Genomic DNA, 1,153,433 nt, shown 5'->3' on the forward strand with positions numbered 1-1,153,433 from the left:
GCACTCAATGCAGCATACACTCCAAATACCACTCAGTGCCACATAATTACACGCCACACAATTACTCTCTACTGAATACAACATACACTCCTCATAATACCACTCAGTGCCACATAATTACGTGCCACATAATTACACTGCACTCAATGCAACATACACTCCAAATACCACTCACTGCCACATAATTATATGCTACATATTTACACTGCGCTCAACGCAACATACATTTCAAATACCACTCAGTGCCATATAATTACACGCCACAAAATTACGCTGCACTCAATGCAACATACAGTCAAAATACCACTCAGTGCCACATAATTAAAAGCCACATAATTACACTGCACTCAATGCAACATATACTCCAAATACCACTCAGTGCCACATAATTACACGCCACATAATTACACTGCACTCAATGCAACATACACTCCAAATACCACTCAGTGCCACATAGATACATGCCACATAATTAAACTGCACTCAATGCAACATACACTTCAAATACCACTCAATGCCACATAATTACACGCCACATAATTACACTGCACTCAATGCAACATACACTCCAAATACCACTCAGTGCCACATAATTACACGCCACATAATTACACTGCACTCAATGCAACATACACTCCAAATACCACTCAGTGCCACATAATTACACGCCACACAATTACACTCTACTGAATACATCATACACTCCACATAATTATATGCTACAAAATTACACTGCACTAAATGCAACATACACTCCAAATACCACTCAGTGCCACATAATTACATGCCACATAATTACACTGCACTCAATGCAACATAAACTCCAAATACCACTCAGTGCCACATAATTATATGCTACATATTTACACTGCGCTCAACGCAACATACACTCTAAATACCACTCAGTGCCACATAATTACACGCCACATAATTACACTGCACTCAATGCAACATACACTGCAAATACCACTCAGTGCCACATAAAAACACGACATATAATTACACTGCACCCAATGCAACATACACTCCAAATACCACTCAGTGCCATATAATTACACGCAACATAATTACACTGCTCTCAACGCAACATACATTCCAAATACCACTCAGTGCCACATAATTACACTGCACTCAATGCAACATACACTCCAAATACCATTCAGTGCCACATAATTAAACGCTACACAATTACACTGCACTCCATGCAACATTCACTCCAAATACCACTCAGTGCCACATAGTTACAGGCCACATAGTTACACTTCACTCAATGCAACATACTCTCCAAATACCACTCGGTGCCACATAGATACATGCCAAATAATTACACTGCACTCAATGCAACATACACTTCAAATACCACTCAATGCCACATAATTACACGCCACATAATTACACTGCACTCAATGCAACATACACTCCAAATACCACTCAGTGCCACATAATTACATGCCACATAATTACACTGCACTCAAGGCAACATACACTCCAAATACCACTCAGTGCCACATAATTACACGCCACACAATTACACTCTACTGAATACAATATTCACTCCTCATAATACTACTCAGTGCCACATAATTATATGCTACAAAATTACACTGCGCTCAATGCAACATACACCCCAAATACCACTCAGTGCCACAAAATTACATGCCACATAATTACACTGCACTCAATGCAACATACACTCTAAATACCACTCAGTGCCACATAATTTCACGCCACATAATTACACAGCACTCAAGGCAACATATACTGCAAATACCACTCAGTGCCACATAATAACACGACACATAATTACACTGCACTCAATGCAACATACACTCCAAATACCACTCAGTGCCACATAATTACGCGCAACATAATTACACTGCTCTCAACGCGACATACATTCCAAATACCACTTAGTGCCACATAATTACAATGCACTCAATGCAACATACACTCCAAATACCATGCAGTGCCACATAATTACACAAAAAACACAGTTGATGGACAGAATGTAGAACAATGTCATACATTCACCCCAGTACAAGGATCTGGGCCTAAATCCATCGTTTTTTTCACTCCACACCACCCTGGGTTAGACACTGGCTGTATGCAAATCAGCTCTGACCCTGTGCCCCATGGGAACAGTCCAGTCCGAACTACCAAGCCATGTCTTTCCCAGACCGGAATCAAGCATCCAAGGACCGGTTTCTGGCTATCAGCCTTCATTCAGCCTGGATAGCTTGACTCCAGTGGTGTGGAGAGCCTGGGACTCACGTCTGAGCATACCCAGCCCACTCGGGGTGAAAATTGCAAAAAACACAGTTGATGGACAGAATGTAGAACAATGTCATACATTCACCCCAGTACAAGGATCTGGGCCTAAATCCATCGTTTTTTTCACTCCACACCACCCTGGGTTAGACACTGGCTATATGCAAATCAGCTCTGACCCTGTGCCCCATGGGAACAGTCCAGTCCGAACTACCAAGCCATGTCTTTCCCAGACCGGAATCAAGCATCCAAGGACCGGTTTCTGGCTATCAGCCTTGATTCAGCCTGGATAGCTTGACTCCAGTGGTGTGGAGAGCCTGGGACTCACGTCCGAGCATACCCAGCCCACTCGGGGTGAAAATTGCAAAAAACACAGTTGACGGACAGAATGTAGAACAATGTCATACATTCACCCCAGTACAAGGATCTGGGCCTAAATCCGTCGTTTTTTTCACTCCACACCACCCTGGGTTAGACACTGGCTATATGCAAATCAGCTCTGACCCTGTGCCCCATGGGAACAGTCCAGTCCGAACTACCAAGCCATGTCTTTCCCAGACCGGAATCAAGCATCCAAGGACCGGTTTCTGGCTATCAGCCTTCATTCAGCCTGGATAGCTTGACTCCAGTGGTGTGGAGAGCCTGGGACTCACGTCTGAGCATACCCATAATTACACGCCACACAATTACACTGCACTCCATGCAACATTCACTCCAAATACCACTCAGTGCCACATAGTTACAGGCTACATAGTTGCACTTCACTCAATGCAACATACACTCCAAATACCACTCGGTGCCACATAGTTACACGCCACATAATAACACTGCACTCAATGCCACATGCACTCCAAATACCACTCAGTGCCACATAAGTATATGCTACATAATTACACTGCACACCATGCAACATTCACTCCAAATACCACTCAGTGCCATATAATTACACTGCACTCAATGCAAAATTCACTCCAAATACAAATCGGTGCCACATAATAACACTGCACTCAATGCAACATACACTCCAAATACCACTCAGTGCCACATAGGTACATGCCACATAATTACACTGCACTCAATGCAAGATACACTCCAAAAACCACTCAGTGCCACATAATTACACATCACTTAATTACACTCTACTAAATGCAACACACACTCCACACAATTTCACTCAGTGCCACATAATTATATACTACGTAAATACAATGCACTCAATGCAACATACACTCCAAACAATACGACTCAGTGCCACATAGTTACACGCCACATAATTACACTCTATCTATCTATCGCATCACCACAGCATCACTCAGCACCACCACAGCATCACTCAGGGGCACCACAACATCACTCAGCGCCACCACAGCATCAATCTGTGCAACCATTCAACAACTGGTTCAAATATGTTCTCTCAATGTTTCAAGCTTTATTACAAATGTCACAAAAAGTTGTTAATATTTCACTTCTGTTCTTGGATTTTCGTCACAATAAAATACACTGAACATAATCTTCACAAAAGTTATTTACAAAAGTTTAAGCTATTGCCATTATAAATTACAATAACTTTTATTTAAGTATTAATTATTTAAAAAAAATTAAAAGCAATTTTTATTTGTAATACCAATACATCCAAGTCACATAAATGCAACACATATTGCATTACAAATGCTATAGGTGTCACATTTGCGAAAGTTAAAAGTATTGGCATTGTAAATGACAAAGCTATTAATTTCGCGATTTTCAAAACCAACACATAAATAAAAAATGTGTCATTTACAATACCAATAGCTCAAACTTTCCTAATGCGAGACCTATTGCATTGCAAATACTTGTTCTTTTTTATATACTCTTTCGCAAACTGTTCCCATGCTCCCACAGTTTTTTACCTGGTGGCTCCGCGTTGTGGTGCGGAAAAGTTCTCCAAAGAAAAGTGACGTAGGCGTGCCGGGGTGGGGCTTATGTGTCCTCGCTGACGTCACGTACGCGGACGACGCCTAGGCGGTGTCGCGTGATGCCGGCGCGCAGGGATGCTGTGGCAAAAAGTTTCCGGATCCAGTCTCACGCCTGGGGATAATTCTAAGTGAAGGAATCTGCGGCTAGAATCGTCTCTACCAGATACATTGTTATCGAAGGTAAGTAACTTGTACATCAGTAACCCAAAAGCATTGACACCGCCTCATTTATATATAGGGTAGGGTTCTGTGGGGCTAAAATAACTTGTCATTCACATTCAGCTCTGGTGGATTGAACTTAAGTTCACTTGTGCCACCCATGGGTGTGAAAACAAGCCTTTTAGAGCTGTGCTAGAGATTGTATATGCAACAGGATGCCTACATAAACTTCCCACTGATTCCTCGCTGCCCTCCCTCCTCTCCAATGAGAAGGTTCTGTGACTAATAAGATCCTCAGATATGCATGCATATTGTGTGTTTGTCACTGTTGTGGCTCTTTTGGTTCTGACCCACACACATTGATGAGAAACAAAAAAAATATCACAAACTGATGTCAACGCACTGATTGATGCGTACTAAACCCTGGTGACATCACATCTGGATGTGGTGTTGCAGCTTGAGTCACATGGAGCCACCTGGTGAGGAAGAAGAGTAATTGATGGGACCAGTCTGAAGCCTGTAACGAATGTTAATAAGGTGAGGAATCTGTGGGAAGACTATGTATGCATACGAGTTTTCATTAGCGGAAGAAAGTCCATTTTTCTTCTGACTACTTGTATCTTTGTAGGCGACTTAGCTTGGTTACTTTGGTAATGTTAGACTAATCGAGGGACCCTTCTCACAGTGCACAGTAGACTGATGAAGATGCCCAACCCTATTCATGCAGTACATGATTGACTGATGTCTTCCTGCTCCTGTCTCTTGTAAGTTACAGACCTGCTGCAAATCACACAGACTCCGTCCTCAAGGGGCTGCTTTTAAGTTTATGGAATTGCCATGTTTTAGATCAATGCCCTCTTTCACCTTTATTCTGGTCATCCGGAAATCCTTTTTGCCACTGAAAGATTGAAGCCATGAAAGTTTTGCAATTATGATTCCATGTGTGCAACACAACTAATTATTAGGGTAACAACTTGCCTTGTCCAATCTACAGTAATGCTTTTGCACCTTAATGCTACTTAAATTATACATTTCTAGTCTTTATACAGGTAAGGGTTCTTATATTATACTCAATCTTTTTGATAGGGGTAGGCAGGGAGTGAAGAGACCAATTGAATGAAGGTTTATATTCTTAAAATGTGTAATACTCTCAATGTGGCACAATAAAAAGTGGTAGGATAAAACGTGTTGTCCTGTTCCGCTCCCTTCATCTCGTCCTTCGAGTTAATGGTAGTTATTGACACTCCCTCACCATCAACATTTGATGTTAGAAGTCCAGAATGAAACAAGAATTGATCATTCTGTCTGTTCCACATTTCACCAAGCACTTTTCTCCCACTTAGGTCCTGGACATGCACAATGTCTATCTCTATAAACAGCAAAGATAGTGATACCTCCTAAACAATGTGAGAAGTATTTTATGCACATCCTCTCTTTTTTCTTTTGTAGGATCGCATGGAAGCAGCGTTCAGCATTGTTGATAGTATAAGAACTCACCGTGCTCAGATGGTGCGAGATGTGGAGAGGCTCTGTGATGCGTACATCACCTTAGCAAATCTGGATGCTGCCCAGTGGAAATCTCAAAGGAGTAGGTATTGGGCAAAATGAAAGCAGAATCGTTATAATTTTTTCCCTTTCAAGCCATCTTTGTATATAGATGATAAAAAGATTTATGTTCAAGTGCAGTTATATTCACAAGATGACTTTTTTTAGTATATGCCAGTTGGGGGAGAGGAATGTCAGTAGTCAAAGAGTAGGAGATAATGATAATTCCAACCCATCCTTCGCGCAGAGGACTGTTGGCAGCCATACATGGCTTTGCAACAACAGAGGCAGCCCTACTGACCTCCAACCAGGGTCAGTCAAACTATATAGAAGCCCCAGAGGCTCCAGGAGACAAAGTACATCTGTACCACAATTATATAATGAAAAAACTACAATAGAAAAATAGTGCCAACACAAAGAATTCAAAGAAATAAAAATTATTTACAGAACTATTTGCCAAAAACGATATCACAATACAATATACAGACAAACAATATGTGCTCAACATGTTGCACTAAAAAGTCACACACAAGCAATAGACAGTGTAAACAAAAACAATAGCCGAGGGGTTTTTGAAATTGATTAAATGGTCCGACTAAAATGGAACCTATCACAATTAATGCTTCTTCCCCAATTTGCCAATGATGCGTCACCCTCACAATTTACTGGGTCATCATGAGGACAAAAAATGTTTTCAGCGGAAAGAACATAAATATGATAAAATAATTAAGCAATAAAATGGTTGCACATATTTTCGGTCACTGCACACTTTTTTAGGTCTCGCTTGTGTCGTGGCAGCACAACACTCTGCGAAAACTCAGCCCAGCCCCTCATTTCGATTGGCTGGCATCAGCGTTTATGCTAAACGGTGGCCTACCATTGGAAATGAGGGTTTTCTGTAGACGCCCTTTCGCCTCCAAGCCGACTCAGTGGCCTGCTTTGCGTCTGTCGCAAATAACTTTTTTATCTTTAAGGGGCCATGTATTTCTATTTAGAAACACATGGCCCCATACAGACAAGAGATCAATGCTTATTCATGTTTCAAGTCAGCGCTTCATTTTCCTTGTTGTTACCTTGGTTCCCAGCAAGAACTAAAAACGCTGTCATGGCTTAAGAAGGCATTGTTAATGTGTGGCAGAGCCAGTCAGAGAAATATGTCCATCAAAAATTACCACGCGCGTGCCCGTCGGGTTCATTTCTGCTTTTCGGTTGGTAACGGGGTCTCGACTGCATGACGTAAGTAAGTAAGGTAAGTAATAGTTTATTAGCATAGTTAATTAAAACCATTGCAATTCATCCTTAAAAACACTAAGATGCACACAATACATTTTTCATCAGTTGAGTAAAATTACTTTCACATAAAATATGTAGTCTAAATTTAAAAATCCTAACAAAAGTTCGTGAAAATTTAATATCTGTAGTAAGAGTAAAAATAGTATTCGTGTTGTTTTAAACGTCCTCTGTAGGTTAGGCGAGGTAACGAATTCCAGTGTTCTCTTTATTTCCGTCATCCTTAGTGTCCATCTTTATAGGCTGCCAGTAAGGGATTCTGCTTTGATTAGTAACCTCTAAAAACATGACGGAGGGTCAATTTTCTGCATCTTTGTTTCTACCTTCATCAAGTACTTCACCAGACTGCAGTTCAACTGTGCATGACGTAGAAAACATGTTTCAAGATTAGTGGAGCTCAAGATAACGGGTTTAATCATTTCAGTGTTATATGAAACAACAGGGAGGTGAGCGAGGTGGGCAATGCGAGGCAGGGAGTCGCTTCTATCATGTCCAGTGGAATCAGATAAACATCTACACGCACAGCCAAGCGTTTTTCTCATAGAATTTCACCAGAGTTTAGGCGCGCAGGCGGAGATTGCAGGTGGGCGCGTATCTAGGAAGGAAGTAACAGAAAATGATAGGGCCTGAATGTAAAGTTGGGAGGTGAAGTTAAATAATTTGAAATCTCGGGGAAGTACTAAGAGGCTTATTTACAAGCCCCTTGCAGTACGTCACTTTTTCACCATGTTAAAAGTGACGCACTGGCGGCGACAGGCGCTTGTAAATAAGCCCCTAAATCTAAATGGAATAAGTCAGTGGAATTTCCACCACCATTGCCTCTGTCTTGAATTTGAACCACCATTGCCTCGGTCTGGTGAAGGAAATTCCGCCCAAGTGGTTTTCCCCGAAGTTTGCATTTGCATTTGAAAGCGGGGAATTCTTCATTAGTACAATCCATTAAATAAGGCCCGTTGAATCGTCTGTGTGAAATAATGATACGTTTATTCGATCGTGCTTGAAAATATCCAAATAGAAATTTCACAAAATCAGTTTTGTGAATAATTTAGTGGGCAGGGTTCTACAAAACAATCATCCTCTAAAGATAATCTGCCGCCCGTGCTGGTCTGTAGTGCGGACCCTTAGGTGTCCCAGATATAGACTCCCTTAATAGGCCTGTATTATTCAAAGTTTCACGTTTTATGTTATCGTCTCATAGATAAGCAGATGTGGGGGAGGGGGTGGGGAGGGTGTAGGATTCTGCTGTGCATCCAAACCAGGTGGGCGGAGCAGGGCCTGAGAAGAGCACACAAGGAGGCCAGGCAGGGCCTCAGACTTGTTCGCCTTGACCCCCGCCCCTGCCTCCTCTCAACCGCCCCAGTATGGGAGCTGCCCGATCTTTGATATTCCAGCAGACTTTCAATCCAAGTGCGCTGGCGGGCGAACCGCGTCGCCCCATTTTCTTGATAATAGGTCCTTAGTTGGGGCCGCCATTGTTCAGAGATGAATCTTCGCCGTTTAATTTCGAATTACAGGCAATTATTAAATGACAGAGAGTGGGCAGGTATCTGGGTCTTCCCCCGGGGTGCATTGCCCACTGCGCCTTTCGTACTTTCGGGCCCGTCTCAGTAAATGAAGGAAAATCCAGATTGGTTGGTGGAAAGGGGTCTCGCATGAAATCTTGACTTTTGTGCAGGACTTTGATGTAGACCAGTGGTTCCCAAACTTTTGACTCCTGAGGACCCCCATTGAGTCACCACTGGAAGCCGGGGACCCCCAAGCAATTTGTATGAGTTAAATTTCAAATATTAAAACAGTAATTCGAAAAAAATACACACGTGTGCACACAAAACAAATACTCAAAGTACTAAGGATTTTGGGGCCAGATGTAAGACCATTTCATTTAGCGCCTCGCAGTTGGCGACACATGGCGAGTGGCAAATTGCGAGTCGCTAAATGAAATGTACAACAGTGTGTTTAACACTGTTTGGGATTCCCAATGGGGTTGCAAATTGCGAGGTTCATTAATATTAAAGAGCCTCTCGCAATTTGTGAGGCCATTAGGAATGCCAGCCCTCCCAGGTATGGTGGCCTGCTCGGCTCTGCAGGCCACCATGTCTGGGACTGCTTTTAAATAAAGCAGTTTTAAAAAGAAAATGCAACCCGTTTACCATGCATTTAAAAAAAAAGAAAATGAAACGTTTTTGTTTCATTTTCTAAGAGCAGGCAGAGGTCCCTGGGACCACTGCCTGCCCTTAAAAAATTATTTTGCATGCATTTGCAAAAGGGAAGGGGTCCCTAGGGGACCCTTTGGGACCCCTTCCCATTTGAAAATGCATTAACATCTACTTGAAGTAGGTGGTGATTGCGAATGTTTTGCGACCGTCAAACATTTGTACATGGTTTTGAGACTCGCTATTTGGGAGGGAATGCCCCTTCCAAATAGCAAGTTGCAAAACGTATTTAGCGAGTCGCAAACAAATTGCGACTCGCGAAATAGGCAATGTACATGGCCCAATAGGTTTTTGCATGCGCAAACGGGTTTGCGAACCCGTTCGCACATATAAAAACAGATAGTACATTTGGCCCTTAATATTTTATTTTGAAGTAATAGCCCCTCTGTCACATGTAGTTCATTTGTTTTATAGCATCTCTCATACCATTGGAGGATATCAGAGCACTTTACATCACACACATATAGAGACATTGAATCATACATGTAAATCAGTGTGTATATAAAATGTTTAAAGAGTGCTTGGTCTGAAAAAAAAAACCTCAAGGTTTCAGAACATAACACAGTGGCTAGCACTGACTTTAACATTAAAAATATATTTCCACCCAAATAGATCTATTTAGCAGCATCAGGATAATGAATAACTGGGAAAAATATAAGTTACTAACGGGTACCATGCAGTTTGCAAGCAGCTCTTTGATGACAGTTTATAAGACCCTCTGCTACATTACGATTGTCACTTATAATGAAGTGCACAGTAAGCAAAGAATCTCTCTGATAAAAGCAGTAACCACGAATCTATTCACATGAAATACTGCTTTTTTAAATGCATGTTACATGTTCTTTGCAGTAGGCACATTAACCCTCTGTGCTGCATTAGTTAAGTCAAAGCTGCCACTGAACAAAACTCTCCTCAGCTCCAGCAGGTACATTAATCACTGCCATTATCTTGACACTTTTATTGTTGCTGGAAAGCTGCTAATTATACAAGAAACTTGTCTGTGCTTTTAAAACTGTTGCCTACGGACCCCCTGGGAATGTGTCACGGACCCCTGGGGGTCCGAGGACCCCAGTTTGGGAAACACTGATGTAGACAATCTGTGCCGGCGTCCAATTGGCAACCTTGTATTGACCTCATCATCATTTGGGCGTCCAGAAGTAACTGGAAATAATTAAAAACTCTAGAAATAAAAGGTAAGCAGAGCAGGACTTTCACTGACACACGGTGTATTCCAGATATGGAGACCGTCTTGATTTTAGCAGTTAGGCCTGACTTTATGTCCAATGACCCTGCACACAAACGGCTGTTTTATTCTTAGCACGTATTTATTTTTCTTGACGTTGGTACATCAGGATCCGTGCTCCACCTCATAAGATTCATGTATGTGTATGTGTGTGTGTGTGTGTGCGTGTGTGTGTGTGTGTATGTATGTGTATGTATGTGTATATATATATATATATATATATATATATATATATATATATATATATATATATATTCTTCACCAAGATGCCACTAGCTTTACCAAAGCATTCGATGTTGCTCTGCCATCCAGCCTTATTTTCACAAACATGCTTGCCTGCTTCACATCATTTAGTTCGCCTGACGCGTTTCAGGGTCAAAGACCCCATCTTCAGAGGCTGCAAAGAATGCCACTCGGAGATCTCTTTATTATTAGTTTCCGGCGCTTTTAATTAACAAGCCCCCCAGTGGGCGTTGACTCAGTGCATCGTCACTCTGGTGATTGATGGGACTTGTAGGCCATAAAGAGAAATGTTCAATATTTCTTTCAGTAAGTCCGAGTGCACATTTAATATTATGCTTAAAAATCCCTTAGTAGGTTGTGTCACACTTAAGCATGCTTACTTCATGTGGAGCGCTGTGCCCAGGAATCCAAAATCGTTTTTGAACTCAGGCCTCGCACTGCTGAATACAGTTCCTCTTTTCAGCAGGCGATGGTGCATTGGTCACGACGAGGCTGCCGTGCAAAAATTCTTCACCAAGATGCCAGTAGCTTTACCAAAGCACTCGACGTTGCTCTGCCATCCAGCCTTATTTTCACATAAGGATTGAAGCAATGCATAGAATGTATTTACATTTCGGAACGTTGCGTTCTATACAATGATTGGAAAGTATTGAATGTTGGAGGACGTAGAATATACTAGTCCTCTTTCTATGATACCTGCTATTCTGCGCATGACCACCGAAATGTTAAATGTAATGGCGGCGCGTTCGTAAATCACAATTGACGAAGGCTGAGTGCCGAAACGCGTCTTGTTTGTGCTGGGTTGGCAATAAACAATATTGGTATTGTCTAAACCCCCCCTTGTGAGTGCTGTTTTCTTGTTCATGGATTGAACGTTGAAGAGAACCTGGGAGCAGTGATTTGGTCGGCGGGCACACCCCCGCCTGAAAGAGCACCCGCTCGAGAGTGCAGTAGGCTGGTGGACTTGGGAGCTGTATATATATATATATATATATATATATATATATATATATATATATATATATATATATATATATATATATATATATATATATACACACACACTAGCTTACCCGTCGCGCGTTGCTGCGATCTCCGAAGAAAGGAAATTCAAGGAAACTCGTAATGATAACATTCAATTTACATTGTGTAATTTTTATTTAAATGTATTCATTTTAATATGGAAAACATTTCAAAGTGTCGTTTTAATTCTATTTATTTATTCGAGTGCTTGTGGATACACGATTTTTTTGTTTTTCCATCTGGTGCATACATCAGTATTTGAAAGATTATGAGGGCCCTGGGGGCCGATATTTAAAAAAAAATTATGCCAGAAACCTTCGCGGGAGTGTACTCAACAACTTCCCAAAGTTTCCTGGCGATCGGATGAATGCTGTTTTAATTCTATTTATTTATTTGAGTGCTTGTGGATACACGATTTTTTTGTTTTTCCGTCTTGTGCGTACATCAGTATTGGCAAGATTATGAAGGCCCTGGGGGGGGCCGATATTTAAAAAAAAAATTATGCCAGAAACCTTTGCGGGAGTGTACTCAACAACTTCCCAAAGTTTCATGGCGATCGGATGAATGATGTTTTAATTCTATTTATTTATTCGAGTGCTGGTGGATACACGATTTTTTGTTTTTCCGTCTTGTGCGTACATCAGTATTCGAAAGAATATGAGGGCCCTGGGGGGCCGATATTTAAAAAACAATTATGCCAGAAACCTTTGCGGGAGTGTTCTCAACAGCTTCCAAAAGTTTCATGGCGATCGGATGAATGGTGTAGTAATGCATAAAGGACAAACAGACAGACAGACATACATTCTTTTTATATATTACCTACTGGCGGTCGCCAGTAGGTATATATAGTTAGGATTTTTTCTCTATGGGTTTTTTGAAAATTCTATGTCTAATAACTTTGGCGTTTGTGGACGGAATTGGCTGAAATTTTCAGGAAAATGGCACATTTTGTTTCTGAGCAGCCCTTGAAAATTTGGGGGGGTTCGTCAAGGGGGGGCCGAGAAAAAAGGGGGGTCCCAAAACGTGTTTTTAACATTGAGTTTTCCATAGGGCGGTTGGCCTCACTTTTAGCCCGAACGGCTGAATGGATTTGCACGAAACTTGGCAAAATTGTAGGGACTGGTAGCCCGATGTGCCTTTTGTAGGTCTCAATATATGTGCTCCAGTGGATTTTGAGAAATTAACGTTTAAAAAAAGATATATATCTGTAACAGCGGACCGGGCAGCGCTCTGGTTCGCGGACTTTTCGCGCAACGGAGCTTTGTGAAGCGAAGCTGATTGGTTCTCCGGCGTCTGTCAACATTCCAAACAGTCCGTAGCGGCCGCCATCTTGTCTCTCGGTAGGATCGAGAGACAAGAGGAGGTCAAAACAAAGGGGGAAATAACTATAAGGGGGCATAGTAGATCCTCGCTGACCCCCTAGGTTTGATGTGGAGGTTTTAAAAGGGCCCCGCGGGGCAAAAAAAAACCAAAATAATAATAATCGAACGGCTGAATGGATTTGCACGAAACTTGGCAAAATATTAGGGACTGGTAGCCCGATGTGCCTTTGCTAGGTCTCAATATATGTGCTCCAGTGGATTTTGAGAAATTAACGTTGAAAAAAAGATATATATCTGTAACAGCGCTCCGCTTCGCGTACTTTTCGCGTTACGGAGCTTTGCGAAGCTGATTGGTTCTCCGGCGTCTGTCAACATTCCAAACAGTCCGTAGCGGCCGCCATCTTGTCCCTCGGTAGGATTGAGAGACAAGAGGAGGCCAAAGCGAAGGGGGAAATGACCATAAGGGGGCATAGTAGATCCTTCCTGACCTCTTAGGTTTGATGTACCATTTTGCCAAGTTTGGTGTAATTCCGTTCAGCCATTCAGGCTGTAGACGTATGTAAATGTCCTATGGAAAATTGCATGGGGAAAACACATTTGAAAGTGTTGAAATTTAGAACCAATTAAAATGTTACTTTGGTTTTGTATTTGTGTGTGATGAAAGTTAATTGGTTATGTATATATGTCAAATGAGAGGAAACCACAGCCATTTTGTGATACTACTGTCTGAGGTACATTTGTGAGGAATTTTTGGTGGTGAATTTCTGGTGTTTGATTTACACAGTACTAACACTTCTGCTACTTTTAAAAAGGTGAGTTGTTAATTTGTATGGGGAACTATGTTGTACACTTGAAGATAATTTGAAAAATGTTTTCTGTTATTTATTTGCAGTCCTTCTGTTATACTAAATACTTGATAAAGTTAGTTTTATATTATGTATTACTAAAGACGATAAATGAAAGTGATTATTTTTTTCTGCAATTTACAGCAAGCAATTTCAAAATAAAATGGCTCACAATGAAGAGACCGTGGCAATTTCTTTTGAATTGTCCAACACATTGATTGAAATTGAGAGCACCAATAATGAAATATTGTCACAAGGAGGACATGACTTGTATGATTCCATTAGATTGATTGAAATGGACAGCACCAAGAATGAAATATTGTCACAAGGAGATGACTTGAATGATTCCACTACATTGATTGAAATTGAGAGCACCAATAATGAAATATTGTCACAAGGAGGAGATGGCTTGTATGATTCCATTAGATTGATTGAAATGGACAGCACCAATAATGAAATATTGTCACAAGGAGGAGATGACTTGAATGATTCCACTACATTGATTGAAATTGAGAGCATCAATAATGAAATATTGTCACGAGGAGATGACTTGAATGATTCCACTACATTGATTGAAATTGACAGCACCAATAATGAAATATTGTCAGAAGGAGGAGATGACTTGAATGATTTTTTTGATCAATCTCTTGATGGCGAATTTATCGAGTGTTTGGAGACCATAGAGTTACAAGAATCATCATTGGAGACTTTTAATGAGGACATTGCTGATGAGGACATGTTACTAGTTCTTTCAAATTTAGAAAATTCTGAAGAATAAATTTATATTTAGAAATCAAAAATTGTTTGAGACATTATTCATTTTTATTTTTAATTTATGAGGTTGTAGCGAAGTGATTGTAGTATAAAATGAGACTTATAGTATAGAGTGCAACATTTTTATGTTACATGGTAAGTTTACTCATATTTACTTCCCTTCTGCCACTATATTATCTCCAATGTGTATTTGACATGTCTTCTTCATCTCCGGCCTCCTTTCTCTCACTGTGTGTCTCCGATGCATCTTATCGCTGCTATTTTGTGTAATTACAGAAGAGAGTAAAATAAAATAGTTCGGAACGTGAAAAGGGGGCAAAGTAGAGTACTCCTCACCCCCTAGGCCTTTTTAGGCGGTCCCAAAAGGATCAGTTTCTGCTTTCCTGAGAGATTATGGTATGAGTTCCATATACCACAATAACTTGCATTACAACATGCAAGATATCTATCTCCTATTACCAACTTTTGGAGATATTCGCGCTAAGCGCGAATATCTCCAAAAAGTAACACCTGCCCTGAGCAGTTCTTAGCCATGTTATCCAATGGGAGGTGGATAACATGGCTAAGAGTATTAGCTCGGTAATGCATGAATATCGCTGAGTTTTTAGCGATATTCATGCATTGCGGCCGTTTATTATCGCATTTGCGATAAACCTTGATAATAGTAAGGTTTATCTTCGATAATTTCTGACGATGCTTAGTGGTAAAAAATTGGTTGGTAAGCATCGTTAGCGATAAATATCGCTTAACTTTGGTAATATGCCCCAACGTCTGTTAACGTTCGATTCGAAGGAAATGAGGAAGTGTTGAAAAACATTGTCTGCGCCATCTTGCCTTTTTTGAAATGCCACACTTTTGTCGTGCACGGCAGCCATTTTAGATGTCTTGACCAGACCCACTCTCTGCACGCTGTCGATTCGTAGCATGGCTCCTCACCCTCGTAAGCATCTCCCCCAGTCACTGGTCACCACCGCTCTCTGTCTTATGCATGGGCAATAAACCTCCCCCCATCTGCGCTGCTCTTCCCTGAGAATCACACTCTGTGCCCGCCCGACACCTCCCTTTCGCCCTATTCACTACCGCACCCTCTGACACTCCTCTTTCTCTGTGTCCGATTGTCCAGGCTATCAGCTAGCCCTGCAGATGTAGTTTATGGCCCCAGCTGTAAAGAATCACCCCTCTTCAAAGGAGTTATAGTAGATCAAGGCCCACACTCGATGAGATCCGTCACACCACACGTGTTCCTACTATCTGAAAACCATCCTGTATTGTGATTGGGGAGGGGACCGAGCCTGAAGCGGAAGATTCCAGGAATGACTCTTTGTACATCAAAGTTTTTACAATTATGTGTCACATTAAAAATATATAGCACTCCAACAAAGTAGTAGGAATATAAAACTTTAATAACATATAAATATATACAACAAAACAAAAACAGTAAAAACATTTAAACAACGAAGAGACCGTGGCAATTTCTTTTTAATTATCCAATAGATTTATTGAAATTGACAGCACCAATAATGAAATATTCTTGTCAGTAGCGGTCTGTTGTGCGAATAGTTCCAAGGCAGCAGAACGCGCTGAAATCTAGATGGCACGAAAGTGATGTCTAGTAAGTTGCCGCCCAGCAAAAAACGGCGTGGGGCGCCGCGGGGGTGAGTGAGTCCAGTAGGCACCACAGCTATTCTTACCGGCATTGCAGAATTACTGCTGGGGACAATGCCTGTGCTGTAGCAGGGTCACAGCAGAAACAAAAAGGATTCTGTTGAAGATGTTGTTGGTTTTCAATTTGAAAACAGTTCTGGTGTCAACTGCTATGCTAATGTAGTGGTTAATGTTTTGTTTTCTCTAGAAAATGTAAAAGAGGGGGAGGCAGTCCAAAGTTCCGTTAAAAGGGCAAAGGAAAGGATCGGTGGTTTGAACTATCAGTCAAAAAGGGGAGGGGGTGCAATAATTTTTCCTACCGGGTCACACTGTGCTTTCACCGGAAGTGAGGTCTGCAGGATTGTAGTAATTCAAAGTGAGGCTGGCGCCAGCATGGGAGCGCCGACGTCCCGCGGATACAGTTTCGTCACTCCACGGGCGATCATGGCAGTCATTCCCCATCGGGGGTCGGAGACTCCCGCGGCTCCTCTAGAATCTTCAAGGTCGTGGAGGACTACGGTGGTGGAGTCAACCAGTGACCGGGCCATTTCTTTATGTTGGGCCCGCTCTTGCCAGGTCGACCGCCATTTTGAGAGTTCGGCAGCTACCGGCGATCGCGGGGTCACATGAGCGGACGGGCTCCACCCTGCCGGGCGAGACGTTGCAGCATGGCCACAGTGGAAGAACCGTTATCTAGGTCGTTCCGAAACTGTGCAGCACTGTAGTTGTTAGGATGCCACCGCCTGGAGCGCTGAGGGTGCAGCTGGGAAGTCTCCACCTGGGGAGGCGGGAGAGGCCTGTTCGCACCGTCTCTCCCTCCCAGTGCACCCCACGGCGTCTCGCTTGAGATTTGTTATGGCCGGACCAGGCGATGAGGACGAGGGGGGGGTCGGAGGCATGTGCAAGACATCCCCCCCCAGTGTTGTCGCAGCCATTATAAAAGAAAGAAGTGTCCCGTCCGTCTTCGGGCCGGGCTTCCGGTGGATGTCGGCCGGACGCCCCTGGCTCTGGCCCCATGAACGGGTTTCTTGGTTTATCGGCTGCAGCCGGATCCCGTCGGCCTCGGCCCCCCGACCGTTGGTGGTCGGACCGGAAGAGCATGTGGCGGGACTACCTGCAACTCTCAAGGGCCACCGCGGCCGGACTGGGAGAGAGAGGGGAGGGTCGAGGAGACATTCCCCCCCCCTGCAACTGTTCAGCGTTGTAAAGGCAATCCCCTGGCCGGGTCCCGCTGGTCTCGGCCTCTCCTCCGGCTACACCCTACGTTAGGATCTCCTGGCCGAGGCGTGGCAGCAGGACCTGCCTTATATGGGCTGCTCCCGGCTGGGCGTAGCCGGAACCCTGCCCCACCTTGGAAGTTTCCAGAGTGGGGGTGGATGTTCTACTGACTTGCATTTTCCCTAGTCTATCGATTTTTTGGGCGTGGCAGGCGGTGGGACAGCGAGGGGTGATTTGGTTTCTCTTACTGTTTTTCTGGTCTCTCACCACTGGCATATTTTAACGTTTTCTTGTTTCTAGGACATTAATAGGTTTTATCATTACGTTATGTTATCGTTTCTTTGTTCGTTGTTTAATAAAAGTTCATGTTCATCAGTGGCCTACTGATTTTCGTTTTCCTATTTTTTTCTTTCCAGGTTGTTTCATGGTAAAGTTTCTGTTAACAGGATACAGTGATCACTTCGTTATTATTGCATATGTCCTTTTCACTAGGGGTGCTCTCTGGTCGGGCCAGATGACGTATCTCTAGTAAATGGTCCGGGTGAAAAAGGTGCATCAATCAGTGGGGAGTAGATAGGCATGACAGATTACAACGGGGGAGAACGGTCTGCATTACGTACCCTTTCACTACTTGCAAAGATTTTCCTACGTTTATTTGCAAACAGGGAATACCTCCAAAAAGAACTAATTCCCAAACAGTCAATGTTCGGACAATCAATCAATCAATGAGGAATGAAATAGGTACGACGTGTTAAAGGCTTGCGTTACCTACCCTTCACTATCTGCAAAGGGAGATAGAATATTCCTATTCTTCCTCGTTTGCAGGTAGAGAAGATCGTTAAGAGAATTAACTTCGAACAATTCAATGCTCGATTGAAACAATCAACAAGGGGTACTGTGAACACAAATGAACGCCGCTTATATACATACGCATTGCTATTTTCAACAGGTTGTTCCTAATGTTTCTATTTTAGCGAGGTCAAAAGAGATCCCATTAGTGGCCTACTGATTTTGCTCGATTCCTTTTGGTTTTTTACACGATTTTTCGCTATCTGCAAAGACTAAACAGAGTATTGCGACTCTGTGCTTGTTTGTAAATAGAGAATGAACCAAAGAGAACAATCAATCAAATGGAGAGAGAAGCAGGCACGACGGATTACAAAGGGGGAAAGGGCTGCGTTAACTACCCTTCACTATCTGCAAAGAGAGAGTACTCCTAATAGAAATGAGGGGTGGGGGGCAGCAATCAAAGCAGATCAGTGTGCATAAACACGAAAAAAAAAATTCTTACCACGTACTTGACATTCGACAGCTTATGATATTTGCTATTAAAAAACCATTGAAATTCACTGAAAAAACCATAGGTTATAGACCATATATAGTTAGGAATTAGCATTTACAAAACCTTGAAAATTCACTGAAAAAACCATAGGTTATAGACCATATATAGTTAGGAATTAGCATTTACAAAACCTTGAAAATTCACTGAAAAAACCATAGGTTATAGACCATATATAGTTAGGAATTAGCATTTAAAAAACCTTATTTTACTCACACAAAACCATTGAAATTCCATATATAGTTAGTTGCACTAACTATATATCGCGCACCCGCAATCCACTGCTGATGATGTCACATATTACATCATTCATGACATGGTCAGTGACATCACTGATGACATCACTGATGACATCTCAAATGACATCACTGATGACATCACTGATGACATCATCCAGTGACTGTGTGTTTCTGTAAAGTTTAAATATGTTTTACATATTGAAGAATGAGTAGATGTAGAAGTGTCTGGATGAAGGATTTAGTAGGTGCGTGACTGACTGTATGAGTGAGTGATTAAATGTGTCTCACTGAGTGCATGGGTTAGTGACTAAACTGTCTTAATTTGTGCATCATTATGTCTGTTGTTCTGTAAACTGCTGCATGTGTTGATCAGTAGCTATATGAGTAACTATATGGGTTATTGATTGATTGCCCAAATATTTGTATGGGAGACTGAGTGTGTGTGTGGCTGGCTGGGAGGTGTGTGACTCTGTGCAGATCAATGTGTACTTGTATCAATGATTGTATAAGAGAGTAATTATGTGTTAGTATGTGTTTCAAAATGTAAGGTGCTCTATGTTTAACTGTATAGATTAGAAAATGGAAGTGTGATTGATTCTTTACAGGACTGACTAGGTGTGTGAGTAACTCCATGGATGAGTGACAGAGTGTGAGAGTCTGTATAGGTGTATGAGTGCATATGATAGTGTTGTAAAGATGAGTGATTGTATGTATGAATGATTGTATGGGTAAATGAGTGAATGTGTGTGTAAACATAGGAATCACTGAGTGCGTATGTAGTAACTAGTATTGGTGTGTCAATGGTTTCAAAAATTATACTCTGTATTTAACACTGGGTGTAACAGAGGTTATATTAAAGTGTGAAGAGATGCATTGTATTGTCACATGAATGATATCATCAGTGATGTGGTCATTGATGTCAAATGAGATGTCATCAGTGATGTCATCAGTGATGTCATTTGAGATGTCATCAGTGATGTCATCAGTGATGTCACTGACCATGTCATGAATGATGTAATATGTGACATCATCAGCAGTGGATTGCGGGTGCGCGATATATAGTTAGTGCAACTAACTATATATGGAATTTCAATGGTTTTGTGTGAGTAAAATAAGGTTTTTTAAATGCTAATTCCTAACTATATATGGTCTATAACCTATGGTTTTTTCAGTGAATTTTCAAGGTTTTGTAAATGCTAATTCCTAACTATATATGGTCTATAACCTATGGTTTTTTCAGTGAATTTTCAAGGTTTTGTAAATGCTAATTCCTAACTATATATGGTCTATAACCTATGGTTTTTTCAGTGAATATATATATATATATATATATATATATATATATATATATATATATATATATATATATATATATATATATATATATATTCACTGAAAAAAACAGGTTTCAGGGACAGTATAGTTAGTTGGACATTTCACTCATTCAAAACCATAGAAATTCCGCTGTTATAGTTAGTTGGGCTAGCTATTACTCGTGCCCCTGCAGTGCACTGCTGATGACGTCAGATATTACATCATTCATGACATAGTCAGTGACATCACTGTTGAGAACTCAAATGACATCACTGATGACATCATCCAGTGACTGTGTGTTACTGTAAAGTTTAAGTATGTTATATATATATATGTGTATATATATATATATATATATATATATATATATATATATATATATATATATATATATATATATATACACACCAAGGTGTATTGAAGAATGAGTGGGTGTATAAGTGTCTGGATGGAGGATTTAGTAGGTGCGTGACTGACTGTATAAGTGAGTGATTAAATATGTCTTACTGAATGCATGGGTTAGTGACTAAACTGTGTGAATGTCTGTATCAGTCTTTATATTGCTGTGCAAGCTGCTGCATCGGTTGGTGAGTAGTTGGATGAAAAGGATCATGTTGGGTCTGGATTTTTGAATGATGGAGGAGACTGGCACAATTCTCTTTGCTTGTTTGTTTCCTTTGGCTGTTGCAGTTTTTTGTGGGGTGACCACTGACCAGAGTAATAGGAATTTCTCCACCTTCCTGTGAGCATCCAGGAATTTACAATCACCTGCACCCACATTTCGAAGTTGGTGGTATTGACCACAGATTGCTTCATCAGTTCCTGATTATGCTGCTGACACCATGCAGCCCCTTGGTTCCTTGGCAGAGCAGAATTGTTAAAGAACCTCTTTATTCTGAGTGTAGGTGACCAGGATCTTTTTGTTCACAGTGGCACTGTTCACAATCGCACAATGTAACATATTTGAGAAACATTAAGTGGAGCAAAAGAGTTCAATATAAACAGAGCTGATATCAATGAACTGATGTGGACTATTGAGTTGTAAGAATTCCTAAGACACTATTTCTTATACAGTACGAGGATACAGATACTGCATGTATTATTGAGACACATATTCATTTAGAAATCTACTAATTTTACGTGTTTTCTTATATATAGCGGGGATAACTATTCCAGCAGATCAGCCCATCATCAAGCTGAAGAACTTGGACGACGTTGTTATTCCTACCATGGAAATCAAAGTGAGCATTTTTTTACATTTTATTTTAGAAAAGTTAAGCAACCATAGTATCTGGGAGCAGCAGTCCCTTATTTATGTGATAATAAGTATAGCCCTCTACTTGCAGGATTGGTTTGTTGTGAACACCATACTTTATACTGACACAGTTGACAGCATTATCTGGGGTGGAATATAAAGTCCACAATCTGTAAATATTTGGTATTTCACCCTTTTTTATATTTATTCTATGTAACATCATTAAAACAGAAGTACTGAAACATGTAATCTGCATCAGCAAAAGTTTCCTCCTTACGGGAATCCCTTTCGCTGTTGCACTTTAAAACTCCAGCCCCTTGATGTGTTAAGACTGCTAGAAAATGTCTTTTACTGTCCCCTTGATTCAAAAATTCAGCATCAATATGCACTCTCTAACCTCACTCTTTCTACCACCTGATCAGATTCAGCCCACATATTGAGTTAAGCATTACAGTTTGGATTACTCAAACAGTGAACGAAATGATGAGCGTGTTGAAAACAGGCAGCTTTCCCATGCAACCCTGAAAAGGGGGTAAGAAGAGGAGCAAATTAAATTGTCGGGTGAACACAAAATGACCTGATATTTCTTCTCAGCAAGAGATGACAGGCGCCACTTCTAGTTCATGAATTGCCTCACCCTCTTCTAGTCAGTCTTCCTAGGTCCCTTCAGCACCTCACCACACTGTGATGCTGTTGATCTCTCTGTATATGTATACAGTTATTATCTGTTCTCATTGTAAATGTTCTAGCATGCCTCTGTACCCACTCATATTGAGTAGTAGTTCTGTTATTCGATACAGTGCTCTCCTACTATTGATTCTATGTTCATGCTGTTTAAGAGTTAGAAGTAAATACCTCTGTGTAAGCAAATCGAAACCGATCTTAACACGCACTACTGAACCAGTAAGCCAAGTAGAAGAAAGTAAACTCACTATGGATATCCACTGGAAACTTACAAGCATTATGAAACACAAGCCTATCCTGGAACTGAAATGAAGGTAAACCCTTGCTAGCGTGCTACCCATTTTGGCAACCAGCCTGAGGCTATGCATTTCCCACCTTCCCTCTTTTTGTACCGAAGGCATGTCCTTCTGCTACCCCTTTTGCTGTTCTTGGCACCCATAGATACTACCCAACTGTATCCCTCATCCCGATTTCCATTTCAGACTCTCCCCCACACAGACTCCTCCCTTATTACGTCCCTCCCCAATCCTCCTCCCTTTGTCCACCCACCTGCAAACGTGTGCTTTGCCCACTCCTGGTAGTCCTGGCAGGCCTCTCATCTTGCCTACGTCATAACTTCTGATGGTTAATGTACTATTACTGCTTCTGAACCACTTTAATAGTGGTGCAGGTTGCGGTACTAGTTTATTCCTAGTCTCTGTTGGGTATGTTGTACTTTGCAAGATGCTTGTTTCACTTTGTGATGATCTTGAAAATCAATAAATACATGTTGCAAAAATAAAATAGAATCTCTTACTTTACTATTTAAATTAACCCCATACAATGCCCCTTGTAAGCATGGTAATAAATTAACTTTGCTAAACAATGATTTTAAAATGCTATCCTTCTTCCCAAGCACCTCGAAACTTGAAGCCCCAGTCCTTCATTATTTTGGGTGATTTTTTTTTATAATTTGTGGGAGCTCCGCCTTTAGGAGTTCTCGCCTTTTGGGTATTTTCTTCCTAGATCCATGACAGTACACTCCATAAAGCAAAATTAAAAAGGTTGCTTAATATTTATTTTGTTCCCCTGTATTTATAAGTAGTAAATATATTTGTGGTCCAGTTCTGTTTCACATAGAGGTTAATTCATATTTCTTGCACTTTGAACAGATTAAGACTGTTCATTACAGGTTAAATTAAGCCTTTCTTAAAAAGTTTTATCCTTGGCTGGTTACTCTTCTTTTTTTAGGTGGACCCGACTGGGAAGTATGAAAATGTAGTTACTATCCGGTCGTTCAAGCCCGAGTTCCGTTTAGCCGGAGGTCTCAATCTGCCAAAGATCATAGACTGTGTTGGATCAGATGGAAAAGAGAGACGACAACTTGTCAAGGTTCGTATATCATCAATGCTGAAATCTGACTTTCCATTGAACATCACTAGTTCTTCTTCAAACCTGCCTTTTAAACCTTTATTTCTTAATGTGCATAGTCATCAGATACAGATTTGTAATATATTGCAAAATCGTTATTCTGAAATGTGCATCACAATCACTGGAATTGACACTGATTCTCTAAATGGCTTCTACCCTTGGAGAAGGAAGTTTCAGGGCATGAGGTTAGTGGAAAACACAAAAAGCTAATTTTGCTACACTATTTGATCGTTGTACTACCTCTGAAGAAATATGATGGGCTGATATGCTCACGTAGATCTTGAACAATTAAAATACCTCTGTGTATCATTTATGCCACTGTTGTTTACTTGAATGGTCAAAGAGGGGACTTTACCATATGCAAAATCACCTTAACTCCACACCTGGAAGAGGAGTCCTCCAGCTAGGCTACAGTCCATCTGAACTGAAATACAACTAACACATATGTATTTTGGCATTATTTTGGAGCCCATCTGGAACTTTTGAAAAGGCATGCAACCATAAGCACGCATGCAGTTCCCCTCTTTGAGATATCATTATCCAAACAGAAGTGAATAGTCACTCGTGTGTGAAGCCAGTAGCTCTGTAGAATCACTGGGCATTAAATCAAGAGGAATTATTTAGGCTTCTTTCTTAAAATGTCAGTTATTGCTGTCTGCTTTTTATTGCTGCATTCCTCTGGTACCCCTCTTTCATGTGCTCCGTTGTTCAAAGTAAAATGATCAGATCAATCGATCTTGTCCATGTCTCACTGAAATTTAAGATCATAGGAGCAATCATACACTGAAGGCTTGACTATTCCAATTTGCCCTCAAGTTACTTTGAGCTTTGAAAAGTGGCGCTCCAAATGATTTTTGGTCTGAGAAGATTGGTTTATATCTCTGATGCAGACACTTTTTTGGCTAATAATAGAAGGCCACCTTAAATATGGGTGCCACTACCAGATAGACAAATACGGCTATTGTGAAAAATAAACTAGAGTACACACAGATAATTAGAAGATGGAGTGTAGAAATCCAATAATGAATAAATCCAGATAGTAGATGAAGATCTTTAATCAAAGAGGCACAGTACAACTGCTTCCAGATCATCAGCTGTAACTTCAATAACAGTATTTACATAACGTTCCAAACAGAATCAGTAAAGGGTGGCATGAGCCAGGATCAAAAGATAACAATTCTATTAAAAGGGCAATGTGGAGAGAATATGAAAATATTAAAATGGAGATGCAGAAGGAAACAATATGTGACAATGTAACACACCTCTCCCCTAAAGAATACAAAGTCAAGACAAATAGGAAACACACTTGGCAACACGCCTCACATTCCATACCCTTCCGTCTTGTGTAACTACACTGTTACGATTAACTTTTACAACCTTAATAGGTTTACCAAATGTATGTTCTCCTTTGGAAACATGTCCTGGTTTCCTTATCCTCACCCATTCTCCAATAGTAAAGGAAGATTCCTTTACCTTCATGCGAGAATCATAATATGCTTTACTCTTGTCTTGCTTTACTTCAATTTTCTGAGCTAATTCCTCCAAATTAACTTTTGAATTACCACTCTTCATCGCATTTTTGAACCACCAGGGACACAGCTTAGAAATAGGATCTCTACCTCTCAACAAATGAAAAGGAGAAACTTCCGTAGTGGACTGTGGTGTTATACGATACAACCAGAGTTTCTCTCTCAACTTTTCCTTCCAAAGAGAACCAAAACCACGTGCCCAAAGTATGTCCTGTTTCAGTACTCTATAGTACCTCTCCACCTGTCCATTACCTTGTGGTTCATACAACGCAGAAGTCATTCGCCTTATGTTGTAAAACTTAAGGAACTCTAACATTTGGTTAGACTTAAACTGTACGCCGTTGTTGGAAATCAACACCTCTGGATACCCTTCACGAGCAAATATTTCTTTTAGAAATAAAATCACACCATCAGTACTGGGATGCGGCACTAACTTAACTTCAGGCCACTTTGAATGATAGTCTACTGCCACTAACGCAAACCTGCAATCCTGAGGTAAGAAATTGAATAGTCCAGCAATATCCAAACCTACCTTTTGCCAAGGTTGACTACACCATTTTACAGGAATTAACGGTGCAGGATCACGTCTACACATCTTATCACTCCTGATGCACTCTGGACACTCCCTGACCACTTTATGAATCTTTCTATCCCAGGCCACCAAAAAACCGACCTGATCAACCTCTTCATAGACGACATTCCCAGATGGCTCTCATGGCTCATCCCCAAAATGCGATTGCGAAGCGTTGAGGGAGGAATACACTTACCATTTCTCAAAACTAAATCACCCTCTGTGAGAAGTTCACTGGATACATTCCAAAATTGAACCATTTCATCAGGAACCTCATTTTTAGACGGCCAACCAATCTTTATGTCCTCCACTACTTTTGTCAAAACTTCATCTTCACTCATAATCTGTTTCCACATCTCTTCAGTAATGAAACAAAACTTCTCAGAAACAATTTCAGAAATACTAGCTACCACTTCCTCTTCTTCACCTACACCTTCACCTACACCTTTTTCATCACAAGGAAGTCTGGAAAGACAATCCGCTGTCACATTGCTCTTACCTGGAACATATTCAATATCAAAACTATGTTCTTGCAACACAGACATCAGTCTAGCAATCCGAGCTGTAGCTCTTGAACCACCACCCGGCGACAAAATGGAAATCAGAGGCTTATGATCTGTTCTTAATACAAACAGAGCTCCCCAAATTTAGTTGCAGAAGTGTTCAACACCCCAAACACACCCTAACAACCCTTTTTCAATCACAGAATATTTTCTTTCAAACACACTGAGAGTACGTGAAGCAAACACTACATTCCATTCTTCCTTCCCGGCTTGTTGTGATAACACACACCCCAAACCATAAAGGCTAGCATCCACTGTAAGAATGCATACCTTATTCATGCAAAAAGGTTTAAATGTGGGTGCAGCCACAATTTCAGCTTTAACATTCTCAAGTGCTTCTTGTTGCTTGCTACCCCAGACGAACTCTACATTTTTCCTAGTAAGTTCCCTCAAAGGCTCCATCTTTGTAGCAAAGTTTGGAATTAATTTACTGTAATATTCACAAAGACCTGAGAATGAAAGTAATTTATCTTTACAATCAGGAGCAGGTGCTTTAAAAAAAGCGTCAACAAGTGATTTTTTAGGGAATACTCCATGTTTGGACACAGTATGGCCTAGATATTCTACAGATTCTTGATATCATTTACATTTCTTCCCTTTTAAAGTAAGAGCATGTTTGCTTAATACCTCACAAACATTTTTCAAATGTTATGTTATGTTATGTTATGTTATTTGGGTTCTTCTATAGCGCAACGGCTACTCCAGCAGGAGTCTCCCGGCGCTTTGGCGAAGAAGTCCTTTAGGTAGAGGAACATAACTGCAGAATAAAAGGAACAGCGAAGTTAACTGGTAAAAAGCCAGGTTTTTAATGCCTTTCTGAAAGACATCAGACTAGGGGCCTGTCTGAGAGAAATGGGAAGCTCATTCCAAGCGCGCGGGGCCAGGTAATGAAAGGAGCGTCCCCCTTGTCTGGTTCGCTTGATGGACGGAACGACCATTTTTGACAAGGAGGCAGATCGCAAGGCTCTGCTCGGCTTGTAAAGAGCAAGACGCTTCCTAATGTACCTAGGGCCTGAGTCGTGAAGGTCCTTGTAGGTCAGTGTCAGGCTTTTGAAGAGAGCCCTCTTGGCTATAGGAAGCCAGTGCAATTCCTTCAACAAGTCAGACGCACTAGCTCGTCTAGGAAGTCCATAAATAGCCCTGGCAGCTGAATTTTGGACTACTTGAAGTCTCCTCACGAGATATTTAGGGAGTCCTAAATAGAGGACATTTACATAGTCTAATCGCGACCCGACAAGTGCTTGGACAATGATCCTTCGATGGTTCATAGAAATCAGGGGGAGGAATTTCCTGAGCATCCGCAGGATCCCGAAACATTTCCCGGAGAGACAGGATATTTGAGGCCCAAAGGTTAACTCATTGTCAACAATGATACCTAGGTTTTTAGCCTTGGTACTTGCATTTGCAGGTGGAAACAGGTCTTGTGGCCACCAACTTTTCCAGTTTGGTTTCCGAGACACATCCAAAAAAGAGCAGCTCCGATTTATCGGAGTTGCATTTTAAGCCGTCCAGTGTGTCCAGTGTGAGCACTTACTTCACTAGAAAATATCAATATATCGTCTTGGAAGCACTTTACGTAAGCTTGCATATCCCTGAAAATGTGGCACATGGTCCTTTGAAAAACTGACCCCGCCGACGCCAGTCCGAAAGGCATCCTCTTGAATTGGAACAGCCCCTGGGGTGTAATAAAGGTTGTCAAATGCCTTGATTCCTCCGCCAATTCCACCTGGTGATTTGCTGATCTAAGATCCAGTGCAGAAAACACAGTGGCACCCCCCAACATGCTTACAACTTCATTTATGTTCGGAAGCGGATGACAGTCAATGAGTATGTTTGCATTTAGAGCTCTCAAATCAATGCAAAGTCTTAAAGACTTATCTCCGAAGATTCTACCTCCTCAATAACACCAGTGTCAAGCATTTCTTTTAAAGTATTTCCCAATTCTTCCCTCACATTGAGAGGAACGTTTCTCAATTTCTGTTTAACTGGTGAAGCATTTTGGTTAAGCTTTATAACATGTGTAAATCCTTTAAGTTTGCCCAATTTTTCTGAAAAAACACTTGTAAATTCCTTTTCTAGATTTGTTTTACTCAATGTGTCTTCGACCAACACTTCATCAACTACCATCACTGGTTCTATGCTGCGGGGATTTAAAACAATTTTCAACTTCTATTGATCTCTCCATCCTAACACGTTAACTCCTTTCTTAGCCACATACAGTTTAATAAAAGCTGTCCTTTCTTTAAAATTATCCAAGATGCAACATATCCAATGAAATCAAATGCAGAACCATCAAACCCCTGAGCAACAATGTCAGGTGGGCCCAGATCATGAATTGATTTCTTGTTTCCAAATTTCTCCTGAAAATAGTTCACAGTTATGATGGTCCAGGGAGAACCAGAATCTGCCATCAATTCAAGATCTTCTTCCAAAAATCGTACTAAGCATTTAGGAGAATTCAAATTTTCTTCATCAATAACACCAACATTCACAAGCGAAACTACAATTCCTCTTTCCTTATTTACATCAATATCTTGCGAATGTTCACATTTATAGCAAATCCCTTCATTACCACTATATCTCACACACGACATCTCACTGTTCTTAATCCCATGACTCTTACTCTTATCTACACTTTTCCTCTTGTCATCCCTGAAAGCTTTAGAGAAATGTCCTACCCTTCCACACTTGTTACACTGTTTCCCAATAGCAGGACAAAACTTGAAAAAAGCAACATGAGAATTACTCCAGCATCTATAACAAACCACGCCACTTCCAGTAACTTTTGTAGCGAGAAATTGTTTTACCACATTGTTCATCGCACATATCTCATCACTACTCTTACAATCTTTATCATTTTTGTTACCAACCTCTTGCACAGTCTTCATCCATTTATCAGATTGTTCAAACGCCTTAGCAGTCTATATGGTATCATTCAAACTTGGATTATCTAGAATCCACAGCTGCTCTTGCGTTTTCTTACTCCTCACATTCACAATGATCTGATCTCTAATCATTTCGTCGGTTATGGCTCCAAAGTTGCAAGATATAACAAGTGATCTCAAAGCTGTCAAAAAATCATCAAAGGTCTCAGACTCCTTTTGCGCACGAGTATAAAATTTGTAGCGATTCAAAGCAATGCTTGTAATTGGTTTGAATCTAGTTTCAACTTGCAGTACAACTTCATAAAACACCCCCAACTCTCCAGGTACAACAGGAAGCGTTCTAAATATCGCTTGCCCTTCCGATCCCAAACAATGAAGAAAAATGCTTTTCTTCCTTTCATTGCCTATTCTTTCCCCATCCATAGCTTTTAAGTAAGTGAAAAATTCTTCTTTCCACCAAACCCATGCAATTGGAGGATCGCCCTTGTTTTGGAGAAACTTAGTGGGTGGATCAAATTGCATGTTGACCTAAATAATGTAGTGACAATATGCAAATATTACTGAAAACCTGTTCTAGTACTTCAGATTCCGTTTGTATGAAGGATATTGTCTTAGACTGAAAGTTAGTATATTAAAATCTGCCTGAATCCTTCCGAATCTTTTCCCCAATGTCTCTACTGCCCCCGAAATCTCAGTTACCTCACCCGGTGTTGTTGATCTGACCGGAAATACAAGGAAACAGACGCCGCCGCCTCGCTGGAATAAACGCTCTGGAAAACAGTTCCTGCCGCCTTCCAGTGATTGAACGTTCTACAACTGCGCACAAACGTCCAGGCGCACACACGTCTAGGCATTCTGACGTCAAACGCTCTGATGATTGTACACGTCAGCACAGCGACCAGCCAGCGCGGTCAGCGCAACGTAATAAAGAATGCAGGCATAGATCGTCAGAGGCAGCGCGGGACACATACGGTAAATGTGATTCTTCAAAATTCTTTGAAAAGTGTTAAAAAATTACCAATACCTTCAGGAACAAAGTAAAAAAATCCATACTTTCAGCAGGATAAAGGTCGTCCAATGTTCTGTACAGTACCAAGGTATATCCACTGATGTCCGTTCCAGAGCCAAAGTAAATAAATAACACCACACCAAAGCTTCTGGAAAAGCAGAATAATGTGAATACAGTACCAATAACTAGCGTAATTAGACGCAAATATTAAATCAAAATCTGTACCACATAAAGTTGAATTTTGATATTTGTAGAAATCCAATAATGAATAAATTCAGATAGTAGTTGAAGATCTTTAATCAAAGAGGCACAGTACAACAGCTTCCAGATCAGCAGCTGTAACTTCAATAACAGTATTTACATAACATTCCAAACAGAATCAGTAAAGGGTGGCATGAGCCAGGATCAAAAGATAACAATTCTATAAAAAGGGCAATGTGGAGAGAATATGAAAATATTAAAAGGGAGATGCAGAAGGAAACAAAAAGTAACAATGTAACATGGAGGTTGTTTCTCAAGAGCTTGCTTTGCCCCTCGTCTTTTCATTTGCAGGGGCAAAAGATTCTCTAACGAAGTCTCTTTCCTTTTTAGCACTTTACGTTTTACAATGCTTCTCAAATCTAGGGATGGTCTAAAAGCATATCCTATCAAACACCAACAGATCTTTAATGTATAAATACTTCAATTCATCCATAGTCAATAATATGCTTCACAAGTGACATGCTCAATACTAATGAGGTTTGTGTTGTGTTTTTTACTCACAGGGTCGCGATGACTTGAGACAAGATGCTGTAATGCAGCAAGTTTTCCAAATGTGTAACACACTTCTACAGAGGAACACTGAAACCCGGAAAAGAAAATTGACTATACGGAGATACAAGGTACACTCCTAATCATACAAGTCGTAAATTCCTGTATATTTCCACACTATTAAACTGTTCCATCCTACCTACACTTGGTATCCTGGCTTTTGTGTGCATCATGCTAATCATCTCAGAAAAGCTTGTCAGTGCATAGAGCTAATCAGGCTTTTCTATTTTTTTTATTTTTTTTTGTATTGTTTGATCTTGTCAATGACATTTGCAAGCAGCTGTGAATGGTGCTAAATCTTCAGGCAAACGTGGATGTGTAGGATGCATGTGTCCAGTAACTTGACATACTCTTTATTTACCACCATTGCCCTATAGGTAAGGCTGCCCAATTTCCAAAGTTTTTTTTTTAATGTATATTAATTCTTGTCATTTCCTTGGGCACATTATACTAGTAATAGTAGGTGCGAGATGTAGGCCATGATAGTTCTTGCACTTGGAGTTCAGGAGAGCTCTGGAGTACTGTTCCCGTTCTCCTCCTCAGGTGTTTTTTTCCTAATTTGTAGCCTCTCTGACATAGACTCTGACTCTTTCAGTAGAAATAAGCATTGGAAAGTTTTACTGTTCACCTAAGCTACTGGAAGTAAATGGGGTGTTTTATATGGTGTGCAACCTTACCATGTAATATACTTACCAACTCCTTGTGGATGAGTACGTTTCATTTGTCAAACCTTCAGCTCAACTCTGGGTAGCTGTGGCACTGAGCAGCAAGTCTTAAACAAAGAAACAAGTGTAACGCATTTAAACCGCACCAAAACAACTGAAGAAGTAATCAACAACACACTAAAGTAATCCGACACCAATTTATAAAAAATTAGTTTTTTAAGGTATTTTTAGACACCACAAAAAAAAGATGCACAAAGGGTTCCAGAGATATGCAATGTATAAGGTATAGTAAATCAAAGCCTGTCACTGAACCAAAACAAACACTGGCAAATTCAACAAAAAATGTTTAGGTTACTTGTAATGCAGTCGTTGGAGTCTTTTAGGCAACAACTCCAGTGAGGAGCCAGTCAGTGGGACCAGCAAAGCCATCAGAAACAGTCTCCTCAGCAGATGAAGCAGTCTTCAGTCCGTTCCAGGCACTTTTATCCTTTGCAGGGCTCTCCCATGGAATTGGTCAGGATACGAAAGATGAAGGAGACTGGAGATGCTAAAGGATGCTGCAAATGAGATGCAGCTGATGAGGATCTTGCCTCGACTATACTCAGTCCGCGAAGGAGGTGAGATGGTTGTAGTCACAGTGTCGAAGTCCTCTTGGTGCTGTGAGAAGTCCAGTCGCCACAGGACTACCAGTCACCCAGTATCATGTTAACAGGTCAATCTTTCCTCAGTCAATAACTCATCCTCTGGAGGTCCCAGTTGCACTACAGTGACACTCCTGGGGTCAGTGAACTTGGGTGCGACTTTGTGCGTTGGGTCCCTGGTGCTGCCCGGTGGGGGTTTGTAGCGAACTGAAGACTTTGGGCTACCAACTTGCCCCAGCAAGCTTCTTCAGCTATTGTGTCCCTGTGCTGCGCACAGGAGGCCAGTAAAGCTGGCCTTTGAAATGTCCTGGTTTTGTCTGGGCTCTCAGAACGACTTCTCCTTAAGCAGGAAATGGCAGAGACAGTCCCTCTAGTTTGCTAGCCAGCAGCTGCAGGCCCAATAGTGCAGCGTCTGTTTCCCGGTTCCATGGTGCAGCAGGGCATTCCTTCTTCCAGTCCAGTTAAGCTCTGAGTTTAGGATGCCCTACTTATGCACAGAAAATGCCGGCAGGGCAGGATGCAGTTGGAAGCCAATGGGCTACCTGGTTCCCCCTTCTACCTGAGGACCACTTCCTGTAAAGTGTGGCATTTGGGCATCCCAGGTTACCAGGATTTCCCCTCTCTTGTCCCGAATGCCAGCTTTTCTGCCTGAAAAATGGAGCAGCTCTTCTACCAGGTATTACCCATTAGCCCTTCAACGGCGGCTTATACTTTAAAACTCACCTTTTGGGCCAACACCCATGTGACTTCCTGCAGGAGGGTGGTGACACCTCCTTCCAGAGCAAGTTTCTATTGAATCTCTTCATGGGAGTCGTTTGCACGTCTTGCCAGGAGGGCAGACAGCAGTCTCGGTGACAGGACCCCAGCAACCGGTATGTGCATAGAGGACTAAAGTCACCAAAGTGGCAGCTTCGCTAAAGTTGTACACTGCAACTTGTTACGGTAATATCAGCTTGATAATTAACCCATGCTTAATGTAACTAGTTGTTTAATACCTTGGATGACACACTTTGGACGCACCGTTCCAGAGTTAGCACAACTGAGAGGTGTTGAACCTGGGCCTTTTTGCATTGTTATGCCCAAACTTTTTGCCTTCCTTCCTTTTTCTGACCATCTCTTGTTGGCTTTAGGACTATGGGCACTTTTTCACTGCTGACTAGAGCAAAAGTGCATGTGCTTTGTGTCTAAAATGTAAAGCATTTGTTTTCTCCATGATTAATATATCTAAGTATCTGGTAAGTCCCTAGTACAGTGCACTACATGCGCCTAGGGCCTGTAAATTAAATGCCACAAGTGGGCCTGCAGCACTGATTGTGCCGCCCACATAAGTAGCCTTTCAAACCTGTCTCAGGCCTGCCACTGAACAATCTGTGTGTGCAGTTTTAAACTTCTGTGTCAACCTTGCAAGTTCATCCACTTGCCAGGCCAAACCTTTATTACATGTAGGCGATAGGTAGCTCCATGGGCAGTGTGCTATGTACTTAAAAGTTAGGCCATGTATTTGTGAGTTTTACACTACAGCAAGGCCTACTTCTCCCTTATGTTGGCATTGGAGCTGCCTCGTATCATCTTACAAGTGTATCTTCCAATTGGGAGCAGATAGAAAATTGGAGTTTGGGGTCTCTGGACTCACAATTTTAAAAACACACCTTTAGTGAAGTTGGTTTTTAAATTGCTGGTCTGAAAATGTCACTTGTGCAAAGTTGGCATTTTCTTACTTAACCATTCTGCGCCTCTGCCTGTCTCTATAATACACGCCTGGGCTGTATGACAGTTGGTCTTGGTTAATTCACTCTAGAGAGTCACGTACAAAGGGAGCTGAGGTGTGCCCTGCATATCCTGATGGCCCATCACCAGGCTGATGAGCCTTCCTGAGTTAGAGTAGTGGGAGAAGCTGACACTAGCACCTGAATGGGGCTGTGCCTGTCCTCACACAAAGAGCTGCATAGCGCCCTGTAGTGTTTCTGGAGCCAGGACACAAAAGGACAGGGTCTTGTGCTCTACAAAGACCTTTCTTTGAAGTCTCCCTACTTATAAGGCTAAAATGGGTATAAGTACTGAACCTCTGACACCATATACTCAAAATACTTCCAGAATGAGGACATTCTGCCAGGAAAAAGAGCTTTTGTGTTGCCAGGAGGGACTGCCACTTTACTGCTTGCTTTTATGTGTTGGCCTTCCGCCTGCTGCTTCTGTGCTGGGAGTGAGAGAACAGGTTTTCTAAAGTTTCTCCATGGGCTTGAGTTAAGCTTACCATCTAGTGGAAGTCTCAAGGCCATCAAAGACTTGGCCTGCAGCACCTGGGCTCTTCTGCTGAGAGCCTTACTCTGCCAAGTGATGTAATGTAATGTGTATACTTGTAAAGCGCACTGTTGCCAGCCGGCGTCCTGGCGCTGTATACCGCTGGGGAACCCGTCCTGGCTTTCCCTGTGGGATGGTCCCTGCTGGGAATCCCCAAGGTGGAGCCAGGCATCCTCGGCGTTGATGGGGCCGTTGTGGAGATTAGGCAAGCTAATGCCCAGAGTTGCCGAGTGAGACCCCTGGTTAGAGTAGGCACCGAGGCGAGAATTATCGAGTCCGCTGACCCTGGTCCACGACCCTGCCGCGTCGGGAATCGAACCCTGGTCCCGGCCGACTTCTGCTTCCGGGTCTGCCGCCTCTAACCAGTGAGCCACACCACTCCACTAAGTGGTGCCAACTCCAGTTCCTGGTCCCTTGGACCCACCCCCTCAGCCTGGGGCGACCCCTGGTGGCCGACCACACTGGGAACAGCACCAACACCCACCGACCATGCACGCAACCTAGGATTCATCCTCGACTCCTCCCTCTCCATGCCTAAACAGGTCAACGCCGTCTCCTCCTCCTGCTACAACACCCTCCGCATGCTCCGCAGGATCTACAAGTGGATCCTGACCGAAACAAGAAGAACGGTGACACAGGCCCTCGTCCGCAGCAGACTGGACTACAGCAACGCACTCTACGCAAGAATCCCAGCCAAACACCTACGACGACTACAACGCATCCAAAACGCCTCCGCCCGACTGACCGTCAACGTCCCCCGCCACAGCCACATCACCCCCCATCTGAGAGACCTACACTGGCTCCCCGTTGACAACAGGATCACCTTCAAGCTCCTCACCCACGCACACAAAGCACTCCACGCACACAAAGCACTTCACAATGCCGAACCAGCCTACCTGAACAGCAGACTCGGCTTCCACACCGCCAGCTCCTCTCCGCCAGCCTCACCCTCGCCGCTGTCCCCCGCATCCAACGAACAACCTCCGGCAGCAGATCCTTCTCCTACCTCGCCGCCAAGATCTGGAACACCTTCCCAATCCACCTACGGCAGACCCAAGACCTACTCGCCTTCAGAAGACTTCTCAAGACCTGGCTCTTTGAGCAGTAGCGGCACCCCCCTCCCCTCAGCGCCATGAGACCCTCACGGGTAACTAGCGCGCTTTACAAGTACTCTGACATTGGTTCGACACAATCGCTCACTCAAAGGGCCGTGTTCCAGTCCATAGAAGGCATAGGAAGGGGGGATTGCTGAATCGCGTTCGCCCGGACGGCCGCCATCTTAGGTTGGGCCAAGGTCAGCGCGCTAGATATTTTTACTATCACCCTTAAAAACGGGGCTGGCGCGACCGCGCAGCCCTGATAGCTCCTGAGGCGTGAGCCGGGAGCAGGTTGCTTTGTAAGCCTATCTTTTATATTGCTCTCACTGCCACTCGAAATTTACTGCAACAGGGACCCTGGGAGGCCGGGAATAAAATTGTAGACATTTTTAACCTTTTTAGGTCGAGCGAGCTATCTCAATGCGCATGCGCATTGAGCGGGAGCGAGATATATAGGGGCTTAAATAAGCTTTACCTAGACTGGCGATTGACTGGCGATTTGATGCTGTGCGCGTGCGCTTTTAGGTCAATGCGCAAGCGCATTGACCTAAAATGCGCGTGCACATCATCAAATCGCCAGTCAATCACCAGCAGCACTCCTCCCACACCTTTGAAGTGAAGCTTAGCTTCACTTCAAAGGCCCCTGCTGCTTCACACCCTCATGCCGCTCTCCCCGCTCCGCCCCCTCCCGCCGTGTCTCATTTCTACTCCCCCCCCCTCCCCACAGCAATGCCCTCCGTCTTGTTTCATCTGCCAACACTGGATCACTCTGCCCCTCACCGCTGGTTCTCACCCCTCTTGCTCCTCAGCCCTCGCTACCGATCCCCCTCCCCGGACGCACTCTCCATTCTCTGCCCACAACCAGCTGTAACGTTGAACCCGACTCCGCCGTCGATCTTGCTCCCGCCTATCTCTCACCCTCCCCGGCACCGACTTCAATCTCCCTTTCCCCTTCACCACTGACCCCCTCCCCACCCCCCTTGAGCACGGGTTCAGACTGTAGCCTTTCCTTTCTCCGGTAATGGTATTTTCTCCTCTCAATTTTTTTGCACTTACTTAGATTTTTTTTCTCTCGCCCTGTTCTTCGATTACCTCCCCCCATCCTCCAGCACCGCCCCCCTCCCACGCCCGTCATCCAGGAGTAGCTTGCTGTTTTTTCTCTCTTCCACATCTCCAACACCTCTATTCCCCCTCCTGCCACTCTCTCCAGCACTAGCTCGCGCTCCTTCACCCACCCTTTCCCCTCTGTCACCACATCTCCAGCCCCCCCTCAACCCGACCAGCACCTTGAGCACTGAGTCTCTCTCCAGCACATATACTCTGCGCACCCTTCACTGCTCTAGCTTACCCTTTCTTCTCTTTTGAACAAATTGGCCACATGCCGCCCCCCGTCTCCCCTCAATCACTGTCAGTTGTTTTCGTCCAGATCCCGGTACTGAACGATGTCATTTATGACCCGCAGGGTGGGGAGGAGACTGACAAAATGCTGCAACTCCGGGCCGAATTATCCGACAGCGCTATTATGTGGCTTTGAAAAGCAAATTATATGGTACATTGTGAATGAAACAAATTATGCGCCACCTTTTCACATTATTGTGTAGTTATTTAGAAACTTTTATACATTGATGAAAAATAGACCTCAATGATCCACCACATCCACCACATCCACCACCACCACCACATCCACCACCACATCCACCACCACATCCACCACCACATCCACCACCACATCCACCATCACATCCACCATCACATCCACCGCCACATCCACCGCCACATCCACCGCCACATCCACCGCCACAACCACCGCCACAACCACCGCCACAACCACCACACCCACCACCACCACACCCACCACCACCACATCCACCACACCCACCACCACTACATCCACCTCCCCATCCACCACCACCACCACCCCATCCACCACTGCATACACCATCACCACATCCATCGCATCCACCACCACCACATCCACCGCATGCACCACCACATCCACCGCATCCACCACCACATCCACCGCATCCACCACCACATCCACCACCACCACCACATCCGCCCCCACATCCACCACCATCACCACCACCACCACATCCGCCCCCACATCCACCACCATCACCACCACCACCACCACATCCACCATCACCACCACCACCACATCCACCACCACCATATCCCCCAGATCCACCACCACCACATCTATATGTGTGTGTGTGTGGCTCTGTGTTTGTGTGTAGGTGCAAATGCAATGTTCTTGGATTTTCGTCACAATAAAATACACTGAACATATTCTTCACAAATTTTATTTACAAACGTTTAAGCTATTGCCATTATAAATTACAAAAATGTTTATTTAAGTATTAATTATTTACAAAATTAAAAGCCATTGTTATTTGTAATATCAATACATGTAAGTCACGTAAATACAACACACATTGCATTACAAATGCTATAGGTGTCACATTTGCGAAAGTTAAAACTATTGACATTGTAACTGACAAAGCTATTAAATTTGCTATTTTCAAAACCAACACATAAATAAAAAAAAGTGTCATTTACAATACCAATCGCTCAAACTTTTGGCAAACTTTTGGCATCCTCCATGGTGCCTCTGCCCGCGGGAATAGAGGAAGCCGCCACTACGTATGCCAACTGGATCGGCCAGGGGTGCGCTATACTAGCTCCACTTAAAAGCTGGCTTCCCACTCGAACGGCTCCATCAGCCCCGTGGTTTACAGAAGAACTCAGGGAGCTAAAGTGCGAGTGTAAAAAGCTAGAACGAGTCTGGCGCAAAAATTACAATGAAGCCGAGAAGAAGACATACAGGGCTAATCAAGGAAAATATAAAGAGAGGATAAGACAACTTAAGGAGGCCTTCTTTACAGATTGTATCCTTGGGGCAAAAAACTCATCCAAGGAACTTTTTTACACAGTAGCAAGCCTGGCCACACCTAAACCAGCAGTTACGCCTCCAAGCCAGGAACTCTGTGAGAATTTGGCTCAGTTCTTCTCAAGCAAGGTGGAAAAGATTTTTGCATCGCTGGAAGCCCCTGTGGCAGAGAGCCTGCAGGCATCCAGATCTGGGAGCCAGACGGCAGCCACCAAGAGCACTAAACTGCTGGACTTTGTAGTGTAGCTCCTATTTTCCCAATAGGCTCTGCGCATTGGAATAGTACCTACAGCAGTAAAGGCCTAGGCCAGACGTTAACTAGGTCTACTACTGTCGATGCTAGACTTAATTTTTGGGTTTGCCAGCTAAGCTCAGAGTTCGCTAGAAACTTTCTCGAATGTTCAAGGAAGGATTAACTCCCCTGATTAGACAAGAAGGGATTTAGTTTCTGACAACCATAGAACATGACAACTTTGCTCTCCCCCAATCAAGAGTCAATCTCAAGAGTCGTGTGAGCACAAGGCAATTATTTTACTCAGTCAGTACGTGCATTCTTAGTCTCATCAGAATGTAGAGAAAAGGAAGAGACGGGCGTGTTCAATAAAAGGTGTTATTTATTGATCAGTCTCTTTTCTCGTACAAGAGAAATGGATCGATATTATTGCAATACTTATAGTTAAGTAAAGTGCATACATTAAAAGCAATAGTATAAAATAATACTGTAAAAACATTGATATGGTTTCTGAGCCATATGATGTTTTAAAATGATTAAAATATATTTACATACACATATACATTTGACTAAACGTGCTCAACTGGTGTTTCTAAATACGCCTACCCCGTGTACCTGACCTAAGTCTAATACGTGGGCGGGAATAGAAAGTTACAGTTTAAGTTAAGTTTGTTTTTGCCAAGTGAATAACTAAAGAATTCTCTAGGAGGGGTTATTCAGTTCTGTACCTGGAATTTAGGATGAATGAGGAATGGTATCTCTTTCTCTGCTCTCGATATTCCAGGCTGCCTGCGAGGGCTGCCCAGAAGCGCCGGTGCTGGGTCTCTCGGCTTGAGATAGCAGCGCGTCTCTCAGCGCGTCAGGAAGGCGGGGCTGCTGCCTGCGGGGTCTGCTTCTGCTCTCGGCTTCGGCAAGTATGGCTGCTCCGTCTTGTCACCACGCGTGTGTTTGCATAGGGCAAGGTCGGCAATATTTATACCTTAAAGGTGCCGGGATTGACGTAAGGATGGACATAGGTACGTCAATAAAGATGTCATACGACTTGCTCGTTAGCACATTCTTTACTAAAGTTCTCTGTGAAATCAAAACAATGGCCGCACGGATTATCCAGGTTGTCATAGGTTTGATTTGTTATGAGAACGTCGTATGCCTTATCAGGGGCTGGAGGAATGTCGCTTGTCTAATTAGATCTCAAGCGTTATGACCTAATCAGATAACACGTTCCTGTGCCGTAGTGTGACTGCGTCAGATAACGGTATCTGCATCATGGGGGATTTCTTGCCTCATGGGCTGACTGTTAGTTAACTAGCTAGGTAGTTTAACCAGAATAGGGTCAGGAATAGGGGGATCGATTCAGAACCTATAGAAATACACGACACCCACTCCACGCTAACTATGGTCATATCTACTAATCTATGCATAGTATAACATAGTACAACATACTATAGAGTATAGTGTATACCTTACCACCCCAAAATACATAAATGCATTTTGAAATTTTCAAATATACTGAAAATTGCAGTCATATATATTGTATGCACTTAAGCTATGAATTAAATGCAAAAGTAAACACGCATTGTTATGCATTATTGCTTGTTGGTATATGAGAAATACACATGAAATGGCTCTTAATATGGCTATACAGAAAAAAAGTCGAAACCATTTCATCACATAAAATATATTGTGAACATACCAGCGGGCAGCTAAAGTCTATATAAAGTCTATAAAGTATCTAAAAAAATAGAAATCTTAGTTCTCTAGGAATAGTTTCTTACTTTAAGCAGAAGGTCAGTGTCCCGGGGAAAAAAGATATAGAAAAATATTTTAAGGGCTTACTGAAAAAAGTTGCTGTCCGTGAACTGGATTGTAATTGTTCATGTGACTTTATTTTTTAAGTTGAAGGCCGGATTCAGGGAACGCCGTGTGCGAGTTTACTCAAAAGTCTCTATTTCTGTTCCGGAGAGAACATCATATCATTCAGGCTTTCGAAAAAACTGTCAACAGCTTCATGGGATAGTTCCACTAAGTCGGAAATAGGGGTAACCATGCATTCATGCGCATGATTGTCTGCATTGACATTCTGATTTGCATTGCTGACAGAAGGTCGTACCTGTTCGATGCTGCTTTCATCTTGAACTTCACTACCCTTCAATCGCAGTGGTGAAGATTCCAGGAATGCCGTCATCAGAATTGGCAGCCTTTGAGGGCAGCACAAAGCGTGAACCTTGGTAGGAACCAGCAGTGTATCTGCATCCACCGGCGCATCCGATTGTAGTGTCAGACAGGTGTCTAACACGCATTCTTCTCCGCATAGCAGACACCTTAGTACAGGTAAAACACACCTTTGCCACATTGGTCGAAATGATAGAAACCAAGTCATGTTCAGGTCTCTAAGCCGGGAGAGTCCCAGGATTTTTGATATCCGGTCCCGGTATCCAATGGCTAGGATCGTATCTTCCATTGTCGCGAGAGTTTGATCTGTGACATGGGTTGCCATATCGAAAAATAAGGACTAGGAATAGGATTCCTGCAATTAGTCCTAGGATCAGGGGAAGTCCGCCAAAAATCGAATGTACGAAATCTGGAAAAATACCCAGTATGGCTTTGAATGGTGTTAATGCCATCGAAAATACTGTCTTAAATACCTTTGAGACCCCTGTGGTATCAGAAATATTTAAGATTTCGCTCAGGATTTCCGCGAAATGTACGGGGGAATTGGTTGATAATAATGTATGTATCTCTGCAGTCGTCCTTGCGACTTGTAGATCATACGTTTCTTTTGATGACGTGAGCCTTGTAGGCGTCTGAAGAAGCACTGTTTTCATTCTGCTTAAAGTGTCTATTCGAATAGAAGTAATTTTCAAACCGGGCCATGCCCTTGCCTCCCTGTCTGGAAAGGAGCTGGGGAACAAAGAACGTCCACAGCACTTGACCTTCGCCGTCGTAGTGACGAGATAAGGAGTCCCGGGCATAAGACTACAACATCTGCGGTCTACAATAAGAATGTAACTCCCATTATAGAGTCTTTGAAATAATGGTTCTATTTCAGTTGCAGGTGCGCCTTGCTGGTGACATGAAAGGTTGTATGAATTCCCTTCACAGGCTCCGTGCAAACTAATACCGTTACACAGAAGCGTGCCGCTTAGTGACATAGCACAATTGTTGCCACTAAGAAACACTTTCTGTCCTTTGTTACTGACACATGCATGTGAATAGGGCAGGTTCCAAGTTGTTTTAAGGTACCCCTTTCCCAATTTCTCGTACATGCCAGCCTGTATATATTTTTGGCAGTATTGAAACCTGAAGGTTGAGATTGGAATATTTATGATTCCGTGGATTATCCATTCACTGACAGGTCGTTCTGACATTGTCAACGGTAATCTTTCTAGTTTTTCAATGCTCAAGATTGTATAATCAGCACCCTTCTGCGCCATACCGATTTGTCTATCAGTAAGGTTAAAGATTTGGAATAGTGACGTAGTGTTGATTAAACGCCAAGGCACATAGCCTGAACGCAGATTTTGTAACGTCCAGCCAAGCTGTACGATAGAACGCAATTGTGACTGACCATGTTGTAATAACAGTAAGTCTTGCGATAATATATCGATTGCTGAAGACACAATGCTGTCCAATGAAAAAATTCTGGAGGACAGAGTCATTAACCCATTGTCCACTACAGAAAGTGATTTTTCCAAATTAATACGATCAATTTCACGTATTCTCTCTGCTGTTTCAATTTGAGTAACCTTCCAGGCCTCATTGTATGCTGCATATACAGAGGCTGCTATGAAACGCTTTTGACGCTGTTTGCGTGGTCCCATTATGAAATCACGCAAGTCAGCACCATCAGTAAGTAAAGTTAGGTGTTGCTTAATTTCAGGCAGTGTGGAAGACTGTAGCCATTGAAGGCATAATTTGCCCACCCTGTAGGTTGTTATTATCCCTGGGTGATGTCTTTGGGGATATCTAGGGTCTGGCCTGGTCATTTTGAAACCCTGTGTTTTATTCAGGAATCTATCTTGACAGTTATTTGTATCTGTGGGCCAGATCAACCATTGTTTCCAATCAGGATGTGTTCTGTTTTGGTTAAGTATATGGTTTATGTCTATTTCTTCATCTGTATCAGAGTTATTGCTAAACATTGTTGGCTTTGGAATAGACGGGTTATTTAAATCTTTGATTTTGGCTAAGCCAAGACAGGTGGTTTGTTGAACAGTGTCATTTAAAAATATCATTTGTTCTGGGATCATGCAGGCTCTAAACAAATCTTCTATACCCTGTACTTGCCATTCTTTTGTACCCCAAACACTTTTCAAATCAACATTTTTGTCCCAATAATCGAATCCAAAAGTATTCATTTTTTCAAAGAATGAATCAGAATAAATCAATTTTGTGTTGGTTATCATGGTTTTGGTCCCTGTCTTGTTTGACAATTTATAATAAAATGTTTCAGCATTACTAGTGTTAAAACCTTGAAAGTATGAATATTTGTCATAAACGGTTCTAGAGCTCCCTTTTGGAGGTGTAGCACAATGTTCCCATTGATTAAAATTTAAAACATTTCTAGGTTGTGCAGATTTATGCAAGAAATGGTTACCATAGTGGTTATAGCAATACATACTATCATAATTTGTAGAACCTTGCAAATAATCATGTTTTGTAAATTTAGCAGACATTACTAAGTCAGACATCATATTGTTTATACTTTCAAAGTCCCAATCATCAGCAAATGAGTTTGGTTTTGCAAAGTCACTCAAAGAGATCTTAATTTGGTGTGGATATTTCAGGATCTCGACCGGACCATAAATTTCATAGTCAGTGTTGTCCCAGGCTACCCCACCAGGTATTGGAATTGCTGTGAAGTTGGCTGAAGAAAGTTCTGAAGAAAGTTCTCGTTTCTCGACGTGTGAAGATGTGTGTGGTTTGAGGACCAAGTTGATGTTCTGACTTGCTGTGTCCATTTTAGCATATTTTCCCTCAATGAAGCGTCCCAAAGTAAATACCATGATGAGCCAAAGTATGAGGATAAATGCACCAAAACCCACCCAAAATTCAATCCATGGAGAAATCAGATATGTTTCTTTTAGTTGTTTCAAAAGTTCCTTCGCTTTGTCTTTAAAGGATTTTGATGATGGCTGTGTCTTTTGTTCGCTGAAGCCTTCAGAGGAATCATCGAAGTTGATGAAGTAACCGGATGCAGTTCTGTCAATTGTTCCAATTGGTTCAGGATTTTTGTTTTTTGCATTTTCACTTGGTACTTCAGTATAGATTGGTGTGTCTCTGCTAAATGTCTTTATTTGGGTTTTCAGAGGTCTAAGTTCTATTGCATTGTTGCATAGTCCTTGTTGTTCTTCTGTAGGCGTTTCGAATGTGATGAGCCTCTTTGTTAGGACCTCTGTACTGGTAGCAAACCTTGGTGTTCTGCTACTTATTGGGAGTCCACTTGGCCTACTGTTTGTTATCGGCCACATGTTGTGGTTTTACCAGGTCGATGGATACAACTCGGTTCTCCTTTTTTCCAGCAAGTGGCGGTAGTACAACTGATCTTGTCCCGTTGACAGACAAGACAGGAACTGCTTTTCTGTAAGAAGGCCCAAATTCCTTCTTTACCGCGATCTTCTCCCTGACTAGATCCCCGACTTTTGGAATCCAGACAGGTCTTGCTGGGACAGGTGGTGATTCTTCAGTGGTTGTTGGCTGTTGTTTCAACTGTATGTTGCCCAGGTCTTTTCTTGTTTTGTTTAAGTCCTGCAAAATAGCCAAACGGTCTTTGACATCAAAGCTTTTTTCTGTTACCACTGAAGTCTGACTATCAAGGTCAGAGATCAACATCCTAGTTCCGAATAATAATTCGTACGGACTGAATCCCTTCAGAGAATTTCTTGGCAAGTTATTTAGACTACGTTGGACACTTATTAGATGTTTGACCCACCCAGCTCCCAAACCTAATATCCTTTCTATTATAGATTGCTTTCTGTCTTGGTTTTTTCTTTACACCATCCCATACCCTCAGGAAGGAAGTGAGAAGATTCCCGCTGGGCTGTGCTCATTTGGTCATTCTTTCCCCCCCCAGGCTGGATTACCTGAGAAAAAGAAAAAAATGGTCGAACGTAGCATGCTCTTAGCGTATATGCCATTTAGACTCGCAAATCTTGTATAACAGTCCGGACGTCAGCTGAGTGCTGTGGATCTACATTATAAGTGGGAACTAGCCTGTATATGTTAATCGCAAGCCATTCTTTTTGCTGGTAATATTATCTGCCTTGATACGACGAGGTATTAAACTGCTTCTCTCCCCACTGCGATCTCTGTTGCAGTTTGGGCAGTTTTTTACAAAGATGGTAAGATGGAGGCTCATGCCTGGCCACCAGTACCGTGATTGTAAATCTTCCAGAGAATCTTTTAATTTAAGGTGTCTGTGACCCTCGCCCATGTGTGCGTCTGCGATTAACAAGTTTCTCCTGTCCATGTTTGGAATCACTCTATCCCCCACTCCAGGGATTCGAGCAAAAGGGACGGAGTTTGCATCAATTATGTATGTATAATTGAGTGGATAGTTGATCGGTAACGCTGAGCAGTCGCCTTTTGATGACGTTTTCACCGCCAGCAATGTTTCACCGTCAATGTATTTTAATGTACGCTTTTTTCGATCTACGGGAGCCGATTTAGTGGCTGCCGCTGCGGCTGTCTCAGCCAATGAATTCCCCACAACGTGAACGCCATCACGTTGATGACTCAGTGAGTGAGTCACGTGAGTCTTTGGTAGTTCTTTCTTCAAAAGAGCTACTTGTTCCCAGAGAAGTCTCTGCTTTATTGGTGCATCTGTGTCATCTTTGTAACCGTTCTGAATCCATGTCTGCAAATCCTTGTTATATGCTTTGACGCAGAAATATGAATCTGACACTATAAGTGTCGGGAATTCGCGATCCGCATTATCTAGCGCCATTTTCAAAGCTATTATTTCAGTTTGCAGTTCTGAATTTGTTTCTACTGAGTGTGATTTTGTTAATAGAGGTCTTAGTTTACCTCCGCGCCACACTTCTTTTGTGATCTCACATGTGGGATTGTATGCATGTTCTCCCCAAACGGAGGGTTGAGCATGTCCGTCTGTATAGATTACACAGGCGTAATGTCGTAGAGGCAGAATGTCGATTGGCAGAGGATACGTCTTTTCATATTTTAGATTTTCCAATTCTTCTAGTTCTTAAAAGACTGTCAACCAGGCAATACTTGATAATTCATATCCTCCGTACCGGATTTTCAGATGGGCAATTCTGGATTTTTTGAAGTTGAATTTGTAACCCTCTGCAGCGAAACCAAGTATTATGGTGTTCACTCTTTTCAAGTGAGTTTCCAAGTCATCATCTGTTAAGTAAATGTCATCGACATAAGATAATGCTTCATCATCATATTGTTGTAGTAATTCTGTTACTCTCGCTGAGAATACCCCCGGGCTGTTCTTGTACCCCTGGGCTAACCGACAGAATTGTTTTTGAGTGCCATTTACTGAGAAAGCTGTTAAATATCTGCTCTCTGGTGCTATGTTTTGACAAAAGAATCCGTTGGAGATGTCCAAGGTAGTTTTGTATTTTTTGCGCACTATGTTATTCATTAGTGCAGCACTGTGTGAGTTTTGCACTGCAAAAGTTTGCAACATGTGTTAAGGTGTCGGTAATCCAAAACTAGACGATATGAATTGTCTGGTTTGGAGACCGGAAACAAAGGATTGTTCATTTGTGAGGTGCAAGTTTCAATCACCCCCTGGTATTCTAGCTGATCTAGTATTTCATTTACTTGTTTTTTAGCTTCTTGCTTAATTGGGTACTGCCTTTGTGCAGTTGGTTGTGATTTTAACTGGACTTTGTGAGGAGGAGAATCCTCATCCCATCCTACATGATTTTTATATAAAGCAGGTGCTAAGGCCACTGCCCACTTTCTAGCAAGTGTGTATTTTTTATGAATCGGGATTTGATTCGAGAAGGCAGGCATAATTACTTCTTCGCCATGAGGGCACTCCCTGACAAACTCTGGTGGCCAGTCTTTTTCAGCTAAAAGTATGTCATAACCCTTTGAGAGGTTATCCCAAAATAGTCCCCTTATTTTCCTAGTCTTATCTCCCTCTATACGTAATGTTATCTCGTATATTTTGTGGGGCTTGCTAACTCTGGTATCTGCAGTTTCCACTTGAAGGTATTCATTCGTGTCCACTGTCTCCAGATGATTCATAAGGACTTTGCGAGCTATGCTCACCTCTGCTGCGCTGTCTAGCATTGTCTGAGCCCACTCTCCGTTTTTCAGTTGTGTCCTCAGTATTCTCGGCATTGTTAACTACCTTGATACTGGCTACCTTCTTTTTTGGAAATTGTGATTTCTTTTTCAGTTGAGCAGGTTCCTTGTCTTTGGACTTGGCGTGCTCTTCTGATCGTCCTCTTCTTTCCGATTTCTGCGAGGAATTCTGAAAAGATTGAGAGGGACGTGTATCAATGTCTTGATATCTATCAGGTTTTTTAATATTATCCCTATTTCTAAGGTTATATCTATTCCCAGAGGGTTCACTCTGGGGTGACCTTTGTCTCGGGTTTGGAGATTTCTCTCTTCGCCTAGGAGACCTTCCTCTGGACTGGAATTTCTTTTCTTTGGGATTGGATTGTTTGTTCCCATCCCAGTTCTTTTTTGGTGAATTATTATTATTATTAAAAAACATTTTTTCTGGACTTGTAGTCAGTTGCGGTTTTACTGGTATTCCACCTAGACTATCTCTGCCTAGTTCTTCATAGGATTTTTCTATGATTCTGGCAATTTCAGCTGGTTGGTCTGCTATATCTGTCTCTTTTAACCTCTGGCGGATCGCCACGTTTGCTGCTTCACCCTTTATGTTGGCTAGTAATATAGCCGAGACCTGCTTGAAGTCTTTTAGTAATTTCATACCAAGAGTTAAAGCAGGTTCTGGACCGTATTCATCTTGAATTTGTTTTAGCACATCTGGTATTACCGAAATGGATGGAACACCGTGCGTTTTTGTGTAGATGGAAGCAAAGACTGTACCCCAAGTGTCACAGTCCTCAATGTGTGGTGCGATTCCCATTGGGAGACATATAGTCAGAATCCTGTGTTTTTCTAATGGGGTGGTGTCAGGAAACACCGCCTCTATTTGGGTAATTTTCTGTGCCAACCAGAATGGTATTTGTTCCCGTTTAGCTGGAACTTTACCTAGGCAGGATTGGATGTTCTGTGGTGTAATTTTATTTGTGTTCCCCTGGTGAGGGGTCAGCTGTGGTAGTTTAATCGCTGGCTGAATTGTTGAAGTCCGCATTACATACTGAACTAATTGTCTGTGAATTTTTAGTAGTTGTTTTAGCTGTATTAACAGCTCTGCTGCAGGCATTCTTTCGATGTCTGGATATGGTGTGTATCCGGCTAGGACCGGCCACGTTGCTCCTGGTCTTCCTAAAGGACCGAGCCTTGTAATGTGATTATTATGTTTTAGGGCGCCATCAAATAAGAGCAAATGCTCTTGGAATTTGAGTGGTACTTCCACCTCCTCGAAAGGAGTGTACTCATTAGGAGGTTCCTCTACTTTGTAATAGTGGAAGTACTTTGTTATAGTATTAGCTGCTGGAAAATGTATCCATGTATAGTATACCTCTGTCTGCCGATATTCGTGTGCCTCGATTACGAATATGACTGTGCCACCTCTAGGTGTCAGTCCATTTTCTATAAGTTTTAAGGTTATAGATCTCCTTTTGGCGACCGGAATGAGTATTATATCCGCGTCTGCTGCTTGCATGGTAGCATCAGCATCTGCTATTTCAGTAGCTAATCTAGTAACCTCTCGTTCTTCATCGCTGTCCATTTTGCTGACAGGATGGTATTATGTTTATTTGCAGATCAGGTTTCTTTATGGAAACAGAGATTAGATGCACAATATTTTGGAACACTGTTTATCCTTCAACGTTGACTAGACCAAGAACCATACATAGGAGTTCCCTCCTGCGAGGTTTTGGAGGATATTATAACCTTTCACCCACTCCAGACGTCTTTGGAGTATTTGGGAAAAGGGGTCTGAGTGAGAAAGCACGACTGAGTTACTCTAAATGTCTTACGTTAGTTTTATCGCCCTTTCCAAACGCGTTGGGCGCCATGTAGTATAGCTCCTATTTTCCCAATAGGCTCTGCGCATTGGAATAGTACCTACAGCAGTAAAGGCCTAGGCCAGACGTTAACTAGGTCTACTACTGTCGATGCTAGACTTAATTTTTGGGTTTGCCAGCTAAGCTCAGAGTTCGCTAGAAACTTTCTCGAATGTTCAAGGAAGGATTAACTCCCCTGATTAGACAAGAAGGGATTTAGTTTCTGACAACCATAGAACATGACAACTTTGCTCTCCCCTAATCAAGAGTCAATCTCAAGAGTCGTGTGAGCACAAGGCAATTATTTTACTCAGTCAGTACGTGCATTCTTAGTCTCATCAGAATGTAGAGAAAAGGAAGAGACGGGCGTGTTCAATAAAAGGTGTTATTTATTGATCAGTCTCTTTTCTCGTACAAGAGAAATGGATCGATATTATTGCAATACTTATAGTTAAGTAAAGTGCATACATTAAAAGCAATAGTATAAAATAATACTGTAAAAACATTGATATGGTTTCTGAGCCATATGATGTTTTAAAATGATTAAAATATATTTACATACACATATACATTTGACTAAACGTGCTCAACTGGTGTTTCTAAATACGCCTACCCCGTGTACCTGACCTAAGTCTAATACGTGGGCGGGAATAGAAAGTTACAGTTTAAGTTAAGTTTGTTTTTGCCAAGTGAATAACTAAAGAATTCTCTAGGAGGGGTTATTCAGTTCTGTACCTGGAATTTAGGATGAATGAGGAATGGTATCTCTTTCTCTGCTCTCGATATTCCAGGCTGCCTGCGAGGGCTGCCCAGAAGCGCCGGTGCTGGGTCTCTCGGCTTGAGATAGCAGCGCGTCTCTCAGCGCGTCAGGAAGGCGGGGCTGCTGCCTGCGGGGTCTGCTTCTGCTCTCGGCTTCGGCAAGTATGGCTGCTCCGTCTTGTCACCACGCGTGTGTTTGCATAGGGCAAGGTCGGCAATATTTATACCTTAAAGGTGCCGGGATTGACGTAAGGATGGACATAGGTACGTCAATAAAGATGTCATACGACTTGCTCGTTAGCACATTCTTTACTAAAGTTCTCTGTGAAATCAAAACAATGGCCGCACGGATTATCCAGGTTGTCATAGGTTTGATTTGTTATGAGAACGTCGTATGCCTTATCAGGGGCTGGAGGAATGTCGCTTGTCTAATTAGATCTCAAGCGTTATGACCTAATCAGATAACACGTTCCTGTGCCGTAGTGTGACTGCGTCAGATAACGGTATCTGCATCATGGGGGATTTCTTGCCTCATGGGCTGACTGTTAGTTAACTAGCTAGGTAGTTTAACCAGAATAGGGTCAGGAATAGGGGGATCGATTCAGAACCTATAGAAATACACGACAGTCCCAGTGGAAGGGGACGAGATCAAGAGACACTTGCTGAGCTTAAAATCTGGCTCACCCTATGATCCCTGCCCAGTAACAGTCGCAAGGCTGGCAGTAACCCCTATAGCCAATGCCCTAGCAGGATTATTCAATCAGTTATTTGAGATGGGGGACTTCCCATCGAGCTGGAAGCGGGCTTCCATCAAGCCGCTATTAAAAAAGCCTAACTTGGACATCTCGAACCCCAACAATTATCAGCCAATTTCAAGACTTCCTATGCCGGCCAAGATCATAGAAAGGATTATGAACATCCAGCTTAGTGCACACCTAGGAACCACTCAGGGGCTAGACATCTCACAGCATGGGTTTAGACCAGGCCACAGTACGGAGTCCGCCCTGATCAAGTCAACAGAAGAGGTCAGGAAGGTGATCGATTCCGGAGGTCGGGCGGCCCTGGTTATGCTGGATTTGTCTGCGGCCTTTGATACGGTCCACCATACCGTCTTGGTGGACTGGCTGGACGAATGTGGGGACCAGGGGAAGGCCTTAGACATTTTGAGATCTTTCTTGACCAATAGGGTCAAGATAGTCACGCTAGGGGACTTTGAGTCGAAACCCTTTCAACCACCTTGTGGGGTTCCTCAGGGTTCCTCACTTTGCCCTACCTTGTTTAATGTCTACGTCTCCTCCCTGGCCCCAGTCATCCGCTCCCATGGGTTCGAACTCACATCGTACGCAGATGACACACAGATTGTGGTGTCACTGCTACCAGGGAGGGAGACTGACGTGGCTAGCAAGTTCCAGGAGTGCATGAAGGCTGTGAACAAATGGATGGCCGGAAACTGTCTAAAACTCAATTCGGCTAAAACCGAAGTGATATTGTTTGGCTCTACGGTCAATTTCTGGGGCCCGAGCTGGTGGCCAGAAGAGATGGGGAGTCTTCCGATTCCTGTCAATAAGGTCAAAAACCTGAGTGTCATTATAGATGATAGACTCTCCTTCAGACCTCAGGTAAATGCCTTGGCCTCATCCATCCACTGGACATTGAAAATCCTCCGGAAGGTTCTTCCGTTTCTCCCAAGGGAATGTAAAAAAACAGTCGTGACGGCCTTGGTGCTCTCACGATTGGATTACTGCAACAGTTTGCTCCTTGAAGCTCAGCAAGGAGTACTTGACAAGTTACAGATACTGCAGAATGCAGCAGCGCGCCTACTTACAGGCTTGCCTAAGTTTGCGTCTATCTCTCACGAACTGGTGAAACTACATTGGTTGACAGTAAGGAAGCGGATCCTATTTAAAAGCATGTGCATTGTCTATAAGGCGACCCATGGCATAGGCCCAGCATTCCTGGGGCAATACTTTAACCTGTACAAACTAGGTAGACTTTTGAGGTCAGCCACTCTGGGATTGATCAAGACCCCACGCATCAGGAAAGTGTGTTGGGGAGGCAGGAGTTTTAGCCTAGGGGCGGCGGTGGCCTGGAATGCCCTTCCTGTGGCACTCCTACTGTCCCCTGAGCTGATGACCTTTCGGAGAAAGCTAAAAACATGGCTTTTTGTAAACTAATTCCGGGGATTTAGCTTCAGGAGCTATCAAGACAGCGCCAGGACACCGTACGGTAACAGTGCGCTTTACAAGTGTTATAAATAAATAAATAAATCTGATTGATTGATTGATTGATTGATAGCACCTGTGGCCTTGTGGTGTTACATCGATGCTGCGAAGTCGACGCATCGGGACTTGATCCTAGATGTTTCATCAACACGGCAACTCTCTCAAAACTGATGCCTCTCTACAACCTCTGCATTACTTCCCCTGTGCCTCACATCATCCGCAGGAACCAACGCCTCACTTGCTTCAGTGACATCTCACCTCCCTTGTGCAAAGCACCGTCCCGAGCGCCAACGACTTGCACAGCAGTAAGGATCTGACACCCCAACTGTCTCAGTGATGCCTCAAGTCCTGAGCGCCTTGTACTGTACTGGGGTTTGCACAACCCTGTAGATGTCACAAGCTCCATTGGGGTCAGCCTGAACTTGTGGATTCTTCCTTGTCAAGCATGTCGAGAGTGCCCTGACCGGAGCCATTGTGTTTCTAAGCACTATAACTTCATTTAATCTTGAAAATTCATGTCTTGACTCTTATATTTTAGATTTTTGTTGTTTTGTTCTTTTTTTACTCCGAAACGTATTGATTATTTTTCTAAACAAGTGTGTGTATGTGTGTTTTATATAAGTATCTAGATGGGTAATATCCAGATCTGAAGTGCTCCTTATACTTATCATTTATATTGGGGGCTCCCCATAATAAATTGCATTTAGCCCTATTTTAAGGAAACCCAGACATGAGCATTTATTGTGATTGTCTGGTAGGTGGCAAAGATCCTGTGATGTACTTTATGCTGTTTTGCACAAAATGTATTGATGAGAGCAGAAGTTGGATGGACTCATTACTTAAGACAAAATATCCCTGGTTGGCAGAGGAAGCAATGATGCTCTTCCTTATGACGGATGATTCTCTTATTGCCGCCATTTCTGATTACTTATGGTCAGTGCGGCCAAAAATAATCCTTGGTCGCAGTATTAACTGTTGTTCTATATTTTAATGTGTCAATATTTTTTTTGACGCAACAGCAATAATATGTGTTTTTATTCTGGTTGTAATATGTGTCTGTTCTATGACTAGGCCCTGACTTAGCATGGTTTTTAGGTGTTTGTTGTGATATATAGACCTGGAAATTCTTGAGAAGCACCTCTGTGTGCCAGTAGGTGGCATCGTTCGGCTCTGCATTGGCTTCGTCTGCACCGTAAATGATGTGGACAATGCCTATATAGGCTCCACCCCAGCGCTCTGACATCAGATTCTTTTTGTGACATTTCCGTACCAGAAGCACAGCGCCCACAATAGAATGCTGATGGTCCAGCAGCATGCAGGCACTAGGGATCTACTAGGGTTAGCCTATATAGATAAATCTGGTTGCAGAGCGGGGAAAATGCGAGGGTAGGTAAGGAATCTGTGGCTAGATAGAGTCTGTACAAGATAAGGTGTTACCTTCGTTAAAGTGACTTGTTCATCTGATATAGGCTTCTAGCTGTAGATTCCTTACCTTAGAGTAGACACCCAAGCAATACCTCCCCAGAGGTGGGTCTGTGAACAGATTTAGACTAGAAAACTTTGGAGGACTGAATGGACAAAGTGCCCTTCATGACTGACCTGACAGTCCAGGCATGTGCAGAAATGCCCACATGGAGTCAAATTTCTTGGTTGTTACGTGTAATTTAACTTCAAGGGATTGCACACTGACATATGCATTTTATCAGTCAATACATACAACCATTGGAAATTGTACAGTGTCTTTTATCTGTTGCCAGCAGCACTTCATATACAGATGAGTGGTCTATCTTTTGTTGATTGCTATCGGCGAGGGATCCATGATTCTGTATCTTTATTTAGTTCTGCTATTAATAAAATTACTATGAGGTGTCTACGTTTTTTATTTTGAAGAAGACTTCGTTATAAATTGACGATATGGGGTTAAAGCGTCGACGTACTTGTGTTGACTTTAATGAACTTTTGCTACACGCAGAACTCACTGGGTAATTTGGGACCTGGGCACCCTAGTATGAAAATGTAAGTATGTTAAGTCAACTTTATAATTGGTTTATTCAACACTGCACACTATTACTCACTCTTGCACCATTCAATAGACACTTCGCTGTTTACGGGGAGCACCTCATGTTATTTTGTCAAAACTAGTCTGTGCAAAATTTACCAGTAAAATATTTCCATTGTCTACATTGAAAGTATGTACCCAAATATTGCACAGGCTTGTGCATCCATATTAATATATGGGTATTTATTAATCAATTGAGGTCTGAAAACGTCTGTTTCCATTTATTCGTATTTTATTTTTCCCCAAGAAGCAAACGCAGTTTACTTCCTCTGAGAAAACCACTATTCTTGTGAATTATATACCTACCCGCGTTCCTAGGGATACTGAGTTGCCCCATTCTCTGTTGATGTAAAATGATAGCTCTTTTTTGGGGTCCAGTCGTTGGTGTCTCTCCTCTTCTTTGGAAGGGTGAGGCAGAGAAAAAAAAGGTCAGCAGTGTGATGGTCTGGCCTACGTCAAAACGTGTTTCCACTTTCAGTAGGAAAGAGGCACCGTGTTCTCAGAACCAGTTTACCTAGAGAAAATGTGTTTTGGAGGGTGCACAGAGAGTGCCTGCAGGTCACTCACCCTACTGACCGATGTAAAGGCCACTAGGAAGACACTTCACATTGGCATGTTTGGTAGCACACCAAGCCACACATTTGTCCAATCGGCAGGTGTATCCTGTCTTGGTTGAGGGAGGCCTTGCTGCCAGAATGACATTGCATACTTCTGCAGGGTGGTCAAAAACGTGCATACTTCTGCAGGGTGATCAGAAATTGTCAACTGCCGCTTCTCAATCTCTATGCATGAAGGCGGAGCGCGCGCAGTTTCGGGTGCAGGACCCTACTTTGCTGCAACAGCAGATCTTCCCGAAGGCCAATGCTCATTCTCAAGAGTCCGGATACTCTATGGGTCCAATCCAGAGCCACAAGATTGACTTGGGCCTGGTTAGGCCTGGTCATTCGTGATCTTCTTCAGAACTCTGGGCAGGGGTGGTATTGGCCGAATTAGTACATGATGCCTGAGCTCCACTGGAGACAAAAAGTGTCTCAGAGCGAGAGTCTCTTAGGAAACTCCATAATGAGTATCGTTGGGGTGGCGAATGGATCTACCCAAGGTTCTCCCCAATCTCTGAAGAGACTCTGAAGTTTCTCCGCTGTGACGTCAAGGAGTCCGCTAGATGTTGAACCACTAGGAATATGTCCCGACATTCCAGCCATGTCCAGAGACGCAATATCCACTACCCCACCCCACCCTGTTTGTTGCAGCACCACATGGTGGTAGTGTTGTCTGTATTACATTCCCTATATCAGAGCCGCTATGTAAGGCCGCTCAGCGACCTATTTATAAACGACCTTGGCGGAAATTAAGACTAGAAGATTTTCATGCACTTCTTAGGGCAGACCCCTTATGTCCTTTTAACAACGTCGAGTCAGGCTATGAGATGTTCTGCGCCTGGACTCTTTTATTCCGGCGAGCTGGTTTAAGGGTCGCTCTCAGGAGTCCAGTCCCTAGTACAACGACATTCTGTCTATACTGAGGAAGTTGTGTAAAAGAACAGAGCGTGACTGGAGGAAAGATTATGACCCTGGGAAAAAAGCACATTATCTGGCCGAACTTAAATCTTATCATAGAGCCATCTGTAAGACGCAGGCGGCCTACTACGCCAATGAGATTAAGCTTAGCCCTAATCCTGCTAAATGCATTTTTAAAATCTTAAATGATCTTAGTGCCAGGAAAACTTCGGTGCCTATAACCACCTCCGAACTTCATTGTGAAGAACTGGCCTCCTTCTTTGTGGAGAAAGTACGTGCGATTTATAGGTCCTTTCCTTCCATGACTCTTCCCGTACTTACACTCCTTCCAGACCAGGGCTAACCTCTAGTCTTATGGTCATCCCTGAGATTTCTTATGAGGAGCTTAGTAGGCTGAGTGTGAAAATTAAATCTGGTTCGCCTGCCGACCCTCTAAAGCCTGATCAGTTTAGGGAGTCCTCCTTGCTTTTTCTGACGTCTCTCCGTCAGATAATTAACTCCTCCTTCTCGTCCGCCATGGTGCCAGCGCAGTGGAAACAGGCTTGGGTGTCCCCCATTCTTAAAAAACCAACCTTAGACTCGACTAAACCTGAGAATTTTAGGCCTATTTCTCTTCTTCCCTGGGTGGCGAAGGTTGCGGAGGCACATGTCAACATCACACTCACCAACTTTTTGCTCTCCAATAACATTCTGGATGCAACGCAACACGGCTTCCACTCCGGCCATAGTACAGAGACAGCGCTCTTGGCCATGACTCAACACCTGCGGACCATTCTCGATTCTGGTCAAACGGCGGCACTGATTCTGCTGGAAATACAACAAGTGGGGTTTTTAGTGTTTCAGAAAAGGTTGGGCGCACTGCCTAGTGTGATCGTTAAAGTGTACAAATTGCTACGTTAAGGCGTGGTGCGAAAAGGCGAGCGGATAAGACCCCTTAACCGCTCTAAAGTAGGTCAGTCACCAAACCTACGAGACAATGTATAACAGCAATGCCCTCGCACACAACAATCGCGGTGTTTCAACAGTGGTTACGAAATTTACAACATTCTATGCATAGAGCCAAAATTAAGACTATTGCAATCCTGTTCGGTTTCTTAGGAAATGGATGTAGGTTTATTGGTTCCACAACCAGCCGACACGTGTTTCGTCGCGTGGGAACAAAATCACTGCGACTCCTCAGGGCTTAAGACACGTCCTAAAATCCTATAGGTCTGGAGTGATGTGTCTACACAGTCTGATTGCGTGTGAAATTGGTAATCCTACCAGTTCCAGTCGGGTACGTATATCATAGGAAAGGAGAAGAAACGCTTCAAGCGCCTAGGGAGGTTCCAGGTGTGGTGGTACCTTCCGTAAATGTGAGTGGTAAACGAAGTAGGGTTATTTAAATCTTCTCGTGGTGGTTATCCCACGGAATCTGAGTTCATAAGCAAACGCGTTAAGAATGCTTCATCGGCCGTGCTTAATGAGTGTGCACATCAAGCCTATAACCGGGAGGGGATACACATACAGGCTCCGGTTCACGCGGGTACGACTGGAAAACGGCGACCGGGAACCAAAGGAGGAGGGATACTGTGTCTACGACACTTCCGGATTTTAGTCGTACCCGCGTGAACCGGAGCCTGTATGTGTATCCCCTCCCGGTTAGAGGCTTGATGTGCTCCTGGTGGCTCAACACCTGGCAGGTTCTCTGAACGCCAGGGCGGACGAGCTCAGCCGTCGGTGCATGATGGATCACGAATGGCGTCTGAACTCGGACGTGGCGCAAGGCCTCTTTCAGCAATAGGGAGAGCCTTGGTTAGATCTATTCGCCACCGAAGAGAACGCGCAATGTCATCTGTTCTGCGCGTTGGAATTTCCAAGGCGGCACTCGCTCGGAGACGCTTTTCGTCGCGAGTGGAGTTGTGGTCTACTGTACGCCTTTCCGCCTATACCACTTCTGCCCAGAGTGCTGAAGAAGATCAAGCGTGGCCGGGCCCAAGGCATCCTTGTGGCTCCGGACTGGGCTTGAAGGTACTGGTAGTACTCAGTATGTCAGTCGATCCCCCGGTTCGTCTGCCTCTTCAGGACGACCTTCTGTCGCAGCAGCAGGGGACGGTCCTCCACCCGAACCTGTCCAGTCTCCACCTCCATGCTTGGAGATTGAGCGGCGACAGTTGAGGCCATTTGACTTGCTTCCTGAAGTCTGTAACGTCATTCTGGCAGCCAGGCGTCCCTCCACAAAGTCGGTATACGCCTGCAGGTGGAACAGATTTGTGGCATGGTGCACAGCAAAGGCTGTGGATCCTCTTGCTGCCCCTCTTTCTGAGGTTCTTCTCTTCCTTCTTTCTCTTGCCCAGCAGGGCTCTGCTCTGGGCACTATCAAGGGCTACCTTTCTGCCCTTTCAGCCATTCTGAGGCTGCCTGATCAACCTTCTTTGGTCAAGTCCCCTATTTTTAATAGATTTCTAAAGGGCATCACTCACACATTCCCTCCTGTTCCGTTTGTGATGCCTCAGTGGGACTTGAACCTGGTTCTTACGTTTCTGATGTGCGCTCCCTTTGAGCCACTTCACAACTGTCCTCTTCGCCTTCTTTCTTTGAAGACTGCTTTCCTGGTTGCCATCACCTCTGCCAGGAGAGTGAGTGAGCTCCAGGCTCTTTCCTGTACTCCACCTTTCCTTTCTGTCCATCTGGACAAAGTGGTGTTTCGTACTAAGCCTTCTTTCCTGCCCAAGGTTGTCACGGCCTTCCACATCGGGCAGTCTATGACCTTGCCAACCTTCTTTCCGCCACCGCATCCCTCTAAAGAGGAAGAGCGGCTCCACCGTCTGGACCTAAAACGTGCGCTCTCATTCTACTTGGATCGCACACGCCAGTTCCGGGTGGATGACCAACTCTTTGTTGGTTACGTGGGCGCTAAGAAGGGGAAAGCGGTGCACAAGAGGACCATCTCCCGGTGGATCATCTTGTGTATCCAGGCATGCTACTCCTTGGCTAGAAAGGAGCCCCCTGTTGGATTGCGGGCTCACTCCACCCGAGCCACGGCGACTACAACTGCCCTGGGCCGGGGAGTGCCCTTACAAGACAACTGTCAGGCAGCTACGTGGGCATCACTGCACACGTTTGCAAGACACTACTGCCTGGACAGCCAAGTCCGGAGGGATGGCTTCTTTGGCCGTTCCGTCCTCCAGGACTTTCTGGTGTGATTATTGGTTCGCAGACCCACCAACGGGGTTGGTATTGCTGGGGTATCTATTCTAAGGTAAGGAATCTAATACTAACGTGTCTCTTTCAGATGCACAAGTTACTACTTGTGTAACGATATATCTGTAAGAGACATTAGTTAGTATTAGATTCCTTACCGACCCACCCATCCTCCCCGTTCTGCGAACCAATATCTAGGGTTAGGGTTACCCCCTTCAGGGCCCTAGTTTCAATGGCACCAGTGTTGGTTTTTAATATGGCTCTGCGTTTCTGGCGCGGAAAAGCTGTGTCTAAGAACTGACGTCAGCACGCGGAGGCGGTATCTAAGTACTCCGACGACGTCATCACGGCGCCCACGATGCCGACGACGGACGCGGAGCCGCAGACGACGCCTACCGACGCGCAAGGGTACTGCTACGCAAAAATTTCCGGATCCAGTCTGACGCCTGGGGATATTCTAAGGTAAGGAATCTAATACTAACTAATGTCTCTTACAGATATATCGTTACACACGTAGTAACTTGTGCTTTTAGCCACTGGCGGCGGTCGCCAGGCAGTGGGATCTTTCAATGGTCTCATGTGCGGACAACACGCAGCTAGTGGTTGCACTGGTGAAAGGTTCTACCCTGAATGCCTCTAGGTTCAGAAGGAGCCTGACGGCCGTGGCGGATTGGATGACTTCTAATTATTTGCAATTAAATGCAAATAAAACTAAAGTTTTGCTAGTCAGCAAGAATGCTAGCCTGTGGGGTGAGCACTGGTGGCCGAATGCTTTGGGTAAGGCCCGGAACCTAAGAAGGAAGTCAAGAAGTTGGGGGTGTGGATGGACTCCTCTCTTAGTTTTTGCATTCACACTAAAAAAGTGGTAGGCAGGTACATGTTTCGGCCTTTTACGAGGTCTTAAACCTATCCTGAAATTCTTTGATTTGTCAACTCGCCAGCTGATAGTCCAGTCGACTATTCTTTCTCGTCTGGACTATGCTCGTTCCTTGTTATTGGGGGCTAACCAAGCTGGGATCATCCGGATGCAGCGTATCCAAAACGCGGCGGCCAGAGCCAAAGTAGGACTTCCACGATTCTGTCTTATCGCCGATACCATCCGGAGACATCATTGGCTCCCTATGGCGGAGCGGATCCAATTTAAGACTCTATGTCTTTCTTTTAAGATTTTGAAACTTGCCACACCTAATCTGCTCTGCAATTTGCTGACCCCATATGTTCCACCCCGTGCACTGCGTTCTCTGGGGCAGCATCGGGTCACTGTAGCCCGGGTGAAGCGTTGTCGAGCGGGAAGATGCTCCTTACGCTACCTGGCAGCCAAATTGTGGAACTCTGTGCCGGTTCATATACGTGGACTGGAGGGTCTTTTAGATTTCAGGAAGGCTTTTAAAACACACCTCTTCCCTCTAAAATTGTTTATTTTGGCCACTGTTATGTTAGAGCTTCCAGCCGTAGCAATCCGTTCTAGTTCTCTGTTGTTGGAAGCACCGGGACGCCCCTCTGCTGGGGCAGCTGAGCGCTATATAAGTCTCTATAACATAACATAACATACCTGAAGCAGCCTTCCCTTGATGAAAAGAAAAAAGGCTTTCAATGCCAGGCCCTTCGCTTTCAACTCCCAACAGGTTGAAGTGGAGTGGAGACTCCCCCAGAAACTGGATTCCTCTGATCCTCCTAATTGGCCGTCCCAACCCAGGAGTGACTCATCTGTCACTAGAGTCCGTTCTGGGTGGAGAAGGGAGCGGGGTCTGCCGCTAACCCAATTGTGGTGTGTCAGCCACCACTGCCGTTCTTTCACATACTTTGGAATTAGAGCCTGAATATCCTGGACTCGCCTCTCCAGAGGCTGGACCCAAAACATTACTGTGTCCAGAACAGCTCTGATGGAAAGGAGCATCATAGAGGGAGTCAGTTGTGACTTCAGCTATGTGGATAGTGAACCCCAGCTAATTCAGGTCGTCCGCCGTACTCTTGAGGTGGTAGACAACTGCCTGGGGTGAGCCTGCCTTCAACAACCAGTCATAGAGGTAGGGGAAGACTGGAACTACTGACCTGCATCGCCCTGGTGAACAACTGAGCGGCGCTGTTGAGATCAAAATGGAGTACAGCAACTGAAAACGCTCATGGCCTATCGCGACCTGCAAGTAACGCATGTGGTCATCCTGGACAGATAGTAGGGGGGTGTGGCCAACCGCCTAAGATGGTGGACGCGAACTGGTGAGGCACCGGACCCTGAGGGGATTCATCCCGAAAACTCACCTTGTCACGGGGCATAATTGCTGCCTGGAGGGTCCAGACACTTGTGCACTATGACCCTGGAGGAGAGTTCCGTCCCGATCTGGCGAGGAGGCAACGGGGAGACGGCTGCTGGCGCTTGGCTGTGGGGCCTGCTTCTGGGCCCTACAGGAGCTGAATGGTCAGCTGCGGCCCTCGCTGTCTCCGACCGCTTGAGCTCCGGAGGCCGGTGCTGTAGACGGCGGCGGTTCCTGATTGGCCGGGGGCTCGTGTTGGCGGCGGACGGCAGCTGGAGCGGGTCTAGCATGTCACCGATGTGACTGCACGGCCCACGGAGCAACGCAACCCTGACGGACGGTGAGGTAGAGCGGTTCGGGATGTCGGGCTAGGAGCGCCCCCCCTGTTTATACTGATTTACTACGGGGCTCCACTGCAGGCAACGTGAAAGCGGTGGATTGTCTGGGCTGGAAGCGAGACACAGCGGTGGCTTGCCAGGAGCAACACCCAGCTGGGCGGTGAGCCCTCTTACTAGGGGGCGAGAACGGATTCTGTCCATTATCTTCTGGGCCGGGGTAACGCCAACTGCGGCGCTGTTGGAAACCACAGGGTCGGCGGCCGATGCGACAACCTCACACATAACAGCTCGAGTGGCGGCCTCCCTTGAGACTGGCCCCTTCAAAAAGCAGCGGAGACTGGGGGGCAGTACGTGAGCGGTAGAGTTGCGCTGGAGGACGACGGCGTCGGAAGGCCCAGAGACACTGCGACTATACCTCCATTGGGAGGTGAGGATCCAAAACTTAATCTACAAAGGGTGGAGGCATAATACACTGAAAGTCGCCTTAACACCGCGCCTAAGCTTGCAGCAGACTGGTTTAGGGAATGGGCAGGCTTCAGGGCAACATGTTGGCCGCTGGCCTGGCAGCGGGGGGGTCCCCCCCACTCTAGCGCTAGAGACCCTTCGCCAGGTACTTCAACCACTGGTTCCCCTGAGTCCCAATCAGATAAACTGGACTTGATATTGAAGGAAATCCGAGACTCTAAGAAAATAATATAGCAGCACATTGGGGCCCTCACGACCGCCTTACTCTCCTGAGAGCACATCATGGGAAACTCACCGACACAGTGTGTGACCATGAGAAGGCTTTGACCAGTATTGACCCCCAACTTACTGAACACGCCACACAAATAAAACAACTGCAACATCAAGTTAGTGGCCTCAAGGACCGGATTGAGGACGCGGGGGTCCAAAATCGTCGAAATAACGTCCGAGTCATTGGGCTTCTGGAACGAAGCGAAGGTACTAAATCTGCAGACTTTATGGAAGCATGGTTCCGGGAGCATGCCACCCCTGAAGGCCTGTCCCCAAATTTTCACGCGGAGAGGGCACACCGGATTCCAACTGGCACGCCAAAGGCTGGGGCACCCCCACGCCCTCTGATCGTCAAAATTCTTAACTATAGAGACAGAGACGTGCTGTTACAAAAGGCGAGGGGAAAAAACGAATATTCAATTCGAAAATCAGCGGATCTCACTGTATCCGGACTACACTATCATGGTACAGCGTCAGCGGACCTCCTTCCAAGCAGTGAAGAAAGAGCTACGGGTGGCTCAGCCTAAATACGCCCTGTTGTTCCCGGCCAGACTCAAAGTTATACATGACAGGAAATCTTATTTCTTTGACAGCCCCAATGACGTGGAAGAATGGCTGGAGGTGATGGACCTCGAACAAAGTCGGGAGAGATCATCCGGTTCGGCGAGACATAGCCCCGTAATGTCCCAACAACAGCAATCCCGAGGTCGTGGTAGAGGTCCGAAGAACTCTGCAAGACGCGGCCCGACTCCGGTTCAGAAGATGGCGGACAGGGTGGAGGCGTTGGCTGTCGCGGGATCCTTCCGCGAGGATAATAAAAAATCACGACGGACTCGGAGGACAGCACCATACAATCGGACTCTTATCAAAGCATTACTCTCTTTCCCTCGGCGACGCCACAAACGGGGGATGGCCTACTTGACAACTGAAGGACAGGGATTAACTCTTTACACACTAGACTCGCATAGGATTGGCCGTCTGAGCCACAAGTACGATGTAAAACGCTGAACAGTATCCTTTTTTCCTGAACTGGCTGAAATGTGTATATAATTCCTGCACTGTGATCCGCACTGCTATGTTTTTCTTTGAACTGTACATTTGTCAGTAATCAAAGCTAATAGGATCCAAAAAAGACCATTCTAAGTGTCTGGCACTCATGGTGATACTAGTATTGGGGACCACCGGTATCACCTCCTTAAAACGTGCACAGATAGGTATATCATAAAAAGACCCCCCCCCCCCCAACCAGGGCCCAGTAGAGCCACCGGATCTCTACACCCACACAAGCTGTAGTATGGATGGTGGCGCTCACCCCCCACAAAGCGCATGCGCACCGTTCTATGGACTTTGGATGTTTCAGTTATTGGTTTGGCTCAGCATTGTTTATTGTCTGCGCCGTATATGTTTAGTTCACAGGGGATGGGGAATTCCTGGTCTGTATCTGTTCATTGGCTCCGTACTGCTTGGAGAGTAGTACACATAGCATATCTATGTCTCGTAATCAAGCCACCTTAGGCTCATACAACCCGCTGACCTGGAATGTACGTGGGCTAGGGGCTGTACATAAGTGCCACAGAGTTCATGCCTACCTCCTTAGGAGAAGGGCGCAGATAGTTTTCCTTCAGGAGTCCCACCTGATGGCGGCGGAGGCATTAAACTCTGAATAAATGGAGAGGCCGAGTATTCACCACTAATTATTCGGTCTTTGCTAGAGGGGCGACCATCTGGTTTCGCCATGGAGTCCTGTTTACAGAGGTGGATCAGCGTACGGATGACCAGGGTCGATATATACGTGTAAGGGGTACCCTAGATTGCCTATCCATAGTCCTAGTTAGTATATACGCGCCAAATGTGATCAGAACACATTTTTCCATGACCTAGGCCGAGCCCTGACTGTATGGGATACCATTCCCTGGATTCTGGGGGGGACTTCTATGCGATCCTCAACATAGATTTGAATAGATCCCATCCTCCATTGCATGGGGCTGGAACTCACAAACAGGCTGAAGGGGTTGGAGGCTCACTGACACATGGCGCATGTTGCATCCCACACATAGGGAATACTCCTTTTACTCCCCAGTTCATCAGCTCCATACCATGCTCAAAGTGTTCCTTTGTTCTCACACCATTGCCACACACATACATCAATCCACATATTTAGTCAAAACTTTCTCTGATCATAACCCCCTGGAACTTAGGCTAACGTGGGGCAGAGTCCCAACCCCTGTACCGACCTGGAAACTGTGGCCCCCAACTCCTGGAAGATGCCCCTTTCCGGTCCACATTATCGGACACTATTAGTAACTATTTCACAGAAAACTGGAATACAGCCTCCTCCAATCTCAAAGACTGGGACGCACGCAAGTTGTGGTACGGGGTTCTGCAATAAGTGCCACTGTAGGGGCAAGATAAGAAGCACATAAAAGCCTTATGGATACAGAGGCTCTAATGATGGAGCTGGAACCAGCCGCAGTAACTGACGTGGACAAACGGGCATCCATTCAGGAGGCTTGCATTAAGCATGCGGAGACTCTAGAAACTATTAAACTTCTAGACTATCGAGTGTACACACAACTGAAACATACATACGCCGACAAATCAGGTAGTTTGTTAGCTCGGTTACAGATGGATAACCCGGAAACGCCACTTATCACCTGCATACGCTCACCACTGAAGGGTCTGATTCATTCCCAAATAGAGAATAATGAAGCATTCTGTACCTATCTTAGCAACCTATATGCTTCGCCAGCACATACGGACAATAGGCTAATAGATGTCTTTTTAGATGATCTACAGTTCCCTACGATCACGGAGGCTACAGGTAAAGATCTCTCGGGACCCATCACCCAACACGAAATAAGAACCGCAATCAAAGGCCTCAACCGTAATAAAGTCCCGGGCCTTGATGGCCTGCCTATTGAATTTTATGCTACATACTCATATATCTTAGTCCCTAAGTTAGAGGAACTGTAAAAGGTGGCCTGGGAAACTGGTAAACTACCACAATCTACTTTGCAAGCCCTAGTGGTGTCACTCCCCAAGCCGGGGCGGGATAGCACTGACATATCCAACTACAGACCCCTGTCTTTACTGGCTACCGAATATAAAATCCTCAGTAAGGCCCTTGACAATCGTTTGGTACCTGCCCTCCCCACCTTTATACATCGTGACCAATGCGGGTTCCTACCTGCGCGTAGCACCTCACTAAATACTAGGAGACTTCATCATATCATGATGGCCACCCCCTTGGAGTATAAAAGGGCAGGATGTTTGGCATTAGAATTACGTCAGGCCTTTGATTCTATAACATGGGGATACATGTTTGCGGCACTACTGCTTTTTGCACCCTTCCCCCCTCCCTTGCAATGGGTACGTCTGCTCTTTGTTGACCCCACTGCCAGGGCACGTAATGGAGGGCACATCTCCCAAGAATACACAATACACAGAGGTACTAGAAAGGGGTGCCCGCTCTCCCCCCTTCTGTTTGTTCTCGCGCTGGAGCCGCTGGCTAGAGCCTTGAGAGAGTCGTCCGAATCTCTGGGATACCCCTACAGGGCACCACACACCTAATTTCAATATATGTGGACGACATCCTCATATATCTGCGAGACTTGGAGGACGAGGTTGACCCCTTCCTGGTATTTTCTCCGCCTTCGAGGCCATTTCGGGTTTAGCTATTAATGCAGGGAAATCCCACGCTTTCTATTTCCAAGACGGACCGCGCCCAGATATGATTCAGTTCGGCACCTATCAGCTACCCGTAACGCAGGATACATTTAAATATCTGGGTATCCACGTATACAGGGCTCAGTCGGACCAACTGGAGGGCAATCTAATGAAAGCTATTGCTACACTACGCTCCAGCATCTCTTTCTGGACATCCTTGCCATTGTCAGTGATGGGGAGGATAGCCATCTCTAAGATGGTGATGCTGCCTCGTCTCTTGTACATCTTTGTTAACTTACCCCTGATGGTACCACCATCCACCTTTCGCACACTGGACTGTTGGAACTTATCTGGTGTGGCGGAAGACGTAGAGTTAGCCTCAACAAGTTGCAACTAGCTTCGAGCTGGGTGTCCCTGATTTTCGGGCATATTACTATGCATCCCAGCTACAATGGCTGTTTTACTGAACGGCTGGCAGGAACCTACAAGAAATAGGCTAAGACACACAGGATTTGGAACTAGGTACCCTACACAATATTCTGCTCTCAAAAATGAAAATACCTTTGGACAGACCCCCGTTGTTCACGACGGCTCTACGGTGCTGGAAAAAGGCCCTGCAGTATACCTCAGCCATGATCCCCTACGCAAACAATATCCCACTACTGGGGATGCCAGTCACGCGTGGTAAGCTTACGATGACTAAACTACAGGATTGGATAGCTGCTGAAGTAGCAGAGGTGAGTTCTTTCTTTGGAGATGGTGTCTTCTTAGACCATGCCACATTTGTGAGTAACACGGGTGCACCTGACCGCCTTTACTTGCTACATGCAACCATAGTGCATTACATCAGGGTGACGTGGGCACCTCAGCGTAGCAAGCCCCCACAGCACAACTTGGTACACCTGCTATATTACATGGGGAGGGGTGGCCATCTAGTTAAATGGCTTTACACAGGCCTTCAAGCACAGGCTTCCACCACCCTCACAGACCTTCGTTGAAAATGGGCAGCGTCTACAGACACGGTGCTTACAGATAAAACCTGGGAAAGCATCCTGGAACATCCCAAAAGGGTCTCCCGGAATGCCAAACTTAAATTCATACAAACTTCATAGATCTTACTTAACCCCGAAGAGGGTTACAGTGCATGTTCCCAGAAGCCCAAAACTGCTGCCCGAGATGCAAAGCAGAGTAGGCGGTCTTTGTTCATATTTTATGCGCCTACCCGCATCTTCGGGACTACTGGGGAAAGATCCAGAATATACTTGGGGAAATCACACACCTCACAATAACAGACATCATACTAGAGTGCCTGCTGGGTCTGTGCAAATGCACCAGGGCCCAGAAAGTCAACCTGCATTTCCTGGACCTCGCGGTTATACTGGCTGTCAGAGCGATCTCTATGCGATTGAAGTCCGCGAGGGGCCCTCCAATACATGCATGGCGGGAGGAGGTAATTAGATGGGGCAGTGCCGAAAGTGCTTATAACGGTAGGAAGCGCGAGGAATGAGGAAACATCCCATCTCCATGGAACGGGGCATTATGTAAGAGGAACTCAAACAATTGGATATTCCACCCGCACTTATTAACCCTAACTCATGATTAACTTAAACATGTGATACATAGATAGCGACAGCTCGAGCAAACTATACGGAACGGCCCATTGTACACCACTAGTATAGGTCGGAGATTAGTGATAACGTAAGAATGGAAGACGGGATGGATGGTAAAACACAGACGGACCAGGGAGGGGGGAGGGGGAGGGGGAAGTTAACTCAGTTTAGGGCTTTAAGGCTGAGATACGAGGCAAGTATCCTTTGAGATATATATTATGGATGACTCCAAATGTTTCCTTTTATTTGAATTCTATATTTTGTGTCGTGTATTGCTGGATATAACGATGTGAAGTCTGTAAAGTTAATTATAGACAAAGATGGGATACTGATCAACAAAAACGAAAATGCCATAGATATTTGATAAGATGTATTGTATTCAAACTGAAGGATCAATAAAGTTTGTTATAAAAAAAATCCAATACAGATAGTAGAAGTCCTGCAGGTTTAGCGGCACCATCCAATCTCCCCGGTCCAGGGAAGACGGAATCTGAGTCAATGTGAGCATCTTGAAATTCTCCTTCAGAAAGAAATTAATACTTACTGCTGATGCCGGCACTCTCTCGTTGGTTCCTTTGGTCAAAAGAGCTTGCACTTCTTGACGGAGCAGGGAGAGAAAGTTCTCCGTCAGCTGGTCTGAAGCTGTTGATATAGGTGGCGGGTTTATAAGAAAGGGATGGAGTAACTCAGCTGAACAATTCGGAGTACCCACTTGTCCGATGTTATGGACTGCCAGTGGGGCAGGTGATAGATCCTGCTGTCATCTGGGTGCTGTGATGGTAAAGATGGCAAACTAAAGGTGTTATCTGAAAGAAACAGTTCTAGATTCCTTACCTTAGAATTACCCCCAGACGTCAGACTGGTTCTGCAAAGTTTTTCGTCAGCTGTACCCCTGCGCGTCAAAAGGTGGAGTCAGTCGGCTCCGTGTTCGTATTTGGAATCGTGAATGCAGGGTTGAAGTCGCGGTAGCTACTTAGACGCCACCCTTCTGCGCTGACATCAGTTCTTTATTTTTCCGCGCCAGGAAGCGCAAATCCGGAGTGAGCCATACCCCCGTCACTTTCTGATTTACTTTATTGCTTCTTCTGTCGACTTCGTTTTTGAGTCTAACATCGATTTGTGGTGCACAAAGGATGCCCGCCTTCAAGGCCTGCGGTTCCTGTACCAGACTGATGTCGGTGATGGATCCACACTGCGTGTGCCTCTACTGCCTGGAGCGCGACCCTGACCCCAAGTCGTGCTCTGACTGCCGAACCATGGCCTGAAGTCTCTGCTTGAGCGGTCACGAAAGCTACTCGAGGCCCGGCAGTCGGCTCCGCGTCGTTCAAGTTCCCGGTCGCGTAGGAGGTCCAGGTACCGACCCCAGAGCCATCATCACTCCTCGTCTAAGTCTTCGCACTCGGGGTCAGGTAAGTCGAAGCATTAAAAGAAGTCCAAGAAGCAGAAGTCCAAGAAGCATTGTCGCTCTTCGACTTCTGCTCGCCCGTCCGCTTGCGCGGCAAATGGGGCCGGTGGTGCCAGCTCCACATTCGGAGCCTACAGTGTCGACTCAGGCCTTCCGTCCATTCCCGGGACCGGGAGCGACCCCTTCCAAGCTTCGTCAGAAGTGATGCATGCCATCTTTTGGGCAGCCCGATTCCGCCGGGGCGCCTTTGGGCCCTGCGGACTCGGCTGGGGGCCCTAGGCCTTCGATGCCGGCGGCTCCGGCACCGCAAGGCCCCTTTGGATCCAGGCCTGGATCCGGATCGGCGCCGGTCGACCTCGTTACACCTCCACCGGCGCAGATTCCACCGGCACCACGTCCGGTATCTGGCGCCGGCTGGCCCTCCAGCCATTGTCGAACCCGGCTTCCACCCCAATGTTGTTACGAAGCCGGACCGACGCTGAATGGTTACTTTTGTGCCTGCATTCCACCCTGCCCATTTTCAGACAGTTTGGCAGCCAGAGGAGCGTGAGGAAGACTGTGAGACGTCTGATGACCCTTTAACTCACCAGTTGGAGTACGACCAGGACTGGAGAGAGGAACTGGGGGATGCCAGTGGTCTGGACACCTCACCAGACCATGGCATGTTGTCTCCTCCTAACGTGGCTACGGAGGAGGGAGCGTCTTACGCAGTGGTGTTTCGTAGTGCGGCCGAGGCCCTAAACCTCGAGTTACCTACTGTGGCAGTCAGGACTAACCTGACACAGGTGCTTCAGCAGGCAGCGAGATCTTCGGAGCCCATGCTGCCGTTTAATGAGGCCCTAACAGACATCCTTTTGGGCACTTGGTCCAGGCCCAACACAGGGGCTCCTGTGGATAGGATGGTTGCCCGACGCCACCGTCTGGCCCTGAGAGCCTGGTGGTCCAAGCGTCAACGTTCCAAAGCGCATTCCCTAACGCACCACCGGACAGGGAACGCACAAAGCTGGATCAGCTTGGGAAGAAGTTGGTCGGTAAACACTGCGTGCCTGTTGGCCGTTATTCCCACTCTGAGTGGGATACGGTGGCGCAAGTGCTGCCTCAGTGTCCGGAGGAGGCCCGGGCTGGGCTCTCCCGTGCTATTGCCGTGGGGAGAGATGCAGCAAAGTTTACCATCCGCTGTGGACTGGACACTGCTGACTCATTAGGTAGGTATATAAAGTACAAGTGAACCCAATTTAAATCGGTCAAGGACCTTGGGAGCTAACTAACTATAAGAGACAGTAGTCCCTGAATTAGTGGAGAATGCAGTTGAAATAAATATAGCCCCAATCGGTACTATATTTTAGCCGATATCCAGCCGGATAAGGGCAATTTAATATGCAAATAAATTAAATAAAACAAACGTGAATTAATTACAGTGGGATACAAGCCTGTATCCATGAACTCACATAACAGACAAACACAGTGAAAGGCTCAGGCAGCTTGTAGTTGTTTGTGTCAAATAATTTACAATAGAGTAAACAACAATTGGGAAAAGGTCACCTTTACACATTTGTATGTGTAATATGTGACATATTACACATACAAATCACTGTGTATAAGGTTGACAACTTTGTTGATGGCGTTTCGATCCTTATTCAAGGGATATAGGATCATCATCAGGACTTTGTTATAGTGCCTGAAAACAATTTCCTGTAATTTACTGTGGTAGTGTGGGCAAGACCATGTCTTATTACGTCAGGATTGCAGCAAGGTATTATGAAGTGTCAGCGACGTGGTAAGCAGGATAGTCGTGGGGTCGAGAATTCCAATCGTAGTCGGCAGTCGTAAGTGGTTGCAGCCACGCCAGTATGCCGCCACAACTCCTGTGATAGGACAAGATCCGCATTGCGCGCCAAATCCCGGGCCTATGATTCCCAGACAGCAACTGGGCCGATACGCCGCCATACTCCATTGAGAGAACATATTCGCACCCTTTGGCACAATACTTACGACTGCTGACTACGATTGGAATTCTTGACCCTACGACAATCCCGCAACCACGTCACTGACGCTTCATAATACCTTGCTTATGATTCCTTCCACACTAGGTACACAATTTTTATTCTGGTAATTCCTGCAATCCTGACGTAATAAGACATGGTCTTTCCCACACTACCACAGTAGTGGCTCATTAGGTAGGACCATGTCAACGTCCGGGATGCTTCACCGTCACGTTTGGTTGAGATCAACTGGCTTTTCTGGGGATGTCCAGAACACTTTGATGGACATGCCCTTTGATAGCCTGTTCGGCGACAAGGCAGACGGTGCGCTAGAGAGCTTCAAGGACTCTCAGGTACAGCCAAGTCCTTGGGCCTCTCCACTATGCACTCTGCACAGTCTGCCTTTCGCCCCTTTCGTGGCCACGGAAGGGGTGCCCCAACACGTTCCTTTTAGAGCAAGCTGGTCAACCTCAGTGCGGCCGGGGATGTAGGAACCACTAACGTGGTTCTTGGGGCCAGAGGGCGGGCCAGTCCACCAACGCACCCTCTGCAGCAGCCCCCAAACCCTCCTAATCTGACCTTTCAGGCCCATCAAACGCCGGTGGGCTGCAGGATAGGCCATCGCCTCCTCCACTGGCGCACCATCACGTCGGACAGGTGGGTTTTGCAGATAGTCCGAAGGGGATACTACCTTCCCTTCGAGACTACCCCTCCAGCCATGCCACCCCTATGTCAAGAGGCTCACTGCCTCTGGACATGGCTGGAACATCAGGGCATACCCCTGGTGGTTCAACACCTGGCAGGTTCACTGAACGCCAGGGCGGACGAACTCAGCTGCAGTTGCATGATGGATCACGAAGGGTGTCTTCTCTCAGAAGTGGTGCAAGGTCTCTTTTAACAGTGGGGAGAGCCTTGGTTAGATCTATTTGCCACCGAAGAGAACGTGCAATGTCAGCAATTCTGCACTTTGGAATTTCCAAGGCGGCACTCGCTAGGCGACGCTTTTCAGCGCGAGTGGAGTTGCGGTCTTCTATACGCCTTTCCACCTATACCACTTCTGCCCAGAGTGCTGAAGAAGATCTAGTGCGACCGGGCCCATGTTATTCTTGAGGCTCCGGATTGGGCACGAAGAGTCTGGGATCCGGAGCAGCTCAACATGGCCATCGATACTGCCTCTTCGGGAGGAACTTCTGTCGCAGCAGCAGGGATCTGATAGAGACTACTAGCCGCAGATTGCTTCACGTAGAATTACTCCCAGGTGAGAGACTGGATCCAGAAACTTTTTTGCCACAGCATCCCTGCGCGCCGGGGGCGGGACGACATCACGCGACTCCGCCCAGGCGTCGTCCGCGCACATGGCGTCAGCGAGGTCACATAAGACCTGCCCAGCGCGCCTACGTCAGTTTTTTTCCTTTTCCGCATGCAACGCGGATACAGTCCTTGCTACGGGCCTGTTTCGGGCCCTTTTTTCTCCATTTCTTATGGTGGAACAGTGTGCGAATGCCTTCGGGCTTCAAAACTTGTAAGGTTTGTGGGCGTCTTATGTTGGCGACAGACCCGCACCTAATTTGTATGTGGTGTTTGGGGGAGGATCACGGTGCCACTGACTGTGAGGTCTGTCAACAGTTGAAGCCAAAGTCGCGGTGGGAGGGCCGCATGAAACTTCTCTCGGCGCGTCTCTCCAGGTCGACGCCCTCCCCTCGGTCTGCTTCAGCGGAGGGCTTCAGGTACGTCCGTGGTCATCGTCCTAACCCTTCTCCGATGTCACGTGAGCGTCGCTCCCCGGTGGGTTAGTGTCATAGTTTGTCCCCTGGGCTTGTTTCCAACCCGCTGGGGGTGTGGACTCCTATCCAACGTTTCCCGGTGTTGGGGCGTCGAGAGTCCAAATGGAGACACACGCAGTGGCTTTGCAGGCCTCGCTGGCGTCTCCTCCTTCCCCTCTTGGAGCGTTGGCGGACCCTTCGCCTCACGCAGGGCCGTCCGCGGCACCGCCGGTGGCTCCAGCCCCAGCGCCGACTGGTTCGGATCCAGGCTTGGAGGATGTGGTGCTCTTGGGGTGCTGCTCCTCTGGGGCACCTCCTTCAGGCCACGGCGTCTGCCTCACCGCGAACTCCTGCGGGAGTCCCTGTGGTGTCGCGGGAGGTTGCCAGGGCTTGGGTCGCATCCCCAAGCCCCTCTTGGTCCTTTGACTAGGTGGTCCTGTCTAAGGCCGAGGTGCCGCTGCTACGGCGCCGGCAGCAGCTGGACCGTGCGGAGCCACAGGGGTCGGCGTACCCTCCTTGTCCCGCTCTGGGTCGAGGCCGGGTGAGGACCCCTCGTCCCTCTCCGGGCCCCTCTCGTCCCTCCCCACAGGCGGCTGCCTCGACGGAGGGCGAGTCAGAGGTTGGATCTTCCCTGGCACCGCCACGTGGGTTGCCGAGCGATCTCCGCCTCATTCTGGGCCGCAGCTGGGGGAGGGCTTTGTGTCACTCCCCAGGCCCGTCTTGTTCCCCCGCGCAGGTGGCTACCTCTACGGGGGTCGTGTCAGCGCTGCCCCGGGGCCGGTTCGACTCCAGTTCCACTCCGGTCTCTGGTGCGGGTGACTTGGAGGAACCTTGTCCAGCAACGCCGGATGATGCCGACAACCTGCCTCAGGCTGCAGACTCTATGGCTCCCCGCAGGGGTCGTACCGCGGATTCGTCTTTGGTAACTCCTTCTTCTCTGGAAGCAGGCTGTATATTCGTGTCGTCCTCCCCGGAGACTGGTTGCCGTGTTGTGTCTTTTTCACTGGCGTGGATTGGCGACTCCCCGCCCTTCCTGAGGCAGAGGTGTTCTTCAGAAGAGCGGCAGGTCCCTCATTCTTCGGCTCCTTCTAACTTCCCGGTCTGGCTTTGCCCATCCCGCTTGGCCTCGGGGATGGCCGCCTTAGTTTGCAGCCGTCGCCCAGGGAGGGGCTGCTTTACCCCCACAGGCCTTACGGAGGCGGGTGCGGCCTTCGCTCATGCGGTGTCCCCGGTTGTGGGCATCCTGCGTATGGGTGACCCGGGGACACACTTTCCGGTGGACCATCAATTGGAGGTCCTCCACCAGGGCTCTGGTGGGAGGGAAATCACTTCACTTTCAAGGTTCCCTCCTTTCTTCCTTGACGGGGGCTTGGAGGCGTCCTGCCTCAGGGGACCCGGGGCCTTATCATCTTCTGCATCGGCACCTCCTGGCGGCGCGTGACCCGGCGTGCCTTTCCCTCCACCCCTCTGCCTCCAGTACTCTTTTGCGGACTGCTTTTTCCTCCCCGCTGCCGCTGTTGACTCCGCCATCCCGAGAGGCCCGCTGGCTGGACTCTTGGGGGCGCAATATGTTCGCCTCGACCAGCGCTTCCCTGCGGGCCCTGAACACCTTGTGTGTGCTGGCTCGGGCCTCCTCCTGTTTGTGGGACTCGGCTGCGTCTTCGCGATCTGCAGCGTCCCAGAAGGGTGGTCAGGTGGACTTACGGCATCATGCATTGGATGGCCGGGAGCTTGCTGCGTTTATTCTCCGTTGCGCTCTGGACAGCTCAGAGGTGCTTGGCCGGGCCATGGCTTTCTCAGGCGCTCTCCGTCGCCATGCTTGGCTTCAGGATGGAATATTCCCAGAGAATATTCGGGAGCGACTCATTGACCTTCCGTTTGATGGCAGCCCGTTGTTCCATGCCCCGGCCGACTCCGCCATCCAGAGGCTCTTGGCAGGACTCCTCCTCCTCCTTCACCTTACACTCCTCCTCCTCTGTAGTGACTCCTGAGTTGGGTTGATTCTGGACCTTCTTAGGTCGATGGTTCTGGCTGTGGTGTGTGTTTTCTGGCCGTTTGCGTCCTTCCTTGGGACTTTGGCATTATTGGCTGCTGGACGGCCCCTTTGTTGATTATGTGTGTTATGTTATGTTAATTATTATATTAAGCGTGTTTTTTACCCTTGGGTGTCCTGGCGCTAACTGCTTTCCTGAAGAGAGGAGAGGCTGAGGAGGAGACTTGAACAACCAGGTCTTAAGCATTGGAATTGTTGTGCAGACTTGGCCCTGAGATTAGGCCTTCTGTTTGCTTGGCTGCTTGTCAAGCCTGTCGCAGGTTTTTTTTTCCCCGTGGCTCTTTTGTTTTTCCTCTGCTGCGGAAGTTCTTCCAAAGAGGGTTCCCATATTTTGGGACTTATCGTACCCTATGTGGGGTAGGGGTAGCTGTCATATGGCTTGCGCTCTGCCGGAGGGTTCTGGTCGCCTTCGGGTGCCTGTTCTCCATGGCGTTGTGTAGGTTGCTTTGCGCCATGAGGTCGTGTGCGCGCCACTTGTGGTTGTGTGCCCGGGCTTCTCCTCCTCTCCCTGCTCCTGCCCTGAGGTCTGGGATGATCCTATGTTCTCCCTTGCCAGGTGACACCTACTCAGCCTTCCTGGGACCTCGGGCGCTTCTTCTTGCTTCTGGCGGCTTTGACTGCCAGCGCTGTACTGGCTGGCAGGTTGTCTCCACCTGGAGTGGGTTTGCCTTCTTTCCCTCGCTTCCTTGGGTCTTCTAGACTTCTTCTTCTACTTCTTCCTCCCTCCCTTCCTGTCTTGTCTTGGCATTGGGTGGAAGCTGTGTTGCCTTATGGGGCAGTGGGGTGCTTCGACCTCTCCGGCCTTACCCTTGGTTCCTCTTCAACCTTCTTCCTCATATATCCTATTGGGGTCGGTGGGGGTCTGCTTGGTGGGGGGGGGGGGTTCTCCTTGCCTGGCAGGGACAAGGTTTTACCTGGTCCACAGATCTGGTTCCCTGTGGGGCCTTCTGTTCTGTATTAGCTGGTGGGCTCCTTTCGCAGTCCCTCCTTCCCAGGGGGTATTGCGAGGGTATCTATTCTACGTGAAGGAATCTGTGGCTAGTAGTCTCTATCAGATGTATGAGTTACTTACCTTCAGTAACAATGTATCTGGTAGAGACGATTGTAGCCGCAGATTCCTTCACGGCCCGTCCTTCCTCCCCTATTCTGCGAGGAACCTTTGCTTGGTCTTCGGTACTCACCTCCCGGTGGGGGGCTGTTTCTCCTGTGAGTGCCTTCTTTGTTCTTGACAGGTGGCTCCATGTGGGGGCGGTTAATTCCTCCTTGGTTCTTGGAGGATGGGGTCCCGGTGCCCTGCTGCTCTGGCTACTCCAGGTTTGTGGAGATTGCTTTCTATCCCTGTCCTCCCTCCCCTCCCTTCCTTCCATTCCTATGCTCTGATTAAGGGTCATCTGGCCATGTCTTGCCCTTGTCCCTTGTGGGTGGTTGCCCTTTATGTTGAGGTGGTTTGGAGGTTTGTTGTGCATGTCTGTGTTGGAACTGGTCCCCATCCTTGCTCAGGATGGGGGTGGTGGGTTTCCTGCGTGTACCATGACTGATGCATGTTCCTTGCCTCCGGGAGAGGCTGTCTATGTGCTGGCAGAGTGGTTGCGCAGGGCTCTGCTCTTCGTCTTCTTCTTCCCTGCCTTGGGTTCTGCGGTGTGACACTACTGTGGGTGGTGTTGTTAGTCACCGTTTCTTTCCAAATTTTCTGCTTTTCGCACACTGTTCCCATGCTTCCACAGTTTATCTGGTGGTTCCACGTTGTGGTGCGGAAAAGTTCTCCGGGGCGAGTCTTATGTGACCTTGCTGACATCACGTGCGCGGACGATGCCTGGGCGGAGTTGCGTGATGTTGTCCCGGCGCGCAGGGATGCTGTGGCAAAAAAGTTTCCAGATCCAGTCTCACACCTGGGAGTAATTCTAGGTGAAGGAATCTGCAGCTAGTATCGTCTCTACCATATACATCATTACCGAAGGTAAGTAACTCGTACGACAGTCCTCCACCCGAACCTGTCCAGCCTCTATCTCCTTCCATGGAGATTGAGCGGTGGCAGTTGACGTCATTTGACTTGCCTCCCGAAGTCCGTGATGTAATCTTGGCAGCCAGGCGGCCCTCCACTAAGACGGTATATGCCTGTAGAAGAAATGCATTTGTGGCATGGTGCACAGCAAAGGCTGTGGATCCCCTTTCTGCCCCTCTTTCTGAGGTTCTCTTGTTTCTTCTGTCTTTGGCCTAGCAGGGCTCTGCTCTGGGCACTCTTAAGTGCTACCTCTCGGCCTTTTCAGCCTTCCTCAGGCTTCCTAATCAGCCTTCTGTTTTCAAGTCCCCTGTTGTAAATAGATGTTCGAGGCATGTGGGCTGCTGAATTCATATCTATAGCATAGATCGCCGCCTAGTGTTGGGTCCGGATGATTGCACATTGTTGTCCTGGAAGAGTCTTCGAAGTATCACGAGATAGGTGGCTCCTACCCTGGACTACAGTGCGCATGGGCATCGACTCCATCCCCAGATTGTTTTTTTCCGCCATTGGGTTCGGATGTATATTCGACATCTCCAGTTCGGAATCGAAATAGACTATTCTTAAGGCCTGAAGGCCTTTTCCTATACCGTCGGTATTGTTTTGCGGTCGGTGCCCACCCGAGTCGGACGTCCAGAGGAGTCGCGTGGCTCTTCGGTGCTCGAGGCCCAGTCGACGCAGCAAGACTTTCGACAACACATCATGGAATGGAGTCCGTTCAAGAAATGTCCCGTGTGCGGATCTAAGTACCCGCACATCGACGTCCACCCCGTGTGCAACAAGTGCCTGTCGCTGGACCACGATGAAGCCAGCTGTATGGCTTGTTCCAGGTTTCGATCGAAGAAGACGATTCGACTTCGGCGCGTGGCGCGCCAGGAGGCCCGGAAATCGGCCCCGGCACCGGTGGACATCTTCGACAGAGACGAAGCAGACGAACAGGACGTTCATTTGCAAATTTCCCCTCCGGCGGAGGAGATCTACTACGAATACGACGCGGACGTCAAAGTGGTCGAGGACGAAGTCGTCGACGAGGTAGGAGACGACAATGAGGCCTACGGGGCCACCGGAGATAGCTCGTGCAAACAATTACTGAGGCTCAGGTCGAGGGATCGGCACACGGCCTTACCCAAGACCTTCCACCCCAATCCACGGCCTCGCCTACGGGCCCGGCTAAGGACACTTCTGCGGAGCCTACCTTGGTGAAAACGAAACCGAAACCTTCGGTGTCGACGACAACGAAACCTATGGAGACGCCGTCGACACAAAAGACGTCTGTCCCTCCGGCCGCCTCCTCGTCTTCGGACACGTCGGGGCAGCCGAAACCAAAGAAGGCCGTCGACCCGGGGAAGTCGACCAAGGGCGCCGAGCCAAAATCGGGCAAAGGTGCAGAGTCAAGGTCGGTCAAGAGCGCCGAGCCAAAATCGGCCAAGGGCGTCGATCCGAAGGTTGGGGCCCAGCGCCCGGTTCTCAAGTCCACCGACAAGTCCACGTCGGCGCATGGTGTGCCGAAGGGGCCTGATCCTGTGCCTCGGCCGGATAAGAACAAGGCATCGACGCTCGACTCTTCACTCACTGGTGGACCGAAGACGTCTGTCGGGTCGACGAAACCATCCGCTTCCTTTACGAAGCAGGTGTCGGACTCTCTACAGCGCATCAGGAACAAGGCTTCCGCGGCCGCACCGCAGGATGCTTCCACGCCGAAGCCGGCTGCTGCGACGCCAAAATCTTCAACACCAATCCTGTTTACGTTGCCGCCGAAGGTGGCACCAAAGGCCTTCGCACCACGGTCGGTCACCGAAGCGCCCGTCCCAGTGTCCACGGCGTCGAAGCCTTCACAGCCGCTTGGGAGCTTGAAACCTCGACAACCCTCAGTAGAGGAGCAGTCGGCGCACTTTATCGACGCCGACACTGGGAAACTTACCCTCTACAAGAGGAAGATCACGGCAACCCAGCCTTTGGAGTCCTACACCATTCCTTTAAAGCGCAAGAAGCCTGCTGTGGACTCCCCTGTTAGAGTGGAGCCTCTTGCTCCACAAACTCCAAGAGTGGCTACACCCTCACCCACCTACTCAGATGTAGAGGGCGGAGGTGGTGAGGACGAGGAGTAAAACTTTCCTGCCAACACTGATCCTGAGAATCACCAAGACTCATGGGCAGATGCAAGTGACCCAGTGGATCAGCATACTGCACAGGACCCTCAGGTCTACAATATCAAGCCCTCTCCTACTGAGGATTCAACTGCATTTAATGCTCTAATTGAGAGGGCGGCTAAAAACCACGACGTAGAGCTCCACGCTGACCCTGTCGAAGTGGACTTCCTATTTGATACCTTTTCAGCAGCAGAGAAAAATGTCAAGACTCTCCCCATGCTAAAGGGGGTTCTGAAACATGCCGCAGACATTTTTAAGGAACCCACTCGGGCCAGGGTGATCAACCCTAGGATTGAGAAAAAATATAAGCCGGCACCTGGCGACCCTACCTACATCAAGGGCCAGTTGCCATTTGACGCTCTGGTAGTGTCTAATGCCCGGAAGAGGGCGAACTCCCAGACCACTGGTGATGCTCCTCCCCCTGACAAGGAATCTAAAGTGCTGGAGGCATCAGGGAAGAGGGTGGCGGCTCAAGCAGCCAATATCTGGCGTATTTCTAATACTCAAGCACTTCTAGCCAGATATGACAGGGCACACTATGACACACTAGAGACCCTGTTACAACATCTTCCAGACTAGTATAAGGAGGCAGCTGAGATGCTTATTCAGGAAGGGAAGCTTATCTCCAACGCTTCTATTAAATGTGCCCTTGACGTGGCAGACACCGCAGCCAGAGCCATTAACACCAGTGTCATGTTGAGACGTCAGGCCTGGCTCAGGATCTCCGGTTTCAAGCCGGAGATACAAACCACCATCCTCAATCAGCCAGTCAACCCGGATAGGTTATTTGGTCCAGAGGTGGATACCACCTTAGAAAATATCAAGAAGGATACCGAGACTGCGAAATCCATGGGGGCTCTACAGTCCCAGCAGTTTCGAAGCAGTAATTTTCGTCGCTCAGGCAATAGAGGTGTTTCCAGAGGCCAGATGTCCCGCAAACGCAATACATTAAAGGTGGGGCGCAGTCCTCTCACACCAAGCAGAGTAGAGGCGGCTATCGGGGCAACAGCACCAAGGGCAGAGGTCGCGGAAACAACAACTCCCGCTCCTCCGCCACCAACAAACAGTGACGCCCTGTCACTGCCCCCCGACCATACTACACCTGTCGGGGGGAGACTCCAGCAGTTCCTGCCAGTCTGGAAATCCATCACCACAGACAGGTGGTTCAGAAAGCTTATCCAATTCGGTTATTGTCTGCAGTTGACATCCACTCCGCCCAACATGCCACCAAAACACTGTCCTATGTCCACAGAGCATTTGCACTTATTGCAGCAGGAGGTACTCGTCATGCTGCAAAAAGGGGCAATCGAGCTCGTGCCGGTGGAGGAGGAAGGCACAGGAGTGTACTCCCTGTACTTCTTAATCCCAAAGAAGGACGGGTCCCTCAGACCCATTCTGGACCTCAGACCCCTGAATCAGTACATTCTATCAGAACACTTTCATATGCTCACGCTGCAGCAGGTTCTCCCGTTGCTCAATCAGGGAGACTTCCTCGCAACCTTGGATCTCAAGGATGCCTATTTCCACATTCCACTGCATCCTTCACACAGAAAATACCTCAGGTTCACCATTCAGGGTCGGCATTATCAGTTCAAGGTCCTCCCTTTCGGGGTGACCACAGCGCCCAGGGTGTTCACTAAATGCCTGGCGACAGTGGCTGCGCACCTCAGAAGGCAGAACGTTCACGTTTACCCTTATCTGGAGGACTGGCTTGTCCAAGCAAAGTCAGCCCAGCAATGCGCCGCAAACATGTCCCACACCATTCACCTTCTTCACGATCTGGGATTCTCACTAAATTACCCGAAGTCGCACCTTCAGCCAGCCCATGTGCGGTAGTACCTGGGTGCGACTATAAATACTTTGGCGGCCACAGCTCAGCCAAATCCTGTGAGGATCGACAGCATTCAGTCCCTGATCCAACGGTTCAGACCGCAACACTCGCTTCCAGCAAGAGTGTTCATGCAGTTGATAGGCATGATGGCCTCCTGCATCTTCATAGTCCCGCACGCGAGGCTACATATGCGTCCGCTCCAAGAATGCTTGGCTCATCAGTGGACTCAGGCTCAAGGACAGTTGAACAACCTAGTGTTGGTGACCGGTCGGGCATGCAACTCTCTGCATTGGTGGAATCCACACAACCTTTGCAAGGGCCGACCGTTCCAAGAGCCTGTGCCGCAGATTATCCTGACAACGGACGCATCTCTCCTGGGATGGGGAGCTCATGTACTCCACTTCACGGTGCAGGGACTATGGACTACGCAGCAAAAGAAGATGCACATCAACTACCTAGAACTGATGGCAATCTTCATGGCGTTGAAGTCATTCAAAGTACATCTGTGCAACAAAGTCGTGTTGATCCGGATGGACAACATGACAGCCATGTACTACATTCAGAAGCAGGGAGGGACGCACTCTCCACAGTTGTCTCATCTGGCTCAGAGCATGTGGAAGTGTGCCATTCAGAGGAACATCTTCCTCATGGCGGAACACCTCCCGGGCAAGGACAATCAGATGGCGGATCTGCTCTGCAGACACAGCCATCAAATGCTCGAGTGGGAGATACACCCATCAGTACTCCGCCCGTACTTCCAGCAATGGGGTCATCCGGAGATAGACCTGTTTGCCACAAGGGAAAACGCAAAATGCCAAAGCTTTGCCGGCAGGTTCCCTCACCCACAGTCGCAGGGCAATGCGATATGGATGAACTGGTCAGGCAGATTTGCGTACGCTTTTCCCCCAGCGCCTCCAATACCGCTGGTGGCACGAAAACTAAAGCAACACTCGATGACACTCATCCTAGTTGCTCCGACGTGGGCACGCCAACCATACTACACCATGTTTCTAGAACTATCCGTGGTACCGCATCAAAGGCTGCACCTCACACCCAGGCTTTTGACGCAGAACCGTGGCGACATTCAGCATCCGGATCCGCAACAGCTCAACCTGGCGATCTGTCTCCTGAAGTCTTAGAGTTTGGCTACCTTGACTTGCCTCCTGAATGCATGGATATCATACAGGAGGCAAGGAAGCCCACCACCAGAGCTTGCTATGCAGCGAAATGGAAGCGGTTTGTCATTTACTGTACTGAACACAACATCAACCCGCTAGATGCATCCACTCCCAACATCATCTGTTATTTGTTACATCTTTACAAATGCAATCTAGCATATGCTTCCATTCGGATACACTTATCCGCCATAGCGGCTTATCTCCAAAACAGGCAGCATCTCTCCGTTTTCAAAGTGCCTGCCATTAAAGCCTTCCTTGAAGGGCTAAAGCGGGTCATCCCTCCCAGGACCCCGCCAGCTCCTGTATGGAACCTCAATGTGGTCCTCACCAGGTTGATGGGCCCACCTTTTGAGCCTCTACATTCATGTGAGATTCAGTTCTTAACGTGGAAAGTGGCTTTTCTCATTGCCATTACGTCTCTACGACGTGTTAGTGAGCTACAGGCGCTCACTGTACAAGAGCCATTCATTCAAATTCACTCCAACAGGGTGGTGCTGCGCACTAACCCTAAATTTCTTCCTAAAGTGGTTTCGCAGTTCCATGTCAATCAGACCATTGAACTGCCCGTGTTCTTTCAAAACCCCGAGACAGTTGCCGAAAGAATGCTCCACACTCTTGATGTCAAACGAGCTTTGATGTACTACATCGATAGGACCAAAGAATTTAGGAAGACACAACAACTCTTTGTTGCCTTTTCAGCCCAGCACAAAGGCAACCCCATTTCCAAAGCAGGTATAGCCAGGTGGATCGTTAAGTGTATTCAGATTTGCTATCACAAGGCTAAGCGCACTTTAACGGTCCCCCCCAGAGCCCACTCCACCCGCAAGTTGGGGGCCTCCATGGCTTTCCATGGTAATATCCCTTTGGAAGATATTTGTAGAGCAGCCACATAGTCTACACCACACACATTTACTAAACACTACTGTGTAGATGTGCACTCCAAGCAGCAAGCAGCTGTAGGGCAGGCTGTTCTTAAGACACTTTTTCAGACGTCTGCAGCTGGCACAGGCGGCCGCCGTTAATGGAGGGACTGCTATTTATTCTATGCTATAGATATGAATTCAGCAGCCCACATGCCTCGAACTGAATATGCTACTTACCAGTATGCATCTGTTCTTGGCATGTAGGGCTGCTGACATTCATATCGCCCGCCCTCCTCCCTGGCGCCTGTAGCGGCTGAAGAATTTACACTTACTCTTAGCATGGTCATCGCTCTCACTGTTACACTCCATCTTCGCCACAATGGCTAAAAACAATCTGGGGATGGAGTCGATGCCCATGCGCACTGTAGTCCAGGGGAGGAGCCACCTATCTCGTGATACTTCGAAGACTCTTCCAGGACAACAATGTGCAATCATCCGGACCCAACACTAGGCGGCGATCTATGCTATAGATATGAATGTCAGCAGCCCTACATGCCAAGAACAGATGCATACTGGTAAGTAGCATATTCATTCTTAAAAGCATTACTCGTCTTTTTCCTCCTGTTCCCTTCGCAATGCCTCAGTGGGACTTGAACTTGGTTCTTACTTATTTGATGTGCGCCCCCTTTGAGCTGCTACATAACTGTCCTCTCAGACTCCTCACTCTGAAACTGCCTTTCCGGTGGCCATCACCTCTGCGCGCAGGGTGAGTGAGCTACAAGCTCTGTCTTCCAAGCCTCCTTTTCTGGCTGTTCATCCGGGCAAGGTCGTCCTCAGAGCTCGACCTTCCTTTCTTCCAAAGGTTGTCACTTCTTTTCGTACTGGCCAAACTATCAATTTGCCCACCTTCTTTCCACATCCTTCAAAAGAGGAAGAGAGGCTTAACCGTCTGGATCCAAAACGTGTGCTCTCTTACTTTGATTGCACCAAGCAATTCCAGGTGGACGACCAGCTCTTTGTTGGTTACGCAGGCCCTAAGAAAGGTCGGGCCATGCACAAACGGACCATCTCCAGGTGGTTTGTTCTGTGCTTCAAGGCCTGCTATTCTTTGGCAAAGAAGGAGCCTCCAGTGGGGATCCGCGCCCATTCCACCAGGGCGACGGCAGCTCCTACTGCTTTAGGACGGGGAGTACCCCGACATGACATCTGTCAGGCAGCTATGTGGGCATCGCTACACAGGTTCACCAAGCACTACTGTCTGGACAGCCAAGTCCAGAGAGGCAGCTTCTTTGGCCGTTCTGCTCTCCAGGACATCCTGGTGTAAACTTAGTTTGCAGACCCACCTCTGGGGTTGGTATTACTGGGGTATCTATTCTAAGGTGGAATCTGTAACTAACTGTTTCTTTCAGATGAACAAGTTACTTACCTTCGGTAACGATATATCTGTAAGAAACAGGTTATTTATAGATTCCTTACTGCAACACCCATCCTCCCCGTTCTGCGAACTGACTTCTAGGGTTAAGGACATCCTTTCAGGGCCCTAGTTTTGTGCACCAGTGGTCAGTGTCTTGCATGGCCCTGCGCTTCTGGCATGGATAGTAGTGTACAGAACTGACGTCAGCGCGCGAGGGCAGCGTCTAAGTAGCTACGCTACGATGCCCAAAGACGAATCGCGGAGCTGACCAACGCCACCTTTCGACGCGCAGGGTTACTGCTGAAGAAAAACTTTCCAGATCCAGTCTGACGCCTGAGGCTAATTCTAAGGTAAGGATTCTATAAGTAACCTATGTTTCTTACAGATATATCGTTACCGAAGGTAAGTAACTTGTTCTTTAGGGTGTGACTGTGGGTGGGGGGTAATTATCAGGTCGACCTCTGGCTGTGTGTCCCACAAAGCATGTGGGAGCCACATTGGCATACATGAAAGGCCTGGGAAGCCTGTTGGCTCTGGTGGCTGGGAGGGAATGGGTGCTGCTTATAAACCCATCTGTAACCACGAAGGGACAAAAGGCAGATTGGGGTTGACGTGGGGCCATGGATATACCCATCAACTGGGCAGTAGCCCGATTATCCTTAAAGTGCCCTGGTGCGGAATCTGCCCTATTGATGAACAGACCGGTGACGTTGAAGGGCACGTCCATAATGGATTCCTGGACATCCCCTGAAAAGTTAGTAGATCTCAGCTGTGGCGTGCGGGTGATACTGACAACGCAATCGCTTTGCCTAGCCAGTCAGTCGTATCCAGTTCGCAGTGAATAGTGAGCTTTGCTGCATTCCTAGCATCTTCAATAGCCTGATTTGGTCCACCTCCAAGACCATGGGCTGCACTTTCACAACTGGATTCCAAACTGTGTGGGTATATCGGCCTTAGAGGCATGCGGTGTTCACTGACGTGGAAGAGAACATTCTCTTGCCAGAGTGGTCCAGCCACTTGGGTACCCTATCTGGTGGTGTAATGAGAACGGACCAGAACTGACTTTGGCGGTAGGGCCTTGACTACCAGACTCTCTGGATGGAGTGTTGGATGAGGAAAGCTGAATCCCGGGGAGCAGAGTAATGGTGGCTGACAATTGTCCTGTGCACAGGAGCCCCTGTGCAGGGCTTGGCCCGTAGCCTAGCTGGACATCTGTGATAACTTAATTGAAAAGGAGAAGATGTTCTGTGTTGGTTACTCCCTACTGAAGTAGCTCTGTCAAGTTGTTAGTCTTTACTGCCACGTAGGGCAAGGTAAGGCTCAGGATCTTCGCCATCCTCCTCACCACAATGGCAAAAGAAGCCCCTTCCTCCATACCCACACTAGGAGGAGAGACTAAGCCAGTGTGTAGGGAGGTGTTTAGGCCACTGGCATCCACCAGTTCCTCACATCAGTTGTCCTCTGGGTCTTCATAGGTTTTCTGGTATCTATAAAGATCCTCAGATCCTCCCCAATCATACTCCACTTAAGGCATGTCGAAAACAGAATGCCCTGGCTCTGACAGTCAAGTTCTAGTTAGCGCCGGCGTCAACTTTGGCGATGCCAATCTGACTCTAAATCGAAGTCTGGTATGGTGATGGTGATGGGGTCGGCGTCACAAGAACAACATCACTGGTACTGGCTCCAGGGAAGATCGCAGCACCAAGTGCAGACCCACCAGTGGAAATCCAATGAAGGCACCTGTCTAACCATGGGGCCTGAAGGCAGTCTAGAGGGGTTGGCCTGCCCACATAAGAGATGCATAGTCACAAAAGCTCAAGTTACTGGGTGGGGGTTGTTCTACCTCCAGGAAATTCATGGAGGCAAGGTGTGAACTCAAAGGGGAGGCTCCGTGGTTGACGCAGTCTAGAGTGGTGATGTCATTACCACACCTCTTCTGATGACTTGCACCTGCGCTGAACTCGAAGAAAGCTTCGACTTCTTGGACTTCTATTTTGTTGGGGGGGGGACGGGTATACCTGACATAATGAGCATGATGTTGAGCTCCATAAATGTCTCTGTGAGTGGGCACAGGACCTTCCACGTGACCGGTACATGGAGCGTCGCAGAATCGACTGGTGTCGGGCGACCTGTAGTTTCAATGATCGCTCCTGCACAATGCCTTACGGTTCATGGCGCAGCAGTCTTCACAGGCCTTGAAGTCGTGACCCAGCTCCAAATACCAGAGTTAAATCAGATGGGGGTCCTCTGGGTTTAAACCCCACAGCTTTGTGATTTGTTTGAATGGTGTCATCTATGGTGATTTAACATAATTCTTCATAGAAAGTGTTCATTCCTAGGTATCCTAAAATATGATCCCACTTGCCACGAGAGCAAAAGGAGTAACAGCCCACCAGATCTGTGAAATGTTCAAGTAGTCAAAATATAGTTAATCTTGTGTTCACATTTCAACTGATATCCTTTGATAACATCTTGTAGCACTTAAAAGTGCCCCTTTTCATTTTTTTTCAGGTGGTTCCTCTTTCACAGAGAAGTGGTGTTCTTGAGTGGTGCACCGGCACAGTTCCCATTGGAGAATATCTTGTGAATGCAGACAGTGGAGCTCACAAAAGATATAGGCCAAATGACATCAGCAGTTTACAGTGTCAGAAAAAAATGATGGTGAGTATTGCAGAACCAGTTACAGGAAGCTCCAGAGCCATTTGCAGAGAATCTTTGTATTATAGTTGGAAAACCTCAATAACACAGTGCAGTACATAGTACATTATGGTGTGTCAGATCCTGTTGACACCAAATTGCTCAAACCTGTACGTAGCCGTAGTGGGTTCAACACATGTAAATATAGCAATGCTAGACAGCACATTATATAGCTGTCTTTCACATATATTCTTAGAGAAAATTAACCATTGTGGCACAGAGAGATAAAGTGATTTGCCGTCAAGTGCATGATAATTTTGCTTAGTTGGTAAGTTCCAATGTTAGCAACACTAGACCACATCTCCACCTCTACTCAGGTCCAGACTTTTGTCACTACCTATTCCCTCTGAGGTGGGAAGGATTATATTTCATCACTGTAGTGTTCTGTGGTTTGGTATCTGACTACTCAGGCACCCGTAGATCAGGAAAATGGGCATACAGACAATACTATAGGCTATGCTTCTAGAGTTTTGAGAGGAGCAGAAAATAATTTCTCTGTCATTGAGAAAGAATTGTTGGCCTGTTGGTGGGCTATCAGGAAGTTTAATCCATTTATTTGGGGGAAGTCATTTCATGTTGAGGACAGATCATAGTCCATTAGTATCTATATTGTCCGGAGAAAAATCAAAGAGCACACACCCAGAATTGCTAGATTGTCATCAGAATTGCTGCAATACAATTCTGAAGTTGTTTACTTACCTGGTCTAAAGCATGTACGGGCTGATTACCTTTCACGATTTCCAGTTACAGTGAATGATTCAGAATTTGAGAAAGAAGATGATCAAGATGACTGTTTTGTGGCTGCATTAGTTGTTGAAGGAATGTGTGCTGCGAGTGAATTTTAGTGGAAAAGAGAGTTGATGAAGAATGAAGTTCTCGTACAAGTCATGAACTTTATTAAAAAAGGATGGCCAAAGGAAAAAAACGTGTCTTATCAATTTCAAACTTTTGTAAACATTTCTGAAGAGCTTACAGTAGAAGATGGTGAAAGGTTTATACCTCCTGAAAGTTTAAGAACACGTTTGTTAAATGGTGCGCAGGAGGGACATTTAGGGAAGACATTTACTAAACGAAGGCTGAGAGATGTGTTCTGGTGGCCACACATGGATGTGGGTGTAGATGATCTTGTTGATAAATGTGTGGTTTGTAGATCATCTGACAAGAGTCACAAAGTGAGGACTACACCCATGGAACCAGTTGTTTTCCCAGGAAGACCGTGGAAAACATTTGGTATTGACCTGGTAGGACCGTTCAATCTTCTTCCATCCTCATCTCGTTTTGCTGTAGTGGCCATTGACTACTATTCAAAATGGCCAGAAGTTTTATTTATCAATGAACCTACTACAGCAAACATCATTAATTTTTTGAAGGATATTTTCTTGAGAGAAGGTTTTCCTTCCTCAATAATGTCTGACAATGGCGTACAGTTTGTCAGTTCAGAATTCCAGAATTTTTTTACACAAGGTGGAGTTATGCATCAGAGGAGTTCATTTTATCGTCCTCAAGCAAACAAACTCGTTGAGAGGATGAATAGAGTTCTAAACAATTGTGTGCAATGGGCTATTGCTAGTAAATGTGTTGTAGAAAAAGTGGTGCATTCAATGCTCTGGTTTTACCGCACTACTGCACATTCTTCAACAAGAGTTTGCCCTTTTGAACTTTTGAAAGGTAGGAAACCATCCACCAAAATCTGCCCAGGTTGGATGTCAAAATGGGTAAAAATTAATGTTATGAATGACGTAGATAGTTATGCAAGATGGAATGTTAGCAAAGCTCAGGAAAAACAGAAGAAATATTTTGATGAAAGGAAAAAAGTTCTTCCTCACAGGATTTGTGATGGGGATGTTGTACGGATTAAAAGTCCAGTTCACATAACTAAAGGGCGGAAAAAATTCTCAGAACCCTGTATTATTGATAACATTTGTGGGAATGCTGTGAGAGTTAACAACAAGAATTGGTGGAACATTTGTAGAGTTGTTAAAGAAAAAGATCTGAAGGTTGATTGTATTGCTTCTTTTGCAAACTCCAACTCTAATACCAAAACTGTTTCTATGTCGAAAAATGACAATGACAATGTACCTAATCTTCGCATGAGCATGAGAATTTGTAAAGTTCCTCTCAGATTTAGATAAGTATTTCTTTTGGGTTTTGATTCTATTCAGCATTACCTGTTAATCCTATTGCATTTATTTTCTTGTTATTTTTCCTCTTCTTTTCTTCTTTTTTCTTCCTTCCTTTCTATTTTGCTCACTTTCTTCATTTCGTTCTTTTCTTTAAAGTTTTGGGAAAAGGGAGATAATGTAAGTGTTCTGTGGTTTGGTTCCTGACTACTCAGGCACCCGTAGATAGAACTCCCTTGACTTTGTGTTCTAGATTCCCTTTCAGAATGTGGAGGCTGATGATTTGACGGTTTATTCCTGACTGAGTTACCCTGCTGTCTGTTGCTGTTAATCTCTTGAGTGACAATAAATCTTAAGATAAATAAGTTAAGTCTGAGTCACTTACTACAATCACCCTTCTCTTAATTACCACGTGCCTAAGAAAACTGTTTAAAAATCAAACTAAATCTCAGAGCAGTAAAAAAAATAAAAATCGGCCGTTAGGCCAAGTAAAAACATTTCTGATGGATACTTGTAACCGCACATTCCTCACCATGTGGATATTCCCAAAGACGTCATTCTGGATCCAGAAACTTTAAAGCAGTGCTCCTACACACTAGTAGGTGGCATCATGTGAGTTTGTGCCAACATAGCCCTGCTCCGGAAGTGACCAGCAGAGCTGCATATAAGACCCCCCCCCATCCGCGGTGTTCACTGATGTCAGTTCCTTTCTTGCCACAACATCAAACACAGAACCGGAGCTTCCCCTAGGTCTTCAAGACCCATTTTTTGTCACAAAGTTAACCAGTGTTCAAGGAAACAGCAGGATTCAAGGAGGGACTGTTGCAAATAGATGCCTGTGATGGATGTTTCCAAAGTGTCTTTGGCACCTGGGGTTGGTCCAGGCCTTAGTGGACCATGAGGCCACCCTTTACATCGCCAAACATAAGACTCAACTCCACGCCAACACTAGTCGAAGTTGAAAGTAAGATCTGGTTCCCACTCCAGAAATCATTCCAATCGCAGATCATTGTTGCGGTCGAAGTCTTCTGGTAAGTACAAGTAAAAGCATAAGGGGGAGCCGTCGACCGACATGGCTGCACGGACCTAAAGCTCCGGCCACCACTACCCGCAAGCGGCATTTAACAGCGCTTCGAGTACGCCATCTGCCGCTGCGATTGTTACGGGACACCCTGCAAGAGTGCAGAGCGTGTAATTAGACGCTGGAATGGCGGGGATGCCGCGAGGCACAGCGTCTTCCGCCCTCTGTTGTAAGTGAGGGCAACGCGGCCTTCCAGCACAGAGGCCCGAGCTGCACACCACAAATCGAGCCCGGGCCTCTGTTGCTCCTTGGGCCCTGTTGCCTCTGCTGCACGGAGGCTCCAGGATCCGTGTCCTCCTAATGTCACTGAATTGGGGCAGGAGAGTGTGTTACCCAGAACTCCAGGGCATGAGCATCTGTCCTTCGATCAAGCTGCTGCTTCAGCAGGATCCTATGTCGTAGCAATAGGGGAGAATAATACACCGGGGTCTGCACAATTTGCATCTTCATGCTTGGAGAGTGAGTGACAGCAGTTGACCTCCTTCGGTCTTCCCCCTGAGGTCATTGATGCCATATTGTCAGCAAGGCGTCCTTGCCCAAAATCCAGACAAATTGACCCACTACAAGCCAAACTGACTGAAATTCTGTTGTTCATTTTATCTCTGGCACAGCAAAGACTTGATTTGTGTATTGTTACAGGGTCTTTGCCAGCACTTACTGCTTTTTTGCGGTTCCCAGATCAGCCTTCTATATTTAAATCATTTGTTGTGATGAGATTTTTTAAAGCTTTAGGTCACTTATGTCCACCAAAACCCTTGCGATGCCACAGTGGGACTTGAACTTAGTTCTTACCTTTTTAATGTGCACACCTTTTGACCAGCTGCAAAGTTGTCCATTATGACTTCAGACATTGAAGACAGTCTTTCTCATTACCATAGCATTGTTTGAGTGAGCTGCAGATCTTTTTGTTAACTCACCTTATACAACATTATTCATAGAAGGACAGCAGCTGTACTACAGGGACTGTATTGTCAAATCACTGTCTACGTCACATAGACACACATGTATATATATATTTTATATACATACATAAAATATGCATTAAAAAATGTGTGATTGTGGAAAATAGTATTCAGCTTTGTTAAATAGTAAATGTTGGTCCTGGTTAATAATAAATAAGTGAGTAGATTACTCCCCTTTTAATGCTCCCCAGCCGTCAGCCTGGATTTTGAAATTTCGTCAGCGATGCTCTTGCACACCAGTAGGTGGCACCGTGCACCTCTGCACTGGCTACTTACCACATCCGAAGTGAGAGAGTGGAGCCACATATAAATTCTATTGCAGTACACTGATGTCATTTCAGTTCTCTCTGTGCATTGCAACGTGGATTCAGAGCACATTACCCAAATTTGTTGGCCTATAGCTATTTCTCAAATTTAAAAAAACAGTGTGCTAGGGACCAATGTCCCTTCCCAAAAGAAAAGGCTTCAAGCCATGCCGCAAGTGCTGAAAACAGATGTCAGTCTTGAATCGATACATTTGTGAGTCTGGGTTCAGGGCAAGACTAACATTTATGCACCCTCATGTATCAGAAAGCAATCTGGCCAGGACTAGAAGGCGAAGCTGTATGTCAAAGTTGAGACCATTGTGTAAAGCCTGCATGCGGATTCAGTCTCAGTCTCCTAGGGCGGATCTTGTGAGAGGTCTACCTCATTGTCGGAGCAAGTTCAAATAGAAGTCTAAATGCAAACATAAACAAGCATTTATAATGCAATAGGTCTCGCAATTACATTATTTTGAGTTATTGACATTGTAAATGGCAATGTCTTTAAAAAAATTAAAAGGCATTGTTATTTACAATACCAAAATCAACACCTATTGCATTGCATAGCGCGGTGTCCGTGAAGATAGCGCTGCGCTTGTTAAAGTAAAACAAAAAATATAATAATGCCTTTTATTTATGTTATAAAAAACAAAACATACAATAAGGCATTGCCATTTACAATGCCAACAGCTCATACTCTGGTAAATGCAAGACCTTTTGCATTGCAAATGCTTGTTTCACGTTGGCTTCGGCTAAGTCACTGACCCTGCAGTAACACACTAGTCTAAATTCTAAATGTGTTTCTATCTAATATTTAGGAAAAGAGATGTGTGTTTTCAATATTGTAATATAGCAGATGCTCCCTGATATCATGCAAATAATCTGTGACCCACTGTAATTTCTCAAATGTGAGTTCCTGTTTCACTGTAAAAGGAACATTTTTATGGATGTTGCATGGTGTTAAAAAAAAAAAAAAAACATTTCTCTCTATATTGTCTGTAAACGGCTCACACACATTACCTGTATTAAAAATAAACGAAAAGAAAGTGGTATTTAAAATAATCTATGTTTAAGAATAATTAACGGTCATTACGGCAGAATTTTGTGGAGAACAGAACAGGATCTATCAGTTGGCCCCTCTAAAAGGATGGGGCCCAGGGCCAGAGCCCACGTGCCTATGCCTTAAACATCTCTGTCTAGTAATAAGGAGGATAACAATCAATCCCTTTAGTCGCCTGTTAAATGATGCTGAATACTAATCAGGGTGCTCACAATCCTTTCAGTAACATATTAGTGTCCACAGAAAGTTGAAATCATGTCAACATAAGATTAGTGCATTGTAAGTACAGATGGTGTATGAGAGAGAGCGAGATGGCAGAAGGGAGACAACCACACAGGTTTGTCCTATTCCGAGCTGATCGCACTGTGAAGGGGGGGGGGGTGTATAACTGCGGCGTGAACTCAGAAGTGCACGGCCCTTCCTATCAACGGACACCTGTGGGATCCAGGCTCTGCGCCCCCAAGAGCCCCCCTCATCCGCACATACCAACTTCCACAGACACCAACTGAGGCACGCACACAGACACACAAATACAAACCCACACCAACAACCCCAAACACACACGCACCCAGACACACACGGACCACACCTCACATCCAGGGTCTGCGCCCCCGAGAGCGCCCCTCATCCTCACACACCGACTCCCACAAACACAGACACCAACTGACGAACGCACACAGACACAAATAAAAACCCACACCAACAAACCCAGATACCCACGCACCCAGACACACAGGTACACCAACTCACATCCAGGCGCCCTCCCCCACCCAGCGCGCTCCTTATCCGCACCTACCTACCCCCACAAGCAGACACCAACCAATGCACGCATGTAGACACACAAAGAAAAACCCACACCAACAACCCCAGATACCTTACGCGGCACCCAGACACACACGGACACCAACTCACATTCAGGTGCCCTCGAGAGCACCCCTCATCCGCACCTACCTACCCCCACAAACAAACGCCAGCCGACGCACACACTCACACAGACATACAAATAGAAGCCCACACACAAACACACCCAGGTATACAATTAAAGACACATTTACCCCAAACATACACACACACACGTATATGACAGCAGCTCTGTACTCTGCGTTGCCCCTTTTTAATATATCTATGACAAGGATTTGCAGAATGTGACACACAATAGCGCGTAAAGTTGGAGGCAATTCAACGGGAATGTAAAACCAGTGCTCACTGAGAGGGGATGCGAGCTGTAGTGTGCTACGGGAGTGATGAACTTATGCTAATGTCGCTCACATTTGCAGCTTCTGATATCCCTGACCCTGTGGGCCACAGCCTTTGGTTACTTCGCACAGCTTTCTGCTACTCTGCACAGCTTTACGAAGTACAGAGACTTGAAAAGATACCAACGTGTCTCATGGTACCGGGAAACGACCTCCAGCTCTGTTTTATTTGAATCCTGGGACTTCGAGTTTTTCATATGTTGTTTATATCACGGGGAGGGAGGGAAAGCCAAAGCACGCCGCTATGCGCGCGCATGTGCACATCTGTTGTCCATATGCGTGCGCATTTTTTCCACCCGTACGCGTGCACATGGAATCCATATTGATTCCAAAAGTCCCTTGCATGGCGAGACAGCGCATGCGTGCTGCTAACGCCAGGAAAGACCTAAAAAAGCAAAGCAGCGCTCAACCTAATCCTGCCATTCCATGTCCAAGGAGAAGGCCGATGGCATTACAGTGCTATGTGGTCTCCTCCAAGGTCCCCAAGCAATGAGCTGATCTGGTGCTCCCTGACCTTCTAGGGCCATCGGCAATGCAACATCAGATCGAAGCCTTCAAGGGGCAATGCTTCAAATCTTCAGTGCTTTTCAAGCTCCCTTTGGCACACTTTCGGGCCCGAAAGTTCTGCATGTGCCTCGAGTTACTGGCATGGCGTTCCTCAGCACTGGCTGGCTTGTTCCGGTTCCAGTACCGATTCCAGTACAGGCACCTACTGCAGCACCTGGACCTGCGCCAGGCAGCCACTTGTCAATACTTGCACCAATGTCTGAAAAGTATCTGATTCTGATTCCGTCATCTTTCCCTGAACTGATTTCTGGTAAATCTTGACCGATCCTATGCTATTGAATGACTAAAGCACAGCCGGTCGTTATATAGTATGATTCTGTACCGATGCCTTCACAAGGCTGGTCACACCAACATCCGCACCATTACCTTTTTGGCCCTGGCTCTAAACAAACTACTCCACCACATAATGATGGTGGGGTTTGGGGTGGTGATCTTCACCCCTGATTATGATGAAGTGGAAGATGCAAGTGGCTTGATACCTTCCCTGATATGGGGTCGGGCTTGCCACTTGGACCACCGACTCTTGCGAGTTCATAATTTGCGTTGTTGGTCCGACGCACAACTGAGGTCCTGGATTTGCAGCTGCCCTCTGTCAGGAACAATACTAATGTCTTTACCAAAATCCTATAGCCTGGGGCTGCAGTGTCCGAGCCCTTGCTCCCCTTCAATGAGGCCCTTACTGATATTCTGATGGGCACTTGATTAAAGCACTGTTCCTGCCTGCCACTGAAGAGGCAGGTGGCCAGGGGTCGCACATTGGTGCCTGGCGACCCTGATTTTCTCACTAAACATGCTACTCCAGGAAGGCTAGTGGTGTAGGCTTCAACCAGTAAGGTTAAACCCAATTATTTCCCCACAACTTCTCGAAAGAGGGAGTCCTGGATCGAGACATTCAGAAAAGCCTGGCGTTGAGATCAGTAAGTGCTTGCTGGGCTGCTCTTTGCATGCTCTCTGGTGCCTGATCAGCGAGATCTTGCTGGCAGTCCTGAAAGACTTTAGGACCCCTCTATATTAAACTGGCCATAATGAACAGGACGTGGCCAAGTACGTGATTTGTGCTGGCCTAAATACTACTGAATGGGGAAGGCAGTTAGCACCAGCATTGTGCTCTACTGCCTCATGTGGATGTGTTCCACAGTCTTTCTGGAAATGTTCAAGCCTCTCTCCAGGACATGCTCTTTGGTGACTCATGCCATTTTATCAAAAAAGCTTATTCTGCTGTGGGTGTTCTAAGAGCAGTTGAGCCATGACATGCTCCCTGCGACTGGGACTCCCAACAAGAAGTTCCTCAGGAAATTCAGGGCCTACTCTAGGGGGCTGGCATATAGACTGTGTCAATCGCCCTAGCCACTGCTGCAGTCACATCAGTTATTTTAATGCTGAGGATGGGGGTCTGACAGGGATCACACACAACAGCAAAGGCCCTAGTCTGCCTTGTCCCCACCCCTGCAGCAATATCCTCCAAGATGCTTTAATTTGCCCTTTGTGGCACACACCCATCCTGTGGGGGACAAGTTCCAGCATTACCTCCCAGGATCGTGATCCTTCAATTCTGACAGGTGGATCATACTGATTGTTCAGCATGATCACAACTGTTGCTCTTTTTGCTCCTCCACATCTTCCGAATAGACTTTCAGAGGAGCCCTTCACGCTTCTGCTGCAGGAGGGGCAAGTGTTGGTCTTCAAAGTTGCTATAGAGTGGGTCAGAAGGAAGGGGGGTTGTTACCCTCTTTATTGCCTTGTGCTGAAAAAGGACAGGGAGCTCTGATCTATATTGGACATTTGACCACTGAATGCTTTCCTACGCAAGGACACATTTAAAATCCTCATGTTAGCACAGATCTTGCCTGTTCCAAACCTAGCAGACTGGAAAGTGTCCTGGGACCTTTATATACATTTTCTGCACTGCTGCAGGCATTACCTGTGGTTCAAATGACCAGCCAGAAGCATTTCCGGCTTGGGTTAATGGTGATGTTGTGGCCCACCTTCAGAGGTTGGTATTCCCCTACCTTGAGAACTGACTGTTAAAGGCGGGATCGGAACAGTCAGTCAAACCACTTAACATTGCTGTCGTACATGGCTCATTCGCAGAGGTCGCTGTTCAGTCATGATGTCTTGGACACAGGTCGTATGATTCCAATGTGTCAGCCACAGTCCTGGATCTCAGTGAGAACAGTTCTGAGGCTTTGTGGCCTATTATTGTTTGCATCTTACTAATAGATAACACCAGGTGGCACAGGTAGATTATGCAATGGAACATGAAGTTCCAGTGGGCTCAGCACTAAGGAAATCTGCAGCGGTGGCTGGTCCAACCCAGTTGGTCCAGTGGCAGCCCCCTTTCCCATCTAGATTTGTCATTTGTGACGAATGCCTCACTGCTGAGTTGGGAAAATCACAGGACTCTAAACTTCTTTGGAAACCTTGGTCCATTTCCATCATTTAGGACTTGTAGCCCAATCGTCTGGCCTTCCTGCCATCTATCAAATGGAGGCTGGTGCATGTTCTTATGGACAATTCCACATGTGACTCTGCAACAAGCAAGGCGAAGTGGGGTCCCGGATTCAGTTTCAGAAGGTTCTGTGCCCCAGGAGTATACTGGACTATCATGGCATTTTTCTGGTTGCAAACCATCTTGAGAGATTCTTGAATGCCAGGGCACACACACCCAGCCGATGGCATCTTGCTATCGCCATCGCCATCGCCAGTAACGTGCAGTGTCAAATGTTTTGCACGTTGAAGTTTCCACAAACATACTAGATAAGAGATTCATTCTGACTGGAATAAAATAGAGAACTCCTGTACACCTTCCTGGTCCTGCCTCTCCTGTCCCAGGTTGTGAAAGGGATTAGGAATGACCGTGCCCAAATTACCCTAGTAGCTCCAGATTGTGCCAGGAGATTGTGGTACCCAGAACTTCTGCGCAAACTACTCTTTGCCCTGAGCATCCTTCACCCGAACCTGCACAATCTACACCTCAAAGCGTGGAGTTTGAGAGTCCGCAGTTAATTGCTTTTGATCTGCTTCTGGAAGTGGTGATTGTCACCCTCATTGCCAGGTGCCCTTCCACTAAGTCTTATTTATGCTGTGCGCTAGGACAAATTTGTGGCCTGACGTGGAGTCCGCACAACAGACCCTTTACAAACCACAATGTTGCATTTACTCCTATTCATTTTGCCCCTGGCAGCATACCTTGCAGTGAGCACTATTAAAAGGATTTAGTCTGCTCTTACAGTCTTTCTACATTTGCCAGACTAAGTATCCTTGTTAAAATTACCTGTTGTTATGCGGTTTATTAAAGGTTTGACACATGACCCTCCCAAACTGTTAGTGATGCCACAGTGGGACCTTAACTAGGTCTTGACGTTTCTCATGTGAATGCCCTTTGAGACGATGCACAGCTACCTGTTGAACCTTCTGACTCTAGACTGCCTTTTTTATTACGATCACTTCAGCTCGAGTCAACTTCCGACACCGTTGATGCAATTGCCCTGTGCCATCTTTATCTGAGACAAAATAGTTCAGAGGGGTCTGTGACTCCCTTCCACGTAGGGCAATCTGTTGCCCCGCCACCATTCTTCACCCCTTCACATCGAAAGAGGAGAGGTTTTATCTATTGGACCCCAAAAGGACTTTTAAGCTTTTACATTGATTGTCCCAAGGAACAGCTTTGTGGGGTTCTCCTGGGCGAAGACAAGGAATGCTGTGAAGAGGAGGATCCTATGAAGGTGGATAGTCCTTTGCATCAAGAAGCCAAGAAGGAGCCCTTGAAAGTTTTGAGAGTCTGTTCCACCAGGGCCAAGGCCCCTACAACTGCAATGGCATTCGTTATGGCTGTCCTAACATCGGTCAGGCTATAACATGGGCATCGGTTCACACATTCACAATGCACTACTACCTTAATACCCAGACTTGATTGCAAGAATATTTAGTTAGTTCTGCCCTGCATAACTTATAGGTCTGCGCCCACTCCTCAACCCCTCCACCTTGGGGAGAAACTGTTTTGGTTTCTGTTCTAAGGAGAGGAATTTGAGGTTAGAAGTGTCAATCAGACGAAAAAGTAACTTTCCTTCGGTAATGCTCTTTCTGATGGATACTCTATCTAACCTCTGATTCCTCACTGGCCTCCAACCTCCCCCTTCTGTGGAGAAGCCTCTTTAGGTCTCGCCTACGCAGCGCGCATGCGCTGCATAGGCAAAAAGACCTTTTGCGATTGCTTTGGCTTTTCAGCCAAAAACGTGCACGCGTTCCATTGCCATCAATGGCAATGCGTGCACGTGAGGCGATCTACTTGCGGGAGCGCGCGCTACCAAATGGCAGCAATTAACGCTCCCGCAAGTGCAGGCCCCCCGCCTCCCCCCTGCTGCCGTGCCTCCTCCCTGCTGCCGCGCCTCCTCCTGCTGCCTCGCGTACGCAGTAACCAGGTCACAGAGAGCGGACTGGCATTTCAGTGCCACAGTGCATCTGTCCCCATGAGAGGGGCTGTTTCTTTTACCCATTGTGAACACAAACAGAATTAGATACGACTATACAGGGGCCCCAAGCAATATCTAAAAGAATTAGTAGCACTCACTTGTGTTAACAGTGCGTAGGCAGAAGGGATTTTCACAACTGGCTTTTTATTATGGTTCTATTTCTAAAGCATGCAAAAGCGTCAAGGCACTACACAGACACCATACAGCTGGCAGCACAGCGTGTGGTAGGATCTTGAGCGGAGCTCAAGCACAAGATCTGAGGGCAAGGCTCGGTTTGCCCCTGCTGAACTCAAGCTCACTACCGGAAGTAAGAGAGTCAGCTCCCAGATTCAGCCCCTAGTGTGAGTACAACTCTATGGTCACTGTTAAAGCCGGGGTCCGTTTTGTTGTTTTGTGCAGAAGTGCCTAGAAGCCCCGTGAACAGAGTGGTAGCTATGGAACCTGCCATCACAACAAGATTGGACAGAAGGATCTCCCTAGTCAGTCTCTAAATAAGACTGGAGCAAACACTTAAAAGCCAGAGTCTCTGAGCACTGTGCCTGTATACAGAAAAAAACTGGCCAATGGCGCTCCGCAGGCTGGCTCTACCAAACAGTTGGAATGGGACCTTAGAACATAGCAACATAGTCTGAAGATGCGCTCAGTATGGACATTCATCCGGCGCCTGCCCGCACCCGCCAAGCACTGCCCAGAAATGTGCGACCTCAACAGATAATCTTGTGTGATGCCACACTCAAGGTCCTTTTATTCGTTTCAATTTTGGCATTCTAATATTGGTCTTCATACCTGTCCCACCCACAGATTTTTTGTTTCATCAACAAGCACTCAACATTGGTTTCAAGAACTCCTGATCTGCCTCCCCCCCACCCATCCCGTTGCTTACAATTTATTTTTAGTTTACATATTTACAATGTTTTGCCCTCCATCAGACACTTGCCAACATTGTGTCACTAATCGGTAAAACTTTGTGTTTTATGCTAGATGTTGTGTTATTGCTTTTCTGCTGGCCCGTCTTTGGTGCACAGAAGAGTCACATGACGGCATTGGAAGAGGAAGGCTTGACGATTACTTTATGTTCACTCAACTGGTTAAAAACTTTACAGTATCCCAGATACAACACGTATGTTCTTCTGAGCTTTTCTCTGTCCCATTTTCTTTTTTCTTTCGGAGGCGCTTAGTCCTCTATTGCTGCATTTATTTAGTTGATGTGTATCTATTATTCTGCCTTTCCTTGCTTATATTTGTCTCTGTTCTTCTTTGTTCCTTCGCCAGGCGCGCGCTCTATTGATTCGCCTTGCACTCCCTCCCTCGTTCCCCACAGAGTTCTGCTCACTCGCCGTGTCTCCATTGTCAGTGCTCTGGGCTCACCGACCTTACAAGCTCTCGCGGAGAGGGGACTTCACAGCCCAACATGGCTCCCTGTGTGCTGCCTCTCAGTCTCAGATAATGAATCCCCTCCACGTCATCCAGCGTGCTCCCGCAACACCTTGATGGAGGGTGCCAGTCCCCCATCCCTCCGCTGTGCCAGCACTGCTCCTCCTGCTTAGGGGGCCCTACCCCGATATATCAATCCCACTCGACTCGCTGTACCAGCCCCTTCCCTCCCTGTGCCTGCCCGTCCCCCCGGATGCCAGTCCCCACCACCCCCGCCGCAGTCCTCTCCTTTGCTGAATTCCAATTAGTCTCCTTACTGCAATGCAGCTCTTCAAAACTGAGCAGCGCCGAGACCCTTCCTCCACATAGTCGGAATCACAGATTGGAGATCCCGCTAACTGGCATGGCAAAGGGGGGCGGGGGTGTCTTGTATAAGAGCTAGCAGAAGCGTGTGGTAAATTATTATGGCGAAGAAGTAAAAGATAAAATAACCTGAGTATAATAAGACTAAGAGGGAATGGGCGCAAGTGTTCATTTTTTCCTAGGTCGTGCCTCGGTTTTGATTTATAGCCACGGCTATTTTGATTTGCTGAGCTATATACCCGCAAACGACGGGGATGTACGTACCGTTATTTCAGGGTAGAAGTCCTAAAAAAAGATGTGGGGTCTTACCTAGTTAGGCAGTATGCAAGTGACATCACGGTGCGTGACCGCACATGGTATCATGGCGCATGACATCATGGTGCATGACATTACATGCGATATCACAGGAATTTACATCACAGGAAGTGTCACCACAAGCCGCGACTTTAATATGTACCTGTGATGTGAAGCGCTCTGACACTGCTTTGTAATGAGTGCTATACAAGAACAAGCATTTGCAATGCAATAGGTCTCGCATTTGCAAGAGTTTGAGCTATTGGCATTGGAAATGACAATACCTTTTATTTATGTGTTTTGAAAACCTGAAAGCGGTGCATAAAAAAGCACTTTGTACTTGTAGTCCTTGCTTACGACAAGCAAGTCTGGCAGTAAACGAGGCGCAGTTACTGCCAGCCTTGGTTCTCGTAAGCAACGACTATAAGTAGAAAAGTGCGTGTTTACGACTTCTTGCAAGTTTTTAAAACACATACATAAAAGGCATTGTCATTTTCAATGTCAATAGCTCAAACTCTCACAAATACGAGACCTATTGCATTGCAAGTGCTTGTTTTAACATTTGGTAACCTCACAATTTAGTAATCTGTATTGGTACCATAATTAATTTCATGTTCCACATCTGAGGGCATTGAAAGAGTCAAGAAAAAAGTAACATCAGCTTGCCAAGAACCCTTTTGGTGTATGTGCACTTAACAAATTCCCTAAACATAAACATGCAGAGATGCTGCATATATACTGCACCATTCTGTCATTTCTGGAGCAGAACGGCAACAGGAAGTTCCTCCATGTTGGGTACGGGAAGAGGGAGTTGAAGGATTATAAAGTTTCCTTCATAGAAGGTTCTGGAAGTCACTTAGGACGACCTTGCACAAGTTATACATTGCTTTTGGCCCCTTTTCCAGAAATCTTCCTCTGATTTTTTCACTTCCGACTTCCTTAGTGTATTTCCTCCAGTTGGCCATTTCAAGATGGATTTAGGGTACAGCAGAGCTAGGTCAGAAAGCTGATGTGTGACCATTATCTGAATGGCCCAAGGAACAATTTGAAAGGGTGATTGTAGGGATGCTTCCTGGTGTGAGTTTCTCTGTTGCGTCGCAGGACTGGAACCCCTTATGCAATGCTACCTCTGCCTCCTCCACACCTCACCTATGCATTACAGCTTGCTAAAAAGAGAAAAACAGGCCCATCTACTGGCACCCTGCAAAACAAATTTGTCAACATCTTGAATTCCACATCAGATGTCAACATGCTACTCTTCAATTGGTACACAGCCCTGAAAAAGCCATATAGAACTGAAAGCACCGCTGAAAACTTTATCTTATAATCACAAACTATCTGTGCTATGGTACACCCAAAACCTTGAGGGAAGAAGCGCGTCTTTACTAAGACAATAAAGAAATACAGATGAACCAACTCTCCTGATGAACTAACCCTACTAGGAGCACTCTTCTCCCAAAGATCACTGCTCAACTCATCCACAGGCTCTTACTAAAGACTGTCATCAATAAAGCAACCAACAGAAGCAAAGCTCTCTTAAAACCGGGCCACTACTGCATCAACCAACTTTCAGTTCATGTGGTGCCTAAATCAAGCAACCAGTGCACCATCACCACCCACTGCTTCTCCTCTAACATGCCAAACTAAACAGCATCCTCAGTTCACTGAAAATCAATTCCAAAGAAGACATTATTCCTCCTACACATGGTTGATCCACCGACCAACCAAACCCTTTAGGACCTTTAGGTTTTGTTTGTCAAACTTTCAGCTCAATTTATGAACATAGACTGTATTTGTATGTATTTTTAGACACCACAATGAAAAAGATCCACTAGAGGGTTCTGGATATGTAGAATTTATAAGGTGTAGTAAATCAAAGCATTTCACTCAACCACGAACAAGCATTGGCAAATTGAACGAATTTGACACTTTTAAACTACTTCTCTAAACTGTTTCGGCCAGTTGGAGTCACTTTAGGTGACCAACTCCAGTAGGGAGCTAGTCAGGGGGACCATCAAGGTCCTCTGAAACAGTTACCTCGGCAGTTAAGGCAGTCTTTAGTCCGTTCCAGGCACTTTTATCCTTTAAAACTGGACCTAATGCACAGGATGAAGGATGCTGAAGATGCTCAAAGGGTGCTTTGAGTGTGATTGCTGCAATTACACCTCTGTCCATGAAGGGGGATGAGGTGGTCTTGGTCACGTGGTTGAAGTCCCACGAACTTCTTCCAGAGCTGGCAGAAGTCCAGTCGCCACTGTCAGCCAGTATTGCGGTCACAGGCAAATCTTTCCTGGGTCAATAACTCGGCATATGTCCGGGAAGGGGCAGAAAAAGTCTGTGCCATTCCCTATAGAGAGAGGGACATGTCAGGGCTGCCGTCTGTCCCCACTGCTGTTTGTCATCACCATAGAACCGCTAGCGGAATAGATCAGAATCAATGCTCAAATGGCAGGGTTCCAGTGGCAACTGGAACTCTCAGACAGACTTCCTCTGTCCGCAGACGATGCACTGATTATGTGACAGATCCTGACCAAACAGGCACAAGGGCACTAGAGATCCTTTGTATCTTTGGGGGAAAATCTGCTCTTTTTATTAACCTGGAGAAATCCTGTACCTTTCCCATACCTTCATGCACCCGAGCTCCTCGATGGCCCTCAAAGATACCAATAGCTTTGCAAGGCTTTAAGTACATGGGAATCTATGTGACTCCAAACCTAGACATGGCGTGGTCTATGAATATACTACTGCTGCTGTACAGACTGAAGTCTGATTTCACTTATTGTCTGCTCCAACCATTTTTAAAATGGTCACACTCCCCAGGTTTTTGTACCAGCTACAAAACTATTCATATCTGCAACAAAATCCCTTTTTCTCAGAATACTGTCTGTGCTCCGCAGATGTCTATGGAATCACAGTCCCACACAAATGGATCAAGTCCACTCATAAGGCGAGGCATTGCTACTGCCGTAATTGAGTCCTAGGATAGGGCCTCTCAGCTTGTGGTTATCAATGAATGATGGCATGGTACCCAAAATGGCCCAGGTTATGATTCTGAGAAAATGGGCACTTCAGGACACCATTATACAACATTTATTATACGGTGGAACGATGTCACTATCGCTGCCCCTTGTGACCCGGTCTGTGATCCAAACCTGGAAACTGTCTCTAAGGGCAATAGGCTTGGAGAGCAGGCTCATGGGACAGACTCCATCATGGATGGGCTCCTTTTTACAGCACATGGCAACACACAAAGGATTCCATACTTGGGGGGACACAATAGGTATTTCCACACTGGGGGGGGTCTGATGGAGGGCGCAATACTCAAAACATACCAAACCCTTCAGACTCTATATACCCTGCATCACAGCCAGTTCTACAGATATTTACAATTACGACCTAACGCCTCAAATCACGGGGCTCGATCACCTCCAGTAATTCAATCCCTTATAAGCAAAGTTGGTCCTGGGCGAACCGGGGGACCACAAAGTAACTCAGGTCTACGCCACATGCCCGACACCTTTGAGACACTGAGCTGCATGAGAACGGGATTGGGGCAGCTACGGGTTACCCTGAAGTCCTCTGCGTTAGCTACATGGTTTTGCCTCCTCCAATTAAACTATCTTCATAGATCGTACCTCATGAGACAAAGGCTCAGGCAGATGGAAGTTAATGCCTTCACCCCTTTGCCTCCACTGCAACATACCAGGGGGTGATATCCTACACCCCACATGGGGATGTTCAAGGTTGTGCCATTATTGGGAACGACTGCTTTCCTGTCTAAGCCAAGTTATAGGAAATCCACTCCCTCAAGACTCTGAAATAGTTCCCCTCAATAGATCCACCGACATTGATGACAACTGCTACAAATTGGCATTACTCTGGCAGAGCCTCAATGCCTAAAAGAGATTTCATGAACCATTGGAAGGGAATTGGCCCCCCATTCTTTACGGAATGGAGGAGAGGTTTGGATTGGTGCAGAGCACAGGGGAATAGTTCTCACAACGCAAAACTCCAGGGTGAGGTCTTTAAACCCTGAAATCTGATCGTATATGGTTTTGGAGCTATGAACTTTTTCTCAGATACTCCAAATTTGCATGGGCTGGGGACGGGGGGAGGGGAAGATGGGGCACACTTGTGAGAGGGAAATCGGGAGATACTGTTATGCAGCTGTTATGTTATATCTTACTGTTGTATTTGCATAACTGAATAAAATATGTTATAAACATAATTATATCATTACCCAATAACCCTTACAAGCTTACAAACTTCCTCAAGCTTTACCAGGACTGGATGCCATGCAGCCACCTCATGCTAGGCCCATCTAAAATAGAATTTAGCAGGTATGAAACTCTACGGCTTCAACTCCCTGCTGACAAAAATGTGAAATCGCTTGTATTCACCATAGACAGAGAGCAATGCATGCATTATAAGGGAATCTAAGATAATCCAGACTGCATGAATCTAGCTATCCCTCCTGAAAAAAGTGAAACATTTTCTACCCAAATCCAACTTCAGGAAGCCCACCCCACCAATGTAGGAATTTCAGTGCCCCTCACGCCTTACCACACCTGCATAATCTTAATGACAAACTGTAAAGCCTGTAAGGCCACCAAAAACAAAACCCCAACTAATCTGCCTTATAAACTAGTCATCTAATGTGGCCGACGCCATAGTAAGAACCAAAATATTGCTAGACTAAGAAAGAGGAATTTGCAAGATAGAAAAAAATCAGACGGCAAGCCTTTTCAGTAGAAGAGGCCTATTGACAAAAGCACTGTTCCTACCATCCTGTAAACCATATAAAGGGAAGATATACCCCATCACTGCTCACTATCACCTCTCCAACTAGCCACCATTCTGCTCCCTGCCTCATTGTTAACATCCAAATAATACTCCTTGTACTTTTGCCACTATTTTATAACTACATTATACAATACCCCCTACAAACATTAATATAAAGAAATTTGATTGCATGTTTTTTATTTTCAAACAAACTTATAAGTGTTTAGCTTGATGAAGATTCTTTGTTATATGGCTATTCAGGCAACACTAGCCGAATATTATAACGATTGGTGAAGATCATTTGCCTCCCAACTTAACACCACCAATCTTGTCAAAAAGAGTTTTAGAGATAGACAAAGGGATAGTAGTAGATGGACATTTGCCAACTTAAATTGTCGCATTGATAACTAGACCTTCAGACCATAGTTAAAATCTAATTGGTAATCAACTTTTGATTTTCTTTTCAACATCTTTCTTTATTATGTTTTAAGGAGGTTCAAAGAGGGAATTTTGAGGAGAAACATCAGGTTTTCCTTGATGTTTGCCAAACTTTCCGACCAGTCTTCCGCTACTTCTGCATGGAGAAGTTCTTAGACCCTGCTGTTTGGTTCGAGAAACGTTTGGCCTACACACGCAGTGTGGCTACCTCATCCATAGGTAAGAGTTGCTATTCTCAAGCTAATATAGCAGTTTGTTGTGGATGTCCGTTTTTGTATGCGCCAACGTTTGCTTCACATATTTTCAAGTTCTTGTTGTTGTTCTGTATCTGCTGAAAACTCTGCCTAACATACTATCGAGAACTATTTGTAGTGAGATGATCTGTGTGGGGGCTTTTGATTCAAACACATGGCAAAGTACCAGGGACTTAGTATAATGTTAGAGTGTAATGGTCCTATCACCTTTGTCATCTCATTATTTTTCTCTTTTTATCTACCTCCCATCCACCAGTGTGGAATGTTTCTATTGCTCAAGCTGGATGAATAGTTCATTGCTGTAGTGATTTGTTAAAATAATCTAATCTTAGCTGCTTGACACCTGCTTAAGATGTACCTAAGCAGGCATTCCGAGTCTTGTTTATTTGTGCAGTAAATTGGCTGCAGATTTCTAGCAGCAGGTGATAAACAAAATAGCAAAAAGGTCATCCTTGACAATAATATTCTCTATGTTTGACAGCCACCATCGCATTGCTACTGAAATCAGTTGGGGGTTTGTGAAGTTTACCCTGGGTGCTGTCTGAGCGAATTATATTACTTGTATCATGCGAACCCTTCCCACGGGCTTTACGTTCATGTTAAGGATAGCTGTATTCAGTAAGATATGAATAGCACTTACATACATATTTGGCATTGATATTAGAAACCCAGTCACATTTGAAATTCGTTTCAGCTGTGTCTATCCTTGATATCTGTAATGGAAAACACGGTGGGATGATGGAGAATATAATAATTTGCTCCACCCACAAAATGTATACATCATTGATTTGTATTGCATTGTTGTGATACAGACCCTCAATATCTATCTGTTACTACATATGTATGGTTTTGTCGCTTAATGTATCAGATACAAATTAAAAGTATTTGTCCTTTTGCTGTTTCCTAAATAAATGATGAAGTTAGTTTGATACTTTAAATGAAAAGAGGGGTCTTGTTAACCCGCCATTTGTTAATGTGTCTGGCCTTCTTTTATTAGTACTTGTAAATGCCCCTAAACAGCATTCCTAGTTTTTACATACTTTTACTGATATTACTCTTTCAGAAATATGTTGCAACACTGACTCTCAAATGATGAGCAAAACAGTCAGTAAAGCTACTTTATGTACAATGTCACCTTTTGTACAAATTCTGAGTTACATAGGTATTTTGCAGAGGTTGCAGTGATAGGTAGGAAAAAGCATTATTGGTAAACACAAGAACACAGATTGTGTCTTTTTTTATTGCTAAGAAGTAGAAGATGAGCATGGAAGACTTCAGATAAATTTGTTTTTGTGTGTGTTGTGTTGTTTTTGCCCTCTTTGTAATCTAAAATGTCAAGACTGAAAACGCCTTCTCTCTCTGTGTTCCACTTTGATACTTTTTCGGGTGCAATATCTCAAACAAATATTTTTACATTATAATGACAACCCAAGGAGCTTTAACTTTTATTATTGCTCTCCCACTATACACGGCTATTATTGTGTTTTTTCATGTTTTCATTTTTTAACATTTATATTGAGTTTTTCTTTGTAATGATTATTGGAACCTACAGTGTACTTTATAGGCATGAATTAATTTGCTACATTGAGCTTTACCTCAGAAAAACAGTAATTACATTGAATTAGCTAGGCAATTAATGTTTGTACTTCTAGTTTTCATTAATGTAAGTTAAACTGAACTACCAATTACAATAGTTTGTGAAAGTAATTCATGGCACTGGAGTATTGTTGGATTGATGACCTGAAGTCATTGGTAGCTTTAACGCAGGTAATAATAGTAGGAAGGGGTAGAAAATCAGTGGGAAAGTCTGCTCCTGCAAGTTATGAGTAAGGGGATCAGAAGACAAGTTGAAAAGGTTTTTTTCTGCATTTTGCAACAACACAATTCATCTGTTGTTCTGTGATTCATTGGGATAGAAATTCCACCAGACCGATGCCTTGTATATATTTCTGTAGCGCACAAGTTGTTTCGCAGCTGTGATGTTTAATTTGATGACTAAGATCATATTTTTTCCATTTCCCAGTTTGCTACATAGTTGGTCTTGGAGACAGACATGTACAGAATATTTTGATTGACGAGGAGACAGCAGAACTAGTGCACATAGACTTGGGTAAGTGAAATATTCTTTCACATTAAAATCTTTGTGGGTACACACTTTGACACAACTACCCACTGAAATAGATAACTGTAAAAAGTGATATTCCACATTTTAACTAACCCTCAAAGACAAAGATCCATGCTTTTGTCCTCTGTACGGTGGCAGCTGAGCGGTCTTTTTTTTCCGCTGTAGTAGGACATGGGAAGTGTGCTCAGGCTTTTTGTGGTTGTTTCTTGTGGGGGTTGGATCTAATAAAGGTATTAGTGTTGAGAATGTCTTGTTTCAGCCCTGTGTTTTTCCAGAAGGGGATCCGTCTTACAATGACTTAGAGTATCTTTCATTCTGGGCAAATGTCTACAGACTATTCAGTAAACGTTTTCCTTTTGAAAATCAATGAAGGCCTATTTTATTAAGCCTTATAATGATATTCCATTGGTTTTTCTCAAATTTAGAGAATGTTTTTCTGAGACTAACCTGACCGGGAAAAAAAAGTCGCAAAGACATTCTAAGTAGAAGCACAGCCTGCCTCTGTGTAGTGGCAACTCTGAAATGAACAAATCACTAATGTTTTCAGACCACTAGTGGAACACAGTACAACGTTACAGTTTTGTCCTCTTCTGCTATGTTTGCCTTTTCTGCTTGTTTTTCTGCCCTCTGTTCTGCCTTTTCTGCCCTCTGTTTGGCTATTCTGGTCTCTGTTTTGCCTTTTTCTGCTAGTTTCTTCTCTCTTCCCAACATTTCCCTCCTCTCGCTGTATCCCTCCTCACGCTGTTTCTCTCCTCCTGCCACCCAGCGCCCTGCCCTTCCCCCATTACCTACTTAAGGGAGACCCCAGCACGACCCCATTGAACAGTTCCTCGTGCCAGCTCCCCCTGCGATGGTTCTCCTGTCCAGCTTGTCTGCAGTCCACTACTATCTGCTGTCCTCTGTTTGTGCCTCCCCTGCTCGTTTCTTGGTCTGCTTTTCCTTTTTCTGCCCACTATTTTACCTTTTCTGATCATTTTTCTGTCCTCTGTTTTGCCCTCTTCTGCTCAGTTTTGCCTTTTTTGCTCGTTTTCTTACCTTCTGTTTTGTCTTTTCTGCCTGCTCATTTTTCTGCTCTCTGTTATGTCTTTTCTTCTCACTCTTTTTTCTGCCCTCTGTTTTGCCTTTTTGTGCTTGTTTCTTCCCTCTTCCCACGGTTTCCTCAAGTCTTGGCTTCTGAAAGAAGACTTCGCACCCCAGCGCCCAGATACCCCTAGAGTGTTGCGCTTTACGAATGCTGATTGATTAAATGAAAGGTCAGCATGCCATGTGTTGGGTATACTCCTGTAGTCAAGCACATGTACAGCACCTGCAGTATGAAAGACACTGGATATGTGTTGGCTGCTGCAAGCGTTGGTATGCACAGTACACTAGAACTTCTACACATTAATATTTAAGCTACCATGCTCTGTGTACAAAACTTCATTTGATTGGTTTAGCAAAAATATGTCAAACTTTTTTTGATACATTTTCTCTCCTGATGTGATAGGATGGCCCTCAAAGAAACCGGCTGGTTTCAAACAATGTAGTGCCTGTCACTGGCAGATATCTGTGACAGACCCACATTTGGTTTGTTTGTGGTGCTTGGAGAGGAACCATGCCTCCAAGACCTGTGAGGACTGCTGCGCCATTCACCCGAAGGTGCTAAGGGAGAGATCCCGCAAACTCCTTGCAGCTCGACGTCAGATGACCCAGCGGCGCACACGGAAGGTCCCGGGACTGTTTGCAGGTCTGCACCCGGCTATCATCATCACACTTGAAGTTGTCAGGTGTGACCCCGGATCAGTGCTATCTGGCATGCAAAGAAAAGAATTAACATCAGCGGGCTGGCGTGGTGCCTAGATAAATATTGCGCACGTCATTTCAGATGCTGGAAATTACGTGCTCAGTATCTATATAGGTGCCTCCATGGCGCGCTGATATCAGTTCTTTCCTTTCCGTGCAAGGTAACGCTGATCTATGGAGCGCTACCCTCTTTTTTTGGACATGCTTTTTCTCGACTTTTGTCAAACCTTTTTTGGGGAAATATTTTTTCATTTGATGTGATAGGATGTACCTCATAGAAACCGGCTGGTTTCAAACAATATAGTGCCTTTCACAGGCCCACATGTGGTTTGTTTCTGGTGCTTGGATAGTGACAACGACGCCAAGACCTGCAAGGGCTGCTACACCATGCACCCGAAGGCGCAGAGGGAGCAATCTCTCAATATCCTCACCGCCTGATGTTGGATGACCAATCAACGCTCAAGATCCCGGTCGGGTGGAAGATCTAAGGACTGTTTGCGAAGCCGCTTCTAGCAAACGTCGTTTCACTTGAAATTGTCAGGTAAATCCCACAAGCGAAAGTCAAAGAGGTCTTCAACTTCACTGCACCTGTCAAAGTATTCTGACAAGGAGCGTTGTCCCTCCAGGCCTTGCACTTCAAAAGTGCTTGAGTCAAGGTCTCCTCTGGGCTACGCTGACTTTCTCGGACATGGAGCGACACCTGCTCATCTTAATTTAATGAGGCTATGAACCTCATATTTGGGTAGCTCGGACCCCATGGGCTCGTGAGGGGCTCCCACTTGATTCACACCAGCAGGTTTGCCCTCAATGCCAGCCCAGGGCCCCATTGATCCCGTGTTGGAGCTGGAGCAGAGCCGCCGGTGAGACCAAGACATTCCTCAGCACCTGCTCCAGTGTTGATGCTGCAGATGCCCATAGCAGCAGCATCCCCATCATCTATCCCGACTCCGACACCGAGCCAGGCGGGGATCTGGTACTGACCGTGACCAACCCCTCCATATGGGAGCTAGTGCCTTTTGCCTTTAACAGGCCTTTAGACGGAGACAAGAGGGAGAGAGGTCTGAGGACCTCTAGGTGAGACTGAGCACAAGTGGCACAAGGAATTGTCGGAGCCAGTGGGTAAGACACCTCACCGGACACTGGCTTGGTCTCTTATTATACTGTGGCTATGGAGAAGGGAGCCTCTTTCTCTGTGGTGGTTTGCAGGGTGGCTGAGGTCTTGGACCTTCAGTTGCCCTCATTGGCAATCAAGACAAACACCTTGACAGAGGTGCTTCAGCTGGAAAGTCGTACCTTCCGAATCCTTACTCCCTTTTAATAAAACCCTTACAGACGTCGTACTTGGAGCCTGGTCTAAGTCCTGCACCAGGGTGCCTGTGCATAGGACCTGCTCCTCGAGACCCCAGTTTCCTTACCCAGTTCCCCATCTCGGAGAGCTTGGTGATCCAAGCCTCCACCTCTAGAGACAACCCTGGCACATTGCCTTCCAGTCCACCAGATAGGGATTCCAAGAGGGTGGATACCTTTGGCAAGAAGATGTTCTCTTCCGCCAGCCTTGCACTGGAGTCGGTTAATACTGTGTGCTTTTTGGGGCGATATTTCCAGAGGATCTGGGATTCTGTTGTACAAGTGCTGCCTATTGGCTCAGAGGAGGCCTGAGCCCTAATCACCCAAGTTATGGCTTACAGGAGAGAAACAGCAAAGTTCACTACAGAAAAGGTTATTTATTTGCCATGTCAGCATTTTTTGTGTCTAGGTTTAAAAAAAGGCTTGCAAAACGTCTCCCACCCCCAGGCTTTTCATCATGCCCCAGTAGGACATAAACTTTGCCCTGACATTTTTTAATGTGTGGGCCCTTTGAGCCTCTGCCCAATTGCCCTTCAGTTATTGACCATCAAGATCAATTTTCTAGTGGCTATAACATCAGCAAGGAACGTCAGCGAATTGCAGGGATTCTCTGCACACCCTCCCTACACCACCTTCTATCCAGACAAGCTGGTAGTCCGGACACATGCCTACTTCCTTCTAAAGGTTGTGACTCCTTTCCATGTAGGCCAGAACATCACCCTGCCTACCTTCTTTGTCCTGCCTCATCCCTCCAAAGGGGATGAGAGACTCCACCATCTGGACCCATAAAGAGAGTTGTCATTCTACCTTGATTGTAGAAAAGAGTACCAGGAGGATGATCACATTTCCGTGGGGTACGTAGGGGCTATGAAAGGGAAGGCTGTGCAGAAATGGACCATCTAAATCTGGATAGTACTCTGTATCAAGATCTGCTATGCAATAGCCAAAAATCAACCCACTAAGTGCTTGCTTATTCCACCAGAGACAAGGCTGCAACCATTGCATTAGCCCATGAAGTCCCTGTCTTGCATATCTGTCAGGCAGCAACGTAGGCATATCTGCACACGTTTACCAAACACGTCTGCCTTGACATTCAGGTCCATTGTGATGGGCACTTCGCCTTTTTGGTCCTGTAGAACTTTCTGGTTTAAATTGGCCTTGCAGGTCTACCTCCTGGGAGGCATTGCTTGGGTATCTATTCTAAAGTAAGCATTCTGTAGCTAGAAGACTCTATCAGATGAACAAGTTACTTATCTTCTGTAATGCCTTATCTGGTAGAGACTTTGTCTAGCTGCAGATTCCTTACTGGCCCTGCCATCCTCCTCGCTTTATGAGCTGATTAAAAGTGTAATGGTCACCTTTCAAAGGGCCTTAGAATTTCACACCAGTTGCCAGTCGTCATCGTGGTGCCGTGCTCCAGGAATAACAAGTCGCAAAAATAACTGACCTAGTGCCAGGGTGGCATTTATATAGGTACCCCACACATCATTTCCGGCTTGGATTATACAGCGCAGAATTACACCAACCTACCGGCATACAGGGGTACTTCTCGAAATTTCTGGATACAGTCTGACGCCTGGTGGATATTTTAAGGTAAGGAATCTGTAGCCAGATAGCCTCGATCAGATAAGGCGCGACGAAAAGTAAGTAAATTGTTCTTCATGATTTTCACTGCAGTGTCCTCACAATGTTTCATAAGTGATCTTCTGAAGCAAATGAAGGTGGGTCAGCTCTTTGCAAGACTAAACTGCTACTCTGCCTGTAGTGTATCGTGCTTTAGTTTACTCACTTCTGGACACTTGCACACTGACAGCTTCAAAATATTTCCTACACTTTCAGCATAAAGCATGCTCAACAGAACAGAGGGCTCCAAGCGCTTTAATGAGTAATAGCTATGAAACACAGTGGGCATTAATGTGGTGGCTGGTGTTTGGTGGCCAGTGTCTGTTGGCCATCATTGCAGGTCTCCACATTATGAATGTTTCTATATGGTTGGGCTACATTAGAGAGTGCCCTATACACATTAGATTTACCTAATCAATCAGTGAATCAGGGTTGGGAAACTGACCTGGGAACGCCTATAGAGGATAAACCCTGGGAATTGCTAATGGAACTGGCCTGGAAGTGTTCCAGAAACACAAGATTTCAACTTATCCAATTCTATGTGTTTCATCGGGCATATCTTACGCCTCACAACATTTATGAGTTCTTTGGCTCCCACGCTACCTGCCCACGATGCAGACTGGAAGGTGCAGCATTCATGCACATGTTCTGGAATTGTCCATTGCTTCAGGGGTACTGGGGAGAGGTACTTGCCAAATTGACAGAGGTGACGGAGAGGGACTTGCAGCATACTCCAGGGGTGTGCCTGTTATACTGGTTTCCCCACACTTCCCGCAACAAAACCACCAGTAGGTTCCTAGACTTGGGGTTAGTTCTAGCCAATCGTGAAATCACTAGCCATTGGAAGGCGGTCACGGCCCCCAGTATTGCGCGCTGGCTGCGAGACTTTATAAAGTGGGCGGACTGCGAGGGGACACTCCGGCTCCAACTAGTTCGGAGGACTGACAATGACAAATTGTGGGACTCGGCGAGAACCTTGGTGGCGATGGTAGATTTTCTCAAAAATCAGACTGACGATGATGACTGATCTCTCCGGCTATGAATGCCCTCTTTACTACATGAGACCGCACCAACAGGTAGCGAGGTGAGAGAATGGGGGGGAGGTCGTGGAGGTGGATGCGTCCTCTCAGAAGAGATGTGGGCTACTGTCATGGACTCGAATGGAGTGTGCGGAACACATAATGAGCAATAAGTGCGCTGTTCGGTAAAGCGACATGTCTGAGGGGAGGAGGGAGGTAGGGTTAGGAGGGGGGGAGGTCCGGGGGGCGGGAGTTGAGTTGAGGGGGGGGGGCGATGTTCTTTGTTCTCTGCTCTGAAGCATAGAGGCTGACAGTGCTTGCATAAGCAAGGAGCAACACAATTCAGCCCTGTAAGACTGTACCTCAGGTCAACTGGGATATGGCGTTTGCTATAGGAAAGGCCTCACTCCTTGTGTGGAACAGACTGACGGACTAAACAAGTTTAAGCGAGGCAAGGCAAAGTCAGACTGTGGGCACAACTATCGGACAAGTGTTGCAAGGCCAATGTATTGTGTATGAATATGTATCAGAAACGTTTGTGCATATTATGAAAACTTAATAAAAATCAGTTAAAAAAAAAATCAATCAGTGAATCAGGGGTTTATAAAGTGCTGCTACTCACCCGTGAGGGTCTTAGTTACCTGTTGCCCTTTTAATTTGTGATACAATATTTGGAACTGGCCACAAATCCTCACTGAGGTTTCCCACTCTTGCCTCCTTAAGAAGACACCTCTGAAATAGTCAGGGATGTGTATTGTTATAATCTATTTGTAGATTTTGTTGTGCAGGCCCATATCTCCAACAGGCCAAAGTGAGCTTTCCACCTTTTATTTGAACATCACAAGAAGTGGTGTAAACACGTTTTAATTTCAAACATATATTTATCAGCTGAGTCTTCAGAAATGGATCTTTTCGAGATCTCCTTTGCATATTATTTATCTTTGAGCTGGCAATCAAAGCAGCTTAAAACATTTTAACAACTGAACCGCACAATATGGTTGCTTTTCAATATCTACCACTGAGTAGACGTGGCTTAAGCTCTCTCTCAGACTCAACTCATGACTCTTTGGCAACTCATTGAGTATGGGTGTATCTGCAATTGAGCTTTTGCTGTGTTCAGTTCATCTCCTTAAATAACATGTTTTTATGTTTTAATGCTTAGAAAGTTGGTTACATATGTTGCTTAGAACTAAGACACAACTCTGAGCACGTTATCTGAAAACCAGCAGTAATGTAGTAGTGATTTGTCAATGTCTGAAGGTATTTTCCCTCTCTACATGGGACTGGGGCACTCCCATAGCCTTTTTGAAACATACATAGTTGGTCTTCTCTCTCCACATCTTTTGTAGAAAATACTGATTCAGAATAAATTCTAAAACTACTGCTCAGTTTGCTTAGGCTAAGTCACAGATCTTATCTGCCTAATGTGTGCTTTTTGTTTGCTTGATCCCTTCTTACGGTGAAAAATGCTTCATAGTGTATTCAAGAGTATGGATTCCACTTGTAATAAAGGTCCTCATGAGTTTACCGTCTATGCATCCTCATGACCAAACATAGTTCTCTGTGTCTTTAGGCTTGCATAATTGTGTTCTCTGAGCTTGATGCTCTAAAACTGAGATGTGATTGTACCTTTTGCCATAAAATACTTGCTCTTGAGAGGCTGTGTGCCTGCATAGTGCATCTTCTTAATTTTAGAACTTTGTTCTAAAGAGTTCTAAGGGCCTGTCTAAAGAGGGCCATAATTCAGGAGTTTGGTCCCATGCAAATTGCTACTTGGTAAATAGTCATTCTCCCCTCTGTGCAGTTTCTCTGTTTTATAATTCATGGCATTGTGATTTTATTTTTACTGTAGGAGTGGCATTTGAGCAAGGAAAAATTCTTCCAACACCAGAAACAGTTCCATTTCGATTAACAAGGGATATTGTAGATGGAATGGGCATAACTGGCGCTGAGGGTGTTTTTAGAAGGTAAGGTACATTTTAAAATGCTTTTATCGTATTAGTGTTATTATTTGGCTTTGTAATGCCTGATCTATTGTCAAGTGATAGACACTATTTGTCATGAAAACTAGAATGTTGCTGATCGTTCTTTATCAGCAGAATGCATTGTAGTGAATAGCTCAGACTTGGGGACACAGTGTGTATGAATGAGATCAGACATGAAAGGCTAAGATGGAGAGATTAGACTAGCTAAGTTCTGCTGCCTAGTCTCCAGGTAAAGGGAAGGGTGAGCTCAGATGATCCTGCGATTTACTGAGATGTTATGCCAGAAGCAATGGGTATACCTTAAAGGTAATCAACCTAGAGTGAATTTTAGAGTCTTCCTCTAGGGAGGCATACTCTAGATTGGCTGTTGACGGGGGGCCCGTCCCAGGCAGTCGTCTCCCATCTCCAGACTACAGCAAACCTCTGCACTCACTGGGGTTCACTATCAACCAGCTAAGGTAAAACCTGACTCCCTATCAGATGCTTCTTTTCATCGGAGCTGTTCTGCACATAGTGCTATTTTGGGCCTATCCTCCCGAGCGGGGAGTTCAGGATATTCAGGCTATGATGCCAGTGTTTCAGCCTTTAGTCTGAATTGCTGAGACTGACTTGTAGGTTGTTGGGCCTCATGGCCTCCTGCATCTTGTTTGTGACACATGCCTGTTGGCATATGTGGGCTCTGCGGTAGGACAGCATCCAGGGAATCTCTTGAACACGGTCCAGATCTCCGAGAGAACTGCAAAGAACCTGCAGTGGTGGCTTATGATCCACAATTGCATCAGCAGCAGACCCCTCTCCCTTCCCCCAACCAGATCTGACAGTGGTGACAGATGCGTCACTCCTGGGATAGGGTTGCCATCTGGGAGAGCACTCTCTGGCAGATCTGGACTTCGCATCAACATGTTGAGCTCAGAGCAATCTGATAGGCATTGAAAGCCTTTCTGCTCTCCAACCTGGGAAGGCTAGTGCAAGTGTTCACAGATAACACTACTGCCATGTGGTACTGCAACACGGAGGGCAGAGTGGGGTAGTGTACACTAACTGCCTGCTCACACGTTATCACCATGCACTATGGGTCATGACCCAAATGATTCTTCCACCTGTCCCATCAGATATGAAAGAACCTTACCATAAACCTATAGTAGATAGACATAATACATCGCAGCACAGAATTAAATCTGGGCTGGGTACGGCAGACTCTGTAGCATGTGTTTTGGGTATCCCAGTCACACTAAGAAGTCATGCTTGGCTTCGGACATCCAGCTTCTCACCTGATATTCAAGCCAGTGTTATGGATCTTCCCCTTGATGATACCCAGCTCTGTGGTGGAAGTGCCTTGATGAGAGAACAAGGCAAACCTGTCTCGCAGGATGGATTTTACTCCCCCTCCAGCCCTGACTACAGTAGTGACGGATGCCTCCATCCTAAGGATGTGTGGCTGATCTAGAGGACCTGAAAATCAGGGGCCTCCAGTATACGGAGGAGCAGGTACTTCACATCAACCTGCTAGAATTGTGGCAGTTCGACTGGTACTGGTACTCAAAGCCTTCCTGAAGTGAAGAAGGTTCTTAATAAAGCGCACTGCGACCAAGCGGCTTCCTGGCGCTGAAATAGAAGGCTAAGGCAGAGATGAAATTCAGCCGGAGTACGCTATGGAGAACAGATGCGTCTTGAGGGCTTTACGGAATTGGGAGTAGGTTGGGATAGACCTAATTGACAGAGGGAGGCTATTCCAGAAACGGGGAGCCAGTACCGAGAATCTAGTGCCTCCCGTTTTAGATTTGCGAAACCGCGGGACATTGAGGAGAAATTGGTTGGAAGAACGGAGGGCACGGGGGGGAGTGTAAGGAATGATGAGTGAATTGATGAAAGCTGGGGCCATACGAAAGCGGGCCATGAAAGCCAGGCAGCCCATCTTAAAAAGAGATCTTTGGCAGATGGGAAGCCAGTGAAGGGATTTCAGAACAGGCGTGATGTGAGAAGATTTAGGCAGGCGATGAATGATTCGAGCAGCTTGGTTCTGGATGGCCTGCAATCGGCGCAGTTCGTAAGCCGGGATGCCCGCGTAGAGACTGTTCCCGTAATCAAGACGGGAAAGAATCATTGCTAGCATGATAAGTTTGAGGGCATCGGAAGAGAAGAAGCGGGACACTTTCCGAATAATACGGAGGGGGAGAAAACAAGAGGAAACAACGGAGCCAATCTGGGCATGCATGGAGAGATCCCCACTGACTTTAATGCCCAGGGTCTTTGCAGAGGCCGATGGTATGGGCGGAGGGCCAAAGATAGGGGGCCAAAAAGCAGATGACCAAGGGGAGATGGAATGGCCAGTCAGGACTAACTCCGTCTTGTCCAGATTGAGCTCAAGTTGGTTCCAATTCATCCACTCTGAGATGAAAACAAGAGTGGAGTGAAATTTAGGTAGGGAGTGCAAAGGAGAGAAAAGGTCAAAAACAAGCTGGAGGTCATCCGCATAGTTATATACAGAGACCCCCATATCAAGGAGAGAAAGAATAAGGGGACGAATGTAGAGATTAAAAAGAAGGGGGGACAGGGAGGAACCTTGGGGGACCCCACAGGGGACCAAGCGGGTAGGGGCAATGTGGCCAGACAGATGGACTGCCTGAGTCCGTCCATTAAGAAAGGAGGCGAGCCAAGAGAGCGCGGTACCCTGAATGCCCGCCGCGCTGACCCGGTCGAGAAGGATGGAATGGTCGACCGTGTCAAACGCAGCGGACAGATCAAGCAGCACCAAAGCTTGTGGCAAGTTGGAATCCGCCTTGCTCTTGAGCTCGTCTAGGACGGACAGGACCACTGACTCAGTAGAGTGGGCTGGACGAAAGCCCGCTTGGTGGGTGGCCAGGAGATGGTTATCCTCAATGTAGGAGGAGAGACAGGAGGTAATGTGGCTCTCCAATATCTTCCCAAGGTACGGGAGAAGGGAAATAGGTCTAAAGTTGGCAGGAAGGGAGGGGTCTGCACCAGGCTTTTTTATGATGGGGCGAACTATTGCGGATTTGAAAAATTTGGGAAATAGGCCTGAGGAAATGGAAGAGTTAAGAAGCGAGAGAGGGGGATCAGGACAGTGAGTGAAGAGCTCTCTCAGAATGTGTGCAGGGGCACAGTCAGCTGGGGAACCTGACTTCACTTTCTGGAGAAGTGCCAAGAAGGGGTTTAGAGTGATGAGCGGAAACTGGTCAAGAGGCAAGGAGGGCGGGGGAAGTGATAGGGAGGGAAAGGAGACAAGGGGTGGGTTAGTTGAAGGAATGTTGGATTTGATCTTCGCGATTTTGTCTAAAAAGAAGTCATTAAAGGACGAGCGGAGCTCTTGGGAGGGGACAGGGTTGGAGTTAGCTCTGTCTGAGGCGACTAAGTTGCGGACTATGGAAAAGATTTCCTTCGGTTTGTTAGCTGATTGAGATATCTTTTCCGAAAAATACCGGGTTTTGGCTAAAAGAATAGCCTTCTTGTAATTATTCAAAAGAAGTTTATATTTGGATCGCAGAAGAGGACAGTAATTGCATCTCCAATGGCGTTCAGAACGCCTAAGGTCTAGTTTGAGAGCTTTCAATTCGTCTGTGAACCATTTTTGGGCGTCATGGGGGCGACAGATCTTGACTTTTCTAAGAGGGGCAACGCGATCACAAGTGGAAGACAGCCACTGATTCACAGTGTCTGCTTGAAGATCAATGGAGAGGGCACCTGCGTCGGGAGAAGAAGCAGCAAGAGAGGAGCAAAGGAGGTTAAGATCAACCCGATTCCAATTGCGAGCTGTGATATTCTTAGTCAAAGGGGGGTTTTTTTGGGCTCCAAGCTCAATAAGAAATGAGATCAAAAAGTGGTCGGACCAGGTACAAGGGACGATTGTGGGGGAAGTAATAGTACAGCTGGCTGACCATATCTGATCTAAGGTGTGGCCGCGAATATGGGTAGGGGAATGGAGGTGGGGAAGAAAATTAAGACACTGGAGAGTAGCTGAAAAATCTTTGGAGGACAGGTCCTCCCTAGGATCACCTGGCCAGTAATTAAAATCTCCGAGAAGGAGTAGTGAAGAGTTGTTGACCACAAGAGTGGCCAGTAGTTCTTGTAAGACAGGTACACAAGTAGGCATATTCTGAGGGGGACGATACATTAAGATTATTGTGATAGGGGCTAAGAGATTAAGTGAGCGAGCAACCAAGAAATCTATATCAGGTATGGGAAGTTGGGGAAGAATCTGAAACTGGAGATGGGAACGAATGATCATCGCCACACCCCCGCCGACCTTACCGGCTGGACGATCCGCCCTAAGAGCGTAGTACGAGTCGGGGAGGGCGGACAACAGATCAGGAAGGGAATCAGCAGAAAACCACGTCTCCGTAAGAAACAAAAAGTCCGGAGCGTCAGTATCCAGTAGGTTAAAGAGCTCATACTGGTGCTTGCCTGCTGATCTGGTGTTTAACAGGCAGGCAGTGGCCATGGTGGGTGTGGAGAAAGAGAGGGGAGAGAGGGGAAGAGAAGTCTGTAATCGGGGAGAAAGCAGTGCGGATTCAGGCGAGGGAGTAGAGGGAACAGAAATACCCAGGGCAGCAAGGACGGGGTGATGGGCTGTGCTGTGTTTAAGGGAAGAAGTTGGGCTGGGGTGTAAGTGAAGATAGGGCCAGAGTCCAAGGCCCCTGGTTCCTGTCGGTCGCGGACGGGCGCAGACGGGCTTGCCTTTGGCGCGCTGACGGCGCGCCCGCTGCGCGGACGGGTAAAGCACATTATTTCTAGGGAGATAAGGATGTGAGGGGCGTGGCCTAATGAAGGTGGGCGTGGCCTCAGGAGGATGGCGGCGATTGAGTTGGAGCCCGCTGCAGCTAAATAGTCTGCTGCGCGGGAAAGCCCAGAGCGGAAATACAAATCCCCAGGAGAGGGAGGTATGTGATTAAGAACACAATCAAATTACACAGTTTTAAAAATAAAGTTAAAATCCTAGCGTCTCCCGGCTTCCGCCTCAGGAGTAGGGTTTGCTTCTAAGTGGCGCTCGTATTCAGCGCGAATTTAAAGCCCTCGGCGGGGGGCGAGGCCTAATGAAGGTGGGCGTGGCCTCAGGAGGATGGCGGCGATCGAGTTGGAGCCCGCTGCAGCTAAGTAGTCTGCTGCGCGGGAAAGCCCAGAGCGGAAATACAAATCTCCAGGAGAGGGAGGTATGTGATTAAGAACACAATCAAATTACACAGTTTTTAAAATAAAGTTAAAATCCTAGCGTCTCCCGGCTTCGCCTCAGGAGTAGGGTTTGCTTCTAAGTGGCGCTCGTATTCAGCGCGAATTTAAAGCCCTTGGCGGGGCCTAATGAAGGTGGGCGTGGCCTCAGGAGGATGGCGGCGATCGAGTTGGAGCCCGCTGCAGCTAAGTAATGTGCTGCGCGGGAAAGCCCAGAGCGGAAATACAAATCCCCAGGAGAGGGAGGTATGTGATTAAGAACACAATCAAATTACACAGTTTTAAAAATAAAGTTAAAATCCTAGCGTCTCCCGGCTTCCGCCTCAGGAGTAGGGTTTGCTTCTAAGTGCCGCTCGTATTCAGCGCGAATTTAAAGCCCTCGGCGGGGGGCGGGGCCTAATGAAGGTGGCCGTGGCCTCAGGAGGATGGCGGCGATCGAGTTGGAGCCCGCTGCAGCTAAGTAGTCTGCTGCGCGGGAAAGCCCAGAGCGGAAATACAATTCCCCAGGAGAGGGAGGTATGTGATTAAGAACACAATCAAATTACACAGTTTTAAAAATAAAGTTAAAATCCTAGCGTCTCCCGGCTTCCGCCTCAGGAGTAGGGTTTCCTCACCTCTGGTCGGTCTGACCAGATCTTGACAGACAACACAACTGTGATGTGGACAATGATGTGGATTCTTTGCAGGCCAAGCTATTCCAAGTGCTACAATTTGCTCTTTCAGTAGCTCAGATGAAATGTGCCATTGGCACTATGAAGGACTGTTTAGCCACCTTGTCTGCTTTCCTCTGTCTGACAGATCAGCCATCCATTTTAAGTCCCCTGTTGTCAGGCTTTTTCTTAAGGGCCTCATTAACCTTTTTCCTCCCACTCCATTTGTGGTTCCTCAATGGTACTTGAATTTGGTTGTCACATTTCTAATGGGGACTCCGTTTAAGCCCTAGCACAGTTGTACCCTTCACATGTTGATACTCAAAACTGTATTTGTGGTTGCCATCACGTCTTCTAGAGGGGTCAGTGAGTTTAATGCCCATATCTGTCGTCCTCCGTTCATGACCACCTTTCCAGACAAGTTGGTGTTACAAACCAGGGCTGCATTCTTTCCTAAGGTTATCACTTCTTTCCACCTTGCCCAATCTATTACCCTTCCAGCCCCGCACCCCCCCACCCCATCCTACAAAAAAGGAGGAATATTTGCATCAGTTGGATCCTAGGCAGGCCGTCAATTTCTACCTGGATGCACCAAGGAATACCGGTCAGACTACCAACTCTTTGTGGGCTGTTGTGGAGCCAAGTAGTGGAAGGTGGTTCAGAAGAAGACCCTATCCCTATGGGTCATTCTCTGCACTAATACCTGCTACACTTGAATGAGTAGCCTGAAGGGATCAGGGCCAATTCCAGCAGAGCTAAGCCTACAACTTCTGAACTAGCTCTGGGTGTCCGATCGCAGAAATATGTAAGGCAGCGACATGGGCTTCATTGTATACCTTAGCAAAGCATTACCGCCTTGATGCAGAAATGTGCAGGGATGGATACTTTGCTTGATCCATCTTGCAGCATTTCCTGGTCTACGTCGTATATCAGCCCTCCTAGGGGGTAAGGTATTGCTGTAGAGTATGTTCTAGAGGTGAGGTATCTGCAGGTAGAAGTATCCATCAGAAGAAAAAGTTACTTACCTGCAGTAATGATCTTACTGGTGGTTACTCTATCTACCTGCAGATTCCTCGCTGACCCACATTCCTTCCCGTTTTATGGATGACCATTAGGGGCAGTTAATAAGATCCCATCTCTAATTTTTCATTGGTATTGAAATGTATAATTTATGTCAGTATACCTTCTCTCCTCAAAGGCTTAAAAAGAACGGAGGGAAACTGATGTTGATACAAAGGGGGCAGGTTTTTTATGAAGTCAATGGCACTCCCTGACCTCACTTCTACCGGCGACTTCGTTGCTTTGATGTTTAGTCTAACTTCTGGGGATTGTTCTACAGATGAGGAATCTGCAGGTAAATAGAGTATCTACCAGAAAGATTGCTACTGTAGATAAGTAACGTTTTCTACTTAATCATTGTATGGGTAAACATTTCCACTGTTAATTTGATATGACCAGGAATATAAAATTCCCATATACTCAATTTTTTTCTAGTTAGATATTTTACAAACTGTTTAATATTGGAATTCCTCCATAGAGATACATACAGGGAATCCACAAAAAAAGTATTCACAAAACCAATTAAGTACTAAGGATGTATCAAACTGTCGGTTTAACTTATTAATATTTCATTTTATATTCCCGGGGTCTAGAGCATCCACTATGTTAATGAAATGGTAAAGTCTCTCTGAACGGTGACCTCAGAAATCATATTTATTTCAGGCCTAGAGAATTAGCCCGGATCTACAAGTGTTCATTAATGTTTGTCAAGCACCTATCTTTCACTCTTCACACTACTAAAACCTAATTTCTTTTATATGAAGGCATGTTATTGAACTTTGATCATATTTTGTATCTTCTCAGTGGGGACAGTATCTTTCTCCATTCCCATCTACTTCTTTCAGGATGTATGAGTATTTGTTTTATGTAGATGGAGTAGATTTCACTAGAATATGACCAGATTGGATTATCAGCAGTAGTGAGCTCACTTAATACAGTTAAGATCATTATATTTTATCATTAAGAAACAAAATCTTATTTTCCAGTATGAAGATGTTTTGAATAAAGATTACTAAAGTTGCAACTTGAAACACTTATAATGATATTTTATGTGTCCTCCTATCATGTAACATCATTTTTTTGCTTTTAAACTAGACTGGTAAGTTAAAGTTTATCTGCCTTAGTGAGGTAGAAGAGTATACTTATTTCTTTTTGCAGTACTGTAAACCTCATGTGTTTAATATTTGTGTTGTACTTTAGGTGTTGTGAAAAAACTATGGAAGTTATGAGAAATTCCCAAGAAGCTTTGCTCACAATTGTTGAGGTAAATATCAGTTTGTATGTCATAAATAAAACAAATGGACTCTGCTCAGTTTTCAGATCACTTTTGTCAAGTGTGGTCCAAAACATGATTTTTTCCTTTTTAATTCTTATAAGAAGCCGTTACACCAAACTTGACAGGAAACTAGAACTCAAGGAAGTTTTGTTACTTGGTTTAGGGTAAATCTGTTAAGTAGTTTTCTAGGCAAGTGGTTTTCGTAGGCCTCAAATGCAGTCGACCTGTCAAGATAGAGATATCTGCGCCGTTAATTTGCGCCCCAACAATGTAAACAAATAAATCTGATTGGAAAAGGAGCTTTTCTCCTGCTGTCCATTTTAGGTCCGTGATCCTAAACTCCCTGATTATCTGGCAGAAAAATGTTGCACCCACCATTTCAGCATGTGTGCGTCCTCAAAAACAAGAATGATAAATGATCCTTATGGAGCAGGTGAGCATTCCCTGATAGCTTGGCTCATATCAGGGGGAGGGGGTGGACCCATATGTATCCCCCTAAAGTTAAAATGTTTAAAAAAGTATTTTTTCTTGTGGGGTTTGCAGACTCTGTGAATCGGGTTGTCGTCCCCAGGAAGGTCCTGTGACACCAGCCCTGGCGCCTGCAGACCCCAGCAAGCACCTAGTCCTGTTGGGCATCCTGTGGGGTTCATGGGCCTTTTTGAGAATTAGCCGACTCTGCAGGATGCCTGTCTTGAGTACAGGAATTTGAGGATCCATACGACTTCTTGGATTGCTGATGGGGTGCAACACTCTGTTGTTTGTCATCTTAGTGTCTCTTGCTTTGAAGCAGATTAGTTTCTCTTCCAAATCAAAGGAACAATCTGCGGTTCTACTCTGAAAGCCTGGTAGTGCAAGCCTCAAAGGCCAAGGTCAACCCAAGTGCGTTTCCTTCCACCCTGCTGGATAGAGAATTCAAGAGGCTGGGCACCTTGGAAAAGCGGATCTTCTCTTCCTCCAGCTTGGCATTGAGGTCAGTGAACACGAAGTGCCAGTATTCCCATGCATTTTGGGATTCAGTTGTACAGCCCATATTGCCCAAAGAGGGGAGAGCCATCCAGAATCAGGAATTGGTTGATGGCCTAGGTGCCATGAAGTTTGTCATTTGGTGTGGGTTGAACACCACTGACTCCCTGGGCAGGGCCATGGCTTCTATGGTAGAATGGTGTTGCCATGCCTGGTTGAGGACCACTGGGTTTTCAGGGTATGCCCAATCATCTCTGATCGACATACCCTTTGACAGCTCCTGTCTATTTGGCGACAAAGTGGACACTGCCCTTGAGCCCTTCAAGGAAAGCCTGATCACCGTCAGATGCCATTGCCTTTCCTTGGTCCCCCAGCAACAGTTTTTTTCGCATCGATTGGCGCTTCCATGGCATCCGCAATACCAGCCTTACTGCCCAGCAAGCTTTCACGTCCTTTCATGGCCAGGGACGCAGATCCCATAAAGGACACAGACTCACTCCTAATGTGCTGTCCAGTCCCCCACCCCTCTGACTACCGCTGCCTCCAAGCGTCTTTAATAGGCCCTCAACGCAACACAACCTGTGGGTGGCATGATCAGACATCACTGTCTTCAACGGCAAATAATAACTTACAACAAGTGGGTGCTTCAAATTGTACAGAGGAGTTATGCCCCTCCATTCCTAGAAGTGCCACCACCTTTGCCACCATCCACGGAACGGCTGACAATTTCTCCTTGCTCCACCAGGAAGTGCAGGCTCTGCTAGCCAAAGGAGGCAGCAAGAGGGTGCCAGTATCAGAAGTAGGTTGTGGTTCCTATTCCTGCTACTTTCTGTTGCTGAAAAAGGATGGTGGCCTCCGCCCCATACTAGATCTCCGCCCTTTCGATGTCTTTCTGTGGAAAGAGAAGTTCAGGATGCTCATTTTGGCTCAGGTTCTGTCTGTCCTGGACGCCGGAGACTGGATGGTAGCGTTTGACATTCAGAATGCATATTTTCACATTCCGTCTTGCATGCCCACCGCCATTACTTACGGTTCACAGTTGGCCACAAGCATTTCCAGTTTGCTCTGCTCCCCTTTGGCAACACCATTGTCTCTCAGGTGTTCACAAAAGTGATGGCGGTGGTTGTAGCATATCTGCATAGATCAGGTGTCCCAGTCTTCCCATACCTCGATGACTGGCTGGTGAAGGCGGACGTACCCCCGGGATCTTCACCCACCTCCAGACTACGGTGGACCTTCTGCAATCGCCAAGACTCACTATCAACATGCAGAAGTCACACCTGACTCATTTGAGACGCTCCCTTTCATCTGAGACATTCTGGATATGGTGCAGTTCTGCACCTATAATCCAGAGCGCCGAGTCCAGGACATTTGGGCTATGATCCTGATGTCTCAACCTCCGCCCTGGATTTCGGTGAGATGACTCTGAGGCTCCTGAGTCTGTTGGCTTCCTGCATCCTGCTGATGCAGTTCATTCGACATAATGTGCGTGCTCTGCAGTGGGATCTGAAGTCCCAGTGGGCACAACATCTGGGATATCTCTCCTATGTGGTCCATATTTCAAAGGAGACTGCAAAACATCTGCAATGGGGGTTGCTGAATCACAGTTTGGTCAGCAGCAGACCTCTTCCCCTACCCCACCTGGTGACCAATGCATCACTTCTGGGTTGGGGCATCAATCTAAGAGAGGGGAAGATCAGAGGACTCTGGTCCCGGCAGAAGCTCAGCTCCATATCAGTCTTCAAGAGCTGACAGGTATCCACTTGGCATTGAAATCCTTCCTCCCATCTATCAAGGGAGGGCTGGTTCAGGTATTCACGAACAACACTATGCCCATGTAGTATGTAGCAGCGAACAAGGCAGAATGGGGTCATGAACCCTGTGTCAAAAAGCTCTGTGTATATGGACTTGCCTGGAGCACCATGACATCTTCCTGGTCGTACAGCACATGCCGGGATCTCTGAGCGCCAGGGCAGACAAACTTATCCACTGATCATAAATGGCATCTACATCCGGAGGTGGCACAATTGTCTCTTCCAAGAATGGGGAGCACCAGATGGCTTCCAGTTTTGCTGCCCATTCGAAGGGATGTACATTCGGAGGGAGGTCCTATAACGTGAGCAGATGAGTTTTTGAATGCACTTCTTCTTAGGAGCCTCACATTGATGGTCTGCGATTTATTGGAGGGTGATCTCGCGGGAGAGGAACTTTCACTGGCCCTGGAAGGGCTGAGCCCCGGGAAGTCCCCAGGACCCAATGGGTTTCCTTGCGAATTCTTCAAAGCCTACATGCCTAAACTCCAGGAACACATGCTGGGGGTGGTCCACTCCTCTGCTGAAACTGTCGTCCTACCACTGGATTGGCAGCACACAGATATTGTGGTGTTCCCTAAGCCTGACCGACCAGTAGAGGAACAGTCCTCATATTGTCCGATTTCCCTTTTAAACTTGGAGGTGAAAATTCTAGTGAAAGCACTGACCAATAGGCTGGTACCGCTAATTCCCGACTTCGTACATCCTGATCAGACTGGGTTTATATACGTCACTGAGCTACCCAGCACAATATCCAACATTTATATGATGCGCTGGCTTCTTGCGGACATTGAGAAGGCGTTTGATTCCGTGAGCTAGGTGTACTTTTTCCATCTCCTTTGTTGCCTAAATTTCTGCCCGAGATTTCTTTCATACCTCAGCCTGCTGTACATTGACACGACGGTGCGACTGACCGATGTCAGGTTAGACATATTGAGTCCAGCAGGGGACGAGGCAAGAATGCACCTGTCTCCCCTGCTGTTCGCTCTTGCCATGGAGCCTCTGGCAATGAGGATTGACGCTCAGGAGCATGGCTTCGAGTGTGGTGAGGGTGTCTCCGATAGAATAGCATTATACACCAATGGCATTCTCTTCTTCCTGACTGCCTGCGAATACTCGGGACCCCGCATCCTGCAAATTATGTACAACTTTGGCGAAACCTTAGTTTTTTTTGCATTAGTGTGTTGTAATGTGCTTATTGCCAATGCAGTCTCCCCACTATGGTTCTCTGCCTGTCTGCTCAGCGTGTGGTGATGTCACATGGAATGTTGGGGTTGCTTTGTATGAAGAGAGTTTCAGTTGGTGTGATGGGCTGAGCAGAAGGACCCTGCTCCTGGTGGGGCATTACCAAGGATCTGAACATCTTCCTGTATCTGAGAACCTATAAGATTACCACAAGAATAAATCTACTATTATCATCTACAAGACTTGTCTGAGCTTCCATACTTCGTTTTAACATGTTTCTAATTCTACAGTGTTCTCGGCAAATAGCTGCCCACAGGGCTTCGGTTGGGCTACTGGGTTACTTATCACCATGGGAGGGATTAAATATCTGGGTGTCTTTGTGTCCCCACTTATGCTGCATTGGTGTGGATGCATAATCTGGAGCCTATACTTGCTCGCTTGAGGTAGGCTGTTCCAATGGAATCAGTCTTGCCTCTGTCCCTGAATGGAAGGTCAGCAATTTTTTAAATGGTGTCATTACCCCAGATTTTGTACCCGTTGCAGAATTTCACGTATGATGTTTCATAGCAACGGTTTTGAGAACGTAATTCTATTCGCAGTGGCTTCCTCTGGGATAGCGGTACCTCCTGCATTGCTCTTAACAAATGCTGCTTTAAATCCACCTATTGGAGTGGTATTGCTCCAGCGGACATTGAATCATACTATCGTGCATCCAATTTGCTAATCATCAATGACTGGTGGTATGACCTCCAGGATGACCCCGCCTTTGCGTCCGAGAAGTGGGCAATGGAAGACATCCCTCTCATCTCGTATTTATGTGACGGAGGCGGCTACGATGGTCTTCCTCTGACTACAAGAGGGGTTTTTAACAAATGGAGATATACCCTCCAACAGATGGTGGGGAAAACTGGCAAAGTCAACGATGCTCTGGCAGTGGCACATGATGTTGCAGGTGGCTGTGCTGGAGGGATTTCAGAATTGGGAACTGATAGGGATTTCTATCCTGGGTGACATCATAAGTGGGCGGATCTCAAATCCTTTCAGGCGGAATACCAGGTTCACCGTAGTCAGTTCCATCGTTACCTACAACTCGGTCATGCACTGATCCCGTACATTGTAGTCCTGTCTGACCTCCCTGAATTTAATCCATTGGAGGGTAACCTCATCATGTTATCCCTGGAAGATCATATTGCGAAGATATACCAGACACTCATCTCTAATCAGCCTGACACATTCTCCGCTCTGGACCTGTTCTGGCACAAGGTGACATCCTGTCTGAACAGAGTCCTGGCCTGGTCCGTTTCAATGGACTCAAAACTTGCCCTCCTCCATATTACTGATACACTGGGCAATAACAGATTCAAGTTGACACTGCTATTTCTGGGTCTGAACCTAGCAGAACGAGCTATAGCGAGAGAGTGGAAGGACACAGCCCCGTTCTTGACGATGTGGGAAAAAAAGTGATAGATCAGCATCTGGGCTTGGAGGTGGCGGTGTACCAGGCCAGAGGCTGCCTATAAAAGCACCCCAGGATATGGCAGGTATGGTTGGATTACAGTGGCTTTGTGTTGGAATCTGTCTATTCTGTGGGACAAGTATTGAACAATGATATTCAGAAGATTATGGGTTGAGACGGGATTGGGAGGGGGTGGGACACTTGATGTGGTTCTTTTAATTGATGTGAGTCCTATTGCTCAAGCGCAGGTGGGGGCAGGCTGGGGGTGAGTGTGCAGGTATTTGCCTATGTTTGTGTTCTTTGCATGTTGGTCATGTTCATATTCCAAAATCCATCAAATGTGTTTAAAAATGAAAAAAGTATGAGGAGAACCGTGGCTCGATCTATTCGCCACTGCTAAGAATGTGCAATATCAGCTCTTCTGCACGTTGGAGTTTCTAAAACAGCTCCTGTACAGAGAAGTGTTTCTCTTAGACTGGATCCCGGGACTCCTGTATGCCTTTCCACCATTTCCACTCCTGCCCCCGGTTCTCAAGAAGATCAGGACCAACCGGGCACAAGTCCTCCTCATAGCTCCGGACTGGGCAAGGAAAGTTTGCTATCCTGAACTGCTGAACATTAGCATTTGTCCTCCGATCAGGCTGCCACTTCGAAAGGATCTCCTGCAGCAGCAACAGGGCAGGGTTCTGCACCCGAATCGGTGTACATTCCACCTTCATGCTTGGAGATTGAGTGGCGACAGTTCAAAACTTTTGAACTTCCTCCCAAGATTAGTGATATCATTCAGGCTATGTGGATGTCACTCAACAAAAACTGTATATGCCTTCCTTTTGGACACATTTTTGGCTTGGTGCTCTTCCGATAGAGTTGATCGCCATTCTGCCTCCTTGTTGGGGGTGCTCTTGGGTGTGCTGTTGTTGGCCAGACAAGGCCTTGCCTGGGACACCTTTAAAGGTTACCTTCCCCCATTTCATCTTTCTTGTGGTTGTGAGAAGTTGGCCTGGTATATGATGTTCACTAGTTCTAGTGATCACCTTGTATCAGTCCAAACAACCCTTATGGTGATTGGTTGTAAGTCAACCTTATAGACCAGCTATCCTAATGGTAGCATGGACAAAGCAGTCTTAGGCTAAACTCTTTTGGCATGTGAAGCCAGCTGTTTTACCACAATATAACCCCTTGAATACCAGATGAAAGGACACCACACAGGTTGTTATGAAAATAAACAGTATATTTATGAATAACAACACCTCTGAACTCTTTATGAGGTCAGAGGGCTAAGCACATGACAATCTCTTAAGAAAAATATGTTAAGTTGCACAAAATTACAATTGTGCCCTAGGGGCACGACAAACCATATACTAAGTAAGTGGAATGTGAAAGTCGATAGAAGGAATGGAGCTGTCCAGAGGCTGTTGGATCGATGGTATCACGCTACACTAACACTAGGTAAGTAATAGGAGGCCCACGGAACGCGTGTGCAGAGTGTGAACTCACACGCGAGATGCGTAACAACGTCTATGGACAGTACAGTTCAAGTTAAAGGTGAGTACGGACAATCCTGACTAGGTAGGACTAAAACGACTGTGGAACTGGACACTAGGACAGTTAAACTACCCTTGAGCACCGAAATGCTCTTGTTATCTCACCCACGGGCCGCGGGTGCATAGGTGTCAAAGTGCGTCGGGTTCTCGCGTTGAAGTCAATGGAGCCTGAAAGAAAAGATCCTGCAGGCGACCAGGAGGAAGATGTCCGGTGCAATCCAAGGGTGGATTGGTGAAGAAGAGGACCTGAAAGCAGAGGGGACAATGTTCACAGTCACTAGCCAGTGACTGGAGTGGAACCAGGAAGGAACCAGATGTCGTCGTCGCGATCAGGTGAAGAGTGGACGCTTGACTTTGCAGCCACGTGGACCAGGAGGTGTCTTCGACGAACAGGATGGAGGCACGAGCTGTCCCACGCAGGCTCTCGCTGTCAGCGGTGTTGGATCCGGAATCGGCGTCAACAGGCCTTGGCAAAGGCAACCCACGCGGTGAGTGAAGAAAGCGTCTGGTGCGGACTAGGAGAGTCCGGGGTGCCCCTCTTTTGGAAGGGAGCAAGGGCCAGTCTGGAGCAACCAGACCAGCAGCAAAGATTCAAAGGTTCGGCGTCTAGGAGGCCACTAGCCAGCCGGCAAGTGACCAGACAACGCGTCGAGCAGCAAACAAGCAGAAGGGCCCCACGCAGATCTCGTGGATGCTGGAGGGCTGATCTTCGGTGCAGGGGCTGCTCGGTGCTGGGGCTTCTCAGTCCCCAAAGCACTTGGTCGAGTTTACCTCGGGAGTCGTGCTGGAAGCGAAGTGCAGTTTCTTCCAAGATGGCCGGTCCCACGTGTCTCGTCGCACCCACGGGTCTCAGCTTTGCTGCAGATGTGAGTTGAGGTCGGAGAGGTCTGGGAATCCGGGTCTCGTCGGGCTCTGAAGTCTGGATCCTCGAGGGAAGACGACAAAGGGAAGCCGCTGGACGCTTGGTGGTGCCTGCTTGTGCAGGGTGGACACTCCTTGCCCACAAGGGAGATTTCTTCAGTCTTCTGTGGAGCAGAACGTCGAAGTCCAGAGTTTCTTCTTGTAGAGTAGTTCAGGATTAATCTGATTTGAAATGGGACCAGCTCCTACCTTTATCCTGCTAAAGGAGCTGCACTACTGACTAGGTCCCTCCCCTGGGTGGGACCAGGAAGGAGGGTGGTTACACCCCCTATCCTTTGTCCGGTTTCCCGCCAGAGCTGGGGCTGGAGTGCCCCAGCAACTGGTTTGAACCGGTGTATGCACAGGGCACCTTGTGTGCCCCAGGCATGTCTCATTCCTTTCAAGCCTACCCTACCCAATACACAAAATCCTGTCTGGGGTGGTGCTAGCAACTCCCAAGGCAGGAAACCCTTTGTCCAAGCCGCCCTCGCTGGAAGGACTCCCAGCAGCAGGAGGTCAGACTTGTGTCTGTGGTGGCGGCATCCATTTTGTGATGCCAAGGCTCGAGTTAACTTTAACCGGGGTTCTCAGTTACATAAATGTCGTGTCCCTCTAGAAGGGTGGAATGCTACCCCCGTCGCCAGAATTGGCGAGGGGGTAGTATTCCAAATCGTATGACACCTTACTCGACATGTTTTGATAATGTTATACCAGAGTTAGCATTTAACCGCGAGGATTATAATATTCTTAAGAGTATATGGTATAGCGTTATCATGGAACAGCTATTAGGACTTGGTTCCGCAAGCTGCAAACGGGCTCAGCTCATGCCAGAGCACCATCTCACATAATTCCAAGCACTCTGCCTTCAGGATTGATAAGGCCTTCCATAGGAGTGACTGATAGGAATATATGTGTCCATTTTAGGTTTAGATATAGGTAACTATATCTAAAGCAAAGAGTGATTACACCACCTTGCCCCAGCTGTCGTGCAGCCAGTTGTGTCTATTTAGATGCCCAGCCAGGGGTGGCATAATACATGCTTCAGCCCCTGGTAGGCCCTGGGTACACCTATGCCCTGGATACCTAAGGTATACTATACAGGGACTGATAAGGTGGCCCAGTACCAATTGGTAAATGCACCTAAGGTACATGGAGTCCATTTTACAGAGCGAGCAGGAAGCCTGGGGTCCTGAATAGCAGGATCCCAGGCCAACTAAGTCAAAAACCAGCAAAACACCAGGCAAAAAGTTGGGGGTAACCATAGTCAGATATCCACCTTCCTACAGTGGTTACCACATCAGCCCTCACTGTTAGTCACCTAACCCCTTTTCTTAAGGGCTTGCAACACTTGTTACCTATTATCCCTTTTGCAGTGCCCCAGTGGGACATCAATCTGGTTCTGACATTCCGCGTGTGTTATTCATTCGAACTCATGCATAGCTGCCCTCTTTTACTACTGACCCTTAAGGCAGTATTCCTGTTGACCATTACATCGGCCAGGAGTGTCAGTAAGCTTCAGGCACTATTGGTTGCACCTCCATAAACCAGCTTCTACCCAGTCAAACTGGTCCTTCGAACTTGTGCCTCCTTTCTGCTAAAAGTGGTCACTCCTATCCACGTTGCCCAAAACATCATCCTACCGACATTGTTTGCTCCACTTCATCCTTATAAGGAAGAGGCATGACTCCATTGTTGGAACCCAAAAAGAGCGCTTTCTCTTTACATTGACTGCACCAAAAAACACCGTGTGGACAATGAGATCTTCATTGGGTTTGCTGAAGCAAAAAAAGGCACTGTGGTGTAGAAATGGACCATCTATTGATGGATTGTACTCTGCATCAAAATCTGCCCATTCCACCATAGCCAAGGCTGCAACTATTGAGTTAGCATGCGCGGCACCTGTCTTGGAAATCTGCCAAGCTGCCACTTGGGCGTCACTGCAGAATTTCCCGAAGCACTACTGCTTGGGCAGTGAGGTCGATTGGGATTGGCATTTTGCTCATTTGGTCCTCCAGGACTTCCTACCTTGAAGCCCGTTCACAGACCCTTCTCAGGAGAGATATTGCTTGGCTATCTGTTCTAAGGTGAGGAATCTGTGGTTAGAAGTCTCGATCAGAATAACAAGTTACTTACTGTCTGTAACGTTTTTTCTGATAGAGACTCTATCTAACCTCAGATTCCTCACCTTCCCTTTCATCCTTCCAGCACTGAGCTCTAGGCTCTTCACCCTAAATTCTGTAGATGTCTGCACACTGGTCACAGATTGTTTAGTCGTGGCTCCGTTTTTTTGGTGCCGAAATAGTCACGAAAGAAACTGATGTCAGCGTACCATGCACATAACTTCCGACACTGACAACATTGACAACAAGCAGTCTGACGCCATCAACCGGAGCGCAGAGGTACTGCTGAAGATTTTACTCAAGGGCTCATGGTACTGCTCAAGACTTCCAGATCCAGTCTGACGCCTGGGGAATATTCTACAGTGAGGAATCTGCGGTTGGAGTCTCTACCAGAAAAAGCATTACAGAAGGTAAGCAGCTTGTTCTTTAATGACTATCAGTGCTACCTCAAGGTATATTCAAAATGGTAGTGGAACACCTAGTGTTATTCCTAGTCTTTCTCAGGCTCATCTTTTGAGCGTAGAGCAGGGAATGATTGTGGTTGTCCATTTTTCGCCATGGAAGACCTGGTTCTCTGTGCGTCGCCTAATGGTCTAGTCCAGGCTTCCAGGCGCCTATCCGCTCACAGACCATGAATCAATCATTGGTTCTCCCTTCAAAGATTTAGCATTGAGAAAGATATTCTTGTTTGGAAATGTGATTGGTTTTAGTTTCTGCAGCATGGTTTTCTTCTGGGATTGTCCTCTGCCACTCTGATGGCCCAGCAGCCTGCCATCAAGGCTTATAGAGAGGGATGAGGAGATTGCAGCCTGTTGGCTGCTAAGTGCCTGACTCCGGAAAGTCCAAGGTTGTTCTTTTGTTTTCCATTGTAATCCTGTTTGTTCTCAGGCGGTGGATGTGAATTTGCTAGATGTGTATGTGCTTAAAGCTGCCTCTGTCTTGAAATGATGGCCTCCTTTTGCAATATTGCCAGTCTTTTGGTACCTTTTTTTGCTGTTTGTAGCGCTGTTCCTGGCGCTGCATTGGACTTCCACTTGCCTGCTGATCCTGTGGTGACTTCTCGCCCCATTTGGCTGGAGGGCTGCTTTGTGACTCTGCTGTGGAGCCTGGAGTTGGGTGTGGGAGCGAGGCGCTGCGGGGCTGCGAGCGTGTGCAGGGACTCCATTGTCCAGGAGTCCCTGCGTGACCTCTAAGACCTTCCGGTCCGCTCTCCCCGTGGCCCGCCCACCGCCCACAGGAGGGTACTTTACCTCCTTCCACCGCATAGCTCCTTGGGACGCTTTTGCTGTTTGTAGCGCTGTTCCTGGCGCTGCATTGGACTTCCACTTGCCTGCTGATCCTGTGGTGACTTCTCGCCCCATTTGGCTGGAGGGCTGCTTTGTGACTCTGCTGTGGAGCCTGGAGTTGGGTGTGGGAGCGAGGCGCTGCGGGGCTGCGAGCGTGTGCAGGGACTCCATTGTCCAGGAGTCCCTGCGTGACCTCTAAGACCTTCCGGTCCGCTCTCCCCGTGGCCCGCCCACCGCCCACAGGAGGGTACTTTACCTCCTTCCACCGCATAGCTCCTTGGGACGCTTTTACTGTTTGTAGCGCTGTTCCTGGCGCTGCATTGGACTTCCACTTGCCTGCTGATCCTGTGGTGACTTCTCGCCCCATTTGGCTGGAGGGCTGCTTTGTGACTCTGCTGTGGAGCCTGGAGTTGGGTGTGGGAGCGAGGCGCTGCGGGGCTGCGAGCGTGTGCAGGGACTCCATTGTCCAGGAGTCCCTGCGTGACCTCTAAGACCTTCCGGTCCGCTCTCCCCGTGGCCCGCCCACCGCCCACAGGAGGGTACTTTACCTCCTTCCACCGCATAGCTCCTTGGGACGCTTTTGCTGTTTGTAGCGCTGTTCCTGGCGCTGCATTGGACTTCCACTTGCCTGCTGATCCTGTGGTGACTTCTCGCCCCATTTGGCTGGAGGGCTGCTTTGTGACTCTGCTGTGGAGCCTGGAGTTGGGTGTGGGAGCGAGGCGCTGCGGGGCTGCGAGCGTGTGCAGGGACTCCATTGTCCAGGAGTCCCTGCGTGACCTCTAAGACCTTCCGGTCCGCTCTCCCCGTGGCCCGCCCACCGCCCACAGGAGGGTACTTTACCTCCTTCCACCGCATAGCTCCTTGGGACGCTTTTGCTGTTTGTAGCGCTGTTCCTGGCGCTGCATTGGACTTCCACTTGCCTGCTGATCCTGTGGTGACTTCTCGCCCCATTTGGCTGGAGGGCTGCTTTGTGACTCTGCTGTGGAGCCTGGAGTTGGGTGTGGGAGCGAGGCGCTGCGGGGCTGCGAGCGTGTGCAGGGACTCCATTGTCCAGGAGTCCCTGCGTGACCTCTAAGACCTTCCGGTCCGCTCTCCCCGTGGCCCGCCCACCGCCCACAAACGGTCCATATATCTAGGTCCGGGTCTCCCGCGACGCGGGACGCGCGCGGGACTAAGTCCGGGGCGAAGACCGGGCAAAGAGCGGGCCGTTTGAGGCCGTTCGAGGACAGAGAGGACTGGCCTGGCCCACCCCCCTTGGTTCTACTCAAGTTTATCGTGCCTGGCCATCGACCTTAGTGAGTACCATAGAGAAACTGTAACTGTCACACATTATGTGTACCCGGGGGAGTCGCAGTAAGACCGCGCTGGGTTTAACCAAGCCAAATGGTACTTTGGATGATTTCCTCGTAAAAACGAATTTGGCAATAGATGCCGAAATTACAAAAATGCAGAAGAGGGTTTCAATTGAGCTAGATGCTGCACGCAGGCTTTCCCAAACATTTGCTAACTCTAAAAAATCCTCCCTGGGAAATATTGCGTCTGCTGCATCTCCCCAACAGGTGGAACGTCCGCCTCCTTTGTTGATCCTCGCCGACGTTCATCATTCCCCCCCTTCTTCCTCCCCACCAGTATTAGATTCCTCATTTATTTTCTCCCCCATGACCGTCCAACCCAGTGAAAGTGAGCCACCTACTGAGCAGGGAAATTCCACCACCTTCCCTGTTACAACTGCCCCCTCCTTCTCTGTACCAAAAAGTACAAACCCAGGTCGCCAAGCATCGAAGAAGAAAAACAATGTAAAATCTGCCTATGCTCGTAAAAAAGCCAAAGCCAAAGCTGCAAGGCAGCAGTTTTTCAACCATAGAAGACCATTACCCAACACAGGGGATCCTAAACAAACACTACCCCCAGCTATCCACCAAATAGGGGGTGATAGTAACCTCACCACGGTTCCTGCGGTAGAGAATCTCATTATCCTTGCAGATAATCCAACACTGGGAGGGCTAAACAAGACAGAGAGGGACAAGGATAAAGTGGGTGATGATGAAGACTTTCTCCAGACAGTCTGGGTCACTTTAAAACAACTATTGACACCCTTCGAACTCAGACTGTCACGTATTGAGAATCACTTACTCGAAATGGATAAAACGTTAGTATCCCTGGCCACGCTTAGCCTAAAACAGCTGGAAGCAACACATCCCCATATTAATGAGAGTCCACCTCTGGCTAGAAATGCTGGTATCCAACCTGCTCCAGCCTCTAACATTGGCACTAAAGCAGTTACAGCGCCTAAGGAGGTTCCTCCTGCCCCCTCGATTCTTCCTGCACCCTTACCCCCCCCGTTATCCAAGCCTATTCCGATCCCCAAACCTAGGACACTTGCAAATGTCGCTGCCAACTACCCAAAAATAGAGGAAAAACCCCCTAAAAAACATCTTCAGCCCAAACCCCCTCCTAGAGCCGACCAGAAGGCGAATAATCCCATCACTCCTCTCTCAGAGCGCACACCAAATTTACACCCAAATCACCAGAACTTTCGCGGAGGCTATATTGATCTTCCCCCTGAGGCTGGGCCCTATGTGGTTATCTTGGCAGGGGTACCTCCGCTTGCCCCCGATATTGTTGAAACCCAGTGGTCCTTAAAAAATAAAGTGATCCACTGGTTAAATACCAATAGGCAGATCCATCACACCAATAAGAGTAGGGTACTAATGGTCAGGAGAGTCCCTTGGGTGGGCCGTACCCACAAATCGATACCAGGAGACTGTATCGTTATGTCTTTTGCAGACCCACATACAGCCCATCTCATTACCACATGGGACCAATACGCGACCGAACAAATCATTGTCACCAAATCCCTAACCTTTTTCTACCCTCCAAAACAGCTAGTAGAGCATCCTGGGGCTTGGACCACTATCCACAACCACAGATGGAAGGGTCAGGTGCAGGGATGGCAACCCACCAATAATTGGTGGGAAGGTGCACACACCATGAATAGGTTTGGATGCTTAGATCAGGTGGATTGACTGGGAATACTCGATCAAACACCCCGATCAAGTGATCAAGACCACATAATGATTGACACTAATAGTAATACATCGCCACCCATTGTTAAGAACTTGACCCACTTGATGGTGGTTCCAACCATTTCCGCCCAGCGCCCTCCCAGTGTGCGAGCCACACAACACCTAGGCAGGCCACATTTCCAAGATCAGGTAGAGTTAATAGAGAGTGAGGGTCACATACAGTTAATAGAGAGTGAGGGCCACATACCTCAGGTAGACAGTGAACCGAAACACTCATTACTGTCCTGGAATGTAGCAGGACTGGGCAACAAGATCAAGCACATACCCTGGTTGGAGATGGTCCACAAGCATGGCATACTTTGCCTGCAAGAAACCTGGCTGGTAGAAGAAAGGCATATCATGGGGTATCGAACGCTCCATACACCCGCTGCTCCCGCCATTCAGGGCCGCAATAAAGGGGGTCTGTGTATATACGTTTCGAATGTGGGGGATATAAAAGTGTATAATTTTCACTCTGACCAATATTTTCAAATCCTTTCTTTTAAATGGGGCACCACACAAAAGGTCATACTGGTGAATTTCTATAACAATATGCCACCAAATGAGATGGAATCCATCTTAAATAAAATGTTAAACCGTATCCATAAAGTGAGGGACCAAAATGCGGGAGACCATACAGTTATTTGGGTGGGAGACTTTAACTGTGCTGTCTGCCCACTTTCTGAGTTAGGTTTGTGCGGCCTTGCAGATCGTGAGGAGGACGGCCCTTTTCACTTCTCACACACCAAACTGGGGTCTCTCCTCAACAGTATTATGTTTGCTTTTGACCTCACCTTCGTTAATCAGGCATGCTCTCCCCAGTTCCCTTTGCCCCAACATATAATGGAAGAGGTTGTGAATCCACAATTGACTTTGCACTGATATCCCCCACCTCCCCCAACTTTATAACCTCTTGGGAGATAGGGGAAGATCCAATGAGTGACCATTACCCTATTACCTTTGGGGTTAGGCTCCCAGTAGAGAAACTAAAGGAACCTAGCGGCCCATTGTATCCATTGGAGGTCACCTTAGCAAAGATAAACGGCTATGTGTTAAAGTGGGAGAAATTGAACCCCACCATCTTCTTCCACAAATTAATATTATCCTGCCTCGAAGACATATTTGTCTGCCTGGAAGAAGATGCGGAACCTAAGGCGATTATGGCAGCTTTTGCCAATATACAGGAGTACATAAAAGGCGTTTTAACTAAGAGTCACAAAAAGAAGGGGAGACGTGCATCCAGGTGGTTTGATTCTAGGTGTACAGCCGCCTTAAAGAACTTGAAGAAAGTTTTAAACGCAATCCCGAAAAATAGGGCCCAAATCTCTGAGGCTAGACGAGAGTACAAGAGAGAAATTAACCTCCGAAAGGCAACCATGAAAAAGGAGGCCTGGGAGGCACTGGGAGAAGCGGCCAGGAATAAGGACACCAACCTTTTCTGGAAAGTGATAAGATCAGTATACAACCCAACACATACTGATAATTGCATAGATGTAGCAATTACAGCAGAGCTTTGGGTTGAACATTACGGGAGACTCTACACCAACAGACAGGGGAACAGCATGAACCAACAAAAGGTACTTTCATCCTCGAACAACTTCATGCGAGATCATCAGCAAAGCGACCCCCTAGTTTCGCCGTATCCAATTGATTTGGTCTTTACCACCCTAGAAGTCGAAAATGCAATCAGGGAAAGTCCTTCAGGGAAAGCTCCGGGTCCGGATCACACACCAGTGGATGCTTATAAAACAAACTTGGAATTTTGGGCTCCTCTCTTAACGAACGTTTTGAATATGGGAAACAAATGCGGCTTAATCAAGACCTGGTCAGATGCTATTGTAGTCCCCATTTTTAAAAAGGGAAACAGGGACGACCCGGCTTGCTACCGTCCCATATCCTTACTAGACGGCCTTATGAAAATTGCAGGAAGGATAGTCCTAAAGAGGATCCAGCACTGGGAGACAGAAAATAAGGTTATTTCGGAATTCCAATATGGATTCCGAAAGGGACTGGGCACCCAGGAGCAATGCCTAAATCTGTCGTTATTAATGTCCAAATATACTGAGGCTAAAAAAGGGGATCTGTTTGTTACATTCGTTGACCTTAGCTCAGCATTTGATTGTGTGGATCATCTGCAGCTCTGGTCAACATTGGAGCTCATTGGGGTGGATCTCACCATAGTGGTTTTTATCAAAGAGCTTTATAGAGATGCTGGTGCCAGGGTGAGGTTCGGGACCCAGGGGCAATGTACCCAGAAATTCCCCATAAATAGAGGGGTCAGGCAAGGTTGTATACTCGCGCCCCTTCTATTTAGTTTTTATATTAATTCTGTTGTAGAACATCTAACAAATCTCCAGAACGACTATCCAGCTGTCAATGGTAGGCCTGTACCCATCCTATTATACGCCGATGATGCGGCTATTATGTCCAGGACTAGGGTAGGGTTGCAGAGAGCGGTAACAGAATTCTCGTCCTACATGGGGAATAGAAATTTGAAAGTGAACATCTCTAAAACTTTCTCCATGCCGTGCACCCAAAAGAGTAAAAGGCCACAATGTTCGATATACCTTGACGAGCAAAGAATTGAGACCACAGACACTTTTTGTTACCTGGGCGTTGTCTTTGAGAGAAAAGGAGCCTGGAAACATGCAGTATCGGCTAGGAGGCTTGCCTTTACCCGTGCTATTGGTGCCCTGAGAACTTTTGCAGCGAAAATTGGGGGCAAGCCGATTGCTGAGATGATACAGATTTACCAAGCAAAGTGTATAGCGACAGTCACTTATGGAGCAGGCTTATGGGGCTTTGAAGACGTGTCCTCACTCCAAACTTGCGAGAATCTTTTTATTCGCTACTTATTGGGGGTGAGCAAATCTACTTCAACTTTTATTACTCACATTGAGACTGGCCTCAAATACCTTAGCGTCTTCATAAAGCTGTCACCATGTTTGCTTTGGCACAAAATTTGGACTACCAGGGAATGCCAATTTAACAGAGATCTAATCAGGGATTGCATGAGCTTGGATGCCGCACCCAAAATTAAATGGTTGCGACATGTCCGGTTGATGTTCACCAAGATTGGTTGCCCCGAATACTATGATGACCCAGAGTCCCTTGAAAATCTGTCTAGGTCGTCTCTCAAAAAACTTTTAATTATCCACCTGGAAGGTGTTAGTTGGGATGCAGAGAAACTCAAAAATACCACCTTGAGCTACCAAAGAATTACTCCCACTGAAGGTTTGCAATTGTACCTTAGGACCGAAACTGCATCTTATCCTCGTATGCTTCTCACCAGGCTGCGCCTAGGCACTTTTTTCCGTATGGTCACTTTCCCTAAACAAAATGACTGGACTGCCTCGATCCTAATTTGCCCATGCGATGATCACTCATCACAAAGTAATATTCATATTATGTTCTTTTGCAATCTGTATTCTGCCCCAAGGAAATTGTACCTACTACCTCTTCTAAAACACTGGGGCATAAGAACATGCAAAGACGCTTACTATAAATTACTTTTGTTAGATGAGGTGTATGTCATCTTTGTCGTTTCACGTTTTTTTAATGTCAGTGATGAAATATAGAAATTCCATGATGTAACCCTTACATGTTTTAACTTTTGTATATGTTTTTACATGAGGTCAACTGCTGTAATTTCATCATTGACTCTTATCATCCGGAAAACTGTTTTATAGAGTCTCATAAAAAATTTCGTTGGGGACAAGTTTTTAGACTTGCTGTATAAAATGTACTTGTATGCTTTTATGATTTTATCAAACAAATCGAATAAAGCTAAATTTGAATTTGAATTTGAATTTGGTACCTTTTGTTCTTTCCAGAAGTTATTGAGGCCTTCTGGAACGTTGATTTACTGGATGAAATCTACATTTATTCTGAAAGTTTTATATACCGCGAACATGACCCTTGCCGGTATCAGAGCGCTTTCCAATAATCAAGGCGACTTGTAAAACCCAATAACATAATCGGGGAGGGGTAGGATATTGGAGAATCCCCTAGAGCATTGTTTGAGAACTGGAAGTACAGCTAGATAACTTTTTTTTCTCCCATTAGTAGGGTACACAGGAATGAATTAGGGAAGGTGAAAATTAGGCTCACCTTATTTTAAAAAAGGTTCCAGAATATTCACATTGGCCTCAACCTTAGATTGCATATGTAAGTATGTGTACTTCATGAAGGTAATGCACACTGTCAGTCAGTCAGTCAAAATCACTTTATTCGATTTAAAAAAAATCATAAAAGGCATAAAACATTTCATAAAAGGTATAAAACATTTATGTACCTACATTAAAAACACATAATTCATATATTTAACTTTTCAAGCACCATGCACGAACATTTAAAAGATACAGTGCAAAACCCGGGCTGTAAACAGTGTGGACGGGACGGTTACTTAGGGGGTATAGATACACTAGATGCCACTTTTTTTGTTTTAGTTCTCCATGCTGCCACCAGAAAACTCGCCATTCCAAATATAATGCGGGTGCTACTCAAAGACTGTAAGTACACTAGTGCAGGCCTGACTTGCACAAAGCCCGCCTCTCTCAAAATTGGTTACAAATGTCTTTGCCTTATGTCTGAGAATAGCCCACAAAACATAACAAAATGCATGGTATCCTGCGTGGAAAAATTATCGCATTTACAACATGGACCCCTTTCTGGTTTACACCAGGATTGGCAACTGCCTAGGTAAAAATGGATCAGATTAAATCTAAGTTTAGTTAGTAAAAATCTGTGAAAAGGCTTAGTTACAATCCTGAGGTATGGCTCAAGTGAGGGAGAGATTACTAGTGTATAATGTAATCTCACGGTAGATTTTGACAGTTCTTGGTCCTCCCGAGCTAGTCTGGCCCTATCCATAAAATGCTTTTTGGTCCAGTTGACATCCTCCCTTCTAATAGTGGATGGTGCTAAGAAGAGATCTGGACGTCCCAGCTGAGCAAAAGTGTCTCACGTATTCCAACCAGGGAATATGCTTAGCAAGGTCCAAGGACATGACATCAGTTAGGATGGCATGGTTAAGGGATAGTTCTTGATTCAGCCATGTCTTTAACCAGAATATTAGTGGGGCCAGTGTAAGCTTGTCGGTTATATAGTCCAAACCTACCTCACGGTGAATCGAAAATGTGGGGGTGGGCTGAGGAACAGACCAGAGAAATCTCAGAAACCTGTTTTCCACCTTTTGGATCGGTTCCTGAGACACATACCCCCAAATGGGTGAACCATACATGGCAATCGGGATGCATTTGGTATTGTAAACTTTAAGGAGCGCCTCCATAGACCTAGTCCCTAGTCTTTTTGAGAACCCTAGAGGGGCGGATGTTGCTCTAGCCATAGATGAACTCGTGGCCTTGATTTGGGGGCCCCAGGATCCCTTCTCGTCAAAAATCACCCCCAGATAGGGGAAGACTGTGACCCTAGAAACCTCCTCGCCCTTGCATATGAAAGATTTAGGTTTGCTCTTGTTTCTATAGGGACCGCCCAAACATCGTGTGTGATTTTTTAGCGTTAATTTTTAGATCTAAGCGGTCCATAAAGGCGCCGAAAAGATCCAACAAACGTTGGAGTCCCACACCTATACGGGCTATCAGGACTGCATCGTCCGCGTATAGGAGAGCCGGTAGTCTTACCTCCCCTACACGCAGAGCGTCCACCTCCTCTGCCTCTAGATGTTTGCCCAGGCCATTTATATAGATCGTAAAGAGGAGGGGGCCAGGATGCAGCCCTGACGTACTCCTCGTTCCGATCTAAAATGGCTGGTGTACCTTCCCTCATTGGAGACCCTTACAGATGCGAACAACTCCTGATGGAGAGACGCTATGAAATTCACCAATGATATATAAATCCCTATCTCAAGTAGGATGGCCCAGAGTTTTGCTCGGTTTACTAAATCAAAGGCCGAGGAGAGGTCCATAAAGGCCAAGTATAATGACCCCTCCTTGGCTACCGTGTATTTTGAGATTAGCAAGTGCAGGTTGGAGCACTGGTCCAGGGTGCCTCTCTTTGCTCTAAAGCCATACTGGATGTTAGATAGACCACTGACTATATGCATCTTTGTAGATGTCAAAAAGTGGTCTGACGCTGAAGAGTGGTTCTATATCTACCAACCTTCTGGTGGAATAGGCAGGGGTTATGAAAATGGTCTACCTATGGCATAAAGCTAGAATATTGAAAAAAGGTTGAGGTGTACTGTATTACACAATTTTTTCAAAAATTGTTTAGAAATTTTCAACAAACTTAGCGTGCAGTGCTGGAGCCGAGTCCTGCCTGAACCTGTGGAACAAATTTGAAGAAGCTTGATCACCGTAGTGTGCCAGACCCAAAACGCACAGCTACACGCCACAGGGCCCCACAGCGAACAACACAAACACCAGTATACCCTGTGATAAAATAGTATCAAACAATGCCCATTGAAACAATATTGTAATACTAAGTTGTTTAATCAGTTGCTTGTAGGCTTGTTTTGTTATTTTCAAATGGTGCGTCACACGTGAACCCAGCGAAGCAATAATATTCTCCGATTTAACAGAGATTCATGGTTGAAAACATGACCCTATGTATTTCGGATGGGAACACCCTTCATACTATTTTGCCACAAGGTACTTGGGGCTAGATGTAGGTAATTTCTATTTACCGATTCCTAAATACCGAATTTTACCGATCGGTAAATAGAATGTGGGTAAAAAAATTGGTAAATTTTACCGATTCGGTAATATTCGTTATTACCGATTCGGTATTTACCGAATCGGTAATAAGGAATACCTTCCCATTCATTCCTATGGGCCTGGGGGCCTGGAGGCCTGAAATGAAATTAAATTAAATGAAAGGAAGATTTATAAAGCGCATGGCTGCCCGGGAGCGTCCCAGCGCTGGTGAGTGAGCTGACGGTAATGGAAGATGAAAGTGTATTGGAAGAGCCAGGTTTTCAGGAGCTTGCGGAAGGCAAGATCCTGGATTTATTCCTATGGGCCTGGAGGCCCATAGGAATAAATGGGGAGCCATTCACTATTACCGATTTGGTAAATACCGAATCGGTAATAGGGGGAGCATATTCAAGGGTGACAGGGTGTCACATTGACACACTGTTGCACCCCTGAATCGTGCATGTGTGCACATGTGGCGCACATACATGCCCTGAGGGCATTTATGTCTGCCACATGGCACTTTTAACCCCTTGGCCGCAGCGGTAATTCCGCCGCGGCGCTAGGGGGGAGGGGGGGCTCGCTGCGCCGCCATGCTCGTGACGGAACCACTCCGTCACGAGCCTCGGTGGCGCTGTGTTTGTGACGGAATGGTTCTGCCACGGCCCCGCCCACCTAATAGAACGCTCAGCGCAGGCGCGAAATCAGCGCCGCGCAGGCGCGGCGGCCGGGCCGTGACTGAACCATTCCGTCACCAGCACAGCACCACCGTGGCTCGTGACGGAATGGTTCCGTCACGAGCATGGCGGCGCAGCGAACCCCCCCTCCCCCCTAGCGCCGCGGCGGAATTACCGCTGCGGCCAAGGGGTTAAAAGTGCCATGTGGCAGACATAAATGCCACCACCAACGAATCCTTAAACCAAAAATCGCACTCACTTGAGTGCTTCCTACATAGGATTTAAGGATTCTGTAATTTACCGATTACTTAAATTAAGGAATTGGTAAATTACCGAATCCTTAAATCCAGCCTCCTACATCGCAACGGGGTAACGGGAAATGTACTGATTTTCGTCCTTTACCGACCGGTATTTGCCCACCTACATCTAGCCCTTGGTCTTTAAGGTCTCTGGCAGGGATCTGCTTGATCAGATTCAAGGCCATTCCCTGAGGGCCATGGCTGCCTGTAAGGCGAAAGCAATTTGCTAGGCAGCGCCATCTACCTTCATGGCCCTCTACACACTAAATGTGGGTTCTGGTGATCATTTGTGTTTTTTGGCAGTTGTGTTTTTTTGTTTTTTCCAGATCTGTATTTGAGTGAGTTGTGTTCATTAAAAGTGTTCGGGGTGCTGCATTGTGGTTTGGTCTTATTTTAACCCCTCCCCTGCTGGTGACGGAACCACTCTATCATCAGCTGCGGTCGCGCTGTGCTGATGACGGAGCGGTTCCGTCACGGCCCGCTCGGCACGCCTGCGCTAAGCGTTCCATTGAGCGGGTGGGGCCGTGACGGAACCGCTCCGTCATGAGCACAGCGCAACCGCGGCAGGTAACAGAGCGGTTCCGTCACCAGCATGCGTCGCCGCGCGGCCGCCCCCTTAGCACTGCGGCGGAATAGCCGCCGCAGTGAAGGGGTTAAAGGTGCTGTCCTTGTTTGTCTATGTCCTCATAAGTAAGGAAGGGGAGGGGACAACGAAGGTCCATCAGGGGTAATACCTAAATTGCATACCTGTAATCCCATTACTTTATTTCCTCTTGCCTCATCTTAAGCCTTATTACCTGCCTTCCTATTTCTTGGTCTACAGCTTCGGTTTGGGCTTTGTTAGTTGTGAACAAGGATTATTTGTAATGGGCCCTACCTGTAGAAAGGCAACCTGTTTAAAAAATAATTTAAGCTACTGAAGTTCCCCTCATGCATCTTCAACAGATAGACAAGTGTTCTGAGGTACAAGGCGACCTGTTGTGCTGAATACCCAAATAAATTATCTTTTTTTAAACTGGCTTTGTATTATATTTCTAAAATCTAATACTATGTATTGAGAGATCATACACGAATATGTATATTTGGCATGTAGTAAATAAGGCATAGAATTTAAAAAACAGGTTAGCTCAATGGAGGGAGGGGGGTATAGGAAGGATTATCGAAGATAAGAGTACAATACCAGGTGCTGTAAGGTCATTATACCAGTAGAACAATCCAATATAGTATTCATGCCTGCAGATCAGAAGCTACAGTCTCCCCACTAGAGTCAGAGGTCATCTCTTGAAAAGCTGAATAGGACTGATAAGGCACTCAGGTATGTTTGGGAATCACCTGTCAATTTCCTGGGGCTACTTTTTGATGCGGTAGACATTAATTTACACTTCCCATTCATTTGCCATGATACTGTTTGTCCGTAAGGCATTTGTGCCTTGTATAATGTCACAGCTAATAGATGTGTCTTGATGTCCTCTAGGTTTTGCTGTACGATCCGCTGTTTGACTGGACAATGAACCCCCTGAAAGCCCTGTATTTGCAGCAGGATGAGCCTGACCTCGCCTCAACTCTTGGCGGTGAGGACTCAGAATGCAACAGAAAAGACAGGTAGGAAGTTCATCTCTTCTTTAACACTTTTTGCAACAACCCCCCGAATGCAGAGTTAACCCGGCTTTCCATTGTTTACCTAGCAACGACGACCAGGCCTTCAACAAGGTGGCTGAACGTGTTCTCCTGAGGCTGCAGGAGAAGCTGAAGGGAGTGGAGGAAGGTACCTTGCTCACTGTGGGAGGACAAGTGAACCTGCTGATCCAGCAGGCCATGGATCCAAAGAACCTTAGCAGACTCTTCCCTGGCTGGAAATCCTGGGTGTAACTTCGAGGCTCGGATGTTGGCATAATGCTACACAGTATCACTCTAACACAAATATGGGCTGCTTCCAGAAACTGTTTACCATAAATCAGTTATTTCACCGTGTACTGGAATAGTTTCTAGCAAATACAACTTGGATTTGTGCACTTTACCAATGAGGAGAAAAGACAAGTGTGGGATTCTTCTGCAGCATCATATTGTCTTCAAGCACTTGTCCGGATAAGCAGAGAAATCCATTTTCAATTCTGTGAAAATCTTGAAACCTTGTGAGCGCTTAACTATATAATCACTGGACAGCCTTAACATGTCTGAAGGTGCCAGGGATTAAATGGTGGTTTCATCTTCAACAATTGAAGTCTGTGGCATGCACATGTATGTCTGTACACCTCATATGTTAGCTGTAAGTAATTGGCTGCCTTACGATGCTGACGGTTAGAAATAAAAATAGCTCATAAGACATGTTACTGTGCTGCAAAAAACATGTTAAGTACAGTAGTTTGTGAGGTGGTAGTACTATCTGCACTCCAAGTGTAAACAAAATAAGATTGTGCATTATATTATTATGTTTTTGTTGAGGTTGCTCTTGGTTTACGATAGGTACTGTAAGTGCACACTAGAGATGGTTAGAATACCTTAGCTATACCTTACACATCCGTGGTGTCCTAATAGTATGCAGTAGGGATGTTCCCAACAGCAGTGCTTTTTGCCTCACAACTCAGGCACGCATGGAGATTTGTATGCTCTCTTGCTGCCAGAGATTCTCAATATATACTATTCCCTCCACATGTAAGGTTTTATGCTCTCTGGGTGTTATCCATTGCTGCTAGGTAAAGTGAGTCGTTGTGGGATTTCTTCTCCCTGTGCTAGAGTCTGAGGTCAATTTGTAAGGGTGCTGAGCATTGAGGGAAGATACCAAGACAGAGGTTGGCAAATTGATGCATTTGACAATGTTGAAACGTCTCATTTCCTTACCCAGAAAGTGGATTCTTCCAATTTGATGAGAATGATGCGGAATTGCCCTATTGCTTAAGCAGTAATATTTTGGTTAGCCTTGGCTGCATTACTTTTATTGTGTTTCTCCTTCTGGTAATTCAGTTAGGACTTCTTATCTGTCAATCACTCATAGCAATCAGATGGCAAGATACATCACTGCGTGTGTGCAGGGGCTTGCGGACACCTCAGGCGTGTGATTTCTTTCTAGTGACATTTATATTGTGGAGACTTTAAAGATGAGCTCCAATGTAAAGAAAAAAACCTCCATTAACCCTTTGACTACTCCTAGGTCAGTCTTTACATCTCTACCAAACCCACTAGATATTCTATTTATCAGATAGAGGGCCAATATCACTATTGATTGGCCAGTAATACAAGGGTGAGCCGAACAAAGCTTTTCTAGTGCGGTCCCTCTTTCTCATTACCATCAAGTGAGGCCGAGCTCCAGCCCGTCTGATGTTGGACTGGGTCGGGGGAGGAGCTCTCATTGCCAATTCAACATTTTGCACTTGGGTGGGCATGTTTGTTGGAGGCATCTGAGGCATGTTTACCTTTCCTAGAATTTTGTCAATGTAATATTAGATCCGCGGTGGAAATCAGAGGTGCAGGAAGCAGAGCTACTGTACATAGGTGTCGATTTTGTTTTTATTGTGTTCTGTTACCTTTGACAACCCTTGGCCTCATACTTTTCATGCCTACACCAGTTAAATATTTTTTATGGTTAGAGTATGGGGCAGAACTTTGATTTATTAATGGTTTTCTTTTTACATTTGACACGTTGTATTTTATGTCCATGGATATATGTGGACAGTAATACATTTGAAACAATGTTACACAACCAGGTCCATGAAAGTGGGCTAAGGGTTGAAGCAATATTTTACAAAAATAATCCTAATTTATGTGGTAGTTTAAAAAAGAAACACTAGTTTTATTGACTTTTCCGACGACTAAAAACAAGAGGGAAAGACACTAAGGCCCTGATTGTGATGTCAGGCGGACCACCAATGACATGCCGTTGATGGCGGTCCACCTGACATCCAGTTCAACTGTCCGACTGCAGGATTACAATATCGGCGGTTGGAACGCAGTGGTTGTGGGGGAATGACCGCCACCTCCAACAGGCTCGAGGAGCCTGTCGGGGTGGACTGTATTCCCTTCCCTTTACTCCTTATAATAACTGTTTAATCTATCATAACAAATGTTTTTCCTTTTCAGCTTTTCCATCCCCACATTCCTCTTGCTTATTTGTCTTGTACACCAGTCTGTTGCGTTAGCTCGGCATTCTCAGCAGTCTATTTTGCAAACTAGTTGTGTCTTTTCTTTTCTGCTCTTGCTCAGGCTGATAGAAGTTGTCATCTTGAGTTAGAATCCATCTTTGGTTAAATCGCTTGCTTCCATTTTGCTTTATGGGTAACATTTGTAGTAGATTTTCCCTATAGGTTTTGAAATAGTTGTAAAATGTTTCAGAACTACTACAACATGGTCTTGCTTTTGACTGAAGGGAACATTCTAGGTCCGAATCACATTTCGGACACACTGTGACTGTGGGCTGCGCTTCCAATAACAATATAAAAATGTGCTATCCACAGCGCAGGAGCAAACTGACAATTCACACCTGCGTTCATGAGAGCAGATTAGTGAAAGACAAGGCTGTGGTTTGAAACCGCAGGTCAGTCTTGCATGGGAGGTGAACAGGTCCCTGCTTGAAGAGGGAGAAAGGCTTCTCCCTGCCGTGCAATACTGAGTCTGCCTGCAATGAGATTCTTGGGGGGTGGGGATCAGGGAGGAGTTTCTCTAACTCCTGTTACTCTCTCCCTAGAAGTGCCCTCAAATGACACACTGGCTGCTCAGCCACCCTATGCTGCCGCACAGTCAGTGCTGCCCCCGACAGGCTCTTTGTCTCTGCATTTGTAGTAAGGCGTGGATGCAAAGGCAAACTGTCCCTCATTTCCTGGGGGCCATACCCCAAGTAAGTAAGGGAACCTTGTAATTCTGCAGGCGCAAAGTGCGCTGGCGCCATCCATAGCTACAGCCCCTTCCATAGTAACTGTCCATGGGTCACTTTCTATAATATGGCCCCAGTTGGGAGCGATATCTTTCCATCTGCAGCAGTGTAGTTTCCTTAGGACTTTTACAGAGAAGAGTGGGCTTGTCGCTGGTAGTCCGGTTTTTGTGAATTCAGACAGTTAGAAACTGACACTTGAAGTAATTTGAGCCAGATTTAGGTCAAAACTGTTTCATTATATTTTCAGTGGTTCACCAATATTTCAGGGACCATGGACATAAGGTATTAGAAGTTAGCGTTAGCAAATACCTTCCTGGTCGCATCTTCCAGCTTTCATAGTTACATTCATACAAATATGAATGAAAGATAAACCTCTTGCTGGTGATCTTTCCCACATATTAATAAACATTTATGAAGGTTTCATTTTTCTATAGTAAAAGGAAATTCTGTTGTCAGTAGGTTACACTTGTATATCTATGTAAAATGTGTGTTTTCTTTCTTATCCCTGAGCTCTAGTCCAGAACCCTAAAATGACAAGAAGGTAGAGGTATGGTTTTATCCCGGGCAAAATTTAAAAAATCAATTATTTTTGTCCGCTAGGATTGTTTTTACGCTTTGATTTTAGCACTTGATCTGGAAGTGACTTTTTTTGTATGAATATGTCTGTAGATGCCACTGATTTTTTTTATCAGTTTAAATACGTTTGTTTAAAATGCTATATTTTTATAGGAATGATGAATCTAATAAAAATTATACTTCCACAAACAGCTGCCTGATCTCTTTTCAATGAGACTCTTCATGCTGGTTACTTTTTGTAAGATATTTCTTTCCCAACATAAAAAGGCAAATGGGAATGAGGATATTAAAATGTTACCCACCTTAAGTTTCTGTACTATAAACATTCTATGTTGATTTACTAAATATCGGTTGTCTTTCAAATGAATTGTTTTCTCATCATTCTGTGGCGACGCACTAATGAATAGGGTACTTGCAGGAAGGCTACAGACTGTGGCTTTGTGGCACACATGTATTATTTCCATCAATACACTATAAAATGACCTTTTAGATTCACCTCTTTCAGCACTAGTGTTAGCACCTAGACCACAGCTGGGCATTGGTGGCAGAATTACCTAATTCAGTATTGCCAGTTCAGATTTTTGATTAAAAAAACCAAATACGTGTAGCAATTATCTACATGCGCACAGCACAGCATGTGATTTTTGAGATAGAGGCACAGGAATTATGAGTGTAACACTCTTCTCTAGAAAATCTTTTTTTTTTAAATCCATAGATGAGTCTATCCAGAGACTATATTGGCCAAATTTGTTTTATAATTCTTAAAAAAGAAGCCAATTATAAAAGTGAAAAAGTGTCGCTCGATTAATAAAAGTAACAAGAAAAGTTTTTCACATATCTTTTTAAAAATAATAGTGAAAGAAAGCAGGGGCAGTGTCGCTTAACAGGCTGCAGTTTTCATAGACTGGACAACTGATACTCTTTCTTTTGAGAAAAGAAGTATGAGTATCCCATCATGCTCTGAAAGTGGCCTTTTTCTCCATTTGTTTCTGTTCCTGAAAACTTGATTCTGGAGAACTGAGCTTTCGCTTTTTTTTGTCTTTTTCTCTTTGTAAATTTTTTTAAATCTTCCATCGATTTTTACTCATTGTCTTTGAAATGTGGAGTATTTCCTTTCATTTCTACACAACAAATATTTTTTTTTCAAATACGATATCCCTTTTTAGGTCTCGCATGCGACAGCGCAGGTGCTCTACAAGGGGCTTACAGCCCACCTATTGCTTAACATTTGTTGGCTTTATTGTCACACTCATTTGCTGCCTAATAATTTGGTCATCGCGTGCTGGCTTCACTTCCTCTATTTTCTGCTGGAGCATGGACCAAGTACTGATTACTTAAGCTTGATTGCCGTCCTTCCGCTGCTGTGATTGAGGTACTAGTTTTATCTTTTCTTCTTCCCTGTCATCCTTGTTTAACCTCTTGGCATTTGTAGTTATATTTTACTTTGCCACACACACATCAAAGAAGTTCTTTTCTCCTTTGAAATGGATGTTTATTGAACAGGGGATGTTATCTGCTTTTATTGTGACAAAAAAGACCTGCTTTTATTGTGATGTTATCGGCTTCCACACTTATTTCCACTAAGATGTGCACAATTGCTCTCTTTACGTGATAGGATGTTTCACCAAATGTAATCTTTTTTTGTTTTTCATTCATGGGGAGATTCACTCAGAATGACGGGTGTAGGACCCAGATCAAAAGGTTTCGCATTTGAAACTATTGGCTCTACCGTTGCCTTTTGTTCATGTTGTACAGCATGGGTATTGCTGACATTGTCAATGATTTGTTGACATGCTGGAGTGTGACTTCTGTGCAGCATGGCTAAAATAACAAAAATGGCTATAATGCATCCAGTCTAAAGAGCTTAAAAAAATAATGTAAAAAGTGCATTAGCCCTCGCTGCATCAGTGCTTTCTTAAATTCGCTTTAGCCACGCTACAAAGCATCTGCACTGCTGCACAGCATGGCTACAAAGCATTGCCTAAGCCAATAGCTTTCAGAGGCGAGACCTAACAGCTTTGCCAATGCTTGTTGTTGAATGCCCCTTCAATATCTGGCAAAAGAGGCCATCAGCTCCACAGGATCTATAGACTAGATTTTTCGATCCCCATCTAGTTCAAAACCAGGAAGTTTTCCATAAATATACTCTGGGACGGAGAGAAGATACTGCTCAATTTCTTCGAAGAGGACAACGAAAGAGCATCAGGGAGCTCTGAAGAGAGAGAAAGGGCTCCTCCTACAATATCTCTGGGAAGTTCCTAAAAGAGACTCGATAATGAGAAATGCTGCTGTTCTGAATAACGTTCAAGTCAGTGTCATCAAAAGCAGGCTGAGTCGCAACATGATTGATTTGCTTTTAATTGAATTTAGAAAGCATGTAAATACCTGGATGTGTACTAATGCTGCAGGTTCAGTGCATAATAGCTGTGAAGGGTTGTTTTTAAAACACAAGACCCTAGTTTGTTTCAAAGATAAAAGGTGAAATGGTGAGTTTGATCTCTACTCAGTGGGCTTTGAATTTGACGCACTGTTGCACCGGGAGCTATTGTAAATCCACATAGATGACCAGACATATTAGTGCACTGGAAGAGGTTGAGAAACAGTCTGGGAGTGGCATTTTGTATGATTTAAAGCCTCTGTAATAGGTAATAAGAGAGTCCAAATTAAAGAAAGTTGGCATAATCCCGGCCAACCAGGATGATGGTTCTCTGATGAACAGCTGGCAACAAGAAAATGAATTTACTGAGTGTGCAGAAGTCGAAAGCATGTGGATGCCACCTGGGATAGGTGAACAGAAAAAGAGACCTTGTCAAAAATAATTCACAGGATCTTCGCTACCCTAACATGATTAGGAAGAGAACCAGCTCACTGGGCTAGCAGTTGGGGGCCGAAAAAGAGAGGGTTGGCCTAGCAGGAGGCTATCCATTTTGTCCCCATTTAACTTCTTACAATTCAGATGCATCTAGGTCGAAGTCAAGGGTGGGTGCTCTTTCGAAAAAGCATTTAACATTGAAATACTACTGAGGTTAGACATGGAGATTCAATGATGCAGGGACACCACTCGACATATCCCAACATGTGATATCATCCCCGTCATTACACCCATTTGCAGACTGTGTCCATAAGCTTAAAGAACAAGTTACTTACCTTCTAAACGATATATCTGGTAGAGACATAGTCTAGCTGCAGATTCCTTAACTTGTGAATTCTCCCTAGGCGTCCGACTGCATCCGGCAAATTTTTCTCAGCAGTACCTCTGCACGCCAGTGAAGCCATATAAGTCCCCTCCGGCATACTGACATCCGCTTCTTTTGTGAAACTTTCCGCGAGGAGACACGTGGAAACTGGCTGTGGAAACAGTGTGCTGAAAAAGAGGAAAAATCTTTACAACAACATCCGAAAAAGGGGAAAAGGGTGTGATTATGCCAGAGAAGACCCTTGAGGAAAAGGCAAAAATTCAATAAAGCACAAGTCACGTAGAACAGTGCGCAGAGGCGCATGACACAGTACACAAGAAAAACACCAGGAGGACAGGGTGGAACTCCTTTTACCATTGACCAAGAGAAAAGGGTGTACGCGAGCACCATATAAGTTCAATGAGACCAAACCAGCGGATCAGGAGAACCCAATCTCAACAGAAGCAGAATAAGGAAAAAGAGAGGAACAATCCCACGCCAACGGCCAGTCAAACAGGAAGTAAGTGAGCTGAAAACACAAAGACCAGACCTAAAGGTCATCCGCAGAGCGGGGAGGATGGGTGCGGTGTTAAGCAATCTGCAGCTAGGCTATGTCTCTACCAGAGACATAGATACAAAAGGTAAGTAACTTGTTCTTCTGATAGAGACATATAACCACAGATTCCTTAACTTGTGAATCAGATACCATAGCCATAGTCTTTAGGAGGAGGGTCTGCAAACCAGTCGCACAATAGATCCAGAAGGACCAGCTGACTGAGATTAAAGATCGGCAACTCCACAGTGGGAGAAGATAAGGGAGAGAGAGAGCTCTCTTTTAAAGGAGCTAACAACCACAACAAAAAAGCAAGCAAGTTACATGTACCAAGAGTAAGGAGCATGTTTCTTCAGGCATAGTGGTACCGAAGAACAGACGCCCGAAAGGCTAATTGGCCCCACTGGAACGTGGGTGCATGGCCACTAGAAGGGGCAGAGGTCTCTTCAATGTATATAATAGAGGACTGAGCCACCAGACCGACTAAGCAGAGGATGACATCTATCTTAGATGAAAGAGCGTAGCCACCAGAGGACCAAAGGAAACCACTAATTGGAAAGAAAAAAACTAAGATATTAGGAATAGTGGGAATGGACTCATCCAAGCACAACAAAATGAATTAAGTGCCCCACAGCCAGGTGAGAAAGAAAGACCACGGGCCGAAAAGAGGAGCAGGCAACTCAGGCAAGGAAAACTGACTCTGAGGGAAATCCATTATGTGAACCCCCAAGTTACACTAAAAATGGGTATGAAAGAACACATGAGGCACCTGCCCTGATAAGAGCACCAGAAGAAGGGCCACCAGATGCATACTCCTTAACCCAAGCAGGGGAAGGCCCTAGAAAACAAGGCATACACCAAATATACCTATGCTGGTAAAGCATGCCGCATCCTAATAATACACAGCAACGCTCAAAGGCACGCCAAGAACACCCTGAGTACCAGTGATAGAAAGAGAGAAAGGGGGAAGAATAAATAAATAAATAAATAAATTACATTAAAAAAATCCATATGGTCGCACACTGCTCCTCCTACCAGCGGGTTTACCCCTGGGCATTATGGTTAATGCAGTTCGTTCCAGCGTATGCGCTTCTGCAAAGATGTCGAGTATATACACCGTTGTGCTGGCCATCCCTGGACACGTGTTTCTATGTCGTTACCTTTCATCAGCAGGGAATAGGCGTGTGTATGGGGCTGCAGCGTAGGCTGCCAAAAGTGTTCTCAGGTCTTGATACCTCTCGCGGCGCGCAGGTGCGTAACCATGAGCTCGTCAGCTCGACCGGCTCGAGGGAGCCTTAATAAACAAAAATCCATATGGTCGCACACTGCTCCTACTACCAGCGGGTTTACCCCTGGGCATTATGGTTAATGCAGTTCGTTCCAGCGTGTGCGCTTCCGCAAAGATGTCGAGTATGGGGGAAGAATGCCCCTCTCAGAACAGAGCGGGGGATAGAACACAAGATAACATTGCCTGCTAGAAGATTCTCAACAGGTACATGCTCCCCAAAGGGGAAACATGAAAGAGTGCGCTTGTTAAAAAGCACATGCCAATACCTAAACCTAGGAGCTCAACAAAAAGATATTACTGAGTAGTCCAAAATCACCAAATGGGAAATCCAGCAGAAAGACTCCCACAAGACAGATGAGGGAGTAATCTCCATTGGAAGGGTAACCATAGAATATTATATACATATAGAACCCAAGTTCATACAAAGACCTGTCAACAGCCGTGAGGCAAGGAAAACAGATCATACAATGGACATAAGGGAAGGCTAACCGGTCATGCAATAACCATGAGGGAAGAATAACAGATCTCACAATGGCCGTGAGATGGGGCAGAAGGAAGCAGGAAAACCTATGCTGTTCCACAATTGAATGGCTGCTGAGCATTCACAGTGGTTGAGTACAGTCAAACACCTGGGGTATGTCGTATAGTTCCCAACATCAGAGGAATTTGAACTCCCGGCTTGGGAGCACCTCTACCGCCCAAATTACAAGGCAGCACCATTGAACCCAATGCTTAGGGACAACAAGTCTGCACAATGATTGCCAATCGTACCTCTAACCAGAAGAGGTGGCATAGCGCAATACTGGGGTGCGCAACCAAAGCCACTAGGTGGAAACAGCCAACATGAGAAAAACAAGCGATGAGGGCGTGGCTTGGACGCCGATCGGGATGGCGGCGTGAGCTCGTAGCTCCGCGCAGAATCCCGTTAATTCTCCTGTTTTCGGAACCCTAGGCGGCCCGGAGACGACGCTCCTGCCCTCTGAAGTGCGAGGGGACAGCTGGACACTATTGGTGAGCCGCTGGGGGACTGCAGGCCCCGAGGAGACCGAGTCGAAGAGGCGGCTGAGGTGTTGCCGAGGGTGCGAAGAAAATGGCGGCGAGGAGTTCGGCGGGCCCCGAACTCCAGCTCTGAGCCGAGTTGTCGCCGTCTGGCGAGGGATACTGGCAGGAGACCCTGCGTTCGGCTGATCGAGGCACTGGGGTCGGCGGTGCTGTGCCTTGGGGTCGAGTGACGCTGCCTTGACTCACCAGGAGCTTGGGGACCCTGGCTGGCTGCCGCCTGGAGACTCATACTTTCCCCCTCAGGCTCCCGAGGGGGGCGGCGGAGCGGAGTGTACCTAGCTGGTTGTTGCTCCTGTGAGTTTCTGTGGAGACATTGCTCTGCCCGGTGCCCGACTACCTGGCACTAGCCTACGGGCGCTGACGACAGCGGGCTCCAGGACCTGTGACGCAGCACCCTGGAATGGCGGCGACTGGAGGGCCGGTGGCCGTGAGATGCACTGAGGAGGGCTCGGCGACATCGACTCGGCTGGGCGAGGGTCCCTCCCCGGAGCTTGACCGAGAACAGCGGCTGAACCAGCGATTGGATGCCATACTTGATGCGATCGCCTCGACTAAGGACGCGTTGCACCAGGACATCGCCCAAGTGGCCACGGGCCTAGGGCTGCTCCGCGCGGATCATGCGAAGCTAGCGGACAGAGTTAAGGACCATGACCAACTGCTGCTGGACCTGAAACCATCGGTGGTGGCCGCGGAGCATAGGATTGCGGACATGTTGGCCCGGCTGGACTCACTGGAACGGAGGGCGGAGGATGCCGAAGGCCGCAATAGGCGGAACAACGTGCGGGTCGTCGGCCTTCCGGAACGGATTGAGGGGGAGGATGCGGTGGCCTATATGGAGACCTGGTTCCGCACTGTGGTGGCGCCGGAGGGGCTCACTCCTTTTTTCACGCTGGAGCGGGCCCACCGGGTTCCTGCTCGCCCGCCGGGGATTGGCCGCCCCCCCCGACCGATGGTGGTGAGGCTCCTCCACTACAAGGACCGAGATCTCCTCATACAGCGGGCCAGGATGTCGGGCCCTTATGAGGTGGAGAACAGTAGGGTTACGATCTTCCCGGACTACACCCAAGCGGTCCAGAAAAACCGGGCATCATTCTTGGCGGTGAAGAAAGAACTCAGGGAGGAAGGCGTTCAGTATTCCTTGCTCTACCCGGCTAAGTTGCGGATCATCATGGATGGGGCTACGCACTTTTTTCAGACTCCGGACGAGGTTTGGCTTTGGCTGGAGTCGTATAGAGCGGGGACGGACAGATCACATAAAAGCAGACGAGATGAACCCAAGCGGCCCCGGGTGAGGCAATCGCAACGAATCAGATCCCGCAACAGGCGCCAGCGGGAGAAACGGGAGGCTCAAATGGCGGCGGAGAAGAGGGATGCACTCGCAGCGACGGCGGCCATTACAGGGTCGCAACAGAACAGTGAACGGGCTGAAACGGACTCGGGAGGGGAAGGCAGCAAGACGGGCGAGGAACTCTCGGAGGCGGAAAGCTTGAAGGGGCCGACGGTGACCCCACAGACTTCCGATGGTATCTTTTGCGGCTGAGTTTGGACTGGGCTAGTTCGAGACTTCATGGTAGGGTGGTATCCTGCTGTTGGAGGACGGGATGCCGGGAGGGGAGGCTGAGTGCTTCGGGAGGGATGGAGGCGCGGGGTGCGAGCTCCTCTTGCTGGGGTCGGCGGCGACTCAACCCCCTTGGGCCCTTAAGGCCGACTGTGGTGGAGACCACAGGGTAGGAGTGTGGGACGTTGGTTCAAGGTTTGGATGGGGGCGGCCATTGGGTTCGTGAGCTCTGTCCTGGGGAGTGGGGTTTGGGGAGTTTTTCTGTTTTGGGGGTGTTTGGGGGGGGGCAACTGCATTGGGGGGGCTGTGAACATTCGTTATTTGCTTTGGACTGTACGAAGTTGGAATGGGGACGTTACCTAATCTGAAATGCCTGACGTGGAATGTCCGGGGGCTGCGAACTATGGTGAAACGTCATAAGGTCCATGCATATCTAGTACGCAGGGGGGTTCAGATTGCCATGCTCCAGGAGACTCATCTTACTAAGAAAGAGTGTACTGCCTTGCAGAAACGATGGAGGGGCCAGGTGTTTGGCACCACTTACTCAGCGTATGCCAGGGGGGTGCTGATCTGGGTGAGGGCGGGGATACCCTTTCAATTACTGAATCAAGCTGTGGATCCGGATGGCAGGTTTGTGGCGGTGGAGGGGAGGTTATATGGACGGGATGTGGTTTTCTGCTGTGTGTATGCGCCGAACGCTGATCAAGCTCGATATTTTGATAGCCTCTCGGGGTCTTTGGCCTCTTTCCTGGCGGCCCCAATAGTGCTAGGGGGGGACTTTAACTCGATCACGGATGTGGTTCTGGATAGGTCCCATCCCCCCCTGGTGGACTCCCCGGTGCGCAGGTTAGCCGCGCACAGGAAGGACTGGCAGGATAGGTGGGGGTTGCTGGATGTCTGGAGGGAACGGCACAGGGGAACCAGGGATTATTCCTTTCACTCTGCTCTTCATGACCTGCATGTCAGGATTGATTCGGTGCTCTGCAGTGGATCCCTGGCCCCGCTGATCTCCCATGCGGAGTACTTGGCTAGAACGATCTCAGATCATAACCCCCTATTGGTGCACATTCAGTGGCAGAGAGAGCGCTCAGTAATTCCAACGTGGCGGCTTCTGCCGGAAACGCTTGAAGATCCTGTGTTCTCTGATGCGGTTCGACAAGGCATTGATAGCTATTTCGGAGTGAATGAGGGCTCGGCCACGAGTAGGTCCACTGAATGGGATGCAATGAAAGTGGTGGTGAGAGGAGTGTGTTTGGGTAGGTTTTCAAATGCTCGCACGGCTGTATTGACTGACCTCATGAAAGCGGAAGAAAGGTTGAGGGATTTGGAGCGCCGCAGGCCAGCTAGGCCGGACTTACAGGCCCAGCTCTTAGAAGCGAAAGAAGTGGTCGCCACTGAGACGGAACGTTTACGTAGCTATGATCACAGGCAATATATCATCAGGGCGCATGCGGAAAGAGACAAGGTGGGTACCCTCTTGGCCAGACTGGCTAATCCGGAACTTAGGGGCTCCCCGATCCTCGGCATTCGTACTGCGCAGGGAGAGATGGTATACACCCAAGCAGCGGTATTGGAATGTTTTAGGGGGTACTATGAGGAACTGTATCAGGGCCAGCTGGGAGTGGGGGCCCAGGACATTGCGGAATACTTGGGGTCAAGGCAGCTTCCGGTCCTAGATGAGGAGGACGCGAAGGAACTGGGCGGCCCGATCACGCTCTCAGAAATACGGGCGGCCATTAAGCATATGGCTCGCAACAAAACGCCCGGGGTGGACGGATTACCGATTGAATTTTATCAGCGGTATGCGGACTGTTTGGCGCCCAGGCTGTTGGTGGTGTACGCTGAAGCCTTCGAGGCTGGGGTATTGCCTGGGTCCATGCGGGAGGCCTTGATAGTGCCGCTCCTAAAGCCTGGCCGGGATGCTGCGGATGTGAGGTCTTACCGCCCGCTATCCATGCTGACGGTGGATTATAAAATTCTGAGCCGCATACTGGCCACCAGACTGGCCCCATATATGACGGGCCTGGTACATAGGGACCAGGCCGGGTTCATACCCACGAGGAGCACGGCGTTGAATATTCGCCGCTTGGTGGGGATAATGGACGCCATCTTGGACGAGGAGGGAGCCCCGGCGGTCCTATCCGTGGACATCGAGAAAGCCTTTGATAGCTTGGAATGGCCGTTCCTGGACGGAGTTTTGGAGAGGTTTGGCATGGGCGAGGGGTTCCGCAGGTGGACGAGGGTCTTGTATGCTTCGGTGGCGGCGAGGGTGCGTTTGGGCGGCCTGGTGTCTGCGGCGTACCCGGTGGGCAGGGGCACGCGGCAGGGATGCTCTCTGTCCCCCCTGTTGTTTGCTCTGGCGATGGAACCTTTGGCGGTCCATGCGAGGTCGGGTGTCAGGTACGCGGGGATAGCGAGAGGCGGGCAGTGGCATTATATATCGCTGTATGCGGATGACTTGCTCCTATACCTGGCTGATACCTCGCGGGCATTGACAGGTGCGATGGAGCTATTGTCGGAGTTCGGCCGGCTGTCGGGCCTTAAGGTCAATTGGGCGAAGACTTGTGTGTTCCCGCTGCGAGCGGACTCGCCCGTTCCTGGCGGCGACTTGGGCGTGGTGTGGGAGCCATCTTGTTTTACCTATCTGGGTGTTCGCATCTACCACGCGACTGCGGACCTCTTGGAGGGCAACATTGGACGCTGTGTTCGGGCACTGAGGGGCAGCTTGTCTTTCTGGTCGACCCTCCCGCTGACGGTTCTGGGTAGGATTGCCCTTTTGAAGATGGTGGCGCTCCCCCGCTTCCTCTATTATTTCCGAACGCTGCCTGTCTGGATTCCCCAAGGGGTCTTCAGAGACCTGAGATCGATGATTATTGGCTTCTTATGGGGGCACGGCCGCCGTAGAGTGGCCCTGACCACGCTCCTCCGCCCTAAGGTTGAAGGGGGCATGGCTGTGCCTGACTTCGAGCTGTATTATCTAGCGGCGCAGCTGCAGGTTCTTACACAGAACGTAGCTAGGGTGTTCCGGGGTCCAGAGGAGGACCGGGACCGAGGGATACGACGCCACGTGCTGTCCTATATTGTCATGCAGCAGAGGCTTGAGCTGCGGGCCCTCACTATGGAGGAAAGGACGCTCCGGCTGTGTTGGCAGAGGAGCCTTCGGAGAGCGAGGGCTTCGCGGCCTTATGCGCCGGAGATCCCGATCGGCATGCTGACGGCCTTGCCGCACGGAGGAGATTGGTCCCCGTTGCTTGGGTGTATACCATCTCTCCCTGGATTGGGAGGAGGCGGGACTACAGGTGGTAGGCGACTTGTACATAGATGGGGCTTTGGCACCGTTCGAGGCGCTCCGGGACCAGTTCGGGCTGCCCGACGGGGGGTTCCTCCTGCACGCGGCGGTGGTGGCTGCCATACAGAAGCACTGGAAGGGGGGGCTCGTAGAACCCACGACGACTATGGCGTGCCAATATGTGGTGATGGCGGCGGGCACGGTCAAAGCTGTGACATGCCTCCATAATAGGATGTTGAATGAGGGACTGGAGCCACTCCTGGGGCTCAAGGCTAAATGGGAGGAGAGTGTGGGCCGGCACATACCGGATACGGCTTGGGGACACATCCTGCGGCGCACGTGGAAGGGCACGAGAAATGCGCGCTTTCAGCAAGTGCATTTCTATGTGCTTCATAGGGCCTATTTAACTCCAGAGAAATTACAGCGGTACTTCCAGGTGCCGGATGCTCGCTGCCCACGGTGTTCGTCTCTGGGAGCGGACATGGATCATTTGTTTTGGAAGTGCCCGCAATTGGGGACCTATTGGGCGGAGGTAGGGGGACTCCTGAATGTAGTGACAGATAGGGAGGTGGAATTCGACATGGCGGCGTGCCTGCTGCTCTGGTTCCCGCACACTAAACGCACCAAGGTGACGAGCAAGTTCCTTGATCTGGGTCTGATATTGGCGCAGAGGGAGATATCGTGGCATTGGAAGTCCAGGGGGGGGCCCTCGCTACGTAGATGGAAGAATGAATTGCTGCGGTGGTCTGCCTGTGAGAGTGTGCTCCGGATGCGGCAGGCTGTTAAGATGGGGAATGAGAAAGTTTTGGAAGCGGCGCGTGCATGGGAGCTAGTGGTGCAGGCCTTGCGTGATTCTTTTGTGGACGACGAGGATGGGGAGAACTAAACCGGTGGACACCACGGGGCGAACACAGAAGTGCTATCTTCCGCACTGTGGTGGTTCCATCTAACTTGACAGGACGAGGCGTACGCCTAGCAGTTGCCAGGGGGGGGGCCTTGGGGGGGACTGGTTCATGAGGGTTCGGGGTGGGACGGAAGCCACTGGATGGTAGCCGCCTGGGTGCTTTGACTCTACTACTACAGGGTGGAGTATGAAAGGGCTGGAGGGAGTAGCCAGGCGGGAAAGAACGATAGCACCTAGGGCAGGCCCCGATACGAGCGGTGTCACTGTTTACCTCTGGGATGGCTGACGGAGATGTTGTTGTGGGGGGGGGGATAAAAGCAGATACGTACAACGACTTTTCGACCATGGTCCCCGTGGGACGTGCACCGTGCTTTTCCTATTAAATGTAATGACATGCCGCCCGGCCCCCGGGATGCGGGCTGAATGGCTGTGTATGGTTTGGACTTCTTAGTGGACGGGGGGATGTCACGAGTGCACTGGTTGATTGTTTGTATCCTGTGGTTTCTAATTTTGCAATAAAAATATATTTTAAAAAAAAAAAATGAGAAAAACAAGCGATCATAGGGCGACGTTGAGCCAGAGGTAATACGGAAGAAACCTTAAGAAAACACGTCGCAATTGTAACAATTGTAGAGTAGAAGGAAACAACTCCAAAAGGAAGTAGATCAAAAACTCTGTACCATTGATACACGATCGAACTCCAAGGGGAGATAAGAGGCTACCAAAGGAATTGCTACCAAGAAACAAGGTTTCCAACACAATAACAGAACAGGATAGTAAGTCCTGAGCCACAGTCAATGAACAAAAGATAGGGCAATAAGCCCAAGTGGCCAATATCACATAAGGATAAAGGAAATCATGTGATAAAGGATTCACTTAACTGTCAAATCCAACGAACCCCACCGGCCATTAGGGGAAGACCCCATGCAGGGTCTCAAGACAGGCAGCTAGCCAGCAGCCCCATAGGACCAGGTTAGAAACACTGATCTGGCGACTGATGTCACAAAACACACATAACAATGTTGCAATAACAATGGAAAAGGGGAGGGGGCAAGATAAGGATTTGGCCCTCCCCAAATAGCTCGGAACCTACGTAAGGCTGCATCTGCTTGGGCTCCAAAAAGATGAACCCTATCAAATGGCATGTCAAGCCAGGCGGATTGGACAGCTTCTGAAAATCCAGACGCCCAAAGCCAAGCATGTCGGCGCAACAGACACCATGGCTCGCCCAATGAAATCGGTGGAGTCCATTCCAAACCTGATGAGCAGTTTGACCACCTGGCGACCATCTAAAATCAACTGGTTCAACTCGCCCCTGTTGGACTATGGGAACAAAGATAAACGTTGTGCCAAGGACTCCCACAAGGCATGGAGAAAGCGACTGAGGATGCAAATTGTGTTGGTAGAGCATACGCCACACTAGAGGATGAAAAACCACGTTTCCTGCAAGAATCTTGCTTCCTGGACTCCTTGTCAAGGGGGGGGGATAAGGAAGGTTCTCCATCTCAGGGGATGCTGTAATGGTCTGGACCACGAAACTGCGGTGGGTGAGCTGTCGAATAAGGCAAGCCAGGCCCCCTGGTGCAGGGTGGTTTTATTGGGCAATAGTGTGATACACTGGTAAACCAGACTCTGGTTCCGCCCATGCCCCTAATACAGTATGAGAAAGTGCTTTGCAAAAGGGGAGTACTGGTTCAACCTCCAACTGGCCGGGATGAAGGACCTCAATCAGAGGGTCTGAACCTTCTCTATTGTGGGTAGAGTTAGATGTAAGACATCATCCACTCTTTTTAAAACTTCTGGCAAAGAAAAACTGATTTCCGAGGCAAGGTCAGGAGGTGATAAAAGAGAGGATGCAGGGGATGAATCTAGCTCGCTCGCTTCACCCAGCTTGGCAATCCAGCTGTCCATCATAGTAAGAGCCACAAGAATTGGCTGCTGCAAGGTGGCTATCCCATCATGTCTTTCCCCCAACTGGTCCTGTGAAACATCCACAGAAACCAGCTACTCCTTAAACAACGTAGAATGGTGCCGCCACTGCACCATATCAATGTCTGCATGGGAAGGAGGAAAGGCGCAGATGCAAGGAGCCGACCCTATGAAATTCACAGTCATATTGTGCCCTGCCTCCGGCTAGTAGTCTGCCGGTGCCATAGAAATAGGTATTGGCGGGACAACAGACGTCACGCATGAGTCAATCCCTCTGTGTCCGAGACTGGAACTCCCACCGAGGGCGAACCCGCCGCCGATAACGCAGTTACTGTATCTTGGACCTCCTTGAGGCCTGCAGGCGCTCCAGAGGATGATGTGGGCCCAAAGACAAGATGGAAAGCCTTGTAGAACTTCTGCATCTGGTTCCAGGTCTCCCCGGCTCCAGGAAAAGCTGGGAGCCGTGGGAGAGAGACCGGAGCGGAGGTAGAAGAGTCTCCGCGATCCACATTGCGAGTCGAAGGAGCCAGAGAGGGCTGGGATTTTGGTCTCTTGTGGCGTTGCCTACCGTGAGATGTATCCGGAGACTGGGAACACTGACCGCGAGATGAAGAGCGGCGCTCACGGGAATGACCACTGAAACAGGAGGATGGTGAGGCAATAACAAACTGAAGGCTTGCGACAATCGTGCCATCAGAAGTTCGGCTTCAACTGCTGGCAGGCTTCACACTCGTCATGCTCGCCTCAGCACCACATACAGATAGAATGTGGGTCCGTACCCGACATCTGGCAAGCACTGGACCCCCAGGACTTAAACCCAGAGGGCGTAGGAATCGGAAAGAAACACGTTGGTTATAGATTCCTTACCTTAGAATTACCCCTAGGCGTCAGACTGGATCCGGAAAGTTTTTTCATCTGCAGTACCTCTGCGCGTCGGACGGTGGTGTCGGTCAGCTCCGCGTCCCTCGGGGTCGTGATCGCCGGGATGACTTTGCGGCAGCTACTTAGACGCCGCCCTCGCACACTGATGTCAGTTCTTTCTTTTTCCGCGCCCGCCAGCGCAGATCCGAGAAGAGCAGTACCTCAGTCATTTTTTGACTACGTTTTTATTGACTTTTGTCGGCTTATTGTGAACAGGTGCACTAGGGATGCCCGGTTTTAAGGCCTGCGGTTCCTGTACCCAATTGATGTCTGTGACGTATCCGCACCGCGTGTGCCTCTTTTGCCTGGAGCACTAACACAACCACAAGTCGTGCTCCGACTGTCAGTTGTTGACGCTGAAGGCTTTGTGGGAGCGGTCCCGAAAGCTGCTTGAAAGCAGACAGGCTGCTCTGCGCCGCTCGAGGTCCCGGTCGAGAGGGAGGTCGAGGGAACTATCACGGAGCCACCACCATTCCGGCTCAAAGTCTTCGCACTCGGGGTCGGGTAAGTCGAAGCATAATAAGTAGAAGAAGCATCATCGCTCTTCAACTTCTCCTCGTCGGGCGACCAATCTGAAGAGGTGCTCCGGTGGTGCCACTCCCGCTGCTCCGCGTGCGGAGTCCGAAGGATCGACTCCGAGCTTCCCTCCCTTTCTGGGAACCGAAGCGACCCCCGCCCAGCGTCGTACGTTCTACGAGGCAATGCATGCCATCTTTGGGCAGACCGGCCCTGCCGTCGCTCCTTCGGGCCCGCTTCCTCCGGCACCATTTCCGTGCTCGGCGCCGGTCAGCTCCCTGGCCGGCGTCAACCCCAGCCTCCTAACTGACGTGGACACAGGGCCAGATCACATCGTCCGAAGCAGATCTGGCGCCGGGTTTGGTTTTCATGCCTCTGTTCACTCCTGGTGTCCCTTTCCAACAACAGTGGCACCCAGAGGAAGAGGAGGAGGACTGGGTGGGGTGAGGTGACCCTTTAACTGACCAGCTTGATACTCAGCAGGACTGGAGAGAGGAACTGGGGAAGGCCAGTGGTCTTGACACTTCACCCGACCTTGGCATGTTGTCTCCTCCTCCTGTGGCTACAGAAGAGGGAGCATTGAACTCTGTAGTGTTGCGTAGGGCGGCCGAGGCTCTCAACCTCGAGCCTCCTACGGTGACAGTTAGGACTAACCTCCTGACTGAGGTGCTTCAACCGGCGGTGAGCTCTTCTTAGACCCTGCTTCTGTTTAATGAGGCCCTCACCGACATCCTTTTGGGCACCTGGTCCAGGCCCAACAGGGGGGTTCCCGTGGACAGGATGATTGCCAAGACCACACCGCCCGGCTCCGGGCAACCCCACTTTCCTCCCCCAACACCCGACCCCGGAGAGCTTGGTGGTCCAAGCCTCCACCTCCAAAAAGCGCCTTCCCTACCGCTCCACCAGGAAAGGGAATCCAAGAAGCTGGACCATCTTGGCAAGAACATTTTCTCTTACGCCAGCTTAGGACTGCGGTCCGTAAACACTGCATGTCTCTTGGACCGTTATTCACACACATTGTGTGGGATACGGTGGCACAAGTGCTGCCTCAGTGTCCGGAAGAGGCCCGGCTGTGCTCTCCCAGGCTGACGCTGCCGGAAGAGATTGAACAAAGTTTACGCTCCATTGTGGGCTGGACACCGCCGACTCTCTGGGCAGGACCATTTCAACATCGGTAGCGCTTCGACGCTACGCCTGGATGAGGTCCTTTCAGGGGATGTCCAGAACACCTAGATGAACATGCCCTTTGATGGCCGTCGCCTTTTTGGCAACAAAGCAGACACCGCCCTAGAGTGCTTCAAGGACTCACGGGCTACGGCCAAGTCGTTGGGCCTCTCCTCCCTTTCGGCACAGTCTGCTTTTCGCCCCTGTGGCTATGGAAGGGGTGCCCCGCTATGTGTCACCCAGGGCCACAGGCTGCAGCAAGTTACCCAGCCTTTGCGTGGCCGGGGACGTGGAAACAGCCGGCGAGGTTCCGGGGGCCAGCGGGTGGGTCAGTCCACCAAACCCCCCCTCTGCAGCAGCCTCCAAACCCTCCTAGTCCGACCTTTCAGGCCCATCATCCCAGTGGGCGGCAGGATTCGCCATCACCTCCACCACTAGCGCACCATCACTGCGGACATGTGGGTTTTGCAAATAGTCTGAAGGGGGCTACTCCCTCCCTTCGAAACTACCCCTCCAGCCATGCCACGGCAATACCACCGCATGTCCGAGGATCATCTGGCCCTTCTCCAGCAGGAAGTTACGGCTCTCTTGGCCAAGGGAGCCATTGACTGCGTTCCTGTCCCAGAAGTAGGTCGGTGTTGTTACTCCCACTACTTTCTGGTTCCCAAGCAGGACAAGGGCCTGCATCCTATTTTGGACTTCAGGGACGTCAATCGCTTCCTCCTGAAGGAGAAGTTCAGAATGTTGACGCTTGCTCAGGTCTTGTCTGCCCTCGACCCGCTAGACTGGATGGTAGCGTTGGACTTGCAGGACGCTTATTTTCACATCCCTGTCCTGCCAGCACACCGGCGTTGCCTGCGGTTCACAGTAGGCCACAAGCACTTTCAGTTCACTGTGCTCCCCTTTGGCCTTACCAGCGCCCCATAGCTGTTCACGAAAGTAATGGAAGTGGTAGCAGCTCATCTGCACAGAATAGGGGTTTCAGTCTTCCCCTATCTCGACGACTGCTGTTAAAGGCGGGCTCGCCCCAGGCAGTCATCTCCCTTCTCCAGACTACGGCCGACTTCCTGCATATGCTGGGGTTATCCATCTATGTGCCGAAGTCGCACCTGATTCCATCTCAGAAGCTCATCTTCATCGGAGCGGTTCTGGACACAACGCAGTTTCGGGTCTATCCTCCCAAACAGCGAGTCCAGGATATTCGGGCTATGATTCGATCCTTCAGCCTCTGTCCTGGGTTTCGGTCAGAATGACCCTGAGGCTGTGGGGCCTCATTGCCTCCTGCATCCTACTGATCGATCATGCCAGTTAGCATATGCAGGCTCTGTAGTGGGACCTGAAGTTCCAGTGGGCTCAGCATCAGGGGAATCTGTCCGATTGCGTCCAGATCTCGGAGGGCACTGCTCAACAACCTCAGTGGTGGCTCACGAACTAGGATTGGGTCAATGGCAGATCCCTCACCCTTCCCCAACCAGACCACACTGTGGTGACGGATGCCTCCCTTCTGGGATGGGGCGGCCACATGGGCAAGGCGGATATCAGAGGCGTCTGGTCTCTGGCGGAGTCCGGGCTTCACATCAACCTTCAGGAGCTCCGAGCGATTCGTCTTGCACTGAAGGCATTCCTTCCTTCTGTCCAGGGAAGAGTAGTGCAGGTGTTCACGGACAACACCACCGCCATGTGGTATTGCAACAAACAGGGTGGGATGGGGTCATGGGGAATTGCTCAGAACTTGAAGATTACAGGAAAGAAGCACAGATACTAACAGACAAATTGAAAGAAAAGCACTACCCTGTCAAAATTATTGAAAAGGCTAAGAAGAGAGCACGAAATACCCCAAAAGAGGCTCTCCACGAGACTCATGAAAGGACACAGCCACAACAGATAATATGCGTCACCACATTTAACTCTTCTTCAAACGAGTTGAAGAAAATAATCAACAAGAAATGGCCCATACTCACATCAAATAAGTTGTCATATGAGAAACCTATGTTCTCATTCAAAAGAAACCAAAGTGTGAGGGATATGCTTATCCATACAGACACATTCAAACCGAAAGGTGACAATCAGGTGACACTATGGAACACCCCGCCGGTAATAGGACACTACCCGTGCGGGTCATGCGTGACCTGTGAATTCACGGAACACACCAAGACTCTTGATTTAGGACTACATACCCCATGGGAACAACTGTCACACACAAACTAAATTGGAATCAGTAATCTACCTTATCAAGTGCCCCTGCGAACTGTCCAATGTGGGCATGACCAGTCGCAGAGTTAAGATACGGATAAGTGAGCATAGAAGCACGATCAGGCGTGCAGTCACAGCCACTAGATTAACATCACATTATGTGGAAAAACAGCATAAAGACACAGGCATACGAAGGACAATAATTGAGAGAGTTAAAGGCACCAGCAACTTACAGAAGAGACTCCTAGACAGAGAACAACGCTGGGTATACCGATTGAAAACCCATGAGAACGGACTCAACAATGGTATACCATGGAGCCAACTTTCCAAATGAACATTATGCAACTCCAGGTCTGGCTTATCACACCTGTAATAATCCAATAGCAGTGGGTGACCCATTCAATTGGACAGTGTTGTTGAGTGCTCTCATCCTCCGTCAATACCCTTAAATGCACTACAATATTTACTCGCACCTATGAAAATCAGCTTCCACACAATCAACCCCCCTTAAGACAACTTTCCTCTCCTGTTCATATGGGTACTAGTCACCACTCCAAACAGTATCCCATCATTGAGTGCAGCATTCTATCAAATTGATGGAATACTATAGATAGCTTGCTTTATCTTTATACATCAGTTGGGACCCCCCATCTTTCACTTACTTACAACCTGTATTTCGGCACTGGGAGAGAACACAATTACCGTGTCCGATCTTATTTATTTACGTGACCTCTGTAGGATATATACTCTCTCACTCCCATGTCACTTGCGCTTTCTGGGCAACAATATTCACAGTTCATATTATTGTTGCCCTTTACTTATTGCCGTTTAAATACACTTGCTCTTCCATTTTAATACAAGCTCGTTTCTGTCTCTCGCGCCAGCCCTCATATGCGGAATCCTCCCGCATGCAAACTACCAAATTGTGAACACAAATTACAATCCCCAGGCACATTTCCCAGCGACCGCGCTCTCACAGTGACATTGTACGTCACTTCTCCCGCAGGTCGGGGGTCGGGGCGGGACCCTTCGCGTCTGGTAATCGCACAAACACAACATTTAAACTCGGGACCGGAGACTCGGGCAGCACAAGCAGAGGACCGGAACCTAAATAGGTAGACCGTTGGGTGACTGCTCAATTGAAGTAAGTGTTTCTAGTCCGCGCTGATGCTCGGCCCGTTTCCCTCTTATTTACAACAGCGCTGATCACCTTTCTTCAATCAATCATAGCATTTGTATAGCGCGCTACTCACCCGAGCGGGTCTCAAGGCGCTGGGGGAAGGGGTCCGTTTACTGCTCGAAAAGCCAGGTCTTGAGTTGCTTCCTGAAGGCGAGATGGTCCTGGGTTCGCCGAAGGTGGGTGGGGAGGGAGTTCCATGACTTGGCTGCCAGGTAGGAGAAGGATCTTCCTCCGGCGGTGGCTCTGCGGATGCGGGGAACGGTGGCGAGGGCGAGGTTGGTCGATCGTAGCAGGCGGGTGGGCGTGTAGAAGGTCAGTCGGTTGTTGAGGTACTTGGGGCCCAGGTCGTGTAGAGCTTTGTGTGCGTGGGTGAGGAGTCTGAACGTGATCCTCTTGCTGACGGGGAGCCAGTGCAGGTCTCTTAGGTGTCCGGAGATGTGGCTGTGTCGGGGGATGTCCAGGATGAGACGTGCGGAGGCGTTCTGGATGCGTTGGAGTCTTTTCTGAAGTTTGGCTGTGGTTCCGGCGTAGAGGGTGTTTCCGAAGTCGAGTCGGCTGCTGACGTGTGCCTGGGTGACCGTCTTCCTGGTATCGGTGGGGATCCATCGGAAGATCTTACGGAGCATGCACAGGGTATTGAAGCATGATGATGTGACGGCGTTGACTTGTCTGGTAATCGAGAGGGAGGAGTCCAGGATGAAACCCAGGTTGCGTGCGTGGTCCGTTGGCTTGGGAGTGGTGCCTAGGGCGGGGGGCCACCAGGAGTCATCCCAGGCGGTGAGTGATGATCCCAGGATGAGGACTTCCGTCTTGTCTGAGTTCAGTTTCAGGTGGCTGTTCTTCATCCAGTCGGCGACATCTTTCATCCCTTCGTGTAGGCTGGTTCTGGCGGTGGCGGGGTCGTTGGTGAGGGAGAGGATCAGCTGGGTGTCGTCGGCATAGGAGATGATGTTGAGGTTGTGTTGGCGTGCGATGGCTGCGAGGGGGCTCATGTAGATGTTGAAGAGAGTGGGGCTGAGTGATGATCCTTGTGGTATGCCGCAGATGACTTTGGTGGCCTCTGATCTGAACTGGGGGAGGCGGACTCTCTAGGTTCTTCCGGCGAGAAACGAGATGATCCATTCCAGTGCCTTCTCTTGGATTCCGGTGTTGCTGAGGCGCTGCACTAGGGTGCGGTGGCAGAAGGTGTCGAATGCTGCGGAGAGGTCCAGGAGGATGAGGGCCGCCGTTTCCCCGTTGTCGAGCAGGGATCTGATGTCGTCTGTGGCTGCGATGAGGGTGGTCTCGGTGCTGTGGTTGGCTCGGAAGCCGGACTGTGACTGGTCGAGGGATCCATTCGTCTCGAGGAAGGCGGCGAGCTGTCTGTTGACGGTCTTCTCGATGACCTTGGCCGGAAACGGGAGGAGCGAGATGGGGCGGAAGTTCTTGAGGTCGGAGGGGTCGGCTGTTGGTTTTTTCAGGAGGGCGCTGATCTCGGCGTGCTTCCAGCTCTCCGGCAAGGTGGCGGTGGCGGTGTTGAAGCAAGTGTTGATGATGTCCCGAAGTTTGGGTGCGATGGTGGAGTCGGCCTTGTTGAAAACGTGGTGGGGGCAGGGGTCGGTAGGGGATCCGGAGTGGATGGTGTTCATCGTGCTGATGGTGTCTTCGGTGCTGACCGAGGTCCAGGCGCGGAGGGTGCTGTGGGGGGCGTTGGTTCGGTGGTGGGGTGCGTGGTTGGTTCGCCGAAGCTGTTGTGTATTTCGGTGATCTTGCGGTGGAAGAATGAGGCGAGCGAGTCGCAGAGGTCTTGCGAGGGAGCGATGTCGTTGTTTCCGGCGCTGGGGTTGGAGAGCTCTTTGACGATGCTGAAGTGTTCCTTGCTGTTGTGGGCGTTGTTGTCCAGTCGTTCTTTGAGTGCTGACTTCTTGGTGGTACGGATCAGCTGGTGGTGATAGCGGGTGGCGTTCTTGAGGGCAGTCATGTTGTCTGTGGTCTGGTCGATGCGCCAGGCCTTTTTGAGGGTGCGGCAGTTCTTCTTGGAGTTCATGAGTTCGTCGGTGAACCGTGAGGCTTTCTTGCTGCCGGGTCTGCTGGGAGGGGTCTTTAGTGGTGCGAGTTTATCTGCGCAGTTGGTGATCCACTGTGTGAGGTTGTTGGCTGCTTCGTTGGGGTCCGTTGTGCTGGCGGGTGAGTTCCGGCTGAGGGAGGTGGTGAGCTGGTCAGCGGTGATCTTGCTCCAGTTTCTGCGAGGGACCTGTTTGGGGTGATGGTGGGTCGTGGTTCTTCTGAAGCTGAAGTGGACGCAGCTGTGGTCAGTCCAATGGAGTCCGGTGGAGTGGCTGAAGGAGATGTGTTTGCTGGAGGAGAAGACTGGGTCAAGCGTGTGGCCGGCGTAGTGGGTGGGGGTGTTCACCAGTTGGTTGAGTCCGAGGTTGGCGAGGTTGTCCAGCAGGGCGGTGGTGTTGCAGTCCTTTTTGTTCTCCAGGTGGAAGTTGAGGTCCCCTAGGAGGATGTAGTCGGTGGACTGGAGGGCGTGTGGGCTGATGAAGTCTGCAATGTCTTCGCTGAATTGTGTGCGAGGTCACGGGGGTCTGTAGATGAGGGTGCCTCTGAGTGTGGTCTTGGGGTCGGTGTGTATCTTGAAGTGGAGGTGTTCAGCGGAGGTCAGGGTGTCGTCGAAGTTGGTAGTGATGCGGATGGTGTTCTTGTGAACGATGGCGATTCCTCCTCCCGTCTGGTTGACGTGGTCCCTCCGGGTGATCTTGTATTCGTCCGGGATGGCGATGGCGACGTTGGGCGCTGAGGAGGCGTTCATCCAGGTTTCCGTGAGGAAGGCGACGTCTGGTGAGGTCGTGTCGAGCAGGTTCCAGAGTTCGACGGAGCGGGTGTTGAGCACGATGCACTTGAGGTGGTTGCTGATGGTGCTTGGCTTTGCGGGTGCAGTACAGGTCCGGAGGCAGGTGTATTTGCAGGCTTGGCAGGTGAATGGTCCTTGGGTGAGTTTCGGGGTGGCTCGGTAGCAGGCGGGTGTTCGGCCGGTGTTGAGTTTGTGGAGGGTTGCGGCGTCGTATGTTCGTCGGGCAGGTTGGCTTCGTCGAGATCCAGGGTTTGTGGCGCTGGGCGCGGTCCAGGCGTGGACGGGCGCAGACGGGCTTGCCTTTGGCACGCCCGCTGCGTGTACGGCGGACTCTGCCATAAATGGAGAGTGGGGGGGCGGAGCGAGGGAGGAGCAGCTGGGAGGTGGGAGCGGGGTGGGGAGTGGGGAGGGGAGCGGTGCGGTGAAGCTGAAGGAAACGGGGGTGGGGCCGCGGGGGAGCAGCGGCAGGGAGCGGGGAGCGGGGTGGAGCAGCGGGAGAAAAACTGCGATAGAGCACAAAAAACAATCAGGGGCACAACAGTGGACGAGAAATACAGATTACTGGCACAACAGTGGAAGAAACGAAATCAGGGGCACAACAATGGACGCGCAGTACAAATATAGGCACAACAGTGGAAGAAACGAAATCAGGGGCACAACAGTGAACGCGTAATACAAATAGTGAGGCAGATACAATTACTGGCAGTGGCGGCGGCAAACGGAGACCGGGCACACGCAGGATGGGCCACGCGGCGGGTGGAGTGACCGGCTCTGACCAGGACAGGTCAGGTCACCCATACTATGATCCCGAGTACATTTGGCTCACCACATAGAAATTGTATTTCCTACCATTTTTTACACCTATCCCAGGACCACCCACATGGTTAAATCCGGTCCTGTGTGATGAAGTCATCTTCCCCAAATTGGGTAAAGTATTACTGAGATGAGAGGGAGTATGCGTGGGAAGTGTGTGTCCGTGTGATTTATGATCACGGTAATTTTCTGAAGACTATACGCTAGCTAGTGCAATCGAAATTTCTTTCACATGGTGCATGTTGTTTTTACTTGATCAGACTTTCACACTGATAATGCTAGTATGCAAATAAACTCGCCACTTACTCAGAAAGCCTGTCACATATAAAACCAATAAGTTTCAGTGTAACAGTTTTGAGTGGCACAGTGAAGGGGTGATACCTCCACACAGAAGCATGAACATATTTGTTGGCATGCTCACCCAGGCGGTATCCACAATGCCCCAACGGGGCATAAAACACAACAGAAATGTTGTTTGTGAAGTTTGTTATGTGGTGTCTGTCCCTGTTTTTCTTTTTAGATGGGGTCTGGCAGATAATATACACACACTTTTTACATACCATAAGGAGCAGCTACTCTGCCCTCACTTTACTGATAGGATAGGGACCTCCCATCCTTTCAGTTCCCTCACATAGGGGGTCAGCCTTGCCCTGAAGAAAGTCCAGGACCTTTATGGCCGCTTCGGACTGAAACATGTCGGCACTAGGGTCTTAGGACCATTACATTCCAATAAAAGACCCATTTTTATGTATTTTTAATCACCCAGACAGACCCAAGAATAAAGGGAAACTGGGGATCTGCCTGAGGTATTTTATCTTAAAACCCCCTTGTCTATAATTTATTCAAAGAGCTCCCAACACTGTGGTTGAGCCCACCCTGACTTTTAGGAGTCAGGGTGACCCGATGATGAAGCATGACACCACTAGGGTGTGTGAGGGTAATTAAAACAAAAATAGTTAGGTACAACCTGTGAGAAGTTGGCCTGGTATATGATGTTCACTATTCTAGTGAGAACCTTGCACCAGTCCAAACAACCCTTATGGTGATGGTTGTAAAGTCAACCTTATAGACCAGCTATCCTAGTGGTAGCATGGACAAAAGCAGTTTTAGGCTAAACTCAAGAGGGCATGTGAAGCCAGCTGTTTTACCATATGCAATCCTTTTAATACCAAATGAAAGGACACCACACAGGTTATATATTCAAAATATATATGTACGTATTTCTAAAGCAATCCTCTGAACTCTTTATGAGAACAGAAGCACAAGCTCAATATAACATAAAATAAGTTGCACAATATGGATAGGCCCTGGTGGCCCGCTAAACCATATACTAAAATAGTGGTATAAGAACCACGTCACGAACAATGGAAGGTCCTTGGGAATCGCTGGGACTACACTGGACTAACAGTAGTTAGGTAGCAGGAGGCCCACGGGATGCGGGTGCAGAGTCTAAATGCACACACGTGCACACATAGAAGTCAATGGGTGCGTAAATTCAGAAAGTTAAAGGTTTGGGAGTCTTCCGACTGGACTAGAAGCTAACCACTTGAAACTAGGACACTAGGAGAGTTACTCTTCACAGGAGCACAGCAGTACTCGCGTTACCTCACCCACAGGAAGCGGGTGCATAGGTCCCAAAGTGTTTCGGGTTTCGTCGTGGAGTTCTATGGAGCCTTGGAGAAAAGATGCTGCAGGCGACCAGGAGAGAAGAGTCCGGTTGGATCCAAGGGTGGATCGAGGATGAAGAGTACCTGAAAGCAGAGGGGACAGAGTCTGGGTTACTCACCAGGAAGGAACCAGGCGATGTCGCGAAGCACTCAGGTGATGTCGAGGAGCTTGTCTCCGCTGTCACGTGGACCAGGAGGTGTCGACGATGACCAGGAGCTGGGCACGGACTGTCCCACGAAGGCTCTCGCTGTCGATTCAAAGTCAACAGGCCTTGGCAAATGCAACCCACGCAGGAATCAAAGATGGCTTCTGTGTCATACCAGCAAGGTCTGATGGGCTGCTCCTTTTCAGGGGAGCAAGGGCCTGTCTGGAGCAACCAGACCAGCGTTGGAAATTCAAGGTTTCGTCGTCTCGGAGGCCACTAGCCAACGGGCAAGTGACTGGACAGACGCGTCGAGCAGGAAAATGCAAAAGGGCCCCACGCAGCACTCGGTGAGTGTGGAGAGGTGATTTTCGGTGTAGTTGGTGCTCGGGGCTGGGGCTTCTCAATCCCCAATGCACAACATCGAGGGTGCCTCAGAAGTTGCACGGAAAGCAACTCACTGGCTTTCCAAGATGGCCAGTCCCACGTCTCTCGTCGCCTCCACAGGCTCTGTGTTCGAGCTCCGGCGGGAGCAACGACAAAGCAAACCGTTGATAGCTTGATGGTGCCTGCTTGCACAGGGTGGTCACTCTTTGACCACAAGGGAGATTCTTCAGTCTTCTACGTCGAGTAGGAAGTCGAAGGTCCAGAGTTTCGTATCAGAGTTTCAGTCAGGATAAATCTAAAGTCTTGGGACTCAGTTCCTACCTATATACCAAATCTAGGGGCTGGATTACCTGCTAGGTCCCTCCTATGGGTGGGACCCAGGAAGGGGGTGGTTACACCCCTTTCCCTTTGTCCAGTTTCGCGCCAGAGCTGGGGCTGGAGTGCCCCAGCACCGGTTTGAACTGGCCTATGCATGGGACACCTTGTGTGCCCCAGGCAGTGTCTCCTTTCATTCAGCCCTCCCTGCCCCAATACACTATAGCCTGTCTGGGGTGGTGCTAGCACCTCCCTGTGACAGGAAACCTATCATCCAAGCCTCCCTCGCTGGAAGGACTCCCAGCAGCAGGAGGTCAGACTTGTGTCTGTGGCAGCAGCATCCATTTTGTGATGCTGAGGCTCTGATTAACTTTAACCGGGATTAATGGAAGTAACATGTCTTCTCCCTTTCGAAGGGTGGAATGCTACCCCGTCGCCAGAACTGGCGAGGGGGTAGTATTCCAAAGCGTATGACACCTTACACGACATGTTTTGATAAAGCCAAACCAAAGTTAGCATCTGACCGCGAGGTTCATAATGCACTTAAGAGTATATGGTATGGCAATATCTTAGAACAGCTATAAGGACATGGTTCAGAAAGCTGCAGACAGGCTCAGCTCATGCTAGAGCACCATCTCACATAAAACCAAGCACCCTGCCTCCAGGATTGTTAAGGGCTGCCATAGGAGTGACTTATAGGTGCATATGTGTCTAGATATAAGGTTAGACATAGGTATACTATATCTAAGCAAGGGGTGATTACACGACCTTGCCCCAGCTGAGGGATCAGCCAGTTGTGTCAGTTTGGATGGCCAGCCAGTGGTGGCAAAAGATATGCTGCAGCCTCTGGTAGGCCTTGGGTGCACCTATGCCCTGGGTACCTATAGTACACTGTACAGGGACTCACAAGAGTGGCCCAATATCCAATTAGGTATGTACCTAAGGTACATGGAGTCCATTTTATAGAGAGAGCAGATAGCCTGGGGCCCTGATTAGCAGGATCCCAGGCCAACTAAGTCAAAAACCAGCTAAACACAAGGCAAACAAATCTGGGGCAACAATAGTCAGGTATCCACCTTCCTACACAACCACCCCCCTCCCCCCAAACGAAAGGAGATAAGGCTATCCTTGACCAGGTAAGCCTATATTGCCTAAGTGGCCATATAAGGAAGTATCTGCACTAGCATGGTTACCCCCTGTCTCATGGTCCACTAAGCAATCCCTCACCCTAGGGGTATCAGAGGGTCTCCACCATAGGGAATCTCTACCTGTGGTGTGTTTTGGCAAACTAAAAGGCTGGTGTTGAGATAGAGTACTGAAGTGAGGCTCCACTAATGTAGGGCTCAGGTTTCTTCAATCTCTATCCACCATGTGTGCCTTTCTTTCCATGACTGAGTTGCACTGTGCTCTCAGGGTCAACCTCTGGCTGCCTACAGCTGGAGGCTGGGTCCCTTTTGTTGGCTCACTGGAGGGACAGGTCAGGTTTGGGGCCTTTGGGACCCATGTTTGGCTGTGTCCAACAGTGTCCATTTGGGGGAGGTTCCTAACTAGGTGTAAGGGAGATCCCTCAGGAGTTTCTGAAGTTTTCACCTTGCTAGGGCTGCTAGCTTTGGTGCCCCTAATCTGCTAATGGGGGTGTCCTTGTGGACAGGGGGCCCTTTGGGGTCCACTGACCTCCCTGTCCTCCACAGCACTGGGCTGACTGAGGCAGGGTAGAGAGGGGCAGGTTACCTGCTCCAGACTGGGTCCCACCTTGGAAGGGTCCACTGACATCAGGGGCTCTGCCAGGCTGGGCCTGACTACCTCTGGGGCAGTTTCTTCACAAGGGGTAGGGTCAGTTCCCTGAGGAGGCTGACTCTCACCTAATGTCTGGTGGGAGGGAGACTTTTCTTCCTCCCCAATACTCTGTCTGAGTGGAGTGATCCATAGTTTCAGGCTTCACAAAACTAAAATCTGTTTGAGTTTGGGCTGTGACCATCACAGCCCTACCAACCTTTTCAGGAAGGAACTCTGTTTGGGAGTGGGCTGTGACCATCACAACCCTGCCAACCTTTTCAGGGAAGTCTGCTTGAGCCTGGGCTGTGACCATCACAGCCCTTCCAACCTATTTAGGAAGGAATTCTGCTTGAACTGGGGCTGTAGCCATCACAGCCCCACTAACCTTTTCTGGAAGGCCTACCATTTTGGAATGGGTTTCTTGTTTTACCCCAGCCCAGGCTGAGATCTCTAGATCATTTCCCAGTAGACAATCTACAGGCAAGTTTGTAGACACTGCCACTCTCTTTGGGCTAGTGTAACCTCCCCAGCTGAGATTTACTACTGCCATGGGATGATCTTTCTGCACTCCATCAATGTTGGTCACCTGATAGGTGAACGCAGGTAAAAGTTGTCCTGAGGGGACTAGACTGTCAGTCACCATAGTGTTGCTAGCCCCTGTGTCTCTGTAGGCTTCAACTTTCTGGCCATTGATGTGGGGCTCCTGTCTGTACTTGCCCAAAGTATTTGGACAAGCAGTGAAGTTGGCAAATCCCATGCCATCTTCACAGACAAGAGTGGCTATGTTAGGGGACCTGGTTAGGCCAGAGTCCACATGTGTTCCCAAAGTAAACCCAGCCAAATTCTTGGGGGCACTCCCACCACCTGAGGGATTACTACTAACAGTAACAGGAGGTCTGGAAGTATTACTTGGGGGAATGTTTTCCTTATTGTTGGCCCTTGGGCAACTGCTGTCAGTTTTCCAGTGACCAGGCTGTTTACAGACATGGCAATAAGGTTTCATTTGGTTAGAGGAAGTGTTTTGGGACCCACCCCCACCAGAGGAGTTTTGGGGCCCTGTGGAGGACTTGTCTTTTGATTTATCCCCACCTTTCTCTTGAGGCTTGGTAGAATCTTTCTTCTGGTCACCACCCTGATTTTTAGGCCTAATCCTGGTTCTGACCCATTTGTCTGCCCTCTTACCCAATTCTTGTGGAGAGGTCAGATCTGAGTCCACCAGGTGCTGGTGTAGAAGCTGGCTTTGACAATTACTAAGGATCTGCTCCCTCATAATCAAATTATACAATCCTGTAAAGTCCTGTACTTTGCTGCCCAATAACCAGCCCTCCAGAGCCATAGTAGCACAATCTACAAAATCAGTCCAGTCCTGAGTCTGTCTCTTCTGGGTATCCCTGAACATCAACCTGTACAGTTCAGTGGTTAAGCCAAACTCATCAATCAAAGCACTCTTCAGGACAGTGTAATTGTTAGTATCCTCATAACTAACTGTGAGGAGCTTATCTCTCCCTTTTTATGAATAGGAAAGCCACAAGATTGGTGCCACTGACTTTGGGGTACCTGCTGTACTTTGCAAGCCCTCTCCAAAGCAGTTATCCATTTGTGGATGTCATCCCCATCTTTGTAGGGGGGCACAATCTTACTCGGTGTCTATTGTCTTTGGACCTGTCTTTATCCTTGGGGATGTTGCTGCCACAAGTGGGTTTTGACCCACCCAATTTCTGCTCTCTAGCTAGGGCAAGCTTCTCTTTGGCAAGGGCAACTTCTAGTTCTTGCCTCTCAATCCTTAGATTAGCTTCCCTCATCCTAGCCTGATGTTCTCTCCTTTCAGGAGAGGACATCCTTCTCTGAGCAGGGTTATTGGATCCCCTAGAGGCATTAGAGTGGTGGGAATCACCTGAGTGGGACCTCCTCCTCTCATACCCCTGGTTAAGTCTACTAATAGGTCTGTATGGGGCTAGCTCATTGTCAGCCCTATGTAGGCTTAGGTTAGCCTGGCTAAGCCTCCACACTTGGACCTGGCTATCTAGGAAAACTTCTTCAGATTCTTCCTCTTGTTCATCTCCTTCTTCACCTACTATAGTGGGGTCTAATGCATCACCTGTAGAGGGTAAGACCTCTTCTGCATGAACTGAGGAACCCTGTCTAGAGGCCTTCTCAGCATCAGCCCTCTCTAGGAGTTCTATTAAGTGGGAAATGGTAGGGTTGGAACCCTGTTTCAATCTCCTTGAGGTACACAAGTGTCTCTAGATATGAAACACTGGACTAACAGTAGTTAGGAAGCAGGAGGCCCACGGGTTGCGGGTGTTGAGTCTAAATGCACACATGTGCACACATAGAAGTCAATGGGTGCGTAAAGTTAGAAAGTTAAAGGTTTGGGAGTCTTCCGACTGGACTAGAAGCTAATCACTTGAAACTAGGACACTAGGAGAGTTACTCTTCACAGGAGCACAGCAGTACTCGCGTTACCTCACCCACAGGAAGCGGGTGCATAGGTCCCAAAGTGTGTCGGGTTTCGTCGTGGAGTTCTATGGAGCCTTGGAGAAAAGATGCTGCAGGCGACCAGGAGAGAAGTGTCCGGTTGGATCCAAGGGTGGATCGAGGATGAAGAGTACCTGAAAGCAGAGGGGACAGAGTCTGGGTCACTAGCCAGTGACCAGGAAGGAACCAGGCGATGTCGCGAAGCAATCAGGTGATGTCGAGGAGCTTGTCTCCGCTGCCACGTGGACCAGGAGGTGTCGACGACGACCAGGAGCTGGGCACGGACTGTCCCACAAAGGCTCTCGCTGTTGGCGGTGTCGGTTCTCGATTCAGAGACAACAGGCCTTGGCAAATGCAACCCACGCAGGAATCGAAGATGGCTTCTGGGTCAGACCAGCAAGGTCTGATGGGCTGCTCCTTTTCAGGGGAGCAAGGGCCTGTCTGGAGCAACCAGACCAGCGTTGGAAATTTAAGGTTTCGTCGTCAAGGAGGCCACTAGCCAATGAGCAAGTGACCGGACAGACGCGTCGAGCAGGAAAATGCAAAAGGGCCCCACGCAGCACTCGGTGAGTGTGGAGAGGTGATCTTCGGTGCAGTTGGTGCTCAGGGCTGGGGCTTCTCAATCCCCAATGCACAACTTCGAGGGTGCCTCAGAAGTTGCACGGAAAGCAACTCGCAGGCTTTCCAAGATGACCGGTCCCACATCTCTCGTCGCCTCCACGGGTCTCAGCTTTGCTGTGGCTGTGGATCGGGCTGTTGGATGTCTGGAAGTCCGGGTCTTGTCAGGCTCTGTGTTCGAGCTCCGGCGGGAGCAACGACAAAGCAAACTGTTGAACGCTTGATGGTGCCTGCTTGCGCAGGGTGGTCACTCCTTGACCACAAGGGAGATTCTTCAGTCTTCTACGTCAAGTAGGATGTCGAAGGTCCAGAGTTTCGTATCAGAGTTTCAGTCAGGATCAATCTAAAGTCTAGGGACTCAGCTCCTACCTATATACCAAATCTAGGGGCTGGATTACCTGCTAGGTCCCTCCTATGGGTGGGACCCAGGAAGGGGGTGGTTACACCCCTTTCCCTTTGTCCAGTTTCGCGCCAGAGCTGGGGCTGGAGTGCCCCAGCACCGGTTTGAACTGGACTATGCATGGGACACCTTGTGTGCCCCAGGCAGTGTCTCCTTTCATTCAGCCCTCCCTGCCCCAATACACTATAGCCTGTCTGGGGTGCTGCTAGCACCTCCCTGTGACAGGAAACCTATTGTCCAAGCCTCCCTCACTGGAAGGACTCCCAGCAGCAGGAGGTCAGACTTGTGTCTGTGGCAGAAGCATCCATTTTGTGATGCTGAGGCTCTGGTTAACTTTAACCGAGATTAATGGAAGTAACATGTCTTCTCCCTCTAGAAGGGTGGTATGCTACCCCCGTCGCCAGAACTAGCGAGGGGGTAGTATTCCATAGCGTATGACACCTTAAACGACATGTTTTGATAAAGCCAAACCAAAGTTAGCATCTGACCGCGAGGTTCATAATGCACTTAAGAGTATATGGTATGGCAATATCATAGAACAGCTATAAGGACATGGTTCCGAAAGCTGCAGACAGGCTCAGCTCATGCGAGAGCACCATCTCACAGAAAACCAAGCACTCTGCCTCCAGGATTGTTAAGGCCTGCTATAGGAGTGACTTATAGGTGCATATGTGTCTAGATATAAGGTTTGACATAGGTATACTATATCTAAGCAAGGGGTGATTACACGACCTTGCCCCAGCTGAGTGATCAGCCAGTTGTGTCAGTTTGGATGGCCAGCCAGGGGTGGCAACGGATATGCTGCAGCCCCTGGTAGGCCTTGGATGCACCTATGCCCTGGGTACCTATGGTACACTGTACAGGGACTCACAAGAGTGGCCCAATATCCGATTAGGTATGTACCTTAGCAGGATCCCAGGCCAACTAAGTCGAAAACCAGCTAAACACAAGGCAGTAAAATATGGGGTAACCATAGTCCGCTATCCACCTTCCTACACAACCTTTCACTAGAGAGTCCCCCCTCCTTTCTTTGTTCCCCCACTTCGGGCACAGCTAGTTTACTAGCACCACTGACCACCACGTGGTCAATTGGAATATTTTTTGTGATTTATATTTCGTGAGTCCTCTGCCAGGAGGCCCTCTGGACATGGCTGAAACATCAAGGTAAAAGCCTTGATGTTCCAGCCATGTCCAGAAGGCCTCCTCACCTGGCAGGTTCTCTGAACGCCAGGACGGACGAACTTAGCCGCGAGTGCATGATGGGTCACGAATGGCGTCTTCACTTGGAGATGCTGCAAGGTCTCTTGCAAGGAAGAGCCTTGATTAGATCTATTTGCCACCGAAGAGAACGCACAATGTCAGCAATTCTGCGCGTTGGAATTTCCAAGGCGGCACTCGCTCAGCGACGCTTTTCGTCGCGAGTGGAGTTGCAGTCTGTTGTACACCTTTCCGCCTATACCACTTCTGCCCAGAGTGCTGAAGAAGATATGGGGCGACCGGGCCCAAGTCATTCTTGTGGCTCTTGATTGGGCACGAAGAGTCTGGTCAACATGGCTATCGATCCTCCGATCAGACTGCCTCTTCAGGAGGATCTTCTGTCGCAGCAGCAGAGGGGGGTCCTCGACCCGAACCTCTTCAGTCTCCACCTTGTTGCGTGGAGATTGAGTAGCGGCAGTTGACGTCTTTCGACCTGCGTCCCGAAGTCTGTGACGTAATCTTGGGGGCCAGGCATCCCTCCACCAAGATGGTATACGCCTGCAGGTGGAACAAATGTGTTGCATGGTGCACATCTTTTTCCTCCAATCCCTTTTGTTATGCCTCAGTAGGACTTGAATCTTGTGCTAACTTATTTAATGTGTGCTCCCTTTAAGCCGTTTCATAACTGTCATTTACGTCTCTTGACTCTTAAGACTGCTTTCCTGGTAGCTATCACTTCTGCTAGAAGGGTGAGTGAGCTCCAGGCTCTTTCTTCGAAACCTCCTTTCTTGTCTGTTCATATGGACAAGTTGGTTCTCAGGACCCGTCCATCCTTTCTTCCTAAGGTGGTCACTGCCTTCCACATTGGGCAGACCATTACTTGGCCCACGTTCTTTCCGCTTCCTTCAAAGGAAGAAAAGAGGCTCCACCGTCTGGACCCAAAGCGTGCGCTCTCCTTCTATCTGGATCGCACAAACCAGCTCCGGGTGGATGATCAACTTTTTGTTGGCTACATGGGTAAAAACAAGGGTCGGGCCGTACACAAATGCACCATTTCTCGATGGGTCATGTTGTGTTTTAAGGCTTGTTACTCTTTGGCTAAAAAAGAGCCTCCAGTCGGGCTACTTGCTCACTCCACCAGTGCGACAGCAGCCACTACTGCCTTGGGAAGAGGAGTGCCTGGACAGCCAAGTCCGGAGAGACGGCTTCTTTGGCCGTTCTCTTTTCCAGGACTTTCTGGTGTGATCTCGGTTTGCAGACCCACCACCGGGGTATTGCTGGGGTATCTATTACAAGGTAAGGAATCTATAACTAACTTGTTTCTTTCAGATGCACAAGTTATTTACCTTTGGTAACGATATATCTGTAAGATACATTAGTTAGTTATAGATTCCTTACCGCCCCTCCCATCCTCCCCGTTCCGCAAACTGATTTCTAGGTTTAAGGATATCCTTTCAGTGTTGTGCAGCAATGGTCAGTGTCGTGCATGGCTCTGCATTTCTGGCGTGGAAAGCCATGTACAGAACTGATGTCAGCGCGCGAACGCGGCATCTAAGTATCTCCCGCAACGTCATCCCGGCGCCCACGGCGGACACAAAGCCAACCAACGCCACCTTCTGATGCACAGAGGTACTGCTGACGAAAAAACTTTCCGGATCCAGTCTGACGCCTGGGGGTAATTCTATGGTAAGGAATCTATAACTAACTAATATTTCTTACAGATATATTGTTACCGAAGGTAACTAACTTGTGAATTTAGCACACTGTTTCAGATGAGAAAAGTTTGTCACAGCAGCCCAAGAAATAGCCAGAGATGCCCTACTTCAGATTCGGGTGCAGCGCGGAAAAAGAAGAAACTGACATCAGCACGCCAGAGGGGGCTTATATGGCTCCTCTGATGTAATATCCGGAGCCGATGTCATACGGAGCCATGCAGCGCCACCCTCCGGTGCGAAGAGGTACTGCTGAGAACATTTTTCCGAATCCAGTCTGACGCCTGGGGAGAATTCACAGGTTAGGAAATCTGCGACTAGATGTCTGTCAGATAGCTCCCAGCTACCTATGATTTGGAGTACAATCCCAGTAGGGGAGCTCATTCCAGTGGTGGAGATTCCAGACTCAAGCTTTCCAAGGTGCCAGCGGTCTCCACCACATCTTCTGTTTTCAGGTTAGTCACCTTCAGTGTGAGCTCCACCCGTAGTATCTCCTATGTCAAGAACAGTGACACTTCGTAGGCTTCAATCAATGCGTGCTACCCCAGTGAGGTTTACACCAAAGTGTAATTCTCACCATTCTAGACATTTAAGAATATCCTATATACATAGAAGATTTTGCTCTCCCAGAGCATCAACTACGACATAATTTCCCCCCTTCTCCAGATACTGATAAGAAGACATTTTCCTACTCTCAAAGACTTTCCTCTATTTAGGACTGGTTGTAGTTTAGGTAATATCATCTGTAAACTTTGATGACAGCACCTACACAACCAAAGGAGATTATCATCAGACCACTTGGTGCAATTATGACCATATGAAATCTTGTAACGATCCCAGTAACACCTTAAAGTCAGAGGTTTCTGATGGCTTTTTCTGACATTTCGCTCATTATATCACAACTAAAGTAGCTGTAACTATCATTTGGAGACCAACAGATTCTTACATGCATTTAGAGTGGGCTTTAGGTCCGCCCCTTGCTTATGAATGGATGGCTTTCCCTGCTCCTGATGTTTGACATACTGCCTCACGTTTCTAGTGTTTGTTCCAGGTAGCAACATTTTTGTCTCATTGTGTTTTGACTGGCATGTATCTCTCCATTGTTGATGCCACACTCAGCAATGCAAAGCCCTGTAAGAACTGTTGCAAACAAATGTCCAACAGATCGTCAGATTTGGCTAGGGTCAAGCCATGACTTTAAGGCATGCAGTGACTGTGTGTCGATAAACCCAAAGGCCATATGAGACCTCAAGACCCTACGTCTCCAAGCACCAGAAGACTCAGTGGCGAGACTGGTCAAAGGTGAAAGTTCAGTTCCGATCCTGTTCGAGATCCAGAAGATGCAGTAGTTATTCCAGGGTTCGATCTTCATCTTGATCAAAATATTCAGGTAAGTTGAAGAAAAAATGCAAGAAATGTAAGCTCCTGCAGTCTTTGAAGTCTGTCCCGCAGCTTGTTCTGGCACAACCAGAGTTCCCTGGACCGTCCGCCACTCCTAAACAGATCAAAGAGTTCCAGATGCCTATGCTCCGACTGGTTGGATCCTTTCCTGACTCTGTCTGGAATGCCTGCAGATACCACAAAGCAGAAAGGTTCTCCACCTGGGTTACCACCAGCAGGTTTGCCCTCAGAGCTAACTGGACCCTCGGAGGCCCCTAGCTCTGGTCTTGACTCTGCGTCTGGCCCCACAGTGCGTGCCTGTTCCTGGTGCTTTGACACGTATGGCGACTCCATTGACTCCGGAAGAAGAGGCCCCAATTGGCGGTGGGTGTGGTGGTGGATGTGGTGGTGTTGGTGGTGGTGGTGGACTTGGTGGACCCGGTGGTGGTGGACGCAGTGGTGGTGGATGTGGTGGTGGTGGATGTGGTGATGGTGGATGTGTTGGTGTTGGTGGTGGACATGGTGGTGGTGGACATGGAGGTGGTGGTGGACACGGTGGTGGTGGACGCGGTGATGGTGGACGTGGTGGACGTGGTGGTGGTGGATGTGGTGGTGGTGGATGTGGTAGTGGACGTGGTGGTGGACGTGGTGGTGGTAGTGGATGTGGTGCTGGTGGACGTGGTAGTGGCCTCGTGGTGGCTGTGGTGGTGGTGATGGACATGGTTGTGGTGGATGTGGTGGACATGGTGGTGGTGGACGTATTGGTGGTGGACATACTGGTGGTGGATGTGGTGGTGGTGGACATGGTGTTGGTGGAGGTAGTGGTGGTGGACATGCTGGTAGTGGATGTGGTGGTGGTGGTTGTGGACGTGGTGGTGGTGGATGTGGTGGTGGTGGTGGATGTGGTGGTGTTGGTGGTGGACATGGTGGTGGTGGACATGGTGGTGGTCGTGGTGGTGGAGGTGGGTGTGGTGTGGTGGTGGTGGACATGGTGGTGGGGGTGGACGTGGTGGTGGAGGTGGTGGTTGTGGACGTGGTGGTTGGGGATGTGGTGGTGGTGGTGGTGTTGGTGGACATGGTGGTGGTCATGGTGGTGGTTGTGGTGGTGCTGGACGCGGTGGTGGTGGACGTGGTGGTGGTGGACATGGTGGTGGATGTGGTGGTGGACTTGGTGGTGGATGTGGTGGTGGATTTGGTTGAGGTGGCCATGGTGGTGGTGGACATGGTGGTGGTGATGGATGTGGTGGTGGTGAACGCGGTGGGGGTGGACGCGGTGGTGGTGGACATGGTGGTGGTGATGGATGTGGTGGTGCTGGACGCGGTGATGGTGGACATGGTGGTGGATGTGGCGGTGCTGGACGCAGTGGTGCTGGGCGCAGTGGTGGTGGATGCGGTGGTGGTGGACGTGGTGGTGGATGTGGTGGTGGTAGTGAATGTGGTGGTGGTGGAGGTAGACGAGGTGAGGGCCATGGTGGTGGTGGTGGACGTGGTGGTGGATGTGGTGTACATGGTGGTGGTAGAGGTGGATGTGGTGGTGGACGTAGTGGTGGTGGTGGTAGACATGGTGGTGGTGGAAGTGGTGGTGGTGGATGTGGTGGTGGTGGATGTGGTGGTGGACTAGGTGGTGGACTTGGTGGTGGACGTGGTGGTGGATGTGGTGGTGGTGATGGTGGTGGTGGTGGACGTGGTGGACGTGGTGGTGGACTTGGTGGTGGATTTGGTTGAGGTGGCGTGGTGGTGGTGGACATGGTGGTGGTGATGGATGTGGTGGTGCTGGACGCGGTGATGGTGGACATGGTGGGAGTGGTGGATGTGGTGGTGCTGGATGCGGTGGTGGTGGAGGTAGACGTGGTGAGGGCTGTGGTGTTGGTGGACATGGTGGTAGTGAACGTGGTGGTGGATGTGGTGGACATGGTGGTGGTGGAGGTGGATGTGGTAGTGGACGTGGTGGTGGTGGTGGACATGGTGGTGGTGGACATGGTGGTGGTGGAAGTGGTGGTGGTGGATGTGGTGGTGGTGGATGTGGTGGTGGACTAGGTGGTGGACGTGGTGGTGGATGTGGTGGTGGTAGTGGATATGGTGGTGGTGGAGGTAGACATGGTGAGGGCCGTGGTGGTGATGGTGGACATGGTGGTGGTGGACGTGGTGGTGGATGTGGTGGACATGGTGGTGGTGGACACGGTGGTGGTGGAGGTGGATGTGGTGGTGATCGTGGTGGTGGTGGACATGGTGGTGGACACGGTGGTGGTTGTGGACATGGTGGTGGTGGATGTGGTGGTGGTGGATGTGCGGGTGGTGGTGGATGTGGTTGTGTTGTTGGTGGACATGGTGGTGGACATGGTGGTGGTGGTGGACATGGTGGTAGTGGTGGAGGTGGGTGTGGTGGTGGACGTAGTGGTGGTGGATGTAGTGGTGGTGGACATAGTGGTGGTGGACGTAGTGGTGGTGGACATAGTGGTGGTGGTGGAGGTGGTGGAGGTGGTGGAGGTGGACGTGGTGGCAGTGGATGTGGTGGAGCTGGACATGGTGGTGTTGGTGGTGGACATGGTGGTGGTTGACGTGGTGGTGGTGGCGGTGGTGGTGGGTGTGGTGGTGGACATGGTGGTGGTGGACGTGGTGAACATGGTGGTGGATGTGGTGGTGGTGGATGTGGTGGACATGGTGGTGGACGTGGTGGTGGTGGGTGTGATGGTGGTGGCGGGTGTGGTGGTGGACGTGGTGGTGGTGGACGTGGTGGTGGTGGTGCTGGACATGGTCATGGTGGACATGGTGGTGGTGGATGTGGTGGACATGGTGGTGGACGTGGTGGTGGTGGGTGTGATGGTGGTAGTGGTGGATGTGGTGGTGGTGGATGTGGTGATAGACATAGTGGAGGTAGACGTAGTGGTGGTGGAGGTGGATGTGGTGGCAGTGGACGTGGTGGCGAACGTGGTGTTGGTGGTGGATGTGGTGGTGGTGGACATGGTGGGGGTGGACATGGTGGTGGTGGATGTGGTAGTGGTGGATGTGGCGGGGGACGTGGTGGTGGTGGATGTGGTAGTTTTGGACAATGTAGTGATGGACGTGGTGGTGGTGGATGTGGTGGTTGTGGAGGTGGTGAACGTGGTGGTGGTGGACGTGGTGGTGGTGGGCATGGTGGTGGTGGACATGGTGGTGGTGTATGTGGTGGTGGTGGATGTGGTGGTGCTGGACATTGTGGCGGTGGTGCTGGACATGGTGGTGGTGGTGGTAGTGGTGGACGTGGTGGTGGTGGACATGGTGATGGATGTGGTGGTGGTGGACGTAGTGGTGGACGTAGTGGTGGTGGATGTGGTGGTGGTTGTGGATGTGGTGGTTGTGGTGGTTGTGGTGGTTGTGGACGAGGTGGTGGTGGACGTGGTCGACATGGTGGTTTTGGACGTGGTTGTTGTGGACGTGGTGGACGTGGTGGTGGTGGACATGGTGATGGTGGATGTGGTGGTGGTGGTCATGGTGGTGGAAGTGGTGGTGGTGGACACGGTGGTGGTGGTGGAGGTTGATGTGATGGACGTGGTGGTGGTGGTTGTGGTGTTAGTGGTGGACGTGGTGGTGGTGGTAGTGGTGGTGGTGGTGGAGGTGGGTGTGGTGGTGGTGGATGTGGAGGTGGACTTGGTGGTGGACGTGGTGGTGGATGTGGTTGTGGTAGTGTATGTGGTGGTGGTGGAGGTAGACGTGGTGAGGGCCATGGTGGTGATGGTGGACATGGTGGTGGTGGACTTGGTGGATGTGGTGGTGGACTTGGTGGTGGATGTGGTGGTGCATTTGGTTGAGGTGGCCGTGGTGGTGGTGGACATGGTGGTGGTGATGGATGTGGTGGTGCTGGACGCGGTGATGGACATGGTGGTGGTGGATGTGGTGGTGCTGGACACGGTGGTTGTAGACGCGGTGGTGGTGGACGTGGTGGTGGTGGTGGTGGAGGTAGACGTGGGGAGGGCTGTGGTGGTGGTGGTGGACATGGTGGTGGTGGACGTGGTGGTGGATGTGGTGGACATGGTGGTGGTGGACATGGTGGTGGTGGAGGTGGAAGTGGTGGTGGACGTGGTGGTGGTAGTGGACATGGTGGTGGTGGAAGTGGTGGTGGTGGATGTGGTGGTGGACTAGGTGGTGGACTTGGTGGTGGACGTGGTGGTGGATGTGGTGGTGGTAGTGGATGTGGTGATGAAGGTAGACGTGGTGAGGGCCGTGGTGGTGATGGTGGAAATGGTAGTGGTGGACGTGGTGGACATGGTGGTGGTGGACACGGTGGTGGTGGAGGTGGATGTGGTGGTGGACGTGGTGGTGGTGGACGTGGTGGTTGTGGATATGGTGGTGGTGGACATGGTGGTGGTGGACATGGTGGTGGTTGTGGATGTGGTGGTGGTGGATGTGGTTGTGTTGGTGGTGGACATGGTGTTGGTGGTGGACATGGTGGTGGTGGACATGGTGGTGGTGGACATGTGGTAGTGGTGGTGGGTGTGGTGGTGGACGTGGTGGTGGTGGACGTAGTGGTGGTGGACGTAGTGGTGGTGGACGTAGTGGTGGTGGATGTGGCGGGGGACGTGGTGGTGGTGGATGTGGTAGTTTTGGACAATGTAGTGATGGATGTGGTGGTGGTGGACGTGGTGGTGGTGGACATGGTGGTGGATGTGGTGATGGTGGACATGGTGGTGGATGTGGTGAACATGGTGGTGGTGGACGTGGTGATGGTGGTGGTGGACATGGTGGTGGTGGACATGGGGGTGATGTATGTGGTAGTGGTGGATGTGGTTGTGGTGGTGGACGTGGTGGTGCTGGACATTGTGGTGGTGGTGGTGGACATGGTGGTGGTAGTGGTAGACGTGGTGGTGGTGGATGTGGTGGTGGTGGACATGGTGGTGGATGTGGTGGTGGTGGACATGGTGGTGGATGTGGTGGTGGTGGACACGGTGGTGGTGGAGGTTGATGTGGTAGTGGACGTGGTGGTGGTGGTAGACATGGTGGTGGTGGTAGACATGGTGGTGGTGGTAGACATGGTGGTGGTGGTTGTGGTGTTGGTGGTGGATGTGGTGGTGGCTGTAGTGGTGGACGTGGTGGTGGTGGTGGTGGAGGTGGGTATGGTGGTGGACGTAGTGGTGGTGGACGTAGTGTCAAGTCAAGTCAAAATATATGTTTATTGTGACCATAGTCTTTAAACAATACAGTGAACATAACACGGAATGGAGTATGCACCATAAATTCATACACTTATTTATAAAAACTTATCCATTAAAAGATCAAACACACCATTATCTAAAGTACAAAAAGTCTATAAAATTTACAATTATATTAAAACTTGTTTTGTATATTAAAACCTATTCACATTCTTACTACACCAACAATTTCATTCCACTAAAATTCATGCAGTACTACATGTTATTCTTTGGCTCTCGATACGCTCAGGGCCACCTTTATAAATTTCCCGAGGGCAATTACAATATCGATATAGGGGATTTCTGTTAGAAGGCTGGCCGCCTGCGACCTTGTCTTTACTTCATATTTTATAAAAACTGGGCGCAGCCAAAATTTCCTATGTTCTAGGAGTGTCAGACAATCCAACAGAATATGCAACAGGTCTACCTTAGTTCCCAAATTACACCTGCAGCGACCTTCCTGATCTAACATTTTTATTTTATGGTCTCTGCTTATTAGCCATGGGTTGATCCCAATTCGTAGCCTCAGGAACTCTTGCCTGAGTCCGCGATTGGGTAATCTATCAAGGTAGGGGAACCAGTTTTCATGGGACCAAGCATTTAGCATATGCGCCACTGATTTTTTCTTTGTTAAGTAGCTTATATCATGCAATTTGGAAACTTCTTTCCCCCTTTGCTTCAAATCACTTTTGGTAATAGGGATTTGATATGTTCCCATGTCCAAATCGATCTCTAATGAGTTACAGATTCCCTTCAATTTTTCCCTACTGGCCTTCGCCCATTTTAGCTCGCTTTTCTGGATTTCTTTGCGACACCAGTATGCTACTTTTTTGCTTTCAGGGTCTTCTAATCTTTTCCAGAATCTGATCACAGCCATCTGGGTTAGTATCACCCAAGACTTTGTGCCTATTTGTATTTGTATTTGTATTTGTACTGGGATTTGTATCGCGCCAACTCACCGACAGGTCTCAAAGCGCTACTAACCAAGTGCAGCAACAAGAAGCAAGATGAATATATGAGAGATTCTAGAGCTAATAACCAAATACTAGGAAGTAAATGCGTCTTTGAAGAGTAGAGTCTTCAAAGACTTCCTGAAGTGGAGAAGGTTGGACTCTCTGCGAAGCACCTCCGGTAGCTTATTCCAGATGATCGGAGCCTGAACTGAAAAGGATCTGCCTCCTTTAGTTGCCAGCTTAAAGCGTGGGCAGGACAGCAGGAAAGAACCGGAAGATCGCAGGGCGCGCTTAGGTTCGTATATTTCAAGTCTCTCTTTTATATAAGCTGGCGCCTGTCCGTGGATTGCTTTGTGGCAGATGCACATGCTCTTAAATTCAACTCTTTGCACCACAGGCAACCAATGAAGCCTATAGAGCAAAGGGGAAGCATGAGTCCGCCTAGGCACTCCAAATATCAGGCGCGCTGCGTCATTCAGAGTGACCTGAAGGCGGTTGGATAGATTTTTTGGGAGGCCAAGGTATAGCGCATTGCCATAGTCGATTCTCGACACTATTGTGGCTGAGACAATGGTTTGAAGCATATTCCGTGAGAGTAAGGGAACAAGCTTCCGCAGTTTCCTGATTAAGTTGGTACAAGAACCAACTACAGCGGACACTTGGTTAGCCATCGAGAGTTCCTGATCGATTTTCATGCCGAGGCTCTTAACGCTAGGACACGGTTTTGGAGTGGGTCCGAGTTCTTGTGGCCAAAACAGATCGTTCCAGGGGGAGGTCAAGGTTGAAACTACGAGAACCTCCGTTTTGTCTGGGTTGATTTTCAATAAATTGGACGACATCCAGTTTACTGTAAATCGTAATATGTCTTGGGCCATGGACTGAGCCGACGGTGTATTGTCGATACTCAGCAGCAGCTGAGTATCATCGGCATAGTTGAAAACTTTACAGTTCATATTTGCCAGGGACTCTATCAATGGCTGTAAGTACAAGTTGAATAGGAGTGGAGAGAGCGCAGAGCCCTGCGGGACTCCACGAGATAAGGCACCCTCATCGGAGACCTGATCTGCTACCTGGATTCTCTGCGACCTCCCAGATAAGAAGGCTGTTAGCCATTCAAGGGCTTGCTCTCCTATCCCAAACCGAGCCAGTCTGCCCAGAAGCAATGCATGGCTGACAGTATCAAACGCCGCTGAAAGGTCTAATAATATCAGGGCGCTTGGCTTTTTACTGTCAGCCATGCATCTGAGCTCGTCCAGCACAGACAGCATTACCAATTCAGTGCTATGGTGGACACGAAAGCCAGCTTGCCGCTCCTGGAGAAGATGGTGAGATTCCAGGAGGGATGACAAAGATTTTAGCACGTGCTGTTCCAACACTTTTGACAGGAATGGCAACTGAGAGATAGGTCTGTAATTCTTCAGGCTGGATGGATCTGCCCCGGGCTTTTTTAACAGGGGTCTGACGCGTGCCTCTTTAAAGGAGGTTGGTAATGCGCCAGTTGCTAGTGAGGTGTTTAGGAGGTGTAAGATCTGATCCTCTAGGATCGGGATTGCTAGTCGGAGAATATCGGGTGGGCACGGGTCGGCAGGAGAGCCTGACTTGGTGGATGCTACAAGTTGTCTCAGGATGGTAGGGTCAATTTCGGGGAATCTAGTAAAGATAGGGGTTGAGGGATTTGAAGGAGGCAGTTGTTCGATGTGTGAGACTGGATTATCCTTCTTAATATCGGACAAGATAATCGCAACTTTTTCGAGGAAATATCCTTGAAAGGTATCACAGTTGATCGAGATATCGATCTTTTCCTCCTTCACACTTAGCTCTTTCAGGATTTGAAAGGTTTCTCTCTGGATGTTTGTGGCGTTGTTTATGCGTGTCTCGTAGTAGTCCTTCTTAGCTAAGACGATAAACTTTTTGTATGTTTGAAACGATATTCTATATAGTTCCCTATCAGTGTCCTTTTTGGATTTCCTCCAGCATCTTTCGAGGCAGCGGAGTTTTCTTTTATGTTCGCGTAAACTTTGGGTGAACCAAGGGGCTCCTTTCTGTGCACCCTTTACTCTTTGTACCTTTTCGGGGGCTAGCTCATCGATTGATTTCCTGAGGGTAGTCGTTATCGCATCATACATTGAGTCAAGGTCAGAATCACCTTGGGAGACTATGGAAGTCTGTTTGTATTTGGGCAGAGTTTTGGCCAGGGTGTCAGAGTTCACTTTTTTCCATTGGCGCACTTTTTTGGTTTTTAAAGGGAGTTTAACCTGGGAATTGATTAGCGGTACGTCGTACAGTATTAGGTGGTAGTATTAGGCAGTATTAGGTAGTATTTCTGTTCTGATGGCTTGTGTCATAGCAGATTGGGGAAGTGATAGTAGCCTTTTTATGCAATTTCCCTCTATCACGTCCCAAGATCCCTTACCGCTCAAATAAAGGATCTCTGCACCATATAAGACTTGGGGGGGGGATCATTGCTTCAAAAGCTCTAAGCATTGGTCGGTGTGACATCTCACCATAGTTCCCATTAAACCTTTTTAGGCCACATATGGAAGAGAGTGCCTTTGCTTTTTGAGTTTCTAAATGGGTATTCCAATTCAGGGTCCTATCGAACCATATACCCAAATATCGGTACTCATTTACTGTCTCCAATTTGAGATCACCTATGTACCAACTGAATCTGCTTGGGTTTTTCCCAAAACATAGGGTTTTAGTTTTATCCAGGTTGATATTTAAAAATTTGCTGGCACAGTATGTATTGAAGGCATTAAGCTTCCTTTGGAGGCCCCTCTCAGTCTGATCTACTATTACCAGATCATCCGCGTACAGTAGGCAGGGTATCTTGTTTCCATCCATTTTTGGGCTGGCACTACCCTCCACCTCTAGATGTACCGGGAGATCTGACAGGAAGATCGAGAAAAGCTGGGGGGCCAACACACAGCCCTGTCTTAGACCGTTAGCAATGGGTATTTTTAAGGTCAAGGATCCCACTGTATCTTTAATTACTTGTCCCCAATTTTCCCTGTGTAGTTCTTTTATTATAGTAAAGAGGTCTTTTGGAATTTTTAACCTCTTTAAGGTCTCCCAGAGGCAGACCCGATCCACAGAATCAAAGGCTGCTTTGAAGTCGACAAAACAGCAGCATAACTTGCCATTTTGTTCATCGACTTCCTGGCCATCGCCCATAAAGCAAATCCGTGGTCTATTGTCGAGTGGCCCGCTCTAAATCCACCCTGTTCTATGGGAATTATTTGGTGCTCATCTACCCATGCATTCAGTTGCTTCAATACAATTTTAGAGAACACTTTCTCACCAATATCTAGGAGATTAATCAGCCGGTAATTTTTTGGCGCCTCTTTGCTCCCTTTCTTATGGATCGGCCTAATTATGGCCCCCTTCCAGGTTGGAGGCATTATCCCTTTTTTTAGGACTAACTGGAACATCTTGGCAAGGAATCTTGCCCACCATTTAACCTCGGTCTTCAAAATTATTGCAGGCAGATTGTCTGGGCCCGCTGCCCGAGTTAGCTTAAGCTCTTTTATTGTGAGCTCAACTTGTTCTTCATTGAACTTAAATAAAAGGTCATCTGAGATTTCTTGCCATGTTTTGATCTCCATCTCCTCTCTGGGCGTCCTTGCCCCGTACAATTCCCTTATGTACGCTTCCCATGCTGCCTCACTCACCACACAATTTAGTTCACCATCTGTTGTCCCGGCTGCAGCCTTTACTAGTTGCCAAAATTGCCTTAGATTTTTGTTCTCTATGGCTTCTAGTAATTCTGACCAGCATTTTTCTTTATATAATCTTTTTGCGGAGAGAACCATTTGCTTGAATTCTTTTTTCTGCTTCACTAGCTGTTCCTGTCTCTCTTGTGTAAAGTTCTTTTTTTGTTTCCTTTGGGCTGCTCTATCTCCCTTTTCTTATTTTGGCACGCCACAGAGAACACTTTACCACGGTTTGATTGTTTTACCCTTATGGGCTTATTCCATTTTAAATTTATCTTTAGGCATTGAACAACTTCTTCTAATTTTCCAATAAACCATTCCAATTTTTTATTCTCACAGTTTTCAGGTGCCATTTTTGTTTGCATGGCCTTCAGTTTTTCCATATATTCCTCAGTTAAACGTGTCGTGACGCGTTTGGGGTACTCAACCTCCTGGGTAATCACCGTTTCTCTCTGTACTTTCCTTCCCCCCGCTATCACTATGTGTAGGAGTTTGTGATCGCTCACCTCTTTTTGATCTAACTTAAAGTCCCTAATCTGGTGAAAGTTCCAAGCCTGCAAGAATATATAGTCAATCGGGCAGTTCTGTTGCCCTTGGATAAACGTTTTTCCTGCCGGTGAGTCTGACTCTATTCTCTCATTTACACAATGAAAACCCCTGCCTCCTAAGATGTGTATTAACGCTAGGTCTTGCTTCGAAGTTTCCCCTACTGGGAACCTTGCCGGGTTTATTCCATATGCCTCTAACTGTTCCCTATTCCAAAGGTCGGCCTTTTTGGGGTTTAGTTTATGATTGAAATCGCCCATTATAATTATTATGTCTGCGGGGTAATTTTCTAGAGTACTGTCTACATCCTCTTTAAAACACCTCATTTCCCTTTCATACTCCTCCCTATTGTCCCACTGCATGTACACATTCATTAAAATCAACATTTTATAGTTTAGATCTACCGTTCAATTCTACTTGATTGTACCCATTTGCATTTTGTGTTCAACAGTTTTATTTCCCTCATTACTTTTGTTGAAACCAATGTCAACAGCCCCCCCGAGGGCCTCCCACGATTTTTCTTTATGGCTGGCTGATGTATCTGGGCATAGCCGTCAAGGGTTGGGGTGTCGTCGCATAACCAGGTCTCTTGCAGGCAGGCAATGTCCGCTTTATTTATGGCTTCCGTTATATATTCCCATTTTTGCTTATTGCCAAGCCCATTTACGTTCCAGGTTAAGAGACCTAGTTCTTGCGAACCCCCTCCATCCTATTCAACGTCGCTCAAACCCCCTTCATCATCTGTATCCACTGTATTTCTCTCATTACTTTCTCCCTCGAGATTGCTGTGTAACGACCACTTACCCCATAAAGAGTCATTCCCTGTGTTGTCGATTACAATGTTCAGAGAGCTTCGATCACCTTTTGATTCTTTATAGAGAATCACTTGCCTCTTCTGTAACCCGGCATGCTGTTTTAAGAAATTGTTATCTTTAGAGGTTTTTATCTCTCGCTCTGGGATAATCCTTATTCCCTGTTTCGTTATCTCATTTGAGGCTTTCAGGATTGCCCTTTTTACCAGGTCTGAGTAAAGGGTGATTTTTGTTATTTCCTTTCCATACCTGTTTTCTACAAAGCCAACCTGCTGGAGATCTTTAGTGCTGATCCCCCTCAGACTGCCGCATTTCTCAAATGCGGTCAAGATCAATGCCCTATTCAGGGGATTGGTTTTTCTTGTCAGCTTCTCTTTCCTCCCTGCTGGTATCAGGTCCAGAAATAACCATTTGTTATCGTCTCTCTCAATAGAGTTCGTATTTATTTCATGCGTCTGTTTGCTGGTGATTGTTCTCCCTCCTTTCCAACCTTTATTTCTCATGTTGGGATCTTCATGTGTCTGTGGTCTTACAGATCCATCCAGTAACCTTACTTTTTGTCTCGTCGTACGGGTGGAGGGGGGGGTTCTCATTTTCCTCCCTGTTAGACTGCTTTTTCCTTGGAGCTCTCGGAGGCTTTGGGGGTGTTGAAGTTTTTGCCTCTACATGTATAAGTCTATGTGTTATAAATGTTGGCGCTGTGGCGTTTAGTCCTGACTGCAACCCCCCTTCGTTGTTTCCCTCCCTTTTCTCTTTCCTGCATGTTTCATTTGTCTGGACTTTCCTATCCGGTCCCTGGTCCCGAGTGTGACGCGCCTTTTTATCAACATAGGTCTTTTTGATATATACACATTGTCCACATATTCTGCAGCATCCTTTGCTGATTGTTCTTCGGGCTTCGGCGATCTTTCAAGGATTACCATACTTTCTTCTTCAGGTATTATCCTGTCGCTTTCCTCGTTTGGTGGTGCTATATCAATTAGCTTTACCCTACTTGGCAATTGGCTCTTTATTTCTCCGAGTTCTTCTTCTATTTTCTTTAGATGTTGTTTCTGAGCCTTCATCACTCCGTTGTTTGAGATGGTTACTTCCAGGATTCCTTGAAGCGCTTTTTGCAGTAACAGGATTATATCCATCAACGAGGATGTAGGAGTTTCAGAGAGCACCGAGTGCTGTGTAGTATTTATGACTGGGATTGCTGGGAAACTTGTCCTTAAGCTCTCTTGCTGTCTTGGGGATTTTTGCAATGGTTGGTATTGTAGGAGTTGATCTGGTGCGCCTCCCCAGGTAACGCTCTGGTTCTGGTCTTCATTTCCCCTATGATCTTCAATCCCTGGTGACAACAGTGAGAACATCTTTGGTGATGATGATAGTCGAGGCGCCGGGATTTGGTGATTTTGGCTCTGCAGTGTCAGGTTTAATGATTTACGGTTCACCCCATCTTCCCCATTATCAAGGTTAGCTTCTTCCTGGAGTTCTCCCTTATTTGTCTGGCTTTGAATTTCAACTGGCAAGCCTGAATTTTCACCAATTTCTCCGCCAATTTCCACTATTTCTTCATCAAGATCCGATGTTATTGCTGGATTTAATGATTTATAGTGTTTGCCTACAAAATCCTTTATGGACTTTGACGCTGCCGTGTTCTCCTTCTGTTTATCGGATGTTTGATTGCAGCCTCTTTTTGCCTTCTGGGCATTCTTCATTACTCTTTTGACTTTTCTTTTCTTTTGTCTCCCCTTACTATTTTCCATAGATGATGCTTGACTTTCCTTGCTTTCATCCAAAGATTTTGAGCCCTCCAATGATTTACTCTTTCCTAGTTCATCCAATAATTTTTGCCCTCTTTTAGGCGCCATTTTTAGTCAAACGACGTAGTGGTGGTGGACATAGTGGTGGTGGACGTAGTGGTGGTGGACATGGTGGCAGTAGACGTGGTGGCGGTGGATGTGGTGGTGTTGGTGGACATGGTGGTGGTGGATGTGGTGGTGATGGTCATGGTGGTGGATGTGGTGGTGGTGGACACGGTGGTGGTGGAGGTTGATGTGGTGGTGGACGTGGTGGTGGTGGTAGACATGGTGGTGGTGGTAGACATGGTGGTGGTGGTTGTGGTGGACATGGTGGTGGTGGAGGTGGGTGTGATGGTGGACGTAGTGGTGGTGGACATAGTGGTGGTGGTGGTGGTGGATGTGGTGGCAGTAGATGTGGTAGTGGTGGATGTGGTGGGGGACGTGGTGGTTTTGGATAATGTAGTGATGGATGTGGAGGTGGTGGACATGGTGGTGGTGGAGGTGGTGGACATGGTGGTCGATGTAGTGGTGGTGGACATGGTGGTGGTGGATGTGGTGGACATGGTGGTGGTGGACGTGGTGGTGTATGTGATGGTGGGGGACAAGGTGGTGGTGGATGTGGTGGTGGTAGTAGTGGTGGTGGTGGAGGTGGGTGTGGTGGTAGACGTAGTGGTGGTGGACATAGTGGTGGTGGATGTGGTGGCAGTGGACGTGGTGGTAGTGGACGTGGTGGTGTTGTTGGTGGTGGTGGTCATGGTGGTGGTGGATGTGGTGGTGGTGGACATGGTGTGGGACGTGGTAGTGGTGGATGTGGTGGGGGACGTGGTGGTGGTGGACATGGTAGTTTTGGACAATGTAGTGATGGGCGTGGTGGTGGTGGACATGGTGGTGGTGGACGTGGTGGTGGTGGACATGGTGGTGGTGGTAGATGTGGTGGTGGTGGTGGACGTGGTGGTGCTAGACATGGTGGTGGTGGTGGTGGTGGTAGACGTGGTGGTGGTAGTGGTGGACGTGGTGGTGGTGGATGTGGTGGTTGACGTGGTGGTGGTGGACATGGTGGTGGTGGATGTAGTGGGGGTGGATGTGGTGGTGGTTGTGGACATGGTGGGGGTGTGGACGAGGTGGTGGTGGACGTAGTGGTGTTGGACATGGTGGTGGTGGACGTGGTCATGGTGGACGTGGCGGTGGATGTGGTGGTGGTTGTGGACGTGGTGGTGGTGGTAGTGGTGGGTATGGTGGTGGATGTGGTGGTGGACGGACATGGTGGTGGTGGATGTAGTGGTGGTGGATGTGGTGGTGGTGCATGTGGTGGTGGTGGATGTGGTGGTGGTGGTGGACGTGGTGGTGGTGGTAGTGGTGGGTATGGTGGTGATGAATGTGGTGGTGGCTGTGGTGGACGTGATGGTGGTGGATGTGGTGGTGGTGGTGGAGGTGGTGGTGGACATGGTGGTGGTGAATGTAGTGGTGGTGGATGTAGTGGTGGTGGATGTGGTGGTGGTTGTGGATGTGGTGGTTGTGGACGAGGTGGTGGTGGACATGGTGGTGGTGGACGTGGTCGTGGTGGACGTAGTGGTGGTGGATGTGGTGGTGGTTGTGGATGTGGTGGTGGTTTTGGACGTGGTGGTTGTGGACATGGTGGTTGTGGACGTGGTGGTTGTGGACGAGGTGGTGGTGGTCATGGTGGATGTGGTGGTGGTGGACGTGGTGGTCATGGACATGGTGGTAGTTGTGGTGGTGGATGTGGTGGTGGTGGATGTGCTGGTGGTGGTGGTGGACATGGTGGTGGTGGACGTGGTGGCGGTGGTGGAGGTGGGTGTGGTGGTGGACGTAGTGGTGGTGGACATAGTGGGGTGGACGGTAGTGGTGGTGGTAGACGTGGTGGCAGTGGACATGGTGGCAGTGGACATGGTGGTGTTGGTCATGGTGGTGGTGTATGTGGTGGTGGTGGTGGACGTGGTGGTGGTGAACATGGTGGTTTTGGACAATGTAGTGATGGACGTGTTGGTGGTGGACATGGTGGTGGTAGTTGTGGTGGACATGGTGGTGGTGGACGTGGTGGTGTATGTGGTGGTGGTAGACATGGTGGTGGGTGTGATGCTGGAGGTGGGGGTGGTGGTGGTCGTGGTGGTGCTGGACATGGTGGTGGTGGACGTGGTGGACATGGTGGTGGTGGTGGACATGGTGGTGGTGGTAGTGGTGGACGTGGTGGTGGTGGATGTGGTGGTGGACATGGTGGTGGTGGACATGGTGGTGGATGTAGTGGTGGTGGATGTGGTGGTGGTTGTGGACGTGGTGGTTGTGGACGTGGTGGTTGTGGACGAGGTGGTGGTGGATGTGGTGGTGGTGGACGTGGTGGGGGGGACGTAGTATTGGTGGTTGTGGATGTGGTGGTTGTGGACGTGGTGGTTGTGGACGAGGTGGTGGTGGACGTGGTGGTGGTGGACGTGGTGGTGGTGGACGTGGGGGTGGTGGATGTGGTGGTGGTGGATGTGGTGGTGTTGGTCATGGTGGTGGATGTGGTGGTGGTGGACGTGGTGGTGGTGGACATGATGGTGGTGGTGGACGTTGTGGTGGTGGACATGGTGGTGGACGTGTTGGACATTGTGGTGGATGTGATGGTGGTAGAGGTGGGTGTGGTGGTGGTGGACGTGGTGGTGGTGGACGTGGTGATGGACGTAGTGGTGGTGGATGTGGTGGTAGTGGTGGAGGTGGGTGTGGTGATGGACGTAGTGGTGGTGGACATAGTGGTGGTGGATGTAGTGGTGGTGGTGGAGGTGGTGGCGGGGGACGTGGTGGTGTTGCTGGTGGACATGGTGGTAGTGGTCATGGTGGTGGTGGATGTGGTGGCAGTGGACATGGTGATGGTGGATGTGGTGGGGGACGTGGTGATGGTGGACATGGTGGTTTTGGACAATGTAGTGATGGACGTGGTGGTGGTGGATGTGGTGGGCATGGTGGCTGATGTGATGGTGGTGGACATGGTGGTGGTGGATGTGGTGAACATGGTGGTGGTGGATGTGGTGGTGGTGGACATGGTGGTGGATGTGGTGGTGGTGGACATAGTGGTGGTGGTTGTGGACGTGGTGGTTGTGGATGTGGTGGTTGTGGACGAGGTGGTGGTGTGGTGGTGGTGGATGTGGGGGTGGTGGATGTGGTGATGGTGGTGGATGTGGTTGTGGTGGACATGGTGGTGGTGGTGGATGTTGTGGTGGTGGACATGGTGGTGGACATGGTGGACATTGTGGTGGATGTGATGGTGGTAGAGCTGGGTGTGGTGGTGGTGGACGTGGTGGTGGTTGTGATGGACGTAGTGGTAGTGGATGTGGTGGTAGTGGTGGAGGTAGGTGGTGGTGGTGGATGTGGTGGTGGAGGTGGTGGAGGTGGACATGGTGGTGTTGGTGGTGGACATGGTGGTAGTGGTCATGGTGGTGGTGGATGTGGTGGACATGGTGGGGGTGGACATGGTGGTGGTGGATGTGGTGGGGGACATGGTGGTGGTGGACATGGTGGTTTTGGACAATATAGTGATGGACGTGGTGGTGGTGGACATGGTGGTGGTGGACATGGTGGGAATGGTGGTGTGTGTGATGGTGGTGGACATGGTGGTGGTGTATAAGGTGAACATGGTGGTGGTGGACGTGGTGGTGGTGAATGTGGTGGTGGTGGACGTGGTGGTGGTGGTGGGTGTGATGGTGGAGGTGGGTGTGGTGGTGGTGGTGGTCGTTTTGGTGCTGGACATGGTGGTGGTGGACATGGTGGACGTGGTGGTGGTGCTGGACGTGGTGGTGGTGGTAGTGGTGGACGTGGTGGTGGTGGATGTGGTGGTGGTGGTGGAAATGGTGGTGGTGGATGTAGTGGTGGTGGGTGTGGATGTGGTGGTTGTGGACGAGGTGGTGGTGGATGTGGTGGTGGTGGATGTGGTGGTGGTGGATGTGGTGGTGGTGGTCATGGTGGTGGATGTGGTGGTGGTGGACGTGGTAGTGGTGGACATGGTGGTGGATGCGGTGGACATGGTGGTGGATGTGATGGTGGTGGAGGTGAGTGTGGTGGACATGGTGATGGACGTAGTGGTGGTGGATGTGGTGGTGGTGGGTGTGGTGGTGGACGTGGTGGTGGTGGACAAAGTGGTGGTGAACAAAGTGGTGGTGGATGTAATGGTGGTGGTGGAGGTGGTGGAGGTGGATGTAGTAGTGGTGGTGGAGGTGGTGGAGGTGTACATGGTGGCAGTGGACATGGTGGCGGTGGACATGGTGGTGTTGGTGGACATGGTGGTAGTGGTCATGGTGGTGGTGGATGTGGTGGACATGGTGGGGGTGGACATGGTGGTGGTGGACATGGTAGTGGTGGATGTGGTATTGGTGGATGTGGTGGTGGTGGACATGGTGGTTTTGGACAATGTAGTTATGGACGTGGTGGTGGTGGATGTGGTGGTGGTAGATGTGGTAGACATGGTGGTGGTGAATGTGGTGAAGGTGAATGTGGTGAACATGGTGGTGGTGGACGTGGTGGTGGTGGACGTGGTGGTGGTGGACATGGTGGTGGTGGATGTGTATATGGTGGTGGTGGACGTGGTGGTGGTGGTGTGTGTGATGGTGGAGGTGGGTGTGGTGGTGGACCTGGTGGTGCTGGACGGGGTGGTGGTGGTGGTGCTGCACATGGTGGTTGTGGACGTGGTGGTGGACAGGGTGGTGGTGGTAGTGGTGGACGTGGTGGTGGTGGTGGTGGATGTAGTGGTGGTGGGTGTGGTTGTGGATGTTGTGGTTGTGGACGAAGTGGTGGTGGATGTGGTGGTGGTGGTCATGGTGGTGGATGTGGTGGACATGGTGGTGCACGTTGTGGTGGTGGACATGGTTGTGGACGCGGTGGACATGGTGGTGGAAGTGATGGTGGTGGTAGTGGTGGGGGTGGTGGTGGTGGACATGGTGGTGGTGGATGTGGTGGTGGTGGACGTGGTGGTGGTGGAAATGGTGATGGACATGGTGATGGACGTGGTGGTGATGGACATTGTTGGTGGTGGACATGGTGGTGGTGGACGTGGTTGTGGTGGACATGGTGGTGGTGGATGCAGTGGTAGTGGTGATGGTGGTGGTTGTGGAGGTGGGTGTGGTGGTGGACATGGTGGTGCTGGACATGGTGGTAGTGGATGTAGTGGTGGTAGACATGGTGGTGGTGGACGTAGTGGTGGTGGATGTGGTGGTGGTGGACGTGGTGGTGGTGGATGTGGTTGTGGTGGATGTGGTTGTGGTGGATGTGGTGGTGGTGGATGTGGTGGTGGTGGTAGTGGACATGGTGGTAGATGTGGTGGACATGGTGGAGGACATGGTGGTGGTGGATGTGGAGGATGTGGTGGACATGGTGGTGGTGGACTTGGTGATGGTGGTGGACGTGGTGGTGGTCGTCGTCGTGGTCGTCATCATGGACGTGGTGGTGATGGATGTGGTGGTGGATGTGGTGGTGGTGGATGTGGTGGATGTGGTGGTGGTGGTGGACGTGGGTGTGGTGGACGTGGTGCTGGACATGGTGGTGGTGGACATGGTGGACATGGTGGTGGTGGTAGTGGTGGACATGGTGGTGGATGTGGTCGTGGACATAGTGGAGGTGAATGTAGTGGTGGTGGTGGTGGTGGACGTGGTGGAGGTGGTTGTGGTGGCAGTGGACGTGGTGGCAGACATGGTGGTGTTGGTGGTGGACATGGTGGTGGTGGATGTGGTGGTGGACATGGTGGGGGTGGACATGGTGGTGGTGGACATGGTGGTGGTGGTGGATGTGGTAGTGGTGGATGTGGCGGGGGATGTGGTGGTGGTGGATGTGGTAGTTTTGGACAATGTAATGATGGACGTGGTGGTGGTGGACATGGTGGTGGATGTGGTGGTGGTGGACATGGTGGTGGATGTGGTGAACATGGTGGTGGTGGACGTGGTGGTGGTGGACGTGGTGGTGCTGGACGTGGTGGTGGTGGTGGACGTGGTGGTGCTAGACGTGGTGGTGGTGGATGTGGTGGTGGTGGACATGGTAGTTTTGGACAATGTAGTGATGGGCGTGGTGGTGGTGGACATGGTGGTGGTGGACGTGGTGGTGGTGGACGTGGTGGTGGTGGACGTGGTGGTGGTGGACGTGGTGGTGGTGGTGGACGTGGTGGTGCTAGACGTGGTGGTGGTGGATGTGGTGGTGGTGGACATGGTGGTGGTGTATGTGGTGGTGGTGGACGTGGTTGTGGTGGTGGATGTGGTGGTGCTGGACATTGTGGTGGTGGACATGGTGGTGGTAGTGGTAGACGTGGTGGTGGTGGATGTGGTGGTGGTGGACATGGTGGTGGATGTGCTGATGGTGGACACGGTCGTGGTGGAGGTTGATGTGGTGGTGGATGTGGTGGTGGTGGTAGACATGGTGGTGGTGGTAGACATGGTGGTGGTGGTTGTGGTGTTGGTGGTGGATGTGGTGGTGGTGGTAGTGGTGGACGTGGTGGTGTTGGTGGAGGTGGGTATGGTGGTGGACGTAGTGGTGGTGGACATAGTGGTGGTGGACATAGTGGTGGTGGACGTAGTGGTGGTGGACATGGTGGCAGTAGACGTGGTGGCGGTGGATGTGGTGGTGTTGGTGGTGGACATGGTGGTGATGGTCATGGTGGTGGTGGATGTGGTGGTGGTGGTCATGGTGGTGGATGTGGTGGTGGTGGACACGGTGGTGGTGGAGGTTGATGTGGTGGTGGACGTGGTGGTAGACATGGTGGTGGTGGTAGACATGGTGGTGGTTGTGGTGGACGTGGTGGACGTGGTGGTGGTGGTAGTGGTGGACGTGGTGGTGGACGTAGTGGTGGTAGACATGGTGGTGGTGGACGTGGTGGCAGTAGATGTGGTAGTGGTGGATGTGGTGGGGACGTGGTGGTGGTAGACGTGGTGGTTTTGGATAATGTAGTGATGGACGTGGAGGTGGTGGACATGGTGGTGGTGGAGGTGGTGGACATGGTGGTCGATGTAGTGGTGGTGGACATGGTGGTGGTGGATGTGGTGGACATGGTGGTGGTGGACGTGGTGGTGTATGTGATGGTGGGGGACAATGTGGTGGTGGACGTGGTGGTGGTGGTAGTGGTGGTGGTGGAGGTGGGTGTGGTGGTAGACGTAGTGGTGGTGGACATAGTGGTGGTGGATGTGGTGGCAGTGGACGTGGTGGTAGTGGACGTGATGGTGTTGGTGGTGGTCATGGTGGTGGTGGATGTGGTGGTGGTGGACATGGTGGGAGACGTGGTAGTGGTGGATGTGGTGGGGGACGTGGTGGTGGTGGACATGGTAGTTTTGGACAATGTAGTGATGGGCGTGGTGGTGGTGGACATGGTGGTGGTGGACGTGGTGGTGCTGGTGGACATGGTGGTGCTAGACGTGGTGGTGGTGGATGTGGTAGTGGTGGTGGTGGTGGTAGACGTGGTGGTGGTAGTGGTGGACGTGGTGGTGGTGGATGTGGTGGTTGACGTGGTGGTGGTGGACATGGTGGTGGTGGATGTAGTGGGGGTGGATGTGGTGGTGGTTGTGGACATGGTGGTTATGGACGAGGTGGTGGTGGACGTAGTGGTGTTGGATGTGGTGGTGGTGGACGTGGTCATGGTGGACGTGGTGGTGGATGTGGTGGTGGTTGTGGACGTGGTGGTGGTGGTAGTGGTAGTGGATGTGATGGTGGTGCTGGTGGATGTGGTGGTGGTGGTGGACGTGGTGGTGGTGGTAGTGGTGGGTATGATGGTGATGGATGTGGTGGTGGATGTGGTGGACGTGATGGTGGTGGATGTGGTGGTGGTGGAGGTGGTGGTGGTGGTAGTGGTGGGTATGGTGGTGGTGGATGTGGTGGTGGACATGGTGGTGGTGGATGTAGTGGTGGTGGATGTAGTGGTGGTGGATGTGGTGGTGGATGTGGTGGTGGTTGTGGACGTGGTGGTTGTGGACGAGGTGGTGGTGGACGTGGTGGTTATGGACGAGGTGGTGGTGGACGTAGTGGTGTTGGATGTGGTGGTGGTGGACGTGGTCATGGTGGATGTGGTGGTGGACGTGGTGGTGGTGGACATGGTGGTGGTGGATGTAGTGGTGGTGGATGTGATGGTGGTGCTGGTGGATGTGGTGGTGGTGGTGGACGTGGTGGTGGTGGTAGTGGTGGGTATGATGGTGATGGATGTGGTGGTGGACGTGGTGGACGTGATGGTGGTGGATGTGGTGGTGGTGGAGGTGGTGGTGGTGGTAGTGGTGGGTATGGTGGTGGTGGATGTGGTGGTGGACATGGTGGTGGTGGATGTAGTGGTGGTGGATGTAGTGGTGGTGGATGTGGTGGTGGATGTGGTGGTGGTTGTGGACGTGGTGGTTGTGGACGAGGTGGTGGTGGACGTGGTGGTGGTGGACATGGTGGGAATGGTGGTGTGTGTGATGGTGGTGGACATGGTGGTGGTGGATGTGGTGAACATGGTGGTGGTGGACGTGGTGGTGGTGAATGTGGTGGTGGTGTATGTGATGGTGGTGGACGTGGTGGTGGTGGTGGGTGTGATGGTGGAGGTGGGTGTGGTGGTGGTGGTGGTCGTTTTGGTGCTGGACATGGTGGTGGTGGACATGGTGGACATGGTGGTGGTGCTGGACTAGTGGTGGTGGTAGTGGTGGACGTGGTGGTGGTGGATGTGGTGGTGGTGGACTTGGTGGTGGTGGAAATAGTGGTGGTGGATGTAGTGGACGTCCACCACCACCACGTCCACCACCACCATGTCCACCACCACCACGCCCATCACTACATTGTCCAAAACTACCATGTCCACCACCACCACGTCCCCCACCACATCCACCACTACCACGTCCCCCACCATGTCCACCACCACCACATCCACCACCACCATGACCACCACCAACACCACCACGTCCACTACCACCACGTCCACTGCCACCACATCCACCACCACTATGTCCACCACCACTACGTCTACCACCACACCCACCTCCACCACCACCACGTCCACCACCACCTTGTCCCCCACCATCACATACACCACCACGTCCACCACCACCATGTCCACCACATCCACCACCACCATGTCCACCACCACTACATCGACCACCATGTCCACCACCTCCACCACCACCATGTCCACCACCTCCACGTCCATCACTACATTATCTAAAACCACCACGTCTACCACCACCACGTCCCCACCACATCCACCACTACCACATCTACTGCCACCACGTCCACCACCACCATCACTATGTCCACCACCACTACGTCCACCACCACGTCCACCACTACCACCACCACCACGTCCACCACATCCACCACAACCACCACCACCATGTGTACCACCACCACCATGTCTACCACCACCACCACGTCCACCACCACATCAACCTCCACCACCACCGTGTCCACCACCACCACATCCACCACCATGACCACCACCACCACATCCACCACCACCATGACCATCACCACCATGTCCACCACCAACACCACCACATCCACCGCCACCATGTCTACTGCCACCATGTCCACCACCACCACCACTATGTCCACCACCACTATGTCCACCACCACTACGTCCACCACCACTACGTCCACCACCATACCCACCTCCACCACCACCACCACGTCCACCACTACCACCACCACCACATCCACCACCAACAACACAACCACCACCACCATGTCTACCACCACCACCATGTCTACCACCACCACCACATCCACCACCACATCAACCTCCACCACGACCGTGTCCACCATCAGCACATCCACCACCATGTCTACCACCACCACATCCACCACCATGTCCACCACCACCACATCCACCACCACCACGTCTACTACTACCACCACCATGTCCACCACCACATTTTCCAGCACCACCACATCCACCACCACAACCACGTCCACCACCACCACATACACCACCACCATGTCCACCACCACCACATCCACCACCACCACGTCCACCACCACTACCACGTCCACCACCACTACCACGTCCACCACCACCACGTCCACCACCACCACGTCCACCACCACCATGTCCACCACCACCACGCCCATCACTACATTGTCCAAAACTACCATGTCCACCACCACCACATCCACCACCACCACGTCTAGCACCACCACGTCCACCACCACCACCACCACGTCCACCACCACCACGTCCACCACCACCACGTCCACCACCACCATGTTCACCACATCCACCACCATGTCCACCACCACCACATCCACCACCATGTCCACCACCACCACGTCCATCACTACATTGTCCAAAACTACCACATCCACCACCACCACGTCCCCCGCCACATCCACCACTACCACATCCACCACCACCACCATGTCCACCACCACCATGTCCACCCCCACCATGTCCACCACCACCACATCCACCACCACCATGTCCACCACCAACACCACCATGTCTGCCACCACGTCCACTGCCACCACAACCACCTCCACCACGTCCACCACCACCACCACCACTACATTCACCTCCACTATGTCCACGACCACATCCACCACCATGTCCACCACTACCACCACCACCATGTCCACCATGTCCACCACCACCATGTCCAGCACCACGTCCACCACACCCACGTCCACCACCACCACCACATCCACCACCACCACATCCATCACCACCACGTCCATGATGACGACCACGACGACGACCACCACCACGTCCACCACCATCACCAAGTCCACCACCACCATGTCCACCACATCCTCCACATTCACCACCACCATGTCCTCCACCATGTCCACCACATCCACCACCATGTCCACTACCACCACCACCACATCCACCACCACCACATCCACCACAACCACATCCACCACCACCACATCCACCACCACCACATCCACCACCACTACGTCCACCACCACCATGTCTACCACCACTACATCCACTACCACCATGTCCAGCACCACCATGTCCACCACCACACCCACCTCCACAACCACCACCATCACCACTACCACTGCATCCACCACCACCATGTCCACCACAACCACGTCCACCACCACCATGTCCACCACCAACAATGTCCACCACCACCACGTCCACCACCACCACATCCACCACCACCACGTCCACCACCAGCACCCCACCACTACCACCACCATCACTTCCACCACCATGTCCACCGCGTCCACAACCATGTCCACCACCACAACGTGCTCCACCACATCCACCACCATGACCACCACCACCACATCCACCACCACCACGTCCACCACCACATCCACCACCACTTCGTCCACAACCACAACATCCACAACCACAACCACACCCACCACCACTACATCCACCACCACTACATCCACCACCACCACCACAACGTCCACCACTACCACCACCACCCTGTCCACCACCACATCCACAACCACCATGTGCAGCACCACCACCACCACCCCATGGTGGTGGTGGACGTGGTGGTGGTGGACGTGGTGGTGGTGGACGTGGTGGTGGTGGTGGACGTGGTGGTGCTAGACGTGGTGGTGGTGGATGTGGTGGTGGTGGTGGTAGACGTGGTGGTGGTAGTGGTGGACGTGGTGGTGGTGGATGTGGTGGTTGACGTGGTGGTGGTGGACATGGTGGTGGTGGATGTAGTGGGGGTGGATGTGGTGGTGGTTGTGGACATGGTGGTTATGGACGAGGTGGTGGTGGACGTAGTGGTGTTGTATGTGGTGGTGGTGGACGTGGTCATGGTGGACATGGTGGTGGATGTGGTGGTGGTTGTGGACGTGGTGGTGGTGGTAGTGGTGGGTATGGTGGTGGATGTGGTGGTGGACGTGGTGGTGGTGGACATGGTGGTGGTGGATGTAGTGGTGGTGGATGTGATGGTGGTGCTGGTGGATGTGGTGGTGGTGGTGGACGTGGTGGTGGTGGTAGTGGTGGGTATGATGGTGATGGATGTGGTGGTGGACGTGGTGGACGTGATGGTGGTGGATGTGGTGGTGGTGGAGGTGGTGGTGGTGGTAGTGGTGGGTATGGTGGTGGTGGATGTGGTGGTGGACATGGTGGTGGTGGATGTAGTGGTGGTGGATGTAGTGGTGGTGGATGTGGTGGTGGATGTGGTGGTGGTTGTGGACGTGGTGGTTGTGGACGAGGTGGTGGTGGACGTGGTGGTGGTGGACATGGTGGGAATGGTGGTGTGTGTGATGGTGGTGGACATGGTGGTGGTGGATGTGGTGAACATGGTGGTGGTGGACGTGGTGGTGGTGAATGTGGTGGTGGTGTATGTGATGGTGGTGGACGTGGTGGTGGTGGTGGGTGTGATGGTGGAGGTGGGTGTGGTGGTGGTGGTGGTCGTTTTGGTGCTGGACATGGTGGTGGTGGACATGGTGGACATGGTGGTGGTGCTGGACGTGGTGGTGGTGGTAGTGGTGGACATGGTGGTGGTGGATGTGGTGGTGGTGGTGGACTTGGTGGTGGTGGAAATGGTGGTGGTGGATGTAGTGGTGGTGGTTGTGGACGTGGTGGTTGTGGACGTGGTGGTGGTGGACGTGGTGGTGGATGTAGTGGTGGTGGTTGTGGACGTGGTGGTTGTGGACGTGGTGGTTGTGGACGTGGTGGTTGTGGACGTGGTGGTGGTGGACGTGGTGGTGGTGGATGTGGTGGTGGTGGATGTGGTGGTGGTGGTCATGGTGGTGGATGTGGTGGTGGTGGACGTGGTAGTGGTGGACATGGTGGTGGATGCGGTGGATATGGTGGTGGATGTGATGGTGGTGGTGGTGAGTGTGGTGGACATGGTGATGGATGTAGTGGTGGTGGATGTGGTGGTGGTGGGTGTGGTGGTGGATATGGTAGTGGTGGACAAAGTGGTGGTGGATGTAATGGTGGTGGTGGAGGTGGTGGAGGTGTACGTGGTGGCAGTGGACATGGTGGCGGTGGACATGGTGGTGTTGGTGGTGGACATGGTGGTAGTGGTCATGGTGGTGGTGGATGTGGTGGACATGGTGGGGGTGGACATGGTGGGGGTGGACGTGGTACTGGTGGACGTGGTAGTGGTGGATGTGGTATTGGTGGATGTGGTGGGGGACGTGGTGGTGGTGGACATGGTGGTTTTGGACAATGTAGTTATGGACGTGGTGGTGGTGGATGTGGTGGTGGTACATGTGGTAGACATGGTGGTGGATGTGGTGGTGGTGAATGTGGTGAACGTGAATGTGGTGAACATGGTGGTGGTGGACGTGGTGGTGGTGGACGTGGTGGTGGTGGACATGGTGGTGGTGGATGTGTATGTGGTGGTAGTGGACGTGGTGGTGGTGGTGGGTGTGATGGTGGAGGTGGGTGTGGTGGTGGACCTGGTGGTGCTGGACAGGGTGGTGGTGGTGGTGCTGCACATGGTGGTTGTGGACATGGTGGTGGACAAGGTGGTGGTGGTAGTGGTGGACGTGGTGGTGGTGGATGTGGTGGTGGTGGATGTAGTGGTGGTGGGTGTGGTGGTGGTTGTGGATGTTGTGGTTGTGGACGAAGTGGTGGTGGATGTGGTGGTGGACGTGGTGGTGGTGGATGTGGTGGTGGTGGTCATGGTGGTGGATATGGTGGACATGGTGGTGCACGTTGTGGTGGTGGACATGGTTGTGGACGCGGTGGACATGGTGGTGGATGTGGTGGTGGGGGTGGTGGTGGTGGATGTGGTGGTGGTGGACGTGGTGGTGGTGGTGGACGTGGTGGTGGTGGACATGGTGATGGACATGGTGATGGACGTGGTGGTGATGGACATTGTTGGTGGTGGACATGGTGGTGGTGGATGCGGTGGTAGTGGTGATGGTGGTGGTTGTGGAGGTGGGTGTGGTGGTGGACATGGTGGTGCTGGACATGGTGGTAGTGGATGTAGTGGTGGTAGACATGGTGGTGGTGGACGTAGTGGTGGTGGATGTGGTGGTGGTGGCGTGGTGGTGGTGGATGTGGTGGTGGTGGATGTGGTTGTGGTGGATGTGGTGGTGGTGGATGTGGTGGTAGTGGACATGGTGGTGGATGTGGTGGACATGGTGGAGGACATGGTGGTGGTGGATGTGGAGGATGTGGTGGACATGGTGGTGGTGGACTTGGTGATGGTGGTGGACGTGGTGATGGTCGTCGTCGTGGTCGTCGTCATGGACGTGGTGGTGATGGATGTGGTGGTGGATGTGGTGGTGGTGGATGTGGTGGATGTGGTGGTGGTGGTGGACGTGGGTGTGGTGCTGGACATGGTGGTGGTGGACATGGTGGACATGGTGGTGGTGGTAGTGGTGGACATGGTGGTGGATGTGGTCGTGGACATAGTGGAGGTGAATGTAGTGGTGGTGGTGGTGGACGTGGTGGAGGTGGTTGTGGTGGCAGTGGACGTGGTGGCAGACATGGTGGTGTTGGTGGTGGACATGGTGGTGGTGGATGTGGTGGACATGGTGGGGGTGGACATGGTGGTGGTGGTGGATGTGGTAGTGGTGGATGTGGCGGGGGACGTGGTGGTGGTGGATGTGGTAGTTTTGGACAGTGTAGTGATGGACGTGGTGGTGGTGGACATGGTGGTGGATGTGGTGGTGGTGGACATGGTGGTGGATGTGGTGAACATGGTGGTGGTGGACGTGGTGATGGTGGTGGTGGACATGGTGGTGGTGGACATGGTGGTGGTGTATGTGGTGGTGGTGGACGTGGTTGTGGTGGTGGATGTGGTGGTGCTGGACATTGTGGTAGTGGTGGTGGACATGGTGGTGGTGGTGGTGGACGTGGTGGACGTGGTGGTGGTGGTAGTGGTGGACATGGTGGTGGATGTAGTGGTGGTGGACATAGTGGTGGTGGTGGTGGTGGACGTGGTGGCAATAGATGTGGTAGTGGTGGATGTGGTGGGGGTCGTGGTGGTGGTGGACGTGGTGGTTTTGGATAATGTAGTGATGGACGTGGAGGTGGTGGACATGGTGGTGGTGGAGGTGGTGGACATAGTGGTCGATGTAGTGGTGGTGGACATGGTGGTGGTGGATGTGGTGGACATGGTGGTGGTGGACGTGGTGGTGGTGGTAGTGGTGGTGGTGGAGGTGGGTGTGGTGGTATACGTAGTGGTGGTGGACATGGTGGTGGATGTGGTGGCAGTGGACGTGGTGGTATTGGACGTGGTGGTGTTGGTGGTGGTCATGGTGGTGGTGGATGTGGTGGTGGTGGACATGGTGGGGGACGTGGTAGTGGTGGATGTGGTGGGGGACGTGGTGGTGGTGGACATGGTAGTTTTGGACAATGTAGTGATGGGCGTGGTGGTGGTGGACATGGTGGTGGTGGACATGGTGGTGGTGGACGTGGTGGTGGTGGACGTGGTGGTGGTGGTGGACGTGGTGGTGCTAGACGTGGTGGTGGTGGATGTGGTGGTGGTGGTGGTGGTGGTGGTGGTAGACGTGGTGGTGGTAGTGGTAGACGTGGTGGTGATGGATGTGGTGGTTGACGTGGTGGTGGTGGACATGGTGGTGGTGGATGTAGTGGGGGTGGATGTGGTGGTGGTTGTGGACATGGTGGTTATGGACGAGGTGGTGGTGGACGTAGTGGTGTTGGACGTGGTGGTGGTGCACGTGGTCATGGTGGACGTGGTGGTGGATGTGGTAGTGGTTGTGGACGTGGTGGTGGTGGTAGTGGTGGGTATGGTGGTGGATGTGGTGGTGGACGTGGTGGTGGTGGACATGGTGGTGGTGGATGTAGTAGTGGTGGATGTGATGGTGGTGCTGGTGGATATGGTGGTGGTGGTGGACGTGGTGGTGGTGGTAGTGGTGGGTATGGTGGTGATGGATGTGGTGGTGGACGTGGTGGACGTGATGGTGGTGGATGTGGTGGTGGTGGAGGTGGTGGTGGTGGTAGTGGTGGGTATGGTGGTGGTGGATGTGGTGGTGGACATGGTGGTGGTGGATGTAGTGGTGATGGATGTAGTGGTGGTGGATGTGGTGGTGGATGTGGTGGTGGTTGTGGACGTGGTGGTTGTGGACGAGGTGGTGGTGGACGTGGTCGTGGTGGACGTAGTGGTGGTGGATGTGGTGGTGGTTGTGGATGTGGTGGTGGTTTTGGACGTGGTGGTTGTGGACGTGGTGGTTGTGGACGAGGTGGTGGTGGATGTGGTGGTGGTCATGGTGGTGGATGTGGTGGTGGTGGACGTGGTGGTCATGGACATGGTGGTAGTTGTGGTGGTGGATGTGGTGGTGGTGGATGTGCTGGTGGTGGTGGATGTGGTGGTGTTGGTGGTGGACATGGTGGTGGTGGACATGGTGGTGGTGGACGTGGTGGCGGTGGTGGTGGTGGAGGTGGGTGTGGTGGTGGACGTGGTGGTGGTGGACGTAGTGGTGGTGGACATAGTGGTGGTGGACGGTAGTGGTGGTGGTGGACGTGGTGGCAGTGGACATGGTGGCAGTGGACATGGTGGCAGTGGACATGGTGGTGTTGGTCATGGTGGTGGTGTATGTGCTGGTGGTGGTGGTGGTGAACATGGTGGTTTTGGACAATGTAGTGATGGACGTGTTGGTGGCGGACATGGTGGTGGTGGTTGTGGTGGACATGGTGGTGGTGGACATGGTGGTGGTGGATGTGGTGGACATGGTGGTGGATGTGGTGGTGGTGGACATGGTGGTGGTGGACGTGGTGGTGTATGTGGTGGTGGTGGACATGGTGGTGGGTGTGATGCTGGAGGTGGGGGTGGTGGTGGTGGTCGTGGTGGTGCTGGACATGGTGGTGGTGGACGTGGTGGATGTGGTGGTGGTGGTGGACATGGTGGTGGTGGTAGTGGTGGACGTGGTGGTGGTGGATGTGGTGGTGGACATGGTGGTGGTGGACATGGTGGTGGTGGATGTAGTGGTGGTGGATGTGGTGGTGGTTGTGGACGTGGTGGCTGTGGACGTGGTGGTTGTGGATGAGGTGGTGGTGTATGTGCTGGTGGTGGTGGTGGTGAACATGGTGGTTTTGGACAATGTAGTGATGGACGTGTTGGTGGCGGACATGGTGGTGGTGGTTGTGGTGGACATGGTGGTGGTGGACATGGTGGTGGTGGATGTGGTGGACATGGTGGTGGATGTGGTGGTGGTGGACATGGTGGTGGTGGACATGGTGGTGTATGTGGTGGTGGTGGACATGGTGGTGGGTGTGATGCTGGAGGTGGGGGTGGTGGTGGTGGTCGTGGTGGTGCTGGATGTGGTGGTGGTGGTGGACATGGTGGTGGTGGTAGTGGTGGACGTGGTGGTGGTGGATGTGGTGGTGGACATGGTGGTGGTGGACATGGTGGTGGTGGATGTAGTGGTGGTGGATGTGGTGGTGGTTGTGGACGTGGTGGCTGTGGACGTGGTGGTTGTGGACATGGTGGTGGTGGACATGGTGGACGTGGTGGTGGTGCTGGACGTGGTGGTGGTGGTAGTGGTGGAAATGGTGGTGGTGGATGTAGTGGTGGTGGTTGTGGACTTGGTGGTTGTGGACGTGGTGGTGTTGGACGTGGTGGTGGATGTAGTGGTGGTGGTTGTGGACGTGGTGGTTGTGGATTTGGTGGTTGTGGACGAGGTGGTGGTGGTGGTGGATGTGGTGGATGTGGTGGATGTGGTGGTGGTGGGTGTGGTGGTGTATGTGGTGGTGGTGGACAAAGTGGTGGTAGACAAAGTGGTGGTGGATGTAATGGTGGTGGTGGAGGTGGATGTAGTAGTGGTGGTGGAGGTGGTGGAGGTGTATGTGGTGGCAGTGGACATGGTGGCGGTGGACATGGTGGTGTTGGTGGTGGACATGGTGGTAGTGGTCATGGTATTGGTGGATGTGGTGGACATGGTGGGGGTGGACATGGTGGTGGTGGACGTGGTAGTGGTGGATGTGGTATTGGTGGATGTGGTGGGGGACGTGGTGGTGGTGGACATGGTGGTTTTGGACAATGTAGTTATGGACGTGGTGGTGGTGGATGTGGTGGTGGTAGATGTGGTAGACATGGTGGTGGATGTGGTGGTGGTGAATGTGGTGAACGTGAATGTGGTGAACATGGTGGTGGTGGACGTGGTGGTGGTGGACGTGGTGGTGGTGGACATGGTAGTGGTGGATGTGTATGTGGTGGTGGTAAACGTGGTGGTGGTGGTGGGTGTGATGGTGGAGGTGGGTGTGGTGGTGGACGTGGTGGTGCTGGACGGGGTGGTGGTGGTGGTGCTGCACATGGTGGTTATGGACGTGGTGGTGGTGGACATGGTGGTGGTGGACGTGGTGGTGGTGGACGTGGTGGTGGTGGTGGACGTGGTGGTGCTAGACGTGGTGGTGGTGGATGTGGTGGTGGTGGTGGTGGTGGTGGTGGTAGACGTGGTGGTGGTAGTGGTGGACGTGGTGGTGATGGATGTGGTGGTTGACGTGGTGGTGGTGGACATGGTGGTGGTGGATGTAGTGGGGGTGGATGTGGTGGTGGTTGTGGACATGGTGGTTATGGACGAGGTGGTGGTGGACGTAGTGGTGTTGGAAGTGGTGGTGGTGCACGTGGTCATGATGGACGTGGTGGTGGATGTGGTGGTGGTTGTGGACGTGGTGGTGGTGGTAGTGGTAGTGGTGGGTATGGTGGTGGATGTGGTGGTGGACGTGGTGGTGGTGGACATGGTGGTGGTGGATGTAGTAGTGGTGGATGTGATGGTGGTGCTGGTGGATGTGGTGGTGGACGTGGTGGTGGTGGTAGTGGTGGGTATGGTGGTGATGGATGTGGTGGTGGACGTGGTGGACGTGATGGTGGTGGATGTGGTGGTGGACATGGTGGTGGTGGATGTAGTGGTGATGGATGTAGTGGTGGTGGATGTGGTGGTGGATGTGGTGGTGGTTGTGGACGTGGTGGTTGTGGACGAGGTGGTGGTGGATGTGGTGGTGGTGGACGTGGTCGTGGTGGACGTAGTGGTGGTGGTTGTGGATGTGGTGGTGGTTTTGGACGTGGTGGTTGTGGACGTGGTGGTTGTGGACGAGGTGGTGGTGGATGTGGTGGTGGTCATGGTGGTGGATGTGGTGGTGGTGGACGTGGTGGTCATGGACATGGTGGTAGTTGTGGTGGTGGATGTGGTGGTGGTGGATGTGCTGGTGGTGGTGGATGTGGTGGTGTTGGTGGTGGTGGAGGTGGTGGTGGTGGAGGTGGGTGTGATGGTGGTGGTGGACGTAGTGGTGGTGGACATAGTGGTGGTGGACGGTAGTGGTGGTGGTGGACGTGGTGGCAGTGGACATGGTGGCAGTGGACATGGTGGTGTTGGTCATGGTGGTGGTGTATGTGGTGGTGGTGGTGGTGAACATGGTGGTTTTGGACAATGTAGTGATGGACGTGTTGGTGGCGGACATGGTGGTGGTGGTTGTGGTGGACATGGTGGTGGTGGACATGGTGGTGGTGGATGTGGTGGACATGGTGGTGGATGTGGTGATGGTGGTGGTGGACGTGGTGGTGTATGTGGTGGTGGTGGACATGGTGGTGGGTGTGATGCTGGAGGTGGGGGTGGTGGTGGTGGTCGTGGTGGTGCTGGACATGGTGGTGGTGGACGTGGTGGATGTGGTGGTGGTGGTGGACATGGTGGTGGTGGTAGTGGTGGACGTGGTGGTGGTGGATGTGGTGGTGGACATGGTGGTGGTGGACATGGTGGTGGTGGATGTAGTGGTGGTGGATGTGGTGGTGGTTGTGGACGTGGTGGCTGTGGACGTGGTGGTTGTGGACAAGGTGGTGGTGGATGTGGTGGACGTGGTGGGGGTGGACGTAGTATTGGTGGTTGTGGATGTGGTGGTTGTGGACGTGGTGGTTGTGGACAAGGTGGTGGTGGTGGTGGACGTGGTGGTGGTGGACATGGGGGTGGTGGATGTGGTGGTGGTGGTGTTGGTCATGTTGGTGGATGTGGTGGTGGTGGACGTGGTGGTGGTGGACATGGTGGTGGTGGTGGACGTTGTGGTGGTGGACATGGTGGTCGACGCATTGGACATTGTGGTGGATGTGATGGTGGTAGAGGTGGGTGTGGTGGTGGTGGACGTGGTGGTGGTGGACGTGGTGATGGACGTAGTGGTGGTGGATGTGGTGGTAGTGGTGGAGGTGGGTGTGGTGATGGACGTAGTGGTGGTGGACATAGTGGTGGTGGATGTAGTGGTGGTGGTGGTGGAGGTGGTGGCGGGGGACGTGGTGGTGTTGGTGGTGGACATGGTGGTAGTGGTCTTGGTGGTGGTGGATGTGGTGGAAGTGGACATGGTGGTGGTGGATGTGGTGGGGGACGTGGTGGTGGTGGACATGGTGGTTTTGGACAATGTAGTGATGGACGTGGTGGTGGTGGACGTGGTGGGCATGGTGGCTGATGTGATGGTGGTGGACATGGTGGTGGTGGATGTGGTGAACATGGTGGGGGTGGATGTGGTGGTGGTGGACATGGTTGTGGTGGACGTGGTGGTGGTGGACATAGTGGTGGTGGTTGTGGACGTGGTGGTTGTGGATGTGGTGGTTGTGGACGTGGTGGTTGTGGACGAGGTGGTGGTGTGGTGGTGGTGGATGTGGGGGTGGTGGATGTGGTGATGGTGGTGGATGTGGTTGTGGTGGACATGGTGGTGGTGGTGGTGGACGTTGTGGTGGTGGACATGGTGGTGGACACGGTGGACATTGTTGTGGATGTGATGGTGGTAGAGCTGGGTGTGGTGGTGGTGGATGTGGTGGTGGTGGTGATGGACGTAGTGGTAGTGGATGTGGTGGTAGTGGTGGAGGTGGGTGGTGGTGGTGGATGTGGTGGTGGAGGTGGTGGAGGTGGACATCATGGTGTTGGTGGTGGACATGGTGGTAGTGGTCATGGTGGTGGTGGATGTGGTGGACATGGTGGGGGTGGACATGGTGGTGGTGGATGTGGTGGGGGACATGGTGGTGGTGGACATGGTGGTTTTGGACAATGTAGTGATGGACGTGGTGGTGGTGGACATGGTGGTGGTGGACATGGTGGGCATGGTGGTGTGTGTGATGGTGGTGGACATGGTGGTGGTGGATGTGATGAACATGGTGGTGGTGGACGTGGTGGTGGTGAATGTGGTGGTGGTGTATGTGATGGTGGTGGACGTGGTGGTGGTGGTGGGTGTGATGGTGGAGGTGGGTGTGGTGGTGGTCGTTTTGGTGCTGGACATGGTGGTGGTGGACATGGTGGACGTGGTGGTGGTGCTGGACGTGGTGGTGGTGGTAGTGGTGGAAATGGTGGTGGTGGATGTAGTGGTGGTGGTTGTGGACTTGGTGGTTGTGGACGTGGTGGTGTTGGACGTGGTGGTGGATGTAGTGGTGGTGGTTGTGGACGTGGTGGTTGTGGATTTGGTGGTTGTGGACGAGGTGGTGGTGGATGTGGTGGATGTGGTGGTGTATGTGGTGGTGGTGGACGTGGTGGTGGTGGACATGGTGGTGGATGCAGTGGACATGGTGGTGGATGTGATGGTGGTGGAGGTGAGTGTGGTGGACATGGTGATGGACGTAGTGGTGGTGGATGTGGTGGTGGTGGGTGTGGTGGTGGACGTGGTGGTGGTGGACAAAGTGGTGGTAGACAAAGTGGTGGTGGATGTAATGGTGGTGGTGGAGGTGGATGTAGTAGTGGTGGTGGAGGTGGTGGAGGTGTATGTGGTGGCAGTGGACATGGTGGTGTTGGTAGTGGACATGGTGGTAGTGGTCATGGTAGTGGTGGATGTGGTGGACATGGTGGGGGTGGACATGGTGGTGGTGGACGTGGTAGTGGTGGATGTGGTATTGGTGGATGTGGTGGGGGACGTGGTGGTGGTGGACATGGTGGTTTTGGACAATGTAGTTATGGACGTGGTGGTGGTGGATGTGGTGGTGGTAGATGTGGTAGACATGGTGGTGGATGTGGTGGTGGTGAATGTGGTGAACGTGAATGTGGTGAACATGGTGGTGGTGGACGTGGTGGTGGTGGACGTGGTGGTGGTGGACATGGTGGTGGTGGATGTGTATGTGGTGGTGGTGGTAGACGTGGTGGTGGTGGTGGGTGTGATGGTGGAGGTGGGTGTGGTGGTGGATGTGGTGGTGCTGGACGGGGTGGTGGTGGTGGTGCTGCACATGGTGGTTATGGACGTGGTGGTGGACATGGTGGTGGTGGTAGTGGTGGATGTGGTGGTGGTGGATGTGGTTGTGGATGTTGTGGTTTAATTTAAATTTAATTTAATTTAATTGTGGGTTTATATAGCGCTAGGAATCGACTCCCGGAGGAGTATCTCCACGCTTCGACCGCTGGGGAACCCGTCCTGGCTCACCCTGAGAGATGGTCCCTCATGGGTATCTCTAAGGTGCGACCAAGCATCCCCGGCGGTCTGGGGGGGCTGTTGTGAAGATGAGGCAAGCTGATGCCCAGAGTTGCCGAGTGTGGTTTCTGACTAGAGTAGGCACCGAGGCGAGAATTATCGAGTCCGCTGACCCTGGTCCACGACCCTGCCGCGTCGGGAATCGAACCCTGGTCCCGGGCCGTTCTCTGCTTACGGGTCTGCCGCCTCTAACCAGTGAGCTACACTTCTCCTGGACGTGTGTGGTAAATAAATAAATAATACCCTATTTTTGACTAGGCATATATCATAACAGATAGCTCAATAAATAAGAGTCAAGATTCGAGGTAGTAGGAGTTTCTGCAGGTTTATTACAGCATAAGGACAGGAACAGGACAACCTGCATAGGAACAGAATGGCAGGGCTAGAGTGGCCCGGCAGCTGCCGGGGCTAGGTCTGGGATGAGCGCGCTAACTTTTAATAACAATACACGGGCATATATACATAGCGCGAACACATAGCATTACATTGCAGTAGGCGTAGCAGTGGGTGGAGCAGAAGGTGTGACACGTAGCAGTCGCGAAAGATAACAGTAAAAGTAGGTGTAACTGGGCGTATACATAGACATGTGGTGCAGACGTAACAGAATATGTCATGAATGGGGCGGAAACATTGGAGGGGGCTACCTAAGGAGCCGGGACCTCTAACCTGGTGGTGCGCGTAAACTGGCAATGACGTATCACTAGGAGAAGCTGGGGGCTATGAACTCTGTGCTAGGAGCAGAGACTAAAGTCTGGAGGGTCGGAGCGACATGTACCTAAACCCTATCTAGTATCTGATGTTTAGGGAACATGTTGATATAAACTAGAAGTCATGAGGGGAAAAGCTAACTTGACTCTAAGACTGGACCATGCATTATTCTACATGTAGTGCGTGATGAAGAATATTAAATGACCAGTAAATGCAGTATTTCTCTTAACATGGAGACGTGAAGGCTAGACAATGACGGAAACTATTGATGCAGTTCAGTAGCTTAGGAATGCAGAGAAGGAGGACTAAACTGATAGCTGGAACTATAACATACTTTTGGCAGACTCAGAGGCAGAGCCAAGCTGCACCGGGCACTGTGAGGCAGGAAGCAAGTGAAAGGTCGAGGATACAGGTGGGGGCTGGATCGCTCCTCAGCAAGGCTTCAGGAGACAGGAGCTGAATCTGATGTCCGGGCCCCTTTGAGGCCTGGAAACGGGGACTTTATAATGAAATAACGTGCACACTGAGAAACGTGGCAACGTAGCTTTACATAGGCCTGATATTCGTAGTATTCACGAGGACTGGAAAATGACATACTAGAGGTGGACACAACTGTAATTGCGTCATTAATCGGACATGGGGAATAACATATGCATATTGGTCATGCACACATAACATATGATGGATCACACGTGGGGACACAGAACATGGCAAAATTTACTTTTCCACACGTGGACGAACTGGTGGTGGATGTGGTGGTGGACGTGGTGGTGGTGGATGTGGTGGTGGTGGTCATGGTGGTGGATGTGGTGGACATGGTGGTGGACGTTGTGGTGGTGGACATGGTTGTGGACGTGGTGGACATGGTGGTGGATGTGATGGTGGTGTTATGTTATGTTATGTTATGTTAATTGGCTCTTCTATAGCGCAACGGCTACTCACAATGGAGTGTCCCGGCGCTTTGGCGAAGAGGACCTTTAATGGAAAGGAAACATAACTGAAAATAAAAGACAACACGATTCCTAAATAAAAAGCCATGTTTTTAATGCCTTTCTAAAAGACAACAGACTAGGGGCCTGTCTAAGAGCAATTGGAAGTTCATTCCAAGCACGTGGGGCCAGGTAATGAAACGAACGCCCCCCTTGTCTGGCTCGTTTGATGGATGGAACGCGCATTGTAGACAAGGAGGCGGAGCGAAGAGCTCTGCTCGGTTGGTACAAAGCAAGGCGCTTTCTAATATACCTAGGGCCCAAATCATGGAGGGCCTTATAGGTAAGCGTCAGGCTTTTAAACAGCACCCTTTTGGCTATAGGAAGCCAATGCAATTCCTTCAGCAGATTGGAAGCACTAGCTCGTCTAGGTAGACCATAAATGGCCCGAGCAGCTGAGTTTTGCACGACCTGAAGTCTTCTTACAAGATACTTAGGAAGACCTAAATAAAGGACATTAACATAGTCCAGGCGCGACCCTACCAATGCCTGGACAATAACCCTTCGATGATTCACAGAAACCAAAGGGAGGAATTTCCTAAGCATCCGTAGGATACCAAAGCACTTCCCTGCAAGACAGGCTATTTGAGGTCCAAAAGTCAACTCGTTGTCAACAATAATACCAAGGTTTTTAGCCTTGGTACTGGCATTGGCAGGGGGAAAAAGATCCTGAGGCCACCAGTTCTTCCAGTTTGGTTCGGAGACACACCCGAAAAAGAGCAGCTCCGATTTATCGGAGTTGCATTTCAGGCCATGCCTCCTGAACCAATCAAAGACTGCCTCTAAGCAGCCTCTGATGCGGGTCCCATCAAACACCTCGTTCTTATTCTGAGTGAACAAGAGCTGGGTGTCATCAGCATAAGACACGATCTGGGCGCCAAACAACTCCGCAACCTCTGCAAGGGGGGCCATAAAGATGTTAAAAAGCAGGGGGCTAAGAATAGACCCCTGAGGGACCCCCACTTCCAGGGCTGACATAGCTGCGGAGTGAGGTGGCGCCCAGATCGTTTGTCGACGGTTGGCTAGAAATGATTTAAGCCATTTCCACACCGTCCCCCTTAGACCACAATCCCAGAGTCGAATTAGGAGAGTGTCATGGGGAACGGTGTCGAACGCCGCCGACAAGTCTAACCATGGTAGTGGTGGGGGTGGTGGTGGTGGACGTGGTGGTGGTGGACGTGGTAGTGGTGGACATGGTGATGGTGGACATGGTGATGGACGTGGTGGTGATGGACATTGTTTGTGGTGGACATGGTGGTGGTGGACATGGTGGTGGTGGACATGGTGGTGGTGGACTTGGTTGTGGTGGACATGGTGGTGGTGGATGCGGTGGTGGTGGTGGTGGTAGTGGTGATAGTGGTGGTTGTGGAGGTGGGTGTGGTGGTGGACGTGGTGGTGCTGGACATGGTGGTAGTGGATGTAGTGGTGGTAGACATGGTGGTGGTGGACGTAGTGGTGGTGGATGTGGTGGTCGTGGTGGTGGTGGACGTGGTGGTGGTGGACGTGGTGGTGGTGCTGGACGTGGTGGTGGTGGTAGTGGTGGAAATGGTGGTGGTGGATGTAGTGGTGGTGGTTGTGGACTTGGTGGTTGTGGACGTGGTGGTGTTGGACGTGGTGGTGGATGTAGTGGTGGTGGTTGTGGACGTGGTGGTTGTGGATTTGGTGGTTGTGGACGAGGTGGTGGTGGACGTGGTGGTGGTGGATGTGGTGGATGTGGTGGATGTGGTGGTGGTGATGGTGGTGTATGTGGTGGTGGTGGACGTGGTGGTGGTGGACATGGTGGTGGATGCGGTGGACATGGTGGTGGATGTGATGGTGGTGGAGGTGAGTGTGGTGGACATGGTGATGGACGTAGTGGTGGTGGATGTGGTGGTGGACAAAGTGGTGGTAGACAAAGTGGTGGTGGATGTAATGGTGGTGGTGGAGGTGGATGTAGTAGTGGTGGTGGAGGTGGTAGAGGTGTATGTGGTGGCAGTGGACATGGTGGCGGTGGACATGGTGGTGTTGGTGGTGGACATGGTGGTAGTGGTCATGGTGGTGGTGGATGTGGTGGACACGGTGGGGGTGGACATGGTGGTGGACGTGGTAGTGGTGGATGTGGTATTGGTGGATGTGGTGGGGGACGTGGTGGTGGTGGACATGGTGGTTTTGGACAATGTAGTTATGGACGTGGTGGTGGTGGATGTGGTGGTGGTAGATGTGGTAGACATGGTGGTGGATGTGGTGGTGGTGAATGTGGTGAACGTGAATGTGGTGAACATGGTGGTGGTGGACGTGGTGGTGGTAGACGTGGTGGTGGTGGACATGGTGGTGGTGGATGTGTATGTGGTGGTGATAGACGTGGTGGTGGTGGTGGGTGTGATGGTGGAGGTGGGTGTGATGGTGGAGGTGGGTGTGGTGGTGGACGTGGTGGTGGTGGACGGGGTGGTGGTGGTGCTGCACATGGTGGTTGTGGACGTGGTGGTGGACATGGTGGTGGTGGTAGTGGTGGATGTGGTGGTGGTGGATGTGGTGGTGGTGGATGTAGTGATGGTGGATGTGGTTGTGGATGTTGTGGTTTAATTTAAATTTAATTTAATTTAATTGTGGGTTTATATAGCGCTAGGAATCGACTCCCGGAGGAGTATCTCCACGCTTCGACCGCTGGGGAACCCGTCCTGGCTTACCCTGAGAGATGGTCCCTCATGGGTATCTCTAAGGTGCGACCAAGCATCCCCGGCGGTCTGGGGGGGCTGTTGTGAAGATGAGGCAAGCTGATGCCCAGAGTTGCCGAGTGTGGTTTCTGACTAGAGTAGGCACCGAGGCGAGAATTATCGAGTCCGCTGACCCTGGTCCATGACCCTGCCGCGTCGGGAATCGAACCCTGGTCCCGGGCCGTTCTCTGCTTACGGGTCTGCCGCCTCTAACCAGTGAGCCACACTTCTCCTGGACGTGGACGAACTGGTGGTGGATGTGGTGGTGGACGTGGTGGTGGTGGATGTGGTGATGGTGGTCATGGTGGTGGATGTGGTGGACATGGTGGTGGACGTTGTGGTGGTGGACATGGTTGTGGACGTGGTGGACATGGCGGTGGATGTGATGGTGGTGGTAGTGGTGGTGGTGGTGGTGATGGACGTGGTGGTGGTGGATGTGGTAGTGGTGGACATGGTGATGGTGGACATGGTGATGGACGTGGTGGTGATGGACATTGTTGGTGGTGGACATGGTGGTGGTGGACATGGTGGTGGTGGACATGGTGGTGGTGGACGTGGTTGTGGTGGACATGGTGGTGGTGGATGCGGTGGTGGTGGTAGTGGTGATGGTGGTGGTTGTGGAGGTGGGTGTGGTGGTGGACGTGGTGGTGCTGGACATGGTGGTAGTGGATGTAGTGGTGGTAGACATGGTGGTGGTGGGCATAGTGGTGGTGGATGTGGTGGACAAGGTGGTGGATGTGGTAGTGGTGGAGGTGGGTGTGTTGGTGGTGGCTGCTGTGATGGTGGTGGATGTAGTGGTGGTGGTGGAGGTGGTTATTGTGGACGTGGTGGTGGAGGACGTGGTGGTGGATGTGGTGGTGGATGTGGTGGTGGTAGTAGTGGTGGTGGAGGTGGTGATTGTGTACATGTTGGTGGTGGACGTGGTGGTGAATGTGGTGGTGGTGGTAGTGGTGGTGGACATGGTGGAGGTGGTGGTGGATGTGGTAGTGGAGGTGGGTGTGGTGGTGTGGATGTGGTGGTGGTGGACATGGTGGTGGTGGACATGGTGGTGGACATGGTGGTGGTGGTGGACGTGGTGGTGGTGGATGTGGTGGTGGAGGTGGGTGTGGTGGTGGAGGTGGGTGTGGTGGTGGTGGAGGTGGGTGTGGTGGTGGTGGACGTGGTGGTGGTGGACGTGGTGGTGGTGGACGTGGTGGGGCTGGACGTGGTGGGGCTGGACGTGGTGGTGCTGGACGTGGTGGTGCTGGACGTAGTGGTGGTGGATGTGGTGGAGGTGGTGATTGTGGACGGGTTGGGGAATGTGGTGGTGGTGGAGGTGGTGATAGTGGACGTGGTGGTGGTGGATGTGGTGGTGGTGGTAGTGGTGATTGTGGACGTGGTGGTGGTGGATGTGGTGGTGGTGGTAGTGGTGGGTGGTGGACGTGGTGGTGGTGGAGGTAGATGCGGTGGTAATCCTGCAGGAGTCTGACGGCAGGCTGTGCAAAATTCAGCAGCGTCTCTAGCTGTAAGTTGCAATGGACGGACTTCACACAGAATTTGGCATCACGGTATAGTACACAATAAAACACTTCTTAGCACATAATTAAATAAGAAGCTCAAAAGAGCTCTTTCGGCATCTCTGGCAAGTGTGAATGAACAGCACCATAAAACTCTAAGAAACAAGACCAGAATGGGTAGGAATGCGTACAGTGTAGTTTCAGTAAGACTTTCCGAAAGTGACCCTAATCAGGACATAACTAAACCTTTTCATGTCTATTTTACAACATCTAGATAGCAAAAGACTAGGATCCAATGATGAAAGCGGAGGTGACACCAAAGTAGCAGGAATCAACAATATAATTTATGAGCGCATTACCTCGGCTGTTTAATCGGGTGTGACCTTCAGCGAGCAAAGCCAGAAACGGTGGGGGGCAGGGGAGCGGATTCCTTTGAAGTCTGATGCCAGCTGCAAGCAAGCCAGCATGAGTGAGGAGAGAGGCATATAGTGTGCGATGTGCTCGCGCCCGCACACATGCACTGTAGGCAATCCGCCTTTGGGTGCATTTTTGGGAGCCCTTACTTAAGTCTCGCTGAGAACGCATGCGTGTTCGCTCAGCGAGACCTAAAAATAGGTAAAAGACATGTGGCTGTAGCAAGAGGAACATTACATGATTATATAATCAATACAGGACAGGACAGGTACTGCACAGGTAGCTTCGACACTAAACAGGGAGTGCGGAGAGTTATTGTTGTATGCTCTCCATAAACATAAAAGAAGTACAAATCTCCTGGAAGAAACAACCAAACAGCTTATGAAATGAGCATACGTTCATGTACTCATGTAGGGTGAACATTCACCTGCACAGTTTGGTATGCTTTATCAGAGGGTCCCACATCCAGGATTGGGAAGCATCCTAGAGTACTACTTTTCACAGTTTTTTAAGTCTTCAAGTTATGAGGTCCCTAATTTGGCTGAAGTTATTTCCCTTATCTCGACATTTATTTGTTATAGCATCAGACCTATATTAAAATGGTGATTGAGTGAGATAAAAATGATCACTACTTCTGTCTCCCCATCACAAGATTTGAAATTGTGGGTCGAGCAACAGGCCCTGCTTCCTTTTCTGCCAACACATTCCAGTTCTCAACTTTTGAAGTCATGGGGTCAGGCCCCTTCCTCAGAACTATTGTCTTGGCATCTCACATCAAATATTGTGAAACAGTAGCGGGTTCAGATGGTATAATACGAAATGCCTTTGGAAAGCAGCGGTGGCATCCCTGTCAGTGGCCACATGGCACCAATGCATTTTTCTTGGGTGGAGGCCGACAGCCCTCTCCTTCATCCTGAGGAGGCCACAGGAAATATCCTCTTTCGCTGAGTTGGGATGTTCTTATTGATGTCTTCTGCACCCACATTAAAGTCAACACTTTACCCACATATACGTGAACCAGTGGGGGGCGGCATTGTACCTGCACTCGTGCACCCTGCAATGCCCCTGCTCTAGCGCATCCGGTGGGGTGGCATGCGCTTTCACCCCGCACACCAACAACCTAGTAACTCTTCCAGCCTTTCCTCTCCTTGGCATCCAGCTTTTCCAGCCCCCGGTAACTTTCCTTCAGCTCCTGGGCACCCTCCCCTATGATGTAACCACAGCGTCTGACTATCACCCTGGCTCCCGCCCTAACCTGGAGCGCGCGCCTCCTGCATCTTCTCCCTCCAAGCGCCACTCCCATTCTTCCAGTGGTTACGGTTCAGAAATGTTCTTTCTTGCTGTCCTGTTTAAGCTCCTGTTGTTGTACCTGACATTACTCTACTATTACTAATGAAAAGTCACAATGTATTATAGATTGGCATTCTCATGCGTTGCTCTCTATTATGTTTTATACGCAAATCTGACACCTGTTAGACGCTTTTCTTTTACTTTATGACTTCATTAAGTTTGGAGCTGTACAATTTCTTTACGAAAAAAACTAATAAAAACACACAAAAAAAATTTGGGAAGAAAGAGTGCAAGCTTCTTCCCTCAGGGGATAGCCAGAGCCAGGCAGAAGCAATGGACAAGGTAAAATCAGACATCAGCGTTGAAAGCTTTGTTTCCCCACAGGATAAGTACAGCATGGCTACAGTAATGAAGCTTCCCTCTCTAAAAGAAGAACCGTCCCCATTTGTGATGCCCTAGTGTGACCTTAATTTAGTGGGGGCCATTCTGGTGGCTTCACCTTTCGATCCAATAAACAAGTTCAGTTCAGTAGATCTTTATTTCGATGATTAAAAACCATCATAAAAATACATATTTACAATAAAACATTAATTAAATCACATATCTGAACTAGATCTAAAAACAGAGTTTATACAATTATAAAAACACAATATTATGTACATCATGCGTCATTACTTAGCCTCTTGTATTTCTCAGTCTTACTGCTACTTTTAACCCCTTCCAAGCTGATGACGAGCTCAGCTCGTCATGAGCGTAACCTGCCGTGCGCTCATGACGAGCTGAGCTCGTCATGTAACGCGGTATTTTAAAAATTACCGCGTACAGCGGGAAAAGCCGCCGCAGCGATGGGGTTAAAAAGTTCATAATAGAGCATAAAATTTGCATGTCGTTTGCTCTTTGTAGAAAAAGTAAAGCAGTTTTTGCGTGACGGAACTTTGCCTCTTTTAAGATGCCCACCAAAAATTTCCACCGGGGGATCTGATAAAATGAACACAAAAGTACAAAATGAAGGGTGTCCTGCGGAGACCTATTGTCGCAGCCGCAGGCACCCTTCTGCTCAATTGTTAAAGTAAAACCAGATGGATAAGACAAAATATTTGGTAACAAATTGAGCCTAAAACGACACATGAAAAACCTATCCTGCGGGTTGTACATCAAGAAAAGATAAGGTTCCATACCCTCGCCATTACTTACTAGACAGTTGCAGTTACTGATCGCTTTAGTAAATCAGAGCTTAATCTGCGAGCTGCAAATTTTTCTAACAACAATTTTTTAATTTGGGATTTACAAGGGATAGAGATTGCAGTCGGGTTGGAGAATAGGTTATACCGGCCTATATCCTCTAATGTAACCTTAACATAATTTAGCCAGGGGATTTGCAGTCCCTTATCCCTTTGTAAGCAATCTCCTACAATTAATCTGCTTAATTCTGCCTCGGGGTTAGCCCAGATTTTCAGCCATGCCATAATAGGCCTCAGCTTTACCTGGTCTAAAATATATGGGATCCCTAGTTCCCTATGCGCAATTGCTGCTGGGATACTCTGTGGGGTCTTTAAGATCCTGCGGAGGAATTTATCTTCCTCCAGCTGTAAGTGTTTTGCATCCCCAAAACCGCAAACCTCTGCTCCGTACAGGGCTATTGCAGTACTTATAGAGCCATATAGGCTCATTACTTGTTCTGGTGACCAGCGGCCCAACCTTTGAGCAAAGTTTAGTATGGCCCCGTTAGAGGAGACCAACTTTGAGCAACGTTCCTCGATCAGGGATTTAAATTTTAACGCCCCGTCAAATAGGAGACCGAGGTAGGGAAAGGTGGTTACAGTTTCCAGAGTATGGGTCCCTATTTTGAATACAAATGTCCTGGAAGGTCTTTTGCCTGCTACCATCACGAAGGACTTGTTCAAATTCACGGACAGGTCTAAATTATCCATGAATTTTACAAATCCATCAATCAAGCATTGTAAACTCCGTGATGTACGTGCAAGAAGGACCGCGTCATCCGCGTATAACAGTACCAGAATCTGACGCGTTCCTGCTTTAGGGCAGTCTACATTCAGGGCAATCAGGGATTTCTCAAGGTCGTTAATATAAAGTGAGAACAAAAAGGGAGCAAGGATACACCCTTGCCTCACTCCGCTAGTGCACGGAAAGGTATCAGTGCTCCCCCCCTCTGTGCTGAAGCGAACCCTGGCCGTAGTATTCCAATGTAATTCCCGGAGGATATTGATCAATCCAGGGTCAATTCCCAGGTCCCTCATCATAGCCCACAACTTGTTCCTATTTACATTATCAAAGGCCGCGGCCAGATCTATAAATCCTAGGTAAATAGTTTCACTACTGGCTTTTGTGTATTTGGCAACCAGCAAATAGAAATTGAGGCACTGGTCGCTAGTTGATTTGCCTTGTCTAAAGACGTACTGAGTATCTGCTATGGTGTGGTGCTCTTCTGTCCAACCCATAAGACGGTCCAATACTACCCGGCCCAATATTTTAGCGGAGACATCGATCAACGATATTGGCCTGTAGCATTGACCCTATTTCCCTTCTTGAAAATAGGGACAATTAATGCAGTGGACCATGAGCGGGGCAGCCCAGATTTAACAGCCGCGTTTAAGACCCTCGTCATAATTGGGGCCCATAGGTCCACATTGCTTAGGTAAAGATCGGGGGGGTACCATCAGGACCTGGAGCTTTATTTCGAGTAAGACCTTGAATTGCCTTGGTTATTTCTATGAGCGAAAATTCAATTTCCAGATCCGTGTACCATCCCAACCTCCTTCTGAAACAGTGACATGGGTGTGATTATAAAGGCCTTTGAAATGTGTCACCCATTGATCAGGGAGTATGTTGGTGCCAATCACCGGGGTACTACTGTCCTGAAAACATGGCCTGTTGATGATTCTCCAAAATGCAGTGAAATCCCTGTTCTCCCCCGCCTCCCTCAAGTCGGCCCAAACTTCAGCTTGCAGAGCGGCCTTTCTCTGTTTTACCACAATTTTGTATATCTTTCTAGAGAGGGCCACTTTTAATTTGTCCCTGGGATTGGCTTTGAGGCTCGATTTCAAATCTCTTAATGCACGTGAGCAATTGGTGTCAAACCATCTTGGTTGAGTTATATTTCTCCTGTGGGCTTTTATATTCAGTAATTCGTCAACCAAGCTGGTTAGTAACCCAAACACCTTGACCAATGCACAGCCCTCTATCGTGGGTTCCAAGCATTCTTCAAACTGTTTTTTCCCTTTTTCTATTAATGATTTGTAGAATGCTTGGGCATCAATTTTCGACCACCTTAGTCGTCTCCCCTGGTCAGTTGGCCTTAATTCGGTACCTGGTTGTTTGTTCCTCTTGGAGCGGCCACAATACATTAATTCCAGGACTAAGGGGTTGTGGTCACTAAAGACGCTCCGATCAATTCGAACCTCAGTGATCCAGTTTTTTGCAAAGCTGGATACCACCATAAAATCTATGATAGAAGAGCATCCTCTGCCTTTAAAGGTTGGGATAAGGGAGCCCTCTTTTCCCGGGACGACCAGATCTATAGTATGCATTAAAGCATGTGTATCTAATAGTCTGGTAAGTGTTAATCCCTCAGCATTATGTTCGAAATGTGGCCCGCTTTCAGCCGAGCAGGAAGACCAATCTGCCGTTACTGGGAGCAGTTTTGGGCATAGATGACAGTTTAAGTCGCCCATCACTAATACTATTGGTTCTGCCCCCTCCTTCCTGCGTTCTGACTCCTGGGTGAGTCTGTAGTCTAATTCCTGGAGTATAGCATTATTTTCATTTACTGGCCCCGAATTGTAGATGTTAAATAGCTGTAACTTCAACCCCTGCCCTGAAAATGTTACAGCCTGGAGAGTATGCGATGCCCAGGGGGGTAGCGTCCACACTCCTTCTAGGTTTAGGTCAACGTATAATGCTAACCCTCCCTTTGCCCTCCCAGATCTGCTTTTTTGTGCTGGGATGAAGAAACATTTGTAGCCCTCTATTTGGTAAAGGGAGCTTTCGACCACCCAGGTCTCCTGGAACGCTATTATTTGGAACCCCCTTAAGTGGTTCCACCAGTCTTTGGGGCAGATTTATGATGACATGTCTTTCCTCCTGTTCCCTATCCAGTTTACCCTTCTGACGTGGAGGATCTCCCCGCATTCCTCCCCGTGCAGGGGCCTATGTATGTTTAGCCAATTTATTAACTTATTTTTTAGCTGCATGTGTGACTCTCTCTGCCCAGCGTTAAGTTCAGGGACCCCTACAAAAACAACTACATAGGGTCACGCTTCTGGGGGTAGATTTATGTTTAGTAGGGAATAGTTAATTCTATCATCTGATTCTTGGTGAGTCTTATGCATCTCTGCCTGTCTGTAAGCTGAGGGATTACCTTTTTGTGTGTGCTGCTTGTTTATCTGATTTTGAGCCTTATCTGCGTACTTATTGCCAACGTTCTGCTTGTTATCCACCTCCACCTGGGCTAGAAGATTTGGGGATGCATGAACTTGTACAATCGTGCATTGCTCATTGCTGACACAGTTATTGTTATCAGGGGTTTGCTGGACTGGGATAGTATTTAACGAGGTGGGGTTAGCAGTTGAATTATTATTTAAGGGGCCCTCTGTCTTATTCTGCTTGCTCAGTTCATTTATGATTTTGTCTCGTCTACTGACAAGTGGTTTTATCTGACTTGTGATAAAAAGTTCCAGGTGTTTTTGGAGGTCTGCAATTCCTTGATCCATCCATCCTGGTGGACCTAGCTGACGTATTGGTTCTACTTCCACTACCTCCTCCTCAGTGTCTTTTGACCTAAGCATAGCAGTGCTTGGTTTCATTTTCCTAGGATAACCATTCTTGGTGCCCACTCTTCTAGTTCTATTGCGTGGGGTTTTGTTGTCAACCGTGGCTGTAGTCTCCCTTGCATTTACTACCGTCTGGGCGCAAGTGATACCATCAGCCGAGGTTTCTAGGGTATCAATTTGGGGAGCAGGCGATAAATCTTTTTCTAAGACCTGTATGGATATGGGTGAGTCAATTGATGGTGTCATTGATAGGCGTCTCTCTGTGCGCTCAATCTCCCCAGAGACAGCCCCAATGACTTTTCTCAGCATTAGATCAATAGCCGTAGGTTGTGCTTTATGGGCTGATACAAGATTGGAATCAAGCACTGTTATGCTAGGTGTAAGGGGGGTATGTGTTTTAACTTTGGTGGAGCGCGTTTTCACTTTACTAGTGTCAGAACTCAAATAAATACTTTAGCTCTTGGCTTACCGATTTTTGCACAGGAACAGAGATGCTAGGACCCAAATCCCTTTTAGCAATGCTGGTGGGTCTTACACAGAATATTCCATCATTACCTTAAGGGAAGGGGGAAATTGGATAAAATAACAAACAGAGAAGAGACTGGTCCTGCGTAGGCTCCCTCAGTCAGCTGCCTCCTACCCTCCAACTATCTAACTAAATTTGCTCTATAACCTTCTCTCACCCACCCTTATACTGCTGGACCTTAGCTCCTCTTCTAATTAGTGGTTGTGATTGAATTCTCCTCTAGTTAGTTGTCACTAGTGAGAAAGAAGACACAAATGTATTAGTTCTTGTCCCTAATGAACCTCAACTAGTATTATCTTCACTTGTAGTAAGACACTTACTTCACTAATAGCGGAGTCTTTCTCTAATGGGGGGTTCTGTATTTCTCTGTAATCAGATTATGCTCTTCAGTGTAACTAACACTCTTTTTTCTTTTAAATGTCCTATTCAGGTTTGCCGGCTTTTGATGCTTCGCAGTCTCTGAGTGAGTATTTATATATATATATACAGTTTTACATTCTTCTGGCATCACTCATTCTGTCCTCGTTTAATCTCTTTTCTTTTCTTGTTATTTCACAGGTTTGCTGAGACACTGAATTCTTGCCAGCTAGATAAGTATACAGTTAAATTACAATTGCTCAAGTTGATAATTTCTTCACTTAGCTTTTCCTTTTTCATGCCTCTGAATTCCAGCGCTTTTAACTCGCGATAACCTTCTCAGACGAGCGGCAATTCTCATTGACGTTTCTCTCTGGACTCGGAACTTGCGCTTGACTTCGCGCGCCGAGTCCCGAACTGGATTTGCTCTCCTCAGCCTGCCACTCGATAACCTACTTCTCAAACGAGTGGCTAAATTCTCACTGACGTACTTCACTGGACTCGGAACTCGCGCTTGACTTCATGCGCCGAGTTCCGAACTGGATTCAGTCCTCAAGGTGTTCCGTCTAACGGGCTCAACTACTAAACTATTAAAACTAAACTCGGGATTCTTGGCATTTTACAGAACGAACTTCACCGGACGGATTCTTCTTGGTGAAGTGCGCATTCCACAGGATGCTCGCGCTGCACATCGAGTTCACAGCCGCTGTGAACTCAAGAGACTAGAAAGCCCACTGGCATCTCTCTTGGCAACAGCGGCGGCCATCTTGTGTCTCCAGGTCCGCACTCTCTTCGCCCACATGTCACCAGCAGCAGCCCGTCCCGTCAGTGTAGCGTTTGGGTAGCAATGAATGGAACCCAGAGTCTGGGTCCTGACAGTACCCCCCAACAAAGCAGGTCCTCTCTTTCTTGGCTTGGTGGGGAATCGTTGATGAAATGATCTAATTAATCTAGGTGCATGAACATCCTTCTCTTGTTCCCAGGATCGCTCTTCTGGGCCATAGCCTTTCCAGTCTATGAAATAGTACAACTTTCCTCTAGATTTCTTGGAGTCCAAAATTTCTTTTACTTCATATTCAGTACCTGTTTCTAATTGAACTGGCTTTGTGGTGATTGTCTTCTCAGATTTGCAGGAGCCTTTTTTAACAATGATACATGAAAAACTGGGTGTATCTTTAACTTGGGTGGCAGTCTTAGACGATAAGTAACCTGGTTGATTTGTTCCTCGATAGGATATGGGCCGATAAATCGAGGTTGATACTTTCTGTTTCCTTTTAACCTCAAATTCCTGGTACTCAACCAAACCTGATCTCCATTAGCCAAGGACTGCCCCTCACGTCTCTTTCGATCAGCATATCCTTTATACTTTGCTTTGGCTACTCGTAGATTGTCTACAGCCCTTTGCTGAATTTGAAGCAGGTGTGAGATGACTTCCTTTACTGCGGGTACTGCTGTTTCCATTTGTCAAATGGTAGCATTTGGGTGCCTGCCATAGTTCAGGAAAAAGGGGGAATACCCTGTCTAACTGTTTTTAGCATTATTGTGAGCGAATTCCGCTGTCCACAAATAATCTGACCAATTTCCTTCTTCTTTTAAAAGGAACAGCCGCAGATATTGTTCTAGTTTTGGTTTACCCTTTCAGTCTGCCCATCTGTTTCTGGGTGGTAACTAGTGGAGAACCTAACTTCTGTTCCCAACCCTTCCATAAAGGCCCTCCAAAAGTGGGACAGAAATTGGGAACCCCTATCAGAGATGACAATTTTAGGAATTCCATGTATCTTGACAACCTGGGAGCTAAAATGGGTGGCTAACTGTTTGGCTGAAGGAACCCCTTTTAAAGCTGTAAAGTGGGCCATCTTTGAAAAGGCATCCGCTACCACTAGGATGGTGTCGTACCCCTGACTAATTGGTAAATCTGTAATAAGGTCTAAGGTAACTGTTTGCCATGGATAGGGAGGTGTTGGTAGAGGCTGCAATAACCCCTTTGGTGCCTGTCGTTCTGACTTCCCCTGTGCGCAAATCTCACAGGACTTAACATACCTCTCAATATCTGATGCCATCTTAGGCCACCAGTAATGTCTCTTAATTAACTCCTCGGTCTTGGCTTCTCCCTTGTGACCAGCTAATTTGTCATCATGACATTCATGCATTACTTGTTGCTGTAACTCCGTTGTTGGAAGGTACAAGGCATTCTGGTGATAAGGCATTTGTCGCATGATCTTCCTGTTGGCATCCTCCTCCACCCAACTCTGCATGGCCTCTGGACTCATGGCGTCTGCAATCGACTCTTGTAACCCTATGGAGATTGTAGCTCCTATGATCTTGTCATTGGGAATGATTGGCTGAATGTCTGTAGCAGTCTTCTGCAACTCAGTACCTATCCTGGATAATGCGTCTGCTTTTCCATTTTGAGCTCCTGGACGGAACGTGATCACAAAATCATAGTCCGCAAAATACAAAGACCATCTCAGTTGTCGTGGTGTAAGAGTTCTGGCTGTTTTTAGAAATTTTAAATTGCGATGATCAGTAAACACCGTTACTTGGTGGCGGGCTCCCATCAAGTAGTGTCGCCACTCCTGAAAGGCGTCCTTAATAGCCAACAGCTCCTTCTCGGTGATGGTATAGTTTATCTCCGCTTGGGTCAACTTCCTTGATCGATAAACGACCGGATGCAGTTGGCCGGTGGTCTTGTGTCGCTGTGATAACACTCCTTCCACGGCTTGATCCGATGCATCTGTCTCTACATAAAAGGGCTCCAACAGATCAGCATGCAACAGAACTGGCGCCATGGTGACATCCTCTTTTAAAGATTGAAAGGCCTCCTCTGACTCCTTCGACCACTCAAACTTGGTTCCTTTTCTCAGCAATTTAGTGAGAGGAAGAATCTTTCTGGAGAACTCGCTGATAAATCTCCGGTAGAAGTTAGCGAATCCAATGAAGCTTTGGACTTCTTTTACACTCCTCGGAGATTCCCAGTTCGTCACCGCTTCCACCTTGCGTCGATCCATCAGGATTCCAGAAGGCGACAGCACGAAACCCAAGAACTCAACCTGTGATACATCAAAAACACATTTTTCTAACTTCACAAACAACTTATTCTCCTGTAGATTCCGCAACACACCTTTCACTTGCTCATGATGTTTTGTCACATCAGAAGAATAAATTAGAATATCGTCAATGTACACAATCGCACACTGATCAATAAATTCTTTCAGGATGTCGTTGATGAAGTGCTGAAAGGCTGCTGGGGCATTGCACAGTCCATAAGGCATCACCTGATATTCGAAGAGTCCAAATCTAGTCCGAAACGCCATCTTCTACTCATCTCCTTCGCGCATTCGAACTAGATGATAGGCCCCTCTCAGGTCGAGCTTGGTGTAGATTTGAGCTCCTTTCACTTGGTCTAGGAGCACCGAAATCAATGGTAAGGGATACCGGTTTTTCTTATTTATTTTGTTGATGGCTCTATAGTCGATGCACGTCCGCAATTCTCCTTCCTTCTTTGGCACGAAAAATAAGGGAGATGAGACAGGCGACTGGGACGGCCGAATGAACCCGTTGGCAAGATATTTATCTAGGTACTCCTTGAGGTGTTGGTGCTCCTTTTCGGTCAATGCATAGACACGACTGCATGGCAGGTTACATCCAGGCTCCAATTCTATCTTGCAGTCATAAGCTCGATGTGGTGGCAAATGTTCTGCTTCCACTTCATTAAACACATCCGCAAATTCTTTATATTCCTCTGGAATTTCCTGAATGTTGATCACACACACGGAATGCCCAGTGGAACACAAGGACATGGCTGGGTTGTTCCTTGCTCGTCCAGTCTCCGGATTAAAACAATTCTCATGACAATAACTCGAATCCATTACTATGGTTCTGGAGCGCCAATCAATCGTAGGATTATGTTCCGTAAGCCACGGAAGGCCAAGAATTAGTTGGAACTGCGGAGCATCTATTAAGTTAAACTGGATTTTCTCTTGATGTCATTGGCCGTCAATTGGATTATTTCGGTGAGGCTCACAATTGGTCCCGAATATAGGTTCGTCCCATCCACTGCACGAACAGGCTCGCTCTTTACCTTTCGGATCGCCTGGATTCCAACCTTAGCGGCAAATCTTAAATCACAGAAATTTCCGGTGGCTCCCGAATCAATCATAACTGATACTTCCGTTAGGGTGGTCTGTCCGAATTTCACTTCCATGGTCAGAACTAAGTGCGGAGCCGCTGACTGTAGTGTATTCGCCACTCGATGTTCGTGTGGATTTTTTGAATCGCACCCACCTGCTCAACTCCTCCCGCAGGTGGTGCCGTTAGTTTTCCTTCGGCTTGAAGGTCCCCTTTGGCTTCTTTGGGCAATCTCGAACAAAATGACTCCCCGATCCACAATACATGCATTGGTTATTTGCCCTTCTTTTATACTTCTCTTCTTTGGTTAAAGGGCCTCTTATTGCTCCAATCTGCATTGGTTCGGCTCCTGAGTTAGTCTCTGAAGTTCTAGCACCATCTGACCAAGCCCTGTCAAATCATGGAGGAATCAACTTAAAGTCTTTCTTCTTTTCTCCTCGCCTCTCTCCTTGGCGGAAATCTATCTCCAACACCAGATCTATGAGTGCTGAAATCTCGGTGGGCCGATAGGAATTTGGGCTAAGGAGTCCTTTAATTCATCTCTCAACCCACGATAGAACACCGCAGCCCTCTTACTTTCTGGCCCATCAGTCTCCACCACCAACTTATTGAACTGAGCCAGATATGCGATCAATTCTCGATTTCCTTGTCGTAAATCAAGCAGTTCATTATCCACCACTTGAGATATCCTCCGTCGGTCAAAGATCCGTAAGAATTCTCGTTTGAAATCTTCAAAATTCCTTAACAAAGGGTCATCTCGTGAGACTAAGGGCATGGACCACGAAGCCGCATCCCCACTTAGATATGAGAGTATGAAAGCCACTCTAGATTGCGCGTCTGGGAAGATCGAAGGACGGCACATGAAGTGTAACGAGCATTGAGAGAGGAATATCTGGGCCTTCTGTGGAACCCCACTAAATCTCTCTGGGGCTGCTAATGGTATGACTGGGGAGAGAGAATGTATCACTTGTGTGGTAGATCTATTTGTAGTTTCTAATACTGGATTCATGGCTTCCCTCTCCAAACTACTAGGTTGGCGTAATCTTAACGCCAGTTCGGCAGTTTCTTTTCGGGCGCTAACTACTTCTTGCCTAAAATTTTGATTTTCCTCCCTAACCGCTCCCAATTCCTTCTGAATTGCGTCTAGAATTGTACCTAAAGTCAAAAAGTCAAAAAGATTTTATTTGTGTTGGTACTCAACCGAGGACCACAAATATACATGAGATAATAGAATAACATTACGTAAGATAAGTACAACAATAATCAATATAAAGCTAACATGGATTTAAAAAATTTGTACAAATTATAGCATACAAATTCATTCGGGGGATTTATAGCCATTGTTAAAAATTCTTTTTCCTTTGTTAGCTTACAGGATCTGTAAATCGGTAAAATGTAATGGGCGCGAGCTGCTACCACCTTAGAATTAGGGCAAATGAACAATAAGTGCTCCACAGTCTGCTCACCTCCTAAACATAACGTGCATAAGTTGGGGTGATCTCCGGGTAGCCATTTTGTTTTATAGGCTTGTACAGGTAAAATCCCTGCTCGATACATAAAAATTACCCTCCTTGCATTGTGAGAGAGACAGTAAAAAATGTAAGGCTGTATATGTTTATACTCAATGACTGTTATAAATAGCTTGAATGTTTTTAGCCTATAGCTATGAGCATAGTCCAAGTCATAACTTAACCTTGGAGTAAAGTTTTTAAGAAATAGTTTTAATTGTGAAGTGGACCAAGTCTGTAAAATTTCACTCGAGATTTCAGCCATTTGAAACGCCGCAGACATGTTCTTTATAAAACTTTGATTAACGATATCTGTGCCAAAAGTCTCTTTTTGTAGCAAAAACCGGAGAGTTCCTTCCGTAGCGTGTAGTAGCTGGTATGCCCATCTAATTATATTAGCCACAGCCGTGGCAAAGGCACTAGTGATTCCGAATTCCAGCCGAAGGACTTGAACTGGAGTTGCTGTAGGGACCTTCATGATTTTTTTCAGGATTTTTCCCTCTTGACGATCCATGAAGCCCCATTGTTGAATTGGAATACATTCCGTGGCATAAGACAAGACCGCAGGAATTTTAGCTTTGTAAATTTTTATTAGTGAGGAAAAGTGTCTGCTCCCCGTGGCGTTATAGAATCTCGATAAAGCACCAGCATGTATTTCAGATTTTTTCGTTAACTTATCGATGTGATGTATATTTGTTAGATTCTTGGAGAGAATCCTGCCCAGGTAAATATATTCTTTCTCTTCATCGACCTTTTCCTCACCTAGCTTCCAGATATATTTGGCACTTTTCTTCCTCCCGGAAAAAGCTACGACTTTGGTTTTTCCTATATTCGGGATTAAATAGTTGTCATTTGAGTATATAGACAGTATATCCAGAGATTTTTGGAGACCAAACGGAGTGAGATCGAAAAGGACTATATCGTCCGCATAGAGCAGCAGGTGCACTCTTTGTTGGTTAATTTTCGGGGGCAGACTTGAGCCCTTTTGCAGTTGTGTTGGCAAATCGCTAAGATATAACGAAAACAACATGGGTGCTAGTAGACAGCCCTGTTTAAGTCCATTTTCGGTGTCTATTGATTTCGTTAATCCTTTCTGGCCTCCCATTTGAACACGGCACCACGTCATTGTGTGGAGACTTATTATCGCCTGTAACAGGTATTCGTTAATTCCCAGCCTCCTCAATTTTTTCCACAGGGTAGGGCGATCCACGCGATCAAATGCGGTTGAATAATCTATGAAGGCCATATAGACCGTTTGTTTTCTTATTGTAACGTATTTGTCCAGAAAAAATTGGATTATTGCAATATTGTCCATGACCGAATGTTTGGGTCTGAAACCTGCCTGAAACATAGGGATCAGTCCCTTCGAAAAGGCCCAATTTTTTAATTGCAATAATACCTCTGCCGCGAAGATTTTTCCGGTCGCGTCCATCAGGGCTATTTGACGGTAGTTACCTGCTACCATTCTACAACCTTTTTTATGGATGGGGATTATTGTACTCCCTTGCCATGACTTGGGGACCAGTCCAGAGGAAAAGATATGGTTGAAGAGTGGAGTTAGAAAAAGGCTCCATTCCTTGGAGTTTATTTGTAGGGCCTTTATAGGGATTTGGTCAGGACCAAAGGCTCCTGAGCTTCTTGCCCTCCGAATATGAGTTTCAACCATTATAGTAGTAGTTTTCGGGATTATTTTTTCAATAGATTTTTCCTTTACCTTTTCTGGACTGTTTGTCTGTAGTTTGTCCCCGTTTTTCTTGTACAGTTCTGCCAGGTAAATTTCCCACTCTTTCGGAGGAACAGGTACTGCATGTAATTTCTTTTTTGTCCCAGATAACTTGGCTATTATAGACCAATACGTTCTTTGGTTTGGTTCTTTCACAGCGTTATGTAATTCTACCCAGATTCGGTCTTCAACAGATTTTCTCTCGCTTATTTTTTCTCTCTTGAGTTGGTTTTTCAATTTATTTATTTCTTTCTTTTTAGTGGGAGAGAAATGTAGATATTGCGCGCGTATTAATTTGTTTAGGGTTTTCTTTGTCAATGAGTTCCCTGTTTTATTGTTGTTTTTTCTTTTTAGGGTTATATCAGTTCTTTGATGTTTCCTTTCGATTATTGCCTCCTTAAGCTCAGTGAGCATGGTCTCGAAGTTTTCTATAGGATCTTCTGAGTATAGATTCCTTAAAAACTGTTGTCGATCGACCAGATTTGTCATTTTACTCAATGAGGTGGGGTTCCAGAAGATTCGTCTCTGATCGCTGCTTACCAAAGTTTCCTTTCTCTCAAGGGTCATCAAGCCTTCTTCATCAGACAGAGCCGAACAATTAGTTACAAGTTGCAAAACAGCATGATCGCTCTCTGGAGTGAAATTTGAACAGAGATGGGTCATTGTTTCGAGCTGGTTTTTACCACAAATAATATAGTCTAATATAGATGGTCTCCCGTTTCCTTGTCGTGTATACCCTGCCGGGATGTCGCCTTCCACATTCCCGTTAAGAATTGTTCCGTTTATAGTGAGCAATACAGACAACAACATTTTCCCTCTTTTATTAGATCGAATGTCGTTGGGGAATTGGGGGATTACATGGTCCAGGCTTTCTTCTTCCAGGATTTTTCCCCATTTTTTTATTTCTGTACAAGAAATTTTCCCGTTAAAATCTCCCATAATTATATAGGGTAAAGATGTATGGGTTTCAATTATTTGTATAATAGTTTGCAAGGTCTCGTCATATAAGCTGTCGTGGTTTTTTCCTGGAGGAGCATATACATTGAAAAACAATGTTGGTTTATTTGTAGTCAAATTTGAGGCTTTCAGAGACAGTTTCATACATTGCACGTTTTCACTGCTGGTTTCCACTATCTCCTGGGCCCACGAATAGTCCTCTCTTATTAGAAACGCCAGTCCCCCTTTGGCATGGCCCCGATTCGAGGCTTTCGCATTAATATTGTATACATAGTATCCTTTTTGTAAAAAAGGGTCTATTGCCCAGGTTTCTTGCAGGGACAATATGTCAGGTTGGTTTCTGAGGACTTCCTTCATTTTTTTGTTTGTTCTTCCAGCGATGTTCCACGAAATGATCTTTAGACCTTGGTTAAACGGGATACTTTAGATAGTTAAAACCTTTCTTATAGTTTAGAATCCCTGGTAGCCAGGTCCATGAGTTTTCCATCTTATTTTCTACATATTCTTCCTTTGGTTCCATATGCCACACTTCCCTTTCCCCTTTTTTTACTCGAATTCTTAGTGTCTCTTCTCCCTGTTCTGCATTTCTGTTTTGGATACCCTCAAGGTGTCTTAAGGTCTCAGAGGATCTTTGTCCCACTTTCGATTGTAGTGTTGAATAGAGAGTCGTGTTACTATTAAAGGTTAGTTGTTTTTTGTTACCTTTGTACTCCGATTTCTCTATGATGTCATAACCAAATCGGTATATTATCTCTTTTTCTTTCATAATGATACTTGGTATCACTGGAGACCAAAATGAGACTATTGCAATTTTACTTTGACCTCGCATTGGTTGTGATACTAGGTCAATGTCACTGCTAGTCATAAATTGGAGAGGTTTTACGTTCTGTAAGAGATGTAAAATCCTGCTTCTGTTAAGGGAGCTATTGTCGGTGGGGAATAATTCTTCAAATTGAAGTACCTTAGATTGTGTGGCATTCCAGCAGAAATTTTCTTTTTCAGAAGAGAGTTTCACAGTGTTTTCTTCTGTTGTCGTAGTAACTAAGTTTTCTGGGAGATATACGTCCGCCTTTGGGTTCAAGGATTTCTTACTGTCTGTTGTTATTCTTTTAGTGGATTCTTCTTTGTTTCTACTTTGCGGAGTACTTTTCTCATCATTTTTCACTTGTGGTTCTTTTTGTGGTATTATATGTTGTTGAAATTTTAATTTGCGTGCTTGCTTTTTATGAATCCTTCTCATAGGTCTTTTCTTCCTTTTATTTTTTTCCTTACACGAAACTTCCTTAGTAGCGTTAGGTGTCTTTTCTCTTACAGATATATCTGATTTGATTTCAATTTTTGATTCCTCGCCTACATTTGTAGAATCCTTGTCTGATCTTTCACTTCCCGTTTTTTTATTGAATATCGGGTATTGTTTTTCTTTTTTTGGGGGATTTTCTCTAAACAGACGTTTCAGAGAGAAAAGAGTGGATTCGTTGAGATGATCTTTCTTTCTCCTATTGTTAGTTGATTTAAGATTATCTTCTGATGTCTGAGTAGATGTATGGCAGATGGTTTGCTTGTTTTTATTCGTTAGTTGATTGGTATTCTCTGATTTTCCTTCTGTGTTTTTTAAGGACTCCTTTTTTCTTTTCTCTTCAACTAAAAACTTCAGAATGCCGATTTGCACATCCAAAGTTTGATCAGAGTTTTCGAGGATGTTTCCTAGGAAGGAAAGAACTGATTCAAGAATTTCTTGTAATGTAAAGAGAGCCTTAGATAAGGGAATAGACGATTTTTCAGGGTTATTGCTTTCTATTAAAAATGGATCAAAAAAGGAATCTTGTTCGTGTATAGAAAGTTTTTTTGCATCTGTATTTGTTGACTTAAGCTCTGGGCTGTTTTCTCCGTCTCTTTGGTTGGATAGACATGAGTCTTTTTGTGGTTGTGTTTGAGGGCTCCCATTGCCCTTTGTCATAAAGATTTCAGAGGTTAGAATATTTTGTTCTGTTGTATGAATTAAAATACTCAAGTCGTCTGATTTGGGTACACCCTCATAGTTTTTGATAGGCGTTGATGATTTCACCACACTAGTGTTGGAATTTTCAGGTTGTTGGTCTCTCATTGTATGTGTAAACTTATTATTGTTGTTGAACACAGTATCGCTGACATTATGAGACAGATGGGGGGGTGCCGATAAGCAAGATCTATCCTCCATGCTTCCTGGTGTTTTATTTTCGAGAGCGGGCATGGTTTTTTCCGGTTTCTTTTTTGCCGATAAAGAAGAGAAATATTCACTGATTGCTGGGGTCAGGCTGCTGCGACCAGCTTTGATTCCGTTGTCAGTGGATTTTCTAACGGCTTCCCCAGTTCCCATTCGCTTCATAAAAATAGTCCGCGAACGTAGTTTCTTAAGACCCATTTTTGTTTTCTGAGGAAACAGCCACTAGTATCGCAACTCTGGAGGTAGGGAGACGTAGATGGAGATCGTAGCCTTTCTCTGAAATTATAACTCCACGGTGTACTATATTTTGGTGTTTATTTAGGCGTGGATGTTAAAGGGGTGGCCCGTCCCGTCCTCAGACGTCCCCGGACGGCCACAGACGGCCCGCCCTTTGCCCGGGCTTCGCCCGGCGTCCCGCTCGCGTCCCGCGTAGCGTGGAGGGTGTGTCTTAAGTAGGAGCAGGGGGCGGGAAGAGACTCCAGGTGCGCTCAGATCTCCTCGCGCTGCACCCTGGGTCTCGCAGTCCCAGCCCCTGTCGGTAAGCCTCGGTTGTATTAGAAACCAAGCAAATAGCCTTCCTCCTGGCTATCTCAACGCGGCTGGCAGCAGGCGATGAGAGGGCAGCAACAAGCACTCCAAGTAGATAGCGCACAAAAGCAGCTACGAGCTCTAAGGATTGGATATCAATTCCTTCCGCCATCTCTGTTCGGGTGCGAAGGCAACTTGGGCACTTCACTCTGTCAGAACTCAAATAAATACTTTAGCTCTTGGCTTACCGATTCTTGCACAGGAACAGAGATGCTAGGACCCAAATCCCTTTTAGCTATGCTGGTGGGTCTTACACAGAACCCTCCATCATCACCTTAAGGGAAGGGGGAAATTGGATAAAATAACAAACAGAGAAGAGACTGGTCCTGTGTAGGCTCCCTCAGTCAGCTGCCTTCTGTGCTGTTATTTTCTTCTGAAGGAAACCTAAAACGACATCACATCATTATAATCCTAACCTCCAACTATCTAACTACATTTGCTCTATAACCTTCTCTCACCCACCCTTATACTGCTGGACCTTAGCTCCTCTTCTAATTAGTGGTTGTGATTGAATTCTCCTCTAGTTAGTTGTCACTAGTGAGAAAGAAGACACAAATGTATTAGTTCTTGTCCCTAATGAATCTCAACTAGTATTATCTTTACTTGTAGTAAGACACTTACTTCGCTAATAGCGGAGTCTTTCTCTAATGGGGGGTTCTGTATTTCTCTGTAATCAGATTATGCTCTTCAGTGTAACTAACACTCTTTTTTCTTTTAAATGTCCTATTCAGGTTTACCGGCTTTTGCTGCTTCGCAGTCTCTGAGTGAGTATTTATATATATATATACAGTTTTACATTCTTCTGGCATCACTCATTCTGTCCTAGTTTAATCTCTTTTCTTTTCTTGTTATTTCACAGGTTTGCTGAGACACGGAATTCTTGCCAGCTAGATAAGTATACAGTTAAATTACAATTGCTCAAGTTGATAATTTCTTCACTTAGTTTTTCCTTTTTTATGCCTCTGAATTCCAGCGCTTTTAACTCTCTTCAGCCTGCCACTCGATAACCTTCTCCTCAGACGAGCGGCAATTCTCATTGACGTTTCACACTGGACTCTGAACTTGCGCTTGACTTTGCGCGCCGAGTCCCGAACTGGATTTGCTCTCCTCAGCCTGCCACTCGATAACCTACTTCTCAGACGAGTGGCTAAATTCTCACTGACGTACTTCACTGGACTCAGAACTCGCGCTTGACTTCATGCGCCGAGTTCCGAACTGGATTTAGTCCTCAAGGTGTTCCGTCTAACGGGCTCAACTACTAAACTATTAAAACTAAACTCTGGATTCTTGGCATTTTACAGAACGAACTTCACCGGACGGATTCTTCTTGGTGAAGTGCGCATTCCACAGGATGCTCGCGCTGCACATCGAGTTCACAGCCGCTGTGAACTCGAGAGACTAGAAAGCCCACTGGCATCTCTCTTGGCAACAGCGGCGGCCATCTTGTGTCTCCAGGTCCGCACTCTCTTCGCCCACATGTCACCAGCAGCAGCCCGTCCCGTCAGTGTAGCGTTTGGGTAGCAATGAATGGAACCCAGAGTCTGAGTCCTGACAACTAGCCATAGTGCAGAAAAACTAACTGGAGGTTCTTACTATCTCTTGCTAACCTTTGGCACCCCTTAAGGGTCAGTAAAAGCCTCCTCCTCCCTCTGTTATAGGGTTAAACAAGTTATCTCCCATTCCTGTATTCACAAGCTGATTTACAATCCACTTAATCCGTCACCCACCCACATTGTCCAATGTATGTTTTATGGCCCGCCCTTTGCCCGGGCTTAGCCCGGCACCGCCCGCCCGCGTCCGCGATGCGGAAGAAGCTGCCGCTGTTTAAGCGCCTCCGGGCGCGCTGAGTCGGAAGTGGGGGGTGCTGGTTGCTGTGCAGGCTGGGAGCTGTAGTCTCCCCCCACAGTGGCCGTGCGGTGTCACGAGCAACGGCGGCTGGGGAAACACACAGCGTCAGGGCCCCAGGAGCAAATGTGGCAGCAAGCAATGTGGTAGGTCTGCTATGCCCCTCACAGAGTTTTAAATGTGCCCGCTCCGCCGAGGGAGCTGCCGCTGTTTAAGCGCCTCCGGGCGTGCTGAGGCGGAAGTGGGCGGTGCTGGTCGCTGTGCAGGCTAGGAGCTGTAGTCTCCCCCCACAGCGGCCGTGCGGTGTCACGAGCGATGGCGGCGGGGGAAACACACAGCGTCAGGGCCCCAGGAGCAAATGTGGCAGCAAGCAATGTGGTAGGTCTGCTATGCCCCTCAAAGAGTTTTAAATGTCCCCGCTCCGCCGAGGGAGCTGCAGCTGTTTAAGCGCCTCCGGGCGCGCTGAGGCGGAAGTGGGCGGTGCTGGTCGCTGTGCAGGCTGGGAGCTGTAGTCTCCCCCCACAGCGGCCGTGCGGTGTCACGAGCAACGGCGGCTGGGGAAACACACAGCGTCAGGGCCCCAGGAGCAAATGTGGCAGCAAGCAATGTGGTAGGTCTGCTATGCCCCTCACAGAGTTTTAAATGTGCCCGCTCCACCAAGGGAGCTGCCGCTGTTTAAGCGCCTCCGGGCGTGCTGAGGCGGAAGTGGGCGGTGCTGGTCGCTGTGCAGGCTAGGAGCTGTAGTCTCCCCCCACAGCGGCCGTGCGGTGTCACGAGCAATGGCGGCGGGGGAAACACACAGCGTCAGGGCCCCAGGAGCAAATGTGGCAGCAAGCAATGTGGTAGGTCTGCTATGCCCCTCACAGAGTTTTAAATGTGCCCGCTCCGCCGAGGGAGCTGCCGTTATTTATGCGCCTCCGGGCGCGCTGAGGCGGAAGTGGGCGGTGCTGGTCGCTCTGCAGGCTGGGAGCTGTAGTCTTCCCCCACAGCGGCCATATGGTGTCACGAGCAACGGCGGCGGGGGAAACACACAGTGTCAGGGCCCACAGGAGCAAATGTGACAGCAAGCAATGTGGTAGGTCTGCTATGCCCCTCAAAGAGTTTTAAATGTCCCCCTGATTTGAGTCTTTACACTCGAGTACTTTGATTTCTAGCTACCCAAGTATGGCCAATCTGAAATGTATGTCAGGTGTTACGGATGTCACTAATTTTTAGGCACTAAGGGAAAGCTAGGCTGATATGTGGCGTGTGAGGGTCGGAGTTCTTAATTTGATGAGTCGGGCCCTTCTAGTCCACGCCACAGCAGCTTATTTGCTGGACCTCTCGTGGCAGTCAGTCCACGTTACACCAAGGATCCTGCAAGAAACATACTCGCCGCCTCAATGTCCTGCCTGTGACGCGTGTTTACTTGCAGTAATCTATCGATAAACCACAATGAGGCGTCGGCTCTCCCTGGACGGTGCAGGCCAGCAAATCCGACGGGCAAAAAACAAGTTACTTACCTCCAGAAACGATATATCTGTAAGAGACGTATATTAGCTGTAGAGACCTTACCTTAGAATTACCTCCAGGCGTCCAACTTGATCTGGAGAATTTTTTCTCAGCAGTACCCCTGCGCGTCGGTAGGTGGCGTTGCTCGACTCCACGTTCGGCGTCGTGATCGCCGGGATGACCGCGTGGTATCTACTTAGATGTCGCCCCTGAGCGCTGAAGTCAGTTCTTTTACACGCATTCCACAATAAGAACGCCACAGAGCCATGCAAGACACTGATCACCTATGGACAAAGCTAGGGCCATGAAAGGGAGTCCCTCACTCTAGAAGTCAGTTCGCAGAACAGGGAGGATGGGTGGGGCGATGAGTAATCTGTAACTAATATATGTCTCTTACAAATATATCGTTACCGAAGGTAAGTAACTTGTTCATCTGAAATAAAAGAGACTAGTAGTTATAGATTCCTTACCTTAGTATTGATACCCCAGCAATACCAACCCCGGAGGTGGGTCTGCGAACACGTTCACACCAGAAACTCCTGGAGAACTGAACGGCCAAAGAAACCGTCCCTCCGTACTTGACTATCCAGATAGTAATGTTTAGTGAACATCTGCAGAGATGCCCATGTGGCTGCCTGGCAGATATCACTGAGGGGGACTCCAAGTCCCAAAGCAGTAGTGGCTGCCATCGCCCTGGTGGAATGGGCACATAGACCTACCAGAGGCTCCTTTTTTGCCAAGGAATAACAGATCTTAATGCAAAGGGCAACCCATTGAGAGATGGTACGTTTTTGCACGGCTCGACCTTCCTAGGAGCCCACATAGTCAACAAAGAGCTGATCGTCCACCCGGAAATGCTTTGTGCGATCCAGATAAAATGATGGCGCTCGTTTTAGATCTAGAGGTTTGAGTCTCTCCTCCTCCTTGGAAAGATACAGGGACGGGAACAAGGTGGGCAAAGTGATGGTCTGTCCTATGTGGAAAGAAGTAACCACTTTGGGAAGAAAAGAAGATCTAGTTGGAAGGACAACCTTGTCCGGATGGACAGCAAGGAAAGGAGGCGTAGAAGATAGAGCCTGAAGCTCACTCACCCTGCAAGCATTGATAGTAACCAGAAAAGCAGTCTTTAAAATCAACAGTCTGAGAAGACAATTATGTAATGGCTCGAAAGGAGCACACAAAAGATAAGTCAAGACCAGATTCAAGTCCCACTGGGGCATTTCGAAAGGAATAGGAGGAAAAAGGCGAGTATTGGCCTTAAGAAATATATTTACAATAGGGGACTTGAAAAGAGAAGGCTGATAAGGAAGGCGAAGATAGGCCGAAATGGTTGAAAGATACCCTTAAAGAGTCCCCAGAGCAGAGACCTGCTGGGCCAAGGACAGAAGGAAGAGGAGAAGCTCTGAAAGAGGGGCAGAAAGGGGATCCACAGCCTTTGCTGTGCACCATGCCAAAAACTTGTTCCATCTACAGGTAAACACTGTTTTGGTGGAAGAAAGCCTGGCTGCCAAGATAACGTTACAGACTTCGGAAGGAAGATTAAAAGCTGTCCACTGTCGCCGCTCAATCTTCAAGCAAGGAGGCAGAAGCTGGACAGGTTTGGGTAGAGGACCGTCCCCTGCTGCTGTGACAGAAGATCCTCCCTAAGAAGCAGTCTGATCGGAGTATCGATGGCCAGCTCGGGGATACCAGACTCTTTGATCCCAATCCGAAGCCACAAGAATGACTTGGTCCCGGTCACGCTTGATCTTCGTCAGCACTCTGGGCAAAAGTGGTATAGGCGGATAGGCGTATAGAAGACTGCAATTTCACTTGCGACAAAAAGCATCGCCGAACGAGTGCCACCTTGGAAATTCCAACATGCAGAACTGCTGACATTGCGCGTTCTCGTCTGTGGCAAACAGATCTAATCAAGGCTTTCCCCACTGCTGAAAAAGAACTTGCACCACCTCCAGGTGAAGACGCCATTTATGATCCATCATGCACCGGTGGCTGAGTTTGTGAGCCCTGACATTCAGAGAACCTGCCAGGTGTTGAACCACCAGGGACATGCCCTGATGGTCCAGCCTTGGCCAAAAGCAAAGAGCCTCCTGACATAAGCTCCACAACCCCCCCCCCGCCCTGTTTGTTACAGTACCACATGGCGGTGGTGTTGTCCGTGAACTCCTGCGCCACCCTACCTCTGACAGTAGGAAGGAATGCCTTCAGTGCAAGATGACTCGCCCGGAGCTCCAGAAGGTTGATGTGGAGCCCGGACTCGCCAGCGGCCTCTGATTTCCGCCTCTCCCATGTGGCCACCCTATCCCAGGAGTGACGCATCTGTCACTACTGTGAACTCTGGTGGGAGAGGTATCTGCCGTTGACCCAATCCTGGTTCGTTAGCCACCACTGCAATTAGTGCGCAGTGCCCACCGACATCTGGACGCAATCGGAAAGATTCCCCTGATGCTGCAACCACTGGAACTTCAGGTTCCACTACAGAGCCCACATATGCCACCTGGCATGATCCACCAGCAGGATGCAGGAGGCAATGAGGCTTAGCAGCCTTAGGGTCATTGTCACCAAAATGCGGGATAGAGGCTGAAACATCGGTACCATAGCCCAGATTAGCTGCTCGGGAGGAGAAGCCCAAACTGCGCTGTATCCAGAATTGCTCTAATGAACAGGAGGGAATCAGGTGTGACTTTGGCAAGTTGATAGTGAACCCCAGTGAGTGAAGGAAGTCCGCCGTAGTCTGAAGGTGGGAGACAACAGCCTGGGGCGAGCTCGCATTCAACAGCCAGTCGTCGAGATAGGGGAAGACTAGAACCACTGATCTGCGCAGATGACCTGCGACCACCGCCATCACTTTCGTGAACACCCGAGGGGCACTGGTAAGGCCAAAGGGGAGCAGGGTAAACTAAAATTGGTCGTGGCCTATCGTGAACTGTAAGTAATGCCTGTGGACCAGCTGGTCGGGAATGTGAAAATAAGCATCCTGCAAGTCCAACACAACCATCCAGTCTCCAGGGTCAAGGGCAGATGAGACCTGAGCTAATGTCAGCATTTTGAACTTCTCCTCCGGAGGAAGCGATTGACGTCCCTGAGATCCAAGCTAGGGCACAGGCCTTTGTCCTTCTTGGGTACCAGGAAGTAGTGGGAATAACAACCACAACCTACTTCTGGCACAGGGACTCGCTCAATAGCTCCCTTGGCCAAGAGAGCGTAACTTCCTGACAGAGAAGGCCAGGTGATCTTCTGGCACGCAATGGAGTGTTGGTGGCATGGAGGGAGTAGTAGTCTCAAAGGGGAGGGCGTAGCCCCTTCGGACTATCTGCAAAACCCACCTGTTCGACGTGATGTTGCGCGAATGGGGAAGGTGATTGCGGATCCTGCCGCCCACTGGCAACTGGTGACGCTGAAAGATCGGACTATGAAGGTTTGGAGTCTGATGCACAGGGGGCACTGGTGGACTGGCCTGCCCGCTGCCCCCCAGACCCAGGGCACTGGGTCCCACACCCCCGGCCGCGCAGAGGCTGAGTAGATTGCGCTGGCGTGTGACCCTGGGTGGAACATGGTGGTTGCACTCCTTCCGTAGCCACGAAAGTGGCGGAAGGTGGATTGAATGGGGCGAGAGGCGGCAGCGAGGCCCAAGATTCTGGCCGTAACCCTAGAGTCCTTGAAGTGCTCGAGCGCATTGTCAGCCTTGTCGCCAGAGAGGCGACGACCATCAAAGAGCATATCCAAAAGGGTTGATTGGACATCCCCGGAAAAGCCAGTGGACCACAGCCAGGTGAAGCGTCTCAAGGCTACTGACATACAATTCATTCTACCTAGCAAGTCGGCAGTATCCAGCCCACACCAAATAGCGAACTTTGCTGCATCTCTACCCTCTGTGATCGCACAGAAGAGTACAGTCTGAGCCTTCTTCTGGGGGCTGTGGCAACACTTGCGCAACCATGTCCCACACAGAGTGGGTGTAGCGGCCCAAGAGACATGCAATGTTCAGCGACTGCAGTCCTAAGCTGGCGGAAGAAAACATCTTCTTCCCAAGATGTTCCAGCTTCTTTGATTCCCTATCTGGGGGAGCAGTAGGGTATGCGCCTTTGGATGTTGAGGCTTGGACCACCAAACCCTCGGTGGTAGGGTGCAGAGAGAGGAAAATTGCTTTGCCCGGGGCCCAGCGGTGGCATCAGGCAATCATCCTATTCAGAGGAGCCCCTGTGCTGGGATTGGACCAAGTACCCAGAAGGATGTCTGTGAGGGCCTCATACAACAGCAGCAGGGGCTCTGAAGAGGCCGCTGCCGGCTGAAACACCTCAGTCAGGTGGTTAGTCCTGACTGCCACCGTAGGAAGCTCAAGGCACAAGGCCTCAGTTGCCCTACACAACACCACAGCTTGGGAGGCTCCGTCCTCCATGTCTACGGTAGGGGGAGAAAGCATACCAAGGTCTGGGGAGGTATCCAGATCACTGGCCTCACCCAACACCTCTCTCCATTCCGGCTCTTGCAGGTGTTCTGCTAGAGGGTCAACAGATGCCTCCCAGTCCTCCTCACCCTCCCCTGGCTGCGACTCAGGGCAAAAAGGAATGCCGGTGTAGAACAGTGGTACAAAAGTAGCCTCTGGCGCTGGTTTGGCATTGGTTGAAGCCAGGCCGGTTCCGTGTCTAAGTCGAGGGGGAGGCCGAGGTCGATGCCGTCCGGGGACACAACTGGCATAGGAGGTGGCGGAGGCGTCATCAGAGGAATCGGGGGAGGTGTTGTGAGATCAACCGGCGTCGATCCGGATCCAGGCCTGGATCCCTGGGGGCCCAGCGGTGCCGAGGCCTAGAGCCCCCAGCCGAGTCTGCGGGGCCGAAGGCGCGCCGGCAGAGTCGGGCTGCCCAAAGATAGATTGGAGGGCTTCGTAAAATGCACAAAGCTGGGCAGGGTATACTTCATCCCAGCAGGAGCGGAAGGACAACGCCCCTCCGCGTCCTTCGTCACATCAGCCAACGGATAGGTAGAAGGTGAAGAGCGACTGTGCTTCTTCGCCTTCTCTTTGTACTTCGACTTACCCGATGACATAGACTTCGAGGAGGAATAATGGTGGTGACTCTGCAACCTGGGTCCGTGACCGACATCAACTTGTGACAGGAGTCACAAGGCTTGAAGCCGGTCCGACAATGGGACATCCCTATGTACACCAGTAGTCGAACAACTCGAAAAAGATATTGACAAAAGTCGAAAAAGTGTTAGTTAAAAAGACTAAGGGGAATATTTTCAAGAACGTGTGATAATTATCGCAAAATTAGCTTAACACAACTTTTCACATCGCTGGAAAATAACGCTGTGTTAACGTTGTATTCTCAACACGGCGGTACCATGCGATATTTCCCAGATAACGCATCCAATGTCCACGATAAAGTCACCAAGATGGCGATAAAAATATAAAAACCAACGCGCAAATAGTTGCGATGTGCCCAACCGCGATAAAAAAATAATCAGCGATAATCTTCGCCAGGCCTGCACGTTAGGCGGGAAAAATCACTATAAAAGTAGGAAAAAACATACAAACAAAAGCCAAACAACAGCGAAGCACAATGGAGGTAGCCAGGGCAAGTACAGAGGACAACCAGAACCCCACAAGCCTCCCGGAGGACCAGCTTGGGATCTCGGGGTCAGGGAAGGGCAAGGACAAGGACAAGAGTAGGAAGAAGCAGTTCAGTCCGCAGGAAAACAGAATCCTGATAACGGAGGTGGTAGAACACCATCAACTACTGTTCATCACCTACACTGTGTCATTGGCAACAAAAAAAGGAATATGGCAGTCCATCGTGGACAAGATGAATGCAGTCAACGTGCTGAAGATGACAATGGAAGAGGTCAAGAGGCGCTGGAATGATGTGAAGCGCAAAACCAAGCAGAAACTCGCCAACAACCGGAAGGCAGCAATGCAAACTTGAGGTGGGAGTCCAGCGCCACAGGAGGAGCGGGACGAGATGGAGGAAATGTTATCCACAGTCATAAGTGGGCAGACGGTGACAGGAGTTGGGGGACCGGACACTGCTCAACATGAGCTGACACAACAGCACCAGGGTGAGTAACGACCAGGGACGGGGGAAATGGGCACAATGGCACACATGCACAATTAAGTAGAGCACATCTGCGGACAAACCATGCCCCAGACCCCCAACTCCCACCAAGAGACCAATGTACTCAAGTATGCAACATCTCAGCACTGTATAAGCATAGAAGTCAAAGGTACCCCGCATGAAAGGGAGAAGGGGCAGCAAAATCAGAGCTACAGGGGCGACTCTCCCAAAATGCAGCACACACACATAAAAAGCAGAGCACATCAACATTGACAACGATGTGGTACAAACCGCAACATGTCCACAACAGAACAGAGGACACAAATGGTGCAGCTTGTGTATAGAAACTGGCCAATCACATTTGGCATTGCAGGGAAATGTGAGTTGACAATGTACAAATACAAACACACATCCGTGATGTTGTTGAAATGACCACTGTCCCACATTAAATAGGCAGCTCCTCCCAAACAGTCACAATGTTCACTGTCATGCAGTCTGAATGTATACATGTACAATGCGTCAACATTCATGTGAACACAATGTTAAACTGCATCTCCCCTTCACATTGCAGAAGGAAATCCAACACCTCCTGTCGAGCAGGCCGAACCTCTCTTCTCTGATCACACCACACCTTCGACCCCGACACCCTCCAACAGCTTTTGGACAGCTTCCGCACGCCACCTCCAGAAACAGTGGCTACGGCTGCCTCCCAGGACCCCCACAAAGAACACATGGCCTTCCAATGCCATGTGTTGAGGTGCCAGGAGAAGCTGGCTGAACAGTTGCAGGTGGGGTTCAACCACTTGGCAGCCAAACTAGAAAGATTACGTGGGTGTCTTAGTCCCATCAGGGACCACTCCCTGTCCCTAACAGACATCCACAGTCCGCTCCATGCTCTCCAATGAACCATGGCTGACATCGCCTGAGTCCTGACTCTGAGACAAGAACAATTGTCTAGTCAGAGTGGCTCCAGCGATCTCACCTGGGAGTTGGGACACATGCGGAGGATCGCGAAAAACATGGAGCGGACTCAGGTGGAAAGAGCGGCTGCCACGACTGCACACCAGAGAGAGGTAGCTGGGTTCCTTAATGCCCTAATGACCCTCCTCATGGCATTGCTGCCACAACGCCTGGCGCTGATGCATGCTGCTGCTACGACTCCATCCACATCTCCGCCCCTGAAGTGTCAATGCCACACAGTGCGGCAGACATTCCACCTCCGGCCCCTGAGGTATCACTGCCACACAGTGCTGGAGACAGAACACCACCCACATGTGAGGCACATGAAACAGCAGAGGACGAAGATACGGATGAATCTGCCTTTGTGGTAAGAAGGACGCAGTGGTATTCATCTCCTCCATTAGGCCGGTTTCAGCTTGGTTCTGCCCTCTGCATCATCACCGTCCACTGTCCCCCGATACACTCTTTGACATTCACCTTGGACCTCAACATGGACTGCCATATTCGGTTTGATCACCAATGACACAGCGTTCAGACTGCGGACTGTACTCTTCCTCTTTCGATTAACTTGTCATTCCCTAATGGACTCTGGCTGGCCCTCCACAGGCCAACAATGTAAAGTGGGGTTGGCATGGCCCTGTACTTCTCCAGCTACAACACTCCCTGAATGTGCATTAAACATTCATATTCACACAGATGTGTCATGTCTATGATCTTTCAAGTGTGGAAGTATGGATGAATGTAGGGTCAGTAATTCCCCCTTACGTCCATGTTGCTCATGTTGTGGGACTTGGGTCACAGGGTGACACTGCCGATTGCGGTCCGGGAGGTGGCGACACTACACCAGGGACACGCGCATTAGTTACTTCCTTGTCCAGCCCAGGACGGAACCACGCCCAGAGCCCCGGGGTCATTGTTCACACCCTTACGCTGGACTGGGATACGCCAGGCCAGCCCACTCCACTTAGGCTCACGGGGGGAAACAACGCTACATGTCCCAGGTCTTCCCTGTTGTGATCTGCTGATCACAGGTCTAGTTGTCAGCATGCCGCTCCCTCACGGCTGGTTTACACTCACACCACACCCATTCAGCACACGCATCACAGGCATGTGACCCTGCCAAAAAAAAGGGCCTGGCTCACGTGCTGGATGCTGGATGCCATTTCCACTCTCTATCTGGGTGTATCCGTGTTGTCATTATTTATATATGAGGGCCTAGGGTCCTGCCACATCACACTCCCCACTGCTGGAGGTAACATGATGGCGTCCGCGCCACGAGACTCAATCATAAATTGTCCATGACTTGCGGTGCACAGACTTGGTGGCACCGGATACACTGCGGCAGGCACAGGCACAACGCCACGGGACGGTGACTTTCAGTGCACTGAGGTTTGGGCACCTACAGAGCTGAGGGGGTGTGCAGCCTGCGATGATGCCATGTGCACTGATATGATCATTGCGATATCAAGACCCAGAATCAAGTGTGTGACCTGGTGGCCCGCGGTGCGGGGCTGCATGATGTGGAGGCTGCCGGGGTCGCAGCCCCGGGCTTGGAACTTGCACCAGCACGTGGTGGGCCCTCTTTGAGACACGACGGTGGCGGAAGGTGAGCAGTGAGGCCTGATTGCGCAGGAGCGGGCAATCACCGCTGGACGGCGGGAGTGGCTGGGGTGCAGCAGCCTGTGTGCGCAGGGGCAGGCAAGCGATGATGTTGTGTGCAACTGTATAGACTCTGCCATTCATGACTCTGGACTCTATTTCAGATAAGGGACCTGGTGGACTGCAGTGAATACCGTCGCGTGTTTGGAGGGGAAACATCCTTTACAACGCGGTGTTTACACCGCGGGCCTTTACGACGCAGCCATCACAACGCAAGTTGTTACTACAACTTGCGCTGGATGGCGCTCTTGCTCAAGGAATAGTTTAATTTTCTATTCCAACACCTTCCCTACTGTTACGTGGCTGCCGTTGGAATAGAAAATTAAAATAATCCACAATCCAGCGCCCTCCAACGCAAGTCGTTGTAACGACTTGCGTTGTGATAACTGCGTTGTAATGGTAGCACGGTGTAAACACTGCGTCGTAATGACATACATCCGTTTGGAGACACACCAGTGGAAGCAAGTGAGCAGTGAGATCTGGGTCTGCAGTGTTGGCACTCTCCCTCTCTCCCTCCCTCTCTTTCTCTCTCTCTCTATATCTCTCTCTCTTTCGCTCTCTCTCTCTCTCTGTCCTTTGATGAGCGCATGACACACCTTCTTAACTGGAATTTTATCTTTCAGGCTGTGCCTTACAGATTGTCCTTAGAAGACCCGCCATGACTCTTCAAAATAGTAGTTTTGTGTTCTAAATAAAACAAATTGTTTGGAAATTCTGAGATGAATGGATGATTCTCCTTTTTATGACCACACATGTATATTAAGTGTTGTGATTGTGCGACATCAGGCGAATTGTTTTGTTCATGATTTTGTAAAGTTGATGTAACATATCTTTGTCCGGGGGAAGAGGGTGGTGGGGTCCTGGGGGTGGTGGGCGTTGTGGCCCTCTTAGTTGTCCGAGCTGCATGATCAGTGGCTTCATGGCATCTGTTGTTCTTCAGGTGTGGCTCTGGGCAGGTCAGAGCAGGTGTTGAATTCCTGCTGCTAACGTGCCTTATTGCCTGTTTTTTGATCTTATCGCCGATCTGGCTGGTCGTTGTGCATGTTGCGAAGTGGTTTTTTTTTTGCGGCTTTTTGCACGGGAATGCCTACTCTGCATATCATTAGCGATATTTGGCGGTGTCATCTGTGGCGATGTTTTTTTCGGCTACTATTGCAAGTAAACTGGGTGAGTCGGCTGTTAGCACCAGCTTGTGAATGGGGCGATACATTTATCGTGACTTTGGCTGCGATAAAGTGCCGCTAACTCTGCGATAAATCCGTGAGAATATGCCCCTAAGGGTACTGTGCTCTCCAGATCTGGGCTGGCTGGTGCGGAAAAAGAAAGAACTGAGGTCAGCACACAGGGAATGTGTTTAAGTAGGTACAGCGAAGTCATCCCGGCGATGCCGACAACGAATGCGGAGTCGACCGACACACAGGGGTACTGCTGAGAGAAAATTTTCTGGATCCAGTCTGACGCCAGGGGGTTATTCTTTAACTAATAGTCTCTTTCAGATGTATTTGCCAGTGTATTTATTGACCCTACAAACAGTTTTTCTGAGTTCCATTATTTCAGCTTCGAGAGTTCTGGGTAATCTGATTGTGCACACTCATTGTTCATTCTTGCTTAAAGTGATTTCTCCCTCCACAGGCCAACAATGTAAAGTGGGGTTGGCATGGCCCTGTACTGCTCCAGCTACAACACTCCCTGAATGTGCATTAAACATTCATATTCACACAGATGTGTCATGTCTATGATCTTTCAAGTGTGAAGGTATGGATGAATGTAGGGTCAGTAATTCCCCCTTACGTCCATATTGCTCATGTTGTGGGACTTGGGTCACAGGGTGACACTGCCGATTGCGGTCCGGGAGGTGGCGACACTACACCAGGGACACACGCATTAGTTACTTCCTTGTCCAGCCCAGGACGGAACCACGCCCAGAGCCCCGGGGTCATTGTTCACACCCTTACGCTGGACTGGGATACGCCAGGCCAGCCCACTCCACTTACGCTCACGGGGGGAAACAACGCTACATGTCCCAGGTCTTCCCTGTTGTGATCTGCTGATCACAGGTCTAGTTGTCAGCATGCAGCAGCCGCTCCCTCACGGCTGGTTTACACTCACACCACACCCATTCAGCACACGCATCACAGGCATGTGACTCTGCCAAAAAAAGGGCCTGGCTCACGTGCTGGATGCCATTTCCACTCTCTATCTGGGTGTATCCGTGTTGTCATTATTTATATATGAGGGCCTAGGGTCCTGCCACATCACATTCCCCACTGCCGGAGGTAACATGATGGCGTCCGCGCCACGAGACTCAATCATAAATTGTCCATGACTTGCGGTGCACAGACTTGGTGGCACCGGATACACTGCGGCAGGCACAGGCACAACGCCACGGGACGGTGACTTTCAGTGCACTGAGGTTTGGGCACCTAAAGAGCTGAGGGGGTGTGCAGCCTGCGATGATGCCATGTGCACTGATATGATCATTGCGATATCAAGACCCAGAATCAAGTGGGTGACCTGGTGGCCCGCGGTGCGGGGCTGCATGATGTGGAGGCTGCCGGGGTCGCAGCCCCGGGCTTGGAACTTGCACCAGCACGTGCTGGGCCCTCATGGAGACACGACGGTGGCGGAAGGTGAGCAGTGAGGCCTGATTGCGCAGGAGCGGGCAATCACCGCTGGACGGCGGGAGTGGCTGGGGTGCAGCAGCCTATGTGCGCAGGGGCAGGCAAGCGATGATGTTGTGTGCAACTGTATGGACTCTGCCATTCATGACTCTAGACTCTATTTCAGATAAGGGACCTGGTGGACTGCAGTGAATACCGTCGCGTGTTTGGAGGGGAAACATCCTTTACAACGCGGTGTTTACACCGCGGGCCTTTACGACGCAGCCATCACAACGCAAGTCGTTACTACAACTTGCGCTGGATGGCGCTCTTGCTCAAGGAATAGTTTAATTTTCTATTCCAACACCTTCCCTACTATTACGTGGGCTGCCGTTGGAATAGAAAATTAAAATAATCCACAATCCAGCGCCCTCCAACGCAAGTCGTTGTAACGACTTGCGTTGTGATAACTGCCTTGTAATGGTAGCACGGTGTAAACACCGCGTCGTAATGACATACATCCGTTTGGAGACACACCAGTGGAAGCAAGTGAGCAGTGAGATCTGGGTCTGCAGTGTTGGCACTCTCCCTCTCTCTCTTTCTCTCTCTCTCTATATATCTCTCTCTCTTTCGCTCTCTCTCTGTCCTTTGATGAGCGCATGACACACCTTCTTAACTGGAATTTTATCTTTCAGGCTGTGCCTTACAGATTGTCCTTAGAAGACCCGCCATGACTCTTCAAAATAGTAGTTTTGTGTTCTAAATAAAACAAATTGTTTGGAAATTCTGAGATGAATGGATGATTCTCCTTTTTATGACCACACATGTATATTAAGTGTTGTGATTGTGCGACATCAGGCGAATTGTTTTGTTCATGATTTTGTAAAGTTGATGTAACATATCTTTCTCCGGGGGAAGAGGGTGGTGGGGTCCTGGGGGTGGTGGGCGTTGTGGCCCTCTTAGTTGTCCGAGCTGCATGATCAGTGGCTTCATGGCATCTGTTGTTCTTCAGGTGTGGCTCTGGGCAGGTCAGAGCAGGTGTTGAATTCCTGCTGCTAACGTGCCTTATTGCCTGTTTTTTGATCTTATCGCCGATCTGGCTGGTCGTTGTGCATGTTGCGAAGTGGGGTTTTTTTTGCGGCTTTTTGCACGGGAATGCCTACTCTGCATATCATTAGCGATATTTGGCGGTGTCACCTGTGGCGATGTTTTTTTCGGCTACTATTGCAAGTAAACTGGGTGAGTCGGCTGTTAGCACCAGCTTGTGAATGGGGCGATACATTTATCGTGGCTTTGGCTGCGATAAAGTGCCGCTAACTCTGCGATAAGTCCGTGAGAATATGCCCCTAAGGGTACTGTGCTCTCCAGATCTGGGCTGGCTGGTGCGGAAAAAGAAAGAACTGAGGTCAGCACACAGGGAATGTGTTTAAGTAGGTACAGCGAAGTCATCCCGGCGATGCCGACAACGAATGCGGAGTCGACCGACACACAGGGGTACTGCTGAGAGAAAATTTTCTGGATCCAGTCTGACGCCAGGGGGTTATTCTTTAACTAATAGTCTCTTTCAGATGTATTTGCCAGTGTATTTATTGACCCTACAAACAGTTTTTCTGAGTTCCATTATTTCAGCTTCGAGAGTTCTGGGTAATCTGATTGTGCACACTCATTGTTCATTCTTGCTTAAAGTGATTTCTCCCTCCACAGGCCAACAATGTAAAGTGGGGTTGGCATGGCCCTGTACTGCTCCAGCTACAACACTCCCTGAATGTGCATTAAACATTCATATTCACACAGATGTGTCATGTCTATGATCTTTCAAGTGTGGAAGTATGGATGAATGTAGGGTCAGTAATTCCCCCTTACGTCCATATTGCTCATGTTGTGGGACTTGGGTCACAGGGTGACACTGCCGATTGCGGTCCGGGAGGTGGCGACACTACACCAGGGACACACGCATTAGTTACTTCCTTGTCCAGCCCAGGACGGAACCACGCCCAGAGCCCCGGGGTCATTGTTCACACCCTTACACTGGACTGGGATACGCCAGGCCAGCCCACTCCACTTACGCTCACGGGGGGAAACAACGCTACATGTCCCAGGTCTTCCCTGTTGTGATCTGCTGATCACAGGTCTAGTTGTCAGCATGCAGCAGCCGCTCCCTCACGGCTGGTTTACACTCACACCACACCCATTCAGCACACGCATCACAGGCATGTGACTCTGCCAAAAAAAGGGCCTGGCTCACGTGCTGGATGCCATTTCCACTCTCTATCTGGGTGTATCCGTGTTGTCATTATTTATATATGAGGGCCTAGGGTCCTGCCACATCACATTCCCCACTGCCGGAGGTAACATGATGGCATCCGCGCCACGAGACTCAATCATAAATTGTCCATGACTTGCGGTGCACAGACTTGGTGGCACCGGATACACTGCGGCAGGCACAGGCACAACGCCACGGGACGGTGACTTTCAGTGCACTGAGGTTTGGGCACCTAAAGAGCTGAGGGGGTGTGCAGCCTGCGATGATGCCATGTGCACTGATATGATCATTGCGATATCAAGACCCAGAATCAAGTGTGTGACCTGGTGGCCCGCGGTGCGGGGCTGCATGATGTGGAGGCTGCCGGGGTCGCAGCCCCGGGCTTGGAACTTGCACCAGCACGTGCTGGGCCCTCTTGGAGACACGACGGTGGCGGAAGGTGAGCAGTGAGGCCTGATTGCGCAGGAGCGGGCAATCACCGCTGGACGGCGGGAGTGGCTGGGGTGCAGCAGCCTATGTGCGCAGGGGCAGGCAAGCGATGATGTTGTGTGCAAATGTATGGACTCTGCCATTCATGACTCTAGACTCTATTTCAGATAAGGGACCTGGTGGACTGCAGTGAATACCGTCGCGTGTTTGGAGGGGAAACATCCTTTACAACGCGGTGTTTACACCGCGGGCCTTTACGACGCAGCCATCACAACGCAAGTCGTTACTACAACTTGCGCTGGATGGCGCTCTTGCTCAAGGAATAGTTTAATTTTCTATTCCAACACCTTCCCTACTGTTACGTGGGCTGCCGTTGGAATAGAAAATTAAAATAATCCACAATCCAGCGCACTCCAACGCAAGTCGTTGTAACGACTTGCGTTGTGATAACTGCCTTGTAATGGTAGCACGGTGTAAACACCGCGTCGTAATGACATACATCCGTTTGGAGACACACCAGTGGAAGCAAGTGAGCAGTGAGATCTGGGTCTGCAGTGTTGGCACTCTCCCTCTCTCTCTCTATATATATCTCTCTCTCTTTCGCTCTCTCTCTGTCCTTTGATGAGCGCATGACACACCTTCTTAACTGGAATTTTATCTTTCAGGCTGTGCCTTACAGATTGTCCTTAGAAGACCCGCCATGACTCTTCAAAATAGTAGTTTTGTGTTCTAAATAAAACAAATTGTTTGGAAATTCTGAGATGAATGGATGATTCTCCTTTTTATGACCACACATGTATATTAAGTGTTGTGATTGTGCGACATCAGGCGAATTGTTTTGTTCATGATTTTGTAAAGTTGATGTAACATATCTTTGTCCGGGGGAAGAGGGTGGTGGGGTCCTGGGGGTGGTGGGCGTTGTGGCCCTCTTAGTTGTCCGAGCTGCATGATCAGTGGCTTCATGGCATCTGTTGTTCTTCAGGTGTGGCTCTGGGCAGGTCAGAGCAGGTGTTGAATTCCTGCTGCTAACGTGCCTTATTGCCTGTTTTTTGATCTTATCGCCGATCTGGCTGGTCGTTGTGCATGTTGCGAAGTGGTTTTTTTTTTTGCGGCTTTTTGCACGGGAATGCCTACTCTGCATATCATTAGCGATATTTGGCGGTGTCATCTGTGGCGATGTTTTTTGCGGCTACTATTGCAAGTAAACTGGGTGAGTCGGCTGTTAGCACCAGCTTGTGAATGGGGCGATACATTTATCGTGGCTTTGGCTGCGATAAAGTGCCGCTAACTCTGCGATAAGTCCGTGAGAATATGCCCCTAAGGGTACTGTGCTCTCCAGATCTGGGATGGCTGGTGCGGAAAAAGAAAGAACTGAGGTCAGCACACAGGGAATGTGTTTAAGTAGGTACAGCGAAGTCATCCCGGCGATGCCGACAACGAATGCGGAGTCGACCGACACACAGGGGTACTGCTGAGAGAAAATTTTCTGGATCCAGTCTGACGCCAGGGGGTTATTCTTTAACTAATAGTCTCTTTCAGATGTATTTGCCAGTGTATTTATTGACCCTACAAACAGTTTTTCTGAGTTCCATTATTTCAGCTTCGAGAGTTCTGGGTAATCTGATTGTGCACACTCATTGTTCATTCTTGCTTAAAGTGATTTCTCCCTCCACAGGCCAACAATGTAAAGTGGGGTTGGCATGGCCCTGTACTGCTCCAGCTACAACACTCCCTGAATGTGCATTAAACATTCATATTCACACAGATGTGTCATGTCTATGATCTTTCAAGTGTGGAAGTATGGATGAATGTAGGGTCAGTAATTCCCCCTTACGTCCATATTGCTCATGTTGTGGGACTTGGGTCACAGGGTGACACTGCCGATTGCGGTCCGGGAGGTGGCGACACTACACCAGGGACACACGCATTAGTTACTTCCTTGTCCAGCCCAGGACGGAACCACGCCCAGAGCCCCGGGGTCATTGTTCACACCCTTACGCTGGACTGGGATACGCCAGGCCAGCCCACTCCACTTACGCTCACGGGGGGAAACAACGCTACATGTCCCAGGTCTTCCCTGTTGTGATCTGCTGATCACAGGTCTAGTTGTCAGCATGCAGCAGCCGCTCCCTCACGGCTGGTTTACACTCACACCACACCCATTCAGCACACGCATCACAGGCATGTGACTCTGCCAAAAAAAGGGCCTGGCTCACGTGCTGGATGCCATTTCCACTCTCTATCTGGGTGTATCCGTGTTGTCATTATTTATATATGAGGGCCTAGGGTCCTGCCACATCACATTCCCCACTGCCGGAGGTAACATGATGGCATCCGCGCCACGAGACTCAATCATAAATTGTCCATGACTTGCGGTGCACAGACTTGGTGGCACCGGATACACTGCGGCAGGCACAGGCACAACGCCACGGGACGGTGACTTTCAGTGCACTGAGGTTTGGGCACCTAAAGAGCTGAGGGGGTGTGCAGCCTGCGATGATGCCATGTGCACTGATATGATCATTGCGATATCAAGACCCAGAATCAAGTGTGTGACCTGGTGGCCCGCGGTGCGGGGCTGCATGATGTGGAGGCTGCCGGGGTCGCAGCCCCGGGCTTGGAACTTGCACCAGCACGTGCTGGGCCCTCTTGGAGACACGACGGTGGCGGAAGGTGAGCAGTGAGGCCTGATTGCGCAGGAGCGGGCAATCACCGCTGGACGGCGGGAGTGGCTGGGGTGCAGCAGCCTATGTGCGCAGGGGCAGGCAAGCGATGATGTTGTGTGCAACTGTATGGACTCTGCCATTCATGACTCTAGACTCTATTTCAGATAAGGGACCTGGTGGACTGCAGTGAATACCGTCGCGTGTTTGGAGGGGAAACATCCTTTACAACGCGGTGTTTACACCGCGGGCCTTTACGACGCAGCCATCACAACGCAAGTCGTTACTACAACTTGCGCTGGATGGCGCTCTTGCTCAAGGAATAGTTTAATTTTCTATTCCAACACCTTCCCTACTGTTACGTGGGCTGCCGTTGGAATAGAAAATTAAAATAATCCACAATCCAGCGCACTCCAACGCAAGTCGTTGTAACGACTTGCGTTGTGATAACTGCCTTGTAATGGTAGCACGGTGTAAACACCGCGTCGTAATGACATACATCCGTTTGGAGACACACCAGTGGAAGCAAGTGAGCAGTGAGATCTGGGTCTGCAGTGTTGGCACTCTCCCTCTCTCTCTTTCTCTCTCTCTCTATATATCTCTCTCTCTTTCGCTCTCTCTCTGTCCTTTGATGAGCGCATGACACACCTTCTTAACTGGAATTTTATCTTTCAGGCTGTGCCTTACAGATTGTCCTTAGAAGACCCGCCATGACTCTTCAAAATAGTAGTTTTGTGTTCTAAATAAAACAAATTGTTTGGAAATTCTGAGATGAATGGATGATTCTCCTTTTTATGACCACACATGTATATTAAGTGTTGTGATTGTGCGACATCAGGCGAATTGTTTTGTTCATGATTTTGTAAAGTTGATGTAACATATCTTTGTCCGGGGGAAGAGGGTGGTGGGGTCCTGGGGGTGGTGGGCGTTGTGGCCCTCTTAGTTGTCCGAGCTGCATGATCAGTGGCTTCATGGCATCTGTTGTTCTTCAGGTGTGGCTCTGGGCAGGTCAGAGCAGGTGTTGAATTCCTGCTGCTAACGTGCCTTATTGCCTGTTTTTTGATCTTATCGCCGATCTGGCTGGTCGTTGTGCATGTTGCGAAGTGGGGTTTTTTTTTGCGGCTTTTTGCACGGGAATGCCTACTCTGCATATCATTAGCGATATTTGGCGGTGTCATCTGTGGCGATGTTTTTTGCGGCTACTATTGCAAGTAAACTGGGTGAGTCGGCTGTTAGCACCAGCTTGTGAATGGGGCGATACATTTATCGTGACTTTGGCTGCGATAAAGTGCCGCTAACTCTGCGATAAGTCCGTGAGAATATGCCCCTAAGGGTACTGTGCTCTCCAGATCTGGGCTGGCTGGTGCGGAAAAAGAAAGAACTGAGGTCAGCACCCAGGGAATGTGTTTAAGTAGGTACAGCGAAGTCATCCCGGCGATGCCGACAACGAATGCGGAGTCGACCGACACACAGGGGTACTGCTGAGAGAAAATTTTCTGGATCCAGTCTGACGCCTGGGGGTTATTCTTTAACTAATAGTCTCTTTCAGATGTATTTGTCAGTGTATTTATTGACCCAACAAACAGTTTTTCTGAGTGCCATTATTTCAGCTTCGAGAGTTCTGGGTAATCTGGTTGTGCACACTCATTGTTCATTCTTGCTTAAAGTGATTTCTCCCTCCCACTATGGTTGGACTATTTACATTACGGACATTATTCCCACCGAAACCTTCTTACATTCTTTCTGGGATGAGAAGAGGTTGCATGGCTTAGATCTCAAGTGTGCCATTAGTTTTTACATCAACAGGGCAAGGGAGGTGTGTGTGGATAGTGAATTTTTTGTTGGCTTTGTAAGACTTTAAAATGGGAAAGCCGGTTCAAATGCACACAGTAGCCTGCTGGATTTTCCTTTGTTTTTAGCTTTGCTATGAGTATGCAAAGAAAGAGCTCCCAGAAAGTATCAGGCCTCATTCTACTAGGGCACATCTACCTCAACCTGGTTTAAGGGGTGCGAATGGTGAACCCTTGTTGTGTAGCACCCTGCATGTCCGCTCATACGTTCATGAAACATTACTGTTTGTATCCCTAGGCTAAAGGGTGTGCACGCTCTGCCAGGGTAATGTTTCATGATTTTTTTTTAGGGTCTAACCCTACTGCTCTCAGTCTCTCCTCCTGTAAGGTTAACGTTTGGGGTTTCATTCAAATTATTTGTAAATAGCAGAAGATTACCTAACTTACCTCAAGCTAAGGCGCGTTCTGATGGATCTCTAACAATCTGTCCACCTTACTCTCCTGAGGGGTAGAGTTAACCTGCCCTGGATAATAAGCTTCCTGGTTCACTGTTCATTAGGATTTGCCTTGGCTCTTAGACCACTGTTCTTTCTTTTCTTTCTGTTGGATTTCTATTTTTCAGTCAACAGACCAGCAAACTTTTGCCGTGTGAGAAAGGGGTGGGGCTGAAGAGTGAGCCTGGCCATGGGCCGAGCATACTCATGAAGAAGGGGACCCCCGACGTTGAATGTAGGTAGAGAAGCAGGGGAGAAATGCAGCCAAAATACACAAACAGAATACTCTACCTATGTTATTAAGATATGCTATAAGTCATCTATTAATTAACCACTCCGGCTAGACCAAAAAGACCATGTTCTTCACAACAGACAAGTAGTATTAAACATTATTACATAGGTAGAGTATTCTGTTTGTGTATTTTGGCTGCATGGGCCGAGCATAGCCCAGGGCACTTTAAATTCACCATCCCCTCGCTTCAGCGTCAAAAAAGGTTCTGAGGTTGTCGATGAAGTCCTAAGGAAGTTTTGCACCTCCTAATGGGCATGGTTCAGTTCTGTAAAACTTTATTCAGTCTATTGCAACCATCAAAGTATTCATATAAACAACACAGGGCATGGGCTGTGCAGAGCATTGGCACAATTAGCTGGAACCCAGCTATCTGTGGGGGTTTCCAGCTAACTGTGTGCACACCCTGTGATATTAGCTCCTCACCGGGTTACCGTGTGAAGAGAGCCGATATCTTGTGACACAAGTGGTATTGTGTTAGGTGGAAGGTCTGAGTCTACCTCAGAGGGCCATGGAAACAGACTAAGGGGCACATGCATCAAGCGATTTTGGAGTCGCGCACGGTGCGAATCGCAAAATTCGGCCGTTTGCGATTCCAAAATCACTTTTTGGGATGCATTAAACACATTTTTAGAAATCACATTTTTTGCGATTTCTAAAAATGCGATTGCATTTAAGGAATCGCATTTTTGCGATTCCTTAATTGCAATGCATGAATGTTTAAAAAAATGCGAATTCGCAAATAGGAGGAGCAAATTAACACGAGGTTGACCCTCGTGTTAATTTGCAAAATCTTTCAAAAATGCCCAAAAATGCATTTTTGAAAGTGTCATGTGACACTTAAAAAAACATTCAAGGGTGCAGGGGGGGGGGTCCTTTGGACCCCCCTCAGCCCCCCTTGAAATGCATTAACAAATTGTGATTGGCAAAATGAAAATCGCAAAATGTTAATGCCTTCCAGTTAATTCCTATGGGCCTTTTGGCCCATAGGAATCAATGGGAAGGTTTTCCTTAATTGCGATTCGCAAAATGTGAATCGCAATTAAGGAAAATTAAGAAACCGCAAAAATATTTGCGAATTTTTCATGCATTGCCGTTTGCGATTTCTAAATTGCGATTCCTTAATTTTCGCAATTTAGGATTCGCAAACGGGTGCAATGATGCATGTACCTGTAAGGAACTTATGTCGGCACGGAGGGTGGTACAGACTTGCTGTGTTGTCACAACCAGCAGAGGTGTACAGCCACATCCGGAGCAGCAATAGCGCCACCTAGCATAGCTGGGGAGCTATCGCATAGAAAGATGAGTCTGGTGTTTGGAGAATATTTATGAATGAGGAATCCATCTGAAAGAATTTTGGTAACTTAGACATTTGGTCACAACATGAAGGCATTGAAGGATGCTAGGGATGAGTATTGTTCAGCACAGAGTATCTCACCTCAAAATCAACAGCATGACAGTTTTGAAGAATTGGTAACATGAAAGTTAGGAGTGGTGCATATTAAATGATGTGAGCAAATCGAAGAATTATGAGATGTCTTTTCTCGCAGAACATCTTAGCCACAAAAATTTACATATGCAAAACCAAGATTTACTTATTTCGACACGTGTTCACTGTGGCACATTATAGTGCTCAGATATTCATAATACAATATTACAATCATTCTTACATTTTTTAATGGCATTTTACATATAGTCAATCAAAACACATGATCAAAGAAGAAAAAAACCTGAAAATGTCCTGGGCAAAAAGGACCTTTGTGAACCTGAACTGTAACAGTCTCAGCCCGACCCTACCTCTTCAGCCCGCCCTCCGATTTATTTTATTCTTTTTACCAAAAATCCCTGTTTATCAACAAAAGCAATTATACAAGTAGTCACCAGCAACATGTTATACGATGATTAGTGAATTAAACAAAAACAGAGTAAATGTTTGCGTTTACAAGACGCTGTTTCATAAGACGTCAGTTTCAAGGCACACAATACTCAGCAACCATAAAAGGACACTTGTGTCCACATCTGGCCCCTTGACCAGATAATGATAGTAAAGCTGCCGTGGTTATGGGACTATGGTCTGGTTAAGATGAGTGAAGCGAGTACAGGACTGCTAGGTCAGCAGGATCCGGGAAGAGTTAAGGTAGCCTCGGTAACATTGGATCTGTCTTTGCATGCTGTTGTCGAGAATTCATAGGAGTCGTATTGTGAAACAACAAATGTGGGACCTAAGAAAAGATTTAGAAAAAGAAACAATGTGAATATTGTACTTTGCAGGGAGAAAAAATGAAATTGAACCAAAATGCTTAACAAGGGCCTTTGACAATTTTGCAATCCTTAACATGTGTAATCACTCGTGCCAGCTCCCCCTATGACAGTTCTCCTGTCCAGCTTGCCTGAAGTCCGCTACCCTCTGTTGCCCTCTGTTTGTTCTTCCTCTGCTCGTTTCTTGCTCTGTCTTCCTTCTCTGCTCGTTTTTCTGGCCTCTATTTTGCCTTTTTCTGCTCTCTGTTTTGCCTTTTTTGGCTCATTTTTCTCCTCTCTGTTTTGCCGCCTGCTCTGTTTTGCCTTTTTTGCTTGTTTTTCTGCCCTTTGTTTTGCCTTTTTTGCTTGTTTATCTGCCCTCTGTTTTGCCTTTTTCTGTTCCCTTTTCTGCCCTCTGTTTTGCATTTTCTGCTAGTTTGTCTGACATTTTCTGCTAGTTTTTTAGCTCTCTGTTTTACCTTTTCTGATCATTTTTCTTTCCTCTGTTTTGCCTTTTCTGCTGGTTTTTCTGCCTTCTGTTTTGCCCTCTTCTGCCCTGTCTTGCCTTTACTATTTGTTTTTCTGCCCTCTGTTTTGCCTTTTTCAGCTCGTTTCTTCCCTCTTCCTGCCATTCCCCTCCGCCCGCCACCCAGTGCCTCTCCCTTCCCCGAGGACCTACTTAATGGAGGCCGCAGCACGATCCCATTGAGCAGGTCCTCGTACCAGATCCCCTGCAACTGTTCTCCTATCTAGGTTGCCCGCAGTCTGGTACCCTCTGTTGCCTGTATAATTGCTGGCCTCAGTTTGTGCCTTCTCTGCTCATTTCTTGCTCTGTTTTGCTTTGTCTGCTTGTTTTTCTGCCCTCTGTTTTGTCTTTCCTGCTCTTTTTTCTGCCCTCCGTTTTGCCTTTTCTACTATTTTTTCTGCCCTCTGTTTTACCTTCTTCTGCTCTGTTTTGCCTTTTCTGCTCATTTTCTGTCCTCCATTTTGCCTTTTCAGCTTATTTTTTCTGCCCTTTATTTTGTCCTCACCTGCTCTCTTTCGCCTTTTATGCCCCCCTGCTTTGCCTTTTCTGCTTGTTTTTTCTGCCCTCTGTTTGGCCCTTTATACTTGCTTTTCTGCCCTCTATTTTGCCCTCTTCTGCTCTCTTTTACCTTTCCTGTTTGCTTTTCTGCCCTCTGTTATGCCTTTTTCTGCTTATTTTTCTGCCCTCTGTTTTGCCTTTCTGCTTGTTTTTCTGCCCTCTGTTTTGCCTTTTCTGCTCTTTTTTCTGCCCTCTGTTTTGCCTATTCTGCTCGCTCATTTTTCTGACCTCTGGGTCCCTTTTTCTGCTAGTTTCTTCCCACCGTTTCCTCATGACCTGGCTTTTTGATGGAGACCTCGCACCCCTGCGCCCGGACACCCACAGGGGGTAACAGTGCTACGCTCTACAAATGCTGATTGACTGACCGACCAAATCAAAGAGATAAGCGATAACACATTAAGTGCACTGGGGATTTACTTGCCTGGGGATTCTGCTAAAATGATATGGTATTTGTGGGCGAGTTCAAGTGGGTCCACCTGTAGAAGCTGGTCAACTTTTACAAACTTGCTATTTTGTGGTTATTTACAAGTTCTTAAGTACTATCTCCCACTGACACTACACATAGATTTATCTTGGTCTGGGGTAATCTGCTTTAAAGTTTTGAATGAGAAGGGGAACACCCCTGCAAAGTCCCAGGAAGCATTAGAAAGTGATTTCTTGCGGGCCGGAAGGGTAGGCAGGTGATATTTTCCCATTGGAGGAACAAGAAATGTTGCCAAAGCCAACGTAAATGGCTTTTGTAGAGGGTAAGGTGCATAAATAAAGAAACACAACATTCAGGTACACATTTGCATAGATCACACATATATTTACACCTGTTGACAGATTTACAGACCTACTGACTTGCAGCCTTTCTTTCTGAGGTCTACAGTCTAAGCAGGTGCAATCATTCTTCTGTTCTTTCAAAGTCCAGTAGTGTTCTTAGGCTGCACCCAGAGGTGCCAATTTTATGCCAATTTGAAGTTTGTGAGTGAAGATGATTCCCTAACCAAGGAGGGCAAAATTCCCATGGGCAATCCTACCCACTCTTACATCAGTTCCTGGGTGATTGTGACTAAACAATCCCACAGTGCATCTCTCTGCACAAATCCAAGATGTTAGAAACTTTCCTCCTTTGGTCAGCTCTAGGCACACATGAGTTATGTCCAGTATAATGAGCAATCCCCCTTGGAAAGCTGGTTCGGCAAAAGGTTTCCCCCCTCTGGAAGAAATAACAGCCAGTCTGACTAAACAAAGGAGCTAGCTCACCTTGCCTTTGACAGGCAACTCTCCATTTGAAATTCTGTCATTATGTCAGGAGGAGGTCCCATCCTAGGATGCTTGATTCCGGTCCAGGGTAGACATGGCTTGGCAGTTCGGGCTGCACTGTACCCATTAGGCACAGGGTCATGACTGATTTGCATATGGCCATGTCTGAACTGGGGTGGCAGGGTGAGCAAAATAACAATGGATTAAATCCAGATCTGTGACTGGAGGTGAATGTTTTGCCAATGTGCAACATATTCCGTCCATCATCTTGTGTGTTTTGCTGTTCGACCTCCTTCCACCAACAGGCCTTTTGTTCCCCTTTTCTGCGAGCCGTTTACACCTCCTGGAATTAAGGCAGCAGGCTGTTTCAGGGGACAACTGCTGTAGTTAATGAGAAACAGCTACTAAAAATGTGGGGCAAGAAACTGGTGAATTTCCAAAGTCACATTTAAATTGAAAGTTAAATTAAATCAGAATTTAGCTCTATGGGTTTATTGTAACAATTAATTTGATACCTGACCTCAGGGTACTATATTTGGTGGTTCTAAATGGACGTTAGCACTTAGCAGCTGCGTTAGTGTTGCCCCAGGGTAGCTTTGGGACTACCACCCTTTCTACAGTAAAAACAACAATGGCAAGTTTTCACTGTCAGGACACGTAAAACATAAAAGAAACATGTATCTTTTTTTAATATTATGCACTCTGCCTTATGGTAGCTTAATGTCTACCTTAAGGGTAACTTAATAAATTCCAAAAAGGAAGGTGTGTACTGGGCAAAAGGGTTATTTTGCCATGACGAGTCGGCAGCTTAAACGATGCCTGAGTAGGCTGAAGGGTTCGACCTAGAGCCATGTTTTTACTTTGTAACTGCAGTGGTGACACAATATATGCTGCAGTCCACTGGTTACTTTAAACTTCCCTACCCTGTTTAGACTAGGGATTTATAGGTAAGTTATATATGCCAGTCAGGGATTAGCCAATTGTACATACATTTGAGGGGTGAGAGCACATGCACTAGTGCCTAGTCAGTGTGGCCCAGTTCATTTAAGAGAAAAAAGACAAAAAACGCAGCATCAGTCCAAATAATTGGAGGAAAGGGGTGTTCATACAAAAGGAGGCATTTCCTTACACTGTACATATGAAGCACTGCCTTTCAGCCCAGCCCACTTCTCTCTAGGAATATCCTTTGTCAAATGTAGGGTTGCCATATTGCTTAATGTACAATGTGCCTCAAGCCAGAGGCTTTGGTTCTGCAAAATGTATCAAGTGTGTTAAAGTGTGTTACTTCATTTACATCAAATAGAACTGACTGTAAATTTTAGACCTGGCATCATTGGCGTGAGTCTCCCTTCCATTTTTGATGGATTGCCTCCTCTGTTTTGATATGTTTTTGCTGGTTTTATGCTTTGGGCACTGTGCCACTGCTAATCAGTGCCACAGTGCAAGTGCTCCCTATGTTAAATGTATGTACTAATTGGTTATTCCATGATTGAGTTATTTGATTTATCTGTCAGCCCCTAGTACAGTGCACCATTCGTGCCCAGGGCTTGTAAATCAAATGCTGCTGGTGGGCTTGCAGCACTGGTTGTGCCACACACAGAAGCAGCTTGTAAAGTGTGTCTCAGGTCTGCCATTGCAAGGCCTGTGTGCAGTCTAGCACTGCCATGTTGACTTGGCCAAGTGCACCCTCTTGCCAGTCCCTAAACCTTCCCTTTTCCTTTATATTAGACACCCCTATGGTAGGCCCAAGGGCAGGGTGCATTGTAAGTATAAGGTAGGACATGCCCTGATGTGTGTAGCATGTTCTAATAGTGAATTACAGCCATTTTCGTTTTTCACTATTGAAGGCTACCTGTTCTCATAGGCCAGAATGGGCAGTTAGATTATTACATTCTTATAATCCTAACTGACTCAGGGAACATGGTAGAAATTCGAATTTAGTATGCCTGAACTCAGAATAATAAAATACATCTTTTAGTAAAGTTGGTTTTAATATTCTGTGTTTGAAAATACCACTTTTAGAAAGTAGGTATTTTCGTGCCTAACTATCCAGGCTTGCCTCTGCTGGGTTGTGTATTCCTTGTTGTATACTTTCGGGTAAAGTTGCGCTCTACAAGGCTACTTTCATTCATTCATTCATTCATTCATTGTCTGGGTTTGTGAGTGACAGGGCTAGGGAATTCCAGGAGACAGGCTGGGGCAGCCCAGTGGTGAATAGAGAGATCTGCATCTAGATGGGAGGGAGGAGTTGCACCTGGGACCTGAATAGGGCTGGGCCTTGCCTCTACAATGCTGGCTCCACCCCTGTGGCTTGTCTGATGTCTCTGCCCTGTGAAAGGAGAGGAGGAATCATGTCAACAGAGTGCTCCAGAGCTGTATCTTCCCTCCCCTGTGCTGGCTCCACCTCCTGTGGGGCAGCTGATGTCTCTGCCCTGCACAGTGAAAGAAAGAAGAGAGTCATGTAAACAAAGTGCTCAGGAACTGGTTTGGACTAGGCAGAGGCCCCTGTGCCTTCAGAGAACAAAGGATTTGGGATATATACATTGGGACCCTGAACCCCAAGAAATTAGATCACTTCTGGACAAGAAACCTTTCTGCCAAAGAGAAGAACCAAGGAAGCTGCAGGAGTTTGGACTGCCCCTCTGCCAGTGTGCTGTTTGCTGGGTTGGCCTGCAGTGGTTGCTTCATTGCCAGGGAAAGGAGAAGGAACTGTGTAAGGACTTTCATCTACAGAATATTCTCCAAGGGCTTGAACTGTGCTAGCCTCCTGCTGAAGTCTCAGGGACAAAAGACTTCACCTACAGCTCCCTCCTGAATTTCCTTGCTGGAAATTCTGACTCCAGACACTTGCGTGCCGCTGGGAGCTGGAAACGCGACAAATTGAGAAGAAGCGTGTCGCCGCCGCATCTGAAATCGATGCAACGCCGGAGAAGCGAGCCTTCGGCGCATCTCCCTGGAAGCGTGTGTTCAACGAAGCTGCCTGCTGTCGCATCACCGGAGAAGCGAGACGCCATTGAGAGAGTCGCCATCGCATCACCGGAGAAGCGTGTCGGGGGGCCTCCAAAGTACAGAGTCGTCGCAAGGCTGCCAGGGCGTCATCGCATCGCCGCATCAAGAGTGCTATCTTCTCGCATCACAACTGGATCATCGCATCGCATCAAGGCGCCATCTTGCGCACCGCAATGGGCCCGCAGTCCGAGAATCTACGCATCACCTCCGAACCGGTAAGGCTCACGACGAGTCCCCTACTCTGCGCAAGCATTGAGGCAGGACGCAACCGTTTCCCCGGATCACGGAACCAACGCTTCTCCCCTTTTGCGAGCCTTTTCTTCACTTTGCGTTACGCATCCAGGTATTTTGTTGAAAACTTTGTTGCCTTTATCATCAACTTGAACTAAGCAACTTTAATCATCTTTTAAGCGCCCTTAAGTGTAGTATTATGGATTTTTGTCGTTTGTGGTCTTGTGTTAAGTCTATATAAAGAATACTTATTTTTATAAAACCTGTGTTGTGTCCATCTGTAGTGTTATCACTGTATTACTGTGTATATCCACAAATGCTTAACACACTGCCTCTGAGATAAGCCTGTCTGCTCGTGCCAAGCTACCAAGGGGGTGAGCAGGGGTTATTAAGGAGTGTAATCCCCTTATCCTGACTTAGAAGTAAGGGTCCCTATTTGGACAAAGGTGAATACCACTGCCAACTAGAGACCCCCAGATCTAACAGTGAACATACCATTTGACTGTGAAACTTTATATAGGAAAATATGTAGATGAAGCCCAGGTGGGAATTAAAAGAGACACAGTATGCTCCAAAGAAGTTCTTCGGTTTTGGATGCTCTTCAATTTCGTATCTCAGGGACATGTTTGAGCAGTCCTCTTGAGGACATGCTGCCTACTATGGCACCAGCAGCAATATTAGGCTTAACGCCACCCCTTCTCCCTCCATGGACAATTTTCATCAAGAGGTAATACAAGACAAGCCTGCAACAGTAAAGAAATAAAACAGTGGAGAGGAGCTCAGCCCACAGCTCAAGAGACAATGAACCACACCTTACTTTTCAGCACTGAAGAATCCCTTTGTTTTGTCGCATTTCAGATATTGTCTTGGAGCGGGAAGCAATTAACATGATTCGATGGGTACTGGAACTACTTATCCAGTTTGGCCATCCTACAATTTATTGAGGCAAAAACAGTTCCTCCAACTCTGGAAAAGCATCAGTACCTTACAGACCTCCAGTATGAACTTCTGATCATACTACCCAAAGGAGTCATAGAAATGGTACCCAAGAGGCAGCAGAATTAGGCGTTGTACTCCATGTATATGCTGCTCAGGATAAGGCCTAGATCTCAGACAGATAAGCAATTTTTGCAAGAAACAATCCTTCAATAGATACTTTTACCTCCAGAGTCCTCATCTCATCATTTTCTACCAGACACCAGGCTGCATCCCAAAAATATACAATAGCTTTTCTACCCTAACAGGTGGCACCATGGGTCTTTCATGGTCTGGATTGAGCTGCTGAGGTAATTTCGAGGACTTGTCCTCTTTGTGCGGGTTATCATCATTTGCCTCAGTTACATTGATCGATTGAGAGGTGTTCCACTTCTGGTGATGCCCTCAATGTCAGGTTGCAATGTTTGTTGAGGGTTGCCATTCGATTGTTCCTGCTTCTGTTCTGGTGCATTACCTGGTACTCACAGCTTTTCACGCCTGGTGCTGACCCATCTCCGGTAGGCAGTATTCACCCAGACTTTACTGGTTAAGTTCCAGCCCCCTCTGACTCTTTCTGGTGCACCTTTGGATGCTGAGGCTGGTAGTTTGTACCACAGCATCAGTCGGCTTCAGCAGTGTTTTGCACCATAAAGGGCTCAATGTGTTCCACTCAGCCACCAAAGGTGTCAATATTTTCGCCATCATCACCAGGTTCTACAGGTGTTGGATGTTCTGTATGTCAAAATCAACCAAAACGTAAGGTGCTGATCCTGGAAGGGTGTCTCCTGGCACCATGCAATTTTGACCCGAGTACCAGGCATTGGCTCGCCCTTCTGGGTTCATTATGGCTTCAAGGAGAGTGTGTGAAGAGGTAGTTGATGCCAAGAAAATGTTTTAGGCCTACTCTTTCTCTGAGTCACCCTTTAGTATGACAAGCCTCCTTTGATCACAGAATTGATAACACTTCCTCTTCACCCAGTCTGTCGGATTTGGAATGGCAGTAGATTGATGAGATGGGAATTAAAGTATTCTTAGGTCTGGCCTTGATATAGTGGACTCGGTAGCCAAATCCAAGGGCTCCTCTGTGTCTGTATGCCGTACTGCTAGATTTAGTTGCACTGGTGTCCTGAGGGCTGTCCAGGCTGTCTTGTTGGACTTTTCTTTTGAGGGCTCTCATCTTTTCAGAGCAGGGGATGAGCGAGTCCTAGTGAGGCACATTCCTACTAGACTACCGACTTCCCCTATGAGTACGTTATGGAGGATGCATTGGTAGGCTTCTGTTAGCTCAAGAGTTAAGCAACATAGTACACTTATTTCTGTTGAACATGCGTAAAGTTGTTATACTTGGATTGGAAGAGTCATGTCCTTGAAATTGCTTCAGAGGCCCCACTGCTGAATTTTACCCTCTCATTCACACAGGCCTACGGTATGTGGACTCACAAATGCTTTGGGTGTCCTAGTTCTGGTGGGAGTTTCCATCATAGGTCAAGAATGCTTGGGCTGGCAGGAACTACCATGGTTTAACTTGCTTTTTTTGCTTGCTTCTCTTCCAAGGTGTGATGTAGCAGCCTCCTGATGGCACCCTTCTACTAGTGGTCCAATGTTCTTGAGTGAGGACCTCAAGGTCCTGTTCTAGAGGGTTTAAGGAACTTCTGATCTCCTGCAATGGGTTATCTGTTGTTGAAGCCTAAGATCGGACAGACGATTCCTGTTCTGAGTTTAGTGCTATTCTTTGATCACTGCTTGTTTCATTCTAACTGTGTCTAACTGCAGTAAGCGGAGCACCATGCCAGCCCAATTCCGTCCATGGCATGCTGTTTGCCCTATCTAGGCATCGTTCCTGCTTTCTAACCTCTTTCTGCAGTTAGAAGTCTCTAGGAGAAGAGGTTACTTACCTTCAGTAATGCCTTTTCTGATAGAGACTCTAAGTAACAACAGATTCCTCATTGACCCACCCATCCAACCCATTCTGTGAAATGAACTGTTTTTCACCTACAAATATTCCAATTTAGGAACCTGCACACTGGTCACAACTATTCTGATGTTGGCACCACGTCTGCAGAAGAGGGAAGAAATCAGCGCCTATACAGGCCTGTATACGTCATTTTCAGTGCGAAGCAAAATCAATGCAAAGCCATCAGCCCACCTGCTAGCCCCATTTCAGTTTTCTAACGTGAGTAATGTGCAGTAAGAGTCTCTACCAGAAAAGGCGTGTCCGCCCTCCACCAGGACACAGAAGTGGACTCCGAGGGTCATAAGGCTGACCTCCTGTTAAAGCTACAGGGACACAAAAACTATGAGATGCCTTTTCCTGTAAATACCCAGCCCTGGACTGGACTCTGCTTTTGGCCTCTGCCTGGCACTCTGTCAGTTTCTAAGTGCCTCCCCTGGGGGACCTAGTATATCCTGCCTGCACTCCAACTCGGTCAGAGTTAAATTGCACCTCGGCCCTGTTCTACTACGACATTGACTACCACTGGTGCTTTGTGTTTCTTGGCGCTATTTCTACTTAAAACTTGAAAAATACATATCTCCGGTTCCCTCATTAGTTTATTACATTTTAATATATTTACACATTGCCTTTTAGCCTCTCTACTGTGTGCCATAGCTACCAGGGAGTTAAGCACAGGTTTATTTAGTGACATTTGTGGTTCACTCTGACCAGGATTGTGATTATTACTTGAGGTGGATACTTACCCAGTTAACTAATAACCCCATTTCTTGCACCCTTACTGATATTATGATGCCCACCATATTGAAGCCCTGTTCTTGCCCGAATGTGAATAGGCAGGTGGCCAGACTTCACAGATGGCGCCCGGTGACCCATATTTTCTCACCCACCACCTCAATCCCGAGAGACTTATCAGGCAGGCCTCAACCAGTGAAATGAATCCTGAATCATTTCTAACCTGAGAGCGAATCCAAAAGGATAGAGGCTTTTGGAAAGCGCATGTTTTTTTCGGCACGTTTAGCATTATGCAAAGCTAAATTACTCAAATTCCTAATTTTACAAAATTCTGTTTGTATGCTGGGTTGTTACACACATGCCCTGTAGGACAAGGCTAGCAAGAACTTGCCAGCAGTCATAGAAGACCTTAGAAGTACCACACACATCATGGGTCAAACCATTAGCACTGGAACATTTTGTCACACAATTTAAAGAGTTCCTCTGAACTCTGCAGCATTTGTTCTTTTTGTGTTACCCAGCGTAAAACATTGGCAGTGTGCTGAGCAAGTCTCTCACTTTCTGGGGCCTATTTACAAACTTGTCATGCAGTGCAGCGTAGCAAGTCCCCTTGCTGCGCTGCACTATATGACAGGGAAAGGGAAGGAATGTGCCATATTTAAGGTACTACGGTGCATTCCTGCCTTTTCCCCTGCACTGACTCCCCTTTTTGGCAGCCTACACGAAAGAAGGCACCCTTGCACCATGGTGCAAAGGTGCCTGCGTTGCATGCAGAATTGCATAAAAACAATCTTGAGACGCATATTTCTCTTTCTGTGTGCTGCAGAATGCAGCACACCTGGAAAGAGGAAGTAACAAGGAGAAATTATGATATTTCTCCTTGTTACACCTCCCTGGGAAGGCGTATCTTTTAGGCGCATTCCGAGGTTTATCAATTCTGGGAATGCGTCAAAACGCCTCCCTTGGCCAGAGTAATGCAATGCAGTGATTTGCACTGCGTTGCTTTGCTCCAGATTTGTAGAGCCACTCAGGCGACGTACAGTGCCCTTCCGTGGCTTCATAAATCTCGTTTAGGACTTGTGGCACTCTTGCACCACGCTGCATGGTGCAGGAGCAGTGCAACTCCGCTTGTAAATAAGCCCCTCAGAATTTTGCTGCTACCATTGTTTGCAGCTCAGCCAGAGAGGGTCAAGGAAAGGTTGATAGTCATCATTGTTAAACCTCTGGAGAGTGGGTGATTCCTGCTCTATGCAGACACAGGTAACTTTAAATTCAGTGACAGTCTTCTGCCAGTGACTACTACTGTCCCCGTGCAGTAAGTAAATGTGAACACAAAATATAGGTGGCACTTACTTCTGGAGCTTCAGCTTATGCCAAAGAAGGTACTTCTGATATTCATATTATTAAAGGGATATTTCTGTTTGATTGTAATTGCAATTAAGTTTCACTCACAGTGTCACAGATACGGCATGAAATGTCACACATTAACACACTTAAACCATGACAATGTCACACATTAGCAAACTCAAAACCTGGCAGCTATGCCTTAGGACTTCTTTGTTCCAGACGACCAATGACTAACAAGATGCAGCCAAATATGATTTCTGGGCAGATCAGGATCCTATTAATTGCCTGTGGATGGCAGCAGGTATTAGCGTTCATGGTGTACTTAGTCAACACCATGGATACGTTCCACAGGATTCTCCATCGAAGTACAGGCCTCCCTCATGGGTATGCCCTTTGAAAAGTTCTGCCTTTAAGGGGAGATTGCAGACTCTCCGTTGGATCACTCTAAGGACAATAGAGCTATGACACACTCTTTGGGACTGTGTCTCGTGTCAAGCAGTTTACACCTCATTTCAGGAAGTTTCAAGGCTATTCCAGAGGGCTGGCCTAAAGACAGAAACATTATTTCCTGCTAGTACAGCAGGCACCCAGTCCTTTCTAGGTCCTGAACCTGGCTCTGGCTTGGAGGCAGGCAGTGAGCAGGCCACTAGGGGCATCAGTCCTCCAAGTTCTCTTCCTTTGCTTCCACCAAAAAACCTTTTTCTGCCCTTAGAGCCGGTAAGGTCTGTTATATTTATAAAAGTGAGTCGGAGTGAGTGCTGCACAATATGGATGTATTTTTATAGAGTTTGTATAAAAAAGTGTTCATATTTTTTTGGTTTTTGTGAATGACTGCTTGAGGTTTGTTATTTTAATATTGCGGTATTTATTGGGTGTGCATGTTCGCACTTAGCGAAATGTTTGTTTTTGTTATTTGGAGGGTATAGTTAGTGAAGCTTTATGAAATGAAGCTTAATTGAAGGTTTTGCATAGCGTGGTTAGAGGGGTAGAGACTATTTCCCTCAGCAATGCTGTGAAATACGAATTAGCCGTTTCAAATTGGCGGCGAGCGAGATGTGGAATTATAGGTTTTTTTCCACACTGTTGTAATTTTTGTATTTGTTGATTTGAGTGTATATCGGGTGGAGATCTAATACACAATTTGGACGCTAAAGGAGTTTAATACGTGGTTAGATGGGTGGTGATAATTTCCCCTAGCAGTGATATGGACTATGGATTAGCCATTCTAAGATAGTGGTGAGCGACACAGGATAGTTGTTGTGTAGACGTTTCTGTTTGGGGTTCTTTGTTTACGTGGTCTAGAACTTCGAAAACCGTCTTTGGCCGGTCGTTTTTTAGGGCTTGTACTTTTATGATTGGCTGGTGCGCATTTAAAAAGGCTCCGACTACGGATCCAGTGCTGCCGGCAACCTGTCCCCTTAGGATAACCACCACCTCATTTAAATACCTGGGTATTTTTGTGTCTGCCGATGCTGCGCGGTTCTACACCGAAAATTTGCAGCCGCCATTGCATCGCCTGCGAGCAGATGTCCGATACTGGGCTGCATTGCCGTTGACCCTCATAGGCCGAGCGGCACTGTATAAAATGATGGCTCTCCCAAGGTTTCTGTATGTGCTCGAGAACTCCCCTTATGTGGTAAACCCACGTTACTTCCGGCAGGTCGCGGCATTAGTTTCCAATTTGCTGTGGAGTGGTGGCCCGGCACGGATAGCACAGAGTAAATTGGTAAGGAGCTGGTACGAGGGGGGAATCGCGCTGCCTGATCTACATTTGTATTACTGGGCGTCCCAGCTTAAGGTTATTAATTATTGGATACACGTCTCGCGGGAAGACCCCGCGTATAAGGCGGACTGGTCGCAACTGGGGACTGAAGGTATGCTTTCAGTGCTGTATAACTACCCGCAAGTGAAGGCCCTGCTTGGCCCAACGCTTCACACGGCGACGATATGGCATGCGGCGCAGTCACGTCTGGGGTGGAAGGGTACAATCACCAGGTTAACTCCGTTATGGGACACTAAAACACTGGGCGCCCTGCGGACATGTAAAGGGTTCGAGAGATGGGATGCCATAGGGATCTCGGTGGTGGGGGACCTCTGGGACAAAGGCACGGTGGTTCCTTTCCCACAGCTACAACAGATGTACGGCATGGGTCCCTCTGAGACGTATCGCTATGTGCAGATCAGGCATGCTCTCTTGCAAGCAATCCCACCAGACACCACACTCCCAGAATCTTCACCACTGGAGGACAGGCTACTGACCGAATTTATGGAACAGAAAGCGACCTCACTCACGTACAAAAAACTAATTAATAACCTGCCAGATCCCACACAGAGACTTAAAGAAAAGTGGATGGATGAATTGGGTGAATTGGATGAAACGGAGTGGAACGAGGCGCTTGCCTCGCCGCGATAGGTGGGCATTTCGGCCAGATTCCGCCTAGTGCAACTCAAAATTTTACATCGCACCTACTATACCCGAACTCTACTACATAGAATACAAAGGGCACCACACCCATACTGCCTCAGGGGATGCGGGGAGGAGGGAACTCTCCTCCACACGATATGGGAATGTCCACAAATAAGGGGACTTTGGAGACAGGTTATGCGCACAGTCTCACAGGCCATCAATGTATCTGTCCTGCCGGAACCCCGTAAGTGCCTGCTGAATGTCTGGGACCCTACGGACCTAAATAGGTATGGACGACTGTGGGTCACACTGGCGGTGACAGTGGCCAAGCGGGACATTGCGCAGAGATGGGGGGCCCCAGAGTTGCCGACGGTAGCGGGATGGATACGACACATGGACCTCCTCATGGTGAAGGAAAGAGCAGTATATGTGTTGAGGGCATGCCCTCGCAAATGGAATGGGGTGTGGATGCCATGGAACAAATACAGGGGGGAACCATGCGAGGCCCTGCCAGAGGGTGAGGACTCGGAATCTGAGGAGGACGAGGACTAGTGGCAAAGGGTGTGCCAACATGATACTGGGGGGGGCCGGGAGGAGGCGAGAACGCAGCGCAGCCTTGGGCGTACTGCTGAGTAACTGAACCTGTGAACAACTGTATGTGGCTAATCGCAATATTGTGCTCCATGATGACCTTAGTTGGATTTTTAAGTTTTAAAGTTTTATGGTTTATTTACAGTTACGTATTGTTGAACTCAAAAGGATATGTCAGCAGTGCGTTTTCAGGAAGTTCCTTATGGTAAGATGCAACCTTGGGCCATGCTTTCAGTATGTTTGTCTTTCCTACATGTTCCAGTGCATGGCGATTTTAGTACATGTTAGGTGCTGACGCTCGATCTGTTAAGTTCCTTTCATTAGTTGACAATTGCTAAGGATGTACAATTGTGCTTAACGAATGAAAATGTCAATGTCTCCTTTTGTTTTCGTGCAAAATAAAGTTTAAAAAAAAAAAAAAAAGGCTCCGACTACTATGGCTGTCTTTGCTCCTAACCGATGTTGTAATGAAGGAGGTGGTTCCCCAATATGAAAGATGAGGTTTATGAGGTGGAACAGGGGTGGGAGCACACCGCTTCACCTCCCAGCAAGGTTCGCCCCTGGCATTGTGGCATATGCAGTTTCAATTACTTGCTTGCTTCAAGAGTGTTCAAGTGTTTCGCCACAGTTGGTGCAGATTGTGCTGATCTCTAGACACATGTTTCTGGTTCTTTAACCGTCATCAGTAGTGATTACAGTCTTTGAAATTTGGGGTAGGCTGCCAACATCTTTCTAAGGTCAGGTATCTCTCACAGGCATGTGGGTGCTTCATCCACGAGCTCGTCTGCTCAATGACTCACGGGAGTACTATTAAACAGAAACAGGGGTGGAAGCACATCGCTTCACCTCCCAGCATGGTTCGCCCCTGGCATTGTGGTAAATGCAGTTTCAGTTACTTGCTTGCTTCAAGAGGCAGAGGACCGCCTACCGTGGAACGCTCAGGTGCGGGGAGAATTCCCCCGCTGTGCTGAGCGTTCCACGGGAGCCAATGCACCTGTGACGAGCTCAGCTCGTCATGAGCACAGGAGCGCCGCAGCTCATGACGAGCTGAGCTCGTCATGAGCATGGGGGCACGGTGCGCGCCTCCCTCCCCCCCAGCACAGCATGGGAATAACCCCTGCAGCTAATCTCTGCTGAATGTATGTGTTTTGAGCACCATTTTTTCCTTTTTGCTGCTGGGTTTCTCTTTGTTACCCTTGTTTTTCTTGATTCTGATATCCTTTGTTCAGCTCATGTTTGTTTCCTTTTTTGTTTAGATGGTTAGGACATTGTTGTTCGACAGACAGTTGCTTCTGTTAGCATGACAAGGCACGCTCCGAGTCTTACATTGCGCCTGAGGTGGTTATTGTGTTTGGATGGTTTATTTTACCCTTGTTTCCTTCTAATTCAGGAGAGTTGGGGGTCTGTAACATTATGCTTTCATTCCCTTTGGGCGGCTCACCGTAGAATGTCCCCCTGGATCCGGAAAGTTTTCGCTAGCAGTACCTCCGCGCGCCAGTAGGTGGGGTTGTGCGGCTACGTGTCCGTCGCTGGCATCGTAGGTGCCGAGATGACTTCACGGAGACTACTTAGGCACCACCCATGCACGCTGACGTCAGTTCGTTCTTTTTCTGCACCAGTAAGCGCAGATCTGGTTAGAGCACATACCATAGTCACTTTTTGACTATCCTTTTGAGACTTTTGTCTCCTGTAAGTCTACTCTGGTGCACGTAGGGATGCCTGGTTTGAAGTCTTGTGGGGCCTGCCGTCACAATATGCCAGTGGCGGACCCCCACGACGTCTGTCTCTACTGCCTGGAGAGCGACCACGAATCTCTGTCCAGTATGGACTGTCTGGCCATGGCCCTGAAGGTCTTGAGGGAGCAGCGCCGGAAGCTGCTTGAGGTCCAACACTCGTCCCACCGCCGTTCATGGTCCAGGGGCCGCTCCAGAGGATGCTTGCGGGGCAACCATCATCGCTTCTCGGGCTCCAAGTCTTCACCCTCGGATTCGGTTAAGAGACAACACAAAAAGAAGTAGAAGAAGCGTTTTCGCTCTCCGACGTCCCCCCGTCGGTCCCCGGATGCAGACGAGGGGGACAGGGGTTCTGCCTCTGCAGCACCTTCGGACCCCGGGAGTCCTGTTGCCTACCCACCTTATCCCGGTCTGCCGGTGACTCCTGCACATGTGCAACAATTTCTTGCTACCATGGACTGACTGTTTAGGCCTCGGACTCACAGCGGCGCGCCCTTGGGCCCCGCAGTCCCGTGTCCCGTGTCAGGCCCCGGCGCCGCAGGATCCTGGCCACTGGCACCGGCCACGGTGCCACAAGGTCTGATGCTGCCGGCTCCGGCCCCAGCGCCACCCTCGGCTCTGCCTCCAAGCACCACAGTGGAGGCCATTTGTTCCGCCCCTGCCCAGGTTCCAGGACAATTCTTTCCCTATCTGGGATCCACACTGGGACACGGCAAGGGTTCGGCCCCGTCTGGCGCCGTTCCCGGCGCCGTTTGTTCCTTCCCTGGTCCCTGCCCTGCCGCTGCGGTCTGTACCATGAGTTGGAGGACAAGTTGGAGGGGTCTGAGGACCCTCTTGCTCGTCAGTGTGACCCTGAGCAGGACTAGGCGGACGAGTTAGAGGAGGCCGGCGGCCTTGATATCTTCTCTCACCCGGGGTTTGCCTCACCTCCGCCTACCATGGAGGAGGGCGCTTCTTACACGGCTTGAAGAGATCCAAGCTGTGCTGTCCCAAGCTGTTGCCAAGGGTAAAGATGCGGATAAGTTCGTCATTCGGTGTGGTTGGACACCGCTGACTCACTAGGTAGGGCAATTTCTACAACCATGGCACTTCGTCGCCACGCCTGGTTGAGATCTACCGGGTTCTCACCAGATGTCCAAAGCTCACTCATGGACATGCCCTTTGATGGCACTCACCTGTTTGGAGAAAAAGCCGACATTTCGCTGGAGTGTTTTAAGGACTCGCGGGCCACGGCAAAGTTCTTAGGTCTTTCCACGAAAAGCCCAGCCACTCCTGGTTTTCGTTCCTTTTGTGGCCCCGGAAGGGGCGCCCAGGCACGTTCATTCAGCAAGCATGTGCAGAACCTGCCTCAGCGCGGACGCGGTTTCCACAGGGGCAGGTCTGGGGATCAGCGTGGGGGTCAGTCCACCTCCCCTCCCCCGCTGCTTCTACCTCCAAACCTTCCTAATCCGAGCTTTGGGGGGCACCCCACGCCAGTGAGTGGCAGGATCCACCATCACCTCCCCTACTGACACGCTTTCACATCAGACAAGTGGGTGTTGCAGATCATCCGCAAGGGTTACTTCCTTCCCTTTCAGTCCACCCCTCCAGCCATGCCACCTCAGTACCGCAGCATGTCGGGGGAACACTTGGCACTTCTCCAGAAGGAAGTCACGGCCCTCTTGGCCAGGGGGGCCATCAAGTGCGTTCCTGGGCCAGAAGTAGGGAGTGGTTGTTATTCCCACTACTTTCTGATCCTCAAGAGGGACAAAGGGGGTCTGCGTCCCATCTTGGACCTCCGGATCATCAACCGCTTTCTCCGGAAGGAGAAGTTCAAGATGTTGACTTTGGCTCAGGTCTTGTCTGCGCTCGATCCAGGAGACTGGATGGTAGCGTTAGACTTGCAGGACGCCTATTTTCATGTTCCCGTCCTGCCGGCCCACTGGCGTTACCTGCGGTTCATGGTAGGCCACGAGCACTTTCAGTTGACCGTGCTCCCCTTTGGCCTAACCAGCGTCGCTAGGGTGTTCACAAAAGTGATGGCGGTGGTTGTGGCTCATCTGCGTAGATAGGGGGTCTCAGCCTTCCCCTATCTAGACGAATGGTTGTTGAAGGCAGGCTCGCCCCAAACGGTCGTCTCCCACCTTCAGACTACGGCCAACCTCCTGCATTTGCTGGGGTTTTCCATCAATGTGCTGAAGTCGCACCTGAGTCCCTCTCAGAAGCTCCACTTCATCGGAGCGGTTCGGGATTCGGCACAGTTTCGGGTCTATCCTCCCGAACAACGGATCCGGGATTTTCAGGCTATGATTTCGATCTTTCAGCCTCTATACCGGGTTTCAGTCAGGATGACCATCCGGCTCCTGGGCCTGATGACCTCCTGCATCCTGCTGATACATCATGCCAGGTGGCATATGCTGGCTCTGCAGTGGGACCTGAAGTTCCAGTGGGCACAGCATCAGGGCAACCTGTCCGACCACGTCCAGATCTCTGAGGTCACTGCACGGCACTTACAGTGGTGGCTCACGAACTACGATAGGGTCCATGGCAGATCCCTCTCCCTTCCCCAACCGGAGCTCACAGTGGTGACAGATGTGACCCTCCTGGGATGGGGTGGCCACATGGGAGAGGCGGAGATCAGGGGGCTCTAGTCTCCAGCAGAGTTTCGGCTCCATATCAACCTTCTGGAGCTGCGGGTGATCCGACTTTCTCTGAAAGACTTTCTTCCCTCTGTCCGGGGACAGGTAGTGCAGGTGTTCACATACAACACCACTGCCATGTGTTATTTCAACAAACAGGACAGGGAGGGGTTGTGGAACCTATGTCTGGAGGCTCTGTGCCTCTGGACATGGCTGGAACATCGGGACATGTCTCCGGTGGTTCAACACCTGGCAGGCTCCCTGAACGCCAGGGCGGATGAACTCAGCCGCAGATGCATGTTGGATCACAAATAACGTCTGACCTCGGACATGGTGCAAGGTCTCTTTCTGCAGTGGGGAGAGCCTTGGTTAGATCTATTCACCACCAAAGAGAACGCACAATGTCATCAAATCTGCACATTGGAATTTCCAAGGCGGCACTCGCTGTGAGACGCTTTTCGTCGCGAGTGGAGTTGCGGTCTGTTGAACGCCTTTCCACCAAGTCATTCTTATGGCTCCGGATTGGGTGAGAAGTGTATGGTATCCCGAGCTACTCAGTCCAGCAATCCGTCCTCCGATCTGACTGCCTCTTCGGGAGGATTTTCTGTCGCAGCAGCATGGACGGTCCTTCACCCGAACCTGTCCAGCTTCCACCTCCATGCGTGGAGATCGAGCTGCAATAATTGACAGCTTTCGACCTTCCTGCCAAAGTCTGTGATGTTATCTTGGCAGCCAGGCTTCCCTCCACTAAGACGGTATATGCCTGCAGGTGGAATACATTTGTGGTATGGTGCACAGCAAAGGTTGTGGATCCCCTTTCTGCCCCTCTTACAGACGTTCTTCTGTTCCTCCTTTTCTGGCCCAGCAGGGCTCTGCTCTTGGCACTATCAAGGGCTATCTCTCTGCCATTTCTGCCTTTTTAAGGCTTTCAGTTTAGCCTTCTCTTTTCAAGTCCCCTGTTGTTAGTCGTTTCTTGAAAGGCATTACACACACGTTCCCTTCTGTCCCCTTTACAATGCCTCAGTGGGACTTGAACCTTGTGTTGACTTATTTGATGTGCGCTCCCTTTGAGCCGCTTCACAACTGTCCTTTATGTCTTCTCACCTTAAAGACTGCTTTCCTGGTTGCTATCACCTCTGCCAGAAGAGTGAGTGAGCTCCAGGCTCTTACTTCTAAACCTCCTTTCCTTTCTGTTGATCCGGACAAGGTGGGGTTCATGACCTGTCCTTCTTTTCTGCCTAAGGTTGTCAAGCCCTTCCACATTGGGGAGACCATCACTTTGCCCACCTTTTTTCCGCCTCCGCATCCTTCGAAAGAGAGGCTCCACCACCTAGACCCAAAATGTGCGCTATTGTTCTATCTGAAGCACACACAACAGTTCTGGGTGGATGATCAATTCTTTGTTGGCTACGTGGGCGCCAAGAAAGGTCAAGCTGTGCACAAACAAACCATCTCTCGGTGGGTTTTTCTGTGTATTAAAGCCTGTTATTCCCTGGCTAAAAAGGAGCCTCCTGTGGGGCTGCGTGCCCATTCTACACGGGTGACTGCAGCTACTACTGTTCTGGGACGGGGAGTCCCTTTGCAGGATATCTGTCAGGCAGCTTCGTGGTCCTCGCTGCATACCTTTACCAAGCATTATTGCCTTGACAGCCAAGTCCTGAGAGACGGCTTCTTTGGCCGTTCTGTTCTCCGGGACTTTCTGGTGTAATCTTAGTTTGCAGACCCACCACCGGGGTTGGTATTGCTGGGATATCTATTCTACGGTAAGGAATCTAACACTAAAGTATATCTTTCAGATGAACAAGTTACTTACCTTCGGTAACGATATATCTGTAAGAAACATTAGTTAGTGTTAGATTCCTTACCCTCCCACCCATCCTCCCCGTTCTGCGAACTGCTTTCTAGGGTTAAGGTCATTCCTTTTAGGGCCCTAGTTTTATGCACCAGTGGTCAGTGTCTTGCATGGCTCTGCTTTCCTGGCGGGGAAAGTCGTGTACAGACCTGACGTCAGCACGCATGGGTGGCGCCTAAGTAGTCTCCGTGACGTAATCTCGGCGCCTACGACGCCAGCAACGGACGCGGAGCAGAACAACGCCACTTATTGACATGCAGAGGTACTGCTAGTGAAAACTTTCCAGATCCAGTCTGACGCCTGGGGATATTCTACGGTAAGGAGTCTAACACTAACTAATGTTTCTTACAGATATATTGTTACCGAAGGTAAGTAACTTGTTTGTTACTGTCTAAGCTTCCTGTTTCTACAGATTTCTCTGTTACAGTTCCACGTTAGTGTCCTGAGGTGTGAAGGGCTATGTCCCTATAGTTAGGCTTCTGCCTTTCTTGGTGCTGATGCCTTTTTGGTCGATACCAATCTATCATGTGTTTAATTGTGCCTACAATTCAATGGTTAGTTTGCTTGCTTTTCTGTCCTTAGAGAGGCTTCCACTGGCTATTGCTTGGTATCAACTCTTGAGTTGAGAAATCTGCAGGTAGGAATATCCATCAGATTAGTAAGCCTGAGCAAATGGAGGCATGTTACCACCTAATGACTTTGCACAGTTGCACATTGTCCAAGTTAAAATGTGCACATGGGGCGATTCATGTAGTGAGGAATCTGTTGGGAGGTAAACTATTCACCAGAAAGATAGTTGTCAAAGGTAAGTAACTTTTTCTTTAGAGCGGTTATACTACAGGAAGTCATCCCTTCAGGATTCATATACCTTCATATACCCATTCATCCCAGTCATCAATAACATCTTAATTTCTCAGTGGACAGTCAGCATTACCATGTCAAAGTCCTTGCATGTGACTCAAGTCCTCCTCCAGAATTTTCACCACATGCTTATTAATAGTGGCAGCTCACCTCAGAAAGCAGGGGCACCTGGTGCTTTCAGCATTGTATGATAAAGGCAAAATCAGCTTAATAAGCATAAATGCCCACATGTGCCGTCTATCTTGGCTGTGATGACTGGTTGACCCGAAAAATGACAAGTCAACCCTGAAATCTTCCAAACGACTGCTATTTCAGGGATGCCTACTAGAGATCGATCAATGAAGGAGTAGTTTCTGTCCTGTAACTCCAGTTCTGCAGTAGGAGTATCTCTGTTATAGTCATAATCTAGTGAATAGTCCCGCCCATGTGCGTGGACCCCAGAGCAATCAAAAATAATCTCTTAAAGTGTCGAAAAATGCAGAACTGCACAGACACTTAAGAGAGAATTAAAGACAGATAATGCAGCCTATATCCACAGGCTACACTGTCCAGTATTTCAACTAGAAATTCCACCAAAAATCCACAAACAGCAAAGCCTGTCCAGATTTCCCTTGCTTTAACAGCAAAATCCCTATGGAATGATAGAGAGGAAGACATGGACAGACAAGCCCCATAGGCTGCCATTATGTGGCTCAGCACAGGATACTGTGCCTTTAAGAGAACTTTCCAGAACTTCACAGTATCCCAGAATGCACTGCAGGTCCCTTTTACTTTCAGTTCTTTTTGAAGGCGTAACACGCCAGACCTACAGCATTCCTTACATGAATATCTCTCTCCACCGGGGAGGAGGGCGGGCGCTTATGACTATAACAGAGATACCCCTACTACAGAACTGGAGTTACAGGACAGAAACTACTCCTTCTGTAGTAGGGGATCTCTGTGTATAGTCATAATCTAGTGAATAGAATGGCAAGCCCATCCCCACACCAAAGCGGCGGTGGAGAAAAGAGAAATAACACCACTACTGTGCGAACAGATTTCGCAGCGAAGCCTGCCCAACCTGAGCATCTGCCCTGGCATCAGTGTCCAGGCAGTAATGCTTAGCAAAGGTATGGACCGACTTCCAAGTGGCCGCCTAGCAGATCTCTGCAATAGGAACATTACGGAGCAAAGCCGTCGTGGCAGCTTTGCCCCTGGTGGAATGAGCCTTAGGTTTACCCCCTAAGGTCTTACCAGCTTTTTGGTAACACAACTGTATACAGGACACAATCCACCTAGAAATGGACTGTTTAGAGGTAGCAAGACCTGTCCTGACTGATCCATAATTGATAAACACTTGGTCTGACCTACGAATATCCTTGGTTTTATCCAGATAAAATTTCAACACCCTCCTGACATCCAGGGAATGTAGAGACCTTTCCGCTGGAGAGGAAGGATTCTGAAAAAACGTAGGTAAAGTTATGGTCTGGTTAACATGAAAGTCAGATATAACTTTAGGAAGAAATTTAGGGTGAGTACGCATAACAACCTTAGAAGCATGAAATACAGTAAAGGGTTCTTGGCAACACAACGCCTGAATTTCACTCACCCAGCGGGCCGATGTAATGGCCACAAGGAACGCCGCCTTCCAGGACAGGTGCTGCAACGAAGCCTTATGAATAGGTTCAAAAGGCTCCTTCATCAATCTGGACAGCACCACATTCAATTCCCATGAAGGCGAAGGAAGCCGGACAGGAGGGAACACTTTCTTCAAGCCTTCCAAAAAATCTTTGATCACAGGGATCTGAAAGAAGGAAGTCTGTGAAGGACATTTCCTGTAGGCAGTCAATGCAGCCAGATGAACCTTAATGGAATGGACATTAAGGCCAGACTGCGCCAGATGTAGAAGATATGGAAGGATGACATCTTCCTTACATGTCGTCGGGTCATAGTTCTTGAACTTGCACCAGATGCAAAACCTCTTCCACTTGTAAGCATAAGAAGTCCTAGTGGAAGTTCGCTTAGCCTCCTTCAGTATGTCCATGCAATCTTCTGGGAGATTCAGATGGCCATATTGCACTATCTCAGGAGCCATGCCGCCAAACTCAAAGACGAGAGGTTGGGGTGCAACATCTGCCCCCCGAACTTCATGAGCTGGTCCGGTCTGCACGGCAGCCACATGTGAGGAAGGAGAGACCGGTGAAGCAGGTCCGTGAACCACCACTGTCTGGGCCATTCCGGGCAATCAGTATCATCCGCGCCCTTGACTGGGACAGCTTGATGAGAACCGTCGGAATCAGGGGAATGGGTGGAAAAGCGTACAGAAAGCTGTTCGACCAGTTGATCCATAACGCATTCCCCAGCGTCCCCGGCTGGTAGTACCTGGAGGCGAAGTCTCGGCATTTGCTGTTTTCGGCGGTGGCGAACAGACCTACGTCTGGAGTTCCCCACCCTGCGAAGACTTCTCCTAGCACTTCGTCGTTGATGACCCATTCGTGGTTTTCCTGAATCAGTCTGCTCAGTGCGTCTGCCTGAACATTCTGCACACCTGGCAGATGGGTAGTCGTTATCGTCAGTCCTCTGGCCAGAAGCCAGTGCCTGATCGCCTGCGCCTCCTGTAACACAGTGCGCGATCTCGACCCCCCTGTTTGTTGAGGTAATACATCGTGGTCGTATTGTCCGTCTGAACAAGCAGAGAGTTGGTCCGGAAGGACGGATGAAAGGCCTTCAGTGCCAAGTGAACAGCTCTGAGTTCCAGGAAATTGATGTGGTACGTGGACTCCGTCGGGGACCACATCCCTTGAATCTGTAAGTCTCCGGAGTGCGCCCCCCAGCCGTGGAGAGACGCATCAGTCACAATAGTCTGCGTAGGAATGTCCTTGTGGAAGGGAACCCCTCTGAGGAGATTCTCCGCTGAACACCATCACTTCAGAGACTGAAGAGCATGCAGAGACAGTCGTATCTTGTCGTCCCAAGATGCTTTCCTATGATCCCACTGATCATCCAAGCACTCCTGCAATGGTCTCATGTGCAGTCAGGCGTGAGGAAGATACAAGAGGCCATCGACCCCAGTAGAGAAGACACCGTCCTTACTGTTGTAGATGGAGCGGTCAAAAGAGCCTGAGCCTTCCGAAGTAGTGATAATCGTCGCTCCTCCGAAGGAGACTCGCTTGCTGACAGCGTATTGATGGAGGCCCCCAAGTACTGTATGCACTGGACCGGAGTCGGGACAGACTTGGACATGTTGATGTGCAACCCCAGCTTGTTCAAGAGAACGCACGTCTTCTGGAAGTGCGCTTGAGCTTCAGAGAAGGAGGCCTTGATCAACCAATCGTCCAGGTACGGGTAGACAAACACCTTGTTCTTCCTTAGGTGTGCGGCTACCACTGCCATGCTCTTCGAGAACGTCCTGGGCGCAGACTTCAATCCGAATGGCAGTACTGTGTAGTGATAATGATTGGCGCCGACTTGGAATCGCAGGAACTTCCTGTGTTTGTGTGCAATGGGCACATGGAAGTACGCATCCTGTAGATCTATGGCACACAGCCAGTCTCCCTGTTGCAGCTGAGGATAAATCTGATGCAACTACAGCATGCAAAACTTCTCTCTGCGAATCCACTTGTTTGCTTGTCGCGAATCCAGAATGGGCCTGAACTCGTTCTTGTCCTTCTTGCGAACCAGGAAGAACCAGGAGTACAGACCTCTTCCTCTCTGAGACAGAGGTACGTCTTCTATCGCGCTTTTCCTTAACAGGATATCGGCCTCCGCCTGGAGCTCGCGCAGCTGAAACTGCGAGCTGACCGGAGGAATTGATGGAGGCGGGCTGGTGAACCGAAGACTGTATCCATTGCAAACAATATTCAGCACCCACTTGTCCTGAGTAATTTTTCTCCACTCTGCCAGAAAAAAATGAACGCTTCCCCCCCACCGGAGCGGGTAAAGCTCAGGGTCGAGACCCGGCCGCACCCTTGTTCACTGTAGAGGACTGCTGACCTCCTCTACCCTTCTGGCGCTTCTGGAAGGACCTCCGGAACTGCTGCTGTTGTTGCTGCTGCTGTCCCAAAGACTGCCCTCATCCTTTTCCTTGTGCCCCGAACCGTCTCTGAAACGGGTGGTAGGCCTTCTTTTCTTTGGGCTTCTCCAAGCCCATAGCCGTCAGGGTCTCTGCCTCCACCTTCATGCGGGCCATCTCATCATCGGCATGTTTTCCGAACAGGGTTTCCCCCGAGAAGGGCAGATTGGCCACCCGCTGCTGGGCCTCCGGCTTGAGTGATGTGAGCCTGAGCCAAGCATGGCGCCGCTGGTTGATCCCATGACAATACTCATGGGCAGCCAAAAGAGAGACATCCGCAGCCGCGCTGATGACCTGGTTTGAAACCAGCATCCCCTCTTTGAGTATTTCCTGGAAGTCCTCCCTCTTGTCTCGTGGCAGGAGTTCCGTGAACTGTTGCAGGGATTCCCAGAGGGCACGGTCATATCGCCCTAGTAACGCCGCATCGCTGGACGCCTTCATGGCCGTGGATGCAGTCCCACAAGCCTTCCTACCAGTTGAGTCGATCCATCTGCTTTCTTTATCGGGCGGCACGGTGGAGGACGGCGAGGTAGAATGTAACTTCCTGGCCGCCGTTACTATCACAGAGTCAGGCACCGGGTCTATCTGCAGGAAAGCCGGGTCCGAAACCGGGGCCCTGTACTTCTTTAGAAGTCGGGAGGGAGCGGCCTTCACCACCGCTGGCGTGAGGAACAGCTCCTCCGCAGGCTCTACCAAACCAGGCACTAGTGGCAGGAGAGGGCGAGACAAATGCTTCTTGTGAAGCGTCTCAAATATCACGGACGTCGTGGGTGTTGGAGCCGTCACCGTGATTCCCAATTTTGCAGCCCCCCTCAGGAGAACACCCTGGAACATGCTGATGTCGTCCACCGGAGACACCCTCGTCCCCGGGGATTCCGACAAGGTCGGAGAATAGGACCTGGACCTGGAGGAGTCTGTGCGGGACCTCGATCCACGCCTCCTATGGCGACGTCTTGACCTGGTGGAGGATCTACGTCGACTCCTCAATCTCCCTCTCTGTCCGGAGCGTGATCGTGACTTCCTCGGCTTTGGTCGATCCGCCGGTTCCACCGGAGCGGGTGACTTCGGCTTGGCCGGGGCCTTCGGCTTAGGGGTCCCCTTGGGGGGGTCGGAAGCCTGGGCAGCGAGAACGACCTCGGAGGAACAGGAGGCGGCTTGTCTGCTGGTAGCTGAGGTCGAGGCATAGTGTGAGGCAGTAGGAGTAGGGTCCCTCGGAGGGAGACCCCTCGGCAATGGAGGCGGGGGTGTAACCTGTCTCTGTGACGGAGTATACACCATGGAATACACCGAGCCCGGTGATCCGCCTTCCTTCCCAGCCTGGGACGTAGGTGAACGCCCCATGGCGCCAGAACGCCTTCTCCGTCTCCTCGGCGTCGAAGAACGGCGACCGGACGGCGAGCGTCGGTCCCTCGATGTCGAACGTCCTTTCCTCGACGTTGACCGTTTCCCCTTCGACGGCGAATGCCTTCGCCTCGACGTCGACCTCGTTTGCCTCGACGGCGACCTTCGGCGTCTCGACAGTGACCTCCTTCGCCTCGACGGCGACCTCCTTCGCCTCGACGGCGATCTGCACCTCGACGGCGAACTTCTCCTCGACGACGAGGATCCCCTCGACGACGATCTTCTCCTTTTCGCCAACGGCGAACAGCGGTGTCGCCTCGACGGCGAGCGCCGACGCCGGGCCTTTCGACGTCAATCACTCGACGTCGACTCCGACGACGACGAGATCGTCACAGGAGACCTCGACGGCGGTTTGTTAATTTCCTTCGACGGCGCTTCGACCCAGAGCCCTGGGGAGACGGGGAACAGACTGTAGTCATCCCTCTCGACGTCGTAGTAGGTGCAATCGACCCAGACGGAGAATAGTGACGCTTGCTGGTCTTCCTGCCCCCGGGGAGCCCCCCAGAGGCCTTAGCACGGGCAGAGGAAGCCCCTCCAGACCCACCTTGCACCTTCAGCCTTCTTTCCTCAAGGCCCCGAAGCCTGATCTTCTTTCTGTCCTGCAGGGTCCTGCCAGAGAAGCCCTGACAAATCCCACACTCCTCTGGGACATGGGAAGAAGGAAGGCAGCAGGATACACACCTCATGGGGATCTGATTTGGCCTTCTTCCTGGAGCACTCCGGGCATTTGTCAAGTAATGCAGGCATATTTGACATCAAAAGAGTGCAAAAAACAAGAAGAAAGGCCTCAAAGTACTTAGAAAGCACTCAACTTGACAAAAAAGTGAAAAAAAACCCATAAACCCTTGAAAAGGGAGAGCTCAATGATCCAGGGTCCTGCTTGCAGGAGCCGGAAAAAAGAACTGAAAGTAAAAGGGACCTGCAGTGCATTCAGGGATACTGTGAAGTTCTGGAAAGTTCTCTTAAAGGCACAGTATCCTGTTCTGAGCCACATAATGGCAGCCTATGGGGCTTGTCTGTCCCTGTCTTCCTCTCTATCATTCCAGAGGGATTTGTCTGTTAAAGCAAGGGAAATCTGGACAGGCTTTGCTGTTTGTGGATTTTTGGTGGAATTTCTAGTTGAAATACTGGACAGTGTAGCCTGTGGATATAGGCTGCATTATCTGTCTTTAATTCTCTCTTAAGTGTCGGTGCAGTTCTGCATCTATCGACACTTTAAGAGATTATTTTTGATTGCTCCGGGGTCCACGCACATGGGCGGGACTATTCACTAGATGATGACTATACACAGAGATCGCCTACTACAGAAGATCAAGTTTCTTACCTTTGGTAATGCTACTTCTTGTAGAGACTCTATCTAATTGCAGCTCAACCTTTGAACACAGGCTGGGCTGGAGCCAGAAAATCTTCCCCAAGCACACGAAGCGGTAGAGCTAGAGGCTCTGCATCTATGTCGTTCTGCAACGAATGTGAAGTGCAATGGTCCATACAGGCCCCACCCATGTACGCTGACTGCAGTTGCTTTTTTGACATTTCTGCTTCTGCTGACATTTAGATGTGTCGTGACTAGTATGCAGATTCGTAGATCGGGATCTTTTATGTGAAGACACTAGTTCACTGAATGGGAACGTGGGAGAGTTGCTGAGGAATCTGTGGTTAGATAGAGTCTCTAATAGAACGTGTGTTACTCTGAAGTAACTTCTTCTGATATAGACTAGAAGGAAAGTAGGATCTGCTTTTATAGTTACCCCCCCCTTTTTGTGCTAGGCTGTTTCCCACTAGTCTGACTGGGATCCCACTAATCAAGTCCCCCTCCTCTGTGCTTTCTCCCCTAAATTGGTTATGGTAAGTACTTAGGTAAATCCCAGATTGGATACTGGTGTACCCTTATAAGTCCCTGGTATATGGAACTGAGGTACCCAGGGCATAGGTACAGCAGGGTTCCCCATGGGCTGAAGCTTGCTTTATGCCACCCATGGGAGATCGCTCAAACTATAACTACAGACCTGCCATTGCAGTCTGTTAGGGGAAACAGCCTTTACAACGAGGTTTATACCTTGTTGTGCCTTTACCAAGCATTTTTTAGCACGCATATTTTGGAAGCGAATGTGCATTTACAACGCATGCCAATACCACGCATTTAAGGTAAGTAAGGGGGTCTCCCCCCACACAAATTGTTTTTAAATGTAAAAACAATGCGTGGTATTGGCATGCGTTGTAAATGCATATTCGCTGTTAAAACATGCGCGCTAAAAAATGCGCAGCAAAGGCATGCAAAGTATTTAACTGCGTTGTACCATCGTAGAACCTGTTTAAGCTCCTTCACATCAAGGGAGATTCCTTAAGGTATCTTGGATGTCCACAGGCCTTGGAAGGATCCTGCATGGAGTACGGGCACAGACTTGAAGCTGCCTTGCAGAACGACAAGACCAGGAGCAGCAGGAGTCTTGCCGGTTGCAGTCTCAGAGCCCAGAGCAAGGTCCAGTGAAGTCCAAAGTGCCTAGATAGTTGAAGAAGAAGGAGTCACTTCCCTACATCCGCAGGCACCGCAACAAAGCTGACAGTCTGCTGATCCCGAGCTCCCACAGACTACGAAAGGCTCAGCAACACAGATTGTGGTTCTTCACATCTCTCGAGGCCTGTCCTGTCCTCTCACCAAGTTTGAGGCCCGTATCCCCCGTAACAGCCGCAGGAACCGGACCCCTGTGCACCGCACCAACTTGCTGTTGTAAAGGCTTGTTGGCTTCCTTCCTCCAATATCTTCGGGCTCCAAGTAGCCCCTACCTCATGCATCTCCTGTGACCAAGATGTTTGTCCTCATCGCACCACTTGCACCGTGGGCTTGCATCCTTGGTGAGCTGCTCGATGTCTTCTTGCAAAACCAGTTCCTCCAGCCTGTAGTTCTCTTGAGGGTCTTATCTGATTTATGCGGGCTCCCCTGATTTCTTGGGGCCTGCCCTGACTCCCCTGCTTGTGGTGATTCACCTGGACCTTGCTGGTCCCAACACTGCACCTTCTACACTTTCCACGTTGTTTGTAGTTGCCAAGGCTTGTTGGTGCTCCCGACGGATGCCGACATCCGACGTGGGGCAGCTTGTGAACGGCTACTGGTCTTCCACAGCATCGCCTAGTCCTCACAGCTGCAGCTTCAAAGTCACCATCAGCTCTCCTGCATCTCGACATCGGTGAGCATTTGTCTTCCGTGCCTCCTGGTCACTCTCGAGTGGCATAGACTCTGTCCCCTCTGCTTGCATGTTCTTCACATCTTGAATCCACCTTTGGGTTCACTGACTCCTTTGCCGTCTTCTCCAGTGGCATCTTTCCTGAAGTCCTCCATTATGGTTTACTGTGGTGGCCGACGTCACTTGACCCTGGCTCCCCTGGTGTAGGTATCCTAGTTCCTGGTGTATCCATGGTTGAGGTGAATCTCCAACATTCCTTCTTCCACTGGGTTTCTTCAGGTCCACTGGGAAGGGTCCTTCTTCTTTACACTTGCAACTGCGACCTCCCTACTGACCAACATTGAGCTTGTGGTCGTGTGCCCACACTGCACACGACCTCCATGGGTTTGCAGACACTCACCTTGGGTGGTTCCTAGGGTCCCCGGCTCGTCTATGTCTCCTGGGTCCAGTCTCAACTGGAGTCGTGGTTCACATACCGCTGTTTCAGTATATGGTTTAGTCTCCCCCTGGAGATCACTGTTTATTTGTGCTACTTACATGCTCTATTTACTCAGTATTGTGTGTATTGTGTTTCTATCTCCGGGTAGGAGACAGTACAATTGTGTTAGTGAGTGATTGCAATAAATGACATATTTTTCTAACTGCACAGTGTGATTCTTTTTCACTTAACCTAGACCTTAAGATTGAGTACTGGTAAAACAAGCTGCTTTACACTCCTTCTGGACTAAGCCTGAAGACAGCTCTCCACAGCTACCACTTAGAGAGCTTTCTAAGGTTGTCTAAGACCACTAAAATCAGCATAAAGGTTGTCTGGATTAGTGCAAGGTGCTCACTTAAATAGGTGAACATCATATACTAAGCCAGCCTCTAACAGTTACTATTGTGCAGCTTAACTAAAATGTATATATTTTCCGTTACACTCATTGTGTCCAGAACAGACAACAGCTTATGACATTGTATAAGACCAAAAGCTTATCACAAATCTATGAACACCAGGTATAATCGGCCTTTGCCCAAAGTAAATAAAAAATTTCCAGTGGAATCAGCAGAAACAAAATATATGATATAGATGTCTAGCCACAGATTCCTTACCTTAGAATAATACCCAGGCATCAGACTGTGCTAAAACTTTTCAAGCAGTATCTCTGGCGCAGGCAGGTGGCGTCATTTGGCTCAGCGTTGTCTGCACCAGAAGTGCGAGTGCCATGCACATATAGGTGCCACTCCAGCGCACTGACATCAGTTTTTTTCTTTCCGTGCCAGTCAGCGCAGATCCAGAGACAGCTACCTCCAGTAATTATCTGACTGACTTTTTTGATGCTTTGTCAAGACTCTTTTTTTCAAGACTTGTCTCTCATTGACAGTTGCGATGTAAGCCCTGCGGTTCATAAATCAGACTGTGACCAGCCCTAATCTGGTTTGCCATTGGTGCTTGGAGCCGGATCACGCCTCCAATACTTGCGCTTATTCTCGCCACGACAAGCCGTGAGGGGAAAGGCCCAAACTTGCCCTGCTTCACGCCGCATCCAGCACAGTGTGCCACACCGCCGTGAGGGGAACGGGCAGGCGGCAGGACTACCATTCCCAGGAGGCCCTGCATGGCGCAGGAAAGACACGTCATCGCAGGGCCCCTCAAGCCCTCATACACAGCGCACCCCCTCCGCACTGCGGGACGCGCTTATTCTCGCCAAGACAAGCTGTGAGGGGAACGGTTTTCACGCCGCATCCAGCACAGTGTGAGGGGAACAGCCAGGCGGCAGGCGGCAGGACTACCATTCCCAGGAGGCCCTGCAAAGCGCAGGAAAGACACGTCATCGGAGGGCGCCTCAAGCCCTCAAACCAGCACACCCCCTCTGCACCGCGGGACGCGCTTATTCTCGCCGCGACAAGCTGTGAGAGGAACGGCCCAAACTTGCCCTGCTTCACACCGCATCCAGCACAGTGCGGGTCAGCTGCATTGCCGCACCGCCGTGACGGTAACGGGCAGGTGGCAGGACTACCATTCCCAGGAGGCCCTGCACGGCGCAGGAAAGACACGTCATCGGAGGGTGCCTCAAGCCCTCATAACCAGTGCACCCTCTTCGCACTGTGGGGACACGCTTATTCTCGCCACGACAAGCCGTGAGGGGAACGGCCCACACTTGCCCTGCTTCATGCCCCATCCAGCACAGTGTGGGTCAGCTGCATTGACGCAGCGCCGTGAGGGGAACGGCCAGGTCGCAGGCGGCAGGACTACCATTCCCAGGAGGCCCTGCACGGCACAGGAAAGACACGTCATCGGAGGGCGCCTCAAGCCCTCATAACCAGCGCACCCCCTCCGCGCTGCGGGACGCCCACGGGCCCGTCTGAGCCTGTCCAAGACTGGACTGGGCCACCCCTCTGACAAGTCGGGTTATGTGAGTCTCTATGTGACAGTTTGAATATTGGTTAATTGTTGATGATTATTGTAGCTTGTTGAGGGGTTTTGAAACCAACTGCTATTAACAAAATGTTACGGCAGGCAATAGGGGCTGTCTCTAGTGAGATTGAACGCACACAACGACAGCTTTCTCTGATGCCTATAATCCATTGCTCACCTATGGCTCTGGAAACTGGAGTTTCTGACTCTTCCCAGATAGCAAATTTGTCGATTACTCCTGACCTAATGCCAATCTCTGAAAAGACAACTCCTGTAATTGTCAACAAATCTGATATGGGGGGGAAAACCAGGAAAGGCGGCCAAAGGAAACAAAAAGCTCATAAGGGGGGAAGCAAGTGAACTCCTCTTTGAGATCAGCGCCAAAGGCTCAGATAGAGGGCAATCTGGCTGGCGGTAATAGTCCACCTGTAGTGGAGCCCCCGATATGGGCCTCAAATTTGACAATAGAACTTAAACGCATATGGAAACTCTTATACATAGTGAGTTAGAAGTTGTCAGGAAACACCTAGAGAAGCTTACATAGTTGGTTGATTTATGGGGGAGTAAATTGGACATTTTTTCTAACACCTTTGTCAACTCTAAAACTTTAGTCCAAGCTCCTACCCACCAAAGCAACCTAGCAACCACAGCTGCTCATATTGTCCTACCAGATTCTAATGGGGCCTATCCCCCTAACTAATCAAACCGTAGCCCGGGGTGGGCTACAATCTGGAGCATCAAAGGAGGGGGTTGATTGCCATGGCCCTTTTAAAATGCTAACAACCCTGGGCCCGCAAGTCAAACACAATCTTCATAGTAATAGCAGAGGAGACTATGGGAACAATAGCCAACATAATAGAGGTCCAACTAAATTCACCCTGCCACGTATAGATCTACCCCCGGCCTCAACTCCTTATACTGTTAACTTAACTGGAGTACCTGAGCTGGAAATTGATAGAGGGGAGACATACCCCCAGATTCATCATAGTCCCGTTTTGTGAGTCCTTAATAGCGATTATTAAGGAATCGCTATTAAGGACTTGCAAAACGGGATTCATGTAGGAATTGCTAAATAAATTGCAATTCCTACACATTCCTTATTTGCGATTAGCAAATTCCTAATCGCAAATAAGGAATAACTCCCCATTCATTCCTATGGGCCTAAAGGCCCATAGGAATGAATGGGGAGTTATTCCTTATTTGCGATTAGCAATTTGCTAATCGCAAATAAGGATGCCATTTCAAGGGTGCCAGGGGTGTCCAACCCTGTAGCACCCCTGAAATGTAATCTACATTGGTGTTGCGCACACACATGTCCAAAGGAAATGTGTGTGTGTAACATGCAACTTAGAAAAATGCATTTAAATGCATTTCTCTAAGTTTTCGCTATTTACCACGAGGTTGGACCTCGCGGTAAATAGCAGCCCAAAATTGCGATTTCGCAATTTTAAAATGGTTCATGAATTGCATTTAAGGAATCTCAAATAGAGATTCCTTAAATGCAATTCCTCGCAAATGTGCGAATTCTTTATTAGCGAATTTTGCATTTGGGATGATGAATCCCAAATGCAAAAATTGCACTCGCAAAGGGCCAGATTCTCAGAATCTGGCCCTTTGCGAGCGCAATTAAGCTTGATGAATCTGGCCGTTAGTCTGAATTAAAAAATAAAATCATCTTTTGGCTAAACAAATATAGACCATTGCCACCCTTAATCCAGAGTGAAATTCTCTTTGCTAGGCAGGTCAGTTGGCTGGGACAGAGCAAGAAAGATATCCCAGGGGATTGTGTACTGATTAACTTCAGGGACATTAGGGCAGTTCAATATATTCTAAAGTGGGACCAAGCAAGGGAGTCCAGCGGTATACGGACGCTTCCTCTAGGTTACTTCTATCCTTCTACTCCCCTGATAGAAAGTATGGGAGGTGTATATAAAAAATGGGAAAAGAGAGCCCAGACTGGTTACTTCTTAAATATGGGCCGGGGCTCTGAAACAATCCCGTCCTTTAATATTCCAGTCAGTAATAGATATAGTACCTTAGATCTAGTCGATTGACTGGATCCTCCAGTGGAACCAGCTGAAAGTATAGCCATTCAGCCACCAGTGTTAAAAAATCGCGTTAGATCTGAGCTCGGGGTTCATCCTCCTAGGGAAATTCCTGAGGTTATAGTAGCTCCGGCTGGATTGGGCGTCCTGTTAAAAACACTGGGGGATTCTTCGGGTAATATACATGATTGGGAGGGGATACTTTGTCAGACACCGTCCGTCACCACCCCCTTTTGTATGCTCAGACGTGAGTCCCTTGCTCACTTTGCCACTGGATTCAAGCAAGCCGGGCTGAAGACGGCTGGAATGCCAGAAACCGGTCCTCGGAAGCTTGTTTCCGGTCCAGGGAAGGCATGGCTTGGCAGTTCGGGCTGGACTGTTCCCATGAGGCACAGGGTGAGACTGATTTGCATATAGCCATGTCTGAACTGGGGTGGCAGAGTGGGCTATAGAACGGTGATGGATCAAACCCAGATCTTTTGACTGGGTGTGAGTGTTTGATTGGTTCAGATGCTCTGTCCATCACCACCCCCTTTTGTACCGCTTTTGGCCGCCACAAGTGTGGCAGGGTATGCTGAGACGTGAGTCCCTTGCTCACTTTGCCACTGGATTCAAGTAAGCCGGGCTGAAGACGGCTGGAATGCCAGAAACCGGTCCTCGGAAGCTTGTTTCCGGTCCAGGGAAGGCATGGCTTGGCAGTTCGGGCTGGACTGTTCCCATGAGGCACAGGGTCAGACTGATTTGCATATAGCCATGTCTGAACTGGGGTGGCAGAGTGGTCTAAAGAACGGTGATGGATCAAACCCAGATCTTTTGACTGGGTGTGAGTGTTTGATTGGTTCAGATGCTTCGTCCATCACCTACCCCTTTTGTACCGCTTTTGTCAAACACCTCAGCAGGAGGTGGAAATCCCCAATATTCAGGCCGAAAAATCAAAAGACTTACATAACACAAAGGTTCTATCATGGAACATAGCAGGTCTTGCTTCTAAGCTGGCTCATCCCGATTGGGAAGCAAACATTGACTCGCATGAGCTATGTCTCTTCCAAGAGACATGGTCCGCTGCTCCATTATATAGGTTTGGATACGCAGCCTATTCAATTCCAGCCCTGCAGGGGCCTAGGGGGAGACCTTCAGGGGGTCTATGTATTTGGGTTGCTACCCATTTGCGGTGCACAATTAAAGTCCTAGATACTGGATCTTTGGATATACTGTGTATTCTCCTCTCATTTGATGACCAATTTAAGTTGGTTGTTATTAATGTATATTCCTGCCCAGTGAAGTTGAGGCAAACCTGACAGACCCTAGACTCTTTGGCTACATTCCTTTTTACTCTATCTGAGTCGGCCCACGTAATTATAGGGGGGCATTTTAATTGTTACTTTGAACCTCTTAATGGTATAAGTTCCAACATCACAAGCGAAGAAGACTCTGGTCAATTCCTGATTGTAATATCTATCCATCAAGGGGGTGGTCCCCCCTTGTTCTTCAGATGACCTCACTTACACTTACCCATTTGCTTAGGGCCTGTAACGGTCGATTCCCCTCAGATAGCCCGGGAAACCCAACTTTTAATAAAATAGGACAGGCCTCTATAATTGATTATATCTTGGTAGATGTAGAGAATTGGTTCGGAATTCAGGATTTCACTGTTCAATTTCGATGTGAAAGCGACCACAATCCATTAGTACTTGAGATATTCTATTCTCAACTCAAGCACGACCAGGGTCTGCTAACACCCCCTCCCCCCCCAAATTTAACTGTAACAAAAGGTGGTAGAAGAGTTCGCTGGGGCACACTAGCTGTATCAGACGAAAAAATGGCCTCCTTGTACACACAGACTATCCTTTTTCTAGAGATTACTTTCCATGTGAATGAAAACTACCAAGGCCATGAATCTATGTTGCTGATAAATACTAACCACGGGATATGTTCTTAAAGCTGGCAGAGTTTTTTTTATAAACATGAAAATAATAATAAGCTTGATCCCAAACCTAAACATCCATGGTTCAACAAGGCGTGCAGGGAAGCTAAAAGTGCACTGGTTCATGGAGTTAAGAACAAGGATGTCCTATGTACCAGAGCAGCCAGGTCTCACTAAAAAAACATTGCTGAAACTAAAGCAGCCTGGGAGAATGAAAAATGGGAAGCGATCGAGATAGCTTTGGACACTAGAGATATGAGGCTTTTGGAATCTAGTGAAGACTGGCCACTCCGAAAGCAACTCGGCTATTGTTCAAAATCTAGGGGAAGAAGCCTGGAGATCGCATTTTAAAGTATTATATTCTAGGTCCCTAGATGATACTGTAAATGTTTATCAAATCCCCTTAAATATGGATTCCCCAATCTGCACACTGTTGGAAGTTACTCTGGCGTTGGGCAAGTTACTTCCTAATAAGGCACTGGGACTGGACAGAATTCCAGGTGACCTGTTTAGAACTGAACAGGTAGTGTGGGCGCCCTATCTGCAGATTTTATTTAATGCCATCATCCAAGGTATGGAGCCCCCGTCGACCAGGGCTGGTGCGGAAATCATTCCAATTTTAAAAAAAGGCTCCCCACTAAACCCGGCAAATTATCGGCCTATTAGCCTCATTGATGTCACTCAAAAGATATCTGCTCGTGTTCTCCTGGGGCGATTGCAATCATGGATGGAGGAGTCGAATGTCCTCACTCCTTTACAAGCAGGATTTAGGTCTAAAATCTCGACAATAGACCAAATCTTTAGATTGCAATTAATTTACTGGAAAACAGTAACCCTCGAAGGGGGTAGCTTTTATCTAACCTTTGTGGACCTTAAAGCCGCCTTTGATATGGTCCATCGTGAGCAGCTATGGGGACTCCTTCAATACATGGGGGTGCCGGTTTACCTTTGTCAGCTTTTGAAGCATTTACATGAAGGAACTTATGCAAGGGTAAGATATGGCAAGAAAGGAGAATTGACTGCTCCCTTTCCTGTGAAGAAAGGGGGAGGCAGGGATGTGTGCTAGCACCAACCCTCTTTTCCCTCTTTCTGAAGGGTCTAATTAATACCCTCTTAGGAAGCATATAGACTCAACAAGGTTAGCAAATAAGAAAATAACGCCCTAATGTTCTCTGATGACACGCAGCTCCTGTCTAAATCACCAATGGATATGCAGCGTGTTTTGGACGAGTTCAGTGCATTCTGTAGGAATAGGAATCTGGTGATAAATGTACAGAAAACCAAATACATGGTCTTCCATGCCAAAACCACCAATTGTCCGCATCCCCAAATGGACGGTAGGCCCCTAGAGAGAGTGCTGTTTTTCAATTATTTGGGCATCACATTGAATGATAAGATGGACTGGGGGACACAAATAACAAAGGCCAACCTGAAATTAACACAGTCAATGGGAGGTATTCTGAAAGAAAATGCCAGTGGGAAGTGGTATAATAAAGTTTTTTTAGAGGAAACAAAGTCTTTAAACCAAAGAAGAGTTCTTCTAGACCATTTTAATGACGAACTGTCATTTAGAAGAGTGTCTTAGTTTCAGACATCATAATCCAGGAATATTTACAAGAAGTATGTACATCATTCTTAAATCAGTCCCAATGCATTTCGGCCATGACTGTTACCCTTCATCAGGGGAACATTCTGTGAACAGAGCAGTAAGAAAAATGTTCGGTCTGAGTAAGAAGTATCAAGTCAAGTCTTAAAACAACATGTATCAATAGTAAATCATAGCATGCATGAATTTCAATGATAAGAAATGTAAAGTGATGAGCTGGAAATACAGGTTCGGGTAGAAAGGTACGGGTGAGATAAAAGTACCGGTAAAGACCCAAAAGGCTGTGCGTATGGTAAACGGAGCTCAAAGATATGCACCAGGAAATTTAAACGAGTGAGAAACAAGACTGTGAACAACAATGGCAAAAAAATGTGCACAAGGTCTGTTGACTAACTGGAAGATGGAACCGTACGCTATCGGTGAAAGGTGACCCAAGTAAATGCCCGTGAGAAATAGAAAGTAAGACATATATTAGAACGCAAACGCATACCAGAAAAGTCTGTAGCCGTTGCTTAAAGCATGACGTGCAGCGAAGAAATCTGTGAGGGTACAGTAAAAAATAAAAATAAGCGTCACAAAGACGGTGAAATCTGTTAGAGGAAACGTTCCCATGTGGAAGGTACTTACAATGAAAGTCTCGTAGGACGAGTCCTCACGGGGATTGTGCCGGCATAGAGTGTAAGCGAAGAGACACGCGTGAGTGTTAAAAGAACACGGTTAGAACCAACGTTAAACGTGAGTGAACGTAATAGGTGTAGAAAGAGGACTGGATCGAAAAAGTGAGCCGCCATGATGAAGTGGTGTGCAATTGCGACAGAGTGTCAGAATATAGGATGGAAAGGAATGTAAAGAATGACAGAAACAGGAGAATATGAAAACTGTAAGGGAAACAGTGAAATATTTTAGAAGAAACAAGTTACATCATAAATAACACAGAAATTCCATTCTGTCGTTGAGCCCGTTGCGTTGCATAGTGCACAAATATCGTATCCAAAAGTTTTCTCTTTGAAGCAATCTATTCTTTTTATTCATGCCTTCAACCTGTAGCACATTTTCAAGCACTAGAAATTGCAATTGTGAAACATTGTGTCTTTTCTCCAAAAAATGAGCAGCTACAGTGGACTTGGTGTTATGAGTTCTGATGTTACTCTTATGGTCAAGAATACGAGTATGTATTTTCCGTTCGGTGTGGCCAACGTAACAGAGACCACATGGGCACTTGAGTAAATATATGACGTTGGAAGTATTGCATGTGGCATTAACTTTCAGTTTGATGGTGGTGCCCTTCATGGGGTGATGAATGCTGTTGCCTTGTATTGAATTATTGCAGTTACGCAGTTGTAGCATGGTATCAAACCCTTGTATTGTGTTGTATTGGAATCTTCAATTGATCGTGTTAAAAGATCTTTAACATTTGGGCCTCTGGTGTATGAAAAGATGGGAGAATGTTCGAAGAGTCCTCTGAAGTCTGGTTCCCTACTGAGTAGTGGCCAATGTTTGAGAATGATATTACGATATTTGTTGCTACTAGTAAAATGTTTGGAAACGATTACCATGCGTTTCATGTCCTTTTTGGGTTGAGTGGACCGCAGGTCTTTTCTGTTGATTGTTGCACATTGGCAGTTTCCAAATTTTGAGGAGGATATCCACGATTTTTTAATCTGTTACACATCTCATTGATTTGTTTGGCGCATTCTGTAGGTTCTGAAACGATCCGTTTGACTCTCAGTAATTGGGAAAGAGGTAAGTTGTTTTTGAGGCTCGGTCTGTGGAAGCTCATATAATGCAAAATGCTGTTTCGATCTGTTGTTTTGCGAAAAAGGGTTGTGGAGAATTTACCTTGTTCTAACTGCACTTTTACATCCAAAAAGTTGATTGCGTGCTGACTGTATTCCCATGTAAATTGTATGCGGTCATCTATTTCGTTGAGTTGTTGTAAGAAATGAAGAAGTGTCAACTGTCCCTGACCATAGTACAAAAATTTCGTCAATGTAACGAAGAAAAGTCTTCCCATGTTGTAGCCATAGTTGTTGGTTAAGAATCTGTTGTTGTTCAAAGAAGTGCATGAAGAGGTTTGCGTATACAGGAGCGGCACAATTGCCCATGGAGTTCCCACTTAATTGTAGATATCAAGTGTCTTGCCATTTGAAGTAGCTCTGGTAAAGTGTAAACATGAGCAGTTCCATGAGCAAAATTTGTAGACCAGGTTTAATGTCAGAATCCAGTAAGGCTCGCTCAATAGCTTCTATACCTGAGTTGTGGGGAAACGAGGTGTACAAAGATTTGACGTCTATTGTACCAAGCCATAATTCTTCAACTGGAGCAATCTGAATGGTATTGATTTTAGTTACAAAATCGGTGGTGTCTCGAATGTAGGTCAGGGTTTTGACTACAAGAGGTTGCAGATGTTTATCGATAAATTTCCCGATAGGTTCGTGGATGCTGCCTTTCGTGGAGACAATTGGTCTGAATGGAGGGTTGAATAAGTTCTTATGGATTTTGTGTAGCATATATAGTGAAGGTGACCGGGGATGTTCTTGTGTCAGATATTTTTTAGCTTTCTCCGTGATCTGCTCTTCATCCAATGCTTTCTGTAAGATGGTCAACAATAATGCTTTGAATTCATTGGTGGGATTATGATCCAGTTTGGCATAAATGCTTGAATCAGAAACATGGATAGAAACTTGTTTGTGGTAAAATGAACTGTCCATGATAACTAAGGCGACGCCCTTGTTGACATTTTGACAAACGATGGACTGGTTATCAGCAAATTTCTTGAGGATGCTTCTGTCTTTGATGGTCAGGTTGAAGTGTTTCGAGTTTTGTTGAAATTTCAAGGACAGAATGTCCTGTTTCACGAGGTTTTCAAATGTATCTATGATCTTGTGGCTCGCTGGAGCAAGAAAAGTGCTTCGTGAACGTAATCCCAACAATATATCATCTTGTTGCGTGGATGTTGATACTATTTTTTCGAAATAATGATGTAATCTTATGTTTCTCTTGAATTTGAAAAAACTTATTTCTAATTCCAAAGTGTTTGTAGTTGTGGTTGGTACGAATGTTTGTCCTTTCTGTAGTGTGTTGAGTACATGTTTAGAGATTTCTTGTGAAAAAATGTTAATGACTAAATTGACGAAATCCATTACCTCCTCTTGCCTCTCTTGTTCTTGGTTTCTGTTGATTCTTTTGCTTTTTCTATTGTTTTTTGCCAAGCCTGGGTCGTCCTGCCCGTCTGGGCCTAGTTCTAAAAAATGAACCGCAGCACCTGATGTAGTTGGTTTTTCTGTTGGTCCTTGTTTTTGTGCTTGTGACAATTGTGGGGGTGTTTCACTTTCTGAGGAAGAGGTGTCAGTTGCAGAGTATGGGTTGTAGGCTTTTGGTTGACGACGGCGGGCATACACTTCAGCCCAAGTGTATACCTCCCCAAGTTTATAATCTATGGTATCTCTTTTGAACTTGCGAATTTTTTGTTCTTGGATTTCTTGGGTGTATTTGGATAGTTGTGTGTTAATGTCCTCAAGAGTTTTGGTGAAGTCAGTCGTTTCCATGGTATTGGTTAATTCCGTTTTTATGAGGTTGATCTCAGTTGCAAGATCTTCCAGGGCTTTCGAGAGCTCCTTGATGATTAACAAGAGGAGATCTAACGAACACTTGTTGAGAATGGCGTACCATTTCTCAACAAAGCGGACGTTGTTCTTGCAGAGTAAAGGTTTCAAAGGGACTCGTAGGCCCCTGGGGCTACGTTGAGCACGATGGTATCTAACAAGCGTGCTGGTGTGTAGTCTCTGGTTCGATTCTTTTTTGAGTAGATATAGTAGTTGTTTAATATTGCTTTCCTTACTTTTCGAATTAGACAAAGGCGAAATATCTTCTTGAATCAGGCCGTATATTTTGGTTGCATCATCATCTGAAAATGCGAAGGTTATTGCTTTTGAATCAGTCAAGTTGGTTATGGCATCGTAATTCATGTTGTAAAGCGTGGTGTGCAGTGTCTCAGGACAGACGAAAAGTAACAATTTGGAAAGAAACACGCACAACCTGAAGTTGTCTGTTAAATCAGTGTACAGTTTGTCGCGTGCTGCTGGGGCTTCGCTTTCTGTACCAAAAAGCGTTAACGAAAGTGGTCAAAATGCAACTCCTGTTAGGGGCTGTCCCCCTGCGCACAGCGTAGAAAATGCCAGCGGGAAGTGGTATAATAAAGTTTTTTTAGAGGAAACAAAGTCTTCAAACCAAAGAAGAGTGTTTATAGACCATTTTAATGACGAACTGTCATTTAGAAGAGTGTCTTAGTTTCAGACATCATAATCCAGGAATACTTACAAGAAGTATGTACATCATTCTTAAATCAGTCCCAATGCATTTCGGGCATGACTGTTGCCCTTCATCAGGGGAACATTCTGTGAACAAAGCAGTAAGAAAAATGTTCGGTCTTAGTAAGAAGTATCAAGTCAAGTCTTAAAACAACATGTACCAATAGTAAATCATAGCATGTATGAATTTCAATGATAAGAAATGTAAAGTGATGAGCTGGAAATACGGGTTCGGGTAGAAAGTACGGGTGAGATAAATGTACCCGTAAAGACTCACAAGGCTGTGCGTATGGTAAACAGTGCTCAAAGATATGCACCAGGAAATTTAAACGAGTGAGAAACAAGACTGTGAACAACAATGGCAAAAAAATGTGCACAAGGTCTGTTGACTAACTGGAAGATGGAACCGTACGCTATCGGTGAAAGGTGACCCAAGTAAATGCCCGTGAGAAATAGAAAGTAAGACATATAATAGAACGCAAACGCATACCAGAAAAGTCTGTGGCCGTTGCTTAAAGCATGACGTGCAGCGAAGAAATCTGTGAGGGTACAGTAAAAAATAAAAATAAGCGTCACAAAGACGGTGAAATCTGTTAGAGGAAACGTTCCCATGTGGAAGGTACTTACAATGAAAGTCTCGTAGGACGAGTCCTCACTGGGATTGTGCCGGCATAGAGTGTAAGCGAAGAGACACGCGTGAGTGTTAAAAGAACACGGTTAGAACCAACGTTAAACGTGAGCGTAATAGGTGTAGAAAGAGGACTGGATCGAAAAAGTGAGCCGCCATGATAAAGTGGTGTGCAATTGCGACAGAGTGTCAGAATATAGGATGGAAAGGAATGTAAAGAATGACAGAAACAAGAGAATATGAAAACTGTAAGGGAAACAGTGAAATATTTTAGAAGAAACAAGTTACATCATAAATAACACAGAAATTCCATTCTGTCGTTGAGCCCGTTAGGTTGCATAGTGCACAAATATCGTATCGAAAAGTTTTCTCCTTGAAGCAATCTATTTTTGTTATTCATGCCTTCAACCTGTAGCACATTTTCAAGCACTAGAAATTGCAATTGTGAAACATTGTGTCTTTTCTCCAAAAAATGAGCAGCTACAGTGAACTTGGTGTTATGAGTTCTGATGTTACTCTTATGTTCTAGAATACGAGTTCGTATTTTCCGTTCGGTGTTGCCAACGTAACAGAGACCACATGGGCACTTGAGTAAATATATGACGTTGGAAGTATTGCATGTGGCATTAACTTTTAGTTTGATGGTGGTGCCCTTCATGGGGTGATGAAGGCTGTTGCCTTGTATTGAATTATAGCAGTAACTGCAGTTGTAGCATGGTATGAAACCCTTGTGTTGTGTTGTATTGGAATCTTCAATTGATCGTGTTAAAAAATCTTTAAGATTTGGGTCCTTGGTGTATGAAAAGATGGGAGAATGTTCGAAAAGTCCTCTGAAGTCTGGTTCCCTACTGAGTAGTGGCCAATGTTTGAGAATGATATTACGATATTTGTTGCTACTAGTAGAATGTTTGGAAACGATTACCATGCGTTTCATGTCCTTTTAGGGTTGAGTGGACAGCAGGTCTTGTCTGTTGATTGTTGCACATTTGTTCTTGGCAGTTTCCAAAATTTGAGGAGGATATCCACGATTTTTGAATCTGTTACACATCTCATTGATTTGTTTGGCGCATTCTGTAGGTTCTGAAACGATCTGTTTGACTCTCAGTAATTGGGAAAGAGGTAAGTTGTTTTTGAGGCTCGGTCTGTGGAAGCTCGTATAATGCAAAATGCTGTTTCGATCTGTTGTTTTGTGAAAAAGGGTTGTGGAGAATTTACCTTGTTCTAACTGCACTTTTACATCCAAAAAGTTGATTGCGTGCTGACTGTATTCCCATGTGAATTGTATGCGGTCATCTATTTCGTTGAGTTGTTGTAAGTAATGAAGAAGAGTGTCAACTGTCCCTGACCATAGTACAAAAATGTCGTCAATGTAACGAAGAAAAGTCTTCCCATGTTGTAGCCATAGTTGTTGGTTAAGAATCTGTTGTTGTTCAAAGAAGTGCATGAAGAGGTTTGCGTATACAGGAGTGGCACAATTGCCCATGGAGGTCCCACTTAATTGTAGATACCAAGTGTCTTGCCATTTGAAGTAGCTCTGGTAAAGTGTAAACATGAGCAGTTCCATGAGCAAAATTTGTAGACCAGGTTTAATGTCAGAATCCAGTAAAGCTCGCTCAATAGCTTCTGTAACTGAGTTGTGGGGAATCGAGGTGTACAAAGATTTGACGTCTATTGTACAAAGCCATAATTCTTCATGTGGAGCAATCTGAATGGTATTGATTTTAGTTAAAAAATCGGTGGGGTCTCGAATGTAGCTCGGGGTTTTGACTACAAGAGGTTGCAGATGTTTATCGATAAATTTCCCGATAGGTTCGTGGATGCTGCCTTTCGTGGAGACAATTGGTCTGAATGGAGGGTTGAATAAGTTCTTATGGATTTTTGGTAGCATATATAGTGAAGGTGACCGGGGATGTTCTTGTGTCAGATATTTTTTAGCTTTCTCCGTGCTCTGCTCTTCATCCAATGCTTTCTGTAAGATGGTCAACAATAATGCTTTGAATTCATTGGTGGGATTATGATCCAGTTTGGCATAAATGCTTGAATCAGAAACGTGGATAGAAACTTGTTTGTGGTAAAATGAACTGTCCATGATAACTAAGGCACCGCCCTTGTCGGCAATTTGACAAACGATGGACTGGTTATCAGCAAATTTCTTGAGGATGCTTCTGTCTTTGATGGTCAGGTTGGAGTGTTTCGAGTTTTGTTGAAATTTCAAGGACAGAATGTCCTGTTTCACGAGGTTTTCAAAAGTATCTATGATCTTGTGGCTCACTGGAGCAAGAAAAGTGCTTCGTGAACATATTCCCAACAATATATCATCTTGTTGCGTGGATGTTGATACTATATTTTCGAAGTAATGACGTAATCTTATGTTTCTCATGAATTTGAAAAAACTTATTTCTAATTCCAAAGTGTTTGTAGTTGTGGTTGGTACGAATGTTTGTCCTTTCTGTAGTGTGTTGAGTTCATGTTTAGAGAATTCTTGTGAAGAAATGTTAATGACTAAATTGTCGAAATCCATTACCTCCTCTTGCCTCTCTTGTTCTTGGTTTCTGTTGATTCTTTTGCTTTTTCTATTGTTGTCGCCGCGTCTGGGTCGTCCTGCCCGTCTGGGCCTTGTTCAAAAAAATTAACTGCAGCACCTGATGTTGTTGGTTTTTCTGTTGGTCCTTGTTTTTGTGCTTGTGACAATTGTGGGGGTGTTTCACTTTCTGAGGAAGATGTGTCAGTTGCAGGCTTTTGGTTGACGACGGCGGGCATACACTTCTGCCCAAGTTTATACCTCCCCAAGTTTATAATCTATGGCAGTGGTTCCCAAACTTTTGACTCCTGAGGACCCCCATTGAGTCACCACTGGAAGCCAGGGACCCCCAAGCAATTTGTAGGATTTAAATTTCTAACATTAAAACAGTAATTCGAAAAAAATTAACACACGTGTACACACAAAACAAATACTCAAATTACTAATCATTTTAGCGACATATTTACAAGCCCCTATCACCATGGGAACATGACTTTTTGAGACGTTCCCGTGGCGATAGGGACTTTGCCTTATTTACAAGGCAATGTTAAGCCACTTAACGTGGGTTAACAGTGCCTTGTAAATAAGACCCCCTTTCACCCAATGCCTAGCGTGAAAGGGGTGGGCAGTGGGTGTTGCGGTGGCCGTATCCCCTGCAACACCCATTGATTTTGACGCTGCCCCCTATTTACAAGGGCAGCGTAAATGGGAGGCAGCGCCAAAATTAAGGCCAGGGAAAACCTGGTCTTAACTTGGCAAAACAAGGTGAAATGTTTCATTTCTCCTCGTTTTTGCAAAACGCCTTGGATTGTTATGTTCAGGAATGTGACCCTTCCTGCACACCAACAATCTTGAAAAAAATGACATTTTGTAACTTCCATGTGTGCTGCATTAAGCAGCACACATAGAAGTGACAAAACGACCTTTCAAAATTGTTTATGTGCAGGAAGGGGGACCTTCCTGTACATAAACAATCTTCCCCGGTTAAGTGTAGCGCCAGCGCAGGGGAAACGTAGGGTTGCACCATATTCTTGTACATATGGTGCAGCCCTGCGTTTCTGAAGTGGCAGAGTGTGTTGTTAAGCCAAGAAGGCTAATGACACTCTCCGCCACTTCGGTTGTATTTTATATGAATTTGCAAGAAAACGAAAAAAGGTTAACGGGAAGGTTGATGCTGCGTCTCCGTGACTAACTTTTCAATGGTTGGTTTTATTTCGCAGTACGATGCTCCTGCTCCTGCCAGGGCCAGACTGGAAACCCAAAGCAGCCCTGGCAAATGATTTCAGACCAGTCCCCATACGGTGCACACCAAGTGCAGTGAGTGAGCCTGACCAGTACAAAGGGGGCTTTGGGAGGCTCTCCCCCTAAGAAATTTAGGAAAGAATGGTGCAGTCTAAACCACATTTATCATTATATATTGAATTGTATTAGCTTTTAAAGAATATTAAATGAAGAACTGGCTATGTATCAAAAAACGAAAATCTTTCTGGGGGTTCTTCAATGATTCCCCCACTATCACCCTCCAACAGTGCGTCTCATCTCTCCATAGCCCCTCTGTCATGTGTATTTCATTTTTTATAGCATCTCTCATACCATTGTAGGATGTCAGAGCAATTTACATTACACACATATAGAGAGAGTGAATCATATGTGTAAATAAGTGTATAGAAAATGTTACATAAGTCAAAGGGGACTACAAGGTGTAGAATTCACGTCATTCATACTGGTAGGCATTTTTAAAGAGTGCTTGGTCTGTAGAAGCACAAACTCAGGATTCAGAACATAACACAGTGGTTAGCACTGACTGTACCAATAAAAATGCATTTCCGCCCAAATAAACCTTTTTAGCAGCATCAGGATAATGAAAGACTGGGAAAAACATAAGTCATGAACTTCAGCTCTTTGATGACAGTGTATAGGTCACTGTGCTAGATTATGACTGTCACTTATGAACTGCACTTTAACAAAAGAATCTCTCTGACAAAAGCAGTAACCCACTGACCTATGCATATAAAATACTGTTTTTTTAGATGCATGGTACACGTTCTTTGTAGTAGGTATATTAACCCTCTGTGCTACATCGGATAAGTCAAAGCTGCTACTGGACAAAACTCTCATCTCTCTCCAGCAGGGACATTGATCACTGGTGTTATCTTGACACTTTTATTGTTCTTTGAAAACTAAACTGCTAATTTAACAAGATAATTTGCAGTGCTTTTAAAACTGCAGCCTGCGGACCCCCTGGAAATGTGTCAGGGACCCCTGGGGGTCGGCGGACCACAGTTTGGGAAACACTGATCTATGGTATCTCTTTTGAACTTGCGAAATTTTCGTTCTTGGATTTCTTGGGTGTATTTGGATAGTTGTGTGTTAGTGTCCTCAAGAGTTTTGGTGAAGTCAGTCGTTTCCATGGTATTGGTTAATTCAGTTTTTATGAGGTTGATCTCAGTTGCAAGATCTTACAGGGCTTTCGAGAGCTCCTCGATGATTAACAAGATGAGATCTAACGAACACTTGTTGAGAATGGCGTACCATTTCTCAACAAAGCGAAAGTTGTTCTTGCAGAGTAAAGGTTTCAAAGGGGCTCGTAGGCCCCTGGGGATACGTTGAGCACGATGGTATCTAACGAGTGTGCTGGCGTGTAGTCTCTGGTTCGATTCTTTTTTGAGTAGATATAGTAGTTGTTTAATATTGCTTTCCTTACTTTTCGAATTAGACAAAGGCGAAATATCTTCTTGAATCAGACCTTATATTTTGGTTGCATCATCATCTGAAAATGCAAAAGGTTTCTGCTTTTGAATCAGTCAAGTTGGTTATGGCATCGTAATTCATGTTGTAAATACCCTTGTATTGTGTTGTATTGGAAATCTTCAATTGATCGTGTTTAAAGATCTTTAAGATTTGGGCCTCTGGTGTATGAAAAGATGGGAGAATGTTCGAAAAGTCCTCTGAAGTCTGGTTCCCTACTGAGTAGTGGCCAATGTTTGTTTCCTCTAAAAAAACTTTATTATACCACTTCCCGCTGGCATTTACTACGCTGTGCGCAGTTAGACAGCCCCTAACAGGAGTTGCATTTTGACCACTTTCGTTAACGCTTTTTGGTACAGAAAGCGAAGCCCCAGCAGCACGCGACAAACTGTACACTGATTCAACAGACAACTTCAGGTTGTGCCTGTCTCTTTCCAAATTGTTACTTTTCGTCTGTCCTGAGACACTGCACACCACGCTTTAGAACATGAATTACGATGCCATAACCAACTTGACTGATTCAAAAGCAGAAACCTTCGCATTTTCAGATGATGATGCAACCAAAATATACGGTCTGATTCAAGAAGATATTTCGCCTTTGTCTAATTCGAAAAGTAAGGAAAGCAATATTAAACAACTACTATATCTACTCAAAAAAGAATCGAACCAGAGACTACACGCCAGCACGCTCGTTAGATACCATTGTGCTCAACGTTTCCCCAGGGGCCTACGAGTCCCTTTGAAACCTTTACTCTGCAGGAACAACGTCCGCTTTGTTGAGAAATGGTACGCCATTCTCAACAAGTGTTCGTTAGATCTCATCTTGTTAATCATCGAGGAGCTCTCGAAAGCCCTGGAAGATCTTACAAATGAGATCAACCTCATAAAAACTGAATAAACCAATACCATGGAAACGACTGACTTCACCAAAAATCTTGAGGACATTAACACACAACTATCCAACTACACCTAAGAAATCTAAGAACGAAAAATTCGCAAGTTCAAAAGAGATACCATAGATTATAAACTTGGGGAGGTATACACTTGGGCAGAAGTGTATGCCCGCCGTCGTCAACCAAAAGCCTACAACCCATACTCTGCAACTGACACCTCTTCCTCAGAAAGTGAAACACCCCCACAATTGTCACAAGCACAAAAACAAGGACCAACAGAAAAACCAACATCAGGTGAAATGAAATGAAATGAAAAAGAAATTTCTAGAGCGCACTGCGGCCAAGCGGCTTCCTGGCGCTGAGGAACACATCAGTATCTGCCAAGGGCCCCAGGGGGTTTAGTCAGGGAAAGCCTGGAGAAAGAAGAAAGTTTTGAGGGCTTTACGAAAGTGTGAGAAGATGGGAATGGAGCGAATGGAAAGAGGGAGATTGTTCCAGATCTGGGGGGCCCGCACCGAGAAACGGGTGCCCCCAGTGCGGGATTTGCGGAAGCGGGGGACGTGGAGAAGAGAGAGGGAGGAAGAACGGAGAGAGCGACTGGGGACATAAGAGGAAATTAAGGTGCTGCGGTTCATTTTTTAGAACAAGGCCCAGACGGGCAGGACGACCCAGGCGGGGCAAAAACAATAGAAAAAGCTAAATAATCAACAGAAACCAAGAACTAGAGAGGCAAGAGGAGGTAATGGATTTCAACAATTTAGTCATTAACATTTCTTCACAAGAATTCTCTAAACATGAACTCAACACACTACAGAAAGGACAAACATTCGTACCAACCACAACTACAAACACTTTGGAATTCGAAATAAGTTTTTTCAAATTCATGAGAAACATAAGATTGCGTCATTACTTCGAAAATATAGTATCAACATCCACGCAACAAGATGATATATTTTTGGGATTACATTCACGAAGCACTTCTCTTGCTCCAGTGAGCCACAAGATCATAGATACTTTTGAAAACCTCGTGAAACAGGACATTCTGTCCTTGAAATTTCAACAAAACTCGAAACACTCCAACCTGACCATCAAAGACAGAGCATCCTCAAGAAATTTGCTGATAACCAGTCCATCGTTTGTCAAAATGCCGATAAGGGCGGCGCCTTAGTTATCATGGACAGTTCATTTTACCACAAACAAGTTTCTATCCACGTTTCTGATTCAAGCATTTATGCCAAACTGGACCATAATCGCACCAATGAATTCAAAGCATTATTGTTGACCATCTTACAGAAAGCATTGGATGAAGAGCAGATCACGGAGAAAGCTAAAACATATCTGACACAAGAACATCCCCGGTCACCTTCACTATATATGCTACCAAAAATCCATAAGAACTTATTCAACCCTCCATTCAGACCAATTGTCTCCACGAAAGGCAGCATCCACGAACCTATCGGGAAATTTATTGATAAACATCTGCAACCTCTTGTAGTCAAAACCATCAATACCATTCAGATTGCTCCAGATGAAGAATTATGGCTTTGTACAATAGACGTCAAATCTTTGTACACCTCGATTCCCCACAACTCAGGTATAGAAGCTATTGAGCAAGCTTTACTGGATTCTGACATTAAACCTGGTCTACGAATTTTGCCCATGGAACTGCTCATGTTTATAGTTTACCAGAGCTACTTCAAATGGCAAGACACTTGGTATCTACAATTAAGTGGGACCTCCATGGACAATTGTGCCGCTCCTGTATACGCAAACCTCTTCATGCACTTCTTTGAACAACAACAGATTCTTAACCAACAACTATGGCTACAACATGGGAAGAATTTTCTTCGTTACATTGACGAAATTGTTGTACTATGGTCAGGGACAGTTGACACCCTTCTTCATTTCTTACAACAACTCAACGAAATAGATGACCGCATACAATTCACATGGGAATACAGTCAGCACGCAATCAAAGTTTTGGATGTAAAAGTGCAGATAGAACAAGGTAAATTCTCCACAACCCTTTTTCGCAAAACAACAGATTGAAACAGCATTTTGCATTATACGAGCTTCCACAGACCGAGCCTCAAAACAACTTACCTCTTTCCCAATTACTGAGAGTCAAACGGAGCGTTTCAGAACCTACAGAATGCGCGAAACAAATCGATGAGATGTGTAACAGATTCAAAAATCGTGGATATCCTCCACAAATTTTGGAAACTGCCAAGAACAAATGTGCAACAATCAACACTCAACCCAAAAAGGACTTGAAACGTATGGTAATCGTTTCCAAACATTCTACCAGTAGCAACAAATATCGTAATATCATTCTCAAACATTGGCCACTACTCAGTAGGGAACCAGACTTCAGAGGACTTTTCGAAAATTCTCCCATCTTTTCATACACCAGAGGACCAAATCTTAAAGATCTTTTAACACGATCAATTGAAGATTCCAATACAACACAATACAAGGGTTTGATACCATGCTACAACTGCAGTAACTGCAATAATTCAATACAAGGCAACAGCATTCATCACCCCATGAAGGGCACCACCATCAAACTGAAAGTTAATGCCAAATGCAATACTTCCAAATTCATATATTTACTCAAGTGCCCATGTGGTCTCTGCTACGTTGGCCACACCGAACGGAAAATACGTACTCGTATTCTTGAACATAAGAGTAACATCAGAACTCATAACACCAAGTTCACTGTAGCTGCTCCTTTTTCGGAGAAAAGACACAATGTTTCACAATTGCAATTTCTAGTGCTTGAAAATGTGCTACAGGTTGAATGCATGAATAACAAGAATAGATTGCTTCAAAGAGAAAACTTTTGGATACGATATTTGTGCACTATGCAACCTAACGGGCTCAATGACAGAATGGAATTTCTGTGTTATTTATGATGTAACTTGTTTCTTCTAAAATATTTCACTGTTTCCCTTACAGTTTTCATATTCGATCATTTCTGTCAATCTTTACATTCCTTTTCATCCTATATTCTGACACTCTATCGCAATTGCACACCACTTCATCATGGCGGCTCACTTTCTCGATCCAGTCCTCTTCTAAACCTATTACGCTCACGTTTAACGTTGTTTCTAACCATGTTCTTTTAACACTCACGCGCGTCTCTTCGCTTACAATCTATGCTGGCACAATCTCAGTGAGGACCCGTCCTACGAGACTTTCATTGTAAGTCCCTTCCACATGGGAACGTTTCCTCTAACAGATTCCACCATCTTTGTGACGCTTATTTTTATTTTTCACTGTACCCTCACAGATTCCTTCGCTGCACGTCATGCTTTAAGCAACGGCTACAGACTTTTCTGGTATGCATTTGCGTTCTATTATATGTCTTACTTTCTATTACTTACGGGCATTTACTTGGGTCACCTTTCACCGATAGCATACGGTTCCATCTTCCAGTTAGTCAACAGACCTTGAGCACGTTTTTTTGCCATTGTTGTTCACAGTCTTGTTTCTCACTCGTTTAAATTTCCTGGTGCATACCTTTGAGCTCCGTTTACCATAAGCACAGCCTTGCGGGTCTTTACCGGTACTTTTATCTCACCGGTACTTTTCTACCCGAACCCGTATTTCCAGCTCATCTCTTTACATTTCTTATCATTGAAATTCATGCATGCTATGATTTACTATTGGTACATGTTGTTTTAAGACTTGACTTGCTACTTCTTACTTAGACCGAACATTTTTCTTACTGCTTTGTTCACAGAATGTTCCCCTGATGAAGGGCAACAGTCATGCCCGAAATGCATTGGGACTGATTTAAGAATGATGTACATACTTCTTGTAAATATTCCTGGATTATGATGTCTGAAACTAAGACACTCTTCTAAATGACAGTTCGTCATTAAAATGGTCCATAAAAACTCTTCTTTGGTTTAAAGACTTTGTTTCCTCTAAAAAAACTTTGTTATACCACTTCCCGCTGGCATTTTCTACGCTGTGCGCAGGGGGACAGCCCCTAACAGGAGTTGCATTTTGACCACTTTCGTTAACGCTTTTTGGTACAGAAAGCGAAGCCCCAGCAGCACGCAACAAACTGTACACTGATTCAACAGACAACTTCAGGTTGTGCGTGTCTCTTTCCAAATAGGTATTCTGAAAGTCCATAAAAACTGTTCCCAAAAGGTGGTTGGTCCCCCGGTAGAAATCTATAAAACCCAAGCAAGGGGAGCCTCCCTATATGGAGCTGAACTTTGGGGTCACTGCCCATCTCATATTCTTTTTTTTTTTTTAAACTTGTTTTTATTGAGGTTTTCAAATTGTACAACTCACGAAAATGTGCTTACATATTTTGCCAAGTGATCAACACATGAGTTTCTATAGGTTATAGGATCAGAGTCTCGTAATACAACCAAAAAGGAACACGGTCTAGCTCCTACTATCACACCATCTATTACAATATGATAACAAAGAAAAGAACATACCCAGAATTACATAGGAGTAAATCAAATATTGTTAGGGGTCACACTTCATGCTTGACAACACAGTGATTCACAATTTAGATAATCAGGGCGTTAGCATTAGCAAGGTTGACGTAATTTACAACATTTCGCCTCCCCAGGGAACAACAACACCCTCAAGCCCCTCATCATGATAGATATCTTACAAGCGTCTACCACACAGTATAAAGGAGCAATAGGAGTACAGTCATATCGCAGTTGCTTGCCAATTTGAGCATTTCCAGAGTCAGACAGCGCATCTATACAGTTGTTATGTTGGTCCCATTTAGTCCTCAGTATCTAGGGGGACCGCCCTTGCTCTGGCCCAAGAGAGAAATGGCTCCCAAATATCCCTGGGTCTGGAGGCAGCTGGCATTAGTTCCCAGTACGTCTCCAGTTGAACCTGCCCATATGTCACATCTGCCAGCCACGCTTTAAAGGTAGGAGCCTTTTTCCTCCCCCAACACAGAGCGATCTGCCTTTTAGCATACAATAGCAGGAGCGCATGCAACTTCCTCACATTGGGTGCAGTTTCCCACACACAACCTAGTAGTCCCTGATGTGGGGCGGGGGGATCCGTCCTGTCTAATATCTGATTCACAGCCGCAAAAATCTCATTCCAGTACTCCCTTAGCTGGGGGCAGTTCCATGCCATGTGTATAAAATTAGCAGGTTCGTATCCACATCGCCAACAACGTGCATCAGGTCTCAGATTCATACGGTGTAGACTAGTTGGTGTCCTATAATATCTATGCAGAAATTTAAAATGCACCAGTCGCAATCTATAATTCGGGGAGAGCTCAAGTAACTGTTTGCAGCAGAACTCCCATTGTCTATCCGAAAGCTGTGGGTCTAAATCCATGTTCCACAACTGGAACGATGGAGGTGTCACAACTGGGGCCTGATCTTGCATAGCTGTGTATAATCTAGTGACAAATTTACGCGGTGATGCCCTCGTTAGTATATCCTGCAGTGCAGCTAACGTGGGAGGGGCCTCTGGGAAAGTCACCGATAGGGTAGTGCAGGCAAGTTTCAGTCTGTGGTACTCAAACCTTTCTCTAAATGAGACTTCCCTATCTTCGTCTACCACAGGTGGGAGGCGGAAACGCCCTTCTGGGTACAAATCCGCAAATGTCCGCAACTGCGATCCATTTAGCTCCAATGTTCCTCCGCCATCTTCTAAGCATGGAAGCATTGGGTGTCCTCTCAAGGGGACTGCAGGAGCAAATAACAGTGGGAGGCGGGCTCTTGTTTGCAACTCTCTCCAAGTCCATCTTAGCATATTAGCGGTGTCTACATCCGCTCTAGGGCGTGCCGATTTTTTATAGAGCGTATCGTAAAAAACATTCATAAAATAGATACACAGTAAATCACATATAATGCCCCTAAAGGGTAGAACAGGGAAGGGTGGTGATGGGATGGTGAAGGTATGGGAATTATAACACTGGTCACTAAGACCTGAATACACCAGAAATGATAATAGGTTAACACAATGGAAAAAGCAATTTATCAATTAATTCAGCAATCATGCCTCGAATAAAACAGAATCACAAATGATAAGTGAGGGAAGAGGCTGAGCACAAGAGGAAGTGTCGACGTTTCGACCCAAGCAGATGCAGGCGTAGTGTAAACCTTGCTAGAGGGTCTTCATCAGGACAGGGGTCATGGAAGGTGGGGCAATGAATCTTGAGTTATTAAGGAGGCACAGCAAGTGGAGTACGATTGCAATGGCTCTCGACAATACTACACTGTGGCTGCGTCTGATGAGCATATACCGGTATGTTATAGACAAAGTATCTGGGTGACGGAATGTCAACCGGAAAGCCGCGTCTTGGACCGACGCTGTATACGATGTTAGGGTGAAGGAGCCATGCGTGTAATTAAAATCTGTTGTGAGGAAAAAACGGCCTTAGGTGGGGGTTCCGATGTAATTACTGTAGACGGCCGAAGTTAGACGCCGTTGTGGTGAAAGGCAAGGAATTACTCAGGGGTCGTGGTTCAATCGCCACATCTAGAAACAGGATCTGTACGGGACGCAGTCAAGGGTTTACAAATGGATTCAAAGGAGCAGCAGTCATCCTTCAAGGGCTTACAAATGGATTCAAAGGATGACTGCTGCTCCTTTGAATCCATTTGTAAGCCCTTGACTGCGTCCCGTACAGATCCTGTTTCTAGATGTGGCGATTGAACCACGACCCCTGAGTAATTCCTTGCCTTTCACCACAACGGCGTCTAACTTCGGCCGTCGACAGTAATTACATCGGAACCCCCACCCAAGGCCGTTTTTTCCTCACAACAGATTTTAATTACACGCATGGCTCCATCACCCTAACATCGTATACAGCGTCGGTCCAAGACGCGGCTTTCCGGTTGACATTCCGTCACCCAGATACTTTGTCTATAACATACCGGTATATGCTCATCAGACGCAGCCACAGTGTAGTATTGTCGAGAGCCATTGCAATCGTACTCCACTTGCTGTGCCTCCTTAATAACTCAAGATTCATTGCCCCACCTTCCATGACCCCATTCCTGATGAAGACCCTCTAGCAAGGTTTACACTACGCCTGCATCTGCTTGGGTCGAAACGTCGACACTTCCTCTTGTGCTCAGCCTATTCCCTGACTTATCATTTGTGATTCTGTTTTATTCGAGGCATGATTGCTGAATTAATTGATGAATTGCTTTTTCCATTGTGTTAACCTATTATCATTTCTGGTGTATTCAGGTCTTAGTGACCAGTGTTATAATTCTCATACCTTCACCATCCCATCACCACCCTTCCCTGTTCTACCCTTTAGGGGCATTATATGTGATTTACTGTGTATCTATTTTATGAATGTTTTTTACGATACACGTTGTGATTAAAAACAATGTTGTTATAATTTCTCTTGCATTTATTCAAGTTAATTTATTTTTGATTTATTTGTTCTAGTATCTGGTACACATTGTTTGTATCAACTATTCACCCAGGTCCCAGTGACTTTTTGGGTTAACCCGTGTTTTTACAGCGATTTTTTATAGAGAGCGACCTCCAATGAGGTGGGAGCAACTGAGTCTATCTCCACCGCCACATGCGGCTGGTATGGCGTGCGGTGTACCCAAAAATGTAAAAATTGAGCTTGCGCACAGAGAGCATATAAACGCATATCTGGGGCGCCTAAACCACCCTGCCTTAGTGGCAATGTTAAAAGGGCCCATGACACTCTGGCCTGCCCGCCTGACCACACCAAGGCCAACAGCAGCGTGCGGAGGCATTTAAAAAAATGCTGCGTGAGGGGGATTGGGATATTTGCGAATAGGTATAAAAATGTTGGCAATACCACCATCTTGGACAGCGCCACCCTACCTGCCACCGAAAGAGGCAGCCGAGACCAAATCTCCACCTTACCCTCGAGCCAATTCACTGCCCTTCCAAAATTCATGCTCCAAATATCCTGTATATTTCTGCAAACCATATGCCCAAGTACTTGACCTCCTCCGGCTCCCAGCGCAATGGATATTCCAACGTCACCTCTGGCGTGCAGTCTGTCAAGAGAAAAATGACAGACTTCGTCCAATTGATGGACACACCTGACAGTCCCCCGAATTTGATGAATTCCCTGAGTACAGGGTCAAGGTTTTCAGAGGGGTTTGAAATATACAAAGTGACATCGTCAGCATACATTGAAATTAGTAAACTTCTTGAGCTAAATCCAATTCCCCTAGTAGTGTGGTGTTGGCGAATTCTGGCAGCCAGTGGCTCCATGGCAATGGCAAATAGTAGGGGTGAGAGTGGGCATCCCTGCCTTGTGTCGCGGGTAATATCAAAGGACTCCGATACCATGCCATTTACTTTCACTCTTGCCCTCCGGGCAGTATAGAGGAGCCGGATCTGGTTAATGAACATGTGACTAAAGCCCATCCTCTCAAGCACCAGGAATAGAGAGGACCATTCGAGGGTGTCAAAGGCTTTTGTGGCATCTAGGAAATGGCGGCCGCTTTTACCCTAGGGTGGAGATAATGTAGGACAGCAAATATCGTCCTAATGTATGCGACGTACATCTACCAGGAATAAACCCCGATTGGTCCGGCAGGGCCACCATAGGGAGGAGCGGTTGTAATCTGTTTGCCACCAGTTTTGCATAGATCTTCACGTTTACATTTATAAGTGAAAGAGGGCGATAGGAGTCGAGTAACGCCTCATCTTTGTCGGGCTTCAATAGAGTGATTATTAGGGCTTCTCTCATTGAGTATACCAGCCTCCAGCGCCTCTCCATATACTTCGTGTAACCTAGGCGCTAGCTCCTCCGCATATGCTTTGTAGAACGCAGTGGTGAGGCTGTCCGGGCCCGGCGCCTTACTCAGTGGGAGGCTCTTTATGACCTGTTTTATGTCATCCACTGAGACAGAAAGGTCCATGTATCTACGGTGAGCATCGTTAAACCACACCAGTGCCAGTGAGTCCAAGAAGGCCCGTAGTCCCTCAGGGCTCCCAGCCTGCCCCGTTGTATAGAGTTTAGCATAAAAGTCTCGAACTTCACTCCGTACCTAAACTTGGCCTATTACTGCAACCCCCTCGGGATTATTGATCTTGTGAATGAAAGGTGGCGACAAAGTTTTGCGAATCATGTTTGCTAGCGTTTTCCCCAGCCTGTCCCCCTCACCATATCTCCGAGCCTCAGCATGCTTTCCCAAGAATTTTACTTCCCGGTTAGCTTCTTCCAAATATTCTAAAAGTTTGACTTTCAGTTCATCCGCAACATGGGGGGGTCTGTTTGGCACAGAACTGTCGCTCTAGTTCTTGAATCTGACCTTCAATGCGGCTTAAGGAACCTCTCACTGCCTTCAGCACCCCAGCCTGTCTAGCTATGCATTGGCCCCAAATAACAACCTTAAAGGCATCCCATAAGGTGGCCTCAGTGGATACCGACCCAGCGTTAAGGGTAAAGTAGTTCACAATGTCAGTGCGAATTTCTTCTTTAAATACCTCATCTAGTAAGGCATGGGTTGGAAGCCTCCAGCTAAAGGCCCTGGTGGGTGAGTCAGGAAGGGAGACCACCAATAAAGCGGGAGCATGATCCGATAGGGACCGGGCCAGATGGCCCACCTCCATCGTCCATGATGCAATGACTGGGGAGACCAACCAAAAGTCCAACCTAGACCAGGCAGCATGCACATTTGATATACACGTCCCCTCAAGCGAATCAGGGTGTCTAACGCGCCAAATATCCAACAGGTCGCTCTCCGCCATTATGTCATGTAGTGCTGTACCAGTGCGTGGGTGTAGCAGCCTAGCAGTCCCTCTCCTGTCCAGTGCATCATTTAGTACAGCGTTGAAGTCACCTCCCCATATGATATTATCGCAGTTCAATGTCGCAATCTTCACCCAAACCTCGTGGAAGAACTCCGGGGAGTCCACATTAGGGCCGTATATGGCTGCCAGAACCACTGTCTTGCCTCCTAACGTCCCCAGTAAGATAACATAGCGGCCTTCAGGATCTAAATGCACCGTGTGCTCTTTCCAATCCAATCCCCTACGCAGCAGTATTGCAACTCCGCTGGCATAGCAGGAGTAAATTGCTGAGTGAATATGCGCCCATCTACTGTGTTTAAGCCTCGGGGAGGGGGTAGTGTTCAAGTGTGTTTCCTGAAGAAAGCAAATGTCAATATTGCGTCACGTTAAGTATGCATGCACTAAGCGCGCCTTTCTACAGTCGTTCAACCCTCTCACATTCCAAGTGAGAATTTTAATCGCAGCCGTTGGGAGGGTCAGCGTGGTGTGCAATGAATCCCCAGAATGAACCATACGTCAATAGCGGTTACTTAATCATATACCATGGTGCGTTAGTACAATAGCGGAGACCGGACCAATAGAACCAAACAAACCCATCCCGCCCAACCCCCACCCGCTCCAACCCCCCAATTGGGCGGAGACATACCTTTACGAAAGCCACTCCTGAGTGGCAAAACCAAAATATATGGGGTTACCCCGTGGAGGCGTGGAAGCTCCAGCATACAACCCTGTGTATACAGGGTGGCTGGGGTCAGTTTAGTGGACCCATCCCAGGAACCATATAGTAACAGAACAAATATGCTTGGTGCACTGACAGTGCATAGTGCAATCAACCCCCACAGCCAATTAATGAAGCAATGAATTAAAACAGTGCCTAGCTAGCTCTAAGCTACAAATTACAGTCTGATAATTCGCAGTGACAGCAGGGAGATTTAGCACATGTGCACTATAGTTGTATCCATACCAATAGCTATAAGTGGCGCATCATCCAGAGATATGTATATGCAGCCTTGTTGAGCGGGCCAGGAGCAGTCCATACACACGGCTCGTGTTACATACAGAGCAGGGACCCATTGAGTAGGCCAAGCAAATTAAAGTAGCATTTAAGCAGAACGGAAAGGAGTAACATAGGTAACTAGCCTTAGTGATGTAAAGCACCATATAACAGACTCTTCACAGACGGGCAACTCGTCAATCATTGTCACTTAGATGGTTATTAGCCCCTCCCTGTCCTGCACTAGTCTTTTTCCCTTTGAAGCCACATACATGCTTAGCAAACTTAAGTGCGTCATATGCTACCTTGAGTTTATCCGGGTATACGAGCGAATATGGGATTTCAGCGTCCATTAGTAGCTTCTTTGCTGGCAGAAATTCACGTCTCGCAGCCTGTACTGTTGGCGTAAAGTCAGGGTAGAACGAAATATGGTTACCTTTATGTGTGATTTTCCCTTTTTCCCTCGCCAGTCTCAGTACCGTATCTCTGTCCTGAAAGTTAAGCAATTTTGCTGAAATTGGCCTGGGCGTGCCTCCCACCGGGGGTTTCGGACCCAGTGCTCGTTGGGCCCGCTCCACAACAAATACAGGCGAAAGATGAGGGTCAAATAGTTCATGCAGGAGATCCGCTACATACACCTCCATTTTGGAAATGGCCGTTGTCTCCGGAATGCCCGCAATTCTGACGTTGCTCCTCCGAGACCGTGTCTCCAAATCATCGTTCTTCGCTTGTTTAACCCCTTCCATGCTCATGACGAGCTCAGCTCGTCATGCAGTACACTGCTCGTGTGCTCATGACGAGCTCAGCTCGTCATGAACAATGGTCTTCAATGATCCTCAGCACAGAGGGGGAATTGCTGCAGCACTGATGGTGATAACAGCCAGCAGCTTATCCATACTGGAAATGTGCGCTCTAGTCTCTTGCTGGAATTCATGCTGCTCAGTATGACGATTTTCTAGGCAGTCCAGTCGGTTTTCATGTGTGGAGACCTGAGACTTCACCGACTCAAGCTTTGACGTCAGGTTGTCCAGCTTGGCATCTATGCTCTTCAGAATAGACCGTATTTCCAACATCAACGTACGGAGATCAGCGCCAGTGTCACCATCTGCTGGACCTCCACTCGCCTCCTCATTGTCGCCTTGTTCAGTGCCAGATTGGTTCACCCCTTTCTTATTCTCAAAGGTGAGCTTGAGCTGGCGAGTGTCCGGCTTTCCCATCTTCGCCACAGAAGTGCAATTATATCTGAGTATGTAGCTTATAGGGCAGGCCTATCTCGGACCAGGGCAGTAGCCCAGACAGGATGTGTGCAGTTCGGAGTGGTTCAGCAATGAGTGAGTGGTCCCCAGGTAGTCACACTTAGAGTGTATTAGCCAGTCGTATCTGTACGGAGCATGGAGTGGACGCGTGCAGTCCAAAATGGCGTCAATAGTGCCTCCGCTCACTGATAGGATCGGGCAAAATCCAGCAGGTAGTCCGGCGCAGGGGGGGGGCAGGTGTGAAGAGGGGGTACCCCGCGGCCGTTTGTGGATCTCTCAGGGTGTATGCATCTTCCTCTCTGGTTACTAAATGGAGCTCCTTCAGGCAGAGAAAGCTCGCAGTCGAGGCGCAGCGTGTGGCACAGGAGAGCAAAGGTCGCGTCGCAAACACACAAAATGGCGGCGACTTAGCTCCATTGCTCCATTCGTGTTAAGTCTCGATCACTAGCCCTCTAGGCCTGCATCCTCTCATCCCGATGCCACAGCCGCTCTCCTCGTTACCCCCCACACAGGGTTCTCTCATCCACAGGTCCGCAATGTGTATTTTATGTTTCAGGGCAGGGCCCGGAAAGGATCTCAGCAAGCTGCCCTCAGATATTAGGGGGGCGTGCGGTCAATATGGCTTCGACTCACTCACTCTGCCTGCCCCGGCTTCAGCCACGCCTCCGCTTCGCAAATACTGCCATCCGTCGCCGGCTGCCGCCAGCGTCACCTTCTGCGCCGTCCCCGCAGAATCGCAGCCGCGGTCCCCTACGCAGTCCGTAGCAGCTCTCACCTCGGCTCAAGCACGCGACACTGCAGCTCGGAATATGCACCAGCCGCACGCCACTCGAGATCAGCGGCGATTCTTTAAGTGGGCTCTCAGGACATGTGCGGGCCTCACAACCCCGCTCTGGATTGCAGGATCACCGACGGCCCCGGCGATCGTAGGGGCGGCCACCAGCATCAGCCAGTCCCGGTCAGTCTCGTCTCCGGCAGCGGAGCGCCACAGCAGCAATCTCGGATGCTGAAAACAGGTTTGCAGGTGCCGCTGTTCCAGTGCACCACAGAGCAGTCACTTTGGTACCTTTTAGGTCAGTTTTGAGCAATATTCATGTAGGATTAATGTCCCCAGCCGGCGGAGCTCGCTCACAGAGCGGCCATCTCGCTGCCTGGCTAGCCCCGCCTCCCCACCCATCTCATATTCTAATGGTGACTGAGAACACATTAATAAGGCAGTTGTTGGGTCTTCCAAAACGTACGCCTCTAACCCCACTCAGGATGGATTTGGGATTTGGCCCTATTTCAGATTCAATTGCCTCTCGTCCTCTCCTTTTCTGGTGCTGTATTTGGGACACGCCAGAGTTAGTTAATTATAGGGAGGAACTGAGGGATGTCATGTCCGAATTGAGGGCAACCAACCTTCCATCGCTATCCTATGTTAAGAGTGTCTTTCATTGGGGTGGGCTAACATGTGGTCAAATCCGGAAGAGACATGTCCCAGTATCCCTAAAAAGTCCCTAGTTTCGGTTTTTAAAGAATTTAAACTTGCCCTATTGATCCGGAGCACGAACTCTTGCTCCTTGACGTCAAGGTTCTTGGATACCAAGCAGCAGTATAAACTGGAACTGACCTTGGACAGTATACAACCATTCATGGCAAAAAACAAAATTCTACAATTCAGGCACGGTACACTTCCACTCTGTGCATTTACAAACAAATGGAAGGTGCAGCCAAATTAGATTGTCCTGGCTGCTTCGCCTCGGAAGAAACAGAACTCCATGTAATGCTCTTCTGTCCTGCTTACCATATGTCTAGCTCGAAGTGGGCTTAGAAATTATACGGAGGTGTTCAGGCTACTTAAATACGAAACACTTCCATTATTTGTAGTCGGTACCTCGAAATTTCTCTTTGCAATGTGGTGCATACGCAGAGGAATCCTAAAGGGGAAAGAGTTGGGCAATAGTTTGATGGTGCCCTCTAATTAATTTTTCTGCTACCCTTTGCTGCCATATAATTGAATCTAGAGAATTGTGTTGCCATTATTTGTGCTTTTTCTTTTCTGCTTACGTAATGTAATTTTAATGTTTTTCTCTTTCAATTTTTTTTAACAAGTAGTGCAACAAAACATGAAAATTTGTATCGATACTGCTCTTAATAGTTTTATAATTCTAAAGTAAGAGACCTGGGGTCTATTGACAGTCCTGCACGACAATATTTTGGGGGTCAAGTAGATACGTAGTGACATCTAATATCGTGGCAAAGTTGTATTATATTCATGTTTTAATAAGGAATTGATATTTTGAATACTCACTTCTAACTGCCTTGCCTGTGTAATATTATAACTTATTTTATGGACTGTAACCTATATTGTGCTTTTATGGCTGTATTGCCGAAATGACTGACTGACTTGTGAGGACTGCCGCACCATGAACCCCAAGGCACTAAGGGAACGCTCCTTAAAGCTCTAATTGCCCAGTGCCGGTTGACTCCAAGGTGCTCCAGGTCACAAGGAAGGCCTTTGTTCGTGGAGGTGTTCCAGGTGCTCAAAGTCATTGGGTAAGCCCACAAGATGTTCAAGAAATCAAAGTCGGCAAATTCTCCACGCTGGTCCCAATCTTCAGACGAAGCTCAGGAACTACGTAATTCCAGGCCCTGCTCCCACGTGGAGCTTGCCTCTGTGTCTGCTCCATACCTCCCTGAGTTTGCCGGAGTGACCCCAGCCTAACTCCGTGAGTTCTATGTGGCCATGCACCTCATTTTCTGTGCCTGCTTAACCCTCTGGAGCACCTTTGGACCCCATAGGTTTAGTGGTTACCCCAATGGATTTCTGCCAGTGGGTCCTTCCTCTGCCCCAGTTGGGCCCCCTGGATCTAGTGCTGGATCCGGAATGACTCCAATCACATGACCACAACCTCCCCTGTTCCAGCAACATCTTTACCAGTCACTGACGCCAATCATCATACCCGACTCCAATACAGAGCCGGACCTGCATTGCCCAATGACGAATCCAGCGCTGGCTGGAACTTGCCATTTCGAGTCAGAGCCAGGGCCTTCCTTTTTCATTAGCCCTGGAGAGGAGTGCGAGTGAGGAGGATCTGGGGATCCTTATGGCTACAACCCCCTTGAGTAGGCCAATGATAACTGGTATGAAGAACTGGCGGACGCCAGTGGTCTGGCCACTGCTCTTGACAGTGGCCTGGTCTCTCCTTCTAGTGTGGTTATGAAGGAAGGGGCCTCCTTCGCCATGGTGGTGAGAAGGGTGGCTGTAGCCCTGGACCTTCAACTACCCATGGTGGCAGTCAAGAAGAATATCTTGACAGAAGTGATTTAGCTGGGAGTCGCCCCCGCAGAACCCCTTATCCCTTTCATTGAACCCCTCACTTCAGGGCGCCCGTGCACAGGACAGTTGCACACCGTCATCGCCCCACTCCTGGGGACCCAGCTTTCCTCACCCAATACTCCACACAGAAGTGCTTGGTCATCCACACCCCCACATACATAGTCAACCCTGGTGCATTCCTTGCCACACCATCAGATAAGGTATCCAAGAGGCTCAACACCTTTGGCAAGAGGATGTTCTCTTCCATCTGCCTGGCACTGCAGTCGGTGAACACTTTGTGTCTTATGCCCCGATACACCCACACAGTTTAGGATTCGGTTGCGTAAGTGCTGGTGATGGTCTTGGAGGAGGCCCGAGCCATACTGTCACAGGCTACTGCAGATGGCATGGCAGAGGCACAGCAAAGTTCACTATTCACTGCGGACTGGAGATGATTGACTCGTAAGGGAGAGCGATTGTGTCATCACTGGCACTCAGATACCATGCCTAGCTGGGATCGACTGGCTTTTCAGGGGATGTCCAGGCATCCCTTATCAAATTTGCCCTACAATTGCACCTGTCACTTCTGAAACAAGGAAGATTCAGCACTGAACCGCTTTAAGGACAGCTGGGTAACTGTCATGTCCTTGGGCCTCTCCATGGCCTCACACCAGCCCCATTCTGCCTTTCACCCCTTCCCTAGCTATGGTAGGGGCTATCACCTCATCCATTGTCGCCCACCACCACTACCACCAGACTGCCTAATCTTTCTTTTATCGTCCACCACCACTACCACCAGACTCCCTAATCTTTCATGGGACAACCGGCCAAAGGGTGACCCATTTACCCCCCCCCCATCCCAGCCGCCAAACCACTTTAGTTTACCCTCGAACCATCAACAGCACCCAATAGGTGCCAGGATCTGACCTCACCTTCCCGACTGCCAGTCCATACCATCGGACCAGTGGGTACTTCAGATTGTTTAGAGGGGTTACTCCATCACTTGTCCATGCCACCATCCTCAGACCACTGGGAATCAGGTGAGGCATAACCATGATGATCTTCTCCTGGCACGAATGTGGCAGCATTCAAGAATCAAAAAATCTGCTTCATTGGCCAGCATGCAAATAAATTGGTTTAATACTAAAATGCCTTTTTTTTTTTTAAAACCTTTATTGATATCAAAAAAAGACAAATCGAGGCCCACAACCAAGCCGGCCGGCCGCAGTGTACAAAACAGTCAGGAGTCATCAGGCAAATAGTACATAATCAATCAATACAAAGCCGAGGCCGTACAATCGCAATAGGGGAGAAGAAATACAGAAACTAAAGGGCTAAAACACAGGAGTAAATAAGGCTTAATTTTACAATAAGGGGAGAGGACCTATGACAGGCACACTTGCAATACGGAGGCATCCGACATCCCGTAATCAACCTCAACATTAAGAAGGGGGCATGGGGCAAAATATCAGGGGGACAACACAATGCAGTCAAGAAATCAGGATATGTGAGATACCGTCAGCCCCCGAGCATTATCCTCGTACCACGCCCACCACCCGGGACACTACCAAGCCAGAACAGAGGGATCGGAAGACAATGCATGAAAACCCGCCCGTCACAGTACCCTCTGGGACGCAGGAAGGAAAAAGGGAAGGGGGACTAGGTAGGGGGGGGGAAGAGAAAGGGAAAGGAAAATGGAGGGAAGAAAAACCAAACAATAGAAAGGGGATAAGGAAATATGAAAAAAGAAAAAAGAAAGGTAAAAGACACGCCGACACGGCTCCCCGTGGTGGGAGGACAGGAGACAAAGGGATTAGCGGCCCAAGTGGGGCATGGCAATCGGATGAAAGGACAGCCGAAATGTAGCAGGAGGAGGAACGATGCCATACCCCCACCCGAAACACACCATAGGAGGTCGGGACAGACGCGGCCTCACGAAAAAGAGATACAAAAGGGCCATAGAACCAGAAGACAAACAAAAAATAGAACCCAACCCACCCGTCCCACCCTGCACCCCTGTAGAAGGCTACGGCCTACCCTTCAAACAGCGTGCCTGTCGCCCTAAACCAGAACCCGAAATATAGCAAGAAGAAAGAAAGAAAAACGAGACAAAAAGCCCACAAAAACGGAGAAAGAAAACAGGAGGGAGGAGCATTTTAACTATAATACAAACGGTAGGCCACAGCCCTCCGCCCAACCCGACAAGTACAATCAAAAACAGACCAGGACGACACCCCATCACGCGCCACAAAATATTAGGAGAAGGGGACCTCCCACCCCTCTACGATCAGAGACAATTGTGCAACGAAATCTCATACCGGGAATCAAGCAGAAGTCGTACATTTCACCCCCAACCCTTCCGAGCAACAAAACCCACCCACCACATGGCAATGTACAACCACATACTAAATACGAAATCAGCATATAATCGAGTGGAATGGTGACTAGCATAGCTACGTGGGGGGTAGATAGATCGACAAGTGAGCAGTAGTCCAAACTGAAAGTATCGATGCATCAATAATCGAAGCACGAGCCAAGAGCCAAGAGAAACAGTAGTTCAGTTGCGCCACTGGAGGGGGCGAGGTGGTCCCAATTTTAAACACAGGTAAAGTCATCGAAGCAGGCGCAGGAGGAAGTCCACCCATAATTCCAGGCAACAATGTCGAACAGGGTCGCAGTACAGCATCCGAGTCCCCGGGGTCCGAACCTTGAAAAGCAGGGCGCCCCAAAGTCACCAGCACACTACACGATCTTCGATCAGTGGTGGAGACACTCAGGTCAATCGAGGGGGGTGAGGCAATGGAGGCATCGAAACAAGAGGGCGACAAGAAGAAACGGCTGCCCAAAATGGCGGCGGATCGTGGCGGACCCACCGAGACGCCCAGGGCCAGGGAAGCGTGCAGGGATCTGAGGGCTTCCGGGATATCTCTGACTGTCGGCTCACGCCCAGCAGATCCGATCCCCACACAATCAGGCAACTCGGGCCCGCCGCCACAGGGTGACTCTCGTTCCAGAGGGCCGGCCGCCATTTCGTGAATCAGCCCAATCGCCGCCCACGAGGACCCCCGGAAATAACAGTTCTCAAATGTAGGACTTTACAAGCGCCGGGGGTCCCAGCAAGGGCGGCTTCGATGCCAAAAGGATGTCCGCCCAAAACGGGTCTCCGCCCGCCCCAGCACCGGTGCCCCAAACAAGCGGAGTCCGGGCCCCGAGGACCAGGGCCGCCGGACAAAGCAGCGGCGGGGGGACCCCCTCTCAGAATCAGGTCCCGGGGCTTCTCACCCACGTCGGCCACGCGACCACCAGGGCAGGTCCGGGTCAGGATCGCCGGGATCTTCGCACATCGGCTCCCAACACTGGTTCTCGCTCTCGGCCGGGGCCGAGAGCCGTCGGATCCCACCGGCCAGGTCCCGGTCCAAGTCTCGCAGAGCCCCGATCTCTCGGAGGCCAGAACTCCGGAGCCACTGCACGTCGAGACCCCGGGGTCAGATGGTAAGTACAAACAAGCCGTAATGTTTCCAATTCCCCAAAAGTGTGCCGTCCCGGGACCGGATAAAAGACAGGATAGGCGGTCAGGATGGAGGGCTGCGGGAGCCGAGCTAAAGGGCGACCATCACGGCCGCGAGCTAGGCTCCTCCCCCTAAAATGCCTTTTGCTCACAATCTCCAGAAAGTATTAGGAGCTATATTTACAACTTTAGTGGCACACAGTAGCGCAGCAAGTCACCTTGCTGTGCTGCCCTGCGTCACAGGGAAAGGGCCGGAATGCACCGTATTTATCCAATACATATTCGTGTTCTTTTCACCGGAGCTGGCACAGTTTTGGCAGCCTATGTCAACGCAGGTATCCTTGCACCATGGTGCAAGGGTGCCTATGTTTTAGGCAGGATTGTTTTTGTACCAGAAGGGGCCCCTTCCTGCACAGAAATAATCCTGAGAGGCTTTTTCCTCTTTCTGTGTGTGCAGAAGAATGCAGTAGAATTAGAAAGAGGAAAAAACAAGGAGACATAAACATATTTCTCCTCGTTACACCTGGTGTACCTTTTTGGCGCATTCCCAGGTTTTAAAAAGTCTTTTACATCTGGGAGTGCATCAAAAAACATGGGAGCTCTTGGACACACCCACGAAATGCCTACCCAGGGCAGAGTAACGCAATGCTGCGATTTGCCCTGCGTTGCATTACTCCATATTTTTGGAGCCAGACAAAGCCATGCAAAGTGGCTTTGCGTGGCTTCAAAAATATGACTAAAGGTTTGCGTCGCTCTTGCACCACCTTGTGTGGTGCAAGAACAACGCAAACCATATTATAAATATGGCCCCTAGTGTCTGCATCTTGGTAGGCCACTTACAAACATCTTTGCCGTCTCTCCAAAGAAGTTGAAAAATGCAATAAAGTACCACTTGCTTCTCTTACGGCTGTTGCCAAAGTGTTGCAGATCTTGTGTGAACTCCTTTTGACGTTGAAATCTTTAAAATCTATTTCTTTGTTATCTTGGACCTTAACAGTCACAAGGAGTGCCAGATTGAAGTGGCCTGGCTCCTTATTTCTTGTTTTCTCTGAGGTGGAATCAAGCGTGGTTTCGGCTAGGCCTGAGATGTGGGTGTAAACTCCTTAGAGTCCATACTGAAAGGTCCGCCTGCATGGGACCCTGGTGAAGATCAGGAATGTGCTCTGTCACAGGATAATTCACTGCCTATTCATTAAAGTTGTGCTGGATATTTTTGGGCAGAAAGGAATTCTTTCAAAATTTGGGATTTGCAGAGGGTGTGCAGATCCTTTTCTGACTCAAGTGAAAACACTAAAAAAGTTTGTGAAGTTAGCCTCACTATAAAGTAAGACGCAGTAAGATTAACATGTGTTCTTAAAATAAAATGGATAAAGTCAGTTTTCAGGGAACTTGTGGCTGAGCAGTAGAAATGTGAACAGCCTCAAAACTATTAGTAGTTTCTGCCCGAGGTATTAAAGGTACAGTGCTGCTGTGCATAGAGTCTAATGCCTGTTAGTCTATTCCCTTTTTAGTTCGATTTGTAAGAAAGATGCAGAAGGTAAAGTCTGTATGTGAAGCCCTTATTGATCGAATTTTAGTTAAAATCGATTATATTTTCCTTGCTAAAAGTATAAAAGATAATGTGATAGGTACATATATCTATGGAATAAAATGTTTTTTTCCCCACAGGCAGGAATATTCGGTGTTCTTGAATATTAGTAAGGATTCCATGATGAAGAAATAACTTGAGATGATGGGTATAGCTATACAAAAAGTATTTTCAAATTTTCATTAAGAGTCCAAGATGGAATGAGACACACCCCTGCGCTGTTCTCGAAGGGCATCGTGGAAACATCATCATTACGGTCTCATGGTGAGAGGCAAGTCTGGGGTGCGGCTTGAGGACCGGGTCGGGGGTGCTCAGAAGACACCAGTGGACCCGGGATTAATAGGAGAGCTAGACCTAGAAGCCATCATGAGAGTCAGGGGTGCGCAGCTGTTCCTTGGCCCAGCTGTGCTTTTCCATCTAGATTTGCAGAGCCCTGAGCAGCGACAGTGGGGAAGACCCACACTTGCAACAGTGGCGGCCAGCACGGATCGGAGGTAGGGGGGCGAGAACGCGGGGGAAGCAGCAGCAAAAAATAAAATTAAAAACGTTTGCATCGACTCGAAATGCGAGCAGATCATCCCAGGCATGATTTAGGTCTGCTGAGGCCTGCGGATAATGACCGAGAGAGGCCCACTCTGAGCGAACATGATGTCACAAACATTGAGGGACAGCACAGTGTCTAAGACGTATCCATCCCTGTATTGCTTCTCAATGAGATGAGAGCGGCCACAGCAGACAATCCGGGGGCCACATTATTCTAATACCTCTGTTGGATGTGGGCACGTCGCCCTTGAGCTGTCACTCCTTGATGAGCTATTCCGCCCAAGAGGAGAAAAGGGTCTCCCTGCTGAGAAGCATACAGAGATGGAAACTGAAGGCAGCTCATATACTGAGAACATGCTAAAATCAGTTGAGGCGACCCTTGTAGGCCAAAATGAGAAATTTGACACTATGCATCAAGCCATCCATGAAGAAATCCACCCCAAATCAATGCTGTTGCAACAGACTTGAACTTGCTCCTCCCTGACCACAGACAATTTGCAGGTGGCAGTGGAGGTCCTGCTCAATAGAGCAGAAGATGCAGATGGCCGCTTATCAGAAACAATATTGGTTTGATAGGGATCCCAGAAAAGTTAGAACATCCCTCTGCAGAACTATTCTTAGAGCAGCAGTTTATAAGGTTGAGGAAAACCTCTTGTATATACTTTAATATATACTTTAGTATATACTTCTTTATGGGCTTACTGCTTTTTATTGGTTTGTTTGTGTCCTTTAAAAAATTCCTTGCTTGCTAGTGGTCCCTCTTTTTCAATCCAAGAGGCATGCCTCAGTACTTGTACCCTTCCACTTGCTTCATTGTAGCATCTGTTTAGGGTCTACGTTTCCCTTTCCCTAAGAGCATTTGACCAGATCGATGTTTCCCTGCTTGTGTTTCTGTTTGACTGTGCTCCAACTTCTGTTTATGTAAACAGGACTGTAATTTTTGTTACATCCTTACATTTGCTGTGCCTTCAAAGACTGAAATAAATCAAGTGCCTGACGCAAAGTAATTTTCCTTCTTTGACTTTAAAGTGAGAATATTTCCCCGTACCCCAAACCCCTCCCACTTTGCTGCTTGCATTTGTTTCCTGCTGGTGTTTGTCCGACTCCCCAGAATGGTTGGTGCATGCACCTTTACACATCCTTGTGCTCCGCTGCATCTTTACGTCTGCCCCCTTTAATTTCCTCATCACCCGTAGCTGGAACAGACCAGCTGTTGTGCTCCAATCAGGGATGTTGTACTCGGTGAACGCTTTACATGAGCACTAGTTCATATTCATTTTTTTGGGGAAGGGGACATTAAAGAACAAGTTACTTACCTTCAGTAATGCATTATCTGTTTGAGTCCATATCTAGCTGCAGATTCCTTAACTTTGAATTTACCAGGTATCAGGCTGGATCCGGAAACTTTTGCGTGAGCAGTCCCCCTGCGCGCCGTCGGGTGACTCTGTTCAGCTCTGCTTGACGTCGTTGGTGTCATCAGCATCAGGTATGACAGCACTGTCACCTATCTAGGCGCCACCCAGGCACGCGGATGTCAGTTCGTTTTCACTTTTTCCACGCCAGAAACGCAAAGCCATGAAGAGAACTGACTTTTGTGTGTGCCACAACTAGGGCCCTGAAAAGGTAGCAACCCTAGGCCTAACAAATGAGTCCGCAGAGCGGGAATGCAATGGTGGGTCTTACGGACTTTGCAGCTAAATATTGTTTCTACCACATAATGCGTTACCAAAGGTAAGTAACTTATTCATCTGATAGAGACTTCTAGCTGTAGCTTCCTTACCTTTGAATAAATACCCAAGCCATACCATCCTGGCGGTGGACAGTGGAAACATTTTCTACTAAAAATTCCAGCTGGACCAAAATGCCCATCCCGGCGGACCTGACTGTCCAGGCAGTAGTGCTTGGCAAATGTGTGTAGAGATGCCCACGGTGCTGCCTGACAGATATCCAGGACAGGGACACCCAAAGCCAATGCTGTGGTTGCAGCTTTTCCCCTGGTAGAAGTCCTCAGGAGGCTGTTGCCTAGTCGGGGTGTAGCACATTTTTAATGCAGATAACGACCCAGTGCAAAATGGTCTGTTTCTGCGTTGCCTGACCTTTTTTAGCCCCCATGTAACTCACAAAGACTTGGTCGTCCACCCAAAACTCTTTTGTGAGGTCAAGGTAGAACGACAATGCTCTTTTTGGGTCCAGACACTGGAGACCCTCCTCATCGTTGGTCTTATTCCCTGTATTGTTATTATTAATGTAATTAGGTTCCGCATATGACATTGCAAAACAGTGAGCATTTCCGTAACCATAAGGAGGGCTCTTTTAAGTCTGTGTAACTTTGGCGTAACTTGTAGATTTGTCATCCACCCGAATTATGTGATTATGCGACTTTGGTGTTTATGCATAGATATGGATTTGCCACATAATCCATTATCTGCTGCCTAATTTGCAGATTTTAACACAATAAAATGCTTGATTCTAGCTCCAGCTGGGACCAAACTTTTCTAAAACATGACGTGTTGTCATGCAGTGGAAGGCCCTTGGTAAAGATGGACTGGCCACCTTTTAGTTGCTGATTGCTGTATTTGGGTACTAAGCTGGTACAAATAGGTGTGAAAAACTTTTCCCAGTGAGTCTGTAACGTGTTAAAATAGCATAATGTATCATGCTTTCACAAAATGTGCATGATACCACATAATTTGCCTTTTTTTCTTGCCACATATTTTGACCCTCCCTTGTCACATAATCTCAATGGCCCTGTGCATGATGTAAGGTGGAAAATATTTTTCCTTAAAATCTATGCAATGCCATGCCATGCCAGTCATTTTCTAACCTCTGGTATGTTGTCAGCCAGGTCCAATGCATTTTTTTCTCAAATGTTTATTCAAATGTTTCGTGTAATGTTTCTGGTTTCAGTTTCACTCCAGAGAAAAGAGATGGATAGATGTTTTCTATACAGACTTTAACCTGTCAAAATAGCAATGAGTGTGTTCGGACATCGGAATACTGATCACATCTTTCTTTCTACTGAAATGTATTGGACATTTAGGTGGTCACATCAGGAAAATAGCTGTTTTGGATTAAAATAAGTGTAAAGTTTGAGCTGTGCTATTATTCCAGAAGTAGAGGAGGGTCACATTCACAAGGTGAGGTAAGCAAGCAGCACAAGGCCTCAAAAATAAATTTTTCTCAAGTCACCATCTAATACTCTAGTGATACAGTTCACACATAATATTATAGTGATGTTGACTTGCATTTCTGTCTGTGCCTCAAAAAGCCTTGTAATGTGTCCATTTATTTTTTCTGAATCAAGCAAGTATTTCTCAATTAGACTGCATGACCCAGTGTGTAATAATTGTATAACTCTTAAATCCCTGGAGGCACAGCACCCAGGATAATGTGCTGCATGTCTAAACACTTATAAACTGAAAATCAATACAGAGCAACTGCAAAAATAAAAAAACACTCCAAGAGTAAATTTTGAAGAACATGTGTAATAAGTTGATGTTAGTAGAATTACATTTTATGAATGGACTTTAAAAAAAGTGTGTGTCTAAATGGTTCTTGGTTTCCTCAAATAAACAGAATAGATAACATGAATAACTGTACTCTACCTGTATAAGCTGTTGAAGACATACTTGTCCCAGTTTTCTTCCAACTGCCTATATACCTAAACAAAAATCACAAAAAGTTAAATGATTTATTCTGCAAAATTAAATATTAATAATAAAAAATGTCGATAATATTATCATTGCAGTTTCTGTGGCCTCAGTTACGGTGGTATTTAATTTCATGTTAAGTAACGAAAGCGTTCCATGTCAAAGTTCTAGATTTTATCATTTCATCATTTTCTATGTTCTATCTGAATCCGTTGAGACAGAGCTATAGGAACTACTGGCTAGAGATTTTGACTTCAGCCAATAAACAAACTCAATTTGATGTGAGGCAACACTTTTACAGACTTTGCTGTGCAGGTCAAGCGTCAAGGATCTTCACCTCTAAACAAACAAGCATTTGCAAGCCTATCTTAAAAAGACATTTTGCACCTGCTCCCACAATGTTATCTCCGGAGAGCTAAAACGAAACCTACCGTTTTCTCTGCTGTGTTGGAGCCCTGGCAGAGATGGCTTTAGCGGTCTCACAGACTTCAAGTAATCCATGGAGTCACTGCGCTCAATTGTTGGTTGCTGTGTCATTTATCACCTACATTGCCATTTCATTATGTAGCAATGACATGCGTGTACTTAGGAAGAAGGTTCCTCTTTTCTGTGTTTTATGCAGTTGTGCGGGAAAAACATGTTCAGGAATACACTGCACCGGTCTTTGATAAGAGACTATCACAAGATGTGCTGTTAAGGTCAGCAATTCTTTGGCCCCCTTTTCAACTGTACTTGTGAGTCAAAAGAGGGTTCAGAGGCAAATAGAGAAGGCTACAAGATGGAAGCCTGGCCTCGGACGTGTGGCAGAAGTCCTGACAGGCTGTTACCTCAAAGTCTAACAGGGTGGGCGCTTGTCAGTTACATGTGAAGCATGGCTCGGTCACATGGTCGGTGCCACTTTGACAGAACTGTATGCTGAGGAAGACTGTCATAAGTTAACCACACCTGTGAGCAGCTGGTAGGACATAGGCAGATGTAGAGTTGTGTACACCTCTTACTGGTCTTAGGGCTTAGACAAAGTGAATCACATGTCAGACAAATATTGGAAAGTCCGGTAGAGGTATTGCAGACTAGAGAAAGTCTTCTGTCAACTTTGAAAGACAATTAGGGCTGCGCAAAGGTTAGGCACTTGTCAGGGGTCTCTCTCAGAAGTCAGTAAATTTGAGGCACATTTCTAGTAGGCAGAGAGCTGAGGCACGCCAGTCATATGTCAAAAGCAATATGCATGCTGAAAGGTTTGTAGGACCGGGCACTACAGTGCCAGCTGCAAGATGGCCACACCTTACTGAAGCCCTGCAAGGCCAGGGCACTAACATCTGAAAATGATCCGTTTATAGGGGATAGCAGCATTTAATGACCTTTGTTTAAATCTCCAAACCTTTCAGAAGCAAGAACGTTTAATAAATATCCATGTCTGTAGTTGGTGCCATCAGCAATTGAAAATACGTAGGATGTGCGGGGTCAGCCCTGGGTGACGCGGCCTGCTCTGCAATTAGCTGAGAGGAGCAGAGTGCCACAGATGGGTGAATTGAGCAGACTGATGCTGTATGGTGCTGTGCAATGCAACGCAAGGGTTAGTCTGCCGGGGGTCTCTTATCCCAGCCGATGAAGGTACTGCCGCTGTGCAGATACGGCAGGCATGCTTTCAGACTGGGTCAAAGAACCAATCCAGCTCACCTAAAGATGCATGCAAGTATTGGAAAATAGCGACCGAGTGGGCTGCGGCCTACTGATCTGCAGCGGCGGTGGAGGGGCGGGGGGGGGGTCGCCTGGCTGCCGGCGCTATAGAGGTGTACCTCGAGATGAAATTCCTCTTGCAAGCAATGCAGCAAAGCCTCATGTCAATTGATGGGAAAATAACGCCTTGAACCATCACATTACACTATGGCCACCAAATTAGAAAAACATGTAAACAGGCTCTGCGCGACGAAACTATGATTCTCAGACATTGAAGACAACTTAAAACAACAAGAGGTGGACGGGCGGTGGGTGCACACGAGGTGGACGGGCTGTGGGTGCGCGCTCGGGGTCCCGGGACGGTGTGAGCTGCTCTCCGGCTGCCGACCCCACACTGCGTGCCACACGACAACTACCTCACATACTTTCACCCGGGGCCCACCGTCAGAGCTGTCTGCGTCCCACTCCAGAGCTAAAAACAATGGATGTGACCGCGCGCCTTAGGAGAAACGCGCTGTGAAAGTGAAAGTGTGGGAGAGCGTGAGAAGAGATGCATGCGTTCACAGCGCGTGTCTCCTAAAGCGCGTGGTCACAGCCATTGACTGCAATGGGTTTATTGAGCTCGTGCACCTCTCCTGTCCCACTTCACCAGCTACACGGAGACAATAAGTCTCGCTGGTGACAGCGCTTCGCGGTGCGACGCCAGCGAGACCTAAAAATATAGAAACTCCACTCTGACATTTATTGGAACAATTCTTCTCAGCTCATAAGTAAATTATCAAAGCATGCAGTAGATTAACTTTTTTCCCTTACAATTTAAATTAATTTGAAAATGTCCTTTAAAGGTTATTTTAATTTTAGAGTAGTAGAATTATATGTGTGAGGAGAAACACAACCCTAGGTTGTGCAATTCCACAAGCCTAAAGTTTAAAAGACGCTTTCCTGGAAGTATTTCTTTATGACTTGCTCAGCCATTGACCACTCTTTCCTGCCAAATTAAGTGATATCTCAAAGAAAGACATAATAACGAATATGTCTTTTTTACTGCAAGCCATTGTTACTCAGTCTGGTTATGCTCTCAGGTGATAAGCTGGGCTCTACAAATCCCGACTGATTGATTAACGCTTAGGTTAGTAAAAAGCTTCGGATATGAAACAGTACCTGGCTTTCCCTTTAAGCATCAGATACTAATACAATAAAAGAGAGACACTTAGCGAGGAAAAAAGCACAAGAGAAGTTACGTAGTTAGCGGTAACGGCAATACATATACCAAAAATACTATAGCATGAGTGTATAGTTTGGAATAATGGATTGGAGACCTTTTAACCAAGGAAAACATACGCTGGAAAAATGGAATTGAGCATGAAGGAACTTAGAAAAGATTGTTGTGATACTTAATTAAGTCAAATATTTTAATTCGGTATATTCATACTTTTTTTTTTTGTTTGTGTTGGCAATATTCTATTCTGAAGATTCTTATTGCACAAAAGAATGTTGCCACATCCATTGATCTTAGTCAATGCAGGTGACCCACTTGTACAATGAAAACTGTGGAGATGAAATATTTTCTACATACATTATAACCACAGAAGGCAACAGAATTGCTCCCTAGAGAAAACAAGCAATACTGCTAGACTCTCTTGGCGTAAAAAGACTCAGGCTATATAAAGACTTGTCTGATATTTACCAGTTGGAGACAGGGAAGGACAACCATTTAATGTCTTTGAAATATTGTTTGCGAAACATTTTATACTAAAAGTAAATGTGGTGTTCTAAGAAAGAAGCACAATTAACAATACTATAAAAGAAAAACGTATGGTCAAAAGGTCCCTCATCTACATTCTGAATACTATTGCAATAGAACATATAGCATTGTGGCCTCAATTGATTGATACCCCTTAAGACCCACCCAAAGAATTAGAAATTAACAAAAATTAAAAAGCGAAGGGAGAATAAAAGAAAATTGAAAACAAAAGAGAACATAAAAAAAAAATCCTAATACTGATAATAGAATTGTGACGCTTTATCATTGTGGATGGATACCCAGGGCACATGCATTCTAAAAGTACATGTGGAGCAGGAAATGTGTTTTGTCGGTATTGAGTCAAAAGTTTTTTTTACCAATGTACGTGAAATAAGAATGTTCAAGAGGTAAAACAAATATTTGTGGGGGAAATCAACAGTACAAACTGGTCCATTAGGCCATAAAACAGGCTCGCAAATAGCCGAGAAAAAATAGCCCACACAATGATCTGTCAGATCAGCCCTTCTGCCACTGCCAAATTGCCCTAAGGCCAGTCAGTCTAACCCTGTTCCAGAGGGTTACTAACACAAAGGATGCTTGAGGGGATTGCAAATACACAATGTGTCCAACAATATTTTGAAACAAAAAGGAATTGCAGAGACAGAATGACAAGATATTCAAAGAGCTAATGCTAAGTGTGGAAGACTCAATGAGGGCAATTAAAAGAGAAAAATATACATTTAAGTTCAAAGATATTCCTTACTCAGAACACGTGATTTTGGAGAGATATCACCACAAGAAGTCAGCATAGTGAAAGCAATAAAGGAAACACTCCAGCATTTTAGCCTATAAACTAAAATCAACTAAGATTATTTTTTAGGCTTAGTTGATTATCGTTCCAAATATGTGCATTATTTGGCTGAGATCATTGAAACAATAAGGAGTCTAATGATACAGAAATCTGCTATTTTTGAATGACTAGTGAATGTTGGGACGCATGCAAGAAAAGACCACGTAAGAAAGACACCAACATTAGGATATCTTGACATACGTGGTAGGACATATATAATCACTAATGCAGACAAGGTTGGGATTCTGCAGTTTTAACTCTGAATACTAATGAAAAAGTAAAAAAAGTGGGATTTGTGTCAAGCAGGTCAAAAGGAATACAACAGGAACAGTTGGTAATTGAATGAGAAGCCCTAGATTGCTGTTGAACAATGACCCATTTTACAAATTACATGTAGGAATTGCAGTTCATCGTTAAAACTGATTGATCACTGATCAGAAATCTCTAATTCTCATTTTTAAATGTGGAAAAGAATTAGAAAAACAGATCACACTACTTATATAAAGGTTGGGGTTAAGTGTAAAAGACTAACTCTGAAGCTGACAACATAAAAGGGATACAAATATAGCAGATTGTCTTTTGAGTGACTGATGAAGATGACAAATTAATGCAAGAACTGCGAGAAATAGACTGAGTCAGGGTTTTAATTAAAGAGTTAGCATGATGAGAAAGAGAACAGAACACATCAACGAAAGAGGATCAAGTTCTGGGGAAAGTGAAGGAACAAGTGGTAAATGGGTGGATTAATGGTAATTCATTTAATAAATCTTAGTTGATTTTAGTTTATAGGCTAAAAGGCTGAAGTGTTTCCTATATTGCTTTCACTATGCTGACTTCTGGTGTGATATCTTTCTCCAAAATCATGTGTTCTGAGTAAGGAATATCTTTGAACTTAAATGTATATTTTTCTCTTTTAATACATTGAATAAAGATGTGTTGAGCTTTCAGTGATGTAGGATGGAGTTAGGCAATTGTGGGGTGAGGTTATTGAGAAAGAGTCAAATTGTTCATCCTCTAATTTTTTGAAATGTGTACAATTCAATTCATACATGAAACTCATCCAAAAAGGAACATGATGAAACTTAGAATTATTTTGCTGGTCAAATGTGAACTGTAAAGTGGAGGATGTTGATGGCTCCTGCAATGCATATGCGACTAGTGACAAGAGCAAAGTGTGAGATAACCACTGGCAAGTATGTGGAAATACACAATAAGCAGTGGGAGAAGATAATTACCACTTTTTCTAGGACCAGTAGAAGTTTTTTTTTAAAGAAATATATGACAATACGAAAATATTTGTGGATTACCTCCCCAAGTGATTTGAAGTAAATTAGTTGAGAAATGAAATAATGAGAGTCAGATCATTCTTAAGAAATGCCTTTCTAGAGAAAGGTTTTTAAAAGACAAATTTCTGATAATGCAGCACAATTCATTTGTAAAGTGACTGAGTAATTTCTACAAGATGAATTTCCTGCAAGCTGCACCCAATTGGTCTGGTAGAAAGAATACATTAATAGTCAATTATCTAGAGCAAATGAGGTAGGAAAAGAGATCTGGAGAAAATGATACGACCATACAGTGTGCCTCCTAACTCCGTAACTAGTATTTCAGCTTTTGTATCATTGAAGATTCAGGAGTAAACAACCAACAAAGCGCCCAGTGGACTAAGTGAGAAAAATCTAATTTAGATTAGGAATGTTTAAGGATTTGAAATATATGGTTGGTTATTAAGAAAGAAGGAACAGTGAAAAATGTGAGAGTAAGTATACTTCAGCAAACTAAGAACTGGACAGCTAGCCACGAATATGTACATTTACCCCGCAGTCTTTGTTCCCGCAGGGAATCACAACGTGGTCGTTAAAACAACTGCGTTGTGATTCCGCATACCATTACTCCGCAAGTCGGAACAACGACTTGCGGAGGGGGGCGCTGGATGTTGGAATAGTATAACTTTCTATTCCAACTCCAGTCTGTGCGGACACTAGGGAAGGTGTTGGATTTTAAATCCAACACCTCCCCTGCCCCTCCGCAAGTCGTTGTTCCGATTTGTGGAGTAATGGTATGCGGAATCACAACGCGGTCGTTGTAACAACCGCGTTGTGATTCCCTGCGGGGAGAAAGTTTCGGGGTAAATGTTGTTTATCGGTAGCCACACCTGAAAATTGATTTTCGTAGTATTGGTAAAATTCCTCATAGAAAGATGAACCTTAGGGTGAGTGGGTTCCTGATTTTATATATATATATATATATATATATATATATATATATATATCTATCTATATCTATATATATATATAGATATAGATATAGATATATATATCTATATCTATATATATATATATTCACTGAAAAAACCATAGGTTATAGACCATATATAGTTAGGAATTAGCATTTACAAAACCTTGAAAATTCACTGAAAAAACCATAGGTTATAGACCATATATAGTTAGGAATTAGCATTTAGAAAACCTTATTTTACTCATACAAAACCATTGAAATTCCATATATAGTTAGTTGCACTAACTATATATCGCGCACCCGCAATCCACTGCTGATGATGTCACATATTATATCATTCATGACATGGTCAGTGACATCACTGATGACAACATCCAGTGACTGTATGTTTCTGTAAAGTTAAAATATGTCTTACATATTGAAGAATGAGTGGATGTATAAGTGTCTGGATGAAGGATTTAGTAGGTGCATGACTGACTGTATAAGTGAGTGATTAAATGTGTCTCACTGAGTGCATGGGTTAGTGACCAAACTGTTTTAAATTGTGCATTATTGTGTCTGTTGTTCTGTAATCTGATGCATGTGTTGATCAGTAGCTATATGAGTAACTATATGGGTTTTTGATTGGTTGCCCAAGTATTTGTATGGGAGACTGAGTGTGTGTGTGGGTGGCTGGGAGGTGTATGACTCTGTGCATAGATGTGTGAGCAGTTGATTCACTAGATGTATGGGTTCAAAAGTGCATGTGGAAACAGCTGTATGGGCGGTTGACTGTGTGCATGAGTGTATTGGTGAGTGAATGGATATCTCAGTGCTACATGTCAAAGTAAGTACATATGTAAAACACAGTACATGTGATAGTTGACATATATAAATAACTGTGCATAAGAGCCAGTGAATGTGTGAGTGGCTGTATGGATCATTGTGAACTTGTATCAGGGATTGTGTAAGAGAGTAAATATGTGTTAGTATATGTTTGAATAAGTAAGGTGTGTATAACTGTATAGTTGAGGAAATGGAGGTGTGATTGTTTCTTTGCGTGACTGACTAGGTGTGTGAGTAACTCCATGGATGAGTGACAGTCTGTGAGTGTCTGTTTACACTGAGTGTATCTAAGGTTATATTAGAGTCTGAAGAGGTTCATCGTATCATCACATGAATGATGTCATCAGTGATGTGATCAGTGATGTCATTTGAGATGTCATCAGTGATGTCATCAGTGATGTCACTGACCATGTCATGAATGATGTAATATGTGACATCATCAGCAGTGGATTGCGGGTGCGCGATATATAGTTAGTGCAACTAACTATATATGGAATTTCAATGGTTTTGTGTGAGTAAAATAAGGTTTTCTAAATGCTAATTCCTAACTATATATGGTCTATAACCTATGGTTTTTTCAGTGAATTTTCAAGGTTTTGTAAATGCTAATTCCTAACTATATATGGTCTATAACCTATGGTTTTTTCAGTGAATTTCATTGGTTTTTTAACAGCTAATATCTGTAGCTGTAAAATGTATTCTTCTTTAAATCCAAAAATATATTTTATATGTTTATTAATAATTTTTTTTTTAAATATTTTTTTTTCTTCGTTCCCGCTTCGCGAATCGGGAAGCTTCCCGTTAGCTGACCTTGATGCCGCGAAATAGACCGCGAGCCGGTAAACGTTTCTTTACCGCAACTGCCGCGTTAGAAAACAACATCGTGACGCCTCCCGTCCGCATGACGTTTCGCGTTGTCGCGTGATACGTCATATGACGTGCTACGTTAGCGAACTGGTACGCTTACCGAGTCGCAAAGCACAGGTTTCTGGAAGCAAACCGGGAGGCCCTGCAAAGCGCTTAACGTAAACACAGCAGGTCATGTGACTTGGTAATAACACTTTTCATTGGTTCATTTCACTTTTGGTTTCCTAATGATGTAAGACTAGGTCATATAATCTAAAATGAACACTTTTCATTGGTTGAGAACTATTGTTTTTCCCAAATGATGAAAATCCCTCCTTCTTTCCTCACTCTGACTTTCATCATTGTGAGAGAAAGACCCTTTGTTACCAGTGAGCAATGGCTTCTTTAGTAGCTTCAGCTGGTGCTTCCCCACCACCTCCACCACATCCAAGGAAGAGTGGACCACCTGCTCAAGTTATAATTCAGCAAGAAGAGGAAGAAGAGGAACAGGACGACGAGCACGAAGAGAGGCACTTTTTGCCTGAGGAGCCCAGGACGTCTCACCGGAAAGAAAACTTCATTTGGCAATTTTTTAAAATTCCCAAAGGTCAGAAAAAAGTAAATGCAAGATACGTAACTTGCCTTATATGTCAAGATAGACTGTCCAGAGGGACCGACAAAAAATACAGTTTCGGAAACTACACAATGCATCGCCATATGACTAGGTGGCATCCTAACAACTACAGTGCTGCACAGTTTCGTAACGACCAAGATAATCTCCCTATTATGGCCAGAAGATCTGTTGTACCGGAAGTAACGGGACCAGAGGGCAGGGAGATGGTGCCAAATATTCAAACGAGATTTCATGAAGTAAAACACGTCTGCGTACATTGCAATGGATTCATTTGCTACGGAGAAAGAAGCATCACTCTGATCAACAGAGCTATTGACTATCATATGCAAGTTTGTACGAAACGCCCCAAATAATAAATACTTTTTTTTTGTTTTGTTGCTCCTGTTGAGCCCTTTACGATGAATCGTTTTCATTGCCCCCTGCAAGAAAAACCCAAAAAAATATAAAACTGTTCAGAAAAATTCAAAAAAAGTAAAAAAATGTTCAGAAAAATAATAAAAAAAATATAAAACAACAAAAACAATTAAAAAAAAAGTTCTTTTCAGAACTACCTCCCCGTTATTAAAAAATTGGTACAATATTTGGAACTGTGCCAACCTCTATTTCTCGTAGTTCGCTTCCCAGTTCGCTCGCCGGTACGCGAACCGGAAGTGAACCAAAAATTTTTTTTTTAAAAAGAACAGTAAGTATAAGGGAAGGAAACAGACACTTATGTTAAAAGAAAGACAGCTATAGGGGAGTAAACTAGAGATACTATTACCCGTAATCCACTGCTGATGATGTCACATATTACATCATTCATGACATGCTCAGTGACATCATCAGCAGAGGATTGCGGGTTTTTTGGCAACGTGCCTTATCCACGGTTTAATAACGCTGCCTTTTGCTTTATATAAGTTTTCAAATTGTATGAAATATATACCAATAGGTCGTTATGAACCTTTAGGTAGTGCTTTTCTTCATGAGGTCTGGTCGCTTCCATACACATACAGATGTTTCAAAGATGATCAAGAAGTTTATCTGAATGGAGAGGAATGCACTGAGACGCCAGATCATTCACTAATGTGTAGGCACATACAGTTACACGGTTCATGCAACAAACACCGACCAAATATGGCTTGCGTGTTGCAAGGCACGCCAGTTCCTGCTATCATCCCCACGTTCAAGTTGTTGGAAAATGGTAGTTATTTGATGCTCAATAATGAAGATTGTTCTGGGTTAATTAAAAGTATTCCTTTTATCGTAACAGTAAGTGAACGGGTTATTTGCTGCAGAAATGTTCTATTTCCTCCCACACATGAACATAGGGAGTTTTCAATCTGGCCACAAATACCAACCTTGGGAGCACATTTCAACGGCATGGCAAGAATAAGAGCTCTTTTGTCTCAGAGAGAGGTGGCCTTGAGTTCGGCCCGTGAAACTTTCGTGCTTCACATAGCGAACACCCGTACAGAGGTGCAGACCCTTTTAAATACTGATTCGCCTTTGCATTTCAGCGACATGGTTCGGACTATCTTTAACGCGTCCTCCACAAAGGCCCTGGCGCACTTTTTTAAAGTTGTTACCAGTGGTCTCGTGACTTCATTTGAGAAAATCTTTGGAGTCATCCCTGCTTTCTTTCATTCTATTTTTCCCACTCTGCTTCGTGGATTCCCATTTTTACTTGCATTACCAGCGGACGCTCTTGTGCTTTTTTACATTTTTAAATATGGATGTCCCTCCTGTGCAAGCTCCCGCCCTGCAGCTGCTGACACTGTTCCGCAATCGCATGCTAGAATATTATGGCACAATGCCGTTGGCGATATTAAGCACGGCATATGGATTATCTTTTCGATTCTCCTACTTCACCTGTGTCCAGCCTGTATTTCACTGCCTGACCTGTGATTTCGATTGGGCCATTGATTTGTGTCTCTGCGGACCGGTTTCTCCTGACGTCGACTTTAATCAGCTGATGACTCCTATCATTACTCACGAGTTGGTTTGTCCTGGCGAAAGGATTATGGCTGTGGCATTGATGCATGGACTAATTGGTCCCTGGAATTTACTGGCGGCAACACAGTCTTTCTTGGAACAGAGCTTTCTTGAAAACCCACCGAGCTGTCCTCTGATGGTGATAGAGGATCCGGTGCTGGGAGAGCACGTATGTTCTTTTCCGCTTTTAAATTGGATGGCTGAACTCTTTTCGGATGAAGACGGTGACTTCCTATTGGAGGCTGTTGCAGCTTATTTTGCATACACAGTTATGTCATAGACCTTTTTCATGTTTGATATGCTGAGTACTAGCATTTCATTGACAATTCATTGACTTATTTGTCAAGTTTTTATTATTTAGCTTGCCTATTGGCTTAAGACTCGATAAAGTACTTGGCTGTTTTATTTTTCTTTAGCATTAAATTTTCCTAGTTTTTAATGTTTTACCTTGCGGACCGTCCACATATAAAGTTGCAATCTGCTCTCATGAGATGGCACTTCTATTATCTTATTCAGTTAGTTTCCGGATCATGGGGAGGTGTCATCTAGGTCCTGGATATCTTTACACCGTGTTAAGTTAGCATGGGCTCATTACCGGTTTAAACGCCATTTTTCCTTTTTTGCAACTTCTGCACACGACACTTAGTTGTTGCTTTAGCTTTCAACCTAGTAGTTCATCGTGGTTTACATGAGAATAATATGTTATTGCTCTACTATCTGCTTTGCTTGTTAAACTATATCTGTACAGCGAGTGCTGAAGTTTCAAGAACAACACGATACAGAATTGTTATGAGGTCTGATCTCCACGACTTCATACTCATAACATAAGTGCAGCTTCTGCCAATTCTGGGCATGAGGCGGGTTTTATATTGCTTTGCCGAACACACATACACAACACTTGATGCGGTTCACATGAAGAGAGAGCTGGTGTATGCTGATGTGATTCCTTCAAATCTAAGACACTAAAGTATGGGCACGCCCTAAACCAACACAAACAGACCTTCTTAGCAAATAATATAATATGTGTATTAGGGAGGGTGAGATATAAGCAGCCGCGGGCCGTGGAGGGAGTTACGGTGGGGCAGGGAGGCGGGGAGGGGGAGGGGGAGGGGCAGGGTGGAGCCCTCTCCACCCTGCCCCTCCCCCTCCCCGCCTCCCTGCCCCACCGTAACTCCCTCCACGGCCCGTGGCTGCTTATAAGTGTTGCTAACTCTTATTCATTTACAGCATGTTAACATACTGTCACCATTCGCTTTTTATGTACTAGTAACTATGCTGGTAATTTTGCTACTGATAATATGTGTACTTGTATTATCTAAGATACTACGCCTGAGAAGACGGCATTAGTAAATAAACATTTCAAATACACGTGTTCTTCTTAACTCCATGTTCTGGTTTCTAAGAAATATATAACGACCGACTGTTCATGAGTTCCACGTATCCTGAGGTACTATAAGTTCATATTCTGGATTGTCTAAACATTGAGAGTTTGTTATATCCAATGTGACACTGTACCTAGCTTGCTAAGGGGTTTTTGATTACTAAGGTGAGTTTTGGGACACCCTAATTCGCCGAGGTTCCAATCCTCTGTCCACAGTTCTGTGAGAACAGAAACCCTGTGACAGGGGCACCCCCGACCCTTGCTGGAGCTTCATCACACTTGCGATACAACTCCAGCAATGCGCCACCTTTACGGCACAGATACATCACGCATCTGTGCTGTTTTTGCCCCATGATGCGCCGCATTGTAAATGCAGCACACCATAGGTGACGGAACAGCGGCACAGAATGACTAACACATCCCTGGTGATGCGCCAGTCATCATAAATCTATCCCTATGCTTCTTATCTTGTTAGAGATGAACCGCCATATGTATCATCAAAGTTTTTTGCATTTCCTAAATAGCGAACTTTAAGGAATAAATAGCGATTCTTTACCATTCCTAGTTTGCGATGAGCTATTTGCTAATTACAAATTACCCATTCATTTCCTTCATTTCCATAGGGCGTTTGGACTCACTTTTAGCTCGAACGGCTGAATGGATTTCCACGAAACTTGGCAAAATTGTAGGGACTGGTAGCCCGATGTGCCTTTGCTATGTCTCAAGATATATGCTCCAGTGGTTTTTACGAAAATTAACTTTGAAAAATATATATTGGGCTACATTGGCCTATATATATGTTGGAGCCCAAATGTAGCCCAATGTAGCCCAATGAAGCCCAATGAAGCCCAATGTAGCCCAATGTAGCCCAAAGATGGCCGCCAGAGACAAAAAAAACAAATGTAGCCCAAATATCAGCCAGATGTAGCCCAACTATAGCCCAGTGACAGAATGACCAATCAGCTTCGCAAACCTCCGTTACGCGAAGCGGAGCGCTGTTACAGATATATATCTTTTTTTTTAACGTTAATTTCTCAAAATCCACTGGAGCACATATATTGAGACCTAGCAAAGGCACATCGGGCTACCAGTCCCTAATATTTTACCAAGTTTCGTGCAAATCCATTCAGCCGTTCGATTATTATTATTATTTTTTTTTTTTGCCCCGCGGGGCCCTTTTAAAACCTCCACATCAAACCTAGGGGGTCAGCGAGGATCTACTATGCCCCCTTATGGTCATTTGCCCCTTCGCTTTGGCCTCCTCTTGTCTCTCGATCCTACCGAGAGACAAGATGGCGGCCGCTACGGACTGTTTGGAATGTTTACAGACGCCGGAGAACCAATCAGCTTCGCTTCACAAAGCTCGGTTGCGCGAAAAGTACGCGTACTGGAGCGCTGCCCGGTCCGCTGTTACAGATATATATCTTTTTTTAAACGTTAATTTCTCAAAATCCACTGTAGCACATATATTGAGACCTACAAAAGGCACATCGGGCTACCAGTCCCTACAATTTTGCCAAGTTTCGTGCAAATCCATTCAGCCGTTCGGGCTAAAAGTGAGGCCAACCGCCCTATGGAAAACTCAATGTTAAAAACACGTTTTGGGACCCCCCTTTTTTCTCGACCCCCCCTGGACGAACCCCCCCCCCCCAATTTTCAGGGGCTGCTCAGAAACAAAATGTGCCATTTTCCTGAAAATTTCAGCCAATTCCGTCCACAAACGCCAAAGTTATTTGACATAGAATTTTCAAAAATCCCATAGAGAAAAAATCCTAACTATATATACCTACTGGCGACCGCCAGTAGGTAATATCAAAACCAAAGAGTTGCCTGTGATGGAAGGAGCCCACAGACCAGGTGAGTATCAGCCACAATCTTTATTTGAAGCAACAGCGGGGAAAATTGCAAAGCGGCAACACGTTCATCCTGCCTGATGCGTTTCGTGCTAGGCGCACTTTCTCAAAGGCACCGGACTTCAGAGGCAGCAGCATGACAATTTTGGGCACCACACTAAATAATGAAGGTCCCGCCCCAGAGGGCGTGGCCACACCGTGGCCTGATGAAACTTGTGGTCCCAGTATTCCATGTCGTTACATCCAGAAAATAAAACCACAGTGTGTTTGCGCCGCCAGGCATCCTTCCTCGTTGCTGATAATCGTCTTCAAACAACCGGCACTATTCTCCATTACAAAGGCGTCGTTTGGCGACTCTGATGCTGGGCTGCTCGCAGCCCCCGGACTCCCCTACGCGGCTCAGGCAGGCCGCTTAACACCAAAACCAAAGAGTTGCCTGTGATAGAAGGAGCCCACAGAACAGGTGAGTATCAGCCACAATCTTTATTTGAAGCAACAGCGGGGAAAATTGCAAAGCGGCAACAAGTTCATCCTGCCTGACACGTTTCGTGCTATGCGCACTTTCTCAAAGGCACCGGACTTCAGAGGCAGTAGCATGACATTTTTGGGCACCACACTAAATAATATATATATATTCTCACTACTCGTTCTCCATTCGGATGTCGACTTCCACCAACAAAACGAGAGCGGACCCACAAGTAAGTGCAGTTTATCCTTTATTCACTGCTTCAACAGTTCGCCATAACGCGTTTCGGCAGTCACCTGCCTTGATCGCATGACAGTGTCAGGGATTTACTTTGCTGAATTTAAAGTGCAAGTGCAGTAACATTTTACCATGGACATAGTAAAAATACTTCAATTGATTGTACCTACACACTATTGTCTCAATCAATTTGTTATTATATGCTTAAATGCATATTATCTATTTTTTTGAACAGCCTTTTTTGAAACATTGCATTGTAACATATATTTCAATCCGCAGCTTTATTGTCTTGGTTTTTACCAAACATTCATAGCTTAAATGCTTACCAAACAGAATGTTCAAGTTTTTCCTATTTGGTACGTGTTCTTACTATTATGTCCTTATGCCTAAAATGTTCGTTCACTAATTATGTGTACCATAAACAGAAACTAAAATTGCCCAAGTGCGTGTGCAAATATGGAAGGCTCTAAGTTCCTTCCTATGTGTAAAGTGCAAGTAATAAATAAATAAATAAATGTAACCTGGAGTTTCTATCATGCATACCAATATTTTGCATTTGTCATGACATAATGTCTGTAACTATTACTACAAATATCTTCATACGGGTATGACTATTAGGTGCAAATATTGACATGTGCAAATAGGCAATTATATATGGAGGGATTGATTGATTCATTCCGCGATTGATTCCCATGGCTACAACCTTAGACAAAATCATGCAATTTAAATAGTCACATAAATATATAAATATATAAAATATATATATAAATATAACCATAAATACGTATAATATCATAAGATGCAACTCAATCATAAAATTAATCGATCAATAAAATTCCTGCATAAGATTGCTTTGTAAACATTCACTATATATTCGAAAAAATGTCCACGTCTCCATTGTTCTACAAGAGTTTTTCAGTATTTCCCTTCTTATTCACATCTATTTGAAGAAGATTTATTTATAAGCGGATCCTTCAATGCTGATTATATTGGTCATGTAAGCCTTACAGATTATACTAATTCATTTGATATTATGATAGAGGCAAGATTTGGTTTTTCTTTGGCATTAGAAGAGGGTTATTGTCTTTCATTTAGGAAGACCGTGTGCAACCGCAGAGTAAATGCCCCATGGGAGATTCTCCAAAGGAATACTTCTCTGGAGTACTGTCCACATAAAAAGGTATAGAGATCCTCAGTGGTGTTTAAACCACCCGGCTGCTTGGTATCTAACTGTAATATATATTGGGTTTCCAGCCTCCTTAATTTGGCTTCCCTGTTGCCCCCCTCTTGTCTAGTGGGATAGCATCTATGACATAGTACTGTAGGTGTGAGAGATTACTGTCATGCTGCTCCTTAAAATGTCTGGCAACAGGGTAGCTTGGGTCATTGTTTGTAATTGCCCTTGTCTGCTGTAGGATTCACTTATGGACCGCTAGTTTGGTGCTACCGACATATTTTAACCTGCAGCTACATTCTAAAACATAGACCACATATTCTGTCTTGCAGGTCAAATGTTGAGTAATAGGTCGGGGTACATTGCTAAAAGCTGTAAAATACTCTGTCCTGTTAGCACCAAACTTGCAAGCTTTACTGCGTTTGTAAAACCCTTTTCTAGCAGATAGCCATGAACCAGTATTATGGTCTTCTGGATTGTTACAGACCAGAGTGTTGCCCATAGTTGCAGTTTTCCTGTACGTTATAGCTGGCTTTTTAATTAGACTATCTCCTATAACTGGATCATCCGTGATTATGGGCCAACTACGTCTCATTATTTCCCTAATTTGTTTTTGCTGCCTTGAGAATGACGTAATGAGTCGTATAGGTTCATTCAGTGATCCCACTGGTTTCTTTTAATTTATATTTACAACTTAGTAATTCTTCGCTGGGCTTCTCTCTCGATTGTATCATGGCTTTATCCACCACCTTCATCTTGTACCCTCTTTCCAGAAATCTAGCTTTACTTGCATTTTGTTTTTTATCACATTCTAATTCGTGGCTGCAAATCCTTCTTATACGAAGCATTTCCCCATAGGGGATGCTGTCTATTAAATGACGGGGATGTGCACTGGATGCGTGTAATAACGTATTGCCTGCCGTGTCTTTGGGGTACAAGGTGGTACACATGGCATTGTTCTGTATCTTAATTTCCACATCTAAAAAAGTTACCTTTTCCTCACTGATATTTGAGGTGAATTCAAGGTTTACATCATTTACATTCAATTTCGATATAAACTGTTCTGCGCTCTCTGTTCCCTGCCAAATTATAAATAAATTATCTATAAACCTGAGCCAACAAATTAAATTATATTATCACGACAGACGTGCCCATATTGTTTCCTGAGGACCAGCTCCTCCCACCATCCCATGACTAAACATGCATAACTGGGGGAGAAGCTGGCCCCCATGGCCACACCCTGCACCTGTTGGTATACCTGATTCTTAAATAGGAATACATTGTTATTCAAACAAAATGTCAGCAAATCAATGATCATTCTATTGTGCTTTACAAATTGAATTGGCCTCTGTGATAGGAAATGTTCTGTGGCCCTAATTCCATCCCCATTCTTGATACAGGTGTACAAGGATGACACGTCCAATGCTATTATGCGATATCCCTGCTTCCATTGTATGTTATTGATCTTTCTCAGGAAATCGCTTGTGTCTTGTACATAGGATTCAAGACCCTGGACATACTCTTGTAAAAAATAATCGATGTAACAAGACATGTTCTCAAAAGGCCCATCACAGGCCGAGATAATAGGGCGACCCGGTGGCTTGTGTCTATCCTTGTGAAACTTGGGGATGAAACAGATTTTCGGTATCATCGGATGTTCCTTCCTAAGATATTTATATTCATCCGGGCCCAACATTCCTAGATTTTTCCACGCCAGTAGTTTTGTCATAAAGCAGTCCAAAGTGGTTTTGTACTTTTGAAAGGAGTTTTTCTGTAGCAGTCTGTGTTGCCCAGTTGTCCCATAGCCTCAGTCATGTACTCCTTTAGGGGCCAAAGGACAATATTGCCTCCTTTGTCCGAGTTTCCTATGACTACCTCTTTATCTTTGCGTAGCCTCTCCATCAATTGGCCATACTTCCTTTCATGGTCAGAAACTTTCCTTTTATTTTTGTTAATTTCCATATTGAGTTTTTTAATTTGGGCCACTATTTGATCATTAAATATATCAATTGAGTCCCTCGGCATTATAGGTGTAAATTTTAATTTTAATTTAAAATTTGTGTTCGGTCTGCTACTTGTTTCCGTATCCAAAACCCCACTGCCTTGTGAGTCATTGAGAGAACCAAGGTACATTTCCTCCTCCCTTGTGCATGCATTTTTTTTCCAAGCTTTACAAATCTCTCAGTGAATTCACAACTGCCACTGTGAGGCCAGGAATATTCGTCGTGTCTGTTACCATCTCGTTGGCTCTTTTATTTTTGTTGAAGGTTTGTAGCTGGTGACATTTTTTGAGTTTCAGCTTTCGAATAAATCTATATATGTCTGCTCGTGTTTGTGTATAATTGAAATCTGTTTCTGGGCCAAATGACAGACCTAGGGAAAGAAGATGTTCCTCCGCTGCATCTAACACACAATCTGATAAATTGATAATAGTGTTGGTGTTTATGGAGGTTGTATTAGGCATTGTTATATTGTTCACTTGCGTTTCCATGCTCCCCGTCCCCTTACCGGACGCTTGGGCCTCGCGCCTTCTTCTGGCCTTTCTCCTTTCCCTTCTGCTTTTGGTCCTGCGTTTTTTGCCGGTATGTTCCTGGGGCATAGGGTTTCCCTGCGGCTTTGTCTGTCATATATATATATTTATACACACACAATACCTGCATACACAAACACACACACACGTGTATATATGCACATATATGCACATATATACATACATATATGCAAAGAACTCTGGGTAGTTCCTAAATTTAGGTGGAGAGCACCTCCAATATGGAGCACCCTGCAACACCAGCGACACTCTGAATCTTCTCACCTCAAAACTCTGTTTTTCCAGCAAAGTTTTGAAGCATAGAATTAGCACAATATCATCCACGCTGAGCTATAAATGTGCACAGCTTTTTGCCATTTATACACCAAACTCTTTAAGCATAAGATTAGCAAAGTACTATGCAGGCTGAGATGTAAAATGACAAAAGCCTGTTACCACGCCAGGCACAGTATTACTGATTTGAATTGGTAAAATACCAACCAAGTCAACCTGGGATGCATAAAAGCAACTCCTGACATGTGTTTCGTTCTCATTAGACTCTTCAGAGAGGTATAACTATGTCCAAACACAAGGGAGCACCCAGTATAAGTCAAAACAATACCATTTCAGGCTTAGAGTGCTGAATAAATTATGCAAGCAGAGATCTCTGGGTAGTTCCCATATTTTGGTGGAGAGCAGCTCCAATATAGAGCACCCTGCAACACCAGCGACACTCAATCTGCTCACCTCAAATGTCTGTTTTTCTAGCAAAGTTTTTGAGCATAGGATTAGTGCAGTGCCATCCATGCTGAGCTGGAAAGGGACAAATCCTTTTGCCGTTTATACAGCAAAATCTTTAAGCATAGGATTAGCAAAGTGGTATCCATGCTGAGCTGTAAAATGACAAAAGCCTTTTACCACTCCAGGCACAGTATTAGAGCTTTGGAGTGGTAAAATACCATTCAAGCCAACCTGGAATGTCAGGGGTTGCTTTAATGCATTCCAGGTTGGCATGGATATTTTACAGGCTGCGACATGGGCATCAGTGCACATGTTCACAAATAATTATTGCCTTGACAGTCAGGTAAAATTGGGAGAGGATATGAACAGATCAGTTCTAAAAGACTTTTGCTCCGATAGAGACTTCTAGCCACACATTCCTTATCTTTTGAATATTGCACAGGCGTCAGACTTGATCTTGAAACTTTTCAGCAGTTACTCAGCTTGATGTTAGGTGGCACTGTATGGCTCCACACAATGTCAGTTCCTTTCTTTACATGGCACCAGATGCTGATCCACAGCTTCCTTCATGTCTCTCAGACATTTACCCCAATGTTTCTTCAGTGTGCAAGAAATGCATCCCAAAAAATCGAAGACTAGGCCTGCAGCTACTGTGCGTTGATGAACCCAAAGGTCATCAGGGACTGCGAGGTGAAGCTTTACATCTCCAAGCATAAGAAGGCCCCTCACCGGGACTGCTCCAAGTCCTGGTCCACGTTGAAAGCTTGATCATGGTCCCGTTCCCGTAGTCGATGTAGGCGTTCGAGAGGCTGGTCTTCACTCCGCTCAAAATCATCCGGTAAGTCGAAAAAGAAGCTTAAACATATGTTGGGGCAGCGCCACAAGTCTTGATCCCGCTCCCGAAGTCGGCAGACTTTAGAGCCGATCCCACTGCTGGTTAAGACACAACTTGAGTTTCCAGAGCCAACAGCCATGCCACAATAGATTGAAGCGTTCTGTGCAGCCATGCTCTGGCTCTTCGGATCCCAAAAGACTCCCTCTGGCATGCCTTTGGGCCTCCAGGAGCCAAGAGTCACTCCCTCGGGAGAATTGTCTGCATGTTCGCCCTCAGAGCTATTGGATCCTACGAGCCCATCTTGCCTCTGACTCCGCTTCCAGCACCCCAACTACACTGGCTCCGTGGACTTCGACTCTGATGCAGACTCAATCGACACAGGAGGAGGACGAGGGTCTGATTGATGTCTCCAACAGGGGCATAGGAAGGGGTTGCTGTGGGTGCGGTCCGACCCGGGTGTCGTCACAGAGGGGGGTGAGAAAATGGCAAAAATATGTGTTTTTTGCTCACAACACTTAAAAATAAGAATATTATTTATAAAGAGTTTAATAACTTCATCTGACAATTAATTAACCTCAAGGGGGGTGACAAGAAATGTTCCACACCGTGTACCACCTGACCTTTCTACTCCACTGGTCTCCAACACCGAATCGACATTGGTCCAACCTTGATTGAAGTAGGAACTGTTATATCCTGAGGTACCACTTCCCCCTACCTGCCTTGCCAACTATACAAGGGCTAACACATACATTACTTTCCCTTTTTGGCACCACAGCCTGTGGCAATAACTATGACCTGGGTGATGAGTTTGCTCAACCCTATAAGGATGGTAATTGGTACGATGACTTACAGAAGGAAAGTGGTCTTGATACCTCCCTGGAAACAGGCCTACTCTCACCTCCTGGACCGGCCACAGGGGAATTTACTTCCTACGCCATTGTTATGCATGGGTCGGCAAAAGTACTTGATCTCCAGCTCCCCACCTTGGAGATTGAGACCAGTTTATTGGAGGAAATCCTCAAACCAGGGAAACAATTTCTGAGCCCCTCTTTCTATTTAATGAGGTGTTGATACGGAATCTAAGCATGTGAAGACGTTTGGGAAACAGGTGTTTTCTACCAGCAATCTGGTACTTTAATTGCTTAACTCCGAAGTTATTCCCACACCCTTTGGGACTTAATGGCACAAGTCCTCCCTGATGTGCCAGAAGTTCTCTGACATGTCACTCAGGCAATCCAAGACGGTTGTGATGCAGCCGATTCATTGTGGCTTGGACACCACTAATTCCACTGGGTGGGCCATCGGACCAGTGTTGCCCTTTGCCGCCATGTGTGTCTGTGAGCGACTGGGTTCTCCAGCAATTTCGTCCTTGTTGATCGACATGCCCTTTGACGGTACTCACCTGTTTGGGTACACGGTTGATTCTACTATAGATTGTTTTAATGAAAGCAGGGCTTACGCTCGCTGAGCCTATCTGCCCTCCCTCATTAACGGCATCAATTCAACTACTCCTTCTGCAGCTTTGGTAGAGGTGCCTCTACAGGGATCCCAGCAGTTTTGCGGTCGAGGCAATGGTGTCCACCGACCCTGTCGGCCAAGGACATAGGGCCATTTAGTCTACAACTTCACCTGCAGTCCCACCTGCCAAACCGCTTTAGTATGCCCTTACAGTAGAACAGCCACTCAGTGGGAGGCAGAATCCATGGATTCTTCCTGGGTTGCAGAACATCTGACAGGTGGGTTCTACAGATCATTCGCAGGGGATAAGCCTTACCCTTCCTCTCTTCCCTGCTGCATCTTCCGCTATCCTCCCAACGATTTACTGAGGACCATCTCTCCTTTTGGCCAGAGGGGCTTTCAAGAAGGTCAAAAATCAAATGGGGATATAGTAGCGTGAAGGGATGGGGGTTCACTCAGCTTCCATAAATCGTGGAAACATGAATCAAAAGAAGAGTAAACTGCACTGGTCTCGAAACCAGGGTCCCTTGAGTAGTTTTCTGGAAGCCCACAACCAGTAATTACCGCCAGTGGTGTAAGTAATTGCCACTAGGATGTCTTATTGGGTAGTGTCATCATTGGGTTCCGCACCTTAGTACTTGCTTCTCCAGTTGAGTAACGCCTCCATCCGGAGAGAGGTACTGGTGGGATCTGTGCAGTGAAATATATAATTATCTCCTATACCTTTAAAAGTGAATTTTAATGTGAACATGAAGTATAGGGCTAAGGTTAAAATGTGAAGTGGTGATGTTGTTGGGACGTACTAACTGTCCTTAGCATCACACATAAATGGTCGACATGTTTCAGCCTTTGATGCCCTCACAGGTCTTAGGACTTCATCAGGACCTTTGTTTTGTGGTCAGATCCCTTCTGTGATCATTTGTTGTGCTTTTTCACTGTAAGTACACTTTACTGACGCGTCTTCAGTATTGCTGTATAACGAAATCTTTTTATAGGTTTATATCATGCCTGTGACTTTTTTGAGAGGTCAAAAACATAAGTATATTATGTACAAACCATAATTTCAGTGACTGTTTTCCCCAATGTGAGGCTTTATTACTTGGATGCAGCTGCACTTAGTGAGTGCAGGTAACACCAGAGCTGCCCTGAAAGTTTATTGGTGTGGGGGTACATGCAATTCTTTCCGAATTCAAGAAGTGTGTGGGACAGTGAACATAAAAGCTCTGCTAGGACTTTGCAAACATGGTTAAAAACCAGTCTTAGACTGGTAGGAGGGGTAAAGCTCTTATTCTGGAAATGTGAGAGAGTATTGAATATTCACTGTGATATGTGAGGTTCACAAACTGTGTGTCGGGGCGTGGAGGAGAGGGTTGGCGCAGTGCCTTAAAATGTGATTCTGCTTTTTGGGGCTATTTCATGCATGAGCTTATATTGAGCCAGTGGCTATGTGCAAGCAGTGGTTGCTGAGTGCTCGAGATATTCTTATAAAGCTTGTGTGTTGCTCACTATTGGGTCTGATCTGTGCCTCTTTACTGTGGGGTGGAAAGGGTCAAGAAGGTGCCAGTGCAAGAAGTAGGACATAGTTGTTACTCCCACCATTTTCTGATGTCCAAGAAGGACGGAGAACTTCGACCTATTCTAGACCTGCACCCTCTCAACGCCTTACTCTGAAAGGAACAAATTTAAATCCTCGCATTGGCCCAGGTCTTGTGTGCTCTAGACCCTGGAGACCAGACAGTAGCATTGAACTGGGCAGGGCACCTTTTTCCATATAACCACCGTCCCGGGCCACCAACATAATAACCTCAGTTTGTGTTTGGACAGGAGCCTTGTTAGTTTGCTGTGCTCCACTTTGGTCTCACTAGTGCCCTTCACATGTTGATTAAAGTGATGGCGGTGGTGGCAGCACATTTCAGAGGTCAGGGTGCCAGTTTTCCCCTATCTTGACGACTGGCTGTTTAAGATGGGCTCACCCCAGGCAGTCGTCAACCACCTCCAGACTACGTTGAACCTTCTCTCAGCTTTGGGGTTCACTATTAATATGCCGAAAAACACCTGACTCCTTCTCAGACACTCCCTTTTATCAGAGCCATTTTAGATATGGTTCAGTTTTATGTCTTTCCTCTAAGAAAGAGAGTCTAAGACATTCAGGCTACGATCCTGATCTTTCAGCCTCAGTCCTGTATTTCAGTTCATTTGACTCTGGGGCTGCTGAGAATGATGGCCTCCTGCATCCTGCTGGTTGAGCACACCAGGTGATATATGGGGTCTCTGGAGTGGGACCTGAAGTTTCTGTGGCTCCAACATCAAGGGGACCTCTCTGACGTCTTGAAATTTCAGAGGAGATGGCAAAAGAACTGCAGTGGAGGTTACTGAACCGCGATTGGGTCAGGGGCAGACTTCACTCTCCTCCCCACCCTGAACTGACAGTGGTGACTGAAGCATTGCTTCACTGTTGGGCGTCCATTTGGGAAAGGTGGAAATCAGAGGCCTCTTGTCTTCAGGAGGTTCATATGGGTGCTCAGAGTCCACTGGAGTTGAGGACCATCCGTTTGCCATTGAAAGCCTTCCTTCTATCCATCCATCAAGAGGACACTAGTACAGATGCTCACGGCCGACACTACTGTCATGTGGTACTGCAACAGGCAGGGTGGAGTCATGGACCCTGTGCCAGGAGAACCTGCGTCTCTGGACATGGCAGGACAACCAAGGGATCTTCCTGGTGGTAAACAACCTGGCAGGCTATTTGAATTGCAGGGCAGTCAAACTCAGCCATCGACCCCAAGAGGATCATGAATGGCAATTGCATCCAGAGAGGGGTGTAAGGTCTCTTCTGAAAATGGGGAAAACCTTGGCTTCATCTATTCGCCACCACTGAGAGGTCAGGACTTCTGCTGATTGGCGTTTCCAAGGGGTCTTTTGCTCCCCCCCTCAAGTGAAACTCTGGACTACACTATGCCTTTCTCCCACAGGTTTTCAAGAAGATCAGGACTGACTGGTACAAGTCATCCTAGTGGGTTCGAATTGGGCATGGAGAGTATGGTATCCAGACCTCCTGGGCTTGAGCATTTGTTTTCCGATCAGGCCCCCACTCCTGGACGACCTGCTGTCGGAGCAACATAGCACTGTTCTCTACTCGGGCTTTCACAATCGCCACCTTCATGCTTTGAGATTGAACAGAGACAGCTGAACACCTTTGACCTTCCTCTGGATTTGGTTGCTGTCATCTTGGCATCCAGGTGTCCCTAAACTAAAACTGTAAGCACTTGTCTTGGGGACAAATGTGTGGCTTGGGGTGGCACAAACCAGATTGACCCCCTCCAGGCCAAATTATCTTTCTGTCATTTGTTCAGTCTCTTGCCCAGCAAAGCTGTGGTTCGGGAACAGTTAAGGGTCATCTTTCATCCCTTTCCACCTTGTTATGATTGCCATATCAGCCCTCATTATTGAAGTCACTAGTTGTGATGCGATTTTGAAAGTGCTACATATATGTTTCCCTACCTCTCCCTTTGAAATGCCTTTATGGGACCTTAATCTGGTCCTCACCTATTTTTTGTGCACTCTGTTTATGCCGGTCCACAGCTATCCCTTACAGCTCCTCACGATTCAGATAGTTTTCCTCATTGCCATCTCCTCGCATGGCAAGTAAGTGTGCTTCAGGCTCTTTCTGCCAAACCACAATACATTACTTTCTTCCCAAACTGTTTCTGCAGATGCGGGTGTCATTTACACCAAAAGTTGTGACACTGTTCCACTTTGGTCAAACCATCACCCTGCCAGCATTCTATGTTCCACCTCACCCCTCTTAGTAGGAGAAGCTGCAACGCTTGGATGCCAAAAGAGCACTCAGCCTTTACATTCAGGGTACATGTAGGAGAGGAGGATCTGCTTTATAGTTACCCCCACTTTTTACCTAGTGTCAGTATGTTTTTGACTTTGTTTGCTGTGTTCCTGCCAATGAGGACCACAGCATCTGTGCTCTCTCCCCTAAATTGACTCTGGTAAGTACTTTGGTACCTCCACAATTGGCTACTGGTGCACCCTTTTAAGTCCTGTCTATATGGTACTGAGGTACCCAGGGCATAGGTACACCAGGGGTCTCCCATGGGCTGCAGCATGTAGTGTGTCATCCATGGGAGTCCACTTAAACTGTAACTACAGGCCTGCCATTGCTGCCTATGTGAGTTGGTGCTTGCCCCTCTCACAACAGATATACATTTCCTTATATCTGAGGTCACTGCACTTAGAATAGAAGAGCCTGCCATAGGGGTGACTTTTAGGTTTTAAGGGCAGGGTGCTTGAGTACAAGGGTGAGGGTGCCTCTGCATGAGTCGGTTCTCCAGGCCTTATAAGTGCTGTCAGCCAGTTTAAGATATATGGTGGACATCAGTCATTGTGAGATGTCTAACTATATAGTGGCTGCACCAAACCTCATCATCTTTGGTATCAAACTTATTGGAATCATAAACCAACACCCATTCTGATGCCTAAGTATGATCCCATGTACTGGGGGGCTCCCTAGTGTTCCCCCTGTACTCCCAATAACAGCCTTTCAAGGTCTGCCAGCAAGCTAGTGCTGTTGCCGACCACAGACACGATTCTGCCCTCCTATTGTTGAGCTGAGGTCGGTCAGGGGAAGGTAGAACAATAGGTTTCCTGGCACAGGGGGGTGTGATCACCTCCCAGACAGGACTTAGTGTATTGGGGTGGGGGCGCTTGCCAGTGTCACAAGACTGCTTTGAAGTGCACATTTGGTACCCTCCTTTCATACTCCAGTTTAAGGGAGTTCAGGAACCCTAGGTTCCCACTCTGGGGCAAAACTGGACAAAGGACTGGGGAGTATCCTCCTCTCTGTCTAGCCCCTCCTCTGGTTGGACCCTGAGTTATTCCAACCCTTCCTCTAGGGTACTTAAGGGCTCCCATGTGAGTGGGTCCCTAGATTTGTCGTGGAACAAGACTCACCTCGGAAACCAAGACACACTTCAACCGTCTGGACACTTGGACTTCGACTGGGACTCTGACTGCATCAAGGAAGACTCCTGGTCTCGCTGTTCAAGTCTTCTGCGTTGTCTCTGTCTGTGCTTAATCCAGATTCTCCAGAAGGCCTGTGGGCATCAAGGACTTCCAAAGTAATCTCCCTTGGAGTGAAGTAGTCACTCCTCTGCATCTGCAGGAACCGCAAAGAAGCTGACCAGTCTGCTGCTCCTGTCATCTTACGGACTTCCCGAGGGCCCAGCAACACAGGTAGTGGTTCTGCAGCTCCCTAGAGGCCTGACCTGTCTTCTCAGCCATTTTGAGGACAGTATCTCTCATCGGAGCTGCTGGGACCCCATCCCTGTGCAGCACGTCCACTTGCCATTGCCAGGGCTTGTTGGCTTTGCACTCCAGAGATCCTCAGGCTACTAAAAGCTCCAGCACCTCATCCACTCGAGGATCAGCATCCTCACTGCATCCTCTGCACTGTGGGCATCCATCTTGGGTGAGCTGCCTGAGGTCCTTTTGCGACTCCTGTGCCTTCGGCCTGTGTGTCCTGTCAAGGGTTTTCTTTGGTAAACATCAATTAGTAAGCGGCTGTTACACTTTGTACCATACTTCGCAAGCGTTACAACGCATGCGATGTTACAATGCGTAGTCTTTACTAGGCAAGTTGATACATCGCATGCGTTGTAACACTTGTGAAGTAAAGGCTATCCACATTGTTGTGTGGAAACAGACACACTTCCGCTTCGACGCGCTACGGTTTCATCACATAGAGGCATTGTCCCTCTCAAGGAATGTGTTAAGATGACAGTGAATATGGGGTAAGCCTGCGCTCTATGCTTTAAATGGAAAGTGTATTAATCAAAACAGAGGGCACTGGTCCAGATGAGGGGTACAAGTAGTCACCCACCCAAGTAGTCACCCACTCGATACAGAGTAAGAGAGAGGTGTAAGTGGTCCTAGGTTTTTTGAGGCCCACTTGTGAGAGGGAAGAACAAGTCTTGTCTCTTAACACCCCGAAGGATGTCATGCTTCATCATTGGGCGTTTTGCTTCTCGTCGGGCTGGTGCTGCAATGCCCTACTGGTCCCCCGAAGGGTCACTTTAGCGGAGATCTTTTAAGACAAAACACCATTTAGTGCATGCGGGTGTGTGCCCTCTTTAGAGGGTGAAGTGGTGCGTGCAACGTGAGTCTAAAACTGTCTAAGGTTTACCAGATGTATCATTTTTAATGAGAAGGTACCCTTGGCAGACTAAAAAAGTACCAGGTAACTATAATGTGAGAAAGGTCGACATGTTTTGCGCCTGTGCGGTCTCAACCGATCTGTGGCGCTTCTTCAGGACCGAGAAAACAAAATAAAGTGTAGTGCACGTGAAGAGTGAAAGGGTTAATACCCTCAATAGGTATCCGGGCGGGCACGGGAACAATGTACCCTGCAGTCTATCTGCAATAACTAATTTGTTTTTGCCGCTCCTGGACATCACCTAAAAAAACAAGGAGAGTTGCTCCATAGGCTAGTAGGAGTCGAGCGCCCGCACCTTACCGGGAATTTTGCTCAGTTGCCAGCTCATATGCATCTACCCCAGCCGTTTTCCTGCCAGGGTCGTGATTGGGGTAGTGTTTTAGGGTAGAGTTGTGGTTTTGGTGTAGTGTAAGGTAGTGTTTAAGGGTTTAGGCTAGTGTTGGGGTGCGTTCAGGGTAGTATTTGGGAGTAGGGAAAGGAATAGGGGTAGGGGCAGTGTCGTGCTGGGGGTAGTGTTTTAGGGTAGTGTTGTGGTGTTGGTATAGTGTAGGGTAGTGTTTTGGGGTTTAGGGTAGTGTCGGGGTGCGTGCAGGGTAGTGTTTGAGTGTAGGGAGCGGGCTAGGGGGAGGGTCGTCCAGGGGGTAGTGATTTAGGGTTAAGTGTTGTGGTGTTTGAGTAGTGAAGGGTAGTGTAGTGTTTTAGAGTTTGTGATGTGTAGGGTAGTGTATTTGTATTTAGTATTTTGTATAGTGGTTTTTTTTACATTCATCTGTTTTTATTACTAGGCAAGTTTTTAATTTGCATACATTAACACTTGCAATGTAAAGGTATGCAAACTAAACACTTGCGTAGTAACGGTATTTGCTAAGTAAAAACATTACAGTAAAAAGCTGTGAAGTAATGGTATGCAAAATAACGAGTCATATTCGGTTTCCTTTGCTTCAGTGGGCTCCCCTGCTTGCTCAGTCCTGCTCTGACCCCCAGCACTTGATGAGTCCCTTGAACCTTGCTGCTCCCAACGTTTGCGTCTTCTTGCTTTCCTCGTCATTTGAGACTACCAAGGCTTGTAGGTTCTCCCACCTGACATCGACCACCTACACACCGACATCCGACGTGGGACAGCTCATGCACGGCTCCTGCTCCTCACAGCTGTAGCGACAAGGTCACCATCTTTACTTCTGAACCTCCCAACATCAGTGGGCATTATGCTCCTGTGTCTCCTGGTCACCTCAGAGTGGCACAGACTCTTCCCTTTTGTTTGCTTTCAGAATCTCCTCTTCAAGAATCCACCCTTGGATTCCACTTGACTCCTTCGCAGTCTTTTCCAGAGGCATCGTCTTTGAAGTCTCCCATTGTCCTCTATGGCAGGTTCCAACATCACTTCACCCCTATGCACCTGGCTTCCCATGTGCAGGTAACCTGGTTCCTGGGGCATCCACGGGTGGGGTGGCTCTCCAACCTTCCATCCTCCAAAAGGTTTCTTCGGGGTGATCTGGGAAGGGTCCTTTTTCTTTAAAACTGCAACCACTGCTTCTCCATTGACTTTTATTGGGCACATGGGTGTGTTTCCACTCTGCACACAGCCTCCGTGAGGTTCCTGGCTACTTACCTTGGGTGGCTTCTTGTGGCCCCAGCTCCTCTGAGTCATCTGGTCCGAGTCCCGTTCTCCTTTGCAGTTTGCATTCCACTTTCTTAGTATATGGTTTGGTCTCCCCTTGGAAACCAGTGTTTATTTGTGCTACTTATCTGAATATTTTGAATTATTCTTGTGTATTTTGTTGATCTCTCCGAGCAAGAGCTATACCAATGTGTTAGTGATTGTGTTGTGTAATAAACAGACCTATTTTTTATAAAATACTGTGTGGTTCTTTTCACCTAATCTACACTGCTGATTAAATGTGCTTACTTTTGGTCTCTTTTGGAAAAAGAGGTGCATATGCTACAAAAGGGGAATGAGGCCTAGGCCTTTTTCTTTCTCTTTTGTACCTACTGCTATGTTATTTTGTTACCGAGACTCCCATTCCTACGACGGGGAATGATGCAAGCTATGGGAATCTATGAAAGTTCCAATACTGGGGCAATCTATCTTCTAACCATAGATTCCTCATTTTAGAAAAGACACCAAATCAGTACCTTCCCAGGTGGCTGTTCTGTGGAGTGTGCTCGGCCCAAAACGTCTTGCATGACCGAGCAGCTGAAATTACCTGGTTGTCAAGGCAGTAGCTCTTCATGAATGCATGCACTGACACCCACATTGCAGCACTCCGCATCCTAACATCTAGCAGACACCCTCTCCCAATTCCACAATGCCAACATGTATTGACTCAGCAATTAATGGCAAAGTTAATAACTCAATTTCTTACACTCACACTTTCCCAGCAAATAACACTCCAAATACACTGATGGCTGAGAGGTGTTTTTACATCTATGAACAGTGTCATATCCACTTCAGAAATCTGAGCCTTAAAACTCCATCCCCACCTTTCACTCGTTTGTTATAGTTATCGTGTATTTCCTCTTCTAGATATCCCCTTCTCGAATTATATATGCTGTTTGTTTAGGTAGATGTTTCAAATATAAACTCACTTTTATTCATATTGTTATTTATTACAAAATTATAATTAAGTCTGCATGAATATATTTATGTTTTTCTGTATGGATTGAATTTTCCTTTCCTGTGATTGTTTTTAAAATAATGAACAAGGTTAACTAGAAACTAACTTCACTTCTCATGTATTATTTTTAAGCAATAGGCAAGGTTTTACAGAATATAAGTGAATGGCAGCCAGGGTTTGTCTGACTGCTATGTGTTTATTGTGAAGATGTTCAGATACAAACATACGAACTAAGAACAGAGTGTAATGAGATAGAAAGGAACTGCATACCGCAAACTCAAGACAGAATGGCTCTGTAGAGCTCTAATCACCTTCCTTCGAAAAAGGCTACAGGGAAATACATTCAGCCTTCACTTGGTAGCTTACCTGCCTGTCTGCAGACACTGATGAGCATAGTAGACACTGCTACTTTGCTGAACATTGACTCTATTGTTCAGAAGAAGGGACAAAGGTGTAAACCATCTTTTGAAAATCGAAGCAGGCTGCTTATGGTGCGAAGTTTAGCTCAGCCGAGAGAAAGGTTGGGTTGAATATATTGATAGAAATAAGCTTTACGATACAATAACAATGTTATAATGTTATTTTTTTATTATTCACCCTCCTGATCAATATAATTACCACTACTTTGTTAATAAAATAGTTATTACTTACATTAAATGCACTAGAATAGGGTTTTAATTTGTAATACATCTAGAAAATATATTTCTGGTTTCCTAGTGTTTTTGAGTGTGCCTTTCCTTGATGAAAAAGGGTTTAGATTTCACTAACTATTCCTGTGATCTCTCACAGGATTGATCATTGCCTAAAATGCATCTCACTCAAGTAATGCTCAGTGGGTTGTGAGGCGGTTGCAGTCCATCTAGCTGTCTCAGGTTGGCACATTGACAAGTCCGTGGTGCCAGAGGGTCTAGAAGGCCTTTTCTAGGTTGTGTTTGTGAAAGAAATCCAGAAAATGTATCAATTTCCCACTTTAACAGATGCAAAAGAAAAATACTCCACAACTCACCTCCTAATCTTGCATCTCTTTTATTAACACACAAACATATTGGTCTGCACATCCCCTTTTCAAAGACTGCTAAAAATCCCAGTGTCACAATCACAAACAGTCTCCCACCTCCCACGTGTAAAGACCTCACAAAATGCCTCCCTAAGACTTTTTGAACAGAACAATGACATCCAGAATCATCAGAACGTCAGCCCTACCAAATCTACGAAACTTCTTACAATCAATCCCGCTGCACAACACTCAAGAAAAATCACAACCAATCAACAATAACACTAACACTAACCAAAATCTCTAAGAACATTACTTACTTTCCTCTAGCCTTAAATCACTCCACCTCCAAATAAAAACTAGCTCTAAAACTGCCTGCTATTAAATGCTGGCTCAATGAACAAATAAAGCATCTTCGACCTACTGACAGAGACAGAACCTGACTTGCTCTTCACAATGAATCATGGATGGGGAACTCATGGCAGCAATAATGCATGAAGCTATCCATCGAGTCTATTAAATCAATACTTACACCTGCACAGGTAAAAGAGGAGGCAGCTTAGCCATTATATTTAAGGAAATGAAACAACACTCATCAAAGAGCAGAATGTTTTCATATAAGGTTTTGAGTCCCACTTTGTCAGATGAAACCCTAGCCCAACATTTTCCTGCTAGTTTCTCCTCATCTACACGCCATCACCCAGCAATGGAAAGTTGCCAGACACTTTCCTAAACAGTGTATTAGACCGGTTTTACCAAATATTCAAACCTATGCATCCATGGTGACCTGGACCTAGGAACTACAGCAACATGCCTGTATCTACTTATAACGTCCCAGCCATACTCCAATTTAAGAAAGAGCTGAAGGCTTACCACTTTCAAGAACACTACAACACAATGGAGTAAGAATCCACTTATGATCCCTCAACACAGCTACCTCTCCAATTATTTGTTGACTGATTATTTGCATGTCACCCTGTGCAGTGCTCGCCAGCCTTTTGACTAGGTTAGCCTATATAAATACTACTGACATCCATGTAATTTTACTTACTCTTCAAAGTTTAGTGCATTTGTCCAGTTGAGCAGCTCATCCACTTCCCAGTCCATCACACTGTCTGGTCCGTGTAGTTCTGCTGAGTTTATTAGACCTTGTGTAGCTCGTTGGATGAGGACAGCAGTGTTTGGTTCTGATGTCTCTGCATGCAGGCTACCTTCATAATACCTGAGTGAGTGAGAGATGTACAGTAACTTTAGCTTGTGTGAAACTGTCTTTTACAAGCAGTTTTTGAACAACCCTTTTAATATATATATTTTTTACTACTGTTGTACAAACTAATGTTACTTTAGTATATTAAGCCAAAGTACAAGCATCCTATCCCTGTGAAGTCTTAACTTACATCCACCACGCAGTTTTGTAAGTATATATATTAATATATCTATCTGTACATTTACATCTATGTGTGTTTATATATTTACTAAGAAAAACAAAGCTTAATGTAACGTTAGTTATGTGAATATGCGAATATGTCAGTGACAACATGAATGTTTTAAACTAATAAAAACACATAAATTCACCAGTTATAGTTATTAGAGCTAACTATAACTTGCATCCCCGCCATGCACTGCTTATGACCTAACATATTAAATCACTCATGACATGTCCTATGACATCATTTGTGATATCACTGATAACATCTTAAATGACATCACTGATGACATCATCCAAAGAGTGTGTTAGTTTGTTTTATAGTTTACATAGTGGCATATTACTTTTCTACCTAATTTTGTACAGCCTGTGTCCAGATAACAGGTGTAAGTATTTACAAAACACATGTGCTCCTAATGCATCATAGGTGTGTAGAATATTAAACACGTTATAAATCTTTTGACTGAACAGTAGCTCTGTGTGCAGGTGACAGTTGGCTACTTGTGGTTACTGTGTTCCGCACACATGTTTTGGCCCTGCAGAAAAAAGTTTCCAACAAGGCAAAGATTCTAAGTAAAACATATTAAGTATTATAAGCAGCATTGAGTTATTAGACAGAATCGTCCCATCATCACAGTTTCTACATAACATATAAGACTTTGTGCACAGGGAACAAACCAATGTACAAGTGCTTGTTTTGCTTCAGAAGATGTGTTATCTGTAAAGTTTTCATCACAGTATGAACGCTGCAGGTAGTTTGATCTGTATCACCTTCAGACATCTGATATTTTAAGTGAATAGTCACTCTTTGGACAAATTTTGTATATAGTGTACACTGTTCTTAGTAGATACTTTCTAATACTTTGTGGTGTATTTCTCATGAGAGTTTCACTGTCTGCAAAAACTGTGTACAGTGTAAACTCACTCCATAGAGTAAATAGTGCCCACATTTCTACTTATAGCCACTTCATTTCTCAATGTGGGTTCAATGAGTGTCCGGGGTACCCAGGAACCTCACGGAGGCTGTGTGCAGAGTGGAAACACATGCGCTTACTCAATGCAAGTCAATGGGAACGTCGCGGTTGCAGTTTTTAAGATGAAGGACCCTCCCCAGTGGACCCTGAAGAAACCCTGTAGAAGAGAGAAGGTTGGAGAGTCACCCTACCCGTGGATACCCCGGGAACCAGGATACCTACAGCAGGGAAGACAGGTGCATAGGTGCAAAGTGATGTCGGAAACTGGTGTAGACCACAATGGAGGACTTCAGAAAAGATCTCACCAGCGAAGACTGTGCAAGAGTCCGGTGGATTCTTGAAGAGAAGAACCTGCAAGCAGAGACGACAGAGTCTATGCCACTCCGAGGTGACCAGGGGGCACGGAAGAGCAATGACCACAGATGACTGAAGATGCAGGAGTGATGACGGTGACCCTGTTGCTGCAGCTGTGAGGACCAGGCGACGCCGAGGAAGACCAGGAGCCGTTCATGAGCTGGCCCATGTTAGAGGTTGAGAACCAGGGGGTCGGTTTCCAGCGTGAGCACCTACAAGCCTTGGCAGCAACAACAGACGTGGAAGACAATGAAGGAGCAACGTTGGGACCAGCAAGGTCCAAGGGACTAACCAATTGCAGGAGAGTCAGAGCAGGCCCGAGCAAGTAGGGGAATCCACTGGAGGAAGAGAAGACCCTCGGGAAGACCCACAGGCTAAAGGCACAGGAGTCACAAAAGGACCTCAAGCAGCTCACAAAAGAAGAAGGCCCACGGGGCAGAGGATGCGATGAGGATGAAGATCTTGGCAGGAAGAAATGCTGAAGGTGGGAGCTTCTTGTAGTCAAAAGATCTCTGGAGTGCAGAGCCAACAAACCTTGGCCATGGCAAGTCAACGCAGTGCACAGTGGTTTGGTCCCAGAAGTTCCAACGAGGGATACTGGCCTCAAAACTGCGGAGAGGACAGGTCAGGCCTTGAGGGAGTTGAAGAACCACCACCTGTGTTGCTGAGCTTTTGAAAGTCTGGGATATCAGGAGCAGCAGACCGATCATCTTTGTTGCAGTGCCTGCAGATGCAGGGGAGTGACTCCTTCCCTCCGGGTAAGATTACTTCGGGTGTCCTTGATTCCCACAGATCTGTTGAAGGGTAGTCAGACAAAATATCGAAATCAAAATATCGATATACAATAATATCGATGTTTTAATATCGATGGTATAGTATATCGATGTGCCATAATATCGACAGACAGAATACCGAGATTAAGGTATGTATGTTAGTAATATCGAAATTTTGTTGTTTAGTGTTATGTATTTTATTATGTTGTTTATATGTTTGCTAAATATGTTTAGAAATGTATGTTTGAAAATTAGTAATTATGTTAACATTTTGCGTTTTAGTATTAGAGCGGGTTGTGGGTTTATAGGGGAATAGGGTGGGAAGTAATTTAATAATAATTAAATAATTAATATATATTTTTAAATATTTTTTAATTAATAATTAATTTGTAATTAATTGAAACTAATTAGTTAATTACATTAATTAGATTTAATGTGGTAATATATTTAATTTAGTGTTATTGTTAATTAATAATTAATTGGTAATTAATTAATATTAAATAGGTAATTAAATTAATTAGATTTAATGTGCTAAGATATATAATGTATTGTTATTGTTAATTAAAAATTAATTGGTAATTAATTAATGTTAATTAGTTAATTACATTAATTAGATTTATTGTGCTAATATATTTAAATTAGTGTTATTGTTAATTAATAATTAATTTGTAATGAAATAATATTAAGTAGTAAATTAAATTAATTAGAGTTAATGTGTTAATATTTTTAATTTATTAATTTTTGATATTGTTATTTAATAATTAATTGGTAATTAATACTTATTAAGTGATTAAATGATTTCATTTATTTATGTGTAGTGGGTTGTGAGTTTATAGGGAAACAACCATTACAATGCAACTTTTACAACGCACTACCATTACAATGAAACTTTTACAACGCAAAAACTATTACAACGCATGCATTTACAACGCATGTTTTTACAACGCAGATACCTTTACAATGCATACCATTACAACGTAAGTATTGGTAAGTATATAATTATATTTAAAATGTTATAGTTTGGGGTTTTTGGGTCAAGGGGTATTTTTAGGGTTCAGGGTCAGTTTTTAGTTTTTGGGTAAAGGGGTATTTTTAGGGTTCAGGGTCAGTTTTTAGTTTTTGGGTAACGGGGTATTTTTAGGGTTCATGGTCAGTTTTTTGTTTTTGGGTAAAGGGGTATTTTTAGGGCACAGGGTCAGTTTTTAGTTTGTGGGTAAAGGGGTATTTTTAGGGTTCAGGGTCAGTTTTGGGTTTTTGGGTAAAGGGGTATTTTTAGGGTTCAGGGTCAGTTTTTAGTTTTTGGGTAAAGGGGTATTTTTAGGGTTCAGGGTCAGTTTTTAGTTTTTGGGTAAGGGGGTATTTTTAGGGTTCAGGGTCAGTTTTTATTTTTTGGGTAAAGGGGTATTTTTAGGGTTCAGGGTCAGTTTTTAGTTTTTGGGTAAAGGGGTATTTTTAGGGCACAGGGTCAGTTTTTAGTTTTTGGGTAAAGGGGTATTTTTAGGGTTCAGGGTCAGTTTTGGGTTTTTGGGTAAAGGGGTATTTTTAGGGTTCAGGGTCAGTTTTTAGTTTTTGGGTAAAGGGGTATTTTTAGGGTTCAGGGTCAGTTTTTAGTTTTTTGGTAAAGGGGTATTTTTAGGGTTCAGGGTCAGTTTTGGGTTTTTGGGGTACAGGGGTACAGTGTAAAAATTAAAGTAAAATTAAATTTAAATTAAATTAATTAAATTAAATTAAATTATATTATATTAATTTTAATTAATTTACATAAAAAATTATTATATACTTACCAATACTTACGTTGTAATGGTATGCGTTGTAAAAGTATCTGCGTTTTAAAAACATGCGTTAATATTTGTAAAATTATATGTATTTTTTAATTAATTTTAAATTATTATTAATACATTTAAAAAAACGATATTTTTAATTTCGATATTTTTGTACAACGATATTATTTTTTCGATATTTTTGTACTTACCATTATGTAGATATAACTTCGATATTTTTGATTTCGATATTTTTGTGTCGATATTTTTGTATGTAGATATTCTGTCTGTCGATATTATGTCATACAACCCTGTTGAAGATCCTGGAAGAAGCACGGACACAGATGAAGGAGGCTTGGAGAACAGCGAGACAAGGAGCAACAGGAGTCTTCCTTGATGCAGTCCAGGCGAAATCCAGCGAAGTCCAAGTGCCAAGATGGTCGAAGAGTGACATGGTTTCAGGCTTGAGTCTTGTCCCTCGACGTATCCGAGGACAACTCAGGGGCCCCTCCCAGAGGGGCTGGACTGAAGGGAGGTACTCCCATGTCCTTTATCCAGTTTGCAAGGAGGGCACCAAATGTGTCCTTCAAAGCAGTCTGGTGGCACTGGCAAGCACCGCCACCCCAGCCCAATAGACTAAGTCCTGTCTGGGAGGTGGTCACACCTCCCTTTGACAATATACCAATTGTTCTACCTTCCCTTGTTCAAGCTCATCTCAGCAGCAGGAGAGCAGAATCGTATCTAGGGTCAGCAGTAGCACTAGCAGACGCTGGAAGGCTGTTCCCGGGAGAACTGGAGGCTTCCCGGATGAGCCCCCCAGTGCATGGAATCATACCTCCAACACCAGTAACGGTGTTGGGGTATGATTTCAATATGTTTGATACCAAACATGCTCAGGTAGGGCAGAGCCAGTAAATAGTTAGCCATCGCGTAGTGATGCATGGCCATTATATGTATCAAAATGGCTGACCACACTTACAAAGCCTGGAGAATCGACTCGGCGGTTTGCAGAGGGTATCCTGCTGATGCAGGGCACCTTTACACTAATAACCTAGTACCCTGCCTTTAGGATTGAAAGCCTGCCTTAGGGGTGACTTATGGGTTTTAAGGGTTTTAAGTGATGTTACCTCAGATATAAGAAAACGTATATCTGTTGTAAGTGGTGCTAGCCCCAGCTTACACAGGCTGCAATGGCAGGCCTGTAGTCAATGTTTTAGTGGTCTCTCATGAGTGGCATAATACATGCTACAGCCAAAAGGAGACCCTTGGTGTACCTATGCCCTGGGTACCTTTGTACCATATACTGCTGACTTACAAGGGTACACCAGTAGCCAATTGTGGAGGTACCTGCCATGTCAACTTTAGGGAGGGAGCACAGTGTCTGGGGTCCTGATTAGTAGGATCCCAGCCAGACTCATCACAAAAACATACTGACACCAGCTAAAAGTGGGGGTAACCATGAAAGCAGATCATACTTTCCTACATTCACTAAGGGGGTTATATGTATCATAGCAGTAAAGATGCGTCATATTATTCTGAGCTATTTTGCACTTACTTTCATAGCTCTAATGCCATACTCGTTTGTAGAGCAATGTTTAAACAAAGAAGCGAGGATGATGTCATCAGTGTCATATGAGATGTTATAGAACATATCATTAGTTTTTTTAGTTCAAAACGTTAATGTTGTCACTGACATTCACCTAACTATAACGTTACTTTAACCTTTGTTTTTTAAGTGAATTTCTAAGGTTTTTTATTTCTCAACAAAAACTGATATTTTTATGACACCAACTAAAACGGTAGTTTATGCTTTCTTTTTTTCAGTGAATTTCAAGGGTTTGCCTTAACGTAAAGTAATATTTTATAACCATACATAGAGTCAACCCCCGCTGGGCATGACTCACAGGCAGCCAACACTATAGTGTGCAGGGCTTTGTCTGTGCGCAGCAGGGGTTTGGCAAAAAAGCCTGACCTGTGGACAACCCACCCGGAGGCAGACAACCACCCCGCAGGCTGCCAACCTCACACTGCCGTTCGTTGCACGTGGTGTGGTGTCCAAGCCCTGCAGACAGCCAAACCCACAGGCAGCCAAATCCATGCTGCACATGACCTTTGCTTGTGCGTGCTGTGGAGTTAGCCACAAGGCCTGTGTTGCAGCCAGGCCCTGCTTCCAGCCCCATGCTGTACACAGCCTTTGGACGTGCGCAGCGGAAGGCTGGTCACTGGGCGTGGCCAAACCCCCAGTAGGCTGCCATCCTCACACCGTTCAGAGCCTTTGGTGTGCACAGCTTAGGGTTGCCCTTTCAGCCCCAGGGGTCCTATCCCAATGGACTAAAATATTAAGGAGAAGGGGGCATGCAGCCCCTCTGCCACTCTTAAGTGGCCCAGACACCCAATACACCAGGGCCCAATACAATTAAACAGGGAGCCTTAATAGGCCCCAGATACTACATCACCTGGGACCCAATACAATAAAAAAGTTTGAGGGGGGCCACACAATCCCCATTCCCAAGCCTTCTCAGATACGAGGGCCAAAAGCTAGGGGGAGGGAGGCATTCAGCGCCCCAGAGCCAAACCAATATTAAAGGGGAAGGGGGGGGGGGGGTGCACAGGTCCCTCTCCAAGCCTTATCAAGCCCTGGAAACCCCATCCCTGGGGCCGAAATGTAAATAAAAGGGGAGAGGGCAGCGTGCCCCCCTTCCCTGAGCCTTTATAGGCCACACAGATATCATCCCCAGGGCCATGCCATATTTAATGGCTCTCCTCCCATGGGGCCAAATATAATAAAAAGAGGAGGAGAGCCACACGTTCCCCTCCCGGAGTTTAATTAGGGCCTGGGGACCCCATCTCCTGGGGCCAAACCCATATAAAATGGAAAGTGGGCCCTGTGGCCCCCTTCCCCTCCCCTCCACGAGCCTTCATAGGCCTCAGGGACCCAATACCCCAAGGCTATTTTTTAAAAGTGGAAGAGGGGATTTGTCCAAGAGGGCGCCCGTGTAGCAGTGAGTCCATTGAGCTGCACTGCCTGCTTACAAAGGCGGGCGGTTCCGAAGAGCCCCTGGAATTTTTAAGTAAAATATGGAGTTAGGGAAAACATCAGGGCACTAACTGAAGGCGATATTGATCCCCAGCAGAGGCCGGCATTGTCTATGTGCGGGTCCCGGCATTGCATACTCGTGAGGGCACCCAAGATGGCGCCCGCTAAAGGATCTGCAAGCTGGACCTCCCAATCAGTTGCCAGGGGTGAGGCAGCGTGTAGCGAGCGGGACCACACTTCTAGCCTGGCGAAGGGTCGACACGGCCATTACCCTGCCAGAGGGTGCCCACTCACATAGACAACACGCCTGACGCTTTGCCCACCCTGCCCACCTCCTCTGAAGTGGCGGACATGTAGCTTCATGAGCGGAAGGCCCTGATCACACGCACCTTCATGGAGAACTTTTACAGTGCACAATGGAGTGATATAGCGGCCCTCAAACAAGAACTGACTGCAGACAGTAAAGAGATCAAGAGAGATTTGGGAAGCCTGAGACAGAGCGTAGCCATTTTGGAACAAACTGGTAACATACGAGAGGAGGAGCTGGACAGCCATCGCCATGAATTGCTAAAACTACGTGCCAAAAATACGGAACTGAAATATCTTCTTGAAGACCTTGAAAACAGATTGTGACGCTCAAACATTAAAATCAACGGGGTCCCTCTTCAGACCGAATCTGGAAACCTGGAAAGCTACATGATCCGTCTAACTGCCATATCTGACCGGAGCTTGCAGAGACAGACATTATCTTGGATCGCACACACAGGGTGGGTCGCCCGTCCAAGACCCCAGGACATATTAACATGCAAACCCTCTTATCATCAGAAAAAGGCTATCATGGCAGCAATGCGAGACCTGAGTTCAGTCACCTTTGAGGAAACTAAGGCATGGCTGTTCCAGGACCTGTCTGTCATCATGTGACAGTGTTGTCGGGCGCTCTGACCAGCTGCCACATTCCTAAGAGAGAAAGGATTAGGTACAGATGGGGACATCCCTTCTGGCTCATCTTCCCCTGTAATAATGAGACGCATATGGTGCGCACGCTGGAGGAGGCCCGAACAGTTCTGGGCCTGGAAGTCTTGCACGAGGGTGGCACCTGGACTTTGGAGCTGCGGAACCAGACAGATTTGTATGACATGCCAGGGCACTCTTGCCAATCAGCAAGAAAAAAAATCAGGCAAGTCCACAGTGACCGAGAGTCGCAGAGAGAGATCAGGTTTGCTTCAGCAGCTACAGCGCCATGGTTGTGCATTGGAGCAAGAATCGCCCTAGGAGATTGGATTGAGAGCTGAGCCCTTCGAGCATAGAGTCTGGTCGGCACCCTCGTGTTGCCACACACGTAACCCAGGCCTAGCCGTCTTAGCCCATTACACCAAAAAATAGTTAACACAGGTGGCGGAGCCTGACCTCTCCCCACACCTTGTGATGAGGCTTCAGAGTGCCAGTGACATGGACACTTCTTGTGCCTGAGATTGATGGGAGCATGATGCGTTGTTCTAGTTATTACCCCCCCCCTTCCCTGATCGGCAGTCAACCTGCTGCCTAAACTTTCACGCTTGGTGGTAGACTGTTCTACCTATTGGAGAGAGCCTTTACCAGTTGACTCTTGCTCATCAGTAATAGAACAACTACCGGAGGCGGGGGTGATTAAAATCCCAAGCATTTGTGGCCTTAATGCCCCAGTAAAGCGGTAGCACAGAATCGTATATGGATGTGCTTCAAAGATAACAAGATACTTGGTTATTTTAGATTGTTTGAAGCCCAGGATCCCTCATTTAGCTTCATCACTAACCATACTACATCCCTTTCTGACTTCAGAGCTTGAGGGCCCATCATTTGCCTACTTGCCACCACTTGTACCCGGTGGCCCAATGGTGTCCCACACTTGGTCCTGATGAAGACCCTACTGTAAGAACTACATTTGTCTACACATACCCCCAGGGTCGATACGTGGACGGCTTGATATTGTTTTCACCATTGTGGACAAACAGTGATAGGTCCCTCATGTGTCCTAACACTATACTGTTGTAAATAGATAGGCCGGACTGGCATCTTTAACCCCTTTTCGGTGTATATATTGCTCACTGCCCTCCAATTTTTACTTACCCTCACCATTGCACATTGCTGCACTTACCCTTCCCTTCCTTCTGGGGCACCTTTCTTTAAATGTATAAACATTGATGTGTTCCTTGTGAACTTAAAAACTCTTGTTCCACATGAATAAATGTGTTAAACATATTGCAAAATTGTTTTGAACTAATTTTACAGGCGATGTTGAATGGTTTGCCTAAACACTGTGTCCACTAGGGCCATTTGCTCCATGTACCCAGTAAGGCGGTTGGCACTCCTTTTGCTGCTTAGAGACTCTAACTGCGACGTCTGCCTTATACAGGAAACATCTCCTCAAGGAGGACTGGAAACGTATGCGATCCTGCTGGTTTGACCGCCAGTACTTCTTTTCCGGGACAGGGAAGAGAGCAGGAGTAGCGATTTTGATGACAACTCACGTACAGGCCCGGGTCCTTCAGACACAGAAGGAACTACCAGGCAGACTTCTCTCCCTGAAACATGTAGTGCATACACAGACATTTACAATCACTAACATTTATGCCCGAAATGGCCAGCAGGAGGATTTCATCCTGGATACCATGGGGCAGGTGCTGGCCACCCCTGATGCAGACCTCCTTATCAGAGGAGTAGTAGGGGGAGTAGTAAATATTTATTGTACAAGTTAATAAAAACCTTTACAAAAAAAGAGATTGCTCAAATCCAAACAAATTCAAGCTAAAATAGTACACTAAAATCATCATTATTCCACAAACAATGAAGATACGAAAAGATAGGGGAGGAATTGGCCTAGCCAAGTTTTCCTTTCCAGCGTGGATGAGCCTTCCTCCAACAAAGTGTCTATATCAACAAGTGTCCTTTAGTCAATCCTTAGTCCAAAAGTAGAGATATAAAAGCCTAGATTAAAAAAATAAAAAATAAAAAATGTAAGAATTACTTTTTTATTTAAAAGTCACAGAATTAATAGTTGCATATATCAGGTTTCTTCAGTTGTTATGATATAGTTATTACTGGTCCTTCTTGACCTTGGGCCTTTCCTTAGCACCGTCGTTTTCAGGCGACGAAGGAAAGCTTATGTCAGGCATTTCTCCGATTTAAAAAGAAGAGGCCATTTAAGGACCGGACAGAGTAACCCCCTAATTTAGACCTGTTTTATGGTATTCCAGGCCCTTTTCATTTCCTCTTATCAGAGGAGACTTTAATCTGGTACCAGACCGCTCAGTCCACAGGATGGGACAAACAGGGTCAGTTATGTCAAAGGGTCTCATATGGGCGGGCACGTAATCTTACCACCAGAGTTTATACTTATTTTAGGTTGGCTCACCAAACTTATGCCAGGATCAAGTACTTCCTGTTGCCCCCTTGCTTTATTGCCACCACTACTCATGTGTACATCACTAAGGCTGCTTGATACTCCTAAATATTTATGGCCCTTGTCCGCCTCCAGTTCCTTAATTCCAAATTACTGACTCAACATCAATGGGCATTAAGGGCACAATTCACACCTTCCTCAGCACTAACGACATCAAGGTTCTTCGATCTCTCTGCTTTGGGACACCTTAAAAGCAGTCTTAAGGGGAGCGTTCTTAACCATAGCTGCCATGCATAATAAGAATAGAAAAGACAAGCAAGCTGACCTGGAAGCCCTAGTGTAGGAGCTTGAGGAAACCCACAAACACTCGGGCTCTTATAGAGTGAGGAGACAACGTATGCTACCTAGGAAGCAACTCAAAGCCCTTGACACAGACAAAGCAGAATACACACTATTGCATACTAAACAGAAATACGATGTAGGTGGTAATAAGGAGGTGCGACTCCTTGCTCACTGGCTGGCGGCCCAAATCCACAAACGGAGAATAACTGACATCCAGGGTCCACAAGGCCAATGTGTGACTCAAGATGATCAGATTCCACAATAGTTTGAATGCTTCTATACTGCACTGTGTTTGGCGGAAGACTTCAGTTATGAGAGCGTTGCTGCCTGAATATGTGACGAAATCCAGCAATCAAAAATCCCGCATACCATGACTCCGCATTAATTACAACGCGGAGCCATTACTCCGCAGTACAATCACTCCGCAAAATGTAACCCTGCATATAACTTTACAACGCATGCCTTTACAATGCAAAGGCATGTGTGGTGAAGTTATATGTGGGGTAAACTTAGAAAATGTACTTATATATATATATATATATATATATATATATATATATATATATACATATAGTGTATGTGTGTGTTTACATATATATCTATCTATATACATATAAATATATATAAGTATATATATATATACCAATTAATGCATATGTATATAAATATATATATTTCAACAAAGGTTGGTTCAGAGTTTCTTTCCGTCTGGCGCTACTTACAGGTGCGAAGCTTTTTGCGGTAGAACCTCACCGCTTAATATTCCAACAACGTCTCCATAGAAGACAAAAAAAGCCGCCACTCCAACCACTCGAATTTTCGGTTGGAGTGGCGGCTTTTTTTGTCTTCTATGGAGACGTTGTTGGAATAAATATATATATATTTAACATTTATATATATTTTTTAAATAATTAAAAAAAATAAAAAAATATATATATATATATCAAATTTAAAAAAATACTCCTTTCACCCTTAAAACTAATACCACCCTGCTCCCTTAAAATACCCCAACACCCTTAAACACTAACCCATCTTAACCCTATAAATATACCCTGTACCCTGTACCCCAAAACCCAAACCTATCCCTAAACCCTAAAAATACCCCTGTACCCCAAAACCAAAACTTACCACTGAACCCTAAAAATACCCCTGTACCCCAAAACCCAAACCTAGCCCTGAACCCTAAAAATACATCTGTACCCCAAAACCCAAACATACCCCTGAAACCTAAAAATACCCCTGTACCCCAAAACCCAAACCTACCCCTGAAACCTAAAAATACCCCTGTACCCCAAAACCCCAAAATACCCCTGAACCCTATAAATACCCCTGTACCCCAAAACTCAAACCTAGTCCTGAACCCTAAAATTATCCCTGTACCCCAAAACCCAAACCTAGCCCTGAACCCTAAAAATACCCCTGTACCCCAAAACCCAAATATACCCCTGAAACCTAAAAATACCCCTGTACCCCAAAACCCAAACCTACCCCTGAAACCTAAAAATACCCCTGTACCCCAAAACCCCAAAATACCCCTGAACCCTATAAATACCCCTGTACCCCAAAACTCAAACCTAGCCCTGAACCCTAAAATGATCCCTGTACCCCAAAACCCAAACCTACCTCTGAACCCTAAAAATACCCCTGTACCCCAAAACCCAAACATAGACCTGAACCCTAAAAATACCCCTGTACCCCAAAACCAAACATACCCTAAAAATACCCCTGTACCCCAAAACCCAAACCTACCCCTGAAACCTAAAAATACCCCTGTACCCCAAAACCCAAAAATACCCCTGAACCCTAAAAATACCCCTGTACCCCAATACCCAAACCCATCCCTTAACCCTTAAATACCCCTGTACCCCAAAACCCAAAAATACGCCTGAACCCTAAAAATACCCCGATACCCTAATACCCAAACCTATCCCTTAACCCTTAAATACCCCTGTACCCCATAACCCAAACCCACCCTTAAAATACCCCATAACCCCTAAAACATATACTCCAACACCCCCAAACTAAAACCATATACTTACCTTACACTTAAATATAAAAAACAAATGCTTTTACCATTCATGCTTTTACAAAGAATTTCGTTGTAAAAGCATGCGTGGTAAAAGCATATAAGATATAATGGCATGCGTTGTAATATTTTGCGGAGTAACAGTACCTGCGTTATGATGGTATGAGGAGTAAAGGTATGCGGAGTAAAAAATGCGGAGTGAAGGATGAAGTCCTGGCGGCATTGCAAAGTTCCAACTAGTCAAGTCACCTGGACAGGATGGCTTCACCTCCGATTTTTACAATATCTTTGCTACTCCGCTGGACTCTATTCTGACCCACCACTATAACGCCTTTAGTACGACAGGTGCCCTTACTGAAACAATGAGGGAGGCCATCATTACTGTGATACCTAACCTCAGTAAGGACTCCTCTTACCAATTTCCTTACTTAATGTAGACACCAAGTACTTCACCAGCATCCTAGCAGCATGCTGGGACCCCTACATGCAAGGTTTGGGGGACCCAGACCAAGCGGGTATATTCCTGAGAGAGGCTGCAGCAATAATATGAAGCTTCTCCACCTCATTGATAAATCGGACCGCTTCTGGGTACCAGCCCTCTTAATATCGATGAATGCCGAAAAGTCTTCTGACTGGGTGCACTAGCCATGTCTCCAGCCCGTGCTGGATAAGGCAGGACTTGAAGCCTCCTTTCGGAGCTGGATATGGTGCCGCTATAACGGGCCCACAGCCGAAGTACAGCTTAATGGGCTGACATTACGTTCTTTTTAACATAATGTGTGGTACGCAACAAGGATATCCCCTATCCCCACTCCTATTCGCCCTTTATATGGACCTCCCGTGGTCAATATCTCTCCTGTAATAAGGGCAGTGATAGGGAAAAGGGATCGAGTTATACTGCCAAAAAGACTCTTCACCCACATTATGGGAAACCCTGACTTTGCCCCCCACTGTGTGGGAAACAACGTATCTCCCTTGGTAGGAAGCTAACTGTAAGACAGTGGGGGACTTATTTGTCCACCAAGGATTGGTCGATTTCTCGTGATTCCGCTCTGACTATGGACTGCCCCACACAAAATATTGGCATTATGTAGACATTCCAGACTAGGTAATCCAATCTCGCATTCACCCGCATGCAGGCAGGCCCCCCACTCCATGTGAGAAATGGCTCCTCACTCGACACACAGATTAGGGTCTAATAGCCGACATTTAAGTTTTCCTAAACACTCTCTCGACCAATGCCAAATCCCCGACACAGTTGCGATAGGAATTAGAATATGAACAACGCTTGACCCTCAAGGAATGGGCCGACTTCCTATACAGACCCGCTCCTCCGCTTATAGCGCTTTTGGAAAAGAAACCCTACTTAAACTAGCACGTTACTGGTACTACACCCCACCTCAAGTGGCTAAGTGGAAGCAAAAGGGAAATTATGGCTGCTGGTGGAATTGCAGACACCAGGGTTAGCTGACCCATATTCTCTGGCATTGTCCTAAATTGCAATAATACTGGGTGGGCATTCTAGCAGACATTAACAAAATGAATGGGACTGATATATCCAGGTTTCCTAGCTACATTTTACTGGGGCGCCCGTAAGCTTTGACATACCACCTCTGATCTGCGACGGGAAGAGCCATCATGCTCACCTTATGCGCAGCCAAACATGTCATTCTATCCAACTGGGGCACAGAAAAGATACAGACACAGATGGACTGGGTGCACAAATTCTGGGGGCTACCTGGCATGGAGAAATTGACAGCAGACATTGAACATAAGTAGCCCCAATTTGATAACACGTGGGGCCCCTGCATGCAATTGCTAGCACACGACTTCAGGGAACTGTCCTGTCTGGCCTACCTGCGGATTCCTAGACTTACACACTCTGCAAATGATGCTGAGTGACCTAGTGAGTCTGAGCTCTGGACGACTGGGTTCCTCCGTAGACCAATGGTTAGGAGATCATGCAATGGTAGGACACGTCGAGCAGTATCTCCCCCCACAGCTGGACACTACTCTCTCATCTTTTGCCCTACCCCTCTGCTCCTCCTGCAGACTTTAGCAACTTCCTCCCTTCATCCTTCCTCTCTCCCCCTCCGAGTTTGTCTCCCTCCGTATGTTATAGTGTGCCCCATCGGTCTATGGATGTAGATGGGGTGAATGTTTTGTATTGTTTCTCTCTCTGAAAAGCAATAATACAGATTTAAACCTAAAAGGGGAGCAGGGCTGCATGTCCCCACTTACACAAGCCTTATCAGGCCCTAGGGTGTCCATCCACTGAGACCAAAGCCTATTAAAAAGGGAAGGGGGCATCCCCCAAGGCCAAGTAATTAATAAAGGAAGGAGGCGTGTCCCCCTTCCCTGGGTCTAATAAGGCCCTGAGAATCCCATCCCCTGGGACAAAACGCAAAAGAAAGTTGAGGGGGGCCCTCTCCACAATCCTTTATAGGCCTCAGAGAACCCATCCCCCAGGACAATGCCTTATTTAAATGGCAAGGGGGCAAGTGGACCCCCTCTCTGCGCATTATTAGGCCCGAGGACCCCATCCCTTGGGTCAAATATAATAAGAAAGGGGAGGGGGCATTTAGGTCCACCTCCTGAGCTTTTATGGGTGCTGGGAACCGCATCCTGGGGCCAACCTAATAAAACAAGCATTTACAATGCAACGGTTTCGCCTCTCAGTGTGTATCCATATCAAAATAGTCTAGAATGCAACTATAACAAAGCCTCCTTCATTTACAGCCATAGTAAAACAGCTCTCACCACAACCATGCCAACACAATTATTACAATAGAGGTCTCTCGTATTGTGGGGTTATTTCTTTATTCATGGATACGTGCTTACCGGAAGTAACTAAGGGTTGTAGAATAAACAGTGATAGCAGCTGCTGTTGTGCCATGTTTCCTGTTTCTGCACTAATTCTCCCCCACCCCAACCATTGGGAAAAGCTCCTAGTCAACCTATCACAAAGAGCGCACAATTCGATTCAAAGGGCCCGAGGGCGGCAAAACTACAAGTGCATAATGATACAAGTGTACACTGCCACTTTTCCTGGTCGCACAGCAAAATAACCAATGTAACTTTCCTGACCAGCACGCCCAAAGACACGCAAACTCAGGTAGATCAATAAACCATTGTTTAATCACAAATACATTCATAGAATATCGGGAATGCGCAACACAAATCATTTACCAAAACTACAAGTGCACCTTAGAGCAATGCTGCAGCCATTCGTGGATCAGCATGGTGAGCAGTCTCACAAGTGGACAAGTGGTTTCCTTTGGAGATACAGCAGTGCAGGCATATGGAAAACTGATGCATAAGATCAAAGAAAGGGAATATTTTTTAGGTCTGGCTTTCGAGACAGCTGGTTCATGGTTCACCAAACTATTTTACTCCCCAAAAATCATACATAGTTTTAGAGATGGACTTTTAGTTAGTGGGCCTCATTCATTGCTCTTTTAAATTGTCCTTCAGACTTTTCTCTGACATGTATGCTGTATACAGCCTGCAGAAATTGGCCAGCCCGCTTTACCCATTGGCTCCCTTCACTTTAAGTGAGAGCACAAAGTCTGTGCATATTGTTCACATATGCTGAAAAGTAGTTCCTTTCTATTCAACGACGAAGCTGGGTCAAAGTGTTCATTTTTATTTTCTTTACATTACCTTTAAATATAAACTATTTATTATTTCCTATGCTCCTTTGCAAAGTTTATTTTTAGACGTGCTTAAGACACATTGGAGCATTCTAGTTGCTTGTTATTTGAGTTTTTGTTTGGGTGGCGATTTATCCTCCCTGAAAAAATGATAAGTCTGTGCACTACCGAAACACTATTTATACAATAGGTGCATTTGTGAGTGGTTTTAAATGTACACTTCAAGCAAAAATTGGCAATGCTTACGTGGATGCTTGTTTTGCTTTCATTCTTGTTGCATATTCTAGAAATAAAAAAAAAATAAGACCCATGGCATCAGTCTATTACCTTTGCCAATGCTCTTTTGCACTTTGAGGCCACTTGCACTGCGAAAGCTGCAGACTTTCAGACAGCAAGTAGGTTCGAGGGACCAGGGCGTCCTTTCAATTCTTAACACTAATCACAGTGAGTGGGGGAAAAGGCAGGCCATCAGTGAGCCTGTGGCTATGTCTCTGAAGACTGAACATCTAGTGAAGGGTTTGTTGGCGGAACCGGAAGAAGGGCGGATGATACACTGGTGGAGGGTTTATTTTCCCATATTTCACTGCCTGGCGGAGCCAGATCCAGGAGACGCAAGGGTGCGGTGATACTGGGAGATCCACCACACCTAGAGAGCTGAAGGCTCGACTCCCTATAAAAACGCACCTCGTGCGTGGTGACATTACCCGGTATCACCCCGCCCCGACATGCCGGATTTCATAATAGTAGCGTCCAGCTAACGAGCTTGCGCCCTGCTACTAATCGTGTTACCATTCCACGAAAAGCACGTTGCTGTGCCCGCTGTAATGCTGCCTGACGGGCACAGCGCACTTGTAATCTCAGGTGACGCACCACCCAAGATCCCGCTGTTCACATCTTTTCACCATTATCACAGGAATTCACACGGGCGGGAAAACCTCAGCGTGAAAGGCGAGGTATACTGCATAGCGATAGCGTCACATTCCTCTTTCGTCGTGAATTAGTTATTTCAACCCTTCTTGGTTGTCACTTCAATTTACTACGCCGAGCCAAAAATAGGACGCAACTTGGATGCTCTTTCTTGATTGACATCGAGCGTCTACTTAGAAGACACGATGTGCAAGTGGTGCTGTCTGAGAGACTTTTTTCGTTTAAATAACCTTTATGATTTCGATGCACGTGGGATTAAATTAGGCGTAGGTTATTGGGGGTAGCACCGTGCTATTAACGCCTACAGTGGCGAACATTCTTACAAAAGGTTAAAGCGCCGTTTAAAAAAACAAGTCAGGTCCCGGGCCGGCCAGCCAATCACAGCGCGGCCCGGGAATGACGTCACGGGGGTGTCCCGGGCCGGCAGCCAATCACAGCGCGGCCCGGGACAAAGGGGCGGGGCTTAAAAAACAACGCGAAACGCCCCCGAATCGCGTTTTCAAGAGAAAGCGTGATTGACAGCCTCTGTCTCCCAATGGCTAGCCTCCATTTATGTAGCTAGCCAATGGTAGACAGAGGCTGAACCAAAGTACATATGTAGGATCATGAGGTTTCGCCATGGGCGGAGCAACTGCTACGCAGTTGCAACGCCCAGGGCGAAACCTAAAAATGGCTAGGTGGCATGAACCCCTCCACAAGCCTTATTAGGCCCTGGGGACCCCAGAGCCGAGTGATTAATAAAGGGAGGAGGCGTGCGGCCCCCCTCCCTAAGCCTAATTAAGCCTTGGGAACCCTATCCCCCTGGGCTGAAAAGTGGGGGGCCTCCCTGAGCCTTTAGATGGCCCCAAAGACACCATCCCCCAGGGCCATGCCTTATTTAAAATACGAGGGGACTGTGTCACCCACCTCCCAGAGCCTTATTTGGCTCATGAGACCCCATTCCTGGGGCCAAATATAAGAAAAGGGGGAGGGTGGGCCACAGGGTCCCTTTCGTGAGCCTTAATAAGTCCCTGGGACCCCATCCACCCGTGCACTGTGCTTTTTTAAAAGGGGAGGGGGCCACGCACTCCACCTCTGAGCCTTCTTAGGCCCTGTGGGACCCATCCTCCAGGGCTGAATTTATTTTAAAGGGGAGGAGGGCAACGTGGTCACCCTCCCCAAACCTCATCAGGCCCTGGGGTTCCCATCCTCCAGGGCTGTATTCATTTTAAAGAGGAAGTGGAATCTGTGGCCCCCCTCCCTGAGCCTCATAGCCTCATTTGGCCCTTGGGAACCGATTCCTCAGGAACCTACTTTGTTTAAACTGGAGGCGACCTCATGACCCCCCCCAAACCTATTATGGCCCCATGAACCCCATCCACTGGGGTCTCCATGTTAAATAGGTTGGTGTCCACCCATAGCACCCACCATGAACTGGGAGCTGGCACTGCTCCCACCCAGAGGCCCTCCAGGCAGGAGCACTATTTTGATCTGTTTCCTTGTCTGCATCATTGTGGGCAGGGAAAAATAAAACAAGTCTGCTCCCAGCGGGCGGGTGTATTTTTAAAGCTTCCACCTGCTGGGAGCAGACTTTGTGTTTTCTCCCATTTGGCTGGAGATTTGAAAATGCTCCCGCCAGATGGGAGCAAACACATGTTTTACTGCCCACGCCAGTACGGGCAGGGAAACCACTGTATCCCGGGAGTGGACTTCCCAGGACACAGCAAGTGAGACACCCCCCAGACATAAAAGGCTTAGGGAGGGATGCCACGCTTTACCTTAAACACTTTTGGCCCTGGGGGATGGAGTCCCTGGGGCCGAATAAGGCTTTGGGTGGGGGGACTGCGTGTCCCCTCCCCATAATATTTACATAGGGTCCTAGGGACGGGGTCCCTGGACTGAAAAATGCCCAGGGATGGGGGTTCGCGGACTCTCCCCTCAATTAAAGATTGCGGCCCTTGGCCACCATTTTGTTTTTGTGTGCAATTCTGCGAGATCACAGCAAAAATTATCTTTTTTTCAATTTTGGACTAAAGGTGGGTTCTCTGCCCCCCCCCCACTCCACAGGGGCCTAGTGGGGCACGGTATCCCTACACAGCCCCCTTGTATCATTTGTTTGCAATTTCAGGACTAGGGACTATAAGTTCCCTAGTACTATAATAACTGCCAGCAACATTTTTCTCATATTGCTGGCACCCAATCAGTGCGCAAGTCTGATTCCCGCAGGAGCGAAATGGCCCAAGGGAAACAAAGTTCCCTGGGTCAATCAGAATGCTCTATTTTTAAACTGGTGCTCCCTTGAGACTTGCGTGGACTCAACTGCCCAGATATACAATTATTTTCTAACCTTAATTTCTCAAAAACTACTGAATAGATGTAGACCAATCACGTAAAGCACAATCTGCGGACCAAGATCTAGTTTCCTGAGAATTCTGGTGTAAATCCATGGAGCAGTTTTTGCGGAAGCATTTCTTACAGAAGTCTATGGAAAATGCATTGTGATTTTGCGTTTTGGGACCCACTTTTTTCGCCGCCTCCACCTGACAGATCACCCCAAGACTTTATATGCACAAACAAAGCAAAAAGCGAGCACGTTTTGTAAAATTTTGTTGAGATTCGTCAAATGGTGACAAAGTTATTAGCAACACCAAAAAAATTCCTATGGAAACGCTGACCTCACTATAACTATCCAGTGGCGACCGTCACTGGGTAATATAGTTATATAAAAATAGATACAGATACTGACAAAACCTAAGATTAAAGTGATTTATAGTTCGGTTTTGAAATCAAGTAAAAACTGACGTTTAGAAACCAAAAGATTTCTGAAATTCATCAGTTATACTTTAGTAAGAGAACTATAACTTGCACCACCGCATGCATTGCTCACATATTGCATCACTCAAGACATGTTAACTGACATCAATGATGAGATCACTGATGACATCTCAAATAACATCAGTGAAAACATCATAGTCATATTTAGCATTCAGTACTGAGTGAACAAGTGTGAGTTGATAGAATGGAAATATCATAAGCCCTAGAGACAAGATCCCTCTCACAGAGCAGTAGGAGATTAGAATATATACCCCACAACCTATTAAAGACTGAGATGGCATGTGATTGACATCATTCAGGCGATTCCTGGGTGTAGGGGTGGGAGCGACACAAGAGACAATTGAACTGGCTTCTGGTTGATCCGGCGACTAGGGGGATGATCCAAGACACTGTCACAGGGGTTTGTTAATGTTGAAGTCAACAGATTCTTCGAAGAAGGGCGCATAGAGTAGGGGGTGGGTGGGGGAAGATAGTTGGGGTTGTGAGCATTGTTGTTTTGACTGTACAACTTCCAAAAGACACAGCCCTACACACAAGGGATAGTTCATCGCACTATAGATGGAGTACAGGCTCCTCTGAAACACGAAGTATTATCCTAGAACATAAAGGGGCCGAATACTGAGTTTGAAAGGGGAATTGTATTAAAGGATGCAAAAAAGATGGCCATATTGTCCTCCTGCTTCAGGAAACCCATCTCTTGAGCACAGAGTGCCCCTTCTTGGACCATGCGGTTATCATATGGTATTCCACGCAGTGTTCCGCTGAGACTCTAGAGGAGTAGATTTTCCGATCAAGAAAATATTTCCATTGACTACTGACACAGTGTTGACAGATCCGTGGGGCTGTTATGTGTCACTGACAGGTAAACAAGAAGGATGAAACTGGCCCTTCATGAGCATGTGTGCACCCCTCACATTGACAAAGGAGGTCCAAACATTAGTAGCATAACTCCCAGTGGCCCAGCGATAATTGAAGGTGACTTTAGCGCGGTAATGGACACATAATTGATGCACATTCCAGGGGGACAAGGCCACGTACTTAAGTCTGGTGTTGGCAGATTAGATGAGATCACTGGGTCTAGTAGACATGGAACACACAACCAGCCATTTTCCAAACTTGATTATATATCATCATGCTGGCACAGACTTTTCGGGTGTTCAAAGTTCCACATTATTCCCTAGATGCCCCTCTGATCACTGCCCAAAAGTGATAACCTTCAAACTCACTGAAGCTAGGGGTGCTATAACATGGAGGTTAAGTGCTGGGTGGCTGGCACATACTGGAAATTATAAAATATAATCTACCTGAGCTCAAACTCTTCTTTCTTATGAATGCATGATCAGTAGCTCAGACTAGGGGCACACACTCAATGAAGCCTGTAAGGCAGCCAGGAGAGGGAAAATTATACCTACAAAATATACACGAGAACAGAGAGAACTAGAAAGAAAACAAGTTACTTACCTGTAACTTTGGTTCCCCAGTATTGGCAACTTTCATGGTAAAGGTATGCGTTGTGAAAGCATGCGTTGTAATGACATACATCCCTGCCTGGAATCCTTGGCACAGGAAGACACGGCTGTAGGCCAGGCAGTCCTGAGGAACCTCTTCCATTGAGCGGTGAGCTTTCCCTACTATTCCTCCTTCCTTTGGCTGCATATTTTGTATATAATGATAATACTGATCACTGTTTCAATGTGTATTTATTTATTTATTTCTTAAGATAGTATGGATACTGATGTATTTCTATATTTATGTCACAAAATGTGCTTTATTGCTTACTGCTAGCTACTCTGATACAAGCTATGGGAATCTATGAAAGTTCCAATACTGGGGCAAGCAAACAAGTTACTTACCTGTAACTTTGGTTCCCCAGTATTGGTAACTTTCATAGATTCCCATGCGCCCACCCTCCTCCCCTGGGAAAGCTCAGCCTTCAGCAGATGTGGTTACTGTTACACAACGGCTATGAAAATCTGAGGCTCTGAGGTTCCTTCAGGAGGGTTCCATGGGGTGAGGCTCTTCTGATTGGCTGGTGCTTACTTTTGGTCTCTTTTGCAAAAAGAGGTGGATATGCTACAAAAGGGGAATGAGGCCTAGGCCTTTTTCTTTCTCTTTTGTACCTACTGCTATGTTATTTTGTTACCGAGACTCCCATTCCGACGATCGGGAATGATACAAGCCATGGGAATCTATGAAAGTTCCAATACTGGGGCAATCACCCAGTTGCAGATACTGCTGCTGGAGAAGCAACATGTGACGTTTTAGGACCCTAGAATAGCCAATTGGAGGCGGCTAAACTGTCATGGAAAGAACTAGCCCTGGACATGGTGTAAACGGCATGGCTGGTGAAGAGAATCTATGAGTCAGGACATAAGGTGGGTAAACTGCTCTAGTTGTTGGTGCACAGGAAAATGTTTCCTAGATTAGTGACGACAGTAGAGCATCCACTGAAAGGTTAATCCGTAGACACCCTTGCAGAGATTCCCAAAACCTATGCACAATACTATAAGATGTTACACAGTGCATACATCATGTAGCCTAAAGAAACTGCTCTACCTTTGATTACGGACAAAAGGCGGAAGCAGAAGAGTGGACAAGCCTACAAGCACCAATGTTGGGTGAGGAATTAGCAGAAGTGATTACAGATATGCATTCAGTGAGAACCGCCGGATCCTGTAGAATATTATGAATCATACAAATCACTGTTGACTCCACCTCTACTAAACATGTTCCTAGAGGCAATTCAAGATTGTTCCTTCGAGGCCAATATTGAAAGGGTTAATTGCAGTAATACATAAAAATGGAAGACCAAATTTGAAGTAAACCTTTTTTGGCAAAAATATTGGGTGAAGAGACTGACCTGAATCCTGACCTCAATGATCTGCTCAGATCAATGAGGATTTATGACAAGGGAGGAAAATGAGGCATTTTATTAGAAGGATACAATTGGCACTTGAAAGGGCAGGGAATCTCTAGGGGCAGAGGGAATTGATGCTCCTAGACTTTGAGAGGGCTTTGACTCAATCAGTTGGAAATTCCTCCACTAGGTGCGTACTAAAATAAACTTTGGCCCCAAGGTTCTATTGCAGACAGCCCTGTTATTCAACTACCCAAAAGCCTGAATAAGGGTCAACAGGTTTTTATCAGACCTCGGTCAAGATAAACAGACACAAAACTAGACACGACTGCCTGCTCCCTCCTCTTTTTTTTGCATTAGTAATAGAACTGTTAGCAAATTGGGTCCAGTGCGAAGCAAAGGTGGGGGGAATTTCAGTGGCCGGACTGTGATGTGGATTGCATAGTACTATACGCAGATACCCTCTTGCTCTTTCTGCAAGACCCACAAACTACTGCCATGACATTAAAAAATAGTGGAGAACTATGGGGACACGTCCGGCCCCAAGGTCATTTAAAACAAATCAAGTAAAGTCAAGCAGGTGATAGGTTGGCAATCCAAGTCGAAGGTGCAGGAAAACAAATTCAAATGATTTGGGGTATATATTGTGCAGAATAGGGGCCAGGGCTGGTATTTGATATTGAGCCACTCCTAGATACCTTACACAGATATCTCAGTGTCTGGAATGATCTACCCCTAAACATTCTGTTTAAAATAGCGTTGTATAAAATGGTGGAGTTGCTGAGGCTTCTGTACACTCTACAGAGCCTTTCATACAAAAGCTAAAAGGGTTTCTTTTATTGGAGACTCAAGCTTTTCTAATGTGTTTTGGGGGGTCAACAAACATGAATTGTGTTCAATAACTGTACATAGTATAGCTGTCAGTGTTGAATTAGTGATTATGAGAAGACAAATAAAATCCTGCTTTTTGTCTAAAAAGACAAGAATTGGGTGATATATGAGCTGGGGATTCCAGACACAATTCAATCCCCTATTAAAGTGACCACATGGTGTTGAAAGGAGGTATTGGTATGGTCGAAATGGAACAAAAACCTCATACCATTTTGGCTGAGGAACTGACTCCAACATACTACACGACTCACTGACCCATTCACCACCAGTCAACTTCCACAGATGCATGGGGGGCGTTAGGTGGCGCTAGTGCGGAATGGCCGACATTCTGTGAGGTTCACGCAGTCTGGTAATAATCCGACAATTATCCTGCGTCCGAATGCCCAGCTGGTCCCGGGAACAAGCAGGTAACTGCAGAGGAACTTACCCTAGGGAAGTGGAGCTGAGAAATAACACGCCTGCTGATATAATTGGTTGGAGAACGCGGAGTGAAGCTGAGACCGAGACGCGCCTCTGCCATCCTTGGAACTGAGGGGTGGGCGAGACACCTACGCAAGGCCCGGGGGCGAGCACGCGGGTACTGGGTCGTTGAGTCAAGATGGCGGCGTAGATGTGTTGCTGAGCAGCTACAACAGGACGGCATCTGGCTGCTCGAGCCCCTGATCATGGCGGATTGCATCTAGTGAAAGGAGCACGGGCGACTTGCGAGGGTCAGAGCTCCTGGGGTGAGTGCACGGCAGCAGGGCGGGACACGTCAAAACAAGAGTATAAGCGGTGCCACTGCGGCAGATATATGCCACTTCAACAGACACTGCGTGTGTAGATCAGCTCCCCACGGCAGCCACTCACGGAAGGGGGGTGCATCTCAAGGAGTGCACCAGTGAATTGTAATGACATATGGCAGGGGAGCTGAGTGAGCCAGTACGACGTGGACACATGAAGGGGCACCAGGTTGGAAATGCCTCACTGAAGTAAAGGCGCCATTGCAGAGCGTAAACGAACACTCGGGCAGTACGCCATACCACTTTTATAACGCCTGAGAGCTGGGAGGTGCGACATAGCGGGTGGCTGGAGTCAGCGCTTTATTGGCGGGGGGCCTATCTGTGCTTATCATCGCCTGCTTGGAGTGGACAGGTGGTCAGGAACAGGCCCTGAATATTTATGAAGTGAGACACTATTGAAGCGTGCTGAGCAGCCTCACATTGTATTAGGCTGGTGTTAATTGCGGACCCGCACACTGCAGACGTCAGCGGAGAGCCACGAAAGTACCACATGGGTTGGCCTGGAGGTGATTAGTAGACCTGTAGCTAGCGACAGGCGCCATTATGGGGAAACCGGACACGCGTCAACCGCGGCTCACATTTGAGTCTAAGAAGGGCACTCAACAGCAGGTAGTTGATGGGGACAATGAGGCAGAAGGTGTACAGCAGACTCCCCAAGCGGAACCAGGTGACAAACTCAAATCCATACTTAAGGAGGTACATCAGGGGTTTGCGACCATCGCCGACAATATGGACACGCTAACGACGCGCATGGATGCCATAGCTCGCAAAATCGAATGACATGACACGAGAATAAAAGATGCTGCGCAACGTATATCTGACTCGGAAGATGCGACAGCCCAATTGCAGAAAACTGTCACGCAGATGGATAAGCTGTTGAAGATTATAGCCACTAAGAACAAGGATATAGAAAGCGTGCAGTAGGCGGAATAATATTCCCATTTTGGGAATTCCGGAGACAGAATACAGGCAAGATGGAGGAGTATGTAGAAAAACTTCTCAGAGCGGTGGTGGGAGTGGAGTCACTATCCCCACATTTCTTTGTGGAGCGGGCTCATCGCTCACTTGGGCCCAGACCCCCCCTTGGGACTGCGCCTCGGCCTATAATCGTGCGCCTGTTAAATTATAGAGATAAGGACACAGCTTTGAGAGTGGCTAGAGAGAAAAAGGAACTGACCTATGATGGAGTGGCCTTGAACCCGGCCCAAGATTGGTCTCACCCGGCGAGGCATCACTATAATAAGACCCAGGAGATGATGCAGGGTATTGTAGAAGAAGGTGGTCTCATTGATAGCTGGCGGTACACCCATTCACTGCTGAAAGTAGGCACTCACTTCACGGCACATACAGGGACATGGGCACGCATTGATTATTGCTTGCTGTCAAGAGGATTGGGTAATGCCATTCGACAGGTGGTTCATCCTGCTAGGACCTTCTTGGATCATTGCCCTGTGTAGTTGATGTTAGCACTACTGGGGTACGACAGGTCTCAACCTCTTTGGAGATTGCAGCCACAAACTTTGTTAGACATGGTGTTTCAAGTTGAACTTGGGGAGGAAATAACAGATTTCTTTATTAGAAATAAGTGGTCAGTAGATAGTGTTGAAGTTATATGGGAAGCATTTAAGGTCACAATTAGGGGATACTGTATATCGAAGAGCTTTGGCATACTTAGAGATATACAAAGAACGATTCGGAACTTAGACCGGGAATTGAAAGATTTGGAAAGGAAGATAGAGGGAGGAGGATTGGGTCGGGCACAGAAAGAGGCCAGGAAAAATTGACTGAATATGAGGAGGCTTTAGCACGCGAAATGAAATTTAGGGGACGATACTGGGTGGCTTGCAGATTTGGCGAAGGAGAGAGGCCAGGAAAGGCATTGGCAGAGGTGACTAGAGGCCCGCGATTTGCGACCCATGTGCTAGAAATAGAGGGACCTGGGGAGGTGCTGCATTGAGACACGCTAGACATACTGAATACTACAAAACGTTGTACACCCGCAGAATTTTATAAGTCATATATAGATATTATGGCGCCGGTCCTCAAAGAAGTGTATGAGGAATCCCTTGAAGTAGGGATACTACCTCATTCGATGAGGGAGACACTGGTGACATCCCTCCTGAAGCCAGGAAAGGCCCCTACGTCTTGCGACGCGTACCGGCTGCTCTCACTGATGAACTGTGACACCAAGATTTTGGCTAAAGTGCTGGCTAACCGTCTCGCTCTTTTAATGGATAAGCTTATTTTACCGGACTAATCTGGCTTTGTGCCGGGCAGATCTACCTCCCATAACCTCCGCATCCTCTTTTCCCTTTTATAGACAGTAGCGCCAGACTTCCCGCTCGCTGCAGTTTTTCTAGATGCCACTGAGGCGTTTGATTCTGTGGAGTGGGACTACCTGTTCGGGGTGTTGCAGCATATGGGATTCCCAATCATATACATTTCACAGATTAAATTGTTATATAATGAGCCCCTGGTTAAAGTACTAATCAATGGTCATGTGTCCTCTGAACTTTCCGTTTCGAGGGGCACCTGTCAAGGGTGTCCACTATCCCCACTACTATTTGCCTTGGCAGTACAACCCTTGGCCTCCAGGCTGCGGCAGCTCCACCAGGATAAGGCATTCCGATGCTGTCTACGTCAAATATTATTCTCCTTGTATGCTGACGATATGACGCTTTATATCAGGGACCCACAAATTAACATCAATCCCCATTTAAGGGAATTTATTGTGTTTGGTCGGCTGTCCATTATACAGATAAATTGGGGGAAGTCACAGGTATTTCCACTTACTCCGCAGTGCCCAGATTCCAGCTTGATTTCCCACTGGAGTGGAGTGACACAGATCTTAGATATTTGGGCATACAGGTGATTAGGGATAGAGATGAGACGATTCGGGCTAACTATGGCACGGCCATTACGAAGCTTACCACTGATGTTACGCGCTGGATTTCCCTTCCGTTATCGTTGGGGAGTCGTGCCTCTTATAAAAATGATTGTGCTCCCTCGCTTGCTATACCTTTTCTCAAATATATCTTATGACCCGGGGCATTTTTTTTTCAGGGCCTTGCGTACTGAACTGATAAGACTGTTATGGGGGGGGAAGCAGCCACGACCTCAGTGGTAGACCCTGATCAAGCCATACAAACATGGTGGGTTTGATATTCTGGATTTTGAGACCTACTACCTTAGTGCTCAAGCCCAATACCTTTATTATTGGATACACCCCCCCAGATATATGCCACAGGTAGCCACTGAGCACTGGCTTGCAGACCCTAAACCGCTCAATGGAATCATACATGGGCCCAGTCGCCTGCGGGCGGGGTCACCCACTACAGTCACGAGCACAGTTGATGCCTGGCATCGAATAACCAGTATTCTCTCTTTGCCACTTTTATATTCCCCAAGTATGCTCCTGACATATCACCCTGCTGTGTCCTTGCTACAAGAACAGGGGTTTCAGAATTTATGTAGGCGCCTACATATTTTGGTCTGGGGTGACCTATTTTGTAATGGACAATTTCGCTCTTCGGAAGATCTATTTCAGGGGACACGGCTTACACCCCTGGACGTGTTTCTCTATGTGCGCCTGAGGCAGGGGATGAAAGCACTCCTACCAGATTTCCCACGGGAACCGGCAACTCTCCTCCTATTACTCAATCTACTGGATTGATGGGACGCACTTAGTGTTTAACCTGTATAAATGTATTCGTACCCAACAAGAGCACACGCCGAGCTCTGCTCGTTCTCGCTGGAGTGAAGAACTTGGACAGGAACTGACTGACGAGCAATGGGAATACTGCTGTCTGCAAACCTCGCATATCTCTGCTAGCTGCAGATTGCGGGTCATACACTATAAGTTCTTACATTGATTGTACTATACACCTGCAAAGAAATGTCGGTTTCGTTTACAAACTCACGATAATTGTGATAGGTGTGGTAGGGCAGGGGCAAGCTTTTTCCATTTAGCCTGGGAATGTCCAGCAGTGCAGCAGTTCTGGGATCAAGTATACGAGGCGCTGGAAAAGATGATCAATTGTACATTGGACAGAGATCCCGTGCGGCCCTCCTAGGCCACACTGCCCAGACCCCCAAGTCCTATTGAAAATTCCTTGCTGTGTCAATGTTACTTGCCAAACGTAGGGTGGCTTGCAGGTGGGGTAGGGGGCAGGCACCTACATTTAAAGAATAGTTGGCAGATCTAATGTATTGCCAGGAACAGACAACTATATATGCAGAATTGCTTCCTGAGATGTCCAGACCTGGAGACATTTGGGGGCCACTGCAAAGTTAGCTTCTCCAGCGAGAGTTGGACGTGACGGACATGGAAAATGGTAATGAAGATTGCCGGGTGTAGTGAACCCCCCGGCTGCTGCGGAGGACCTGGGAAACGGATGTTCATTCCCGATGACATTGAGAACTGCGAGATGTGGAGTATAGAACATTGTTGCTAAACATGTTAAGGGTTAAGATAGCTCTGTTAATTGATGTGCTGCAGTACCTCACTGTAGAATGTGCATATAATTGTGAAATGTAATTGGAGCCTGTGTCACCTGGTGGTTATGTCCAATGCCTTGTCTTTCTGGAGTCGTTGGATTCTGTCTATTAATGAGAATGTATGGCTTGCTGCACGGTTGTTGAAATGTACTGTCACGCTGTGTTATAAAATAAAATTATATATATATTTTTTTTAAGTAATAAGTGTAAAACTTCCACAGATGCATTATGACAGTCACTGACTGGATGAAGGACAGCTGCCTCAAACTCACCACAGACAATACGGAAGTCCTCATCTTCGGGAACAGCTCCTCGCCATGGAACGACGCATGGTGGCCCACGGAACTCGGCCCGCTCTCCGTCCCAACAGACCACGCCTGCAATCTCAGTATCATCTTGGACAGCAAACTATCTATTAAGATACAAGTCAACGCAGTCTCATCCGCATGCGTTCCCACCCTCCGCAAGTTCTTAAAGTGGCTCCCAGTCACCACCAGTAGGACTGTCACGCAGACTCTCATCAACAGCAGACTGGATTACAGACAAACACTATGTTGGAATCACTGAACGCCTCCTGAAAAGACTGCAGACAATACAAAACTCAGCAGCTACACTCATCCTCGACCTCCCTAGAAGTAACCACATCACACCCCACCTCAAGAAACGACACTGGCTCCCAATCCAGAAAAGTTGCCAGTTCAAGATGCTGACCTACCCTTACAAGGCCCTGCACAACAAGAGACCAGCATACATCAACAAACTCCTTACCTTCCACCAACTGATCAGACACTTTCAATCCGCTGCCATATTCCTTGCAGACATACCAGGGATCCGCCGAACCAACAACAGAGGATGCTCCTTTTTGCACCTGGCAGCCAAGGCATGAAACAACCTTCCCCAGTCCCTCAGGGCCACACCATCAATCCAACAATTCAGGAGGGAACTCAAGACCTGGATGTTCAAACGAAAAACCCACTTCGCAGAAGCCAACATCTCCAGTGCCTTGAGACACTCACGGGTGATTTGTGGCGCTTTACAAATACTTGATTGATTAATTTTACCGAAGAGATCCTTGACCTTATAAAGGAACTGTCTCCAGCATTGTTCCTATATATGCTTAGAGTAACTCCTTTGCCTCTCGCAATATCCTTATAATAAACAGCAGGGGGGATACGTTATCCCATTTCTATTAGAGTTCTGTTTTTAGGGAAACAATAAAGGAAATAATTAAAGAAAAGACAGAAGAGGGATGTGATAAAAGACAAGAGATAGATATATGGTACTGGAAGAGAGAAAGTCGGCACCCGAAAGTGGGTGTTTTGATAGACTGCTAAACTTTGGATGCACCCTGTGAGAGGGAAACTGAACTCACTGGAATTGGAAAAGACGGGTGATGGCACCTGAACACAGGTAGATCATGGCAGTTTGACTGTACAGGCAGACGTCCAGTTTATTCTTTATTTTTCATTGTGTGTCTTCTATTGACATATGTATTTAGAGCCTCATTTATGGCAATTTGGCATAGGGCAGAGCAGCAAGGCACCTGTTCTGCTGCCCTCCTCCAAAGTGAAAGGGCAGGAATGCACCATATTTAAGCAATGCAGTGCATTGCTGTCCTTTCTTCCTGCATTGGCACCATTTCAAGCAGCCTAGCTCCAACATAGGGACCCTGGTACAAGGATGCCTCCGTTGCAGGTATGATTGTTTTTGTGCAGGAAGTGACATCTTCCTGCAAAAAACAATCCTAAGAGGCAATTTCCTCTTTCCATGTTAACTGCAGAAGGCAGCACACATGGAAAGAGGAAAAAAAGAGGAGAAATAAACATATTTCTCCTCGTTATCCCTCACCTCGAGAGGCGTACGGATTTGGAGCTCCCCCAGGTTTTCATCACTTTGTGAATCTGGGGCAGCGTCGAATTCCGTGGGTGTTACATGGGAAAACCCACCACAATACCCATGGAACACCTTCTGGTACACAGAGTAAGGTGACTCAGTGATTTGAGCTGCGTCGCTTTACTCATGATTTCCGAGTCCACTCAAAGTTGTGCAGGGTGGCTTTGCGTGGCTTCATAAATCTTTATGAGAACCCTGTGTCACACATATAACACTTTACGTGGTGCCAAAGTGACGCAGTGCTCTTATAAATAATCCCCTTAGTCTGTTATCTTCCTCTTTGGTAGACTAGATGCAAGCCTACTAAGTATGGAAAAACAGATGCTTAAAGTGTTTCCATTCTAATCGAATTAAATTAACCTCTGATGTAACCACAAGGTCAAGCAGCAGAGAGTAATCTTTATTTATAGTAGACCTCAGCTAACCAAGGAAGGTGACAAGAGTAATTGAGGGAAAGATTGGGAACCAATCCATTTTTTGAATTTTCCTAATGATCTCTACTCACTTCATGCCAGAATAGCTTGAGGAGGGTGCAATCCAGTAAAAGGCATCAAAGGTCTTTGTATTTCTCACAGGAGTTCCAGCGTTTGTCTGATTCAGAATCTACAGTGAGCAACAAAGTTGTCTTTACTTGTTATCCAGGAGGTTGACTTGGAATCTTTTAAACAGCTTAAGAGGGAGTTTATGGGTCCCACCTCTTCCTTTGAAGAGGAATTGCTTAACACCCCCAATCCAGGGGTCCATACGATGGATGAGTTATCTCCAGATGTCACCCGCCCCTACTCGCCAAATCCTGTAGATGGCAATGATTCCCAAGGGGATTCAGATGCTGATTTAGGGAAGGGCAAGCCTTGGCGCCCTTACTCAGGTAACCCAACACCCACAGGAAATTCCCCCAGAGGATTCATGTATGGGTTGAAGAAGGTGGGGCTGAGTGATAATTCTTGAGGCAGATAAGTTTGCAGGCTTCCGTGGTGTACGGTAATAGACTTACAGCTTGTGTTCTATATCCAGCGGAGAGTGGGTCCTTGGATGCTGATCTCGTGCAGGTGCCTGATGAGGATGGGGTGTGAGACCAAGTCAAATGTAAATGTAAATGTACATGTATTTATATAGCGCAAATCACCGACCCAGTATCTAAGCGCTTGCTTAGGGAACCCGTCCTGGTATTCCCCTGTGAGATACCCCGGCAGGGTATCCACAAGGTGAAAGCCAGGCATCCCGCCGCGAGGGGCCGTAGTGGAGATTAAGCAAGCTATTGCCCAGAGTCGCAGAGTGTGACCCCGTGAGTCGAGTAGGCACCGGAGCGAGAATTGTCGAGTCCGTGGAATTTTTGAGCCCGAGACCCGCCGAGGCGGGGAATCGAACCCTGGTCCACGGCCGATCTCAGCTTCCGGGTCTGCCGCCTCTAACCACTGAGCCACGCTTCTCCAAATGCTGCAGAGAGGTCAAAGAGAATGAGGGTTGCTGTGTCTCCTCTATCAAGAATCATGCAGCTGTCGTCTGTGTCAGCAATGAGTTCTGTTTCTATACTGTAGTTGGTCCTGAATTCGTACTACGGGATGTCGAGAAGCTGGTGGTTGCTGAGGTGGTCAGTGAGGCATCAACTGATTAGCTTCTCTAAGACCATTGCAAGGTATGGGGGGAGGCAAATTGGTAAGTAGTGGAATGGTTTCTTGAACAGGAGTATGCTGGTGGCATGTTTCCAACTTTCCAGGAATGTCGGTCAGTCGATTGAGGCATTGAGAATGTGGGTTAGTTCTTCACTGATATGTAGGAGTCCTTTGGTGAATGCATGGGGTGAGGGCAAGGTTCAAATGGAGCCCCCCCGAGTGGATGGTAATCTTGGTAGCAGCGATTTCAATGGGGGTGATGGCAAGCCACAAGGTCTGGGTTTGTTCTTTAGCTGTGATGTGAAGCTTAATTGTGACAGTGACGGGTTCCAGTGAGGTTCGTAGATGCTGTATATGGAGGTGATTTTGTTACAGAACGATTCAGAGATTTTGTTGCAAAGGTCTTGTGAGGGGGTGGTGTTGCTGAAGGCGGCAGAAGGTGCAGTGAAATTGCGGATGACGGCGAAGATTTTGTTGATGCTGTTTGTGCCAGCATAGATGCTATCTGCAAGAGCTGTGCACTTGGTGTTCCAAATCTGCTGGTGATGTCTTGACTTTTTCTCCATTTGCGCTCCATTTACTTGCAGAGGTGTTTTTTGAGCCTGAGGTTTCCTCTGTCTACTAACTGGCATGTGGATTGTGCTCGAGGTGAGCCAGGATGTCAGCTCTTGCGGTGATCCAGCTGCAGTTCTTTCTGGCTTTTGGCAAGTTGCTGATGTGTGCAAGCCAGTGTACAAAGAGGGCAAAAGCCCAGCCATTTTCTGTGATGCTTTTCTAGCTACGACCGAAGGTTCCAGTGGTGGTAGGTCTGTGGTGGTGGAAGATGAGGATGCTTTACTTGACAAGGGTGTCGTTTGTTCAGGTCATTGTTGCTGGCTTGTCAACTGTGATGTTGCTGATTGAGGAGAAGATTGGGTCCAATAGGTGTTCGACAGTGTGGGTGGGTTCTGTAATATGTTGGGTGAGGCCAAGGTTTGCATGGTTTTGTAGAAGGGTTTGTATACAAGGGTTCGACCGAGGGAGAAGTTGGCTGTTATGTGTTTAGTGAAAATGAAATATATCATGTAGCTGTTGTGGGTGTCCGTGTAGGTGGTGGAGCTGATGGTATCTTTGAATATGATGGCGACTCCACCTCCAGGCTTGTGCTGATGGTCTTACCTGGCAATCTTGTAGCTGATGAGGATGGTTATAGCAATGTCCAGTGCAGATGTTGGGTTTAGACATGTTTCTGTCTAGAAGAGAGGTCTGGAGAGTGGTTGTGCAGTAGTTTGCACATCTCCATAACGTGTTTGGAGTGCAAGCAGGTGTTAAGGAGCATGCGTGAGAGTATGGTGTGCTGTGTGAAGGGTATGTGCGGGTGGCTTCTTCGTGTGAGTGAGTGGGGTGCTCTTGGCATGGGAGTGGTGAGCCTGAGGTGTGGAAGAGTGCATGAGAACTTTCAGGAGGTGAATGTGAATGCTCCTTTTGTGTTGTATTGTGTTAGGTGTTGTGGTCTGGCAGTAGTGTGGTGAGTGGGGCTGGAGTTGAGTGAACTGAGAGGAGCGCTGTAGGCTAGCAGTGGGTGGGGGGGACACCTGTGTTCTTTCCGCTGGGCGTGGTCCAGGTGTGGACAGGCCCAGACAGGCGTGCTTTTGGCACACCTTTGGTGCACAAGTAGCATGTTCACAGTGCATCTATGTTGCAGCTGTCATTAAGTAGGTTCTGGGAGGGGGGATGAGCGCAGGGTGCCATAGGCAGGAAACCAGTGATGTCACTTCTTGTGCAGAAGGGTGATGGGAAATAAAGTCCTCTAGTTGGGCTTCATCTTTTGAAGACGGTTTTAGCAGTAAACAAGTGATGTCACTTTCGGTGCAGATGGATGATGAGAAATCCAGTGGTGTTACTTCCTGTGGCGGTGGGAAATTAAGTCTTCTTGCTTGGCTTCTTCTTATAAAGACAGTTAGGGAAGCCAATGATGTCACTTTCTGTGCAGATGGATTATGGAAAATCCAGTAATTTCACTTCCTATACACATGGATGATGGGAAATCCAATGATGTGACTTCCTATGCAGATGGATAATGTGAGACTAAGTGATGTCAATTCCTAGGGTGATGGATGATGGGATGTCTGACGCACTTTCTGCCAGCCTTGTACGTGTAAGGCATGTTTCCTTGTGTTCCCATGAGGGCTCCTGTGAATTTGTGTGACTCCCTAAAAAGTTATTAATTCTAAGAGAAAATGTACAATTAGTAGTTTTCTGATTATTGGAATAATGTTATTGAATCGGCCCCAGTGAGTTTAGCCAAATTGGCTAAACAAGTATAGATTTTGTAATTGTGTGGTTATTACTCTTCGCTTCCTTGCATGGTACATTCCTGTGTGATAAGTAGTCTTTGCCCCCTTGCATGGATGGTACATTCCTCTGATTCATGCCTATTGCATTTTTATGTAATATGGGAGCCTGTCTTGCTCACTAGGCTTTCATTTTTAGGACCTCCTTCTACTTATGTAAAGAGATAACTGTGTGTACTTCCATGATCCAGAATTCTGATATTAACCCAATTGCACCTATTTAGAATTTCAAAAGTTCATATTAGCAACCAAGGGAGGACACAGTTATTTTGTAATACTTGGGAGTCTGCAATCTCTGTATAAAAGCCCCTCCCTAATTTCATTGTTACAGTTGAGTATGACATCTCTAGTCACTTGTAATAACGAAATGACACAGCTACTCAAATGTAATAAGTTATTACTGTTAAGCTGTGACATCATAATGCCTACCAGAACCAGCAACCAAGGTGAAATGCAGATCACGGAGCATCATTGCAGCTACAGGTTAAACAATAAAAACTGGATTGTAATTAGAAGAAAGGTGCTAAAAGTGAAAGTAGAGAGATTTGACAAGCACACCTCACCATGTGACTTCAAGTGGTGGCCAGCCAAACTCGGACCCACATCCAACACCCACCCAGCAACCTTGAAATAATCGTCACCATCAAATTGGAATTGACTGCACAAGTCAACACTGTCACTCAATCTCCAGGGAGATTAGGGACCCCTCCCCCACTCTTTTGCTTCTTTAGCCATATCAAGATTTTTTGTAAGGGGTCCTGTTATGTCTAGAAGCTTATCTTGACTTACGTGCCAAAAGCAGTCGATCCATTTTATAGGGCATGAACATATTTGGCCAGGATGAGAGCCATTCTGGCATCTACTTCAGGCAACATGTTTATTTTTTGCATGCTATGGGTTATTAGAGGAAAGATAGAATTTCTCTGCATGTTTCTATACATCTGAGCAACAGCAGTTTTTAATCTGACATCCGTTAAACTGACTCTAATATCTTGTAGCAATATACTACTTTTTGGTATGTTTAATTTTGCACCACAGATTCTGTGTCATAATTTTTTATTGGAGTTCAAAGATAGGCAATTCTGCTTCTATTCTTCATGTCAGCAAATGCACGATCTCTTTCATTTGATAGAGCAAAACACCAAGGATTTAAGTAATTTGAGGGTAGAATGCTGGTGTGACCATGTATTAGGAGAAATAAAATACCCTCTGCCAAATGTAAAGAACATATGACAGGTCACTGTGGTGTTCTGTAACTTTTTTAAGGAATCTGGCCTTCAGTTCTTGTTGCTCTATCAGGTCACAGAAGTCATCCGTGACTTGCAATATCCGTATAATCTACAGTGGAGGGTATGTTATCCCATACTTGAAGGATGCCACTTTATAGAATGCCTATTGAGCTGCTCTTTGGGCTGTTCATGATCACCAATTTATTGTTACTAGGAAAACCTACTTATGGCAAAACACATATTTTTGGTAATTTTTCTCTGTTCTCTTTCTATCCATAAACACCATCACCAACTATAGGTTCTAATAAAAAAACTCACACATATTGCACACATTTCTTATGCTCCCCTACTCACTTACGTATCTAAGAAGGCCAATGAGTGTTCCATAACAATAACCACTGTTTTGTGGCGGCTCCTCCGCTATGGGGGAGGAGCATTATCCACTGAACAAAAGGAAAACTAAAATGATAATACCTATCGTTATTATAATTTTAGTTTTCCTTTGCAGTCAGTGGCTCTCGGGCGGGGCCGGGCACAGCAGGGGAGAGAAGTGCTCTGCACTCCTTAAGTGAAAAAGGGGAGTGTGGTCCTGGGATGCAGGGGAAGCTGGACCAGTTAAATGTGAACAATAAAGAATTTGCTAGCCCCCACGGAAATGGTTAGATAAAGAATTTTCAAGAAAAGCACAAACAAAGGAATTCTTCTGCTCGTGCAGGTTTTTTTATTTAAACCTGTTTCAATTTTTTATCAAATTTGTTTTTTTCATGGAAGAGAAAGGTACTTATGAACCACATTTATACATATTTACAACAATTAACCGACAAACATATATACAAATATAAACAATTATTGCACAATCTTCTTTTACAAAAGCTACGTGTTCACAAATATTGATTCTTTGTGAAATATTTCTCACTTGTGATTACCAGAGAATGAAAACAAGAAAAAGCAACCCGATTAATGCAAGGGGAAGATCAAAAACAATTAGTAATATGATCAGAAATGAATTCCTGTTCCCTTTCTTAAAGTGCCGACGCGTTTCGAATCTGAAGATGAATGACAGATTCTCTTCAGGGCGCTTTCATTGGGGGTAATCTGAATAAAAAATGTGAAAGAAGATCATTCAGTAACTGGGTCTAAAAACTTTTACCTCCTTTTACAAAAGACTGATGTCACACTGCCTGTTACCTTCATCTATGGGCAACGCGGTCCCGCGGGTCCAATGTATGTAACGAAGCTTATGACTCCTTGGGTCCTTTTGCTGTAGCTGTGGACCTAATGTATGAAATGAGGGATATTTACTATTTACATTTATAGCCACTCGGAAGACAGTCTGTGGTGCAGACAGAAAAGCTCGAAGTTCATACCTCTATTGGTGTTGGAAACATGTAGGTTTCTTTACTTTCCCACTTTCTGACTTTCGTTGGAGATGTCCTCCGTGCTCGCACTAGTATTTCAAACTCCTGGAATATATGGGGAATGACGCTTGTAAGAGCCTATTTTTTACTTTTACTGTCCCTTAAAGCTTATTTCGCACTGGAGCCCAACGTACCTGCGCTGTTTTCTTTTGCTGCACAGAGAGTTTATTGTTCTTCGCGGGCCTCGTATGTTTATGCTGTGTTGATATCACCGGTTGGAACCGTGATTCAGCATACCTCGCGGTACACTCAGCAGCGTTTTAATTCGCTCTGTACATCTGCAATAAGATATTGCGGTGTGGGTTAGGGAACTGATAAATCAATTTAAAAAAAGCCGAGCGGTATTTCCCCTTCCTTCCTCGCTCACCTTCCACTCCGTATGGATTCCTATCGTTGTAAACCATCAACCAATACCATAGCCACGGATTGGCTCATCCACTATATCAAGTCACCGCTAAGCATTATGGTCTCTGTAGTTTGAAAATCATTTGTTGAGGTTCCAAGTACTTCAAAGCCTCGAAATCTCTGACAATGAATTCAAGCCTGTTTGGGCGCTGTTAAATTTTAAAATCAAGTAAGCCTCCTTTTTGAGCAACACTTGTTCTACATTAATTCCCGGTTTCATTTGATTCATACTGTACAGCACAGTCCACTGAAAATTATTATCCACATGTTTATTCTCAATGAAGTGCTGTACTAGGGGTGCCGTCTGGATTTTATTTTTGAGCCGTGATCGGTGTTGTGTCATGCGTGCATTTACTTGTTGGGTCGTTTTCCCTATGTACACTTTCGGGCAGGGACAAACAATGGCGTATACTACATTCTTTGTCCTGCAGTTTGAAAAGGCAGTGTGTGGCCAACTCAAATTTGCGTGGTGAAAAGTGTTGCCTTCGATGGTAGAATCACACGCCACACAATTACCACACCTGTGGTGACCTTCGATCGGTTTTAAGCCCCATTTTGATAACAAATCACTTTTGGGATTGTTTATCCTTATATCCGCACGGACAATCTGTTGTCCAATGCTCTGGTTTTTCCTATACGCAAAGGTCGGGCGTGGAAAAGGTACTTCAAGTTCTTCAAGCAGGTGCCAATGTTTAAGCACCATTTGCCTTATGTTATGTGTCTCTGCACAGAAGGTAGTGACGCACACCAGGTTCTCTAGGTCTCGTTTGACTTTAGTCTCAAAGAGGCACTCTCTCGGAGTGTAGCGTGCTCTTTTGTACGAATGTTTAAGCAACTTGCTGGGATATCCCCTTTGACGCATTTCTTCACAGAAGGTTTGTCCATGGTGGTCAAAGTGTTTAATTTCTGAGCAATTTCTTCTGATGCGAAGAAGTTGTCCATATGGAACATTTGCCCTTAGGTTCCTTGGGTGCGAACTCTTGTAATGGAGAATGGCATTTTTATCTGTTGCTTTCTTGTGCAAGGAGGAACTTAGTCTACCATCTACATTTATTATTTCAACATCCAAGAACGTCATTTTCAGGTTGCTTGAATCTACAGAAAACTTGATATCCTTATGTCTAGCATTAAGCCAATTATGGAAGTCAATCAATTCGGTGTGGCTCCCCTGCCACAGGAGCCACACGTCGTCGATATATCTGTACCATTGGATTATGTGATGTTGAAAGGGATTATTATCTTCAACGTATTTTTTCTCGTACTCAGCCATAAATAATACGGCCATCTCAGGCGCATAAGGGCACCCCATCGCGGTGCCCTTAATTTGCATGAAGAAATCATCATTAAAACGGAAATATTTCCTTTTCAGTGTAATTTCCGCTAGCTTGAGAATAAAAGACGTGGGGACCCTGTGAGGTCTTTCTCTCAAGTCTAAGTAGAGCTCTATCACTTCCAACGCCTCGTCCTGTGGGATCTGCGTATAAAGTGAGGTGACATCCATTGTCACCATCAATTGGGTAGTTTGATCAAACCAGGTTCCTTCAACTTTTTTTAAAAAATCTGATGTGTCTCTCAAATACGCTTTGACTTGTGTCACAAATGGCTTCAAAAAGAAGTCCACGTATTTGGACAAGGGCTCAAGGCATGAATCACACCCCGAGACTATTGGACGCCCCGGGGGATTAGACAGGTCTTTATGTATTTTAGGCAAAAAGTATGCCACTGGGGTTCTTGGGAATCTTTTCATTAGGAAGTCCCCTTCTTTGGGGCCTAAAAACCCGCTTTCCTTTCCTATTTCGACAATATTCGAAATGGAGGCCTGAATTTGTTGTAATGGATCCTCTTTCAACTTCCTATACCATTCTGGATTGTTGACTTGGGAAAATCCTTCTGCCAGATATTTTTCCCTAGACCAAACCACTACTGCACCGCCTTTGTCGGCCTGTTTTATGACCACTGTGGGGTCTTCTTTAAGAGTCTTGAGTGCGGCCTGTTGTCCTTTAGTGATGTTGTGTTTTACAAACTTTTTCTTACTTTCCAATTTGTTTATGGACGACAACAAAATTTGCTCAAAGGCATATATTTGTTTGGGAATATTGTGACTAGGAACAAAAGAAGATTTGTTCCTGAGTCCAGTGGTTTCGGTGATGATATTAGGTGGTTGGTTGGCAAAAAATGCTCTTAATCTAATTTTACGGCAGAATTCAATAGTTTCCAGCTTAATTTTGGTAAAGTCCGTCTGTCTGGAAGGAACGAATTTAAGGCCCAGATTGAGGACCGATTCTTCATCTTTTGTTAATACTCTAGCAGAGAGATTAACTATAGTAGAAGAGCCTCCTACGACTTGTAGAAGTTCCGCCGCGTTCTCATCTCCCATGGCTGTTTGAATCTTACTTTCGGCTGTTGGTCCTTGTCTAAAAAAGGAGTTTGTTTTTTATTCCCTCTTGAGTCTGACCCTGATGATTCAGAAGATGAGGTTTCTGAAAAAGTTTTAAACCTGTTGCGTGACCTCCCTTGAAAGTTAGAGAGTGCCCCACGGGAAGCCGGTTGGGAGTAGTAATCGTCTTTTAAAAAGGGATAAGCCCTTTCTAACGTGAAGGATTTAGAATCCCGTTCGTACTGGGCAGTTTTTCCGTTGATGGTGTTGTCTTTAAAGGTCTGAATTTCTTTATCTAGCTTCTCTAAGAGAGCCTTGGAGTCTGTAATCACCTCACTGTCTCTAATGGCTTGAGTTAGCTCCTCAATTTCCTGTAATTCTTTCGCACAAAGTCTCTGGGCGGTTTCGATAGTATGGACCATCAGGTCCCGGCTGCACTTGGTGTTGATGCAGCTGAAGCCCTTCTTATAGTCTGCATCCTCAGTGAAGATCACTGGGACATTCTTGACCTGGAGCCCCCACGGGATGGTCCCACCCCTAAGGTGCTTCAGGAGAAAATGCCCGTGAAGTTCAGTGCGGATGTGCTTTTTGCGAAGTCTAGTGAGCTTATCCGTTTCGTTCTGCTGTTGTGCTGAAGAACTTAATGTGACATCAGAAAAGGGGGAGGTGGCCAACAAGTTCTGAATATGGCTCTCGGAAAAGGATAAAGTATCTTTCTCTCCCATAACGTAGGAGGGACAAAGTGTCACTCCTTGCTATTAATTCAAAAAAGGGTTATACAGCATTGAGTGAATCCTGGTACCCTTCAGACTCTCGCGGATAAATACCCGCTCAACAATTTGTGAAAAAGGGGAGTGTGGTCCTGGGATGCAGGGGAAGCTGGACCAGTTAAATGTGAACAATAAAGAATTTGCTAGCCCCCACGGAAATGGTTAGATAAAGAATTTTCAAGAAAAGCACAAACAAAGGAATTCTTCTGCTCGTGCAGGTTTTTTTATTTAAACCTGTTTCAATTTTTTATCAAATTTGTTTTTTTCATGGAAGAGAAAGGTACTTATGAACCACATTTATACATATTTACAACAATTAACCGACAAACATATATACAAATATAAACAATTATTGCACAATCTTCTTTTACAAAAGCTACGTGTTCACAAATATTGATTCTTTGTGAAATATTTCTCACTTGTGATTACCAGAGAATGAAAACAAGAAAAAGCAACCCGATTAATGCAAGGGGAAGATCAAAAACAATTAGTAATATGATCAGAAATGAATTCCTGTTCCCTTTCTTAAAGTGCCGACGCGTTTCGAATCTGAAGATGAATGACAGATTCTCTTCAGGGCGCTTTCATTGGGGGTAATCTGAATAAAAAATGTGAAAGAAGATCATTCAGTAACTGGGTCTAAAAACTTTTACCTCCTTTTACAAAAGACTGATGTCACACTGCCTGTTACCTTCATCTATGGGCAACGCGGTCCCGCGGGTCCAATGTATGTAACGAAGCTTATGACTCCTTGGGTCCTTTTGCTGTAGCTGTGGACCTAATGTATGAAATGAGGGATATTTACTATTTACATTTATAGCCACTCGGAAGACAGTCTGTGGTGCAGACAGAAAAGCTCGAAGTTCATACCTCTATTGGTGTTGGAAACATGTAGGTTTCTTTACTTTCCCACTTTCTGACTTTCGTTGGAGATGTCCTCCGTGCTCGCACTAGTATTTCAAACTCCTGGAATATATGGGGAATGACGCTTGTAAGAGCCTATTTTTTACTTTTACTGTCCCTTAAAGCTTATTTCGCACTGGAGCCCAACGTACCTGCGCTGTTTTCTTTTGCTGCACAGAGAGTTTATTGTTCTTCGCGGGCCTCGTATGTTTATGCTGTGTTGATATCACCGGTTGGAACCGTGATTCAGCATACCTCGCGGTACACTCAGCAGCGTTTTAATTCGCTCTGTACATCTGCAATAAGATATTGCGGTGTGGGTTAGGGAACTGATAAATCAATTTAAAAAAAGCCGAGCGGTATTTCCCCTTCCTTCCTCGCTCACCTTCCACTCCGTATGGATTCCTATCGTTGTAAACCATCAACCAATACCATAGCCACGGATTGGCTCATCCACTATATCAAGTCACCGCTAAGCATTATGGTCTCTGTAGTTTGAAAATCATTTGTTGAGGTTCCAAGTACTTCAAAGCCTCGAAATCTCTGACAATGAATTCAAGCCTGTTTGGGCGCTGTTAAATTTTAAAATCAAGTAAGCCTCCTTTTTGAGCAACACTTGTTCTACATTAATTCCCGGTTTCATTTGATTCATACTGTACAGCACAGTCCACTGAAAATTATTATCCACATGTTTATTCTCAATGAAGTGCTGTACTAGGGGTGCCGTCTGGATTTTATTTTTGAGCCGTGATCGGTGTTGTGTCATGCGTGCATTTACTTGTTGGGTCGTTTTCCCTATGTACACTTTCGGGCAGGGACAAACAATGGCGTATACTACATTCTTTGTCCTGCAGTTTGAAAAGGCAGTGTGTGGCCAACTCAAATTTGCGTGGTGAAAAGTGTTGCCTTCGATGGTAGAATCACACGCCACACAATTACCACACCTGTGGTGACCTTCGATCGGTTTTAAGCCCCATTTTGATAACAAATCACTTTTGGGATTGTTTATCCTTATATCCGCACGGACAATCTGTTGTCCAATGCTCTGGTTTTTCCTATACGCAAAGGTCGGGCGTGGAAAAGGTACTTTTACCATAATGCTTAGCGGTGACTTGATATAGTGGATGAGCCAATCCGTGGCTATGGTATTGGTTGATGGTTTACAACGATAGGAATCCATACGGAGTGGAAGGTGAGCGAGGAAGGAAGGGGAAATACCGCTCGGCTTTTTTTAAATTGATTTATCAGTTCCCTAACCCACACCGCAATATCTTATTGCAGATGTACAGAGCGAATTAAAACGCTGCTGAGTGTACCGCGAGGTATGCTGAATCACGGTTCCAACCGGTGATATCAACACAGCATAAACATACGAGGCCCGCGAAGAACAATAAACTCTCTGTGCAGCAAAAGAAAACAGCGCAGGTACGTTGGGCTCCAGTGCGAAATAAGCTTTAAGGGACAGTAAAAGTAAAAAATAGGCTCTTACAAGCGTCATTCCCCATATATTCCAGGAGTTTGAAATCCTAGTGCGAGCACGGAGGACATCTCCAACGAAAGTCAGAAAGTGGGAAAGTAAAGAAACCTACATGTTTCCAACACCAATAGAGGTATGAACTTCGAGCTTTTCTGTCTGCACCACAGACTGTCTTCCGAGTGGCTATAAATGTAAATAGTAAATATCCCTCATTTCATACATTAGGTCCACAGCTACAGCAAAAGGACCCAAGGAGTCATAAGCTTCGTTACATACATTGGACCCGCGGGACCGCGTTGCCCATAGATGAAGGTAACAGGCAGTGTGACATCAGTCTTTTGTAAAAGGAGGTAAAAGTTTTTAGACCCAGTTACTGAATGATCTTCTTTCACATTTTTTATTCAGATTACCCCCAATGAAAGCGCCCTGAAGAGAATCTGTCATTCATCTTCAGATTCGAAACGAGTCGGCACTTTAAGAAAGGGAACAGGAATTCATTTCTGATCATATTACTAATTGTTTTTGATCTTCCCCTTGCATTAATCGGGTTGCTTTTTCTTGTTTTCATTCTCTGGTAATCACAAGTGAGAAATATTTCACAAAGAATCAATATTTGTGAACACGTAGCTTTTGTAAAAGAAGATTGTGCAATAATTGTTTATATTTGTATATATGTTTGTCGGTTAATTGTTGTAAATATGTATAAATGTGGTTCATAAGTACCTTTCTCTTCCATGAAAAAAACAAATTTGATAAAAAATTGAAACAGGTTTAAATAAAAAAACCTGCACGAGCAGAAGAATTCCTTTGTTTGTGCTTTTCTTGAAAATTCTTTATCTAACCATTTCCGTGGGGGCTAGCAAATTCTTTATTGTTCACACTGCACTCCTTAAGGGCATGACTGCTTGACCGGCCCTCTTGGCCGGCCAGTCATGCACACTTTGCATCTTCCCCACCAGGCAGCCTCGTGAGGAACATTCAAAGCCTTCCATTCCCCATCTGAGCGCTGTGTATGCGCTCAGACTAATCACAATGCTCAGGGAAACCTGGGAGCCGGGTGCTTCCTGCTGCTGGCCAGGACTGCAGGAAGAAGGAAGAGGACGGAGAACAGAGAACGGAGGAGAGGCGGCAGCCAGTCATTTCGGGTCGTGTTTTTTTTCTTCTTCTTCGTCGTCCCTCATCTTCTCCTCCGCTACCCCCAACCCTCCCCCGCCTCACCACCCGAATCCGGTAGCAGCCGCTACTGCTCTTCCATCATATAGTGTTCAGACAATAAACAACAGCGTGTGGTACGTTTGATGACTTTTGCTGTTTTATGAAATCTGCTTCATTTGTAAATTTTGTAGGCATTGTTCACAATGTCAGAAAGCATGCATGCATTTCAAAGATGGAATTCTTGGAATGAACTAATAACAGTTCTGAAAACCCAACCAGTCATCCTCAAAGACCTACTCAGCAATCCTTATTGGTGGAGATGAAGGTTTGGGTAAAGAGAACTGTGCTTTTTCAGTGGACGGATGCATGCATGTAAGATTATAAGCTGACAGCAAGTTTCTGGAGTTACTAGTTGTGGGAGTTAACAGAAAAGACTGTACATTGATGGAATGTTTAATGGTATAATGTGATGATATGCAGTCGCTAATAAAGAGTTCTAAAAAAATAAATAAGCTGCCAGCAAGTTTGGTCTTATTACTTAAATATTTCACAAAATCATACTCACAACTACACTTTGGAAATAGAATAAACCCACATTTTCTTCATCCATTGAATTTTCATTTGTTTGTTTCTTTTTTCAACTTCTTGTCGTCTCATCAGTTTGGAGTAGTGAAATTCCATTTTCTTATTGGTGTCATCAAAAGTGAAGTTTTCTAGGTTGTTCAATGGCTAACGAGAAATATCATAGCTTTAAAATGAGTTCTACAAGCCTCCAAATATTACATGCACACCACATCAAGTTCTCACACACATCCAAAGCTAGCAATCATAAATGTATAAAGTCAGCCAAGGCTTCTGCACAAAACCCATGCATTAAAAGTAATTACTACTCAAAATATAACATAGAAACCTGATGATTTCTATATTGGTCAGCTGGTTGGATTTCATTGTATTAAAGCCATAATACCTAAATACATTATCAATAAATCTAAATATCTAAACGCATAGCTAGTAATACAAATAACAATCCCAAAAATAAAATAACGAAACACATACAAAATGATTATAAAGGGTGAGCTATATGAAAAAAAATACACTGTTAACAATTCCACCTACTAGCCAAAAGAAATAAAGCATCTCCAGTGAAATACAAATCATGCATGGATGTGCTTACTATATTTCCGATGAAAAGGAACTGTTTGATATATTTTTCATATCTTTATTTTCAGTTTTTCTGAATTGAACATCAAAAAAATATATACCATAGCATCAATGACTATATAAACATTTCTAACCTATGGTTTATACTCTTAGCAAATCTCAGGTTTGTGGTCATTTGTTGGACCAGGGTCAACCCAGATGTTTGCCTTGAGTGCAGTTTTAAACAGTCATTTCGATCTGGCAAGATAAACCTTTTGCAAGGCCTAAACCTTATTTTTTAATACTTGCAAGTCACCCCTAAGGTAGGCCTTAAAGGCCCATAGGGTAGGGCTTATGGTATTGAAAAAGTTTGGGCATGCGGGTTTATGTTTTACGTGCCCTGACAGTGAGAAACTCTTAACATTGTTTTTCATTGTTATAAGGCTAGCTCTACCATAGACTAACACTGGGTTACCTTATTACACTTAGTAAATGATAACTTCAGTTTGGGACCAGACAGGGAAATGCTGTTTACTCTCACATTAATTGTGATATAAAATCCCCTTTACTGGTAAATTGGAATTTTAAGTTACTTTTCAGAAAATGCCACTTTTAGAAAATGTAGTCACAAAACGGGATTTGATCAAGGTAAGGATTCTGGGGTTATGTAAAGACTCACAACATTATGTACCCCCATCAACCGTAGATTAACCCAATTTGTTATATACCTCATATCAAATCCTAGAGTATGCAACAAATTACTTATTTTAACTTTTATTATTTCCATTCAAAATGCACTTCATTTAACACTCCTTCAATTATTCCAGAGTGGATGTCTGAATGAATCACAAATTATGGGCCATAAACAATAATCTCACTCTATATTTAGAATTCATGCATTTGGTTTTTATAAAATATACATATATCCATTTGACGCAGCACGTACATAAGAAAAGAAACACAATTACTTAACTCAAAAGAAAACATTATCACATAGAATAATTGTCGACAAGAAGAAACATATAAAGGTGTGGTCAACAAATTTAAATTAAATATATATATACAGCTACTTCAAATTCTTTTTTTCTGGATGAAAAATCAATGGTCCCTGAGGGTTGGAGAGTGGAGTTTCAAGTTGGTACCTTCTTTGTACTTGGCCACCAGTAGTATTTATCTAACAGGCCTTTTGCCAATACAGAGGCAAGCTTCCCCAAACCCACTCCTATATGCCAACACCTCTCAACCTTCTGTGGGCCCTCTACTTTGGTGGGTAGAATGATGGTGTGGCCATGTATTAGAATAAATACCATCTGCCAAATGTAAAAAGCAGATTGCAGGTCACTGTGGTATTCCATGACCTTTTATAGAAATCTGGCCTTCTGCCTTGTTCCTCTACGTGGTCACAGAACTCCTCTGTGAGTTGCAATATTCTTGTATGTACAAAAGGGGTACTTTATCCCATATATAGGAAGGATGCCAGTACACAGAATGCATTTTGAGCTGTTCATGATCACAGATGTATTGTAACTAGAAAACCTATTTGTGGCAAAACTCATATTGTTGGTCCTTTTTCTCCATTCTTTTTCTCAGGGATAGGAATTTGAAATGGAATGACAAGTCGGTTTTACACACTGATTCATTAAAATAAGCCAGATTAGAAAACAGAGAAGCATTACATAACCAACTCCACCCTGTATCATTCAGGACAGCATAGCTGATTAAAAGATGGGAAGGCACTTAAACCTTTCATCTTCAGGATTGAAAAGGGGACAATCATTATAGTAGGAAATTTAGTTTGTGACATGGATGCTATATTCTGTTGTAATTTTTGTAATAACCTAGGCAGTTACCTTTACTGCATGTATCACTGTTAATTATGCTTACTTAGGTATGCAATCCTTATTTTCAATGAGGAATCTTGAAGCCTACAAACAATGGAGTGTAGTTCATAAAATGCTATTCTTTTGGCTGGATGCAGTTCAGTTCATTAGACTCCTAGTCAGGAACCTGCAGAGTTGCTTACAGAGCAAGTGAACATTTTTTACCCACAGTTCACGCATGTGAAAGAAGAATTTAGAGTGATTGTTGGTGAAGAATGTCTTCTTGACTTAATCTTCTGTTTGTTCTGCTGCTGGTATCGTGTTCCGCAGTGCGTGTCAGCTAAATTCACGAATTCCCAAGAACTTTTGAGAGGTTTGATTTCTTCCTGTCTTACTATGGGTCTTCTTCCCGACTTCACTGGCTTCCACAAACTGATGTGTCTTGTAGCCACCACACACTCTTTTCATATCCAGGTTTCATTCAGGATCAAGGTCGCTACTACTAACAGAACTGTAGGGAACATGGGAGTTGTAGTTCCTTCCTCCTGCTAGTCTTTCAGGGATTTACTTACCCGGCTTCCCAGGCTTCTCAAAACAGTGAGTCTCATACACACTCAAAGAATCTTTCACACATCATATATTCATGTCTCAGTCAGGGTCAGGAGACCCAGAAAGGGAACATGAACTACCTGTGTTTGTGACAATTATTTGTGGGGAAAATAAAAATCCCTTATAATAATCTGACATCAGAATTGATTTATTTTTATGGTTTCCTTGCTAGGCCATATTTTTTCCAAATTCAGTTCCTTCCTCCTACTTGTGCAGTTGTGATACTTGTTTGCAAAGTCAGTCCTGAGCTACAATGAATTTTACCAGTGGTGGAGCTGAGCAGGGAGAAGGACTGCAGGTGACAGAGCTCTAAGAAAAAGGTACCCCAGAGAGCACTCGGGGCTTGGGAAGAGGCTCACCTGCTACAATCTACAACACAGGAGCAAGAGGAGTATGAGGAAGAAGTGGGAGAGGAGATGGAGGGAGTGAACCTCTTAGCCACAGCCCCAGAGTAGAAGAGGGTCCACAGGAGTGAGGTCCCCAGCTGGATCCAGAGAGGGAAGAATTGTGTCCTCCCGCAACCCATCCCCTGTGGAATTTCTGGACATAAGAGCTGAGAGGGGATTCCGACTGACACTGACCAAACCGAACGTGATACTAGAGAACGATGACTGGAGAGAGGCATCGATTACCTCTCAATTTTGCCTTGTTGCAGGGATTCTGTTTGGAAACAGAACTATGCCAGGGATCACAGGGAATCAGTATGTAGGGACGGGGCATGACTTGACAGCCAGCAATGGCGGATGCATGAGCTTGTTGCTCTGCATCAGCCTGATAATTATCCTACCACTCCAGAGTTATGAACGGTTCCCGCTTGATGGCGGGAGCACCCCACGAATTTGGTGATACTGCAGGGGGCTGAGGCTGACCGCCCGGAGTGGAGAGAGCGGCCAGCCCAGAGATCACAGAAGTGGAGGCCTGACCCCGCTTCTTAGAAATCGCGGCACCGCACGCCCGGCTCCTGGGACCTCATTGGTGACCCACCTCTGAATACAAGTCTTGTAGCCTCGTGAGAGTGGAGGCTGCGTCATGCCCCTGTGGGGTCCTCGGGGGAGCCCCCTTGCAACTGAAGTGGGGAGGGGCGGTGGCTATGAAATACACTGCGGAGGCCCCAGACCGTGTGCAGCAGAGCGGACCTTAAAGGCCAGAAGATCGGACAGCAGAAACGCGATACTGTGGTGAGCACCACTGGGGAGCGGGATCTGCCCTGGCCCCGAAGGCGACAGAGATGACCCGGATATCCTGTACCTGGTAGCACCTACCTGGTTGTGGCTGAATCGATTGGGAGTGGAGTGGGCATCAGACCTGCTTGGAGGCCTAGCAGGAATTCCCCCCATTCTCCTTCAACTGGTGGTGACCTGTTAAAGGCGGAGCAGCTGTGATAGACCTTTGGGTAGGCCTTGGAGTGTCTGAGGAGAGCACCATAGCGGCAGAAATACCACCTAAACCCTTGCCAGGGTGAAGACCCGGGAGCAAAGAAGACGCACAGGAGAAGGGGGTCACAACCCTAGTCAGCAGGGGACCTCCCTAGCTACGTGGGAATCACAGCGAGAAACGCCACAGAGATGTGATAAAGGTGGCGACAAGCGCCGGAGCAGAATCAAGTGAGGGAATGGGCAAGTCCAGAGCAAAATCAACGGGGGTGCCCCAGGACCAGAGGAAGACACCCAGGAGCACACTCAAGGAGCTTTGAGCACCTCGGTTGCAGATGACCCAGTGCAGCAACAATTGGGTAAAATCCTAGAGTCCATAGCGGATACTAAAGCCACATTACACCAGGACATTAGTACTGTGTCAGTAGGACTGGAGCTTCTTAGAGCAGAGCACCACAAATGATCAGAAAGAGTTAAAACAGCAGTATCCACAATAGCTGAACTGAACCCTGCACAACAGGCGCTGACACTTCAAGTAGAAGATCTCTCTGACAGATTTGGTCCACTGGAATGCACAGCTGAGGATCCTAACAGGAGAAACAACATTCTGGTGGTGGGTTTGCCTAAAAGAGTGGAGGGCAGGGACATGATTGCTTACCTTGAACCTTGGCTCAGCACAGTGGTCGCACCGGAGGGCTTATCCTCCTTCTACACACTCGAAAGGGCCCACGGGGTCCCACCCAGCCCAACTGCATTGGGTCGCCCACCTAGTCTGGTTGTAGCCAGGCTCCTAAATTACAAAGACCGGAATGTGCTACTGTGTAAGGCACTATCAGATGGTCCCTTTACAATGGAAAACTGTAAAGTCTCCATATTTCCTGACTATACTTTAGAAGTTCAGAGGAAGCGAGCCTCCTTCCTGGAAGTGAAGAGGGCCCTGAGAGATGAAGGCCTACAATACTCTCTAATGTTCCAAGCAAGCCTCTGCATAATGCCAAATGGGAAAACACACTTCTGCGAGGATCCCAAGATGACGTGGGAATGATTTGAAAGCTATCAAACTAAGGGACCTTTGGTAGGACAGGGAATACCAGTTACACATAGGGATAGAGGGTCCAGGAAGAGGTCCTGAAGATGTCACGGGCGAGGCCCCCCCCGGGGAAGCCAAACCCATCCCAGACTGATAAGGAGAGAGTTACGGCCCTTAAGGAAGTGGCCGAGATCATGCAGGAAACAGGCACCCTTTCGAAGGCTGGTTTCTACTCATTGAGATGACCTGGGGGTCGAACTCAGATACGGGAAGCAGTACAGTCTTGCCAACTATAACTCCAAGGCCAGCAGATGATATTATTTACAATAGCGCATTGAAATATAATGTTGGGGTCCCTCTGGGCTGGACTGTACTTCGCTGGGCTGGCCCGGACTGACCCGGGCTGGACCACGAATCAGGCTGATGGGACCACGGCACGAGAATGAACTTCTGCAACACTGGTCACACCTCCTAGATGGGCCAAATCCCAGATGGGTCTGTTTCGGATTTTGATAGTTTGGCTATTGTTTGGTCTGCTGAGTGTTGCCAGACTGCTCTGGGTTTGAGTTTCCAAAAATTGGTTTTACAGATCATTTAGTATCCTCTGCAGGGAAGGGGGAAAACGTACTTTGTTTGGGAGGGTCTCTTGAGGGGGTATTGGGCGCAGAGGGAACTTTGAACAATACCGCTAAATATGACACCAACGCCTCACACACTTAAGTTTATAACATGGAACATTTAAGGGTTGGGCTCAATGAATAAGAGGTATAATATATACAAGAATTTGAGACGGCGGGCGTACAGATTGCCCAGTTGCAGGAAACGCCTTTTTTGCATTGGGAGATAGAGAAACTGCTTAAGAGATGGAGAGGACACATCGTTGTGACCAGCTACTTGGCCTATGCTAGAGGCGTGCCAATCTGGGTAAGATCAGGGGTACCCTTAGAAGTGACAAATACCCTGATAGACAAAGAGGCAGATACGTGTTGATTACCGGGAAACTATATGGTCGAGATGGATTAGTTACTTACCTGTAATCCTAGTTCTCTTCCAGGGGTATCCTCATCAAAGTCATAAGCATTAGAATATTCCCGCCCATGTGCGGGACCCCGGAAACACTATATTATATGTGCCCCACATATACATATACTCATATATATATAAATACATATATTACCTACTGGCGGTCGCCAGTAGGTATATATAGTTAGGATTTTTTCTCTATGGGATTTTTGAAAATTCTATGTCTAATAACTTTGGCGTTTGTGGACGGAATTGGCTGAAATTTTCAGGAAAATGGCACATTTTGTTTCTGAGCAGCCCTTGAAAATTTGGGGGGGGGGTTCGTCAAGGGGGGGCCGAGAAAAAAGGGGGGTCCCAAAACGTGTTTTTAACATTGAGTTTTCCATAGGGCGGTTGGCCTCACTTTTAGCCCGAACGGCTGAATGGATTTGCACGAAACTTGGCAAAATTGTAGGGACTGGTAGCCCGATGTGCCTTTTGTAGGTCTCAATATATGTGCTCCAGTGGATTTTGAGAAATTAACGTTTAAAAAAAGATATATATCTGTAACAGCGGACCTGGCAGCGTCCCAGGACGCGTACTTTTCGCGCAACGGAGCTTTGTGAAGCGAAGCTGATTGGTTCTCCGGCGTCTGTCAACATTCCAAAAAGTCCGTAGCGGCCGCCATCTTGTCTCTCGGTAGGATCGAGAGACAAGAGGAGGTCAAAACAAAGGGGGAAATAACTATAAGGGGGCATAGTAGATCCTCGCTGACCCCCTAGGTTTGATGTGGAGGTTTTAAAAGGGCCCCGCGGGGCAAAAAAAAAAAATAATAATAATAAAACGGCTGAATGGATTTGCACGAAACTTGGCAAAATATTAGGGACTGGTAGCCCGATGTGCCTTTGCTAGGTCTCAATATATGTGCTCCAGTGGATTTTGAGAAATTAACGTCCCAAAAAATATATATATCTGTAACAGCGCTCCGCTTCGCGTAACGGAGGTTTGCGAAGCTGATTGGTCATTCTGTCACTGGGCTATAGTTGGGCTACATCTGGCTGATATTTGGGCTACATTTGTTTTTTTGTGTGTCTGGCGGCCATCTTTGGGCTACATTGGGCTACATTGGGCTTCATTGGGCTACATTGGGCTACATTTGGGCTCCAACATATATATAGGCCAATGTAGCCCAATATATATTTTTCAAAGTTAATTTTCGTAAAAACCACTGGAGCATATATCTTGAGACATAGCAAAGGCACATCGGGCTACCAGTCCCTACAATTTTGCCAAGTTTCGTGGAAATCCATTCAGCCGTTCGAGCTAAAAGTGAGTCCAACCGCCCTATGGAAATGAAGGAAATGAATGGGTAATTTGTAATTAGCAAATAGCTAATCGCAAACTAGGAATGGTAAAGAATCGCTATTTATTCCTTAAAGTTCGCTATTTAGGAAATGCAAAAAACTTTGATGATACATATGGCGGTTCATCTCTAACAAGATAAGAAGCATAGGGATACATTTATGATGACTGGCGCATCACCAGGGATGTGTTAGTCATTCTGTGCCGCTGTTCCGTCACCTATGGTGTGCTGCATTTACAATGCGGCGCATCATGGGGCAAAAACAGCACAGATGCGTGATGTATCTGTGCCGTAAAGGTGGCGCATTGCTGGAGTTGTATCGCAAGTGTGATGAAGCTCCAGCAAGGGTCGGGGGTGCCCCTGTCGCAGGGTTTCTGTTCTCACACAGAACTGTGGACAGAGGATTGGAACCTCGGCGAATTAGGGTGTCCCAAAACTCACGTTAGTAATCAAAAACTCCTTAGCAAGCTAGGTACAGTGTCACATTGGATATAACAAACTCTCAATGTTTAGACAATCCAGAATATGAACTTATAGTACCTCAGGATACGTGGAACTCATGAACAGTCGGTTGTTATATATTTCTTAGAAACCAGAACATGGAGTTAAGAAGAACACATGTGTATTTGAAATGTTTATTTACTAATGCCGTCTTCTCAGGCGTAGTATCTTAGATAATACAAGTACACATATTATCAGTAGCAAAATTACCAGCATAGTTACTAGTACATAAAAAGCGAATGGTGATAGTATGTTAACATGCTGTAAATGAATAAGAGTTAGCAACACTTATAAGCAGCCGCGGGCCGTGGAGGGAGTTACGGTGAGGCAGGGAGGCGGGGAGGGGGAGAAGCAGGGTGGAGAATACAAGTACACATATTATCAGTAGCAAAATTACCAGCATAGTTACTAGTACATAAAAAGCGAATGGTGACAGTATGTTAACATGCTGTAAATGAATAAGAGTTAGCAACACTTATAAGCAGCCGCGGGCCGTGGAGGGAGTTACGGTGGGGCAGGGAGGCGGGGAGGGGGAGGGGCAGGGTAGAGAGGGCTCCACCCTGCTTCTCCCCCTCCCCGCCTCCCTGCCTCACCGTAACTCCCTCCACGGCCCGCGGCTGCTTATATCTCACCCTCCCTAATACACATATTATATTATTTGCTAAGAAGGTCTCTTTGTGTTGGTTTAGGGCGTGCCCATACTTTAGTGTCTTAGATTTGAAGGAATCACATCAGCATACACCAGCTCTCTCTTCATGTGAACCGCATCAACTGTTGTGTATGTGTGTTCGGCAAAGCAATATAAAACCCGCCTCATGCCCAGAATTGGCAGAAGTTGCACTTATGTTATGAGTATGAAGTCGTGGAGATCAGACCTCATAACAATTCTGTATCGTGTTGTTCTTGAAACTTTAGCACTCGCTGTACAGATATAGTTTAACAAGCAAAGCAGATAGTAGAGCAATAACATATTATTCTCATGTAAACCACGATGAACTACTAGGTGGAAAGCTAAAGCAACAACTAAGTGTCGTGTGCAGAAGTTGCAAAAAAGGAAAAATGGCGTTTAAACCGGTAATGAGCCCATGCTAACTTAACACGGTGTAAAGATATCCAGGACCTAGATGACACCTCCCCATGATCCGGAAACGAACTGAATAAGATAATAGAAGTGCCATTTCATGAGAGCAGATTGCAAGTTTATATGTGGACGGTCCGCAAGGTAAAGCATTAAAAACTAGGAAAATTTAATGCTAAAGAAAAATAAAACAGCCAAGTACTTTATCGAGTCTTAAGCCAATAGGCAAGGTAAATAATAAAAACTTGACAAATAAGTCAATGAATTGTCAATGAAATGCTAGTACTCAGCATATCAAACATGAAAAAGGTCTATGACATAACTGTGTATGCAAAATAAGCTGCAACAGCCTCCAATAGGAAGTCACCGTCTTCATCCGAAAACAGTTCAGCCATCCAATTTAAAAGCGGAAAAGAACATACGTGCTCTCCCAGCACCGGATCCTCTATCACCATCAGAGGACAGCTCGGTGGGTTTTCAAGAAAGCTCTGTTCCAAGAAAGACTGTGCTGCCGCCAGTAAATTCCAGGGACCAAGTAGTCCATGCATCAATGCCACAGCCATAATCCTTTCGCCAGGACAAACCAACTCGTGAGTAATGATAGGAGTCATCAGCTGATTAAAGTCGACGTCAGGAGAAACCGGTCCGCAGAGACACAAATCAATGGCCCAATCGAAATCACAGGTCAGGCAGTGAAATACAGGCTGGACACAGGTGAAGTAGGAGAATCGAAAAGATAATCCATATGCCGTGCTTAATATCGCCAACGGCATTGTGCCATAATATTCTAGCATGCGATTGCGGAACAGTGTCAGCAGCTGCAGGGTGGGAGGTTGCATAGGAGGGACATCCATATTTAAAAATGTAAAAAAGCACAAGAGCGTCCGCTGGTATTGCAAGTAAAAATGCCAATCCACGAAGCAGAGTGGAGAAAATAGAATGAAAGGAAGCAGGGATGACTCCAAAGATTTTCTCAAATGAAGTCACGAGACCACTGGTAACAACTTTAAAAAAGTGCGCCAGGGCCTTTGTGGAGGATGCGTTAAAGATAGTCGGAACCATCTTGCTGAAATTGAAAGGCAAATCTGAATTGAAAAGGGTCTGCACCTCTGTACGGGTGTTCGCTATGTGAAGCACGAAAGTTTCACGGGCCGAACTCAAGGCCACCTCTCTCTGAGACAAAAGAGCTCTTATTCTTGCCATGCCGTTGAAATCTGTCCCAAGGTTGGTATTTGTGGCCAGATTGAAAACTCCCTATGTTCATGTGTGGGAGGAAATAGAACATTTCTGCAGCAAATAACCCGTTCACTTACTGTTACGATAAAAGGAATACTTTTAATTAACTCAGAACAATCTTCATTATTGAGCATCAAATAACTACCATTTTCCAACAACTTGAACGTGGGGATGATAGCAGGAACTGGCGTGCCTTGCAACACGCAAGCCATATTTGGTCGGTGTTTGTTGCATGAACCGTGTAACTGTATGTGCCTACACATTAGTGAATGATCTGGCGTCTCAGTGCATTCCTCTCCATTCAGATAAACTTCTTGATCATCTTTGAAACATCTGTATGTGTATGGAAGCGACCAGACCTCATGAAGAAAAGCACTACCTAAAGGTTCATAACGACCTATTGGTATATATTTCATACAATTTGAAAACTTATATAAAGCAAAAGGCAGCGTTATTAAACCGTGGATAAGGCACGTTGCCAAAAAACCCGCAATCCTCTGCTGATGATGTCACTGAGCATGTCATGAATGATGTAATATGTGACATCATCAGCAGTGGATTACGGGTAATAGTATCTCTAGTTTACTCCCCTATAGCTGTCTTTCTTTTAACATAAGTGTCTGTTTCCTTCCCTTATACTTACTGTTTTTGGTTCGCTTCCGGTTCGCGTACCGGCGAGCGAACTGGGAAGCGAACTAAGAGAAATAGAGGTTGGCACAGTTCCAAATATTGTACCAATTTTTTAATAACGGGGAGGTAGTTCTGAAAAGAACTTTTTTTTTATTGTTTTTGTTGTTTTATATTTTTTTTATTATTTTTCGGAACATTTTTTTACTTTTTTTGAATTTTTCTGAACAGTTTTATATTTTTTTGGGTTTTTCTTGGAGGGGGCAATGAAAACGATTAATTGTAAAGGGCTCAACAGGAGCAACAAAACAAAAAAAGAAGTATTTATTATTTTGGGCGTTTCGTACAAACTTGCATATGATAGTCAATAGCTCTGTTGATCAGAGTGATGCTTCTTTCTCCGTAGGAAATGAATCCATCGCAAAATACGCAGATGTGTTTTACTTCACCAAATTTCATTTGTATATTTGGCACCATCTCCCTGCCCTCTGGTCCCGTTACTTCCGGTACAACAGATCTTCTGGCCATAATAGGGAGATTATCTAGGTCGTTCCGAAACTGTGCAGCACTGTAGTTGTTAGGATGCCACCTAGTCATATGGCGATGCATTGTGTAGTTTCCGAAACTGTATTTTTTCTCGGTTCCTCTGGACAGTCTATCTTGACATATAAGGCAAGTTACGTATCTTGCATTTACTTTTTTCTGACCTTTGGGAATTTTAAAAAATTGCCAAATGAAGTTTTCTTTCCGGTGAGACGTCCTGGGCTGCTCAGGCAAAAACTGCTTCTCTTCGTGCTCGTCGTCCTGTTCCTCTTCTTCCTCTTCTTGTTGAATTATAACTTGAGCAGGTGGTCCACTCTTCCTTGGATGTGGTGGAGGTGGTGGGGAAGCACCAGCTGAAGCTACTAAAGAAGCCATTGCTCAGTGATCACAAAGGGTCTTTCTCTCACAATGATGAAAGTCAGAGTGAGGAAAGAAGGAGGGATTTTCATCATTTGGGAAAAACAAGAGTTCTCAACCAATCAAAAGTGTTCATTTTAGATTATATGACCTAGTCTTACATCATTAGGAAACCAAAAGTGAAATGAACCAATGAAAAGTGTTATTACCAAGTCACATGACTTGCTGTGTTTACGTTAAGCGCTTTGCAGGGCCTCCCGGTTTGCTTCCAGAAACCTGCGCTTTGCGACTCGCTTCGCGTACCAGTTCGCTAACGTAGCACGTCATATGACGTATCACGCGACAACGTGAAACGTCATGCGGACGGGAGGCGTCACGATGTTGTTTTCTAACGCGGCACTTGCGGTAAAGAAACGTTTACCGGCTCGCGGTCTATTTCGCGGCATCAAGGTCAGCTAACGGGAAGCTTCCCGATTCGCGAAGCGGGAACGAAGAAAAAAAAATATTTAAAAAAAAAATTATTCATAAACATATAAAATATATTTTTGGATTTAAAGAAGAATACATTTTACAGCTACAGATATTAGCTGTTAAAAAACCAATGAAATTCACAGAAAAAACCATAGGTTATAGACCATATATAGTTAGGAATTAGCATTTACAAAACCTTGAAAATTCACTGAAAAAACCATAGGTTATAGACCATATATAGTTAGGAATTAGCATTTAGAAAACCTTATTTTACTCACACAAAACCATTGAAATTCCATATATAGTTAGTTGCACTAACTATATATCGCGCACCCGCAATCCACTGCTGATGATGTCACATATTACATCATTCATGACATGGTCAGTGACATCACTGATGACATCACTGATGACATCTCAAATGACATCACTGATGACATCATCTAGTGTCTGTGTGTTTTTGTAAAGTTTAAATACGTTTTACATATTGAAGAATGACTGGATGTATGGAAGACTGAGTGTGTGTGTGGCTGGCTGGGAGGTATGTGACTCTGTGCATATCAATGTGTACTTGTATCAGTGATTGTATGAGAGAGTAAGTATGTGTTAGTATATGTGTGAAAAGTATGGTGTTCTGTGTTTAACTATAGATGAGGAAATCGAAGTGTGATTGATTCTTCACAGGACTGACTAGGTGTATGAGTGCATATGATAGTGTTCTAATAATAACTGACTGTATGTATGAGTAATTGTATGGGTGAATGAGTGAATGTGTGTGTAGACGTACGAATCAGTGAGTGCGTATGTAGTAACTGGTATTGGTGTGTCATGATGTCATCAGTGATGTCATTTGAGATGTCATCAGTGATGTCATTTCAGATGTCATTAGTGATGTCATCAGTGATGTCACTGAAGTATGGTGTTCTGTGTTTAACTGTATAGATGAAGAAATGGAAGTGTGATTGATTCTTTACAGGACTGACTTGGTGTGTGAGTAACTCCATGGATGAGTGGCAGTGTGTGACTGTCTGCATAGGTGTATGAGTGCATATGATAGTGTTGTAATAATGAGTGACTGTATGTATGAGTGATTGTATGGGTGAATGAGTGAATGTGTGTGTAGACGTAGGAATCAGTGAGTGCGTATGTAGTAACTGGTATTGGTGTGTCATGATGTCATCAGTGATGTCATTTGAGATGTCATCAGTGATGTCATCAGTGATGTCATTTGAGATGTCATCAGTGATGTCATCAGTGATGTCACTGACCATGTCATGAATGATGTAATATGTGACATCATCAGCAGTGGATTGCGGGTGCGCGATATATAGTTAGTGCAACTAACTATATATGGAATTTCAATGGTTTTGTGTGAGTAAAATAAGGTTTTCTAAATGCTAATTCCTAACTATATATGGTCTATAACCTATGGTTTTTTCAGTGAATTTTCAAGGTTTTGTAAATGCTAATTCCTAACTATATATGGTCTATAACCTATGGTTTTTTCTGTGAATATATATATATATATATATATATAACATGCAATAGCAGCCAGTAGAAAACAGAGCTGAAATATGCTGTGTAGAATTTCCACCATACATGTAATAATAAGCATTAGAAACATGAGAAAAAACAACAAAAAGTTTGTTTTAGAAATTGTTTTAATGCTCAGAAAGCAGTAGAAATTCTCATAACTCACTGGAAGCATAGAAAGCTCCCAGGCTGCATTGCAAACACACAGTCTAAAAAGACTGAAAAGCTAACCTGTAGCTGCATAGCAATAAACTGACACCGTGCCTTTAAGGCACTCATAACCCCCAGTATCCCATCATGCCTCAGGGGTGACAGTTAGGTCAGTTGTTCTTTTCGGAGACTGAAAATAAACCCAATAACAAATAGGTTAACAATATCTCCTTATTAAAAGAATATCCTTTGCCCGGGGAGGCGGGAGGGTTGCTTATGACTTTGATGAGGATACCCCTGGAAGAGAACTAGGATTACAGGTAAGTAACTAATCCTTCTCTTCCAGGGGATCCTCATCAATAGTCATAAGCATTAGAATAGAATAGCGAGCCTCACCTCATCTCCCTGCGGGCAAAGGAGTAACAATACAGTAATAAACCATATTAAGCTTAGTAAATACTAGGCTTGTACAGGCCGTAGGCTACCCAAATAGATTCCTCAAAGAGGCTTGTCCTACTTGAGTATCGGCCCTGGAATCAGAATCGAGACAGTAATGTCTCGTAAATGTATGAACTGATTTCCAAGTCGCAGCCTTGCATATCTCCGACATTGGAATGTCGTGCAAAAAGGCTACTGTAGCGGCCTTCCCTCTGGTGGAATGCGCTTTGGGTGACTGCAACAAAGGCTTGCCTGCCAGCTGATAAGCCAACTTAATGCAAGAGACAATCCATCTTGCGATGGACCTCTTGGCCGCCGGAAAACCTGTTCGCATTGAACCATAGTTCACAAACAGTTGATCCGTTTTCCTAATCCCTTTGGTCCTTTCCAAATAAAACTTGAGCACTCTTTTAAGATCTAAAGAGTGAAGTGACCGCTCGGCTGGGGTCGTAGGATCTGGAAAAAACGAAGGGAGGGAAATAGTCTGATTTATATGAAAATCAGAAATGACTTTAGGCAGGAAAGTCGGATGAGCCCTTAGGACTACCCTGTTATGATGAAAAACAGTGTATGGTTCTTTCGCGCAGAGAGCTTGAATCTCGCTGACTCTGCGAGCAGAGGTGATAGCCACCAAAAAGGCCGCTTTCCAAGAGAGATGTTGCAAAGAGGCCTTGTGGATGGGCTCAAAAGGTGGTGACATTAACCTGGATAGCACCAGGTTTAATTCCCATGGAGGAGAAGGATTTCGCACAGGGGGATACACTTTCTTCAACCCCTGGAGGAAGTCCTTAACCACTGGAACTTGGAAAAAAGAAACCTGCTCAGGTGACTTTCTGTATGCTACTATGGCTGACAAATGCACCCTAATAGAAGCGTACTTTAAACCAGCAGTCGCTAGAGAAAGGAGGTACGGCAGAATGACATCCTCCTGTCCTGTAGTAGGATCAAGGTGATGATCTCTACACCATAAGAAAAACCTCTTCCACTTGAACGCATAAGACGCTCTCGTGGAAGGTCTCTTAGCCTCCTTCAAAATGTTCATGCACTCAGGAGGCAAGTTTAAATGTCCGTATTGCAGGACCTCAGGAGCCATGCTGTTAGGTTCAGTGAAGGGAGGTTGGGGTGCATTATCCTCCCGTTCATCTTGCTCAACAGGTCCGGCCTGCAAGGAAGTCGTCTGTGTGGACACACAGACAGATGTAGAAGATCCGGGTACCACCACTGCCGTGGCCAATCCGGAGCTATCAGTATCATGTCCATGCTCGACCTGCAGAGCTTGGAGACTACCCTCGGAATCAGAGCCAAGGGAGGAAACGCGTAAGCGAATGTCCCTGACCAGTCCATCAGTAGAGCATTCCCCTGAGTCCCTGGCCGGTGGAACCTGGACGCGAAGGCGTGGCATTTGGAGTTGTCGTCGTCTGCAAACAAATCTATTGATGGACGACCCCAGCAGCGAAAAAGCTCTTCCACGACGTCGTCGTGTAGCACCCAGTCTGGCTGATCTTCGAAGTGTCTGCTGAGTGCGTCTGCTTTTCCGTTCAACTCGCCTGGAAGGTGCACAGCCACTACCGTGAGTCCCCGAGAGAGGAGCCAGAACCAAATTGCCTGAGCCTCTCGAGACAGAGGGCGAGACCTTGTGCCTCCTTGCTTGTTCAGATAGAACATGGTGGTCGTATTGTCCGTCTGAACTAGGATTGAGCTGGTCTCTATCGCTGGGAAAAAAGCTTTGAGAGCCAGGAATACCGCTCTGAGCTCCAGCATATTGATGTGATACGTCTGCTCCTGCGCAGACCACTGGCCTTGAATTTGAAGCGGACCCATGTGCGCTCCCCAACCTTGTAGAGAGGCATCTGTCACTATCGATTGGGTTGGAAGAGGCTGGTGAAAACGAACCCCCACCAACAAATTCTTTCTTTTTGTCCACCATTTGATGGAGTCTTTCGTCGCATGGGAGAGCCTGATGCCATCCTCCCAACGACCTGTTGCCTGGTCCCATTGATCCTCCAGTGCCTGCTGTAGAGGACGCATTCTCAGCCTGGCGTTCGGGATGAGAAAGATGCAGGATGCCATGGAACCCAGCAGAGATGCAACTTGTCGGGCTGTTGGAAGCCGAGATTGTAGCAGAATTCCACATTTCTGACTCATGGAAAAAAGTCTCTCCTCCGACGGAAACGCTTTTCCCACGTTTGTGTCCAGAACGGAGCCTAGGTAGTGGATTGATTGAGTAGGCCGCTGGACTGACTTCTCCAGGTTCACATGAAGGCCGAGCCTGTGTAACTGGAGTAGACACAGATGTAGATCGTGTTTTACCTGCACTGGAGATAGACCTTTCAGGAGCCAGTCGTCCAGGTACGGGTAGATGAAGAGCCCCTTCTTGTGAAGAAAAGACGCCACCACTGCCATGCATTTGGTGAAGACTCGTGGTGCGGACTTGAGACCGAAGGGTAGCACTGTGTACTGATAGTGTTTGTTCCCTACGACAAACCTTAAGTACTTGCGATGTTGTAGAGCAATAGGGATGTGAAAGTACGCATCTTGTAGGTCCACCGAACACATCCAATCTCCGACTTGAAGATGTGGGCATATTTGGTGAAGTGCCAACATGCGAAACTTTTCTCTGACGATGACCTTGTTTAGAAGTCGTAGATCGAGTATTGGTCTGAACTTGTCCTCCTGATCTTTTTTGGGGACAAGAAAGTACCTGGAGTAAACTCCCTTTCCTCTTTGAGCGAGAGGAACCTCCTCTATCGCTCTTTTTTGTAGTAGGACTTTTACCTCTCTTCGGAGCAATCTTAGTTGATGAGGGTAAGCGCTCTTTGGAGGAATGCTCTTTGGCGGTGCACGGAAACATATCCTGTATCCATTGCGCAGTATATTCAGCACCCACTGATCCCTTGTGATGCTGACCCACTCTGCCAGGTGTTGTGAAGCACTTCCTCCCACTGGAGTGGGTAACGGCGTCAGAGGAAGCCACTGTTCAGGCCTTTCCTCCTCTTGTGGTGTTAGAGGATTGTTGATGGTCTCCTCTACCTCTGGCAGGTTTGCCTCGAAACTGGGGTTTGCCTTGGTTCTTATTTTGGGACCACTGAGGGGTTTGAACCCTCTGTTGAGCCCCTCTCCCCCTGTTGGTCTTGAAGCGGCGCTTGAACTCTTTCTTTTTCTCTAAGCCCACCGCTTTCACTGTATCGAGTTCCGTTTTCATTCGGGTCATTTCTTCGTCAGCATGCTCCCCGAAGAGAGCGGAACCAGAGAAGGGGAGATTCAGTATGCGATGCTGAGCATCTGGCTTCAGGCCTGTCAGGCGCAACCATGCCGACCTCCTGGCACAAACCCCATGCGAATAGGAATGTGCTGCAAGGACAGCACCATCCGCAGCCGTGCTTATGGACTGATTCGCCACTAGACATCCCTCAGTCACGGTCTCCTCAAAATCCTGCTGGTCTTCCTTAGGAAGCTTGGCCTTGAACCTCTCCATAGAGTCCCACAAGGCTCTGTCGTATCGCCCCAGAAGCGCAGCCGCACTAGAAACTTTAAGAGTCGAAGCAGCAGGTCTTGCTGTCTTTGTCTGGTGGGACTGAAGAAGAACCTGCAACTGCGTGGGTCTTCTTCGCCGCTGCCACAATCACTGAGTCCGCTGGAAGATCAGATTTTACAAATGCCGGGTCCGAGGAGGCTGGTTTGTATTTCTTCTGAATGCGGGCTGGCACCGCTCTGATCGTCGCCGGAGTCAGGAATACCTGATTGACAGTTTCCATAATTCCCGGGACCAATGGCAGTAAAGGACGGGAGATTGCTTTCTTGTGCAAAGTCTCAAAAATGACTGTCGTTGTAACTTGAGGGACAGACATTTCAATATTCAGCTTCTGAGCTCCTCTTTGTAAGACATCCAGATACGTGCCAATGTCATCCACTGGGGAGGATCGGGACGTAGGACTGTCCGTCAAAGTAGGGGAGTAGTCCCTCTTGGAAGACCTGGTAGATGAAGTAGACGGAGTTCGCCGCCGTCTACGGTGAACACTGTGCCTCCTCTCTTTTGAACGTTTCGACCGTTCTACTCGTTTAGGAGAGCGAGACCTGGCCCGCTCCTCTTGTTCTTTTCTGGGAGATCGAGGCCTTCTGGGAGATCTAGAAGGTGTTCTTTCAGGAGATTTGCGCCTGGGAGGGCTATGCTTGTCCATCTCCTCCACCAGATCCTGAAGAGGGGACCTGTGCTGCGAGCTGGCATAGTCTTGCATACGCTTTGCAGCCCCAGAATCCCTCCAATGGTCCAAAGATCTGTACCACCTAGGTGACAGTCTGACTTTATCCGCACGAGGATCCGTCCGACGCTCAGGTGATTTGCGTACCGGACTTCTGGACTTCGAAGATGCAGTTGAGGAGCCAGAAGACCTTGAGGTGGAATGACGGGAAGCTGACTCCGTTACCATCACCACATCTGAACATCTCGACGTCGAGCGATCTTCCCTCGTGGTCGAGTGCTTTCGGGTAGTCGGCGGATCAAACAATCTTGCTTTAGAATGTCCATGTGAGGATGTGTGGTCTCTCGATGTCGAGTGGCGATGAGCGGCCGCCGACGGAGTTCCATGTCTCGACGTCGAACGGCGAGTACCGGCCGTCGACGGAGTCCTCTCTCTCGAAGTCGAACGACGATGCCCAGTCGTCGACGGAAGTATCGACGTCGAACGACGATGTCCTGTCGTCGACGAAGCACCCTGCCTCGACGTCGATGGACGATGTCCAATCGTCGACGGAGGACTTTCTCTCGACGTCGAACGGTGATGATCAGCCGTCGACGGAGTTTTCTGCCTCGACGTCGAATGTCTGCGCGACGACGGCGGAGGGGTATTGGACACCCTCGACGCCGAGAGCTGACGAGACATCGACGGAGAATGCATCCTCGACGCCGATCGACTCTTCCCTGTCAACGGCGGAGGGGTCTTGGTCCTCGACGCCGAACGTCGCTTCTTCGACGACGGCGGAGGAGTCACACTTCTCGACGCCGGTCGACGTCTGGATGACGACGGCGGAGAGGTGACCTCCCTCGACGCCGGTCGTCGCCTGGTTGACGACGGCGGAGGGGTCTTGGGTCTCGACACCGACCGTCGCCCGGTTGACGGCGGCGGAGTTCCCTTCCTCGACGTCGGACGTCGCCCGGTTGACGCCGACGGAGGAGATTTCGACGATGGAACTGGATCCTTCGACGTCGATGTACCTGGTCTTCTCTTCGACAGTGAGCCCGCCGTCGACGGTAGTTTAGACGATGAATGATCCACCGGTGGTTCTTTTCTCAGCGCCGAGCCCGACGCTGAGGGTGAGGGGTATGAAGACTTCCTCCTGGAAGCTGAATGAGTCTTCTTGGAGCCCTTCTTCACCGGAGATCTTCCTCTTGATGACCTATGAGCTAGGCCATAAATGCGAATCCTCTCCCTGTCTTTTAAAGTTCTTCCTGACAGGTGTTCACAATGAGGACAGGTGCCTGGATCATGTTCCTCAGGCAGACACAGGATACAGACGTCGTGGTTGTCTGACTTGGCCTTCTTGTTGCCACAAGAAGGGCATTTGTCAAAGAGTGAAGGCATTTTCAGGAGAAAATGCTCACCAAATTGACTGAAAAAGACAGTATCTTACTTGACTAGATGTTAAATGTCGAGTAAGAACAAAAAATTGTCAAAAGTGAAGAGATTTTCTGTCAAAAAACAGGAAAATCAGTGGAGCTGTGTAACCAGGGTCCTTCACTGAAGGAACCGGAAAGAACAACTGACCTAACTGTCACCCCTGAGGCATGATGGGATACTGGGGGTCATGAGTGCCTTAAAGGCACGGTGTCAGTTTATTGCTATGCAGCTACAGGTTAGCTTTTCAGTCTTTTTAGACTGTGTGTTTGCAATGCAGCCTGGGAGCTTTCTATGCTTCCAGTGAGTTATGAGAATTTCTACTGCTTTCTGAGCATTAAAACAATTTCTAAAACAAACTTTTTGTTGTTTTTTCTCATGTTTCTAATGCTTATTATTACACGTATGGTGGAAATTCTACACAGCATATTTCAGCTCTGTTTTCTACTGGCTGCTATTGCATGTTATATATATATATATGTATTTATATATACATATGAGTATATGTATATGTGGGGCACATATAATATAGTGTTTCCGGGGTCCCGCACATGGGCGGGAATATTCTAATGCTTATGACTATTGATGAGGATCCCCTGGAAGAGAACATACCATTGGCAGTGTGTATGCCCCCAACCAAGATCAAATAACCTTCTTGCACGGCCCGAATAGCAGATCTCACAACGGGAGCCTTGGTGCCGGGAGGAGACTTCAATTGCATAGCTGATACGGCACTAGATCGTTCACATCCTTCTCTCCCAGGAGCCCAGACGCACTTCACAGCGGTAAAGTTCAGACATTGGAAGAAACACTGGGAACTAGAAGATATCTGGATGGTACAACATGAAACAGATAAGGAATATTCCTTTTTTTCCCCAGACACTGAATATTTGGGGTGTACGTTTTCAGATCACAGACCACTGCTCATGATTCACCAGCCCTCGGGGACACGCCCCTGATACCCTTATGGAAGCTCAACCCCGCGATGTTGGAAAATGTCCCCTTTACGGAATCCCTGGGCACCTGTATCAACACTTTTTTCACCACCAATACACACACAGATTCCATGCTATCTATGGAATGGGAGGCATTTAAGGTGGTAGTCAGGGGTCACTGTATGGGGCAGTCGGTCGGGGTGCAGAGGAAACTCTATAAGGAGCTGGACAAACTGGAAGGGCAATTACTCAAACTAGATAATCTCCAGGGTATTGACGCTACCGCCCAGACACACTTGCAGACACTGAAAATACAATACAACGAGACCCTGGAACGGTTATGATGCCACAACTATAAGGGCCACTGCACTAAAGTGCAGAAAGAAGAGGGGAAGGCAGGCTGTCTCCTCGCATGGCTGCTCAAGCCAGAATCGCTAGGGGCCCCGTTCACACATGTTCGCTCAGTTGCAGACACGCCCGTACACGAGCCGGAAGCAATAAATAGCCTATTCCGGGAAAATTACGAGGTTCTATATAGGGCACCTTCACCAATTAGACAGGAAGAAATCAGAGACTTCTTAACTCCCCTACAGCTTGTAGGAATAGACAGACAAGCACAGGTGACACTGGGAGACCCAGCGACATTACAAGAGATTCGTCAGGCCCTCAACGCCATGGCCCCTGGTAAAACACAGGGGCCAGATGGCCTCCCCGCTGAATTTTATTCAGCTTATGCCCCTAAACTGGCACCCCGTCTGGTATCTCTCTATGCTGAATCTTTGAGACTCAGACGACTCCCCGACTCAACACGAAACGTACTAATGATCCCACTTCCTAAAACGACAGTTTCGGGAGCTCGTGTAGTGGATTATAGACTCCTGTAAATGCTTAACATGGAGTTTAAGAACCTTGGTAAGGTTTTGGCACTTCGGTTGCTTCCTTTTTTGTGCAAACCCTTATTCGCACAGATCAAAACAGGCCTTATCCCAACACAGAACACCTCCTTTAATTTACGTAGACTCCTTTCTGTTTTGTACCACCAAGAGGCGAGCTCATTCACACAGGCGGCTATTTTTCAATATACCCAGAAAAGGCCTTCGATACAGTAAGCTGGAATTACTTATTCAAGACCAAATTGCATGTGGGACTTGTGGAGGGATGGAATAGGTGGGTGCGAATCCTGTACACCTGCCCCACAGCGAGCGTTAAGACAGGTAAAACAGTCTCCGCTCAACGTGACATCTCCTGCGGCACCCGACAGGGATGTCCCCTGTCACACCTGCTATTTGCTTTGCCAATCGAGCCATTAGCTGCGTTGTTTTGGCAGTGAGGGAACGGTATGGGACTAACTATAGACAGGCGCAAGTATATCATTTCTCTTTATGCTGATGATCTCCTGATATATTTGAAAGACGCAGTGGCCGGCTCGGATACAGCCATGGAAATTATGGGACCATTTTCACACATGTCGGGGCTACGGGTTAACAAGAGTAAAACCTACCTGTTTCCTGTGGCAGGGGCATTACCCAGACACCCGGAGTTAACCGTGGACCTTAACTGGGCGTAGACTACATTTAAATACTTGGGAATCCAGGTATTTCACTCCCTAGAGGATCTAAGAGCAGGTAACCTTGACAGAGCCCGTTGATCACTAGGGTCCTGTGTAGCTTTTTGGAACTCTGTACGACTCCCCATCCTGGCCAGGATTTCACTGACTAAAATTGTCATCCCAAAATGGGTGGATGTGTATCCAGATGTCATTGGAATACAACATCTTTGTTAAAATACCCCTCACACACCAAAAGGGCCCTTGGTGTCATGCTTCATCATCGGGGTCTTCCCGTCCCGCTGCGGGGCGGGGCAGTGCTGCGACAAGCGGATACGCCGGAGCACCTTTTAGATGGAGGTGCTATGTGTTGGGAGTGAGTGTCAGTGGGGTCAGGGGTGATATCTGGTGTAAGTTAAAAAATACCTGGCCTAGTGGAAAAAAAGAATTTTATTAAACACTGGCTGGTATTATTAAAAGAAAAAGTGAAGCGGAGAGATAGAGCAGGTTAATGGGCTCTCTCTCCTAAGTGGGTCAACATGTTTCGAGGCACCGGGCCTCTTCGTCAGGACCTAGGGGAGATCCCCCTGTCACTCACTAATGTATTCTCCACAAAGGTAGAACAAAAGTGTATGTGGCCCTTTATGATTAACCTTAAACCCTGACAAGAGGAGGACGTGCCCACCTCGGTGCCCACCGGCATCACCTCTTCACTCCCCCCCTTGATTTCCTTATTAAAATTGTCATCCTACACCGCATATTATACTTCTTTGTTAATTTCCCAACTATGATGCCAGTGGGCTGGTTCAGACAACTGGATTCTCTAATGCAAGACCTTATCCGGGGCGATGTGCGACGGAGGGTCTTATTGAAAACACTGCATCGCCCTGTAATGGAAGGGGGGCTGGGGGTAACGAACTTCGAATTTTACCAGCTGGCCTTGCAGTTGCAATGGCTAGTGCAATGGCTAGAGGGAGTAAACCCAGAGGGAATATACTTAGCTGAGCCTAATACTCGCCCCATCCTATTATTAGCTAAAGTGATTGACCCCACTGTGTTGACCCCCTACAGGTCACTCCTACAGACCCCAGCTCTACAATGCTGGAAACAATGCACGTCTAAACTGACTGCAACCCCCCGCTATACCCCAGTGATTCCACTAGTCGGTTTGCCCCATGGAGACCCTTGATCGATATTTACGGCTGATCAATTGCCCGCCCACCAAAAAAGGAAAGTCAGGAATAGATTTATAGATCTGGCTATGGCCTTAGCAAAAAGGTGGATAGCAATGTCCTGGAAATCCAGTACAGGACCAAGAATAGACACCTGGAAAAGAGATGTAACTAATTTGGCTGGGGCTGATAGTAGGGCCTTGATGAGAGAAGAGGCAAGGGGACTAAGGCACCGCCTCATAGCTGACCAATGGAAGGAACTGCTAACAGGTTGGGAATGCCCATCACAGACATCTAGTGAAGAAGAAGGGAACGGGGAAGCAAATATGTCAAACTAACCAACCATAGCCAAATTGAGGGAACGTAGGATCAAGCCACGGAGGACATAACTATACAGAACAGTACTGAGAATGTGCTTAGCCCTCCTAGGTGATAATGAAACTTGAGAACACCCGCTGTGAACAATCCTCTTGAGAGGTAAAAATGCCCTTAATTTCCCAGAAGGAAACTTACTGTCAGGACCTGGATGTTCGTGGGTCGCTGTTCGGCATTTGCAGGACACACACCACCGTAAACTACAGTTCCCGGCATGCCCGGGGAGAACGTCGCGTGCTTGACGTACAGCACGCATTCCCGGAAGTAAAACAAGGCACCGAAGAAGACGGCGGTGCCGATAATTCGATAAGCGCTGCGAGGCCTTAGGGTATGTGCGCGCTATATAAATATAATTTTTCATTTCATTTCATTTCATTTCAATTCTACTGGTGTCAGAAGCTGGGGTTTGTACTTTTCCTGAATGCCGGTAAGAGCTGCCTGTGTGTGTGTGGACTCGACGCCTTCTGCGAACCCCGTTCCAGATTGGGTTCAAGACCTTTTTTGAGAGGCGAGGCGAAGTCCGCCTCGGATTATCTACGTATCCTGGGGTTGCTCTCTCATCTGAATCAGAGCGAGAGAGGGCTAGTGTTACGATTCCCCATTGGAGGATATAAACATTTCTGTTGTTTGAGTTGCGGGGAGCAAAGCGAGTGGAGAACGACTGGTTGGGGCTCCAGCCATATTCTTTGGTCTACTTGCTTCCTGACCTGGGAGTTTGTTCTAGGGAGTTCTTAATCTCCAGACTTTACAAATGTTTTCCCACAGCCGATACGGTTAAGAATCCATTAACCCAGGCTTGTTCAATTTACTTTTGTTTCCTTAATTGATGTACATCTTTATGTTCTAACAGGAGAGGCGAACTTGGGGAGATTCAGAGGGATTTATCTTTCCACAAGAAGTGTACATAGGTATATATATTTATGGATGTTGTGGATATGCTAACAGACATTGTTTCGGCACTGAAGATAAGATAGTTTCAACATCTGCCTTATACTCTTCTATTACAGTTGATGAACCTCTGACCTCGCCTCATTCCTCATTCCTCATCCCTGATTTAGGCCTTCAATCTTTTTCTTTACAGGTAGGGAAAAGGATAGCACAGGAATCAGTAGTAGAGTGTTTTAGGTGATGTCAAACTGAGTACTTTCTGGCGTCATGTACTAAGTGTATGCTTTTCTCATTTCAGGTCTCCCTCCCTGCCGTTCCCTTCCTTTCCTTCCCTCGCTTGACTATCCTAGCAGTCTGTGTTTATACTCTAGGCTCCTGGGGACGTCGTGAGGGGAAAGGTCTAGGTAATTCAGCACAGTCCCGAGGAATTAAGAAGGCGGAGCCTTGACAGAATTATCGGCCCACGAATATTTATTCCTCTTGATTGTGCTGAATTGAGTAATGGCTACCTTAGACGATGTTATAGCTGCCCTGGCATTGGTTCAAACCGAGCTCGCAGCATCCAACAGTGAAGTTGCTGCATCGCGAGCAGAAACCGCCCAGTTACGGGCTAGAGTAGACAGGATTCAAGCAAACCCTTTTGATGCAGGAAGTAGTACTAGCACGGCCCGACTCCTTCGGTGGTTGTAGAACTGCCCTCGCAAATGCCCTTGGGCCCCCCCTGAGAGGTTTTATGGGGATAATAAGAAGGTGCAAGTGTTTATGACCCAAGTAATGTTGCACTGCATGTGCAAGCCTAAGATGTTCTCCACTAATCAGGCTCGGGTGGCTTTTTTGATTTCCTACTTGGGGGTGAGGCCGCGCAATGGGCAGTCCCTGTGGTGAGACGAGATGACCCGCTATTATACGATTGGGACGCGTTCCGGGCCGAATTTGAGAAAACATTCGACCGGAGGGCTGAAACCTTTACCGCGGATAGAGAACTGCTGACCTTGAAACAAGGCAACACTGAGTTGGTGACATATCTCAACAGCTTTCGCCGACTGGTGGCCGAGACCGATTGGCCAGAAGCCAGACAATCTGCTTTGTTCTATCAAGGCTTGAACGATGACCTGAAGGATGTGTTGGCACACATCGATCCACAACCCCGCACATGTTCGGCACTCATTGAGCTGTCGTTGCGATTGGACCACAGGATGAAGGAGCGGAAGGGTGACCACAAAACCAAAGATCGATCTGTGATGCCTCCGGATCGTGGAGGACAAGGTGAGAAATCATCAGTGACAGCCGATCCTATGGAAATCGGAGCAGTGCGGGCGTCATTGACCGTGAGTGAACGGGATCATCGGCGAAAGCAGGGTCTCTGTCTTTACTGCGGGAAAAAAGGACACTACCTACATGACTGTCCGATTAAACCGAAGACTGGAAGGTTTAGGCAAGGACAAACAGCCGCAGGGACAGCAGATAAGGGGTCGGAAAACTACCAAGCTTGAGGGCGGACGAGAGGGTGCCATCAAGCAAACACGTTATCCCTTTCATAATGCCTGGTGGGGGGCAGGAGAAGAACCATCTGTTTCTTGATATGGTATTGGTTATCGCTTCTGAGGAGAGACAGGTGAGGGCTATGGTGGATTCCGGCGCCACAGGCTGCTTCATGGACTATGCCGAAGCTGAAAGATTGGGTGTGGGGCGTATACCTAAGGAACACCCTGAAATGGTGTATGCTGTGGATGGGAAAGAGTTGGAAGCCGGACCTATCAAACACCACACCCCGGAGTATGAACTCATCTGTGACACATACCATAAAGAAAACCTGTCCTTCAACATCATACACGCACCACAATACGGAATCATTTTGGGACTCCCCTGGCTGAAAAAACATGAACCCTACATACAATGGTCTTCTGGAACTGTACGATTCACATCTGCCTATTGTATAGAACAGTGCATTTCGCTGGTTGACAGCCCCTCGAGAGCATTGGCCTCCATACAACACATAGCCACCGCGGCCGAGAAGGAAGTGTCTTTACCGCCTTGTTACCAGACATACGAGGCAGTGTTCAGCGATACCCAGGCTGAGACACTCCCACCCCATCGGGAGTATGACTGCCGAATAGATCTCGTCCCGGGGGCAGGGGTCCCGAATGGAAGAATATATGCTCTTACGATACCGGAGAATGAAATTTTGCGGGCTTACCTGGATAAATACCTTGCGTTAGGTTTCATACGACCCTCCAGATCCCCAGCGGCGTCCCCCTTGTTCTTCATACCAAAACCCAATGGGGAAAGGAGGTGTTGTATTGACTACAGGGCTCTTAACACCATTACTGTGAGGAATCAATACCTGCTACCGCTCATCCCGGTTTTGTTGCAGCAGGTACGATCCGCCAGGATATACACCAAGCTGGATCTTAGGGGGGCATACCACCTCGTTCGCATTCGCCGGGGAGACGAGTGGAAGACGGCCTTCAAGACGCGGTATGGGCTTTTTGAATATCTAGTGATGCCCTTCGGGCTCTGTAGTGCCCCGGCCGCATTTCAATACTTCTTAAATGAGGTATTGAGGGAATTCCTTGACAGATACGTCGTGGTATACATCAACGACATTTTGATCTATTCGGATACCGTGGAAGAACATATAGAACATGTGTGCCATGTCTTACGAGCCTTGATGAACAACCAACTGTACTGTGAGATCATGAAGTGTGAGTTTCACGTCACCACGGTGGAATTCTTGGGCGTGATGCTCACACCGTCTGGACAAGTCATGGCCGAAAGAAAGATCAAAGCCGTGATAGAGTGGCCTCGCCCATGTAACATTAAGGCCATTCAGAGCCTGTTGGGGTTTGCCAACTTTTACCAGCGGTTCATTCAGGGGTTCTCTGCTATGGTGACGCCGTTGACCCGTCTTACATGGAAGAACGTCCCGATCATATGGGATAGGACGGCACAAGACGCGTTCGATCAGATGAAAATTGCATTTTCTACGGCCCCGGTCCTGATGCACGCCAATCCTGAACTTCCGTTCACCGTTGAAGCCGACGCGTCTGAAGTCGCGATAGGTGCTGTGTTATCACAACGAAAAGAAAGTACCGGACTCCTGCATCCGATTGCATTTATGTCAAGGAAATTAACCCCTGCAGAAACTAATTATACGATCGCTGAGAAGGAACTGTTAGCAATCCGGGAGGCGTTCCTGGAATGGAGACAGTGGCTGTTGGGGGCAAAACACCAAGTGACGGTGTATACAGATCACCGAAACCTACAGTTTATGCGTGCGGCTCGCCATTTGACTCCTCGCCAGTTAAGGTGGATGTTGTTTTTTGAGGAATTCCGGTTCATCATCACGTACAGACCTGGTGCCAAGAATAAGAAGGCGGACGCACTAACCGGACAAGAAAACCCGGAGATGCATGCTAACAAACCTGTCCGGGCTATCATCGAGCCCTCTAAAGTCCTGTGTGTTGCTAGAACTGGGGATTTTTTGTCGGGTGTGAAATCAGGAGCACAATCATGTGTATGGAGAACCTGGCTGAGGCATCACAAGGATTGGAAATTGAAGCAGGGTGTGCCTATGAAGGGGACACAAGTGCTTGTGCCTACATTAACATTGAGGAGAACGGTGTTTTCTTGGTGTCACGAGTCCCCTTGTGCAGGTCACATGGGGTATGCAAAGACTCTTGAAAAGGCATTGAGACAGTTCTGGTGGCCTACCATTCGTCCAGACCTTTGCCGATGGGTGAGGGAGTGTTCCAAGTGTGCCCGAATGAAGTCAGATCGTCAACAACCACAGGGACTGTTGCAACCATTGCCCACTCCAGAAAAACCGTGGGAGAGGCTCTCAGTGGACTTCATAGTCGGCCTCCCCAAAGACCAAGGGAAAACTACTATCATAGTGGTCATAGATTATCTTACAAAAATGGGTCACTTCATTGCATGCAACCAAGTCCCCACAGCAGGTCAGCTGGCCCATCTCCTTTTGGTTCACGTAGTCAGGTTACACGGTCTTCCAAGGGTTATTGTATCTGATAGAGGGGCCCAGTTTACAGCTCGGTTTTGGAAAACTTGGTGTACAGAGCTGCATATCACGTTATCTCTCTCCACCAGTTTTCACCCCCAGACAGACGGGCAAACGGAGAGGTTGAATCAGTCTCTTAAACAATACTTGCGCTGTTATGTGCAGGAAAACACTGATTCCTGGGTGAAGTGGTTATGGGTAGCAAAAATAGCCTATAATAGCTCTCAGCACTCCTCAACACTTCACTCCCCTTTTTTTTGTTCCTATGGGCATCACCCCAGGTTTCATCCCTTGTTGCTCCCAAATACCGGCAGCAGAGTGCCCGAGGTCAAGGACAGGTTGTTGCGTATGCGCAAGGTACTCCTTGCCTCACGCAAGAACCTTGATCGGGCTAAAGCTCGGTATAAAACTCAGGCAGACAAACACCGCAGGCCGGGTCCGGTGTACAAAAAAGGAGACCTGGTGTGGTTGTCCACAAAACACATTAGATTCAAGAGATACAGTGTGTTCAACCCTAAGTTCATAGGACCTTACAGAGTCGAAAACACATTAATCCGGTGGCCGTGCGGCTGCACTTGCCTGCTCATTTTAGGATCCATCCAGTTTTCCACGTGTCCCTCTTGAAACCCTCTCATTGTCCTGTTCGGCGGGCCCCTCTGCCCATATGGGTTCTACAGGACGAGGAATACGAGGTTCGGAGGGTTCTTGACTCCAAGTGGGTGCGGGGGCGCTTGATGTACCTCCTGTCATGGAAGGGCTATGGCCCGAGGAGAATTCTTGGGAGCCTGGCGGTGCGGTGCATGCTCCTGGTTTGGTGGCGAGCTTCCACCGCAGGTTTCCGGGCAAGCCTGCTGCCGGTCAGCGCCCCTTGTAAAGGGGGGTGTACTGTCAGGACCTGGACGTTCGTGGGTCGCTGTTCGGCATTTGCAGGACACACACCACCGTAAACTACAGTTCCCGGCATGCCCGGGGAGAACGTCGCGTGCTTGACGTACAGCACGCATTCCCGGAAGTAAAACAAGGCACCGAAGAAGACGGCGGTGCCGATAATTCTACTGGTGTCAGAAGCTGGGGTTTGTACTTTTCCTGAATGCCGGTAAGAGCTGCCTCTGTGTGTGTGGACTCGACGCCTTCTGCGAACCCCGTTCCTGATTGGGTTCAAGGTCTTTTTTGAGAGGCGAGGCGAAGTCCGCCTCGGATTATATACGTATCCTGGGGTTGCTCTCTCATCTGAACCAGAGCGAGAGAGAGCTAGTGTTACGAGTCCCCGTTGGAGGATATAAACATTTCTGTTGTTTGAGTTGCGGGGAGCAAAGCGAGTGGAGAACGACTGGTTGGGGCTCCAGCCATACTCTTTGGTCTACTTGCTTCCTGACCTGGGAGTTTGTTCTAGGGAGTTCTTAATCTCCAGACTTTACAAATGTTTTCCCACAGCCGATACGGTTGAAAATCCATTAACCCAGGCTTGTTCAATTTACTTTTGTTTCCTTAATTGATGTACATCTTTATGTTCTAACAGGAGAGGCGAACTGGGGGAGATTCAGAGGGATTTATCTTTCCACAAGAAGTGTACTTAGGTATATATATTTATGGATGTTGTGGATATGCTAACAGACATTGTTTCGGCACTGAAGATAAGATAGTTTCAACATCTGCCTTATACTCTTCTATTACAGTTGATGAACCTCTGACCTGGCCTCATTCCTCATCCCTGATTTAGGCCTTCAATCTTTTTCTTTACAGGTAAGGAAAAGGATAGCACAGGAATCAGTAGTAGAGTGTTTTAGGTGATGTCAAACTGAGTACTTTCTGGCGTCATGTACTAAGTGTATGCTTTTCTCGTTTCAGGTCTCCCTCCCTGCCGTCCCCTTCCTTTCCTTCCCTCGCTTGACTATCCTAGCAGTCTGTGTTTATACTCTAGGCTCCTGGGGACGTCGTGAGGGGTAAGGTCTAGGTAATTCAGCACAGTCCCAAGGAATTAAGAAGGCGGAGCCTTGACACTTACTGTAACCCCTTTGACTGCAGAGTTAAGTTCTAAGTTCAACACTTTTTCCATCCTTACTAGTTTTTTCCTTTTTTTTAAAGTTTTCCTTATTGTTGATAATTCAATAATAAAACACGGAACATAGCAGGCATTTATAAATCCCCTGAAAGAAATGCACCCATTATGTTTATTGTAGTCATTCTAGATACAGTATATACCATGGAGGGAACAGCTGAGGGAAAATGAAGGGAATAGAGATTATGACAAAGTAATGTCAATGTCTTCACTGCAAATGGGTAAATGAGAAAATGCCAATAATATCACCATAACACCTCAGTACCTATGGGCCTACATCAGACTAGTTCATAGTGCCATACCTGCCCTCCTAACCTTTCTAGAGTAACAGGTATATTGGCACCCTAGAACACAAAATTCTAGACCATCCCAGGAGGCCCTGGGAGACGGTGTGGCATAACGGCTGGGGTGGCTGACTTTGAAGCTGGGGAACCAAGTTGGAGTCTGGCGAGAGGTTCCAACATCCTGTGATTATGGGCAAATCACTTAATCTCCCCATGACCAAAAAATGAATGTGTCCGTCTGATCTGCAACTGGTGCTCATGTAAAGCACTCTGATACCTTCGGGTTGAGTTTGCACTATATAAAAACTACAAAGAAAAAAGATCACCATCTTTCATTCTCTCACTCATGCATGTCCACAATGAACAGAAAAGAGACACAAGGTAAGTTTACAATATTTATTGAAACTATTGTGCTCTATCATGAAGCAGCTGAGCTGCAATTAGAAAACATATACAACTGAGCAGTGTAATTAGCATTACTAATAAACCATTAATATAGAATAGCCCTATCATGATGAAGGATATATCTGCCTAAGCCTACCCTAACTATGTGAGCACAGTGATATATAAGTGACCTCGGAGATTAGCACCGGACCCCATACCTGCAATTTTCCGTTAGCAGGTTTGCCTCTCAGATTGCGCTGCGCTGTGGTGTTCGTCCCAGGATCTTTCCCCTCGAAGAAATTCCCCTCTCTGTTTTCAAAACTGTATATCTGAGCTTATAAGATAAAAAAGGGCCTTGCTCGAAAACAGCAGCTGGGTCTCTTTATGTTAGAATGTGTTAGAATGTGTTAGTGACTGACCATTGATAAAAACAGGGCACAATGTTGTTTGACCTTGTACGAAATGTCCAAACCGAGTCCCAGGAAGAAGTCCTGAATAACAAATAAATGTGCAGCCTATTTCTAGAATAATATCGTGGAACAAAACAAACGTGTGCAAAGCGAAGCGGCCTACAACATGTGCAATTACGCTAACATCGGGGAAAACAACAGTGGGACCTAAAGGGAACTCAGAACAGCCTCATACAGTTGAAGTACTTGCACAGAGTGTATTATACCAGAGACCGTTGTGGTGTGCTCCCAAGTAGACAGCTTCAGTGCGCATGATGGCCGGCCAAACCGCCATGCGCACTGACACTCCCCCTCTTCCTGTCATCCCCATGGCCCCGACCCTAGATACGAGGCAACTGAGAAAAATAAAATGAAAATAAAACACGTTTATTATGGTTTTATTTTTCATTTTTTTGGCTGCTATAACAGAGGAGACGCCGCTGCATCCAATTAAAAATCCTTCATAGAATATACAATTATACTGGTGTCCTTTTGCATAAACGAGGTAGGGATGGAGATTATAAATACCTGCGATACTACTGCGATCAGACGGGTCCCTTCCTACATACATTGTGAGAATGCCCTAACCTTAGAGTATACTGGGAGCAGGTGGTACAAAAACTAGAGCACGCTACCAGAGTAGGTGTTGATGCACAAGCACCACTACTAATACTGGAAATAAGGTGGGACTCGTACGCAACGTCCTACAAGCGAGCACTGATTAACCAGAGCCTCATTTTTTCATAGAGAGAGAAATTGCCCAGAAGTGGAGCCGTAAAATACACCCGAGAACACAAGACTGGATGTGGGGAATGGATGTATGTATGGTTAGGATAAAAATTATTATCTACGAGGAAAGGGGATGCTTCAGAAACGTTTGAACAGGGATGGAGAGGGTGCTTTATGGGGAACTAGGGGTGCAGAGATAACGAAAGTGAGAGTATGACAAGGAAGGAAAGGGAGGCTTCGGACTTTGATGAAGAGGTCAAAAGGAAAAGAAGGATGCCCAATTGAACTACGCCGAGATATACAGTTTAATAATGTACTTTAGTGAACTGTATGCACACTATGTACCTAAAGAGTTGTGGGGAGAGGACAAGAGTGGCATGTACTTTTTTCGTGCATGCAATTGTTTTTTTGTTTGATAACCTTATGTCGACCAAAACTCAAATACATTTTTTATTAAAAAAATATACAGTCACAAAAAGTCATAATAAGTTCATGACAAAAAGCTAGATTTTATGCCAAATTGTAACGAAACAAAATTGGGACGAAAATCAAGAGAGCAGTTTTATGCTGCTTAACAAAGCAGTTCTGGGAAAAGAAAACAGGTAGTCTCAAATAACTTAAGTCCAGATGTATCGTGAATCACAGTACTCTTTGTGGGCTAAATCTCTTGAGTTTGGGTGAACTACATTTTTTCCCCAACACATGATTTTGCCATAGCCTTCCGATTAAAATACGTCAACTTCCTTTTCCTGTCGGAATCAGTATGATTTAACCCTTTCCGTGTGTCGGATGGCTGGGTGCCGTCCGACGTCCTGTTGGCCTGTACGTCGGACGGCTCCCGGTCGTCCTTGCATCCATCCACGGAGTAGCACTGGTGCTGCCCCTGTGGGCCACCCTTTATGCTACCCCCCATCCCCCACTCCACTCCACGTCATCTAAGGACGTCAGCGGGCCCCGCTCGCCGACGTCATTAGGTGAAACTGGACGCACTGGAAGCCATTTGCTTCCAGCAAGTCCAAGGAGGAGCAGGTAATTTTCTCCTTTGGGAGGGTGGGGGATTTAAAAAGAGGCATCGGAGGAAAGGAAAGGGTTTTCCTTTCCTCTGATGTCTCTTTTCAGCATTCCTGCTGCATGATCGCACATGGGGCGCGAACGTGCAGCAGGAATGCCCACTAGACCCCAGGGATTTTTGTTATGGCCTTTGTGTCGGGGAGCGGTCCGTGGGGGGGAAGATGGGCCCAAATAATAAAATAATTTTATTGTGTGCCCACTAGGGCACCAGGTATCTTTTTTTTTAAATATGTTTTTGGGGGCAGAAGCCATTAGACACCAGGGATTTTTTTAGTGTGTTGGGGAGCGGCCCCTTGGGCAAGGGTCACTCCCCTTTATGAGGGGGGTGAATATTTTCACCATTTCGCATATCGGCTTTATGATTTTAGGCCCATCTAGACACCTGGGATTTCATTTGTATTGTTGGGGAGCAGCCCTTTATGGGGTGATTATTGTGGCCATTTCTGCCCCCTATGGGGGCAGATCGACCACATGTTTGCAGGCCCTTCTGTCCCCAGGGGGGGGGGGGTGAAGCCACTAGACACCAGTTTTGTTTGTTGTAATACTTTATTCGAAAAATGTTTCATAAAAGTACAGACATACAAAAATACATAAAACAATTTATCAAGTATTACAATTTCGTTTAAAAAGTCACCATTAAAAAACAGTTTAAGAGAAAAAGGTGGGGCATTATTAAAAAATCCTTCTTATGGTGGGTCTAGACAGGCATTTGATAGCAGCTTTGACCGGATAAACCAAGCTCTTGCCAAATATTTAGCGACCCCACAAACAATGTACATGGAGGAAGTGTTGGTTGAGATAATGCGCAGAGCTGATCTATGGTCCCTGACTCCTAGCTCCCTGCACACAGGTTTCAACCATTTTGCTCTAGCCTGCTTATAAGCATTACATGCAAACATAAAGTGGCCAAGAGATTCTTCCGGGCATGAACAACCTGGGCATTTTAAGTCGTGCTCCCTCCTGACTTTCCACCCTTCCTTGAATTTTTGTAGGGGGAGGGTGCCGTATCTTAATTTCAGGAACAAGGTTCTATCACGGGGAGTCTGAATGAAGTCCAAAAATGGCTCTATGCAGGGGTGCAGGGTGGGGGGTGTTTTCTTGTTATTGGGGGGGTGGGTGGTTGGGAAGTTCGTTGTTTGTGTGTTCTGTGTTCAAGGCGACTTTATTCTGTATTTGAATTGCTTTTTGTGGTCATGCTCATTGATGGGGGGTTTGGGCTTTGTCGGGTGGGATGGGGGGTAGCGGGTTGCGATTTGTTTCGTGGAACGTTAACGGTCTGGGTGATCGTATCAAACGAAGTGTGGTGTTGAAATGTATACGACGTTTATCTCCTGACATTGTTTTCCTGCAGGAGACTCATTTGATAGGCAATGTTTGTCATGCAATGAATAGGTGGGGCTATCGCCTCGTAGCGCATTCGGGGTTTACCTCGGGTTCCAGGGGTGTGGGTATCCTTGTCCGGGCTTCCCTCCCCCTGGCTATTGATGATGTTATTCAGGATGACCGGGGGCGGTATGCTGTTCTTGTGGGTCGATATGAAGGCCGTGCCCTCTCCTTATTAACTGTTTGTGTGCCCCCCGGCTTGCAGACTTCTACCTTTTCAGATTTGGGCCGTGTCTTGTTGGACCTCCCTGATAGTACTCTCTTTCTGGCTGGTGATTTTAATTCGGTAGTCTCCGGTCTCCACGATCGCCATCCCCCTAGGGATACCCCTGTGGCTCAGCAGTGGTTGGGTGGATTTTTGGATACCTTTGGCCTGGTGGATTGCTGAAGGCTTTTGCATCCTACGCAGCTTCAGTACACCTTTCACTCTGGGGCCCATGGGAGTCTGTCTCGGCTGGATTATTTCCTGATGCCTGCGGCTCAGTCCCCGGCGGTGCGTGAGATTGTGCACATGCCCAGGGGTATCTCTGACCACTCTCCGCTCTGGCTTCGTTTTGAGGTTGGGGTGGAGGCAGTGGGCAGGGTGGCTCCCATTAATCCGTGGTACCTTACCTCCCCCGAGCCCGCACCCTTTTGCTTAAGTCCTTGGACTCGTATTTTCTGGATAACGAGGGGTCGGTTTCATCTGCTGTGTCCCTGTGGGAGGCCTTTAAGACCGTGATTCGTGGGCAGGCCCTCTCCCTTATTGTTGAGGCTAAGAGAGAGAGGAATAGAGAGGTGGTTGATCTTGAGGGGGAGATTTCTGTATTGGAGGAGGGTTTGGAATCTGGTATCACGCCTGAGAAACTCCATGCCCTGGGTCTGAAACAATTTGCTTATAAGTCCTTGGTCACGGATGCCGCCAAAGTGATGTTTCGGGAGCAACAGGGACGTCTGTATGATGTGGGTGACAAAGCGGGTAAATTGCTGGCGTGGCTGGATAAGAAGGAGAGAGCTAATCGTGTGGTACCCGTGATTCAGTCTGCATGTGGTGTGAGTGTAACGGACCCGATTGGGATAGTTGACCGGTTTGCCGAGTACTTCCGTGTGGTGTATACCCCTGTGTCTGTGAGGGATGTGGTTGACTCTCGCCTTCTGTTGCGTGATATAGCCCTGCCCATTGTTTCTGATTTAGACCGTGTGGCGTTGGACTCCCCCTTTACGGTTGATGAGATAGCTACTGCCATCCGTTCCCTGCGTTCGGGCAAAGCATTGGGCCCGAACGGGTTGCCAATCGAATTGTACAAGTTGCGTCCCGATAGGGTGGCTCCGTATCTCCGCGCCATGTTTCTGGAGTCCCGGGAACGGGGTATTCTCCCTTATGATCAGAGACTGGCCACGATAGTTGTCATCCCCAAGGAGGGTAAACCACGTGATCTTTGTTCCTCCTATAGGCCCATATCCCTACTGAATGTTGAACCCAAGGTATTGGCGAAACTCCTGGCATCCCGTCTCTTGACGGTCATTAGTGACTTGGTCCATCCGGATCAATCTGGATTTATCCCACATCGCAACACGGCTCTGAACCTACGTCGTCTTCACGGCGCGAGGGCGGGGCTTCTGACGGAGCCGGCCATTTTGGCATCGTTGGATGCATCCATGGCCTTCGACACGGTGGAGTGGCCTTATCTCTGGGCGGCTCTAGAGAAATTTGGTTTTGGACCCGAGTTTATTGGTTGGGTCCAGTTACTGTACGCGGCACCTCTGGCGCAAGTAGTGGTGAATGGTAGGGTCTCGGCTCCTTTCACCCTCGGCAGGGGTACCCGTCAGGGATGCCCCTTGTCTCCGTTACTGTTTGCTCTCGCCTTGGAACCATTGGCTGCCTGGCTTCGGTGGGAACCGTCTCTCAAGGGGATTCGCTGGTCTCCGGACTTTGAGGACCGCGTTTCGCTTTACGCGGACGATATCCTTTTATATCTCACTTCCCCGCGTAAATCTCTGTCTGTTCTGTTTGACGTTCTTGCTTCTTTTGGAGCCAACTCGGGCCTCGTTATTAACTGGACCAAGTCCTGTGTATATGTTCTTTCGGGGGTTTTGCCCCCCTTGCCGAGCAGACTTCCTATCCAGGTGGTCCAATCGGGTTTCAAGTATTTAGGGATTTTTATTACGTTGGACCCGACGCTCCGCTTTGAGCGTAATCTCCTCCCACCGTTGCTTAGACTGCGCTTGGATGTGGCCCGTTGGCGCAAGCTTCCTTTGTCTCCTCTGGGCAGGGTGGCTCTGTTTAAAATGATGTCCTTGCCGCGATTCCTTTACGCGCTTCACAACTCCTATGACGCTATTCCTAAGACCTATTTCCAAGAGATTGAGAGTCTTCAATGGCAATTGATATGGGATGGGCGACCGCGTATCGCACTCGCAAAGCTCACCATCCCCTGGTATGACGGGGGCATGGCGCTCCCCGATATCAAGCGATATTACTGGGCTTCCCAGTTGTCTGCCATTAATCACGTGATGTTTTCCCCGGGTCGTAATCCTGCATTCGAGATGGATAGACTCCAGCTTCCGGGTGGGGACTTTAATAGAGCGCTTTATTCCCGATCGGCCGGGCGCCATCTTGTGGGCCCATCCAAGATTGCAGTAACTGTATGGCGAGCTGCGAATGTGAGTTTGGGGTGGGAGGATCGATTGACTTTGGCGACGCCGCTTTATGCCTCGGAACGTTTGGGCGGACTCTGGTCTACCAAGGGTTTCGACCGCTGGGATGTGATTGGGATTTGTAAGGTGGGTGACGTGTACTCGAACGGTTGTGTGAAGTCGTTCCAGGCCCTCCAGGCGGAATATGGTTTGAGTGGTAGGGAATTTTTTCGCTACCTGCAGGTCCGGCACGCCCTCGCCTCAGTCTTGGTTCCTGATGAGGCCCTGCCTGAATCTTCCCCCCTCGAGGACCGTCTCCTTGATGGGCATCTTCCCGATAGCACTATTTCTCTGATTTACAAGAAATTGATTAATAATCGGGCGGACTTACTGGTCCGACTTCAGGAGGCTTGGGTTGGCGATGGGTTGGAACTGGACGACGAGGATTGGCAGTCGGCACTCTCCTCTCCCAAGGAGGTGGCCATTCCTGCCTGTCTCCGTTTGGTTCAACTTAAGATTCTTCATCGAGTCTATGTCACTGGTCCGCGTCTGGTTACGATGGGCTTTTCTTCGGATGGGCTATGTAAGCGTGGGTGTGGTTTGAGTGCGACCTTTTTACATATCCTTTGGGAGTGCCCGGTTGTAGCTGCTTACTGGACTGCGGTGCTTGAGGTGATGACTGCTGTCACGGATGTGGCCCTGCGGCCGGAGCCTCGACGATGTCTGTTGAATGTGTGGGAGCCCACTGACTACTCTGTGGCCCAGACCAGATGGGCTACCCTTGGTTACATGATTGCGAAGCGGGATGTCGCGCAACTCTGGGGCGCTTCCAGGCCCCCTGAGGTCTCGAAGTGGGAAGACAACATGGACTGGTCCATGTTTCGTGAAAAGACGGTTTATGTGGCCAGGGGCAGACCCAGGGCGTGGACGAAGGTCTGGGGCCAGTGGAATGATTATCGTGGGGGTATTTGCACCCCTCCCCTTGTAGACACTGCTGAGATTGTCCTTTCTCCCTAGGCTGGCGTTCCCGGAACCTTTCCATAAGGTTTTTTATACTTCCGGTTCTCCCCGCTGCTCCCCTCCCCCCCTCCCGACTTGATTGGAGCCTCCGGGCTCTGGGTGTGTTCTCCTGATCGTGGACCGTCCCCTCCGTTCTTTGGGCTGACCTTAATTCTCGTGCATTCGCCTTTTTAGTGTTTGTTTTTCTTTTTGTAAAATAAAAATACGAATTGTTCTGTGATAGCTGTAGAGTAATGCTTTATACTCGAGCTGTGCCTAACCACGAGTGTACATTTTTATTTCATGCATTGTGCCTTGTTATTAGCGGCCAGCCCGTGAGGTTGTAGGCCCATTCTTGTACTTTTCTATGCTTACTCCAATAAAGGTTTTTGAACAACAAAAAAAAAAAAAAAAAAAAAAAAAAATGGCTCTAACTTTCTGAAGGGCTTATGTTCAAGAAATTTATTTGTCAGGGGACCCCAGGTTGAATTCTTTAAATCCTTGGCCTCTACCCAATCCCAATATAGTTTTTTAACAATTTGTTTGGGTGGAGGGGATTGTGAGGCCCAAAACTCAGCCAAACCTATAGACTCCACCAACTTCTTTAGATTGTTGAGCCACTTTATTTTGTTGGATACATTCAAACTAATTAACTCATCCAGCACTAAAGCATAATTTGCTAGTTCAGGGGTCCTTCTGAGATGCACCCAAAATAGCAAGGGACGGAGTTGGACTATTTCTGAAATCGATCTTTTACCCATGTCAAAAAATAGTGGTTTCAAAGGGGTCGAGGGGGGAAGCGAAACTATGTCTCTCATAAACTTATTTTCTGCAACTACCAATGCCTTAGTGTTCTCAGCACCCCACAATTCAGAGCCATAAACTGCCGAAGCCTAGGCTTTCCCCTCATAAACTGCCAGGGCGGGGGCTATTGGTCTGGTGATGGAGAGGCGCTGATTCTTTAGTATCGCTACAGAAACCCTTTTAAGATTTAAAACCATTTTAGACAAGTGGGAGTCCCATCTCATGTTGTTACAGAGCCTAACCCCAAGGTAGTCAAATTCATCCACTACCTCTAAAGGGGTCCCATTCAGAGTGAGATAAGCCTTCCTGAGCTTTCTTTTGGCAGATAATACCATCAGCTTCGTTTTCATGGTATTAACCGTTAATCCACGGTCTTTACAGAAAACACTGAAGCGGTCGAGCAGTTTTTCCAAACCCGAAGGGGTTTTGGACATCAGGAGGGTATCATCCGCAAAGAGGAGTGTAGGGGTTTCTCATCGGCAAGGACAGGGGCATCCAAAGGGTCCTCCCTCAAATGGTCCACCACCCCATTTATAAAGAGGGAGAACAGTGTCGGTGCCATCACGCATCCCTACCGCACCCCTCTATTAACTGGTACCCTCCCTGTCAATTGGCCTTGACTCCCCCAGCGAATCCTTGCATAATTGTCTTCGTGGAGTTTGATGATAAACTGCAACAAGTAACTAGAGAATCCCATATCAAGTAAGACCTCCCAGAGTTTAGCACGTGGAATAACATCGAATGCTGTTTTCAAGTCTATGAAAGCCAGGTACAAACTACCCTTGGTGATAGACACTGACTTCCAATAGACTGCACAGAACCGGAAAACCTGGTCCATCGCACCTACATTACGCCTAAACCCCGCCTGAAAGTGGCTCAGAATGTCATTATCTGTAAGCCATAACTCTGTTCGGTTTATGATGACCCTGCCAACTACCTTTTGGATGGTATCGATTAAACTTATTGGTCTGTAGTTGGCAGGGTCCTCTCTATCACCTTTCTTGTATATAGTGATAACTTCCTCACCCTTCCAGGATTCAGGGACAGGGTGGCCGTGCTGAATTAAATTCATTAAACAGGCTATAAAGTCTGCCCATAGTTTGGGGTCGTGCAGTAGCAAATCCCCCGGCAGGCCATCTGGGCCAGCCGCTTTACCTGGTAATATTTTTAAAATAGCATCCTGGACTTCTCGCTGGGAGAACGACTCTTCCTTGATACCTATCTTCATGCAGGGCGCGTTTAGGGGTTCCATAGCTGGAGATGTTGTTTGACCTTCAACGCTATCCTCGCAATAGAGTTTTAAAAAATGGGAGTACCATTGATGTTCGTTTATATGATTTAAAATTGGCTCTACCCCCCTTCTATCAAGAGCATTAATCAATTTCCAAAAAATAATTGAATTTTTCCCATAGACTGCGGCCTTAAGCTGCTGCCAATGCTCCTCCTCCCAATCTTTCTTAGCTGATGTTATACTACTGTGATACTCCTTTCTCGCTAAGCGGACTGCTGTGGGATCCTTACTTTTTATAGCTAGCATGATGGCTTTCCTCTTTTTCCTACAGTTTGCCGTATACCAGGGGTTACTCTTAAGGGATTTTTGGTTTAACGTGGATATCCCCTGTAACCTCTTAGAGAAAAATTCTCCTATTTTATCTGTTACATTTTTATACAAAATTGGCAAGTTTGATCCCGGGGAGTTAGGTGCTACTGGAGCAATGGCTAGAAGGCTACAAGTTTCGACTATAACTAGCTCTTTAATGCTATTAAGTTTCTTCTCTTCACACCTAACCACATTCCATTTTAATTTCCGGTTACAATTAGTGGGAAAGACCTCTTTAGTAATCATCTCTGGATTTCCACTTTTGCCGATCCCATTTGCCCAGTGGATTTCCATACATAATGGATTATGCTCACTATCTGTTGATTGCCTAACCTCCATGTCAACTAGGTTTGACCATGATTGTGTGTCCATAAAAATATAATCCATTCGAGATGGGCAGCTTATCCTATTATAAGTCATTGCTCCATCACGATCTGAGATGGTCCGCCCGTTGAGAGCCCGTAGATTATGTTCTAAAGCTAGAGCATTCAACTGGATTGCTCTGGCTGTCCATTTCTTAATGGGTGCAAGGACTAGGGGAGGTATAGTCTGCCTCCAATCCTCCGAGTTAAAACCCAACACCTCTTCATCATCCAGGGGTTCAAAAGTGCAATTAAAATCCCCCCCACTAGTATTTTGGATATAGGTGGAATATCTGATAACCTCAGATCTAACAACTCTATTGTTGGCGAAATTAAACCACCCTGAAGACCTCTTGCATAAACACAAAAGAGTTCAAAGATGATACCCCCAGACGGGCTCTTTAAGGAGATGTGTAAAATATCATTAGAGTCAACTTTATGAGTGGTAACAACACAGTTCAGATTCACCTTTACCCAAATATGCAGGCCACCAGACGGGCGACCTCTCCTCACCGTGACTGCAGGAATAAAATAGGTCGAGTACCCATTTTTATATTGCGGGGACAAACACCAGATTTCTTGGAACATGCATATGTGGAAAGTATTAGTAAAATCGTTCCAATCGGGATTAACGAGATTTTTTTTTAATCCTGCTATGTTCCAAGACAGAACATTAATGGAGATAGGGGGTACAGATGGTTCCTTGATTATAACTGGAGTACTGGATCCCCTTTCTCCTAAACCAGGACTAGTAGTTCCCAAATTGGCTATATCATCCCTGACAATTTTAGATCCTTCCCCAAGGGTAACTAACATCTCCCTCTTTCTCGTTTGTCCAGAAGGCTGGGTTGGAAGTCAGTCAACTCCCTCCAGTCCACTGTAACGATTGTAACAGGGGATTAGGGGATAATTGAGCTGTGGACCAAGCCATTCCCCATTAAACTGATTACCACCTGGGATGGACCTCCCACCTCCTCTTCGTACTATGTTCCAACCTCCGTCGTCACCCACACCCCAATTAAGAGTATTCTGATCCCTTAAGGGCTCGGGCCTCATCCCTCCCCTCCCATAATTGGAAGCCCTCAACCAGCTCCACCTATTGTCATGATGTTCCGTAGACATATAGAAATATGACAGGGGTTTAACCATGATCGAGGAATTGTTGTGACATGGGGGCCCAGAGCAAATATGCTCCACCAATCGCGGGTCCTCAAATGTTACCACAACACAGTCTCCCGGTAGACTTTTCTTGTCCTCTCCTACCCATGGTGCTCTCTCCACCATAAGCATTTTATTGTTAATATTAGGAGGAGGAGGAATATTCCTGTCTAACCAATGGCATACTTTATTTTTGAGGGCCCAGAAGGGTTCAGAAAAGGCAGGGGCAAGCTCAGGGACGCCTGTTAGAACTATCACATAGGGACAGGCGTCAGGTGGTAAACTGATGTTCCGACGTAACTTCGGTTTCTCGAAGTGTGATAAAGAGGGTTTGGGGGCTAAAATGGTAGGGCCAGCTACAGTCTGAGGTTTAATAGGTACGTTAGTTGCTGGCTGATTGGAACTAACTTTATTGCCCTTGGGGGTTGGGGTTTTGGGTGGGCGGGTCTTGGGGGTGGGGTTATCCTCTACAGATTGATTCTTAGCCAAGTGCGGAAGACTACGCGTGGGGGCCGGTGCATTAGAAACCCTTTGGACGGAGTTTTTTTCCCAGGGTTTTAGTTCCTGGAGCAGAGCCTGGAGCTGATGTTCTATGCCCTGGAGTCTAGTCTCCAAGGGCAAAAGTAGAGACCTGATAAGCTCTGTTAGGGAACTTATAAGTGGAGCATTTTTATCCTCCGAATCTTCTGAGGATTCTTCAAGGCTACTATCATCAAGGATACTGACCAAACTACTATTCGAGACTGTATCATCCGGGATGCCCAATGGTAGAGGGTGAGATATATACTGTACACTTTCTCTCCCTGTGTTGGGACCCGACGAAACCCTCCCCACATTGGTGCTGCCACTGGCATCGGCCACAGCACCGGTGCATCCCAACATATCTAAATTGACTATATTGTCACCATTATCTTTGGGGGATGTTTGAATTGATTTGGGAAATGCACCTTCCAATATACCCCTTTCAGTGAGGGTATTCTCACGGTGAACAATAGCTGGAATGGATATTAAATTGTTAACCAAAGTGGGCGATGTTGAAGAGGACATGGGAGGTGGGTCCAAAAAAGTTAAATGGGTACTAATGGAAGCCACTAGACACCAGTTTTTTTTAAATGTTGGTGTTAGGGAGTGGCCCCTTGGGCAAGGGTCACTCCCCTTTTATGGGGGTGAATATATTGGCTGTTTCTGCCTTATGCTTTTAGGCTCACCTACCCCCCAGTTTAGCTAGTGGATTATGTGTGGACTAGTGCATTATTTGCATATGTGATTGTAATGTTTTATTTCCCCTTTTTAGGTCTCAGCTAGCGATGGCTGCGCTTGCGCAGTCTCGCTGGCGAGATTTAATGAGATAGATGGAACATCACTAGCGAGGTTAAGCCCCGCCCCTCTTCTCCATTGGCAGGTCTCCTAAATGGTGGCCAGCCATTGGAGAAGAGGTCCTAGTGGCGTTCTTCTTTCTCTTTAAGCCCTGTCCTTTTCAGATTGGGTTCCTTGACTTACTGCTGAAGTAAAAGGTTTCTTGTCTTCTTTATGGGTCCAGATGGCCCCATAAAGAAGATAAGGAACCTTTTACCCCAGCAGGAAGTCCGGGAGCCAAGTCTGAAAAGGACGGGCTAAAAGAAAAATCTCGCGTCATGGCGAGCTGTTTTTCATCGCTTGTGGCGAGGCGGTGGGTGTTCCATGTTCATTATTTCGCTTTTTCGATGCTGGTCATTTTGCAGACCTTGCGATCGGTGACCTCCAGCTATTCGGCGTCGACGGTGACAGCAGAGTGCGGGGTTAAGTGTGCCCGGGCGCCCCTCCGCAGGAAGACACCAAGCACGAACCCGTCGCACAATCTACCCTCTCGCGCACAAGTTAGAGAGGCCCACATCTGCTCCAAGGGGGGAAACAATCCCCGCCGAACTGGAAGCATCACACGCCAGCCGCCTCCGTGCTCCTCTGGAAAATCCATGTCCGAGGCGCACAGGAGCTGTGGTAGGAAATCTGAAACCGGTGCCGTAACACTGCCGCTCTGGAGAGGTGGGGACAAGTGTAGCAGAGAAAATCCCGAAGCTCAGGGGTCCATTATACCCCGCAATCAATCCGCCACTGGGAGCAAGCACTACCAGAAACAGCAGCCACGTTCACAGACGGCTGGCACGTGTAAATATGCCGAGGCACACAGATCCACAGTATAAAAGTCCGCCTCCAATAAACTAGAAGAAAAGGAAGAAGTGAGTACCTCCGGGCTAAAATGCAGTCTGATTTACAATACAAGCATTCTCCCAAGGCTGCTTATTTGCATGATGAAGACTCCGTGAGATGTTCGTTCAAAAGTCGGAAGTCATTGACCCCTGTATTCTTTCCACCTGCAGGGTGCCGACTGTGCGGAGGTGATGTGTGTTTACGGATGGCGCCGAGGCGTCGATGAGAACTTCACCCCCTCCACTCCCCCCCTCTTTCAGGGTTGTTCGGGAGGTGTGGAAAAGTTCACAGAGGGTCCATTTTCTGTTAGACACCTATGTATCTTCGCTGGTTCTCTGGGTATTTTCCACAAAGGCAACTTTTATTTTCATCCATCGTCTTAGATGGAGCACGGCGCTAACTGTACCAAACATTCCAGACATAACATTCATTTTAACACCAAAGGTGATTGTCACGAGGCATTGTTAAATAAACAAAAAAAAAGATAATTCAGCACCCTGTGCATTGTTTCAGACTTGGCTAACACAGTTACTTTAAAAGCAATATTATTGTAGAGCATGCATTACGTGTAGGTATTGTATACAACCTCCACACCGACGACTAACACATTTAACAACTTAATTTTTTTACACGTCTGTTGCATGTGTTACTTTATTCAAGGGCATTTACTCCAACACGAATGCTATCTGTTGTGTATCATGTCGCAAATAAAGACGCATTTTGAGTCCGATTAATGCAATTAGAGATCAGGTGCCGCATTACACGTGACAAATACGTGTTATAAATTAACATATAGTTAACTGTGGATTGTTTTTGCATAACACACATCTTAGAATTTCTCCCTTATGAAGCACACTGGACGCTTATGACTCACACCCATCTCTCGGCGCGCCTTGTGCCTGGGGTGTGTGTTGTAGTTTTATCACATAGTCTGGCCCACCGCAGGATGCATGTTACCACCACCATTTACCGTAAGGAGCGCCATAGGCCGGAAACGGCAGAGGTACGTTCACTAAGCCTTTGGCTTTAAGGTGCACACCCTCTAAAAGAAGACAAGAAATAACCCCCCTTGCAATTGCCCTGATTGTGGGGGCAAAGACCGCTACTCGGGTCTGGCGCAGAGAGGCAAATACCGCACTCGGTCCAACAAGCATGCTGTTAAGGGTACTTCCTCAATAGGGCAAAACAAGTAATAATCATAAATGTGTAGGCGAAAAATCCTTAAGGCTACACTTCCACCTATCTACTGTCACACACTGCATTTTTTTCTGAGTTGCAAGTTTGCACTACAGTGGGGAACAACAGCGGAACAACTGCAACTCAGTTTTTTCTCTGTTTCGCGATATTTACTTCCCAAATAATGCACTCAAATCACCACGCTAATTCTTCGACACAATACAATGGAACTAACCTGCGGTCAACGTTCTGCAACAAACTACCCCAACACATCCACCACCACATCCACCAACACATCCACCACGACATCCACCACCACCACATCCACCACCACCACATCCACCACCACCACATCCACCACATCCACCACCACATCCACCACACCCACCACCACCACATCCACCACCACCACATCCACCACCACCACATTCACCACCACCACCACATCCACCAGCACTTCCACCACATCCACCACCACATCGAGCACTACATCCACCACCACCACCACATCCACCACCACATCTACCACCACCACCACCACATCCACCACCACCACACCCGCCACCACCACCACATCCACCACCACATCCATCACCACTTCCACCACATCCACCACCACTTCCACCACCACCACATCCACCACCACATCCACCACCACATCCACCACCACCACATCCACCATCACTACCACATCCACCACCACCACATCCACCACACCCACCACCACCACACCCACCACCACCACATCCACCACCACCACATCCACCACATCTATGTGTGTGTGTGTGTGGCTCTGTGTGTGTGGGTGCAAATGCAATAGGTCTTGCATTTGCGAGAGATTAAGCTATTGGCATTGTAAATGACAATGGCATTTATTTATGTGTTTTCAAAACCAACACATAAATAAAAAAATTGTCATTTACAATGCCAATAGCTCTAATTTTTGCAAAGGCGAGACCGTTGCATTGTAAATGCTTGTTATTCTAGTGCAAAGCTTTTGATTCTTGTTTGCAGTTTCCGCAGTGGTTGATCTGTAGTTTTGCGTTGTTGCATTTATTTGGTAAGACATTTTTTTGTTGTTGTGTTTACTCCAAATGAGTATTATTGTCATACACTAATTAATTTTTTGTAAGTGGTGTCATAAAAGCAGCATATTTAGTTAGCATGAAATTCTTTGTGATGTGTTTTGCGTTGTCTTATGTGTTATTTTCTTTTCTTTTCCTTTTTTAGTGGGATATTGTTGGTCCTTTTTTTTTTTAAATGACCTTTATTGCTCAAGACAGCTTGTTTTGTTTATACACAGCACATAGCCTACAACCCACAGGGGCCGGCAGCATGAGTTGGTGACCAAATGAAATATGGGCGAGATGACACAGCCATTTAGCCGACAACCCTGGGGTCCGGCGGCATATTGGGAATAGAGCATGCAGACATATCATAATACTCAGCATAGTAGATAAGTAGGTCAATAGATTTTCCGTTTTCTTTATACATTAGTGCAGGTATATCAACGCATCTCCGGCATCTGCATCAAATGAGCGACAATCTATATCCAAAAGGAGTATCGGCAACAGTTGTGATCGGTGAAAATTGCGTGGACAGGCAACAGTGGGTGTGAACAGCTTGTGCTGGAGATGTCGTTATGTCCTGAATAGGTGTGCAATGGTATAGCTAACTAATGCAGGGGAGCAGGTTCGTGTAGGAGGCTGCATTGGGTTATGGCTGTCGCAGCCAAGACCGTGACGCCAGATGGCCTAATGTGTGTGGAACCCTCAAGTGGCAAGCACGTGAGTGTGTACGCCAGAGGTAAAGGGCGGCACTGGGGTTCGGCCCTCTGATGTCGGGAGGGGGCACTTGCCTTAGCCGTGGCTTGTATTCCAAATGCACAGGAGGTTGTAACATGTTATCGTAGCAGGCGTGTATTGTGGCAGCAGTTTCGTGACATCTCTTGGTATCGTCACGGCATATGAAATGTCTTTGTCTACAGCAGTGAAAGGCCCGGTCGGGTAACGTGACCGGTGATTGAACTAAGACATGAACCAATATATATAAAAAAAATAAAAATAAATGGGTGAGATATTGTTGGTCCTTACTGTGTCTGTGCAGAGTAGGTGGTGGTGAGTCTAGCTGCTTCTGGCAAGTGAGTGGTATAGTTTTGGAGTATATAGGTCTTTGTGTTAAAGCCACATTTTGTTTATTACTTATTTTACAAAGTGTGTGTTGTTGTTGACTTGTTTGACAAGCTACCTTTATTAGTAAGGATTAACGCTAGCCACAGAATTACTGCTCAGCAGGTGGTTGATATGCTTTTTGAGTCATCTTCCTCTGACCATGATTATGAGACTGACAGTGCGTCTGAGGGAGAGGAGGGAGTGCAAGATTCTGGCAGTGAGTTTTCTGTCCATGAGGAATCATCTGATGATGAGGCTACTCTCAGTGTGGATGAGGCTACTCTCAGTGTGGATGAGGCTACTCTCAGTGCAGATGAAGTGCCTGTTTTAGAGGAGGACACTGATGTGTCGATGACGCAGCAAGAGGCATCTGGAATGCAGTCTGGGGCTGCAAGGCTTCCTACTGGAAGTGCTGGACTCTGGGTTGATCCAAACATGATGCAGTCAGTTTTGCCTGCCTTTAGTGGTGATGCAGGGTGTAGAGCAGATTGTGAATTTATTTTGCCTATACATTTTTTTCAGTTGTTTATGGATGATGTATTTTTGGCTGAGATTGTTGAGCAGACTAATTTGTATGCTGAACAGTATTTGAGGGACAACAGTGCCTATTCTACTATTCCACTATTGACCGCCCTGGTTGTTCGTCCACTTTAGGAGTTTCAGAGAAAATTGTGTGGGAACTTGCTAGAGGACTGTTTAACAAAGGTCAACATTTGCACCTTGGTAACTTCTACACTGCTGTGCAATTGTTTAAGGAATTGTTCAAAGTGGACACTCTTGCTTGTGGCACAATCCGCTCTAACAATAAAGGTTACCCAAAAGAGCTTTTTTGCAAAAAGCTTCAGAGGGGAGAAGCAGTGCCTTCCGTAGTGAGGAAATGCTAGCTGTGAAATTTGTGGACAGGAGGGATATGTACATGCTGACTAACATCCATGATGACAGTAATTCACCTGTGACTGTTTGGGGTCAGGTTGCTGAAGTGCGCAAACCTGTGTGCATTGTAGACTATAATAAGCACATGGGTGGTGTCGATAGAGTAGATCAGAGGTTGGAACCTTACACTGCTGTTCGTAAGGCTTACATTTGGTACAAGAAGTTGGCTATCCATCTCTTCAATTTAGCAACTTGTAATGCTTTTGTTGTGTTCAAGGAGTAATCTCCAGTGTCAAAGATGACTTTTTTTCAGTTTCAGGAGTTAGCAATACAGCTGATGGTTTGCAGGCTTAGTGAGTACCACTTTTTTTCCAACAAGAAGGCTGCTGTCATCATTATATGCAGATACCAGTCTTCTATTTGCCAATAACCTTACATCCAACGTGCTGCCTATCATCAGGAAAATCATACATTTTGGTACTTTCTCAATGATAATGATCAACAGGGAAAAGTCTCAGATACTCCCTCTAACTCTAGTCACGAAGCAATCAGTGGAAAAGATGAGTAACAACTCGGTGAAGTATTTCATGATTTAAATTCGTAAGAATTATACACAAGAAAATTGTATTAAAAGACAATAGTGGTCCTAAATAGGGAACCTAACGAACCAGGTTAACAGATGGATGAACCTGCCTCTCTTGATGGGGGTATGTTAGACACTATTAAAATGGTACAGCAGATGTTTATCTATCTATTCACTAACATCCATAAACTACAGGACATGGCCTTTTTCATGAGGCTAAAGTCCCTGCTTCCCAGACTGATTTGGGCTTGGAAGCAACACAGACAATGCTGGGTCATCTTAAGGTTGCCACATGATAAGGGAGGGTTTACGAACCTTCACTATAAAGGCTACTGCTATGTGGCCCAGTCACACTTTGTTGTGTACTGGCACTCTCCAGCATATCACATGTCCTATTGGGTGATTGAGAGGGATCAGGCTGGGTCAGAGTGTAGTTATATTTGAGAGCTTTGTCGCTTTTGAACAATTCCTTACTTCCCCAACACAAGATGTTGCTGTGGTAGAGGTGCTGAGCTACAGAGGTGACTATGCTGGGACTCTTTTTTTAAGGAGGGTACATTTACATCTCTAGATCTCCTAGAAGGGATCCAGAGCGCCACGGCATTAGGTACGCTAACATACATTAGATTGTGACAGGCGAAAGGAGCTGGTTTTCAAACGTTTACAGGTGAACTGCCTGGATCTGGACCACAGACCTAGATGATACACTCTCTGAGCATCAAGGGCTGGGTTTATAATAATATGCCTTCTTCAAGGAGGCCAGTGTGAATATGGCAAATTCTTCACGTTGGTGATGATAGACTGATTTATGCCTTGCATTTAAGGAAAAGACTTTTACGCACAGACAAAATCCATTTCCACGAATTAGACACATAATTTGGTACATTTTTGATTTGTAAGCCATGTTTACTGTACAGCAGTGCTGCAGCGCGGAATAGGTTGCCAATGCTATGGCTGCTCATAGATGCGAGCCAACTTCTTCTATTTAGAATGGCGCCCTTCTTTCCAATTGGGCATTTGAACTCAAACTCTCTTGGTTTCTCACTGGCCTTTCCCTTGTCGCCTCTTGCGCCCTGCTTCTGCTGTGCCCTTTGTCTACCACCCGCAAGGGGGGAGGGGGTTATCCACCCTCCATCTAGGGTCGGCTGTGCTTCACAGTCGGCGGTTGCTTCTGGAAGGCGGTAGCAGAAGTCACACAAATGCCTTTTGATCTATTGTTACTGTGTTATTGATAGATTATGTATTATGTAGCAGAAATGTCGGCCCTACCAAAGACATATGGCTGCGCTGCTGCTATTGGCTTAACACAGAAGAGCCTTGGCATGGCTAAGAGGTCCATTGCTTGATTAAAAGACTGGATACCTAAGTTTTGCAACAACTCCACGGATACTCATCTCTGCAGCCCATTACAGAAAAGCAATGTGATATACAAGGGCCTTAAAGAACTTACCTTGAGCGTGCTGCTGCGACGACAAACAACACTTGGAGATAACAGTCTGTGGGAAACATTAGGTGTGCCATACTCCACAATAGGAGCAGGGAGCTCGTCTCTTGCAGAGACATCTGAATGCTTTGAGACTCTAGAGTTTATGTATTGGCGAACTATATAGAACTGGGAATCAACCTTGAAATATGTGGACCCCACTGCATTAATATATGATATTGAGAAGTGTAAAACATGAACAATGTGCAACAAGTAATGGGAAAATGTGGACATGGACACTCAACGTGGTTTTTGTTTTTTGTGTTTATGATATTATGATGGAAAGTTATAATGACGTTTAAAGAATCAACTGCCCTACGTGAGCACTGCTCAAGCCCATTTTATGATGAAGAGTTTTGTATGGTTCAAACATAAATGGCTGTTTCTTAAAGCTCTTCGATAGATGGCTAACTGCATCATAGTATGCACTAGATAGACCTCTTCACCCAAACGTTGTGAATCTGAAGACAACTCCAATTAAAAAATGTGTTGGGAAAGTTGAGTAGACATCTTCAGTTCATGCTCTCAGTATCTATAACTCATTCCTTTTGACACTAGTAGGTGCATGTAAGTTTCACAAGATGTGGAACATTTATATGCTTGTTGTTGGAATTAGGTAGCCTGGCCTAGGGCAAGACTAACATCTAGAGGCACAGTGTAAAGGTTGCAGACCACCCAAAAGTAATTTCACGCAATAGCACTCAAAAAGAAAAACACTACACCAAAATTTATATGAAAATACGTGTTGCTTTATATAAAAATAATATGCTCTGTGTTGTCACGTCAGTAATTCACATATAAATAATTCAAATCAGTTTAGATCACTTTCAGGGTTAGCAATTACACGTTTTAAATCATTAGCAAATAATCACTTTTTAAATTACTAGCAGTCACTGTATTTCTGAATTCTTATCACACTTTTACATTCGGATAAACTGTACTTCAGGTTCAATCAGGCTAATTATTAACCCGCTAGAATCTTGGGAGAAAGCTACTACTCTCTATAAGCCCAAACAGATATCATCCCAGGAGTAGCATTTTGTTTTAAACAGGATGACTGACCTTAAGTATTTACATCACATCACTAAATTTCCTGTTAGTTAACTATTCATTTACTGTACTCTGCGCACCTTATCCTAACTCTTAACACCGCATTACTTTAAAGGTTGGCAAGAGCTACACATAAATCAGTTCAGAGCAACACCCTGTTGCATGGATAACAGTACAGCTTTTCTTCTATTCCTCTCTCCAAAGCAACTGGTTAAGAACCACTCAGATCAATAGTTTATTAAGACCTGCCAGAGTTCCCTTAGGTAGAAGGCTCTTTCCCCTTACACTACCACCTTACTTGCATTTCAGGGTCCTGAGTTGTCAGAGAGCGAGTGGAGCGGGTCATGTGCCAGGTTAGGGATGTTTAGCACTAGCCAGGCACCTCAGTCTCCAGGACACCAGCGTTCCCCTCTCCCACTCGAGCGAGTTCCTCTGGTAGCGCTCGAGCGGGAATGGATTTCAACCGCTTCACTAGGAGTCAGCCGGCTCCTCTGTTTCTCGCCTCTCACTCGCGCCGCTCCTCCGTTTGGCGCTCGAGCGAGGGAGTGAGGCCAAACACCTCCTCAAGCTGCAGCGGTGACCGGCGCTCCTCCGCACACGCTGATGTCGTCGCTCAACGCGCAGCCTCCAGCGAAGGACGCTCTTCTCTCCCGGACCTGCCTTCTCCTATCCGGCCCCGCCTCACGGAGCCCGGCAGCGCAATGGGCATGCGCGAAAGGCGAGTGTTTCACCGCCTGAGGTCGCGCTTTGCAATCGTCGCCGCCTTCCTTTTCCGCCCCCTTGGACACTGACGAGGGCTTGCGCAGTCCGCTCCTCACCTCAGAGCTTCCGATCACAGCTCCACAACAGCCCCGCTTTGCCCACACCGAGGCAGGGACAGCACGGCCAGCTGAACAGCCGTTTCTGCTCCTTCAATAATCCCCTGCCGACCCAGGTGTAGAACCGCTTGTGGTCCCGCTGTCTCCGCTTCTCCAGCCCTGGTGGTCTCAGGTAGGGGGACGGTCACAGAAGGGTTTTGGCACCAGGGGGGGCGCGATTCCCACAGTTGGGCAGCACTGGGGTACAAGCAGAGCAAAGAGAGGGCACCAGGATAAGCCCCTCTCCGTGGGAGAGTCCTTCTTCACAGTCTCTTCAGAATCAAGCTGCTGAGCAGAGGACTGCGCTCCGCAGCGCTGCAGTCTCCTTCTCCTATAGACTTCCCCTTTATATTTTAGAAAGGGGCAAGTTAGGCGCCCAGGGTCTCCAGAAACTTCCCACAGCGGGGCCAGGACAAATAACTAAAAGGGGAGTTGGGGGTTTGGACCAAATAGGCAGCTTCCCAGTTCAGGAGGTCAACCCTAAGTCTAACCTTTCCCACCCTTAGCTACCACCTGTCCTCCAGCTGACTTCCACAGGTAGACAAAATGGCTGCCCCGCATTCCGCCTTATATAGGCTGCCCTACAGTGGTCCAGAATGGACCAGAAGGTTCTGGAATGCCCTATGTTAGGCTATGGCCAAGTTCTGTGTGTGACAGTTAGGGCAGTTGGTGGCCACCATTTTAGGTGGTGCCAACTTTCCTGTCAGAACAGGCCTCTGGGCCTCAGGTAAAAGATTATGAGGGGGGAGAAAACACCTATCCCCCTGACCAACACCTACAAAAAGTCAGTAGACCCAAAAATTAACAAGGGTATGAGGGGCAAAAAGGGGACAAAATAAATAAAAATTAGGAGGGACTTCGCCAAAAAGTCAGACAGGTCTAACACGCGTCCCCCCCAGCTGAAAGTGGGGAGAACTACCCAACCCCTTGGGAGTCCTCATCACTAAGGCGGAAATACCTGGAGAGACCGTCTGCATTGGCGTGGTCCACTCCAGGCCGATGTTCCACCCGGAAGTCCATTCCCTGTAGGGATATGGACCACCTCAACAACTTGGGATTTTCCCCCTTCATTTGCATCAGCCAACGAAGGGGTCGGTGGTCGGTCTGAACCAGGAAGTGCGAGCCAAAGAGGTATGGCCGCAGCTTCTTCAGAGCCCACACCACCGCAAAAGCTTCCCTCTCAATGGCACTCCACTTCTGTTCCCGGGGAAGTAGTCTCCTGGATAAGAAGACTATAGGTTGATCCAGGCCCTCTTCATTGAGTTGCGATAACACTGCCCCAATGCCATGTTCGGATGCATCTGTTTGCACAATAAACTCCTTGGAGAAATTGGGAGCCTTCAGGACCGGTGCTTCGCACATTGCCTGCTTCAACTTTTCAAAGGCTCGCTGACAAGCCTTTGTCCAAACTACCCGTCGAGGTTGTTTCCTAGAGGTGAGCTCTGTGAGGGGCGCTACAATAGTGCCATACCCCTTCACAAAGCGACGGTAGTAACCTGTGAGGCCCAGGAAAGCTCGGACCTCAGTCTGTGTCTTGGGGGGTTCCCAGGCCATGATTGCCTCAATCTTCGCCTGTAGGGGTTGCACGGACCCCCTACCCACCAAGTGTCCAAGGTACACAACCGACCCCTGCCCAATCTGGCATTTGCTGGCTTTGATGGTCAATCCAGCTTGTTTCAGCGCCTGGAGAACTGCTTGCAAATGTTGCAAGTGGTCCTCCCAACTGCTACTGAAGACAGCAATGTCATCCAGGTAAGCAGCCGAGAATCCCTCCATTCCAGAGAGGACCTGGTTCACCAGTCGCTGAAATGTGGCAGGAGCGTTCTTGAGACCAAAGGGCATCACGCAGAACTGGAAGTGTCCCTCGGGCGTGGAAAAGGCTGACCTTTCCCTTGCTCCATCTGTCAAGGAGATCTGCCAGTACCCTGAAGTGAGGTCAAAGGTACTGAGGTATTGGGCAGCTCCTAGCCGGTCAATTAACTCATCCGCCCTGGGGATTGGATGAGCATCAGTTTTGGTAACTGAGTTCAGTCCTCGGTAATCCACACAGAACCTCAGTTCTGGTGTGGTGCCCGGTGGGGCGGCTTTTGGGACTAGCACCACCGGACTGGACCAAGGGCTGCTGGACGGTTCTATCACTCCTAGCTCCAACATCTTGGCAACTTCGCCATGGATGCTAGCCTTCACCTTGTCCGACAGCCTATAGGTCTTGGATTTCACTGGGGGGCTGTCTCCTGTGTCCACATCATGGGTACACAGGTGGGTTCTTCCTGGGACAAGGGAAAACAGTGAAGAGTACTGCCCCAATACCTGTCGGCAGTCCTCTCGTTGCTCAGGAGTGAGAGACGGGGAGAGAATCACTCCCTCCACCGACCCATCCTTCTCTTGACATGAAAAGAGGTCTGGGAGAGGCTCGCTTTCTGCTTCCTCAGCACCATCAGTCACCAACATCAGGATGACCTCTGGCCTCTCATGGTGGGGTTTGAGGCGATTGGCATGCAGCACCCGTAGGGGCTGCCTCGGGGTCTTAAGATCCACCAAGTAAGTGGCCTTACCCTTTTTCTCCAACACCTCAAAGGGGCCTGTCCAACGATCCTGAAGGGCACTTAGCTCTCCAGGTTCCATCACCCAGACTTTCTGGCCAGGCTCCAACTCCACCGGGTGAGCATTCTGATCGTACCATTCCTTCATGACTGCCTGACTGGCCTCCAAGTTGTCAGCAGCCTGCTTCCACAACTTGGCCATCTGGCTTCTGAAGGCCAACATGTAGCTCACCACATCCTGGGGAGGTTTTCTGGGAGACTTCTCCCATCCTTCCTTCACCAGGCTGAGAGGCCCACGCACTGGGTGCCCATACAACAATTCAAATGGGCTGAAGCCCACTCCTTTCTGTGGCACCTCCCTGTAGGAGAACAGTAAGCAAGGTAGGAGGATGTCCCACTTCCTCCGTAAACTCTCTGGCAGACTTCTTATCATGCCCTTCAGGGTCTTATTGAACCTCTCAACCAGTCCATTGGACTGGGGGTGATAAGGAGTGGTGAACCGGTAGGTCACCCCACACTCCTTCCACATAGTCCGCATGTAAGCAGACAGGAAGTTAGTCCCCCTGTCAGACACAACCTCCTTTGGGAATCCTACCCTAGTAAAGATTCCCATCAGGGCCCTAGCCACCACAGGTGCAGTAACAGTCCTCAGAGGGATGGCCTCTGGGTACCGTGTGGCATGATCCACCAGAACCAGGATGAACCTGTGACCAGCTGTTGTTGGTGGATCCAATGGCCCTACAATGTCGATGCCCACCCTTTCAAAGGGGGTGCTAACGACAGGAAGTGGTTCCAGGGGAGCCTTTAGCTTCACCCCTGTCTTCCCACTGGCCTGGCAGGATACACATGTCCTACAGTATGTGTTGGACGCCGCTTTCATCTGAGGCCAGTAAAAGTGGAGAACAAGCCGTGCAAAGGTCTTGTCCTGGCCTAAGTGTCCTGCCAGTGGTATCGCATGAGCCAATTCCAGCAGAAAGGCTCGGTATTGCTGCGGGACCACCAAGGCCCTTGATGAGCCAGGTAGAGGAACCTTAGGTTCACTGTAGAGGAGGCCATCCTCCCAGTAAATATGGTGGTGTCCCGTAGCATCACCTGCTGCTTGGGCTTCAGCCTGACGCCTCAGTCCCTCAAGGGTAGGGCACTCCCTCTGCCCCTTACAGAATTCCTCTCTGGTAGGGCCTCCCTCCACATGCCATTCAGCAGGGATGGGCAAATCCTCCAGAGAGTCTACTTCCCCCTCCACGGACTCCTGGCCTACCACTGCAGGTGGCCGATCTGTCACATGGGGCGTGGAAGCAGGAGCAGGCTGTCCCTGTCTCCGTTTCTGACCCTTTTTAGCAGCGGGTTGGGCCATTGTTCCAGGCTCCAACCCAGGCGAACTCCCTCTTCGGGCAGTCGCAGACCTTGTGCTGACACAGGCCCAGTTAGGTGTACCCAGCATCGCAGAATGCGTCCGGTATTCCACCTCTCTCCAAGTGTTGTGTTCCATGTCATTCCCCAACAGACAATCGACTGGCACGGCAGGGCTTACGGCAACTCGAAGTGAACCTGCAACCCCCTCCCACTCAAAGGGAACCTCAGCCACTGGATAGTGGCCCATTCTGCCGTCAGCCATCGCGGCGGGGTGGAGTACATTAGGAACAACCTGCTCTGGGGACACCAGCTGACTTCTCACCATAGTCATGCTGGCTCCTGTATCCCTCAGAGCCTCCCCTCTCTGGCCATTGATGGTAACCCATTGCCCATACTTTGTAGTATTTGGGGGCACCTGGATCTTTGGCACCATCTCCCGCTCTCCCAGGGACACTAAGGTGACACCCGCCCACTCACCCCCCTTATCTAAGGGCAACTCCTCCCCGAGCGCTACACTAGCTACTCCCGGTGACTTTCCTCCGGTGGGAGGGGGTGGTCTCTTTGGGCATCTGACATCTCCCTTATAATGTCCAACGCCACCGCATTCAAAACAGTGGGGAACCCTGGGCTGCTGGCTTTGGCCAGGATAAGGGTTCCGGGGCGGGTTTGCCCTAGGGGTGAAACCTGCTCCCTTCCCTTGGAAGTTATTTTGGGGACCTTTAGAGAACTCTTTCTTTTTCTCCCCCCCCTCCTTCTTCTGGGGGGCGCCCTGTCCGGCTTTTTGAGATTCCCCTCCAGTCCCCTTGGAGGACACCCGAGTACTTGTCCAGATGTCCGCCTCCTCTGCAAGCTTCCGGGGATTGGTCAGCTTGCTGTCTACCAGGTGTTGGCGCAGCTCGGGAAAACATTTCTCGAGGAGGTGTTCTTTCAAAAATAGATTGTACAGCCCCTCATAATCCTTTACCTCACTGCCCTTGACCCAACCCTCTAAGGCCTTTCTGGCATAATCAAGGAAGTCCACCCAGTTCTGAGTGCCCATCTTGTGACTCCCCCTAAACTTCTGTCGGTACCTCTCTGGGGTGAGCCCGAACTTCCTCAATAACGCCAACTTCATGGTGGGGTAGTTTGTCTGTTCCTCTGGATCCAGGGCCAGCAAGGTGTCCCGACCAGCAGGAGGCATGTACTTGTACAAACTACCCCCCCAGTGCTTCTCCTGCACTCCATGAACCTTCAAAGAAACCTCATAAGCGGCCAGCCACTTAGCTACATCATCCCCCTGACTGAAACTCGCTATCAGGTCCTTTGGGATATAGGGTTTGGTCTCCCTGGCTGACTCTTTTGGTTCGCTGCCACCATTCCTAACAGGAGAGGACCCCCGTCGCAGACTTTGGAGCTCCAGTTCCTTCAGTCTAAACTCATGGACCATCCTCCTCTCCTCTTTCTCCTGCTCCAACTTAGCCAACTCCCACTTTAGCTGTCTTTTCTCTCTCCTATCGGTGAGCTCGGCTTCTGTTAGGCTTCTCCCAGAGATGCTACTGCCCTTACTGGAATAGGACATTGGTTTGGTGAGTAAGTTTTCCCCCTCATCGCGGAATAACTCTTCTACCTCCCCCAGCATGTCCTGGTCAACCTCTTCATCCTCCTCCTTTGTCTCTTGGTGTGCCTCCACCCAGGCCCTAAGGCTAGTCTGGAGCTCCCCCTTCCTGGCACCCTGTTTGAAAAAGACCCCCATTTGTTGGCAGAACATTCTCAATTGGGGCACGGAATAGACTTCCAGGTTTTCCACCGCAAACTCCATTGTGAGACAGGCAAACCTGGATACACACCAGAAATTTTAGAGTGGCAAAGGCAACCTAAAGCCAACTCCACCCACCACCAGGAATAAATTTAGAAAAAACAAAAAGACTAATTGAGAGGGCCGCAAGGAGAAAACTCCTGGTGTAGGTTAGGTGTATTACGTCAAATTACTAGTAAGTAGCTGCAACCAAGTCCGCAATCCCACCGCTAGGCACCAATATGTTGGAATTAGGTAGCCTGGCCTAGGGCAAGACTAACATCTAGAGGCACAGTGTAAAGGTTGCAGACCACCCAAAAGTAATTTCACGCAATAGCACTCAAAAAGAAAAACACTACACCAAAATTTATATGAAAATACGTGTTGCTTTATATAAAAATAATATGCTCTGTGTTGTCACGTCAGTAATTCACATATAAATAATTCAAATCAGTTTAGATCACTTTCAGGGTTAGCAATTACACGTTTTAAATCATTAGCAAATAATCACTTTTTAAATTACTAGCAGTCACTGTATTTCTGAATTCTTATCACACTTTTACATTCGGATAAACTGAACTAGGTTCAATCAGGCTAATTATTAACCCGCTAGAATCTTGGGAGAAAGCTACTACTCTCTATAAGCCCAAACAGATATCATCCCAGGAGTAGCATTTTGTTTTAAACAGGATGACTGACCTTAAGTATTTACATCACATCACTAAATTTCCTGTTAGTTAACTATTCATTTACTGTACTCTGCGCACCTTATCCTAACTCTTAACACCGCATTACTTTAAAGGTTGGCAAGAGCTACACATAAATCAGTTCAGAGCAACACCCTGTTGCATGGATAACAGTACAGCTTTTCTTCTATTCCTCTCTCCAAAGCAACTGGTTAAGAACCACTCAGATCAATAGTTTATTAAGACCTGCCAGAGTTCCCTTAGGTAGAAGGCTCTTTCCCCTTACACTACCACCTTACTTGCATTTCAGGGTCCTGAGTTGTCAGAGAGCGAGTGGAGCGGGTCATGTGCCAGGTTAGGGATGTTTAGCACTAGCCAGGCACCTCAGTCTCCAGGACACCAGCGTTCCCCTCTCCCACTCGAGCGAGTTCCTCTGGTAGCGCTCGAGCGGGAATGGATTTCAACCGCTTCACTAGGAGTCAGCCGGCTCCTCTGTTTCTCGCCTCTCACTCGCGCCGCTCCTCCGTTTGGCGCTCGAGCGAGGGAGTGAGGCCAAACACCTCCTCAAGCTGCAGCGGTGACCGGCGCTCCTCCGCACACGCTGATGTCGTCGCTCAACGCGCAGCCTCCAGCGAAGGACGCTCTTCTCTCCCGGACCTGCCTTCTCCTATCCGGCCCCGCCTCACGGAGCCCGGCAGCGCAATGGGCATGCGCGAAAGGCGAGTGTTTCACCGCCTGAGGTCGCGCTTTGCAATCGTCGCCGCCTTCCTTTTCCGCCCCCTTGGACACTGACGAGGGCTTGCGCAGTCCGCTCCTCACCTCAGAGCTTCCGATCACAGCTCCACAACAGCCCCGCTTTGCCCACACCGAGGCAGGGACAGCACGGCCAGCTGAACAGCCGTTTCTGCTCCTTCAATAATCCCCTGCCGACCCAGGTGTAGAACCGCTTGTGGTCCCGCTGTCTCCGCTTCTCCAGCCCTGGTGGTCTCAGGTAGGGGGACGGTCACAGAAGGGTTTTGGCACCAGGGGGGGCGCGATTCCCACAGTTGGGCAGCACTGGGGTACAAGCAGAGCAAAGAGAGGGCACCAGGATAAGCCCCTCTCCGTGGGAGAGTCCTTCTTCACAGTCTCTTCAGAATCAAGCTGCTGAGCAGAGGACTGCGCTCCGCAGCGCTGCAGTCTCCTTCTCCTATAGACTTCCCCTTTATATTTTAGAAAGGGGCAAGTTAGGCGCCCAGGGTCTCCAGAAACTTCCCACAGCGGGGCCAGGACAAATAACTAAAAGGGGAGTTGGGGGTTTGGACCAAATAGGCAGCTTCCCAGTTCAGGAGGTCAACCCTAAGTCTAACCTTTCCCACCCTTAGCTACCACCTGTCCTCCAGCTGACTTCCACAGGTAGACAAAATGGCTGCCCCGCATTCCGCCTTATATAGGCTGCCCTACAGTGGTCCAGAATGGACCAGAAGGTTCTGGAATGCCCTATGTTAGGCTATGGCCAAGTTCTGTGTGTGACAGTTAGGGCAGTTGGTGGCCACCATTTTAGGTGGTGCCAACTTTCCTGTCAGAACAGGCCTCTGGGCCTCAGGTAAAAGATTATGAGGGGGGGAGAAAACACCTATCCCCCTGACCAACACCTACAAAAAGTCAGTAGACCCAAAAATTAACAAGGGTATGAGGGGCAAAAAGGGGACAAAATAAATAAAAATTAGGAGGGACTTCGCCAAAAAGTCAGACAGGTCTAACACTTGTGAAATGTATTTTCAGACCCGTCTAAGAAGGAGCTGCAGCACCTACAGAGTTTTGCCCAATGTGATACGCACACTGTTTCACTTTCTCTTGCACAGAATCTCAGATAATAACTGCACATGCTGTCAAATGTCGTAGAAAGCACAAACATGCTACATTCATGGAACTATATTATAGAGGTTTTATTAGCTTACCCTGATTTCAAGAGCTCGCCAGCCATTATTCTCTACCCGCTTGTACCAGCCGCTGAAGTCCTTCTCAGGAGTCTGTACTCGGTTGTGGATCTGTTTAGGTAGGGTCTGCTTGGAAGCTTGACTTGTGTAGTCTTTGGGACTATTAGCGCACATATCGACAACCGTTCTATGAGTGAAGATTTTATAATATATGTTTGGAGGGAATGTTACCTGCAGACAGAAAGAACGAGTTGTTAAGCTGACGCATCAGTGGGCGCTAAACCACAACGCATGCACACCTATTATTTATTAATTCAGATAAATAAAAGAACTAACTGGCAGAATGCTTGAATTGGTCTTTGACACTAGTAGTTACACTGGACTGCATTCGATGTTATTGTTTTACTTACTGCACCAGATCTGTCTGAGACAAATCACATGCAAATCAGACGTAACCCTGCCCCAATGGGAACAATCCAGATAATCAAAATGTGTTATTTCAATTATGAGCTAGCTTCTTGCCAATACCAAAAGACCTCTGTAAGACAATCAGTCTCTGCACAAATCCTCAACTGCACACAGAACTGTTTTACAGACCAATTCTGCCATCAACACCATGCCTCTTTCATTGAGAGTCTGATTCAGATAGCAATGCCAGTGTCAGCTTAGAAGATATGAATAACTACTACTCCCTCAAAAGTATCCTCACAAATAACTAGACCTCTTCCAAAAAACAAATTCCCAGGGACGAACACTCAGTTTTTTATGTGTTTAGTACTAAAACAGACACCCTACGAATCATGGATGGTATCTTCTGCATCAATGAAAGACAAATTGTACCACAACTTCCACTGCACCAAGGCTCAACAAACTAAACAATCAACAGTTAACATGGTCCTACCTTTTACAATAAAGCTATGCAATGCATATACAGTGTTAATGCATTGCTTTAGAATATCGAAATGTAATTGCTAATTCTTGGACCAAATAAACTACACCTTCTTCTACAGTTGACACATTGGGGTCGAATTCTTAGAAAAAACAAGGGTCTTATTTGCACAGTGTTTAATTAGGTTGAAGAGAGATCTCTTTGGAGTGATTGTCACCCCATCTTAAGACCATGCTTCTCGGGAAGCATCTACACCGAACTGTTTAATTTAATTACTCATGTCCACCATCGCAGTGAAGCTACTGCTCGCTGTTCTTCAGCTCCTAAGTGGGCCTATTTTACACACACTCTCATCTCTCACTCCATTAGACTACTGCCTTACTTTGTAGTCTTCCCTTTGTCTTCAGGGATATGTTATTTATCTTCTATGTCATTACAATTCCTTCCTTTATGTACTTCACTTTCAAACCTACTTATACTCATACTTAGCTTGACAATGTCTCTATAATGTAAACACAACATCGAGTCTGGTTTTATTGGTTGGCTTGAGTAACATGCTGAATGTAACTTTAATATGTGATATCAAAGTAGGTACCCCAAACATTCACCACATGCTGTAACACAATGCGCCATTTTAACAGATACTTACTCCACCTAACCTGAAGCGAACATAAACCCCCGCAGCAGCATCTATAAGCTCAGCCTGCATGAACAGAAAAAAATATTAAGAATAAAAACATTTAAAAGTCTTGTCATTTAATAACATGGTTAAACCTTAGCCTCAATAAGGCACATGGTATACATATTATCACATACACAATTTGAGTTCAGTATGGGAGATTCAAGGAGAAGCAAGAAGCAGAATGGTAGAATGAAGAAAAAAAGAGACAGAATGTATAGGAGAGTACAGATGTCGCTTTGACTGCCCTACAGTACCAAGGCTGCCCCTACTTATGGAAACTATCTGCAGTTCAGGAACCATAGGAAAACCAAAGTTTTTAGGATTACTTTCAATGGAATTCCAAGCAGAAGAGGGGCTGTGTCTGAACATTAAACAAGAAAACACTTTTCCTCTAAACCTCCTTGATGCAACCTTGGTTTCAGAAATATATTCGGTGCTCCTAATTAACCATACGCTGATGCACAATGCGTTACATTTAAACACATTTAGACATTGTAATTTAATTAGTACTGGAGTCCACTACAATTCCAGTTCTAAGACTTTCTCATTACTCTCACTGTGCTTATGCTTCTCTATTCTCATTTTCACTGGGCATTACTCTCGAATGACGCATCCACAGAAAAAGAAGGAAAATAAAAATAAATATGTATACACAAGAATCCCAAAAAGGAAGAGGTGCTTTCGGAAGCATGCTATAAAGTACTCATTTATTGTGCATAGTAGCAGACACAACGATGCGTTTCAGTGTTTCACTGCCTTGGTTATATTAAACAGTAAATGTATCAACTCATTCTTTAACTAAAGGAAAAGTCAGTGCATGTTTTGTTAACCGATATATTGCACCATATGTAGTCAACCAGCCCACTGGGGTGTGATGTATGATGCCTTTTTTGCATAGGGTATGCTCCTTTATTTACGAGTTGTACGAAACACAACCCATTACCTCACTGGGCCATGAGTCAAGGTTTAGTGAATGTAAGAAGATATGTTTCGTTTTTACGTTTAACGAAGTCTTTATTCGATATTTCATAATAAAAGACATGCTACACAACGTACATAACCAATAATGTATAAAAATTACAATAAAAAGGAATCAAGTAAAAGAATGTGAGCAATATGTTAAGACAATAAGTTAATATACAGTTAAGAACAAGCTAAGAATAGTATTAAATCACAAACATCAAGACTTCATTAGACAATAAATGAGGCAATTATAAAACCAGTCCTATAAAAAGACCATTTCATTCATTGGCACAACAAACTACTATTCCAGCTAGCGGTTTACACAGCAGTCGAAAGAACCTTGATCAACCTTGCCCGTAGGATCCATGCCCAGCCCAGGAATTTTGCAACCCCAATTACAACCAGTGTCTATGTATCTGTTTTTAAAATTCTACTGGCTGTTTTAGCTGAGCGTGTGCCCAGTATGCTACATACTGGGCGTAACCACTTTTGTCTTGGTGCGTGGTACAAAGGGCAAACAAGGAGAAAATGATCTACTGTTTCACCCAACTCTAGACACAGTGGGCAATAACCAGACCCATCGTGGCCCCAGGACCTGGTTAGGCCCCTAAGCGGAAGTGACCCTACTCTAAATTGATGGAATAACTTGCGATCCATAGGTCTAGTGATGACCTCCCAATAATTTTCCAACTGGCTGGCATCCTTCACTACCACAAAGGACGCCGTGAGAGATCCATCTGTCATTATGGAATGCCTTTTACAAACAATCCTCTCCCAGTACATGCCTCTCAACACTTTTTTTGTGGGAAAAGTAGCTGTGTCTGGGTTGGACCACAAGTCCCCCAACCCCATATCATATAGGGTAATTCTTAGGTCTCTCAACCATCCTATCTTATGGGAGCCCTGAAGATCCTTAACTTCCAGACACGCTTTCGCATAGAGCGAAAGTTCTGGCGTCGTCCACAAACGCCGCCAGAACGCTATGGGTCTGTATCTAGCTATATCCTCCACTGGTTGACACCCTAAATTGTAAAGAAGGGGTATACGTGGTGTGGATTGCGGAAGTCCTACTGCCGCCGTGAGAAATTTATTTTGGGCCACTTTTAAAGGGTCTAAATTACTAAAGCCCCATAGCTCTGCACCACACAAAACTGAAGGTAAAATTTTAGATCCATAGATCTTCATAAGTGGAGACATAGGCCTTGTATAGGATTTTTTGTGTTCTTTAGGTAGGGCACCACCAATGTGAGCGTGTTTTAAGGCTAACAGATCAATCTGCGGGGCCCAACTAAGGTTCTCACTAAAGGTTACACCGAGGTATGTAAATAGAGAGGTCTGTTCAAGGGTGGTTCCACCCATTGTTACCCTGGCTGATACGGAGTTCTTCCCACGTAAAACCATAAACTTGGTTTTGGATACATTTACCTCTAACTCATGTTCGCGGCAAAACAATTCAAACTTAGACAGGGCCAACTGTAGACCCTGTCTCGTTTTCGATATTAACAGCGTATCGTCCGCGAACATGAGCAATGGTATTTTTATCCCTGCCAGGGTTGGGGCGTCTGTAGGGTAGTTAATGAAGTAATTTGTGACCCCATTAATAAATAACAAAAAAAGGGTAGGGGCCAATACACACCCTTGTCTTACACCTTTTGCTACTGCAAATCTATCAGTCACCTCTCCAGGTTTACCCCAGCGTACTTGTGCGAATGTATGGGCATGGAGATTCATCAAAAGCCTCACCAGTTCAACTGGCATTCCTAGTTTAAATAAACATTCCCACAGCTTTGCCCTGGGGACAAGGTCGAAGGCAGACCTAAGATCCACAAAGGCCGCATATAATTTGCCCCCCCCAATAAACACTGACTTCCAATAAAGCAACACAAACCGGAATGCTTGGTCTATAGTGCCTACATGGCTGCGGAAACCCGCCTGCAGTGGTGTCAGAATATCATGTTCAGTAATCCATAACTGGATACGTCCTAAAACTAGGCGGGCAGTTATTTTTTGCACCGCATCTATTAGGCTGATTGGCCGATAATTGGACAGGATAGAAAGGTCACCCTTTTTGTAAATTGGTAAAATTTCTGCCCGTACCAAGAATCGGGGACCTGCGCACCAGATGCTAGGGCATTAGCCAAGATACTAATATAGGGCACCCAGAGATCCTGCTCCTGCAGAAAAAGATCAGCAGGGATGCAGTCAGGGCCTGGAGCTTTCCCACTCGGAATAGATTTAACCCCTTCCATGCTCATGACGAGCTCAGCTCGTCATGAGGCACACTGGAGCTGTGCTAATGACGAGCTGACCTTGTCATGAACAATGGAAAATCATGGAATGCAGCACAGGAGGAAAATATCTCTAGCAGCCAAGGTGTTAATAATATACTTAACTTCAGAGTGGGTAAATATAAGCGGGTCGTCAGAGTTTAGGGGGGGTAAAACTGCCATAGCATCATTATTCGTCCTAAACTGATTTTGAAAAAAAGTTACCCATTGCTGTTGGTCAACAAATGTAGAACTAGGTTGATCATCTAGGCATTTACCCCATTTAAGGAGATGCCAAAATTGTTGCATATTTCTGCCACCACACGCCTCGGTCAGGGCCTTCCAGTGTTCTTCATCCCATTTTATTTTTGCATTTTTTTGTGCTTCTTTGTAGGCAGCTCTACAAATTCGAATTGAACCATGAACTTTTGATTTAATTGCTAAGAACAGTTCTCCTTGGGTCTGCCTGCACTTCTCGTCATACCAGGTAGCAGTTCTAGGTGTGCTTTTCCTGCCCCGATTAGATATGCTCTTGGTGAACAGCTTTTTAAGCCCCTGAAACAATTCGCTATGGACATTTGGAATTTTGGCATTAATCATGTCATGTGACCCACAATTCATCAGTACTTCCAGTGTATGGGAGACTAGGAGTCTTATCTCTGTTCTGGCTACTTCATCAACAGCAACCTTAGGCCACCTAATACTTCTCAGATCGTTTTTTAAGTGTACCTGAGCTTGAACAACGTTAGTGTCCTCACACGGGGCCCCCTGAAAACTATGATCCAGTAAGGATAACACAAGCGGGTCGTGATCGCTTTTAAGGTCTGGCCATAACTTCCATATCAACAACGGCAGACCACAGCTTCACGTCAATCAGGATGTAATCAATGCGGCTACTGTGTCTGCCGTTGTCGAAAGTGTGCCTACCCATCCTGTCAGATTTAACCCTGCCATTTGCTGCCCCTAACCCTTGGTTTAGGCACATTCCTTTAATGTACATGGCAGATTGTGACCACTTTTTAATGGGTAACAGTTCTAACTGGGGAATTCCCCACGACATATCTTCAGTCTCAGTAAGTTTACCGTCCTCATTACCCAATGGCTCAAAGCAAGTGTTGAGATCTCCCACCACAATCTTAAACCCCACATCTGATACTTTGTAGAGGAAATCATCCAAAAGTGTTAATGTCGGGGAGACTTTCCCACCCTGTAGGCCCCTTGCATAGATATTAACAAACAAAATATTAAGACCCTTAGTCGACCGGGTCCTAATACTTAATACATCTGGGCTATCTATTGGAATTTCCTCGACCGTTACTCCTTCAGATTGGCGGACCCATGTTGTCAGGCCACCTACAGGTCGCCCTCTGTGGCCTTTTAATGCTGGTTTATAAAAATGTAGGAACCCCGCACGAAATACAGGTGCATCCGCCCATGTTTCCTGAAAGGACCAAACATTGCCTTTGTCTATAAATTCCACCCAATCAGGTAAACACAATCTAGACTCAAGCCCCGCTATATTCCAGCCTACAACCTTAGTGTAAGACATAGCTGGCAGATGTTCGTTTATAATCATAGTTGGGCTGGATAAATTAACCAATGTAATAGGACATGTGTTAACTGCAGGGGGACACATGTTGGGGTCAACAGTTAGCCCTGGGATATAAATAGGTGATAAAGCCACTAAAACTTTCGTATCTGACGTGTTACCCCTTTCAACCCCTAGCGTAGATAATTTTCTAACAACACTATGTCAGTCATTTTCATCAAGTTGAGACAGTGGAGCATACCTGCCATAGGTTATCAACGGTTGGGTATTAAACAGGTTGTCAGAACCCGGGGGTGGGATACTGTTATTCCTAGTGCTCACATATGGAATAGATTGTGTTTTAGGGTAGAAATCTGAAAGTTCCCATGTTATAATGCAACCATCACCTATTTGAGGTTGCCAGCTTCTCAAAAATGGGATCACCCTAGTACTCTTAAAATTAACAATAACCAGATCTCCCGGTATATCCTTGGTCATGTGTCCAAGCCACCCAACCCTTCTAACATTTAGAATTCGCCCGTCTACATTGGGGGGAAGTGGTCTATTTTTACTAAGCCAAAAGGCAGCCTTATTCTTAAGTTCTTGTTGGCTCTCTATTTTCCCATGGCTTAGCTCTGGGACCCCCGAGAGGATGCACACAAAAGGGGCAGCCTCTGGGGGTAAATCAATTGTAGTGTTTATTCTGTTACTTAGCCCTTTGTTGCGAATTACGGGCTTTTTGGGGATAATGGGTATGTTTTTTACTGGGGTAACGTTCGGTAGGGGGATAACACCCTTAGGGTTGTTTAAAACTTGTTCCTTTTGGTATGTAGGTCTAGTAGCCACAGGATGGCTTTCATTGGGGTGTTTAACAACATTAGTTTTAGGCAAACTAGATGATATAAGAACATCGATACAACTATTTTGGACCAATTGCTTGATTTCCGCATGATTAGCATCAGTTGCGTCCCTAATTTGTCCCACCATATCATCTAGTCTCTTAAATCTTTCAACCAGCGGCAAAATTAGAGCCCTAACTAAATCTTCAATCTCGCCCAAAAGGGGGGATGGAGTAGTACAATGGAGCGCATGCGGGCTTTAAATAGTCCTCTCTGGACTAGGGGGCAGAGTAGAAGCCTTGGGTGGGCTGTTATACAATTTGGCTTGCTTAGCCAACCTCCCCCAATGTTTGGCGCCCCTGCGCTTCCTTTTTATTGCTGGGAGCTGTGCAGCTACTGTAAGGTTAATATTACTGTCATTAGAGGTAGAGCCTAGTATGCTAGGAAGACATTCCTCAGGGGTTTTTGGCACATCTACAATAACAATAGAGTCCCCCTTTGTAGAATTGGGGCTATCATTGATGTTAATGGTAATGGGGGTCGAACCCATGTCCACAATGTTCCCAGTGTCTGTCATAGAGGCATTTTGCTCAATACCCTCCATTGATGGTGACTTTGGCATTGGTTCAGAGAGGACAGGTAATGGGCATATGTTGGGTGGAACATCAATTGGTAACCCGTTTTCAACTCTAACAATTTCGCGTTCTATGTCAGACAAAGCCCGGATTAAATAATGTTCAATTAACCCCTTTGAAGTCACATTTTTAGAGATGAAATTTTTTGGGACCCCCTTCAGTGACATATTAGCAATGATGGTGAACAACGTTCCAGGGAATGAATAAAACAAAAATTATATAATAACAATTAAAACAAGTACCCCCTACAGAAGCAGTATCGACAATATCAGGTCGTAGAACCCTACTTGGAATTGCTAGTCCAACTGCAACATCAGCTCTGCTACTCACAATAAAGTCCCAGCTTTTGTAGGCAGGGAACAGAAGGGTGGCCCAGTCCAGTCTCCTAAGGCCTCTGAGGGCGTCCCGCTCACGTCCCGCGTTGCGGGAGAGCCCGACCTTTAAAGCGCCTCCAGGCGCCTAGGATGATGACTTCTACAGGTGCCACCGCAGGGGTCACTGGGTAACCGAGTCCTCCGCTCGGCAGCCGCTGGAGATGATACACGCGGCAGCGGCAGGACTCGGGGAGGCAGGAAACGCGAGTCCGGTGACGGGGGTAAGCAACACAGCACAAGGTTATGCCCCCACTGTCAGATTCAAAAAGATTACACCCACTGTCGGGAGAGCCCGACCTTTAAAGCACCTCCAGGCGCCTAGGATGACGACTTCTACAGGCGCCGCCGCAGGGGTCACTGGGTAACCGAGTCCTCCGCTCGGCGGCCGCTGGAGATGATACACGCGGCAGCGGGAGGACTCGGGGTGGCAGGAAAGGCGAGTCCGGTGACGGGGGTAAGCAACACAGCACAAGGTTATGCCCCCAATGTCAGATTCAAAAAGATTACACCCACTGTCGGGAGAGCCCGACCTTTAAAGCACCTCCAGGCACCTAGGATGACGACTTCTACAGGCGCCGCCGCAGGGGTCACTGGGTAACCGAGTCCTCCGCTCGGCGGCCGCTGGAGATGATACACGCGGCAGCGGGAGGACTCAGGTGGCAGGAAAGGCGAGTCCGGTGACGGGGGTAAGCAACACAGCACAAGGTTATGCCCCCAATGTCAGATTCAAAAAGATTACACCCACTGTCAGGAGAGGCCGACCTTTAAAGCGCCTCCAGGCGCCTAGGATGACGACTTCTACAGGCGCCGCCGCAGGGGTCACTGGGTAATCGAGTCCTCCGCTCGGCGGCCGCTGGGGATGATACATGCGGCAGCGGGAGGACTCGGGGTGGCAGGAAAGGCGAGTCCGGTGACGGGGGTAAGCAACACAGCACAAGGTTATGCCCCCAATGTCAGATTCAAAAAGATTACACCCACTGTCGGGATTGCCCGACCTTTAAAGCGCCTCCAGGCGCCTAGAATGACGACTTCTACAGGCGCCGCCGCAGGGGTCACTGGGTAACCGAGTCCTCCGCTCGGCGGCCGCTGGAGATGATACACGCGGCAGCGGGAGGACTCAGGGTGGCAGGAAAGGCGAGTCCGGTGACGGGGGTAAGCAACACAGCACAAGGTTATGCCCCCAATGTCAGATTCAAAAAGATTATTTTTTGATGCAGAGTTCAAGATGGCAGCCATTGCTTCCTTGTGATATTGACATTAAGCAAAAATATGATTTGATTCTTTTGGCAATTTGGCACGTTATAATACATGAAAGCAGATGTACATTGTGTACGATCTTCAAATATTGTTCTTGTTCACGCAGTTTTGTGTATACTTTGGTATGTTTGATTGATGAGGCTAAAATGGCCGCTATTTTAGTTTGCTGAATACTAGGATATCCTTTATTTGCTTTTAGTACATGTAATTTACTTACAAAGAACTTTTGATAAGAAAAACTTGTAAACCATGATGAAGGCGGATGCCTAAATCCTTCGGGTTTTGCTGATTCAGATTAAATAATAAATTCACAGCACATCACCCTTTCAGGAGTGCACTAAAAATTCATTTTGTGAAGTCGAGTGAAGATGATTGATGCGGGGTGCTCGCATCTGGAAGAGCAGCGTTACTGGGAGGGCTTGGTGGATGTGTGAGGTATATATATATATATATATATATATATATATATATATATATATATATATTTTCCGTTCTCTTGGCCATTTTTTCATCTGTGGCATTTCTTTTTCCCTCACTACAATTAAGTCTTAGCACTTTGATATGAGAAATCATGATGAAATTAATGTTTTTAGAATTGCATTTTATATTTACCTTTAATTGAACAATATGGCTTAGATGCTGATTTTAATTCAGGTAACAGAAATATTTTCTAGAGTGCATTCTCTTTTAGCAATATAATGTATATCATGAATTTTATTATCATTTTTTAGAATTGAAAGTATGCACTTTATATATAGCCTCTTTGCACACTAGGCAGGTTTTTATTTATTTATTTATTTGTAGGTTTGTATAGCGCTTGAATCCACTCCAGCTGGAGTATCTCTGCGCTTTTGGAACCGGTAAGCAGGAGGCATGAAGTGGAACTAGATCTCATTTTTGAACAATGTGGTTTTCAGAAGTTTTCGAAACGTAAGGTGTTCTTTACATTGCCTCAGAGACAGAGGGAGTTTGTTCCACAGATTGGGTCCAGTAATGGACAGAGCTTTACATCCATGTCTGGATTTTCTGGCACGAGGGACCACTAGGAGGAGATTGTTACTAGATCTGAGAGATCGTGTTGGGACGTAGGGGACAAATTTCCGCTCAAGATAAACAGGCCCCTGTCCATTCAGACATTTATGAATCAGGCAGCATATTTTAAATTTGGCTCTTTGTCGGATTGAGAGCCAGTGCAGCTGCTCAAGGAGAGGTTTTGAGGCAGTTCTCGGGGGGGCATTGAGAACAAGGCGAGCTGCTGTATTCTGAATGACCTGTAATTTAGCCAACACCCCTTCGTTGGCAGAAAGCAACAGGCCATTACAGTAGTCGATACGACTAAGGATCAGTGCCTGAACAAGGGTTTTCCTAGCAGAGTCAGGGAGCAGGGGAGAAACTTTACGTAGTAGGCTGATGGTGTAGAAGCATATTCCCGAAATGTAATTTGTGTGTTGTTTGAGAGACAGATCTTGGTCAAACCGAATTCCCAGATTCTTCACGACCTGCTTAGGTTCAGGAACTGCTCCTAAATCTAATGGCCACCACTCCGGAGTCCACAGCATTTTAGCCTCCCCAAACAGCATGATCTCCGTCTTGCTGACATTGCACTGAAGGTAGTTGGAGGACATCCACTTTGCCACTGCCTTCATGCCTGAAGAAAAAGAGTTCCTAACCTCAGCGGAGAGAGTCTTAAAAGGGAAAAGGAGCTGCGTATCATCTGCGTATGATACGGGGATGAAGCCGTACCTACGCATTACTCCTGCCAGGGGTGCCACGTAGATATTAAAAAGGGTGGGGCTCAAACAGGAGCCCTGTGGCACCCCTTTAAAAATTCCTACTTCCGCTGAGCGATACGCACCCATGGTGACTCTCTGGGTGCGATCAGATAGGAAACTCTTCAGCCAGTCAAGGACTTTGTTCTTAATGCCGGCGTTCGACAACCGTTCCGTCAAGATGGTGTGAGACACGGTGTCGAACGCTGCCGACAGATCTAATAGAACCAAGATGACTGAAAAGCCCTTGTCCTGGTACATATGTAAGTCATCAGTGACAGACAGGAGGGTGGACTCTGTGCTATATTTGGGGCGAAACCCTGACTGGGAGTAGTCTAGGGCACTAGCAAGTTCAATATGTCTGGATAGATGACGATTTGCATATTTTTCGATTAATTTCCCCAAAAATGGTAATAAAGAGATAGGTCTTAGATTAGTTAAGTCAGGCCATGGGGTGGCAGTATTTTTCCTTATAGGTCTGACAAGGGCTCGTTTCCATTCCTTGGGGACGATGCCTGAACTGAAAGAGAGATTCACCAGTTCAACAATCGTAGGACAGAGTTGTTCAGCTAGTGCGGGCATTATCCTGGCAGGGATGGTGTCCTCTGGACTCCCACTCTTAATCTGTTGTATTAGTGAGGAGATTTCTTGTAAGGAGATTGGAGGGAAGATATCTAGGGAGTATATGTCCGGTGTAGCTTCCGTGCATATCTGGGGATACACTGGGTCTGAGAATATGGCCTGGTTTGTGCACAATATTTTGTCATAAATTTTATCAATTTTGTTGGTGAAAAAACAGGAGATTTCGTCACACAGCTGTTGAGATGCCATCTCAGGAGATTCGCATGCAATAGGTTTAACGAACGTTTGCAGAATTTGAAAAAGCACCCTGGGGGAGTTCCCTGCATCTTGTATTTGTGAGGCAATATGCGATTTTCGTGCTGTGCAAATCGCTTTGTGGTAGAAAGATAATGCCTCCCAATACTTTTTCTTATCCTCTTGAAGATGGGAGGTTCTCCACCTTTTTTCTAGTTTTCTTGCACTTAATTTGAGTGTTCTTAGATGGTCAGAAAACCAGATTTCTTGTTTTTTGGCCGGTCTAGATTTGAACTGTTTCAAAGGGGCAATTTTATCTATGACTTTTTTAGTTTCTCCTTCGAATTTATTAAGGGCAGTTTCGATATCATCCTGAGGTAAGAAGAACGGGGGATTACATTTTTCCCTAAAAGTAGTGTCGGTGACTTTGTGCCACTGTCTACGGACACTAGGCAGTGAGCTTGAGCATGAGGGGATTGGTACATAGTGGGGGGTGGTGAATTCTACAATGAAATGGTCTGTCCAGCTCACCTGAGTTGCGGGTGGGCAGGAGACAAGCGGGATATTAGAGAATATCAGATCTAAGGTGTGACCTGCCTGATGCGTGGGTCCACAATTCCTTAGTATTAGTCCTAAGGAGGATAGGTCAGTTAGTAGGGATTGTGCTTCGCTACAGTCTGATCTCTCACTATGTACGTTAAAGTCTCCGACTAATATAAAATCTCTGTCGTTGTTGACATGTGGGGCTAGTAACTCTACCAGCGTGTTGGAGAAGTTATTGCAGGGGCCAGGCGGACGATAAACTAGGGCATCTTTTTGGCTTTCTTTGGGGGACATATGTATTTTGAAAACTAGAAGTTCAATTTCGGAGGAGCTGAGTTCTTCTAGGACCGAGATGGTCAACTCTTCTTTGTGTACAATAGCAATACCACCGCCAATTTTAGATGGACGGTCTAGTCTAACTATTTTATAGTTACTCGGGATTCCTAGAGTTATGGCAGGGGTACAGTGTGGTTTAAGCCATGTTTCCGTAAGATAGCATATGTCTGGCTGTTTAGACAAGATTAATTCCCAAACCTCCGCGGAGTGTTTCGAAAGTGATCTGATATTACAGAGGATATTTTTCCTCCCTAAGGGAAGGTCCTCTGCAACGTTAGTAGTAGTAGGAATCACAGGCTTGGGACAGCTTCTATAATAGGTCTCCCTCATATGAGTGGAAAATTGGGTGTGGCAGTGGCGGCAGGAAAAAGGGCCTTCGACCTCTGGCAGATCGCAGCATCTGACACCTAATGTTGGGTATATATTTAGACCCAGTAATAACTGAGAAGTGTAGGTTATTCTATCCGGGAAGGGTACGTGAGGTAATGTGAGGGTACGTGAGGTTTGCCTTAGATGTTTGGTCGTTAGCACTGTAGCACTTTTTTTGCCCCCTTTGCACAATTTTGCTCGCCCTTCTACCGTCCATATAAACACACAGTAAGTCGGAATCATTATTTTGTTATTATGTACAAACATTTATGTTGGTCTTTTCTTCATGATTTAATGGATTTAACCAGTTACTACATCAACAAGAAATCATAAACTGTTTCAATCACAGGTTTTTACGAAAAGACAAAAACAGACATTATGATCTGTACAAAATGCATTTATGCAAAGTATTGTCAATATGATAATTTCGAGCTGTGGTTGTTATTGCACAATTGCTTTGAAAACCATTCAGAATTGAGTCTGTCTTCGTAATAATGGACACTTACATTTATAGTCTGTTGTTTATACAGCTTGGTCACATGACCATCTTTGAAGGTGGGAGGTAGGCGGGGCATTAAATGCACTTTAAATCTCACAAAAAATCAGCTATTCCGTGCATGTGAACAAGGGCTGCAAAGCCCGAAACGTGTCATGGTTAGTTGGACCACGAAAAACTGAAAATAAATCTACCTGAAAGAACTTGTGGTCTGTCTCCTGCTTCGCCGGTCCTGGGTGATCGGAGGTGGTAATGCGGAGTATATATCCACGGCCTTATCATCTTTATAATTGCATTTGATTGTTTCTTTTGCCCATCTTTAATGTATGTTTACCGATTCATGGTATTATTATGCATTAGTTCCGATGTTAGGAACCTATTCCAAGATGGCGCTTATTGCGTCGTTGGAAGGGCTGGTCCCTTGTTGATGTTCATACTTGCACACATGACCTTATTTAAATGAGAATGATGCACAATGGTTGTAACACTGACGAAGGCTTTTGCCGAAACGTTTGTTTGCTTAATAAATTAACTCGCTGTATCTGTAGCCACCGGAGTGCTGTTCTTTCTTTTCCCGATGCGGAGGAGTTTTTGAGCGTGATATATATATATATATATACATACAAGGTGTGCAAGCGCTTTGGGAGGGCTCACCACAGCACCCGAACCCTCCGGTTTCAGTTTGGCTCCCGTGTAGTGTCACAGGCTCCCTCCAATTTAAAGTAAGTCCGACGCGTTTCGGGGCCACAAACGCCCCTTCCTCATGGACAAAGTGAAGGACCACCAGGCTCACCTTGCTCTAATCAAAAACATTTTTATTTGAAAAGAAGGCACGGTCCGCCCTAAGTGGGTGGAGTTTCAACACCGGGACTTCTGGGTATTGTAGTCCTGCAAGGTGAGTAGTCATAATTGCCTTGAGTAGGTTGGGGTTCCTTTACATGATTAATGTCTTTAACATCCTTAATCCAGAAGTCCCGGTGTTGAAACTCCACCCACTTAGGGCGGACCGCGCCTTCTTTTCAAATAAAAATGTTTTTGATTAGAGCAAGGTGAGCCTGGTGGTCCTTCACTTTGTCCATGAGGAAGGGGTGTTTGTGGCCCGAAACGCGTCGGACTTACTTTAAATTGGAGGGAGCCTGTGACACTACACGGGAGCCAAACTGAAACCGGAGGGTTCGGGTGCTGTGGTGAGCCCTCCCAAAGCGTTTGCGCACCTTGCTCAAACATATACTTACGGCTGGCCTTAGTCGTGGAGAGGAGCTCCGCTTCAGAGGCGGAACAAGTATCCGTACCTATGAGGACTGAGGCGAGGAGAGTGATCATCGCCTGACAGCGCAACATCCACAAAGAATAAGCGGTTTCACAGCCTACCCTCCCCTCCTACTTGAGGATGTTAAAGACATTAATCATGTAAAGGAACCCCAACCTACTCAAGGCAATTATGACTACTCACCTTGCAGAACTACAATACCCAGAAGTCCCGGTGTTGAAACTCCACCCACTTAGGGCGGACCGCGCCTTCTTTTCAAATAAAAATGTTTTTAATTAGAGCAAGGTGAGCCTGGTGGTCCTTCACTTTGTCCATGAGGAAGGGGCGTTTGTGGCCCCGAAACGCGTCTGACTTACTTTAAATTGGAGGGAGCCTGTGACACTACACGGGAGCCAAACTGAAACCGGAGGGTTCGGGTGCTGTGGTGAGCCCTCCCAAAGCGCTTGCGCACCTTGCTCAAACACATATATATATATATATATATATATATATATATCCATCCTTGTAGACTCTGCATTCGGCGTACTTTGTACCACAGAATAACAGACCACCACGCAGCAGGTAAATATTTCAGGAAGATTTATTCTCTCTTATCACGATCCTTCTCTGGCATGACGCGTTTCGGTTAACAAGTAACCTTGATCACTTGGCGACCATGCAGTAACCTTCCACATTAAATACTTATTTTTTCAACCATTCTCACCACGTGGTGCTAGAAAGTGAAGACATACTACTTAAGACAATGCATTTTTCTCCTTATGTATGCCGTATAACATTCTCATTATTCATGTAATCTAATGTGGAAGGTTACTGCATGGTCGCCATGTGATCAAGGTTACTTGTTAACCGAAACGCGTCATGCCAGAGAAGGATCGTGATAAGAGAGAATAAATCTTCCTGAAATATTTACCTGCTGTGTGGTGGTCCGTTATTCTGTGGTACAAAGTACGCCGAATGCAGAGTCTACAAAGATATCAATCACGGAAGTTTGGTTGCTTTCGCCTACGGACCCCCCCCTGGAAGTTGGTGGCCGCCCTCAACCGAGTCTGTGCCCACGCACTCCAATCCAGTCCTGTCAAATACCGCTTCAAACGCAGGCGTGTACTCAAGATAAGTATTTATTCAATCATTCCAGCATGATGATTCGAAATATGGAACAAAGCCAACGCGTTTCGGCGACATACTCGCCTTGGTCACGGGTGGTTTTGCGCTCCAACCAGATGTTTAAATAAAGTTACATTAACACAACATATTCATGTGACTTCCAAAGTGAAAAATAAACAAAGGACATGGAACATCCGCCATGGCGGCCATCTTAAAGTGGTGTAAAATATACAGATAAGCAGATAAATACTAATCTTAGCGCTAGGAGGAAGGTAACCACATTGCGTCTTCCCTATTTTTTAGCCACTGTGTGAAGCCAATTCTGACAAATATCCAGTGCATTGCATTATGACATGAAAAATGCCATCACCCGAGATCAGTCCCCATAGTTACATGTCATAGGTACAATGGAACTCACATCACAATTCAGTTAATAAATTCTGATCAGATATTACAATATATCAACTATACAATATAATAGAATGTGTACTGTGCAGCCACAATTCATATAGTTTTGCTAGCAAGTGCTTCATTATTAATTCACATAGAAACCCCAGTGGGTGCATGTCGCCTAGTAAGTAGTGTATCGAAACCAAGTATGTGAGTCCAATCACAAATACCACAAAGTCTCAAACTACTTCCCAGTGGAAGTAGGGCAGCATCAAAGGAATATCCATGCTGCAAATCAGATGGGGATTGCTTCTGGGTTGTTGCTTCTCCGCACATCCTAGGCAAACAAAGGAGAAAAAAGTTCTGTTATCTTCCGCTTTTGTAGGCTTTTGTTGTGCCCTTTTCAATCTATCTGAATTGTGTCCATTTGAGTCTCCTGCGAGATACTTTTACTATTTTAATGTATTGCTTGATATATTTGTTTTCACTACACGGTATCCCTATAACCGTCTGGTATATAGGGGCACTATCATGGAACACTGAATACATGGCATACAATAGGTCGAGCTAGGGGAATGGTTTAGCAATGGGATAGGCTTGAACTTTTTTCTCCCTTTTTTTGCCTAGGATGTGCGGAGAAGCAACAACCCAGAAGCAATCCCCATCTGTCGAGAAAAGCCGTTTGTGAATTAAACACGCTTTGCAAACTTGAAGTGGCCCGGATTTCTTTCTTTCACACAGAAGAAAGTGTTTGGCTGGAATATATATATATATATATATATATATATAAAAACCTATATCTTAAACGCAACGGAAGTGCTCTCGCTCTCTCGCTCTCTCTCTCTCTATATATATATATATATATATATATATATATATATATATATATATCCATACACAAGGTTTGCCTGTTTAAGAAGAGTCCACACAAGGAGGTAAGTATCTGCCTTTTACTGAATAAAGAATGCAGCGGTACAGCAACTCTCAATGCCTCGCTTGAATTTCAACAACATCCGACGCGTTTCGTGCTCTGCGGCACTTAATCATGGGTTGAAAGGCATCAGGTAAACGGCGCAGCAGTTTTCGAAGCTACCTTTGAATTGTCTCAAACTCCGCCCAAGTGGGTGTGGCCACAAACGTGTGGCATCTTGGAACTTGTGGTGCTTCGTTCTTATTACCCATGTGGGTACCATGCCGTTTCCTGAAATTGTTCCAGTAATTGGTACCCCAGTGGGTTGCGATGTGCTTGGGGGCTGGTGCACCGCATCCGTTGATATCTTTAAAGGCTTCCCTGTCCGTATGCCTCAGCGCCGTGTGACGCTGCTGCCGGGCTTCACCGTAGTCAAGCGGGTCTACTTCTTGCGACTCAGACGGGGCCGCATAACATCCATGCACAAGGTTTGCCTGTTTAAGAAGAGTCCACACAAGGAGGTAAGTATCTGCCTTTTACTGAATAAAGAATGCAGCGGTACAGCAACTCTCAATGCCTCGCTTGAATTTCAACAACATCCGACGCGTTTCGTGCTCTGCGGCACTTAATCATGGGTTGAAAGGCATCAGGTAAACGGCGCAGCAGTTTTCGAAGCTACCTTTGAATTGTCTCAAACTCCGCCCAAGTGGGTGTGGCCACAAACGTGTGGCATCTTGGAACTTGTGGTGCTTCGTTCTTATTACCCATGTGGGTCCCATGCCGTTTCCTGAAATTGTTCCAGTAATTGGTACCCCAGTGGGTTGCGATGTGCTTGGGGGCTGGTGCACCGCATCCGTTGATATCTTTAAAGCCTTCCCTGTCCGTATGCCTCAGCGCCGTGTGACGCTGCTGCCGGGCTTCACCGTAGTCAAGCGGGTCTACTTCTTGCGACTCAGACGGGGCCGCATAACATCCATACACAAGGTTTGCCTGTTTAAGAAGAGTCCACACAAGGAGGTAAGTATCTGCCTTTTACTGAAATAAGAATGCAGCGGTACAGCAACTCTCAATGCCTCGCTTGAATTTCAACAACATCCGACGCGTTTCGTGCTCTGCGGCACTTAATCATGGGTTGAAAGGCATCAGGTAAACGGCGCAGCAGTTTTCGAAGCTACCTTTGAATTGTCTCAAACTCCGCCCAAGTGGGTGTGGCCACAAACGTGTGGCATCTTGGAACTTGTGGTGCTTCGTTCTTATTACCCATGTGGGTCCCATGCCGTTTCCTGAAATTGTTCCAGTAATTGGTACCCCAGTGGGTTGCGATGTGCTTGGGGGCTGGTGCACCGCATCCGTTGATATCTTTAAAGGCTTCCCTGTCCGTATGCCTCAGCGCCGTGTGACGCTGCTGCCGGGCTTCACCGTAGTCAAGCGGGTCTACAACTTGCGACTCAGACGGGGCCGCATAACATCCATACACAAGGTTTGCCTGTTTAAGAAGAGTCCACACAAGGAGGTAAGTATCTGCCTTTTACTGAATAAAGAATGCAGCGGTACAGCAACTCTCAATGCCTCGCTTGAATTTCAACAACATCCAACGCGTTTCGTGCTCTGCGGCACTTAATCATGGGTTGAAAGGCATCAGGTAAACGGCGCAGCAGTTTTCGAAGCTACCTTTGAATTGTCTCAAACTCCGCCCAAGTGGGTGTGGCCACAAACGTGTGGCATCTTGGAACTTGTGGTGCTTCGTTCTTATTACCCATGTGGGTCCCATGCCGTTTCCTGAAATTGTTCCAGTAATTGGTACCCCAGTGGGTTGCGATGTGCTTGGGGGCTGGTGCACCGCATCCGTTGATATCTTTAAAGGCTTCCCTGTCCGTATGCCTCAGCGCCGTGTGACGCTGCTGCCGGGCTTCACCGTAGTCAAGCGGGTCTACTTCTTGCGACTCAGACGGGGCCGCATAACATCCATGCACAAGGTTTGCCTGTTTAAGAAGAGTCCACACAAGGAGGTAAGTATCTGCCTTTTACTGAATAAAGAATGCAGCGGTACAGCAACTCTCAATGCCTCGCTTGAATTTCAACAACATCCGACGCGTTTCGTGCTCTGCGGCACTTAATCATGGGTTGAAAGGCATCAGGTAAACGGCGCAGCAGTTTTCGAAGCTACCTTTGAATTGTCTCAAACTGGAACAATTTCAGGAAACGGCATGGGACCCACATGGGTAATAAGAACGAAGCACCACAAGTTCCAAGATGCCACACGTTTGTGGCCACACCCACTTGGGCGGAGTTTGAGACAATTCAAAGGTAGCTTCGAAAACTGCTGCGCCGTTTACCTGATGCCTTTCAACCCATGATTAAGTGCCGCAGAGCACGAAACGCGTCGGATGTTGTTGAAATTCAAGCGAGGCATTGAGAGTTGCTGTACCGCTGCATTCTTTATTCAGTAAAAGGCAGATACTTACCTCCTTGTGTGGACTCTTCTTAAACAGGCAAACCTTGTGTATGGATGTTATGCGGCCCCGTCTGAGTCGCAAGAAGTAGACCCGCTTGACTACGGTGAAGCCCGGCAGCAGCGTCACACGGCGCTGAGGCATACGGACAGGGAAGCCTTTAAAGATATCAACGGATGCGGTGCACCAGCCCCCAAGCACATCGCAACCCACTGGGGTAACAATTACTGGAACAATTTCAGGAAACGGCATGGGACCCACATGGGTAATAAGAACAAAGCACCACAAGTTCCAAGATGCCACACGTTTGTGGCCACACCCACTTGGGCGGAGTTTGAGACAATTCAAAGGTAGCTTCGAAAACTGCTGCGCCGTTTACCTGATGCCTTTCAACCCATGATTAAGTGCCGCAGAGCACGAAACGCGTCGGATGTTGTTGAAATTCAAGCGAGGCATTGAGAGTTGCTGTACCGCTGCATTCTTTATTCAGTAAAAGGCAGATACTTACCTCCTTGTGTGGACTCTTCTTAAACAGGCAAACCTTGTGTATGGATGTTATGCGGCCCCGTCTGAGTCGCAAGAAGTAGACCCGCTTGGCTACGGTGAAGCCCGGCAGCAGCGTCACACGGCGCTGAGGCATACGGACAGGGAAGCCTTTAAAGATATCAACGGATGCGGTGCACCAGCCCCCAAGCACATCGCAACCCACTGGGGTAACAATTACTGGAACAATTTCAGGAAACGGCATGGGACCCACATGGGTAATAAGAACGAAGCACCACAAGTTCCAAGATGCCACACGTTTGTGGCCACACCCACTTGGGCGGAGTTTGAGACAATTCAAAGGTAGCTTCGAAAACTGCTGCGCCGTTTACCTGATGCCTTTCAACCCATGATTAAGTGCCGCAGAGCACGAAACGCGTCGGATGTTGTTGAAATTCAAGCGAGGCATTGAGAGTTGCTGTACCGCTGCATTCTTTATTCAGTAAAAGGCAGATACTTACCTCCTTGTGTGGACTCTTCTTAAACAGGCAAACCTTGTGTATGGATGTTATGCGGCCCCGTCTGAGTCGCAAGAAGTAGACCCGCTTGACTACGGTGAAGCCCGGCAGCAGCGTCACACGGCGCTGAGGCATACGGACAGGGAAGCCTTTAAAGATATCAACGGATGCGGTGCACCAGCCCCCAAGCACATCGCAACCCACTGGGGTAACAATTACTGGAACAATTTCAGGAAACGGCATGGGACCCACATGGGTAATAAGAACGAAGCACCACAAGTTCCAAGATGCCACACGTTTGTGGCCACACCCACTTGGGCGGAGTTTGAGACAATTCAAAGGTAGCTTCGAAAACTGCTGCGCCGTTTACCTGATGCCTTTCAACCCATGATTAAGTGCCGCAGAGCACGAAACGCGTCGGATGTTGTTGAAATTCAAGCGAGGCATTGAGAGTTGCTGTACCGCTGCATTCTTTATTCAGTAAAAGGCAGATACTTACCTCCTTGTGTGGACTCTTCTTAAACAGGCAAACCTTGTGCATGGATGTTATGCGGCCCCGTCTGAGTCGCAAGAAGTAGACCCGCTTGACTACGGTGAAGCCCGGCAGCAGCGTCACACGGCGCTGAGGCATACGGACAGGGAAGCCTTTAAAGATATCAACGGATGCGGTGCACCAGCCCCCAAGCACATCGCAACCCACTGGGGTACCAATTACTGGAACAATTTCAGGAAACGGCATGGGACCCACATGGGTAATAAGAACGAAGCACCACAAGTTCCAAGATGCCACACGTTTGTGGCCACACCCACTTGGGCGGAGTTTGAGACAATTCAAAGGTAGCTTCGAAAACTGCTGCGCCGTTTACCTGATGCCTTTCAACCCATGATTAAGTGCCGCAGAGCACGAAACGCGTTGGATGTTGTTGAAATTCAAGCGAGGCATTGAGAGTTGCTGTACCGCTGCATTCTTTATTCAGTAAAAGGCAGATACTTACCTCCTTGTGTGGACTCTTCTTAAACAGGCAAACCTTGTGTATGGATGTTATGCGGCCCCGTCTGAGTCGCAAGAAGTAGACCCGCTTGACTACGGTGAAGCCCGGCAGCAGCGTCACACGGCGCTGAGGCATACGGACAGGGAAGCCTTTAAAGATATCAACGGATGCGGTGCACCAGCCCCCAAGCACATCGCAACCCACTGGGGTACCAATTACTGGAACAATTTCAGGAAACGGCATGGGACCCACATGGGTAATAAGAACGAAGCACCACAAGTTCCAAGATGCCACACGTTTGTGGCCACACCCACTTGGGCGGAGTTTGAGACAATTCAAAGGTAGCTTCGAAAACTGCTGCGCCGTTTACCTGATGCCTTTCAACCCATGATTAAGTGCCGCAGAGCACGAAACGCGTCGGATGTTGTTGAAATTCAAGCGAGGCATTGAGAGTTGCTGTACCGCTGCATTCTTTATTCAGTAAAAGGCAGATACTTACCTCCTTGTGTGGACTCTTCTTAAACAGGCAAACCTTGTGTATGGATGTTATGCGGCCCCGTCTGAGTCGCAAGAAGTAGACCCGCTTGACTACGGTGAAGCCCGGCAGCAGCGTCACACGGCGCTGAGGCATACGGACAGGGAAGCCTTTAAAGATATCAACGGATGCGGTGCACCAGCCCCCAAGCACATCGCAACCCACTGGGGTAACAATTACTGGAACAATTTCAGGAAACGGCATGGGACCCACATGGGTAATAAGAACGAAGCACCACAAGTTCCAAGATGCCACACGTTTGTGGCCACACCCACTTGGACGGAGTTTGAGACAATTCAAAGGTAGCTTCGAAAACTGCTGCGCCGTTTACCTGATGCCTTTCAACCCATGATTAAGTGCCGCAGAGCACGAAACGCGTCGGATGTTGTTGAAATTCAAGCGAGGCATTGAGAGTTGCTGTACCGCTGCATTCTTTATTCAGTAAAAGGCAGATACTTACCTCCTTGTGTGGACTCTTCTTAAACAGGCAAACCTTGTGTATGGATGTTATGCGGCCCCGTCTGAGTCGCAAGAAGTAGACCCGCTTGACTACGGTGAAGCCCGGCAGCAGCGTCACACGGCGCTGAGGCATACGGACAGGGAAGCCTTTAAAGATATCAACGGATGCGGTGCACCAGCCCCCAAGCACATCGCAACCCACTGGGGTAACAATTACTGGAACAATTTCAGGAAACGGCATGGGACCCACATGGGTAATAAGAACGAAGCACCACAAGTTCCAAGATGCCACACGTTTGTGGCCACACCCACTTGGGCGGAGTTTGAGACAATTCAAAGGTAGCTTCGAAAACTGCTGCGCCGTTTACCTGATGCCTTTCAACCCATGATTAAGTGCCGCAGAGCACGAAACGCGTCGGATGTTGTTGAAATTCAAGCGAGGCATTGAGAGTTGCTGTACCGCTGCATTCTTTATTCAGTAAAAGGCAGATACTTACCTCCTTGTGTGGACTCTTCTTAAACAGGCAAACCTTGTGTATGGATGTTATGCGGCCCCGTCTGAGTCGCAAGAAGTAGACCCGCTTGACTACGGTGAAGCCCGGCAGCAGAGTCACACGGCGCTGAGGCATACGGACAGGGAAGCCTTTAAAGATATCAACGGATGCGGTGCACCAGCCCCCAAGCACATCGCAACCCACTGGGGTAACAATTACTGGAACAATTTCAGGAAACGGCATGGGACCCACATGGGTAATAAGAACGAAGCACCACAAGTTCCAAGATGCCACACGTTTGTGGCCACACCCACTTGGGCGGAGTTTGAGACAATTCAAAGGTAGCTTCGAAAACTGCTGCGCCGTTTACCTGATGCCTTTCAACCCATGATTAAGTGCCGCAGAGCACGAAACGCGTCGGATGTTGTTGAAATTCAAGCGAGGCATTGAGAGTTGCTGTACCGCTGCATTCTTTATTCAGTAAAAGGCAGATACTTACCTCCTTGTGTGGACTCTTCTTAAACAGGCAAACCTTGTGTATGGATATATATATATATATATATATATAAATGTATATGAAGAAATTCCTTTTCGAAGAAAAAGAACAGAGGCCACAAGGGGAGAACAGGGTGGACACAGCTTTATTTCACGAAGTCCCAGCTCTGGCGGATGCATTTCGGCGATTTGGCCTTCTTCAGCGCCTTCAGCTGTAAAGATCACGTCCCTAATGTTCTCATCCTGTTTGAAATATTCACCGGCACTTATTCCCCTCCTCCTTACGCTGTCTGCGCAATAATCAGGGTTTGTGTGTAGTGAGAGCGAACTCCAAATCCCAGCATGCCTCATAGTAGCATCCCGAGATGGTGGCGTGGAGGAGTGAGTGTTCAATACTTGCAGTGCAGGCTTCAGGTGAGTTGGGCGGGTCATGGAGCCAATGAAATAGGATGAGTCCTTTCTGTGTCCCCTTGTAGGCTGCAGCTGCCAGATGCGCCCGGTTGGTGGATGAGTGGGGGCTGTCAAATGCGAGACAATGCGCCCTAATGAAGTAGAATACCTCGATCCTCTCACTCCTTCCGGTGGGTCATGGCGGACTCCGAAGATACCAGTCCCCTGGTTGCAATAGTGCTGCGAGCAGCGTTGTGCCAGTTTATCTTCGGGTCGCTTAGTGCTGCAGGGCCATCTGGACTGAGCTGCTGGCTTGCTCAGAATATATGAAGAAATTCCTTTTCGAAGAAAAAGAACAGAGGCCACAAGGGGAGAACAGGGTGGACACAGCTTTATTTCACGAAGTCCCAGGTCTGGCGGATGCATTTCGGCGATTTGGCCTTCTTCAGCGCCTTCAGCTGTAAAGATCACGTCCCTAATGTTCTCATCCTGTTTGAAATATTCACCGGCACTTATTCCCCTCCTCCTTACGCTGTCTGCGCACCAATCAGGGTTCGTGTGTAGTGAGAGCGAACTCCAAATCCCAGCATGCCTCATAGTAGCATCCCGAGATGGTGGCGTGGAGGAGTGAGTGTTCAATACTTGCAGTGCAGGATTCAGGTGAGTTGGGCGGGTCATGGAGCCAATGAAATAGGATGAGTCCTTTCTGTGTCCCCTTGTACGCTGCAGCTGCCAGATGCGCCCGGTTGGTGGATGAGTGGGGGCTGGCAAATGCGAGACAATGCGCCCTAATGAAGTAGAATACCTCGATCCTCTCACTCCTTCCGGTGGGTCATGGCGGACTCCGAAGATACCAATCCCCTGGTTGCAATAGTGCTGCGAGCAGCGTTGTGCCAGTTTATCTTCGGGTCGCTTAGTGCTGCAGGGCCATCTGGACTGAGCTGCTGGCTTGCTCAGAATATATGAAGAAATTCCTTTTCGAAGAAAAAGAACAGAGGCCACAAGGGGAGAACAGGGTGGACACAGCTTTATTTCACGAAGTTCCAGCTCTGGCGAATGCATTTCGGCGATTTGGCCTTCTTCAGCGCCTTCAGCTGTAAAGATCACGTCCCTAATGTTCTCATCCTGTTTGAAATATTCACCGGCACTTATTCCCCTCCTCCTTATGCTGTCTGCGCACCAATCAGGGTTCGTGTGTAGTGAGAGCGAACTCCAAATCCCAGCATGCCTCATAGTAGCAGCCTGAGATGGTGGCGTGGAGGAGTGAGTGTTCAATACTTGCAGTGCAGGCTTCAGGTGAGTTGGGCGGGTCATGGAGCCAATGAAATAGGATGAGTCCTTTCTGTGTCCCCTTATACGCTGCAGCTGCCAGATGCGCCCGGTTGGTGGATGAGTGGGGGCTGTCAAATGCGAGACAATGCGCCCTAATGAAGTAGAATACCTCGATCCTCTCACTCCTTCCGGTCGGTCATGGCGGACTCCGAAGATACCAGTCCCCTGGTTGCAATAGTGCTGCGAGCAGCGTTGTGCCAGTTTATCTTCGGGTCGCTTAGTGCTGCAGGGCCATCTGGACTGAGCTGCTGGCTTGCTCAGAATATATGAAGAAATTCCTTTTCGAAGAAAAAGAACAGAGGCCACAAGGGGAGAACAGGGTGGACACAGCTTTATTTCACGAAGTCCCAGCTCTGGCGGATGCATTTCGGCGATTTGGCCTTCTTCAGCGTCTTCAGCTGTAAAGATCACGTCCCTAATGTTCTCATCCTGTTTGAAATATTCACCGGCACTTATTCCCCTCCTCCTTACGCTGTCTGCGCACCAATCAGGGTTCGTGTGTAGTGAGAGCGAACTCCAAATCCCAGCATGCCTCATAGTAGCATCCCAAGATGGTGGCGTGGAGGAGTGAGTGTTCAATACTTGCAGTGCAGGCTTCAGGTGAGTTGGGCGGGTCATGGAGCCAATGAAATAGGATGAGTCCTTTCTGTGTCCCCTTGTACGCTGCAGCTGCCAGATGCACCCGGTTGGTGGATGAGTGGGGGCTGTCAAATGCGAGACAATGCGCCCTAATGAAGTAGAATACCTCGATCCTCTCACTCCTTCCGGTGGGTCATGGCGGACTCCGAAGATACCAGTCCCCTGGTTGCAATAGTGCTGCGAGCAGCGTTGTGCCAGTTTATCTTTGGGTCGCTTAGTGCTGCAGGGCCATCTGGACTGAGCTGCTGGCTTGCTCAGAATATATGAAGAAATTCCTTTTGAAGAAAAAGAACAGAGGCAACAAGGGGAGAACAGGGTGGACACAGCTTATTATACATATATACATATATCTCTCCCAGTTATGCCAGTCTTCATATGGGCTACTGGGAGGAACAGGTCCTCATACCATCTTACCCGCACATTTTTGCAACCAAGGTCGTCAAATGGCTTCGCTATATCGACGACCTCCTGAAAATTTGGAATGGTTCTGAGGAGGAGGCATCTACTTTTATCACTGATCTAAATTGTAACACTTTGAACTTGGGCTTTACTAGTCAGATGAGTTGTACCTCGATATGTTTTTTGGATGTGGAAATTTACATTCGTAATCTGGAAGTACACACTAGACTCTTTAGGAAGCCGACTGCCGGGAACGCCGTGCTTCACGCATCTAGCCATCATCCAGCCCATCTGATACGTAGCATCCCATATGGTGAGATGCTGCATATCAGAAGGATATGTAGCACAGATCTGGATTGTAGATTAGCCCAGAATGAGTGCAGAGCTAGGTTTTTGAGGAGGGGATATCGGTCAGAGATTGTGGAGAAAGCTATGTGTCGAGCTAACACTGTGAGAAGGGTGCAATTAGATCAGCTGCCCGCACAGACATCTCCCACATCCCAGGATGAGAGTAGACTGATTTTGACGTATAGCAGGCAACATCAGGCCATACGTAAAATTATATGAAAATATTGGCCCAGTGACAAAGTCCTGGGGTCTCAATTGCGCACCCCTCCTAGTATCACATTTAGAAAGGCTAGATCTATGCGTGATAGTCTGGTTTCGAGTAGTCCTGAAGTGAGAGTAGCAGGAAACTGGCTATCTGGCAGTAAGGGGTTTCTCAAGTGCTCAGTGTGCAAGGCATGCAAAAATGGCATCAAGAAAAGCGAGTACTCGATTCCCCTTAGTGACAAACCAGTTGGTATACTATCCAAATTGACTTGCAAAACCGAGTACGCGGTGTATGTGCTGGAGTGTCCGAGTGGCCTACGTTATGTGGGCAGCACCAAACTACCAGCACACAAGAGGATACTCCAGCACCTCCGAGCCATTACCAACGGCGACACCGCGTACCCGGTTGCAAGACATTTCGAGGAAGTTCATAATAAGAATCCAGAGGGGTTGAAATATTTTTTCATCGATACAGTTCTGTTACAATTAATCCAAGTAGTATGTTCCGTCCACCCCTCTTCCCTTCCCCGTGTTGGAACCTTCCACCCTGAAGCTCATGATAGAATGTTGGAGTAATATTCAGTGAGGAGAGTGGATAAAAGGTGGGGAAGTTAAGGAAGTCGATTGGGAGGAAGCTGGAGAGAAGGTCAAACAACATCAATCCAAGTACAAACAATGGTATGATCAGAAACATGGAGTAAAGTTAAAAAAATGGGAGGTGGGTGACATGGCACAAGCCAGAAGAAGTGTCAAGTCAGGAACTGCTACCAGCAAATTTCACTCTTCATGCAAAATAGCAAAAGTGTTGAAAAATGTAGTACAGTTTGAAAATGGGCAATGGTGGAGTTATGATAACATTGTAAGAGTACAGTCTTAAAATTGCTCTGTTATGTATTTTAGTTCTCTGCTAATTTGCTCAGCCTACCATTATTCTATATTATTTTTCCTTTCAAATGTTCTAAATATAGGAAGGGAGATGTGTTACAATTAATCCAAGTAGTATGTTCCGTCCACCCCTCTTCCCTGCCCCGTGTTGGAACCTTCCACCCTGAAGCTCATGATAGAATGTTGGAGTAATATTCAGTGAGGAGAGTGGATAGCCATTAAACAACAACCTTCTTGGAACTTCCTGTGTCCTGTGTTATTCCAAGAATTCCTACAAGTTCCTTCGCTTAGAAGAGGGGGTGACCGAGAGGCATTCCTACGCAAATTGGAAACACGTCATATAATACTGTTCGATTGTGAAATCCCCAATGGTACTGCTGCCGTTTTTTGCTGCTCTTCCAACCAATTGAATGGTTTTTAAACTTTTTAATGTATTTTTGGTATTAGATGTGACACTTTTTTATAAGTAATTTTACACTTGGTGTTGATATTAGCGTGCTGGTATTTATTTGCAAAGTTTGCACATATACATTGCACTAGATTGCTATTTGCACATTAGATATAGCCCACATGGGCCTTATTTCCTTTGATAAATGCAATGATTTATATAGGCGGATTGGACAGGAACGAATAAAGGTGGATGAGATAATAGAAAGATTTCAATTTTAGCTATAAGCTGGGCCATGTTCTCCACCTATGTCCATGTTGAGCTATTTGCATGATAGATAATAACACAGTAGCAAAATGATTAGACATGTATATATTGATTTTAACTAGAAACTGAATTTATTCATAAACTAGTTTTTACATGTTTTTATCGATTGCACTGTTCTTTTAATCATGCATATCAACTGGCGTTTTATAATTGTATTTTACAATTATTGTCTTTTTCATTGCATTGAATTTAAGTGTATATTTCATAATACAGAGAGGAGACGTTAGTCTGTCTTCTATGCTTATGCGTTCCTTACTAGCACGCTAGCACTTTAAAAGGGTCACATTACCTTTTCAGCGTTTGTCATGTGATCAAGGCCCTCTGTGTGCTGAAACGCGTCATGGTCGATTTGGTGTTTGGGCTTGAATAAATAATTTATGCACCAGCTGAGGGTTTGTCTCGTCTTTTGCCAAGCAGCTTTCAAGACGTTGTATGCCTTATATATATACCTTGAATAAAGAATGAAAGCTCCGTGAATTAGTGCGACTCAGTCTTTCCTTTAATGGGGAAGGTGTTCAAATGTGTCATACGGCATTGTCCTTGCCGCGGAGTTACGCACCTCTTAAAGAGCGCCATGCCTGCCCGACAACAGGACGATTGGGAAATTCAGCTGAAAGCTTCAAGGGCAGCGGCTGCCACCAGAAACCGGATTCTGGTATGAGTCCCCATCGCGCATGAAAGTGGCGTGCAGGGAAATCACGGCATCAGTTGAAGGCACAGACATCATCCACTATAATTAGTTTGCAGCCTACGAATACCAGGAACCTTTGCAATTAGTTAATTTAGTTAACGCCCACCAGAGGGATGAAAAAATGAAAGGAATAATCAATCACCTGGTACAGATAGGCGGAACCGGCTGCTGTCTGAAGAACTCATTCCCCCGAAGAAGGCCGATGGAATAGGCCGAAATGCATTGGGACTAAAATTGCAACCTTGAATAAAGAATGAAAGCTCCGTGAATTAGTGCGACTCAGTCTTTCCTTTAATGGGGAAGGTGTTCAAATATATATATATATATCTACATAAACACACACAATACAGTTTCAAGCTTATAGTGCAGAATAAAGGTTTTTAAGCATAGAATCAGCACAGTGCTACCTCAGATATATTTTTCCAATCCATTTTTACCGCTCAACAATGTGCTAATCCTATGTTTAAAGACTTTGCTGTAGAAATGGCTTAAGAGTGTCACTGGTGGATATGAGCGGCTGTGGATCATTCACGTTACCAAAAGCTACTTGTCAACATGGGATGTATGGTGGCTAAGCAAGATATTGCTAAAAAATGAGGGTCAGGCTTTATCCCAACACACCAGACATGGGAATGGAATACTGGAGGATCATTGAAAAAGAAGTGTACAAAGGTAGAAGCTGTATGACAAAATATAAAAAAAATGGGGTGGATGGACCTCTGAAACGATTTGAGTTGGGGCATTGAGATGGTAACTTCTATTGTTCAGGGACTACTGTACATAGGCCGAAAGACAGGAAGAATTGTGAAACGTTATAACGAAAGTAGTGATCTTGACATGTAACTAGGTTAACTGTACCCGCGGGGGGGAATCAGGAAGTGGCAGATGTGTGTTTGGTGGTTTACAGCATATGTTTTGTTATTATGATAAAATACAAATATAAATAATTTAATAAATTAAGAAAAATGTGTAGCTGGTGTTGCAGGGTGCTCTGTACAGGAGCTGCTCCCTCAGCCCGACGCTGTTCAATATCTACATGGCTCCACTCGCCCACGTCGCACGACAACACAGCCTCAACATCATCTCCTACGTCGACGACACCCAGCTGATCATATCCCTCACCAAAGACCCCCACACCACCAAAACCAACCTCCACAGAGGAATGAAGGCCGTCGCTGAATGGATGAAGAACAGCAGGCTGAAGCTGAACTCAGACAACACAGAGGTCCTCATCCTCGGCCCCACCCCATCGGCCTGGGACGACTCCTGGTGGCCTACTTCGCTAGGAACAGCCCCAGAACCCACCGACCACGCATGCAACCTGGGGGTCATCCTCGACTCCACCCTCTCCATGACCAAGCAAGTCATCGCCATCTCCGCGTCCTGCTTCAACACCCTCCGAACGCTCTGCAGAATCTTCAAATGGATCCCTTCTGACACAAGGAAAACCATCACCCAGGCCCTCGTCACCAGCAGACTGGACTACGGGAACGCCCTCTACGCAGGAACAACTACCAAGCTCATGAGATGGCTACAACGCATCCAGAACGCCGCGGCACGACTGATCCTCGACGCCCCCCGACGCAGCCACATCGCACCCCACCTAAGAGACCTACACTGGCTCCCCGTCGACAAGAGGATCACCTTCAAACTCCTCATCCACACACACAAAGCCATACACAATGCCGGACCGGCATACCTCAACGACCGACTCAGCTTCTACACCCCCACCCGCAGCCTCCGATCTGCTAACCTCGCCCTCGCCACAGTGCCTCGTATCCGGAAAATCACCTCCGGCGGCAGATCCTTCTCCTATCTCGCCGCCAAAAACTGGAACACGCTCCCCGCCGACCTACGGCAGACCAAGGACCTGCTGGTCTTCAGAAGACTCCTCAAGACCTGGCTCTTCGATCAGTAGCAGCCCCCCCTCCAGCGCCTTGAGACCCTCACGGGTATGGTGCGCTCTACAAATGTAATGATTGATTGATTGATTTGTTGCATAATTTATGCTGCACTCTAAGCCTGAAAGAGTATTGTTTTGACTTATACTGGGTGCCCCATAGTGTCTGGACATAGCTAAACCTCTCTGAAGAGCTATAATGATAGCAAAATACATGCAGGGGTTGCTTTTATTAATTCCAGGTTGGTTTAGATGTTATTTTACGAATTAAAAACTGTAATACTGTGCCTAAAGTGGTAAAAGGCTTTTGTCATTTTACAGATCGGCGTGATGGCACTGTGCTAATCCTATGCTTAAAACTTAAAGTGTGTGTGTGTGAGTGAGTGTGTGAGTGTGTGAGTGTGTGTGTTTTTTTTTTCTTTCAAATCACAAGCCTCCGACATTTAAATGTGTTCCGTTTTACTTCTCAGCTTCAAAAATAGGAGACGGCACATATCCGGTCTGGTTTCATATTTTTTTCATTCTTTCATTTCAATCCAAAGTGCTTCATGCTGAGTACAACAGGCCGATGCATTGCACCAAAATCCTTTTGCAGGGCCATCAAGTTATGGTGTAAAGAGTGTCTATTTAAAGGGAAACTTCCCTCCTTTTACCACCATCACCCATTAAACCTTTTCATAATTAATTTTCTGGTAAAGTACTTTTGTCACAAAACACTAAACATATTGTTCATTGCAATTTATCAGATTCCATTGTATGAATTAGGTATTTTTATAATAATTGTTTTGCATTTTCATAATTTTCAGGGGTAAAGCACCTTAATCCTCAGTGGAAAGCCATAGAACAGAACCTGCGTCCTCCTCAATTTCAAAGCTGCCAAAAGGAAATTTGTAATTTTCCATATTAAACAACTCCTAAACATTATTCTACCAACACAACTCAAAGTATATATTCCTGTTATTTCTGTTGAAAATATACTTACTTAGAAAACAACGCAATCAGGATGGTCACAGCACACTCAATTGGCAGTGCTAGCGTGGGAGCAGACTGATACTCCCGTACAATTTCAAGCAAAAAAGGTGCTGCTGCATTCCATTTCCTCATAGATTGCACAATTTTATTAGGCTATTTGGCAACCACCAGCGCGTTTGGACTCCGAAAGAGTCTTGCTCGCGGTTTGTGAGCCCTTTCTTGATTTTGACAGATAAACAGGCCTGTTCTGCTGACAAAGAGGCATTCTGGGACCTGTAGTTTCCTACATTAAAAGCACATGCTAACAACACTATATTGCATGTAAAAAATGTGAAAATTCACGAAGCATCATCAAATGGTATATTTCATCAAACGGACACAAACAAATTGAAGAAAATGTTGAAACTGTACATAATGTCATAATGTCAAATTTACCAGGATACCCTGTAGTATATGCTATTGAATACATATGTGGGCTCAAATTCATTGGGAGCACAATCTGTCCCCTGAGGAAAAGAATATTAGGGTCTTACAATATCGAGACATGAAATATGCAGTTGCAGAAAACTATGGCTTGTCACACCACAATGACTGAAAGATCAAGAGATACTATGATGTTTGCCAAATACCCTAATAAAAATCAAGTAATCTTTTTGTTAGAAAAAAATACATATACACAAACATATAAATATATTTGTTTTAAATGCGTTCCTTGTTATATATATATTCTCTGAAAAAACCATAGGTTTCAAGCACGTTATAGTTAGAAATTAGCATTTAAAAAAACATTTGAAATTCACAGAAAAAACCATAGGTTTTAGGGAAAGTTAAAGTTAGTTGGACATTTCACTGGCACAAAACCAGAGAAATTCCCCCGTTATAGTTAGTTCAGCTAACTATAACTCGAGCCCCCGCAATGCACTGCTGATGACATCACATATTACATCACTGATGACATCATCCAGTGACTGTGTTTCTGTAAAGTTTAAATATGTTTAATATATAGGGAAAGGCGTATTGAAGAATGAGTGGGTGTATAAGGTCTAAATAGATGATTTAGTAGGTGCGTGACTGACTCTATAAGTGAGTGATTAAACGTATCTTACTGAATGCATGGGTTAGTGACTAAACTGTGTGAATGTCTGTATCCGTCTGTCTGTTGGTGTGTAAGCGGCTGCACGGGTTTGCGAATAGCTACATGAGTGTCTATATGGGTTATTGATTGGTTGTCTGAGTATCTGTATGGGTGCCTGAGTGTTTGTGTGGTTGGGGTGTGTGTGACTCTGTGCATAGATGTGTGAGTGGGTGATTCACTGGGTGCATGGTTTAAAGAGTGCATCTGTGATGGACTGTATGGGTGGGTGAGTGTGTATGGGTGTGTTAGTGAGTGAATGTATATTTCAGTGGTACATGTGTGAGTAACTACATATGCGAAAGGCAGTATATATTTGTGTTGGAGTACATAAATGGCTATAAGTGAGAGTGTGTGATTGTGTGAGTGGCTGTATGGATGAGTGAGTGCTTGTATCAGTGATTGTATAAGAGGGTAAGAATGTGCTAGTATTTGTATGAGTAATTGAGCTGGTGTGTTTATAACTGTATAGGTAAGTAAATGGCAGTGTGATTAATTATTTGCATGACTTGTGTGGCGTTTTAGGCTCTGAGTGAATTTTCCCGATTCATGCGCTTATATAATTACAATTCACATTGCCCTAATATAGGCATAGAAATCAAGCCCTTATTTAGACATAACCCATGCAGACCAAATACAGACATGGCTACTTCCACCCGTACCAAACGTCACAACGATTTCTTGGAAAAACACCTTAAGCAGTCAGGGACCTTCCCTTGCTTGAACATTGATTTATCCAAGAACTTTGTAAAGAACGACTATTCCCTAGGGGTTCTTTCCTGACATTATTATGCCAGACTTTATGTCAAAATATGGCATTCTTAGACACCTTCAAGGTATAAATATACCTTCACTTGCTCTAGCAAGACACGGTGCTTCGAAGCAGTTCGACTATCTACTTGCCCGACACAGCTCGCTACAGCAAGTGCCGAAGGAAGCCGACCCTCCAGCTGACGCACTGATCGAGGGATTGCCTTTCTCTCGCCGAGAACCCAGCTCCAGTGTTTCCAAGCTCCCCTTGCGGGGTGTTGGGAAATCGAGTCCCGAGACTGAGATACCAGACCTCCTTCATTCTAAACTAAGGTATGGAGCTGATTAGAACCTAGAGAAATCTTGGATAGATTCTTGGCAAAGAAACCTAAAACCTATGCTACACAATACTTACTTCTTCCCGCGTACTAGACTTAGGTTAGGTACATTGGGGTAGGCGTATTTTAGAAGCACCAGTTGAGTATTTTTAGTCATTGTTATTTATGTATGTATTTATATATGGTTTATGAACCAAACAATACTCTTACAGTATTATTTTATAATATTGTTCTTGCTGTACGCATTATACTTTGCAGTCTGCATTACGATTGTAGCAGTTCACTTTTCTTGCATGAGAAAGAAGACTGTTTAATAAACCTTTTATTGAAAACGCCCGTCACTCTATTTCTCAGCAACTCTGTAGAAACTAAGCATGCACAAGTGACTGAGTGAAATACTTATCTATTGTTTCAGCGACTCTAGAGATACATTTCTTATTCTTGGGAAACAAAGTTGTCATGCTTATGCGGTTGTCCGAAACTAATCCCTTCTTGTGAATTCGAGAACGTTTCTAGTGACCTCTGAGCTAGCTGGCACTCACTATTAAGTTTAATATATTCAATAGAGACCTAGTCAACCTCAGTACTACGTCTAATCTATAGGATATATTATTTCAATGCGCAGAGCCTATTGGGAATATAGGAACTACACTACAGACTGACTAGGTGTGTGAGTACCTCTATGGATGAGTGGCGGTGTGTGAGTGTCTATATAGGTGTATGAGTGCATATGATAGTCCTGTACTGAGTGACCATAAGTATGAGTGACTGTACGGGTGAGTGAGTGGATGTGTGTGTAAACCTAAGAATCAATGAGTGGGAATGTAGTTATTGGTGTTGGAGTGTCTATGGTTTTGAGAATGGCAGTCTGTAATTTAGAGTGGGTGTATCAAAGGTTATATTAGGGTGTGAGAAGATGCATTAATTTATCACATGGATGATGTCATCAGTGATGTCATCAGTGATGTAATTTGAGATGTCATCAGTGATGTCACTGACGATGTCATGAGTGCTGTAATATGCGACGTCATCAGCAGTGCATTGCGGGGTCGTGAGTTATAGTTAGCTGAACTAACTATAACGAGGGAATTTCTCCGGTTTTGTACGAGTGAAATGTCCAACTAACTATAACTTTCCCTAAAACCTTTTTTTTTCCAGTGAATTTCAAAGGTTTTTTAAATGCTAATTTCCAACTATAACGTGCCTAAAACCTATGGTTTTTTAAGTGAATTTCAAAGGTTTTTTAAATGCTAATTTCCAACTATAACGTGCCTGTAGGAAGGTAGATCCCTGACTATGGTTGCCCCCAACTTTTTGCCTGGTGTTTTGCTGGTTTTCTGACTTAGTTGACCTGGGGCCCTGCTATTCAGGACCCCAGGCCTACTGCTCTCTCTGTAAAATGGATTCCATGTACCTTAGGTACATATCTAATTGGATACTGAGTCACCGTATCAGTCCCTGTACAGTGTACCTTAGGTACCCAGGGCATAGGTGTACCCAGGGCCTACCAGGGGCTGCAGCATGTATTATGCCACCCCTGGCTGGCCATCCAAATCTGACACAACTGGCTGCACGACAGCTGGGGCAAGGTGGTGTAATCACCCTTTGCTTTAGATATAGTATACCTATATCTAACCCTAAAATGGACACACAGATCTCCTATCAGTCACTCCTATGGCAGGCCTTAACAATCCTGAAGGCAGAGTGCTTGGAATCGTGTGAGATGGTGCTCTGGCATGAGCTGAGCCTGTCTGCGGCTTTCGGGATCCATTCCTTAGCCGTTTCCATGATATCGCATACCATATACTCTTAAGTGCATTATAATCCTCGCGGTTATATGCCAACTCTGGTATCGCTTTATCAAAACATGTCGAGTAAGGTGTCATACGAATTGGAATACTAACCCCTCGCCAATTCTGGCGACGGGGTTAGCATTCCACCCTTCTAGAGGGACACGACATGTATGTAACCTGTAACCCCGGTTAAAGTCAGACAGAGCCTTAGCATCCACAAAATGGATGCTGCCACCGAGACACAAGTCTGCCCTCCTGCTGCTGGGAGTCCTCCCAGAGCAGGAGGCAAGGACAAAGGGTTTCCTGCCAGGGGCGGTGCCAGCACCGTCCCAGACAGGGTTTTGTGTATTCCAGGTAGGCAGGGCTACAGAGGAAGGTGACTGCAAGTGGCACCCCGGTGCTCACTGTGCATAGGCCGGCTGAAACCAGTTCCAGGGGCACTCCAGCCCCTGGCCTGGGGAAAGCCCGCCAAAGGAGAGGGGTGTAACCACCCCCCTCCTGGTCCCACCCATAGGGCAGGACTTAGTCGCGTGCCAGCCCCCTTTTCCCAGATAAAGGTAGGAGCAGGCCCCCTTCCAAATTAGATCATCTTTGGAATCAAGACACGACTTTCTACGAAAGGACTTCAAGATTTCTTCTTCAAGATTCTCCCTTGTGACTAAGGAGTAGTCACCCTGCATCCGCAGGCACCATCCTAAGAACACTGCGGTCTGCTGTAAGTCCTTCCTCCGAAATCCGACTGCCCAGCTCGACAAGACCCGGCTTCCCTGGCACCTCCGACCTCTACTCACCTCTACAGCCAAGCTGAGAACCGTGAGTGCGACGAGACCTCAAGGGACCGACTATTGCCAAGATTGCACGACTTCTTCACAGCAAGCCCGCCGAGTAATCTCCTGGCGAGTGCTTTGGGGTCCGAGAAGCCCCAACCCTGAGCAGCTCCAGCACCGAAGAGCAGCCCCCCAGCATCTCCACGATCGGCGTGGGGCCCTTCTGCTTTTTGCTGCTCACCGCATTGTTTGGCTACTAGCCCGCTGGCTTGTGGCCTTCTGAACGACGCCCGACGACATCACTGCTGCTGGTCTGGTTGCTCCAGACTGGCTCTTGCTCCCTTCCAGAAGAGGAGCACCCCGGACCCCCCTGGTCCACTCAAGACGCCATTTTGAATCCACCGCGTGGGCTTGAATTAGCCAAGGCTTTGTTGCCCAATCCTGGGTTCTTCGACGCCGACAGCTTCATCCATCGTGGGACAGCCCGCCCCTCCATCCTGGTCGCCGACAACGCCTCCTGGTCCGTGGGATCTGCAGAGCACAGCGTCGCCCACTCACCTAGTCGAGGTGACTACCATCCGGTGCCCTCCTGGTGCCCCCTGACTACTGGCTAGTAGTCACGAACTTGGTCCCCTCTGCTTTCAGGTATCGTCCATCTTCAAGATCCAGGCTTGGATCACTTCGAACTCTCTTCACTGGCCGCCTGCCAGCATCTTTCTTCCAGGCTCCTGGTTCGTCTACGAGGATTCCCGACGTCTTTTGAGACATATGCAGCTGCAGCCCCTGGGCTAGGTAACTTCGGCATTTTGGTGCCCCAGCATAGCCTCACTATCCAAGGGTCAGGATCCACTGTCGTTTTCTCCCTACCAGGTCGGGTTCGCCCGTGAACACTAACTTTACCTTTACTAGCTATCATAGACTTTGTCCCGCATCCCGCGTGAGAGTGCACACTCTGCACCCGAGTCCCCTGGGCCTCCTAGAAGTAATCTAACGATTCCATAGTCAAGTCCTAGCGATTCCAAAGCCTATTAGTACTGTACTTACCTGCTAGTAATTTCGCATTCCACTTTCAGAGTATATGGTTTTTCGTGCCCCTCGGGCATTTGTGTATACTGTGCTAACTTAAGTATTTTTTATAAGAGTTTTGTTGTGTGCTTAGCTCCCTGTCTCATAAAGAGCCAGGGTAGTCTTGTTATAAATAAATACACTGTTTATTTTCATAACAACTTGTGTGGTGTCCTTTCACTGGGTGTTCAAGGGGTAATGTGATGGTAAAACAGCTGGCTTAACACGCCCTCTAGAGTCTTAGCCTTAGACTGCTCGTATCCATGCTACTAGGATAGCTGGTCTATAAGGTTGACTTACAACCAATCATCAATAAGGGTTGTTTGGACTGATACATAGTGATCACTAGAATAGTGAGCACTGCATATCAGGCCAACTTCTCACATTGGTGAGCAGCGGTTGGGATTTGAGCTTGCTGTTGTTTTACCACACATATCCTAAGAATATCTTGTGAAAGATCACATAAGTACTAAAGGTACATATAACTTAGCTTAGAATACTCTGAGTTCTACTGAACCAGCTGTTGTAGCTCCTAGTGCCTAGCACACCCTAAACTACAACTCTAGCAAGGGATCAGTAGGCAAACATATAGTGTAGGTAAGTGCACCACTTACACCTCACTAGAAAAAGCATGTCTACCCAAGGAGAATCTACTGAGACTCCCCTTGTGGATGTTGACCCTCCACAGGTCAAATCAAGATATGCAGCTCTCAGTTTTCAGGAGATGAGACAAGTGTGTACCTCCAGGAAACTGAAACAGGGGTCTAACCCCACCATTCCCTTTTTAATAGGTCTCTTAGAGACTTATGATGCGAGAAAACTTTCTCAGCTAGATGGGAATATGCCAGCCTTAGAGGGTACCTCTGGGGATCCAGACCTCCCCAACATTGCCAATGCAGTTGAGGAGGAGGATCAAGAGGAACTCTCTGGGGACGAGGTAGACAAAGGTCTCGAGGTAGTCAGAAGGCTAACTAGGGCCAACTTAGACTTGCTTGGGCTAGGATCTGGGGGACCCCCAGTACTGACCCTAAGTAGGCCTAACCTTGGAGTTAGGAGAGATAGATCTCTTTCTAGGGACTCCAATAGATCTCTGCACTCTAATGACTCTTCTCAGAGGAGAAGGAACTCTCCCCAGAGGAGATTGACTTCCCCTCAGAGAATGGAGCATGAAGCTAGGATGAGACAGGCTACTCTGAGGATTGAAAGGGAAGAAATTGCCCTGGCCAAAGAGAAGCTTGCCTTGGCTAGAGAGCAGCAGATGAGTGGGTTAGCTCCCACTGGTGGCAGCAATCTCCCAAGAGATAGAGAGAAGGGTTTAGATACTAAACACCTGACTAAGATAGTGCCCCCCCTTAAGCAAGGGGATGACATCCAGAAATGGATGGCTGCTCTGGAGAGGGCCTGCACTGTGCAGTGCATTCCCCGGAGTCAGTGGGCAGCTATACTGTGGCTCTCCTTCGATGGTAAAGGTAGAGATAAGCTCCTCACTACAAGAGTGGAGGATGCTAATGATTACCAGGTCCTGAAAAATGCACTGGTTGATGGGTTTGGCTTAACCACTGAGCAGTACAGGTTGCTGTTCAGAGACACCCAGAAAACTCAGTCTCAGGACTGGTCTGACTTTGTTGATTGTGCCACTAAGGCTTTGGAAGGCTGGCTACTGGGTAGCAAGGTTACTGACTTCACAGGATTATATAATCTTATTATGAGAGAGCAAGTCTTAAATAATTGTCAGAACCAGTTATTACACCAGCACCTGGTAGACTCTGATCTGACCTCTCCACAAGAATTGGGTAAGAGGGCAGACAAATGGGTCAGAACCAGGATTAGGCCCAAGAACCAAGGTGGTGACCAGAAAAAGGAATCAACCAAGCCTCAAGATAAGGGTGGGAATAAATCTCCAGATCAAACCACATCAGGGCCCCAAAAATCCTCTGAGGGGGGTGGGTCCCAGAATCCTTCCAATAACCAGAAAAAGCCTTACTGTTATCCCTGTAAACAGGTGGGTCATTTAAAAACTGACAGCAGTTGCCCAAAGAATAACAATAAGGAGAACATACCCCCAGGTAACATTCCCAAACCTCCTGTTACTACTAGTAGTAATCCCCCAGGTGGTGGGAGTGCCCCCAAGAATTTGGGTGCATTTACTTTGGGAGTTCCTGGGGACTCTGGCCTAACCAGGTCCCCAAACTCAGATACTCTTGTCTGTGAGACTGGCATGGGGTTTGCCAACTTCACCACTTGTCCCAACACTTTGGGCAAGTACAGACAGGAGCCCCTCATCAATGGAATGAAAGTTGAGGCCTATAGAGATACAGGGGCTAGCATCACCATGGTGACTGAGAGTCTAGTCCCCTCAAGGCAACTTTTACCTGGTGCCACATACCAGGTGGTAAACATTGATGGAGTGAAGAAAACTCATCCCATGGCAGTAGTAAATCTCAGCTGGGGAAGTGTCACTGGCCCCAAGAGAGTGGCAGTGTCATCCAACTTGCCTGTAGATTGCCTACTGGGGAATGATTTAGAGACCTCAGCCTGGGCTGAGGTAGAGCAAGAAACCCATTCTAGAATGGTAAACCCCCATGGTAAGGTTAGTGGGGCAGTGTTAGCCACAGCCCCAGTCCAAGATGTCCTCCCTGAACAGGTCAGGAGGGTTGTGCCAGTCACAACCCAATCTCAGACAACTTCCTTCCCAGAACAGGTTGTCAAGGCTGTAATGGTAACAGCCCACACCCAAACTGAGCCCCCTCCTGAAAAGGTTGGTGGAGTTGTGATGGCAGCAGCTCAAACTCAGACAGATAATAGTGTTGTGAAGCCTGAAACTATGGATCACCCCACTCAGACAGAGAGTTTTGAGGAGGAAGAGAAAGCTCCCTCCCACCAGACTCTAGGAAAGGATCAGCCTCCTCACGGAACTGATCTGACCCCTTGTGAAGAAACTGCCACAGAGGTAGTCAGGCCTAGCCTGGCAGAACCCCTGATGTCAGTGGACCCTTCCAAGGTGGGACCCAGTCTGGAGCAGGTAACCTGCCCCTCTCTACCCTGCCTCAGTCAGCCCAGGGCTGTAGAGGTCAGGGAGGCCAGTGTTGGACCCCAAAGTGCCCCCTGTCCAAAAGAACCCCCCAATCAGCAGATTAAGGGCACTGAAGCTAGTAGTCCTAGCCAAGTGAAAATAAAACAAACTCCTGAGGGATCCCCCTTAAATTTAGTTAGGGACCTCCCACAGATGGACACTGTTGGGCACAGCCAAACTTGGGACCTGAGGGCCCCAGACCTGACCTGTCCCTCCAGTAAGCCAAACAGAGGGACCCAACCTCCAGCTGTAGGTAGCCAGAGGTTGACCCTGAGAGCCCAAAACAACTCAGTCTTGGAAAGAAAGGCCTTTATGGTGGATAGTGATTGGAGGAAGCTGAGCCCAAAATTAGTGGAGCCTCACTTCAGTACTCCATTTCAGCACCAGCCTTTTACTTTGCCAAAACACACCACAGGTAGAGATTCCCTATGGTGGAGACCCTCAGACACCCTTAGGGTGAGGGATTGCTTAGTGGACCATGAGATAGGGGGTAACCATGCCAGTGCTGGTACTTCCTTATATGGCCACTCAGGAAATATAGGCTTACCTGGCAAGGCTAGCCTTATCTCCTTTCGTTTGGGGGGGGGGTTATGTAGGAAGGTAGATCCCTGACTATGGTTGCCCCCAACTTTTTGCCTGGTATTTTGCTGGTTTTCTGACTTAGTTGACCTGGGGCCCTGCTATTCAGGACCCCAGGCCTACTGCTCTCTCTGTAAAATGGATTCCATGTACCTTAGGTACATATCTAATTGGATACTGAGTAACCTTATCAGTCCCTGTACAGTGTACCTTAGGTACCCAGGGCATAGGTGTACCCAGGGCCTACCAGGGGCTGCAGCATGTATTATGCCACCCCTGGCTGGCCATCCAAATCTGACACAACTGGCTGCACGACAGCTGGGGCAAGGTGGTGTAATCACCCTTTGCTTTAGATATAGTATACCTATATCTAACCCTAAAATGGACACACAGATCTCCTATCAGTCACTCCTATGGCAGGCCTTAACAATCCTGAAGGCAGAGTGCTTGGAATCGTGTGAGATGGTGCTCTGGCATGAGCTGAGCCTGTCTGCGGCTTTCGGGATCCATCCCTTAGCCGTTTCCATGATATCGCATACCATATACTCTTAAGTGCATTATAATCCTCGCGGTTATATGCCAACTCTGGTATCGCTTTATCAAAACATGTCGAGTAAGGTGTCATACGAATTGGAATACTAACCCCTCGCCAATTCTGGCGACGGGGTTAGCATTCCACCCTTCTAGAGGGACACGACATGTATGTAACCTGTAACCCCGGTTAAAGTCAGACAGAGCCTTAGCATCCACAAAATGGATGCTGCCACCGAGACACAAGTCTGCCCTCCTGCTGCTGGGAGTCCTCCCAGAGCAGGAGGCAAGGACAAAGGGTTTCCTGCCAGGGGCGGTGCCAGCACCGTCCCAGACAGGGTTTTGTGTATTCCAGGTAGGCAGGGCTACAGAGGAAGGTGACTGCAAGTGGCACCCCGGTGCTCACTGTGCATAGGCCGGCTGAAACCAGTTCCAGGGGCACTCCAGCCCCTGGCCTGGGGAAAGCCCGCCAAAGGAGAGGGGTGTAACCACCCCCCTCCTGGTCCCACCCATAGGGCAGGACTTAGTCGCGTGCCAGCCCCCTTTTCCCAGATAAAGGTAGGAGCAGGCCCCCTTCCAAATTAGATCATCTTTGGAATCAAGACACGACTTTCTACGAAAGGACTTCAAGATTCTCCCTTGTGACTAAGGAGTAGTCACCCTGCATCCGCAGGCACCATCCTAAGAACACTGCGGTCTGCTGTAAGTCCTTCCTCCGGAATCCGACTGCCCAGCTCGACAAGACCCGGCTTCCCTGGCACCTCCGACCTCTACTCACCTCTACAGCCAAGCTGAGAACCGTGAGTGCGACGAGACCTCAAGGGACCGACTATTGCCAAGACTGCACGACTTCTTCACAGCAAGCCCGCCGAGTAATCTCCTGGCGAGTGCTTTGGGGTCCGAGAAGCCCCAACCCTGAGCAGCTCCAGCACCGAAGAGCAGCCCCCCAGCATCTCCACGATCGGCGTGGGGCCCTTCTGCTTTTTGCTGCTCACCGCGTTGTTTGGCTACTAGCCCGCTGGCTTGTGGCCTTCTGAACGACGCCCGACGACATCACTGCTGCTGGTCTGGTTGCTCCAGACTGGCTCTTGCTCCCTTCCAGAAGAGGAGCATCCCGGACCCTCCTGGTCCACTCAAGACGCCATTTTGAATCCACCGCGTGGGCTTGAATTAGCCAAGGCTTTGTTGCCCAATCCTGGGTTCTTCGACGCCGACAGCTTCATCCATCGTGGGACAGCTCGCCCCTCCATCCTGGTCGCCGACAACGCCTCCTGGTCCGTGGGATCTGCAGAGCACAGCGTCGCCCACTCACCTAGTCGAGGTGACTACCATCCGGTGCCCTCCTGGTGCCCCCTGACTACTGGCTAGTAGTCACGAACTTGGTCCCCTCTGCTTTCAGGTATCGTCCATCTTCAAGATCCAGGCTTGGATCACTTCGAACTCTCTTCACTGGTCGCCTGCCAGCATCTTTCTTCCAGGCTCCTGGTTCGTCTACGAGGATTCCCGACGTCTTTTGAGACATATGCAGCTGCAGCCCCTGGGCTAGGTAACTTCGGCATTTCGGTGCCCCAGCATAGCCTCACTATCCAAGGGTCAGGATCCACTGTCGTTTTCTCCCTACCAGGTCGGGTTCGCCCGTGAACACTAACTTTACCTTTACTAGCTATCATAGACTTTGTCCCGCATCCCGCTTGAGAGTGCACACTCTGCACCCGAGTCCCCTGGGCCTCCTAGAAGTAATCTAACGATTCCATAGTCAAGTCCTAGCGATTCCAAAGCCTATTAGTACTGTACTTACCTGCTAGTAATTTCGCATTCCACTTTCAGAGTATATGGTTTTTCGTGCCCCTCGGGCATTTGTGTATACTGTGCTAAATTAAGTATTTTTTATAAGAGTTTTGTTGTGTGCTTAGCTCCCTGTCTCATAAAGAGCCAGGGTAGTCTTGTTATAAATAAATACACTGTTTATTTTCATAACAACTTGTGTGGTGTCCTTTCACTGGGTGTTCAAGGGGTAATGTGATGGTAAAACAGCTGGCTTAACACGCCCTCTAGAGTCTTAGCCTTAGACTGCTCGTATCCATGCTACTAGGATAGCTGGTCTATAAGGTTGACTTACAACCAATCATCAATAAGGGTTGTTTGGACTGATACATAGTGATCACTAGAATAGTGAGCACTGCATATCAGGCCAACTTCTCACATTGGTGAGCAGCGGTTGGGATTTGAGCTTGCTGTTGTTTTACCACACATATCCTAAGAATATCTTGTGAAAGATCACATAAGTACTAAAGGTACATATAACTTAGCTTAGAATACTCTGAGTTCTACTGAACCAGCTGTTGTAGCTCCTAGGGCCTAGCACACCCTAAACTACAACTCTAGCAAGGGATCAGTAGGCAAACATATAGTGTAGGTAAGTGCACCACTTACACCTCACTAGAAAAAGCATGTCTACCCAAGGAGAATCTACTGAGACTCCCCTTGTGGATGTTGACCCTCCACAGGTCAAATCAAGATATGCAGCTCTCAGTTTTCAGGAGATGAGATAAGTGTGTACCTCCAGGAAACTGAAACAGGGGTCTAACCCCACCAATCCCTTTTTAATAGGTCTCTTAGAGACTTATGATGCGAGAAAACTTTCTCAGCTAGATGGGAATATGCCAGCCTTAGAGGGTACCTCTGGGGATCCAGACCTCCCCAACATTGCCAATGCAGCTGAGGAGGAGGATCAAGAGGAACTCTCTGGGGACGAGGTAGACAAAGGTCTTGAGGTAGTCAGAAGGCTAACTAGGGCCAACTTAGACTTGCTTGGGCTAGGATCTGGGGGAATTTCAAAGGTTTTTTAAATGCTAGTTTTTAACTATGCCTATAGAGGTAGGACATGTGAAGAAAGAAGAAAAAACGCACAGAAAGCAAAAGAAATGTAGAAAGAAGCAACAGAAGTCCACAAAGACGAAGAAAAGTGCAGGAAGAAGCAAGACATGTGCAGAAAGGACCAACAGAGGAGCAGAAAGAGGCCTTGTTGCAAAATCATCCTGTGCCTACAACTTTTTCAGACGGGTACTGGTGGTAACTGACTGACTAACCAGGCCTAGAGTCAGTGCTATGCTAAAAGACACTAAGAATACAGTGAAACAAGCATTTACAATGCAACGGTCTCGCCTTTGCAAAAGTTAGAGCTATTGGCATTGTAATGACAATTTTTTTTATATATGTGTTGGTTTTGAAAACAGATAAATAAATGGCATTGTCATTTACAATGCCAATAGCTTAATCTGTGCGAGACCTATTGCATTTGCGCACACACACACACACACACACACACACAGACACACACACACACAGAGCCACACACACACACACAGAGCCACACACACACACACACACAGAGCCACACATACACACACACACACAGAGCCACACACACAGAGCCACACACAGAGCCACACAGCCACACACACAGAGCTACACACACACACAGAGCCACACACACACACACAAGTGCCCCACACACACAAATCCACACACACGCACACATAGCCACACACACACAGAGCCACACATACAGAGCTACACACACACACAGAGTCACACACACCCAGCCACACACAGACACACAGAGGAACACACACGCACAGAGCCACACACACACACAGCCACACACACACACAGAGCCACACACACACACACAGAGCCACACACACACACACACAGAGCCACACACACACACAGAGCCACACACACAGAGCCACACACACACACACACACACACAGCCACATACACACAGAGCCACACACACATACACAGCCACACACACAGAGCCACACACTGCAGGTAAAATGATCTGCTCGTGATTTGAGAGGTTTTTGCAATCAAGTGAAAAAAAAAGAGGGCAGGAACATTCAGGTTTTATAATATGAACAGAAGCTAATGAGCAAAATCGTCGTCTTTCTCAAGCTCTTTCATTCCAGTAAAAACATAAACCTACCTGTAGCAGTCTACGGGCAGAATGTGCATCATCTAAGACGTTTATCACGTAGTCTGTGTAAGTATCTACATCTGGTTCTATACCAAGCTCGTGTAGAGTTTTCATTACTTCAATAGCAGCCTGGTCTTTTTCAAATCAACTAAATGCGCACTCAATACGGCCAGAAATAGTACCTTTTTTAAATTTGTTTTTAACAACGTGAGGGTACATTATCAGAGTCCCTGTGCTGTCCTTCAGTTTTGTCTGACAGATGAGACGTCTGCCCTCTACCCGCCCCCCTGCCCACACACACACACAGACACTGCCGCTACCACACATTGTTTTCCTGATCCCTGAGCACACTGGTAGTTTGCACAGTTATCTGAATTACACGTTTTGTGGTAGTTGCCACATGCCTCACAGTTCTCCCCAAGTATCTTTCGGAAGGTTAAACATGCCGAATTTCACATGGGGAAAATGTCTGGTAAAAATACTGGTAAAATGCTTGCACAACACCAAAATCTGTATATAGAGCGCAACTTATACTACTTCATAATTATCGCATCTTTTAAATTCCGATCCCCGTGGTATCGGATTTTAAAAGGTGGGATCATAATTGCCTGTTACAAGTTGTGCCTTTTATAATGGAGTATAGCATACGAATTTGTGTGCTTTGCGCTCCAAAATATGCATGGACCAGTAATAGCATTTTCGCCCGGTAAAATTCTGTATGTTTCACCTAAAGAAATGTACCTGGAGAAAACGGTTTGGCATGTGGTAACTACCAAAAACCTTGCAATTGTGGTTTCTGTGCAGCCTTATGCCTCCCTTCCATGCATCTGAAAGTTGTAGCGCAAAGGTTCCCCAAGTCCCCCTCACTTCCCGTGGGTCCCTTGGCGCGCCAAAGACATCATCCTTGTGCTCTACTTGACAATGGTGAGGGAACAACTTGATCAAGCCTTGAGCAAATGCTGCTTTCGCTTTGTTTCTGTAGGTACCATGTCTCTGTATTTACGGGATACTTTTTATCGGCGCCCCCACTATTGTGCCATCCTTTTCTAGCGCACAAAAGCTTCCTTCGGAGCTCGTGTGTGGTCTCAAGGGGTCCGCGAGAAGCCGCCTGTGCGAGGGGGAGCTGATGTCTGACTACCTGCCGCAGTGCGGAGCCTCCGAACCGCTTCAATTAATAGATCAGGCCCGGTACCTCACACATGTGGGCCTGATGTGCCATTATGAAGGAAGCCGGGGTGACCGCGACTCTGGGCTCGAGGGTCGAGCCACACACCCCAGACTTTCCCCTTGGAGCGGCCCACAGATCTCAGATAACATCTGCAAATGCATTCTTTGTTCTCCTCGTTCTGTTTGTGCCGAGTAACATATGTTCGAAACGCTGCATTTTTAACGCCATCATTTGGAAACCATTTGAAAACATGTGCGTCGGTTTTATGTTCATGTTTCAAGTTTGCTGTGTTTCCTTCCAGCTGCATGCAAGGGGTTTTAATTACTGGCAGTATGGGGCCTTTTTTCTTTAAGCCCCGTCCTTTTCAGACTGGGCGCCCCGACTTCCTGCTGGGGTAAAAGTTCCTTATTTTCTTTATGGGGCCATTTGGACCTATAAAGAAGGCAAGAAACCTTTTACTTCAGCAGTAAGTCAAGGAACCCAATCTGAAAAGGACGGGGCTTAAAGAGAAAGAAGAACGTCACTAGGACCTCTTCTCCAATGGCTGGCCACCATTTAGGAGGCCCGCCAATGGAGAAGAGGGACGGGGCTTAACCTTGCAAGTGATATTCTCTCTATCTCATTAAATCTCGCCAGCGAGACTGTGCATGTCTGCGCAGCCATCGCAGGCTGAGACCTAAAAACCTACATACACTAGGGAACACTATGCGTTGGGGTACCCCTGTTATTAGCATGGCCTCCTCTGTAAAGCCCTAGTACATAATAGGGCAGGGGGATTAAAACTACCTCTAAGTCAGAGGTGCACAAATAAGCTACTTTAATTAGTAGTCGCGCTTGCAGAGTGGTGGAGAAAGGGTGCTGGGCGTCCAACCAATGCTCAGGAATTCCACTGTGTAGGACGTACTGGAGGTACCAGGAGGTACCAGGAGGGATTCTTGGCCCCCAAACTCCCTCAGGACTAAATGGGACTTCATCCCCCATCCCGTAGTCTGCCACGAGGCACGTTTGCAGAGTGGTAGAGAAAGGGGGCCATGGCCTCCGAAGACATCTTAGAAATCCCACTGTGTGGGACTTACTGGAGGTAACAAGAAGGGTAGATGGCCCCCAAGGACATCCTTGGGGGCCAACTTCCCAAACTATTACCTCCAGTCAGTCCCACACAGCAGCATTGGTAAGTACTTGTACCAGGCCATGCCATACCCACTTTGCCCACCACTCTACAAACGCACTCCCTGGCACGCTCATGAACGGGGATTGAAGTCCCCTTCACTGTTGGGGGTCCTTTAGGGGCCAACTAGCCTACCTTTTACCTCCAGTAGGCCTCACGCATTGGGATTGGTGAGAGGTAGACAAAGGCCATGCCCCCTTTCTCCACCACTCTGCAAACGCGCCCCCTGGTGCGTTGTAAGTTGGGGGATAAAATCCCCTTGAATCCTGAGTGTCCCTGGGGTCCAACTAGCCCACCAGGTACCTCCAGTAAGCACCACAGAGCTTCTTTGCAGAGAGGTGTAAACAGGGACGTGGCCTGGACCACTTCTCTGCAACGCAGGCCTGTGGCGTTTACTGGAGGTACCTGGTGGGCTAGTTGGCCCCAGGGGCCCTCAGGATTGAAGGGGAATTCATTCCCCAACTTAAAAACCACCACAGGGCGTGTTTGCACACATGTCACCTCAGGCCCGTCACCTTCACCGCTGTGCAAACGGCCCGAGGCGCGTTCTAAGTTGGGGGATTAAGTCCCCTTGAATCCTGAGGGTCCCTGGGGTCCAACTAGCCCACCGGGTACCTCCAGTAAGCGCCACAGAGCTGCGTTGCGGAGAGGTGTAAAAAGGGGCGTGGCCTGGACCACAACTCTGCAACGCATGCCTCTGGCGCTTACTGGAGGTACCTGGTGGGCTAGTTGGCCCCAGGGGCCCTCGGGATTGAAGGGGAATTAATTCCCCAACTTAAAACGTGCCACAGGGCGTGTTTGCACACATCACCTCAGGCCCGCCCCCTCCCGTCACCACTGTGCAAACGCGCCCCGTGGCGCGTTTTAAGTTGGAGGATTAAGTCCCCTTGAATCCTGAGGGTCCCTGGGGCCCAACTAGCCCACCAGGTACCTCCAGTAAGAGCCACAGAACTGCGCTGCAGAGAGGTGTAAAAAGGGGCGTGGCCTGTGCCACCTCACTGTAACGCAGGCCTGTGGCGCTTACTAGAGGCACCTGGTGGGCTAGTTGGCCCCAGGGGCCCTCAAGATTGAAGGGGAATTAATTCCTTAACTTAAAACGCACCACAGGGCGTGTTTGCACATATGTCACCTCAGGCCCCGCCCCCTCTCTTCACCACTTGCAAAGGCACCCCGTGGTGCATTTTAAGTTGGGGGCTTAAGTCCCCTTGAATCCTGAGGGTCCCTGGGGTCCAACTAGCCCACCAGGTACCTCCAGTAAGCTCCACAGAGCTGCATTGCAGAGAGGTGTAAAAAGGGGCGTGGCCTGGACCACCTCTCTGCAACGCAGCCCTGTGGCGCTTACTGGAGGTACCTGGTCCCCAGGGAACCCCAGTATTGAAGGGGAATTAATTCCCCATTGTAAAACGCGTCACAGGGCGCGTTTGCAGTGTGTTACTGGGAGGGGACGGGGCCTCCGGCATGATCACGGGTGTTTTGTACTATAATGGTTTTTTTTTTAGAAGGGGGGCTGTGTGGCCCCCCTTCTTTTTACTTTTTTTTTTTACCCTGGGCCGTGTGAGCTCCTCTTCCGTGGCCAATTCCAGCCCCGGGGACCCCATCCCCCGGGGCATGGCCACATAAATATTTTTCTTTTATGGAGGAGGCTGCGTGCCTCTCCCTCCCCCCCCCCCGCGGCCTCTATTGGCCTCAGGGACCCCATCCCCCGGGGTAGGCCTTTTTTTAAAATTTATTTATTTTTAGGGAGGGGGCCCCCCTTCCGGGCCACTTCTAGCCCTGAGGACCCCATCTCCATTGGGGACCGTGGGGGGAGCCCCAATGCGCCCACCGTCCTGCAGGCTCAACGCGTCCTCAACGCGTCCTGCGGGAGCCGGCATTACTTTTCCACATGGGAGCTGCTGATATGCAGCTCCCATTGTGGAAAAGCAATTCTGCTTTGCTTCACTGAAGCGAAGCAGTTTTCAATGACAGGACGGGAGCCGTGCGGCTCTCGCCCTGTAATTGCAAACAGCAGTGACCCGGGGGTGGGCACCCCGGGACACTGCAGGAGCCGGCCCTGTGGGGTGGCCGTCCCCAGGGCCATCAAGGGCTCCTGGAGGGGGGGAGCGTGGCCCTCCTCCCATCATTGGCAAAGCCCCGGGGAAGTGGTGGTACCCGGGGCTCAAAGAGTTAGTGCCCCGGGGAGGTGGCAGTCCCTGGGGCATGTGGGGGGCCTGCCTGGGCCCCCACAATTTCAATGTTGCATGCCCCTAGGACTTGGCCCACCCGGAGTCTAAATAATAACAAAGCACGGGAGTCCGCGCTTCGTTGTTTTTTTTCCGGCTGAAATTTGAGCTGGGTGCGCGAATATCGATGATTTAAAAAAAAAATAATGAATCCTTTTTTGGGCCCTGGTGGTCCTTGTGGAACCCCCTGAGCAGGCATAGGGTGTCAGGGTGTTTCTACCCTGCCCCCTTTTCTTGTTTTTTGTGTTTGTTTTTCTGTTTTCTTGTGACTCGGGTCTACCGAGTCACAAGATGGCTGCCAACACTTCCTGGTTTGGAGTGTTGACAGCCAATTAGAATAAAGCTCGTGGTCGGGAGGGTGCCTGGATCCTCCATGCCTTTATATATCGAAACAGACCAGCTGATCATTTAAAACAAGCAATGCAATAGGTCTCGCATTTGTTGGAGTTGGAGCTATTGACATTGTAAATGACAATGTTTTTTATGTATGTTTTTTAAGTGGAGTGATAATTTAAAGAACAAGAGTTGCGTAAACACACACTTTGTACATATAAACGTTGCTTAGGAGAAGCAATGCTGCCAGTAACTGCACATCTTTTACTGCCAGCGTTGCTTCTCATTAGCAAGGACTATAAGTTTAAAGTGCATGTTTACACACTGCTTCCAGGTTTTGAAAAAACAGAAATAAGTAATTGTCATTTACAATGCCAATAACTCAAACTCCTGCAAATGCAAGACCTATTGCATTGCAAATGCTTGTTATAATTAGGTCTCCAATACTCTTGCTGAAATGCGGTTCATGCACTTACCTGTCTTTGTTGACAAACTTCCTTAAGGTACTCCTCAAGATCTGAAAGATACTTCCCATGTTTATTGTTGTGAAATAAAATATCCAATGTTTTCTGACTCACTTAACTAGCACAGTCTCCAAGAACTGCTGCAGCATGTTTGTACTCCGGGTCCAGAGCCACCGCTTTAACAACTTCAAAAGGATCAGGGGCGTAACAAACGCCCCCGCAGCCCCCGCGGTGCGGGGGGGCCTGACTCTCTACAGTTAATGAAGGGGGCCCCCTCAGCTCTTCTGAGGGCTGTGAGAGAGGCCTGCGCTGAAGCAAGCCTCTCTCCCTCTGTATCTGAAACAGGTGCAGCCTGCTCTGAGCCCCTCGCCCTCCTCCCTCTGACTAAAGAGAAACTAAGTATCAACATTGTTTCTCTTCAGTCAGAGCCGGAGGCAGGCCCGGGACAAGGACAGGGCCCCAGAGACAGCAGTCTCCACTGCTCCTGTGAGGCAGCACAGAACCCGGCCCCCCACTCTCTCCTCTCGATAAGCAAAGCCCACCCCACAAGAGAAGAGACAGGGACATGGATGGGGTGGGGGTGGGGGCCCCACCCCACAAGAGAAGAGAAGAGACAGGGACAAGGGTGGGGTGGGGTGGGGGCCCCACCCCACAAGAGAAGAGACAGAGACAAGGATGGGGTGGGGGCCCCACCCCACAAGAGAAGAGAAGAGACAGAGACAAGGATGGGGTGGGGGTCCCACCCTACAAGAGAAGAGAAGAGACAGAGACAAGGATGGGGTGGGGGCCCAAGGGCCCCACCCCGGCCCCACCCCACAAGAGAAGAGACAGGGACAAGGATGGGTGGGGGCCCCACCCCGCAAGAGAAGAGAAGAGACAGGGACAAGGATGGGGTGGGGTGGGGGCCCCATCCCACAAGAGAAGAGAAGAGACAGGGACAGGCCCCCACCCGAGAAGAGACAGGGACAAGGATGGGGTGGGGGCCCCACCCCACAAGAGAAGAGAAGAGACAGGGACAAGGATGGGGTGGGGGCCCCATACCACAAGAGAAGAGAAGAGACAGGGACAGGCCCCCACCCGAGAAGAGACAGGGACAAGGATGGGGTGGGGGCCCCATCCCACAAGAGAAGAGAAGAGACAGGGACAAGGATGGGGTGGGGTGGGGGCCCCAGAGACAGCACTCTCCACTGCTCCTCTGAGGCAGCTCAGAGCCCGGCCCCCACTCTTTCCTCTCCATAAGCAAAGCACACCCCAAACGAGAAGAGAAGAGACAGGGACAAGGATGGGGTGGGGGCCTCAGAGAGCAAGAGCAGGAGTCAGCACAGAGGAGTGCTCGGGACCCTGACAATGGTGGGAGGGCGGGCCCCCAGAGAGAGCATTCTCCAGGGCAAAGCTCACATGAGAAGGGACGAGGCAGCAAAATGGTGCCCTCAGGTGAGCACTCTTGTTAGAACACACCATGGGCGTCCGCAGGGAGAGGGAAAGGGGGGCCGAGAAGGGTGCAAGGCAGAGGGGGAGAAGGGTGCAAGGCAGAGGGGGAGAAGGATGCAAGGTAGAGAAGGGTGCAAGGCGGAGGGGAGAAGGGTGCAAGGCAGAGGGGAGAAGGGTGCAAGGCAGAGGGGAGAAGGGTGCTAGGCGGAGGGGAGAAGGGTGCAAGGCAGAGAGGAGAAGTGTGCAAGGCAGAGAAGAGAAGGGTGCAAGGCAAAGAGGAGAAGGGTGCAAGGAAGAGAGGAGAAGGGTAGAAGGGTGCAAGGTGGAGGGGGAGAAGGGTGCAAGGTGGAGGGGGAGAAGGGTGCAAGGAGAAGGGTAGAAGGGTGCAAGGTGGAGGGGGAGAAGGGTGCAAGGTGGAGGGGGAGAAGGGTGCAAGGCGGAGAGGAGAAGGGTGCAAGGCAGAGAGGAGAAGGGTGCAAGGCAGAGGGGAGAAGGGTGCAAGGCAGAGGGGAGAAGGGTGCAAGGCGGAGGGGAGAAGGGTGCAAGGCGGGGGGGAGAAGGGTGCAAGGCAGAGAGGAGAAGGGTGCAAGGAAGAGAGGAGAAGGGTGCAAGGTAGAGAAGGGTGCAAGGCGGAGGGGGAGAAGGGTGCATGGCAGAGGGGAGAAGGGTGTAAGGCAGAGGGGAGAAGGGTGCAAGGCAGAGGGGAGAAGGGTGCAAGGAAGAGAGGAGAAGGGTGCAAGGTAGAGAAGGGTGCAAGGCGGAGGGGGAGAAGGGTGCAAGGCAGAGGGGAGAAGGGTGCGAGGCAGAGAGGAGAAGGGTGCAAGGCAAAGGGGAGAAGGGTGCAAGGCAAAGGGGAGAAGGGTGCAAGGCAAAGGGGAGAAGGGTGCAAGGCGGAGGGGAGAAGGGTGCAAGGCGGAGGGGAGAAGGGTGCAAGGCGGAGGGGAGAAGGGTGCAAGGCAGAGGGGAGAAGGGTGCAAGGCAGAGGGGAGAAGGGTGCAAGGCAGAGGGGAGAAGGGTGCAAGGAAGAGAGGAGAAGGGTGTTAGGTAGAGAAGGGTGCAAGGCGGAGGGGGAGAAGGGTGCATGGCAGAGGGGAGAAGGGTGCATGGCAGAGGGGAGAAGGGTGCGAGGCAGAGGGGAGAAGGGTGCGAGGCAGAGAGGAGAAGGGTGCAAGGCAAAGGGGAGAAGGGTGCAAGGCAAAGGGGAGAAGGGTGCAAGGCAAAGGGGAGAAGGGTGCAAGGCGGAGGGGCAACGGGTGCAAGGCGGAGGGGAGAAGGGTGCAAGGCGGAGGGGAGAAGGGTGCAAGGCGGAGGGGAGAAGGGTGCAAGGCAGAGGGGAGAAGGGTGCAAGGCAGAGGGGAGAAGGGTGCAAGGCAGAGAGGAGAAGGGTGCAAGGAAGAGAGGAGAAGGGTGTAAGGTAGAGAAGGGTGCAAGGCGGAGGGGGAGAAGGGTGCATGGCAGAGGGGAGAAGGGTGCATGGCAGAGGGGAGAAGGGTGCAAGGCAGAGAGGAGAAGGGTGCAAGGCAAAGGGGAGAAGGGTGCATGGCAAAGGGGAGAAGGGTGCATGGCAAAGGGGAGAAGGGTGCAAGGCAAAGGGGAGAAGGGTGCAAGGCAGAGGGGAGAAGGATGCAAGGCAGAGGGGAGAAGGGTGCAAGGCGGAGGGGGAGAAGGGTGCAAGGCAGAGAGGAAAAGGATGCAGGGTAGAGAAGGGTGCAAGGCAGAGGGGGAGATGGGTGCAAGGTAGAGGGGAGAAGGGTGCAAGGCAGAGGGGAGAAGGGTGCAAGGCAGAGGGGAGAAGGGTGCAAGGCAGAGAGGAGAATGGTGCAAGGAAGAGAGGAGAAGGGTGCAAGGTAGAGAAGGGTGCAAGGCGGAGGTGGGAAGGGATGCAAGGCAGAGAGGAGAAGGGTGAAAGGTAGAGAAGGGTGCAAGGCGGGGGTGGAATAGGGTGCAAGACAGAGAGGAGAAGGGTGCAAGGCAGAGGGGAGTAGGGTGCAAGGCAGAGGGGAGAAGGGTGCAAGGCAGAGGGGAGAAGGGTGCAAGGCAGAGGGGAGAAGAGTGCAAGGCAGAGGGGAGAAGAGTGCAAGGCAGAGGGGAGAAGAGTGCAAGGCAGAGGGAGAATGGTGCAAGGCAGAGGGAGAATGGTGCAAGGTAGAAAAGGGTGCAAGGGGGAGGTGGACTAGGGTACAATGGGAAGGGGAGAAAGGTGCAAGGGGGAGGGGAGAAGGGTGCAAGGCGGAGGGGAGAAGGGTGCAAGGCGGAGGGGAGAAGGGTGCAAGGCAGAGGGGAGAAGGGTGCAAGGCAGAGGGGAGAAGGGTGCAAGGCAGAGGGGAGAAGGGTGCAAGGAAGAGAGGAGAAGGGTGTTAGGTAGAGAAGGGTGCAAGGCGGAGGGGGAGAAGGGTGCAAGGCGGAGGGGAGAAGGGTGCAAGGCGGAGGGGAGAAGGGTGCAAGGCAGAGGGGAGAAGGGTGCAAGGCAGAGGGGAGAAGGGTGCAAGGCAGAGGGGAGAAGGGTGCAAGGCAGAGGGGAGAAGGGTGCAAGGAAGAGAGGAGAAGGGTGTTAGGTAGAGAAGGGTGCAAGGCGGAGGGGGAGAAGGGTGCATGGCAGAGGGGAGAAGGGTGCATGGCAGAGGGGAGAAGGGTGCGAGGCAGAGGGGAGAAGGGTGCGAGGCAGAGAGGAGAAGGGTGCAAGGCAAAGGGGAGAAGGGTGCAAGGCAAAGGGGAGAAGGGTGCAAGGCGGAGGGGCAACCGGTGCAAGGCGGAGGGGAGAAGGGTGCAAGGCGGAGGGGAGAAGGGTGCAAGGCGGAGGGGAGAAGGGTGCAAGGCAGAGGGGAGAAGGGTGCAAGGCAGAGGGGAGAAGGGTGCAAGGCAGAGAGGAGAAGGGTGTAAGGTAGAGAAGGGTGCAAGGCGGAGGGGGAGAAGGGTGCGTGGCAGAGGGGAGAAGGGTGCATGGCAGAGGGGAGAAGGGTGCAAGGCAGAGAGGGGAAGGGTGCAAGGCAAAGGGGAGAAGGGTGCATGGCAAAGGGGAGAAGGGTGCATGGCAAAGGGGAGAAGGGTGCAAGGCAAAGGGGAGAAGGGTGCAAGGCAGAGGGGAGAAGGATGCAAGGCAGAGGGGAGAAGGGTGCAAGGCGGAGGGGGAGAAGGGTGCAAGGCAGAGAGGAAAAGGATGCAGGGTAGAGAAGGGTGCAAGGCAGAGGGGGAGATGGGTGCAAGGTAGAGGGGAGAAGGGTGCAAGGCAGAGGGGAGAAGGGTGCAAGGCAGAGGGGAGAAGGGTGCAAGGCAGAGAGGAGAATGGTGCAAGGAAGAGAGGAGAAGGGTGCAAGGTAGAGAAGGGTGCAAGGCGGAGGTGGGAAGGGATGCAAGGCAGAGAGGAGAAGGGTGAAAGGTAGAGAAGGGTGCAAGGCGGGGGTGGAATAGGGTGCAAGACAGAGAGGAGAAGGGTGCAAGGCAGAGGGGAGTAGGGTGCAAGGCAGAGGGGAGAAGGGTGCAAGGCAGAGGGGAGAAGGGTGCAAGGCAGAGGGGAGAAGAGTGCAAGGCAGAGGGGAGAAGAGTGCAAGGCAGAGGGGAGAAGAGTGCAAGGCAGAGGGAGAATGGTGCAAGGCAGAGGGAGAATGGTGCAAGGTAGAAAAGGGTGCAAGGTGGAGGTGGACTAGGGTACAATGGGAAGGGGAGAAGGGTGCAAGGGGGAGGGGGGGAAGGTGCAAGAGGGAGGGCAAGAAGGGTGCAAGGCAGAGGGGAGAAGGGTGCAAGGGGGATGGTGATGAAGTTAAAAATGTGCCCCCCCCGGAAACATTTCTGCAGACACCCATGGAACGCACACTACTTTGTGATGGAGAGTGGGGGAGAGTGGGAGAGAGTGGAGAGAGAGAGAGTGGAGAGAAACAGTGGAGAGAAACAGTGGAGAGAGAGTAGACAGTGGAGAGAGTGCGGAAATAGACAGTGGAGAGAAAGAGAGTGGAGAGAGCATGGAGAGACACTGGAGAGAGTGGAGAGAGAGAGTGGAGAAAGAGTGTTAGACGGGGACCTGGAGGGTCGGCCGAGCACAGTGATCGCACAGACAGGTAACTTCCCCCCCACAGATGGACACCACACAAAGATCAGGGTAACACCTTTTATAGGCACTTCTGGTAGTAGAGTGGTACGATACAAGGCGATCAGGACACGATGATCCTCTCAATTCTAGTCTCTAGTAAGGGAAGGGGGTAGCGGGACAGTCTTGGTACCCACGGGTACGGAGGTGTAACGGTGATAGCTCACAATCCTCGAGCTCGGTGTTCGGATGGGTCAGACCGCGGCAGCGCCGGCAGGTCCCGAAGAGGTCGTAGGTGGCAACGGGCCGCGGCAGCAGGTCCCAACGAGGATGAAGGTTACAACGGGCCGCGGCAGCGCCAGCAGGTCCCACGAGAATGCAGGTTGCAACGGGCCGCGGCAGCGCCAGCAGGTCCCACGAGGATGGAAGTTACTACGGGCCGCGGCAGCGCCAGCAGGTCCCAACGAGGATGAAGGTTGCAGAGGGCCGCGGCAGCGCCAGCAGGTCCCATGAGGATGAAGGTTGCAGAGGGCCGCGGCAGCGCCAGCAGGCAGGACAGTAGTTCACAAGGCAGGGCTGTGGCAGCGCCAGCAGTCCGTCAAGGATGAGTTCTTCTCGGTGTCTCTCGACTCCAGGATACAACTGCCTTCCTGTCCTGGGGCGGCCTCAGTTATAGGTCTGGCGCCCTTTGATGTCCGGACCCTCGCTCTTGGAGGTCGGGAGGTCTGGGATGAGGGAGTCCAGACACCCAGCAGGGGGGTGGAGCCAGCGCCCGAGGAGGCTGGGGGTGCTCGGCACCTGGCGGGGGAGAGCCATCGACACTTCTTACTCCAATTGACCTGCCAAGTGGTCCGTTCACCTCCTGGGTGGAGGGTGGTGCCGGGATGTCGGGGCCTGGCCAGGCCCAGGGTTGGGGTCGGGCTGAGGCCGCGCGGCCGCGTGGTGCCGTGTCCAAGATGGCGGCTGGGCCGGGCAATGGTGCTGACGGTGGCCCGGGCCCTGTCCTGCGGGGAGGGAGCGAGCCCTTCATGTGGCCTGTCCAACATGCGTCCCCCCCAGCTGAAGGCGGGGAGAGTCACCCATCTTCTTGGGGACTTTCCTCGTCGAGGCGGAAAAAGCGGGACAGGCCATCCGCGTTGGCGTGGTCTTGGCCAGGACGATGCTCCACAGTGAAGTCCATCCCCTGCAGGGAGATGGACCATCGCAATAGTTTGGGGTTCTCCCCCCGCATCTGCATGAGCCATTGCAGGGGCCGATGATCTGTCTGTACCCGGAAATGGGTTCCGAAGAGGTACGGCCGGAGCTTCTTGAGGGCCCATACCACTGCGAAGGCCTCTCGCTCAATGGTGCTCCAGCGCTGTTCTCGGGGCAGTAGGCGTCTGCTGATGAAGGCCACGGGTTGGTCCACTCCTTCGGGGTTCAGTTGGGAGAGGACGGCCCCAATACCATGGTCGGAGGCATCGGTCTGCACAATGAACTCGCGGCTGTAGTCGGGGGCCTGGAGCACCGGAGCGGTGCACATGGCGGCCTTCAGCGTCTCGAAGGCCGCGTGACAGTCGGGAGTCCAGTTGACTCGTTTTGGGTTGTTCTTAGACGTGAGTTCCGTGAGGGGCCCCACAATGCTGCCATAGTCCCTCACAAACCGCCGGTAGTATCCGGTGAGCCCCAGGAAGGCTCAGACCTCTGTTTGTGTTTCGGGGGGTTGCCAGGACTGGATGGCAGCTACCTTGAGTTGGAGGGGGGCCACCAGACCGCTCCCCACTTGGTGTCCGAGGTAGGTCACGGACCCCTGGCCGATTTGGCACTTGCTGGCCTTTATGGTGAGGCCGGCCTGTTGGAGGGCCTGCAGGACCGCTCTGAGGTGGTGGAGGTGGTCGGCCCAGTGGCGGCTGTATACCGCGATGTCGTCCAGGTAGGCGGCGTTGAATTCTTCGAGGCCCGCCAATACCTGGTTCACCAGTCTTTGAAAGGTGGCTGGAGCGTTCTTCATGCCGAAGGGCATCACTCTGAAATGGTAGTGTCCGTCCGGGGTGGAGAAAGCGGAACGTTCTTGGGCCCTGGGGGTGAGGCCGATCTGCCAGTAGCCCGCTGTCAGGTCAAAGATGCTTAGGTAGCGGGCTGCCCCCATGCGGTCGACTAGTTCATCTGCTCGGGGGATAGGGTGAGCGTCGGTTCGGGTGACCGCGTTCAGCCCCCGATAGTCGATGCAGAATCGGAGCTCCGGCGTGGTGCCCGGTGCCGCGGCCTTGGGGACCAGGACGACCGGGCTGGCCCAGGGACTGTCCGAAGGCTCGATGACCCCGAGGGCGAGCATCTTGGAGACTTCTTCTTGGATGCATGTACGTACCCGATCCGGTACTCGGTACGCCCGGTGTCGGACAGGAGGACTGTCCCCCGTGTCCACGTCGTGCAGGCACCAGGAGGTGACTCCGGGTGCGAGGGAGAACAGGTTTGCGAACGGCAGCAGGAGGGCCCGGCAATCTTGACGCTGCTCTGGGGTCAGGGCCTCGGAGAGTCGGACCCCGTCCACCGAGCCATCTCTTTCCCGAGTCCTCAGTAGGTCAGGGAGGGGCTCGGAGTCTCCTTCTGTGCCACTGTCGGTCGCCATCAGCAGGCTGAGTTCTGAGCGCATGAAGTGGGGTTTGAGCCTGTTGGCGTGGAGGACCCGGAGGGGGTTCCGGGGGGACTCCAGGTCGATGAGATAGGTGACGGGACTCCTGCGCTCGATCACCTTGAAGGGCCCCGTCCATTTGTCTTGCAAGGCACACGGTTCGATGGGGGACATCACCCATACCTGCTGACCCGGTTCAAACTCGATGGAGGAGGCATGTTGGTCGTACCACTTCTTCATGTCCTCTTGACTGGCCTCCAGATTGGCTTTAGCGATCTCCCTGAATTTCCGGGTCTGATTGCGGAGGGTCAGGAGGTATTTGTAGACGTCCGGAGGGGTCTTTAGGGGGGCCATCTCCCATTCCTCCTTCACTAGGCTGAGAGGCCCGCGAACGGGGTGTCCGTACAGGAGTTCGAAGGGGCTGAAGCCGAGGGACTTCTGGGGGACTTCTCGGTAGGCGAAGAGGAGGCACGGTAGTAGCACGTCCCACTGGCGGCGTAGGGGTTCTTCCAGCCCCATGATCATCCCCTTGAGGGTGCGGTTGAACCGCTCGACTAGTCCGTTCCCCTGGGGGTGATAGGGGGTGGTGAAGCGGTAAGTGACTCCGCACTGCTGCCAGAGGGATTTCGTATACTTTGAAATAAAGTTCGTACCCCTGTCGCTGACGACTTCCCGGGGGAAGCCCACTCGAGAGAAGATCCCCATCAAGGCTCGACCCACTACTGGGGCTGTTATCGTACGAAGGGGGACCGCCTCAGGATATCGGGTAGCGTGGTCCACCAGGACCAGGATGAAGCGATGCCCCTGTGCTGTTCGGGGGTCCAGGGGCCCCACAATGTCTATTCCCACCCTTTCGAACGGGGTGGTCACCACGGGGAATGGTTGTAGGGGTGCCTTGAGTTTGCGGCCGCTCTTCCCGCTGGCCTGGCAGGTCGGGCAGGACCGGCAATGGTTGGAGACGTCATTTCTCATTTTGGGCCAAAAAAAGTGAGTCACCAGGCGGTGGTAGGTCTTGTCTTGGCCCAGGTGCCCGGCCAGGGGGACATCATGGGCTAGGTTCAACAGGAAGTCTCTGAAGTGGAGGGGCACCACCAGCACTCGCCCGGCCCCCAGTTCTGCGATTTTCTGTTCGCTGTACAAGAGATCATTGTCCCAATAAACCCAGTGGGCCCCGGTGGTGTCTCCTTGGCTCTGGGTGAGCGCTTGCTGTCGCAATCCCTCTAGGGAGGGGCAGGTCTTTTGCTCCTGCCGGAATTGTTCCTGGGTGGGCCCCCCTTCTTGACGCCACTGAGCCAGGTCGGGAAGCTCGGGGGGCTGTGGGGACCCCTCTGGGGCGGGGTCCGGGTGGTCGGTCTGGAGGAAGTCTTCTTCTGGAGTGATCGAGGGCGGAGGTGCTGCCCATTCTGGTTCTTCTGGTCTAGGGATGGTGCGGGTGGCCATGGACCGGGTGGTTACGCACGCCCAGTCCGGGAGACCCAACATCCCCAGATGCTCTCTTCTTTCCACAGCGGCCCACGGGGAGCTCTCGAGATCGTTCCCCAGGAGGCAGTCTACGGGGGCATCGTCACGGACAGTTACTTTCAGCATGCCGGACACTCCTCCCCATTCGAAGGGGACGCAGGCCATCCGACACAGGCTCTCCGAGTTATCTGCCGATCGGACGGGGCAAAGTACGTTTGGTAGGATTTGTTCTGGGGTCACCAGGTGACAGCGGACGGCCGCCACACTGGCCCCGGTGTCACGCAGGGCCTCGGCCTTGCGCCCATTGATGCTCACCCATTGGCTGTACTTCCGAGTGTTGGCGGGCAGGGGAGTCCGCGGGACCATGTCTCTTCCTCCTAGGCATGCCAGGGTCATGGCGGCGGGTTCCCACTCGAACTGCTCCGACTCATAGGTCTCCGTGTCTTCGGAGACTTGTTCTTCTCCCAGGGCGGCGGCCGCCATCTGGCGGGGCCCGGGGACCTGGTTCTTCGGGCAGGTCGGGTCACTGGCATAGTGGCCGACTCGCTGGCATCGATGACACGTCACGTTAGCTCGGAACCCCGGGCGCATCGGGGGGTTTCCCCGGCCTGCTGGGGCCGGGGTGGCGTTAGTGGGTGCGGCCGGGACGGCGTCTCTGCCCCGGCCCGGGCCTCCTCCTCCTCCTCGGGGACGATGATGACCTTGGTTGGTTCTGTTCTGCTCATTCGGCCCACTCCGGGCCACTCGGGTGCTCTCCCACCGGTCAGCCTCGGTGGCGAGCTGCCGGGGTTCAGTCAATTTACTGTCGAGGAGGTGCTGCCTGAGCTCGACGAAGCAGTTGTTGGAGAGGTGCTCCCACACAATGAGATTGAAGAGTTGTTCGTAAGTGGTTACGTTGTTACCCTTGATCCACCCCTCGAAGGCTCGGCTGAAATAGTTCACGTATTCCAACCACGTCGTACCTGGGATCCGGGTGCAGTTGCGGAACCTCTGGCGGTACATTTCGGGTGTAAGTCCATATCGACTGAGGAGGGCGGCCTTCATGTGGTCATAGGACGTCATTTGATGGTCCGGAAGCTGCAGCAGGGCATCACGACCCTCGTTGACGAATCTCCCCCATAGACCGGCTCCCCAGTCACTTCGAGCGACCCGGTGGGCGGTCATGGCAATCTCATAGGCCTTGAACCACTGCTGTATGTCGTCGTTCCGGTGATATTCTCGGACCACATCCTTGGGGATGTGGACCTTCTGCTCGGTAGGACCCGGGGAGTGCGGTTGCTCGGGCACCCCTAGGTTTTTGTTCAGTTTGCGTATTTCTATCTCCGCTAGTTTGCACTCGTGCTCGTATGCCAGTCTTTTTTCTTCGAGGTCTCTCTGTCTCTGTTTTTCCTCTCGCTCTTCTCTGAGCCGTAAGTGTTCTAAGTTTATTTTTTGTTCCGCCAGTTTCAATTCTCCGTCTAATCTGAGTCGTGCCAAGTCTAACTCGTGTAATCTATTTTTTTCCCGCTCTTGGATCTCTTCACGGGACGGGCCTGTTCTCCGTTCCTCCGTCCGGGTGGTGTTGACTTCCGGGGCTGCGGGGTCCCGGGGGGTTGCGGTATTTGTATCTGTCCAGGCCTCTAGGGCGTTTTTGAAGTCTTCTTTTGTGCTTAGCCCGGTGGTAGCAATGCCTAAGTCCATGCAAAATTGTTTGAGCTCTCGGTGGTTGTATTCCTCCAGCTTTTCCATCTGGAACTTCTCCGCCGATCCGCTCTCTTTGGTCGTCATTGTGGTTTTAGTCGTAGGGTGAGTTACTGTCTGTACGGTACGCGTTGGTTCGGATCGCGCCGCTAGCCACCAATGTTAGACGGGGACCTGGAGGGTCGGCCGAGCACAGTGATCGCACAGACAGGTAACTTCCCCCCCACAGATGGACACCACACAAAGATCAGGGTAACACCTTTTATAGGCACTTCTGGTAGTAGAGTGGTACGATACAAGGCGATCAGGACACGATGATCCTCTCAATTCTAGTCTAGAGTAAGGGAAGGGGGTAGCGGGACAGTCTTGGTACCCACGGGTACGGAGGTGTAACGGTGATAGCTCACAATCCTCGAGCTCGGTGTTCGGATGGGTCAGACCGCGGCAGCGCCGGCAGGTCCCGAAGAGGTCGTAGGTGGCAACGGGCCGCGGCAGCGCCAGCAGGTCCCAACGAGGATGAAGGTTACAACGGGCCGCGGCAGCGCCAGCAGGTCCCACGAGAATGCAGGTTGCAACGGGCCGCGGCAGCGCCAGCAGGTCCCACGAGGATGGAGGTTACTACGGGCCGCGGCAGCGCCAGCAGGTCCCAACGAGGATGAAGGTTGCAGAGGGCCGCGGCAGCGCCAGCAGGTCCCACGAGGATGAAGGTTGCAGAGGGCCGCGGCAGCGCCAGCAGGCAGGACAGTAGTTCACAAGGCAGGGCTGTGGCAGCGCCAGCAGTCCGTCAAGGATGAGTTCTTCTCGGTGTCTCTCGACTCCAGGATACAACTGCCTTCCTGTCCTGGGGCGGCCTCAGTTATAGGTCTGGCGCCCTTTGATGTCCGGACCCTCGCTCTTGGAGGTCGGGAGGTCTGGGATGAGGGAGTCCAGACACCCAGCAGGGGGGTGGAGCCAGCGCCCGAGGAGGCTGGGGGTGCTCGGCACCTGGCGGGGGAGAGCCATCGACACTTCTTACTCCCATTGACCTGCCAAGTGGTCCGTTCACCTCCTGGGTGGAGGGTGGTGCCGGGATGTCGGGGCCTGGCCAGGCCCAGGGTTGGGGTCGGGCTGAGGCTGCGCGGCCGCGTGGTGCCGTGTCCAAGATGGCGGCTGGGCCGGGCAATGGTGCTGACGGTGGCCCGGGCCCTGTCCTGCGGGGAGGGAGCGAGCCCTTCATGTGGCCTGTCCAACAAAGAGAGAGTGGGGAGAGTGGAGAGAGAGAGTGGAGAGAGAGAGTGGAGAGAGAGAGAGAGTGGAGAGAGAGAGTGGAGAGAGAAAGACAGTGGAGAGAGAAAGACAGTGGAGAGAGCGAGTGGAGAGAGCGAGTGGAGAGAGAGTGGAGAGAGAGAGAGTGGAGAGAGAGTGGAGAGTAGAGAGAGAGAGAGTGGAGAGAGAGAGAGAGTGGAGAGAGAGAGAGTGGAGAGAGAGAGTGTGGAGGGAGAGAGAGAGTGTGGAGAGAGAGAGTGTGGAGAGAGAGAGAGAGAGTGGAGAGAGAGAGAGAGAGGAGAGAGGTGGAGAGAGAGTGGAGAGTGGAGAGAGAGACAGTGGAGAGAGAGACAGTGGAGATAGAGACAGTGGAGGGAGACAGCAGAGAGAGAGTGAGTGGAGAGAGAGTAAGTGGAGAGAGAGTGAGTGGAGAGAGAGTGAGTGGAGAGAGAGTGAGTGGAGAGAGAGAGAGTGGAGAGAGAGAGTGGAGAGAGAGAGTGGAGAGAGAGTGGAGAGAGAGTAGAGAGAGAAAGAAGGGAGAGAGGGTGGAGAGAGAGAGAGTGGAGGGAAAGAGTGGAGGGAGACAGTGGAAGGAGACAGTGGAGAGAGAGAGATAGTGAGAGAGTGGAGAGAGAAAGTTGAGAGAGAGACAGAGGAGAGACCGTGGAGAGAGAGACAGTAGAGATAAAGTGGACAGAGTTGAGAGAGAGAATGGAGAGAGAGTAGAGACTGACTGACTGACTCAGAGACTGAATACTGACTCTCCGAGAGACTGACTGACTGAGAAACTGACAGAGAGAGAGTAACTGACTGACAGAGAGAGAGAGAGAGAGACTGATTGAGAGTGAGACTGACTGACTGACAGAGACTGACTAAGGTAGAGAGAAACTGACTGAGAAAGAGAAACAGAGAGAGAGAGGCAGAGACTGACTGACAGAGAGAGACTGACAGAGAGAGACTGACTTGGAGAGAGACTGACTGAGAGAGACTGACAGAGAGAGAGAGAGACTGACTGAGTGAGAGAGTCTGACTGACAGAGACTGACTGACAGAGAGAGAGAGAGAGACTGACTGACTGGGGTAAAGAGAGAATGACTGACTGAGAGAGACTGACTGACTGGGAGAGAGAGAGACTGACTGGGAGAGAGAGAGACTGACTGACAGAGATTGACTGACTGAGAGAGAGACTGATTGACAAAGACTGACAGAGAGAGAAAGAGACTGAGAGACTGACAGAGAAAGAGAGACTGACTAACAGAGAGAGACTGACTGACAGAGACTTACTGAGAGAGAGAGACTCACAGAGAGAGACTGACTGACAGAGAGAGAGACTGACTGACAGAGAGAGAGACTGACTGACAGAGAGAGAGACTGACTAAGAGAGAGAGACTGACTGACTGAGAGAGACTGATTGAGAGAGAGACTGACTGACAGAGAGAGAGACTGAGACTGACAGAGAGAGAGAGACTGACTGACAGAGAGAGAGACTGACTAAGAGAGACTGACAGAGAGAGACTGACTGAACTAAAATCGACAACATACTGGCTTCCCTTCCCCGCCAGGGGGAGGTTTCTTCCTTGGAGGACAACTTCAGTTCCCAACTTAGGATGCGATCAGTGGAGTTGGCCTCTCTTGGTCCGGTCACGATGGAGGAAGTTCTTTCGGTTTTGAGGACCATGAAGAGTGGCTCCCCGAAAGACCCAGCACCTATTAAATATCTTAAACAGGTGGCTTCTACCATCGGTGGCCCAGTGACGGACCTTGTTAACTTGTCCCTCACTCAAGGGATAGTCCCCCCCCAGTTGGAAAGGGGCGGTGGTTAAGGCTCTTCTGAAAAAGCCTAACCTGGACCCCGCCGACCTCGCCAACTTTAGGCCGATCTCCTTGCTGCCGGGTATTAGTAAGGTGGCTGAGAAGCTGGTAAACAGTCGCCTGTCGGACTTCCTGGAAGCTAACTCCCTCTTGGGCGATTCCCAAACGGGTTTTCGTCCCGGTCAGGGGACTGACACCGCCCTGTTGGCGGTCGTGGAGAATGCAAGGAGCATTCTGGATTCGGGGGGATCAGTGGCAGTGATCCTCCTGGACCTCAGTGCTGCTTTTGATACCGTAGAACATCAGGTGCTTCTCCAACGGCTGTCGGGGGTGGGGGTCACTGGTGTGGCTCTCAAATGGTTTGCTTCCTTCTTGGAAGGTCGGACATTTGAGGTGTGGGAAGGCCATGAAAAATCATCTACAATCCCTCTCCAGTGTGGGGTGCCACAGGGCTCTTCATTGAGCCCTACCTTATTCAACATCTATATGGCCCCCCTGGAGAGTGTGGTACTGCCGCTGGGTATAAAAATCATCAGCTATGCTGATGATACTCAGCTGGTGGTTGGCCTCTCCCAGTCGGCGCATCATCCCGACCGGCTGCACTCGTGTCTGCAGAAGATCTACACGTGGATGTGCAGCTCAGCGCTAAAGTTAAATGGCTCCAAAACGGAACTCATGCTGCTGGGGAACTCCTCTCCATCTTTGTCCCCCAGCAGCTGGCCTGACTGTCTGGGCCCGGTACCCACCCCCAAGCAGGAGATCAAGAGCTTGGGGGTGTGGCTGGAGCAGGGCCTCTCGTTTAAAACTCATGCTAAAAAGACTGCTGGCGTGTGTTTTGGCCTGCTCCGCTCAGCCCGGAAGATCTTACCTTTGCTCCCAGCATCCACTAGGAGGCTCCTCATCCAGGGATTGATCATCTCGCGGCTGGATTTCAGCAACGCGTTATTCCTGGGTGCACCCGAATCTACCCTGTACAAACTGCAGCAAGTGCAGAATGCGGCCGCCAGGCTCTTGACGGGTCTCCCCAGGCGCCAGTCTGCTCGCCCGGCGCTGAGGGCTCTGCATTGGCTCCCTATTAGGGACAGGGTGAAATTCAAATCACTCTGTATAGCCCATAAAGTTCTGCATGGGGTAGGCCCACCTATTCTGGGGGAGATGGTTCAGCCTTACAAGGCCTCTCGCTCTCTTCGCTCCGACCATCAACATCTTCTTCAGGTCGGGAGGGTGAAGAGGGCTAGAACCGGTGGCAGAAGGTTTTCGATAAATGTGGCCACTTTGTGGAATTCACTGCCCCTACAACTTCGCTCGGAAGCTAGTCTTCTCCGGTTCCGCAAACTTTTAAAGACGTTCCTGTTTTCTGTTTAACCCTGCATTATTCTTTGGTAGCGTTATTATCTGGCGAGCGCTGGGATGCCTATTTGGTAACCAGGCGCTATACAAAACTCAGAATAATAATAATAATAATAATAATAATACTGACAGACAGAGAGAGAGAGCGAGAGACTGACTGAGAGAGACTGAATGACAGAGAGTGATAGACTGACTGACAGAGAGAGAGACTGACTGACAGAGAGGGACTGACTGACAGACTGACAGAGAGAGACAGAGACAGAGAGAGAGAGTGACTGACTGACTGACAGAGAGTGACTGACTAAGAGAGACTGAATGACAGAGAGAGATAGAGACTGTGATGGAATTGGGGTCAAAGTGTGTATGAAGCTATGCAATGCCTCTTAAGATTGCTATTGTCTAATAAAAATAAAAATGTATTATCAAATGTGCTTTTTGTAGTTACATCTGCTTTTGAAATACTGCATTGAAGCATTGTCCAATGTTTTAAAACGGAAACGGGAAGGAGCAGTGGATGCACTTTTGTCAAAACTAAACAATGAGTGGGGCCCGATGTTGTATATCATGACAGGAGTCTGCATCAGGAAACCCACCTAAAATTGGGCAAACTTCCCCGGCCTACTGATGGCAGGGACCCTGTAATGAATGGACCACCACCTATGACAGCCTGCTGGCAGTCTAAGGCCAACCCTTGACTAAACCATCCAGTGTTACTTATAAAGGCTGCATTGGTGACAGTGGCGTAACAATAGCCCCGCATCCCCTGCAGTATGGCGGGTCGCTGGCCTGAGAGCTCTAGACTGGCACGGAGGATGGGATGGGGCCCCCTCCTTGTACTTTGCAGGGAGGCCCCCTCATGTTTCGTTACGCCACTGAAAAGGATGAGACACAGAGTGACGTCACTCAAGACAGAAATCTGTGCACTGGAGGCTTCACTCACCGCATAACCCGCCCTGCTATCCAGCAATTCCAGTGCAAGCCAGGGAGGCTTTACTTTCTAGTTTAGTAAAGCGTTTCTTCATTCAAATAGACTGGCTTCAGCTGAGAATGTTACGTTCCTAGTTTGCAAATTTATAGTGTTCTTTCTTTGTGCTATTTCAGGATAGAAATACAAAAATATGTGACCAGTGAGCGCTGCGGCACGGACTTCCTACTTTCCAAACATCAAGAAATTGCAATAATGCACGTAAACGCACGCTCAGAACTCTCATTTCAAAGACATATATTTATTTAAGTTTTATCAGGTACCACGAAGTTGTCAGAGTGCTTTAAGGCGCTTTATATACATATCATAAAATGTTATCCATGTTTCGAGGCTCGGGGCGAATAAGTGATTTTCCCAGAATCACGGAAAAGTGAGCAATGCCGGGATTCGAATCCGGTTCCATTTCAATGCGGCCAGTTACAGCCACAAGGCCACATATCCTTCCCAAAAAATTAAATGAATTTTTAAAAAATTGCTTTATTATTCCTACCAAAAAACACACTACAGTCTAAACTTGCAGTCTGCCAATTTTTTTTGACAATTTGGAAAACATGTCTGTGAGAATGAGAACTCTTTTGAACCCCCCTCTCCAAAGTGTAAACACCTGTACGCGCCTGCAAGCCTTCCCAAGCATGCAAAGGTGCTGGCACAAAATTGGCGGGTGTGAAGGTCAAACATGTTACTTTATTCTCACAAAAACATAGACAAACATGCCATAAATGTACCCCACACATGAGATTTACTGATGCTGCAGTGGGAGACTACTATTTATGTACTGTGTACATGAGCGGCCACAAAAGGATTATAGGTCATAAAATAAACTAAAAAAGATAAATACATCAATATTGCTAATAAAATACCAAAAGTAAAATACCTAAAAACGTCACTAATACTAAACACCTAATCCGGAAAACAAAATCTTGAAATTCTTGAATCCCAGAAACGAATCCATCGCATCCAGTACACAAATAAAATGCGTCTAACTCGCGATGATAGTTATGAAGCGCTATATAAATCCCAATATTCAATGTAATGATGAAAGGCATTGCCCATACTGCCACCTACTGACCAGAAGAAAACAATGTTTTTCTTTGTCCTATGTGCAAACCGGAAATATATTTATGACATTGAAGTTTTGCGAAACAAAACGCTCAAACAAAAAAAATGGAGCCAATCAAGACACTAACTATACAAAGCAATGGGCTCAATATAGTGTTAGGGAAAATATAGGAGTTAAAATGTCAAACATGACACATTCTTGTAAGACTGTCCTGTGAAAGCTTTCAATAAAGTAATATTAAAAAAAAACTCTCGCCTCGCGTACATATAGACACTTACAGGGTGTTGGGCTGGGCCCCGGAGCACTCGGGAGGGGACCGACAGCATCTTCCGCATGGAGTGCAACAGACCGATACTGGGAGCTTCGGAGACAGACTTGGCAGCTCCCTGCCCTTCGTTTGTCCTCCGAGAAAACCCAAGAGTGTAGGCGGGAAGGCAAAATGCAACACACTCTCAGAAACAGCAAGCAAGAACAGCATTACAAGTACATGCCTCAAGCGGTGGTAAGTGGAAATGCGGCCATTTCAAAGGAGCAGTGGAACGCTATACCTGCTCACGAACAGTGCTGTATTTTTGTCAGGATTTATATAAACAAGCCAGCTGGAGTTTTAGATGACTTCCTTCAACTCGTCGTAAAAAAAAGCACCAGCCATCCCTCGGAGAACATTAGACCAGGCACCCTTGAAGAAAGCCTTGGAACGATCTTCACGAAAAATCTTTTTCCAGCAGTCGATTGTTCCAGAGCACATGATATCCACTAAAAGAAAAAGCACGCAAACGAAACCTGTGGTGCGCGCGCACCACAGAGGAGCCAACGTGGGAATCAAAACCAGTGGTGCGCGTGTACCACAGAGGAGCGGGGGCGAGGGAGCTGTCGTCTGTGGCGCGCTGATGCACGTTCTAGACACCGGCAGGAATGGGCGGAGCAAAGCCGGGACATGCGTCCGCCTTTGCCCAATTGCGTGCTGTACTTTTTTTTAAAAAGCACGCTACAACCAATTGCGGCCTGTGAAAGCAAAACCACATGCACAAGCGTGTGGTGAGCTTTCTGAAGCCCATACAAGAGGTCTCGCGCTGCGCGAGCAATGCTGCGCACTGCAACGCTGGGCGCAAGACCTAAAAAAGGGCGCTTTCTGAACCAAGCACTACCTTTTTGCCAAATTCGGTGTAATTACGTCCAGCAGTTGAAGCTGTAACTGTGTTTAAAGTTTCCTTTGGGCAATTGATTTTCCGACCTCTATTTTTTTAATTTCTCAGGAACTACTGAACGGATTTACACAATTTAACAAAAAGGTCTCTTTCTGAACCACGGGCTACCTTTGCCAAATTTGGTGTAATTCCGTTCAGCAGTAGCCGTGTCAAAAGTTACCAATGGGAATTAACATGGAGAAAACACGTTTTGGGACCCCCCTTTTTTCTCGGCCCCCGCTTGCCGAATCACTCCGAGACTTGGAAGATATGAGCTGACCGGAGCGCCCCACGAGTTTTGGAAATTTTGCGAAGATTCGTCAACCGGCGCCAAAGTTATTGGGCAAACAAAAAACACTTTTCCTATTGTAGTGTAGTTCCTATAATCCCAATAGGCTCTGCGCATTGTAATAATATACGCTATAGATATGACATAGGAATGAGGTCAGTATGTCTCTATCGAATATACTAAACTTAATTGTGAGTGCCAGCTAGCTCAGAGGTCACTAGAAACTTTCTCGAATACACAAGAAGGGATTCGTTTCTGACAATCGCATAAACATGACAACTTTGTTTCCCAAGAATAAAACGGATCTTCAGAGTCGTGGACACAATAGATAACTATTTTACTCAGTCAATCGTGCATGCTTCGTTTCTACAGAGTTGCAGAGAAAATAGAGAGACGGGCGTTTCAATAAAAGGGGTTTATTGAACAGTCTTTTTTTTCATGCAAGAGCGGTGAACTGCTACAATCGTTAGACAGAACGCAAAGTATAATGTGTACAGCGTAAACAGTAGTATAAAATAATACTGTAATAGCATTGTCTGGTGCTTGGACGTATAAAAATACATACATAAATAACACAGTCTAAAATACTCAACTGGTGCTTCTAAAATATGCCCACCCCAGTGTACCTAACCTAGGTCTAGTACGAGGGAAGAAGTAAGTGTGGTCTTTAGCATAGGTTTAGTTTTGCCAAGAGTTGCCAAAGGCTTCTCTAGGTTCCAATCAGCTCCATACCTTAGAATGACGGCGACCCTTGACACCACCAGGTAGGTCGCTCCCCCTCCGCACAGCACCGCTTGCGCCTCTCTGCCCAAGCTGCCGCTGCTGAGGAAGTTCGAGGCCCTCCACCACCCGCAGGCTACCACCTGCGCCTCACCCTGGTGGCCAGCGGTAGGCAGGTTTGTTCATCCTCCGCTTTATTACTTTAACTGTATTGCCTGTATTTTCATTGTTGTGTCTGTGACTGCTGTTGTCTGTCTTCCCCCGCTGCCTGTACGTGGTCCGTGCCCCTTTTTTTCCCTCTGTTCCCCTCGCTGTCCCCATGCTCTCTCTGCCCGGTCTTTCCTTCTGAACCCCTCGCTACCCCCATGTCACTGCCCGGTTTTCCCTTCTGTTTCCCTCGTTGCCCCCGTGTCTCTGCCCGGTTTTCCCTTCTGTTCCCCTCGCTGCCCCCGTGCCTCTCTGCCCGTTCTGCCTTCTGTTCTTAGCTGCTCCTGTATTTCTGTGTTCTGTATTTTGCCTCTGTGCCACTAATTTTTCCGGTATTTCTGTGCCTTTTTGACTTCTGTGCCACTCATTTTTCCCCTCGTTTTTGTGCCCCTTTTGCCCTCTGTTCCACTCGTTTTTTTGTGCCCTGCTGTCCTCTGTGCCACTCGTTTTTCCCTTGTTTTCTTGTGCCCTTTTACCTTATGTTCCACTTGTTTTTTGTGCCCTTTTGCCTTCTATGCCCCTCGTTTTTTGTCCCCTTCTGCCCTCTGTGCCACTAGTTTTTCCCTTGTTTTTGTGCCCCTTTTGCCTTCTGTTCCACTCGTTTTTTGTGCCCTTCTGCCCTCTGTTACACTCGTTTTTGTGCCCTTCTGCTCTCTGTGCCACTCGTTTTTCCCTCTTTCTGTGCCCCTTTTGCCTTCTGTTCCACTTGTTTTTTGTGCCCTTTTGCCTTCTATGCCCCTCGTTTTTCCCTCGATTTTGTGCCCCTTTTTCCTTCTGTTACCTTCGTTGTCCTCACCGCCCTCGCCGCTGCGTCCCATGTGGCCCTGCCCCCCTGATGGCCCACTGCCCATTCGCTGCCCCCGCCTCCCAGCTGCTCCTCCCTCCCACCTCCCCACATATGCCGGCCGCTGCGCTAAGGCAAGCCCATCTGCGCCTGGACCGCGAGCAAGGCCAGAACCCCTGGCCCCCGCACCCGCCACGACGACCGCCACCACTACGACGCCAGCACTCTGCACTCTCTCAACTCCGGACGGAGCCACACCTGCTTGAAGGCCACCCCGAAATGCACACACGGCCCCTGCACCTGCCAAAACTGCAGCTACACCAGCCTCAGAGCCGACGAACCACCCGCCAAGAAAGACCCCAACCACCTCCGATGCATACTACTGAACACCCGCTCCGCACGCAAGCATGCCATCGAGCACTGGGACCTGTTTGACACAACATCCCTGGACGTCTGTGGTAAATAAATAAATAATACCTCTATTTTTGACTGGATATACAATAACAGATAGCTCAATAAATAAGAGTCAGGATTCGAGGTATCTTGAGTTTGCAGGTTTTAATACAGCATAAAGGACAGCAACAGGACGACCTGCACAGGAATAGGATGACAGGGCCCGGCAGCTGCCGGGGCAGGATCTGGGATGAGCGCGCTAACTTTAATAACAGTGCACAACATATATATACTAAAACAATTGCATTAGAGTTCATACAGTAGGCGTAGCAGTGGGCGGGGTTCGTAGCAGTCGCGAAAGATAAGGCATAAAGTGGGTGTAACAAGAGGCGTGAACATAGACATGTGATGTAAACGTAACAGAATATGTCATAAATGGGGCGGAAACATGGAGGGGGCTACCTAAGGAGCCGGGACCTCTAACCTAGTGGTGCGCGCAAACTGACAATGACGTGTTACTAGGGAGAAGCTGGGGGCTATGACTTCTGCGCTAGAAGAAGAGACTGAAGTCTGGAGAGTCAGAGCGACATGTACCTAAACACTATCTAGTATCTGATGTTTAGAGAACATGTTGATAGAATCCAGAAGTTATCAGGGTAAAGGCTAACAGACTTTAAGACTGGTGCATGCATTATTCTACATGTAGTGCGTGTTGAGGAATATTAAATGACCATTAATACAGTATTTCTCTTACATGGAGACGTGAAGGCTAGACCATGACGGAAACTATTGATGTGATTCAGTAGCTTAGGAATGCAGAGAAGGAGAGCTGGACTGATAACTAGAATCATAACATACTCTTGGCAGACTGGCAGGCAGAGCCAGGCCGAGCCGGGCACTGTGAGGCAGGAAGTAAGTGAAGGGTCAGGGATACAGGTGGGGGCTGTATCGCTCCTCAGCGAGGGTTCAGGAGACAGGAGCTGAATCTGGTGTCCGGGCCCTTTTGAGGCCTAGAAACGGGGACTTTACAATGAAATAACGTGCACACTGTGAAACGTGGCAACATAGCTTTACATAGGCCTAATACTCGTAGCTTTCACGAGAACTGGAAACTGGCATACTAGAGGTGGACACAACTGTAATTGCGTCTTTAATCGATCATAAGGGAATACATATGCATATAATCATGCACATACAACATAAGATGGGGAACACGTAGGGACACAGAACATGGCAAAATTTACTTTTCCACATTCCCTCCTTGTCACTACGTTTCCATCAGGAAACATCAATATTCATGATACCATCTATCATTTCATACAGTATCATTTGTTCGTCTCGAATTGTCTTGGAACGGGATCTAGGACGGGACTTGGGACTAGGAATACAAGAGGTAGCACAAATGCCGCAAATCGCAGGGCCACATTGTATACAGAGGCAGCAACTGAATATGATCGCTACTGCAATACCTAGAAATGACAATACTTTCCATCCCCAGGCAGAGATTATACTCCAGAGCCAACCAGCCCATGTCCAGGTGCCTGGATTCTGGTGTAACTGATGGGCAATTTTATGAAGTCTGGTTATAGCTGAATAAACAGACGGCGCGTTATTAGGAATGAAAATGCAGCAACTTGATCCGATGACTCTACATGCTCCTCCTCTATCGGCCAGTATGACGTCAAGAACGAGACGATTTTGGAGCACGACAAAACGCATAGCAGATTGCTCTTCCGTTAAGTTACCTAGGGCAGAGGCAGTCTCATTCACTACTGCTTCAAGGGTTCTGGTCAATCTACGTATTAACTTACTATTCTGGATAGGTCCTATAAAGAAAAAGAAACCTTTATTGAAGTCTGTATACTGTTCTAGAGTAGTTTCAGTTTGATCGACAATTGGGGACTCGATCTCCCTTCTATGTCTAATGTGTACTAGATGTGTGTTTCTGTGATAATCGGATGGGGCTAGGAAAACTGGTGGCAGTAGGAAGGCAATGTAACTTGTTCCATCCCAATCGAGGGGCAGACGAACATATGCGGTCTGACCACAAACAAAATAAGAATGACGTGAGGCTTTGAAAATAGATTTCCCACTGTCACTATACTTGACAATAGTAGTACAATCACTATGTCCTACATGTGCGGAACCATTCTTTCGGACACATAATTCGCCCTTGACTGGTAGTACTGAAATAGCAGGTAAGTCTGGAGTGGGATCAGACTGAACATTCAGGACCATGAAATTCGAAGAATAATTACCCAAATTATAAACTTCATTTTCTAGATCTAATCCTGTTCTGTGGGGAAGACCTTGCTTGTCTGGAAAACATGTACTGTTCAGAAGGGACATATCTGTTGAGGATGACGTTAACATGGACCAGGCTCCACACGAACCATTATGTGAAAACGGATAAGGAAACAGTGGCAGAACTCCCTTCGGTGTCTGGAAAGGGGGGAGTCGACCACACACCCAACAATTAGTGGCATTGCTGGTCTGGTGTGAATAATGTAACATACGGATAAATGTGTTATTGCGCATAGCAAGACGATAGGATAGCTCGTGAGGAGGCAGATCACTAAACGTGTGCTCTACTGTAGCATTAGAAAACTTATTTACATGAGAAATTGAAAAACATAAATGCAATGCATAACTTGTGCAGGTAACCATCAAACTCAAAAATAGAAGAAAACATAAAATAACAATACATCTGATGGAGTTTTGACTAACTCTCTCACTATGGGGGTCTATCTCATACATGTCAGAAACCTGTCTAACCGTTTCACCCGAGGGGGACTTAGACAATTAAACTGGCTGACTTATTTTACTAGACCGAAGCTTCTGTTCATACTCCTGTTGCGGAGTTCTCTCTAACAGGGGAGGATTTGAGGCAAAGTCATTAGCGGGACAGTCCTTGATAATAGGGCAATGTTTGGACTCGGAAGTGTCTGTAGAAGTGTCAATAAACGTTTTAGTTCTTAGTCCGTGAAATTTCTTGACATGAGACAGATGCACCCAGCCTTTTCTGCCTTCCAACTTCACGGCCGTACGGGTGGTCAGAAGGACTAACTTCGGCTCCTTCCAGCGAGGCTCCAGCGGACTTGAACGATCAAAATTCCGGATTAAAACCAGGGTGCCGGGAAGGACCTCGTGTGGCTTGACTTCAGTATTGTCGGGAAATGCAGCGGCAACCTGTGAACGACAAGAGTGTAGGGCAGACATCAAGGAAGCTAGGTAATCTGTCAGCATATTACTGGAAACATCTGTAATACTTCGGGGTCTAGGTGTACCCCACATGTTCGGGGGGCGGCCGAATACGACCTCATAAGGGGACAGACCTGATCTGGAATGTGCGACCATGCGCATATAAAATAGGGCGACTGGCAGAGCTACTAGCCAGTCTACACCTTTCTCTTTACAGACTTTGGCAAGACGGATTTTCAATGTCTGGTTATGTCTCTCTACAAGACCTGCTGCTTCTGGATGGCGTACACAATGGAACTTCCACTGGTACCCTAACAAAAGTGAAACGTGCTTCATGAGTTCAGATGAGAATGGCTGACCGTTGTCTGAATACACGACCCTAGGGAGTCCATAGCGGGGGAAAAATTCACGAACCAACTGCTTGGCAGTGGTCGCGGCTGTGTAATCTGGGACTGGATATGCTTCTGTCCACCTGGACAAAGCGCATACAACTACAAGGACATACTTGAAACCTCGACATCGCTCCATCTGAATATAATCCATCTGGAGGACTTCAAAAGGGTGGTCAGGAGGCTGGAATCCACCTTGTTCCACCGGGACACTTTTACCTGGATTGAACTGGCAACATATCATACAGGTACGGACTTTCTGCTTGGCTGCAGCTCGTAAATGCTTGTTGAACCAAATGTTCTGGATACTGTCTAACATGGCTTTTTCTCCTAAGTGTACTGGACTATGTGCAGTATTGATAATGACTTGAACCATTGAGTCGGGGAGAAACCATGTGGCTCTACCCTTCGTCAACCATCCCTGATCTGTCTGGACCCCTCCTTGTTCGGACCATTTCTTGATTTCTTCAGGAGTAGCATGTGACTGGATATCTATGACATCTTGAGTAGGGTCCTTAACTGTCATACAAGTAGTCTGTTCTAGAGCGGATGTCGGTGTCTTGTTAACTGGTATGTCTGGTGTCTGTGCTGTAAGCTTGGCTGTTCGATCTGCTAGATCATTACCTTGGGAAATAATGTCAGTAACTTTAGTGTGTGCTTTGCACTTCATGATAGCGATAGATGTCGGTAAATGTATTGCATCTAACAGAGCTTGAATAAGGAGACCATGCTGAATCTTGGTTCCATGAGAAGTCATGAAACCTCTCTCCTGCCAGAGCACTCCGAAGTCGTGTACGACTCCGAATGCGTAGCGTGAATCTGTGTAAATATTAACTTTCAGGTTCTTGGCGTGTATACAGGCTTGTGTCAGAGCGACTAGCTCTGCTGCTTGAGCAGACAGGGTGTCAATACGGTGTGTTTCAATAACTTCAGTGTCAGTAGTCACTGCATACGCGGCTACTAGTTCTCCTGTACTCGTTCTCATACATGAACCATCCACATAAAGTGTCAGGTCGGGATCTGGTAATGGAATATCTGTCAGATCTTGTCTTGGCTTTGTCATGGTGTTAACTACTTCCACACAGTCATGTGTGGCAGGATTTGAAGTAACTGACGGTAACAGTGTAGCAGGATTAAGAACGTTGCAGCGTCTGATTTCTATGTGTGGCTGGAACAGTGTCAATTCATAACCTGTTAAACGTGCAATGGTCAAGTGCTGAGTCTGGGTTCGGTTTAAAAGAACTTCCACGGAGTGTGGAACTTGTACTGTCAGGGAATGTCCTAACACTATGGAATCACTTTGTCTGATAGCTAGTGCTGTGGCTGCAACTGACTTGAGGCACGCAGGCAGCGCCTGGGCTACTGGATCTAGTGTGCTAGAAAAATAAGCACAGGGCTTGTATTGTCCGGCTTGATCTTGTGTGAGAACAGATAATGCTGTACCATTACGTTCTGTGACAAAAAGTGTAAAAGGCTTACTGTAGTTCGGTGTAGCTAGAACAGGTGCTTGGCATAAAGCTTTCTTTAATTCATTAAAACTAAGTGTATGTTCAGATGTCCAAGGGAGAACAGTCGATACGGCTGCCTCCTGTGTCGTTAACTGTATCAGTGGCTTGGCTAGAAATGCATACTGAGGAATCCATTGTCTACAATAAGAAGTGAGGCCAATAAAAGCTTGTACCTCCTTCTGTGTCTTGGGCTGTGGAAGACTCGCTATTAACTGGATGCGATCGGGTGTCAACTGCCTACCCCACTTGGACAGTAAGTGGCCTAAGTAGATCACTTGCTGGACACAGAATTGAAGCTTCGAAGGGGACACCTTGTGCCCCATCTCGGCTAGGAAATACAGAACTGTAAGTGACGCTCGTTCACAATCACGTTCAGAACGGGCTGTGATCAGTAGATCATCGACATACTGGAGCAGGGCAGTGTCAGTTGGCATGTGAATATTGTCTAGTTGTCTCTTAAGTGCTTGACTGTAAATACTAGGACTTTCTGTGAAACCTTGAGGAGCTCGTGTGAATTTATAGCTCCTTCCATTTAAACAAAAACCGAAAAGGTACTGGCTGTCTGGATGAATTGGAACACTGAAAAATGCATTCTTGAGGTCGATTACAGTAAAAAATATTGCCTCAGAATCAATAGCTGTTAATAGGGAAGAAATATCTGGAACAACTGGATACTGGGGAATGATACATTTATTGAGTTCTCGAAGGTCAATCACTAATCGATATACTGGGGGTGCATTTGGATCAGTACGTTTCATGACTGGAATGATAGGAGAATTACATACATTGGAGTCAGTTTCTACAACTACTCCTTGAGCAATGAGCTCGTCAATAATTTTGGATAAGGCTGCTACAGCCTCAGGTGGCAATCTGTACTGTCTGATTCGTGGTAACACTACACCTGGTTTGAGAGTCACACGATGGGGTGTGATTTGCATAAAACCAACATCAGTTGGACCTTGTGCCCATAGACGCTGCGGAACATTAGACAATCTTGGATCAAAATCACGTAATACATAGTGACCCTTGAAGTCACGCAAAAACAAACGTATTCCCTCTGGGGAACAACATATAACTGCACCTAATTCTTTCAGTGTCTTAATGCCTAACACATTTTCTGGACATGACTTCGTAAGTAACAGGTCAGTAGTTCGGGACAATGGACCAACTTCTAGAGTAACTGGCTTTGATATCTCGTTAACTATTGGCTTTCCTGAAAATCCAAGGGAAACATTTCTAGAGCCTGAGAGCGTAGCCCCTGGAACCTTGTCATGACTGATAGTAGTCCTACTTGCCCCTGTATCAATCAGAAACTTTCTGTCTTTCCCTAATACTTGACTGTGAACATAGGGACCTTCTTGATCTACAGGAATCTCGATGAGAGGCAAGCCTACCTCCCTCTCTAGGCTGTTTCATGAATACGCTTGATACTCTGGATACTCGGACTGTGCATACTGGTACATCTGCTGTGTAACATGCTGTGTTGCAGCTATAGGCTGCGGTGCTGTAACTGTCTGTGGTGTATTCTGTGGTAACTGGGAAGTCTGTGAAACTTGTTCTTGTCTAGGCGGACGTGGTCTTTCTTTGGTTTTACCAGTGGCTATGTTGTGTTTCAGAACTGCACACTCGTTTATAAAATGACCTGGCTGTTTACAATAATTGCAGGTCCCTTTAACAGGAACTGCAGGATGACTGGCTTGATTTGGACCCCTCTTCTGACTGTCTTGAGGAACAGATTGTGCAACTAGTACTTTCATTTTCGTGTCTTTCATACGTCTTCTCTCGTGTTCTTGCTCTTCTCTGATTCTATTCTGGTGATACTGGAGCATCTGTAACATCTGGGACGGGGTACTAGCTTGCCATGTACTTTCGACTTTCAAAACTCGATTCTTAACTTGTGGGCTTGAATTCTCGACTAATTTAGTAACAAAAAGATGAGGGTATGACTCACTACTCGTCTTTAAACCACTGTTTATTATAAAACATTTCTCAAATCTAGAATAAAAATCACTAGTGTCTTCGTCTTGTTTCTGTTTACAGGCTGAGATTGCATCCCAGTCTTCCTTTTTAGTGGCTAATAATCTAGGCAAAACTTGTATTAATAATTCAGGTAATTCTTTACATTTATCACCAAGACCGGTACCTGGTACTCGTATCTTATCTTCAGCTTCTAGAGCTGTCCAATCGATCTTTTTCTCTCCCACCTCCCAATCCTTTTCCTTGAGTTTTTCATATATGCCCGCAGGCAACAGGACCTTTAACATTTTAATAATATCTGGATACGTGTATTCTCCCATACGGAGCATGTCTTTTAATTCTCGGTGGAACCCTGCTGGATCTTTGTCGTGACAGGGAATTAACTTCTTCATTTCTAAGAGTTCCATCTTGGTAACTGGGGTGTAAACAAATACTCGTTGCATTTCACCACCCGTTGTCCTAACTGGGTGTACTTCTCGTAACGGATGCTGTCTGTCTATGTAAAACGGTTTACTTTCTGGAGGTGAGACATGAACAAAATGCGGATTCAAAAACGTTCTATATTTGTGGCGCTGTTCTAGAATGACACTAATTAAATCGGTACCTAAACCTTTCCATCTATACTGGAGTAACTCGTTCAGGATATCATGTAACGGGCCTGGATCAGAATGTTGACCCTCATACAGTGTAATGAGGTGCTGGGTCATATACATACCCACCAATCGCTGCTCGGCTGGGGGCAGTTTCAGAAACATTTGTGCCACTATTTCGTCTGGAAAAGTGGTAGAATCAGTAATCCATCGGACTGCTGATCGGGCTAGTTCTTGTTCATGCATGGTACTTAACTCATTATAACCGATTCGTGATTTCAGAATTTGATCGGTAGCTTGAAATACTTGTTCTAGAGAACCTTGTTCTGGTGCTGGAAGATGAAAGACTTCCTTGCGTTCTAGGCGTGACTGTCGGTCTGGAAATCTAGGTTTACCTACATACGCTATTCTGGCGGTATTCTCGTCGTCTACCTCTTCAGTAGAAGAGTCATTTTCTTTCTCGCTTCCTAGAGCTTCTTTGCGTTGTTCGTGTAACCTTATTATTTCTTTACGAATTTTCTTGTACATACTCTCTATACTATTGAGTGTCTTGTGCTTACCCTCGGCTATATTATCACTCCACCTTGTCAGAATTTTCATTTCGTTCGGATCTTTAGTCGGGGAATCTTGTTCCCTAATTAAACAATTGATCAGAAACTTTAATAACATGAACTGGATCTCAGATTTCCTGAGAGACATGACTTCACCAATACTTTCTGGATCCTGTCCTGTACGAATGAAACGATACATTCTGTCTAGATCCTCTTTCATATTCGGTAGGGTGACCAAATACTCGGACACCTGTCTTATACGTACGGAATATATAACCATACTATCCTCGCCTGGGACTGGATCATAACAGCATTCAGTAAGAGCTCGCCTGATTTCTGCAATGGACTGATATTTAGGCGTACGCTGTAACGCACGTTCATGTAACTCGACTGCCCCTAGACGTCTATTTGGCGGCGGGGTACCAGGAGGACCTCCTCCCGTGGCCCCTAAACTGGAATCGTCGACTGATACTCTTCGTGCTGGCAGAGTGACTGATGTAGCGGGAATTTGTACTACGGGCTGGACCGGGGGTACCGTAACAGGTGCTGTAACAGGTGCCCCGGTGGCTGGAGGACCATGAATTACATTATTTACAGGAGCTGGCGGAACAGGATTTGCATATTCTGGGACTGTGTCGTCCAAATAGGACGAGAGAAAAATATCAGCTGCGGTCAGTTTGTGACGTAGCTTGGTCGGAACTAATGGCGGCGGAAAATTACATGGTGCTTCCGGGGTTGCTTTTGGCAAGCCCTCAGCAAGAAGAGGATACATACCCTTAATGAGGGCATTTCTCTGTCTGTCTGATTGTTCGGTTTTAACTCGTTCACCTATTTCGATTAATTCCCTTTCTTGGGCTTTTTCTAAGGATTCTCGACTTAATTCTGACTTTCTGATTTCTTTTTCGGTTCTTTTATGAGATTCTTTGCGCCATAACTCGATGGCATCTTTCTGTGACTGTCTGGCTTTCTTTTTCCATAATGCTTCTTCTACTCGCATGATGCACTCGGCATCCCATGTACCCGATACGGGCCATCTATACTTTTCTTCTAACTGTTTGGTGTACTCCACCCATAAATCTAGATACAATATGGCACTTATGCCATGCTTTTGATACATAAAATGACCTGGACTGTCCCTAGGCGGGACAGGAACTGCTTCTTCTAACAGACCTTTTCTAGTTTTTAACTGACGTAACTTGGAAAATAGAGGCATGACTGGGCTGGAGTCTAGACACAATACAATACACAATGAACACGATGATTACTGAACAACACATTCATACCACGACATTGAAATACATGAATGACATTTAAGATAACAGTTCGGACAAAATACTACCTGAAATACTGAAAACAGAATACATGAATTTCTCGAGAACAGACCAGACTAGAACAGAAACTAGATGCACTGCTAAAACAGTACGAAACTTACCGGTCTCATAAAGAGACACGTCAGGACCCGCATCCACCTAAGTGGACACTTCGTGTTGGATCTGTGTACCCAAACCCACGGACCAGAGACAATGCAATTGACCCTGTCTAAATACTACCCCAGCAATGGTACTCACCGGGCAGCAAGAACGGAAGGCCTCGGACTGGACTGGACTGCTACGACGACGGACGGACGAACTTCGGACTTCTGTTACGGGTGGGCCTCCGGATACCTCGGACCTTGGACTCTCGGCTTGGGCTCTGGTCGGGACTCGCCGCGTTCCTCCACCGCCTCGTCTGGATGCTGGACCGCAACCTCCGTCTCCTCCGTGGGCCTGAGGGATACTTGAAGCAGAAATATCTGCACGTGCACGGTATGGTTCCGTCACGGCTGCAGAGGATCAGGGGGCTTGCGTGGCTTCACCGGCGCGTGGGGAAAGGGCAAGTCCCTATTCGGGCGCCATTATGTGGTAAATAAATAAATAATACCTCTATTTTTGACTGGATATACAATAACAGATAGCTCAATAAATAAGAGTCAGGATTCGAGGTATCTTGAATTTGCAGGTTTTAATACACCATAAAGGACAGCAACAGGACGACCTGCACAGGAATAGGATGACAGGGCCCGGCAGCTGCCGGGGCAGGATCTGGGATGAGCGCGCTAACTTTAATAACAGTGCACAACATATATATACTAAAACAATTGCATTAGAGTTCATACAGTAGGCGTAGCAGTGGGCGGGGTTCGTAGCAGTCGCGAAAGATAAGGCATAAAGTGGGTGTAACAAGAGGCGTGAACATAGACATGTGATGTAAACGTAACAGAATATGTCATAAATGGGGCGGAAACATGGAGGGGGCTACCTAAGGAGCCGGGACCTCTAACCTAGTGGTGCGCGCAAACTGACAATGACGTGTTACTAGGGAGAAGCTGGGGGCTATGACTTCTGCGCTAGAAGAAGAGACTGAAGTCTGGAGAGTCAGAGCGACATGTACCTAAACACTATCTAGTATCTGATGTTTAGAGAACATGTTGATAGAATCCAGAAGTTATCAGGGTAAAGGCTAACAGACTTTAAGACTGGTGCATGCATTATTCTACATGTAGTGCGTGTTGAGGAATATTAAATGACCATTAATACAGTATTTCTCTTACATGGAGACGTGAAGGCTAGACCATGACGGAAACTATTGATGTGATTCAGTAGCTTAGGAATGCAGAGAAGGAGAGCTGGACTGATAACTAGAATCATAACATACTCTTGGCAGACTGGCAGGCAGAGCCAGGCCGAGCCGGGCACTGTGAGGCAGGAAGTAAGTGAAGGGTCAGGGATACAGGTGGGGGCTGTATCGCTCCTCAGCGAGGGTTCAGGAGACAGGAGCTGAATCTGGTGTCCGGGCCCTTTTGAGGCCTAGAAACGGGGACTTTACAATGAAATAACGTGCACACTGTGAAACGTGGCAACATAGCTTTACATAGGCCTAATACTCGTAGCTTTCACGAGAACTGGAAACTGGCATACTAGAGGTGGACACAACTGTAATTGCGTCTTTAATCGATCATAAGGGAATACATATGCATATAATCATGCACATACAACATAAGATGGGGAACACGTAGGGACACAGAACATGGCAAAATTTACTTTTCCACACGTCGCCTTCCTGAGTGAGACCTGGTTTAACGACTCCTCCGCACCCGACATCGCCATAGCCATCCCAGATGGCTACAAGATCACCCGCAGAGACCGCACCAACGGAGTCGGAAGAGGAATCGCCTTCGTCCACAAGAACAGCAACAGGGCCTCGACTAGCGCCGATGACGCGATCAGCACAGCCGAACGCATGCATTTCCAGATGCACACAGACCCTAACTCCACCCTCAGAGGCACCCTCGTCTACCGATCCCCCGTACCCCGCCCCAGTCCATCACCGACTTTATCAGCACGCACACCCTGACCTCCACCGACTACATCCTCCTCGGAGACCTGAACTTTCACCTTGAGAACAACAACGACAACAACTCCACAACCCTGATCGATAACCTTGCCAACCTCGGACTGAAGCAACTCATCACAACGCCCACCCACTCCGCCGGCCACATGCTCGACCCCGTCTTCTCCTCAAGCCCACACGTCTCCATCAGCCAGACCACCGAACTCCTCTGGACGGACCACCGCTGCATCCACTTTGCCTTCCAGAAGCCCACCACACACCACCCTACCCAACAGATCCCCCGCCACTGCTGTAGCAAAATCACCGAAGACCAACTACAACCAAACCTCGCTCTCAGACCACCGACCGAACCCTCCAACACCGACGACGCTGCCCACAGCTTCAGACGCTGGATCGAGGACTGCACCAACACCCTCACCCCGCTGAAGAAACCCCCCCACAGAGACACCAGCAAGAGGGCCAGCTGGTTCACCCCAGAACTCCTAGCCTCCAAGCAAGCCTGCTGGAAACTAGAGAAGAAATGGCACAGTGAACAAACTACGACAGCCACACAGCACACAAGGAAGCCATCCGCAACCACCACCACCTCATCAGGGCGGCCAAGAGGCCCTACTTTAAAGACCGCCTCGACAACAATGCACACAATAGCAAGGAGCTCTTCAACATCATGAAGGAACTCTCCAAACCTAGATCCAACACCAACGACATCCCGCCGTCGCAAGCCCTGTGCGACTCCCTCGCCACCTTTTTCCACCGCACGATAGCAGACATCCACGACAGCTTCAACACCCAGACAGCCCCAACAGACAGCAGCACAACAGACCCTCCGCACACCATCGACCATGACCCCCTGCTAGCCTGGACCAGCATGAGCATCGATGACACCATCAAGACCATGCGCACAACCCATTCCGGCTCTCCGTCAGACCCAATCCCGCACCACGTCTTCAACAGAGCAAGCAGCTCCATCGCATCCCATCTGCCCAACGTCATCAATCTCTCCCTCGAGACCGCGACCTTCCCAGAGATCTGGAAACACACCGAGATCAACGCCCTACTCAAAAAACCTAAGGAAGACCCAAGAGACCTCAAAAACGTCCGGACCAGCTCTCTGCTCCCCTTCCTGGCCAAGGTCATCGAGAAAACTGTCAACAGACAGCTAATCCGATACCTCGAAGAAAACAGAATCCTGGACCCTTCCCAGTCAGGGTTCCGCAGCAACCACAGCACCAAGACTGCTCTCATTGCCGCCACCGATGACATCAGGACCCTGCTGGACAACGGCGAGACCGCAGCACTCATCCTCCTAGACCTCTCTGCCGCCTTCAACACCGTCTGCCAGCGCACGCCTCCACGCGTAGGGATCTGAGACAAGGCTCTGGATTGGACCACCTCCTTCCTCTCTCGCAGAACCCAGAGTGTCCGCCTCCCCCCCATTCCGTTGCAAAGCCTCCGAGGCCACACCATCTCCTGAGGCGGAAAGCCGGGAGAACGCTAGGACTTGCACTTTTTAAACTGTATGATTATTTGTGTTTTTACCTGCTTACTCGCTCCTTCCTGAGCATTTCCCCGCTCTGGGCAGCCCCGCACAGCGGATCCTATCGCTGCTGCGGGCCATCACATTGCCGCCTCCAATCCCCGGAGGCCACCGGCCACGCCCACCACTTCAGGCCACGCCCCTTCCGTTTTCCTCCCTATATACAATGTGCTTTCCCCGGTCGCGCAGCGGGCGGGCGCAGCGGGCGCGCCATCAGCGCGCCAAAGGCACGCCAAAGGCAAGCCCGTCTGCGCCCGTCCGCGACCGACCGGGGCACGCCACTATGCGCAATTCTTAACATATACTCCCGCACAACTGTGCGCCCTCAATAAAAATTGGCCACTGAATTCCGCAATATTGTCTTATGCTCAACATCTTGGCATCGCCTCCCCAAAGTCTATCACTCCCGCTCCCACCCCCTATTGCTGCTCTCCTTCTGAACACAAGGTCAGCCGTCAAGCACCAGACCGAAATATTTGATCTTTTAGACTCCTACTCCCCGGACCTATTGTTTTTAACTGAAACATGGTACAAGTCTGCCTCCCTACCAAGCATCCTGGCAGCCCTCCCGCCTCACTACTCCATGCTCCGCGCAGATCGCTCGGAGGCGAAAGCAGGCGGCGGGGTAGCCCTGATTGCCCGCAAGGAACTCCATTTTCAGACACTCACATCGCCCACGATACCAGCAGCTGATTGCCTTGTAGTTCGCTCTACCTCTCTCAAGACCCCAATTACCTGCGTATTAACATATCGGCCACCTCAACCATCCCCAGGTTTTTTCTCTGCCTTCCAGGACCTATTGGCCACCTTGGTAGTCAATAGTGCCTCTGTTCTCGTTCTGGGAGATTTTAAATTCTGGCCCACTGACCCCGCTGAGGATACCAAATCCAAGGACTTTACACAACTGCTTCTTAGCCTAAACTTCACCCAGCATGTTCAAGGTCCCACCTATATCCGGGGCCATATCCTTGATCAGATATGGACACTAAACATCCCGACTTCTGTTCCAACTATTTCGCCCTGCCCATGGTCTGATCACTCCTTGCTCGCTTTTTCCTTGGATCTGAGCCAAAAAACAACACCTTCCTACCCTAAAAACATCCGGGCAAGAAATTGGAATCGAGTCGACATTCCATCCTTGTGCAACTCGTTAGCTGTCACATGCCCGGATCTATCGGGCCTGACCCCTCACTCCCAGACTTCCACCTAGATCGCTGGCTTACCAAAGCTTGCGACCCAGTGGCCCCCCTGAAGCGGATTACCATCAACCGCACCCACAATTACAACAAGTGGTTTAGCCCTGGCCTCAAAGCCAAGAAACTGGAGGTACGGCAGGCCGAACGAGCTTGGAGAAGAACATTTTGCACGAGCTGGCATCTTCGGACAGAACTCTGCCCAATATTCCCCCCTCTCAGGCCCTATGTGATTCGCTTAACGAATTTTTTATCGATAAAATAGCCTGTATAAAAGCCAACATTTCCCCCCCTTCGCCCATGTTCTCCCACCCCCATCCTCCTGGCAATAATCTGTCCCTTACCTCTATTCCCCCACTTACTAGAGAATCCCTGCTCCCTTTACTTAGTCGTGTTAAGTCGGGCTCTCCAGCTGACATCTGCCCGGCACGTATTCTCCATCAGATTTTTGCCGAATGCCCATCCCCTGTCCTTACCCTCCTTAATGATTTCCTTATGCATGGCGTCGTCCCTGCCTCCTTTAAGACTGCAACAATCCTCCCTATACTAAAAAAACAGGGGGCATATCCTTCCACCCCGGCAAACTATCGCCCGATATCTCTTCTCCCCTACCTGGGCAAGGTAGCTGAGTCCCATGTCACCCAGGCACTCAGCGCCTTCATAGAGGACAGTCACTACCTTGCACCCTGCCAGGCGGGCTTTCGCCCCCGCCACTCTACCGAGAAGGTGGTCATTTCGGTCAAGGACCAACTCAGAGAGGGGCTCGACACCAACACCCCTCAGGCACTGGTCCTCCTGGATTTGTCCACCGCTTTTGACACGGTGGACCACTCCATTCTCTTGTCCCGTGTCGAGGCGGCGGGCATAGGAGGACAAGTACTGGCCTGGATAGGCTCCTTCCTAGCTGACCGCACCCAGGCCGTCCATCTGGCCGAATTCTTCGCCCCGCCCTGCAGGGTGCAATGCGGTATCCCTCAGGGCTCCTCTCTCTCCCCCCTCTTATTCAACCTTTATATTTTCCCTCTTATTTTTGCGTTGCAACAAATGGAGGTCACAGTTTACAACTACGCTGATGACCTCCAACTCATTTTTAACTTCTCCTCCCCCTCACTAGGTGTCACTGCCTTCCAGTCTGTCATGCTGTTTATCCGGGATTGGATGAATGCGAACCACCTTAAACTCAACCCGGATAAAACAGAGCTGATTCTGACGGGTGGCAGTGGCAACCCTTGGTCTCCTTCTTTCTGGCCCCCCTCTCTTGGCCCACCCCCCACGCCCTCTCACTCAGTTAAGACCCTTGGTATCACACTTAATCATCATTTGACACTTCACTTCCACATTAGTTCTGTTGTTTCTTCCTGTTTCTTTACCCTGCGTATCATTAAGAAAGTATCCCGGTTTTTCTCTCCTTCTGCACTCAAACTGATCGTAATGGCCATGGTTTTATCCAAGATCGACTATGGGAACATTATCTATAATGGTGCTCCCGCCTATGCACTTCAACGCCTCCAACTGGTGCAGAACCAGGCAGCTCGCCTGGTACATGGGCTATCTAAATTTCACCATTTGTCACCCCTCCTCATTGCTCTTCATTGGCTCCCCATCAAGCAACGGGCCCTGTTCAAACTTGGTTGCCTCACTTTTCAAGCCCGGATGGGCACGGCTCCTGCCTTTATCAACTCCGCCATTACCAACTACTGCCCTCCTAGAGATCTCCGCTCATCCACCAAATCCCTACTAGTCACTCCCCGATTCAAGAAACAAAGATCTGGAGGCCAGAAATTCGCGGTCCTTGCGCCTACTTTCTGGAACACCCTCCCTCCCCATATCAGACTCTCCCCCTCCTACATGGAATTTCGCAAGGCCCTTAAGACTCTTCTGTTCAAGCAGGCTTTCAGTCCATAGTTTTCTGTATTCTCTTCTGCCCAGGAATCCCTCTAGCGCCATGAAACTGCATTGTGAACGTGCGCTCTATACATTTTTAAAAATTACAAAATTCAAATCTACGGCGTACCCCAGGGATCCTCCTTCAGCCCGACGCTGTTTAACATTTACATGGCCCGCTCGCACATGTAGCCAGACAGCACGACCTCAACATAATCTCCTACGCCGATGACACTCAGCTGATCCTCTCCCTCACAGAAGGACCGCATCACCTCCAAAGCCAACCTCCACGAAGGAACGAAGGCTGTCGCCGACTGGATGAAGACCAGCCGTCTGAAGCTGAACTCGGACAAGATGGAGGTCCTCATCCTCGGCTCCAACCCTTCAGCCTGGGATGACTCCTGGTGGCCGACGGCACTGGGGGCAACCCCGACACCCACCAACCACGCACGCAACCTGGGAATCATCCTCGACACAACGCTCTCAATGACCAAGCAAGTCAACGCTGTCTCCTCTTCCTGCTTCAACACCTCTCTTCATGCTCCGCAAGATCTACAAATGGATCCCGACAGAGTCAAGAAAGACAGTCACCCAGGCCCTCGTCAGCAGCATACTCAACTACGGAAACGCTCTCTACGTGGGAGCCCCGACCAAGCTCATCAAACGACTACAATGCATCCAAAACACCTCGGCATGATTGATCCTCGACGTACCACGCCACGGCCACATCACCCCTCACCTGAGAAACCTGCACTGGCTCCCCGTCAACAAGAGGATATCCTTCAAGCTCCTCACCCATGCACACAAGGCACTCCACAAGACCGGCCCAGCCTACCTCAACAGACGGCTCTCCTTCTACATCCCCAACCGCCAGCTACGCTCTGCCGACCTCTCACTCGCCACCGTCCCGCGCATCCGAAAAACAACCACCGGTGGGAGATCCTTCTCCCACCTCGCCGCCAAGACATGGAACACCCTCCCACTGAGCCTACGACAGACCCAAGACTTGCTGACCTTCAGGAGGATACTCAAGACTTGACTGTTCGATCAGTAGCGCCCCCCAGCGCCTTGAGACCCTCGCGGGTATGTAGTGCGCTTTACAAATGATTGATTGATTGATTGAATGAGAGAGGTTGGTATCTCTTTCACTGACTCGATTTCCCAACACTCCGCAAGGGGAGTCAGAAACACTGGAGCTTGATTTCTCGGCAGAGGAGGACAGCTTCTGATCAGTGCGTCTGCTGGAGAGGTGGCTTCCTTCGGCACTTGCTGTAGCGAGCAGCATCGTGCAAGTAGGTAGTCGAACTGCACCGAACCACACCGTGCTTTGCCATAGCAAGTGAAGGTATATTTATACCTTGAAGGTGTTTAGGAATGCCAGCTTTGACGTAAAGTCAGGCATATGAACGTCATGCATGAACCCCTAAGGAATAGTTTTTCATGCATAATAATGAGTTCTTGGAGAAATCAATATTCAAGCGAGGGGAAGTCCCGGCTTAAGAGTCTGGTTTTCCAAGAAATCGTTGTGACATAGATGAACGGATGGAAGTAGCCATGCCTGTATTTGGGCTGAATGGGATATGCCTAAATAAGGACTGGATTTCTATGCCTATATAAGGGCAGTGCGAATTGTACCTATATAAGGGCATAAATCGGGAAAATGCATACGGATTCAAGATCGCCACACAACACTATGGAAACAAGGTCCTATTTATTTATTTATTTTAAAGTTTTATATAGCATGAACCAGACCCTTGTGGATATCAGAGCGCTTTACAGGGTAGGTGTCATAGTTACATAAATACAAAGAAAATAACATAAGGTTCAATGCTGGTCAATGATAGTATAAACTTCCTAACATGGATACAGGAGTATAAGGTACATAACAAAACATTCAATGTATATCAAGCAAAATATAGATACAGTATCCAGGAAACCTGGCTGGACAATAGACAATAAAAGGTTCTATGTCGAAGATACGTTGGGTAGCAATATAACAGTAGTCTATGCTCAAGTGAATTTAGTCATGAGAAGTGATTTCACTTATTTTTTGAAAGATGCCGTAGAGGGATTAAGTCTGGTTTCTGGGGGTAGAGCATTCCATATTCTGGGCGCCATCACTGAAAAGGTTCGGGTATATGTTTTCTTCTTGTTGAATCTTTGCGGTTTCAGTAGAAGGTTTTTAGCACTTCTTGAAGATCTGACCCCACATGAGGGCGCCAGTTTCTGTACCAAATAGCTAGGTGGTTTGTGGTGAATGGCTTTATGAGTCATACATGCTATTTTCAGATGTATTCTAGCTCCAAAAGGTAGCCAATTAAGGGATTTTAGGTCAGGGGATATGTAGGAGCTTCTTTTGGAGCCAGTGATAAGTCTTGCTGCAGCATTGATTGAGGCTCTTAGAGGGGCTGTTCCAGCTCTGGGCAGGCAGCAGAGAGAGAGACACTCCTGTAGTAAACTCTTGGGATGACTAGAGCTTGTACTGCCAGTTTGAAGTCCTTTTCCGGCAGGAAAGGTTTCAGTTTTCTCAGAGTACGTATCTGAAAGTTTGCTCCTTTTGTCGCGTTGCTGATGTGTTTTTGCATATTGAGGTCTCTGTCCATTGTAATTCCCAGCGATTTCCCTGAGTCAACGATGAGAGGTTGGCAGTTGAGTGCAGTAAGGTGTTTGATCCATTCTTGCATTCTGGGTACCTGAGCAGGAGGAGCGATTAGGAGGAATTCAGTTTTGAGGGCATTCAGTTTTAGATGGTTTTCTGCCAGCCAGGTCTGAGTTTTTCCGAGAGTTGTGTTGAGCGCTTTGATGTCTTCTAGGGTATGGATCTTAAGGTATAATTGTGTGTCGTCAGCGTACATGTGATATTGCACGTTAGACGAGTTGAGAATTTCAGTGAGTGGATCCATGAATAAATTGAACAGTGTAGGAGATAGTGAAGATCCTTGTGGGACTCCTAACGTGACTGGGACAGGTTTGGACAATGAGGGGTTGACCTTAAATCATTGCAAACTGTTTTAGAGGAACGAAGTGAACCAATTTAGAACTGATCCAGATAATCCCATTCTGTGTTTCAGAAGGTCTGTCAGGTTATCGTGTTTGACGGTATCAAAGGCTGAGGAAAGGTCTAGCAAGATGAGTAAGCAGGTTCCGTTCTGATCTAGGATTTGTAGAGCATTATCAATTATATGAGTCATGGCTGATTCAGTGCTGTGACCTGCACGGAAACCTGATTGGTATTTGTTGAGTAGCTTAAAATGTTCAATATGTCTTACCAACTGGAGGTGTACACATTTTTCTAAGAGTTTGGCCAAGGTAGGGATGTTGGATATAGGGTGGTAATTGTTTAAGTCCACAGGGTCAGCCGTAGGTTTCTTTAGAATGGGGGATACTTGCCTGGCTTTGAGGGTGTCAGGGATGCAACCTTGGCGTAAAGAGTTATTTATGATCTTGGACCATAGAGGCAACAGCAGTGGGGTGAAGTCTTTTACGAAGTTTGCAGGGAGAGGGTCAGTGAAGTGATTGGCCGGGTTCAGGGCAGTAAGCATTTTGCGAATAGATTCTTCATTGTAGGTATTAAAAGAAGACCAAGATGCATTATTTTTTAAGTCGAACTTTGATGGGTTTTGATGTGGGGCATTTAGAAGGGAAGGTGAGGTTTTCGTATGTGAGACAGTGTGTGTGATTAGATCGTTGAGAAGGTCTTTCTTTATGGTATCGTTCTTCTGAGTGAAGAAGGTAGCAAATTCTTCACAGTTTGGGCGTGAGTAGATTTTAGCTTGGGGCAGTGAGGTGTATCCTTTGATTGAGTTTTGATTAAGTTTTCTGGGACAATTTTTTGCCTGGTCTAATTGGTGTGTGAAGAAGTCTGCTTTAGTGCGCTTGATCTTTCTGTAGTATGCGTTTCTCTTCTTTCTTAGTATCTTGAGATGATTGGCAATGGAGCTGATCTCCATCTGCGTTCAGTTATTCTTAGGGCTAGCCTGTCCTCGTTTAATCTTCCATAGTACCAAGGCTTAGAATCTTTTGTGGAGACTCTCTTCAATTGAAGGGGAGCTACCTCATTTAGTATCATGTTCATGGAATTGAAGTAGTGGAATTGAACTATTACTACCTACTGGCGACCGCTAGTAGGTAAAAAAAAAAAAAAAATATATATATATATATATATATATATATAAAAAAAAAATATATATATATATATATATATATATATAATATATATATATATATATATATATATATATATATATACAACAAGGTGCTCCTATGGAACAAAGTTGAGCTGCACACAAGGAGATGAGTGAAAGCTTGATTTATTCGGCGTTTCCTGTCCTAATATATTTCGGTCTCACATAGACCTTCCTCAGAGGACCGCCATTACATCATCGGTTCCTCCCGTGCACTCACATCAGCTTGCGGTGTCAGTCACTTTTATGTCGCCCCCTGGTGGGCTCCGCATTGGTAGGAATGGGGCATGCTGGTTACTGTGGTGCCTAGGGGTTGCTGTAGTCCTTCCCTTCCGTGGGTGATGTGGGCGCTTTCACTCTGCCTTCCTCCTCAGTCAACAGCCTTTCATGTTGCGTGGGGGCCGAGCCAAGGTCCGGTCCTTGGTGGCATATATATAAACTTCACCAGTAACAGTAAGAGATCGTTCAGCTGTCGCAAGCGGTCCCAGTCAGGTCACCGGCAGACCTCGATATTCTTTCCAATATACCTCCCATTCCAGGAAGTAAACCAGGACACCCAGAGCTTCTTGCAGAGAAAGTTTATTTAGCAAGTGAAAAAACAACGACGCGTCGTTGTTTTTTCACTTGCTAAATAAACTTTCTCTGCAAGAAGCTCTGGTGTCCTGGTTTACTTCCTGGAATGGGAGGTATATTGGAAAGAATAAATATATATATGTATATATATTGAAACATCTCTCCAAAGAATTGAAGAATTGGGGTCGCACTTCACTCGGTTCTCGGCAATAATTTATTAAAATCGCTTGGGTGATGGCAGTCCTGACGCGTTTCGTTCTCACTCGAACTTTTTCAAAGGTAAGCCCACACCTTTGCCTGGGCACCTTCTTACAGCAATTGCCTTTATCTTATTCCTCTGGTGGATTGTCCCAAGAGTGGGCGTTGACATCTCGGCATGTTGGAATCTGTAGTCCTGGTGCATGGGCTAATCAAAACCCTCCGGTGGGTGGTGTTTAGTTAATCCCTTGATGTTTTTCTGTCCTCGAACTTCTGTGCCCCGTGGCAGCCCTCTTTGGAGGCTGATACAGGAGTCATACCAAAGACGGTCTTTGGTGGCAGCCGCTTCCCCTTTTACCGCCTTCAACGAACAAACACTGTTGGTGCCTGTCGGGGAAGTCTAGGCGCTCTCTCTGACTGTGCGTCACTCCCGCGGCTGAACCACGCCGCTAAATATTGAAACATCTCTCCAAAGAATTGAAGAATTGGAGTCGCACTTCACTCGGTTCTCTGCAATAATTTATTAAAATCGCTTGGGTGATGGCAGTCCCTACGCGTTTCGTTCTCACTCGAACTTTTTCAAAGGTAAGCCCACACGTTTGCCTGGGCACCTTCTTACAGCAATTGCCTTTATCTTATTCCTCTGGTGGATTGTCCCAAGAGTGGGCGTTGACATCTCGGCATGCTGGAACCTGTAGTCCTGGTGCATGGGCTAATCAAAACCCTCCGGTGGGTGGTGTTTAGTTAATCCCTTGATGTTTTTCTGTCCTCAAACTTCTGTGCCCCGTGGCAGCCCTCTTTGGAGGCTGATACAGGAGTCATACCAAAGACGGTCTTTGGTGGAAGCCGCTTCCCCTTTTACCGCCTTCAACGAACAAACACTGTTGGTTCCTGTCGGGGAAGTCTAGGCGCTCTCTCTGACTGTGCGTCACTCCCGCGGCTGAACCACGCCGCTAAATATTGAAACATCTCTGCAAAGAATTGAAGAATTGGAGTCGCACTTCACTCGGTTCTCAGCAATAATTTATTAAAATTGCTTGGGTGATGGCAGTCCCTACGCGTTTCGTTCTCACTCGAACTTTTTCAAAGGTAAGCCCACACCTTTGCCTGGGCACCTTCTTACAGCAATTGCCTTTATCTTATTCCTCTGGTGGATTGTCCCAAGAGTGGGCGTTGACATCTTGGCATACTGGAACCTGTAGTCCTGGTGCATGGGCTAATCAAAACCCTCCGGTGGGTGGTGTTTAGTTAATCCCTTGATGTTTTTCTGTCCTCGAACTTCTGTGCCCCGTGGCAGCCCTCTTTGGAGGCTGGTACAGGAGTCATACCAAAGACGGTCTTTGGTGGCAGCCGCTTCCCCTTTTACCGCCTTCAACGAACAAACACTGTTGGTTCCTGTCAGGGAAGTCTAGGCACTCTCTCTGACTGTGCGTCACTCCCGCGGCTGAACCACGCCGCTAAATATTGAAACATCTCTCCAAAGAATTAAAGAATTGGAGTTGCACTTCACTCGGTTCTCGGCAATAATTTATTAAAATCGCTTGGGTGATGGCAGTCCTGACGCGTTTCGTTCTCACTCGAACATTTTCAAAGGTAAGCCCACACCTTTGCCTATATATATATTATTATGTATAGATTTATACAGCGCATAGCTGCCCCAGGAACGGGGCGTCCCAGCGCTACCCGAGAAACAGATGCCAGATACCACTCTAACAAACAGTTAGCCCGGAAAGAGCCAGGTCTTTAGAGCTTTACGAAAGATCAGATGATTCTGGAGTCCTCTCATAAACATCAGAAGGGAATTCCAAAGTTGGACCGCTTGGACCTTAAAAGATCGACCACCAGCTCCGGCTCTTAGAAATCGGGGGGTACACACCAATCCCAAGTTGGCAGAGCGGGGGGGACAGTTCGGGATGTACTGAACTAGCAGATCCGCTAAGATCGGAGGGCCTTGTTGTGACCGAATTTTATGCGCTACTCACAAGGACTTAAACTGAATTCTTTTGGCTATTGGTAACCAATGAAGCTTAGGTAAAAAATTGGATACCAAACAAAATTTAGGCAGTCCTAACAAAGCATGGGCCGTGGCATTCTGAATTCTTTGGTGGGGTAAATAACAAGATTTATTAGCGCCTAGATAAAGGGAGTTGCTGTAATCCAACCTGGCTAAAATTGTTGCCTGGGAGATAGTTTGGTGGATTTTTGGTTCAAAATATCCAAGCAAAGGTTTTAGCTCCCTCAAGAGTCCAAAACAGACCCCAGCAAGACCTTTAGATTGGGTATCGAAAGAAAGATCCCTATCTATCCAAAATCCTAGATTCTTAACCGCCTCTGTGGGCGGTGGCGCTGGTTTGAGTTTGTCCGGCCACCACTGTTCTGACCAAAGTGCACTGTCTCTCCCTAGAACAAGAATTACAGACTTAGCAGCGGGAAACAACCATTACAACGCAACTTTTACAACGCACTACCATTACAACGAAACTTTTACAACGCAACATCCATTACATCGCATGCCATTACAACGCAACCATTACAACGCATGACACTACAATGCATACCACTACAACGCATGTCATTACAATGCAGTCATTACAACGCATACCACTACAAAGCATACCATCACAACGCATAGTACCCTTACACTATCCAACACTTACCCTACTGTTGCACCCCCTGGAGTTAGAATAGTAATTTTTACCCCTACACTATCCAATACTTACCCTACTGTTGCACCCCCCTGGAGTCAAAATAGTAATTTTTATCCCTACACTATCCAATACTTACCATACATACAATGTAATGGTATGCGTTGTAATGGTATGCGTTGTAAAGGTAGTATGCGTTGTAAAGGTAGTTTTTAAAAATTTGTTGTAATGGAATGCGTTGTAATGGATGTTGCGATGTAAAAAATGCATTGTAAAGGTATGCGTTGTAAAAGTATGCATTGTAACGTCATACATCCTTAGCAGTATTAAGCTGCAAGCAGTTGGCTGTCATCCAGTCTGCAATTGCTAACAGGTCCTCCTTAAATTTAAGGAGATTATTTTTGCACTTTTTTGAAAAGGCAATAACTAGCTGGGTGCCATTGGCATAAGATACCAATGACATCCCTCTACTTCTTGCTACCCTTGCTAGGGGTTGAACATAGATGTTAAACAGCGCAGGGCTCAATATTGAACCCTGTGGAACCCCATGCTTAAGGGCATACACCTGCGAGTGGTGCGGTGGAACAGCGACTTGAAAAGTTCAGTATTCCAAAAAAGAGCGAAACCAGGCCAAAGCCAGCCCCCTGACCCCAATATCCTGCAGCCTACATAACAAGATGTCATGGGTGTTAGACGGGGACCCTGAGGGTCGGCCGGATACTGAGGGAGAGATCCCCGAGGGGGACCGTCTCCGGTGATCGTACAGACAAGTTACCTCCCTCCCCACAAACAGGCACCACACCAAGTCGAGTTCAATGCTTTATATAAGGTTCTTAAGGCAAGGATATCAGCGATACAGGATATCTCGGACCCGGGGGTCCTCTCACTTCTAGTCTCTGTAGGGAAAGGGGGTAGCGGGACAGTCTTGGTACCGGATCGGTACAGGTAGTGGTAAGGGGCGAGCTCACAATCCTCGAGCTGGAGGGTCTGTGGATCGGGCCGCGGCAGCGCCAGCAGGCCAAGATGGTAGTCTCACAAGGCAGAGGGCCGCGGCAGCGCCAGCAGGCCAAGTCGATGGTTTCACGAGGCAGAGGGCCGCGGCAGCGCCAGCAGGCCAAGATGGGTTTACGAGGCAGAGGGCCGCGGCAGCGCCAGCAGGCCAGTCACGGATGAGTTCTTCTCGGGTCTCTCGACTCCAGGATACAACTGCCTTCCTGGTCTGGCACTGCCCCAGTTATAGGTCTGGTCCCCTTTGATGTCCGGACCCTCGCGCCTGGGGGCCGGGAGGTCCGGGATGAGGGAGTCCAGACACCCAGCAGGGGGGTGGAGCCAGCGCCCAGGGCGGCCGGGGGTGATCGACACCTGGCGGAGGGGAGCCGTTGACGATTCCTTCTCCCATTGATTTGCCAAGTGGTCACTCTGCCTCCTGGGGGGAGGTTGGTGCCCCGATGTCGGGGCCGGCTGGGCCCAGGGTTAGGGTCGAGTTGAGGCCACGCGGCCTCGTGCTGCAGTGCCCCAAGATGGCGGCCGGTTCGATGTCGTGGTGTGGATGGTGACCCGGGCCAGCTGGGTCCGGGGCTGGTGTCTTGTAGTGGAGGGATTGCAGGGTACTTCGGGTGGTCGTTTAGGGACTCTGGCTGGGGATGCAGGGAGAGCCAGGGTCCAGGTCCTACTGCGGGGAGGGGGGGCAGCCCGACCATGCGGCCTGTCCAACATGCGTCCCCCCCAGCTGAAGGCGGGGAGAGTCAGCCATCTTCCTGGGGACTCTCCTCGCTGAGGCGGAAAAAGCGTGACAGGCCGTCGGCGTTGGCGTGGTCCTGGCCTGGACGATGTTCCACCGTGAAGTCCATCCCCTGCAGGGAGATGGACCAGCGCAACAGCTTCGGGTTTTCCCCCCGCATTTGCATCAGCCATTGCAGGGGTCGGTGGTCTGTTTGCACCCGGAAGTGGGTGCCGAAGAGGTATGGCCGGAGCTTCTTGAGTGCCCAGACTACGGCGAAGGCCTCTCTCTCAATGGTGCTCCAGCGCTGTTCTCGGGGCAAGAGGCGTCTGCTGATGAAGACCACCGGATGGTCGACCCCTTCGGCGTTGAGTTGGGAGAGGACGGCCCCCACACCATGATCGGAGGCGTCCGTCTGCACAATGAATTCCCGGCTGTAGTCGGGAGCCTGGAGCACGGGGGCCGTGCACATGGCGGTCTTTAGTTTCTCGAAGGCCGATTGGCAGTCCAGGGTCCAGTTGACGGTTTTGGGGCCCTTTTTGGAGGTGAGCTCTGTGAGGGGCCCCACGATGCTGCCATAGTCCTTCACGAACCGCCGGTAGTATCCGGTGAGCCCCAGGAAGGCCCGGACCTCCGTTTGGGTCGTAGGGGGTTGCCAGGCCTGGATGGCAGCAATCTTGAGTTGGAGAGGAGCCACTAGCCCGCTTCCCACTTGGTGTCCCAGGTAGGTCACGGACCCTTGGCCAACCTGGCACTTGCCGGCCTTGATGGTGAGCCCGGCTTGCTGGAGGGCGTGTAGAACCTCCCGCAGGTGGCGGAGGTGGTCGGTCCACTGGTGGCTGTACACAGCAATGTCGTCCAGGTAGGCGGCGCTGAAGTCTTCCAGGCCCGCCAGTACCTGGTTTACCAGCCGTTGGAACGTGGCCGGGGCGTTTTTCATGCCGAAGGGCATGACTTTAAAGTGGTAGTGCCCGTCTGGGGTAGAGAAGGCGGATCGTTCTTGGGCCCGAGGGGTGAGGCCGATCTGCCAGTAGCCCGCTGTTAGGTCGAAGATGCTCAGGTAGCGGGCGGCCCCCATCCGGTCAATTAGCTCGTCGGCCCGGGGGATGGGATGAGCGTCGGTCCTGGTAACTGCATTCAGCCCCCGATAGTCCACGCAGAACCGGAGCTCAGGGGCAACGCCCGGGGCGGCCGCCTTGGGAACCAGGACGACTGGGCTTGCCCAGGGGCTGTCTGAGGGTTCGATCACTCCCAGGGTCAGCATTTTGGACACCTCGGTCTGGATGCAGGCTCGTACCCGGTCTGGTACGCGGTATGCCCGGTGTCGGATAGGAGGGCTGTCCCCGGTGTCCACATCGTGGAGGCACCAGGGGGTGACTCCGGGGGTGAGGGAGAACAGGGAGGCGAACCGCCTCAGGAGCGTTTGGCAGTCTTGGCGTTGCTCCGGGGACAGGGCCTCGGAGAGCTGGACCCCTTCCACTGAGCCATCCTGCTCGAAGGCCCTCAGTAAGTCCGGAAGGGGTTCGGAGTCTTCTTCTGTCCCATTATCGGTAGCCATCAGGAGGCTGAGCTCGGATCGCACAAAATGGGGTTTTAGCCTGTTGGCATGGAGGACCCGTAGGGGGTTCCGGGCAGTCTCCATGTCGATTAAATAGGTGACGGGCCCTTTGCGTTCGATTACCTTGAAGGGCCCGGACCATTGGTCTTGGAGTGCACAGGGTTCAACCGGGGACATCACCCAGACCTGTTGTCCCGGTTCGAACTCAATGGAGGACGCGTGCTGATCGTACCACCTCTTCATGTCCTCCTGACTGGCCTCGAGATTGGCTTTGGCGGTGTCTCGGAACTGCCGGGTCTGGTTGCGGAGAGCCAGGAGGTACCTGTAGATGTCCGGGGGAGTTTTCTGGGGAGGCTGCTCCCAACCTTCCTTGACTAGGCTGAGGGGGCCCCGGACGGGGTGCCCGTACAGGAGTTCAAATGGGCTGAAGCCGAGGGACTTCTGCGGGACCTCCCGATAGGCAAACAGGAGGCAGGGAAGTAGCACGTCCCACTGGCGTCGAAGGGGTTCTTCTAGGCCCATAATCATCCCCTTGAGGGTGCGGTTGAACCTCTCGACCAGTCCGTTTCCCTGCGGGTGATAGGGGGTCGTGAATTTGTAGGTGACCCCGCATTGTTGCCAAAGAGACTTCATATATCTGGAGATAAAGTTCGTGCCCCTGTCACTGACGACCTCCCGGGGGAACCCCACCCGGGAGAAGATCCCCATCAGGGCCCGGCCCACCACGGGGGCCGTCACCGTCCGAAGAGGGATGGCCTCGGGATAGCGAGTGGCGTGGTCTACGAGGACCAGGATGAACCGGTGTCCTTGGGCTGTTCGAGGGTCGAGGGGCCCCACAATGTCTATTCCCACTCGTTCAAACGGGGTGGTGACGACAGGAAAGGGTTGCAATGGTGCTTTGATTTTTCGGCCACTTTTTCCGCTGGCCTGGCAGGTGGGGCAGGCCTTGCAGTGGTTGGTGACATCCTTTCGCATGTGGGGCCAGAAAAAATGGGTCACCAGGCGGTCGTAGGTTTTATCCTGCCCCAGGTGTCCGGCAAGGGGGACATCGTGGGCTAAGTTCAGGAGGAAGTCTCGGAAGCGAAGGGGCACCACCAGCACCCGACTGGCCCCTAGTTCCGCCACTTTCTGCTCGCTGTAGAGCAGGTCTTGGTCCCAGTAGATCCAGTGGGCCCCCGAGGTATCCCCGGTGCTCTGGGCCAGGGCTTGCTGCCGGAGTCCTTCGAGAGAGGGACAGGTTTTCTGTTCGGCCCGGAATTGTTCCTGCGTGGGGCCTCCCTCCTGCCGCCATTGTGCCAGGTCAGGGACGTCCCGAAGCTGGTCGGATCCTTCTTCGGTTTGGGTCAATGGACTGGCTCCTGGGGCGGCCTCCTCTGGGATGAGCGCGGGAGGAGGTTCTGGCCACTCGGGCTCTTCTGGGCTGGGGACCGCGCGGGCGCTCATGGACCGGGTCGTGACGCAGACCCATTCGGGGAGGCCAAGCATCCCCAGGTGCTCCCTCCGTTCGACAGCTGCCCATGGAGAGCTTTCAAGGTCGTTTCCTAGGAGGCAGTCCACGGGGGCATCATCGCGGACAGTTACTTTTAACATCCCTGTTACTCCTCCCCACTCGAAGGGGACGCAGGCCATGTGGCATAGGCTTTCGGAGTTGTCGGCTGATCGGACAGGGCAAAGAATGTTCGGCAAGATTTGGTCGGGAGTGACGAGGTGGCGTCGGACCGCCGTTACACTGGCCCCGGTGTCGCGGAGGGCTTCCGCCCGGCGGCCATTAATGTTGACCCATTGACCGTACTTCTGGGTGTTGGCGGGAAGGGGGGCCCGCGGAATCATGTCTCTCTCCCCTAAGCAGACCAGTGCCATGGCGGCGGGCGCCCATTCAGAGGGATCGGTCTCGTACTCTTCTTGGTCTTCCGGGATTAGTTCTTCCCCTAGGGCCGCCGCTGCAACTTGGCGGGGGGTAGTGTTCGGATTCTTTGGGCAGTTGGGATCACTGGCGTAGTGGCCGGGTCGCTGGCACCTGTGGCACGTAATGTTGGCCCGGAAACCGGCCCGGACGGCAGGGCTTCCTCGGCCAACCGGTGTCGAGGGGTTTCTGGGGGGTGACGAGGGGCCGGGGTCTCTCCCCCGACCCTGACTCCCTCCTCCCCCTCGGGGGCGATACGGTCTGGATAATTCGCTGGGTGCGTTCCGGCCAACTCGGGTGCTTTCCCACCGGTCGGCTTCGACGGCGAGTTGTCGAGGGTCGGTTAGCTTACTGTCCAGGAGGTGTTGCCGGAGCTCCACGAAGCAGTTGTTCGACAGGTGTTCCCATACGATAAGGTCAAAGAGTTGTTCGTAGGTGGTTACTTTGTTGCCCTTGATCCACCCCTCGAAGGCTCGGCTAAAAAAGTTCACGTACTCCACCCAAGTTGTACCCGGAATCCGTTTGCAGTCGCGGAACCGTTGGCGGTACATCTCAGGTGTGAGCCCGTATCGAGTGAGGAGGGCGGCCTTCATGTGGTCGTAGGAGGTCATCAGCTGGTCCGGGAGTTGCAGCAGGGCGTCCCGCCCTTCGTTGACAAACCTCCCCCATAATCCGGCTCCCCAATCGCTTCGGGGAATCCGGTGGGAGGTCATTGCCACCTCATAGGCTTTAAACCACTGCTGTATATCATCGTTCTTGTGGTATTCCCGGATGACATCTTTGGGGATGTGAACCTTGGGTTCGGTCGAGGCAGACGGGGTCGGTCGTTCGGGGAGCCCGAGGTCTTTATTCTGTTTCTGGATCTCCAGTGCTTTGAGATCGCGCTCATGTTCGTACTCTAGTTTCTTTTCCTCTAGCTCTCTCTGTCTTTGCTTGTCTTCTCGCTCTTCCTTGAGCCGTAAGTGTTCCAGGGTTATTTTTTGTTCGGCCAGCTTGAGTTCTCCATCCAAGCGAAGTCGGGCTAGTTCTAATTCGTGGAGTCTGGTTTTTTCTCTTTCTCGGATCTCTTCCAGGGAGAGACCCGCTCTTTCTTTAGTTGGTGCGGGGCTCGTTTCGGTCGTTTGTGTTCGGGGTACGGCCGTACCCGTTTCCGCCCAGGCTTCTAGGGCTCGTTTGAAGTCTTCCTTCGTACTCAGACTCGTGGTTGGGAGACCAAGTTCCATGCAATATTGCTTCAGTTCTCGGTGGTTGTAGTCTTCCAATTTTTCCATCTGGAATTTCTCCGTTGTTCCGCTCTCTGTTGTCATGGTGGTCGTGTGTCGTGGGTCGGGTGACTTTCTGTACGATTATGCGTAGGTTCGGATCCCGTCGCTGGCCACCAATGTTAGACGGGGACCCTGAGGGTCGGCCGGATACTGAGGGAGAGATCCCCGAGGGGGACCGTCTCCGGTGATCGTACAGACAAGTTACCTCCCTCCCCACAAACAGGCACCACACCAAGTCGAGTTCAATGCTTTATATAAGGTTCTTAAGGCAAGGATATCAGCGATACAGGATATCTCGGACCCGGGGCTCCTCTCACTTCTAGTCTCTGTAGGGAAAGGGGGTAGCGGGACAGTCTTGGTACCGGATCGGTACAGGTAGTGGTAAGGGGCGAGCTCACAATCCTCGAGCTGGAGGGTCTGTGGATCGGGCCGCGGCAGCGCCAGCAGGCCAAGATGGTAGTCTCACAAGGCAGAGGGCCGCGGCAGCGCCAGCAGGCCAAGTCGATGGTTTCACGAGGCAGAGGGCCGCGGCAGCGCCAGCAGGCCAAGATGGTAGTCTCACAAGGCAGAGGGCCGCGGCAGCGCCAGCAGGCCAAGTCGATGGTTTCACGAGGCAGAGGGCCGCGGCAGCGCCAGCAGGCCAAGATGGTTTCACGAGGCAGAGGGCCGCGGCAGCGCCAGCAGGCCAAGACGATGGTTTCACGAGGCAGAGGGCCGCGGCAGCGCCAGCAGGCCAAGATGGGTTTACGAGGCAGAGGGCCGCGGCAGCGCCAGCAGGCCAGTCACGGATGAGTTCTTCTCGGGTCTCTCGACTCCAGGATACAACTGCCTTCCTGGTCTGGCACTGCCCCAGTTATAGGTCTGGTCCCCTTTGATGTCCGGACCCTCGCGCCTGGGGGCCGGGAGGTCCGGGATGAGGGAGTCCAGACACCCAGCAGGGGGGTGGAGCCAGCGCCCAGGGCGGCCGGGGGTGATCGACACCTGGCGGAGGGGAGCCGTTGACGATTCCTTCTCCCATTGATTTGCCAAGTGGTCACTCTGCCTCCTGGGGGGAGGTTGGTGCCCCGATGTCGGGGCCGGCTGGGCCCAGGGTTAGGGTCGAGTTGAGGCCACGCGGCCTCGTGCTGCAGTGCCCCAAGATGGCGGCCGGTTCGATGTCGTGGTGTGGATGGTGACCCGGGCCAGCTGGGTCCGGGGCTGGTGTCTTGTAGTGGAGGGATTGCAGGGTACTTCGGGTGGTTGTTTAGGGACTCTGGCTGGGGATGCAGGGAGAGCCAGGGTCCAGGTCCTACTGCGGGGAGGGGGGGCAGCCCGACCATGCGGCCTGTCCAACAATGGGAAACAGTGTCGAAGGCAGCACTTAAATCCAACAGAATCAAGGCCGCAGAATCCCCGACATCTAGGCCACGGATACCCTCGGTCACAGCCAACAGCGCCGGCTCGTTGCTGTGGCTCGGGAGAAAACCATTTTGTGAGGGGTCGAGGATATTGTTCTGCTCTACAAATTCAGCCAAAACTGTATTTACATACGATTCGGTAGCTTTTGCTAAAAAAGGGAGTTGGGAAATCGGGCAAAAACTGCCCGGGTCGGAAGGTTCCAAGGATGTTTTTTTTAGCAGAGGAACAACTTGCGCATGTTTCCATGGGGAAACGGCCTTTACAACGAAGCCGTTTCCACGAAATCTTTAACCACGCATGCAGTACAACGCATGCGTGGTTACCACTAAAGCCTTTACCACGCATACCTTTACTACGAGTTTTGTGGTAAAGGCATATGTGGTAAAAGTAAAAAGTAAAACGGGGGGGGCTTGGTGGGGTCTCCCCCCCAAATAAAAAAACTCACCAGAAGTCACGTCGGGATCTGCACATAATCAGCGTCGTTTAAGAGAAATCGGAAAAAAAAATCCGTTTCCTCTTAACGACGTATGACGTCACCACGCAAGTAGTCGAGGTAAAGGTTATGCGCGGTAAACGAATTCCGTTGTAACGCATGCGTGGTAAAGGCATGCGTTGCAACGGAATTCGTTGTAACGTCATACATTTGTTTCCATGTTGCTGGCAATGATGCAGAGGTCAGTGACAGATTAATCAATTCCCTAACCGCTGGTTGAATTGAGTTGGAAACAAGACGGAGTTAGTCTGGTCTCAAAGGATCAGCAGGGGAACCTGATTTAAATTTAAAACAGAGATTCCGTCTCAGAAAGTAAGAGTGGAGGAAAAGAACACAGCGTTAATTCAGTAATGACCAACTTGTCCTCGGTCTCGACTATTCGATCAGTGTTGACCCTGGCTGAATGGGAGCAAGTAGTCAGAAGGTTATTATAAATGGTATCCACCTTACGCAGAAAAAAACCTGCAAGTTCGTCACACTGAGCATTTGAGGAGACTGGGGGATCCACTTTCACATTAGAGTGTTGCATCTTTCTGAGAAGGGAAAAGATCATTTTAGGGGGATTCTTACTTTCCGTAATTTGAGCAGAAACGTATTCAGCTCTAGCTTTCCAGATCAGCCTATGATACGTCTTAATTAAATCACGGTATTTATTTTTTGCTTCCAGATCATAGGCACGCCTCCAAGATTGCTCCAGTTGCTTACAGACTTTTTTAGCTTTCGCCAGGGTTTCATTGAACCAAGGATTAGATGGCCCTTGTTTCTTCTTTGAACTGAATTTTGCAGGAATGCTGATATCTAACGCTTGTGTCAGCCAGTCCTGGAAGAGAGTATCAGCTACCTCTATATTTGAAGGGAACTGTGGTGTCAAACTTGACAAAGAGTCCGACAAAGAGTCCGACAGTGGACTAACATCCAATTTATACCAAGGATGTTTCATCACAGGGCGGGGGCAGTTCGAGGGAGGTTTCCCTGGCAGCTGAAAGGAAAAAGGAACCAAAAAGTGGTCAGACCAGACCAGGGGGACCGGAGAAGACATAGCTATAGAACCCAAATTAGAAAATATAGGGTCCAACAGGTGACCAGCCACATGAGTACAATCAGTCACATGTTGTATTAGTTGGCAAGCCTCTAGGTCAGCTAGGAAGCAGGCAATATCCATTTTGCCGCTATCTTCCAAATGAAGATTTAAATCACCCAAGATGGTGAAATTTGCTGCTTTACTAGCAAGTGGGATAACCTTATTCACTAAAGCTTCCCTAAATACATTATATGGCACGGGCGGGCGATAGATAAGCAGCCCTGAAACCGTAAAATTGTGATTAAGGGTGAATTTAAAAAAAACGACTTTCACATTCAGGAATATCCTCCTTCCTAAAACTACATGAAAAAGGCTCCTTAAGGATTAGTGCAATACCTCCACCACGCGTACTTGATCTATTGAGTTGATACATACTATATAGCCTGAGGGAAGTGCCAGCCAGCGTTCTGCAGCGGAGTCCTGGGTTAGCCAGGTCTCAGTCAAAAAAATTCAAGTAGGCAATTCGTCTGTGAGTAGGTCAAATATCTCTGCATGGTGTTTTGTGAAAGATCGACAATTTAAGCTGAAAAACCTTAGCTTAGGAAGCCAGCAGTTTTGCAGAACACAAGTGTAGCAAATTCTAAAGTGCAAGCAGGTATTTTAAAAACAGTACAAGGAACACCGTCAAGTTTTCAAAAACAAAATGGCTAGCAGCAGCAATCAGCGCAAGTACCTTGGGGAGAGCACGCCCGCATCAGGCACGATTTTAAAGGACGGTGGGCAACAACAGGCACCTCCCGTCGCGTCTGATTGGCTCTAAACAGCCAATCAGCGCTCAGCGCCCTCGGTGATGCAGAAGCCAGCTGTTTTGCAGAACACAAGTGTAGAAAATTCTAAAGTGCACGCAGGTATTTTAAAAACAGTACAAGGAAAACAGTCAAGTTTTTTAAAACAAAATGGCTAGCAGCAGCAATAAGCGCAAGTACCTTGGGGAGAGCTCGTCCGCATCAGGCACGATTTTAAATGACGGTGGGCAACAACAGGCACCTCCCGTCGCATCTGATAGGTTGTAAACAGCCAATCAGCGCTCAGCGCTCGCCTTTATGCGGCAGCCAGCAGTTTTGCCGAACACAAGTGTAGCAAATTCTAAAGTGCAAGCAGGTATTTTAACAAGCATTTACAATGCAATGGTCTCGGCATTATTAAAGGTAGAGCTATTGGCATTGCTCATGACATTTTTTTTCTTTTTTTTTAAAAACATAAATAAATGGTATTGTCATTTACAATGGCAATAGGTGAGCATTAGAGAGTAGTAGAGATTATTCGCGGCCACAGAGCCACACACACAGAAAGCCACCCACACACACACACACACACACACACACACAGTCATCCACACACATACAGAGCCACCCACCCACACACAGAGCCCTACCCACACACAGAGCCCTACCCACACACACAGAGATCTACCCACACACACAGAGCCCCGCACACACACAGACAGAACCACGCACACACACAGACAGAGCCACGTACACACACAGAGCCACGCACACACACAGACTGTGGTAGGGTGGCGCGGTGGTGCTGTGGAAGGATGGCACGGTGGTGCTGTGGAAGGATGGCGCGGTGGTGCTGTGGAAGGATGGAGCGGTGGTGCTGTGGAAGGATGGCGCGGTGGTGCTGTGGAAGGATGGAGAGGTGGTGCTGTGGAAGGATGGAGAGGTGGGACTGTGGAAGGATGGAGTGGTGGGGCTGTGGAAGGATGGAGTGGTGGGGCTGTGGAAGGATGGAGTGGTGGTGCTGTGGAAGTATGGAGCTGTGGAAGGATAGAGTGGTGGTGCTGTGGAAGGATAGAGTGGTGGTGCTATGGAAGCATGGAGTGGTGGTGCTGTGGAATTATGGGGGAGTGGTGCTGTGGAAGCATGGGGGAGTGGTGCTGTAGAAGGATGGCGCAGTGGTGCTGTAGAAGGATGGCGCAGTGGTGCTGTAGAAGGATGGCGCAGTGGTGCTGTAGAAGGATGGTGCGGTGGTGCTGTAGAAGGATGGTGCTGTGGAAGCACTGCTGCACTTCATGCTGTACGTGTGAGAGAAGCCTCCACATACTATGTTGTGCTTGCCTCAACCTATGCTGTGCTCTCCACAGCCTATGATGTGCTCGCCCAATCCTATGCTGTGCTCTTGCAAGTGATGGAAGCTTGCACTGTTACAGCTCATGTGCTTGCTGAACCGACGTCTGCCTCTTGCAGGTGATAGAAGCGTGCACTACTACACTTCAAGTTGCATGTGTGTGTATGAAGCCCCCACATCCCATGCTGTGCTCTCACCATCCCACACTGTGCTCTTGCAAGTGAGTGAAGCTTGCACTTCTACAGTCCTTTCTGTACACGTGCTCCATGTAACAGAAGCTTGCACCTCTCATGCTGTGCCTCTTGCCAAACCTTTCCTATCCCTGTACTCGCTCGCCAACCATCCCCTATTCTCCACCAACTCCCACCCAAATTTCCATCACCACATCATGCAGCCAAGCACCCTAACTTCCTCTCCATGTAACTAAAGGACTTCTCAACCACTCATCATCCGGTGTCGCTGCCACTTCCTACACCATCCCCCTTTCCTGGTGACATGTCTGCCCCCTTCTAGTGTCACATCATCCTCATTCGTAGCATGTCAAAGTTTAGTGGCGTTTACTTGAAACTTAAGCTGTAACGCGAGGAAATCGTGCAGATTTGAGGCTCGCTGATCATAGCAGACAATGATTACTTTTAAGTAAGAGAGGCCATACTTAATAGGGCCAAGGGCCATTCACCCCCACCTCACCTCTATTATGAGCCCAATCCATCTTCATTTCACAGTGATTCCCCTCAGGTCTCCCTTCCTCTACTCTCTGTCTCAGGTACTTATAGCCTCCCACCCCCAAACTACACGGCTTGGTAAGGTCCCCTCCACTCTCGCCCAGTAGGTCCCACCTTCTCACCTTGCGCTGCTGCCGCTCCCATGCAGGGTCCAGCAGCATGTCTCGATCCCACTCGTCGTCCTGCGCCATGTAGGGGCCGCCGCCGTTGTTGCTGGGCCCGGGGTGGTAGGGCTGGTTGGCCATGTGATAATCCAACCAGTCTGCTAGATGAGACGAGTTCAGAAGATGAACAAATGACTGAGGCGAGTGCAGCGCCAACTCAAATTAATAATGAAACCTCGTTCTGCAGAAGTCCTCTACAAAATTCAAAGTATTCTCATCAAAAATCAGCCAACTTGCATCTGACTAGTAACCCTTCAATAAACTGTTTGCTGATATCTGGGTTCTAACATCATTAAGTAGGGGTTAGGCAGCACCACACAAATTAGCAGTTGTGCAAAATGAAAGTTAACTAGACTCCGGACGCATGTGTGTTTAATGGAGTGGAGTACCACCAGACTCCGTACTCCTGACAAAGCTACGAGCTTAGTCCGATTATAATACAAAATTGTTCATGTTTGAGGAAACAGGTCTTTGGTCCAACCAGAGCACAGCGTGCCTGCAGTAGAGCCCCAGATATATCCTAGAAAAGCTCACTGCACTTTGTTGAAGAACTAAATTCCATGGGCCTGATCAAAGTGGCAATGTCTTTCAATCCAGCTTCCTTGCACGAATGTATGTTTCAGAAAATATATATATTTCAACACTGCACTTGCAATAATAGTGCATGTAATTTCATAGTTCTGTAACTAGTGACGCTACAACCCAACTCAGTCATTCACCCAGTAAGCGGTCAGTCTGTCCCGACAAATAACATTAGTTAATAGGTCCCATACGAGTCAAGTTAGGTGGCGAGAAACGCAACATGGCCGAGATTCGTTCCTTTCAGGCATACCTATACTAACATGCCTCCTTGCACTAGCCATCCCAGAGCGCCACAAGAGGCCTTGGTAAGCACCCAAACATATCCCCTCTGACGGCAAGGGGGTGGGGCTGTCTCGAGGGTAGGGATTCCTTCAATGCGCTAATCCTGGCTGCTTGATTTCAGTTATACAAAACGCTTTGCAACCCGTAAGCTCTGGCTGAAGCTTGAGATTTGATGGCTGGGAAGGCACGCACGAAAGTCATGTTGCATATTCCAAGTCTGTCACCAACAGCAGGCCACCATTTATTTATTGGGTATATAGCGCTGGCTAGACCCGGAGGTATCAGAGCGCTTTACATAAGGAAGAAACATTGTTTCAGAACATGTTTTTTTGAGTTACATCAGTTACTGAAGCGTAGTTACAGGAATTACATGAGTGCAAAAGCATAGCATAAACATGAGCACTACTTCATCGGCACGCACTGAGCATGCCTGGACTACATGTTTTTTTAGACGGCACGGACGAAAGTCATGTCGCATATTCCAAGTCTGTCACCAACAGCAGGCCACCACTTATTTATTGGTTATATAGCGCTGGCTAGACCCGGAGGTATCGGAGCGCTTTACATAAGGAAGAAACATTGTTTCAGAACATGGTTTTTTGAGTTACATCAGTTACTGAAGCGTAGTTACAGGAATTACATGAGTGCAAAAGCATAGCATAAACATGAGCACTACTTCATCGGCACGCACCGAGCACGCCTGGATACATGTTTTTGAGACGGGGCTTGAACCCTCCTCTCTCCACCATCTCTCCTCCATGCTACACATGTAGTCAGTGCCTGTCGGACGGTTAAACCCTTTTTTTTACCTAGGAAAGTAAGCAGCACTTCTCATTCACAAACCTTAAAACGAGCCTGGCCCACTTAACTAACATGTGCGATGTGAACAATGCTTATTTATAACACCCAGATTATTAAGTTTCACAGCAAGAGACCTAGGGTCCTCGCAAGAGGTACCATCTTTGGATGGAAGGCACAAGCGGGGTCCAAGAGGATGTCCCCACAGCTGTGGAAATCGCAGTCAGCAGGGTACATGTTTCCGAAGCAGTGGAAATTCGCCAGTCAAGATTTTAAATCACAGAGGGCAATCGATAAGCCTGCTAGGGAAGTTCGCTGGCCAGCACTCGAGGTCTTGAATCCCCCCAAAAATGGACCCGGCGCGGGCTTCACCAATTCACCGAAAGCCCCACATAAAATGCAATCCACTCAAAGTGAAATATGCCACGAAGAAAGCCCTCAATCTTTCCTAAGGCGTGTACACCCCGCGCCTATAGATTTGTTAAATGTACTATGTTTTTTAAAAGCGCGAACGAGCCCAAAACGGTGTCAGGGCGCTATACCGCAGGAGACAATTTGTAGCCCTTAAGGCAGTGGAGTAACGAAACTGGGGGGCTGCTCGCTCCGAACCCAGTTCGAAGATCTCAGCTCTGGGATCTGAGAATGCCAGAAGATGCCCCCTGGAGAACACTGCGGGACCTTCGTTTACGCCACTGCGTTGAGGAAAACTACTAAAAGAAAAGCACGTTATTGTGAAAACACATGCAGTGGCTAATAAACTTGTCTGCGATCTGAGAACAAGCGTGAAAGAAAAAAATACACCAAAACGAGTGTAGATCAGCGGGGTACTCAAGAGACGAGCAGACGGTGAAAGGAGAATGAAAAGAACTAGATTGAAAACTAGTATGAACAAGGAGCATACAGCAATAAAGTTTAGACGTGGCATAGTAGACCGATTCAGGCAATGGTATTCGAGTAGGTTTAACAATTGAAGCCAGTTAATATATAAAACAAGCAGTGGGAACAACAGACGCCCCAAGCTCGCGCTCACAAAAACAAAATGGCGGCCGCAAAGGTCCTAACATTTTCGGATTCGGGGGCGTGTTTTGGCGTTCTGAGTGACGGACGACGTCACAGGTGGAAAGAACACCAAAAACACACCCCCGAATCCGAAAGAGCTGGGGCTTGATTGGAGTGATGCCCCTCTCCTCCAATGGCTGGCCTCCGTTTAGGAAGCCAGCCAATGGAGGAGAGATGGTGAAGAGAGGAGGGTTCAAGCCCCGTCTAAAAAACATTAATTCTCCGACCAAAGACTGCGCAAGCGCAGCCTTTAGGTCCTCGACCTAAAAACAGCCAGTATATATAAAAGCCTAGTATTCACTGGACTGCGATGTGGAAGCTTTAGCGCAGGATATGGATGGCGCAATGGTGGCCTAAAGTGCAAGAAAGGGGCTTGTAAATCTGCCCCCGACTGCGCATAACGAGCCACACCATCAGACTCAAGCAAAAAAAAAAAACATTTATTCAGCTGAAAAAAATCCATCATATCTCTTAGCGCATTTCGATCTAATGCAGGTCTTGTTCACATGATTCAATCAATGGTCAGTTGCTTATATGTATAATAGATGTAAAACAGTAAAGGGGAACTCCCAAGCAATTGGTTCTTAAAGTCACAGTTTGGACATTTGTTATCAATATCTTTCTGCCAGTGTAAATATAGAGAATACATCTTGTAAATATTCTGACACAGTTCTCAATGTTAGTTCAAGTTCTTGTCGAAAACAGGTTTATCTTTCTCCATCTGTCACAAACTGAGTTACATTTGTAACTACTATGATCACAATCCATTGTCATTATATCAGTATTTGCTGTGTCCCTTCGAACGTTTCTGTTGCTCACTTTATCTTGATATTATCACCAGAAACAATTCAATAAAACATTATTCAGTGCCTTCCAGGAGTAAGTTCCATTTAGTGCAATTAATGTTCGTATTTCATCTATCTAACGAAACACATTCAAAAGTCACTGTCCACGGAGGATTTTCAGATTCTTAACCTTACCAGGAAGGTCAAAAGGTGTCATAAAAACTCCTCAGCCTTTAATGTCAGAAACGTGCAGGGTAAAGTATCCATACGGTGTATGTGGAAGGAGGCCAGACCCCCAGCGCCGGACCCCTGTGGAAGAGGTTGTTCTTTCACTGTCCTGAAAAGGCTCTGAATCTTGAAGGGTTGAAACGCGTTGACACCACCCTCTGGAAGAGCTCGTATTACTCAACTTGTAAACCTTATAAAAGATAATCCTGTGAACACACTCTAGGAAACAAAGGGCTAATTTGTCCTCCGTGGATGTTCTCGCTATAGACATACTCCTGCGTGGACTGTGTAAAAAAATAAGAAACACAGCCATAGTATGTATAAACAACTGGAAGACAGAAGAAAGTTTCTAGTTGCTTCTCAAGTCGAATAACTGGAATTTGCACAGCACTGTAAAATTAGTCTTCATTTCTTTGCCTGTCCTTGTTGTGTGATATATGTAGAACTGTACGTCATAAGTGTTTTTATTATCCACACTTTGGGTACCTGTACCCGGAGTGCCGATTACTATGTGTGTTACAAACTCTAAATAAATATTGCTCTGTATAATGAAATACATCACCAGTGACTAATTTAAATTGTCACGGTGGAAAGTACTTCTGTAACAATTAATTCCCATATAATACCAGTTCCTTTGCCTAGACTGTTACTTACCCAGGTATTGTAGGAGCATTTTGGAAAACCCTTATATGTGTCTAAACATAATACTTATACAAGGCAGAAAAATAAAAGGCTTTCTTAAAAACACACACATAATTTAAAGTTCAAAGATGATTTCCCTTCAAAGAACTCGCGGGGCATCGGAGAGACGCCGATTACTTTACCGTTGGAGCCGCTGTGAAAAGGAGGCTGTTAAGGGTGCTTTGCGCACCAAAACCTTCTATTTACTTCTAGGTCATAGCTGTGGGCTCCTTTTTAGGTTTCGCCTGGCGTCGGAGCTCCTAGCTCTGCCCAGTTAGGTTTCGCCTGGCTTGGAGCTCCTAGCTCCGCCCAGGAGAAATCTTATGTCCCTACAGTGTAGGGCTTAGTCCTGCCCTCTGTTCCATTGGCTAGCTCCATAAATGGAGGCTAGCCATTGGAACAGAGATCTGTCTGTCATGGCCGGACCAGATTCGTGGGCGTTCCCGAGATTTTTTCGCTCTCCGCCTCTGCGATGTCGTCATCGCGGCCGTGGGCGGGGTTTATTTTTTTTGCTCGTTGAGGTTTGTTTTGGCCATTCCGCGGCCGACCGAAGTCCAGGTGAGTTGCTTTCAGCCTCCATTCCCGTAACGTAATGCACTGCATAAAATCGGGTCGGCTTGGTTAAGATTATTTGAGTTTACATTTGAATTGATTCGTATATGTTTTCCCCGTGTTTCATTTGCATTTTATTAAAGAATTTGTGCCCACCATTCATCTGTAATTCTACATGGAGTTAATTTGTGTTTCGGGTGAATATTGTTAACAGTGGTAACCAGTTTGATCCCCTTTAATTATTAACCTGTTGTAGGCTCGTGTACCTAGTCCTCTTTTGAGTGAAACAAGGAGTGGAGAGTGGAGAGGGAGTGCAGAGAGAGTGGAGAGGGAGTGGAGAGTGGAGAGTGCAGAGGGCAGAGGGAGTGGAGAGTGGAGAGTGCAGAGGGAGTGGAGAGTGCAGAGGGAGTGGAGAGTGCAGAGGGAGTGGAGAGTGCATAGGGAGTGCAGAGTGGAGAGTGCATAGGGAGTGCAGAGTGGAGAGTGCATAGGGAGTGCAGAGTGCATAGGGAGTGGAGAGTGGAGAGTGCATAGGGAGTGGAGAGTGCATAGGGAGTGGAGAGTGCAGAGGGAGTGGAGAGTGCATAGGGAGTGCAGAGTGCATAGGGAGTGGAGAGTGCAGAGGGAGTGGAGAGTGCATAGGGAGTGCAGAGTGCATAGGGAGTGGAGAGTGGAGAGTGCATAGGGAGTGGAGAGTGCATAGGGAGTGGAGAGTGGAGAGTGCATAGGGAGTGCAGAGTGCATAGGGAGTGGAGATTGCATAGGGAGTGGAGAGTGGAGAGTGCATAGGGAGTGCAGAGTGGAGAGTGCATAGGGAGTGCAGAGTGCATAGAGAGTGGAGAGTGCATAGGGAGTGGAGAGTGGAGAGTGCATAGGGAGTGCAGAGTGTAGAGTGCATAGGGAGTGCAGAGTGTAGAGTGCATAGGGAGTGCAGAGTGCATAGAGAGTGGAGAGTGGAAAGTGCATAGGGAGTGCATAGGGAGTGCAGAGTGCATAGGGAGTGCAGAGTGGAGAGTGCATAGGGAGTGCAGAGTGCATAGGGAGTGCAGAATGGAGAGTGCATAGGGAGTGGAGAGTGCATAGGGAGTGGAGAGTGCATAGGGAGTGGAGAGTGCATAGGGAGTGGAGAGTGCATAGGGAGTGCAGAGTGCATAGGGAGTTCAGAGTGGAGAGTGCATAGGGAGTGGAGAGTGCATAGGGAGTGGAGAGTGCAGAGTGCATAGGGAGTGCAGAGTGCATAGGGAGTGGAGAGTGCATAGGGAGTGGAGAGTGCATAGGGAGTGGAGAGTGGAGAGTGCATAGGGAGTGCAGAGTGCATAGGGAGTGGAGAGTGCATAGGGAGTGGAGAGTGGAGAGTGCATAGGGAGTGCAGAGTGGAGAGTGCATAGGGAGTGCAGAGTGGAGAGTGCATAGGGAGTGCAGAGTGAATAGGGAGTGGAGAGTGGAGAGTGCATAGGGAGTGGAGAGTGCAGAGTGCATAGGGAGTGGAGAGTGCAGAGTGCATAGGGAGTGCAGAGTGGAGAGTGCATAGGGAGTGCAGAGTGCATAGGGAGTGCAGAGTGGAGAGTGCATAGGGAGTGCAGAGTGCATAGGGAGTGGAGAGTGGAGAGTGCATAGGGAGTGGAGAGTGCATAGGGAGTGGAGAGTGCAGAGGGAGTGGAGAGTGCATAGGGAGTGCAGAGTGCATAGGGAGTGGAGAGTGCAGAGGGAGTGGAGAGTGCATAGGGAGTGCAGAGTGCATAGGGAGTGGAGAGTGGAGAGTGCATAGGGAGTGGAGAGTGCATAGGGAGTGGAGAGTGGAGAGTGCATAGGGAGTGCAGAGTGCATAGGGAGTGGAGATTGCATAGGGAGTGGAGAGTGGAGAGTGCATAGGGAGTGCAGAGTGGAGAGTGCATAGGGAGTGCAGAGTGCATAGAGAGTGGAGAGTGCATAGGGAGTGGAGAGTGGAGAGTGCATAGGGAGTGCAGAGTGTAGAGTGCATAGGGAGTGCAGAGTGTAGAGTGCATAGGGAGTGCAGAGTGCATAGAGAGTGGAGAGTGGAAAGTGCATAGGGAGTGCATAGGGAGTGCAGAGTGCATAGGGAGTGCAGAGTGGAGAGTGCATAGGGAGTGCAGAGTGCATAGGGAGTGCAGAATGGAGAGTGCATAGGGAGTGGAGAGTGCATAGGGAGTGGAGAGTGCATAGGGAGTGGAGAGTGCATAGGGAGTGGAGAGTGCATAGGGAGTGCAGAGTGCATAGGGAGTTCAGAGTGGAGAGTGCATAGGGAGTGGAGAGTGCATAGGGAGTGGAGAGTGCAGAGTGCATAGGGAGTGCAGAGTGCATAGGGAGTGGAGAGTGCATAGGGAGTGGAGAGTGCATAGGGAGTGGAGAGTGGAGAGTGCATAGGGAGTGCAGAGTGCATAGGGAGTGGAGAGTGCATAGGGAGTGGAGAGTGGAGAGTGCATAGGGAGTGCAGAGTGGAGAGTGCATAGGGAGTGCAGAGTGGAGAGTGCATAGGGAGTGCAGAGTGAATAGGGAGTGGAGAGTGGAGAGTGCATAGGGAGTGGAGAGTGCAGAGTGCATAGGGAGTGGAGAGTGCAGAGTGCATAGGGAGTGCAGAGTGGAGAGTGCATAGGGAGTGCAGAGTGCATAGGGAGTGGAGAGTGCATAGGGAGTGGAGAGTGCATAGGGAGTGCAGAGTGGATAGTGCATAGGGAGTGCAGAGTGGAGAGTGCATAGGGAGTGCAGAGTGAATAGGGAGTGGAGAGTGGAGAGTGCATACGGAGTGGAGAGTGCAGAGTGCATAGGGAGTGGAGAGTGGAGAGTGCATAGGGAGTGGAGAGTGCATAGGGAGTGCATAGGAAGTGGAGAGTGGAGAGTGCATAGGGAGTGGAGAGTGCATAGGGAGTGGAGAGTGCATAGAGTGTGCAGAGTGGAGAGTGCATAGGGAGTGCAGAGTGGAGAGTGCATAGGGAGTGCAGAGTGGAGAGTGCATAGGGAGTGGAGAGTGGAGAGTGCATAGGGAGTGGAGAGTGGAGAGTGCATAGGGAGTGGAGAGTGCATAGGGAGTGCATAGGGAGTGGAGAGTGGAGAGTGCATAGGGAGTGGAGAGTGCATAGGGAGTGCATAGGGAGTGGAGAGTGGAGAGTGCATAGGGAGTGCATAGGGAGTGGAGAGTGGAGAGTGCATAGGGAGTGGAGAGTGCATAGAGAGTGCAGAGTGGAGAGTGCATAGGGAGTGCAGAGTGGAGAGTGCATAGGGAGTGCAGAGTGGAGAGTGCATAGGGAGCGGAGAGTGGAGAGTGCATAGGGAGTGGAGAGTGGAGAGTGCATAGGGAGTGGAGAGTGCATAGGGAGTGTAGAGTGGAGAGTGCAGAGGGAGTGGAGAGTGCATAGGGAGTGGAGAGTGGAGAGTGCATAGGGAGTGGAGAGTGGAGAGTGCATAGGGAGTGGAGAGTGGAGAGTGCATAGGCGGTGAAGAGTGGAGAGTGCAGAGGGAGTGGAGAGTGCATAGGGAGTGGAGAGTGCATAGGGAGTGGAGAGTGCATAGGGAGTGGAGAGTGCATAGGGAGTGGAGAGTGGAGAGTGCATAGGGAGTGGAGAGTGCATAGGGAGTGCATAGGGAGTGGAGAGTGCATAGGGAGTGGAGAGTGCATAGGGAGTGGAGAGTGGAGAGTGCATAGGGAGTGCAGAGTGGAGAGCGCATAGGGAGTGGAGAGTGCATAGGGAGTGGAGAGTGCATAGGGAGTGCAGAGTGCATAGAGAGTGGAGAGTGCATAGGGAGTGGAGAGTGGAGAGTGCAGAGGGAGTGGAGAGTGCATAGGGAGTGCAGAGTGCATAGGGAGTGCAGAGTGTAGAGTGCATAGGGAGTGCAGAGTGTAGAGTGCATAGGGAGTGCAGAGTGTAGAGTCCATAGGGAGTGCAGAGTGCATAGGGAGTGGAGAGTGGAAAGTGCATAGGGAGTGCAGAGTGCATAGGGAGTGCAGAGTGGAGAGTGCATAGGGAGTGCAGAGTGCATAGGGAGTGCAGAGTGGAGAGTGCATAGGGAGTGGAGAGTGCTTAGGGAGTCGAGAGTGCAAAGGGAGTGGAGAGTGCATAGGGAGTGGAGAGTGCATAGGGAGTGCAGAGTGCATAGGGAGTGCAGAGTGGAGAGTGCATAGGGAGTGGAGAGTGCATAGGGAGTGGAGAGTGCAGAGTGCATAGGGAGTGCAGAGTGCATAGGGAGTGGAGAGTGCATAGGGAGTGGAGAGTGGAGAGTGCATAGGGAGTGCAGAGTGGAGAGTGCATAGGGAGTGCAGAGTGCATAGGGAGTGGAGAGTGGAGAGTGCATAGGGAGTGGAGAGTGGAGAGTGCATAGGGAGTGGAGAGTGGAGAGCGCATAGGGAGTGCAGAGTGGAGAGTGCATAGGGAGTGCAGAGTGCATAGGGAGTGGAGAGTGCATAAAGAGTGGAGAGTGCATAGGGAGGGGAGAGTGGAGAGTGCATAGGGAGTGGAGAGTGGAGAGTGCATAGGGAGTGGAGAGTGCATAGGGAGTGGAGAGTGCATAGGGAGTGGAGAGTGCATAGAGAGTGCAGAGTACATAGAGAGTGCAGAGTGGGGAGTGCATAGGGAGTGCAGAGTGCATGGAGAGTGCATAGGGAGTGGAGAGTGCATAGGGAGTGGAGAGTGCATAGGGAGTGGAGAGTGCATAGGGAGTGGAGAGTGGAGAGTGCATAGGGAGTGGAGAGTGCATAGGTAGTGGATAGTGCATAGGGAGTGGAGAGTGCATAGGGAGTGCAGAGTGCATAGGGAGTGGAGAGTGCATAGGGAGTGGAGAGTGGAGAGTGCATAGGGAGTGCAGAGTGCATAGGGAGTGCAGCGTGCATAGGGAGTGCAGAGTGGAGAGTGCATAGGGAGTGCAGAGTGCATAGGGAGTGGAGAGTGGAGAGTGCATAGGGAGTGGAGAGTGGAGAGTGCATAGGGAGTGGAGAATGCATAGGGAGTGGAGAGTGCATAGGGAGTGGAGAGTGCATAGAGAGTGCAGAGTGCATAGAGAGTGCAGAGTGGAGAGTGCATAGGGAGTGCAGAGTGCATGGAGAGTGCATAGGGAGTGGAGAGTGCATAGGGAGTGGAGAGTGCATAGGGAGTGGAGAGTGCATAGGGAGTGGAGAGTGCATAGGGAGTGGAGAGTGCATAGGGAGTCGAGAGTGCATAGGGAGTGGAGAGTGCATAGGGAGTACAGAGTTCATAGGGAGTGGAGAGTGCATAGGGAGTGGAGAGTGGAGAGTGCATAGGGAGTGCAGAGTGCATAGGGAGTGCAGAGTGCATAGGGAGTGCAGAGTGGAGAGTGCATAGGGAGTGCAGAGTGCATAGGGAGTGCAGAGTGGAGAGTGCATAGGGAGTGGAGAGTGGAGAGTGCATAGGGAGTGGAGAGTGGAGAGTGCATAGGGAGTGGAGAGTGCATAGGGAGTGCAGAGTGGAGAGTGCACAGGGAGTGCATAGGGAGTGCAGAGTGCATAGAGAGTGGAGAGTGCATAGGGAGTGGAGAGTGGAGAGTGCATAGGGAGTGCATAGGGAGTGCAGAGTGGAGAGTGCATAGGGAGTGCATAGGGAGTGCAGAGTGCATAGGGAGTGGAGAGTGGAAAGTGCATAGGGAGTGCATAGGGAGTGGAGAGTGCATAGGGAGTGGAGAGTGCATAGGGAGTGGAGAGTGGAGAGTGCATAGGGAGTGGAGAGTGGAGAGTGCATAGGGAGTGGAGAGTGGAGAGTGCATAGGGAGTGGAGAGTGCATAGGGAGTGCAGAGTGGAGAGTGCATAGGGAGTGCAGAGTGGAGAGTGCATAGGGAGTGCAGAGTGGAGAGTGCATAGGGAGTGGAGAGTGCATAGGGAGTCGAGAGTGCATAGGGGGTGGAGAGTGCATAGGGAGTGGAGAGTAGGGAGTGCATAGGGAGTGGAGAGTGGAGAGTGCATAGGGAGTGGAGAGTGGAGAGTGCATAGGGAGTGGAGAGTGCATAGGGAGTGGAGAGTGCATAGGGAGTGCAGAGTGCATAGAGAGTGCAGAGTGCATAGAGAGTGCAGAGTGGAGAGTGCATAGGGAGTGCAGAGTGCATGGAGAGTGCAGAGTGGAGAGTGCATAGGGAGTGGAGAGTGCATAGGGAGTGGAGAGTGCATAGGGAGTGGAGAGTGCATAGGGAGTGGGGAGTGCATAGGGAGTGGGGAGTGCATAGGGAGTGCAGAGTGCATAGGGAGTGGAGAGTGGAGAGTGCATAGGGAGTGCAGATTGCATGGAGTGCATAGGGAGTGGAGAGTGCATAGGGAGTGGAGAGTGCATAGGGAGTGGAGAGTGCATAGGGAGTGGAGAGTGGAGAGTGGAGAGTGGAGAGTGCATAGGGAGTGGAGAGTGCATAGGGAGTGGAGAGTGCATAGGGAGTCGAGAGTGCATAGGGAGTGGAGAGTGCATAGGGAGTGGAGAGTGCATAGGGAGTGGAGAGTGCATAGGGAGTGGAGAGTGGAGAGTGCATAGGGAGTGCAGAGTGCATTGGGAGTGCAGAGTGCATAGGGAGTGCAGAGTGGAGAGTGTATAGGGAGTGCAGAGTGCATAGGGAGTGCAGAGTGGAGAGTGCATAGGGAGTGGAGAGTGGAGAGTGCATAGGGAGTGGAGAGTGGAGAGTGCATAGGGAGTGGAGAGTGCATAGGGAGTGGAGAGTGCATAGGGAGTGGAGAGTGGAGAGTGCATAGGGAGTGGAGAGTGGAGAGTGCATAGGGAGTGGAGAGTGGAGAGTGCATAGGGAGTGGAGAGTGCATAGGGAGTGCAGAGTGGAGAGTGCACAGGGAGTGCATAGGGAGTGCAGAGTGCATAGAGAGTGGAGAGTGGAGAGTGCATAGGGAGTGCATAGGGAGTGCAGAGTGGAGAATGCATAGGGAGTGCAGAGTGCATAGGGAGTGGAGAGTGGAAAGTGCATAGGGAGTGCATAGGAGTGGAGAGTGCATAGGGAGTGGAGAGTGCATAGGGAGTGGAGAGTGGAGAGTGCATAGGGAGTGCAGAGTGCATAGGGAGTGCAGAGTGCATAGGGAGTGCAGAGTGGAGAGTGCATAGGGAGTGCAGAGTGCATAGGGAGTGCAGAGTGGGGAGTGCAGAGTGCATAGGGAGTGCAGAGTGGAGAGTGCATAGGGAGTGGGGAGTGGAGAGTGGAGAGTGCATAGGGAGTGGAGAGTGGAGAGTGCATAGGGAGTGCAGAGTGCATAGGGAGTGCAGAGTGCATAGGGAGTGCAGAGTGTAGAGTGCATAGGGAGTGCAGAGTGTAGAGTGCATAGGGAGTGCAGAGTGCATAGGGAGTGGAGAGTGGAAAGTGCATAGGGAGTGCATAGGGAGTGCAGAGTGCATAGGGAGTGCAGAGTGGAGAGTGCATAGGGAGTGCAGAGTGCATAGGGAGTGCAGAGTGGAGAGTGCATAGGGAGTGGAGAGTGCTTAGGGAGTCGAGAGTGCAAAGGGAGTGGAGAGTGCATAGGGAGTGGAGAGTGCATAGGGAGTGCAGAGTGCATAGGGAGTGCAGAGTGGAGAGTGCATAGGGAGTGGAGAGTGCATAGGGAGTGGAGAGTGCAGAGTGCATAGGGAGTGCAGAGTGCATAGGGAGTGGAGAGTGCATAGGGAGTGGAGAGTGCATAGGGAGTGCAGAGTGGAGAGTGCATAGGGAGTGCAGAGTGGAGAGTGCATAGGGAGTGCAGAGTGCATAGGGGGTGGAGAGTGCATAGGGAGTGGAGAGTGGAGAGTGCATAGGGAGTGGAGAGTGGAGAGTGCATAGGGAGTGCAGAGTGGAGAGTGCATAAGGAGTGCAGAGTGCATAGGGAGTGGAGAGTGCATAAAGAGTGGAGAGTGCATAGGGAGGGGAGAGTGGAGAGTGCATAGGGAGTGGAGAGTGGAGAGTGCATAGGGAGTGGAGAGTGCATAGGGAGTGGAGAGTGCATAGAGAGTGCAGAATGCATAGAGAGTGCAGAGTGGAGAGTGCATAGGGAGTGCAGAGTGCATGGAGAGTGCATAGGGAGTGGAGAGTGCATAGGGAGTGGAGAGTGCATAGGGAGTGGAGAGTGCATAGGGAGTGGAGAGTGGAGAGTGCATAGGGAGTGGAGAGTGCATAGGGAGTGGATAGTGCATAGGGAGTGGAGAGTGCATAGGGAGTGCAGAGTGCATAGGGAGTGGAGAGTTCATAGGGAGTGGAGAGTGCATAGGGAGTGCAGAGTGCATAGGGAGTGCAGCGTGCATAGGGAGTGCAGAGTGGAGAGTGCATAGGGAGTGCAGAGTGCATAGGGAGTGCAGAGTGGAGAGTGCAGAGGGAGTGGAGAGTGGAGAGTGCATAGGGAGTGGAGAGTGGAGAGTGCATAGGGAGTGGAGAGTGCATAGGGAGTGGAGAGTGCATAGGGAGTGGAGAGTGCATAGAGAGTGCAGAGTGCATAGAGAGTGCAGAGTGGAGAGTGCATAGGGAGTGCAGAGTGCATGGAGAGTGCATAGGGAGTGGAGAGTGCATAGGGAGTTGAGAGTGCATAGGGAGTGGAGAGTGCATAGGGAGTGGAGAGTGCATAGGGAGTGGAGAGTGCATAGGGAGTGGAGAGTGCATAGGGAGTACAGAGTTCATAGGGAGTGGAGAGTGCAGAGGGAGTGGAGAGTGGAGAGTGCATAGGGAGTGCAGAGTGCATAGGGAGTGCAGAGTGCATAGGGAGTGCAGAGTGGAGAGTGCATAGGGAGTGCAGAGTGCATAGGGAGTGCAGAGTGGAGAGTGCATAGGGAGTGGAGAGTGCATAGGGAGTGGAGAGTGCATAGGGAGTGGAGAGTGCATAGGGAGTGCAGAGTGGAGAGTGCACAGGGAGTGCATAGGGAGTGCAGAGTGCATAGAGAGTGGAGAGTGCATAGGGAGTGGAGAGTGGAGAGTGCATAGGGAGTGCATAGGGAGTGCAGAGTGGAGAGTGCATAGGGAGTGCATAGAGAGTGCAGAGTGCATAGGGAGTGGAGAGTGGAAAGTGCATAGGGAGTGCATAGGGAGTGGAGAGTGCATAGGGAGTGGAGAGTGCATAGGGAGTGGAGAGTGGAGAGTGCATAGGGAGTGGAGAGTGGAGAGTGCATAGGGAGTGGAGAGTGGAGAGTGCATAGGGAGTGGAGAGTGCATAGGGAGTGCAGAGTGGAGAGTGCATAGGGAGTGCAGAGTGGAGAGTGCATAGGGAGTGCAGAGTGGAGAGTGCATAGGGAGTGGAGAGTGCTTAGGGAGTGGAGAGTGCATAGGGGGTGGAGAGTGCATAGGGAGTGGAGCGTAGGGAGTGCATAGGGAGTGGAGAGTGGAGAGTGCATAGGGAGTGGAGAGTGCATAGGGAGTGGAGAGTGCATAGGGAGTGCAGAGTGCATAGAGAGTGCAGAGTGCATAGAGAGTGCAGAGTGGAGAGTGCATAGGGAGTGCAGAGTGCATGGAGAGTGCAGAGTGGAGAGTGCATAGGGAGTGGAGAGTGCATAGGGAGTGGAGAGTGCATAGGGAGTGGAGAGTGCATAGGGAGTGGCGAGTGCATAGGGAGTGCAGAGTGCATAGGGAGTGGAGAGTGGAGAGTGCATAGGGAGTGCAGAGTGCATGGAGTGCATAGGGAGTGGAGAGTGCATAGGGAGTGGAGAGTGCATAGGGAGTGGAGAGTGCATAGGGAGTGGAGAGTGCATAGGGAGTGGAGAGTGCATAGGGAGTGGAGAGTGGAGAGTGCATAGGGAGTGGAGAGTGCATAGGGAGTGGAGAGTGCATAGGGAGTCGAGAGTGCATAGGGAGTGGAGAGTGCATAGGGAGTGGAGAGTGCATAGGGAGTGGAGAGTGCATAGGGAGTGGAGAGTGGAGAGTGCATAGGGAGTGCAGAGTGCATAGGGAGTGCAGAGTGCATAGGGAGTGCAGAGTGGAGAGTGTATAGGGAGTGCAGAGTGCATAGGGAGTGCAGAGTGGAGAGTGCATAGGGAGTGGAGAGTGGAGAGTGCATAGGGAGTGGAGAGTGGAGAGTGCATAGGGAGTGGAGAGTGCATAGGGAGTGCAGAGTGGAGAGTGCACATGGAGTGCATAGGGAGTGCAGAGTGCATAGAGAGTGGAGAGTGGAGAGTGCATAGGGAGTGCATAGGGAGTGCAGAGTGGAGAATGCATAGGGAGTGCAGAGTGCATAGGGAGTGGAGAGTGGAAAGTGCATAGGGAGTGCATAGGGAGTGGAGAGTGCATAGGGAGTGGAGAGTGCATAGGGAGTGGAGAGTGGAGAGTGCATAGGGAGTGCAGAGTGCATAGGGAGTGCAGAGTGGAGAGTGCATAGGGAGTGCAGAGTGCATAGGGAGTGCAGAGTGGGGAGTGCAGAGTGCATAGGGAGTGCAGAGTGGAGAGTGCATAGGGAGTGGAGAGTGGAGAGTGCATAGGGAGTGGAGAGTGGAGAGTGCATAGGGAGTGCAGAGTGCATAGAGAGTGGAGAGTGCATAGGGAGTGGAGAGTGCATAAGGAGTGTAGAGTGCATAGGGAGTGCAGAGTGTAGAGTGCATAGGGAGTGCAGAGTGTAGAGTGCATAGGGAGTGCAGAGTGCATAGGGAGTGCAGAGTGGAGAGTGCATAGGGAGTGCAGAGTGGAGTGCATAGGGAGTGGAGAGTGCATAGGGAGTGGAGAGTGCATAGGGAGTGGAGAGTGCATAGGGAGTGCAGAGTGGAGAGTGCATAGGGAGTGGAGAGTGCATAGGGAGTGAAGAGTGGAGAGTGCATAGGGAGTGGAGAGTGCATAGGGAGTGGAGAGTGCATAGGGAGTGGAGAGTGCATAGGGAGTGCAGAGTGCATAGAGAGTGGAGAGTGCATAGGGAGTGGAGAGTGGAGAGTGCATAGGGAGTGGAGAGTGCATAGGGAGTGCAGAGTATAGAGTGCATAGGGAGTGCAGAGTGTAGAGTGCATAGGGAGTGCAGAGTGCATAGGGAGTGGAGAGTGGAAAGTGCATAGGGAGTGCATAGGGAGTGCAGAGTGCATAGGAGGGCAGAGTGGAGAGTGCATAGGGAGTGCAGAGTGCATAGGGAGTGCAGAGTGGAGAGTGCATAGAGAGTGGAGAGTGCATAGGGAGTGGAGAGTGCATAGGGAGTGGAGAGTGCATAGGGAGTGCAGAGTGCATAGGGAGTGCAGAGTGGAGAGTGCATAGGGAGTGGAGAGTGCATAGGGAGTGGAGAGTGCAGAGTGCATAGGGAGTGCAGAGTGCATAGGGAGTGGAGAGTGCATAGGGAGTGGAGAGTGCATAGGGAGTGCAGAGTGGAGAGTGCATAGGGAGTGCAGAGTGGAGAGTGCATAGGGAGTGCAGAGTGCATAGGGAGCGGAGAGTGGAGAGTGCATAGGGAGTGGAGAGTGCATAGGGAGTGGAGAGTGGAGAGTGCATAGGGAGTGGAGAGTGGAGAGTGCATAGGGAGTGCAGAGTGGAGAGTGCATAGGGAGTGCAGAGTGGAGAGTGCATAGGGAGTGCAGAGTGGAGAGTGCATAGGGAGTGGAGAGTGCATAGGGAGTGGAGAGTGCATAGGGAGTGGAGAGTGGAGAGTGCATAGGGAGTGCATAGGGAGTGGAGAGTGGAGAGTGCATAGGGAGCGGAGAGTGCATAGGGAGTGGAGAGTGCATAGGGAGTGGAGAGTGCATAGGGAGTGGAGAGTGCATAGAGAGTGCAGAGTGCATAGAGAGTGCAGAGTGGAGAGTGCATAGGGAGTGCAGAGTGGAGAGTGCATAGGGAGTGCAGAGTGCATAGGGAGTGGAGAGTGCATAGGGAGTGGAGAGTGGAGAGTGCATAGGGAGTGGAGAGTGGAGAATGCATAGGGAGTGGAGAGTGGAGAGTGCAGAGGGAGTGGAGAGTGCATAGGGAGTGGAGAGTGGAGAGTGCATAGGGAGTGGAGAGTGGAGAGTGCATAGGGAGTGGAGAGTGGAGAGTGCATAGGGTGTTGAGAGTGGAGAGTGCAGAGGGAGTGGAGAGTGCATAGGGAGTGCATAGGGAGTGGAGAGTGCATAGGGAGTGCAGAGTGCATAGGGAGTGGAGAGTGGAGAGTGCATAGGGAGTGGAGAGTGCATAGGGAGTGGAGAGTGGAGAGTGCATAGGGAGTGCAGAGTGCATAGGGAGTGGACAGTGCATAGGGAGTGGAGAGTGCATAGGGAGTGCAGAGTGGAGAGTGCATAGGGAGTGGAGAGTGCATAGAGAGTGCAGAGTGCATAGAGAGTGGAGAGTGCATAGGGAGTGGAGAGTGGAGAGTGCATATGGAGTGGAGAGTGCATAGGGAGTGGAGAGTGCAGAGGGAGTGGAGAGTGCAGAGGGAGTGGAGAGTGCATAGGGAGTGCAGAGTGCATAGGGAGTGCAGAGTGTAGAGTGCATAGGGAGTGCAGAGTGCATAGGGAGTGCAGAGTGGAGAGTGCATAGGGAGTGCAGAGTGCATAGGGAGTGCAGAGTGCATAGGGAGTGCAGAGTGGAGAGTGCATAGGGAGTGCAGAGTGGAGAGTGCATAGGGAGTGCAGAGTGGAGAGTGCATAGGGAGTGCAGAGTGCATAGAGAGTGGAGAGTGCATAGGGAGTGGAGAGTGGAGAGTGCATAGGGAGTGCAGAGTGTAGAGTGCATAGGGATTGCAGAGTGTAGAGTGCATAGGGAGTGCAGAGTGCATAGGGAGTGGAGAGTGGAAAGTGCATAGGGAGTGCATAGGGAGTGCAGAGTGCATAGGGAGTGCAGAGTGCATAGGGAGTGCAGAGTGGAGAGTGCATAGGGAGTGCAGAGTGGAGTGCATAGGGAGTGGAGAGTGCATAGGGAGTGGAGAGTGCATAGGGAGTGCAGAGTGGAGAGTGCATAGGGAGTGGAGAGTGGAGAGTGCATAGGGAGTGGAGAGTGGAGAGTGCATAGGGAGTGGAGAGTGCATAGGGAGTGCAGAGTGCATAGGGAGTGCAGAGTGCATAGGGAGTGCAGAGTGCATAGGGAGTGCAGAGTGCATAGGGAGTGCAGAGGGATTGCAGAGGTAGTGCAGAGTGCATAGGGAGTGCATAGGGAGTGCAGAGTGCATAGGGAGTGCAGAGTGCATAGAGAGTGCAGAGGGAGTGCAGAGTGCATAGGGAGTGCAGAGTGCAGAGTGAGTAGGGAGTGCTAGAGAGTGCAGAGTGAGTAGGGAGTGCTAGGGAGTGCTAGAGAGTGCAGAGTGAGTAGGGAGTGCTAGGGAGTGCTAGAGAGTGCAGAGTGATTAGGGAGTGCTAGGGAGTGCTAGAGAGTGCAGAGTGAGTAGGGAGTGCTAGAGAGTGCAGAGTGACTGCAGAGATTAAGCTAATGGCAATGTAAATGACAATGCCATTTATTTATCTATTTTCAAAACCAACACATAAATAAAAATGTTGTCATTTACAATGCCAATAACTCTAACTTTTCCAAAGGCGAAACCATTGCATTGTAAATGCTTGTTCTTGTGGTAGCAACTGTTTGGGCATTAAAGCTGCTTGGGTTGGTTGCTCCGTTGGCGGAACCAGATACAAGTTCCTCGCGGAGCAACTTAGCAGCAAGGCCTCTTTTCAGGTGTTGCGCATTACAGAATATACCCGTTTGGACTCTTGAAGGGGAGGAACTTTCTGTGTTATACGCTATTAACAGGCTACAAGGGATTCTGGGCAAACGAGTCCAGAAAAGTTTCCAGCATTGGCGAACCAGCATCGGTTCATGCGGGGAAAAAGATCATTTCTCCAAAAGCCCTGAGAAGGTGACTTTTTTTATCAATTGAATTAGCGCTCAGTTACCTCGGTTTACTGCCCGGAGCAGTGGGCACTTTCCACATGTTTATGTTGTGTTCCTAGAATGGTTTTTAGCTCTTTCTCAGAAGGGGGCGCATTCATAAAAGAGTGAGACTGTTCTGAGCACTCCTTGTGCATTGTGAACATACACTTGTGACTTCAGACCTCTGTTCAAGACATATTGAAAAAGAGGACAGGATTCTGATTCCTGATATTTTTTTTTAATTTGGTGTGCTTACAACAGTGGTTAATTAGTGTGTTTCTCTATGTGTCCAGAAGCAAGGGTACAGAGAGTGAGCAGGAGGACGGCCCTTCCGCACCCCTGTCTCCGCAAAATGGATTGACTAATTGGTATGTCGTACCATCCTCTGTGAACCCTCCGTTATTGATGTTTTGTGCTGCTGAGAAAAGAGCTGATTGTAATGTTTCACCTCCAGATCTAGCTGTAAACCAATACCCGTCCTATGTGAATCACAGATTAGAAGAGGAGGTCTTTACTTTCTTTACAGGTACACCTATTAAGTGTTCTACCTACCATCCAAGAGGGTTAGGGTGGGAAAGGAAGAAGCTATAGGTTATATTGCTGTTTATACCTGTCTTGTTCTTTTACAGGTCTCCATCTCTGCTGTCCCCTTCCTTTCCTTTCCCCGCTTGACCACTCCATGGATTCTGTGTAAATACGTTCCGACCGTGGTGGTGTCGAGAGGTGGACCATTAGAGCAATGTACGATCCTGAGGAGTTTCGGCCACGACACACCAATCCATGTCCCCCTTGCTAGTGTAGGCGGTTCTTTCGCTCCCCAGAAACAAGCTATGTTTCTTCTGGCCACTATTTGCCCCAGCGTTGCCCATAGCTTGCCCCTGCTGTTGAGATCTGTAGGTTCCCACACATTCAAGAGACACCTCTTGGCTTCGGGTCTTAACTCAACTGCCAGAACTGTACTCATGCACTCATGCACCTACCTCCAATATTCCTGAATCCGCCCGCACTCCCAAATAATGTGTAGGGCATTGCCCCCTGCATAGTCCGTCACTTGCCCTACCCATGTGCACCAGTCGGGATCCCGAGACATAGATTCTGTGAAGAATCTCAAGTTGAACCAGGCAAAGCCTGGATGAAATTACGACCTCATGTGGGGAGGCAACTGCTTCCTGTCGCTTCTCATTGTCTAGTTCTAGTCCGTCCCTCTCCCATCGCTCACGAAGGGGTACCATCGAATCTGGAGTGTTGTGGACGAGTTTCTTGTAAGTGAGGGAGATGACCTTGTCTGGCAGGTAGCTGTCAAGCAGTCTGTCCTCCAATGGAGAGGATTCTGGTGGGGAGGACCCCTCTGGAAGATTAGATTGGAGGGAGTGCTGGACCTGCAAGTATCTAAAATACTCTGTGTCTGCTAACTGATGGGTATGCTGAAGTGAGGCAAACAAGACCACCGTACCCGCCCCACAGAGGTCACCTATTTGCGACAACCCAATGAGGTCCCACTTATCGAACCCTTTCGTTCTCCCCAGGGAGCCCAGTTTCTCTGCATCCCATAATGGAGTGGCTAGTGTGAGTTTTTGGTCCCATCTCAATCTATGGTTAACTATGGGCCAGAGTTAGACACAATGTTTTGTGGGCCTCATTAACGGATATCTGTTGGGTCTGGAGTAGAGTGCTCTGGTAAAGTGCTCCCAGGGAGTAACCATCTGTCCATCCTGTATCCAGGATCGTCACCGAGGTGCAGTGGTTAACCGCCACCAGATGTGCCGCCCAATAAAAAATTTTAATGTCTGGGAGTCCTAAGCCTCCGTTGTACCATCCGAGTGTGAGTTTGTGTAACGCTATACGTGGTCTTCCATCCCACAGTAGGTCCCTTTGTATGCTTTCTATTTTACTGAAGAACCTAGTCGGACCAGACCGGGGGAGTTTTGCAGGACATATAGTAAGCACGGAAGGGACATCATCTTAAAGAGTGCCTCTCTTCCCAACAGTGACAGCGGCAGTGCCTTCCAGGACGCGGCATTGCGCTTCAATGTTTGTAGCGGGGGGAGAAGGTTACGCTCATAACAAAGTTTAGTGTCAGATGTGATAAAAATGCCAAAGTATGAACCCTTCAGGTGCAACCTATATGGGGCAGCCCGAGGTGGAGAGGGATGTTCTCGAGCTCCCAAACGAACAAGTTACTTACCTTCGGTCACGCTTTTTCTGGTAGATACAATATCTGCCTGTGGATTCCTCACCTTGTGAATATCCCCTTGCGTCAGCAACATTCGGAAATTCTTTTTGTAGCCTCGCGCCGACGTGGTCTCGGACGTCATAGAGACACGACATCGCTCGCGACTCCGCTGATGTCACCGACGCCTACAATAGGCCCACGCTGGCGTGATGACATCAGTTCCGCCCTTTTTTCCGTGCCATCGAGGCACACGGACGGACCAATGACAGTAGAAAGGTATACAGTATACACAGTACACAATAGTAAGGGCAAAACACACAGTGTAAAGCAAATGTAGGAAAGCAATAGAAACATTTCCTTGACAACAAGATATATATACATTACATTACAGTAACTCTGGTATAGAAGAGTGGACAACGGGGAGGCGGGTGGGTCAGTGAGGAATCCACAGGCAGATATTGTATCTACCAGAAAAAGCGTTACCGAAGGTAAGTAACTTGTTCTTCTGATAGATACATCTGCCGTGTGGATTCCTCACCTTGTGAATAGAGTCCCACAGCAGTCCCCACTCCCGGAGGAGGGTGTCCACTCTTCTAAACCAGAAAATCCTGGAGGACAGAACGCGCGAAGCGGCCGTCCCTCCTCACCTCGGAATCCAAGCAATAATGCTTCGCGAAAGTGTGGAGGGAAGACCAAGTCGCGGCCCTGCAAATATCCTCTACAGGAACACCTCTAGCCAATGCTGAGGTAGAAGATTTAGCTCTTGTAGAATGAGCCCTTTTACCCTCTGGTGGTTCCTTACCGGCCAAAAGAGTAGCAGATCTTAATGCAGAGGACGATCCATCTCGACAAGGTTCTTTTATGGACCGCTCTTCCTATCTTGCAGCCAGCAAACCCAATAAAGAGCTGGTCATCCAAACGAAAGTCTCTAGATCTGTCCAAGTAAAAAGACACCGCCCTTTTGGGGTCCAGACGGTGTAGTCTCTCTTCCTCCTTAGAAGGGTGAGGGGGAGGATAGAAGGTAGGTAGGGTAATGGACTGTCCTAAATGGAAAGGAGTTACCACCTTAGGCAGAAAAGCAGCCCTGGTCCTAAGAACCATTCAATCAGCATGAATGGTCAAGAAAGGGGGCTTGAAACTAAGAGCTTGAAGCTCACTTACCCTCCTTGCCGAGGTTATTGCAACGAGGAAGACTGTTTTAAGAGTAAGAAGTCTCATGGGACATTTGTGAAGAGGCTCAAAGGGAGCACCCATCAAAAAAGTCAATACAAGATTTAAGTCCCACTGAGGCCTTGCAATGAAAGGAGAAAGAGGGAACTTATTTGTGAGGCCCTTCAAAAATCGTAAAACCACAGGAAACTTAAAAAGAGATGGCTGGTCAGGTAAGCAGAGAAATGCCGACAGCGCAGAAAGATAGCTATTCACTGTGGCAACAGCAAGCCCCTGTTGCGCCAAAGAAAGGGCAAACTGGAGAACATCAGATAAATGGGCTCTCAGAGGGTCAATAGACTTTTCCCCACACCACGTGACAAATTTCGACCATCTATAAGAATAGATAGACTTAGTGGAGTCACGCCTGGCGGATAAAATGACATCCACAACGTCAGGCGGGAGGGAAAAGGAATTCAGGTTGCCCCGTTCAATCTCCAGGCATGAAGGTGTAATGACTGGAGGTGGGGGTGTAGAACCTGCCCCTCCATCTGAGAGAGGAGGTCTGCCCTGAGAGGGAGACGGAGCGGCGGGTGAGAGGAGAGGTGGAGAAGGTCTGTATACCACACCCTTCTTGGCCAGTCCGGGGCGACCAATATGACTTGAGCCCGGTCTTGGCGAATCTTCCTCAGAACTCGAGGAATCAAAGGTATGGAAGGAAACGCGTAAAGGAGTTGATTTCCCCAACTCAACTGAAACGCATCCCCCAAGGCTCCTTGCATCGGAAACTGGAGACTGCAGAACGACAGGCAATGAGCATTCTCGCGAGTGGCGAACAGGTCCACCCGAGGAGTCCCCCACATCTGAAAGATGTCGTGAACCACCTCCGGGTGAAGCCTCCACTCGTGGTCGGCAGAGAACTGCCGACTGAGACTGTCTGCACCAACGTTCAGAACCCCGGCCAGATGATTTGCCATCAGACAAATCTGATGGTCCTGAACCCAGGACCAGAGACGCAGAGCCTCTCTGCAGAGACACTGCAACCCCACTCCTCCCTGCTTGTTGATGTACCACATCGCGGTCGTGTTGTCCGTCAGGACCTGGTTTGAACGACCGTGAAGGGAAGGGAGGAAGGCCTTGAGCGCCAAACGTATCGCCCGCAATTCTAGAAGGTTGATGTGAAGCAACCTTTCCTCTAGAGACCAAAGTGTGGCTCAATGGTTAGAGCGGCAGACCCTGATGCAGAGGTCTAGCCCGGGACCAGGGTTCAATTCCCCGCTTCGGCGGGTCTTGGGCTCAAAAATTCCACGGACCTGATAATTCTCGCCTCGGTGCCTATTCCAATCATGGAGTCCCACTCTGCAACTCTGGGCAATAGCTTGCTTAATCTCCACAAAGGCCCCCACAACGCTAAGGATGCCTGGCCTCCAACTTGGGGGTGCCCAGGAGTGGACACCTCACAGGGAAAGCCAGGATGGGTTCCACAGTGGTATTCATACAAGCGCCTTGAGACCCTTGCGGGTGAGTAGTGCGCTATACAAGTATCAATTTACAATTTTTACATTTACAAAGACCCTTGACCTCCAGATCCCCCAGATGAGCACCCCACCCTAGAGTGGATGCATCCGTTATTACTGTGGCCACCGATGGAGGAAGTTGAAAAGGCTTTCCTTGTGACAGATTGCCTTCCACGCCCCACCAAGACAGATCCGCCGCAGCTTCTCTGGAGATCCTCACTGACTCCCTGAGATCTCCGTTGTGCTGATACCACTGCCTGAGGAGGCACCACTGGAGCGCCCTCATGTGACAGCGTGCATGGTTGACCAACAGAATACAAGAAGCCATCAGACCGAGCAGGCGAAGGACCTTCAGGACTGGAACGACCGCTCCATTGTAAAATAAAGGAATCATCTCCTGTATGTCGCGAATCCTTTGAGGAGGAGGGAATGCACGACACACAGTTGTATCCAGTACAGCACCTATGAACTGGTTGCGCTGGGAGGGCACCAGGTGAGACTTGGGTACATTTATCGAAAAACCCAACCTGTACAACAACTGGGTTGTCTCCTGCAGATGATGGAGCACTCTCTCCGACGACTCTGCTTTGATCAGCCAGTCGTCCAAATAAGGGAATACAGGAATCCCTGATCTTCTGAGATGCACCGCCACCACTGCCATCACCTTGGTGAAGACTCGAGGCGCAGTAGTAAGACCAAACGGAAGGACCGCAAACTGATAGTGCTGCGATCCCACCGTAAAACGGAGATACTTCTTGTGCGACTTCAGGATTGGGATGTGAAAGTACGCATCCTGTAAGTCGAGCGACACCATCCAGTCTTCTTCCAGCAGGGCCTGAAGAACCTGAGCAAGGGTGAGCATCTTGAACTTCTCCTGCTTCAGATAAAAATTCAAGATCCTGAGATCCAGGATTGGACGAAGCCTGCCATCCTTCTTGGGTATCAGGAAATACCGGGAGTAGCATCCCTGACCCCTTTCCTGCTCCGGGACCACCTCTATCGCACCCTTCTTCAATAGAGTAAGAACTTCCTCTTGAAGAAGCAACAGATGTTCCTCTGAGCAATATCCCTGGCAAGGCGGGTAATTGGGAGGTAACTCCCGAAAGGGAAGGTCATACCCATTTTCTACGAGATTGAGAACCCAAAGATCTGATGTAACCGATTCCCAATCCTGTAGAAAGTGGGTAAGCAGGCCCCCCACCAGACCCACATGATCCTGAATGGCGGATCTAGGGCTGCTTTTCCGTGGCTGGGGGGTTGGAAGAGGTGGAGGAGGAAGAGGCCTGACGCCCTCGAGGACGTGCCCTTTGCTTTCCCCTGTACGACCTATACAAGGTATTCTGCTGCTGCTGTTGTTGTTGCTGCTGCTGACCTTGCCTAAATGTACGAAAGGAAGAGCGACCAAATCCTCTGAATTTCCTGGTCGTAGAACCTCTGACTTGAAGACCAAGAGATCTAGCAGTTGCCCTGCTATCCTTGAACCTCTCCAAGGCCGTGTCTGCCTTTTTGCCAAAGAGTCCTTCACCATCGAAAGGCAGATCCAACAAAGCAGACTGTACATCAGCTGAAAAATCAGATGATTTCAACCAAGCTGAACGCCTTGTGGCAACCGCCGTGCCCATGATTCTTGCCACAGAATCCGCAGTATCGAGGCCGCTTTGGATGACCTGACGAGCTGCCGCTTGAGTGTCAGATAAAACTTCCTCAAAGTCATTTCTGCTATCTTCTGGAACCTTAGGGATCAATGAACGCATAGAGTCCATAAGTGCATAAACATATCTACCCATAAAGCAAGTGGCATTAGTCGATTTCAATGCCATACTTGCAGAAGAAAAAGTCTTTTTGGCCACTTGATCCTGCTTTCTTGCTTCTTTGTCACCCGGCACCTGTGGAAAGGCCCCAACCGACTTCTTAGAACATGCTGCCTGAATCACCAAGCTCTCAGGAGAAGGGTGAGATGACAAAAAGGCAGGATCTTCAGGAGCCACTCTATACCTCCTAGCCACACCTTTCGAGACAGCAGGAGCAGAAAAAGGTTTCTTCCATACTTCCATAATGGGCTCAGTTAAAGCATCATTAAAAGGGAGTAAAGGTTCCACAGCAGAGTTTGGAGAATGAAGAACCTCAGTTAGTAAATTTGACTTAAATTCGACAGTAGGCAAAGTCAAACCCAAAAGTCCCGCTGCCTTTCTCATAACCACATGATATGGCTGAACATCCTTAGAGGGTGTATCAGGTAAAGCCCACTCCGGAGAAAATTCAAGACCACTCGCTTCTGCCAGGTCCTCAAAGTAACTCCCATCCAGCTCACCTTCTTCTAAGTCGGAATGAGACTCACAATATCTCTGTTCTTCTAGGAGACGTTGAGCCTCTCTCCTAGACCTCTGCTTAACGCGGAGTGCAGCCGGATCCACTGCCGAATCCGACGGCGCCGGAGCCGATGTCGGAATCGAATCCGAAGGCTTAGAAGGATGTTCCATAGACTTGCTTGGAGCAGGCGACGCCAGAGCCGGAGTCGTCGACTTCGGTCGAGCCGGCGTCGATATCGGCGTTGACCTCGATGGAGCCTGGTACTGCCACAGCGGGGTCGGGGCTGGCATATACGGCATGAAAGGTGCCGGGGCATATGAGTGAGGAACACCCAAATTAAATGCCATTGGACCCATGGGACCCGAAGGCGCTCCAGAGGGGTACCATGATCTTGAGAAAACACCATACATAGCGTTTAGAAACGCAGAAGGGTCCTGACCTGGAGCCGGAAAAGGTGGATGCTCAGGTTGACCTCGAGGTAGATTCGAATCTGTTTCAATAACAGGAGTCGAAGTCTCTTCCTCAACAGGAACTCCACCGGCGTCTTCTGGAGTCGGAGATGGAGCCGGAGACGGAGCCGAAGTCGGATCGGGAACCGGAGTCGGAGAATGAACTATCGACTCCGAAGGCGAGGCCTCGCCTTCCTGATCCGACACTTGTGGAGGAATTACCTTCGACTTCATCCTCTTGGGAGATTTTGATCTTGAGCCAGACTTATCATCCGAATGACGTCGGGACTCATGTCTCCTCTTCTTATGTTTTTTACGAGAGCTGGAAGCGTGATCAGACGACGACTTCGAAGCCGACGCCTCTCGAGACCTCGATCTGGATCTCGACTTCGACCTCTTCGAGTGTTTTGAAGATTTTCTAACTTTATCTGCCTTCAGCTTGGCCACAAGAAGCTTAGACTCTCTTTCTCGCAGAGCCTTCGGATTCATCCTTTGACACGATGAACAACCATCAACGTCGTGGTCCGAGCTCAGACACCAAATACAGTCTTGGTGTGGGTCCGTAACAGACTTCATCTTTCCACATTCCCTACAGGGTTTAAAACCCGTTTTCTTTGTCGACATGACAACCGAGTAAAAAGGTCAGAGAATGGAGAATCGAAGAAATATAGTAACAAAGTCACTAAAAGCTACAGAGTATCCCGAAACCGTTAGCGTCGACGACGCGTAAAAAAGGGAACTGATGTCATCACGCCGGCGTGGGCCTATTGTAGGCGTCGGTGACGTCAGCGGAGTCGCGAGCGATGTCGTGTCTCTATGACGTCCGAGTCCACGTCGGTGCAAGGCTACAAAAAGAATTTCCGAATGTTGCTGACGCAAGGGGATATTCACAAGGTGAGGAATCCACACGGCAGATGTATCTATCAGAAGGAGTTGTTGTTGAACCACGATATGTCCAACTCAATATCGTTGCATCAGCACCGAGTCGGCCCTACTAATGGCAGTCGAGACCATCAGGCAGGGAGTGGATGAGGGCCAAACTATGGCCCTGATTCTGCTGGACCTAAGTGCAGCGTTCGACACTGTAGCACATACCACCTTGCTACAGTGTCTGAATGAAGGTGGGATCTCAGGCGCGGCACTGAAATGGATCCAGTCCTACCTGGCAGATAGGGGTTTTCAGGTTAGGCAGGGGGACTGCTACTCCAGAGTGATCAACTTGGGTCAGGGCGTTCCACAGGGTTCGTCCCTGAGCCCAACCCTATTTAACCTGTATGTGTCCCCGATGGCTACCATCGTGGAGGCTCATGGGCTGCGTATAGCATCCTATGCTGATGACACGCAGCTGGTCATCTCCCTATCGCGCGCGCCGGGTCTTGCTGCGGACAGTTTCAGAGATTGCATGCAGGAGCTGGCAGCCTGGATGTCTTCCAACTGCCTGAGGCTGAACGGCAGCAAGACAGAGGTGCTCGTGGTGGGGGGGGGGGGGCATCTGTGTGGAATTCAGAATGGTGGCCACCCTGTTTGGGGTTGGCACCGATACCTTGTCAGGAAGCCAAAAATCTTGGTATCTGGCTTGATACTGACCTGACATTTAGGCCTCAGATCAACAGAGTGATGGGGGTGTGTTTTGGTGTCCTGAAGGGCCTGCGGAAGGTTCTTGAGCTCCTACCCACGGAGGCCCGAAGGACGCTGGTGCATGCCCTGGTAACAGCACGCATGGACTATGGCAATCTTCCTTATCTGGCGGCCACAGAAAGGAGCCTCGACCGTCTCCAGGTGTTACAGAACGCCGCGGCTCGCCTGGTTTTGAGGCTGCCTAGGAGATCGGCCTCAAAGGCAGCGCTCCGAGCTCTTCACTGGCTGCCGGTGAGGAGTAGAATTGAGTTGAAGGCTCTGTGCACGTGCCACCGAATCATGGGCGGTAAGGCACTGGTGCCATTACAGGACCTTGTCACCCGCTATGAGCCGCCCCGAGCATTGAGATCTGCTGGCTCTGGGTTATTGAAGATCCCCAGAGTGAGAAAGGCTTACATGGGGGGCAGGTCTTTCAGGTTCCTCTCTGCCAAAAGCTGGAACAAACTCCCGCTGGAACTGCGCCTCGAACCCTCAGAGTCAAGATTCAGGGGCAGACTTAAAACCCATTTGTTTGTTCGGTAGACTGGTGCGACATCAAGCTGCGAGGGTTCTGTCATTACCACCCACCATAGCGCGGAGACACGCTGTTGAGCGTATTCAGGCGCTTTATAAACTTGCCTATTATTATTATTAAAAAAACTTCCAGCAACATTATGTTATTTGGATTTCATAACCAACTTTGTTTGAACTTTCTTCTTTAAAATTCCTAAATATCGCCTCCAGCAATCGCACAAAGCAGTGCTCAGAGGTAACTCAGGAAATGCTACGTATGTTATATTGTATACACTCATTGACCTGAGAGTGATACCTCCGAGGCACGCTACCATTTCTTGTAACTTGTTCATTTTGTAGTGCATATTCTACTACTTTTTGTTTGGGTACATTTCTTCTGATACTCCAGTTTGAACCAGTTCAGGGAGCCCCTGTCTCCCGCTCTGGCGCAGAACTGGACAAAAGACATGTCAGTATCCACCCCTCTGTCCAGCGCCTCCTCTGGGAGGGACCCTAAGTTGTTCCACCCCTTTCTTTAGGGTACTTAAGGGCTTAACTGTGGGTGAGTATTTAGATGCGATCAAACAAAGTGGAATCCACTCAAGAGAAAGTGGCGGTGGTCCCTAAAGTGATGGGGAGCACACAGTGTTGTTTTAAATGCCCCTCACACACCAACAGGCCCCTTGGTGTCATGCTTCATCATCGGGGCCTTCGCACCCCTCTACGGGATGCGGCGTGCTACGACTCACGGATACGCAGGAGCACTTGATAGTGAACTATGTGTGGGGGTGTGTGTTGACTAAGGGAAAAATGTGAGTGAAGTGAGGTGAGAGTGAGTTAAAAAATACCTGGCACGTGGGAAAAAAATATTTATTATGTCCCTGGCTGGTATTATTAAAAAGGTGCAAAGGTGGGCTGTCTAAATACGAATTAGGGTATTCACAACCAGAGTGTCAACATGTTTCGGAGCACAAAGGCTCCTTCTTCAGGACAGGGATATGCACTATATCCTCACCTTACTCACATGGAAGTGTAAAAGTGTATAAAAACCTTTTTTATTTAAAAAAAGAAATGTGTAATATACCTAACAATGTTTAATGTTAAGGTGAGTTCAGTTGCGCCCAATTGGCGTTTGCAGAGAACCTGTGAAAAGAAGACACAATAAACAACGATAGTCTACTGTACAAAAACTCAGGAAAAAATGGTTCCTTCGAGTAAAAGGGTAAGTAATAGAACCCAAATGAGGTTCAAAAAAACCCTGGAAACAGAAAAATGACAAAAACACATACAACTGTAATTGTTCTCCCTGTTAAGGTGGTAAGGAGGGAGAGGAAAAATGGTTCAAGGCTTACTTAATGTTCTCAGTCTGATCACCTCATGAGCCTATGCGTAGTATAGGGGGGATCCTTCCATACTGCTCAGTGAAGAAACCTAGGGGATATTCAATAATGGGCTTAAGTAGTAGAAAGGACAATGTGCCAACGTACAAACAAGGTCCCAGTTACCAGATTAACTCACGGTCACTGCATAGCAAATCGCCTGCCTTCCCCGCAACGCTGCTCCGAAGAAGTGCGGCTGGGATATGGCGGTTTTCTATATACACCCCTCGTAGCAGACCAATTAGTGTAGACAATTGGATGATTAAGAACGGAAAGGTATGCCCAAATACGGAGTGAATCCGCCTTTCTATTCCGGGACGCCCAATTGTGTCCGGCATCTCGTCTATTTTGGAACCACTGTCCAAATTCGCTGATGCCTTTTTAAGACCCCTGGTACAGGCCACTGATACGTACCTGAAAGATACAAAAGCAGTACTACAACTACTACAGAATCAGACCTTCGATCCAAATTCCCAAATGCTACTTAGCCTTGACGTGGAGAGCCTCTACACGAGTCTCCCACATGATGAGACACTACAGATCATTGAGGAAGTACTTCATTCCACCAATTGGAAATACCACACTCCCCGCAATGTAGTGATGGAATGTATCTCATTAGCGCTCACAAAGAATTTTTTTGAGTATGAAGGCACTTTGTTCTGGCAAAGCCACGGGACCAGCATGGGAAGCACTTTTGCCCCTAGCCTGGCGGGACTTTATGTCCATCATTTGGAAACTACCAAAATCCTCCACCCCAACAACCCTTACAGAGGGAGAATCCAGATGTGGCGAAGATATATCGACGACATCTTGGTGATCTGGGAAGGAGATGAGAAGTCGATCTCTGAGTTTATGCACTGGCTCAACGACCAGAACTTGTTCCTCAAATTCACCCACCAAATGTCTAACACAACCATGGTCTTTCTGGATTTGAAAATATATCACGAGGCAGGTTTTTTGAAAACGGAGACGCACTTCAAACCAACGGCCAGGAACTGTCTCCTCAGGTTTGACAGTTTTCATCCACGTCACCTGAGGGAGAATTTACCATATGGGCAGTTCCTCCGCCTACGTCGGAACTGCAGTGATATAGCAAAATACAAAAGTCAGGCAAAGGACCTGAGTCAAAAACTGAGACAAAGAAAATATCCTGACCCAGTGATCCAGAAAGCTATGAAGAGAGCCAGGAATAATCACCGAGAGGCACTTTTGGAAGACAACCCACGTAAAGACGATCAGGTAAACAGAACAGTCTGTGTTACCACATACAGCCCTGTAACCAATCAGGTTACCAAATTGGTTAACAAACATTGGCGTATTCTTTCAAGTGGCACTCTATCACTGGACAAACCTCTGTTTGCACATAGACGAGGCAGGAATCTGAGAGACATGCTTGTCCATACTAGACCCTCGCCCATCAGAGAGAAACAGACTAGGCTACAAGGAATACAGGGCCATCACCCTTGTGGTAATTGCAACAACTGTCATCTCACCAAAAAAAGCCAAACCTTGACTTTTTCTAATGGCACTAGCTGGGAACAGCGTACATTCACTAATTGCAATAGCAAGAATGTTGTGTACCTGATCACATGCCCGTGTAGCAAGGAATATGTGGGAATGACAACGAGGTCAGTAAGAATAAGGATTAATGAACACAAGAGCAATATTCGCTGTAAAAAGGCTACTACCAAGATGTCAACCCATTTTTTGGACCACCAACACTGTGTTAACGAACTGCAATGGACAGTGATCGAACAGTTACCTTCAGAGGTTGGACTCTTGGAAAAAGAGCAACGGTGGGTGTTCCGTTTGGGGACCGATACCATCGGCCTCAACGATTCCATTCCATGGAACCTCTTGCGATGAGTACCTGTTCATTTAAGATCTAGCGTTTACAGTCTTTAATTTGAGAAAAAGCCCTGGACCTAACATCAGTCATGTGTCCACATCCTACAACAATTGCAGCTATCCATGAATAACTCCTTTAGCACTTTATAAACTCTATGATTGACCTTATATACCTAATCATAAAGTCAGCACCGTAACCTGATTGACAAACACCTATAGCCTTTAGTATATGCCTATTCCGGTTAGTTCCCGTGCAGTAATATTTATACTTTATGTTTGAGCTCTATATACTTGCTCACAGCACATTTCGAGTATTATATCTGCGCTTTCCTTTGTTTTTGATAAGGTAACTCTAGCCTTTATAATGCGTTTATCCCGTCCAGCGCTTTGTAGTGGCCTCGCGTGCAGTGTCATTCTTCTGCACATGCGCGCCTGTATTGCGGGTCGCGCATGCGCAGTCAACGCTACCGAATACACGCATGCGCGACTCCTACCGGCACTACACCGGCTCGGGCGCGCAGTACCGGAATAGAAAGGCGGATTCACTCCGTATTTGGGCATACCTTTCCGTTCTTAATCATCCAATTGTCTACACTAATTGGTCTGCTACGAGGGGTATATATAGAAAACCGCCATATCCCAGCCGCACTTCTTCGGAGCAGCGTTGCGGGGAAGGCAGGCGATTTGCTATGCAGTGACCGTGAGTTAATCTGGTAACTGGGACCTTGTTTGTACGTTGGCACATTGTCCTTTCTACTACTTAAGCCCATTATTGAATATCCCCTAGTTTGCTTCACTGAGCAGTATGGAAGGATCCCCCCTATACTACGCATAGGCTCATGAGGTGATCAGACTGAGAACATTAAGTAAGCCTTGAACCATTTTTCCTCTCCCTCCTTACCACCTTAACAGGGAGAACAATTACAGTTGTATGTGTTTTTGTGTATGTGTTTTTGTCATTTTTCTGTTTCCAGGGTTTTTTTGAACCTCATTTGGGTTCTATTACTTACCCTTTTACTCGAAGGAACCATTTTTTCCTGAGTTTTTGTACAGTAGACTATCGTTGTTTATTGTGTCTTCTTTTCACAGGTTCTCTGCAAACGCCAATTGGGCGCAACTGAACTCACCTTAACATTAAACATTGTTAGGTATATTACACATTTCTTTTTTTAAATAAAAAAGGTTTTTATACACTTTTACACTTCCATGTGAGTAAGGTGAGGATATAGTGCATATCCCTGTCCTGAAGAAGGAGCCTTTGTGCTCCGAAACATGTTGACACTCTGGTTGTGAATACCCTAATTCGTATTTAGACAACCCACCTTTGCACCTTTTTAATAATACCAGCCGGGGACATAATAAATAATTTTTTCCCACGTGCCAGGTATTTTTTAACTCACTCTCACCTCACTTCACTCACATTTTTCCCTTAGTCAACACACACCCCCACACATAGTTCACTATCAAGTGCTCCTGCGTATCCGTGAGTCGTAGCACGCCGCATCCCGTAGAGGGGTGCGAAGGCCCCGATGATGAAGCATGACACCAAGGGGCCTGTTGGTGTGTGAGGGGCATTTAAAACAACACTGTGTGCTCCCCATCACTTTAGGGACCACCGCCACTTTCTCTTGAGTGGATTCCACTTTGTTTGATCATATTAATTAGGGAGATCGAATCCACTGACTCTCTCTCTCCCCCTCCTGGTTATATATAAGAGTATTTAGATGCGTCATGGGAAAAGACTCAAGCCTGAAAGTACATCACTCTTCGAACATCTGGATTCTTGGACTTTGACTGGAACAGAGACTGCACCAAGGAAGACTCCTCCTGCTCCTGGTCTCGCTGTTCTTCAAGTCTTCTTCGTTGTCTGTGTCTGTGCTTTTTTCAGGTTTATCAACAGAGCTGGAGGCATCAAGGACACCTGAGGAAAACTCCCTTGGATTGAAGGAGTCACTCCCCTGCGTCAGCAGGCACAGCAATAAAGCTGACAGATCTGCTGCTCCTGTCGTCCTACGGGCTTCCTGAGGCTCAGCATCACAGATGGTGGTTCTGCAACTCCATCACAGCCTGACATGTCCTCTCTGGAATTTTGAGGCCAGCATCCCTCGCCAGAACCACTGGGACCGAACCCCTGTGCACCTCATCAACTTGCTGTTACCAAGGCTTGTTGGCTCTGCACTCCAGAGATCTTTAAGCTACAAGAAGCTCTAGCCTTATCATCTCTTCCCTCCAAGATCAGCAGCCTCACAGCAACCTCTGCACCATGGGCCTTCATCTCTGGTGAGCTGCCCGAGGTCCTCTTGCGACTCCTTAAGCCTGTGGAATCTTCTTCTGGGGGTCTTCTACTGCAACAGTGGGCTCCCCTGCTTGCTTGGGGGCTGCTTTGACTCTCCTGCTTTTGGTGAGTCCCTTGGACCTTGCTGGTCTCAACATTGCTCCTTCTTTGTTCTCCATGCCAGTTGTGGCTACCAAGGCTGTTGGAACTCCTGCCGGACACAAACCACTTAGTCACCGACATCCGATGTGGGACAGCTCGTGCATGGCTCCTGGTCTTCCTCAGCATCACCTGCTCCCCACAGCTGCAGCAAAAAAGGTCACCATTGACTCTTCTGAACCTCCTGACATCAGTAGGCATATCTCTTCTGTGCCTCCTGTTCACCTCCAAGTTGCATAAACTCTTTTCCCTCTGATTGCAGGTTCTTCATTTCCAGAATCCACCCTTGGATTCCACCAGACTTCTTCACTTTTGTTTCCAATGCTTCTATTCTCTTCTACGGAGGTTTACGACGTCTCTTCACCCCTATACATCTGGCTTCTCTGGTCGTGGGGCATCCACAGGTGGGGTGGCTCTCCAACCTTCTGCCCTCCAAGAGAATTCTTCGGGGTCCTGTGGAAAGGGTCCTTCTTGTGCAAAACTGCAACCGCGACTTCTCCATTTACTTCCATTGGGCACGCTGCTGTGTTCCTACACTGCAAACAGCCTCTGTAGGGTTCCCTGGTACTTATCATGGGTGTTTCCTTGTGTCCCCGGCTCCTCTGGGTCTTCTGGTCCAAGTCTCATCCTCCGTTGCAGTTCCGGGTAGGATATATATCAATGTGTTAGTGAGTGTTGTCTAATAAATAAAAGTATTTTTGTAAACACACTGTGTGGTTTCTTTTCATTTAACCTACACTACAGATTAAAGTGGTGCAACAAACTGCTTTACACACCTTCACGATAAGCCTGAAGGCTGCTCTCGACAGCTACCAGTTTGAGAGCTTTCTATGGTTATCAAAGACCTCTAAAACAACTATAAGGGTTGCCTGGATTAGTGCGACGATGTAGAGTTTCGAATGTAACCAACATTTTAGGTTGAGTTGCTGGAAGAAGCATATTAAGCTTCATGGCTCCCCGGGAAAAAACCTCATTAAACAATTAGAGGTTATCAATCAGCAAGACTCTCATTGGCAGGGACTCATGTAAATTTGGGTAGTACAGACGTAATGCATAAATTGAATAATGTGAAGAATATAAATGGTGTGGAGGTCTTGAACAACATGCAGATCTTAAATGACATGTAGATTTTGATCTATGAGGAGATGAGAAATTATGCTTTGAGTCTAAAGATATGATGCCAGGATCGGTGATGACAAGTACTAAAACACCTTCTAGAAGTGTGCACTCGTTCTCAAGGCATTCTAAATTTACTAGGGTGTCCAGCTGAATGGAAATGCTGTATGAGGAGGCGGAAGAGCTAATACAGGCTTGATACAGTAGGAGGTACTAGAAAGGCAGGCATATTTGGAGCTGGAGATTTGTGCCGCTTGGAGAGGGAGATCTGAGTACCAAAGCCAAATACATGGTCACTGCAGGTGAAACTACTCATGAAGGCAAGTATGTTCTTGAATATTCTGAATCTGGCACATACGGCAAGCTCCTTTTTCATCTTGCGACCTCAGTCAGTGGAAAGATAGACACTTCACAAAAAAGGAGGAAAATTTGAGAAAGAAAAATAATATTGTTTTTTCACTGAAATCAAAAGACATACACTCTCCCCAACGATGTTTAGTAAAATTGTTTTGGAAGGTTTGGAAAGGTTTCCAAAAAGAACAAGTCAAAAAGGCTTCGCTCAGTGCTCCAGGAACCTATTACCAGAAGACAGAAAAAAAGAGTCTCCATTGCCACAGACAGGAAATGATGGGATATTGGTGGTATGCTCTTCCCTAAAGGAGCAGTGGCAATGTTTTCCAGCCTATTACGCCTCAACTTATATTGACCCTCTTTCCTCTAATGCAGGGTTCTCCTATGTCGGTCCTGTAGGACCAGATCTATGCCAGATTTTTTGTATATACACATTTAGATAAATGTAGTTATCTTAAAAATCTGGCAAGGATCCAGCCCTCCAGGACTGACTTTGGAGAACCCAGCTCTAATCCTTGCTTTTAAAATGTTTGTGAAGACCGGGATGTGGCCTAGCGGGCCAACATGGTGGACACGCTGTAGGCAAGCTCCATGCAGTCATCTTCAATATCTGTTAACATCCTGTCCACATTATGTTCAAATGTCCTCCCTAACGCGCTCTAGGGACAGCCATGACAGCAGTTAGAGCCTGAGGTGACAGGGCTGCTGGCAACGTCTGGCGGAGCGAAGACCGGACCGGCAGTGCATGGCGGCAGAGGCCTCAGGGCTGCGACCGAAGACACCTGGTGTGGTGCCCGCTGGATACTGGGCCCTGCTGGTGCGGTGGGCTGCTGCGTCAGCCCGAGTGAGCTAGGGAGAGCCATCCGATAGTGCAACGGAATGATCTGAGTCGCAGGCCCAAAGAGGACAGACAACATAGGAGACCATGCCGCACCCCGATGACAGAATGGCCAGGTGGTAGGTGGGGGCGCAGCACTGGAGCTGCTGAGGCCTACTGAGGTGTTTGGCATTGGCCTCCTGCCGGGGACTGCGTGGTGGCGACAGCTGGCCTACCTGGAGAAGCGGTTGGATCCGTCCCCTGGCTGTGGCCAGAGGGCCCGATACCCAAATAACTGAAGCTTGTTCCAGCCGGGGCTGGTTCTATTGTTGGTGTGGTCTGTGAGAGGGCCCGCTGTGGAGCGTGGTGCTGGGCCCCTTGGGCAGTTGGAGAGCCCCCATAACTGTACCTGGCTGGGCCAGGAGGAGGGGATTGGGCCTGCATGAAGATTTGAGGGGCCTCAGAGGCTGTGGGCCCCAGTGCTGGATACCATGTGTGGCAGAAGTGGCGGCACCTTGAGGGCATGGGACCCCACCACATTTTATGCAATGCACAGCGTGATTTGAGGAGATCCCAAGGCACGCATGGGGTCCAGGAGAAACACTTTCGCCAGGGACCCCTCCCCAATATCGGTGGCGTGTGAGCTGGCGAGGGTGCCTGCCCATAATAAAATAGACCGGTGACCTAGAAAAGGTGTGGGTGCACACATTGTCCAGCGTAGGATGCCATTAGGCGGTTGCGCTGTGGCCGGTTCCCTGGCTGCAGAGGCGGTCAGTCTTGGTCCTGGTGCAGCCTGTGGCCGGGGATGGGCCGAAGCTGGTGGGGCTCCATCCATCAGGTTCCTCCATTGGGGACCCTATCTGATCCAGCCTGCAGTCGATAACAGTGTGCTGCCATCCACAGCCGATTGCTTGTGTTTCCCCTCGGAGACACGTTTAGGGAGCCTGATGGGTCGGTTATGTTATGTTTTACAGTATTTGTAAAGCATAGCTTTCACTCCGATTAGCATCGTGGTGCTATGCGAAGCCCTAATATACACACACAGCCATGACTAGAAAATCAGATGACGGATCTACAGAGAGTACTGGGGTAATTAAAGATCCAGGTTTTCAGGGCTTTCCTGAAGATAGTCTCTGTTGAGATGAAACGGAGATGACTTGGGAGCAGGTTCCAGACTTTTGTCCCTAGAACCGCAATTAATTTCCCAGCCTTTGTGATACACCTAAAACTGGGGGGCTTCATAAGGTTCGCAGATGAGAATCTGAGGGGGCGGTGCGTCACATAGTGAGCAAACCTGGACCGAAGATAGCAGGGACCTGAAGATCTGGCAGGAGTGAGGCTTCAGCATGACTAAAGACTACCTACCTAGCAAGACGGCCAAGCAAAACACCATAGACAAATTCGCCAGCACCAGTGACTCGGCTCTAGACTCGGGGTGAGGGTGGGGTATGGGGGATCCAGTCCAGATAATGCAGCGCTATTGGCGGCCATTATGCAGTCTCGAGACATGTTGGATGCTAAAATAGGGGCAGCAAGAACACAGAGTGTGGTAAGGGACACAGGGATTCATTGGCAAGGTCCTCTCCCGGGCCTCCGCTGGGGTCAGGATAGGGTCTCTTCAGCGACAGGTTCTTCTGGTTCATTGAAGTATAGGGGAGGGAGGAGGGGGAATACGGATTGTTTGAATGCCCTCCTCATTATGGAAATTAACAGGCCCGGCGCTCACTTTCTCATAGTTCCATATGCAGTAGCCCAATATATGTCTACCTTAGCAGCTGATGAATGACACAGACCCCCTTAAGCATTACAGGGTATTTCCATGTCCTTACATTGAATTTCCGGGGAGTTATGGATAAGATTAAATGTGGAAGCCAAAAGATTAATGGTGGACGTACTCCTTTTACAGGAGACGCATCTCTTAGGATCCAAAGTCCCTTGCTTGGCTAGATATGGGTACACAGAGACATTCCACTAAGGCTTCATGAAGGGGTTCACGAGGTACTGTTATCCTAATTCATTGTAGAGTTCTTTTAAGTCCAACAGGGTATGGGTGTATGACTATGGTAGACATGTGCTAGTAACTGGCATACTTTATGGAGTGTCTCTCACACTTGGCCGTGTGTTCGACCGCCCCCCACCACTGGGACAGACCTTTGTCAGCTGCATAATTGGTTTATGTGGAGAATATGAAAGAACAAAATGAAGGAGTACTACCCGATGAGGGTAAATGAAGGCTTTTGTCTAAACTCAGGAAACATTGTTCCTTTGTTAGGAAACCCCTCACTCACCACCTGGTGGTGACTTGCTTCATCATCGGGGCCCACCCAAGTGGCCTAGCGTCACTTGGGTGTGCTTCAACACCTGCAATTGCAGTGGAGCTGGTAGTGAAATGTGGGGTGTAAACAAAAAAGAGTTTGTGTTAAAATTGTCCTGGTATTCTTTTATTTAGAGTTTAAAAAAAAAAAAAAAAAAAAAAAAAAAACAACACATAAAACAGAGATAAGTAGGTCGTAACTTCCCTACTACTATCTCAACTTTATTTTTAACTGTTGTCCAGTAACTTTTTTATTAAACTCTAAATAAAAGAATGCCACTGACCACAATATCAGGCACGTTTTTAAGGCCCTGGCCATGGCGGACCAACTGGGGCAGCAGGCGGCTGTGCTATTAGTCAACATTCATAAAGCCTTTGATTCTGTCAGTTGGGAGTACCTCTTTGCTCTTCTCCAGTGCATTAATCTAAGGTCAAGGTTCCTTTCATATCTCCGCCTATTATACACTGATCTAACTGCCACAGCATGGGTGGCTGGTGCAGTCTCTGATCCCTTTCAGATTCACTGGGGTCCCAGACAGTCGTGCCCATTGTCCCCCCTGCTGTTTGCCCTGGCCATGGAGCCATTGCCCGCATGGGTTAGGATTGATACTCAAGTGCAGGGATTTGAATGGTCTGCAGGGCTGTAAGATGGGATAGCCCTGCACGCTGACAATGTTTTATTCTTCTTTATGGATCCAGCAACCTCTGGACCTCACATCTTGCAGATTATGCAGATTTTTGTCGAGACCTCCAGGCTATACATGAACGCTGGAAAATCGGTGATATTTCCAGTAGGTGGGGCTACTAGAGACATGGAGTGAGCTGTTCATGGGTTCAAGTATTTAGGGGTGTTTGTTTCTCCACACCCACCGTTTCGTGGACCCATAATATAGCCCCACTGCTATCGCATGTTAAGGAAAAATTGAAGGCCTGGACCCTGCTACCACTGTCCCCGTTATGCAGATCGGCCATCTTCATAATGGTTTCCCTTCCCCGTACGGTGTACCAGCTCCAGAATTACCCCTATGCTATCCCTCCATCATGGTTCCAACAGGTCTGAGTCAATTTTTGTGGGGCGTGGAGCGTCGCATAAAGCTCTCCAGACTTGTTTTCAGTCCACATATTGTGGGGGGATGGCCGTTGCCAAGGTCCAATCATACATGCAATCCTACTATGTTGCCTCTCACTTACTGATTATTAATGACTGGTGGTATAAAGCTCAAGATGATCCAGCATAGGCCACAGAGAGATGGCCAAGGGAGTGGGAGGAAGATGGGACCTCTTTCCCTGGCAACTAGGGTAGTAATACACATATGGAGACGGTCCCTCCAAAGACTGGGGTGGTGAGGGAGATTGGCACAAGGGACACCATTGCATGTTTCTTTGAAACGTGGCCCAACTGTCAGGGTTTCAAAAGTGGGACACCATAGGTATTTCTATGCTAGTAGATATAATGCGCGCATAGTGCTAAAATCATTTCAGGACATGCAAAGTGATTGCCAGCTGTACCGTAGCCAGCTCTACAAGTACTTACAGTTGTGACATGCTATATCCCCTTACCTGCAAGACCTCAAAGAACTGCCAGAATTTAGACCGCTCGAAGGAAAATTGGTAATGGGAGATCTCAATAGCCACAAGATCACTAAAATGTATCAGTCTCTCAGTACGAACAGCTCCACTATGCTGAGAGCCCTTAAGGTGGCATGGGGGAGGAAATTAGAAATATAGACGAACATGACTGGACAGAAGCTCTGGAGGCCCCCCGGGGACGGCAATATCTTCCTGGCTCCTTCTGATCCAAATGAATTATCTGCACAGAGCTTATTATACTAGGAGCCATTTATGGCGCATGGGATTGATTGAATCTCTCATATGTCTTTGGTGTGAGGCGGAGGAGGGTAAAGTCCTTCATACGGTGTGAAGCTGTGTGGCATTAAACATGCTTCTGGTGAGGGGTGAGGTTCTGTCTTTGGGAGGTTCTCACCTGGGACATTCAACTGGACCTTACATTGCTGCTTCTTCCTAGCACAGAGGGAATAGGCTGGAAAAGCTATAAACGTCATTTGTTATTTCTTGGGCTTACACTGGTGAAAAGAGACATAGCTAGACTGTGGAAAGCAAACACATCACCATCAGTGGGGGCATGGAAGAGAGGGATAGACCGCGGTATGGGGCTGGCAGTTGTGGTGTTCCAAGCTACGGGATGCCCACAAAAGCATCAGAAGATATGGCAGTGATGGGCAGATTACAGGGGTATAGTATTGGCCCCAGTCCCTACTATGGAATCTAAACTGGATGCAGAAATACAGCGCTATGATCACGCAGCACAAGGGACTGAGACAGGTTCTAATGTTGCATCTGACTGGCCGTAGCGGGCACTGGGCATTTTCCCGGTGAGCAGCCAGGGTGGGGGCCGGTTTTGGGACCCTGGGAGTTGTTCTTGTTACAGGGCCGTTTTTGCAGCATAGCTGCAATATCGGCTCCTGTAACAAAATCATCCCAAACCGTCCCTGGCATTCAGCTCGGCCAAAACCCCCAACCCCGTGGGGGTGGGGGGGCGAGGACTTTGCCAGGGCCGGTTTTGGTTCCCAGTCTGGCCTGATCTGAATAAGGGCATTACTGGGGACATATGGTGGGGGGCCGGGGTTGACTGTGCAAATTCCTGTGTTCTAGTTGTCAGGGCCGGCGCTAGGCATGGGCAGCGGCTGCACAGGGCCTCACACTCAGCCCACCAGCATGGGGCCACGCACTGGTGATGTGTCCTGTTGTTTCCCTGGCGATCTATTTACAAAAAAGGTGTCGCCTTGCAATTAAGGTCCTTTGGAGGGGGGCCCCGCCCAGGGCCTCTCAGGGATGGTGTCTGTCTGGAGGCAGAGGGGAGGGAGGCGCTCCCTCAATTGCAAGGAGACCATTCACAGACACTGTGGGGGGCCCATTGTCCAGCATTTTGGCGCCCCCACAGTTTTAACTTTTAGACCACAATCAATTCTCATACCCATCGGACTGAAGGTGTGAGAAATGCTTGTGGAGTAAAAGTTAAAACTGTGGGGGCTCAAAAATGCTGGACAATGGCCCCCCACAGTGTCTCTGAATGTTCTCCTTGCAAGGGGCCACTTATCTAAATTAGAGGGGGCCTCGCACGTTCCCTTTTAGCCCAGGGCCTCGCAAATCCTAGGACCGGCCCTGCTAGTTGTTCATGGGATTTTACATTACAATCTCCTATATATGTATGTGGACTAATGCGCGCCCGATATTTTGATAAAATCCAATAAAAAAAATTATGAAAAAAAGAAACATTTGTGAAAAGATTTGCCTGCTCACTATTCTAGAAATAGTTACTTTTTATGGCTTTTATAAAAATATATTTTTTAAAGAAACAAAGTAAAAATGCCCAGTATGGGCAATTATAGGCTGTCAAAAATACATAGTTTGAAAAAATAGGCTTTTCAAAATGAAAAGTTTATTGTATATATTTTTGTAAAAAATCACCCGAGAACCAGCGCAGGGGTGAGACCATTCCGTGCGTACAACGATAAATATACATCTCCAAGAGAAGAACTTTTATTTCACTAGTTAATGGAGTACTGAAAAACTACACTGAGAAGGTTGTGTTTAAACTCTGGCAAGGTAACCATCTGAAGGTGCCCCCCTAGATCTATGTGTGGAAAAAAAGTATTTACACGTAAAATGCAATGATGAATATTTTCTGTTGTTTTAATTGCATTATAAATATAAATCTCACCTCTCTGGGATTAACACATTTCAACAAGGATCGTGGGTCTCCTTTTCCTTTGAAATTGATGAGATTTTTGTAGTATTTAAATACATGCATATCCTGCAAATACAAGGAGACATTTAATAAAGTATGCACAGGCAGAGATTGTGCAGCAAAAATAGTGTTGATGTACGCCTGGCTTAATCTATTTGGCAATTCAGAAACTCGCTATATAATCCCCAACAAGCTTCGGTAAATCATTAACTGAACACAACGTTATGCCATTGATTTTCGGATTTTTAATTTGAGGTCAAGTTTGAATGTAATCCAAATTGAATACATAATATTGCCATGAAAATATTATATAGATTTTTCTGGTGAGGAAACGCATACCCTATAAAAAAGAATCAGATTTTAGTTTTACTCCATGAGATTTTGCAACTTCAGGTTAGTACTCCGAAGATATACTTTTGATATTGTTTGTAACTCTAATGTGTGACATACCAGCTGAAGTGTATTGGTAAAACATTGCTAACGATGAATACAATATTTAGAGTTAGAAAACGCAGTACATTTTCTGCAATAGTAAATTTATTTATTTACAGTAGAAATCAAATTTACATTTGTATGATTTGTATTTAAAAAAGTATACTAAACAAAGAGCAGCAATGCTTTACTTGTCTATTCCCCAAACTTCTGGAAACATTTACTGGGACTTGAGTTATGGAAAGATAAAGGAACAATGAAGGGACAATATATAGTTGGAAATGCATTGAAACTAGATGCGTGGTCTCTGAATTTATAACTTAAAATAGTCATGTTTTTCTACCAAACCTATTAAAACATAGCAGTGACAGCTTGTGTTGCACATCCTTTATTTATTGGACTATAGCGGACAATGAAGCAAAAAGGTTCTTTTGACATTATTTGTCTGTAAGAAATTGAAAGGATAGTCAGCTAATACTAGATGAGCAAATTAGATTGTTGTCTGTTAATGATGGTTCTAGTATTATAAAATACCTTACTATTGCTGAATTTTAACTGTACCCAATGAAAACTAGAAACATTCCAATTTTTGGCAAATGAAATTGAATTAAGGCAGTGAGACCCCAATGACTGGTTGATTTCCTAGGGGGATTGAAACACACCCCGTCCCACTTACAAATGCCATCAGGAGATGGAACTTTGTGGGCTCCAAGATGGCCATGAGCTTCCAACTGTCTTGGTGTGGTATGCTGGCAATACTGAAGAACCTGAGACGGTACTTCAAAGAGTAGACTAAGCATGTTTGGGTGCTGCAGCTTACAGCGTGTGAAGATCCCTCTGAATACTCTGTCTTGCACCCTCTTTGGGGCTCCGAAGGAGTGACTACCATATTGTCAAGTGACAGAGGTCTTTAGGGGTGTGAAGAGGAGCAACTGCTGGTATTGCCCCTGGGAATTGGGAACACAAGCAGTGTTATTTGGGGAAGAGTGGCATCAGAGTAAAGTGTTGCTGCCATTCCAGTGGTGACTGCCAACCATTATTGGACATACCGAGTGCATTGAGAATTGCAAGCTAGGACCAATTGACTGAACTGCAATGGCGACTTCCCCAGATAAAAGGTCCAAATTGCAGTGTTGTTTCCTGGGACTGCGATACCTGGCTGCACTTTCAAATAGTGATCAAAAGGTTGACTTCATCTGAAACCTACTTTTCGGGCAGCACTAGCCCAATGATCCCTCTTTGCTTCTGCCCTGAGTGGTCGCTCCCTTGTCTCTCCACCGAGAAGCGGTATCGTAGCACTGCGCTGCATTGATTGACTGTGCCATATTTTGAACTGCATATTAATTGTATTGACCTCGCTTGCTTGACGGTATCGTAGCACTGCGCTGCATTGATTGACTGTGCCATATTTTGAACTGCATATTAATTGTATTGACCTCGCTTGCTTGACGGTATCGTAGCACTGCGCTGCATTGATTGACTGTGCCATATCTTGAACTGCATATTAATTGTATTGACCCCGCTTGCTCGCACCATATTTGTCTTGCCATTGAGTTAATTGCGCGTTATCCCCCGGCGCCCTGCTCGACTCCCCCCTCCATTTTGTCCCTGTTGTTGTTGTGCTCCGTGTTGACCTGAGCCCGCCCCGCCTCCCAGCTGAGCCGCCCTCCCACTAACTATTTACAGCGCTCCTGGTCCCAGAAGCGCTGTGATCCCTCTTTGCTTCTGCCCTGAGTGGTCGCTCCCTTGTCTCTCCACCGAGAAGCGGTATCGTAGCACTGCGCTGCATTGATTGACTGTGCCATATTTTGAACTGCATATTAATTGTATTGACCTCGCTTGCTTGACGGTATCGTAGCACTGCGCTGCATTGATTGACTGTGCCATATTTTGAACTGCATATTAATTGTATTGACCTCGCTTGCTTGACGGTATCGTAGCACTGCGCTGCATTGATTGACTGTGCCATATCTTGAACTGCATATTAATTGTATTGACCCCGCTTGCTCGCACCATATTTGTCTTGCCATTGAGTTAATTGCGCGTTATCCCCCGGCGCCCTGCTCGACTCCCCCCTCCATTTTGTCCCTGTTGTTGTTGTGCTCCGTGTTGACCTGAGCCCGCCCCGCCTCCCAGCTGAGCCGCCCTCGCCCCTCCCCCTTCCCACCATCCATATATGACAGTAGCCCATGCGCGCAGCGTACACGCGCAGCGTTCGCGGCCAATCCGCGCCAAAGGTGCGCCAAAGGTAAGCCCGTCTACGCCCGTCCGCGCCCGGCCCGCGCCTAGCGCCATACCCCCTGGCCCTCGCATTGCCCAATCCTCCCGCATTACCTACGATGCCACCACCCTCCTAACCCTTAACCCCGGCCGCTCCCCTAACTGCGTCCAAGCCGCTCCTGGACACACCCATGGACCCTTCTCCTGCTACTCCTGCAAGTTCGACGGCACCAAGAACATCTCCTCATCTACGAACACACAACAGATATCCGACCCCAACCACCTTAAATGCATCCTGCTCAACACCCGCTCAGTCCACAGGCACGCCATCGATCTCTGGAATCTACTAGACACCATATCTCCGGACGTCGCCTTCCTAACAGAAACATGAATGAACGCCTCTTCCGCCCCAGACATCACCATTGCCATCCCAGAAGACTATAAGATCATACGCAAGGACCGTACCGGCCACACAGGAGGAGGAATCGCTATCGTCCACAAGAAATCCATCAACATCTCTACCAGCTCAGACGTCAATCTCGGCAACTCTGAACACCTTCACTTCCAGATCCACACCGACCCCAAGACCACACTCAGAGGCACCCTCCTCTACAGACCACCAGGACCCCGCGCAAAATTCAGTGAAGACATCACGGACTTCATCACTCCACACGCGCTCCCCTCCAAAGACTACATCCTTCTGGGAGACCTCAACTTTCACCTTGAAAAGATCAACGACCGCAACACCACCACCCTCTTGGACAACCTCGCCAACCTCGGACTTAAACAACTGGTCACTTCCCCCACCCACATCGCAGGTCACACACTCGACCCCATCTTCACCTCCAGCAATCATGTCTCCTTCAGCCACACTACGGATCTCCTCTGGACTGACCACAGCTGCGTTCACTTCACCTACAACAAGCCAAAACCCATCAACCACCTCCAACCAACTCTGCAAAGAAACTGGAACAAAATCACCATCGACCAGATCTCCTCATCGCTCCTTCTAAACACCCCAGCCCACTCTTCTAACCCAGACCAAGCCGCCGCCAACTTCACCCTATGGCTATCCAACACCGCCGACACCTTAGCACCACTGAAAAAACGTCAAAGCAAACCTGGCAACAAGAAGGCCTCATGGTTCAACGATGATCTTAAGAAGTCCAAGAAACTCTGCCGCTCCCTTGAAAAGGCCTGGAAAAAAGATCCAACCACTAGCACCAAGGACGCCTTCAAAAACGCCACCCGCACTCACCACAACTAATCCGAAAGGCCAAGAAAACAGCATTCAAGGATCGACTTGACAACAACGCCCACAACAGCAAGGAACTTTTCAACATCGTCAAGGAATTTACCAATCCCTCGGCCAACTCCAACGACATCACCCCCTCTCAAGCCCTCTGCGACTCCCTAGCCTCATTCTTCCACAACAAAATTGCAGACATCCACAACAGCTTCGACAACCAACCCGGAGACCAACCCACCCAACCATATGCTGAACATTCTCCCCCCTTGAACACCCTTAACGACTGGAACCCAATCTCCACTGAGGACACCATCCGCCTGATGAACTCCATCCACTCAGGATCCCCCACAGACCCATGTCCTCATCACATCTTCAACAAAGCAGACTCCGTCATAGCACCGCACCTCCGAGACGTCATCAACTGCTCCTTCAACTCCGCCACCTTCCCGGAAAACTGGAAACACGGTGAACTCACCGCCCTTCTGAAAAAACCCACAGCGGACCCCACCGAACTCAAAAATTACCGCCCCATTTCGCTCCTTCCATTCCCGGCCAAAGTAATCGAGAAAGCTGTCAACAACCAGCTCGCCGCTTTCCTCGAAGCCAACAAATCCCTCGACTCCTCACAATCTGGCTTCCGAGCAAAACACAGCACTGAGACCGCCCTCATCGCAGCAACAGACGACATTCGAACTCTACTGGACAATGGAGACACAGTCGCCCTCATCCTCCTCGACCTCTCTGCAGCATTCGACACAGTCTGCCACAGCACCCTTTTACAACGCCTCAGAAACATCGTAATACAAGGAAAAGCACTTGAATGGATCACCTCGTTCCTCACCGGAAGAACCCAGAGAGTCCGCCTTCCACCATTCAAGTCCGAGGCCACTGAAGTCATCTGTGGCGTACCACAAGGATCCTCACTCAGCCCCACCCTCTTCAACGTATACATGAGCCCCCTCGCGGCCATCGCCCGCCAACACAACCTCAACATCATCTCTTACGCGGATGACACTCAACTAATCCTCTCTCTCACCAATGACCCCAGCACCGCCAAAACTAACCTACACGAAGGAATGAAAGAAGTTGCCGAATGGATGAAACACAGCCGCCTGAAACTGAACTCAGATAAAACAGAAGTCCTCATCTTAGGTACATCCCCCTCTGCATGGGACGACTCTTGGTGGCCGGAAGCCCTTGGAAAAGCACCCATCCCGACAGTCCACGCACGGAACCTAGGCGTTATCCTGGATTCTTCACTCTCAATGAACAGACAAGTCAGCGCCGTATCCTCATCCTGCTTCAACATTCTTCGCATGCTCAAAAAAACATTTCGCTGGATCCCCACCGAAACCAGAAAAACAGTCACCCATGCTCTGGTCACGAGCCGACTGGACTACGGAAACACCCTCTACGCAGGTACTACCGCTAAACTCCAGAAGAAACTCCAACGAATCCAAAACGCCTCAGCCAGGATCATATTAGACATCCCGCGCAACGAACACATCTCTGGTCACCTGAAAGACCTCCACTGGCTACCCGTCAATAAGAGGATCACTTTCCGACTGCTAACCCACGCACACAAAGCACTCTACGACATCGGACCAGAATGCCTCAATTCACGACTGTCCTTCTACACCCCCTCCCGCCAACTACGTTCTTCCAGCCAAGCCCTCGCCACTGTACCTCGCATCAACAAGACCACCATGGGAGGCAGATCCTTCTCATACCTGGCTGGTAAAACATGGAACTCACTCCCCACTTACCTTCGCCTTACCCAGAACCACCTAGCATTCAGAAAGCAACTTAAAACGTGGATATTTGACAAGTAATCCTCCTCCCCTTCCTAAGCGCCTTGAGACCCTCTGGGTATGTAGTGCGCTATATAAATTCTTTGACTTGACTTGTCTAAACCAAGAATGAAGCCGAATGAAGATAGGTAGAAGGATGACTTTTTCAACCTATGCTTGCAGAGTTCTGGTCACACAGGGAGTGCTTGCTTACTAAAAGACCCTGATAGGGCAGGTCTTAAAGGAGAAACTGGATGTCACTGTCAATAAAACTGTGGTGTTAGAATCATAGCTAAAACTTATGGATGTGAGAACAAGGCTAGCTAAAAAGCATGTTGGTAGGTAGTTTGCCATCATAATTATTTCTCTGTGGAGAAGTGCAAAAACCAATGAAGAGCAACATTCCTTCTTATTCTGGGGTTAGCGGATGTGGATGTGGATGAAGGGCACATAGAACACAGAGCAGACAGGCTTAACTTAGAGGCAATGTGTATGTTTATGTAGTAACAAAACAGCAATAAAGTCAAAATGCAAAACAATAAAAAATCAAAACAGAGTTAGAAAACGTGAGGTCATTTTTAATAATGAAAATGACAAAATCCAATATGGAGACCTGGTGATTTGATTTTTTAAAGTTTTAAGCCGGAATAGTGTGAAGTATCATAAAGTACCAATGATTGCCAACTGACGCGGGAGACCGGGACCTAGACACAATTTGAGCCTGGCTGCGATGGAGGACGGGTCGGATACACCTAACAGGTTCATCCTGGTCAAAGATTTTACCTTCTGACTTAGGGCCCGATTTAGATCTTGATGGAAGGGTTACTCTCTCACAACGGTGAAGGATAGATATTCCATCCTCCGAAATATAAATACCATATAATAGATGGGGGTTCATATTTCGGTGGGCAGGATACCTGTCTGCCAAGATCTAAATCAGGCCTTTAGTCCTTTAAGTCCCAATTCATCACAGAAGTACACTTCTAATGCCCCCAGGACCTCAAGGGAGGCATTTAGATACTCTCAGGGTGTTAAGCAGATGCCAACATTGAGCTCCAATACAGGTCCAGTTGCCATTGGTTTGCTATGCAGTTGCAGGAAAGGTCTCTTCGGCCACACTCAACCTAGGCTCTGAGGGCTGGTGATGTGTGTGGAGAGTGTACTATGGTAGTCTGAGTGTCCTTTCACATCTAACATTTAAATCTAGTTTGAAACTGCCACAGTACCCCTCGTATACCCAGAAATAAAAGTCTGGTAGAACCAAAGTAGGGGTTTCCAGCAATTAGACAGTAGATATACAAGGATTTTTTTGCAATTCTATTTCCCTTCCTTTCAAGTGTACCCCCAGTGTTGTATGTAAAACAGAAGTCTGGTGGGAAAAAGCAGGTCATTCAGCAACCAGACAGATGGTACACAAGAATTTTCTTTTTTTTTTTTTAAAGTAGTTTTTATTGCAGACTTACAGGACAAAGATAATTTCCGTATAAACAGTACATCTCCGCGCCTCCATACATCATTCTCTGTACAATTCTTTACACAGCCTTTAGGCCCACATCCCGGAGGACGGGCGGCGATGAACTGGGAAGTGTCAGAAGTTTGAATATGGCCTCGCTTGTATGCCTTTCTCTTAGGAGTATGCTTGTCTGCTTTTTAGTTTCTTCTTATTTCTATCCTCCTAATTTTTATAAACTCTCCCCAACTCCCTTTACCCCCCAATCCTCCCCCACCCACGCAGGAGATCTCGTTAAGCTCTAATCTATGGGTTCTATCAGGAGTCAATGAGTATCTAGGTGTGTGATGTGCCTGGTGCGCCTTGGGAATTGTCTTCGACCTGGTCCGGGGCCTCTTCGTCCTCCTGTAGCGTGCTATCTCTCAGGGATTGAACCAACGCTTCCCACGCTGCCGCCGCGTCTAGTGCCCTAACGTCTGGTTTCCGCCGAGCTGTTTGTTATCGAAGTGTGCTCTCACAAGCAGCCCATTTCAGGAACTCATTGAGCCATCGCCTGTGTGTGGGGCCCACTTTTTCCTTCCACAGTCTTGTGATTTCCCTCTTGGCCAGTAACAGGCCCATATCTATGAATTTGCTTGTGGTCTTGTTTTTGGGCGTGTGTGGGAACCAGTGCAAAATACAGACCGCCATGTCGAATATTAGTGTTCTGTCTGTTACCTCATTTAGCGTATCACCAATCGTACGCCAGTACTCCCGTAGGTCCGGGCAGGACCATAGCATATGGTCCAACTCCGCTCCCTCTGAAGTGCAACGTGGGCACGCCGCTTCGGCCACCCCGAAATATTTCTTGATTTTACCGGGAGTCATATAGGCTCTATGAAGAACGTAAAAGTGAATTTGTTGGAAACGCGCGTTTCGTGTACTTTTCCGTGCCCGCCGCACTATCTGGGCCCAAGTCGTCTCGGGGATCTCTCTATTTAGGTCCAACTCCCATTTGGCTTTTAGCGTCGTTAGTGACGGCAAGTTCTCCCGGAGCATTCTGGAATACAGGCACGTTACAGCTTTGTAAGTGCCGGCTGCCATCATGGTGTACTGACAGGCCATGGTCATAGTTGGTTCCGCGAGCCCCTCCTTCCAATGCGCCTGTATGGCCCCAGTCACCGCGGCATGCAGAAGGTATCCTCCCCGCGGGAGGTCGAACCGTTCCTGCAGATCCTGAAATGGGATGAGCGCCCCATCCTCATAAAGGTCGCCAATCACCTGTATCCCCGCGTCCTCCCAAACCTGCAACTGCGACCAATCTCCTCCGTGGGGGAGCGCAGTCCCCATCCCAAGGGGTATTTCTGGAGCGTATGGGTGTCTCGTCCCCGCGCGGCGCTGGGATCTGTTCCAACAGAGCCTGAATGTTTGTTCTTCGAGTGTCAGATCTCTAAGGGCGATCTTCTGTTGAAAGGTGATATAGGCCAGCACATGCCGCAGAGTGCCCCCGTCCCTCCCGTGTTCCGGACCTCGGAATACCCTCTCCACTTCTTGTGTGAAGATCTGCAATTGAGCTGCAAGGTAGTAAAGTTCGAAGTCCGGGACCGCTAAACCCCCTTCGTCTTTCGGGCGGGTGAGCATTGTTAATGCTACTCTACATCTTCCCGAGCCCCAGAGGAACGAGGTCAGCTGTGACTTCAGTCGTCGAAAAAAGGATCCCGGTATCCAGATAGGAAGGGTGCGAAAATAATAAAGAAATCGCGGCAGGGCAATCATTTGTAACAATGAAATGTGGCCGGTAACCGAGAGCGGGAGTGTGGCCCAAAAGGCCATGCTTCCCTTCAGTGCCCTCATGCATCGGCCCACATTGCCCTCTAGCATATCTGCTGCAGTGTGGTACACGTATACTCCTAGGTATTTCAGGCAGGTGGGCTCCCAATGAAGTAAGGGTCGGTGGACAGACCGTGTTATATCACGTCACAGAGGAAACAAGCAGGTCTTATCCCAATTTAATTTCAAGCCCGAAAGCTCTCCAAACCGCACGAGCAGTCTCTCCGCTCCCTCCAGCGCCTCTGTCTCGTTCTCTAGGAATAACAATAGGTCATCTGCGTATAAAGCGATGAACTGTTGGCCCGCCCTACTGTTTATACCTTTAAAATGCTTCCCCGTCCTAACTTCAGCCGCGAGGGTTCGATCGCCAGGGCGAATAACAGGGGGGATAGGGAGCAACCCTGCCTAGTTCCATGCTCAACCGGGTATTGGTTCGAAACCAGGGATCCCACCCGTACTCTTGCCACCGCTGCGGTGTACAAGACTCGCGTCCATCTGACATAGCCCTCCCCTAGACCAAAGCGTTCCATGACTTTATATAAGTACTCCCACTCTAAACTATTGAACGCCTTCTCAATGTCTATCGACAGGACTAGGGGCGTCTGGGTTTCTGAAAACGTGTCCTCCAACAGTCGCGTAAGCCTCCTAATATTAATAGTTGGAATGTGGACCAAATCCGGCATGTGCTGCAAAAGTCTGGTTGCCAATATAGCACTTAAGATTTTGTAGTCCGTGGTCAGCATGGAAAGCGGCCTAAAGGAAGTCGGGTGGTTACTCTCCCTTCCAGGCTTCAGTAAGGGGATCACAAGTGCCTCGCGCATGGATTGGGGTAAGCAGTCAGCAGTTCTGGCCTCGTTATATATCGTTTGGAGACGCGGCGCCTGCAGGTCTGAGTATTTACTATAGAATTCTATGGGCAGCCCATCCAACCCCGGCGTTTTGTTGCGGGCCATCTTTTTGATGGCCCCCTTGATCTCTCCTAGTTCTAAGTCCCTGCGCAAGTCATCCGCCTGTTCTTGATTCAGTTTCGGTAATTGTAGGCCCTCAAGAAAAGCGTCAATGTCACTCCCTTGCCCCTCCAATGCACTCCTGTAGAGGACCTCATAATATCTTTGAAAGCTGTTCAATATCTCTGTCTGATTATAGTGTACGTGGCCCCCTTCTCCTTTCATGGCCAGAATCGGGGAACTTCGTTTAGTGGGGTTGGCTAGCCATGCCAGTAGTGTCCCAGCTTTATCCCTCTCAACATGAGTCCTCAGCATGTAAGCCTTGTAATCAAAGCTACGGAGGCGCTCCACTTTCACCGCCACTGCTTCTCTAGCCAAGCTAACCTCTTCCTGGAGCTCAGGGTGGGCCGGTCGCGCGATCTCTGCTGCTCGCAGTTTGGAGTCTGCCTTGTTCAGGTCATCCAGCAATACTTTGCGCATGCCTACATGTTTCCCTATGCACTGGCCCCTAACTACCACCTTAAAGGCGTTCCACTCCATCGCTCTAGAGGTAGTGGATCCCTCATTGTCAGCAAAGTATTGAATTATCCCCTCCTCCAGTGTTGCCTGGAACAGCGGGTCGTCCAATGTCTCAGGTCGCAGCTTCCAAGTCGGGACGCGTGATACCTCAACCACCCAGCTTAAAGTGACCATCATAGGGTTATGATCCGAGATTGTCTTAGTGAGGTATTCAGTCCACTCTACAGCCGGCATCACGAGCGGAGAGCACAGTATTGCATCAATCCGGACGTGTAGGTCATGGAGGCTAGAGAAGTATGAGTAGTCCCGTTCAATCAGGTGTTGTGTGCACCATGCATCTACCAGGTCCCATCCCTTTTGCCAGTCCATCCTACCCTTCGTGAGGCGGTGTACAGGGGAGTCTCTAAGCGGTGGGTGAGATCTATCTAAAGTTGTGTCCGCCACCGAGTTGAAGTCCCCTCCAATCAGAATAGGGCCCGCTAAGTAGCGTGCATGTGTCCCAGAGAGTCTCGTTAGGAAGGTCAGCTGCTCGGAGTTTGGTGCATATATGCTACATAATACTATGTCCCTGCCCCTGAGTCTGCCCTCTACTGCAACATATCTGCCCTCAGGGTCTATTATGTGTCTCGTCGCCTGAAAAGGGGTGCCCGCTCTTATCCAGATTAACGTACCTCTAGCAAACGCTCAGTAAGTAGTATTAAACACTTGTCCCCTCCACCTCCGCTGCAGAGCGATCCCCTCTTGTTTTGTGAGATGTGTTCCTTGTAACAGTGCGATGTGTACTCCCCTGCGAACCAGATAGGCGTGAATTTTATGCCTTCTTGCCATGGTGTGTAGCCCCCGCACATTCCAGGTTATACATCGTAATGTACCCATATTAGCCATTGTCCCATAGTAGCTGTCGTAACATCACACAAGATCCTGTCCCTGCGTAAGTGGTGGTGCCCCCCCAACTTGTCTGCAAGCTCTTCCATGTTGTATTTCCCTTTTGTCTAGAAACAAACAATTGCCAAGGAAGAAAAACCCCAACAGTTTCCCCGCCCACCCCCCCCCCAGAACAGGCCCCAATATCAAGCTATCAGTTCCCATCCAAACTCTGTTGGTCTTGCCAACCCCCGCCTATATCACGGTCGTAACCGTGTGTGCCTTAAGGGCTAGTGGAGTGTGGCTCAAACCGGAAGGCAGCTACGCAAGCCCCCCCCGCATCCCCCAGACCCCCCATGGTTAGCAGCGATGTGACATCCCTGCGTGTGACCCCCATCTTTGTTACCTTTCAGTCCTCATGTACCCCCCACATCAGTTGCGTCCGCCGTTTATCGCCTCCGTATCAAAGGCTCAAGATCTCCTCCGATGTCTGCGACGTTACCAACGGGCCTTTATCGCTATGTACTTCTGATTGATCCGTCTCCGAGCCCGAGGCATGCTCCTCCGATTCCGTACCCTGCTTGGATGGGGAAGCATCAGATCTCGACAGCGTCTCTACTGCTTTCAGCGCGGCCTTTCTCTCCTCTTCCGTTTGGAACGCAGTAGGTTTACGAGAGCCTTGTCGCCTTTTACGTAATCTCTGGGATTTCCGCACCTGCTTTGTCGTGCGCTCACCTTCCTCTCTGAGTTTGGCCCCGTCTGTCCCCGCCTTGTACGTTTCCCACCATGTCCATGCATCCTCTGACGTGAGGAAAAAGAGTGCCTTGTCGTCCAGTACCACTCGTAGCTTAGCCGGGAAGAGCAGAGAGTACGGAATACCTTCAGTTCTTAGTTCTCGTTTGATGGACAAGAAGGAGGCTCGCATCCGTTGTGTCTCATAGGTATAGTCAGGGAATAGTGTCACCTTGCTATTCGCGACCTGGAATGGCCCCATTTCCCGGACTCTTTGAAGCAGTAGATCCCTGTCCTTATAGTGCAGCAGTTTGGCAATAATCGGTCTTGGCGGCTGGCCCGGTTTGGGCGGCCTAGCCAGGACGCGATGGGCGCGTTCCAGTGTGAAGAAAGGGGAGAGGCCTTCCGGCGCCACCGTCGTCTTAAGCCAGGTGTCCAGATATTCAACCATATCTTCCCCTTCTGTTTTTTCTGGAATGCCAACTATTCGGACGTTGCTGCGTCGACTCCTGTTTTCGGCGTCCTCAGCCCTCCTCTCCAGTGTTTGTATGCGGTCTAGGGCGTCCGCTAGCTTCCCTTCCATAGTTTTGTGGGAAGGGGCCAACTCACGCAGGGTGTCTTCGGTGTCCTTGACCCTGTCTTTAAGTTTGTCGTGGTCAGCACGAAGGAGGCCCAAACCTGACGCTGTAGGAAGGTAGATCCCTGACTATGGTTGCCCCCAACTTTTTGCCTGGTGTTTTGCTGGTTTTCTGACTTAGTTGACCTGGGGCCCTGCTATTCAGGACCCCAGGCCTACTGCTCTCTCTGTAAAATGGATTCCATGTACCCTAGGTACATATCTAATTGGATACTGAGTCACCTTATCAGTCCCTGTACAGTGTACCTTAGGTACCCAGGGCATAGGTGTAACCAGGGCCTACCAGGGGCTGCAGCATGTATTATGCCACCCCTGGCTGGCCATCCAGATCTGACACAACTGGCTGCACGACAGCTGGGGCAAGGTGGTGTAATCACCCTTTGCTTTAGATATATTATACCTATATCTAACCCTAAAAATGGACACACAGATCTCCTATCAGTCACTCCTTTGGCAGGCCTTAACAATCCTGAAGGCAGAGTGCTTGGAATCGTGTGAGATAGTGCTCTGGCATGAGCTGAGCCTGTCTGCGGCTTTCGGGATCCATCCCTTAGCCGTTTCCATGATATCGCATACCATATACTCTTAAGTGCATTATAATCCTCGCGGTTATATGCCAACTCTGGTATCGCTTTATCAAAACATGTCGAGTAAGGTGTCATACGAATTGGAATACTAACCCCTCGCCAATTCTGGTGACGGGGTTAGCATTCCACCCTTCTAGAGGGACACGACATGTATGTAACCTGTAACCCCGGTTAAAGTTAGACAGAGCCTTAGCTCCACAAAATGGATGCTGCCACCGAGACACAAGTCTGCCCTCCTGCTGCTGGGAGTCCTCCCAGCCCAGGAGGCAAGGACAAAGGGTTTCCTGCCAGGGGCGGTGCCAGCACCGTCCCAGACAGGATTTTGTGTATTCTAGGTAGGCAGGGCTTTAGAGGAAGGTGACTGCAAGTGGCACCCCGGTGCTCACTGTGCATAGGCCGGCTGGAACCAGTTCCAGGGGCACTCCAGCCCCTGGCCTGGGGAAAGCCCGCCAAAGGAGAGGGGTGTAACCACCCCCCTCCTAGTCCCACCCATAGGGCAGGACTTAGTCGCGTGCCAGCCCCTTTTTGCAGGATAAAGGTAGGAACTGGCCCCCTTCCAAATCAGATCATCTTTGAATCCTGAAACTACTTTCCAAGAAAGGAACTCAAGACTTCTTCCCAAGATTCTCCCTTGTGACTAAGGAGTAGTCACCCTGCAGCAGCAGGCACCAACCAAGCATCGCGGTTTGTTGCCAGTCTCTCCTTCGGATCAAGACTGCTCCAGCACGAAGAGAACCGGCTTCCCTGGCACCTCTGACCTCAACCTACATCATCAGCCCAGCTGTGATCCGTGGGTGTGACGAGACCTCGAGGGAACGGCCATCTTCAGAACTGCACGACGCTTGTCCAGCACGACTCCCGAGTGACCCTCGACTGAGTGCTTTGGGGTAAGAGAAGCCCCGACCCTAAGCAGCTCCAGCACCGAAGTTCAGCCCCCCTGCATCCACGAGATCTGCGTGGGGCCCTTCTGCTCTTTGCTGCCAACCGCGTTGTCCAGGTCGCTTGCCCGCTTGGCTAGTGACCCCTTCACGACGCTCCACGACGACAAACACTGCTGGTGTGGTTGCTCCAGACTAGCCCTTGCTCACCTCCAAAAGAGGAGCACCCTGGACCCTCCTGGTCCACTCAAGACGCCATTTTAGGTCCACAGCGTGGGCCTTGCATTTGCCAAGACTTGTTGCCCAATCCTGGGTCCAGCGACGTCGACAGCAAGAACCTTCGTGGGACAGCTCGCACCTCCATCCTGGTCGCCGACAACGCCTCCTGGTCCGAGAGACTGCAGAGCCCAGCAGCGCCCACTCACCTGGCTGAGGTGACTTCGTCCGGTGCCATCCTGGTGCCCACTCAAATCACTGGCTAGTGATTCAGAACTTGGTCCCCTCTGCTTACAGGTTTCTTCTTCCCTGATCCAGGCTTGGATCACTCCGAACTTTCTTCACTGGCCGCCTGCCAGCAACTCTTTCTTCAGGCTCCTGGATCTTCAACGAGGGTTTCCGACGCAACTTCAACCCTATGCAGCCGCAGCCCCTGGGCTAGGTAACCTGAGTACTCCGGTGCTCCAGCATAGTCCAACACCCTAAGTGTTCGGATCCACTCTTGTTTTTGACCCACCTAGTCGGGTTCGCCCGAGAACAGTAACTTTGCAACTGCTAGCCTCCATAGACTTTTTCCCGCCTTACGCGTGAGAGTTCCCACTCTGCACACGACGTCCACAGGCCTCCTGCATCTAATCCCAGTGTTTAGAATTGTAGGCCTAGCGATTCCTGAGTCTAGAAAAGTACTACTTACCTGCTAGCAAGTTCGCATTCCACTTACTGTGTATATGGTTTTTCGTGCCCCTAGGGCATTTGTGTAAATTGTGCGACTTAAAGTATTTTCGTAAGAGTTTTGTTGTGTGCTTAGCTCCCTGACTCATAAAGAGTTCAGGGTAGTCTTGTTATAAATAAATATCTGTTTATTTTCATAACAACTTGTGTGGTGTCCTTTCACTTGGTGTTCAAGGGGTAATGTGATGGTAAAACAGCTGGCTTAACACGCCCTCTAGAGTCTTAGCCTTAGACTGCTCGTATCCATGCTACTAGGATAGCTGGTCTATAAGGTTGACTTACAACCAATCATCAATAAGGGTTGTTTGGACTGATACAAAGTGCTCACTAGAATAGTGAGCATTATATATCAGGCCAACTTCTCACAGACGCCACTTGCGCAATATCCTGTTGCAAGGTGTCTCTCGTCGCCTCAATAGCCTCCAGTATGCGGTTTTGAAGTTGCTGCAGGTCTGAGGGCCCTGCGGAAGACCCTTCAGGCGTTTCCGAGGCCGTAGCTCCCTCCGTCTTCCCCTTGTTCCTCACCATGATCGCGAGTCGCTCCTTGTGCAGGTGCTCTCAGCGTATGTCGCAGCTTTAGGGACGTCTTCTCGGCCTTCTCCAGTATGTGGCCTCGGGTAGCTATCTCCGTCGGTTCCGCGGCTCCCTGCCTGGACGTTCAGTCAGAGACGGTCTCGGTCTCTGCAACAGGCGGATGTCCGTACCAGCAGCCGCCGGCCTGTCTCCCTCTCATATACACTTCAGCCACGGAATATCTCCTCGGGTCCCCCCAGCTCCTGGACAGCCTTTCTCGACTCGGGGTTCACGATCCTACGTTCGGGATGTTCTCGCAACCCCTGTTTGGTCCCGCGCAAAGTTAGGGCTCTTCTTCTCGGCGGGTCCCGTCCGTTGGGCAATCTCGCTGGTGTTCCCGCTCACTCGGCTCAGCCATTGCTGTCTCTGTGACCCTCCACACCCCCCAATGTGACCTGAGGTCGTTCCGGGTTCTGGCGCGGTCAGGGGGTCCGTTCTCTGCCCAAACGCTGTGGCTCCTCACTAGCTGCCGAACCGCGTTTTCCCAGCCCGCCCTGAGTCTCACCCTGATTCAGCGTGATGTGGTCCGTGTCTAGGGCCTGCCAGTCACCAGGGGAGGCCAACGAGGCACCGTCAGCCCCTTCGATAGCCGCGGAGGGCCGGTCGGGCTGCCCCATTTCCAGATTCCCCAGTCTATTCCTCGTTTTGCAGGCGGGGTGGGATTCTTATCACGGGAGGGCACTTCGTTTCATGGTAGCGCCCGGCGGCTCTGCAGATGCAGTCGGTGTCAGCCTTCTCCGCCCAGCCCAGCTACTAGTGCTCCATCTCACCCCGCTGTCGTATCCCTCGAGGCTTCACCCGTGCTATCCTCTCCGCGCCGTACCTTTCCGCCTTCTCCAGCAGAGAGCTCGCTGGCCGTCTCGTACTCCCAGGCCTATGGTGGTCGCCCTCTAGTTGGACCACGCCATCGGCCAGGTTCCTCTCCCTGCAGGTCCGCACGTGGCAGGCACAGAGCGTTCCGTAGGGGTAATGAGCCCGACCCCCTCCGTTATTGCTCTGGTCCGGTTTCACATCACTCCGCCGGTCCTCTGCCCGTTGAGACAGCCCCCACCAGATACTGTTCGCTAGGTCGGGTGGTGCCCCAAGTGTTTGCCCGCTTCTGAAACGATTAGGGGGGCCCCGCAGGGAACCGGCCTCGGCAGTGGAATCCCAGAGCCCAAGTATCAGAGTATGCCGCCATCTTGCGGGACTACCTCTCGCTCGGCCCGTCTTCTCAATCGCTCTGCATCGTATTCTAGGGCTATGGGGCCCTCTGTGTTACTGTTTGTGAACTCCCGGCGGGTCGTTGAGCTTTCCGAGGTGTGCCTCTCCTGGGGATGCATCCCACTCACGAGATCGCCCGACGTTGTTCCCCGGCATCGGCGGGGTCCGCCATCTTGGGCTCCTCCGTGCACCGGCTCCTCGTTCCCTTTTCTGGAGTAGCGCCCTCTCGGCTGACTCTGCAAGTGCCGCCTGGGGTGCCGCTATGGTTCTCCTTGTCTCCGGCACTCTGATGAGGGCAGACGTGGGCGTCACCGCTCCGTTTTTCAGGATAGTTAGGGGGATCGGGCGCGGAGCTCCGAGCTCACGCCACCATTACCTCGGGCGTCCAAGCCACGCCCCTACACAAGAATTTTCTAGGCATCCTGTTCTCTGCCTTTTAAGTGCACCCAATGTGTTGCATGCACACCCAGCAGAATGGCCAAGGAGGAGTTATTGGCAAAAAGGAAGCTCACAGCCCACATCCTGCATTTTCTGGGAGGTCTGAGGAATTACCTTTGCCCATTCAGGTCAGTCTATTATTTGTTCCTAGGAGACATTTCACACCTTTTTCATGCCTATTTAAGTGCTAATTAGTGGCTAGAAGAAGTTTGAAAGCAAATGTAAATCAGCCTCTGGGATTTTTAGGCAGGAGAAAAGTAACTTTCTTAAAGTTACTTTTCCTTAACATTTATTAAAAATCAGACTTCACCATTGAATTGGATTTTTTTATAACTATTAAACATAGTTGTTTTATTATTTTCCAACAAGTCCCATTTTTGAAATACAGTATTAGAATTTTTTATCTGGGGAAGCAAACACACTTTACATGTGATTAGCAGGGGTAAAGTGCAAAGAGTTCTTCAACCAGCAAACCAGTCAAGGTGAAAATCAGGGGGTACACTGCATAAACGATGATCATTCCTACAGTGGCCTTCACCTGTTGGTTGGTAACTTTTACAACAATAACTTTTCCACTAGCAATGTTGCCATTATTCACTCTTTTTAATAATGTTGATGATAGTCACTGGATGGGATTTCAACATTACGCTCGACCCCATTTTAACTCAGCAAAATCCTTTTTATCAAGTAAAAGTGAATATGATCCATGTTTGCAGCACAATTATCAGGGAGCAGTGATTTACAATCGGCTGGGTGATAAGAATCTAATTCATCTTCATGAGGCAGTTTTATATGACTCTTTATTCATGCCTACATTCACAGGAAGGGGCTGCTCCACCATCAGAATATATTTTTGTATTTCATCAATGGAAAGCAAGTATAGTGGATCACTGTAATAGGTCACTATTTTGGAGTCAGGTTTGAGCGACCACAACCCATTTATCTGTAACTTTTAGTTTTATGTTTCAAACCTTTGGGAGACTAGTAGACAAGTTTGTGGATTTAGACTAAAGTGGAGTATGGTTGATCCCTGAAGATTTTTCAACAGTTTGTTGACAACAAGTCATACAGAATTTGTGGAATTAAACAAGCAACTCAAACCCGGATTAAATTTATAGCCCTTTCTCTTGTATCTGTAACACAGTCAATGATTTCCTTACTTCAATCATGCGTTTTTAGCGGATGTATGACATTACAACGCATGCTTTTACCACGCATGCCTTTACAACACGGTTTTTACAACGCAAACCTTTACAACGCATAGTGCTTTGGGGTGCTGGATAGTGAATAGTTTAATTTACTATTCCAACTCCAGTCCCCGTGGACACTAGGGAAGGTGTTGGATAGTAAATTAAACGTATTCCCTATCCTAAAGCGCCCCCCAGCGCAATGCGTTGTAATGGTTTGCGTTGTAAAAGTTGCGCCGTAAAGGCACTGCGTGGTAAAAGTTGCGTTGTAAAGGATGTTTCCCATTTTGAGCAACCAAAACAACTTGAGCAATTTGACTCAGCATGTTAATTTGCCAATCATTTATTACAGGGAGCTTTGAAACATACTCGTCGAGAGAAGTGTGACGTTAGTCACTACAGAGATTATTACAAAGTTCACTTTAATAAAAGATAACACCAGGAAGGGGTGGGAGCACACTGCTTCACCTCCCTGCACAGTTCGCCCCTTAGCATTATGGTAAATGCACTTCATGGTACATGCTTACTTGAATATTTACTGGAGTATTCCACCAAAGTTGGTGTAGGTTAGTGCTGTAAATCTCTAGACACATGTTTCTGGATATCATCCATCATCAGGAGAAATAAAAAAACGAATTTAATCAACGATTACTGAGCAGGCTGCCACAATTCTTTCAGATCTCAGTACCTCTCACAGGCACCCAGGTGCATCTCCAGAATCTTATCAGCTCAATTGAGCCTTTTCAAACAGGAAGGGGTGGGAGCACACTGCTTCACCTCCCAGCACAGTTCGCCCCTAAGCATTATGGTAAATTGACTTCACAGTACATGCTTACTTGAATATTTACTCGAGTATTCCACCAAAGCTGGTGTAGGTTAGTGCTGTAAATCTCTTGACATGTGTTTCTGGATATCATTAGTCAACAGTAGAAATAAAAAAAAAATTAGTCTGGGGTTGCTGAGCAGGCTGCCACAATCCTTTCATGTCTCCGTAACTTTCAAAAGGCACCCAGGTGCATCTCCACAAGCTTGTCAGCTCAATGGCTCAAGGGAGCCTTTCCAAACAGGAAGGGGTGGGAGCACACTGCTTCACCTCCCAGCAAAGTTTGTCCCTTAGAATTATGGTAAATGCACATCATTATACATGCTTACTTGAATATTTACTGGAGTATTCCACTAAAGTTGGTGCAGGTTAGTGCTGTAAATCTCTAGACACGTGTTTCTGAATATCATGCGTCATCAGTAGAAATAAAAAAACAAATTTAATTAGGAGTTGCTGAGCAGGCTGTCACAATCCTTTCAGGTCTCAGTACCTCTCACAGGCACCCAGGTGCATCTCTACAAGCTCGTCAGCTCAATGGCTCAAGGAAAAAGGAATGAAGCAGGGAAGCGAATTGCCGAGCCTGTCCTGCTGCTTTCCGAAGCAGCAGGAGACGCTCCGCTCTTCGCTTCCAGGCTTCATTTATTGCCCTGTGATCGTCCAAAATAGTAAGTAGCACTCTTCGCTTCTCTACACTTACCTTTAAAGCTCCGCACGTCTAATTGTCTAATTAAGGCAGAGATAAGACTCTTATCTCTGCCTTAATTAGACAATCGTCCAAGAGCGACGCCCAAGAACAACCCAGCTGTTCTAAAAGTATTGGGGGATTCATTCCTGGTACTATAGTAAGTGCATCTTACTTATGCGCTCCTTTAATTAACTCTTATAGACACCCCGTGCATTTGTGTATAGTTGTATAAATTTAATACACCTACCTTTACTAGATACCATCACACCCGGTCTTTACACGCTACTGTGGAAACTATCGCAGCTGTTTGCTATTCCAATTAATGCTGCTTAAACCACCTTACACCTAGTAAACGAAATTACCAGCTTGCCAGAATTAAGTATGCACTACTGCCATTTGCGCTCTGACCTCACACTTCACTCTTCTGTTCTCAGTGACTTTGGACAAAGCTTAGAAGTTTTCACTCTAAACCGCCGCTCCATGGGTTTTTATTCCTTTCAATTCCCCTGACCGGACCCAGTAAGTTGTGTACTCCATACCCTGTACACTTGCTGACAGAATCATTAATGCGCGCAATTTTCAACCGTGGATCTATACTTTTTTTGCTCATGAGCATGCCCTGCCCTCACCCCCGGTGCACCTCCTGCCAAAATCTTTCTCTCTGGCGCCTCTCTTTTCTTTATTTACTTATTATTTTCTTTATCTTTTAACTATGCTTATAAACAAATCTGAATGGCTAAAATCTGAAACGGAAAATGTCTACCTGTTGTAAATAAGTGACTTGACTATGCATAATTGCCCACTTGGAGCACCATATTCACATAGTGACATAACTATAATGTATGTAGTAATATCCAGGATCAGACTATATTATATTCACTATCCCATTTCTCCCCCCTCCCCTCCTAATTTTAGATTCAGCTTGCTCACCTACTGTATGTCCTGAAGGTGATCTCGAGTATTTGAGATCGAAACGCCGTCGACACCCTACAACAGGAACTCCTTTCACTCTATAATATATTTGAGGCGTTCCTACTATTGTTGTCAATGCGATGTCTTTATTTTAATATCACCCTCACTTTAAACGTCACGCTTATTGTCACTTACTTGTGTGAGCACCTGAATACTATTGTTTTGGGAATAAATACCAGTCATATACTGACCTACATGTCCCTCTGTATATTACTTACCGCTCCCTTAAAGAATTAACGTATACCTGCTACCAAATACGTAGTGCCCCCCCACAGGGTCACCTTCGAATGGACCTTTCCGCCACACCAGAACCAGTCCTTGACGGGTTAATCATAGCTCCCTTATAATTACACCAGTATATGGAATAGTTGGGAAATCAAGTGAGTAGTTCCGGTGTACAACTACACTATTACGTACGTCTCTCAATTGCCATTCCAGGTGTCTATAGTAAAATTGTGGCGTACTAGGTGTCTATAGTAAAATCATGTAATGCTAGTCCACTTTCTCCAGCAGATTAGGAGTTCAAAGACAAACTATTTCATAAAACTTAACGCCTCCAAGATCCAGTTTCTCTTTCTGTCTAAATATCATTCAAAACTAAATCTAGCTGGAAATTTTTTAATTACAAAAAAGTGAAAAAACACAATTACGAAATAAGGAACCTTTATTTGAATTGAAAGGCCGTCTGAGAAAGGTTAATCCTAACCCAGACCTTCTCCCTATCCTAATCCCCAACAGCATAGATAACCTTAACTCTTGCCCTTGCCCTTACCCTGACCCTAACACCTCTCGCACCAACCGTAATGCAGAACATTCCCCAAAACATTACCCTAAAACTTAGCTTAACCTTCTTTCTTCCCCATTTTAAATATGTTTACATTTTCTTTAGACTCTACTGCTTTAACATAAAAAAAATTAATTTTGGTTATCTCACTTCTAGCTCGTAATTTAGACCGAATATATTAAAACGGCCAATCATGGGTCTGTATTGTACTAATTCATTATCAAAAACAAAGATATAAATGTAAAAAGAAGAAAGTACTGATATATAGTAGTACAGGAATACAAATGTTAGCCTTTGACTGAGATTGCATCTAATAGTATTTTCTTTACTCTATCACCTTATTCTTGCTACCCATTTTTGTCGTCAACAGACATCGGGGGCCCGGAGTTGGGGATCCCGGGCCCCAGAGATCTTCACGATGAGTGCAACGGTGCTCCCCGGCTTCGTCTTCGGCATGCCCCGAAGTTGGGGATCCTGGGCCCTAGGTATTTCTTTGTGGGGGGAGTGACGACGCTCCCTAACCTCCGCTGTTGTTGCGGGCCAGGGTGGGCTACTGGCACCCCTTGGAGCCATTTTGCTGGCAGCGTGACGGTGCTCCCTGACTTCACCTTCTTATTGTGGCAGTCCCGGGGACCTGACCCACCCCGTGGGCACATGCAAGACTGGCGGCGGAACCCCACGCGCTTCCTCGTCAGTCTCATCAGAGGTCAAGGGTCGCCTACCTTCTGGGGGGGCATATCTCAGTCCCCTGGGGACAGAGTTTCTCCATCTTGGCCTCTTCTTGCTCCTGGTGGCCAGCCCTTGCCACCTGGAGCACTTTTCACCACCCTCTTTGCCTCCAAGAGGGTGACTCCGCAAGGAGCTGTCTTCACTGGCTCCCTGTGTCAGCCTTTAACCTGGCTCTCCTTCTGGGCCTCTCTCCTCCTTGCGCAGAGGCCCAGACTTCTCCTCACTGGAACTGGACTCCCTCAAAGGTGCAGTCCAGAGTCCTGGAACAGTCAGGGGGTTCCTCCTTCCAACTGCCCATGGAGCCGGGCTCCAGCACCAGTCTTCCTCAGTAAGACCACACCCCTTCCTGTGCAAGGCCTTTTAAAAGAATTTGGAGGGGGCTGGCAGGAAGCCCTTCTGCCCTATCCTGTAGTGACACATCACGTCTCTGCCCCTGCTCCAACCTTCCTGCACAGACCTCCGGGATTGTTCAAAATGGCATCGTCCAGGGGTCTCATGCCACATGGTCTCTGAAAAGCTCACTTCATGGCTCGGGCCCGAAGCAGACCTGGTGCCTGGCACCGTGTGACAGCTGCTGAGGAATAACCTGCAGCCTCACCCCATGTCTCCCTCCTGGAGAGAAGACCTTCGCTCTTGGAATGCTTTCAGTAAAGGGCTATTATACAACAAGAAACAATGCCAATACTGATTATTACTCAAAGCTGTTTTACCATAAATGCATAGACCATACTCATTTGGAAGCTCATTAGTAGCTTTTTATTCAAATATACAATTTTTTTATCTCGAAAAAGTTCGAAACTTTTAAAAAACACAAAACAAGCAATGGGATTAATTGTGGACAAAGGGGTCAATGAAAAATCGATTCAATTCAACTGTACAGCTTAATCACAAACTAATCTCATTGATTCAGTGTGACACCGTCACAACTAATTGAAAAAAGACAGTTTGGCAGAACCGATGGTTGATTAGTGCAGGCTGTATATAAGAAAAATTGTTGGTGTTAATAGCTTGTGTTGGCAGTCCAGGTGCTCCTCAAGTGGTTTATTGATTTTCCCTTGTTGTGTGTGTACCCAGTAGGTTGAATGTGTGAGGTAAGTTGTGAAAAGAGTAAGCTTGGGTGAGTGAATGAATGTTTGTTTGATTTTTCATTAGCCCCTTTGTCCACAATTAATCCCATTGCTTGTTTTGTGTTTTTTAAAAGTATCAAACTTTTGAGATTAAAAAAATGTATATTTGAATAAAAAGCTACTAATGAGCTTCCAAATGCATATGGTCTATGCATTTATGTTAAAACAGCTTTGAGTAATAATCAGTATTGGCATTGTTTCTTGTTGTATAATGTATAGGGCTCAGCCTTACTGATTAGAGCATACCCGTTTTTGGTACTAATTCAGTAAAGGGCTAGGCCTCTGATTCTACAGCTTGGAGAGGAAGGTGTAGTGATGTCATGGGTAAGAATGGTAGCCTGTAGTGTAGTTCCTATATTCCCAATAGGCTCTGCGCAATGGAATAATATATCCTATAGATCTAACGTAGGACTGAGGTCAACTAGGTCTCTATTGAATATATTAAACTTAATAGTGAATGCCAGCTAGCTCAGAGGTCACTAGAACTTTCTCTAATTCACAAGAAGGGATTCGTTTCTGACAACCACATAAACATGACAACTTTGTTTCCCAAGAATAAGAAATGTATCTCTAGAGTCACGGAAACATTAGATAAGTATTTCACTCAGTCACTCGTGCATGCTTCGTTTCTACAGAGGTGCAGAGAAATAGAGAGACGGGTGTTTTCAATAAAAGGTTTTATTGAACAGTTTTCTTTCTCATGCAAGTAAAGTGAACTGCTACAATCGTAATGCAGACTGCAAAGTGTAATGCGTACAGCGAGAACAATATTATAAAATAATACTGTACGAGCGTTGTATGGTTTCTAAACCATATATGAATACATACATAAATAACAATGGCTAAAAGTACTCAACTCGTGCTTCTAAAATACGCTTACCCCAATGTACCTAATCTAAGTCTAGTACGCGGGAAGGAGTAAGTGTGGTGTAGCATAGGTTTAGTTTTTCTTTGCCAAGAATCTATCCAAGGTTTCTCTAGGTTCTAATCAGCTCCATATCTTTAGTTTAGAATGAAGGAGGTCTGGTATCTCAGTCTCTGGACTTGATTTCCCAACACCCCGCAAGGGGAGCTTGGAAACACTGGAGCTGGATTCTCGCCGAGAGAAATGCAGCCTCTCAATCAGTGCGTCAGCTGGAGGGTCGACTTCCTTTGACACTTGCTGTAGCGAGCTGCGTCGGGCAAGTAGATAGTCGAACTGCTACAAATCACCGTGTCTTGCTAGAGCAAGTGAAGGCATATTTATACCTTGAAGGTGTCTAGTTTGACATAAAGTCGGGCATAATAATGTCAGGAGAAAGGTAAAAAACATTGATTTACAATTCATTATTTGAGTTATTGTATGAAGAGATTGTGTTAAGATTCAATGTTTTCTTCCCTTCTTATGTGATTGTTTAAATAATGAATTGTAAATCAATGTTTTTTACCTTTAACAAAAAAGTTTAAAATTCCAAAAAATCAGATTTATGAAAAATGAAATAAGAATAAATCATTTTGATCAATAAAAGTGAATTCAAATGAAAGTTATATATTGTTGAAATTCTATATTTGTGCTGTATCCTTGAAAATTAGATAGTGAGTTATACCTTTTTGATAAATTTGAAAGGTCAGATTAGAGGTTTTTTGTATATATAGTATGTTCTTTTTACCCCTCCTCTGGACCTATAATTAATTGGGGGTACATTAGCTTAGTAATACACGTTCCTCTCGTACCTTTCAGACTTCATCACAGAAATCCAAAAGAAGAGGACGGTCAGAAAACAAAGAAGAACGTGTGAAGTCCAAAGACAATCAACACGTTCAGAAAAACAAGAAACCTCAATTTACCAAAAAGAAGGTAACAGGTCTAAAAATCAGACATGCCGAAGATCTTGAGGACACAACTCAAGAACGGAGAATGGGCTCAGACAATGTTGGACAGCGCAGCAGAAGTCACAATAGCTCGCCAGAACCTGAAGGGTCTTCTGGAGACAGTGGACTTGCATTCCATTGAAAGTGCAGATACTAGGGTTAGTTCGCCACATAAGTTATATGAAATAACACTCCGAATAGAGGGAGACATACCACGAAAAGTAAAAGCACTCTTTTGGGAGCGACTTTCTAAGGGTTATGACATTCTTCTAGCTGAACAAGACTAGCCACCAGAATTTATCAGGGAGTGCCCATGTGGCAAAGACATCATTATGCCACCCTTCTCTAATCATATTCCAATACATGTAAAATATACTTATGCCAGGAAATGGGCAGTCACCCAAGCTCCTGCATTATACAAAAATCATGTAGGATGGGATGAGGATTCCACTCACCATAAAATCCAGTTAAAAAAACCAAACAACTGCACAAAGGCAGCACCCAGTTAAGCAAGAAGCTAAAAAACAGGTGAGGGAGATCTTAGATCAACTTGAATACCAGGGGGTGATTGAAACATGCACCTCATCAATGAACAATTCTTTGTTTCCTGTCTCCCAACCAGACAATACATATTGTCTAGTATTGGATTACAAACATCTAAACTCTTGTTGCAAGACATTTGCAGTGCAAAATGCACACAGCACAGCATTAATGAATAACATTGTGCGTAAAAAATATAAAACCACATTAGATATTTCTAATGGTTTCCTTTGTCAAAACATTGCACCAGAAAGTAGGTATTTGACCGCTTTCTCAATAATGGGGACACAGAGTCACTTCTGTCGTCTCCCTCAAGGATTCAAGAATGGTCCTGGGTTATTCTCAGCAAGAGTAACAGAGTTACTACAAACTTATGATGATGAAGCATTATCATATGTCGATGACATCTATCTGACAGACGATGACTTGAATAGGCACTTGAACAGGGTGAACACCATTATACTGGGCTTTGCCTCTCAAGGGTACAAATTCAATTAAAAAAAATCAAGAATTGCCCATCTCAACGTCCTTTTCCTAGGATATGAGTTATCAAGTGAAGGCAAAAGCGTAGCAGCCAACTTTTTAGAAAAGTGTGCGCTGCTCCAACCTCCAAAAATGCTGCAAAACTTACAGTGAATTCTAGGATTCCTGAATTTCGGAAGAACTTACATTCTAAATTACGCAGAAAGGGTTAAACCTCTCTACGAATTAATCAAACCTGATTTTAAAACAGTAAATTGGACACAAAAACACACTGAAATGTTGCATTCATTACAAACAGACATGTTAGCAACTAAACATTTATAAACATGCGTAAACGTATTCAACTTAGTGATCCGGATCATTCCAGGTCAATGCGGATTCACCTACTTTACTTTGATTCGAAGGTGAAAAAGTTCCAATAGCTTACAAATCACATTTGTACACACAATGAATGAATGAATGAATGAATTAATGAATTTTATTTGTGCATAATTACTTAAAATCTTTGCAAAATTGCAGTGCATTATCCAGAGTTACAATAAAATACGTATCTCACGACATTAGAAAACATTTATCTAAACGTGTATAAAAATTTAAGACTATCATTTGGTCAGTAGTCCCAGACTACATCTAAAATGTGGCCTTGTTCTTATATTCAATGTTTTTTTTTTATTAAATATTAAAATATTAGCAAAGGTCCATATTCCCTGGGTTTTCGTACAAAATTAATTGTTAGTTCATTGCGGGGCACAGTTGCCATTGACGTTTTTCCTCTGTGTTGTTTCCGATTAGGGCCATTCGTGTCATGTTCATATATTTGCCAAATTTCGCCAGATCTGAAGACTCCATACTTCAATGAAGCAGTGCCACTGTATCGGCGCATCTTCTGGTCCCATGTCCCAGGAACATTGGTTTCAACAGAATACGTTGATGCTGTAGCAATGCAGGGCAGCAGCATAGTAGATGTAACAATGATTCCTCCCTATAATTACACAGTCTGCAACTTACTATATTGTTCAATGATTTCCAAGCGGATTCAGTTATTTTATTGGTAGTTGGACTAGATGCGCCCATTGAATTTCCTCAAACACTTCCTTCCTAGAGAACTGTTCATGTATGGCTGGATTTTATGTGACTCGTATGCTGTTTGGTCGTCCTTCTCAACTTCGCCCCCCATGTTCCGGGGAAAAAGCTGACATTTTGGCCACCTGGATTCATTGTATATATTTCTGCCGTGTGGTCAAGTCAGGCGTCTGCTGTAACTGCATTCCGCCTGTCCGTTTTTGTATTTTCCATCTTGGCTATGTACTCCCAGAATTGCTTTCGTTTGTTTGGTTTGCATAATTCAAATAGTGTGATCCATTCCTTCTCCATCATCTGGCATTTTTCTTTCCATACTTATTTGTACACACAAGCAGAAATGAAATTGACTTCAACATAAAAAATTCTGACAGCTGTTCAAACTGCTGTAGCAAAGGAGAGAGCCCTCGCACAGGGAAAACGCATTATGGTCGTAACACCTGTACCTGCCTTGGAAGCAGTAACAAAAGCGAGCATTCCAAATGCAAAAGCTTTACATCCGAGATGGATACAATGGGCTAATTCTCTTACTGTAACAGATGTTGAATACATTTTTGATCTTTATTTAAAAACACAAGCATTTCTACAATATGAACAAGAATGTCCTCTGCCTACTGAAATTCTCCCTCTTGACCAGTATGAATGTATAATTCATACTGACGGATCAGCTCAACCTGCTACGGTGGGTAAACAAGCCTATAGTGCGGCGTACGGGATCGTTAAAGGTTGTTGGCGCCATGGCAAATTTAGACCAATGGTCACTAAAATGCAATCTCTAGGAGATTGTACAGCTCAGCGAGCTGAACTGCAAGCATTCAAAATGGCACTGGAAAATACGGATCGCAAATTCCCCACACTCATTGTGTGCGATGCTTTCTATTGTGTCCAATCCTACAATGAATATTTACAGAATTGGCTTCAAAACGGTTTCAAAGATGCAAAAGGTGGCACAATCAAGCATAAAACGCTTTGGGAACAAGTACTTCAGTTACGAGAAGGACTACAAAACACTCACGTGATACACATGCTGATTAATCAACGTGATGGCCTTCACGTTGGAGGGAATTCATTGGCTGATGAAGCTGCGAAGGCAGCTGTGCAAATGGCTTCTGTAGCTGCAATCACTGCTGCCTGTCAATGCTTCAAGCAAAGACAGTGGTAAAACTTTACCTAAAGGGTAACTCAAATACTCATATATAACTGATGCGGACAATGTTCCGTTTGCTCGAATCCTTGGAGTGGGGGATAGGGTAATTCCAAACATGGAACATAGATTAGGACTAATCCTAGCAGCACATGAAGGGCTCGCCTCTGTTCGTGCAGGTGTTTCCGCCACAGTGTCATTGTTAAGACAGAGATACTGGTGGCCACGCATGAGGAAACAAACCAGAGACTATGTATTGGAATGTGAAATATGCCAGAAGATGACAGTCTCTATTGTGAAACGTCCTGCGCAGACGTCCCTGTTAATTTCAGATAAACCATTAGCTTGCGTTTACCTGGACGACTGCGGTCCCTTACAAAGGGATGGCAACTATAAATATATCATGGTCACAGTGGATTTGTGTACAAGGTTCATTTGGATGTGGCCTCAGCCCTCGGCTGACGCTCGAACTGTTATAAAAGATTGGCGAGTCTATATCGTCACATACGCAATTGGCATGCTACATTCTGACCAGGGTCCTGCGTTTAGCTCTTGAGCTTACAAGGAGGCCATGGCCAATTTGGGTGTTGCGTTGTGTTATTCTAGTCCATTCCATCCAGAGGGAAATTCGGCTGTGGAAAGAAAAAAACGGGACATAAAGCAATCTATAACAGCTAGGGTATTAGGTTCGGGTGACGGGTGGGTCAAACATCTAATAAGTGTTCAACGTAGTCTTAACAACTTGCCAAGAAGTTCTCTAGGGGGTATCAATTCATATGAGGTCCTTTTTGGGACAAGAATGTTGGTCGCGGACCTTGATTGTCAGACATCAGTGGTGGACCAAAAGAAATTTGATATCAAAGATCGTTGTGCTGTTTTACAGGACTTAAATGAACTAAGAACAAAACAAAGCAATGTGTTCCTGAAGCCAACCACAACTGAGGAAAAAACGACCGTCCCAGCAAGACCTGTCTGGATCCGAAAGCTTGGTGATCTAGTGAGAGAAAAGATCGCGGACAAGAAGTAATTTGGGCCTTCTTACAGACAACCAGTACCTGTCCTAGTAATCCACGGACCAAGAACAGTATTACTGCCTCCCCTTGCTGGTAAAAAGGAGAACAGGTTTATGTCCATTGACCTGGTAAAACCACACTATGTGGCTGATACTAAACAGTAGGCCAAGTGGACTCCGCCAATGTAGCAGACGCACTCCTCTAGCTACAATCCAAGAGGTTCAAACTGAGAGACTCATCACCTTTGAGGATTCTGCAGTGCGAAAAGAAGGACTATGCAATAAAGCTATGGAACTTGTACCTCTTGAGACCCAAATAACAGTTTGTCAAGAAACGCCTGTCTACAACGAAGTAGCCCCAGTCTACAATGAAGTAACAAGTGATCAAGTGGTTCCAGCGATTTCAACGAATCCTGATGCAATCCCAACAATCGACAGAACTGTCTCTGGCTATTCCATTAACTTTGATACATTTTCGAAGGATCCCAGCGAACCAGAAACGACGCCAGCAAAAAGAACTTTCAAAGAACAAGCAATTGACCTTTTTCATCACCTGGAAAAGACTTATCTGGTTTCACCATGTATTGAAATATGAATTGTGTTGGGAATATTTTTTCTTCTACTTTGGTTGACTCTGGTAATAACTCTGGGTATGCTGATAAATGGAAAGTATGTCAAAATAGACACAGTAAGTAAGAACGTCAACTTACTCCTAAAGCCACACAAATCATCCCATCGTGAACAGAGAGACTTGTCATCCGTGAACGTCACAGCCATTCCTATATCTGGTGGTATAGCTTGGGACAAAACAGAATATGACATTTTTGGCCTGTCTGAGCTGTTGAAAATTCCACACTTATTCAAGATTTCATTAAGTGACTTTGTTTCATCTAGTACCTTTTCTGATGATTGGGACTTCGAGACTGTTAATGATATGATGTCTGATCTAGAAATGTCAGCAGTATTCACAAAGCATGAATATTTAGAAGGTTCATCAGACTATGAACAAATGAATTGTTATAATCATTATGGTCATCATTTTTTGCACAAATCTGCAAATCCTAGAAATTTTTTAATGTATAAACAATGGGAACATTGTCCTACGCCACCAAAGGGTAGCTCAAAAACTTTTGCTATGAAATTTGAATACTTTTCAGGGTTCAATGTATCCAATCCTGAATCATTTTACTTTAAAAATGTAAACAAAACAGGAATGAAAAGTATGTTAACAAATACAAAACAGATTTATTCTGCAGTCTTTTATGTCCAACTGTCTAAACTAGGGTTCGACTTTTGGAAAGACAACATTGAGACAAAAACTGTCTGGGGTACAAAAGATTGGCAGGTAGCGGGTGTAGAAGCTATATTTAGAGCCTGTATCATCCCTGAGCAAATTATGTTTTTGAATGACACTGTCCAACACACGTCTTGCCTTGGGTTAGCCAAGATCAAAAACATGAACAATCCATCCATACCTACACCTACACCTGATAGTAGTAACACTTCAGAGGGGGAGGTCGACGTACATACTATTTTGCATCACAACAGAACAGATGCAGATTGGAATAAATGGTTAATCTGGCCCACAGACATAAACAACTGTCAAGATAGTTTCCTGAACAAGACACAGGGTTTCCCATTCAATAGGATTGACCCAAGATATGTTCAAAGACAGCATCCTGGAATAGTAACAACATACAGTGTAGGGAAGCTCTGCCTTGATTGATTACAAAGATCTACACTTAAGGATGTAAAGCAACACTTATCTTTACTTAAAGATGGTGCTGAGCTTAGGGAATTCTTGCTAGGACCAGGAAAACCGCGTCATAAACATTTTATATATGCCGGTATCTATGCTGCTTATAATGAAGCATGGAAGATTAAACAAGCAGAGACTGCAGAAAGAATACGAGAAATTGATCGTATTAATTTAGAGAAAACTCTCTCTGTGGTTGATAATGGGTTAACGACTTCGTCGTCCAGGATATATTCATTGGACAGCATAGTGTCTTCTATCATAGACATCATGGAACAGGACTTGGTCATGTTGCAACATGGTCAGTCGCAATTACGTTCTATCATGCTATTAGGCTGGCATTGCAAAACCTTTGTTCAGGCTATGTGCCTTGGCGTTTAATCAATACCACATCACTGTTTTCAGAATTCAATCTCACAGATAAACAGATTGAATTGGCACAAAGGGGAGCAGACTATACGGTGCTGAGCATTGAAAAACTGGAAAGATTGCCATTTACGGTAGCAGAGAAACCAGCTACTGAATGGATAATACATGGTACAATCACTCTGCCTGTTACAATTTTCCATTTTCAGTATTGCCTAAAACACATTCCAGCAGGCGCATATGAAAGGTTGGGTAAAGAATACATCAAGACATCCTGGGAATTACCGTACACACACAGATGTTGGAGTGGGGGATGTGAAGTGTTTCTTAGCGTTAAAAACTGTGAAAATTCACTAAGAGGATCTCTCCTTTGTCAGGATATAAACTTACACGGGGCCTGCGATGGTTCCTCTAACAACTTATCCTGTCACCTGAAAGGTTCACCAGCTGCGGTGATAGATCAAATTTTTGGACAACCTTCAAATGGAAGTTACCTCATGTTGAACAATCACAGCTGCTGTGGCATGTTGCCAGGTATACCATATCTAGTAACTGTGTCAGCCAGGGTCACTTGCTGTATGCAAGTATTGTTTCCAAAAACCAAGACAGACAGGGAGTCAACTTTATGGCCTTCACTGAACATCTCTTCTATACAAATTGATACTTTAAGCAGAATGAAAGCTATTCTTTTGCAAAAAATGGTGCCACTGACCTCGGCCAAAGTGACCTATGATCTACAAGTTGCAAGGACTTCTGCAGAGATACATGCTCTCTTAACTATATAACTGCCCTAAACATTTCTCGGAAATGTTAAGTCGCATCGTAAACATGTCTGATATGAGCGGTATTGTATATCTATTTAAGAACGTATGTTCCGGACTGTTAGCACCTTTTCAAGCAGTCCTCGGAATATTTCCAAACTTCGTGCACTCTGTGTTTGGCGGACTGCCCCCCTTTTGGGACTCGTTGCAGGGATACTATTTTTGCTCCTTCTGCTACGATATGGCAAGCCAAGTCACCAGCGCCACTCCAAGAACCATAGAGAGAGCTCTATTGGAGATGAAGTGTTGTGAGCGCCTCGTCCAAATTTTGGGATTAACTCGTCTACAAGAACTAAATAGCACATGGTTTCTGTCATTCAGACCAATCTGCAAGATTGCATCTTACCTGTTCTACACTGCCTGTTATGCGGAGAAGAATGCGTGCTAGACATCTGTCTGACACTTCCATCAGTTATGCCAACGGATGTTGATACTTTGCTGGACCCGGTAACGGCCTATGCGCATTGTTGTCCCCAGCGGCTACCAATTCTGATGACGGCATTCATTGAGATCTCACAGACGCAAAATGCTGATGCTGAGGTACGAGAGGAAACTACAGGCATGCAGGTAACATCCGATTCGAACATTGCTAATGCGAACTATGCTGACAGCGATGCTTCACATCTATGTGAGGTTAGTCTTCTGGACGAGGTAATCCAACTATCACCTACAATGATAGACAATTTTTTTACAGCCTTAGAAGAATTCATGTTTTCTCCAAGCACTAGCACTGACATGTGAGTTCAGCACACAGTGTCCCGAGAGACTTTGAATTTGACCTTCAGTGTTGAAAACAAATAGCTTTTTCCTATGATTAATTTTTTTTTCCAAATTTTTATTTTTCAGTTTTTGGCACACGTAATCTGCTTAAAGTAGAACTATTCATAGAGAACAAGAATTCTTTGAATACTTCCAGAGAAAATATATGACTCTTGTCCACAAACAAACAGTTTTATGTAATCTGACATGAAATGGTATTGGCCTTTTTTCTTCTGTATTTACAAGCCATTTCATAACTGTATATTTTCATGATTCATTCCGTTAGCATTCAAATGTTGAATATATGCTTAGAATGAAACAATGCTTTAATGTGTACAGCATCTTTGCATCCATTATGTGTACAACCATTTTTAAATGCACTTTTATGTGTTTCGGGTGGGTTTTCACACTCCATGTAGATATGTTTTAGATGTGTTAAACATATTTAGAATTTAGTAAAGTCGTACATAAGAAAGTAGAGTGGGTGTTGTGTTCGATTTTAGATTCCAAATGAATTTCCCGATTCATGCCCTTATATAGGTTCAATTCAAATTGCCCTTATATAGGCATAGAAATCCAGTCCTTATTTAGGCATAGTCCATGCCACCCAAATACAGGCATGGCTACTTCCATCCCCTTCTATAGCAGCATAATGCAAAATGACTGACCCCCTACAAATTCCAATGGAAGGTCTCCACCATATCCCAACAGTGGCTGAAGGGTTCACATTACACCCCTTCTTGCTTCCATCACCACGTGTCTTCCCATAAAAACAAAAGGAGACTTGTCTTGGCTATAGCAATATAATGACACATAACAATCACATACCCCCCACAGAGATTACGGATGTGAGATACTGAGGGTTTATGTTTGTACTACAATCATAAAAAAAACTAAAATATACATGTAATCCTAATTTTCCCAATGAAATGACAACATTTGAACGTCAATGAAAATGTTTGGGAAAGAATATTCTGGTGGTAAGAATTTCTGGGCTAGAGCTAAAGATCCAATCTAGGGTGGCGTGGCAAAGATGGTGGAATAGGACGTACCTTCTCGTTCTTCTGTCTCTGCTGCTTACCGGGGGCTGCCGCCCGCCCCCTCCCCTTTGCCCCTCCAAGCACATAGCACTGCCCCTATGATGCCTCCTCCCACTCTGGAGACAGCCTAACACCCAGCAGTGCCGGAAAGGGATCCCTCTCTTCAGCCTGAATGTAGTAACACATGGCATGCTGTGAGCTCTAAGATTCCCAGGGCCACTGAAAGGGGAAAAACGTGACAAAGTCAATCTGTGGCCCGCTGTAGGCCCTACGAGGTACGCCTGCTGGGAAAGTCAAGAAGACCCATCTTTTAGTGACTATGGCTGTGCTATGGCCAAAAAAAAGAGAGATCCCTTAAGAAGATGCTGAGCGAACTAATCGGGGGACCGCCCGGGGAACAGCCTCGACCCACTCAGCAGGAGCAGACGGAGATGACTATGAGGGTCTGGTCACCCAATCATTCCTGGAGGCACTGTTTGCCTCCCTGTGAGATGATTTCCAGACAGTTAAAAGAGACCTCTCCCAGGACTTAAAGGATGTCCGGCGCGAACTGACAGGAGTGGGGGACAGAGGCTCCACTCTCAAGGACCATGAGTCTAGCTACGACAAAGAAATTGAACAGCTCTAACAGGAGGTATGCTGCCTCAGGGACCAACAGACCGATTTGCAGGCCCACGTGGATGATCTAGAGAACGGAATAAAATCCATGTCAGAGGGGCTCCAACCAAAGTGGAGGGTGCAGACATTGGGGAGTACATAGAGGCCCTGTTCCTCCAGATCCTGAAAGCACCCCTTGACAGGGAGATACAGCTCGACAGAGTACATAGGTTGAGTCACCAAAGAATACTCGGCCAGCTGGCATCTTGGAATGTGTTCATGATTTTCAACTCAAAGTAACCATCCTTCGCAATGGCAGAGTTATTCATCCTCTGCAATTCCGGGGGCATAAGTTGGCACTATCAATATCTATCAGCCCTCACCATGCAGAAACAATGAAACTTTTGCCCCATGACCACCTTCCTCTGGGACAAAGGCATTGCCTACTCATGGGACCACCCGTTCCGCTTAGTTTTCGCTGAGCGGGAGAAACTACATCAACTCCATTCCTTGTGTGAGGCCTGTCGGGTGCTGAACATTGAGGAGCCTACAAAGGAGAGACTGCAGGCCAGCCCTTGGGGTCAGAAGGCCCGGAAGCATCTCCGTTGGCACGAGGGGCGTGGCTTCACTAAGGGACTATGTGCAGATCCAGCAACCATGGCCACAGAATGGCGGGCAGTGTTGGGTGCTCTGGTTAGCAAACCCAATCAGCTGGAAACGACCTGAGCATCATTGAGGTCTTCAGATTTCATTCCTTAGTGATGGAGGGACAGGTGGGCTGCTGGGGTGGGGAGCAAAGGGCTGAGACATCTCCGAGTAGTGTTTGAGATACTCTAATGGGCCCCTACACCCTGGATCCCTACGGAACATTACTGGCCTCCACCAGTGCATTAAGTTTTAAAGGGACTAGGTTTCTGCATAAAGTAAATTTTGTGTTTCTGTTGAAGGGAGTACTCATATTCCATATGTATGCACTACACTCTAGGTTTCCACAAGCAAGGTGTTTGTCTGGGTCTACTGGGGGGAGGATTGGTTACACATTTGGGCAGCTGCTACTGCCCTTTCTTCTCTTCTCCTCCACACACGGTAAGTTAAAGGTGATCACCTCAATGTAAAGGGGTTCAACAATCCGACCAAGAGCAGAATGATTCTGTCTTATCTGTAAAAGACTGGGGCCAACTTATGTCTACTGCAGGAGACCCATTTGCTCTCCAGAGACTGGCACAGACTACAATCCTGCGCCTTCCCGCAGCAGCTCTTCCCCTCTGTCGCCTCCAAAACAGCTGGGTGGCCATTTTGGTCTCTTTTTCTTTTAGAGGCCGGGTGGGCATTAAACTAGCAGACATCAAAGGGTGGCTTTTGGCATATAATGTGAGATTGAGAGACTGCGCTTTCGCATTGGCTTCTCTGTACGCCCCTAATGAATGTTAGGAACTTTTCCTCCAACGAGCTGTGGCGGAGGGGATGGCATCCCAAGATAGGAAGGTGCTGTTGGGGGGGAGACCTTAATCTAGTCTTCAACAACAAATTTGACAGATCGGCGCAGCACAATGGTCACGCTGAGGCCCTTTCTCAGGAGGGAGCACACTGGCTGAGGGAGAAAGGCTTACAGGAAATTTTACGGGACCAGCATTCTTCAGCAGAAAACAATACTACAGATTCTACTCACAAACCCATAGACCTATACTCCACTTATTTTCTAAGGACAAGGGAGGTCCAGGCTTTGGCTACAACAATAGAAATAGAGGCATAATCGTTATCAGATAACGCTGCTATATCTCTTACAGGACCTGACCCCAGCGAAACGCGTTTCCCGGTAGTGGAGACTGTGGGAGAGCCGACTGCAGAGGCCTATGGCAGTGAAGAGGGTTACCCAAGTGATAGCTGATTTTCTTGCTATCATTGATACCTCTGAGACCCCATCACCTCCCTGTGGGAGACCCTTAAAATCGTCATCCGGGGGAAATTGATTGCTCTTTCGGCGGCGGACAACAAAATCCATCACGACAAGAGAGAGAGCCTACACAAGGAAGTTCAGGACTGGAACAAATCCACAAACACACGGGTTCCCCCAGAGTCTGGCGGCGGCTAGAGGCAGTGCACGCGCAGTTAGAAGGACTAGACCTGGATAAGGTTGAATATGCCGTGCTCAGACTATGCCACTCCTTTTACATGAGGGGAACAAGTGTGAGCAGTTGCTATCAAACAGACTTGGAGTGCAACGGCAAGCTGCGGAGGGGATTCCCTTCTAGCGCCGGACAGTACCAACAACGTAGGAGATGACCCCCCATTGCGTCTGCCTTCTGGGGCTTTTATGAGCGGCTCTACTCTGAGCAAAACTTCGCCTCAAATCTTCCTGGTGTCTACCTCAAAGAGGTGTGTACTCACCTGAAGCCGGACCAGATGGACACTCTAGACAGCCCGATCTGAGTAGAGGAAGTTATCTCTGCTATTGCTAAACAGAAACCCCCTAAAATCTCGATGACCGGATGGTTTTCTGGCCCTCTTTTACAAAACCTTCTGTGCCTGCTCTTTAATTTCATAGCTGGCCCAGGGACTGAGCCGCCTTGGATGCTGGATGCCTCCATTGTTGCTATTTCCAAGCCTGGGAAATACAAAAAGCAATGTGGCTCATACCATCCAATATTCATGTGGATATTACATTGTTTACTAGCATTCTAGCAGCGCAGTTGGGCCCATTTATGCACCTGGGTCCTCAGTAATTATGGGGTACCACAGCCAACGGTATGAGTTAATGGGCAGACCTGAGCTCCATTTCCAAATCACAGAGGAGCTCATCAGGGATGCCCGCAGTCGCCCCTGCTATTTGCTCTATATGTGGAGCTGGGGTCTGCTGCGGCAGGCAGGAATACATTATTAGCCTTTACGTTTATGACGTGTTAGTGGCACTGGATGACCAACTCAGGGTCTCCCAGCCTTTCTGGCAGAGAGCTAGGACTTTCGAACAGCTTCTCGATTCTGTATTAATCTTCGGAAATCGCAGGCCCTCAACCTTTTGGTCCCTTCTGTGGCAGAGACGATGCTGGTTTCCCAACATCAGATTCAATGGTCGACTACCTCCATCCCCTTCCTGGGGTCCCATTAGCCCCAACAGTGAAAGCGACAGCAGCCCTTAGCTACCAAACTCTGCTCAAGCAGCTACAGAGGGATTTGGCTGTCCTTGCTTGGCCAAGTGGCGACATTAAAGATGACTGCCCTCCCGAAGATCCTGTTTCTGTTTCAGGCCCTCCCAATAGAGCCTCCCATAGGCATCCTTCAGTCACTGCAGGGGGGATGCTGTTTCGTCTGGGCAGAGGCGAGGCCCCGCATGAGCCGGGAACAGAATTACCAGTCCAGGCGAGAGGGGGTTTGGGAAAGTGGACACACTCCTCTCCTGGTCACTAAAGCAACTCTTGAAGTGTGGGATCGGGTGGCGGCATGTAAAACTCTGTCCTTGTTCCCTTTCCCACTGACCCAGAATTTGGGTAATGTGGACTTCACTCCAGGGCTGGATCACGCCGCATTCCGGCCATGGCAAACAGCGGGGTGCAGATCCATCATCAGCCATCCCTTTAATTAGGAGGGCCCCATCTCTTTCGAGTAGGTCCGTAAAGATTATGCGCTGCCTGAATCAGAGAGAATGTACTACCTTGAAATCCACCATTTGCTCACTCACCCAACTGTTTGAGCTGGGGCACAGTGCCTGCTGACACCCTTTGAGAATTGGTAGTAACTACGCCCTCTGTTACTGCCTTATCACGTAACTATACACGATTCTCCAACATGCTACCCCAGCGACCAAGACCTCAGGGCTGAAGCGATGGAAGCTTGACGCACAAAGAATGGGATGATATTTACTATAGGACAGAACATATATCAGGTAACACTGCCTGCATCAAGACAGCTACTAAAATAGTTACATACTGGTACCTTACTCCAGTGCGACTACATAGGGGCAACCCTGTGCGTAGCGCGAACTGGTGGAGGGGTCGTTGGTCTCCCAGGATGCTGCTTCATTTGCTGTGCGACTGCCCCAAACTTACACGGTATTGGGACATGATATTGACTGACAGATACCTAATTGGACAGGCAGGTGCCTCTTTTCCTCGCATATGTTATCCTGGGGCTCTCGAAGGCTCACCTTCCAGCTTAAATCCCAAGGGGTGTGACATAACTGGCCTCGCACTAGGGGCAGCCCTGGAAAACATCCTTTCACATTTTCACATTGGGGCACCGACTATGGCACACATTAGGGATGGAGAAACGAACTCTCATGCTAACCAATCAGGGCGACTCCTACAGACAGCTTTGGCGTCCTTACATTGCTCTCCTCTCTGGGGAGTTTAGGGAGTTGACTTCCCCCGGATACCTTTGCCTGCTGCAACTAGTGGAACCAGACACCTTGGCACAGACTGGGGAAGAAGCCCGGAGTGGGCCCGCAGACGGCGAATAGTGAACTTCTAACATGATGATATTGGATGCGAGTAGTCCAAGGGGTTAGGGGGTGGAGGTTTCACTCGGGTTTTGGTATGCCGATTTAGCGATGTCTCGCTCTGTGTTTGCTGATTTGAATTTTCTTGAAATACAATAAAAAGATTTAAACCATAAAGATCCAATCTAACAATGTAAATACCCATATCTAAAGATGTGGCTTGTTAGTTTGAGTTTCGAAGACATACTTACAATATGCTTTCTCCATGCCCTTTGAATTATTGTTGCTGCCTTGACACGATTTGCCATTATTTCATCACTGATTTTCACAGAATCCATTACCAATGAGACTTTCGAAGATCTGCGAAATATATAATTCAATTATATATACTTAAATGAATATTTTGTTTAAGTGCAGTGCCATTACTTGTGCTTCACAAGCAAAACAAACAATTACCTGCATACTAAATTAAAACTCAACATAAAATCTTATTTCAGCCAAAGCGACAAAAAACACACATACACATTAAAATGCATACCTCAGAGATACATATGCAAAGTACAATTCCCTGACATTACAATCTCAAATTATCACGAAGCAAAATACATAGCATGAGAATTTAAAAACAACAAATGTAATTATTGAACACAGAATAATTATGTATATCTCTACAGAGTACGTGCGGTTACACAGAAGTAAAATTGTCTGAGTAAAATTGATCAACTAAAATCTACATTGCATTAATCCTAACGAGTATTTTTTCCTTCAAATTAAAGATTCCCATACCTATTTGATGTGTAGTGCCACATTTTTTCAATTCTAAAGTGCTTTTACAAATGTACACTGACCTAATCCTATCGATTTGATATCCTATTGATCTGATAAGGAACGCATTGTAGCCTTTTACATTAAAAAAGATATATTCTTTTTCACAGTGTTTATGAAATAAAGAATGGAATGAGTATATTTTACTCCTTACAACAAGGCTGTGGAGGGCCTGTTGGCAAATTGTATTTATGAAAAAGCTTTAACAAGATGTAGACAACTTTATGCATGAAGTTATTTTTCAAGACACCCTTTTTCTTGGTGATTTTCATTTCCACTTTGTTTTCCTACATCGCTTGCGTGCTTAGAGCTCCGGAAACATCCATCTTGATAGGTGAGTACTTCTTAATGTTTAAACTGTAACAACTGAGAATGTGAATAAGGCAATTAAATGACAGTGTGTTTCGAGATGTGATGCAAAAGGGTGATATATGTCATAAAATACTCTCGTGGGATATTATGCTCGTGACAGACTGTAAATGGAAACGTCAAGTCCAAATATAGAATCTTGAAATAGTACTAAAGACATGAGATCACCGGTAACAAAATCTGTTTGATAGAATCAACTACAACCTCCCAGTACGGCCCATAAATACTCCCACCCCACACTTGACCGAGTGGGGTGGGAGTATTTATGGGCCGTACTGGAAGCATTTGGCATGGGGGGTAAATATCTAGGGTGAATTCAGGCATTATATCATCAACCAATGGCACAGCTTAGCTATGCAGGAAAGAATTCTCTCAGTTTTCCAATAGGAAGAGGTACACGCAGGGGTGCCCCCTTTCTCCCCTGTTATTTGCGCTATCATTAGAGCCATTTTTGAACGCACTTTCAATACAGCATGATATTATTCCATTTCAACATAGGGGGAACAATCTAAAAATTACCGCATATGCGGATGACGTAGCGATATTGACCACTGATGTAGCTAAGGCTATACCTGCAATAACAAAAGAAGCAAATAATTTTGGCAATGTATCCGGGTACAAATTAAATATAAACAAAACGCAGGTCATCGCTAATTATAATCCTTCAACGACTGTATTGGGCCTATGTGCCAATGCTGTATATTTGGGGGTTAAAATATCAGCAAAGATTACTGAAATAATAGACCTCAACTATGATCCATTACTAAAAGAAGTTGCTAAATCTCTTAAAAAATGGCACAAGATACCGCTCAGCTTGATTGGGCGTATACATTTAACAAAAATGAAAGTCGCACCCAAATTTCTTTATTTATTCAGATCAATTCCGCTACGTCTTAATAATTCTTTTTTTTAAAAACTTGACGGAATCTGCTCTAGTTATATATGGGGCTACAAAAAAGCTAGGAGAGCAATAAATCTCCTAAAACTTCCGACTGAAAAAGGCGGTTTAATGTTTACCGATTTTAAATTATATTTTTTTGCTTCCTTTTTTGGTCGGATGCGCAGTTTATTGAGAAATGATAACTCCTTATTTTTTCATCAGCTAATGCTAGGGTCTGATTGCAAACAATTTATGGATCGAACTAATGACCCACATTACTTCAAACGAGTAAAATTTAAGACTGCTAGGCATATTGTACAAATTTGGAAACAGATAATGACTCTTGATAAGATATCTTATTTTAACTCTGAATTAAGGCTATGGGGGAATCCAGGACATCCTGGAATCTTTTCAGACGGGGCTGGGACAGTATGGTCTAGCTGCGGCATTAATACCCTTGGAGATCTCTATGGCTCTGATGGACTATTAGGGTTTACTTCGCTTAAACTAATATACAATCTAAGTGATAGGATGTATTTTAAATATGTGCAACTTCAAGACTTCTTTGTTCGTAAAATGAATGTCAAAGAAATAAGATACTCGGACATCTTACAATGTTTGTACTCAGATCGGACTAAATCACTGATTAGTGAAAGCTACAGACTTCTGAATCAGGCAAAGGGAGACGATTGCGAAAAATTAGCATCTAAGTGGACGGCTAGGCTCGGATTAAATATAACTTCTAAGCAAATATCCGCTTCTCTTCTTCAGATTAATCAAGTTGTACAGTCTTCTAGTATTAGACTGCAGCTTTATAGGACTATCTGCCAATTATACTATACCCCTCAGAGAATTTCTAGCTGGGCATCAGATAATTATAAAAATGAACGCACAAGCTGTCCTAAATGTAAACTGGAGGCTGCTGATATTGGCCATATGCTCTACTCATGCCCGGCATTATCAGAGTTCTGGAAGGGCGTAGTAGATGTATTAGAAAGGAAACATATTGTGTTTCCGCCTCTCTCAGCTCACCTGATTCTAATAGATCTTCAAGAACTGAATTGTCCAAATAAAGATCTGAATTCTATTGTATTTGCTTGTGCAACATTAACCATAGCTAGAGCATGGATAGCGCCAGATCCGCCACACGTTATGGAATGGTGGGCTTTGGTGAATGAAATACATACCATGGAGATTGCTTTAGCTAGACTAAGAGGGCCTAATTCTCTGAGGAAAAAAGAAAAGGTTTGGGACATTATATTTGGATCAGAATAACTCTCCAAAAGTAGATTTGATGGTTGAGACCACATTGTAGTTTCTTATAAGCTTTATGGTTATTTTTCTCCTCTGTAATGCTCACGTATTCTTTTTCGAAAATGGTTACTATATAACTATGTCATGATTTGTAAATGTATTTATTTTATATGCCTCTTGCAATATCAATAAAAAATAAAAAATAAAAAAAGAATCAACTACAACCTCATGCAAATGTTTTCCACTGGTAAAAGTGATTCCAAACCTCTGGAGGCATGGAAAATATGAAAAACAAGTATTACAAAGAGAATCGTCAAAGATCAATTTCTGGGCCATGGTATCTTCATGTCAGTTAAATCAAGAGACAGTTTTGAGTTGTTGTTCTAAATAAATGCAGCACTATTTATAAATTTACAGACTCCTTTTATATAATGAAATGTACAGACAGAGGAAATAACTTCTCATATGTGCCTTTTGTCAGTTTAAAGTAGAAATGTGTTTTGTTAATGCACATGAAACCCAAAGCAGCTGCCGTGAAGAATGGAGAACATAATTAGGTCTATGAAAATGGTGGAAGACCCCTGAGGCAATATTCCGAAGAGGAGCACATCTTTGTGTGAAGGGGTCAAAACAGCTATATTTATAACACTGAGGACACAAAGAAAGAAAAGGCTACTGTGATACAGTGCAGTTCAATGAAAATTGAAAAAAAAATGTAACATTTTTATTGTTGCATGTTGGATATAGTATGAGAGCCATAAGTCATATAGGAATGTAAAAAATACTAACAGTAAACACCATTTTAAAAAACAGAGAACAAACAATATCTAAGCAACTCACCCCATCCCACCCTCCTCACAGCAGCCAAAAGCGCCCAAGCGAAGCAACAGCCTTTTAACCTAAAGTTTCCTGTAGAATTAAAGTTAGAAAGGGGGTAGCACCGTTGGTCCAGTAACATAATAATCCACATTTGTAAAGCGCACAATCACCCGTAAGGGTCTCTAGGCGCTGGGGGCCGTCGGGAAGATTAAGCGAGCTATTGCCCAGAGTCACATGGTGCTGGGTTAACCTGCCGCCGGAGCCGGGGATCGAACCCTGAACCCCAGATTCCAGCGTCAGTCGCCCTGGCCGCGGCGCCACACCTCTTCCTGGGAAGTGGAGTGGAGAAGTACTCCATGGGAGTGGAGTACTTCTTATTACATGCAGTGCTAAAGGCACTTGAAATGTCTAGTCAAAATAGACAATATACACAGTGGTCCTGTGCCAGGGTATAAAAACTCAGGTGGGGGGGCGTGGCTGACGGCCGACTAAGATGGCCGCTTAGTCTTTGAGCTCCGGGGTTGATCTAGCCCTTCACATCAATCCGTTCCCTTATCCGACACCTACAGTGCTCCAACGGCTGGAGCGGACGTCCAAACTCAAGCGGAGCTGACCGGAGACGCTCCGGTAAAAATCAGTGACTGCCTGCGACTGGAATTGCCATCTGAAGGGGAGCGGCCTACATGCAGCGGCCGGACCGGGAACTGTGGTAGTGCTAAAGCACCAACTGGGGGACTGCTGCGGCGTGATGAAGAGCGCGGCTATCATCCGAGGATAAACCCTGTGCCGTGGAGCCCGCCCATACCTGCTACGTCTACAGAGGACTTACTGCCTCCTTTCCCCCTCTATGAGCCACGAGGTCTGTGGTGATACTAATGCCTGAGGTCAGCCGTTTAGCGTTCCCGCCGGATGCGAGCTGCTTTGAGGACCGGGCCGCGGCTGCCACGCACGCAGCCGACAAGCGCCAGTTAGTGCCGCACATTGTATTAGCTCTGCCCCCAACGCATTGATATTGCCTTGTACCCCCACAGCTTTTGGCACACAATCAGGGACGTGCTGTGACCATACTCCGTTCTCCGTTTTCAACAAGGGCATGGCCCGGTGGAATCGCGCCCTTCCCCCACCTCTTGCGCCGAGGTCCTGACAAGTGCTGGGTCGCTGAACACGGCCAACTAAGGAGCCGACGCCGAGCAGAGACCCATTAGTGAGCGCCATAGCTGCACTGGCGAGAGACAGGTCCTGCTGCCACACTGAGCCCAGCTATGCAAAGTCCCCACGCAGAGCTGCACCTGCTCCTGCGCCTGCCTATAGGGAAAAGAATAACGCTGAGCCACCATTCTTCTGCTACACCGGCGGCTGGCTTTACAGGGCGTTGCTTGCTCCTTCATCCCCCCCCCCCCCGGCCCTTTGACTACTTTGGAAACAGCCCTCCCGCACCTTATACCGCGGAAAGACTCGGACCCCAGATATCATCCTAATCTATCAAGCTATGGCGGGCAGGGGTCCCAGAAACCAGGCCACACAGCAAAAATTGGATAAATACGCATATGGCAAACACTCTCCTCCAGCGCCGGAAGGACGCTCTTCACAACATAAGGTGCCAGATGTAGAAGGACCCCCAAAAGTCACACTCGAGGACATCATGCAGGCTCTTGCCAGCGTCCAGACTACTGTGGGAACGATATCCACCGATGTCTCCCTGCTGCGTGCGGACCTCCACAAAATGGCGGATAGGGTGAGAGAGGTGGAGGTAGTTGCAAAATCTTTATTTGTGGATACTTCAGAGCTGCAAGGGACGGTTGCACACCTTGAAAAAGAGAACAAAGTACTCGCTGACAAGCTTGATGACCAGGAGGGGCCTGCAAGACGGAACAACGTTAGAATTATTGGTATTCCAGAAACTGAAGGCGCCCAGGCAATGGATTTATATGTGGAAGAGCTGATAAAATCTAAATTACAGCCTAGGGGACTCTCTCATTGTAGCGTGCCCACAGGGTGCCAGGAGGAAGACCGAAGCCGGGGGCACCCCCTCGACCAGTGCTGGCCAGGCTTTTCAATTTCAGAGATAGAGATGCAATTTTGCAAGCGGCATGGATTTCGCCTCCCATACGCTTCTTGAACTCTACTGTTAACTTCTTCCCTGATTACACTGCAGCTGTCTCGAGGCGCAGGCGAAGTTTCTTTGACGTTAAAAAACTGCCCCGAGAAAAGGAACTACCGTACCCTATGCTCTTCCCTGCAAAACTTAGAGTAGTGGCTGGAAGCCGAACCTGGTTCTTTGATACGCCGGAGTCGGCTCTCGACTGGTTGGAAGGATGGCGTCGGGTGGGCCACGCTGAGCGAGGAAACGGCTCTCGCCGCCATAGAGAAGAGGAAGAAGACCCGGAGAAACAGGGTTCCAGGAGCCAAGGATCAGGCCAGGTGGCGCCGCTGGAGGAAGAATAGACTGAGCGGAAGTACCGGCGTTCCCCGCCGCCCTGAGCGGCTATATGGACTCTTGGGACTGTGCCCCTTTTTTGTTTTTGAGGTTTTGGACTGAGGCAAGCCTTGGAGTCTGAGAAGGGCTGGAGCCTTACAGAACTCATTACCCCCGATCCGCAAGTATTGCATTTTTGGGTGGGTTGATGCACTCTGCTGAGTTGGGGGTGGCGGGCAGTTACAGGCTTGCTAGGCAGGGAGGCAGGAAGGGGGGTGGGAGGTGGGGTAAGGGAGTACATGTTTTGTTTAGTTTTTTTGAGTTGGTTGTATGCAATGTTATTGGGGCAACACTCTCCTTTACTGGTGGATCTTTGTGTAGCAAAGGTAGCTTTATATATCTGACACTTTTTACTATATCTGATGGCTGAATATGTTTCACAGGAGCCTAAGACTCCCCAAACAGCCTTAACGATACTGTCATGGAATGTCCGAGGGTTAGGAGACAAGGTGAAGAGAGGTTTGGTGCTACAGCATTTAAAGCGTTGTGGCCCCACGGTGGCTCTACTGCAAGAAATGCACCTAATGGGCTCGGCTGTCAAGGCTATGGATAGATGGGGATATCAAATGGTTGCACATGCTGAGTTCTCCTCAGGTTCTAGAGATACAGGGATACATATCAGAAAGAATTTCCCACTGGTGATACAACAGAAACGAGTTGACGACCAGGGACGTTTCGCAGCAGTGACATGTCAATGGGAGGGACGATTGTTTAATTTAGTCTCTGTTTATATCCCACCGGCCCTTCACGCACAAACCCACTCTGCCCTCACAACATTCTTGCTAACACTACCTGCTGCAACACTGCTCATAGGGGGCAACTTTAATGATATCATGGACGGCACACTAGACAGGTTTCCTACCAGATCAGGGGTACAGGGTGGGCAACGTCTCCTTGGTCTCACAGATGCTTTGGGAGTCACAGATAGTTGGAGGTACAAACACCCTGACGAGAAACAATACACTTTCTACTCCGGGATCCACAACTGTCTCACAAGCATTGATTATTTTCTAATGTCGGCAGATGGCTTGCCGGGAATAGAAGAGGTAGTTATTCGCCCTAGGGGCATATCGGACCATTCTCCGTTGCTGCTAAAATACACACATCACCAAACTTCTAGAAAGCGTATGTTCCCGGTTCATGTCGGTTTTCTGCATGTGCACCCTATTATGAAACACCTCACAGTCACTACCAGACAATTCTTTCAAGAAAATGCTGGCTCGGTGGACTCCCCTAGTCGCCCTTGAGGTCCAGCTTAAACAAACAGCATATGTGGCATGTCAGAGAGAGAGTACGATAGCTAACCTCCAAGCCACTAGGCATAGGGTATACGAACTGGGAGACAAAGCCGGGAAGATGCTAGCCTGGCTAGATAGGAAAGAAAGAGCGAACAGGGTCATAGCACAGCTGCTGTCCCCCACAGGCTCCATGATCACTAAACCGGACGGTTTAGTCGACATCTTGGCCGATCATTATGAACAACTGTATGCTCCCTGGGCGTCTTACACGTCTGCGGAGGCGTATGACTATATTAAAGATTTGACTATCCCTCAACTTTCCCCTGAGGCAGCACTCCTGTTAGAGGCGGACATCACCGTAGAAGAATTACAGACTGCAACCTACTCACTTGCGTCTGGTAAGGCGCTGGGACCTAATGGACTCCCAGTAGAACTGTATAAAAGGACAGCGCAAACATCTGCTCCCTTCTTGCTTGAGATGTTTCTTGATAGTCTCGAAGCAGGAGAGTTGCCGAGAGACCAGCGGCTTGCCACTATAGTCGTGATCCATAAACCTGGCAGACCAGAGACGGACTGCGCGTCCTATCGTCCAATCTCTCTGATAAACGCAGAACCCAAGATCCTGGCCAAACTACTGGCGTTGCTCTCCTCCTTAGTAAATCCGGACCAGTCTGGATTCATGCCGCACCGTAGCACGGCACGGCACTTAACTTGCGTAGGCTTTATGCGGTCTTGGCACGCACGCCATATATCCGGGAGCCTGTAGTCATACTCTCCTTAGACGCCGCTATGGCGTTTGATACCGTGGAATGGCCTTACTTGTTCACTGTACTCCGCCACATGGGCTTCGATCCGAAATTCTGCGCCTGGATTCGCCTCCTCTACAATAAGCCCTTGGCACACGTTGCGGCCAATGGACATATCTCTTATCTCTTGAGACTTCCCACTTGGTCAGGGTACAAGACAGGGATGTCCGCTGTCCCCGCTGCTTTTCGCGCTGATTCTAGAGCCACTTGCAATCTGGATCAGATGGGAACCCTCTATCAAGGGACTTTCTTGGACCAATATGTGGGAGGACCGCATATCGCTGTATGCGGATGACATCTTGCTGTACCTCACCTCCCCCAAGAAATCCATTCTAGAATTGCTGAACGTCTGTGAGAAGTTTGGTAGAGTGCCAGGTTACAGGATAAATTGGTCCAAGTTCGTTCTCCATGTCTTGGCCGCCCCCCCCCCCCCTATTTTACCCGTAAGTTGAGAACGACTGCGACGGCATTCAAATACCTGGGTATCTATATTACGTCAGACCCAAATGAATTTTATGCTTTAAATCTTAGTCCCCATCTAGAGCGGTTTAAGCGAGACGTTAAGGTATGGCGAACTCTCCCTCTTACACTTTTGGGTAAGGCGGCGTTATATTGTGATGTATTCCTATAGGTTCTGTATCGATCCCCCTATTCCTGACCCTATTCTGGTTAACAAGTTAACTAGCAGCCATCCCATGAGGCAGAAAACCCCCATGATGCAGGAACCGTTATCTGATTAAGCCACACTACGGCACAGGAACGTGTTATCTGATTAGGTCATAACGCTTGCCATCTAATTAGACAAGCGATATTCCTCCAGCCCCTGATAAGGCATACAGAGTTCTCAAAACAAATCAAACCTATGACAACCTGGGAAAAACCCTGCGGCCATTGTTTTGATTTCACCGAGAACTTCAGCAAAAGAATGTGCTAACGACCAGGTCGTATGACATCCTTATTGACGTATCTATGTCCATCCTTACGTCAATCTCGGCACCTTAAAGGTATAAATATTACCGATATTGCCCTATGCAAACACACGCGGTGGTGACGAGATCGGAGCAGCCAGACTTGCCGAAGCCCAGAGCAGAGCAGACCCCGCTGGCGCAGCCCCGCCTTCCTGACGCGCTGAGAACGAGAAGCTGCTTTCTCCTGCCGAGAAATCCAGCTCCGGCGCTTCCGGGTAGCCCTCGCAGGCAGCCTGGAATATCGAGACCAGAGACGAGAGATACCATCCCTCATTCATCCTAGATTCCAGGTACAGAACTGAATAACCCCTTGCAGAGAATTCTTTAGTCAGTCACTTGGCAAAACAAACTTAACTTAAACTGCTACTTTCTATTCCCGCCCACGTATTAGGCTTAGGTCAGGTACATCTGGGGTAGGCGTAGTTAGAAACACCAGTTGAGTACGATTAGTCAAATGTATATGTGTATGTATCTATTTTATCCATTTTAACCCATCATATGGCTTAGAAACCACATCAATGTTTTTACAGTATTATTTTATACTTCTGCTTTTAATGTATACACTTTACTTAACCATAAGTATTGCAATAATATCGATCCATTTCTCTTGTATGAGAAAAGAGACTGATCAATAAATACCATCTTTTATTGAACACACCCGTCTCTTCCTTTTCTCTACAATCTGGTGAGACTAAGAATGCACGTACTGACTGAGTAAAATAAGTCGTCTTTTGTTTTCACACGACTCTAGAGATACACTCTTGATTAGGGGAGAGCAAAGTTGTCATGTTCTATGGTTGTCAGAAACTAAATCCCTTCTTGTCTATCCAGGGAGGTTCAACTCCTCCTTGCCTATTCGAGAAAGTTTCTAGTGAACTCTGAGCTAGCTGGCAAACCCAAAACTTTAAGTCTAATATCGACAATAGAAGACCTAGTTAACGTCTGGTCTAGGCCTATACTATTGAAGGTATTATTCCAATGCGCAGAGCCTATTGGGATAATAGGAACTACACTACATGGCGCCCAACGTGTTTGGATAGGCGATAAAACTAACGTAAGACATTTAGAGTAACTCAGTCGTGCTTTTTCACTCAGACCCCTTTTTTCCCATAATACTCCAAAGACGTCTGGAGTGGGTGAAAGGTAATATCCGCCAGACCTCGCAGGAGGAAACTCCTATGTATGGTCCTTGGTTTAGTCAACGTTGAAGGATACACTGTTCCAAAATATTGTGCATCTAATCTTTGTTTCCATAAGAACCTGATCTGCAAAACAAACGAAATAACCTTCTGGACAGTACAATGTCAGACACTGAAGGAGAAAGAGAGGCAGTTAGAATAGTAACTGAACTCGCAGCAGCTGATAATGCACTGCAAGACGCTAACCCGAATATAATACTCATCGCGGTCAACATAAGAAAATCTATAACTTTAAAACTTATAGAAAATGGACTGACACCTAGAGGTGGCACAGTCATATTCGTAATTGAGGCACACGAATATCGGCAGACAGAGGTATTCTATTCATGGATACACTTTCCAGCAGCAAATGCTGTAACAAAGGTCTTCCACTATTACAAAACAGAGGAACCTCCTAATGAGTACACTCCTTTCGAGGAGGTGGAAGTACCACTTAAATTTCAAGAGCATCTGCCCTTATTTAATGGCGCCCTAAAACATAATAATCACATCACCAGGCTCGGTCCATTAGGTAGACCAGGAGCAACGTGGCCGGTCCTAGCCGGATACACACCACATCCAGACATCGATGGGATGTCTGCAGCAGAGCTTTTAACACAGCTAAAACAATTAATAAAATTACATAGACAATTAGTCCAATATGTGATGCGGACTTCAACAATTCAACCAGCAATTAAAATTCCACAGCTGACCCCTCATCAGGGGAACACAAATAAAATTACACCACAGAACATACAATCCTGCCTAGGTAAAGTACCAGCTAAACGGGAACAAATACCATTCTGGTTAGCACAAAAAATCACCCAAATAGAGGCGGTGTTTCCAGACACCACCCCGTTAGAAAAACACAGGATTCTGACTATCTGTCTTCCAATGGGAATCGCACCACACGTGGAGGACTGTGACACTTGGGGTACAGTCTTTGCTTCCATCTACACAAAAACGCACGGTGTTCCATCCATTTCGGTAATACCAGATGTGCTAAAACAAATTCAAGACGAATACGGTCCAGAACCCGCTTTAACTCTTGGTATGAAATTACTAAAAGACTTCAAGCAGGTCTCGGCTATATTATTAGCCAACATAAAGGGAGAAGCAGCAAACGTGGCGATCCGCCAGAGGTTAAAGGAGACAGATATAGCAGACCAACCAGCTGAAATTGCCAGAATTATAGAAAAATCCTATGAGGAATTAGGTAGAGATAGTTTAGGTGGAATACCAGTAAAACCACAACTGATTGAAAGTCCTGGAAAAATATTTTTTAATAATAATTCAACATCACAAAAAAAGAGCTGGGATGGAAACAAACAATCCAATCCTAAAGAAAAGAAATTCCAGTCCAGAGGAAGGTCTCCTCGGCGGAGAGAAAAATCTCCGAACCAAAGACACAGGTCACCCCAAAGTGACCCCTCTGGGAAAAGATATAACCTTAGAAATAGGGATAATATAAAGAAGCCTGATAGATATCAAGACATTGATACACGTCCCTCTCAATCTTTTCAGACTTCCTCGCAGAAATCGGAAAGAAGAGGACGATCAGAACAAAGAGAAGAGCACGCCAAGTCCAAAGACAAGGAATCTGCTCATCTAAAAAAGAAAGTACAATTTCCAAAAAAGAAGGTAGCCAGTATCAAGGTAGCTAACAATGCCGAGAATACTGAGGACACAACTGAAAAACGGAGAATGGGCTCAGACAATGCTAGACAGCGCAGCAGAAGTGAGCATAGCTCGCAAAGTCCTTATGAATCTTCTGGAGACAGTGGACACGAATGAATATCTTCAAGTGGAAACTGCAGACACCAGAGTTAGCAAACCTCACAAAATATATGAAATAACTTTACGTATAGAAGGGGATAAGACTAGAAAAATAAGGGGACTATTTTGGGATAATCTCTCCAAGGGCTATGACATCCTTCTAGCTGAAAAAGACTGGCCACCAGAGTTTGTCAGGGAGTGCCCTCATGGCGAAGAAATAATTATGCCTGCCTTCTCAAATCATATCCCAATTCATAAAAAATACACACTTGCCAGAAAGAGGGCAGTAGCTCAAGCTCCTGCTTTATATAAAAATCATGTAGGATGGGATGAGGACTCTCCTCCTCACAAAATCCAGTTAAAATCACAACCTACTGCACAGAGACAGTATCCAATTAAGCAAGAAGCTAAAAAAACAGGTAAAAGAAATCCTAGATCAATTAGAATACCAGGGGGTGATTGAAACTTGCACCTCACAAATGAACAACCCTTTGTTTCCGGTCTCCAAACCAGACAATTCATATCGTCTAGTTTTGGATTACCGACACCTTAACTCATGTTGCAAAACTTTTGCAGTGCAAAACTCGCATAGTGCTGCACTAATGAATAACATAGTGCGCAAAAAATACAAAACAACATTAGACATCTCTAATGGATTCTTTTGTCAACACATAGCACCAGAGAGCAGATATTTGTCTGCGTTCTCAATAAATGGCACTCAAAAACAATTCTGTCGGTTAGCCCAGGGGTACAAGAATAGCCCAGGGGTATTCTCAGCGAGAGTAACAGAATTACTACAAACATATGATGACGAGGCATTATCTTATGTCGACGACATATACCTAACAGATGATGACTTGGATACTCACTTGAAGAGAGTGAACACCATAATACTTGGGTTCGCAGCAGAGGGTTACAAATTCAACTTTAAAAAATCTAGAATTGCCCATCTAACAGTCCTGTTCTTAGGATACGAATTATCAAGTGAAGGCAAAAGCCTGGCTGACAATTTCCTAGAGAAATGTGCCGTACTCCAAGCACCTAGAAAACTAAAAAACCTACAGTCAATTCTAGGCTTCCTAAATTTCGGAAGAACATACATTGCAAATTACGCAGAAAGGGTCAAACCCCTTTATGATCTAATAAAACCAGATTTTAAAAGAACCAATTGGACTCAAATACACACAGAAATTTTGAGATCCTTACAAACAGACATGTTAATTAAAACAAAATTAGAAACACGTGATAACACACGCAATCTAGTGATTCGAGTCATCCCAGGAAGATGCGGATTCACATACCTGACCTCTAATGAGGGAGAAAAGGTACCAATTGCATTCAAATCACACTTGTACACAGAAGCTGAAAAGAAATTCAGCATTAAAGAAAACATTGTTCATGCAGTTCAAACCGCAATAGCTAGAGAAAAAGATCAAGCGGACGGTAGACATATCACAGTCAGAACAGCAGAATCAGCCTTTGAGGCATTAACAACACCGTGTAATTTACCAACAACAACATTGAATCCGGAATGGATACAATGGGTGAATTCAATTACAACGGACAAAGTATACTACTACTTTGATCCAGAACTAAAGGAATTGAAAAATCTAGAATTTAAAAGAACATTCCCTCTGCCTATCGACATTCTGCCCTTACGACAATACGCTTGTGTAATCTATACAGACGGACACGCTCAACCCTCCGTTTGGGGAGAACAAGCATACAACCCCACATGTGAGATTACAAAAGAAGTGTGGCGCGGAGGTAACCTAAGACCTCTATTAACAAAAACACACTCAGTAGAAACTAATTCAGAACAACAGACTGAAATAATAGCATTGAAAATGGCGCTAGATAATGCGGATCGCGAATTCCCGACACTTATAGTGTCCGATTCATATTACTGCGTCAAATCATATAACAACGATTTGCAGACATGGATTCAAAACGGTTACAAAGATGACACAGGTGCAACAATAAAGCAAAAACACGTGACACACTCACTGAGTCATCAGCGTGATGGCGTTCACGTTGCAGGGAATTCATTGGCTGAAACAGCCACAGCGGTAGCAACTAAATCGGCTTCCGTAGCTCGAAAAATGCGTACAGTGAAGTATATTGACGGTGAAACAGTGCTGGCGGTGAAAACGTCATCAAAAGGCGACTGCTCAGCGCTACCGATCAACTATCCACTCAATTATACATACATAATCGATGCAAACTCCATCCCTTTTGCTCGAATCCCTGGAGTGGGGGATAGAGTGATTCCAAACATGGACAGGAGAACCTTGTTAATAGCAGACGCACATATGGGCGAGGGTCTCAGACACCTCAAACTAAAAGATTCTCTGGAAGAATTACAATCAAGGTACTGGTGGCCAGGCATGAGCCTGCATCATACCATGTTTGTAAAGAACTGCCCAAACTGTAACAGAAATCGCAGTGGTGAGAGAAACGGTGTAATACCGTGTCGTTTCACTCCAGAAAAGATCAACAGTAAAAAGCAAAGCGTCCGATTAACATATACAGGCTAGTTTCCACTTATAATGTAGATCACCAGCACTCGGCTGACGTCTGGACTGTTATACAAAGATTTGCGAGTCTAAATGGCATATACGCTAGAAGCATGCTACGTTTGACTATTGTTTTCACTCTAGCCCTCCAGCCTGAGGGGAAACATGGCCAAATGAGCATAGCACAGCGGGACTCTTCTCACTTCCTTCCTGAGGGATACGGGATGGTGTAAAGAAAAAACCAAGGCATAAAGCTATCTATAACAGAAAGGATATTAGGTTCGGGAGCTGGGTGGGTCAAACATCTAATAAGTGTCCAACGTAGTCTAAATAACCTGCCAAGAAATTCTCTGAAGGGATTCAGTCCGTACGAATTATTGTTTGGAACTAGGATGTTAGTCTTAGACCTAGACAGTCAGACTTCAGTGGTGAAGGAAAAAAGCTTTGATATCAAAGATCGTTTGGCTATTTTGCAGGACTTAAACGAAACAAGAAAAGACCTGAGCAACATAAAGTTGAAACAGCAGCCAACAACCACTGAAGAACCACCACCTGTCCCAGCAAGACCTGTCTGGATTCCAAAAGTCGGGGATCTAGTCAGAGAAAAGATCACGGTAAAGAAGGAATTTGGGCCTTCTTACAGAAAAGCAGTTCCTGTCTTGTCCATCAACGGGACAAGATCAGTTGTACTACCGCCGCTTGCTGGTAAAAAGGAGAACCGAGTTGTATCCATCGACCTGGTAAAACCACAATCATGTGGCCGATAACAAATAGTAGGCCAAGTGGACTCCCGATAAGTAGTAGAACACCAAGATTTGCTACGAACACAGAGGTTCAATCGAAGAGGCTAATCACATTCGAAACGCCTACAGAACTACAACAAGGACTATGCAACAATGCAATGGAACTTAGACCCCTGAAAACCCAAATAAAAACATTTAGCAGAGACACACCAATCTATAATGAAGTAACAAACGACTATGCAAGAAACAGTAATCCTGAAGCAATTGGAACAATTGACAGAACTCCATCCGGCTACTTCATAAACTTCGATGATTCCTCTGAAGGCTTCACTGAATCAAAAACACAGCCATCAACAAAAACCTTTAAAGATAAAGTTAAAGTACTTTTGAAACAACTGAAAGAAACATATCTGATTTCTCCATGGATTGAATTTTGGGTGGGTTTTGGTGCATTTATCCTCATACTTTGGCTCATCATGGTACTAACTTTGGGACGCTTCATTGAGGGAAAATATGCTAAAATGGACACAGCAAGTCAGAAAATCAACTTGATCCTCAAACCACACACATCTTCACACGTCGAGAAAAGAGAACTTTCTTCAGTCAACTTCACAGCCAATCCTATACCGGGTGGGGTAGCATGGGACAACACTGACTACGAAATTTATGGTCCGGTTGAAATCCTGAAATATCCACACCAAATTAAGATCTCGTTGAGTGACTTTGTAAAACCAAGCTCATTTGCTGATGATTGGGACTTTGAAAGTATAAATAATATGATGACTGACTTAGTGATGTCTGCTAAATTTACCAAACATGATTATTTGCAGGGTTCGACAAATTATGATAGTATGTACTGTTATAACCACTATGGTAACCATTTTCTACATAGATCTGCACAACCTAGAAATGTTTTAAATTATAATCAATGGGAACATTGTGCAACCCCTCCAAAAGGAAGCTCAAGAACCGTTTATGACAAATATTCATACTTTTCAGGTTTTAACACAAGTAATGCTGAAACATTTTATTTCAAATTGTCAAATAAGACAGGGACAAAGACCATGATAACAAACACGAAATTGATATATTCAGACTCATTCTTTGAACAAATGAATACTTTTGGTTTTGATTATTGGGACAAAAATGTTGAAGTAAAGAGTGTTTGGGGTACAAAAGAATGGCAAGTACAGGGTATAGAATCTTTGTTTAGAGCCTGCATGATCCCAGAACAAATTATATTTTTAAATGACACTGTTCAACAAACTACCTGTCTTGGCCTAGCCAAAATCAAAGACTTAAATAAACCGTCTATTCCAAAACCAACATTGAACAGCAATAGCTCTACAGATGAAGAGATAGACGTAAATTATGTATTAAACCAAAACAGAACACATCCTGATTGGAAAAAGTGGTTGATCTGGCCCACAGATACTAATAACTGTCAAGACAGATTCCTGAACAAAACACAGGGATTCAAAATGACCAGGCCAGACCCTAGATATTCCCAAAGACAACACCCAGGGATAATAACCACCTACAGTGTGGGCAAATTATGCCTTCAGTGGCTACAAACTTCCACACTGGCAGAAATTAAGCAACACCTAACTTTACTTACTGATGGTGCTGACTTGCGTGATTTCATTATGGGACCGCGCAAACAGCGTCAGAAACGTTTCATAGCAGCCTTTGTATATGCAGCATACAACGAGGCCTGGAAGGTGACTCAAATTGAGACAGCAGAAAGTATACGGGAAATTGACCGTATTAATTTGGAAAAATCACTCTCTGTAGTGGACAATGGGTTAATGACTCTGTCCTCCAGAATTTTTTCTCTGGACAGCATTGTGTCTTCAGCAATCGACATATTATCGCAAGACTTACTGTTGTTACAACACGGTCAGTCCCAATTGCGTTCTATTGTACAGCTTGGCTGGACGTTACAAAATCTGCGTTCAGGCTATGTGCCTTGGCGTTTAATCAACACATATCTTTAACCTCACTGATAAACAAATCAGTATGGCACAAAAGGGTGCTGATTATACAATCCTGAGCATTGAGAAACTCGAGAGATTACCAGTGACAATGTCAGAACGACCTGTCAGTGAATGGATAATACATGGGATAATTAATATTCCAATATCAACCTTCAGGTTTCAATACTGCCAAAAATATATACAGGCTGGCATGTACGAAAAATTGGGAAAAGGGTACATTAAAACAACATGGAACTTGCCCTATTCACATGCATGTGTCAGTAATAAAGGACAGAAAGTGTTTCTTAGTGGCAATAATTGTGCGATGTCACTGAGCGGTACACTTCTGTGTAATGGAATTAGTTTGCATGGAGCCTGTGAAGGGAACTCAAATAACCTTTCATGTCACCAGCTAGGCGCACCTGCAACAGAGATAGAACCATTCTTTCAAAGACTCTATAATGGGAGTTACGTTCTAATTGTGGACCGCAGATGTTGTAGTCTTATGCCCGGGACTCCTTATCTCGTAACTACGACTGCGAAGGTCAAGTGCTGTGGACGCTTATTGTTCCCCAGCTCCCTTCCAGACAGGGAGGCAAGGGCATGGCCCAACTTGAAAATTACTTCTATTCGAATAGATACTTTAAGCAGAATGAAAACAGTGCTTCTTCAGACGCCGACCAGGCTCACGTCATCAAAAGAAACGTATGATCTCCTAGTCGCAAGGACGACTGCAGAGATTCACTCATTGTTATCAACTAATTCCCCCATACATTTCGCAGAAATCCTGAATGAAATCTTAAATATTTCTGATACCAGTGGAGTCTCAAAAGTATTTAAGACAGTATTTTCGATGGCATTAACACCATTCAAAGCCATACTGGGTATTTTTCCAGATTTCGTCCATTCGATTTTTGGCGGACTTCCCCTCATTTTGGGACTAAATGCAGGAATACTATTCTTAGTCCTTATATTTCGTTATGGCAAACCATGTCACAGACAAAACACCTGCAACAAGGGAAGAAACAATCCTAGCCATTGGATACCGGGACCGGATATCAAAAATCCTGGGACTATCCCGGCTTAGAGATCTGAACATGACTTGGTTTCTTTCATTTCGACCAATGTGGCAACGATGTGTTTTACCTGTATTAAGGTGTTTGCTATGCGGAGAAGAATGCGTGTTAGACACCTGTCTGACGCTACAATCAGATGCGCCAATGGATGCAGAAACATTGTTGAGTCCAATAAAGGCTCATGCTTTGTGCTGCCCTCAACGGCTACCAATCCTGATGACGGCATTCGTGGAAGCTTCACCACTACGATTGAGGAGTAGTGAAGTTCAAGATGAAAGCAGCATTGATCAGGTACGACCTTCTGTCAGCAATACTAATCAAAACGTCAATGGAGACAATCATGCGCACGAATGCATGGTTACATCCTTTTCCGAGTTAGTGGAACTCTCCCAGGAAGCTGTTGACAGCTTTTTCGACAGTCTAAATGATATGATGTTCTCACCAGAGCAGAAATAGAGACTTTTGAGCAAGCTCGCACACGGCGTTCCCTGAATTTGGCCTTCAACTAGAATAGCAAAATACCATGAACAATTTTCCTTCCAGTTCACGGACAGCGATTTTTTCAGCAGCCCCAAAATATTTTTACATATTTTTCAGGACACTTATCTTCTGCTTAAAGTAAGAACTATTCTTAGAGAACTAAAACTTCTAATTTTGGATAGTTTATAGACATTAGCTGCCCGCTGGTATGTTCATAATTATTTTATTCTGCGATGGAATGGTCTCGAAACTTTTTTTCTGTATTAGGAGCCATTTCATGTGTAAATTCTCATATACAAATTAATGATAATGTATAGATATGCGTGATTACTTTAGCATTATTCTACAGCTTGAGTGCATATATTACATGTGACTGTTTTTTCCGTATATTTGATAATTTCAAAATGCATTTATGTATTTTGGGGTGGTAAGGTATACACGATACTCTACAGTATGTTTTACTATGCATAGTTTCGTAAATATGTCCATAGTTAGCGTGGAGTGGGTGTGATGTATTCCTATAGGTTCTGTATCGATCCCCCTATTCCTGACCCTATTCTGGTTAACAAGTTAACTAGCAGCCATCCCATGAGGCAGAAAACCCCCATGATGCAGGAACCGTTATCTGATTAAGCCACACTACGGCACAGGAACGTGTTATCTGATTAGGTCATAACGCTTGCCATCTAATTAGACAAGCGATATTCCTCCAGCCCCTGATAAGGCATACGGAGTTCTCAAAACAAATCAAACCTATGACAACCTGGGAAAAACCCTGCGGCCATTGTTTTGATTTCACCGAGAACTTCAGCAAAAGAATGTGCTAACGACCAGGTCGTATGACATCCTTATTGACGTATCTATGTCCATCCTTACGTCAATCTCGGCACCTTAAAGGTATAAATATTACCGATATTGCCCTATGCAAACACACGCGGTGGTGACGAGATCGGAGCAGCCAGACTTGCCGAAGCCCAGAGCAGAGCAGACCCCGCTGGCGCAGCCCCGCCTTCCTGACGCGCTGAGAACGAGACGCTGCTTTCTCCTGCCGAGAAATCCAGCTCCGGCGCTTCCGGGTAGCCCTCGCAGGCAGCCTGGAATATCGAGACCAGAGACGAGAGATACCATCCCTCATTCATCCTAGATTCCAGGTACAGAACTGAATAACCCCTTGCAGAGAATTCTTTAGTCAGTCACTTGGCAAAACAAACTTAACTTAAACTGCTACTTTCTATTCCCGCCCACGTATTAGGCTTAGGTCAGGTACATCTGGGGTAGGCGTAGTTAGAAACACCAGTTGAGTACGATTAGTCAAATGTATATGTGTATGTATCTATTTTATCCATTTTAACCCATCATATGGCTTAGAAACCACATCAATGTTTTTACAGTATTATTTTATACTTCTGCTTTTAATGTATACACTTTACTTAACCATAAGTATTGCAATAATATCGATCCATTTCTCTTGTATGAGAAAAGAGACTGATCAATAAATACCATCTTTTATTGAACACGCCTGTCTCTTCCTTTTCTCTACAATCTGGTGAGACTAAGAATGCACGTACTGACTGAGTAAAATAAGTCGTCTTTTGTTTTCACACGACTCTAGAGATACACTCTTGATTAGGGGAGAGCAAAGTTGTCATGTTCTATGGTTGTCAGAAACTAAATCCCTTCTTGTCTATCCAGGGAGGTTCAACTCCTCCTTGCCTATTCGAGAAAGTTTCTAGTGAACTCTGAGCTAGCTGGCAAACCCAAAACTTTAAGTCTAATATCGATTGGTCTAGGCCTATACTATTGAAGGTATTATTCCAATGCGCAGAGCCTATTGGGATAATAGGAACTACACTACAATATAAAATGATGGCGCTCCCGCGATTTCTATATGTACTTGAGAATACGCTGTTTCTGGTTCCTGACTCTTATTTCAGAACTATAGCTACAACTGTCTTCAATCTTTTGTGGGATGGGAGGCCACCACGCATAGCACAAGCTAAGTTAACAAAGAGTTGGTATGATGGGGGAATAGCGCTTCCAAATGTAGAATTATATTATTGGGCGGCCCATCTTAAACAGATAAATTACTGGTTGCATGCCCCGCAGACCGAACCGGCATACCTAGCTGACAGACAGTGCTTGGAGGGCAGAGGGCTGTTGGGAAATCTGTATAGCCGTTTCATGCCCTCAGACCTACTCGGGCCAATGAGACATTCTGTACAACTTTGGTATAAAGCGAATAGGCGTCTTAAAAGCTCTTGGACGATCACACAAATGACACCGCTGTGGGACTCTTACAGGTTAGGCTTCCTTCGTAACAGTACAGGGTTCCAGAACTGGGATAATATAAGCATTTCAGTGGTAGGTGACCTCTGGAAGGGAGGAAAGGTGGTAGATTTCTCTCACCTCCAAACACATTACGAAATTACACAGAAAGAGAAGTTCAGATACCTCCAAATTAGACATGCACTCCAGTCGGTCATACCTGCAGGTACCGAATTACAAGAATCCTCTCCTCTAGAAGATAGGCTTCTGACAGAATTTATGCCAGATAGGGCCACTTCTTTGACCTACCGGAAATTGATCAACAACCTTCCAGACTTGACGTCCACACTAAGACAGAACTGGTCCAGAGATGTGGGCAACTTTGAGGAGTCTGAAAGGCAAGAGGCTCTTTCGTCCCCCCGAGAAACAGCAATACCCTCCAGGTTAAAACTGGTTCAACTTAAAATATTACATCGTACATATCACACTAGAACAACGTTATTCAAAATTGGATCAACCTCCCATAAATATTGCTTAAGACACTGTGGAGACGAGGGGACATTCTATCATACCATCTGGGACTGTAAACACATGGCGACATATTGGACGGCAGTTATGTGTACAATTTCCCAAACTATAGCTGTTTCCCTGGTGCCAGAACCCCGTTGTTGTTTATTGAACATATGGGAGCCAAATGACTTAAATCACCGCCAACAAGATTGGGTAATGTTGGGCATGATGGTGGCAAAACGTAACATTGCCTTACTGTGGGGCTCGGAAGCGCTACCTACCCTCCGTAAGTGGTGCAAGGATATGGATGAAATGATGGTGGCAGAGAAGTCGGTGTTTATACATCGTGGGTGCCCCAAGAAATGGGAGAAAATTTAGGGGGCTTGGAATAAGTTTCGGGGTAATATTTGTGAGCCTCCAAACCTTGAAGACGATGAAAGTGCCTCAGAATGACATAGATTGGGCATGTGGAGATTAAGAATACTGATGTGTCAATACGTATATTCTTTTTTTTTTAATATTTATTTTTATTGCAGAAACACAGAAAAGTTTATCCTACACTGGAGCCCTTCAGCTCAGCCATGTTAGAAAGCGTCGTAACAATTATGTAGTGTCACACGGCCATTCAGCCCACACCCCGGAGGTCGGGCGGCAAATGTCGGCTCTCTTCTGAAGGCATTTCCACAATAATCAGTTTAGGCATTCAAAACACTTTAATTTTCTGCTTTTCCAACTTTAACCCCCACCTCCCCTCCCCCCAACTGTACAATTTAACTCAATCCCGTGCTGCAGTCACGGAAGTGGGCACTTCACATACTTCTGGCTGCCTTCGTGGTAAGTACTCCAAATACCAGTGCATATAAGTTTGCAGCACCCCCTCCCCCCGTCCCATCACCACCCAACACGGAGCAATGCTTCACATATCCTTTTCCACCCGCTCTGCATTTTGATCCCCCTATACCCACACCCATGGCTTCGTATTGTCTTCAGTTCTCTTTTCATATTGCAGTATCTGTCTCGCCCCCCTCTATTCCCCTAGTCACCTCCCCTAGTACCCCTCCCTCCAATCCATGGTACTGTCTCATGGTACTGTAACAGGATCACAACACCTTTACCCAGTCCCCACCTTTTTCCATCACACCCATCCCCTCTAAACTACCTCCTTTCTTGTTCACTTTGAGCGCACTTTTTTGAATTACAATGTGAATAATATGCTATGTTGCTTCACGAATTTCAAGCTATCTTCATGATGAATCGTAAAGGAAATTTGTCTCTCATACATGTACGTAGGATCATTTGACTCAGTCAATTAATTGATATGCTTGTATATTGACTGTGTAACTCAATGACCTTGGGTACTCATTGAATGGTACTAAATATCCAGTTAATTATGTATGACAATAAAATACACACTGGATCTATGAACTATGATAATTTAAGTTGTGTTGAGCTTATGTTTGACATTTGATGTCTAGTAAACTAATAGACTCTGACCGCTTTACACGTACTTGCCTAACTGACCCAGGTCAGACAGTTTGTAGGGTCTTCCCCATTATAACTTATCCATCTCCATCGCGCCTCCTGGAGAGGCGGAACGCCCCTTCCTTGCCGTCCCTGTGCCGCGGTCTCTGTATGGCGTCGCTGGCGTTTGCCTCCTAGCACGTCTGGATTTCAGTCTCTGAGGCTTCGGAAGTTCCCAACGAGTCGTGTTTTTCAGCGACCTATCTAGCACCTCACGTCTTGCAATCTCTCTACTGTTTAGGCTCGGACGTTCTTCCAGCCATTGCCACGCGTCTTCCGGGTGTGCAAAAAAAGAGTGTCTGTTCATTGAATAGCACTTTAAGTTTCGCAGGGAACCGTAGCATGTACGAAATTTTCAAGTCTCTAAGTTTGGCCTACACCGAGTCGAAGGATCGCCTTTGCTTTTGCACCTCTTGGCTGTAATCCGGAAAGATCATGATGTGCGAGTTTTCCATCCGGATCTCACCCAACTTCCTTGCCTCTTTCAGTATCAAGTCTCTGTCTGCAAAGTTCAAAAAACGTGCAATAACCGGACGCGGTCGTGCCCCCTCCGGCAGTTTCGCAAGGAGTGCTCTGTGCGCCCTCTCTATTATGAAACATGGCGAAAAGTGTGCTAGTGGGAATGTTTCTCGCAGCCACGCATGCAGGAAGGACACCATGTCGTTCTTTTCAATTCCTTCCCTAAATCCCACAAAGCGTAGATTGTTACGCCGGGCTCTATTTTCGGCGTCATCCACTTTCCAGGCGAGCTGGCGATGCGATGCTTGTAGCTCCGCCATGTCCTTCCGTAATGTCGTGATAGTGTCCTCGGCTTCCCCCATTCGTGTCTCCGCCGAGGTGACCCTGTTAGATAGATTACGAAAGTCCTGTCGTAAGAGTGTCACTTCCGAACCCACCTCACCTATTTTGACCTCCAATGCCGCTCTGGACTCCTGGATGTCTGTACGGGAGGCCTGGATTGCCGCCAGTAGCCGATCAGCGTCCGAACTCATTTTAGGGGCTGTTGAGAGGTTATCCGCCGCCTGACGCGGCGCAGCAAAGTTGTCCATTGGGCCCTGTTTGGGTCCTTTCGGCGGAATATCCTTTTTCCCCATGGCTTTCCCGGGTGGTCGCCCGTCAGGTGTTCCGCTGGCAAGTCGCTTCTCACCACTCGGACGTTAGGTGGGGCTTCCGGGTGTTCTCTCGCTGTGTCCGATGGTAGGGCCCTCTCTTCAGTCCTTTCTTCCACACCGGGGTCCCCAGGCGTCCCTGTGTCACCCCGTTCCGGCAGTGGCGCCGTCCGCCTCCCCCAGCCTCCAAAAGTTTACCGGCTTGGCCCGGTCAGTAATCTTGGGCAGGCGCGCCTTCTGCTCCCCTGCCAACCGGTCACGGACACTCCAGGCCTATCTCCTTCTCCCGGTCGCACACTACCCACCGTCTCTCTCGCGGCTTTGCGCCCCTTTCTCCTTGCGTAGACGGTGTGTGATAATAGATTTCAACGGCCGCTTCCGGTGCTCCGACCTGTGTTGGCGGTGTTTCTGGCTCGTTGCTGTTCGTATTGCCCGTAGGTGCCCTCCAACCTGGTTACCGCCGCCAAGGGGACACCGACATGTGCTTCTCTATGCCTCGCGGTTCCTACGCCTCTCAGAGCGTGTCTCAATCTTCGTGTCCCCCAGGCGAAGTCGGGTGTGCCGCCGTGTTATCCTTCGTGCGGGGGGGGGGGGGAGTTCCGGGGCCCTCCCGGGCGTCCCTTCGCGTCTCTCCCAGCTCTGCCAGCCGGGTCCGCCCGTCGTTCCGTGGGCCCCCTGAGGAGGAGCTGGTGTTGGGTCGTAGGTGTACCCCCCACCTATTGTGCTGTGGTCTGGGCGGACGGGTCTGGAGCTGCTGGGCGTCCCTTCAGTGGAGGTCGGGTGCTTGTCCCCAGCCCACGCGCCTGCCGCCGTGTTCCCTCCGGACTCGCCGCCACCTCCAGTCTTCTGGCGCCCTGCCGCCGGGGATCAGGATCGTCAGCCGCGGTCTTGGACGGGATCGGAGCTTCACCTCCCGGGAGTGGTATGGGCGCTGAATCCCACGCCCGCCGCGGCTCCCCTCTTACTCCGCCGCCGCTCCCGATCCCCTCGCGCCGGCCAGTCTGGAGCCCGCCTCGTTCCTCTCAGGGCCGAAGGCTCCCCCTCGTAGCTCCGGGCGCCATCTTAGTGCAGGTCGCCCTGTGATGTGTGATCTCCGGATCCGCGGATGGAGGGGGGGGAACCGATCCGATGCAGGGGATCGCTCGGGGTGTGCCTGCTGTCGAGCGTGTCCCTCACCTTAGCAGCGTCACTCAGGGGGGGAGAGCAGGGCGTCAGAACTCACTGCGCTCGAAACACCCGGGTACCGATGGCCGCCATCTTGGTGCAGTCGGGTGTACGATCCAGCTACTCCGTCGCGTTTTCCCTGTTCGTATCACCGTACAACTCCTTCTCGCCCCTTTCATCAGTTGCAGGACACCTTCAGCCTCCGTTTAATGTTTTTTTTTGGAGGTACTGGTCGAGTTTTCTAGCCGGATCACGAGGCAGTCTCCCAGGAGCTCCGCAATCGCACGTCCTAACCGGCCATGCTCCAATACGTATTTTCTTCATGTGTAACTTGGATAATGAACAGGGTTGCTTTGCTCTCACAATCCACACAATGTATATTATTTCGTCTGTATCTCTCATTGCCCTACTTGTTCTGTTACTAAAAACATTTTAAAAAAACAAACAAAAAAAAAATTCAGGCGGGGTGTCTACCATGTTTGTTTGCCACCATCTTGAATTCCTCCACCAGAGTATCTCAGTTCTGAGTGATAAGTTATTTCTCCAGCCCGGCCCTCTCCTCCCAATGCAACAATGCACTCTCTGACTGAAACCAAGGAAGTAAAGCCTTAGGTCATGTCGGTGTTGATGGAGGGGAGCCGACTTTTCTAGTGCATAAAGCCAGGTCTATAAATCTAGGCGAGGCCTACTCTAGTTTAGGACTCGGAAATGAGCCCATCAAAACTCCTAACAGGGAAGTCAGCGTACCACCTGTCTTGGCAGTTACAATCTTGATAATATTTAACAACAAGGGGTGGTGATGGACAGAGTTTCTGAATTAAGCAGAATACTCTCACCCAGTCAAGAGATCAGGGCTAGATCCAACACCGTTTTTTAGCTCACTGCACCATCCCAGTTCAGAACCTGGCTATATGCAAATTAGTCTGTTCCTGTCCCAGTGCATGATGGGAACAGGGCAAACCAAACTACCAAGCCAATTCTTACACTGGGAAGGAAACAAGCTTCCGGGGACCGGTTTCTGCCATTTCAGGCGTCGTCAGCCCGGCTTGCTTGAATCCTGATGGTGCAATGAGCAAGGGACTCACATCTGAGTATACCCTTCCACGCTTAGGGTGGACAAAATATTTAACAACAAGGGGTGGTGATGGACAGAGTTTCTGAATTAAGCAGAATACTCTCACCCAGTCAAGAGATCAGGGCTAGATCCAACACCGTTTTTTAGCTCACTGCACCATCCCAGTTCAGAACCTGGCTATATGCAAATTAGTCTGTTCCTGTCCCAGTGCATGATGGGAACAGGGCAAACCAAACTACCAAGCCAATTCTTACACTGGGAAGGAAACAAGCTTCCGGGGACCGGTTTCTGCCATTTCAGGCGTCGTCGGCCCGGCTTGCTTGAATCCTGATGGTGCAATGAGCAAGGGACTCACATCTGAGTATACCCTTCCACGCTTAGGGTGGACAAAATATTTAACAACAAGGGGTGGTGATGGACAGAGTTTCTGAATTAAGCAGAATACTCTCACCCAGTCAAGAGATCAGGGCTAGATCCAACACCGTTTTTAGCTCACTGCACCATCCCAGTTCAGAACCTGGCTATATGCAAATTAGTCTGTTCCTGTCCCAGTGCATGATGGGAACAGAGCAAACCAAACTACCAAGCCAATTCTTACACTGGGAAGGAAACAAGCTTCCGGGGACCGGTTTCTGCCATTTCAGGCGTCGTCGGCCCGGCTTGCTTGAATCCTGATGGTGCAATGAGCAAGGGACTCACATCTGAGTATACCCTTCCACGCTTAGGGTGGACAAAATATTTAACAACAAGGGGTGGTGATGGACAGAGTTTCTGAATTAAGCAGAATATTCTCACCCAGTCAAGAGATCAGGGCTAGATCCAACACCGTTTTTTAGCTCACTGCACCATCCCAGTTCAGAACCTGGCTATATGCAAATTAGTCTGTTCCTGTCCCAGTGCATGATGGGAACAGGGCAAACCAAACTACCAAGCCAATTCTTACACTGGGAAGGAAACAAGCTTCCGGGGACCGGTTTCTGCCATTTCAGGCGTCGTCGGCCCGGCTTGCTTGAATCCTGATGGTGCAATGAGCAAGGGACTCACATCTGAGTATACCCTTCCACGCTTAGGGTGGACAAAATATTTAACAACAAGGGGTGGTGATGGACAGAGTTTCTGAATTAAGCAGAATACTCTCACCCAGTCAAGAGATCAGGGCTAGATCCAACACCGTTTTTTAGCTCACTGCACCATCCCAGTTCAGAACCTGGCTATAAGCAAATTAGTCTGTTCCTGTCCCAGTGCATGATGGGAACAGGGCAAACCAAACTACCAAGCCAATTCTTACACTGGGAAGGAAACAAGCTTCCGGAGACCGGTTTCTGCCATTTCAGGCGTCGTCGGCCCGGCTTGCTTGAATCCTGATGGTGCAATGAGCAAGGGACTCACATCTGAGTATACCCTTCCACGCTTAGGGTGGACAAAATATTTAACAACAAGGGGTGGTGATGGACAGAGTTTCTGAATTAAGCAGAATACTCTCACCCAGTCAAGAGATCAGGGCTAGATCCAACACCGTTTTTTAGCTCACTGCACCATCCCAGTTCAGAACCTGGCTATATGCAAATTAGTCTGTTCCTGTCCCAGTGCATGATGGGAACAGGGCAAACCAAACTACCAAGCCAATTCTTACACTGGGAAGGAAACAAGCTTCCGGGGACCGGTTTCTGCCATTTCAGGCGTCGTCGGCCCGGCTTGCTTGAATCCTGATGGTGCAATGAGCAAGGGACTCACATCTGAGTATACCCTTCCACGCTTAGGGTGGACAAAATATTTAACAACAAGGGGTGGTGATGGACAGAGTTTCTGAATTAAGCAGAATACTCTCACCCAGTCAAGAGATCAGGGCTAGATCCAACACCGTTTTTTAGCTCACTGCACCATCCCAGTTCAGAACCTGGCTATATGCAAATTAGTCTGTTCCTGTCCCAGTGCATGATGGGAACAGGGCAAACCAAACTACCAAGCCAATTCTTACACTGGGAAGGAAACAAGCTTCCGGGGACCGGTTTCTGCCATTTCAGGCGTCGTCGGCCCGGCTTGCTTGAATCCTGATGGTGCAATGAGCAAGGGACTCACATCTGAGTATACCCTTCCACGCTTAGGGTGGACAAAATATTTAACAACAAGGGGTGGTGATGGACAGAGTTTCTGAATTAAGCAGAATACTCTCACCCAGTCAAGAGATCAGGGCTAGATCCAACACCGTTTTTTAGCTCACTGCACCATCCCAGTTCAGAACCTGGCTATATGCAAATTAGTCTGTTCCTGTCCCAGTGCATGATGGGAACAGGGCAAACCAAACTACCAAGCCAATTCTTACACTGGGAAGGAAACAAGCTTCCGGGGACCGGTTTCTGCCATTTCAGGCGTCGTCGGCCCGGCTTGCTTGAATCCTGATGGTGCAATGAGCAAGGAACTCACATCTGAGTATACCCTTCCACGCTTAGGGTGGACAAAATATTTAACAACAAGGGGTGGTGATGGACAGAGTTTCTGAATTAAGCAGAATACTCTCACCCAGTCAAGAGATCAGGGCTAGATCCAACACCGTTTTGTAGCTCACTGCACCATCCCAGTTCAGAACCTGGCTATATGCAAATTAGTCTGTTCCTGTCCCAGTGCATGATGGGAACAGGGCAAACCAAACTACCAAGCCAATTCTTAAACTGGGAAGGAAACAAGCTTCCGGGGACCGGTTTCTGCCATTTCAGGCGTCGTCGGCCCGGCTTGTTTGAATCCTGATGGTGCAATGAGCAAGGGACTCGCATCTGAGTATACCCTTCCACGCTTAGGGTGGACAAAATATTTAACAACAAGGGGTGGTGATGGACAGAGTTTCTGAATTAAGCAGAATACTCTCACCCAGTCAAGAGATCAGGGCTAGATCCAACACCGTTTTTTAGCTCACTGCACCATCCCAGTTCAGAACCTGGCTATATGCAAATTAGTCTGTTCCTGTCCCAGTGCATGATGGGAACAGGGCAAACCAAACTACCAAGCCAATTCTTACACTGGGAAGGAAACAAGCTTCCGGGGACCGGTTTCTGCCATTTCAGGCGTCGTCGGCCCGGCTTGCTTGAATCCTGATGGTGCAATGAGCAAGGGACTCACATCTGAGTATACCCTTCCACGCTTAGGGTGGACAAAATATTTAACAACAAGGGGTGGTGATGGACAGAGTTTCTGAATTAAGCAGAATACTCTCACCCAGTCAAGAGATCAGGGCTAGATCCAACACCGTTTTTTAGCTCACTGCACCATCCCAGTTCAGAACCTGGCTATAAGCAAATTAGTCTGTTCCTGTCCCAGTGCATGATGGGAACAGGGCAAACCAAACTACCAAGCCAATTCTTACACTGGGAAGGAAACAAGCTTCCGGAGACCGGTTTCTGCCATTTCAGGCGTCGTCGGCCCGGCTTGCTTGAATCCTGATGGTGCAATGAGCAAGGGACTCACATCTGAGTATACCGTTCCACGCTTAGGGTGGACAAAATATTTAACAACAAGGGGTGGTGATGGACAGAGTTTCTGAATTAAGCAGAATACTCTCACCCAGTCAAGAGATCAGGGCTAGATCCAACACCGTTTTTTAGCTCACTGCACCATCCCAGTTCAGAACCTGGCTATATGCAAATTAGTCTGTTCCTGTCCCAGTGCATGATGGGAACAGGGCAAACCAAACTACCAAGCCAATTCTTACACTGGGAAGGAAACAAGCTTCCGGGGACCGGTTTCTGCCATTTCAGGCGTCGTCGGCCCGGCTTGCTTGAATCCTGATGGTGCAATGAGCAAGGGACTCACATCTGAGTATACCCTTCCACGCTTAGGGTGGACAAAATATTTAACAACAAGGGGTGGTGATGGACAGAGTTTCTGAATTAAGCAGAATACTCTCACCCAGTCAAGAGATCAGGGCTAGATCCAACACCGTTTTTTAGCTCACTGCACCATCCCAGTTCAGAACCTGGCTATATGCAAATTAGTCTGTTCCTGTCCCAGTGCATGATGGGAACAGGGCAAACCAAACTACCAAGCCAATTCTTACACTGGGAAGGAAACAAGCTTCCGGGGACCGGTTTCTGCCATTTCAGGCGTCGTCGGCCCGGCTTGCTTGAATCCTGATGGTGCAATGAGCAAGGGACTCACATCTGAGTATACCCTTCCACGCTTAGGGTGGACAAAATATTTAACAACAAGGGGTGGTGATGGACAGAGTTTCTGAATTAAGCAGAATACTCTCACCCAGTCAAGAGATCAGGGCTAGATCCAACACCGTTTTTTAGCTCACTGCACCATCCCAGTTCAGAACCTGGCTATATGCAAATTAGTCTGTTCCTGTCCCAGTGCATGATGGGAACAGGGCAAACCAAACTACCAAGCCAATTCTTACACTGGGAAGGAAACAAGCTTCCGGGGACCGGTTTCTGCCATTTCAGGCGTCGTCGGCCCGGCTTGCTTGAATCCTGATGGTGCAATGAGCAAGGAACTCACATCTGAGTATACCCTTCCACGCTTAGGGTGGACAAAATATTTAACAACAAGGGGTGGTGATGGACAGAGTTTCTGAATTAAGCAGAATACTCTCACCCAGTCAAGAGATCAGGGCTAGATCCAACACCGTTTTGTAGCTCACTGCACCATCCCAGTTCAGAACCTGGCTATATGCAAATTAGTCTGTTCCTGTCCCAGTGCATGATGGGAACAGGGCAAACCAAACTACCAAGCCAATTCTTAAACTGGGAAGGAAACAAGCTTCCGGGGACCGGTTTCTGCCATTTCAGGCGTCGTCGGCCCGGCTTGTTTGAATCCTGATGGTGCAATGAGCAAGGGACTCGCATCTGAGTATACCCTTCCACGCTTAGGGTGGACAAAATATTTAACAACAAGGGGTGGTGATGGACAGAGTTTCTGAATTAAGCAGAATACTCTCACCCAGTCAAGAGATCAGGGCTAGATCCAACACCGTTTTTTAGCTCACTGCACCATCCCAGTTCAGAACCTGGCTATATGCAAATTAGTCTGTTCCTGTCCCAGTGCATGATGGGAACAGGGCAAACCAAACTACCAAGCCAATTCTTACACTGGGAAGGAAACAAGCTTCCGGGGACCGGTTTCTGCCATTTCAGGCGTCGTCGGCCCGGCTTGCTTGAATCCTGATGGTGCAATGAGCAAGGGACTGACATCTGAGTATACCCTTCCACGCTTAGGGTGGACAAAATATTTAACAACAAGGGGTGGTGATGGACAGAGTTTCTGAATTAAGCAGAATACTCTCACCCAGTCAAGAGATCAGGGCTAGATCCAACACCGTTTTTTAGCTCACTGCACCATCCCAGTTCAGAACCTGGCTATATGCAAATTAGTCTGTTCCTGTCCCAGTGCATGATGGGAACAGGGCAAACCAAACTACCAAGCCAATTTTTACACTGGGAAGGAAACAAGCTTCCGGGGACCGGTTTCTGCCATTTCAGGCGTCGTCGGCCCGGCTTGCTTGAATCCTGATGGTGCAATGAGCAAGGGACTCACATCTGAGTATACCCTTCCACGCTTGGGGTGGACAAAATATTTAACAACAAGGGGTGGTGATGGACAGAGTTTCTGAATTAAGCAGAATACTCTCACCCAGTCAAGAGATCAGGGCTAGATCCAACACCGTTTTGTAGCTCACTGCACCATCCCAGTTCAGAACCTGGCTATATGCAAATTAGTCTGTTCCTGTCCCAGTGCATGATGGGAACAGGGCAAACCAAACTACCAAGCCAATTCTTAAACTGGGAAGGAAACAAGCTTCCGGGGACCGGTTTCTGCCATTTCAGGCGTCGTCGGCCCGGCTTGTTTGAATCCTGATGGTGCAATGAGCAAGGGACTCGCATCTGAGTATACCCTTCCACGCTTAGGGTGGACAAAATATTTAACAACAAGGGGTGGTGATGGACAGAGTTTCTGAATTAAGCAGAATACTCTCACCCAGTCAAGAGATCAGGGCTAGATCCAACACCGTTTTTTAGCTCACTGCACCATTCCAGTTCAGAACCTGGCTATATGCAAATTAGTCTGTTCCTGTCCCAGTGCATGATGGGAACAGGGCAAACCAAACTACCAAGCCAATTCTTACACTGGGAAGGAAACAAGCTTCCGGGGACCGGTTTCTGCCATTTCAGGCGTCGTCGGCCCGGCTTGCTTGAATCCTGATGGTGCAATGAGCAAGGGACTGACATCTGAGTATACCCTTCCACGCTTAGGGTGGACAAAATATTTAACAACAAGGGGTGGTGATGGACAGAGTTTCTGAATTAAGCAGAATACTCTCACCCAGTCAAGAGATCAGGGCTAGATCCAACACCGTTTTTTAGCTCACTGCACCATCCCAGTTCAGAACCTGGCTATATGCAAATTAGTCTGTTCCTGTCCCAGTGCATGATGGGAACAGGGCAAACCAAACTACCAAGCCAATTTTTACACTGGGAAGGAAACAAGCTTCCGGGGACCGGTTTCTGCCATTTCAGGCGTCGTCGGCCCGGCTTGCTTGAATCCTGATGGTGCAATGAGCAAGGGACTCACATCTGAGTATACCCTTCCACGCTTGGGGTGGACAAAATATTTAACAACAAGGGGTGGTGATGGACAGAGTTTCTGAATTAAGCAGAATACTCTCACCCAGTCAAGAGATCAGGGCTAGATCCAACACCGTTTTTTAGCTCACTGCACCATCCCAGTTCAGAACCTGGCTATATGCAAATTAGTCTGTTCCTGTCCCAGTGCATGATGGGAACAGGGCAAACCAAACTACCAAGCCAATTCTTACACTGGGAAGGAAACAAGCTTCCGGGGACCGGTTTCTGCCATTTCAGGCGGCGTCGGCCCGGCTTGTTTGAATCCTGATGGTGCAATGAGCAAGGGACTCACATCTGAGTATACCCTTCCACGCTTAGGGTGGACAAAATATTTAACAACAAGGGGTGGTGATGGACAGAGTTTCTGAATTAAGCAGAATACTCTCACCCAGTCAAGAGATCAGGGCTAGATCCAACACCGTTTTTTAGCTCACTGCACCATCCCAGTTCAGAACCTGGCTATATGCAAATTAGTCTGTTCCTGTCCCAGTGCATGATGGGAACAGGGCAAACCAAACTACCAAGCCAATTCTTACACTGGGAAGGAAACAAGCTTCCGGGGACCGGTTTCTGCCATTTCAGGCGTCGTCGGCCCGGCTTGCTTGAATCCTGATGGTGCAATGAGCAAGGGACTCACATCTGAGTATACCCTTCCACGCTTGGGGTGGACAAAATATTTAACAACAAGGGGTCGTGATGGACAGAGTTTCTGAATTAAGCAGAATACTCTCACCCAGTCAAGAGATCAGGGCTAGATCCAACACCGTTTTTTAGCTCACTGCACCATCCCAGTTCAGAACCTGGCTATATGCAAATTAGTCTGTTCCTGTCCCAGTGCATGATGGGAACAGGGCAAACCAAACTACCAAGCCAATTCTTACACTGGGAAGGAAACAAGCTTCCGGGGACCGGTTTCTGCCATTTCAGGCGTCGTCGGCCCGGCTTGTTTGAATCCTGATGGTGCAATGAGCAAGGGACTCACATCTGAGTATACCCTTCCACGCTTAGGGTGGACAAAATATTTAACAACAAGGGGTGGTGATGGACAGAGTTTCTGAATTAAGCAGAATACTCTCACCCAGTCAAGAGATCAGGGCTAGATCCAACACCGTTTTTTAGCTCACTGCACCATCCCAGTTCAGAACCTGGCTATATGCAAATTAGTCTGTTCCTGTCCCAGTGCATGACGGGAACAGGGCAAACCAAACTACCAAGCCAATTCTTACACTGGGAAGGAAACAAGCTTCCGGGGACCGGTTTCTGCCATTTCAGGCGTCGTCGGCCCGGCTTGCTTGAATCCTGATGGTGCAATGAGCAAGGGACACACATCTGAGTATACCCTTCCTCGCTTAGGGTGGACAAAATATTTAACAACAAGGGGTGGTGATGGACAGAGTTTCTGAATTAAGCAGAATACTCTCACCCATTCAAGAGATCAGGGCTAGATCCAACACCGTTTTTTAGCTCACTGCACCATCCCAGTTCAGAACCTGGCTATATGCAAATTAGTCTGTTCCTGTCCCAGTGCATGATGGGAACAGGGCAAACCAAACTACCAAGCCAATTCTTACACTGGGAAGGAAACAAGCTTCCGGGGACCGGTTTCTGCCATTTCAGGCGTCGTCGGCCCGGCTTGCTTGAATCCTGATGGTGCAATGAGCAAGGGACACACATCTGAGTATACCCTTCCTCGCTTAGGGTGGACAAAATATTTAACAACAAGGGGTGGTGATGGACAGAGTTTCTGAATTAAGCAGAATACTCTCACCCATTCAAGAGATCAGGGCTAGATCCAACACCGTTTTTTAGCTCACTGCACCATCCCAGTTCAGAACCTGGCTATATGCAAATTAGTCTGTTCCTGTCCCAGTGCATGATGGGAACAGGGCAAACCAAACTACCAAGCCAATTCTTACACTGGGAAGGAAACAAGCTTTCGGGGACCGGTTTCTGCCATTTCAGGCGTCGTCGGCCCGGCTTGCTTGAATCCTGATGGTGCAATGAGCAAGGGACTCACATCTGAGTATACCCTTCCTCGCTTAGGGTGGACAAAATATTTAACAACAAGGGGTGGTGATGGACAGAGTTTCTGAATTAAGCAGAATACTCTCACCCAGTCAAGAGATCAGGGCTAGATCCAACACCGTTTTTTAGCTCACTGCACCATCCCAGTTCAGAACCTGGCTATATGCAAATTAGTCTGTTTCTGTCCCAGTGCATGATGGGAACAGGGCAAACCAAACTACCAAGCCAATTCTTACACTGGGAAGGAAACAAGCTTCCGGGGACCGGTTTCTGCCATTTCAGGCGTCGTCGGCCCGGCTTGCTTGAATCCTGATGGTGCAATGAGCAAGGGACTCACATCTTCCACGCTTGGGGTGGACAAAATATTTAACAACAAGGGGTGGTGATGGACAGAGTTTCTGAATTAAGCAGAATACTCTCACCCAGTCAAGAGATCAGGGCTAGATCCAACACCGTTTTTTAGCTCACTGCACCATCCCAGTTCAGAACCTGGCTATATGCAAATTAGTCTGTTCCTGTCCCAGTGCATGATGGGAACAGGGCAAACCAAACTACCAAGCCAATTCTTACACTGGGAAGGAAACAAGCTTCCGGGGACCGGTTTCTGCCATTTCAGGCGTCGTCAGCCCGGCTTGCTTGAATCCTGATGGTGCAATGAGCAAGGGACTCACATCTGAGTATACCCTTCCACGCTTAGGGTGGACAAAATATTTAACAACAAGGGGTGGTGATGGACAGAGTTTCTGAATTAAGCAGAATACTCTCACCCAGTCAAGAGATCAGGGCTGGATCCAACACCGTTCTTAGCTCACTGCACCATCCCAGTTCAGAACCTGGCTATATGCAAATTAGTCTGTTCCTGTCCCAGTGCATGATGGGAACAGGGCAAACCAAACTACCAAGCCAATTCTTACACTGGGAAGGAAACAAGCTTCCGGGGACCGGTTTCTGCCATTTCAGGCGTCGTCGGCCCGGCTTGCTTGAATCCTGATGGTGCAATGAGCAAGGGACTCACATCTGGCCCTTCCACGCTTAGGGTGGACAAAATATTTAACAACAAGGGGTGGTGATGGACAGAGTTTCTGAATTAAGCAGAATACTCTCACCCAGTCAAGAGATCAGGGCTAGATCCAACACTGTTTTTTAGCTCACTGCACCATCCCAGTTCAGAACCTGGCTATATGCAAATTAGTCTGTTCCTGTCCCAGTGCATGATGGGAACAGGGCAAACCAAACTACCAAGCCAATTCTTACACTGGGAAGGAAACAAGCTTCCGGGGACCGGTTTCTGCCATTTCAGGCGTCGTCGGCCCGGCTTGCTTGAATCCTGATGGTGCAATGAGCAAGGGACTCACATCTGAGTATACCCTTCCACGCTTAGGGTGGACAAAATATTTAACAACAAGGGGTGGTGATGGACAGAGTTTCTGAATTAAGCAGAATACTCTCACCCAGTCAAGAGATCAGGGCTAGATCCAACACCGTTTTTTAGCTCACTGCACCATCCCAGTTCAGAACCTGGCTATAAGCAAATTAGTCTGTTCCTGTCCCAGTGCATGATGGGAACAGGGCAAACCAAACTACCAAGCCAATTCTTACACTGGGAAGGAAACAAGCTTCCGGAGACCGGTTTCTGCCATTTCAGGCGTCGTCGGCCCGGCTTGCTTGAATCCTGATGGTGCAATGAGCAAGGGACTCACATCTGAGTATACCCTTCCACGCTTAGGGTGGACAAAATATTTAACAACAAGGGGTGGTGATGGACAGAGTTTCTGAATTAAGCAGAATACTCTCACCCAGTCAAGAGATCAGGGCTAGATCCAACACCGTTTTTTAGCTCACTGCACCATCCCAGTTCAGAACCTGGCTATATGCAAATTAGTCTGTTCCTGTCCCAGTGCATGATGGGAACAGGGCAAACCAAACTACCAAGCCAATTCTTACACTGGGAAGGAAACAAGCTTCCGGGGACCGGTTTCTGCCATTTCAGGCGTCGTCGGCCCGGCTTGCTTGAATCCTGATGGTGCAATGAGCAAGGGACTCACATCTGAGTATACCCTTCCACGCTTAGGGTGGACAAAATATTTAACAACAAGGGGTGGTGATGGACAGAGTTTCTGAATTAAGCAGAATACTCTCACCCAGTCAAGAGATCAGGGCTAGATCCAACACCGTTTTTTAGCTCACTGCACCATCCCAGTTCAGAACCTGGCTATATGCAAATTAGTCTGTTCCTGTCCCAGTGCATGATGGGAACAGGGCAAACCAAACTACCAAGCCAATTCTTACACTGGGAAGGAAACAAGCTTCCGGGGACCGGTTTCTGCCATTTCAGGCGTCGTCGGCCCGGCTTGCTTGAATCCTGATGGTGCAATGAGCAAGGGACTCACATCTGAGTATACCCTTCCACGCTTAGGGTGGACAAAATATTTAACAACAAGGGGTGGTGATGGACAGAGTTTCTGAATTAAGCAGAATACTCTCACCCAGTCAAGAGATCAGGGCTAGATCCAACACCGTTTTTTAGCTCACTGCACCATCCCAGTTCAGAACCTGGCTATATGCACATTAGTCTGTTCCTGTCCCAGTGCATGATGGGAACAGGGCAAACCAAACTACCAAGCCAATTCTTACACTGGGAAGGAAACAAGCTTCCGGGGACCGGTTTCTGCCATTTCAGGCGTCGTCGGCCCGGCTTGCTTGAATCCTGATGGTGCAATGAGCAAGGAACTCACATCTGAGTATACCCTTCCACGCTTAGGGTGGACAAAATATTTAACAACAAGGGGTGGTGATGGACAGAGTTTCTGAATTAAGCAGAATACTCTCACCCAGTCAAGAGATCAGGGCTAGATCCAACACCGTTTTGTAGCTCACTGCACCATCCCAGTTCAGAACCTGGCTATATGCAAATTAGTCTGTTCCTGTCCCAGTGCATGATGGGAACAGGGCAAACCAAACTACCAAGCCAATTCTTACACTGGGAAGGAAACAAGCTTCCGGGGACCGGTTTCTGCCATTTCAGGCGTCGTCGGCCCGGCTTGTTTGAATCCTGATGGTGCAATGAGCAAGGGACTCGCATCTGAGTATACCCTTCCACGCTTAGGGTGGACAAAATATTTAACAACAAGGGGTGGTGATGGACAGAGTTTCTGAATTAAGCAGAATACTCTCACCCAGTCAAGAGATCAGGGCTAGATCCAACACCGTTTTTTAGCTCACTGCACCATCCCAGTTCAGAACCTGGCTATATGCAAATTAGTCTGTTCCTGTCCCAGTGCATGATGGGAACAGGGCAAACCAAACTACCAAGCCAATTCTTACACTGGGAAGGAAACAAGCTTCCGGGGACCGGTTTCTGCCATTTCAGGCGTCGTCAGCCCGGCTTGCTTGAATCCTGATGGTGCAATGAGCAAGGGACTCACATCTGAGTATACACTTCCACGCTTAGGGTGGACAAAATATTTAACAACAAGGGGTGGTGATGGACAGAGTTTCTGAATTAAGCAGAATACTCTCACCCAGTCAAGAGATCAGGGCTAGATCCAACACCGTTCTTAGCTCACTGCACCATCCCAGTTCAGAACCTGGCTATATGCAAATTAGTCTGTTCCTGTCCCAGTGCATGATGGGAACAGGGCAAACCAAACTACCAAGCCAATTCTTACACTGGGAAGGAAACAAGCTTCCGGGGACCGGTTTCTGCCATTTCAGGCGTCGTCGGCCCGGCTTGCTTGAATCCTGATGGTGCAATGAGCAAGGGACTCACATCTGGCCCTTCCACGCTTAGGGTGGACAAAATATTTAACAACAAGGGGTGGTGATGGACAGAGTTTCTGAATTAAGCAGAATACTCTCACCCAGTCAAGAGATCAGGGCTAGATCCAACACTGTTTTTTAGCTCACTGCACCATCCCAGTTCAGAACCTGGCTATATGCAAATTAGTCTGTTCCTGTCCCAGTGCATGATGGGAACAGGGCAAACCAAACTACCAAGCCAATTCTTACACTGGGAAGGAAACAAGCTTCCGGGGACCGGTTTCTGCCATTTCAGGCGTCGTCGGCCCGGCTTGCTTGAATCCTGATGGTGCAATGAGCAAGGGACTCACATCTGAGTATACCCTTCCACGCTTAGGGTGGACAAAATATTTAACAACAAGGGGTGGTGATGGACAGAGTTTCTGAATTAAGCAGAATACTCTCACCCAGTCAAGAGATCAGGGCTAGATCCAACACCGTTTTTTAGCTCACTGCACCATCCCAGTTCAGAACCTGGCTATAAGCAAATTAGTCTGTTCCTGTCCCAGTGCATGATGGGAACAGGGCAAACCAAACTACCAAGCCAATTCTTACACTGGGAAGGAAACAAGCTTCCGGAGACCGGTTTCTGCCATTTCAGGCGTCGTCGGCCCGGCTTGCTTGAATCCTGATGGTGCAATGAGCAAGGGACTCACATCTGAGTATACCCTTCCACGCTTAGGGTGGACAAAATATTTAACAACAAGGGGTGGTGATGGACAGAGTTTCTGAATTAAGCAGAATACTCTCACCCAGTCAAGAGATCAGGGCTAGATCCAACACCGTTTTTTAGCTCACTGCACCATCCCAGTTCAGAACCTGGCTATATGCAAATTAGTCTGTTCCTGTCCCAGTGCATGATGGGAACAGGGCAAACCAAACTACCAAGCCAATTCTTACACTGGGAAGGAAACAAGCTTCCGGGGACCGGTTTCTGCCATTTCAGGCGTCGTCGGCCCGGCTTGCTTGAATCCTGATGGTGCAATGAGCAAGGGACTCACATCTGAGTATACCCTTCCACGCTTAGGGTGGACAAAATATTTAACAACAAGGGGTGGTGATGGACAGAGTTTCTGAATTAAGCAGAATACTCTCACCCAGTCAAGAGATCAGGGCTAGATCCAACACCGTTTTTTAGCTCACTGCACCATCCCAGTTCAGAACCTGGCTATATACAAATTAGTCTGTTCCTGTCCCAGTGCATGATGGGAACAGGGCAAACCAAACTACCAAGCCAATTCTTACACTGGGAAGGAAACAAGCTTCCGGGGACCGGTTTCTGCCATTTCAGGCGTCGTCGGCCCGGCTTGCTTGAATCCTGATGGTGCAATGAGCAAGGGACTCACATCTGAGTATACCCTTCCACGCTTAGGGTGGACAAAATATTTAACAACAAGGGGTGGTGATGGACAGAGTTTCTGAATTAAGCAGAATACTCTCACCCAGTCAAGAGATCAGGGCTAGATCCAACACCGTTTTTTAGCTCACTGCACCATCCCAGTTCAGAACCTGGCTATATGCACATTAGTCTGTTCCTGTCCCAGTGCATGATGGGAACAGGGCAAACCAAACTACCAAGCCAATTCTTACACTGGGAAGGAAACAAGCTTCCGGGGACCGGTTTCTGCCATTTCAGGCGTCGTCGGCCCGGCTTGCTTGAATCCTGATGGTGCAATGAGCAAGGAACTCACATCTGAGTATACCCTTCCACGCTTAGGGTGGACAAAATATTTAACAACAAGGGGTGGTGATGGACAGAGTTTCTGAATTAAGCAGAATACTCTCACCCAGTCAAGAGATCAGGGCTAGATCCAACACCGTTTTGTAGCTCACTGCACCATCCCAGTTCAGAACCTGGCTATATGCAAATTAGTCTGTTCCTGTCCCAGTGCATGATGGGAACAGGGCAAACCAAACTACCAAGCCAATTCTTACACTGGGAAGGAAACAAGCTTCCGGGGACCGGTTTCTGCCATTTCAGGCGTCGTCGGCCCGGCTTGTTTGAATCCTGATGGTGCAATGAGCAAGGGACTCGCATCTGAGTATACCCTTCCACGCTTAGGGTGGACAAAATATTTAACAACAAGGGGTGGTGATGGACAGAGTTTCTGAATTAAGCAGAATACTCTCACCCAGTCAAGAGATCAGGGCTAGATCCAACACCGTTTTTTAGCTCACTGCACCATCCCAGTTCAGAACCTGGCTATATGCAAATTAGTCTGTTCCTGTCCCAGTGCATGATGGGAACAGGGCAAACCAAACTACCAAGCCAATTCTTACACTGGGAAGGAAACAAGCTTCCGGGGACCGGTTTCTGCCATTTCAGGCGTCGTCGGCCCGGCTTGCTTGAATCCTGATGGTGCAATGAGCAAGGGACTGACATCTGAGTATACCCTTCCACGCTTAGGGTGGACAAAATATTTAACAACAAGGGGTGGTGATGGACAGAGTTTCTGAATTAAGCAGAATACTCTCACCCAGTCAAGAGATCAGGGCTAGATCCAACACCGTTTTTTAGCTCACTGCACCATCCCAGTTCAGAACCTGGCTATATGCAAATTAGTCTGTTCCTGTCCCAGTGCATGATGGGAACAGGGCAAACCAAACTACCAAGCCAATTCTTACACTGGGAAGGAAACAAGCTTCCGGGGACCGGTTTCTGCCATTTCAGGCGTCGTCGGCCCGGCTTAGTTGAATCCTGATGGTGCAATGAGCAAGGGACTCACATCTGAGTATACCCTGCCACGCTTGGGGTGGACAAAATATTTAACAACAAGGGGTGGTGATGGACAGAGTTTCTGAATTAAGCAGAATACTCTCACCCAGTCAAGAGATCAGGGCTAGATCCAACACCGTTTTTTAGCTCACTGCACCATCCCAGTTCAGAACCTGGCTATATGCAAATTAGTCTGTTCCTGTCCCAGTGCATGATGGGAACAGGGCAAACCAAACTACCAAGCCAATTCTTACACTGGGAAGGAAACAAGCTTCCGGGGACCGGTTTCTGCCATTTCAGGGGGCGTCGGCCCGGCTTGTTTGAATCCTGATGGTGCAATGAGCAAGGGACTCACATCTGAGTATACCCTTCCACGCTTAGGGTGGACAAAATATTTAACAACAAGGGGTGGTGATGGACAGAGTTTCTGAATTAAGCAGAATACTCTCACCCAGTGAAGAGATCAGGGCTAGATCCAACACCGTTTTTTAGCTCACTGCACCATCCCAGTTCAGAACCTGGCTATATGCAAATTAGTCTGTTCCTGTCCCAGTGCATGATGGGAACAGGGCAAACCAAACTACCAAGCCAATTCTTACACTGGGAAGGAAACAAGCTTCCGGGGACCGGTTTCTGCCATTTCAGGCGTCGTCGGCCCGGCTTGCTTGAATCCTGATGGTGCAATGAGCAAGGGACTCACATCTGAGTATACCCTTCCACGCTTGGGGTGGACAAAATATTTAACAACAAGGGGTGGTGATGGACAGAGTTTCTGAATTAAGTAGAATACTCTCACCCAGTCAAGAGATCAGGGCTAGATCCAACACCGTTTTTTAGCTCACTGCACCATCCCAGTTCAGAACCTGGCTATATGCAAATTAGTCTGTTCCTGTCCCAGTGCATGATGGGAACAGGGCAAACCAAACTACCAAGCCAATTCTTACACTGGGAAGGAAACAAGCTTCCGGGGACCGGTTTCTGCCATTTCAGGCGTCGTCGGCCCGGCTTGTTTGAATCCTGATGGTGCAATGAGCAAGGGACTCACATCTGAGTATACCCTTCCACGCTTAGGGTGGACAAAATATTTAACAACAAGGGGTGGTGATGGACAGAGTTTCTGAATTAAGCAGAATACTCTCACCCAGTCAAGAGATCAGGGCTAGATCCAACACCGTTTTTTAGCTCACTGCACCATCCCAGTTCAGAACCTGGCTATATGCAAATTAGTCTGTTCCTGTCCCAGTGCATGATGGGAACAGGGCAAACCAAACTACCAAGCCAATTCTTACACTGGGAAGGAAACAAGCTTCCGGGGACCGGTTTCTGCCATTTCAGGCGTCGTCGGCCCGGCTTGCTTGAATCCTGATGGTGCAATGAGCAAGGGACTCACATCTGAGTATACCCTTCCACGCTTGGGGTGGACAAAATATTTAACAACAAGGGGTGGTGATGGACAGAGTTTCTGAATTAAGCAGAATACTCTCACCCATTCAAGAGATCAGGGCTAGATCCAACACCGTTTTTTAGCTCACTGCACCATCCCAGTTCAGAACCTGGCTATATGCAAATTAGTTTGTTCCTGTCCCAGTGCATGATGGGAACAGGGCAAACCAAACTACCAAGCCAATTCTTACACTGGGAAGGAAACAAGCTTCCGGGGACCGGTTTCTGCCATTTCAGGCGTCGTCGGCCCAGCTTGCTTGAATCCTGATGGTGCAATGAGCAAGGGACTCACATCTGAGTATACCCTTCCTCGCTTAGGGTGGACAAAATATTTAACAACAAGGGGTGGTGATGGACAGAGTTTCTGAATTAAGCAGAATACTCTCACCCATTCAAGAGATCAGGGCTAGATCCAACACCGTTTTTTAGCTCACTGCACCATCCCAGTTCAGAACCTGGCTATATGCAAATTAGTCTGTTCCTGTCCCAGTGCATGATGGGAACAGGGCAAACCAAACTACCAAGCCAATTCTTACACTGGGAAGGAAACAAGCTTCCGGGGACCGGTTTCTGCCATTTCAGGCGTCGTCGGCCCAGCTTGCTTGAATCCTGATGGTGCAATGAGCAAGGGACTCACATCTGAGTATACCCTTCCACGCTTAGGGTGGACAAAATATTTAACAACAAGGGGTGGTGATGGACAGAGTTTCTGAATTAAGCAGAATACTCTCACCCAGTCAAGAGATCAGGGCTAGATCCAACACCGTTTTTTAGCTCACTGCACCATCCCAGTTCAGAACCTGGCTATAAGCAAATTAGTCTGTTCCTGTCCCAGTGCATGATGGGAACAGGGCAAACCAAACTACCAAGCCAATTCTTACACTGGGAAGGAAACAAGCTTCCGGGGACCGGTTTCTGCCATTTCAGGCGTCGTCGGCCCGGCTTGCTTGAATCCTGATGGTGCAATGAGCAAGGGACTCACATCTGAGTATACCCTTCCACGCTTAGGGTGGACAAAATATTTAACAACAAGGGGTGGTGATGGACAGAGTTTCTGAATTAAGCAGAATACTCTCACCCAGTCAAGAGATCAGGGCTAGATCCAACACCGTTTTTTAGCTCACTGCACCATCCCAGTTCAGAACCTGGCTATAAGCAAATTAGTCTGTTCCTGTCCCAGTGCATGATGGGAACAGGGCAAACCAAACTACCAAGCCAATTCTTACACTGGGAAGGAAACAAGCTTCCGGAGACCGGTTTCTGCCATTTCAGGCGTCGTCGGCCCGGCTTGCTTGAATCCTGATGGTGCAATGAGCAAGGGACTCACATCTGAGTATACCCTTCCACGCTTAGGGTGGACAAAATATTTAACAACAAGGGGTGGTGATGGACAGAGTTTCTGAATTAAGCAGAATACTCTCACCCAGTCAAGAGATCAGGGCTAGATCCAACACCGTTTTTTAGCTCACTGCACCATCCCAGTTCAGAACCTGGCTATATGCAAATTAGTCTGTTCCTGTCCCAGTGCATGATGGGAACAGGGCAAACCAAACTACCAAGCCAATTCTTACACTGGGAAGGAAACAAGCTTCCGGGGACCGGTTTCTGCCATTTCAGGCGTCGTCGGCCCGGCTTGCTTGAATCCTGATGGTGCAATGAGCAAGGGACTCACATCTGAGTATACCCTTCCACGCTTAGGGTGGACAAAATATTTAACAACAAGGGGTGGTGATGGACAGAGTTTCTGAATTAAGCAGAATACTCTCACCCAGTCAAGAGATCAGGGCTAGATCCAACACCGTTTTTTAGCTCACTGCACCATCCCAGTTCAGAACCTGGCTATATGCAAATTAGTCTGTTCCTGTCCCAGTGCATGATGGGAACAGGGCAAACCAAACTACCAAGCCAATTCTTACACTGGGAAGGAAACAAGCTTCCGGGGACCGGTTTCTGCCATTTCAGGCGTCGTCGGCCCGGCTTGCTTGAATCCTGATGGTGCAATGAGCAAGGGACTCACATCTGAGTATACCCTTCCACGCTTAGGGTGGACAAAATATTTAACAACAAGGGGTGGTGATAGACAGAGTTTCTGAATTAAGCAGAATACTCTCACCCAGTCAAGAGATCAGGGCTAGATCCAACACCGTTTTTTAGCTCACTGCACCATCCCAGTTCAGAACCTGGCTATATGCAAATTAGTCTGTTCCTGTCCCAGTGCATGATGGGAACAGGGCAAACCAAACTACCAAGCCAATTCTTACACTGGGAAGGAAACAAGCTTCCGGGGACCGGTTTCTGCCATTTCAGGCGTCGTCGGCCCGGCTTGCTTGAATCCTGATGGTGCAATGAGCAAGGAACTCACATCTGAGTATACCCTTCCACGCTTAGGGTGGACAAAATATTTAACAACAAGGGGTGGTGATGGACAGAGTTTCTGAATTAAGCAGAATACTCTCACCCAGTCAAGAGATCAGGGCTAGATCCAACACCGTTTTGTAGCTCACTGCACCATCCCAGTTCAGAACCTGGCTATATGCAAATTAGTCTGTTCCTGTCCCAGTGCATGATGGGAACAGGGCAAACCAAACTACCAAGCCAATTCTTACACTGGGAAGGAAACAAGCTTCCGGGGACCGGTTTCTGCCATTTCAGGCGTCGTCGGCCCGGCTTGCTTGAATCCTGATGGTGCAATGAGCAAGGGACTGACATCTGAGTATACCCTTCCACGCTTAGGGTGGACAAAATATTTAACAACAAGGGGTGGTGATGGACAGAGTTTCTGAATTAAGCAGAATACTCTCACCCAGTCAAGAGATCAGGGCTAGATCCAACACCGTTTTTTAGCTCACTGCACCATCCCAGTTCAGAACCTGGCTATATGCAAATTAGTCTGTTCCTGTCCCAGTGCATGATGGGAACAGGGCAAACCAAACTACCAAGCCAATTCTTACACTGGGAAGGAAACAAGCTTCCGGGGACCGGTTTCTGCCATTTCAGGCGTCGTCGGCCCGGCTTAGTTGAATCCTGATGGTGCAATGAGCAAGGGACTCACATCTGAGTATACCCTTCCACGCTTGGGGTGGACAAAATATTTAACAACAAGGGGTGGTGATGGACAGAGTTTCTGAATTAAGCAGAATACTCTCACCCAGTCAAGAGATCAGGGCTAGATCCAACACCGTTTTTTAGCTCACTGCACCATCCCAGTTCAGAACCTGGCTATATGCAAATTAGTCTGTTCCTGTCCCAGTGCATGATGGGAACAGGGCAAACCAAACTACCAAGCCAATTCTTACACTGGGAAGGAAACAAGCTTCCGGGGACCGGTTTCTGCCATTTCAGGCGGCGTCGGCCCGGCTTGTTTGAATCCTGATGGTGCAATGAGCAAGGGACTCACATCTGAGTATACCCTTCCACGCTTAGGGTGGACAAAATATTTAACAACAAGGGGTGGTGATGGACAGAGTTTCTGAATTAAGCAGAATACTCTCACCCAGTCAAGAGTTCAGGGCTAGATCCAACACCGTTTTTTAGCTCACTGCACCATCCCAGTTCAGAACCTGGCTATATGCAAATTAGTCTGTTCCTGTCCCAGTGCATGATGGGAACAGGGCAAACCAAACTACCAAGCCAATTCTTACACTGGGAAGGAAACAAGCTTCCGGGGACCGGTTTCTGCCATTTCAGGCGTCGTCGGCCCGGCTTGCTTGAATCCTGATGGTGCAATGAGCAAGGGACTCACATCTGAGTATACCCTTCCACGCTTAGGGTGGACAAAATATTTAACAACAAGGGGTGGTGATGGACAGAGTTTCTGAATTAAGCAGAATACTCTCACCCAGTCAAGAGATCAGGGCTAGATCCAACACCGTTTTTTAGCTCACTGCACCATCCCAGTTCAGAACCTGGCTATAAGCAAATTAGTCTGTTCCTGTCCCAGTGCATGATGGGAACAGGGCAAACCAAACTACCAAGCCAATTCTTACACTGGGAAGGAAACAAGCTTCCGGGGACCGGTTTCTGCCATTTCAGGCGTCGTCGGCCCGGCTTGCTTGAATCCTGATGGTGCAATGAGCAAGGGACTCACATCTGAGTATACCCTTCCACGCTTAGGGTGGACAAAATATTTAACAACAAGGGGTGGTGATGGACAGAGTTTCTGAATTAAGCAGAATACTCTCACCCAGTCAAGAGATCAGGGCTAGATCCAACACCGTTTTTTAGCTCACTGCACCATCCCAGTTCAGAACCTGGCTATAAGCAAATTAGTCTGTTCCTGTCCCAGTGCATGATGGGAACAGGGCAAACCAAACTACCAAGCCAATTCTTACACTGGGAAGGAAACAAGCTTCCGGAGACCGGTTTCTGCCATTTCAGGCGTCGTCGGCCCGGCTTGCTTGAATCCTGATGGTGCAATGAGCAAGGGACTCACATCTGAGTATACCCTTCCACGCTTAGGGTGGACAAAATATTTAACAACAAGGGGTGGTGATGGACAGAGTTTCTGAATTAAGCAGAATACTCTCACCCAGTCAAGAGATCAGGGCTAGATCCAACACCGTTTTTTAGCTCACTGCACCATCCCAGTTCAGAACCTGGCTATATGCAAATTAGTCTGTTCCTGTCCCAGTGCATGATGGGAACAGGGCAAACCAAACTACCAAGCCAATTCTTACACTGGGAAGGAAACAAGCTTCCGGGGACCGGTTTCTGCCATTTCAGGCGTCGTCGGCCCGGCTTGCTTGAATCCTGATGGTGCAATGAGCAAGGGACTCACATCTGAGTATACCCTTCCACGCTTAGGGTGGACAAAATATTTAACAACAAGGGGTGGTGATGGACAGAGTTTCTGAATTAAGCAGAATACTCTCACCCAGTCAAGAGATCAGGGCTAGATCCAACACCGTTTTTTAGCTCACTGCACCATCCCAGTTCAGAACCTGGCTATATGCAAATTAGTCTGTTCCTGTCCCAGTGCATGATGGGAACAGGGCAAACCAAACTACCAAGCCAATTCTTACACTGGGAAGGAAACAAGCTTCCGGGGACCGGTTTCTGCCATTTCAGGCGTCGTCGGCCCGGCTTGCTTGAATCCTGATGGTGCAATGAGCAAGGGACTCACATCTGAGTATACCCTTCCACGCTTAGGGTGGACAAAATATTTAACAACAAGGGGTGGTGATGGACAGAGTTTCTGAATTAAGCAGAATACTCTCACCCAGTCAAGAGATCAGGGCTAGATCCAACACCGTTTTTTAGCTCACTGCACCATCCCAGTTCAGAACCTGGCTATATGCAAATTAGTCTGTTCCTGTCCCAGTGCATGATGGGAACAGGGCAAACCAAACTACCAAGCCAATTCTTACACTGGGAAGGAAACAAGCTTCCGGGGACCGGTTTCTGCCATTTCAGGCGTCGTCGGCCCGGCTTGCTTGAATCCTGATGGTGCAATGAGCAAGGAACTCACATCTGAGTATACCCTTCCACGCTTAGGGTGGACAAAATATTTAACAACAAGGGGTGGTGATGGACAGAGTTTCTGAATTAAGCAGAATACTCTCACCCAGTCAAGAGATCAGGGCTAGATCCAACACCGTTTTGTAGCTCACTGCACCATCCCAGTTCAGAACCTGGCTATATGCAAATTAGTCTGTTCCTGTCCCAGTGCATGATGGGAACAGGGCAAACCAAACTACCAAGCCAATTCTTACACTGGGAAGGAAACAAGCTTCCGGGGACCGGTTTCTGCCATTTCAGGCGTCGTCGGCCCGGCTTGTTTGAATCCTGATGGTGCAATGAGCAAGGGACTCGCATCTGAGTATACCCTTCCACGCTTAGGGTGGACAAAATATTTAACAACAAGGGGTGGTGATGGACAGAGTTTCTGAATTAAGCAGAATACTCTCACCCAGTCAAGAGATCAGGGCTAGATCCAACACCGTTTTTTAGCTCACTGCACCATCCCAGTTCAGAACCTGGCTATATGCAAATTAGTCTGTTCCTGTCCCAGTGCATGATGGGAACAGGGCAAACCAAACTACCAAGCCAATTCTTACACTGGGAAGGAAACAAGCTTCCGGGGACCGGTTTCTGCCATTTCAGGCGTCGTCGGCCCGGCTTGCTTGAATCCTGATGGTGCAATGAGCAAGGGACTGACATCTGAGTATACCCTTCCACGCTTAGGGTGGACAAAATATTTAACAACAAGGGGTGGTGATGGACAGAGTTTCTGAATTAAGCAGAATACTCTCACCCAGTCAAGAGATCAGGGCTAGATCCAACACCGTTTTTTAGCTCACTGCACCATCCCAGTTCAGAACCTGGCTATATGCAAATTAGTCTGTTCCTGTCCCAGTGCATGATGGGAACAGGGCAAACCAAACTACCAAGCCAATTCTTACACTGGGAAGGAAACAAGCTTCCGGGGACCGGTTTCTGCCATTTCAGGCGTCGTCGGCCCGGCTTAGTTGAATCCTGATGGTGCAATGAGCAAGGGACTCACATCTGAGTATACCCTTCCACGCTTGGGGTGGACAAAATATTTAACAACAAGGGGTGGTGATGGACAGAGTTTCTGAATTAAGCAGAATACTCTCACCCAGTCAAGAGATCAGGGCTAGATCCAACACCGTTTTTTAGCTCACTGCACCATCCCAGTTCAGAACCTGGCTATATGCAAATTAGTCTGTTCCTGTCCCAGTGCATGATGGGAACAGGGCAAACCAAACTACCAAGCCAATTCTTACACTGGGAAGGAAACAAGCTTCCGGGGACCGGTTTCTGCCATTTCAGGCGGCGTCGGCCCGGCTTGTTTGAATCCTGATGGTGCAATGAGCAAGGGACTCACATCTGAGTATACCCTTCCACGCTTAGGGTGGACAAAATATTTAACAACAAGGGGTGGTGATGGACAGAGTTTCTGAATTAAGCAGAATACTCTCACCCAGTCAAGAGATCAGGGCTAGATCCAACACCGTTTTTTTAGCTCACTGCACCATCCCAGTTCAGAACCTGGCTATATGCAAATTAGTCTGTTCCTGTCCCAGTGCATGATGGGAACAGGGCAAACCAAACTACCAAGCCAATTCTTACACTGGGAAGGAAACAAGCTTCCGGGGACCGGTTTCTGCCATTTCAGGCGTCGTCGGCCCGGCTTGCTTGAATCCTGATGGTGCAATGAGCAAGGGACTCACATCTGAGTATACCCTTCCACGCTTGGGGTGGACAAAATATTTAACAACAAGGGGTGGTGATGGACAGAGTTTCTGAATTAAGTAGAATACTCTCACCCAGTCAAGAGATCAGGGCTAGATCCAACACCGTTTTTTAGCTCACTGCACCATCCCAGTTCAGAACCTGGCTATATGCAAATTAGTCTGTTCCTGTCCCAGTGCATGATGGGAACAGGGCAAACCAAACTACCAAGCCAATTCTTACACTGGGAAGGAAACAAGCTTCCGGGGACCGGTTTCTGCCATTTCAGGCGTCGTCGGCCCGGCTTGTTTGAATCCTGATGGTGCAATGAGCAAGGGACTCACATCTGAGTATACCCTTCCACGCTTAGGGTGGACAAAATATTTAACAACAAGGGGTGGTGATGGACAGAGTTTCTGAATTAAGCAGAATACTCTCACCCAGTCAAGAGATCAGGGCTAGATCCAACACCGTTTTTTAGCTCACTGCACCATCCCAGTTCAGAACCTGGCTATATGCAAATTAGTCTGTTCCTGTCCCAGTGCATGATGGGAACAGGGCAAACCAAACTACCAAGCCAATTCTTACACTGGGAAGGAAACAAGCTTCCGGGGACCGGTTTCTGCCATTTCAGGCGTCGTCGGCCCGGCTTGCTTGAATCCTGATGGTGCAATGAGCAAGGGACTCACATCTGAGTATACCCTTCCACGCTTGGGGTGGACAAAATATTTAACAACAAGGGGTGGTGATGGACAGAGTTTCTGAATTAAGCAGAATACTCTCACCCATTCAAGAGATCAGGGCTAGATCCAACACCGTTTTTTAGCTCACTGCACCATCCCAGTTCAGAACCTGGCTATATGCAAATTAGTCTGTTCCTGTCCCAGTGCATGATGGGAACAGGGCAAACCAAACTACCAAGCCAATTCTTACACTGGGAAGGAAACAAGCTTCCGGGGACCGGTTTCTGCCATTTCAGGCGTCGTCGGCCCGGCTTGCTTGAATCCTGATGGTGCAATGAGCAAGGGACTCACATCTGAGTATACCCTTCCTCGCTTAGGGTGGACAAAATATTTAACAACAAGGGGTGGTGATGGACAGAGTTTCTGAATTAAGCAGAATACTCTCACCCATTCAAGAGATCAGGGCTAGATCCAACACCGTTTTTTAGCTCACTGCACCATCCCAGTTCAGAACCTGGCTATATGCAAATTAGTCTGTTCCTGTCCCAGTGCATGATGGGAACAGGGCAAACCAAACTACCAAGCCAATTCTTACACTGGGAAGGAAACAAGCTTCCGGGGACCGGTTTCTGCCATTTCAGGCGTCGTCGGCCCGGCTTGCTTGAATCCTGATGGTGCAATGAGCAAGGGACTCACATCTGAGTATACCCTTCCACGCTTAGGGTGGACAAAATATTTAACAACAAGGGGTGGTGATGGACAGAGTTTCTGAATTAAGCAGAATACTCTCACCCAGTCAAGAGATCAGGGCTAGATCCAACACCGTTTTTTAGCTCACTGCACCATCACCAGTTCAGAACCTGGCTATATGCAAATTAGTCTGTTCCTGTCCCAGTGCATGATGGGAACAGGGCAAACCAAACTACCAAGCCAATTCTTACACTGGGAAGGAAACAAGCTTCCGGGGACCGGTTTCTGCCATTTCAGGCGTCGTCGGCCCGGCTTGCTTGAATCCTGATGGTGCAATGAGCAAGGGACTCACATCTTCCACGCTTGGGGTGGACAAAATATTTAACAACAAGGGGTGGTGATGGACAGAGTTTCTGAATTAAGCAGAATACTCTCACCCAGTCAAGAGATCAGGGCTAGATCCAACACCGTTTTTTAGCTCACTGCACCATCCCAGTTCAGAACCTGGCTATATGCAAATTAGTCTGTTCCTGTCCCAGTGCATGATGGGAACAGGGCAAACCAAACTACCAAGCCAATTCTTACACTGGGAAGGAAACAAGCTTCCGGGGACCGGTTTCTGCCATTTCAGGCGTCGTCGGCCGGGCTTGCTTGAATCCTGATGGTGCAATGAGCAAGGGACTCACATCTGAGTATACCCTTCCACGCTTAGGGTGGACAAAATATTTAACAACAAGGGGTGGTGATGGACAGAGTTTCTGAATTAAGCAGAATACTCTCACCCAGTCAAGAGATCAGGGCTAGATCCAACACCGTTTTTTAGCTCACTGCACCATCCCAGTTCAGAACCTGGCTATATGCAAATTAGTCTGTTCCTGTCCCAGTGCATGATGGGAACAGGGCAAACCAAACTACCAAGCCAATTCTTACACTGGGAAGGAAACAAGCTTCCGGGGACCGGTTTCTGCCATTTCAGGCGTCGTCGGCCCGGCTTGCTTGAATCCTGATGGTGCAATGAGCAAGGGACTCACATCTGAGTATACCCTTCCACGCTTGGGGTGGACAAAATATTTAACAACAAGGGGTGGTGATGGACAGAGTTTCTGAATTAAGCAGAATACTCTCACCCAGTCAAGAGATCAGGGCTAGATCCAACACCGTTTTTTAGCTCACTGCACCATCCCAGTTCAGAACCTGGCTATATGCAAATTAGTCTGTTCCTGTCCCAGTGCATGATGGGAACAGGGCAAACCAAACTACCAAGCCAATTCTTACACTAGGAAGGAAACAAGCTTCTGGGGACCGGTTTCTGCCATTTCAGGCGTCGTCGGCCCGGCTTGCTTGAATCCTGATGGTGCAATGAGCAAGGGACTCACATCTGAGTATACCCTTCCACGCTTAGGGTGGACAAAATATTTAACAACAAGGGGTGGTGATGGACAGAGTTTCTGAATTAAGCAGAATACTCTCACCCAGTCAAGAGATCAGGGCTAGATCCAACACCGTTTTTTAGCTCACTGCACCATCCCAGTTCAGAACCTGGCTATATGCAAATTAGTCTGTTCCTGTCCCAGTGCATGATGGGAACAGGGCAAACCAAACTACCAAGCCAATTCTTACACTGGGAAGGAAACAAGCTTCCGGGGACCGGTTTCTGCCATTTCAGGCGTCGTCAGCCCGGCTTGCTTGAATCCTGATGGTGCAATGAGCAAGGGACTCACATCTGAGTATACCCTTCCACGCTTAGGGTGGACAAAATATTTAACAACAAGGGGTGGTGATGGACAGAGTTTCTGAATTAAGCAGAATACTCTCACCCAGTCAAGAGATCAGGGCTAGATCCAACACCGTTCTTAGCTCACTGCACCATCCCAGTTCAGAACCTGGCTATATGCAAATTAGTCTGTTCCTGTCCCAGTGCATGATGGGAACAGGGCAAACCAAACTACCAAGCCAATTCTTACACTGGGAAGGAAACAAGCTTCCGGGGACCGGTTTCTGCCATTTCAGGCGTCGTCGGCCCGGCTTGCTTGAATCCTGATGGTGCAATGAGCAAGGGACTCACATCTGAGTATACCCTTCCACGCTTAGGGTGGACAAAATATTTAACAACAAGGGGTGGTGATGGACAGAGTTTCTGAATTAAGCAGAATACTCTCACCCAGTCAAGAGATTAGGGCTAGATCCAACACTGTTTTTTAGCTCACTGCACCATCCCAGTTCAGAACCTGGCTATATGCAAATTAGTCTGTTCCTGTCCCAGTGCATGATGGGAACAGGGCAAACCAAACTACCAAGCCAATTCTTACACTGGGAAGGAAACAAGTTTCCGGGGACCGGTTTCTGCCATTTCAGGCGTCGTCGGCCCGGCTTGCTTGAATCCTGATGGTGCAATGAGCAAGGGACTCACATCTGAGTATACCCTTCCACGCTTAGGGTGGACAAAATATTTAACAACAAGGGGTGGTGATGGACAGAGTTTCTGAATTAAGCAGAATACTCTCACCCAGTCAAGAGATCAGGGCTAGATCCAACACTGTTTTTTAGCTCACTGCACCATCCCAGTTCAGAACCTGGCTATATGCAAATTAGTCTGTTCCTGTCCCAGTGCATGATGGGAACAGGGCAAACCAAACTACCAAGCCAATTCTTACACTGGGAAGGAAACAAGCTTCCGGGGACCGGTTTCTGCCATTTCAGGCGTCGTCGGCCCGGCTTGTTTGAATCCTGATGGTGCAATGAGCAAGGGACTCACATCTGAGTATACCCTTCCACGCTTAGGGTGGACAAAATATTTAACAACAAGGGGTGGTGATGGACAGAGTTTCTGAATTAAGCAGAATACTCTCACCCAGTCAAGAGATCAGGGCTAGATCCAACACCGTTTTTTAGCTCACTGCACCATCCCAGTTCAGAACCTGGCTATATGCAAATTAGTCTGTTCCTGTCCCAGTGCATGATGGGAACAGGGCAAACCAAACTACCAAGCCAATTCTTACACTGGGAAGGAAACAAGCTTCCGGGGACCGGTTTCTGCCATTTCAGGCGTCGTCGGCCCGGCTTGCTTGAATCCTGATGGTGCAATGAGCAAGGGACTCACATCTGAGTATACCCTTCCTCGCTTAGGGTGGACAAAATATTTAACAACAAGGGGTGGTGATGGACAGAGTTTCTGAATTAAGCAGAATACTCTCACCCATTCAAGAGATCAGGGCTAGATCCAACACCGTTTTTTAGCTCACTGCACCATCCCAGTTCAGAACCTGGCTATATGCAAATTAGTCTGTTCCTGTCCCAGTGCATGATGGGAACAGGGCAAACCAAACTACCAAGCCAATTCTTACACTGGGAAGGAAACAAGCTTCCGGGGACCGGTTTCTGCCATTTCAGGCGTCGTCGGCCCGGCTTGCTTGAATCCTGATGGTGCAATGAGCAAGGGACTCACATCTGAGTATACCCTTCCTCGCTTAGGGTGGACAAAATATTTAACAACAAGGGGTGGTGATGGACAGAGTTTCTGAATTAAGCAGAATACTCTCACCCATTCAAGAGATCAGGGCTAGATCCAACACCGTTTTTTAGCTCACTGCACCATCCCAGTTCAGAACCTGGCTATATGCAAATTAGTCTGTTCCTGTCCCAGTGCATGATGGGAACAGGGCAAACCAAACTACCAAGCCAATTCTTACACTGGGAAGGAAACAAGCTTCCGGGGACCGGTTTCTGCCATTTCAGGCGTCGTCGGCCCGGCTTGCTTGAATCCTGATGGTGCAATGAGCAAGGGACTCACATCTGAGTATACCCTTCCTCGCTTAGGGTGGACAAAATATTTAACAACAAGGGGTGGTGATGGACAGAGTTTCTGAATTAAGCAGAATACTCTCACCCATTCAAGAGATCAGGGCTAGATCCAACACCGTTTTTTAGCTCACTGCACCATCCCAGTTCAGAACCTGGCTATATGCAAATTAGTCTGTTCCTGTCCCAGTGCATGATGGGAACAGGGCAAACCAAACTACCAAGCCAATTCTTACACTGGGAAGGAAACAAGCTTCCGGGGACCGGTTTCTGCCATTTCAGGCGTCGTCGGCCCGGCTTGCTTGAATCCTGATGGTGCAATGAGCAAGGGACTCACATCTGAGTATACCCTTCCACGCTTAGGGTGGACAAAATATTTAACAACAAGGGGTGGTGATGGACAGAGTTTCTGAATTAAGCAGAATACTCTCACCCAGTCAAGAGATCAGGGCTAGATCCAACACCGTTTTTTAGCTCACTGCACCATCACCAGTTCAGAACCTGGCTATATGCAAATTAGTCTGTTCCTGTCCCAGTGCATGATGGGAACAGGGCAAACCAAACTACCAAGCCAATTCTTACACTGGGAAGGAAACAAGCTTCCGGGGACCGGTTTCTGCCATTTCAGGCGTCGTCGGCCCGGCTTGCTTGAATCCTGATGGTGCAATGAGCAAGGGACTCACATCTGAGTATACCCTTCCACGCTTAGGGTGGACAAAATATTTAACAACAAGGGGTGGTGATGGACAGAGTTTCTGAATTAAGCAGAATACTCTCACCCAGTCAAGAGATCAGGGCTAGATCCAACACTGTTTTTTAGCTCACTGCACCATCCCAGTTCAGAACCTGGCTATATGCAAATTAGTCTGTTCCTGTCCCAGTGCATGATGGGAACAGGGCAAACCAAACTACCAAGCCAATTCTTACACTGGGAAGGAAACAAGCTTCCGGGGACCGGTTTCTGCCATTTCAGGCGTCGTCGGCCCGGCTTGTTTGAATCCTGATGGTGCAATGAGCAAGGGACTCACATCTGAGTATACCCTTCCACGCTTAGGGTGGACAAAATATTTAACAACAAGGGGTGGTGATGGACAGAGTTTCTGAATTAAGCAGAATACTCTCACCCAGTCAAGAGATCAGGGCTAGATCCAACACCGTTTTTTAGCTCACTGCACCATCCCAGTTCAGAACCTGGCTATATGCAAATTAGTCTGTTCCTGTCCCAGTGCATGATGGGAACAGGGCAAACCAAACTACCAAGCCAATTCTTACACTGGGAAGGAAACAAGCTTCCGGGGACCGGTTTCTGCCATTTCAGGCGTCGTCGGCCCGGCTTGCTTGAATCCTGATGGTGCAATGAGCAAGGGACTCACATCTGAGTATACCCTTCCACGCTTGGGGTGGACAAAATATTTAACAACAAGGGGTGGTGATGGACAGAGTTTCTGAATTAAGCAGAATACTCTCACCCATTCAAGAGATCAGGGCTAGATCCAACACCGTTTTTTAGCTCACTGCACCATCCCAGTTCAGAACCTGGCTATATGCAAATTAGTCTGTTCCTGTCCCAGTGCATGATGGGAACAGGGCAAACCAAACTACCAAGCCAATTCTTACACTGGGAAGGAAACAAGCTTCCGGGGACCGGTTTCTGCCATTTCAGGCGTCGTCGGCCCGGCTTGCTTGAATCCTGATGGTGCAATGAGCAAGGGACTCACATCTGAGTATACCCTTCCTCGCTTAGGGTGGACAAAATATTTAACAACAAGGGGTGGTGATGGACAGAGTTTCTGAATTAAGCAGAATACTCTCACCCATTCAAGAGATCAGGGCTAGATCCAACACCGTTTTTTAGCTCACTGCACCATCCCAGTTCAGAACCTGGCTATATGCAAATTAGTCTGTTCCTGTCCCAGTGCATGATGGGAACAGGGCAAACCAAACTACCAAGCCAATTCTTACACTGGGAAGGAAACAAGCTTCCGGGGACCGGTTTCTGCCATTTCAGGCGTCGTCGGCCCGGCTTGCTTGAATCCTGATGGTGCAATGAGCAAGGGACTCACATCTGAGTATACCCTTCCACGCTTAGGGTGGACAAAATATTTAACAACAAGGGGTGGTGATGGACAGAGTTTCTGAATTAAGCAGAATACTCTCACCCAGTCAAGAGATCAGGGCTAGATCCAACACCGTTTTTTAGCTCACTGCACCATCACCAGTTCAGAACCTGGCTATATGCAAATTAGTCTGTTCCTGTCCCAGTGCATGATGGGAACAGGGCAAACCAAACTACCAAGCCAATTCTTACACTGGGAAGGAAACAAGCTTCCGGGGACCGGTTTCTGCCATTTCAGGCGTCGTCGGCCCGGCTTGCTTGAATCCTGATGGTGCAATGAGCAAGGGACTCACATCTTCCACGCTTGGGGTGGACAAAATATTTAACAACAAGGGGTGGTGATGGACAGAGTTTCTGAATTAAGCAGAATACTCTCACCCAGTCAAGAGATCAGGGCTAGATCCAACACCGTTTTTTAGCTCACTGCACCATCCCAGTTCAGAACCTGGCTATATGCAAATTAGTCTGTTCCTGTCCCAGTGCATGATGGGAACAGGGCAAACCAAACTACCAAGCCAATTCTTACACTGGGAAGGAAACAAGCTTCCGGGGACCGGTTTCTGCCATTTCAGGCGTCGTCGGCCGGGCTTGCTTGAATCCTGATGGTGCAATGAGCAAGGGACTCACATCTGAGTATACCCTTCCACGCTTAGGGTGGACAAAATATTTAACAACAAGGGGTGGTGATGGACAGAGTTTCTGAATTAAGCAGAATACTCTCACCCAGTCAAGAGATCAGGGCTAGATCCAACACCGTTTTTTAGCTCACTGCACCATCCCAGTTCAGAACCTGGCTATATGCAAATTAGTCTGTTCCTGTCCCAGTGCATGATGGGAACAGGGCAAACCAAACTACCAAGCCAATTCTTACACTGGGAAGGAAACAAGCTTCCGGGGACCGGTTTCTGCCATTTCAGGCGTCGTCGGCCCGGCTTGCTTGAATCCTGATGGTGCAATGAGCAAGGGACTCACATCTGAGTATACCCTTCCACGCTTGGGGTGGACAAAATATTTAACAACAAGGGGTGGTGATGGACAGAGTTTCTGAATTAAGCAGAATACTCTCACCCAGTCAAGAGATCAGGGCTAGATCCAACACCGTTTTTTAGCTCACTGCACCATCCCAGTTCAGAACCTGGCTATATGCAAATTAGTCTGTTCCTGTCCCAGTGCATGATGGGAACAGGGCAAACCAAACTACCAAGCCAATTCTTACACTGGGAAGGAAACAAGCTTCTGGGGACCGGTTTCTGCCATTTCAGGCGTCGTCGGCCCGGCTTGCTTGAATCCTGATGGTGCAATGAGCAAGGGACTCACATCTGAGTATACCCTTCCACGCTTAGGGTGGACAAAATATTTAACAACAAGGGGTGGTGATGGACAGAGTTTCTGAATTAAGCAGAATACTCTCACCCAGTCAAGAGATCAGGGCTAGATCCAACACCGTTTTTTAGCTCACTGCACCATCCCAGTTCAGAACCTGGCTATATGCAAATTAGTCTGTTCCTGTCCCAGTGCATGATGGGAACAGGGCAAACCAAACTACCAAGCCAATTCTTACACTGGGAAGGAAACAAGCTTCCGGGGACCGGTTTCTGCCATTTCAGGCGTCGTCAGCCCGGCTTGCTTGAATCCTGATGGTGCAATGAGCAAGGGACTCACATCTGAGTATACCCTTCCACGCTTAGGGTGGACAAAATATTTAACAACAAGGGGTGGTGATGGACAGAGTTTCTGAATTAAGCAGAATACTCTCACCCAGTCAAGAGATCAGGGCTAGATCCAACACCGTTCTTAGCTCACTGCACCATCCCAGTTCAGAACCTGGCTATATGCAAATTAGTCTGTTCCTGTCCCAGTGCATGATGGGAACAGGGCAAACCAAACTACCAAGCCAATTCTTACACTGGGAAGGAAACAAGCTTCCGGGGACCGGTTTCTGCCATTTCAGGCGTCGTCGGCCCGGCTTGCTTGAATCCTGATGGTGCAATGAGCAAGGGACTCACATCTGAGTATACCCTTCCACGCTTAGGGTGGACAAAATATTTAACAACAAGGGGTGGTGATGGACAGAGTTTCTGAATTAAGCAGAATACTCTCACCCAGTCAAGAGATCAGGGCTAGATCCAACACTGTTTTTTAGCTCACTGCACCATCCCAGTTCAGAACCTGGCTATATGCAAATTAGTCTGTTCCTGTCCCAGTGCATGATGGGAACAGGGCAAACCAAACTACCAAGCCAATTCTTACACTGGGAAGGAAACAAGTTTCCGGGGACCGGTTTCTGCCATTTCAGGCGTCGTCGGCCCGGCTTGCTTGAATCCTGATGGTGCAATGAGCAAGGGACTCACATCTGAGTATACCCTTCCACGCTTAGGGTGGACAAAATATTTAACAACAAGGGGTGGTGATGGACAGAGTTTCTGAATTAAGCAGAATACTCTCACCCAGTCAAGAGATCAGGGCTAGATCCAACACTGTTTTTTAGCTCACTGCACCATCCCAGTTCAGAACCTGGCTATATGCAAATTAGTCTGTTCCTGTCCCAGTGCATGATGGGAACAGGGCAAACCAAACTACCAAGCCAATTCTTTCACTGGGAAGGAAACAAGCTTCCGGGGACCGGTTTCTGCCATTTCAGGCGTCGTCGGCCCGGCTTGCTTGAATCCTGATGGTGCAATGAGCAAGGGACTCACATCTGAGTATACCCTTCCACGCTTAGGGTGGACAAAATATTTAACAACAAGGGGTGGTGATGGACAGAGTTTCTGAATTAAGCAGAATACTCTCACCCAGTCAAGAGATCAGGGCTAGATCCAACACAGTTTTTTAGCTCACTGCACCATCCCAGTTCAGAACCTGGCTATAAGCAAATTAGTCTGTTCCTGTCCCAGTGCATGATGGGAACAGGGCAAACCAAACTACCAAGCCAATTCTTACACTGGGAAGGAAACAAGCTTCCGGAGACCGGTTTCTGCCATTTCAGGCGTCGTCGGCCCGGCTTGCTTGAATCCTGATGGTGCAATGAGCAAGGGACTCACATCTGAGTATACCCTTCCACGCTTAGGGTGGACAAAATATTTAACAACAAGGGGTGGTGATGGACAGAGTTTCTGAATTAAGCAGAATACTCTCACCCAGTCAAGAGATCAGGGCTAGATCCAACACCGTTTTGTAGCTCACTGCACCATCCCAGTTCAGAACCTGGCTATATGCAAATTAGTCTGTTCCTGTCCCAGTGCATGATGGGAACAGGGCAAACCAAACTACCAAGCCAATTCTTACACTGGGAAGGAAACAAGCTTCCGGGGACCGGTTTCTGCCATTTCAGGCGTCGTCGGCCCGGCTTGTTTGAATCCTGATGGTGCAATGAGCAAGGGACTCACATCTGAGTATACCCTTCCACGCTTAGGGTGGACAAAATATTTAACAACAAGGGGTGGTGATGGACAGAGTTTCTGAATTAAGCAGAATACTCTCACCCAGTCAAGAGATCAGGGCTAGATCCAACACCGTTTTTTAGCTCACTGCACCATCCCAGTTCAGAACCTGGCTATATGCAAATTAGTCTGTTCCTGTCCCAGTGCATGATGGGAACAGGGCAAACCAAACTACCAAGCCAATTCTTACACTGGGAAGGAAACAAGCTTCCGGGGACCGGTTTCTGCCATTTCAGGCGTCGTCGGCCCGGCTTGCTTGAATCCTGATGGTGCAATGAGCAAGGGACTCACATCTTCCACGCTTGGGGTGGACAAAATATTTAACAACAAGGGGTGGTGATGGACAGAGTTTCTGAATTAAGCAGAATACTCTCACCCAGTCAAGAGATCAGGGCTAGATCCAACACCGTTTTTTAGCTCACTGCACCATCCCAGTTCAGAACCTGGCTATATGCAAATTAGTCTGTTCCTGTCCCAGTGCATGATGGGAACAGGGCAAACCAAACTACCAAGCCAATTCTTACACTGGGAAGGAAACAAGCTTCCGGGGACCGGTTTCTGCCATTTCAGGCGCCGTCGGCCCGGCTTGCTTGAATCCTGATGGTGCAATGAGCAAGGGACTCACATCTGAGTATACCCTTCCACGCTTAGGGTGGACAAAATATTTAACAACAAGGGGTGGTGATGGACAGAGTTTCTGAATTAAGCAGAATACTCTCACCCAGTCAAGAGATCAGGGCTAGATTCAACACCGTTTTTTAGCTCACTGCACCATCCCAGTTCAGAACCTGGCTATATGCAAATTAGTCTGTTCCTGTCCCAGTGCATGATGGGAACAGGGCAAACCAAACTACCAAGCCAATTCTTACACTGGGAAGGAAACAAGCTTCCGGGGACCGGTTTCTGCCATTTCAGGCGTCGTCGGCCCGGCTTGCTTGAATCCTGATGGTGCAATGAGCAAGGGACTCACATCTGAGTATACCCTTCCACGCTTGGGGTGAACAAAATATTTAACAACAAGGGGTGGTGATGGACAGAGTTTCTGAATTAAGCAGAATACTCTCACCCATTCAAGAGATCAGGGCTAGATCCAACACCGTTTTTTAGCTCACTGCACCATCCCAGTTCAGAACCTGGCTATATGCAAATTAGTCTGTTCCTGTCCCAGTGCATGATGGGAACAGGGCAAACCAAACTACCAAGCCAATTCTTACACTGGGAAGGAAACAAGCTTCCGGGGACCGGTTTCTGCCATTTCAGGCGTCGTCGGCCCGGCTTGTTTGAATCCTGATGGTGCAATGAGCAAGGGACTCACATCTTCCACGCTTAGGGTGGACAAAATATTTAACAACAAGGGGTGGTGATGGACAGAGTTTCTGAATTAAGCAGAATACTCTCACCCATTCAAGAGATCAGGGCTAGATCCAACACCGTTTTTTAGCTCACTGCACCATCCCAGTTCAGAACCTGGCTATATGCAAATTAGTCTGTTCCTGTCCCAGTGCATGATGGGAACAGGGCAAACCAAACTACCAAGCCAATTCTTACACTGGGAAGGAAAGAAGCTTCCGGGGACAGGTTTCTGCCATTTCAGGCGTCGTCGGCCCGGCTTGCTTGAATCCTGATGGTGCAATGAGCAAGGGACTCACATCTGAGTATACCCTTCCTCGCTTAGGGTGGACAAAATATTTAACAACAAGGGATGGTGATGGACAGAGTTTCTGAATTAAGCAGAATACTCTCACCCAGTCAAGAGATCAGGGCTAGATCCAACACCGTTTTTTAGCTCACTGCACCATCCCAGTTCAGAACCTGGCTATATGCAAATTAGTCTGTTCCTGTCCCAGTGCATGATGGGAACAGGGCAAACCAAACTACCAAGCCAATTCTTACACTGGGAAGGAAACAAGCTTCCGGGGACCGGTTTCTGCCATTTCAGGCGTCGTCGGCCCGGCTTGCTTGAATCCTGATGGTGCAATGAGCAAGGGACTCACATCTTCCACGCTTGGGGTGGACAAAATATTTAACAACAAGGGGTGGTGATGGACAGAGTTTCTGAATTAAGCAGAATACTCTCACCCAGTCAAGAGATCAGGGCTAGATCCAACACCGTTTTTTAGCTCACTGCACCATCCCAGTTCAGAACCTGGTTATATGCAAATTAGTCTGTTCCTGTCCCAGTGCATGATGGGAACAGGGCAAACCAAACTACCAAGCCAATTCTTACACTGGGAAGGAAACAAGCTTCCGGGGACCGGTTTCTGCCATTTCAGGCGTCGTCGGCCCGGCTTGCTTGAATCCTGATGGTGCAATGAGCAAGGGACTCACATCTGAGTATACCCTTCCACGCTTAGGGTGGACAAAATATTTAACAACAAGGGGTGGTGATGGACAGAGTTTCTGAATTAAGCAGAATACTCTCACCCAGTCAAGAGATCAGGGCTAGATCCAACACCGTTTTTTAGCTCACTGCACCATCCCAGTTCAGAACCTGGCTATATGCAAATTAGTCTGTTCCTGTCCCAGTGCATGATGGGAACAGGGCAAACCAAACTACCAAGCCAATTCTTACACTGGGAAGGAAACAAGCTTCCGGGGACCGGTTTCTGCCATTTCAGGCGTCGTCGGCCCGGCTTGTTTGAATCCTGATGGTGCAATGAGCAAGGGACTCGCATCTGAGTATACCCTTCCACGCTTAGGGTGGACAAAATATTTAACAACAAGGGGTGGTGATGGACAGAGTTTCTGAATTAAGCAGAATACTCTCACCCAGTCAAGAGATCAGGGCTAGATCCAACACCGTTTTTTAGCTCACTGCACCATCCCAGTTCAGAACCTGGCTATATGCAAATTAGTCTGTTCCTGTCCCAGTGCATGATGGGAACAGGGCAAACCAAACTACCAAGCCAATTCTTACACTGGGAAGGAAACAAGCTTCTGGGGACCGGTTTCTGCCATTTCAGGCGTCGTCGGCCCGGCTTGCTTGAATCCTGATGGTGCAATGAGCAAGGGACTCACATCTGAGTATACCCTTCCACGCTTAGGGTGGACAAAATATTTAACAACAAGGGGTGGTGATGGACAGAGTTTCTGAATTAAGCAGAATACTCTCACCCAGTCAAGAGATCAGGGCTAGATCCAACACCGTTTTTTAGCTCACTGCACCATCCCAGTTCAGAACCTGGCTATATGCAAATTAGTCTGTTCCTGTCCCAGTGCATGATGGGAACAGGGCAAACCAAACTACCAAGCCAATTCTTACACTGGGAAGGAAACAAGCTTCCGGGGACCGGTTTCTGCCATTTCAGGCGTCGTCAGCCCGGCTTGCTTGAATCCTGATGGTGCAATGAGCAAGGGACTCACATCTGAGTATACCCTTCCACGCTTAGGGTGGACAAAATATTTAACAACAAGGGGTGGTGATGGACAGAGTTTCTGAATTAAGCAGAATACTCTCACCCAGTCAAGAGATCAGGGCTAGATCCAACACCGTTCTTAGCTCACTGCACCATCCCAGTTCAGAACCTGGCTATATGCAAATTAGTCTGTTCCTGTCCCAGTGCATGATGGGAACAGGGCAAACCAAACTACCAAGCCAATTCTTACACTGGGAAGGAAACAAGCTTCCGGGGACCGGTTTCTGCCATTTCAGGCGTCGTCGGCCCGGCTTGCTTGAATCCTGATGGTGCAATGAGCAAGGGACTCACATCTGAGTATACCCTTCCACGCTTAGGGTGGACAAAATATTTAACAACAAGGGGTGGTGATGGACAGAGTTTCTGAATTAAGCAGAATACTCTCACCCAGTCAAGAGATCAGGGCTAGATCCAACACTGTTTTTTAGCTCACTGCACCATCCCAGTTCAGAACCTGGCTATATGCAAATTAGTCTGTTCCTGTCCCAGTGCATGATGGGAACAGGGCAAACCAAACTACCAAGCCAATTCTTACACTGGGAAGGAAACAAGCTTCCGGGGACCGGTTTCTGCCATTTCAGGCGTCGTCGGCCCGGCTTGCTTGAATCCTGATGGTGCAATGAGCAAGGGACTCACATCTGAGTATACCCTTCCACGCTTAGGGTGGACAAAATATTTAACAACAAGGGGTGGTGATGGACAGAGTTTCTGAATTAAGCAGAATACTCTCACCCAGTCAAGAGATCAGGGCTAGATCCAACACCGTTTTTTAGCTCACTGCACCATCCCAGTTCAGAACCTGGCTATAAGCAAATTAGTCTGTTCCTGTCCCAGTGCATGATGGGAACAGGGCAAACCAAACTACCAAGCCAATTCTTACACTGGGAAGGAAACAAGCTTCCGGAGACCGGTTTCTGCCATTTCAGGCGTCGTCGGCCCGGCTTGTTTGAATCCTGATGGTGCAATGAGCAAGGGACTCACATCTGAGTATACCCTTCCACGCTTAGGGTGGACAAAATATTTAACAACAAGGGGTGGTGATGGACAGAGTTTCTGAATTAAGCAGAATACTCTCACCCAGTCAAGAGATCAGGGCTAGATCCAACACCGTTTTTTAGCTCACTGCACCATCCCAGTTCAGAACCTGGCTATATGCAAATTAGTCTGTTCCTGTCCCAGTGCATGATGGGAACAGGGCAAACCAAACTACCAAGCCAATTCTTACACTGGGAAGGAAACAAGCTTCCGGGGACCGGTTTCTGCCATTTCAGGCGTCGTCGGCCCGGCTTGCTTGAATCCTGATGGTGCAATGAGCACGGGACTCACATCTTCCACGCTTGGGGTGGACAAAATATTTAACAACAAGGGGTGGTGATGGACAGAGTTTCTGAATTAAACAGAATACTCTCACCCAGTCAAGAGATCAGGGCTAGATCCAACACCGTTTTTTAGCTCACTGCACCATCCCAGTTCAGAACCTGGCTATATGCAAATTAGTCTGTTCCTGTCCCAGTGCATGATGGGAACAGGGCAAACCAAACTACCAAGCCAATTCTTACACTGGGAAGGAAACAAGCTTCTGGGGACCGGTTTCTGCCATTTCAGGTGTCGTCGGCCCGGCTTGCTTGAATCCTGATGGTGCAATGAGCAAGGGACTCACATCTGAGTATACCCTTCCACGCTTAGGGTGGACAAAATATTTAACAACAAGGGGTGGTGATGGACAGAGTTTCTGAATTAAGCAGAATACTCTCACCCAGTCAAGAGATCAGGGCTAGATCCAACACCGTTTTTTAGCTCACTGCACCATCCCAGTTCAGAACCTGGCTATATGCAAATTAGTCTGTTCCTGTCCCAGTGCATGATGGGAACAGGGCAAACCAAACTACCAAGCCAATTCCTACACTGGGAAGGAAACAAGCTTCCGGGGACCGGTTTCTGCCATTTCAGGCGTCGTCGGCCCGGCTTGCTTGAATCCTGATGGTGCAATGAGCAAGGGACTCACATCTGAGTATACCCTTCCACGCTTGGGGTGGACAAAATATTTAACAACAAGGGGTGGTGATGGACAGAGTTTCTGAATTAAGCAGAATACTCTCACCCAGTCAAGAGATCAGGGCTAGATCCAACACCGTTTTTTAGCTCACTGCACCATCCCAGTTCAGAACCTGGCTATATGCAAATTAGTCTGTTCCTGTCCCAGTGCATGATGGGAACAGGGCAAACCAAACTACCAAGCCAATTCTTACACTGGGAAGGAAACAAGCTTCCGGGGACCGGTTTCTGCCGTTTCAGGCGTCGTCGGCCCGGCTTGCTTGAATCCTGATGGTGCAATGAGCAAGGGACTCACATCTGAGTATACCCTTCCACGCTAAGGGTGGACAAAATATTTAACAAGGGGTGGTGATGGACAGAGTTTCTGAATTAAGCAGAATACTCTCACCCAGTCAAGAGATCAGGGCTAGATCCAACACCGTTTTTTAGCTCACTGCACCATCCCAGTTCAGAACCTGGCTATATGCAAATTAGTCTGTTCCTGTCCCAGTGCATGATGGGAACAGGGCAAACCAAACTACCAAGCCAATTCTTACACTGGGAAGGAAACAAGCTTCCGGGGACCGGTTTCTGCCATTTCAGGCGTCGTCGGCCCGGCTTGCTTGAATCCTGATGGTGCAATGAGCAAGGGACTCACATCTGAGTATACCCTTCCACGCTTAGGGTGGACAAAATATTTAACAACAAGGGGTGGTGATGGACAGAGTTTCTGAATTAAGCAGAATACTCTCACCCAGTCAAGAGATCAGGGCTAGATCCAACACCGTTTTTTAGCTCACTGCACCATCCCAGTTCAGAACCTGGCTATATGCAAATTAGTCTGTTCCTGTCCCCGTGCATGATGGGAACAGGGCAAACCAAACTACCAAGCCAATTCTTACACTGGGAAGGAAACAAGCTTCCGGGGACCGGTTTCTGCCATTTCAGGCGTCGTCGGCCCGGCTTGCTTGAATCCTGATGGTGCAATGAGCAAGGGACTCACATCTGAGTATACCCTTCCACGCTTAGGGTGGACAAAATATTTAACAACAAGGGGTGGTGATGGACAGAGTTTCTGAATTAAGCAGAATACTCTCACCCAGTCAAGAGATCAGGGCTAGATCCAACACCATTTTTTAGCTCACTGCACCATCCCAGTTCAGAACCTGGCTATATGCAAATTAGTCTGTTCCTGTCCCAGTGCATGATGGGAACAGGGAAAACCAAACTACCAAGCCAATTCTTACACTGGGAAGGAAACAAGCTTCCGGGGACCGGTTTCTGCCATTTCAGGCGTCGTCGGCCCGGCTTGCTTGAATCCTGATGGTGCAATGAGCAAGGGACTCACATCTTCCACGCTTGGGGTGGACAAAATATTTAACAACAAGGGGTGGTGATGGACAGAGTTTCTGAATTAAACAGAATACTCTCACCCAGTCAAGAGATCAGGGCTAGATCCAACACCGTTTTTTAGCTCACTGCACCATCCCAGTTCAGAACCTGGCTATATGCAAATTAGTCTGTTCCGGTCCCAGTGCATGATGGGAACAGGGCAAACCAAACTACCAAGCCAATTCTTACACTGGGAAGGAAACAAGCTTCTGGGGACCGGTTTCTGCCATTTCAGGCGTCGTCGGCCCGGCTTGCTTGAATCCTGATGGTGCAATGAGCAAGGGACTCACATCTGAGTATACCCTTCCACGCTTAGGGTGGACAAAATATTTAACAACAAGGGGTGGTGATGGACAGAGTTTCTGAATTAAGCAGAATACTCTCACCCAGTCAAGAGATCAGGGCTAGATCCAACACCGTTTTTTAGCTCACTGCACCATCCCAGTTCAGAACCTGGCTATATGCAAATTAGTCTGTTCCTGTCCCAGTGCATGATGGGAACAGGGCAAACCAAACTACCAAGCCAATTCTTACACTGGGAAGGAAACAAGCTTCCGGGGACCGGTTTCTGCCATTTCAGGCGTCGTCGGCCCGGCTTGCTTGAATCCTGATGGTGCAATGAGCAAGGGACTCACATCTGAGTATACCCTTCCACGCTTGGGGTGGACAAAATATTTAACAACAAGGGGTGGTGATGGACAGAGTTTCTGAATTAAGCAGAATACTCTCACCCAGTCAAGAGATCAGGGCTAGATCCAACACCGTTTTTTAGCTCACTGCACCATCCCAGTTCAGAACCTGGCTATATGCAAATTAGTCTGTTCCTGTCCCAGTGCATGATGGGAACAGGGCAAACCAAACTACCAAGCCAATTCTTACACTGGGAAGGAAACAAGCTTCCGGGGACCGGTTTCTGCCATTTCAGGCGTCGTCGGCCCGGCTTGCTTGAATCCTGATGGTGCAATGAGCAAGGGACTCACATCTGAGTATACCCTTCCACGCTTAGGGTGGACAAAATATTTAACAACAAGGGGTGGTGATGGACAGAGTTTCTGAATTAAGTAGAATACTCTCACCCAGTCAAGAGATCAGGGCTAGATCCAACACCGTTTTTTAGCTCACTGCACCATCCCAGTTCAGAACCTGGCTATATGCAAATTAGTCTGTTCCTGTCCCAGTGCATGATGGGAACAGGGCAAACCAAACTACCAAGCCAATTCTTACACTGGGAAGGAAACAAGCTTCCGGGGACCGGTTTCTGCCATTTCAGGCGTCGTCGGCCCGGCTTGCTTGAATCCTGATGGTGCAATGAGCAAGGGACTCACATCTGAGTATACCCTTCCACGCTTAGGGTGGACAAAATATTTAACAACAAGGGGTGGTGATGGACAGAGTTTCTGAATTAAGCAGAATACTCTCACCCAGTCAAGAGATCAGGGCTAGATCCAACACCGTTTTTTAGCTCACTGCACCATCCCAGTTCAGAACCTGGCTATATGCAAATTAGTCTGTTCCTGTCCCAGTGCATGATGGGAACAGGGCAAACCAAACTACCAAGCCAATTCTTACACTGGGAAGGAAACAAGCTTCCGGGGACCGGTTTCTGCCATTTCAGGCGTCGTCGGCCCGGCTTGCTTGAATCCTGATGGTGCAATGAGCAAGGGACTCACATCTGAGTATACCCTTCCACGCTTAGGGTGGACAAAATATTTAACAACAAGGGGTGGTGATGGACAGTGTTTCTGAATTAAGCAGAATACTCTCACCCAGTCAAGAGATCAGGGCTAGATCCAACACCGTTTTTTAGCTCACTGCACCATCCCAGTTCAGAACCTGGCTATATGCAAATTAGTCTGTTCCTGTCCCAGTGCATGATGGGAACAGGGCAAACCAAACTACCAAGCCAATTCTTACACTGGGAAGGAAACAAGCTTCCGGGGACCGGTTTCTGCCATTTCAGGCGTCGTCGGCCCGGCTTGCTTGAATCCTGATGGTGCAATGAGCAAGGGACTCACATCTGAGTATACCCTTCCACGCTTAGGGTGGACAAAATATTTAACAACAAGGGGTGGTGATGGACAGAGTTTCTGAATTAAGCAGAATACTCTCACCCAGTCAAGAGATCAGGGCTAGATCCAACACCGTTTTTTAGCTCACTGCACCATCCCAGTTCAGAACCTGGCTATATGCAAATTAGTCTGTTCCTGTCCCCGTGCATGATGGGAACAGGGCAAACCAAACTACCAAGCCAATTCTTACACTGGGAAGGAAACAAGCTTCCGGGGACCGGTTTCTGCCATTTCAGGCGTCGTCGGCCCGGCTTGCTTGAATCCTGATGGTGCAATGAGCAAGGGACTCACATCTGAGTATACCCTTCCACGCTTAGGGTGGACAAAATATTTAACAACAAGGGGTGGTGATGGACAGAGTTTCTGAATTAAGCAGAATACTCTCACCAAGTCAAGAGATCAGGGCTAGATCCAACACCGTTTTTTAGCTCACTGCACCATCCCAGTTCAGAACCTGGCTATATGCAAATTAGTCTGTTCCTGTCCCAGTGCATGATGGGAACAGGGCAAACCAAACTACCAAGCCAATTCTTACACTGGGAAGGAAACAAGCTTCCGGGGACCGGTTTCTGCCATTTCAGGCGTCGTCGGCCCGGCTTTTTGTAATTATTTTGGCCACCATGAGTGTGGAAGGGTATGCTCAGACATGAGTCTCTTGCTCATTGCACCATCAGGATTCAAGCAAGCCGGGCCGAAGACGGCTGTAATGCCAGAAACCGGTCCCCGGAAGCTTGTTTCCTTTCCAGTGAAGAATTGGCTTGGTAGTTTGGTCTGCCCTGTTCCCATGATGCACTGGGCCAGGGACAGACTAATTTGCATATAGTCAGGTTCTGGACTGGGATGGTGCAGTGAGCTAAAAAACGGTGATGGATCAAGCCCTGATCTGTTGACTGGGTAGGAGTGTTCTGATTAACTCAGATACTCTGTCCATCACCACCCCCTTTTTGTAATTATTTTGGCCACCATGAGTGTGGAAGTGTATGCTCAGACATGAGTCCCTTGCTCATTGCACCATCAGGATTCAAGCAAGCCGGGCCGAAGACGGCTGTAATGCCAGAAACCGGTCCCCGGAAGCTTGTTTCCTTTCCAGTGAAGAATTGGCTTGGTAGTTTGGTCTGCCCTGTTCCCATGATGCACTGGGCCAGGGACAGACTAATTTGCATATAGCCAGGTTCTGGACTGGGATGGTGCAGTGAGCTAAAAAACGGTGATGGATCAAGCCCTGATCTGTTGACTGGGTAGGAGTGTTCTGATTAACTCAGATACTCTGTCCATCACCACCCCCTTTTTGTAATTATTTTGGCCACCATGAGTGTGGAAGGGTATGCTCAGACATGAGTCCCTTGCTCATTGCACCATCAGGATTCAAGCAAGCCGGGCCGAAGACGGCTGTAATGCCAGAAACCGGTCCCCGGAAGCTTGTTTCCTTTCCAGGGAAGAATTGGCTTGGTAGTTTGGTCTGCCCTGTTCCCATGATGCACTGGCCCAGGGACAGACTAATTTGCATATAGCCAGGTTCTGGACTGGGATGGCGCAGTGAGCTAAAAAACGGTGATGGATCAAGCCCTGATCTGTTGACTGGGTAGGAGTGTTCTGATTAACTCAGATACTCTGTCCATCACCACCCCCTTTTTGTAATTATTTTGGCCACCATGAGTGTGGAAGGGTATGCTCAGACATGAGTCCCTTGCTCATTGAACCATCAGGATTCAAGCAAGCCGGGCCGAAGACGGCTGTAATGCCAGAAACCGGTCCCCGGAAGTTTGTTTCCTTTCCAGTGAAGAATTGGCTTGGTAGTTTGGTCTGCCCTGTTCCCATGATGCACTGGGCCAGGGACAGACTAATTTGCATATAGCCAGGTTCTGGACTGGGATGGTGCAGTGAGCTAAAAAATGGTGATGGATCAAGCCCTGATCTGTTGACTGGGTAGGAGTGTTCTGATTAACTCAGATACTCTGTCCATCACCACCCCCTTTTTGTAATTATTTTGGCCACCATGACTGTGGAAGGGTATGCTCAGACATGAGTCCCTTGCTCATTGCACCATCAGGATTCAAGCAAGCCGGGCCGAAGATGGCTGTAATGCCAGAAACCGGTCCCCGGAAGCTTGTTTCCTTTCCAGTGAAGAATTGGCTTGGTAGTTTGTGTGCCCTGTTCCCATGATGCACTGGGCCAGGGACAGACTAATTTGCATATAGCCAGGTTCTGGACTGGGATGGTGCAGTGAGCTAAAAAACGGTGATGGATCAAGCCCTGATCTGTTGACTGGGTAGGAGTGTTCTGATTAACTCAGATACTCTGTCCATCACCACCCCCTTTTTGTAATTATTTTGGCCACCATGAGTGTGGAAGGGTATGCTCAGACATGAGTCCCTTGCTCATTGCACCATCAGGATTCAAACAAGCCGGGCCGAAGACGGCTGTAATGCCAGAAACCGGTCCCCGGAAGCTTGTTTCCTTTCCAGTGAAGAATTGGCTTGGTAGTTTGGTCTGCCCTGTTCCCATGATGCACTGGGCCAGGGAAAGACTAATTTGCATATAGCCAGGTTCTGGAATGGGATGGTGCAGTGAGCTAAAAAACGGTGATGGATCAAGCCCTGATCTGTTGACTGGGTAGGAGTGTTCTGATTAACTCAGATACTCTGTCCATCACCACTCCCTTTTTGTAATTATTTTGGCCACCATGAGTGTGGAAGGGTATGCTCAGACATGAGTCCCTTGCTCATTGCACCATCAGGATTCAAGCAAGCCGGGCCGAAGACGGCTGTAATGCCAGAAACCGGTCCCCGGAAGCTTGTTTCCTTTCCAGTGAAGAATTGGCTTGGTAGTTTGGTCTACCCTGTGCCCATGATGCACTGGGCCAGGGACAAACTAATTTGCATATAGCCAGGTTCTGGACTGGGATGGTGCAGTGAGCTAAAAAACGGTGATGGATCAAGCCCTGATCTGTTGACTGGGTAGGAGTGTTCTGATTAACTCAGATACTCTGTCCATCACCACCCCCTTTTTGTAATTATTTTGGCCACCATGAGTGTGGAAGGGTATGCTCAGACATGAGTCCCTTGCTCATTGCACCATCAGGATTCAAGCAAGCCGGGCCGAAGACAGCTGTAATGCCAGAAACCGGTCCCCGGAAGCTTGTTTCCTTTCCAGTGAAGAATTGGCTTGGTAGTTTGGTCTGCCCTGTTCCCATGATGCACTGGGCCAGGGACAGACTAATTTGCATATAGCCAGGTTCTGGACTGGGATGGTGCAGTGAGCTAAAAAACGGTGATGGATCAAGCCCTGATCTGTTGACTGGGTAGGAGTGTTCTGATTAACTCAGATACTCTGTCCATCACCACCCCCTTTTTGTAATTATTTTGGCCACCATGAGTGTGGAAGGGTATGCTCAGACATGAGTCCCTTGCTCATTGCACCATCAGGATTCAAGCAAGCCGGGCCGAAGACGGCTGTAATGCCAGAAACCGGTCCCCGGAAGCTTGTTTCCTTTCCAGTGAAGAATTGGCTTGGTAGTTTGGTCTGCCCTGTTCCCATGATGCACTGGGCCAGGGACAGACTAATTTGCATATAGCCAGGTTCTGAACTGGGATGGTGCAGTGAGCTAAAAAACGGTGATGGATCAAGCCCTGATCTGTTGACTGGGTAGGAGTGTTCTGATTAACTCAGATACTCTGTCCATCACCACCCCCTTTTTGTAATTATTTTGGCCACCATGAGTGTGGAAGGGTATGCTCAGACATGAGTCCCTTGCTCATTGCACCATCAGGATTCAAGCAAGCCGGGCCGAAGACGGCTGTAATGCCAGAAACCGGTCCCCGGAAGCTTGTTTCCTTTCCAGTGAAGAATTGGCTTGGTAGTTTGGTCTGCCCTGTTCCCATGATGCACTGGGCCAGGGACAGACTAATTTGCATATAGCCAGGTTCTGGACTGGGATGGTGCAGTGAGCTAAAAAACGGTGATGGATCAAGCCCTGATCTGTTGACTGGGTAGGAGTGTTCTGATTAACTCAGATACTCTGTCCATCACCACCCCCTTTTTGTAATTATTTTGGCCACCATGAGTGTGGAAGGGTATGCTCAGACATGAGTCCCTTGCTCATTGCTCCATCAGGATTCAAGCAAGCCGGGCCGAAGACGGCTGTAATGCTAGAAACCGGTCCCCGGAAGCTTGTTTCCTTTCCAGTGAAGAATTGGCTTGGTAGTTTGGTCTGCCCTGTTCCCATGATGCACTGGGCCAGGGACAGACTAATTTGCATATAGCCAGGTTCTGGACTGGGATGGTGCAGTGAGCTAAAAAACGGTGATGGATCAAGCCCTGATCTGTTGACTGGGTAGGAGTGTTCTGATTAACTCAGATACTCTGTCCATCACCACCCCCTTTTTGTAATTATTTTGGCCACCATGAGTGTGGAAGGGTATGCTCAGACATGAGTCCCTTGCTCATTGCACCATCAGGATTCAAGCAAGCCGGGCCGAAGACGGCTGTAATGCCAGAAACCGGTCCCCGGAAGCTTGTTTCCTTTCCAGTGAAGAATTGGCTTGGTAGTTTGGTCTGCCCTGTTCCCATGATGCACTGGGCCAGGGACAGACTAATTTGCATATAGCCAGGTTCTGGACTGGGATGGTGCAGTGAGCTAAAAAACGGTGATGGATCAAGCCCTGATCTGTTGACTGGGTAGGAGTGTTCTGATTAACTCAGATACTCTGTCCATCACCACCCCCTTTTGTAATTATTATGGCCACCATGAGTGTGGAAGGGTATGCTCAGACATGAGTCCCTTGCTCATTGCACCATCAGGATTCAAGCAAGCCGGGCCGAAGACGGCTGTAATGCCAGAAACCGGTCCCCGGAAGCTTGTTTCCTTTCCAGTGAAGAATTGGCTTGGTAGTTTGATCTGCCCTGTTCCCATGATGCACTGGGCCAGGGACAGACTAATTTGCATATAGCCAGGTTCTGGACTGGGACGGTGCAGTGAGCTAAAAAACAGTGATGGATCAAGCCCTGATCTGTTGACTGGGTAGGAGTGTTCTGATTAACTCAGATACTCTGTCATCACCACCCCCTTTTTGTAATTATTTTGGCCACCATGAGTGTGGAAGGGTATGCTCAGACATGAGTCTCTTGCTCATTGCACCATCAGGATTCAAGCAAGCCGGGCCGAAGACGGCTGTAATGCCAGAAACCGGTCCCCGGAAGCTTGTTTCCTTTCCAGTGAAGAATTGGCTTGGTAGTTTGGTCTGCCCTGTTCCCATGATGCACTGGGCCAGGGACAGACTAATTTGCATATAGTCAGGTTCTGGACTGGGATGGTGCAGTGAGCTAAAAAACGGTGATGGATCAAGCCCTGATCTGTTGACTGGGTAGGAGTGTTCTGATTAACTCAGATACTCTGTCCATCACCACCCCCTTTTTGTAATTATTTTGGCCACCATGAGTGTGGAAGGGTATGCTCAGACATGAGTCCCTTGCTCATTGCACCATCAGGATTCAAGCAAGCCGGGCCGAAGACGGCTGTAATGCCAGAAACCGGTCCCCGGAAGCTTGTTTCCTTTCCAGTGAAGAATTGGCTTGGTAGTTTGGTCTGCCCTGTTCCCATGAGGCACTGGGCCAGGGACAGACTAATTTGCATATAGCCAGGTTCTGGACTGGGATGGTGCAGTGAGCTAAAAAACGGTGATGGATCAAGCCTTGATCTGTTGACTGGGTAGGAGTGTTCTGATTAACTCAGATACTCTGTCCATCACCACCCCCTTTTTGTAATTATTTTGGCCACCATGAGTGTGGAAGGGTATGCTCAGACATGAGTCCCTTGCTCATTGCACCATCAGGATTCAAGCAAGCTGGGCCGAAGACGGCTGTAATGCCAGAAACCGGTCCCCGGAAGCTTGTTTCCTTTCCAGTGAAGAATTGGCTTGGTAGTTTGGTCTGCCCTGTTCCCATGATGCACTGGGCCAGGGACAGACTAATTTGCATATAGCCAGGTTCTGGACTGGGATGGTGCAGTGAGCTAAAAAACGGTGATGGATCAAGCCCTGATCTGTTGACTGGGTAGGAGTGTTCTGATTAACTCAGATACTCTGTCCATCACCACCCCCTTTTTATAATTATTTTGGCCACCATGAGTGTGGAAGGGTATGCTCAGACATGAGTCCCTTGCTCATTGCACCATCAGGATTCAAGCTAGCCGGGCCGAAGACGGCTGTAATGCCAGAAACCGGTCCCCGGAAGCTTGTTTCCTTTCCAGTGAAGAATTGGCTTGGTAGTTTGGTCTGCCCTGTTCCCATGATGCACTGGGCCAGGGACAGACTAATTTGCATATAGCCAGGTTCTGGACTGGGATGGTGCAGTGAGCTAAAAAACGGTGATGGATCAAGCCCTGATCTGTTGACTGGGTAGGAGTGTTCTGATTAACTCAGATACTCTGTCCATCACCACCCCCTTTTTGTAATTATTTTGGCCACCATGAGTGTGGAAGGGTATGCTCAGACATGAGTCCCTTGCTCATTGCACCATCAGGATTCAAGCAAGCCGGGCCGAAGACGGCTGTAATGCCAGAAACCGGTCCCCGGAAGCTTGTTTCCTTTCCAGTGAAGAATTGGCTTGGTAGTTTGGTCTGCCCTGTTCCCATGATGCACTGGGCCAGGGACAGACTAATTTGCATATAGCCAGGTTCTGGACTGGGATGGTGCAGTGAGCTAAAAAACGGTGATGGATCAAGCCCTGATCTGTTGACTGGGTAGGAGTGTTCTGATTAACTCAGATACTCTGTCCATCACCACCCCCTTTTTGTAATTATTTTGGCCACCATGAGTGTGGAAGGGTATGCTCAGACATGAGTCCCTTGCTCATTGCTCCATCAGGATTCAAGCAAGCCGGGCCGAAGACGGCTGTAATGCTAGAAACCGGTCCCCGGAAGCTTGTTTCCTTTCCAGTGAAGAATTGGCTTGGTAGTTTGGTCTGCCCTGTTCCCATGATGCACTGGGCCAGGGACAGACTAATTTGCATATAGCCAGGTTCTGGACTGGGATGGTGCAGTGAGCTAAAAAACGGTGATGGATCAAGCCCTGATCTGTTGACTGGGTAGGAGTGTTCTGATTAACTCAGATACTCTGTCCATCACCACCCCCTTTTTGTAATTATTTTGGCCACCATGAGTGTGGAAGGGTATGCTCAGACATGAGTCCCTTGCTCATTGCACCATCAGGATTCAAGCAAGCCGGGCCGAAGACGGCTGTAATGCCAGAAACCGGTCCCCGGAAGCTTGTTTCCTTTCCAGTGAAGAATTGGCTTGGTAGTTTGGTCTGCCCTGTTCCCATGATGCACTGGGCCAGGGACAGACTAATTTGCATATAGCCAGGTTCTGGACTGGGATGGTGCAGTGAGCTAAAAAACGGTGATGGATCAAGCCCTGATCTGTTGACTGGGTAGGAGTGTTCTGATTAACTCAGATACTCTGTCCATCACCACCCCCTTTTGTAATTATTATGGCCACCATGAGTGTGGAAGGGTATGCTCAGACATGAGTCCCTTGCTCATTGCACCATCAGGATTCAAGCAAGCCGGGCCGAAGACGGCTGTAATGCCAGAAACCGGTCCCCGGAAGCTTGTTTCCTTTCCAGTGAAGAATTGGCTTGGTAGTTTGATCTGCCCTGTTCCCATGATGCACTGGGCCAGGGACAGACTAATTTGCATATAGCCAGGTTCTGGACTGGGACGGTGCAGTGAGCTAAAAAACGGTGATGGATCAAGCCCTGATCTGTTGACTGGGTAGGAGTGTTCTGATTAACTCAGATACTCTGTCATCACCACCCCCTTTTTGTAATTATTTTGGCCACCATGAGTGTGGAAGGGTATGCTCAGACATGAGTCTCTTGCTCATTGCACCATCAGGATTCAAGCAAGCCGGGCCGAAGACGGCTGTAATGCCAGAAACCGGTCCCCGGAAGCTTGTTTCCTTTCCAGTGAAGAATTGGCTTGGTAGTTTGGTCTGCCCTGTTCCCATGATGCACTGGGCCAGGGACAGACTAATTTGCATATAGTCAGGTTCTGGACTGGGATGGTGCAGTGAGCTAAAAAACGGTGATGGATCAAGCCCTGATCTGTTGACTGGGTAGGAGTGTTCTGATTAACTCAGATACTCTGTCCATCACCACCCCCTTTTTGTAATTATTTTGGCCACCATGAGTGTGGAAGGGTATGCTCAGACATGAGTCCCTTGCTCATTGCACCATCAGGATTCAAGCAAGCCGGGCCGAAGACGGCTGTAATGCCAGAAACCGGTCCCCGGAAGCTTGTTTCCTTTCCAGTGAAGAATTGGCTTGGTAGTTTGGTCTGCCCTGTTCCCATGAGGCACTGGGCCAGGGACAGACTAATTTGCATATAGCCAGGTTCTGGACTGGGATGGTGCAGTGAGCTAAAAAACGGTGATGGATCAAGCCTTGATCTGTTGACTGGGTAGGAGTGTTCTGATTAACTCAGATACTCTGTCCATCACCACCCCCTTTTTGTAATTATTTTGGCCACCATGAGTGTGGAAGGGTATGCTCAGACATGAGTCCCTTGCTCATTGCACCATCAGGATTCAAGCAAGCTGGGCCGAAGACGGCTGTAATGCCAGAAACCGGTCCCCGGAAGCTTGTTTCCTTTCCAGTGAAGAATTGGCTTGGTAGTTTGGTCTGCCCTGTTCCCATGATGCACTGGGCCAGGGACAGACTAATTTGCATATAGCCAGGTTCTGGACTGGGATGGTGCAGTGAGCTAAAAAACGGTGATGGATCAAGCCCTGATCTGTTGACTGGGTAGGAGTGTTCTGATTAACTCAGATACTCTGTCCATCACCACCCCCTTTTTATAATTATTTTGGCCACCATGAGTGTGGAAGGGTATGCTCAGACATGAGTCCCTTGCTCATTGCACCATCAGGATTCAAGCAAGCCGGGCCGAAGACGGCTGTAATGCCAGAAACCGGTCCCCGGAAGCTTGTTTCCTTTCCAGTGAAGAATTGGCTTGGTAGTTTGGTCTGCCCTGTTCCCATGATGCACTGGGCCAGGGACAGACTAATTTGCATATAGCCAGGTTCTGGACTGGGATGGTGCAGTGAGCTAAAAAACGGTGATGGATCAAGCCCTGATCTGTTGACTGGGTAGGAGTGTTCTGATTAACTCAGATACTCTGTCCATCACCACCCCCTTTTTGTAATTATTTTGGCCACCATGAGTGTGGAAGGGTATGCTCAGACATGAGTCCCTTGCTCATTGCACCATCAGGATTCAAGCAAGCCGGGCCGAAGACGGCTGTAATGCCAGAAACCGGTCCCCGGAAGCTTGTTTCCTTTCCAGTGAAGAATTGGCTTGGTAGTTTGGTCTGCCCTGTTCCCATGATGCACTGGGCCAGGGACAGACTAATTTGCATATAGCCAGGTTCTGGACTGGGATGGTGCAGTGAGCTAAAAAACGGTGATGGATCAAGCCCTGATCTGTTGACTGGGTAGGAGTGTTCTGATTAACTCAGATACTCTGTCCATCACCACCCCCTTTTCGTAATTATTTTGGCCACCATGAGTGTGGAAGGGTATGCTCAGACATGAGTCCCTTGCTCATTGCACCATCAGGATTCAAGCAAGCCGGGCCGAAGACGGCTGTAATGCCAGAAACCGGTCCCCGGAAGCTTGTTTCCTTTCCAGTGAAGAATTGGCTTGGTAGTTTGGTCTGCCCTGTTCCCATGATGCACTGGGCCAGGGACAGACTAATTTGCATATAGCCAGGTTCTGGACTGGGATGGTGCAGTGAGCTAAAAAACGGTGATGGATCAAGCCCTGATCTGATGACTGGGTAGGAGTGTTCTGATTAACTCAGATACTCTGTCCATCACCACCCCCTTTTTGTAATTATTTTGGCCACCATGAGTGTGGAAGGGTATGCTCAGACATGAGTCCCTTGCTCATTGCACCATCAGGATTCAAGCAAGCCGGGCCGAAGACGGCTGTAATGCCAGAAACCGGTCCCCGGAAGCTTGTTTCCTTTCCAGTGAAGAATTGGCTTGGTAGTTTGGTCTACCCTGTTCCCATGATGCACTGGGCCAGGGACAGACTAATTTGCATATAGCCAGGTTCTGGACTGGGATGGTGCAGTGAGCTAAAAAACGGTGATTGATCAAGCCCTGATCTGTTGACTGGGTAGGAGTGTTCTGATTAACTCAGATACTCTGTCCATCACCACCCCCTTTTTGTAATTATTTTGGCCACCATGAGTGTGGAAGGGTATGCTCAGACATGAGTCCCTTGCTCATTGCACCATCAGGATTCAAGCAAGCCGGGCCGAAGACGGCTGTAATGCCAGAAACCGGTTCCCCGGAAGCTTGTTTCCTTTCCAGTGAAGAATTGGCTTGGTAGTTTGGTCTGCCCTGTTCCCATGATACACTGGGCCAGGGACAGACTAATTTGCATATAGCCAGGTTCTGGACTGGGATGGTGCAGTGAGCTAAAAAAAGGGTGATGGATCAAGCCCTGATCTGTTGACTGGGTAGGAGTGTTCTGATTAACTCAGATACTCTGTCCATCACCACCCCCTTTTTGTAATTATTTTGGCCACCATGAGTGTGGAAGGGTATGCTCAGACATGAGTCCCTTGCTCATTGCACCATCAGGATTCAAGCAAGCCGGGCCGAAGACGGCTGTAATGCCAGAAACCGGTCCCCGGAAGCTTGTTTCCTTTCCAGTGAAGAATTGGCTTGGTAGTTTGGTCTGCCCTGTTCCCATGATGCACTGGGCCAGGGACAGACTAATTTGCATATAGCCAGGTTCTGGACTGGGATGGTGCAGAGAGCTAAAAAACGGTGATGGATCAAGCCCTGATCTGTTGACTGGGTAGGAGTGTTCTGATTAACTCAGATACTCTGTCCATCACCACCCCCTTTTTGTAAATATTTTGGCCACCACGAGTGTGGAAGGGTATGCTCAGACATGAGTCCCTTGCTCATTGCACCATCAGGATTCAAGCAAGCCGGGCCGAAGACGGCTGTAATGCCAGAAACCGGTCCCCGGAAGCTTGTTTCGTTTCCAGTGAAGAATTGGCTCGGTAGTTTGGTCTGCCCTGTTCCCATGATGCACTGGGCCAGGGACAGACTAATTTGCATATAGCCAGGTTCTGGACTGGGATGGTGCAGTGAGCTAAAAAACGGTGATGGATCAAGCCCTGATCTGTTGACTGGGTAGGAGTGTTCTGATTAACTCAGATACTCTGTCCATCACCACCCCCTTTTTGTAATTATTTTGGCCACCATGAGTGTGGAAGGGTATGCTCAGACATGAGTCCCTTGCTCATTGCACCATCAGGATTCAAGCAAGCCGGGCCGAAGACGGCTGTAATGCCAGAAACCGGTCCCCGGAAGCTTGTTTCCTTTCCAGTGAAGAATTGGCTTGGTAGTTTGGTCTGCCCTGTTCCCATGATGCACTGGGCCAGGGACAGACTAATTTGCATATAGCCAGGTTCTGGACTGGGATGGTGCAGTGAGCTAAAAAACGGTGATGGATCAAGCCCTGATCTGTTGACTGGGTAGGAGTGTTCTGATTAACTCAGATACTCTGTGCATCACCACCCCCTTTTTGTAATTATTTTGGCCACCATGAGTGTGGAAGGGTATGCTCAGACATGAGTCCCTTGCTCATTGCACCATCAGGATTCAAGCAAGCCGGGCCGAAGACGGCTGTAATGCCAGAAACCGGTCCCCGGAAGCTTGTTTCCTTTCCAGTGAAGAATTGGCTTGGTAGTTTGGTCTGCCCTGTTCCCATGATGCACTGGGCCAGGGACAGACTAATTTGCATATAGCCAGGTTCTGGACTGGGATGGTGCAGTGAGCTAAAAAACGGTGATGGATCAAGCCCTGATCTGTTGACTGGGTAGGAGTGTTCTGATTAACTCAGATACTCTGTCCATCACCACCCCCTTTTTGTAATTATTTTGGCCACCATGAGTGTGGAAGGGTATGCTCAGACATGAGTCCCTTGCTCATTGCTCCATCAGGATTCAAGCAAGCCGGGCCGAAGACGGCTGTAATGCTAGAAACCGGTCCCCGGAAGCTTGTTTCCTTTCCAGTGAAGAATTGGCTTGGTAGTTTGGTCTGCCCTGTTCCCATGATGCACTGGGCCAGGGACAGACTAATTTGCATATAGCCAGGTTCTGGACTGGGATGGTGCAGTGAGCTAAAAAACGGTGATGGATCAAGCCCTGATCTGTTGACTGGGTAGGAGTGTTCTGATTAACTCAGATACTCTGTCCATCACCACCCCCTTTTTGTAATTATTTTGGCCACCATGAGTGTGGAAGGGTATGCTCAGACATGAGTCCCTTGCTCATTGCACCATCAGGATTCAAGCAAGCCGGGCCGAAGACGGCTGTAATGCCAGAAACCGGTCCCCGGAAGCTTGTTTCCTTTCCAGTGAAGAATTGGCTTGGTAGTTTGGTCTGCCCTGTTCCCATGATGCACTGGGCCAGGGACAGACTAATTTGCATATAGCCAGGTTCTGGACTGGGATGGTGCAGTGAGCTAAAAAACGGTGATGGATCAAGCCCTGATCTGTTGACTGGGTAGGAGTGTTCTGATTAACTCAGATACTCTGTCATCACCACCCCCTTTTTGTAATTATTTTGGCCACCATGAGTGTGGAAGGGTATGCTCAGACATGAGTCCCTTGCTCATTGCACCATCAGGATTCAAGCAAGCCGGGCCGAAGACGGCTGTAATGCCAGAAACCGGTCCCCGGAAGCTTGTTTCCTTTCCAGTGAAGAATTGGCTTGGTAGTTTGGTCTGCCCTGTTCCCATGATGCACTGGGCCAGGGACAGACTAATTTGCATATAGCCAGGTTCTGGACTGGGATGGTGCAGTGAGCTAAAAAACGGTGATGGATCAAGCCCTGATCTGTTGACTGGGTAGGAGTGTTCTGATTAACTCAGATACTCTGTCCATCACCACCCCCTTTTTGTAATTATTTTGGCCACCATGAGTGTGGAAGGGTATGCTCAGACATGAGTCCCTTGCTCATTGCACCATCAGGATTCAAGCAAGCCGGGCCGAAGACGGCTGTAATGCCAGAAACCGGTCCCCGGAAGCTTGTTTCCTTTCCAGTGAAGAATTGGCTTGGTAGTTTGGTCTGCCCTGTTCCCATGATGCACTGGGCCAGGGACAGACTAATTTGCATATAGCCAGGTTCTGGACTGGGATGGTGCAGTGAGCTAAAAAACGGTGATGGATCAAGCCCTGATCTGTTGACTGGGTAGGAGTGTTCTGATTAACTCAGATACTCTGTCCATCACCACCCCCTTTTTGTAATTATTTTGGCCATCATGAGTGTGGAAGGGTATGCTCAGACATGAGTCCCTTGCTCATTGCACCATCAGGATTCAAGCAAGCCGGGCCGAAGACGGCTGTAATGCCAGAAACCGGTCCCCGGAAGCTTGTTTCCTTTCCAGGGAAGAATTGGCTTGGTAGTTTGGTCTGCCCTGTTCCCATGATGCACTGGGCCAGGGACAGACTAATTTGCATATAGCCAGGTTCTGGACTGGGATGGTGCAGTGAGCTAAAAAACGGTGATGGATCAAACCCTGATCTGTCGACTGGGTAGGAGTGTTCTGATTAACTCAGATACTCTGTCCATCACCACCCCCTTTTTGTAATTATTTTGGCCACCATGAGTGTGGAAGGGTATGCTCAGACATGAGTCCCTTGCTCATTGCACCATCAGGATTCAAGCAAGCCGGGCCGAAGACGGCTGTAATGCCAGAAACCGGTCCCCGGAAGCTTGTTTCCTTTCCAGTGAAGAATTGGCTTGGTAGTTTGGTCTGCCCTGTTCCCATGATGCACTGGGCCAGGGACAGACTAATTTGCATATAGCCAGGTTCTGGACTGGGATGGTGCAGTGAGCTAAAAAACGGTGATGGATCAAGCCCTGATCTGTTGACTGGGTAGGAGTGTTCTGATTAACTCAGATACTCTGTCCATCACCACCCCCTTTTTGTAATTATTTTGGGCACCATGAGTGTGGAAGGGTATGCTCAGACATGAGTCCCTTGCTCATTGCACCATCAGGATTCAAGCAAGCCGGGCCGAAGACGGCTGTAATGCCAGAAACCGGTCCCCGGAAGCTTGTTTCCTTTCCAGTGAAGAATTGGCTTGGTAGTTTGATCTGCCCTGTTCCCATGATGCACTGGGCCAGGGACAGACTAATTTGCATATAGCCAGGTTCTGGACTGAGATGGTGCAGTGAGCTAAAAAACGGTGATGGATCAAGCCCTGATCTGTTGACTGGGTAGGAGTGTTCTGATTAACTCAGATACTCTGTCCATCACCACCCCCTTTTTGTAATTATTTTGGCCACCATGAGTGTGGAAGGGTATGCTCAGACATGAGTCCCTTGCTCATTGCACCATCAGGATTCAAGCAAGCCGGGCCGAAGACGGCTGTAATGCCAGAAACCGGTCCCCGGAAGCTTGTTTCCTTTCCAGTGAAGAATTGGCTTGGTAGTTTGGTCTGCCCTGTTCCCATGATGCACTGGGCCAGGGACAGACTAATTTGCATATAGCCAGGTTCTGGACTGGGATGGTGCAGTGAGCTAAAAAACGGTGATGGATCAAGCCCTGATCTGTTGACTGGGTAGGAGTGTTCTGATTAACTCAGATACTCTGTCCATCACCACCCCCTTTTTGTAATTATTTTGGCCACCATGAGTGTGGAAGGGTATGCTCAGACATGAGTCCCTTGCTCATTGCACCATCAGGATTCAAGCAAGCCGGGCCGAAGACAGCTGTAATGCCAGAAACCGGTCCCCGGAAGCTTGTTTCCTTTCCAGTGAAGAATTGGCTTGGTAGTTTGGTCTGCCCTGTTCCCATGATGCACTGGGCCAGGGACAGACTAATTTGCATATAGCCAGGTTCTGGACTGGGATGGTGCAGTGAGCTAAAAAACGGTGATGGATCAAGCCCTGATCTGTTGACTGGGTAGGAGTGTTCTGATTAACTCAGATACTCTGTCCATCACCACCCCCTTTTTGTAATTATTTTGGCCACCATGAGTGTGGAAGGGTATGCTCAGACATGAGTCCCTTGCTCATTGCACCATCAGGATTCAAGCAAGCCGGGCCGAAGACGGCTGTAATGCCAGAAACCGGTCCCCGGAAGCTTGTTTCCTTTCCAGTGAAGAATTGGCTTGGTAGTTTGGTCTGCCCTGTTCCCATGATGCACTGGGCCAGGGACAGACTAATTTGCATATAGCCAGGTTCTGGACTGGGATGGTGCAGTGAGCTAAAAAACGGTGATGGATCAAGCCCTGATCTGTTGACTGGGTAGGAGTGTTCTGATTAACTCAGATACTCTGTCTATCACCACCCACTTTTTGTAATTATTTTGGCCACCATGAGTGTGGAAGGGTATGCTCAGACATGAGTCCCTTGCTCATTGCACCATCAGGATTCAAGCAAGCCGGGCCGAAGACGGCTGTAATGCCAGAAACCGGTCCCCGGAAGCTTGTTTCCTTTCCAGTGAAGAATTGGCTTGGTAGTTTGGTCTGCCCTGTTCCCATGATGCACTGGGCCAGGGACAGACTAATTTGCATATAGCCAGGTTCTGGACTGGGATGGTGCAGTGAGCTAAAAAACGGTGATGGATCAAGCCCTGATCTGTTGACTGGGTAGGAGTGTTCTGATTAACTCAGATACTCTGTCCATCACCACCCCCTTTTTGTAATTATTTTGGCCACCATGAGTGTGGAAGGGTATGCTCAGACATGAGTCCCTTGCTCATTGCTCCATCAGGATTCAAGCAAGCCGGGCCGAAGACGGCTGTAATGCTAGAAACCGGTCCCCGGAAGCTTGTTTCCTTTCCAGTGAAGAATTGGCTTGGTAGTTTGGTCTGCCCTGTTCCCATGATGCACTGGGCCAGGGACAGACTAATTTGCATATAGCCAGGTTCTGGACTGGGATGGTCCAGTGAGCTAAAAAACGGTGATGGATCAAGCCCTGATCTGTTGACTGGGTAGGAGTGTTCTGATTAACTCAGATACTCTGTCCATCACCACCCCCTTTTTGTAATTATTTTGGCCACCATGAGTGTGGAAGGGTATGCTCAGACATGAGTCCCTTGCTCATTGCACCATCAGGATTCAAGCAAGCCGGGCTGAAGACGGCTGTAATACCAGAAACCGGTCCCCGGAAGCTTGTTTCCTTTCCAGTGAAGAATTGGCTTGGTAGTTTGGTCTGCCCTGTTCCCATGATGCACTGGGCCAGGGACAGACTAATTTGCATATAGCCAGGTTCTGGACTGGGATGGTGCAGTGAGCTAAAAAACGGTGATGGATCAAGCCCTGATCTGTTGACTGGGTAGGAGTGTTCTGATTAACTCAGATACTCTGTCCATCACCACCCCCTTTTTGTAATTATTTTGGCCATCATGAGTGTGGAAGGGTATGCTCAGACATGAGTCCCTTGCTCATTGCACCATCAGGATTCAAGCAAGCCGGGCCGAAGACGGCTGTAATGCCAGAAACCGGTCCCCGGAAGCTTGTTTCCTTTCCAGGGAAGAATTGGCTTGGTAGTTTGGTCTGCCCTGTTCCCATGATGCACTGGGCCAGGGACAGACTAATTTGCATATAGCCAGGTTCTGGACTGGGATGGTGCAGTGAGCTAAAAAACAGTGATGGATCAAGCCCTGATCTGTTGACTGGGTAGGAGTGTTCTGATTAACTCAGATACTCTGTCCATCACCACCCCCTTTTTGTAAATATTTTGGCCACCATGAGTGTGGAAGGGTATGCTCAGACATGAGTCCCTTGCTCATTGCACCATCAGGATTCAAGCAAGCCGGGCCGAAGACGGCTGTAATGCCAGAAACCGGTCCCCGGAAGCTTGTTTCCTTTCCAGTGAAGAATTGGCTTGGTAGTTTGGTCTGCCCTGTTCCCATGATGCACTGGGCCAGGGACAGACTAATTTGCATATAGCCAGGTTCTGGACTGGGATGGTGCAGTGAGCTAAAAAACGGTGATGGATCAAGCCCTGATCTGTTGACTGGGTAGGAGTGTTCTGATTAACTCAGATACTCTGTCCATCACCACCCCCTTTTTGTAATTATTTTGGCCACCATGAGTGTGGAAGGGTATGCTCAGACATGAGTCCCTTGCTCATTGCTCCATCAGGATTCAAGCAAGCCGGGCCGAAGACGGCTGTAATGCTAGAAACCGGTCCCCGGAAGCTTGTTTCCTTTCCAGTGAAGAATTGGCTTGGTAGTTTGGTCTGCCCTGTTCCCATGATGCACTGGGCCAGGGACAGACTAATTTGCATATAGCCAGGTTCTGGACTGGGATGGTGCAGTGAGCTAAAAAACGGTGATGGATCAAGCCCTGATCTGTTGACTGGGTAGGAGTGTTCTGATTAACTCAGATACTCTGTCCATCACCACCCCCTTTTTGTAATTATTTTGGCCACCATGAGTGTGGAAGGGTATGCTCAGACATGAGTCCCTTGCTCATTGCACCATCAGGATTCAAGCAAGCCGGGCCGAAGACGGCTGTAATGCCAGAAACCGGTCCCCGGAAGCTTGTTTCCTTTCCAGTGAAGAATTGGCTTGGTAGTTTGGTCTGCCCTGTTCCCATGATGCACTGGGCCAGGGACAGACTAATTTGCATATAGCCAGGTTCTGGACTGGGATGGTGCAGTGAGCTAAAAAACGGTGATGGATCAAGCCCTGATCTGTTGACTGGGTAGGAGTGTTCTGATTAACTCAGATACTCTGTCCATCACCACCCCCTTTTTGTAATTATTTTGGCCACCATGAGTGTGGAAGGGTATGCTCAGACATGAGTCCCTTGCTCATTGCACCATCAGGATTCAAGCAAGCCGGGCCGAAGACGGCTGTAATGCCAGAAACCGGTCCCCGGAAGCTTGTTTCCTTTCCAGTGAAGAATTGGCTTGGTAGTTTGGTGTGCCCTGTTACCATGATGCACTGGGCCAGGGACAGACTAATTTGCATATAGCCAGGTTCTGGACTGGGATGGTGCAGTGAGCTAAAAAACGGTGATGGATCAAGCCCTGATCTGTTGACTGGGTAGGAGTGTTCTGATTATCTCAGATACTCTGTCCATCACCACCCCCTTTTTGTAATTATTTTGGCCACCATGAGTGTGGAAGGGTATGCTCAGACATGAGTCCCTTGCTCATTGCACCATCAGGATTCAAGCAAGCCGGGCCGAAGACGGCTGTAATGCCAGAAACCGGTCCCCGGAAGCTTGTTTCCTTTCCAGTGAAGAATTGGCTTGGTAGTTTGGTCTGCCCTGTTCCCATGATGCACTGGGCCAGGGACACACTAATTTGCATATAGCCAGGTTCTGGACTGGGATGGTGCAGTGAGCTAAAAAACGGTGATGGATCAAGCCCTGATCTGTTGGCTGGGTAGGAGTGTTCTGATTAACTCAGATACTCTGTCCATCACCACCCCCTTTTTGTAATTATTTTGGCCACCATGAGTGTGGAAGGGTATGCTCAGACATGAGTCCCTTGCTCATTGCACCATCAGGATTCAAGCAAGCCGGGCCGAAGACGGCTGTAATGCCAGAAACTGGTCCCCGGAAGCTTGTTTCCTTTCCAGTGAAGAATTGGCTTGGTAGTTTGGTCTGCCCTGTTCCCATGATGCACTGGGCCAGGGACAGACTAATTTGCATATAGCCAGGTTCTGGACTGGGATGGTGCAGTGAGCTAAAAAACGGTGATGGATCAAGCCCTGATCTGTTGACTGGGTAGGAGTGTTCTGATTAACTCAGATACTCTGTCCATCACCATCCCCTTTTTGTAATTATTTTGGCCACCATGAGTGTGGAAGGGTATGCTCAGACATGAGTCCCTTGCTCATTGCACCATCAGGATTCAAGCAAGCCGGGCCGAAGACGGCTGTAATGCCAGAAACCGGTCCCCGGAAGCTTGTTTCCTTTCCAGTGAAGAATTGGCTTGGTAGTTTGGTCTGCCCTGTTCCCATGATGCACTGGGCCAGGGACAGACTAATTTGCATATAGCCAGGTTCTGGACTGGGATGGTGCAGTGAGCTAAAAAACGGTGATGGATCAAGCCCTGATCTGTTGACTGGGTAGGAGTGTTCTGATTAACTCAGATACTCTGTCCATCACCACCCCCTTTTTGTAATTATTTTGGCCACCATGAGTGTGGAAGGGTATGCTCAGACATGAGTCCCTTGCTCATTGCACCATCAGGATTCAAGCAAGCCGGGCCGAAGACGGCTGTAATGCCAGAAACCGGTCCCCGGAAGCTTGTTTCCTTTCCAGTGAAGAATTGGCTTGGTAGTTTGGTCTGCCCTGTTCCCATGATGCACTGGGCCAGGGACAGACTAATTTGCATATAGCCAGGTTCTGGACTGGGATGGTGCAGTGAGCTAAAAAACGGTGATGGATCAAGCCCTGATCTGTTGACTGGGTAGGAGTGTTCTGATTAACTCAGATACTCTGTCCATCACCACCCCCTTTTTGTAATTATTTTGGCCACCATGAGTGTGGAAGGGTATGCTCAGACATGAGTCCCTTGCTCATTGCACCATCAGGATTCAAGCAAGCCGGGCCGAAGACGGCTGTAATGCCAGAAACCGGTCCCCGGAAGCTTGTTTCCTTTCCAGGGAAGAATTGGCTTGGTAGTTTGGTCTGCCCTGTTCCCATGATGCACTGGGCCAGGGACAGACTAATTTGCATATAGCCAGGTTCTGGACTGGGATGGTGCAGTGAGCTAAAAAACGGTGATGGATCAAACCCTGATCTGTCGACTGGGTAGGAGTGTTCTGATTAACTCAGATACTCTGTCCATCACCACCCCCTTTTTGTAATTATTTTGGCCACCATGAGTGTGGAAGGGTATGCTCAGACATGAGTCCCTTGCTCATTGCACCATCAGGATTCAAGCAAGCCGGGCCGAAGACGGCTGTAATGCCAGAAACCGGTCCCCGGAAGCTTGTTTCCTTTCCAGTGAAGAATTGGCTTGGTAGTTTGGTCTGCCCTGTTCCCATGATGCACTGGGCCAGGGACAGACTAATTTGCATATAGCCAGGTTCTGGACTGGGATGGTGCAGTGAGCTAAAAAACGGTGATGGATCAAGCCCTGATCTGTTGACTGGGTAGGAGTGTTCTGATTAACTCAGATACTCTGTCCATCACCACCCCCTTTTTGTAATTATTTTGGGCACCATGAGTGTGGAAGGGTATGCTCAGACATGAGTCCCTTGCTCATTGCACCATCAGGATTCAAGCAAGCCGGGCCGAAGACGGCTGTAATGCCAGAAACCGGTCCCCGGAAGCTTGTTTCCTTTCCAGTGAAGAATTGGCTTGGTAGTTTGATCTGCCCTGTTCCCATGATGCACTGGGCCAGGGACAGACTAATTTGCATATAGCCAGGTTCTGGACTGGGATGGTGCAGTGAGCTAAAAAACGGTGATGGATCAAGCCCTGATCTGTTGACTGGGTAGGAGTGTTCTGATTAACTCAGATACTCTGTCATCACCACCCCCTTTTTGTAATTATTTTGGCCACCATGAGTGTGGAAGGGTATGCTCAGACATGAGTCCCTTGCTCATTGCACCATCAGGATTCAAGCAAGCCGGGCCGAAGACGGCTGTAATGCCAGAAACCGGTCCCCGGAAGCTTGTTTCCTTTCCAGTGAAGAATTGGCTTGGTAGTTTGGTCTGCCCTGTTCCCATGATGCACTGGGCCAGGGACAGACTAATTTGCATATAGCCAGGTTCTGGACTGGGATGGTGCAGTGAGCTAAAAAACGGTGATGGATCAAGCCCTGATCTGTTGACTGGGTAGGAGTGTTCTGATTAACTCAGATACTCTGTCCATCACCACCCCCTTTTTGTAATTATTTTGGCCACCATGAGTGTGGAAGGGTATGCTCAGACATGAGTCCCTTGCACATTGCACCATCCGGATTCAAGCAAGCCGGGCCGAAGACGGCTGTAATGCCAGAAACCGGTCCCCGGAAGCTTGTTTCCTTTCCAGTGAAGAATTGGCTTGGTAGTTTGGTCTGCCCTGTTCCCATGATGCACTGGGCCAGGGACAGACTAATTTGCATATAGCCAGGTTCTGGACTGGGATGGTGCAGTGAGCTAAAAAACGGTGATGGATCAAGCCCTGATCTGTTGACTGGGTAGGAGTGTTCTGATTATCTCAGATACTCTGTCCATCACCACCCCCTTTTTGTAATTATTTTGGCCACCATGAGTGTGGAAGGGTATGCTCAGACATGAGTCCCTTGCTCATTGCACCATCAGGATTCAAGCAAGCCGGGCCGAAGACGGCTGTAATGCCAGAAACCGGTCCCCGGAAGCTTGTTTCCTTTCCAGTGAAGAATTGGCTTGGTAGTTTGGTCTGCCCTGTTCCCATGATGCACTGGGCCAGGGACACACTAATTTGCATATAGCCAGGTTCTGGACTGGGATGGTGCAGTGAGCTAAAAAACGGTGATGGATCAAGCCCTGATCTGTTGACTGGGTAGGAGTGTTCTGATTAACTCAGATACTCTGTCCATCACCACCCCCTTTTTGTAATTATTTTGGCCACCATGAGTGTGGAAGGGTATGCTCAGACATGAGTCCCTTGCTCATTGCACCATCAGGATTCAAGCAAGCCGGGCCGAAGACGGCTGTAATGCCAGAAACTGGTCCCCGGAAGCTTGTTTCCTTTCCAGTGAAGAATTGGCTTGGTAGTTTGGTCTGCCCTGTTCCCATGATGCACTGGGCCAGGGACAGACTAATTTGCATATAGCCAGGTTCTGGACTGGGATGGTGCAGTGAGCTAAAAAACGGTGATGGATCAAGCCCTGATCTGTTGACTGGGTAGGAGTGTTCTGATTAACTCAGATACTCTGTCCATCACCATCCCCTTTTTGTAATTATTTTGGCCACCATGAGTGTGGAAGGGTATGCTCAGACATGAGTCCCTTGCTCATTGCACCATCAGGATTCAAGCAAGCCGGGCCGAAGACGGCTGTAATGCCAGAAACCGGTCCCCGGAAGCTTGTTTCCTTTCCAGTGAAGAATTGGCTTGGTAGTTTGGTCTGCCCTGTTCCCATGATGCACTGGGCCAGGGACAGACTAATTTGCATATAGCCAGGTTCTGGACTGGGATGGTGCAGTGAGCTAAAAAACGGTGATGGATCAAGCCCTGATCTGTTGACTGGGTAGGAGTGTTCTGATTAACTCAGATACTCTGTCCATCACCACCCCCTTTTTGTAATTATTTTGGCCACCATGAGTGTGGAAGGGTATGCTCAGACATGAGTCCCTTGCTCATTGCACCATCAGGATTCAAGCAAGCCGGGCCGAAGACGGCTGTAATGCCAGAAACCGGTCCCCGGAAGCTTGTTTCCTTTCCAGTGAAGAATTGGCTTGGTAGTTTGGTCTGCCCTGTTCCCATGATGCACTGGGCCAGGGACAGACTAATTTGCATATAGCCAGGTTCTGGACTGGGATGGTGCAGTGAGCTAAAAAACGGTGATGGATCAAGCCCTGATCTGTTGACTGGGTAGGAGTGTTCTGATTAACTCAGATACTCTGTCCATCACCACCCCCTTTTTGTAATTATTTTGGCCACCATGAGTGTGGAAGGGTATGCTCAGACATGAGTCCCTTGCTCATTGCACCATCAGGATTCAAGCAAGCCGGGCCGAAGACAGCTGTAATGCCAGAAACCGGTCCCCGGAAGCTTGTTTCCTTTCCAGTGAAGAATTGGCTTGGTAGTTTGGTCTGCCCTGTTCCCATGATGCACTGGGCCAGGGACAGACTAATTTGCATATAGCCAGGTTCTGGACTGGGATGGTGCAGTGAGCTAAAAAACGGTGATGGATCAAGCCCTGATCTGTTGACTGGGTAGGAGTGTTCTGATTAACTCAGATACTCTGTCCATCACCACCCCCTTTTTGTAATTATTTTGGCCACCATGAGTGTGGAAGGGTATGCTCAGACATGAGTCCCTTGCTCATTGCACCATCAGGATTCAAGCAAGCCGGGCCGAAGACGGCTGTAATGCCAGAAACCGGTCCCCGGAAGCTTGTTTCCTTTCCAGTGAAGAATTGGCTTGGTAGTTTGGTCTGCCCTGTTCCCATGATGCACTGGGCCAGGGACAGACTAATTTGCATATAGCCAGGTTCTGGACTGGGATGGTGCAGTGAGCTAAAAAACGGTGATGGATCAAGCCCTGATCTGTTGACTGGGTAGGAGTGTTCTGATTAACTCAGATACTCTGTCTATCACCACCCACTTTTTGTAATTATTTTGGCCACCATGAGTGTGGAAGGGTATGCTCAGACATGAGTCCCTTGCTCATTGCACCATCAGGATTCAAGCAAGCCGGGCCGAAGACGGCTGTAATGCCAGAAACCGGTCCCCGGAAGCTTGTTTCCTTTCCAGTGAAGAATTGGCTTGGTAGTTTGGTCTGCCCTGTTCCCATGATGCACTGGGCCAGGGACAGACTAATTTGCATATAGCCAGGTTCTGGACTGGGATGGTGCAGTGAGCTAAAAAACGGTGATGGATCAAGCCCTGATCTGTTGACTGGGTAGGAGTGTTCTGATTAACTCAGATACTCTGTCCATCACCACCCCCTTTTTGTAATTATTTTGGCCACCATGAGTGTGGAAGGGTATGCTCAGACATGAGTCCCTTGCTCATTGCTCCATCAGGATTCAAGCAAGCCGGGCCGAAGACGGCTGTAATGCTAGAAACCGGTCCCCGGAAGCTTGTTTCCTTTCCAGTGAAGAATTGGCTTGGTAGTTTGGTCTGCCCTGTTCCCATGATGCACTGGGCCAGGGACAGACTAATTTGCATATAGCCAGGTTCTGGACTGGGATGGTCCAGTGAGCTAAAAAACGGTGATGGATCAAGCCCTGATCTGTTGACTGGGTAGGAGTGTTCTGATTAACTCAGATACTCTGTCCATCACCACCCCCTTTTTGTAATTATTTTGGCCACCATGAGTGTGGAAGGGTATGCTCAGACATGAGTCCCTTGCTCATTGCACCATCAGGATTCAAGCAAGCCGGGCCGAAGACGGCTGTAATGCCAGAAACCGGTCCCCGGAAGCTTGTTTCCTTTCCAGTGAAGAATTGGCTTGGTAGTTTGGTCTGCCCTGTTCCCATGATGCACTGGGCCAGGGACAGACTAATTTGCATATAGCCAGGTTCTGGACTGGGATGGTGCAGTGAGCTAAAAAACGGTGATGGATCAAGCCCTGATCTGTTGACTGGGTAGGAGTGTTCTGATTAACTCAGATACTCTGTCCATCACCACCCCCTTTTTGTAATTATTTTGGCCACCATGAGTGTGGAAGGGTATGCTCAGACATGAGTCCCTTGCTCATTGCACTATCAGGATTCAAGCAAGCCGGGCCGAAGACGGCTGTAATGCCAGAAACCGGTCCCCGGAAGCTTGTTTCCTTTCCAGTGAAGAATTGGCTTGGTAGTTTGATCTGCCCTGTTCCCATGATGCACTGGGCCAGGGACAGACTAATTTGCATATAGCCAGGTTCTGGACTGGGATGGTGCAGTGAGCTAAAAAACGGTGATGGATCAAGCCCTGATCTGTTGACTGGGTAGGAGTGTTCTGATTAACTCAGATACTCTGTCATCACCACCCCCTTTTTGTAATTATTTTGGCCACCATGAGTGTGGAAGGGTATGCTCAGACATGAGTCCCTTGCTCATTGCACCATCAGGATTCAAGCAAGCCGGGCCGAAGACGGCTGTAATGCCAGAAACCGGTCCCCGGAAGCTTGTTTCCTTTCCAGTGAAGAATTGGCTTGGTAGTTTGGTCTGCCCTGTTCCCATGATGCACTGGGCCAGGGACAGACTAATTTGCATATAGCCAGGTTCTGGACTGGGATGGTGCAGTGAGCTAAAAAACGGTGATGGATCAAGCCCTGATCTGTTGACTGGGTAGGAGTGTTCTGATTAACTCAGATACTCTGTCCATCACCACCCCCTTTTTGTAATTATTTTGGCCACCATGAGTGTGGAAGGGTATGCTCAGACATGAGTCCCTTGCTCATTGCACCATCAGGATTCAAGCAAGCCGGGCCGAAGACGGCTGTAATACCAGAAACCGGTCCCCGGAAGCTTGTTTCCTTTCCAGTGAAGAATTGGCTTGGTAGTTTGGTCTGCCCTGTTCCCATGATGCACTGGGCCAGGGACAGACTAATTTGCATATAGCCAGGTTCTGGACTGGGATGGTGCAGTGAGCTAAAAAACGGTGATGGATCAAGCCCTGATCTGTTGACTGGGTAGGAGTGTTCTGATTAACTCAGATACTCTGTCCATCACCACCCCCTTTTTGTAATTATTTTGGCCATCATGAGTGTGGAAGGGTATGCTCAGACATGAGTCCCTTGCTCATTGCACCATCAGGATTCAAGCAAGCCGGGCCGAAGACGGCTGTAATGCCAGAAACCGGTCCCCGGAAGCTTGTTTCCTTTCCAGGGAAGAATTGGCTTGGTAGTTTGGTCTGCCCTGTTCCCATGATGCACTGGGCCAGGGACAGACTAATTTGCATATAGCCAGGTTCTGGACTGGGATGGTGCAGTGAGCTAAAAAACAGTGATGGATCAAGCCCTGATCTGTTGACTGGGTAGGAGTGTTCTGATTAACTCAGATACTCTGTCCATCACCACCCCCTTTTTGTAAATATTTTGGCCACCATGAGTGTGGAAGGGTATGCTCAGACATGAGTCCCTTGCTCATTGCACCATCAGGATTCAAGCAAGCCGGGCCGAAGACGGCTGTAATGCCAGAAACCGGTCCCCGGAAGCTTGTTTCCTTTCCAGTGAAGAATTGGCTTGGTAGTTTGGTCTGCCCTGTTCCCATGATGCACTGGGCCAGGGACAGACTAATTTGCATATAGCCAGGTTCTGGACTGGGATGGTGCAGTGAGCTAAAAAACGGTGATGGATCAAGCCCTGATCTGTTGACTGGGTAGGAGTGTTCTGATTAACTCAGATACTCTGTCCATCACCACCCCCTTTTTGTAATTATTTTGGCCACCATGAGTGTGGAAGGGTATGCTCAGACATGAGTCCCTTGCTCATTGCTCCATCAGGATTCAAGCAAGCCGGGCCGAAGACGGCTGTAATGCTAGAAACCGGTCCCCGGAAGCTTGTTTCCTTTCCAGTGAAGAATTGGCTTGGTAGTTTGGTCTGCCCTGTTCCCATGATGCACTGGGCCAGGGACAGACTAATTTGCATATAGCCAGGTTCTGGACTGGGATGGTGCAGTGAGCTAAAAAACGGTGATGGATCAAGCCCTGATCTGTTGACTGGGTAGGAGTGTTCTGATTAACTCAGATACTCTGTCCATCACCACCCCCTTTTTGTAATTATTTTGGCCACCATGAGTGTGGAAGGGTATGCTCAGACATGAGTCCCTTGCTCATTGCACCATCAGGATTCAAGCAAGCCGGGCCGAAGACGGCTGTAATGCCAGAAACCGGTCCCCGGAAGCTTGTTTCCTTTCCAGTGAAGAATTGGCTTGGTAGTTTGGTCTGCCCTGTTCCCATGATGCACTGGGCCAGGGACAGACTAATTTGCATATAGCCAGGTTCTGGACTGGGATGGTGCAGTGAGCTAAAAAACGGTGATGGATCAAGCCCTGATCTGTTGACTGGGTAGGAGTGTTCTGATTAACTCAGATACTCTGTCCATCACCACCCCCTTTTTGTAATTATTTTGGCCACCATGAGTGTGGAAGGGTATGCTCAGACATGAGTCCCTTGCTCATTGCACCATCAGGATTCAAGCAAGCCGGGCCGAAGACGGCTGTAATGCCAGAAACCGGTCCCCGGAAGCTTGTTTCCTTTCCAGTGAAGAATTGGCTTGGTAGTTTGGTGTGCCCTGTTACCATGATGCACTGGGCCAGGGACAGACTAATTTGCATATAGCCAGGTTCTGGACTGGGATGGTGCAGTGAGCTAAAAAACGGTGATGGATCAAGCCCTGATCTGTTGACTGGGTAGGAGTGTTCTGATTATCTCAGATACTCTGTCCATCACCACCCCCTTTTTGTAATTATTTTGGCCACCATGAGTGTGGAAGGGTATGCTCAGACATGAGTCCCTTGCTCATTGCACCATCAGGATTCAAGCAAGCCGGGCCGAAGACGGCTGTAATGCCAGAAACCGGTCCCCGGAAGCTTGTTTCCTTTCCAGTGAAGAATTGGCTTGGTAGTTTGGTCTGCCCTGTTCCCATGATGCACTGGGCCAGGGACACACTAATTTGCATATAGCCAGGTTCTGGACTGGGATGGTGCAGTGAGCTAAAAAACGGTGATGGATCAAGCCCTGATCTGTTGGCTGGGTAGGAGTGTTCTGATTAACTCAGATACTCTGTCCATCACCACCCCCTTTTTGTAATTATTTTGGCCACCATGAGTGTGGAAGGGTATGCTCAGACATGAGTCCCTTGCTCATTGCACCATCAGGATTCAAGCAAGCCGGGCCGAAGACGGCTGTAATGCCAGAAACTGGTCCCCGGAAGCTTGTTTCCTTTCCAGTGAAGAATTGGCTTGGTAGTTTGGTCTGCCCTGTTCCCATGATGCACTGGGCCAGGGACAGACTAATTTGCATATAGCCAGGTTCTGGACTGGGATGGTGCAGTGAGCTAAAAAACGGTGATGGATCAAGCCCTGATCTGTTGACTGGGTAGGAGTGTTCTGATTAACTCAGATACTCTGTCCATCACCATCCCCTTTTTGTAATTATTTTGGCCACCATGAGTGTGGAAGGGTATGCTCAGACATGAGTCCCTTGCTCATTGCACCATCAGGATTCAAGCAAGCCGGGCCGAAGACGGCTGTAATGCCAGAAACCGGTCCCCGGAAGCTTGTTTCCTTTCCAGTGAAGAATTGGCTTGGTAGTTTGGTCTGCCCTGTTCCCATGATGCACTGGGCCAGGGACAGACTAATTTGCATATAGCCAGGTTCTGGACTGGGATGGTGCAGTGAGCTAAAAAACGGTGATGGATCAAGCCCTGATCTGTTGACTGGGTAGGAGTGTTCTGATTAACTCAGATACTCTGTCCATCACCACCCCCTTTTTGTAATTATTTTGGCCACCATGAGTGTGGAAGGGTATGCTCAGACATGAGTCCCTTGCTCATTGCACCATCAGGATTCAAGCAAGCCGGGCCGAAGACAGCTGTAATGCCAGAAACCGGTCCCCGGAAGCTTGTTTCCTTTCCAGTGAAGAATTGGCTTGGTGGTTTGGTCTGCCCTGTTCCCATGATGCACTGGGCCAGGGACAGACTAATTTGCATATAGCCAGGTTCTGGACTGGGATGGTGCAGTGAGCTAAAAAACGGTGATGGATCAAGCCCTGATCTGTTGACTGGGTAGGAGTGTTCTGATTAACTCAGATACTCTGTCCATCACCACCCCCTTTTTGTAATTATTTTGGCCACCATGAGTGTGGAAGGGTATGCTCAGACATGAGTCCCTTGCTCATTGCACTATCAGGATTCAAGCAAGCCGGGCCGAAGACGGCTGTAATGCCAGAAACCGGTCCCCGGAAGCTTGTTTCCTTTCCAGTGAAGAATTGGCTTGGTAGTTTGATCTGCCCTGTTCCCATGATGCACTGGGCCAGGGACAGACTAATTTGCATATAGCCAGGTTCTGGACTGGGATGGTGCAGTGAGCTAAAAAACGGTGATGGATCAAGCCCTGATCTGTTGACTGGGTAGGAGTGTTCTGATTAACTGAGATACTCTGTCATCACCACCCCCTTTTTGTAATTATTTTGGCCACCATGAGTGTGGAAGGGTATGCTCAGACATGAGTCCCTTGCTCATTGCACCATCAGGATTCAAGCAAGCCGGGCCGAAGACGGCTGTAATGCCAGAAACCGGTCCCCGGAAGCTTGTTTCCTTTCCAGTGAAGAATTGGCTTGGTAGTTTGGTCTGCCCTGTTCCCATGATGCACTGGGCCAGGGACAGACTAATTTGCATATAGCCAGGTTCTGGACTGGGATGGTGCAGTGAGCTAAAAAACGGTGATGGATCAAGCCCTGATCTGTTGACTGGGTAGGAGTGTTCTGATTAACTCAGATACTCTGTCCATCACCACCCCCTTTTTGTAATTATTTTGGCCACCATGAGTGTGGAAGGGTATGCTCAGACATGAGTCCCTTGCTCATTGCACCATCAGGATTCAAGCAAGCCGGGCCGAAGACGGCTGTAATGCCAGAAACCGGTCCCCGGAAGCTTGTTTCCTTTCCAGTGAAGAATTGGCTTGGTAGTTTGGTCTGCCCTGTTCCCATGATGCACTGGGCCAGGGACAGACTAATTTGCATATAGCCAGGTTCTGGACTGGGATGGTGCAGTGAGCTAAAAAACGGTGATGGATCAAGCCCTGATCTGTTGACTGGGTAGGAGTGTTCTGATTAACTCAGATACTCTGTCCATCACCACCCCCTTTTTGTAATTATTTTGGCCATCATGAGTGTGGAAGGGTATGCTCAGACATGAGTCCCTTGCTCATTGCACCATCAGGATTCAAGCAAGCCGGGCCGAAGACGGCTGTAATGCCAGAAACCGGTCCCCGGAAGCTTGTTTCCTTTCCAGGGAAGAATTGGCTTGGTAGTTTGGTCTGCCCTGTTCCCATGATGCACTGGGCCAGGGACAGACTAATTTGCATATAGCCAGGTTCTGGACTGGGATGGTGCAGTGAGCTAAAAAACGGTGATGGATCAAGCCCTGATCTGTCGACTGGGTAGGAGTGTTCTGATTAACTCAGATACTCTGTCCATCACCACCCCCTTTTTGTAATTATTTTGGCCACCATGAGTGTGGAAGGGTATGCTCAGACATGAGTCCCTTGCTCATTGCACCATCAGGATTCAAGCAAGCCGGGCCGAAGACGGCTGTAATGCCAGAAACCGGTCCCCGGAAGCTTGTTTCCTTTCCAGTGAAGAATTGGCTTGGTAGTTTGGTCTGCCCTGTTCCCATGATGCACTGGGCCAGGGACAGACTAATTTGCATATAGCCAGGTTCTGGACTGGGATGGTGCAGTGAGCTAAAAAACGGTGATGGATCAAGCCCTGATCTGTTGACTGGGTAGGAGTGTTCTGATTAACTCAGATACTCTGTCCATCACCACCCCCTTTTTGTAATTATTTTGGCCACCATGAGTGTGGAAGGGTATGCTCAGACATGAGTCCCTTGCTCATTGCACCATCAGGATTCAAGCAAGCCGGGCCGAAGACGGCTGTAATGCCAGAAACCGGTCCCCGGAAGCTTGTTTCCTTTCCAGTGAAGAATTGGCTTGGTAGTTTGATCTGCCCTGTTCCCATGATGCACTGGGCCAGGGACAGACTAATTTGCATATAGCCAGTTTCTGGACTGGGATGGTGCAGTGAGCTAAAAAACGGTGATGGATCAAGCCCTGATCTGTTGACTGGGTAGGAGTGTTCTGATTAACTCAGATACTCTGTCCATCACCACCCCCTTTTTGTAATTATTTTGGCCACCATGAGTGTGGAAGGGTATGCTCAGACATGAGTCCCTTGCTCATTGCACCATCAGGATTCAAGCAAGCCGGGCCGAAGACGGCTGTAATGCCAGAAACCGGTCCCCGGAAGCTTGTTTCCTTTCCAGTGAAGAATTGGCTTGGTAGTTTGATCTGCCCTGTTCCCATGATGCACTGGGCCAGGGACAGACTAATTTGCATATAGCCAGGTTCTGGACTGGGATGGTGCAGTGAGCTAAAAAACGGTGATGGATCAAGCCCTGATCTGTTGACTGGGTAGGAGTGTTCTGATTAACTCAGATACTCTGTCATCACCACCCCCTTTTTGTAATTATTTTGGCCACCATGAGTGTGGAAGGGTATGCTCAGACATGAGTCCCTTGCTCATTGCACCATCAGGATTCAAGCAAGCCGGGCCGAAGACGGCTGTAATGCCAGAAACCGGTCCCCGGAAGCTTGTTTCCTTTCCAGTGAAGAATTGGCTTGGTAGTTTGGTCTGCCCTGTTCCCATGATGCACTGGGCCAGGGACAGACTAATTTGCATATAGCCAGGTTCTGGACTGGGATGGTGCAGTGAGCTAAAAAACGGTGATGGATCAAGCCCTGATCTGTTGACTGGGTAGGAGTGTTCTGATTAACTCAGATACTCTGTCCATCACCACCCCCTTTTTGTAATTATTTTGGCCACCATGAGTGTGGAAGGGTATGCTCAGACATGAGTCCCTTGCTCATTGCACCATCAGGATTCAAGCAAGCCGGGCCGAAGACGGCTGTAATGCCAGAAACCGGTCCCCGGAAGCTTGTTTCCTTTCCAGTGAAGAATTGGCTTGGTAGTTTGGTCTGCCCTGTTCCCATGATGCACTGGGCCAGGGACAGACTAATTTGCATATAGCCAGGTTCTGGACTGGGATGGTGCAGTGAGCTAAAAAACGGTGATGGATCAAGCCCTGATCTGTTGACTGGGTAGGAGTGTTCTGATTAACTCAGATACTCTGTCCATCACCACCCCCTTTTTGTAATTATTTTGGCCACCATGAGTGTGGAAGGGTATGCTCAGACATGAGTCCCTTGCTCATTGCACCATCAGGATTCAAGCAAGCCGGGCCGAAGACGGCTGTAATGCCAGAAACCGGTCCCCGGAAGCTTGTTTCATTTCCAGTGAAGAATTGGCTTGGTAGTTTGGTCTGCCCTGTTCCCATGATGCACTGGGCCAGGGACACACTAATTTGCATATAGCCAGGTTCTGGACTGGGATGGTGCAGTGAGCTAAAAAACGGTGATGGATCAAGCCCTGATCTGTTGACTGGGTAGGAGTGTTCTGATTAACTCAGATACTCTGTCCATCACCACCCCCTTTTTGTAATTATTTTGGCCACCATGAGTGTGGAAGGGTATGCTCAGACATGAGTCCCTTGCTCATTGCACCATCAGGATTCAAGCAAGCCGGGCCGAAGACGGCTGTAATGCCAGAAACCGGTCCCCGGAAGCTTGTTTCCTTTCCAGTGAAGAATTGGCTTGGTAGTTTGGTCTGCCCTGTTCCCATGATGCACTGGGCCAGGGACAGACTAATTTGCATATAGCCAGGTTCTGGACTGGGATGGTGCAGTGAGCTAAAAAACGGTGATGGATCAAGCCCTGATCTGTTGACTGGGTAGGAGTGTTCTGATTAACTCAGATACTCTGTCCATCACCACCCCCTTTTTGTAATTATTTTGGCCACCATGAGTGTGGAAGGGTATGCTCAGACATGAGTCCCTTGCTCATTGCACCATCAGGATTCAAGCAAGCCGGGCCAAAGACAGCTGTAATGCCAGAAACCGCTCCCCGGAAGCTTGTTTCCTTTCCAGTGAAGAATTGGCTTGGTAGTTTGGTCTGCCCTGTTCCCATGATGCACTGGGCCAGGGACAGACTAATTTGCATATAGCCAGGTTCTGGACTGGGATGGTGCAGTGAGCTCAAAAACGGTGATGGATCAAGCCCTGATCTGTTGACTGGGTAGGAGTGTTCTAATTAACTCAGATACTCTGTCCATCACCACCCCCTTTTTGTAATTATTTTGGCCACCATGAGTGTGGAAGGGTATGCTCAGACATGAGTCCCTTGCTCATTGCACCATCAGGATTCAAGCAAGCCGGGCCGAAGACGGCTGTAATGCCAGAAACCGGTCCCCGGAAGCTTGTTTCCTTTCCAGTGAAGAATTGGCTTGGTAGTTTGGTCTGCCCTGTTCCCATGATGCACTGGGCCAGGGACAGACTAATTTGCATATAGCCATGTTCTGGACTGGGATGGTGCAGTGAGCTAAAAAACGGTGATGGATCAAGCCCTGATCTGTTGACTGGGTAGGAGTGTTCTGATTAACTCAGATACTCTGTCCATCACCACCCCCTTTTTGTAATTATTTTGGCCACCATGAGTGTGGAAGGGTATGCTCAGACATGAGTCCCTTGCTCATTGCACCATCAGGATTCAAGCAAGCCGGGCCGAAGACGGCTGTAATGCCAGAAACCGGTCCCCGGAAGCTTGTTTCCTTTCCAGTGAAGAATTGGCTTGGTAGTTTGATCTGCCCTGTTCCCATGATGCACTGGGCCAGGGACAGACTAATTTGCATGTAGCCAGGTTCTGGACTGGGATGGTGCAGTGAGCTAAAAAACGGTGATGGATCAAGCCCTGATCTGTTGACTGGGTAGGAGTGTTCTGATTAACTCAGATACTCTGTCATCACCACCCCCTTTTTGTAATTATTTTGGCCACCATGAGTGTGGAAGGGTATGCTCAGAGATGAGTCCCTTGCTCATTGCACCATCAGGATTCAAGCAAGCCGGGCCGAAGACGGCTGTAATGCCAGAAACCGGTCCCCGGAAGCTTGTTTCCTTTCCAGTGAAGAATTGGCTTGGTAGTTTGGTCTGCCCTGTTCCCATGATGCACTGGGCCAGGGACAGACTAATTTGCATATAGCCAGGTTCTGGACTGGGATGGTGCAGTGAGCTAAAAAACGGTGATGGATCAAGCCCTGATCTGTTGACTGGGTAGGAGTGTTCTGATTAACTCAGATACTCTGTCCATCACCACCCCCTTTTTGTAATTATTTTGGCCACCATGAGTGTGGAAGGGTATGCTCAGACATGAGTCCCTTGCTCATTGCACCATCAGGATTCAAGCAAGCCGGGCCGAAGACGGCTGTAATGCCAGAAACCGGTCCCCGGAAGCTTGTTTCCTTTCCAGTGAAGAATTGGCTTGGTAGTTTGGTCTGCCCTGTTCCCATGATGCACTGGGCCAGGGACAGACTAATTTGCATATAGCCAGGTTCTGGACTGGGATGGTGCAGTGAGCTAAAAAACGGTGATGGATCAAGCCCTGATCTGTTGACTGGGTAGGAGTGTTCTGATTAACTCAGATACTCTGTCCATCACCACCCCCTTTTTGTAATTATTTTGGCCATCATGAGTGTGGAAGGGTATGCTCAGACATGAGTCCCTTGCTCATTGCACCATCAGGATTCAAGCAAGCCGGGCCGAAGACGGCTGTAATGCCAGAAACCGGTCCCCGGAAGCTTGTTTCCTTTCCAGGGAAGAATTGGCTTGGTAGTTTGGTCTGCCCTGTTCCCATGATGCACTGGGCCAGGGACAGACTAATTTGCATATAGCCAGGTTCTGGACTGGGATGGTGCAGTGAGCTAAAAAACGGTGATGGATCAAGCCCTGATCTGTCGACTGGGTAGGAGTGTTCTGATTAACTCAGATACTCTGTCCATCACCACCCCCTTTTTGTAATTATTTTGGCCACCATGAGTGTGGAAGGGTATGCTCAGACATGAGTCCCTTGCTCATTGCACCATCAGGATTCAAGCAAGCCGGGCCGAAGACGGCTGTAATGCCAGAAACCGGTCCCCGGAAGCTTGTTTCCTTTCCAGTGAAGAATTGGCTTGGTAGTTTGGTCTGCCCTGTTCCCATGATGCACTGGGCCAGGGACAGACTAATTTGCATATAGCCAGGTTCTGGACTGGGATGGTGCAGTGAGCTAAAAAACGGTGATGGATCAAGCCCTGATCTGTTGACTGGGTAGGAGTGTTCTGATTAACTCAGATACTCTGTCCATCACCACCCCCTTTTTGTAATTATTTTGGCCACCATGAGTGTGGAAGGGTATGCTCAGACATGAGTCCCTTGCTCATTGCACCATCAGGATTCAAGCAAGCCGGGCCGAAGACGGCTGTAATGCCAGAAACCGGTCCCCGGAAGCTTGTTTCCTTTCCAGTGAAGAATTGGCTTGGTAGTTTGATCTGCCCTGTTCCCATGATGCACTGGGCCAGGGACAGACTAATTTGCATATAGCCAGGTTCTGGACTGGGATGGTGCAGTGAGCTAAAAAACGGTGATGGATCAAGCCCTGATCTGTTGACTGGGTAGGAGTGTTCTGATTAACTCAGATACTCTGTCATCACCACCCCCTTTTTGTAATTATTTTGGCCACCATGAGTGTGGAAGGGTATGCTCAGACATGAGTCCCTTGCTCATTGCACCATCAGGATTCAAGCAAGCCGGGCCGAAGACGGCTGTAATGCCAGAAACCGGTCCCCGGAAGCTTGTTTCCTTTCCAGTGAAGAATTGGCTTGGTAGTTTGGTCTGCCCTGTTCCCATGATGCACTGGGCCAGGGACAGACTAATTTGCATATAGCCAGGTTCTGGACTGGGATGGTGCAGTGAGCTAAAAAACGGTGATGGATCAAGCCCTGATCTGTTGACTGGGTAGGAGTGTTCTGATTAACTCAGATACTCTGTCCATCACCACCCCCTTTTTGTAATTATTTTGGCCACCATGAGTGTGGAAGGGTATGCTCAGACATGAGTCCCTTGCTCATTGCACCATCAGGATTCAAGCAAGCCGGGCCGAAGACGGCTGTAATGCCAGAAACCGGTCCCCGGAAGCTTGTTTCCTTTCCAGTGAAGAATTGGCTTGGTAGTTTGGTCTGCCCTGTTCCCATGATGCACTGGGCCAGGGACAGACTAATTTGCATATAGCCAGGTTCTGGACTGGGATGGTGCAGTGAGCTAAAAAACGGTGATGGATCAAGCCCTGATCTGTTGACTGGGTAGGAGTGTTCTGATTAACTCAGATACTCTGTCCATCACCACCCCCTTTTTGTAATTATTTTGGCCACCATGAGTGTGGAAGGGTATGCTCAGACATGAGTCCCTTGCTCATTGCACCATCAGGATTCAAGCAAGCCGGGCCGAAGACGGCTGTAATGCCAGAAACCGGTCCCCGGAAGCTTGTTTCCTTTCCAGTGAAGAATTGGCTTGGTAGTTTGGTCTGCCCTGTTCCCATGATGCACTGGGCCAAGGACACACTAATTTGCATATAGCCAGGTTCTGGACTGGGATGGTGCAGTGAGCTAAAAAACGGTGATGGATCAAGCCCTGATCTGTTGACTGGGTAGGAGTGTTCTGATTAACTCAGATACTCTGTCCATCACCACCCCCTTTTTGTAATTATTTTGGCCACCATGAGTGTGGAAGGGTATGCTCAGACATGAGTCCCTTGCTCATTGCACCATCAGGATTCAAGCAAGCCGGGCCGAAGACGGCTGTAATGCCAGAAACTGGTCCCCGGAAGCTTGTTTCCTTTCCAGTGAAGAATTGGCTTGGTAGTTTGGCCTGCCCTGTTCCCATGATGCACTGGGCCAGGGACAGACTAATTTGCATATAGCCAGGTTCTGGACTGGGATGGTGCAGTGAGCTAAAAAACGGTGATGGATCAAGCCCTGATCTGTTGACTGGGTAGGAGTGTTCTGATTAACTCAGATACTCTGTCCATCACCATCCCCTTTTTGTAATTATTTTGGCCACCATGAGTGTGGAAGGGTATGCTCAGACATGAGTCCCTTGCTCATTGCACCATCAGGATTCAAGCAAGCCGGGCCGAAGACGGCTGTAATGCCAGAAACCGGTCCCCGGAAGCTTGTTTCCTTTCCAGTGAAGAATTGGCTTGGTAGTTTGGTCTGCCCTGTTCCCATGATGCACTGGGCCAGGGACAGACTAATTTGCATATAGCCAGGTTCTGGACTGGGATGGTGCAGTGAGCTAAAAAACGGTGATGGATCAAGCCCTGATCTGTTGACTGGGTAGGAGTGTTCTGATTAACTCAGATACTCTGTCCATCACCACCCCCTTTTTGTAATTATTTTGGCCACCATGAGTGTGGAAGGGTATGCTCAGACATGAGTCCCTTGCTCATTGCACCATCAGGATTCAAGCAAGCCGGGCCAAAGACAGCTGTAATGCCAGAAACCGCTCCCCGGAAGCTTGTTTCCTTTCCAGTGAAGAATTGGCTTGGTAGTTTGGTCTGCCCTGTTCCCATGATGCACTGGGCCAGGGACAGACTAATTTGCATATAGCCAGGTTCTGGACTGGGATGGTGCAGTGAGCTAAAAAACGGTGATGGATCAAGCCCTGATCTGTTGACTGGGTAGGAGTGTTCTGATTAACTCAGATACTCTGTCCATCACCACCCCCTTTTTGTAATTATTTTGGCCACCATGAGTGTGGAAGGGTATGCTCAGACATGAGTCCCTTGCTCATTGCACCATCAGGATTCAAGCAAGCCAGGCCGAAGACGGCTGTAATGCCAGAAACCGGTCCCCGGAAGCTTGTTTCCTTTCCAGTGAAGAATTGGCTTGGTAGTTTGGTCTGCCCTGTTCCCATGATGCACTGGGCCAGGGACAGACTAATTTGCATATAGCCAGGTTCTGGACTGAGATGGTGCAGTGAGCTAAAAAACGGTGATGGATCAAGCCCTGATCTGTTGACTGGGTAGGAGTGTTCTGATTAACTCAGATACTCTGACCATCACCACCCCCTTTTTGTAATTACAATCTTGATAATAGCAGTCCAGTACGAAGTCATAGGGAGATATGACCAGAGCATATGTGGCAGGTCTACATCAGGTGTTTAACATCTGGGACATTTTGAGTCTGCTCCGGGGTATATCCTGTTACTAAGATTAAGTGAAAGGGAGGCCTGATTCAGGATGTTAAATTGAATATGTCAAAACCGGCATTGCTTGACAGCAGGGCACGAGTCGGGGGTACACGCGGATAGACGGCGCCCACCCACTATTTTCACAGGGTGTACGCCGTCCACCCTGGCAAGAATTTGGGCCCCACTGAATAATGTGCTGAAGTCATCCGGTGTAATTTCCAAACACCGGGACACTTTCAGCAGCGTTTGCACGTTGTCTGCTTTCCACCTTCAAAAAGCAACAACGGGCAGGCAGGGACGGGGTTTTCTTATTTAAGACTCCTGCTGGGCCCATAATAAAGGGCGAATTTGAGGGGTCTTCAGGCCTCCTTTTGTTCAGTCTCTTGGATGGAAGCAGTCAGGAGCCTCACACCTGATGCAAATGAAGCGGAGGGGAAAGAAAGGCTCACACCTTGCTAGCACTTCACACATACTTAGGAGAGGTCTTTCCCAGTATTTACACAAAGCAAATTGCATTAATATAGAGCTTACTACACCTGTGGAGGCATCTCTGACTGAAACCAAGGAAGTAAAGCCTTACCTCCTGGCTCCGTTGATGGAGGGGAGCCGACTTTTCCAGTGCATAAAGCCAGGTCTATAAATCTAGGCGAGGCCTACTCTAGTTTAGGACTCGGAAATGAGCCCATCAGTAGGGCACGAGTCGGGGGTACACGCGGGTAGACGGCGTCCACCCACTATTTTCACAGGGTGCACGCCGTCCACCCTGCCAAGAATTTGGGCCCCACTTAATAATGTGCTGAAGTTGTCCGGTGTAATTTCCAAACACCGGGACACATTCAGCAGCGTCTGCACATTATCTCTTGGCTGGAAGCAGTCAGGAGCCTCACATCTGATAAGGGACGGCCCGTGCCGGGCGTTATACTAGGGCGGTGACGTCAGGCAGGGGAGGGTCAGGGTGGGGGGTTGTAAAATGCGGGATATGGACCATCAGAGGTAAGTACCGATAAAAATAAATAAAACGAATTTCGTTGCCCAAGCTGCATCGCCAAATGTGATGCAGCATGGGCAACGAAATTCGTTTTATTTATTTTTATCGGTACTTACCTCTAATGGTCCATATCCCACATTTTACAACCCCCCACCCTGTCCCTCCCCTGCCTGACGTCAACGCCCCAGTATAACGCCCGGCACGGGCCGTACCTGCATCTGATGCAAATGAAGCGGAGGGGGAAAAAAGGCTCACACCTTGTTAGCACTTCACACATACTTAAGAGAGGTTTTTCCCAGTATTTACACAAAGCAAATTGCATTTATATAGAGCTTACTACACCTGAGGGGATGTTGAAATTATTTAAGTACCACTATTTTTTCTTGTATAGCCCTACTTATCCCAATGCAGGGTGTCAGAACGCTTTACATCAACAAGTGCATATTACATATTCAATAAATTAAATACCTTGTTAAATGAATGTACAGGATGTGTTACATAAAAATGGGGGACTACAAGGTGTAGAAGTTACATATCATCTTCCATAGCTCACAACACAACTGCAAGAGACGGCAGCGATAAATGTGCATCGTACTAGCCTATAATACCTTTGTATGCCTAAGTATGTGTCTCAAGATTAAAGCCATTGCCGATGTTTAACTGTATCAAACATGTTCAAAAAATCAATGTAAAAATTTTTTTAACAAAAAATCATCTTCCATAGCTCACAGTGCTATTATCCTCGCAATGCGCTCAAACTTACACATGATAGACCTGCTAAACATATATGTGAGGGCTTTAGATCTGATGTCACTTCTTGTGATGCCACTTCCTGTAAAGTCGAGGCTTGTGATGCAACTTTCTATGATGTGAATTATTGTGATGGCATGTGTGATATCATGCGCCGTTATGTTGTGCGTCGTGATGTCGCGCACCGTGATGTCACTTGCATACTGCCTAACTAGGTTAGTCCCCCACTTCTTTTTTTAGGACTTAAGCCCTGCTTCACAGTATTTGGAGTTCCCTCTAACTGCAGCCACCATGTGAGGGAAACAAGCCAACGCCCCCCCCCCCCTGCTTAGCCTCTCCCCCCCAATGGAAAACTATTTCAGTAACACCTAGGAAAATACACTGCTGTCTACGGAGGAAGAACATTTGCTTTGGACTCTGCTGTAGAGGTGAAAGTTCCTGGAGCCTTAGTCTTGTGCCAACTTGCTCCTCATTTCAACACTTCTGGCTCACACGCCTTGGTTTCCTACACAAAAGGCTCATCTCATGAGCACCCCTCCCAGCGAGTGCCCTCAGTGTCCTCGAACAAGTTACTTACTAGTAAAGTACTTGGCTCAGAGATTTGACCTCCTTTTAACATAGGGGATGACTATTCCAATTTACAGGCCATGGCACAAGAAACGGTTGGTGCAGTGTTTAATTTGTAAACTTGTCAGTCGCCCACTGCAGCTTGCACCACTCATTGCCAGTACACTGCCAATGACAGTACCTACACAACTACTAACCATCACACTGATACAAGGGTGACAAATTAAACGGATTGAGGCCCCAAAAGCTAGAAGAATGGCCTGGGTGATATGTATTAGTTCTTTTTAATAATTCAACATCAGCTGTGCTGCACATCTCTGCATTATACAAACAGCGCCACCATGTGACAGCTGTCATAAGTGCCGATGTTGAGAATAAGTGCAGGTGCCGAGCACAGGAAACCACAAGCTCAAATTAAGTACTGGGTAGCAGCTCATTATTAGTCGTAGGATAAATGCCTTTATACAGATGCACTAAATTGAGGTTGCTGTCGGGTGGTCCTCCCAGGTAAATCTGGGTAGTCTGGTCATGATTGCCTCCCTAAGCATCCTTGAGAGATGTGTGTGTGCCAGCTATGTGGCGAAAAAGAGACTGATATACCACAGACTGGGTCACCCATTACTAGGTATTTCTGAGATTCCAGAAATGGGAAATAATTTACAAAGGCTTACCAGTTACCTCAAAGTTCCCTAACCCAGAATAACTGGCCTGACAAATGGGTACTCACTGAAGGACTGCATAGGCAGATACTTAGCCCCAAGAGAGGCCAGCTTGAAGAAAGCAGCAAGTCTATGGCCAGCCTGAAGAAACGGTTCTTTAAGGCTAGCCAGGGAAGGGGGGGGGGGGCTGATATAAGAAATAGGGGTTTGCAAGGGGGGGGCGGTAACACCCAAGAACGAGTAAGGATGGCAGCACAGTTCAAATAAGGGGGTGAATAGAAGTGGGTAAAAGATAGCTCACCCACGAGCGGGCGCTTCAGGGACGCTGCAGCGGTACTATCTGTAACTTCCACAACTAGGGGTCGTCTCGCAACAGCAATGGTCACTTAGCACGGACCGACCGATAGCCAAGAAGCCCATTAGAGTCATGCGTCGGCTGTCCTTACCGCGCGCCACACGCGGGTTGCGCCGACTATGCTATTGAAACGAGAAAAGCTCGAGAGTCTTGTTGCCTGGGAGACAAGAAAAAAAGGAACTGACGTTACCCTCTGCTTCCGGTTTGTTGTTATGGCACTAGAACAACTTCCTTCTATTAAGTTCAACATCAGAGAAAAGAGGGGTGGGGTACCCTCAAATCCGCCCACTCACCAGTCCTCGAGCGGTAACTGAGCACCATTTTGAAACGATGCTAGAATTAATTCAATGACATAAATGTTCGTTTGGACAATAGATAGAAAATTCAATTTTTTATTGTACGCGAGGAAGATTGAGTATTTAGGATGAGATCATGATGTATCTGCCTTGGGAGAGGGACAGGGTGCCTCTGCACTGACCTTGGTGTGAATCAGTGTTATAAATGGGAATAAAATAAGTGCAGGTTCTCACCAAAAGAAGCGGTGGACTGGGGGTAGAGTTTGGAGCGGGCATATGGGCGGGGTTAAAGGAAGAGCAAAGAGCGGGCGAGTTTTTTGACCTAGCGTTGCTTTGTATGCAAGAAATGTGCATTTATTGCAGGGTACAAGTCCTGAAAAAAGAAGTGGGGAGACACTGTCACCGGAAGTGACGCCACAACAGGAAGTGACGTCACGAAAGGTGCAGAGTTCCTCGTCCCAGAGAGGCCAAAGAGTTAAGTCCAGCTGTTTGGCAGGGGGGATGGCATCCCCCCCAGTAAAATAAGTGGGGGGACGCCGTAAACCTGCGTGGTACCCCGACTTGAGCCCTGATTTATTGGGAAGTATCTGACTATTTAGCTACTTATATAGCACTTGCCACTTACTAAGATTCTATTTTATGTGATTGAAAAGGAGTGGTGGACGAGGTAAACATGCTGCAGATGTGATATCATTAAGAATGATTTGGTCTTGCGGCTAGCGCAGTCGACCTCGAGTCTCGGCAACGATGCTCAACATCTTGTTATTCTGGGCAAATCACTTAATCTCGCCATGCCTAACAAAAATGAATGTGTCCATCCAGGGCTCGAGTCGGGGTACCACGCTGGTGGACGGCATCTCCTCACTTATTTTACCGGGTGGATGCCGTCCCCCCTGCCAAACAGCTGGACTTCACTCTTTGCCCTTTCTGAGACGAAATCGGAGCTCACAGGACCCTGCACTCGCGCTGGCTTCGCAGATGCAATCGCATCCAAGGAGCAGTTGCGGCTGGTGCACGTGGAGGCGGAGGTCCTGCCTGGTTTGGAGCACTGGACGGGCCCCTTCGCTTTGTGGCCGATGCCCGATACCAAACTGGTCTCTCCAGAGGGTTGAGGAGGAGCCGGGCGGAGACTCCCCATCCTGTCTCTGGTTGGCCCGATTGCTGCTGCCTTTCTCTTCAGCCGGCCTGCCTGCTTTGCCTCTTCGCGGGACTGATGGATTGACTTTGAGACACGACCGAGGTGAGAGGGTGCTGGCCAGTGGCGGTGCGTCCATTGGGGGCGTTGGGGCGTTGCCCCACTAGCCATGGACGACTGTCATGCAGGATTAAAAATTTACATATTCTTCATATTATAATTAAATCTGAGCGTGACTGCGTGAGCATGCACTCACAAACTACTCTGCGGCAAGCCGGCAACCCTAGCTCAATTACCGGGACAAGGCTGACATCACAGAAGGTGTGGAGGCGGGGCTGTGGCAGTGATTGACAATGACAGCACAGTAGCAGTCTGCAGAAACAGCGCAGCTGCAGTCTGCGCATGTCAATGTATGGAGACTAATGTTTTGTACTTGCCCACGCATGCGCTCATGGTACAGTCACTTTCCCTCCCTCCCCAACAGCGACTCATACTGTGAGGGACCCGGACCCCCGGGGTCTCATAAGGGCAGGCACTAACCCTGCTCTCAGCCAATCCTGGCGCAGTGGTGCTGCTAATGCAGCTCCAGGATTGGCTGAGATTTCACCGCGCAGCCTGGTGCATTTCAAACAACTGCACTTGAGTCTCTGAGGCGGCGGTATGGTGCGTGATTCGGTCCGGGGTGTGGAGAAGGACCCGAGATCCGGAGGAAGGTAAGTTTTATTTATTTTATTATCCTTGCCGGCCCCTGCGCAACACTCCTTTCCCCCCTCAGCTCTCACCCGCCCGTCTTGCCGGCCGCAACTGCTTGCTTCAGGAGGTGTCGAAATTACATTTGTGCACCAACGTCGTGTTACTCTCTACACACTCCATGGGCTGAAACCTTTCTGTTGGCTATTTCGTCGAAATAGCCAACAGAAAGGTTTCAGCCCATGGAGTGTGTAAAGAGTAACACGACGTTGGTGCACAAATGGCCCAGGGCCAATGGTTGAATTAACAAGTCTGCGCTAATCACACTTAGGCCAGGCCTGGGAACCTCACTCAGGCTTCTCTGCACGTCGAGCGGCGCGCGGTGGAAAAGGCTGGCATTGGCTGCCCCGTAGCAATCAGTACTGTTTCGACCTGGTTGATTTATATGTGCAAGAGAATTTGTAAAGTGTTTTGTGCACGATTGAATTATAGATTTTGTTTCGTTAATTAGAGAGGGCGTTATTAAAGGTGTGGTTCCGTTTTACCGTCCCTCTGGGCAGACTACTATCACGATGCAGGCGGTGTGACAAAGTCATGATTTTGTATGTGATGTGTTTGTTTGTAGATTGTACAGAACAACTGTGTCCTGGAGTGCGCAAATAAAAAGAAGGAACAATCCTGCGTTTTGTGTGACATTGTCTTTACTTCTTCCCGGTGATGGAGGTGTGGGGCTCGAGATGTACAAGAAGTGCCTATAATGTTTAAACCGTATAACTTGGGAGTTTCAGTTAAAAGTAATTTATCGGGGGGGGGGGGGTTCTGATCACTTATTTACCTGCCGAACCCCTGTGAACAAGCAGGGCCTGAAATGTCCCTTTAAATACCCCGGTTTGTATTTTCGGCTTGATAGCAGCACCAAGGACTCTATGAAATGCAGGCTGCAGAGACCACATTCCATGTCCACTGGAGCGCCCACGGCGGTGCCAGGGTTGATTGCACACTGATTGCTCTATTTGCGCCACTCGTGTTTCCTCGGGGGCACCAAAACACACAGGTGTTGAGGGAATACTTTCAGGAATCGTGCATGGACCTAGGTGACATTTACAATTCATTCGTACTCAAACTAATGATATCGGAAGAATGAGTTTGTCCTGCATGGATTTGAACAGGTTACCAGCTAATTAAACTCACATGTTAGCAGCGAATATTTAACTTACTGAGCTACTATGCCTGCCTGTATAGATGGTTTAAATTAATTTGTAATACGGTTGTTGTGGGTTTCCTATAGTGCTACTTGACTCATGCATGCAGCTTAAATAACAGAAAACAGTGTTATGTCAGCTTTAACTCACAACAAATAAGATGCTTTTGTTTAGCTACTGATTTGCTCATTCATGTGTTTTCTGAATGACATTGAACAGCTTTTGTATGCTTAAATAAATAAATATATGTTTGTCAAAGGACGACACCGATTTAGTATAAAGATCGTTGTTCTCTTAAGCAGTGCATCTCCCAGATACATCACTGCCATTGTACTTACTATTACAAGTGTTTGGACGGAAGATCCTCAGTTTAGAAAACTATGCTTATCCTGTCTATGTCAGGCTGTGAATAGTTGCTGAATTCTTGTCATAACCGCTCCATAGTATTGCATATAACTGTGGCCTAAAAAGAATTCGCAATGTGTCAATTGTCTGCCTGGCTGAGAATAGACCCATATACTGAAGCAGTCAGGAAGAAAGAAAAGCTTAAAGCAGAATGCAATAAACTATTACCAGATTATCTGGAAGATTTATTTTAATGAATATGAAGGTTACGTCTTCAATATGTGCTTTATAAATTATATTAACCCCCCCAATTTGTTTACGCCTCACCACTTTCAAATGTCACCAGCCGCCACTGGTGCTGGCGTCGCTCTCCGTGGCTGCTCTGAGCTCTTCACTCCTTAACTTTATCGGAGAGGAGCCCCCTCAGATTCTTCTAGCTTCGCCGCTCGCCTCCTTGCTAGACCTCGGGGCCAATTTGGGTCACAGCAGAGGTTTAGAGTCTGTACCGCTCTCCGCAACCACTCTTGAGCCCATTTTACTGCAATTCGTTCTGGTGAGACGCCCCTTCCTGCTTTCCTTTGACATTATTTTTAGACTTTGCTGCCTCCCATTCTGTGGACAGCTGCCTTGGCGCCCGCGGCCTTTGTTCCCTGACCCCTGGTCTCCGGATTGAACACCTCTGCCCCCGCTGCTCATGGATGGGGCGGCTGTGGACTTGGGCCGACTGCCTTTCTCCCTCCGGACTTGCTGGCTGTGGTGACCCTCTACCTTGAATGTCAGACTTGGACCTTGGTGCTCCCCGCCATTTTCTTTTTATGGCTCTCTTCTTCTACTGCCCTTCTCCTGATCCGCCATTTTGGTGACCTCTTCCTCTGTCCCGGCGACCTTTCTGTTGTCTCTCCTGTGCCTCCGAACCACTCCTCGCTATCTTGCTCGTTTTGTCTCGCTCTTGCTTTCCTGTCCTTTTCTGCCTTCCTTCCCCTTTCTCTATGTCCCCCCTCTTCCTTCCCCTACCCCTTAAATTGTTCTTGTCTCTTACTTTCAGCCTCTTACAACCATCCCACTTGCTTTTCGTTACCTCACCCAGCGCCTTCGTTTTTGTCATCCTCGAGTTTTCTCATTTCCCTACCCCCTGTTTTGTAATGTGTAATTTTGTGTAACTTATTGTACTGCTGTGGTTACTCTTGTAAAGCGCTCCGATTGGTGTTGTGACTGCGTCCCCCCTCGGACCCCACTTAATGGAACTCTGCTCTCCTGGTTTTTTGGGTCTTGACCTGAGAAAATCTACTATTTGTATATCTTTGTATATGGAGATAACTCTAATCACTAGTATATGCAGTAGACCTTTGTACTACCTGCCATTCCTATGTGACTCTTAGAGTATATCCATTCGCATCCCTTCCTTGAGTGCTCCTCCTTGTGTGACTATAACTTGTATATTTGCAAATTTTTCTGTTTGTATCTTTTATGCAAAGCACGTAATCCTGAGTCCTTATGCATCACAACTGGTTCTTATGTAAAGCGCTCTGACACCTTCGGGTAATGTTCGCGCTATATAAAATCGCATTAAATAAAAATATTAATAAACAAGCATTGGAAATGCAATAGGTCTCGCAATAGAAAAGTTTGAGTTTTTGGTGTGTAAAATGTAAAGATTTTAGATTTTTTGTTCATGTTTTTAAAAATATTAAAGTATTAATTTTGGTACTGCAAATGGCAATAGTTATTAAGTTAGCAAATGTTACATCTACATCAATAGGTCTTGCATTAGGACATTTTGATCTATTGGTATTGTAAATGACAATTTTTTTTATTTCAGTGTTGGTTTTGAAAATAGCTAAATAAATAGCTTTGTCATTTACAATGCCAATAGTTATAACTTTCGCAAATGTGACACCTATAGCATTTGTAATGCAATACGTGTTGTATTTACGTGACTTAGATGTATTGCTATTACAAATAACAATGGTTTTTAATTTTTTAAAAAAATTAATACTTAAATTTAGACGTATTGGAATTTATGATAGCAATAGTTTAAACTTTTGTAAATAACCTTCGTGAAGATTGTGTTAAGTGTATTTTATTGTGATGAAAATCCAAGAACAAAAGTGAAATATTAACATCTTTTTTGTGACATTTGTAATAAAGTTTGAGACATTGAGAGAACATATTTGAACCAGTTGTTGTTGAATGGTTGCACAGATTGATGTGGTGGTGCCCCCGAGTGATGTGGTGGTGCCCTGAGTGATGTGGTGGTGCCCCAGAGTGATGTGGTGGTGCCCCAGAGTGATGTGGTGGTGCCCCAGAGTGATGTGGTGGTGCCCCAGAGTGATGTGGGGGTGCCCCTGAGTGATGTGGGGGTGCCCCTGAGTGATGTGGTGGTGCCCCTGAGCGATGTGGTGGTGTACCTGAGCGATGTGGGGGTGTCCCTGAGTGATGTGGCGGTGCCCCTGAGTGATGTGGCGGTGCCCCTGAGTGATGTTGTGGTGCCCCTGAGTGATGTTGTGGTGCCCCTGAGTGATGTGGTGGTGGTGTCCTTGAGTGATGTGTGGGGGTGTCCCTGAGTGGTGTTGGGGTGTCCCTGAGAGATGTGGTGGTGCCCCCGAGTGATGTGGGGGTGCCCCCCGAGTGATGTGGGGGTGCCCCCCGAGTGATGTGGGGGTGCCCCTGAGTGATGTGGGGGTGCCCCTGAGTGATGTGGGGGTGTCCCTGAGTGATGTGGGGGTGTCCCTGAGTTATGTGGTGGTGCCCCTGAGTGATGTATGGGGGTGTCCCTGAGTGATGTGTGGGGGGGGTCCCTGAGTGATGTGTGGGGGGGTCCCTGAGTGGTGTTCCTGAGTGATGTGGTGGTGCCAATGAGTGTTGCCCCAGAGTGATTTGGTAGTGATCAAATTAATAAAAGTGCTGTTTGTGGAGTGAGAGTGATTTTATTTTTACTGAAGAGGAGAGATGCTTGGGCAGAGAGGAGCCTGTGTGAACGTGCGGCGGAGATCAAAGAAAACGCTAACTCCCATATGGAGAGGAAGGGGGTGGGCTGCCTGGTGAGTTGAATGCGTGTGGCAACCAAGGGAGAGTGCGGCGCGCGCTGGAGAGGGAGGGGGTGGGCTGCCTGGTGAGTTGAATGCGTGTGGCAACCAAGGGAGAGCGCGGCGCCTGCTGGAGAGGGAGGGGGTGGGCTGCCTGGCGAGTTCAATGCGTGTGGCAACAGTGGTAGCAAATGGAAGCACTTTTGTGGCAACAGTGGTAGCAAATGGAAACCCTTCATACTGTTCAGCTCAATTAAACAAGCACCCAAACCCCGAGTGAGCTGTTCCGCCTGGCACTGGAAAACAGAGAGATGCATGTCGAGGCATAATGCTGAAAAAACAACGTGCACGAGGTACAAGGGGAGGAACAAAGTGGACCTGTGGCGAGGCGCCAGAGCAATTGAACTATTACTGTAGAGGTGCTAGCAGGAAGGAAACAAATGGCTAATATGGCTCTAGTTGTGCACGCCACATTGTCTGCCTCGCTGTATTTTGAAAGAGCTAAAGCAAAAGGCCGCAAACACGCCAGGAAAGCTAGCTTAGGAATATACTTAACACACATTTTTTTTATAAGCAAGTACAGTTTAAAAATTGCCTGTTTGTAGAGTAAATGGTAAAAGCAGTGAGCTTTAGGCTAGCCTAGTCATTGTGCGTAAGGTGTTACTAAAACATGCAAAAATTGGAAAGCTGTCCAGAGGCTATGGCAACTTAAGCGCTGTTTGTGAGGCGCTAGGAAAGGGAAACAAATTACTCAGAAACAGGCATACAAATAAGCAGTAGAACGTATATGTGATGATGCTTTTAATGTAAATGCATTGTACTGCTAGCTAAAACTGCACTAACAGTTGTATATAAAAATGCTCGTAACAACGTATAAAGGAAGAAAGTGAAAGGCAAATCCATGTACATGATGCCATTAACTGCGCAAAGCTTAACCGTGCCATAGGAGCATTTTGTGTGTAGCAATGGACGTCAGGGTAATTTAATGATTGTGCGTGAGGCGTTAGCAACTTAAGTGCTGTTTAATGCATGCAAATACAAAACACTATTACCAATGCACAGGAGAAGGCCTTCCGTACAAGCACTTCTTTTGTAGCAATGGGCGCCAGCCTAACTCAATTATCGTGCACGAGGTGTTACAAGGGAAGGAAAAAAGTGGACCTGTGGCGAGGCGCCAGAGCAACTGAACTGTTACTGTTGAGGTGCTAGCAGGAAGGAAACAAATGACTAATATGGCTTTAATTATACGCGCCACATTGTCTGCCTAGCTGTATTTTGAAAAAGCTAAAGCAGAAGGCAGCAAACACACTAGAAAAGCTACATTAGGAATATACCTAACGCACATTTATTCATAAACATGTACAGTTTAAATATTTCCCTTTTACAGAGTAACTGATAAAAGAGGCACCAAAGGCTCGTACATAACCTGTACTACAATGTTACAATTCACGGGTTTGAACGCCACATTGTCCTACATGCATCCAAAAGAGGCGTCCAAATAAGCAGTACACCGTGTATGTAATGAGTGTCACAAAGTAAATGCTAAAAGCGGTACACGATACGTGCTTATAAGATGTACGACCAGATAGAAGCTTTTGCCATCTAACTTCTGAGCGTATAATGTACAAAGACTATGCGCACATGTCAGGAGAGAAAGCAAAAATAATATATCGCACAAAGTGGACTAACTACAGAAAGGCAGGAAAATAAAATAAGAAGGCGCCAGAGCAACTGAACTGTTACTGTTGAGGTGCCTGGCGGCCGTGAAACTGTCTGCAGGGAGAGAGAGGGGCGGTGCTGGCGGCTGGGGAGGGGGAGGAGGAATGCAAGCCTGGCTGTGTGCGGGGAGAGAGAGGGGAGGCTGTGTACTACAATGTTACAACTCACGGGTTTGAACGCCACATTGTCCTATATGCATCCAAAAGAGGCGTACAAATAAGCAGTACACCGTGTATGTAATGATTATCACAAAGTAAATGCTAAAAGCGGTACACGATACGTGCTTATAAGATGTACGACCAGATAGAAGCTTTTGCCATCTAACTTCTGAGCGTATAATGTACAAAGACTATACGCACATGTCAGGAGAGAAAGCACAAATAATATATCGCACAAAGTGGACTAACTACAGAAAGGCAGGAAAATAAAATAAGAAGGCGCCAGAGCAACTGAACTGTTACTGTTGAGGTGCCTGGCGGCCGTGAAACTGTCTGCAGGGAGAGAGAGGGGAGGTGCTGGCGGCTGGGGAGGGGGAGGAGGAATGCAAGCCTGGCTGTGTGCGGGGAGAGAGAGGGGAGGCTGTGTACTACAATGTTACAACTCACGGGTTTGAACGCCACATTGTCCTATATGCATCCAAAAGAGGCGTACAAATAAGCAGTACACCGTGTATGTAATGATTGTCACAAAGTAAATGCTAAAAGCGGTACACGATACGTGCTTATAAGATGTACGACCAGATAGAAGCTTTTGCCATCTAACTTCTGAGCGTATAATGTACAAAGACTATACGCACATGTCAGGAGAGAAAGCACAAATAATATATCGCACAAAGTGGACTAACTACAGAAAGGCAGGAAAATAAAATAATAAAATAAGAAGGCGCCAGAGCAACTGAACTGTTACTGTTGAGGTGCCTGGCGGCCGTGAAACTGTCTGCAGGGAGAGAGAGGGGAGGTGCTGGCGGCTGGGGAGGGGGAGGAGAAATGCGAGCCTGGCTGTGTGCGGGGAGAGAGAGGGGAGGTGCTGGAGGCTGGGGAGGGGGAACAGATGGCGATGGCTGGCGATTTGATGCTGTGCACGCGCATTTTAACTCATTGCGCTTGCGCATTGACCTAAAAGCGCACGGGCACAGCACCAAATCGCCAGTCTAGGTAAAGTCTGTTTAAACCCCTATAATCTCGTTCCGCTCAATGCGCATGTGCATTGACAGGCGAGACCTAAAAATAAAAAGTGAGCAGGGGAGGCAATAAGCCCGATGGTGCAAGCCACTTTTCGTGACATCACTTCCTATTGTGACGTCACTTCCGGTGACAGCATCCCCCCACTTCTTTTTTTAGGACTTGTGCCCTGTGTCCATCTGTAACGAAACTGGGGCTCATGTAAAGCGCTCTGATACCCGATGTCTCAGTTCTAGTTCGCGATGTCTCGGGTTTAGTTTGCGCTATATAAAACTTGTAAAAACAAAATAAAAACAAGCATATGCAATGCAATAGGTCTCGCATTTACGAGAGTTTGAGCTATTGACATTGCAAATAACAATGCCAATTCGTGTAAATACAAGACCTATTGCATTGCAAATGCTTGTTTGGGAAAGTGTCTGGTGGTTCAAAGCCAGGATGAAAGAGAAAAGCTTATTAAAACATTTGTTGCAGTGAGTTACAGTAGGAAAATTAAGCTGACGGAAACATCATTTTCTTTCAATTGTATGTATTCACCTTGTGTGAAGGGCAGTCATAGCCCAAAGCACCTACTGAGTAAATTAAACATCACAAATATATTTTACTTTGTTTCACATCCCCTGTCAGGGCCCATCCAACCCCACCATCCTTCGTTACAGTGAGTTACAGTAGGAAAATTAAGCTGACGGAAAGGAAGGACTTTGCACTAGTTGATTGTGAAACAGTTGACAACAGTAGAAAATTGGAGGTGCGAAGAAATACAGGACCTGTAGTGTCCCCCAAAGAAAGCTAGAATGTTCGATGTTTGTCCTTTTATTTTGTATTTGTATGTATTCACCCTGTGTGAAGGGCAGTCATAGCCCAAAGCTAATGTATGCCTTTGTTTCACATCCCCTGTCAGGGCGCATCCAACCCCACCATCTTGCTACTGGTTCTACAGATGAAAAGACTGTGGCTGGAGCAGCTTGAGTGAAGTACACCAACACCCCAAACAAGATAAAGCTTCTGGAATTCACATTTGTGTGTGCCAGGCTGGATCAAACACTAGGTAGTAACCCATGACAGTGTGCCATGATGCTCTTGACCAAGGAAGGAGGCCCACTGCTGTGCGTCTGAATTATCTATGTAATACCAGGCTGGAATGACTGACTGCCAGCTTCTTTACCAAGTCAGGGACACAATTTGAAGGTTCTGAGCGCTGCTAGAAAGGCTGCTTGCCTCTGACCATAAAGGAGGAAGCCTATACTGTCAAACCGTGCAAACCACGTCGTAACTCATATAGCAATTGTGCAGATATTTCACTTTGAAGATGTGCCTCTTAAATTTTGATTGCAGCCAACGCCGCCCCCCCCCCCCCACTCCCCAACCCGTTGCCACACCGTCTTCGTGTATCTTTCCTCCACAGGAGCTCAGAGGATGCCAGATCAGTTGACTGGGAGTGAGTGCTTGCAATGTTCAACACTCCGTCCATCATCCCCTTTGGTTTTGCTTTGTTCGCCCTAAGTTGTCAGGGTATGCCCAGACGTGGGTCTCTTGCTCACTTTGCCACTGGATTCAAGCTAGCCTGGCTGATGACGGCTGATTAACCAGAAACCGGTCCCAGGATGCTTGTTTCCGGTCCAGGGAAGACATGGCTTGGCAGTTCGGGCTGGACTGTTCCCATGAGGCACAGGGTCAGACTGATTAGCATATGGCCATGTCTGAACTGGGGTGGCGGAGTGAGCTAAAGAATGATGATGGATTAAACCCAGATCAGTTGACTGGGGGTGAGTGCTTGCAATGTTCAACACTCCGTCCATCATCCCCTTTGGTTTTTCATAGTTGTGAGCTGCACTCCACAGCAGTCCCCACCATGAGTAGAGAAGAAGTGGAAGAGGTAGGAGGAGAGCTCAAGGATGGGAGACGCACAGAAGAAGAGACCTAGACAAATCCCATGCAGCCCCCTGGAGACTAGGCCTCCGAGGGGCATGTGCAGCAGCAGAGACAGCGCCCCAGAATGCACAGTTAGAGACACATCCCAAAGATCCCAGTGCAGAGACTCCTCACAAAGGGCAGTGCAGAGACAGGTTGGGAAACTACCCAGGAGGGATGGCCTTTGGCAGGGATAGACAACAGAGACAGCCCTATGTATGGGAGAATGGCAGAGACAGTTATATGTACGGGACAATGGCAGATACAGCCCTCTGCATGGGACAACAGCAGAGACAGCCCTCTGCACGGGACAACGGCAGAGACAGCCCTCTGCACGGGACAACGGTAGAGACAGCCCTCTGCACGGGACAACGGCAGAGACAGCCCTCTGCATGGGACAACGGCAGAGACAGCCCTCTGCATGATACAACGGCAGAGACAGCCCTCTGCATGGGACAACGGCAGAGACAGCCCTCTGCATGATACAACGGCAGAGACAGCCCTCTGCATGATACAACGGCAGAGACAGCCCTCTGCATGGAACAACGGCAGAGACAGCCCTATGTATGGAATAGAGGCAGATCCGAACTCTATGAGGGAAATCAGCAGAGACTGCCCACTGGGGCAAAGACAGAGACCACCAAGACAGCCTGAGGAGTGCTCCTGGAGACCCAGCCATTGAGAGGGGCAAGCAGTGGCAAAAATAGCCCTTCACCGGGGGGCATGCACAGAGGCAGCCCACTGCAGGGGACAGCAGTAGAGTGAGCTGTGCAGGGGACAGCATGAGCGACTGCTTGAGTCGCACCCCAGGACAACGTGCCTTTGAGAGAGACATGCAGCATTTTTCATTTAAAGTAATTTATAATGTATGTAATGATGGCTAATAAAGCCAGAATATGAGGATTGTTTTAAAATAATTCCGTTTGTGCACACTTTCCATTTAGAGGACCGATTCCTGGGCGACAAGCCGTCTCAGCCAAGTGTTTTCCTTGTCTGGCGTTTGACACCAGGTGAGGTCGGGGTAGGGAGCGGAATACTCAGCAGCCTGAGATAGGGTGGGGGGGCTAGGCCAACCCCCTCAGCCTCAATTCCATTGCCAGAGCAGCACGAGACGCGCAGCACTGAAGCCTCAGAGTGGGTCTGCCTTCTGTGTGTTCTATTTCAGCTTGCCTATGCTGCCTTTTGAAAATGAAGTAAAAAATCTTCAAATGAAACCACTTTGAAATAATTCACTTTCACATCGGCATCTCTGTGCCTACAAATATGAACTCAACGCTCTGACTGAGCCAGCTGTCTTCTGTCTACGGTGTTACTATTTATCAGTTCGCTCCTAAGTACTGCGATATGTTCCTTGCTAACTTGCAGGAGTTGTCAGGGGAAGAGGGAGATGCAGCGCTTTCAGACTGTGGCTTCTAGAGAAGCATTCATAAAGACAAGAATAACGTGTTTCACATAGTGCCTCGCACCTCAATCAAGCCCTCTCTGGGAGCTGTAAATTAGTTATTATTACTATCAGCCAGTGGGAATTGGGTCGAGAGAACACCAAGTAACAGGCATACGGTCAGACGCATTTACCAAAAGTTAAACTTGTATGAAATCCAGGATGCAATTAAAAACAAGCGCGGCCGCTAAAGTGAAAGTGACCGTGCTGCAAAAAAAAAAATGAAGGAAACAGTGTAACACCGCAAGTAAAATCTCCAGTCCTGATGGGCGGTCACAAAAGGAGACAGGGAGGTAACAAGGAGGGACTAAGAAGCCTAATTATAAATCGGAAGCCAGCGTTTACCATGAACGATGACGCCAGCCAGTGAAAAACATGGGCGGGGCTTCCACACCACTTCTAAAAAATACCCAAATACAGCATGCCTCGCAAAGTGAGCCGTGCATGTGTGCAACGCTAGGCGAGACCTAAAAAAATAACAAATCTACAGGGTTGATCTGGATGCACTCTGTCTAATTAAAATATGCACTTTGATCTGTAACAGCACACATGATGAAAAAAACATCTCAGTTGGATTATTCAAACTGCTTTATAATTTTTTTTTGCTGATGTTACTTTGCAGTACTTTTAAAAAAAAATTTTTTTTTTAAGAACCTTTATTTCCATTAGCATGAAATTACAAACACGGGCCTACAACCAGTGTGGCCGGCCGCTATGTAAATCGAGCAAAAGTAAGTAAGATGTAGCACATCAATCCGATGATTAAAACAAAGCCACATACAGAATACAACTGAGAATCAAAACAATACGTGAGAACAAGGATTAGAAACGGTTCATTTTTAAAGGACCAAAATTAAATCAAAAATCGAATATCGCAGTGTCATTCCGGCTCCCAACACAGTCAGTTAAAACACATTATCACTCCGATGAGGAACATAGATAGATTGGGAAAGGAGAAGAATACCAAAGTCAGGATAAATGCAATAGTAACGTACCAAGCACGGCTTGGGAGCCCCACCCCTAAAGGGAATGAACTATGGGAGACATGAAGACGACGACATCGAAAAAAGAAAGGGCAAAGGGCCATAGAAACAAAAAAGGAGCAGAATACAAACCCATCCCCCGGTTGCTGCAGAAAGGAGAGTCCCCAAAAGGCCGGACGTGCTCCCCGCAGCTCGCCGGGAGCCACCCGGTGGGTCCCGGATGGGACTATTAACATGGCCGGGCGTCTCACCCAAGGGGAGCTGGGCAACATGGGCTCTCTCCGGCTTGGCAATATCTCGGGTTCACGGGGCAGCCCACTATAGTGAGTGGGTTGGTACCAACTCTCCTGGCTCGCGGCTCTCAGGCTCCCACAGACCGGCTTCCCATCCCGATCAAGGCCGCCAACACTACGATCACTGCCGGGCAACGTCTGCACTCGAGGCCCCGGCTTCAGCGCCACGAAGGCCGGCAAGCAGACGGGGGACAGTTCTTCGGAGTTACTGCCCGGTGGAGCTCCAGAAACAGACGGTAAGCAGTCGTTTCCCTTCAACAATTTAGATCAGCCAACCTCGGCCAGGATTATCTTCAGGATAGACGTGCGGGGAGGAAAGGACCTCGGAGCCGAGCGGTTATGCGACTGTTCCGATCGCCATCTTGGCTGCTCCCCCCTACTTTGCAGTACTTATTGCAAATCCATGTGTGTTATTTCGCGAATATATGACGTTAGCCCGCATAAAAACATCCCGCATACCATCATCCCGCAAAAATAATCCCGCAAGTACTATTAGTCCGCAAACAAAGAGATCGCAAACTTTTAAAACGAACATACCTTTAGCACGCATGCCTTTAAAACGAAAAGGCATGCATGTTAAAGGTATACTTGTTGTAAAAGTAGTAAAGGTAAGTAACAGTACCCTACCCTACCTTACACTACACTCTAATGTAGTACCCCTGCACCACCCACCCTTGACACACAGTCCATTACCTACATTTACATTACCCAGCACGACCCCCCCAACACTACCATAAAGCGCTTTACTTCCCTACACAAACACTACAACACTACCTTAATACACTACAACCAGCATGACCCTACACTAAACAAACACTACAACACTACCCTACACCCTAAAACACTTCACCCCAGCATGACCCTACACTACACAAACACTACCCTAAACCCTAAAACACTACACCCAGCGTAACCCTACACTACACACACTACAACACTACCCTAAACCCTAAAACACTACACCCCAGAATGACCCTACACTACGCAAACACAACACTACCCTAAACCCTAAAACACTACACCCCAGCATGACCCTACACTACACAAACACTACCCTAAAACACTACCCCTGCATGACCCTACACTACAACACTACCCAAAACCCTAAAACACTACACCCCAGCATGACCCTACACTACACAAACACTACAACACTACCCTAATCCCTATAACACTTCCCCAGCACGACCCTACACTAAACAACCACCACAACTCTACACTAACACAACACTACACAATCACTACCCCAGCACGACCCCCACCCCTAAAAAATTAACCCTAACCCACTTACCTCTCTCATCGTCGTGGTTTACAACGCAAATGCATTTACCATACATGCCGTTACAACGTATTTCGTTGTAAAGGCATGCGTGATAAAAGCACATGCGTTGTAAAAAAATGCGGGATGATGGTATGCGGGGTCAATGACATTGCTGTATCATAGTATGCGGCCTGAACGTCCGCGGGATAAAAAATGTGAGATAATGGCTGCAAACCTTATTTCGCATATGTAGCCTCATATACGTACTACAGTAAATGTCAAATGTATTCTTGTATTTTAGCAAAACGTAGAGTGTGCTCTGGGTGCCATCTTAAAAGTTAATTTTAAGCTTGTTCTATCTACGGTTATATTTGACATAGACAACAACCCCTTGCTTGCATTGACTGGTAGAGAGAAAGGCCTTTTAATGTATCTGATTTTAATAGCCCGAAGAGAGATATATAGGCTATGGAAGGATCCATCTCCCCCACTTTATGAGAAATGATTGCATTAGGCTTTGTACAAAAAGAAAGCTGGCCTGGTCGGCCCATAGCGAATGCAACAGCAGAAACCCTGGGTGCTCAAGATAGAAGGCTGGTTTCAAGCTTATATTTGCATGCTTTATGGTGAGATGAGGACTTAAAAAAAAATGTATTCTTGTATTTTCAATTGTGGATTGTTAGAACTGGGGGTCTCTAATTGGCAGAGGTAAGTACCTTAGACCAAGTAGGGACCCTTGCTTCTAGTCAGGGTGAAGGAATAACCCTCTGAGATAACCCCTGCTCACCCTCTAGGTAGCATGGCACGAGCAGCCTAGGCTAAACAGAGGCAATGTGGATAACATTTGCACTTAACACAACAGTAATCCCCAATCCACCACAAACTGAGACCACACATGTAAGTATGTTTTATAAAAATATATAACTTTATCTAGTTTCAGCAAGTAAATCAAGCATTTGCACGATGATCACTTTTTCAATAATAGGTTGCACTTAATCTTAATGTTGGTACTTGTAAATAGGAAGTTCTCAAAAACAAAACAGTCTCAAGTCTCTCAAATCAGCCTTCAAAAATATGGTCACTGATTTATGTTTAAGTAGCTCTCCAAACGAGCAAGGAAAACAATGCCTGCGTTAACGAGGTCGAAAGGATCAGCCCCTGATGCCAGGGGCCCTTCGCGCTACAAGCGCGCCTCACCGGAATGCTGGGGGGAGGGGGGACTCCCTTCCCCGTGCTGGGTATCGCTTCAGGCCTCAGACGCTCCCCGCCTTCCAGCGCTCACTCGCGCTCTGGCCCGGCCGGTCGACGGACGCTCTCCGCCCGCACTCGGTCCTCCAGAGAGCAGCGGGGAGCGGAGACGGCAGGCCGGGGGCTGGAGCACTCTGCAGAATCCCTCGGCGAGGTCAGGTCGGTTTTCCCCGGTCCCGGCGGGGATCACGGTGATTCCTCGGCTCCTCGGCAGCTTCAGTCGAGGCAGCCAATCCCGTCGCGGCTCTCCTGACGAGCCCCTCTGAACGCGAGGCCGCCAACCAATGGCAGCGCGGCCTCGCTGATGACGCTCCGCTCCAGCAACCAATCACCGCACGATAACGCGGATGAAGCTGCGCCGCACGGGCCAATCCCGTCGCGGCGTTAGTGAGGGGGCTCGGCTCCCTCCACCAATGGGAGCGCGGCGGCTTCGTTCTTCGCCGCTTCAGCTCCCCCAACGATCGGCAATCTTCTGGGGGTACTCCTGGCCCTGGGCCGCGATGGTGATTTGGCGGCAAAGGGTTTTTGAGGGCGCGGGTCACGAATAGACCCCCCTCTCGGCCTCACAACCCCTTGGGAGCGGATTTCACGAGGGGAGGCACCACAAGCCTCCGACCCTCGCTGGGAATGTGCCGATGAGCACACCGATCCCCTCCTCACGCTCCCCAGTCGAGTACCACGCGTCCCAGGTCACCACAGCACGATCTTGCAGCTGCTTTTGGCAAAGCTTTAGGAACCTCTAACCCTGGGTTCCCAACAGGAGGACAGCTCTTCTCAGGCCCTTGGAGATTCAAGTTGTAGACACAGCACACAGCAGAGTCTTGGCAGTTTCAAGCAGGCAGGGTCACAGCACACAGCAAAGTCCCTTTCTCCTCCTCAGCTTCCAGTTAGACAGCAGAACAGGTCAGCCCTTAGAGCACACAGCAAGGCAGTCTTCCTTTAGTTCTCCAGCCGTCCTTCTTCCAGCGGAGGTTCCTCCTTGATTGTAGAATCTTAGAATCTAAACTTCTGTAGTCAGGGGTCCTTTCCTTATACCCCTCAAAGTCTTTGAAGTCCTTTGAAGTCTTTGTGCAAGCGGCCCTGCGCCCAGTCTAAACCAGTTCTGGGGGTTGCTGAAGCACTGAGGTGTTTCTGGTTTTCTTCTTCCTGTCAGCTTCAGGGTCAGCGGTGTCAGTTGGCCGACAGAAGAGGGAGCCAGCAGGGTGGGCCGGCAGGCACAGCCCGGCACTATCAGGCGTTTCTTCCTCCCACCTCCCTAGCAGCAGATGCGGCCTTTCACCCACGGGCTGACTCCTACCCCCTCCTCCGGGGCCTCTGCAGCCCACTGTCACACCCAGGCCAGACAGGCATTCCACAAACCCAGGCACACAGAAAGGTTTAGACAAGAGAACAGCCACTTTCTAAAAGTGCTATTCTCCAACACAGGATTTAAAAACACCCTTCACTAAAAGATGTGTCATTAAATTCTGAGTTCAGGGATATCTTTCACTCATGTCCCATCTTGTTCCTATGGGGAGATAGGCTGGTATCACATGGGGCCAGCCCCTCCATGTTACTCTATGGAGCAAGAGAGCCTTACAGCAGTGAGCACATAAAATGGCTGCTGCCCACTACCAGAGCATGTGACCTGCACTAGTACATGCTCTACCTTATCCATACACTGCACCCTGCCCAGGGGGGTACCTTGAGCCTTCCATAGGGGTGACTGAGGTGCACAGACAGGGAAGGGTTAGGCCAAGCCAGTGGAGACACTGGCCAGGGGGACAGGCAGTCACTGACTGCACACAGGCCCTGCGCTGGCAGGCCTGAGTCCTTTTTAGGGCTACTCATGTGGGTGGCGCAATCTGCGCTGCAGGCCCACTAGTAGCATCTGTCATCACCAGCCCTGGCACACACAGTGCACTTTACTAGGGACTTCATGGTGATACAAATATGCCAATCAGGTATATTCAATCGGTTTACGGTTACGGTTTCAAAGCTTTTATTCGATTTGTAAACAAATCATACAAGCAAAACATGAAATCAATCCATTACATTAAAAATTTAGAAAATACAAAATTTATACAGGAATCCGAGAAAATTCATGTAAAGATAGGACACATACTATCACACGTTAATATTGGATCATAATTAAGGAAGACACATAAAAGTGGCAAAAGGAATAGAAGTTAACAGTTAAAATCGTACAGACAGGAGTAGATAAATTAACACAAAAGATTAATCCTGGCAGCTGTACGTTGAACAGCAAACCCCCGCATAATCATAGGACATAAAAATTTCATTTTAAAATTTGTTAATACAAGAAAAGAAAAACATGTACAGACAGGGTTAAGGATATATTAAACACTCACCCTGGCAGCTGTACATTTTGAAAAGTTCAGACAGGAATATAAAAACCATGGCAACACAATACTTTTCCTGGCAGCTGTACATTTCAAAATATAGGTTGCAACGAAAAAACATATGTCCACGTTTTCTAAAACTGATACTAACACAAGGGCATTCTTAAAAGACCGTATATTGTATTTAATAAATATAGGTTTCAAGTACCTTAGTCTTATAAAATGATAAAATTTACAAAAAAGTAAGAAATGGCAGCAACTCTGGCGTGAAACATTGTCACAAGGGCAGGGAGTGTCAGATTTCTGTTTCTGTATTGGGAAAGCAACAAGATGGTGTGCAATGCCCAACCTGACGCGAGTTAAAACATATTGATGAGATGGGCGGCTGACGTATAGGAGATATGCTTGAAACCCTGATGGCAAGTTTAGTTCTCTATAGAACTTTACGGTAGTTAACTTGCCATATGCCTCATCTCGCCCTTTCTTTTTATACATCAAGAAAGTGTGTTTAATCTCTTTTTTGGGTATTTCTACCGCGAGTTCGGGGTCAGTAAGAACATCAATATCAAACAGAGTTTTAAACCAAAAATTAATGTATTTCAGCCAAAGAATACGTGAGGAAAAGTCCAGGCCTATACAATCAAGAATAATTTCTTGAGTGAATCGAGTTTCGGGCTTAGCCCAAATAGAACGCCACAATAAGAGTGGACGAACGGCTGCTAAGTCCGAGATAAACTCGACCCCAACCTCGTCATGAATTAATTGAATGGAGGCGGAGTGGGAAACACATAGCACTTTTCTTAAGAACTTGTTCTCCTCTTTTTGGAGGAGGGTGCCATCTGTGTGGCCCCACACTCCAGCCCCATACAATGCCGAGGGAACACAACGAATATTGTAGATGTTAATCATGTCACGAATACTTCGCGAACCGAGCTTAGACGAGAAGCGAAAAACACTACTGGTACATCGAGTCATTTTCAACCTAGCATTTTCAAGCTCTGATTTCCAGGATCCATCACTGGCATAGGTGATTCCTAGGTAACAGAATGTTTTAACTTGTAACATTTTATCGCTGTCTAGATAGAAATTGGACTTTAGTTTATTGACTGACTCGCCGCACAACATAACATAGGTCTTAGATTTGTTTACACATAGTCTCCTTTTTTGTATAAACAACATAAAACCATCAATAAGGCGTTGTAAGCCTATCTGAGTACGTGATAAAAGTACCGCGTCATCCGCATAAAGTAAGATTGAGACAGAATTGCCTCCAATCTGCGGGGCATCTGCTGATATGGTGGCCAAAGTGCGATCTGCACAGTTAATGAAAAGAGAAAATAAAAGAGGAGCTAGTACGCATCCTTGGCGGATGCCCCTAGATAGCTTAAAAAATGGAGTGCATTCGCCGTGGTATATTCAATCAATATGGCAATTTACAGAGGGAGCACTTACACTCTGACACTGATCAGCAGTGGCAGAGTGTCCAAAGCATCTAAACCATCAAAAACGAAATCCAGCACAGCATCAAAAACACATGAGTCAGAGGCAAAAAGATGGGGGAAGAACCACGCCAAAGGTGTCAGGTCTAACACGTGTCCCCTCCAGCTGAAAGTGGGGCGAACTACCCAACCTCTTGGGAGTCCTCATCACTAAGGCGGAAGAATCTGGACAGACCGTCAGCATTGGCGTGTTCTGTACCAGGGCGGTACTCCACCGTAAAGTCCATCCCCTGTAGGGAAATGGACCACCTCAACAATTTTGGATTCTCACCCCTCATCTGCATTAACCATCTGAGGGGCCTGTGGTCGGTCTGAACACGGAAGTGAGTCCCAAACAGGTAGGGCCTCAGCTTCTTCAGAGCCCAGACCACAGCGAAAGCTTCTCTTTCAATGGCACTCCATTTCTGTTCCCTGGGGATTAGCCTCCGGCTAATGAAAGCCACTGGTTGGTCTCCGCCCTCATCATTAATCTGGGAGAGTACTGCTCCCACGCCTTGCTCTGAAGCGTCAGTTTGCACAATGAACTCACTGGAAAAGTCAGGTGCCTTAAGCACCGGTGCTGTGCACATGGCAGCTTTGAGGGTGTCAAAAGCAGTTTGACAGGCCTCAGTCCAATTCACTTTCCTGGGCTGATTTCTAGATGTCAGCTCTGTCAAAGGGGCCACAATGGTGCCATAACCTTTGACAAACCGTCTGTAATACCCGGTGAGACCTAGAAAGGCTCTCACCTGAGTCTGAGTCTTGGGGGGCTCCCAAGCCAGAATGGTATCAATCTTTGCCTGTAGGGGCGCCACCTGGCCGCTCCCTACCTGGTGTCCCAAGTACACCACAGATCCCTGCCCTATCTGGCATTTACTGGTCTTGATAGTGAGGCCTGCCTTCTGCAGAGCCTTCAACACTTCAGTGAGGTGTTGCAGGTGTTCCTCCCAAGTGGAGCTGAACACAGCAATGTCATCCAGGTAGGCTGTGCTGAATTGCTCCAGCCCCGCCAGGACCTGGTTGACCAATCTCTGAAACGTGGCGGGGGCATTTTTCAACCCAAAGGGCATGACACGGAACTGGAAGTGCCCCTCTGGTGTGGAAAATGCTGACCTCTCCTTTGCCCCCTCAGTTAAGGCAATCTGCCAGTATCCTGAAGTCAAATCAAAAGTGCTTAGGTACTGGGCAGCTCCCAACCGATCCACCAGCTCATCAGCTCTGGGGATGGGGTGCGCGTCAGTCTTGGTGACCGCATTGAGCCCACGGTAGTCCACGCAGAACCGAAGTTCTGGGGTGCCACCGGGGTTAGCAGCTTTCTTAGGCACTAAGACCACTGGGCTAGCCCAGGGGCTGCTGGAGGGCTCAATAACCCCTAGCGTCAACATCTTGTAAACTTCTTCCTTGATGCTGGCTCTGACCTTGTCAGCCACTCTGTAAAACTTCTGTTTCACAGGCAGACTGTCTCCAGTGTCCACATCGTGGACGCACCACTTGGTGACACCTGGGGTCAGGGAGAACAGGGGGGCGAACTGACCCAAGACTTGGCGACAATCCTCCTGCTGCTCTGGGGTCAGGGTGGGGGAGAGGACCACACCATCCACTGACCCGTCTTGCTCCTTGACTGCCAGGAGGTCAGGGAGAGGATCACTATCCTCCTCCCCTCCAGCATCTGTAGCCATGAGCATAGTCACTTCAGTCCTCTCAAAGTGGGGTTTGAGGCGGTTCACATGTAGCACTCTCAGGGGCTGCCTGGGAGTCTTCAGGTTAACCAAATAGGTAACCTCGCTCTTGCGCTCCACCACCTCATATGGCCCAGACCACTTGTCACGGAGCGCACAAGGCTCCACTGGCGCCATCACCCACACTTTCTGACCAGGGTGGAACTCAACCAGTGAAGTGTTCTGGTCATACCACCTCTTCATTTCCTCCTGGCTAGCCTCCAGGTTCTCTTGAGCGAGCTTCCTGAAGCGCTTGGTCTGGTTGCGAATGGCCAGCACATAGCTGAACACATCCTGAGGGGTTTTCCCACGGGATTTCTCCCACCCCTCCTTCACCAGAGTCAGAGGCCCTCTGACAGGGTGGCCATACAGCAACTCAAAGGGACTGAACCCTAAGGATTTCTGAGGCACCTCCCTGTAGGCAAACAACAGGCATGGCAACAAGACATCCCATTTCCGCCTCATGGGCTCTTCCAGGCCCATAATCATGCCCTTCAATGTGCGGTTGAATCTCTCAACCAACCCATTTCCTTGAGGGTGGTACGGAGTGGTGAATTTGTATGTCACCCCACACTCCGCCCACAGGGACTTCATGTACCTAGAAATGAAGTTAGTCCCTCTGTCTGAGACCACCTCCCTGGGAAATCCCACCCGGGAAAAGATTCCCATCAAGGCACGGCCCACCACTGGGGCGGTGACTGTCCTGAGCGGGATGGCTTCCGGGTACCGAGTGGCATGGTCCACCAAGACCAGGATAAACCTGTTGCCTAGGGCCGTCTTGGGGTCCAGGGGCCCCACGATGTCAATGCCCACCCGCTCAAAAGGGGTGCTCACCACGGGAAAGGGTTGGAGGGGGCCCACGCGCTTCCCTCCGCTCTTGCCACTGGCCTGACAAGTCTGGCAAGATTTACAAAAGGCAGAGACGTGCGTCTTCATCTGGGGCCAGTAGAAATGGGTGACAAGCCTGTGATAGGTCTTGTCTTGCCCCAGATGTCCTGCGAGAGGCACGTCATGAGCCAGACCCAGTAGGAAGTTCCTGAAGCGCTCCGGTACTACCAGCACACGGGCTGCACGGGGCTCAGCGAACTTAGGCTCACTATAAAGTAAGTCATCCTCCCAGTAGATCAAATGTTCCTTGGACCCCAGGCCTGCTGCCTGTTCTGCAGCCTGCTGCCGCACACCAATGAGAGAAGGGCACTCCCTCTGAGCCTGGCAGAATTCCTCCCTGGAGGGACCACCCTCTTGCTGCCACTGGGACAGCTCAGGCAATTCCCCTAGTTCGGCCACCTGCTCCCCTGTAGGTTCCAGGGCATCCCCTTCCGGGTCTGCTTCCTCCTGGACCGTGGGAACAGTGGGGGCCGGTTTCCCGCGCCCTCTACCCCGTCTTCTCTTAGCAGGTTCCTGGGCCATGGTTCCAGGCTCCAGTTCTGCTGGACCGCCCTCTCTGGCTGTCATTGCACGGGTGGACACACAGATCAACGCAGGCAAACCCAACATCTCCAAGTGAGTCCTGTGCTCCACTTCTTTCCATGGGGAGCTCTCCAGGTCATTACCTAATAGACAATCCACAGGCAATGCATCACTTACAACAATTTCCAAAATACCGGAGACTCCTCCCCATTCAAATGGAACTTTTGCCAACTTGCAGTAGCGCACTGAACTGTCAGCTGCCACCACAGGCCGGAGTACCTTGGGAACAATTTGCTCTTCAGACACCCACCGACACCTGACAGATGTCACACTGGCCCCTGTGTCTCTGAGAGCCTCTACCTCCTGTCCATTGATGGTCACCTTCTGCCCGTATTTCTTAGTGTTCTGGGGCAGCAAAGTTTCCTGGCCATCTCTTGGTCTCCTAGAGAGACAAGGGTCATCAATGCTAACCCCTTCTCCCCACTAGAAATCAAATCCCCTCCCAATGCTACACTGGCTAACGCCGGTGCGGGAGCACCAGAGGGTGCTGGAGGTTTCTTTGGACATTTGGGGGCAATGTGCCCCACCTCCCTACACGAATAGCAAGTAAGTGGGGTCTTTTTGTCCTGCGTGCCCTTATGGGGCCAGGACTTCTTAGGCTTGGGGGGTTGAGACACCTTCTCCTGGGAACTACTTTGGGGCCCTTTAGAAGACTCCTTTTGATTACCCGTGTCCCCCCACTCTTCTGCTGGGGACCCTGTCCACCTTTGGCTGGGGTACTTACCACCCCCTTGTGGACCCTGGTGCTAGTCCACCGGTCCGCCTCTTTAGCAAGCTCACTGGGATCAGTTAACTTGCTATCCAAAAGATGCTGGCGCAGCTCTGGGACACATAAACTACTTAAGTGCTCCCTACTAATCAAGTGACACAACCCCACATAATCAGTAACTTTGCTGCCCTTTATCCAACCTTCCAGTGCACGCGTGTACATACTCACACACTCCACCCAAGTACTTGAATCAAGCTTCTTGAAGTTCCTAAACTTCTGGCGGTACTGTTCTGAAGTGAGCCCATACCTGAGGCACAAAGCCTCCTTCATAGCGGGGTAGGATAAAGCATCTGCTGCTTCTAAGGGTGCCAAAACATCCCTACCAGAGGCCTCAAAATGCTTCCACAATCCTGCCCCCCAATTCTTCTCAGGCACTTCATTCATCCTTAAGGCAAGTTCATACGCTCTGAACCACGCATAAATATCCTCACCCTTCTGATAATTCTGTACCAGATTTTTTGGTATGTATACCTTACCCGCCTGTACCGGTTGTGCGCTGCCACCATTAGAACTGGACACCACCTTTTTAAATTTGATGTCCAACTCCTTCATGCTCAACTAATGAGCCAATTGGAGTTTCTTCTCCTCCAAAGCGAGAGTATGTCTTCTCTCCTGCGCCTCTCTCTCCTGCGCCTCTTTCTCAACTTCCAGGCGCAGTCTCTTCTCATCGGCTTGCGCTCTGAGCTTAAAAAGCTCAATCTCATGGGCCCTAGCTCTCTGATTCTCCTTCAGCTCCTCTGGAGAAATAATCCTACCGGAGTGGTTGCTGCCAGTCCTAGACACTGCCTTCGTCACTGGCAACTCACTGGGCAAAAAAGCATTCTCTTGTGCGCCTTCCTCTCCAGTAGTAGCTTCTGGATCACCATGTTTGGCCTCCCACCAGGCCCTCAGAGCTTTCTGTAGCTCTTCCTTGTTTGCGCTGCCCCTTACTGGGCATTCAAGCCGTTTGCAGAATTTTCTCAGTTGCTCCTTGTTATAGGTGAACAACTCCTGGATTTCAAATTCCACTTCTACTTCTCCATTCACGCTTGGCGTTTCCTGAGACATGATGCTTCCTAACCTTTTCAACTAAAAGGTTTCACCAAAAAGAAAAAATCTTGCGCAACCTGTGCTACTAAACTAGACTAGTGATGTACAAGAAATCACCGCCGGTCAAGTGCAATTATTAGTTCAAAATCCGCACCGCTGTCCAACAATGTTAGAACTGGGGGTCTCTAATTGGCAGAGGTAAGTACCTTAGACCAAGTAGGGACCCTTGCTTCTAGTCAGGGTGAAGGAATAACCCTCTGAGATAACCCCTGCTCACCCTCTAGGTAGAATGGCACGAGCAGTCTAGGATAAACAGAGGCAATGTGGATAACATTTGCACTTAACACAACAATAATCCCCAATCCACCACAAACTGAGACCACACAGGTAAGTATGTTTTATAAAAATATATAACTTTATCTAGTTTCAGCAAGTAAATCAAGCATTTGCACAATGATCACTTTTTCAATAATAGGTTGCACTTAATCTTAATGTTGGTACTTGTAAATAGGAAGTTCTCAAAAACAAAACAGTCTCAAGTCTCTCAAATCAGCCTTCAAAAATATGGTCACTGATTTATGTTTAAGTAGCTCTCCAAACGAGCAAGGAAAACAATGCCTGCGTTAACGAGGTCGAAAGGATCAGCCCCTGATTCCAGGGGCCCTTCGCGCTACAAGCGTGCCTCACCGGAATGCTGGGGGGAGGGGGGGACTCCCTTCCCCGTGCTGGGTATCGCTTCAGGCCTCAGACGCTCCCCGCCTTCCAGCGCTCACTCGCGCTCTGGCCCGGCCGGTCTCCGGACGCCTTCCGCCCGCTCTCGGTCCTCCAGAGAGCAGCGGGGAGCGGAGACGGCAGGCCGGGGGCTGGAGCACTCTGCAGAATCCCTCGGCGAGGTCAGGTCGGTCTTCCCCGGTCCCGGCGGTGATCACGGCGATTCCTCGGCTCCTCGGCAGCTTCAGTCGAGGCAGCCAATCCCGTCGCGGCTCTCCTGACGAGCCCCTCTGAACGCGAGGCCGCCAACCAATGGCAGCGCGGCCTCGCTGATGACGCTCCGCTCCAGCAACCAATCACCGCACGATAACGCTGATGACTCTGCGCCTCACGGGCCAATCCCGTCGCGGCGTTAGTGAGGGGGCTCGGCTCCTCCACCAATGGGAGCACGGCGGCTTCGTTCTTCGCCGCTTCAGCCCCCCCAACGATCGGCAATCTTCTGGGGGTACTCCTGGCCCTGGGCCGCTATGGTGATTTGGCGGCAAAGGGTTTTTGAGGGCGCGGGTCACGAATAGACCCCCCTCTCGGCCTCACAACCCCTTGGGAGCGGATTTCAGAGGTGTCAGTTGGCCGACAGAAGAGGGAGCCAGCAGGGTGGGCAGGCAGGCACAGCCCGGCACTATCAGGCGTTTCTTCCTCCCACCTCCCTAGCAGCAGATGCGGCCTTTCACCCACGGGCTGACTCCTACCCCCTCCTCCGGGGCCTCTGCAGCCCACTGTCACACCCAGGCCAGACAGGCATTCCACAAACCCAGGCACACAGAAAGGTTTAGACAAGAGAACAGCCACTTTCTAAAAGTGCTATTCTCCAACCCAGGATTTAAAAACACCCTTCACTAAAAGATGTGTCATTACATTCTGAGTTCAGGGATATCTTTCACTCATGTCCCATCTTGTTCCTATGGGGAGATAGGCTGGTATCACATGGGGCCAGCCCCCTCCATGTTACTCTATGGAGCAAGAGAGCCTTACAGCAGTGAGCACATAAAATGGCTGCTGCCCACTACCAGAGCATGTGACCTGCACTAGTACATGCTCTAACTTATCCATACACTGCACCCTGCCCAGGGGGGTACCTTGAGCCTTCCATAGGGGTGACTGAGGTGCACAGACAGGGAATGGTTAGGCCCAGCCAGTGGAGACACTGGCCAGGGGGACAGGCAGTCACTGACTGCACACAAGCCATGCGCTGGCAGGCCTGAGTCCTTTTTAGGGCTACTCATGTGGGTGGCGCAATCTGCGCTGCAGGCCCACTAGTAGCATCTGTCATCACCAGCCCTGGCACACACAGTGCACTTTACTAGGGACTTCATGGTGATACAAATATGCCAATCAGGTATATTCAATCAATATGGCAATTTACAGAGGGAGCACTTACACTCTGACACTGATCAGCAGTGGCAGAGTGTCCGAAGCATCTAAACCAGCAAAAACGAAATCCAGCACAGCATCAAAAACACATGAGTCAGAGGCAAAAAGATGGGGGAAGAACCACGCCAAAGGTGTCAGGTCTAACATGGATTAAATAAATATTAAAAAGAAAAGTAACAGACTTTCACATTACATTACAAACAGCAAGACAGTCTTTCTGAATCAAAATGATTATTGATATAAAGTCCTGGTCAGGTGATGGAGCGTATTACAAATTAAATACGTTTTCTGTGCTTGCACCACAATTACTTGTACCGATGACCACCACATGAGGGCGCAAAATAGATTAAACATTTCTGTTTTCCAGTCTTTGGCGTCCAATCACAGTGCACAATAAATTGCAACCATGAGTGTGAATAATACACACATACCTAGCCATGTATTCAATTTATCGGCTTAAAAAAAGCCTAAGTGGGGTATCACTGGCTGCAAACATCTATGATAAAGAGCACATCACATTTTTCAATGGACTTACCTTCTCTTCTACCCCAGTTCAATAAAATAGGGATCAGTGAGTTTGGTCACGAGAACTAATATTTTCACATGCAAATGGGCAATTCAGTTGAGGAACGATGGATAGAGATGGTGGAAGCAATCGTAAACATTCTTTTGTTCTGTCCATGGCATATCAACAATACCCTGAACAATGTGTCCCACACCCCCGTCCATTAGGTTTTACAGCCACCTCTCTACCCCTACTGTGTAAGATCAAAGGATAAACTAATCACCATGAAGCCACACCTGCTCTGATTACTTCCAGAGTAGCACATGCTGTGTCCTGGTGACTTGAGCTGCTGTTCTGGCACTTGTGGTACAAAAGGGGGTGGTGATGGACGGAGCATCCGAACCAATCAAACACTCACACCCAGTCAAAAGATCTGGGTTGAATCCATCACCGTTCTTTAGCCCACTCTGCCACCCCAGTTCAGACATGGCTATATGCAAATCAGTCTGACCCTGTGCTTCATGGGAACAGTCCAGCCCGAACTGCCAAGCCATGCCTTCCCTGGACTGGAAACAAGCTTCCGAGGACCAGTTTCTGGCATTACAGCCGTCTTCAGCCCGGCTTGCTTGAATCCAGTGGCAAAGTGTGCCAGCTCACCTCAGGCTTCCACCGCGATTACATTCGTGCAGTGCGTGTTGAAGGTCATGCTGAAGTACGAGTTGATTGATGAAAGGGGTGCCGCCTACTTCGAAGCCAGGACCCCATGACTGACGGTGCTCTTCATGTTTGAGAAAAGTGACGGTACCCGAGGGTAGAAAATGAAAACGTTTCGGTACTCAGGACTGCTGAGTACCAGTCTATTTAAAGCACTGGTGTGAATGAGATATTTGGATCTCTTTTTAAGTCCCTCGTGTCAATATATGGTCCTAGCTCTGACAACATGTTAATTTGACATGCGGTGCTAGACCCACTAGGTCAGGATAGCAGAAAACAGTCACAGGAGTTGTTGTCCCACCATGCAAGAGTCAATAAATAGCAGATCTGCTAATGTAATGATTTTGCAATGAGGCCAAAGTCAGATAAAGCTGCTCATCCCGTTGAAGTCTGTAAATTAACCCACTCATGGGTCTACCGATTTAGCCGAGTGACTCCCTTTTTTGTCACCCAGATGGTTTTAGATTTGATTTCTCATGCTCAAAACATGCTTCTGTCTTCAATGCAAGCTAATGAGGAAATTAAATTTCCCAATTTTCTTAATAAATCTCCTACCGTTGGCTTGTGAGTTTTAGGACATGATGCAGCCTCCTTGCCAGCACCAGTGCCAGCTGCATAAATCTGTACGTCATTTTATGTTTCTTGGCAGGACCTGCAGACACAGTTGAGGCGCTAGATAACACGCAAGGGCGGCGGCATGGTTCAACCTTACAATCGCTCTCCTAGAAAGCCCCCAACTGCCCGCAACCCTGCCCCCCCCCATCCTGCTGCACATCTTTAGTCCAAATGTGCAGCAGGGCACATCTGGACTGAAGATGTGCCCCTCCATGTGGATGGAGGGGCAGTCTGGACTAATTTTATTCAGGCCCACAGGTGTCACGTAGGTGCGATGCATGTTGTTAAAATTAACTAATTTGAACCTGGGGTTGCTGGACATTGTCCTTATTAACTCACATGTTCGAGACCATTCCACATCAGGAATAAGGGTCCCCAATTCCCCCTCCCAGCCACTTCGTACCCTCAGCAGCCCCCTAACTGTATCAGCCTGCAGAACCTCATATCTGGGAAATAAGATGTTGCCTCGACCCCAGCGGCAATACCGTGCAGAAAGTTTTCGAGGTGGATGAAGCCGCTGGATAAGACGGCCAAATCTCCCACACCGTGTCAGATACACCTACATAATGAAGAAAGTGACCTGGTCCCAAAGCGAACTGCTCCTGCGCCTCCTCAAAAGACAGAAAAACCTCACTAGGATACAGATTCTCCACTACCTCACACCCCCCCCCCTTCCACCAGGAGTGGTCAGACATAGGGCTTGATTACAAGTTTGATGGGTGAAATACTCTATCACAAGCGTGACAGAGATCCTGTCCGCCAAATTACAAGTTCCATAGGATATAATGCAATTGTAACCCTGTCTGCCAAAATAAAAATCCGGCCCCTAGTCTCTTCCTTCTGGCGAAATGAAGCCAAAATCCATATTGGCAGTTGCCTATACAAAGGAGTCCTTCTGATTAACACCAACACCAGCCACTTCCCTGTGAGCATTCAAGCCTGACTTTAGATTAGAAAATACCACTGTGGAAGGTCCCTATGACAATACAGTGACCAGGAAGCATATTATGGCTCAGAACACATTAGAGACAAAACAAGAACATAATAAAGACTGTTAAACTTCATAACCAGGATTGTGGAAGTGCTTCAGTAAACTCTAAACCGCAGGAGATTAAGTGGCTCCAGTTTGTGGAAAGGATGACCCAGCACCCCAGATTCAGTTAGTGCCAACAACTGAACTGAGAGAAAGAAGCATCAAAAGAGCAACTGACTATTCTAGTGTTGTGGTCAAGAGATCGCAATGGAAACAAATGCTAACAGCTATAGAGAGGAAGAACTTGTCAAGGTGGTTGAAAAGTATTAACTTGAACCCACTCTCAAGGTCACTCATTGTTCATCACTGCTGCCCTCAGGCAGGAGGAGTAGTCAAGTGAAACATACTCAAGACATCTTGATGTTTCTGAGGAGCCATGAAAGCAGAGGCTTAAGGAGAGGGTACAAGAAGAGACAGGATACCAGACATCCCAGTTGAACTGGAGTGTCAACCTCTGTTGACAACCCTCAGCAGTGTAGGAGAGTAGGGTCTGCTTCCTATGGTCGCCCCCACTTTTTGCTTTTGCTTCAGTGGTTTTCGACTTAGATGTGGCTGTGGGCCTGCTAATCAGACCCACAGCCCAGATGCACTCTCTCTAAATTCACACCATGTACTCTAGGTACATCCACAATTGGGAATTGGTTCACCTTGTCAGCCCCTATAGAAGTGTACTCTAGGTTCTCAGTGCATAGGTGTAACCAAGGCCTACCAGGGGCTGCAGCATGTATTATGCCACCCCTGGCTGGCCACTCAAACTGACACAACTGGCTGATCACTCAGCTGGGGCAAGGTCGTGTAATCACCCCTTGCTTAGGTATAGTATTCCTATATCTACCCTTATATATAGACACACAGTAACCTATAAGTCACTCCTATGGCAGGCCTTAACAATCCTGGAGGCAGAGTGCTTGGTTATGTGTGAGATGGTGCTCTAGCATGAGCTGAACCCATCTGCAGCTTGCGGAACCATGTCCTTATAGCTGTTCTATGATATCGCCATACCATATACTCTTAAGTGCATTATAATCCTCGCGGTTGAATGCTAACTTTGGTTTGGCTTTATCTAAACATGTAGTGTAAGGTGTCATACGCTTTGGAATACTACCCCCTCGCCAATTCTGGCGACGGGGGTAGCATTCCACCCTTCTAGAGGGAGAAGACATGTTGTTGCTGACTATCCCGGTTAAAGTTAACCAGAGCCCCAGCGTCACAAAATGGACGCTGCTGCCACAGACACAAGTCTGACCTCCTGCTGCTGGGAGTCCTTCCAGTCACGGAGGTTTGGACAATAGGTTTCCTGCCTGGAGAGGTGCGAGCACCACCCCAGACAGGACTTTGTGTATTGGGACAGGGAGGGCTGAATAGATTGAGACACTGCCTGAGGAACACTAGGTGCTTCATGCATACCCCAGTACAAACCGGTTGCTGGGGCACTCCAGCCCCAGGTCTGGCGCGAAACTGGACCAAGGAAAGGGGGTGTAACCACCCCCCTTCCTGGTCCCACCCATAGGAGGGACATAGTGAGTAAACCAGCCCCCTTTAGTTGTATAAAGGTAGGAGCTGACCCAGGAGACTTTAGATTTATCCTGATATCGACTTGAAACGAAACTCTGGACCCTTCGACATTCACTTGGGTTAAGACTGAAGAATCTCCCTTGTGGCCAAGGAGTGACCACCCTGGGCAACCAGGCACCATCCAGCAACTCGACGGCTTGCTTTGTCCCCGTTCCCGCCCGAACCCGAGCACAGAGCCTGACAAGACCTTGACTCCCGGACCTCTCTGACCCCACTGCACGACTCCAGCACAGCTGAGCCCCGTGGAAGGCGTCGGAACCCGTGGAACCCGGCAACTTGGAAAGTCTTCAACTTGCTAACAGCGCAGCTCCTGAGGCATCCTTGAAGCTGTGCACTGGGGACTGAGACACCCCGACACCGAGCACCACCTGCACCGAAGACCAGCCCTCCACACTCCACGAAATCTGCGTGGGGCCCTTCTGCTTGTGTTCTGCTCAACACGTTGTCCCGGTTGCTGGCCAGTTGGCTAGTAGCCCTGTGACGACGATCCTTTGAAAATCCATCGCTGGTCTGGTTGCTTCAGACTGGCACTTGCTTCCCTGAAAAAGTGAAGTACCTCAGACCCTCCTGGTCTGCACCAGAAGCTCTTTGTGTATCCTGTGTGGGTTGCCTTTGCTTGGGCTTGTTGGCTCCGATCTTGAAGTCGACCCCTCCATCTGCGAGAACCTTCGTGGGACAGCTCCTCTCCAGCACCTGGTCATCCTCGACGCCTCCTGGTCTACGTGGCTGCAACGACAAGCTTCACGACAGCACCTGATTGCTCCTCGACGACGTCTGATTCCTTCCTGGTTCCACCCGGTCACTGGCTAGTGACCTAGACTCTGTCCCCTCTGCTTTCAGGTCTCCTTCATCTTTGATCCACACTTGGATCCACCCGGACATCTTCCTCCTGGCCGCCTGCAGCATCTTTCTTCACAGGCTCCATAGACTTCAACGGCGAAACCCGACACAGTTTGACACCTATGCACCCGCAGCCCGTGGGTGAGGTAACGCGAGTACTTTGGTGCTCCTGTAGGGATTGACTACCCTAGTGTCTAGTTTTGTTAGTTGTATATTCCTAGTTAGACCGGAAGTGTCCTAAATCTTCAATTACTTACCTTTTAAGTTCCCATTGACTTTCTATTGACTCTCGCGTGAGTGTACTGACACTGCACGCGCCGCCGCCTGTGGGCCACCTACTCCTAACCTAAGGTTCAGATAGTGTAGCCCCAGCGATTCTCCAGGCCCTAGGCCTATCTGCCGCTTTCGATACGGTCGACCACGGCAGACTCTTGCAGCGCCTAGAGGACATTGGCCTTCAGGACAAAGCACTTGGGTGGCTTTGTTCGTATCTGACAAATCGGTCACAGAAAGTGGCGCTGGGCTCTTTCTCCTCGAAACCGATGCAGCTGGGGTGTGGGGTCCCTCAGGGATCGGCACTCAGCCCTCTGCTTTTTAATATTTATTTAGCTCCGCTCTTCACCTTGATTGCCAACTGGGGGGTCACGGCAATTTCATATGCTGACGACACCCAGCTTGTTTTTCCTTACTCAGAAGTGTCGGAGGCAGCTTTTTCCAAATTGAAGGGGTGCCTCCGCGATGTAGCCAGCTGGATGAATACCAACAAACTAAAATTAAATGCGGGCAAGACGGAGGTGATTTTCCTTGGGAAAGGCGTTCACCCCCCCTCGGATCTGTGGTGGCCAGCTGAGATGGGCCCGCGCCTCTCCCCAGCACAAAGGCAAAAAATTTGGGGGTGAGGTGGGATGATAGCCTGTCCTTCTCCTCCCACATCCAGCAGGTCGTAGCAGGGTGCCTAAGCAAATTGAGGAATTTGCGTAAGTTCCTCCTGCTTCTACCGGAAGACTGTCGAAAAATGGTGATCCATGCGACTGTTACTTCAAGGCTGGATTATGCTAATGGCCTCTTTTTGGGCCTAGCTAAATATTTGATTCAACGCTTGCAGACCATGCAAAATGCGGCTGCGAGGCTGATAAAACATATCCCTTTTGAAACAGCATGTCTCTCCGCATTTGCGCGATCTGCACTGGCTCCCGGTGGCAAGCAGAATCAAATTTAAGGCTCTAACCCTGGCTTTTAGAGCTCTCCGCGGGACCTGCCCCAACTATCTTAAAGCGAGACTCCCTAGGTATGTACAGGCGAGACTTTTGCGCTCTAACTCCCGTTTTCAGTTACACGCCCCGCGAGTTAGAAAGGCGCGTCTCGGAGGCAGGACTTTTTCGGCCAGCACGGTGAAGTTGTGGAATGCCCTACCGCCGGCTATTCAGTCAGCAGCATCAGAAGTTGGGTTTAGGAAGCTATTAAAAACCTGGCTCTTTACTCAAAAGCTCTGAGCCACTGGTGCTATTCACTGTTCCACTGAGCTGCTCATATAGCGCCGGGACACCTCCGACTGAGGGAACTGTTCGCGCTCTATAAAACTCTGTATTATTATTATCATATACCAGGCCAACTTCTCACAAGCAGCATCTCTCACATTTAAGCCCATTTACAGGAAATATGTCAGACACCTTCCCATGGAACCACTGTACAAGCTGTGAAAGAGATCCTGCCCGTACCTGCCATACTTCTGCCCACAAGACTGCTCAAGAAAATAGTTGAGGTGGCCACAGAAATGATTTGCCCTTTACCTTCAAGGGAAGGGGGAAGATGACAATAATGCCTCTTACTAACAAAGTTAGCCATTTGTAGCATACGTTCCAATCTTTGCTGAGAAATGGTTGGGCTACACTATATCTGCAGCATGAAGATGTTCCAGCTTTCCTGGCTTTGAGAGGAATAATCTTGAAATGAACCAGAACCAGTCATGTGGTTTACATGACCCTTCCAGGGTACACACTTTGAGCATTCCTGCAGGAGTGTGCCAGAAGGTCGAGTACATTTTCACCTGCAGAAGATCTGCTCAGATGGAAACTCCCCCAACAGATACCATGGGAAGGCATCTTGGCCGACCAGACAGTCATTGTGCATTTAGGAGTGGGCAAACCACTCGTCCCCTGCCCTGCTTGGACAGCAGAGTATCCCCACCCACCAACCCGTCGCAAAGCAGCAGGACACAAAACATAAAATGACAATAACTCTTATTGGAACGTTGGGAGCTCCAGAGCTTCTAATGGCTGGTATAAGCCTGGAGCTCCAACATTCCAATGTTTCTTTGTTCACAGCTCTGGCTGTGTACAAAGGCTTCAAGGACCCTGAGGGGATTCCAATCCCCTCACGCTCCCATAAGGCTTTGTTCTTTTTTTGTTAGAACATTCTGCCCTCTCGTGTCAGAATGTTCTAATAGCCTTATAGCCCTTCGTAGCTGGGCTATACCGGCTATTAAAGTCCCTCTCCCTTGTTAAAGGCCCTCGCCTTCGGCTCGGGGCCTTTAACGCTGGAGAGGGCCTTTAATAGCCGGAATAGCCCTCTACGGCGGGCTATAAGGCTATATTATTAAAGTTATTGTCATTTTATGTTTCTCACTGCTTAAAAGCAGTGGTGTGACACACCTACGCCATAGCAGAGGAGCCGCCCCTGGTCTGGCCACATATTGTTACAAAAAAGTCAGCTACACAGCCCTTGCCCTCCGATCACATGTGGTTTCGGGAAAGGGGCACAGTGTTTGTCCATTGTCCTTAACCCGTCCTTTTTCTGTTGGCAGACCGCACAAGTGTTTAAGCGCGACCGTGACCATCCCAGGCTGTCAAAGACTCCAGTCGAGGTTTCTGCCATCACCCATTCCAGAAAAAAGGCTGGCTGCATTGTACCTGGGAGACAGCCCAGCCCAGAGTGTGGATGCGGCCAGTCAGCAGCAACAATTTGTCAACGAGCGGTGATAAATGTACAGGGAGCTGGTTGGTGACAGCTAAGTAAGTTCAGAAAACTGTGGTTATTATTTTGGGTAATGCGTATCATTTGTAATACTGAAATACCAAACTAGTTTAACATTTTTTTTAAACTAATATTACAGATCAAGGAGTATATGCAGGCTGACACTGCGATAAGGCAGTTATTTGGTATAGATTACCAGCTACATTTTATTTAATGCTACTGAAAAATATTACAGGAAGGTATGGGCTGGTAGGAAAGGGCGCAGGGCAACTTCACAAATCTCAAAGTACCACGTCAGGTGCGAGTGGTTTATTTAATCCAGGTACTACACTGCATTTACCAAAACAACATTTTCGTTTTGTACCATATATTTTCTTAATCCACTGCCAGTTATAAAGTGCCACTGAAGGTGTCGCACATGAGACATGACATCACTGAATGTTGACTTAAAAACATAGAAATGTCACTCATGTGTGTACTGGAATCTTGGCAGCTATGGAATCGGCTGTGTGGGTGAGGGTTAGGTGACTCTGGTCAGTGGTGATAGGGATAGTGTCCCTCATAGTCCTAAAATGTCACTCATAATGACACAGAAATTATGAAAATTTCACACATAGCAATCTGAAACCTTGGCAGCTATGAAGATCGAATATTTCAGTGGATTGTTTGCCACGCTGTCAGTATTTACGTTTCCACAAACAATGATATTATTGCACTGTTTTTTAGCGGCCTGTAGGAAACTGACTTCTTATATGAGATATAAAAATAAGGTATATCATGCAAAGAGTCCAGGGGTTCCCTAATGAGTGGACAGAAGCTTGCTCGAGTAATCGTAAGGTCCTCTTCTATGCGGTAGTGTGGTCGAGCAACCTCAGGCTTATCAAAGAGGAGTGTTAAGACATCTGCAAATACACACAATAGTCAATAAATGACGAACACAACTCAATAAGGAGATCCACAACAATTTATAAAAATAGCACATATCTTTATATATGTTTAGGCACCAGAATCAATTCGATCAGGTAAGTACGTTTTGAAAGAGAAATACTTCACGTTTTTAAAGAGTGCATTTTTCAGAAGCTGCAATGTTATCCAATGGGAGGAAAACCAAGTACGGCATTCAGGCACAGTACAGCAACTTATCAGACCAATCTCCTGGACTTAAGGGGAGTATGGAGAAAGGTCCATGGCAGAACCAGAAGCAGCAGTCCACCTCACATGGCACTAGGGCGGTCAGGTGCAGTGGTGCATTATAGCGTTGTGTGCCCAATATTAGTCTATGGGGATCGCTCATTGTGAAAAGAGGTTGCAGGTTTTGACTGGGGGGCCAGACAGGTTGAACCACGCACAGGGGTCAAGTCTTGCAATGCTAGGCGACATTGGGGCACGGGTGGTTCTCTTCTCCGCGGGCTGGTTAGTCCGGGTGCAGATGGTCTTTGTGGTGTCGGGTTTCTTCTTCTGGAAGCACTCGCGGTTGAGGGGGCCTGTAAACAGAGGCTCAAGGTGGCATCAGCGAGATCACAAGGGACAAAACCAAGCTGGACTCTGATCCTTCAGGGCCTGGGAACCACACTTGCACTATCTCTGCCCTAGGAAATGATCTCAAATCGGCAAACGCTCTCCCAAACCTCACTGGCTCCACCTCTTCTCTCTGCGCTGCCTTCCCAGACTTCACCCAAAAATCTAGTGCACTGGTCCAACTTCAAAGTCTACGAGGAACATTCTGTCTCAAAAATTCTGTCTTCCTCAAACCCGAACAATCACTGCAACAATCCTCTCCCCTCTAACTGCCTCTCAAGCTATCATCCCCTCTTGGACTGCAATAATCAATGCTTCCCTCTTACAGGGAAGGATACCAGACTCTCCTAAAGCTGTCCAAGTCTTAAAAAAAACCTACACTGGATCCTGCTTCCCCTACAGGTATAGACCTATATCCAACATCCCACTCTTAACGAAAGTTCTTGAGAAACGCATACAGCAGCAGCTGAGCCAACACATCACCAACTTCCACCTACTAGATGACTTCCAATCCGGTTTCAGACCTGGTCACAGCACTGAAGCCACCATCCTACACATTGTGGATGATGCCTTACAAGCCCTTGACCAAGGCAAAACATGTCTCCTAATCCTCCTTAACCTATCCTCAGCTTTCGATATGGTTAACCACGGAACACGACTCGAATGCCTTAAACTCAGGATGAGACTGGATGGCACAGTTCTAGAATGGTTCAGGTCCTTCCTCCAGAATCGTTCACAGAGAATCCTAATCAACTGCACCTTATCCGCTCCCACTCCGATCACTGTTGGGAGTTCCCCAAGGATTAACCCTGTCCCCAACCCTCTTCAACCTTTACCTTAAACCGCACAGAGGTGCTTCGTACCGCCAATATCGCCTACGACATGTATGCCGACGACACACAGATCTACATTAAAATCTTTCCTCCTGAAGACATTTTCTCCCTGAATGAGGCCTTGAAGCTAACTGTGCACTGGCTATCCTCTAACCAGCTCAAACTTAACGCAAAAAAAACAGAATTTTTCCTCATTTCACCAAACAAAAACAACCCCGACATTCAAGAATGGTTCAAGGCTATCACAGCGTTAAACTGCACCCCTATCATTGTAGAGTGCCAAATCCCTTGGAATAACCCTGGACAGAACCTTGAATTTGCGTGACTATATCAATTTGATGGCCGAAAACGCCAGATTTGACCTGAGCTACATAAGAAACTTGAAACCCTTCCTCAACACTCCAGACCTAAAAATGGCAATCCAGGCGCTAGTCATTTCCATACTGGAATATGGATGCTCCACCCTCACAGGTCTACCCAAGAGCTCATTGGCCCCACTGAAAGCTTGTCTCAATACCGCCACCAGACTCTGGTACAAAGAAATTCAACCACATCTCTCCCCACTTGAAAGCTCTAAAATGGCTTCCTCTCGAGGCCAGGATCCAACTTAAGCTGGCTTGCATCACCCACAAGGCTCTGTACTCCCAGATATATCTGGCCCAGAAACTCCTGATATCTGGAAGAGCCAGAAATTTCCGATCTGCCAGAGACCTTTTGCTCCAACCGGCACGCTTGTGGAAAAAAAAAAAAGTACAATCAGGCCTTCTCCGGGGCCGCACCTAGAATCTGGAACTCACTCCCGCCCGCCATCAGAAGACTTCCCTCTCTGGTTCGCTTAAAAAAAAAAAAAAGAGGCCAAAACGTTCCTAATGGGCATGCACCTCAGTGTCCCTGTTCCACCCACTATCTCGGTATTATCCCTGGACTTCCTGGATGATACTCAACCACACAGGCTGTTTTAAATGTTTCCACCAGTTTTTTTCCCCCACAGGTATCCTGGGATAGAAACTGCCTGCCTCTTTGTACAATGTATCGCCCTGTTTTTATCCTAACTGTATCCTCCCCCCACCCCAAAGTCCTTTGTTTACCTCCTATCTATCCTCTAAAGTGCTCTGATACCCTCACGGGTCTGGTTCGTGCTCTATAAAACTCTAAATAAATAAATGTGCCCACTTCGATATGGGCTGGGGGGCAGTGGTGCTTGGCGGCGTCAGGTTTTGGCAGTTTCGGAGTCCTCACGGTTCTTCTGGAGGTGCCTGTAGGATGCAGGGGATAAGTTCCGCTACTCCACAGGAGTTCCTGAGTCTTTAGTGTTTAGCGCCTAAATACCCCCGGGTGATTGACACGCTTTATACATTTTATTTTCATTTCATTTATTGAAGGCAGGCTGGACTCCCAGGCTTTGGTGCAGTTTTGAAGGGGAACAGCAGACAGGCAGGCAGGGCTGGGGACAGGTCAGTTGCCCATCATCAGTCTTCTGTTTTCGCGGCTCTTCAGTGTCCTTCTCCTTCGTAGGTAATTGGGATCTCATTTTCGGGTACTAAGAAAATTGTCTCCGGTGGCAGGCTAGCGAAAACTAGTCAGTTAGCACACCAGGAGGTGGTAGATTTTCAGAGGGCATGTCTAAGGTGCCCTCTGTGTGCATGTATGAATAAATCCACCACTGGCATCAAGGTGGGTTTATTAATATGAGATGTTTGATACCAAACATCCCTATTTTCAGTGAAGCCATCTTGTAGCTGGGGAACTAGTTTTCAACAGTGTCCAGCACATGTACTGAAACTGGCTTCTCTGTTCACTTGTACTGGCTCGTGTAGATGTGTCCACACATGTAGTATAATGCACCCTGCCTTAGGGCTGTAAGGCCCGCCACAGGGGTGACTTCCCGAAACTGCATGCAAAGTCCGCAGGCATGGCACACAGGGAGGTGTGCCAGGTCATGTTTTCACTTTTGTCTGCACCAAGACAGCAACCTGCAGTGGCAGTCTGTATGTGCTTAGTGAGGGGTCCTTTAGGGAGGCACAATTTGTGCTGCAGCCCTTAAGGGCCTTCTTGCCAGGGGTACCTTTTACTAGGGACCTACAGGGAATACCAATGGTATGATCAATTGGGGAAACAATTGTACAGTTTTGGGAAAGAGATCTGGCACTGGGGGTCTGGTTAGCTGGATCCCAGTGCACTTCCAGTCAAAGTCGCATCAAATTCCAGACAAAAAGTGGGGGTGATCATGTCAAAAAGGACACTTTCCTACATGGTCCATAAGTTTTAAGTGGATTGTTCTAAAAATTACATGATTTTTATGGTTTTATGTTTACTTTTATGAAATTGAATATAGCCCGGTATTTGGATATATCCCGTAATTTGTAAAGCACAAACGAAACACCCCTAAGGGTCTCAAGGCGCTGGGGGCGGTCGGGGAGATTAAGCGAGTTATTGCTAAGGGTGGGCTTAGTATGTGTAGTGGGGCTACTCGAAGCTTCGTGAAGTGGGCAGGAAGCTATGCCCACCCACACACTTCTCGTAGCCCCACTAAACGCCACCCGCCTCCCTCCCGCCGTCTTCTACATACCTAACTTGTTTTTAAAAATATTGTAAAAGTAAATTAATGGCACTTACCTGGTACGCGGCATCCCGGGGCTCCCTCTTCTCTTTCGCACCGACTTCTTCCATCCAAATGCGCATGTGCGGCCGCCCGCGATGCACATTTCTCGCAAGAAATGCGCATTCCCGGGCGGCCGCGCATGCGCATTTGGATGGAAGAAGTCGGCGCGAAAGAGAAGAGGGAGCCCCGGGACGCCGCGTACCAGGTAAGTACCTTTAATTTACTTTTACAGTATTTTAAAAAACAAATTAGGCATGTAGAAGACGGCGGGAGGGAGGCAGGTGGCGGGCAACTTCGCTCCGTCCACGGAGTGTGCGTAGTGTTGCCCACTATGCCTACTTTGCGAATCGCAAAGTAGGCAACACTACGTGCACTCCGTGGACGGAGCGAAGCACTGCGCCTAGGGTTAGTTATTGCCCAGAGTCACATAGTGCTGGGCTGAGCTGCCGCTGGTCCCAGGGATCGAATTTTTAGCCCTGTGCTCCGGAGTCAGCTGCCCTGGCCACAGCGCCACACTTCTCCCTAGCCACATCCCATTTGACGAAACTGCAGAAAAGAAGGCAGTGTTAAGCTGCCTGATGCACTTCTAAGAGTTTAGCAGGAGGGGACCTGGACAAAGAACATCACACACATTACAGCGATACATAAAATACAGTTGGAGAGCGAAACCTCTTCAACTTCACAGTTAACTTGGATAACAGTTTTCAAAAACGTGTTGGGAAAACACCGGAAAACATTCTACAATGTCCAAGACTGATTATGAGTAACAGGCCTGTTAGACCTGACATCCTCAGCTTGATATTCCCCCAAATATTTGCCTTCACTCTTTCTGCTTTGCTCATTTTATTAATTTTTGTCGGCATTGGGACTCTAAGCACTGTACCACTGCAAACAATGTTAAGTTCTTGTGTTCTCTCCTTCGAACACAGTAAAAGTGGACTACACCTATTTGACACATTTAATTTACCAGTAAGTGTAGGAGAGTAGGGTCTGCTTCCTATGGTCACCCCCACTTTTTGCTGTAATTCTCTGGTTTTTTTACTTTAGTGTGACTGTGGGCCTGCTAATCAGACCCACAGCCCAGCTGTTCTCTCTCTAAATTGATACCATGTACTTTAGGTACATACCAGATTGGTTACTAGGTCACCCTTGTGAGCCCCTGTATAGTGTACGATAGGTACCCAGGGCATAGGTGCACCTTAGGCCTACCAGGGGCCTTCAAAACTGACACCACAGGTCTGTTCACAGAGCCTGGGTGAGTTGGTGGAATCACCACGTACTTAGATATAGTATCCCTACATCTACCTTTACATAATAATATATAGACACATATACACCTATAAGCCACTCCTATGGGAGGCCTCGACAATCCTGGAGGCAGAGTGCTTGGTTTTATGTGAGAGGGTGCCCTAGCATGAGCTGAGCCCCTCTGCAGCTTTTGGAACCATCTCCTTATAGCTGTTCTATGATATAGCCATACCATATACTCTTAAGTGCATTATAATCCTTGCGGTTAATGCTAAGTTTGGTTTGGCTTTATCAAAACAGGTCATGTAGGGTGTCAAACACTTTGGAATACTACCCCCCCCCCCCGCCAATTCTGGCGACGGGGGTAGCATTCCACCCTTCTAGAGGGAGAAGACATGTACGTACTGCTTTACCCGGTTAAAATTAAACAGAGCCTCAGCATCACAAAATGGATGCTGCTGCCACAGACACGACACTGCTGCTGGATGAAACTCCGGCAGGGGAGGCCTGGACAATAGGTTTCCTGTCCAGGGAGGTGCCAGCATCTCCCCAGGCAGGGTTTTGTGTATTGGGGCAGGGAGGGCTGCATCAGCAGATGCTTTTTCTGACACTGCCTGGGGCCCACAAGGTGCCCCATGCATAGCCCGGTTCAAACCAGTTGCTGGGGCACTCCAGCACTGCTCCGGCGTTAAACTGGACAAAGGGAAAGGGGTGTAACCACCCCCTTCTCAGGTCCACTCATAGGAGGGATCTTGTCAGGTAATCCAGCCCCCTTTCTTAGTATAAGTATAGGAGCTGTGTCCCTGAGACTTAAGATTATCCTGGACGAATTTTTGAAAGACATATCTTGGACCTTCGACATTCCATTCTGCCTGGAAGACGGAAGACATCTCCCTTGTGGTCAAGGAGTGACCACCCTGTGCAAACAGGCACCAACAGCAACTTCGCCGGTCTGCAGTTTCAAGGCGGAACCTGAAGACTCTGCGATTCAAGAACTGGACTTCCAGACTTCTCGGACCACGACCCACATCCACAGCAAAGCGGAGACCCGTGGCAGACATAAGAGACATGGGACCGGACATCTTGGACATCCTGCATTTTGCTACCTGCACTCCTTTCCTGAAGCCTCAGTAAGTTGTGCATTGGGGTACGAGAAGCCCCAGCCCCGAGCACCATTTGCACCGAAGCCCAGGCCCCCACACTCCGCGAGTGTCCTGTGGGCCCCACCTTTGCATTTGAGCTTGACACGTCTTCCTGGTTCCTTGCCCGTTGGCTAGTGAGCCCCCCAAAGTCGCCATTTTGAATCTAACTTGCTTTCCTGGTTGCTCCAGGCTTACTCCAGCTTCCCTGAAAAGAAGAAGCACCACAGACCTTGCTGGTCAGCAACAGTGCCAATCTCGACATCCTGCGTGGGCTGCGGTTGCCAAGGCTTGTTGGTTCCAATCCAGATTCCGACACCGCAGTCATCTAGATCCATCGTGGGACAGCTTGAATCCAGCGCCTGGTCATCGTCGATGCCTCCTGGACCTCGTGGCTGAAGAGACAAACTCACCTTCTTCACCTTCAAGCACCCGACATCGCCTGGTTCCTTCCTGGTCACTGGCTAGTGACCTAGACTCTGTCCCCTCTGCTTTCAGGTTCTTCACATCTCCGATCCACCCTTGGATCTACCCAGACACTTTTTCTCTGGTCACCTGCAGCACTTCTTTGCAGCTCTCCATAGAAAACGACAAAGAAACCCGACACGAAAAGACACCTATGCACCCGGCTTCCCTGGGTGAGGTAACACGAGTACTCCGGTGTTCCCGTGGGTCTTGACTCTCGAAGTGTCCTAGTTTAAAAGGGTTCCATCCTAGTCCATCCGGAATTGTCCTTAAATTGCATATTTGTAACTTCTTTGTTTCCCATAGAAAGTCAATGGTAACCCGCGTCTGTGTTTAGACACTGCACGCGTCTTCCTAACCTTTGGTTGTTTAGTGTAGCCCCAGCGATTCCACAGGCCCCAGGCCTGCTTTCTAACTCTCACGTGGTACTTATACCACTTTCTTAGTATATGGTTTGTGAGGCCCCTAGGGCATAATGTATACTGTGCAACTTATCGTATATTAACTGTGTGACTTGTATTGTATTTTGACCTCTGACCTCATAAAGAGTGCGGAGGGGTTGTGTTTAGATTAAATACATATATATTTGATATATACCTTGTGTGGTGTCCTTTCATTTGGTACTCAAGGGATTATATATGGTAAAACAACTTGCTTAACTCGCCTACTGAAGTCTTAGCCAGAAGACTGCTGGTTCATGCTACCACTAGGATTGCTTTATATAAGGTTGACTTTACAACCACCATCAATAAGGGTCGATTAGACTGGTGCAAGGTGCCCACTAGAACTAGTGGACATCATATGCCAGGCTAACTTCTCACAGTAAGTCCCTAGTAAACAGTACTGCCTGAACCCAGGGCCTGTTAATTAATTGCTACAAAGGTATCCTGCAGCACTCTTGGTGCCACCCACTAAAGTAGCCTTTTAAAACAGATTTCAGGCTTGCATGTCTTTGCCCAGACCCAACAAACCCCGAACCACTATCTCTAACTCCGACTGCAAAGCGCCAGTGGAGAGCACTGATAAGACCACAAAGGATTCTCTTGTAGGAGCATACTATCCACGACACACTTCCTGAATAATCCTAGCTCTGCCTGGAACGACGACAGTCGCCATGCTCTTCTCCAGGGCTCCAATGTGCTTCTGAGTTTTCCAGAACCTGTTAAACCACACGTCTATCATGAACAATCTATAGCTTGCGCTCCACTGCAATAACTACTGCCACAAAACTGCCAGTTCTCATTAAAGCTGTGAAGTACTTCTTAAGACCAAATTCAACAAAAGTATAAACCACTCTTTCGGAATGTAGATCTTTCTAGGTTGCCATGTTTTTCTTATCCTTTTGGCCATCCACATTTACATAAATAAAATATACAAACAATAAACTGATTGTTCACATGTTATAAGAATGACAAAAAGGTCCAGCCAATCCCTCTTTACATAGAAATAAAACCCATATACTCTAAAATATTTACCCACTTTGCATTAAAAGAAATTATATTTTATTTAAAATGTAATGGTTTAAAATCTGGATACCAATAAGTACACCACCTCTCAGCATCATCTTGAAAGGTACACTTCTTGGTCTAAGATAAAATTCTTATTTATTATTTTTATTCAAATTAGTCCCAAGAAGAAAAGTGTTACTTCAAAGAATAGCAAAAAAGTCAATGGCTGCAGACCAATGGGGAGGTTGAAAGCACCTCCTTTAATCGCAACTATTTTACTGAAATAATAACGGTTTCTAAAAATGAATGAGCACTAAGTTGACGTTTCATAAATTTACTTTAATAGAGTACTTCATGCTGCACACATATGCTGTTGTAAATAACATGCTCTACTATTACCCAATTAAATGGTACTTAATTTATGGCTGAAACAGCTCCAACGCATCAAGAACGCCTCTGCACGCCTGATCCTCGACATCCCCCGTCGCAGCCACATCACACCCCACCTGAGAGACCTGCACTGGCTCCCAGTCAATAAGAGGATAACCTTCAAGCTCCTCACCCACGCACACAAAGCACTCCACAACACCCGACCAGCGTACCTCAACAGCCGACTCAGCTTCTAACCCCCCGCCCGCCAACTCCGCTCGCCGACCATGCCCTCGCCACCGTCCCCCACATCTGAAGAGTGACCACCGGCGGCAGATCATTCTCCCACCTCGGCGCCAAGACATGGAAGACCCTTCCCATCCGCCTATTACAGACCCAAGACCTACTGACCTTCAGAAGACTCCTCAAGACCTGGCTCTTCGCACAGTATCAGCATTCCCCCACCCCTTAGCGCCTTGAGACCCTCAGGGGTAAGTGGTTCGCTTTACAAATGCTTGATTGATTGATTAATTGATTGATCCTTCGAAGGATGGAAAGCTGAGCTGCCATTAATGAGGCTAAAACTGAGACCTGCATATAACTATTCATGTAAGCAGTGTGGGTTGGTCTCACTGAACGGCCCAGCTGCTATCCTTTGGAAGACTGCAACAGCCACATTTGGCAAATTCTTGATTTTAATTTATAGACAGCAAGTACACAAATCACATACGAAATGCTTATGCACTTCTGAAGAGTTGTATTACTTTTTAACCAGCATACGAGCAATCATATCAAGTAGAATTCAATTATAGAAAGCATTTTGAACACTTGTTAATCTGGGTTTTATACAAATGTGGTCACAAGAGTATTACGTTGAGTTAATAACATTATTCTCAAGTTACTCTTGAGGAAGGCTCAACCCATTTCCAATGTTCACAAGAGGAAGTCACCTAGGTTTTAGATGTATTTTACCGCAAAGAAGGCCTCCCTTCAACAGAGTTTCCTGGCAAGGCAATGCAGAACAATAAAGTAACCTGGATCCTCCACTTAATGTCCACTCTGCCTATAGCCTTGGAGTGTTGCGTATGAAAGGGGCTAGCCTTAATTTAGGTACAAATCCTACAAACTAAGAACTGGAGCCACTAAAAGCAAGCTCAAGCACTCTAAGCAAGGAAGGAGATCCTAGGGGAACAAAAATATACTTATAAATTTGGCATGGGATGTTTGTTTTATTGCACCTTTTGGAAAACACTAAAAAGTTTAGATTTTACAATAATCTCCATCAATTTAAGTAGGCCAAGGTTCATAAAATTGAAAAATTCAGGTTAGATTGGACCGACCGACCAACCAGAATAGGGCCTCCTACTTTATGTGTGAATGCACCATAACACCGCCTCAAATGGAGGAAGGCTGAAAGATTGTGAAAAGACAGCAACGTGGAGAATCCCCTAGAGAACAGTTAACGGTGTTGGACAGTGTGCATTCTGAAGGCCCTGCATAAGGTTATCAAAAATACCAGTGATCCTTTTCCAGCCCATCATTTAGGAAACTAGGACACCTGCTTTGAATGACAAAAGTGGGATTAGGTCTCTCTGGCAGAAGCGAAAAAAGTTGTTGGAAGGCCTGTGAAAAATGCAAGGACATCACCCCACGTTCCCTTTCTCTTTTCATGGTCTAAGTGATAGAAGAAGAGAATAAGCTAAATATTTTAAGTAAAAGCTAAAATATTCCAAAGGGATTCTGGCTTTGACTAATTATCTTTGAGAAGAACTTGAATTAGGAGCCTCGTCGGGTGGGGGGATTGAGGGGTACTCAAAGAGGTCATGTAGTTCTAAAATGTTTAGTTTTGAGGCACAACCCTTTCCTTCAATTAAACTAAAAAGAAGAGACAAGAAAAAAAACACCCATGCAGAAACAAACAGGAACTAGTGCCTCACATGTTCCAGCTATCAGGGTGAGGGACCCAGAGAACACAAGGACCCCTTTCGCAGGTCAACCTTTTTTCTACTATTGTAGCATACTTTCCAGTCACAGAGCTGTACAATGCAATCACTAGTGGGCCATATGCATGCACGAATAAGATGTTCAAGCTTCACTTACTTGATAGAAGGAAACAACAACTAGGATTTTTAAAAATGAACATCTGCAGTTCGTTGGTTGCTGCTGGTGGAGTCTGCCAACAAATATGCTGATGATACAGAGTACATTAAACTGAACTTTATTTACACTTTTTTTTACATGTAGATTTTATATTATCTTTCTTCAAGTAAACCATTATGAGTAAAAACGTCACGTAGGAAAATATTTTAAAAACATCCCTGCAAAAATAGTCAAGTTTCTTCATCTATATGCCACGAGATAGTCTTTTAAGTATAAAGAGCCTTATTTTTCTATTATACAATATCCTTTTATTCTCACGCAGGTTCAAGTCTCTCAGCTCGGTGGCTAAAGTTCCTCTCGCAGCTGCTTTTCCTTCTTGCAGTTGCATATGGAAGTGCTGTCATCTGGCTGGGGAACAAGTTCCATCCCCTCCCGTATCTCAGGGCGACTGGATTGACGCTCTGCGTATTTCTGCAAAATGGAGATCAACATTCAAACATTACCATATAGAAACTCATGAATTAATCTTCGTTTGGGTTACCAATCTACAAGTTTTATTTTGCTCTAATTTACTTTGGTGGACCAGTCAAGATAAATAGGCAAGAACAGCTTCATTTCATACAAGGCACAGGTTTAGAATCGGTTTGGTAAAGGGGGAGGTCTTCAAACCTGGTACAATAGTACAAATGTTTCATAGATGTTGGTTGCATGGGTGATCTATTGTAAAGGAAGGGGACCCCAGCATCAAGGGAACTTTTTCTAAAAGTGCTAATGTTGAAACGTAAATCATGAGTGAGGGCAATAGATAGATTGAGGGCGATAGATAGATAGATAGAGTGAGGGCGATAGATAGATAGATTGAGGGCGATAGATAGATAGATTGAGGGCGATAGATAGATAGAGTGAGGGTGATAGATAGATAGATGGCGATAGAGTGAGTGCGATAGATAGATAGATGGCGATAGAGTGAGTGCGATAGATAGATAGAGGGCGATAGATAGACAGAGTGAGGGCGATAGACAGAGTGAGGGCGATAGACAGAGTGAGGGCGATAGATAGACAGAGTGAGGGCGATAGATAGACAGAGTGAGGGCGATAGATAGAGTGAGGGCGATAGATAGAGTGAGGGCGATAGATAGAGTGAGGGCGATAGATAGAGTGAGGGCGATAGACAGAGTGAGGGCGATAGACAGAGTGAGGGCGATAGACAGAGTGAGGGCGATAGACAGAGTGAGGGCGATAGACAGAGTGAGGGCGATAGACAGAGTGAGGGCGATAGACAGAGTGAGGGCGATAGACAGAGTGAGGGCGATAGACAGAGTGAGGGCGATAGACAGAGTGAGGGCGATAGACAGAGTGAGGGCGATAGACAGAGTGAGGGTGATAGACAGAGTGAGGGCGATAGATAGTTAGACTGAGGGCGATAGATAGAGTGAGGGCGATAGATAGAGTGAGGGCGATAGATAGAGTGAGGGCGATAGATAGATAGAGTGAGGGCGATAGATAGAGTGAGGGCAATAGATAGATAGAGTGAGGGCAATAGATAGATAGGGTGAGGGCGATAGATAGATAGACAGAGTGAGGGCAATAGATAGATAGTTAGAATGAGGGCGATAGATAGAGTGAGGGCGATAGATAGATAGAGTGAGGGCGATAGATAGATAGAGTGAGGGCAATAGATAGAGTGAGGGCGATAGATAGATAGAGTGAGGGCAATAGATAGAGTGAGGGCGATAGATAGATAGAGTGAGGGCAATAGATAGAGTGAGGGCGATAGATAGATAGAGTGAGGGCAATAGATAGATAGAGTGAGGGCAATAGATAGATAGAGTGAGGGCAATAGATAGATAGAGTGAGGGCAATAGATAGATAGAGTGAGGGCGATAGATAGATAGAGTGAGGGCAATAGATAGATAGAGTGAGGGCAATAGATAGAGTGAGGGCGATAGATAGATAGAGTGAGGGCAATAGATAGATAGAGTGAGGGCGATAGATAGATAGAGTGAGGGCAATAGATAGATAGAGTGAGGGCAATAGATAGATAGAGTGAGGGCGATAGATAGATAGAGTGAGGGCAATAGATAGATAGAGTGAGGGCAATAGATAGAGTGAGGGCGATAGATAGATAGAGTGAGGGCAATAGATAGATAGAGTGAGGGCGATAGATAGATAGAGTGAGGGCAATAGATAGAGTGAGGGCAATAGATAGAATGAGGGCGATAGATAGATAGAGTGAGGGCAATAGATAGAGTGAGGGCAATAGATAGAGTGAGGGCAATAGATAGATAGAGTGAGGGCGATAGATAGATAGAGTGAGGGCGATAAATAGATAGAGTGAGGGCGATAGATAGATAGAGTGAGGGCGATAGATAGATAGAGTGAGGGCGATAGATAGATAGAGTGAGGGCGATAGATAGATAGAGTGAGGGCGATAGATAGAGTGAGGGCGATAGATAGAGTGAGGGCGATAGATAGAGTGAGGGCGATAGATAGATAGAGTGAGGGCGATAGATAGATAGAGTGAGGGTGATAGATAGATAGAGTGAGGGAGATAGATAGAGTGAGGGCGATAGATAGAGTGAGGGCGATAGATAGAGTGAGGGCGATAGATAGATAGACAGAGTGAGGGCAATAGATAGATAGATAGAGTGAGGGTGATAGATAGAGTGAGGGCGATTCTACCCAAGGGAAAGCAGTGTTTGTCAGCACGAGGAAAACAAGTATTTCCAATGGGGGGTTGGGTGGGTGGACATGCGAGAGCGAGGAGGCACGGACAACAGGAGGGAGGGCATGGGGAGATAAGGTGCGACAATGGGAGGGAGGGAATGGGTAAAGAAGGCGCCAAAGCATGTCGCGCCCAGGGGGAGGGGTGGAGGGGGGACGAGGATGACGGACAGCGAGCCACGGGTGGCATTGTTAAATGTGTGCGCCCGTGTTCTGAATGTAAAAGCGGGCTCAGTGTTAAAGATTAAGTGCAGCATGCGGTCTGGGGGGGATAAACATTTTACGCATGCTGCTACTTTTGAACATTGGCAGCGGTGAAACATAAGGGGTGGCCCGCTGGTATTAAAAAAACAAGTATTTGCAATGGGGGTTGAAAATGCGAGGGTGAGGAGGCACGGACAACAGGAGGGAAGGCTGGGGGAGAAAACGCACTTTCATCAGAAACGGTCGCTTCATGCACTCGCACACAAGTTTCGAAATATGACCCCAAACGAAAAAAGGTTTAGTGTTAGAACATAACATTGGAGAGTTCGGAGTCTGATTCACAAACTCTGTGTTTTGTCCTCTCCTATGTATAGTTGTGGGGGCTTTGTCGAACGTTTGAACTTCACGCCCCCTTCTTAAGCATCGGGGCAGAATATGTTTAACTCCGACGGGCCTCACTCAACTTAAATGTATCTGAGGTCGATACATGAAGTGTTATTGTGGCCTGTAATATTAACGCATGCTGTTTTCAGTGCAGTAAAAAGACGAAACTGTAGCAAGCGTTATATAAAATGGAATTCTTTTTAATAAGGCTGAGTATGTACGTAGCACAGACATAATGTTTAGCAACTATTCCGTCTGCATCAAGAACGGATGGTGAAGCAGACGAAACGTTGAGTTACTTGTGCATGTTCTTACACTGGTGGTTTCTTTTATCCCCTCCTGATTTGTCAAATGTAACCTGAAGCAGCTGACAACTCCCTGCGGCGCTGTCAGAGGAAATGCAGTCGCATCACATACCGGCGAACAGTCTGTGTACTTAACAGGCAGTGTTGTGGGAAGGGTTGCAGAGATGGGTGATGGTGCCGTGCTAAGCTAACTGGAGTGGCTAGAAGAAAAACACAATGAAAACTACATTAATATAATTCAAACAGTGACTGGGGCATTTGGGACGGCCAACACCGACCTGGGAACTCCAACATGGCGACAGCAGAGTGAGCAGAGTGGGCACTGCAGGAGGAATGAGAGGGGGGCAGGGGGAAAAGTGGCTGGTGAGGCCGGCCCTTAGTGCGTCACTCAGTAAAGCCCAATGTGCTTGAATGTAGGAATGTAATTATACAGTAATAGGATTGGCCAGTATCATGACGGTCTTGCGACTTTAATTATATCCTTGCGCATGCCCTGCAGCCACCATTACAAATCATAATGGTAGCAATTTTCTTAGCAGATTGACCTGGCGCATTGATATTTATGTAAATCATTGTGGTCGTGATTCTCTTTTCGTGCTGGCAGGGGGCGGAAACAAGCACACTCCTACACAGCATATGTAATGAGCGAAGCATATGATTAACAGCCTTGCTGCAGTCAGAGCGTTAAGAGCCCACAGCTTAATAAACAAGAGAGAGACAAAGAGGGAGATGTATGGAGTTGGAGAGAGGGATCAGAGACAGAGAAGAGAGAGAGGAGAAATGGAAATAAACAGAGAGAGAGAGAGAGAGAGAGAGACATAAGCGCCTGAGCTCATGGTTACACTGTAATTTCGGCGACGAACTGTGGCGTGGTGGAGAAGCAAGACAGAGACGGCATTGCGTGGTGGGGGTGGAGGAGCGGCTTCCTTTGAAGTCTGATACCGAGGCACACAGGCTGCCAAATGGTGTGAAGCGATTCAGAAAAGGGGGTGGTGATGAACAGAGTGCCTGAATTAAGCAGACCACTCTTACCCAGTCCAAAGATCAGGGCTTGATCCATCACCGTTTTTTAGCTCACTGCACCATCCCAGCTCAGAACTTGGCTATATGCAAATTAGTCTGTTCCTGTCCCAGTGCATGATGGGAACAGGGCAAACCAAACTACCAAGCCAATTCTTATACTGGGAAGGAAACAAGCTTCCGGGGACCGGTTTCTGCCATTTCAGGCGTCGTCGGCCCGGCTTGCTTGAATCCTGATGGTGCAATGAGCAAGGGACTCACATCTGAGTATACCCTTCCAGGCTTATGGTGGACAAAATGATTCAGAAAAGGGGGTGGTGATGAACAGAGTGCCTGAATTAAGCAGACCACTCTTACCCAGTCCAAAGATCAGGGCTTGATCCATCACCGTTTTTTAGCTCACTGCACCATCCCAGCTCAGAACTTGGCTATATGCAAATTAGTCTGTTCCTGTCCCAGTGCATGATGGGAACAGGGCAAACCAAACTACCAAGCCAATTCTTATACTGGGAAGGAAACAAGCTTCCGGGGACCGGTTTCTGCCATTTCAGGCGTCGTCGGCCCGGCTTGCTTGAATCCTGATGGTGCAATGAGCAAGGGACTCACATCTGAGTATACCCTTCCACGCTTATGGTGGACAAAATGATTCAGAAAAGGGGGTGGTGATGAACAGAGTGCCTGAATTAAGCAGACCACTCTTACCCAGTCCAAAGATCAGGGCGTGATCCATCACCGTTTTTTAGCTCACTGTACCATCCCAGCTCAGAACTTGGCTATATGCAAATTAGTCTGTTCCTGTCCCAGTGCATGATGGGAACAGGGCAAACCAAACTACCAAGCCAATTCTTATACTGGGAAGGAAACAAGCATCCGGGGACCGGTTTCTGCCATTTCAGGCGTCGTCGGCCCGGCTTGCTTGAATCCTGATGGTGCAATGAGCAAGGGACTCACATCTGAGTATACCCTTCCACGCTTATGGTGGACAAAATGATTCAGAAAAGGGGGTGGTGATGAACAGAGTGCCTGAATTAAGCAGACCACATGGTGTGAAGCATCAGACCTGTACAAGCTCTCGGCATTGCGTGGTCGGGCAGGGGAGCGGCATTGGGTGGCGGGGGCGGGGGAGCGGCTTACTTTGCAGTCTGATGCCGATGGTGTGTGATGTGCACATGCCAGGCTCATATGTACTGTACCCTATTCGCAGTTTGGGTACACTTTTGAAAAGCCTTACTATAATCTCGCCAAGTATCCCTACGGGATGGCTTACGCGAGATCTAAAAACGACCCCACAGCTACAAATTCAACGTAGATGATGGGTGTGGTTGTGCTGAGTTTCAACCGCACCCTGAGAATTCTTTTCCTCCTCAGCACTGTCCCTCAGTGATGCCCTTTGAATTTCAGCACCTACAGACAGTCCACCCCTTCATCCTCAGTCAACACCACTATCTGAAGTTCATGAACAGATGTGATACCTGGCATGTCTCCCTCAGAAGACAGACTCTGTGAGACCTCCATCCGGTTCAAGCAGTGGATATCAGCACAGCTATAGCTCTGGTTCACATAACAGGAGCTTACATGTGCCTCCTGTTTCAATTTAAAGAAATCAATACCACAAAAACAACGTCAAACCGAGAATCTAAAGAAAACTACAAAATGAAAACCATGAATGAAAGAAAATATACAGATCTCAAGCACAGTAAACCTAGGAAGCAAAAAGATCAACCTAACAAATAAAACTGTTGATTTAACATTTGAAAAAGGAAGTCATAAGGCTCTTTATTAAACCTGGAGTCGGCTTAAATTAAAAAACATAAAAATGTATACAAACATAACAAAATGAAAACAAAAATTCGAAAACAAGGTATTAAACGCAAATATGCATGTAGACTAATCCACATCTGTGAAATTATGTTGACTGATACAAAAGCTGATGGGCATACCCGTCAGCCAATGCCCAAAGCCAGCTGAACCAGAGTAGCCAATGGCTGAAAGGGCTGCCCTATAGCCTCCTTTTGCAACTGTATGGATGGATGTAAATATCTGTAGAGTGTAAAATGAGATGACATTACCTCTCACAAACAGCTAAAGCTGTATGTGAGAACTATAATAAGCAAGATAGTGCTTATTAGCAAAAGGGAATTTTTACAGGAGGTCTTAGACAAGAGGAATTGTGAGCTAACCAGGGCCAAAAGATGCATTTGAAGGTACATCAATGATAGTGTATTTGTATGTTCACAAAACCAGTCTCAAGTTGGCTCAAAAAACTATTCACAGTGCCCTTTTACGCCAGACCTCTCACAATGCCCGATAGTCCGATATCAAAGCTGGTGGGTCATGAATCTGTGGGCTTCTGGGCCTGGTTTTCTTTGTACCAGGGGCTAGTCCATTAAAGAAGAAGTGTGCTGGTTTTAAAAGTTAATGTTCCATTTAGGTCTGCCCTTTGTGTTAAGCTCCTCCTAATAGCTCAGTAGAAAGTGAAACAATGTGTCAGGAGACGACTCGAATGAAGGTTACATTTTGAAATGAAGAGTTGGAAATTGAAGGACTACCTTAACCACTAAGGAACAGCCATGGTTACTAGCCTCAGAGAATGCTTCATGCTGGTTTGCCAAGTTCAACCACAACTAGAATGGACTTTTAACTATTCTATTTACACTCACCTGAAATACTGTGAAGTAGTAACAGTACAGTCTGTGAGGCTGAAGCAGCTCCCGCGCGAGTGACTGTCCTGCCTTGGCAATAGTCCGAGCTTCTTCATCGTGTTCCTGGGAATGTTAAAATAAACACATGTAAGGTCATTTGTTTAGCTGGCGGTAGATCACTTGAAGGATGCAGATCTCAAGAAACATAGTCCTCCACACCTCAGCCTGCTGGTCCCTAATCAGGGTGGCTTGGTGAGAAGCAAGCGAAACGCATGCCTGAGGTTTAACTAAGTGCGGGGGAATGCAACATAGCGTTAAGGCCCATCCCAAATCTAAACAGAAGGATACATTTAAAATCCGACATTTGACCTCTGTTTTGAAATAGACAGGCATCTTGAAAGTATGGCATTTCAATGCTAAGATTTTGCATCTTCCAGACGCCTCCCCTCATCCTAACTCCTGCTTGCACACATCCCATGCATCCATAAAACCAGATCTAACAGTCGAGCTTTCTCGTACATCGCTGCTAAAGCGTGGATGACCTCCCGCTACATGTAAGAGCCTCCTCCTCACTTCCTGAATTCTGCAAGAAGCTGACGACTTGGCTTTTCGAGTAGTCCCACCAGGCCCTAGGCTTGGCTTGACCCACACCAGCTCAACATCAAGATACCCTTCCGGGTGATAGGAAGCTCTATAAACCTGCAGAACACCTTTGTTTTCAATTTAATTCACCTTTTATCTTAAAAGGAAACAGTGACGGTTTCTGTAGTTCTTCTGTAGATTTTATTCATTTTTCAAAAAAAAAAAAAAAAAAATCAATCACCATTCACGCCGCTGCAATTGGTTATCAATTGCAGGTCACATTATGTACTTGAAAACCGACCCACTTGATTTCAATACCACAATTCCTGCATTTTTTATAATATTCATGCGTGTATTCTATAGCAGCGTGCACTGGAGAGATGCCGCCTGACAATTCATAAAATAAAACCTGAAAAGGGGAGCAGGAAGGAACGCTTTTAAGCACCACAAAATAAAAAGCACTAACACAGCTAGGCCGCAAGCAAAAGTGACGAAAATAAATGCTTGGAATTAAAGGGAACCACCGGTAATGACCCTGTACACATGCCATACATTGGTATTTTAGCTTGCTAGTTGCATTACAAAGGGGGACCTATCACATGCAAACCATCCTTGTCCTCCTCCAATAGGGACCGTCCCACGCGAACTGGCAGGTTACTTCCCGTCTCAGCAGGATTAAGAGCAACCCGAGGGCGGTTTTAGTTCATTCAAGCATTCCACTACTGCATTTGTTTTTTTGCTCTACAAACAACTTTGAGAACGAGACGTTTAATAAGTACCCCGTCAAGTGACGTGATAGGCAAGATTTGAACATATTTTTGGGCACAGCAATTGTAAGGCAGGTATGGCCTCCTTTAGATGTGGGATTTCAGTTGTGAACAATTCAGCGTTTGTTGTTGAGACTCCCAAGTCACATGTTTAGAGGCGTTTACCCACGTTCACCTTCAAAATCTATTTCAGCAAAAATAACCCTCCGCCTCGATACTATTTAGATGCGGGTGTTCTTGCTTGAGCAGTTTAAAAATACTGAAATTAAGCCAAACTTCAAAGATTAGTATTACATTTCAAGAGCTTGACTCAGGGCCAATGTTGCCCGTTGATTTTTTTTTTTTTTCCAAAATAACAAAGGCGTTGTTACCCTGGGCGACTATCTGCCCTGCAAACTATTTTAATTTCTAATAGCAGGTTTGAAATTAAGCTGCCACCAAGGCAGAACAATGGGTACATCTGTGAAGTTCTCCCACACGTATTGTGTTACAGGTGCTCGATGGCTTCAGGTTTTGTCTAGCACTACCACAAACAATTCCTTTCATAACCTGCTTTCTAACATTCCTACCTGCAACAAACCCAGGAACTATTGTTTACAAGTCCTGCACTGATGCACCGACACTAAAATGTTCAGAGGCTTTATTTTTTGTAAAATAATAAAACACAATATTTAGTACACTTCCTTCTTCATACTGTGAGGAAGGAGGAAGAGCTAAATCTGATGCTTTTCCGGTAGTTTGCAAAGTTGCATCTTTGAGAAGCTGATCCTATGCATATCTTTTGTAAGCCATTAATTCTTTTCCCAATTCTGCAGGGTGTAAATACCCACATAAGTACCTCCACCTCTTGATCTGCATTCAAAGTGCATGCCGAACAACTACAGGAGAAGTAAGGAGATCTTTCCTACCCTACCATCCAACACTTATGCTGGGCGAAGGGTACTACAACATTAGGCCAACTTGATTTCTTTTTACCACAGTACAGCCGACTGATGTCGGTCCGAGGGAGTGGGAGAGAGGTTATGAAAAGGGAACCATTTGTGTTCTCCCTTAGAACTACACTAACCACAAAAAGAAATACAGGCCCCTATATCTCTAGCCCTACCTCTGGGCTTCTCACACCTTATAGGTAGAGAAGTGTGGCTCACTGGTTAGAGGCGGCAGATCCGTAAGCAGAGAACGGCCCGGGACCAGGGTTCGATTCCCGACGCGGCAGGGTCGTGGACCAGGGTCAGCGGACTCGATAATTCTCGCCTCGGTGCCTACTCTAGTCAGAAACCACACTCGGCAACTCTGGGCATCAGCTTGCCTCATCTTCACAACGGCCCCCCCAGACCGCCGGGGATGCTTGGTCGCACCTTAGAGATACCCATCAGGGATTATCTCTCAGGGTGAGCCAGGACGGGTTCCCCAGTTGTCGAAGCGTGGAGATACTCCTCCGGGAGTCGATTCCTAGCGCTATATAAACCCACAATTAAATTGTGTAGGCAACTCCTCACCAAAAGTGCTTACTAATTAACTGGCCACTCTGCTCATCCAGTATTCTGGATTTACAGAGGTGTGCAAGAAAAAAAATTATCGGGATGGCCTCACACACCCCATGAGTGTCAGGATTTATGATCGGCCATCCCGCGTTCGGCAAAGAATCCTCTAATGGTGAACGAGCCCCTTGTTTAGGGCTGTAAATCAGTCATTAGACGGAGACTAAGGGGAAAACAAGCATTGGCATAGCCAATAGGTCTTGCTTTTGTGACCTTATAAGTATTTAGCACAATATCCTTGGTGCAACAACACCAACTGTTGCATGGCTAAACACTTATAAGGTCCCAAAAGCGAGACCTATTGGCTATGACAATGCTTATTCATCATTGTGGCTCTGAAACAGTAAAAGTTTTCAGGAAGGGCAGCTGGGTAGAAAGAGGCACTTACTTTCCTTGGCCGGCCCCATTCCAATGAATCAACCTCGATAATCGATATTAAAGGACTTCGGTAACTCGGTCACGTTTCTGCACCAAAACTTGCCTTTCCAAACAAGAACTTGTCTGCGTTTGTTGCTTACGAGGAGGCGGGACAGCGGTTTTCCCTGCGGCAGGATGACCCCTGGTGTCACCCTGGCCTGTGAGCGGGATTCACTGTGTTAAACGCCTCCTCGCTCCCAAAATAATGGCTGAGGAAAGAGGCCGTCAGATCGGATCAGAGACCGTGGCCGTGTCCGAACCACTGCTCCGGGGGTTTGGATCAGAAGAGACATGGGGTGCAGACAACAGCGCGAGAACAGAGCGAAAGGAGAAGGGAGGAATGATAGCGAGGAGACACCAGTGTGAGACCTTGGAAGAGAGGAGAGGGTAATCAAACTGAGATGAGGTAGAATTTAAGCGAACTATAGGAGACTGAAGAAGAGCTCCAGGAGACAGGAGGAGATCTATTTCTGAATTAAACGAGGAGCAGGACCCGAATGCGGGGTCCCTAAGCCCTCGATTATTCAGGGCTTCTCCACCCAGGAGCTGCTGGTCACTCCAAACAGGCGACAGAAGAGAGTGGAGCAGAGTTGTGAAAGAAGAGAAGAAGGGAGAGTTGAATGCGCAGGGGCGCGATAAAAAACATGAAAAGGGAGGAGAAGGAGTCACCACAGCTGAAAATATGAAAAGGGAAGAGAAGGGGTAACCACAGCCGAAAACATGAAAAGAGAAGGAGTAACCACAGATTATAGCGAAGGGAGAAAAGGATGAATGGATGGGGTAGGAGTGGAGGAAAAGAAGAGAAAGAGCAGGAAAATGCTAGACCAAACAGAGAGAACACGAGAGGGAAGGAGACGGTAGTTAAGAAAGAGAAAAGGGAAGCAAAGACATAATAAAGGCGGAGGGGGTAATAGAGTGGAACGAGTGAGTGAGAAGCGAAGATCAACAGATAATATAATCGCAAATGAGATAAAATAGAATGATGAAAAATATGAGATAAAGAAAGAAGGGCAGATAAAAAAGTGCAGCAGTTGCGTGAAAGAAGGGACAAAAGATGGAAACGGATGAGATAAGATGGGTGCGAGGAGGGAAAGAGGGACACGTGTGGCTAAAGAAAAGTCAGATGTGATAGAGAAAGAGCAGGGAGCGAGACATTAGATAGAAATGTGCGATGGTAGGAAGAGAATGGGCAAAGACATCAGTCAATATAAAGAGAAGGACATGTGCAGACACAGGGCTAGACAGAGCTTGCCACACACTGAAGAGTGCACTCGTGCATATAGACGCACTCTAGATGGGAGCCAGAGAGACGTGCACACAGACTGACATCCATAGCGAAAGAGACGCACATAGACAACCACATAGAAACTTGCAGTAGGACAGATACAGACGCGAACAGCCATAGACTTAAAGTGAACACCTAGGAAGACATACCAGAATGGGTGCAAGCTAGAAAGTAACAGAGTTACAAGACACAGAGGAGCATAAAGGGAATGACACAAATTGGAATATTGGCATGCTGTACAATTTGACACACATAGATAGATACATCATGGCGTCACACGCTGGGATATAAACACAGAGAAAGTGGCTGGCACATAGAGAGACACCAGCGTACGCAGACAATACGTAAACGGCGCACACACATACGCACATAGTATACACGCACACACAGAGTGCGCACACACTGAGCACTCACACCAAGCGCACACACAGGCAGAAACCAGAATCACGCTCAGAGCACACACGGGCAGAGCTGTGGCAGCAAACCACTTGTGTGAGGAAGAAGGGAGGGCGTGAGAGAGGAGAGAGCAAGCAAGGACACTCGTCAGACTCGAGAGGCTGAGCTCACAGGCTGGCAGGGACAGAGCTCCTTCGCGCGCCTGATGCAAGTGGCAGTAAACCTGGCACCCAACTTCTACAGCCCACTAAGAGGGCACCTTGGACCGACAAGGTGCCCACCCGCGGAGGTGCTTCCAGTCCACCCTGTACCACGTCACCACGGGCACGGAGAGGGCAGCCAGGCCGGATTGCTGAGAGCTTCGAGGGATGAACTGAAGACGGGCCGGCACCTCTGGGAGAGGAGTAGGAGGAAGAGAGCTGCAGCCCGGGCGAGGAAGGGTCTGTGTCTGCAGGGATTGGCGCGAGGAAGGTTCTGCACTTCAGAGGTGCGAGGAAGGGTCCGCTCCTCTGGGGGAGGAGTGAGGAGGAGGGCTGCACCCCAGAGAAGTGAGGACGGGTCTGCACCTTTAGGTAGTGGAGTGAGGACGGGTCTGCTCTTCAAAGGAGTGAGAAAAGTGCTGCCCCTCAAATGAGTGAAGAACGGTCTGCACCCCGAGGGAGAGAGCAGAGGACTGTTCTGCACCTCAGAAGAGAGAGGAACGGTCTGCACCCCATAGAGGGGCGTGAAGACGGGCCGGCATCTCTGGGGGGGGAGTGGGAAGGAAGAGGAAGATTGAGCCTCAAAGGGCACGGGTGCCGAGATTGAGCCTCAGAGGGCACGGGTGCCGAAAATAGGGAGTAAGAGGAAGACTGAGCTTCAGAGGGTGTGGGAGCTGAAAGTGATCGCGAAGCACTTAATTACCTGTGACAGGGAAGAAAAGACAGATGCTGCGCGCGGGCACAAGCTTCAGGCCACCAAAATGCCTGCGGTAGCTCTTTGAAAACCCCCTCACTCAAAGTCGACCAAGCAGCGCATGCGCTACTCTAGGCTCGACCTAAAAAGGAAAGGAGTCCAATAAAAATCCCTACTGTCTACCAGCCAAAACTTCCTAATCTTTATTTTTTGGTAGTGTCGGAGGGGTGGGGGTGAGGGGGCGGGGTGTTGTGATGCCCTCCAGATCATTGCACACCTGTGTGAATCCAGAATACTGGATAAGTAGAGTGGCCAGTTAGTTGGTATGCACTCGGTGAGGAAATGCCCACACAAGGTGTGAGAAGCTCAGAGGTACAATTTGACTTCTAGCCTTGAAAAACACCTACAGGAGCGAGGATCAAAACATAGTCTGATCCACTGATCCCCTCTGCAAGGCGTTAGCAGCACAGTCCGGGACAATTTACCAGCTAATGATCAGGCAGCACTATTACCATTTCCGGCCACTTATGGTTTCCACTTGCTGAACCTTATGAAACGTTCAACGTAACTAACAAATATCTAAATCAGACTCCCTTTCAACAAAGCAAACAATGTGACACAAATTGGCAACAACCAGCTGAGCTTCTAAATGTAGTCTGTTGCGGCTGGCATCTGGCCTCTGGTATCAATGTCCAAGGCACCTTTGCCTGACTTATCTCCAAAACCAACTTCACCACCCAAATCAAAACTAAAAAGGTACAAACCATCATCTGCACGAGCAGGAGAACACTTCTACTGCAGCTTCTAACTACTCCATATGTCATACAAATAGAAGTTCAGTAAAACAGCCACATCTAATGTGGTTATTGTGCTTCTGTATTAGTACAGTACTTGCAAGTTGTAAGGTTATCTTCTTGTACAATGAACACAGAAGGTATAGGGGGCCATTTCGTGAATCTATCACATACAATGGATAGCTCTACATCCTCCTCCCAAAGGTCTACACACATGGACACCTATTGACCCCAAATGCATCTGCGCCTTGGTACTGCAAAATACAAGAAGATCAGTATTTGAAACAGTTGATCACCAAACCTTGATCTCTGGCTCCGCTGATTAATAGCGGCGAAACGCTTCATTGTTTTTTTTAATAATCCCGCCCTACCCGCCCTGTTGACCCCGCCCACCCTGGTCACCGGTCTACTTAGACCCGCCTTATCTCGCCTGCTAAACTCGAGCTGTCCTGTGGCAGAGGACGGGCTCGCTGGCGGCTTGCGCTTTTTTTAAAACATTCACTTGCTTGGCTGACTACTAGCTACTTGATCTCTGGCTCCGCTGATTAACAGCGGCGAAACACTTCATTGTTTTTTAATAATCCCGCCCTACCCGCCCTGTTGACCCCGCCCACCCTGGTCACCGGTCTACTTATACGTACCTCATGTGTCAGCGCAGCGGACGAGCGCAGCGGGCGCGACGTAGGCGCGCCGGAGTTGCGCCTGAGTTAAGCCCGTCTGCGCCCGTCCGCGGCCGGCCGGGGCCAGGGGCATGTCATTCTGCTCCTTTAACTACCTATTCCTCGGCTACCTTGAAACTCCTACAAGGTAAGTGGCCACTTTCTCCTGCCATTAGTAGTAATATCTCAGCCCTTGGCCTCGCCCCTCCTACTCCGGCGCCCTGCCCTTCCCTTTCCTCCCCCCTTTCTTCTTTGTCCTTTATTTTGTTAAACACCAGGTCAGCGGTGAAACATCACCAGGACCTATTTATCTTGCTCGACACCCAGAAGCCAGATATATTATGTTTAACGGAGACGTGGTTTGGCGATTCGTCATTGCCTGCTCTCCTGGCGGCTCTTCCTCTTACCTATGCGGCCCTTCGGGTCGACCGCCCTGCAGGAAAAAAAGGAGGTGGTGTGGCGCTTATCGCCAAAGCTGAGTATAATTTCCAGCTTCTTCCATCTGTCTTTATTGACTCTGTCGAGTATCTTGTAGCCCGCTCTGACATCTCTTCCCCTCCTCTTATTTGCCTACTTACATATCGCCCCCCTCAGAACACTCCTCACTTTATAACAGCTTTTCAGGACCTAGTGGCCACGCTGACGGTCAATCATGCCTCCATCCTTATATTGGGGGACTTTAATTATTGGCCCAACGATCCGTCTGAATGCCAGGCATCGAAACAATTTACCGATTTGCTCCAGTCGTTAAATTTTGTCTCACGTATTCATGTTCCCACACATATTGGTGGACATGAGCTCGACCAAGTTTGGTCCCTTAACTATCTTATCTCCTCGGTATCAGTGTCCCCTTGTCCATGGTCCGATCACGCCTTCATTTTCTTCACTCTTCATCTTACTTTACCATCCAGGATCTCGCGGGAAAAAAACACCTGGGCCCGAAATTGGAACCGGGTCGATCTGATCTCGCTGTCATCTTCCCTTCTAGCCTCTACCCCTGACTTAGCTGGCTTATCATCGTCAGCACAAGCCATTGGGATTGACACCTGGCTGGCGGAAGCCTGCGATTTAGCGGCCCCCTTACGCCGTATTTCAATTAAAAGACCTAAAGAGGCGAACCAATGGTTTGATACTAACTTAAAGGAAAAGAAACTGTCCCTCCGGCGTGCCGAAAGACTCTGGAGAAGGGAATACTGCCCCCATCTGAAAACCTGCTATTTAACATTACGGCAGGAATATAAAAAAGCTATCGTAGAAACTAAAACCACCTATTTCTCAGCAAAAATCTTAACAGCAGAGAATCAACCGCGAGAAATTTTCTCGATAGTGAACGAGTTAGCTTTTTCAGATAGGAGCGTATCTAAACCCCCTCCTACTCAAACCCTCTGTGATTCGTTAAATTCCTATTTCATTGACAAAATCATTAATATCAAGAACAACATTCCCCCTCCCTCTGTTTCTTATGTTGAGCCCTGCCCGCCAACCCTGCCGCCTACTTTAACAGCAATTCCCCCTATCACGGAAACAGGGTTTCGGGAAATTTTACTTAAAGTTAAGTCTGGTTCGCCTGCTGATATCTGCCCGGCACGTATCTTACAGCAAATTTATTCAGTTTGCACACAGCCCCGATCGCCTTTCTCAACAGCTCCCTTTTACAAGGGATTGTGACCCCGGCCCTTAAAGTAGCCAACATTGTGCCCATTCTAAAAAAACCAGGGGCAGATCCAGCTATTTCAACTAACTACCGGCCTATTTCCTTATTGCCATACTTGGGTAAGGTGCTTGAGCGCCATGTTGCTGCGGTGCTCAGCACCCATGTTGAGGCTACGGGAGGCCTGGCACCCTGCCAGGCTGGCTTCCGCCCTAAACACTCCACTGAGTCTGTGGTAGTGTCGGTCCTAAACACCCTCAGGGAGGGCCTGGACCAAAATAAACATCAAGCCCTGGTGCTCCTCGATCTTTCCGCCGCCTTCGATACGGTGGATCATTCCATCTTGCTTTCACGTATCGGAGCGGCGGGAATCGGGGGCTCAGCACTAGTGTGGCTCTCGTCCTTCCTGCGGGATCGCACACAGGCTGTTCGGCTGGGAGAGTTCAGGGCAGACCCTTTAAAGATCACTTGTGGTGTTCCCCAAGGGTCCTCTCTATCTCCCTTATTGTTTAATCTCTATATCTATCCCCTTATCTTTGCACTTCAGCAGCTGGAGGTCGCTGTGTATAACTATGCAGATGACCTCCAGCTGGTCTTTGACCTCTCTTCTTCCCCTCACGCTATTTCTAATTTTCAATCTATTATGATTTTTATCAGGGACTGGATGAGCCACAACCATTTGAAGCTAAACCCAGATAAAACCGAATTGGTGCTTACTGGTGGCTCCTCCAGTCCCTGGAATTCTTCTTTTTGGCCCCCCACTCTTGGTTCTCCTCCTCTTCCCTCTTCCACGGTTAAGACTTTAGGTATAAAAATCAACAACCAGCTCACTCTTCATTCACAAGTTGGTGCTGTTGTTTCTTCCTGTTTTTTGATGCTTCGAACTATCCGCACTGTTTCCCGGTTTTTTCCCCTCTGGCACTTAAACTTATTATGTCTGCCTTGGTGATCTCCCGGCTAGACTATGCCAATGCCCTATACAACGGCATTCCGGCGTATAGTCTACGCAAACTCCAGCTTGTACAGAACCAAGCGGCCCGGCTGGTGTATGGCCTTCCTCGCTTCCATCATTCTACACCACTGTTGAAGGCACTGCACTGGTTGCCTGTCCGGCAACGATCCCTTTTTAAGACTGGGTGCATGGCTTTCCAGGCACGGCAGGGAACGGCCCCTGCTTTTATTTCTTCCCTTCTAACTAATTATGTCCCCGTCAGACACCTTCGTTCGTCCGATCGGTCCCTTTTGCAGGTCCCTCGGTATACTAGAAAAAAATGGGGAGGATCCAACTTTTCCACCTTGGCTCCTGTATTCTGGAACTCCCTGCCTGACCATCTCCGAGCGATAAAACAATACTCCCTCTTTCGCAAGGGCCTGAAAACCTTCCTGTTTGCTCAGGCCTTTCCACACTAATGATCCTTCCTCGTCTGCTCTGCATGCCGCCAAAAGCGCCAAGAAACCGTTATGGTGTATGATGCGCTGTATAAACTTTTTAAATTCAAATTCAACCATCTTACACAATCTAAAAAAGCGAAATAGGTATTGGTGGAACGGTACTGAAATGGTTCAGCACATATCGTATGGATCACACTATTCATTCGCTTTGAGCTTCCTCCCATGCCGTATGGTGTTCAGAGCTCCCTTCTGGCACCCTTAGTCTTCTACCTTCTATCTAGTCTTCTATCTTTTGTTCTTGATGTTCCTATTGGGGGTCACCAATCAACATTATGCTGATGGCACTACCATTTACCTTATGTAGGACTCTCCTTAATCCATCTCCATGGTTGGAATGGTGTTGCAAACCATACATATTTTCATAGAACAGAAATTCCTTAAATTCAATTCTTCAAAAATCCTTAGATTCTATTTTTCAAAGCCAAAGATTTGGTTTATTCTTCCCAAACATCAATTATAACAGCGGACCTATCTGGCTTAAACCCATTAAGAATACTAGCATTGCTCTGAACTTTTCCATCAATTCCAAATTGCCTGTTTTCTTCACAGATGATCATTACATTCTATTAGATACTTATCTTGTTTACTGTCTAGGTGTACATGGCTATGTTCAGCTGACATGACCCTAGGCAGGACTGTTCTCACACCAGCCGCAACTTCTCTCACTAACATAGGTATCTCCTGATTTAATACTAACCTGCTATTAATTTAAAACTATCACAGCAATGCAAATCTTTTATGACTACCAGTACGCTGATAACCCAATGAATATACATAAGGTTCCTTCTGCTCCTGTTATTGTACACACTCACACTCTGTATGGCGTTTCTGAATCTGCTTCTCTAAATGCTTTACGTGTGATTGCAAACACATTTATAGAACTCTGTAACTGTTACCCTCAATGCTTCTTGTAACCGTATTATTGAAAATTATCAGTTCTGATCTCCTAAATAGTTTTCACCATTTGCTTCTTGAACTTATGTTTTTACAAGCACTTTGTACTGCTCTCTGAAGCATGGATGGGTGGATCCGTGCTACGTAAAGCAATACAAAACAAAGGGGGCATCATGCTTCACTTATTTAAAACCCATATCCCCCAGAACACAGAATACTCATGCCCTGTACCAGGAACTGGCACTCACCTTGGCCCATTTTATTTTTTCAAGTAGGTCACTGAGGTTTCTTTTAAAAGGAACATAGTGTTTCCATGGCTGCAAAGCAGCATAAAAGTGTTCATAGTATGGAGAGTTCTGCTTCAACACAAGACTGTCACCCAGCATGAGGTATGGAAATCTGTAAGCCGCAACGGTGCCATCCACATTTATTTGGTATTTGTACTGCAGAGAAGGATATAAGAAAATAATGCAATTTTTCTTTCTTTCTTTACAAGGAAAGCTCAAAGTTACACAGCATAAAAACTACTAATTACCGTGCACCAAACCAGCCTTGCCCTCAACCATATGGGCATTTGTTTCAACATGTACATTTAAAACACAAACATATGTAGGACATGAATTGCAGCTATTCGTTGAATCGGTGTCCTTTTTAGCATATATTATGAGACATGGTTTCATATATGAATATCCAGACACCTCTGCTCACCCAGACTCTCACTGGCACGTGCCCCTAGCATACTCAAAAGCAGATCAGGAGGTTGTGCCTTCACGTATATCGCTCCTAAAGGGATGAACAACCTCTCACTACACATCAGAGCCTCCTCATCTCTTCTTGAATTCTGCAAGAAGCTGAAGGCCTGTCTCTTCAAGTAAGGCACCAGGGGCTATTTCTCTAGAAATAGAACTCTAGTGTGGAATCTGCTGAATCCGAGAACTTAGTAGTTAATAATACAGTGTTTGAAAAGGTAGACCACCTTAAATAATAAACAATAGAAGTAAGAGATTTGGTCAATGTTTAATATTTGTTAAGGCAGTTTTTGCAATATGTTACACTACACGTGTAGGCAAATAATCTCCTCTAAGATTTTTTAATGTCTGAGTTCTTTTAGTTTCATCTGAATATCAGTCACTTACACTTCCGACAATGAAAATTTGTGATCCAATCAACAATGCGCTATATACTCGGAGACTCCATCTAGCAAGTTATAGCAAATGTCCATAACATCTCCCATGATGTAAACATTCTAGCCCTCTGTGAGCCCTATCTGTCACAGCACCTTTCGTAGCATCCTCGACGAACAAATAGCTGGCACATTTTCAATATGCATGCATGTGACATTTCTCAGTTTGCAGCCTGTCTATGAGTGGTATTTACATGCCTCATAGGTGTCAACGTGACGCTGAAAAAGAAATTGGTACAACACACACTTCAGTCTTCTTTGAATTTGGGTACCTGAATTTCTGTATTTAAATATTGTTAACTAGTAAAACTAAAAGTGTTCGAATTCATTGTTAAAATGAGAATTCAATTAGATAATTACATCTAATATTACATGTAATATCAGTGGCCACCGGAGAAGGCGATGGCCCACAACTGCTTGGAAAATGAAATAACATGTGTATACACATAAATACAAAATGGAATTGAAATTTTAAAAATGCTTTGTAAATATGAAGGATTTTGAAATTAGAGGCTACAAATTAAGTTTTCTTTTTTAAACAAGTGCAGCAAACAATCTCGTATGGATGACTGAAAGCCTCAACTGAAGCACTGGTATGCACAAACAAAAAAGAAAGCAAGCATTAGGAGCAAAAAAGAAAGTGATTTGCTAGAGTCTATTATACTGCTTTGTCTTTTAGAAATAAAACCACATTTAAAAACGCTCCAACCTAACCCATTAAAATGTAAATGTTGAATTTTAGTGTGTGAATTAAATAAAATGTCATAGTTTGTGTATTTGTTTGATGTAATACTTGTTTCATCAGTTGTGTATTGTTTTGAGGTTCAAATACTTTAAATGACTGACATGGGTCCCCAGGTTTCCATAAGTGATTCAGTAGGGGTCTGCAAAAGTCAAAAGTTTAAGAACTGCTGCCTTAGATCACAGACCTTGTTCCATGTTAAGTCCTGGGTCGCTTTTGTCACTTAAGCTTAGGACTACGACTGGCAGTAAGGAGCATCAATAGCCACAGGCAGTGCTTACATCAATGGCCCAAGAAGTATGAACATCAATGTACTAAAACAGTCATGAATACCATGTCATCATCAATGCCTCAGACAGTACAACCATCAAGAGCCTCAGACACTAATGTCAGTAGCATAAAGCTGTCATTAAGACTGGTAGTCCCAGCCAGTGATGAACAAACATTCTCCCCTGGCAGCACTTCAGAGACAGTACTTGAGCACCATGTCAAAAAGGTACAGAATGACACCTTAAAGATGGCACTGAAAGCAACCCCTTTAAATAAGGCTACTTTCAGGAGCTTGCAACATCTATGGCTCATGGAATTTGTCAGCAGCAATGTGTCACAGTTTTGACAGAATTAGCACAAGGAGTCTTTTAACCACAGTGTGTCAATATTTAATATTTTACTGAGCCAGTAACAAGGATTATTTCAAAAGTATTCATCATTTATTTGGCCTATATTGGCATTTCTGTGAAGTTGTAAATGTATAGCCACCCATCTTCCAGCGACAAATTGCATCTTCTCAGAACAATTTGGTCTTGATCATAAAAAGGGCACAGAAACCTAAAATACATCAATGCTTCTTGATTTTAAAGTTGATGGAGTTCTGGTATGCAACGACAACCATACTGCAAGAAGAATTTGTCCGCTTCTTACTCCTGGCTTACTCTGGATCCATAAACACATGGTCGTATTCCTCAAACTCAGTCCGATGTAAAGGTTTTGTTCCATGATTACTCATGTGCTCTGCTCTCTATCTATGATTAAAACATTAAAATGATGGGAGCTCCATTGAAGACAATGAAGTGGCTCAGAGCTAATAATGGTTGGTTTAAGACTTCTCCACTCTTACCAATGTTTGTTTTTCTGTTTCTCCCTTTTTCATTTAGAACATTCTACCCTCCGGGAGGGTAATGTTCTAAAACCCTTAAATGTCTTTTGTCTATGGTGATACCAGTTGTTCACGGGGCTCTTCCTTGTTAAGCCCTCACCTGCAGCTCGAGCCTATAACTTGGTTTCAGGAACTTTAACAACTGGTATAGCCCTTAGCAGCGGGCTAAAATATGATATCCTATACTTAATTCAGTCTTAGCTGCTGTGTCATTGACACCTCAATCACTGTTTGTTAAAGCCTTCTATTTTAAAAAGTCCTAATGAATACCTTATAAAAGCACTGAGCTCTGTAATGATTCTTGTGGCAAACCAGTTTTTATTCTCGATAGTCTACTCCATTTATCAGCACACTTTGGCTCGTTCCCTTATGTAGTCCACACATAAAACTGTCAAGAAAATGTTACAATACTGGAAGCTCACAACCATTTCCATTCTATGCAAAATACACTAAATGTGTACCTTTATGGCCTCTTTGTAGTTGGCAGGTTGCATGAAAAGCTGCCTGAAGACACTTTCCAACTCACATTGCACCACAAGGAACAAATGTAAAAGTGCAGTGGTTTACCTTGAAGAAGTCAAAGAATCCCAATAATGGTGCCTTTCCCAGCTCGGCCTCCTTCTCCCGAAAAAAGAAATACCCAGTTATACCGGCATCCAGTAGTTCTGGGTACTTTTTGGAAAGTTGGACTAGCTGCAGACGTTCCTCTCGACTGTCTCTACCTCTGAAAAATGCCTGTTCACTTTTATTGTTCCAGGAAGGACCTGACAAAAGTAAAGAACAACACTTAATAAAAAGGATAGATTTGCATCTGCTCATCAGTACACTTTATGAATCCAGCTACATTTGTTACTTCAGCAGTCAGTGTAAAATACAACTAATTTATTTACCAGGAAGCTGATGGCCTGGCAAGAAGTTATCCTGTGTGCTGTACAATTATCAGGAACATCCATTGACTAAATATACTCCAAGATTACTCCTACATTTGGAGAAGACTGCCAATGTTTGTGGTATTGCTTGATTAACAAAGAAACACAGTAATAGTGCTATTTTTGCTAGATTGCTAGAAATGGATAATCTCTCCCTTGTGAAGGGAAAACATGCTATGGTCAAAGCCGCTTAAAAAAAAAGCACAACCTGGACTCTCTTTGTCCAGGAAACTATAGACCCATCTTGTTACTCCCTGGGCTGAGCAAAGTACTAGAGAAACATGTAAACCAGCACCTTTCTGGCTTTTTAGAAACAATGTGCTGCATCCCACCCAGACAGGGTTTCGCCCTAAACACAGCAGAGAAGCCGCCCTCTTGATAGTAATGGAGGAAGCAAAAAAGTACATGACAATAATGTGTATCGGGTTGGGATCAGCAGTGGTGGGAAGGTTGGGGGGAAGGGAGGGGATGTTAAATGAGTTTTTGGAATAATGTTAATGCACTTGCATATGTACCTGGGCGTCATGCTACAATTGCTAACGAGTTATCTGGTCAATATATAGTGCGTTATGAGATTGCTCTGCTTGATGATCTACATTTCAGACTGTAGTGTAAATGTAATTGCGCAGCATGCCACTATAAAACATGCATTATTGACTTGTAATGACGTGCTGCAATGCTTGTAATATATACAAAACCTGGAAAAACCCAATAAAGTGTGTTAAAAAATATATATGGAGGAAACAAAAATTCTGCTTGATTGAGCAGCCATCATACTCCTCGACCTTAGTGCAGCATTTGATACTGTGAACCATGACATCAAAAGAACTAACAGTGCAGGTGGTTCATTTTTTTCCTGAAGGACAGGACCGGACCTTTCAAGTCTTTTGATAAATCCTGCTCATCAGGCATTTTCCCTTTGAAGAGTGGAGTACCTCAGGGTTCGTCACTGATTCCGAAGCTTTTTAATATATACCTGCGCCTGTCGGCAGATATTGTGTTGTCTTATGTTATTGCCAATGTAACTTATGCTGATGACACCCAACTCATGTGGACCTTGTCTGGAGAGAGCAGCAAGTAGGATGGCCAGGTCCTGCCACAAACTGAATGGGGATAAAGCGGAGCTTGTGGTACTAGGCAACAACACAAACCCCCACCTGGACCTAGGTTAGTCAGATTACCTGGACACGTCCCCTGCCTCCAAGTCTGGGGGAATGGCTGGACAAATCATTAGTTATGGAGGTCCAGGCAACCAAACCCTCTGCCAGCTGTAATGGCATTCTCAGAAAGCTTCTCAAAATATTACACAGTCTCCCCCTCCTTTCTAGAAGGCTTATGGTCAAGGCATTATTTCTTTCCCGCTTGGACTATGGGAACTTGCTATACCTGGGAGCACTGAAAGTTGTGATAAAAAAAATTGCAAGTGGTTCAGAAGGCCTCAGGCTGAGTTCTGCTTAATATCCCCAGATGCAATTCTAACCAGCAGGCTCAGGCTACTCTTCATTCGCTACCTGTCGAGAAGAGGGTTACATTTAAAGCTCTATGCATAGCACATAGAGCTCTTCAATTCTCTGACTGCTGATTTCACCCTATACGCAGAGCAGAACCCTTAGATCCACCAACGCCCGTTTGGCTATGGTTCCATCTATTAGAAGAGCAAGAAGAGGTGGGCGGTCTTTCAGCTACAATGTGGCCAAGCTATGGAACACCATTACCCATATAATGCGACTCAGTGACAATAAACTGAGGTTTCGGAAACTTCTAAAAACGTGGGTCCTTCGACAAAAACCCCTCTGAGCACATTGGTGGATTCTATGTTGCGTAGCCAGCGCCGAGATGCCAAGGATAGTCATGTGCTTTATAAGGGTGCAGAGAATAGAATAATACATAAGGGAATCTATTGCAGTCGTCATTTCTCGGAGTACCTAAATGTGCAAAATTTACACATGCAGATTGTCACTAAGGCTGAAATAGAAGTTTGTGGTAATGTGGCGTAAATTTCAACTTTCACCTCTGTAAAAACGTTATTTCAACCAGCGCCATTGCTTTTGGGAGTGTCCCCCTCCCTCTCCAAACCTGAAAATACACTGCCTTTGACAAGAGAATATTTGCATGCTTTTCCACACTGTGAAAGAATATGCATTCTAGAATGGTGCGTTGTTTGAGGACATCTGCTTGGGTTTTGAGATTTACTGTGATACCATTCGCTGGATGATCCCTTTAACCAGTAGCATGTTAACAAAATACTGGCCGTTTCAACTACCAACAATGTTTGGGGAAGCCCTTGCTGTGGGTATAGTGTTACTTTAGCCTGGTAGTAAAATAATGTGTCATATGACCTGGATAGTCAATGCAAATTCTTCACCTTGATTACGGCCGCTTATTCATTTAATGCAAGACTGGTAGGGCATTAACAGGTGTGATCAATAGCTGATTTAAATAATGTCCATATAAAGTGGCTAGATGTATCTATTTCCCTGCGATCCTTTCGGAGATGTATTGGATCGGAGATCCACACAGGGAAGAATTAGTCTCTGTGTTGCAACATGTCGTACTTTGAAAAGGACAGGCGAATGAAACCAAATCAGTTATTGAAATAAGAGGAAAAAAGGAATGAAGTTTAATGTGAATACAAATTGACTGTTTCAGTCTACAAATGGAACGGACTTTCAGACTACACACTACTAAACTCCTCAGCAGAAAACTGATAGAGCAAAATAGTACAAGGCGTTAAACTAACATGCTTTGCTACACAAACTACTACATTAACAATAATGCAATAGTTTGGGCCACTAAAATATGGACTGGATATAAAGAGATGTGGATTTTAAACTTTTAAATATTTTCCTAGAAAGCCCATAATGCAAAGTAAGACTAAGCAGAGAGAGGGGGATACTAAGCAATGAACTGGATTGAGGATTATTGCTGGTTTGTTGCCTACAACATCAGTGAAAAAAGTATAAGTATCTATAAATAATATTGAGTAACCACTGATCCCAATTACCCCGGGACACCAACATAGGTCCCGGAGTTTAGCCAAAAGAAAGTAAAGAGACACTAACGTAAAGGCACCTTCACCATAAAGTCCACAGGTGAAAACTTAATTACAGAGGAATCACAATGAAGTCAACAATCCCACCACTACATAAGTAGATCATGTGGAGATGATCCAAACAGGAAATCACAGGTCTACAGAGATGACCTCACCAAGAGTGCAACTGAGTGGATGGCAAAGTCTCCAGTACTGAAGCAACTATGAGCGCTTACACCAATGCAGAATGGATGATGTGGTCCAAGAGGCAATAGTTGGAGGGTAACTTAAATAAGTGGCACTCCAACAGGAACGCATTTAAATTATATATTGGGGCAGGAATGTGCACAGAAGAGGAATTGACCTAGAGGAGTATGTACAGGACTTGTTAAGACTGTTCCTTAGTTCCTCCCTTCCTTCCTCCCCATGGTGTTGTTGCGGACTTAGCCAGAAGCAGAGACAATATAACGTTTAGTTAAAGTTTCAAGTTATTGTGTGATTGTTTTACCACTCATGTATAGAATTAAATGGTGATATAGACTGCGTGCAGTGGTCATAGGGAGAAATTAAAGTAAAGTAGGGTAAAGGGAGTATGGACTCAGCCCTTTCAGTCACTGATGTTCAATGAAAGCATATGCACACTAATCAAAAGGAAGACTTTCTTAAAAAGGCAAGGTAAGAGTGAAAAGGCACCAGAGCAACTAAAGGTGGGGTTTGTGATGTGGAGGAGGAGGAGGTGCAGACGTACGTTTATGGAGTCTAGGGCAGAAATGGTTGCTAAGCAACTCACTACAATGTTACCAAAATCTATGACACGATACAAGCTTTTTTCAGCAGTTATCGAGCCAGGATTCCCAAGCTTTCTTTTTACCAGATCATTATTATTACCAGGACAGTAACAGTTATGTTACATCATTTAAATCTGAAGGGCCTTTAGTCCCTGGTGAAGTGACGCGCCATCTTAAAGAAAAGTTCAGATTGGCTAGCAGCTGTGGTCCCAATTCAAGACACCCACTTAGAGAATATAAGAGGAGATTAAAATCAAATTAGTACTCGCTTCCATGCTTCTCTTCATACTCTGATAAAAGAAGGTTTGGCAATCTTGATGAGGGCAAATCTACAATTTAGGAAAGAAGCTGTAGAAAGGTTCATGAAGATAGGTGGTTTGGCATAGAAAGGAGTGTGGTAGAACAGGAGGTTTTCCGTCAATTTACAATTGACGGAACATAAGACATAAGAACACTTGCATTTCACTGTTAGGCTTGCCAAAAGTGAGCTCATCATTAGGGATGTGCTAAATTCACAAATACCACACCAAACTGTTGTTAATCAATAGCTTTAAAGCAACATATAATGGATAACAATTTGCATTACTTCTGGCACGTCTTTCATCCATGAACCAAGACAACACTTTAAATTCTAGTGTCAACGAAAGAGTGTTCATGTGGTTGACTGCAGCACAAGATGGCCGCCTAAAAGCCTGGCTCTGCCACTAGCCAAACAATCCTCTGTAATGTAATCCTTCGGACCCTTAGACCCACAATGATGCTGCAAGGTGGTATTCAATATGTGGGACAGGGACAAATACCAAGCATCCCTTTGGTGAGTCCAAATATAATAATTAGTTCCTCCGGAAGACAACAACTCGGGTGCCGACTAGCAGCGTGCTCTCCTAGAGACCCAGAGGTGACAGGGATCATTGGGAAGCCTGGAAGAGAACCCGTGATCGACCTGCCACGTCGAAAGAGAGCTGTATACCACTCCACACCTGTCTGGAAAGCAACCAGTTATGAGTAAATTGGATTTTGAACCCATGCTAGTCAACCTCTTGAAGATGAGCTCTTACACTGCAAAGCAGAAGAGATTGGTCACCTTCTATATGCAAAATAAACGTGGTACCACTGAGATTGACAGGCCTATTGGAGTTGCTTTACTCTAATATCCAATGGCAATGGATACTCATGATAATATGATGTATATATGTAATTTACATTGTACTGGGCACTTTTTCTGCACCTAGCACCATCCACACTGATCGTTCTCCTTTGATATCATTACCATGTGAACTTACATATCACATTGACATGATGTTGTATGCCCTGTGTCTCATGTATTGATACACCATCATACCTATTGGGGATCAGGTACCTTTAGTGTGATAGATCTGGGTTTTAAATGTGACCCATGGGACCATTGCTTTTAGGTTTTACCCAATGAAATTATGTTAGGATTTTAGGGGAAGCAGAAGCCACAGCTATGTGAAAGCCTGAAACGTATGTTGAGACACTACTAACTAAACTCTGATAGAAGGCTAACTTCGGAAATGGGCTTTTTAGTGGAGGGGGCACACTAATTTCTCATGCCCAAACCCCTGAAGAAGGCACATCAGGCCAGGATCTAGCGGGTGGGCCAGGTGGGCCAGGCCCACCCAAACATGACATTTGGCCCTCACAGTCAGCAGAAGAGGCAATGAGGACGGCCATACAGTGCAATGCTTTTTCATTTTTCTTAAATCAATTATCAATCTGGGGTTACAGTGTCACCTTTCCAAAAGAAATACCAGCTATATGTTGTGGTTTTAAGAGTGTGCACAGGCATGAACATGATACTAAATAGAACTATGAAAAACATTTATGTATACATTTGTACCATGACTTTTCTGCTGTTTTTACTATATTTAATAGTCAGGAATCTTTGCAGCTCTAGAATCCATTTAAAGTGTTTTTTATTTATATTTGCTGTTTGAATTAGGTACAGATAAGGGGTAAACATTCTTGCTTTAGGTGGTTTTGCTAATTTTTGTACCAGCTGGGACATTAAAATACTGGTGGCGTCAGTAAAAAAAACGGCCAGGTGGCAACCCTAGTCAGGTATAATTAAGGAACCTCTAGAGCACATTTTAAAGTGCATTGTTTTTTCTAACTACTGTTCTAAGTATGCACTGTAAAGGGGAAAAATGCAGATTTTGGGTGATTTTCACTATTTTTACACTGGCTGAGACATTAAAATATTCATGTTGGAAGAGAATGGCAATGTGGCAACCGTACCTCATATTAGAGGTAAGCAGCAGGTAAGTGGATTGTATGAGGGAATGAGGACAGGGTGTTACCTGCCAATGAAGCAGCAGGTGCAGTGGCACCGGAGCCCAGACCTGTGAGTGTCCTTTTCCACCGCAATTATCTAACATAACATGTGACATCACTTCGTAGTAAGATTGAGGGTCAATGTTCATATGATGTCACTTCTTGTGATGGCATTAAGGTCAAGGATGAGTGATGTCATTTTCGCTACCCCTGGTATTTTGGTGAATCAATGTCCATGTGTAACTCTAGGGCTTGTAGTCTACCTTCAGAATTGTTATAAATGTGGCCCACATTGACCCACCTAAATGTAACCGTTGAGCCACCCAGATAAAAATTCCTGGAACCGGGCCTGGGGCACATCCTCAAATCCATTGTTGTGAGACTATTGAACTACCACCATTGCAACACAATCTTGAGTTTAGCAAGAGAAAAGGGTGAACTGAGACACCAGGGAGGTGAAACAACCGACATACCTATCCAGACTTCATGCATGCGGTTCAAAATACTGGACATGTGTTGAACCTTGTAAAAAAGTGCTCAGAGAACGCAAAATAAAATGCACTATATTATACCTGTCAAAATTGAGAATTGCTATGGATGGCAAACCACAGTGATTTATGGATCTAATTGTTTGGAAATTGCTGGTGAGTTTATGTGCCGCCCCAATATCTCACACCCCCAAACAAATTCCACACTATCTATGGCAACACAGAACTGTTTCTGAGACTGCTTCTTTTCCGTTCTTTGTCGTTTGTACGGGATTGGACAGGTCATCTGTGAACTACAACCAATACTCTCGTCTTAGAAGAGGTCACCATCGCATTGGCTAACCAGATGGACTCTCAATGAGCGGTCCTAATGCAAAAGAGAATGACTCTGAATATTGTCCTCACTGCCAAAGGGGAGCTTCTTAGTTAGTTGGGTCAGAATGTCCTATTTAAATGCTCAACACCTCACACGGCATTCACAAACAGACCCCATCAAGAGTAAAGAAGACTACATGAGATTAAAAGTGTCTTTGAAATAAACAGTACTAATATCTTATCTTGGATACCAGGAATATTCGGAAATTGAGGGATGAAGACTTTTAAAATAACATTAGGTACAGAAAGAAAAAACGTGTTTTCTTATTAGCAATAATGTGTACTGTGATATTGATTCAATTATGCATATGCACGAATGAAGCATAGCTGGGACAGAAGGGTACGTGAGCAAATTGCAGATTACATCTGTTTGACATGTTTCTAATTGTTGAAATAAGGAATACTATGTTACGACTGCATGGTTAAATGAATGGGATTGTGCTGGCTGTAAAAACGTATTTTTTTATCTTCCTTGTGAATTTTTTTTATTATATATATTTTATTTGTACATAAACAACCAAGAAACAAAATCATGGTTTCATCAGTGGGCATACATGATACAAGGGGTTAGCACAGCAGAACACATTTAGTCGGCAATGGATGGCCTCACATATTTAGACAGCAATATAATCATAGTACATTTAGCAGAATAACAAGATACAGAAATACATCAGTTATCATTCATGGTGAGCAAATAAGATGTCAATGGACTGCATATGTTACGAGCTTTAGAGGCACTAGGGAGTTCTTCATCATAGCAAGTAAGTTGGTCCCGGCAGTACACCAAGTCCTGCAGCCATTGCTTATGTGCCGGCGCCGGTCTGCCACCCCAACGTATAGCAACCCTGCGTTTAGCCAATAATAGTGCCACCACCACCAGTCTGCGAACAGGAGCGCGTATACTGGAGGAAAATCCCAGTAAACACAGTTGTGGAGTACATGCCACAGGTGTTCCCACCATTGCGGTCAGACTGCGTGTGACCTGCACCCAAAATTCGGACTGGCCCAGTCCAGATGCTGAAAGTCTGCGTGAGGGGCACTGCACCTGAAACAGCTGGCAGAGTCTTTCAATCCACATTTATATAACAAAACAGGTGTATAATACACTTGATGCAGATATTTAAGATGAATAAGTTTAAGATTACCATTGGCAGTGAGCCGCTCTGTCATTTTACAACATTTATGCCAATCGTCTTCTGACAACGGGTCAGAAAGAGCTGCATTCCATTTAGACAGCGATGCATCTCCCATAACTAATCCCTCTCTCTGCGAGGTGTGGTATAATCGTGTAATAAGTTGTGATTTTGTTTGTGTCACATAGATTAGGTGCAACGCATCCACTGTCGGCGGCACCACCAGAAATTGTGGGTACAGCATGCGCATAGTGGCGAGCAGTCTGGTGTATATAAAGACACACATTGCAGAATTTTCCCCATTCCCCAGGAATTCACCGGCTTCTATAAAGTTCCCATCCGCAAACACATCCCCCATCGTCTGTACACCTCTAGCATGAAGGACTTGGAGCTCACCCTTTTCACCAGATACTGAGATTGAAGAGTGATGTAAAAGTGCCATGTTCGGTGCATAGAGCAGAAGTTTCTGTGCTCGCTTCCAGAGTTCCTGCCATGCACCAACTGTGCATTGCACCGTATCTATTCCCCCTTTCTCAAAGTCCGAATGAGTGTTCACAATCATGGCCTTAAGTGGTATTGGATGCGGCTGAATAAACTTACATAATAATTTGGATAAGTAAATGCTGCTGTTTATAAGAGCAACATGTATAAAAAATAAATGTATTTTTAAAAAAAACTATGCATATGCACTATTCAACTCATCTGCAAAAATGAAGGCTTTGCCTCTACTTGCTGTAGCCAGCAACGCTAACCGTTATGTAGAGAACAAGAAATGCCAGGATGTTGATTTTCATGTTGAAATGATTAAACTGAAAGATATTGATTTGCTGTGAGTTTTCACCTCATAGCGAAAAAGGAGGAAATTCTGAAATTGTTTTTTTATCTGCCTAAATATACTACCATAGCCTTTGCAATATAGTACAATACCTGCATTTTAAACGCACTTCCATCTTGTATTTCGATATTGTGCACTGCACATTTAACCAGGCTGTTCGAGTAAGCATATCCTCATTTTGAAGTTTGCATAGACAAGCGAGGACTAATCAATCAATCAATCAATCAATCATAACACTTGTATAGCGCACTACTCACCCGGGAGGGTCTCAAGGCGCTTGGGGGAATGGGGTTGCTACTGCTCGAACAGCCAGGTCTTGAGTTGTCTCCTGAAGGCGAGATGGTCCTGGGTCAGCCGAAGGTGGATAGGGAGGGAGTTCCATGTCTTGGCAGCCAGGTAGGAGAAGGATCTTCCTCCGGCGGTGGCTCTTCGGATGCGTGGTACGGCGGCGAGGGCGAGGCTGGTGGACCGTAGCTGGCGGGTGGGCGTGTAGAAGGTCAGGCGGTCATTAAGGTACTTGGGGCCCAGGTCGTGGAGAGACTTGTGTGCGTGGGTGAGGAGCCGGAACGTGATCCTCTTGTTGACGGGGAGCCAGTGCAGGTCTTTCAGGTGGCCGGAGATGTGGCTGCGTCGGGGGATGTCCAGGATGAGTCAGGCGGAGGCGTTCTGGATGCGTTGGAGTTTTTTCTGTAGCTTGGCTGTGGTTCCGGCGTAGAGGGTGTTTCCGTAGTCTAGTCGGCTGGTGACGAGTGCTTGGGTGACCGTCTTCCTGGTTTCGATCGGGATCCATCGGAAGATCTTTCGGAGCATAAGCAGGGTGTTGAAGCACGATGAGGAGAAGGCGTTGACTTGTCTGGTCATCGAGAGGGAAGAGTCCAGGATGAAGCCCAGGTTGCGTGCATGGTCGGTTGGCTTGGGTGCGGTGCCCAGGGCGGGGGGCCACCAGGAGTCATCCCAGGCGGAGGGCGATGGTCCCAGGATGAGGACTTCCGTCTTGTCCGAGTTCAGTTTCAGGCGGCTGTTCTTCATCCACTCAGCGACGTCTTTCATCCCTTCATGTAGGCAGGTTCTGGCGGTGTCGGGGTCTCTGGTGAGGGAGATGATCAGCTGGGTGTCGTCGGCGTAGGAGATGATGTTGAGGTTGTGTTGGCATGCGATGGCTGCAAGAGGTCTCATGTAGACGTTGAAGAGGGTGGGGCTGAGTGAAGATCCTTGCGGAACGCCGCAGATGACTTCGGTAGCCTCGGATCGAAACGGGGGAGGCGGACTCTCTGTGTTCTTCCGGCGAGGAGCGAGGTGATCCACTCCAGTGCCTTCTCTTGGATGCCGATGTTACTGAGGCGTTGAACTAGGGTGCGATGGCAGACAGTGTCGAACGCTGCGGAGAGGTCCAGGAGGATGAGGGCAGCAGTTTCCCCGTTGTCGAGCAGGGCTCGGATGACGTCGGTGGCTGCGATGAGGGCGGTCTCGGTGCTGTGGTTGGCTCTGAAACCGGACTGCGAGGGGTCGAGGGATCCGTTCGTCTCGAGGAAGACGGCCAGCTGTCTGTTGACGATCTTCTCGATGACTTTAGCAGGAAAAGGGAGGAGCGAGATGGGGCGGAAGTTTTTGAGGTCGGTGGGTTCCACTGTTGGTTTCTTCAGTAGGGCGCTGAGCTCGGCGTGCTTCCAGCTCTCCGGGAAGGTGGCGGTGTTGAAGGAGGTGTTGATGATGTTCCGGAGTTGGGGTGCGATGGTGGAGTCGGCCTTGTTGAAGACGTGGTGTGGGCAGGGGTCGGTCGGTGATCCGGAGTGGATGGTGTTCATCGTGCGGGCTGTGTCCTCGGTGGTCACCGTGATCCAGGTGCGGAGGGTGGTGGTGGGGGGCGTTGGTTCGACGGTGGGGTGCGTGGATGGTGCGCTGAAGCTGTTGTGGATGTCGGCGATCTTGCGGTGGAAGAACGAGGCGAGGGAGTCGCAGAGGTCTTGTGACAGAGTGATGTCATTGTTGCCGGTGCTGGGGTTGGAGAACTCCTTGACGATGCTGAAGAGTTCCTTGCTGTCGTGGGCATTGTTGTCCAATCGTTCCTTTAGGGATTTCTTCTTGGTGGTGCGGATAAGCTGGTGGTGCTTGCGGTGGCGTGTTTGAGGGCGGTCATGTTGTCGGTGGTCTGGTCGAGGAGCCAGGCTCTCTCGAGGGTGCGGCAGGTCTTCTTGGAGTCCTTGAGTTCGTCGGTGAACCAGGATGCCTTCTTGCTTCTGGGTCTGCTGGGAGGGTTCTTCAGTGGTGCGAGGTCATCGGCGCAGGCGGTCAGCCACTGCGTGAGGTTGCGGGCTGCTTCGTTGGGGTCCGTTGCGCTGGCGGGTGGGTTCTGGCTGAGGGAGGTGGTGAGCTGGTCGGTGGTGATCTTACTCCAGCTTCTGTGGGGAACCTGGAGCGGGTGGTGGTGGGTCGTGGTTCTTCTGAAGCTGAAGTGGACGAAGCTGTGGTCGGTCCAGTGGAGTCCGGTGGAGTGGCTGAAGGTGATGTGCTTGCTGGATGGACTACAACTTTAGTGATCAGCTTTCTTCTGTACCACACTCCATCAAGTCTTAAAGGTCATCTCATATTATTCCCACAAGAAGAATTACGCCCCTGTTCCTCAGCTGCTATCTAGAGGTTATAATATCATCATGTGTCCATGGGAAATTAAAGTAAATTAAGTATTATAAGCTCTAACGGCTCAGATAGCGAAGTGCTGGTCTGCACTTTGTGAATTCATACTTGGAATGTTTTTATTGTTTGCTGAATTATTGCCATTAAACTTGTATTGGACTTAAATGAGAAGGTGTTGATGTTACCCAGTTTGAGAGAATTAAGCTGTTATGTGCTCTAGAAGGCAATCGAGCTCAAAACATTACGTCAGGCATTTTTTGTGATCAGCAATGGGAGAATCAATAGGGAAAAAAAGTAAAACACTTTCCAACATTGAACCTTCTATAAGTTTGTAGAATATTGTTCGTCATCCCCAAGTTCATATACTCTATTCCTATGTACTGTTCACGGAGCAAAACTTTGCAACTCTTTCGCATTACGCTTCAGAACTTATGATATAGAATTTTTTTAAAACATGGTTACTTGCTAACAAACATGTTCCCTAGAGGAGGCTCAATGTAGTAGCCATTTAGCTTTCTTTTACAATAAAAATAAATCCTTTAAAGATCAACGCTGCTCCCTATAAATGTCCCTGTATACAAAAATGGAGTTACTGTCACAGGTCTCATGTCATTTCTAATATTTATACCTTGCTAAACCCCTAACAAGGGTGCCCACTATCTAGGGAACCCTAACAGAGGTTGTCAGTGAGTTTTAATTTTTAGCATCTTCCTAAAATTAAGTAGCTGTTCAACACATTCATCCTATCAGGCAATTCATTCCTCATCATGTCCACCATTTAGTTCCTTAGATATAAAGATTTGAAATAGGCTTCAGCCCACAAACTGACTCCTGCTTGCTTTTCGTGCAAGTCAGCATGTCAATATAAAGATCTGTGAAGCAAGTTTATAATGACAAAACACATGCACACCTTTATTGGAAGTCAGTGAAAGTTTTGAGCAATAGGTTAGTTAAATCCTACATGCAAAGTTTGCTAGTCATGATTTTGGCCACTGAGTTTTGCAGGAATTGTAAACATTGAATGAGATTCATGGATGAACCACAATACAAAGAATTAACACAGTCCATTCGGTCACCTATAAAAAGGTACATGCACGACTGTCCAGCTAAAAACAGAAAAAGATGCCTCAAGAGTATAACTTCATAGTTTTCGGTTTTGATCACTAGATTTATTTGAGGCTCCACGGTTGTGAGTCAAGTAAAAGTGTGTTTTCCTATATTGGCTATTGAAATATTCTGGTACCTAGCCAATATTCCACTCACTCTAGGTGTTTGTTTATGTTTATTTAGAGGGAAAGGTCACTCTATGTGCTACCTTTAGGCTTTCAGAACCTTTCGGTCTGTGTAGTTAGCTTCTCAGTTTAAAACCTTAACTAATAAATTACTGAGTTACACCTTGAGTGGAAATGTTAGTTTAAAATAAGCTTAGCGAAGCACCATATTTTAGTATGTTTAATGGCATGCCTGTGACAGGCTGCAGCATGTTTTCCTTGCTACTGTGCGAATAAGTACGAGACCATGAGAATTTGGCTTTCAAAGGTTTCAAAATAGAAGCATTATACCAGAAAACGTAGTCCTCAGAACTTAGAAAATGTGGAATGATCAGTGGAAAAGATCTTGGTCGTGCATGGCAGTGAAATACCATACAATTTTACAGCAAAAGTCACCAAGTGTACCTACAATTTACAATGCATTTCTATTGATGCACACCTTGGAAAAATTCAAATACCGAGTGATACAGAAAAAGCTAGTTCGCAAATTACCAAACACACTCCAAATAACTGGAGCACTTCAGAGCAGCCAGCTTAACTTCAGGCCAGCTCACGGTGCCCATTTATCTTTATAACCAAGTTCGACTGTGCTTAACCTTCTTGTACACAAAAACATATTATACAAAAATAAAAAACCAAGAAATAAAAATAAAACCTTAACATTTGGAATTATTTCTTGCATGCTAGAGGCCTGGGGTGAGGCACACCTTTAGTGACGTAAAATGATGTGTCTAGGGTGGCTGAGCAAACGTGCCCTATAACCAGCTCTTCAGCTACACGACTGAATCAGTGTTTATCTGACAGTGTTGCTGTCCTTACCATGTGTGGAATTAGCAATTGAAATGTTACCCAAATAATCAGAATGCTGTAAGACCTTTTTCCATGTTTATCACCAGATCTGAGTTGGCAGATACTTGAGAAGAGCAGTTAAGTAAATGAATTACCTGTATTTCCTTGAATAGAGAGCAGGTCGTTAGTGACACCTCGTAGGGTTTCATATGTGGAATGGGTTATATCATACGTTGGTAGAATGATATCTCTCGAATCGGTGGAGCCACACCAGGAAATGATTGGCAAGGGACCTGGGGTATCATTCACCTTCCTGTTTTCAACTGGCCAATCTCCAACATTAATGTAAAATTCAAAATCCGGCAGTCGTACCTAGTGCATGCAAATTACAAAAAAGCAAGTTACTATAGGGAACGCCGTGATTTGTAAAATAGATGCATATGTGAACACGTGTAGATAGGAAAGCAGCATCAGACAACTGGGCGATATGATGTAAATCCTATAAATGTTTGTAAATGTTTCAAAGTGCAAAGTACTACTTTACAAAGGAGTTCGCACACCAATAAAAAGCAACATTAATTCCAGTGCAAATGATAAAATGCTACACACTGCAATATTAGGTTCCTGTTGCGTGGCACTGTAAAACATTGAACATATCAGTGACTATGCACAAAGAAGGAAGGTTTTATGGAATTTCTTGGCAAACGGGGAATGAAAGACTAACACAGCAGGCATACACTATTGTTAACCGTCATGGGTATGCCTAACATTTAAAACATAACCACAACATTCAGGATCCTCATCTAAAATTGATGAATTTATAGACCCAAAAATCCAAATTGCAAAAAATGTAACAGATGAAAAACTGACCAAAATAATCAAAAAATGTACTACTTTAATAGTGCTGCCATGAGGCTTGTGTCTCTTGAAGTGAAGAGTTTCTGTTACTAACAGGCACATGTGGAATCATAACTCGGCGACTAAATCAAACACTGCAGAACAGGGTTAAAAAAAAAACACATCTAAGAAGACATGCCCTGGCATGGCTCTGCACTTTATCACAGGGGTTTCAAATAAAGTAGGCGAACAGTCCTTTGGTGACTGCCCTCCCCAGAGGGCTAACAAAAGCAACGCTTGGCAGCCTACCTAGTTTCCAAACATATCTGCAAGGGAGCCCACAATGACCTGCACATTTTCAATAATCAGCATAATTACCTAAGGCAGTGGTTCTTAACCTGTAGTCCGTGAACCCCTGGGGTTCCGCAAAGCCTACTCAGGGGGCCCCCCCAACTCCTTAGGAAACTAAATAATAACTGAATAAAGAGTATAGAAGTAAAAAAGCAAAATGTACAATTTACATTTTTAAAACATTCTGTAAATGTGAAGGAATTTGAAATTGAAGGCTGAAAATTAAGTTAGAATCCTCAGATAGATTCTTGAGAGAAATGCGCAGTGCATCAAACAGAATATAGTTTGGACGATGAGTGGCATCATTTTTATTTAGAAATGCTCCAACCTACCCATTAATTTTTTTAATTTTTTTATTGGTTTGTGAATAAAATATTTCCTAATTTGTATATTTGTTTGACCAATGCTTGTTTCTGTATTTTTCTGTACTGTGTTGGATCTCAAATTATCAAAATTGCTTAGGCTAGGGACCACATGCAGTAATTACTCAGTGGTGGTCCAGGGATTCCATGAATGATTCAGTTGGGGCCCCCGGGTTCCAGTAATGAATAAGTGAGGGTTCACAGAAGTCAATGGTTAAGAATTGCTGACCTAGGGGAATTCCGTAAATAGCCATTGGTGAATCTTGGGGAAGCTAGTTCGGGACTAATACAACAGTTTCACAGTGCGGGGTACCTACCTCTAAGCTCTTCCCAGAAATGAGACAGGTTTCTAATAAGTAGATGGTTACATTTTGTGAACAAAAAAAAATGCAATACTACAAAGAATGGGCAAAGTTAGTTCATCTCACAAACTAACTTTAACCTGAGAATACCACAGTTTTATCAAACATATAAGAGGTTTTACTGGTGGCAAACCTATAAAATGGGAGAAGTGAATATTCTAAGTATTAGCCTTGAGTTAACAACGGAATACTGGTACCTTTCTGGCCAATGACAACAAAATCTCATCGGAAAACATTTTGAAATCTGTGTACTTCCCCAAGGCTTGCCGATATATTTTGTTGTTCAGGACAGTGTAATGTACAATCGCGCCCCGTTTTTCAGCAAACCTCTTTTTAACTTCGGTCAGCATCCGCAGCAGGTCTATGCTGGGAAAAGGTACAAAGTCCTTTGTAACTTGGGGTTCCTCGGTTGGACAAGAAAGAGTTGTCTGCCAGATCCGAGGATCATCTTCTGGGCAGTCACAGTACTCGTGATAAACAGCCCCTGAAAATAAAAATCCTCATTAATATCTTTTACAGTATCACAAGTAGTAATAGAAACTTTCCAAATTCTACTTCATGTTCATTGTTAAAACTAGCATCCCCATTTGTGAGCAATCTCTCGTGAAAGAACCACTATGAACCATAACCTTAGAATCACAGTTGCATGTTCACTTTTTTCATAGTAAATGTCCTTGCAAGTATCCTCCTTCTGATTTTTCTTCTCCCAGTAAGGTTACTATAACTCAGTAGTTTCATACTGCAATGTGTGCCCTATACCACATATGCAAATAGGTTGCTGGGGCCTCAGCAGTTGAATATTAATTTAATGCATTGCTGTCAAACTGATGTTTATCCATAAAACAAATCCATCAACATACAACAATTTTGTACAATATAATGGCAATAAATGTAAACATCTAAGAAAGAGACACCGTAGAACGATACCAATGCTAATAACGTGTAATAATAATTCCACAACTTGTCTTTGCATCGTGTACTCCCATGTACAAATGCTTCACACAGACAGAAACGTCTTCATATTTCCAGGCTTAACATTACGTGTTTGGATGCTGACCATAAAGCCAATGATGCCTATAATAAGCCAATAATGCTGATCACTATACCAGAGGCACCACTGTGCCAAGACAGGACTCCAAAATATCCAAGGTGCCATAATGCCCAAATTATGTCAAAAGATTACTGTTGGACTTGGCCTTTTCCACCCAAATTTTTCGCTTTTGACCCCCTTATCTAGATTGTCTCCCCCATGGGATTAATCCTGTATAGGCCATGAGTGGTGTGAGACACCTTGTTGAAAATGTAATTACCTGAAATAATGTGACCACTTGTAAAATCCCCCATTTTAAAACTGCACCTGATTGAAATGTATTGTTTTTAAAATGGATGCCATGGCCATGGGTTTTGCCACTGGACTGCCATAGGTCAGCGGTCTAGATAATATTACCCAGCTACCCCTAGCTTTTGGAGGGAAAGCCTGGCACCCAGGGTGCTCACCCCCTCCCCTAGAACCAGTTTAGGCTAGATGTGCCAACATTCTAGAAGGTCCTGGCACTGCCTGGGAGGAGGGAGAAGTGTCACCAGAGAGTCAGTCAGCGCTGGGACAAAGAAGGGAGGGGACCTGCTGTGAGGTGCTACCGCCACATGGGCCTGTGAGCTGGGCCCTGCACCCCTATAAACCCCCCCGCTGCTGTCCCCATGGGCCCCTGACAAGGAAGGGCCCCTACCCAGGTCACTGATGCGGTTTGGACCGGGTACCCCGCCAGCACTGCGTGAAGAAGCGCCCAGGAGGTGAGGAGTGTGCCCCTGAGGAGGACTGTGGGACTGTTCACCCCCCTCTGTGAGGTGTGCTGCCAGGTGCTGTGCTACGTAAACGCTGGGAGTCCAAAGACTGTTACTGCCTGTGGAAGCGCTGGGCCCCTGGGACTGTTGTGGCCCCCCTAGTGGTGAAAAGCCGCCTGTCCAGCGCTGTGTGGTGAAGCGCTAAATTCCTGCCCCCTCAGCGTGGTCAAAGGAAGATGCTGAGGTTGTGGCCAGAGGGAGGTGCCGTGCGTTATGAGTAGCGCTGTTTTATGAGGAGACTGTGGCAGCTTGTAAATAGCGCCATTTTCGCTATTTCCTGAGGAGACTGTGGTAACTTGTAAATAGCGCCGGTTGTGGAAGCGCGCTTTTGCCACTATCTCAAGGCGTAATTAACAGGGAGCCTACCCCTTTATTGTTGCCATCGTCGTGGCGCCGCCAAGGGACCCCCACCGCTGTGGACAGCGTCGCGGCGGCCCCCGGTGCCAGGAGAGGGCCGCCGAAGTGCAGGGAGTGCCGCGCTAGGCCCTGAGGCCGTCAGGTTTCCCCATCACATGACGGGGGCCCGGCCGCGTCATTGGCCCGCCCCCGCCGCGCACTGATTGGCCTGCGCAGCCGTGACCTTTGAAGGCCGCGCAGGGATTGGCTATCGGCCGGGAAGGCCAGGAGAAGGTGAATCGAAGCCCCGGGTCCCCGTGAGGTAGGAGGGGGACCCGGGTGAAGCTCCGTTGCGGGGCCCCCGTGCCAAGGAGGGAGCCCCGAGAGAAGCGACCGGAGCGGGAGGCCACCCCGCCGGTCTGAGCCCCACGCGAGGGGCCGGTGGAGGAGGCGGGGCCGGGGCACACTGTCGGTGCCGGCCCGCCAGCGCGAGAAGAGCGTCGCAGAGCCCTGGGTCCCCGTGAGGAAGGGGGACCCAAGTGAAGTGCTGGTGCGGGGCCCACGTGGTCAAGGGGGAGCCCCGAATTGGAGCGACCGGAGCGGGAGGCTACCCCGCCGGTCTGCGGCCCTGAGTGAGGGGCTGGTGAGAAAGGCGGGGCCGGGGTACATTGTCGGTGCCAGCCCCGCCCCCTCCCACGAAGCCGGCTGAAGGAGCAGAATACCTGCAGGGCTCCCGCGCGGACGAGGGAACCCCGATTGCGCTGCAGGAGCCGTGTGACGTAGGAGGAAAGCCAGGCAGGCTTCCCCCACGTGTGCCCAGACACCTCGTGAATCCCCTGAGGCCCTCCTGAGGCCGTGTTGAAACCCCAGGCCCCTGTGAGGGAAGGAGGCCCGGGTGAGGCGAGTGTGGCCGTCCAGAGGCCGTTTTGGAACCCCTGGGCCCCCGTGAGGAAGAGGGGCCCCGGGTGACACCACGGAAAGGGGGGCCTCAAGGCACATTGTCGGTGCCTGGTCCCCCCCCTGCAGAGGAGACCCCAAAGGACGCCCCGCAGGACCTACTGAGCCCGGTGAGTGGGGCCTACGCTTAACGGTGTGGGGGACAGAGAGGGCAACGGGGTACATTGCCGGTGCCCGCCCCGGGGACTGTGTTGCCTTATCAGGTGCCCAAATGACAGGGGGCACCTGCGACTTGGGCTCCAGATTTATTGAACTGCCCTGACGTTCCTGCAACTAACTGCCCTTCTAGACACCTCAGGAGCAAGCCGGTTGTCCTTATTGCATATTCTGGGGTAGAGAGTTTTATTCTCCCTTAGTGCAAATATAGGTCCCTGCTGTACGGGTTGCCCGGAGGTCCCCAGTTACTAAGGAACCCTGGGGAAGGAAATGTCTAAGGGAGTCCAGAAGTAAGGAGGGTTGACTGCTGTGTACACCCTGATGTTGATACCCCTTAGTTGATGGTAAAGGGAGCCTAGTTGAGTCCTGACAGGAGTTCCTGATCTAGGAGGAGGGCCCCTATCTGATATTCATGCTGGGTGAGGTATGTTCTGCATAATGTTGGTCAATGGGTTGGCCTGATGTGTTATTCCAGGCCCTTGTTTATGTACCAGATTGATGGGCCAGACGGGCTGATTTATTACAGGTGTTCCTGTCCATGTTATGCCGTGATGCCCTAACGTTTTTCCCTAACAGGGGTGGGTTGGTGTTAATGTGCATGATGTATTTCTATGCTAATGTAGAATTTTGCAATTACAGCCTTCCCTTTAGGATGAGAGTCTGAGTTAGCCCCGCCAGATTGGCTCCAGGGCTAATGTTCATTTAACTAACCTTTTTCCCTTACAGCATGGACTTTGGACTCAACCCTTTCTATCCCATGTAAATAATCCCCCTCTGAAGTACTTGGCTCTGGTGCCAGTTGGCGCCGTGTTATGATGACACTGTTGATGCATTTTTGCCTTGCATGTTGGAGATACTAAACTGCTTAATTTTCCAACTCAAACTGGTGTCCTGCCTCTTTTGTGGTGTGCCTGGTGTGTTGACTGAGGGTACTGCGTGAGTGCTTCACATGTCCTCGAAGTTTGGCCTGCCCGCTTGATGCCATGCTACCCCCTTTGAGACTTGGGCAACCCCCATTTCCAACAATTACCATTACTATTCAAGGACCACTACTATGCCAGAAACTGACACAATTATGCCACAGATGAACCTCGTAAAATAGGAAGCAACATATATTTTTGGTGTTCTTAAGACTAGGCATAGCTTCCAAGGAGCAACCCTGTTTATCAGAGAGAAACACAATCCAATACACACAGAGCAACACATACATAAATGTGCACAGGGGATACACACACAGATGCCTGCTCAGTGAGGATCGGAAGAGAATCTCTGTTCTGGATCCAGCCCCTGATCTCCTCAACTCCTAGCCTATTCATGAACCAAACTCATACACTTTCTCTCTAGCTTCTACGAGCCAGAATGGAGGCACATTTAGGTGCCTCCACTCTGGCTCCTGCTGGTACCATTCTTTCCTGACCCAGTATTCACACTCATATGGCCTGATTAAGATGCGGGCTGGAACGGCTCCGACCATCGGTCGGAGCCCACTAGCCCCCTTTGTAATTAGCTGGTTGGATTCCTTTCCGACCTTCCTACCGCCCGCCACAGTATGGGGCAGCCCAAACCAGCCATTGGCTTTCCTGCACTGCGAGAGACTTCATTTACCCTGATCATGTGCACCCTCACCTAAAACCAGAAATGGACTTGTGTGCCAGGAAAGATAGGCCAGAACTTGGCTTGACAATACAGTTGTCTGCAAGATGAATTGCAACCAATTCTTTAAAATATACAGAGTGGATTTTGCCATTACCCAGAGAAGTATTACTCTTTCACCTCATGCAGTTGGCTGCATCATCCCCCCTTCCATTAAATGTTTCCATTGTAATGTATGAGGATCTAAGTTGCATCTGAAAAGAATGCTGAATCGTCACACTGTTTGTCACATTCAATTATCTCCTTGTAATGAAGAGTCTGTATACCATGTGAGGCAAGTTATAGTGTTTATTGTAAGTCCAGAGTTACACACCTCAGCCATGCAAGAATTACTCCTCTCCTGGTTTCTCTTAGCATCAACTGCCTTTCTTCTCTTTATGGGATTTTTACACAGGACTCAACTAAACATTTCAATATAGATGATGCCACACACAATACATTGAAAGCTGAATGAAATCATTTTTGCTGCTTTTTTACCAGTTTTGGCAAAAGTAATAGGGCATGCATTAAAGTCATTTACCAGCTTGCAAACATTTAAACTACATATGTTGAATGTCTGCGCGCTCATACGTTGGCACATTAAAGCCAGACCTACTCAATCAATCAATCAATCATTCCATTTGTATAGCGCACTACTCACCCGGGAGGGTCTCAAGGCGCTTGGGGGAAGGGGTATGCTACTGCTCGAACAGCCAGGTCTTGAGTTGTTTCCTGAAGGCGAGATGGTCCTGGGTCAGCCGAAGGTGGATGGGGAGGGAGTTCCATGTCTTGGCAGCTAGGTAAGAGAAGGATCTTCCTCCGGCGGTGGCTCTTCGGATGCGTGGTACGGCTGCCAGGGCGAGGCTGGTGGACCGTAGCTGGCGGGTGGGCGTGTAGAAGGTCAGGCGGTCGTTGAGGTACTTGGGGCCCAGGTCGTGGAGAGACTTGTGTGCGTGGGTGAGGAACCGGAACGTGATCCTCTTGTCGACGGGGAGCCAGTGCAGGTTCCTCAGGTGGCTGGAGATGTGGCTGCGTCGGGGGACATCCAGGATGAGTCGGGCGGAGGCGTTCTGGATGCGCTGGAGTCTATTCTGTAGCTTGGCTGTGGTTCCGGCGTAGAGGGCGTTTCCGTAGTCCAGTCGGTTGGTGACGAGTGCCTGGGTGACAGTCTTCCTGGTCTCGGTCGGGATCCAGGGGAAGATCTTGCGAAGCATACGCAGGGTGTGGAAGCACGATGAGGAGACGGCGTTGACTTGTCTGGTCATCGAGAGGAAGGAGTCCAGGATGAAGCCCAGGTTGCGTGCGTGGTCGGTTGGCTTGGGTGCGGTGCCCAGGGCTGGGGGCCACCAGGAGTCGTCCCAGGCGGAGGGCGAGGATCCCAGGATGAGGACTTCCGTCTTGTCCGAGTTCAGTTTCAGGCGGCTGTCCTTCATCCACTCGGCGACGTCTTTCATCCCTTCGTGTAGGCAGGTTCTGGCGGTGTCGGGTCTCTGGTGAGGGAGAGGATCAGCTGGGTGTCGTCGGCGTAAGAGTTGATGTTGAGGTTGTGCTGGCGTGCGATGGCTGCAAGAGGTCTCATGTAGACGTGGAAGAGGGTGGGGCTGAGTGAAGATCCTTGCGGGACGCCGCAGATGACTTCGGTGGCCTCGGAGCGAAACGGGGGGAGGCGGACTCTTTGTGTTCTTGCGGCGAGGAACGAGATGATCCACTCCAGTGCCTTCTCTTGGATACCGATGTTGCTGAGGCGCTGGACTAGGGTGCGGTGGCAGACCGTGTCGAACGCAGCGGAGAGGTCCAGGAAGATGAGGGCCACTGTTTCCCCCTTGTCGAGCAGGGTCCGGATGTCGTCGGTGGCTGCGATGAGGGCGGTCTCGGTGCTGTGGTTGGCTCTGAAGCCGGACTGCGAGGGGTCGAGGGATCCGTTCGTATCGAGGAAGGCGGTCAGCTGACTGTTGACGATCTTCTCGATGACTTTAGCAGGAAAGGGGAGGACCGAGATGGGGCGGAAGTTCTTGAGGTCGGTGGGGTCCGCTGTAGGTTTCTTCAGGAGGGCGCTGAGCTCGGCGTGCTTCCAGCTCTCCGGGAAGGTGGCGGTGTTGAAGGAAGTGTTGATGATGTTCCGGAGTTGGGGTGCGATGGTGGAGTCAGCCTTGTTGAAGACGTGGTGTGGGCAGGGGTCGGTCGGTAATCCGGAGTGGATGGTGTTCATCGTGCGGGCTGTATCTTCGTTGGTCAACGTGGTCCAGGTGCGGAGGGTGGCGGTGGGGGGCGTTGGTTCGACAGTTGGGTGCGTGGGTGGTGCGCCGAAGCTGTTGTGGATGTCAGCGATCTTGCGGTGGAAGAACGAGGCGAGGGAGTCGCAGAGGTCTTGTGACGGAGTGATGTCGTTGGTGCCGGTGCTGGGGTTGGAGAACTCCTTGACGATGGTGAAGAGCTCTTTGCTGTCGTGGGCGTTGTTGTCTAGTCGTTCCTTCAGGGATTTCTTCTTGGTGGTGCGGATGAGCTGGTGGTGCTTGCGGGTAGCGTGTTTGAGGGCGGTCATGTTGTCGGTGGTCCGGTCGAGGAGCCAGGCTTTCTCGAGGGTGCAGCAGGTCTTCTTGGAGTCCTTAAGTTCGTCGGTGGACCAGGATGCCTTCTTGCTTCTGGGTCTGCTGGGAGGGTTCTTTAGTGGCGCGAGGTCGTCGGCGCAGGCGGTCAGCCACTGTGTGAAGTTGCGGGCTGCTACGTTGGGGTCCGTTGTGTTGGCGGGTGGGCTCTGGCTAAGGGAGGTGGTGAGCTGGTCGGCGGTGATCTTGCTCCAGCTCCTGTGAGGTACCTGTTGCGGGTGGTGGTGGGTCGTGGTTCTTTTGAAGCTGAAGTGGACGCAGCTGTGGTCGGTCCAGTGGAGTCCGGTGGCGTGGCTGAAGGTGATGTACTTGCTGGAAGAGGGTGGGGGTGTTGACCAGTTGCTTGAGTCCGAGGTTAGCGAGGTTTTCCAGCAGGGCGGTGGTGTTGCGGTCCTTGTTGTTCTCCAGGTGGAAGTTGAGGTCCCCTAGGAGGATGTAGTCAGCGGAGGGGAGGGCGTGTGGCCTGATGAAGTCTGATGTCTTCGCTGAATTGTGTGCGTGGTCCCGGGGGTCTGTAGACGAGGGTGCCTCTGAGGGTCGTCTTAGGGTCGGTGTGAATCTGGAAGTGGAGATGTTCGGCTGCGGCGAAGGAGTCGCTGGCGTCGGTCGTGATGCGGATGGTGTTCCTGTGGATGATGGCGATGCCTCCTCCGGTCTGGTTGATGCGGTCACTCCTGATGATCTTGTACCCGTACGGGATGGCGATGGCGATGTCGGGTGCAGAGGAGGCGTTCATCCAGGTTTCCGTGAGGAAGGCGACGTCCGGTGATGTAGCGTCGAGGAGGTTCCAGAGTTCCACAGCGTGTCTGTGGACGCAGCGGGTGTTGAGCAGGATGCACTTGAGGTGGTTGCTGCTGGTGTTTGTCTTGGCGGGTGCGGGGCAGGTTCGGAGGCAGGTGAACTTGCAGGTACAGCAGGTGAAGGGTCCATGGGTGCGTCTCGGGGTGGTTCGGTAGCAGGCGTGGGTCTGGCTGGCATTGAGTGCGTTGAGAGTGGCGGCGTCGTAGGTCAGTCGGGTCATCTTGCATCGGCAGGGAGGGCCAGGGGTCCTGGCGCTGGGCGCTGGGCGCGGTCCAGGCGCGGACGGGCGCAGACGGGCTTGCCTTTGGCGCGCCTTCGGCGCACAATCGGCGCGCCCGCTGCGCGTGCGTGGGGTCGTCATAAGTAGGCAGCCGAGAGGAGGGTCAGCGGTGGGGCATATGTTGAATGTCTGTGCGCTCATACGTTGGCACATTAAAGCCAGACCTACTGGCTTTGCCAATGCTTGTGTATTTATTTTTAGTAAACGTGGAGTGCTTAGACAGTGCCCAAGGTCACAGTAATGCAAAGGCAATTCTGCCTCTTCTTTACACGAGTAGGAATCCTTTTTGCCTGTTCTGCACATTAAAACTGAAAACAGTTATAATTAGTCTTAAATACGGTGTACAACCTTTACAACGCAACTTTTACCACGCAGTGCTTTTACGACGCAACTTTTACAACGCAAACCATTACAACGCATTGCGCTGGGGGGCGCTCTAGGATAGGGAATATATTTAATTTACTATCCAACACCTTCCCTACTATCCACGGGGACTGGAGTTGGAATAGTAAATTAAATAAGTCACTATCCAGCGCCTAAAAGCACTATGCGTTGTAATGGTATTCGTTGTAAATACCGCGTTGTAAAGGTATGCAATGTAAAAGTATGCGTTGTAACGTCATACATCCCTTAAATACACTTGTGTTGTAGGATACATGCATACTTTTGTAGCAAAATTAAATGCAATGATTACTTATTTTTTTTATTAAACGTTTTATTGCAAGCACATGGCTGCCATCTTTCTATGGTAGTGTGGAAGTCTTTATTCTATTTTGTGGCATCATTTTAAAATAAAAATGTAATGTCTCACCTTTATTTTGCCTCTTTCTGCTCTTTGCTGACCTTTATTCTGCCTCTTTCTGCTTGTTGCTGACCTTTATTCTACTTCTCTCTGCTCGTTTCTTACCTTTATTTTGCCTCTTTCTGCTCTTTTACCTTGAAACCTCAGGGAGACCCTCAAGCCCCACCATCCATGCAGGTTCCCCACCTCATGAGTGAGCCGGCATTGCTCTGACAGACAGGGAGAAACATGCAGCTCTGTGAGACCAATCATTTGGCAGTGGGCAGGGAAACAGATGAAACTTCTGCTTCCAGCAACCGTGAGCATTTTGCCAGCTCCCGCTTGCTGGAAGTGGAGTGGTTGCTCTGACTTGGCGAGAGCTATCAAAACACCTGCCAATTCACAGCAAACAGCTATGTCACAGGGATGGGCACCCCAGGACATAGCAGGCACTGGCCCTGGGGATGGTGGTCCCCAAGGCCATTATTGGCTCCAGTAGAGGAGAGGGCAACCCTCCTCTTTTCACAGGTCTGTCCCAGGGAGTTGGTGGTCCCCGGGGCTGAGAACGGCCCGGGAGGGAGGGCCGCACGGCTTCCTTCCTTCTTAAAAAACAAAAGAAAGCCCTGGGAAGCTGAGGGTCCACGTGCCCCTGCTCTATATTTAAGTTATACCTGGGAGGGGAGCATTTCATTTTAAGACCCATGGAGGTGCTGGTTCCCGGGACTCAGGGAGGGGGAGGTGGGGGGTTCTGCAAGGCCCCACCAAAGTATTTCATATGTAGCACCGGGGTGGTGGTGGTCCCCGTGAGTTTCCAACCTGCCCCCGCTTCTTAATATAATTAGCCGGGGAGGTAGTGGTCCCTGGGGTATTTTAAAGCACTTGGAGAGGGAGGGGCAGTGAGCTTCCCCTCCATTTTTTAATTAATCTCTGCATACCCCTGGGACTTAGCCCTCCCAAGGCCTACAATTAAAACAAGTCGGGAGACCACACTTTTTTTTTAATTAATGGCAATATTAGCAAGTATTTCAGGAAAATCCCAGTGAATTTAAAAAATAAATGCTTTTATGGCATGGGGGGATTCCAAGGGAACCCCAAGATGAAGGCTTGAGGGTCAGGGTATTGCTATACTGCCCCCTTTTTGGTATTTTTTCTCCGATATTCTTTGTGGGAATCTGCTGAAGCCAGGTCCCAAGATGGCAGCCCACGCTTTCTGGTTGAAGTGTTGGCAGCTAATCAGAGCTCTGCATTTCCCTGCACAAGCTTGTTATTATTTGTGAATTAGCCGCGAAAGCAGATACACAAATTTGAATTTCCTTAAATTTCTCAACAACTACTGAACTGGTTTATACCAAATAAGAAGCACAATCTGCAGATCAAAAGCTCAGCTTTCTGTCAAATTTGGTATCATTCCGACAAGCGGTTCAGGCTGTAGTTGTGTCTAAAGCTCTTATGGGAATTAACCTGGGAAACACTTTTCCTGACCCTCATTTTTCTTGGCCCCCCCTTGATGGAATACCCCAAAACGTTCCATGTGCAACAGGAATCAGCAGCGCACAAATTTGGGAACATTTCGTGAAGATTCGTCAAACGGCGTCAAAAAAATGCTTTTCTTTTGGAAACATGGTCCTAATTAGAACTACCTACTGGCGTCTGCCGGTAGGTAATATATATATCTACACACTCGCAAACACACACAGTATTTATGATTTTCTTATTACATGAGGCTAACAAATTAAATATCTCTGAGCGAGATTTTTAAAGAATGCATATAACAAAATTAAGGAAAACATCATGACAAGAAATTAATTCTTCAAAAACTAAAGCATTCAAAAATAGTTTGCATAAAATGAGGGCAAACAAAATGTACACACAAAGTGAACACGCACACACTCACCCTCACACGACTACCACCAAATATTCAGTCACAAAATAGCGAAGGATGCACACCCTACCGACAGAAAGGATCTGCAGGGTTTACAGTGGGAGATGCTGATGCCCTCACAGTAACAGTCAAAGATCTATTCACACCTCTTCGAACGGCCTCGGTCAAGTCTCCTCTACCCACGAATTAGGATTTACATGAATGAATGAATGAACGAACGAACGAATGAGAAGGCACATGGCTATTAGTCCCAGCACACATGCCAGGGTAGTATAAGTTGTGTCCCTAAGGAGTTAGGTCCTTGTCAGGGATTGAGACTAGACCTTATACTTATGTAAACAACAAAAATGTCCCAACCCCAATTACTTCAAATCAGCTTGAATGTATGGAAAAATAAGTATTCATTCCAAACCAGGCAAATCTTTTATTGCCATTTACTTCATATTTTTAAAACAGTTTTTAAGTTATACTAGCAAAAAACAAACACTGTACATTCAATATTCAAACACTATTTACAAACATCACACAAAATTATGAATAAATTGAGACAGCATCAAAGCAAGCTACAGAAAATACAGAAAGTTACAAAAAATACATATAAACAACAACAAATGAATTCTCAAAAATGTGCATGGAACTTGTGCCAAATAAATGGCAAATAGTACAAATCGCTGAACTAATAGTTCTAGTTGTTATTACAAATCAGAATATGTTCCATCAAACACAAAGCCGACGCGTTTCAAGGCCAGGACAAATGTCCCTGGTCTCTCATCAGGGCTTTAATTCTTTATATCTGTAGGGTATGAAGAAAAAAAGACTAATTACTGGACTTGAACTAAATAGATTGCTTCTCCTAGTTTCTCCGGGGGTAATTACCGACTATACAAACCGGGTTTGTGGTCATGTACCAAGGGCGTCGCGTTCTTTATGAATCTGAGACACCGAGGGCTTTATTTAGAGGAGGGGTACCTAATAACAACAAAAAGGAGCGCATATAACTAATGCGCCAAAACTAAACTTGCCAAGGTAAAAGCTAAAACAGATGAGACTGACCTTTACTGTGCAGTCTCCCGGCCAAACTTCAGATAGATTGTCACCATGTGCCGGTTGTTCTATATTAAAAAACATGTGGAAATTGAGTAAGTATTACTTCACACGCCGCTGTTCGTCCCATTAAAAGAACGAAAAACGGGCGCCTACCTGTCTTTGTTGCTTCACTGGCCCGAAAACTTTCAATGATAACTGCGCACGCCCGGACCTGACGGGTTGCAAAAAGGAAACCGTTTCTAGTTAGCTTCTGGCCAACTTGTAGCCGTATTATTCACAGGTAATGCGCGGGGAGGGAGCCGCTTACCGTTTTGCTCCGTGCCTTCTCCAAACCCGTTAGAATTCACAATGATTCAAAGATGGCCGGCGGGCTCTTTGTGAATGGTTATACTACTTCCAGAACCAGTGCATTCTGGACTTAGTAGTTTTTTGAAAATAAACGAGCATGAAAATTACAGACACAATGTTTGAAAATTGTGCAGGTGACGCATTGGTAGTCTTTTAACCGGCCAGCACATGGTTGAATTTACAAAACATAATAACTGGAGAAATAATCTGAATTAGAATGAGGGGAAAATTTGAATTAAAAATAATGAATATGTTGTACCCACAACCCTCAGGGTGTCATGTTATTCAAAAGAATGTGAGGAAACAGGCACTTAGACCACCCACGGGTGCCACATGAAACAACCAAGTCACTCATTACAATGCTGTTATCACAGGCGTGTGATCTCAGACAAGTTGTTTAATCCACTCTGGGCACTATTAAATTTCAAAATTAAGTATGCTTCTTTTTGAAGCAAGACATGATCAATGTCTTGGAGATTCTTTTTAGAATTAACTACATGCAGCACGGACCATCTGAAGTCTTGCTCAGTATGGCCCTTTCCTAGGAAGTGTTGCACCATGGGTGCCACCGTCACTTTCTTTTTGATTCGAGAGCGATGTTGACTGATTCGATGGTTGATCTGTTGGTTCGTCTTGCCGACGTAAATCTTTGAACAAGGACACTGTATCACATATACAACATTTTTGGTGCGACAATTGGAAAATTCCTTATGCGACCATTTGGTGCCTTGGTGAATGAATTCTTTACCCTCAATCGTGTTGGAACAAGCGACACAGTTTCCGCACTTGTGGTGACCCTCAATCGGTTTGAGTTTCCACTGAGCCATCAAATCACTTCTGGGTTTTGGAAGAGCAATATCCGCTCGAACCAGCTGTTGGCCAATGCTTCGTTTTTTTTTTTTAAAGACAATTTGCCCTTTGGCCAACTGCTTCGAATTCGACGCAATTGTTCTGAAATGAACGATTACGATAAACATGGTCAGAATTTCTGCTCTGACATGCGCCAACGGGGGTATCCCAAAAAACTTCTTAAGCATTCCTTTAAGAGAGCAAAATACACACCTCGAGAATGCTTATTGCAAGTTAAACAACGTCCCCCATTGGATAGGCTTGTCTGTGTCACGACATTTTGCCCTGACACGCACAAACTCCGGCAGGCTGTACTTAAAAATTGGCACCTTCTGGAAGGACAAGAATGTCCTTTTCCGAAGCCCATTTTTGCATACAAAAAAAATCGAAGCATTGGCCAACAGCTGGTTCGAGCGGATATTGCTCTTCCAAAACCCAGAAGTGATTTGATGGCTCAGTGGAAACTCAAACCGATTGAGGGTCACCACAAGTGCGGAAACTGTGTCGCTTGTTCCAACACGATTGAGAGTAAAGAATTCATTCACCAAGGCACCAAATGGTCGCATAAGGAATTTCCCAATTGTCGCACTAAAAATGTTGTATATGTGATACAGTGTCCTTGTTCAAAGATTTACGTCGGCAAGACGAACCAACAGATCAACCATCGAATCAGTCAACATCGCTCTCGAATCAAAATGAAAGTGACGGTGGCACCCATGGTGCAACACTTCCTAGAAAAGGGCCATACTGAGCAAGACTTCAGATGGTCCGAGCTGCATGTAGTTAATTCTAAAAAGAATCTCCAAGACATTGATCGTGTCTTGCTTCAAAAAGAAGCATACTTAATTTTGAAATTTAATGGTGCCAGAGTGGATTAAACAACTTGTCTGAGATCACACGCCTGTAATAACAGCATTGTAATGAGTGACTTGGTTGTTTCATGTGGCACCCGTGGGTGGTCTAAGTGCCTGTTTCCTCACATTCTTTTGAATAACATGACACCCTGAGGGTTGTGGGTACAACATATTCATTATTTTTAATTCAAATTTTCCCCTCATTCTAATTCAGATTATTTCTCCAGTTATTATGTTTTGTAAATTCAACCATGTGCTGGCCGGTTAAAAGACTACCAATGCGTCACCTGCACAATTTTCAAACATTGTGTCTGTAATTTTCATGCTCGTTTATTTTAAAAAAACTACTAAGTCCAGAATGCACTGGTTCTGGAAGTAGTATAACCATTCACAAAGAGCCCGCCGGCCATCTTTGAATCATTGTGAATTCTAACGGGTTTGGAGAAGGCACGGAGCAAAACGGTAAGCGGCTCCCTCCCCACGCATTACCTGTGAATAATACGGCTACAAGTTGGCCAGAAGCTAACTAGAAACGGTTTCCTTTTTGCACCCCGTCAGGTCCGGGCGGGCGCAGTTATTGAAAGTTTTCGGGCCAGTGAAGCAACAAAGACAGGTAGGCGCCCGTTTTTCGTTCTTTTAATGGGACGAACAGCGGCGTGTGAAGTAATACTTACTCAATTTCCACATGTTTTTTAATATAGAACAACCGGCACATGGTGACAATCTATCTGAAGTTTGGCCGGGAGACGGCACAGTAAAGGTCAGTCTCATCTGTTTTAGCTTTTACCTTGGCAAGTTTAGTTTTGGCGCATTAGTTATATGCGCTCCTTTTTGTTGTTATTAGGTACCCCTCCTCTAAATAAAGCCCTCGGGGTCTCAGATTCATAAAGAACGCGACGCCCTTGGTACATGACCACAAACCCGGTATGTATAGTCGGTAATTACCCCCAGAGAAACTAGGAGAAGCAATCTATTTAGTTCAAGTCCAGTAATTAGTCTTTTTTCTTCATACCCTACAGATATAAAGAATTAAAGCCCTGATGAGAGACCAGGGACATTTGTCCTGGCCTTGAAACGCGTCGGCTTTGTGTTTGATGGAACATATTCTGATTTGTAATAACAACTAGAACTATTAGTTCAGCGATTTGTACTATTTGCCATTTATTTGGCACAAGTTCCATGCACATTTTTGAGAATTCATTTGTTGTTGTTTATATGTATTTTTTTTAACTTTCTGTATTTTCTGTAGCTTGCTTTGATGCTGTCTCAATTTATTCATAATTTTGTGTGATGTTTGTAAATAGTGTTTGAATATTGAATGCACAGTGTTTGTTTTTTGCTAGTATAACTTAAAAACTGTTTTAAAAATATGAAGTAAATGGCAATAAAAGATTTGCCTGGTTTGGAATGAATACTTATTTTTCCATCCATTCAAGCTGATTTGAAGTAATTGGGGTTGGGACATTTTTGTTGTTTACATAAGGGTAGTATAAGTGACATCACACATCACTAACATCCCAGGGTCGACCACTCGTTCGGTCCTTACCCTCTTAATAGTCTCTTATTCGCTATGAAGGGCTAGAGGATAGATAAGCTGTGCCAATCACAGAAGGTTAGGAGGGCTGTATGAAACTCTATTTATCAAATCCTATTTCTGCTTTCAGGAGCCACGAGATAAGAGGTAGCAAAGGTAGTTGCTGGAGTAAAAAGGACAGCAATTGTTAACCACTACTGAAGTCATTGCCTCTATCCCATTGTTAGCGGACATGATGCATTCTGCCGCAACTAGAAAGAGATAATCCTACAGGGAATACACTGTGTGAATTGATCATCAGGCAGATTAGAACTGAAGCTGCACGATAGAGCCGCAAAATAGAGGAAAAGGGAAACAGATGAAGACAGAACATGTGGTGACAGGAGTACACAAAAAGTGTGAAATCAATTACTGAGATGAGATGGGGACCCACCCAGAGCTTGAGTACTTCATCAGCTTGTCCTATATCCTTGATGATATCCCCCACCCTCCTCCGCCTCATTTTCCCAACATGGCCACCACTCGAATTAAGGCTGGAATTAATTGCTACAAAATCATTTATCCTCCCGAGCAGACTAAAGCTGCAGTAAAACGATTGAAGCATAACACTATTGAACGTTTCCCGGATTCCCTTTTTGTTGATCAATTTTACAATGGTCGTTTTGGGAGGCTCAAAAACGATTTCATTTTTTTCACTCACTACACCCCCTCTTGGTCCACCAGCTTATATAATTCCCTTAACGTCACCTCCTCCTCCTCCTCCTCCTCTATCCCGCATGGGAAACAACTAAAAATTTCCCTCTCTGCATGTTTCAATGGCTACCTCACTATCTCACTCTAGAACAATGGTACTGTCATGATCCAAGGCAAAGACTCCGGTCTCTCGCTCTTTGACCACCTCTTCCCCTCCCTACTCCCCTCCTCTGCGACCGGGTCATCCCCTGACTCTTCTTCTAGCTCCACCCATTACTCCCTTTCTCCTTCCCTGACCCCTCTACACTCCAATAGGCTGCACCCTTGAGAAGCACAGGTCGGCCCTCTTGCCTCCCCCTCCCCTGTGCCTTCCTCTCCTATTCCTCCCCCTCACAGTATGCCCCCTTCATCACTTCAGCCTTACCACTAGCTAATACGCTCCTCATCCAATCTGCACCATCCCGGTACTCCAATCTCTTCTCCTCCCCCATATTCCTACCTGCCACCCCTCTTTTTATGCCACCTCTCCTCCAACCTTCTACCCCAGTTAACTCTCCCTTCGCTCCCCGTATTCCTCCCTCCCCCCCTCTTCTCTTCTCCCTCCTCCCCTCGTTATTCACCTCAATTTCTCCACAAACCAATTGCTTCTCTCTCCCTCCTCCTACTCCTCCAGCAATGCTGTGCTACCCCCTTTCCCCCCCTTGGTAACCCTTTCCATTTCCCTCCCTCTGACCCAGCAGAACCACTTCCTTTCTTCAACTTCCCTTTCTCCCAACCCCCCTCACTCTGCCAGATGCCCGTTCCCTCACAGCCACCTCTTCTAGCGGACAGGACCTCTTCAACCACCACCCCTCTTTTCCTCCCAAACCTCCTACATTCCCATGACTCCACACAGTCCTCCCCTCTCCTTCTACCCTGCCGCCGTGATCCGCACCCATCTCCCCCTAAATATGTCCTTAGTTTCTTTCCTTCTTGCAACACCAACAAAGTCAACTTTCCCTTCACCTCTGATTCACCAACTCCCGCTCTCAACCTCCACCTCTCCCCACTTTTGAACCCTATACCCCAACTCTCCTCCTGTCCCCCCTACTCTCCCTGCCTTCCACCATCAATTCCACCCCCTCCTGTTTCCATCAAGCCACCCAACCTTCAGTGCTCTGCCCTACTCTCTCTGGAAAATAAGCTAGACTCTCTTACCACCTCCATCTCCCAGATTGTAGCTGCCATTTCACTTTTAAGTTCCAAGATTTCCGCCATTCCATACACCTCTACTCCTTTGGAAAACCCTCACCTTCCCAGGAGATGTACCTCGCCCCCTCACCCCACTATAGCCAAGCTCAACCTATCGTCTGCAAACGTCGTTAACTCACACAAGCCCTTGAACGCCACCCTTCTTCAACCTGCATCTCCTAATAACTCTACTATCTACACTATTCCGACCATCTCCTCTGTCAGAACCAAGCATCCACCTAAACCCCCCCCCACCCCCAAGTACAATATCCCGATCACCCTTCAGAGCCCAAGTGCCCCGTCACAAAAACAGTAATGACAGAGCTGCGCTGTCTGCTCCACAACTGCAGATCTGCAATAAAACACAAACTTGAAATCTCCGATACCATCACCCATCACAATATTGACATGCTCTTCCTCACAGAGACTTGGTTCAATGATAACTCTCACTCTATGTTTGATCTCCTATTACCCACAGGCTATTCTATATTTAGGAATGACAGAATTGACAACGTTGGGGGAGGTGTTGCAGTCATCTTTAAAAACTCCCTTCAACTTAAGACTTTTCCTATCAGCTCCTTCCACACTTTTGAATGCCTTTCTCTTGAGCTTCAATTACACCACCGCTCACCCTTCAGATTCCATGTCATTTACTGCCCGCCTTGTAGTTGCCCTTCATTTATGGAGGAACTCACTGACTTCATCAGCGACCAATTCTCGCAAAGTTATGTTATGTTATTTGTCATGTTATGTTATTTTTATTTGTACCGCGCACAGCTGTCCCAGCAAAGGGGCGTCCTGGCGCTTTGCAAAGGTAGACATAACACAGCATTAAGAGCAGATAAAAGGAAAAAAAAAGGCACCGCAAGGGACTAGATAAATAAAAAGGTCTTAATGGCCCGTCTGAACTGAAGGAGCTCATCAATGGCCCGGATTTGCGGAGGCAGCGAATTCCACCAGCTCGCCGCCAGAACTCGGAAGGAGCGTCCACCCACTCTGCTAAGCTTAAAACGCGGGACCACAGCTAAGTTCTGGCCGAGTGATCTGAGAGTACGGGAGGGGACGTAAGGGATCAACAGGTTTTCCAAAATTTGTGGGGATATGCCCTTGAGGATCTTAAAAGCCAGGCAAAGAACCTTGAATCTAATCCTCTGCTGCACAGGGAGCCAGTGAAGAGAGCGCAGGGAGTTAGACACCGGCACCGCCTAGGCAAACCGGTCACCAGTCGGGCCGCGGCGTTTTGAACCCGCTGCAGTCGGGAGAGTTCAAACTGGTTAACTCCCGCCAGTAATGAGCTGGCATAGTCCAACTTGGACAGCACTGATGCTTGGACCACCAGTTGTCTTGTGGGTGCGTCAAAGAATTTGAGGATGGGTCGAAGTCCTCTAATGATGCCATAGCAAGAAGCTGCCACCTTCTTGGTATGGCAGATGAAATTCAGAGAGGGGTCAAGCCACACCCCCAGATTTTTTAACTCTGACGCTGGGAGGGGGGTCACACCCAAGTCCGAAGGCCACCACTTGTCACACCACAAAACCACCTGTTTACCAACCACCATAATCTCCGTCTTCTTGGAGTTTAACTGGAGACAGTTGGAATTCATCCAGTTAGCCACTTCCCGCAGACCATCACAGAACCTGGGAGCCTCCAGACCTGAGTCCCCGCTCAGTGTGACCGCCAGCTGCGTGTCATCAGCGTAAGAGACCATGGTCAGGCCCCACCGCTTGACGACCGCAGCCAGCGGTCTCACGTAAAGATTGAAAAGGGTGGGACTCAGCGATAACCCCTGAGGGACCCCCTGGTCTAACGGGTAAGATGACGACTTGCCGGGCGGGATCGCCACCTGGAATGACCTATCCATAAGAAAGGACCGAAACCAGCGCAAGGCAAGGCCAGAGACGCCCACCTCCTCCAATCGCCGAAGCAGAATTCCGTGCGAGACCGTGTCGAAGGCGGCACTGAGATCTAATAACAGTAGTGCCGCCGTTCGACCCGAATCCAGCACGGAACGCAGGTGCTCGACCATAGAGAGAAGGGCTGTCTCTGTGCTGTGACCTGCACGGAACCCGTTCGGAGTAGGGTCAAGAATGTTAAACCTACCAAGATGGTCTGAAAGAGTGGCATTCACATGGGCCTCCGCTACTTTTGTGGCCCAAGGAAGAAGGGAGATAGGGCGGTAGTTTTCAGGTTTAAGGGGGTCAAGGGTCGCCTTCTTCAAGATTGGCGTGACAACCGCCTGCTTCCATCTGACGGGAACCACTCCAGAAGAAAGTGACAATCAGACCTTCGTGGGGGTCTTCAATGTCCACTGGGGCTCACCGCAAGACTCTTCTGCGAACTCGCTGGCCACCTTCCTCTCTGCAAACGATCTTATTCAACACTGCACAGAATCAACACACTCCTGGACCTTGTTATTGCTAAAGCAGGCATGCTCTCTATCACTACACCTATTCATGTAGACTGGTCTGACCACCTCCTCATCCCATTCTCTCTTCACCTATCTCACTCTATAACTCTTGGCCAACCTAAGAGAGCTACCTCCTGGTTCCGCGATGCCAATAAGATTGATGTCGGTTCCCTCTATGAATCAGCTTTGTTATTACTTCCAAGGCTAGACCCGAACCTAGATGTTGACGATCTCACCTCCCAGTGCCTCACACAGTCCTTGCAGTCGAAATCAATAACATTGCTCCTCTCCAAAGCAAAAAGATAAGGCCTACTCCCTCAGCACCTTGGTTCAACAAATCCCTCTATGAAGAAAGGAAGCAGCTTAGATTCCTTGAAATAATGGAGGCAAGCGCCCTCTACCGATAATTTGGCCACGCTTCGTTCAGCATGATCCAAGTACCACAAGCACATCTTCCTTGGGAAAGTGTCGCACTTCAGAACCCTCCTTGACTCAGCCAAAAATAGACCCAAAAAACTATTCGATCTCATCAAGCCTCCTAACTGCTCTCCCCCAACCTCCAAGTTGGAGGATTCTACAAAGAAAGCAGTGGATTTCGCTTTATTCTTTGACAAAAAAGTGAAATCCCTTGTGGATCAGGTCGCTCATTCTACACCTCCAGAGGAGCGCAAATCCTTAGCCATTTGACAGAACTTTGACCCCATCTCTGAAGATGCCCTTCTCAATTGCATCCTCGAAACAAAGCCTTCCAACCATTCCCTGGACCCCATCCCCAGTGCCATTGCCATTGACTTCTATATCCATTCTCTTTCCTATTGGATCACTCCGGTTAACCTCTCCCTCTGTCAAGGCTCCCTTCCGGTCTCCTTCAAAACTGGGCAGGTCACCCCTCGGCTTAAACAAGCATTGGCATTGCCAATAGGTCTCGCTTGTGGGTCTTTCGTTCTCTGCCAGACAACGCACACCGGATCCCCAGCACTAATCAAGTTATTTCCGTATTCAAGAATCTGAACTATTCATTTCAATATTATGTGCTTTCTCGGTTTTTCCCCCTCGCAATCACCAAGATAATTAGACATTTTGCACTTTATAACGAAATGATTGCAGCCTCAATCTGTGAGAAATGGGGAATTGACTGTTCTTCATTGTACTGTGGAGTGGATGGAAATGTGTGTGTGCGGGAGGGGGGGGGTAGAGAGAGGGGGTGAAAGAGAGACACAGGAAGGGAAAGGTGGAGAGAAAGAAGCAGAGGGGGAGATAGGGGGGTAAGAGGAAAGAAAGAAAGAAAGAAGCAAAGAAAGAAAGAAAGAAGGAAAGAAAGAAGGAAAGAAAGAGGAAGGATGGAAAGAAGGATGGAAAGAAATAAAAAAGAAAGGAAGAAAGAAAACGAGAGAAAGGAAAAAAGAGAGAATGAAAGAAAAAGAAAAAGAGAAAGGAAGAAAGAAAGTAAGAAGAGAGAAAGGAAGAAAGAAATGAAGGAAGAAACGAACAAAGGAAGGAAGAATGAAAGAAAGAAGGGAAGAATGAAAGAAAGAACGAAAGAAAGAAAGCAAGGAAGGAAGAAAGAACGAAAGAAAGAAAGGAAGGAAGAAAGAAAGGGGAGGGAGGGGAAAAAAGCTAGCGAGAGGAAGGAGAGATAGGTGGAGTAAGAGAAACATAAAGGGGCGTGGGGAGGGGTGCTTTGGCTTTCTCCATTGCTCTGGGAAGTGCATGTAAATCTGTATGACAGAGAAAGAGGCAGAAAGGATTAAACATAAAGGTGGGAGATAGAGGACAGGAGAGAACAAGAACGAAAGACAGGCCAAAGCAGGGTGAAGGATTCGAGCATGAAAAACAAGGCAGCGCTGGGAGGGGGGCTGGGCACGAAGGAAGGAGAAATGTGAGTCACGGCGGCCGTGAAGTGTGAAGCAGATCCCTTTGAAGCTCTCGGAGGCAGGAGCAAATGGTAAGGGGAGCTAAAAACAAGAGCGGCCGGGAAGCGGCCAGGAAACTAAGTACGGCCGGCCACATAATTAGGGGAGGAGAAGTGTGGCAGGCAGATGTGCGGCCTGGTGAGGGGGCGGGAATGCGAGCCTGGTGGGGGCAGGCGGATTACGGAGATGCTCGTGCTTGTGTGGTCATGTGACCCGCTTTGTGGCCACGTGACCTCACATGCACTGTGAAGAAACGCCAGTGGTTTCACTAGCCGATCGAGCACTTGAATTCGATCCTATCCATTCCTGCGGAATGGGACAGGCTCGACCTAAAAACCCACTGCTGATGCGAATGACCTCAACAACTTCCGCCCCATCACTAACCTACCCTTTCTTGTGAAGATCACAGAAAGATGTGTAGCGAAACAACTCTCTCGTCATATCAAGGACAATGATCTTCTTGACAATTGTCAGTCCGGCTTCATCCAAAACTGCAGCACTGAAACAGCCCTACTGCAAGTGGTTGATGACGCACTGATAATACTCGATTCAGGGGGGTCCTGTCTTCTAATTCTCCTTGACCTTTCTGCAGCCTTTGACACTGTCAATCACAGCACTCACCTCAACACTCTGCAACAGAGAATGGGCATGGAGGGCCCTGTGATTAAACGGTTTGCTTCCTTCCTCTCTGATAGATCCCAAATGATCAAAATAGCGAACAGTCTTTCCTCGCCTTTGGCGGTAGGTCAAGGTGTTCCTCAAGGCTCTATACTTGCACCCACATTGTTCAATCTCTATTTAGAACCACTGGGAAATCTCCTAAGTAAATCCGGGATCCACTATCACCTCTATGCAGATGACACTCAAATCTACCTCAAGGTTGCCTCCACTCACAATCTCGCCATCCTAAGCTCTACTTTCGACTCCATTCAAAACTGGATGTCAACTCATCAACTGATTCTGAATCCCTCCAAAACTGAATTCCTCCTCCTCTCCTCCTCACTCTCTCCTCCCCCGGTTCAATCATGGATGGATCAGATGAATCTACTTAACAATAAACCCATCATTGTCGACAGCGCAAAATCCCTTGGTGTCATACTCGACAAAAAACTCAATCTAATCTCCCACATCAATTCCATTGCAAAGTCTGCTCGATACCAACTGCGCCTTCTTTGGGGAATTCGTCGCTTTTTCCCGGAGCAAGACCTTAAAACCCTGGTGCAATTGCTGGTCCTCTCCAAACTGGACTACTGCAATTCTCTTCTTACTGGCCTCCCCAGATCACACCTGTCCCCCCTTAAATCTGTTCTCCATTCAGCAGCTCGTTTCATTTATGGGGCCAAAAGAAGCGACCACATCACACCGATGCTATCCTCCATCCGCTGGCTTCCCATCGAGGCTAGAGCTATCTACAAGACTGCCTGTATCACCCACAAAGCCTTGCACTCCTCCTCTCCACGCTACCTGGCGAATAAACTGAAACTCCCCGGAGGCTCTAGACCACAGCTTTCCAAACTGTGTGGCGCGACACGTTACTGTGTCGCGCCCTATGCGTAGGTGTGTCGCGGGATGTGATGTGATGACGTCAGGGGCGGCCGGCCGATATAGGAGAATGAGACGCCAGCCTCGCTCAGCATAACCTCCCCGTGTCTAAAAATGGATGTGCCTGTGTGTAATGCAACTGGTGCGCGTGTAAAGCGCTCTGAGACCTTCCAGTGGAGTTTGTGCTACAGAAACTCGCACACACTCCGGCGTTGATCGAGGGCTTCCTGCCAGCTGGTGTCTGGCTTCTTTGAAGTTTTGCCGCCCGATGCCCAGGCGACCAGCGGGGAGTGGGGCCATCTCTGGGGGAGGTAGGAGGTGGGATCGAAACTCCTCCACCCCCCTCCTTTGGCAAAGGCTCGCTCCTCCGAGGCCTGGCATGAGCGTTTGGCGCTCCTGTTCTTCTTGGTTCGAGGCCCTACGTGGGGGGTTTTCGGAGCCAGGTGTGTGTGTGTGTGGGGCTGTGTGTGTGGGGGTGTGGGGTTGTGTGCGTGTGGGGTTGTGTGTGTGTGTGTGTGTGTGTGTGTGTGTGGGGGGGGGTGGGGTTGTGTGTGTGTGGGGTTGTGTGTGTGTGGGCTTGTGTGGGTGTGTGTGTGTGGGTGTGTGTGTGTGTGTGTGTGTGTGGGCGTGTGCATGTGTGGGGTTGTGTATGTGGGGTTGTGTGTGGGTTTGTGAGTGGTTTGGGCTAGCTCGCTGCGCTCCCGTTACCGTGTCCCTGAAAAAAAATTCACAAAAAGGTGCGTCACCAACATGAAAAGTTTGGAAAGCTGTGCTCTAGACCAACACGTAATGCGGAAAATTTACTGCTTGACCTCCCACTTTCAAGAAGGAAAGATCGATGGCCCAATCCTTTTCAGGCAACGCAGTGAGAATCTGGAACTGACTTCCGCCTCAGCTCCGGACCACCACCTCCTTCCAGGCCTTCAAAACGGACCTCAAAGTACTCCTCCTCCAAAGACACTTCCAAGCTTAACTCACGCCCTCTATATTATCTGAAGGAAGACCCTGCAATATAGGAAATTCTATTCTCCATGACTATGGAAGTGCCTTCCCAGTGTGTTCTTGTGGTTGGAGTGTCTGCCGTTTATTGCAGTATTATCCTTGTACCTGTGTTTGGTACTCTTTTGTAACATGCACACGCCACCTTTCTCTGGTAACACATTGTTTGCTACCTCTCACATTTTGTTTGCTTTCGATACTTGCACAAGTGCCACCAGTACCTATGTAACGGTTGTGCTTGAGTGTCTGCCATATATTGCAGTATTATACCTCGAATTGTACTTTGTTTTCTCTTGTAACCTGCACACATGTCCCTTTTTCCTCCTGTATTGCACCGTTTGCTACCTCATGTATTTTGTTTGCTCACAATTGTCACTTTTACCTCATGTAATTTAATGTTTGCTTTTGCAATTTGCTCTCCTCATGTATCATTACTGTTTCTATTGTGAAGCGCTCTGACGCCTTCGGGTAAAGTCTGCGCTATATAACAATGCATAAATAAATAAATAAATAAATAAATAAATAAAAATAAGGGAGCAGAATGGTACGTCCATCGGACCTGGCTGCGCCCGCTACTTCCTCCCGACAGACGCAGACAGGTTTGCAGACAGGAACACACCTTGACGAACGTTTGACTACAGGGGTTCTTGAGCCCTTCCTCCAAGAGGCCCATATGACAAGATAGCAGGATACTTATGGGCCTGGTGCATTAAAGGTTAACATAGGTCAATATTTTTGTTATTAGTGGCACAGGAGTCCGTAGTTGCCACACATGGATCTCATTTTTCCATCCTGGTGAATGCCACAGACTCACATGAGCCATCAGGCAGAAACATGTTGACAGTACATGTGGTGATGGGGTACTAAATCCCCTTGTCTCCATGTTTGGTTTTAACACCAAGTTATATTTCTAGTAAATATAAAGGTCTGTTTAAGATGTCACATTGGTTTTTAGTTTGTTTAGATCACGGGCCCATTTGTAGGTATAAGTGCCTCCCTGATTCCAGGGTGTATGCCCGCTCTCCATCAAAACAGGTTTTTGGAGAGCTTGGGGTGTCCTATGATGAAGCATGATACCTGCTGGTATGCAAGGTCATCTCGTCATATTTTTGTGTACGTCCAGTAGTAGTTTGTTTCGGGTAGAATCATAAGGGATATATAATAAACAAAATACAGTCTTGGTGCCTTTGTTGTGTATCAGGCCCCCACCCCACCCCCAAAAGGTTGGGACCCTAGGCCAGGGTCTACTTTTCCCATGCCTTAAAACATCTTTGAAGACTGTTAAACAAGAAACAAGCATTCTTGCCAGGGTGCTTCCTTATCTGAAAGAAATGCAAGTGTGTGTAATTGCTTAATCTGCAAATGTAAAGGGCGATTGGCAGCCGATACTGGCTTTAACTGGTGGAATCAGTTGAAGCTTTGTAATGTCAAAGATGTTCTCTTTTTTAGTGGTAGAGGAGTTACCCGCTAAGCTGTCAAGCGTGTGCCTTCAAAGAAAAGTTATATTAAAAAATTGCATTACATACAGTCTGGGTATTACTAAAATCTATATTTTGGAACAACCATTTTATCTTAAAACTTTCTGTTCATTTTGTAGCAGTCTATCTTATACTGTGTGTAATGCAACTTATAAATAATGACTTACATATTCACAGAGCTTTTTGTCTCAGACTGAGACCTCGTACCACTACAAAGGCACAAGTCTCCATTCTCCACAGTGTAGGAAGGTAGATCCCTGACTATGGTTGCCCCCAACTTTTTGCCTGGTGTTTTGCTGGTTTTCTGACTTAGTTGACCTGGGGCCCTGCTATTCAGGACCCCAGGCCTACTGCTCTCTCTGTAAAATGGATTCCATGTACCTTAGGTACATATCTAATTGGATACTGAGTCACCTTATCAGTCCCTGTACAGAGTACCGTAGGTGCCCAGGGCATAGGTGTACCCAGGGCCTACCAGGGGCTGCAGCATGTATTATGCCACCCCTGGCTGGCCATCCAAATCTGACACAACCGGCTGCACGACAGCTGGGGCAAGGTGGTGTAATCACCCTTTGCTTTAGATATAGTATTCCTATATCTAACCCTAAAATGGGCACACAGATCTCCTATCAGTCACTCCTATGGCAGGCCTTGACAATCCTGAAGGCAGAGTGCTTGGAATCGTGTGAGATAGTGCTCTGGCATGAGCTGAGCCTGTCTGCGGCCTTCGGGATCCATCCCTTAGCCGTTTCCATGATATCGCATACCATATACTCTTAAGTGCATTATAATCCTCGCGGTTATGTGCCAACTCTGGTATCGCTTTATCAAAACATGTCGAGTAAGGTGTCATACGAATTGGAATACTAACCCCTCGCCAATTCTGGCGACGGGGTTAGCATTCCACCCTTTTAGAGGGACACGACATGTATGTAACCTGTAACCCCGGTTAAAGTTAGACAGAGCCTTAGCTCCACAAAATGGATGCTGCCACCGAGACACAAGTCTGCCCTCCTGCTGCTGGGAGTCCTCCCAGCCCAGGAGGCAAGGACAAAGGGTTTCCTGCCAGGGGCGGTGCCAGCACCGTCCCAGACAGGATTTTGTGTATCCTAGGTAGGCAGGGCTTTAGAGGAAGGTGACTGCAAGTGGCACCCCGGTGCTCACTGTGCATAGGCCGGCTGGAACCAGTTCCAGGGGCACTCCAGCCCCTGATCTGGGGAAAGCCCGCCAAAGGAGAGGGGTGTAACCACCCCCCTCCTAGTCCCACCCATAGGGCAGGACTTCGTCGCGTGCCAGCCCCTTTTTGCAGGATAAAGGTAGGAACTGGCCCCCTTCCAAATTAGATCATCTTTGAATCCTGAAACTACTTTCCACGAAAGGAACTCAAGACTTCTTCCCAAGATTCTCCCTTGTGACTAAGGAGTAGTCACCCTGCAGCAGCAGGCACCAACCAAGCATCGCGGTTTGTTGCCAGTCTCTCCTCCGGATCAAGACTGCTCCAGCACGACGAGAACCGGCTTCCCTGGCACCTCTGACCTCAACCTACATCATCAGCCCAGCTGTGATCCGTGGGTGCGACGAGACCTCGAGGGACCGGCCATCTTCAGAACTGCACGACGCTTGTCCAGCACGACCACCGAGTGACCCTCGACTGAGTGCTTTGGGGTAAGAGAAGCCCCGACCCTGAGCAGCTCCAGCACCGAAGTTCAGCCCCTCTGCATCCACGAGATCTGCGTGGGGCCCTTCTGCTCTTTGCTGCTCACCGCGTTGTCCAGGTCGCTTGCCCGTTGGCTAGTGGCCCTCTCACGACGCTCCACGACGACAACCACTGCTGGTCTGGTTGCTCCAGACTAGCCCTTGCTCCCCTCCAAAAGAGGAGCACCCTGGACCCTCCGGGTCCACTCAAGACGCCATTTTAGGTCCACCGCATGGGCCTTGCATTTGCCAAGACTTGTTGCCCAATCCTGGGTCCAGCGACGTCGACAGCAAGCACCTTCGTGGGACAGCTCGCACCTCCATCCTGGTCGCCGACAACGCCTCCTGGTCCGAGAGACTGCAGAGCCCAGCAGCGCCCACTCACCTGGCTGAGGTGACTTCGTCCGGTGCCATCCTGGTGCCCACTCAAATCACTGGCTAGTGATTCAGAACTTGGTCCCCTCTGCTTACAGGTTTCTTCTTCCCTGATCCAGGCTTGGATCACCACGAACTCCTTCACTGGCCGCCTGCCAGCAACTTCTTTCTTCAGGCTCCTGGATCTTCAACGAGGGTTTCCGACGCAACTTGAACCCTATGCAGCCGCAGCCCCTGGGCTAGGTAAACTGAGTACTCCGGTGCTCCAGCATAGTCCAACACCCTAAGTGTTCGGATCCACCCTTGTTTTCGACCCACCTAGTCGGGTTCGCCCGAGAACAGTAACTTTGTGAAGTGCTAGTATCCATAGACTTGTTCCCGCATTACGCGTGAGAGTTCCCACTCTGCACACGGCGTCCCTTGGCCTCCTGCTTCTAATCTAAGGGTTCAGCATTGTAGGCCTAGCGTTTCTACAGTCTAGAAAAGTATTACTTACCTGCTAGTAGCTTCGCATTCCACTTCTTGTGTATATGGTTTTTCGTGCCCCTCGGGCATTTGTGTAAATTGTGCGACTTTCAGTAATTCTTTAAGAGTTTTGTTGTGTGCTTAGCTCCCTGTCTCATAAAGAGCCAGGGTAGTCTTGTTATAAATAAATACACTTTATTTTTGATAACAACTTGTGTGGTGTCCTTTCACTTGGTGTTCAAGGGGTAATGTGATGGTAAAACAGCTGGCTTAACACGCCCTCTAGAGTCTTAGCCTTAGACTGCTCGTATCCATGCTACTAGGATAGCTGGTCTATAAGGTTGACTTACAACCAATCATCAATAAGGGTTGTTTGGACTGATACAGAGTGCTCACTAGAATAGTGATCATTATATATCAGGCCAACTTCTCACACACAGCACCAATCAAAATTTAAATCTGTGACTCTCTGGTTAAAAACAGACCTCTGCAGTGCATTAACTAATGGAGGTTTCATAATGTACTATAGTGCAATTCTCACTAATTAACATAACTTTTTTTTTTATGTATTTCTGATTTAAGCTGCATGTTATTTTAAATGTCGATATCTGAAAGTCCAAGGGGAAATCCTCCAAATGAGCCTGAGACAGTGTTTCTGAACAATGGTTCAAACTGGCTGTAAAACAGGTCTAGCCATAATAAAGTGCTTAAAAAAAAAAAAGATATCTGAAAGTGAAAGGCCAAACAAACACAGAATATTTCGTTTTTTTAGCCACACCTTTGACCCCCACACTCTTTGGCCCCACCCCCATTGCATGCAGCATTACATTTCCCATACTTTTTGCAATGCACTTCGACCGCTGATCTCTCTTAGGCTGTAATGATAGACAACCTATTAGTGTAGAGTAAATAGAGCATAACTAGTTTCACTCGGTTTACAAAACACTAATGAACTGTCAAAAATAATTTTTACAGAGGGAATGTGGACTGCAATCTGTGTGGGAGGGATCAAGAGAATTTCGTCTCTCGTCAATGAGTACCAATGGGGCCCACCAGCACAAATTAACCACTGCCTTGATGAGACTCCATGAGTCAATGTTATCCTAACAATATACGTAGGTTCATGTTTCAAGCAGTCGATATTGTGACATACATCACATTGAAATGTAATGCTCATTGCACAACTTTAAAAAAGGCACGTGACACCTCAATCACAAATGTAATCAAACAGCTGACACTCAAAAAAAATACAGGCATGCAGCATCTAAAACATAAGCAAACGTACGTCTGGTAGAAGCGCTATCCAAACGCAGTAATGCTTCTCACTGTGCCAAACATGGTGTTTTATTAGAATACAATGACAAATAGTCTTGAATTACCTTTCAAAATGTAAGGTGATTGGGCCACGTGCTGATCACCATAGAGTACTTCAATAATCATGCCTTCGTTTACACTTCCATACATCCGATACCGCATAAGGAATGACCCATCATTCCTATCTAAAGGGTCAGGTACATGAATTCTGATGTATTCTTTTGGTGAAATTGATTTGATGGATACTTTAAAGGTTTTCTGACCTGTCCCTGAAAAGAAAAGAAAAAAACTGCTAATGTTAGGAAATAGCCATGGAGCAATACTTTTCCGCCAAACAATCCCAAGGTATGCACCACAAATCTGATCCCCAAACATTTCTGCCATGTGGCAACCATGATAGATGTTAAACCCCTGCATGCCAGAAAGAGAACGGACAGGCACAAATATTGGTGTTTAAAGACACGCCTTTGATATTTCATAAGATCACAGCAGCCTCCATGTACCCTCTCTCCCACTCTTGCAGGGTTCCAAAACTTGAACCTCTACTTTTAGTGTGCATGGGCTTTTTCAACATAGAATGGTACCAGATACCAGCATTAAATTCCACACACAATATTTTTTCCAACGTCAGCCATGTGCACGTCATATCCTAAGAAAAACGAGCATTGGTAAAGCCAATACGTCTTGCCTTTGGGACTTATTGGTGTGTCAATACCTTTTAGCCACAGTCTAGTAGCCTAGACCTAAACTCTTAGGAGTAAAATATAGACTGTTCAGCTTTAAATTGCATATTGATGTATTTGAGTGTTAAACTAGACAAACCTTTGTCCAGACAATTTTACCTTGCGAAAAGAGGACAAGATATTGAACGGATTCAATCACAATTCAGCCTTACATTCTTTTTTTTTTTTTTTTTTTTTTTTTTTTTTTGAAAACCTTTATTGGACAGAGAAAGCTCACAAATACGGGCCTACAACCCACCAGGGCCGGCCACCACATAGCAAACGTATCAGGAGTCATACACCAATTGTCACAGTATACAAAGGCAACGAGTCAGGGGAAAGAACAGGCATCGTAGAGCAGTCTAAGGAGCAATCAAATAGAAAGGTAGTTTTCTTTTAAAAGGAACGGGTATGAGAGGTCAGGCGCATAGCGGGCCGGGAAACAAACCAGAGGGGCGGGGTCGCGGCGGGCAGCCACACAGCGATCTTAAAGACACAGGAGAAGCAAGCACGACAGAGGTATACCAATAAGTACCGGGCAAACCACGAGCATGATGAAAGGCAACTGCGCACACTGTCCACTGCCCGCCCACCGCAGCCACCACCCATCCCACCAATCAGCACAATAAAGGACCCAAATACCAATACAATACGAAACGCACCCCCAGGTAGAAGAAAACCCCACAAAAGGGGAGGGGGAAGGGAAAAGGGGAAAAAAGAAAAGAAGGGACCCCAACCCAAGCACCCGCCCCCAGGTGACAAAACAGGAAAAACGAAAGTCCGGTACAAAATCGATCACAAAATAGGAAAACAGACATAGCAAATCCCCATCCTTGCAATACCGGGGAAATATACCAGAAAGACACCAGGGGGATAGATGGCGAGACAGAGCCCCGAAAAAGGGGATACACAAGGGCCATAGAACCAATAAGGGAGAAAAAGAGGAGGAGACAGAAGCTCCCTCAACAAACAACAACAGACCCTCCCACCCACCCCACAAGCCCACCCTACACCCCTGCAGAGGGCTACGGCCTACCCCCCGGCAGCGTGCCTGTCGCCCTAAATAGAACCCGAAATGTAGAAGAAAGAAACAGGCTAGAAACAAAGACAAAAGGGAAGGGACAGGGGAAGGAGAGAACAGCGCACACGGGGGGAGGGCGAAAAAACAGGATCATCTGCTTCCATCCCGCCACCTGCCACATAGGAGGAGTAAAGCCCACGGAAAGTCAATGATATTAGGATAAGTTTCAGGAGTCTCAAGAAAGTACACAACATTACAACAGCACTTGTCAGTCACATATCAAAAGAAGCAAGACTACCGCATATAGAAATAGTTTCAGCCCTGTCCGCTTTTGTCCAAAGTTGTAACCATCCGAACAAACAAAGAGCAAACAGTGAGGGACACAGGGCACAGGAGTAAGTTCCGCGGCAGTCCTAAGAAGAAACGTGAAAGAAAATACTGAAGGTCCAGGAAAGGCATAGCACAACAGTCGCATCGCAGGCTGAGTTCCAAGGACAGTGCGAACGAGGCAAGCCCAGCCGGGCCGGCACAGGCTTTTAGGCCGGGGTGTAGACGCGATGAGAAACTGGAAAGATCATCGAGGCCAGGCCAGGAGATAAGCGGACCGCAGACCAGGGGCCGAGGCAACCGAACAGGATGACGAGGAGCGCCGGAGACTTTCCGACCCAAGGATGCAGTCCCGGCCGGGAGCATAGAGTCCAGGAGCACACCAGCCGCAACCAGCAACGAGGAGGCCAAACCTGATGACGGGGGCCCGCACAGTTCAGAAGGAGGGTCCGCCCTCACAGCGGAAACAGGCGCCGCCACGGTAGTCCGCCAGGAGTTCAGTGCATCCAGGACAACTTGAAGCGTAGGAAAATCTGTACAAGATCCGACATCCGGGCCATGCGGCGGGCCCCCAGTGCTCGCCCAGGCCCGGCAGAGACTCCCAGGGCCGGCCGCCATCTTAGGAGCCCAGCAAGTCCTCGGTCTTCGGGGACCCCGGCCGGGGTAAGACCAGAGCAAAGGAAGGTCAGCCGAACTGCGGCAAGGCGCCCCAAGGCAGGAAGGAGAGCCAACAGAAGAAGGATGTCCGTCGGTCCCCCCGTGCCGCCGGCCCCGTTCTCCGGGCCCGGGCGGAAAAATTCAAAATGGCCGGGCCGGGGAACAGAAGGGGGACTCAGCCGAACAATTGAGTAGGCTCTCCCGCGAGGGGCAGCGTTCGTACCTCTGGGCCCAGGTCAGTCGGGTCGCCAACGGGCACAGCCGGCCAATTCGCACATCAGCCCCCGCGTCCAGCTCCACAGCGCCAGCAAGGGCCGAGCATCATGCTCCGTAACGTCTCGGCGCCGCAATGAGGTCCGGCCAGTCCGCCCCGGAGGCTCCGAGCGGGATCGCTGCACAGGATCGACAGCACTCAGGATCACCGGAGCAACGGGTAAGTGTCGGCGAAGCGACTCGAATACCACACACAGCAAGTAGGGCTTCCCGGGGCAGGAGTAATACAGGATAAACGAAGAGAAGCAGGCGGTTGAACGGAGCCGAGCTAAAACGCGGCCATCTCGGTCGCGAGCTAGGCTCCTCCCTCCAGCCTTACATTCTTCTGGTAGGTAGGTGAAGTGTGCGTCATTAACATGGGCAACAGTAACACCTGTTAATTACAGTGCTTAGAAACTGCGGAAGTAAGGTAAAAAGCACTGGGAAGGGAAGACTGCAAGCTACATACATTTGTGAAGTTGTGAGAGGATAGCATCATCTCCAAGTGTCTCCACTGCAGTATTGCAACATTGACCAACAAAGTATCTGAAAAAGCAACAGTTTACTTTGCAGCAATGTGCACCCCATGTTTTTTAAGCAGTTTAATGCAGATTTAAATCCGCAGTGGAGTAAGGATTGCATCCAGCTTGAGACAAGGAAATAAAATGACAACTGTGCAAGGGTGCCAGGCAGCTGGCTGATAATTATGTGGTACCTTCTTCCAAAGTTCACGCCCCGGCTATAATACCCTAAGCGATATCTGAACACTGACTCCACAGTACCGAGTGCATGGCACATTTCTGCTGCTGAAACAATTTCTATGTGTCCCATGCTACACGTCGAGGTCTGGGTTCTTCTTTACTTTCATGTACTTGTATACTTCAAATATGCATTTAAATTCAAAAACAGCGTGCAATGAGTTTTTTGCACCTAGAGCACTTAGTGGGTCGACGTTAGTATGAAGCACTATGCAATGGAGGCGAATGTGAAGTCCCTTAAGCGGGGAAGCTGGTCAGCCACTTTGGGTCTTGCAGGATTTACTCAAATGCAAAACTGTTTTTTCCCATTCTAAAGTTGGCTTGTATACTGTAAGTATACTGTAAGGAAGGGGGTTCATTGGCCACACACACTAAGATTTCAGGACATGGCTGCAATCTCTAGTGGCCGCATGCATGTCAGACCTTCTCTGTATCTCACATGCATGTGTCTGTTTTAAATACCGACGTGCTCTCAGGCTGTGGAATGCCTGCCTGCGCCCATCCAAGGAGCTGACAAGTTGCAACAACAAAATGCAAACATGCTACTGCCGTGCAATCCGCAATGAGCGCTCGCGAGGCTGCCTTTCGTCATGGAGTAATTGTGTCGTCTGGTTGACTGTGGGCAACGACGAAGACTAGTTCAAGATAGATAAGTCCTGAGACGTCTGACTAGGCCGCATTCAAAAATAGAAATTCATACATTCCTGAAGCAGATATCAGGAGTAATTATAAAGTAGGATCAAAAACAGAGCCGAAGATTACGCAGCCTACAGCAAGTCTGGAAGGGTGTTATTCGGAGCTGGCATTTGGGCAAATATTGGGGACAGGCCCTGTATCTGTATTTTTTTTGTAATCTTATGTAGCAGGATCTCGATCCGAAAGTACTAGAGCACTTTCTAAGAGCACCAACTACATTACATATTCACGTTTGTTTAATGCATGGGAAGATTAAGCGATTTGCCCAGAATCACACGATGTTGGGCCAAGGCTCGAACCGGGTTCCAGTGCCAAAGTCGGGAGCTCTGTCCGCGCATGTATCAGTCCATCGACCTGTTACAGATCTGCTACACCCCCTCCTCAAAGCATACAGGCCGTGCTTCCAGAAAGATCTATGTGAAGCCACAGGTTGCAAAAAATTTTCTTTCCAGGGTGCATTTGTCTATTGTCAGATATTTAGTGGCATTGTACTCGTTTTGGGGGCTATGGGGGCGGCGTTAGGGAGATTGCAAGCAAAACAGAGGAACAGCCCCAAAGTTGAAGCTGAACTGTCTCCCAAGGATATGTATGGTACCCCCACCCCCGTGAGCAGAAGGAAGTTATTAAAATGATAAAGATGTCACATTGTTGGCAGCACTTTCTGAGGCATATGGTTTCCATGGTTTAAAAGAATGGGCATCATGTAGAAAGTTTACTTTCAAGTCAATTTATGTGCTGCATTCGGATGCCCACGCAGATTGTGCACCTGTGATTAGGGAGACATGCACACATCAGGCACACATAGCAGGTCTTTGCACAATGTATCGAAAAAATTGTAAATAAGACCGCTTGGGTCAGACAAACGTCCTTGCACCTACGACATGGCACATTAATAACCTGGTTCACGTGCTGCATTGGAATGCAGTCCCACTTTCTATTTACATACGTGCACATATGTGTACATGTAACTTACAATTAATCTTTACAGACTTGCAAACCCATGTATAACAGGAATACCCTTGAGGGTTTTAGCATACTTGTAGAGGTGTACATACAAATGCCTGTACAGACGGTGTACTCATTTTTATCAACTAAGGCATGCGCTGTATCTCAAAGCCCTTGCACATACTACTCATATAAATGCACATAGATGGAAATGCTATGTCACAATGCTCTTGCACACTACAAGCACATAAACATGTAAACAGGTGCAAATCCTGTAAAACCAAAGGTGCCCTTAACCAGAACAGGAAAGCAGTCCAGTTGGCCTCCATTTCTGCAAATTGTCCACACCTTATTTCAAAGATCACAACCTAACCATTGAAAAGTCATACCACTGCAACCTTACATTAACTAATCCTCTGTTGCTCATCTACTAATACCGCAAGCAGCCGCATGAATTGACACAGTCCCTCCCACTAAAGAGCAGGCCTACCTCCTACTAATTTAACCTACCAAGTAGAAACTGAAGTAAATGTATGGAATGGTTTCCATAAGAGCACACAACCTGCAATAACCAACAACTATCACTGGAGAAAAACAGGTAATCTAGAGTTCAGTAACAGCGTACTGTGTGGCATAAAGCACTTTAATGCCTTGCCATGGGCAGTAAGTGCTATATAATGCAACAATAATACAATTTATAACCCTCCTGGCCCACATGAATGCTAATACCATAACACTGAGTGGTCAGGCATTTAACTGTAGTTCACACAGGGTGCATAAGAATTCCCTTATACTGTGGGCCAGTCTTACACTTACATAAGACAAAACCAATATGGGTCCTGGTGGTTGACCAGTAGTGTACCAGTTCAAAGCACGAAACCACCCATCACCAACCACACAGGCATTGAACCCGGTCCACGGTGGTCATCACACATGACATGGAAACACTTCACACATAGGATCAAAACAAAGATACACTTCCAACCACACATCCTACATGGAGTTGCCGCTAACAATGTAGACAAGTGCTTCAGCGCCCCACATTACAGTAGTAAGTGGTATATACATGTTGCAATACGGTACAATACAGTGTCTGAGAGTCTTATGTGGCATTAACTCGAGTAATAGAAAAGGCAATTTTTCGCTGCATGCCTTTTAAATTGTCAGATGTCTCTTCTGCATTCCTTGGTTTGCATTGGCTGTAGCTGAGGGTGCTGTATGCCAATCTATTGTTAGAGGACTTTCAACATTTACCTGCATAGTGTATGCTTCACTTTAGTATTTATAGGAAGCATTTCAGGCTTGCAAGATCCTTAAGACGTGTACCAGCAGATGGTCTGTTTGCCGATTTCCAGCAAGAATTTCTTAGCGACATGGAACAACAGTTTCAAAATGGTACTCCTGTTTTGCAGTAACCAGCCATGCTAGCCACGGAGAGAAGGATTCGCAAAGATGAAAAATTTCATGATTCGCAAGCCTACCCTTAAGATTTTTCTAATGTTACTCTTTTCACAGCATTCACAAAAGCATCCCAACGTATACAGAAAGTAATGAAAATTGTAGATTTCCATGTTTTGGCCTAACCTGGAATGATCTGCATGTCACTAGTGGACAATCCACCTGGTCACAGTTACTTTCAAATTATAAATGCACCTTGAAATGAGAAAGTCTTTTCACACTCAATTTGCGTTCCTATGCTGGCATCAAGTATTCAAATTTGGCGTGGGAAGCACTGAGAAGGTGGTGAACATCCACGATGCCCGGGTTTGTGGGTGTTCATAACCTTCCAAATGGCAGTCACTCCGCCCTCCCCTTCTTACAAGCACCCATATTCGCACCCATAGCCTTAATTCCATTACTGCAGGAAATCTACCAGGGTAGTAGCAATTCCAAAGGTAGTGGTTGAAGATAGTGCTTCAGACATTGTAAAGCATGAAACTTCAACTTTTGTCTCCCCCTGAGACTACGTAAGCAAGCAACCATTAAGTGGATTGATCACAAACGAACTCAAAGTTCATAAATAACCAGCTTTAAATATAGGGAGCATTGCCACGCTCGTTGCATAAAATGTCTTCATGTTTTGCGTGCTTATATTAAAATACTATGTTTTTCATAAAAGCAGATATTTGACTGGGTAAGCAACTTATTTCAGTTACTGTTTGTACTTTGAGTCTTCCTTTTTAGTATACCTCACAAGTACCTCTCCTTTGAAGAGACTTGGTCTTCTCAACCCGTGCTACCACTGAGAGTCAAGTGCTGAAAGGGGTAGTAGTTCTTGGCCCAGTTACTCAGGATTCATATTAGGTTGGCCCCAGGACAGCAGGAGTAGAAGGCCACAGCCCACACAGTTGGGCCCAAGTTAAGCCCTGCTTTCCCTGTGGTTCTCTGTAAGGGGCTCCGACAAGGTCCTTTTATAACAGCCTTGTCTTTAGCGTCGTATGCATGGATCACCCTTGATAAATCATGTCAACATAGCCCTGTAGTTTACCTGGAAAGCTCATGATATACCTCTATACAATTTCCACTCAATTCACATTTTCCCCATTTGTCGGACACCCTCCCCCTTCAGAACTTAAACTTATCTGCAATCATAGAACAGTGCGTATCATTATTCCATGCCTTTAGTACGTGAAAGACCATTGCACCATGCTGCCTAGCTTGATCTCGTCTTGCTCCCATAAAAGATAAGCTATCGAAGATCTTTTGCTAAGCCACTTCCCCCATAGATCCAGTACAAGTCGTTTTACATTGGGTTCTGTGGGAAACCCCGTTGTTTGTGGCAAGCAAAGCCACACATCCTTTCAAAAAGGCTCTAGTCAAGGGCACCAGCATTTTACATGTATGAAATTACGTGGTTGTCCACAGTCTTTGGTGCACCTATCTGTTCTGGCTCCACCTATCTTAGCAATATGTCCTCTCATGAGATATGATCTATGAAGGATTTTCAACTGCACCAGTCTAAACCGTACCCGAACTGCCACCTCTCATGGTGGAGAGAAAGCCTTCGCAATTCTTCATTCTATAGGTCTATCAAGTCCCCTGTCCATTATTTCACCCAGCTCCCCTAGTGGGTATGGTGAGGTATTATGTTCTTCTATCTTAAAGATATTGCTTTCTGAGGAAGGGTTTCCAAAAGAATCCGGTCCTCCAATGGGGAGGAGTCTTCAATTTTCGTGTCTTTTGGGACAAGGCTGCAAAAGTTTGCCTGGGTATTTATATGTTAAGTGTATGCCAATTCACATTCCTTCTCAAGCGTTTCTAGGGTGGAAGATCCCTCCTCTTCCCAGGCATCTACTAGTTGCTTATCCCAATTCCATTATATTTCTGGAACCCTGTGAGGCTACCAACCTTTTGTAGTAGTCCCCTATCCCCCGGTGGTGTCTTTTGTCAGAACCCCTCTCTATCCCATGCCCTTGGCAGTTTTATCACAGGCTCTCAAAATTGATTACATATGTGGGAGCAGAGCATTTCTGTGTTCTAGGTAATGCTAAGGGTAACCCTAGGCTTCATTGCAGGTCTATCTATTCTGAAGAAGGGGACATCCAGCGAGGAGCAGGCCCATTCATTTACCACCACCAGTTGAGAGGCCCAATAGTATTTTATAATATTGAGGGGGGCAATTCTACCACAATACCCCCTTGCCAGTTTTATGATTGATATTTGAGGTGGTTTTCCAAGCCACAGGAGTAGCTGAACCTCACCCTCCAGCTTTCTGAAGAATTTCTACAGACCCAATAACAGGTTGTAAGGAAATGCCTCTTTTTATATGGTCACCCCTCAAGTAATTCAACTAATGCTTCTGATTAATTGACTCAGAATGCACCGAGACCTGCTAATAAGACTTCAGTGCCCTGACCCTAAAGTGTATGTCAAATTGGCAGTACCTAATCTGGAATGGCTAACGTACCTATAAGGCCCTTGTATCAATCAATCAATCAATAATATTTATAGAGCGCGCTACTCACCCGCTAGGGTCTCAAGGCGCTGGGGGGGGGGGGGGCACTACTGCTCGAAAAGCCAGGTCTTGAGGTGCTTCCTGAAGGAGAGATGGTCCTGGGTGAGTCGCAGGAGGGTGGGGAGGGTGTTCCAAGTCTTTGCCGCCAGGTAGGAGAAGGATCTTCCTCCGGTGGTGGCTCTGCGGGTACGTGGGACGGTGGCGAGGGCGAGGCTGGTGGAGCGGAGCTGGCGGGTTGGCGTGTAGAACGAGAGGCGGTTGTTGAGGTATTCGGGGCCTAAGTCGTGGAGAGCCTTGTGTGCGTGGGTGAGGAGTCTGAACGTGATCCTCTTGCTGACTGGGAGCCAGTGCAGGTTTCTCAGGTGGGTGGAGATGTGGCTGTGTCGGGGGATGTCCAGGACGAGTCGTGCTGATGCTTTCTGGACGCGCTGGAGTCTTTTCTGTAGTTTGGCAGTGGTCCCAGCGTAGAGGGTGTTCCCGTAGTCCAGACGGCTGGTGACCAGGGCATGGGTGACCGTTTTCCTGGTTCTAGTGGGGATCCAGTGGAAGATTTTTCGGAGCATGCGGAGGGTGTTGAAGCAGGAGGAAGTCACAGCGTTGACTTGTCTGGTCATCATGGGGGAGGAGTCGAGGATGAAGCCCAGGTTGCGTGCGTGGTCCGTGGGCTTGGGTGGGGGGCCCAGGGCAGTGGGCCACCAGGAGTCGCCCCAGGCGGAGATGGATGGGCCGAGGATGAGGACTTCCGTCTTGTCCGAGTTCAGCTTCAGGCGGCTGAGCTTCATCCAGTCCGCGATGTCTTTCATGCCGTCTTGGAAGTTGGCTTTGGCGGAGGCGGGGTCGTTGGTGAGGGAGAGGATCAGTTGGGTGTCGTCGGCGTAGGAGATGATGTTGAGGTTGTGCTTGCGTGTGATGGCTGCGAGGGGGCTCATGTAGACATTGAAGAGGGTGGGGCTGAGCGAGGAGTCTTGAGGTACACCGCAGATGATCTTCGTGGCTTCTGCGAGGAAGGGCGGGAGACGGACTCTTTGGGTTCTGTCGGAGAGGAAGGAGGTGATCCAATCCAGGGCCTTTCCTTGGATCCCAGCGTGGTGGAGGCGGGTTGTCAGGGTGCAGTGGCAGACCGTGTCGAATGCAGCCGAAAGGTCGAAGATGATGAGGGTGGCGGTTTCTCCGTTGTCAAGCAGGGTCCTGATGTCACCGGTGGCTGCTATGAGGGCGGTCTCGGTGCTGTGGTTCGCTCGGAATCTGGACTGCGATGGTTCGAGGGAGCCGTTCGTCTCCAGGAAGGCTGTCAGCTGTTTATTGACGGTTTTCTCAATGACTTTTGCGGGGAAGGGGAGGAGCGAGATCGGGCGGAAGTTCTTGCGGTCTGTGGGGTCTGCGGTAGGTTTCTTCAGGAGGGCGTTGATCTCTGCATGCTTCCAGCTCTCCGGGAAGGTGGCGGATGCAAAGGAGTTGTTGATGATGTCCCGGAGTTTGGGTGCGAGGATGGAGTCGGCTTTGTTGGAAGATGTGGTGTGGGCAGGGATCGGCTGGGGAGCCTGTATATGGTAGCCCGTTGCTCAGGGCATGTAAGTCAGATGGGTACCCCATGGCTTGCAGAACTGGTTGTGCCACCTAGGAGGCCCCTTAGTAAAACAAGTCCCCCTAGTCATCTACTACAGACTGGTAGAGCGGTCATGCACTGCTAGGATGACTTTTCCATTGAAAGCAATGGTAAAGCCACTTCTTCCCCTGTACATATGTGTAAGTCGCCTCTCTGGGAGGCCTACCGAGTCCTAAGGCAGGGGGCGACATATGACACAGAGAAGACATGTTCTTTTCATGTCCTGGCAGTAAACACACCATACCACTGTTTATACCCAATTGGAGGGTACAGGATTACACACTGACCCCTCAGCTGTGCTAACTCCTGAACGGTGCAACCAAAGTGGGCACTCCAAAGTATCAAACAACATGTTACATTAAGCCTGACTTGCATCTCCAGTCGAAATTAATGTAGCTTGCTGCTGTGTTCAGCTTTAGCAAATCTGCCACTTTGTTGCCTTTAAAATCCTATGCTTTCCCCGGCACACCTGGACCCGGTTGCATGAGACAGCTTTCTGCCCTCCTGAAGAGACGTGCCAACGACTCTCACGAAGGAGAGCAATGAGTGATTGCATGCCAAGGAAGTGCTAACTCTCTCCTGCAGAGAGCCATTTAGGAGAATAAATGACAATTGCAGAGGACCGATTCAAGTTTCTCCCAAAGGAGAAAATCATCTCACCCCTCCGGAATAAAAACGTATATGACATGCTAGCGCCGGTTAGTAAAGCGCAGTATTGCCGTCAATGTGGTTTCGCAGCGCTGTACCCATGAATCCAATATAAATTTCGAAGGGAGATGGGTGTTAACTATAACACAACGACACAGTAAAAGACAAAATCTGATTTCCGCTTTCTGTGCGCCCAGATCCTCTCCTGGGAGACTCTAGGCGGGGTTTGGGGCGGAGTTTCCCCCCCTGTGATTGGAAATAGGCGGCTCAGCACAGATGCCTGTCCCGGCAGGGTTGTGTGCTGAAACACCATAAACTGGACAGCGCTTTAAAACGAGCAGCGTCCCACCGGCGCTATAAGACAATCAGCGTCACAAAGGGGCGTGCGCGCGGCTCTGTACCTGAGGGCGAGCTCGTCAGGTTGTGTCCCTCGGGGCTCACGGCCTGGATGAAGAAGTACCTGACGGGCAGGACGATGTCCGCCCGCAGCCCCGGTCCCCACACCAGGCTCCTCTGCGGGCTGACGGGCCCCGCGGCGGAGAGGGCGGTCAGGAGGAGGCAGAGGCCGGCCAGGGACGGCAGCAGCGCGGAGAGGGGATGCCCCGGGCTGGCCATCCTGCACTCGGCCGCAGAGACACGTGTCCCTCCCCAGACCCGCACTGAAAACCTCAAATTTGAGTTTTTAGTTAAAAGGAAGTTGCCGTCAAACTGTATTGTCTGTGATTGGTGCAGCGTGGGCCTATCCAGAGCGGGGAAGTGACCGCGCAACCCCCCTCCCCATGGGCTCCTCCTTCCTGGGTGGGTGGGGGGAGAGGAGCGAATGACCCCTACAGTACAAAGACAGAGGGAACCGGACAACTGGCCTGGTATCTCCCTTTGCTTAGAACGCGACGCAAAAACCTCAGCAAAGATGTGCTGCTTTCCTTTAGCTACAAGCTTTGGCACAGGTACTACGTCGGTCTTTACTAACAACTGGCGCTCGGATACCTCCAGGTCAAGTTCGCTCATTTCATTAAATCTTTATTTCGATACATTAAGTATCATAAAAGTTGCATAAAATACATTACATTCACAGTACAAAGAAGTGAGTTCTACAGTGGGATAAATCATAGTATCACATAGCGGTGCTATTCATTCATGTGGTTTCCCTGTCATTTGTATACCAGACACCATTCTAGGGGCGGATAGTTATGTCAAAACATTTAAATAATTAATAAATAATGGTTAAAAAGAGTATATATACATTTGTAGGCATACGTCTTTAAAAATAGTTTTTTCTAAAAGTAAGAAAATCTGAGGATCAATCAATTAGAGCAATTAGTATACCATATACAAATATTAATAATGTTATACTTCATAAATTTCAACCAGATTACATGGAGATTCACAGTTAGGGGTCCATTATGATGTCGGGCGGATTGCCTCCGCCAGGCTGGCGGTAGCCACCGCCGGCCTGGCGGAGGCAATCCGCCCGACATCCATTGCCAAATTCCCCCCTGCCATATTAGGATGGTGGGGGGGACCGCAGCGGTGAAAATCACCGCCCGCCTGTTTTCCGCCCCGGTGGCCTTGCGGCCGGGGCGGAATATGTTTAATATGGTGGCGGTGTCTGTTAGACACCGCCAGCCATATTACAATGCACATTCTGGCACGCCTTTCAGGCGGAGTCCCCCTGCAGGGGCCCGTTGCGGGCCCCCAGGGACTCCGTGGGGGTGGGGGGTGCACATGGGGGGTACCTATGGTACCCCCCTGCATTTCAATGCACAACATAACAGGCACCTCGCGGTGCCTGTCATGTTGTGCATTGAAATGCACAACGTGCATTTTTAGCATTGCGGCGGGCGGTGCTTTCAGCACCGCCCGCTGCAATGTTAAAAATGCGGGAAGCGCCCGCCACTGTGGCGGGCACATCTTAATATGTACAACGGGACCCCCGCCCTTATGGCGGGTGGTCCCATTCACCGGTAGGATGACGGGCGGACAAAGTCCGCCCGTCATCCTAATGGACCCCTTAGTATTTAATTTCTATAGCTTCAAAGGTTCAGACTCAACTTCATTCTCATAAAACTAACGGCCAGGAGGAATCAACTAACACCAAAGACTACCACCTGACTCGTATCAGTCTTTAAGATTCTTCCTGCCTCTAGATAGGATCTAGAACCTATGTTACGACAAAGAGGCAGTATCCACCATTTCCTTGGTATTGCATAGCTCGGGCAGAAGAACAGTATATGTAAATCATCTTCCCTCGCCTGATTTGCGCATACAGTACATAGATTACAGCTAATCTTGGACCACCTCATTTCACAAACATTTGTCCTAAGCATGCCATATCTAAATTTCATATCGATTGACTTTGCTAGTGGTGGGTGAATCTCGTCCATAAAAGGTTCAAATAATGCTGTATCTTTAAACAATGAAAAGTTGTTAGTCAAAGATCCATATATTTTTACGTTCACTGTCTCATAACTTATATATGACCAAAATGATAGTTTTAAGATTTTCTTTGACAATATATTCATTGATTCCGGGTCATTCCAATAATGTGCTAGACCAATTCTTGTCAGCCACGATCTTATATGTTTAAGCCAATGAACCTTTTTACAACAATCAAGACCTATGATTTCTTTTATGCCTTCCTTGTAATCAGACAATTCTACAGTCGTCCACAATCTGACCCAGAGCATTAGTGGTCTCAGGGTTGCATGGTGGTCTATGCGTTTCATGTTTAGATCTAAAAGGAGGGGAGTCAGAGGGGTGTTTACTGGTAGTCTTAGCAGCCCCCTCAAAAACTTGTTCTCTCCGATCTCAAAGGAGTTTCTACATGATGATCCCCACAATTCTGCCCCATAAAGTACCGCTGCTTGTATTTTAAATTTAAAAATCTCTAGGGCCGGGGTGACTGCTTTGTTCTGACATTTACCATGCCTTTTCAGTATAGGAAGGGAATTTTGTTTAAAAACCACTTTACCTTTTTCTATCTGGCTTTTCCATGATAGGTTTGAATCTAGAGAGACCCCCAGATAAATAACATTTTGGACATATTCCAATTTTTGTCCATTTAAAATCAGATTTTTCCTGCATTTATAGCCATATATTTTGTTTTCTTAACATTGATCTCTAAGCCCTTAGAGCTGCAATATGTCTGGAACCTGTTCAGTAGATTCTGTAGACACCGGGGTGTTTGAGAAATAAGAATTGTATCGTCCGCAAAAAGGAGGGACGAAACCCGTTCGCCCCCCCAGTTTTGGGGAGTCATTGTCGCATGCCTCCATATAAGACGGGATGTCATTTACGAATAGGGAAAATAGTGTCGGAGCCAACACACATCCCTGGCGTACTCCTCGCTTTATAGGTATTGGTTCTGATAGTTCCCCATTGGGGCCCCACCTAACCTTTGCATAATTATTCAAGTGTAATTTTACAACTAACTTCAGTAATTCAGCTGGTAACCCCTGGCATTTGAGTGACTCCCAAAACAGTTCTCTAGGGATTAAGTCAAACGCCGCCCGTAGGTCGACGAATGGTACATACAGGTGGCCTTTTCTTAAGGTAACGTATTTCCAGCATAAGCAGCAAAACCTTAGGACCTGGTCAATGGTACCTGTTTTAGCTCTGAACCCTGCTTGCTATATTGTGAGCACTGACTCGTCTTTCATCCATGTGTTTATGCGATTTAAAATATGCCTTGCAAATATTTTTTGAGTTATATCTAATAAACATATTGGGCGATAGTTAGCAGGGTCATTTCTGTCGCCCTTTTTAAAAATAGTAATAATTTCCGCCCCATTCCATGTGTCTGGAATTTCGGCACCAGCGGCGACAGCATTACATAAATGATTTATATATGGTGTCCAAACATTTGACTCGTGTTTAAATAGGTCACCTGGAATTTTATCAAGCCCAGGGGCCTTCCCATTTTTAATCGAAATAATAGCCTGTTCTTTTTCTTGCAGTTCAAAAACGATTGGCATACTCTCAGTATCTACAGGTGGGACGTTATTTCCATCCTGTGTGATTATAACCTCCTCTGGGAATGCATATAAATTGGTGAAGTGGTCAATCCAGTGGTCTCGTCAAGAAAGACCTCTTGTGAGCCCTTCTCCTTTTTATTGCCTTTTGCCACTATTTCCCAAAATAACTTTTGGTCCTTTGCTTTGGCCGCTGACAGCATACTAGATCAAATTTCTTGGCCCCAGCTAGATTTAGCGTCATCCAATACTCTCTTGTATTCTTTCCTTTTCTCTTTAACTGCCAAACCATTTTTATTCTTTATTGCCTGCACTAGGGTCGATTTTGCTCTACGGCATTCTTTACTAAACCAGAGTTTGCCTAAAGTCTGAGAATCGGTTGCTCCTGTCCTTTTTTTAGGTCTTTTAGTTAATAATAACAGGAGCTCATTAAAGAATACTTTGTGAAGATCTAAAAATATCCTAGGATCATTTTGGGAAATATTATATGTGCCAAATGTCCTGATGAAACAATTATATATTTTTTCCACTAACTCTTCCCTCTCTATTATGTATGCCCATTTTACTGCGCGTCGACTGTTGCTAACCACGATATTGTCGCACTCTTTCCTTAGCATTCTGTCCCGATAATAAACTGCTAGAAAAGGTAGCTTCAAGTGGGCGGTGATCGCTGTCGGTCCTTGCTATTACTTTCATATCTACAGCAAACGACCATAAGTCCGAGGATAGTGCAATATAGTGGATTTTGCTCTGGCAGTTCAATCTCAAGAAGGTGGGGGCTTTAGGACTATCAGATGGTAGGCGCCCATTACATGCCCTCATCCCATGGCCTGTCATAACCCTTGTAATTTGGAGGGCTAGAACAGTGCCAGCAACTGTCCCACTACTAGTTAAAGCGGGTACACCATTGGCACTGTCTTCGTCCTCTAGTAATTTATCCAGCCCTACAATAGGTTCGAAGTTACAATTCAGGTCTCCACATATAATCTTGCTTGTTCCAGGGTCCAGTGGATCTAACACTGAGTCCAAGATGGCGGGGGGAGGAGTCAAGATGGCGGGCTGACTCCGCCGAGTGAAGGCTGCTGCATGGAGCTGCTCTGCCTAAGGACCGTTACATACCGATGAAATAATTACTCACGTCTAAACGGCTGATTTGGAGAAGCCAGCAAAGCAAAAAGATAGCAGAAAACATAGCGGGAAAATGTACTCACGTTAAAGCTTGCAGTCTACAGTTTCGGATTGCGGACTCAGCTTTTTGGCTCCACACTGCTATCCTGCTTTCTTTTGGTGGAGTGCTTGTCTGCCGGATCTAAAACCGAGCCAATGATACGGGTTCTGCTCTGGCACTGCAGCGGGAGTCTGCTACGCTCCTGGAGATACGTGGCGGTCAGCTTTACTCGCACGCCTGCCGGGATAGTCAACTGGGCGTCCTCGCTGCAGCTGGGCGCTCACCTGGGTCTACGCCCAGCCACGCTGAGAACGCCGAGGAGACCAGAGGATACGGAGGCAACGAAGGAGCTGATGTCCACGCGGCAGACAAGGGCTACACGGAGCCGGAAGACCTGCCAGTCAGGGAGACAAGCAAGCACAGGTACGATGGCGTCAGCGGTAACTGGGATAGCGGCAGCAATGGCGCCAGGCACTAACAACGAGGCCCAACAGGCACATACCACAAATTTAAATATTAACAGTGGAAAAACTAAAGCTAATAACACTAAGACTGACGATACATGTAAAGCAAGCTTGCGTCATGATGCGAAATGTGCTCCAGCTATTAGGGGAGGCGGCTGTATCGAGCCCAAACCTGGATCAGAGCTAACAGTTGAGCCCAAAACAAAAAAGAAAACGAACGACAAAGATGAAGTTATTAATGTGAACACAATTATTAGTCTACCTGCTATGAATTTAACTTTGGCAGAAAAGACTATTGGGAGAGTAGTAGGGGACAAAGCAGAGGTTAAGAACGGGAAGAATGGAAGGAAAGGCTCGGATAAACTGCCTTGCGTCAACGGAAATTCAGGCTCAGATACAAATACACAAGCTCTGGAGACTCAGTTGGAGATTAGTGTGGATATTCCGAGTGGAGGTAACAAGACCACTCAGAGCACAGAAGAAGCAGAGGAATTACAACCAATGGTCCAAAACCAAAAGGCGGTAGTTGATATTAATACTAATGCCCAACCACAGACTGACCAAAATCAAATAAAGGAGAAGAAAAGTGGAGTTGGCCTGTCTCATGAAACTATGGTCATATCAGATGAAGATTCTAATTTAGAATACGAGGAATTAACCGAAGAAGAGGGATCAGACGAAACTCCTAAAGTCTTAATTAACAAAAAAACTGCATCAAAGAAAATTAAGATGAAGGTTAAAACCAAGCAAAAAAATCTGCTACTAAAGACAGTTAGTAAAGAGCTGCCAGGAAACAGGAAAAGTCGCCTAATCGACGTTAGTCCTCTGAGAAGATGGATAGAGGCAAAGGGAGGCGTCAAGAATATGGCTTTAAGACTTTCTGGCGCCAGCCCGGACGAAGTGCACAGCACTTCAGGGGCCAATATAATTAACCCTACAGATCCCACAACTGACTCTAGTCTAGGTACAGTATCTATAAACCAAGAGCCATCAAGGCACATGACCATAACTAACACGGAAGCGACTAGCGGGGTCAGAGCGGGGGGTTCCCCTACAATCTCAGCAACTTCTCCTATTCTCACTCTCAATAACTCTTCTATTCCTCTTACTTACAATATAGAGGCTAGCGAATCTGAGGACCGAGATCTCGAAATAATAGCTCACGACTCTGATCAGCTAAATGAGGACACGGAATCTATATTTTCAAGTCTGACTAAAACTCAAACATTGTCAGCTGGGAATTCTGTTGTAAACTTAGGAGAAAATCTGGAACGAGAACCTGTTGAGACGATGACGGATGACTCAAATATTAAACCTCAAAAAACACTAGCAGGTCCCATATCCTTATTTGTACAAAAACTTCCTCAAATGGTCGCACATGACTCCTCTAACTCCTCAGACTCAACAAAGATATCAATGGAATCAATTATGCTGACCCTCTTAGAGCAAAGAGCGGAGACTCAACAACAATATCTGCAGTTAAGAGAAGATAATACTAAACTGCAAGAAACTATGAAAGATATCTGCCAAGGTTTGGGCGGTGTGACAAAGGATATAGAGGACATAAAACAACGAATAGTTGAAGTGGAAGAAGATGTTCATAAGAATACGTCAACAGTTAAACAGAATACATCTAGAGTCTCCAAGCTAGAAGCTAAAGTGGAGGATTTGGAGAATCGGGCACGAAGACAAAACCTCAGATTATTTGGTATACCAGAAGGGATGGAGGGGTCCGACCCGAGGGCGTTCATGGTGAAACTTTTTCAAAGAGCCTTTACGGACCTCGCTGATTGGGACTGGGATTCTCAGTTACAGAGAGTACACAGACTGCCTCTGATCCAAAGAAACTCAAACAGTAAATTTCCTAGACCATTTTTGATTTATTTTGGCAATTTTCTTTTGCGGCAAGCTGTATCATTTAAGGCCAGGCCCAATAACCCTGTTACTGTTGACAACCTTACTTTCTTTGTGAAATCCGACCTAAGTAAGGGCACAATGGACAAACGTTGGGAGCTTCGGAAGATGATAGATGCTTTTAAAAACCTAGGTTGTATGGCCTACCTTCAAGAGCCCGCTCGCCTCAAGGTTATACGTAACGGCCAAGTGGTTTTTTTTACTGACCTTACAGCCGCTGAACAAACTCTAGAGAAATTCTCTTGGGAAAATGAAAAAGAAAAACAAAAAGAAAAGGAAAACTAATGTCATGAAAAAACTGGAGCTCAAACACCAAACACCAATGATACTATTTAGCTTCTCGTTTTTTTTTAACCCAATACACTGAACTTATATTCAATGAGCAGATTGCTAAACTTTGGTTTGTGCACGACTTTACCCTAGTTTTCTATTTCTAACCTTTTCAGAGGCTGGGCTCAATTTGTTTCTACTTTCATTCTGTAGGTGTGAGTAAATTTGGAGAAATTTAAGATGTGGCATGAGCGTCTATCATGTTAGCACCTTCACTTCGCAGCCCCTTCAGCGGCAGCATAAGATAGAGGGGTGCTCCCCCCTAAGGGACGAGAGGTTGCGAGGGTGGGGGTGGGTCTCTTGCAGGGGAGGGTGCGACCCTGTGTGTTGGGGGTGGGGGGTGGAAAAAATGTGGAAAAAATTGATTGCAAGACTCGACTTTTTCTTAAAGATCAGTAGGAAAAACTTAATTATCACGAAAAGGGTACAGATAGAGGGGAGACATATGTACAAGAGAAACACCACAATATTTAAATGTTTAAACTAAGAATACTATGTTGGAATGTAGATGGCCTAAATAGCAAAATCAAAAGGAATTTAGTACAAGAAGAGATTAAAATGTACAACCCTAATATAGTTTTGCTTTCTGAGACCCATATCAAATATCAAGATCGAAAGCTACTATCTCAACTAAGATACGAGCTGGTTGTATGCTCTACTCTAAACGAGACCATTAGGGGGGTAGCTATTTTAAAACAAAGAGGATCTCGATTAGAAACAATTAAAACCGCCTCAGATGCTCGGGGAAGGTGGGCAATTGCACAGATGCATGGTGATAATGTGAAACTCGTTCTATGTGTAGTATATGGACCAAATATTGATGATCCCAAAATCTTCGAAGAGCTAAGCTTAGAACTACTTGAATGGGAGGGGGAAACTATCATTGCTGGGGATTTTAACTGTGTTATTGACTATAAAGTAGACTCCACTGGTCAAAGTAACTATAAAATAATGCACAAAGTTAGAGCAGCAATCTTAGAATTAGCAAGATTAAACAATGTCAGAGATGTATGGCGATCAAAACATCCTAGGTTGGCTGGTTTTACTCATTACTCTGCACCGCACAGATCCTGCTCTAGAATCGATTTGATATGGGCCTCTGATCAAACTATAGACAATAGTGAGATTGAAATTTGCCCAAAAGTTACTTCTGACCACAACCCCCTGCTAATTGAAGTTTCAATTAAAGATCAAAAAAAAGAACCACGCAAATTCACCTTCCCTAGATACTTACTCGTGGATATAAATTTTATTACATTAGTCAAAAAACATATACAAGAGTTTATTTCAATAAATATCAATTCGGCGAATATCAACATAATATGGGACACATGTAAATGTAGCATTAGGGGGTTCGCCCAGCAATACATATTTAGGCTAACTGCGGAGAGTCGTAAAAACAATAAAAAAATGACTTCTAATATACTGGACATGGAAGTACAACTTGCTGAGGCAACACGGCACTCAAAAAACAATATAGATGAGATTAGAGTAAAGTTGGCGGAATTACAAGCAGGACTAAAAAAAACTCTGAGAGAAAGATATATATCAAAATTACAAAAGTATAAACTTGATCAATACGAAGGTGGCGATCGCATTGGGAAAATATTAGCTTTTAAAACTGCGGATAGAAAAGCCAAAACCAAAATCAAAGAAATAATAGGATCAGACTCTAACTCTTATGAATGATCGGACCAAATATTGAACCAATTTGTTAAATTTTACCAACAACTTTATACACCAGAGGCTACGCCCCCTCAAGCCGATATTATACAATATCTTGACAAATATTTAACTTCACCTCGGGCGTTAAATACAGATGTACTTCAACAACTTAATGCAAAAATAACATTAGATGAAATAAAACGAGCAATCGATAATTTACCCTTAGGGAAGGCGGTTGGAGAAGATTGTTTACCTGTGGAACTTTATAAACTCTGTGCCCAAGAATTGCAGCCGTTACTAGAAAAGGTGATAAACTCAATTATTGTATCCAAGCAAGCACCTTCATCATGGAAAATTGCTAAAATAATCTTTTTTTTGAAAAAGGGAAAACCTGAAAAAGAATGTGGATCATACCGGCCGATCTCTTTACTTAATTCTGATGTTAAAATCTTTGCTAAAATCCTTGCCAATCGCCTAGCTCCTATTATGCCAGATATTGTTAACCTTCAACAACATGGTTTTGTAACGGGCAGAGATACCACTACGCATGTGAACACATCAATTACAGCTTTTGACGTAGCAGAAGCTACCCACACCCCGCTCGGTATGATTATGTTAGATGCGGAAAAAGCATTTGACCGAGTGGGGTGGGAATATCTGTGGGCGGTACTAAAGAAATTGGGATTATCTGGGTCCTATTTAGATTGGGTAAGGTCACTTTACGATGAACCATTGGCTATGATTAGCTACGGAGGTAAAGACTCAGCCAACTTCAAGATTGCAAGAGGTACAAGACAAGGTTGCCCCCTCTCCCCATTACTTTTTGCTCTTTCTTTAGAACCCTTTTTAAATGCACTAAATGAGCAAATCAATATTATCCCAGTTAATCATGGGGGCATAGCTCTTAAACTAACTGCTTTTGCTGACGACATCGCAATCTATACAACAGACATCAATAAAGCTATGCCAGAAATTATCAATGAAGCGCAAAATTATGGTAGAATTTCCGGATATAAATTGAATGTGAGTAAAACTCAAATTATAGTCAACTATACCCCGGATACACATATCTACGATACTTGTAGAGAGGCTGTTTATTTAGGTATTAAACTAGCTGCCAAAGTGGGGAAAATTTTGGAAATGAATTATGAGACATTTTTAAAAGAAACTACCATAAGCTTCAAAAAATGGCACAAAATCCCTCTCAGTTTATTAGGTCGACTCAATCTGATTAAGATGAAAATACTACCAAAACTACTTTATTTGTTTAGAGCTATACCACTACAACCGAATAAACTTTTCTTTAAAAGGCTAGACGGTATCTGTAGTAGCTTTATATGGGGGTACAAAAAAACACGAAGGGCTATAAAATTCTTGGCACTGCTGATATCTAAAGCGGGACTAGTGTTCCCGGATTTTAATTTGTATTTCTTAGCTGCCTTTTTTTTCCGAATAAGGAGCTTATTAAAAAACGAACCATCTTTATTTTTTCATCAATATATGTTAGGCGCTGATTCTAACCAATTCCTACTTCGCACTCACGACCCAAACTACTTCAAGCGGGTCAAATTTAAGACCGCAAAACACGCTATAAGAATTTGGGATAAAATCTTGCATATTAGTAAAAGTTCATTTTATAATGCTGAGCTTAGATTATGGAACAACCCAGGTCTCCCGGGTATCTTTTCTGACGGGACAGGGACTCGCTGGATCAGACACGAAATTAATACACTAGGAGATATATATGGAATCAATGGTTTGATAGATTTTGAAAATCTGAAAATAACAAATGGTCTAACGAACGATATGCACTTTAAATATCGACAATTGAGAGACTTCTTCCATAATAAAATGAAAATAACGGAAGTTTTACAGTCAGATATTTTGGAGTGTATCTATTCTGATAAAACCAAATCACTAATAAAACTGGGATACCAATTTTTAATTAAAGATAAATGTGAAAATACTACCAAAATTGCAGCTAAATGGTCTCGTAGACTAAATCTAGACATAAACTCAACGCAGATAGGAAATGCCTTAACACATTTAAGTGATATAGTACACTCCTCTAACCTCAGAATGCAACTATATAGGACAATTACTGAGCTGTATTACACGCCACAAAGAATATCTTTATGGACGCAAGGGAATTCACTATCAGATAAATCTAAATGTGCAAAATGTAATATACATGCTGCTGGAATAGAGCACATGCTATTTTCCTGTCCCGCACTCTCTACCTATTGGAATGGAATAACAGACCATCTAAAAATTAATCAGATAACGATACCCGAACTTTCTCCACAGTTGGTCTTATTAGACATCCAAGAGATTAACTGTCTTAACAGGGATCTTATAACGATTCTGCTCGCATGTGCAAGATTAATTATAGCTAGGGCATGGATCTCTAAGGAACCTCCAAACGTAGCTGAGTGGCTAGCTTTGGTTAGGGAAATCAGAATCATGCAAATCACACTAGCTAAATACAGAGGCCCAAAAGCCCTTGCTAGAAAGGAAAGGATTTGGAAACAATTTTTTGAAGTACAAGAAGTGGGGAGTGCCTGCTAACGCTTTTTCTTGTGAGAAACACTCTGTTGTTAAACAGCCTTTTTTTATTAATTTTTTTTTTTTTTTTTCTGAGCTCCAAAATGTTTCTTTACCTCTCCTTTACCTCTCTCTTCTAACTTTTATTCTTTACTATTAAAAATATACCAATGTTAACCCTATGTTAATTCAGACTTATGGAACTTGTATATTTGTACTACTCTGGTTTGTCGTATCTTGCAATTATAAAAACTATCAAAATAAAAAAAAAAAAAAAAAAAAGAGTCCAACATTTCAATTTCAGGTGACTCTCTATGAGCTGAACATGGCCTATTATAAACGTTGTATAGATATAGAACTCGTTTATCAGTGGTAACTATTTTCACTCCAAGTATATCTAGGGAGTCAATACTTAATCTGTTAATAATTACATCAATAGACACTCTAACCCAGATAATGAGGCCCCCAGAAGGCGACCCCTTGCCGATGGGACAGCATCTATCTGGTACGTTTTATATCCTACCCTATGTATGAGTTTCGTGGCCCAAGTTTCCTGAAAAACACAGATGTCACCAGTATTTATGTAATGGTTCCATTCTGGATCACTCATATTTGATCTCATGCCCGCTATATTCCATGATATAATTCAGAAAAGGGGGTGGTGATGAACAGAGTGCCTGAATTAAGCAGACCACTCTTACCCAGTCCAGAGATCAGGGCTTGATCCATCACCGTTTTTTAGCTCACTGCACCATCCCAGCTCAGAACTTGGCTATATGCAAATTAGTCTGTTCCTGTCCCAGTGCATGATGGGAACAGGGCAAACCAAACTACCAAGCCAATTCTTGTACTGGGAAGGAAACAAGCTTCCGGGGACCAGTTTCTGCCATTTCAGGCGTCGTCGGCCCGGCTTGCTTGAATCCTGATGGTGCAATGAGCAAGGGACTCACATCTGAGTATACCCTTCCACGCTTATGGTGGACAAAATGATTCAGAAAAGGGGGTGGTGATGAACAGAGTGCCTGAATTAAGCAGACTACTCTTACCCAGTCCAGAGATCAGGGCTTGATCCATCACCGTTTTTTAGCTCACTGCACCATCCCAGCTCAGAACTTGGCTATATGCAAATTAGTCTGTTCCTGTCCCAGTGCATGATGGGAACAGGGCAAACGAAACTACCAAGCCAATTCTTGTACTGGGAAGGAAACAAGCTTCCGGGGACCGGTTTCTGCCATTTCAGGCGTCGTCGGCCCGGCTTGCTTGAATCCTGATGGTGCAATGAGCAAGGGACTCACATCTGAGTATACCCTTCCACGCTTATGGTGGACAAAATGATTCAGAAAAGGGGGTGGTGATGAACAAAGTGCCTGAATTAAGCAGACCACTCTTACCCAGTCCAGAGATCAGGGCTTGATCCATCACCGTTTTTTAGCTCACTGCACCATCCCAGCTCAGAACTTGGCTATATGCAAATTAGTCTGTTCCTGTCCCAGTGCATGATGGGAACAGGGCAAACCAAACTACCAAGCCAATTCTTGTACTGGGAAGGAAACAAGCTTCCGGGGACCGGTTTCTGCCATTTCAGGCGTCGTCGGCCCGGCTTGCTTGAATCCTGATGGTGCAATGAGCAAGGGACTCACATCTGAGTATACCCTTCCACGCTTATGGTGGACAAAATGATTCAGAAAAGGGGGTGGTGATGAACAGAGTGCCTGAATTAAGCAGACCACTCTTACCCAGTCCAGAGATCAGGGCTTGATCCATCACCGTTTTTTAGCTCACTGCACCATCCCAGCTCAGAACTTGGCTATATGCAAATTAGTCTGTTCCTGTCCCAGTGCATGATGGGAACAGGGCAAACCAAACTACCAAGCCAATTCTTGTACTGGGAAGGAAACAAGCTTCCGGAAGCTTGTCTCCTTTCTGGTGAAGAATTGGCTTGGTAGTTTGGTCTGCCCTGTTCCCATGATGCACTGGGCCAGGGACAGACTAATTTGCATATAGCCAGGTTCTGAGCTGGGATGGGGCAGTGAGCTAAATAACGGTGATGGATCAAGCCCTGATCTTTGGACTGGGTAAGAGTGGTCTGCTTAATTCAGACACTCTGTTCATCACCACCCCCTTTTCTGAATCATTTTGTCCACCCTAAGCGTGGAAGGGTATACTCAGACATGAGTCCCTTGCTCACTGCTCCATCAGGATTCAAGCAAGCCGGGCCGACGACGCCTGAAATGGCAGAAACCGGTCCCCGGAAGCTTGTCTCCTTTCTGGTGAAGAATTGGCTTGGTAGTTTGGTCTGCCCTGTTCCCATGATGCACTGGGCCAGGGACAGACTAATTTGCATATAGCCAGGTTCTGAGCTGGGATGGGGCAGTGAGCTAAATAACGGTGATGGATCAAGCCCTGATCTTTGGACTGGGTAAGAGTGGTCTGCTTAATTCAGACACTCTGTTCATCACCACCCCCTTTTCTGAATCATTTTGTCCACCCTAAGCGTGGAAGGGTATACTCAGACATGAGTCACTTGCTCACTGCTCCATCAGGATTCAAGCAAGCCGGGCCGACGACGCCTGAAATGGCAGAAACCGGTCCCCGGAAGCTTGTCTCCTTTCTGGTGAAGAATTGGCTTGGTAGTTTGGTCTGCCCTGTTCCCATGATGCACTGGGCCAGGGACAGACTAATTTGCATATAGCCAGGTTCTGAGCTGGGATGGGGCAGGGAGCTAAATAACGGTGATGGATCAAGCCCTGATCTTTGGACTGGGTAAGAGTGGTCTGCTTAATTCAGACACTCTGTTCATCACCATCCCCTTTTCTGAATCATTTTGTCCACCCTAAGCGTGGAAGGGTATACTCAGACATGAGTCCCTTGCTCACTGCTCCATCAGGATTCAAGCAAGCCGGGCTGACGACGCCTGAAATGGCAGAAACCGGTCCCCGGAAGCTTGTCTCCTTTCTGGTGAAGAATTGGCTTGGTAGTTTGGTCTGCCCTGTTCCCATGATGCACTGGGCCAGGGACAGACTAATTTGCATATAGCCAGGTTCTGAGCTGGGATGGGGCAGTGAGCTAAATAACGGTGATGGATCAAGCCCTGATCTTTGGACTGGGTAAGAGTGGTCTGCTTAATTCAGACACTCTGTTCATCACCACCCCCTTTTCTGAATCATTTTGTCCACCCTAAGCGTGGAAGGGTATACTCAGACATGAGTCCCTTGCTCACTGCTCCATCAGGATTCAAGCAAGCCGGGCCGACGACGCCTGAAATGGCAGAAACCGGTCCCCGGAAGCTTGTCTCCTTTCTGGTGAAGAATTGGCTTGGTAGTTTGGTCTGCCCTGTTCCCATGATGCACTGGGCCAGGGACAGACTAATATGCATATAGCCAGGTTCTGAGCTGGGATGGGGCAGTGAGCTAAATAACGGTGATGGATCAAGCCTTGATCTTTGGACTGGGTAAGAGTGGTCTGCTTAATTCAGACACTCTGTTCATCACCACCCCCTTTTCTGAATCATATTCCATGATATAAGCTTAATCTCAGTCGGACCGTTCTGTATCACAGCACTGGTTGGAGAGGAGTAGCTAATGGCGCTAACAGCACTAGATGTGTTTTCTACTTCCCCAACTTCCGTGCCACCATTTTCCTTCTGTGACAAGATACCACATTCTGGTTTTAAGGTAGGAATATGGGATTGGTTTGTATCCCTACCATCCCCGGTGCCCATATAAAGACCCTCCGTGGGTAGGACTACTTCTACCATGGCCTTTGGCTTAGTCATATACATTGCTGGTTGAAGTCAGTCAACCGCCTCTAGGAATGATTACTCATTAAATCTGTTTGGGGTTTCTAAGGTGCACAACGGACTCTCCAAAAAGCCTAATCTTCCCAGATTTTGCATTGGCCTTAATCCATTTGGCCTATAAAAGTAGCCCAGTGGTAAGGCTTGTAACACTGGACTTTGCATAGAGGATACCTCATGAATTTTTAATATTTTGCGGACCGTATGAGGGTATATAAAATTAACGATTATACAATCCCCGTGAATATCTTTTGGTGTTGCACCTACCCACCCTACCCTTCTCACCATCAGGATTTCTACACTTCTGCTGGGGTTGAACTTCTTGTATTTACATAGCCAATTAACAACTTTGTTCCTAAGATTGTGCCAAGGCTCTTTTTGATCTCTTTGTAGAACCTGGGCCCCAGATAGTACCAATACATAAGAAGATGCAGCAGGTGGTAGGTTCAAAATAACGTCATTTGGTACCAGATCAGTTCCCTTGGGGCTGTGGATGATCCCCTCTCTCCCATTCAACCTTTTGATTTCTATATTATTAGTAGTGTGTGCTGCAGCGGAAATAAGTACTGCAGCGGGTGCATGGGTGGTATTGTTATCTATTACTGGCGGTCCATCTATCTTAGTACTAACCTCCTGTACCAAAATGGGACTTGGTCTGTTTATATAGTCTGTGGCATGAATCACTTTCTGACTGTCTGTGCATCTACTCTCCAATTCACTCAGCAAACAAGTACCATCCTCAATGAGTCCCCTGCCCTCTTCAATAGTTGCACTTAATTTCAGAGACAATTTGTCTAGTTTTTCCAACTTATCATCAAAAACGTTTAGTCTGGAATTTAGGGTATCTTCAATCTGGGATTGTATTGTGTCTAGGGTATTTTTAAATATTTCCAACATTGTGCGATCATCGTTTACCTCTCCCCCAATAGAGTTTCCAAAGGTCATATCATAATTGAAGTCCGTTTGGGTTCCAAGAGATCTACATGTTGTTGTAGCCATTTCATGTTTACGAGCGTCATCATCCCCGCTCTTATAGCCCGCTTGTTTGCTTGGCTTTTCTTTTTTTCCAGCCACTATTTTCTCCTTGTGCTGGGTTTTAGGTTTTGCCCCCATTTCTGTAACAGTCTTCTGTGTCCGTGATCTAGTAAAAATCCCTGCTATTCCAGCTTCTTTATGAGTGTCTTTATGTAAACTGCCTAAGTTGGTAGTAATTGGGTTTTGCTGTGATGGCAGTATGTTGTTACCCTCATTCTGGTAAGGAGCAGTAACTAATGCGGTAGTCATTATTTGGCTGGTGGTATTACTTAGCGTTTGTCCATATGTTGGAAGCCTTGATGGATCTAATGAGAGTCGCCGCTTTGCAAATTCTATTTCACGGCACACTAGTTGTTCTGCTCTATTTATAAAATCATCTAAGGAGCCTGTTGTCCCCGACCTCTCGTTCATTCCAGACATAATCGTGTCCCGGACTCCAGTTCAATTCAATCACACACTTGGGAGACGCTCATAATGATATTTCCCCGTACCTTAATAAGCACAACAGTCAAAGGAGGTGGCCCGGCCCGGCCTCGTCTGGCCCCGGACGGCCACAGACGGCCCGCCCTTTGCCCGGGCTTAGACTGGCGCAACCCGCGCGCGGTCCAGCAACGCGGGGGTTGTCCTCCTTTTGTAAGCACCTCTGGGCGCGGAAATGCGGAACCGGCAAGGATCCCGGGAGATGTAGTCTCCCTCCACGCAGCGGCCGCAGGTGTAGGTGCGCGGCGGCGGGAGGGAGAGCAACCAGGCAGCAAAGAAAGCGGGTGGCCGGGAGGAGTCCCCCTCAACTGACCAGGTATGCACGGACAACGCCCGCTCCACCGGGGCTGTCCTCCTTCTGTAAGCGCCTCCGGGCACGGAAATGCGGAACCAGCAAAGGATCCCGGGAGATGTAGTCTCCCTCCACGCAGCGGCCGCAGGTGTAGGTGCGCAGCGGCGGGATGGAGAACAACCAGGCAGCAAAGAAAGCGGGTGGCCGGTAGGAGTCCCCCTCAACTGACCAGGTATGCACGGACAACGCCCGCTCCACCGGGGCTGTCCTCCTTTTGTAAGCGCCTCCGGGCGCGGAAATGCGGAACCGGCAAAGGATCCCGGGAGATGTAGTCTCCCTCCACGCAGCGGCCGCAGGTGTAGGTGCGCGGCGGCGGGAGGGAGAACAACCAGGCAGCAAAGAAAGCGGGTGGCCGGTAGGAGTCCCCCACAACTGACCAGGTATGCACGGACAACGCCCGCTCCACCGGGGCTGTTCTCCTTTTGTAAGCGCCTCCGGGCGCGGAAATGCGGAACCGGCAAAGGATCCCGGGAGATGTAGTCTCCCTCCATGCAGCGGCCGCAGGTGTAGGTGCGCGGCGGCGGGAGGGAGAGCAACCAGGCAGCAAAGAAAGCGTGTGGCCGGTAGGAGTCCCACTCAACTGACCAGGTATGCACAGACAAGTTCGCTCTATATAAAACTGCAATAAAATAAATAATCATGGGCATTCACAAACGTTGCCTGTGTGCAATGCGTACACAAATGCTGTTAAGCACATTAAAGTTAGTCCTACGAACTTTGCCAGTGCTGGGAAAAGTAGCAAAAAATTACAAATTACATTCTGTTTGTAATTTATTTTAATTGTTTTATTTCAAAGGTTTTATATAGCGTTGGCTAGACCCGGAGGTATCAGAGCACTTTACATGAGCATCAGATCATAGTTACAGGTTACATCTTTACAAAGGTTACACAGTTATTAGAGCATGGCAACATAGTTACTTGTAAGGTCAAGATAAACAATAAGCACAAATACGAAAGGGGAAAAGCAGGCAAGGGGAAAGATTCAGGGGAGGGGGAAGGAGCTGGGGAAGTAGACAGGCAATGAAGGCGGGAAAGAGGAGGGGAGGGTGAAGGACATCGCATGGAAAGAGATGGGGAAGGGCGACGGGGACACAAACTGGTAGACGAGTCAAAGCAACGTCCAAAGTCCAGTAAGCTGTGATCCCAGGGGAAGTGGTATCACTTCCCTATCTCTCTTGCGGGAGGCTCCTTTTACGCAGTGGACTCTCCCAGAGGGGTCTCTGAGACGCCAATGCCTACATACTGGATCCTTCCTCAAAAAGGGGAGAGGGAGTGCTTTGGCAAGGGGTGCCATACCATATCTCAACTGTGAGTGGCTCCCTATGCGCTGTGGACTCTCTCAGCGGGTACGCTGACACTCCAGGGTATAAATATTGGATCTTTCTCCAACAAGGGGAGAAGGAGTGCTTAGTCAAAGAGCACAAAGGACAGGGGGCTAGGCAGACTAGAAGGCAAGGTGAGAGATTCAGGGGAGGGTGGATAGGAGCCAAGAGCTAGGGAGGTAGACAAAGGGAGAGAGAGTACTAAATGGGAACAAATTTAATTAATGAGTTATTATATAGTGCTGGCTAGAACGGATGGAATCAGAGCACTTTACATGAGGGACAATAATGTTGCAATTTACATCAGTTAAAAGTTACATAAGTATCAAGAAAAGCATTTCAAGAACATAGGGGACAAGGTTAATGGAGAAGGAAGGGTAAGGGGATAGGGTAAAGGGGTAGGAGGAAGACAGGACGTAGAGACGAGGAGAAAATCTGCCCAAGGTCCGGCTGGGTAGGTGACGGCAGGGAGAGGGAGTCCACAACCCATCACAACTGAAATGTAAATTTGTCTCTTGTGCAAACCTACCCCAGATGGCTACCTGTTGCTCCCCAGACCTCAGGCCCCTTGCCCGCCATTCCCTAACCCTTCCTCTGTCGCAAAAAAAATCAGGTCACAGAATTCATGTGGTGGCAAAAGGCCACTGCTTATTAGCACTGCTGAAGCATAAAATCTGCTGAATCCCTTAGCCGACACATAAAACCAATTTGGCAACCTTTTGAGAGAAAAATGACTGAAGTGCACAAGTTGTTCGTACTATACTTTGAAGAAACATGAGAAAAAGACAATGAAGAGAGTAAGGGGCAGATTAACAAGCCCCTTGCACCACCAGAACGTCACTTTTTGTGACGTACTGTAGGCGCATTTCACTTCTCCATATTTACAAGGAGAGGAAAAGCTACCCTGCGTGACTTTTCCTCTCCTTGTAAATATGGCCCCTTCACACGCAGCACTTTGCGTGGAAGGGGCGGTCCATGGGTGTTGCTGTGGGTGTTCCCACGCGACACCCATGGAACGAGACAAATTTCCAGATTAACGAGGAATCGTACTTCTGGAATTGGGTGTCAATGCTACTCCATGGGAGGCGCAACGGGGAGAAATGTTTTCATTTCTCCTTGTTTTTTCTTCTTTCAAACCGTGCTCCATTCTACAGCACACATTGGAAGAGGAAAAGGCCTATAGAGATTGTTTTTCCAGCACAAAAACAATCTCCCCATGACACAGGCATCCTTGCAACGTGGTGCAAGGATGCCTGTGCTGGTGCAAGGCTGCAGTTTGTGCGCCAGAGCAGGGGAGAGCACAGGAGTGCAACATATTGTAAATATGTTGCATTTCTGTGCTTCAGAAATGGCGTAGCGTGGCGCAGCCAAAGGGCTTGCGTTGCCACACTGCAGCACTTCCTTGTAGATGTGCCCCTTAGTTACTGCATCGTAAAAGCATGCAGAAGAGTGTAGACTAAGCAAAATGCTTATTTGGGCGTGGCTTGCGACTGGCGAAGATGGCCGCAGCCTGAGAGAGCTGCGGTGACCGCCTAGAGTACCCAAACAATCCTGACACTTATCCGGCATCTGCAACATTCAGAACGGACGGGGGGGGGGGGGGACACAGCAGAACATTCGGCGGTAGCCGACAAAGTTTTGGCCAGAAAAGTGTTCCCAGAGCCGCCCGAGACCTGGGGGTTAAGCTGCGGCCTAGACTCAGAAGTGACGCCGGGACCTCCAGTAATTGAAGTAGCCGCCCACGGAGGAGGAGTGAACAACGGATCGCGCGAGGGCTTCAGGCGGAGTGTGGAGGCGTGGTGCAGGGGCTACAGGAACGAAATTGCAGCGGCCCAGATCACTAACAGCGCTGAGGTGAAGTGGGTATAATAGCCTGCATCAATGCAGGACTGCAACAAGCGCCGAGTGGCAGCGGACATGCGTAAGTGCCCGGGGGGGCCTAATACATCAGCATACAGCGGCGCGCATTGCGTGGTGCACTGCAGCAGAGGACATATGCATATTGCCCACGGCAGTCCAGTAGAGGCGGCCAGCACGGACTAGTATTGGCCGCAAAGCTGGTGAAGCCTCTGCGACTCCTGGCAGTCGTGAAAGCACGAGCGGGGCGGCCTTAGAGATGCCGAAAGACGGAGGTGCAGCGAAGGCGACCCGGCAGCACTGGATCATCCTGGCTTGCAGTGACGCGATGATCAGGGGCTCCACAAGACCTGAAAGAAAACTGGCTGGCTAGACGACGAGTTGGTGATGAGGCCATAGGGACATTGCGTTAGCACACAGCATAAACCAACCGGGACAGCCTACTAAGACTTATTATCCCCCTCCAACCTTTGCAGGCTGCTTTTTAGCAACAGGGAAGTACACTCTGGACTGAGCAATACTTAAACATACACCAACTGCACCACACCCTTGCCTGCTCCAGCGCAACACCACACAGCCACAGCACAGACGCACATTCATTTAGGACGGCGACCGAGTGACCATGCAGTGAAACTACAAGCTTCTGCCCCGGGTGCCTGCCTGGTGTTCAACTGTGGGTGACTAGCGCCACTAGCCCTGCGCCATATACGCCAAAGTCAACTATCTCACACTTGCAGTGCCATGAGTGGGAGGGGTCCAAGGACGGTGCAAAGCAACCGTATAGACAAATATGCCATTGCCAAGGACCAGCAAGGTGGGCCCAGCATGGCACCGAGCGCCGCTAATAATCAACAAGCGGAACAACCAAAGGAGATTACCCTCCAAGATGTGATTACCACTTTATTACAAATGCAGACCTCCATTGGCGCCATGTCCAGTGATGTAACGCTGCTAAGGGCAGACTTATCCAAAATAAGCTTGAGAGTGGCGGAGGTTGAATCCACAACAGCGGCCCTCTCGACGGACACTGCGACCCTACAGCGGCAGGTTCACCACCTTGAGCTTTCAACCAGACAAATGGCGGAGAAACTGGACGACCAAGAAGGGCGCTCGAGACGCAACAATATCCTCTTTGTGGGAGTTCCAGATAGTGTCAAGGGACCGGCGTTGGATTTCTTTGTGGAGGAGCTTGTCCAAACATGCCTACAACCTTGAGGGCTCTCTAAATTCTTTTCAGTGGAAAGGGCGCACCGCGTTCCAGGTGGGCGCCCCAAACCGGGAGCTCCCCCGCCCCCACGGCCTATCCTGGTGCGAATATTTAATTTCAGAGTCAGAGACGCAATCCTCCAGGCAGCTTAGGTCAGGCCACCACTCCGAATCGACAATAGCGAGATAACCCTATACCCTATACCCGGACTATACAGCTGCCGTCACCAAACGATGCCGCAACTTCACAGAAGTCAAGCGAGAGCTTCGCAGCAGAGAACTTAAATATGCAATGCTGTATCCGGCAAAGCTAAGAGTCGAAGCAGAAGGGAAGACATGGTCGCCAGAAGAGGCGCAGGACTGGCTGGAAGGTTGGAGCCCAGCCCGGGGGAGCCGCAGGCAGGAGGCGGGACGACAGCGACAACCCTCGCAGGCGGCTCAACAGATGAGAGAGGAAGACACTCCAGAAGTACGAGAGGAACAGAAACGGGAGTGACATTGAATGATACTGGACAAAGGACTGCAGTGCTACCATGCGGCGGGGCGGTGCAAAGGTGATGCACCTGGTCCCCCCTTACATTCTACTGGGGCCACAATGCCGGACCCAGTTTGATGTCGACATGATGCTCACAGATGGCGGGTGACTGTCTGCGATACTATATGACCGCGACGCCTCAGGAGAAACAGACGTCTGGTGCAGATAGCGCCTTCCAGACTGAAAGGGGTCAGTGGTGGGTCACGAAGAGACTCTCTCCCCCCCACACGCAAGTACACAGTTATGGGATTTAAGCACTCTGCTGAGTTGGGGAGGCGGGTAGTTTTAAATCCGCTAGGCAGGGAAGCAGGGAGGTGGGTGGGGGAAAGGGATCAGTTAATGGAAAGTTTCTTAGTTTTGATTGTAGTCCTTCTCTGTACCGATGCAGTGAAGATCAGCATAGAGCATGGCATGCTAGACAGATTAGGAGTAGACCAGGATAGAATTTCCATTAAAGTTAACTATGGTAGACACAAGCCAGGACATTAAAGACAATGTCTCTCACACTCCAGATACCCAAAGGCAAGGGCCTCAACTATCAGTAATCTCGTGGAACGTCAATGGGTTAGGGGACAAAATTAAATGTGGGTTAGTGATGCAGTTCCTTAGACGGAAAAATCCAGCAGTGGTACTCCTTCAGGAGTCACACTTGCAGGGGACGACTGTTAAAGCACTGAATAGATGGGGATTCCAAATGATAGTGCATTCTGAATTTACCTCCGGGTCCAGAGGGGTCGGGATTCTCATAAATAAACGCTTCCCCTTGGTAATAACCAAGACGCAACAAGATGAACACGGACGGTTTGCTGCAATGTCAGGTCAATGGGACGGCAGATTATATAATATAGTGACAGTATACATCCCTCCGACGCTACACCAAGTTGCTTTTTCGGACCTGGGTAAGTTCCTGCTTGCATTCCCTTGGGGGTGGTGGGGGTGACTTTAACACCACCATGCATACAGAGGTAGATCGTCAGCCCCCTAGAGACACAAGTGGACCAACCCATAGGCTCCAAGAGTTTGTGGACGCGCTCGGACTGATAGACGTGTGGCGCACTAGACATCCGGCTGAAAGACAGTACACATTCCATTCCAGGGTTCACAACAGTCTCTCCAGACTCGACTACATATTTACCCCAGCTACAGGGATGCTAGGCATGGTAGACATTAGACACCTACCTAGGGGTATATCGGATCACTCCCCAGTCCTCATTGCCTATGCACCATTTACCGCACAAACTCGTAAACTGTTCTCAATCAGACCAGGCTATCTTAAAGTCCATAAATTGAGTAAAGAACTTATTAAGGTGACAAAATGTTATTTTGAGGAAAATCAGCACTCAGTTCCCTCTTCGACGACCCTGTGGGAGGCCTATAAGATGGTGCTCCGAGGGCATGCCATTTTATTAATAACGGGGAGGAAGAAAGAACACCAAAAACCTATGGATGAATTAGAATCAGAGATGGAGCCGGCGGAGGTGGCACAGGCAGTCGACATTACAGACGAAACGTCACATAGACTCCACTTGGCACAACAGGAATACAGAGTGTACGCATGAGAAGAGGTATCTAGTAGGCTCACCAAGACACAACACATGATCTATGAGCAGGGAGACAAGCAGGCCGACTATTGGCCTGGTTGGGAAAGAAGGAAAGGGCGAGTAACTGGATATCCCAGATAAGGTCAAAAGATGTGGATTTGGTGACCACACCACATCAGATTACTGAAGTGCTAGTACAACACTACAAGGCAATTTACACACCAGCTGCCACCGCAACGGTTGAGGACAACCTTGCATTTATACATGACATACGTATGCCCACACTAGACATAGATTCCACAACCGCCCTAGATGAGGATATCACACCGGAGGAACTTGGCACTAGGGCCTAATGGGATCCCGGTCGAATTTTATAAGCTGGACGCTCCACAACTGGTGCCGCACCTCCTGGCTATGTACAAAGAGAGCCTTGACAACCGTGTTCTGCCAAGGGACCAGCGTCTTGCCACTATAGTCGCAATACATAAGCCCGGAAAGCCGGCACACAAATGTACATCCTATAGACCGATCTCCCTCCTGAATGCGGAGGCAAAAATACTGGCTAAGACCCTAGTCACTAGGTTACAACCACATTTATCTAAAATAATCCACCCAGACCAGTCCAGATTTATGCCCCAACGTAATACGGCGCTAAATCTTAGAAGGCTGTTTGGCGTGATGGAGCGTAGATCGGCGATCGAGGAGGACGCGGTCATACTCTCGTTAGATGCGTGCATGGCTTTTGATCTGGTGGAGTGGCCTTTCCTCTTTGCAGTCTTGAACCGCATGGGCTTCGGGCCAAAATTCTGTGCTTGGGTCCGCCTGTTGTATACACGACCAATGGTGCAGGTAGTAGTAAACGGTTATCTGTCGGCTGAATTCCCACTGGGGAGAGGGACAAGGCAGGGATGTCTGCTGTCACCCCTACTTTTTGCAATCGTGCTAGAGCCTTTGGCGGCATGGATTTGGCAAGACCTCACTATACAGGGACTGCGATGGACGGATGGCTGGGAGGATCGTATTTCGCTATATGCGGACGATATTTCATTGTATTTAGCGTCCCCAGCGAGGTCCATCAACTGTCTCTTAGATATATGTGCTGCCTATGGACGGGTGTCAGGGTATACCATCAATTGGGAAAAGTCACTACTGTATGTCCTGCAGGGCCTCCCGCCACGGTTACCAAGGGGGTGCGCTCTCCAAATAGTCACGGATGGATTTAAATACCTTGGGATATTTATAACGCACAATCATGCACACTTCACCGACAAAAACTTGACCTAACCCCTGGCACGATTTAAAAAAGACATCAAACACTGGCGCACGCTCCCTCTGACACTCCTCGGCCGAGCTGCCCTCTTCAAAATGGTGGCACTCCCCAGGTTCCTATATGCCTTACAGAACACTCTGTTCCCAGGCCCCCCCGCATATTTTGCGGCGGTCAATGCGGAGGTGACGACATTGCTTTGGGATTGGCAAAACACCCCGCATAGCACTGCACAAACTTACCAGAAGCTAGTATGATGGTGGGATCGCTCTTCTTGACATCAAATTATACTATTGGGCTTCCCAGTAAATCGCTATTAACCACTGGCTTCATGTTCCTCAAGAGGATCCGGCATTCCGGTTAGATAGACATCTTCTAGCACCATCGGGGATCGTGAGTGCCCTATATAACAAAAAGAAGAGGCACAATATCACGGGGCCAACGCTGCACACGATACGCATTTGGTTTCAGGTGCAAATAACACTTGGTTTGGAGGGGGTGGTCACACAGGCAATGCCGCTATGGGACACGTAGAAACTTGGGATGCTCGGCAATACCAAGGGATTCCGCAAATGGGACTTGATAGGCATATCGAAAGTAGGAGATTTATGGCAGAAGGGAGGGGTGGTTGCCTTTACCCAGTTACAGGCCACTTATGGCTTAGCAACGACGGAACTGTTCCGCTACATGCAGGTTAGACATGCATTACAGTCCCTGCAGCCACCAGATGCAAGCCCTGAGGAATCCTCTCCGTTAGAGGATAGACTCCTGAGGGATCATCTCCAAAAAAGGCAATCTCGCTGACATATAGGAAGATAATCAACAATCAACGGGACCCCACAGTGACCTTGAAGGCCGCATGGGAGCGTGAGCTGGTAGACATTGATGAGGCAGATTGGCACGAGGCACTTGCATCCCCTAGAGAAGCTGCAATTCCATCGAGACTTAGGCTAGTGCAGTTAAGAGTCCCGCACCGCACATACTACACTAGAACACTCCTGCATAAGATACACCGTGCAGACACGCCGCTATGTCTTCGGCAATGCGGAGAGGCAAGAACATTCTACCACACAATCTGGACATGCCCCAAAATCGTAGGTTATTGGATGGCGGTGATGAGAACACTCTCCCAGGTCACACGAATTACCACACTACCAGACCCGAGATGCTGCCTACTAAATATATGGGAACCAACAGATTTGAATACGCTGGCTCAGGACTGGGTAACTTTAGGCATGACGATAGCAAAACGTAATATTGCACAGCGCTGGGGATCTGGCACTAGCCCCACTCTCACTCAGTGGTTTAATGACATGGATACGGCTATGGTGGCAGAAAGATCAGAATATATCCACCGAGGTTGCCCGAAAAAATGGGGGAAGGGTTGGGGAGGATGGAATACCTACTGAGGCGAGATATGTGAACCTCCTCCGCCTGAGGACTCGGACTCTGATGCTAGTGTATGATCGAACTTGTCTTACCTATTTATGGGTGATGAAGAGATACGAGGGATAGATTACTGAGATATGCTTGAGAAGCCTTGTGAAAATAAGTATATAAATACTGCAGATTTATGTCAACGTGCCATGCACACTGTCATGCTATACAAACTGGTTAACGAAAATTGTTTACAAAAGGCAAAAAAAATAAATGCTTATTTGAATGTACTAAACTGCATTTCGTATATTTTAACGTGTAGTAGAAAAGTGAAAGCAATGACGCACGTGTTATAAAGAGTTTATTAACCATCCTCCTTAAAATAACGATGTGTGCGAAGAATTAATAAAATTCAGATGACATTATGGGATTATTTTAGGAGTTTCATATTTGAACTCCATGTTTTGCCTATGTGAAAATGAGCACCACATGGAGAAAGAAAGGTGCCACATGATTGTAATAAATTCTATTTCTTGAAACTTCTACAGAATAATCTTCACATCTGTACTAATCAGAATTAATAGAAACAAGATTTACTTTTCTGTGTTTTGAAATATTTGTATACAATGATGCTTTTAAAATGTATTGTACCATAGTTACACGTGCAAATTGCAATGACACTAAAAATGCTTTATGAGTGCAAATTAATTTAAGGGAGGTATGTGAATTCCCAGATTCTAAATGTAATGCATATTTCATTATTTAATATTCTGTCTTTCATGAACTAAATTAACTTTGGGCCTGCAATTCCCTTACTTTGCTTAATTTCTTTCCCAGGGAAAGGCTTATGAACCTACAATGTGAAAAGAAACTATGGGGCATATTTAAAACAGAATGGGGGATCGCGAAGGTACGCCAAAATAGGTAACGCTGTGCTCCGGCATTCTGAAAACGCGGGGATGCGCAGTATTTACAATAATACGGCGCACCCCTCTGTTTCCCCTAGCTTGGCGCTAAATTTAGCTGCTGAGTGCCAACGCAGGCACCCCTGCACCATAGTTAACGGCTGCCTGCATTGCAGGGAATGATTGTTCATGTGCAGGAAGTTTTCCCTTCCTGCATATGAACAATCACTAATGGCGAATTGTAACTTCTGTGTGTGCTACAGAATGCAGCACATATACAAGTTGCAACTCGTCATTATCTAATGATTGTTTATGTGCAGGAAAGGACACCTTCCTGCAGATGAACAATCACTGATAGTGATTTGCTCTCTCTATGTGTGCTACAGAATGTAGCATCCATAGAAACAGCAAAAACGAGGAGAAATTAATCAGTTCTTCTCGTTGCACCAGTATAATACCAGGTTTTCCCTGGTCTTATTTTTGGTGCTGCCCCAAATTTATGCCAGCCCTGTAAATAGGTGGCAGCTTCAAAAAGCTATGGGGTTTGCGGTGGAACGCCCACTGCAACACCCATTGCGCGTGAATAGGGGCATTATTTACTAGGCAGTGTTAATCCACGTTAAGTGGCTTAACGCTATCTTGTAAATAAAGTAAGGGGTTATTGCCGCCAGATTGTCAAAAACAAAATGGCGTTTTGGTGGCGATAACCCATTGTAATGTATGTTTCATATAGTGTTCCCATGTGCATACTAGGACTGCTTGCAACTTTCTTGTTACTTTAAGAACATCTGCTGTGAGAAACTGTCCTCTTGAAATCACTCATGTGCATCTGCTAGATAGTTCAGCGGCTTACGTGATGATCACCACCTTTCTGCCATGCCTTTTCTGCAAGTGTAGTATATGCTTTACCATTCTCCCTTTGTTGCCTCTCTGTGTCCTTGCCATGAAGCATCACCAAGGACTACCTTTGTGACAACTTCATATCCTCCACGGGCCTACTGGCCACCCTTCAGAGTTTCTTGCTGCAAGCAAAATGGTGCTGGCCCCACTACGATGCCGATGGGTTCGCGACCTTCCTACTTCGACCCGTTACGTACAGGCCAGTAGCTGGAGGTCCCCTGCGATGTTGAGGGGGAATATATCCATACCATGCCCTTACAGAAATTGCTTATAGATTTATTGAGCTTACTCCTGGATCACTTGGCCGCGCCATGGTTCTCAGTCTCTCTCCATTCAAACGAGTCTATGATTTCTGACCATAATACGTCCACAGGTCAGACCATCCTGGCCACCTCCATCAAGTCCTTTTTAGGTTGACCCTAGGCAGCACACATGCGCTGTCTGCAAGACCTGTTGTAATCCTAAAAATGACTTTGATCCCACCTTCTGCTTACCATACGTTCACTCCAGTGTCGCTCTTCTTACCTGCCTCCTAATTCGTTCACACACCCGATACCTCACTTCCGTTTAAGGCTGAGGAGCACCGACAAGTACGGTTTTCTTACGCTTTCCTTCTTTAGCTGTTGTGTGGGAGAACTCTTTTTTTTTCATTGTTACTTTCCGCTTATCGCTGCATGTTCTCATTAGCCCACCTGCTTTTCATTTGCTTTTGCTGCTTGTTTTTATTAGCCTGTCCAGCATTTCATTTGCTTTGTCTAGCCTATCATTGGCTGCGCATAGAGCCCATCCCGCTTTTTATTTGCTTTTGCCGCTTGTCATTTACACCTTTGCTGCCACTCAATCTGCCCCGACCAGCCACCTCCCCTCACCCATCTCCCAGCCAGCCTTTTCTCAACCTGAAGAGATCAGAACGCTTTTCATGACCACCAGTTGCATTACAGATGGACACATTCAATTTTCAGACACAGGGAGATAAAATAATGTACGCACAATCACGCTTGAGCCGATGCCAAGACTCAAACCTGGTTCCACAGCTTCAAGGTCGGCTGCTGTGGCCATTACCCCACATACGACTGCTGCACAGTGTTATTTATTTATTTATTTATTCAAAGTTTTATATAGCGCGAACAAGATCCTTACAGATATCAGAGCGCTTCACAGAGACAGGGGTAGGGGCAGCAGGAATGAACAGAGATAATGGGAGCAGTATAATAGTCACTAACATAGTAGGATAATAATAACGTACAGAAAACATATCAATATACAATCAGGTAACAAGTAATATAAGACGGCACAAGTTATTGATCCCACTACAGAAGGTTCAGGTAAACCTTGGATGTGTGGATGGCTTATACCAATTTCTTAGGATAGAGAGAACACTGGGTGGGGGCATCGGGAGGGTGATTCAATAAACCAAAGTGTATCATATATTGGTCGGTAGTAAGAGAGTAGCGTAGTAGCGTCACCATCAAGTAGGAGTATAGTGCCAAAGGACAGGTGAACAGTGATACAAAGCGATGCAGAGTCTCTGATCCAGCACCTATAAAGTTCAGGAGATCTTGGCCAGAAGGATGGTTTTCACCTCTTTCTTGAAGAGTGCAGTGGAGGAGATAAGCCTGGTTTCAGGAGGGAGCGCATTCCAGATCCTGGGTGCCATTCCTGAGAAGGAGCGCTTGTATGTTTTCTCTTTCCGGACTCTATGAGGTTTCAGGAGTAGATTTTTTGTACTTCTATTGGATCTTGAACCTCCTGATATAGACAACTTTTGAGCGAGGTAGTTGGGTGCATTGTGGTGCACGGCCGCGTGTGTCATAACTGCAATTTTTAGCTGTATTCTGGCTTCAAAAGGCAGCCATTTTAGAGACTTTAAGTCTGGGGATATATGCGAATGTTTTCTTGAGCCAGTAATGAGTCTCGCGGCAGAGTTCAAGGAGGCTCTTAGGGGTGCTGTTGTGGATAGCGGGAGTCCGCTGAGGGCCACAATTCCGTAGTCTATTCGAGGGATGACTAAAGCTTGTACAGCAGTTTGGAAGTCTTCGGCAGGGAGGAAGGGTTTAATTTTCCTCAGTGTGTTGATTTGGAAATTAGCTTCTTTTGTGGCTTTGCTAACGTGCTGCTGCATGTTGAGCTTGGCGTCGAGTGTGATGCCTAGGGATTTCGCCGAATCCACGATGGTAGGTTGGACATTGAGTGCTGTTAGGTTATTGAGCCAGGTTTGGGTGGTGGAAATTTTCGCCGGGGGTGAGATGAGTAGGAACTCAGTTTTCAGAGCATTTAGTTTGAGGTGATTATCGGCCAGCCAAGATTGAGTGTTAATAAGTGTGGAATTCAGATGTTTGATATCTTCCGGGGATTGTAGCTTTAGGTAAAGTTGTGTGTCGTCGGCGTACATATGGAATTGAACATTGGATGCTTGGAGCAAGGTGGCGAGCGGTTCCATGACGAGGTTGAACAGTGTGGGGGAGAGGGAGGATCCTTGTGGAACACCTAGATCTGCAGGCACAGGTGTAGATAGCACATTGTCGATCTTGAACTTCTGAGACCGTTTATGAAGGAAGGACGAAAACCATTTGAGAACAGTTCCCGATAGACCCATTCTAGTGCTTAGCAGCTCCAGCAAGTTCTCATGTTTGACCGTGTCAAATGCTGAAGAGAGGTCAAGAAGGATGAGGAGGCAAGACTCATTGCGATCAAGGATTTGGAGGGCGTCATCAATTCTGTGTGTCATAGCTGTTTCCGTGCTATGTTTCGCTCGGAAGCCTGATTGATGAGGGTTGAGGAGGTCAAATTGGTCAATGTGTTTTGTTAGTTGGAGTTGGACACATTTCTCCAGCAGTTTGGCCAGGGTGGGGATATTGGTGATGGGACGGTAATTGTTTAGGTCAGACGGATCAGCTGTAGGTTTCTTGAGTATAGGCGTGACTTGCCCCACCTTGAGGGAGTCTGGAATGAGACCTTGTTGAAGGGAGCTGTTGATGATTTTGGTCCAAAGAGGGAGGAGCAAGGGGATGAAGTCTTTTACAGCATTAGCAGGTAGGGGGTCTATGAAGTGATTAGAGGGCTTCAAGGTGCAGAGCAGTTTTTGTATTGCTTCTTCCGAGTAGGTATCGAAGTACAGCCATGATGCCTTGTTTTTAGGTTGAGTGTTAGACATTCTGGTGTGGTTGGGGAATAGGCTTACATCCATGAGGTCATTTCTTATGTTGTCAGTCTTTAGCTTAAAGAAAGCAGAGAAGGCTTCACAGTGTGGGGTGTCGCTTGTTGTGCTGTTTGATTGTAAGGGTTGTGTCTTTGTTTGAGTCTTGATTAGTTCGAACAGCTTTCTTGGCCTGTTTTTTGCTTGGTCCAACTGGCGGCTAAAGAAGTCCGACTTTGTGCGCTTTATTTTCCTGAAGTAGGCATTTCTCTTGTTCTTAAGCCTTTTGAGATGCAGTGATGAAGGGTCAGATCTCCAGGTGCGCTCTGCCATTCGCATAGAACGCCTGTCGTCATTGAGTCTATCGTCATACCAGGGGTTAGAAATTTTGTTGGAGACTCTCTTCAGTTGCAATGGGGCGACTTCATTGACTATTGTATTCATAGAGTCAAGGTAGTGGTCGGTCAGTGATTGGATATCCGAGGCACCTGAAGGGGGAAGGAGGAGATTGCCGATGTGGGGAGGCAGGGTAGAGGGGTTAAGATTCTTCATGTCCCTTTTCCAGGTTTTGGATTTGGTTGGTTGAGCCGGGTTAGGTTTAACTTTTTCGTTGATAAAGAAGGTGATAATGTGGTGATCTGACCAGTCGCAGGGTTGGATCGCCTCCAGTTGGGTAGAGTTCTCTTTGGCGATGATGAGATCGAGTATCGAGCCTTTGTCGTGTGTTGGTCTATCGCATATTTGGGTGAGGTCAAGCGCATTAAGGAAAGTTGTGAGACTATTCACCACTGTGTCTTTCTGATCGTTCCAGTGGAGATTGAAGTCACCCAGGTAGACTTGGGTGGTCTGCCGACCGGCATTGGATGTGATCATGTCCATGAGTTGTTGGGTGAATATGAGGTTGTCACCAGGCGGGTGATAGATGAGATGTAAAGCACAAACTTGTTTGCCCTCGCTGGTGATGTCGAGGCAGAGGAGTTCACAGGAGGTAGGGGAGGGGGAGGTGGCTTTAGTAACGGAGAGGTTGCTCATAAAAATGCATGCAATTCCCCCGCCTGTCTTGCCAGGCCTGTCCAGCCTAATGATGTGATAGTTGGGGGGGACTAGTATGTCCATAATCGGGGTAGAGGCTTCAGTAAGCCACGTTTCAGTCAGAATGGCTAGGTCCAGATCCATTGCTGAGACGAGATCAGCGATGTCGGAGGAGTGTCTCTGGGCCGATCTGCAATTGAGTAGGATGCATTTGAGTTTGGGAGTGAGAAGGGTGGTCGAGCCTTCTAGTGTGAGGGGGACTTTTCTGAGGTTGTTAGGGACGGAACCTCTGTTGTTAAGGGTTGGGAGCCTCAGAGGATTTGTAAGAATTGTGGGTATGGGGATGTGTGTGTTGGATATGTGTTTACCGGACCTGGGCCATAAGAGCGTAGGAGAGAGCATAGGTCGCGGTCCGACAGTGGGTTGAGGACACGACGGGGCGGTGGGAGTTATTGCGAACGGGGATAGTCCGCCAGCGCGGGGGTCGTTGGAGGCGAGGGTATGTAGGGAGGGTGCGTCGTTTGTAGGGTAGTGGGATGGTGGGAGGTAGACTGGGCTGTGAGAAGAGAAGGTCTTTGATTGCGTGGAGATCTTTTTTGACTTGTAGGAGATCCTCTTTGACTTGTTGGAGGGTGGATAAAGTCAGGTCAAGAGGTGGATTGGAGATGGGGTTGGTGGTGAGAGCCATTGGTGAATGGTTGAGTAGTGAGCTGGAAAGCGGGCAGGGTATCGAGGGGGGGATATGCTAGCGTTGTTGGAAGGTTCTGCGGTGATAATGAGTGGGATGGCATTCAAAGTGTGGGCGGGTTTGTGGGCAAGGGGTGTGGGTGAAGTAGGGGGAGGGTGGGAGGCATAGGTAGTGACGTCAGTGGGAGACGGTGCCGGTGAGTTGAAGAGTGAGTGAAGGCTGAAGACAGTGGGGGAGACAGGAAGGTAGTGGGGGCTGAGAATAGGAGGGGGGAGAGAGGGGGATGCTAAGGTAGGGGAGGCGGTATGTTCTGTAGGACTGGTTGGGAGAGTGAGAGTGTCGTGGGTGAGAGTGGGGAGGGAGCTGGGGAGGGAGAGGGATCTGCCGTGGGGGGGATGGGAGGGGGGGGTGGATAAACTCCGAACGGTGGTGTGTTCAGATGGTGGCGTGTTGTGGGTGGGAGTTGTTATGTCAGGGGGGAGAGGGATGGGGGAGGTACGAGTGGGGGTCAAAGGGGTAGTGTTAGAGGGGCGGCTAGTATATGAGGTGGAGAGATTTGTGACTGCGCTTGGGGAGTGTGGGGCGTTAACAGCAGGTGGGCGATTGACTAGGGTGCTGGGGGTAGAGGTGAGGTGCGTGTGGATCCGACGCTGAGCTATGTTAGAAGTGTTGTGGGTGGGGGCTGCGACGTCAGGGGTGATAGTGCTGGTGGAGTTCTGGGTGGGGGTCCGCAGCTTGGAAAGGTGCTCTTTGAACTTGGGGAACAGGTTGTCTAGTAGTTCCAGGTTCTTGTCCGTGGATTGAATTAGGACAATCCCGTTATTGTAGATAGTAATGGTAGTCCTGCCAGGGAAGAGTTGGGAAGGTGTGATAGAGAGAGTTAGGCCATGAGTTGTTTTCCTGGTGGTGGAGACGGTGAGTAGGGTTAGGAACGCTTTTCTCCATTGGGCTCTGCGTGAGGTGTGGAAGATGATATCAGTGTTCAGGGCTCCATTGCCCGGTGAGAAGTAGGTGTCGGCAAAGGGTGTTTCAGGGTGCGACCTCAAGAAGTTACGTTTAAAGCGTTTAGCGGCTTTTTTGGTGAGAGTGGAAGGGTAGTTGATTCTAAACGTGTGCTTACCGATGAGCTCCATGTTAGGATGGCTGTAATGTTGGGTGTAGGAGAAAGGACGACAATAAAAACTGTCAGCCGTTGGTTACAGGGCAAAGGAGTGACACTAGTGAGTGGCCAAAAGTAGCCAAAAATATAAGAGGTAGAAATCAGTGCAATCCAGGAACAAACAGTGCATAGGTGCAGCTTACAAAATGTATACTATATGCGAGGTAGCAATCAGCTTACACCATGTACAAAATATGAGAGGTAGAACCGGTTAGGTGGAATCAAATTTACACATCATAATGAAAGAGGTAGCAGCGGTGTAATCTAGGTGTAGAAAGTGGCTGGGTGCAGCTTACATGACTAAACGAAGTAAATGAGGTAGTAATAATCAGTGCAACATAGTGGTAGAGTGAGATGGAAGTAGCTTACATCAAAGAACCAAATAAATGAGGTAGCGAACAGTGAATGATAGGGATAAAGGTGAGATAGGTGCAGCTTACAACATATACAGTATACAAATAGGGCTAAACTACTAATGAATTACTGGATCCAATATAGGTGCAAACAGATTACTGCAATAACAAGTATGACACTAGTGGGCAGCCGGTAGAATATGAGGTAGCAATCAATGCACTGTCGGTGAGTAAAAGTGAAAATGGGTGTAGGTTACATAAGGTGTAGAATACCAAGAGTAATATAATACTGCAGTAAAAGGCAGACACTTAAGCACATCAAGAACACCAGGTTACATAAAGTGTAAAATACAATAGTAATATAATACTGCAGTAAAAGGCAGACACTTAAGCACACAAAGATTTAAATACAGAGCTATATAGAGTCTGTGGTACCGATAGTAAATAATAGTCAGAAAGACTAGTCCATGATGGCCGCCAAAGAGAGAAAGAGTAGTTTAAAAATGGCCGCCAAGTAGGGAGGATGGAGTCATTAGTCCTCTTTTAGTTGTTGCTGTTTTCATAGCAGGGCAGAGCAGTTTCAGATTCTATTCCGGCTGGCTCAGGGTCCTGCATGCCATGGGGAGTCTTATCTCAGATTTGTTATCTAAAATGGAGCTGCTGAGGGGCCTCGTGTGTTCAGGCGGGGATTGAGTGCTCAGTTTATGGCCCCGGCCATTTTGAACAAAAGAGGTTTTTACAAAATGAATGAATAAGAAAAAAACGAGTGGGGCAAAATAAGTAACTAATCCAGCAAGAACGATTGGGGCACAGTAAAATACCTTAATCAGCCTTCACTTCAGCATGCGATCTGCAAACCCAGCCTCAGGGGCAAATACGACCTTTTTTTGCCAGCGTTTGCATATCACGGTTGCAGTGGCACCCAGATCGACAGGCTCACCTCCGAGCCGAAGGGGGCTGCCTCTGCTCCCGTATATTACATCTGTGCAGCACATCCCAGAGAGAAACGTGAGCGCGCGCAGGATCGTGCAGTTCAGGGCATGCCATTACCAGGGCAAATCATTCCTCCTTGCCGGGCTCACCCCCAGAATTTGGATGTTCGGGGTGTGAAGAAGAGCCGTGTCAGACCCCTCAGTCCTCTCCTCCACTCCTAGAACGATGGCGGCTGCAGGCGGAGGACGAGCTGCCAGGCACACGGCGCACCCGGCCGGGCGGGAAGCGCCGATCTCAGCCCGCGGTGATCAACCAGGCGAGGAAGCCCAGACTCGCCCGCGCTCCGCCAGTCCGCCCCGTCCCCCCCGTCCCCCGCCTCCTCCGGCTCCACTACCACCGGGCGCTCACCTCCCCTGGTGTCGTCGCAGTGAGGCGCAGGGGTCAGACCAGCCAAGCAAGCAGAGCAAGCAGCCAGGCGCAGAGCCCAGCGGACGAGACAGGGTGCCCAGCTCCCAGCAGGACAATGGAGGTCCCAGCAGCAACCACCGGCGGGCAGCACCACTCCGCAACGTCGCACTCTTTTTGTGCATGGGCTTAATCAAATGCTCGCGGCTGCCACTTCATTTGCTGTGGTGTTTGCTTCGGTGATTATTAAGCTTCTGTCACCACTTAATCTCCTCATGATGGCCCCCATCCCTCCTACGACACTGCTTTTTTATTTTTTGCAGCATTATATAGTGCAAACTCAACCCAAAAGGATCAAAGAACTTTACATGACCACCAGTTGCATTACAGACGGACACATTCAATTTTCAGGTACGAGGTGATTAAATAATTTGCGCACAATCACAGGATGCTTGAGCCAACGCCAAGACTCAAACCTGTTTCCTAGCTTCAAGGTTGACAGCTGTGCTCATTATGCCACATCCAACCGCTGCTCCCTCCTCTCCTGTCCCTCCCTCTTTCTTCCTCCTCATGTAGTCACTTCTTGTAGGCATGCTTCGCTCATGATTTGCCAATGCTTTTTGTTCTTTGACACACAACTGACACACACTAAACTTCTAAAAAGCGGTGATATAGTATTCTAAAGGAGGGTTGCTACAGGGGTTTCATCTTCGAGAGTGCCTGGATGGTGGCGGCAGAGCGGTCCTGATTCTTTTAGACCTCTCTGCCGCGTTCGATACCGTCCCCCATAATCTCCTCCTTGCTAGACTGTCTGAGATTGGCATTGGCGGCAGGGTACTGGCTTGGTTGTCATCCTTCCTTTCTGATAGGACGCAGCAAGTATGGATGCCGCCGTATGCCTCAAAGGCCAAACCACTCTGCACGGGGGTCCCTCAGGGCTCCACTTTGAGCCCGTTGATGTTTAACGCCTACATCACCCCTGTGATATACCTGGCCGAACAGCTTGGGGCTAAGGTCATCGGATACGCCGATGACACCCAGCTGCTCTTTACCTGGCCGGATGACCAGTTGGATACAACGGCTGTTCACCTCTGTCTTTCCTCAGTGTTTCATTGGCTGGCGATGCCCCAGCTTAAATGCAACGAGGACAAGTCAGAGGTTCTCTTCTATGGGTCCTTCCCCTCCAACTTTAAGAATGATTTGTGGCCCCCGGATTTTCCTAGTCCCAAGGTGATGGGAGGCCCGGCTAAGAACCTCGGAATTTGGTTCGGAGAAGACCTCAGATTTGAGGACCATATCAAGAAGCTGTCAGGGACCTGTTTTGCTACGCTAAGGGCTTTAAGAAGATTCTTCCCTCTGCTGCCCAGAGAAGCTAGGGAAACGGTTGCGCGTGCCCTCATCTTGTCCAGATTGGACTATGCTAATGCACTGTTTTGTGGTATCCCGGCGTATCTGGTCAAACGACTGCAGGTTGTCCAGAACGCCGCGGTCCGCCTCTTGTTTAGCATTCCGAAATGGCAGAGCGCTCGGTCACATATGCGCGCGCTCCACTGGCTCCCTGTAGCCCAGAGAATTATGTTCAAATCTCTCGTGCTGTCATTTAGAGCTGTCCATGACCCAGGCCCCGGCTACCTGAGGAAGCGCTTTTCCTTCTACACCCCTTCTCGCTGTCTCAGGTCGGCCTCGATGGCCAAACTGACTCTTCCCCGCTATAAGCGGGCTAGGCTGGGCGGCCAATCTATTTCAGTGGTAACTGCGAAGGCTTGGAATGCTCTCCCTCTTCATTTGCGTACCGCCCAGTGTCTATCCAAGTTTAAAAAGGATCTCAAGACCCATCTGTTTGTTTGTCAGGCCTAGGCTGTCTCTCTGTGTTATGTTTGGTCACCTCCGCAACGCGCCAGGATACTCCCCAGTAGCAGAGCGCGCTACAAAACTACCTATAATAATAATAATAACAATAATAATAATAATCTTGCTCCCCTGTCCTCATGTAGCACCGGCCAGCTCGTTTTAAAGAGTCCAGCAGCGCTATAGATTTGGGTTTTTATTCGGGTTCAGTTCTTGTACCGTCTCTCCATTGGGAAACATCCTTTACCACGAAACCGTTACAACGCGGTATGGTTACATCGTGGTTTTGACAACGCAAGTGGTTACATCGACTTGCACTAGAGGGCACTCTAGACTAAGAAATAGTATGAATTACTGTTCCAACACCTTCCCTACTGTACGTAGACTGGAGTTGGAATAGTAATTCACACTATTCCTAAGTCCAGCGCCCTCCAGCGCAAGTCGATGTAACGACTTGCGTTTTCAAAACCGCGATGTAACATACTGCGTTGTGATGGTACGCGTTGTATCATCATACATCCCTCTCCATTCATCCCTCTACCTCTCCCCCTTAATTCTTTTCCCATTTTCCTCTCACTCCCGGTATCTCCCTCCCTCTGGCTCCTACCATGTGTGCCTGTGACCTTCCATGTTCTTCCCAGAAGTATTTCCATTAAGTCTGTGGCCAAGAATGCAAACTACTCCCAAAGAACTCCCCACTGTCTCTTCTCCCTCTATGCACCAACTCCATCTGATCTCCCTTTCATCCATTCTTCTTTAGTCTCTTCCTCACAAACATGCAACCTCCCTCTGTTTTCCACTCTCTCTCATAACCCTTTGTCCCTGCCCCATTCTTCTCTAACACACGTATCTTGCTTCGGTATCACGCTCTCTCCGGTCATTCATTATCCTGACCCTTTACAGCAACTCCTTTCCTATTATTTTAAATCCTTTCTTTATTGCTGTTGTTTATTTTCTACCTCCCCTCCCTCATAACCTATTTTCCATTGTCTTGTTCTCCAGCGCCGTGAGGCCATACAAATAGCAATAGTGCTATGCAAATGTGATCAATCCACTGCAAAGAAAAAAACTAAAGTAAAAAAACACTGTCATTTACAACGCCAATAGCTCTAACTTTCAGCAAATGTGAGACCGTTTGCATTGAAATGCTCCTACTCTTCTGTCAGCAGTGTTTGCCTGCCCAGAGTCATGAGGTTGTTACCCCACCCCCGCTGAACCCCTATGGCATCTGGTCAGCCCCTCGCTTCTAATGCGTTGCCCACCATTGGCAACAGTTGCGCCGATCTCATCCCCGGCTTGCCCAGCCAGACCAAGTTCATGTTCTGCAGCCATATCCCTTTGTATTGTTTCCGTTCTTTCACCCAATGCTGGGACCTTGATATGTACAAGTGCCCAACCAGCCAAATTGTCCGCTTGCCAGTCGCAGTTCCTGAAAGCAGAGAGTAACATTTGTGCCTTAGCAACTGTCTGACCTGTTGTAGGTCCTGAATGCCTTAGACGTCCACCGACCTAGTCTTTCAATTGTCTCCTTTTTGGTGTTGAGGTAGACACACCTATGCAGAAGGAGTGGGTCGCGAAATGCCCCGGGTCCCAGACCTTTAACAATTTTAACAGACACAGAATATTATGTTCCTGCAGTTAAAGACTCCTTACAGAAGTTGAAAAAGGTTAAAGAAAAGCTACTTCAAAACCTAGATGCTAAATAAGGAGCTCAGGCCAACCAATATAGACGGCCAGTTCCAATCTATAAAGTAGGTGACAAGTTCTGGTTGTCTTCCTTATACCTACCACAATCTATTTGTTAGTCAACATTTTCTCGGAGACATGGTGGCAGTGGCGGCTCCTTCGCTAAGGTGGAGGAGCGTTGTCCCTCTGCTCGTTGAGCAGTGGAAAAAAAACACGATAATATCAAGAAGTTATCATTTTATTTTTCTTTGCGACTTAAGCCAGGTTGGATGGGGTGGGGCTGGCTCACTGCAGAGGGAGCCGGAGTGGTTTGCACTCCCTCCCTATGTGCCCATTACTCTTTGACCGGCCCTCAAGGGCCAGTCAAACCGTCATGCGTACTTGGCATGTTCTCCATTGGGCTGTGTTGCACAATGCTGTGGAGAACACTCCCAGCCTCCCCAGGCACTGCCTGAGCAGCCAGACAGGCCCCTTAGACCAATCACAACGCTGCTCCTGAAATCTCTAAGAAAATAAATCCTGTCGTAGTACATTTAAAGTTTCCTCCCTCTTGGAGGATTCATCCTTTCTTTCATGTGTCCCACATAAAACCTTATTTTTTTTGGGATGTCAATCTGTTAAAAGGAGACCTCCTCTTTTACTTCTAGATGGTTGACACGATTATAAAGTTTAAGAGATTTGCAACTCTCGATATTTCAAAGGAAAATTGCAATACTTGATTTATTGAAACGGTTATAATTCATGTGATCGATCCTGATCGATTCTGGGGTCCTGCATATCAGGCCTATGCTCTCGATTGGTCAGACTATTCTATTTGAAGAACTCTCATAAACCTGGAGCTCCTAGGAGGAGGCAGAGTGTAAGGAATTTCTCTTTACCTTTTTTCCGCTCGCGACTGCTGCAGCAGGTTACGGGTCCTGCTAGAATCCGCAGGGCTTCCTTTTCTTCGACGAGGACCCAACAACTTCCTCCCCCAGCACCATCTTTAGCTTCTGTTGTGCACATCCGGTTTCCCAGTTGTGCACAGGATTCTGGGGTAACTTTCCGGCATGCTGGCTGCTGGTACATGCCACATGCCACATGCAGGAAATTAACTTCAACGATGCATTCGAGCATTTTTAAAACACAATTCAAGCAGTACTTCATTTATGTTCCCAGTTTACACCTTATTTAATATTGTATGATTTTGTTTGCCATGTTCTTTTTTCCCAATCCAAGATGGCACAGCATATTTTCCTAGATGGGTGACTTTCTGTGTTTCCACTATAACAGGAGCTCAAATTGGTTTTCAAGTTGCTTTGCAACTGTTTTGTGAATTATTGCTTACTCACTGGTCTGCTTGGACTTCTCGTCTCTCCGATTCCAGCTTACTCTGTTGCTTGGCCTGGTTAATAGGAAGGTATTTTCTGGTCTCAAGTTTTTTCTCCTTTCCTGGTTTCCTTGCCTGCGCCGGGTTTTCCTTGGTCAGCGTTTGTTCAGGCCCTTCAAAGTCCTTCGGTCCTCGTCACTCAAGTCGGGCTCCCACGCTGGCAGGTGTTCCAAAGGGCTAGTGTCCCCACAATGGCAGTAGTCTGCAGGATCGTCCAATGTGGGCGAGTGCTGTAGCTGCAGGTCACAGCCAAGTTCCACAGAGATATGTGGTGAACCCCACAACGGCGGGGCATGACAACCACAGATGCCGAACGCCTGCATACTGCTCTTTTTGAATAACAGAGTCCCTGCCTCTCCCAACTCTGATTGGTCCGTTCATTTGAGCCAATACTAATTGTGCTCATGGGATTTCCTGTACGCCGAACCGCTAACCAAGCTGCTGGTGTGGAGAGGTAGAAGTGGTTTTTCCAAGCCGGCCCCTCTCCCCTTCATTTGCACTTGATGCTGCCTGCTCCGCTGCCTCACCCGTGGGGCATGTTAGCCACGGCACGTAGATTGTCCGACTGTGCCTCCTCTTCCAATAATGACACTTCCTGGAAGGTTGTATAATTCACTAAATCACCAATAGCATGAGGTGGGAGAGTAATGGTCCTCTAGGTGGGACCAAAGTCCACCATTGTATATTATGAAAGCATTAGTAACACTACATTGTGTGGACAACTGTGCTGTCAAGCCAGACCTAAAAAAGTACCCCGCAACAGACATGTTAGCTATACCAAGCCTTAAGATAAATAAGCTAAAAAGTACAGCACCAGTCCACGCACAGCGACAAAATACTCACACCCATTAGGCTGAATGATGTGGAAGTTAGCATTTTAAGTTAGTGTTTTTCTTCTGAATTGCTTCAGTAACATTTTGAACTGCTGGTGTGCCTGAATCAGATGTCAATCACCATATTAGCTGAAGATGAAGCTACCATCCCTACACCAGGACCAGGACGAAAAGGTGCATATCTCTTTGATTGAAAAATACCACCTCAAATCTCAGTCACTAACTAAAAGATGCAAACATATTTATTTTTATGTAAATAAAATCATTGTGTAAAGAGGCCAAAATATGTAATTATGCTACTAGCAGCACCAGTGACTAAGGACCCAATGTAGGTAATTTAATTTTACGACTTCTTAAATACCGAATCATACCGATTTGGTATTTAAGAAGTGGTAAAATGGAGGGGGGGGTATGTAGGTATTTCAGAATCGGCATTGTGCTCATAGGAATCAATGGGCATTACCGAATTGGTATTTACCGATTCGGTAAATACCGATTGCAGCAAGGGTGCAGGGGGTGCCACTTTGACACCCTCTAGCACCCCAAATACAGGCATGTGTGCCATGTGGCACACAGGCATGCCCTAAGGACATATGTGTCTGTCACATGGCATAGGTGTGCATGCACACATGTGCATGCACACCTGGATTCGGTATTACACCACCCAATAGGAATGGGTGGTAAAATACCGAATTCTGAAGGCCTTTAGCACTGTAAACAGTGCGACCTACATCTGGAATTTACTGAATCGGTAAAATTACCGATTCGGTATTTTACAGAATCGGTAAATTTACCGATTGTGCAAAATATTGGCCCCTACATCTCAATCACCAAATACCGGTCGGTAACGGCCGAATTCGCCGGTTACCGACCGGTATTTTGTGACCTACATCGGGCCCTAAAAGTTGGCCAGAACGTTAGGTTGGTATGCGTCACGTCCAGGTGGCTTGTTGTCCAGCTCTTTGCATTATACTTTGCTGCACCATAAAATGGCATGCTGTAGGTTTAGGCCTGTTTTTGAATCTTGCATATGGTCTGGATACCACTTCTGGGATTTGCATCCCTCCTTAGATTCACTCTGAAAGAATCCTCTCTGCTCAGAGCATTTATACGTCATCATTTGGCACCCTGAATTCCTCTGCCTTTGACATCATCCATCACTCTACCTTGCTACAAAGACTGAATAACATAGGAATACATGTTACTGTTTTAGACTGGATTTCTTTCTGTCTTGCTGACCAATTATCCCTCATCGTCATCATTCAACAAGGTTCTATTATCGTCCCTCTCTTCTTTAACGTGCACCTCTGACCCACCTCCCATACCTCACTCAGGCCCAGATATACAAAAGTCTTGTTTCAGGTTTGTGTTACTTTTCTAACACTAACCCAACACAAAGTGTTCAAGCGGGATTTGATAGTAACTCAAAGTAACACAAAGTTGCGCAATGGTCTGCCTTGCTTTACTTTGTATAGAGAGCTTTCCATGGCTGGCACACGGGTATTCCCATGCAACCGCCCATGGGTTTTTACACACATCTCTAGCTACATGTCGCTCCTCCTCCTTGACGTCACACGCCACCAGGAGAGTCTGTTGCTGCCGATTACAGACCGCGGACCCGAAAACTGTTCCCCGCATCGCACTGCACTGCTTCACTGCTGCCTGAAGCCCGGTACCCGCCCGCCTGTGTCTCCCAGATTGAGAACCTACTACGGAGGGCAGGGGCAGGGGCTGACAGTGCTGTTCCGGCCCGACCCCGGCCTGCCTACCCTGGGTAGAGAAACAGCGTCCGAGGGCAGCCAGGAGTAGTGGGTGCGGGGCTGGGGCTGCTCTGACCTAAAGCCCGGTCCCCAGCATGTCTCTTCCCGAAGCCGGATGACTGGTGTAGAATAGCAGCGGTGGAAGCAGGCGAACGCGGGTGAAGCAAGGGGACGAAAGCAGAGATTGCTGCTTTGATTCCCCGCCTTGGAACCTGGGACCGGATCCTTGGGAACAAATTGGCAGCGGCAGCAGCGGTAAGCCTACACACAGACAAATAGAGGAACGCTGAGCTGTAAAACTGTAAAACTGCTGCTAATCCCCTTGTGACTGTGTTATTAACTCAGAGAGCATTTCAATAGGCAGCAGACCTTTCCTTTGCTCTTTTGTTTGCCTTCTGGTTCTCCACCTTCCCAACTCTACGCCTCCTTTTCGGGGAGCAGCCGCACTGCCCAGAAACAGCCCGGGGTTCCTTCCAAGTTGCTGTGTTTTTCTCCTTGGACTTGCTGCCATTAAATTACCCCCAGCTCTTCAGCTCTTCAAGCCTACTGCTCGCGGGTCCCGCTTCGTGCAGGGCGGAGTTTCAAAGACACCATCTGCCTGTCATCGGGGAGGTTCGAAACAGCAGGGCTGCGAGCGCGTTACTCGTGCAGGACTACCTGTCCCAGGAGCACGAGTAACCACCCCTAATCGCCACCAGCTGGGGCGCTCTCCCTGCTGGCCCCTCCCTCGCTGGAATCTGCTCTTATATCCCTCACGGAGGCTAACCAGCGGATTCCTTTCAAGTTGCTGTGTTTTTCTCCTTGGACTTGCTGCCATTAAATTACCCCCAGCTCTTCAGCTCTTCAAGCCTACTGCCCGCGGAACCCGCTGCGCGGGTCCCGCTTCGTGCAGGGCGGAGTTTCAAAGACACCATCTGCCTGTCATCGGGGAGGTTCGAAACAGCAGGGCTGCGAGCGCGTTACCCGTGCAGGACTACCTGTCCCAGGAGCACGAGTAACCACCCCTAATCGCCACCAGCTGGGGCGCTCTCCCTGCTGGCCCCTCCCTTGTCAGCCCCACCAGCCTATTAGCGAGTGATAGGTCCCGCTGCGCGGGAGGGCGCCGGGAGAAGCCCGGGCAAAGGGCGGGCCGTCTGTGGCCGTCCGGGGACGTACGTGGACGGGACGGGCCCCCCCTCTTTCAACTCGCTACGGGGTAAGTCGATAAATTTCACACAATCGTAGAATACCCATCAAATCATCGTTGAATTGAGCCAAATAAAATAAATTCACAAACGCTTATCAGCTAATAAATGGGTTTCAAAAAGTTGCGATCTCTCACTATATTTATGAAAAGAATGGGGACAGAGAACGCGATCCGGAAATCGTCAAATAAAGCTATAAAACCTGGTCGTATAATTCAAACGCCGGCAATCAGCACATATTTCACCACGCTTGTTGCAAAAGATACCCAAGAATCTCATATATTAGGCAAAGATTTATCTCTCAATTCTTCAGCAATTTTTGGGGAAACCGAAAGTGCTTCAACGATACCTAATTCACAATCCAAATTGGGTCATTTGGAGCCCGAGTCAAGCAATAAATCACTTTGTACCCCAAAAGATCCACAAAACCTAGACCAGGAAACATCTACCCTAAAAACCTCAACACCGATAAAAAATAGAGAGAGCTCTATGATACTCGAAGATTCAAATATTAATAAATCTAACTGTGGGATACAAAAGTTGGAACTTGGAACAAGTAAAAATACTTTAGAAAAAACACCTCTCCCAATCACTTCACTAGATCTTTCGCTGGACCCCTTCAATCTCAAACTAAATAATAATATCAATAATACAACCTTACCTATATCAAAAGCACTGTTCTCACTACAAGAGATTTTGGAATCAGTTCTTTCTTTTCTGGGAAATATTCTAGAGAACTCAGATCACACTTTGGACGTTCAAATAGGGATACTAAAACATCTAGTTGAAGAAAAAAAGAAAAAAGCCTTCTTCACAATAGAGAAAAATAACACACCATCGAAGACCAACCCTGAGCGAAATGACATACCAAAAGATTATATCAAAGATCAGAAGAAAAGAACACGTGAATTCAGTACACAAACATCAATGATCCAAATACAACAAAACCAGAACATGGATAATTTAAACGATTCAACAACATATTCTTTAAGAAAACTTTTTAAAGAAAAACATCAGCAAAAAATCAGATACTTTCCAATATTTACAAAAACTAAGGAAATAAATAAACTCGCAAATGATTCAGTATTAGATAATCAGGAAATACATGTTAATAATATATCTAATCAAGGAAATGGAGAATCGATAGTTAAAAAGAAACAAGAAAACAACAAAGAAGGAAGGAAAAGAAGGAGGAAAAAACCAGTAAGAAGGATTCAAAAAAAGAAAACTCGCAAACTAAAATTTCGAAAAACAGTTACAATACATACTTTGGAAGAGGATCACGGTGACAACGTAATATCATCTCCAAGCACTGAAAAGTTAGCAAACAGTAAAACCTTTAAAGAAAAGACGCCTCAATTAGATCCTAGAGCTAACGAATACGTCCCACTTAGACTTCCAGAGGAACTTGATCATAGCAACAACAGAAATACTAGTGAAGTCTTAAATAACTACAATCAAAGGGAGGAAGAGTCTCCCTCCAAAATTCTGCAATTTGAGGAACTTTTTCCCACTGATTTAGCTCCACTTAATAGAGGAAGGATAATTCATCTATTACGTCATCTAAGGTCTTTACAAACAATGACTAGTAATGATCTTGATCTAGTAATCTTCCCTAACAAAGATAATATCAAATTGGCAAGGGTATCATTCTGGTCGTCTGTTCTCCCAGGAATTATACTTAAGGAAAAGGAGACACTACATAAGTACGGATACGATGTAGTTGAAAAATTGGAGCTAACGTCCAGTAAAATTCCAATTTGGTATAATGCTCAAATACGTGCACTTTCAAATTCACATGTGAAAGAATACCAGAGAAATCATGACGCGATAGAACATCATGAAAACACGGACTTTGATATACATTCTGTAGGGCAAGAAAAACTAAAAATGTTGGTGGATAAAGGACAAAGGGCAGTCTGGTACCATGCACCTAAAAAACCCGACAATAGTAACAACATAAAATCCTGGGCTTGGGTTTCTGAGACTTTGAATAGAAACAAAATCAAGAGTACTCAACAACAATCTGTTTAGCCCAGGCTTAAAAATTACATCTTGGAATATTGCAGGCAGAATTAAGAACAAATTGCCTACGGCCTTGAGAAATTTGCAAGATATTCTGATCATACAAGAAACGTGGGCAACTGAGTCTATCAATCTCAAAAATTATTATGTATATGAAATACCAGCAACACCTACTAAACGAGGTCATGCTAAAGGTGGTTTGGCCATTTTTCTGAGTGAAGATTATCAGTGGGCTCAGGAAATAGTAGATACTAATCTAGAAAATCTACAGTGTATTAAAATCTTTGTAAAAACACATAACACGGCCCCCCTAAAGGCAATTCTCCTCTTTAACGTATATGCCCCCCCAGGTACAAAACACGATACAGTATTCTTAGAAATCATGGAAAAAATCGTGAATATAATAGAAAACCATCCCTATTCATCATTCTTAATCACGGGTGATTTCAATAGTAAAATCTCTAATTCAGAAATCAATAAGTGGGCAAAATCATACTTGGAAGAAGGTATGGAAACTAAAATCCCGCAATTTCCTGAAGGCATATTAACCGACAAAAGAGGTAAACTGCTATTATCAACACTGACTAATATGAATGGAGTAATTGTGAATGGTAACATGGAAGGGGATATTCCAGCAAATTTTACCAGGCATGGCAACGGGACTCGATCCATTATTGACTACATCATCTGCAGTATGGATCTGTTAGACACAGTCACGTATTTGCATAACCAGTTTCACCAAGAAAGTGATCACGCATTAATGAACTTAAATACAGATTGGATACCTAAATCCTCTCCAGCCTGTCATATCATCTACTATAAAAGTAAAATAGTGATAAACAGCGATCAGAGACGCATCTTCTGGAATTCTTCGACTCTCAATAAAATTATTTCACTGATCGATCATTCTCAATTTTTATCAAAAATATTTTCTGAAAATCCTATTGAAAATTTCGAATTTATTATAAAGGAATTCAAAAATGTAATCCTAAATATGACAACAAAGGATGCAGTAGGTAACAATAAGAAGAAGGATAAAAATATGCGTACTATTAAGAACTCTGAAGTAAAGAAAATGTTAAACAAATGCATACGCTCCCAATATATCAACCCCACACCATATGTGAAGAAGGAAATAAACAAATTGAAAAATCAATTGAGACGAGAGAATCAAAGAAATAAAAAAGCTTTTCAAGACCGCAATTGGGTCGATATCCAGATAGCAGCGAAAAAGTATAATCAGCGCAAATACTGGTATCTAATCGCAAAACTAACTGGTTTAAAAAAGAAACTACAAACAATACCGGTCCCTCCGAACGACTGGGAAATTTTCTTGACAGATCTTTACAAAACAAACTTAATAACACCATCTGAAAGCAGGGAGATTAACACCAAAGGTAAAGACGAACGTCCAATAAAATAAAATAACAGCTATATCAGTCGAACTGAATATTCGTAATGCAAGAACAACTGGTGCTTCTGGCCCGGACCAAATCCCGATCAAAGCATTACAAGTTGCCTCGAAGGAATGGAGTCAGCTGCTATGTCCACTATTCAATTATATTTTTGATACCGGCCAAGTACCAAAATCATGGCAGGGAAGCATTATTATCCCCATTCACAAAAAGGGAAGCAAAACCCAAGCAAGCAATTACCGCCAAATAGCGCTCATGGACGCTGTGGGAAAAGTATTTGCAGCAGAATTATTATATCGTCTGAAAGAATGGGCTTTTACGACAGGTCAGATACCTATGTTTCAAGCAGGTTTCAGACCTAAACATTCGGTCACAGACAATATCGCTGTTATCCAGGTCATCCTTGACAAATATGTAACCCAAAAAACTCAGGTCGTGTACGCGGCATTTATAGATTACACTACGGCATTTGATCGGGTAGACCGACCAACACTATGGAGCAAATTGAGGAGGCTTGGAATACACGAACAACTGTTACAATCTATAGTAAGTCTACATACCAATACTTGGTGTCAAGTTCAAATGGGGGGAGAAAAAGGTCATACGAAAAGAATTAAAACCGAAAATGGATTAAAACAAGGGTGCCTTCTAGCCCCGATCCTATTCTCCCTATACTTAAGTGACTTGTGTAATCAACTACAATTAGGCTCCAGCTTACCTCCTAAAATTGCCAATCAATCCATACATGCATTACTTTATGCGGACGACATAGTGTTATTGGATCTCACTCCTTTCGGATTACAAATATCATTGGATATCCTGCACAAATACTCCGAAGAAAACTACCTAGTTCCAAACATTAAAAAAACAAAAGTAATAGCTTTCTCGGGGAGGAAACAAAGCGCCAAATATACTTGGAGTATAGGAGGAGAAAGGATAGAAGAAGTTAATGATTATCCCTACCTTGGCAGGATCCTTTCTAAAAATTTAACAAATACAATACAGTTGAAAAACTTACAAAGGAAATCTGACATACATGCCGTAGCCCTCCAGAGACTCTATACCGCAACAGGGAACAGACATTTCTCCTCATTGATAAACATCTACAGAGTAAAAATACCACCTGTATTATCTTATGCGACGGAGTACATCCCAATAAAACAATGGGCCTTCATGGACCGCAAAGAGGGAAAAATTTTAAGAAAAATCATGAAAGTGTCAGACGCTGTACCTGTTCAAGCATTGAGACTGGAACTATCAGTCACAAGTTCCTATGCTGTAGCAATTGCAAATGTAATTAGGTGGGCCTACAACTTATTACATGCAAAAGAGAATACTTTAAGGTCATTGCTAAAAAAAGAGACTTTTGGGTCTGATGCAAAAAAGCAAATTTTCCTTGACAACATGGTTGAAGCATTTCGTATAGCAAATATCAGTACTAAATTGCTGCTTACTTGGACACCAGCTCAAGTAAAACTGTTCTTAAAATGCTTCACCCCAAAGTTGAGCTATGAAATGGATTCTCGACATTGTAACAAACTACCTACTTATATACCCTTTGCCGAATCCATAGAATACAAACAAAACCGGCCCTATATTGGGTTTACTTTGTCACATGGTGCGAGGAGGGCAATCGCCATGCTTCAATTAGGAATTCTACCCGTTCTATCATATACTTCAGGATGGCGCCAGGGAGGATCTCCTCTATGTACATTGTGCGCAGGGGGCGATCAGACTTTGGAGCATGTTTTATTTGTATGTCCAAACCATAAAGTAATTTTAGCTCGTACTAGATTTCTAGAACCCATCTATCGCTTCTGTAGAATCACAACAGTGAGAGAACTTATATCTCTGTGTAAATATCCCCCGAATGAATTTGTCTGTTATAACCTGTACAAATTTTTAAAATCTTTTTTACCTTTGTACTGATAAAACTGAATCTTTTATATATGTAAAATGTGAAAAAAAAATTTGTGGTCCTCAGTTGAGTACCAACACAAATAAAACTTTTTGACTTGACTTGACTTGACAAAGAATTGCAGACAGGAATTTGCACCAAAAATCCTGGGCCTCCTTTAGACAGGCGTGATGAGGAGAAATGTTTTCATTTCTCCTCATTTTTCCCACTTTGAATGTGTGCTGTATTGAATAGAACTTATACAAAGTTGGCAAAGCCATAAAGCTTGGTTTTTTGAGTGGAGACATGCTTCTACTATGGCTCAAGGCTGTCTGCGTTAGTGCATGGCTGCCTAAAGTGCAGCAGCGCAGGAAGAGAGCAAAACAGTACAACTTCTTAGTAGATATGGCGCTGTGCTGCGCTCTCCCGTTCACATAATGCAGTAGCGCAGCTTTACTTTCTGCCCTGTGTTGCATGACTTTTATGTAAATCTGGGCCCAGATTCTTCAATCTGACCTACTACAGCTAGGCTGATGACCCCCAAATCATTCTAGCCCCTTCTGTGCTCATGACGAGCTCAGCTCGTCATGAGGCACGGTGGCCGCGTGCTCGTCATGACACGCGCGGCGCTCACACGCGGGGCTAATTCCCCCACGGTGCTGAGCGTTCTAACAAACAGGCGTGGTCATGACAAGCTCAGCTGGTCAAGAGCACAGCACCACCATGCAGCGTGACGAGCCAAGCTCGTCACGAGCACCGTGGCGGTGCCCGCGCCCCCCTCGCTCCCCAGCGACACGGGGGAATTAGCCCTGCGGCAAAGATGTTAAAGTTTAAACATCCAACAGACATTTCCTCTTATGACGTAGACTAGTGCCTTCAAGCTGTTGATAATGGGATAATAATCAACCACCTGAAACTTAATTCGTCAAAAACTGGCATACTTGTGGAATTTGGATCAAGTAACCCTAATCCATTTGTCCAGAATACCAGCCCACCCATACCCCAATCATTTTGGGAGTGATTGACACCAACTTCTCACTTGCAGCAAGTTAGAGAGTTTTTTTCTGGGAGGTGAGAATGGGGCAGTGCTGCTTTGGATGGCCAGAGTTGAAATTGTTTTTTTAATGCCATTGGACAGTGCTTCTCAGTGGAGAGAATGATCTTTGAATGGTACTCATTTTATTGACCACAGAAGTTTCTTTGAGGAGGCTTTGCAAGAATTAGGTGGAGAACCAGTAACAATTTGCACACATTTTATCTTGAAAATTTAGTTTTAAACTGTGTAGTAAGCCTCTGCCAACTCGCAAACCTGCAGTTTTCTAAACACTCTTACTGTGTTTAACATTATTAGCCAGATATGGACTGGGAAATGTGGATGACAGTCAATTATATAGAATACCAGGTTCCAGAAATTGTTGTCAAGTGGTGGGGGGGCCCGGCATCTAAATAAATTCAGCTGAGGGGGCTCAACCTAAAACAGTTTGAAGACATCTGGTCTAGTGTGTGACTGTTAGATATGTCTTCCATACTTCCCATACTGATCATACTACAGACACACAACATTTCAACAAAGCACATTAACAAGCTTCCCAATTACCTGATCACCATCAATGTGCTTTATGGCTACTGAGGCATATATATAGCGCTAAATAAATGTTTCAAAACAATACATTCCAATATCAGTCGAATTATATAGGCTGCGACCGACAACCATTCAGACAACCTATGCACTCTCTGGCAAGCAACTAGAAAGACAAATATAGAGTGCTGGGAGGCTGCACTTGTGTCGAGGCACGCTGCACAAATGACAAATACCATGATGCCATCACACTAGAGGGAACACTTACTTTAACCTCCTCCCTGCCCCCAATCCCAGTCCTCAAATCTTTTTGTGGCATTTGGGGCAGTTCTCTGGTTAAACCTCCATAGTTTTTTTCTACAAAATATATCCAGGGCAAGTTCTCAGCCTATTCCCTCATGTCCTCATGTGCAATGGTTTGTAAAGATGTACAAGGTTTGTTATTTACCCTAAAGGGACAGAAGAAACAATAAAAATGTGCAAGAAAGTGTGTGTTCTTCCTTAGAAAAATAAAATGGCAGCAAAAGGTTTGCTATGCTAAGATCGCTCTCTTACCAGCTTCAGAAACCACTATTTTTGAAAATATCAAAGTTGTGAGCAATAGTTCATTTGTTTACAATTTCTAATGACTTGCAAATAGTGGGAGAAAGAGGTATGAAACCTATGGGTGAACACAGAAAGATGTACATTTGTTCACAAGTAGCAAAAAATCAAATAGATCTTCATGTATTCCAACAGATCATTTGGAGCCCACTCACATTTTTCTCAGAGAAAAATCAATGTTGTAATGAAAAAATAGTGGCAGTAGGTAGGAAAAAATGTGACAAGTTTTTCCATATATAAATTTGTGCATAGAAGGATGATCTATGAAAGATTTTTACCATTATGCCTAGCAAAGTCCTCCAGTAATGGAGATTCAAATATTTATCACTCACTCAAAAACACAATACCTAGAACCATCAACCGAGCCATGGCTAACAGTGATTTTTCATTGTGTCACCAACATGCATTACTTCATAAGGAAAAATGTAATAAGTAAACATGGTCATGAAGGAAAGCTATGCATTTTTTAACCGTTCCGTGCTTATGACGGAACCATGTCGTCATGAGTCACGGGCGGCGTGTGCTCATGACAGCGTGGTTCCGTCATGCTGCTGCCGCTCCGCCCACGCGGAATTAATACCCCGCCTGAGCTGGCGAAATAATGAGTGGGTGAGGCCATGATGGAACCATGCCGTCATGAGCACACGTCGCCCGTGACTCATGACGGCGTGGTTCCGTCATTAGCACCGTAACGCCGCGCTCACCCCCTAGCCCACACGCGCCGCGGCGAAATTCACGCCGCGGCAAAGGGGTTAAATGTACCCAAGAATCTGAGTTTAGGATCTGGCCATTTGTAACACTCAAAGTTTTAGATTACCCATAATACCTGGTTATTATGAAACCTTTTTTTCAAAAATAGGCTTTTTGTGCACATTCACAAAACAACTGACTTACAATTGAAAGCCAAAAATATATAGAAAATCAATAGATGATAATAAGTGTCCTACGATTCTGTGTTTATAAACATTTGCCGATAAAAACAGTACCACATATTTCTGGATAGACTTATCACATGGGACAGGAAAGGCCCAAATACGTGACCATGTGAGGTGCAAAAATTATGTTTGGATAAGCTAGATTTTTATAGTTGTGGATGCCTGATGTGTTTGGGCGAGGGTTCTGCCTGCACTAAAATAGAAAACGAGATATGCCCATATGTCACAGCCACGCCAAAGCAAATCCCAATTTCCTCACACTTCTCATGGTGAGTGGCTGCATTCTTCAGGCTGTGGGTCTCCCAGCAGTCAGGGAATCCCACCAATGCTGGGTATGTTTGAAACTTATATACCCGGGAGATTCAAGGTGGTGTTGCATGCATGGATGCCAGCAAGTTTTCTTACTCAGAATGCCCTGAGAACCTCAAAGTATGGGTCAAAAACTCAGGCACTTCCAGTCAATGGCCAGAATCCTCATTTACACACCATGCCACCCATGTATGAGTGGGCCTATCTATCGCAAGTCATTGGAATGGATAAAAACTATAACCATGTGAACAAGCATTGGAAATGCAATAGGTCTCGCAATAACGCGAGTCTGAACTATTAGCATTGTAAATGATAATGCCCTTTATTTTTGCGTTCTGGTTTTTGGAACATAAATAAAAGGCTTTGTCATTTACAAGGCCTATAGCTTAAATTTGCGTTAAAACGAGACCTATTGCATTGCAATGGTGGTGGTGGTGCTGAGTTTTCTCTGAATCTGCGCTCTGAATCTGCACCCACAATCTGCACTCTGAATCTGCACCCACAATCTGCACCCACAATCTGCACTCTGAATCTGCACCCACAATCTGCACCCACAATCTGCACCCACAATCTGCACCCTGAATCTGCACCCTGAATCTGCACCCTGAATCTGCACCCTGAATCTGCACCCTGAATCTGCACCCACAATCTGCACCCACAATCTGCACCCACAATCTGCACCCACAATCTGCACCCACAATCTGCACTCTGAATCTGCACCCACAATCTGCACCCACAATCTGCACCCACAATCTGCACCCTGAATCTGCACCCTGAATCTGCACCCACAATCTGCACCCACAATCTGCACCCACAATCTGCACCCACAATCTGCACCCACAATCTGCACCCTGAATCTGCACCCTGAATCTGCACCCTGAATCTGCACCCTGAATCTGAACCCTGAATCTGAACCCTGAATCTGCACCCTGAATCTGCACCCTGAATCCGCACTCTGAATCCGCACTCTGAATCCGCACTCTGAATCTGCACTCTGAATCTGCACTCTGAATCTGCACCCACAATCTGCACCCACAATCTGCACCCACAATCTGCACCCACAATCTGCAGTCTGAATCTGCACCCACAATCTGCACCCACAATCTGCACCCACAATCTGCACCCACAATCTGCACTCTGAATCTGCACCCACAATCTGCACCCACAATCTGCACCCACAATCTGCACCCACAATGTGTGAGTGGCGTTGCGTGTGTGAGTGGGGTTGCGTGGGTGAGTGGCGTTGCGTGTGTGAGTGGCGTTGCGTGTGTGAGTGGCGTTGCGTGTGTGAGTGGCGTTGCGTGTGTGAGTGGCGTTGCATGTGTGAGTGGCGTTGCGTGTGTGAGTGGCGTTGCGTGTGTGAGTGGCGTTGCGTGTGTGAGTGGTGTTGCGTGTGTGAGTGGCGTTGCGTGTGTGAGTGGCGTTGCGTGGATGAGTGGCGTTGCGTGGGTGAGTTGTGTTGCGTGTGTGAGTGGCGTTGCGTGTGTGAGTGGTGTTGCGTGTGTGAGTGGCGTTAGGTGTGTGAGTGGCGTTGCGTGGATGAGTGGCGTTGCGTGGGTGAGTTGTGTTGCGTGTGTGAGTGGTGTTCCTTGGGTGAGTGGCGTTGCGTGGATGAGTGGCGTTGCGTGGATGAGTGGGGTTGCGTGGATGAGTGGGGTTGCGTGGATGAGTTGCGTTGCGTGTGTGAGTGGTGTTGCTTGGGTGAGTGGCGTTGCGTGGGGGAGTGTGGTGTTGCGTGGATGATAGTGGGCTTGCATGGGTGTGAGTGGCGTTGCGTGTCTGTAAGTGTTGCTGTGTGGGTGAAAGTGGCACAGAGCCTTTGATGTGGCCTGGCGCAGGAGAAATGCTGCTGCTGCTAATTAAATACAAGAGTGGCCGGGAAGCGGCCGGGAAACACAAGTACGGCCGGCCACATAATTAGGGGAGGAGAAGCCGCACAGCACACGCTGGGAGAAGCCCTTTGATGTGCTGTGCGGCCGCGATGCGCGCTCTGTGCTGGGGGAGGGCCATTAGCCTGACCTCGCGGCAAGATCAAACGAAGGGTGGGAGGGACATTGAGGAACAGATGGCCATGAAAGTGTATGGGCCAAAAGCGCGTGCCTGTGGCCACGTGCACTCGAAGAAAACGCCACGAAAAAAAGCGGTGGTTTCACAATCAGTTCGAGCACTTGAATTCTCGCCATTTGCCATTCCTTCGGAATGGTAAAGGCGAGACCTAAAAACGTTTGATATTTGCCTGGCCTTCTCTGTAAGAAAACATAGTGGGATCGACATGTAAGTCACACCAGTATGGACTCGCCTAAACGTCTAGTTTCAGAAAGATCTGTTTTTGGTAGGATTCCCTGGGTGCCGGCTAAGCCTAAATGCTGCAGCAACCCACATCACCAGTATGGATCAATATGCAACACAAAATCTTGACATTTCCTGGTTGCATTTTGAGACTTTTCCTGTTGCATGCAATAGGCCCAGCTACACAAGTGGACTACTGCTTTTATCAGAAGACGAGTGGGAACACAGAATAGCTGAACATGTATTATTGTTAATTGAAATTCTCTTTAGTGTTGGCTTTCAAATGTAAGCCACAGTACAAGAAATAACACATTTGGTACAATGCTCTCTGAATCCCACGATAGTATGGGTAACCCCATATTCGGAGTTCAAATTCCTTCTATTCCCAAACTCAAGCTATGGAGTAAATTTAAAAAATGCATAGAGTTCCTTTATACCTGTTTTTCGTTCATTACATGTTATCATAGGAACAGATGCATGGTCAGTACACAGTAAAAAATCAATATAAGCTGCAGCTCAGTTGTTGACTTTGGGTACCACATGTTTTGAACAACCAACAAACACTCTATATCTTGAGACCAGAAGGATCCAACAGATGTAAATGTATATTACTTATGTAAAATAGCCACCTCGAAAACAATTTACAGATGAAAAGGTCACCGGTTACTATTTTTCTCCAAATATTTTTTAATTTCAACTATTAGTTTATTTGTTAAAACAATGAATGATCTACACAAACAAGCCCTTTGTTAAATTCTTGAATGTTGTCTACTTTTAAAAAATGTATCGCTTTTTCGGTTCACCCAGGGGTTTCCCACCTGTTTCCACAAGAAACTGCAACAAGGTAAAAGCCACAAAAAATATAAAAACATACATCCTTAAAAAAATATAAAAACGGTAATTAAAAAAACATTTTACAACTCTGGCTGCTCCTGAAAGCTGTGTAGAACACGGTCATGTCACAACGTTTTGTTCATGTAATTTTTATTTCAAAAATATATTTCTTACACATCACTTTCCCCCCCCTGTCCCGTCCCCCCCCCAAAAAAAAAAACTCAAAATTTTCTAACATTTTAGACATTGAACTTTTGGAACCCTTAACTTGTTGGAAAAAAGGATGCATATTTAGACTGCATACCTTTCGTTGAACTAAATTTAACAGTAAACGGGGGTGGGGGAAGCATGGAGGCCTTAGAGCAGGTTACTGACAGCATCCAGATGCAAGAGTGTGAGAGAGTATGTGATTTGAACAGCATTTCTGAAGTCGCTTGGGTACATGAAAACAACAGATGCAGGTAATGGGAGACTTTTCATATGTTTGCTTTCATCTTTGTCAACATAACTGATGTATGTATGTATGTATAGGCGTACTTATAAAGCGCTATCACTGTCACCCGCCGGGCATCCTGGCGCTATGACTGTTTCTAACACAAAGCAAGATTTTACCGACTACTGCTCTACTGCGTTATACTAGGGAACAGGTACGTTTTTAACTCCTTTTTAAAGATGGAAAGAGCTTCCAAGCTCCTGAGGCTCAGTGGTAAGGAGTTCCACAATCGTGCCGCAGCCGTCCTAAAGGAACGGCCGCCCATCCGAGTCCTCCGAAACTTGGGTACCACCACCAGAAATGCCGATGACGACCGAAGAGTTCTTACGGGGGTATACCAAGAGAATAAATCTTGTAATGGGACCGGGCCTTGGTGGTACAGAGCCTTAAAGACGATACACAGAGCCTTAAAGGTCACCCGTTGAGAAATTGGGAGACAGTGAAGATCCCTGAGTGCCTTAGTGGAGGAGTCCGAGCGGCGCCGTGAAAGCGCCAACTTAGCGGCGCAGTTCTGAATCCGCTGGAGTTTCCCAAGCACGGTGGTTGGAGCCCCCAGAAGCAATGCGTTGCAATAGTCCAAACGACTAAGGACTATGCTCCGCACTACCTCTGGTCTTACCGATGCTGGGAGTAAAGGTAGAATCTTTCTCAGGGATCCAAGTAGGCCCATGCACGTGGCCACAGTCTTGTTTACTGAGGTGTCCAGTTGTAAATCGGAGCTGAACATCACCCCTAGATTCCGAACTGAATCAGCCGGCAGATTTGGGCCCCGGAAATCAGGAGGCCAAAAACCCTGGGGAAGGGCCCTGGGAATCCGATCCAAGGAGCAGTGTAAAACCTCTGTTTTTGAGCTGTTGAATTGAAGGGTATTTTTCCCTAACCAGTCTGCCGTGGCCCTCATGCATTGGTGGAACACCTCCCGTGACACCCCACCCTTACCCTCAAACGAGAAGATAAGCTGAGTGTCGTCAGCATAGTTGGTGACCGTAATGCCAAAAGACCTGATCAGTGTGATTAGGGGCCGGAGGTACAAATTGAAAAGGATGGGGCTGATGGCCGAGCCCTGGGGGACTCCCTGACCTACCCTCTTGATGTTAGATTGGTACGGCGGTAGTGCAACTACCTGATGTCTTTGCTCTAGATAAGACACCAACCATTCCAGGGCCGACCCCGACACCCCCGCCTCCGACAATCTCCTGATCAAGGTCACATGGTTGACCGTATCGAACGCGGCCGACATGTCAAGCAGCACAAGAAAGGCTGCCTGACCCATGTCGGCCCGCGTCCGAAGATCATCGAGAACGGATACCAAAGCTGACTCTGTCCCGTGTGCCGGTCGAAACCCAAACTGAGCCACATCCAAGCAATCGTTCTTCTCCAGAAAGTTGGATAGGTGTTTTGTGGCCAGTTTCTCTAGGATCTTGATGGGAAATGGCAGGAGGGAGATGGGCCTAAAGTTCGCTGGACATGTGGGATCCAGATTTTCCTTTTTGAGCAGTGGGGAGACCACCGCCAGTTTCCAGCAATCTGGTACCCGTGCCGAGGTGAGGGACTGGCAACATGTGAGAAACAATGGTGGAAACAGCTCATCACGATAGAATTTCCGAAATCTGGGTGGTAGAGGATCCAGCGGTGAGCCAGAGGACACCCCATCAGCCAAAGAGCAGAAATCCTCAAAGGATGGTAACGGGAACGTGCATAGCTCCACCAATTTAGTGCGCTCCCTATCATTTTCGGGCAGGATGAAATCATCTGTAGTACTCCCAGTTGGAGAAGGGAGGTTGTTTAAGATGTTGGTGATTTTATCCTCAAAGGCTAGTGCTAGCTGATCGCACAAAGCCTGTGAGGCCGGGATGGCATTCTTAGTACATCCGGGGTGGGCCAGGTCCTTCACGATCTTAAATAGGGCCTGAGATTTGTTGGCCGCCGCCAGCAAAGAACTTTCTAAAAAACTGGCTTTAGCCTGCTTGATCTTGATCTTATAAAGTGCCAGTGCTTGCCTAAAAAGGACCCTGTGCGGTTCCAGGTACTGTTTCCTCCAGGTTCGCTCAGCCCGTTTACATTGTAGCTTGAGCTGCCGGAGATCTTCCGAGTACCGGGCATGGCAAGATTGGGCCTATCTTTGATTTTCCTTTTCGGGGCCACGGAGTCCAGAGCTGTGGAGATTTTCTGGCAGAGAGTCTCGTAGCTCTCATCCACGCTCTCTCCCAGCACAAAGCCGTCCGGCAACAGAGAAGGCGGGGCGGATTGTCTAAGGAGCCTGGACCACAATCTCCCCGTTCTCGTGCCCATCTTACTCTCTCTCTTCAGAGGGGTGCTGGTGCACACATGGGAAAATTGAACAAGGGCGTGGTCCGTCCAACACTGCGGCTGAACATCCCGAATAGAAGTATTGCCGGGGTCCGCGAAAAGAAGGTCAAGTATGTGACCCTTTACATGGGTTTTAGATAGCACTAGTTGTTGTAACTCGATGTTAGTACAGGCTTGTACCAGGTCTTCATAGGCCGACTTAGTTGAACCCTCTGAGCACAAATTGAAATCCCCCAGCACCATCATCTTGGTGTGGGAATGGGCGAGATCGTATATCAGGTCAATGAGCTCAGGAACGGCCGCGAGCGGGCCAGCTGGAGGTCTATAACATAATAGACCTGTAAGTAGCACACCTCCTGGATCCTTGATAGAAAAGGCCAGCAATTCACATCCAGCAATAACCTTCACATTATGCTGAACGAGATGTAAAGTCTGCCTAAATATAATGCCAATTCCGCCTCCTCTACCTCCCGCTCTAGGAGTATGCACTATCTTAAAGCCCGGGGGGCACGCCGACCCCAATTCCACAGAGCTGGTAGATGTTGTCCACGTCTCTGTCATGAACAATATGTCCAAATTCCGTGACTCTATAAGTAGCGCAATCTCATCACAGTGTTTAAAGAGCGAGCGCAAATTTAGCAGTCCGCAGGATACTACGGCTGGATGCTTGGTAGAGGCATTGTCCCTTGAAGTGCTGGCCAGACCAGAGTTAACACTCAGAAGCTCCGCGCGAGTGTACGAGAGAGGGGGGGAACCTATGTGTCCAGAGGCATTCCGTCCGGCCCCTGGCGCGACCCGTGCGCGAACGGGCGCAAACGGGCTTACCTCTGGCGCACCTCCGGTGCTCCGCCTGCGCTCCCGCTGCGCGCCCACGCTGCGCGCCTGTATGTTAACCATATTAAATAGCCGTAGACTCTGCAGTCCTGTAGTGCGAGCACTAGACCCACCAGCCAAAATGGCGCCCGCAATTCGGCGCTCCCTGGCTTCCCTCACTCACCTAAGATGGCGGCTGCAGACAGCCCAGCTCGATGTCTCTAGGAACCCTCAATCCCTAAGCAGGTCAGTTTCCCACTAAATGCGGGATGAGGGGCACAATTTAGGTGCAAGTGAGAGGGGAGAAATCACAATAGAGCGCTTAGATGGAATAGCGCCAAAGGCAACAGCACGCACGCGCTATACAATAGATGGAAATTTTTATTTTTTAAAATAGTTAAAACAGCAGCAGCGGTGTAGCAGCGCGCAATGATCAAAAAGTCTGGCCACGCGAGAGAGGAGCTGCTTTATATGCACTTCCAGTCTCTGCAGTCCTGTAGTGCGAGCACTAGACCCCCCAGCCAAAATGGCGCCCGCAATTCGGCGCTCCCTGGCTTCCCTCACTCACCTAAGATGGCGGCTGCAGACAGCCCAGCGCAATGTCTCTAGGAACCCTCAATCCCTAAGCAGGTCAGTTTCCCACTAAATGCGGGATGAGGGGCACAATTTAGGTGCAAGTGAGAGGGGAGAAATCACAATAGAGCGCTTAGATGGAATAGCGCCAAAGGCAACAGCGCGCACGCGCTATACAATAGATGGAGATTTTTATTTTTTAAAATAGTTAAAACAGCAGCAGCGGTGTAGCAGCGCGCAATGATCAAAAAGTCTGGCCACGCGAGAGAGGAGCTGCTTTATATGCACTTCCAGTCTCTGCAGTCCTGTAGTGCGAGCACTAGACCCCCCAGCCAAAATGGCGCCCGCAATTCCGCGCTCCCTGGCTTCCCTCACTCACCTAAGATGGCGGCTGCAGACAGCCCAGCGCGATGTCTCTAGGAACCCTCAATCCCTAAGCAGGTCAGTTTCCCACTAAATGCGGGATGAGGGGCACAATTTAGGTGCAAGTGAGAGGGGAGAAATCACAATAGAGCGCTTAGATGGAATAGCGCCAAAGGCAACAGCGCGCACGCGCTATACAATAGATGGAGATTTTTATTTTTTTTAATAGTTAAAACAGCATCACCAGTGCAGCGCTAGGTGTAGCAGCGCGCAAAGATCAAAAAGTCTGATGTTTTTAGAAAACGTTTTTGGAAGAGAAATTGTGACTGTCCACCGAAGACCTTCTGGAAAAAAACAGTAGAATAATGACAACGTTGTAAACCATTTCTATATGTACTTGGATCAAAAAGTGAGGGATTTTTGGAGGCTACTGCAGCACCTATCAGCAAAGGAATGAATGAATGAATGCCTTATTCGGCATATAATGATTTAGTATCCCACTTCGTATAGCCCCTTCCAGTTCTGGATAATATAAATAATGCTGTTGTATTCATTCTGTGGTCTTTCAGTACAGCTTCTGTGCAAGCGTTATCCATCACTACCTCCAGTCCGGCTCCCTTATCTCATCGATGTTCAGAGAGGACAAAGTTTGATGTTTTCTTCTGAAAGAAGTAATATGATGACAGATATCAGATGACAATTGCCAGGAATTTTAACAACCATGGATTTATGACAACGTGGACCAGTTGACACAGACTTCTTTAGTGCTTACTCCACTCCATTCTACGACACTCCACAATGTGCCACTCCAATCTATTCCCCTCCGCTCGAAGACATTCCAATCAATGACACACCACTCTACTACACTCCAGTCTACCCCAATCTACTTCAATCTAACCAACTCCAATCTACCAGAATCTACCCCACTCCAATGTAATCTAACCAAATCCAATCCACTCCAATCCACCCACTCCATGTCCCCACAATCTACCCCATTTAAAGCCAGTCTACTCCATCCGACTCCAACCTGCTCCTCTCCACCCCAGTCTACCCGACTCCAATCTACCCCATATCACTCCAGTCTACCCACATCTATCACACTACAATCTACTCTACTACTTTCTATCCCAATCTGCCCCACTCCAGTCCCCACCAATCTACCCCACTTAAATCTATCCCCTACTCCTATCGACCCCACTTTACCTCAATCAATCCCACTCTGCCCCAATCTACCCCACTGTACTCCACTCTACCCTACTCCAATCTACCCCACACCAATCCACCCCACTTCATTTCAACCTACCCTACTCCTATCCACCCAGTCTACCTCACTCCAAGCTACCCCACTCCACTCCAATCTACCTCACTCCTATCTACCCAACTCCACCCACTCTTCCCTAATCTACCCCAATCAATGTTTTAAAAACTCTTTTTATTAAATCCAGGCTCATCACATAGTACAGATAATCAAAGCATCTCTTTGATCATGATACATGCTTGGCGGTGCCAAAGCGCACAGTACTAGTGGCCGGATATTGGGTACCATCAACAAGGGCACTTTTACGGCCTAATTCAATGCACATGTCATCTCGCAATTATCCCTTGAAGCACTCAACCAGCGGGTCCCTGCTCCTGTATATTCAACTGCTTAAAAACCCCTGTATTCCTGCCAGGCAGCCCAAATCTTCTCCCATTTTCTCGGACAGCCTCTACTTTGGTAAACTATCTTTTCTGCATTCTGGCACCAACCTAGATTAACCTTCTATTCGCTCAGTCCTGCCCAACCCCCATGCCTTAGATATGTTCCTCTTGGCAACCCCGGCTGCCAGCAGTAGCCAGAGTCTTTGATATTTTGGCCAGAATTCCTCCCCCGATACCTCCAACAGGAGCCTCCTAGCTATCAGTGGGATTTCAGTTGACAATACACTGAACATAACTTTGGTGACAGCCTTCCAATCGGCCTGTATCTTTAATCTATTCCATTCTAAATCACTCCACTCTACCCCAATGTACCCCAGTCTACCCCACTCCAATTTAGTCCACTTAAATCTATACGACTACACTCCAGTCTACCACACCAATCTACTACACTCTACTCCACTCCAATCTACCTGCTTCAAAATACCCCACTGTACTCCACTCCACCTCAATCAGGCCTACTCTATCCCAATCTACACCACTTCACGCCATCCCACCCTACTCCAATCTACCCCACCCCAAGCTAACCCACTCCAAACTACCCAATCTACTCCACTTCAATCTATCTCACTCCAATCTACCGGACTGTACTCCACTCCAATATACCCCACTCTACCTCAACCAACCCCACTCTACCCCACTCCAATCTACCTTACCCCACCCAGCTGTACTTTAATCCAATCAACCCCACTCCAAACAGCCTCAGTCTATCCCACTCCAATCTTCTCCAATCCAATCTACCCCACTTCATTTCAATCTACTCTACTCCAATCCACCCAGTCTACCCCCAATAATCTACCCCTCCACTCTACCCCACTCCACTGTAGCCCAATCTTCTCCACTCTACCCCAATCAACTGTACTCCAATCTGCCCCATTCTACTCTACCCCAACCTGCTCCAAACGAACCCACTTGACGGCACTAAATTTCAGCCATGATTAACAGCAGCCACACTAGTGTTCGACATGGCTAAAACACATTTCCAACGCCAATAGCTCTGGCATAGGCGAGACCTATCGGTTTTGCCAATGCTTGTCGTGTATTATCGGTTTTGCCAATGCTTGTCATGTATAGGATACTATACTGTGTGCATCAGCAGCAATAACCGTGCCCTTCCCAGCGTGTGAAAGGAACGAACAGCGGTTGCTGGCCCGTTTTCAGTTGAAGAGGAGTGGCCGTGGGTGCAGATGGCCTCAGAGAACTGCACTAAACACTGCACGCGACTGGAAACCAGATAAGAAACTGCCAACGCACTTGTCTTCCGCGTAGCACAGGTTTCCACACTTGAGTTGAAATGGCTAGAAACAAAAATACGTTTTTTTAATAATTTGTATTCCAAAAATAACGTGCTCTTGAACTGCTGTGTCAAGGAGGGTCATTTCAGGGATTTTGGTTACTGAAATATAGGGAGATACAGAGACAAGCATTCGGTTTGGATAGTTGTCTTGTGTTGTATGACATCTTTCAAATAACAAGTACTAAGAGTAGGCAAATAGCAGAGGCCCGTATAACTAGAAATCATAAACCACGACTAAAATTGTATTCAAGCCAAGCAATGAGTATTTTAAGATACGTTCCTACGCAAGCAGCTCATAATAAGCAGGTAGAGGGGGTACGAAGAGCACGGAAGAACGTACGGGGATGGGATTAAGGTTGAAGGGGATAACCAAAAACGGGGTGTCCATGTACTTGAATTACAAGAATAAACTTCCATTGCTTCATGTTTTGTTCTGGAAATGTCTTGGAGGTAAGTGCTAGAAGTTATAATGTAACTGTCGCCAATGATGCAGTTAATTGCCAGAAATCCAAGGATACAGCTGCACGTAGGGAAACATTTGTCCATCAAAAGATCTGGACAGATACGCTTTTTTAATCCCTCCCAAAACGTAACCTCCCACCATCTTCCGCAGAGGCGGGTGAGAAGCATCTTTGTAACACTGAGCCTCAGCCTACCTTGGCTCAGTCAGTTTGTGGCCTTCGTTTTCCCCACGCGCCTTTTCATGCAGCTCTTTCCCTTCTTCCAGCTCAACATCCCCATTATCCTTTGAATCCTGCCTCTCCTTCGCAGTCGGTGTTCCTGTGCACAGCTGATGACAGCAGCGAGAGATGAACACCTTACATAAACTGAAAGTAAGGATGTGTTATTGTGAATAAAGGAAGTGCTTTTTACCTCCCGTTTCTGAGTGACCTCCGTCAACGTGAAGTTTGCCCTCATTGTCTATTTGATGTCACTCAGAACCTCACACTGAAAAGCACGCGGATTATTCACAAGTATCCCTTTATAATTCTATCTGTCCATCTCCTGTGTCTCTTTCTCCAGACAATCGCCCTCTAACATTTTCTTTCTTGCACACTGATACACTAAAGTAGCTTCTCTGTGCCTTGGTTGCAGATCAACAATGGCTGCTTCTATTCTCCAATCTTGTATTAGCTTGTGCTCCACGCCCAATGCTGCCCACGTCAAACATTGCATATTCACACTTCCTTTGCCCTTTCTAGGTTCTTAATGGTTCTTGACTTCCCTGTCAATTGCTCTGCTTATTACCTCCATCACAGGGATCACCTATTCTGGACTAATTTTGACATCTGAACACCACCATGCCATCTCACTCTTCTTTCACCATCCTTGGATTCTGCATCATCCCCTCCTCATTTTAGTCTCTTTTGTGTCGACCTGACGAGGAGCAAGCCCAATTATGAAGCGTGAGACCCAGCTGGCTGGGTGTGTGAGGGCTCTAATTCCAAAAGCAGGAATTCCCTTCCTCCCACTATTAAGTGAGAACATTCCACCACTTAGCTGGCCTTACTCCCTTTGCCCAGTTAGGAAATGCATACCTTTAGTGTTTGACTTCATTTAGGCATGTATGCTGGACCTCTATAAAGCCCTCAGTTCCCCCTTTCTTGAGTATTTAACACATATGCAGCCATGAGTTAAGAGCAAAAGACATATGGCCAAGGCAACAACATGTCAAGAGAATAGGTGTAAGGTCCTACCCGTTTGTTATAAACTGAGGTCGCGGGACCGTGAAAAGGCTTGTGTCTAGTTAGTCTAGTTACGGGACAATATTATGAGTGTTGATAACCTCGAATCAGCTCAGGTGCGCATGAGAAGGGTTTGGGGGGATATAACTGGGGTCGCGGAGTCTGAGTGAGTCGAGTTATGTGCCCAATCTAGTCACTGTGCAATCGCGTCTGCCGTTAGAGTGCGGGTTGTTGATCCTTCACCCAGATGAGGAGCGCATGTGCTGGTTTGTGATGAAGAGTCTCAGTATTGATGGCAAACAGAATGAAGATGGCAAGAAGTCAGATGGCAGGGAGTCAGTATCGAAGGAAGAGGATCAATCCTCCAAGATCCAGAAAAAGAAATGAAAGGCTTCAGGAAAGAAACGAGATGCAAGACCAATTGCAGATGACATACCAAAGGAGAGAATGGCAGTCATTTAGCAACTCCATAAAGTGAATGGATCCCCGGCCCGGGAGACCTGCAGCTGTGAGGAATTGGCTCTTCGTATGAGGATAATGATTAACTGCATTAGGTTGTCTGGCATGTGGAGGCTTTTGAGTGGGATGAATTTAAACCAATGAGATGAGAATTTACTAGCACATATTTTATAATTACATTTTCTCAAGTACCATGGCAGCCCACTTATATATTTATCACCCTACACGTGGTATCCCTATATACATGCATTAATCACGATTTAGGCATACAGGCATGTAAACATTTCTTCAGGGACAAACTGATGCATAGATTTGATCACTCTATGATGTTACAGATGCTATGCTTTTGCCTATATAACAACTTCTTTGTATTCAATGATGGTACTGCCAACTAGTTAGGACTGATGTGGGAAGTTGCTTTGCTCCAAGCTATGCCAGGACGTTTATAGGATAATGGGAAGAGCAGCACATATGGTCAGATGAGAATGAGAGGTGGACTAACCACATTGTATTTTGGACTCTTACATAGACAATTTATTTCTGAAATGGGAAGGTCCTGAATATGAAGTATATGAATTTTTGACACATTTTGTAATTGTAATTGCATTTATACAGCACTTACTACCCGTGACGAGGTGTCAAAGCGCTTTTTCGGCAAATAGCACGCTACTCCGGAACCCATAAAGGATTAGTATAGTGAAAATATGAAAGTAATTTGAGTGGTGGATATGTTAGTCAGCCAGTTATTTGGATTGAGAAGGACAGTGGATGGATACAAAAGGGAAAAAGGTTTGCATTTATATAGTGCTTGCTACCCCTGATAGGGTGTTTAAGTGCTTTTTTGGCGAGGAGCACGCTACTCTGGAACCCATACAGTGTTAGTGGTGAATTAGTATAGTGAAATATGAAAGTATTTGAGTGGGGGATATGTTAGTCAGTTATTGGGATTGAGAAGGATAGCGAAGGGGTAGAAGAGGTAAAAAGGTTTGCATTTAAATCGCGAGTGCTACCCCTTATGAGGTGTAGAAGTGTTTTTTCGGCAAGTAGCACGCTACTCCAGAACCCATAAAGGATTAGTGGTGAATTAGTATAGTGAAATATGAAATTAATTTGAGTGGTGGACATGTTAGTTTGTTAGTTGGATTGAAAAGGATAGTGAAGGGACATAAGGGAAGCATTTAGAATTTTCTTGTTTGTTTTGGAGCTCATAGCAGTAGGAGGAGGCTTGGGATGAGTCAAAGGGAGGTCGAGGGGGAAGAGTCAGAGGGAGGGTTTAGAAAGGCTTATTTATTTGCATCGGAACAGTAAAAAGAGTTATGAGATGATGCAAAGAGGAGCGGAGTACCGAAGTGTCTCAAAAGGTTTATTTTGGGATCACAGTCGTGGTATGTGGTTTGGGATGAATGAGAGAGTGGAAGTAATAGATATGTTGATAGAGGTATGGGTGAGAAATAGGGTAGCGCGTTGGAAAGAGTAGTAGAAGGAGGTTTGAGATGAGTCAGAGTTGAGCTAGAGGATATATTGAGAGCGGAATAGGGTGGAAAACAGAGTAGTGCATTGGATATGCTGAATTAGAAGAAAAGTAATAAATAAGTAAAAGTAATACAAATATAGATCCAAAAGTAATAAAGATAAAGATCCATAAGTGCATGGAAGGTATACAGATGCATACAGGGAGGTAGACACCTTCCTTCAGGAAAACAATCAGTAAAGGCATTTTCCTCTTTCAATGTATGCTGTGGAATGCAGCACGCATTGAGAGAGGAAAAAATGAGGAGAAATGAAAACAATTCTCCTACTTGCGCCTTGGTACACCAACTCTAGGATGGTGCAGAGTTCACACATATCTCCAGAATTACGATTTTGCATAAATGTGGAGATGTGTCTTGTTCTATGGGTGTTGCGTGGGAACACCCACAGCAACTCCTATGGAATGCCCCTTCAACGCAAAGTTCTGTGTATGAAGGGGTAGTATTTACAAGGAGAGGAAAACCCAAGCAGGGTGGCTTTTCCTCTCCTTGTAAATATGAAGGAGTGCCTGGCGCCATCACTACATTACAAAAAGTGACGTACTGGTGACGCAGGGTGCTTGTAAATCGGCCCCATAAGTGCTTAGGTATTGGCAGACTGACACAATAAGAACATAGTGCTGGATGGGTGATTGAAGAATTGCATGAGACTGACAGCAGGTATCCTACGCTGCATGGATACTACTTCAGTATTTAATGGAATGGAACAATAGTATGTATCGTCTTAGAGATTTGTAGGGATTATGCACAGAACATTTTATGTGTACTTGTATTGGTGCCTAGGTCACTTTATAAGAATACCACTAGTAACTGGAATGATGACAGTGCTGCAACAGAGTGAACACTTAATTTATAAGTGCTTACGTATTAATGGAGTGATAGGATACGTGGATATTGGTAGATAAGTGATTAAAGAAGTGAATGGGACAGACTGGACGATTCCTACACTGCATGAGTACTAACTGGGTATTTAGAAGAGTGTATCAATAGTATGTAGGTAGTTAGAGGTCTGCTTGGATAGTGCACAACATATTATAGCTGTACTTGTGTTAGTAGCTAGACCATTCCATAAGTTCATGACTAGTAACTAGAATAATTCCAGTATTACAAACAGAGTGTTTAGTGAATTTATAAGTGCTTAGGTATTGGTGGAGTAATAGGATAAGTAGATAGTGCTGGATGGGTGATTGGAGAAATGCATGGGACAGACAGGAGGATACCTACACTACATAGGTACTAACTGGGTATTTAGAAGAGCGTATCAATAGTTTGTAGCTGGTTAGAGGTGTGCATGCATAGTGTACAAAATATTTTACCTGCACTTGTGTTAGTGACTAAGCCATTTCTTAAGTATACGCCTAATAACTGGAGTAATTTCAGTGTTGCAAAGAAAGAGCGTGCTGAATTTATAAGTGCTTAGGTATTGGTGGAGTGATAGGATACGTACATAGTGCTGGATGGGTGAATGGAGAAGTGCATGGGACAGACAGAAGGATTCCTAGACTGCCTAGGCACTAACTAGGTATTTAGAAGAGCGTATCAATAGTATGTAGCTGGTTAGAGGTGTGCATGCATAATGTACAAAATATTGTACCTGCACTTGTGTTAGTGGCTAGGCCATTCCTTAAGTATATGACTAATAACTGGAGTAATGTCAGTGCCGTAAAGAGAGTGCATGCTACATTTATTAGTGCTTAGGTATTGGCAGAATGATAGGATACGTAGATAGTGCTGGATGGGTGAATGGAGAAGTGCATGGGACAGACAGGAGGATTCCTAGGTTGCATGGGTAGTACTAAGAAGCTCGTTAGAGGTATATATATATACATATATATATATATATATATATATATATATATATATATATATATATATATATATATATATATATATATATTGCACAGCTGAATGTAGTTGTGCATTGATAGTCTTTGGAATACTTAATCTTACCTTGACAGTAGTACATATAAAAAAATGCTAAACATTTTTTCCAGTTATCATAAGGGCTTAGGTATTGGTGGAGTAATAGGATAAGTAGCTAGTGCTGGATGGGTGATTGGAGAAATGCGTGGGACAGACAGGAGGATTCCTACACTGTATAGGTACTAACTGGATATTTAGAAGAGCTTATCAATAGTATGTAGCTGGTTAAAGGTCTGGTTAAAGGTCTGCATGCATAGTGTACACAATATTGTACCTGCACTTGTATTAGTGGCTAGGCCATTCTTTAAGTTTATGACTAATAACTGGAGTAATTTCAGTGCTGCAAAGAGAGTGCATGCTCAATTTATAAGTGCTTAGGTATTGATGAAGTGATAGGATACGTAGATAGTGCTGGATGGATGAATGGAGAACTGCATGGGACAGACAGAAGGATTTCTAGACTGTATAGGTACTAACTGAGTATTTAAAAAACTGTATCAATGCTATGTAGCTGAGTCTGCATGCATTGTGCACAGAATATTAAAGCTGTACTAGTTTTTCTGGTTAGGCCATTCCTTAAGTACATGACTAGTAACTAGAACAATTTCAGTGCTGCAAAGAGAGTACATGTTGAATTTATAAGTGTTTAGGTATTGGCGGAGTGATAGGATACGTAGATAGTGCTGGATGGGTGATTGGAGAAGTGCATGGGACAGACAGGAGGATTCCAACACGGCATAGGTATTAACTGGGTATTTAGAAGAGCGTATTAATAGTATATAGCTTGTTAGAGATCTGCATGCATAGTGTACAAAACATTGTACCTGTACTTGGGTTAGTGGCTAGGCCATTCCTTAAGTATATGACTTATAACTGGAGTAATTTCAGTGCTGCAAAGAGAGTGTATTTTACATTTATAAGTGCTTAGGTATTGGCAGAGTGATAGGATACGTACATAGTGCTGGATGGGTGAATGGACAAGTGCATGGGACAAACAGAAGGTTTCCTAGACTGCATAGGTACTAACTGAGTATTTAAAAGACTGTATCAATGCTATATAGCGGATTAGAGGTCATTCAAGCATAGTGCACAGAATATTGTAGCTGTACTAGTATTGGTGTGTCTATGGTTTCGAGAATGGTAGTCTGTATTTTAGGGTGTGAGGAGGTGCATCAGGTGATCACGTGGATGTCATTTAAGATGTCATGAATGATGTCACTGACCATGTCATGAGTGATGTAATATGTGATGTCATCAGCAGTGCATTGCAGGGGCGCGAGTTATAGTTCACACAACTAACTATAATGGCCGAATTTCCCATTTTGTACGAGTGAAATGTACAACTAACTATGATGTCCATGAAACCTGTGGTTTTTTCAGTGAATTTCTGAGGTTTTTTAAATGCTAATTTCTAACTAGAATGTCCCTGAAACTTGTGTTTTTTTCAGTGAATTTATATATATATATATATATATATATATATATATATATATATATATATATATATATATATATATATATATTTAATCTCCTCTCACTTTTACAAGGAAGGAATCAGCACTTAGGTTGTAGTTTGGAAGTATTTAATCTGTAAAGGACGTGATGCACGCGTTTCGGCTCGTCCGAACCTTGATAACGACACAAGACGTCATAATAGCATCCTTATTTAAATGTACAAATGCCTCCATTTGCCAACATTAACAAAGAACTATGTTGTGCTTTGTACATGAAGACACTGGTAGCCAGGTTGTACGTTCTTAAAGTCTTCTTTATTAATCCATGTCAAGGGGTATCAAATAAGGATCAGCCATGTAACAGCTCTTAACCCAGCTCTCATTATATCCTACGCCAGCTCCACCAGGAGCAGCCTGCCTAGCTGCTCAGCCCATCTCCAACTGTCACCACACAGGCACCCAGGCATTCCATTCATCACAGTCACACCAACATTCCTTCACCATCTCTCACTCTGGCTGACCAGCTAGGAGGACCTAGGCTGATTCACATATGACTGTAAACCTTAGGATATAACAGACTGCATATTACTTTAATCCAAAAAGCGAGCGGCCATAATGGCCTGGTCACAATGTGAAAATTCAGGAATTGATACAATAAAGAAAAGAAAACAAGTGTTAATATGCACACAATGTCATTTCATCATATCTTGCCTGGTGATCGCCATACCTGTATGTTCGTCAACGTGACTTATTCATAATAAACATACTTAGGATTGAAAACATCAACATAAGCAATGGACTACACATTACTTTAAAGTGAAAGGCTATCGGCCATATTAATCTGGGCACGTTGCGTATTATAATGGTTCTTACACAAAAGAAAAGAAAACAAGCATTGGAAATGTAATAGGTCTCGGATTTATTTGAGTTTGAGCTAATGGCATTGTAAATGGCAATGTATTTTCGCCATGTGTTATGGAGTGTATGCATGTGGTGTGTAGTGGAATTATGTGGGTTGGACTTAAATTGTAGCAATGGTGTCATGCTACACTTTACACCCTGCACACTTGGCCATGGACACCCACACACTGCTCACCCTGCATACTCACACACTGCGCACCCAGAACACTAACATACTACTCACCCTACACATCCACACACTGCCCACCCTGCACACTGACACACACACTGCTGGCCCTGGACACCCACACACTGCTCACCCTGCTTACACACACTCCTCACCCAGCACACTCACACACTGCTCACCCTACACACCCACACACTACTCACCCTGCATACTCACACTGCTCACCCAGCACACTCACACACTGCTCACCCTACACACTGCTCACCCTGCACACTGCTCACCCTGCACACTCACACACTGCTCACCCTGCACACTCACACACTGCTCACCCTACACACTCACACACTGCTGGCCCTGGACACCCGCACACTGCTCACCCTGCATACACACACTGCTCACCCAGCACACTAACATACTGCTCACACTACACACTGCTCACCCTGCACACTCACACAACGTTCACCCTGCACACTCACACACTGCTCACCCTGCACACTCACACTGCTCACCCTACACACTCACACACTGCTCACCCTACACACTCACACACTGCTCACCCAGCACACTCACACACTGCTCAACCTACACACTCACACACTGCCTGCCCAGCTGCAGAAATAGAAAGAACCCAGCGTGAGTCTTCGGAGGACCGGTCACCGTTGTGAGAGCACGGCGGCCACTCACACACTGCTGGCCCTGGACATCCACACACTGCTCACCCTGCATACTCACACACTGCTCACCCAGCACACTAACCTACTGCTCACCCTACACACCGACACACTGCTCACCCTGCACACTGACACACTGCTCACCCTGCACACTCTCACACTGCTCACCCTACACACTGCTCACCCTGCACACTCACACACTGCTCACCCTACACACTCACACACTGCTGGCCCTGGACCCCCACACACTGCTCACCTTGCATACAAACACTGCTCACCCAGCACACTAACATACTGCTCACCCTACACACTCACACACTGCTAACCCTGCACACTCACACAACGTTCACCCTGCACACTCACACACTGCTCACCCTGCACACTCGCACACAGATGTATGACATTACAACGCATGCGATTTCTCCTGAGGCGGAAGCCGGGAGTAGGCCTGTTTGTTTATTTTAATAATTTGAGTGTTATAACTTGCTGCTTTTAACTTCTTACCCCTTCACTGTTCAGGGCGCCTCCAGCCTTCGAATTCCTTCGTGCAGCGGAGCCTAACGCTGACGCGGTGAGCTCGCCATTCCCGACGCCCACATAGGCCACGCCCCTTTTTCAAGAGGCCACGCCCCCTACCGCATTTAAGGCGCTGATTACAAGCCCCTTCCTTATTGCGATTTCTCCTGAGGCGGAAGCCGGGAGTAGGCCTGTTTGTTTATTTTAATAATTTGAGTGTTATAACTTGCTGCTTTTAACTTCTTACCCCTTCACTGTTCAGGGCGCCTCCAGCCTTCGAATTCCTTCGCGCAGCGGAGCCTAACGCTGACGCGATGAGCTCGCCATTGCCGCCATTCCCGACGCCCACATAGGCCACGCCCCTTTTTCAAGAGGCCACGCCCCCTACCGCCTTTAAGGCGCTGATTACAAGCCCCTTCCTTATTGCGATTTCTCCTGAGGCGGAAGCCGGGAGTAGGCCTGTTTGTTTATTTTAATAATTTGAGTGTTATAACTTGCTGCTTTTAACTTCTTACCCCTTCACTGTTCAGGGCGCCTCCAGCCTTCGAATTCCTTCGCGCAGCGGAGCCTAACGTTGACGCGGTGAGCTCGCCATTGCTGCCATTCCCGACGCCCACATAGGCCACGCCCCTTTTCAAGAGGCCACGCCCCCTACCGCACATCTCTTTCCTCTAAATTATGTGCATATTCCGGTCGCGCAGCGGATGAGCGCAGCGGGCGCGACGTTTGCGCACCGAAGGCGCGCCTAAGGCAAGCCCGTTTGCGCCCGTCCGCGACCGACCGGGATTCGGGGCACCACACTCTGTCCAATCTCATGTATATACCCCTGAACTACTGCGCTCCTTCAGAGCAAACTGGCAGTTGAATTCCGCTATGCTGTCCTACGCCCAAAAACTCGGCATTGCCTCTCCCACGCCCATCGCATCAGTCCCCCCTCCCCCTTCCACTTCTGCTATCCTTCTCAATACGAGATCAGCCGTCAAGCACCAATCCGAAATATTTGATCTTTTGGAGTCCAACGCTCCGGACCTCTTGTTTCTTACTGAAACCTGGTACAGACCCGACTCTCTGCCAAACATCTTGGCCTCCCTCCCGGCCCACTATTCCATGCTTCGCGCCGACCGACCCGAGAGTAAAATAGGAGGCGGTGTAGCCATGATCACTCACAGGGATCTCCACTTCCAGACTCTGGCTTCGCCCACCTTACCAGCAGCCGACTGCTTGGTAGTGCGATCCACATCTTTCAAGACCCCACTCACGTGCGTACTAACCTATCGACCTCCCCAGCCATCCCCCAACTTTCTCTCTGCCTTTCAGAACCTATTGGCTACCTTGGCAATTAATCATGCCTCCGTCCTCGTCTTGGGCGATTTTAACTATTGGCCCACTGATCCTGCTGAGGACCTTGCCTCTAAAGACTTCACCCAACTGCTCCTCAGTCTCAATTTTACTCAACACGTCCAAGGCCCCACCCACACCAGGGGTCACATCCTAGATCAGATCTGGTCACTTAACATCTCAATGTCCATTCCCACCATCTCGCCCTGCTCCTGTTCGGATCATTCTCTGATCACCTTCTCCTTGTTCTTGAGCCATACAATATCCCCCCTCTTCCCAAAAACATCTGGGCCAGGAATTGGCACAAAGTTGATATCCCTTCTCTCTGCAACTCGCTAGCCGCCACCTACCCAGACCTTCTGGGCTCGGACCCTTGCTCCCAGGCCACCACATTAGATCAGTGGCTCACTAACACTTGCGATCCCGTGGCCCCTCTGAAGCGTACCACCATCAATCGCACTCACAATGCCAATAAATGGTTTAGCGCCACTCTCAAAGCCAAAAAACTGGAGCTAAGGCAGGCCGAACGAGCTTGGAGAAGAGCATACTGTCCCGTCCACAGACAGCATTTTACCACTGTGCTCAAAGAATATAAAACCGCCATTCTAACAGCCAAAACCGAGTACTTTTCGGGGCGCATCTTAGCAGCCGAATGTCAATCCCGTGAGATTTTCTCCACCGTTCACGAACTGGCATCCTCAGATAGAACCGCACCCAAGATCCCCCCCTCCCAGGCTTTATGTGACTCGCTCAACGAGTTCTTTATTGAAAAGATCGCCCTCATCAAAGCCAATATCCCCCCTTCCCCCCACTTTTTCTCCCCCCCAACCCCCCGACAATAACTGGTCTTTTACCACTATCCCACCACTCACGAGAGAATCCATGCTTTTGCTACTCAGGCATGTTAAGTCGGGTTCTCCAGCCGACATTGGCCCAGCACGTATTCTTTGTCAGCTCTTCTCTGCATGCCCCTCTCCTGCCATTGTCCTTCTGAACAACTGTTTTACCTCCGGCATCGTTCCGGCCCCCTTCAAGACTGCTACTATTCTTCCCATATTAAAAAAAACAGGAGCCGACCCTTCTCTCCCTGCTAACTACCGCCCCATTTCCCTCCTCCCTTATCTGGGAAAAGTAGCAGAGTCCAACGTCACCCAGGCACTTAGCTCCTTTATAGAGAGCAGCAACTATCTCGCACCCTGCCAGGCGGGCTTCCGCCCCCGTCACTCCACTGAGAAGGTGGTCATTTCAGTCATGGACCAGCTCAGGGAGGGACTCGACACCAACATCCCCCAGGCCCTGGTCCTCCTCGATCTGTCCGCCGCCTTTGACACGGTGGACCACTCCATCCTCTTATCCCGTGTCAGGGCGGCGGGCATAGGGGACCAGGCTCTTACCTGGATTGGATCCTTCCTGGAGGGGCACACCCAGGCGGTCCACCTTGCCGAATTTTCGGCCCCACCTAGCAGGGTGAAATGCGGGGTTCCCCAGGGCTCTTCTCTTTCCCCTCTTTTGTTTAATCTTTATATTTTTCCTCTCGTTTTTGCACTTCAACAAATGGAGGTCAAAGTTTACAATTATGCTGACGACCTCCAACTCATTTTTAATTTTTCCGACCCCTCTTTAGGAGCCTCCCACTTCCAGTCTGTCCTGCTGTTTATCCGGGCTTGGATGAATGCAAACCATCTCAAACTCAACCCGGATAAAACAGAGCTGATTCTGACTGGAGGCGGCAGCAATCCCTGGTCACCTTCCTTTTGGCCCTCTTCCCTCGGTCCCCCTCCCACTCCTTCCCACTCTGTTAAGACCCTTGGAATCATGCTTAACCACCATCTGACACTTCACACTCACATTAGCACTATTGTTTCTTCTTGCTTTTTCACCTTACGTATCATCAGGAAAGTGTCCCGGTTTTTCTCTTCCTCAGCACTCAAGCTGATTGTGATGGCCATGGTCTTATCAAAGATCGACTACGGGAACATCATTTTCAATGGCGTTTCCGCCTATGCACTCCAACGTCTTCAGACGGTGCAGAACCAGGCAGCTCGCCTGGTGCATGGCCTACCGAAATATCACCACTCTTCCCCCCTCCTCATCAGCCTTCACTGGCTACCAATCAAACAAAGAGCCCTTTTCAAACTTGGCTGTCTTACTTTCCAAGCCCGGGCAGGTACTGCCCCTGCGTTCATCAATTCCGCCATCATCAACTACTGCCCCGCTAGAGACCTACGTTCCGCGGCCAAATCTCTGTTAGTCATTCCCCGGTTCAAGAAAAAACGCTCCGGAGGTCAGAAATTTTCAGTACTTGCTCCTACATTTTGGAACTCCCTTCCCCTTCCCCTCAGATCCTCCCCTTCCTACTTGGAGTTTCGTAAAGCTCTAAAAACCTTCCTATTCCAGCAAGCTTTCAGTCCATAGTCCCTGATGTCCTCTTCAGCCTTGAAATCCAATAGCGCCAAGAAACTGCTCAGTGAATGTGCGCTCTATAAATAACAAAAAATTCAAATTCATGCTTTTACATCGCATGCTTTTACAACGCGGTTTTTACAACGCAAACCTTTACAACGCATAGCGCTTTGGGGTGCTGGATAGTGAATAGTTTAATTTACTATTCCAACTCCAGTCCCCGTGGACACTAGGGAAGGTGTTGGATAGTAAATTAAACTTATTCCTTATCCTAGAGCGCCCCCCAGCGCAATGCGTTGTAATGGTTTGCGTTGTAAAAGTTGCATCATAAAGGCACTGCGTGGTAAAAGTTTCGTTGTAAAGGATGTTTCCCCTCACACACTGCTCACGCTACACACTCACACCCTGCTCACCCTGCACACTCACACACTGCTCACCCTGCACGCTCACACACTGCTCACCCTACACACTCACACACCCAGCACACTGACATCCACCTTGACCACAGGTTCTTACACACCACCGCCAAAGGATCTCAAACTATGATGACACCTCCCCTACCACTCCCATTTCTGGGTCAGTTATCAAACGTGCCTAAATGAGCACACAGGGGCAGCGCTGCATGCCGGTGCACGCTGCCAACAGACACTCAGGTGCACCAGATTCAATCTGAAATGAACACACAACTGTGGGGCGTATTAAACTCAGACTCACCTCGACCAGAGTGCCCGGTCCACATACTGACAAAAGTATGCCCCAAGCAAACAAGTGTGGGGTGATGCCTTTCAAAGGTGTACCTCACTCTTTCCCTGGCATGTTGGTCATTTAGAGGGGTGTTCGTCTGCTTAACATGAGACCGACCACACACGACTAGTATTCCCATTCTTTAGGATCAGAGGTGTAACGAGCATAAAAATGGCTCTTTCTCTGCCCTTTAAATGAGTGCCTGATAGAAGTATGTATCTTTCCCAGCCCCGGCGCCCTTTCAGATGTGTCGGCCTATGGCGACATTTCCAGATTATTTCTGGAAGTTGGGAATGGAACAGTTCGCGTTGGAAGCCGAGTTTCGAACACCGGTCACTGTGGTATTTCTGGTCACTCTGGAAGTTTTGCCGCCCTCGTCACTCAGCCAACATGGCATTTCCATTAGAAGGCTTCTGCGAGGGCACAGCTCTCTGCTTGTCTTTTGTGAAGATGAATCAAAGGGGGTGTGATCTGTTCTCCATGCCTGCTTCTCCTGGTTCCAGCTGACTCGGAAGCCAAAGTGGCTGCTGACATGGGCCCTTCCTGGCAGAGTGCCCTGCGCCATACATCACTCACAGGGAGGGACGGCTTCAATAAAGACGGGTTGTGCAATGCTGTAATTGTGGCTCTGAGCGCAGCAGTAGCGCTGTCTGGCTGTCCAGGGAAAGAGAGTAGGTGTTGCTGCTGCTGCTGCTGAGTTCCCCTGCTGTCCTTGTCGGTGCCCCCAGAGTTCCGCTGATGTCCCTGCCTTTGCCCCTAGAGCCCCCTGTTATCCCCGTCTGTGTCCACAGCGTTCCCCTGTTGTCTCTCTATGCCCCCAGATTTCCCCTGTTGTCACTGTCTGTGTCCCCATAGTTTCCCTGTTGTCCCTGCCTTTGCCCCTAGAGTCCCCCTGTTGTCCCTGTCTGTGCCCCCAGAGTTCCCCTGTAGTCCCTGCCTTTGCCTCCAGAGGTACTCGGTTGTCCTTGCCTGTGCCCCCAGTTACCCTGTTGTCCCTGTCTGTGCCCCCATAGTTCCCCTGTTGTCCCTGCCTGTGCCCCCAGAGTTTCCCTGTTATCCCGGTCTGTGCCTCTAGAGTTCCTCTGTTGTCCCTGTCTTTGCCCCCTCGGATCCCTCTTTGAAGTGCAGAGCAGGCCTTGATCTGCCAAAACACTTTTCATTTGAGTGTAAAGTAGGCTGAGCCCCGCCAGTCGTCGGGGGAGGCCTCAGCAGGAGCTCTGAGACACCCCCGGCGGCATCTGACCAGACGGAAAGAACGCCGTTACCCCCCCCCCCCACACACACACAGCCCTCCTCTCAGGGAGGAACAGCGCCGGGCCAGAAACAGCCTCGGCAGTGTGCACCGGCCTGGAAGGAGGGAGGAAGGTGTTTTGTTTACGTCTTGGCTGGTAATGGGTGGGTGGAATGATGGATCGATCCCTACTTTACAGAGATGGGTGACGGGTCCGGAGTCGTCTCGGGACACGAATGTGTGAAGAGACGGGGTAACGCCGGAAACCGCGTGCCGTCTGGAGTTAAGCGGCAACCACGGCAAAGGGGCACGTAGATGGCATTTATGTAAACAGGGGGGGAAAAGAACCCAAACGTGCTGCACTGAAAGCTATCGCTTTCGCGATCGCTATTACAAAAAAAAAAGCCAGCGAGTGGTGTGCTCGCGCGCCCCACTGCGAGCATATGTCTTCAATTATCACGGCCGTGATAATTGAAGATATATGGCCTTCTGGTGTGCGTAACAGACACCAATAGGCCATGGGTGGAGCTACATGACCGCCCATGGCCTATTGCGTGTTCTGTGTTAAAAACACATGCACTCTAAGGCCAATGAAAATGGACCTACGAAATAACACGCACGAGCTGCGTGGAATTTCTAGGTCCATTTTCTAAACCCCGGGAAAAGGACTCTTGCTGCGCGACACTACATGCGCAGTCTACGCTAGGCCCGAACCCTAAAAAAGTGGTGCTAATATACACACACTATCCCTAATTAAAGTTCTAGTGATTAAAGTTCCATTCTATTCACAGCTCATTTGAGGTGTCATGAGTGATGTCACGAGTGCTGTAACTGACCATGTCATGAATGATGTAATTTCTGGGGTCATTAGCAGTACATTGCGGGGCGTAAGTTATAGTTAGCTCAGGTAACTATACCTGCTGAATTTCACTGGTTGTATATGAGTGAAATCTGAGTCTAACTATACTGTTCCTGTAATCTTTGTTTTTTTCAGCCAATTTCTAGTTTTCTTTTAACGTTAAGTAAGATGCATATCACAATGGATGGTGGAGGGTTGGCAGCAGGGCCTGACCTTGTGCTGCCTCCACCCAAGCTTGCTGCTCCTGCCTTCCCACCTCCTAACCATCCATTGTCCAAGTCCATGTCCCTGCTCCCTTATCACAGCCCTGTGTGGCCGTTGTTCTGCCACTGGCCTTCCCACCTTCTCTGAACAGTTAGCTTGCTGCTCCATCCACCTCCTCCCTATCCTCTGTTGTTTGAATCCATGGACTAGCCTCCTCCCTCCTGCCATGCATGGTCTGATGTGCCGCCACTGCCCTCCATTTAGCATGATGTACCAGTCCACTCCTCCTGCCCTCCATTGCCCAATTCTATGCCCCATCATTGACCTCCTCTGTGCTTAGCTTGCTGCACCTATTCTCCTTCCCCCTGCCCTCCGATGTCTGTGTGTATGCCCCTGCTCCATCCTTTTTGCCCATCATGTTCCATGGACCTGCCACTCCTATCTACTCTGAGTGTTCTGTTGAGCTGCCATTCCCCTCCCACCTGCCTAGCATTGTCAGATGACTGTAACCTGTCCCTGCCACATCTACCCTGCCTGCCCACATTCCATGCCCCTATCCCCTTCCTCCTGTCCTTCATGGTCCATTTTACTGCCACACCCTTCTGCCCTCCCTGGTCTGTTGTGCTGCAACTGCTCCTCCTGCCTGCCCGCATGGTCTGTTGTGAGGCCCCTTCCCCTGAACTCCCTTGTCTGTGCCCAGGTCCTCTATCTATCCTCCATTGTCCTTTGTGCATGCCCCTGCACCCTCCTTCTTGCCCATCATAGCCATTGTGCTGCCACTAACCCTCCCGATTTCCATGCATGGTCTTTTGTGCTGCCACGGCCCCTCCCACCTTCCTGTGTGGTCAGCTAGCTGCCCTTTGTGGTGTTTAGTAGATCAGTAATAAATAAACTTCAGCGTAGGTTTTATTAAACCTCAGCCACAAACGTTCAGAGTCAACTGACTCCAAGCACGATCAACATTCTAGAATACATCGCTCTAACATAGAATTAAATGACATCAGAGACCGCAGAATTAAAGGAGCAGAGAAAGATTAATGGGAGAGAAATACAACATCACACATCTTCCTTCGCAACAAAAAAAAACAAATTAATGAAGAAAGAATTAAACATAATCTTTCATGTACATTGGTGCACTACGTAACCTCATGCTCCTCTTAAGGGCATTACAAGATGAAGAAGGTACAGCTGCAGAGAAATTGATAACATTAAATGAATCATTATCATTAGGTGAATTAGAAACTAAAACATTAGATCTAACAAGCACAACACGACTCTTATTCCATATTCTCCCATCCTGAGTGTAATAAAGATGTTGAAAATCCAAGATAATTCCAAGTAAAATCCAAGATGTATTGAACTGCAGCACAGTACATCCACTCTCCAAGTTACCAGTCCTTTTTCTCCACCCCAATCCATTTCAGACCATAACAATTCTAAATGGAATCCATAACACAATGTGCATGAGCAGCTATGAAGAGACATTCTATTTAAAAGGGAAATATGTACAACATTGGAATTTGTATTAAAAGGGAAATATCTGCAAACAAGAATACTACACATTTCCCCCCTAAAGAAAATTAAGTGACTACGTAAACATTAAAAAAAACAAATCCTTACACATAAAAGAAACTACTGGTTATAATTGAAAATTTAAGACACACATTTGGATACTCTTCTAACATTCCATCTTTTGCCATCTTGTGTGACAACGCTATTGTGATAAACTTTCACAACCTTCATAGGTTTGCCAAACTTTGTCTCACCTTTGGTAATATAACCAGGTTTACGAATCCTAACCACATCACCTACCATAAAAGCAGGTTGTTTGACTTTCATCCTAGTATCATAATCATTTTTGTATTTGCACTGTTTGAGTTCCACTTTCTCAGCTACATCCTTGACATTCACATCAACCATGCGATAACCAGCACTTTTCTTAAACCACCAAGGACATAGGTTAGATACAGGATCTCTACCCTTTAGTAGGCGGAAAGGAGAAACTTCTGTAGTGGCATGAGGCGTTATACGGTACAGCCATAACTTTTCTCTCAATTTCTCCTTCCACATTCCCCCAAACTTCCGAGCCCATAGGATATCTTGTTTGAGAACCCTGTTATATCTCTCCACTAGCCCATTTACTTGTGGTTCATACAGAGCAGTGGTGCAATGCTTTATACCATAAGTACTCAAAAACTCCAACATCTCTGAAGATTTGAACTGTACCCCATTATCTGATACAATGCTTTCTGGGAATCCTTCTCTTGAAAATATCTCTCTCAAAAATAAAATAACACTTTCAGTGTTAGGATGAGGTACCAGTTTGACCTCAGGCCATTTGGAGTGATAATCCACAGCAACTATAGCGAATCTACACTCCTGTGGTAAAAAATTTAATGGGCCAGCAATATCGATCCCTAATTTCTGCCATGGATGATCTGGCCACTTCACAGGAGTCAAAGGTGCCGGATCACATTTGCACGTCTTATCACTTTCAATGCACTCAGGACACTCTCTAACACATTTATCTACAAACCTATCCACTCCTGGCCACCAGAAATTTGACCTAATTAATCTTTTCATGGACGACATGCCCATGTGACATTCATGACTCATTTGCAAAATAACATCTCTTACCGCAAAAGGTGGAATACATTTTCCAGCTCTGAATAGTAGATTTCCCTCTATGGCCAACTCATCAGCAACATTGTAAAATGGTATAACTTCAGCTGGAATTAATTCCTTAGAAGGCCAACCCACACTCACATAATCTCTCACTTTGCACAAGACATCATCCTCACTCATGCTTTTCATCCATAAATCTTCTGAAATGATACTGAATTTCTCAGACAATAATTCTGAAATGCTAGTTACGACTTCGGTATCTTCATCATCACTGACACTGGGATATGGTAATCTTGACAAACAATCTGCAGTCACATTGAGTTTCCCAGGCACACATTCTATGTCAAAACTATATTCTTGTAATCGTGACATCAATCTAGCAATACGAGCAGTCGCACTTAAACCTCCACCGGGTGAAAGAATACCCACCAAAGGCTATGATCAGTACGTATCAAAAATCTTGCACCCCAAATATAATTCCGGAAATGTTCAACAGCCCAGACACATCCTAATAATTCCTTTTCGATTACAGCATATCGTTTTTCAGTGTTATTTAGAGATCTAGACGCGAATGCAACATTCCAGTCCTCCTTACCTGAACGTTGCGAAAGCACGCAACCCAGGCCATAAAGGCTAGCATCCACTGTCAAAACACAAAGTTTGTTCAAACAAAACGGTCTAAGTGTAGGAGCTGACACCATGTCAAGTTTAATATTGTCAAAAGCGTTTTGTTGTTTAGTTCCCCACAAAAATTCAACATCTTTCCTGGTTAGTTCTCTTAACGGCTCCACTTTAGTTGCGAAACCAACTATAAACTTACTGTAATATTCACAGAGTCCTAAAAATTATAACAATTTATCTTTGCAATCGGGTGCAGGAGCTTTCAGGATTGCATCAACTAACGATTTCTTAGGAGCAACACCATTCCCAGAAATAGTATGCCCTAAATATTCTATCTTCTTTTGAAATAACTTGCACTTTTTACTCTTAATGGTAAGACCAAACTTACTTAACATTTTACACACATTACTCAGGTGTTCCATATGTACTTCATCACTCTTAGAAAATACTAAAATGTCATCCTGAAAACACTTCACATAGTCACTCATGTCTTTAAAAATATGATACATCGATCTTTGAAAAACTGAGGCTGCCGATGCCAAACCAAATGGCATCCGTTTGAATTGATATAATCCCTGAGGTGTAATAAATGCTGTGAGATGACGTGATTCCTCTGCTAACACTACCTGATGATACGCAGATCTGAAATCTAAGGTAGAAAAACCTACAGCCTCACCAATCATGCTCACTACTTCATTGATATTCGGCAGAGGATGACAATCTACTACTATATTAGCATTAAGTGCTCTCAAATCTATGCAAAGTCTCAGAGATTTATCAGGTTTGCGTGCCAAAACTACTGGCGAAACCCATTCTGACGATTCTATCTCCTCTATGACATCATTTTTTAACATATCTTTTAGAGTATCACTTAACTCTTCTCTAACATTGAATGGTACAGGTCTAAGCTTTTGCACTACTGGTTCAGCTCGTTGTTTGAGCTTGATGACATGAGTGAACCCGCTTAGCTTACCTAACTTGTCTGAAAAAACTCCAGGAAACTCACAAGAAAGTAACTTCCAAGCATTACTCTCTTCTACAAACATAACTCTTTTATTTAACTCATCTCTATCCTTTAACACCATGACTGGATCTTTGCTGCGTGGATTCAACGTAATGTTAAGTTTGAATTGATCGCGCCAACCCAGAACATTCACACCCTTTACTACAACATATAATTTGATGTACGCAGATTGATCCTTAAAATATATGGTGGAAGCAATATAACCAATGAAATCAATGTATGAACCATTGAAACCTTTTGCCATTACATCAGGAGGGCACAAATCACTCTTAGCAATCTTAGATTCATACATTTCATGAAAGTATTCTTCCGTTATGATGGTCCAAGGAGACCCAGAATCAGCCATTAGCTCTAGTTCAACACCCATAAATTTAACCACACACTTAGGAGAGCCCAACACATCCTCTTCAAGCAACCCTAAACTCACTAATGATACAATCATTCCTTTTTCTTTAAGGGATTCATCAGACACGACATGCTCACATCTTGACAAATTTGATCCCAAATCAGTGTCATCTCTCACACAAGAGACTTCCACTGAGGTGCCGGGTTTTTAGGAACCCGGTGGTGCCAGGGGGTAGCACCCGAGGACCTCTGAGTTCTCCCTTGTTCCGGACCACAGAAACACGGAGTCTTCTAGTTACCGTCAAAGATCAAGTTTTATTGGTAGCTACCAAGTAACACGTGTCCCAGAAGTACACTGCACGGAGAGTAGGTTCTCGGGAGACTGTTCGTTTTTACAGAACCAGCCGTCTCCTTACATACAAAAATAATAGCTGCAAGCAAGAATTCCTGAGTTTATGATATGGCTATACACATATTTCTACAATAATACAAAGAGCAGAGTCATGTAAGCAAGCCCATATTTTAGATGTCCAGTTTGTTGATAGATTACCCAGTTAGGCCTGGAACTCCCATCAGATATCGATGAAACCTTAATAAAGGAAGGCACAACCCAGTCATAAAACTGGCCATAAACAAGGAATGTGGACAGGTGCATGTTTGCAGAAAGCATGGTCTGTATGTGTGAATGGTTTGTGGAATGTTATGTATTGATGCTATCGTATTCGGCCACTGGGCGAGGAGCTGCCCAAACAGGTTTGGCCTAAGGCCATGGAGTCAGTTGGGACAGGTCAGGGGGAAGTCACGAAAAGGTGGACGTGTCCCTTTTGATCAAGCTCGACCTTTAATTGACTTAACATGAGGGCAAGATGCAAGATGGATGCCGTTTAAAAAATGGAGTTTAAGGGATGGGGACGGAAACTACGATTTTGGGGTGTTGGCAACCCTCGATTGTGACGCAAATACATAGGAATGATGTCCTAATTATTATTGGTTCATAGATACCAAAATCGTCTTGGTGCGTTGAGGTTTTGTGACACGGGTATTGGACCTCGATATCGGGAAAACATCAGGGTCCGGATTTTTGAGAACCACAGACCCTCCTTTTGCCCTCATATAAGGCAATAACTCATGCTAATCTGAGTCCAAATCGGTATGAAGAAATTCGTGGAGATGTTGCTGTAGCATCATTCTGTTACTCAGCTCGTCCCGTGACACAGGCTTCCGTACACACGAGGTAGCACAGAGGCCACATAGTGCAGGAGCACACTGTATACATAGGCAAAACATGAACAGAAGTGCCAAGGTCATCCCAATGAAGATCAAAATTTTCCATCCCCAGGCAGTGATCAGCTCCCAGAACCACCCCAGCAGGGACCAATCCCCTTTCTCAACGTGAAGGGAACCAGATATTTCGTGTAGTTTGGAGATGGCCTGGTATACCGTCGGTGCGTTATCAGGGATGAATATGCAACAACTGGATTGGATGACTCTACACACACCACCACGATCGGCGAGTATGATGTCTAAGGCAATTCGGTTCTGAAGGGTCATAAGTCGATCCGACTGAAGCTCGGTTGTCAGATTGCCAAGTGCTCCGGCCGTCGTAGTCACGGCGGATTCAACTATCCTCGATAACTGGCGAATATTTCTGCTGTTCACCATAGGCCCCCAAAATGGCAGAAAACCCTTTGCGAAGTCAGCGAATTCCTGACCCGCTGTGTCGTCTTTACTCACGACACCCCTAGCTGTCCTTGTCCGATGGTAATCTGCTCTGGCCGTGTAGGTGGGAGGCAGCAGAAATGAGATAAAACATGTACCTGAGAAATCAGGGGGCAACCACGTGTAGGCTTGGTCGTGGCAAACGAAATACGTGCCTTTGGCTGCCAAAAGTATAGGGGAAGTTCGGGAAGTAAATACGTATGTTTCCGTGCAAATGCTCTTTCCTAACTGTGCTGTGGGGTCCCTACCAATACCCTGTAAGCATAAGTGACCTCGGTGGGGCACTATCCAAACTGGGCGGGATTTCTTTGCTGCCTGGCTCTTGACCAGGTAAACCCCATGTTTGGTCACGTTCCAACGGGTGGAGGGACTGAGTTCATCTTTGGGCATTGTCAGATATGTGTCGATATCCCTACTCATATTCCTTATCCCTGCAATTAGTGCCTTGTTATTGGAATCGCTCGCAGTGGAACGGGTCGGGTACGGTTCTAGGGCGAATAGGAACATGGTCTGGAAAGCCCACAGAGAACCATAGTAGCTGAATGGCAAAATGAAGTATGGTATCCCCTTATCGGTTGTGTGTGGCATGAGTCCGCATATCCAACAGTTTGATGCGTTCATTACGGACTGGTGTTGGTGTAGGAGCTGAATGAAAGAATTGTTTACAAATTCGAGTCTTCGGGCAGACTCGTGTTCAGGTAGAGGGTGAAAGTAGTGTGGAGAAATAGTGGGAGGAGATGGTGGCTGGGTGTCATTCGAAAAGGTAACTTTAAATACGAATAGAGTATAACCAGTAAAAAACACAAGTATGCTACATAACATTAAAACACATAGTATCAGGAATCTTCTTTTGGACAGTATTGTGCATAACTGTTTTCCGAAGTTCGTGGGTCTGATAGGTCTCTCTACCCTTGGAAACTCCATCCTATAGTTGCTGCCCGCGGTGGTTGATTGATTCTCCCAGGGAGCGCGCTCTGCTCAGTCCGGGGTAACTCCCGTGGACCAATCAGAACCGTGGACCTAGAACTTCCCAGTTGCACTCCCCAGACTTCAACCGCGACCCTAGCAGCAGAACCGGATGGCGTTTCGAAAAATCAAAAATGAGCTAGTTCCCCTGGGACGAGAGAGCTAAAAAATCAAAAAAATAGTTCTTAGGGGAAAAGGGAAATCACATTAGGTCAATCGTTTATTAGTCTCTTTGTTTAGACTGCAGGTCGTACCGTCGTTTCCCAGGTATGGTGTGGTCTTCAAACAGCGTCTCAGGTTCGGTGGTGTCCAATTGCATAGACGGCGACACAAGTCCTTGTAAAATATGATCACTCTCCTTTTCAGTACTAGTTTCTTTCAAACGTGCATCGCTGAAAGGGATGAAGCGAGGTACGGATTCGGTCTCGGAGTCGGCAAGTCCTTTGTTGACCCACCGGTCGTATGGAAGGGGTAGAGGGAACCGTTTGCAGTGGGTCCCATGTACCCAGTTCTTCTTGCCTTCCACCCGAACAGCAGATCTCGTTGAAAGCAGCACTAGGTGCGGTCCGGTCCACCTCGGCTGTCCGTTGTTGGTGCGCTGGAAATTCCGCACCAAAATCCACGAGCCGGGCTCGATGAGGTGACCTGGATCGTCAGAGGCTGGTGGAGAGGAACTGTGAACCTGTTGGTGTAAAACACGCAATTTAGTTGTCAATTCGCACAAATAGTCAAGTAGTACGGGGTGTTCTATCTCACTTAGTTTCTTGGGTCTTGGCACGCCCCAGACGTTGGCTGGGCGGCCAAACACGATCTCATGGGGGCTAAGTCCTAATCTGGAGTGGACAGTCATTCTGGTTGACAAAAGCGCTAGAGGCAGTGCGTCAGGCCATTTAAGACCTGTACTGGCTTGGATCTTGGCTGGTTTGAGTTTTAGAGTGCCATTGTAGCACTCTACTAATCCAGCTGATTGGGGGTGATTTGCAGCGTGGAATTTTTGGTGGATGCCTAAACACTCACACCACTCTCTTCATCACGCATCCTACGAATTCACTTCCGTTATCACTCCAGACAATTCTAGGCATACCGAACCTTGGAAAGAACTCTTTGACGAGTGCTTTGGCAGTTGATAAAGTGGTATTGTCCTTAAGGGGGTACGCTTCCACCCATCTTGAAAAGGCGCAGACAACAACGAGCACATACTTTAGGTTGTTGCACCTCTCCATGTGGATGAAGTCGAGCTGTAAAACCTCAAACGGGTACGTTGGAGGCGCAAAATGATCAGTTGGAGTTGGGGTTCCCCTCCCGGGATTGTACTTCAAACACACCATACACTTTTTAACCACATTCTTTGCATATTTTGGGATATTGCTATTCTGCCATACTGGGGCCAATAGTTTACATATTCCTTTCGAACTGATGTGCGCAATTCCGTGAGCCATCGTTACTACTGCAAGTACGTATGCATTAGGTAATAGCCATCGCTGGTGTTCTGATAGTTCGACCCAACAACCATTCGCATCCAATCTACCTGTGCTTTCTCTCCATTCATTCACCTCGTTCTCAGTGGCCTCAGCTTGTATCGATTTTACGCTTTCAATGGTGTCCTCGCACATTCCCACATCAGCAGTCCATCTAGCGGGACCCATAACATACATCCGACTCATTGTGTTCCTTGCAGTTTCTTTCGCAACCTCATCTGCCAATGCATTTCCGCGGCCAACATCATCCTGAATCTTTTTGTGTGCACTGCATTTTATAATGGCGACTTGTAGGGGCAAGGTGAGTGACTCAAGGAGCTCATTAACTAGCTGGCCATGTTGTATCTTTGCACCATGGGACGTAAGGAACCCACGTTCACGCCACAATCTCCCAAAACTGTGAGCCACACCAAAGGCATATTGGCTGTCAGTGTACACATTCACTCGCTTTCCTTTCGCCAACACACATGCTCTAGTAAGCGCAATCAGCTCTGCAGCTTGTGCAGAATTGTGGGAAATGCGTGCAGTCTCTACAATGGTGTATAATGTCGTTACGGCGTATGCTGTGGTCGTATCACCATTCGGCAACTTGAAACATGAACCATCAACCCACAAAGTATCATTGCATTCGGGAAGGGGAGTGTCCTGTAAGTCTACTCTCCCTTTTGTCTCTTCTTCTGTCCTGAAACAGCAGTCATGTTTGTCAATCTTGTCTGTCTCTGTCGGGATGGGTAATAACGTAGCGGGGTTGAGTGTATCACACCTTTTTATGTGGATGTGACTTGCTAGCAGGGTAAGTTCGTAACTGGATAGTCGAGCGCTAGTAAGATGTTGTGTCTTGGTCCTATTTAGCAAAATGTCAACTGCATGCGGAACCATAACGATCAGAGTGTTATTCATGACTAGTCCAGCAGACTGTCGAATGCAGACAGCTGCTGCGGCGGTTGCTCTTAGACAACTTGGCAGTGCCTTAGCCACTGGATCCAGAGTTGCCGAAAAATACGCGCATGGGCGCTGTTTGTCCCCAAAGTGTTGCGTTAAGACTGATAATGCACAACCTTCCTTTTCGTGGACATACAATGTAAAAGGCTTACTGTAGTTGGGGTTTCCCAACACAGGGGCCGAACACAATGCATCACGCTACTCGTGGAAACTCGTCTGACAATCTTCAGACCAAGGCATAGGATTAGGCGTGTCTTTGCGGAGTAGCGCCAGCAAGGGCTTGGCTAGTAGTGAGAAATTCGGTATCCATTGTCTACAGTACGATGTAATGCCCAAGAAGGCTCGAACCTCTCTCTGTGTCCTTGGGGCACTTAGTTCTGTAATTGCCTGTATTCTTTCTGGTGTCAGTCTCCTTCCCTCCTTCGATAAGATGTGACCTAGGTAGGTTACTTCTTGTCGGCAAAATTGCAGCTTTGAAAGGGAGACTTTGTGCTTCATGTCACATAAGTGACGCAATAATAACAACGTGGCTTGTTTGCAAATCTCCTCAGTGTCTGCGGCGATCAGTAGATCGTCTACGTACTGGATCAAAGTTGACCCATCTGGCAACACAATTGTGTCTAGTTGTGTTTTCAGTGCCTGACTGAATATAGATGGGCTTTCGCAGTAGCCTTGAGGAGCGCATTTGAAGCAGAAGCTTCGTCCTCCTAAATTGAAGCCGAAAACGTCTCTACTCTCTTCGGCGATCGGGATGCTGAAGAAAGCGTTCTTCAGGTCAATCACCGAGAACCAGTCTGCTGAAGCTGGAACCATTGTCAATAAAGCAGTAATGTCGGGGACAACTGGAAACTGTGGGATAACTACCTTATTTACCTCGCTGAGGTCAATCACAAACCTATACACAGGGGGCTGTGAAGGATCAGTACGTTTTAAGACCGGTAAAACTGGACTGTTACAAACGTTCCCTGTTGTTTCTTCAATAACATCTTTGTCGATCAAATCATAAATGATCGTTAACAACGCCTTCTCGCATTCGTTAGATATTTTGTATTGAGGAATACGTGGCAATCCGACGTTGGCTTTCAAAGTTATGACATACGGTGCTATCTCCAAACGACCTACGTCATTGGAACCATTAGCCCACAGTATATCAGGAAGTGATGATAATTCGGTTGGAATACCTTCTTTCGACAAATACATTGGAGAAATGACTTTTTTCCCTAAGGTAAGTTGTACTCCCGAGGGAGAACAGTACAAAGTCGCATACAACCTTTTTAGCAAATCCAATCCTAACAAATTTTCACCGCAACCTGTTGTAAGAATGAGGGGTGCTTCCAATTCATAGGGGCCAACAGAAAGGGATATAGGACTAGAGATCGGGTTTCTAACAGGGGCGCCAGAGAAGCCTACTGAGACATTCATTTCGCCAGACAAAGGTGCGCCAGGAAGTTTTGAGTGCATAATAGAACTTTTTGTAGCACCATTATCCAGCAGAAATGGCTCTGACACTCCTGAGGTAATTACCTTGACATAAGGTCCATCTTGGTCTACTGGAACTGAAACAACTCCCTCTCTTTGTCCATGGCTGTCCTAGCAATCGTTACCCTCATTGTCGTGTTCGGTGTAATAGTCGTCAGCATAGTACTGAGCTGACCTAGATGATGTGTTATTCTGTTGGTTAAAGCTATTCATGGAATTTTGAGGCGGAAAAGAAGCTGTGTATTGGGAGAAATTTCCACGGCCCCTACCTCTGGGGGCATGTTGAACACCTCTCCCTCTTACACCTGAAACACCGTTTAAGCGTCGCGCAAGAGCCGGACAATTACTCCTAAAATGACCCTCTTCCTTGCAATACGCACATTGATTCGGGCCATACGGAACACGCTGGTGGGAAGACTCGTTTCCTTGCGCGGCACTAGAATACTGCTTATTCTGTTGATAATTGGGCTGGCTAGCCACACGAGGCGGATAGGCCTGTTGGAGAAGAACTTTAGTTTTTAGATCTTTCGTCTTTTTGTCTGCCTTGTCTAGCTCGTCTTTGCGCCTGTTTTCGTAGTACTGAGCTGTTGCTAGAATCTGCGCTGACGTAGAGACAGCCCAAGCACTCTCTGAATCTTTTAGTTTAGCACACAGTTCGGGAAGCAGATTGTGTACAAACTTGTCTACAAACAATCTTTGGCCACCCTCGGTAGCCATATCCTGACCACTATGGTCAGTGAAAGTTTCCTCAAATCTCGTGAAAAAGTCAGACACATTCTCGTCTTTCTTCTGCTTGCACGCGGATAGCTTGTCCCAGTTTACGCGTACTTCAGGCATAAGTGTCTTCATGTACGCAATAATTCTACCGGGAAGTTCAGCTATTAACGGCTCAGGCTTGAAACCACCGACTTGTCTAGCATCTGTAGTCGCAATGTTCGCCCACGAGTCACCTAATTCTTGGTCATGATCTGCATGACGTATCTTACTCCATAAAGGATGTGGAACAACGTTCCCAAACAACATGTCTATATCCGCTAAATTCATTATACATGAGCTGGCAGTTTGGGACAACTCCTTATAATACCCAGTCGGGTTTTTACGGGGATCGGGTAGTGTCTGCTTGAGTGCTAAAACTTCGGATCTTTTCCAGGGGACATGTACCCATACACGCTGGAAATGAGGCAGAACCGGTGGAACTGCAGTTGCGTCACCTTCCCTCCAGACCGGAGGAACCTCTCTCATGGGGTACTGTCTCGCTCTTTTCCTGCTGGATGTACCACTGTCAGAGGATGACCCAGAATTACCACCCGTACTTCTATGTGATAATAATATCTCAACTGCTTTTTCAACGTCAGGACCTACAATCATACCCTCCCCAAATTTAAATCGTACACTACACAATTCTTGCTCGTTGGTCTTCTGACCATTATCTACCAAATCCTCACACAGAAAAACACACATCTGCTCAAAGACGTATCTTTGCGTTGGTTCATCCCATTGACGGAAAACGTTCATGACAGACTCTACATCATATATTGCTGTGTCCATAGCCCAATTTCGTGCTAACTTATTCAAATATTCCCTTTCCTGATAATCGGGCATTTGGCTTCGTAATTGTCTTCGTTCCGTGTTAGGGGTCGTTTTAGGCGACCGAAAAAGTGGTGAAGGAAAGTTAGTAACAATGCTGGCCATTTTATGCCAGACGAAAGGTGAAAGTCGGGGAATAACTGGTGGTAGAACAGAGTCACGCAAAGTAGAAACAGAAATGTTCGTAGAACGAGTATCAGAGAGACTAGAAAGTGTGCTAGGCGAAATTTTAGAAGGAACAGTAGGAGAAGTAGATGTGATCGGTGAGCCTTGAGGAGGCTGCGCCAGAGAAACAGGAGCCAGCTGAAGAGTAGCCGGTGAGTGCGGTAAAGGAGCCTCTATAACAGCTACCAGAGGTGCAACTAAAGGTTGCGGAGGTGCTGTGGCATTTTGTGCATAGGGTGGTGGCGAACTTAGCAAATGAGCCATTAATGGATCTTTTTCACGCTCTTTTACTGTTTCTCGCTGAAGAGATGGCAAAACGGGGTAGCATTTATCTATTGCCATTTTACGTTGCCTGTGCAACTGCTCACTTATTCGATCCTCTTCGTTGTCTTTAAATTTTATCGCGGCTTGCATTAGTGAAATACCTCTTTCCCTCTTATTCTTCTTTTCTAATTTAATTTCCTTCTGTTTGGCCTCTTTACGCCATAAGCGGAAAGAGTCAAACATCGCCGGTCGGGCTTTCTTCTTGAATAGTTTGACTTCTAGGTTATCTAAAACTTCTGAGTCGAAACTACCGTATTGGGGCCATTTTAAAACACCATCCTTGCGGGTGTATTTTATCCATACTTCGTTATATGTTATAGGACCTACGCTGTGCTTTACATAGAGCTCATACGTTGGAGTTCCAATTGGAGGAACCGGACAAGATTCCTCTAATCGGGAGTCCTTACTACAACCAAGACAAAACAAGTTTCCAAGTCTGCTAAAACCAGGCATCTTCGCTCACTAGTCTAGCTTCAAACTTCAAAGGATTATGTGTTACGATATATCTCGTGAATACACGAGTCCTTCGGCTTTGGGGCTTGCAAGTACCAAATCAAAGCGTATCTCAAGGATACCAAAAACTAAGGACAAATTAAGGACTGGGAGACGCTCCACTTATACTTAACTGAAGTATTTGAAGATCTGTGACGTCGCTAGAAGACTCGTCTATCGTTTCGCTCTACCAAAGATCACTGGGTCCAAAACAAGTCGATAGTCAGGGCAGCAGTCCTTCATAGCCGTCGGGACGTGGGGAACCTCGCAGCAAAGACCTTCGGAACCACGTCGACATACAGGGGTCGCTGAAGTGGCTGGCCGTCCTCCGGAATTTTCACACGAAGCTCCTCACGAACATCTGGCTTGGACCGTCACCGCTTGATATCGCCCCGAGTTGGGCGCCAACTGAGGTGCCGGGTTTTTAGGAACCCGGTGGTGCCAGGGGGTAGCACCCGAGGACCTCTGAGTTCTCCCTTGTTCCGGACCACAGAAACACGGAGTCTTCTAGTTACCGTCAAAGATCAAGTTTTATTGGTAGCTACCAAGTAACACGTGTCCCAGAAGTACACTGCACGGAGAGTAGGTTCTCGGGAGACTGTTCGTTTTTACAGAACCAGCCGTCTCCTTATATACAAAAATAATAGCTGCAAGCAAGAATTCCTGAGTTTATGATATGGCTATACACATATTTCTACAATAATACAAAGAGCAGAGTCATGTAAGCAAGCCCATATTTTAGATGTCCAGTTTGTTGATAGATTACCCAGTTAGGCCTGGAACTCCCATCAGATATCGATGAAACCTTAATAAAGGAAGGCACAACCCCGTCATAAAACTGGCCATAAACAAGGAATGTGGACAGGTGCATGTTTGCAGAAAGCATGGTCTGTATGTGTGAATGGTTTGTGGAATGTTATGTATTGATGCTATCGTATTCGGCCACTGGGCGAGGAGCTGCCCAAACAGGTTTGGCCTAAGGCCATGGAGTCAGTTGGGACAGGTCAGGGGGAAGTCACGAAAAGGTGGACGTGTCCCTTTTGATCAAGCTCGACCTTTAATTGACTTAACATGAGGGCAAGATGTAAGATGGATGCCGTTCACAAAATGGAGTTTAAGGGATGGGGACGGAAACTACGATTTTGGGGTGTTGGCAACCCTCGATTGTGACGCAAATACATAGGAATGATGTCCTAATTATTATCGGTTCATAGATACCAAAATCGTCTTGGTGCGTTGAGGTTTTGTGACACGGGTATTGGACCTCGATATCGGGAAAACACCAGGGTCCGGATTTTTGAGAACCACACCCCCTTTTTTAAAATAATTACTTTTGTCCCCAATTTTCTTTTTGTCTTCCCTACAGGACTTGGAAAAATGACCAACTCTACCACATTTGTTGCACTCTTTTCCCAAGGCAGGACAAAACTTGAAGGAAGCTACATGATTGTAACTCCCACATCTAAAACATACAATGCGGTTACGTGATATATTCCTATAGTTTTGAAAACCTTTTGTAACATTGTTCATAGCACATACTTCTTCACTTAGTTTATCATTCTTGCTACCCCTAATGCTCGTTTCTTCAATAGTTTTCATCCATTTGTTAGATTGTTCAAAAGCCTTGGCAGTGGAAATGCTTTCTAATAAAGTGGGATTACCTAATATCCACAATTTTTCCTGTGTTTTCTTACATTTAACATTGACAATTATCTGATCTCTGATCATTTCGTCTGCCATTGCACCAAAATTACATGAAACCACCAAAGCTCTCAAACCCGTTAAAAAATCATCAAAAGATTCATTTTCTTTTTGTGCCCTCGTATAAAACTTGTAACGATTCAGAGCAATACTGGTTGTGGGTTTGAAACGTGTTTCTACACGAAGCATTGCTTCATCAAATACACCACAGTCACCAGGAACAGGTGGTAAATTTCTAAAAATAGCTTGCCCTTCGGATCCTAAACAATGAAGAAAAATATTCTTTTTTCTTTCATTTCCCATCCTTTCCCCATCAATAGCCTTTAAATAAGTTAAAAACTCCTCCTTCCATCTGTTCCAGGGGATGGGAGGATCACCCTTACATTGTAAAAATTTCGAAGGGGGGTCAAACTGCATGGTGAAAATGATAATAGTACAAATTAAATAGTGAGCAAAATGAAGCAATATTATATTATTACCGTTGAAAGAAAATAAAATGCAAAGTAAATAAACACAAATGCAATCCTTGAGTACACCAGCTGTGTACATCAGCGCTCTAATGTCCTACACAGCAGTTGTAGATTATAGTGCAAAAGTCTAGCACTAGCTCGACATTTCCAGCAATAATGCACGCGATGTGAAAATGTTGTCAAACAGATAGTTGTGAAGTTCGTCGTGCGGCGTGGCTTATTTGATCAATATATTCCAAAATGTGAAACAGTACCTTTATTTCACGAGCACACCCGAGTCACTACTTGGAAACCATGGTAACTGCACGCTCCAACACGGCGCATGGAGATTTGTTGCACGGGAAGACTCAGTTATTTGCGTGTTGCCCGTTGAAACCACATTCAAAGGTAAACATTTGCTTATTTCGTTTAAAATTGTGAAACTTTCGCGCAAACACCCATAAATTTCGTAGTTTACGGTAAACACAGCGTCCTCAACTGTGCAGTCTCCAAGATGAAAAGCGTTACCAATAGAATATTGTACACCAGTGAGAGCAGGTGTAAATAGTATTCCAAGTAAAATAAAGTTTTAAATTCTTCAGTCCTTAAGTAGGATAGTCGATAGCAACGTCTTCTATGTAGGAATGAACTAAGTTCCAATCTTCAAAAGTTTATAAAATCCAAACTAGGTTAAGATCAGGTAAAAATCCAAAATCCTTTCAAAATCAGGTGTACCACACCTGTGCTGCTGTAGTAGTAGGTACTAGACACCCTCGTCGCCAATTTTGTAATAAAGATGTTGAAAATCCAAGATAATTCCAAGTAAAATCCAAGATTTATTGAACTGCAGCACAGTACATCCACTCTCCAAGTTACCAGTCCTTTTTCTCCACCCCAATCCATTTCAGACCATAACAATTCTAAATGGAATCCATAACACAATGTGCATGAGCAGCTATGAAGAGACATTCTATTTAAAAGGGAAATATGTACAACATTGGAATTTGTATTAAAAGGGAAATATCTGCAAACAAGAATACTACACTGAGTTTTAATGGCGTTCTTGAAAAAAACTTTTATGACAGGTCTGACATTAGTATACTTAGACCACGATTTGCAACCAACAGGTGCTTTTATTTTGACCAGATCACCAACTTTAATCTCAATCTCTTGAAAACGTACACACTTCTTCTTGTCAAAATAAGTCTTCCTCAGAAATTGTTTATTCAACTCCCTTTCTCTCCATTCTCCTATACTATTGTCAACCAAACTTTTATTCGTTTTCATCCAACCAGGACACCACATGGTATTAGGTATCCTACCTTTGAACAATTCAAAAGGAGACCTCCCAGTAGAGGAATGAGGAGAACAACGATAAGCATTAATTCTATCCTGAAGAGCCACAACCCAGTTCAAACCATTAGACCTAGCCAATTGTATAGACTCTTTCAGTGTTTTGTTTACCCTTTCTGTGAGAAGTTGGCCTGATATGCAGTGCTCACTATTCTAGTGATCACTATGTATCAGTCCAAACAACCCTTATTGATGATTGGTTGTAAGTCAACCTTATAGACCAGCTATCCTAGTAGCATGGATACGAGCAGTCTAAGGCTAAGACTCTAGAGGGCGTGTTAAGCCAGCTGTTTTACCATCACATTACCCCTTGAACACCAAGTGAAAGGACACCACACAAGTTGTTATGAAAATAAACAGATATTTATTTATAACAAGACTACCCTGAACTCTTTATGAGTCAGGGAGCTAAGCACACAACAAAACTCTTACGAAAATACTTTAAGTCGCACAATTTACACAAATGCCCTAGGGGCACGAAAAACCATATACTCAGTAATTGGAATGCGAACTTGCTAGCAGGTAAGTAATACTTTTCTAGACTCAGGAATCACTAGGCCTACAATTCTAAACACTGGGATTAGATGCAGGAGGCCTGTGGACGTCGTGTGCAGAGTGGGAACTCTCACGCGTAAGGCGGGAAAAAGTCTATGGAGGCTAGCAGTTGCAAAGTTACTGTTCTCGGGCGAACCCGACTAGGTGGGTCGAAAACGGGAGTGGATCCGAACACTTAGGGTGTTGGACTATGCTGGAGCACCGGAGTACTCAGGTTACCTAGCCCAGGGGCTGCGGCTGCATAGGGTTGAAGTTGCGTCGGAAACCCTCGTTGAAGATCCAGGAGCCTGAAGAAAGAAGTTGCTGGCAGGTGACCAGTGAAGAAGTTCGTGGTGATCCAAGCCTGGATCAGGGAAGAAGAATCCTGTAAGCAGAGGGGACCAAGTTCTGAATCACTAGCCAGTGATTTGAGTGGGCACCAGGATGGCACCGGACGAAGTCACCTCAGCCAGGTGAGTGGGCGCTGCTGGGCTCTGCAGTCTCTCGGACCAGGAGGCATTGTCGGCGACCAGGATGGAGGTGCGAGCTGTCCCACGAAGGTTCTTGCTGTCGACGTCGCTGGACCCAGGTTTGGGCAACAAGTCTTGGCAAATGCAAGGCCCACGCGGTGGACCTAAAATGGCGTCTTGAGTGGACCAGGAGGGTCCAGGGTGCTCCTCTTTTGGAGGGGAGCAAGGGCTAGTCTGGAGCAACCAGACCAGCAGTGTTTGTCGTCGTGGAGCATCGTGAGGGGGCCACTAGCCAACGGGCAAGCGACCTGGACAACGCGGTTGGCAGCAAAGAGCAGAAGGGCCCCACGCAGATCTCGTGGATGCAGGGGGGCTGAACTTCGGTGCTGGAGCTGCTCAGGGTCGGGGCTTCTCTTACCCCAAAGCACTCGGTCGAGGGTCACTCGGGAGTCGTGCTGGACAAGCGTCGTGCAGTTCTGAAGATGGCCGGTCCCTCGAGGTCTCGTCGCACCCACGGATCACAGCTGGGCTGATGATGTAGGTTGAGGTCAGAGGTGCCAGGGAAGTCGGTTCTCGTCGTGCTGGAGCAGTCTTGATCCGAAGGAGAGACTGGCAACAAACCGCGATGCTTGGTTGGTGCCTGCTGCTGCAGGGTGACTACTCCTTAGTCACAAGGGAGAATCTTGGGAAGAAGTCTTGAGTTCCTTTCGTGGAAAGTAGTTTCAGGATTCAAAGATGATCTGATTTGGAAGGGGGCCAGTTCCTACCTTTATCCTGCAAAAAGGGGCTGGCACGCGACTAAGTCCTGCCCTATGGTTGGGACTAGGAGGGGGGTGGTTACACCCCTCTCCTTTGGCGGGCTTTCCCCAGATCAGGGGCTGGAGTGCCCCTGGAACTGGTTCAAGCCGGCCTATGCACAGTGAGCACCGGGGTGCCACTTGCAGTCACCTTCCTCTAAAGCCCTGCCTACCTAGAATACACAAAATCCTGTCTGGGACGGTGCTGGCACCGCCCCTGGCAGGAAACCCTTTGTCCTTGCCTCCTGGGCTGGGAGGACTCCCAGCAGCAGGAGGGCAGACTTGCGTCTCGGTGGCAGCATCCATTTTGTGGAGCTAAGGCTCTGTCTGACTTTAACCGGGGTTACAGGTTACATACATGTCGTGCCCCTCTAGAAGGGTGGAATGCTAGCCCCGTCGCCAGAATTGGCGAGGGGTTAGTATTCCAATTCGTATGACACCTTACTCGACATGTTTTGATAAAGCGATACCAGAGTTGGCATATAACCGCGAGGATTATAATGCACTTAAGAGTATATGGTATGCGATATCATGGAAACGGCTAAGGGATGGATCCCGAAAGCCGCAGACAGGCTCAGCTCATGCCAGAGCACTATCTCACACGATTCCAAGCACTCTGCCTTCAGGATTGTCAAGGCCTGCCATAGGAGTGACTGATAGGAGATCTGTGTGTCCATTTTAGGGTTAGATATAGGTATACTATATCTAAAGCAAGGGGTGATTACACCACCTTGCCCCAGCTGTCAAGCAGCCAGTTGTGTCAGTTTTGGATGGCCAGCCAGGGGTGGCATAATACATGCTTCAGCCCCTGGTAGGCCCTGGGTACACCTATGCCCTGGATACCTAAGGTATACTGTACAGGGTCTGATAAGGTGACTCAGTATCCAATTGGATATGTACCTAGGGTACATGGAATCCATTTTAACAGAGAGAGCAGTGGGCCTGGGGTCCTGATTAGCAGGGCCCCAGGTCAACTAAGTCAGAAAACCAGCAAAACACCAGGCAAAAAGTTGGAGGCAACCATAGTCAGGGATCTACCTTCCTACATACCCCCCCCCCCCCCAAACGAAAGGAGATAAGGCTATCCTTGCCAGGTAAGCCTATATTGCCTGAGTGGCCATATAAGGAAGTACCAGCACTGGCATGGTTACCCCCTATCTCATGGTCCACTAAGCAATCCTCTATTGGTGTTGGATGGATGCACAGCTCAAAAGTTATTTGATATTTGAACCAAATTTGGGGAGGGTTCTGGTGCACCAAAAGGGTGGCGTCGAGGGTCCCACGACGTCAATACAATGCTGAGATAGTGAGACTAGAACAATCTAGAATCATCCCCCGTGGGCACTCGTTAAATCGTCTTCTGAATGAGGAAGACTTCCAGTTTGAGGTTTTTCTCAAATGTTCATTTTATTTCATGATTGACATTTAAAGTCTTTTTTGATTATTTTTGCAAACAATTTGATAATATCAGGCAATGTCCATTTCAAAATCACCAATGCATTTCGGGCATTAGATTCATGCCCTTCATCAGGGAGACGACACTACAAAAGATATATGATGAGTGACTGTTAATATATGATTAAAAACGGGTAAACAAACAGTTAAAGCAACATGGTTAACTCATTAGCATTAGGCTAAAAATGTAATGTACTAGTCAGTTGTTAAATTGGTTGGACTTCGTTGTACCAAAGACAGGTTATTGCAACAGAAAACATTCAAATAAAGAACAGTGTGTAAGTGTCACTTACATGCCTTTCCAAATCAGAGGTTCGAAGTCTAGAAGGAAAGTAAAGGGACTGGTTTACTATTAGTGCGGTCTGCGCGGTCTAAAAGCGTTATTAGAGGGATGGTCAGTGAGAAAAACGTTGGGATAAGACTAACCTGAATAGTTAGATTCCGGGTGTAAATAATCCAGTGCTCACTTCGGTAAATGCGGCACGAAGAAGACGCGCTTCCCTATTCAAACAGAGAGTTATCTGGTCATGTGGGTAGTCACATGACAAAAAGGATAGAAAAAAGACTAAACGTAGTTGGGTGGTTCCACTCGCTAAAGCGAGGGTAGATATCCATCTGCAGCTAGATGCCCACTCCAAAAGGTAAAACAATTTAGCACGAACTCATGTTTACCAGTTGGCAATATAATCTGGAGTATGCTACGCAAAAAAAATAAAAAAATAAAAAAATGAAATTAAAATCAAAGGAATCGACGCCACCCTTTTGGTGCACCAGAACCCTCCCCAAATTTGGTTCAAATATCAAATAACTTTTGAGCTGTGCATCCATCCAACACCAATAGATTATTGTCCACATAGAGTCCACGGGACGGATGGCACGCACCTAATCACAACTCCTTAAACTAACTATGAGCAACTACGACGATATCACGAAAAGCACGGAAGCTAGGGCCTCCACTTTCGCTTTTGAAACCAAAGATGCCGATCAGATTTACTCCTTAATCAGGGAAGAACTTACGCAGGACAGCACAAGCCGATCTAAAGAGCAAAATATAAGACATTTATTGTACCTCACGAAACGAAAAACCAACCAACAACTACATGCAAGTACACTCATAAGGTACCATCGGAACGCACGCATACCACGTGGCCTGAGGATTGCACTCAAACCATCCCTCTGCAAGCACTCAAAAAAATTTCAAGAACGTTGGTACGAAATATTGAACAAATGTTCATTAGACCTGATTCTGTTAATTATACAGGAACTATCCAACATTCTAGAAGAACTTAGCACGGAGATTGAGGAAACTTCAACTGAACTATCTAGGATGATGACTGAGGATGAACTTAAAAATACTCTGGAAGACATCAAAAACCAAATAGACCGTCACACCAAGGAAATAAACGAACGAAAAATTCGCAAATACAAAAGGGATACTCTTGATTACCGCCTTGGGGAAGTCTACACATGGGCAGATATTTATGCACAAAAACGCAGAAACCGCCCATACAACTCAAACACGGACACATCCTCCACAGATAGTGACACGCAGAGATCACGCAAGCCTCAATCCACCCGTACTCCTCATGATAAGACACCAACGGAGGAACCCACCACTAGCAAAACCTCTGATATAAATCCTTTTTTAGACCAGGGCCAGGCCCAAAAAGGAGACCCCGGAGAGGGCCAAGGAAAAGACAAAGAAAGGGACCCACCGACTACACGAAGTACATCAGCCATAAACAAGGAGAAGGACAAGGAGAAGGAGAAAAGAACCAAGAAGAATCTACCACAAAACAACTAGTGATCAATATAAGCGACTACAATTTTAGCCCATATGAACTGACATTATTACAGAAAGGAACATCGTTTGTACCTACAGCCACCACTGACAATCTAGAACTGGAGGTGAGTTTTTTCAAACTCATGCGTAAACTCAGATTGAGACATTTCTTCGACAACATCGTGCCGGACCGCCCAAAACCCGACAGCGATCAACTACGTGGACTACGACCGCACAGTACCTTCCAAGCACCGACCAGCCACAAAACCTTGGATTTATTTGAAAATCTTGTGAAACAAGACCTACACAAGATATCACACAAGAAACCCAAAAGTCGCAACACTACTCAGAAGGATCTAGATACTCTAAAAAAACTGGCTTCTAATGAATTGATCAATTTCACCAAAGCGGATAAAGGGGGAGCCATCGTAATCATGAATAGCGAGATGTATAATGCTAAAGTCATGGAACATATCACGGATATCAACACCTATAGAAGATTGGACTACAACCCAACTTCAGAATATTCAAAAAACCTCAAATCCATAATTGATACAGCATTCACGAACGGCACCATAAACGAGAGGACGAAGAATTTCTTGATAACCCTGCATCCCAGAAGTCCAACACTTAGACTGGTCCCTAAGATCCACAAGAACACATTTGATCCACCCATGCGACCGATCGTGTCCACACGAGGCAGTCTCCACGAACCTATCGGACAACTACTGGATAGATACATGCAACCCACGGTACAGACAATGCAAACATACATCAAAGACACGTCTCAATTTCTTCTAAAACTCCAGAAGGTGACCCTGAACCCCTCAGAAAACATCATCCTATGCACTGCAGACGTACGGAGTCTGTATACTAGCATACCTCACGACATGGGCATTGAAGCGATGGAAGCAGCCCTCCTTCAAACTGAAGTGGATCGAGACCTCCAAACTTTCCTTATGGAACTGATGTACTTTATACTATATCATAGTTACTTCAAAATAGACAACACCTGGTACCAACAACTCACCGGGATGGCAATGGGCAATTCGGCAGCGCCCGTGTATGCTAACATCTTCATGCAATGGTATGAGAACCAACACATTCTATCTAATAAGGAATGGACTGACAACCTGAAAATGATCGTGAGATACATCGATGATCTCTTCATCGTTTGGACTAACACCGAAGAGAAACTCATCAATGCCCTGATGAAGTTCAATGACATCGACCAACGCATCCAACTGACATGGGTCACATCCAATACTGAAGTCAATTTCCTGGATGTTAAAGTGACAAGAACCCCCATGGGATTCACAACGGACCTTTACGTGAAACCTACGGATAGAAATAACATGCTGCTACACTCTAGTTTTCATGAACCAAACCTAATCAACAATTTACCATTCTCCCAAATGGCGAGAGTGAAGAGAATAACATCGGATGAAACCACTTTGGAGGTACGACTACAAGAAATGACTAGCAAGTTTCTAGCAAGAGGGTATCCGCCATCTGTGGTCAATCAAGCTAGACAGAGAATTGACAACATCAACAGAACCACCTTACTCACTTACAAACCACAAACAGAACAGTCACGGATAGTGGCGGTATCAAAATTTTCAACAGCCAGCAAAAGATACAAACAAATCATTCGCAAACATTGGTCAATTCTGAATCTTGAACCTGATTTTAAACAATCATTTAGCCAACCACCACTTTTTGCTTTCAGCAGAGCTAAGAACCTGGGAGAAATCCTACAAAACCCCAGCACGGACAAGACCACTTACTCTGGTACTAGACCGTGCCTCAACTGCGGTCACTGTAATAACATCATCAGAGGCAGTAGCATAAACCACCCATCCAAAGGCCATCGAATCAAACTCAAGGTTAATGCAACTTGTGAATCAAGCAACCTAATATACGGGATACGTTGCCCGTGTGGCAAGATGTATGTGGGCAAGACTGAGCGCCGCATCAAAGTGCGCTTAACTGAACATAAGTCAAACATCAGACTAAAAAATATCAAATCAGCCTTATCACTGCACTTCACGGAAGAGAAACATAACATTTCACAGATCAAATTCATTGTGTTGGAAACTGTTCCTAAAATTGAAGGTCGTGACAATTCCAGCCATCTACTCCGCAGAGAAAATCAATGGATCCAGAAACTGTCAACCCAGAAGCCAATGGGCTTGAATGAGAGAATTGAACTTGCATGTTACCTGTAATTAATTGCTCCTATGATCATTTATTGTGCCTATTGCGTTGGTATATTTCACACAGGACACTCATCACACTCATCCCTAACTAACATTAGGCTTAAGGTCTAACACTCGTTGATACCATCCACCACTACGGTGGCGCAACAGACTAATCTCTCAACCTCACACTCCCCACATGCATCACACAGTGGATCGAGTCCTTTGATTTTAATTTCATTTTTTTATTTTTTTATTTTTTTTGCGTAGCATACTCCAGATTATATTGCCAACTGGTAAACATGAGTTCGTGCTAAATTGTTTTACCTTTTGGAGTGGGCATCTAGCTGCAGATGGATATCTACCCTCGCTTTAGCGAGTGGAACCACCCAACTACGTTTAGTCTTTTTTCTATCCTTTTTGTCATGTGACTACCCACATGACCAGATAACTCTCTGTTTGAATAGGGAAGCGCGTCTTCTTCGTGCCGCATTTACCGAAGTGAGCACTGGATTATTTACACCCGGAATCTAACTATTCAGGTTAGTCTTATCCCAACGTTTTTCTCACTGACCATCCCTCTAATAACGCTTTTAGACCGCGCAGACCGCACTAATAGTAAACCAGTCCCTTTACTTTCCTTCTAGACTTCGAACCTCTGATTTGGAAAGGCATGTAAGTGACACTGACACACTGTTCTTTATTTGAATGTTTTCTGTTGCAATAACCTGTCTTTGGTACAACGAAGTCCAACCAATTTAACAACTGACTAGTACATTACATTTTTAGCCTAATGCTAATGAGTTAACCATGTTGCTTTAACTGTTTGTTTACCCGTTTTTAATCATATATTAACAGTCACTCATCATATATCTTTTGTAGTGTCGTCTCCCTGATGAAGGGCATGAATCTAATGCCCGAAATGCATTGGTGATTTTGAAATGGACATTGCCTGATATTATCAAATTGTTTGCAAAAATAATCAAAAAAGACTTTAAATGTCAATCATGAAATAAAATGAACATTTGAGAAAAACCTCAAACTGGAAGTCTTCCTCATTCAGAAGACGATTTAACGAGTGCCCACGGGGGATGATTCTAGATTGTTCTAGTCTCACTATCTCACCACTAAGCAATCCCTCACCCTAAGGGTATCTGAGGGTCTCCACCATAGGGAATCTCTACCTGTGGTGTGTTTTGGCAAAGGAAAAGGCTGGTGCTGAAATGGAGTACTGAAGTGAGGCTCCACTAATTTTGGGCTCAGCTTCCTCCAATCATTTTCCACCATAGAGGCCTTTCTTTCCAAGACTGAGTTGTTTTGGACTCTCAGGGTCAACCTCTGGCTACCTACAGCTGGAGGTCGGGTCCCTCTGTTTGGCTTACTGGAGGGACAGGTCAGGTTTGGGGCCCTTAGGTCCCAGGTCTGGCTGTGCCCAACAGTGTCCATCTGTGGGAGGTCCCTAACTAAATTTAAGGGGGATCCCTCAGGAGTTTGTTTTATTTTCACTTGGCTAGGACTGCTAGCTTCAGTGCCCTTAATCTGCTGATTGGGGGATTCTTTTGGACAGGGGGCCCTTTGGGGTCCAACACTGGCCTCCCTGACCTCTACAGCCCTGGGCTGACTGAGGCAGGGTAGAGAGGGGCAGGTTACCTGCTCCAGACTGGGTCCCACCTTGGAAGGGTCCACTGACATCAGGGGTTCTGCCAGGCTAGGCCTGACTACCTCTGTGGCAGTTTCTTCACAAGGGGTCAGATCAATTCCCTGAGGAGGCTGACCCTTTCCTAAAGTCTGGTGGGAGGGAGATTTCTCTTCCTCCTCAATGCTCTCTGTCTGAGTGGAGTGATCCATAGTTTCAGGCTTCACAACACTATCATCTGTCTGAGTTTGAGCTGTGGCCATCACAACTCTCCCAACCTTTTCAGGAGGGGGCTCAGTTTGGGTGTGGGCTGTGACCATCACAGCCTTGACAACCTGTTCTGGGAAGGAAGTTGTCTGAGATTGGGCTGTGACTGGCACAGCCCTCCTGACCTGTTCAGGGAGGACATCTTGGACTGGGGCTGTGGCTATCACTGCCCCACTAACCTTACCATGGATGTTTACCATTTTAGAATGGGTTTCTTGCTCTACTTCAGCCCAGGCTGAGAGCTCTAAATCATTCCCCAGTAGGCAATCTACAGGCAAGTTTGGTGACACTGCCACTCTCTTGTGGCCAGTGACACCTCCCCAGCTGAGATTGACCACTGCCATGGGATGATCTCTCTGTACTCCATCAATATTGGTCACCTGGTATGTGGCACCAGGTAAAAGTTGCCTTGAGGGGACTAGACTCTCAGTCACCATAGTGATGCTAGCCCCTGTATCTCTATAGGCCTCAACTTTTATACCATTGATGAGGGGCTCCTGTCTGTACTTGCCCAAAGTGTTGGGACAAGTTGTGAAGTTGGCAAACCCCATGCCAGTCTCACAGACAAGAGTATCTAAATTTGGGGACCTGGTTAGGCCAGAGTCCCCAGGAACTCCCAAAGTAAATGCACCCAAATTCTTGGGGGCACTCCCACCACCTGGGGGATTACTACTAGTAGTAACAGGAGGTTTGGGAATGTTACTTGGGGGTATGTTCTCCTTATTGTTGTTCTTTGTGCAACTGCTGTCAGTTTTCAAATGACCCACCTGTTTACAGGGATAACAATAAGGTTTCTTCTGGTTATTAGAAGGATTCTGGGACCCACCCCCCTCAGAGGATTTTTGGGGCCCTGATGTGTTTTGATCTGGAGATTTATTCCCACCCTTCTCTTGAGGCTTGGTTGATTCCAAGCCTCAAGAGAGAAGTGGAGAAGTGTGGCTCAGGGGTTAGAGGCAGCAGACCCGGAAGCTGAGATCGGTCCTGGACCAGGGTTCAATTCCCCGCCTCGGCGGGTCTTGGGCTAAAAATTCCACGGACTTGATAATTCTCGCCCCGGTGCCTCCTCGACTCACGGGTTCACACTCTGCGACTCTGGGCAATAGCTTGCTTAATCTCCACAACGGCCCCTCGCAGCGGGATGCCTGACTTTCACCTTGTGGATACCCTGCTATCTCACAGGGGAATACCAGGAAGGGTTCCCTAAGCAAGCGCCGGGAAACCCACTGCGGGTAGCTGTGCGCTATATAAGCTCAACTACATTTACATTTACATTCCTTTTTCTGGTCACCACCTTGGTTCTAATCCTGGTTCTGACCCATTTGTCTGCCCTCTTACCCAATTCTTGTGGAGAGGTCAGATCAGAGTCTACCAGGTGCTGGTGTAATAACTGGTTCTGACAATTATTTAAGACTTGCTCTCTCATAATAAGATTATACAATCCTGTGAAGTCAGTAACCTTGCTACCCAGTAGCCAGCCTTCCAAAGCCTTAGTGGCACAATCAACAAAGTCAGACCAGTCCTGAGACTGAGTTTTCTGGGTATGTAAATGTCATGGTACTTATAGAGCGCACTGTCACCAGACGGTCACCTTGCGGTGTCGCCTATGCGGTTTCCTGGCGCTGATACTCATACCGCCGTGGAACCCATCCTGGCTTTCCCTGTGAAGTGTCCACTCCTGGGCACCCTCAGGGTGAAGCCAGGCATCCTTAGCGCTGTTGGGGCCGGTGTGGAGGTTAAGCAAGCTATTGCCCAGAGTTGCAGCGTGGGGCCCGTGATTAGAATAGGCACCGAGGCGAGAATTAACAGGTCCGAGGAAATTGAGCCCGAGACCCCGCCAAGGCGGGAATCGAACCCTGGTCCCTGGCCAGAACTCTGCATCAGGGTCTGCCACTCTAACCATTGAGCCACACTCCTCCACAGCAACCTGTACTGCTCAGTGGTTAAGCCAAACCCATCAACCAGTGCATTTTTCAGGACCTGGTAATTGTTAGCATCCTCAACTCTAGTAGTGAGGAGCTTATCTCTACCTTTGCCATCAAAGGAGAGCCACAGTATAGCTGCCCACTGACTCTGGGGAATGCACTGCACAGTGCAGGCCCTCTCCAAAGCAGCCATCCATTTCTGGATGTCATCCCCTTGTTTAAAGGGGGGCACTATCTTTGTCAGGTGTTTAGTATCTAAACCCTTCTCTCTATCTCTTGGGAGATTGCTGCCACCAGTGGGAACTATCCCACTCATCTGCTGCTCTCTAGCAAAGGCAAGCTTTTCTTTGGCCAGGGCAAGTTCTTCCCTTTCAATCCTCAGAGCAGCCTGTCTCATTCTGGCTTCATGCTCTATTCTCTGAGGGGAAGTCAATCTCCTCTGTGGAGAGTTCCTTCTCCTCTGAGAAGAGGCATTAGAGTGCAGAGATCTATTGGAGTCCCTAGAAAGAGATCTATCTCTCCTAACTCCAAGGTTAGGCCTACTTAGGGTCAGTACTGGGGGTCCCCCAGATCCTAGCCCAAGCAAGTCTATGTTGGCCCTAGTTAGCCTTCTGACTACCTCAAGACCTTTGTCTGTCTCATCCCCAGAGAGTTCCTCAGGCTCCTCCTCCTCAACTGCATTTACAGTGTTGTGGAGGTCTGGATCCCCAGTGGTACCCTCTAAGGCTGGCATATTCCCATCTAGCTGAGAAATCTTTCTCGCATCATATGTCTCTAAGAGACCTATCAGAAAGGGAATGGTGGGGTTAGACCCCTGTTTCAGTTTCCTGGAGGTAAACACTTGTCTCATCTCCTGGAAACTGAGAGCTGCATATCTTGATTTGACCTGTGGAGGGTCAAGATCCACAAGGGGAGTCTCAGTAGACTCTCCCTGGCTAGACATGCTTTTTCTAGTGAGGTGTAAGTGGTGCACTTACCTACACTATATGTTTACCTACTGATCCCTTGCTAGAGTTGTAGTTTAGGGTGTGCTAGGTCCTAGGAGCTACAACAGCTGGTTCAGTAGAACTCAGAGTATTCTAAGCTAAGTTATATGTACCTTAGTACTTATGTGATCTTTCAAATGATATTCTTAGGATATGTGTGGTAAAAATACAGCAAGCTCAAATCCCAACCGCTGCTCACCAATGTGAGAAGTTGGCCTGATATGCAGTGCTCACTATTCTAGTGATCACTATGTATCAGTCCAAACAACCCTTATTGATGATTGGTTGTAAGTCAACCTTATAGACCAGCTATCCTAGTAGCATGGATACGAGCAGTCTAAGGCTAAGACTCTAGAGGGCGTGTTAAGCCAGCTGTTTTACCATCACATTACCCCTTGAACACCAAGTGAAAGGACACCACACAAGTTGTTAGGAAAATAAACAGATATTTATTTATAACAAGACTACCCTGAACTCTTTATGAGTCAGGGAGCTAAGCACACAACAAAACTCTTACGAAAATACTTTAAGTCGCACAATTTACACAAATGCCCTAGGGGCACGAAAAACCATATACTCAGTAAGTGGAATGCGAACTTGCTAGCAGGTAAGTAATACTTTTCTAGACTCAGGAATCGCTAGGCCTACAATTCTAAACACTGGGATTAGATGCAGGAGGCCTGTGGACGTCGTGTGCAGAGTGGGAACTCTCACGCGTAAGGCGGGAAAAAGTCTATGGAGGCTAGCAGTTGCAAAGTTACTGTTCTCGGGCGAACCCGACTAGGTGGGTCGAAAACGGGAGTGGATCCGAACACGTAGGGTGTTGGACTATGCTGGAGCACCGGAGTACTCAGGTTACCTAGCCCAGGGGCTGCGGCTGCATAGGGTTGAAGTTGCGTCGGAAACCCTCGTTGAAGATCCAGGAGCCTGAAGAAAGAAGTTGCTGGCAGGCGACCAGTGAAGAAGTTCGTGGTGATCCAAGCCTGGATCAGGGAAGAAGAAACCTGTAAGCAGAGGGGACCAAGTTCTGAATCACTAGCCAGTGATTTGAGTGGGCACCAGGATGGCACCGGACGAAGTCACCTCAGCCAGGTGAGTGGGCGCTGCTGGGCTCTGCAGTCTCTCGGACCAGGAGGCGTTGTCGGCGACCAGGATGGTGTGCGAGCTGTCCCACGAAGGTTCTTGCTGTCGACGTCGCTGGACCCAGGATTGGGCAACAAGTCTTGGCAAATGCAAGGCCCACGCGGTGGACCTAAAATGGCGTCTTGAGTGGACCAGGAGGGTCCAGGGTGCTCCTCTTTTGGAGGGGAGCAAGGGCTAGTCTGGAGCAACCAGACCAGCAGTGTTTGTCGTCGTGGAGCGTCGTGAGGGGGCCACTAGCCAACGGGCAAGCGACCTGGACAACGCGGTTGGCAGCAAAGAGCAGAAGGGCCCCACGCAGATCTCGTGGATGCAGGGGGGCTGAACTTCGGTGCTGGAGCTGCTCAGGGTCGGGGCTTCTCTTACCCCAAAGCACTCGGTCGAGGGTCACTCGGGAGTCGTGCTGGACAAGCGTCGTGCAGTTCTGAAGATGGCCGGTCCCTCGAGGTCTCGTCGCACCCACGGATCACAGCTGGGCTGATGATGTAGGTTGAGGTCAGAGGTGCCAGGGAAGCCAGTTCTCGTCGTGCTGGAGCAGTCTTGATGCGAAGGAGAGACTGGCAACAAACCGCGATGCTTGGTTGGTGCCTGCTGCTGCAGGGTGACTACTCCTTAGTCACAAGGGAGAATCTTGGGAAGAAGTCTTGAGTTCCTTTCATGGAAAGTAGTTTCAGGATTCAAAGATGATCTGATTTGGAAGGGGGCCAGTTCCTACCTTTATCCTGCAAAAAGGGGCTGGCACGCGACTAAGTCCTGCCCTATGGGTGGGACTAGGAGGGGGGTGGTTACACCCCTCTCCTTTGGCGGGCTTTCCCCAGATCAGGGGCTGGAGTGCCCCTGGAACTGGTTCAAGCCGGCCTATGCACAGTGAGCACCGGGGTGCCACTTGCAGTCACCTTCCTCTAAAGCCCTGCCTACCTAGAATACACAAAATCCTGTCTGGGACGGTGCTGGCACCGCCCTTGGCAGGAAACCCTCTGTCCTTGCCTCCTGGGCTGGGAGGACTCCCAGCAGCAGGAGGGCAGACTTGCGTCTCGGTGGCAGCATCCATTTTGTGGAGCTAAGGCTCTGTCTGACTTTAACCGGGGTTACAGGTTACATACATGTCGTGCCCCTCTAGAAGGGTGGAATGCTAACCCCGTCGCCAGAATTGGCGAGGGGTTAGTATTCCAATTCGTATGACACCTTACTCGACATGTTTTGATAAAGCGATACCAGAGTTGGCATATAACCGCGAGGATTATAATGCACTTAAGAGTATATGGTATGCGATATCATGGAAACGGCTAAGGGATGGATCCCGAAAGCCGCAGACAGGCTCAGCTCATGCCAGAGCACTATCTCACACGATTCCAAGCACTCTGCCTTCAGGATTGTCAAGGCCTGCCATATGAGTGACTGATAGGAGATCTGTGTGTCCATTTTAGGGTTAGATATAGGTATACTATATCTAAAGCAAGGGGTGATTACACCACCTTGCCCCAGCTGTCAAGCAGCCAGTTGTGTCTGTTTTGGATGGCCAGCCAGGGGTGGCATAATACATGCTTCAGCCCCTGGTAGGCCCTGGGTACACCTATGCCCTGGATACCTAAGGTATACTGTACAGGGTCTGATAAGGTGACTCAGTATCCAATTGGATATGTACCTAGGGTACATGGAATCCATTTTAACAGAGAGAGCAGTGGGCCTGGGGTCCTGAATAGCAGGGCCCCAGGTCAACTAAGTCAGAAAACCAGCAAAACACCAGGCAAAAAGTTGGGGGCAACCATAGTCAGGGATCTACCTTCCTACACTTTCAACAGCACCATTGGATTCAGGATGATACAAAGAGCATCTCTTATGAACAACACCACATTTTTTTAAAAAATCAGAAAACAAACTAGAACAAAATTGAGGACCATTATCAGACAATAAACTATTTGGAAAACTCTCCCTTTTAAAAATATCTTCCAAAAACTTAATGACAGAGATAGAGGTAATGTCTCTAACTGCAGTCACCTCAATCCATCTAGAATACAAGTCAACAAGGACAATCAAGTACGGGGTATCAGATACACCACTAAGAGGACCTAAAATGTCAATAGCAACCTCATCCCAAGGATGACTAGGCAACTGTCTTCACACCATGGGCAACTGTCTAGTTTTTAGAATCTTATCACTCGCACAACATTCAACACAATCTCTGACTAATCTCTCTATGTCCAAATCCATATTAGGCCACCAAAACTGCAAACGCATCATTTCCTTCGTTTTTAAAATACCCAAATGACCACTATGAACGTGTGATAACAGTTTTTTCCGAATACCAACTGGAGGAACTAACTTAGTACCACGAGTCAGCAAACCATCAGTAACAGAGAGTTCATCAGCCACAAGAGACCAGGGTTTATCCAAACGTACATTACCCTTTAAAGAATTCATAACAGAAATCATCTCATCATCCTTTTCTAATTCACTTTTCCATTCACATTCTTCCACAGCTCCCTCAGTGACCTCACAAACATTAATAAGCTCCTCCGTATCACATACAGCATCCGCATCACAACTCTCACAGTCAACCAATCTTGATAAACAATCCGCAGATTTGTTAGCTACACCTGGAACATATTGTACTTCAAAGTCAAATTCCTGCAAGGAAATAATCCATCTTCTAATCCTAGAAGAAATAGAATCCAAACTTTTTTTTAAGAACACTTCTTTTAAAGGCTTATGATCAGAAAATACTACAACCTTAGTACCCCAAATCAAATTCTTAAACTTTCTTAATGCCCAATAAATCGCTAATGACTCTCTTTCAATCACCGAATAATTTAATTCAGACCCTCTTAGACACCTTGAAGAACAACAGATCAACACCTCTTTTCCCTCCTTCTTCTGGAGAAGAACAGGACCAAGACCTTTTTCACTCGCATCAGTAAACATATAAGTAGGAAGACCAGGAACAAAAGCATGGAGAGAAGGAGCTTTTTTTAATTCATTCTTTATACACACAAACTCATTCTTGCAATCAGATGACCACTCATACGTGACGTTTTTCCCTGTCAACTTCCTTAGATTGAATGACGTTTCTGCAAAGTTCGGTATAAACTTCCCATAAAATTCCACCATCCCAAGAAATGAAAGCAATTCATCCTTGTTAACTGGCTCTTTAAGTTTATCAATTGAGTCAACTAATTCTTTTTTTGGAAACACACCTTTGCAAGTAATGTGATGACCAAGATAATTTACCTCCTCCATTCCAAATTTAAATTTTTCCTTTTTTAAAGACATGCCAGCACCATTCAAACGTTCCAAAACAGTACAAACACGTGAATTATGCTCCTGGATGTTCTTGCCATAGATCAAAAGATCATCCTGATAGCATTTCACACCCTTTAGACCTTTAAGAATCCTAGACATTATACGTTGAAATACAGAGGCTGCCGAGACAAGGCCAAAAGGCATTCTCCTAAATTTGAACGTACCAAAAGGTGTAATAAAGGCAGTCAAATCTTGAGAGACTTCATCTAACTCCACCTGATGATATGCGGAGGCCAAGTCTAATGTGGTAAAGTATTTTGCACCCTCAAGTGTACCAACCATCTCATCGATGTTAGGAAGAGGAAAACGATCTACAACTACTTCTTTGTTTAAAGCACGTAAATCAATACACAAACGAATCTCATTATTCGGTTTTTGAGCAATAACAACTGGCGCTAACCACTCTGTGGCCTCAACAGACTGAATAATTCCATTCTTAACAAGTCTTTCAATTTCTTTCTGTACACTTGCTTGTTGAGATAAAGGAATTCTTCTTACCTTTGCTATCACAGGAATGGCACGCTCCTTTAACCTAATATGATGTAACCCTTCAAACATCCTAAACTTTCTTTAAATACATCAGGAAATTTCTCAGAAAACATAGCAGACAAGTCACATATCTCTTGAACTATGACTTGAGGAGATGCATTGGGATTGAGTTGAACACCAAGATCACGCTGATGTAACCAACTCAACAAAGCATCACCTTTCTTTGTCACATATATCTTCCCAACTGTCAAACGACTTCCAATTCAAGCTTAGCAATGAAGTAGCCTAACATTTTGATGGGTTTATCCCCGTAACCCAAAGGAGCAATATCACATCTTAATAGTTTAACTGTACTCTTAAATTTTGTTATAAACAGTTCTTCATCAATCATTGTAATATGAGAACAAGAATCAAATTTTAGATTTATCATCACATTTTCTACAGAAACTAAATGAGAGGGGTGATCAATTTTTTCACAATTGACTTGAAAAGTCACAGTTTTTACTTGTGGCTTGGACCATTTTCTAGTTGAACTCTCAGCACTAAATAACTTAGACCTACAGAATTTTGCAAAATGTCCTCTTTTACCACAAGTGTTGCACAAAGTTTTTAGTGCAGGACAACCAGGAGAATTTGCCAAATTACTAAATTGTCCACACCTGAAACAAGAAAACCTATTACCTGTGTTTGTATTGGAGACAAAAGGCATAGATTTTTGTTTCTCCATGTTAACATTTGTTTTATCGTTATCCTGACAAACCACTTCTTCCACTTTAGTTTCACATTTCGTTTCTACAGAAGATGTTTTCTCTTTTTCTCCTTTCAATTCTTCGACACATTTGGTCATATGTTCAACTTGCTTTGCAATTGCAAGAACTTCATCAAGAGGTGGTTCATCTTTTAACCACAACTCCTTTCTTATGCTGTCATGCGCACATTCCAAAACAAATTGGTCTCTAATTCTCTCATCCAATGTTTGACCAAAATTACACGAAGATGCCAACTTTCTTAACACTGAAACATATTCTTCGACGGTTTCATCTTTCTTCTGTTCTCTTAAACCAAAATGATACCTCTCCATAATAGTGCTAAGTCTAGGTAAATAGTGTCGATCAAGTTGAAGAATGGCAATTTCATATTCATTCAAATTCCTTTGTTCAGCTGCAGAAAGTTCAGGTAAGTGTTCCCAAACTTCTTGACCTTCTCCCCCAAACAATGTAAAAGTAGTGAATGTTTACGCTCTGCACTTAAATTTGTGCCACAAACTCTTGCATAGTTTGCAAAAATTATTTTCCATTTTTTCCATTTAACATTGGATTCACCCGTTTTGCATTTTTCTTAAGTGATTACAACAAAAAATTAATTTTCAAAGTCAGTATACCTCCCTTTTTTTAATATATATATATTTATATATATAAGAAATACTTTTCCTTTAAATTTTATTTAAACTGTTCAAGAATAACTTATGCTATATTTTATTATTTCCCTGTAATAAAGTTGTTTTTTTAAAATAATTAATAAACCCTTGTCTTTGTCTCTTTCATAAGAGTATGAATTACAGCTAAAAATGCTGGCAATAAATTAAAGTTGATGCGCCTTTACTTGAAGAAAATGCTTGTGGGCCTTTTTTAAATGCTGCTCTTCATATGCGAGCCTTCGTCATAATATCAATAGCGTCACTGAACCGCAAGCTCTTTGTTGCTGGAACGCCGTGTAAAGATCAAGACTGGAACGGAATGAAGAGAAGATGTCACAAAGCACGCACTGTCATTGACACGCAGAGATGAAAATGTAATGCGTCACTGACACGCAGACTTGCGCGTGCCTCCAACGACAATTTGCGCTCGTGCAGAAGTCTTTTCCTTTCACATTTCTTTACTGATCTTCTTGATTTATTTAAAATAACAATCCTCCCGCCATACTCCTCACCATTTACTCAAAACAAAGTTGATTTATATCAGATTTTTCTCCCGCTGGGAAGACAACGCTTCACTTTGTGTAAACGATACAGAAAAGGGGGTGGTGATGAACAGAGTGTCTGAATTAAGCAGACCACTCTTACCCAGTCCAAAGATCAGGGCTTGATCCATCACCGTTATTTATCTCATTGCCCCATCCCAGCTCAGAACCTGGCTGTGTGCAAATTAGTCTGTCCCTGGCCCAGTGCATCATGGGAACAGGGCAGACCAAACTACAAAGCCAATTCTTCACCAGAAAGGAGACAAGCTACCGGGGACCAGTTTCTGGCATTTCAGCCTCTTCGGCCCGGCTTGCTTGAATCCTGATGGAGCAGTGAGAAAGGGACTCATGTCTGAGTATACCCTGCCACACCTATAGTGGCCAAAAACGATACAGAAAAGGGGGTGGTGATGAACAGAGTGTCTGAATTAAGCAGACCACTCTTACCCAGTCCAAAGATCAGGGCTTGATCCATCACCGTTATTTATCTCATTGCCCCATCCCAGCTCAGAACCTGGCTGTGTGCAAATTAGTCTGTCCCTGGCCCAGTGCATCATGGGAACAGGGCAGACCAAACTACAAAGCCAATTCTTCACCAGAAAGGAGACAAGCTACCGGGGACCGGTTTCTGGCATTTCAGCCTCTTCGGCCCAGCTTGCTTGAATCCTGATGGAGCAGTGAGAAAGGGACTCATGTCTGAGTATACCCTGCCACACCTATAGTGGCCAAAAACGATACAGAAAAGGGGGTGGTGATGAACAGAGTGTCTGAATTAAGCAGACCACTCTTACCCAGTCCAAAGATCAGGGCTTGATCCATCACCGTTATTTATCTCATTGCCCCATCCCAGCTCAGAACCTGGCTGTGTGCAAATTAGTCTGTCCCTGGCCCAGTGCATCATGGGAACAGGGCAGACCAAACTACAAAGCCAATTCTTCACCAGAAAGGAGACAAGCTACCGGGGACCGGTTTCTGGCATTTCAGCCTCTTCGGCCCGGCTTGCTTGAATCCTGATGGAGCAGTGAGAAAGGGACTCATGTCTGAGTATACCCTGCCACACCTATAGTGGCCAAAAACGATACAGAAAAGGGGGTGGTGATGAACAGAGTGTCTGAATTAAGCAGACCACTCTTACCCAGTCCAAAGATCAGGGCTTGATCCATCACCGTTATTTATCTCATTGCCCCATCCCAGCTCAGAACCTGGCTGTGTGCAAATTAGTCTGTCCCTGGCCCAGTGCATCATGGGAACAGGGCAGACCAAACTACAAAGCCAATTCTTCACCAGAAAGGAGACAAGCTCCCGGGGACCGGTTTCTGGCATTTCAGCCTCTTCGGCCCGGCTTGCTTGAATCCTGATGGAGCAGTGAGAAAGGGACTCATGTCTGAGTATACCCTGCCACACCTATAGTGGCCAAAAACGATACAGAAAAGGGGGTGGTGATGAACAGAGTGTCTGAATTAAGCAGACCACTCTTACCCAGTCCAAAGATCAGGGCTTGATCCATCACCATTATTTATCTCATTGCCCCATCCCAGCTCAGAACCTGGCTGTGTGCAAATTAGTCTGTCCCTGGCCCAGTGCATCATGGGAACAGGGCAGACCAAACTACAAAGCCAATTCTTCACCAGAAAGGAGACAAGCTACCGGGGACCGGTTTCTGGCATTTCAGCCTCTTCGGCCCGGCTTGCTTGAATCCTGATGGAGCAGTGAGAAAGGGACTCATGTCTGAGTATACCCTGCCACACCTATAGTGGCCAAAAACGATACAGAAAAGGGGGTGGTGATGAACAGAGTGTCTGAATTAAGCAGACCACTCTTACCCAGTCCAAAGATCAGGGCTTGATCCATCACCGTTATTTATCTCATTGCCCCATCCCAGCTCAGAACCTGGCTGTGTGCAAATTAGTCTGTCCCTGGCCCAGTGCATCATGGGAACAGGGCAGACCAAACTACAAAGCCAATTCTTCACCAGAAAGGAGACAAGCTACCGGGGACCGGTTTCTGGCATTTCAGCCTCTTCGGCCCGGCTTGCTTGAATCCTGATGGAGCAGTGAGAAAGGGACTCATGTCTGAGTATACCCTGCCACACCTATAGTGGCCAAAAACGATACAGAAAAGGGGGTGGTGATGAACAGAGTGTCTGAATTAAGCAGACCACTCTTACCCAGTCCAAAGATCAGGGCTTGATCCATCACCGTTATTTATCTCATTGCCCCATCCCAGCTCAGAACCTGGCTGTGTGCAAATTAGTCTGTCCCTGGCCCAGTGCATCATGGGAACAGGGCAGACCAAACTACAAAGCCAATTCTTCACCAGAAAGGAGACAAGCTACCGGGGACCGGTTTCTGGCATTTCAGCCTCTTCGGCCCGGCTTGCTTGAATCCTGATGGAGCAGTGAGAAAGGGACTCATGTCTGAGTATACCCTGCCACACCTATAGTGGCCAAAAACGATACAGAAAAGGGGGGTGGTGATGAACAGAGTGTCTGAATTAAGCAGACCACTCTTACCCAGTCCAAAGATCAGGGCTTGATCCATCACCGTTATTTATCTCAATGCCCCATCCCAGCTCAGAACCTGGCTGTGTGCAAATTAGTCTGTCCCTGGCCCAGTGCATCATGGGAACAGGGCAGACCAAACTACAAAGCCAATTCTTCACCAGAAAGGAGACAAGCTACCGGGGACCGGTTTCTGGCATTTCAGCCTCTTCGGCCCGGCTTGCTTGAATCCTGATGGAGCAGTGAGAAAGGGACTCATGTCTGAGTATACCCTGCCACACCTATAGTGGCCAAAAACGATACAGAAAAGGGGGTGGTGATGAACAGAGTGTCTGAATTAAGCAGACCACTCTTACCCAGTCCAAAGATCAGGGCTTGATCCATCACCGTTATTTATCTCATTGCCCCATCCCAGCTCAGAACCTGGCTGTGTGCAAATTAGTCTGTCCCTGGCCCAGTGCATCATGGGAACAGGGCAGACCAAACTACAAAGCCAATTCTTCACCAGAAAGGAGACAAGCTACCGGGGACCGGTTTCTGGCATTTCAGCCTCTTCGGCCCGGCTTGCTTGAATCCTGATGGAGCAGTGAGAAAGGGACTCATGTCTGAGTATACCCTGCCACACCTATAGTGGCCAAAAACGATACAGAAAAGGGGGTGGTGATGAACAGAGTGTCTGAATTAAGCAGACCACTCTTACCCAGTCCAAAGATCAGGGCTTGATCCATCACCGTTATTTATCTCATTGCCCCATCCCAGCTCAGAACCTGGCTGTGTGCAAATTAGTCTGTCCCTGGCCCAGTGCATCATGGGAACAGGGCAGACCAAACTACAAAGCCAATTCTTCACCAGAAAGGAGACAAGCTACCGGGGACCGGTTTCTGGCATTTCAGCCTCTTCGGCCCGGCTTGCTTGAATCCTGATGGAGCAGTGAGAAAGGGACTCATGTCTGAGTATACCCTGCCACACCTAAGAATTGGCTTGGTAGTTTGGTCTGCCCTGTTCCCATGATGCACTGGGCCAGGGTCAGACTAATTTGCATGTAGCCAGGTTCTGAGCTGGGATGGTGCAGTGAGCTAAAAAACGGTGATGGATCAAGCCCTGATCTTTTGACTGGGTAGGAGTGTTCTGCTTAATTCAGATACTCTGTCCATCACCACCCCCTTTATGAATCACTTTGTGTAAACAGCCGCTGGAGGAGAGACGTTAGGAGACTCTGCTACGTTTCTTCTTCTGTGTTGAGGTATTATTTCTTTCACCAATCGTCGCCAATTTATGTGGTGTTTACTAGATCAGTAATAAATAAACTGGAAGCCAGTTAACTTCAGCGTAGGTTTTATTAAACCTCAGCCACAAACGTTCAGAGTCAACTGACTCCAAGCACGATCAACATTCTAGAATACATCGTTCTAACATAGAATTAAATGACATCAGAGATAGCAGAATTAAAGGAGCAGAGAAAGATTAATGTGAGAGAAATACAACATCACACCCTTGACCCCCTCCCACCTTCCCTCCATGGTCTGTGTGTATGCCATTATAGTCTCACTGTTGCTCTCCATGGTGTGTCTTGCTTCTAATGCCCATCCTGCCTGACCTCCATGGTCATTTTGCTGTTCCTGCCCTGCCCCTTTGCCGTCTGTTTCCATGGGCAGACCCCTATTCCCTCCCTCCTGGCTTGTCTGTTCCATTGTAATGCCCCTGAACCGTCCTTCCTGCCCTTTATGGTCAGTTATGCTGCAGCTTTCTCTACTGTTTGTCCATTATGGTCAGCTAGCTACTATTGCCTCTTTCCCCTCTGTTCTCTGTTGTCCATGTGCATGGTCCTGTCCCCTCCCTATTGCTTTCTATGGATTGTTGTGCTGCACTCCTGTCCCGCATGCCCTGTGTGGTGTATTGTGCTGCTGCAAACCCTGATGCCTGCCCTGTAGGGTCAGTTTGGTGCACCTCTCCATGTCCCTCCTGTCCTCTGTTATCCGAGTCCATGTCGCTACCCCAATTCCTCCTGCCTTCCATGATCCTATGTACCGTACTTGCTAACATTTTAAACTTGGTAAGAGGGAGATTTTGAAAAAAAACTGGGGTATTGATTTTCCCCTTTGACTTACATTGAAAAAGAGGAGATTGTAGACAGGAGACAGATCAAATAAAGCCCATTTGGGCTTAAGAACATTGGACGTTTCCTGGCTGAATCGGGTCTGTTGGCATGTATGGTTGTACTACCACTGTCTCTTCCTTCTGCCCACAATGGTCTATTATATTGCCAAAGCCTCTCTTGCCAGTCCTGTATTGTTGGTTTGTTGCCCCTGCCCCCCTTTCCACTGCCCTCCATAGTCTGTTGTGCTGCCACTGCCCTTCCTGCCTGCCCATTGTGGTCAAATTGTTGCCTCTGCATCCTCCTACTTGCCCTCAATTGTCAGAGTCTGTGCCCCTGGCCTCTGCCTCCCAACAGTATCCTAATGAAGAACTAGATTGTTAAAATTCTATATTTATTACAGAAGTGTGGAACGCCTGACGTCATCTTGATGTAATCAAAACTGTAATACCTAGAGCGTTTCTTTTAGAAATTACATACAGAGGTTCTTATTTGCATCAAAATTATGGTTAGTGCTCTAAAAAACTTAAATGAGGACATATTTTCTGAGTTTTCAAATAGCGACAAATCACTTTCGAATGATTTGTTATCTTTATGTTTTTTTATCCAGTTGACCACTTGATTAAATGTTGCACTTAGGGGAGAGGATGTGGTGATACTTCCAGAGCTACAAACTTTGCAACTGGGGAGCTAGATTGAAGTTTCTGCTTCAGCTCGACATTCTGTGATTCTGGTCAAATCACTTAATCTCCCCTTGTCTACAACCAAAATGAATTTGTTCTTGTGTGATGTAACCAATGCTCGTGTAAAGCCCTCCAATGCCTGACTAGTCTGCACTATATAAAACTGGAAAAACACAAAAAATAAAAAGTGTTTTGCACACTTCTGTCATTAGGCTACATGTGGGCTACATCTGGGTGATATTTGTGCAACATTTGGCTCTTTTGTCTCTGGTGGCCATCTTGGGAAACTCATTTGTTATGAAGTTTGCTAATTTCCTCATTTACTACAGTCTCCTCAGTAGGAAATACTATCAGTTTTTAACTTTGTTTCCATCAAGAAGGCATTCAGATGTGTCACATATTTGCCATAAATTCTGAATGTTAGCACTCTAGTTGCTTATCTTACCAGGGAAGTCTGCTGCTGGTATTGAAAATGCATGTTTCAGTCTGCATGTCAGTATTTCTTAATGAAATAGAAAAGGATTTGAGAAGTCACTCAAAATATGCCCTGATTTTTCTTTCTGCAGCACCAATCATACTTTCTATGGAAAAATGTACCCCATCAATTTGTTCCTTTGTAAATTAAATGTTTTAAGAGTTACCACTTTATTCCAATCAAGATGGCTTCAGGTGTGCAATACGTTTGTCAGGACTCTTAGCGCTCTAGTTATTCTTTAGATCACTCTGGGTAGCTGCAGTAGAACACAAAATAATCAACTGACAGTCTCAGCCCTTGTTGGATGTACATGTTTTACTGAGAATGTCAGACTTCATTCTCACATGACTGAGAAAGATAATGTGAAATTACCGAAAATATGCTCTCAGTTTAGCTTATAGATCACCTTCCAAACCTCTGTGGGAAAAGCATGAGAAAATAGTTTTCTCTCAAACATGATTCATGATATCCCAGCAGAAGGCCTTTTCACCTGGTAAAATCACCTTAGAACACACCACGAATCAGGTGGCCTGGTGGAGGCAAGATGGCATTCGGCTAACACTACCGCAGTGATGCTCCGCTGAGTAGCCCCGGCAAAATCCCCGACAAACCTAATAAATCGTATGTATGAAGACTAGACAAGTCTAATAAGGAAGATCGAAAGGCATGCAAAACGTACAGCAAGGGAAAGTGGTGTCCATTGCAGTTACCTGCTCACTCCGGCTGAATTGCAAACTCCCTCTGCTGTTACCATATCTTGATGATGTCTGCCGGGCTCTGACCTCTTGGATGCACGCAGGTCTGAACAAGCCCCATGCAGGTCAACCGAGCGGTGGATCACTACACAGACGCAGCGCGAGGAGCAGGCAGAGTCCGAGACTGAAGTGGACCGGCTCAGTAATTGAGCAGAACGATGGATTGTCGAGCGGCTCCCTCGCAGAGGGCAGGCAGATCCCAGAAAGGAGAGGCACTACCCGATCCAGAATTCACATCACAGAACTGAAATCAAGTATGTCCGGTAAGGGGGGCCGAGTGGTTAAACCTAAAATCCCCACTGCTAATGCGAGTTCTAATGCACAGCAAGGATTAACCTCTGTGCTTCCCCAGCAGAAGTAACAAGATGCGCTGAGACAGGACGCGCTGAGACAGGAGGCACAGTCAGCTAGAGGCAAGGCGGGCAGCGATAAAGTGTTTAATGAGGATGTTGCAGTAAGACCCCCTGGCGAAAGTATCTCGGCAGTCAACCCCACTGCAAGAAAGACCCCGGGATGCAAGCCATTAATTACCACTAGCTTTGAGGCTCTTGCTGGAGAGGGGGCCATTACTACACAAAACAAGCAGGCAGGGGGTGCTGTGAACAGTACTATACAAACTGCAGCAGGGCTAACTTCTCAGGCTCCCACGAAGATAATCAGCCCGATTCCGTCTGCAAGCCCCCCACCTTATAGCAGCCAGGAACCTCTCACAACCGGCTCACCTCCCACCCCCTCCCCTCCTCAGGTCCTTCTTTAGGGGTGGAAAGAGCGGATTCAGTGCAAATACATCAATCTACGGGCAAAGTGCAACAAGAAAACTTATTGAGTACCCCGGATAACATTGATCTTTATTACTCTCTCACCGATGACTCCGTAATGTCGGACATAAGCATCTCCTTATCTAGTGAGGAGGAGGGAGGGAACTGGTATAAATGCTCTAACTCTGATCTGCAGAAGCAGCAACTTCTCTCCAAAAAAGTACTAAAAAAGAGAGACAGAGACCGCCACAGAAAAGTACCTGACTCCTCAGATAAGGAAGCTATCTCTGAGCTGAAATGGGACTACAATGGCACACCACCTTTGATGATACATTCCAACTCTGCTGATCTTTCAGGGGGGAACCAGACTATTATCAGCGCTAACATTGAACCAGAGGGCCCACAGGGCAAGCAAGACAAAGAACCTGCTCTAGCTGATATTTTGGGTTCTATCAAAAATGTTCAAGCCGAGGCTAAAGCTGACAGTCGCAGGTCCCGCATGGCAGCAAAAAAACTTCAAGGGGCAGTCAGGAAAGTGGGCAGAACTTGTGCCGAGATCGTTGATCGAATGGCAGCAGTAGAAGAAAGGACGGAGCAACTTGAAAAGGATGTCACCTCACTTCAGACCGAGGCTGATGAACATAAAGAGGCAGTCAAAGACATTATGTGGAAGCAAGAGGAACAGGAAAATCGCCAACGGCGTAATAACCTCCGCTTCCTTGGAATACCCGAAGGCATTGAAAAGGATGATGCAAGGAAATACATGATTGCACTCCTCAAAAACGCATTCCCGGAACTGCAATCCTGGGACTGGGATAAAGAGGTTCAAAGGGCTCATAGATTCCCCTTTATGATCAAGAACCGCAATACAACGTCTCAACAACATCCTCGAGCCATGCTGTTGTTCTTTACCAGACCAGACTTTGCGAATGCCACTGTTGAGAGGAGGTGGCGATTGAGACAACTATTCGATCCCTTCCAGAAATTAGGTGCAACAGTCTTTTTGCAAAATCCGGCCGGACTAAAAATTGTTCATCAAGGACATACCCGCAACTTCATTTCCGAGATTCAAGCTAAAAACTACCTAGAAGAGATTTCAGGTCACAAGTAATGCAAGCGATGCATGAGACTGAGTGCTAAACCATGGTCTATCTTGCTGTTTTGCTTTCTTTATTGTTTCTCCACAAGGAGGGTTTTTGTTCCTTTCTTTTCAAAAATGTCCTTATTAGATAGTTTACTCACTTTTTTTTATAGGGGCGGTCTCAGCAGGCTCACAGGGTACTGTTCGGTGGATGTCTCATCCCTGGCCTGGTCGGGGTCAGGTAGCCTCCATTGGTGGTGGCGGGTGGGGGGGCAGCGGTAAGGTCAGACAGGCTTTCTAGCTATAACAGGGAGAAGGGAAACTAACGGTCCAGTTGGTATCTTGGCCATGGGGAAAGTAGGGTGGACTGCACAGAACGATCTACATAAGCTAGGGAAACACTATTTTAGGATGCTTTGCGTGTTAAAATGGGGATGCTAAAAGTTTTGTCACTTAACATTTGTGGATTAAATTATATTAAAAAGAGACAGGCTGGGGGCGTGGCTTAGCTGGCGATGTGAGAAGACATGCTCTATCAGGGCTCCCGCTGTCAACCGCCTTCAGCAGCAATTAAGGCGGAGCTGGGGTGCCTTGAGTGCAACCCCCGGGCCGCATTGAGGGGGCCTGAGCACCGGGCGACTGCGGGCGAGCTTTGGACCCCCGGGAGGCAGCTGGTGGGCAAGAATAGAGGAGCCTGGTAGCGGGCCTGGAGAAGCGACCCGCCATTTTGCGTGTCCCTTGGCAGAGCGGGACTCGCGACAGGAGGCTGGACGGCAGGATCTGCAGAGGCGAGAGGAGAGCACAGCCCACGGGCCGCATTGAGGGTGCCTGAGGGCCAGGCGCTTGTGGATGAGCTTTGGACCCCCGGGAGGCGACCAGCGGGCAGGACTGGAGGGGCCTGGTACGGGCTTGGAGCAGCAACCCACCATTTTGCGTTTCCTTTGTCCCTGCGACCGGAGGCTGGACTTCAGGGCATTTCGGCAGCGGGGGCAGCGCTTTCTCCAACGAGGAGGGGAGGCGAACAGCGGAGTCCGGACAGGGGACGCAGACCTCGACCCCGCGTTGAGCAGACCCGGGAGTGGCTGAGGTCCGCTTGTGAAGTGCCCGGTGGCGGGCCTGGAGAGGTGGCCCGCCATCTTGTGGGGCTGGCAGCGGAGAGCTGGTCCCGCGCCCGGCGGCTGGATGGCGAACGCGCACACAGCGGGGGCGGACTATCCCCCACTGAGGCAGTGAGGTGAGGAGTGGACTTCGGGCCGGAAGAGCGGACCAGGGCTCCGAGGAGGGTAGATCCGGACCAGGGAGCTGAAAGCCAGAGAGAGGTGCGGCCCGCCATTTTGGGAGCGAGACTGGTGGGGTGAGCGCGCCTTACCCGGGCATCTGGGAGCTGCTGGCCTGCCCTTGTGTGAGCCCCCTGCGGCTTCGGGACTGTCTGGTGGTGTGCTGGCCTGTGGTCCTGTGGTGTGGCCATGGGGGCTAGTGGCGATTGGGCAGTCGGCCCCCCTGTAGTGTCTTGAGGCCTGGAGTGCGGCGGACGTCGGCAAACGGCTGGGGTGGAGGTGCTACCTGGCGGAGCTCTTGTTGGGAAGTGTGCGGCTGGACTGTCCCTGTGAGGCCTGGTGACTGAGGACAAGCTTGGGGTCCGGGAAGCAACGAGCGGCAGACGCGGAGGAGACCGGTGACGCGACTGAAGAAGCACCCCTCAGCAGGACTGGCCCCGAGCCCGGTGGCGGAATACGTTAGCAGCGGGTGAGGCCCTAATCTCCAGCGGGGCAGAGAGGCAGAGAGCGGCCTCGGGCGGAACTGGACATTAAGGTGAACGGAGCTGGACCAGGGACCCGGGCGATGGAGGACAGCGAGGCCCGCCATTTTGGGTGCGGGGTAGGCATTGAGAGGCTCTGCATCGAGGGCCACGGACTTATGGCTGGGCAGTGTGTGAGCAGCCGGTCGGCCCTTGTGTAGACCCCCTGCGCTTTTGAGGCAAGTCGGGCAGGGGGGGTGCATGACGCGACATGGGGGAATGCTGTGAAGGCCCTGAGTGACTGGTCAGGAAGCTCCGCTCACCCCGCTATTTGGGATCTGCCAGGGGTGTTGAGGTGCGGCATCAGAGGACCTTGGCGCGAAGGCCTGGAGGTTTGACGGCCTGATCTGAAGACGGCGAGTGGGGATGTGATAGCTGATGACTGGTGGGGGCCCGAACTAGTGTGACGACTCCACATCGGCCCTGTTCCGGGAAGGCGGGGGCACGACATCTTGCCCTGGGGTTCGTGGGTGGGCCGGGGTGGGGGCAGTTCAGGTGGGGGGATACGGAGGCCTCACTTGCTGGGCCCTGCTGCCTTGTTGTGCTCCTTACCTTCACCGCCCCGGGGATGTGGGAGTTCCCCGGGTGTTCTATGCTGTGAAATAGCCCCTACCCTCACATTGCTTATAGCCCGAGCCCCTGGACACGGGCCTGGTACTCCCCTCACGTAGTCTTGAGCCCCGCGGGTGGGGAGGTGGGCCTGTTGGAGTACTATAGAGTGAAGGAATTGGTGAGTGGGTGCAGACCTTGGCTTGATTTCTTGCCCGGTGACCGGGGCCCAGTCCCCCCAGCACTTGCTACTGACGATCGACAGCCGGGGATATTGAAGTGGACACCTGTGAATCTCAGCTGGGAACAGTGCAGCTGGCGATGACGCGCTCCAAGGGTAACAAGGCTGACCCGGCTACAGCCCCCAGAGACAATACGGTGGTGGCAATGTGGGGAAAGGCGGGCGTGCCTGCTGCTGCTGAGAGCTCGTCCCAGGTCACTGGAGACTCCCCGCCGGTTACCCAGGCCTTTATGACCTCCTTCATGTCGGAGCTGAAAACGGAAATTGGATCCCTGCGGTCTGAAGTGCACACGTGTGAAAGAACTGCGGAAGAAGGTCACGGATCTTGGGGACCGCGTGGATGGACTAGAGAAGACGATGGACTTGCGTACGGAGGACCAGTAACAGCTGTGGCAGCGACTGGGGACCTTTGAAAAACAGAACATCGAGCTTCAAGTGAAGCAGGAGGACTTGGAGAACAGAAGCCGCCGAAACAACCTCCGTATCCGGGGGGTTCCTCTCGGAGAAGAAGGGAAGGACATTATGAACTATGTGGCGCAACTCCTGCACGAAGTCTGGGGTGATGAGGACGCCTCTCCGCCGGCTTTGCACCGAGCTCATCGTGTTTCTGGGCCCGCGGGGAGGCCGGGCTCATTCCGGACATTCTGACTAGGGTCCACTTTTTTACGGGAAAGGAGGCCATTTGGAGAGCAGTGCGTGACAAGCCAGACTTGCGATACAAGGGGCACCAGATTCAGATATTTCAAGATCTGGTGCCCAACCCCCTAAAGAGGAGGCGAGCATTCAGACCGGTGACAGAAAAACTATGCAGTATAGGCATCTCATATCAATGGGGGCATCCGTTTGCGCTCATCTTCCAGTGGGAATCCAAGCGCATTCACAAGAATGCGTGGAGAGGATCCCGGGCGGTGGGATGGTATGGGGCTGTACGGGTGTATGCTTATGGTGAGTGCGGGTGGCCCATGATAGGAGTCCATCATGACAACAAATCTCCCTAGCTCCCTGAAGGTCTTAACGTTCAATGTCAAGGACCTTAACTCACCCAACAAGCGAAGACAAGTGTGGCATTATCTCCTTCAGCAGAACCCAGACATTATATTCTTACAAGAGACGCATCTCTTACAAGCAGATACCAAGAGCATGGAGCACCCTAGGTACCTTCTCCAGTTTTGGGCTGCAGCGGACTAAAAGACAGCAGGTGTGGCAATATTGTGCAGGGCTGGCATCAGGCGAGGGGGAGACAGGCCCTTTCGGAGTGGGGCTGGGCGCTTCCTTAGAGTGAGTGTGGAGGTTGAACGACGCCGCTACACATTATGCAATATTTATGCCTCTAACCAGGCGCAGAACCGCTACCTTCGGGACCTCTTGTCGGAGCAGGTACCACAGGGAGGCCCTTCACTCATCCTGGGGGGGAGACCTCAACCTGGTCTGGAGCCCAGAGGTGGACCGCAGTGAGGGTACCTTCAGTGGCGCGGGAGCTATGTCCTCGGCGCTGCGCAAGCAGATAGTAGATCTAGGACTGTTAGATGTATGGCGCTACTACTCCCCAGACCGAAGGGAAGACTCGTTCTACTCGCATGTGCACCAATCCTACTCCCGCATCGACTACTTATTTATCTCCCACTACCTCTCCCGTGATGTCCTTGGAGTCACTATGTCTGATATTTCGCTCTCTGACCACGCCCATGTCGAGCTGCTCCTGCAGGACCCGGCCACTTGCCCTGCCCGGGAAAAGAGGTGGCGTCTGCCGCCGGGTATTCTCCGGGATGCAGCCGACGTAAAGGACATTAGAGGGGCCATTGCCTCCTACTTTCAGTGTAATGACCTGCCGGAGACACCCTTTCAAGTGGTCTGGGACGCCTTCAAGGCTACGATACTGGGACACATCACTTCCCTATCGATTGCGCAAGCGCGCGAGGCTCGAGAGCTGGAGGACAGCTTTGCAGGAGACATCAAGAAGGCGGAGTTGCAAGATCAGGGCCGTTCCTCTTTACGGTCGAGACGGCAGCTGGCTAATCTCAGGGGTCAGCTCCGGCTGTTGCGAGTCAGCAAGAGCGGAGAAATCCCTCTTGACGCTGAAGCAGAGGTATTTTGAGGGAGGAGATAAGGTAGGGAGGCTACTGGCGAGGAGACTGAGAGTCCGCGCCGCTAAAGCACTTATAGCCAATATCCAATTGCCGGATGGGAAGAGAGTCGTGGCGGAGAAGGATAAGTGTAAGGCATTTCGGGACTACTACGCGGCACTGTAGGAGGAGGAGAAACCACCCCTGGAGCTGGTAGAGGAGGTTTTAGGAAAATACGAGGGGACGCCGCTGCACCCGCACTACGCGAGGGTAATGGCGGGGGCGATAACTCAAGAGGAGATAGCAATAGCCATGCGGGAGCTCCCGTTGGGGAAAACTCCGTGGACCAGATGGTCTCCCTCCATCCTTCTATCGCATGTTCCAGGCTCAGCTCGGGCCCTACCTTCTCAGGCTGTATAACTCCTTTACGGATGAGGTGGGACCGTCCCCTGATATGGGATTGGCCGAAATTGCTTAAATCCTGAAGCCTGGGAAAGACCCTACACTGTGTGCGTCGTACCGCCCGATTGCTCTACTAGATACCGACTTTAAAATATACACCAAGCTGCTGGCGAAGCGATTGGACCCACATATGCCGTGCCTGGTAGACCCAGACCACGTGGGTTTCATCCGCAACCGGCAGGGGGCAGACAATGTGCGCAGGGTCGCCCACCTTGTGGGGAAGGCGCATCATTGGAAGATCCCAGCCTGTCTTCTCTTGCTAGACGCGGAGAAGGCGTTCGACCGGGTGGACTGGTCCTTCCTACGAGTGGTACTACACAGGATGGGGCTTGGCCAGAAGATGATCACTAGGATCATGGCGCCGTATCTTGCACCGCGGGCCTGGACCTGAGTCAATGGACAGCTCACGGTGCTGTTTGACATCGGTAGGGGAACCAGGCAGGGTTGCCAGCTCTCACCCCTGTTATTTGCCCTGGCAATAGAGCCGCTAGCAGAAATGATTCGCCAGACACCTGACATCCATGGTATCCCCCTAGGTGGTCGAGAGAACAAAGTAGCGCTCTTCGCGGATGACCTTATCCTTACGCTAACGAAGCCTCGAGAATCCCTACCGGCAGTACACTCAGTGCTGTGCCTCTTTGAGCGAGTCTCCGTCCTGAAGATCAATCACAATAAGTCTTGGGCCCTCAACCTCACCATCCCGAAGGCTGAGATACCCCACTTGGAGCAGATAGCTCCGTACCGGTGGACAGCCCATCACATTCGATATCTTGGCCTACAGCTGACCCCCTCGTTAGAAGAGTGGACGCAAGTAAATTGGAGGGAGTGTCGGCACTCGGTCCTTGAAGATCTGAGGAGGTGGAAGTCGGTAGTGCCGTCGTGGTTGGGCAGACTCAATGCTCTTAAGATGTCTATCCTCCCCAAAGTCTTATATGTATTCCAGTGCCTTCCCACACCCATCCCGCTGCACAATATAAGAGGCCTGCAGCGTGACCTCACCAATTTCATCTGGGGGAGGAGGAGGCCCTGCTTCTCCCAGGCACTTCTATTGGCGCCGCGTGACAGGTGGGGGCTGGCGTGCCCTAACCTTGTGGAGTGTTACTGGGCAGCACACCTCCGTTTTATAGTGGAATGGAGCGTAACTGAAAGCGAGAAGGGGTGGTTCCACATGGATAGAGCAGTGACTGGGCACACCATCTGGGATCTGCCGGGGAGGCCTAGGGCGGGGCGCTCTCGGAGCGCATACATGGCGGTACTCGCGAAAACGGTACTAGAGATCTGGGATAAGATAGCATTGCGCAGGGGCCTCACGGCCTTTCCCTCGCCGCACACCCCAATAGAGGGGAATCCGTGCTTCCCGCCGGCCTATAGCACCGGGGCCTTCAACAAGTGGCCACAGGGCAACTGCAGAGTGCTTACGGATCTGTTCGATGGGGGCTCTTTCAAGTCCTTTGCTCAATGCAGAGAGGAATTTATGATACCGCGTGAAGCTGGATTGCAATACGCTCAGCTGAGGCACTGGGTGAGGGAAGATGGCACATACCAGGCGGCTACGCGTGCTTTCACTCCGTTCGAGCGGCAGGCCCGCTCCTTTGTTGCCTCAAAGGGCCTGATATCAAAAATCTATCAGATCTTGCAGCACCCTCACAAACCGCCATCCCATCCGTATCAGCAACGCTGGCACTCCATTTCAGGAACAGACATCATCTCGGCGCAGCGGGGTCGGCTATGGCGGGACATCCCCAAAGTATATCATAGCATTCCGCAGCAAGAGAATGCTTATAAGGTAATGACCCAGTGGTACTACATGCCCCTGCGTCTGCACAAGATGTTCCCTGCCTCCTCCCCTGAGTGTTGGCGGTGTCGGTCTGCAACTGGGGACTTTATTCACATATGGTGGGCCTGTCCTTCTCTAACGCTCTTCTGGAAGGAAGTCTTAAGCCACATCAGGGGGGTGCTGGGATTCCCTCTGCCTGAAGCCACTAGCACGCTGCTGTTAGGTATCAAACCTGCTGGTCTGAAGGCGCCGACCCGGAGTGATTGGACACTGGCGCTTCAAATGCTAGGAGCGGCCAAGCAGCTCATAGCTTTGTATTGGAAAAAGACGGAGGTGCCGCCAATCACAGCCTGGTTTGTGCGACTATGGCATGTTATAACAATGGAACTTCTCACAGCCAGACTGCAGGCTCGCGACACGTGCTTTAAGGCGGTTTGGCAACCCCTAGTGAAATATTTATGTGCAGTAGAGCATACGCGACACATGCCTACCAGACTCCGGGCGCTACGGCTTTTGGAAGACGCTGTGGTCCCCCCAGAGCCGGGCAGGCTGTTAGCATGAGAGCTCTAGAATGCAAAGCCTAGGCCAATGTAGGTGCTGCAATATGACCTGGCGCATGGCGCGCTGGTTCCCTCCTCCCCCCCTCTGACACGCTCTGTGCTCTCTTTGACTCTCTCTCCAGTTTCTTTTCTTTACTTATTCCTACTATCTACTCTGTCCTACTGTCCTTTCCTTTGCTATTCTGTTGGAAGTTTGGGCCCTCGTGGTCTATTTGTTCTACCTCTATTGGTTTATTGGTTGTATTCGGCCCCAGGGGTCGGGCTCTTTCAGGCAATGACTGCACAGCATATATTGGGTATCATATGATGCGGCCGGCCCTGTGGGGTTGTAGGCGGAACGCCGTGTACAATGGTTTTGAGTGCGAGACTTATAAATGTTATTTATTGCACAACATAATGACGCGGCCGGCCCCGAGTGGGTTGCAGGCTTAATGCTGTGTATCAGTCCGTCTGCTGCCTGCTCCCTGTTTTGGGGGTAAAATAAAAAGATTTGACAGAAAAAAAAGAGACAGGCTGTTGCGGTAGGCTTACAAACATTGGGTGCTAAAATAGTTTGTTTACAGGAAACTCATATTGTGGGAGCACAATCACATCTTTTAAAATCACTGGGGTAAGAACTGGTCTGTGCTACCTCACAGGGAGCACGGATTAGGGGGGTAGCAATCCTAGCTAAAGGTGTGGGATATAGATTCAGTCGATCTAAAACTGATAAATTTGGCAGATGGGCGATTACAGAATGTCAGGCTGGTCAATCACAACCATTGACCATCTGCACAATTTATGGGAGCAATAGTGATGATCCCTCAGTGATTAATGAAGTCTCCAATGAACTCACCCATTGGCCATTGCCATTATGTGGGGATTTTAATATCAACCTTCTCTTCGACTGGTCAATGGGAGACAATTGGCAGTATCATTGGCGGAAACCTAAAGTTTTTAAAGCCATAAAACAGCTGTGTCATACGAATGGGCTTGTTGATGGATGGCAAATCTCTAATCCTAATGACCAAGGATACACCTTTTACTCAAACTCACATCATACACATGCCAGGCTTGACTAGTTCCTAATATCAAACGCATTAAGATCTATAACACAAATAGAGAAGCTACCCCGCGGACTCTCAGACCACAATCCTCTACTATGCACCTTAGGGTTAACACAAATGAGCCAGATACAAAGAACTTGATAATTCGAGAAATCCCTGCTTCTTGAAGATGATTATTGCAATCACATGCGAGAGTGGATCCCCAACTTTTTAAAGGACAACATTGGGAGCACTACGACAGAATTAGTGTGGGATGCCCTAAAAGCAGGGATTCGCGGAGAAACCATGCAATATTCACTAAGGGCTAATAAGCAGGCTAGAGAGTCCCTTAGAGTGTTACAGGAAACCTTGAAGGGGTCTGAAGAAGAACTCATAAGGGCAACCCGAGATTCCCTAACGGTGGAAGAAATTACCAAAATCCATTATCAGGTGGCAATCAATAAAGCAGCTATCATGAACATCTTTACTACCAAAGCTGTTAAAAAAGCTACTGCCCACAGTGAAAAGGTGTATGAGGTTAGCGAATTAGTTGGCCATCAATTGGCTATACGTATGAGGCAACAATCATCATAAAACCTCATACGTGAAATACAGGATCCAGTAGAAGGCTTGGTATCGGACTGGAGATCAGAGAGGCATTTTGGCGTTTTTATAGCACCTTATATTCAGAAGAGGGGGAGGCAGACTTAGAAAGGATTAACAAATATCTAGATAAAGATACACCCATCAGGCTTAATGAGGAAGATCAGGAAACTTTAGAGGAAATCCCGAACCTTGAAGAAGTATTAAAAACAATGAAAGATTTACCTAGAGGGAAAGCAACTGATTTGTACTCTATCCCCTTAGAATTTGATGTAACCTTTCAGGATCAGCTTAAAGATATCCTTTTAGATTTATGTGTGCATGAATTTAGAGGGGGACAGCCCCCAAGCTCCTGGTCAAGGGCCAAAATAGTCATCTTCCCCATAAAAAAAGAAACCTCCGGATCAGATGGGCTCTTACCATCCCATTACATTAATAAATGTAGATTCTAAAATATACTCTTAATTAATTGCAAATCGCATCTCAATAATAATTTACAAAGTCACTTCAAAATTCCAGCATGGCTTTGTGCCGGAAGAGGAACCACAGACCATATTCAACGAGTGATTAGCTTATTTGACAGCACTGAAGTGGCAGGAGACCCCATGGCGCTAATTCTTCTGGATGCCGAAAAGGCTTTCGATAGGGTCTCCTGGCCATTCCTGTGGCTCGCAATGTCCCGGGTAGGATTCAAACAAGGGTTCGTCCAAGCTGTGCAAAACTTATACATCAAACCACGAGCCATGGTCATGGTTAATGGCAATCTCTCTAAAGAACTGAAAATCTCAAGAGGAACTCGACAGGGGTGCCCATGCACGCCATTGCTGTTTGCAATTTACATCGACCCCTTTATCCGTAGACTGGAACTTAATAGGGGTATTATTCCTATTTTGACTCAAGGGTATCTGACTAAGACAATTGCATACGCCGACGATATTGCCATAGTTACCTCTGATCCAAAGTTGCTGGATATGCACTCAATCAGAGTAAAACCCAAGTGGTCCTGAATAACAAGTGCGTTATGATAGACCCTCGTGTGACGGAGAAAGCCACCTACTTGGGTATCTGTATCACCTCTAAGCTTTGAAATTTAGTTGCTCTAAACATGAAGCCCATGTTAGATACAATGCAGAAAGATCTTCGCCGCATGGACCGTCTGATTCTGTCCCTGATCGGCCGGGCGAATGCATTAAAAATGGTATACTTTCCTAAAATCCTATATATGTTTAGAGCAATAAACTTAGAAATCTCAGATCAATGGTTTAAGGCGATGGAACGAACCTTCACGAGCTTTATACGGGCATACTCACTCGATGTTGCTATATAATCATGAACCTTTTCAACTTGATGGGACAGAGACAACCCTAGGGGAGGACCGGCCCTCAATTCATCAGCTAATCCTGGGTAATAAGAGCAGTGGCTATTTATGGCGATATCTCTATGATAGCTATCATAAAACTTTGTTGGGGTAATTTAAGGCTTGGAAATCTGTGAGGAAATTGCTGGGCATAGGGTGTCTGTCATATTATACTCCTCTAATAAATAACCCTGCCCTTCCTGAAATTTTTAGAGATGTATGCATTAACAAGTGGAATTCACCCGGAATCACACGTTTTGGGTGTCTTTTTTCTACTGAAGGGTTATATTCTTTTGAAGAACTGAGAGAAAAATATCAATTGGATTGGAGGGATATTTTTAAATATCTTCAAATTAGAGACTTTTTCTTACCGCACACTAGGGGAAACGCTCCATTTGATAAATAGCTACAGCCGAAACATTAAAAAAAAACAAAAAATTCACTATTGGGGGGATGTACTCTCTTTTATTAACTCACTTTCCGGATGACCTTGGAAAACCAGTACAGAAATGGCAGTGTAAAATTGCTATCACGACAGAAGAATTTGACTATGCCTATGGCATGGCTCTGACTATTCTTAGTTCAACCAAACTTAAAACTTAATTTTTTAAGACTTGCTTTTTCATGTATTATACCCCAGACAGAATAGCTAAATGGGGGAGTAGGAGGGGGACGTATTGTTTTAGATGTATGTTTCCAAATGCTGACTGCATACATATTTTTTCTTCTTGTACAGGCTTAACCTCCCTAAAACTAAGTATCGAGAGATTCTTGTCGGCTGTCTTAAAAAATGAGATAATTCTGTCTAATGAAGCGGTTCTACTGGGGGCAACTAATCTCACCAACCTTAGTCTGGGTCATGAACTGGTCTTTATCTCAATGGCGGCTTTAAGAATCTGTATAGCATCTGCATGGCTAGATCCCATCTCCCCATCATTTCAACAGTGGTTTGCCAGGCTGCTAGCTATTTTTAATTTAGAAATGGCTATCTATAAAAGAAAAGGCAGGAAGCGGCGGATCAGGGGTTAAGAATCTGGAATCCTTTGATTGAATGGTCGCAATCCCAAGGCAATTCCATGTAGTATGTATTGTTAAGAAATCATAATTAAACTATAGAATGAAATGTTAGTAAATAAAACTCAGGCCAAGCCTAAGCAAACTATATTTGAATTCTCTGAAAAATGTGAAAATTTCATTTTATTAACCAATGAATATTTAAACGATTATTTAGTAACTATTCATCTCTTTCTGTTTTTCTTTCTTCCCTTGTGAAGTCAGCAGATAAGTAAAAAGAGATAGGGGTCTCAATTAACTAGTCAGTATTTAGACTGCTCCAATCCAGCCACTTATTATTGCAGGATAATTTATATACCTAGGGTAATCTCATACTGAGAAGAAAATTACTGCCATAGATACAATTTTCATTACACTTAAATCTGTAGTATGACGTATTAAGTGATCCCGGCAAAACATTAGTAAAGGCGATTATTAGAAATGTGAACAAGACCAGATTAAATAACATTTTTGTATTTTAATATAGTATGCATTATATTTTCTGCTGATCTTGATAAGTGGACCCCGGCCTACTGGTTATTGTATATTAAGCAGGAGGTACATTGCCTCTTGGCTTGCTGAAGTGAGTGCGCACTTCATGGAGGTAAGTCCAAGTTCATAAGCGGGATACTCTGCGGTCCAAGTGTCCCCTTGCAATGAATGACTTCACCCTAAGAAATGGACCCTAGCATTCTATAAACACATTTTATTATCTTCAGACAGTACACAAAACTATGTAGATAACTGGTGAAAGAAGAAGAATGCTAAAAGGAATGGAAAACATTAACAATATTCATTATATATTTTTCATCTGTGTAAGCATTTCAAAACATCATCAACCATAAAGAGTTTATCAACATAAGCATCAGTTCATAACATGACAAATTAGCTGTTGTGAACTAGATTTTGTTATCCCCCACCATAGCATACATTTATGGTCAAAGAGCATGACTGATGGGAAACCCCTGAAAAGGATTACACTTCAGTGACATCTTGGCTCTGTGAACAACAGGTGGAAAGTGTAAACATGTTGCTATTGGCAGCAGCAATATGTTATTTGTCATTATTTACCTGTCAGTAGTGCGGTTGATTCTGCATGGGCTCCATCCTGCTGGGCGTTTGGAAGCCCCGCCTCATCCCCAGGCATGGAGGGTGATCTTAAGACGCAATCCCTTAAAAACACCTGTTTCCAGTCCTGGTCTGTACTTTTTCAAATCATTACTTTCAGATGTGATGGTTTAGTTGTATTACACAAAGTCCCAAGGACAGGAAACAAGGTGTCCTTTAGTCGTGGAGATATACAATTTCCTCCATGTTTAAAGATCTATAATGTCTGGTTCTGGCCATAGTTTGGTGGGATAGCGGTCTCACTGACAATTTTTTAGTCTTGGATGCCCGCTTACCTGCACTGTAATTGTTCCCGCACCGCTGCTTAGCGGATCTCCTCTCATAGTTACGATCATCCCTGACCGCCATCTTGGGGATAGTTGGGACGTCTGTGGGCGCCATCTTGGGGCAGCATTCTAGCTGTACGGCGGACACCTAGGACGCCTATTTAAACCTGCCATATGCAAGCGCGCAACGCATGCGCGCAGCCGGTGCACCGTAGGCGCGCCAGAGGTGCGCCCATCTACGCCCATCCACAACCAACCGGGACCCGGGGCCACTACCCCTGGCCAAATTTTAAGGTACAGTAGAGTCGCACTAATGAAGCTTCATTCGGGAGACCTGCAGCCTAGCCAGGAATGTCTGAATTTGTTATGCCAGGAAGGGCTGCTCAAATCTTTGCGGGCACGGGAAGGGAGGGGGAAGAGGATTATAGATATGACTGTGAAGTATGGTCTTTTAAATACTCGATCCCTACAGAAGCACAACTTGGAGATTTTCTCGCTATTACAGGATGGGGAGGTGGATATTCTTGGGGTCACGGAAACGTGGCTTGAGGAATCTTCTACCCCAGATGTGGTGGCTTCACTCCCCCCGAGCTTTCTGGCGATCTGCCATAATCGTGCGGGTACAAAGAGAGGAGGTGGTGTTGCTCTCCTCTATAATAGTTGCTGGAGGGCGGAAAGAGTTTGTGCTGAAAATATCGGGGGAGCAGATGTCCTGGGTGTGAAATTTGAAATGGGCACCTATTGCTTAGTCATCTTATTGGTGTATCGTCCTCCTTGGACTAAATCAACGTTTATGGATCTCTTTGTGGAGGTAGCCTATGACCTCAGAACTCGGTACAAGAATCTGATGGTGATGGGAGATTTTAATTTCCACTGGGAGATATCTCCTAAAGAAGGGCAAGCTCACCATCTAGAAGAGGCTCTAATGGCTCTAGGCATGGTCCAGTTGGTGACCGGCCCTACGCATGATAAAGGCCATACCTTAGATTTGGTATGGACGACGGACCCAGCCCCAAGTCAGGTTGGTATTACGCCGTGTCTATGGTCCGACCACTATTTAATCAGGGGCCAGAGGACAGCACATAGCTGTGGTGGCAAACCCAAAGCGGAGTGGAAAATGGTGAGGAGGTGGAATACTGTAAAGGAGGAGGAATTGGTTGATCTTTTACTATGTTCCACCGCATCAAATACAATCTGTGAGAATATCGAGGTTGGTAGTCAAAAGTTATCTGAAAAATTAGAGAAAGCCATTGACGTTGTTGCGCCGATGAAAAAGGTGAATGGATGGACAAAGGGGCGGGAGCACCTTGGTTTAATGAGACCCTGAGAATTAGAAAGCAGACCCTACGGAAAGCGGAGAGAGCCTGGCGGAGGGACCATAATACGAACGCACAGAGTTTATATGTGCAGGAGCTCGCGCTTTATAAAAAGGCTATTCTGGCCCAAAGCGGAGTTTTTTGAGACCAGAATTGCGACAGCTCGTGATCCGCAGAAAGAAATCTTTAAGGTATTCACGGAACTGAGGATTAATGAAGAGCAGAAGCCTGAGTTCTCGCAGGTGGACTGCCAGAACTTTCAGGATTTCTTTACGAATAAAATTGAAGATCTCCTGACTGAAATATCTCGCACTCTTATCCTTGATTGTCCACTCCAAATTTTGCCAGTCATCCCAGACGTCCGCTACTCCCTGAATTCACTACCTTTGATCACGAAGGAGAGGTTAGTTGGCTTGGTGGAGAGAGTGAATCAGGCTCCCGGGTGGATCCCTGTCCTCCTAGTGTCTTTAAGATGGCTATGCCAGGGATTGAGGAGGACGTCCTTGTTCTCCTAAATAGATCATTGGAGACGGGACAGGTTCCGACCTCCTTTATAGAGGCCCGGCTGATTCCACTACTCAAGAAGCCAGGGACGGATGTCAAAAATTTAAAGAACTTTAGGCCCATTTCCCAACTTCCCTTTTTAGCTAAAGTGGTAGAACAGCATGTGCTGACGCATCTCTCGAAACACCTGGAGACAAACGATCTGTTAGAGCGAAATCAGGCTGGCTTCCGGATTCATCACAGCACGGAGCTGGTGATGTTGTCCATTCTGGATGAATTAAGATGCAGAGCTGATAAGAAGATCCCCGGGGCCCTGGTGCTCCTTGATCTCCCCGCCGCTTTTGACACGGTGTGTCATAGTCAACTGTTGAAGCGTCTGAGAGACCTGGGCATCGGGGGGACCGCACTAGGCTGGCTTACTTCATTCCTGCAGGGAAGATCGCAGAGGGTGCAGTTGTCAGACCTAGTATCTACAGCAGCGGCCATTACCTGTGGAGTCCCGCAAGGTTCTGCTCTTTCGCCGCTCCTTTTCAACATCTATTTGCAGCCACTGATTTCTGCTCTCAATTGGATTGTCAGACATACAACTATGCTGATGATACACAGATTATCATCCAAATTGAGGATTCGCCAGGAGCCCAAGCTAGGCTGCATAACATTTTAAAGTTTACAATCAACTGGATGTCAACCAACTCCTTGAAGATTAATCCAGACAAAACTGAAGTGTTGCCTATCACCATCTCAGGCAACCCTTGGAACTATCGTTTCTGGCCCAAGGAGTTGGGTAGGACTCCAGTACCGGCAGCCTCAGTGAAAAGTCTGGGAATCCATATTGATGGTAGTCTGTCTATGAAGAAGCAAGTGTCTTCGGTGGTGAGCACTTGCGTTGGCCTCCTCAGACAGCTGCGAAAAATTTCTCAATTGCTGTCTTTCTCTACCTTAAGGAGTGTGGTGTCCGCAATAATCCTAGGGCGGCTGGATTACGGTAACGCCCTCTGTGCTACCCCAGCAACTACTCTCAAGACTGCAAATAGTCATGAACGATGCTGCTAGATTGATTTAAAAAAAATCTAGGAGCACGCATGCCACGCCACTCCTGCGCCAATTACATTGGCTTCCCATTAAGCAGAGGGTAATGTTCAAAGGCCTATGCATTTCGCATAAGGCAGTATATGGCAATGCGCCTAGTTACATCAAGGCCAGACTGTTGCGGTATACCCCTAGGAGGACACTGCGCTCATCCGAGGATATTCTGTTGGTCAGCCCACGTTTCCCTCTGTCCACTTTGGGTGGACGTGCTTTTTCGATCGTACTCCCAGCAGTCTGGAACAAACTGCCATATCGCCTTCGGAAGGAATCTAATCTATTGCCGTTTCGTCGGATGTTAAAAACTGTGCTTTTCCAAGATACATGGGATGTGTTATAAACTGTTGCCTGTTTTTGTCATGTTCAGTGTCTCCTGTACAAGCGCTTAGAGACCTATAGGTGATAATGCGCTATATAAATTGAATAAATAAATAAATAGTTGACTGCTAATTTAAGAAATAGTGGGCTTTTCATGGTTGTAATTCGTTGAGTTGACCTAGGCCAGGTTTTTCTCTTTATTTCAGTGATCCTAGGAGAAAGATTTGTGCTCTAGGATGCTGCCAAACAATGCCATCAAAGACGACAGGGATAATATTTTTCTACACACATCTTTGCACCTCATAAGGAGATGCAGACCAATTGCACACTTTACATCCTCAATCTACCGTCGGAGTTCAACTTTCACATTGTTGGCCTGAGACCGTGTTTGGAAAGAACACAACCACCACCTTTGACGATCTCCTTCTTCCTGCCCAAAACAATTAAGCCAACGGGAACTGTAGCACTAACCTACCTAACAGATTTGTCCTGCAATGTATTTCTCAACACTGCATTCCCATACTTTTAGTACACACCATCATGATGTACCATGAATCCCAACAGCTGTTTCTTTTTAGCATAGGTCTACATTCCTCCCAAATGTAAATCAACCTTCCTGGGTGACTTCCTTGAACTTGCTCTCTATCTACAGATCAAACCCAACAACATTCTGATCAGTAGAGACTTTGATTTGTGCGTAAATAGTCCAGACATCAAGCCTGCTATCTGCCCCTCTCAACAAGATGCAGGCCCTCAACTTCAAGCAAGTAGTTTATGACCCGGCACACACGGCTGGACACAAGGTAGCCCTCGTTCACAACCTAAAAACTTTGACTCTAGTCTAGGAAGATAAACTTGGGTATGGTTAGACCTCTACTTTGACCCTAATCTCACAACCTTAGCCTTCAACCCTGCCACCATTTAAGAAATCATACTCTTCCTCCCTCCTAACCAAATATCTCAGAAACATAAGCACAGAGATGCTTGAAGGAACATGTCGTGCTTCCAGAACCCACCATTCTACACCCTCAACATATTTTTGTCCTTGAAGTTGGAGCGTCTGGCAAAGCCAGAAATCTAAGCTGGGTCTCACAACCTCCAAAAAGTGGTTCAGTGGGGAAGTGCTGAGTTGAGAATTGACAGCCTGTAATGGAAATGGTACAAGTCACAGTCAGAAGTGGACAACATCCTCTGTTAAAGACAAAGGAGAGTTTAACACTAAGCCATCTTGACACCCAGTGGCTTACTTCTCTAAACGGTTGCTAGAGGCACCCAATCCAATGTACTGGAAACATGAGCATAAGGGCATCATCCTGCCGAAGTTGAGAGAACATCTACAACGAGGTGGGATAGGGGAATAGTAAGGGGTTATTAGCATTCAGGAAAGGGTACAGTTTTGGTTTCACAGAAGGGTAGCATTAAGGGGTGGATCGGGGGTTTTAGAGTTTAGGGAAGGGTGGCATAAAAGGGTAGAAAGGGGTAGAAAGGGTTGGGGTAAGGTAGTAATAAGGGAAGTAGGGGTTTTTAGCTTTATAGAAGGGTAGCATTAAGCAACACAGGTTTTTAGGTTTTAGGGAGGTGTAGGTAAAAGTGTAGAGAGGGCTTTTAGGGTAGGGTAGCATAAAAGGGTAGGAAGGATTTTAAGGTGCAAGGAAGGATAGCAATAAGGAGAAGTAGAAGAATTTTATGGTCTGGTAAGGCAGTGTTACAGGATAGTAAGAGGTTTTTAGGGGTCAGGGAAAAGTAGCATTAATGGGAAGTAAGGGGCTTCTACAGTTCAGGGTTTTAGGGTTCAGGGAAGGGTTGCATTAAAGGGGAGTAAGGGTTCAGGAAAGGGTACACTAAAGGAGTAGTAAAGTGTCTTCGATTTCAAGGAATGGTGTGCAAAGGGGTAGCAAGGGTTTTTAGGGTTCAGGGAAGGGTAGCATTAAGGGGTAGTAAGGAGTTGAAAGGGTTCAGGTATTGGCAGCATTAAGAAGTATTTGGGAGCTTTGAAGATTCGGGGAAGGTTAGTGTTAATTTATTTATTTATAGGTTTTATATAGCGCTAGCTAGGCCTGAAGGTATCGGAGCTCTTTACATATAATGCAGGATCATTTGAATGAAGGACATGTATAAATACCAACAAAGAAAATCGTTAGGCCGCAAAGATAGTTACAATATGCAGACATAGGAACAGCATGAGCTAATAGAGTACTAGACAGCTGAAACAATACATTTACCGCTGCAACTGGTCAAGTCAGAATATGTGCAAGCTCTGGGAACATAGCTCAGTTAGGGTCCGTGTTAAAATATTTGTTGAGCAGTAGGTGTTTAAGGTCCCATTTGAAGCAGGAAAATGAGGGGTTGTAGCGCAGGTCTCTAGGGGATGAGTTTCAGATCCTGGGAGCATTTTCATAAATGAGCGTGTCTGGGAGGATTTATTTTTCAGTTTGGAAGGTATGAGAAGAAGTGAGTTGGAGCTTCTTAGAGATCTGGCTCTTCCAGCTTTCGAAAGTTTGTTATCCAGATCGTTGGGGTTATGTGTGTGAAGGGCTTTGTGGGTGATGCAAACAGTCTTGAAGAAACATCTTTCTTCGATTAGGAGCCAATCAAGGCTCTTGAGGGCTGGTGTGATGTGCTCAAACCATTTAATACCTGTTAGTAGCGGGCTGCCATGTTGAAAACTGATCATAAGGGGGCAAGGTGAATTTTCTGAGTTCCTGTGATGATGGCGTTACAATAATCCAGTTTTGAGAGGACTACTGATTGCACTACTGTCTTAAAAACTTAAGGGGGAATGAAAGGTTGGATTTTCTTTAGGTGTTTTAGTGTTTTAGTGTGTAGAGTGCTCATTTGGCTGAGTTCTTGATGTGGTCCTTCAATGGCATGTTTTTGTCCAGGGTGATGCCCAAGGACTTAACGGAGTTGGACAGTGTTAGAGAACAATTTTGGGGCGCCCAAATTCTTGAGCCAGATTTGGATTGGTGGAGGGTTGTTTTTCGGGGAGAAAAGTAGTAGTTCCGGTTTGTTGGTTGATATTAAGCCAAGTTTGTATCTTGATTAGAATGGCATTCAGATAGAGGATGTCACTGGGTAATTTAATTTTGTAATAGAGTTGGGTGTCATTGGCGTGTAGGTGATATTTGTCCCCTGCTAGATTCAAGATAACAGTAAGGGGTTCCATGAAGAGATTGAAAATGGATGGGGATAGAGTTGAGCCTTGGGATACACCGTGAGTAACTAGTGTAGGTTTCGAGAGACAGTTGTTGATTTTTATTTGTTGCGAACGATGTTGCAGGTAATGTGTGAATAATTTAGGACTGTACCATTGATACCAGTGCGGTTCTTGAGTGTCTCAAGTAATGCTGGGTGATTTACGGTATCGAAAGCTGCAGTTAAGTCAAGTAGGATTAGGTGGCATGCATCACCTTTATCCAAGGATCTGCGAATGTCATCCGAGATATTGAGCATGGTAGTTTCAGTGCTACAGCCTTTCCTGAACCTAGACAGCAAGGTGTCATGGAGGTTGAATTCTTCTATATGTTACTTAAGTTGTTGTAGGATGCACTTTGCCAATGTTTTGTCTAGAAAGGGGAGGTTTGTGATAGGTCTGAGGTTATTGAGGTCATTGGGGGCAGCGCCTGGTTTTCGAATATGGGTGTGATTTGGTCTAGTTGGAGGGAATCAGGAACACTGCCTGAGGAGAGCATTGTGCTGATGATTTTAGTCCAGAATGGGGCAATGATATGGTTGAGGTTTTGTACTATTGTGGATGGGAGAGGATACGTAGTGTGGGATGTGAGCTTTAAGTTCGCAATTATATTGAAGACTTCACTTTGTCATGGGTTTAAATTCGGAACAATTAGCTTTGTTTTTCAGTTGAAGGAGATCAAAGTTGAAATTAGTATTTATAGAGGCCATACGGTCATTGGTTAGATCTAGAAGGGTGGGCTGTCTTGGAGGGGAGTGAGGCAGAGGGGAGGTTGGTAGTGATGTCAGATTTGTGACTTGGATGAGGGATTGATCAATGTTTGCAACTTTATCAGTGAAGAAGTTGGCAATTTCTTCACAGCGTTTATTAGTGACTTTTGTTTCGTGTGGGGAGGAAAGGGTAGTTTGACGTTTAATAATGTTGACGAGCTCTCTGGGTTTGTTCTTAGCGCGGTCAAATTGGTTGCGAAAGAAAGTGGCATTTTCTCTAAAGATGTGTTTCTTATAGGAAAGCCATGCAGTTCTTAGGAGTGAGAGGTACACTGTAGAGGGGTTTGGTCTCTATAATCCTTCTGACAGTCTGAGTTGTCTTCTCTCGTTGTTAAGATCTGAGTTGAACCAGGATTTGGATTGTTCTAGCTTGTTTAAGTTTCAGTGGTGCCACTTGGTCAAGAACAGCAGGGGATGGTATTTTTTTAGGGTTGCGGGAAGGCTAGTATTAATGAGTAGTACAAGGTTTTTAGGGTACATGGATGGGAAATGTGAAGAAATACCAAGGGGTTATTAGGGAACAGATTGATAAATTAAAGAATGCATGTAATAAAACTACTTTTAATATTCAACATTATTGGAATTGGCATAGGTAATTATGAATGATACTACATTATTACCTTGACAATTTCAACTGGTCCTTGATTTAGTCTACATTTTAAAAGCTGGCTGTATAACATACACCGCAAAAACAAACTAGGCATATCCTAAATTGCACTGGAATGTGTCCAGTCAGTCTTTACGACTCAAATCAAAGGTCAGGAATAGTTTGTTTCAATTATCCAAACACCTAGTATACTACAGCCTACCTAAAGTACCACCCCTGTTATGTCTTCTTTTCAAAAGTACCTTCGCATAACTTCTTAAACAGTACCAGATTTAAACTGACTAATCTACTTCCACTTCTAAAAAGGCTCAGTCTTCAATTAACATTAAATCTTACCTGGACCATGTGTTTCTCTGGTAGAAGGAACGTTTCTGGTGCTGAAATTATGTCAAGACAGAAAATCTAGTATTTGGACACTCAGAACTTGACCCACTACCCTTCAATTGATCCTCAAGTCTTGGTAGCTCTCTTCATATTGCTCCTGATGGAGCAGGGGAAATACAAAGATTTTTGTATCCCCTTCAAAGTTAACAACCTGATAACCTTAATGATACTGTGTGAAGCATGCAAAATAATCAACAAAATGCACCATATATTTATACACTACACGTGGGAAACTAACTGCTATTTTGCAAAAATCTAATTTATTAATAAAAAGTGACGTGAAGTAACAGATTGTGATTGAGTCGAAATAAAAGAGTAAATTGCATGTATTTCTGTGTTCGTAGTAGATTTTATTGTGGCATAGAATGCAAATGGTAAGTAAATTGGCTTTTATTGTTGCTTTTTGCTAGGTAACACCTAACATGAGTTATTAGAATGGAAGCGTGGCTAGGTTATACTTGGGGCAAACCAATATTTAAGTGGTACTATAGTCAAATATCATGAAAAGTTGCTCCAGGGAACAAAAGGCAACAGCCACCCACATCCCGAACAATCCTCTGTGACAAGCACAGCGGATAAGCAATAAACAAATTATTGTTCCCGAGCAAAAGGCAAATAACAGTTAGAATCAGTCATATCAAATGATTAGTCCAATTATACATCCAATTTTGAAAGATCCAAGTGATATCTTCTATATTTTCTGATTTCTTTTTGTTCTTATCACAGATGCAGAAATGTGATACAATGATTCTTGATGATGAGTTGGTATAGTTAACATCACCAAATGTAGCCAAGCAGCCGACACGTGTTTCGTCTCGGGGAAAAATCACCCGATTACTTCATCAGGGCAAGAACAAATCTTAGTAGATACAACCACCACATTCCAGGTATACAACATGAGTCTAAAAATATATATATTTCTCCCGTATAGGGCACGTATCCGTAAGCCTTTTGACAAAATATGTGGCCAAATATCTTTATATTATACTTTTTGCGCTGAAGATAATGGCAGGAGTACTCTCCGTGACCTGAGCTGAACATACTTCTTCTTGCTGGACCAGATTATTAATCCCTTATAAAGATATTTGGCCACATATTTTTTCAAAAGGCTAAAGGATAAGTGCCTTGCAAATATTGACCAAATACAAATGTGAACATTTTATGAAGTCATTTAAGCACTTTACGAACTGGTTTAAGCTAGGATGACAATGAGGTGATCATCGCCACCCCTCCAATGGACCAATCAGAAATTAAATAGCCCCTAAATGTTTAACATTTTGGGTGTAGAAAGTTGGTGAAAGGGTATAAGAGTCTGTGCTTATGATGTGGAGAGCGCTTTTATTTTTCCCACCTTTGCTCAGCATGACATGCTGTCTGTTGGGATGAATTTTCTATGATACAAGAGACTTTGAAAATGTTGGACTTTAAACTCTAATGGGGAAAAGGAATGAGATTGTTGCGGGGAGGGATAAGTTCCAGGAGGTTAGAGGGACAGACAGTCAGCTTGGGAATATATCCTGTGCTCTGCGGTTCATGTTCTGGTGAACCATTTCTATCATCGCCCTATGGCCAAGGGGTAATGAGTACTTTCTATTTTTCTATTTTCTTTGTTCAAACATAATTGAATTAATGCTTAAATGTATATGACTAATAAAACGTATGCAAATTAATGTTCTCTTTAAATTGAATTAAGATAAAGTCTTGTGGAAATATAAACTCGAGTCTGTGGTTATTAGAATAAAGTCATGACAAATAAATATTAAAGGTTTTAAATTGTGATTGAGCTGGACTTAATTGCCATCAACTCATTCCTACTAGTTGGTCCATCGACCAAATAGTGGAGTACCTTGATGATTTTGAACTGATAACTATTAAAATAAATGTATGTAATGTATATGATTAATGTATAGGTTAATTAGGTACCCCCATATCTTGCAGCTCATCTATTTATCACTGATTCAGGAACTGTGTGAATGTGTGTTTTTGCGGTGTTATGGGCCCCACCGAGGAATAAATGTTAAGAATTTCCTGGATTAGTGACACAGAGAAAGGGTTTTAGGTTAGACCCGCTGCATCACTCCCCAAGTCAATGCATTGGCCAAGAATACAATCATGCAGCTGTCTGTACTTCAAAACATACTCCCTATTCTCTACACCAAAAGGAAGTTGGGCGCACGCTGCCTCACATCCCAGCACTCAATTTGCCCCAGTGCTTCCTGTTAAACACAGTGCATGATAACACTTACTTCGGTAACAGTCTTTAATTTTTCACCCTGGTTGGTGTAGGCAGTACTGTGTATCTCTAGACACGTTATGAGGATAGTTGTCGTTGTTCAGTAGAGAGCAACAGATTCTTTTGCTGATGCTGGAAATGCTGGCCAAAGTGTTCTCATGTCTCTGTACCACTCACTGGGCAGAGGTGCATCTCCACTCCCACCAGAGTTGAGCTGAGTAGAGCCCTCGTCCTGGTTCACCCTAACTACCGCATCATCTTCTCTTCCCCTCCCAAGGAATCTTTTCCTAGGCTCAAAGAATTCAGAATCAACAAGCCAGAAAGTGCCCTAACCCCTTTAAGAAAGGCCTTATCAAAACCACCTTTACAGGACTCACTGGTTCCCGGTAGATGCTAGGATTAAATGTAATCTATCAAATGTAAGGTCTTGTTCATTATCTGCAACGCTTAGAAATGCAAGGCTCGGTATACCTGCAGCAGTTGGTACCTCATTATTCCTCAACTGGAGCCCTGTGTTCAAGGTCCACCCATCTGAAATATGGTGGAAGAGCATTGGGTGTGCAAGAACCTAGACTCTGAACAAGTTCAGCTTGCATCTGAGATCTGAACCAAACACGGGCAATTCAGGAATCTTCTGAAAAGTGAACTATTCAAACTGCCCATTATAAATCCAGCTAGCAACATGGGTAACAATCACTATAAATCAGACGTGGTTCTCTTAAGCCACCCAACTGATCTCCAACCTCCCCTCCCAAGCTGCAGTTAAGCAGTGGGAAAAAATACATGAAAGGCGGACAGTGCGTTATAAAATTCCCCAATGAATAAATAAATTCATAAATGCATGAATGCCTTTCTACACCTCGGTGGTAGCTCAACCAATAATGCAGGCATTCATATCATGTCCTTTTGATATACCTTAATCATAGCTTGCAAGTGGCCTAATACTGTGTGTGACACTATACCCACTCTTGGTTTTCAGCTAATCATATTTTGCCAAAGGGGGCAAATGTGGTCCATGCTACCATAGCTTTGGATACCCTAAAATGTAGACCTCAAGGATGTGTTTTTTTGTTCCTAGATGAGTGGACTTTGGATAACTTCTAAGATATTAGGACAACTCAGATTTATTTACTCATGAGACGCCACCTCAGTTTGTGTTAAGTATTAAGACGCAGTTGGGGAGGTAAGAGAGACCTAGGCTTCTTTAGTGAATTTATAAGGAAAAATTATGGAAATAACTGTTCATATGACTGGTGTTGGTGGATGGCACCCAAACATAAAACAGAAGGCACTTCATCTGCTTTCTGATTGGCTTACAATCATGGGTGTACACAGTTAAAACAGACAGCACTTCAACTGCTTTCTGTTTGGCTTACAATTATGGGTGTACACAGTAACGGGATTCTAGAGTACATACAGGAATTCCTTTTCAGTACAAATCTAACAGAGTGTTTGTGTGTGAGAAATGGGGCCCATGGCACAACAACCGGCTCGTATAAGGTGCGGTGTGCATATTGGTGGCAGATCATACCAACAGCATGTTTTATTATTCCCCAGAACTGAGCTGCGCCCTGGTTTGACTTTGACATGGTTTGTTGGCCTGACCTATTGAGGAGGCTTCACCTCCACTGCCCAGTACTCGGTCTACTATTGCTCAATGACCCCTGTGTCACAATGCATTCCTACTTCAGCAGGGCATTCTGGTCTGTTCAGGCAGTAACCACATTACCTGCTTTCGTGTAAAACTATTTACTTGTAACAGTCATTTGCAAGACTCTGGCACCTTCCATGGATTCTTGAAAATGGTAAGATAAGAACTGCACGACCTTAAAAGCATTTTCTACAAGTAAAAGTGTATGCCAGTGGTCACTGTGGAACTATGCAAGGCTAAAAGTTCTTCTCATCGTTTAGTGTTTCACTACGTAGATGTTAGCCTCTAGATTGAATTGCCCATCACTACTCACATTCTATGTTCCTCTGGTCTACCGTGCCAGGTGGCTTAGTGGACTAATGCGTCCACTGTAGGGGCCTGCGTTTGACCTCATGATCACAGGTTCAAATCCCGGGGGGTCCACTCAGCCTTTCATCCCAATGAGGTTGATAAAATGAGCACCGTTGAGTTGAGTAACAATAAACAACAGTTATTCAGCGCCTTGATATCCTTCTGGGTAAATGCTCGCTATATCTGTAATAGTATGAACCTCCCACTCGACCACTCACTGATTCACTCTGGCCACTCTTGGCTCTATAGGGCTATACCTCAAGAATACAAAAAAAAAAGTTCATTTCATAAAAAGTGCAAACTTTTATTTTCTCCTAGTAGAAATGTAATATTTTGTTTCTTTTATGTCTTTTTTCCTTTTTTTTTACAAAAGCATTTCAATAATCAAACCATCATTTTTTTTTAAACAATCAAGAATTTACAGAGGCATTATATTACCTCTAATCAATCAACAAGTCAAGAAAAATGACACAATGAATATATACAAAATTACAAAGTGCTTCAGAAATATCCCCACACCAAATTCAGTCATACCAACGTCACATTCAATCAAAACATACCAACCACTCTCATACACACATCACAAACATTCATCAGTTTTCAGCTGCAAGATGGCTTGCAAATCTAAACTCGTGGCAAATAAATCGTCTTAGTTGCCCACGGTTTTGCAACCCGCTTAAAAAACCAGGCCAACGCACGTTTCGGTGGTAAACCTATTCTATCCACCTTCTTCAGGACCGCTTATTCTCTTGTATTTCAAAAATAGCGAAGGTAGGGTAGGGGATCTAAAATCCAAAAAGAGGGATGCAAATCATTTGTGGTGTCCTAAACAGAGGAACATTTTCTATATATACATTTTTCTATCTCTAGACGAAACTCAACTCATGCTACTACGCATTTGTTTATGCACTTTAACAAGCTGTGAAAAGGGGGATGTATGAAAGTGATATAGCAAGTTTAGAAAAAGAGTGACGAAAGAGTCCTAGTACCTAGTGCAGTTTTCAGTACAAAGCAGATTGTTTTAAAGTCTGCCTCTTCTGTGAAAACCTTATTTCCTTATAGCCCAAAATAGAACAAGTGTTTCTTTGACCTCAAAGCCCACATGAGTCATTTATATGTATTTAACTAACCCTTTTGGTCGAAATCCTGCGTGTTTTCCTTTTTATTATAACTCTGGCTCTTCAATTATGCAATAATTCTTTGGGTTCCATTCTGGCAGGCGGCTGTCTCGTGTCAATAGTTTTTTTGGCAGCTGTGGTCACTGTAACAACAATTTTGTCAAAGGCAAAGGACGATTATTGCATCTATTTTTTGACCGTCTCGGATGGAGATACTCATTATTTCGCGTATCAATTTACCGTTAGGGCACTATATTGTCCTTTGGCTAACACGTCCTCCTATTTAGTTGTGCTCACTCTTCGGTTTCCTATCAGCCAACAAACTGTCTTATGTCAATAATTGTTGTAGCTGCAAAAGTCACTCTAGCAAACATGATGAACAAAAGAGGGTTTACGTTATATATATGCGTTTTATTTCTAACGAGAGGTAGGTTTATCATATAGTATATATAATTACCTTTTGAATTCTATTTACAACCTCTATCTTTTTAATTATCCCGTTAAAAAATGTGTTGGTTGTTCGGCATATGTGCCAGGGCCATAGTCGAGACCCAGCAATGAGTTCCTTTTTACAACATTGTCTGCAAAGGAAAGTAACATTTTTATTATACGAGAAAGGAGATTTGAACACAGAGAGTGTTCTTGCCTGTTATGTATACAGATCGGCAAGTATTTATGACAATGCTGATCTGTGCATGCAATGCTTGCTGTTAACATCAAATGTTACATGGACAGAAGTACTTGCTTACGTTGTCAACAACACTTTACCATCCGACTTATATTGCACTGCTGTTATAGTGAGATTACTCCTGATATTTTGCAGAGGAGGGAAGGAGGTTTAATATATGAGTTACCTTAAGTCATTGCTTTGGCTATTTATACATTGAATACTAATGTTACTCGTCAACTACTTTATGAAGAAAGTGCTTATTGCCGCTATCTGTAGCCTGGTGATATCTTATACTAGATTGGCGGCGTTTGTGTTAGAATAGGTAGTGGGCTAGTGCCAATAGTCATGCACATTTGTTACAGCAGGGGACGCTGCGGAAGCAATCCTTGATGGGCACGACACATATAAGAGTGCGAATCACTCCTGTTGGGTAGTCTCTTATTGAAACGGGCATTGCAAGTGTTCGTATAGAGTCTTTTAAAAATTTTTTAGAAGTTAGGCATAAGCTTTTGCCCTATCCAGAAAGTATACTCGGTGTGAGGCCACATCCAATTAAACTATAGGCTTGGACATATACCTCGAGTGTTTCCCAAAAGGTCACATATATTTCAGTGTCCCCTCCTAGTCCTGACATCTCCTTTACTCTATAATGTAGCTAGTGCCGCCATCACTCATTTCTCGGTCTGGATCTAAGTCGGAAGACACCGTTTCCGCATCTTCTTGATATAAGCGTCTTACTTTCGTAATGACGTCACAATGGTACCGGACCACAGGACATATACTCATAAACTGACGCCATCTTGGAATGGTTCCAGATTACTTAATACTGGTTGCAAATTGCTTTACCCTCGGTTTATCGTGTATAAAAAGTACTCAAAACCGCTCCTATTGTTATCGTTGATAACATTCGATGTACACAGGAATCATATGCAATGACTTACTACAGTGAAATGACTTGTGAATGTACTACATTTCCTTCGATTCTAATTACTTTGTCCTTTAGTGTTACATATTGGATGGCCCTATTTGTCTGAATAACAGACCTACTTAATCACAAAATCATTATGAACATGTCATCATGCGCGACGAGATGTGCATGGTCTTGATACCTTTTTACTTCCTTTGCCATTTTGCACCCGAGGCGCTGTATTCTCAACCATGGGATAGTTGCCGTGACTATCTGTTGTATTCTTATAATAATTTTATTATACTGATGCTTTAATGTATATTTGTTAGAAGTTTTCTCTTGAAAGCTGCAATGTGATCTGTTGCCATGGTTTGCAACATTCTATATTCCTTGTAACAGATTTTATGGATTTGCTTGGCTGAGCAGTTGCTGTACTGTGTTCCTCTACAATCAACTTCTTTTTAATAAATTTTGGATCTAATTACTTCACTGTCGCTTTACAAATACACGTTATTTTATGGAACAAGACTCTTTCTAATGACCAAGTCCCTCGTGCACCCCCTTTGTTTCAAACTTAACTCATTTCTTTGAAAATTTCTAGAGGTGATCAGTTAACCATCTGTGACTTGTGACGGACTGCTTCTGTTGTTGGTCCGGCAAGAAATCATGTGGGAATCATGGCAGTGAAGTAGTATTACCAGAATCGGCTGGCATGTAAGGAGGGTGGTGAGGCAGGAGGACAAAAATAAAAGTAAAAAAATAAGGAAACAAAAAATAATTCCACTTACCTTTCTCAGGTCTTAGGCAGGCAGGTTCCGGGACCCAGGGAAATACAATAACCAATCCTGGCACTGCTCTCATACAGCATGAAAGAAGCACCAGAATTGGAAGGAACAGCCTCCTTAGGCACTCCCAAGGACACTGTAGCCTTATGTGATCTCTAACCCAGCTGTCTAAAATACCTGGGTTAGAGAGGTTTAAAATATACATGTCTGGCTGGCCATTGCACGATGGCTGGCCAAAAAGACAAACACACTTTAAACTTAAAGTGCCCTGCCCATCACAGCTTCATGCTGCTGCCTGACTGGCACCAGCAGAAATCAGACCCTCCCCCCCCGCCCTGACGCTTGGCAGGGAGCTTTGAAAAATAAAATGGGAATAAAGTTCCTTTATTACCATTTTATTTTTCTATATCTGAGGCCATTTTTTAGTGGGGCAATGATCCTCCGCCTCAACGGAGGAATCGGCCCTTGACTATTATCCATATTTGTCCCCTACATTTCAATCTATGTGCTGATACATTTATCACATACTAGTGCTCTATGATGCCACTTTTTATGCATAAGTACTCTTTAACAGATAGGGGTTTAATAGTTCCAACTTACAGGTGATTACAAACGAGGTTCGTGTAAGTGTAAGTGTGCTTGCTCCTAGTTAATTCAAATGATGGTAACGAGATGTGCTTCAGCGCATCAGTACTTGTTTTCCCCTTTAAGACTTGAAGTAGGTTTCAGCTCTTCCTTTTATACAGTGATGCTTGCTCAACAAGCGAAGTTGCCTTAGTTGACATCTTCACATGGTCATGAAACTCGTCCGCTGTTCTATGCCTGATCCTAGGCTCCATCTTTGTAAAATGCAAGCAGTCTGTACAGGCGTAGAATAAAATGCAATATTTACTAAAAACCGTGGTAAATGCGTACAGGTGAGTGTAAAATGCACGTTTTCCCCATTGAATCTAACGATTGTAAGTTTTTACATGGAGATTTAAAAAAATGCAGCCACCACTCTGAAAATGTTTTTTTATGGTTCAGAGGCATATATAAATTATAAACATATTCATGAGAAACAAGTACATATTTTACATTTTAAGCAAACGGACAAACAGTACAACCTTGCCTGGATCTGTATTCAATATATACATGATATAAAAGTATCCAAGCTACCTCCACAGTATTTACAAAATAATCTTATATTACATTAAAAAGTGAAAAAATATATACAGAAAATAAACTTTATATTAAACTTTCATATTGAAACACTTTAGCTTTTTAAACTGTACAGTTTTGTTGATTAAATTTAAAAAGTACAAATGAGAGTTGTCAGTTTCAGTGTCCTGGCACGATTGTCTTGTCTAAGACATTCCTAGTGTATTCAGTCATATAAATTTACACCGCTAAAAAATCTTTACGTTTTAGTGTTTTGTGGTGCATACAACAAAAAAAAAAAGTGCATCTGTATAGGTGCCTCCCTGCAGATATTTGCACGCCATATGTGCTGCGTACATGTACCAACTAGTGAGAGAGGGCAGGTAGTACTCATTTACTTTACATGTGTCTGAAGTATACATAGAAGGCTTTCAGGGTATGCAAATAGAGGCCTAACTGAGTAGAGTAGACACATTCTTCCTATGGTTAGCACACTCCATCTCATGTAATGTTGCTTTTTTTAAAGTGCTCAAACAAAAACGGAATATATTGTAATTTCATACACAGCACCCTGGTGCAATTAAGGCAAGTGAAATCACTCATATGTAGTTAGAGAACCATGTTTTTCCGCTTACGAAATCTTTGCACAAGGTAAAGTGATGAGTAGCAGAACAGTCAAGGAGAATGTGCTGTGGTTAGCTTACACACGTATCCTTACCTTCACAATATACTTACCACAGTTTACCTGAGACAGACATTCATGAATATATTTACGTTTTTACGTTACAACCCAGGCATCGACTCTTTTTCTGAAGATTTCATATGAATCTACGAAGGTTTTTAACTTGCGATTATTTTCCAACCAGCGAGTCATATTTTCCATTGTGAAGAATTATTTCAAATGTACCATTATGCCAGCTAATCCACTAAGAATTATTTCAAATGTAGTAACTGGGGATGTAGTATGTGTTTTATGAAGATTTCAAATCAATGGAATTTTGGATGTGAAACTGCAAATACAATGGAACCATGTCAATATGTGTTGTCCGTTCTTGCTACATGTGCACACAGTCAATAGAAGACACAAGAAAATTCAAAAGTATAGGTTCCCCTTCTCTGTCAGTTACATTCATTGCCTGCCCACATACTGCTTAACATTTTTTGAACCTCCATCTTGTTTTGAGCGTTATTCTTATCATATTGTAACTCTCTGTAGCTTCAAATTCAGTTTGCTATCAATATCTCCAAATATTTCAATCTTAAGCTATAGCGCAGTGGCAGTGTCCCTGTTTACATGTTACATTTGATGCAGATCCTTATTTGTACATTGTAATGACACACTTATGTCTCAGATACATTTGTATACATACTGCAGTGCCATAATCCTGAATGCTTAGTAACCTTTCAACCTCATTGTACGTCCCTGTTTGGAGACCTAATCCATTGTTTCACTTTAGACCAACCCTGGTTTTATGTTCCACCCTTGCTTCCTAAATTCAGCTCTGAATCACAGATAGATTCTGCACTATAGACTGTTCCTGGATATTAGATTCTGCACTACAGACTGTTCTTGGATAATATCTAAAATAAATGTTTCCAACTTAGAATGAACTGACATGTGTTATAATGTTATCATCTCACAATTCTTTAGTCTCTACACTCTCTCTCCTACACTCATTATCACCTTGCAAGGCGAAATCTCTCCGGCTCAAAACATGTGTCTTTGTTAACACAGGCACATTCCATGTTCTTGTGCTGATAAACTATCTATGAACATCTATTAATGTGTCTTTTTCCTCCTTGCCTACCTCTGTACTTTGGCCACCAGGCTGCGGGCATCAGTTCTCAGGTCTAGCTAATATTCAACGGCCCAAAGCCTTTCCTAATGTCTTGCTTCAACAATCCACAAATCTTCAAATTACATGCTTGCAACGCACGGCTAATATATCTCACACTTGCCTATGAAACACTCTACTGTACAACTACTTCCTGTGTTGACACTCCATTTTGTTTTTTAACTGCTCGACTTTCTTCCACCTTCTTTCAGACTTTGTAAAGTCTACTCCTACACGCTTTTCTCCTTCAGAAAAGCTTTCAAGTCTAGTATGTCCCTTCTCCAAACTCTTCTTTCATTTGTTTCGTAGCCACCACTGTTCACCCATCGTTACATGCCTCTCCTGATCCCTCTACACATACTACTTGTACACATCCCTCATATCTCACTACAAGGCTGTTCCTTCAAGTTTAAATTCATTCTTCAACTGGTGTGGCTATGCAACATTCAAGTTAATATAGTAGTGTCTAAACAACATTGCCAAACAATTCCTAATGTTTTTGTACTTTGTAGATGTAAAAAGTACAGTGATTTGGAAAACCACGTGATAACATCTAAATGAGACTGAGTTTTTTGTAATGCTCGCGCAGTATTATTTCTAAAGGAGAGCAACAGACTATAATACAAAACGTATAGGTGAAAGGCCAATGTCCATCTTTGACAGGTACCATACATGCTGAGTAATGAATGGAAATAGGCTATCCATGGATACTAAGCTGTCTATAGCACTGCCGAACATCCCACTGACATGAGGTTTTGACCAAGCACGTCATAGATTCAAGACTGATCATTTCCACAGTGAACTTTCAGAGATCCGTGTAGCCAACAATATCAAAATGTTGTGGTCATAGTTCTGACTCTTTCTCAATATCATCAAGGTAATATTCATCATCTGTTGTGGTATCAGTGTCAGACTCTGAACAAACAACAGGGTCATCCCGATAGATATTGAGAGTTTCTCTTGGGGGCAGCCCTGGCACTTTAATTGTACTTCCATCAAAACTTGAGTTTGGGAACAGAGTAGTCTCTAAAGGATTGTCTGCCTCCCTCCTCAGGAATCCTGGGTTTTTGAGATAACACGGTCTCCATAAGCGCCCCTCAGTGAGTGACCGCTTTATGTTCTCCAAGAAAGCCAACTGCTGCTCTTTCCCAAATATCCCAAATCCGACAGTCGGTGAGGTAGAGTAACTTCTTGTGGAACGGTAACCTGGGGTATTGTGTGAAGAGGAGTGCCAATTGTCATTCTCATCAGTAGACATAAGTTCTGAATGAGACCTAAACTTTCTGTTGTACTTAAACGCCTGGGACAAAGAAGATGAAGACGGATGCCTTCCATAGGCCTGTTCAACATTTGTAGTGGCAGAAAATCGGCCATTGGGCTTGTTCCTGATGTCTGTGAATGCAGAATGTCGGCCTTGCAAATTTAAATTTTTTAAACTTTTTGATCTATGAACGTGCTGGTCTTCCTCCCATGGTTTCATCCCCCACCCAAAAATGTTTTGCTCCGTCAACGCACTTTTCCCCAAATTGGTACACTTGATTGAGCTGTAGTTATCAGTTTCAGAAGGCAGCAATGGACTCACAGGACCCTGAACACTCCTACTGTGATCACTTGGCCAAACATAAGCAGGAAGGCCGGGGTCATCGAATTCTTCAGGGCTTTCAAGAGTAGAACTGAGTCTGTATGCATTCATAGTTCTAGCGGTTTCATCTGGGAAGCTTTTTGACAAAAATGACGATTTTGTGTAATTTACTGTAGGGTCACTTCCACTACGTTTAGTCCTGTAGGAACTGCTTTTCTGGCCATGAGTGTTTTTAAGCATTGCCTCTGTGAAGTTTCCAACGGGTGACAGAGGTACACGACTGGGGTCTTGATGCGTATTGTTTTTGTTTGCTTTCTTCAAAAATGTCCGATCATTATCATAAGAATAGCTAGATTGTGGATTGTCTGTTCCAAACTCTTCAAGGGAATGGAGAGGACTCCTGGAAGATGATACAGCCTTCTGTTTGTTAAGTTGGACATAGCTGTCACTTTTTCCTCGTCGTAAGGTAACACTGGTTGGAGGGGCATCGTGGAAGGACTCTGGATAAGAATGTTTTCGAGTTCTCACTTTATACATCTTTTCCCAGTTGATTGTACTGTAACTTTCATTTGTGGATTTTGCACCATCAAAACTGCTGTCTTTAGTGTAATCAAAGGTAAATCTATTTGCATTTGTTGCAGGTGGGGTTGGTGGTTGCTCATGAGGGGTGTCATGTAATTGATCTTCACTGGAAAGACTGTGGTTATTGCCAAGATTATTGACATATTCATGAAAAACACTAAACTTTGTGCCAGGCTGGATTTGCACTGGTTTTGTTTTTTGCAGTTCATGAGAATCTAACGGAGTGGCACGGTCTATTGTAGCATGCCGAAAATTAAGTGGCTTTAGTGAGTTGATGTTTAAATCTGCAAGCGACAGGTCTTCAGAAAGTACATTTTCAGAAACAGGATGCATTACATTCTGAGTTTTTCTCAACTCAACACCAGCATCTACCCTGTTTTTGAGAGCTCCTTCATTATCTACAGGGCATGTGTCTTGGATTTCTGACCTACATGTAAACACCTGTGCATCGGTAATAATCTGTGAGTATCCCGAACCATGTGTAGTTTTGCTAGAATGCTTTCCATTGTGGCTCTTGGTATCAACACCACAGGTTGAATTCCCTTGCAAAATATTCTGATTGTAATCTTCCTTCCTTTGTGGAATTGCCTGTCTGTTCTCCAGGTTTGCATTTCGTAGGTAATGGAATGGACTGACTGTGCCTGGAAAATTCTCCTGAAAAGCAGAGCCTTTTTCAGATGGTTGTGATGAGAAAGAGTTCAAAGGTTGGCTGGGATAAGATATCTGTCTCTTTTCAGGACTTTTAAGCATAGAATATACGCAGTTCTTTTTGTCTACGAAATCTGCAGTCCCTGGGGGAACCTGTGAATTTAAATATTGGTCATGGGCAGAAATATCAGAGGCCACTAGATCAGAAGACAGGGAGTCTATTGTGTTTAATGAATAGTTTGGTGAAACATTCTTAATGGAATAGATATCTTTTGGTGACAGCATAGTGTGTTCTCTATCATCCCTTGAAGGTGATCTTGCTGGGATATGTCTTGCAGTTGCATCAATGCTGCTCATGTCGTGTTCACAACTTATTTTGGACAATAAGCTATCCGTGGACTGCCGTTTACCTAAAAACCCGGTATGTGGAAGAGCAGGATTTGCCAAATCAATATGGAATTCCTGCTTTCTGCTGAGGTAGCTGTTTGGAGAGGAAAGGTCTTTATCTATAGACAATGGTGCATCAGAGAATGCATTGGCCAATGGTCTTGAGTGTTTACGTGGCCAGGTATAATAGACTGAAACTAATTCATGATACTCAATTTTATCTTGAGCAGAGATGACTGAAAGTGTACTTTTTGTTTTATATTCCTGCAAAGAATTTTGCTGTTCTGCTTCATCTAAAGATGGAAAGAAACTCACTTTTCCAAGGTGAAATGGCAATTCTGGAGAGGGTTTTTGTTTAGAGGAGGCATTTGTAATACAACCAGGAGCATCAAACTGATCTTTTTTAGGTGTTCTGCTAGGCACCGCACATGCATTTACATCACAATGCACAGTTAAGTCAATTGTGTCTGCAATGTTTTCTTTATCTTCATCAAAAACAAATGGCTTTGGTGTTTGGGCTGGTTGCTCTTGCACCAACATAACAGGCTTGCTTTTGTGACCCGAAGAGAGAGAAATTCTACCACTTGCTGTGTTTGTCGGCAAATGGTCTCCTAAAATTCTTCTGCCTGGAAGAAGAGGTGTGTTACTAGGGAAAGAGACAGACACATTTGTATTTTCTGAGTGAACACTATTGTCATGTGCAGGCTTGCTAAGTAAATGCTCGATCTGTGATTTAAAACTATCAAGAGAGGATTTTTCCATATTAGAGGTACCATTGTTTATTAGAGGTACTTTAATTGAATTATTGGAAGTGTAAGTTGAAGGTTCAGACAATATCCAAGAAGAATAACTGGGAAAAGTTGACTGAAAACATTTGCTCTCAGCAGGTTTCAACTCATCATTAATCAGCATATCTAGAGGAACCTCTTGCATTTGTCTTTTTGTCTGTTGCCAATTGGAACAAGGGGTCTTTTCAGGTTTCTGCTCATTTCCATGAGTTTCTGCAAATCTAACAGCCTCTACTGACCTAGATGAAGCCCCAGGTTGGTGTGTGGTCAAATTTGGTTCATGTACACCATTAAAAACTCCAGATTCCAAATTGGATAGAGCAAATGTGCTTGCCTTCAAAGCCCTAGTGTCTTGCTGTACTGTGGTGGGTGTTAGGTCAGAGAGATATGCGGCAGCACTAGGCTTAGCCAAGGAGAAAAATGCAGACTCTGGCAGCGATTCCCCTGCTCTGCCTTCAGAGAATGAGGTGCAATGCACAGCTGTGGAAATGGGTGTAGTGTAACTGTTTAGAGAATTTGCATTTGATGTGCCACTTCCACTTATGTCCCAATTCCGGGCTTTTATTTGCTCTTGATTTGATTTAAAAGGGGGATCTGTTACTGAACCATTTCTAGGTAGATATGCTGCTCCAATCAGAACTAGCGAATCAGAACTTTTGCAATTTGATAAAGAAGTGGTTGGTGTTTCTAGTTTTGGAAATATTGCTTCTGCATTTGTCACAGAATCCGAAGAAAGTTCTAAACTCATGGTTGGCAGAGTTTGAGGTCTTTCAAATGTTTCCTGGTATATGCTGCTTGTGACTTCAGGCACTGTCTGTGAATGTACTTTATTAGGTGTTCGATCACCAATTAATCTGCATTGCCTTAGTGTACTCTGCTCCTGAATTGGAGGATTGCGAATAATGCGAGTATCTGCAACTGATGTTTGTAAATGATCATCTTTGACGTCTAGTCTTTCTGAAGACGTCTGCAGAACACTTTCCATCAGATCTAAATTTGGAAGAGATGATGCCTGCAAAAGAAAGGAGCTATAGCGCCTGACTCTTCTAGCTGATGACCGGGCGGCAGTCCTTCTGCTACTTGATGTTAGCCAGTCTTCATTTGTAGGTAATTCAGAGTGGGCAAGATCCAACCCTGCATACATGCTAGAAATATCTGGCAAGCTGCCGTGCAAGGTTGCATCGGATTTGTTAAGGGAGCTCTGGGAGTGAGTCATCTTTCTAGAAAGTAGGTCATGGTTGATTGTCTGTGACTGACTCTGATTGTTGCCGCTTTTATCCACTGCATGATCTACCCTACCTGCTGGTTTTGTGACAGGGATTAAATCAGTGATCTCTTGTGACCAAGAAAGCTGTGCCTTGTCTTTGAATGAATCAATAGGAGTGGGCACAGGAGAATGCCTATGCAGTGCAATGGCTTTGGGTTGGTCTCTTGAGGCAAGGGACTCAAATGCCGTGAAAGCCCTAGGCACAATCACATTATTTGTAGAATTATAGAAAGGTGGACTCTGGCTGTCACAGATTTGATCGGATAGCCCACAGGGAAGTATATTGGGTGTCAAGTGACTGGTGAAATTATGATGACTTGTAGATCTTAAACCACTGTTGTCTGCAACATGTGTTTTGTCTTCATGATTGAACCCTGATTGTATATTATCTTCTTGGTGTGACCTGGATACAGGTGGCATGATGTGTTCTTGGTCTGAACTGTAAGCTTTCATCTGTTTTTTATGGACCAGCTTAGAAGTGTGAAGCTCTGGCTGGCAGTCCAAATAATCTAGTGCACTATGCTGTGCAATAGATCCTGCTGGAGATATGTAGTTAGAAGTGTGAGGGACACCAGATTGGGTCTTTTTTAATACAATTAAACGTACAGCTTCAGAGAAAGAATGAGAAGTTTTAGTTGCAGCAGAAGTATCCCCTGAAAGATCCTCTGGCAAGAGGGAAGCCACAGTATTTTGTGAAATGTGTTCTTTAATATCACCTTTGACATTCATTGCTTCTGTGGGAGACACAGGGGGGGAGAAGCCATGCTGTGAAGGGAGCTCAGTAGCACTAGGTGGGCTTCCATGCTGTAAATGCAATATAGGAGGTGTGTGAGGAGGATACCCATCTTGTGAAGGGAGTTCAGTGGGACTTGAATGTTCAAACTGTGAAGGTCCTTCAGCAGGAAGTGAATGTTCAAAATCGGAAGGGAGTTTGGCAGGAAGAGAGGAATACCCATAGTTCCAATAGGATGAATCGACTGAACCAGAATAGGAGTATCCATGTTGTGAAGGAGGGCCAATGGCAACAGATGATTGGTCTGAATCCAGGTCAGAAGAAACAAGGAATGAGTACTCATGTTGTGTTTGAGACACAGGCATTTCTAATGATGAATATCCAGGCAGATGGGGGACGTCAGGTGCCAACAATGATGAATATCCTTGCTGAGGAGAGTGTTTGTATTCTGCTGAGGGTGGATATTCATGGTCAGCAAGGGCAGGTAACGTGGAGAGTGAATTTTCATGCTGAGTAGGGAATGTGGATGCTACTGAAGATAAATAGGACTGTTGTGGAGGGAGTTCAAGAGTGGCAGCTGTCAAACCTATGTTTTGCACAGGAAATCTAGCAGCAGTGGAAGAGGAATACATGTGATGCAAAGAGGACTCAGTAGGCCATGACGGCCCATGCTGTAAATTATGTTCAAAAGTAGCAGAGGATGAATAGTGATGCTGTGCAGTAGATAAACATTCATGTTGAGTAGTGAGTTGAGCAGCAGGAGATAAGTAGTCAGGTGTCGACTGGGGTTCCTCGTATACAGGAATGGCGGGCAATGTTGCCTGCTGTTCATCTACATCAGTCTCAATGACATCCATGCCGGTTTCACTCACTGTATCAGTGGAATGAATGGTGGCATCACTGTCATATTCATCTGCTTCAGGGCAGTTTTCTTTGTTCCCTTCATCCCAAGTGTCCTCAGTTTGCATTGGCACAATGTTTTGGCAAGGGATGTCGCTGTCATTGGGTTGGGATGTGTCACTTACCACATGACTGCAATGTTCGCTCTCTGATTTATTATTAAATATCTGACTTGTGTCTTCTTCCCCATGGAAAACATTGTCAAATGTATTTTCTTTTCCAAAAGTCTTTTCAGGAAGGTTCTGTTGTGAGCGGTAGAATTCATACATCCTGTTCTGCTGCAGTGGTTTTGGGGTTTGGTCGTGGTCGATATTGGTGAGATCCATTAAAGACTGGGTCTTGGAAACAGTGCCAGAATTCTCTACAGGCCTGCACGGTGATGATGGTGGAGTCCATACAATGTCAGATAAAGGTGCCCTTTTTGACTCCTTCGGAGTTCCTCTATGCTGAAACCCAAAGCTACTTTGTCTAAAGAAAGGGAGATCTAAACTACTTACTGACAATTTCCCAAAACCAGTTAAGGGACTGTGTGATCTGTGCCTGGACCCTGGAGACCCAGGAGGGGTTTCATTTGATTTTGGTTCTTGAAAATCGCCTTGCTTTGTGGCTGTGCGGTGCCTGTTTGAGTACATCTCATAAAACCTTTGAGGCCTGAAAGTGGAATGTGTTTTATAGGAGTCGTTGGGGTTGATCTTCACAGAGCTATGAGGAAATAAGGTTTCTGAGCTTCTGCTGCAATGCTTCTGGTCTCCAAAAAAGCTGCTGTGTGTCCTTTCACTTGCGTATCCACTCCGGTACTGTCCTCTGGATGTGTAGAATGGCGTTCCCCTGGCGCTAAAGCTCTCAGTTTGTTCTTGCACAAGAGTTCTCTCCAAGTCACCTAAAACTGGAAAGAGAGGTGTTGTGAGAAGTGTTAGTAGTTATAAATGCTTATTAATCACAGTATTAAACCTAAGTTGGGCTTGAGCAAGTTGCCCACAGACACTTTCTACTGAAAACAGCAAACTACTCAACCATTCACAGAGATATTAGTGGCACCTGATTAATACATCAGAGTATTCCAGAGGTACAAATACAAATCTTTTGAATCTGAAAACTTTTTTTTTTTACCATCCTCAGACTTTTACATATCCGGTCATGTGCTTGGAACGAAAACATGGTTAAACCAGGGACAGCCATGTTTAACTAAATAACCGTGGCTGGTTCCCAGGTCTATGTGCAACCGAAGGAAAGCAAACATTGCTTAGTGTGGCTTTTGAAGGCAATGCAACAGATCTATTTTATATCTCTCACAAATGCTTCCAACATATCATCAACCTCTCTTGTCAGGTAACCCTGTGCTTTCTCTTTTGTACTTTATCTTTGCTGATCAGCAGATAGAGGTTGTGCTGTCAGAAGTATTATAGAAAAGCAAGGTTAGGCAAACCCCAGGTTAAATTTCAATTACAGCGGCATTCTTTGCGTAAATGTGGGAGTTTCATGTTGTGCATATGTTGATAAAGGTGGAATCTTGCCATAGTGCAAGATGCAATACCAAAGCCTTGGGGTTCCATCATGGAAAGGGTAGTTAATACAGCCAAAGGGTTCATTATTTGTACAATGTGAAATATTACTTATTTTGTGCTACTCAGACAACTTGTTTGTTTTTCTCATATTAATTTAAAGTAATACTCATTTATTAAGTAAAATAGTACTGTGCAACATATGGTTCACACAGTGTGCTTCTGCTGCCCCCCAAATCCTGATTGAGTGTAAACACTTCAACCTTTTAATCATGCAATTCTAAAGGTCATAGTTTATTTATTTTCTTAACTTTTCAATAAAACAAAAGGATATTTTTTATGGTAAGGACAATCAATTTTAAGGGTCATCTTCTTAGATATTCAATCGAAAAATCCTATTTTATATTGCAAGGACAATCTTTAAATTTCAAGGTCAGTTTAAAAGAAAATACTGGTTAACTCAAAAGAGCATATGTGATGCTTTTAAACAAAATAAATTAGAAGTTAAATACAAACTGGTATATATTATTCATATGCCTTTATAGTGGAGGGTAATACTAAAAGCTTGGACCTAACCCAGAAAGGCCATTGTAACATTTGCATTGGCGAGTGATTAGGCATAAAGTATACCCATCGGGGGGTGGTGAGGGAAGACTCTGGGAGGCCACTGAGTTGGGTGTTGCCACTGTGGATACGTGAAAGAATGAAAGCTAGTCTTGTGGACATTACGGAGAGAGCACGAGGAAGAGCTTGGCCTGGTGTCTAAGTCTCAGATAATTCCAAGTAGTCTTGAATTTCTTCTTGACATGCTCTGTGAATAAGAGCCAGCGGTGAATGAAGAAGTACTGGAGTGGTTAGTTGGTGGAAAGGGTAGAGGAGAATTCCTATAGGTATGTGCTGGTAAAATGGCCTTCATTCTGGGATTAGTACTTCATGTCACAAATGAATATGTGATAAATAGAAGACATCTAGATGTCAATAATGAGTAGTGTTTAGATGGTTTATGCCAAGGACATAGTCTGAAATCTTAGGTTTCAGCCTATGTTCTTAGGGTAATGGTGAGGTCTTGTTTGTAGAGTAGAAGCTCCTGGGCACTATGTAAAGATTGAAGAACACCAAGACAATAATGGGGCCTTGGGGGACTGTGAATAAGACAGGTAGAGGTCTATCTAGACGTATTGGTGAAGGCTAACCAAGGAAGTCCAAAAAGCAGGGTTTGCTCTCATCAGGGATCCCAAGAGCTCCATCAGTGACTGGTAGCTGCAGTGTCTGTGGTATAGTAGGAGTGGAAGTCCCATTGAGGGCATGGAGTAGATTGGTCTTGGAGTTGCAATGCCACTGCTTTCTCTAGGAGTGTGCAGAGGAAAGGGAATTGGGTGATGGTAACGGGCAAGATTATGAAGGCCAAGGATGGGAATTTAGAATAATAGGAGGTTCTGATCAGTTTTCAGGGACGATGAGAACGTTAGGAGTGAGGTGTTAATGTTTAGGAATGACTTAATTGCAGCTAATGGTAAGGCTTTTACCACAGAGGAGGGTAACGTGTCATTGACATATGAAGTTGCTTTGAGGAACTCCAGGGCAACAAGATCTTCAAGAGAAAGGTGTTCAAGGTTTCCTTTGGGTGGCTATGTAGTGGAGGGATATTTAGCAGGGGAATCAGGACAGAGAAGAGGCATTAATCATGTTTTTTCAAATGGGAGATACAGTCATGAAGGATTCCGAATTTTCAGACATCGGTCCATTCCTTCATTAGGAGATACATAATACACCACAGAGATTCAAAAATGAAGGTGGGTAGGTGCAAATGGCTGTAAATTTTAGTTGGTGCAAGTCACACATCCTTGGTGCACATTTTATTAGATTTGCTAGCTTGCAACATTTGACACACTGTTTTGAAACAGAAGGCAGCCTCCATAACTTAAAAAATGATAAAATAAAAAGAGGCATTCATCTTTAGCCCTTAAAACTCAGAGCCATGCAAAATACTTATCCTTAGAGCACACAAAGCAAATGTATTTAAAATGCTTTTTGGTTTTCACAATGACGTGATTGAGGCAAGGGGCAGATGAATTAACTATCTGTGAAGCTGTTGATGTTTGTGCGACAGGAAACGCAGCAGTAATTGTGACGTGGGATCCTACACAAATGGGCGACATTTTTCCCATTCGTGGGGAAAACCCGAATGGCAGGTGTCTATTTTTAAGGGCTTGACTGGGTACTGTGTGTGTCTTTTTCGATGTGATGTGACGCCCTCTTAATGTGCACACTTGAGTCGCGCCATGCCTGTCACTCAGAGGTCGCCGCGTGGCTGTTCCCAATGAACTGGCTGCCGCCCACTTTTCCTAATGTTTGTCTCAGGTCCTCATCAGCCTGTCTCCCTCCTTGCGGGCCAGCCCCTAACCACAGCACTGAAGCAGCAGCAACAGAGTTCACACTATTGTCACAGACTCACACAAGGCAAGGACGTGTGCCTCCTACTGTAAATTAGTATCATTCACTTCATCCACCAGGGTTGTTACTGGTTGCATGGCTGTCAGTTGATTTCGCACATGAAAGCACTACAATTGCTACTAAAAAGTGCTCCCTAAAGTACTGTCTTCAACTTGGCTCTTTTTATTAGATCTGAGAGAATTGGCGAGAGCTAGTTACTGTTCTGAAAGAGCTGATACAATTTAATCTCTGTGCTAGAGAGTGACCTAGTTGTGAAACCGCGATATCCCTCTTTGACGAAATACCTAACCCCTTGAGAACAAAGTGAGAAGCTGTGATGGGAAAAGCCTTAAAGGCTATATAATCACATGATTAATGCTCCCTTCAAGATTTTGAAGACCTTGCCAGCGATACCATGTTTATATGGATAGGCAGAGGATTGTCATATTTTCAGTCTCATGCGACTTTTCATAAGGCGACAGTGCATAAGGTGAAATGTTCAGAGGAGGGTGTCTCTCTTCGTCTACGAAAGTTATATGTTGACGAGGCTGACATGCTACATTTTTACCGAACTGCAAGGCAAATTCCTGGTTTGCCATAGGTGAGGTTGGGCTGTGTGGAGCAGCGACAAAATGTCAAAAGGGGCCCATGAAACCAGACTGTGGTCCATGGGGACAGCTGGCAGCAACTGCTCCCGAGAGTCCCACGAGTAAGAGATCCAAACCTTGTTCTAAGGGTCTCAGGGCCTCAGAGCAGGTCTCAAAGCTCAGTCACAATTATGAAGTAAGAAATATAATATAATAATGGCTGTCAACTGATGACACACAGTTGCTCTTCTCCTGGATTAAGGGAACAGAATTAAAGGGCACTTATATTAAAATGTGTCTCGCTGCAGTTGTTCATTGGCTAGCAAAGGCGCAATTGAAATGTAATGAGGAAAAAACTGAAATGCTCCACTTTGGGGAGTTACAGCCACAGTTCTGGCAAACTTGTTGACCAGATGATGCACACCTGCCCGATCATCAAAGAGATTCAGTAAAACATTTTGGAATTACTTTTGGTAACAGACTGTCATTTGGCTCCCAAATTGAAGGTTGTCAGGGACCTGTTTTGGGATCATGAGATTCCTAAAGTAATTTCTGCCTCTTCTGTATTTTCATTCAAAGAAAACAGTTATCCAGGCACTGATTACGTCCCGTAGCGACTACAGTAATGCCCTTTATCTGGGCCTTCCGGAGTATCTCATGAATAAACTTCAGGTGATCCAGAACGCAGCAGCTCGACTTTTGCTTAATATTCTAAGTCAGGCAAATATTAGTTCTCACCTTGAGGATCTCCATTGCCTGCCTATCAGGGAGAGAGTTAAATTCAAGGCCATGGTGCTAGTACATGCAGCCCTCTATCATACAGGACCAGATTCAGCTTTTATAACCCTCCAAGACAGCTAAGATCCACCAACAAATATCTGGCATGCACCCCTAGGATCCGGGGACAGAGAGCAGGAGATCGATCGCTAACTTTTTAGGCGTGTCTGCTTGGAATCAGCTTCCCTTTGAATTACGTTCTGTGAGCGACCCAGGGCTTTTATTTTTATTTAAAAAAACTGAAAACCAGCTTTATCATGCAGGCCTAATTTCTTCCTTGTCGACTTTTCAGCTAGTACTGCGACGGGACACTCCTTGGAGTAGCTGTGCACAATATAAATAGCCTATTATATCATAACTCAATGGCCCTTTGTTAACATGCACTTTGCATGTTATCAGTTTCTGTTAAATGAGGCAATTAGTTATTTTGGGTGCTGTGATGTTAGAACTAAAAGAAAGATACACTGTCCTTCCTCTAGTCTATGGTTGCATAATCCAAAATAAATGCCATTTGACACTTAATCTGCTGAGCTACCTGACAATCGAGTATTGTGGGTGTGCCAGTGCTGTTTTCTTAGGAGAACAAGAAAAACAACCAGCACAACTTGCCTATCCCTCCAACTCCTTACCGAGGAGATTAAACTACACCACAAAGGGAAAGACCCAAACTCACCCATCCTAACACAAAGTAAATTAAATCTTCCTTGTGGCTTACCTGCCAAGTAGAGAACAAAACTCTAGGGTCTACCATACACACCACTAGGAGCATCCCACTCCAAACCCCTAGGACCACAAAAGACACAGCTAAATGCATGTCAGTATCGACTAAAACAACTATAATGTATGTTTTTCTTGTTTTTAATTTACAGGGTTTGCTACAGCTATCTTCCTGCAGGAAATTAATGGAAATGGGGCTAGATGTATAAAGTAAGTTAGCAGTCACATAGCCTGTGATTTGCCTAATTGACAGTAGTTTGGTAAATGGCTTTTTTAAGTGTACTAAACCCGCGTTGCGATTCAGTAACAGGTTACTGAATAACAAAAGGGGTTTAGAAAGGCATGACAAATTGCAACTTGGAACGAGCGTGTTTAGGGCCTCACTGGAACGCGGGTCCTTACCGAGGGAACAGAGGATTGCCAATATAGTCACCATACACAGAGAAGGGAAACCCTGGACTGACTGTGCCTCATATAGACCAATTTCCTTCCTAAACGCTGAACCTAAAATCCTGGCCAAACTTCTGGCTACCCACCTGCTCAAGGTAATAGGCACCCTGGTGCACCCGGACCAATCTGGCTTTATGCCACACAGAAGCACGGCCCTGAACTTACGCAGGATCCATGGGGTGCTGGGCAGAGCTTCACGCCTGCAGGAGTCAGCTGTGATAGTGTCCTTAGACGGGACCATGGCATTCCACGCGGTTGAATGGCCCGACCTTTGGGCCGTACTGGCTAAACTGGGATTTGGGCCAAAATACACTCAGTGGGTGCCTCTTCGGTATCAAGAACCCCTAGCACAGGTAGTGGTTAACAATAAACTGTCAGCCACGTTTAAATTCAGCTGGGGAACCCGCCAGGGCTGCCCTCTCTCTCCCCTTTTGTTTACCCTCGCCCTGGAACCACTGGATGCCTGGATCCGACAGGACCGGATGATACGAGGGCTGAGATGGTCCCTCGGGTGGGAGGACCGCATTTCAGTCTATGCGGATGACATTTAACCCTATCTGGCCTCCCCGTCGAAATCCCTTATCACAGTTCTGGACATCTTGGCAGTGTTCAGTAGATTCTCCGGATTTACGGTCAATTGGGGTAAATCCTTAGTGATCGCCCTAAGGGGAGATCCTCCTACTCACCCCCCCCTCTCCCCGAAGTTGCCCAATCCAGATCAACACAGCAGGCTTTAAATAGCTTGGCATTTTTATTTCTCATGACTCTTTGGTCCGATATGCCCAAAATCTCCTCCCGCCCCTGCATAGACTCAAAAAAGACATCAGAAGCTGGAAATCACTTCCCCTCTCCCTATTGGGAAGAGCTGCCCTGTTTAAAATGATGTCCCTGCCCCGCTTACTCTATGCTCTTGACACGGTACCTCAACAATATTTTAAAGAAATAGAGGGCCTTCAGAGAGAAATACTTTAGGATGGTAAACCACGTATTGCCCTAAATAAACTGACCCTAAACTGGTATGATGGTGGCATAAGCCTTCCGGATATTAAAAAATATTATTGGGCTGCACACTTGGCCGCCATTAACCATGGCACCTATGGACGAGGCGACGACCTAGGCTACGCCATGGACAAATGGCTCCTCCCTGGAGGTAATTACAATATGGCGCTCTACTCGTGGCCCAACAAATATATTCTGACAGGCCCCACCAAGCACTCAGTCCAGCTTTGGCATGACGCAGCCAATGCCCCCGGGTGGGGACGTAAACTGACATTGGCGACCCCCCTTTGGGACTCTGAATCTCTGGGCAGCCTATGGAGGTCAAAAGGCTTCGACAAATGGGACCTCATCGGCATTGCACAAATCAAAGACCACTGTGGGGAAGGAGGAGTTAAATCCTTCAACACACTACAGGCCGAATATGTCCTGGCAACTACTGAGTATTTAAGCTATGCCCAAATCCTACACTCACTCCGAACGCTTTTACCAGCAGGCACAACCCCTCCTGAAGCCTCACCTTTAGAGGACAGAATCCTAGATGGCCACCTTCCTGAAAAGACGATTTCCCTAATATATAAAAAACTGATAAACAATATGACCGATCCCCTTCAGGCATTAAGGGAGAAGTGGACTGGAGATGGGATTGAGATCGATGATGAAGACTGGCAGGAGGCGGTGTCTTCCCCTAGAGTGGTCGCCATACCAGTGCGCCTCAGATTGGTACAGCTAAAAATCCTTCACCGCGTGTACATTACCGGGCCACGCTTGATCCACATGGGGGTCACTGACAGAGGGGATTGCAGGTCTGCTAGGAACCTTTTTTCACATCATATGGGAATGAAAGTTCATTAGCGCTTTTTGGCACATGGTTCACGAGGTAATACTCACTGTACTACACACCCGTCTTTCACCGGAGGCGAGACGTTGCCTCCTCAACATATGGGAACACACAGACTTTAACACTCACCAGGCACAATGGGCCACCCTGGGATTCATGATAGCCAAACGAAACATCGCGCAAATGTGCGGAGCTGCTAAACCACCTACGTTGGAGACCTGGGAGAGAGATCTCGACTGGTGTATGTTTAGGGAGAAGAGGGTATATGTCTCTAGGGGTTGCCCTAAAAAATGGGCGCGTATCTGGAGCCCTTGGAATAGTTATCGGGGGGAAATCTGTACACCGCCAGATTGCTCTTAATCAAATGTCCCCCTTACCCTGTGATGTTCCCCTCTTATGTTGAAATGCAATCTTCATCCTCCATATGTCGCTATTATTTCTTCATTTTCTGTGCCCTTTGTATTGTTTATTTGAACTCGTTTGTTTTAATAAAAATAATTATTAAAATAAATAATAATAATTAAAACGTGATCTCAGACATGGAGGCCTCGTGATTTCGCAGGGTGTCAAAATCATTGTCATTGCATCCAAACATAGTGAGTCACAATTTGCGACCTACTTCATGAATATTGATGAGGCAGTTCGGGTTACATCCCACTATTTTTTGGAATGTTGTTAACCGACCTTTTACTATACAGGTTGGTATGCAAAATTATTTTCCTTTTTTTTCGAAAAAAGATGGTGCACAATTTGCAACCACAATTGGAATTATCATAATCTCTCCCCTTATTTTTGTTGATTTTAGATATTTTCGCCAATTATGATAATAAGCTGGCTTACCTTGAAAAAGTTCTCTTTCAATTTGAGAATCTGCAGGAGGGGCATTTCCTACCCGAGCTCTGGTTTCTTTGGTTGAAAAAAGATGATTGAATTGCTGGTTCTGCGGAGGCATGTTGTATATGTCAGACTGCTGAAAACGGAATGGAATAATATTGAAGTACTAATAGTAGTAATAAAATTGTTGCAACAGATTTTGGTCAGGAAACTTGTTCATTTAAGGGGTAAAGTAGCCACAACTGTATGTAAGGAGGATTATCCAAGTCAAAAGGAGTTCCAAGACCATTTAGGGATCAAACGCTCCTAAAAGGTGAGGCAACTCCTTTGTCACTTGCAATATGCTCATCACATGAATTTGGATTACACCATTCCCACTTATACTAAACTCCTCAAATACTGAAGATGCAACATATATTTAACAAATTAAATATGCAACTGTATTAGCTTGTTAGCTACAGTATGAAATCTCACAAAATATATTCCATTTACCATTAAGAATAAAAACAGAGGCAAGAAAACCAAATCAGCTATAAATTAGAATATTGTAGAAAGGCAAACAAGTTACTTACCTTCCGTAATACTCCTCCCGTTGGATACTTTATTTAACCACAGATTCTTCACTTTAGAATATCCCTCAGATGCCGGACTAGAACCAGAGAATTGTGTAGTAGTGCTCCTGTGCACCGATAGGTGGCGTCATGAGGTTCCAAGCGGACTCCATTGTGACTAACGATGGCTCATAGCTCCAGTAAGTTGAAGTGGAGCTGGCCCTCCACTGGAGACCAGAGGCATCTGATCACCACCTGACCCTCTCCAATCCATGATCCATGCGTCTGTCAACCATGTCAGATGAGGCCGTAGCTATGGGGGCGCCTGGCCGTGCCTGGGCAACTCTCATGTTTTTGTATGGTCCGCTAAACAGCCCTGATAGAAGTCAGAAGGACATCTTGTTGTTTTACCAGAGCTGTGCACCTGGTGTCCAAATGTTGTTGCTCTTGTAGTATGCACTAAAAGGCTGCTGAAGTAAACATGTTTTACATTGTAAATTATGCTTTTCAAGAATAGTACACTAATCCTTCTCTTTAAAATGAAGGAATGCATTAGCAATGGTGGGCCAGCATTGTCAAAAAAATGGTACGGTCAATTTCTAAGTATTCAAAAATACTACTATTGCTGCATCTATGAAAGTGTATGGTGCCATCAACATAGCGGAAAACTGGATTTAGATTCTATAGCCATATAGAGCAAACTTATAGCCATACGGACGCAAACTTTAAAAATGTTGTGAGCGAGTCTGACCTTCTCAAAAGGGTTTAGGGATTTCAGCTCCACCCTCAAAAAATGACTTAAAAATTATTTTTAGGGACTGTTCCCCACCTCTCCAATTCATCTGTACCCACCCACAGCTTCCAACTGACCTCTTGGCATGATGCTTGACTTCAATCAGTTCAGCTTTGTTAGTATGCAGCACATTTTATGGCGTGGCATGCAGGCCCATCCTTATAACTGGTAAAACAAACAACATCAAAATAGCTTGAGTCAAAGCTTTTTCTATGCCTCTTAGAGAGCCTTGGACAGAAGGCCATCTCATGCGCATGTGTAACTTTTTATTAAGGAATTATAATGTGTCTGCACACTACTGCTCCACCTTTAAAAAGGTGAGCTGTGCGGTTTGCAGGGCTCATCTGAGCCCTATGTTCTTCAATCTATATGTGGCACTACTAGCCAATCTTATAGCTCCTTTTAGCTTTCAATTTTACTCCTACATTGATAATACTCAAATCACAGTGTGCCTAGAAGGTGGCCGGACACCATTCAGGACCAACACCGTCTGCAACCTGTGGCCAGCTGTATGAATGCCAACTCACTCAGACTTAACACCGACAAGACCAAAGTCCTGGTTTTGGGAAATTCCTCTCTCCGCTCCACCGACTGCCTGAATGTTTAGATTCATGCTCTACTCCCAAATCCAGTGTTCGCAATCTAGGAGTTATGTTTCCCAACACTCTGGGGTCGATTAGGATCGCGGACGGACTTGAGTCCGTCCGCGACCCCTGAGGAGGAGGGAACGTCCGCATGGGCTGCGGCGTTCCCTCCGATCAAATTAGGATGTGACCGCCAGTGTGGCGGTCACATCCTCCATCTCTAACATTGCGGCGGGTGCAGCTTCAAGCTGCATCCGCCGCAATGTAAAAAATCCATGCACAGCATTTGCGTGCACAAAGCGGCAGGCACCGCGCGGTGCCTGCTGCATTGTGCACGCAAATGCAGGGGGGTACCATAGGTACCCCCCATGTGCACCCCCCACCCCACCTTCACCCAGGGGGCCCGCAACGGGCCCCCGAAGTGAAGGTCCGTATGCTTTTCCACGGCGGTAAAGTCGCCGCGGAAAAGCATATATTTTCAGACATCCTAATATGCCTGGCGGTGTCTGATAGACACCGCCAGACATGTTAGTGCTTTTCCGCCGCGGTCGCCTTCCGACCGCGGCGGAAAAGCGGCGGACAGATTATCAGACCCACCAGCCATCCTAATTTGGCGGTGGGTCTTTGGAGTCTCCGCCGCGGTTTTTCCGCATCCTCCAGGCCGGCGGACACTTCCGCCGGCCCGGAGGATGCGGAAAAACCGCCATCCTAATCGACCCCTCTATCTTTTAAAGCACATAGAGATAAACTAAGTAGCACCTGCTTCTGTTTGATGAAGGTCTTGAGGAAAATCATGCCTATTGGCCCCATTGCTTCCAAGAAAACTCATTACTAGCAGGTTAGACTGCTGCAACTCTATAGGTCCCTTCACTCATCTCTCCTATAGGCTACAGTTCTACAGAATGCTGCGACCAGGCTCATTCTAGATCTCAGCAAATAAGCTAAGAATTAATCTCACATCACCACTTTTTATTGGCTCCCTGTATGGAAACGAGGTGTTTTGAAGGCTCTCTGTTTGTGCCACCAAGCCCTACATGGCTGTGTGCCTAGAAGTTACAGGACTTCTTTGTTCTATTGTAACTCCCCTACCAGATCGCTGTGTTCCAGCTCTTTGGAAGCCTTGCAAAATTCAGCAGACCATGGACTGGTGGCTGCGGATGTATGACATAACAACGCATACTTTTACAACCCATGTTTTTACAACGCAAGTATTACAACGCAAACCTTTACAACGCATAGCGCTTAGGGGTGCTGGATAGTGAATAGTTTAATTTACTATTCCAACTCCAGTCCCCGTGGACACTAGGGAAGGTGTTGGATAGTAAATTAAATCGATTCCCTATCCTAGAGCGCCTTCAGAACTGCTTTTAAAACACATTTGTTTTCCACAGATGCCTTTGCTTTGTTCTAGGCTGTTTAAACATGCATCATTTGCTGCAGACCTCATCAGTGCTTGCTTGGAAGAATATTCCCTCAAGTTCTGCAGGCAATTTAAGACAAGTGTTGTAATGCGCAAACAAACTTTCTTGAATTCGCGCATGTAGTATTAATTAGCATCGCCCTCCCACGTCTCCCAGGCCCATGAGTGATGAGCTCAGTGAAATCGTAAGGATGTGTGGGGCCCTGGGCAATATATTTTGGGAGCTCCTCTTTGGAACAACTTTAAAAGTATTGTCCCTTTTCAGCTCATTGTCAATCCCATAATGCTGAACCACACTGAATTTAAAGCTCAAATGTTAAGACTTCAGAAATGGGAACATGCAAAAACAGCCAAAAGCTCAAGCTACCGGGTGTTCGCCAATCAATTAGTACCAAAAGAAAGCTTGAACAGGCGTGTAGATCTGTATTTTTTGTTTACTTGTAACAACAACATTTTATGTAGAATTCAGTGTATAACCAGTTAGTTACTCCCATGTAGCAAAACACACTAAGGGTGAATTCTTAAATCTTTAATGGAATAATACTGGATATTAAATTAAGACATATATACAAAGTGCTTGAAAGTGTAGCTGCAGAATGTTTATAGCGGTACAAAAGGGGGTGGTGATGGACAGAGCATCTGAACCAAACACTCACACCCAGTCAACAGATCTGGGTTTAATCCATCACCGTTCTTTAGCCCACTCTACCACCCCAGTTCAGACATGGCCATATGCAAATCAGTCTGACCCTGTGCCTCATGGGTACCGTCCAGCCCGAACTGCCAAGCCATGCCTTCCCTGGACAGAAAACAAGCTTCCTAGGACCGGTTTCTGGCATTACAGCCGTCTTCAGCCGGGCTTGCTTGAATCCAGTGGCAAAATGAGCAAGGGACTCACGTCTGAGCATGCCCTGCCAACTTATGGCGAACAAAGCGGTACAAAAGGGGGTTCAGATGCTCCGTCCATCACCACCCCCCTTCGGGCTGGACTGTTCCCATGAGGCACAGGGTCAGACTGATTTGCATATGGCCATGTCTGAACTGGGGTGGCAGAGTGAGCTAAAGAACGGTGATGGATTAAACCCAGATCTGTTGACTGGCTGTGAGTGTTTGATTGGTTCAGATGCTCCGTCCATTACCACCCCCTTTTGTACCGCAGAATGTTTATAATCACAAATGGACCTTCTTTCACAGTTGGTGTTCTTGGTACTTAAGTGAACATCAAAGCGCAGCTCTGAGGATTTCTACAATTCCATTAGTAAAAATGTACTACCAGTTTCCAAATTTCTCTTTTCCAGTCTTGTCCCTCTTCTTCTCCTAATATGTGTGCACTTCTCTGACTAGACAAGTACCTGTGACCCTGCTGAGTAAGAAAAATGGAATGGGGCAGAGTACATGAGATGGATAGAGACATACAGAGAACCCTTTAGCGAAGATGTCAAGTAGAGGAAGAAGAGGATAGAGCTGGAGAGGACATAAAAGGTTATGTGAGGTAGTCAGAGAAGCAAATAGAGATGGGTGAGGTAATCAGAAGGAAAGATAAAGCGTGGTAGAAAGAGGAAGGTTTTAGAGTGCAGTAAAGAGGTAGAGAATGGTAGAGCTAGGGAGGAGGAAATGTAGCTAGAAGCAAGAGAGAATAGTACTCTAAGAGGTGAGGTAGCGAGAGAGCTAATGTAGAAAAAGAGGTGAATTAGAGAGAGGTAAAGGCAGCGAGAGGTGGAGTTAGTCAGAGAAACTAGAGGAAAAGAAAGCCAGAAAGAGGGGTGAAGGCAGATAGAGGAATATGGTGTACAGCAAAAATAGGAAGTTGAGAGGTATACATGAAATAGAGAAACAAAGGAGGGTTTATACAGCTGTAGAGTTGTAAGAAGAAGAGCTGGTGAGGTAGAGATATCTATAAAAATAGTGGTTGAGAGAAGTAGTTGAGGATGAAGGGGTGAGTTAAAATGGGAAGGGTGTCAAGAGAGAGTTATGTGATTGTGTCTGAGAGAGGAAGAGAGTTGTTGATGAAAGGGAGGGGTAGAGGTAGAAACAATAGTGGTAGGCAGAGAGTGGTACAATATTTAGAGAGGTGAAGGAAAAGGAACAGAGGTAGAACCAGGCGAAAGGGAGGTGGTGAGGTAGTCCTAAAGTTGAGGTAAATTGATAGAGAGAGAGAGAGAGGGAGGGTAAAAAGAGGCGGGGTAGTGATGAACATGCAAGGTAGATAAAGAAATGAGATAGAGAGTTGAAGGGGTGGCGAGGTAGAGAGAGAGATAAGGTAAGTAGATAGAGATGCAGTAAAGACAGAGATGAGGTTGTGTGAAAAGTGTAGTAGATGGAGGAAACATAAAAGGAGAGGACACGGAAAAACAGCAGTATGGTGCAGAGAGGAATGAGCTACAGAAAGTTCAGGTAGAGAGAGCAGATCGAAAGCACTAGCTATAGATATAGCTCAGTGCTTAATTTAAACCGGCGGTAGCCACTGGCACTTATTTTTGGAACCAGCACTAATTCTTCCACATCTGACATTTACTGATAGCCAGAGAATGAAAAAACACACAAAACGGAAAAACAGAGAAAGACAGAAAAACTTCACAACAGGAGAAAGCAGCAGCCTGCTAAAGTGAAATAGAGGACGAGGGAGTGTCTTGCAGTGAAATAAAGAGGCCTGAGGTGAATTGAAGGCTGCACAGCTTTGGTATTGGCTGACAATTAATTGCCCCGACCACGGCTTGTGTGCAGAGCTTTGGATACCGGCAATCGTTCATTTACAAATTAGGCACTGATATTAACACACAGAATGGTAGAGAGGCAAGGTAATGAGAGAGAATTAGAGAGATGAGCACCACCCCTGCTTTCCTCCTCACTCCCAGGGCCTTCTTAATGGCGGCACACCAAAGGAGCACCAAAGGCAAGCCTGTCTACCTAGTACCAAGAGCAGGTAACGCTGGTCATCCCCCACCGCTGCTACCTGCTACAACCCTCTGCACTGCCAGACCTGGCTGCTTCTTCCCATGTTGCTGCCGTGTCGCACCACACAACACCGAACACATGCGCAAACTGCAAATTCTTGTGCACTCTCCAACACCCACTACACATCACATCCGCAATGACACCACCCAACACCTGACTCTAACACTCCCACACTTACCAGTCACCAACTGTACAATACATTGCACTCCGATGCATGCTCCTAAACACCCGCTCTCTTACCAAACACGCTAGTGAGGTCTGGGACCTACTATATATCTACCCTTCGGACCTGCAGTTCCACATGGAGACCTGGCTAAACCCTGCATTGGACCCAAGACATCACCACAGCCATCTCTCCTGGTTACAAGATCGCCAGTCAGGACAGACAACGCAAGCCTGTTAGGAGAATCCGTATCATCTTCAAGGATGCCATCAGCTGCACCACGTCCTTGGACACTGCCCGCAGCAACAAGGAACACCTGTCTTTCATGCTCCTGATCACAGTGAACCTCACCCTCAATGGCACCCTCATCTACACCAGCTTTACTGAGATCAAGCCGACCCGAACACAACTGCACTACTTGAAGATCAAGGAAATCTCACGCACAAAACACGTGAAAGGACCAACACATTCTGCTGGATACCTCCTTGAAGCGATTTGTGCCCCTTTGACAACATCGTAGTTGATAAACTCTCTCCAGTCACATGGACCAACCAAATCCTCCTTAAGTACACCATTCCTGTCCCTCACCATCATAGAACTGCCATCCAGCCAGCCCGCTGAGACTGGAACAACATCCTAAAAGAAGACTGCACTATCTGATTTGCGGAACACTGGCCTGAACACAGCGGTAGTCTACCAAACTCCCTCACAAACTTCCACAACTCGATCACTGCCCGCACATACACCATGGCTCCACTTCAACCCCATAAAACTATCAGATCCAAAATTCGAGCCTGCCGATACACAAAGGAACTTGGGATGGCATAGCGCCTCTACAAACAACTGGAGTGCAGATGAAGAATGAGCCAAGACAATGACAAGATCCCCTTCTGACCCACCCATTGATGCTATCACCAGCAGATAAGGTCTACTAATTGCTTTGCACTCACAGACCGCATGATGCCAGCAACTTCAGCAGCAAAGATATCCACACCATGGTGAAAGGTTTCACCTCCCCAGCAGCCGACTCGAACAGCATCACCCACTCACAGGTCCTCTGCAACAAACTTTCACAGTTCTTCTGCTGCAAGTTAAACGTCGTAGAAGATAACTTCACCCTGCAACCGGACCTGACAGGACTCGCAACATGACTTCCCATCTCATCCAAATCAATAACCACATGGCTCACAGTGGGGAGGAACCCCTTTACAGTGCAATTCATCCACTCCAGAGCCCCATTGGGCCCCATGCCTCCACCAAAGGACTTCAAACTATCAGCACAGAGCTCTCCTCCATCCTGATCGTCTCTATCACATCAGCCACCTCTGCAGACACAAAGAAACAATACACAGTTCTCCCTCAGCTCAAAAAGCATTCCATGGTCCAACAATGCTCATGATTAACAGATCCTATTGTATACACTGAAAGCCCCAGAGAACCGTATCAACAAACACCTTCCAACCATCACACAATTCGTCTTCCGACCCACCCACAGCATGGAAACAGCCCTCAATGCCACTATAGATGACATCTGTAAGATCCTAGACAGAGACACAGCTGTCCTCATCCTCCTGGAGATTTGAGGCTGTATCCCACCCCATCAGATGCCTGCATGAGATTGGAATCCAGGGGCACACTCTCAATTGGATATGATCCTTCCTGAATAGAACTCCCAGCAACCTTATCCTTAAATTACGACAAGGATCCTCCCTGAGCCCAACCCATTTCAACACATATATTATCCCACTCACAAGCATCATCTGCACCCATGACATTGACTATGCTAACAACACTCAGCTTATACTCTCCCTCCTGGATAAGACCCCCCAACACTTGGAACAGGTTGGCTGCCTGCATGACCAAAGTCAACAACTGGATTAAGACAAACGGTCTCAAACTCAACACCAACAAGAAATAAGATGTGTTCTTCTGGAAGAACCCATCGCAGTGGGACTCCACCGGGTGGCCAGCTGAACCCACATCTATTTCAAGTGCCTACTCTAAGAATCTTGGAATTGTCAGTGACAGCCAACTCAGCATGACCGCCCAAGTCTACGAGACCACAGCCTCCTCCATCCACATATTGATAATGCATAGAAAAATCTTCAAATGGCTCCCAACCAGCAGCTGCGAAAACATGACACACGGCCTCGTCACAGGCAAGCTGAACTACGGGAACATACTCTAAGCTGGGATTAGCAAACAACTCACCAAAGGACTTGCAATTATTAAGAACGCGACAGACAGAATCGTACTCACCCTACTGTATGGCACACACTTAAGACTGCACCGTAAAGACACTCCACTGGCTCCCTGTAAACAACAAGCTCATCTAAAACTCTTTAAACATACCTTTATAGCATCATATAACATGGGCCTAGCCATCTTCAATAGCTAAATCTAATTTCACAAACAATTCAGACACCTTCGCTCGGCTGGACTCATACTTGCACACATCCCACACATTTGCAGAACTGGTGGTCGGGCATTCTCCTAGAGCCTGGAATGATCTCTATCTTCAAACAGACCTGCTGCAAGCTTTATACTAGGCAAGGCTTGCACCTGCTTCAGTGTCAGGATATCATACCGGGTGATAGTGTGCTTTACAAATACACGTGACATAAGATGAAGGCAAGTAAGGTATATTGGGTGTAATGAGCTGGGATAGAGAGAGAATGTAGGTACATAGAGAAGTAGGGCTCAAGAGAACAGTTAGGATTGAGGGCTAAGGTAAAGGTTAAGGTAGAAGTAAGCAGAGAGAAATCACACAGCACCAACGACCTGTGACTGTGTGGGATAAGGCTGGGCAGGTCAGACATGCAGAATAAGGAGTATTTTTTTGTGCTACCAAAGTTGCTGCTCTGGGTTGCATAAAGGGGAGAAAGAAACACAATACCATATTGATTTTAAAATTGCCTGATTCTGCTGTCATCTCCTGTCCTGCAGCACTTTAAAGGCGCCAATGGGCAGAGGTGTGTGCATGCTGTCTAGCATATGAGTTTTACTGGCAGCATAACATTTCAGTACTACATCCTATGCCTAGACACATTCTGAAACAGTACACACATTGTATGAGTGCTGGGCAGCACACACGTAATGTGCAGAATATTTGGAGAAATAAAAAACATTTCTCAAAGGAGGCATCCTGTACAGAAACTATCCTGACCACAATGCAGGAAGCTCTTGCACTGCGGCGCATGAGTGCCTGCTTTGGTGCAAGACAGCACAAAGTGCTCAAGCGCATGAAGAGAATAGAACTGTGCCCTTTCTTTGAAGATATGACACTATTCTGCTCTTTCCAGGTGATGCAACACAGCACAGCAACTTGGCTTTGTTGTGCTTCGTTGTACCACTTCTTTGAAATCTGTCCCTTTGTGCGCTGTAAAGTAAATACCCCTATTATATCTTCCAAACTTCGCATGACTTTGCCTAGGGTGCAAACACTCAGTATATCTGCCTCTAAGTTTCAGTTAGGCATGGTTAGTTGACAATTTTTTTTAGAAAGTAGGTGACTTTTATAAGCAGTGTTATTATGACAGGAGTTTCGACTGTCTAATTCACTTTACCTGGGAGCCCCTTGGAAGGTGGGGCCCTGGGTAATTGCCCACTTTGCCTATGCCTTAAAACGTCTCTAGATGTGATACTCCTGTTCAGGTCTTTTCTTTGAAATCTAGGACTTTAAGTTCTGTTTGTTACATTATACAACAGGAATACAAGTCCCAAAATTAAAAGAAAATCAAGCATTGGAAAATCCAATAGGTCTTGCATTCGCTGCCAACCTTTAAGCAGTTCTTGTTTTGAGTTAATTTTTGCAAAACGTTTTGTTTGGGAAGTTGCAGGGCCCTCATTTAATCTAAAAAACAAAAAGCAATGCCTTAGGACAAAAGTGTTTTTCTAATCTAAAAAAAGTACACATTATGATGGTGCACCAGACACTGAAGGAATCTACCTTGAAAGCGGATGTACTACTTGTGAAAGGGCAGCATGCTGAAATTGATATTGAAGTTAGTCAATAGGTGAAGAGGGCTAGCATTGTCCCTTGGTGCCTGCAGGAGTGGGTGGAAGAAAAACTTGAATAACAAAATCGCAGACTAATGGATGAAATCTGGCTTAAACTCCTACACATACTTTTCATAAAATCAAAAAGTCTTGGCTAACACAGACCTAAAGAAGCTGTCGGTCTGGCATTGAGAAAGAATGCAAAGGAGAAGGGGAGAAAGGAAGGAAGAAAAAAAGGAAGGCAGATAAAAAAGGAAGAAGGGCAAAAAAGAAAGGAAGGAAGACAAAAAGGGAGGAAGGCAAAAAAGGGACAGTAGGAAGGCAAAACGGAAGAAAGGAGGAAAAGTGGAAAGAAGACAAAAAGAAGGAAAGAAAAATGTGAAGGAAAGAGGGCAAAAAGAAAGAAAACCGAAAGAAGGCAAAAGAGAAAAGGAAAGAAGGTAGAAAAGGCAGAAAGACAAAAAAATGAAGGGAAGAAAAAAAGAAAATAAGGAAAAAAGAAAATAAAAGGCAAAAAAGAAATTAAGAAAGAAAAAGAAAACAGAAAAAAGTAAGGTAGGCAAGAAATAAAGATGCGAAAAAGCAGAGGAAATAAGAAAAGACGAATGAGTGAAAGTAGGCAAAAAAAAAAAATGAAAAAAGGAATGGAGGACAAAAAAGAAGGAATGAAGGAAAGGAAAATTGAAAGAATGGAAAAAGGAAAGAACAGAAAGAATGAAAGAAAAGAAGGTAAAAAGAAGAAAAAGAAAAAATGAAAAGCAAAAAGACAGAAAAAAGAAAATAAGGCAAGAAAAAAAAGGAATAAAGACAAAAAAGAAAGAAGAAAAGAGGAAAGAAAAAAGGAAAGAAAGGAGATGGAAGGAAGGAAAGAGAGTTTGCAGTATAAAATATTGGATACCAAAACTCAAATTACACCCCACCTATGCCTAAATAAAACTGTTACAGGTGGAGTGCAAATTAAACCTCAAAGTTTGGTTTTCTTCCTGGGCAGTTCTATCAAAAAGCCATTGGTGAAATCAAATCCGGGAACACAATATGGCATTCTGAGGAATAGCAGCAGTCCACTTCAAAAGAAATTTACAACAGCATTGGGAGGAGACAGAAACTGATAAAGCAGGAATTTTTCCTGTGCTCACTACAAATGCATCCTACTGTCAGATCAGGCAACACTGGCACTAACGGGAACTCCTTGTGTGTGGATGCGCACCTTGTGAAAGAGCAAAATGCAGTCACTCAAAATGTGGTCATCCGGAGGATTAGGTAGGCTGACCTATTGCCCCCTGCTGTAGGCTGTAGTGGGTGGAAGCAAATGTGAATGACAATAACAGACCCAGTGGCGTAGCTAGACAATTTGATGCCCATGGCGGTCTCTGCCTTTGCCACTTCGCGGCGGCCGCATGGAAGAGCGAGGGAGAGGAGGAGGACGGGGGGGGGGGGTTTGCTGGCGATTCTACACCCCCAGGCTTTTTTTTAAATTACCTCCCCCCTTGGTAAACAGCAGTGGCGTAGCAAGGCGGGGAGGCTGCCGCCCCCAAAACTAGTGCCCCCCCCCCATGCTATGCCACAGAACAGACCAATGGGTAAAGAGAGGTGGCTGAAAGCCCCTTTAAGTAAACATATTCTACATTTTATTTTAGTAAAATGAATAGGTCTTGGCTAACCCTAGTCCTAAAAAACTGGCACTGGAGCAGTACATCACACGAGGACCTTGGAAACTTGGCAGCTGCTATGTTATAAAGTATGTTCTGCAACTATTAATGCGGAATAAATAATTGCAGGTAAGCAAAGATTTGGTAGCAAACCTTTCAATAATGACGAAAAAAATCACTGCAAGCATGTACTGGGAATGTGAAAGAAACAACATCAAACGCTCTGGCCTTTGGAATGATCAGAGCTCAGTCGGGTAGGGCGGGTTTCCGTTAATGCCTTGAGGCCCTTACCTGCCACACGCCCAACTCACGTTACCACACATGGCAGTAAACACACAGGTTGCTAGGGCCAAAGACATCAATCACTCAGGAGATAGTTTATTGTTGTGGCAAAAAAAAAAAAGGAGCAGTCCCAGACTTTGTACCTCCAAAGGAATGCAATTCAGGGGATCGTAAAATAAATGGTTTATTCTGGTTCAGTGATGCCTTTGAAGTAGGTTATCCTCGACATCGCGCCATGGCAGGGCCATGCGACTGTATCCAAGCCCTGCACCCACTTCGGGTGTCTGATATACAAGATTCTGCGTTATCTTTATTTGGCACATAAATAGCGCGCGTACCTGAGTCTGCCGCTCCATCCTCGGCGAGGCCGGGTTACCCAGGGTCGGGAAGGTGTGTCTGAGGAGAGAAGAAGCGTCAACGTTTTCAAATGCAGGAATGACGAATTAGAACTACTAACTAAGCAATCGTAGCCTGACATTTGCTTTAAATATATACATTAGACAGATTTCAATTTAGCAAAAAAATCTTCCACATGTTCATGTGACAGACATCACAAGGTGTTTCACTGAAAAGACACCATGCAGACACACTAAGCGTGGACAGTCAACTAGAACCAGAACCAGAACAAAGCTTTATTTCGATTGTAGACAATCATAAAAAGCACAGATAAAAAACATTAATAGAATCAATGTAAAGTGTATCACGTGTTCTTAAAAAACATATTAAAAGTCAATTAAAAAGAAGCATACATCCTGATTCTAGATAACAATACTCTTTCTCTGATTAAAAATTATTTTAAAAAAACATGGCTAGCCTCCAAGCAACGTGTTCATTGTCCAGGAGCTGAAGTTTCATAAAAGCAGGACGACATTGTCTCAGCCCCCATTTTCATAGAGTTGGTAATATCCCAACCTTTCTGGTCTCCCCGTATAATTTGCAAAATAGAACAATGTGTATCGATGATTGGGGAGACCGGTTGTCACAAGGGCAGGGTTGTAAGTCGTTAGCCCAATCATTAAATGTGGGAAAGGAGACAACCCTATGTATTGTACCTAGTCTGAATCTTGTTAATAGGAACCTGTCATAAACCCCCTGCACAAAAGCTAAGTATGGCTGCAAGTTAAAAGTTGTGAGAACCAACTGATGCTGCATCACACTGGGCTTAGATATCTCCCTTGATAGTCTTTGGGTCTCCAGGTATGAGTGTACATCTTTTCTTAGCTTTTTCCTGGTAATCAAGGTAATAGTGTCAGGTTAGTAAAATATTCTTCTTTACCCATTTCTTTCGTGAAATCTTGGATAAACTTAACCCAGGGTATCCTTGGTACACCATCCAGGCTGAGACTACCCTGTAATACCTCTCTATTGAGGATGGTCTCATCACACGACCAGATCCTGTGCCACAAGAGGATTGGCTCTGCTTTAATGAGGTCTGATATGTGTGGAAGACCCAGTTCAGCGTGTGAAACATAAGTGGAGGTACTGGAGGGGACTGATAAAACGTACTTTAAAAAATTGTTTTCAACTAATCGGGTTGGTGTTCACAAAGCCCCAAATACCCGCCCCATAGGTGGTAGTTGGTACACACTTAGCTTTATATATTTTTTAAAGCTCTAGAGGTGGTTTACGTCCCAGTTTTTTTGCAAAGCTGGCTAAAGCGGACGTAGCTAGTGCCAGCTTCTTTGCTTCGACAACCTTAGCCCAGGTATCGTTATTACTGAATAGGATACCTAGATAAGAGAAGCTTTTGGTGGCAGTGATCCGATTTCCCTCCACAAAGATATCCCTACACTTTTTAATACCATGACCACATCTCATTATAAATGTTTTTGAGATATTAATTCTGAGGTCAAGATCCTTCATAAAATTATGGAAATTATTTAAAGACTTCTGCAGGCCATTCTGGGTACGTGACAAGATCACAGCATCGTACGCATATAACAATGCTGGGATTGGGCGAATGCCTTTCTGTGGAAAGTAATTGGCATCTTTAAGGAGAGCCTGCCCAAACCCATTAATATAAAGATTAAAAAGAAAGGGGGCTAGGACACAGCTTTGCCTAACCCCCCTACCTATTGGGAAAGCAGCAGTACGTTCACCTCCCAATCCGAATCGTACGCTTGATTTGGCTCCATTATAAAGGAGACGGATACAGTTAATAATATTTCTATCAATCCCCAGCTGTGACATGATCTCCCAGAGCTTTGAGTGCGTCACGCAGTCAAAAGCTGCAGAGAGATCTACAAAGGCCAAATATAGATGACCCTTTTTAGCCCTGGTATACTTTCCCATAAATATTACTAGATTTAGGCTTTGTTCCACGGTCCCTTAGGCCTTCTCGGAAACCGTATTGAAGATCTGATAACATTTGGTTTTCCTCAGCCCAGAGCTGCAGGCACTCTAAGAAGATGCGTCCCACGACCTTAACCATCGAGTCCAATAAAGAAATGGGCCTATACCAGAGTGGATCCTGTCTATCCCCCTTTCTAAATATGGGGACAATAATGGATTCCACTCAAGTTGGTGGAAAAGCGGCCTTACAACTGGCGTTGATTATTTGAGTAATTATTGGAACCTATAGAGTGACATTGGACTTGTACAGGTCCACAGGAATCCCATTGGCCCAGAGGCCTTCTCACCTGCACTTGCGGAGAGAGCACTACTCACTTCGTCAATACTAAAGTCTAGTTTGGAAAACTGATTAATCGGTCCTGAATTTTCACTAACTTGACCAATACCAGTACTTGCCCCGTTGTATATTTTGGAAAAATGATCATTCCATTGACCCTCTGAGATAGCTACTTCGATAGTTGGGCCTCCAACCGGGTCAACAATGGTGTTTTAACCGCTTTCCAGAATGCGGCACTATCTTTTAAGTGTACAGCTTCGGAAAGCTTCTCCCATGCCTCTTTTCTGAGAGCATTCTTCCTTTCTTGGAGAGCCAGACTATAGTTCTTCCTCGCCGGTCTAATATTAATGATGTTCCTTGGTACATTGTGCAGTTCTTGTTTCAGATGGGAATGCGCACAAGAGCAATTTAAAGCAAACCATTGCTGGATGGCAGGCTTTTTACCCCCACGTTTGAACGTTATGTCCCGGACCACAGTTGACAAGTTTTGAAATGAGGACAGTATGCTCTCGGTCAGACAGATGTCAATGTCCTTACTACACCTTGTGATTATTGTTTTATTAACTACCTCGGGGTCTATCATGTTCCAATGGAGTGTATAACCATTTGTTTTATCTAGTTTTAAGTGTACCAGGGCATCATCTATCTCCTGGTTCTTTCTCCCCTGGCCAGTCGCAAAATCAGTCAACGTGATACATAGAGGGAAATGATCACTCCGGGAAATTGTATCAACTTTACAGGTAAATAGTCTAGGTGCAAAACTGTTCGAAAACAAAATATAGTCTATTGTGGAGCAGTAGGTCTGCGGCATTGGGAGAGATCTTATACATAGATCATTGGCAAAGCCTAAGTCTAGGTTGAAAACTAGTTTGTTAAAAAGATCACCTGTACCCTGATGGCAAACGTTTGTATTATGTGTGCCTTCTAACGCATTAAGACCACATATCCTTTGGTCTTCAAAGGGGCACAGGGCACAGTTAAAGTCCCTACATACAATAAGCATATTTTCAAGGCCCTTTGTATTACACATAGTATTTAACTCTTTACAGAGTGTGTGAACCACCTTGGGGGTACTATCAGGTAAAATATAATTATAAAAGTTGACCAGTGTTATTGAGTTGGAAGCAGATAAGTACAAGGTTAAAAATTGGTAATAGGGGGACACCAATTGAGAGACAGTTCTAACAAAATGTAACTTGTTGCTTACATATATACAAAGACCACCCTTAGCTCTGCCATGAGACCCCCCCTATTGCTTGAGTATCAAATGTTCTATAACCATTCAAGTGGATTGGTTCATTTGACCAAGTTTCTTCTAGGCAAACAATGTCCTGTTTTAGAGCATATTCAGACCATAAGGGATTGCTAATCTTGGAGCACAAACCAGCTATATTCCAAGATACAAGGCTACACCCAGGATACGTGTTATCATTGGAAGAACTAGCTAACCCCAAATTGGTCACATTAACGGCAACATTGCCTCCCACGTGCCCTATACTGGGGCATAAGTTAGTTGAAGGTTGCGGTAGTGTATGCTCCCAAGAAACTAAGCCATTTGAAATACCCTCGCCCACAATAGTATGCATCAGTGGGAGGCCCATGGGGAACAGTCGGTGCCTCGAAGGAGGACACATTGCCATGTGATTCAGTCGCTGTACCTAGTTCATGGGGTAGCTTTGGACTTCTGCTGTTATACAAGTCCTATTTATATAGGTTCTCACCCCGCATCCCGACTGCCTACCTTGCCCACCAATAGAACTGTTATACTTCCTAGAGTGTGATTGTCAATCAATCAATGTCATCCAACATACGGAAGACATCGAAACGATTACTGGTTGGGACAGAGTATCTAGCAAGGTTATCCTAGAAGGGCGCCTTCTCCCTAGAAGAAAGCCATAGGTTAGCTGATAGAGCCTGCGAGGAAGGAGGGTAAAAGTGCCCTAAGGGTAGCATGGCATGCTCGTCTGGTCTAACTGGCCCGTAGCCAGCCCTGTCCAGAATTAAATGAACAAGGTCAGGCGATCTAAATGACACCACAATACAATCTCCTTTAAGCTGCTTCCTAGATTGACCCGCCGAGCCAATTCTGCGTGCAAACTTGTATTCTGAGTACAAAAGGTTTGTATTAATCCCAGTCCTGGTACTAAGAAAGTAGAGAGATTTATTCCGCAGGGCAGACCAATGCTCGCTATTATTAGCTGTCAATGTGGGAATATTTGCCACTACCACAGTATAAGGTGTTGCCTCAGGGTGTAGATGTACGTTTGTGACTGGTATTGGGATTGCATCACGAGCAGGGAACTTATTTCTCATAGAGCTTGGTGGGGGGCACTCTCTGGTTGTGTGGAATTTTCCCTGCTTATGTTGCATCTAAAGTGGGATTTGATGGCCCTTTATCAAAAAGACCCTTATCGTACCCACTACACCCAATGCGGTGCCTAGCTGGGTTAACCCCTTCAATCCTCCCCTGGTTGACCAGTACTGATTGTAAAGGGGTTGAGAGGATTGTTTCCAAGTTGGCTAACCTGGCCTCAATATGAGAGAGTTTTTGTATTATGGGTTTAAGGAGGCGTGAGAACATTAATTCCATTTGACAAGGGAAATCCACAGTCAAATTTGCCAAGGGTTCCACTATTACCCCCTCATCCCTCGCCCCCTCAATCATGATTGTAGATTTGCCTTGCGTGTGGTCAGTGAGAGGCTGGGAGGGTTTCCGACCTATATACTTCAGTGTAGGTGGATTTGTTTTTTGATTGCCCTGTCCTTTCCTTTTCTTAGATGGAGGCGCTGAGACATGGGCCTGTGTGCTCTTAGCCTTTTGGCCCCTGGTTGTAACAGTGTGGCCGGGGGTGCTCCCACTAGTTACGGACTGTATCAGAGCTGATGGGCCTTGATCTATAGCACCCGAGTCACCTAAGGGAGGAGGAACCTCCACAATCTCCTCACTCTCCCCCGGGTTCAGGGGTGGCAGTATGGGTGGTGTGTTATTTCGCAACAAAGTACATTGGGGATCTTGGTATAGTCTCCTCTCCGTAAGTTCAATTTTGTGTACTAAAACTGATTCCGCCCTTTTCAAGAAGGCGTCCAAAGTCTCCACAACTCCATGCCCAGGTGTACATTTTCTACTCATGTTAAGGTCCCACAAGACAATGCAAGAACCCCTGCACAACAGGGCAATTTAATAGCAGTATCTTGTTATTATCTTGACTCAGTCATTGATCCTCCAGTTTGCCCGATCAATAATGTGGCCCTGCCCGGCCTCCTTCGGGCTCTGAAGGGCGCAGACGGGCTTGCCCGGGGCGCCGCCCAGGCACGCCCGCACGTGTCCCACGCTGCGGGAAGCCTGTCCCCCTTTTGTGCGCCTCCGGGCGCTGCTCCTCAGGTGTGCAGGACAGCTAGCGGTCCTGGGAGCTGTAGTCTCAAGTCCGTGAGACCAGCTCCACTCCCCAGGTAACTCCGGCTTTACGGCGTTGGGCAGGCAGCAAGCTAGCGGCGGTAGCAGCGTGGGCAGGTAATGGAGAGATAGTGGCAGCGTGGGCAGACAACAACTGGCAGTAAGCTATGGCAGTCAACTACATTAGATGAGACTTTAGAGTCTGAAAGGAAACCAATACAATGCTCTGTTCTAGATGCACCAGTCCTCGCGCCCATGGACGCTTTACATTTACAGGATAGGGCTGTTCTCGAGTGAAGAGTTAAGTGGATCAGAACCACTACTGACCAGGCAGAGAGGAGACTCTTTAGAGGTGTTCTGGGTATCCAGGGTTTAGAAAACAATAACTATTTATTAACACTCTCCAGGTTCAGCCTGAGTATCCATAGGGGCCTATCAGGGGCAACTCAGCCAATGGCAGGAAATCTTGCCTAGTGATGGGGCATACCATGCGGTGGATTGGATATAGCAGTTTCTTGAATTATATGTGTGACTTTCCCATCCACGTGCAATGTCTTGTACCATGTCAACTAAGTTGCTAACGAGGAGGGTGTACCTCGGTATTATTGAGTTACTTTATATTCCCAGTGTGGCCAACTGTACGTACATTTCAACTTCCAATCCGATTATGAAAACTAAATTCCAACTTCCAATCCGATTATGAAACTAAACTTCCTCAAAACTGAATTCCTCCTAATCGCCCCCTACCAAAAACTCCCACTATCTTTGACTGGCTGAAGCACCTAACAGCTCTCAACCGCTCATCGTTGATTCAGCTAAATCTCTTGGGATAATTCTTGACAGTAATCTAAAGATGCAGAAGCACATCAGCGCCTCCACTAAAGGAGCCAACTTCCACTTGAAGACCCTGCGAAAATTTAAACCCTTTCTGCCAGCCTCTGATTTCAAACAAGCTGTTCAAGTCCTAGTAATACCTATAGTGGAATACGGTGCTGTAACCCTATGCAGCCTCCCAAGATCATCGACAGCCCCATTAAGAGCCACTATCAACTCTGATGCAAGACTCATTACTGGCTCAAAGAGAAACTCACACATATCACCTGACCTTAGAGTCCTCAACTGGCTACCATTTGAAGCTAGAATTCATCTTAAAATCACTTGTATGACTCACAAAGCCCTTCACCACAATTCCCCGCTCTATCTAGCTCAGAAACTGGAGCTCTCTGCTGGCAGCAGAACCTCCAGGAGTGCGAAGACACTTCTTCTAAAACCACACGATTTGCCAAGAAAAAAACATACTCTTGCTCATTCTCTAGTATGGCTCCTAGATCTGGAACGCTTTGCCCACGGAAAAAAGAACGAACCCATCCCCTGCTTCCTTCAAAAAAGAAGTGAAAGCGATCCTCTTGGCTCAATTCACGTGATCCTGTCCATTCTGCTAGCTTTTGCTTTATTGTTCCTATCTATCTATGTATTTGTCCTCAACTAGCTGATATTTGTTCCGTCAAGATAACTGACTTTACATGCTTAAGTTTTGTACCATGGTTGCACCTATCTCTTGTTTTTGTTACATTTTTGTTTCTTTCTTACATTTGTCTTGTAAAGCGCTCTGATACTTGTAAGTGTCTTGTTCGCGCTATATAAAACCTTCAAAAGAAATAAATAAAAATAAATCTGATCCCTTACTCCATTCCAGAAAGTCTAAATTAGTGGACATTTCCTTTATGCGGCAAGGTATCGATCTGATATCAGCCTTGGGGACATCCAAAGTGTCCAATCATTCCAGATCTTGTTCTTGTGTGCAGTACATACGGTGCAATATATATTTAATTGGACCAGCCTGTATCCTGCCTTTACTGCAACTTCTTGTGGGCATCAAAATGTCTGCTCACAGTCCCCATTGACTATCATACCTATTTCGCTTTCTAATTTAATTTTAAATTGTGTAAGTGTCGCTGTGTATTGTTGATAAGCATTCGGTATATGAGAGATATGGAGTGCATGTATAATGGTTCCCCGAACAACCTGAAGGCTAGTGGGGACTCGTCTTTTATGTATTGTAGCTACGCTGAGACTTTAAATAGTGCACGCTGGACTGGGAGGTATCTATAATGTTGAGATTATGATACTGTGTATTCCACCTGCAAGCCAGCACATAATTTTAGACCGCTTGGCGCCCAGACACCCACCTGTGAAACCTTCATTGTATCCAATTTGTGCTGTCATTCCTGGGTCTGTAGGTTCTCCACAGGGGTTTGCCAGCACTATTTCCCCCTCCCCTAATCCCATCTGACGACATCCCCTTTCCAGACTTTAATTACTTTTTTGGTGTGCTAGGGCCAAGCACTGGAAATTTATCCACGATATAGTGGGCTCAAGGATCTACAAGACTGCAGGTGGAGAGATTTAACCTGTCCATTCATTTCTTTGTACAAAAGACAAACTAAGGCCAGTTTATAGCCTATAAGAAAAGGTAAGCTGTAACCAATGCTTTTGGGGCAAAACCAAATTTCTTGACTTGAAGTAGCTGCGTTTTAAAGATGTGTCTTGAGATTTGCAATTACTACAGTTGTAGAGTTGTGGATTTTACTTGCATTTATTTCTCGGACTATACGTGTACGTATACGTGTCGGTTGGATGTAGATGGAAGATGTAGATGAAATGATGAGAAAATAAATAAAGTATGTGGTGTCTTTCTGTGGGATTACATTGGACTATATAAAAACACTAACAAGAAAAGTATTGTGTTGGTGTTTCATCCCTATAAGGCTTGTTAGAGAAAATAAAAGTGGAAACGTAAATTTTGCAGAAGAAAAAAAATATGGTGGGTCTAGGGATGGCTCGAACAATGTTTTCAAAGTAAAATATTGCACCAGAAGGATACTGATGTTTAGAGAGTGAAAGGGCAGGAAAACAGAAGTGAAGACTGATTTTATAATGTAGATACATTAGTTCCGCTACAGCTCACAACCAGCCCAGTGCCAAATTGGACCTCGAGAACCACCAAGTTGGCCCCACTTTGACTTTTTAGGTTTGGCATGATAGTGAATCTGTCTGCAAGGCCTGCAAGGCCTATTGTTGCCAAAGCTTTTAAACATACAGATTAGTCTTTGGCGCCACCAACAAGACTATTTTCTTTCACATCATGCTATTGCCTGGTTGGTGCATCATTCTGCCTCTTGGGCAGTGCTTGTATTGCGGTGCATGAGAGACTATTTTACATCGAAATTGTCTAAAGAAACCAATTTTCTTTGTTCTTTTTTTAACGCAGAGTTCTTTTAAATGTCTCAGTGAGGCTTTGTCATGCTCATTAAGGAACTTGTTTTTGGAGTGGTCCTCACTGTAATGCAATTTGTTCCCCTACGCTGCATGGCCAAAAAAAGCCATCTTTGTAGTCCTTTTTAGGGCTCGGCCTACGTCACCCCTGCGTCAGCAGGGGGGCGGAGCTCCGAGCCGTATTGTTAAGGGGTTCTGAATCGTGCAGGAAAAATTCCTCAGTGCGCAAGATTTTTCAGTACTTTATTTTACCATCTGCATGGTAATTGGTCCTCGCGGTGCCGTGTTTGTAGTAGGCTCAACGCAATAGGCCATATATATTTCACGTTGGGCATTTCCTGCATTTTGTGTGCGGTTACGAGCACGGCAGTCCATAAATTTCAATTAGGAGCTGTCAGGGGGCCGTGGTAATGGAATCCTGGTCGGGGCGCGCTCACCTTTCTGCAGTGAGTGGCGCGCGTTCGTGCTTGTTCTGTGTTCTCCTTCTACCAAAGACATTACTCGCCTTTCCTGTTTTCATGCAGATCTGGTTTTCTTTACTGACTACAGCTGTGTTTATATAGACGGTGGCTTCAGTTGTGCAGCAGGTGCAGTGGCACCAGTGTGGCGTAGTTACCATTCGTGGAGCAGGTGCAGTGTTATCAGTGTTACTTAGCTATGATTGCGCAGCAGGTGTAGTACCACCAGTGTGGCGTAGCTACCATTGTGCAGTAGGTGCAGTGGCACCAGTGTGGCATAGCACCATAGGTGGAGCAGTTGCAGTGGTAGTGTTGCTTAGCTATGATTGTGCAGCTGGTGCAGTGGCACCAGTGTGTGGTAGATGGCGTTGTGTAGCAGGTGTAGTGTTAACAGGGTGGCGTAGCTATCATTGGTGCAGCATGTGCAGTGGTACCGGTGAGTGGTAGCTACCATTGGTGGAGCAGGTGCAGTGGTAGTGTTGCTTAGCTATGATTGTGCAGCAGGTGCAGTGGCACCAGTGTGTGGCGTAGTTACCATTCGTGGAGCAGGTGAGGTGTTATCAGTGTTACTTAGCTATGATTGCGCAGCAGGTGTAGTACCACCAGTGTGGCGTAGCTACCATTGTGCAGCAGGTGCAGTGGCACCAGTGTGGCATAGCTACAATTGTGCAGCAGGTACTGTTGCACCAGTGTGGCATAGCTACCCTTGTGCAGGAGGTGCAGTGCCACCACTGTGGCATAGCTACCATTGTGCAGCAGGTGCAGTGGCACCAGTGTGGTGTAAGTATCTTTGGTGGAGCAGGTGGAGTGGTACCAGCACTGGCACCAGTGTGATATAGCTATCATTACTGGAGCAGGTGCAGTGGCACCAGTGTAGCGTAGCTACCATTGTGCAGCAGGTGCAGTGGCACTAGTGTGGTATAGTTATCATTAGTGGAGCAGTGGCAGCAGTGTGGTATAGCTATCATTAGTGCAGCAGGTGCAGTGGCACCAGTGTGGTGTAGCAGGTGCAGGGGCAACAGGGCGGTGTAGGTACCATTGCTGCAGTAGGTGCAGTGGCACCAGTGTGGTGTAGCTATCATTGTTGCAGCAGGTACAGTGGCACCAGTGTGGAGTAGCTACCATTGCTGCAGCAGGTGCAGTGGCACCAGTGCGCCACATTGGTGTAACACACTCACTACCACACACTCACCCCCACAGACTCACCACCACACACTCACCACTACACACACACCCACACACACAACAACACACCACCAGCCGTCAGTGCACGCTTTCACCAGGGCCAAACACCACCAGCCATCAATGCACGCTTTCACGAACCACAAACACCACCAGGCGTACAACACCAGCCGTCAGTGCATCCTTTTACAAGGCGCACTCACCAGCAACCGTCAGTGCACGCTTTCACCAAACACACACACCATCAGCCATCTGTGCACGCTTTTACCAACCACACACCCACCAGCCGTCAGTGCACCATTCCACCAGGCACACACACCTCCAGCCGGCAGTGCAGTCTTTTACCAAGCACACACACCACCAGCCATCAGTGCACAATTTCTACAGGCAGTCACACACACCAGCAGCCATCAGTGCAAGCATCAATTGTTAACGCATCCACAATTAACTATTGTAGCAAACTCAGTATGGTACACTTTACTTTTAGTTGTATCTGGCCTGGCCTCAAATGGGTCGCCAGGACTCCAACACGCACTACAAAAATTCAAATAAACCTATTAACCATTTCAATGCAATTTTATCAACGTATCAAGTTAAATCATCACAATTTCACAATGTTGGTATGCACGTTAAAGGTTATTTACAATATAAACAGTCACATTTGTGTTACATCAATGTGTACTCAAAACATCGTTTTTAAAAAAAAAATTCAGTAGAAACCCAATGCATTTCGGGGCTTGGGCCCCTTCGTCAGGGGTCTGTTTGCAAAGAAAGAAAAAGAGAGAAAGAAAGGAAACTTTAGTTACTTTTGGTGTTTTTTTGAGGATTCAATGCTTAATAACTCTTGTAGCTAGTGATGTTTACCAACTTTCTTACCTCGAATGCGAGGTGACTCAATAAATCTTAAACTGCGTAATCTGTAGCGTAGCTACAGTTGATCTGAAACAAGAGAATTGTGTAAAAGGAGGAAATTATATAAATTATTTGCTAAATTAGTTAAGCTGTACACGCAATTATTAGTGTTTGCTGTACTGATTTAATTTCTTGAACCTGAGCCTGGCTTGTTTGGTGCATATCTGAAAAAATATTTGAAAAAGAAATATTATAGTTAATTTTACACGAATATCAAACCTAGTCAGTGTCAAGAGACAGAGCAATCGTTAAACGGTATCCAATGCTCACCTGCAAGTCTCTTGTTATTTCGTTAAATGGTTGCCCTGTGAAATATAAAAGTCTTATTGAGCGTTGTTGCTTAAATTATGGAGTCTACACCATGTTATCAATGATTTTTATAAAAAATGTTTTTTATAAAAAATGTGTTTACCTGCGAGCCTTTTCGATATTCAATTGGTCTCGCTAGTCAAATTTGCGCGTTTTAACTGTAAATACAAAAGACGCGTTCAGTGACCTGTTACCAATTTTAAGTTCGGCAACATACACGTTGCTTAATTGTTATAGTGCTCTAGAGAGGGTTTGGGGCTTACCGTTTCTGCAAACAATGTTGCTCGTAGTAACGTCTCAGGTCGGGTGTGCCGACCGGAGCTAGCTTACTATGTTTATAGTCCCTTTTCACTTGCTTACTCCCTGAATCTGTGTGCATGGTAATAGACAAAGGACTTTCTTATTGTCTGTTTTTGCAGCCGCCATGATTACATGGTAACCTATTTAATGATGCTGTTATTTAAGAATAACGCAAAGTGTTGTGAATGCTTAAAGGACATCCGAGTATTAAAACATATATTTTAAGAAATGAGGCAAAAGGAAAAAAGAAAGAAGAAAGAAGAAGTTGAATAGTGAATCAAGCAATAAGTACTGATGGATATATGCATATTATCATTTTGTGCATTCCTGCCTATTTACAATCTCACTTGAGTCGGTTATATGATTTTTAAATTATTGCCCCATTAGTATATTTAAATGTGTCTAGAGGATTCACTATTCAACTTCTTCTTTCTTCTTTCTTTTTTCCTTTTGCCTCATTTCTTAAAATATATGTTTTAATACTCGGATGTCCTTTAAGCATTCACAACACTTTGCGTTATTCTTAAATAACAGCATCATTAAATAGGTTACCATGTAATCATGGCGGCTGCAAAAACAGACAATAAGAAAGTCCTTTGTCTATTACCATGCACACAGATTCAGGGAGTAAGCAAGTGAAAAGGGACTATAAACATAGTAAGCTAGCTCCGGTCGGCACACCCGACCTGAGACGTTACTACGAGCAACATTGTTTGCAGAAACGGTAAGCCTCAAACCCTCTCTAGAGCACTATAACAATTAAGCAACGTGTAGGTTGCCGAACTTAAAATTGGTAACAGGTCACTGAACGCGTCTTTTGTATTTACAGTTAAAACGCGCAAATTTGACTAGCGAGACCAACTGAATATCGAAAAGGCTCGCAGGTAAACACATTTTTTATAAAAATCATTGATAACATGGTGTAGACTCCGTAATTTAAGCCACAACGCTCAATGGGACTTTTATATTTCACAGGGCAACCATTTAACGAAATAACAATAGACTTGCAGGTGAGCATTGGATACCGTTTAACGATTGCTCTGTCTCTTGACACTGACTAGGTTTGATATTCGTGTAAAATTAACTATATTATTTCTTTTTCAAATATTTTTTCAGATATGCACCAAACAAGCCAGGCTCAGGTACAAGAAATTAAATCAGTACAGCAAACACTAATAATTGCGTGTACAGCTTAACTAATTTAGCAAATAATTTATATAATTTCCTCCTTTTACACAATTCTCTTGTTTCAGATCAACTGTAGCTACGCTACAGATTACGCAGTTTAAGATTTATTGAGTCACCTCGCATTCGAGGTAAGAAAGTTGGTAAACATCACTAGCTGCAAGAGTTATTAAGCATTGAATCCTCCAAAAAACACCAAAAGTAACTAAAGTTTCCTTTCTTTCTCTCTTTTTCTTTCTTTGCAAACAGGCCCCTGACGAAGGGGCCCAAGCCCCGAAATGCATTGGGTTTCTACTGAATTTATTAAAAAAAAACTATGTTTTGAGTACACATTGATGTAACACAAATGTGACTGTTTATATTGTAAATAACCTTTAACGTGCATACCAACATTGTGAAATTGTGATGATTTAACTGGATACGTTGATAAAATTGCATTGAAATGGTTAATAGGTTTATTTGAATTTTTGTAGTGCGTGTTGGAGTCCTGGCGACCCATTTGGGGCCAGGCCAGATACAACTAGTTTCAGAAGTGGGCAGGCACTAATCCAACACAGCACACGTACCGTACAAACATATATAGCAAGGCGAATTGAGTGCAATACCCGTACACATTCATTGTTTCTACACTTTACTTTTAAACATATTCATGTAAAGCACAGCATGCCACCATTGCTACAATTCCAATCTAACCCACATAATTCCACTACACACCACATGCACACACTCCATAACACATGGCGAAAAGACATTGCCATTTAGAATGCCATTAGCTCAAACTCAAATAAATCCGAGCCCGATTGCATTTCCAATGCTTGTTTATAGAGCCAATAACACATTTTACAGTATCTGACATCAAATGATCAAACAAACAGACCGACCACGCACGCAACGTCAGCATCATACTCAACAGCAACTGACCATGAAACAACAAGTTAATGCAGCTGCCTCCTCCTGCCTCCACACACTTCACATGATCTGCAGAATCTTCAGATGGATCCCCAACCCACACCAGAAAGACAGTTACTCAGGCACTCGTCACCAGCTGCCTCGACTACAGCAATGCCCTCTACGCCGGCATCTCCATCCAGCTCAGAAGACTGCAGACTATACAGAATGCCGCAGCCAGACCCATCCTGGATCTTCCCTAACGAATCCACATCGCCCCCCACCTGAGAGACCTCCACTGGCTCCCTATCCAGAAAATATGCCAGTTCAAGATCCTCACGCACACCTACAAAGCCCTCCTCTGTTTAGGACCAGCATACCACAACCATAAACAGAACTTTTACCAACCCTCTACTATGCTCCTCTTCATTTGCCCTCGCACACACCCCCTGCTTCTGCCACACCTGCATTAGCCGCTGCTCCTTCTCCTACATTGCAGCCAAGACCTGGAACAACCTCTCCCTCCTGCTACGTACGGCCCCTTCGCTGGCAGACTTCAGAAAGAGACTCAATACCTGCCTCTTCTACCGACACAGCACCCAGACACCCATAGAGTTGACAGAGTTGCACTTTACAAATGTGGACTGATTGATTGACAAAAAGAAAACATGTATTTACCCATTAGACAACTCCATTGATGCATTTCATGCCCATTCTAGTGGTAGGTGCGCCTCATGCCCCCCACCAATATCGACATGAAAGAAAATAAAAAAAATGGAACCAGCACAACGAGGTCATGTGATAGTGTCTTAAAATATGAGCTGAAAAGACAACATTGAATATTTACAGATAATTTATCCCGTTAAAAAAGTAAGTCTTTCTAGGTGGAAATTAATGATACAGAGACGCATAACCGACCCCCGATGGGCATGTGTCTGGCTCATACATGAAGTCATTCTACCTAGACATTATTTTACCAAGGTTGTTTACATTTTATGTAAACAGGCATAGAGAAGAACATTTCTTATTTTTTGTTGTGACATTTATATACTGCATCGAGAATATAATTTTTGTATTCATCTCTAAGTCAGTGCGATATTAAAAGCACAGAAACCCAGCAATTATTAAAACACACTTGTACAAATCTGCCTGGAGGCCAAACTGCCTTTACAAATATTAGAAAAATTTTGCTGATGCCACTGATGTGGCCCTCTAGTACTGTGGTTGCATGTGTGGTTGGTAGAATGCGCCTATGGGTTGTGTCCTATTGGGACGGAGTTGGCAAGAGGAGTGTGAGGTTCTGAGAAGCAAGATACTGATTACAGCGTGGGGTGGAGCTCTCCATTCGAGCATAAAACACCAGGAGTACTGCAACCATTACCAGTGGTGGAATTCTCACAATGCTGTGTTAAATTAATTGCATGTGCACTCTTCTTTTTAAAGAATACACCTGTATTACCTACACAAGGTATACACTTTGTTTTAAAGATGTGTGGTACGTGTGCCACAAGATGGTAGACACAGGGTTGGTACAGAGAGTGGGGCAGATGGTGACGGTGGAACTTTAAAGGGTTGGCAGTGCAAATGGCGCAGTTGGCATGTGGCTGCCCTCTTCACATAGGTATATTAGGATAATACTTTAATTTTAATTCTCCAACTTCACATTCCTGTTCATTTTATAAACATCTGAAAAATTGTAATTGTACATTTGCTTCTCTATTTATATACTTTTCATTACTCTGTTAATATTATTTAATTTTCTAAGCAGTCGCAGACCACCTGATTAGGCTTTGCAGACAGAAGTGGCCAGTGGAGCTCTAGCAATGGTGGACATCTGCCAACATTCTAAATGAATTTGAGGAGTCTTGCTTCAGCTTGAATGAGTGTTTTACAGGGATGTCAGATTGGTTTCTGGCCAGCTAGTAAAAGATTACCTCCATCGAGGTAGTAAATAACTAGCCCCCTGATATTTGTTCTGGAGACTTCTTCAGTGAGGAAATCTTTACTCGTTATAGCAGGGATAGTCAATACCAAGCTGTCTCAATCTTGCATTTAATGTTTGTCTGGGAGTGGAGTGTGGAATCAAGCATTTCGTAGTGTTGATGACTAAAAGTCTGGAGCCGTCCAAGTCCATTTTGTTGAGGTATTCCTGGACTTCCCTTTGCTTGTTAAAATTGGAAAGGAGTACAAACTTTATTTTGATTAGGATCAGCTTAAAATAAATATGACACCTAGGTGTGAATGGTGGTAAAGCAAATCTTTAACCCCTTGTGTGCTGTTGACGAGCTCAGCTCGTCATGAGGGACGGTTGAGCTGCCCTCATGACGAGCTGAGCTCGTCACAGCCGTTGGAACGTTCGCATGCGGGGATAATTACCTCGCTGTGCTGAACGTTCGAAAAACGGGTGTGGTGTGACGAGCTCAGCTCGTCACGAGGGCAGCTCTGCTGTGCCTCATGATGAGCCGAGCTCATCAACAGCACAGTGGCGCCGCGCGCGACCCCCTCCCCCCCGCACAGCGGGGGGGAACACCCCGCAGCCAAGGGGTTCAATCCAAAACCTCAACTGGGTTTTTTAAGTGACCCTCACACACCCTATTGGCATTATGCATCATCGTCAGATCTCATTCTGGTCCCTATAAAGCAGGACGGGCAACTATATTTCAGAGAGCACTTAAGATATTTCCTTAAAATAAATATGACACCTAGGTGTGAATGGTGGTAAAGCAAATCTTTAACCCCTTGTGTGCTGTTGACGAGCTCAGCTCGTCATGAGGGACGGTTGAGCTGCCCTCAGGACGAGCTGAGCTCGTCACAGCCGTTGGAACGTTCGCATGCGGGAATAATTACCTCGCTGTGCTGAACGTTCGAAAAACGGGTGTGGTGTGACGAGCTCAGCTCGTCACGAGGGCAGCTCTGCTGTGCCTCATGATGAGCCGAGCTCATCAACAGCACAGTGGCGCCGCGCGCGACCCCCTCCCCCCCGCACAGCGGGGGGGGGGGGGGGGGGGGGAAACACCCCGCAGCCAAGGGGTTCAATCCAAAAGCTCAACTGGGTTTTTTAAGTGACCCTCACACACCCTATTGGCATTATGCATCATCGTCAGATCTCATTCTGGTCCCTAGAAACCAGGACTGGCAACTATATTTCAGAGAGCACTTAAGATATTTCTTCCGATAGGGGACTAGATGCTTTATGATAAAAAATACCTAGGTGCCACCCTGGTAACCCTTTATTATAAAATGCCCCAGGTATGTTTAAAACACTGTGTGGGTGTTTAGGTATAGTGTCCCTACACCCTAGCTACTGTCGACATGTTTCAGCCCTCAATCTGCAGGCCACTCAGGGTCTGGGCTTTCGTCAGGAATAATGCTAGTATCCGGCTCTCTGTTCGTCACTGCCTCCCGTATCCCCAGTCCTGCCAGTCAGGGCTCTCTAACACAATACAAGACAAGCAACATAAAGTAACACAGGCTTACTTGCCTGTCATTGAAGCATATATTTATGCCCCAAAAGGTAATGGATGCCACCCCTTAAAAGGACAGGCCGGAGGGCATGCCCCTGTAATCACACTTACTCCAAGGGTGCAGTGCGTCCGTTATACCTATTTCAGCTCTGTCCTGTCCTACTTGGAGGTATATCCATGGCGACTGTAGTAACTATTGTTAGAAGCATGCTACTCACACCCAAAGCACCCATCCTCTACTGGGCTATCACAATGATCAGCGTTACTGTACAGAGCTTTGCTGGCAGGTTTCATTCACGCATGGAGTAATGTGAACGAGAACAAAACACTGTCTAGCAGTCTCTCACACCCATGCAAACCTTTTTTTGTGATGGCGTGTTTGCTTGTTTCTTTTTTAAAGTGTTACCCTGTAAGATATGCAGACATCAACACAAAACTGGGCTAATTACTGCTGAAGAAAGTGCATAAACCAACCAACAAGCCAGAGCTTGCTTATGTATGTCATGAAAGACACCAAGCTTATTGTGTAAATTAAGTTGAGGTTGAGTGGGTTGAGCGAGCCGTCTCTGTGTGTAGGCATCGCATTTCTTTCTAGTATAGACGTGTCCCAATGTTATGTAACAATTTGTGTTCGTAACTTCATACAATAACAAAACTCTGTTCAGGGATGTGTGCAGCACAGCTTTTACTACACAATACCACAAGTGACAGCACCATCAAGAGGGATTTGGAGCAATATAGTGGTTGAGTACCAGCATAATATTTGCATGGGTCGCATTCGGCGAATTGTGCCATTTGTGGTTAAATGAGTGGGTGGATGGGTAATCTCGGTCTCTCTGACTCAATACCAGTGGAGGGAGATACCGGCGCAGTCAGCCTAATCCGGGCTACACTTCTTGGCCCGTGACCATTTGTGGTTCATCTTCCTAGCACACCTTCCTGGCTTCAGCCTCACCACCTTTCGTCACCGTTGGTTCCAATCACCAAACTCCACCGCAGCATGCTGTTACACATATTCCATGTACTCTCTAGTTCTGGATTCCTAGGACACGGCACCAGGGCCTCAATTAACACTGAATTTTCATTGCACATTTTGGAGTTCTCATTGTAACTCTTAAAGCTGTGTCCACATGGTAACCAGTGGCTGGGCTGCACGGCTTCATCGGGATGCCTTCTGATACTCTCAGCATCGTCTGTGAGTGGGAGAACAGATCCAACTTTTCCATCTTGGCTCGACCTCCATCCAGGCTGTGAGCCAATGGCAAAGCCCATGAGATTCTGGGAGTTGACCAATGAGATAAGGAACAAACTATTTATTGTCTCACCAAGAGTAGATCAAAGCTTGATGGGGCCTTAATTAGGACATTGGTTCCTTCATGTTGACGTCTCTAAATACACAGACATGGGTTGCTTTCTCCAACAGTTGGGTGGACTCGTTATAGCCTTTTGTTTAATGTTTACTCCTCTATCGCTCTTCGATGGACCCAGCCGAACATACACTGTGGCTAGTTGCTCAATTCCCACTCTCATGGGTTGCTACACTGCATCTCCTGAACATATACTATTGTTGATGAAAGGTTTCAAATCCAAAGGTAGTAACTTCTGCCCATAATCAATGCGGTTTAAACTCTATGGTACAGAACAATCTAAACATATCCACAAGCGCTCGTACTCCACCTTTTTGCACACTTTTCTCCTAAACCTTTGCATAGGTGCAGATGCACACTTAGTGCTACACAGCTGGAGCAGTCTCAGCCATACATGCACGTCACCAAAACACTTTGTACAAAGGCAACTCTGCATTCACGGACTTTCAATCCATGCATGTATTGGCATATGATGAAGCATCTCAACTCTCACTGCTTTTCTCTTCAAATTCATGCATAAGTGCAGCAACAATACACAATCAGTGCAACATGACTCAGACACACACAAACACTTCCATTCAGAGCATTTACACGGAGTAGCAGGGTAGCCATCGGCAAATGCACTTCTGCACCTTGTCGGGGTATAAATGCTGCATGGATGCATCTACAAAACAATATAAGTTCTTATACAGGTAAACTTCATTTCTGAAGACTCAATGAAATAAAGTGTAGTGCATGTTGACTGTGTAAGGTGGATGTAAGTCAACAACTAGAGGTTAAACATGAGAAAATGTATCAGATATTTTGAACATGGCGTCCATTGTTACGCCTCTTGTCCATAATATGAATAGACAGAGTACAAAGCAGCATGACTTTAGATGTAGTAGCTTTTGTCTAAATAACCTGGTAGTTGCTTAGAAAATAAGCTGATAGATATATTGATCTTGGAAATAACTTGGATGGTATACTTCCTTATTTGGATTTTGCTGTCATTACATTGATAAAGAATTCCTTTTGATTGGTTTTGGTTTTGGTTTGGGTTCATTTTAGTTCCCTAGAGTAGATTTCCAATGTTACATAAAGGGAGCAGTGTGGTTCCACTGTGGACTATGGTGGTTGCCTTAAACCTTGTGTTCATAAATAATATCTCACAGTAAATGCTCCCTTATCTCCCAACAGGTTCTGTGCCCTCTTGTGGAGTTGAGAAGCCAAGGGAAGGTGAAGTTAAATGCAAATGGATCATAATTATAATAATTATAATAATAATAATAATAATACCTTATTCTGCACGTAGCCCTTCGCACTACAACTATGCTGTTTAAATATTCTGCCAATAATGTGTTGTATTTAAACAGTGCATATCTTGCTGACCTGGGAGGAAGGATTCGAACTTGGGCCGTACAGATCCCTCAATGTTTCAGCTTGGAGCATTTATCTCACTGAGCCATTAAGAGCATGCCATGGCATTCAGGACATTTTAATGCACATTCAAAAAGCAAAGGTGATTGGGTGACTTTAGCATCACAAACCAAGAAAGAGGATTGGATTTCTGTTGAAGACAATGAGCCAAACATAAATTAACACTGTCGTGTTAGCTCTTGAAAAGCAGGGTGTGTAGTATGCTGCATTAAATAAGGCCTGAAATGTAGGACAGCGACTGTGTACATTACCCAGAACAGGTTATTGAAGACTTGGAACCGGGACAGGGATGAGGAAACAAGATTTGTGAAAGGAAAGGCTTCTATTGTAGAGAAAGCAGTACAAAGTTAATGTAGTCTAGAGCAGATAGTAACATGGATTGCCACATTAAAGATTGAACATACTACAAGTAGTGGCAGTTCCAAAAGGGCTGTGTTTAATGTGCTAAAGTGAATGAATATTAAGCCCAGATTCCAGTGAGAAATGAAAGTCAGTCTACATTTAAAGCTGCCTTACCTTCATAATATTTCTGTTTTTTTCCTATGTGAAATGACGGTCAAATGGCAAGGCAGCCTTCATTATAGTCCTACTATTGTTCTTGTGACACAGAAACAAAGGAAGCAATATTTTATCTATAAAGTTTTGTTGTAAAGCGCGAACTTGACCCTGAAGGGTCCCTTGCCACTGAGCTTCGCTTCACATACAAACAGAAAGAGTACACTATTTTTTTGGGAATAGATGTTCCAGGTTTCTCTTTAATGAAAACGTGGACTGGATTGATTTTGATCCAGATATAGAGAAGATGACGGAGTGCCAAGGACCTACAACTCCAGCGGGCAGGAGCATGCTTAGGGTAGATAGGTGATGTTGGGTCTGTGAGTGAAGAAGGTGAAAGAGTGCAGAGTGAAGCCATGCATGGGTTATTGTTCTACCAAGAGCCAATCCTCCTGATATTAGCAGTATTGGCCTAGAAGTGGCCACCTGTATGTTGAAGAAAGGGGAAGTGAGTTTACAGACTTTGCTGAGCAGGAGATGGGAGAATTTCATGCGGTCAACGGAGACTGTCGCAACAACTGAGTGTGCTCCAGGTTGTCACACTGATGCGGGTCTTTCAAGAGTAGAATGAGTGGTGGAGTCTGAACTCTGTGTCTTCAGTATGTGGAGGCAGGTGGAGGTGTCAATTTTGGAGAAGTAGTACAACCCTTACATGATGTCCAAGATTATTAAGCGAGGAGGAGTTGGAACAAAGAATACAGTGGATGGCAGAAAATAGATGACTTTACTTTAGGCTAAATTGGGTATAAAGGGAATATTAAAAAAAACATATTAGCAGAAAAAATGTAATTAAAGTGAGACAGAATTGCATCGTATATTTCAAAAAGGAGTGAAATCCAGCAGTTATGGAGCCATCTAATTCTAACACCCATACTGGATTGCTGAGAATATCTGTAATGACATCACTTAAGGCACTGAAAATAACTATCGATATTATTGCTTATGACATCACACATTACCAGTGACATCGCCAACCACTGCAGTTATTAATTTGGTGATTGAAAGGTTCCCCATGTTCCGTCTTACTTTTGAGTGCGCTGCTGGCTACTTGCGGAGCTCCTGTATGCAGATATAACTATTCCAAAGAGACTTGTGCCAAAGCACAGGATTTGAATTAGGAATAGGATTACGACAGACAGTAACTGGCAGGTACATCTAGTCTAGTAGTTCTGCCTCCAAGGATCCTACCTTTCTCCCACACACTCGGCCTAGTATCACGGCCTCTACTTCTACATTTTGTAAAATGTTTACTAGTTGTATTATGTTTGCCCCGTTTTAAAATGTCTGTCTCAGTAGCATACTTACCCAACATCCACGATTCTTTATTTGGACGAAGTGGCTAAAATGGTGGAAAATGTGTTTTGTTTGACACGCGTGATGCTGTAATAATTGTAATTCTGAAGCTCATAAAGCGCATGGTTACACTTACCAGTGTGTCCCCGCGCTGAATAAACCGCTGAGGAACCCGTCCTGGCCTGTTCCTGTGAGGCGCCCAACTCCTGGGCACCCCCCTGGTGAAGCCAGGCATCCTTAGCGATTAGGGCCGGTGTGGAGACTAAGCAAGCTATTGCCCAGAGTTGCAGCGTGGGACCCCATGATTAGAGTAGGCACCGTGCCGAGAATTATCGGGTCCGTGGACATTTGAGCTCAAGACCCTGCCGCGATGGGAATTGAACCCTGGTCCCGGGCCAGACCTCTGCATCAGGGTCTACCGCTCTAATCAGTGAGCCACACTCCTCCTAAACTGGGATTTAACCTTCCTTATTCCTTTCACTTCGTTTTATACTGCACCATGGATTGCACCACGTATTTTTATTAAAACACATAATTTTCATCGCTTCAAACCGTCTTGCTTAAGTCTGTTTATTCACTGTGCACAGCATCACGCGTTTCAAACAAAACGCATTTTCCACCATTTTAGCCACTTCGTCCAAGCCAAATTCATGTCGAGCACTTAATCATTAACCAACAAAGATAATTCAAGACTCTTGGTTTCGTTGAAACTTTATTTCATGAATATTGAGGATGTAGCACAATGAATGAAACCCTCATGTTGTTTATCCTAGGACTAATCCCTGACGAAGGGTGAAGTAAACACCCGAAATGCATTGGAAACAATAGTCCTGACACTACGAGTTACAAACAGCAATTTAAAATGAAGAAATAATGTATGAATAAAATACACGAATTTATTTGAATTCAACAGGAGAGTTGACTACTTTCATTATAAAGAGAGAGCCCATATTAAAGGACGCCAGGAGTGCCCAAGGGGGACACATTCCATGAAGGAAGTGCAGATCTGATGACGTACACAGACGTCTAAGGTGAAGACGCCGCCCCGGGAGCACACAACAACCATTACAAATCAAGCAAATAACTTGAAGATAAACTACATAGTAGCGCGTACTCTTACCTAAATAAATCACATATAACTTTACCATGTTATACACATTCTATAATGAGTCAGCCATTTACAGCAGTTTTAAGATCTTCTTAGAGTTTCTCGATGCTCAAATGGGTCTAATTTCAGATATTTATGCGTTTCCCTCGTCTTCATTGCTTGATTTTCAGCACGCAAGAAAGTGTCACTCATATTCGTTGAAATGTCACTCATAATTACACTGAAATTATGAAAATGTCACACAAGGCAATTTGAAACCTTGGCAGCTATGCTCTCACTGCACACAGCCAGGAACCAATCTCCCTGCTGTGCTTTATCCTTTCCCACCCTAGTGACTGTTCCCTGTAATCACTCTGAATACGCCTGACAGAGAGAGGATATGTCCGAGTCCTTACAGTGAGGGAATACCACCACCCTGAACTCTAAGGGCTGAAGTATTAACAATTACAGTACTTAGAAATATTTTGTAAAAAAATCACCTGCTACAGATGGCTGCCAAGACTGAGTAATCAACACAGTAAATCATTTTTCTTAGCCACTGCCCGAGGTACGTCATCACATAATAAGCAAACATATTAACTGCCAGCACAACATACGACCAGAAAAGCAGCTCTGTGTGAGATGTTTTCAGGACGGTAGCTAGGAAACCATCAAATCGATATTTCCCACATACTCCCCTTAGTTGCACGCGACACAGCGCTTTACCAAGTATTTAGATAGGTACTAGAATCAGGCAAGCCGTTTTTCTGCTACTAGGATTTATGTATGGATTTTTGCAGTTGTATGCAATGCGAACTTGGCCCAAGGGCATCCGAATGCTTTACATAAGAACCAAATGCATTACATGAGAGCCAGATTTTACAACTTTTTTTTGTTACAGGTAGTTTAAGTGATTTGCCCAGATCAGAGGATGTTCAGCCAAGGCAGGGATACAAACCTGGTTCCCCAGTTATAAAGTTGGCAGCTTAGAAATGTCCCCTGTATAGTATATAGGTGTATACCCTTGCCCTGACTGCCAGCCTGTGTGTGTAGCTGGCATTCTGACTTTATTTTGTCCCCAGTGTCATGTTAATCTATTGTGTGTGCAGAGGCCTCTGTCTGTAACTGACAAGGTTAGGGCCAGGCCCTGTCCTGGGACCTTCAGGGGCACATCAAGTGTATCCTCCGAGTGGACAGAGAACTACTGTACCAGTCTCGAGTTTAGCATCTCATGCGGTGGGGTTAGCATATTTTGTTTTACAGCACACATGATGGTAATGCTTGATGCATAACTGAGAGACCACCTTTTATTGAGGTAGTGTATCCTTATCAATGCGACAATGTTAAAAATAAACAAAGTATGTAAAGGCAAACAAAATAAAGGAAACTCATTCCTCTGAGCGTTCAGTGGTTCACTTCTTTCGGCCTCTTAGGTTGGGTGCCTTGTCAGGAACACTGGGGTGTGGGACTATTGACATGCAAGTCCCAGAATTGTGTCTGTGTGAATGAATGGCACTGCATGCCTCCTGAATGGATACGCCACTGAAGCTGGAGCCACTTTGCTCTCAGGTGGGAACAGGATGTTGGGGATACAGAGGTTGTGGGTCTGTATATTCTCAAGACATGTGGTAACTTGCACTAGCCCATGTGCAACATCCTGACAGCAGTGCCCCATGTCAGTCTGTATGTTCACATTCCATTGTGCTAGTGTTGTTGTGGCTACTGCCAATCAGTTGATGGAGCGTGTGAACAAATCAAACATTGTCAGGTACTGCCTGTGCCTCAGTCTCTGCACACGGTTCTCCTTCTCCATTGCAGCTAGCTATCAGTCCTGCTCTTGCTCCAATTTCTGCATCAACCTAGACATTCGTAGCAGATGCCTACTGACAGGCTAAATTTGTTTTGTTTGCAGGCACTGCATAGAGATGATGGACCTCTCCAAGCCACCTTACACAGGAGAACTCTACAACATGTCATCTGACACATTATCATTATGGACTGTTGATGTTTGGCCTCTGTACTGCCTGTGTGTCCTGCCCTCTTAGGTTGTGGAGTCCCTGCTCTGTGATTGTCCATCACCACTGTCCACAAAATCTGGCAGTGGGGAGATGGTTGCTCTCCTGGAAGTTGGATTTGGCATGATGGGCTGAGTGGAAGGTGATGTTATGTCCTCAATTTCCACATGAGTGTCATTAGCCCCTTTAGCTGCAATAGTCCCCGACCCGTCCGGGCTGTGATCTGTGGAAATGCATGTATATAGTAAGTGTAAATAAATGGTTAATGTTGGTCTACAAAATTGTTGATACTATGCTTCATGTGTTTGTTGTACAGATATGGAGTGGAGTGGTATGGAGTGGTGTGGCTCACTGGTTAGAGGCGGCAGACCCGGGAGCAGAGGACGGCCCGGGACCAGGGTTCAATTCCCGACGCGGCAGGGTCTTGGACCAGCGTCAACGGACTCGATAATTCTCACCTCGTGCCTACTCTGACTAGGGATCACACTCGGCAACTCTGGGCATTAGCTTGCCTCATCTCCACAACAGCCCCCCACATACGCCGGGGATGCCTGGTTTCACCTTGGAGATACCCAGTAGGGACCATCTCACAGGGAAAGCCAGGACGGGTTCCCCAGCGGTCTACAGCGCAGAGATACTCCTTCGGGAGTCGATTCTAGCGCTTTAGAAACCCACAATCAATCAATCAATATGTTTGGTGTAGTCAGTAGCACACAGTACAGCAAGCAACTGATGTGTGCTACAACCTCCATTATGCATTACCATGGTAGGGCAAGCGTCTCAATAGAGATATTCCTGCTGTGATGTATGATATATCGATTTGCTATAATTATGTTATATTCCGTAAGTACAGTGATCTTCACTGTACTTGTGCTTGCTGGATTGGAGGTGTCGAAGACAGACACTCCTGCCACACTCTCTGGTTCCAAGGTCTCCTCAATAGAGTGTCTCCATGGAAGTGGGGGTGTTTTGAGGGTCCACCGCCTGTTCCACGGCCCTCAGCCATCCTGCTGGCCACTTTCTCCTTCGTGTGAGACCTCAGCTCGTACCAGCGTTTCCGTATCTCGGGATGGTCCTCTGGGTGACTCCTAGGGAGTTTACTTTCTCCAAAATGCTGGTCCAAATCTTTGTTTTTTGGCACTCTGGTACTGTGAAGACGGCCTTCCCAAACAGCTGGTCCATATGGGAGACAGATTCTTCTGTCAGATGCTCCAGCTCCTTTTCTAATAATGTTACCTTCCTCTTCCTACTCCCCAAGTCCTTGTTCTCATCTTCTGTACGCATGGTCTTCTTCAGGAATGGTGTGATACTCTGGCAGTAGTGATTCAAGAGCACTCCTTACTTCCAGTACCTTCCTATGCTTCTGGGTTGTAGCCAAACCATATATTTGTAAACTTCCTGGTCAGACATCATCCTTCTTCATCCGGAAAGCTCTGTTTCCTATTTTGCAATTTCCAAATTGCATATCCGTAGGCATCGCTATTTGTGTAATCAGCTGTTACAAACATACCATTTTGCGATTCCCAAATAGCGATTTCTATGGATTCTCGATTTGGAAATGTTGAATACGATATTTCGCTCATATGGCCCTATGTTTCAACCTATGGGACAGATCTGTCACATCAGCAGCTCTATAAACCCATCACACTGCCCCAAGAAGTTGCTTAAGGCTTATCTAAGACTTTACAGCTTTATGCTGGGATGGTACTTCTGGTACACATTCATTCAGCCAATGAATGTGCATCTGTGCTTAAAGAAGGCATTTAGTCTGGCCGATGAGCACATGAGCATCAATGCCAACAATCCTAAAACAAGAACAGAATGGGTAGTCTTGGGGTAAGGAGTATAAGAATAAGGGGCAGTAGCATCTCTCTCTGTCATTACAAATGAATAGACGAATGGGCTGGGATATTTAATACTGCCTCCTTTTATGTCTATTCCCTCTTGATGGAAATTCCAGTAGACCACTTGTATATTTCTGGATACAGTTGCAGCATTGTGTTTTTGGAAAAGGGGCTCTACCGGCTTCATTCGCATATTTCTTTCCCTACCCAAGTTGAACTAAGAAGCGCTGAAAGCCATCTGTAAGTGCGAACTGTGACCTGATTCACAAAATTGAAATATGCAGATATTTATAGCCGTTGAAGTAACTTGTTATAGTCAAACATCATCAGATAGGGCAGATTTTCTACAGTACTGCATTTAGGATTAGTCTAAGGAGTGTGTTGGGACAGTGGCCTTCAAAGCATGTTAAACCCCCATGAGAAACAGCCTTTAAAACGCGTGCATTACAACGTAATTAACCCTGGGCGTAGGACTACGCTACGCTCACAGAGCGTGCGTAGTTTGTGCTACTACGCACTACGTGATTGGCACGTAGCACAGTGCAAAACCGCATAGCGGGTATTTTATGCTTGCTCGCTGTCCTCAACATCAAGTTGGCGACTGTGAGCGAGCGAAATCAACATCCTGGCAAGACTTTTTCCTCGCTCGCGATCAGCAACATCAAGTTGCCGATCGCGAGCGTGGAAAACAAATCTCCCGGCGAGATTCTCAACGCGGAGAGGTCAGGTTTCTCATTGCGAGTGATCGCGTGTGCTCGCGACGAGAAACTGCCAAACTGCGTTGATAAAGCAGGTCGTTTTCTGCCGCTTGAGTAGATTTGAACTCGAGCGGCAGAAAACGACCGCTTGCACTGTGCAAGATGCCGTTTTCAATGATTGCACAGTGTGAACAAGCATCCGGCACTGTGCAATAGTGTGAACAGCATTTTCCCTACTGCACTCCTTAGTTCGCGTAGCGTGCGTAGTGCAAAGTGCATTTCGCGTAGCGTCACTACGCCCAGGGTTAAACGTAATGCCTTTATGATACATCCATTACCAGAAAAAGCCTTTACCACGCATTGCCTCTACTATGCAAGACTTTATTACGAGTACGCCTTTACATAGCAAGGCAAGTATATACAAGCTAAGTGTGCATGTTTAAGTATATGTATATATTTAGGGTTTAAGGATGGGTGTACCTTACCTAGGCCTGGTCGCCCCCACGCTCCTCCTGCCTCCTGCTCCTCACTGCCCGCTCCTGATTTTCGCCGCTGACTTCACTTCCCTGCAGGCGACCCAGCCGCTGCTGAGCCGCCTGCCCGCACCTGATTTCCCGCCGCTGCCTCCCTGCGTCCCCGCCCCCCGCCAGCCGATTGGGTCACCCGCTCCCGCCACCCAGCGGACCCTCCCTCCCGGCTCCCTTCTTATGACGCCCCCACGCAAGCTCAGCGGTCACGCGCAGCGGGCGCGCCGATTGTGCGCCGAAGGCGCGCCAAAGGCAAGCCCGTCTGCGCCCGTCTGCGCCGTCCGCGCCTGGACCGCGCCCAGTGCCAGGACCCCTGGCCCCCGACGGACCTATGACGCCGCCACCCTCATCGCACTCAAACCCAACTGACCGAGAGCCTGCCACCGAGCCACCCCGAGACGCACCCACGGACCCTTCACCTGTCAGGCCTGCAAGTTCACCTGCCTCCGGACCTGCACCGCACCCGCCAAGCCAAGCACCAGCAGCAACCACCTCAAGTGCATCCTGCTCAACACCCGCTCCGTCCACAGACACGCCATCGAACTTTGGAACCTGCTCGACACAACCTCACCAGACGTCGCCTTCCTCACGGAAACCTGGATGAACGCCTCCTCAGCACCCGACATCGCCATCCCAGACGGATACAAGATCATCCGGAGAGACCGCGCCAACCAGACTGGAGGAGGCATCGCCATTGTACACAAGAACACCATCCGCATCACGACCGACTCCAACGACACCATCACCACCGCCGAGTAGCTCCACTTCCAGATACACACCGACCCAAAGACGACCCTCAGAGGCACCCTCGTCTACAGACCCCCGGGACCACGTACACAATTCAGCGAAGACATCACGGACTTCATCAGCCCGCACGCCCTCCGCTCCGCTGACTACATCCTCCTTGGAGACCTCAACTTCCACCTGGAGAACAACAAGGACCGCAACACCGCCGCCCTGCTGGACAACCTCGCCAACCTCGGACTCAAGCAACTGGTCAACACCCCCACCCACTACGCCGGCCACACGCTTGATCCCGTCTTCTCATCCAGCAAGCACATCACCTTCAGCCACTCCACCGGACTCCACTGGACCGACCACAGCTGCGTCCACTTCAGCTTCAGAAGAACCACGACCCACCACCACCCGCCACAGGTTCCCCACAGAAGCTGGAGCAAGATCACCGCCGACCAGCTCACCACCTCCCTCAGCCAGAACCCACCCGCCAGCACAACGGACCCCAACGAAGCAGCCCGCAACTTCACGCAGTGGCTGACCGCCTGCGCCGACGACCTCGCACCACTGAAGAACCCTCCCAGCAGACCCAGAAGCAAGAAGGCATCCTGGTTCACCGACGAACTCAAGGACTCCAAGTAGACCTGACGCACCCTCGAGAAAGCCTGGCTCCTCGACCAGACCACTGACAACATGACCGCCCTCAAACACGCCACCCGCAGGCACCACCAGCTTATCCGCACCACCAAGAAGAAATCACTGAAGGAATGACTGGACAACAACGCCCACGACAGCAAGGAACTCTTCAGCATCGTCAAGGAGTTCTCCAACCCCAGCACCAGCAACAACGACATCACTCCGTCACAAGATCTATGCGACTCCCTCGCCTCCTTCTTCCACCGCAAGATCGCCGACATCCACAACAGCTTCAGCGCACCATCCACGCACCCAACCGTCGAACCAACGCCCCCCACCACCACCCTCTGCACCTGGACCACGGTGACCACCGAAGACACAGCCCGCACGATGAACACCATCCACGCCGGATCACCCACCGACCCCTGCCCCCACCACGTCTTCAACAAGGCCGACTCCACCATCGCACCCCAACTCCAGAACATCATCAACACCTCCTTCAACACCGCCACCTTCCCGGAGAGCTGGAAGCATGCCGAGCTCAGCGCCCTACTGAAGAAACCTACAGCGGACCCCACCGACCTCAAGAACTTCCGCCCCATCTCGCTCCTCCCTTTTCCTGCGAAAGTCATCGAGAAGATCGTCAACAAACAGCTTGCCGCCTTCCTCGAGACGAACGGATCCCTCGACCCCTCGCAGTCCGGTTTCAGAGCCAACCACAGCACCGAGACCGCCCTCATCGCAGCCACCGATGACATCCGAGCCCTGCTCGACAACGGGGAAACAGCGGCACTCATCCTCCTGGACCTCTCTGCAGCGTTCGACACTGTCTGCCACCACACCCTAGTTCAACGCCTCAGCGACATCGGCATCCAAGAGAAGGCACTGGAGTGGATCATCTCGTTCCTCTCCGGAAGAACACAGAGAGTCCGCCTCCCCCCGTTTCGCTCCGAGGCTACCGAAGTCATCTGCGGCGTTCCGCAAGGATCATCACTCAGCCCCACCCTCTTCAACGTCTACATGAGACCTCTTGCAGCCATCGCACGCCAACACAACCTCAACATCATCTCCTACGCCGACACCCAGCTGATCCTCTCCCTCACCAGAGACCCCGACACCGCCAGCACCAGCCTACACGAAGGGATGAAAGACGTCGCCGAGTGGATGAGGAACAGCCGCCTGAAGCTGAACTCAGACAAGACGGAAGTCCTCATCCTGGGACCATCGCCCTCCGCCTGGGACGACTCCTGGTGGCCCCCCGCCCTGGGCACCGCACCCAAGCCAACAGACCACGCACGCAACCTGGGCTTCATCCTGGACTCCTCACTCTCGATGACCAGACAAGTCAACGCAGTCTCCTCATCGTGCTTTCACACCCTGCGCATGCTTCACAAGATCTTCCGTTGGATCCCGACCGAGACCAGGAAGACGGTCACCCAGGCACTCGTCACCAGCCGACTGGACTACGGAAACGCCCTCTACGCCGGAACCACAGCCAAGCTGCAGAAAAGTCTCCAGCGCATCCAGAACGCCTCCGCCCGACTCATCCTGGACGTCCCCCGACGCAGCCACAGCTCCGGCCACCTGAGAGACCTGCACTGGCTCCCCGTCAACAAGAGGATCACGTTCCGGCTCCTCACCCACGCACACAAGTCTCTCCACGACCTGGGCCCCAAGTACCTCAATGACCGCCTGACCTTCTACACGCCCACCCGCCAGCTACGGTCTACCAGCCTCGCCCTCGCCGCCGTACCACGCATCCGAAGAGCCACCGCCGGAGGAAGATCCTTCTCCTACCTGGCAGCCAAGACATGGAACTCCCTCCCCATCCACCTTCGTCTGACCCAGGACCATCTCGCCTTCAGGAGACAACTCAAGACCTGGCTGTTCGAGCAGTAGCGGACCCCTTCCTCCAAGCGCCTTGAGACCCTTCCGGGTGAGTAGTGCGCTATACAAATGCTATGATTGATTGATTGATTGATTGTAGGTAGTGAGTGGTAAGGATGTTTATTAGGGTTTAGGGGTGGGTAGGGGTATTGGGTGGTAAGGGTGTTTTTAGGGTTTAGCTGTGGGTAGTAAAGTTGTTTTTATGATTTTGGGTAGGTTAAGGGTATTGAGTGATAACAGTGTTTTGAGGATGTAGGGTGGGTAAGGGTATTGGGTGGTAAGGGTGTTTTTAGGGTTTAGGGAAGGGTAAAGGTATTAGTAGGGAAGGGTGTTTTTAGGGTTTAGGGCTGGGTAAGGTATTGATGGTTAAGGGTGTTTTTAGAGTTCAGAGGTGGGTAGGGTAGAAGGTAGCAAGGGTGTTTTTACGGTTTAGGATGGGTACAGTATTGGGTTGTAAGGGTGTTTGTAGGGTTTAGGGGTGGGTAGGTGTATGGGATAGTAGAGGTAATTAAAAAAACATGGGTGTGTTTGGGGGGTTTCCCCAATTAAAAAAAAATAAGATATCTATATTGTTGGACAGGCCGCATGGTCGGGCTGCCCCCCTCCCCGCAATGGGACCTGGACCCTGGCTCCCCCTGCATCCCCAGCCAGAGTCCCCGACGACCACCCGAAGTACACTGCAATTCCTCACCCACAAGACACCAGCTCCGGACCCAGCTGGCCCGGGTCACCATCCACACCACGGCCTCGGCCCAGCCGCCATCTTGGGGCACTGCAGCACGAGGCCGCGTGGCCTCAACTCGACCCTAACCCTGGGCCCGGCCGGCCCCGACATCGGGGCACCAACCTCCCCCCAGGAGGCAGAGTGACCACTTGGCAAGTCAATGGGAGAAGGAATCGTCAACGGCTCTCCTCCGCCAGGTGTCGATCACCCCCGGCCGCCCTGGGCGCTGGCTCCACCCCCCTGCTGGGTGTCTGGACGCCCTCATCCCGGACCTCCCGGCCCCCAGGCGCGAGGGTCCGGACATCAAAGGGGACCAGACCTATAACTGGGGCAGTGCCAGACCAGGAAGGCAGTTGTATCCTGGAGTCGAGAGACCCGAGAAGAACTCATCCGTGACTGGCCTGCTGGCGCTGCCGCGGCCCTCTGCCTCGTGAAACCATCGTCTCGGCCTGCTGGCGCTGCCGCGGCCCTCTGCCTAGTGAAACCATCTTGGCCTGCTGGCGCTGCCGCGGCCCTCTGCCTAGTGAAACCATCTTGGCCTGCTGGCGCTGCCGCGGCCCTCTGCCTCGTGAAACCATCGACTTGGCCTGCTGGCGCTGCCGCGGCCCTCTGCCTCGTGAAACCATCGACTTGGCCTGCTGGCGCTGCCGCGGCCCTCTGCCTTGTGAGACTACCATCTTGGCCCGCTGGCGCTGCCGCGGCCCGATCCACAGACCCTCCAGCTCGAGGATTGTGAGCTCGCCCCTTACCACTACCTGTACCGATCCGGTACCAAGACTGTCCCGCTACCCCCTTTCCCTACAGAGACTAGAAGTGAGAGGACCCCCGGGTCCGAGATATCCTGTATCGCTGATATCCTTGCCTTAAGAACCTTATATAAAGCATTGAACTCGACTTGGTGTGGTGCCTGTTTGTGGGGAGGGAGGTAACTTGTCTGTACGATCGCCGGAGACGGTCCCCCTCGGGGATCTCTCCCTCAGTATCCGGCCGACCCTCAGGGTCCCCGTCTAACATTGGTGGCCAGCGACGGGATCCGAACCTACGCATAATCGTACAGAAAGTCACCCGACCCACGACACACGACCACCATGACAACAGAGAGCGGAACAACGGAGAAATTCCAGATGGAAAAATTGGAAGACTACAACCACCGAGAACTGAAGCAATATTGCATGGAACTTGGTCTCCCAACCACGGGTCTGAGTACGAAGGAAGACTTCAAACGAGCCCTAGAAGCCTGGGCGGAAACGGGTACGGCCGTACCCCGAACACAAACGACCGAAACGAGCCCCGCACCAACTAAAGAAAGAGCGGGTCTCTCCCTGGAAGAGATCCGAGAAAGAGAAAAAACCAGACTCCACGAATTAGAACTAGCCCGACTTCGCTTGGATGGAGAACTCAAGCTGGCAGAACAAAAAATAACCCTGGAACACTTACGGCTCAGGGAAGAGCGAGAAGACAAGCAAAGAGAGAGAGAGCTAGAGGAAAAGAAACTAGAGTACGAACATGAGCGCGATCTCAAAGCACTGGAGATCCAGAAACAGAATAAAGACCTCGGGCTCCCCGAACGACCGACCCCGTCTGCCTCGACCGAACCCAAGGTTCACATCCCCAAAGATGTCATCCGGGAATACCACAAGAACGATGATATACAGCACTGGTTTAAAGCCTATGAGGTGGCAATGACCTCCCACCGGATTCCCCGAAGCGATTGGGGAGCCGGATTATGGGGGAGGTTTGTCAACGAAGGGCGGGACGCCCTGCTGCAACTCCCGGACCAGCTGATGACCTCCTACGACCACATGAAGGCCGCCCTCCTCACTCGATACGGGCTCACACCTGAGATGTACCGCCAACGGTTCCGCGACTGCAAACGGATTCCGGGTACAACTTGGGTGGAGTACGTGAACTTTTTTAGCCGAGCCTTCGAGGGGTGGATCAAGGGCAACAAAGTAACCACCTACGAACAACTCTTTGACCTTATCGTATGGGAACACCTGTCGAACAACTGCTTCGTGGAGCTCCGGCAACACCTCCTGGACAGTAAGCTAACCGACCCTCGACAACTCGCCGTCGAAGCCGACCGGTGGGAAAGCACCCGAGTTGGCCGGAACGCACCCAGCGAAGTATCCAGACCGTATCGCCCCCGAGGGGGAGGAGGGAGTCAGGGTCGGGGGAGAGACCCCGGCCCCTCGTCACCCCCCAGAAACCCCTCGACCCCGGTTGGCCGAGGAAGCCCTGCCGTCCGGGCCGGTTTCCGGGCCAACATTACGTGCCACAGGTGCCAGCGACCCGGCCACTACGCCAGTGATCCCAACTGCCCAAAGAATCCGAACACTACCCCCCGCCAAGTTGCAGCGGCGGCCCTAGGGGAAGAACTAATCCCGGAAGACCAAGAAGAGTACGAGACTGATCCCTCTGAATGGGCACCCGCCGCCATGGCACTGGTCTGCTTAGGGGAGAGAGACATGATTCCGCGGGCCCCCCTTCCCGCCAACACCCAGAAGTACGGTCAATGGGTCAACATTAATGGCCGCCGGGCGGAAGCCCTCCGCGACACCGGGGCCAGTGTAACGGCGGTCCGACGCCACCTCGTCACTCCCGACCAAATCTTGCCGAACATTCTTTGCCCTGTCCGATCAGCCGACAACTCCGAAAGCCTATGCCACATGGCCTGCGTCCCCTTCGAGTGGGGAGGAGTAACAGGGATGTTAAAAGTAACTGTCCGCGATGATGCCCCCGTGGACTGCCTCCTAGGAAACGACCTTGAAAGCTCTCCCTGGGCAGCTGTCGAACGGAGGGAGCACCTGGGGATGCTTGGCCTCCCCGAATGGGTCTGCGTCACGACCCGGTCCATGACCGCCCGCGCGGTCCCCAGCCCAGAAGAGCCCGAGTGGCCAGAACCTCCTCCCGCGCTCATCCCAGAGGAGGCCGCCCCAGGAGCCAGTCCATTGACCCAAACCGAAGAAGGATCCGACCAGCTTCGGGACGTCCCTGACCTGGCACAATGGCGGCAGGAGGGAGGCCCCACGCAGGAACAATTCCGGGCCGAACAGAAAACCTGTCCCTCTCTCGAAGGACTCCGGCAGCAAGCCCTGGCCCAGAGCACCGGGGATACCTCGGGGGCCCACTGGATCTACTGGGACCAAGACCTGCTCTACAGCGAGCAGAAAGTGGCAGAACTAGGGGCCAGTCGGGTGCTGGTGGTGCCCCTTCACTTCCGAGACTTCCTCCTGAACTTAGCCCACGATGTCCCCCTTGCCGGACACCTGGGGCAGGATAAAACCTACGACCGCCTGGTGACCCATTTTTTCTGGCCCCACATGCGAAAGGATGTCACCAACCACTGCAAGGCCTGCCCCACCTGCCAGGCCAGCGGAAAAAGTGGCCGAAAACTCAAAGCACCATTGCAACCCTTTCCTGTCGTCACCACCCCGTTTGAACGAGTGGGAATAGACATTGTGGGGCCCCTCGACCCTCGAACAGCCCAAGGACACCGGTTCATCCTGGTCCTCGTAGACCACGCCACTCGCTATCCCGAGGCCATCCCTCTTCGGACGGTGACGGCCCCCGTGGTGGGCCGGGCCCTGATGGGGATCTTCTCCCGGGTGGGGTTCCCCCGGGAGGTCGTCAGTGACAGGGGCACGAACTTTATCTCCAGATATATGAAGTCTCTTTGGCAACAATGCGGGGTCACCTACAAATTCACGACCCCCTATCACCCGCAAGGAAACGGGCTGGTCGAGAGGTTCAACCGCACCCTCAAGGGGATGATTATGGGCCTAGAAGAACCCCTTCGACGCCAGTGGGACGTGCTACTTCCCTGCCTCCTGTTTGCCTATCGGGAGGTCCCGCAGAAGTCCCTCGGCTTCAGCCCATTTGAACTCCTGTACGGGCACCCCGTCCGGGGCCCCCTCAGCCTAGTCAAGGAAGGTTGGGAGCAGCCTCCCCAGAAAACTCCCCCGGACATCTACAGGTACCTCCTGGCTCTCCGCAACCAGACCCGGCGGTTCCGAGACACCGCCAAAGCCAATCTCGAGGCCAGTCAGGAGGACATGAAGAGGTGGTACGATCAGCACGCGTCCTCCATTGAGTTCGAACCGGGACAACAGGTCTGGGTGATGTCCCCGGTTGAACCCTGTGCACTCCAAGACCGATGGTCCGGGCCCTTCAAGGTAATCGAACGCAAAGGGCCCGTCACCTATTTAATCGACATGGAGACTGCCCGGAACCCCCTACGGGTCCTCCATGCCAACAGGCTAAAACCCCATTTTGTGCGATCCGAGCTCAGCCTCCTGATGGCTACCGATAATGGGACAGAAGAAGACTCCGAACCCCTTCCGGACTTACTGAGGGCCTTCGAGCAGGATGGCTCAGTGGAAGGGGTCCAGCTCTCCGAGGCCCTGTCCCCGGAGCAACGCCAAGACTGCCAAACGCTCCTGAGGCGGTTCGCCTCCCTGTTCTCCCTCACCCCCGGAGTCACCCCCTGGTGCCTCCACGATGTGGACACCGGGGACAGCCCTCCTATCCGACACCGGGCATACCGCGTACCAGACCGGGTACGAGCCTGCATCCAGACCGAGGTGTCCAAAATGCTGACCCTGGGAGTGATCGAACCCTCAGACAGCCCCTGGGCAAGCCCAGTCGTCCTGGTTCCCAAGGCGGCCGCCCCGGGCGTTGCCCCTGAGCTCCGGTTCTGCGTGGACTATCGGGGGCTGAATGCAGTTACCAGGACCGACGCTCATCCCATCCCCCGGGCCGACGAGCTAATTGACCGGATGGGGGCCGCCCGCTACCTGAGCATCTTCGACCTAACAGCGGGCTACTGGCAGATCGGCCTCACCCCTCGGGCCCAAGAACGATCCGCCTTCTCTACCCCAGACGGGCACTACCACTTTAAAGTCATGCCCTTCGGCATGAAAAACGCCCCGGCCACGTTCCAACGGCTGGTAAACCAGGTACTGGCGGGCCTGGAAGACTTCAGCGCCGCCTACCTGGACGACATTGCTGTGTACAGCCACCAGTGGACCGACCACCTCCGCCACCTGCGGGAGGTTCTACACGCCCTCCAGCAAGCCGGGCTCACCATCAAGGCCAGCAAGTGCCAGGTTGGCTGAGGGTCCGTGACCTACCTGGGACACCAAGTGGGAAGCGGGCTAGTGGCCCCTCTCCAACTCAAGATTGCTGCCATCCAGGCCTGGCAACCCCCTACGACCCAAACGGAGGTCCGGGCCTTCCTGGGGCTCACCGGATACTACCGGCGGTTCGTGAAGGACTATGGCAGCATCGTGGGGCCCCTCACAGAGCTCACCTCCAAAAAGGGCCCCAAAACCGTCAACTGGACCCCGGACTGCCAATCGGCCTTCGAGAAACTAAAGACCGCCATGTGCACGGCCCCCGTGCTCCAGGCTCCCGACTACAGCCGGGAATTCATTGTGCAGACGGACGCCTCCGATCATGGTGTGGGGGCCGTCCTCTCCCAACTCAACGCCGAAGGGGTCGACCATCCGGTGGTCTTCATCAGCAGACGCCTCTTGCCCCGAGAACAGCGCTGGAGCACCATTGAGAGGGAGGCCTTCGCCGTAGTCTGGGCACTCAAGAAGCTCCGGCCATACCTCTTCGGCACCCACTTCCGGGTGCAAACAGACCACCGACCCCTGCAATGGCTGATGCAAATGCGGGGGGAAAACCCGAAGCTGTTGCGCTGGTCCATCTCCCTGCAGGGGATGGACTTCACGGTGGAACATCGTCCAGGCCAGGACCACGCCAACGCCGACGGCCTGTCACGCTTTTTCCGCCTCAGCGAGGAGAGTCCCCAGGAAGATGGCTGACTCTCCCCGCCTTCAGCTGGGGGGGACGCATGTTGGACAGGCCGCATGGTCGGGCTGCCCCCCTCCCCGCAATGGGACCTGGACCCTGGCTCCCCCTGCATCCCCAGCCAGAGTCCCCGACGACCACCCGAAGTACACTGCAATTCCTCACCCACAAGACACCAGCTCCGGACCCAGCTGGCCCGGGTCACCATCCACACCACGGCCTCGGCCCAGCCGCCATCTTGGGGCACTGCAGCACGAGGCCGCGTGGCCTCAACTCGACCCTAACCCTGGGCCCGGCCGGCCCCGACATCGGGGCACCAACCTCCCCCCAGGAGGCAGAGTGACCACTTGGCAAGTCAATGGGAGAAGGAATCGTCAACGGCTCTCCTCCGCCAGGTGTCGATCACCCCCGGCCGCCCTGGGCGCTGGCTCCACCCCCCTGCTGGGTGTCTGGACGCCCTCATCCCGGACCTCCCGGCCCCCAGGCGCGAGGGTCCGGACATCAAAGGGGACCAGACCTATAACTGGGGCAGTGCCAGACCAGGAAGGCAGTTGTATCCTGGAGTCGAGAGACCCGAGAAGAACTCATCCGTGACTGGCCTGCTGGCGCTGCCGCGGCCCTCTGCCTCGTGAAACCATCGTCTCGGCCTGCTGGCGCTGCCGCGGCCCTCTGCCTAGTGAAACCATCTTGGCCTGCTGGCGCTGCCGCGGCCCTCTGCCTAGTGAAACCATCTTGGCCTGCTGGCGCTGCCGCGGCCCTCTGCCTCGTGAAACCATCGACTTGGCCTGCTGGCGCTGCCGCGGCCCTCTGCCTCGTGAAACCATCGACTTGGCCTGCTGGCGCTGCCGCGGCCCTCTGCCTTGTGAGACTACCATCTTGGCCCGCTGGCGCTGCCGCGGCCCGATCCACAGACCCTCCAGCTCGAGGATTGTGAGCTCGCCCCTTACCACTACCTGTACCGATCCGGTACCAAGACTGTCCCGCTACCCCCTTTCCCTACAGAGACTAGAAGTGAGAGGACCCCCGGGTCCGAGATATCCTGTATCGCTGATATCCTTGCCTTAAGAACCTTATATAAAGCATTGAACTCGACTTGGTGTGGTGCCTGTTTGTGGGGAGGGAGGTAACTTGTCTGTACGATCGCCGGAGACGGTCCCCCTCGGGGATCTCTCCCTCAGTATCCGGCCGACCCTCAGGGTCCCCGTCTAACATATATGTTTATATATTTTACTGACTTTATATAGCGTTGTAAAGGCTTGCGTGGTAAAGGCATATGTTTGGTAAAGGATTGCGTTGTAAAGGCACTGTGTGGTAATGGATGCGTGGTAAAGGCATGCTTTGTAAATGCGTGTGTTGTTAAGCCATTCAACCCTCACAAGTTGGTAAGTCAACACTTATTTGCCCGTTGCTTACCAGGCTGTACTTTTGGGGTGAGAAACGAAAGTAAACACATCTACGTGTCATGAGGGTATAAAAGCAGAGGATAGTTCATAAGAAAACATGTACCCTGTAGAGAAAACAATATAAACAACAATTTTTATTTTCTGTGTTACTGCACAAATCCACTACCCATCCAAAGATACAATTCTTCAACCCAATGCGGATTTAATGGAATCTTCAGACTGGACTGACACAGCCAATCGTGTAGCAGCACAGACATCAAGTAGGGTAGCCAATATGGCCAGAGTCAGTGGACTCATATGGCCATATACCTAGCTTGCTTATTCTATAATAGTACATTTTATTAGTATGGGTTATTACACAACTCAATAATAGTGATATCCTCGCATGATACACATTTTTAAAAGGAGGGATGCTTGAAAAATGAATAGCTAAACCCAATAACTCATCTGGTAGTAGGCTGAATGTCTGTGCGAGGACTGCCTGTGGTCTGACCAGAAAAGGACAACAATCCTGCCTGGAAAAGGATTACCACATCCAAAGTCCATAAAAGTGTCATTAATTCGAATATTAGAAAATGTTGGCCTTGCGTTACTCAGATGACAGGTAACACGGTCTAAAAAGTGCTGCCACTAACTCGGAACAACAGTGGAAGACACCTCCTGACAATTTGTATTGTTTCAACTCAACATAATTATTGACCAAGGTCGACTCATTCACGAATGTGATTCACTTTCATACCAATGGCTTTTGTAATAAAGACGCCATCTTCAATTTGATGCTATCAAACAAATCTTCCTATTGCAGTAATCAGACAATCACCGAAGATATGATATGTATTGTTACTCCGCATCACTCTAACCTACAATGCAAATGCGTTCTGATTGTATATTTTTCTGATATGTGCATATGTATATCTCTAATTACTCAAAAATTAATAAACAAATGTAAACAAAAAAATCACACTAATCTTCCTATGAGGGGAAAAATGTGTAACCCTTTCTACAATGAATGCCTACAGCTTAACTGCATCCGGACCCATGGCGGGGTAGCCTAGGTACCTCCCTCGAATGGGCTTGATATATATTATATATAAAAAAAAAGAATGAAGTGCCAGGGCCCTCGTCAGGAGGCCACTATAGCTTGCACCACCCATTGCCCTGCCAGCGCTGCCAATGACTACTAACACAACTACTAACCTTCGCACTCCTGCAGTGTGACAATGCAGACTAATCTAGGCCACCCTTAGATGTAAGAATGGTTGGGTGGCAGGTATTAGTCATGTTTTATGTATACTGAATTACTAAACAACTGTTGTGCTCATCTCAAAACTGGACTAACAGCGCCATATAAAGAGCAATTGCATCAGTTAAAGTTATAATATTTCTAGAAAGAAGCAAAGGCTTTACAAGTAGAGGTTTATGGTCTGACAGTGCGGACAGAACAAGATAAAGTAACATATATTGCAGTGGAGTAGATAAGGAGATAGGGCAGCGCTTAATTTGTGCCGGTGGTTTCCAGTGCTCAGCCACATGGTGGCGTTGTTTGTTTTGATGAGCACAACAGTTGTTCAGTAATGCAAAAGACATTACAAATGACTAATACCTTGCATCCCAGCTATTCTTGCAGCTTTGGGGCTGGAAAAGTGTGAATTGTCACACTTGTAGGAGTGTGACTGTTAGAAGTTGTGTTGGCACTGTCACTGGCTGGGGCAATGGCTAGTGCTAGCCGTGGTAGGCTCCCGATGAGGGCCCTGGCACTTTTTGTTTTACAAATTAAGCACTGGAACCACCACAATGCTTACTTATAACTTCGACACCGTGAACATCTGTTATAGGATTTTTACATTTGTGTGTTTCTGGACTTCTAATGTGCTTATATCTTGTGGAGTATACATTAATAAATAAACATATAGAATAGTGGGGTGTTCCTTCAATGGCCATACATTTCAATTATATACCTATCCACAAATTTTGGAATGGATGACAGAAAGAATTCTTTATATAGTAAACAAAGATTATTCAAAAATTACTTCTGTCATCCATTCCAAAATTTGTGGATAGGTATATAATTGAAATGTATGGCCATTGAAGGAACACCCCACTATTCTATATGTCTTTGCTCCCCTCTGTTCCTTGGCCACAATTGTTCTTCTGAGGGGGTCCCATCGTACATGCTGCTACATTAATAAATAAATACATATAGCTCTTCAGTGCTCCTGCCAGGTTTTTGCTACTACTGGTTGGAGGGCGGATAAGGCAGCTACAGAAAGTAAAACACTATAAAACACGGCTTATGCTACTTGCCCATCGCTGGGACAAAGGACACCGCGAGGGGTCAACAGTTGGTTATCAATGGTCAAGGGGTGTGAGACGTCCCTTCCCCGAACCCTAGTATTTTAATAAGTGGACAGGCATAGCAGTTACCAATGCAGATGTTGGATAGTCACGCCATATAGGGTGCACTGGCACAATGCAAATGGTGCCCCCGCCCCTTCACCTTTGGAATGTGTCGATGGACCCCCGAGGCTCCCATATGTCATAGCTATTTCTAATCCTGAGGATAATTGGGTGCCCCCTACCACTATGCCTTCTGAGACGCCGAATAGGGTGAGGTTGTGGGACGAAGTATGAATAAACAGCTCAACGCCACAAACCCAATGGCTGGATTCACAAAGATGTACAGAACCATCTCAGATGTGCACCATTATACCGCGTTCAGATCTCCAGAGAGTTTCAATGGACCAAATTTGGCTTTGGGTGCATCTTCTGAGGTCATGTACAATTCGGGGCGCATTCATTAAAATGACTCAATATTTACTCGGTGCTTCTTGGAGATGGGCAGGACAGCTCACATATGATCTAATGCAAATCTTCGTCAATAAGGCGTAACACCGCTGATGTAAAGCCGAGGTGGTGGAGGCATCGCTTTAATTTCACAGCTCCTAGCAGGGTCACTGGAATTGTGTGGCAGATGAGCACCAAATTTTGTGGCAGTGTTGACTATATTACGCGGCACGAAATGGCAAGTGGCGTGGGGATATAATGTAAGGGTGAAGATTTTGCCTCATTAGTACCAGCTTAACCCCCCAACAACCGACATAAACTGAAAGGTAACCAGTGAACCTTTGGGAAGGGCCTTCCACTAGCAGCAAGATGCGTTGCTGCATTTTTATTTTCGATTCGTTTGAACTAGAAAATGTTTGTTCAAATCTGCAGATGATGCATTATGCGGAAAATGTGGCAAATCCATATTTATGTGGGAAATGACAGAGCCGCAAAATCGCATAGTTTCAGTGGCCCTACTTTACAGCTAGTAAAGTCTGGGAAACCTATTGGTGTCCAAATAAGATGTGATACAATAATAAAGATTATGATTGTGCGGCACTGAGAAAAATGCTTCCCATTGGAAAGAAGAGCTGGCGCCCGTGCCTCAATGAACGAGCTGTGATGAAATATGAGTGGGGCAGAGGGAGGAGGCTCAAAGAAGGGGTGCACGCGGTCCACGTGTGTGCTGACAAGCAGGCAATGTTTATAAAATGTGCGCAAACGACAGCAGTGGAAAGGAAAACAGATGGCGCAAACATGTGCACCGCCACCCGCTGACTCTGCAACATAAAAGCGGAAGCACAGTGCCATTCCACGGGGAAGAATTTCAGGTCACACCCCTCTGGGCGTTTGCAGCTTACGTTCTTCACAGCATACCTGCACCATTATTCACCAGAGAACAAAGCGCAGCAGCAACTGCCTCATACCAAGAAATAAACGGCGACAACTCTGGTCAACACACATCACAGCCCCACGGGGGAAGAGAAGAACTGATAACACGTGTCGGGGTCCGAGGCCACATTACTAGATGGCTCCGAAAGGGTGTGACGTGGCCAATGTTGAAAAGAGCTAGAACCAGGGCCACTGGTATTATGCCATTCTACTGCCGCTGATTTTTATCGTATCATTTTTCGCAGAATTTGCCACATGATGCACAATCTACTGTCATTTGGAGAGTTTTAACAACAAAAAATGTTTCTAGCTCTAACGGGTCGCGCACTGGAAGGCCCTTTCCAAAGGTCAACTGGCCATCTTTCATTTGCTCATTTCTTTACTGGGTTGTGGAAATGGTGCTAATGAGGTGAAATCTTTTCGCAGACAGTATTCCCGTGTAAAACGTACAAACTAGTAATACTATCAAAAAATGTGCTGCGTTATGCCGCTTAAATTGGCTTTTTGCCGCATAGTTTAGTCAACCTTGCTGCATACCTCGGTGCTCCCCTGCCTCATAATTCCAGTGGCCCTGTCTATAAGGCAGGCAGTGCCAGATGGGCTGTTGTGACAGATCAACATTCTTTGGTCTTTTTTGTAAGTTTGTGGGGGTGTTTTATAGTGTGGTGGGCTGGTCTTTCCTGATGATTGCCCTACTACTGATACAGACATTGCCTGCACAAAGCACAAATGCGTGCACTCTCCTCTGCCTTGCACTGGCTCCCGGTCAACAAGAGGATCACCTTCAAGCTCCTCACCCACGCTCACAAAGCACTCCACAACGCCGGACCAGCATACCACAACGAACGGCTGTCCTTCTACACCCCGAACTGCCAACTTCGCTCCGCCGACCTCGCCCTCGCCACCGTCCCACACATCTGCCAAACAACCACCGGCAGCAGATCATTCACCCACCTCGCCGCCAAGACATGGGACACCCTCCCTGTCCACCTGCGTCAGACCCAGGACCTGCTGACCATCGGGAGACTTCTAAAGACCTGGCTGTTCGACCAGTAGCTGCTTCGCCCACATCCCCGTAGCGCCTTGAGATCCTCATGGATGAGTAGCGCGCTCTACAAATGTTTGATTGATTGATTGATTGCTTAAACACCTGTTCTTTCTAAGTTCAAAACTGCCCCACTTGCAAATATGGGGACATTTGTAGCTATTAAATAACTAATGGGGGCTACTTTTATTTTGGTGCCCAGGGCTATTTTCTGTCCCGGACTGACACTGGCTAGAATTGATCAGTGAAATGCATTGGGCAGAACACACATTTAAGCAACAACTATGAACAAGCTTTAGCAAAGCCAATAGGTCTGGCATTGGCTGCCAGCCTTTAAGGTTTTGTCACTCCTTGTTTTGTTTTTCCATGGTATTTGCAGAACCTAATTGTTGGGAAAGCTGCCACGCCATAGTCAATCTAAAAAACAAGCATTTGCAATGCAATAAGTCTTGCATTACTGATAGTTTGAGGTATTGGCATTGCAAATAATAATGCAATGCCAATAGCTCATACTTTCAGTAATGCGAAACCTAGTGCATTGCAAATGCTTGCGTAGTGAGCCAGGAACCAGCCTTGTCTGTTTCTGTGCAGTATTATAAACTGCTCCTAGAGGTCCCTAGTGAGCAAGGCACCAGCAATGCATGTCTTGGTACAGTACCGCAAGCTATTCCTAGAGGTCCCTAGTGAGCACGGCACCAGCATGCATGCCTACAAAGTTGGCGTTATTGGCATTATAAATGGCCATATTTTTTTACCTAGCCATGTTGCAGGGTTTAGTACCATATGTGGGCAAAAGGGGACATCTTTTGGTCACATTTGGTCCTGCACCGTGCAAAAGATATGGTAATTCTACCCTACCCATAATGCATTGCATGCAAGACAGTACTAAGAGTACATTCAAATAGCTATGTCCATATATACAATTAGTTGCTTTGAAATGTGGCAAAAGAATTATTACATTCATTTCGGATTAGATGGACTCTGTGTTGAGCAGAGGAAGGGAACAACACGAGTAACAGGGGGTGTCCTCATGGGAGGTTACAAGAAGAGACAAGCAGGGCCGGACTGGCCATAGCGGGCACTGGGCAATCCCCCGGTGCGCCGCATGGGTGGGGGGGCCGGTTTGGGGCCCCTGGAGGCCGGTTTTGTTACAGGGCCGTTTTTGCAGCATTGCTGCAAAATCGGCCCTGTAACAAAATCGTCCGAAAACCGGCCCCGACAAAGTGCTCTCGGCGGCACCCACAACCCCCTGGGAGGAGGGGGGCCGGCCTAGCTCTTTGCCAGTGCCGTTTTGGTTCCCAGTCCGGCCCTGGAGACAAGGCGGTACTCTGGAGGGACTACTAAGCCTATTGGCCAATGAAAAGCCACCATTTACAAAGGAGAGGGACAGGAGCCAATTAAAAAGATGGGCAGAAAGTGGGAGGAGCTTAATGCCCAAATCCTGAATACAGCATGTTTCAAAGAGACAGCACAAGCACTGCCGAGGTGAGACCTAAAAACCCGCTGACTAAAAGCAAAAAATATTTCTGGGTCTCAAAAAGCACACATTGCCATAGTAATCCCTGCTACTGAATGGAACTACTTTGTGTGTGGATGTGCTCCTTGTGAAAAGGTCAGATTGCTGTTACTCACAGTGAAGTTAGTTAATGTCTGAAGTGGGCTGGCCCATGATGAAGTGGACAGATTATATATATCGTGCGCTGCGCCTGGCATCCAGTGCCCAATCCAGCGTGTCACCCGAATTGCGCATCCCTGAAAACCCGCGATGCACCACATTGAAGCATTGTGGGTCGTGTAGTTCTCCTACACAGGACTACATGGGTGTGCCTAATGGGGGCGGAGCGAGGCACATAAAATTATGGAGGCAGGACTATTTTCGCCACAGCACTTACAACTGGAGAGGGGCGCCGAGGAAGGCTGACAAGCCGAAATGCATCCGCCCGAGACTTCACTGAAATAAAGTGCTCTTTTTGAATCTCCCCTGGGGTCGCTATTCTTTCTTGTTGGAGGAGAGATTGTTTGCCATGCAATATAGCGTCATGCCAGAACGCTACTTCAGTGTACCCGCGCTACATAAGTGGTCCAAATTGTCTGACAAGCTCGTCTGAGCACCCCTGTTTGACTGTGTTAGTAGTAGCGTTTGGAACCCACCTCGATGCTTGGAGGAAAACGGCGGTCGGGAGTAATTGCTTCTCCTGTCAGGGTGACTGGGATTCCTGTGCCTGCCCACGCTAAAAGACTTCAGGCGGAGCGGTTGTAGCGAATACAGGGGAGACCAGAGGGAGAACTGGACGTTGGTGGTGCCTCACCTCCCAGCAGGTTCGTGCGCTGCTCCTGGCATCCAGTGCCCAATCCAGCGTGTCACCCGAATTGCGCATCCCTGAAAACCCGCGATGCACCACATTGAAGCATTGTGGGTCGTGTAGTTCTCCTACACAGGACTACATGGGTGTGCCTAATGGGGGCGGAGCGAGGCACATAAAATTATGGAGGCAGGACTATTTTCGCCACAGCACTTACAACTGGAGAGGGGCGCCGAGGAAGGCTGACAAGCCGAAATGCATCCGCCCGAGACTTCACTGAAATAAAGTGCTCTTTTTGAATCTCCCCTGGGGTCGCTATTCTTTCTTGTTGGAGGAGAGATTGTTTGATATATATATATATATATATATATATATATATATATATATATATATATATATATATATATATATATATATATATATATATATATATATATATATATATATATATATATATATATATATATATATATATATATATATATATATATATATATATATATATGTGCCAAACCTAAACAAGCAATGGCAAAGCCAATAGGTCTCGCCTTTGGGACAACCAGAGAGAGTGCAATGCAGGTGAGCGGGGAGAAGCACAGGGGCAAAAAAATCAATGGGAGAAGTACACGAGGGAGAGCACGTAATGAAGGGAGGCACGGACGGCAACACAGAATGCAGGGGGAGGAGAAGTAAAGGGGAAACAATTAGAAAAAAACGTGCACTCTCATCTAGTGCTTACCTGAAAGGAATAAAGTATTACTCGAACACCAAGCAATGGAAGCAGAGAAGCCATCATATCAAAAGTTATAATAAAGAGGCAATGCTTCATGGAAAGGGACAAATACAAGACTGACAGGCAGGAGCGGGAAGGTCACGGAAGGTTCGGTGGGGAGGGGAGACAACCAGAGAGAGAGCAACGCAGGTGGGCAGGGAGGAGCACACAGGTGAAAAATCAACAGGGGGAAGTACTGAAGTACTTGTGGGCCAGCACACCATGGAGGTAGGCGGGGAGGACAGAGACACGGGCAACACAGAGTGCAGGGGGAAGAGAAGTACAGGGGAGATAGTAAGAAAAACATGCACTCTCATTTAGTACTTAACTGAAAAATAGAAAATATTACTTGCAAACCAAGCCACGGAAGCAGAGAGGCCAGCCAATCAAAAGTCACAAAGAGGCAATGCATCATGGGAAGGGACACATTCAAGACTGGCAAACTGGTAAATGAATAAGAAGCAAGCAAGGAAAGCCAACCAATGGTAAGCAATGGGTGGGCTCCAAGCCCCTGTATGGTCATGGTTAGTCCACAGTATGTCTCTCAACAGACAGCGCATGTACTGTCTTCTAGACGAGACCTGTGAAAGGCCACCCTTATGTGGCAAGCAGTCAATTGTGGCTGCCAACAGTTCAGGGTGTAGCATGCAAGCCAGTACAGAAACAATGAGGGACGATTTGTCTGAATTCCAACCTAGCAAAGTGTTGGGCTTGTCCCAATAGAACAATTCTGTTTATGATACATCAGTGAACCAGGAGGCAGTACTCAATGAGTTTAATTGCCGCTCCTCTGTGGAATTCCACGTCAATAAATTATACATAATAGCTTTCAAGGCAATTGTGAAGCAAGAAATCGTTCAAAGGCGTAGGGCCAGATGTACACAACCTTTTAATGGTCACAAAACCAGAGATTTGGTAAATCAGAGGGTTTGTAGCCATTAAAAAGCATTTTTCTATTTACTAAACACATTTACAGATTCAGAAAAGTGTTTCCGCATCAGTACATGATTTTAGAAATTGATTATGAATAACTGTTTGGAAGCAGGGTGTTGGGAGAATCCCTTCCACATTATGATTCGCAGCCTGATGCATCAATGGTTTATGACCGTAATTCAGGTCGGAAACGATTGACTAGTTAGTGACTTCCGAGTTGTGGCGGTAACTAATTTGCAACGGGGAAGAGGATTATTTGGAACCCCTTCCCTTTTGAAGGTGTCCATTTTGTACATGGTATGTGAAGTAGTCACTGGCCCATGGGAAACTTTTTTTACATTAAAAAAAGAAACCTTTTCTATACAGTCTTATTTGCTTTATGAAAACTGGCTGCATTAAAAAAATGTTTTGCTTTATTTAAACACAATAACTGACACTGTGGTCTGCTGGCCATTTGGTGGTACCACCCCTGTGATTGTGTACAGGCATGGGCATGCAACCTGCGACCTGCCAAATGAAAATTATTTTATAGGTCGTTCTGCTAGTCCCTGTGATTCTGTATTTTGCGAACCAACCTTTTGGTACATTGTTTTATTCACAAAATAAGACCGGATTTGCAGAATGTTGGTTCGCAATTTGTGGAAACTTTTTGCGAATATAATCTTTGCACATCAGGCTAAAAATTCATAAAAGGGGACTTAAACAGTTTGCATCTGCGAACCATGCTGCCAGACATATCTTAAGTAGGTATTCGTGTCAGGCACGGAGGATGTACAGCCATGTATAAATATGGAAAAAGCTGCAATTCAAATTCATGCAAACAAACACTGTCCCATGATGTTTTTCTTGCAAAAGTTTTTATGTGAGCTGTTAACTGTAGATCATCCCTGGAACGTGGAAATCTCGTGGTGTTTGAGGGCACTGCCATTTACATTTGCAATCTGGACATAAACAGTTTTATGAGGCACCTGATCCAGGTTCACCAGGGATGAGTGGTAGTAGTCTACATGTATTAAACGACAGCACAAAATATTTTATAGGAATAAGGTATTTTTAATGTACAAAGATTGACTGTACATATATGCAGTAACACCTAGTTACAAGTTACAACTGTGTTGTACAATTGTAGTAGTTATATGGTGTCATGGTCAAGGTGTTTGCTTTTGTATGGGGAGACCTGAGATCTAATCCAGTATTTCCCTTTTGACCAAATTGTGTCATTTAGGACAAATCCTTTAACCTACCTGCGCCAAAGTCGCCCTTTATCATGTTCCACGAACCATGGCAAATGAACTCAATGACAGTGAGATAGGTTACATAACAACTAGTCGCACTTTACGATCATCTGATACAAACTAATATCCAAGCCCCCCGTTGCGTCACTGACCTTTGCAGGGATGGCGGCTTCCATGCCGGCTTCCGCAACTTCCGGAAGTTGAAGAGCGACGCTATCGGAGAGCGCAGTCCAAGAATGGAGGACGAAGACGAGGCGCTGCCCGCGCTCTGCTGGGCCTTTGATTTCGACATTTTGGAATCGGTGCTCTCTAAAACAGAGAATGGTGCAAGTTGTTCAATGCTTGATTCGGTTCACAAGACCGCATATACTTTTCCTTCCACGAGGCGCCTTCCTCCCCTTCGGCTTTGCACAAGTGCGCCTGAATGCAGAGAAAGTCAATGTCTGATGATGACAGGTGAAAGTCAAAGTCCACCAATTTACTGTGAACACTTCGGCAGCCTACTGTACCGCCACGCGCATGCGCGACACCCCTTGGCTCCATCCCACCGCCTGACATTTCATTACTTTCCTCTTGAGTTACAGCATCATGCATCACAACGCCGACACACGGACAAGCACAGCGGGAGATTGTTATCTTGCACTGAGAGGCACATTCATGTCCGCTAGAATGATACTCACCCAACTATTCATCACTAGCCCCATCACGTCAGAGGCCTCCCAATCCTACTCTCCACTACCATCCTCCATACCTGGGTCCCTTCACGTCTTACAACCTGCCGCCTTTCAGTTGTTTTCGACTTCCCACCTTTCCCTTAACACCCTTCACTCTCCCAGTACACATTCCCTCCCCATCACCTTTTGTGAGACTCTCCTCTTGCCTCACTAGCACTGTCTAGCCTCCCCTCTATTCCTACACCCAGGTGCTCTTGGATATTCAGTTTCTCCCCCTTTTTACACTTCCTTCTGCTTCCTTTGCCCCAGTGCCCCCACTCTCCTGGTATGCCTGTCTCCAACTACACAACCTCACTAACCTCCCCTCCCTTTGCCCCAGAGCACTCCCACACCCCCACCTTCTTATCCCACTGTAGCAGCTTCATCGGAGTCCCATCCATCTCCTTGCCATTCCCTGCCCTCCTTCCCTCCAGCACCCTTCACTGGAGCTCGCACCCCCTTCACCCCACCAGCTGAGGGCCCATCAAGCACATCATTGCAGCTTACATAGTCCGCGCTGGTCTCCCTGGCCCCACTGGACCTCTTCTTCGGTTCCCCTTTAGATGCTGATCCCTCGGTGGCGTGGCATGCTCCCGCATTGACTTCTCAGCTCAACTAACCTACTTGACTGGTCTCACCGCTGCGCGTCCTGATGTGCCTGGCTGTACTGCCTGCGTTGGTGTGATGTAGCATTGCTCCTTCGTTGTTTATGCCTGAGTCATGTCTTCTGTCCCATTTCTTGCACATCCCTACAGCTCTATAAATAACAATGGCCATAATTGCATCCCTCAGTGACAGCTCATCTACAATGTAAAATGCACCAGTCTGTGGTACAGTTATTAAAAATTTGTACTACACAGACACATATTTGGCACCATTTGCTTTGTAAGCATGAGGCAGAGCACATGCATTTAGGCGATGTTGCCAATGCCACCTTTTAGCTTTTTTTGTTTATATCCAAGGACTGAACCTGTTAGTGAAGTTTCTAATTCCAGTTCCAGGTCGTGGTTAAGATGGGGGTGTATGGAGCCATGGAAATACATGACCTCCCAGTTACCCTGATGCCACGGGAGAGCATGACCCTTTATCCCAGAATGAGTTCCGTGGGGCTAAATATGTTGGTCTGGAGGGAAACTCATGAGGTTTCTGCTCAGGGATCAGGCTCGGAGAGATCAGGTTGGAAACTGACCCTTCTCTTCCTGATAGATCCCAGGTTTGGTGCCAACAATGGCATCATTCTATCACTGTGAGTGGGGATCCAGGTTTTGGGGCAGACTCAGAGTTCAGTCCTAGAGTTGACGCGGCTTGAGAAGCTCCCAGTGCTTTATATTAGTTTCCCCTCGTTCCAGTTAAACAATAGCAATCTATATTTCTTTTTTTAACCAGAACTAATTTTATATTCTAATGTAATGTTAAAGTTATGCTGCCGTAGGAAATGAGGTGGGATAGGCGCGGGTGGGAGAGAAAAAAAACTCATCGGCATGTGTGCCACAAACACACATATACCCACACACACATCACCCAGGGTATATTTGGTGCTTCTGTGGCCCCTTCACTTAACATATGAAGCTCCTTCTCATGTTGCTAGACAGTGAATATTTTTATACGCCTTAAATGAATTCTTTAACATCAATCATTCTCTTACACTGACGCCATTTTCACTTTCAGATGTAAGAAGTGATACCATTGGCTTTATTTGGATGTCTTTCACCGAACCCAATCCTGATTGCCCTGACTCCTAAAGATCAAATATCACAGTACAGGTATGTAAATTTGATTAAAATTGTGGTGTTATATGTGAAGAAACTAATACAATTCAACAAAATCAGCCATGGTAACATCTGATCGAAATAAAATACATTCAAACCAAGAATTAAAATGATATTTCTTGAAATTATGTACTGTAATGTAAACAAGCAATCCTTAAAATAACGGAAACCCTGTTGTATCACGTGAGCATCACTAGGGAGGGGCTTTGGCTCTGCCCACACATTGGTAGCCAGGATTACATGTTTTGATTGAATAGAAGTTGTGTGCTTCCACAAAAAAAGTGCTTGCCCTCCACACAGCTGTCATCACTTTAGTTACTCAGTTGGCTGAGCATGGACTTTAAATGGCACACACATGTCATTGTAAAGCTCTTAAAGAGTCTAAGATAACTTATGGTGTTTTTCTATGGCAGAAGCACAGATAGAAGGGCAGTCATTAGTCTACAAGGGTCTGAGGTCTGGCTTGATGGTAAAACGGTCACATGGCTTTTTAATCAATATAGTTCTACTGATCAAGGCGTCCACAATCAATCAGAACATTTTTGGAGAGCGCACCGCTCACCCGTGAGGGTCTCAAGGCGCCGGGGGGGTGGGGGTGGGGGAGGGGGAAAGGTGGGTGCTGCTACTGCTCGAAAAGCCAGGTCTTGAGTAGTCTCCTGAAGGTTAGCAGGTCATCGGTCTGCCGAAGGAGGATGGGGATGGTGTTCCAGGTTTTGGCGGTGAGGTGGAAGAATGATCTGCCGCCGGAGGTCGCTCTTCGGATGCAGGGGACGCTGGCGAGGGCGATGTATGCGGAGCGGAGCAGAGCTGGCGGTCGGGGGTGTAGAAGGTGAGTAGTCTGTTGAGGTATGGTGGTCCGGTGTTTTGGAGTGCCTTCCATTTTTTTGTGTACACAGTGGTTGACCACTCCAACTAGGTCTCCTTCCATATCCATTAAAAATAAATAAAATTCTCCTGCACTACTCATTTCCCCCCCCCCCCCAATTGAAATGTATTCTTATTTTTCTCAATTAATTAACGAAGAGCGCGGACGATATTTTCTGAGGGAAGAGGAACACATTCAAAATCAACCACACAGCAATGTTGGTGTCCCCTTCAGGACGGAATTCATACTATTTTTAAAACAATCTTACATCTTTTTATTTTCCTTTTACTTAATTGACTGCAATACACTGAATGGGAGAAAACAAGAGTGCGAGAATGAGGAAGTTGTATAGTAGGTGTCTTTATCTTATCGAAGGCTGCCTTGCTGGACCAAAAGCACCCTGTGGGTAGATGTGTCGTTTACATGGAAGAACATATTGCATTTTACTGCAGAATGTCTCTGATATTACCACAAACCTCCCCTGCAGCGAGCACAATATCTGTGATTCCCCACCCCTCAGAGTCACCCAGAGAGCATGTCTTAGAAAGTTCAGAGTTGTGAGATTTATAAATGTGGGCCACTTTTTTGTGCTCTGCGCATGTCCCAGGTGAGCAGGCACCATGTTTCAGGGCCAAGGTCTGTCCATATTCACGAACACATTTCAGAAGTGCAGTGAAGCTCCGCAGTCCGCCGGTTAGTACTGTTTGTAGATCTATAGCCCGGGCCTTACACCTGCTGTGTTTTACTGCTGTCAGCGAATGGTCGATGCAGTGAGGGGCAGTTCCCTGAGGGTGGGTGCCTTCCTGTT

The 1,153,433-nt window shown here is 47.3% G+C and overlaps 4 protein-coding genes across 4 annotated transcripts in view; 1 reads left to right on the plus strand and 3 right to left on the minus strand.

Annotated features, from left to right (window-relative positions):
* The window catches only part of ATM (ATM serine/threonine kinase), a 1,424,234-nt gene extending 1,272,289 nt beyond the window's left edge, over window positions 1-151,945 (plus strand). Inside the window, exons 53-63 of the mRNA XM_078657051.1 lie at window positions 5,832-5,970; window positions 21,793-21,875; window positions 23,804-23,944; window positions 31,305-31,421; window positions 86,797-86,946; window positions 106,107-106,272; window positions 108,331-108,417; window positions 116,056-116,170; window positions 124,282-124,345; window positions 147,791-147,918; window positions 148,002-151,945. Of these exons, the coding sequence (XP_078513177.1) occupies window positions 5,832-5,970; window positions 21,793-21,875; window positions 23,804-23,944; window positions 31,305-31,421; window positions 86,797-86,946; window positions 106,107-106,272; window positions 108,331-108,417; window positions 116,056-116,170; window positions 124,282-124,345; window positions 147,791-147,918; window positions 148,002-148,185 (1,374 nt within the window). The 3' untranslated portion in view covers window positions 148,186-151,945. The remainder of the gene's footprint in view (window positions 1-5,831; window positions 5,971-21,792; window positions 21,876-23,803; window positions 23,945-31,304; window positions 31,422-86,796; window positions 86,947-106,106; window positions 106,273-108,330; window positions 108,418-116,055; window positions 116,171-124,281; window positions 124,346-147,790; window positions 147,919-148,001) is intronic.
* A 119,031-nt stretch (window positions 151,946-270,976) lies between these two features.
* Window positions 270,977-786,682, minus strand: C8H11orf65 (chromosome 8 C11orf65 homolog). Its single transcript, XM_078657052.1, has 9 exons — window positions 786,511-786,682; window positions 675,526-675,634; window positions 635,784-635,876; window positions 485,788-485,841; window positions 484,271-484,480; window positions 422,475-422,608; window positions 376,866-377,036; window positions 344,481-344,536; window positions 270,977-271,567 (listed from the first exon to the last, which is right to left on the minus strand). The coding sequence occupies exons 2-9, from the start codon at window positions 675,610-675,612 to the stop codon at window positions 271,458-271,460; spliced, it is 915 nt and encodes a 304-aa protein (XP_078513178.1). The 5' UTR covers window positions 675,613-675,634; window positions 786,511-786,682; the 3' UTR covers window positions 270,977-271,457.
* A 47,640-nt stretch (window positions 786,683-834,322) lies between these two features.
* POGLUT3 (protein O-glucosyltransferase 3) lies at window positions 834,323-914,690 on the minus strand. The gene is made up of 8 exons (XM_078657053.1): window positions 914,397-914,690; window positions 902,474-902,677; window positions 872,590-872,876; window positions 870,636-870,852; window positions 856,480-856,676; window positions 853,080-853,274; window positions 841,518-841,622; window positions 834,323-834,691 (listed from the first exon to the last, which is right to left on the minus strand). Exons 1-8 carry the CDS (start codon window positions 914,608-914,610, stop codon window positions 834,566-834,568), a joined length of 1,545 nt encoding a protein of 514 aa, XP_078513179.1. The 5' UTR covers window positions 914,611-914,690; the 3' UTR covers window positions 834,323-834,565.
* A 154,182-nt stretch (window positions 914,691-1,068,872) lies between these two features.
* Window positions 1,068,873-1,153,433, minus strand: part of EXPH5 (exophilin 5) — a 482,109-nt gene continuing 397,548 nt past the window's right edge. The window contains exons 3-6 of the mRNA XM_078657054.1: window positions 1,149,431-1,149,587; window positions 1,099,608-1,099,665; window positions 1,086,880-1,087,009; window positions 1,068,873-1,078,622 (exon numbers count right to left, since the gene is read on the minus strand). Coding sequence (XP_078513180.1) covers window positions 1,071,694-1,078,622; window positions 1,086,880-1,087,009; window positions 1,099,608-1,099,665; window positions 1,149,431-1,149,587 — 7,274 coding nt within the window. The 3' untranslated portion in view covers window positions 1,068,873-1,071,693. The remainder of the gene's footprint in view (window positions 1,078,623-1,086,879; window positions 1,087,010-1,099,607; window positions 1,099,666-1,149,430; window positions 1,149,588-1,153,433) is intronic.

The sequence above is a fragment of the Lissotriton helveticus genome, chromosome 8, assembly GCF_964261635.1.
Source record: "Lissotriton helveticus chromosome 8, aLisHel1.1, whole genome shotgun sequence".
Lineage (NCBI taxonomy): Eukaryota > Metazoa > Chordata > Amphibia > Caudata > Salamandridae > Lissotriton > Lissotriton helveticus.

Excerpts from the sequence above, each read along its gene's own strand:
- C8H11orf65 (XM_078657052.1), bottom strand. The coding sequence starts at position 675,612 with ATGGATTCTGTGAAAATCAGTGATGAAATAATGGCAAATCGTGTCAAG. Across the intron at positions 422,609-484,270 it reads GGCGAGCTCTTGAAATCAGG|CCATTGAACAACCTAGAAAA; the intron begins GTAAGCTAATAA and ends ATTTCTCGTTAG. Across the intron at positions 271,568-344,480 it reads GTCTTCAACAGCTTATACAG|GTCCCACATTTGTTGTTTCA; the intron begins GTAGAGTACAGT and ends ATCTTTTCTTAG.
- POGLUT3 (XM_078657053.1), bottom strand. The coding sequence starts at position 914,610 with ATGGCCAGCCCGGGGCATCCCCTCTCCGCGCTGCTGCCGTCCCTGGCC. Across the intron at positions 872,877-902,473 it reads ATCACCTTACATTTTGAAAG|GGGCTGTTTATCACGAGTAC; the intron begins GTAATTCAAGAC and ends TTTTATTTTCAG. Across the intron at positions 841,623-853,079 it reads AAAAAATAAAATGGGCCAAG|GAACACGATGAAGAAGCTCG; the intron begins GTGAGTGCCAGT and ends TAACATTCCCAG.